This window comes from Rhynchophorus ferrugineus, unplaced genomic scaffold (genome assembly GCF_030347505.1).
Source record: "Rhynchophorus ferrugineus isolate W39M unplaced genomic scaffold, kcgeb_rfMv2 rfM7, whole genome shotgun sequence".
Lineage (NCBI taxonomy): Eukaryota > Metazoa > Arthropoda > Insecta > Coleoptera > Curculionidae > Rhynchophorus > Rhynchophorus ferrugineus.
The window spans coordinates 1,373,245-2,415,000 of record NW_027472586.1 but is presented as its reverse complement, the minus strand read 5'-3'; the positions used below and the strand labels follow the sequence as shown (position 1 = coordinate 2,415,000).

The 1,041,756-nt window shown below is 34.1% G+C and overlaps 50 protein-coding genes, 7 long non-coding RNA genes, 2 other non-coding genes and 1 pseudogene across 144 annotated transcripts; 31 read left to right on the top strand and 29 right to left on the bottom strand.

Moving 5' to 3' along the window:
- Window positions 1–509: 509 nt before the first annotated feature.
- LOC143200167 (protein croquemort) lies at window positions 510–26,464 on the top strand. Of its 4 annotated transcripts, none has more exons than XM_076410568.1 (9): window positions 510–879; window positions 15,698–15,954; window positions 19,751–19,937; window positions 20,319–20,439; window positions 20,498–20,592; window positions 21,698–21,995; window positions 23,506–23,708; window positions 23,803–23,876; window positions 25,942–26,464. In XM_076410568.1, exons 2-9 carry the CDS (start codon window positions 15,716–15,718, stop codon window positions 26,216–26,218), a joined length of 1,494 nt encoding a protein of 497 aa, XP_076266683.1. In that variant the 5' UTR covers window positions 510–879; window positions 15,698–15,715; the 3' UTR covers window positions 26,219–26,464. The 4 variants fall into 4 exon arrangements, with proteins under 4 accessions (XP_076266683.1, XP_076266681.1, XP_076266680.1 ...); XM_076410566.1 differs by lacking the exon at window positions 510–879 and adding an exon at window positions 4,756–4,875; XM_076410565.1 differs by lacking the exon at window positions 510–879 and adding an exon at window positions 12,594–12,835.
- A 3,317-nt stretch (window positions 26,465–29,781) lies between these two features.
- On the top strand, window positions 29,782–54,517 carry LOC143200169 (protein peste). 4 transcript variants are annotated; one of them, XM_076410572.1, is made up of 10 exons: window positions 29,782–29,811; window positions 29,864–29,936; window positions 42,640–42,797; window positions 45,840–45,969; window positions 46,727–46,877; window positions 48,697–48,894; window positions 49,259–49,550; window positions 51,229–51,431; window positions 52,995–53,068; window positions 54,185–54,517. In XM_076410572.1, exons 3-10 carry the CDS (start codon window positions 42,650–42,652, stop codon window positions 54,450–54,452), a joined length of 1,464 nt encoding a protein of 487 aa, XP_076266687.1. In that variant the 5' UTR covers window positions 29,782–29,811; window positions 29,864–29,936; window positions 42,640–42,649; the 3' UTR covers window positions 54,453–54,517. The 4 variants fall into 4 exon arrangements, with proteins under 4 accessions (XP_076266687.1, XP_076266686.1, XP_076266685.1 ...); XM_076410571.1 differs by lacking the exon at window positions 29,782–29,811 and having other exon boundaries at window positions 29,848–29,936; XM_076410570.1 differs by lacking the exons at window positions 29,782–29,811; window positions 29,864–29,936 and adding an exon at window positions 31,758–31,896.
- A 1,065-nt stretch (window positions 54,518–55,582) lies between these two features.
- LOC143200170 (uncharacterized) lies at window positions 55,583–73,796 on the bottom strand. 3 transcript variants are annotated; one of them, XR_013006648.1, is made up of 4 exons: window positions 73,633–73,796; window positions 73,453–73,577; window positions 56,274–56,409; window positions 55,583–55,940 (listed from the first exon to the last, which is right to left on the bottom strand). It is a non-coding gene; the product is annotated as an uncharacterized LOC143200170 (long non-coding RNA). The 3 variants fall into 3 exon arrangements; XR_013006649.1 differs by lacking the exon at window positions 55,583–55,940 and adding an exon at window positions 56,101–56,222; XR_013006650.1 differs by lacking the exons at window positions 73,453–73,577; window positions 73,633–73,796 and adding an exon at window positions 56,532–56,903.
- Window positions 73,797–75,763: 1,967 nt separating this feature from the next.
- On the bottom strand, window positions 75,764–78,705 carry LOC143200166 (lithostathine-1-beta). The gene is made up of 3 exons (XM_076410564.1): window positions 78,500–78,705; window positions 76,660–76,783; window positions 75,764–76,212 (listed from the first exon to the last, which is right to left on the bottom strand). The coding sequence occupies exons 1-3, from the start codon at window positions 78,605–78,607 to the stop codon at window positions 75,983–75,985; spliced, it is 462 nt and encodes a 153-aa protein (XP_076266679.1). The 5' UTR covers window positions 78,608–78,705; the 3' UTR covers window positions 75,764–75,982.
- A 1,529-nt stretch (window positions 78,706–80,234) lies between these two features.
- LOC143200060 (uncharacterized) lies at window positions 80,235–80,781 on the top strand. The gene is made up of 2 exons (XR_013006612.1): window positions 80,235–80,505; window positions 80,577–80,781. It is a non-coding gene; the product is annotated as an uncharacterized LOC143200060 (long non-coding RNA).
- A 328-nt stretch (window positions 80,782–81,109) lies between these two features.
- LOC143199496 (uncharacterized) lies at window positions 81,110–83,160 on the bottom strand. The gene is made up of 3 exons (XR_013006449.1): window positions 82,972–83,160; window positions 82,796–82,919; window positions 81,110–81,414 (listed from the first exon to the last, which is right to left on the bottom strand). It is a non-coding gene; the product is annotated as an uncharacterized LOC143199496 (long non-coding RNA).
- Window positions 83,161–96,921: 13,761 nt separating this feature from the next.
- Window positions 96,922–120,297, top strand: pippin (solute carrier family member pippin). The gene is made up of 7 exons (XM_076410563.1): window positions 96,922–97,137; window positions 98,868–98,976; window positions 99,134–99,269; window positions 114,060–114,268; window positions 116,225–116,354; window positions 116,631–116,770; window positions 119,089–120,297. The coding sequence occupies exons 1-7, from the start codon at window positions 97,115–97,117 to the stop codon at window positions 119,872–119,874; spliced, it is 1,533 nt and encodes a 510-aa protein (XP_076266678.1). The 5' UTR covers window positions 96,922–97,114; the 3' UTR covers window positions 119,875–120,297.
- Window positions 120,298–122,416: 2,119 nt separating this feature from the next.
- Window positions 122,417–129,359, bottom strand: LOC143200164 (enolase-like). Its single transcript, XM_076410562.1, has 7 exons — window positions 129,134–129,359; window positions 127,943–128,155; window positions 127,036–127,196; window positions 124,149–124,413; window positions 123,882–124,085; window positions 122,717–122,867; window positions 122,417–122,653 (listed from the first exon to the last, which is right to left on the bottom strand). The coding sequence occupies exons 1-7, from the start codon at window positions 129,357–129,359 to the stop codon at window positions 122,470–122,472; spliced, it is 1,404 nt and encodes a 467-aa protein (XP_076266677.1). The 3' UTR covers window positions 122,417–122,469.
- Window positions 129,360–131,065: 1,706 nt separating this feature from the next.
- LOC143200161 (enolase) lies at window positions 131,066–134,401 on the bottom strand. 2 transcript variants are annotated; one of them, XM_076410560.1, is made up of 8 exons: window positions 134,250–134,401; window positions 133,620–133,753; window positions 133,344–133,556; window positions 132,536–132,696; window positions 132,344–132,476; window positions 132,145–132,276; window positions 131,909–132,090; window positions 131,066–131,853 (listed from the first exon to the last, which is right to left on the bottom strand). In XM_076410560.1, exons 2-8 carry the CDS (start codon window positions 133,741–133,743, stop codon window positions 131,497–131,499), a joined length of 1,302 nt encoding a protein of 433 aa, XP_076266675.1. In that variant the 5' UTR covers window positions 133,744–133,753; window positions 134,250–134,401; the 3' UTR covers window positions 131,066–131,496. The 2 variants fall into 2 exon arrangements, with proteins under 2 accessions (XP_076266675.1, XP_076266676.1); XM_076410561.1 differs by having other exon boundaries at window positions 133,620–133,763; window positions 134,250–134,386.
- Window positions 134,402–137,978: 3,577 nt separating this feature from the next.
- Window positions 137,979–150,071, top strand: LOC143200163 (uncharacterized). The gene is made up of 3 exons (XM_083059058.1): window positions 137,979–138,313; window positions 143,700–143,821; window positions 149,218–150,071. Exons 1-3 carry the CDS (start codon window positions 138,236–138,238, stop codon window positions 149,309–149,311), a joined length of 294 nt encoding a protein of 97 aa, XP_082915184.1. The 5' UTR covers window positions 137,979–138,235; the 3' UTR covers window positions 149,312–150,071.
- Window positions 150,072–150,714: 643 nt separating this feature from the next.
- Window positions 150,715–159,930, bottom strand: CenB1A (Centaurin beta 1A). The gene is made up of 15 exons (XM_076410558.1): window positions 159,619–159,930; window positions 159,448–159,564; window positions 159,173–159,346; window positions 158,651–158,879; window positions 157,936–158,031; window positions 157,131–157,342; window positions 155,770–155,886; window positions 155,504–155,710; window positions 155,341–155,447; window positions 154,123–154,303; window positions 153,857–154,055; window positions 152,971–153,196; window positions 152,752–152,915; window positions 152,302–152,522; window positions 150,715–151,879 (listed from the first exon to the last, which is right to left on the bottom strand). The coding sequence occupies exons 1-15, from the start codon at window positions 159,669–159,671 to the stop codon at window positions 151,729–151,731; spliced, it is 2,454 nt and encodes an 817-aa protein (XP_076266673.1). The 5' UTR covers window positions 159,672–159,930; the 3' UTR covers window positions 150,715–151,728.
- On the top strand, window positions 159,852–162,409 carry Ufsp2 (UFM1 specific peptidase 2). The gene is made up of 7 exons (XM_076410559.1): window positions 159,852–160,226; window positions 160,277–160,718; window positions 160,779–161,042; window positions 161,100–161,363; window positions 161,418–161,567; window positions 161,625–161,752; window positions 161,815–162,409. Exons 1-7 carry the CDS (start codon window positions 160,188–160,190, stop codon window positions 162,271–162,273), a joined length of 1,746 nt encoding a protein of 581 aa, XP_076266674.1. The 5' UTR covers window positions 159,852–160,187; the 3' UTR covers window positions 162,274–162,409.
- A 273-nt stretch (window positions 162,410–162,682) lies between these two features.
- On the top strand, window positions 162,683–191,635 carry LOC143200158 (SPRY domain-containing SOCS box protein 1). 4 transcript variants are annotated; one of them, XM_076410554.1, is made up of 4 exons: window positions 162,683–162,817; window positions 187,975–188,194; window positions 189,912–190,323; window positions 191,269–191,635. In XM_076410554.1, exons 1-4 carry the CDS (start codon window positions 162,783–162,785, stop codon window positions 191,490–191,492), a joined length of 891 nt encoding a protein of 296 aa, XP_076266669.1. In that variant the 5' UTR covers window positions 162,683–162,782; the 3' UTR covers window positions 191,493–191,635. The 4 variants fall into 4 exon arrangements, with proteins under 4 accessions (XP_076266669.1, XP_076266670.1, XP_076266671.1 ...); XM_076410555.1 differs by lacking the exon at window positions 162,683–162,817 and adding an exon at window positions 163,108–163,249; XM_076410556.1 differs by lacking the exon at window positions 162,683–162,817 and adding an exon at window positions 167,053–167,136.
- On the bottom strand, window positions 162,967–182,742 carry LOC143200156 (ABC transporter G family member 23). The gene is made up of 13 exons (XM_076410553.1): window positions 182,397–182,742; window positions 179,250–179,409; window positions 179,057–179,193; window positions 176,062–176,187; window positions 175,694–175,787; window positions 172,820–173,050; window positions 170,905–171,029; window positions 170,100–170,331; window positions 169,939–170,043; window positions 166,803–167,059; window positions 164,920–165,185; window positions 164,769–164,855; window positions 162,967–163,237 (listed from the first exon to the last, which is right to left on the bottom strand). The coding sequence occupies exons 1-13, from the start codon at window positions 182,492–182,494 to the stop codon at window positions 163,026–163,028; spliced, it is 2,130 nt and encodes a 709-aa protein (XP_076266668.1). The 5' UTR covers window positions 182,495–182,742; the 3' UTR covers window positions 162,967–163,025.
- An 886-nt stretch (window positions 191,636–192,521) lies between the features above and the next one.
- On the bottom strand, window positions 192,522–196,619 carry wfs1 (wolframin ER transmembrane glycoprotein wfs1). 2 transcript variants are annotated; one of them, XM_076410315.1, is made up of 5 exons: window positions 196,550–196,619; window positions 195,953–196,033; window positions 195,796–195,897; window positions 195,516–195,732; window positions 192,522–195,462 (listed from the first exon to the last, which is right to left on the bottom strand). In XM_076410315.1, the coding sequence occupies exons 2-5, from the start codon at window positions 196,008–196,010 to the stop codon at window positions 193,299–193,301; spliced, it is 2,541 nt and encodes an 846-aa protein (XP_076266430.1). In that variant the 5' UTR covers window positions 196,011–196,033; window positions 196,550–196,619; the 3' UTR covers window positions 192,522–193,298. The 2 variants fall into 2 exon arrangements, with proteins under 2 accessions (XP_076266430.1, XP_076266429.1); XM_076410314.1 differs by lacking the exon at window positions 196,550–196,619 and having other exon boundaries at window positions 195,953–196,326.
- Window positions 196,620–196,907: 288 nt separating this feature from the next.
- LOC143199860 (uncharacterized) lies at window positions 196,908–197,725 on the top strand. Its single transcript, XM_076409976.1, has 2 exons — window positions 196,908–197,594; window positions 197,648–197,725. The coding sequence occupies exon 1, from the start codon at window positions 197,052–197,054 to the stop codon at window positions 197,535–197,537; it is 486 nt and encodes a 161-aa protein (XP_076266091.1). The 5' UTR covers window positions 196,908–197,051; the 3' UTR covers window positions 197,538–197,594; window positions 197,648–197,725.
- A 107-nt stretch (window positions 197,726–197,832) lies between these two features.
- Nop56 (Nop56 ribonucleoprotein) lies at window positions 197,833–201,104 on the top strand. Its single transcript, XM_076409974.1, has 9 exons — window positions 197,833–197,965; window positions 198,096–198,459; window positions 198,513–198,711; window positions 198,919–199,189; window positions 199,244–199,430; window positions 199,969–200,141; window positions 200,199–200,330; window positions 200,451–200,604; window positions 200,659–201,104. Exons 1-9 carry the CDS (start codon window positions 197,963–197,965, stop codon window positions 200,727–200,729), a joined length of 1,554 nt encoding a protein of 517 aa, XP_076266089.1. The 5' UTR covers window positions 197,833–197,962; the 3' UTR covers window positions 200,730–201,104.
- A 4,612-nt stretch (window positions 201,105–205,716) lies between these two features.
- lqfR (clathrin interactor lqfR) lies at window positions 205,717–214,625 on the bottom strand. Its single transcript, XM_076409973.1, has 8 exons — window positions 214,445–214,625; window positions 214,184–214,385; window positions 213,856–214,129; window positions 212,781–212,936; window positions 212,574–212,725; window positions 210,239–210,495; window positions 209,740–210,122; window positions 205,717–208,567 (listed from the first exon to the last, which is right to left on the bottom strand). Exons 1-8 carry the CDS (start codon window positions 214,492–214,494, stop codon window positions 205,860–205,862), a joined length of 4,182 nt encoding a protein of 1,393 aa, XP_076266088.1. The 5' UTR covers window positions 214,495–214,625; the 3' UTR covers window positions 205,717–205,859.
- Window positions 214,626–214,876: 251 nt separating this feature from the next.
- On the bottom strand, window positions 214,877–216,508 carry Hakai (E3 ubiquitin-protein ligase Hakai). Its single transcript, XM_076410552.1, has 5 exons — window positions 216,221–216,508; window positions 215,948–216,135; window positions 215,639–215,893; window positions 215,284–215,503; window positions 214,877–215,227 (listed from the first exon to the last, which is right to left on the bottom strand). Exons 1-5 carry the CDS (start codon window positions 216,426–216,428, stop codon window positions 214,968–214,970), a joined length of 1,131 nt encoding a protein of 376 aa, XP_076266667.1. The 5' UTR covers window positions 216,429–216,508; the 3' UTR covers window positions 214,877–214,967.
- Window positions 216,509–217,122: 614 nt separating this feature from the next.
- bora (aurora kinase A activator-like protein bora) lies at window positions 217,123–221,766 on the top strand. Of its 2 annotated transcripts, XR_013006643.1 has the most exons (7): window positions 217,123–217,526; window positions 217,588–217,889; window positions 217,947–218,177; window positions 219,121–219,357; window positions 219,416–219,574; window positions 219,656–219,727; window positions 220,808–220,946. XR_013006643.1 is itself a non-coding variant. In XM_076410551.1 (6 exons), exons 1-6 carry the CDS (start codon window positions 217,312–217,314, stop codon window positions 221,020–221,022), a joined length of 1,359 nt encoding a protein of 452 aa, XP_076266666.1. In that variant the 5' UTR covers window positions 217,123–217,311; the 3' UTR covers window positions 221,023–221,766. The 2 variants fall into 2 exon arrangements, 1 of the variants encoding a protein (XP_076266666.1); XM_076410551.1 differs by lacking the exon at window positions 219,656–219,727 and having other exon boundaries at window positions 220,808–221,766.
- A 191-nt stretch (window positions 221,767–221,957) lies between these two features.
- LOC143200151 (transmembrane protein 115) lies at window positions 221,958–223,625 on the bottom strand. The gene is made up of 3 exons (XM_076410548.1): window positions 222,874–223,625; window positions 222,650–222,823; window positions 221,958–222,529 (listed from the first exon to the last, which is right to left on the bottom strand). The coding sequence occupies exons 1-3, from the start codon at window positions 223,623–223,625 to the stop codon at window positions 222,307–222,309; spliced, it is 1,149 nt and encodes a 382-aa protein (XP_076266663.1). The 3' UTR covers window positions 221,958–222,306.
- A 27-nt stretch (window positions 223,626–223,652) lies between these two features.
- Window positions 223,653–226,157, top strand: Ctu2 (Cytosolic thiouridylase subunit 2). Of its 4 annotated transcripts, none has more exons than XM_076410546.1 (7): window positions 223,709–223,792; window positions 223,849–223,904; window positions 223,961–224,123; window positions 224,180–224,420; window positions 224,516–224,651; window positions 225,538–225,813; window positions 225,905–226,157. In XM_076410546.1, the coding sequence occupies exons 3-7, from the start codon at window positions 224,006–224,008 to the stop codon at window positions 226,121–226,123; spliced, it is 990 nt and encodes a 329-aa protein (XP_076266661.1). In that variant the 5' UTR covers window positions 223,709–223,792; window positions 223,849–223,904; window positions 223,961–224,005; the 3' UTR covers window positions 226,124–226,157. The 4 variants fall into 4 exon arrangements, with proteins under 4 accessions (XP_076266659.1, XP_076266660.1, XP_076266661.1 ...); XM_076410547.1 differs by having other exon boundaries at window positions 223,717–223,789; XM_076410544.1 differs by having other exon boundaries at window positions 223,653–223,792; window positions 223,849–224,123.
- On the bottom strand, window positions 226,148–234,795 carry Lkb1 (Lkb1/serine/threonine kinase 11). Of its 2 annotated transcripts, none has more exons than XM_076410542.1 (7): window positions 234,006–234,795; window positions 233,662–233,783; window positions 233,417–233,601; window positions 231,557–231,693; window positions 229,466–229,651; window positions 229,212–229,405; window positions 226,148–226,783 (listed from the first exon to the last, which is right to left on the bottom strand). In XM_076410542.1, exons 1-7 carry the CDS (start codon window positions 234,428–234,430, stop codon window positions 226,641–226,643), a joined length of 1,392 nt encoding a protein of 463 aa, XP_076266657.1. In that variant the 5' UTR covers window positions 234,431–234,795; the 3' UTR covers window positions 226,148–226,640. The 2 variants fall into 2 exon arrangements, with proteins under 2 accessions (XP_076266657.1, XP_076266658.1); XM_076410543.1 differs by having other exon boundaries at window positions 229,173–229,405; window positions 234,006–234,741.
- LOC143200139 (glycogen debranching enzyme) lies at window positions 232,315–254,267 on the top strand. 4 transcript variants are annotated; one of them, XM_076410513.1, is made up of 24 exons: window positions 232,315–232,607; window positions 233,911–233,956; window positions 235,408–237,629; window positions 237,685–238,024; window positions 238,304–238,466; window positions 238,521–238,851; window positions 240,757–240,933; window positions 240,992–241,161; window positions 241,213–241,465; window positions 241,524–241,723; window positions 241,777–242,030; window positions 247,763–247,971; window positions 248,028–248,231; window positions 248,288–248,454; window positions 248,515–248,667; window positions 249,316–249,493; window positions 249,556–249,734; window positions 249,792–249,972; window positions 250,477–250,784; window positions 250,842–251,003; window positions 251,472–251,722; window positions 252,715–252,900; window positions 252,962–253,189; window positions 253,249–254,267. In XM_076410513.1, exons 1-24 carry the CDS (start codon window positions 232,546–232,548, stop codon window positions 253,297–253,299), a joined length of 6,675 nt encoding a protein of 2,224 aa, XP_076266628.1. In that variant the 5' UTR covers window positions 232,315–232,545; the 3' UTR covers window positions 253,300–254,267. The 4 variants fall into 4 exon arrangements, with proteins under 4 accessions (XP_076266628.1, XP_076266629.1, XP_076266631.1 ...); XM_076410514.1 differs by lacking the exon at window positions 232,315–232,607 and adding an exon at window positions 232,784–232,888; XM_076410516.1 differs by lacking the exons at window positions 232,315–232,607; window positions 233,911–233,956 and adding an exon at window positions 235,110–235,226.
- A 605-nt stretch (window positions 254,268–254,872) lies between these two features.
- LOC143200142 (ATP-binding cassette sub-family G member 8) lies at window positions 254,873–301,094 on the top strand. 2 transcript variants are annotated; one of them, XM_076410521.1, is made up of 17 exons: window positions 254,873–255,003; window positions 291,619–291,792; window positions 291,855–291,986; window positions 292,046–292,192; window positions 293,108–293,258; window positions 293,902–294,285; window positions 294,341–294,529; window positions 295,215–295,391; window positions 295,450–295,631; window positions 295,691–295,917; window positions 295,972–296,155; window positions 296,216–296,361; window positions 296,420–296,562; window positions 298,908–299,028; window positions 299,086–299,230; window positions 299,286–299,421; window positions 300,595–301,094. In XM_076410521.1, exons 2-17 carry the CDS (start codon window positions 291,650–291,652, stop codon window positions 300,832–300,834), a joined length of 2,847 nt encoding a protein of 948 aa, XP_076266636.1. In that variant the 5' UTR covers window positions 254,873–255,003; window positions 291,619–291,649; the 3' UTR covers window positions 300,835–301,094. The 2 variants fall into 2 exon arrangements, with proteins under 2 accessions (XP_076266636.1, XP_076266635.1); XM_076410520.1 differs by lacking the exon at window positions 254,873–255,003 and adding an exon at window positions 265,024–265,607.
- LOC143200143 (ATP-binding cassette sub-family G member 5) lies at window positions 255,160–264,503 on the bottom strand. The gene is made up of 12 exons (XM_076410522.1): window positions 264,235–264,503; window positions 262,071–262,188; window positions 261,830–262,020; window positions 261,632–261,776; window positions 261,399–261,572; window positions 261,245–261,343; window positions 260,980–261,187; window positions 258,892–259,103; window positions 258,688–258,826; window positions 255,975–256,160; window positions 255,715–255,915; window positions 255,160–255,659 (listed from the first exon to the last, which is right to left on the bottom strand). The coding sequence occupies exons 1-12, from the start codon at window positions 264,286–264,288 to the stop codon at window positions 255,467–255,469; spliced, it is 1,920 nt and encodes a 639-aa protein (XP_076266637.1). The 5' UTR covers window positions 264,289–264,503; the 3' UTR covers window positions 255,160–255,466.
- On the bottom strand, window positions 275,719–275,791 carry TRNAR-UCU (transfer RNA arginine (anticodon UCU)). The gene has a single exon. It is a non-coding gene; the product is annotated as a tRNA-Arg (tRNA).
- A 797-nt stretch (window positions 301,095–301,891) lies between the features above and the next one.
- Window positions 301,892–302,538, bottom strand: LOC143200152 (uncharacterized). The gene is made up of 3 exons (XM_076410549.1): window positions 302,393–302,538; window positions 302,199–302,343; window positions 301,892–302,149 (listed from the first exon to the last, which is right to left on the bottom strand). Exons 1-3 carry the CDS (start codon window positions 302,490–302,492, stop codon window positions 302,020–302,022), a joined length of 375 nt encoding a protein of 124 aa, XP_076266664.1. The 5' UTR covers window positions 302,493–302,538; the 3' UTR covers window positions 301,892–302,019.
- A 389-nt stretch (window positions 302,539–302,927) lies between these two features.
- LOC143200144 (leucine-rich repeat flightless-interacting protein 2) lies at window positions 302,928–348,978 on the bottom strand. 19 transcript variants are annotated; one of them, XM_076410536.1, is made up of 9 exons: window positions 330,308–330,656; window positions 328,519–328,602; window positions 308,601–308,861; window positions 307,573–307,682; window positions 306,856–307,127; window positions 306,633–306,794; window positions 306,390–306,574; window positions 305,739–305,878; window positions 302,928–304,011 (listed from the first exon to the last, which is right to left on the bottom strand). In XM_076410536.1, the coding sequence occupies exons 2-8, from the start codon at window positions 328,597–328,599 to the stop codon at window positions 305,771–305,773; spliced, it is 1,179 nt and encodes a 392-aa protein (XP_076266651.1). In that variant the 5' UTR covers window positions 328,600–328,602; window positions 330,308–330,656; the 3' UTR covers window positions 302,928–304,011; window positions 305,739–305,770. The 19 variants fall into 19 exon arrangements, with proteins under 19 accessions (XP_076266651.1, XP_076266652.1, XP_076266653.1 ...); XM_076410537.1 differs by having other exon boundaries at window positions 305,762–305,878; XM_076410538.1 differs by having other exon boundaries at window positions 329,380–330,614.
- On the top strand, window positions 329,740–341,753 carry Vps15 (Vacuolar protein sorting 15). Of its 3 annotated transcripts, none has more exons than XM_076410518.1 (20): window positions 329,740–329,930; window positions 330,779–330,887; window positions 330,942–331,220; window positions 331,275–331,438; window positions 331,493–331,661; window positions 331,712–331,865; window positions 331,916–332,092; window positions 332,155–332,403; window positions 334,486–334,921; window positions 334,973–335,118; window positions 335,258–335,526; window positions 335,581–335,770; window positions 335,851–336,295; window positions 336,352–336,427; window positions 337,821–337,994; window positions 338,055–338,234; window positions 338,292–338,413; window positions 338,474–338,656; window positions 338,716–338,885; window positions 341,144–341,753. In XM_076410518.1, the coding sequence occupies exons 2-20, from the start codon at window positions 330,796–330,798 to the stop codon at window positions 341,540–341,542; spliced, it is 4,074 nt and encodes a 1,357-aa protein (XP_076266633.1). In that variant the 5' UTR covers window positions 329,740–329,930; window positions 330,779–330,795; the 3' UTR covers window positions 341,543–341,753. The 3 variants fall into 3 exon arrangements, with proteins under 3 accessions (XP_076266633.1, XP_076266634.1, XP_076266632.1); XM_076410519.1 differs by lacking the exon at window positions 329,740–329,930 and adding an exon at window positions 330,644–330,726; XM_076410517.1 differs by lacking the exon at window positions 329,740–329,930 and having other exon boundaries at window positions 330,684–330,887.
- On the top strand, window positions 348,948–350,914 carry LOC143200153 (uncharacterized). The gene is made up of 2 exons (XM_076410550.1): window positions 348,948–349,322; window positions 350,631–350,914. Exons 1-2 carry the CDS (start codon window positions 349,186–349,188, stop codon window positions 350,758–350,760), a joined length of 267 nt encoding a protein of 88 aa, XP_076266665.1. The 5' UTR covers window positions 348,948–349,185; the 3' UTR covers window positions 350,761–350,914.
- A 979-nt stretch (window positions 350,915–351,893) lies between these two features.
- On the bottom strand, window positions 351,894–353,156 carry Sec20 (vesicle transport protein Sec20). Its single transcript, XM_076410312.1, has 4 exons — window positions 352,974–353,156; window positions 352,695–352,867; window positions 352,435–352,639; window positions 351,894–352,371 (listed from the first exon to the last, which is right to left on the bottom strand). Exons 1-4 carry the CDS (start codon window positions 353,052–353,054, stop codon window positions 352,159–352,161), a joined length of 672 nt encoding a protein of 223 aa, XP_076266427.1. The 5' UTR covers window positions 353,055–353,156; the 3' UTR covers window positions 351,894–352,158.
- Window positions 353,157–353,368: 212 nt separating this feature from the next.
- On the bottom strand, window positions 353,369–355,852 carry LOC143200055 (hexosaminidase D). Its single transcript, XM_076410311.1, has 7 exons — window positions 354,813–355,852; window positions 354,386–354,700; window positions 354,223–354,336; window positions 354,070–354,159; window positions 353,907–354,020; window positions 353,574–353,854; window positions 353,369–353,519 (listed from the first exon to the last, which is right to left on the bottom strand). Exons 1-7 carry the CDS (start codon window positions 355,426–355,428, stop codon window positions 353,433–353,435), a joined length of 1,617 nt encoding a protein of 538 aa, XP_076266426.1. The 5' UTR covers window positions 355,429–355,852; the 3' UTR covers window positions 353,369–353,432.
- LOC143200388 (U5 spliceosomal RNA) lies at window positions 355,735–355,854 on the bottom strand. The gene has a single exon (XR_013006717.1). It is a non-coding gene; the product is annotated as a U5 spliceosomal RNA (small nuclear RNA).
- Window positions 355,855–356,144: 290 nt separating this feature from the next.
- LOC143200238 (mpv17-like protein 2) lies at window positions 356,145–357,177 on the bottom strand. The gene is made up of 3 exons (XM_076410633.1): window positions 356,798–357,177; window positions 356,505–356,743; window positions 356,145–356,443 (listed from the first exon to the last, which is right to left on the bottom strand). The coding sequence occupies exons 1-3, from the start codon at window positions 357,033–357,035 to the stop codon at window positions 356,282–356,284; spliced, it is 639 nt and encodes a 212-aa protein (XP_076266748.1). The 5' UTR covers window positions 357,036–357,177; the 3' UTR covers window positions 356,145–356,281.
- A 504-nt stretch (window positions 357,178–357,681) lies between these two features.
- Window positions 357,682–423,689, bottom strand: LOC143200137 (uncharacterized). Of its 5 annotated transcripts, none has more exons than XM_076410510.1 (5): window positions 423,530–423,689; window positions 375,456–375,540; window positions 363,219–363,450; window positions 358,224–358,392; window positions 357,682–358,161 (listed from the first exon to the last, which is right to left on the bottom strand). In XM_076410510.1, exons 1-5 carry the CDS (start codon window positions 423,584–423,586, stop codon window positions 358,084–358,086), a joined length of 621 nt encoding a protein of 206 aa, XP_076266625.1. In that variant the 5' UTR covers window positions 423,587–423,689; the 3' UTR covers window positions 357,682–358,083. The 5 variants fall into 5 exon arrangements, with proteins under 5 accessions (XP_076266625.1, XP_076266623.1, XP_076266627.1 ...); XM_076410508.1 differs by lacking the exon at window positions 423,530–423,689 and adding an exon at window positions 414,200–414,431; XM_076410512.1 differs by lacking the exon at window positions 423,530–423,689 and adding an exon at window positions 399,805–399,930.
- LOC143200138 (uncharacterized) lies at window positions 418,337–423,798 on the top strand. Its single transcript, XR_013006638.1, has 4 exons — window positions 418,337–418,753; window positions 419,094–420,130; window positions 420,176–420,696; window positions 422,067–423,798. It is a non-coding gene; the product is annotated as an uncharacterized LOC143200138 (long non-coding RNA).
- A 1,446-nt stretch (window positions 423,799–425,244) lies between these two features.
- Window positions 425,245–457,211, top strand: spg (dedicator of cytokinesis spg). 9 transcript variants are annotated; one of them, XR_013006636.1, is made up of 34 exons: window positions 425,245–425,402; window positions 428,017–428,177; window positions 428,240–428,359; window positions 428,419–428,567; window positions 443,074–443,194; window positions 444,584–444,811; window positions 445,013–445,424; window positions 445,478–445,626; window positions 446,449–446,611; window positions 446,675–446,851; window positions 447,156–447,248; window positions 447,307–447,598; window positions 447,659–447,905; window positions 447,962–448,148; window positions 448,248–448,501; window positions 448,561–448,686; window positions 448,747–448,908; window positions 448,973–449,132; window positions 449,227–449,461; window positions 449,975–450,137; window positions 450,197–450,439; window positions 450,491–450,685; window positions 450,747–450,888; window positions 450,945–451,111; window positions 451,164–451,403; window positions 451,460–451,573; window positions 451,629–451,765; window positions 451,819–451,963; window positions 452,197–452,387; window positions 453,203–453,325; window positions 453,497–453,693; window positions 453,841–453,984; window positions 454,042–454,229; window positions 455,875–457,211. XR_013006636.1 is itself a non-coding variant. In XM_076410499.1 (34 exons), the coding sequence occupies exons 1-34, from the start codon at window positions 425,366–425,368 to the stop codon at window positions 456,003–456,005; spliced, it is 6,084 nt and encodes a 2,027-aa protein (XP_076266614.1). In that variant the 5' UTR covers window positions 425,245–425,365; the 3' UTR covers window positions 456,006–457,211. The 9 variants fall into 9 exon arrangements, 7 of the variants coding, with proteins under 7 accessions (XP_076266614.1, XP_076266613.1, XP_076266616.1 ...); XR_013006635.1 differs by having other exon boundaries at window positions 451,819–452,068; XM_076410499.1 differs by having other exon boundaries at window positions 453,750–453,984.
- Inx3 (Innexin 3) lies at window positions 432,896–435,694 on the bottom strand. 3 transcript variants are annotated; one of them, XM_076410505.1, is made up of 6 exons: window positions 435,458–435,694; window positions 434,524–434,701; window positions 434,265–434,470; window positions 433,991–434,209; window positions 433,771–433,923; window positions 432,896–433,716 (listed from the first exon to the last, which is right to left on the bottom strand). In XM_076410505.1, the coding sequence occupies exons 2-6, from the start codon at window positions 434,684–434,686 to the stop codon at window positions 433,282–433,284; spliced, it is 1,176 nt and encodes a 391-aa protein (XP_076266620.1). In that variant the 5' UTR covers window positions 434,687–434,701; window positions 435,458–435,694; the 3' UTR covers window positions 432,896–433,281. The 3 variants fall into 3 exon arrangements, with proteins under 3 accessions (XP_076266620.1, XP_076266621.1, XP_076266622.1); XM_076410506.1 differs by lacking the exon at window positions 435,458–435,694 and adding an exon at window positions 434,935–435,324; XM_076410507.1 differs by lacking the exon at window positions 435,458–435,694 and adding an exon at window positions 435,041–435,324.
- On the top strand, window positions 454,261–454,349 carry LOC143200395 (uncharacterized; annotated as a pseudogene).
- Window positions 457,212–461,421: 4,210 nt separating the features above from the next.
- On the bottom strand, window positions 461,422–463,403 carry LOC143200133 (uncharacterized). Its single transcript, XM_076410497.1, has 6 exons — window positions 463,104–463,403; window positions 462,442–463,048; window positions 462,114–462,389; window positions 461,907–462,064; window positions 461,705–461,850; window positions 461,422–461,655 (listed from the first exon to the last, which is right to left on the bottom strand). The coding sequence occupies exons 1-6, from the start codon at window positions 463,266–463,268 to the stop codon at window positions 461,457–461,459; spliced, it is 1,551 nt and encodes a 516-aa protein (XP_076266612.1). The 5' UTR covers window positions 463,269–463,403; the 3' UTR covers window positions 461,422–461,456.
- Window positions 463,404–463,886: 483 nt separating this feature from the next.
- kl-2 (dynein heavy chain 2, axonemal kl-2) lies at window positions 463,887–496,956 on the top strand. Its single transcript, XM_076410496.1, has 66 exons — window positions 463,887–464,205; window positions 464,270–464,432; window positions 464,483–464,607; window positions 464,664–464,801; window positions 466,146–466,424; window positions 466,480–466,667; window positions 469,424–469,551; window positions 469,614–469,758; window positions 469,813–470,070; window positions 471,101–471,322; window positions 471,378–471,524; window positions 471,580–471,794; window positions 471,936–472,236; window positions 472,292–472,531; window positions 472,587–472,757; window positions 472,815–473,010; window positions 473,299–473,383; window positions 473,445–473,708; window positions 473,860–474,106; window positions 474,242–474,326; window positions 475,207–475,370; window positions 475,425–475,594; window positions 475,644–475,973; window positions 476,028–476,214; window positions 476,272–476,483; window positions 476,641–476,801; window positions 476,863–477,101; window positions 477,153–477,372; window positions 477,428–477,590; window positions 477,916–478,072; window positions 478,125–478,284; window positions 478,341–478,537; window positions 478,593–478,768; window positions 478,821–478,977; window positions 479,031–479,180; window positions 482,127–482,336; window positions 482,386–482,489; window positions 482,543–482,807; window positions 482,864–483,071; window positions 483,140–483,378; window positions 483,879–484,082; window positions 484,135–484,345; window positions 484,775–484,973; window positions 485,036–485,168; window positions 485,225–485,671; window positions 485,879–486,030; window positions 486,083–486,215; window positions 486,278–486,459; window positions 486,879–487,086; window positions 487,138–487,589; window positions 487,642–488,026; window positions 488,086–488,472; window positions 488,529–488,751; window positions 488,810–488,994; window positions 489,054–489,253; window positions 489,311–489,477; window positions 489,533–489,679; window positions 492,455–492,592; window positions 492,648–492,816; window positions 493,826–494,042; window positions 494,106–494,485; window positions 494,538–494,724; window positions 495,866–496,169; window positions 496,228–496,382; window positions 496,441–496,687; window positions 496,741–496,956. Exons 1-66 carry the CDS (start codon window positions 464,103–464,105, stop codon window positions 496,893–496,895), a joined length of 13,536 nt encoding a protein of 4,511 aa, XP_076266611.1. The 5' UTR covers window positions 463,887–464,102; the 3' UTR covers window positions 496,896–496,956.
- Window positions 496,957–497,287: 331 nt separating this feature from the next.
- LOC143200131 (casein kinase I) lies at window positions 497,288–518,028 on the top strand. Its single transcript, XM_076410495.1, has 6 exons — window positions 497,288–497,560; window positions 498,230–498,336; window positions 512,694–513,020; window positions 513,086–513,278; window positions 514,386–514,635; window positions 516,219–518,028. The coding sequence occupies exons 1-6, from the start codon at window positions 497,435–497,437 to the stop codon at window positions 516,227–516,229; spliced, it is 1,014 nt and encodes a 337-aa protein (XP_076266610.1). The 5' UTR covers window positions 497,288–497,434; the 3' UTR covers window positions 516,230–518,028.
- Window positions 518,029–518,924: 896 nt separating this feature from the next.
- Window positions 518,925–525,931, bottom strand: nst (phosphoglucomutase 3-like protein nst). Its single transcript, XM_076410486.1, has 12 exons — window positions 525,698–525,931; window positions 524,578–524,867; window positions 524,425–524,495; window positions 524,233–524,362; window positions 523,299–523,435; window positions 523,049–523,241; window positions 522,676–522,994; window positions 521,476–521,568; window positions 521,257–521,414; window positions 521,001–521,193; window positions 520,090–520,213; window positions 518,925–519,995 (listed from the first exon to the last, which is right to left on the bottom strand). The coding sequence occupies exons 2-12, from the start codon at window positions 524,688–524,690 to the stop codon at window positions 519,862–519,864; spliced, it is 1,665 nt and encodes a 554-aa protein (XP_076266601.1). The 5' UTR covers window positions 524,691–524,867; window positions 525,698–525,931; the 3' UTR covers window positions 518,925–519,861.
- Window positions 525,932–526,581: 650 nt separating this feature from the next.
- Tsf2 (Transferrin 2) lies at window positions 526,582–535,837 on the bottom strand. Its single transcript, XM_076410463.1, has 14 exons — window positions 535,493–535,837; window positions 535,208–535,396; window positions 535,033–535,152; window positions 534,831–534,973; window positions 534,559–534,776; window positions 531,355–531,431; window positions 530,910–531,297; window positions 530,584–530,842; window positions 530,363–530,527; window positions 529,346–529,433; window positions 529,120–529,287; window positions 527,801–528,211; window positions 527,574–527,745; window positions 526,582–527,076 (listed from the first exon to the last, which is right to left on the bottom strand). Exons 1-14 carry the CDS (start codon window positions 535,557–535,559, stop codon window positions 526,851–526,853), a joined length of 2,691 nt encoding a protein of 896 aa, XP_076266578.1. The 5' UTR covers window positions 535,560–535,837; the 3' UTR covers window positions 526,582–526,850.
- Window positions 529,328–529,889, top strand: LOC143200130 (uncharacterized). 2 transcript variants are annotated; one of them, XR_013006633.1, is made up of 2 exons: window positions 529,328–529,459; window positions 529,656–529,889. It is a non-coding gene; the product is annotated as an uncharacterized LOC143200130 (long non-coding RNA). The 2 variants fall into 2 exon arrangements; XR_013006634.1 differs by having other exon boundaries at window positions 529,375–529,514.
- On the top strand, window positions 535,836–537,370 carry LOC143200124 (E3 ubiquitin-protein ligase TM129). The gene is made up of 5 exons (XM_076410490.1): window positions 535,836–536,145; window positions 536,198–536,406; window positions 536,460–536,709; window positions 536,763–536,894; window positions 536,945–537,370. Exons 1-5 carry the CDS (start codon window positions 535,903–535,905, stop codon window positions 537,206–537,208), a joined length of 1,098 nt encoding a protein of 365 aa, XP_076266605.1. The 5' UTR covers window positions 535,836–535,902; the 3' UTR covers window positions 537,209–537,370.
- On the bottom strand, window positions 537,291–540,220 carry Cog6 (conserved oligomeric Golgi complex subunit 6). The gene is made up of 8 exons (XM_076410484.1): window positions 539,764–540,220; window positions 539,464–539,713; window positions 539,213–539,410; window positions 538,880–539,159; window positions 538,598–538,827; window positions 538,361–538,545; window positions 538,175–538,304; window positions 537,291–537,638 (listed from the first exon to the last, which is right to left on the bottom strand). The coding sequence occupies exons 1-8, from the start codon at window positions 540,109–540,111 to the stop codon at window positions 537,379–537,381; spliced, it is 1,881 nt and encodes a 626-aa protein (XP_076266599.1). The 5' UTR covers window positions 540,112–540,220; the 3' UTR covers window positions 537,291–537,378.
- A 31-nt stretch (window positions 540,221–540,251) lies between these two features.
- Window positions 540,252–542,114, top strand: LOC143200121 (protein CNPPD1). Its single transcript, XM_076410487.1, has 7 exons — window positions 540,252–540,393; window positions 540,498–540,594; window positions 540,649–540,854; window positions 540,920–541,048; window positions 541,107–541,242; window positions 541,298–541,480; window positions 541,544–542,114. The coding sequence occupies exons 1-7, from the start codon at window positions 540,358–540,360 to the stop codon at window positions 542,032–542,034; spliced, it is 1,278 nt and encodes a 425-aa protein (XP_076266602.1). The 5' UTR covers window positions 540,252–540,357; the 3' UTR covers window positions 542,035–542,114.
- Window positions 542,115–542,380: 266 nt separating this feature from the next.
- Unc-115a (actin binding LIM protein Uncoordinated 115a) lies at window positions 542,381–586,897 on the top strand. 20 transcript variants are annotated; one of them, XM_076410465.1, is made up of 17 exons: window positions 551,122–551,436; window positions 556,184–556,411; window positions 566,905–567,125; window positions 567,184–567,373; window positions 568,748–568,968; window positions 572,936–573,025; window positions 574,139–574,297; window positions 574,419–574,487; window positions 575,381–575,582; window positions 576,749–576,991; window positions 577,172–577,400; window positions 577,463–577,635; window positions 579,962–580,059; window positions 582,028–582,097; window positions 583,277–583,314; window positions 583,672–583,872; window positions 585,093–586,897. In XM_076410465.1, the coding sequence occupies exons 2-17, from the start codon at window positions 556,231–556,233 to the stop codon at window positions 585,204–585,206; spliced, it is 2,499 nt and encodes an 832-aa protein (XP_076266580.1). In that variant the 5' UTR covers window positions 551,122–551,436; window positions 556,184–556,230; the 3' UTR covers window positions 585,207–586,897. The 20 variants fall into 20 exon arrangements, with proteins under 20 accessions (XP_076266594.1, XP_076266590.1, XP_076266595.1 ...); XM_076410464.1 differs by having other exon boundaries at window positions 579,962–580,089; XM_076410467.1 differs by lacking the exon at window positions 579,962–580,059 and adding an exon at window positions 579,647–579,720.
- Window positions 584,181–590,499, bottom strand: LOC143200129 (uncharacterized). The gene is made up of 3 exons (XR_013006632.1): window positions 590,363–590,499; window positions 584,419–584,556; window positions 584,181–584,359 (listed from the first exon to the last, which is right to left on the bottom strand). It is a non-coding gene; the product is annotated as an uncharacterized LOC143200129 (long non-coding RNA).
- mfrn (mitochondrial iron transporter mitoferrin) lies at window positions 588,873–605,361 on the top strand. Its single transcript, XM_076410489.1, has 8 exons — window positions 588,873–589,187; window positions 589,669–589,888; window positions 601,974–602,030; window positions 603,003–603,178; window positions 603,234–603,448; window positions 603,504–603,724; window positions 604,122–604,252; window positions 604,693–605,361. The coding sequence occupies exons 1-7, from the start codon at window positions 589,071–589,073 to the stop codon at window positions 604,211–604,213; spliced, it is 1,098 nt and encodes a 365-aa protein (XP_076266604.1). The 5' UTR covers window positions 588,873–589,070; the 3' UTR covers window positions 604,214–604,252; window positions 604,693–605,361.
- Window positions 605,362–606,885: 1,524 nt separating this feature from the next.
- Window positions 606,886–608,461, top strand: LOC143200128 (uncharacterized). Its single transcript, XM_076410493.1, has 6 exons — window positions 606,886–607,043; window positions 607,096–607,207; window positions 607,268–607,335; window positions 607,392–607,573; window positions 607,632–607,733; window positions 608,379–608,461. The coding sequence occupies exons 1-6, from the start codon at window positions 606,926–606,928 to the stop codon at window positions 608,415–608,417; spliced, it is 621 nt and encodes a 206-aa protein (XP_076266608.1). The 5' UTR covers window positions 606,886–606,925; the 3' UTR covers window positions 608,418–608,461.
- Window positions 608,462–608,474: 13 nt separating this feature from the next.
- LOC143200113 (dynein axonemal heavy chain 7) lies at window positions 608,475–621,285 on the top strand. Of its 2 annotated transcripts, XM_076410451.1 has the most exons (13): window positions 608,475–608,773; window positions 608,831–609,209; window positions 609,268–609,531; window positions 609,591–609,907; window positions 609,960–610,195; window positions 610,250–610,384; window positions 610,438–610,661; window positions 610,714–611,009; window positions 611,062–611,258; window positions 611,306–613,884; window positions 613,939–619,585; window positions 621,087–621,144; window positions 621,196–621,285. In XM_076410451.1, the coding sequence occupies exons 1-12, from the start codon at window positions 608,475–608,477 to the stop codon at window positions 621,095–621,097; spliced, it is 10,584 nt and encodes a 3,527-aa protein (XP_076266566.1). In that variant the 3' UTR covers window positions 621,098–621,144; window positions 621,196–621,285. The 2 variants fall into 2 exon arrangements, with proteins under 2 accessions (XP_076266566.1, XP_076266565.1); XM_076410450.1 differs by lacking the exons at window positions 621,087–621,144; window positions 621,196–621,285 and having other exon boundaries at window positions 613,939–620,684.
- A 679-nt stretch (window positions 621,286–621,964) lies between these two features.
- On the top strand, window positions 621,965–623,793 carry LOC143200126 (uncharacterized). The gene is made up of 4 exons (XM_076410492.1): window positions 621,965–622,400; window positions 622,458–622,517; window positions 623,284–623,481; window positions 623,546–623,793. The coding sequence occupies exons 1-4, from the start codon at window positions 622,106–622,108 to the stop codon at window positions 623,677–623,679; spliced, it is 687 nt and encodes a 228-aa protein (XP_076266607.1). The 5' UTR covers window positions 621,965–622,105; the 3' UTR covers window positions 623,680–623,793.
- Window positions 623,794–624,101: 308 nt separating this feature from the next.
- On the bottom strand, window positions 624,102–627,469 carry LOC143200125 (sideroflexin-1). Its single transcript, XM_076410491.1, has 8 exons — window positions 627,330–627,469; window positions 626,804–627,004; window positions 626,481–626,753; window positions 626,345–626,420; window positions 626,125–626,210; window positions 625,230–625,357; window positions 624,985–625,169; window positions 624,102–624,737 (listed from the first exon to the last, which is right to left on the bottom strand). Exons 2-8 carry the CDS (start codon window positions 626,974–626,976, stop codon window positions 624,672–624,674), a joined length of 987 nt encoding a protein of 328 aa, XP_076266606.1. The 5' UTR covers window positions 626,977–627,004; window positions 627,330–627,469; the 3' UTR covers window positions 624,102–624,671.
- A 490-nt stretch (window positions 627,470–627,959) lies between these two features.
- LOC143200122 (solute carrier family 35 member E1 homolog) lies at window positions 627,960–630,105 on the top strand. Its single transcript, XM_076410488.1, has 5 exons — window positions 627,960–628,370; window positions 628,443–628,651; window positions 628,702–628,827; window positions 628,888–629,127; window positions 629,187–630,105. Exons 1-5 carry the CDS (start codon window positions 628,046–628,048, stop codon window positions 629,403–629,405), a joined length of 1,119 nt encoding a protein of 372 aa, XP_076266603.1. The 5' UTR covers window positions 627,960–628,045; the 3' UTR covers window positions 629,406–630,105.
- A 1,421-nt stretch (window positions 630,106–631,526) lies between these two features.
- Grip (Glutamate receptor interacting protein) lies at window positions 631,527–979,501 on the bottom strand. 9 transcript variants are annotated; one of them, XM_076410452.1, is made up of 22 exons: window positions 979,315–979,501; window positions 890,212–890,287; window positions 888,020–888,350; window positions 838,240–838,383; window positions 749,542–749,751; window positions 740,074–740,239; window positions 717,710–717,922; window positions 715,064–715,215; window positions 714,856–715,005; window positions 687,365–687,493; window positions 661,074–661,254; window positions 641,965–642,191; window positions 635,485–635,617; window positions 635,292–635,420; window positions 634,588–634,667; window positions 634,372–634,530; window positions 634,195–634,317; window positions 633,954–634,146; window positions 633,796–633,895; window positions 632,388–632,522; window positions 632,202–632,324; window positions 631,527–631,755 (listed from the first exon to the last, which is right to left on the bottom strand). In XM_076410452.1, the coding sequence occupies exons 3-22, from the start codon at window positions 888,126–888,128 to the stop codon at window positions 631,690–631,692; spliced, it is 2,922 nt and encodes a 973-aa protein (XP_076266567.1). In that variant the 5' UTR covers window positions 888,129–888,350; window positions 890,212–890,287; window positions 979,315–979,501; the 3' UTR covers window positions 631,527–631,689. The 9 variants fall into 9 exon arrangements, with proteins under 9 accessions (XP_076266567.1, XP_076266568.1, XP_076266574.1 ...); XM_076410453.1 differs by lacking the exon at window positions 979,315–979,501 and adding an exon at window positions 947,812–947,980; XM_076410459.1 differs by lacking the exons at window positions 888,020–888,350; window positions 890,212–890,287; window positions 979,315–979,501 and adding an exon at window positions 840,188–840,325.
- A 28,371-nt stretch (window positions 979,502–1,007,872) lies between these two features.
- Window positions 1,007,873–1,014,396, top strand: LOC143199900 (uncharacterized). The gene is made up of 3 exons (XR_013006578.1): window positions 1,007,873–1,007,972; window positions 1,014,116–1,014,306; window positions 1,014,378–1,014,396. It is a non-coding gene; the product is annotated as an uncharacterized LOC143199900 (long non-coding RNA).
- Window positions 1,014,397–1,016,733: 2,337 nt separating this feature from the next.
- On the top strand, window positions 1,016,734–1,033,359 carry LOC143200112 (acid-sensing ion channel 1). Its single transcript, XM_076410449.1, has 4 exons — window positions 1,016,734–1,016,907; window positions 1,029,227–1,029,430; window positions 1,032,602–1,032,755; window positions 1,033,062–1,033,359. Exons 1-4 carry the CDS (start codon window positions 1,016,744–1,016,746, stop codon window positions 1,033,221–1,033,223), a joined length of 684 nt encoding a protein of 227 aa, XP_076266564.1. The 5' UTR covers window positions 1,016,734–1,016,743; the 3' UTR covers window positions 1,033,224–1,033,359.
- The last annotated feature ends 8,397 nt before the right edge of the window (window positions 1,033,360–1,041,756 follow it).

Sequence of the window (1,041,756 nt, the reverse complement as noted above, 5' to 3'; positions counted from 1 at the left end):
CTTCTTTAAAATGATCCTATTGTGGCCACTGGATAAATAATCTTCACCCACTCTTAACACTGTTGATGTTCTTTTAGGTTTCTTCATTGATTTTCTCATTCAAATAACCACAGAAGTCTTTGAGGAATTCGTTCAACTTATATAGTCCAAAACCTGTTTTAATGTCATTCCTGTTGATTTACTTTTATTACTCAATCATCAGTTACGCCCTTCCAGTAGATGTTTATGTCTAAACTTAGTTTCTGCCTGACATCTCTCACATCTTATAAAATTGTTTCTCAGACAAGAAAGATTTCGCATAACGAAAACGCCAACCAACATGAATTAATTCAGCCAATTTACGTCGCAAAACCGAAATTACATTATCTAAAGTCTATTGAATAGTAAACAGTAATATAATTCAGTCGTGGACCATCTTCAAGCTAAAATTTCAATCAAAATGAAAATGATATTCAAACCGAGGTATCCCGAAGAAATAAAATAAATATCAGCCAGTTCGGCACACCATCGCCGCCATCTCGTGTCGTTAGATTTTGCATTTTCTACTTCGCCATGCAAATTATTTACCCACACAACTGCCAAAACCTGTTATTTCCCAATAGAGATGTTATTGAAATCGCTGGCTAACCTTATTCCACGCGAAAATAGAGCGGGTTACCCTAACAAGACTATAAAATTATGGAATATTCCCTTAGACAATCAGTTACGTAAGTTTACTATCGATACGAGGTAAAATCTTCGGTTAGTAAAAAGCATATTAGCAAAATTAAGTTAGTTCAACGGAGGATACAATAGAGAACAAGTTATTAATGATATTGTTTATATATTAGTGGAATATACAGTGATGTAAATACATATTGGACCATCCTTTAATATAAAGTAAGTTAACAACATTTATTTTAACATATAGCATAGTTTTTCGTATATTGAACATCATTATCATAAATATTTTTAATATAATATAAGAAATAACTAGTTATACCACTTTGCTTCTTTTTTGAAGTTAGTCAAAAAGCTTTTTGATTCGAAAACCTCACCTCAACCATTACATTTTACAAAATTGCTCAAAGAGATTTAACAACATCTGTGAGTATTATACAGTTAGCTGACTTCGATCAATTTCAGAAAAATGAAAATTGTCATCTCTCTGCAGCATTCATCAGTCTTTTGTTTTGACTCAACGCTATAATGATTCACTCAAAACTCCTGAAGATACTTCCAAATCCAACCCAAAAAATTTAATTCTTGGTCGATATCTACACAGAAAGTTATTTCAAAACTTAAAAATGGCCATCAGTCTTTTGTTTTAACTCAAGGCCACAGTGATTCGCTCAAAACTCTTCAGAATTCTTCGAGTATTTTTTAGAGTCGTACTACATCGTATATTTAACTAAAAAAAATCCCTTTTACATGCCAAAAAACTAACTTTAAGTCTTTGTGACCCCATTTTAAAACAAGAATCATTTCAACGCTTAAAATCTGCATTCAAAGCACTCGTTAACATTTTGTTTTGATTGAGTACCATGGTGATTCACCTGAAAATGCTTTAAATATTTTTTAAGCTGTACAAAACTGCGTTTGTCATCCAAATGTTGCTCTCATTATAGATACATTTTGCTTAATATTTTTAAAAATTTATTTTGATCACCAAACTACTGCGGCAAAAACGTTGATATAAATGTGTTAAAACTGATTTAAAAGGCAACTTAAAACAAACACTCCTATTATAACTACTATTTTTATATTCTGTACCCTGGAGTTCGTTATGTTAACGTGTGCTTCTGAATATAACTCTTCTGTGTTAATATATACACGCACATTTAAATCAGCAGTCTGTTAAGTTCATTAATCAACTTGACGTCATAAATAAACCGTAATTTAGTTCTTAGGGGCTTTTAGAAACCAAGAAATCGTTTAAACATTCTCGACAAACAAAAATAAATTACATTTTATTGAGTTCTGGCTCTGAGTCCTTTATTAGCGATGACCTAGCTATCTTACAAACGAGCTTATGTATTTTTTGGTGTAATACTATGCGGAAATGAAACTTCATATAAATCCCTAAAGCTCTAATCTCATTATAAACTTCATGCTGACGTGGTCCTCAGACTTACGTTGACACGACAGTATTTAATAGTAAATAATGATAGATCGTTGTTAGTGAGGTGTTGTGTGCTACCTTTAAATCAACAAAAAGATTGGTTGTTGCTTTTTTTGTAAAAACTGGTCAGTACAATTTAATACAATTAGAAGTATTTATTTACTTATTATTTATAGTAAATGGCCACCATTAGAATTAGACATTTAATAGTTCAGTTCTGTTGTCAAACTAAAAATAGTGAGAGTACAATAAAATATTTAAATTTAAAGTAATTTAATCATATAATTCTGGTTATTATTTTAAAAGATGTGATATTACTGATTGTAAACAAATAGGCAAGGTTCCGCGAACTTGTTAAAGAATCTAGTATGTGCCAGACAAAAAAGGATAAAGACATGTTTGGGTAGCTAATATATGTATTTTTTTGTTACATCTTATATTAGATATGCTTAGTACAATCTTAATTTACACACTAGTTTATTACTATTATTATGTTATACTTTTATCGATACACAAGCAATACGAATATGAGAAAAATACATGAAAGTTATCAAATTAAAGTTAAGTTAGACTACTAAGAAAAAGTTACGAATAATACTTATACACTATACAGGTTCATGTGGTTTTGTTCGCTTCAATCTTCTAATTTCCCGCTTGTTGTCCTATAGCTGTACTATATTGCTGTGATTTAGTAACGTTATTTCATGCTTTCGTCATCGTTTAGTTCTTCCATTGATATTTTAATGCACCCCATAAGTCTAGATAGGCTTTCAAATTTAGACTGTTCGGTGAGTTCTTTATTTTTGGATGATGCCATAGCGGCTTCTTGAGATTTTTGATTGTCAGGAGCGTATCACTACAGAATCTTGAGCTTTGTCAACCTTCTATCTGAAATTTTGTAATGCTGTTTTTTTTTGGTGAAATTTTTTGCATGTTTTTCTGGTATTCTGCGTATCCTTTATAATTGGCACCAAATCATTTCTCTTTGCATAATCGTTCACAACACTTGATACATCTTCTGCCTGCTACATATATTCTAGTATGTCCAAGCTGTTAGCAAGTTTTGTTGTTTTGTAACTTTTATTTTACACTTCACTAGGTTTTTAATGTCCAAAATGGTTTGTTATGATTCTCTTTCTTACCACATCCACATAAAACAGAGGAAAGTTTTTAATATATTTTACGCCATTTAAATTTGGTCGTCTCACAAGCTTTTGGCCGGGTATAACTTGGAATTCATCTACAAATTGAGCAAATTACAACTGCAGAATTACTGTCAACTGCTGAAATTATATATTTTCGAAAGAAAATTTAAAGTCTCACCTGAAGGGCCATTCTCAACACTGCATATCGATGGTAGGTAAAATTGCAAGCATGTTAGACTAAAAGCAGACCAGATTAGACTCAAATTCAAGCAACTGTACTGGTTAGTCGGAAGATATTCTCGGCTTGACCTAAAATTAAAAATATTAGTTTATCAGTCAATTTGGACCTATTATGTGCAAAGATGAGATTGCACTAAAACATCAAACCAATTAGTAATTCAACTTTTTCTACCTTTAAATCAACATAAAATATTGGTTGTTGCTTTTTTTGTAAAAACTGGTCAGTACAATTTAATACAATTAGAAGTATTTATTTACTTGTTATTTATAGTAAATGGCCACCATTAGAATTAGACATTTAATAGTTCAGTTCTGTTGCCAAACTAAAAATAGTGAGAGTACAATAAAATATTTAAATTTAAAGTAATTTAATCATATAATTCTGGTTATTATTTTAAAAGATGTGATATTACTGATTGTAAACAAATAGGCAAGGTTCCGCGAACTTGTTAAAGAATCTAATATGTGCCAGACAAAAAAGGATAAAGACATGTTTGTGTAGCTAATATATGTATTTTTTTTGTTACATCTTATATTAGATATGCTTAGTACAATCTTAATTTACACACTAATTTACGAATATGGGAAAAATACATGAAAGTTATCAAATTAAAATTAAGTTAAGACTATTAAGATAAAATCTTGATTTCCTGCTACATATATTTCTAGTACGCCCAAGCTGTTAGCAGTTTTTACTGTTTTGTAACTTTTATTATACACTTCACTAGGTTTTTGATGTCCTAAATAGTTTGTTATGTTTCTCTTTCTTACCATAAACGCATAAAACAGAGGAAAGGTCTTAATGAGCTTTAAGTCTTTGACCGGCATTATAATTTATTTTGAAAAGAAAATTTAAAGTATCGTCTAAAGGGCCATTATCAACACTACATATCGATAGTAGGTTTTTTTTAACTATAGGATTGACACACTATTAATAGTATCATCTTCAGTGAGTTGATGGTAATCCTCTATTAGACAGCTTACCAATTTTTCAATCATATACATATCATATATCACTCATATCCCAATGAGATGATATTATCCGCTGCGTTAACGTCATTATTTGACAGGACCAATAAGTAATAAACTAAGGCTCAAAGTATCTGATATAAATATTATGTTATACTAGCGAAAAACGCAATTATTCAACTGATATTTATTTTGTAGCGTTATCGAAATGTTCGAACACTGTTAAAGCGTATGAAAAATAATTTATATTCCTGGGTCAATCCTTCTAACCTTTTGCACAAAGCGGTTCGCAATTAATCAGTGTTTAATGTAATAATCGAGTTGATTATTAATCTTAATGACCACCTTCAGCTTTATTCACTTTTAAACCGTTTCGAATTTGGAACAAGTCGGTCGTGTTTTAAGAGATCTTCTAGAGCGGTAAGTTGAAACTATTTACGGCAATTCGTTATCATTTCCTTATCCGGTAGGTGATATAGTTTGTTATTTAATATGAGACTGTAAGCGTTTTGTGTAAAATATAAAAAGTCCGCTGCGTTCACCGTCTTCGCTGCTCATTTCGCCACTTCTAAACTTAGCATACTAATCCTTGTTGGTTGATTTTCCTGGAGCAGTGTCCGGAAACTCGGCATTAAGCTAAGTTTTTGCTTCAACTGTATCTTTTCCCTTCAAAAAGCAATATTTTATAAACACGCGAAATTCTTTGTTATCCATTATTCTCACAATAACAAAAGTTGCTTCACTCAAAATGCTATAATTCACAAACTAATGACAGCTCTCAAATTTATACAAACATTCTTTGACGCTCAGAGCTAACTAAAAACTATATGGATTTAATTCTAGTAGCGCCATCTATGTGTCAGGCGGGGACTTTTCAATTGACCTTTTACTGACGGTCTATAAACGCGACAAAACTATATCACAATTATGTAAAACCATAACAAATATACTGATCAATATTTCAAATATCTATTTCAGTAATTGGCAGGTTTACTATAGGTTTTCAATATAATCTTGATCTAACTTTTTCCATTTATCTTAGGTAATATTTTAGTAATATTGTTAAAGTGCTTCAGGGAAGGAATTTTCTTCCGAAAAATAGTTTCAACGTCGCTCAACTTAATATAACTTATACCATTGATTTTCCCGGAATTTCAAATTCAAAACATAGAGCAGCTCAACACAAAATATTTCCTCCACCCAACGCTGCTATACAAAATAATTGGGATACATAGTTGATATGATGTTCTCGCTGCAATATTCATTTCCTTGACTCATTTACAGTCGTGGCAGATATAGTTTACCGTTAAAAAGTATTATACAGGTGGGGATTTCACAATATACATTATTCCAAAAACTGATTATGATACTCGTACAGTAATCTTATCTTAGATCTCAGATTAGTATCACAACAGAGTGTTTTAAAGAATATAATTTGAAGAATATCTTCATTCTCGCTAATTTATCTGTATGAAACTATGCTTCATTTGATTTAATATAAGTATATTGAAAGTAACTAAGAATGATTCATCAATAGAGAAGAAAGAATAGATTACGAAAGATAATCAACCTATTGTTGACTGGTTGTAATGTTTCTCAAAAAGATAACTTGAAACAGGAGATGCAGGTTTGAATTATTGGTTTGAAATGACTGAAAAGGCAGAACACCTAAGGAGAATTTTTTTTATAAATATGGGAGCTACCAACTACAACCAACAAAAATCTACGTTATACAATGAATGAATGATGGGAAGATGTGTGTCACATCAATTGAATGACCCGCAAATACAAAATCGAAAAATCATCTACATCGTTCTGCATCGAATAGTAGCGGATGATGAATAGTGGATTTATTTTGAAATCCCAAGCATAAAATATCATGGTTATCACCTGGTGAAGCCGACCGATCGACTCCAAGGTCAAATCATTTTGGTCGCAAGACAATGCTCCGCGTTTGGTCGGACGAGAGTAGCGTGGTGTATTACGAACAATAGAAACCTGATTAAACAGTTAATAGTGATAGTTATTGACAATAAATGATTAATTTGGGCCACGCATTGATCAAAAAACGTCCAGAATGGGCCCGAAGCCACGGTAAAAAAGCAAAACTGGCAAAGGAAGCATTGAAAGCACTTGGATGGGAAATATTATCGCACGCGCTGTATTCTCCAAACCTTGACGCAGCTGACTATCAACTTTTCGTATGAATGGGACACCCCAAAGATGGACAAGATGTACAGAATCGAATGGCCAATACTTTGAACAAATACATTTTTGCATTTTCTTGATAAAAATTTCCAAAAAAAAACGGTAATAATTTTCCGGTACATCTGTTATACTCTATAACACTAAATAGAAAAGTGTTATCCAATGCAGGGAAAAGACAAAACCATCGAATTTAACCACCACTAGGTATCGTTGATCAAAATACAAACATGAACCTGTTAAAAACGCTCAAATTATACCTGTCCTTTTTAACAAACCATAATAATGGATTTAGCGATATCGAATGTCAACAAAGTGGAAAAAATCCTGTAATTCTATATTGTAAAGTTAAAATCTTCCGGCACCTAGTTTCTGTTAACAATTAAACTCGCAAAACAATGTCAATTTCGAAATCAATTTTACGATAAATTAGTAGCGAAACGTATTACTGGTTTTATCCAACATGCATGTAGTTTGTCGATGTTGATAACGTATCGGGCTTGTCATATAGACTAACTAAGGACGTCAATTTAGCGGCATTAGGGAGTGGTGAATTAAGTTCACAATTTGTCACTTAATTGTCCGCATATTTGTAGAGCGAATTAAAATTACAACGGCATCATTAACAATATAAATATAAGGTATTTTATTCAAATAACACTGTCCTGTGGATGTAGTAACAATAAAACTACCACAGTTTCTAAACGACTCTACATTTACTAACCTACAACAAATTGATGGTCGTACCTTTCAGCTGAAAGAAATCTCCAGTCGATACATCATTATATTTAAAAGACAATAATTTATTAACCTGTACTCTTATATAAAAATGTGTTCTCTTTCCCTTGGTTACTCTACCCTTCTACCTGTAGAGATTTAGCCATCAGATCATTAGACTGTCGTTGATTGTTTTATGTTTTGTTTATATGGTTCTGGACAACTTTTCCAGCAAAATTTAGTCCTTCGAAATATCACTCTCCACTATTCTTGCATCCTGGTAAAATCCACTCTGGTTCCTTCTTTTCTTATTATAAAAGATCAATTGAAAAGTCCCCGGCCTACCATAGTAAAACACATTTTTTTTATCCAACATAGTTCCCTTCAAGGGTGATACATTGACTATAGCGATCTTCCAACTTTTCGATACCATTTTTCGACGATCACCTCTTCGTTCGACGAAAATTTCTTCCCAGCAAGCATTTTTTTGAGACCTGAGAACATGAAATGGTCGCTGAGGGAGAGATCTGGAGAATACGGTAGATGGATAGATTGTTGCCATCGCTTTCACTGAGCTGTGACACGGTGCATTGTCTTGGTGAAGCAGCACTTCCTTTTCCTTCAAAGGCGGCCGTTTTTCGGCGATTTAGTCCTTCAACAGGTCCAATAACGCTATATAATAGTCGCTGTTAATGGTCCTTCCTTTTTCAAGGCAGTCAATGAAAATTATTCCATGCGCATCCCAAAATACAGACACCATAATCTTGCCAGCCGACTGCTGCATTTTCCCACGCTTTGGAGCGGGTTCATCGTGTGCAGTGTACAGTCCACTCGGATGACTGCTGATTGAACTTCGGAGTGAAATGATGAAGGCACGCTTTATCCATTGTCACATATTGACACAAAAATTCGAGTTTATTACGCTTGATCATTTTCAAACACTGCTCTGAATCATCAACCCGTTGTTGTTTTTGGCCAAAAGTAAGCTCGCGCGGCACTCACTTTGCACTCAGACTGAGATTTCTCACACCCAAATATTCGTGTATGATTTAATGTACACGTTCAGTTGATATCTTTAGAGCGTTTGCTATTTCATTCGATTCAAAATCATTGTGGATTTTTTTACTGTGTTCGTCGGTAACAACCTCTTTTGGGCGTCCACTGCGTTCACCGTCTTCGGTGCTCATTTCACAACGTCTAAACTTAGCATACCAACCCTTGATGGTTGAATTTCCTGGGGCAGTGTCCGGAAACTCGGCATCAAGCCAAGTGTTTGCTTCAACTGTATCTTTCTCTTCAAAAAGCAATATTTTATCAACACGCGAAATTCCTTTTTATCCATTTTTTCACAATAACAAAATTTGCTTCAGTCAAAATGTTATAATTCACAAACTAATGATCCGACAGCTGTTAAATTTATACGCAGCACCTTTTGATGGTTAAGGCTAACTAAAAAGCATATGGATTTATTTCTAGTAGCGCCATCTATGTGCCAGGCCAGAGACTTTTTAATTCACCTGTTAATTTCACTGCCTCTATCACTCTTAGAATATTCTAGCTACATCACACCTATAAAATATGAATTAGCTCATTACTTGAATACATCATGGTAGAAATAACCGTCCAATTATTACCAGTTACTACAGTTTTTACTATTTGTCACCGTTCTGAAATCTGCTGATATTTCGAGGTGGACTTTTAACATATGTTGATTCCTATTTAAGATCATTGAAAATTATTTTTTTATAAATTTTCAAACTACCAAAGTTTAACGAATACCGATTAGAAATCTTCAGAAAGAGTCACTAATATTGCCATGAGATAAAAGGAAGATATAGATAGCAGAAATGATCAATCTCAGAAAAGGGGTGTAACAAAAATGGACAGGATAGGAAGTAAGAAATAAGAAAAGAAAGGAACGCTAACAGTACATGGAGGGCCAAACAGAGGTAAAGAAAATATGGGAAGCAAAGATAGGAAGAGAAACATCGGAGGGCGACATGGAAATACTTCAAAAGAGTGGAAAAATCTCAGCCGAAGCAAAAAAATACACAAATACCACTAAGTGGTACAAAATTTTAATTAACTAATGTACTTAAACCATAAAAATAGCTACGTTCACCAAAACCGCTATATTCTATAATATATACTAACAAATACCACAAAATAATAAACGTCATAACTTATCATTTACCTCAGACTTATTTAACAATTAGAATAAACCGAGATCAATCATCTGACATATATATTTTTGTCACCATGTGGTTCCAGAACAATTAATTTCATACACATATTTCTTTTTTTTTTGTGTGTGTTCTCTTAATATCCCGAACAAAAAATCATCCATCTTAGACAACTAAGACGACATTAATTACTCGAACAAATGAATGTAAAAGGAGAGACAAACAAAAACATTATAATTATTTCCTTTATTACTAATGACTGTGCAGTCAATTTGATTGGGCGTTTCATCAATCAAAAACACAGAACACAATATATATATATATATATATATATATATATATATATATATATATATATATATATTTATCGAATAATATATAGTTTGATTAAATGCACATAAATAATAGTAGGTTTAATTCTTTTGGATCAAAAGATTGTTAATAATAAAAACGACAAATGAAGTCTAAAAATAGGCAGTACATTCATTAGAATCTTAATGTTTATTAACTTCTATTAATATAGCCTTGATACCTATATAAAATGTTATAAGTACGGATTTTAACTAATCTATCGATTGATGAAATGAACAGAATGTTCTCGCATAAGATAAAAGTTTTGATATTGTAATTATGTTTGAGGTTTTGTTCAATAAGTTCCAGGAGCACCTCAACAAACAAAATTCTTCTTTATTGGCGCGATCCGGAATTATAAACGGCCCGCCCTCCATATCGGACACCAACGCTAACATGTATTCAATGATATACGAGTAATTATAACCAGTGATGAACCATTTATTTTATTACTACGTGAACAACAATAAATGTCTCCAATATTGATGGGCAATAGTCAACTAATGAAGCTGTTAACCTTATTGAATTATTACCGATCATATTTCAAATTGTAAGAACGTAGTTTGGTTAACGAATAAACGTTTATTTTTGCTAATTATAAACGCTTATATTTTATAACGTAATTTTGTTAATGAGCATTTTAAAGTTTAATAACTCTAACTTTGTCAACCTACACTATAATTGTCCATATAATGTTCTTGTAGCTGTTAATTAATTATAACATATTGTTATTGTTGTTGTGATTGTTATAAGTGTAAAATGGCAAGATTTATTTAAAATACAATGATAAACCTTTTACGAGGTGTTAATAATAATAATAGTACCTAAAAAAAAACACATATTTTTATATATTGCAGTGATTCTCATTCAACCCCTTCAGCCTCCATACTCTAAAGTAGTAGTACGAACATAAACACTATAAAGTTGGTAACAGTTTGACCTTGAGGAACTCGCTGACGATAATCCCATGAACATCATTAAAAAATCGTTTCTCAAGTTTAATACTTTTTTCTAAAGCTTCTTGTAAATTTCCCAGTTTATTGATTTATCGTGTAAAATAGTTTGTAATAATTAAATCTATATCTATCTTGAAATTCTTATTCCATAATTCATCAATAAAATAAGAAGAATCTGAAGGGCAGAAAAATCAATATGTCATAATAATGAAAATAATAAAATCCAGTATTACCCACATATAGCTTTTATATCAAATTATAAATTACTCCCTCAAAATTTATTCACGGTCATTATGAATAGTAAAAATTAAAATTAAAGAAGCATTTTCTTTCTTGGTGTAAGCCCTGTTCATAAAACCATTACTAATTCTACTCAAATACAACGAAAACAAAACGATTAAAGGTTATTGGCTACAAAGCATTCGCTATTATTTAAATTAAATGTCCTAATATTAATCGCTGATTATCTGACAGTACGGTACGTCGTTGCAATAAAGATAATTACTTTACGCATGTCACCCATCTGTGAATGTTAATGGCAAAAATATTAATTAATCTTAACTGTTATCAAACATCACGTGCTGTCACCTATTCTGACGTATGATTATTCTTTAAGATAGTTGAATATTCAACAACATTGAATATTTTTTATATGAAACGACGTAAATGGTCTCGAGTCTTTTACATCATACTTTTTAGGAGGTAATATAGCTATCGGCAATATCTATTAATGAAAATTCGAGAAAACAACCGAACCCATAAAACAGTTCTAGGAATTTATGCTGATGCTGCTCCACAATGTCCCAATTGATTTCCAAGTGAATTAAAAGACTTGGTGGCAGCAGCAAGGTATTGTAGTGTATTACGAACTGCTAACACCGAATAAACGATGTACATTGAACAACAGATGCTGTTATTATCTTAAAGACAATGGTCAGTCAGAGATTGCAAGAGATGTAAAGATGGCACTGTTAGAACTCGAGGTTCCGAAGAACCCAGGTTATTCACCAGACATATTATCTTCTCATTACCACCTGTTTAGATCGATGCAGCATTTTCCAGCAGGTTTCGAAATGCCGACAATGTTCAATGATATATAGACTTATTCCAAATACCTTCGCTGAAACAAAAGTCCCTTTCAATGCACAAGAAACTAACCCTAACACTATTTTGGGCAGTTTCTGAACAAGAACTTAGTCACTAATTTTAATCAGAATAGGGTAAGTGTACTTCGCATTCATATAATTATTGGACAAGGTAATACTGTTTAATACATGATCTTCAAAATTATTTCACACTGCACAGCTACTTAAAAGTTATTTGATACTGCCAAAAAGAAACGAAGTTAGAAAAAAATTAAGTTTAATTATAAACGAATTTGATAAAAATATCACATCTAAAACAAATAATCAGATTAATTTATCCCATTCACAGTACTTCAGATAATAAGATATTAAAGCTAATTAACAAAGTTCAACGAAAATTTCCTATAATTAAAAACAATTGGTTACAATAGCCCTAACAAAAACAAAACATCATCAATGCAATGCAATGAAATTCATAAATTCATCTAACATTATTAGCCAGTAGTTTCACATACTAAGCAAAACGTTTATTGAATACCGAACAACAAGCAGCAATCTCCGAAAATATCGAAAAAAACCCTAACGATAATTGTGAATACAATTAAGATGGTAGACAAATTCGTTTTTCACTGTTCCGAGTCACTTAAATACGACAGTCAAGGCAGCAGGAAGATTTTTTTTAACGTTTATATATAGGATAGTACGCATTTTATACAGTCCAGTACCCACCTGGTTAACTTGATCATTCGATGATAATTACCATTTCAAAAACGAATTGTTTACGAAAATTATCGGGGTTTTGTAAAGTGTAACTAGTTGTGTCTTAAATATACAGTGAACAGTAATCAGTGATAAAACCATTTAGAAATAAATTAGAATGAAGGTACCGTTATTATTATTATATACTTCCTTCGTAAATACCAACAAAACATTATTATACTATAACTTATACTCTTCTGATTTTAACTATATTTTATTCTGACCAACAAAACAAAGAAATCCTTGAGAGAGTGAGACTATAATTGTATAACGTACGAAATCATATGGAAACATTAAAAATGTGTTTTATCTTGGACTTTTATTGGACTCAAAGCTTGATATCATAAAGAAAATACTTGTTTAATGTGTTTCTTCTGAACAATTCACCAGGCGAAGTCTTCCGTGCCCAAATTATCAATAATTATTGACGAAATCAACTAAAAATTTTATGGTTTTATCGATATTTTCATGGTTCTACTGCCTATTCTTGATTTTTTATTGTTAATCTTCTGCGGTATTTCTACAAATAATTTAACTTGAAACCCGACATTTTATTCAACTATTTTTAGTAATGCAAAATTCCCAAAACATTTAAAAGTATAATGACCAGAAAGAGCAGGTTTCGATCCATCGAGTGATTCTACTTACAACAAACTTGTATGAAAAAAGAACTCAATCTCTTGAAAATGTATCAAATCCTTCATTCCGAAAGAACTTTAGGATCAAAAAGCATAATCTCGAACCAAAAAAGATATAGTACCATAAACATAAAATAGTATTTCCCTTCCTCTCTATCACTCATTTTTCTTTTTGAACAATACTAGATATCTTGAACTGATATATAAATGATATCATTCAGTTTGTGAGTTTTAAATTTAGTAAGAAATCGAGCTAAATCCAGTGAATAAAAAGATATAAAATAGGCGGTACGATATAAATTTAATTATTGATGAAAATATATTCTTTATCATTAACTCATGTCAAATTATTAAAATAAACTGTACATTGTCATAATTAGTTAACTAACAGAAATAACTGCTCTATAACATTAGAAACAGCTCAAATCACTAACTGAGCAGATGGTAATACTAGTTTGAAATAGTCCCGAAATATAAAACGCATCTTCAATGGCAATAAAGACAGATGAAATAACATTCCCCATTTCTATAACTTTATAATAAATAATTTATGGTATAACTATATAGTAAATATCATTATTTAATTAATTAAGTTTATCAGGATGCTTTTATCTACATAATATTAATGTTTTCTTACATAGCGATATACTGTATTGTTATCTTAATAGTTAGAAGATTTTTATGCACTGTTATCCATTTAAGTATAAATAAGATTGGTTTTTCTTTGTTTTGATATACCATTGCAGTTTATGTAGTTTAAATTTATAGCAAAGTGTGAGGAATTGTGGTAAGAATTACACATACGACTTTATATTTTGCACCCATTTGTAAACTGCTTTCTGATCCAAGCTTTGAGCTAAAATATTGTTATTATAGATATTACAGTTCTACTAAAAAAACATAAAACACAAAACTTAAAAAAAAGATACTGTATAATTCATAAAAATTTAATATATTAGAAATTAAATGTTTTTTTATACTAATTGATTGCAAATGGGGCAAATTTTAACAACAAAAACTCTATTAATTCACAGGTCAGAAAAGGTATAATTAATTTTTCCTTGTAACTACATATTATTAATATTAAAGATATTCGTAGATAATATTTTATATAAAAGTGGTACTGATGCAATTTATTCAAAATAAATTCTTGAATTAACCGATGCGAATATATGTATATTAAATGTATTTAAATCTAAATAATAAATATATTCAAAACTAAAAAACAGAATGGAAATAAAAAACCGTCTTTGGTTACCATGTCTAATAAAATAGGTTTAAGAGTTCTAGCAACTAATTTCAATTAAATATTTTAGGAAAAAAGTGTTTTTTTATTTAAAAGCAAATGGTATATATTACAACAATTTATTAACCACAAATATCTGGGTTTCTTTTTAAATGGTTCTTCCAGTCCAGATCTAACATTTCAGAAACTGATTTATCATTTGATGGATGTATTCCCCCTGATGCACTACATAGTTTTAAAATATGACATAGTTTTCACCCACAATTTTACTCTATTAGCCAAAAGGTTTTTTCTTTCTTCAACCTATAGGTAAATCCAAAATTGTTTGTCAATTTGTGGCGAAATTTATAACAATAAGTTTATTACCAATTAATATATGATTAGATCATCTAAAGTAAATTACTAAAATAGTAATGAATAAACTTTATGGCATTATTAATTTGTTATAAAATGTTCATTGTTAATTAAGAGTTCTAGCAACTAATTTTAATGAAAAGTTGTGGGAAAATACGTCTTTTTTTATTTAAAAGCATGGTATATATTCCAACTATTTATTAGCCACAAATATCTAGTAATTTTTTCATATTGTTCTTACAGTACAGATCTAAAATTTCAGACCTAAACTGAATTAGCATTTGATGGATATTCCCTATAGTGCACTACACGTAGTTTTAAATGTAACATAGTTTTTACCCTCAAATTAACTATATTAGATCAAAGGCTTTTTTGTTTCTTCCATCTACGAGTAAATCCACTGTTGTCTATTAATTTCTGACGAAATTTTTTCTAATATACCATGGAGATTTGGTAAATTTGGATCATGTTAATATTAGATTTCTATTTCATAATTGCAAACTGTAAAATAATGGTTTATAGTGGCGTGTTAATTTAGATTGTCTTCCAAATAACCATGACATTTTTTAGCATAATACCGAGTTCTACCCACTTGTTTTTAAAATTCCATTTGAACTTAAAACATAAAAAATTGTCAGATATTAAAAGATCGTGAAATAGACTAATTGTAAGCGAATGAAACAAAATCAGCCGTTAGTTGTCATGTTCTTAAATGTTAAGAAATAATTGTAAGAATATCCTTTTTCAGTTACGAAGAGATTCAAAGATGTACCACAAAAAGATGATACGTAACCGATTATGGATTTGCGGATCCAGCGTATTATTTATCGTCATTGGCATAATCCTAATATGCCTCAGGAGCGTTATGTATAAATCAATCTTCAGCATGCTACTGACAATGGAGCCTGGCTCCTTCTCGTTTACCATGTGGAGAGAAAATCCGATCCCGTTAACGCTGCAAGTTTACCTATACAACTGGACAAATCCTGAACAGTTATTTAACAGGTAAAATAATCACTGTACGCCAATGTCGACTCGTTTAATTTTTATAGTTAAAAATAATACGATTTTTTAAAAATTATTTTCATCATCTATTAGATATGCTTAGTACTGTCCGGTTGTACTTGCATTAATAAGCAAGTAAGGCGAGTAAGGAATTATTATATTAGTATGTACTTCCCAAATTATTCGTCCAATAAGTTCACTGACTGGAAATGTTTTGTTTCTTTGTCAATGAGATCACATCACCATCTCCCTCGCCACTAAATGTCGTTGAACAAAATACATGTAAATGGATTCATAACAGCAAGAAAAATAAAAGAGCAAGATGAAAATGATGATATTCAGGGCAAGTTTAGCATGATTTGTTGAAAACATGAATAGATCATATACAGAAAGTAATATTACGTAAAATAAAATAAAAACTCTATAGAGCTTATACAGACTTGATGCGATATTGTTAAAATAATCATGACTTCTACAGAAGTTCTTGTATATATTAAATCAACCCAAACATAAACAAAAAAAAAATGCGTTTTCTTGAAATATAGCTCGATTTTTAACAAATACTTGATCATCCAGTAATATTGTCATTGATGTTACATCACCATCACCCTCACCAATAGATGTCGCTCAATAAAATACGAACAAGAACCTAACTCAATCAAACGATATATATATTTATAGTTAAAAATAATACGATTTTTTAAAAATTATTTTCATCATCTATTAGATATGCTTAGTACTGTCCGGTTGTACTTGCATTAATAAGCAAGTAAGGCGAGTAAGGAATTATTATATTAGTATATACTTCCCAAATTATTCATCCAATAAGTTCACTGACTGGAAATGTTTTGTTTCTTTGTCAATGAGATCACATCACCATCACCCTAGCGAATAGATGTCGTTGAACAAAATACATGCAAATGGATTCATAACAGCAAGAAAAATAAAAGAGCAAGATGAAAATGATGATATTCAGGGCAAGTTTAGCATGATTTGTTGAAAACATGAATAGATCATATACAGAAAGTAATATTACGTAAAATAAAATAAAAACTCTATAGAGCTTATACAGACTTGATGCGATATTGTTAAAATAATCATGACTTCTACAGAAGTTCTTGTATATATTAAATCAACCCAAACATAAACAAAAAAAAAATGTTTTCTTGAAATATAGCTCGATTTTTAACAAATACTTGATCATCCAGTAATATTGTCATTGAGGTCATATCACCATCACCCTCACCAATAGATGTCGCTCAATAAAATACGAACAAGAACCTAACTCAATCGAAGGATGCATAACAGCAACGAAAATAAAAAAGGAAAGACGAAAATAAAGATGGTCAGAGCAAATTAAGCATTATTTGTTGAAGATATGGGTGGAAAAAGAAAAAATAAAAGATGTATTCAATAATAAGTAATATTGCATAAGAAATAAAATAAAACCTGGATAGAGCTTCTTTAGACTTGATGCCATATCGTCAAAATAATCATGACTGACTGGTTCTTCCGTTTCGAATAAGTTATGCCAACGTAAAATAATTGGTGAAAATCAATATAGTGAAAATATTTTTCCACATTCCAACCTTATATTTATAAAATAAATCTAATCCCTGAAAATACGTTCGCAGTTCTTGTATATTTAAATAAGCTCAAGCGTAAACTAAGGCGAATGTATTTTCTTGAAATATAGCTCGATTTTTAACAAATACTTGATCCTCCGGTAATACCACCCGTATCCTTCGATACCATCTTACGCTGCCGGACGCAATTAAAATCAAGGATAACTCGAATGAATGCAGAGATCCTAAAGTCAAGGACGTCATAAAATAATCTACCAGTATTCGGAAATACTTGCAGGAAAACAACAAAATCAAAACGGCTTATTTTAGAAAGGCTGCTGTACCTTTAGCGTACAATTTCAAGCTAGTCTCGGAAGGCCTGGGGAAACACTTGGATTAGCGCTTCAGAAAAACCCATGAATAGTGTAAAAGAGTTCCACAAATCGATTTATATGCAGCTTTTTTTATTAATCAACTACGGAGATACCACAATACTTTTTACTCGAATCGATATTAATTTTATCTGAATTATGTATAACATATTGTAATTACTGTTATTAAATAGTTTTCCTTTGACTGGTAATGTACAACATCGCAGCATAGTACTAGTGAAAAACAGTCCAGTATTATATCTATTGATCATATATCTTCTTATTTTTTGCTTTCGAGGTTCTAAAATTACATATTCATCAGATATGGACCCATTTGACCGACACATGTTTGAATATCAATTCCATACTACTTATTTACGAATAAATACATATCTAAATGTTTCTAAACTAATCGAATAAACCTTAAAAGGGCTGTGTGAAAATAATTATAATACCATTCAATTCAGCGTAAAATTATTTACAGTCCTTGTGATTTTCATTAACCTGCTATTATTAGAACGAAAATGACAGCTAAAACCTCGAAAACCGACCAAAAATCGCAAATCTTCACGACTGGAAAAGGTGCCATATTTTTTGCCTCTTAGATCAAATTGTCATTAACAATTTCTAGGATATCAAACAAAATCAGTAATCGACTGATTTTTTTAAATACATATATTTTTAGGTGAACAGAAGGAAGATGTATGTTAAATTGTCTTTGGATTAACAATTTCTAGGATATCAAACAAAATCAGTAATCGACTGATTTTTTTAAATACATTTTTCATTTTATAATTTAAAATCCGAAGGCTATATAAAGATTATTAGAGTACCATCCAATTCAGCATAAAATTCTCTATAATTTCTGCAATCTTCATTGGCCCAAGATGATTTGAATAGAAATGACAGTAAAAACCCTGAAAATCGCCAAAAATCGCAAATTTTCACGACTATATGGAAAAAGTGGGAATTTTTTTTATCTCTCGGATAATGATAAAACTCTCAAAATATATATATTTTGGGGTGAAAGAAACGAAAATCCGTGTTAAATTGCTGTGGGATTAAGATTTTTTAAGATATCTCACAGAAACTGTAACCCATTCATTTTTCGAAAATACACTTTTCATTTCATAACTTAAAAAATAATGGTTATATAAAAATTGTTATAGTACCATTCGATTCAACGCAAAATTCTCTATAATTCCTGTAATTTTCATTAGCCCAAGATAATTTGAATAGAAATGGCAGTAAAAACCCTGAAAATCGCCAAAAATCGCAAATTTTCACGACTATATATATGGAAAAAGGGTCAATTTTTTTTACCTCTCGGATAATGATAAAACTCTCAAAATATATACATTTTGGGGTGAAAGAAACGAAAATCCATGTTAAATTGCTTTTAAATTAAGAACTTTTAAGATATTTAACAGAAAATGTAACCCACTCATTTTTCGAAAATACACTTTTCATTCCATAACTTAAAAACTAATTATTACATAAAAATGATTATAATACCATTCGATTCAGCGCAAAATTCACTACAATTCCTGTAATTTTCTTTGGCCCAAGATGATTTGAATAGAAATGGCAGTAAAAACCCCAAAAATCGCAAATTTTCACGACTGTATATAGGGAAAAAGTGCCAAATTTTTTTACTTCTTGGATCAGGATCAAATTATCAAAATACGTATAATTTTGTGCGACCCAAACGACAATCCATCTTAAATTGCTATAGAATTAGTATATTTAAAGATATGCGACATAAACAAAAATCCACAATATTTGTTTATCCATATTTGACTTTATATATAATTTAATATTCATGAATTCGTTTAGATAACGCTCGTTTCTCTTTTGCAGAACAGTAAAACCTCATTTCAAACAGCTTGGTCCCTATGTCTTCGACGAGACAAAGAAAAAAGTCAACATCACATGGCATAAAAACGATACCGTATCGTATTACTATCTGAAGAGATGGTGGTTCAATGAGGCCAAGAGTACCAACAACTTAACGGATCTCGTCACATCTATTGCACCCGTGAAAATGGTAAGAACTGAATATATAAGTTACGTTTGATCTATGAATATTTGTTGTATCGATTTCTGGATAGATCCCACAGAAAACTAGATCTTTAGCTAATAAGTCAGCCAGCAAACTCCTTTAAAACTCCTAACTACTATGGCATTATATCTCGCAAAAACTGTTTGAGTGTTATCTGTAACCCCAATTACCATATTGGTATGATTTAGGTCCCTGGGACATTTTCTTTGGCATTTCGACACTTGGAGGTCCGGGAACCCTGGAAAAATACATTGTATATAATAGGATTACATACGTTTGGGCAAAGAAATAATCCATTTGCATGTTATTTCAAATATTTTACCATTTTCTTGACTACAGTAATAAGATGCTCATATTTTCTGCTAGACAACGGCCACAGTAGCAAAGGACTGGAACATTTTCGCGAAAAAATCGATATCCTTCTACCTGACGTCACTTGGATCAAAAATTTACGATACCCATGCGGCAGGAGACATATTATTCAATGGTACTAGATCCGCATAATATGACGAAGCTTGTAGAATACAAAACATATTTTTTTTTAGGTTACGACGATCCCATTATCAATTTATCTCACAAGCTTCCGATGTTTGCGGCACCAGACCTACCAGGATTTGATAAATTCGGTTGGTTCTACACGGTAAGGTCTTTCTCCTTATAGGTTAATCGGATAATTATTTAATGATTTAACAGAAGATGGTGTTAAAAACCTTGGGTTCTTTTTGTTTGAATAATCCTTGATAGATAATTAAACAATATTTAATTATGTATATACAGGGAATGGACGAAGTAATATGAACCTGTAACATGTACACAGTAGTTATTTATTGAGACACCATTTTCTTGTAAAAAAGCGGAAAGTCTTCCTGAAACAGTGTTGCTAAAATGCAACAATATTATTTTGTCTATCCCTAGTAATACCGAGGAGAAGTTTTAGCAGGACACAGATCAATGAAGGCAATATTGTCCAAATAAACCCCAGATTGTATTAGCAGCTAAATGTATAGTTCGCAGCCATCTTAACTAACAAAATAATCTAATAATTTCGCTAGAAATCTACAAAAAAAATCACAAGACAATTTGTTCGGTCTATTAGTTATGTTAATGTTAAAGGATTCTGTATCTTATTCAAGGTATTGTCCATTTTTCAAGAAATTGATACATCAAGACTCATAAATTAATATTTGAATCTTTCTTTACTTTCCTTTAGGCGAACTCTTCTGGATATCATTAATTATGAACTGCACAAATATCATGAAAGTATAACAAGAGACCACTTGGTCGCTGTATAAACCGTTTGTACTTTACGTTTCTTGAACAAGAATTTGCAGGAAGTACTTTAACCTTAAAGAAATGAATTAAAACCTTGAATATTCGTGGAATTTACAATAGCAGATTGTTCATTGACATTACCATCAACATTATAAATTCCCTAAACTTAGAATGACAAAATTTTCTTGAATATAGGTAAATGTAACTACGCGGCAATAGCAGTTTACAAATTCGAAACATTTTTAACGCAATAAACTAATAATATTAAAACTTTTTGACATGATATAACTAAAGAACAAATAAGTTATCATCAAGTTATGTCGTTCCTGATTTGATATATATACTAAAATAAAACGACATCGGCTAAACCTTTTTTCTCGGGACATATTCCCCCCTCCAACACAGGAAAATTCGTTATCAAACGTCGCTTTCGTCTAAAAAACACGAACGTTTAGACGCTATTATATTTCCAGAGGAACGATTCGAGGACCTACGAGGGACTATTCAACATGGGCGTAGGAAGATCGACGAAACTGGGCGAGCTATACGCCTGGAAGGACATGAAACAAACGCCATTTTATCCCGGCCATTGCGGGAAGGTAGAGGGGTCGGGAGGCGATTTCTTCCAGACCAACCTAAAGAAGGACACCGTAATAAAGATGTTCTCGCCCGATATGTGTCGCTTCATCGAGTTCGAGTTCGAGAAGGAAGAAATAGTGGGCGGTATACTCGGATATAAATATTCGGTCGGCAAGAGGGTGCTGGACAATGGTAAATATTAAATTATTTTTACAAAGTTCTGTTACATCTTATTCTGTTATCTGCCCGAATACTTGCTTCAGAAACTTTTTTGGAGTATGGATATGCAGATACCAGTGAACTCACGTCATCTCAATTTATGACGTCAAAATGTGTGCAATGTTGTCGCACTTAATTTTACAACATTCTAATTTGAACAAAATAATGAAAGGAAAATGTAACAAAATAAAATTTAATTTAACATTATTATCGAAGGACTTAAACTAAAGTCTATTAGAGCCACCATTCTTTGTAGATTAGAGTTATTTTATTATACTTACATTGAACCACCTAAAGTCTAAACCACCTGAAGTGGGGCTTTCTAAACCACCTGAAGTATCCCCTGGAATTATACATAGTATTGGTTTTTTTATTAGAGAACATTTCTACCATTTTAGGATTAATTCTTGTATCCATCGTTCTTGTCAAATCATTCTGATAACATTGTATTTCTCCTTATTTTCTTCTATTACTACCTGTGTACATTTTTCTTCATAAAATTATACTTAATGACTGCATTCTTCCAGAAATTCATTGGCTACATATGAAAAACACTTTTGATTCTCTTCTCGTACATTTTAACCAAATGTATTCTGATCAATTACACACACATCTACGCCATACAAATTTATATTGTTTTTCTTTTTTTTGAGAGAATTGTCTATACTAATTTTCAGTACAGCTGCAACAGAATAAAAATATTTCTAACGCATCCTTCTCATTCGAAGGTATTGATTTGTTCAATTATTACAATTGAAATGTATCAAAACAAGCAACATAAAGATTGTCCGTTTATAACCTCTTATTATTACTAATTTTTTGACAAATATTTGACATTTGACAGCCGAACGATTTTTAGAGGCTAATTAGGCTAGATGTTCGAACATATCAGAGAGCATTGTATCTCTTTTTAATTAGAACCACAATAAAATGAGAAGGAATATATCGTCTAGAATTACAATGGATTTAGAAACTGTAATAGGCAATACATTACACATTTTAATGACGTAAGGTCACTGCTACTTTGGATATATAAACATATATGTTCTAATTGTGTAAAGATGAAAAAAAGTAAAATTTGTGAGATAAAGAAAAATTAACTCATTATTCGAATATGCACTTATAAAGATCAAAGATAAAACAAACCTCTCAAAATATATGTATTTTAGGACTAAAGAAATGAAAATCAATGTAAAATTACTGTACAACTTATAATTCTTAAGTTATGTATTATAAATAGAAGTCCACTCATTATTTGGAAACACACTTTTCATATCTTAAATACAAAAAGTTGTATAAAAGTTGTTATACCACCATTCATTTCAACGTCAAATTCCTTATCAACCCCGTAATATTCATTAACGTATCGTAACGTATTAGAAAGAAAATAACCGCAAAAAAAATTAAAAATTATCATATGCACCTGATGATCCAGACAATGTTCATGTGATTTTTATTCATAATTGTCTTTGTCCGATTTTAGGTACAAAAATAACAGACAGGAAGTGTTTCAACAAGGACCCCAATGTGAGATCCGGGATCGTAGACATATCTGCCTGCCGGTATGGCTCCCCCGCGTATGTGTCCCTGCCCCATTTCCACAAAGCCGATCCATTTTACACAACTGCCATCGAAGGGCTTCAACCGGACGACGATATTCACAATTTCTTCATGACATTCGAGCCGGTAAGACCACCAAATGTATTGTTTTAATATAGTTCCAGTTGTTTTCAATAACCTCAGTGTATAAGTAGCGAAAAAAATATTACTCTTGTTCCAGACCACCGGCATTCCATTGAAAGTTGCTGCGAGATTACAGCTTAACTTGAAATTACAACCTATACCCAGTATTAGGTACGTAGAGTTTATTAAAATAACCACTTTGTTCCCATCTCCCGGCAAGTACCTCCTTCGTTCTCTTTACAGCTTCCCAATTCAAACCATCAAGCATCCTATAGTCTTCAGTTTAAAAAAACCGGCATCAATCTATCTTGACTACAGATAACTATATTGATGAACGAACCTTCCCTTTCCAAATTCATAATCAAACCTGGATCCCTATCCCTCACTTCCCGGTCCTCATATGATTCTTAAAATTTTATTCAGTGTTTCCTTCTTCAGTGGCTAAAATTCTGAATCAACATGTAACTGTGGTTACTACAGACCTTAGGCTTCGTTAGTTCTTCCTGTCTAAGACTACAGTTTTCATGTTGATCTACCCTCTATTAGAATCTATCTTATTAGTTGGCTTTGAGAACATATTATCCTTGTAATTCTATCTTCGAAATGCTCGATAGAACAACGATGTAAAAACTGTGTACATGGTAACCCTTTTCCTTTCATTTGCATCTTTTTCATCGCGTTTGAACATCTGGAGACAGTTCTTCTATCAACTGTTAGCGAGCTGAAAGTTCTGTGAGAATTTGAGCTGGATTTATCTCCAATAAATCTTGCAATCTATTGAAGTATTTTTGGTCCTCTGGGTCGTTATTTATCATCGACATCAAAATCACCACTTTTAAATAATTGAAACCGGATCCTACAATCGTGATATGAAGCAGTAGTATCACTATATGATTCTTAAAGTGTTCCATGGAATTCGGTGGTAGATTTGATCAAGTCAAACAACAAAAATTATGAATAACCCTATATACTAAATGAGAAACTATTATTTTATGTGAAACTATTATTAAACTATAATTTAATATTTGCTTATATTAACATGAGGGTTACTATTTAAATTTCGGGAATTGGAAACACTGTTGACATGTGTCAAGTTTGACATTTTTGATGATATACGTATTCTCGGCAAAAATGGAACTGAATCGTAAACATTTTCGTGCGATGATTGTTTACGATTTTCGACGTGGATTATCACAACAAGAGTGCATCAATCAACTTAATTTGACTTTTGATGATGAAGCTCCATCAAAAACCACCGTATATCGGTGGTTTAGTGAATTCAGTTATGGTCGTAGTTCGCTGTCCGATGAGTTTCGTGAGGGTCGTTCAAAATCGGCTGTTGTACCGGAAAACATCGATGCTTTATGCGAAATGATTAAGCACGATCGACATGTGACCTATTGTGAGATTGAGGCATCCCTGAGGATCAGTTCCAACAGCAGATATGCGATTTTACATAAACACTTAGCTGTGTGAAAGTTATGTTCGTGTTGGATCCCACACAAGTTGACAATCGCTCAAAAAAAAGGCTCGTGTTGATTGGTGCAAAGAAATGCTTAATAAATTCAATCGCGGTGATTCGAAAGACGTTTATAAAATCGTGACAGGTGACGAATCATGGATATATTCATATGATGAAGTACCTGTTTCTTCGGGAAAACTGGCCATATTGCAATAGTTCATCTAGAGGATCGTAAAACAGTAAATTCTGATTGGTACACAGCCATTTGTTTGCCAGAAGTCTTCGGTGTAATAAGTAAAACAAACAAGAGACGCCGAATTGTTTCTCATCATGACAACGCGAGCTCTCACACATCTGCTCAAACAACTCAACAATGAATTGATGGGTCATCCACTATACAGCCCTTATTTGGTACCCAATGACCTCCTTTTGTTCCCATCCGTGAAGAATAAACTGCGCGGTTAACGATTTTTATTTCTCGAAGAATCTATTGAAGCCGTGGTTCAAAAGTCATGTTTAGAAACAATATACCTCATTCGGAATGGAATAAATGCTTTGAAAATTGGTGTAAGCGTATGCAGAAGTGTATCGATCATCGTGGCGAGTACTTTGAAAAACAATAAAAATATATTCGCAGCTTAACCATTCGTTTTTTTTCCGACTCCCGAAATATAAATAGTACTTCGCATTATTACCATTAGATGTCACTGATCTACATAAAAATAACTTACTAAATTTACGTTTAACAACTAATTATCGTATTTTGTTTTACAGGATGTACGAAAACGCCCCAACTACTTATATCCCTGTCCTGTGGTTCGAACAAGTAGCCATCGTTCCAGGCTACATGACCTTTCTACTGCAAGTGTTCCTCCGTCTGGAGAACCTGATCCTCGGTCTGGGCATATTCATAACAATGTCCGCCGTACTATTGCAAATATACACGTGTCGCAAACTGTACACGACCAAGGTTTTCGAGGATCCCGAAATCATAACGAGAGAACAAGTGCCATTGACCTTAAAAAACAAAGAGGTCGAAATAAGTAGATAGTGAAATGTAAATTAACCAGTTTAAATAATGAGTATTACGTGTTAAAATGACGTCGTATGTGCTATGTGTCAGTGAAAAATGATGTATGTATATAGCAAACCGAAAATGTACTGAAAATATTTTTTAGAACTTTTATACAGGTTATTCGAAAAAAATATTTCTATATAAATCTCCGTATGTTATTTATGATGATAATTAATTGTTTAAGTATAGTATTTAAAGTAAAAATAGCGTATTTCTTACTAACTGTCATTGTTTTATTATAAATATATATCCGCCATTTGCGTGACAAGCTATTGGCAACTCAAAAAACACTATTGGTCAGTTTTAGTTAAATTAAGTGTGCCACATCGTTTATAGTAATTAATATGGCCGCATATGCACAAATTCGACTTTTCCTTAAAGAACCTGCAGAAAAACACAGGTTTTAACTTTCAGTTTTCATACCTCTTATGTAATTTTTCTGAAATAACCAAACAAAAAGGACACTCAAATTGTTCAAAATCAAATAGAGATTCTAAAAGAAACAGCAAGAAACAGAAAATATATTTCTACAAATTTCATTTGCGAAATCAGTGTTTATAACTGGCAAACAATTAACACCAAAATGTTAGAAAGTGAGTACGGCAGAATCCAAAGAGTCTCTTAATTCAAATATTTGGGCAAAACTATATGAGAAACTGCACTGGAAATGATCGCTAATATGACTCACTGTCTAAAACAGTTTTTAGACTTACAAAAGGCATCTACAACAAAAAATTAATATTTAAATATCCAAAACTGAGACATTACGACATTGTAATCAAGCAGGGGTTTTGGGGGCGTTGCAGGGGCAAGTTGTCATTTTGAACAGAAAAAGGGACACTTTAGAAATCCGAAAGAAAAAAGAACAATTACTGGAAACATTTTAGGCCCAAAACGCAATGAAGAAAGAACATACTAAGAAAGTTCAGCACTATTTATTCGGATCTAAAAAAAGCAGGCTAAAGTTTTATGAAGATATCAAAAGAATCGAACCAAGCAGATTGCCAGACAGGTCAATAATAAAATTGGTCAAAGGAAGATCTGAAAATAGCCAAAACAAGAATTACAGCTTAGAAAAATATTTAGACTGAAAGTGTACGACTGGGAGGTACACTAGACAGAGAAACCAAGCAAACCTGGAACCCTCTTGGTCAGATAAACAAAAAAAGGGCCCATTCCGAAGGAACGAAAGCAATATAGACAGAAATAAGAAAAACAAAATACTGAAATAAATATATATTCGAGCATATATTTCAAGGCTTACAAATAAATGTTTTAAACCGTTTTTTACTCTAGTTTAGGCGATCACTTCTGGATACCATTGATTGTGAACAGCACAATTATTATGACACTACAACAAGACACCACTCGGTCGTTATATAAACATTTTCTACTTACGCTCTGAGCGTCCACCCAGAATTCTGTGCAGGAGCATCACTAACAAAATGCAGTGATTCTCGTAGATTTTCTCAAAGTAAATATTCAAATAATAGCTCACCATTTATGCCACTTTTATTACCCCATTTATTATAAAATAATTTAAAATAATTAGCAATAATAGATATTTGTGATTCTTCGATTTGAATTGCAGAGTATTAAGAGAAAATTGACCATTGTACGAGCACAATGTATATAGATAAAAATAAAACGTGCCGGCTTGGTGGCCCAGTGGCAAAGGCAACAGGATGGTCCTTCTACTGTTGCAATAGCTGCTGGGGTATAATCGTAAATTTTTGTTTAATATTTGTGATCGTCCCAGGCGAGAATGTAAAATCCGACATGGAAAATGATCCCAGTTACGCCAGTAACCAGGCTGGGTAAGACCGGATGTCTTCTGGAATGATTTCTAAGTTGGTCGGTAGTCGGTAGTATCATTCATTGATGGGCAATATCGTCAATCCGCTTTCTTATCACTTTTTCAATTAATTTTCATAGACGTAAATTCATGCAAAATATCGTTTAATAAATATACGATACATAAATGGGAACTATAGATGAATAAATACCATCGTTGGCAGACCCATATACTTTCCGGGTTGTGCCAAAATGTCACTCTAACTATTAATTTGCTAATTCACAATACAGTTGCACAGTTTTTATTTAACAAAGAACATACTTTTGAAGCAAGACATTAGATTGACGATGATCACTGGAGTAATTTAAACAACACAATAAATTCGAGTGTGTAATCACTACATAGTATAAAACAAAGTCGCCTTTTCTGTCCCTATATCCCTATGTGCGCTTAAATCTTTAAAACTACGCAACGGATTTTGATGCGGTTTTTTTCAATAGATAGAGTGATTCAAGAGAAAGGTTTATGTGTATAATACATGCATAATATACTAATGCAACATTGCTAATTTTAGAGGTTTCTAACGTGATGTCGTAAATTAACCTATTTTTTTAGGCTTATTTGGCAATTAGCAAAAACGCTGCCTAACCCTACGAGTTAGATCAAATTAATGTACTACAGTATTGAACACTATAAAAAGGTCTACAAAAAAGTCCGCGATGGTATATGTTTATCTTTTAGGGATAACCCACATTAACCATTTTTATTGTTTACTTTTTACGTGAGAAAATGGCTTATTTACGAAGCTATTTTAAGCAATACGGCATTAATCCTTATCGAATTAAATACCTTAAATACAGTGTGCAATTAATATAGATCAATATGGTTCCTTACAGCATGTAAATTAAACAAATATTTTCGGAGATATTACAAATTTAAAATTTGCATTTAAAAATGTGTAATGTAATAAAAATTGTATGAATTTAGATATTCCAAAGATAGCAGGAAATCTTCATAGTAAGTATAGGGGAAGAGGAATTGTTTTACTCCAAATTTAATGCGTGCAGGCCAAGGGCAGTAATGAATGAACCAAAAATACTGGATCGATTTTAATCATGTTTTCATTGAGTGACATAGGCATATATATTTTATGCCCGTGCAAAGTCGGAGCGGGCCGCTATGTTTTTATATACAACGTTCATATTTTTTCTGTAGTGTATTTAATTTAGTATCAGCATTGCACCCGTGCGAAGCCGGGGCGGGTCGCTAGTATTCGATAAAAATATAGAACCGCAACCATATACCTGAACCTCATCAGCTCATATTTCATCTCACAACATATCTAGGGAACCAAACATGGACAATATAACAACTTTTAAGATTAACATTACCCTGTTCATTCTACAAGAAATTGGTTCCACTTGGAGTCCACATGAAATAAGAGTGAAATATTAAATTGAGAGAATTTCATTTTTTTTTCTATTGAAGCAGATGTTAGAAGACCACACTTGATTAGTAGGAATGAATAGGTTTATCCATCAGCACAAAACTCTCTTAACAAACATCTGTGACGTATAAAACTAACGCCGTTTATATCAATATTTTCATATTAAAAAATTAAGCGGTATTTATGCACAACAACCCTATATTTATCGTTTCTAAAAAACAAACGATATAACTCAACTTCCTTGCATCAGTTACTGGTGAACAAAACTGGTTATAAAGTCTGGCGCAGTATCACAAGTAACAACTGTTGATAAGGATATCATTGTTTGTTAGTTAACTGTTAAAGCACGATTATTTATTTAACGCAAGTCATATTCCAGTAAAACGAGCGACCTATTGTACCAGAGAAGAGATTCATTCTTAACATCATGATTGCAATCTCGCTATCTTAAGGTAAGATGTACGAAATTAATATTTTCTTATATTTGCTTATGTTAAATTCTATTAGAGACATTATTTTTTATATATATTAGCAAATACAAAAAAATTGACATGAGTTAAATCTATTTATTATTTAACATTTTTTTTTCGTAAAAATTTATATTAAACCCTTCATTTTTTTGGAAAAAATATCACATGTTTAAGAACGTTGCGTAATTTGTATTAATTTTATTTTTATTCTTCAATACAATCTTCACTTATGTTTTTATCTGAACCAAAGAATTCATTGTATTAAAAAACAATAACAAATCAAATTTTATAACAACCAGAAATTTGTTGTTTTTATCATATATAAAATCCTTTTAAGAGCATTCATTAGTCTCTTATTTTGATTTAGAATCACAGTTGTAATATAATCAATTTATAGTGATAAAATATACCAATGTACAATATCCTTATGGTTATTTAAGTCACAAAAATAATTTATACACACAGACTCCTAAAATCTAAAGTGCCAGTCAAAATGTTGTTCACTCCCATCATAATATCTTGTCACAAGTCCTCTATTTATGCACAAAAACAATATTTTATAAAATATAATTTTAAATTATAATATTAACTCTTTACCTTATTCAAATTGCCACATATTTACACATAATAAACCGAATTAGCGATAGCTTTCATTTTTCCAATTAATTTTAATTTTAAATCAAGCCTCCTTAAGACTCAAAAGACAAAACGCAAGTGGCATAGAATACTGCAATACTGTCATTACTCATTCTCCAATACTCATTAATAATTTATAATGAACAATATTGCAGCTATTACCGATTTTTGGACACTAGGTGCTCAAATATGATTCTTAAACCTGCCAAATGAATATATTGTCGTATTTTTGGTTTAATTACTGTATAAAATTCCAATTAACACATCATGGATAAGAAAAAAAAGGTATCTTTATTGTTATTGAGAGCATGTACACCAAAAACCGAGACAAATATCAACGGAGAGACGTAATGGTTAATTTATAATAATTTTGATCGAGTCAAGAGTGAAAATAAAAGTATTTCAAAACAATGTTACTCTATCACAGTCAAAACGTTTCTTTTCATTAAGTGTTCTCAGCTAATACTAATTCAACAAAAAATTGGTCAAAAATAATATATTTATTGTAAATATAATATCGTTTTTTAAAGGGAATTTATTGTTCCATAATCCTTCGCTACACGTGCCTAGTAAAAACATGATTTCCTTGTAAAAGTGTCGGACAGGGTAAGGTCCTGAATATACGCTAAACGCATCCAAAATTGAAATGAACAATGTCGTCAATTCGAGTTTACAATTTACAATACTTGCTCTTTTTCCTGCAATATGGTAATACGTACGTCGTATTTTCCATCATCATGAATCATACATTCAATAAAATGCCTCGATTTCGTTTCGTAAGAGAACTAGGCTTTAATTTCTATCTTAATATTTGTTAATTTTCATGTCAATGACAATATTTGCATTTGCTAAAGTTAATTTAACACAATTAAAACTAAAACAAACAATGACAAATGAATGGCTGAGTTGATTTTCCGTTAATTTTACAAAATAATCTCCCAAATCTGACTCATAATATTTATATTCCGTAATGCATATGTAGATTTAGTCCATACGATGTTAGCATTATCTCAACATCGTCCTCCATGAAGACCTCTAACAAATTAACCGCAATAGAGATGAGAGACGTTTCCGCCTTCGTACCACTTAGGACTTAATAAACAATAATAAGTCAAAAGACGCTCTGTATCATCGGTACAGCTCGTGTTATATTACAACCCAGCAAGTGTTTGATATAAATCTCGATTTTCTCGACGGTACAATCCAAATTTACCATGGAAGTGATTTACTTGATATTTTTCTTCATTATATTCCTGCTTTACGTGTATCTGTGCATCAAGTATATAAATTAAAAGGACAATGAAAGGTAAGTATGTTTTAAGGCCTAATATTATTTTCAAAAATATTCAAAAATAAACAGCTCTTTATTTATATTATTAAAATTACCAATTATTACTTATAATAATTAGAGTTATATTTTATAGAGTACTTATCAGAATTATATATAATTCAGTCGTATTTTAGAAGAATATAATTTTAATACAATACATCATACCTATCACTCATTATTCCAGAAAAAAACAGGATCTAAGCCTGATTTTTAAATAAATGATTAAGTTTCACCAAACAAAATAACGAAAGGTTAATATTACTTATTGGTTATAGTAAAGTAAAGGTAGTTGAAGAGTTTGTAAATAAAATATTAAGTTTTAACCAAGAAAATAAGGACAAATTACTCAAAATATTAATTCAACGTTACTTATTCTCCATAAATATTCAAAGCATGTATATGAAGTAAGAAATCAACTATATCAACAATGTTTGTATCGTATTCTTGACATTATGGTGTTTATTATTTAATCGAGTACTGACGACTTTTATTTTAATTATTAATAATACGAATAACTGTTATAAACAGCATTAATATTTGTATATTATACGTTGTTTACTGAATATGCTACAAAAGTCCACTAAACATTCGAGTTATTGAATTTTTGGTTTTAACGACTTAAGACTGTTGATTTTGATGAAAATAATTCGAGAAAATGAATTGCAAGACTTATTGAACGAAAAACCAGCTCAAACTTTCAAAAAATCGTTCGGATGGCTTACCAGTTGATTGACTAACTGTTTGCAGACGTTTATATGCGATGGGAAAGGTCGAAGGCGAAGAATCGTCGCCATTACATTGCTCGCCAAACAAAACAAGAAGAATTTTCTGTGGAGTAATGTGAGTGATGATGAAATGTGAATCTACTATGAAAATTCTAAGTGTAAAATGTCATAGGTTGGTCCAAAAGTGTTATCCATTCATAACTATAAATTATCGATGTAAAAATGTAGAATCGGCATGATGTAGTATATTACTAGCTGCTAAAACCGAATGTTACAGTTACTGCGAGCATTTACAAAGATCAATTGACGAAATTGATAATCATATTATTGTTAAATTAGCAATAACGACTAACAGACCATAGTTTGACCAAAACACAGTTTAGAAATGCCGAAGCCAAACCAACATTGTTCTTTCAACACAGTATCGCCATGTTACCATAAATATTGAAAAAAGTTGTATAAAATGATGGAAAATACTTTGAATAATATATATTCCACCAATTTTTCTGTATAAACACTTTTAAAAATGAGAAAATTATCAAAGTTTTTTTTTTGTTTATACGTCATCGAGATGTTTAATGTATTGCCTACCGCAATTTGTAAATTCGTTTCAGAATCAGACGATATCTTCCTTCTCATTTTATTCTAATTAAAAAGAGACACAATGCTGTTTAATTAGTTCGAACACGTAAACGAATGAACCTGTCAAAGCCGTCCGGTTGTCAGACGTATGCAAACTTTTTGAAAGCAATAGCGATAAGAGGTTCTCTAACCTATAAACTATTGTGGCTGTATAATTAACTGTAGTTCTTAGATGTACTATAATGTCAAAATAAATTAAATTTGATAACATTTTTATTAAATTATTTTATTTAGGCTAGAATTTTGTTGTATATCAAAGCTAAACTGACCTAAAACTCTGAAATGATGCGGCATGCGGCAACAGTGCGACGTTTTGATATCATAAATTTATGTATGTACGAAATAAAAACGAACTATGAACCGACTATGCAATGCATCTAAACATTGTTAAATATATTACTCAAATGAATGTCAATTGAAGCTAGTAGAGTAAAAAACATTGCAATTAATTAAATAAAGTATTTATTAAAGTATTTATTAACGTTGGTTCTTACTTTGTTCCTTTATCACTATACCGCAATCACGAGAAAGAAAATAACCACATGGCAATTTATGCATAATAAGCAATAATAAAGTCTGTCTTATTTTAATCAGTATTTTTCGAGTATTTTTCATTGAAATTAGGGCGGTCTGATATTACACGGAATTTTTATTATGCAATAAAAACACTGTTAATTAAACACTATGTATATATAGAAGCATTTTAGTATTTTGATTTAGTCTAGATGATAAACAAATCTACATTGTTGTTGTTATTCTTATGTTTACAAGGTGTGTTCAGAAAGTAGATAAGTCTACCGGATATTGATCCGGACTGTACAACGTCAACAAAGTCTATGGGATTCTTACTACCATTGATATGAGAATGAGAATGAAAGCGCTTACGAATGTGTCACCAATTCCTTTTGGTAAAATATAATTTGAGAAAACCGTCAGTGGTAATTTGTTCATGATTCTAAGCAATTTTTTTAATCATCTGGTCCATTTCGGGTTGTTAATGGAGAAGTCTCTATTTCATAAGTACCACGAGACATTAGCAATGCTCTTCAATACTTCTTCACTCTTCTTACTCTTACTCTTCTTACTCTTACTCATCTTACTCCATAAGTACGTTCACAGGGCACAATTTCTTCTTCTTCTGGTTTTTACATCCAGTCCTTCTTTTTTACATGAGTTTTCCAGCGTAGCTTGACATCCAGTGTGACTGTCATCATATCATCCATCATAACTGTATCATCAATAAAAGCAGCTATACTTTTTTTATAAATAAAAAGATTACTGATAACTTTATTATGCTTTATTTGTGCATTGAACTAAACGAAAAGAAATTAATAATAATTTCAGTTCCATTAACATTAATTACCACATATCGGTATGTTATTTTTACCTTAAAACACACAAAAAAAACCACAAATTACCGACTTCAAACAGTAAAAGATCAAAAGAAACTTCATTAATTGATATTTGCGTCGTTTTTTTCAATAAATATTTCACAGGACAGTATCAGGTCGATTTTCAAGGTCTCTATAAAATGTTTATAAAATATAGTACAAGGGCAGAATATAATAATTCGGATTATTTCAATAAAAATTGATCGGTGTATTTCCAAACATTTTTAATCTCGACACGTTCTTGCTAAATCAGTACTATTACTCGGTTTTGTCTGCGTAATAATATCCTATTTACTATTTTTTGAAGACATAGGTTTATCAAAATTGTTTCTTGACATTGGCCTTTGCTCTTTTATTAAAAATATCAACAATCGGTTTGATATTAGTCCAAAATTAAATATTTCATCGAGTATTAACGAAATTAACTAATTTATTTTTAATCAATGCCATATACAATATTATAATATCATTTATACATTAAAATAATATTATCAATACCTTACTTAAACTACAAATTCACTTTTATTCTTACAACTATTCTTATTCTTAAGATACTTTATCAGTCACTTATAAATCTTTTTAGGATTTCTGTGGGATACAAATATGAAGTTGCACTAAAATATCAAACCCTTTGGTTATATAACGCTGAAAAAACAAAGGCCTTCGTTAAATTACCAATGTGTATAGCTACGTTACCAACAATGACCGCAAAATCAAATAAATTTACGAAATTTTCCAAGATTTCCTCTTAAATCATGAAAAAAGTTATGAAATCACAGCAACATGGAAGCTATAGAGCTATAAATAATATTGTTTTATTTTAATTTTGGGACATACATGCTAATGGACTTATCCCACACTCGTTTTGTTTGAGGAACAATAGTAATACCTTCATTTGTACCACACATCTATTAATCAAAACTGAACACCATCATCAAAAAGTCAATCAAAATTGTGTTGTGCCAAGAACAAGTGATTTTAGAAAAATTGCTGACCCGCATAATGAGTACGTTTGAAGCTAGACATATTCACCAAACCTGGCACCTTCAGATTATCGTTTCTATAAAAAAAAATCCATAAAATCCATAAATCAAGATATAGCACCAATAGATGAACAAATATATATTATTTAATCCAAAATAAGGGCGGAATCATATTTATACGACCAACCTAAATCAAACAAAACATTCCTCAGAAATATTAACATGGCTATAGACTTATTCACAGATTTAAAATATGTCTAAAAACATTTAAAAATTAAAAATTACATTAGGCCTTCTATGAAACACAAAACTTATATTACTATACATATATATCGATATTGACGTATATCATGGGGTCAAGGTTTGGGCAATAAATCTTCCTCTTGACATGTCAATCAGAGTTAAGCCGCATGAAAAATATAAAGAGTTTTTATTTTATTCGTAGCATTATGGAACTTTGTATATAGTATCGGTGATATTGAAAATATTAACATAGTTTTAAAGATTCGTGCTTTTAATTGTCCAAACCAATATGGTCAGTGATTTATATCAATTATATTAATGAAAAAAACATTAATTAAAGCATAATTTACGAGTGTGAGTTCTTTACTAGTACGTACGTTTTTCATTACATATCTAAAAAATTAAAAGCTAATATATGAAAACTATTGTGCTACCGTTCGATTGGACGTGAAGTTATTTATAATTGTTGCTATTTTTATAACCATAAAGTAATTTCAATCGATACAATAGCAATAAACCTTCTGATCTGCAAATATGCCTGCTAAAGACAATAAGAGATATTCTTTAGTCATTCTCAATCAATAAATGAAGAAATTGCTGCGAGTTATCCATGAATTGCCTTGACCTTGCATATTAATTCATGTAACTTATTTTCAATTTTATTTGTTCTTCCCAACTAATTTGGACAGTATAAGTTGTTGCCGAGCCCAAACAATACAAAAATCATAATATAATTTTGTGACATATGCACAAAATTAAATTACGAACCAAAAATATATAATGATTTCGAAGTGATTAGTTGGTAGTGGCTGAAATAATATTGTAAATAGATAAATAGGTTTACGTAGGTATTAAGCTAAATTGTGTGTATATAGTAGAATATAAAATACGTGTAGTAGGTAGGTTAAATAAGGTTTTATTTTTATTTAGTTATTACAACGATTATTATGTACATATTTTATTTTAAAACGTTTTTTTTTTGTATTAAAAACCTAAGTTTGATTATTTTTTAATTTTTAGTGAGTTCCTTATTTATATTTTGAAGTTGGTTCAATTTTTTTGTTAAAAATATGTTTAAGTTTAAATATATCCTAACTGGATTTGATACATTCTAAACATTATTTTTCCTGATGGATTATTTTCTATAGTATATTAATTTTAGCCTTGGGAACTATCGACTGAACAGTCGAAACAATCGATAGTAAAAAACTAGGGACTGAAAATAGTAATAACTATTTTCAGTCAAATGCACGGTTCGACTGTTTTGATCCATTCGTGATGTCAGACGAAGATGAATGAACCCTTTCGTGTATAAATTGTGAGAGAGGAAAGGACGGAGATAATTGCTTGGATCAGTTAATTTTATGTATGCTAAATTTTCCAACAGTATTATAAGCGAAACGAAGATGTACGTATTCCTTCACGTACTAACTTTAAAAAAGAAAAGCAAAAATTAATTACTGAATACTATTAACATTAAATTCATAATTTAATTTTAAACGAAGTAGAATTACTTTTATATTTGAATATTCTGTAGATCTGTAAAAAGGAATGGAATTTTTCTGTGGAATGGAATAATACCCTACAAATGTTTTATCGTATTTTAATTTGTTAATTGATATTTTCAAATAATATACTATAATAAATATAGACAATACAGTAGAACTTAAACAAAACCTAAAAACTAAAGATAACCATAAATACTATATAAAAATTGAACATACACGTAGTCATAGAAAAGAAACTAATTCATGGCATAATTATAAATGATCGCACAAAACTACTAGAACTTTTTTAAATAAAGTAAATACTTTATTTATTGTTGACCGGAAATATTTCTTAACAAAAATCGAGAGACTAATCGAAATATTACCCATTATTGCTATAAAAACAGTCAAAAGTAATTTACTATTCATCATTCTCAATTTTAATCTTTTTACCGTATTACATTAACAATCTTGAAAAATATGGTTCCAAAATGCTGCTATATTAATGTACATTATATTATTATTTACAAGCTAACTACCAGAAAAATCATAAAACTCTATATATTACATATACATCTATGTAAGCATAAATTGGGTACATTTTTGTCAAGGTGACGGCTAGGACGATAGAGCCAGAATGTTCAAAATCAGTCGAATGAAATTAGTAGAACCAAAACTAAAAATACACCACTGAAACAGTCGAAAATATATAGTAACAAAATCAGTCTAACCGAAAAAAAGCGAGTGAAAACAGTCACTGGTAAAATGTAGTAAGATCAGTGGAACCAAAAATAACGACTGAAACAGTCGATAGTAAAAAAGTAGTCAATTACTAAACAGTCGATAGTTCCCAACACTAATGTAACAATGTGTTATAATAAGAACCTTTTGCAAGAATAACCCCGCGAAATCCAAACGTTGAAGTATTCAAACAATGACTCCGCTTTCGAGAAATAACAAAAAGGTTATCTCCACATTTACCAGTTTAATTCGCAAAACCCCATTGCAGACAATCGGCTACATCAAGTAATTACGACTATTAATAACCAATTCCCAAATTACCGATTTTACCTCGCTATCAAAACGGATTCCGTCCGAAATCTAGAAAGCAACAACTAGACAACTGATAAGGAACCTATCTGCTAAATGTTATCAGCCTTAAGAGGTCACTAGTCAAGAGATAAGGGAATTTATTGAATCAGTATACTTTTCATACGACGACCGCTCGCATCGTTACCAGTGTATGTTGAGCGTGTATTAGTGATGTTTTATTTAAACGAAAATGAACGCATTTTTTGATGTAATAACCCCAATATTTTAGTGAAGCGATAACTATTAACGGCGTAAGTAAACACCTAAGACAATAACAACTAAATCATAACCAGACAATAAAAATTAAATAAACAATTCCTAAAAAATTATCTATAAGTACTTTGTTTTAAAATTATTTTTAACACGCAGATATATGACAGTTGCGAAATAAATCGGCCTAATTCTAGGAGTTCAGAAACTGACCTCATGTTAACGGTAGTTACCAAAATAAAAATGTTTTGGACATTACGATATATCCAGAAGAATCAACGACCTATCGTTCTAGTTAAATGATCCTAAACCCAGAAGGAACATAACAAAAAAAAAACCTTATATAGCTCAAATTTACTGTTGTATTACTAATATTATACAAACATAGGTAAAAATAGCTTCGACAACAATAAATGTAATTCACATGTTTTGAGTGTGATTAATTATAGCTACAGTCATTTTAACAATGATAAATGTCTAATGTTTTCTGACTTTTTAACACAATTATATCTTATGACCCTTGTAAACAATAATATAATCCAATTTTGGCTGAAACTACAAGGATCAGTCTATAATTATTGAGTACAATCTACATCTGATATACAAACAGTCTTACAAAAGTAATGATTGTTCTCTCTACATATGTTGACTACATTATTTGACATGTAGAACTCGGCTATACAATGTTTAATAAACGAAAATTCCTTACGAGATCTGTTGTATAATAACTCATTAAATTGGAGTTTGAAACGGCCTTTAAAGACAGAACTTGCATGATTTCTAGTCGCAAAACTGAACGAAGTCATTTTCAGAATACTGTTCTGAAACCTTCTTTACACCATTAAGAGATTTTTTCAGAGGCAAGATCCGAACTATAGGGCAGATCTCTTATCATTTTTGCTGAGTTAATAATTAATTTATTTATTTTAACATCATAGTACATCTAAAAACTACAGTTAATTATACAACCACAATAATGTATAGGTTAGAGTTATAACCTCTTATCACTACGTACTACTTACATACGTCTGACAACCAGACGACTTTGACAGGCTGGTTCGGTTACACATTCGAACATATTAGACAGCATTTTGTCTCTTTTTAACTAGAATGAAATGAGAAGGAAAATATTGATTGGTTCTAAAATGAATTTCCAAATTGCGGTAGGCATACATCCTGATAACATATGTACAAAAAATCTTTGAATAGACATATATAGCTGATAATCAGATATTCTCACCAAAAGAATTAACTCCCTTACCCTCTATTTCTGAAGCTTCTCTGGGCTTCAGGAAATCATTCATAATCATCTGTCTTAAAAATAGATAGATTTTTGACGCTAGACCAGTACCGAAAAATACGAGCTCTACTAAATTTTTCTCTTTTCATGAAATGTTCCTTATCAAGGCACAATAACTTTTAGCTGGACAAATGAATGAATGTTCTATGAAGTGTTATTTTAAATTATACTTTAAATATGTCTAATAAAAACAATATTTGTAAGAGATATCAATATTCTACAAAAAAAACAAGTATAGATACATGAAGATACAATAAAGGGAAGTATAGAAGAACATCTTCATTTTCATGACATTTAAATATTAATAACATTTTATGATGAAAAGGGTACCAGTTAGGAGAGAATATTGTTATAATAGTATTTAAAGTAGTTACCTGAATATTTTTAAATCATAGAAGAGGGCGTTATTACATTATCCGAAATGACAAAATACTTTGAATATGAATCTTGAAACTTGAATCGGTCTTTCTATTTCTCAACGATCGCAACTTGCTGCAACAATGCTTGTCCTCTTTTCACTGGAATTGTATAATGTTTACGACACGATGATCTAATTTTAGCTGGTGATGTTAAAATGACTCAGAAATTGATTTATTCAAATTCCGTATAACATATAAAGAATGGCTTAATCATAAACGAATTCCAGAGAAATTAGCTTATCAAAAACATACTTTTTGTGAAAACTATATTGCATAAACGATTAGTAATAGTTTCTGCTTGCTTATAACAACTAAAACTTTTTTTCGATAATACTAGAGAGTTTGAATGCAGTCTTAGGTAAAAAAACTCAAATTCTAAACAACCAAGGTCATCAAGAATGGTAGAAATGACTAGAGAACATAACAGACATTTAAACAAGCACATACCACTACAAAATTCAAGTATTTATTCATTACCAGATTATATTCTTTAAAGATCTAAATAAATTTGTCTAAAGCAGTCCATCAAATATATATCCTTCTTTTAAAATAACTTGGTGGAATGGGTATGAAGTCAAAAATATGTTGAAGAATGAAAATCAACTGAAAAAGATGACAGAAAGACATACATTACAATGATTAGCACCTTAATATTAAATTCAGATTTATTGATTTCTAATAATTTTGTTCATATTTACATATACGTTTCAGTTTTTTTTATAACATAATTAATCAGCTTTTAGCAAACTTGCAAAGAAATATATTAAAATTATATGCTAACAAAATAAGGTATTTAATTTAATGGAATACAGACTGTGAATAAAAACAATTCCTTTTGTAATAACACGACAATATTTTCATAATTAAAAGCATGATCTGTTCATCAAAGAAATTTTACTAATATTAATAAATGGTCCTTTAGGCTTTGGGGCTTTACTTGTTGTTGATATTTAATATTAGACAAGCAAAATACGTCTAAAAAGATTATTGCTTTTAATATATCTTAATAAAATACGTAAATAATGGCATTAAAAAAAAATTATGATCTATATAGAGCGTACAAATAAGGTTGCGGGGAACAATGGTGCTTCAATTGGAAAAACTGATACAATGTATTCTTATTTCTTTATTGATTTTTTACTTCTATCTAATAAATTGTTCAGACAGGTCACAAAAGTCAAGCTAAAATAATATAAACAATTTCTCACAATATACCCCAAAGCCCTCTTAAACAAAACACTCACCTCCATGGGGATTTTTAGGAGGATACCGTCATACACAGAAAGGAACTTTAGTAGTGAGTTTAAGTGGTAATAACTCTTATAACCACTGAAAATTACAAAATACAAAAAATACAAAAAACTGTCAGTTTCCATGTTTTATTGTTGACACATTGATAAAATAAAATCATTTATATTTCTGAGACTGTAGATAGATTATCAACCCCATAACTTCGACACTTTCATCAAAGCCTCATGTCCAGACTGTACGTCAGGAAGATCTCATAGGAGCCTCAAGTAACCTTTATCTGTCAATTGTCCAGCACCTACAGTTGTTACAGCAAAACAATAGGCTATTTAAACGTAAATCCCATGGTACATTGAACCAGGGACCGATTTAAGATCTCCAAGGAAGTAAAAATCTCTCAATCTCACTGATATTCGATGATCATCAATTATTCCCACTTCATATTTGGTTCCCATCAAAGATATTGTATAGAATATCTGAAGACTATTTACGGTCAACAACAATTATGAAACTCGTCAACAAACACTGAATATATATTCTTGTGTAATCATTAGAAATATTTTCAGTAATATTCTCCATGGCATTGTCACTCTCCATGCTGATGTAACTTGCTTAAAAACTTTAGATTATATCAATTTCATTATTGATTTTTTGGAGATGTTTAAGACAAAGAATGAGGGTCATATCATTTTAAATTAAAACTCTTCAATCATTATACTGATTTAAAATCTCCAAGCAAGAAAAACTCCATGGTATTCTAAACCAGGGACTTCTGGTATGCGTTTAAGACTAACAGTGAAGGTCATATCATTTTAAATAAACACTGCACAATAATTATCGTTATTCAAAATCTCCAACAAGTAAAAAATCTTGTTCGATAGATCTGTTCATTGATATCAGCCAGTTATCAATTATCGAGACGAAATCTATACAACGATAAGCTACATAAACAACACCTGATCGTTTATTTTGTTTGCAGGTACACCGACATGACCAGACGACGTAGACAATTGATGCAGCTGTGTTTGCTTTTCGGTGGCATATTCCTGATTACCACCGGACTTTTTATATTCGTTTATCTCGAATCTATCTATGAACATATCCTCAACGAGGCACTCAAATTCACACCAACTTCAGGTTAGTAGACAATCTTTCGACCGATATTATTGAGATCGGTTTATTTACCTCTACATACTAGACGCTGATTTAATTGCATCTATCTGATAATATTATATCTCTAATATCTGATAGTTTTGCTAAATTGTGTAACTCTAGAATAACATAATGTTTACAACAAAGAGACATTTCAGTATTCGTTCATCTGACCACTTCTAGTCCACTCCTAGTCGCAAACTTTCCCTCTAAAATCCTTTCTGTTTTGTTGTTCTTGTTAACAGGTCTATTAAAAGTCCCCCGTCTGACACATAGATGGCGCTACTAGAATTAAATTCATATGTTTCTTACTTAGATGCGTGCATAAATTTGACAGCTGTCGGATCATTATTTTGTGAATTATAGCACTTCGAGTGAAGCAACTTTTGTTATTCTTAAAACAATGGACAAAAAGAAATTTGGCGTCTTGACAAAATATTGCTTTTTGAAGGGAAAAAATACAGTTGAAACAAAAACTTGGTTTCATGCCGAGTTTTCGGACACTGCCACTGTAAAATCAACCATCAAGGATTGGTATGCTAAATTTAGATGTGGTGAAATGAGCATCGAAGACGATGAACGCAGTGGACGTCCAAAAGAGGCTGTTACCGACAAAAACATTGAAAAAATCAACAAAATCCTTTTGGATGACCGTAATGAAATAACAGACACTGTATAGATATCAACTAAGCGTGTGTATCACATCATTCACGAATATTTGGGTATGACAACGCTCTGTGCAAAGTGAGTACCGCGCGAGCTCACTTTTGACCAAAAACAATGACGAGTTGATGATTCGGTGTAGTATCTGAAGATGATCAAGCGTAATAAACCCGAGTTTAGCGTCGATATGTGACAATAGATGAACATTTGAGTACCTTGAAAAAGCAAGGACCATCAACAGTTACTATAACAAAGCGTTATTGAACCGTTTGAAGGATGAAATCGCCGAAAAACGGCCTCATTTGGAGAAAAGGAGAGTGCTGCTTCACTAAGACAATGCACCGTGTCACAAGTCAATGAAAACGATGGCAAGAATCCATGAATTAGGCTTCGAATTGCTTCCTCATCCACCGTATTCTCCAGATCTGGCCACCGCGATTATTTCCTGTTCTTATATCTAAAATGAATGCTCGCTGGGAAGAAATTTTCGTCGAATGAAGAGGCGATCGCCAAAACTGAGGCCTATTTTGAAGCAAAGGACAAATCGTACTACAAAAGTGGTATCGAAAAGTTGAAGGGTCGCTATAATCAATGTATCACTGTGAAGAAAATTATGTTAAATAAAAAAAAACAAATTTTTCCAAAAAATGTGCTTTACTATGGTAGGCCAGGGACTTTTCAATTATGTTATCTTTCCTCCTCCTCCTCTGTCCTCCTCAAATGCAGGGATCCATTTCATTGTTTCAACTTTGGTCTTACAGTGAGCTTCATAGAATGCCACCAGCTGTGTGATCAATCTGCTTGGTTCCATTCTTTTAAAATTCCCATAAAACGTTAGCCTGCATTTTCTTTTTTAATCCGAATATATACTGCTAAACTTTTCCACTTCCTTATTTGCTCCCAGGCTGTATGTTCCTTCTTCAGTGTAATTGTTCTTTTTATCTTCTGGATCCATCTTCGCTCCATCTATCTGTTCAAAATGAGAGATTCGGCTGCGTAAAGACATTAAGGCTTGACCACATTCTAATGTCTCAGTTTTGTGTATTTAGAGATACATTTTTTTTGTAGATGTCCTTTGTAAGTCTAAAAGATGTATCAATTCTTTTAGGACAAATCATATTAGCGATTCTTTCCAGCCAGTTTCTTGAATAAATCCGCCTAAATATTTAAAATAAAAAACTATTTGGATTTTGTCGTATTTAATTTCTAAAAATTTTGGTGTTAATTTTTGCCAATAATATACACTGTTTTCTGAAACTAAATTTGAAGAACGACTTTTTCTGCTGTTTCTTTTAGAATCTCTATATTTTCTTGACCTGTATGGGTATGTATACTGAGTTAGAATCGCCAGATCATCTGCAAAAACGAAACAGTCTATAAGAGTTTGATCGGGTGGTCAATGTTAAGACCTATCTAATCTATTATCCTATCTAATCTGATACTTGTAATGTTATCGTAAAAAATATTAAACGTTTTTCATGAGGCCAATAATATAATTTTATATGGGAATATATTCAAATATTGTATATGTGAAGATAAAAATATTAAATTATATCTCCTTCTTATTCTTCATTCCACGTTAATGAAACATTTTTCATTTCTACAACTGAAATTGTCTTTGGAAATTCTAACGACATTTCTCATTTGCTACAATCAACAAAAACTAATTGTTATTATTACATATACACTTAGTGCTGACTAGTTATTGACTAACTGAATTTGAAGACACAGATTCGTCTGTCTCAAAAAAGTCTGTAAAGGAATACGTTATAATTTTCAATTTTCAATTACCCCGATTTTGCTTCCAATCCTTTTTCAAGATTCCAATGTGGACTGAACAACTTCTGCTGATGCCAATATAGAACTTATATAGTCATATTTTCTGCTGCAGCTGCTATTAGTGTGATAGTATGTAGATATTAGATAGAAAATAATTTACTCATCAACTGCTTAACTGTTGGAAAGTTCTTTGAGAATTTGATCTTTTGTGTCGTCCAATAACTCTTACAATTTATTGTCTTCAATTTTTTTATCGTACCAATTGTTCTTTGACAATAACATCAATTTTTAAATAATTGAAACCAATATTGACAATTGAAAGATGCCGAAACAGCATCACCATACATCTCGAAAAGTGTTTAGTGAACTTTGACAGAAGATTTCTTGTAATAAAACAACAAAATTAATATCGAAAATGAATGAATTTGAGTCCTTCATGAGCATCACATTTCATTCATATTAATTATTCAATAATTTTAAATGCAAACCAGTCGAATTTAACAATTATGTCACATGGGTAATAGACATGTCCGATCAAAATACACGGGAGTATCTTATATAATATAGATCTTGTATTGTTTCCAGATACTTATAAGGCATGGAGGACAAACGACCCTCCTCTAGATTTAGATTTGTACCTGTTCAATTGGACGAACCCTGAAGATATTACAAACCCAAATATTAAACCACATTTCGAAGAAGTCGGCCCTTATAGGTAATAAAATAAATCACGTCCATGCCACTTTTTACAATAATTATCACATCAATATAAAAATTAAACTCGTATAAACTTCACGGCTGAAAAATATTCGTAATTCAGTTCTATCCGCCTGCCAACAACAATTATCTGTTCAATCAACATGATTTGAAGTATTTGTACATAAAATACCCTTTCGATACTTTCCGCAGATGTTCTCAATTGAAACGTCGATTATCTAATAATACAATGTCACGTGTAGTAAACACATAATATACTTTGTAAGCTAAATATTTAAGATTGAACTTAAATACATTTATTTTGACGCAGAGGTCATGAAGTTGATAATGTTTATTTTGCGAAAGAGTAATAATAGCATATATTTCTTTGAATTCGATCTATTGTATTAGTTGCGAATCATATACCATATACATTGACGTCATTAGCTACGAGCATATACTAATTTGTTATTAGATCGTGTTGTAGTGTCCTCTAGTATTTATAAAATTAAAATTTTTCAAAAAAAACACGACTTTTTGCTATTTTTGGCATTATGCAAATTTGGTTAAAAAATCCTAATTAATAACCTTTACCATTACCTCTAAGACAATGTTACACTGTATCATCAAAACCAGAAAGTCTATAAAAAAGATTTTCCCGCTCTTTATTTGCACGATTTCCTCACAGCAACTTTGTATACTCGCAAATCATACAGATATAAGCAAAAAGAACTAACAAAATAAAGATTAAAGTGGTTAATATTCAATGTTTCTAGGGTCAAAGAAGTGAAAGAGAAAACTAACATTACCTGGCATGACAATGGCACCATTAGTTATGGATTTAAAAAGCTGTATTTTTATGACCCAAAGAATAGTATTAGAATAATGGAGGACGACGTAGTAACTACCATTAACACAGTGCCTTTGGTAAGTACTTTATAATGACCTCCATATACCCTGAATGACACTGATCACATTTTCATTAACCACTCTTTGGTTAACCACATCACCACCCTGTTTGAAATTGAAAAAGCACATTAAAGTTTTTTCATGTGCTTGATCTTCCATTATTAATCGAATATTCAACTTTAACCACATTGATATACATTGTGACAATACACTTATAGTCTGTTCAAAGTTATTTTGTGACGTACGTGACATCGAAACGTCGCAATGTTTGTGCATCAACTCCGAGTTTTAGTTCAGTTTGACTTTGACAACCGTCTCCAAAGCGTGGTAAAACGCAACAGTCGGCTGGCAAGGTTATGGCGTCTGTATTTTGGGACGTGCATAGAATAATTTTCATTGACTATCTTGGAAAAGGAAGGACCATCAACAGCTACTATTACAAAGCGTCTTTGAACCGTTTGAAGGACGAAATCGCCGAAAAACGGCCGCATTTGGAGAAAAGGAAAGTGCTGTTTCACCAAGATAATGCACCGTGCCACAAGTCAGTGCAAACGATGACAAGAATCCATGAATTGGGCTTCGAATTGCTTCCTCATCCACCGTATTCTCCAGATCTGGCCTCCGCGATTATTTCCTGTTCTCAGATCTAAAATGAATGCTCGCTGGGAAGAAATTTTCGTCGAATGAAAAGGTGATCGCTGAAACTGAGGCCTATTTTGAAGCAAAGAACAAATCGTACTACAAAAATGGTATCGAAATGTTGACGGGTCACTATAATCAGTGTGTGATACATTGAAGAGAATTATGTTGAATAAAAATAACAAATTTTTCCAAAAAAATGTGCTTTACTATGGTAGGCCGGGGACTTTTCAATTTTGTTATCTTGGCTCCTTTGCTCCTCCTCTGTCCTCCTCAATTGCAGGGATCCATATCATTGTTTCAACATTGATCCTTTCCGTGTTAATTTTTGCAATAATAAACACTGTTTTCTGAAACTAAATTTGAAGAACTACTTTTTCTGCTGTTTCTATTAGAATTTCTATATTTTCTTGACCTGTATGAGTATATATACTGAGTTAGAATCGCCAGGTCATCTGCAAAATCGAAACAGTCTCTAACAGTTTGATCAGGTGATCAATTTTAAGACGCACACAAGAAACATCGCAATATTTGCGCATCAACTCCGAGTTTTAGTTCAGTTTGGCTTCAACATACAAGAACATTCTAATCTAAATAAAATAATCGAACAAGAATGTTATCAAATATAATTTATTATAGCATTATGTTACATCTAAAAACTACAGTTAATTATACAGCCACAATAGTTTATAAAGTAGAGTTATAACCTCTTATCAGTATTGCTTTCAAGAATATTGCACACGGCTGACAACTGGACGACTTTCACGAGCTCATTCCTTTACGTGTTCGAACTATTCAGCCAGCATTCTGTCTCTTTTTAACTAGAATAAAATGAAAAGGAAAAGATTGTCTGATTCTGAAAGGAATTTACAAATTGCGTCAGGCAATAGATTAAACATCTTTATGACGTATATACAAAAATACTTTGAATAAACTCTAGCTAAAATTATTCTTACACTATTCTATTTAGTTTCTATCAAGATATATTATAGGATACCTGAAGAGCATTTATAATTAACGTCAAGTATACAATTCATCAACATACATTGAATAGCTCTTCTTGTGTGATCTTTCAATACATTCACTAATAGTCTTTATAACTACCACATTACATACAGATGTCACTTGCATAAAATTTCAGATCATATCAGTTTGATTATTTAAACAATGATGAAATAAACTTCATCATCATTTTTAGACCGTAGCCTATCAAGCCCGTAACTTCAGCACATTCATCAAAGCCTTAATATCGATTTCGATGGGTAGCATATCGAGACTGTACGTGAGGAAGACCTCAAAGGAGATTCTTTTCGATGGATACGAAGACAGCATCCTAAATTTGCTCAGTAACATTCCGCTGCTAAAGGTGCAAAGAAAATTTGGAATTTTCTATGGCGTAAGTAACATTTTATTGGTATTTTATAAGATGGTATCACAATACTCATTAAAGTATACCAGTTTTTGCTTCAACTGTATTTTTTCCCATCAAAAAGCAATATTTTATCAACACGCGAAATTCCTTTTTATCCATTTTTTTCACAATAACAAAAGTTGCTTCACTCAAAATGCTGTAATTCACAAACCAATGATCCGACAGCTGTCAAATTTATACACGCATATTTTGAGGGTTAGGGCTAACTAAAAAAAAACATATGGATTTAATTCTAGTGGCGCCATCTATGTGTCAGGTCGGGAATCTTTCAATTGCCCTGTTACGTTTTACTTACATTATACTTAGAGCAAATATCTTTCCTTTTTAGAGAAACGATACCATCGATCCGAACTCCATACAAAGTATGCACATTAAAAACGATCAGAATTTCGGTAAACAGCTGACTTGGAACTACAAGAATAGGACGAACTTTTACCAGGGACATTGCAGCGACGTTAGAGGTTCGGCGGGTGAATTCTATCCCCTCAACATCAAGAAATCCAAAATCGTCCTGTACTCGAGTGAACTGTGTAAATACGCGGAGCTGGAGTTCGTTAGGGAAGAGATAATAAAAGGCGTGTTAGGATATAGGTTCACGGGGGATAATATATTTGACAATGGTGAGTGGAAAATGTTTAAAAATATAATTTTTTCAACAGCGTTCTTTCTTAAATACTAACCATAACACTTAGATACATTTCTGTTCATTTCTGTTCATTTCAGTATCATAATTAATAAGACTATATTATATATATATATATATATATATATATATATATATATATATGATATAGTATATATAAGCATATAGAAAACTCTCAAAATGGATGTATTTCGTAAAAAAAAACGAAAATCTATATTAAATGGGTCTATAAAATATATGTTTTGAGGTATGTGACATAAACTGCAATCCTCTCATTTTTTGAAAACCTACTGTTCATTATATACTAATGGGGACACAAAAGTTATTATACCACCATTAGATGCAGCCTAAAATTATCTATAACCTGTATAATTTTCATTGGCTAACTAATTATTTGAACATGAATGACATTTAAAGATATGAAAATGTATATATATGACTATATATGTGGAAAAAGTACCATTTATTTTCTACTCGGATAAAGATAAAACTCAAAATATAAATATTTTGGTCTGAAAGAAACGAAAATCTATATTAAATTGCACTATTGTTTATACTATTATTATATTGTTCCCATATCTGATATAAACAGAAATTGACTAATTTCTTGAAAACATACTTTTAACTTCCTGCAGGATGGAACAATACTTATTTATTGGGTGAATGTTATTTTCTTAGAAGATTCTTAAGTTCATATTTATAGCCCATATTTTTGGTTAGTGTACCATTTTCAGCATCTATTTTGCAATTTTGTTTAATGCTTCATTTTGATATTGCTTGTATAGTTTTTAATGCAGTTCGTCAAGAAAAATATAAAAATTTTACTACGTTATCTAAAAGTATATGACTGACGATTTACCTTAATAAAATGTTGATTTTTAACACATGGGCTTAAAAGTCCCGGGTGTAATAAAGAAAAGGCGGTTTTCTTGTTCAAAATTAGCTTTATTCAACAATGAAATCTCCATCAAGAGCCACACAATCATTCCAGCGCAGATCTAACATTTCAACGATTTATCAAAATGGGTCTGTCAACAGTTGCTGTCCACTCCATGTTTCATTCATCATCAAATATCAACGCAAAAAACTCAGTTTATTATGTTCAAACAAGGCCAGACACTGCCCAGAGTCATCAACACGTTGTTGTTTTTAGCCAACAGTGAGCTAACGCTGCACCCACTTTGAACAGAGCTTTCCCATGATCAAATGCTCATGTAATATAAAACCAAAAGGTTCCCTTGATATCTCTACGATATCAGCTAACTCAAGAAACTTCACTTTTCGATCATTCAAAACGATTTTATCCACATTTTTGATGTTTTCTGCTGTTATCACCTCATTTGGACATCCACTGCGTTCTGCATCATCGGTGTCTCTATGACCACGTTTGAAATCAGTAAAACAACATTCTAATATAATGAAATATTAATAGCTGTCTTCTGAAAGAGTACTAACTGAAAAAATAATAAATGCAATAAATCTAGCGCCATCTATTTGTTAGACCCTGGACTTTTCAGCCTGTGTGTTAAATAGTTTTTTACTTTTGTACCAAAAACAAAACGGTAACCCATATTTATTTACTTTCCTCTAATCCTAATGTAGACTGTCGATAGGAAACGCAACCCTTTTACTGAACCATTTATTTCAATTTTCAGGTACGACGCGTCCAGAGAACCGATGCTTCTGTGTCGACGGCTGTATCCCCTCGGGCGTGCTTGACGTGTCTGCTTGTCGGCAAAATTCCCCGACCTTCCTTTCTTTTCCACATTTTCACGCCGCCGATCCTTATTATACGGATATGATTAGCGGCATGAAACCCAACAGAAGCCGACACGAATTCTACATCGTCATCGAACCCGTAAGTAGATCTCGCCCCGCAAAACAATTTTACAAATTCCCCACGTGTTTTACATCGTGTGAGCGACGTAAAAGAACCTCGTGGGCGTCGTTTCAATTTAAGGGGGTATTTCGGGGTAGAAATTTGAAAAATCGGTCATGTTCTCAAAGGTTCGTCCTTCAAGAATATACTCTTAAGAGAATTTTTAAAAATTTTAAATATTTTGGGAAATATAGCTGTTTTAGTAAGACTTTAAACGAATTTTTATCCAAAACTACCTTTTTCTAGACGTTTAACATAATATCTCAAGTTCTACTTAATCTATTTACTTAAAATTTAGTACAAACCTTCACCGTACATCCTCCTACTGTATCAAAGTAAAACAACAACAACATTTGAATTATTACCATTTTTTAAAAATTCGCGTAATTAAAAGGCGTAATGTAGCGAAAAAGATTTTGTTTCACTTTTTCTTACATTTATGCAATATAAGAATTTATCCCGAAGGTTCACAGCAAATTTTAAATAAATAGGTTCACTAGAACTTAAGATGTCAACATGTCAACCGTATCAGAGTTGTATGTTGTTGTTGTTGTCTATTTTCAGGTACTTTTGTGCGTATTTTTCTTTATAATCCATTAATATAATCCATAAAAAAGACATATTTATATTTTTTAAGATATTTTTCTTTATAATCCATTAATATAATCCATAAAAAAGACATAAACAGAAATCCACTCCTTATTTCCAAACATATTTTTCATTATATAACTTCAAAACTAGAAGAAATATAAAAGCTATTGGACTTTTACTTCTCTGCGATTATTTGAACCTAAATGACAGCAACAACTTAAGAATGCCAAAAAAAACTCAAATTTTCACGATCATATATATATGGAAAAAGTGGCTAAAAAATGTTACCTCTGGGATAAAGCTGAAACTCTCAAAGTATATGTGATTTGGTGTGAAATAAAATAAAATCCATATTAGATTGTTCTATAGTTCATAATTTTTACGATATTTGATATAACCCGAAATCCCTGCAGTTTTTGAAAACATACTATCCATTATATAACTTCAAAACCAAATGTGATATAATAATAATTGAAAAACTAATAAATTCGGCGAAAATTCTTTATAATCCCTATAAATATCATTAATCTATTATTATTTGAACAAAAATGACAACAAAAAGCTTGAAAATTACAAAATAATACATATTTTCACTACTCATATCTTGAAAATCAAAAAATTACATAACTCGCTATACTACCTTACGATTCAGCGGAAAATTATTTATAATCTCTGTAGTTTTCATTAATATCTCATTATTTCAACCAATATTACAGTTAAAAATATGAAAATAGCAAAAAAGTAACACATTTTCACGACTTTCTGATAAATATGAAGGTCTGAAGATATATGTATTATGGGGGTGAAAGAAATAAAAATACGTGTTAAATTACCCCATAAATTATATTTTTCCAGATATTTGTTCACTACTGTTTCTTCCATATAATTTAATAAAATATAATTAGAAGTAAATTAATATAGGTGTATTTATTTATGTTTTCTTGTTTTCAGAAAAGTGGCATCATTATGGAAATAAGTGCAAATATGCAGATGAACATGTTACTTCAACCTGTACCAGGTCTACGGTAAGTAGCACAATTAATATTAACCCATTATTTACCTTATTTAAAATTTAAATGATTCTATTCAAACTATTCTTAAAACAGCAACTAATACTTTATAATTAAAGATTTATATATATAACAGAGAAACAGAGAGTATTTTACTGTTTATCAATCAAAATTGTATTCTTTTTAACCTATTACATTAATAAATAATCTTCAATAATAAAGTTCCTGAATTCTGCTCTATTAATGTACATTATTATTTACAATCATATTACAAACAAAACATAAAACCATATATTCACATATATATTTATAAAAAAAGTAAATTCTACACACTAATGCATCATTCGATAGTCCTCAAAGCCTTTAAGTAGTTTCAGTCCTATAAATGAATATTTCTAAGGATTTACAACATTAACAACATTCGTATCTAACTTCATGTTGAAGCTTAACTGCTTCAGTGTTCACTTTTCAGTATGTCAGAGTGGAAACAAAATATAATTTCAGTGCGTTGTATCTGAATTTATATCCCCCTTGAAGGAGAAGGCTGGACTGGAGGTCATGGAATAATGTGTGAAGCTTATGGCAACGATGCCACCATGATTTCAACATGTGAATACTGGCTTATAAGTTTTAAAAATGGTGATCTTTATGCCGAAGACAAAGGGCGTTCTGGACAGCCAAAACATTTTTAAGACGAGGATTTGAAGGTATTGCTCGATGAAACCATCAATGGGGCAGCAAAGACACATCAATGTTATTTTTCGGCATAACCACATAATGCAAAACCGGCGAAAACAAACTTGGAAACGTTTAAACGGGGCACTTACACCACCCGCAGTATCCTCCGGACCTTGCTCCATGTGATTACTATTTATCCTGGCATATGAGTCGTGACCTGTCTGAGCGTTTCGCTTCTTATATCATACTAAAAAAATCATCAATTTTCAAATAAAATAATTTAAAGCGATTTTTCATAATAAACCTTAAAAAAATCCTTTAAAACTAATTTATAGGTGAAATATTATTAAAAAATCCACTCAATACATTCATTTCATATACTAAAAAAGTTGCTTAATTTAAATTAAAACTACACTTTACCAGACACATTAAGAATTCTTCTCTATGTTACAGTTTATACCGAAATATGCCCAAGATATTCATTCCCGTGTTCTACTTAGCGCAGACTATCGAGCTGAAAGACGATCTGGCCTTCAATCTAAGGATAATCCAAGGGTTCCCGGATTACTTGCGATACTCCTCGTTCTTCTTCATAATGTCCGGCGTATCCCTGATTGTTTGGGTCGTGTGCTTGCTGTTTAACTTCTGTCAACCGACCAAGGTGATTAAGAAGAACTTCCACGAGGAGCTTCCATTAAACGAGAAAATTCCAATAACATGACAACTGACGCGTAGTTTATAGTGGATTGTACGTATTTTTGTAAATATATTGTTTATAAAAGAGTATTTCGTTGTTTTATTTCATTTGTTTAACATGAACCAGAGTTAACTCAATTAAAGTTGTCTTTAAAAAGATATAATACTGATAACTCAAAAATATTATAGATACACATATTTTTGACAGAATATTAAACTGTGGATGACAAAAATCATCAGTAATATGACCTGTACTCTTCCTTATATATTGATTTTACATCTAGCTTATTTATTTATCCAAATAAATTGGTATAATTTTGTTCTGATATATGAAGAAAGCAATAAAATAATAATTTTCCGTAATATTATACCATCAAAATTCAACCGTTATTTTACTCAAATGAAGATAAAAACACCAATTAAGAAAATCTAATTCCTATAAATCTATAGTTCTAAAATATTCCTAACAAAATTGGATCAACAAAATAGTAAAAATATTTATGACGAATTATAATTATTTAAAAAAAGAACATGTATTTGATGACGTATATAAAATCTAGCTCTCTTATATACAATGTGTCTGAATGCATATCATTATCATCGACTATTTGAAAGAGTTACCTGCTGCAATTTATTGCTACCATAAGACACCTTTGCTGCAGATATATTTAATAACTAATTCTTCTGAAAGATCATTGTGAGATCGAATCATTGATATACTTTTATACACCTTTCATCCAAAATAGATTTCTTTAGCAATTTTAATGATGGAATCATTGGTTAGCTCAATTAAAGTTGTCTTTAAAAAAATATTATACTGATAACTCAAAACTATTATAGATACACATATTTTTGACAGAATATTAAACTGTGGATGACAAAAATCATAAGTAATATGACCTGTATTCTTCCTTATATATTTATTTTACATCTAGCTTATTTATTTATCCAAATAAATTGGTATAATTTTGTTCTGATATATGAAGAAAGCAATAAAATAATAATTTTCCATAATATTATACCATCAAAATTCAACTGTTATTTTACTCAAATGAAGATAAAAACACCAATTAAAAAAATCAGATTCCTATAAATCTATAGTTCTAAAATGTTCCTAATAAAATTGGATCAACAAAATAGTAAAAATATTTATGACGAATTATATTTATTTAAAAAAAAGAACATGTATTTGATGACGTATATAAAATCTAACTTTTTTATATACAATGTGTCTCAATGCATATCATTATCATCGGCTATTTGAAAGAGTTACCTGCTGCTATTTGTTGCTATCACAAGATACCTTTGCTACAGAAATGTTTAATAACTAATTCTTCTGAAAGATCATTGTGAGATCGACTCATTCGTGTACTTTTATATACTTTTCATCCAAAATTAATGTTGCTTCAGCAATATTAATGGTATCGCCATATCTGATCCTACATCTTTGAATATCGTCAACTCCAACAACTTCTTTGCTATCAATAACCTCAAGTATTGATACACTCTAAAACTGTTATACATATTATTATTTATACATAAAATACATTAACCTGTAAAGCAATGTGTAAGATCTATTTTGTATTGATTCCAAAGTAGGTTCCAAAATATCGACTACATTTTGGTAACATATAATTTCTTTTTGTATTTTTTATATTCCATTTTGCTATAGGTTCGATTCTAACAAAAAAATTTGAGATGTACACACACTATAAACGTCAAACCATGAATGGTGCATTACAATTACACAGTTAAAGAAAGATTTTCTTCTTAAATCATTTACTGGCTTAACTAACTGAAGATATATTGTTGTAAATACTATTAATACCTTTTATTATAATTTTACCTTTTTTTATTTCCTTCTGCCACACACATTTTTCCATATATTTTCTCACTAAACAATGTCATGGTATAAATTATTGCAAAGAAACGAAAATACATTAATCAGGAACCGTATTGGCCAACATGGAAAACAACAAAACCTAAAATATTGATAAAAAATTAAATAAATACCTAACAAATGAAGAATTCATACATCAATATAATATAAAGATACTTTTAAGCAAATAAAATATTCTGTATTTCAAAAATACTAGAAACTCACCACTGAACTCAAGCAATTACATTATACTGACATAATTCCACATCTTCATTAAATATTTTGGACTCCATTTTCGAAATTATAGCTACATACAACTACGTATTACGAATGTATCAGCCTGGCCAACTTTAGTACACAAAAAGCACAACTATATGTTTGATAATATGTCAAATTGCGATATTTTTCGAATTTTGTTGTTATTAGTTTTAAAATTATACGAATTTTAAGTTATTATAATATTCTAGATAAGTTCAGTCGGCTTACAGCTTTACGCCAACTTATTTGGTACAATAAACTGAAAGTTTTCGGAATTGTTTTCTCGGAAAGGTGAAAAAAGGACAAAAACACGCTTTACAACCGCGCAAGACAAAACAAACATGTGCAAAATCTTTAAATGCGTTCTATAAATAATATTAGGTCATTAGTTATAATTAAAAACGGGCTGATGCCACCCCATTTGTGATTTCATCAGCCAAATTTATTATTAATCACTTATTTTTAATACACAGAGAACTAATGTGCAAAAAAATAGATGATAAGTCGTTAACTGGGGAGTCAAAGGTCTGCTTCTCGACAAAATAGGACGTCTCGTATTTTTCATGAGTTTTTATAAAGATGGTGTAACTTCTGGTTGAGTTGCGCGACGGTTTTCATCGAAGGTGAACGATTTTTGGTCAAAATCATTACCAAATGTTCATGCTAGAATTGTTTATTCTTATAATTTGAATTATAAGGTTTTGAGAAATTCTATATTCACAAAAAAAAAGTTATAGGGCAAAATATACAATTTTTTATAACATCTTTATTAGATACACTTAGTACAATCTTAATTATAAATTAATTTATTACTACATTTCATTGGTACTTGGATTAATTAACAAGCAAGACGAGTGCGAGAAAATACATCAATATGTATTCTACAATTATATAATTATAATAACTTATAACCATAGTTTACACTAAAGATATACACTTTATATAAGTTCGTATGGTCTGATTTGCTTCAATCTCCTGACACTCGCTGTCTAACAGTTGTATTGCTTCCACGCTAGTATGATTTAATAATCTTCTTTCGTGTTTCCAGGCCAAATCTTGGATAACTTTGCAATTCTCCATTTTATTTCCAGTTCTTCGTTGGTTACGTAGCGATAAGCATTGGTAATCAATCGAACAACCTTGTTTTGACAGAGTTGGATGACTAGTTGATTTAAATTTTAGTGCAACCCCATATTTGCACCCCATAGGTCCAAATTGGCTTTATAATTGTCTTATAAATCAACCTCTTTGATTTTAGATCAAGTTGAAAATATGTAATGAGCCGTAAAATAGAAATGTATATTTAAATAAATCAAATAGAATTAGAGATCAAGCATAAATACTAAAACAGCTACTGTAGTGCTAATTTCAAAACCAAGGCGTAAAATCTACATTATATTTAAGTAAATCAATATGAAACAAATTAACATCTCAAACAAATAAAAGCAGACATCAAGACAAGTGTTCTAAAAGCTACTTGCATAATAAAAGGCAAATTAAATGAAGCAAATTCTCGGGTAACAGTTCTGAAAACTCAACGAAAACGTATCTGAGCAAGCAATTTCCAATGACGAGTATACAATTAAAAATATACATGAAATATAACAAGTATCATTATCATCAAGTATTGATATATATCAAATATCAAGTAATAATGAAATATAATGATAGTAACAGTTAATATTACTGGCAGCTAATAGCGCAGCTTATTAATCACGCTGATGGATCATGGTACTGACAAATAATAGTATCGATAAATGAATGAATCGATCAATAATGGTACTGATAATGGCAACGAATTTCCAATGAATTGTCCGATCTTTCTGTCAAAATTGCGGTACTATGTTGAATAAATGACGTCGTCTTTCGAAGCGGTTCACTCATTTATCCAGTAACTTCTTACGCAAGTGCCAATCAAAAGGCGCTATGTCTGGTGAGTACGCTGGTTGTTGCAGGAGCTCCTGAAACGTTTTCCGAACGTTGCCATGGACGAGAAAATATATAAAGTTGTCAAATGATGGGAACGGTGAACAAGCGTTCGATGGATTAGAATTGGCCTGAACAGTGATTCTGTATCTGGATGAAAGTTTCCTGTTGTGCGCTTATAACCTAATGCTGACAATTACAAACACAGATATAAAATGAAACAACTAAAGATGAGTCTATAATATATATATACGATAATTGTAGAAAATCGTACTATAGAGTATGAATGGCTTTTGTGCATAGATATGTCTGTAATTTTTGCTACAGATTACAAATGTAGTGATATCAAAATGATTTAACAAGGAAACACAGGAACAAAGATAACAAGAATTCATTATGAAATATAGTACTTGTATATACAATTTCTAATTAGGTGAACTAGGTCTCTAGGGGATACCACTACATAAAAACGCGCCTAGAACTCTACCTCATAGATGATGTGGAAAGGAGTTCAATGTAAATATAATAATAAACAAAACAAATCTAACCTGCGAACTATCGTGGCTGTTTAATCTACTGCAGTTTAATTACTTCACTAATAAATGCATCAGATGTGCTGTAATGATAAATAATGCTTTATAACTTTATTTTTGTTCAAAAAAAAACAAAACTTAAATTTGATACGGCAACATTGCAACATTCTAACCTTATATATTTTGATAACGAGCACTGGTTGTTTTAATGCAAGGACTATATCTCCAAAATTACGAATATGGTAACAAATAAGAATAAGCCTTCCATCACATTAAGGCGAAATCATATTTGTACACACAATACATCCAATGATATCCTTCCATCCATTTAACAACACTAGGATTGGTCTCGAACCACAAGCGGCCGTCCTTAACGTAATGGAATGAAAGCAATTGTTTCAACTTCGGTTGACAAATTTCTAGTTTTATAGTAGACGAGATTCGCTCTTTGGGGCTCGGGAATAAGCCCCCGCTGAGTTCGTTTCCAGCCATTTGAAATGCAAATAGAGTAATCACATTCGATTGGCCTAGTAGAGCCCTGTTATTTTGTAATTTCGGTTCGATTTTCTCCCCAAAAAAAAATTAACACCATTGAAATAGAACGAAACGTAACATTTCTGGGTATACTAGGTACCTCATCAAATGAATATGTAAATAATCCAAATTATTTTTAATTGTATGCTACGTATATTAATATTTAGTGAAGTTTGGCTGCAAGAAAATTAAATATTTTTGAGAATACTGCGTTGTTCTTACTTCAAAAATTGTATTTGTGGGAAAAACCAGTAGAATATATACTAACGAAACTATTTTCATCAATTTTTCCCACCTTTAAGGCAACATGGCAACACCGTGCGGATAGAAATATGCTGGCTTGGTAGTGGAACAATTTTCGATCAACTTTCTCACCTCTTGAGACTTTCAGAACTTTGTACCAACCAAGATCCGAACAAGTGGTCCATCAGACATCTTCAAACTTCCCATAGTCTTTGATCGTTTGATTTTTTATGAAAAAAATGTATTTTAAAGATTGCTTGTTCGAATTTCATAACGATAAAAGTTCATGTAGCTTCATTATTGTTTTTGTAGCAAATTAACATTAGTGGTCGGTAAAAACTGTTAGTAAGTCAGTAAATAACACTGAGTATCAAATTTCCAGTGAATCTTAATCAATATCACTATTTTTAAGATATATACAAACCACTACTGACGAAACACAAGTTTAAAATAAGAATAATATCCCAATAAACGTCCTATCTATCTGACTATATCTATAACTGTCTATAATATAACGATTTATTTTTGAAAACGAAAGTACTGCTGGTAAAACTACTAGTGAAAACTGTTCAGTTAATTAATTAATAAAATTAATGCTAAATCAAACGCTATCTATAAAAAAAGATCCTTTGTCAACAAAAAAAAGACATTGTTCAATAACCATAATTTTTGCAGAGATAGAAACAAATAGTAGTCAGACAGAACTAGGTCCGGGTTATACAACAAATGCATTAAAGTTTATCAGCCAATCGTTTGCCAAAATACTTAAGATGTGTATTATCTAGTTTTTCCAATCCCCAGTTCTGGTTGTTAAGTTTCAAATTCAAGTTAGAGCAGCTCATGATTAACAACACCTTTCCAGTCCCACCAAATGCACCTTCCTTAACGCCAGTGTTCGCTTCAGCAATGATTCTCAATTGAATACTCAGTCATTATTCTGTGAATTCACACAGAGCCATCTGGACTTTTCTTGGTATCCATTATTTTTACCTAAATTAAATTTTCCTCAAACTTATTACATTATCTTGTCATAAATATTAAAATTTTTGTATACATATATACATATTCACAATCGTGTTCATTCATTTAACAATATTTTACAATCTAATCACGCAGATATAAAGCCTGAATCCCTAAAATCAGTTAAGCCTATGAACTATAAAGCTAAACGCTGTTCAAGTTTACTCAAAGAAATTGGCCCTTCGTGTCATATTGAATTTCCTTCTCCTAGCGGAAGACAAATATGTATTTAAGGATGGAGATTGTCTTTAAAATTGCCGACGATTCAGTCAGAAACGGTCTTATATCACGCGGTATATATTATGTAAAATTAACGACATTTGTGGGATAATAATTTCGAGTTATTAGAAGTAAGATGATTAAGTTCCAGTAACAATTAAGTATAATTTAGTTTTAATTAAGCGGACTCTATAGACTCGGAACTACAGTTGAGATATATATTTAAATTTAGTACTTCATCTTTCATAAAAGCATCGGAGTTAATTTAACTTCATATACAGCAAGTTTTGTTCACATTATTTGTCATTTACCTTCAAACAGCAAAATTTACCGTTAACAAAATAAAAAGGTATTTTTTCGTCAAGAACAGCTCGAAAAATCTAGAGTGAAATCGAATGAATCTTTAACTATCCGGCTAATTCGTCACATTTAGCCCTCTTTGATTTCTGTCTCTTTTTATGCTGAAAAAATGTGATCTCGGTAAAATATTTTTATCAAGCAAAAGGTAATGTAGAGGAAAATTGAAAATGCAGCAATATATAGTCAGAAACGAAGTCATTTTTACAAGTAAAACCAATAGTTATCTCCGTGTACTTATTGAGCACCTCGGTACAGGTTCAATTTTGAAAACATTTGGTGTTTACCTTTAATAATATTAGCGCAACTACGCCTCTAAATATTTTGAAATAGTCTGTGAGCCACTTCTTATTATTTATGAAAAACAATGTTCAGTTGAATGGTTTTTCGCGTCTGACTTGTGAGTCACAGTTATTTTAACCTAATTTTCCTAAACATTGTTAAATACTTGTGACTACTCTTTCGCAAAGAGTTCGAAATCTTTTATTCATTCCTAATATTTTATACATTGTGGAAGTAACACTGATACCTATAAACGATGATAAACAATAATAATTATGAGAAAATAACTTTAATAGCCCCCCAATCACTCATGGAATGATAATGTGAATCTGAAGCTGTGAAGCTGAATCTGTGAAACTGAAGCTGTGAAGATGAAGCTGTGAAGCTGAAGCTGAGAATCTTCTCCTGTACCGTGTTAATCCATATTTTTCAGTGTTAAATCATGTCGAACCCAAGTATTGACCTTATTTTGTTATCCACTATCATGTAAATACTTCAAAACCGATTTGTGGTCGATGTATGCCTTGTAGGTTAAATAATCTAGTCGATTTTTTAATAAAATTTCTACGCACACGGTCACACAGTTATTGACCATCTAGTAAGATAAACCTGAAATAAGTCTTGCCAATTTTTGTATGTTATTTCAAAAAATATATTATGAAAGCTATATAATCCATAAATTTTTATGCAGTCACTTTCATTTTTATGTCCAGAAAATAAAATATCCTGAAAACTGAGCGACCTTCATTTCCTCAGTGCTTATTCCATTTTAAAATGGGGACTTTGTTCCATGTGACACAAACTGCAAGCCTTGCAGAGAGTTTGAACCCATCAAATAAAACACATAAAATTTGACAATCTGATATTATATGACTAGCTTGTTACAATGCAGCTTTCAGTGCATTTTATTTCATTTTCTAAGCAGAGGGTTTAAGGAAATATGTAAAAATATAGATCGAGGAAAATCAATACGACTATTTTTCTTTTATATTCTAACAGTTACCAATGTGCACCAGAACAGATGGATGGCGATTGTTCACACAATTCTTTTACTATGGTTTTTAAAGCCCACATCAATATCATTAGATGAATATAACTGTGTTATTATGTCTCAGTAATAAAACCATATTACTAAAAGTAATTTTAAGAAAAACTGATTTAAAATTTAGGTACCAGGGTATTTTACACCATCCATTGTAACAAGTATACATTTTTTCAAAACACCCTTCAAGAACGGTTTCATTCTCTTGAAGCTCCTACTTATAAACCTCATTTTTCAAAGAATAAGCTTAAGGGAAGCCTCAGACTAAATAATCATTTTAGTCACTGGTTTTACTAACGATTCTTCGAACTGTGAACGCAAATGATTTACCTTGCCAAAACACAGTAATTTTCTTTTGTACACCCGGTATTTTTTATGATTTTTTGCGCAGATTGAGCAGAAAAATGTTATGATAATAAGCAGAGTTTGTTGTTTAGATAATCCACGAGCAAAATCCATTTTCATCAAAAAAAAAAAATACGTTAACACTTTTTACCTGATCTAAGAATACAAAATCGTTTGTAATCGTCACTTTTTAATAGCTTACTTAGATTTAGAATCATAATGGTTGAGCTAAGTCTCATCCAAAGTGATCAGGCGTTGTACAAAATCATTCAAAGACATTTTAATGAAAAATAAACTGTATTATCAATATTTTCTTTATTTACAGGTTTATTCCAAAGGTTTAAGTGACTTTTTACAATTCTAAACCAAAATAACTTTTCGGAAAACCTTTTCGGGGCTTGGAATTTCTATATGACGTTAATTTGGTGAAAATTTACCCCAAACTTGACATCTTATAAACAAATTATATATCTCAACGTCTATTTCGAATTATAATTTTTTGATAAGCATAATTACGTAGAAATAGGCGGTAACATGAATTAAATATGAAAATTCTACCGCTCAAACGAAGAAGAACCAGTCGCTTTATCATCATCAAGTATACGTGTTATCATAGTCAGGAAAGGTCGTTAAAAATTCAACGGTATTAAATAAATTTAACGCATGTTTAGTTCCAATTCATTCAAGAGTACCGTGTGCCTCAAGTGAAGAGATTGTATTAGTGTAATGTCGAACGATATGTTCTTCGTTAACGTCGTTACGTGTGCTGTGTTAGTGATAATGGTCGCCAGCAACATCTACTGCAAGCCTGTGACAGAACTAGATAAAACAATATACGAAATAATCACCAGAAATGGTAATATAACCGCTGATTCAAGTACAAGTGATCTATATGAAGTTGTCTTTACGGAAAACCATACCAATGGTGATGTATTAGTTCGTCAAACCCCTAAAAGTGAGTCAACCATGGATGCCACCACAACAAAGACCAGCGAAAACCCTGTGAAGTATAAAAAGACAAACTGTATTGGTCCTGTAACACTTATGGCAAGATGCTTTTGATTGGCAATTTTTTACACTTTAGTGTCCCATTATTTTTATAGTATTATTTGTACCGTATCTTATATAAGATTTTTTTGCCCAAAAATTTATTATAATTTTTATATAACTAATTGTTTATTTATTTCATTTATTTTCTTATATATTAAGCTATTTTTTCATAAAAAAGATTCTGTAATATATTTTTGCTATTAAAAACGAAATAATTTTGATGAAAGTTACCCCTAAACCACTAACCACTAACACCTATGCCTTAAAATCCATTTTTGTTATCTCAATCCAATCCCAAAAAAAGCATATCAAATCTACCTATTCAAGATAACGAAATTAGATTTTAGATAATCGTTAAAAAGAAATTTTGACATTTTTACATAACAAGTTTGGTAAAAGGAATTGACGTTAAAATATAATATTTCCTGTTTTTTTGAAAGAAGTTACAAGTCAAGATGTATAAATTATAAACATTTCTTGCACTCAAATAATAATGGAGGGATACCCAAAGCCTTTTAAATACTAAAATACTCATTTAGTTTCAAGCTTCATCTATATAAGACTTTCGTGTAATTCACATAGTACGCTAACAAAACTATTTTATTAAATTTAGTTCGCAAATTTAAACCATATTTTACAAATCATTCAAAATTAGTTCATAGTGTCTTTCTCAATATTTTCTTTTCTCAAACTCATGTAAGAAAATTTCCTCTGAAATAATCATGTTTTAATGAAAATATGAAGTACTTTACGTTGAATCAAATGGTGGTATAATCATTTTTATATAACCTTTAGTTCTCGAGTTATACACTGAAGAGTACGTTTTCGAAGAATAAGATTCAAATAACTTACAGATGACTTAATTAATTGTAGTGGTCTTGTATATATTTTGGTTATGTGTAAAAGAGGAATTACGGATATTTTAATTATAATTTATAAATATAATATATAATAACAAAACAATTTTTCGCCAATTTCAACAGATATATTTTCGAGTATTATTCATCGCAGTTATAACTCAATTTTTTATCACAAATACTTAATGATTAAATAGATACCTAATAATTAATCTAATATACCAAAAACACTTCGGTATATACTTTTTTGTTTTCTTTAGTCTAACTACGTTAAATATTCTATCTAACTCGCATAAAAAATAGAAATAAAAAGAAGTAAATAATATAAATCCGAAATGCGGAGGATGAAAATTAAATAGTTAATTAATTTTACTTTACCTTGTATTTTGGAGACAGAGCCTAAGCATAAATATTTTACCCTACTTTGTTTAATTATTCTTAATTTAGTTACAATGTCCTGATGTACAATGTACAGATAACAACATGCCTTGTGTCACATGGTTTGGTAGTAATGTTCTAGAATATTTTTACAAAAAATAATTTTAATAAGTTATGCAATAAAAAGTATATTTCGAAGAATGTGTGTATTTCTGTTTATGTCAGATAAGAAATATAGGTTCTAAAACAATATAATATGGATTTTCGTTTATTTCGCCTCAAAATATATAACATATATTCTGAGATCTTATCTTTAACAGACTGGAAAAGGTGTCATTTTTGCTATTCTCAGTTTTTTAGCCGTTAATTATGTAAAATAACCGAAGCTTAAAAAAAATTAGAGAAATTATAGATAATATTACCATGAATCGAATGATTATATAACACTCAGTTTTTAATTTATGCAATTAAAAGTATAATTTTAAAAAATTAGTGCATTTTGATTTATATCATATATCTTAAAAACTATAAATTCAAGAGTAATTTAACCCGGATTTTCGTTTCTTTCAACACAAAATAAGTATATTTTCAGAGTTTCAGCTCCATCCTAGAGCTAAAATTTTTTAGCACTTTTTCCATATCAGTCGTGAAAATTCGCGATTTTTGATCATTTTCAAGTTTTTTGTTTCCATTCTCGTTAGAATGATAGCAATTTAATGAAAATTTCAGAGATTGTAAAGAATTTTGCGCTGAATTAGATGGTTGTATAATTATTTTTATACAACCTTTAGTTTTCAAGTTATATATTGAAAAGTATAATCTTAATTAGTGGACTTTGATTTATATCATATATCTTAAAAACTATAAATTCAAGAGTAACTTAACCCGGATTTTCGTTTCTTTCAACACAAAATAAGTATATTTTCAGAGTTTCAGCTCTATCCCAGAGCTAAAATTTGTTGGCACTTTTTCCATATATATAGTCGTGAAAATTTACGATTTTTGATCATTTTCAAGTTTTCTGTTACCATTTTTGTTAGAATAATCGCAATTTAATGAAAATTTCAGAGATTGTAAAGAATTTTGCGCTGAATTAGATGGTTGTATAATTATTTTTATACAACCTTTAGTTTTCAAGTTATATATTGAAAAGTATAATCTTAGGAAATTAGTGGACTTTGATTTAAGTCACATATCTTAAAAATTATAAATTCAAGAGTAATTTAACCCGGATTTTCGTTTCTTTCAACACAAAATAAGTATATTTTCAGAGTTTCAGCTCCATCTCAGAGCTAAAATTTTTTGGCACTTTTTCCATATATATAGTCGTGAAAATTTGCGATTTTTGATCATTTTCAAGTTTTTTGTTACCATTTTTGTTAGAATGATCGCAATTTATTGAAAATTTCAGAGATTGTAAAGAATTTTGCGCTGAATTAGATGGTTGTATAATTATTTTTATACAACCTTTAGTTTTCAAGTTATATATTGAAAAGTATAATCTTAAGAAATTAGTGGACTTTGATTTATATCATATATCTTAAAAACTATAAATTCAAGAGTAATTTAACCCAGATTTTCGTTTCTTTCAACACAAAATAAGTATATTTTCAGAGTTTCAGCTGCATCCCAGAGCAAAAATTTTTTGGCAATTTTTCCATAAATATAGTCATGAAAATTTGCGATTTTTGATCATTTTCAAGTTTTTTGTTACCATTTTTGTTAGAATGATCGCAATTTATTGAAAATTTCAGGGATTGTAAAGAATTTTGCGCTGAATTAGATGGTTGTATAATTTTTTTTATACAACCTTTAGTTTTCAAGTTATATATTGAAAAGTATAATCTTAAGAAATTAGTGGACTTTGATTTATATCATATATCTTAAAAACTATAAATTCAAGAGTAATTTAACCCGGATTTTCGTTTCTTTCAACACAAAATAAGTATATTTTCAGAGTTTCAGCTCCATCCCAGAGCTAAAATTTTTTGGCACTTTTTCCATATATATAGTCGTGAAAATTCGCGATTTTTGATCATTTTCAAGTTTTTTGTTTCCATTCTCGTTAGAATGATCGCAATTTAATGAAAATTTCAGAGATTGTAAAGAATTTTGCGCTGAATTAGATGGTTGTATAATTATTTTTATACAACCTTTAGTTTTCAAGTTATATATTGAAAAGTGTAATCTTAAGAAATTAGTGGACTTTGATTTATATCATATATCTTAAAAACTATAAATTCAAGAGTAATTTAACCCGGATTTTCGTTTCTTTCAACACAAAATAAGTATATTTTCAGAGTTTCAGCTCCATCCCAGAGCTAAAATTTGTTGGCACTTTTTCCATATATATAGTCGTGAAAATTCGCGATTTTTGATCATTTTCAAGTTTTTTGTTTCCATTCTCGTTAGAATGGTCGAAATTTAATGAAAATGTCGCGGATTGTAAAGAATTTTACTAATTTTATCTAATTTAGCGCTAAATTAGATGGTTGTATAATTATGTTTATGTAACCTTTAGTTTTCAAGTTATATAATGAAAAGTGTAATTTTAAAAAATTAGTGGATTTCTATGATGTACGTGAAAATTTGCGTTTTTTGCTATTTTCATATTTCTTGCTACAATTTTCGTTCAAATAATGTCAACTCACTGAAAATATAGGGACATATAAAGAATTTTGTGTTGAATCTGATGTGTGCTAAAGCGATTTTAATATCATTCTTAGTTTCTTAGTAATACACTGAAAATTATGTTTTCAAGAAATGAGTTAATTTCTGTTTATGTCAAATATCTTTAAACTTGTACAAATTAAAGCAATTTAATATATGTTTTCGTTTCTTTCAGCCCAAGATACGTATATTTTAAACGTTTCATCTTTATCCGAGAGATAACAATGCTTGTCAAATTTTATGGATAAAATATCGTTAAGTATCGGAGTATTAATCCTTTTCTTTAAAAACAAATACGCAGTTTCACATTACGACATCTTCAATTATTATTCGTCACCGTAAATAAAAATACAAGGATGGCCAATGGAGATAAGATCCCCAACAAATTTTCAGTTGCCATAAACCATCCTTTCGGATTGCATAAGAAGTATCTCTAGATGGACAGACGACCCACTGAACCTTGTCGTAAACATTTGTATATTTTAACGATAACATCATTAATATTAATTGATATCGCGATACAACATTGGAAAAAAATTATTGTTAATAAACAAAAGCGGCTTTTGTTCCTTTTAAGAGGAAATAAAAACTTTTGGGCGTTTTGGTATACTGAAAACGAATATAATATGGGAAATAATATCCAGTAGATTTCATAAAAGCATTTAAGACTAATATTAATACAGCTCAGTGCATTTTGATAAATTCCTCAAAAAGAACCCTTAAAGCTTCACCAGATTTTTTTATATTTCTGGATAGTTTCTTTCTAGTAAGTGATTCCATATACCCTAAAGAAACATTAATTTGGAATTAATTATTCGCAAATTAATAGATGAAGATCATGGGTAGCAGGTGTGTGGATCAATTTTTAAAATCACTTCCAACTTTCTGGAAGGAATGTGTTTCCATAGGACCAGATATTAGACGCATTAAGCTAAATTGTGTGTATATAGTAGAATAGAAAATACATCGGCACCTTGGATTGGTTGACGCAGTGGTAAAGGCGACTGGACTGTCCAACTACTGTTGCGATAGTCGCGAGTTCGTATCTTGCTGGAGCATGCTCGTGAATTTATGTTTATGATTGTTTAATATTTGTGATTGTCCTAAGCAAAAGTGTAATATTCGACAAGGAAAACGATCCCAGTCACGCCAGTAACCAGGCTGGGTAAGACCGGATGTCTTCTGGGATGATTTTCCAAGTCGGCCACTAGCCAGTCGGTAGGCTTAATGCCGACGACCGTGGTTCAGACCCCATGTTACTGTAGGTCGAGCCCGGAAAAACCCCTAGTTGCTAAAAGGAGACTTTGAAATATATTTTTAAAACATATGTGTGATAAATAGGTTAAATAAGGTATTTGTTTATTTTTATTTAGTTATTACAACGATTATTATATACATATTTTATTTTAAAACGTTTTTTTATGTTAAAAACCTAAGTTTGATTATTTGTTAATTTTAGTGAGTTCCTTTTTTTGTTAAAATTATTTTATTCAAGTCCATTCTCTTTTATTTTAATTCATGAGGTCACTAAACAGAGCTACACAATTTTGCAAGAAACGTGTCGTATTTTAACAAGAAGGTAGACATTTTCGGACTTAACACACCAAAAGAACATGAAAATTTCATCACATAACCTAAAAAGCTCTTAAAATCATAGATTTTTTTGCAGGACTACATACAGAGAAGAATAGGTCTCTAAAATACATTTAAAACACGTTATAAAGAGGTATAATCAAATTAGATATATATTTGAATACAAATTTTGATAATATGTACAATATTAAACAACTAAAACATAATAAATAATAATACTTTTTGAGTTTTACATATCTGCACACCAAACGCCAGTCTCTTTAATAAACTACATGACTAGAAACACATCGCCATTAGAGTGACTGGACCCACACAACTGATTTTTCTATTCGGATTCTTGTCTTTTGTGGACTTGATCGTTTCTGTTCCAGAATCTTGAGGTTTCTTCTGAACTGGATCATCTTGGGACAATATAATCTCGTATTCGATGGCTTTCGGAGTTTCGACATGAAGGTTTTTCTCGCTTTTACCGATATTTGATATGACTTCGTAGAGGGTCTTGTCCACCTCTGCTGTTGGTCTGCTGCTGGAACTGTGAAGAGCACCCATAACGGCCAGGAAAACCAAGAATCTGTTCAACGTGAAATGCATCTTCGCGGTTGGAGTATAAACCGTAGTAAAACACACTAATCACCGTCGTCTGGTCGGTCGAACAGTTGAGAAACCGGTTTCTTGAATGAAGGCAAAGTAAACAAACGCAGCATTTAAACACTGCGATTTTTCATGACCTCCCGTGACTGATAAGCGGCAGTTTTGTGATGATAACGCGTCTCGCTAGTCTTGAAGTTTTATTGGGCACCGGATCTTGTACACAAATTTGTAGACGTTGTTTTTGTGTGAAATTTCCGACGACTACCAGTTCAGAGAAATGTACAATTAGGGAAGAGGTGAAATACGTCTTTCCCCAGATTGCACGAAAATATAAACAAACGGATTTGCAAAAGTTATTATTAAGAAAAAGTTTCGCAGCAGCAATTCATCTAATTTTCTTATCTATCGCCATTATGACATATAATGGGAAAATTTGAATCAATCGCAAAACAGACCACTAGCTGACAAATCTGGATTCCCAGATCAAGCATTAATTTCCTACTACCAATAACTATTACAATGTACACACTATAATCTATCCAGCGATAACCTATAGTCTCGTTCTCATACCTTACGCCCCTTCACTCACGTTGTATCACACAAATTCACAGGGGTTAGTCATCTTTAGTCTGCGAATAGAGTGTCATCCATACAGCAGCTGAAGTGCCTCTGGGTTTTTATGGAGGTGTAGCCTGGCTTCCTTGTGGAATCTTATGGATGCTATTTGATTATTTACACAGTGCTAATAGCGCTGTATCATCCGCAAATATTATTGTCGCATTGTAATTACCTCGTGTTATGATATATCACTAGTGTAAAATAGATAGAGGCACCCCTGCTCTTATTTCTTTCAGTTCAGAATATTATCATTCTGTTTAAATCTGATGCACCTATTGAAAATGTAACAGATCAATTTAAAAGTCCTCGGCCTGACACATAAAGGGCGCTATTAGAATTAAATCCATATGTTTTTCAGTTGCCTCAAACCCAAAAAATGCGTGTATAAATTTGACAGCTGTCGGATCATTAGTTTGTTCATAATAGCATTTTGAGTGAAGCAACTTTTGTTAGTGTGAAAAAAATAGATCAAAAGGAATTTCACTTGTTGATAAAATATTACTTTTTGAAGGGGAAAATTACAGTTGAAGAAAAAGCTTGGCTTGATGCCGAGTGTCCGGACACTGCCCCAGAAAAATCAACCATCAAGGATTGATCTAAACTTAGACATGATGAAATGAGCACCGAAGACGGTGAACGCAGTAGATGCCCAAAAGGGGTTGTTACCGACGAGAATATTTAAAATATCCGCAAAAAGATTTTGAATTACAGTAAATTGAAATTGAATGAAATAGATGATTTGGAGCAGTGTTTGAAGATGACCAACCTTAATAAACCCGAGTTTTTGCATCGATATGTGACAATGGATGAAACATGGCTCCATTATTTCACTCCGAAGTCCAATCAATAGTCATCCAAGTAGACTGCACCCGATGAACCTGCTCCAAAGCGTGAGAAGACGCAACAGTCGACTGGCAAGGTTATGGCGTCTGTATTTTGGGATGCGAACGGTATAATTTACATTGACTACCTTGAAAAAGGAAAGACCATCAACAGCGACTATTACATAGTGTTATTGGACAGTTTGAAGGCCGAAAACGCCGAAAAATGGCCGCATTTGAAGAAAAAATAAATGCTGTTTCACCAAAGCAATGCACCGTGTCACAAGTCAATGAAAATGATAGCAAAAATCTATCCCTCCACCGTATTCTCCAGATCTGACCGCCAACGATTATTTCCTGTTCTCAGATCACAAAAGAATGCTCGCTGGGAAGAAATTTTCGTCGAATGAAGGGGTGGTCCCCGAAACTGAGGCCTATTTTGAAGCGAAGGGCAAATCGTACTACAAAATGGTATCGAAAAGTTGGAGGGTCGCTATAATTAGTATATCACCCTTGAAGGGAATTATATTGAATGAAAAAAACCAATTTTGCTAAAAAAATGTGTTTTACTATGATAGGCCGGGGACTTTTCAATTGACTTGTTTCTTAGATGTGTTATGTCTTATGTTCACTTATGTAACAAATATGTTCGTGACAATATAGCATAAGGTACGCCATCTACTGGAAATTACTCTGTAATATCAGTCCAGGTTTTGCCCCGATTCCCAAGAATGAAAATTACCAAAATATATGGCACAGGTCAATTAATTGACGATAACGCACGTTCAAGATTTACCGAATTTCAGTGAAAGATATTATACAAATTACATCTGTCAAAACATTTCCTATAATTAACCAAAACTCAATAACAACTAACATCGTACTTGTTCAACACGTGATCAAAACTAAATTAAAACCCGATATTTATTAGAAATTTGGGCGAGCTAACATAACGCTCTCTTAGATAATTACAGGACAGATAATTCGGCCAATAATAACCAACATATATAATAAATCAGCGGTTTATTGACGATAAGGATTCACACAAAAGCATTTATCGCTAATATCGACGTATGTCAATGAACTTCAATAGACCCCGTGACCTTGTGGCCTGCTGGTCTTTTTTTAATCTAAAACCGATTTGGTTTCGAGCGAAAAATCAAGGCCTCAACCTTCATAATGAAAATTCTATTGATATTCAAGTGCGTAACAACGTAAGTCAGTACACGTCAACTATTACTCAACGTTTATTGTGACTATTGAATAACAAATATTCGTCAACGTTCATGGAAAACCTGTCATGTCAGTCTTTTATCTTCCTGATAAAGATCGAAACTTTCACCTACATTACCACCAACCAATTAAGTGTAGAAATAGTTATAATCAACATGTTTTAGGCTTGATATATGACTACCAAATTCTAGATAGAAAATGTATTTTAAAAATGGCTAATTAGTTTTCATTTATACGATATACTAGTACCCTTTACGAGAGAATCACATCATTACGTTTTAAAGAAACGTAAGAAGGTTTTTACCAAGTTTGAAAACCATTATCATATCAAAATATTGCATAAAAATAAACTATTATACATCAAAATTGTGTAATTTCGGCACACATCGTATAGCCCAGAACTGATACCGGATGTTGTAATACCTTTAAAAAGTGCTTAAGGCAAAGAACTTAAAACAAAGACAAATAGCTCTACGAAACAAAATATTAAACGCTCTGAACTTAGCAGAAATGCTGTACATTTCGTAAGATTCCCAGAAAATTATTTGCTCAAATTATACAAAAAAATATAATTACTGTCGCCATGATGTGAAGTTTCATTAAGAATCTTGTTCACAGCCACAGTTGCTTCACCACTGTCCTCAATTGCCATCGTCCAACCCATTCGTTTGCAGCTAAAAAAAAGCACTGGCAAAAGTATCCTAGGAAGTTAAAACGTTATCCTTGTTATTTATTTAATAATAAATAAAAGCTTACCGTAGATGTTGATACATGATAATTATCAGAATGCACAAAACTAGTATAATTCAATGAACCTACAACTGCATGTAGCACGACAAAAAGGAAAAATAAAAGCAGACGCATAATTGATGGGTATAAATTAGAGCCTGTAGAGTCAGAATTACTTGCTCTGTATAGCAACGATCACTGATCAAAAATCTATTGAAGTTGATATTGAAATACACTTTCTCTTATATTCACGGGTGCTGTACTTAATTAACTATAAAAAATATTTCTCAATAGCTTGTTATCTTTGTATCTACACGATTTACTACTTATTACTGATGACTTATGACTAATGAGCACCTGATCATCTATCTCACTAAACAATCAAAACTTACTTCAGCCACTCAATCGTAGTTAATATCACAGATGAACTAATTAGCATTAGACACTTATAACATACATCATATAACACTTATAATGTCGTTAATAATACGTTGGCAAATGTACCCTAAAAAATTGAAACTCCTAATTTTGCTTCAGAATAGATGACAAGCTTACCGTCGACGAAGATACGTGATATTTCTTGAAAGTCGCTAATTCGGTGTCATTTAATGAACCTACAACAGCATGCAGCACGAAAAGAAGAAGGAACAAAAGCCGAAACATTGCTGATATAACCAAATTACGGTGAAGCATTTCACTATTAATAGCTGGGTAATAGATAATCATATAATAACTCGTCTGCTTTTATAACAGTCATATCTCAATTGATTCTTATCTTAGCGTTTATAATAGCATTCCTTTCTTCTCTATTATACGAATGAGTATAATACTTAGACTTATAATAATTCAACAGGTCAATTGAAAAGTCCCCGGCCTGACACACGTTAGTATAATTAAATCCATATGTTTTTTAGTTAATCCTAACCCTCAAAAGATACGTGTATAAATTTCGGACAACCGTCAGATTATTAGTTTGTGAATTATAGCATTTTGAGTGAAACAACTTTTGTTATTGTGAATGAACTTTTTGAAGCCAAGAAATACAGTTGAAGCAAAAATTTGTCTTGATGCCGAGTTTCCGGACACTAGCCCAAGAAAATCAACCATCAAGGAATGGTATGCTAAGTTTAGACGTGGAGAAATGAACACGGAAAACGGCGAACGCAGTGGACGCCCACTGCACAAGAGGTTGTTACCGAAAACACTAAAGAAATCCTCAATATGATTTTGAATTACCGTAAATTGGAACTAAATGAAATAGCAGACAATCTAAAGACGTCAACTGAACGTGTACATCATATCATTCACGAATATTGGGTATGAGAAAACCCTGTGCAATGTGGGTGCCACGTGAGCTCACTTTTGACCAAAAACAACGACGAGTTAATGATTCGGAGCAGTATTTGAAGATGATCAAGTGTAATAAACCCGAGTTCTTGCATCGATATATGACAATGGATAAAACATGCCTCCATCATTTCACTCCGAAGTCCAATCGACAGTCATCCGAGTGGACGACACACTATGAACCCGCTCCAAAGCGTAGGAAAACCCAACAATCGGCTGGAAAGGTAACGGCGTCTGTATTTTGGGATGCGCATGGAATAACTTTCATTGGCTACATTGAGAAAGGAAGGACTATCAAGAGCAACTATTATATAGCGTTATTGGACCATTTGAAGGACGAAATCGCCGAAAAACGGCCTCATCTGAAGATAAAGAAAGTGCTGCTTCACCAAGACCATGCACCGTGTCACAAGTCAGTGACAACTATGGCAAAAATCCATGAATTAGATATATATAATATAAATAGATATATAATAGACATATAATATAGATTAGATATAACATATTTCTGATCTTATAATGGAAATTATTCCTTTACTCTGTTATGGGAGAAACTCCACAGGGCAATGACTAATATAAAGTAATATCTGTAACTATCGCAATCACTAGCATACCATTGCTTCCACTGGATTATCCATATTTTTGGTTTTTTATAATATATAATTTTTCTAGTTTAGACCTAAATTCACTGACTAAGAATATCCGGAAATTCTATTTAAAAAGTACATATATATTAAAAATACAATCATCGGTCAATCCAAGTGTAATAAATACCAGACCTTCAAAGAAATCATTAATAAAGGTAAAACTATTTTCATTAAGTTTTTTATTAAAAATATATAACATATAATAATTGTAAAAGGGTTTAATAATATAAATTTATATAGTTCTTTTATGCCGATTTATATATATATATATATATATATATATATATATACGGTTTAATTTTATACAGTTTTCTTCATATATGTTTCTTCATATCATATATGTTATATAGACAATACATATTTTCGCTATAACAGACATTATTCTACAAACTACCTTTGCAAACAAAATATAAAGTATTAGTACAGGAGTAGGCATACCATTGCCCAGGATAAGAAGATGATTGAGCGTTCTTCCTCACACAGGGATTGCTGCTGCTAGCACTCGGTTCTCCCGATTGCCAATTGGTGTATTCAATTATCGCACCCGAATCAATCCAGATCCACTGGCTAAAATATCCAGAAATTTCTTGGTAAACTCCTCCTATCCATACATCTATTAGAAATAAATAAATATTAAAACCAACATGTTTTAGGCTAGAACTTGATGTATTTCTACCAAATATGAGATAGAAAATGCCCTTTGAAAATGGCTAAATAGTTTGAAAATTGAAAACTAGTTTTATTACAAAATATTGCGTCAAAATAAACTATTATACATCAAAAGAGTGGGTGAAATTTTATCACACATCGTATATTACAGAACTGATACCCGGTGATCGAACCAAAAGATTGAAGCTTATTTTGAACAGAAGACAAAAGAAAAGAGCATTAAAGATTAGCCCCGTAGTGTATGACTCTTATTGAATGAAGCTGAATTATGTCTAAAAGATATATATATATATATATATATATGTTCTGAGCTTAGCAGAAATGCCGTAAGTTTCACGACATTCTCAGAAATAGTTGATTGCTCATATTATATAAAACAAAAAATAATTACTGTCGCCGTTATGGGAAGTGTCATTAAGAATCTTATTCACTGCTGCGGTCGCTTCGGCACTGTCCTCAATTGCCATCGTCCAACCCATTCGTTTACAATTAAATAAGGCGTTGGCAAATGTGTCCTAAAAATGAAAACGTTATCATATCAGTAGGTACTAGGTGCACCGAAAAGTCATTACCGACTTTTATAAAATGATAAAAGACACGAGACTGCCTGAGTTATTGGATGAAGACCTAAACCCAACTCAAAAACAATTAGCAAAAATGTTAACTGTGGTCCAAGAGACAATTAATGACCGACTACGAGCAACGGGGAAAATCCAGAACATGGAAAAATGGGTGCCACATCAAGACCGAAATAGGTGGCTTCTTCTGACTATGGGATTTCGGCGTTCTCGATTTTAAGACGCAAAGTGCTGGGTGCAAAAACGCTTCTTGTGGAAGAAGAAGAGTTTTGCACCGAATAGTGACGGATGATGAAGAGTGGATATATTTTGAGAACCCTAAACCGAAAAAATCATGGTTGTCACCTGGATTTGGTCCGAAGACAATGGCTTGGTGTTTGGTGGGACCAATGGCGTCGTGTATTACGAACTGTTGAAATTGATTGCATTGATCGATAAACGTCCAGAATAGGGCGGAAGATACGGCAAAGTGATGGCCCGATGAATGGTTTTGCACAAAATACAAACAATTTTTTAGGATAGCATCCATAAATTGTCTTCTTGCCCATCTTTAGGGCAATATGTATAGACTCAAATGGTCAATACTTACAAATACATTTTTCCATTCTCTTAAAAAGTATGTCGTTTTTTTTTTTTTCGATAAAAGCTGTAGTGACTTTCCGATACACCTGGTAAGTTATGAAAGGTGGAGAGTTTAAAATAACAAAAACTTTTAATTTATTTTAAGAAAAAAGTGACGACTATGGCTTAAACCTATTCTAATATAACATGAGGCAAGAGGCCCGCTACCACTTTGATTGTTTATATCTTTGCTCAAAGAAAAGATAAGTAAGTTTGGTTTTCACAAAAAGTTTATTGGGTCTTTAATTTTTTTTTTCGTTATGATTGAAAAATTATATCTGCTAAATGGTTACCGCGATTCGCTATACGACTTTCGGCTCTTTTTAAGGCATTTTTCATTTCATCCTGCGACATCTGAAACTGAATTTCTTCAATTTCGTGACGAATATAGTCTTTAAAATGTTGAATAGCTTGGAGCTTATTCACACAAATTTTTAATTTAAAAAAAACCGTAAGAAAATGTCTGGTGCTGTTAGTCTTCGTGGAAAAACGTCATTCAATAATTAAATTGTTGAACGAGCTGTGTATGCTGTGGCCCCATCTTGCTGAAACCACTTGTATTCTAGTCCTTGATCTTCCATTTCAGGCACAAGAAAATTTCGAATCATGTCTTGGTACCGTTCAACAGTAGAAGACCTTGGTCATTTTCAAAAAAATAGAGGCCAATGATGTTTCCAGCATGAATACCGCACCATATAGTTGTTTTAGTGGTTTAGTGGATGTAATGATGATTCATAAATTAACTGAGGATCTTGTCCAAAACCGATTGTTCTGTTTATTGACGTGGCTACTGAGAAGAATATGGGCTTCGCAACGCAATTGACGCAATTTCCGCTAAGTGGCAATAATGGAACGATTATTTTCAACAAAAATTGTCACTATTTCTGCCCGTTCTTCATATAAGCATTCACATAAGCAAGATAGCGTGCAATCAAGATGGTAGCGGGACTTTTGCCGTACCCTAAACCAAATCACACCGTTAAGTGAAAGATAAACACAGACACTAGATGTAGGGATATATAACATACTTACCGTTGACGTTGATACATGATAATTATCTGAATGCACAAAACTAGTATAATTTAAAGAGCCTACAACTGCATGTAGGCCCAAAAGAGTGAAGAACAAAAGCAGATGCATTGCTGAGATATAACAATTACGGCGAATTATCTCACTATTAATTAGTATGTATTACTAGGGATCACTGACTAATGATCTATGAGAAAACGTATTAAAAGATGTTCGCTTTTATAATCACGAGAGCTAGAATAACGCAATAATCTTAAAAATCATATATCAATTACTTGTTATCTTTCAAATGTATAAATATTATTCCCTCATTGTCTCTTTTACGATGCAATGTGATACTTAAACGTATGAGATCATCGGAACGATCTCAATATACACTACTCCATAAAATAATCATTACTTTTGTCAGAATTTTTGATGAAAGGTTTGCTCTTCTAAGAACCTCTAAACAGATTACACAGATTTGTCAGAAATATAGCTATTTGAGTATTTTCAAATAATTTCTATGTATTTGTGTTTGCTGGAAACTAAAATTATATCCAACAGCATACAGCACAGTGGCGGTTATTTTTAAATGTATTTATGAAATATATATATAAGACACATAAAAATACACAGCTACTACATAAGACATTCTCCAAGAAATATTGGTACCTCCACATAAAATTCTTTTACCACCACTGCACACATATATAGTCTATTCAAAGTTTATTTGTATATGCGTCATTAAGATATTTAATGTATTACCTAACGCAATTTCTAAATTCGTTTTAGAATCAGACAATATTTTTATTCTCATTTTATTCTAGTTAAAAAGAGACACAATGCTGTCGGATTAGTTCGAACACGTAAACCAACGAGCCTGTCAAAGTCGTCCAGTTGTCAGACGTATGCAAAATTCTTGAAAGCAATAGTGATAAGAGGTTAGAACCTTAACCTATAAACTATTGTGGTTGTACAATTAACTGTAGTTTTATATATTTGTAAATTATATTTGATAAAATTTTCTTCAATAATTTTATTTAGATTAGAATTTTGTTATATGTCACAGCCGAACTGAACTAAAACTCAGAGTTGATTGGGCAACATTGATGAGGCAACTTGTAAATACACTTCCCAAAGATGGATATTGCTTCAAATATATAGTTTCAAAGTTTCCAGGCATCTACGAAGCAAAGGCGAATGAAGGTGTTTTCGTCTGACCAAACACTAAATGACTTGTGACTATCCCACAATTCGTCACGACCATTCGTAGCAACCCTGTCTCCGGCCCGAAGAAATTCCTGGATGGTAAAAGATTTTAGGGGAATGGGGAACCTGTTAAAAAAGCTATTATCTGGACGAAATTTAAAAAACAAAAAACGCTAGATTATTTTTTTAACATCGTCTTTCAATGAAAAAGCAATTTCCTCACAATGGGAAAACAAGAATTAATAATCAGTTAATTTGGACAAAAAGAGACATGAAATATCGCATTGTAAAAATGTTTAAAAATAGATTAGTAATAAAGAAAATGCTTTTAGTTGCGTTTGAAATAAACTCTCATCCTTTTTGGGTTTAAATATCAACGAAAATACTGCAACAATTATTAATAAAAATATCTTCTTATCAGATTCTACAAAATATGCGTCTCTTGAACTGGATATCCCTTTTAAAACGCTTCGAGTGGCTTTCAATTGCATTTATCTAAAAAAATAATATAATATCAATGTCGCGCAAATTTATAATTACAAATTCATTATAATTAAAGCCTTCTTTTTAGCAACTAGACATCCGGTCTCACCCAGCCTGGTCACAGGCGTGAATGGGATTTCGTTTCAAAATAGCCGTAAGATCGATGACACAAAATGTATAAAACAAATATTGGCTCTGGCCGACGCGCTGTCCGGACCAACTTTTATGGTATACGGTATAAGAAGACGATCGTTTGAAGGACGAAATCGCCGAAAACGGTCGCACTTGAAGAAAAAGAAAGTGCTGCTTCTTCAAGACGATTCATTGTGTCACAAGTCAGTGAAAACGATGACAAAAATCCATGAATTGGCCTTCGAATTGCTTACTCATCCACCGTATTTTCCAGATCTAGCCCCCAACGACTATTTTTTGTCCCCAGATATCAAAAGAATGCTCGCTGGTAAGAAATGTTCGTCGAATGAAGAGGTGATCGACGAAACTGAGGCCTATTTTGAAGCAAAGGACAAATCGTACTATAAAAATGGTCGAAAAGTTGGAGGGTCGCTATAATCAGTGTATTGAAGGGAATTATGTTGAATAAAAAAACCAATTTTGCCAAAAAAATGTGTTTTAATATGGTAGGCCGGGGTCTTTCAATTGACCTATTATGATGTTCTGTTGTTAGTTGCGGTTCTGAAAACACTTACATTTTGTTATAATGTTCAGTAGAGTAGTAATTTATTAGTACCAGTATATTGTTGAATATTGAAATTTAATGCCATTTAATTATACTTAATTAAATGTCATTTAGAAACGGCTAATGAGTATTAATCCTTAAGACAGTTATTTTAATATATTTTAATAGAACTCTGTAATTTAATGTAATTTTCTCAATATATTTCTGATTCACAGATCGATCACCAGTTAAAATAAAAAACATTATTATTATATTACTGAAAGTATATTTATTTAGATCAGAAAATTATATTTGCAAAAAACAAATGCATTATGATCTTAATCCCCTTGGCATATAAAGTAATAGCTGTTACTCTCGCAATTATTAGCGTACCATTGTCCAGGATAAGAGGATGTTAAAGCATCTTTTCTTATACAAGGATAAGTACTACTCTGACTAGGTTCTCCAGATTGCCAGTTGGTATATTCAATTATTTTCCCATTTTCGATCCAAATCCATTGACTGTAAAATCCTGAAATTTCTTGTTATACCCCACCCAACCATATATCTATTGAAAAAAATACATATATTACATATAGAATAAATAGAAAATGCAACTAACTATAAGCATAATAAATAGCTGACCTTAGATTTGAAAACAAACGTGAGGCAAAAGAACCGCTACATTTTCGATTGCTTCTAACTTTGCTCAAAGAAAAGATAGGTAAATTTAGTTTTCATATTATGTTTTATGTTTTCTTTTCCTTATAATTGAAAAATTATATTAGCCAAATGGTTGAATTCGTTATGAAAATTTCGGCTCTTCTTACGACATTTTCCATGACATCCTGCAAAATCCGATGCTGAATTTCTTCAGATTCGTGACGAATATTGTCTAGAAGATGTTGAATCATTCGGGGCTTATTCACATAAACTTTTGATTTTAAAAACACCCATAGGAAAAGTCTGGTGCTGTTAAATCCTGAGTCTTCGTGGAAAAACATCATTCAATAATTTAATTGTTGAACGAGCTGTGTGTGCTGTGGCCCCATCTTGCTGAAGCCACTTGTCTTCTAGTCCTTGCTCTTCCATTTCAGGCATAAGATAATTTCGAATTATGTCTTGGTACCATTCATCAGTAACAGAACTGTAAGACCTCGGTTATTTTTAAAAAACAGGGAGCAATAATGTTTGCAGTATGAATATCACACCATAGAGTTGTTTTTAGTGGATGCAATGATACTTCATGAATTAATTGAGGATTATGTGTTCCTCAAAACCACCTGTTCTATTTATTGACGTGGCCACTGAGAAAAAAATGGGCTTCATCGCTCATTATCAATTTAAATGCAAGACTGTACTCAACTCGTTGGTCAGGATCTCTCGATGACAATTTTTGGACCGGTTGAATTTTGTATGGGAACATTTGCAAATTAGTTTTCAAAATTCGCGTTAAACTGCGTGTAAAAATGTGTAACAGGAACCCACGTCTCCGAATTGATGTTTCTGGGGACTCTGTAACACTATCGCGCACCAGAGCCGTATTTTCAGCGTTACGAGACGTCCGTTGTCTTCCAGAACTAGGCCTCTCTGCTGTCATACCGTCTGTCGAAAATTCTCATGTAAACGATTTTTGACGCAATTTTCGCTGAGTGACAATAATGAAACGCTTATTCTCAATAAATATTATCACTATTACTGCTCGTTTTGTGGCATATATTTATCCACAACAAAATTTGGACGTTTACACAACACTATGGTTAAAACGAAACTGAGGTAGCGGGAGTTTTGCCCCACCTGTTATATTCACCAGACTACCATTTATTCCGACTAATACAACACTCTGCAGTCTATTTGTCATTGGTCAGGTATTTATCATAAATTACTAGCATTTCCATTGTGTTTATAAGAAAACAAATCTGAAAAACATATAAAATTAATATTATTACTATCAGCTTGATGTCCGGTTTCAGTCAGAACTGTATTCAACGCCGAAGTTTCTTCCGCATCTTCTTCAATCGCCAACACCCAACCCAATCGTTTGCAATCGAAGAGTGCTTGAGGAAAGGTAGCCTATAACATCAGATATCACTTTACGAACGTTAAAAAACACAAAATAACATACCGTCACTGTTGAGACGTGATAATTGTCTGAATGCAAGAAGCTAGTCCGGTTTAGAGCCAAAGCCGAAGATAACACAAGACTTAGGGGTAGTAAAAAGCGCAACATTATTAAAATCTATCGTCCAAAACTGTCTGTACAATGTACTGACTGTAATACTGTTAACCAGAACTATAATAAATTATCTCAAAAGATAAACGCTACTCTTCTAAATTTTGAAAAAGGATCAAATGCAATCATGTTCATTTACACGTAGAAGGACTTTTGCACGTGACATTATACCACATTATCTTAATATTTGTATCTTATCAATCAATTATGGAAAGTTTTGGAGCGATATCAGAAATGTTTATATCAATATTTAGAAATGTTAAAATGCTGCTGCTGTTTATATATTATTATAATATAATTCGTTATATTTTTATATACTATCCTATGCAAATTTATATTTGCACTGTATTCAACAGATATTTCTTATCAACCCATATTCAGTTACCTTCAATAGTGAAATAAAGTGATTTAGTGATTTTCAATAGATTTTCACCCTTTGATAAAAATTGGTGATAGATAAAAAATAGCTAGAATTCCTGAACTGGCATATGGCTACTATAGTAGCAGAGCTATAGTCCTTTTGGATCTTTCTCAACACACGTAAACGTCTGGAAACACATTCTATCAAAAACCATTAAATAGTGTACAATTAAATGGATTTAAATTTACGTTTTTTTAAAGATATTTGACAAAAAATGTTGTGTTATCGAAGCGGCAATATCGTGAGATAAAATTTCAAAAAAAAGCTTAAAGAACTACTGACAGTATAATAAAACAATTTTCTGGGGCATGTGATAGCCTTGCCTCATTTGTTCATATAGGAACATCTGCAATTCAAGGAATATAGTGAAGTTGCAATTTCTGAAGTACTGGTAATACATCCCCTGTTAGTATGGAATTCATTCTGCTTACAATATCCTCAAGGCAAATCAGATGAAAAAAACATCTTCAGTTACCTTCAATAGTGAAATAAAGTGATTTAGTGATTTTCAATAGATTTTCACCCTTTGATAAAAATTGGTGATAGATGAAAAATAGCTAGAATTCCTGGACTGGCATATGACTGTTAGTACTCAGAACTGTAGTAGCAGAGCTATAGTCCTTTTGGATCTTTCTCAACGCACGTAAACGTCTGGAAACACATTCTATCAAAAACCATTAAATAGTGTACAATTAAATGGTTTTAAATTTACGTTTTTTAAAGATGTTTGACAAAAAATGTTGTGTTATCGAAGCGGCAATATCGTGAGATAAAATTTCAAAAAAAAGCTTAAAGAACTACTGACAGTATAATAAAACAATTTTCTGGGGCATGTGATAGCCTTGCCTCATTTGTTCATATAGGAACATCTGCAATTCAAGGAATATAGTGAAGTTGCAATTTCTGAAGTACTGGTAATACATTCCCTGTTAGTATGGAATTCATTCTGCTCACAATATCCTCAAGGCAAATCAGTTGAAAAAAACATCTTCAGTTACCTTCAATAGTGAAATAAAGTGATTTAGTGATTTTCAATAGATTTTCACCCTTTGATAAAAATTGGTGATAGATGAAAAATAGCTAGAATTCCTGGACTGGCATATGACTGTTAGTACTCAGAACTGTAGTAGAAAAGCTATAGTCCTTTTGGATCTTTCTCAACGCACGTAAAAGTCTGGAAAGAGTTTATTCACTAACTGTTAAGATATTTGGGAATTATTTAACAGTTTGAGCTGAATTTTCACAACAATAAGTCTTCCAATTCATTATCTTTCTTGATCAAATTTATATTTGCACTGGTCGTTCTTTGTCACTGACATTACAATCTTCACTCCCAATCGTTGAAACTAAAACCAACAACTAGGATATGACAAAGTAACATCACCATATTATCCTAAAATGAGTTGATGGAGTTCGGCAATAGATTTTTTCAAATCAAACAATAGAAATCATTAATATCGATAATGCAATTTTGACCGTTCTATGATTAGCACTTTATAACTCCATACTAATAAGAAAACAAGTTATATATCTAAATAAATGTCACAAACCCATGGAATTTGATATCCAATAGTTCAACAAAAGATATCACTGAACAGAATGTATGCAAGCACCTAATATATACACAGCTAGTTAAGAAATGCGAGCAATTAAGAAACAATCACAAGAGGTACCTGGTTTTATCACTTTAGTTAGTGAAAACTGATAATTCTTATTAAAATTGACTATTAAATTGACAAACTATAATATCAATAGATACCAGAAAGTATTAGTATCTTAAAAAATTGAATTAAGGAATTGTAATAAAATAATAAAATAAAAATATGATTTTGTTATATATGCGACATATTAGAGCTCATAAATTAACAACAAATCTATATTAATTGACATGTGCGAGTGTAAATATCAAGTTTAAAACCCGAAAAATGTCCGAAGAACATTTAATAAATCAATTTGGTGTATCTCTGAACCTCAAACCAAATAAAAGGTTACGACCTTCATTGAGATTATACTGTTTTGTTAAAAAATTAACTATTCGGTTCAATAATATATTGCTTTGACAGTATGCATCAGGTCCTTCGAACCAATGACCTCAGTAGTTGGTATCGATTTTTGATATTTAATCTATACTATAATAAAAACGATATAAATAATTTTGGCCAAATCGAAATAATATGGAATATTTGTTGTTATGTTTTTTGTTGATAGTGATATTGAGACATCTGTAAATATGTTTTTGAATATTTTCGTATAACTAACTGTCGTATAACGTAAAAGTCGGAAAATATGTTGCTTTCCTTGGACATTCTATTAGAGGGGAGTTCTAGATTAAAATTTTTAGAAAATTGGTGTTTTATCAATTTTAAGATACTGTCTTATTTCTGTGCTTCTAATTATGTCATTCTGTGTTATTCTCCTGATTCTTCTGAAGCCTGCGCGTAACTGGAACTTTGTTTCGGAAGGGTCTGAAGGTTACTAAGTCCAGAAGATATGTTATATTCCTTAAAAACCCCATTTAAGGAAGACTAGAAATTTTAGAAAATCGATTTTTTATCAAAATTGAGGTATTCTGATCTGTTATTATTAACTTCTAATACTTGTTACTCATTGGCTCTTTTGATGTATCTTATTTCTGTTGCTTTTATCTTACTTTTGTCTCTCTTTGACAATAACCACGACAATATATATATACATATATATATATATATATATATATATATATATATATATATATATATATATATATATATATATATATCACTTTTAAAATAGTAGCTCTTAACGTCAATCTTTATGGACCCTTCCTATTACAACATAATGAATAAATATTGCAGATCTTAATATAAAAATGTGGGCTATAAAATTATGATCGGATCGTTGACCTATATTTTTTTATTCGGACACTTCGCGCATGTTTATTTCATTTAGAAATACTTTGTCTTAATTTAGTTTTTATTTTTGCTCGGCTCTATGATAGAAAACCCGAAATTTCCACTGGTTTTATTCAGTTTACAAAATTGTTTGTAATAAATATATCCTAAATTCTTAATTGGAGTCGATCGATCGGCTTCTCCAGGTGATAGCCATGATTTTTTGAGCTTAGAGTTCTCAAAATAAATTCATTTTTCATCACCCGTCACTATTCGATGCAGACATGTCTTCCGATCGTATCGTTGAAGCATCATTCACAGTCGATTTTTCGAATTTTCTGTTTCTTCATCATTCCATCGTCGCTAATCGATATCGATCGCTCATTGTCACTTTTAACACTTCCACCAAATGCTTTTGAGCTTGGGTTGGGTTTTCATCCAATAACTCTTGCAGTTTCTCATCGTTTTCGGTTTACCAGAACATCCTTTATGTTGCACATCGATATCACCACTTTTGAATTTTCGACATCACGCCTCACATGTTTTTAGGGTTATAGCAGGCTCCCGGTAAGTTACTACCAGCAAACGATGTCTTCCAGCGGCTTTTCTTTTGATTAAATAACACAAGTATTGAGAATACATGTTTTCTGGCCCGAAACTTGACATATTCAGAGGGGTATAAATCCATGACGGTGTTACTTTTGCAAAACGTAGCCACAGAGTTATCAGAGATACAGGGACAACTGAATAGGTGACTTTGGAGAAAAGTTTTTCTTTGCCTAACATCAAAATTTAACCTCATTTTCAGCCATTCAGTTAATTTGATTGGTCATTTTAAATCTTCATTATAGCCATCTGTAAGGAAAACATTTTGCTGTGAAGACATTTGATTGGCTCTCATGTTTAACTGACCAATAAAATTCAAATAGAAACAATTTAATTTCTGACATGAATTTATTAAATAAAATTGTATGAATGGAAAATAATCTGTAAAACTACAAATTATGTATCAAATATAAATATAGTACAAAAGTAAATATATCTATAAAATAAAACTATTATCATAAACAATGAACTTTAGAACATATCAAAATTATCTCTTGTCTGTTTTTTCCCTTTTTCATATTTGTTAAGGCCACTAATTTAAAAGGATCTATTAGAGTTCTGACTTTTTGTACTCTTATACTGAGAACAAGCTTTGAGTTTTTCTCTGTTAAAATTCTGTTTACCTGTTTTATCCAAAAGTATATGGTATATATTATTTTTAACATTCTATCAAAATCCATTAAATAATGTACAATTAAAAGGTTTTAAATTTACATTTTTTAAAGATGTTTGACAAAAAATGTTGTGTTATCGACGCGGCAATATCATAAGATAAATTTTAAAAAAGCTTAAAGAACTACTGACAGTATAATAAAACAGTTTTCTGGGGCATGTAATAGCCTTGCCTCATTTGTTCATATAGGAACATCTGCAATTCAAGGAATATAGTGAAGTTGCAATTTCTGAAGTCCTGATAATACATCCCCTGTTAGTGTGGAATTCATTCTGCTCACAATATCCTGAAGGCAAATCAGATGAAAAAAACTATAATAAGAAAAATAATAAAATATAAAACTAATTATAAAAACTATATTTCTCTATGAACGTAGCATGTAACAGGTCAATTAAAAAGTCCCCGACCTGACACATAGATGGCGCTACTAGAATTAAAGCCATACGTTTTGCAAAAAGCGGTGAACGCAGTGGACGGCCAAAAGAGATTGTTACCGATGAAAACATTAAAAAATCCACAAAATGATTTTGAATGGCCGTAAATTGAAACTGAATGAAATAACAGACACACTAAAGATATTAACTGAACGTGGACATCATATCATTCACGAATATTTTGGTATGAAAAAGCTCTGTGTAAAGTCGGTGCCACGCAAGCTCACTTTTGACCAAAAACAACGGCGAGTTGATGACTCGGAGCAGTGATTGAAGATGATCAAGCGTAATAAACCCGAATTTTTGCATCGATATGTGACAATGGATGAAACATGGCTCCATCATTTCACTCCGAAGTCCAATCGACAATCATCCAAGTGGACTGCACACGATGAACCTGCTCCAAACCGTGGGAAAACGCAACATTTGGCTGGCAAAGTTTTGGCGTCTGTATTTTGGGATATGCGTGGAATAATTTTCATTGGCTACCTTGAAAAAGGAAGGATCATCAACAGCGATTATTACATAGCGTTATTGGATAGTCTGAAGGACAAAATCGCCGAAAAACGGCCGCATTTGAAGAAAAAGAAAGGTGCCGCTTCACCAAGACAATGCACCATGTCACAAGTCAGTGAAAACGATGGAAAAAATCCATGAATTGGGCTTCAAATTACTTCCTCAGCCACCGTATTCTCCAGATCTGGCCCCCAGCGACTATATCCTGTTCTCAGATCTCAAAAGAATGTTCGCTGGGAAGAAATTTTCGTCGAATGAAGAGGTCATCGCCGAAACTGAGGCCTATTTTGAACCAAAGGACAAATCGTGCTACAAAAATGGTATCGAAAAGTTGGAGGGTCGCTATAATCAGTGTATTGAAGGGAATTATGTTAAATAAAAAGAATCAATTTTGCCAAAAAAATGTGTTTTACTATGGTAGGCCGGGGATTTTTCAATTGACCTGTTACAGCTTTGAATCTTGATGTCAGTAGAATAAAATGTCATATGTGTGAAACATAATATTGCATATCTAAGCATTAAAACATATTTTAGAAAAACTGGTAATAACTTTCGAGTACACCTGGTAGTTTATGTGAATCTAAAATAATAATAATAATAAAATACCTTCTTAATAATACCAAAAAATATAGAATTATTTGGTGTAAGGTCATTAAAGTTACATCAAGTCAAAGGTCAAAGGTTTCCGTAGAAATCCCCGCGACTCAATGGTATTCCTAATGGCTCGTAAGCCTTCGCTCTTTGTGACACTGATTAAGATTCAGCTCGGTCGCACTATTTATCGTTAAATATCAATCGGAATCGAGTTAATTCATTCCGGTAAACACAAGCGGCTAGTAAATTGATGCCGAAGGTTCGTTGAATACTTAAGAATATGCATTAGAGGAAGGAAATGTTTCGGCTTCGTTCTGCGCCTCTCATAACCCTGACCCACAATATGTAACAGTTTGTAGAAAGAGCGACGGCAACTTTATTATTTAATTTGAATTTTGTTTATTCCGAAATCGATTCAAGGATGTCTATGATGTATGTGCGCGTCGTCATGGCTTCCCCTGACGATGTTCCCCCTGACGTGATTCCTATTTCACCTGTCAGTGGTATTGTAATAGACGATAGATGCTGTTAATTAATGATTATGAAAAATTGGAAAGGATATTTTTTTATTTGTAAACATAGCATTTAATTTACAGTGGGTGGCCAAATTATTAGGGACGATATTAAGATGTATTTTTTCATTTTAATTGGATTTCTGTAACAAATGGTTAGTTGGAGATCTGTTATATATATATATATATTTATTTCTATATATGTATATATATATATATATATATATGTGTAATCTCTTGTAAACTACAACAAAATACAAAACAGTTTAATAATATTTGTTTTTTAGTAATTTTAATATTAATTAAAAAATAATAACTAATTTTATTATATTAATTAATGCCACCCTTTGCTGCAATGAGAGTTTTTGTGCTCCATGCTTCTATATTTGAAGTTGTGATACCATTCTCTGATGAACTAACTGATCATTGAATCAATTAACTGTTTCTTGGTGGTAGTCAATTATTTTAGAAAGGCTCATTTGGTAAATTCCAGCATATTTTCTCTGGGATTCATATCGGGTGAATTTCCTGATTAGGGTAAAACAGTGATTTTTTTCGCTAAATATGCAGTAACACTTCTGGCTTTGTGACACGCTGTCGAATCATGGCCTGCGACCTGGCAGTAGCACATATTGAAGTAGTCTGTCATTACAAAAATACAATAACAAACAGTGTAGAAGACGGATAACACAGTTCTTATTGTTCTTGTACTAATTTATCTCAATATACACTTCTTTAAAATGAAAAAAAAAACGATCAGTATAGACACAAGCACTTAAAACAACGCGGGACAAAAGCCGCGCTACCATTTTGATTGCCTGTAACTTTGCTCAAAGAAAAGATATGTAAGTTTGGCTTTCGTAAGAAGTTTGCTCTTTACATTTTTTTTTTATTATTATTGAAAAATTATGTCGGCTAAATGGTAACCGCGATTCGCTATACAATTTTAGGTTCTTTTTAAGGCATTTTTCGTGACATCCTGCAACATCTGAGGATGAATTTCTTCAATTTCATGACGAATATTGTGTTTGAGATGTTGAATCCTTTAAGGCTTATTCACATAAAGTTTGGATTTTAAGAAATCCCATAAGAAAAAGTCTGGTGCTGTTAAATCCGGAGATGTGGCTGTCCATGCTAAATCGCCACTTCGCGTAAGTAGTCTTCCTGGAAAAACGTCATTCAATAATTGAATTGTTGAACGAGTTGTGTGTACTATGGCCCCATCTTGCTGAAACCATTGTTCTTGCTCTAGTCCTCGCCATTTTAGGCCAAGAAAATTTCGAATCATGTCTTGGTACCATTCAGCAGCTGTGTTCCCAAAAACGGACTGTTCTGTTTATTGACGTGACCACTGAATATAATAGCGGGACTTTTACCCCACCTGTATAATTGAAAAAACTAATTAAAAAGCTATAAATATCAGCAACTCTACCAGGCGACGATATATACATGCAAATGCATTTCGAAAAGAACAGGAGAAAGCCGAAAATGACGACGATAACCTTGAACTTGATGAACTCGATATAAAAAAAGGTCGACATCACGTTTAGTGTCAGTGTATTGACATCGGGAGGTAATCGCCCTGCAATTCCTGGTATTAAGCCATCCGAATAAAACAGGAAAAAGACGTTAATACATTTAAATCGGCTAAATTGGCGAAGAACACATTATTTAATTATTCAGTTGAATTTCTTTGGGAACGAGATAGTCCGGAATATTAAATCTGTTTTAGAATGCGACCAGATGCTTTGTAATGTCAATCATAATGTACATTTTCCTGTGGGATACCTTATTTGTTTTCGTACGGGATGTTTTGGAATGTTAGATTGGTAAAACGAGTTTTATTTATGATTTGTTATAGCACTCTAGTAAATGAAAGCTAATAAATTATTTATTTTATCCTAAATTTTTTAAAACTACAAAATTTTTATTCTACGATAGACACTTTGGGCTTATCATTTATGTCACGGTTTTTAATATGCACCGAGTTTCATTTATAACTTTACTGAACTAGATGATGGAGCCTGTGTTCATATCTTTGGGCATGGTCCTTGATAACGTTATCGACAGTTTCTACGCGCTTGTTCGCGAGCTGGTCGACATATTGAGAGCTTAGCACCGCGTCACCGCTAACCTCTCCTTTTCCAGGCTGAAACGACCTCATCCGTCATAACCTGCAGTAATAACTTTTGCCCCTATACACATCCAGTTGTGTGATATCTCAAGTTCGCGAATCTATAGTTAGTTTCACTATCCGTTTTTCCACCGGATCGTCGTGCCCAATAACGGCTGCCCCAAATTTAATGTAGTAGCAGTAGTTTTAGTAGTAATTTAATGTAATAGCAAAAGCTTTAATTCAGTTTAGTGTATTGGTAAGCTCAAAGGCAATCCCGCATAACCCGGGCCAACTTATCACTCTAGAGCAAGTCTCCGAGACCAGGTATGCGTCACGCATTCCAACGCCTGGTTTTAGGCCAGAACAAAAAAAATTATACAAGCAAATATTGATACCTATACGCACATAGACAGTTCGAGAGATGCTATAGGATTACTACGAAGTTACCAAAGAAAATCATCGATATAAATATGATTTTGTAAAAAAATACATTTACTCAACACAATACAATTTAATTTACGTGGTTTACTTTTTCACTCGTCTCAACAAATCAAATTTATTGAGAAGTACTCAAATTGAGAGTACTTTAAATTATCTTGACTCTTAAGTCAGATAATTTCAAGAAATACTGAAACTCAAGAGGGATGAATTCTAGTAAATTCTTATTTTTTAATAGCTAATCAACTGTCTATTGAATTATGATGAAAGTAAGTTTGATACGTGTAACGCGTGTCCTAACAAGCCTTTAACAGTGCTTAATATATTTACGACTTTATGGCAGCCCAATTCGTCCTAAAAGCTGATCCAGCCTTGTCCTAGATTCACAAATTCCTGTACGTATTTATCATTTTGATTGTTGATATATTCGGCGAATCCATTTCGTAATAAACCGTTTAAAAACGAATAGAAACGGGCATTTTCGCGACATCGGGCATTTAGATGAATAAAAAACTGACAATCAACCAATAAAATCCTCAGAAACGATGCTGGCGGGATTTATGCGAGATGCCATTCGAGAGCTGACCCAATTTCTCTGGCCACGACATAACTTTGTGCAAATCTAGAACGGAAATGCTAAATACAATTTGCAAAAATATAGTTTCATTATCAGACAATGTCGTCTAACATTGAACATAAAATATACGAAGATCAGGAGCATTTTCGCACAAGTAGGACGCAACGACACGGTAAAGCGAATGCGAAATCTTTCCGCAAAACAGTCAACATTGCTTGCGACGTATACCCGGTATACCGGAAATATATTAGGCTCTGTATTCACCGAGCTATTTTCTAACTTCTTCGAAATTGGCGAAAAGCTGCTCTGCAAGCGCGCGTCCCGTTGATACGAAATGTTGATAGTCGGACGGGGAAGAATCATGAGGATAAGGCGGGCGCGATAATATATCGTTTTCCGGTACGAGACTTGACATATTCGAAGAGATATAAATCTATGACGGTATTACTTTTGCAAAATTAAACAGGTAGAGCTTCGAAGTTTGATGTCAGTAAAATAAAATGACATATGTATCAAATCGTACACATGGCATTACATACTAGTTTGATGAAAATTGTCATTCAGGTACTAGGTTTTAAAGATGACATTTATAATGTCTTCTTGGAATGAAGCATGTTGAATGTGCTTCAAGCTTCGCGTTTGAAACACACCAGACTCCAAGAAATTTGTAACATCCCAACAAACATCAAGTCTGCTTTTAAAAACGTTTTATTTCAACCATTACCATCTTGGAAAGCAGAGACGACATTTTCTTCTAAATTTTATTTAACAATTCATTGGGTATTCGGACATAACTAATGGAATCATGGTAACATACATGAAGAAGTTTATTATTTAACAACTACCCAAGCTTATCTTCTTAGGTGTTCTAGGACATCGTTTTAGGCTAATAGAGAACAGTCCAGCAATATCGTTAGTCTTCTTACAAACGTTAAAGAACATCTGTTGAAGAAACGTAATAATTTTAAATAAATAAATAAAGTTTATTTTAAAATTCTCACTATTTTCTGATAAATAATAATAGAGATTGTAATAATAAAGTTACATTTAATCTAAACCATGTTGTAAAATTCCAAAAATAATCGAAATTTGATTTAAAAACCCATCATGTAAAGGTCTCTTCAAAAAGAGACAATTTCCGGCTTGGTTGGCGCAGCGGTAAAGGCAACAGGACGGTCAATCTACTGTTGCGGTAGACATGGGGTCAAATCCTGCTGGGGCATGCTCGTAAATTTATGTTTGTGGTTGTTTAATGTTTGTTATTGTCCTAGACAAGAGTACAAAATCCGACAAGGAAAATGACCCGAGTCACGCCAGTAACCAGGCTGGGTAAGACCGGATGTGTTCAGGAATGATATCTAAATTGGTCATTCGCCAGTCGGTAGGCTTGATGCCTAGGACCTCCAGTTCAGATAAAGCCCTAGTAGGTAAAAGGAGACTTTAAAATATAGAAAAAAAGAGAGAATAACCACTAGAAGTTGCAATAAGAGGGTAAAAAATGCCGTATATCAAAAAGACAAAGAAGAACAAATATATCCTACGTTAAAAAATAAAATTCTTAGAATCAAAAACGGTAAAAAACATTTTTCGGATAAAACAAGTGTATTTACACTTATAATCGATTGTCTATTGTTATCAGTTAAATCATTGCATATTCAGAAATAAAAAATCACACATGTTAATGATTTCATCTGAACACAACTTGAATATTATAAGATAATGAATCATTGGTTTAATTGTCACTGTCTAGTATCGATACAGCTACAACATTGTATATTTGTTTACTAAAAACTTCAAAATTCGAGTTCATTTATTTAAACTTTTATTTCTAACCAGATTCAAGCAATTTAAACGAAACCTAAGGTTCCATAGACATTCAAACAATAAAGCTCTAAGGTGTTATTTTGAACGTTTAATATATTTCATTTTATTTTCTTTATTCAGAGAATGCTGTTGAACATAACTAAAAGCATCTAGGTTTAACTAAAGCAATAATCTTCGTAGAAACCTTCAAACTCTGATATTTATTAATGTATAGCACTTGTACTAGATAAGTTAGGATAATTATAATAAGATTATTAGAAAAGTAATTATATTATGACTATGTGTTAATTATTAGAAAATAAATAAAGAAGTGGAATTGTATTGTCTTAATATGCCACTAAAAATGTATATATAGTCTATTCCTCATAACTAAGGAGTTATACTAATTTAAGGTAATTAAAAATTAATCTTTTTGGATTTATTCTCGAAACTGATAATTATATATATATATATATATATATATATATATATATATATATATATATATATATATATATATATATACGTATGACGTAAATTTTACACACGAAGTAGCCTTATGATATTAAGTGGCTTGAAAGTTATTATTTACCTTAAGAAATTGACAACAATTTCTTGTCACTTTTGAGGAACCACTTATTGCCCAATTATTGCTATATCTAATTACCTTTCTCATTACATAACATAGCGTTTCGTACTGTTTAATTGGTATACACAAAACAATAAAGATGTAATAGCGATTATTATTATAATATTGATTGTTATTTATTAAAAGATCATTGAAAATTGCCAATCAAAAATTAAAACATAAAATACAATCCAGGATAATGTAACAAAAACATTTTTAATCAAGTAATACGTTTATATCAATAAATGCTAAATATTTGGAATGTCGAAACCAGCAGTGGTACAGAAGAAGCTAAAAGTATATAAAGAATTTTATGCTAAATTCAAATAGTTTTTGTTCACTCTTTTGTTTTTACATTATAAGATAAAAAAATGTATTTTCAAAAAAGTGTGGATTTCTATTTATGTAGTATATCTCAAAGACTATAACATATATTCTAAAGCAACTTAACATGGATTTTCACTTCTTTTACCCCAGAATACATATATTTTAGGAGTTTCATCTTCATCTGAGAAATAAAAACTTTTGGCACTTTTCCCATATATATACTCATGAAAATGTTTGCCAATAAAGTTTTTTGCTGCCATGTCCGTTCAAATAATCGCTGGTTGATGAAAATTGCAGAGATTATTAAGAATTTTACGCTAAATCGAACGGTCTTGGAATAGATTTTGCAGAACCTTTGGTTATTAAGTTATACAATGAAAAGTGGTTTTTCTTAATTAGACGATTCCTGTTTATACCCCGTATCTTCAAAATTATAAATTCTAAAGCAATTTAACATGAATTTTCGTTTCTTTTACCCTAAAATACATATATTTTGGATATTTTATCTTAATACGAAAGACAAAAAAATTTCGTACTATTTCCATTTATTTAGTCGTGAAAATTTGTAATTCTTAACCATTTTCTGAATGTTTTCTTGACATTTCTGTTCAAATAATCACAGGTTAATGAAAATTACGAAGATTATAAAGAATTTTACGCTGAATCGAATAGTAGTATAATAATTTTTATATAACCTTTAGTTTTTAGGTTGTGTAATAAAAATCAATTTTCAAAAACTGAGTGTATTTCTATTTATGCCATATATCTTAACTATAAATCCAAAAGCATTTTAACATATATTTTCGTTTCTATCGCCCAACAATACATATAATTTTAATATTTTATAGTAGTAAAAATTTGGACAAATTTTCCTTATATGTAGTCGTGAATATTTTCGACTTTTTGCTATAATTTTCGTTTAAATAATCGTAAATTAATGAAGATTACCGAGATTATAAGTATTGTTACACTGAATCGATAGTTGTACAATGAATAATCGAATTTTCGATAAATTGAGGTATTTCTGATAAGTAAAAATTAACAGTTACTATTATAATCAACTTCAAAATCATAAAGTCAAGTAAAAAACATTAAATCTAACCTAATCATATACAGTATAACTGAAATTAACTGACATTATTACACGGAATATTTCAATTATTCTCGGAAACGTTGCTGTAACTGTTTTAAACATATTACAAAGTCCTTGTTATAACAGTACCCGTACGTAAGAAAGTAAGTTAAGGTAACACGTAATAACGTTTCGGTACGTGCGAAAACGCTCCACAAAAGACCTTCTTGTAAGCGTGGGGGTCATCCCAATTTTAGTGTCAGCAAGGCAAACAACATAAAACAAAAAGAAATGCTTCACCCGAAGACATTATCTTAGAACGAGTGTCGTGTCGCTGAAACGTTTATACCGTGATACCCTAGTGTTTCAATCACGATTTCTTCCATAACAGCGAGTTGGTGCATTGATAGTTGAACTGTAAACAAACAACAAAAAGATTAACGGAAAAATGTGCACTGAGAAGGAACCCAGGTGAGTTAAGATCTACGTCGGTCATATGGTTTCTTATTAATTGCATTTAACATTAGATATGCTTAGTACAATCTTAATCAATCAAATTAAAATAAATCTGAACCACTTAAGCTAAAGCAAATTCGTGTGGTTTGGTTAGCTTCAATGTTCTGATTTCCTGCGTGTTACCCAATAGCTGTAGTGCTTCCACCTTGCTATGATTTAGCAAACTTAAACCACAGCTTCAAACTTAACATGAAATCTTGGATCACTTCGTGTATCCATTTGATTTCGAGGTCAATGTGCAGCTATCGTTGATCGCTATTTGTAGTTTTTCTACAATCTTAGACCTCATCTGCCTCGATAACTGTGTCCTCGGCAAATATTCCATGTACTGTTTCTTTTGATGTTGGGATATCAGCAGTATAAAGCAGATACAGGAGTGGTCCCAAGACACGACCCTGTGGAACTCCAGCCAAAATAGGTTTAAGTGTTGCAGTCAACAGCAATTCTACGATAGCAGATTGCTCATTTTACGGATTAATCTCAAATTTCATACCCCGTCAAAAGCTTGTGAGACAACCAGGAATATTGCAGGGCAGTAGTTCATTCTTCGAATATCTTTTACCGCTGTTACTCCGTGAACTTGGTCGATAGGTGATTTCAAAATCCAAACTCGAAATCTGGTATTTCTATAAGTTGTCTAAAACGTTTTTTCAGCGTTCAAAACAGCAGTTTCTCAAGTGATCTCTTTAAATGAGTAAAAGTATTTACACATAATCACATCATATCTCTCCATACAAACAGCTTCACGTAAGTACTTATAAAATATTTCTTGCTAACTGTTTTACCCAGAGTCCCACTATGTTTCGACCACAGCGTCATGGTGGTAACCAACCTTTTGTAAAAAAAAATTTTAATTTGTAAGAAATTTGAAATATCTTTCTCTTAAACACTATATACATATATATATATATATATATATATATATATATATATATATATATATATATATATATATATATATATATATATATTAAGCTGCAACAACTCTCTGGGTGAAATCCAATTCTTCAATCAATCTTCATTACCCTACTTCTAATTCGAAAGAATCCAACTGCTTGGCTTTGAACTTGTTTATCGCTTAAGTAATAATTTATTTCATCATTTTTTCCTGTCACATCTACGAAATGCTATTAGTATCTAAAATAAGACGGATTTGTACTTGTACACCTATTATGTATCCTTCAGTAGAGTGTTACCTAATGACACTCAGATGTAAACATGTTATATACTGTAAACAAAAAAATTTCTGAGCTATAATGATTTACAAGATTAAAGACTGCAGTGTTGGCCAAAACATATATGGCCTTATACATGTATTTGCGATTAAACCAAACATATGAACAACTAATTTTATGAAATTTTACATGAAAATTCACCCAGGGATTGATTGCCAACTATGACAAGTTACAATAAAGAATAATGTAGAAAAATACTTTCTGTTTTTTCATAATAATCATTTGCTCAGACAAAAGTTTTCCATTGGCTGGGAAATTTCGATGGGTCCACTATATAGGCTGGATCTTGCTCCACCAAAAAATGATAAAAGACCAACAACAAAAATGGTAATCACTATACGATTTGTTAGTGTTTGAACACTATACCCGTACTAAAGTAACATTTAATTGACAATATTTTAATTTAATCTCAAATATCACACTTAAAAACCATTGTATCGTTTTTTTCAGTATGGATGATGATGGAGAAATGAAATGTGAAACCTACAGTATTTACAAGCCTCTAGAATTCAAGAAACCATTACACAAAAGTACTACGTATCGCAAAATATTAGCACAGGTAATTATTGTTATTTATTTATTAGTTTTACTATATTTTTCTTACTGTGCTTCCAACATTCAAAAATGCATCAGGATTATTCCCATTTTATATTATATCAGAGACTTATAAAGTACATTTAAGAAATACATAACTTGTTTTATTAAATTATTTTCAGATTTTCTTGACTAGTGCTGTAATGATGACGTCAGCCAGCTGTGGGATGCCAGTTGGTTATTCGGCTGTTCTACTACCTCAGTTAAAAACGGCAAATAATTCCATGCAAATTGATGACGAGATGGGATCTTGGATAGGTAACATATTTAAATTCAATTAAATATTAAAATTAAAGGCCAAAATCCGCAAAAATCGGGGTAAATTAAGTATATAACTTATAAATCAGTTGCTAAGAAATACAGTTGGTTTATAACTGACATATTTCTTATAAATGTTCCAATAATAACAGTATATCATTATAACAGGCACTAATTATGTCCCATATGTTAATAGTTATAGATTTTATGGAAATTTAACACAGATTTTCGTATTTCTCGCCCTTAAATACATGTATTTTCAGAGTTTTATCTTTATCCGAGAGATAAAAAAAAATTTGGCATTTCTCCATACAGTCACTTCCGTTGAAATAATCACAAATTGATAATTATTACAGGAATTATGAAGAATTTTACGCTGAATCGAGCAGTGGTGTAACAATTTTCATAGGGTCTTTAGTTTTTGAGTTATACAATGAAAAGTGTAATCTTAGAAGATGAGTTGATTTCTGTTTATGTCGTATATCTTAAAAACTGTAAGTCTTACAGTCATTTAACATGGATTTTCATTTCTTTCATCCCAAAACACATATATTCTGGGAGTATTATCTTGATCTGAAAGTTACAAAATTTTGGTACTTTTTCCATATATACAGTCGTGAAAATTTGCGATTTTTGGCCATTTTCAGGTATTTTAATGCCATTTTTGTTCTAATAATCACAGGTTAATTAAAATTACAGGGATTGTAAAGAATTTTACGGCGAATCGAATGGTTGTATAATCATTTTTATATGGCCCTTATTTTTTATGTTATTCTAATGAAAAGTGTAATCTTAGAAAATGAGTGGATTTCAGTTTACGTCGTATATCTTAATAATTGTAAGTTTTACAGTAATTTAATATGGATTTTCGTTTCTTTCAACCCAAAATACATATATTTTGAAAGTTTTATCTTGATCTGAGTCGTAAAAAAAATTGGAACTTTTTCCATATACATAGTCGTGAAAATTTGCGTTTTTTGGCCATTTTCAAATTTTTTTCCGTCACTTCCGTTGAAATAATCACAAATTGATGAAAATTACAGGAATTATAAAGAATTTTACGCTGAATCGAGTAGTGGTGCAATGATTTTCATAGGGCCTTTAGTTTTTGAGTTATACAATGAAAAGTGTAATCTTAGAAAATGAGTGGATTTCAGTTTACGTCGTATATCTTAATAATTGTAAGTTTTACAGTAATTTAATATGGATTTTCTTTGTTTCTTTTAACCCAAAATACATATATTTTAAAAGTTTTATCTTGATCTGAGTAGCAAAAAAAATTGGAACTTTTTCCATATACATAGTCGTGAAAATTTGCGTTTTTTGGCCATTTTCAAATTTTTTTCCGTCACTTCCGTTGAAATAATCACAAATTGATGAAAATTACAGGAATTATAAAGAATTTTACACTGAATCGAGTAATGGTGCAATGATTTTCATAGGGCCTTTAGTTTTTGAGTTATACAATGAAAAGTGTAATCTTAGAAGATGAGTTGATTTCTGTTTATGTCGTATATCTTAAAAACTGTTAGTCTTACAGTAATTTACTATGGATTTTCGTTTTTTTTTCATCCCAAATACATATATTGGGAGTATTATCTTGATCTGAGGGTTAAATATTTTTGGCACATTTTCCATACAGTCGTGAAAATTTGCGATTTTTGCCATGTTCGATATTTTTTCTGTCACGTCCAATCAAAAAATTGTAAGTTAATGAAAATTGCAGGAGTTATAGAGAATTTTACGCTGAATGGAATGGTGATATAATAATTCTTATACTACATTTAATTTTTAATGTACATAATGAAATAAGCATTTTTAGAAATTGAATGTATTTCTATTTACGTATGTATATATATATAAATATATATATATATATATATATATATATATATATATATATATATATATATATATATATATATATATATATATATATATATCGAGAGTTATTCAAAATATAAAAATGTTTCTTCTTTCAACAACAACTTTCAGTTTTTTAACTTAAACTTTAAAATATATAGTAGCAATGAAAATAATTTGTTAAATACTAAACAAAACTTTGTTCTAAAAAATAGATATGGTCATATAGATAGGGAATAATGCAGCATTAACTGCAATATACAGAACGATATATTTTATAGATTCGGCCACAAAGAAAACCATACACCAACAAAGATAACGCCTTAGACGGCGACATAAAAGAATAATGTGCGTAAAATAGTGTGAGCTTATCAAGCTCTAAAAAGCTCTACGGCAACTTAAAAAGACATTTTACGGGAATCGGTCGCGATCAAATCAGGACCAGATAAAATACGATAACGCAAAAAAAATGTCTCCGAATATAGTATAGAAACCATCGAAACTGCATACATGACGATTGGTTGACTTGTTTTTTGTTTATTGACGTTAGAAATTACACTAGTTTTGTGATTATTATTGTTTATTTATAATAAACATCACCGCATTACCCTCATCAGCTTTTTATAGATCATATTTAAAAGTATAGATAGCACTGCATGTAGTAACAGATTCTAAAAAAAATAATTTAAATATATATTTAGTTAAGGGATAACAAGCGAAACACAATAGTGGTAAAATAGATGCCTATTCTAATTTCCTTCATTCAATGAAATTCCATTCTAAATCAATTACATTCTAATGCATTCATTCAATGAAAATGTTGTTTCTACATTCGTAGATGACACTGTTATTCTAGTCATGAAGATAGAGAACAACACTGTCAGTCCCGTATAGATATACAGCCAAATATATTGGCCTTTTTTGATGTTAACCTCAGGTCAGGAAGTCATATATTTTTTAAAAAATTGAAAAACTGGGATATTCAACACTGTCAGTGTATAATAAGCTTTTGCTTTACCAACGAGTTTAGAAAGTCCAATGTGGTGTTATCGTTTTCAACTCTAGGGTTGTATCGAGCAAAGCAATAAAATTATCAGACAAAGATTCCAAAACATGATACTGCGAAGTATTCTTGATATTCCATATTCGTAACGACAATCTGCATAAGAATCTGAAGATAGAAACTTTCAATAACGTTATTAAGGACTATACCCAAAGACTAACAACATTAAAAACAGTGGCATAGAGGTAAAGTAGAATAAGCGTAATAAATTGTCTTTCAAAAAGTACATGGCACACATTTTACAGCAGCTATTCACTATAATTAGTATTTTTTCCTTAATATCCCCATATTTCAGACCCAAACTTAATTAACCTTCGATAGATGTACTTCCACTGGTGTACAACACACATAAGCTTAAAACACGATTAGTTGAAAGGGTTTTTGTCTCTTCAACCTTCGAGTAAGACTACTCAAGTTGTTGTAGTACATCGTTGTTTTTCGCAAACCATTTATTTTATTCGCTGATCAGTGATAGTTTAGACTTTTGTTGTATATATATCAGTAGGTCCAAAATGGCTTCAAAACGTGTTTATTATTAATATTAATATAATTTGTTTTTTTTTTATTACTCTTCGTGAGTCCACAATCTGCCCTATTGGCAATAAGTATTTCTTTTGTTTATATTATATATACATGGCATGTAGAAAATCACTTCATTAAGCAATCTTCTGTATAAAATATTATCTTAATTAATTAGTCTTATTCTAATGCTTATTCTAAACTCTACATATGTCCAGTAATCTGATCAGGTGGTGTTAAACGTTTTAGTCTACGCACTTCACTATCACGTCGCATATTTAGCTGATTAGCGAGTACATTGGGATGCACTGACACTCTTTCGAAGTACTTCACACAAACACGTTGGATTACACTCGTTATAGGTTCTAGAGGAATATCGCGTTGTATCACTTTATTTGAAATATAGTACGGAGCATCAACAATGGCACGCAACACCTTATTTTGGAACCGTTGAATGATGGATATATTAGATTTGCTAGCGGTACCCCATAGTTGAATTCCATATGTCCAAATGGGCTTGAGTATAGACTCATACAGCAATACCTTGTTATCTAATGATAACTTGGATTTGCGCCCAATTTGATATAATTTTAGTCCCAGTTGTTTCCGTTTAGAGAGTATGTGCTTCTTCCAGGTTAGGCGTCGATCTAAATGCATACCAAGATATTTAACATGCTCTGCTTGGGGGAGTTGGCGATGATTGATATGCACTGGTGGACATGTTCTTCTACGCAGGGTAAACGTTATATGCGTGGATTTTGATTCATTGGCTTTAATGCGCCATGTCTTCAACCATAATTGTATTTGCTCCAGGTGGGTAATTTGTTATAAAGTAACAATTTGTATCGTCACCCATGCAGTCGCCATCGTTTTGAGGTATATACGAAGCTCTGCTCATTTTTCATTCTCAAATATTGGTGAATATATACCAAGGAAAGTAGTTATTGAGTTTGAAAAGGAATTGGTCATCATGAATTATTCTACTGCCAATAGATACAGTGATTGAAGCAGACAATTTTTTAAAAAAAGTCCATAATTGATCAATTGGAAAGGACTTGTTTCCTATCAGGACAACTCAGCAAAATTTGAGATGGTTTACTTAGGATGTTTTGATGCATCCGCCGGACATATAGTCCAGACTTTGCTCCGTTTAACTATCTAAATCTAGTTTTTAGATAAGGCCCCTGAGAATCATTTACTTCGGTTTTTAGTCGAGACGTTCCGCAGTAACGCAATTATGACTTTGGCAGAAAAAAAACAAAAGCTCGCCGATCAAAACGACACGTATATTGAATGCTGTTTTTTCTTTACTTTTTCAATCAAAAACGCACTTGTTTACCTCAGGTTCAAAAAAAAAACGCATGAAGGAAACACTTGCTGATTAAATTAGAGCTATTCCATCTAACACACAATAATGAAAACGATGAAAAACAAAATCATCCAATTTTAACCGCCAGCTTATGACTATTTCCCTATATAAAAACGATAAATCGTAATAACAGTCTTCGAAGGCAGATCTTGACCTAGGAATTAGATACTAACAACAATAGCAAGCTGAAAATCTCAGACGATATGCGGGTGAATGACCTGTTAACGACTCTAATGCAAATTGATGCCGTGTTATGCCGAATATATAGTGTGCCAAGCTGGATGCTCAAAGAACAGTAATATAAACGCTGTTTCTGAAAGGATGAGGCAATCCAGATTACACGGAGGACTCATTCTAAAATAATTGGCCCTTCGAGCTGAACTGATTCTTATTTCATTTGCGAATAACACACAGAATACTATAATCTATATAATAAAACAGTAAACTCACGTCATCTAACTTTTAGTTCAATTTGGCATAAAAACATTCTAATCTAAATAAAATCATGAAACCGAATTGTTATAAAATATAATTTATTTTAATGTTATAGAACATCTAACGCATACATTATCAAAATACTTACACTAAAATTCATTAAACAGTTACAATAGTTTAGGTTAAAATTGTTTTATTATATTTACATTGAACGGTATTCTAAACCACCTATGGTATCCACCAGAGGTCTGATCTAACTAATTAACAATAGTACATCCTAGAAACATACTTTACTTTGATTTGAGGGCATATTAATCTTGTTAGGTTTAGTTCTTGTGTCCTACGTTGCTGTGTTTCCTTGTCAAGTCATTCTGAGATCACTGTATGTCTCCAGAGTTGCTTTTGTTACTACGTCTGTAATATTTTCTTGATAAAATTAGATTTCATCACTATATTCTACCTAATGCATTTGCCATATCTGCAAGACAGTTAGTATTCATTATATTATAGTATATTCAAAAATAATTACAAACATATCTATCCACATAAATCTTTCACAGTCTAAAATAAAATTTTCCACAATTATACTATATTAATGATATACTCACCATTAGTTTGTGTCCCCTCTCATCACCATGCCTTAATAATTGTCAGTTGAATCGTAATCCCACATCCAGAAAGTTTCATTCAGTCATTGTCCCTTTTTAAATCGCTTTTTAAGCCAATAACTAAGCTGTTAATTTCCAATCTAACACTAGTTCACAATACCACCATTTAGCAATTTCTTCTTCTGTATCTGATCCAAACCTAAGTTCATCCAAACCGAAGGATGTTATTTTAGACAATTCTTGTTTCCACATGTCCAAACAGTTCTTGCTTGTATATTTTTCTCGACCTGCATGTCTATTCTAGTAATCCTTTGCCACATTCCATAACAACTCAATTTGATTGAATATGTAGTGACAGGGAAGAAGACGTCGCACTCTATGGCCCTAATGTTCAGCCATCTGATCTACTGTGTATCTTTCTTCGGATCTATTTCTAAAAGAGTAATAAATAATTACATAAAACACAATTAAACAATTGGAAATAATTCCTCTCTTTGGCATGTTATCTCCAAAACTTATTTGTTGAAATCTATTCCACCAATATGTCCATAACAACAACTGAGAGAGTTCATTCTAGTCCTTTTTTCTGTTTGTTCTGTTGCTTTGGTTTTAAAACAACTGATTTTCAAACCAGAGCAAAAATGTATGGTTCATATCTCTATGGTGGTCCCTCTTGGGCTTGGAAAGCAATAACTCTGCTCAAGGAATAAAACCATTCTTGTTTCTAGTATAAAAAAACAGAACATATGTGCAATGAATTATTAAAAACCTTTATGATTAAAGAAACCTAACCAATTGTTATTCTAACTCTTATATTTTTCCATCAACTTTTGTTGTCTTTATACTATTTTATTAGCTTTTTGGCAAGGGTGGCCTAATGCTCTATTTTGAAATAACTTCTATATTTTATATATACATAAATTGAAATAATAAATCTTCTTTAATCCTTTCCCCCTCTAGCGCATTTAATTAGTAAGAAGTGTTAAGTTAATATCATTAAAATAACTGTAGATAAAAATTCGTTTTATCAAATAAGTTTGATACATTCTCACTTTTCTTCATATTCATCATCAAGAATATGTGATCATTGTATCGTGATTGTTTTCATATATTATCTATTTAAAATGATTTAATTTGGAATCAGATACGCTTCCTTGACACATTTTGATCCTCCTTGACATTTGGAGCTATATACAGTATTACAATACCTCTTCTCCTACTACCATTGAAATATTTAACCTTAACATATTTATTAGTACACGTCTATTTAATATAGTAGTACTCAAAGTCACGCTGATCAATAAACGGTTCTGGTTCTTCGAATTTCATGTTTACTTGAAGAGACTAGATCTCACAAATAGTTTTTTAATACAGATCTTTCATTTCAATCCTTTGAAATATTTTGTCGGGGTGAAAATTAGAACCATCCTATCGGCCTTATCTCAGTCTCTAATAAAATAATGTTTATACATGTCACTGCTGTGTAGTATATAATAACACTTTATTATGTACTGACAATTATAATATTCTTCCCAACTAGCCAATACATTTTCCTATATTTCAATTCCAGTTCTTTTCTTTTGTTTTTTATATGTTTTTTCCAGAGAAGTTTTGCATCAAGATTCATTCCGAAATATTTAGCGTTGTTGCTATATAGAATGATAGTATTATTTAATGTTTTTGGTGCTTGTACGATCTGATTGTAGGCGGACTGCACATGCACATATTTACTTTCGTTAATTTTTATTTTCCAAGCTTGTGTCCAATTATTTATATTGTCACTTGCCTGTGCATAATTGCCTGTTATAATTTCCTTGAGGCTTCTTCACTATTGTCTCCGACAGCTATAATCGCAGTATCAGCAGCAACTGTAGCCATCGTAATATTCTCCATATATCGTATATCACAAGTGTAGAGTAGATAAAGCATTGGCCTCAGTACACTTCCTTGTGGTGCACCTGCTTTCGCTTCTTTTATTATAGTGTAGCCTTCTTCTTGTTTGACTCGAAACATTCTGGTTGTAATGTACGATTTTAGTAGTTCGGTGTGTTGTTTTGGTAAACTTCAATAACATATTATATATATGATTATATCATGATTGTTGTCATATATTATCTATTTAAAATGATTTTATTTGGAGCCAGATTCGCTTCCTTGACACATTTTGATCCTCCTTAACGTTTGGAACTATATACAGTATTACAATACCTCCTCTCCTACTACCATTGAAATATTTAACCTTAATTTAATTAATTTTTTCTTCGAACTTCTTGTTTACTTGCAGAGACTAGAACTCACGAATAGTTCTTCATTACAAAATCCTTTGAAATATTTTTTCGGGGTGAAAATTAGAACCACGTCTTGAAATATCTGAAATAAAAATCATCAGAATTAACCGACAGTTGCTCCCAAGAAAAAAAAAGAGCAATTCATACTCTAAATTTAGGTAGAATTAAATTTTCCCAAGCACTTTCACTCAACAATTTGAAAACTTCAATAACATATTATATATATGATTATATCATGATTGTTGTCATATATTATCTATTTAAAATGATTTTATTTGGAATCAGATTCGCTTCCTTGACACATTTTGATCCTCCTTAACGTTTGGAACTATATACAGTATTACAATACCTCCTCTCCTACTACCATTGAAATATTTAACCTTAATTTAATTAATTTCTTCTTCGAACTTGTTGTTTACTTGCAGAGACTAGAACTCACGAATAGTTCTTCATTACAAAATCCTTTGAAATATTTTTTCGGGGTGAAAATTAGAAGCACGTCTTGAAATATGTGAAATAAAAATCATCAGAATTAACCGACAGTTGCGCCCAAGAAAAAAAAAGAGCAATTGATACTCTAAATTTAGGTAGAATTAATCTTCCAAGCACTTTCAATAACATATTATATTCAATATGATATTATATATATGATTATATCATGATTGTTGTCATATATTATCTATTTAAAATGATTTTATTTGGAATCAGATTCGCTTCCTTGACACATTTTGATCCTCCTTAACGTTTGGAACTATATACAGTATTACAATACCTCCTCTCCTACTACCATTGAAATATTTAACCTTAATTTAATTAATAACACCATCTGATCTGATTACTGGACATATGCAGACTTTAAAATAACCTTTAGAATAAGACTAATTAATTAAGATAATATTTTATACAGAAGATTGCTTAATGAAGTGATTTTCTACATGCCATGTATATATAATATAAACAGAAGAAATACTTATTGCCAATAGGGCAGATTGTGGACTCACGAAGAGTAATAAAAAAAATTTATTAATTTCTTCTTCGAACTTTTTGTTTACTTGCAGAGACTAGAACTCACGAACAGTTTTTCATTACAAAATCCTTTGAAATATTTTTTCGGGGTGAAAATTAGAACCACGTCTTGAAATATGCGAAATAAAAATCATCAGAATTAACCGACAGTTGCGCCCAAGAAAAAAAAACAGCAATTGATACTTTAAATTTAGGTAGAATTAAATTTTCCCAAGCACTTTCACTCAACAATTTGAAAACTTCAATAACATATTATATATATGATTATATCATGATTGTTGTCATATATTATCTATTTAAAATGATTTTATTTGGAATCAGATTCGCTTCCTTGACACATTTTGATCCTCCTTAACGTTTGGAACTATATACAGTATTACAATACCTCCTCTCCTACTACCATTGAAATATTTAACCTTAATTTAATTAATAACACCATCTGATCTGATTACTGGACATATGCAGACTTTAGAATAACCCTTAGAATAAGACTAATTAATTAAGATAATATTTTATACAGAAGATTGCTTAATGAAGTGATTTTCTACATGCCATGTATATATAATATAAACAGAAGAAATACTTATTGCCAATAGGGCAGATTGTGGACTCACAAAGAGTAATAAAAAAAAATTAATTAATTTCTTCTTCGAACTTCTTGTTTACTTGCAGAGACTAGAACTCACGAATAGTTCTTCATAACAAATTCCTTTGAAATATTTTTTCGGGGTGAAAATTAGAAGCACGTCTTGAAATATGTGAAATAAAAATCATCAGAATTAACCGACAGTTGCGCCCAAGAAAAAAAAACAGCAATTCTTACTCTAAATTTAGGTAGAATTAAATTTTCCCAAGCACTTTCACTCAACAATTTGAAAACTTCAATAACATATTATATATATGATTATATCATGATTGTTGTCATATATTATCTATTTAAAATGATTTTATTTGGAATCAGATTCGCTTCCTTGACACATTTTGATCCTCCTTAACGTTTGGAACTATATACAGTATTACAATACCTCCTCTCCTACTACCATTGAAATATTTAACCTTAATTTAATTAATAACACCATCTGATCTGATTACTGGACATATGCAGACTTTAGAATAACCTTTAGAATAAGACTAATTAATTAAGATAATATTTTATACAGAAGATTGCTTAATGAAGTGATTTTCTACATGCCATGTATATATAATATAGACAGAAGAAATACTTATTGCCAATAGGGCAGATTGTGGACTCACGAAGAGTAATAAAAAAAATTAATTAATTTCTTCTTCGTACTTCTTGTTTAGTTGCAGAGACTAGAACTCACAAATAGTTCTTCATTACAAAATCCTTTGAAATATTTTTTCGGGGTGAAAATTAGAAGCACGTCTTGAAATATGTGAAATAAAAATCATCAGAATTAGCCGACAGTTGCGCCCAAGAAAAAAAAAGAGCAATTCATACTCTAAATTTACCGTCTCGAACTGAATCAGACAATTGTTTTTCAAGCAATTCAACAGTGTCATGTGTAAGGTCGAGGTCGAACGGAATTGCATCTGGGTCATCATGGTTGCAGTCATGCTCCGCACAATTCAATCAAACAATATCGTTTTGTGACCGCGTTACTTAATTTTTAGGCTCCATTCAAAACGTAGCGTACCGAATACGAATCGATACCGATTTAATCGTTTAAGAAATTCAATAATTGTCTTGGTTCTCGCGTCAATTAGTTTTTTAAAGCAACAAGTATGTGATTTTATCATTTGATACATACGTCATTTTGTTCTAGTGACATTTACTTCACAAGTTAAGTCACTCCAAAATAACAATGTTATCGATTTATAATTTTTTTAAATATCAAGTTTTGTGCCTAAGAAAAACCGTTGAAAGTCATCGTTTGCTGATGAAGACTTACTGAAAGAAAGACAGAAAAACACTAAAAAATGATTTGTTATCAATTTTAACTCAATAGAACTTGTCAAAAATCAACAGGATCTTATGGATTTTACTCAGTGATTAAAAAGTAATCATCTCAGCTCGAGGAACCCATTATTTTAAAATATCTTTTGTTTCTCTGTATCTTCTGTACCTCTGCGATGATGATTTATTCGATAAGTTGGCAGAATTGTATTGGAAATATAATGCCAACATCTAGTAGTCACCAGTCGTTCAATATATGGAAGCACCATCACAGATTTCTGATGATTATTATGAAATGAAAACGTATCAAACTTGATTTTTTTATTTAGAGTCCTTTTAATGGTATTAACAAAACTTCTTACCAGTAGAATGCGTCAGAGCGGAAGATATTTTATTTCAATTTATGCATAAATAAAATATATAAGTTATTTGAGAATAGACCACTAGACAACCCTTGTCAAGACGCTTATAAAAAGAGTGCAAAGATACAAAAATGGAAAAAGGTAAATGCTTAGATATTTTTAATCGAAATATTTTTTAATAATTCATTGCAGATATGTTCTGTTCTTCATACTAGAAAGAATAATGTTTTTATTTCCTGAGCAGAGTTAGTGCTTTCCAAGCCCAAGAATGGAGAAACCACCATGGAGAAATGAACCATGAAAGTTTTTCTCTGCAAGGATGAGAATTTTTTTTAAATATCGATATTTGTGCCTAAAAATATGTATATGCGACACGCATTACTTTTCTTGTACCGTCACAAGAAAAAAGCCCATTGAAAGTCATCGTTTGCTGGTGAAGACTTACTGTAAGCATGCTCGGACCATAAGGACATGTCAAGAGTGGTTTCGACAATACAAATGTGGCGATTTCAACGTTTAAGACAAAGAACGGCCTGGTAAGCCGGAAACGTTTGAAGATGCGAGATTGCAGGAGTTATCAGATGAAGACCAAACACAAACTCAAGAACAATTGGTAGAAAAGTTGAATGTGAGCAATTTGTGAACAATAACAAGCGATGGGAAAGGTCTAAAAGATTGGAAGATGGAAGAAAATCTTCAGTAAATTCTTGCTACAAATGTACGATAAATAGGCATTTCTGCATCTCAATAGTGAAGATTTTTTTAAATTATTTAATTATTCCATTGTTACTAGTCGTTTCCGACAAACCTACAATTTGTCTTAATGTATATAATTAGGAGGGCCCATCGGCCATATCTCAGTCTCCAATGAAATAATGTTTACACATGTCACTAATGTGTACTATATAATAGCAATTTATTATGTCCTGATAATTGCGATTTTCTTCCAATCAGCCAGTACATTTTCCTATATATCAATTCCAGTTCTTTTCTTTTCTTCTTTATACGTTCCTTCCAGCAAAGTGTTGCATCAAGATTCATTCCGAGATATTTAGCGTTGTTGCTAAATGGAATGATGGTATTATTTAATGTTATTGGTACTTGCACGGTTTGATTGTAGGTGAGTGTACATGTGCACATGCACAGATTTACTTTCATTAATTTTTATTTTCCAAGCTTGTGTCCAATTATTTATATTGTCACTTGCCTGTTGTAATTTTCGTGAGGCTTCTTCACTACTGTCTCCGACAGCTATAATCGCAGGATCATCAGCAAATGTAGCCATCATATCATTAATATTTGTGGTATAACACAAGTGAAGAGTAGATAAAGCATTGGCTCCAGTATACTTCCTTGTGGTACACCTGCTTTAGCTTCTTTTATTTTAGAGTAAGCTTCTTCTTGTTTATCTCTAAATATTCTGGCTGTAATGTATGATATTAGTAGTTTGGTGTCTTGTTTTGGTAACATTTTCTGTAGTTTATGAACAAGGCCTTCATACCAAACCTTAGAAAGCTTGTGCTACATTTAAGAATATAGATGAGCATACTTTTTTACTATCGTAGGCTTTTTCAATAACATCTGTTATTCTGTGGACCTAGTCAATTGTTGAATGCTTGTTAATAAAACCAAACTGGTGTGTTGGTATTAGGTTTATCCTTTCTATGAAATAGTAAAGAGTGATGAAAGTAATTAGAATCCGAAAATATCAAAAGATGTAGGAAGATCCCATATCTTCAGAATATATACAATTATACTTTTTATTTCGTAGGACATGAAGATGGAGATCTCATGTTACTCAGGTAACTTAAAATAACACTTTAAACATACATGGATAGTTCCATCATCAAACTTATCCCCATGTGACCAGAATTTATTGCAAAAATCACAACACATCCATATAAACATATAATTGATCCAAAACACCGTAAATGCTTTGTTTTCTCTACACCCATTTATTGTCTCCTTCAATAAGTGGCCCAAGCTTATAAAAAAAAGAACAGTTTTTTGATATTTTCATATGAAATAAAATAACTGAAAAACAGTAAAACGTACTATATAGTCTGGAACTAAACAAAAAAAAACCTGCGAAAACTCACAGTTCCATTACAGTTTTGTTGAGGTAACATTATGTATTAAGAAAAATAGAACCGGATGACAATGCCGTATAACGGTTTATAACAAATCGCTTGCAACTGAAGTAAAAACGGTCACATCAATCTTTCTAAAGTGCTCACTGCTACACAATAAAACAAAAAGCTTTTTATTTCACACGTCAAGGAAAATGGCGATCCTAATGCCGGCGACAGAAATAGACCGGTTCGTTTTTTTCTTCCTCTTTTAACGAAATAAATAACACATATTGTCGAACAAGTTTAAATAAGAACAATGACACAAAAAATTGATTATGTTGTTACACAAGGGGTGGACAAAATAATATGAACACCTGACGTATACGCAACATTTACTGTGAAAATATTTGTAATTATTCGCGGAAAAATATCTGAATAGTTTCCACCTGAATGTTATGTTAATTGTTAAAATTGGTTGATTTAAATGCTATCCCATTCTTGTACCAAAACATCCATCAAAAGCCTCAATGGTATTGGAGATGGAATAACATTTCGGTTATATTAAGATCTGACTATAGAATAATATATAGAGTATTAGCTTAATACATATAATTTCTGAAATGTTTTGAGTGGTGTTGACAGAAAGGCGCTGAGAACGCCATTTCGCTAAATTTTATTGGTTAATTCAAATTACCAACACAAACAGCCATTAAGACAATATTTCATTAGCAAGGCATTTGGAATAAAATGTGTTACACTCAATGAAAGGGGTTCGCCCTTCAGAAAAAACTCACGGGTTACCCTAAAATAACCTATTTTTAGTCGGGTGAATATAGATGGACTTTTTCTTGGTATGTCCTCTATATATGATCATTCACAGTAATTTATTTTGATATTTTTTACAGTTCCGATGTATGAACATTTAGGAATTTATACCAAAATAAAAAAATCACCATTAGTCCTACCTGCAAGGTAATCAGCACGCTCAGAAGACATCCGGTCTTACCCAGCCTGGTTACTGGCGTGGCTGGGATGGATATTCCTTGTCGGATTTTCCACTGTTGCCTATAAAGATATTTCGAACAGAATTCGAACCCGCGACTATCGCAACAGCGGGAGGACCGTCCTATCGCCTTAACCACCGCGCCACGAAGCCGGATTTCCTTTAATTTAAATAAGCCTTTGCCCCTCTTCCCCGAAAAAAAGGGGAACGAATTTAATCATGTAAATTGAGTCGTAAAATACAAAATATCCTTTTTCATTGCAGCCAGCGTTCACTCGGCCGCCACTCCCTTCGGATCCCTGCTTAGCGGCGTCCTTATGGACAGGATAGGACGCAAACTGGTCCTGCAATTAGCCTCGGTGCCTCTCGTTCTTGGATGGGTTTTAATTTCGATCTCCGAAAACCACGCCATCCTGCTACTGGGCAGGGTAATAGCAGGATTATCGTCGGGATTAAGCGCTGCAGCCGGCCAAGTACGTAAAATGATTTATATCTTTACAGTCGACAAGGAAAAACGATAATTCGGTTGAAAAATTGGAAGAATTCTATTTAGAAATTGTATTATATGCTTGCATTTATTTTTATAAGCGATTTCTATTGGCGAAAATATGAAGTATAAGTGTAAACAAATGTCAGTAGCATCTTCTGAAAATGTTTTCTGAAAGATAGGGAAAAGTCGTAGGAAATAATACAGAATATTTGTATCGATGTATATATATTTATTATCATTCACAATTTTACAATTCAACCAATCAACAATCATATACATTAACAATCTTGAAAAATATCGTTCCAAAACGCTGCTATATTAATATACAATACAATATATTGTTATTTACAAGCAAACTACGAAAAAATCATAATATATATATACATATATATATATATATATATATATATATATGTATATGTATATGTATATATATATATATATATATATATATATATATATATATATATATATATATATATATATGTATATGTATATGTATATATATATATATATATATATATATATATATATATATATATATATATATATATGTATATGTATATGTATATATATATATGAAACAGTCGAGAATATATATATATATATATATATGTATATGTATATGTATATATATATATATATATATATATATATATATTTCATATAAATCTATGTAAGCAAAAATTGGATACATTTGTGTGAAGGTCGCGGCTAGGACGATAGAGCCAGAATGCTAAAAATCAGTCGAATGAAACTAGTAGAACCAAATAGTAATTAAAAGTATACGACTGAAACAGTCGATAGTAAATAGTAACAAAATCAGTCGGACCGAAAATATCGACTGAAAACAGTCGACTGAAACAGTCACTGGTAAAAGTAAAAGAGTAAAAGGTGGTAAAAAGTGGTAAAATCAGTCGAACCAAAAATAGCGACTGAAACAGTCGAGAATCGATTTCAGTCGATAGTTCCTAACACTATCATATACATTAACAATCTTGAAAAATATTGTTCCAAAACGCAGCTATATTAATATACAATACAATATATTGTTATTTACAAGCAAACTACGAAAAAAATCATAAAACAAAGCAAAATTAGGGTACATTTGTGTGAAGGCTAGGCCGATAGAGCCAGAATGTTAAAAATCAGTCGAATGAAACTAGTAGAACCAAATAGTAATTAAAAGTATAAGACTGAAACAGTCGATAGTACATAGTATCAAAATCAGTCGGACCGAAAATATCGACTGAAAACAGTCGACTGAAACAGTCACTGGTAAAAGTAAAAGAGTAAAAGGTGGTAAAAAGTGGTAAAATCAGTCGAACCAAAAATAGCGACTGAAACAGTCGAGAATCGATTTCAGTCGATAGTTCCTAACACTATCATATACATTAACAATCTTGAAAAATATTGTTCCAAAACGCAGCTATATTAATATACAATACAATATATTGTTATTTACAAGCAAACTACGAAAAAAATCATAAAACTAAAGCAAAAATTGGGTACATTTGTGTGAAGGTCGCGGCTAGGACGATAGAGCCAGAATGTTAAAAATCAGTCGAATGAAACTAGTAGAACCAAATAGTAATTAAAAGTATACGACTGAAACAGTCGATAGTAAATAGTAACAAAATCAGTCGGACCGAAAATATCGACTGAAAACAGTCGACTGAAACAGTCACTGGTAAAAGTAAAAGAGTAAAAGGTGGTAAAAAGTAGTAAAATTAGTCGAACCAAAAATAGCGACTAAAACAGTGGAGAGTCGATTTCAGTCGATAGTTCCCAACACTAATATATATATATATATATATATATATATATATATATATATATATATATAAAGCTTGTGTACGTTTGTGCCGACACATTTTAGCAGAAAATTGCATATATGTGCTATTTATTTGAAAATTCTGACAAAACAATATTTTCTTAGGTCCTAATAGGAGAGTCCACCGAACCTAGATTAAGAGGGATGCTCTCCAGTGGCCCATTCGCCAGTTATTCGTTTGGAATCCTTCTGGTTTATGCTTTGGGTTCTCTGTTACCATGGAGGATAGTTTCAGGTACTATATAGGTACTTCTATTTGATATCAACATCACAATAATATTAAAAATATAGTTTGGATATTTCTCAAAACTCTTCCTGTAAATATTTTAAGTTGCACAATTGAACATATAAAAATATTGTTAGCAAAATTCTACAATTATTAAACTAAACCCATAACTACCACTTGCCTCTTGATTCTTTTGGTATTTGGTACAGACAGAACATGTCATTTAACTAAACAATTTATGGATATCTTAAAATAGAAATGACTGTAGTTGTAACTTTTTTTCAGGCCTGAGCACAATACTGCCATTACTGGCGATTTTCGTGTTTTTATTTCTGCCAGAGAGTCCCGTATTTTTATCCAGACAAAACAAACAAGAAGAAGCTCTCAAGGCATTACTTTGGCTTAGGGGTGGCAACGTTGCCCAGGTAAGATAAACTCGCTTTTATTATCGTGTCGAATTTTATCTATTTTTATTACAAACTAGCGACCCGCCCCGGCTTCGCACGGGTGTAATGCTGATACTAAATTAAATACACTACAGAAAAAATATGAACGTTGTATATAAAAACATAGCGGCCCGCTCCGACTTTGCACGGGCATAAAATATATATGCCTACATGATTAAAATCGATCCAGTATTTTTGGTTCATTCATTACTGCCCTTGGCCTGCACGCATTAAATTTGGAGAAAAACAATTCCTCTTCCCCTATACTTACTATGAAGATTTCCTGCTATCTTTGGAATATCTAAATTCATACAATTTTTATTACATTACACATTTTTAAACGCAAATTTTAAATTTGTAATATCTCCGAAAATATTTGTTTAATTTACATGCTGTAAGGAACCATATTGATCTATATTAATTGCACACTGTATTTAAGGTACTTAATTCGATAAGGATTAATGCCGTATTGCTTAAAATAGCTTCGTAAATAAGCCATTTTCTCACGTAAAAAGTAAACAATAAAAATGGTTAATGTGGGTTATCCCTAAAAGATAAACATATACCATCGCGGACTTTTTTGTAGACCTTTTTATGGTGTACAATACTGTAGTACATTAATTTGATCTAACTCGTAGGGTTAGGCAGCGTTTTTGTTTGCTAAATAAGCCTAAAAAAATAGGTTAATTTACGACATCCCGTTAGAAACCTCTAAAATTAGCAATGTTGCCTTAGTATAATATGCATGTATTATACATGTAAGCCTTCCTCTTGAATCACTCTATCTATTGAAAAAAACCGCATCAAAATCCGTTGTGTAGTTTTAAGGATTTAAGCACACATAGGGATATAGGGACAGAAAAGGCGACTTTGTTTTATACTATGTAGTGATTCGATATGTTACGTGCTTGTATGTATTTTGACAGCAAGGTCTATTGGTGGAAATGTGGAAAAGTGTCAATCAGAGAGTTCACAACTGATCGCAACTTGATGATTTTAGTTTTATTATATAACTCTCCTGACATGTAGAAGATCACTTCAGTAAGTGATCTACCGTACAACTTATAATCTAAATCTTATTCTAGATACTATTCTAACTTATTTTAAAGTATATCCTAACTTATTCTAAAAACTATTCTAGAGATTATTAAATCTCACTCTATGTGTCTATTAATCAGTTCTTATGGCAGATTGCGTTTGAGCCTACGCACTTCACTGTCATCGCGCACATTTCAATGTTTGGCGAATGCATTAAGATGCACTAATAGTCTTTCAGAGTACTTCGTAACACTCGTAATCACACTCGTTTTGGGTTCTATGGGGATATCGCGCTGAATCAGTTTGTTGGTACGTAATATGGGGCATCCACGATGACTCGCAACACTTTATTCTGGAACCTCTGGAGGACATCTGTGTTAGATTTGCTAGTACTACCCCCAAGTTCAATAAGTAATGGTGTCACTGCTGTATTTTTTATTATATGCACCTCACTACACAACACTATACAAGACCAGATGATTTGATTCTGTTTAGTCTGTGTCCTGTTCTAGTGATATCCAAAAGCTGCAATACATTCAATACTATTGAGAATGGAGTCTTTCCTCATTCCCCCTTGCAATCAATTCTCTTGATTTCTTAACTGACTGTGGGTACCTGAAAGTCTCGATGTAAGTAATCAGTCCTATAATATTTGGGTGAGCCCACAATACTTCTCAGAACTTTGTTGTGAAAAATGTGTATTTTTTATGTTCTCTTTTCAGAACATCCCCATAATTGAACCCCGTATGTCCATATAAGTTTCAGTATTTGCTTATATAATAGCAATTTATTATGTACTGATTATTGTGATTTTCTTCCAATTAGCCAGTACATTTTCCTATATTTCAATTCCAGTTCTTTTCTTTTCTTCTTTATATGTTCCTTCCAGCGAAGTTTTGCATCAAGATTCATTCCGAGATATTTATAGCGTTGTTGCTATATGGAATGATACTAGTTAGTTTGATGTTTTAGTGCAACCACATACTTGCACCCCATAGATCCAAATTGGTTATGTGAATGCTGAGAGGTGAGAAAATGGATCGAAGATTTGATCACTGCCAAACCATCATCGTTCTCGACACGGTCTCGCCATATTTTCAGAAGAATGGGAAAAATTTGTTGGAAAATACATTGAATAATATCTATTGTACCATTCTTTCTAAATACATTATTTTTGAGCGTGAAATATCGTCAGAATATATCCAATCGCTTAATATCTCATGTGAGATTTCAGTTTACTAACGAATACGTATTTTCAGGCAAAAGAAGAAAGCGAACATCTGCAACAACGCATCAAAATCGAAACCAACTCTCACTCCGAGAGAATCACCAGGTCGTTTACCAGACCCCACGTTCTGAAACCGCTCTTGATCATAAACGTATTCAACATACTCCAGATTCTTTCCGGCACTTACCTGGTGGTATTTTACGCGGTCGATATACTGAGCAACGTCAACGGCAAAATCATCGATTATTTCTTAGCAGCGTCGTTAACGGCCTGCGTGCGATTCGTCTTCACCATCATAGCCAGTCTACTCCTGGCTTTCCTCGGACGAAGAACCATAGCGCTGATAAGCGGCATCGGATCGACGATATCCGCTCTGGCTCTGGGTATAGTGCTCCATCAGAACTGCGAGGAATCCCAGTACTTGGTGGCGTTGTTCATCTTATTGTACGTCGCCGCCAACACCGTGGGCTTCTTCGTCCTACCGGGCGTCATGCTGGGGGAGCTCTTTCCCGCCAAGGTGCGCGGGCACGCCGGGGGCATCACCTTCATGCTCTTCAACTTCGCCCTCTTCGGCGTAGCCAAGATATTCCCGTTCGTGAAGAACCTGATCGGAATCCACGGCGTCTTCTGGATATTTGGCGCGTCCTCGTTCCTAGCCAGCCTCTTCCTGTACTTAGTGTTGCCGGAAACGAAGGGGAAGTCCCTGAGCTACATCGAGGACTACTTCCAGCAGAGCAACTTCGTGTGGTCGAAACGGGACAGGAATTGGGAGAACAAGATCCACGGCAAGGAGAACGAAAGACTGAACCAAGCTTAAAACCCATTAATTTTAACCGTAAAGATACCGCGCTAGTTTTTAAAAACAGAGATGATACTTGTAGGACAGGCAACCAGTTAAGCGAGCGAGGTAATTGTTGGGTGTATAAGTCAAGGTCGAACACAATCGAAATAATATCATGTAAGCTTCGATAACACCGCAACCTTACATACGACAAAATAATGAATTATGAATAAATAGTAATTTCGTATTTTCAGGTAAATTAAAACCATTTTTCTGAGACAATAAGATATAGAAGATCTTTCAAGACAAGTACTACAATGCCATCATGTTACATTAGGTCTAAAAATTAGTTTTGATGATTTTTTTTTATAATTTGAACCCTTATCATGAAAAATCGGTACAATGTACTTTATTCAAAATATTGTCCATCCTACTCTTCCACATCTTTCGGGTAATTTATATTGTACTCCTAGACGCAGTTGCTTTGCCAGCGATACAGTAAGGTATTCTAAACTATTATACTCTTCTATAAATTTCGCAAATTTATTGTGTTTTTTCCTGGTCTCATTGGATGTCTAACAATAAATATGAGAAAGTCTAACCTACACCTAACAATACCAACGAAAAGGTTGTTTTAAACTTTAAGAGAAATATGTTGATAAGAAGAGTATCACTCTGTGAAATCTGTGATGAGATATATTAACGTTATTTTTCATTATTACCTATCAATTATTATTTTATAATACGCCATAAATCATATAGATACGATGCCATTGTTAGAACCATTATTTTTCATGTTTTGTATAGAGATCTAAATAATTAAAAACAATATTGTTATTTATTATATTTAAATGTTCTTACGTGGACATATATATCTAGTTTATATCGATATTAATAAATATTAAAAGGAACGTTAAAGTATATGTTTAAAATGTAATTAAATTGTGATAATTTTTTAATCAATAAATAAAATATATCATTATTGCCAATTTCTTTGTGTATTTTAAAGTCTCCTTTTTACTAACGAGGCTTTATCTCGACTGGATTTAGAGCTTAACATGGGCTTCGAACCACGGTCATCCGCATTAAGCCATCATCCCAGAAGACATCCGGTCTTGCCCGGCCTGGTTACTGACGTGACTAGGATCAATTTCCTTGTCGGATTTTACACTCTTGTCTGGGGACAATTACAAATGTGAAACAATCACAAATATAAACTTACGACCATGCCCCAGCTGGATTCGAACCCGCGACTATCGCAACAGCAGGATGACCGTCCTGTCGCCTTTACCACTGCACCAACCAAGCCGGCATTATTGCCAATTTTGAAGGATAATTTCACGGAGCTCTCTTCCGCGTACTGTTTTTTTGACAGCGTTGCCAACTTGCGCAAAATTTCCTAATTTGCGGGGAATCTCAGGTCGACTGGGTAGCACCCCCAATTATTTGGGAAAAATACGTGTATTCTGATATCTCATAATACATATAATATCAACGAGTGGTGAGCACATGAATTACATGAAGACTTAGATATGCTTTTATTGATGGTGAATGGTAATGGTGAACTGAACGGGAGCTACTTACTATTGATACCGCTGACGTTATGATTCATAACATTACACTTCATTCCATATTATGATAAAATAAAAAATAAATATCATTCAAACAGTTGAGACTTGTTACATTCCTTAATATAATTTTGTGGAGAATTTGATGGTCATCAGCAATTTTTTCCCTCCTATTTGGGGAATTTGACTGGAATTACCCTTACTTAACTTTAGATTACCCTTATTTAACCCTTCTGGCATGAAAAATGTTAGGTATTTTGAATCAACTAGGTTTCTAGCTGCTTATACCTAATAGGAAAATACAATAGAAGCAAAAAGGCTACCTCACAGTTTTTTATTACTTGTTAGGCAAAAGAAGATAAGTTATCTGTGACGTATAGTAACTGGACATGAAATGTTGATCTAGTGCGACGATCCCAAACAGAAAAAGTCACGGGTTCTGCCAGGAGAGCCATCCATATCGATCCCGAAACGGAATATTCATCACCAATGTGTCTTGGTCTACATATGGTGGGATCAGCAAAGTATAGTGCATAAAACTTTTACTTGCACTGATCTACCAATATCAGTTGAGAAAATTAAACGACATAGTGTTACAAGAAATACCAGTGTAGCGACCTTGAGGCATGTCGAATTTTACATCGTGGAATAACGGTCTACAAAATACCCATAAATCTAATCCCAGATGTTGTACACGGGCGGGGTGCCAGCAGTGCCAACTAGAATCCGATAACGAATAGCTGGCAACCCCGAGACGTTTATCTGGGATGTGATTGAAGGGTATTTCCATTGATTCAGTACTCGACCATCGTTTGGTTTAGACGTGCTACCTTCGACTGCCCAAGCCTCGTCTCCAGGTAACACCGCTGCCATCACTTTTATCTTTTTTGTATCTTTTTTCACATTTTTATATTACACTAAACCAGCAATGGTGAGTAACAGATGTAAAGCCGTCATCAGGATATATGGAAGCACCTAATATTTTATAGAAACATAAACTCATTCAAGTCTCATCGAAGACATTGTTTTATTTCATTGAACATAATGACACATGAATAATTTTTCAACACGGCTTCCTAAAGGACTTTCCAGCGAACCTCGCGTTGGGTCCGAGCTCCTCCTCGATCCTCATGATCTGGTTGTATTTCGCCAGACGTTCCGACCTACAGGGGGCACCCGTTTTGATCTGACCGGTGGACAATCCCACCACCAGGTCCGCTATTAGCGTGTCTTCAGTCTCCCCCGATCTGTCAAAGGTAACATTGAGAGAAAAGTGGTACCGAGAGCAAGAGAAAAGGGGAAGGTTTCACCTATGAGACACCATGGTTCCCCAACCGCTCTTCTTCGCCAGTAAATGGGCTTTGATTGCTTCGGTAATGGTACCGATTTGATTTACCTTCAACAACAGGCAGTTGCAAGCATCCTTCTCGATTGCAGTTTGGATTCTCTTGGGATTGGTCACTAAAAACGCAACAGATCACGATTTAGCTCACATTTTTTGGATGTATTATAATTTCCGAACTTTATGCGACAAAAATCTCTATTATAACATATCGAGCTGGGCCAAAGATAATCGACCAGGACGACTGGGACAACATGGCTCCATCATTTCACTCCGAAGTACAATCGACAGTCATCCGAGTGGAATGTACACGATGAACCCGCTCCAAAGCGTGGAAAAACGCAAAAATCGGCTGACAAGGTGATGGCGTCTGTATTTTGGGATGCGCAGGGAACAATATTCATTAACTACCTTGAAAAGGCAAGGACCATTAACGCGACTATTACATAGCGTTATTGGACCGTTTGAAGGACGAAATCGCATTTGAAGGAAAAGAAAGTGCTGTTTCACCAGACAAGGCACCATGTCACAAGTCAGTAAAAACGATGGGAAAAATCCATGAATTGGGCTTCTAACTGCTTCCTCATCCACCGTATTCTCCAGATCTGGCCGCCAGTGATTATTTCCTGTTCTCAGATCTCAAAAGAATGCTCGCTGGGAAGAAATTTTCGTCGAATGAAGAGGTGATCGCCGAAACTGAGACCTATTTTAAGAACAAATTGTACTACAAAAAGGGTATCTTTTACTAATTAACTATAACTAATTTTGGCAAAAAAATGTGTTTTACTATGGTTGGCCGGGGACTTTTCAATTGAACTGTTATATCAGAACTAAAAAAAACAAAGCACAATGAGGTATGGTACATAGTACATTTGTAATGACAATCTTCATAAAGACCTGATAAAAACTATCGATAACTTTATCAAGAACTTTGCCCGAAGACATAAACAGAGCCCATCAATTTTTAGGTTCTCCAGGTCCTAGATAGTGATGGCCTAATCAGAGGATTAAAGAGAGTAAAACCACTTGATCAAATTAAGTGAAGTTACCAGCAAAACTCAGTGAACATTAAAAATAGTGACATATGTGTTAAACCCAAAACGTCTTTCAATTAATTAATCGAAAGAACTTACCGGTCAAGTCATCGCCGACAATTTGTATTTCCGTGCACTTCTTCATCGCCGTCCAGGAATCCCAGTCGTCCTGGTCGAAGGGATCCTCGATCGACACGATGGGAAAGCTCTTGATAAAGTCCTGGTACATCGCCATCAGCTTGTCCCCCTTGATCCACTTCGACTTGTCGCTCTTCGGATTCTTAAAGTCCAAATCGTACACCCCTGGGCGAAAGTTTAAGATGCGACATCAAGTCATCTTTGAAATGTGTGACAAAAAACAACAACCGTTCTTGTAAAACTCGGACGCCGCCACGTCCATTCCGATCTCGATGCGTCCCGTGTAGCCGGCCTTGGCGATTGCGTCGTTGATGATGGAGAGGGCGTCCTTGTTGTTGGTGATGTTAGGCGCGAAGCCCCCCTCGTCCCCCACCGCGGTCGCGTCCAGACCGTACTTGTCCTTGATGATCTTCTTCAGGTTGTGGTAGGTCTCGCTTCCCATGCGCATCGCTTCTTTGAACGAGCAAGCGCCAGTGGGTAAAATCATGAATTCCTATGAAACTCGACAATATATCCCAAATTACAGATAGATACAACAATCTCGATCCAGATATATCCACTGGATATCGATAGTTCCAAGTAAAAGGAAAAATGTGCCCCCAATTTCAGTGCCAACAGAACATCTATTGTCACAAAAAGAAATAAAACATACAGGCAAACATAAAGAATATATGTGTTTAGGGAAAAAACGAAAGAATCCCTGTTCTAGAACGTTCTAGAAGGCAAACTGTTCTAGAATGTATGCATTTTAAGGAATGTTACAATATCACACTAGTTTTTTTTAATAATCTAGTATTCATTGTATAACTTAAAAACAAGGGTTTATAAAAAATTGTTATACAACCCATCGATTGGACATAAATATTTTTATAATCCCTGTAATTTTCATCAGCCTGCGATTATTGGAACAGAAATGACAGTTAAAAAATAGGAAAATGGCCAAAAATCGTAAATATTCACGACTATATGTTATGCATGGAAAAAGTACCAAATTTTTTTAACGACTCAGATCAAGACAACACTCTCAAAATACGTGTAATTTGGGATGAAAGAAACGAAAATCCATGTTGAATTACTGAAAAACCTACAGTTTTTAAGATATACGACATAAACCGAAATCCACTCATTTTCTAAGATTACACTTTTCATTGAATAACTAAAAAAATAAGGGCCATATAAAAATTATTATACAACCATTCGATTCGGCGTAAAATTCTTTACAGTCCCTGTAATTTTAATTAACCTGTAATTATTAGAACAAAAATGGCATTAAAATATCTGAAAATGGCCAAAAATCGCAAATTTTCACGACTATATACATGGAAAAAGTGCCAATTTTTTTTACGACTCAGATCAAGATAAAACTCTCAAAATATATGTATTTTGGGTTGAAAGAAACGAAAATATATATTAAATTACTGTAAAACTAACAATTATTAAGATATACGACGTAAACCGAAATCCACTCATTTTCTAAGATTACACTTTTCATTGAATAACATAAAAAAATAAGGGCCATATAAAAATTATTATACAACCATTCGATTCGCCGTAAAATTCTTTACAATCCCTGTAATTTTAATTAACCTGTGATTATTAGGGCAAAAATGGCATTAAAATATTTGAAAATGGCCAAAAATCGCAAATTTTCACGACTATATACCTGGAAAAAGTGCCAATTTTTTTTACGACTCAGATCAAGATGAAACTCTCAAAATATATGTATTTTGGGTTGAAAGAAACGAAAATATATATTAAATTACTGTAAAACTAACAATTATTAAGATATTGACGACGACGTAAACCCAAATCCACTCATTTTCTAAGATTACACTTTTCATTGAATAACTAAAAAAATAAGGGCCATATAAAAATTATTATACAACCATTCGATTCGGCGTAAAATTCTTTACAGTCCCTGTAATTTTAATTAACCTGTAATTATTAGAACAAAAATGGCATTAAAATATCTGAAAATGGCCAAAAATCGCAAATTTTCACGACTATATACATGGAAAAAGTGCCAATTTTTTTTACGACTCAGATCAAGATAAAACTCTCAAAATATATGTATTTTGGGTTGAAAGAAACGAAAATACATATTAAATTACTGTAAAACTTACAATTATTAAGATATACGACGTAAACCGAAATCCACTCATTTTCTAAGATTACACTTTTCATTGAATAACTAAAAAAATAAGGGCCATATAAAAATTATTATACAACCATTCGATTCGCCGTAAAATTCTTTACAATCCCTGTAATTTTAATTAACCTGTAATTATTAGGGCAAAATGGCATTAAAATATTTGAAAATGGCCAAAAATCGCAAATTTTCACGACTATATACATGGAAAAAGTGCCAATTTTTTTTACGACTCAGATCAAGATAAAACTCTCAAAATATATGTATTTTGGGTTGAAAGAAACGAAAATCCATATTAAATTACCGTAAGACTAACAATTATTAAGATATTGACGACGACGTAAACCGAAAACCACTCATTTTCTAAGATTACACTTTTCATTGAATAACTAAAAAAATAAGGGCCATATAAAAATTATTATACAACCATCCGATTCGGCGTAAAATTCTTTACAGTCCCTGTAATTTTAATTAACCTGTAATTATTAGAACAAAAATGGCATTAAAATATCTGAAAATAGCCAAAAATCGCAAATTTTCACGACTATATACATGGAAAAAGTGCCAATTTTTTTTACGACTCAGATCAAGATAAAACTCTCAAAATATATGTATTTTGGGTTGAAAGAAACGAAAATCCATATTAAATTACTGTAAAACTTACAATTATTAAGATATACGACGTAAACCCAAAACCACTCATTTTCTAAGATTACACTTTTCATTGAATAACTAAAAAAATAAGGGCCATATAAAAATTATTATACAACCATTCTATTCAGCGTAAAATTCTCTATAATTCCTGTGATTTTCATTAATCTGCGGTTATTACAACAAAGATGACGACAAAAAAGCTTGAAAATTGCCAAAAATCGCCAATTTTTAAGAGTATCTATATGAAAAAGTGTAACAGTATATGTGAAAAATGTTACTGATTTATCAGAAATAAAAACAGTTGGGTATTACCTGCATTGCCAGTTTATTTCCAGCGTGGGAACCCCCGTTAATTACATTGAAAGCCGGTACTGGCAGTATCAAAGTTTTGTTACCAGCCAAATCGGCTATGTGCCTGTAAAGCGGCAGACCCCTTTTTGCGGCACCTGCTTTGCATACCGCCAAAGAGATCCCTAACCAAAAGAAAATTTAGCTACTCCATGAATATCTATAATAAAATAAAAATAACTATACCCGATATACGGAGCTCATTCAATAAGTATTTGGACAAATATATAACTGGTAAATATATAAAAACCTTTCAGCATAATTTCCTTTTAGCTTTATATATTTTCGCAAGCCTTTTTATAACTTATTGCAATTCGAAAATGAACATATTTAATGGTCCTCAAAAGTGAGCTATAATTGAATGAATTATATAACTTTGACCATCAAAACTGCAGTGATATGCACCAATAGATAGTCTGGATGGGAGAAACCCTTTCTTCTTTCAAAAATAGCCTTTTCCAGACAAATAAAGACATGTAATATCCCCCACTTTCATCAGAATAAGAAATGTTAATATCATTCGACTACTCTGAAGCCCGTTTGCACTCAAATATAATTGTTATGAGTCTTACTTTATCTCTTGAATCTACATTTCTCAAAAAGTTATGTACCGGTACAAAAAAATCATAAGATTTGCCACGAGAATTAGCTAAAAGTCTCAACTTTCTTGCCCCAACTGACAAACGAAAGACTGACGGATGTCTAGTGAGCCATGATGGTTACCATGAAAATTCAGGTGCTACAAGCGCCATCTCTTAGATTTTCCAACGACTTATTGAACGGTCCTCGTATTTCGGGCCTCGTCCCCAGCGCACTCGACTAACGACAAAAAACAGGAATGTTAAACGATTATTCGGAAGGATAGAATTACCCAGAATCGCGTTGGCTCCGAAATTCGACTTATTTTCCGTGCCGTCCAGCTTAATCATGAAGTTATCGATGTCCTCCTGCTGAGTTACGTCAAAATCCTGTTTCAGCAACTCCGGGGCGATGCTGTTGTTGATATTGTCCACCGCCTTGTTCACCCCTTTGCCCATAAACTGCTCGGGGATGTTATCTCTCAACTCGAGAGCTTCGTGAACACCTACGGCAGATTTATTAGCTGTTTTACTGGTTGCCTAGATGTTCAAAACTATATTAAAACATATATAATTTGGTTCATAAATATAAAGTTAATATAAATTGTAAAGCTAAAATAATATCGCAATAATTCTTCAAAGGTATTAAGAGATAATGTACAATCGTATAATTAACAAAAAAAGTTGGTATATAATTGAAAAACCCAAACATAAATGATAGCAGAAATGCCATAAAACAAGAGTAAAACAATGGATTTGTTTCAACTGTTTTACTGGTTGTCTACAATACGCAAAACTATATCACAATGAAAATAATTTTAAATATAAAGGTAATAATTGGTTAATATAGTAAATTGTAAAGCTTAAATAATTTTACAATAATTATTCAATGGTGTTGGGACTTTCAGTCAGCTATACAAACGTATAATTCTGGTAAATGGTTGACAAGAATAAAATATAAATGACCGCACAAATGCCAGAAAACAAGAATGAAACGAAAGTTTCATCTTTATGACATATTTTAACATAGCTTACTATATTAAATTACAAGAGTCTCCAACTCTCGTATTCTCCGGCTCTTGAATTGGGTGTTCTAAATCTTCTCTCTCTGTTTCAGCACAGTTTTAACAGCAATTAGTTAAGAATTATAATAGATAAGTTCAAAATAAGCTATTTTTGTTAACATGAATTAATGGTTTCATCAGAGACAATATTGACGCATTAGATCAAAATTCCGACGGTTAACTTCTAAGAAGACATGAACAGGCATATTTTAACGAGATATGACTATTATGGATCTAAAATTTCAATTCCTATCACTAGAACCTGTAGCTGATTGTTAGCGATGATAATATTTGATGAATTTCTTGATGAATTGAAAAACATTATGTCATTCAGTGACAGATAAATATTATCCTATTAATGAGAAACATCTGGAACCAATTCGCAGTTCAATAAAATGGTAGTATTAAATTATTAATTACCTGTGCTGGCTCCTGAAGGCACAGCAGCCCTGAACAAACCCAAATCGGCGATAAGGTCAACTTCCACCGTGGGATTCCCCCTGGAATCGTAGATACTCCTGGCGAAAATCGACTTGATGGGCTTCTGGGATTTCTTCTGAGAGTTATCATCTCCAGCCTTAGAACATGACATTTTGAAACGTTTATAGACCAACCGAAAACGACAATTAAATTTAGCGAAAATCATGTCAATTTGACGGAACTGGTTAAGGTTACCTGGAAAAGGTGTTAGGTAAGTCAAAATAGTATATATGTTCGACCCACGATAAGCAATTTTAATAGCAGCAGCCTCATATTATCTACATCACCTCATCAACCTAAAAAATAACCCTTGTTGGATAAACAATTTCAATGAATAAACAGCATCATAAAAATTGATTTGCACAAAAGGAAATCTATTAAATTGTACAAAGTATATGTTAAATTATGCAGACCGTCAAATAGGAAGCAACATGGGTAAAATACTGCAACGCTGATGACAACATTAAATTAGAAAAGCAAAAGACTGTTAATAATCGTTTGAAATGGACGAGGAACCAAAATCATGGCTATATATCCTTCTTACTCGCCAGATTTGACAACCTGTCATTTAGGACTGGTTGCTAGCTCATAAAGCATTTACGAAGGAGAAGGCACAGCTTTAAAAAGGGTCATATCGCTGTTAAAACTTTATAATTCCTGTAATTTCCTCAGATCAAGATAAAACTCCCAAAATATATGTATTATGGGATGAAAGAAAAGGAATTCCAGATTAAATTACTGTAAAACCTTTTAAGATATATGACATAAACAGAACTCAACTCACTTTATTTTTCATTATATAACTCAAAAACTAAAAGCACCATGAAAATGATTACATCACTACTCGAAAAAAGCGTCAGCTTTCAGCGTAAATTTTTTTATAATTCTTGTAATTTTCATCAATTTGTGATTATTTCAACGAAAGTGATGGAAAAGAAACTAAAAAATGGAAAATATGGAAAATCTGGCAACATTTTTTACCCCTCAGATCAAGATAAAACTTCCAAAATATATATGCTTTGTGGTGATTATAAACAAAAATCAATGTTAAGTTACTGTAGAACTTAACAGTTTTTATGATATTCGCCATAAATAGTAAATAACTGACTTTTGAAAAGACGCTTTTCATTGTATAACTCTAAAAACTAAAAGCCCTATGAGAATTATTCATCATTACTCGATTCAGCGTAAAAGTCTTTATAAGTCCCATAATTTTAATCAATTTGTGATTTTTTCAACAGAAGTGATGGAAAAAAAAACTTGAAATTGGCCAAAAATCTTACGACTATATATATATATGGAAAAGTTTTGTATCCCTCAGATCAAGATAAAACTCCCATATTTTATGTACTTGTTAAAACCATGTTAAATTACTGTAGAACTTAGTATTTAAGATATACGACATAAACAGAAATCAACTCAACTTCTAAAATTACACTGTTCATTGTATAACTCAAAAACTAAAAGCCCTATGAAAATGATTTCATCACTATTCAATTCAGTGTAATTTGAGCCCCATACGTCATATACCCAGTACGCATACTCTACAATTATTCTCAGTTTTTAAGATCCATACATTTCAAGCTATCTTGATTATTCTGAGCCGTTTTTAAAAAAGTGTGGAAAAGGCTGTAGGGATACATTCTCTATGTATAGTTGGTTTAAAGTCTCTTTAATTACAGTTTCAGTAAAGAATTACACAAGTCAGCTGAGTTTAACTCCATCTCAGCTTGTGATTGTAATTATCAGCAGTACAAAATATGATAAGAAAATTCCATCGCAGATGTCAAATTGAAAAATACTAGATCCCAGTTGGCTTACGCAACTTAAAAATTATATAGGTCCGTACACAAGGTCAATAAAAAAACAGAATCACTTAGTACTCATACTTTTTATTGAATAAAACATATTTATTCCTGTTGACGATACACTTTCACACCTATTCGATAAATTAACAAAATAAATACATCTCCTTAAATTTGCAAAGAAAAAAAATAGTACGGTAACGTTATTTTAGAACGAGAAAAAAAAGTGGAAATAATTTTTTTCAGACAACTCCATACTCTAGATACAGCCAACGAATATTATTTAGTTTTAAACAGTTTTGTCTGCCTGCCTAAGGATATAGTTTTTACTGCACCCGGGATCAGACTTTAAAAAATATTGTTACGGTGAAACATGGAAAATGTGTTAAAAAAGGCTGGCAGTACATATTAACAGTAATCCATCGTTTTAACATTTTTTTCTTTAAAAAGACTACAGTAAGCTGTTTTTTTTTCTTCAGTTTTGTTTCAAGTCTCGATTTACTGAGGGCTTCTGAACGATTTTCCGGCATATTTGGCCGCGGATCCCAGTTCCTCCTCGATGCGGAGGATCTGGTTGTATTTGGCCAGACGTTCGGATCTGCATGGAGCACCAGTCTTGATTTGGCCGGTAGAGAGACCAACGACGAGATCGGCGATGAAGGTATCTTCGGTTTCGCCAGACCTGTGGGAAACCATGGTGCCCCAACCGTTCTGTTTGGCCAACAGATGGGCCTTGATGGATTCAGTCACTGTACCGATTTGGTTTACTTTCAACAACAGGCAGTTGCAAGCCTTCTTGTCGACAGCCGTTTGGATACGTTTGGGGTTGGTGACGGTCAAGTCATCACCGACAATCTGCGAAAAAGTGAACATCAATAAAATAAAACCCTATTAAAACCGAGAAACTCACTTGAATTTTGGTGGCGGCGGTGATAGAGGCCCACGCGCTCCAGTCGTCTTGGTCGAAGGGATCCTCAATGGATACGATGGGGAAGTCCTTGATGAACTCCTGGTAGAGGGCCTGGAGTTTGTCGGGGCTCAACCACTTGCTCTTGTCGGACTGTGGGTTTTTGAAGTCCAAATCGTAAGATCCTATGGGGAAATCGATTAAAAACTACGCCAACCTAGAAAAAAACCAGTACCCACCATCTCTGTAGAATTCCGAAGCGGCAACATCCATACCGATCTCAATCTTGCCAGTGTATCCGGCCTTGGCGATGGCCTCATTGATCAGATCCAGAGCATCTTTGTTGTTGAGGATGTTGGGAGCGAAACCACCTGCACAAAAAAAAACCGACCAATGAGAGAAACCGTGATGATGGTCGAACCATATATCAACACCAACCTTCGTCTCCTACAGCGGTGGCGTCTAGACCAAACTTAGCCTTGATGACGTTCTTCAAGTGATGGTAGACTTCCGTACCCATGCGCATGGCTTCGGTGAAACTGGAAGCTCCAGTTGGGAGGATCATGAACTCCTGAAAGGCAACAACAATGGTAAAACAAACTCTGAAAGTAACACGAAACAAAAACATACTTGCATGGCCAACTTGTTACCAGCGTGGGAACCTCCGTTGATGACATTGAAAGCCGGTACTGGCAAGATGATGTTGTCGTTTCCAGCCAGCTCGGCCAAGTGTTTGTACAATGGAATACCCTTTTTCGCAGCACCTGCCTTGGCAACGGCCAAAGAAATACCTGAACAAAAATATGGCCTTAATTATATGGTAACGTATAATACTCAGTCATAACAAAACGCACAAAGTATTCGTATCCAAAAATAAAACTAATAAACAGAACTGATTGTTTGCTATAATTCTTGGCACGTGAAAAACTTTATTTAATCCAGATCAATAACCTTGAAGGTAAATAACCTTGATAATGAAAAAAAAAAACAAAGAAAACTTATTTTTATTTACAAAAACCACACTGTTTTTTTTTTTGAAGGACTAGAAAGGTCAACAGGAAAAATCAATAAATTCGAAATCAAATCCTCCAATATTTTTTTCACGACTTCATCCTCAACACACATGACATTAAGTAGCAAGAACACATGACTCATTTAAAAGTAATTGAGAACAAAGTGCCGGATATAATCATTAGTAGAATAAATTACCCAAAAATGTTAGCTACCATGTCCTTTAGACCATTTCAGAGTCTTTTGAAGTACATTTAAATTAAATTAAAAAAATCACTCCTTGAAAATTATGATATTGGCTTTTTATCGAAAATGACCGTTTAATTATGATGGAAAAAGTGTTAATAATAATAATAAAGCAAAGTTAACGACCTCAGAACAATTAAGACTGATAAGAAGAAAACAAATAAACTACTTATTTACTTACCAAGGATAGCGTTGGCACCAAATTTGGATTTGTTCTCAGTACCATCGAGCTTGATCATGAAATCGTCAATTTCAGTTTGCTGGGTGACTTCCAAGCCGGCTTTCAGTAGTTCGGGGGCAAGGACCTTGTTAATGTTGTCGATGGCTTTCTGGACACTCTTTCCATGGTAGCGCGATTTGTCTCCGTCCCGGAGTTCCAAAGCTTCATGCACACCTTTTTAAAATACGATATGTTAGTATCAACGGTAACAGACACCGTAACGCAACTCTGAATTACCAGTACTAGCGCCAGATGGTACAGCAGCGCGGAATAGCCCCAAGTCAGTTACTAAATCAACTTCAACGGTGGGGTTACCTCTGGAGTCGAAGATGTTGCGGGCGAAGATGCTCTTGATAGGCATTTTTAAATATCTAGATAAAACTGACGAATTATTGACCGCACCAGCCTTTTTATTCAATAAAGTGATGAAACTTTAATGAAGACCACCACCAAATAAATATTTTAACTAGTGATGCAATTTAATTAATATTTAGAATAAATTGAATAACACAGTTCAGAGATAAATTGAATCATACATATTTGTTTTCAAATAAACCATATATAGCCCGGATTTTATCAATACAGTCAGAGAATCAACATTAAAGCAACAACATTTTTAAGAAAAAATAAGGATATTATAATAACCTAAACATTACACAACTATCAATATAAACTATAACAAAATATATATTAAATCATTAAGCAAAATATAACAGCACCTTAAAACAAATACAGTATTATTTTAAAAAAGCATTCTATGATCTAATATTACGTAAAAACTTCCGCTTAAAAATAGTAAATGAAAATCGTTACTAAATAATTTGTTAATCTATTAAAATAACTATAAAAAAAATTATAATGCCTTACTTTTTGGTAAAACTTGAAATTACTCTTCCAAAAACCTTCCAATATCTTACACCACCCGGCGTTGAATGAGAAACGTCAAAATCCGCCGACTCTTTTAACCTTTTGAAGGTGAAATTAAGGTCAAAACACCGATCAATAGGTGGGACCTTTAGCAAATTGACACCGCTATAGCTGTCCTTTTTTGTCTCGCCAAGAAGGCTAAAGACGACAAGCTATAAATTTCTTGGATAAGGTGTAGCTTGAACTATCACTAGATGACGCTATAATTAATTTAGATTTTTGTTTTAATATATCAACAAATTCAAAGTAATATCATCAATCCAATCACTTTATCAATATTTCAGTCAACATAAATAGAAGGTAATAAGGCAAATTAAATTGAATAATCAATAATTTGATGTACGAATGTATATTAATTATTAGACACATAGGCAACCCAAAATACACTAATGAAAATAATCTCAGGTTTCAATTAAAACAGAGATTTATAATGTACCCTTCAATACAAGAGATTGTACTTTTATCTGCCTATGCTCTTAGTTTATTAAATAAAAATTAATTAAACCAAAATTGTTTTAATTTAAGATTTTTGAATTTATAATTGACAATATAAGTATTTATAGAACTAGAATATTCTGTTTGGATTTCAATCTCTGACATAAGTCACGTTAGTTGATTGTTACTATTAATTTTGCAACGCTTCTAATCATATTCAAACAAGGTTGGAAATAATCAATACATAAAATAATATCCGCTATATATGACATAAAATTGAATGCATTACTGCATCAAAATAATAAAACATTACATAGGAATATCAAAACATTAAAATTAAATATTATGTGACTTTTATTTGACCTTTAAAGAAAACCACAGGTTTTCATTTACACAACTTTACAGAAACCTTTTGCATTAAGCCCATTAAGAGCAGTGGCCGTTAGATGGCAGATGTTCGTTTAAAAATTAAATTATTTTTAAATATAACTCTCTAGCAATAATAATTATAAACAAAATATAATATATTAATTATGCAAATTTTTATAAATTTATTTTATCTAAATTATATTTTAATATTTCTGAAAACAATGGCATTAAACCGTTGGTAAAATTTAATAATATCAGATATCTTTTAGTATATAAAATACCATACCAAACTACCATAGAAGAAACGTTTATTATATTATAAATATTATTTAGGACATGTAATTAATGAGTGAAATATCTGCTACTTCGTAAAACCTATTCGTTCCTGTCTCATATAACCCATTCGTCCATATCTAAAGTCGTCTGACTTCGAATAAGCCTGAAAGACAAATGGTCACGTTTTAACCATACATAAAATAGTAGTTATAAATGTTAAAAATATTTTTATATTTGAGTCTCGTAACTTTAGTCTTATGCGTGTTTTATTAATTAATAACTGTTATATTTAAATTTCATCTTAAATCTAACTAGACTTAATTCAAATAATTAATGAATAATTAAAATAAAATATTTCAGTCAGTTTACGCGGCCAACTTGTCTGTCAAACTATTACATTGTTGTTATCTAGCAAATAAAATTTCGTATACGATTTTGACAGATATCATCCGATTTTTTTTCAGTGGAGATGCCATCTATTGATTAAAGGGCGAATTATAACCGATATAATAGAGAATATAACAGATAGAATTATAACAGATAACATTTGTTACAGATATCTAATTAGAATAGAAAATTAATAAGAACAATTTTATTTCATTTTGACAGATATCATCCGATTTTTTTCAGTAGAGATACCATCTATTGGTTAAAGGGCGAATTATAAAGATATAAAGAATATAAGAGATAGAATTATGACTGATAACATTTGTTACAGATATCTAATTAAACTTGAAAATTAATAGGAATAACTTTATTTTTCATAATAATTTGGCCAGCAATATTGTCATGCTAGCAGAAATCCTGTTTATCAGCAGTAAGTCTGATTTCTCCAATAGAAGTTGCCACAGACATTGGTAATTTTTTTTAAAGCAACCTTAATCCTAAAGAGGCTACAGGAATTGGTGGTATTTACCTGGATTATTGAAAGAGCTGCCACGAAAAGCAATAATTATGTTGACATACATATTCAATGCCTGTTTGAGACTGAAGCATATTTCGGAATATCTTATGGTTGCTCGAATAACTATGCTTAAAAAACCTTACAAACCAGCAGAACAATTTGGATCTTACATGCCTACTTCGCTACTATCTGCGATATCAAAATTATTTGAGAAACCGGTGTTAAAACGTATTAAACCATTTATAGAAATACCAAATTTCCAGTTTAGATTTCAAAATCACCACTGGACAATCGACTAAGTGCATAGCGGTTGTTGAAATGGCATTCGAACTAAAGAAATACTGCCATGCAATATTCCTGGACATCTCACAAGGTTTTGAAAAAAATAGTCTCGCATGAAGGGACATTCTCAACACTTAAACCTATTTCGGCTGGAGTTGTAACCTTGAAATCAAATTGATACAGGAAGTGATCCAAGATTTAGTCTTCAAACGTGAAATAAGGTTGCTAAGTGCAAGCGATATAGCTACTGGACGACACGCAGGAAATCAGAAGATTGAAGCGAACCAAACCACACGAATTTGTTTAGTTTATAAATGCATTCTTAACTTTAGCTTAAGTAGTTTAGTTATATTTTAATTTAGTAAATATATATTAACCTATTAATCCCGTACTCGCCTTGCTTGCCTATTAATGCAAGTACAATAGAATAGTATAAATATTAAAGTAAGATGTTGGCAGAAAGATGTTAAATCATTAAAGTTGACTTGCTGAAATATTGACTAAAGGGATATTGAAAATACAGAGTGTGCCGTGTAATCGATTTTTTTTTAAGACGGGAAATTTGACAGTGACATATGCATTTCTATGAAGATGTTTTAACATCGTTTTTATTAAGAATACTATTGATAAAATGCATTTTAATATAATTTGTGCAATTCATTATTGATTCTTGTTAATATACAAATAAAAACAGATAAAACTGGCCTCCGAACATTTTCGTTTATTTAAAACCATTCTATTGTCAATCGTTTGTTTCACGGAAATTACACGATGTCAAAAACAAACCTAACCTAAATTAATCTTGAATGAAACTGACATTTATATCTGAAACATACATACGTCATTGCTATGCAACGAGTAAATAAACAAATTAAGATTTTAACATAAATTATTAGTAGTTAATATATATCGAATACATTAAATTCAATAAGTAATTCGTGATAAAAAACCGCGAAAGCATTTTTTTGGGTATGTAAATATTTTTAGAATGAAAATATATAAATTAAATAGTTTGTCAAAATAACCCAAATTATATTACGGGCTATTAATACATTAATAGGTTCTTAGGTGAATATTTGAAGAGTTTTTGCACATACCCTAAAAATGTTGGCAAAAAGGTAAAATACAATTGGTAAAATACATTTTAACATAATTTGTGGAATTTATTAATGATTCTTGATAATATACAAATAGTCACTAAATAAATAAGTAACAGGCCCACTCTGTTTTTCTTATGTTATTTAATGAATCGGCGCGATATACAAAACAACGAAAATAAATTGATAAAAGATTTCTCAGATCCAAAAAAGAAAAAAACAAAAACACCAGAGATCAAAAGGTTGACGCTTACGTATGGAGCATGTAGTTGACATATTGTACGTAATACTACTGTTACTAGCATCAATCGTTATCGGAAGAACGGGAGGTCCGCATCGTTTGGACGAAGAAAAGGAAGAAATTCGCGTTGATGCATCACTTTTACTAGCAGGCCAAGACACATATTCCAAAGCCGCCTGCGCATGTCGCCAAGACGCATCCCATATAAACGCATGTGGTTAGCTCAAAACGGTATCAAAAAGCAAAGTTGCCTACTCTTTTGCATACACACTGATTTTTTTGCGCCTCTTTTGCCGAACAAGTGACGATCGCTCTCCACACGATGAAATTTGTGCGGGTTTTCGGTATTGTTGTAGTTCTAGTGATTTTTGTTAACGTTGATGGCTTCCCATCGTCAGGAGTAAGTATTGGATCTGTTATCAAAACATCAGAATAATAATAATATTCCATATTCCGAGAACAAAAACATCAACATTTTTTAAAAAAAAAAGAATAAGTTTCTAATTTAGAGAAAAATGCTGTAGTTTAAAATACCGGTTAATATTATTTAACATATGATGGATTTTAATTTCATTTAAACATTATTTAATTGGTTCTATTTGAATTCGAGTATATGGATTATTAGATACGCAATTTTGATACTTAAAAATAGATGTCCACAAAACGATATTTAGCAATTTATTATTACTCTTAATATTCACATTGTTTCAATAGCATATAACTTCAATAATAATAACACAGAAAACAATATTAAGATTTTTTTAATTTTTTTTTATCCTGAGACCAAATATAACATAAAATAACATTAAGTTAAATAAATTATCAAGTTTAGAAGTATAAAAGTTTTGTATTTATACGAGATATTATTAGTAATCACCTTAAATTTTAATAAAAACTATAAGTTTATTACAACTTAAAAATATATATATCATAATATTTTTATAACAATAAATAAAACATACAAAAAGGAAACTGTAACAAACAATATTATAATGACAGTTGTGTTGACAGTGACAGTTCTCACAGAAATTGAATTTAATTCAACATATTAATATTCTCCAAATAAATGTCTAGAAAGCGATATTAGGTAATTTATACAACAATAAATAAAACATAAAAAAAGGAAACTGTAACAAACAATATTATAATGACAGTTGTGTTGACAGTGACAGTTCTCACAGACTAATTGAATTTAATTCAACATATTAATATTCTCCAAATAAATGTGTAGAAAGCGATATTAGGTAATTTATATTTACTTCTAATATTTACATTGTTTTAATAGTATATAACTTCAATGATAATAACATAGAAATCAATATTAAGATTTTATAGTCCTTTCAAACATATTTTCAACTCAATAAGATCAACTGTAACATAGGAAAATATTAGATTAAAGAGATTGTCAAGTTCAAAAGCTGGATAACATGACAAACGTCATGAAACTTTCTAAAAGTTTTATATTATCGAAATATACTGGTTTCTGTTAGTAAACTACAATTATCAATATTTAATTAAGTTTAAAATTTAAAATTGATACATTTTTTACAATAATAAACAAAAAGTACAGAAAAGGAAACTGTAAAAATCAATATTAAAATGACATTAAGATTGACATTTAACATTGACATTTAACATATTAATAATATCAACAAGAATATGAATATACATAAAAAAATGTAACCAAAACAATTGATTGTTACAATAATATGCTATATTTAGTATTAAGCGAGTAAGACATTACAGGAATATTTAAAATGGGGTTATGTTCAAAATAATATCACGAGAAAATGGGTCAAATAAGAATCTAAATTAAAAAAATGCATAAACATCATGGTAATAATCGAAATATGCTTCGATTTCCAGTTCATTTGTTTTGATTCTATTGTTATAATTAAATTGCTGACCTAGATGTCGCCCCGATTTACGTCATTTTAATTGTTTATCAATTTTCAATCAGCATTTTTGGTGGGAATGGGTACGTTAAAGTATAAACTTTTAATAAAATCGCATAGTTCGCCGTTTTGCAATGTTTTTATTACGGAGGGAATTAATAAAATTTCATTAATAAAACTATGTCGTCTGAAAAAGAAACACCATCGATAATAAGTTGTCAAAATTGCTGGATGTGTCATAACGTAAGATTATACATCTGTCAATAACATAACCTCTAACTCTTCCAATTTTGAACTGAGAGAGAAATTTTGTTTTATCATTTGATTTTATATGACGACTAACGTCATATATCATTTTCTGTCATTTGTTTACAAGTTTTTGTTGAGAAATTGAAGACAATAATCAATAATTCTTGAAGAAAAAGCTCTGCTAAAAAAAGGAGCGGCGACCTAAAACAAAATGTCCCATCAACTTATCTCTAATTACAACCAATTAAGAATTCCCTACTTAGATGCTGATAAAAAATGTCTATGTTTATTATTATAATACGTAATTTGAACAGACATTAAACAAAGATTGCTACCAAATGACCTGTTTGATGTGCGTGAAAAAATATTATCGGGCTTTACCATCAAGCAGGCCGCGAAAAATATTATGAATTATTCGTGTTGGGCAATTAACAAAATACGTAGTTTCTTGACCTATCTTACGTCAAATGAACTTATTTAGTTATTTACTATAGAAAATATACACCGAACTATGTATATGACTAATAATATTCGTTTGTCCAACCAGATAAAACTGGCGTCCGAACATTTTCACTGATTTAAAATCATTCAATTGTCAGTTGTTTGTTTCGCGGATAATACACGGTGTCAAAAACAAACCTAACCTAAATTAATCCTGAATGGAAATGACATTTATATCTGTCACATACATACGTCGTTGCTATGCGACGAGTAAATAAATAAATTAACATTTTAACATCAATTAATAGTTAATATGTATACAATTCATAAAATTCAATAAGTTGATATAAAAATTGATAAAAAAAAAACTCGAAAGATTTTTTGGGGTATATAAATATTTTTTTATGAATGAAAATACATGAATTAAATAGTTTGTAAAAATAATTTAAATGATATAGGGGCTATCATAAATTAATAAAAATTAATAAGTTAAAACGTTTTTACGGGAATATCTGAAGAGTTTTAGCAAACATCCTAAAAATGTTACGATAAGAAACAATTTTAACGTGTAAAAGAAGTCGTAATGAGCTTTGAGGTCTCGTCTTTTTTCCACAAATGTTATTATTCCCATAATAATCAAAATCGACTTGTTGACATATTGACTAAAGATAGATTAAAAACACAAAGTGTGCCGTGTAATCGGTTATTTTAAGACGGCGATATTTGACAGTGACAAATGCATTTTTTATGAAGATGTTATAACAATATTATTATTAAAAATATTACACAAATAAATAAGAAAATATCTGACCAATATACAAAATTCTTCCTTTTTTCTATTATCACATAGACATGACACGAAAAGACAAAATATTTTTTATCAATGTCAGTGCAAAAAGGTACCAATATAACTCTTCTTATCTCATTAAATTCAAATTTGCTGAACGTAAATGACTTGATACACCTATATAATAATATAAAATTATCCTCATACAATGTTGCAAAATTACAATGTAATATAATTTCGCTCAAGTCAAGAAATGGATAAATTACATATCTGGGGAAGCATAATGTATATTGTAGCATTTATTTACGTTCTGTAGCACACCGTATAGTTAATGGGTTTTGATTGCATACATTTAACGTGTGTTTTATTTTTTGACGGCTTTATCTCCATTTTAACTTGATACGTATATTTTCAATTTTTTATTTTAACTATAAAATAATAAAACAGAATTTTTTAATAAAGAATAAGTATTCATTTTCTTAATCGAAAAATTACCCTTTAGTACGAGAGTAATTCTGGCGATTCATGGCATGTGCACAAGGATTTAAATTTGCAACGATGTCAGTCGAGATTCGATATGTCATTGAGAGGCTCTCTGATAAACAGTGACACTTGCAGAACGCATAAATGAATAAAAACCAATTTACAAACAATTTACTAGCAAGATAAAAGTAATCGAACCTCTTTATCGGGTGTGTTCATTTAATTAGTTTCCGTTGCGCCATTTTTTCAACGTTTTTAACGTAAAATATCGCATACTGATTTAACTTCGTGTCGGATTTCAATTAAATATGTTTTTATCGGGCGAGTTCATTCACATCCCTTTTCAAACGAATATGCGTATACGTTGGCATGAACGATAACATAAAGAATGGTTTCTTCATTCAGTAAGAAGCTTAAGGACAATTAAAAGACTTTGGAAACATTGTTGTATTAACAGCGTGAATTAATTTTAAAGATTTTTTTTAAGAAAAATAATCTTTAGAGTTTCTTCTACCCAAAGTACTCAATGGAGTTCTGATATATTTTTTATATCTACTTGGGATACAAAATGGCGTCATAAACAACTAGATAAAATTGTATATCTTAATATCAGCTCAACAGGTGAATTGAAAAGTCTCCGGCCTGACACATAGATGGCGCTACTAGAACTAAATCCCTATGTTTTTTAGTTAGACCTAACCCTCAAAAAATACGTGTATAAATTTGACACCGACGGCTCATCATTAGTTTGTGAATTATAGCATTTTTGAGTGAAGCTACTTTTGTTATTGTGAAACAAATGGATAAAAAGGAATTTCGAGTATTGATAAAATATTGCTTTTTGAAGGGATAAAATACAGTTGAAGCAAAAACTTGGCTTGATGCTGAGTTTCCGGACACTGCCCCAGGAAAATCAACCATCAAGGATTGGTATGCTAAGTTTAGACGTGGTGAAATGAGAAAAACATTTAAAAAATCCACAAAATCATTTTGAACGACCGTAAATTGAAATTGAATGAAATAGCAGACACTCTAAAGATATCAACTGAACGTGTACATCATATCATTCCCGAATATTTGGGTATGAGAAAGCTCTGTGCAAAGTGATTGCCGCGCGAGCTCACTTTTGACCGAAAACAACGACGAGTTAATGATTTGGACCAGTGTTTGAAGATGATCAAACGTAATAAACCCGAGTTTTTGCGTCGATATGTGAAAATGGATGAAACAGGGTTCCATCATTTCATTCCGAAGTCCAATCGACAGTCATCCGAGTGGACTTCGTGGGAGCCCCAGAAATCCTTCTCAGTCTTTTCTCTTGTTTGTGATCGTTGGGTTTTGTTTTTTTTTCTTGTTATATTTTCACTCAGTGTCAGATCAATGGTGTGGTTATTATTTCAGATGTAGTTGGATGTTATTTCTCAGATATAACAAGATTATTCATAACAAGTACACGTCATTTATTGTCCCACTAACTTCCAATGTTCTTTGTTACAACATTTCCAGTCAGGCGAACGTTTTTGATGAAACTGAGGTCATCTGCGCCGCGAAAAATTCTCAAAATCGATGTTATTACATCTGGCCACGATAACTGATCAAAAATGTACCGGCTTGAATGGTAATCGTAAAAATAATTCGATTTTATACTCGTACCGATAGCCGTGGCAATAAATTAAACCCTTCCCATCAATTAAAGCAGTTAAACAAAGAGCGAGACCGTTGAAATAGAGCATTTTTATCGGCGATAAGCCGATGCGACCTTATTGGTGATCGCGGCGTGAAAAAATATGTCTGCGCGCTCATTGGTCCGCGCGATTATCGCCCAGCAGATGATCTATGGCGCAAAACGTAATTGGAAAACGCGGATTGATAAACGAGATCTCCAGTAATGCCATCGTGATCGTTTTGTCTCATTTTTTGTTTGTTTTCAGAACGGCACGGCGAATGGGAACCCGGCACACAACGAAGAACTAATATGTCGACCATCAACACCATGCGCTTGGGCGGTTTATAAGCGATTTACGAGGATCGTCGACTATTTTATGGGAAACAAGTTAGTAGCTAGTCGAATCTGGTGTAAATCCATAATTTTTCGTTAAAAATGTTATGAGCACAACACAATTCGTGAATCAAACCATTTCTTGCAATCCTCATAAAGCAACAATCATATATTCATCAAACTTTTATGTTTTTTGGACTTAATCGCTCATTTATTAAGTACTTGCATGTATTGTGGTCACTTATTTACTTTAAACATTTACTTACAACATCCATTAAAAGAGTGAATTCACGTCATCTAAATTAAAGACGTGAACACGTCATTTAACTCTGACTTTTAGCTTATTTTGGCTTTGACATATAAAATTATTCAAACGTAAACACATCTAATGCACATATTATCGAAGGAGTTAAACGATATTTAATTAAGCAGCCACAATAGTTTGTAGGTTAGAGTTGTTTTATTATATTTACATTGAAGTCTTGTCTAAATCATCTATGGTATCCCCTGGAGGCCTAATATACCTGATTAATAGCATTGGGAACTATCGAACAGTCGATAGTCAAAAAACTAACAAAACTAAAATTTATATATATATATATATATATAAATCTATGTAAACCTAAATTGGGTACATTTTTCTCAAGGTCGCGGCTAGGACGACAGAGCCAGAACATTAAAAATCAGTCGAATGAAACTAGTAGAACCAAAAATAGTAACTAAAAGTATACGACTGAAACAGTCGATAGTAAATAGTAATAAAATCAGTCGAACCAAAAATAGCGACTGAAACAGTCGATAGTAAAAAGTAGTCAATTACTAAACAATCGATAGTCGATAGTTCCCAACACTACTAATTAACTACTGTATATCCATGATCCATATCCAATAACTTACCTTCATTAGAGAGCATGTTTACCTTCGTATGTTCCTTGGTTGCTGTGTTTCCTTGTCAAATAATTCTAATATCAATCTATTTCTCATTAGTTTCTTCTGTTACTCTTTGTTAATAACATCTTCACTACATAGTATAAAACAAAGTCGCCTTTTCTGTCCCTATATCCCTATGTGCGCTTAAATCTTTAAAACTACGCATCGGATTTTGATGCGGTTTTTTTCAATAGATAGAGTGATTCAAGAGGAAGGTTTATATGTATAATACATGCATAATATACTAAGGCAACATTGCTAATTTTAGAGGTTTCTAACGTAATGTCGTAAATTAACCTATTTTTTTAGGCTTATTTAGCAATTAGCAAAAACGCTGCCTAAACCTACGAGTTAGATCAAATTAATGTACTACAGTATTGTACACCATAAAAAGGTCTACAAAAAAGTCCGCGATGGTATATGTTTATCTTTTAGGGATAACCCACATTAACCATTTGTATTGTTTACTTTTTACGTGAGAAAATGGCTTATTTACGAAGCTATTTTAAGCAATACGGCATTAATCCGTATCGAATTAAGTACCTTAAATACAGTGTGCAATTAATGTAGATCAATATGGTTCCTTACAGCATGTAAATTAAACAAATATTTTCGGAGATATTACAAATTTAAAATTTGCGTTTAAAAATGTGTAATGTAATAAAAATTGTATGAATTTAGATATTCCAAAGATAGCAGAAAATCTTCATAGTAAGTATAGGGGAAGAGGAATTGTTTTACTCCAAATTTAATGCGTGCAGGCCAAGGGCAGTAATGAATGAACCAAAAATACTGGATCGATTTTAATCATGTTTTCATTGAGTGACATAGGCATATATATTTTATGCCCGTGCAAAGTCGGAGCGGGCCGCTATGTTTTTATATACAACGTTCATATTTTTTCTGTAGTGTATTTAATTTAGTATCAGCATTGCACCCGTGCGAAGCCGGGGCGGGTCGCTAGTTGTTAATAAAATTAGATTTCTTCAGTGCACACTTTCTAATGTATTAATATTTAAGGCTATATTACGAATTAATTGCTTTCCTAGCATCTGGAAAGTAGCTGAAAGTGAAAACACCAGAAGAGGTCACCTCCTACCGGCCTATAAGTTTATCACCGATAATCTCAAACATTTTTGAGAAACTGTACATGAAGAGTCTTCTAAATTATATAATAGAAAAAAGAAAGATTATTGGAGAACACCAATTTAGGGTTCGCAATGAGCATGGAACAATAGAACAAGTGAACAGACCTGTAAACAAAATAAACAGATCGTCATTTTACTGTAAAACAATATAATGAACATACCAAATTACACGTAATATATTCAGGAGTTCAGCAAAATAGTGTACTGGGTTCACTACTATATCTTTTGTACACAGCCGATCTACCTACAACAAAAATAACTACTGTGGCGACATACGCAGACGAGACGGCAGTCTTAGCCTCCCATGAAGACCCAGCCATGGCATCAAAGAACCAACAAAGGTGTGTATTAAAGCCAACGAAACAAAATCCACTCATATAACGTTAAAAGTGCCAACTCCCGCCCGCAGAGGATGCTAAATATATTGGTATACATCTAGATCGACGATCTATATCGAAGGAAGTAGCACATATTCGCCAAACGGAAACAACTTGAACTTAAACTGTACCAAATTGTATTGGCTTATCGGGCATAAATCCAAGTTATCATTAGATAACAAGATATTATTGTATAAAGCTATACTCAAGCCTATTTAATAATAATAATAATAAGCCAATCAGCTAAATATACGAAGTAACAGTGAAGTGCATAGACTAAAACGTCTAACACCATCCGATCTGATTGTTGGACACATATAGACTTTAGAATATGCTTTAGAACACGACTAATTTTTTAATATACTACTTTATACAGGATATCACTTAATGAAGTGATTTTCTACATGCCATGTATATAAATTATAAACATAACAAATACTTATTGCCCTCGGAGCAAATTGTGGAACTACTAAGAGTAATAAAAAAAAGTTTTTATAACCAAATTTGGCAATAGGTTCGACAGTGTTGATGACGTACATTGGCTATTTTATTGGAAGGACTATAGATCTATTGGTGACATCTATAGTGAATCCAAAGTTGCATTCATTAATTCGTCTTAGAATCAGACAATATTTTACCTTCTCATTTTATTTCAGTTAAAAAGAGATACAATACTGTCTGGTATGTTCGAACACGTAACCTAACCAACTTGTCAAAGTCTGGTTGTGAAACGTATGCAAAATTCTTGAAAACGATGATAATAAGAGGTTATAACTCTAACCTATATTCTATTATGGCCGCATAATTAACTGTAATTTTTAGAGGTATTATAACGTTAAAATAAATTATATTTGATAACATTTTTGTTTCATAATTTTATTTAGATTAGAAATGTGTTAGGTAAGTAAAAAATAAAGTAAAACAAAAGTAACACTGAGTTGATGCGGCAACATTGCACCGTTTTAACGTCATAAATTGAGATGACGTATGTTCACCTCACACTTTAGATAGATAGTTAGAATAGGTGACAATTTTTCTATGACGAGTTTCTGTCACGTCATTTTTATCAATTGCAACTGCCTTCCAATTACATTTTATTATTTCAGGTAAGAATCGGTTCGGACCTGTACAGGGCGTTTTACGATCGTGTTTTACGAGGAAAAATATTAAATTCAGCTCGTAAAGATAAATTAATGTTCTAGGTAGGATGATTTAAGGATGTTTAATAATCGTAATAATTTTAATAAACGGCGTATAATAAACGTGTGTTGGTAATTTGATTTTTAATCGATTTTCGAAAAATAAATTAACGGATTTGCATACTAGATTATGTCAAATGAGTTCCTTTCTTTTTGTTTTATTATATTTTTAAATCAACTTCTTACGAATGTGAAAGCCAGTTTTATTTGTTGGCTGATTGGCGAGTATATTGCGATGCTCTTTCCAAGTATTTTACACAAACACGTTGTATTACACTAGTTATTGGTTCTAGAGGTATATCGCGTTCTATCACTTCATTTGAAGCATAGTTCGGAGCATCGACAATGATACGCAACACTTTATTTTGGAACCGTTGTATGATGGATCTATTAGACTTGCTAGCGTTTCCCCATAGTTGGATTCCATATGGCCAACTAGGTTTGAGTATAGATACAGTAATATCTTGTTATTTAATGATAACTTGGATTTTCGCCCGATAATCCAATACAATTTGGTAGAGTTTAAGTCCAAGTTGTTTCCGTTTGGCGAGTATATGCTTCTTCCAAGTTTAGCGTTAATCTAAGTGCATATTAAGATATTTCGCATCTTCTGCTTGCGGGAGTTGACAAGTATTGATATAGACTGGTGGATATGTTCTTCTATGGAGTAGAAGTTATATGAGTGGATTTTGTTTCGTTGGCTTAAATACAGCATGTCTTCAGCCACATTTGTAGTTGATCCAGGTGTGTTTGTAGGTTCATTGATGCTATGGCTGGATCTTCATGAGAGGAATTTCTATATTATAACCTGCAATCCCAAATGCCATACTTTATCAAAATCCTGAGATATGTCTAAAAATGCAGCTGAACCATATCTTTTGGCGTTTAAGTCCATATTTATTTTATTTACAAGTCTATACACTTGTTCTATTATCCCATGCTTATTGCGAAATCCAAATTCGTGTTCTGGAATAATATTTCTTTTTTCTATTACATAATTTAGCGTCTTTATGTACAGTTTCTCAAAAATATTCGAAATTGTCAGTAATAAACTTATAGGCCGGTAGGAGGTGACATCTTCTGGTGTTATCCCTGATTGAAGATGAATATAGCCTTGAATATTAATGTTAATAATTTTACATTCCTCTCTGATAGTCCTGTAATATTTTTCCGGTATCATATTCAGGAACCTTTTTACAATTAATCTCTGCTTATTATTTGTTGAACTTCTTTTACGGTGAATTTTATAAAAACTTAAAATCCTATTTGTGAACGCGGAACATACTAATTAGCATTAATCTAATTAAAAAGAGACAGAATGAAGATTAATGCGTCCGAAGCTATAATAAAACCGATTTATAAAATTCGCTTTGTTTGGTACTGGACAATGTTGTTATATTTAAATGCAAATATAATAAAACAACTCTAACCTACAAGCTATTGTGGCTATTTAATTAACTGTAGTTTAATATCCTTTAATAAATATGCATTAGATATACTATAAAGTTAAAATAAATTATATTTTATAACGTTATTTTTGTTTAATAATGTTTGTTTGTCAAAATAAATGAAAATTTAAATTTGGTGCGGCAACGTTGCATTATAAACTTTGGTAACGCCCATTGGTTATTTTATTGGAAGGGCTAAAGTAAACAATCATCTGTCAAAATATCCTGACGTTTCTATTATTAAAAGTTGAGTTATGAGAATTTAGTGTTGTTGTTTTTACTAAAAAAGAAAATTAAGTTTAATAAACTAGTTTTTGATGTCAATAATATGGTATTGCTTGTTTTTAGGTGCCAGTGTCCAGAAAATACAAAATGCCTTAGAGCGGAGGACGACATATCGATCAACGCCTTCGTCTACAGATGCACCAAACCCGGAGAATGAAACCAGAAACTTAATCAACCAATCTAATGCAATACGGTGACTATATGAAATAGTACAATATCCAGAACTGTATTATTTAGCTATAGACATCCCTAAAAGAACATCGGTGGCCGTTCAAAATCGATTTAAAAAAAAACCCGCGTAAAAATCCCGGTCTTCATCGCAAACATTTAATTTTAATTGAAATCATTCATTAATTACCGCAATATACGTTGTATTCAATATGTAAAAAGTGATAAAAATACGAGAAAGTGCTGCCGCAATCGGCTCTCTTGACCCGAACCTTCTTTCATACTCGCAAGAATAACAGGAAGTCGGTAAAAAATATTTTCTTCGGATGATCACTTATTGATATTGGGCCGCGCATTTTGCAACGCGACGTAAGGCGGGTCACCACCCAACTAACAGGAAAGTCCCGGAATCCTAATAGTTTTTTTTGACAGGTTCTTTCTTCTCTCGGTCGCTGTATAATTGCATTAGTCTTGTTCGTACTAAAACTATGTTTAAATTTGTTTAATAGACAGTAATTTGATTACATTTATGTTAGTCGTTTAGCGTTAATTTAGGTAGGGCAACAGCAAGAACTCCATGACCAAATTATCAGATATAGTTTCGACAGTTCGATGTTATTTATATTATTTATGTCAGTATTTGTCTATTTATTTTGTCAGCATAACATGATTCATTACTATTAGGAGAATACAATATTACATAAGGAACATACATACGCACGTATATAATAAAATATTTTTGTACTGGATTTTTTGTGTGTTATTTCATCCCCTTTTAAAATTTATAAATATTATGAAATATACTCTTTCATTCGTCCAAAATAAATTTGCGTTCTTTTGTTTTCTTTTTTTTTGTGACAGTGACAAACTAGTTGACGGCTATCAAATTTTCTGCAAAATTAGTCATCAAAATAAGTATTTATAAAAATTGAACCACAAATGATAAAGTTTTCTTTATTTTCCTTTTTATACATTGAAAATAATATTGGATATACCAAAATTTTACTTTAAATTATCTCATATTAAAATACAATATGAATTTTGTATCCTCAGAGTCTTAACTACAACATACATAACATCAAGCCTTATCATTTCTATTTAGTTAACATTCTCACATTTCCAGTTGTACCTTCTACTCTATCAGCTGTTAGGTTTATACCAAAATTCAAGTAGGCTACGCTAAGGACTGCTTACGCAGCTGCGAAAATACTAATAATCCAGTAATCCATGTATTGAAAAGGTTTTTGAAAGCTTCAATGTCATAAATTCATAGGTAGGGTTACTTTAAGCAATTTCTGCTTGCCAAATTCTAGTAGGCTTTTTCTCCAAACAAAAATATCATCCATTAAATGAAGGACAAAATAATAAGGTGTCAAAATGAAAACACTGCAGTTGGTAATATATTTATATTAACAAATAATTGATTCAATACATTTTAACAAACTTATATAAGCATTAAAATCTAATGCAAGGTAAATATATAATTATTCAAGATAAAGTGTGAAGTCAAAATAAACAATGTAGACAATCTGAATAACTGTACAAAACAAAAGACCAAATCAGAAAATAGATCGACACGTGGAAAAACGGATTTTCACGAACCAAACACGAAGAAAATCGAAGGAAAGGAAAATAAACAAAATAAAAAGGTTTTTTTAAAGTAGAACTTACATATAAAAAATATTTTGAGGTTTCGAAATCACAATTAGGCAACAGTTAGTTATTAAAAAGCTTACGTCTAATAAATGCACTTTATAAATTCGTTGACGCTGTAATTAAAACAATCATTTCGATGAATTTAAAAGCGTTAAGTATATTTAATGATGAGCGAGAATGTATCATGTATATGTAAGACAGAAACGTTTTAAAATAATATTAATACAAAATGGAATGCTTAAATGTCGACCCCTTTGATGGAATAATATCGAAAATCAACAGAAACATATAAAATAAAACTCAATATATGTATCCTTAAAAACTACTCAACCCTGGAATATTCTTAACAATAAAAAAAAGAGAATCGCTCATGCTTAAATATATAAGGTGGCTATGGTATTTTTTATTCGACTTGATTTTCATCATATGCTACTACATTCTAAATATCAGAGCTAACTTATATCACATATATTAGAATCAACGTGTTTTTATCCTGGAAGAAGTTTAACACGTACTCCGATCATCGTTGCTAATTATCATTGTCGTTGGAACCTTTGGCGTGAAAGAAAAAAACGAATACCAACTTATCGATATCGAATTGAGAACATTCGCGTTTGGGTAAACGCTTGGAATTTGGCGTCTTTAAGGCTTAAATCAAAGGTGTTTGACCTAACTGTAACTTAAGGTAAAACTACGATACGTACGAGGACCACTCGTAACATAATACTTAACCGAATGAATGTCGAAATATTACTCGGGCTCGTTCTTCGTCCTCTGGAGTTTTTCCGGATGGGAATAGGCCAACTGGGAAAAATCCCGAACCACGTAATTGAACATGTCGTCCCCTGAGACTCCCGGCTCCGAATCCTTCATTTCTTCGTTGAGTCGACCCAATCTTAATCTGCGAAAAATGTCTCAGATCACCTCGTGCCACACCAGTAAAAGTTTCTTGTATATATTCAGTAAATAAATGGAACTGTAGGAGGAATAGGGAACGAAAGGGGATGGTTTAGTCAAGGATTTAAAGATATCAGGGCATTTTTTTCGTTTTGTTGCAATACTTTCACGTATTTATCTTTATAACTTATTCACTTATTTTCTTGTTGGTGAATGTCTCTCAATTAATATTGATTAATTATCATCATATCATATTGATTAATGATTAATTAATACCGTCATCAATGCTACCAACAACAACAAAAAAATATTTATGGAAAAATCATCAAAATTGCTACTTTAATATACCGATTGGTTGCGGAACTAGGACGTAATTCTATAATCTACAAAGAAGGAGCTTCACCATATATAGTTTTGATAACTTACAATGTGACGATATCCGCGTGCTCTTTCTGTTCCGCGATGGCTAGCGGCAGTTTACCCTCGTCATCCTCGATGTGTTGGTCAGCCTTATACTTCAAAAACAAACACACCTGCGCGGTGTGACCTTCCTGGGTCGCCAACAGTAACGGCGTTTTCCCGTTCTGGTCCTGAGCATTGATTTTAGCACCATTTAAGAGCAGATAGGCACATGGCATTACGGATCCCTGCAAAACGATTTAGTAAACACAAACAACAACCTACAAATATTACATATAGTCTATCCAAAATAGCAGTGAACTCGCGTCATCAAAATGTATAATGTATTGCCTGTTGCAAATTTGACTTTTGATCGTCTGGTATTGAAATGAATTTACTATTTGATTTAGGCAATATATTAGACACCTTGATGACGTGCGTTCACTGCTATTTTGGATAGACTATAGCACAACTTACACTTAGAACAGCCGCGTGAATAGGTTGTCTCGACTTGTCGTCGGGATTTACCCAACTTTTCTCGGCCCCCAAAGCTAGCGCCTCACACATCACCGGGATATTGTGGGCCGCGGCGGCCTTATACAAGAGAAGATTCGGGTGAAGGTTCGATATATCCTCCTCGCCTAAATGAAACATTTTATAAATTCGCCGGGTATTCTTATAAAACAGACGTATTACCGACTGTCTCGCTTTCCTCGCCCTCTGTACTCTCCTGGTCACTACTTAGATCTATGTTGCTTATTGGTTGTTTGTCTAAATCGCTGCCAAACAACAGTAAACTGGTGTGGGCTTTATCCGCTGGCTCGTTACTCGTTGCGTCGTCTTTCATACTAACGTTTGACATGCTTGACGTTTCCGATCCTTCCGAGAGTTTGTCTCGTTCCTGCTGGGCCTTTTCCAAAATCTAAAACAATGTTAATAAAAGAGAAATAATATACGCCAAAGCCCACTCGATTATTAATGTAAGTATTATTTTGTGATATATTATATATATAACAGATCAATTGAAGTCTCTGGCCTACCATAGTAAAACACATTTTTTTGTCGAAATTAGTTTTTTTTATTCAACGTAAGTCCCCCCTTCAAGGGTGATACACTGATTATAGCGACCCTCCAGCTTTTCGATACCATTGTTGTTGTATGTACCAGTAGTTTAATGTTTTCGTCAGTAACAACCTTTTTTGGACGTCCACTGCATTCACCGTATTGGGTGTGGGGGGGGGGGTCAGTGTTCGGAAACTCGGCATCAAACAAGTTTTTACTGTACAAGCTCAACTGTATTTTTTCCCTCCAAAAAGAAATATTCTATCAACACGCGAAATTCCTTTTTATCCATTTTTTTCACAATAACAAAAGTTGCTTCACTCAAAATACTACAATTCACAAACTAATGATCCGACATCTGTCAAAATTATACACGCATTCTTTTGAGGGTTAGGGTTAACTAAAAAACATATGGATTTAATTCTAGTAGCGCCACCTATGTATCACGCCGGGGATTTTTCAAATGACCATTTTCAATTACCCCATATAAACTAAAAGAAAACAATAAAACGGGACAAACCTTCCTCTTCCTGTCCCTGGCATCCACGCTCCTGGGTCTCCGCCTCATCTTCCTCACGCTCCACTTGCGGACCTCCATCAGGCTGGCCCTGGAGGTCCTGGTCGAACTAGGCGACGCGTTCTCGCCCTTGAATTGCGGCAGTTTCTTGACGAACTTCTTCTCCGCGTACTTACACCGGATCCACGACTCCCTCACGGTGCTGGAATGGTTTTAAGACGCGTTATTCGGATATATCTGGACGAACCGTTCGTTATCGAAAAACCCACCCCGTGCAATCCTTGGTCGCCCTAGGGGTTCCCTCGGGTACGTTGGCCTCGTATATCTGGTTGACGATCGTGTTCCCCAGCTCGGCCATGACTTTGATTATCTCCGGTTCCCAGTCGTCGAGGGTCAGAGATCGTACCTTGCTGTAGTGGACTCCCAAGCTTCGGTGCACCCCCGAGCATTCTGTAAGTTTAGTTTTAGTATAGTTTTAGTTTCAGACGACTTTTTTCACTCGCTATTTTCAGTCCGACTGATTTTGTTACTATTTACTATCGACTGTTCCAGTCGTATACTTTTAGTTACTATTTTTAGTTCTACTAGTTTCATTCGAGTGATTTTTAATGTTCTCGCTCTGTCGTCCTAGCTGCGACCTTGGCAAAAATGTACCCAATTTATGCTTACATAGATTTATATGTAATATATATAGTTTTATGATTTTTTTTTGGTAGTTTGCTTGTAAATAACATTATATTGTATATTAATATAGCAGCATTTTGGAACGATATTTTTCAAGATTGTTAATGTAATAGAGTCAAGTCAAAAATGTGAAGGATAAATAGTAAAATACTTTTGACTATTCTGAAAAATGCCATTCCTTTTTACAGACCCACAAAACATTCAAATATAAAAGTAATTCTACTTCGTTTAAAATGAAATTATTAATAGCGCGTTAATAGTATTCAGTAATTATTTTTTTCCTTTTCCTTTTTAAAGTTAGTACGTGAGGAATATGTACATCTCCGTCTCGCTTATACTACCGTTGGAAAATATATAAAATTAACTGCTCCAAGCAATTATCTCCGTCCTTCCCTCTCTCACAATTTATACAGCAAAGGGTTCGTACACCTGGCGTCTGACATCACGAATTATACGATAGTAATTACTATTTTCAGTCGCTAGTTTTTTTCACTATCGACTGTTTCGACTGTTTTCAGTCGATAATTCCCAACGCTAATTTTTACTATTTTTAAAAAGTTCGGAAATGTTTTAAAAACTAGTAAAAAATTTATCATTTATTTGCAAAGCTGTAATTTGGCAGTTTTTTTACTTTGTGCGATAAAAATGTTCTTTTTTGGTGTCAGTTTACCAGGAAGATCTTTAGATTCTTACTTTTTTAAAACTTTTTCTAGGTATTCACTAGAAGAAATACCTAAAATTCGTACCTCTAGACCAGAATAAACCCCTAAATATGTTTGAGGATGACGTTGAGTCTCACTTACCTATGCACAAAGTTATTCCTAAGTTAATGCTGGCCCAGTTGGGATTGGGACTGCCGCAATCGCAACAGAAATTATTCCCGGGGATTTTCAACAGTTGCTCCCACATTCTGAAAGAAAGACGGACGTATTCACCCATTCATCACTGATCGTACCAAAGCCTCACCGTATTTTCTTTACTTTATTGTTATTGTTAAAGGTGGAGACGTCATGATCTCCTCTCGTGTAGAAACTACTGGAATGTTTCTCGATCTTCTTGTGATTCTCGATCTCGGTGCTTCGGATCCGCTGTATGGCCGCGCCGATGCCCCTTTGGAGCGCCTCGATCCACGCCTCGTACATTTCTTTGGAATCCGCCTGCAGTATATGGCTCCTGAAAATCGAGGATAGTCAGCGGAGATATGTACGTATCGATATTTAATTTGTAGTTACTTTGAGGGTGACACTATCTCGAAACAGAATCGTCGTTCGCCGTCCGTGATAGGTTTCACGGTACATATCCTCAAGTCGTCTTCCATTATCGTCTCTTGTTCCTCTCCCGACCTTTTCCTGATAAATAAACAAGAACGGAATCAATAATCAATTATCGAAAGTACTTTTCTTTATTCGGTCTCGGAAAAACAATGTCTATATGTACTACCAGCTAATTTCAAATTCGATTTAACATAAAATTCTTTAGAAATCCGGTAATATTAATTTTATTTCGATTATCAGGGTATAAAATGGTCAAAAATCGCAAATTTTCCAAAATCTATAATTATGGAAACTGTGCCAACATTTTTTACTTCTCAGGTAAATCTTTGTTAAAATGTATGTATTCCGACGCGAAAGAGATGAAAATTCATGTTAAACTGCTTTAGAATTTTTAATTTTTAAGATATGAAGACATAATTCTTTATAACCTCTGCAATTTTCATTAACCTACGATCAACGAAAATAACAGGAGAAAACTTAAAATGGACAAAAATCGCACTTTTTCACGACTATATATATGGAAAAAATGCCAAAAATGTTTATCTCTCAGATAATGATGAAACTGTTAAAATACATGTATCTTGAACGAAAATAGTTTTTAAAATATGTGACATAAATAGAAATCCACTCATTTTCTGAAAGAACACTTTTCACTATATAACTTAAAAACTAAATTTTATATGAAAATCATTATACTACCATTCGATTCGGTGTAAAATTCTTTATAACCTCTGTTATTTTCATTAACCTACGATCACTTGAACGAAAATGGCAAGAGAAAACTTAAAAATGGACAAAAATCGCACTTTTTCACGACTATATATATGGAAAAAGTGCCAAAAATGTTTACCTCTCAGATAATGATGAAACTGTTAAAATACATGTATTTTGAGATGAAAGAAACGAAAATCCATATTAAATTGCTCAAAAATGTATAGTTTTTAAAATATGTGACATAAATAGAAATCCACTCATTTTCTGAAAGAACACTTTTCACTATATAACTTAAAAACTAAATTTTATATGAAAATCATTATACTACCATTCGATTCGACGTAAAATTCTTTATAACCTCTAATTTTCATTGACTTACGATTATTCGTCAAATATGCGTAAGTCAATTTTGATGTCAATTTAGTTGCGTTTTATTCACAATCGAGCCGCTCTATAAACAATCAACACATGTCTTGATGCATCGAAATATATGTCAAAATAGTTGTTGAAACTCGAGAACTGTCACATTGATAAAATAAGTTGCGAGAAAGTAATATTACCACAACCCATAAAACAAAAAATATGAACAAGAACAGTTCACTCACCGGTACACCAATTTGTTGTCGAACAAATAGAACCATCTCCTGTTCCAGGTTTTGAAGGCGTTGGAGGTGCGCTTGAACAGATAGCCCTCCATGTTCGGAGACTTCTTGTCGCGGCTGGACGGTTGCGTTATCGTGTCCATGGTGGAGACGCCCTCGTGCCGATTCTCCAGCTCCTTCTCCACTCTGTACGTTTCGTCTCTCATCGTCGCCAACTGCAAACCGAAGAGCGTCAAACCACGGCTTGTTTTTTGACAGAAAATGTTTGCCCAACATTTAAATAAAACATCGACCTATATTTCGGCATAATTCGCGTCGGCCAAGCCATAAGAATAAACTCCCGTTACATCGCGGCGCGAAAACAGATAAAAACGGCAAATTCGACGACCGCCAATTAAAAAATGCACGACAAAACATCTCGCCATCGCCGCAGAAAGATAAATTGTTTTAATCAAATTACGCTAGAGATTTAAGTACAATATTGTATTGGCCGATAACGTTACACTTCCGTCGATGTTTTAATTATTATTTTTAGTTCTCCTGTTTTTCCCCTTTTTCTCCGTGATCTAATAGGCGTTTTTTCGTGAACTGATTACAGCAATTGACTAATTTCGAAAGGGTTAAAACAATCGAAAGTCCATGTCAAAAATAATTAAGCAAATCACTCGAAATTGGAACATATCATGATGACAGAAATAGGAAATGCACAGTGATTTTTGAATCGGGACAATATTTAATATCCTACATCGTCGAATAAACTAAATCAATAATTTGGCAATAATCTAAAAATAAACAAACGAACACTTACATCATCGGCCAGTGATTTGAAAAATGGCTGGAGATCATCGCACAAATCGGATCCTTGGTGGTAGTAGGTTGTGCACGCGTGCATATAGGACAAAAGCTGCAAAATAGACCAACTGGTTAACGTGCAATACGTAAAAACCAAAGGACCAGTACACTGATACGTTTATCAATTTTTTTTAAATTTTCGGTATTTTATCAACTAATACATAAGATAAATAACGAAAATTGCACTTGTTGCAACAGAACTGCAAATGTCATCAAAGGGAAACGACACACTTGCACTGAATGAATACCATTATCTAGTTGCCTTGACATCCAATAAATATCGAGTCTGATCAATTCAGAACAAACACTTATCGAACCGAAACCGCCAAGTTCCTTCCGCGAATTAAGTAATACTTCAAAATCTTCAAGGAAATTCCTTAAATAATTACATGAACCGTATATTTAGAATTATTCCTAAAATTTTTGCTGTCTAATGTAAAAATACTGTAAACTTTCAATAATAAATCTAACGTTAAATTTCACTTAAAAAAAAACAATGTGTCAGTGTACTGTTTTATGTTGCTTGATAAAAACAATGTTGAAAATTAGAATGTAAGTTGATTATAACTACATATAAAGTTATTTCTAAAATAAATTAATTAATAAATAATCAAAAGGCATATAAACTCTTCAACAATATTCACAAAAAGAGAAAAATCAACAAAACTTACGGTGCTCAAAATTTCATGCCTTTTTTTCGTCTGTAACACACAGATGCTGTTCACATAGTCCAAAGTTTGATGGCCAAAGCACGACCTCACCGCCAGCAGTATATTTTCTACCTCATCAACTTCCTGCTGTTTGCTGCGAGGGGTGTGAGAGTTACGTAATAATATATTGTCGTATTCGATTGAGATTTTATCAAAATGCTGCTTGAAATCTCGTACCCCCTTGATGTCTCTGAAATAGGCATTCGTCATCATTTTAATTACAATGTTATATGATCAAATATTTGTCAATTCCTTGACTAATGATGATTCATGCATATTATTAATATAAAATTGGGTACCTTGAAGCGTTGATAAAAGTTCATATTTACTATATTAAACATGAAATATATAGATAACATTTTGATAGTTGACACCAATTTTGTTAATTTAACTACTATATTTATGTAGAAGACAATTATATTTTACAATAGAAAAATTTCATGAATAATTTTATATTTATTTTATGTATAAATGTATACTTACTTTTTAATAAATGATGTCAGATTTTTTAGTATAGTTCGAGATGCTTGATCTAGTAAAATAGTATGGAATTTGTTCATTTCCTGTAAGCTATGGATAAGCTTATTTAGTGAACACACAACTTCTGGGTCATCTTTAAAATGTGAACTTAAATCCCACAAACTATTTGCAAAAAGGCTGGAAAAATCGTATTTACTAACAACTTACAGTGTCACAGCAGAATTATTAACTTATAGTAAGAAGTGGTTATTTATGTAACAAAACATTTCAAAACAAACCTCTGTTGTCCAACATATGTTTTACCAGTATCGATCATATTCCCACATACTTTCAGAATTTTATCTAGTTTCTGCTCCAGCTGATCTATACTTTGTTCTTCCTGTTCTAACAGTAACCTACAAATACCTCTTTAATTCCATATAAGAACTATATCTAATGATTATAATTACCGAAATTTAGGAGAATCCCTAAGGCACTCGTGTAATTCAATTTTCACTACCATTTTGGCAGTGTTTACATAGACAACTCAATAACTAAACGGAGCGAAACAAACATTTACTCAAAAATACTTGTTCAGTGAGTCACAAAGAATAACAAACGATCTCCACAATAAGAAATATCAAATAATTATTAAGACAACGTCACAAAGATCAACAAACGTCAAATATCAAAACATTAAGACATACTGCCATCTAACTATACAATTTGAATGCGCTGATACAAAAAGTGTGTGGTAAATTGAGCCTGATAGATACTTCATTATATTTAAAACACAGGAAATAGCGTACAAACATATGTTTTCGGCATATTCGTCACTTCAGAAAATAATATTAAACTAGAATTTCAAATATTTTTTTCATAGTTTTGTTGGTTTATTGCATACAATCGAGTTTCGAAAAATTCGATAGTATCTGTCATTACTTTAATAAGGTATAAAGTACTTTCACCGTGTACATTTTATATTAAAAAATGTTATACATATTTCTGTAAGTAGTTGTTAGCCAACACATAAATAAAAATGATAACCCGTATAAAAATCTTAGATATTATCATAAAGGTAAAATATGGTTTTATTTGTAATGTTTTATATTAAACATATGTTTCCAGAAACTTCAAGCTACTAAAGAATCTTATTGTGGACGTTTATATGGTACATTTATTGATAATACAATTGTACTACTAGGCTTACAGTTAGATAATAATAATGATAATCTATATTCTGTACCGGCCGAAATAGATTTTTATGGGATTTTCCAAGGGTACAGTGACAATGAAGATGTTGATGAAATTCTTACTAAATGTGCCAAAATTGATGTCACAGACACACCAGTTTATTTAGCTATTAATATTAGCGATAGTAATAATGTTGTTTGTAATATAATTAGTAATAATAAAATATCACCGATTGACTATGAACTAGTGAGTGCCAGTGATTTATATACAAACTTTTTTCATGTAAGATTAACAGGAAATTTGTTATTAAATTGTGAAATTAACGAAAAAGGAATAATTGAAAGTTTTCTAAATTTAAGAAAGGATCTAGTGTCTGGTAAATATATATATATGAAATGTTTATATAAGTTATCGTTTAATATTAATTCAATTTTAGGTGTAACTGCATTTAAACTTCCAAAACTAAATGTTATTTTGAGTGGGAAGAATAACGAAAATGACATCATCGGTTTACCAGGGGACCCAACAATTGCAGATGTATTTGAATCAAGTGACCTGAGTGAAGGAAATCAGAAAAAAAAGTACATAGAGAAACAGTTAAGTCTTGATGTCATTGATGTGAGCTTATTAAGGAAGGTTACTAAAGATGAGAGCAGTATTGAAGAAAAAAAACACGCTCCGGTAGTTGTTTTAGATAAAAGTAAGCTTTTCTATAGTTGTGCGTTCATATAAACTAACTGGTATACTTTATTTGCAGAAAGTTTTGAGATATTGAAACTGCCATTGAGTATAGACACATTGTCTTTGGTAAATAGGAATTCCAAGTTGTCATCTTTGTATAATATATTGCTGGAAAGTGTTGTTAAAAATCTGAGATTATATGAAGCAGAGTTGCATAGTTATCTGAAAAATAATAACCTTCAAGGGAAAGTAGGTAAACCAGAAGTCCTACATTTTTTCCCAGAGGAGAGCGGTCATTTTATAACACGGGTAATATTTGAACAATCAGAAGAACAATCCAGTAAGTTTTTTTTTGTATTAGAATTGAGTTTGAAAATTAATATTTTTTTTTAAGGGAGAGAAAGACAATCACTGCATGACCTATTATTATTAAGCAGACAATATCCTCTATTTAGAAGAGCCAATAGGTATCAGTTTTTGAAGGGTAACAGGAACAATATGCCATTGATCAATCCACATAAAGCGGTGAAAGCAACATCTAATGGTAGGAAAGAATTGTATGAGTAATCAGAACTAATAATAATATTAATGGGGGTTTTAGGTGGAAAAATATGCTTGGTTAAAGGTAAATATGAATATTATCATTATTGCCAAAACAAAATGGACGATAATGGTTGGGGTTGCGCATACAGGTCACTGCAGACATTGGCCTCGTGGTTTAAATTACAGGTGAGTTATTTTTCATGATTACTCGCGAAAAGTCGTACTTATTTCGCTCGTTGCTTACACAGGGTTACTCTGACAGAGAAGTACCCACTTTTAAGGAAATACAAAAATGTCTTGTGGATATCGGCGATAAGCCCGCAAGTTTTGTCGACTCCAGGCAGTGGATAGGATCCACGGAAGTTAATTTTGTGCTAAACACATTATTAGGGGTGACCTCGAAAATATTATATGTGAGCTCGGGGGACGAGCTGGCCTATAAAGGACCAGAACTGATTAACCATTTCGAACAACACGGATCGCCGATAATGATAGGCGGCGGCGTTTTGGCTCACACGATTTTAGGCGTGGATTATAATCAGGACAGCGGCGATCTGAAGTTCTTGATATTAGATCCTCATTATACTGGCGGGGAAGATCTAAACACCATAGTAAACAAGGGGTGGTGCGGTTGGAAGGGGGCGGATTTTTGGGACAAGACGTCGTACTATAACATGTGCCTTCCCCAGGTTCCGAGGGAGGTGTAAATGGTAATGTGCTCACCATACAGTTATAACATTTTTTTACATCAAATAATCGAAGTATCTTGTTATTTATATCATAATTCCACCGTGGTTGGTTTTCATTTAAAGTTTGTAATGAATATATTTTATTTTATTTAAATCCGTTCGATTTTTATTCAACCCAAAACGCCGATCACATTTAATTTTAAATAATTATGCGTGTTTTTCTTGAGTTCTTGTTAATCCATTTCATAAAGAATTATTTTTCTTTGATAGTTGATATAACTCGATTGAATTCAATTAAAGATAGATTTGACTTGAATAAATATTTATTTAGAGACAATAATCTAATCATACTACAAAATATTCGGGTTTGACTTTAAAATAACAAATTTACTGTCATATGTCACTGTCATGTGTCAGTGTGGTTAAACGTGTGTTTCTTAAAACAAGTTGAAAATAATAAAAGAGTTCAATTTTTTTTAGCAATTAATCTTCAAGATATTTATTTTAATTGTATTGCTTCTTTATTGATGTTACGTGTTATCCGTGAATTAAAAGTCTATCGGTAGTATGATATCTTCTAATGCAATACTATACAAATTATTAATTATATTCTAATCGAACTGCCACCGCATTTGCAACGCAATTTATCATTATGTCAAACGATTAAATAATGCAGAGATTACTGAAGTCGTTACGAAATAAAATTCCATCTCTAACAAAATAATTTTAATAAATTACATGTTGAATATACAGTTGCCTATGTTCGAAAGTTATTTATTTCTCTTTATAAACCATATGCTCATTATGGCGAAAACAAAAATCCACAGTAGATTAACTCCTATACCATCGAGAACATCTGTGTTCCATAGCGACCATCCTTTCTTCATGACGTTCCTAAACGATTGAATACTTTTGGTGCATGGAAGTATTACGGCTATTATTCTTAGAACCGGAGGCATACCCTCTATGGGCCAGATAACACCTGAAATACAAGGTACATAATAATTAAAACAACTATGAAAGTAGGCCGAGGAATATTAAATTATTTGTTTTTTTTTATTATATTAAAACAAAATATTATATTTAGGAACGAAGTTTATATTAATCTGTGATTTAATTCAATTTTGACTATTTCTTTTAAATCCCCATGCGGTGACAAACAGCTGCAATAGGATAACGTATATCGAAAATCTGCTCTGCATATGTTTGAGAGAGCGGGCCCGAGTACAGAACCCCCCATACAAGAGGGGCGATAAATCTGAGGAAGTTGATACATTAACTACCTTTTACATCATTGGCTAGGATTTACTAGAATATATTTACATTTTCCTTTAAATTCGTGAGTTTTAATAAAACAAATGAATTTTGACATAAAAAATGTATGTATACATATTATTTTTCTATGCATATATATTAAAACGTCAAAGTCGGTAGAGAGTTTGACAATTGATAGACGTTGACATTTGAATATTATCCGGATGTAGTAATTAATATAATAAACAACAAATTATTTTAAATTAACATTCGATTAAATGTTGCTTTTTGGTTTGCAATGATTCATTTTAGATATAATAATACTTTAAGAGATTAGTTACTAGAAATACTAGCACGGAATAATACATACACAAATATAAACAGGAATAAAAACTAGTGTTTGGTAATCTATAAGATTTTATCTTGGTTTTCGGTCAGTTGATAAATCTGAGGAAGTTGATAGATTAACTACCTTTTACAGCATTGCCTAAGATTTACCAGAACATATTTACATTTTCTTTTAAATTCGTCGGTTTAAAACAGCTGACATTGCTTGTTGAATTGATATCAACATTAAAACAAACGAATTTTGACATAAAAAATGTATGTATAACTAATTGCCTAAAATAAAAATGACCTTCAGAAACTTTCATTTACGTTATTCATCTGAAACTCGTCTGAACTGCAAGAAATACAGTTAATTAAATCGTTTTTGGGCATAATTGTGATGTATCAAATATGAGATTTAATTGTGTTTCGGTTTTAATAGAAATTGGGGTAGATAGTCGATACGTCACAAAGTGAAAGTTCAAAATATGATACAAATGTATTTTTAATAAGGGTTTATAATTCTTAGATATCGTCAAATAATGAAAAGTACCTTAAAGTTTACCCCTAGGTAATAACCCTCTGTAAATATTGATTTAGCTAAGTTATATAATATTTAAATTGTAATAAAACAAATTATGATTAGATGTAATTACTCAGTTCTTTGATAGATCTCCATAAAATTGCGAGTCTATATAATTTTATTATATTTAATTTTCTATTGAATTCATTGTTTAATTAATTAGTTTATCTTATGCCATATTGCAACGTTTTTTTTTATTCCATCTGTCAACATAATACTGATCAATTGTTTTGAACAGAGCAAAAGTTATTTTACTAAAAGCACTGTGACTTTAAGTTACTGATTTCCTAGCCTACTTTGTAAAAGTAGTTTATGTAGAATTCCCATTTTCTAATATGTTTCAACTTACCACAAATCATTGTCATTGGTAAATATCCTCCTGTGCAAAATATATTTGCTTCTGAATGAGTTCTGCAAATGGCAGATCCACAGAAACCTAATAAAATATACCGTGATATTGAGGTTTTTCAGATGTCAACTGTTGGACGTTAGTAACTTACCATATGCCATACCACATACCCCTGATATATAGCAAATCAGGTACATGGTACCGATGTTGCCTGCATAACTGATTTGCAGTATGAAAAATAGCATCAGTATGCTCTCGACGCATTGGATTATCATAACGGCCGCTTGAAACAACAAATGGGATAGGGTTATCTCCAACGATGAGACCCCAGCTATCACTGACCGATCCCAAATCCCGTCGAGGCGTTCTTTGACCAGGATCTGGGAGGTCATGGTGGATCCCAGCAAAAACGACAGTCTGAAATCGGAGTAACATTATGTTGGGGAAAAAGTATTTTCGGTTTTTTTCAATCGGATGGCTTTGAAGCCTCATATCACTAATAAAGATTATTCATTGAAGCAGTAAGAAGTCAATAGATGACATCAGTGATTCCAGAAAGTCTACATTATCATATTTTGATTAGTTAGTGTCAGAATTTCGGAAATTTCAATGTTAAAGATGGACACAGGTTATTCTTTTGTAATTTGAGAGTATAAACATTGAGTAACATTGAGAATATAAATATTTATGGTACTTTTAAGAAATTTCCCCGAAACATCAGGTTTGCGAATAATTGGAAATTATGGTTATGTTTATTTGATAACTTTCCTAGTAAAAGTTATAAAAACAAATATAGTATACACAATTAATTGACATCTCTCCATTTTACGATATCATAATTTATAAGTAATAGATTGCTGGGAATCAGTAGTAGATATAAAATGTACCTGAAAATAGGCCCGAAGTACCAAATTGTAACCTTGAGACGTATATAAATTATTGTTGTCATTCACATGCAAAAAAAACGTAACGCTGTTACCGTAATGATAATTTAAGAAATATGTTAATGGGAAAATAATGATGTCAAAGAAACTGTACATAACTGAAATAATAAAGTACTCCTAAAATAGTATTAATGTAATCAAATAAATACCATAATTTATTTATTGTAACCATTAAATTAATTTAAGCATAAAATGTCAACAAACATTCGTTTATTTAATGATAAATAAGATATATGTCAGGTATTTAAGGTTATGCAACTACTACATAAGATACACATTATTTTTCTATGCAATACAATATAATAAAACGTCAAAGTCAGTAGAGAGTTTGACAATAGATAGACGTTGACATTTGAATATTGTCCGGATGTAGTAATTAATATAATAAACGTCAAATTATTTTAAATTAACATTCGATTAGGTGTTGGTATTTGGTTTGCAATTATTAGTATTAGATAGAGTGACGATACTTTAAGGAAATAAGTTAATGTAGTATTAATAATATTAATATAGCCAAATAAATAACACAGTTCATTTATTAAATGTGACCATTAAATTAAATTAAGCTTAAAATGCCAATAGACATTCGTTTATTTAATCATAAATAATATATACTATATATCAGGTATTTAAGGTTATGCAACTGCTACATAAGATAGACATTATTTTTCTATCCATTACAATACATTAAAACGTCAAAGTCGGTAGAGAGTTTGACAATAGATAGACGTTGACATTTGAATATTGTCCGGGCGTAGTAATTAATATAATAAGCAATAAAGTATTTTAAATGAACAGTCGATTAGATATATTAATAATACTTTAAGAAATTAGTTAATTTAGAAATAATAGCACGGAATAATACATATACAAATATAAACAGGAATAAAAACTAGTGTTTGGTAATCTATAAGATTTTATCTTGGTTTTCTGTCAGTTAGAATTAACATAGCCGTATTTTGGTGTGCTGTGAAACAATTAATTTTTTTAAACAACCGGTTGTTTTACCGGAGTTAACTGGATTTTTGTTTATACAACAATTAACGTCTATAAATGCTGTTGCATCTGTCTTAAGATGAAAAATACTTACAATACCACTATACCGGGTGCCATAAACACTGTCATCGGTTCGTCATTGTGCCCATTGTAAAAATGAATCTTGAAAGGAAACTCGACCAGTTTCGTAGATATGTTGCAGTGGATTAAAACGTCTTCTTGGAATTGGACGAATCTTTCTATTAATTTCTGTTGTAGCATGATACCGATTTGCCTGTTGGACATATCGAGGTAGACTTTGATCTCTCCGAAGTTGTACGAGGATTTCTCGGCACCTTGACCTAACCGAATCTGGAAAAAGAAGTTACAAGAGTCGAATAAGGTTTTCTGTTCGGGTTTTCTTTCAGTTCCAGATTTTATCGGAGAAAGTAAGTACTGGAAAACATTTAATTTTTCTTTGAGATGTTTCTGTGTATAGAAGATTCGGTATTGTTAAACGACGGTAAAGTTTTTGTTAATAATCTTTCTTCTAATAATGTTTGGAGTTGATTTTAAAGTTATGTCTATTTTTAAGCCATTTCCAGGAGTCTGATTTTGTGAATAAACAAACAAAAAGTCGTCCGCTAGAGTGGGTTAGAATCCGACAAATTATTTATCTTTGGATCTCTTACCGAATTTCTTTAAGTGATATATACCTGGATAATTGCTACAAACTATTTTACTATAGAACTTTTAACAGCAATATTTTAAGAGATATCTCACAAAAATTTCGTTTGAAAAACGATATTTATCGGAAATTTTTACAGCTATAAAATTTCTTTTGACATTCAAAAATACAATTAAAAAGAAAATGAGTACTCAACTTAGGGATACTAATTTAGAGGGATAAATTATATCTTAAAGGTTATAAAAGTTATTGAAAGTCACAGGTATTACGAAAAATTTTACTCTGAGTGGAATGGTTGTATAATAATTCTAGTACAACCTTTACATTTTATGGTCCTCAATGACTCATTATGGTCCTTTATGTCATATATCTTAAGAACTATAAATTCTAGAGCAATTTAACATGGATTTTCGTTTCTTTCACCCCAAAATACATATATTTTTAGGGTTTTATCATTATCCGAGAGGTGAAAAATTTTGGCACTTTTTCCATATATATAGTCGTGAAAATTTGCGATTTTTGGCCATTTTCAATGTTTTTATTCTCATTTTCGTTCAAGTAATCGCAGGTTAATAAAAATTACAGGGATTATAGAGATTTTTACGCTGAATCGAATGGTAGTATAATAATTTATACGCAACCCTTGGTTTTTAAGTTTTACAATGAAAAATGGATTTTCAAAAAATTAGTAGATTTCTGTTTATGTTACATATCTTAAAATCTATCAATTCCAAAGCAATTTAACATGGATTTTCGCTTATTTCACCCCAAAATACATATATTTTTAGAGTTTTATCATTATCCGAGAGGTGAAAAATTTTGGCACTTTTTCCATATATATAGTCGTGAAAATTTGCGATTTTTGGCCATTTTCAATGTTTTTACTCTCATTTTCGTTCAAGTAATCGCAGGTTAATAAAAATTACAGGGATTATAGAGATTTTTACGCTGAATCGAATGGTAGTATAATAATTTATATGCAACCCTTGGTTTTTAAGTTTTACAATGAAAAATGGATTTTCGAAAAATTAGTAGATTTCTGTTTATGTTACATATCTTAAAATCTATCAATTCCAAAGCAATTTAACATGGATTTTCGCTTATTTCACCCCAAAATACATATATTTTTAGAGTTTTATCATTATCCGAGAGGTGAAAAATTTTGGCACTTTTTCCATATATATAGTCGTGAAAATTTGCGATTTTTTGCCATTTTCAATATTTTTACTCTCATTTTCGTTCAAGTAATCGCAGGTTAATAAATATTACAGGGATTATAGAGATTTTTACGCTGAATCGAATGGTAGTATAATAATTTATACGCAACCCTTGGTTTTTAAGTTTTACAATGAAAAATGGATTTTCGAAAAATTAGTAGATTTCTGTTTATGTTACATATCTTAAAATCTATCAATTCCAAAGCAATTTAACATGGATTTTCGCTTATTTCACCCCAAAATACATATATTTTTAGAGTTTTATCATTATCCGAGAGGTGAAAAATTTTGGCGCTTTTTCCATATATATAGTCGTGAAAATTTGCGATTTTTTGCCATTTTCAATGTTTTTACTCTCATTTTCGTTCAAGTAATCGCAGGTTAATAAAAATTACAGGGATTATAGAGATTTTTACACTCAATCGAATGGTAGTATAATAATTTATATGCAACCCTTGGTTTTTAAGTTTTACAATGAAAAATGGATTTTCGAAAAATTAGTAGATTTCTGTTTATGTTACATATCTTAAAATCTATCAATTCCAAAGCAATTTAACATGGATTTTCGCTTATTTCACCCCAAAATACATATATTTTTAGAGTTTTATCATTATCCGAGAGGTGAAAAATTTTGGCACTTTTTCCATATATATAGTCGTGAAAATTTGCGATTTTTGGCCATTTTCAATGTTTTTACTCTCATTTTCGTTCAAGTAATCGCAGGTTAATAAATATTACAGGGATTATAGAGATTTTTACGCTGAATCGAATGGTAGTATAATAATTTATATGCAACCCTTGGTTTTTAAGTTTTACAATGAAAAATGGATTTTTGAAAAATTAGTAGATTTCTGTTTATGTTACATATCTTAAAATCTATCAATTCCAAAGCAATTTAACATGGATTTTCGCTTATTTCACCCCAAAATACATATATTTTTAGAGTTTTATCATTATCCGAGAGGTGAAAAATTTTGGCACTTTTTCCATATATATAGTCGTGAAAATTTACGATTTTTTGCTATTTTCGAGTTTTCTGTTGCTATTTCTATTCAAATAATCTCAAGTTAATGAGAATTACGGAGTTAATAAAGAATTTTACGCTGAGTCGAATGGTAGTTTAATGAATTTCATACAATTTTTAGTTTTTAAGATAAACGATGAAAAGTGTATTTTCGAGAAACGAGTGGATTTTTGTTTATGTCTCATATCTTAAGAACTATAAATTATAGATTAATTTAACATTGATTTTCGTTTCGTTCACTCCAAATTACGTATATTTTGAGAGTTTTATCTTTATCTGAGAGATACACAAATATTAGATTATACAGAAAAAATCTTCTTACCCTTTCTTCATAAGCGCCAGAAAAATTGTGTGGAATATGAATAAACCCAACCAATTTACCATGTTTCACATCTTGCATTGCCTCAGCAACCGTATCGTAGGGAACCTGTAAATATGTTGTATGGAAACGTCAATTCCAATATATAGTTCGTATGACGGTACCTTATTTATCATGGGGTCATCCAGATATCCCATCCACTGACAAGATATGTGTTTAAAATGGCACTCATCAAACTTATCAACGAGGACAGTGGTATTCCAGTTCGAATCCCGACAGGAAGTCGAATTCTCCTTGTTGACTATACCAACGTTGAGATTAATGGGATTCGTCCCAACAGAATTAACGAAGAACCATAGTTGCAGAATTGGGAATGATATCAGAAATAATATGCCTCTGTAATAAAAAAGAAAATCAAAATAACGTTTCCTACATATTATTTTTTATTAATAATATAAAGTATTTTCATTTGAGTCAAAACTGCAGACTGCCAACAGACACTGGGGGCCAGATCTGGACTGTATGGTGTGTGGCAAAGCCATTCAAAGCACAATTCGTCCGATTTGGTCGTCGTTTTCACCGACCTGTGACAAGGTCATGACATATTTTTTGCTTTTAAGGACATCTATTCATTATTTTGTCACTCAGTTAGTCCAATAATCACCATTGACGTAGTGTAGGTTTCTGCTGTAACAACTGGTGAATTCGAAAGAGCATAACTCGAATAACATAGCCATCCCTTACCATCAAAGGGTGATATTTAATCGATACAGGAACTTGTTTTTCATGCATTATTTTGAAAATAATAACATTTGTTTTGCTAAAATGATGAAAGCAGTTCAACTAAATGCTAGAAAGGTCAGAATCGTATATGGCTGATGATGGGAATAAGTGCTTCTGGTCGACATACCCCATAAGGTGTTCGGAATCATCTCCGCGTCTTTCCTTTTCTACTGACAAAGTACTTACCCGATATTTCTGTAAAACTGCTTCCAGTTCTTGTTAAATAAGGCGTGCATTCGATGTATATTGAAATTGGACGAAGAACCGACATCCTTCTTCTTCTCCTTGCCTTTGCCTTTCGTCGTTGGAACCTAAAAACGATTTAATTTCAAGTCGAATCACCACTGAATGATCTCAAACCATAGAGGGAGCCCATGTAGAGGGCGAAACCGAGGAAATGTTTTGCGTGGTCCCACCGATGCAAGTGCTAAGACTAATTATTCGATTGGTTGGTTTGAATTGCCCTACAAGAAGTCATCGGTTTCTTTCAGTTTTTTTATGATGCCTTTTTGGTGACTTAATTATAATCACTATTATTTGGATATGATGTATCTTCAGTCTCAAAAGTGTTGTGTATCCAGTGTATGAGCGGAAATAAAAAAACGAGACGTCGTTTTGTTTGGAAGAAACACGTTAGCTAAATTAAGGATATGTAATGTATATAGTAACTTGTAATACGTAACAGGTTAATCGAAAAGCCCCCGGTCTGACACATAGATGGCGCTAATAGAATTAAATCCATATGTTTACATACAGTTGAAGCAAAAATTTGGCTTGATGCCGAGTTTTCGTACACTACCCTAGAAAAATCAACCATCAAGGATTGCTATGCTAAGTTTAGATATGGTGAAATGTGCACCGAAGACGGTGAACGCAGTGGGCGCCCAAAAGAGGTTGTTACCGACGAAAACTTTAAAAAAATCCACAAAATGATTTTGAATGAACGTAAATTGAAATTGAATGAAATAGTAGACACTCTAAAGATATCAATTGAACGTGTACATCATAGTATTCACGAATATTTGGGTATGAGGAAGCTCTGTGCAAAGTGAGTGCCGCGCGAGCTCACTTTTGACCAAAAACAACGACGAGTTGATGATTCGGAGCAGTGTTTGAAAATGATCAAGCGTAATAAACCCGAGTTTTTGCGTCGGTATGTGACAATGGATGAAACATGGCTCCATCATTTCACTCCGAAGTCCAATCGACAGTCATCCAAGTGGACTGCACACGACGAACTCGCTCCAAAGCGTGGGAAAACGCAGCAGCCGGCTGGCAAGGTTATGGCGTCTGTATTTTGGGATGCACATGTAGCAATTTTCATTGACTACCTTGGAAAAGGAAGAATCATTACATAACAGCGACTATTACATAACGTTATTGGACCGTTTGAAGGCAGAAATCGCCAAAAAACGACCGCATATGAAGAAAAAGAAACTGTTGCTTCAGCAAGACAATGCACCGTGTCCCAAGTCAGTGAAAACGATGGCAAGAATCCTTGAATTGGGCTTCGAATTGCTTCCTCATCCACCGTATTCTCCAGATCTGCCCCCCAGCGACTATTTCCTGTTCTCAGATTTCAAAAGAATGCTTGCTGGGAAGAAATTTTCGTCGAATGAAGAGGTGATTGCCGAAACTGATGCCTATTTTGAAGCAAGGGACAAATCGTACTACAAAGACGTTGTCGAAAAGTTGGAGAGTCGCTATAATCAGTGTCACCCTTGAAGGGAATTATGTTGAATAAAAAAAACTATTTTTGCCAAAAAATGTGTTTTACAGTGGTAGGCCGGGGACTTTTCTATTGACGTGTTATACTATTTATATACAGCATTTGTGTTCCTATATATATATATATATATATATATATATATATATATATATATTACAGAAATAAAAAAATTACAGTTTAAACCCAAAATGTGTCCAAATTGGACGGTGGCAAAATTACATTGAAGGTAAATGTGATTATACTACATGAAAATTTTGTGTTTGAATAATTAAAAACTTAATCGTTTTGAAAGAAAAGCCAAAAGCTTCTTGCTAAGACCACGCAAAGCAATTCTTAAGTTATATGTACTAAGTTAACACTCTATATACTAACTATAACATCTCGAGAACCATAGTCTTCCGCACACGTTTCGAAAGAAGGAGCGGCAGATATGGGCGGTGATTCGTATTTGGCTGCGTCAGTGTCGATGTGAGTTCGATTGTACTCCTCTTGGGCTTTGCTCAGTTCTAGAAAAACCTCCTCCAAAGTGTCTGTGTGATAGTGGGTCAACAACTTCGCGGGTGATTCTTCAGCTAGTAATTTTCCGTTTCTCATCAACCCAATCTGAAATAAATTAATAAATGCTTGTCTTGAAAATAATTCTAATTAATGATGAGGATATCTGAATGTAATGCGAAAGGCATCAGAAAAAAGGACACATGTGTTAAATTGAACCTTTTTCTCTTTCAAAAGGCATTTATATAGATACCATGTCGATAGAACGATGTCGGTTTGATAGTGATAGAGCTATCGATCAATTTTCACACTTTTTCAGCATTTCAACATGCTCCATCGATCTGAACAAGTGGTAATCAGAAGGCGATATGCCCGGTGAGTAAGCTGGATGCGAAAGAACTTCCTATTCGAACTGTCACAGTTTATCCTTCACAACTCATCCTACAAAAGTAATGAAAGTCGAAAATATTCCATGAATACACTGAATGAATCAATAATTCTAAATGAAAAACTGTTATTTTACGTACAGAAATGTCAAAACCCTAAAATTTAACGGTTAGGTTTGGTCCTTCAACAGTTGTTTACATCGATTCTTCGCATTTTCACCAATATATTTCGCTGATCAAAATACATACAAGCACCTAATTTATTATCAGCTCCGAGTACACGAGAATCATACTCCACAAGTGGAGAAAAAAAAAACGTGCATCACACACGAATACGGAGGAATTAAGTACCAGTAGTCTTCCTGTCTAACAGAGCCGAATCCTTCAGGAAGAAATACCAACTCCATATTTTTAACCGATTTCGAAAAAGAAGGAGGTTCTATGTTCGGCTGTATATACATTTTTTTTAATGTTTGTTCGCCGATTTCTCCGTCAATTGTGGGTCCGATTTTCAATTTATTTTCTGTTCGAAAGAGTGTACTTCCGAGGTGGTCCCATTAGAACCAAATCAGGATCTGGTGAGGGAATAGGGTGGAAATCGAGGGAAACGCTCAAATTGCAAAGACACGCACAAGGTTTTCACATATTTTTTATCTAAAATAACCAGATATTTGGGTATAATGTTATGGCTGAGCTGATGTGACGGAAAATCTGAAGTCGTTCACTGCAAAAGCCATTCAGTTTGCTTTTTAAGCACTAACTATAGCATATAAGACCTCCTAGAAATGTCGTCGCAATTACTTCTATGGTGTAATGGTTAAAGCGTTTACCTCCCAAGCTGAAGTCGCGGGTTCGATTCCCGGCGGCTATAATAACTTTTTTGTTTAGTTAGAACATTTGTCAAATCACCTAGGCTAGGTAGCAGACAGAAAAATATTTTTAACAAAAAATTGAACCAACTTCAAAATATAAATAAGGAACTGACTAAAAATTAAAACATGCACTTATCTACTACACGTATTTTATATTCTACTATATACACAATTTAGCTTTATACCCATCTAAAATTATTTATCTATTTACAATGTTATTTTAACTAAGTTGGTAGTAGTAATAATATCGTAAATGAATAAATAGGTTTAGGCAGGTATTAAGCTAAATTGTGTGTATATAGTAGAATATAAAATATGTTTCGTGAATAGGTTAAATAAAGTTTCTGTTTATTTTTATTTTGGTTACTACAACGATTATTATGTACATATTTTATTTTAAAATGTATTTTGTGGTAAAATTCTAAGTTAGATTATTATCTATTTCTTTGATGAGTATCATAAAATTAGAAAGACTTCTATTTTAATTTTTATGAATCCAAGAGAATTCTTCTTCATTAAACAAGTTCATACATAGTAAAACTAGACGTTAATTATTCATCGTTATGTATATACCAACGTGATTATAATATCAAAGATGCATCGTCGAGGTCGTGGCAAAGTTAAAATGCAAATATCGAAAAAAAACGCCGTAGTCGTTAAAAAATATTGACCTTTCCCATTAATGTAAGGTCATTGTTAACGTTAATGTAGTTCAAGTTGATATAAAATATCGTAATGAGCAAAAAAAGAACGTTTTATTATCATTGTAAAGTGATTGAGCAAAAACTCGCGTTTATAATAAATTAACATCAATTTTAACAGGTAACATGTAGCATTTTAATAAATGCATTCTATGATAGGGGTGTCGGCCTGTGAGAACAATATCGTTATTTCGATATAAAGTATCGATTCGTTCGTTATATATGGAGGAAAAAGATATATAGTCTATTCAAAGTTTTTTTGTACATACGTCATCAAAATGTTTAATGTATTGCCTGTCACAATTTGTAAATTCGTTTTAGAATCAGACAATATTTTCCTTCTCATTTTATTCTAGTTAAAAAGAGACACAATGCTGTCTGATTAGTTCGAACACGTAAACGACTGAGCCTGTCATTGTCGTCCGGTTGTCAGACGTATGCAAAACTCGTGATAGCAATAGGGATAAGAGGTTATAACCCTAACCTATAAACTATTGTAGCTGTATAATTAGCTGTAGTTTTTAGATGTTCTATAATGTTCAAATAAATTATATTTGATAACATTGTTGTTCAATTATTTTATTTAGATTAGAATTTTGTTGTATGTCAAAGCCAAACTGAGCTAAAACTCGGAGTTGAGATTTAAATGATGTATGTATAAAATAACTTTGAAGATTAAGTACCAAAATATACTGAACCTTTAAAATGAATGAATAAAATGAAATAAGTACTATTTTAATGATGTTTTTTATTACCAAAAATATCTCGATATTTTTCTTTTGAAGTTCTTACCTTATCTGCATCTTTACATTCTTCTATATAATGCGTGGTTATGATCACAGAAACTTTATCAATTTGAACAAGATCCCTCAAATAGTTCCATATCCTGCAAAACGATACATAAGCGGTTGATAAAGGCAGTAAATCAACAATTGACCAAACCATGGTTTAAAGGTGATAAAAGTGCGTGAGTTAAAGGCTGTAAGGCGTGAGATTATCGCTGGATAGACTGTAGTGTGTAAATTGTGATAATAATTGTTAACAGTAAATTAAAGATAGGTCTAGGTCACCAGTTTTAATAATAAATCAAATAAAAATATATATTCATATATATTTTACGTCTTTTTGACGACAACGGTACAGCAAAACATAACACCTACCTTTCTCTCAGTAGTGGATCCAGTCCAACTGTCGGTTCGTCTAGTATCAACAGTTCTGGCTTGTGAAGCAATGCGACAGCGAATGAGACTCTTCGTTGCTGTCCTCCACTACAGTGTTTTAGAAATCTAAATAGAGATATTCCTTAAATATAAACCACTAGTAACACAAACGAAGATCCGTTATGAGTAATCGAATTGTTCTTATTTAATTTAAACGAAGAAAATTTGTTTAAAGATCAGATGGAGCATATATTACATCCAGTTTTTCAGTACCTAGTAATTTTTCCTTAATATTGTCCAGACCTGAGACGTCAGACCAAGACCTAATTAAGTTTTGATTGACGTATTCTCGCTGGTTTTCACACAAAGCTTAACTATATTCTATTCAAAGTTATTTTGTACATACGTCATCTAAATCTGTGACGTGTGAAAACGTCGCAATGTTGCCGCATCAACTCTGAGTTTTAGTTCAGTTGGGCTTTGATATACAAAAAATTCTAATCTAAAAAAAATAATTGAACAAAAATGTTATCAAACATATTTTATTTTAACATTATAGTACATTTAAAAAGTACGGTTACTTATTCAGCCACCATAGTTTATAGGTTAGAGTTATAATCTCTTATCACTAGTGCTTTCACGAGTTTTGCATACGTCTGACAACCGGACGACTTTGACAGGCTCATTCCTTTACGTATTCGAACTAATCAGAATAAAATGAGAATGAAAATATTGTCTGATTCTGACACGAATTTACAAATGGCGGGAGGCAATACATTAAACATCTTGATGACGTATGTACAAAAAAACTTTGAATAGGCTATATGTTAGTTCCCATAGTTTTTGTCTCAAAGTTCTAGTGATTCAACGTTTTCATGTTCAGACAATTCGCCTGGTGTTGCTTCTGTTTGTGTGGATGTCCCTATTTCTGATATATCACGAAGAATCTCGTTTTGATAAGTGTGGAGCTTATTGATATTGGATTTCTCTGTCCAATCGTCTAGACTGTTTCCGAAATTTGTTTATACAATAACAATTTGTTCGAATGGTAACTTCTTCATCATCTTCGAAGGAAGTCATGTCCAAGTATTTTACTCTGTTCGCATACAAAATTATTTATAACTAATTATCATTGGCAAGTAAAGTATTCTTTTGTTTATGAGATCCACATGTGTATTCTTCGTAGCATTTATTTTTATTCATCATGTCTTTGTCCAATCAGTAATGTTTTTGACAACTATTTGTAATCTATTTACATTTGGACAACGAATATAACAGTATCATCAGCAGAAGTGACTATTGTTACTCCTTCACAATTAGGGATATCATTGATAAATACAATACTGGTCTAAAGACACTAACTTGTGGTACAGCTATATAGATTATAATATATATAATATTATAGATTATAATAATGCAGAATTAATTCAGGATTCGTTATCAAAACTTCTTTCCATTATATCCATACTACGATGCATTTGGTCAATTTTTGAGTCTTCTAAATCCAAATTGGTGAGCCAGAAAACTTATAGATGTTGGTTTTGAAGTTTTAGATTTGATGATGTATGTATACTTGACCAAGAAAGTCTTGGTCAACTGAATTCAAAAGTCACCAAACGAAATAAAAGCCTATAGACCTATATCACTGTTTTTTGAAAAACTCCTGTTGAAAAGAATAAAACCGACCATAGAGGGAAAAAAACTCAATACCATCACACCAGTTTGGGTTTATGAACAAGCATTCAACAATTGACCAGGTCCACAGAATAACAGATGTTATTGAAAAAGCCTACGAAAGTAAAAAAGTATGCTCAGCTATATTCTTAGATGTAGCACAAGCCTTCGATAAGGTTTGGCATGAAAGCCTTGTTCATAAACTACCGAAAAGGCAACCAAAACAACACATCGAACTATTAAAATCGTACATTACAACCAGAATGTTTAGAGTCAAACAAGAAGAAGCTTACTCGACAATAAAAGAAGCAAAAGCACAAGGAAGTGTACTGGGACCAATGCTTTATCTACTCTACACTTGTGATATACCACAAATGGAGAATATTATGATAGCTACATTTGCTGATGATACTGAGATTATAGCTGTCGGAGACAATAGTGAAGAAGCCTCACGAAAATTACAACAGGAAATTGACAATATGAATAATTGGACACCAATTCCAAGCTTGGAAATAAGAATTAATGAAAGTAAATGTGTACATGTACAGTTCACCTATAAACAGACCGTACAAGCACCAATAACATTAAATAATACTATCATTTCATATAGCGACAACGCTAAATATCTCGGAATGAATGTGGATGCAAAACTTCTCTGGAAGGAATATATAAAGAAGAAAAGAAAAGACCTGGTATTGAAATATAGGAAAATATACTGGCTAACTGGAAGAAAATCACAATTACCAGTACATAATAAATTGCTATTATATAAGCAAATACTGAAACCTATATGAACATACGGAGTTCATTATTCTGCAAAGAGTATCATAAATAAAATACAAAATTTTCACAACATAGTCTTGAGAGGTATTGTGGGTGCACCCAAATACTATAGGACTAATTAGAGACCTTCAGATACCCACAGTGAGTCAAGAAATCAAGAGAATTGCAAGGGGGCATGATGAAAGACCCCATTCTCATGAGATTCTCTCTCAAGTATTGCAGCTTTTGGATACTACCAGAACAGGACACAGACTCAAAAGAATCAAACCATCTCATCTTGTGTAGTGTTGTGTAGTGAGGTGCATATAATAAAAAATACAGCAGTGACATGTATAAACATTATTTCACCAGAGACTGAGATAGGACCGAAACGACTAGTAACAATGTAATAATTAAATAACAAAAAAAACTTAATTGAAATTGTGAGCTCATAAGATAAACTGAAAAAAAAGTAATAAAAATGCGACATAAACTATATTTTACCATGATCACGTCGATCAAAATCAATTCACAGTCCCTTAAAAACGTAAAGTAATACCTCTCTTTGGGTGGTAGTTCAAGCAATGCATGTAAAGCCTCGAATCGTTCTTTGATCTCCTTGTAGGTCATGTTGTATATCCGGCCGAAATAATAGATGGTGTCTCTGATGGTGAATTCCTGGATCAATGCTATTTCCTAAGAATGAATTAGGTTTTTTAACGATTCGATGGTATTAAGACCTTTGTTCCTACCTGTGGCATATAGCCGATCTTTGAACAGGGTATTCCCGACTGGTTTTTTCCCAATTTTCGTCCGAACAGCCATATCTCGCCGGCCTCTATGGTTTTCCTGCCGAGGATGCTGCTTAACAGGGTCGTTTTGCCACAGCCGCTAGCGCCCAGCAATCCATATCTATATATACAATATTTTTATGCAAAATGATTGATGATAACTGATTTTTAATGAAAAGAAATGTTGATATCAGTACGAGTCGCATAACTCCAGTAATATTTATTCAATGAAACCTTGATATAGCTCGTTTGAAAGGTAGCAATCGCTGGAATATTCTGAAAAGGTAGAATCATTTAATATATTCATTTATGCAGTCTAAAATTATTGCATTCGGAATGTCGAGTTTCCAGAAGATTATTTTCCTCATATTATTTGAAAATTTTGTGGTATTTATGGTGCTAAGTTATAACATTATTAGTAGTGTTGGGAACTATCGACTGAAAACAGTCGAAACAGTCGATAGTCAAATGCATGGTTCGACTGTTTTTTTTTCATTAGTGATGTCAGACAAAGATGTACGAATCCTTTACTGTATAAATTGTGAGATAGGAAAGGACGGAGATAAATGCTTGGGGCAGTTAATTTTATATGTACTTATATTTTCCAACGGTAGTAAAAAAAACTACATATATTACATATGAATCTATGTAAGCATAAATTGGGTACATTTTTGTCAAGGTCGCAGCTTTGTCGAATGAAACAAGTAGTACCAAAAATAGTAACTAAAAGTACACGACTGAAACAGTCACTGGTAAAAAGTAGTAAAATCAGTCGAACCAAAAATAGCAACTGAAACAATCGATAGTAAAAAGTAGTCAATTACTGAACAGTCGATAGTCAATTTCAGTCGATAGTCCCCAACACTAATTATTAGTAACATTACTGTCATTCTTCAAAATTCATTGAATCATACTCTTTCGCTTACTTAATTAATAGAAATATGTGTTCATAGCTTTCTTCTTTGCTCATTTTTTTTCACCATCGTTGTAAGACTTCCTTGATATATTCGTGTCCATATTTAACGTTATTAGTGAAAGGCGAACACCAAACATGACAGGTAAGTTTCATAACTAGTGACAATGTTTCTTCATTAATTTTAACACGTTCTGCTTGTTTAAATATGATGGATGAGTAAATATTTGTACAGTGTTGCAGCAATCTTAATAGCAAGAGGCCAAGATTTAGTTTGGACTTTATCATCATCCTCACTATCATCATATCCACTGACGCAGTGCCAACTAATGATTGTTCGGTAGCTTCAAAGGTCGACCTTCCTCTGGTTTATATACGGTTAATCTTTGTTTCACGTCAACAAGAAAGGTTTTAATTTACTTAATTAATGTAGGATAAACTGCTGTAGTATTCTTAAAAGATTAAGAACAATGAAATAAAGAAAATTTGTTATAATTGGATTTAAGTCGGTTTGTATTTAGAAAAATTATAATATTTTCCAAACAAACTGCCAGAAATCATTAGGAGAATGATCAAAAGTAAGTTAGAGATCTTGCAAACAAACAAAAATGACCAAGGGATTAGAAAGACTCATTGTTGTTGCAGGTAGAATAAAAAGCATCAGAAGAATGGTCAAAAATAAGTTAAAGATTTTCCAAAACGAAAAGATAACCAAGGAAGAAGAAAGACTCATTATCATTGCAAATAACAAGAAATAAAAAATCTTCAAATCCAAAGTAATGGATCAAATAATGTCAAATAGACGAGAAAGTACTACGTATGGTGTAATGTAATAACAACAGTTGATAGGTCAGAGTAGCTACAGAGAAGCAGATGGAATATAATATATAAGAGAATATGATGTGATAATTAACGAAAGCAAAACGAAAATTATGACCATAGGACAGTCATAAATAATAAATATTCAAACTAAGGGTGTAAAAATACAAGTGAATACATTTATATATCTGGGTATAGAAATCCAAAAATGATGGAAATTAGTACCAGAATTGGAAAAAAATTAATGTGCCTCAGAACAGTCAGGGGTGTTATAAAGATGGATAAAATGGAAAGTAAATAAATAACGAAAGACCTCAATATTTAATTAGTGATGGATTTCTATGTACAAATGACAACTCAGTTGGTAAAACTAATATGGGAAGCAATAATGGTGAGGAGAAAAATCAGACGCGGACTAAGAGAACCTGCGATGAACATATCAAAGAAAAATAGTTTAGAAGAGTGGAAATACTCCAGTGAAACAGACAGGCAGAAAGAACATAAGGAATTTATAGATGTAGCAAGAAAGAATAGACAATAGTCGACATAAAATCGCACATATATCATGTTATAAACCAAATATTATATATAACTTCCGTCATATAACTTTTACGCCGTAGAAGAACATGTCCACCGGTCTATATCAATAATTGTCAACTCCCGCAAGCAGAGGATGCTAAATATCTTGGTTTGCACTTAGATTAACGCTAAACTTGGAAACACCTACTCGTCAAACAAAAACAACTTGGACTTAAACTCTATATTCTCTTATAAATTTCTATTCAAGCCTATTTGGTCATATGGAATCCAACTATGGGGAATCGCTAGCAAGTCTAATATATCCATCATGATTGCTTGATGTATTGTTGATGCTCCGTACTATGTTTCAAATGAAGTGATAAAACGCGATATTTCCTCTAGAACCTATAACGAGTGTAATTCAACGTGTTTATATGAAGTACATCGAAATAGTGTCAGTGCATCCCAATGTACTCGCTAATCAGCTAAATATGCGAAGTGACAGTGAAGTGCGTGGACTAAAGCGTCTCACACCATCCGATCTGATTATTGGACATATATAGACTTTAGAGTAAGACTAGTTAATTAAAATTGTATTTTTTTTACAGGAGATCACTTAATGAGGTGATTTTCTACATGCCATATCTATATAATACAAATAATACATATAAAAGAACAAAGAAGATAAACAATATTCATTCCTTACCAATATCCGTCCATAGAAATGAATATTAAATGAAGCCCATATTTAAACACAAATTGTATTATAATCGTTAATTGTTCTTCATTTCAATCAATAACAGGAAATTCGTAATATATTTAGACTACAAAGTTTTTTTTTAAAGATCGATACTTACATAGTTCCTCTCTCTACGTTCATAGAAATCCCATTGAAAACTACATGATTCCCATAGTGCTTCACTACGTTTTTCACACTAACAGCATAGCTCGCCATTCTTACTGGGAAAACTGAGAGAAAATCACACGATACCGCGAGGACACAGTCGAACAACCAATCGGTTTTTTAATTGTTCGATGCTAATCGACTTTTTTCTCGAAACAATCAACGATCAAAGGTACCCAACAACATCTCAGCTGTGACTTAACTGATACAGTTCGTGTGTTGTCGTTTTGCTATTCCAAAAACGTCTTCGTATGTACGACGCATACCAATTGCTATGACCAACATATCAACACAGCCTAACCACAGTCCATTTCTGAGATATTGTTGGTATATGGTGTTAGTAATAAGGCTCGAAGGTCGAAATGTATATTATCGCAAGTAAAAACTAATTTTTACGCAGAAGAATTCTTCTATCTAATGGTACATATTTTAGAAAACGTTACGTGTGATTGAGTAATCCATATTGCTTAAGGTTGATGTTTTCTTTATCATTGAAAATAGAAATTTTTCTGTGACAACCTTTGTGTAGGCAAATCAATAAATACGAGGGCATTGAGACAAATATTCCGAACAGAAAAATAATTATTAACAGAACGCTACTAGAATTAAATCCATATGTTTTTTAGTTAGCCCTAACCCTCAAAAGATGCGTGTATAAATTGCACAGCTGTCGGATCATTAGTTTGTGAATTATAGCATTTTGAGTGAAACAACTTTTGTTATTGTGAAAAAAAATTGATAAAAGGGAATTTCGCGTGTTGATAAAATATTGTTTTGACAAAAAATACAGTTGAAGCAAAAACTTGGCTTGATGCCGAATTTCCGGACACTGCCCCAGGAAAATCAACCATCAAGGATTGGTATGGTAAGTTTAGACGTGGTGAAATGAGCACCGAAGACGGTGAACGCAGTGGACGCCAAAAAGACGTTATTACCGACGCAAAACATTTAAAAAATCCACAAAATGATTTTCAATGACTGTAAATTGAAATTGAATGAAATACTAGACACTCTAAAGATATCAACTGAAAGTGTACATCATATAATTCACGAATATTTGGTTATGAGAAAGCTCTGTGCAAAGTCGGTGCCGCGCGAACTCACTTTTGACCAAAAACAACGACGAGTTGATGATTCGGAGCAGTTTTTGAGGATGATCAAGCGTAACAAACTCTAGTTTTTGCATCGATATGTGACAATGGATGAAACATGGCTCCATCATTTCATTCCGAAGCCCAACCGACAGTCATTCGAGTGGACTACACACGACGAACCCACTCCAAAGCTTGGGAAAACGCAACAGTCGGCTGGCAAAGTTATGGCGTCTGTATTTTGGGATGCGCATGGAATTATTTTCATTGACTACCTTGAAAAAGGAAGGACAGGAAGAAGGAAAAGGAAGAAAAAGTGCTGCTTCACCAAGACAATGCACCGTGTCAAAAATCTATCAATTGGGATTCGAATTGCTTCCTCATGCACCGTATTCTCCAGATCTGCCCCCCAGCGACTGTTTCCTGTTTTCAGATCTCAAAAAAATGCTCGCTGGAAAGAAATTTTCGTCGAATGAAGAGGTGATCGCCAAAACTGAGGCCTATTTTGAAGCAAAGGACAAATCGTACTACAAAAATGGTATCGAAAAGTTGGAAACTAATTTTGCCAAAAAATTGTTGAAATAATGGAGAAGCGACACCAATGAGCGAAATCCAGAATAGAACAACAGTAACAGTATAGTATGGTTGAAACTTTAACTGCAAATATCCTTAGCCATTACCCTTGTAAATATTTTGTCGTATCTGCTCAGAACACTTCTTTCAAATCTGAGAACGAAGTGTAAACCAAAATGAGAGTCGAGACAATTTCCTTTATCAGTCTGAACATTCCATTTTAGAAAGAGAACGAGATTGACTGCTAATTAGGTTCATCCACAGTTTTAAGTGTTGTGTCTACTGGAACTATAATTTATTCTTAATACGTGGCCTTGAACAGAGCCTGTACATAGAGAATCCTTTGAGAATGCCGGAATTTGGACCTCTATTTTGATCTGGAAGGGCCTTACTCTCTAATTACGAAGATATTCCAACTTGGCGGCTCTTGCAAACTGCGCTTGGTGTCAGACTTTAGCCAAACATCATGTTTATAGAAAAAACCTTCTCTTTTCGTCTTTATTTAAAAAAGTTCTTATTAGAAATAATAAAAATTAGACGCTACCCCTTAATATTGCATCGTATTTCCTCTAATACTAACCAACGAATATCATCAACGGCATTTTGAGGCCGCAAAACTTTCCATCCACATGGAAACATGCATTCATAGCAGTTATCCCCAAAAAAGGAGCTAAGTCATCACCTTCTGCCTACAGACCTATCAGCCTACTAAGTTCCCTTTCCAAGCTTACTGAAAGAGCAATTCCTGCTTTCAACCGACGTGAAAGACTTGGAGCGGTCTTCTTGGATCTAACCAAAGCCTTTGACAAGGTTTGGCACGAAGGCTTAGTGACGGAACATATCCGATTAGGTCTACCCGATGACCTAACAGCTCTTATCAAATCATTTCTGTCAGGACGATCGTTCCTGGTGAAGATCAAAGATATTCTCTCTAGCCGGAAAACCATCTACGCAGTAGTTCCACAAGGCTCCCCCCTGGCAGCCGCTTTATTTAATATTTTTCTTTCAGATATCCCTAGGAGACCACAAGTTGAGGCAGTTTTTCACGCAGACGACACTGCTTACTTTGCTTCTTCAAGACTAGCACCGCACATCCAAAACAGACTCCAAAAACAACTGAATGAGACGGTCCAGTGGTTACATTTCTGGATGTTGCAGGTCACCCCACAGAAAACCCATGCCATCTTCTTTCAACAGAAGCGTTTCGCACCGAGCATTTCGCGACGTCTATCTAAAATACGTCTCATTCACAAAATACTCTCAATTTCAAAACCACATTCTCAGGAGAATAATTAATGCCCCCTGGTTCGTCAGGAATAATCGGATTCATAGAGAAACAGACGTCCCCCAAGTTCACGATTTTATATCCGAGCTCTACTCGAGATATTTCTCCAATCTTCGTCTTTCGGACAATATATGTATTACCGAGCTTGCCGATAACTCATTCGGCTCTTCGTGGCCTTATTCTATCACAGCGGACATTACCCCGTCGTGCTCTAACTGCAAATTGTCTCGACCTTCTCCGGCGAGCGATTAACTCATGTACCGTAAGCTTCGTGGTGTGATAACGACGCCATATCCTTGCCTGGCCCTTGTACCTCTTAACCGTGTTACCGATCGCGGGCACCCTCCTTACTAACAGTAAGAAGCATCAGTTAAGGGGGTAGCCCAGAGCTAGTCTCGACATAACCAGTCCAACTCGCTTATTCCTGCGAGTCTTCCCGAGCAGGTACCCGTAACAGGATTCCCCTTCCCGGTATCAGGCCAAAAAAAATTCGTGTTGCCTCTGTGCAAGATACAAACTAGGTTATCCTCCCAATATAGAGACCGAAACATGTTGATCCGAAGAAATTTTAATTTCACTTTCCAAAAATATTTTTAGAAATTTTTCACGTTTACATATCGCAGACATGTCTCGAATCGTAATTTGTTACAACCAAACTAAAATAAAGTTGATATTATGCAGTTATATTTTAATGATATTAAACCAAATACTTGAACTGAGACAGAGAGATGATGTAATTGTAAACCGCAAGAATGCCTTATTAAAGATCCGCACTGTCGGATAACATAATAATGACAATATCATAATAATAAACAACACAATATATAAAAAATGAAAAATAACTGTATATTTTTAATTTTCGATAATCGATTTAATTATTTCGATATATCGTTTTGGATATTGAAAAAAATATCGATATATCGTAGAAAAAGAAATATCGATAATTTTTTTTACAATATATATTGATATTTGTAACAAACCCTTACAACTAAGTACAAAAATACTTAATAAAAAATTATTAAAAGGGTTTAACAAATATATTTTGAAAAAATATCGAAAAATATTGGAATACAAAAATATCGATATTTTTTGAAAAATATATCGATATTTTTCGGCATCCCTATATCAGTTTACTTGACTACATTTTAATATACAAATCGTAGAAAGCCATGTTTATTTAATAGCAATTATCTAATTAACATAGTCCTAGAACATAAACCCTTAATCCAAGAAAATATTTCGATATCGATAGGGTTAACGCGGTTTGTTATCGAACTTGAGATAATATGCCAAATATCCTAAATGTTATTATATAAGTTAAGAAAGCATTGCTGTGTAAATATACAGACCACTGTTTACGTAAATTTAATTTTAATATTTAAGTTTAATAAATTCTCTGTATTTATTTTACAACCATTTTACAATATTTTAATTAGCCTATGAAATCATAATCAGCCATAAACATGTAACCATAATGAATATAATGAGGTAATTAGAAAAACTTCCATCGACTCTATGTACCAAATAACATCAAAAATACCTTACAAGTCTGTAATTGGTTAAATTTATTATTGGTGACATTGACAATTAAATCATGTAGAAAAATTATTGAAGGTTAACAACCATTTATTTTATATATTTTTAAATATTATTAAGTGACAATGTGTGTAAACTGGCATAAACAATATAATAGAATAATTGACAAAATAACAGACGCTGTCAATGGCTTTGGTAAAAAAAGTATATTCGAATATCATTTAATCTATTGACTTTGACAATAACATTATATCGACAGTATGTCACTAATTGATAATGATTTTATTTTTCCCATCTTTGGTAGTAAAACTTCACATATGGTCAAATTACGTCAAAGACATGTCACAAGTTGAAATTCGATAATTTTACTATGTATGACATTGACGTTTACTGACAACAGTTGTCAGAGTTTATTTTGATTAATTACAATGAAATTTGCAATGTCAATGGATGTAATTTAATCGATTGACACTGACAACGTCATTCCATCGACAGTTTCTCGCTAATTAATAGTGATCATATTTTTGTTATCTTTAGTAAAACTTCACATATAACTCATTTATGTCAAAATATATTGTTGAAAAGTTGAAATTTAACTGATTTTATTATTTTTGATATTGACAACCAAATTATGTTGAAATAAATGTTACGTTTATAGTTTGTTGAGGTTAGTTTTATTGTTAACAATATTGACATTGACATTTGGCAATCAAATTATATGAAAAATACCGTTTAAGTAAAATATCCTACCGTTTATGTGTAAATAAGTAAAATTTTTATTGAAATGTAAACAGACTGGACAAAGACCACCCATACGCTAGAGGGCGTTGCGATTATTCTGGATAATAAAATAGGGTGTCTATTTTCCCCCTCCCGGCTTGTACCTGTACATTAATAACCCTACGATATCATAGATCCCTTAAATTCACCTACGGCTTGTAATAGTCAGTTAGTTGGTGATCGTATTGTTAGGGTTTATGTTAGAGCTTTACGTTAGAGTTTGGAAATATGGCAGCTATGAATCCGTATGCTAATTTTCCCAATAGGGGATTACCGCAATTGGACGAGGAGACGCCGCTCTGTCCCAAGATAGATCTGCTGCTCGACATGCCATCGATTCCCAAGAGTTATGCAACGACACATGCCTGGAACCCTGATGACTGTGCGCCATCCGTGGACGTGGACCTCTTCGAGGACACAATTTGTCGTAGCATCTTTGATAGCGATGATACGCGATGTTGCAGGGGTCGCGTCGGATTTACCCAGGTGAGTTTTTGGGCGCGATAATTTGAATTTGCCACGTTGTCAGTTCTTGCAAATTATGCAAATTATACGTATATTTGAAAAAAATATCATATTTAATTCAAAATTTTCCTTTAATTTGCAACGTTATCGGTTGGTATAAGTTATACGCATATTTGAAAATTATATTAATGTCTAATTCACAAATTAACTTAAAATTTTCTTGAATTTGCGATGTTGTCGGGGCTTTTAAGTTATACGTATATTTGAAGAATATATTATATCTACTTCACAAATTAATTTAAATTTTCTTGATTTTGCGACGTTGTCGGTTCTTGTAAGTTATAAATATATTTGAAGAATATATTAAATCTATTTCACAAATAAATTTTAAAAAAATATTTAATTTGCGACGTTGCCAGTTCTTGAAAGTGAATTATCAATTTTAAAATCTTTATAGGAAAAAAAGAAAATTTTAAACAATCCATAGGAAACATATTTTTTTCAAAATATTAATATTAGAATAACAATTTATTGTATGTGGTATCGCCTTCTTTTAGGTACTCCACAAACGTCAATTTATCTTTACAATTACACAATAACATGTCCGGTCTCTCATCATTTTTTATCATATTGTTCGATAAACAAAATTCAACTGTGTCCTTGACAAAATTCTCATTTCTATTGTCTTTCATAGAAGACTTAAATGAAGATTTAAATGTAATATTTTTTATCAAAATACAATTTTTTTTGTATTATCTTTGCACACTTATACCTAAGATATAATGAATTATTTTGCAATATTAAACTTAAAATAGAACTTCTACAACAATCTTTTCTGACAATACTTACAAAACAATGATATATTCATTACTACCTACTGTTTATGATCAAAATAAACAGTACAAATAAAATATAATAAACGACGAAATTCTTAACCTTACTTATAAAATAATATTAGCTTAGATAGCCAATGCACGTCATAAAAATATATGACGTCGCAGTGTTGCCGCATCAAATTAAACTTTGCGTTTACGACGTTTGCCGGTTTACAAGTTTTAATTATTGTTAATAACCTTTTGAGGGCACCAACACATCAAATTGTATTGACTGCTTCGGTTACATGTTCCGACGCTGCCTTTGCAACGTTGCCGCACCAAATTTAAGTATACGTTTATTTTAACTCTGATAACAAAATATTAACATAATTAATATAATGAAACAACAATAACGTTAATATTAATTATTTTAAAATTATAGTACATCTAATGCATATTTATTGAAGGGCTTAAACTAAAGTTAACTAAACAGCCACAGAGTTAGTAGGTTAGAGCAATTTTATTATTTTTACATTGACATATGACAAGGGTGACGACCAGTACCAACACAAATCGAATTGTATGGACCGATTAACTGACATGTTCTTGCTACATGACGCATGACTTCATTATGTCTCTTTTCAACTAGAGTGGTACTTTTGGTACTTAACTTTAATGGTTATAAAAATTAAATAAGTTAAAAAGACCGGAAAACAAAAAGAATCATATATGGACACCAAAAAAATATGGATATTCTCAACATACCTTTAAAATTAATTCCGGAAACAGCGTTGGGCTTTGGAAAAATAATAAAACTTAATTTTAAGGGCTTATTTACATTATATCAACCAGATATATCGTTATTTTTCCGGTATACTTTGTAGTTAGTTCGTCACAGAGAATAAAATACCGATTCTGTTTAGGGCATACACTGTTGGGAGATCTATTGGCCAAAGGAGATTCGCGTGAAGAACTGCGTCGTTGGCGTGGCGACGAAAGAGGCGCCGCTGCACTGTTCCGGCAAGACTAACCTGGTGGGAAAGAACAAACACTCCTGGGGCTGGGACATATGCAACAGAGAAGCCTTACACGACACTGATACACAGGGCGTCAAGCCCTACCCCGTATTCCGGTACGCCGACGCCGAATTCACCATTCCCGATTGTTTCTGCATCGTGTTGGACATGAATGCCGGCACGATCGCCATCGTCATCAACGGCAAAAGCATGGGGATCATGTTTGATGGTCTAGAAGGCAAAACGCTCTATCCCATCGTGAATATGACCACGCAAGGAGATGACGTATCCATGAGATATTTGGGGAAGCTCGATACGTGTAAGTACATTTTGTTCTCAGGGGTATTCGTCGTATTCTCAAAGCTTTGCCCTTCTGTAATGTGTCCTTAAGAGGATTTTTCAACAATTAAACTATTTTTGGAGGTATACCACATTTAGTGACACTGCTTTTTTCGAGACGTTTGACATTATATGTTAAGTTTTACCGAAACTTCTTGCGACCTTTCCCTATACATTGTTCCATCATCTAAAAATGTAAAACTATAACTAAACTTGAATTTAGAATATTTTTAAAACCTTCCTCGGTATTTCAAACCGCCATAATTTGGCGCAGAAAATTCTGTTCAGACTTTTTCGACATTCGTACGATAGAAGAATGTATAGAGAAGGCTCACGCCAAATTTCAAAACAATCGGTTCGGTAGAACTGGAGATATCAAGTCAACCGGTCGAGAAAAACGCTGCATGTCACTAGATCAGTTATATATGCAACATACAGTCTATTCAAATTTATTTTGTACATACGTCATCTGAATTTATGACGTCAAAACGTCGCAATGTTGCTTCATCGACTCTACTGAGTTTTAGTTCAGTTTGGCTTTCACATACAACAAAATTCTAATATAAATAAAATAATTGAACAAAAATGTTATCAAATATAATTTATTTTAACATTACAGTACTAAAAACTACAGTTAATTAGAGAATTTTGCATACGTCTGACAACCGGACGACTTTGACAGGCACATTCGTTTACGCGTTCGAACTAATCAGACAGCCTTGTGTCTCTTTTTAACTAGAATAAAAAGAGAAGGAAAATATTGTCCGATTGTAAAACGAATTTATAAATTGCGGCGGGCAATACATTAAATATCTTGACGACGTATCACAAAAAAAATTTTGAATAGATTATAGTTTAAAATTTTCAAATCCCTAGACCCCTTAATAATATCATTGTACGAGGTTTCATCCGTTGTTATTTTCAGGGGGACCGCCTAGCTTATTGCACATGTGCCGCCTGAAGCTTCGAAGTCATTACGGTAAATTCTTTATCGCGAAAGAGATAAAAGACAAGGAAATTCCCGAAGATCTAAAAGAGTTCGTCGCTAACCCGCCACAATACTTCTACACCCTTCATCCGTCCAAATTAAGTCAAATAAGACAACGAAAAAATCTAACACTCCGTTGTCCCAATAACTGGCTGGTGTAAAGCCGACTTCGAATCGTGAAATATATGTGATAATTACCATTTGCAATTATTACATGCAATCCTCTCTAGTCTGCGCAGAAAAGATTTTAATTTTCTTATATTTTAATGTATCTTTTATATTGTATAGTATTCTAATTTAAATAAATCGACCTAGTTGAAATTGTACACAAATAATATATATGGAATATTTAGCTACTTTTTATTCATCGGTATTTAGCCAATATTTAACCGGATGTTAACATTAACTATAATTGAATTATAAATATATATAAGATTAAATATTTTTTTACTAATTAAAATTCCCTTGTTTTAATGATACTGACTACCGATCCTAATAAAAATATATACTTGACAACAGCTGACTGAGATTATTTTTATTAATTAAAATGTCAATCGATGTCATTTAACAGATTGACATTGACAACGACACTTCATCGACAGTATCTCACCATAGAGTAGACATCTACGCTACAGTTACGCTTGAACTCTTTTTTAGGAGTTCATAATTATAGAGTGTTATGCATTACTCCATGGTATCTCACTAATTGATAATTGTTTTATTTTTCCTAAATTTGATAAAATTTTAAATACAACCAAATTGCTTCAAAAATATCTCGCAAGTCGAAATCTAGTTAATTTTACTATTTATGACATTTACATATACTTTACGCTGGCGTGCTTTTGAGCTATAGGTATATAATTCTTTAAAAATATTGACATTGACATTTAACGTCAAAAATCTACCGTACATTTAAATCGTCGATATTTAGGGAATATTTCAGTGGATAGTTTAAAATAATTTAGCATTTAGCCAAGATAGTGTTATTAATTACGTCCTGTACCAAATTATAAGCAATTGGACACAATCATTATTGATAAAAATCAAAAATTATAGGAAATATTAATATTAAATCTTGTTAACAATTAAAACTCTGTTATTTCTTTTAATCACAAGGGTATGTTTTTTATTGTTTTGTTTCTTATGGAACCTATTCAAGTAACGTGTGATATATGGTAATAAAAAAGAAGTTAAAATAAAAATAGTTTTTATTTGAATATTTATATAAATATATTGTGAATGAAAAAATAAAAATAAACAAAACAATCGTCTGGTTAAGTTTATTCCAAATCAGACCTTGAATATACTCAGTTTCCATAACTCAATAACTAATATTATACACGTATGAACATTGAAAAAACAGCCTTCCTTCCTTAGGATAGTTATAACATCTCGAATATAGGAAAAAGGGGATAACGATATAACATTTTTTGCGATTAAAGTTAGGACTACAGCAAAATAATTACATAAATGAAGTATTAGAAATGACAAATAAACTTTCTTCAAAGCAAAGAGTAATTTTGACGTTCAAGCCTACTAGATGAATCGTACAAAAACACTTTTTTACAGATTTTTGACAAATTTTACAGACATATAAGTATTATCTTTTTTACTGACTTTTGATATAAGTAATTGTATTATTAAATAAAAATAGTATACGTTTGAATATTTATATAAAAATATTACAAGCGAAAAAAAAAAGAAATGAAAAAAATAGTTTGGTTAGATTTATTCTGATTAGGTGCTTCCATATATTCAGTTTCCATAATTTATTGCCTAATTCTATACATATATGAACATCGAGAGCACAACGGCTATTCTTTAGGTTAGTTTTGACACCATGAGTGTGGAAAAAAGAGAAGAAACGTCCACGACTAGTAAAACACTATATGTTTCTTCGAAACAAAGCTCCCACTGATACACAACAACTTAAATAATTTCATTTATCTCAAGTACAACCAATAAACCTACTTAAATATCAATACGGGATTAAATAAAACGTTCAATATGAACTTAAAGCCATCGTGTAACATATAGACGAAACTAAACATGTCTCTTTCTGAAGTCTTCACCGAAGTCAGCTGGTAGTCCGCGCAGGAGATGCAGCCGATCTCCTCACCGTGGACGAAGATGTGGACGGACCCCAATAGCCCTTCGGCGCCAGCTTCGTGATTATTATACAGCCGACCCTTGAACCAAACCTCGTCCTTGGACCTCAGACGCAAGGTGAAGTTGGTGAATTCGTGGGCGAGATGCAGGTGAACGATGGGAGTGGTGGTCCAGTAAAACGACGACATCTTCAAGGATACCTCGAAGGTGTAGGCGTTGTGATCCTTCAGGGTGCACTGGTTCGCGTAGGATTCCTGTAGGATCATACAGTCGCTGATCTGACCGGCGTCGTCCTGATCGCAGTTGGTTTTGACGGGTTTTCCGTAAAAGCAGCGGAGGTAGTCCGAGAGGAATTTGGGGAATTTGTCGATGACGCTCTTGTACTTGTTGGTGATGGAGGTCAGTTTCACCTCGGTGACGGTGGCCTCCCAGAAAACCTGACTGCCCTCCAATTCGGCGCATCTCAACTGGGCTTCCGCGCGATTCTCCTTCTCGTGGTACATTTTCTTGTAGCACAGGGACTCGAAACTGTCCCAGTCCAGGGTTTTCGTCTCGATGCCCATGGGATACTCGTTGGATAGGTTGCCGTTGTAGAGGGAGGATTTCAGGAGGGCGAAGAAGGCGATCAGCATCAGGACTACTTGCAAGGCGGCGGTGTAGGGGGCATATTTGGTTTTAGCGCAGGCGTAGCACACGGCGAGGCAGATCATTAGCAGGAACAGGAACAGACCGATGCTATAGATTAAATTCGACGATATCACCCACTTCGTTATGGCAGCCACCGGTAATATCACCGACATCAGGCCCACCAATGGCAAGAAGACCACTGACCCGACCAGGGCCAGAGTGGCCCGGTACAACCCGTACATGGTGGCGTTGTGAGAGCACACAGCGAAGTACTGTAACCAGCTCAACGTCACCAGATGGGGCAGCAACACCTTGTAGCTCCCCTTCCAGCGATCCCTCGCCGCCATCCGCGCTAACAGCGCCGGAATGATCGCGTACAAGACCAAGCGGAAACTGATACAGAACTCGATCCCGTTACCCACCACGTAGCTGGGGAACGAGGGGACGTTCAGTTCCAGGTAGCGCCAGCCCCTCGACACTATAGGATCCGTGTCGTACGGGTACCTCGCGAGGATATTGACCGCGAAACTCAACAGCACCAACGGATCGAGTACCGTCTTGTCGCGACGCCTCGCCATCAGCCCGAACAGCGTCACGAACATGAAACAGCACGACATCACCGTCAGTTCCGACTCCAGCTTGACCGGCGTCAGCGAGAAACAGAAATAGTGCACAAGCAGGCTGAAGAAATACCAAATGTATGGCCTGGTGTGGTTGATGATGAACTGGCTCTCGAAACTCTGCTCGTTCAAATCCCCGTTCGAGTAGCATATGAAAAGACCCCGCCAGAGGCGGAACTCGTGCAGTTCCCTCTGGACCTGAAGCATCTGGCAAGTAGCGACGATCATCATAACGAAAGAGGCATAAAACCCAACCGTGGGCAGAAAAAACTTCACGTTATCGAAGCTGACCAAGGAATAAATCAAAAGCAACGCTAAACCCTGAGTATTAGTGGAACCCAGGGGTATCGGCATAGATTTGCTACCCAGGAACTTTATTAATCTCAAATAAACTATCTTCAAAAACAAAATCGGGTGCAGAATGGAACGATATAGGAACGGAATGTGATCTAACGAATTCAAATTGGGCTCAGTTAGGGATAATATATTATTTACAACTGGCAAGTGACCATGGGAAAAGGTAATGGCAGCCGATACCACCTTGTCTTCAGTCAGTTTCTCATTATTCAAGTCCGATTTAATGGACCAATCTGTTTCCTCATCCGACTCACCAGATGAGTCATCATAATTATTACTTATCTCTCCATTACTTTCTTGACAGTGATTTTCCAGATCTCTGGTCTCTGTTGATTTTGAACAGCTTTCGCCCCTCTCTATAGATAAAATCTTTCTCTGTAGTTGATTTGATGTTATATATTCTCCACCATTCGCTAAACTAAAAAAATAAAATTTGAATCAAGATGGAAACAAATAGTTTAAATTAAATACTTTGCAAACATTTCTTTAGCAGCTCTCCTAACAATTTTTTCATCTTGTGTCATACTAATACAAGTTTTCACATCTATAAAGTTGTGCTCATTAATTCCTCTCCCCGTCTCTAAACATTTCTTTAACAGATCTGTTGCTTCCAAGTTACCCTGCTCTGAAGCTTTAATTAGCCAATAGACACCCTGTTTTGCATTTTCTTTCTGATCTGATTTAAATTCTAACAAAAACAAAGAAATAATAATAATAAAAAGCCACTCAGACATGTCCAATATGTACCAACCGCATTCCTCAAATAAAAGTTTAGCCAAAACAACCTGTGATTCAGGACATCCATCTGCTGCCAACTGGCTTCTTAAGCCTTTCAAAGATATTCTTTGTGCTCCTAAAACTCATTACATGTACAATTGCATGTTTTATATTATCACATATTGAAATACCATGTAAACTCCACTGCTTCCTGCCTGAAGATGACTTTTTTGGAATAACACCAGCCATAATTATCTATATTTGATTACCACCTGAAGAATTTGATCCAAATAAGAGTAAATTTAAACAAATTTTATAATCTCATGAAATCGTAATTATTTCTATATCCCATACTACATTATAATAATGTAGGAGGAAAGGTAATCCACCTGTAAATGTTCCATAGCATGCCTACACAATAAACTTCTGAAGTTTATTATTTATTAAAACCATTAACTATAGCAATTTTTTATCAATCAAATTTTGACATTGACAATATAATGTTTTCAAAATAAGGTTTTGTTTTCTTTTCCATCTTTTCCTAATTAGAATGTTATTTCATTATGAATTACATAATCGAAATCTATCGATTATGACCATCAAATAACTATAGCTTTAGAAATATTTTATTTTGAATCTATTATGAGTTAACGTGTAGAAAAGCAAATGATTCGGCTTTAAAGATATGTATTAGAAGGAAATAAATAGAAAATAATACAAGGTAAAGTGACAGTGATAGAATATAATAGAATAAAAAAAAATTATTATTTAAGCAAATTAAAACTTACTAAGAATAAAATGTAAATAAGGGGTTTCAATTGGCATCATGGCTATTTCGTAACATATGAAAAAATAGATTTATCTCTCTATATGTGTCATATTATTTCTAATCTATTTTAGATAATATTATAATTTATAATGTATCAGTACAATGATAGAATAAGCCAAAATATATAACATAATCAACTGCGTATTGTGCGTTGCATATATACCCTGCAAAATCGAATCAAAATTCTATTTTGAGTTTTTTTATTTAAATCGATTATGCTCAGGGCTATAACACTAAATCTTCTTTCTGTTTATGGGGCTTTTATCTTACTACATTCGTAATTGAAGAAGGATATACGAATTAACCAATCAATTTAAGTGATGTTATTAATTCATTTCCTTATTATATCTGCGATAAATATATAAAAATATGGACCAGAATATGTTTATTTGATACAAAAAATTATCATTTTATGTACAGTTATTTTATTTGGATGTGAACGTGCATTTTATTTCCCGAAAATGGATATGAACAGCAAAATACTGTACGCTTTTCGCGGTTGGATAGGTTTTGTCGCTTTCATGGATCTGGGAATAACGGCGAAGAGCTTCATAGAGAAAAGGTCGTTTTTAACGAAAAGTATAATAGATTATAACGATGAGGAATTTACCACGTCCCGAATTCTTGGAATGTTTGCATTATTAAAAGCGCTAGTTTTGATTTACACCACACTTTACATACATTACAGGCCAGTAGTAGATTTGGGCAAATGGTCATTAGCAATAACAATAATGCTTTATTTTACCGAGACTATTTATTTTCGAGCCACTACTTTAAACCCTGCTGTTATTTTTCCTTGTATCCTCAACATAGTCACATTGTTTGGATTGTTTTATTTACCACATAAACTTGATATATGGGGGTTAAACTACAACACTGATGATGAGAATGTGCAGTTATTAAAGCATGGTACTGGTGGGAGACGACGAAAGAACTTCAAACATTAATTAAAAGTATTGAATTTCATCATTAATCAATTTTATTTATGAGATAAAAAATGAATGGTAAGTAAAATCAAATATTGGTGAAACTCTAAAAGAGCTTTTATTTTTTTTAGATTTCCAGTCATGTTAGAATTTAATTAGTTCAAAAATACTGGAGTTAGATTGTTTCAGAATAAACGTTTTGAAGTACACATATTTCATTTTTTTCCCCGTTTTTTTATATATATATATATTGCCGGAATATTGGGAAATAACTCTTATTAGACGTTAAAATTAAAAGAAGAGGGAAGTGAAGTTAGTCTCTATTATATAATATTTTTGACAGTCGTTAAGTTAGCGACCAGTTAGTGTCTTTTCTGTTGTATCTGCACGTGGAGTTGTCGTTGTCAGTTTTAATCTATGAAAATATTGTGTAGATTATAGTGATCATGGTAAGACCTTTTTTTTTAAGAAACTAACATTTACTTTATAACTAATTTTATTTATTTGAAACTTGTGTGTGTGTATGTATGTATGTTTATAAATATAACCTCACAATTTACCGCGTGCCTTCTGTAACAGGTCGCGCTTTTTGCTCTATTCGAGCATGCGGCAGGGTATGGCGTGTTTAAAGTACAGGAGTTCGAAGAAATCGGAATGCTGTTACCCCAAGTTGAAGCCGCCATAACAGACCTGCCCCGATTTAATAGTATCGTAAAGCTCGTCAGTTTTTCGCCTTTCAAGACGGCCGTTACTGCGTTGGAGAATATAAATGCAATCTCTGAAGGTATCATGCCTGAGGACCTACACAACTTTTTAGATTTGACTGTTCCTAAGAGTAAGAAAGTGACATTAGGTGTCAGTGATCCTAAATTAGCAGCTGCTATCACTGAAGCTTTGGGTATTCAATGTAGTCATATAGGTGCTGTACCTGAAATTATCAGAGGTAAAACATAAATTTTTATGTCCGGTACAAGTTTTTTAGTGTTTGTTTTCCAGGAATTAGGCATCATTTTCACAATTTAGTTAAAGGCTTCACTCTGAAGAGCTCTGGTATTGCTCAGTTAGGTCTTGGACATTCTTATTCCAGAGCCAAGATCAAGTTTAATGTTCACAGAGCGGATAACATGATTATCCAATCAATTGCTTTATTGGATCAATTGGATAAAGATATCAATACATTTTCTATGAGGATAAGGTAAGTTATATCACCCTACTTCTTTATGATGGCACATATTAGAGCTTTAACAGATTTCTTTCATGTTTGTTAAGGTGTCGGAATTGTGCAATAGAATTACCAAATTAAAATTATCAGACGTAGTTTATTATTATGTCTAAATTTATTGTGGAACAAGTTAATTTATAATCATGTGATAAATCATAAACAATACATGTTCTCTCGTAGAGAATGGTACTCATATCATTTCCCAGAATTAGTCAAAATTGTCCCAGAGAATTACACCTTTGCAAGACTAGCGAAATTTATAAAGAACCGCAAGGAATTATCTGAAGAATCACTGGAAGGACTAGAAGAGATCACAATGGATTCTGGTAAAGCACAGGCGATCTTAAGTGCATCAAGGTCAAGTATGGGCATGGATATCAGTCCTGTTGATCTGTTGAATATTGAGATGTTTGCTACTAGAGTTATATCATTATCGGATTATAGAAAACAGGTAAGTTTTGTTCATTGATAGGAGTGTTGGTTTTAATTAGTGTAATTATTACAGTTAGCAGAATATTTAAAAACAAAAATGTCTGATGTCGCCCCCAACCTGGCCCAACTGATTGGCGAACAAGTGGGAGCAAGATTAATAGCCCATGCAGGATCACTAACAAATCTAGCGAAATATCCCGCATCAACCGTACAGATTTTGGGTGCTGAAAAAGCTCTGTTCAGGGCTTTGAAAACGAGAGGTGAGGAATGGTTTTTTGTGTTAAAATTTAACGGTTGAAGGTGATGATATTTGGAGAAGTTGTTTTAAGGCACATATTAGAGCTTTATCAAAACTTTTGGTGTTTGATTGAGTGTCGGAATTGTGCGAAATTATATCCAAACTTGGTTTTTTTGTAGTTTAATGTTTTATTAAGCTTGTATAAATTGGGTTTGGTATATTTTATTAAAATTTTAGGTGGGTATGAGAGTGGAAAATGAAAATATGGTCATCTGATTATGGTAGCTCTGATGGCTGATGTTGGATAAATCAAATCAGAGGAAATCAAGGAGTCGGTGGTTACATGACGTCATTTCTATGTAAATGTTACTATTCACTATTTTCCCATATGCCATTTGCATTAATTTTACATTGAAGTGATGCCATCCACTATTGTTCAGTTTGTCCATTACGATTTGTGCTCTTTTTTTTAGTCAGTAGGATTGAACTGTTTTTTTTTGTCTATGTTGGGGATTTGTGTTTCTTATGAACCTGAATGCATATTCCATTTTTGTTTCCAGGAAATACACCAAAATATGGTCTACTGTTCCACACCACGTTCATCGGACGAGCTGGGACGAAGAACAAGGGTCGAATATCCCGATATCTGGCCAACAAGTGTTCGATCGCTTCCAGGATCGATTGTTTCACCGAAATCCCCAATCAGATATTTGGCGAGAAATTAAGACAGCAAGTACGCGATAGAACAGACATTGATTAACATAAATCTGACAAAATATCTCATCCCTAGGTCGAGGACCGTCTTAAATTTTACGAAACCGGCGAGGCCCCCAAGAAAAACATTGAAGTCATGCAGGAAGCCATTCAGGAAGTGCAGCAATTCATTTCCGCGACAGAGAAAAAGAAGAAAAAGAAAAAGAAGGTAATGGGATACATAAAGAACATAAACAAAAGTACCGTGATAGTGTGTCTAAGCTAACTTGATCAGAAACCTTTTGTAGTCTTTTGTTTTGTTAGTTAATAATTTTTTTTATATTAACAGAGAACAGCCTCCGAAGCATTGAACGACAGCGAGCTGAACCAGAGTAATGGCATCCAGGAGAATGACGGAGCGGAGCAACCACCCAAAAAGAAGAAAAAGAAGAAAAGCGAATCTGAATCCGCAAATAACACCTTAAACGAGAGCCTTGGAAACGGTAAGTTTTTCCTTTTGTTTTCTGCTCGCCCAGCTGACAAATGCTTTCTCTCAGGTACGAGTGATGCTGGTGGGGAGACTCCTAAAAAGAAAAAGAAGAAGAAGAAGGCACAAGAGACGGATTAGGGACGACGCTTGAAGGAAATTGTTTTGTATCGATTGACGTTACGTATTTGTATTAATTTTTAGTCCGGAAGAGTTATTTTTTAGGGAAATAATGATGTCCCATTCGAATTTCCAACTTGTGCAAGGTATTTTCTTGTTTTTGTGTATGTACATTTATTTTTTAATGTACCCAGACAGATTATATGTGTAATAAAAGTTTTATATAAAAAGAATATTGAGGATCATTTTTAAAGATAATTTTTTTCTAAACAAATTCTTATGACCATTAAACTTGTATATATGTAGGTATACTTACGTTTTTATATATCAGTAAATAAATATTCCAGATCCGGGTGTGACGTTGATGCTTTTTTAAATATATATATTTCATTTATATTTTCTCCTCGTTTTATTACAGGACGTAATTTATTTTATCGTTAGCCCCATAAACACCGTTAATTTTCACCGTCATAAAGACATATATAGCGAAATATTCTTATCTAGTATTACCTCAGTTATCATACAGTTTCTTATTATAGTTCCTTTATTAATTCTCAGATCCCATAACACTTGTAAACACACGATTAACTGCAATCTTTCTCAGATGATCCAATATAATCTAGGAAAATTAAACTAGTCATTTTTTTTCAAATATTTTCGTTCTCTGAACGCAAAACCAAATTGTTATAAACAAAATTAAATACTATTTGGTTTTATAATAATTATGACACTGTCAAAACATCTAAAACAAGTATTTCAAAACAAATAAAACACTGTCAACATGTAAACAGGCAAATCGCAACTATCGTTGAGATAACTCCATTATTGAACTGAGAAAACTGTCGTCTTAAAAAGTTAGATAATTATGACATTGATTGTCAAACGCCTTCTGAAACAATACTGTCAATTCCTAACGTAGTAAATTCATATTATTTTTGATGTAACTTAATGTACGACAATTCAGATGACATAAAAAGTAGATAGCCATAAGCACGTTTATTTACTTATATTACTATTCGGCTTTTTGTAAAATGAAATAAAACTAGGGTTTGTACTTGTTTGTGTTATAATTAATGTCATTGATTGTCAGGAGGAAAAAAAAGCTAAGACAAACGTCTTCCGAAACAAACAATACGTATTAATATTAGGATGAGAGTTGTGGGAAATTGAACAAAAATTTAATTTAGAAATATAGTTTTATTCAATGTTGTAATAAAAACTTAACAAGAGTTACTTATAAATGTTGTTTAATATTGCTATGTCTATTTAATTACAGGAAGTTACCGGTAATTCCCACGTCTTATTTGTACAATTACCATCTCGAAAAAAAGCTAAAACAGATACAATAAAAACTCCAAAGGAATATCTATAAAAGAGTTACCCAGCACCGAATTGTAAATAATGAGCATTGAGAAAACTAACTTAATATTTACAGGAAAGTAATATGTGCACGTATTTAAAATATAATTTTAAAAGCCGGTTATCGTTAAAATGTAAAATACAGTAAAACGCTTGGAGGGGAGGAAACACCACGTAATACTTATCCAATAGCTGCTGTTTTAAACATTGTTCACATCAAATACAGGACATTTTTGAGTCTGATGATATGTTCCGAAACAAAAATACTTTTTTCTTGGGTCATATACAATGGAAACGTATCATTTTTTACATATCTATTTTTCGCTATCTAATAACAGAAAATGTTCCATAATTATTAGTCTCGACCTAAACTTTAATACATATTGATTTAATCGATCCGTATCGCGGATCATTTGAAACTGGCGAAGAACTGCGGTGGAGTTTGTTGTTGTTGCACGCGTCCTTGGAGGTTGTTGAACGCCAGGTTCGAGCCGAAGTTGGGCGTCGCGACGCCGACGGCTTTCGGATGGTTTACGGGCGACGTGGGGTTGCTAGCGAGCTGGTTCATGCTGGGCGAGGGCGTCGCCTTCGGTTTGGTGAGCATGAGGTTGTCCAGGTCGATGTTCACGTTGCCGGAGTTCGCCCAGGTCGAGCCCAGCGGCTGGCTCTTGTTGATCAATTGGGCGGCGGTGGTCGAAGCGATGCTGTTCGAGTCGGAAGACATTGGCTGTAGCAACTGGACGGGGGTCGGACTGAGCATGTTCCCTAAAAATATATACGACGATCATTGGGCGTCTACAGGTACAAGACGTTCGATAATATTTTAGTTATTGGGTTTTAAAAGTGTAAATTGACTTGTTTTTTGAAAATTACATCGTCAAAAGATCCTCCAGACAAGTGGTGGCTAGTTATGGAGAATCATAAACATATTCGGTAAACTTCGGTAGTTTCCGTCTGATTGTGCGATGTTGCCATTTACGAGCAATCGAGTTGTTGGATTTTAGATTTCACCCTGGCCTTGATCGAAGCTCTATTTTGTAAGGTTAAGAATTGTTTATAGTTTATTTGTTTTTGTAATGTTCGTATTTTGATTATAAATGATAGGCAGTACTGAATAAATCATCGATTTGTGAATATTGTCAAAAAAGCTATTACAAAACTATTAATTTGAACAGACTATGAGGATATTCTATGCAGATGTGTATTCACTCATTTTAATTTTGCAAATTGGATTCAATTGTATAGCGAATTCTTCATATTTTAGGCATAGTTGACCTTGCAACAGTAAAACTACAGATAAATATGACTCTATGTTCTTGTGACTCTATGTGGGTATATCTTATCAGAATCACAGCTCGTTGATCATATAGTCAATCTACAGCATTAAAATTGAACAAGAAACATTAAAGTTTGACTCAGTTGAGAATTTTTAAGGTTGGGGGTTCCTATTTTGGTAAAAATATTGCTATTTCCAAATTTGAGCGTTTTTAATACGAATATATTAATAAAATATGATTATGCCAAAAATTCACATAGATGATATATTGGAAACACGAACTAATTTAAGTAGTGGCAATTTGAAAATATTAGATTTGTTTACTCATAAAGATTTATGTATGATTCAGCAAGTAAAGTAGTGTTGAAGCATGGGTAAATGAGGTCAAAAATACAAGATGCGTGTTATATATGCCACGATCTTAGATTTTGAGTACCTACCCTACTTATATCACTACATAGTATAAAACAAAGTCGCCTTTTCTGTCCCTATATCCCTATGTGCGCTTAAATCTTTAAAACTACGCAACGGATTTTGATGCGGTTTTTTTCAATAGATAGAGTGATTCAAGAGGAAGGTTTATATGTATAATACATGCATAATATACTAAGGCAACATTGCTAATTTTAGAGGTTTCTAACGTGATGTCGTAAATTAACCTATTTTTTTTGGCTTATTTAGCAATTAGCAAAAACGCTGCCTAACCCTACGAGTTAGATCAAATTAATGTACTACAGTATTGTACACCATAAAAAGGTCTACAAAAAAGTCCGCGATGGTATATGTTTATCTTTTAGGGATAACCCACATTAACCATTTTTATTGTTTACTTTTTACGTGAGAAAATGGCTTATTTACGAAGCTATTTTAAGTAATACGGCATTAATCCTTATCGAATTAAGTACCTTAAATACAGTGTGCAATTAATATAGATCAATATGGTTCCTTACAGCATGTAAATTAAACAAATATTTTCGGAGATATTACAAATTTAAAATTTGCGTTTAAAAATGTGTAATGTAATAAAAATTGTATGAATTTAGATATTCCAAAGATAGCAGGAAATCTTCATAGTAAGTATAGGGGAAGAGGAATTGTTTTACTCCAAATTTAATGCGTGCAGGCCAAGGGCAGTAATGAATGAACCAAAAATACTGGATCGATTTTAATCATGTTTTCATTGAGTGACATAGGCATATATATTTTATGCCCGTGCAAAGTCGGAGCGGGCCGCTATGTTTTTATATACAACGTTCATATTTTTTCTGTAGTGTATTTAATTTAGTATCAGCATTGCACCCGTGCGAAGCCGGGGCGGGTCGCTAGTAAATAAATAAAGCAGATTTTATGATAATCACAATAAATGGAGGACAATATGAAATGTTAAAAGAATATAGGCATGAATTTATAAGTATATATCCTATACACAGTCTTAATACATATCAATTTGAATTGCATTAATTGCTTTTGTTGAATAAATTGAGAGAAATATGTTTATAAAACGTTAAATAACCTAAACATAATATATAAGCTTAAAATAAAAGACAGTAAAATTTTAATTATATACTTTGTTATTGTTGTGTTTATGTATTGATAAATGATTTTTTTCACCCACTTTATTAATTAGCACTACTCTAGTTAAAGAGAGACAGAATGAAGTCTGATGCGTCCGAATATGTCACCAAATCGGTCTATAAAATTCGATGTGTTGGTACTGGACGACACCGTTGTCATATATCAACGTAAATATAATAAAACAACTTTAACCAACGATCTATTGTGGCTGTTTAACTAACTGTAATTTAAGTCCTTCAACAAATATGCATTAGATGGACTATAATGTTGAAATTTACGTTAATATTTCATTTACGTTATATTTTGTTGTCAGTCAACATAAACGCAAACATAAATTTGGTGCGGCAACGCTGCATCATACATTTCGATGACGAGATTGGCCGTTTTATTGGTAGGACTATAGAGTTTATAAATGGATAGACACGTCCGATTCGGTGCGGCAACGTCATACATTCCGATGAAGAGCATCGGCTGTTTTACTGGATAGACTATATGTTTAAACCGAGGGAATGAAAACTGGCCAAATCAGGTATACTATGTCCAACTTGAAAACAATTATTTAAACAAAACACACACAGGCATTTAAAAAAGGCGGATTACTTTTTTACGGATCTAATATTAGTAATAAACTGTGGCTATTTCATTAAGGCCGAAATTAAAGATTCAAATTAATCTCTTGTATCTCTGGTTGTCTACCAAACCGAATTTTCGTTAGTAAGTTGAGTCCTTGAGGAAACTACTTTAAATAGTGCAAAAATCAATGAGGAAGGAAGGTATATAAAATGTAATACCATAGCATCTGATAAATATTTTTATTGTAAACTATTTTACTTCCTACAGAGAGAAAAAGGCTTATAATCGACGCTTATTATATCATTCTAATGAATAAAAACAAACCTGAACGGATACGTACAAACTACCACTATATCTAACTCAACAATTCATTCGTCCACGTCATTTTTTAAGACGTGTTCGATGGCTGCTATAGTACAAGCAGCCAGGTGCCTTACTTCGAGATTCGGGTCCCCTCTGTGGGCGTTGGGATTCAATAACTCCGTCAGCCAGAGCCTTATCTCGAACAGCTCGTTCATGAAATTATCGATCAGCATGAAATCGGGTACCACCGTCACCACCGACCCAATCAGATGCAGCACGGAGGCCTTGACCTTGGGGTCCTTGTGGTACCTCATGAACCAGGAGAAATGCAAACTCTCCTTCGCCATCCGGTGGACGACGTTGCAGTTCTCCGAACAGAACATGATTATGGCCAGGGTATCGATGAAGTGGATGAGCAACATGAAGTCGTCGCTGTCCTTCACGAGTTGCTGCGATAGTAGTTTGTTTTGGTTGTATCCGTAAAGCAGGGGGAAGAAGAAATAACCGGCAACGTCCGCGAATCGGTTCTTTTGTTCCAATTTCACGGCCTTGTGAGTGTGGAAGTACCTCGTCTTGCTCTCCAGTCGTTTCCTGATCACTTCCGACGCTTCTTTCGCGTTTGTTCGTAAAGTCGATTTCTGTTCGGGTTCTTTAGTTTTATTTACCGGTTTTATTTCCGACAAGCACTTGGCGGATTGACGCAATATGTCCAGCATCATCAATCTGTGCACCAGCGAGTACTTTCCGACATCAGCGTGTACCTCTTTGCACAAATACTCGGCATATATGGACGGATAGACGCAGGTAATAGCGACACAACCGCGAAACACCAATTCCTCGAAGTTATCCACGTAATATTTACAGTCCAGGTTGATGAGGATCTCCAGGATTTCTAGACCGATCTTGGCGTCGTCGTTGGGCAATTGTTCGCTGACGAGGGACTCGGCGTGTTGCAGTGTCAAGGCGAAGACGTCCGGATCCTCGGTTTCGACGAGGTTATCGCGAAGGTCCCTCAGGTAGGCAGGCGGTTCCTTGCCGGGAACCGGAACGTCGTTCGACAGGTCGTACGGTTCCAGGTCGTCGTCCGAATCGATTTGGAAGTCGTTATCTATGATGGTGATGCCGTAATCTTTGACTTTCACGGGATCTAGGATGACGAGCTCGTTCTCCCTCACTGGGGCTCGCTTGATTCTCAGTTTCCTTTGAGGGGGGTCGTATTGTTGTTCCGCGTCCGCCTTGTTGCTCAGTAGGGTTAAGATATCCTGGACGTTGTCGGGGATATCAGAACTTTTCATGTACAAAGATGGAAAATCCAGATCGATGAAGTACTGGAGGTCGTTGACGGCCTTGAGGCAATCAGGTTTCAGGTTATCGTACTCGAATTTCAACTCGTTTTCGTCATTCTTCTCATCATCCTCCTTCGAGAGACACCTGGCGATATATTCCCCGGTTTTCATCCCGGAATATCTCAACACCGGCACCGTGCACTCCAAATGCACCGATATACCCTTCCGGAAACTATCCCTGATCTGCTTACGCTCGGTCTCGGTGAATCCGAAGTGACACCCGCAATTCACAAGGGCAACTATGTACTTCGATATCAACAAGTGATGCTCCACGCTCGTCCGCTTGATAGCCGGCTTGTCGGCCCAAATCCGCAGCAAATTCAGTAGCAGAGCCTCCAGATACTTGTGGGTGCCACTGTCGAGATATACCACCAGATTCGGGACCAAATATTCGTGATTAGTTTCCGGGTACGTCAGTAAAGGGATCTTCGTGCATAAACAGTACCTCCAGTTGTCTGTGTTGATCAGGTCCTTGTCCAGGATGTTCTTGATGAAGTACTTCCGGGGATCCACCCTGGTTAAAAAGAGCTTGGCCAGAATCTCCGTACCGGCCTTATCGAGAAGCTCAAATATCTTATTAAATATCCGCCTGTATACCGGACACTTATCCGATTGCTTGTTAGTCAACTGTGCTACGATATCAACGAAGTGATTCAGAGCTTCACAGTTATTCCGGTCGTTAAAATGAATGGAGATTTTAGACAAGACATAAGCTAGATTCCCAAAGTTGAAATTACTCAAAAACTTGGGCTCTTTAAACACGACTAAAACGATAAATTCCACTGCCTTCAAGAAATTATACATAAGCAAATTTGAGTAGTTTTTATTCACGAATAAATCCGGTGTATCCCTCTCCAAGACATTCGAGATTCTGTTAGGCAGAGAGATCAGAAGCCTCACGATAATCTGCCACGAGCTTTCATCGGCGTCCTTATAACTATTCATGACCATATCGACAAATAAACCGTCGCCTAGCAACACAGTTTCCAGGCAACCCACGATACAACTAACATTAGCGCCCGCGTTGATCTTATCCCGCAGAGTCAGCAGCGTTATCTCGAAAAAATCGGGGTCTTCCACGGTGAAGACCTTGACCACGCCGTCGTACATTCGACCCTGCTGAAACGGAAAACTGTGATCGAACAAGTTGATCAGCTCGATCAGCAGGATTTTGAAATGATTCTCCGCGTAATCCCGATACTCTATTTCGTCAACCAGCATCAGTTTTTGGGCGTTATTAACGGGGAACTGCGTGACTACGTCGTCCAGGATATCGAGAATGTTATCGATGTCCGCTTGAGATGATATTTTACTGATGCGCCTCAGCCGTTCCACCGTTTTAACGGTAGTGTCTTCCAGTTGAGCCTGTACGGTTGTTTTCTTCCGGCTCCCGCTGCGATAACTATTCGTGTTCGATTTAGTTTCATCTGCAAGGGGAAATCTCAATGAGTTTCCCGAATATCGTCCGTCGATCAAGCATTGTTTCAGATTTTCAAGACAGTATAATGGTATTTTTTTGGTTCGGTTTAATGAATACAGGATAGAACACCCAGTAGGTTGTTCCATAAGACTTGTGTTCGAGTCGATTACGAGAAGTCTTGGGTAACAATAGAATATACACACAAAAATAATTAAAATGATTCGTCACTATACAGGAGACTTGGATCTACAGAAGTCCCTAGCAAAAAAACAGTAAATACTGTAAAGATCGATTCAATGTGGAATCTATACGTTAAAAAATCATACTTAAGTAGCCAATAATGTCCAGAAAGTATCTATACATCTATACTTCCACCAGCTATTAAAAGAATAACTCCAAAACGATTTTTCATTTTTTATTGAAAAAATGGATTAGACAATGTGCATTGAATTTTGTTAAAAAATAGTTATAAATTGCAAACAAAGCTTAGAAATATTTAATGTCGTTAAAACAAAAGAAGAAGGCATTGAAGATAGCCCGAGCATAGTCCAGCACATTAACAACCAACAAAAACGTAAGCCTCGACAGCCATGGCCTGCTATGATTATTTCTCTAGAAACGTTATTAAAATAGATTGGAGCAAAGGTGGATTGGGGACCAAGCAAATGAAATAAAAAAAATGAAAAATCCTGTTACTTTGTCTGAACACACCTCCTTTATTGAAATAATGAAACGGTAAAAGGATTTTTGTGATCGAACTAGAACAAATATTACAGAACAACCTACTATATGATAAAAACAGAGATTAGATAAATGGAAAAAAATGTCAATATCTATGGATAACATCATCAACTAAATGTTTGATACGCATCTATAGGAGACGATAAAATATATTTTCAATTAAAAGATGTCCTAATACCACAGAGAAATAGAGATTTAACTTTACAGAAAATTTTGTGGAAATGTTTCGCGACGTCCAACATCTAGATGACGCTCCATTCCTGGATGGTCGATTATAACCCCCATCTAGATACTGGACGTAGCGAAACTTTTCTCCAGTGATCCCTATCCAGTTTTCTCTCTATTACTCTATGCCTAATACTAATCAGATGTTAATATAAATACTCCTCTTATCCCATATCCATCAAGGTCACGTTAGACTAATCTGACTCGACTTACCATCGAAATTATCCAGTAGACCTTGGCCGCCCGTCAATCCGAAGTTAATGTTATTGTTATTGCCGTTACCCACGGCCGGTTTGGGCTGTATGCTCAAGCCGCCGAAGTCTTTCAAGTCGCCGAGTAAATCCTCGTTATTCTTTGAAGCGATCTGGATAGGATTTTGTGCGGTGGCAGTCTCGAGTCCCAGGCCGAGCAAGTTCCCGCCCATCAGCGCGTTGTTTTGTACGGGCGGCCCTCCCAGCAGGTTCGCGGGTTGAGTTTGAGCGACGTTGTTGGCGGACATCAGAAGGTTCTGGTTCGGCACGCCCATGGTAGGGGGGATGACGTTCGGCAGCACCGTGGGCGTGGTGGGAGACGTGAGCAAACTAGACGGGGTCGTGCTGAAACAGATTTTCGATGTTAACACATTGATCGGTCGGATTATCGCGGTTGCGAACCGAACTCCCTGTGCTCATGCGGGGATTCTCCAGAACTAGACTCTCGTTTTATCACGTACCTGCTCGAAGTAGAAAACGCGGAACTGAAATCGGCGAAATCGTCCTCCGTCTTGGTACTAGGAGCGACCGTTTTGGCGGTACCGCTGAAGACGGCCTCGAAGTCTCCGAAATCGTTCGTGACGATCGGCTCGGCCTTCTCGCCGGCCCTGGGATCAAAGTCGTCGAACAGATCGGCGTTGCCGCCGCCGCTGGGCGGCCTGGGAAGGGGACTTTGCGTCAGGTCTCGTCCGAAATTCGCGGCTGCCCCCAAATCAACCTGTAATGCCACAAAATCGACAAGTTAGTAAAATCCCGGCCCTGAAACAACGCCGAAAAGTAGACATCTTCACGCAATAATAGCTCCTTGCCACTTATTCATTAAAAATTCAAGTATACAACCGCGGTATTCACCTGATTTCACACTGTCAGACTTTTGAATATACTGTAAACCAGAGAAATCTGATCGAAGATAGATGCAAACATTGTAACCAACATTGTTATTTTTCAAGGAATTTTTTTTTGGTTTCTAGTTTGGGTAACATTCAAGATGTCAAAATTCCACTGCAATCTGATGTTTGGTCCAAAAGTTACGGTGGTTCTAGCGAAATAGCTTCTGTGTTTTCGGAACAATACATGAGTCGACGTAAGTCGATGAAAACAACGGTATCCGAATCCGGTACAAATGATTGCCATCCGTCGTATAGTCCCGATCTAGCCCCCAGCGATGGCAGACCTCAATAGAAAGCTTCATGAAAACAATGATAGAACTGATCGAATCGATTTGTCACACATCGTATAGTCCAGATTTGGAACGCAGCGATAGCAGGCCTCAAAAGAACGCTCGATGAAGGCGGCGATAGAATAGCTTTTGTTGTCCGTGGCATAGTCCAAGATCTGGCCCCCCGCGATTGCAGGCCTCGAAAGAATGCTCAAACGAAGAAGTTATTGAAGTTGAGACTTATTTTAAGAACAAAAACAAACGAATTCGCTGGAGTTAATGAATTACGGACCAATATTGCCGCATTACGAAACGAACATTATGTTCACCATCATGACAAGGACACTCGTTTAGTTAAACAATAACAATATTAAAGGATAACCATGTATAGTTTATAGGCTTGTTGACGATCATATTTGGAGCTAAGAAACTTACTGGGTGTCAATTATTTAAATCGTTTGTGTATGAATTGCTCGTTATTTATAATTAATTACTTCAGAATTCGTCAGTAATATTTTTGGAACACTGATTTTTACTGTACCAATGAACATTCTCGAACACCAGAGGTTTATTAAAAAGTGCGGTATATCCATGCAACATTATTACGACAAAATAGATTCAAAAAAAAAAATGGTGCTGTGTACATTAAAAATGCTTTATAATAATCTGCTGTACAGAAACGATCGAATTGGTTCCGGTAATTTTGGTATGAAAGACGAATCACCATGTCATCTACCAACTACCGAAGAGGTTTATAATATTCTGAAATAAAATAATCATATATGTGACATTCATATGATAAATTGACCACGAAAAATATATGATAACTGGAAATGACAAAGGTACAATTGACTGCTATGAATGAGCACATTTCCTTGGCCTGTCACCCTATAACCCAAACACCTTTCCACTCGCATTAGAATGTTAAAGAATCCTGCGATAATTACAGAATCATCATGACAGCTCCAACGAACTCACTGATATCGATAAACGGACTTACACTGCGGATTTATAGTAAAACAATTGGTAATAACAAAACAATGTTGGTCTAATTTGTCAATCAGTAACGTATGAAATGAAACGTGTAATAGTAATAACCTTGGTCTGTAATAGTTATGGTTCAATGCAACTACACAAAATCAAGTTACATGGTTTAGAGGACAATCGAAAAGCGAAATAATTTTTTTTTGTAACGAAACAAGTGAAGAACGGAATATACTATAAATTGAAAATATATGGGAAAATTAAAAAGGAAGAAATTCATTTATTTCATTTTATGGCTAAGCAATGTTATAACAATAATAATTACTGCGAGTTGTTGATTGTTTATATTTCATGGAACTTTTTAGGTCATTTCTCTGTCTTGAATGGTATTTTACCTGACATTCATTATGGTTTCTCTTTAATTGAAAGCCATTTAAGATTTAACTAAAAACGCCCAAAATAAGTTTGAAAGCAATGAATTGCAACATTGTTGACCATAAAAGCTGCTTAAACTTTGAACGATTTGTGAAGGAACCAAAATTAAAGAAAATGACACTATCATGAACTGATTGAGCGAAACCATGAGAAAAATAAAAATTACTATCTAATATGTTAAATTATGATCATAATTATTGTAAGGAAAATCGAATTACCTTTTTGAGCGGTTTTTGAACTCTTTTTGGTGATGCTGTTATGTTAGAGCTTAAGTTTAAGTTGACTCTCTTCTCCGTGTACTGCGAGGCAGACGTGGGACTGCCCGCTCTGCCCTCATCTTTGAATTTAATTGTGTTATTGTTTGATTTGCCTATGGAGAGCGCAAAATGTCAGTACACGCGGTCGGATGCACGTAACAATATTACCATTTCTAGGTGAACCTTCCCCATCGCTATCGACGTTGTCCCTATCCTCGTCTTCCTCATAAGATTTGTCACGGTACCGATTGGTTGAGGAATCGTCCCATTCTTGGTCTACGAATTCGCTTCGAGTGTATGGTTTCTCATCCCAACGTTCGGAACCTATAACAAAACACACCGAACTTAGATTTGTTTATTATTTATTAACCCCATAATTTTCATTAACTTCGAATTATTTGAATAGAAATGGAAAAAGTGGCAAAATAACAACAGTTAAAAAATAACTCTGGGGTTAAGATAAACATATAATTTTTATAACAATAAATATAATCTCTGGAAAAAAATTAATCAGGAAAAAACCTCATATAATTAAAATTAATTAACTCAATTAAATACTTAGTCTATCCATCAGATTTGGTATCAAGTGATTTTCAATATTTCCAAACTTAAAAAGGGTGACTCAGCAGACAAGGGTTTAGGTCAAACAATATGAGGTCGTCGCCCAAAAAAATGTTTTAAAAAAACAAAAATTTCAAAAATTCAAAAATTTAAAACAATTTGCTTTCCATATTTTTCAAAAGAACCCCGTAACACCCGTAAATATAGAAAGTTTTTGTAAATACTGATCATCTATATTATTAAAATAATTATAAAAAGTTGCGATATATGTTTTAATGAATATTTTGAACTTGCTAAACTCGTATTAAAAAATAATATATATTGCAAAATACCAGGGGTTTTGCAAACTTTAAAGAAAAAGTTGAACATCACATTAACTATATCACTGAACACATCATCAAATCAAGACTAAAGCTATATTACTGTATTCATATATTTACTACAGAAAAAAGCAATTTATTTTAGGTATAAAATATAAGGATATATGAGGTTTATTAATTTATTGCATATTTGTAGAAAACCAACTATATATAAAGTAAAAATGTTATGATATTAACTAAAAATTGGTAATCACAGTATATACATAAAGATTAAATTCTGAGATAAGAATATCACTTGCACAATTGTTTTATTATGAAGATAATGTGTGTAATGATATACATATAAATTAAGTCTTACTTACCCCCAAATCTCATTCCGACCATATCAGAACTCATGCCAATATATTTGTCTTTATTTTTCTTAGCTTTTTTCCTCTCTTCTCTCAATCTATCATCATCTTGTATAAAGTCAATCAACTCTTTCACCTTATGACGAATATTTACACCCTGGTCTTTTCCATTCTCGTCAATAAATGTGTAATTCTCTAGTGATCTTAAGTCGTAAATGTGTTCCCTAGATGATGTAACTACTCTTTCAGACCCGTTTCGTACTAAATAATTTAAAACAAGTAAACCCTAAAATAAACAATGTTTAAATACTTGAATCAGTACATCCCAAACTACCAGTACTTTGTATGTACGTCGCCAGTGCTGCTTGCTATCCTGTAACATTCTTTTCCACAACATTGACATTACTTCTGGAAAATGCTCGTACGTAAATGTAGCATGAGCTAATTCTTGCATTAGAGCTCCGGTCGGTCCCCAAGCCTCATCATTAGTTGCCTCGCGAACCTTAGCTTCTATTTCTGTATAATTCATAACTACATTGGTCCTGGAAATTGATAGAGATATTAAAACATCTGTTGAGTGCACTTAAAAACACAAACTAACACTTTATCGGCGATTTCCCGTACTTTCCACAGACTGAAAAGGTTCTCCATGTTAATCTATACTGAGATCTATTGTTTACTAGTAAAAGTTACGAATCGAAAGTAATTTACAAGTTAAATTGCCAGGTAGCTAATGTGGCTAAAAAGGAGTAATGTTTGACAATTCGCATGACGTCGATTGAGTAACGTCAACTGCCAAAGTTAAATATTTTCATTGTGATAGATGGCGCCAAGCAAATAAGAATGTAATTTTCACAGGTTTCGATAATGACGATGAAGTTAAATAAATAAACGGTTTATTTAAATTATATTTAAAGAGGAATTTTTAGCCACGAAACAATATGCGTTAACTGATAGGGATATGTTCTATGTCTATTTGTTGTCACAGTTTTACTTAAATAAACGGAATTTTATTTTAGAAATGACAATAAAATAAGATAAACAAACAGGGCTTTTATATTGTTTTATATGAATATACAGTTACAATTAAAAGAGGGTGTATTTATTAGGAAAGTAACTAATCTTTATCTATAGTATTGTTGATTATTTGTCCACTGGTTTGTTCCTGCAGCATAATCATATTGTGGTGCTACCCTGGAAGATGCTGCTGCTGCTGTAGCCACATATTGCGCCGGAGTAGCTGATGGAGCGCCCGTATACGCTGGATAACTTTGAGCAGCCGGGCTGTATGAAGGTGGTGTTGTATAATATTGTGGTTGAGGCTGCGGAGGTGGAATATGCATAGGGGGTAGAGCTTGTCCATAAGTTGAAGCTTGTATACTCCCTATAAAACCCAACATTTTAATATTCCTCGTTTATCACAAATACCATAATATTAACCTTGAGAATATTGACCATAATAATTTTGAGAAGTTGATATGGGATCATGGACTACCGGGGCAGTTTCCTGAATAGGGACTGTGATGAGGTTTGTTCTTACACCTGAAGACTGAATCTGGGACGACCGACGTACCACAGCTGACGCGGGATTCGAACGTGGATCATTGATTATGTTAGGCTTCGATCGAATTGATGTTCTTTCTGGTTCAGGTGCAATAACCTAATAAAATGGATAAAATATTTGGCGAAATAGAATTTTCAACAGTACATTTTTCTTTCTATTTAGGACAATCCTTAAAGAGTCCTCAAAACACTTTCTGAAACAACAGACAAATTATATAAAAAATTGTTGTACCTCCATAGGTTGTGCAGCTGGTAGTTGTACAGCCATATTAGATACATGTCTGTGATTTATATGAGCCTGAAGGTCTCTCTGAGATAAATATGTTCTCCTACAACCAGAGGTCCCGTACCTGGAACCACCATGAGTGCACATAAAGACTGTTCCAAGTCCAGTTTGTTCCACTCTAGAAACTTTCTCTAAGCACCTTGGACACTGTTTTTGCTCTTTTTTACCACAAGCCAAACAAAATACATGTTTACAAGGAATCTACAAAAACAGCACTGTCTTATATAAACTTATAGCACAAATGTAGTTACTTGCCATTCTTCCATAAATCAGTATTGGCTTCAAACATTTATCACAACAGTGTATCATGGGATTTAAAACCTTTTCACCAATTAAACTAACTTTGTGGTCCCAGTTTAACCTAAGCATAGGCTCTGGCGGGCCTCTGTTAATTGTAGTAAATGTTGGAGCTTCTAACTGAGATATATCTGCTTCTAAGTCAACTGAAACCGATGATTACATATAGCATCATTTAAATTAATAAATATTGTTACATCATGAATACATTATTACATATAGAAGACATACTAGGGGGAGGTCCAGTTTCTTCAGCAACCTCAGTTGAGGTCTGAAGTTCCTCTCCAGATTCCTGAGAAGACACCTTATTTTCAACTTCTTCATCGCTTTCAATTACTTTTATGGCTTTTTTTCCACGCCCACGGCCCCTTCCACGTCCACGGCCTCGACCTCGTGCACCTCTACCTCTACCTCGGCCCCTTTTAGGCATTTCATCCATTTCTAAGCCAGGCAAATATGAATTAGAGGTGTACACAACATTATACAAACAATTTGAGGTTAAGTGTTAATGACAGCCATACACAAAAAATGACAACAGATATGTCTTAATTAGTGTTGTACGATTAAAAGGTCTATATCTATTATAACATTGTCGATAATACAAATCCAGAAAAAGAAATTCGATTCGATTCAATTATTTTAAGCTTATGAGTACGTTGTGCCTCTCTGTGTGTAATAAAATGTTGATAACATTCTTATAATTAGGTTATTGTAATATATGTAGTGTAATGATATTAAGCAATATATACATAATATATGGAATAAGTAAAGGAGTATGGTATGTTTCGTTTACTCGAATAGTATTGCTGTTAACAATCGAATAACTATTCCATTACATTTATTTCCATATTATTTCAAACAATATTTTCGATAAAATCGATTACTCTCAACACTATAATATATATATATATATATATATATATATATATATATATATAGATCTTTATACCAACATTATAAAATTAATATTTATTTAACTTAATTTTATATCCATAATATAAATAAATACAAATTGACTGATAATGAAAATAGTACACAGCCAATTTTATATATTAAATACATTAGTGGTAGCAAATTATCAAAGTAATTTTTATGTTGGTAATTATGTCAATAGATTGAAGTGAAACGGTCATTTAACTTTAAATTTAAAAACATTGGGGCTTTAACGGTCAAGTTAAGTGTTTGTAGAAAGTTGCTGATAACTGTTAAGGGTATTGTGAATAAAATGTGCCTGTGATTATTTAACGTACTTCCTCTTTCATTATACTTAAAAAAAATACGGGGCTTACTTTCGGGAGAAAAAAAATACAAAAAATATTTAAATGGATTTTAAACATCTTACTGATAAATCTGACAAACATATGACTCCCAAATCTGAAGTTAGAATTTTTGGCAAGAAGATATCCAATGCAATTGTGCCGACGGATAGTCCTTTTCGAAATTTACCGAATTTCTCGACACCGCCTTCGCGTTTTGCAAAGATAATAAATCCATTCGACTCGCATCTCATCGAAAGATTACATCTCCCCACTTTTAGGTAATTCCAATCAGTTTATTAGTCTTATGTTATTAATGGCGTAAAAATATTTTGCTTTCAGTCCAAATGTATTCGCCCAAAATTCGACTCCAAAGACTGAACAAAAATTTAAATGGACTATCGAGGATATTTCCAGCCTGAAACCTGCAGACATCGATGAAACAACCATCAGTCAGCATGTTTTCAGTCATGACGATCCACACATTGAATCGGTTGTCCAGCAAAAAATTGAAAGTTTTTTTAGTGAAAGGGAAATTGTTCCTAGCCCGGTCATTGTAAAAACTAACAAAGTTCCTTTAATCGAAGACTGCAACACCACAGAGATAACACCTCAGAAAATTTCTCTGAGTCGTACATGTGAAGGTAATAATTTTTTTGGATCATATATTTCAAGCAGTTTATTATTTTGTATTTTTGTAGGTACAACCCAAACCATTTTATCATTACCTCCAGTATTACCTGTAGAACTAGAGGAAGCTTTAAAGCCATACCTCACACAAAGTGATAGTACTGAAGAAAACCACGATAACTCCTTGAAGAATAGTTCCCTGTACAGGAAATTATTCGAGTTTGAAGATGAACCTTCTGAGTTAATGCAGAGCATGCAGGATGATGTTCAATCAGTTATTTCTTCGCCGGCCTTATCTACAGGTATACACAAATCATAATAATCTAATTCTATAACATTCAAGTCATCAAAAATTTTGATATGTGTATATATGGACATTAGATATGGCTCAGAAATCTATTAAACCATGAATCTGTTTCATTTCATTGTTATATGCCTGTTTCTGATTTGTTACTAATTTGTTTATTTTTATGCTAACATAATGTTAAAATATCCAGTTGATGGTCCTGGATAACTCAGGCAAAGTAGAGCGAAATTTAAAACATATCCCACTCAGCATAAACATATTTTAGAATTTTCCTATCAAAGAAAGTAAATTTATTTGTTTTAGTGCTAATTCGATGTTATACATTTTTAATATTTCCTTTTGTGATCTCAAATCGAGAAGTTGGAGATTAGAATACTAAAAATTTGACTGAAACGTGACGCTTATTACAGGGCCTTCTCCGATTTCATTTTCAGGGATTGACATAAAAAAGATTCGCGTAAAAGGAAATTTGTTTGTTTCATTACCAACTTGATGTTTAAAAATCAGTCAAGGGAATATTGAGCCTGTTAACATACTTCGCGTATATGGTTATTAAAAATTTTATTTGCAATTTATATTTTGTTATTGATGATAATAACAGGCAAGAAGTAAAAGTTAACGATAATACATTCTGAAAGAATTTATTGTAGAACCAATTGACAAGAGTGACTTTGAATAGTAAAAGTTTATTTTTCGCATAACTAAACAGAATGGCTGACAAACTATTTGATTGATTGTTCTCGCATTTATATAATTTTCAATAAGTGTCATCAGTCAAAGTTAGCAATGAAGCGTTTTAAAACTGAAGGAAACATAATATTATAAGGACGAGTGACCAAGAATGACTAATATTTACTTAATAAAAACGTAAGGGATCTTGACAGAACATCGTCACTATTCAAACGCGGCCTGCTCCGTAAAAACATGACGTGTTACAGGGTTTTCTCCGCTTTCGTTTTCACCGGCTGACAAGGGATTCGGAAGTCCATTCGACATGCCCGAACTTCGAGACTGTAATATTTCACCGATCTCAAAAAATAGCCCGCAGAAAACCAGACTGTCCCGGTCAGCTTGTAGATTGAACTTTTCCACTGAGAACATGAGCGTTGACGCCAGTCTTTTAGTGCCGGATATCGTGAATCAATCTACGAACACCTGCTTGGAAAGGAGTACCGGTAAGTGAAGTGCTGGAGGAAGAGCGACCTTTGCTCCAACACCGATTGTTGATTGCAGTTTCCAAAGAGTCACAATCTATGAGCGCGGAATTTTGCCTAGAGTCCACTGTAAACTGGAGTATGGAGTACAAACAGGTGTCGTTGTGCTCTCCATCTACCACGGAGTCTAGGATGGACGTTTCCAACTCAAACACGCCACATTCCAAACTATTCACAGGTACCTAACCGTAGCATTTCAATATACTTATGCTATAGTCGCGTTGTGCACTTGATTTTAAATTTGAGAGACACTTTTTAGGCTAAATTTGAGAACAGCTTATGTAAGTTTGATTTAACATCGTTGTCGACATTCCACGCTGTTTATGTAATAGTAAGTCTACTTACTCCGGTTCTACGTATTGTTCGCTATTCTTTATAAATAAAAAGTGGTTTAATTAGGTAGTGTTGGGTATTCATTTTTGTCTCAGTAACGTGATCACATCACATAACAGCAATTAATAAAAATAACAATCTTCTTTATTTATATTCAATTCACTTACATATGTGGTGTGAACATTAAAAAAGTAGAACTGCTGTAGATTTGAAATGTTGGACAATATAGCGTACAAATTATGGTGGTTAGGCCATACGCAGAACATTAAAGATGGTGGACGTGCACTTGAGGCATTTCTAAAAATTTTGCGTTGTTGCCGGATTGTGTGATTTGTATGTGTGATATATATATAAAATATATAATCCTATTAAATCACTAAATTGATCAACTGTTAAATGGTAACGCTTGTTGCGTCTTTCATTCAAATCAAGTAAAATCTATCTGATCTATTTAATTTTAATTACATGTTAAGAAATTAACTAAACCAAACCAACTTGCTTTCAAAACAAAAAATTAAGTATCTTATACCTTGTACATGTATTTATAAAGCAAGTGATGGCAACATCACTTTAATGTTGGGCGTACGATCTTGTTTTTGAAAATTATTGTAGGAAAGGGACAAGAATTGTTTTCCCGTGTTTCTCCACGTATGGCGCTATTGTCGTTTTGTATGTCACCTGTCATTACTTTGTTCAAACATATTTGAAAGCTATGTGGAACGTCATTTATTTGTAACGTCAAAAATGACATGTTTACTTGATATACTCTGATTTGATTGATAGATTGGTTACATAAACATTGACCGATAGTATAGACAATTTGAACAGACCAATCAAATGTGGCGTAAACTTGAAATCAGCGCCACTAGTGGAGAGCGACGCGAAACATTTCTTTAAAATGTAGTAGAACCTTTATATTTGACGGCAAGAAACTATTTTCCTGGAATAAATTTATTGAGGGATAATTTGAAAAACTATCGCTTTAAGTAAGCAATAAAAAAATCCTCGGAAATAATTTCCTGTCAGCATAATCTAGAGTGGGTTTTCAGATATCATTGTTTATGTGATTGTTTTTTAGGCCAACGTAAAAGACTAAGCGAAAGTTTTAAATTCGAGGAGAACGAATCGCAATACGGCCAGTCCAGTGAAGTTCCAACTCAAAATAGGAATAAGATATTTCGTAACGACGCAACCGACGCGGGTTACTACACTCAGGAGTTCGGCGAATGTAGCAACTACTCCAACGTCTTCGCGTCCACGCCAAGCAAACGAAATCAACAAATAGATATTTAGACACGCCACGTCTATTATTTACGGTTTGCGATTTCACTGACAACGAAAAATACGGACACTAGATGAAAATTTTGCATTTGTTAACTAAATGACAATACAGTTGTAGGGCTGTTGTCATATATGACATATCTATTTGTTTTTGACGTTCGTAAATATCAAGTATGTCTGGTTTTTAGATATGTACACTGACGTTTTAGCGTGCTTAGACCTTCAAATTGTGTAAAGTATTATTTAAAATAGTGTCTAATTTATTACAATTATATGCTTATATTATATTGCTATAAAAATCACTAGATTAATTTTAGAACCGTATATTTATCGTTCATCAGAACTAGAAAATACTTTATATCGATTTATTCTATTCCAGTTTTAATCTATCCAACCCTGTGGTAATAAAAAATGTCTAACCGACGATTAGTTATCGTGTTACGTATCTAAAAACCATATGTTCTGTAAAAATTTATTATATATCGATATTTTCCATTCACCATACAATGGCTCTAGATTGTAACATTTATTTGTGATAATTTTAACATAGTAAAATTAAAAGTCGATCTCCACTCGTAATCGTAGCATAGTGGATACAAATATATTAACCTTTGTTTATAATAAATCTAGCCACTGCCTATATAGAAAAGTCTGTTTTATATATTTTTTTTAACGTAAACTTATATTTATCTTATGTATTTAACTTTTGTTTTAAAGCATGTGCAATTCTACTGCATTAAATTAATTTTTGAAGCATAGTTAGTTTTATTTATACAGCAATTCTTATGAATCTATTTATTAGTTTTAGTCAAATTTACGTTCTAAGGAAGACAATATATTATTTATAAAAAAGAGGGGAATATAATTTTCGTTGTTTTATTACCTTGCTTTCCTGTTTACCTTACTAAAAATGAATAAAAAAAAGGGTAATATAAAAAGACCCTAAATTATAAGTATTTTAATATATTAAAAATAATGTTAACAATTATATACTCTTATACACTCACTTTTATCTCTTATATTAACAAATGTATCTTACACAAAACCTACAACTTGAATGTTACGTTTGATAACAAAATACCTGGTACGGTCACTTGATTTCATCCAAAGTTGGAACACTAACTTTATTTGGTTGTAGATAATTGTATGTGGATTAAAAATTAATTAAACATATATCCCGATCCTATTTTCTCTTTACATTTAACGACTGAAATAAATATCGAGTAAATATAATTGACAAAAAAAAAATTGTGAGGGGAACTCTCAGATGATTCTTTTTCTAATTATTCATAGAAATTAGGTGTTGGATATCGATTTTGATATATCGGTTGATGTTGAGGGAATAGGAACCGATACACTTTCTGGTTGTTGGTTCAACGATGTGGCTGAGGCTGCTGTACTTTGAATGACAGTCAGTGGCAGGGATACTTTTGGTGTTGCTGCACTGAGTGGGAGCAAAGTCTGCTTCTCACTGTACGATTTTGATAGTCTTTCACTTAAAGCTTTCAACGCTATTTGTCTAAAATAAGGTTAAAGTAGTGACACTTAAATATAGCAGTAATTATAATTAAGCTGATAACAACAACAATGAGATTATGCAACAGATAAGTGTTTAATAAAATATTTATAGAGATCCTACCTTCTTCTTTCCATGTCATGTTGATCCATACTCGGAACTGTTACAGTCACTCCTGTAGGATTTGCCAAATCAAATTTCCGTATACTTTTCTTACATAAACCAATTTTAACAAATCCGTTATAGATACTGTTACTTATAACAGCGGTAGGTGGTTGAATAACATTTGGGAAAAAACTTAAAAATATATATTACACAAAACTCTTATGAAAAACCGCTGTCATTACCTTGCAAAGGTGAAATAGTCAGCCATATCTCCTCTCGATCCATTGCTATGTTTCTGGTAAAACCTCAAATATGTCCAACTAACAATTAAACCCCAAAAATACATTGTAGGATATGTGCCATCGACTAAACCTACAATCTTAAAAATCACAGATAAAAAGAACACGGATAGAGGTACATTTCGATTGCTTAATTTTCCCAATGGTGTTTTCACTATGACCAAGTCTGGCATAATCTGTTTCACAGCAACTGAAACTCCAGCTATGTATCCGGCTAGTCCGTGTATGTAAACATCGTAAAGATATCTTGTGTCATCAAAACAGTAATACAAAATGAAATAGAATGTGGTAGTTAAGATGCCAACGCCAAAGTTAACGATAGCGAAAAATGTCATCATTTCCATCGGGCCCCATAAGGGCTCGATTAGTTTACCGCACAAACCAACTGTCACGATATCAACTAACACTTCCCAAAAATGTATCTCCATAAAACAAAACGTAAACAATGACCATAGTCGCATTGGAGGCATAATATAACCTGGAGTAACCGAGATGGATTCGACAGCATCTTCCCAGTAAGAGAGGGCGTAGCTTATGAGAACCACGAAACAAATAAATTTGACCGACGTACTAGTATTCCCTAATAAAGCCTCGAACTGTTGCCTTAAATAGGGAATATTTCGCCCCAGCGCTCTAAAAACAGCCATCGTCCAACCATCTAGGTTATATTTTCGATGAATTGTCACAAATGACATCTGTTATTATTGTTTCCGTCTTCCATCAAAAAAATAATGGAAGTATCAGCATATAACCTCAGAAAATAGCACCGTAAATATTTAACAATGTGTTCTGTTGGTGATGATTTTGATAACAATGACGAGGAAAGCCAGAACCATATGCCACAATTAGTAAAATTGTCGTTGTAAGTGAAAATAACAAGATAAACAAAAAAAAATAACCAAAAAAATTTCAATACAGGTCGGATTTAAAATGTAACAAATGTAGAGAAACCACTCCTGTGGTACTGCTCAGAGGTAAAGATGCGTACTGCAAAAACTGTTTTTTAATAGGTTGTAATCATAAATTTAAGGCTTTGCTTGGTAAATCCAAATTAATCCGCCCCAATGATAAAGTAATGATATCATATGAAATTGGTCATCCAAGTAGTGCCTTGTTGCATCTAATTCGATCTGGATTGGATTTGAACACTCCAAAAAAACTAAGATTTACCCCAGTATTTGTTTATTTGGAAGGTATTTTGTTACCAATTATTCAATTGTTTCAAAGGTATTATTATTATTATTTTTAGACCAGTATCATCTAACTGTCAATGAAAGACAAACTGCAATAAATAAAATAATAAAGGAAACAAATAGTTATAATTTTGATATAAATATTGTATCATTCTGTGATTGGGTATTAACAAAAGAAATAAATTTATTCCAAAATACTACTTTCAATATTGGGGATAATGATGGAGACAGATTGATTTCTTACATCAAAGAAAAAACTCCCAAAACAAATAAAAATGAAATATTTAATATACTAAGGTAAGCTATTTTAAATTATAAATTAATTAGTTACACTATTTTTTGTTTTGTTGAAATATTTGTTTTATTTTTTTAATAACAACACAAAATTTTAGGAGAAATGCTTTATGTCACATTGCGAAAAAATTGGACTGCAAATTTATTTTTACACCAGAAATATCAATTGACATTGCCTCCAACTTATTAAAAAATATTGCTTTGGGGAAAGGCGCGCATGTTTCTGTTGATACTGTAAGTTAATTATTTTTTTAACAATTGTACATTTTAAAATTGTCAAATGAGTCTGGAAAGGTAATATAGACAACCAACATAAAAGATTATTTCAATTTTTTATTCAACTGTTTTGCGGAAATATTATTGACAGTTTGTGTGCGCGAAATTCAGAAAGTAGTTGATGGAATTACTTAAATTTTTACACAATATTTTTTAATATAGTTTTTGTTCCAAATTTCGAATAGAAACGATAAATCCTAACGTTTTAATTGGACATATAATTTGTTTTTATTCAATTGCTATGATAACCGTTATCATCGTATGGACACCGTATTTTTTAAATTGGACTTATAATACAATATATTTGAATTTAAACCCCGTTTTTTATTTTTTCGGTATAATCCAGGTCGGTTTTACATGTAGTTATGTGTTTTATGCGATTTTAAATAAAGGGAATAATTATTTTGGTTTCTGACCTTTTTCTTATACGTCAGAGTGACAAGTAGATTTTAACGACATAACGTATAAAAATTAAATGATTCTGATATTTATGTCAACTTTGTTCATAGGCTCTAAAACTTTTTCTTGAATATTTTTGCTATTGTATGACAATTTATGACGGATTATTAATAATTTAAGTACAAAAAGTAATAAGATGTATAAATGAAAATATAATAATGAATTAAAACAATAATATATAATAAACAATGTGTTTTTTTCGGTAAATTTATGTCGGCTAGTACTTTTATCATTTATTCTCCAAATAATTAATGTCATATTGGATTACAAGGATGTCTGACCGGGTTTAACTAATTTTTTATAACTATTTTTGCATTTATTTTTAAGTATGACAATTTTGATTATATTTATGGAATTCAAATAATAAAATAGGATTTTTTTAAAGGGATTTTGCGATGACCGGGACGACAGTATAAGTATTCTACGACCCTTGAGAATGTTTGATATGAAAGAATTGGCTTTTTACAATGTTCTGCATAGTTTAGATCCCGTCACCGTTAGACAACCCATAGTCAATAATTACTCGTCAGTGCAAGAATTAATGAAGAAATTCGTTACTGATTTACAAGAGGGTTATCCAGCTACGATAAACACCATCATCAAAATCGGTGATAAGTTGGTGATAGACAAGACGACTTTACGGAAATGTAAACTTTGTGAGGTAGGTTACATTTTGGAAATAAGGAGTTGGCGAAAAGTATTTAATATTTTTCAGAGTGAATTCATTTATATTTTTGACGATTACGTTTCAGGCTGTCATTCCAGAGCCAACTGGAGATCTGAACTCGGAGGAATCCACAAAGTTTTCGAAATTGGTGTCGAATCGGCTTCCAGATCACAATTTAACGGCTCAAACACGTTATGCAGAGGCGTACGAGGAATTCAGCGCAAAACAAGATGTCCCTTCAGATTATTGTTATTCTTGTTCCAAGATATCGGAGTATATATTGAGCGATGATGATGTAGAATGACTGGATGCAAAATAAAAAACCTCAATAAAAATAATATGATTTATTTGAATGAAGTATGTTCAGAATTATATTACATATGGCACTAGTTAATGCAATGTACATTATAAAAATTTACAAAACGGCCAATCTTACTGGGAAAAACACCTTAACTATTTACATTTAAATACAACAAAAATAAATCCTATATTATGACAACAGTGTAACTTTTATATAGAGATATCTAACAATTTTCGACATATAACAATATCCTAGATGGCGAAATTAGTTTGCTCCGGACATCCATGTTACGATACGTTTAACATTTACTTCTCGCTGTTGAAGCTAGCAATTAAATCGATAAACACAAAGGTATTTGCTCTATGTATATATTTTTAGCCAACATCTATCGTCTTTTCCAGCAGCAGGACAGTAAGTGCTCGAAAGAAAAGGCCCTACAAAATACCTTTAGGAGAGAAAATGCGCGGGTCTTAGGGAAAGGGGGTGTTACGTTGAGGGTATCATCACTATGCGTGGTTTGTCACGACTGTTTGCACATGGATAAGTTTCTCACGGTCATGCACGAGATGGGGCGCTTCTTCCGGTTCCTCTTGCTGCTGGAGCTCTGATTCGATTGCGAATTTCCGTTTACCTGTTCCAGTCGTTTTTGATTCTCTGCTGCAGCTGAAACAAACGGTGCGAATACAAATAGAGGCGAAATTACTTCGTATGTTAATGGTAATAGGGATGACTAATTTTGAAAAATTATTTTATGATACATGATTCTTAAAAATACATTATTTAAATTTAAAAAAAAAACGCTTTTTTCTATTTTAAAATAACATGAAATACAGTTAGAAAACAACGAATCTACCGGCCTTACGTGACCTACTGCGACTGAGTGATTCGTGCCGATTCAATAACATTCGTACGCTTAAAAAAAAACAAGATTATCGTACAAAAGCTTTTCTAAAACAGAAATGCTCGCTCTAAAAATGTGGGTTAGTGGTGTCAGGTTGTTCAATAAGTTTTGTCGCTCGACTTATCGAATAGGCTTTCATGGCTGCCAAGACAAGAAAAACTCGTTTTAATTCAAGATACTCTCTTTTAAGAGTGACACATCGAATCCAGCGCTACTGGGCCATTATTTTGAAGTTCTAATTGAAGTTGAAAAGTAATTAATCACTTCGAACTAGATCTGAACTATGAAAGACGGAAAAACAATACAAAAGTGCAATTTAACCGTCGTAATCATCAATGGTTTGTTCGATTTGGCGAAGTAGACTTTTATGGCCATTAATACATAGTCCCTAACTAGTAAAATAACAATTTTTGGTGAAAATTCGACTTTATTCAAAATACTTTTTTTCACGATACGTTGAATTATCAACGATATTCCGTTTTTTTTATTCCTTTTAGCTTTGTTTTCAAAATCGACTTTAACTTCGACAAGACCATCCCATCCAAAACCTGTTTTTCCGTTAATGTCTTCAATTTTTACACCTAGCTGGCCCAACAAGTGACAATGACCATCAGAGGCGATTGTTTTCATAGTTGGGTTTGATTCAAATTGAGTCCCTTCTGCACAACCACCCACTCGCTTCAAAACAAAAAATGTTACCGAGCCAAAGCAGATGACTGACGCGATTGGTGATAGATCTAAGCCTGTCTAGTAGTGAAAGTACGCATTAGATCCTTTCAAGGTGGCATTTGGATACGATTTTCTTCCAGGTAAGCTTCATTCGTTTCGACATTACAGTTTTCTTTACAATTTTTACATCGAAGTAGTGCAGCAGGTGACAATAACAATCACAGTTGGTTGTTTTCGCAGCTTGATTTGGCTTGAACGAAATTTCTTCTGCAAAACCGACCTGAACTAAAAAAAAAATTGTTGTAGAGTCGAAGCACATGATTCACGTCATTCCGTAGCCTCCTGTGCTGATTCGGGAAGATGAAAATAGACCTAAGACTTCCTAGTAGTGAATCACTCCAGTCATTCATCATACTATCATCGGATATGATTTTCTTTTTTGCATACTTCGTTCGTTTCGGTACTACAGTTTTCAAAATTAAAAATTTCACTATGGCATGATTTCTTTACAGCTATTAATATTGTTATTAATAACTGACCTAAATGCTCCATATAATAATCTTAATATCCATTAAAATATCGGCCTTGTTTTAGATGGTTTGGACGGACACAGGGGTAGCCGAGTGAGTGTTTGATGAGGCTCGCAGAGCACGATCATGTGGCCCAGATAAATAATAGCGTGAATCGGTAACCTACCGACGGTAGGTTATTCCACTAGTCCACGTTACTTCCATAGCTCGCACGTCCCTTGCAGTTTTTTTATCATTTATTATAACCAAAATTCGCGAACGTTAAGTGGGATTTGTTTTTTGGTAAGTAATAGAAAATATTTTAGTGAGATTACATATAGTCTATTCAAAGTTTTTTTGTACATACAAGAAGTCAAGAAAGTTTAATGTATTGAATATAGAACCACGCAAATTTTCCTTCTGATTTTATTCTAGTTAAAAAGAGGTACAATGCTGTCTGATAACGTAAACGAAAAATACGTAAGCCTGTTAAAGTCGTCCGGTTGTCAGACGTATGCAAAATTCTTGAAAGCAATAGTGATAACAGGTCATAACTTTAACCTATAAACTATTGTGGCTGTATAATTAACTGTAGTTCTTAGATGTACTATAATGTTAAAATAAATTGTATTTGATAACATTTTTGGTCAATTATCTTATTTAGATTAGAATGTTGTTGTATGTCAAAGCCAAACTGAACTAAAACTTAGAGTTGATGCGGCAACCTTGCGACGTTTTGACGTCACAAATTTAGATGACGTATGTGCAAAATAATTTTGAAGACTATATAATTGTTTTCTGGGAGCTTCTTTAGTTGCTTTTTCGGAGAGATCTGCAGCACTGCTGCGCTTATCGAAAGTCAAAACTCATTGAACAGCCCATTATTGTTTAAAAATATGGGGGCGGGGGGGCCAAATACAAGATTAATCGTGTAAATAAACCAAAATCACTACTCTCTACACTCTACACTTACATCTACTAACACTCGTGTTTAACTAATTATCTTCATTACCATTAAGCTGTCTCTCGGTGACGTACTCCGTCTCCGAATAGGTCATGTTGCCGTCTTCGTCGTAGCAGGGCTCGTCCGCGTGGTAATAGTGTTCGATCAGATACGGTAACACCGTCATGTTGTGAAACTGATCGTTCTTCAGCGGAGGGATGGAGACGACGTAGTCGCCGGGCGGAGGCTTCCTGGTGAGCCACCTGCAACAACGGATTCGCGGTAAAGCTCGTCGGGTAGTCCCGCGGGGGCGCCCCACTCACGGATGTTGACGGATCTGCCGCAGACTGAGCCGTTCCGTGGGGTCCTTCTTGAGCATGCCGGCCAGCAGGTTCCTGAGCGGGTCCTGGATCTCGTCCGGGATCTTGAAGTCCCCGTTCCCTATGTTCTCGAACAGCCTGTAGATATTGTCGCCCTCGAACGGATATTTGCCGGTCATTATGTTGTATCTAAAAACATGACTCGATATTTTAAGACCAATTAGAAGTATTGGGTGCCTGAACATGCAGCACACACCTTCAACGAGGTAACAAGCGTTGAAATATAAGCCCTAAAGCAAGTACGAGAGTGTAATTCAAAAATTGACATGAGCCTCCTTGATTCGGTTTCATCAACTATCGTGAATTATTCGAAGTTACGGCTCTAATGATATAGAGCCAAAAAGTTTGAAATCCAAGTCAAAACTAGCGTAATAATACGAAACAAAAGACTTTTTCCTCGAATTTTTCAATATATTCAGATATATCTAACAAAAAAAAAACAGAAATGTTGTGAGTCTTGAATGCTTCAACAATTAGAAGAAGATATGTATTAGAAAAATACTAAGACTGAAAAACGGAGAAAAAACAAAATATTGCTGAAAAGTAAACGCTAACAAAAGCAATAATAGCCGGCTTGGTTGGCGCAGTGGTAAAGGCGAAAGGATGGTCCTCCTACTGTTGCGATAGTCGCGGGTTCGAATCTTGCTGGGGCATAGTCGTAAATGTATGTTTGTGATTGCTTAAAATTTGTAAATGTTCTAGGCAAGAGGGTAAAATCCCACAAGGAAAATGATCTCAGTCACGCCAGTAACCAGACTGGGAAAGACCGGATGTCTTCTGGGATGATTTGGGTCGGTAGGCTTAATACCGAGGGCCGTGGTTCGGAGCCCACGTTAAACTGCAGGTCCTGTCCAGATAAACCCCTAGTTGGTAAAAGGAGACTTTGAATTATATAAGAAAACAATAATATATCGAGCAGAGAAAATCATAATTACAAAATAAACCGAAAAAACAAACAATAGAAGAAAGGAACCAACAAAAGTAGCAGAAACTGAATACAAAATAAAGATTAAATATATATTAGACAAAGAAATGGAAGCAGATATGGCCAGAAAAATAAAACAAATTAGATTAACGTGGTCAGGGCAAAAGCAAAATCTAAGTTAATGATGTTTGGAGAATGTTAAACATAATTTGAAAACGGTGAACAAAAAGGCGTAGAGTGTATCAACAAATAAAGTGAGTTAGAGACATTTTGCTATTAGTCTAAAAATGGTCAATAAACATTTTTATTCTTAGGAGCAAATATTTTTTTCTAAATTTTAATTTTTCAACAAAAAAGCTTTTTTCAAAAATAGCAACAATATCACATTTGCGAAATACCAACGATACTGCAACTATCTAGCTTCTAGTACAGTTTTTTCATCAATTTCGGTATAATAGACATATAATAAGAACATTAAATATTTTTTGCATGAGAACTCTGCCTGCTGTTTTTCTAGCTTTATTCTATCATTATTATTCATCTTATTTACACTCTTTCACTCTGTCTGAAATATGCACCTAGCAGACAGCCAATGAAGGTAAATATTAACCTATTAATAAATTGATAACAAAATTCAAAGACAGGTCTGCTCTGAAACAATATACATTACACAAATTTGTAGAGCAACAATAGAGATTGGACTTGATAATAACGAGGAGTCAGATTATCAGCAACTGTGGACGGTATGCTTGCAACTAGACCGCTGGATTTCAAAGACGTGTTTTTTTGGTAGTTTCTTTTTATGTCCTAGCTATTTTAATTAATTAATATAATAATTTGGAATAAAAAAGGCTTTGTACTGTAAGGATTGACAGTAGATTCAAAAAACGAGAATTACTTTTTCCCGCACCTACACAATCCCCATTAAATATATCTAACAGTGTTAACAACAGCTGTATACTCAAAACAAAAGCCTTTACATTATCTAGGAGGCTGGATTGGGTTAACTGATTTTTCATACAAGAAAACTAGCGGAAGTATCGGAAATATTTCCTCGCCTACTTGATCTGCTCAAAGCAAGCATAAAACACGAAATAGGCTAGACCTACAGGGTGACACCACTGCTCCAGATGTCAACTTTAAATCCCGGAAAGCTCTCGGCTCCGTTGGCGATTTCAGGGGGCTGGAAGGCCGGCGATCCCTGTCCTATGTAGCAGGTATCGTCTTTGGCGAACAGGTCTATCGTCTGAAACAAACAAATTGTGTTTGCGGCCGTTAGAAACCACTCGGTAAAGCGTGTTATCGAAACTTAAATATTTTCTTGGGCCTGCACGACCAAGATACTAATTTTAGTTAATTCGTTCATGATATTCTCCTACGATAAGTTCTATAATAAAATTATTGAACATAAACAAATGTTATCGCTCTGCGTTAAGTCGCAGTAGCAATATTTATATATTGTTTGTGATTTACTGTCTTTATTCACTGAACCTAGAGATATCATGTCGCGGACACGTCCCCGGGAGCTGACAAATTAAAATTAACGCAGAAGACAAACAAAATAACTCGTACTTCCGATAATAGTGGACACGCCGGAGGTAGATTGTAGAAATTCACGTTTACAGAAAACGAAGCAACCATGAAAACAAAAGAATGTTGGCACGGCACTGACTTAACGCTATCGGACTGTTCCTTTCCTGAAAACGTCACAAATGCAAATATTAAGCTTCGATATGCGGGTACGAATATTAAAAATGCATTATGTGAATTTAATTATAGGATAAATACCGTTTTTATCTCTCGAGACTGTCAACCTTTGGCCACCCTGTAATTTTAAATAATAGTAGAATCTACAAGATCGGTCCGAAAACAAAAACAGCCGTCCGCGATAAGAAAAGAGGCAGAATTCGTAGTCCCGCAAAAACCCACACGAAGAAAAGGTATCCCTCCATAGAGACGTGGTCGTGGCGGCGCCGCTCGCTGTGAGAAAATCGCGAAGGACTCATCTCGAAAATCACGTAGTGACCCCTGACCGATAAATGTCCGTACCAACACGCACAGAAGACCGTTTTGGAGTTAATCCGAATTAAATAGAGCTATGAACGAGTTCGCGGCCGTCTCGCTTCTGATCGGATTCGTTTTCTGCTTACTCTCGCTAAGGTAACGTGGCATCTCTTTCTACTACGATAATACTCTGTTTTTTTTTCTCCAAATACTATTTTTAAGGGAACTTGAAAAAAGGGTTCCGCTAAACAAAAAAAAAATCGACAAAATTCAAGTCAACATATCCGTCTTGCCGGTTCTGCATTCTCGAAAGTGTCTGTGACTTAATATCGTCCCTGCTCACGCAGGAATTTCAGCTCGAATGTAGTAAATTTATCTTTTTACTTTTTTTTACAAACCGGTTGTCAAACGATGTTTTTTATTTTTATATACGAGTTGTAAGTAGAAATTTTATGTGAGGTTAAATTCTTATACTGTTGTTTCATGACTTATCAATGAAAAAGTACAAAATCATTCGTTATTATCCTGATATTTATCTTTTATAATTTATAATAAACATTAATTTATCATAGACATAGTTTTAATATTTTAACTGATATATATTTTTAAACTCATTAAATATTTGTTAGTTTGTTATAATAAGCTCCTAATAATTAAATTGCTTCATACATCATTATTCCATCTATTTTATGAATAAATTATTATTAAATAATTTGTTATTTACATATTGTGATAAAAGCTGAATGTTATTAATTTTTTTTTCAATAAAAATCAATTAAATAGAAATAAAACAGTAAAAAAAGAAATTATATAGTGCTATTGCCCTTTAAATGTATGGGAAAAGACATAATATGTAAACAACATTTGTCACAAATAGATAAATTGCATCATTGTTAAAAACAAATAAGATCAGTGATAGCAGGAAAAGTGTTGACGGAATGGCGGATGCGAAACTGGAGACTTACCTCAGCAACACCAAAATCAGATATCTTAAGTACTTGTTCTAAAGTAAGCAGCAAATTTCCCGGTTTAATGTCTTTGTGCACCACCCGCGCACCGTGCAGGTACTCTAATCCATCAAGCAACTGTGTGAAATAGCCGTGGGCCTGACGGGCTGGTAACTTCTTACCGGGGGCCGAGTCTAACAAGCCTGTAACGTTTAACCTTTAAAATACGTTAAATTTATTTAATGGTGCCGTAATGTATTTACCTTGCAAGGATCCCACACAGAATTCCAAAATTAAATATAGTTTTTGCTTTTCGGGATTTCTGTGTTCATCAATTAGGCGTATAATATTTTTATGGCATAGTTTTTTCAACAAGCTTATCTCTCTGAAATAGAAAAAACCGTTTACGAATCGCCATCCACTATGAAAATGATTTTATGGTTATAAATTATGTTGTTTTAATGAATGTATTATGACTTTTTTGTGACATTTAAGAAATATTTTTTTTACAGATTTACTTTACAAATGGCTGCAATTATAGCATGGATAGTTGGAAGCGTAAGTAATAAAACAATATTTGTAAGATATATCTCGGTAATTGACTTACTTTCGAACATTTTGTTCGCCATTGGGTATTCTACGAAGCTTTCTCTCTTTAAATATTTTCACAGCCCTCCGGCATAAAGTTTCTGAGTCTAACATCTCCTTCACCTTACCATAAGCACCTTCCCCCAACAGATCGCCCATCACGTATCTGTTGTCGATTATTTTCAGTCGTTTTTTCTTGGGTTGATATATAACCTGATCGCTGTCCACTCGATGGAAGAAATCATTTATGTTGCCGGTACCTAGATCGTCGCCCAAAACATCCAAATCGTCGGTAGAATGACCGTCGTTCAGCCAAATTTCCGCATTTTCCGCGGCGTTGATGGGCTCATCGTCGTTTTCCACACTGAATATTCTGTTTGATAATTCCTGTTCCGAACATCTAGCCCCGAAATCTTCCCCACTATTGTTGGTATTTTCACTCATATTTAGATTTTTTTTTTGGTTTAATAAATTACTCTAACCTACTTATTTACATGAACGTTCACATCTTCACCCTTCAATTATTTTTGTTGCCGTGAACCTCAAACAGCTGTTTTTTTAATTGGTTAAGTTTTATTGGCAGCACTGTACGATATTATATAGTTGATTAAAAGTATTGAAAATATATCTCAAGGTTTAATAACGTGTTTTTCGGATAAATTGACATTTTATTTGCGATCTTATATCCTTAAAACTAATAAAATTTTAATTATTGTGCGAGACTCCGATAATACCCGATTGACATTTCTCTTATCAAACATAACCACGATAAATTTTAACCTTCATCAATCAATAAAAGTATACTAGGATGATTTTTGGCTGTTTATTTTTTAATTTATCGGTTATAAATTATTTTAAATACTGGCATATATTCAACCAACACAGAGACAAAAGCTATTAAGCCTACAATTTTAGTTTTAAAAAGGGATATCAGATCAAATGATCATTTACGCTGTTGCCGCTTATACTAAAATTTCCATAAATGTTACACTATTGTTAAAGCATCTGCTTAGAGGGCAACTACTTCTAATTAAAACATGTTTTCTTGAATAGATACACATGAAATATTTACAATATACAGCAAAAAATATTACAATAATACAATTATAATTGATAACATGCGATTTCTTACTATTTGTTATTATATTTGGCAATAATGTTGCATGTGTAATTGTCAAAGTCACCTTGAATATCGCAGTTTAAATTTTATATTTTCTTACAAACGCATAATTGTTTACCGGTATGTATTGTTATTCCGAAATATAAGTGTAGTGTAACATTTTTTTATTTGTAAGTAATCTATATCATTCTGTTAAAACAATATATTGTTCTAGTATTCATTTAAATATTAAATTAATCCTTTTTATTCATTTATTATAACATAAAACTGTTCGTTTCTAAAGAAAAATATATCATTTTAGATAACAGGAACGAAGAGGAAGGAAGAAGAACCTGCAGAAGGAAATAAGCAAAATGTCAAAGGGAGCGGAACAAAAGTTGGAGCTGCAAATAAACCAGCTTTAACTAAAGGTAAAGGGAAAAAAGCTGAGGAGCCCACTTTTCACACGAAATTATCAACGCCCATCGAAGAACTAATTGAAGAAACCATAAATGAGGAAATTAATTTGAATCAAAATTCTGCCACAAATAAATTAAAAAGGAAAAAGAAACCCCTCAAAAAAGAAACGGGCCCAAGCAAATCAGTAATTGAGGAACCTGGGAGTAGTTCATCAAAAGAAGCGGCTCCAGTTAAAAGTAAGAAGAAACTAAAACCACCAGTTGAACAAGATGTTAAAGAGGATGTTAAGGTGTCTTTCATAACCGTTAAGGAGAAGGCACGCAAAAAGAAGATCAAAGTTCCATTGGAGAAGCAAAATTCTGAAGAGGTTTTGCAAAGTGTTATTACCAAAGGAGTTGTCAAGAAAACACAATATTCAAGGCCCTCTATTAGTGAACATTACAAACAGAGAGACACAGTTAAAGACAACTCTAATCCTACCCAGTCTTCCATAGATAGTAGTACCGGTTTGACTTCAAAAAGAGCTGAATCCAAAAAAAGCAAGCAAGTTTCTACTACCATTACATATGCAAGTGTTCTTATCAACTCTATACCTGATAAGACTGATACATTGGAAAAGGACGACACTGAATTACTGAAACAACATAACGAACTGAATGAAGCTTCCAGTTCCATAGAGGTATTAAGTGAGTATTCTGAAGATTTGGAAACCAATACTGAAACTACAGAAAACCAAAAACAACTCTGTCAAAAATCAGAAATAACATCTCAAAGGGATAACATAGAAAATCCACCCTCATCTAATAAAGAAGGTGAGGAAATTCAAGATTTAACTTTTGATGTTACTCAGCACTGCAATATACCACAACAGATTGAAGAAAACATATTGAGAATAGTTGACCTCACAGAAGAAGAGACTCTTGACACCAGAGAAGAAGTTACAAGTAAATTGGTGCAAGACTCTAATTTTGACAGTCTCTCAACTCAATCAATATCTAGCACCCAAAGTAAGCCTATTTTAATTGATGATTGCCAAAAGGAATTTAATGACCAATCAAAGAATAATTCACCAGAAACACACATTCTAGATCTAGAGTATCGAATAATTGAAAATCACTTTGTTGCTGAACCAATAGAAAATATTCTTGTAGAAAAAACTAATGGTGCAGGACTCACTGATTTCTCAAAAGAAGATAGTTTAAATTTGGAAGCAGAAGATAAAAACACCTCTGAACAATTAACTGATGCTCAAGAGAATTTTGAAAATGGATTTGTATATGATTATTTGTCAGATAAGATAGATCCCAACTCAGTCTCTCTATTAGAGGATCAAAATAAAACCATTATTGCTGAGAACTATTCAGAATCTCAGGATAATATCATTAAAGGACAAAGTACTTTTGAAATTACATCTGTATCTGTAACTGAGCCAACTTCCAATCCTCAAATAAAGGAAAAAGTTGATGCAGATTCAGTTAGTGAGAGCGACAAATCAAAATTAGATTTTTCAAATTTTATATGTACTCAAGGCGCAGATTCTTTTGAGAAACCACAAGAAACATCTTGCGACGCTGATACACATTCTCCAATTGAGGAACAAGAGATTCCACTTTCAGAGGACCAAGCTGGTTTAGAGGAGGAAGTTGAAGGAAATACTTCCGAGGTAGATTCCAGTCCTGAAGAGTCCCAAACTTTTGAGGAGGTCGTAGTTCAAGCGTCTCTAGCCGAAGAAGCTGATAATACATCCGGTAACACAGTAACACCTTCAGTATCAAGTGATTCTAAAAAAATACAAGTCCAAGAAACTGTGAACACCCCCTTTGGAAATATGGCACAGATAAGAGTTTTAACACTGAACGATAAGGAACACCAAGAATCTACAATCTACCGTATTGAGAAGAACTTTATATTACAGTTTAGATTAGGGCCCTCGTTGCTTGGAAGAAAAATAAAGCTTTACTGTAACTATCCTCAAGGCTCCGCTGATTTTAACAGAGGCACATATCAACTATTGGAGTGGGTTCAAGATGAGGGTTGTAAGAATGCCGACGATACTGCGTTATATACCTCGATTGAAGCGAACATTTCGGGAAGTTTTCACTATTATTTCATTTACGAGAACGAGTAAGTACCTTTTGGTAACGAACACTTAATATTTTGCAACATACTAAATATTTAGGGACACGGAAGACAGGCAAGGATCCGGCTATTTTCTGGTCGATCCGGTGTTGAAATATGGAAATGGCGAGGAACTACCGTTGGACTGCATTCAGTGTCAGACGGTGTTGGCCAAACAACTGGGTCCTTTCTCTACGTGGACTAAGAAATTGCAGGTAGCCAAGGAATCGGGATATAACGTGATACATTTCACGCCGATACAAGAGTTGGGAGCTTCGAATTCGTCGTACAGTTTGAGCGAGCAACTGAAACTGAACCCGTTGTTTGACGAAGAAGACGGGACTAAAATAACTTTTGAGGACGTCGAGAAGTTCGCCGCGCACATCAGGAAGGAATGGAAGGTATTTAATGCGCTTTATACGAGGGTTAATCTATAATTATTGATAATAGAAAAATATAGCAGGTTTTTATTTGTTTTGGGTAGGGAGAATTATTACTAACTTCAAGGGTGGCAATGTATATGTGTTTCGGCGTGGAAGAAATGAGAATGCAGGTTATTTATTGAATAAAACTAGTATTTTGATAGTATTCCCAAATACAATTGTCTGATTTATGTTCTTCTATTCTCAATGATTACAGCTTCAACCTCAGATTAATTACTTTCGAAAACATTATTTTAGGTACTGTCGATTTGCGATATTGTCCTGAACCACACGGCAAATGAGAGCAAGTGGCTCAAAGATCACCCAGACGCCACTTACAACTGCGTGAACTGTCCTTACATGAGACCAGCGTATCTTTTAGATGCCGCCTTCCACACATTCTCCATGGACGTGAAAAAAGGTATTTTATCATCGGTTATAATCAAGTTAAGACTGTTTAACTCTAACTCCTCAGGAAATTACGAGCATCTCGGCATCCCCGCTGAAGTATGCACGGAAGAACACTTAAGTGCCATCCGGTACCATTTCAAAACGCAAGTTCTGGAACCGTTAAACATTCCCGAACTTTTTACGGTGGACGTGAACAAGTACTTGGAGGAGTTCCTGTGTCTCGCCAGAAAGACACCTCCCGTTAGTAAAGATGGCAGTGAAAATACCGCCGAAATAATCGTGATACAAGATCCGGAATATAGGCGGATTAAATCCACCATTGATTTGGAGTTGGCCTTGAAAATCTACAATGTTTACAGACAGGATTGTTTCGATGAAGAGTCTCGAGTGAAGAGGTAAGCAAACAGTTTTTGGTTATGACCTAGAATTAGCATATTACATTTATTGAGGTCATGTATTATGTAATGTTAGATTTCATCAATATTCCAATAACTTTTGATTGTATACTAACTGAATAATAACTAGATTGTGTAAATATTGTCATGGTTATTAAGATTCCATTCATTATATGGGACTTGATATGACTTAAAATTACTAATCGGTTTGTTTAGTATTAGAATTATTAATTTTTAGTTATTTAATGAGTTTTTTGAATGATTGGCTTAATACCTTCCGAAGGAGTGCGGTTCTTATGTATTCTTATTTTATTTTTTAACACTTTTATCCACACCTTATTGATACATTTTTTCTTGTTTCGTCGTATCATTTCAATTCCTATTTCCAATTAATTTATTACAATGTTACTAGTCGTTACCGACTAACCTACAATCTGTCTTTACAATAACTTAAATCTAGGTACATATCTAGGAGGACCCATCAGCACTATCTTATCTGTGTGCTGTTCTGGTGTTATCCAAGAGTTGTATTACTTTGATATTGACATGAGAATGAAATCTGTCCAATTCTTTTGTTTTCTTTAGGGACAGTCGGTATAATCTCGTTTTTTTTTCAATTACATCTGTTGTGCATAGAATGCACCTGGTCAATTGTTAAATATCACTACATAGTATAAAACAAAGACGCCTTTTCTGTCCCTATATCCCTATGTGCGCTTAAATCTTTAAAACTACGCAACGGATTTTGATGCGGTTTTTTTCAATAGATAGAGTGATTCAAGAGGAAGGTTTATATGTATAATACATGCATAATATTACTAAGGCAACATTGCTAATTTTAGAGGTTTCTAACGTGATGTCGTAAATTAACCTATTTTTTTAGGCTTATTTAGCAATTAGCAAAAACGCTGCCTAACCCTACGAGTTAGATCAAATTAATGTACTACAGTATTGTACACCATAAAAAGGTCTACAAAAAAGTCCGCGATGGTATATGTTTATCTTTTAGGGATAACCCACATTAACCATTTTTATTGTTTACTTTTTACGTGAGAAAATGGCTTATTTACGAAGCTATTTTAAGCAATACGGCATTAATCCTTATCGAATTAAGTACCTTAAATACAGTGTGCAATTAATATAGATCAATATGGTTCCTTACAGCATGTAAATTAAACAAATATTTTCGGAGATATTACAAATTTAAAATTTGCGTTTAAAAATGTGTAATGTAATAAAAATTGTATGAATTTAGATATTCCAAAGATAGCAGGAAATCTTCATAGTAAGTATAGGGGAAGAGGAATTGTTTTACTCCAAATTTAATGCGTGCAGGCCAAGGGCAGTAATGAATGAACCAAAAATACTGGATCGATTTTAATCATGTTTTCATTGAGTGACATAGGCATATATATTTTATGCCCGTGCAAAGTCGGAGCGGGCCGCTATGTTTTTATATACAACGTTCATATTTTTTTTGTAGTGTATTTAATTTAGTATCAGCATTGCACCCGTGCGAAGCCGGGGCGGGTCACTAGTTTATTAATAAACCCAAACTAGTGTGTAGGTATTAGATTTTTTCCCCTCAATAATCATATTTCCGACAAATTATGCTTTTTTCCATCACGTTCTTGGACTGCCTTTTTTCTCTTTCGTCTGATGTTTCGTATTATTGTGTGATTTTTTTTATGCCAATGCCTCGGTTATTTCATTATCTGGAATTCCCCTGTGGATGGAAATCTAGGGAAACAATATTTTGTTCTGATTAGAAGATGTAAAATTGTTCAAATCAAGGAGTGGTGGGAAAATGGGGAACGAAAATATGTAGCTAAAGAACTGATGTTTTAAGTATATAGCTTTGGGGAAAACCATAAGATTTACCAATCCCTATTTATTTTTTCGCAGATGTACAGAAGATTTGAAAACTAAACTTGATACGTTGAATCAAAAAATAATCGATGAAGTCAACGACGATCTGAACGCCGCGGTCGAGAACGTCATCTGCGGGATCCGATACTACAGGGTCCAGGCAGACGGTCCTCACTTTAAAGATATCACCGAGAGTCATCCTTTGGTTTATCGGTGAGTAAATCCACCAAACGAAAGCGACAAAACCCCTGTTAAAGGACTGGCCTTCTAGATATTTTACTGATTTTGGATCGCCGACGTCCTTGGAGGAGTGCGAAGCGATAATGTACAGCGATAACGGGAAGTACTTGATGGCGCACAACGGGTGGGTGATGAACTCGGATCCCTTGAAGAATTTCGCGTCTCCCGGAACAAAGATTTACATAAGGAGGGAGCTGATTGGTAAATATTATCGGATTATGTTTCCGTGAAGCTCTGACGACTTTCTTCCAGCGTGGGGTGACAGCGTAAAGCTCCGTTACGGCGACAAACCCGAGGATTCGCCATTCTTATGGGAACACATGAGGAAATACGTTGAGACGACGGCCAAGATATTCGACGGCGTACGTTTGGATAACTGCCACTCTACCCCTATCCCCGTAGCCGAGTACCTGTTGGACTGCGCCAGGAAAATACGACCCGATCTCTATGTCGTCGCAGAACTGTTCACCAATTCCGACTTAACCGATAATATATTCGTCAACAGGTGAGATAACCAACAATAACTCGTAGTTCTCAATTTCATACAACGTTGTTTCATTTAGACTGGGTATAACATCTTTGATTCGAGAGGCAATGTCAGCCTGGGATTCTCATGAGGAAGGACGCTTGGTGTATCGTTACGGGGGTATGCCAGTAGGCTCGTTCTACCAACCAAACGTGAGACCCTTGGTTCCGATGGTCGCTCATGCTCTCTTCCTGGATTTAACGCACGACAATCCAAGTCCTGTCGAGAAAAGATCCGGTAACTTGATGCTCCCTCATTATTCATTCGATACTCATAACTTTGTGTTGCAGTTTTTGATTTACTGCCGAGTTCTGCTTTGGTGAACATGGCATGTTGTGCGAGTGGTTCGAATCGCGGTTACGACGAGTTAGTTCCTCACCATATCCATGTGGTTGACGAAACCAGGCAATATACCGAATGGACCGATGATGATGTCCTACCAGAAGATAGTACCCGTTATGTTAACGCCAAAAGCGGTATTATTACTGCTAAAAGGGCCTTGAACGAGCTACACTACCGTTTGGGAAAGGAAGGTTATAATCAGGTAGGTATTCTCATTGATGGTTTTAACTGAAAACTCGTACGGTGTGATATATTGAAAAATCGATTTTTTTCACAAAATCACAGTTATAACATATGGTAGAAATAATTATGTATAATTATAAATATAGTAATTTACACTAACCTACAATAATATGAACGAAAATTACTAAACGTAAAAAGTTGGAAAATGGCAACATTTTTCACCTATTAAAAAAAAGCTAAAAGTTGCAAAGTATATTCATTGTGAGGTGAAATAAACGAAAATCCCATTTAAATTGCTCTAGGATTTATATTTTTTAAAATATGTGACATAAGCACAAGTCCATTAATTTTTCGAAAGTACTATTTTTATTGCATAACTTAGAAACTAATACAACTATATTAAATTTATTATACTACCATTTGATGCAGCGTAAAATTCTTTATAATCTCTGAAATTTCCATTAACTTACGATTCTTTTAACGTGAATGAGAACAAAACCTTTGAAAATGGCAAAAAATCTCAAATTTTTACGACTATATATATGGAAAAAGTGCCAATTTTTTTTGTCTCTCGGATCAAGTTAAAACTCTGAAAATAAATGTATTTTGAGGTGAAATAAACGAAAATCCCATTTAAATTGCTTTAGGATTTATATTTTTTGAGATATGTGACATAAACAGAAATCCATTATTTTTGTGAAAATACTATTTTCATTGTATAAGTTAAAAACTAAAAATTGTATGGAATTTATTATACTACCATTCGATGCAGCGTAAAATTCTTTATAATCTCTGAAATTTCCATTAACTTACGATACTTTTAACGAGAATGAGAACAAAACCTTTGAAAATGGCCAAAAATCGCAAATTTTCACGACTATATGTATGGAAAAAGTGCCAATTTTTTTCAACTCTCAGATCAAGTTAAAACTCTGAAAATAAATGTATTTTGAGGTGAAATAAACGAAAATCCCATTTAAATTGTATAAGTTTAAAACTAAAAATTGTACGGAATTTATTATACTACCATTCGATTTGGCGTAAACTTCTTTATAATCTCTGAAATTTCCATTAACTTACGATACTTTTAACGAGAATGAGAACAAAACCTTTGAAAATGGCCAAAAATCGCAAATTTTCACGACTATATATATTATATGGAATTTATTATACTACCATTCGATTTGGCGTAAACTTCTTTATAATCTCTGAAATTTCCATTAACTTACGATACTTTTAACGAGAATGAGAACAAAACCTTTGAAAATGGCCAAAAATCGCAAATTTTCACGACTATATGTATGGAAAAAGTGCCAATTTTTTTCAACTCTCAGATCAAGTTAAAACTCTGAAAATAAATGTATTTTGAGGTGAAATAAACGAAAATCCCATTTAAATTGCTCTAGGATTTATATTTTTTGAGATATGTGACATAAACAGAAATCCATTATTTTTGTGAAAATACTATTTTCATTGTATAAGTTAAAAACTAAAAATTGTATGGAATTTATTATACTACCATTCGATTTGGCGTAAACTTCTTTATAATCTCTGAAATTTCCATTAACTTACAATACTTTTAACGAGAATGAGAACAAAACCTTTGAAAATGGCCAAAAATCGCAAATTTTCACGACTATATGTATGGAAAAAGTGCCAATTTTTTTCAACTCTCAGATCAAGTTAAAACTCTGAAAATAAATGTATTTTGAGGTGAAATAAACGAAAATCCCATTTAAATTGCTCTAGGATTTATATTTTTTGAGATATGTGACATAAACAGAAATCCATTATTTTTGTGAAAATACTATTTTCATTGTATAAGTTAAAAACTAAAAATTGTATGGAATTTATTATACTACCATTCGATTTGGCGTAAACTTCTTTATAATCTCTGAAATTTCCATTAACTTACAATACTTTTAACGAGAATGAGAACAAAACCTTTGAAAATGGCCAAAAATCGCAAATTTTCACGACTATATGTATGGAAAAAGTGCCAATTTTTTTCAACTCTCAGATCAAGTTAAAACTCTGAAAATAAATGTATTTTGAGGTGAAATAAACGAAAATCCCATTTAAATTGCTCTAGGATTTATATTTTTTGAGATATGTGACATAAACAGAAATCCATTATTTTTGTGAAAATACTATTTTCATTGTATAAGTTAAAAACTAAAAATTGTATGGAATTTATTATACTACCATTCGATTTGGCGTAAACTTCTTTATAATCTCTGAAATTTCCATTAACTTACGATACTTTTAACGAGAATGAGAACAAAACCTTTGAAAATGGCCAAAAATCGCAAATTTTCACGACTATATGTATGGAAAAAGTGCCAATTTTTTTCAACTCTCAGATCAAGTTAAAACTCTGAAAATAAATGTATTTTGAGGTGAAATAAACGAAAATCCCATTTAAATTGCTCTAGGATTTATATTTTTTGAGATATGTGACATAAACAGAAATCCATTATTTTTGTGAAAATACTATTTTCATTGTATAAGTTAAAAACTAAAAATTGTATGGAATTTATTATACTACCATTCGATTTGGCGTAAACTTCTTTATAATCTCTGAAATTTCCATTAACTTACAATACTTTTAACGAGAATGAGAACAAAACCTTTGAAAATGGCCAAAAATCGCAAATTTTCACGACTATATGTATGGAAAAAGTGCCAATTTTTTTCAACTCTCAGATCAAGTTAAAACTCTGAAAATAAATGTATTTTGAGGTGAAATAAACGAAAATCCCATTTAAATTGCTCTAGGATTTATATTTTTTGAGATATGTGACATAAACAGAAATCCATTATTTTTGTGAAAATACTATTTTCATTGTATAAGTTAAAAACTAAAAATTGTATGGAATTTATTATACTACCATTCGATTTGGCGTAAACTTCTTTATAATCTCTGAAATTTCCATTAACTTACAATACTTTTAACGAGAATGAGAACAAAACCTTTGAAAATGGCCAAAAATCGCAAATTTTCACGACTATATGTATGGAAAAAGTGCCAATTTTTTTCAACTCTCAGATCAAGTTAAAACTCTGAAAATAAATGTATTTTGAGGTGAAATAAACGAAAATCCCATTTAAATTGCTCTAGGATTTATATTTTTTGAGATATGTGACATAAACAGAAATCCATTATTTTTGTGAAAATACTATTTTCATTGTATAAGTTTAAAACTAAAAATTGTACGGAATTTATTATACTACCATTCGATTTGGCGTAAACTTCTTTATAATCTCTGAAATTTCCATTAACTTACGATACTTTTAACGAGAATGAGAACAAAACCTTTGAAAATGGCCAAAAATCGCAAATTTTCACGACTATATGTATGGAAAAAGTGCCAATTTTTTTCAACTCTCAGATCAAGTTAAAACTCTGAAAATAAATGTATTTTGAGGTGAAATAAACGAAAATCCCATTTAAATTGCTCTAGGATTTATATTTTTTGAGATATGTGACATAAACAGAAATCCATTATTTTTGTGAAAATACTATTTTCATTGTATAAGTTAAAAACTAAAAATTGTATGGAATTTATTATACTACCATTCGATTTGGCGTAAACTTCTTTATAATCTCTGAAATTTCCATTAACTTACAATACTTTTAACGAGAATGAGAACAAAACCTTTGAAAATGGCCAAAAATCGCAAATTTTCACGACTATATGTATGGAAAAAGTGCCAATTTTTTTCAACTCTCAGATCAAGTTAAAACTCTGAAAATAAATGTATTTTGAGGTGAAATAAACGAAAATCCCATTTAAATTGCTCTAGGATTTATATTTTTTGAGATATGTGACATAAACAGAAATCCATTATTTTTGTGAAAATACTATTTTCATTGTATAAGTTAAAAACTAAAAATTGTATGGAATTTATTATACTACCATTCGATTTGGCGTAAACTTCTTTATAATCTCTGAAATTTCCATTAACTTAGAATACTTTTAACGAGAATGAGAACAAAACCTTTGAAAATGGCCAAAAATCGCAAATTTTCACGACTATATGTATGGAAAAAGTGCCAATTTTTTTCAACTCTCAGATCAAGTTAAAACTCTGAAAATAAATGTATTTTGAGGTGAAATAAACGAAAATCCCATTTAAATTGCTCTAGGATTTATATTTTTTGAGATATGTGACATAAACAGAAATCCATTATTTTTGTGAAAATACTATTTTCATTGTATAAGTTAAAAACTAAAAATTGTATGGAATTTATTATACTACCATTCGATTTGGCGTAAACTTCTTTATAATCTCTGAAATTTCCATTAACTTACAATACTTTTAACGAGAATGAGAACAAAACCTTTGAAAATGGCCAAAAATCGCAAATTTTCACGACTATATGTATGGAAAAAGTGCCAATTTTTTTCAACTCTCAGATCAAGTTAAAACTCTGAAAATAAATGTATTTTGAGGTGAAATAAACGAAAATCCCATTTAAATTGCTCTAGGATTTATATTTTTTGAGATATGTGACATAAACAGAAATCCATTATTTTTGTGAAAATACCATTTTCATTATATAAGTTTAAAACTAAAAATTGTACGGAATTTATTATACTACCATTCGATTTGGCGTAAACTTCTTTATAATCTCTGAAATTTCCATTAACTTACGATACTTTTAACGAGAATGAGAACAAAACCTTTGAAAATGGCCAAAAATCGCAAATTTTCACGACTATATGTATGGAAAAAGTGCCAATTTTTTTCAACTCTCAGATCAAGTTAAAACTCTGAAAATAAATGTATTTTGAGGTGAAATAAACGAAAATCCCATTTAAATTGCTCTAGGATTTATATTTTTTGAGATATGTGACATAAACAGAAATCCATTATTTTTGTGAAAATACTATTTTCATTGTATAAGTTAAAAACTAAAAATTGTATGGAATTTATTATACTACCATTCGATTTGGCGTAAACTTCTTTATAATCTCTGAAATTTCCATTAACTTACAATACTTTTAACGAGAATGAGAACAAAACCTTTGAAAATGGCCAAAAATCGCAAATTTTCACGACATATGTATGGAAAAAGTGCCATTTTTTTTTCAACTCTCAGATCAAGTTAAAACTCTGAAAATAAATGTATTTTGAGGTGAAATAAACGAAAATCCCATTTAAATTGCTCTAGGATTTATATTTTTTGAGATATGTGACATAAACAGAAATCCATTATTTTTGTGAAAATACTATTTTCATTGTATAAGTTAAAAACTAAAAATTGTATGGAATTTATTATACTACCATTCGATGCAGCGTAAACTTCTTTATAATCTCTGAAATTTCCATTAACTTACGATTATTTTAACGTGAATGAGAACAAAACCTTTGAAAATGGCCAAAAATCTCAAATTTTTACGACTATATATATGGAAAAAGTGCCAATTTTTTTTTATCTCTCAGATCAAGTTAAAACTCATTTTCATTGTATAAGTTAAAAACTAAAAATTGTACGGAATTTATTATACTATCATTCGATGCAACGTAAAATTCTTTATAATCTCTGAAATTTCCATTAACTTACGATTCTTTTAACGCGAATGACAACAAAACCTTTGAAAATGGCCAAAAATCGCAAATTTTCACGACTATATATATTATATGGAATTTATTAGACTAACATTCGATGCAGCGTAAATTTATTTATAATCATACCTCACCAAGTCATTAATATAACACCATTTTCGTCGGTCTATTCCACAGGTGTACGTTGACCAAATGAATAGCGACGTAGTAGCTGTCACCAGACATAACCCCGAGACGCATTCCAGTTTCGTCCTCGTGGCTTTCACCGCCTTCGGTCATCCCGATATCAACGCCGGCAATTACCAGATCGATCTGAAACCTCTCCGAATCGAGGGAGTTTTAGACGAAATCGTTCTGGAAGCCTCCATGAGCCACGTCAACGGAAGGTAACTCCACACCCGCTCTGTATGACATTTAGTGTAATTCTCCAACGCCTTCTTAGATCCGGCGGTTCAAAATTCGCCAGATTCGAGAATTTCGTTAAAGACCCAACATGGATCAACGGCGTGTCGGAATACGAGGTCTCCATCAAGCAACACATTCAAATCAACGAGTCGGACGTGTTCGAAGAGGTTTACTCCGGCACCAAGAACATGTTCCAGTTGAATTTCCGGAACTTCAAGCCCGGATCGGTGGTCGTCATTAAGTAATCATCAGAAACCTTGTTTTTTACTCCCCAAAAACACGATTCACTTGTTTTAGGGTCTCATTGCCCAAAGAAATGGGCGAATCGATCAAGAACGTGAGGGAATTGATAGGCAGTTTTTCGGCCAAGAAAGATTCGGAGTTGAATCAAATCATAGGCAGGATGAGCCTGGCTGATATAAACAGGGCTCTGTACAGATGCGATCAAGAGGAGCGAGATGAAGGTGATCTAACGACCGATGATGATTTGGTCATGTATTTATCGTTGACTATCTGCTTTTCAGGAAAAGGTTTAGATGCGTACAACATACCCAACTTTGGACCTCTTGTTTATTGTGGATTACAAGGGTTTATGTCGTTACTAGCCAATATCCGACCCAATAATGATTTGGGGCACCCGTTCTGTGGTAACTTACGTGATGGTAATTGGATGATTGGTATGTATAGTCGTAGTTAAGTGTTTTATGTAGTTTAAGAACTTTTTGAACAGACTTTGGTGATGTATCTTGATTATTACACACTATTTTATTGATTTATCAATAAAATCAAGTAGCTAATACATTTTATTATTTAAAAATCATTCGTACAACAATATTCAACCTCACTAGTAGAGCCCAATTGTTTTTTTTCTGTTGTTTCAACTTTTCCTACGAATTAAGCACCTTTTCTTGTGGGTTTAAAGTCGTTATAAAAATATTTCAAATTGAGTCCTTTCTCTTCTGGCATGTGAATGTTTCTTCAAAGTTGGACCCGTGTTATTTTGTGTTATGATGTTTGAAAATGATAAAATAAAAAGTTATTCTGTAGATTCGTCCTCAGTCCAGAAATAATCATGGACTGTGGATGGATGGATGTATGGATTATCTTAACATGAATTATTTAGCTTTTTCTTTCACGGTCTTCTAAAAATTCGACGTTGCTTTCGATAATTACATTCTCTTAAATTCAGCAGAAATTATGAGCATACAATAGAAAAATTGGAAAGAAGAAGAGTAACAATTATGTTTGAAGTTTAATATAGTGTACGATTGGTTCATGGTGTAGAACTGACGCACCCACCTTGTTTAATTTATATTTTTTTGTAGATTATATGTGGAAGAGATTAAAAGTGGACGAAGGAACCAAGGAATTGGGACAATGGATAGAAGAACATATCAAATATCTCTACAGTGTACCGCGATACTTAATCCCTTGTTACTTTGACGTTATTGTAACTGGAATTTACGTTAAATTATTGGATCAGAGCTACAATCTTATGTCAAAGTAAATAATTTATTCCGGCAAGACCTAATTTTTGTATTTATTCACGCTTTATGTTATTGCAGCTTCGTTAAATTTGGATCGACATTCGTCAAGGGTTTGTCGCTGGGGTCTCTCCAGTTTGGCGCGTACATCAAGTCGGCCGATTTGCCCGCTCTCTCACCTAACCTGGCACCACCGAAACCACCGACCAGGAAGAATAACAACAACGAAGACGTGCAGGCCTGTGTGTCTTTATCGGCTGGTATGAAATTAGGATTTTGTGTGGTGTGATGGTGAAATAAAATGTTAATCTTGGCAGGCTTGCCTCATTTCTCCGTCGGATACATGAGGAATTGGGGACGGGACACTTTCATCGCCCTCAGAGGATTGTTTATTTTAACGGGCCGATACGAGGAATCCAGACAGCACATTCTTGGATACGCCGCTTGCTTACGTCATGGCTTAATACCGAACTTATTGGATGGTGGACGAAATTCCAGGTGAGTAATTGATAAAAATATTGTGCTTATAAATTAGTTTTAAAGGATTTTATTTTAATTTGAAGCTTTATTGTGAAAAATCGGTACAATGTGTTTTATTCAAAGTATTGTCCACGGATAGCCCCTACGTTTTCTCATCTTTTGGGACGGATTATTTAGGAATTCTATTTTTTCCTTTTTAATCGACAAATTTTTTGATACTCTCATAAGAAGTGACATGCTGCACAGATAGGTTACGACTCATATAGAGACAGGTAGTCTGGAAAATACGGCGGCGATCAATTGTAGTCGGTAGCGACCCCTATTGAAGATTTCATTAGGTTTTAGCAGATCATAGTATACTACATTAAGCTTATCCCACAAAATATGGATGGGAGTTATGGACGTTCGGCTTTGCCGTCGATGTTGATGCGTAATTTTTCGTAATGAATCCACTTTTCATCACCAGTAACAACATGATAAGTTTTCGTTGGGACGACGTTTGATGTTTTTTTTTCTGTTTAGATTTAATTGTCGCGACGCCATATGGTGGTGGCTATACTGTATCAAATCCTACTGCGAGGAGGTCCCCAACGGCATTCAGATCCTCTCGGATAAAGTTTCCCGGATTTTCCCCACCGACGAGTCGACCGCACAGCCGCCTGGCGCCGTCGATCAACCTCTATACGACGTGATACAGGAGGGCCTCAAAGTCCACTTCCAAGGATTAAAGTTCCGCGAGAGGAACGCCGGCAGACAGATCGACGAGCACATGACCGACGCCGGTTTCAATAACCAGATCGGCATTCACCCCGAAACTGGTTTCGTGTTTGGTATGTTTTCTATATAACTTGTTGCAAAATAACATTTCGAATACCTGTAATCCGTAGGCGGTAACCAATGGAACTGCGGCACGTGGATGGATAAGATGGGATCATCGGATAAAGCCCACAATCGTGGCAAACCCGCCACTCCGAGAGACGGCTCTGCCGTTGAACTGGTCGGTTTGTCCAAGGCAGCTATTTCCTGGTTATGGAAACTGAATCAAGAAGGTATTGTATCTTTAATTTTTTAAAATATTTATTCTCTTAGCATTCCACAATCTGCCCAATAGAAAATAAGTATTGGATGGAAGTTATGGTAACAATGACTTGTTGAAGATCACTATATTACTCTAAATCTATTCCGTGTGTCTATTAATCAGGTTGGACAGTAGTAAATATTGCAATCTACTCACAATCTTACAGAGTACTTTATACTGGCATTTTGGAGCACACTCGTTATATTTTCCAGGGTTATATCGCGGTGAATTAAGTTATTACTCTTTATTTTGATATTTCTGAAGGATGTCTATGTTGTATTTGCCAGTTGTACCTCACAGTTTGATATCATATGTCTATATAGGCCTAAGAATTGACTTAGCAGCAATACCTCATTATCCAAAGATAATCTGGTATTGTATACTAAAGATAATATCAGTTTAAGCCTAATTTATCACTAAATAAATGTTATTTTCACAGGACACTATCCGTATGATGGCGTTGAGAGAATTCACAAGAACGGTTCGACTACAAAGTGGACGTTCAAGGCTTGGGCCGAGAAGATCCAGCAGAATTTCGAGAGCAAATTCTGGATAGGCCCGAAGCCGTCGTCCGACGAGACTAGGGCGGACCTGATAAACAAAAAGAACATCTACAAGGATTCGTTCGCAGCTTCGCAGCCCTGGACGGATTACCAACTTAGATGCAATTTCCCCATCGCCATGGTCGCGGTTAGTAATGTTGTTTTACATGTTGATTTTATACTGCCTAACATTAAAAATAATTTGGATTCCTATTTATAATTTTATTCCTATTCTCGTCTAATTTCATCAGTGATTCCAAAAATTATTCTATATTCTGAGAAATTCGTTTTTCTATATTGGTACACCTTTTAACTGTCAAAATATAAATAATCTATTTGGGGATTACAAACGAAGGTAGTCGAAAGATATATTGCATTTTTTAAAAAATACCGCTATTTTTGGAAAAAGCGGAAAAGAATACCGATAAATCATAAAAATCATCGAAGTTTTATTATTAACGGTAGCCTTATTGCTTTAATGCTAAATTCCATAGCACTCTTGTTGTAATTGGCGAAAATTAATTTGTTTTGGATTGTTTTAAAGAGTGATCTTATTCGAGATCTTCATTTGTCGCATATCGTCAAAGTTCCAGGGTCAAGGTAACAGCGATGAATCTTCTGTAGATTGGCAGCCCTGCAGTACTGCGCCTTTGCGACGGGCACCAGCTCGACTTGCAGTATTATATTAAAGCTGAACGAGCTTAATCATCTTTGAGTAATATGTTCATCCTCAAGTGATTAAAAATTCGACAAGAATTTTGAAATTCGCATTTAAAATTGATTGTTTTGACAAAGAGACAATACTGCATGAGACATCATGCCCTGGTCTCCATATCCGCCAGAAAAAAAACTCTTATCGTTGTTCTGCGAGTCCAGATTGGACAAAAAGTTAATCACTGACACAGCTCGAGGCTAGCCCAAAGAGGCTTAAACAAACTGTATTCTTTACGAGGTCTCTGCACTCTTAATCAGTAAGTATTTTCACCCACAATAAAATAACTCGGTAGTATTTGCAATCGTTATTATCAAATTTTTTCCAAGGCCTTCTTCAACTCTGTCAATAATTGTTAGGAGACTTATTGCCCGATAGTTTTTACACCTTTGATTTGATTTATTGCTAAGTAATGTTTGTTTTACCAGGCACCGGAGCTGTTTAATCCTCAACACGCCTGGGCCGCCCTGGAACAGGTCGAGAAGTACCTCCTGGGACCCCTGGGAATGAAGACGCTAGATCCCGAAGACTGGAACTATCGAGGCGATTACAACAACTCGAACGACTCCGACGATTTTCATATTTCCCACGGATTTAATTATCATCAAGGACCTGTAAGTCTTTTTTGTACCTTGATATGTTTTCTTGATTCTCTATATGTATTCTTCGTTACAGGAATGGGTATGGCCCGTTGGGTTCTTCCTCAGGGCAAAGCTGATATTCGCCGCGCAAAATAACATGCTGAAGGAAACAGTCGCCGCTACCAAAATCATACTATCCAAGCATTTCACCGAACTGCAGACGTCTCCCTGGCGTGGCCTACCCGAACTAACCAACAGCAACGGTTCTTATTGTAAGGATAGTTCCCGAACCCAAGCCTGGAGCATGTCCTGTATTTTAGAGGTACGTTGTTTGTTTCGTTGTTGATTTCGTGAATGTTATCGAAACCTATGCTATTTCAGGTTCTGTACGATCTACAGCAAGTTGAATCGAAACAACTCATAGCCAATTGACTTAGTAGTAATTTGCTTATCAATCAAAGTAAACTAGTGCATAATATTCTCGATGGAAGTTCGAAATTTCTTAGGAGACCGAAGATTTACACTGAGACCTGTTCGTCAGTGAGAACCGTTCCGAAAGACTGTACCGTAGTTAGAAACATATTTTTCAGCTATAGCGATAAATTCATCAAGGAAAACGAGATGCTCTATTGTCGTGAATATAATTTAAATTGTTTTCATTGGACTGATCGAGGCTTGCTGGTCGAGAACGACAAATCCCCGGGTTCGAGTCGTTCCGATCACGTCATACCGTTCTATATGAACTGTTCCGATAAGAACCCCTTCGGGTACGAGTGCAACGCTGAGACCGAGCGTTTTTCTAGGTTTAGCTCGAAGAAAACGTTTCCTATAACCGCCGTCGTTCACTCTCATGCCGCTTTCGCGCATCACCGCAAAATACTCACGTCTCCGTATAATAGGGATAGTCGTTTCGAATTCGCCAAACCTCCAGCTATCGTAGATTTGGACGAGATTATTCCCGTCGTAGAAGAGGCAGCTTCGTTTAATAATAATCCGCGAGGACGGTATCCCAGCGAGGGCGACCTCCTGGTCCTGGATCCGTTGCTCTTGGAGATAATGCCGAGGAAGAGGCCGAAAGCTCCCCTCACCGACTCGGAGCAGAACAAGATAGCAAGGATAACGATAACGTACGTCTTGGCTTTCTTCGCGCTTGTTTTAACCACATTTTTTATAATTTATTTAGCGTAATTGCTGTTTTTATATATATTTTTATATTCTCCGGTTGTGAGACGCTTCTTCTGGGAGCCCGGCGCTTCGCCAGATATTTCGTCTTAAATTGTTAACGGATTTGTTCTATTTGAATTTTTAAAATATAAACAATAAATTGTTTTTAGATATAGGATTGTTTTTGAGATTTATTATACTTACATAAGAATTAAAATATATATCTATTCAATGCAGTTTAGATTTTTATTTAATTTACCTTATATTTAGATTTTCTTCTGAAGAAGGCACAATTTTTCCTCGCATAAATAATTCAATATCGAAAATGTCACTTACCACGAACTGAACTGATACGTTTTAAAAATACCTTTAAATATCATTTTGTTTTTACAGACATCCAATAGTTTTTACTGTCTATCCGCAACTGTCACGCAAGAAATTATTTATTTTAACTGAATATGTTTTATTAAACACAACATTTATATATTTTCTTTATATCGACAGACGAAATTTAAATTTTACTCGCTTCTAAACCAGTGAAACTGTTTTGTTTTTGACGTAAACAAGTTAATTACTATGGTTACGAGGCTGAATTATTTTGTTACAATTGGTTTAGTTGAATAGTAAGCGTCACATACTGTCAAGTGGATTATCTTGACAATTGAACAACTTATTTTAAACTGAACTGAATGTTATGCGTCTCAAAATATCCTTTATATTCTTAATTTGTTTTTTTATATGCAACAGAAACAGTTCTACTACCGGTGACGGAGTATTTTTATTAAACTCAAAATTTAAATTTCTTAACGTTCACAAAACTTCAATTTAAAGTGTTATTCTGAAAAAAACCAATGAAGCTATTTTGTTTTTGTTTTCTTGTGTAAACAAACAAGTTCGTTGTCATGGTTACGAGGATGCAGTGCGTAATTACGAGTGGATGAGAGCCGAGAGTCCAGACGAAATATTCAAAAAGTGAGTAATGTTTTATTATTACAACGTTGCCAGTTTGTATGAATATTAAGATATATTAAGATTGATATAAATTGATCATGACAGTCAAGATTTCTAATTTGATATCTTATTATTTTCAACGAAATTAGGAAAATAAAATAAAATAAAACAGCAAGCAAAAATAGTAACATATTTTATATGTATAATATCGTATTATTTATATATTATAAATATGTCATTATAAATTATCGTTAAATGAAGAATACTTTCTATAATTGCATTTATAATACCTCTAAGTGATGTAATAATTCTAACCTAATTAAAACTTACATATATGGACGTAAATATTCTCAATTTATACTTAAAGACTATTTTAATGGACGGACGATGATAAGGCTCGTTCTTATAAACTAAAATAAATATAACTAGACCTAAATAATAGAGTTAAATCAACCGGGCTATGTACAGGGTTGTTAGACGGGGACTATTCTCGAAATTTGGCCTTGACGAAGGCGGGTAAGGGTATGAGATAGAGGAACATGTTGAAGATTATCATTCCCAGGGTGAAAGCGAACGTTATGCCGATGTTGAGATCGAAATCCAGTATGCCGTTGAAGATGTTATCGGAGGAATCTCTGGTATATCGTTCTGATAGGTAGTTTTGGCCGTTGGCATATCTGAAATCAATGTTATTCTCAAAAAGAGGCGGGTTTTGTGGAAATTTACAGGTACCTGCAATAAGTGTTCGTTATACCATTCAACAATGACGTCTCCACGAGATTCATGTTAGTGCAATTGTATTTTTCATCGAATGGTAGGGGATTGTGGAGGTCCGGTTGCAGGAACACCTGGCGATTGAGAAATGCGGCAGCGTAGCGGGCTTGAGTGGCGTATGTCAGATGGAACAACCAGTCTTGGAGACTTTTGATCGACCTGAATGATAATCGTGGATGTAAACGGTTTTTTTTTGAAAAAATTTGACTTGATCTTACCTCAACATTCCACTGCCCAGCGTGATACACACACAGGTGATATATATGCTGAATATGGCTGCTGACAGGTGGTCCTTCACTATCATCAGTATGGCCATGGTTTGTTGCTCGGTGAATAGGTAACAAGCCCAGAGGATCAGCGAAAAATAAAGGTATTCCAGGGGTTCTTGCATACTGCCAACTAACCTACGACGTAAAGCTTCAGTATTGAATCTTAATTATACACAGGGTGTTCAGAGGGACAGTTCACATTTAAAAATATTAATGTAATAAATAAAAAACAGAATTATGGTGGAAAAGTACTTATACATCGAGATCGTTCGCTATTTTAATATGGAAAATATCAAGATTTTGATTGTTTCAATATATATTTTTTATCATTTTTAAAGCTTCTGCTGTTATTTTTGTTCAAATAAACGCACGTTAATGAAAATTTCAAGGTTTATAAAGAATTTTGCGGTGAAACGAATGGCATTATAATAATTTTTTTATAATCTCAAGTTTTTATGTTACACAAGAAAAAGTGTATTTTTAATAAATTAACGAATTTCTGTATATGTCACATATCTTAAAAAACATACATTTTGACGCAGTTTTATATAGATTTTCGTTCTTTTTAGGTCAAAATACATGTATTTTGATAGTTTCACCATTATCTGAGAGTTAAACGTTTTTGGAACTTTTTCCATATACATAGTCGTGAAAATTTGCGATTTTTGGCTATTTTCATAATTTTTGCTGTCATTTCGTTTTAAATGATTGCAGGCTAATGAAAATTACAGAGATTATGAAGAATTTTTCGCTGAATCGAATGGTATTATAATAATTTTTATATAAACTCAAGTTTTTACGTTAGACAAGAAAAAGTGTATTTTTAATAAATGAACGAATTTCTGTATATGTCACATATCTTAAAAAACATACATTTTGACGCAGTTTTATATAGATTTTCGTTCTTTTTAGGTGAAAATACATATATTTTGATAGTTTCATCATTATCTGAGAGGTAAACGTTTTTGGAACTTTTTCCATATACATAGCCGTGAAAATTTGCGATTTTTGGCTATTTTCATAATTTTTGCTGTCATTTCGTTTTAAATAATTGCAGGCTAATGAAAATTACAGAGATTATGAAGAATTTTTCGCTGAATCGAATGGTATTATAATAATTTTTATATAAACTCAAGTTTTTACGTTAGACAAGAAAAAGTGTATTTTTAATAAATGAACGAATTTCTGTATATGTCACATATCCTAAAAACCATAATTTTTGACGCAGTTTTAGATTGATTTTCGTTCTTTTAAAGTCAAAATACATATATTTTGATAGTTTCATCATTATCTGAGAGGTAAACGTTTTTGGAACTTTTTCCATATACATAGTCGTGAAAATTTGCGATTTTTGGCTATTTTCATAATTTTTGCTGTCATTTCGTTTTAAATAATTGCAGGCTAATGAAAATTACAGAGATTATGAAGAATTTTTCGCTGAATCGAATGGTATTATAATAATTTTTATATAAACTCAAGTTTTTACGTTAGACAAGAAAAAGTGTATTTTTAATAAATGAACGAATTTCTGACAGAAAAAATATGAACGTTGTATATAAAAACATAGCGGCCCGCTCCGACTTTGCACGGGCATAAAATATATATGCCTATGTCACTCAATGAAAACATGATTAAAATCGATCCAGTATTTTTGGTTCATTCATTACTGCCCTTGGCCTGCACGCATTAAATTTGGAGTAAAACAATTCCTCTTCCCCTATACTTACTATGAAGATTTCCTGCTATCTTTGGAATATCTAAATTCATACAATTTTTATTACATTACACATTTTTAAACGCAAATTTTAAATTTGTAATATCTCCGAAAATATTTGTTTAATTTACATGCTGTAAGGAACCATATTGATCTATATTAATTGCACACTGTATTTAAGGTACTTAATTCGATAAGGATTAATGCCGTATTGCTTAAAATAGCTTCGTAAATAAGCCATTTTCTCACGTAAAAAGTAAACAATAAAAATGGTTAATGTGGGTTATCCCTAAAAGATAAACATATACCATCGCGGACTTTTTTGTAGACCTTTTTATGGTGTACAATACTGTAGTACATTAATTTGATCTAACTCGTAGGGTTAGGCAGCGTTTTTGCTAATTGCTAAATAAGCCTAAAAAAATAGGTTAATTTACGACATCACGTTAGAAACCTCTAAAATTAGCAATGTTGCCTTAATATATTATGCATGTATTATACATATAAACCTTCCTCTTGATCACGCTATCTATTGAAAAAAAACCGCATCAAAATCCGTTGCGTAGTTTTAAAGATTTAAGCGCACATAGGGATATAGGGACAGAAAAGGCGACTTTGTTTTATACTATGTAGTGATAAACAATTTAAAAAACACTGGTACTCCTTTGATTGGTATTTCCAAAAGTAATTCACTTGCTTCTTCTATAGTTTCTCGACCAGAAATATCTGAAATTTTACAGTGACGTGGCAGTTTCACCAGAAAAGCTGCAGAAGGCCACCCATCAAAAGCACGCACTTCATTTTTATCCCAACTTATTATATTTACGAAAATATCCGATGCGTTATAGTACAAGTAATGCCTCAAAATGTATTCACTATCATTTATAAGGACCCAAACTACCAATAAGGATGATATGGCCAAGACTAGGCTCAACAAGTAACACTTACGGATATATTATAGCCGATGACGCCATGACCGATATAAAAGAGAATGGTATAGACACCAAATTATACGTCAGCAAAAATATGGTACCTCCATAAAGTCCCTCCTGGGATTCCTGAAAATATCTGGTCCGATATATGGGATCTGTAACAAAAAAAAACACGTAAATCACTACTACTCTTAATCTTCCAAAGCTCAAAGACACCTACATAACAAGACGGTATTCAGAATCCCCAGGAAATACACCCCGCACAAACTGTTCAGTATCAAGCCGCTTCTGGTGACGAAGGTGTGCTGATAGTTCTCCATTTTGTTGTAGAAGATCCAGAGGAAGAAGAAGTAGAGAGGGACCAGGAACAATCGGAGAAATATTTGTCTCAGGCCAGCTTTTTTGAACGACAGTGTTGCCGATAATAGTCTCCTAAAACCAGCAAAAGAATCATTGTTGCCTTATCGCATTCTACTATGATAAAACAAAAAGACCTTATGGCCTCGGATATTCCGCTCTAATGTTGATGTGGATGACTCTCCTGAGCTAACCCATGACTTTTTGGGCTTGGGATTGTCGTTGTGGATCTAATTTTCATCGTCAGACACAGGAAACTTTTCTTTTATAATAGCATGTAATGAAACGGCGATTCAGAAAGGGTTTGAAGTGGAATGTTTAGCCAATTCGTATGATAACCGTTTTCTCTTCTTTTAAATCATTCCCATAACATATACGAGGGTCACTATTTATATGTCGGGAATAGGAAAAAAACAAATAGTTAAACTGCGACTATATTTGTATTGTTTTTCAAAGATCGATACACTTTTGCATACGCTTAAACCAATTTTCAAAGTATTTATTCCATTCCGAATGAGGTATCTTCAAAACATGATTTTTGAACGCTTCAATAGCTTCTTCGGGCGACGAAAATCGTTGACCACGCAGTTTATTCTTCATGGATGGAAACAAAAAGAAGTCGTTGGGTGCCAAATCAGGGCTATACGGCGGATGACCCATCAATTTGATGTTTTGAGTGCTCAAATAGTCTCTTGTTTGAGCCGATGTGTGAGAGCTCGCATTGTCATGATGAATAACAATCCGGCGTCGCTTGTTTGTTTTCCTTATTTCACCGAAGACTTCTGGCAAACAAATGGTTGTGTACCAACCGGAATTCACTGTTCTACGATCCTCTAGAGGTACTGTTGCAATATGACCAGTTTTCCCGAAGAAACAGGCCACCATTTTCTTTGGAGTGCTTCGTGCGCGAACAATTTTTGTTGGATTTGGTTGATTTTGGAACACCCATACAGTCGACTGCTACTTACTTTCGGGGTCATACGAATATATCCATGATTCGTCAGCTGTCACGATTTTATAAACGTTTTTCGTAGTACTGCGATTGAATTTCTTAAGCATTTCTTTGTACCAATCGACACGAGCCTTTTTTTGAGCGATTGACAAATTGTGTGGGATCCAACGCGAACATGACTTTCGCACAGCTAAGTGTTCATAAAATCGCATATATGCTGGTGGAACTAATGCATAGGGATGCCTCAATCTCACAATAGGTGACATGACGATCTTGCTTAATCATTTCGCACACAGCGTCGATGTTTTCTGGCATAACAGCCGATTTTGGACGACCTTCACGAAACTTATCGGACAGCGAAGTACGGCCACGATAGAATTCACTAAACCAGCGATACACGGTGCTTTTTGATGGAGCTTCATCGCCAAAAGTCAAATTCAGTTGATTGATGCACTCCTAAAACGTTCACGATTCAGTTCTATTTTTTGCCGAGACGAAACTTTCAACCAAATATAAAATAAACGAATAGCGTCCGTGCGACAAAATGTTCCGAGTACGTATATCATCAAAAACGTTAAACTTTACGATGGAACCGTCAGATGGACTCACATGACAACAGTGTTGCCAATTCCCGAAATATAAATAGTGACCTTCGTACGCCTGGAAACAGTTGATTCATCAAATCTAACTCTTGATAAATAACAGTGCAAAAGTGAGCTGACTTATTAGACACTTTTAACACTAGAAAATCAGTGTTAACAAACAATATCATTTGCCTCCAGTACATTTGCTTGTTTGATTGGCAGTTTCCTGTATGTGTATTATGAGTATCTTATCACATGTAATAATTTAATTTAATTAATTTTTTCATCATTTTGCGTTTAATACAACATCATTTTCTGATATCCTCCTATCCTCCTCCAGAGAAACTCGGCAGAAGAGAAGTTTCTCTCTTGAAGAATCAGATGCAATTAAAAGCCCAGTTAACTCAACACTTACATATAAACAGTCCAGGCTACATTCATCGATCCAATTTTCCCCAACAAAAGGGGCATTTTCGGGTGTTCGGACACGTGACTGGGACTGATGGAGGTTCCCTTCCTGTAGGCCCCACCTTCGATTTTGAATTTCTCGACCAACGCCGCTATCTGGTGGTTGCTCTCCAGGAATCTCTCTCTCGATCTGCGATCCACCGTCGATAAACACACTGAAACGTTCCATATTATTATTCCAGGGACACCATTAATTATTTACGACAACTCACGATAGTACATGAGTGGATTTTCCAACTGGGGACACGGAAAACCGATGGCGTCAAAGTATTCCAGCATTTGTCGGGTTCCTCCTGCATATACCGCATCTCCTGTCACACCAGAAACTGTTATGGCACCATTTCGAACATTAGAGAACATATTTACCTAAGCAAAGATACAAGACGCGATCCAGAAAAGGGAATACGTCAGATCTGGGCTTCTCCATGGTGAGGACTATGGCGGATCCGTACTTTTTAGCGGCATTAGACAAGATGGACACCACCAAATAGGTGTTAAGAGGATCCAAGTCCCACGTAGGTTCATCTAGGAGCAATATAACTGCAAGAGCAAGGTTATATGAGGTCACACTGATCACCAATCGAGGATCCAACGATTACCTGGGTCTTTAATCAACTGTATACCGATCATAAGTCGCCTGTATTCGCTCTTGGTCAGCTTCTCCACGCATCTGTTGGAGACCTGGGACAAAGCCAAGTCAGCCATGACCTGCTTCACCTTGGACTTCTTCAGATAACCTGTTAGCTTCAAAGAAACCACAATTAGCACAGTCAAAAACGCAGAATAAAATTTCTTACTCTTGTGGGTGTGTAATACAAAGTCTGCTCAACGGTTAGTCCGGGAATGAGGTCACATTTGTGGGTAACATAGCCGCATCTCTGCTGAAAAAGGCAGAGGCTCATCGGCTGATTGTTGAGCAATATCTGTCCCCTGATGGGGCCCTGGACCCGTCTGGATATCACGTCCAGCAAGGCTTTCTTACCGCTACCTGAAGAAGATGACGGTCAGATAAAATTCTGGGGATAACGACGGTCATACCTTTCGATCCAAGTACGGCCAGGACCTCTCCCGACTGGACGGTCATCGAGACATCCTTCAGGATTATCCCGGTTTTTATATTGCCGAACATTCGTTGTACACATGTTCCTGGTTCCACCTAGAAGAACCAGAACAATCAAATTATATCTTCATTGTCAAATAGACGAATTACACTATCTACATAGAGAAATAGAGATAGATAAAGAAGCCCCGAGAGATATTGTGGGCGCAGCCGAATGCTATAGGACTGATTACCTACATCGAGACCTTCAGATACCCACAGTCAGTCAAGAAATCAAGAGAATTACAAGGGGGCATGATGAAAAACCCCATTCTCATGGGAATATTGAACAGGACACAGACTCAAAAGAATCAAACCATCTGATCTTGTGTAGTGTTGTGTAGTGAGGCGCATATAATAAAAAATACAGCAGTGACATGTATAAACATTATTTCACAAGAGACGGAGATAGGGCCGATGGCCCAATAAAGAACAAATTTGTGAAATAGTGCGTTTGCGAGGTGGTCCCATTTGAACCAAATCAGGATGTGTTGGGGAGAAGGGGGCGCGGGGAGGGGGTAATCGAGGGAAACGCTCAAATTTCAAAGACACGCACAAAGTTTTCACAAATTTTTCATCTAAAATAATCAGATATTTGGATATAGTGTTATTACTGAGCTATTGTGACGGAAAATCGGAAGTCGTTCAGTGCAAAAGCCATTCAGTGTGTTTTTTAAGCACTAAATATAGCGCATAAGACCTCCTAAAAATATTGTAGACAACTGTTTCTATAGTGTCATGGTTAAAGCGTTTATTTCCCAAACGGAGGTCGTGGGTTCGATTCTCGACGGGGACAATAACTTTTTGTTGTTGTTTAGTTAACTTTTGTCAAATCACCTATGAGGTCAATCGAAAAGTACCCGGCCTGACACATAGATGGCGCTACTAGAATTAAATCCATATCTTTTTTTCATCCATCATTTCACTCCGAAGTCTAATCGACAGTCATCCGAGTGGACTGCACACGATGCACCCGCTGTAAAGCGTGGGACAACGCAAGAGTTTCATTGGCTACCTTGAAAAAGGAAGGACCATCAACAGCGACTATTATATAGCGTTATTGGACCGTTTGAAGGACGAAATCGCCGAGAAGCGGCCGCATTTGAAGAAAAAGAAAGTGCTGCTTCTCCAAGGCAATGCACCGCGTCAAAAATCCATGAAATGGGCTTCGAATTGCCTCCTCATCCTCCGTATTCTCCAGATCTGGCTCCCAGCGACTATTTCCTGTTCTCAGATCTCAAAAGAATGCTCGCTGGGAAGAAATTTTCGTCAAGTGAAGAGGTGATCGACGAAACTGAGGCCTATTTTGAAGCCAAGGACAAATAGTACTACAAAAATGGTATCGAAAAGTTGGATAACATGCGTGTAGTAGATAGGTTAAATAAGGTTTTGATTTTTATTTAGTTAAAACGGTTATTATATGCATGTATTATTTTAAAATGTTTTTTTTGTTAAAAATCTAAGCTTGATTATTTTTTAACTTAAGGAATGTGAATTAATTTTGAAGCACTTTGTTAAATCAATTTAGGGCTTTGAGTGTGTTATTTGTAAACATATCACCGTCTTTGTTTTTATCAGTTCCCGATTGTTTTGGCGAAAATTAAAGTTCTCTTCGGCCAGATTACGTGGCATCGATTAGAATAAATGATAATCGGAAGGGGTAATGTTTGGTCAATACGACAGGTGGTTTGGAAGTTTCTATATATTGGATTATACCATATACCATTTTTTTTTCAAAGCTTGATAAAAATCATCAATTGAGTCGACGATTCATGAAGGTTTCATTCGTCAGGTGTCTTCTTCAATAGGTTTTCGTCAAGTTTGTACCGATGAGCACTTGAATTACACAGGAAAAGTAAAAGAAATGATGTTTCGATGGCTCTGCGAATGCAATGCGAGGTTTACACTTAAACATGACACATTACAGAAAACAAAGACAATAAATGGAATTTTTGCACGAATGTAAATGAGATGTAACATACGTTCTACTATTTACCGCAATATCTCTCAACTTTGACGCGACGTAAGTGTTTCTGAACAGGAAATGGTCAAAATGACCTCAACTAATCACAACAAAAATGCCAATTTACGAGGTTTACTCACCTGTCCCGAATAGAACACGTTATTTAACTCCAGGGTATAGTCACTGCCAATCATTTCGGCGTCTCGGTTACGCTCCCTATCACCCAAAACAACCTGTTCACCGTTTACCGTAGACCTGTCTCGATACAGCGGCCCAAAAGGTCACATTTTTTCGTTTTTGTTCGACGACAGCGGTCCGGTAAGAGTGGGCTTGTGTCGGGTCGGACAAGAGAATGAGCGTCTGTTTCTACCTGCGCTTGTGACAGGTAAACTGTTCGGCCAGGTAATACGAGGTGGGGAATCAAAAAGTCAAGATGGGTTCTTTGGTAGAGGTGGTATTGTTGGAAATAAGTTTTGAGCATTGTTTTTTTTTAATTGTTTTAACTCGCACGTTCTGTATTCAGCAAGATCTTTGGTCTAAATAACGTCCATCGTTAACTTCGCGGCTTACGATTAATGTAACATACATCGGGAACCTCAAAAAATGGAATTAACAACGTTTTAGTTAATTTAATTGTATATAAATCACCAAGAGGGTGCCTTAGCAATATCAATTTTTTTTATTTTTAACTATTGTTAAAATTAAAATAAAACTAAGCTATTTGAGCTAAAGTCAAGAATGACACTTATACATTAAATAAGTTCCTGTCGTTTGGTTTACTTCAATCTTCTGATTTTCTGCGTGTGGCCCTGTAGAGGTATTGCTTCCACGTTGCTGAGATTTAGCAACATTATTTCATGTTTTAAGGCGAAATCTTGGATTACCTCGTATATCCATTTGATCTCGAGGTCATTGTGCAGATTTTTGTTGATTTTTTTTGTTTGACGTAGCGATAAGCATTGCTAATTAATCGTAGAACTTTGTTTTCGGTGCGTTGGATTACTAGTTGTTTTGATGTTTTAGTGCAACCCCATATTTACACCCCAGAGTCTCCTAGCCTGAAAACAAAACAAAATGGACTGGCGCAAAAGAACACAATCTGCAAAAATAGAATACATCGACCACCACAACCTATCAAACCTGATTTCCACCTCAAATCGTTCCCCCTCTCCCGTCGCCGACCGCGTACCGTCGCGCTAGTGACTTTCGACGTTCCTACGTTGGTACCGAATGCGTGATGGTACGCTGGCTAGTACTCGGAAACAGTTAGGCCTTGGTACCGCTCGGCTTTCGGCAACAGAGTGGCTTTTCACAGATATTAACAATAATACGCGGGTCGCGAAGACAGAGAGAGAGAAAAAAAGAGGATTCTTAACGGTAATCGGTGATTGATGGACGCAGTACGGCGTCGGCTATCGTCCAAGTGATCAGTGATCGGGCCCAGTGAGTTCAAAATTGAACAGGTTGGTGTAGAACCGACGAGGGATCTTCTATGTTCGGAGGAAGATGACCGGTGAGACTCTTATAAATCTTTTGTTGTATGTTGATTCTATTAAGTAAGTGTTGGACTAAATAGGGATGGTAGTACCAAAAGTTAAGTCAACCCACTGGATATATCATCGTAAAAATATATAGTATTATACGATGCGGTGAAGAATGTTAATTAAAATGTACAATACAATCGCGATAGCAAAAACTTATCACTGTGTCTTCCTTAAAACCAATGATGACCTGTAACAGTACTCTCTGTCTCTACCCAAAGCAACTTGTACATTAGGACGTAGAAAATAATACAGATTCGTGAAGTTCAAGCGTATGCAGATGAAACATGATGAAGAGTCATGTGACTCACTCATGACCTTGGCGGCGATGATAGTACCTGTTAATGGAATGAATCTTACCACAACAGTTTATGAATGAAAAAAAGCAGCAGACTTTTTTTACGTTTAATATACTGATCATCATCACCATCAATCCATAACTGGCGTTTAAACTTTGAACATTCTTGACGCAGAAGTCTGTGTTTATTTTTCGTTCGATAAACATGTCTAAACAATTGTAATCTGCATCATCTAATACGATATTGAAAAGAAATATGTAGAATTTGCCATGTAGGCACCGAACTTGAAAAACCTCAAGCTTACAGATGTCAGATTGTGACAGCGTCCAAGTCTTGAGTGTTGAGTAGCTTTAGTTTAAGTATTGCTAGAACTTCATGGCGTCTGACACGTATTTTTTACTTTAAAACTCCTTCTGAATCACTCGTTTTATCAACAGAGTTTTATTGATTTTCAATGACTTATGTTGATCCTTAAAAGGTTTATTCTTCTTGAAACATGTTTACTTTTGTGGTTTATCATGTTATAAAGTATAGAGATTAAGACAATCGCCCTGTGTGTGATATTTTAATTAAGTAGTTGCTGACTAACCTACAATTTGTCTTTACAATAGCTTACAATAATTAAATATACCTAGGAGAACCCATCAACCCTATCTTAGTTTCTGCTAAGATAATGTTTATGCGTTAACACCGCTGTTTTTCTGTTAATTACATCTCACTACACTACACTACACAAGATCAAATTGCTTGATTCTGTTGAGTCTGTATCCTGTTCTAGTGTGGTCTAAGAGTTGTTTTACTTCGATATTAATATAAGAATGGAGTCTTTCCTCACGTCACTTTGCCATTCCCTTGATTTCCTGGGTGACAGTCAATATTTGAAGGTGTGTATTCATATTACTTTTTATGTAACATCACCATAATAAAATTCCATATATCCCTATAGGTTCCAATACTTGCTTGTATAACAACAATTTATTATATACCGATAATTATTATTTTCTTTCAATTAACAAGAACATCTTCCTCCAGTTATTTTCTGTTCTTTTCTACATGTTCCTTTCAACAAAGTTTTGCATCAAAATTGTGTGATATAAACTTATGTTTTAGTGATTCAATATTTCTATATGAATTTCAAATTCGATGGCTGATAAGGCGAGAAACCCTCTTCCTTATATTATAATCAACGATGTTAATCAACAAATAACAAGACGCGAAAATAGCGATATTGTCTATGATGAATTTGCTCGATTGAACCAGTTCAGTATTAATCATCTTAAGAGGCCAGTAATACGAATAATTCTTGAGCTTTTCACGCCTTCGCGTACTGTTTTTTCGTCAGACATTCTGAAACCTCCCAGTTGGCCTGATTTAGCTCCCGCCCTAAATTCAAAACATCGTTTTTATCGCATGATTTGAATGGATTGAGGATATCGAAAGAAAGTTTCCAAGAATGAAGAATATAGTAATATATAATACATTCTTAGAGTGTCAAAGGTATAAATAACTGTTGATCATGTGAAGATCCATATTCTTCCAATATTTAAATATAAAACACATCAATTTCTTTCGAAATAAGTTTTAATCGACAACGCTTAAGCCATTTAAGCCATATAATAATAATAATATTGTGGGATAATGTAATAAATGTTGGCCCTTGAATGAGACAAGTAAGACTATAATAATAAGAATACGAATATATTCCAGTTTTGATTTGTGTGCAAATTCGACTGCACATTTACAAAACAGTTCGGTAAAATCACACGGAGATAGATCTGGACCGCATATTCCTCAATTTTTATTGTCCCATTTAGTTGTCAGAACCTATATACTAAACAGAAACTGAAATAAAACGATACAATCACCATAAATGTAACGATTCATTTTACCAAAATCAGCAAAGATATCAATGAGCGATTAGGTAGGAAACCCTACACCATTTTTTCTGTTATCTATATACTCCATCGAAGAAATACCTAAAATGTTGATTTGATATCGACTATTCTGTATAATTATCATCACACAATGGAAAAGAATGCTGTATTCTCGCGCTCACACCGCATCAGTTCGAATTAGGATAACAAGGGTACCAATCAAAATAATATAAATTCAAATTAAGTTACGCACACAATGCGGCATTGTTTTTGCGGAAACAATGGACATTTTAATGACTGTTTGGCTTCTTATGTGTGGCTTTTTTCGTTTAAATACCGCTGCCTGGTCATTGCTTAACGACAATAGTCTGGTGTGTACAAAAAACACATTTTTCTTGGAATGATTCGAGACATTTGGGAATCTATTGCATCATCGCTGAGTAAATTGAGTCATCTTAGATGATTCCGAAGAGGGCACCATCATGATTATTATACTGTTTGGTTAGGAAGTCTGAATCGAAAGAAGATTTTAAAAAATTATAAAAAACTGGAATATAACAGCTGCGATTCTTCACGATATAGTGTCTGACTAGTTTCCAACGTAATGTTGTCCCATTTTTTATACAAAAACATTCGCCAATTGCTTCAACGATGTTGGAGATAGCAGCTAGCGATTTTTCTGCCAGTGAGGATGTTTGATCATATTCTGATACTACTCAAACAAGTACTGATTTCGCAGTCCTGTCAATCGACGGCAGAATCTCGCGGATCCGATCTCTTCGATGACTCAGACCGGTGGTGGTTAAAAGGACAATACTTAGGGACTGTTACTGAACTGCTTTGTCGACTGATATGTTGATCAGATGATGATCAAGTCACTTTTATTACTCAAATTTGTTTGGTTTACAGTCAGTGGATATAAAAGTTCAATTGTAAAGTCCCCGGCCTGACACAAAGATGGCGCTACTAAAATTAAATACATATGTTTTTTAGTTAGTCCTAACCCTCAAAAGATGCGTGTATAAATTTGACAGCTGTCGGATGAATAGTTTGTGAATTATAGCATTTTGAGTGAAGCAACTTAAAGGTTATTGTGAAAAAATTGATAAAATGGAATTTCACGTGTTGATAAAAGATTGCTTTTTGAAAGGAAAAAATACGGTTGAAGCAAAAATTTGGCTTGATGCCGAGTTTCTAGACACTGCCTCAGGAAAACCAACTATCCAGGATTGCTATGCCAAGTTTAGACGTGGTAAAATGAGCATCGAAGACGGTGAACGCAGTGGATGCCCAAAAGAAGTTGTTACCGATGAAAAAATCCACAAAATGATTTTGAATAAAAGTAAATTGAAATTGAAGGAAATAGCAGACACTTTAAAGATATCAACTGAACGAATATTTAGGTATAAGAAAGTTCTGCGCAAAGTGGGTGCCGCACGAACTCATTTTTGACCAGAAATAACGACAAGTTGATGATTGATGAATCTATGAATTTGGCTTCGAATTGCTTCCTCATCAACCGTACTCTCCAGATCTGGCCCCCAGCGACTATTTCCTGTTCTCAGAGCTCAAAATAAAGCTCGCTGGGAAGACATTTTCGTCGAATGAAGAAGTGATCGCCGAATCTGAGGCCAATTTTGAAGCAAAGGACAAATCGTACTACAAAAATGGTATCGAAAAGTTGGGGGGTCGCTATAGTCAGTGTATCACACTTGAAGGGAATTATGTTGAATGAAAAAAACTAATTCTGCCAAAAAAATGTGTTTTACTATGGTAGGCCGGGGACTTTTAAATTGACCTGTTATTTATAGTCTATTCTTTATATCTTCTAAATATTCTAACTAGTTTAAAAATTAGTTAGATTTTACAAACCCCATATTGTTAAAGTTAATTTATATTACTCAACAAATATTCACATATTACCAAAGAAATTCTAACAGCTTAACTAACGGTATTAAAAAAAGTATCTTTGGCAGGGATATATTAAATAATCGCGTATTTTATATATATATATGCTAAACATCCAATGACATAATAATAAATCCAAACACAAAAAAGCAAACAATGAGGTCATCGAATAAAAAGGAATGTTAATGCGCGAAAATTATTCTTGTAATATCGCATCTACCTGATGTCTTTGGCTGCGTATTAATATTGATAATCGAGCAGTTTTATTCGAAAAAATGTTTATTAACACGCGAAGTTAACGGAGCTCGCTCATTAGTTGCAGTAAATACCAGGAAACTGATATAAAAAGTGTTGGTTATTAAACGGCCATAGCCGAGATAGAACCAGCATTATTACGAATACGTTACGTTATAATGGAAAAAGCTGTAGTTCGTTGAATAAACAAATACGGCGTTTTTTTTCTCATGAAGACAGCTGCACTATATTTTTATTTGTGAGAATGATATTATGTTTCTTGTAATAGCGTAATGCTGTCTCTTGTTTATCTAAAATATATTCAATTAATTTTTTTGACATTTACTAGTCGCCATTTCATTTTTCTAACTTCAGAACCTCATTGGTGATTAACGGTCTTCAGTCTCTTTTCCATATTCATTTCATATCTCGAATCATCAAGCTATTGGTATTTTTGAAACTGCCTGTCAATATTTCAGGGCTTCCAACCAAAGCAAAAAACTACTTAAGCTAAAGTTAAGACATTGAATAAATTCATGTGGTTTGGTTCTCTTCTGTCTTTTGATTTCTTGCAGTTCCTTGAACTGCGTCGTCTGCAAATGTTTCCAGTACTGTATTTTTGTTATTGGGATATTAGGAGTATGGAACAGATATAAGAGTGGTTCCAAGACACTACCAAAATCCAAAAAAAGCTTGTGAGACGTCCAGGAATATTGCAGGGCAGTAGGAAATACGGTTCTTCGAATGCCTTTTTAACAATCGCTACTGCTCCCAAAAGATGGCAATAGAAGTCGTATATCTCGATCAATACTTATTCACTGAAGTCAGAGTATGTTACAGAGAAAGGTATGAAGCGTTTACTCTAGAATGGATACCAAAGTAGGGTCCATTTTTGGGACCGTGATCATACCGCGATGAACTGTGTTTTCCTTTGCAATAACTGCCGAAAGGAAAGGAAATCGGGTCTATTTTGGAAACTGGTGGTTACGGATGATGAAAAGTGGATCATATACTATAATATTATGCGAAACTATTGGTCGAGACCTGAATAAACTTCACAAATTCGCATTTACCCCAAGAAAAGTGATATAAAGTTGCCGTCTACTAAAGACCTGAAATGGCAGAACTTCTACTATGAGAAAAATATAGAATTTGACACTGGAAATATGCTGTGACCATCGATCAAAATGCTCAAATGTCATTAGTTAGTGGTTAAACTTGATGCGAATAAATATAGAACGCATTATTAATAATTTTATTTATATTATATATTATTTAACATATAATTTTAGCGCCATTTTATATACGAAAGCTAGCCATCCAATTCATATCTATTGAAATACCAAATATATGTTTGTGTTTTAATTACAAGTAGCTGAAATATTGCCCAACCCTGACTATGTTATAATATTTCATTAAGTACTTCAAGGCCTTTCTTATTACCACTAAAGTTTTTTGTTGTTAAAAGATTTTCCAGTATTCAATTTTACTCTTGACGTATCAAACCACGTTAGTACATGTCTTCATAAAATACACAGAAAATTACTTTTTGAATTTTTCTCTCTAGTCTGATGTATTGCTTGGTGATATTTTGCGAAGCCTGATGGTAGTTCCTTCATGCCAAACCATATTAAAGTTTTGGGTTGCCTCTGATAATATATCTCAGTACATTTTCTCCTTTACCTCATCAAAATGATGGATTATAAAAAGGAAAGCTTGGAAACAGAGAACTTTCTGTGTTATAGTTATAGTGTTTCATACAATATGACGTAGATTACGACATCCCTTGCATATACCTCAAAATTAAATCACGCCAAGCCACAATAGATTCCATCATTGGAAATAGAAATGGTCGTACCTAACTATAATCCAAACAGAAGGAAGCCGCACGGCGAATAAGACAATATTCAAGGTTAACGAGGACGTGTGAGCCATTTAAGTCCGCGAAGATGACGCCATCTTGAAAAACAAAACCCAACACGCAGCCGGTGACTCATAGGCGGACTGCTCATTGCTAATGGTTCGTATTAAAACAGTCTCAAACCAGATATTTTCGCAACGAAGTTGAATAATAAGGGCGTTACGGTAAAAATTAGATGTATGTTTCGTAAGAGTCTGGTCCCGTGGGGAGTAATAAGTCTCCTCCCCTTTGTTCTCCCACGCAGACGGACACACACACACACGTATATACGATATATTGAAGGTTGTTATTAGACCGATTGTGTATTACATGAATTAGTACCTGGTGGGTTATATGAGTTTTTGTTTACTAAATAGCTAATGCTTATATCAAGGTTAGAAAATATTATATACTGGATGATACACTCTTGTTTCGCTGCTGGTTAAGATAAAGTTGAATGTGGACTGTAGTTGTAAAATATGAAAAACATTCTTAATTTCAAAACAATTTTACTGGTTCCTTTGTTTTTGGGATAACAGCAATATATAGCAGACATAGCGGTGGTTCCAATACTGTGGAACTCCAGCCGAAATTGGGTCAAGTATTGAGATGGTCCCTATGTGCGAGACTCTAAATTTTCTGTCAAAAAGATATGATTCGAGCACCCGACAGTAATTCTGCTGTAGCAATTTGCTCTTTTTTTAGATGAATGCCAAACACCATACCCGGTACCATACTCCGAATGCCTTTTCTGTGCACTTGGTCGATTGTCGAGTGGTGATGTAACATAGTACGAGGGTCACCATTTATATTTCGGGAATTGGCAACACTGTTGTCATGTGAGTCCATCTAACGGTTCCATCGTAAAGTTTGACATTTTTGACGATATACGTACTCAGAACATTTTGTCGCACGGACGCTATATGTTTATTTTATATTTAGTTGAAAGTTTCGTCTGGGCATCCCTAAACATTAGTTCCACCAGCACATATATCATTTTACATGAACACTTAGCTGTGCGAAAGTTCGCGTTGGATCCCACATAATTTGACAATCGCTTAAAAAAAGGCTCGTGTCGATTTGTGCAAAGAAATGCTTAAGAAATTCAATCGCAGTGCTTCGAAAGACATTTATAAATCCGCAGTCGACTATATGGGTGTTCCAAGATGAACCAAATCCAACAAAAGTTGTTCGTGCACGAAGCACTTCAAAGAAAATGGTGGTCTGTTTCTTCGGGAAAACTGGTCATATTGCAACAGCACCTCTAGAGGATCGTAGAACAGTAAATTCCGATTGGTACACAACCATTTGTTTGCCAGAAGTTTTCGGTGAAATAAGGAAAACAAACAAGCGACGCCGGATTGTTCTTCATCAAGACAATGCGAGCTCTCACATATCGGCTCAAACAAGAGACTATTTGAGCACTCAAAACATCGAATTGATGGGTCATCCGCCGTACAGCCCTGATTTGGCAGCCAATGACTTCTTTTTGTTCCCATCCGTGAAGAATAAGCTGCGTGGTCAACGATTTTCGTCGCCCGAAGAAGATATTGAAGCGTTCAACAATCATGTTTTGAAGATACCTCATTCGGAATGGAATAAATGCTTTGAAAATTGGTTTAAGCGTATGCAAAAGTGTATCGATCATAGTGACTAGTACTTTGAAAAACAATTAAAACCTATTCGCAGCTTAACTATTTGTTTTTTTCCTATTCCCGAAATATAAATAGTAAATTCTTCTTTCTAACACTTGTGAGATACGATTACTGGCAGTTTAACCACATTTTATAGTAAAAATATAAAACAAAAAATATTTCAAAAGCTACGTGGGATTTTATTAGTACATTTATTAGTAATAATGATTTGCAATAAAATATGTCCTTCTAGATTTGTACCAATCTTGTCTTGATAAGTTTATTTTTATTTATACAGATATGTATTAATGTTGATAGAAATTAATGATATTGTATATTATTTATAGCAATTTCTTGGTCCGCAGATCATCTGCCTCGTCACTGATTACATCTGATATACGATGAAAACCTGCTAATATAATAATTACTGCTCTAGTTCTGCGCCTTTTATTGCAATTAAAATCGAACGGCTCGATAGGGATATAAACGTACTAGATTTCGTTATGTTTTTGTTTTCTTCTCGGAAGACCTGACATACTGTAAGCGTCCGAGCAATTACTGGCATACTGCAAGGTTAGAAAGTACCTGCGAAGTGGAGTAGAGCCGTGCGGTAATATTGGCGAAAAATAAGGTGGAAATGATCTTGTACGTCATCAATCACTGAGTCAAGCTGATTACCCAAACATACTAACCTTATTTGTAGTAAGAAGTTTTAATATAAAGAGCTAGTTAAGATAGATGATGCTGGATATTGATCAGTATAATACCTTGGGACCGTTCCTGTATCTGCTGTACACTGTAAAAGAAACAGTACTTGGATCACTTACCGACGACATAGTTATTATGGCAAAAGGTATATCTCTGCGAAAAGCTGTAGAAAAAGTACAAGTAACAATCAACAAGATCTACAAATGGACTAAAGACTGGAAAATACAGCTTAATAGCTCCAAATCTGTCCATGTTAATTTTGCGTTGAGGCAAAATAACAAAATCCTAATTATATCACTTGACGGATGCCCAATGTGTTAGACAAAAAGCAGAACAGATTAGACTCAAAGAACTTGTACTGTTTTGTCGGAAGTTACTCTCAATTTGACTTATAATCAAAGACATTGGTTTATTAATCAATCATATAGTCAATTTAGACTTACGGATTAACAAGTCTTATTTCAGTTACTAAAGAATATTATTTTATCGACACTTGCTAATTCGAAATTGTTCAAAACTTATAAACCGCCAAAATCTCAATGAAATTAAATGGAAAACATTTGGAAACCGTGTTTTTTTTGTTTTGGTTTCCGGAAATAACATTCTAACGTTTCGATCGAAAAAAATACCTCCTGCATCGGAACACGCGTTGACTTTATGCAGGAATGTGGAGACGTAACCGCAATTCGAACTGCCGACACCGATTTTCGATGAGGCCTCACCTTCACCACATCTGACATTTCGACGTCCCGCGCTGACTGTATTACTCGATAGCCCGATGTGCGAAAATCCCACTGAGCCATATACGCGGACTAAATCGATAGTAGCAGTACCAAAGTTAAAGGTCGTCGATATTTTTTTTGATCTGATATACCACAATGTGGTATCGATACTTTTAATGTAATTATTGTATGTAATTTATATATATATCGATATTATATCTATCGATATTTATATAATGTCGATATCGATATATGGGATATTAGAACATTAATCTTCAACCCTTAGCAAGCTTATCGATATATCCTTTTTTTTAATCTCCTAAAACTTCAACAATCTGCCCATGGGAAATAAGTATTATTATATGATTTCAGTTATATATGTTAATATAACCATCCTGACATGCAGAATATCACTACAGTAATTGATCTGCTGTACAACTTATAATCTAAATCTTATTCTAGAGGTTATTCTAACTTATTTGAAAGTCTATTCTAAATTATTCTAAAAACTATTCTAACTTATTCTAGAGATTCACTCTATGTGTCTATTAATTAGTTCGTATGGTAGTTTGCGTTTGAGCCTATGCACTACAGTGTCGTTGCGCACAGACAAGAATTCCTACATCTTCGTTTTACATTACGAATGAAAAAAAAAACAGTCGAACCGTGCATTTGACTGAAAATTGTAATTACTATTTTTTTGACTATCGACTGTTTCGACTGTTTTCAGTCGATAGTTCCCAACGCTAATCTTGACCTTTATTTCCTATTTTAATTAATGAATAAAAAAATTCAACACGAAACCATCCCTGGTGGGGATCGAACCCACGACCTTTGGATTAGAAGTCCAACGCGCTATCCTCTGCGCTACAGGGACCTTGTCGGTTAAAGATCAGCTCTATAAAAAGCCTCTGTAAGCTGTAGCAAAATAGATATATTCAATTAAATTTAAAAAAAAACAGTAACGTGCTGATTAAACAATTGTTATAAAAACGTGAAAACTCTTAATACAAACGTTGAAACTTTTTAATAACCCCTCGTATTTGTTGAACCCTCCACAGTTAACTTGATATAACTGTTTTATTCGGTTCAAACGTCCATGACGGGACCCAACTGCAATTATATCCTGACTAATCCGTCGGATATTTATTTATTGCAACGATATTAACATCTATATTACTAGATTGATGTTAAATAAGAACAGGCGCATACAAATATCGATGTTAATTAAACTTAACCGTGTTTGTATCAAGATATTACGCAAAAAGGTAGGCTTTTGTTAGGTGTAAATAAAAATAAAACATCGTGCTACGTTGTCAAGGTTGCCTGTTTTTAAATGGAGTAAACGATTTTAAGTTTTTTTAAAAGTTTTCGCGATTTCTCTCGAACCAATCACTAAAAAAATCATTCCGAATTTGATGTTGCCGATGAACCGAATAAAAGACATCGGAGATTCGCAGATTAAGGAGGTTAATATACCGTTAGCGTTGGTATTTGGGTGTGATAATGATGACGTGGTGTTTGTAATGTGTGTTACAGTTTCAACAATATCTTCTTTGGAAGAGCAGGTGTATTATTAAAGCATCTGGGGATTATTTTTTTCATTGTTCGTTGTAATAACTGTTAGAAGCTAAGAATATTTGTTTTCCCATTTAATAGTGAAGTAATTCGGCGTTAATATGGTTTCCTTTTTACCTGAAGGTCCCTAAATGTCTCTTCGTGTTTCGTTTTGTCAGTTTATGAGGAATTATTTGGTTGTTCAATAAATTCATTATTTGTGAACATATAACTTAAAATGCATTATCTGTTAACAATCATAAAAATTACGAATTCTAAAACAATTTTACATGGATTTTGGTTTCTTTTACTCTTATAATACATATATTTTGAGAGTTTTGTATTGATGGGAGAGGTAAAAAATGTTGTTAATACTTTTTCGGTGTATATAATCGTGAAAATTTGCGATTTTTTCCATTTTCATATTTTTACTGCCATTTCCGTTCAAATAATCGCAGGTTAATGAAAATTGCAGGAGCTATAAATAATTCTACGCTGAATCGAATGGTGGTATAATAATGTTTATATAGGCTTTAGTTTTTAAGATATACGATGAAAAGTGGTTTTTATAATAATCGCAGGTTAATGAATATTGCAGAGATTATAAAGAATTTTACGCTGAATCGATGTAAGGGCCGCCTAAATAAATACCTAATTTTGAGTCACCATAGTGAAACATTTTTAGCTAGTTAGCAACGACTAGTAACAATGAAAAAATTCTTTGCTTTGAACTCTGTGTTTAAACATTTAAACTTGTCCAATTATTGGTTTTCCATATTTCTTTTGACATTGTTTACCTATTAGATTTATAAAAAAGATCAAATTACACCGTATGAGGTGAATAAAGCGTATCCGGAAGATATGTAGGTAACCATATCAATTTAAACTGGTTAAGTTCAGGTTCCAAACTGACAATGAATGTGAATCGAATTCAAGACGTGACCAGTTTAGGAATGGAGCGAGAGATACGCTGATTCTCAGGTAGCCTTGGTATTTATTTGTTTATTTTTATTTGGCGCATAGCATATAAATTGCTATGTCATCAAAGGGGCGACATTGACTGTATTTGTGTGGTGATTTCTGAGATATTCGTTTTTACTATTGAGTACTATTTAAAGTTCTATTGCTTACTTATTATTTCAAAATAAGCATTATTTTATTGAAATGAATGCTGCTGAATGATGAATGATGAAATATTGCTGTTATTATTACTTTTAGTGGTATATATAAATGACAATTATACATGGTATATAGCAAATTACTTCATTAAGTCATTTATGTCCTATAACCAAATCGGATGCTGTTATATGTTTCCTCCAGTCCATTTGATGGATGCTTGGTGACTGCTACTTGCTACTTTTTCTACAGTCTTAGGCAGAGATATATATTTTGCCATAATGACTGTGTCGTCGGCAAAAGTTCCAAGTACTGTTTCATTTTTTGTTGGGATGTCAGTAAAGTAGAGCAGATATAGGACTGGTCCCAAAAGACTACCCTGGGACACTCCAGATGAAATAGGTTGAAGTGTTGAGAATACCCCTTCACGCGAGACGCAATTGCTCATTTTGTATATTAATGCCAAATGTCAAAACAATCGAGTTTAACAGTAGGTTAGGTCGATATTTCGCATTTTCACCGATAGATATCACTGATCAATGAATAAATGAAGTTAGTCACCCTATTTTTTTTTGATAACATCTTTATTAGATTAGCTTAATACAATCTCATTAATTTATTACTACATTTCATTTGTACTTGGATTAGTTCACAAGCAAGATGATTGCGAGATAAATACATCAATATGTATTACTCATTTATAAAATTATAATAATTTAAGCTGTAGTTTACACTAAAGGTATACACTTTATATAAGTTCGTATGATTTGGTTCGCTTCAATCTCCTGATATCCTGGGCGTTGTCCAGTCGTTGTATTGGTTCCACGTTAATATGATTTAGTAATCTTCTTTCGTGTTTCAAGGCGAAATCTTGGATAACTTCGCAAATCCGTTTGATTTCCAGGTCATCGTGCAGTTCTTCGTTGGTTACAGAGCGATAGACATTGGTAATTCATCGAAGAATTTTGTTTTGACAGCGTTGGATGACTAGTTGATTTGAATTTTTAGTGCTGCCCCATAGGTCCAAATTGGCTTTATGATTGTGTTATAAATCAACCTCTTTGATTTTAGATCAAATTGAGAGTATCTTCCGACTAACCAGTATAGTTGTTTTATTTTGGTTCTAACGTGTGTTGTGTTATTTGGGTTGCTTTTGTCTAACATGATGTTGGCCGCCTTATATGAGTTAATTAAACACTAATTTCGATTGTTTTCTCCATTATTACTGAACGGATTTGACTGAAACCCGGCAAAAATATGGTAATTTAATAAAGGTTCCCACACGAACCGCTCTTATCTCATTCTTCGCCGAGTTCCCATAATGTCCGTCCGAACAACCGTTAGTGGCCGTACGGAATTAATACGTCTTATTTATGGCCGATATGAAAACGTCCAAGCCGGTAGATGCGAGAAAGTCCGTTCGGCGTCAGCGACAAGAAATGGTACCGACGAGGAAAACCACGATAAACAACCGGTCATAATAATAGTGAAACTGCGGCATAGTTTTGTGGATTTTAGCGTAAAACGGTATAATATATACGGTGCCAGCTTTTAACTGTCTACAGTTTTATGGGCCCATTGTAAATTATCACTGACAGATGACAGATGATATGTATTTTTCTAATCAGAGTCCACAGTGGATGGCCAAATCATTAGGGACAACATTGCGATGATTTAATTTCCTAGTTTAATTGGATATCTGTAACCAATTATTCGTTGGAAGGTATCTCATAACAGGTCTCTCATCAATTGAAAAGTCAGCGGCCTACCATAGTAAAACACATTTTTTTGTCAAAATTAGTTTTTTCGGCGATCACCTCTTCATTCGAAGAAAATTTCTTCCCAGCGAGCATTCTTTTGAGATCTGAGAACAGGAAACAGTCGCTGGGGGCCAGATCTGGAGAATACGGTGTATGAGGAAGCAATTCGAAGTTCAATTGCTTGTGATACGGTGCATTGTCTTGGTAAAACAGCAATTTCTTTTTCTTCAAATGCGGCCGTTTTTAGGCGATTTCGTCGTCCTTCAAACGGTCCAATAACACTATGTAATTGTCGCTGATGATGGTCCTTCCTTTTTCAAGGTAGTCAATGAAAATTATTCCATGCGCATCCCAAAATACAGACGCCATAACCTTGCCAGCCGACTGTCGCGTTTTCCCACGCTTTGGAGTAGATTCATCGTGTGCAGTCCGCTCGGATGACTGTCATGTTTCATCTATTGTCACATATCGACGCAAAAACTCGGGCTAATTACGCTTGATCATCCTCAAACACTGGCCCGAATCATCAACTCGTCAATCAAAAGTGAGCTCGCGCGGCACCCACTTTGCACAGAGCTTTCTCATACCCAAATATTCGTGAATGATATGATGTACACATTCAGTTGATATCTTTAGAGTGTCTGCTATTTCATTCAATTTCAATTTACGGCCATTCAAAATCATTTTGTGGTTGTTGAACTCTAAACATCCAAATCGCTTGTTTCTGATTTGATAGTACTAACAAAAAAAATCTGTAAATACATGGCATTGCATCTGAACGACATAATAGCTTCTTCTCCAACCCATTGTATTGCTCATACAGCAATAACTCAAGATTAAAAAAACAAGAGGGGGTCCAAGTTACGTCATCTATTATGAACTTCCGCAAGTTGATTCTCATTGCTAGTAATTTTAAGATTATTTCCTGTTTTTTTGCATCTAATTTATGATCCGTCGAGAATCAACTCATTGCTCATTATATATTATTCGTTTCTTTGATTGACTTTTTATGACACTTTTTACGACCTACTATAATCAACGGAAATGATATTCAAAAGCTAAATTACATCACAAATAACAATTTTTTTTTGTTATTGTCAACATTTTCGCAAAATAATTCCACGCTGGAATAAGGATGATTGCATAAATATGGTTAAGGATGATATTGGGAGGTTAGTTATCTTAAAATAGCACTGCTGTATTTCATGATAAACGCGACATATTGGCCTATAAATTAGTTTTAAAGTTAGTTTTATTGTGAAAAATCGGTACGATGTATTTTATTCAAAGTATTGTCCATCGCCAGTATTTTTTCACCATCTTTCATGCAATTTACTGATTCCATCTCTAAAAAACTTGAACGAAGACGTATCTTTTGAGGATATCCACGAATCGGTCGATGTTTTTGTTATCTTCATAAGAAGCGAACACTGCTCAGAAAGGTCACGACTCATATGTCGGAACAAATAGTAATCAGAGGGAGCAGGGTCGGGAGAATACGGCGGGTGGAATAATATTTCGAATATAAAGAATTTTACGCTGAATCGAATGGTTGTAAACTGAATTTTCTATAGCCTTTAGTTTTCGAGTTATATGAGGAAAAATGTATTTTCGAAAAATGAGTTGATTTCTGTTTATGTGATATATCTTGAAAACTATACATTCTAGAGCATTTTAACCTGGATTTTCGTTTATCTCGCACCAAAATACATATATTCTGAGAGTTTTGCCCATATTCGAAGGGTACAATTTTGTAGTACTTTTTCCATATATATAGTCGTGAAATATTGCGATTTTTTGCCATTTTCAATATTTATGCTGTCGTTTCCTGTCAAATTATCACAAGTTAATGAAAATTACAGGGAATATAAAGAATTTTACGCTGAATCGAATGGTTGTAAATTGAATTTTCTATAACCTTTAGTTTTTGAGTTATATGAGGAAAAATGTATTTTCGAAAAATGAGTTGATTTCTGTTTATGTGATATATCTTGAAAATTATACATTCTAGAGCATTTTAACCTGGATTTTTGTTTATCTTGCTCCAAAATACATATATTCTGAGAGTTTTGCCCATATCCGAAGGGTACAATTTTGTAGTACTTTTTCCATACATATAGTCGTGAAATTTTGCGATTTTTTGCCATTTTCAATATTTTTGCTGTCGTTTCCTGTCAAATTATGGCACAGCTTACAAAGAATTTTACGCTGAATCGAATGGTTGTAAATTGAATTTTCTATAACCTTTAGTTAATGAAAATGATTTGATTTCTGTTTATGTGATATATCTTGAAAACTATACATTCTAGAGCATTTTAACTTGGATTCTCGTTTATCTCGCACCAAAATACATATATTCTGAGAGTTTTGCCCATATCCGAAGGGTACAATTTTTTAGTACTTTTTCCATATATATAGTCGTGAAATTTTGCGATTTTTTGCCATTTTCAATATTTTTGCTGTCGTTTACTGTCAACTTATCATAAGTTAATGGAAATTACACAGCTTACAAAGAATTTTACGCTGAATCGAATGGTTGTAAATTGAATTTTCTATAACCTTTAGTTTTTGAGTTATATGAGGAAAAATATATTTTCGAAAAATGAGTTGATTTCTGTTTATGTGATATATCTTGAAAATTATACATTCTAGAGCATTTTAACCTGGATTTTCGTTTATCTTGCTCCAAAATACATATATTCTGAGAGTTTTGCCCATATCCGAAGGGTACAATTTTTTAGTACTTTTTCCATATATATAGTCGTGAAATTTTGCGATTTTTTGCCATTTTCAATATTTTTGCTGTCGTTTCATGTCAACTTATCACAAGTTAATGAAAATTACAGGGAATATAAAGAATTTTACGCTGAATCGAACGGTTGTAAATTGAATTTTCTATAACCTTTAGTTTTTGAGTTATATGAGGAAAAATATATTTTCGAAAAATGAGTTGATTTCTGTTTATGTGATATATCTTGAAAACTATACATTCTAGAGCATTTTAACCTGGATTTTCGTTTATCTCGCACCAAAATACATATATTCTGAGAGTTTTGCCCATATCCGAAGGGTACAATTTTGTAGTACTTTTTCCATACATATAGTCGTGAAATTTTGCGATTTTTTGCCATTTTCAATATTTTTGCTGTCGTTTCCTGTTAAATTATCACAAGTTAATGAAAATTACAGGGAATATAAAGAATTTTACGCTGAATCGAATGGTTGTAAATTGAATTTTCTATAACCTTTAGTTTTTGAGTTATATAATGAAAAATGTATTTTCGAAAAATGAGTTGAATTCTGTTTATGAGATATATCTTGAAAACATTCTAGAGCATTTTAAACTGGATTTTCGTTTATCTCGCACCAAAATACATATATTCTGAGAGTTTTGCCCATATCCGAAGGGTACAATTTTTTAGCACTTTTTCCATACTGCTCAGAAAGGTCACGACTCATATGTCGGAACAAATAGTATTCAGAGGGAGCAGGGTCTGGAGAATACGGCGGGTGGAGTAGTACTTCGATAGTTCCAAGTATGTTTTCGCCGGTTTGGTAACATGTGGTCGAGCCTTGCTGTGTCTTTGCTCATATTGCATCCATTTTTCATGCAGTTCTTAACCCATTCGAATCAATTGTAGTCGACAGCGATACCCATTGATGCTGATCCACCAAATACAGAATGTTAGCTTGAAGCCAAGGCTACTCAAGATGGCCCCCGTGATTTTTCTCGCTTTTTATCGCAATGCATCCACGTCTCATTACCAGAACAGTATACGACGCAAGAAACCTTACCACTGAAGTAGCATTTCACACATGACCAAACGCTTTTCAACGTTCTTGGCTTCAATTCGTCCAGTACAAAAGATCCAAGCTTTTGGAACATTCCCGTGGCCTTCAAGCAATTGGAAATAGTTTCTTGTATTACTCCCTACATAATTCTACATATTCTTCTTGTGTTTTACACGCGTCATTGTCGAGTAATGTCCCCAGAACGGTTTCTGTCTTCGGTGTCAAAGTCAGCGCGTTTAAATCGTTGAAACCAATATTCACTTATTGAGATCGATTGAGCGTAGTTGTCGTAAACTTCATACAGCATTCGATGATCTTCAGCCGCCTTTTCTTCAACGCAATCGAACACATTTTTCTTCACACTTCGACGAAATGACACATATTGTCATTTAAAATTAATTTATAGGCCAATAATAGCACGATTCGCGTTTAATGTAATATAATTCTTCACTAATTCAGTATCAAAACAATAAACAACCCACAGGGAACAAGTTACTACGAAGGAATGTTGTTCTTTCACTCCGTTAGACAGATTCGTGTTAAATCCGAATGATCTGGTTCGAATTATCGGGAGAATCGGTCGAATTCCACAGAAAAATCAACAAAACGACGAGAGAGAACGAGTAAGATCCCCGAAAACCGTAAAGATCGCCGCAACAACCGCGTATATTGGAGCACGAAGGCTCGGGATGAGGTCGTTTCAGCAATATCGCCATTTTCGTGGCCTTGAGAGAGGTTACTGACTGGCCGGCTGCCTTCTGGCGACTGCAGCGCCGGGCTATTTCGTTTACAAGACGCTGGTCTCGGGCGATATGATTACTTCGTCGGCAGCGGATGCCTGAAAAGCGTAACCAGAACCGAAAGCCTTTGGGTTAGGGACCAACCGACCCGCGCTTGATTGCGTGGAGCTCGGTACCAGTCAGGTACTCGGTACTTTTCGTTAGCCTTGGTCGCTGTCTCTTTGGTCGTTTTGCTCGTATCGACGATTTTATGTCATGATGCCAGCGAATTCCTTAGGTATTGAGTTGGTGATAGGATAAGTTCGGGTTTTCCTATCAGGTCTGTATATTAATTTTAAAGGATTTACCGGGTATACCGGAAAGTCATTACCGGTTTCTTCGGAAAAAATCTACGCGAAAATGGAAAAATGTATTTATTCAATGGTATTTGCCATTTGATTGTATACATGTTGCCTATATCAGAGGCAATTTGCGGATGCCATCCTAAAAAATTCTTTGTCTTATGAGTAAAACCATTCATCGAGCCATTTTCTAACTTAGAAATTGGCGTGGTGCGGCTTTGTAAGCGCGTGTCCCAATGCGCAAAGTTGATAGTCGGACAGGACAAGGTCTGGAGAGTAGGGTGGATGCGATAATACGTCCCATCTAAGAGCTTTCAATGCCTCCTTGACCGGCTTGTCTTGCTGTAAAATCACTTTACCGTTTTGGACGTTTTTCGATCAATGGATGGTTAAAATTAATTCCATATCAGATATCGTTGAGTTTTGTTACTATTTTCAATATTTTTCCTGTAATTTTCTTTTGTTGTCACAAGTTAATGAAAATTGAACACAGATTGCAAAGAATTTTGCGCTGAATCGAATGGTTGTAAAATTAATTTTCTATGGCCTTTAGCTTTTGAGTTATATAATGAAAATTTATTTTCGAAAAATGATTTGATATCTCTTTATGTGATATATCTTGAAAACTATACATTCTAGAGCATTTTAACCTGGATTTTCGTGTATCTCGTACCAAAATACATATATTCTGAGAGTTTTGCCCATATCCGAAGGGTACAATTTTTTAGTACTTTTTCCATATATATAGTCGTGAAATTTTGCGATTTTTTGTCATTTTCAATATTTTTGCTGTCGTTTCCTGCCAAATTATCACAAGTTAATGGAAATTATATAGATTATAAAGAATTTTGCGCTGAATCGAATGGTTGTAAATTGAATTTTCTATAACCTTTAGTTTTTGAGTTATATGAGGAAAAATGTATTTTCGGAAAATGAGTTGATTTATGTTTATGTGATATATCTTGAAAACTATACATTCTAGAACATTTTAACCTGGATTTTCGTTTATCTCGCACCAAAATACATATATTCTGAGAGTTTTGCCCATATCCGAAGGGTACAATTTTTTAGTACTTTTTCCATATATATAGTCGTGAAATTTTGCGATTTTTTGCCATTTTCAATATTTTTGCTGTCGTTTCCTGCCAAATTATCACAAGTTAATGGAAATTATATAGATTATAAAGAATTTTGCGCTGAATCGAATAGCTGTAAATTAAATTTTCTGTAACCTTTAGTTTTTGAGTTATATGAGGAAAAATGTATTTTCGGAAAATGATTTGATTTATGTTTATGTGATATATCTTGAAAACTATACATTCTAGAGCATTTTAACCTGGATTTTCGTTTATCTCACTCCAAAATACATATATTCTGAGAGTTTTGCCCATATCCGAAGGGTACAATTTTGTAGTACTTTTTCCATACCTATAGTCGTGAAATTTTGCGATTTTTTGCCATTTTCAATATTTTTTCTGTCGTTTCCTGTCAAATTATGGCAAGTTAATGAAAATTACAGGGAATATAAAGAATTTTACGCTGAATCGAATGGTTGTAAATTGAATTTTCTATAAGCTTTAGTTTTTGAGTTATATGAGGAAAAATATATTTTTGGAAAATGAGTTGATTTATGTTTATGTGATATATCTTGAAAACTATACATTCTAGAGCATTTTAACCTGGATTTTCGTTTATCTCGCACCAAAATACATATATTCTGAGAGATTTGTCCATAACCGAAGGGTACAATTTTTAGTACTTTTTCTATATATATAGTCGTCAAATGTTGCGATTTTTTGCCATTTTCAATATTTTTGCTGTCGTTTCCTGCCAAATTATCACAAGTTAATGGAAATTACACAGCTTACAAAGAATTTTACGCTGAATCGAATGGTTGTAAATTGAATTTTCTATAACCTTTAGTTTTTGAGTTATATAATGAAAAATGTATTTTCGGAAAATGATTTGATTTCTGTTTATGTGATATATCTTGAAAACTATACATTCTAGAGCATTTTAACCTGGATTTTCGTTTATCTCGCACCAAAATACATATATTCTGAGAGTTTTGCCCATATCCGAAGGGTACAATTTGGTAGTACTTTTTCCATACATATAGTCGTGAAATTTTGCGATTTTTTGCCATTTTCAATATTTTTGCTGTCGTTTCATGTTAACTTATCAGAAGTTAATGAAAATTACAGGAAATATAAAGAATTTTACGCTGAATCGAGTGGTTGTAAATTAAATTTTCTATAGCCTTTAGTTTTTGAGTTATATGAGGAAAAATGTATTTTCGAAAATGATATGATTTCTGTCATTTTAACCTGGATTTTCGTTTATCTCGCACCAAAATACATATATTCTGAGAGTTTTGTCCATGTCAAATTTTGCGATTTTTTGCCATTTTCAATATTTTTGCTGTCGTTTCCTGCCAAATTATCACAAGTTAATGGAAATGACACAGATTACAAAGAATTTTACGCTGAATCGAATGGTTGTAAATTGAATTTTCTATAACCTTTAGTTTTTGAGTTATATGAGGAAAAATGTATTTTCGAAAAATGATTTGATTTCTGTTTATGTGATATATCTTGAAAACTATACATTCTAGAGCATTTTAACCTGGATTTTCGTTTATCTCGCACCAAAATACATATATTCTGAGAGTTTTGCCCATATCCGAAGGGTACAATTTTTTAGTACTTTTTCCATACATATAGTCGTGAAATTTTGCGATTTTTTGCCATTTTCAATATTTTTGCTGTCGTTTCATGTTAACTTATCAGAAGTTAATGAAAATTACAGGGAATATAAAGAATTTTACGCTGAATCGAGTGGTTGTAAATTAAATTTTCTATAGCCTTTAGTTTTTGAGTTATATGAGGAAAAATGTATTTTCGGAAAATGAGTTGATTTATGTTTATGTGATATATCTTGAAAACTATACATTCTAGAGCATTTTAATCTGGATTTTCGTTTATCTCGCACCAAAATACATATATTCTGAGAGTTTTGCCCATATCCGAAGGGTACAATTTTTTAGTACTTTTTCCATATATATAGTCGTGAAATTTTGCGATTTTTTGTCATTTTCAATATTTTTGCTGTCGTTTCCTGCCAAATTATCACAAGTTAATGGAAATTATATAGATTATAAAGAATTTTGCGCTGAATCGAATGGTTGTAAATTAAATTTTCTGTAACCTTTAGTTTTTGAGTTATATTATGAAAAATGTATTTTCGAAAAATGATTTGATTTCGGTTTATGTGATATATCTTGAAAACTATACATTCTAGAGCATTTTAACCTGGATTTTCGTTTATCTCGCACCAAAATACATATATTCTGAGAGTTTTGCCCATATCCGAAGGGTACAATTTTGTAGTACTTTTTCCATACATATAGTCGTGAAATTTTGCGATTTTTTGCCATTTTCAATATTTTTGCTGTCGTTTCCTGTCAAATTATGGCAAGTTAATGAAAATTACAGGGAATATAAAGAATTTTACGCTGAATCGAATGGTTGTAAATTGAATTTTCTATAACCTTTAGTTTTTGAGTTATATGAGGAAAAATATATTTTCGAAAAATGAGTTGATTTCTGTTTATGTGATATATCTTGAAAACTATACATTCTAGAGCATTTTAACCTGGATTTTCGTTTATCTCGCTCCAAAATACATATATTCTGAGAGTTTTGCCCATATCCGAAGGGTACAATTTTGTAGTACTTTTTCCATACATATAGTCGTGAAATTTTGCGATTTTTTGCCATTTTCAATATTTTTGCTGTCGTTTCCTGTCAAATTATGGCAAGTTAATGAAAATTACAGGGAATATAAAGAATTTTACGCTGAATCGAATGGTTGTAAATTGAATTTTCTATAACCTTTAGTTTTTGAGTTATATGAGGAAAAATATATTTTCGAAAAATGAGTTGATTTCTGTTTATGTGATATATCTTGAAAACTATACATTCTAGAGCATTTTAACCTGGATTTTCGTTTATCTCGCTCCAAAATACATATATTCTGAGAGTTTTGCCCATATCCGAAGGGTACAATTTTGTAGTACTTTTTTCATACATATAGTCGTGAAATTTTGCGATTTTTTGCCATTTTCAATATTTATGCTGTCGTTTCCTGTCAAATTATCACAAGTTAATGAAAATTACAGGGAATATAAAGAATTTTACGCTGAATCGAATGGTTGTAAATTGAATTTTCTATAACCTTTAGTTTTTGAGTTATATGAGGAAAAATGTATTTTCGGAAAATGAGTTGATTTATGTTTATGTGATATATCTTGAAAACTATACATTCTAGAACATTTTAACCTGGATTTTCGTTTATCTCGCACCAAAATACCCATATTCTGAGAGTTTTGTCCATAACCGAAGGGTACAATATTTTAGTACTTTTTCCATACATATAGTCGTGAAATTTTGCGATTTTTTGCCATTTTCAATATTTTTGCTGTCGTTTCCTGTGAAATTATCACAAGTTAATGGAAATTATATAGATTATAAAGAATTTTACGCTGAATTGAATAGTTGTAAATTGAATTTTTTATAACCTTTAGTTCTTGAGTTATATAATGAAAAATGTATTTTCGAAAAATGAGTTGATTTCTGTTTATGTGATATATCTTGAAAACTATACATACTAGAGCATTTTAACCAGGATTTTCGTTTATCCCGCACCAAAATACGTATATTTTGAGAGTGCTTCTGAAATTTTATGATATTTTGTCATTTTCAAGGTTTTGTCTGTCATTTGCTCTCAAATAATCGCAAGCTGATGGATTATAATTATTATATAATATATAATAATAATATAATAATAATTATAATTATATAATAAAAAAATAAGTGGATTTTTATTAATAAACTTCTAAAGGTAGGTGGGACATCTTCGAAACTAATTTTTCAGATCGAATCCGAAACTAATTAATTCTGTTCAACATCAGCAAACAAATAACTACCAGCTCCATAACCTTCCCAATTTAATGCTTTAGAAAGTACATGGCGATTCATCCGCTGACCATTGCGCAAAATTCGACATTGTTCGCTACCATTCAATCTGAAATTAACGATCTAGCTGCCTTAATAATCGTTGTTTTATACTAGCTAATGAAATTTCAAAACTAACCTAAAAATTAAACGTTACTAAAATTGATTTCAATAATAAATAAATCTGAACAACAATTTTAACAAGAGAAAAATGAAAAGACCGAATAAAAAACCCTTCCAAATAGTCAAATACCTCATAAATAACCTTACTTGTCAATAACAATCATCAATAGCCAAAGTTCCCTACTTTACCGATCATTATTCGTGTTTTTATTCATGTGTCATAATATGTTAGGTTATGCATCACAAAACACAAGGATTTTTGTTTTTAATATAAAATAAATTATTATAACAACTGAACAAAAACCGTTTCTGACATTGACAGTTTTTATAATGTTGTATGTACATATATAACTAACCTAAAAACTTAATGTTACTAAAATTTATTTGAAGTTTGTTAATTAACGAGTAATATATAAAGCTGAAGAGCGTTAACAAGTTTAAAACAGCTTTTGTTAAAAGAAACGCCAAAACACGGAGAAACCGTATAAAGAAACCATTCCAAATAGCCAAGGACCTTGTCGCCGATGCCCAACTTCACGACTGTCACGATATATTAATATATTTGCCCACATTTTTCCATTGTAACGACAATTAAAATACCGACCGAGAAAGTAAAGAAACTTGCTAGTTATCCACCATTGTCGTTTCGTTAATAGCCCGGGCATTTAGCACTCAACTGTGATAAATCGTGATATTTGTGTAGTTTTTCATCGTCCACTTAATCATGGCTTACTAGATTTTCAATGTAAAACCATAAAAAATTGTTTTATTATTATTTTAACCTACTTAGACGAATAATATAGGAATGTTAGGTTCCGTACTGTATAAAAAAGGACCGATTATAGAGGTTTTCTTTATCTAATCATAGATATCTAGATTTTCGGCTTAATAAGGAGATTAGGCCTTGTTCTCTATAAAAAAAATTGAATAGATCTGTCAATTAAGTATGCCGGTTTAAAAATATCGATATTTTTTTGCCACAGTCCTAATTTTCCAGGTCAAAAATGTTTTGAAATTCGGAAAAGAGTTCGATATTTCTCTAGGGTTTTTGGTACTCAATTTTAAAGACACAAAAAATATCGATAATTTACCACAGCCCTAATTTTCGAGCCCAAAAATGTTTTGAAATTCGTGGAAGAGAATCTTGAAAAAAAGTTCGATACCTCTCTAGAGTTTTTGATTATTTAATTTTAAAAGTTCATGTAAAATATCGATAATTTACCACAGCCCTAATTTTCGAGGCTATAAATGTTTTGAAATTCGTGGAAGAGAATCTTCAAAAAAGTTCGATACTTCTCTAGCGTTTTTGGTTATTTAATTTTAAATATTCATGTAAAATATCGATATATTTACAACAGCACTAATTTTCGAGGCCAAAGCCAAAAATCTTTTGAAATTCAGAGTGTAGAATCTTGAAAAAAGTTTAATAGTTCTCTAGATTTTTTTTGGTACTTAATTTTAAATGTTAATGAAAAATATCGATAGTTTACCTCAGCCCTAATTTTCGAGGTCAAAAATGTTTTGACTTTCGGCTTTCGAATGAGGAGAATCTTGAAAGATGTCCGATAGTTTTCTAGAGTTTTTGGTAACTAATTTTTAATTTTCATTAAAAATATCGACATTTTAACAATAATATCCCGGAAAATATCGGCTAACAAAAATACCGATATATCGGCCGAAATATCGATATTTGTTCGGCATCCCTAACTTAATAGTACTAAACTTCAAACGACATATGTCAAAATTTCATCGCAATCTAACAATTAGTTTAGGAACTACGGTGGTCTTAGTAAGACAATTTTTGTTCATTTCCAAATACAAGTCGATGAAAAATATAATCAAGCTGCATGAGTTGTTTCCCTACCCGCCATACAGTCCATATCTAGCACTCAGTAACTACTGGCTGTTTGCAGGCATCAAGGGAATGCTTCAGGTTAACAGTCTTGGTTCGAATGTCGAAGTCAGAACTAATTTTGAAGAAAATACAATTATTTTAATGGAAAAGATACTTTATTTTTTAAATATCGATACATCGGCCAGAAAAATATCGCCCAAGAATATCGATACATTTCAAGAAAAATATAGATATATCGATACTTTGCGACATCCCTAGGCCGAATTGAGTGATGTATATGATTTTTCGCCATAAACCATTGAAATTATAAAGAACCCTCACTTCACTACTACACAAATTGATTATGAAAAAGAATTAGGTTAGATTTGATCAATCAACACATTGACATACGTTTTTTTGTTGCAGATAACAGATAGCAGCTCATTCCCATCGCAGGATGGTCCGCAGTCGTACGCCCTCCCAAGGAGGGGGGTCCCAAGGTTTCGAGATGGAGCGCAAGTATTCGGTGCCATCGAATCCAGATTCCCGAGCTTTCTCCGGCTCGGCGTCTGAGGATTTACACGCTTGGTCGATATATAGGTTCGTTATCGCGATCCAGTTGGTTCCTATCGAATTCCTACTGATCGTAGCATCGTTTACAGGCAAAACCTGAATTCCGACTTCACGGATAGCGCTCTAGGGTCCACCGATAAGAGTCCCCTCCCGTACGGGAACTTCCAGCTCAGGGACACCACCGTGCAATCCATCTTGACTCATCCACGATACGGTCCCAAGTAAATAAACTGAAATCGTGGCTGTAAAACGCGTTTTTATCGTTGATATTTTCGTCCAGGTCAGCGCTGGGTTCTAATATGTATACATACCTCAAGTTTGGATTGCCTCGTGTCTTTCCTCCCAACCATAATGGATCCAACAGGTCTGGAAGAGGTACACCCCAACAATTTATACGAAATGCTTCGACTATACGACCACAAAACAGGTAAAACAGCCTTAATTTATCAATAACAATCATTGATAGTCAAAGTTTTCTACTTTACCGATCATTATTTATGTTTTTATTCATACGTCAACAAAAAGTTAGGTTATGCATAACAAAATATATAGATTTTATTTTCTATAAAAAAAACAATGGACAACAGACAACTGACAGTTGATATATTTCACTATTTATACGAAATTATTCGTCTATACTGACGTCTCTGACGTTGACAGTTACTAAAACCCGGTGGCTATTTTCAAACGCCCTGTATCCGATAAGATCGATCGTATAAATTCGCTTTGGTTGTTCTATTAAACCTATACCAGTTTTATAGGCGTGTTATTTTGTGGTGTATTCGAAGAGCCAGAACAACTTTCAAAACACTTTCTTACGGATTATTAACGTATATTTTTTTATTCGTTCACATACTCGAACTACGCATTATATAATCGATGTTATGGTCGAAATTAATTGGTTTCCTTTTATTGGGGCGTTTGAAAAAGTTTTAACACGTTTTTTATTACAGTTTACAACATTAACGATAGGCAACCGCATGTTTTATTGAGAATTTATTATTTTATTCTATTGTTTTGACAGTTGGCGATTGAAATACTATAATTTCGGTTATGTTTGGCAATAAAACGTCAGACTTAATTAACTATGTGTTAAGAACTGTCAATAAATTCCGTAAATATTGTAATGTATATTATATAAGATATATATAAACCCATGCTTTATTTCATTTTATAATAATCACGTAGTTAGGAAACAATTATATTATATTAAGTAATTTTCGAGATGATTCATTGCACTAATATGTTACACGATTTTATAAAAAACGTTTAAACACGTTATAAAACACGATTTTATGTACCGAATAGTTTGATTACGTCTAATTGATGTGTGTTATTACAGAGGACAGAAAATGGGCAGCAGGGGACCCCGCGAGGGCTCTTCCGGTTATGATAGCAGCGACAACGAGACAACCAATCAATACAAGAATAACCGGAAATATCGATCGGACCCGGATTTCCGGATGCAGAACGCCCATCCTTACCATCAAGGGGTAGGACACACCCTCTATTATTTTCTCGGCGCTTTCTATTGTCGTAGTGCTCCGTTAGAATCGAATAACAAAAAAAAACGATAACAAGTAGTTAATTGGCCAAATAATGACGTTTAGTTCCGTTAAGATGTCAAAAGTGCCTCTACTATTATTAGCTTTTATTCTTATGTGAGAATACAACCTACAAAAGATACAATTTCAGCACAAAAAATGTTATATGACAATGCTTCATTTAAAATTATCGAAAAGTACTCCAAAATTATATAAATGTTGTTTGTGCTATATATCTGGTTGCCTATATAACCAACATGTATTTAAACTAATTTTATTAGAAAAACACTATAATAACGTATTTATTTTTGTTGTGAAGATAATATCAGCACTGAAATTGAGCAACATGGCGTGAACGCCTTTTGCGTTACTAATAATTAAACATTTTTTTCATCTTTTTGTTTTTACGTTGAACTTTTGTTCGTAATCATTCCTTGTCTGAGCTCACGTAATGCATCAGCACACGAGTAAATGGCCGACAATTAGTTTAATAAAGCAGAAAATAGGTCATCGAGCGAACAGATTTAATGTTGGTTATCGAGTGGATGGGAAACCGTAAACTACGCTGATAAAGAACGATTGGAATTTGTAGGAAGTTCAGTCTCCGCTGCCTTTGGCCGCGATGCAGCAGGGTGGCATCAGGCCTACCGGCACGGGTCAATGGAACAGAAACAAGAGCGTCTCGGAGGCCAACCTGCTAGCTAGCGAGTACAACAGGCCGTACCACCCGGCAGGAGTGTCCCCTCATCTTCGCGATCCTCGTAGGAACAGTATCGCCGATTTCGGACATCATGGACCTCACAATATGCATCACGACATCGATCACAGCGTCATCAGTCACATGAGTAGGCCCATGTCCAAGGCGGAGAGTCAGTTCTCCATGCCGGCGTCCAGGAAAGGACCGTCAGTGATCAGATCGGACTACATGGGACAGGAAGATGACATCACACCGGGTTTTATTTATCCACATCTTCAGGTAACCCTTAAAAAGGCACCACAAAGTTAGTGCTTAAAAAAAATAACATTTTTAGGTCAACCAAACCAGTTTATGGCCATCGGCCACGTCTTCGTGTTTCGCGTCCAGAAACCACCTGCTCCTGAGCGAAATATCGTTCGAGGCCAGAGGGGGCGAAGTGTTGGCCGTCATGGCCACGTCCGAGCTCGAGGGTACCGCCATCTTGGACATGATCGCGGGAAGAAGGAGACCAGCACAAGGAGAGGTATACATTTTTGCTTCATAGTAACACCCAGTATACATTTCGACAAGAGTCTAGTTCTGGAGAATCCTGGCATACGCAAAAGGATTTGAATTTGCAACGTTGCCAGTTCTTGCAAATTATACGTACATTTGAAGAATATAATATAAGTTGAGTTGATGATCTTGAATTCACAAGTTAAGCAATTTCTGGTTTTTTTTCAGTGATATGAATGACAGATCAATTGTCAAAGCGTCCAACGAAACAGTCGGCTCATGTCATAGATGGCGTCCAATATATTGCCAATTACAGTTTGTAAAAGTATAAAATTCATTTTAAACTTGGAGCCGATTTTTCACTTTCATTTTATCCTAGTTAAAAAGAGAGAGAATACTGTCTGTAACCGAATCAGCCCATGAAATTCAATCTGGGTTGATATTAGTGGGTCATGTTGCCAAATGTCTGCAAAATTCGTTAAAACCGCTTTTTTTAAATACTTTTTTCGATTGCATCTATTTGGCAACATTGCCACGTGCTGACGTCAAAAGTTTCGGTGACGAGAGTCGATTGTTGTATTGGATGGGTTATAATCTTAAGTAAATGTACTTATTGTAGTTATATTATTGTCCTTGACATTCGTAAAAATGACGTTAGATGGCGATGTATATTTTTATAAATTATATTTTTGAAAGAGTTTTTCCCCTGTTAGATCTTGATCAATGGACAGAGAGTTCAGAAGGACGTTTTGCGTAGTAGGGTTGCATACGCACAGAGCGATCCCAACCTGTGCAGGGAGATGACGGCCGTGCAGACCATGAGGTTCCACTACGACCTGAAGAAACCCTCTGAGAAGCTCGGATATCTCAAGATCAGTTCTTCCGACAGGGTAATCGATGGATGGCGTTCGAGATAATGGGAGTTTTCACGGATGTCCTCGATTTCAGATCAATTTGCTCATCGAAGAGTTGGGTTTGGAGCAAGTGCGAAACACCGCTGTGTCGGCAATGACCATCTCGGAGCGACGTAGACTGAACGTGGCCTGCCACCTGTTGCAGGACACCGACATCGTGGTCCTGGACCAACCGACCAGAGGAATGGACATTTTCGATACATTCTTCCTCGTAGAGTGAGTCCATGGCAGCTTATCGGGTCCAGAGTATAAAAAAATGTTATTAAAATATTTAGGTACCTGCGACAGTGGGCTAACGGAGGCGCGGGAGGTAACTCCTTGGGGAGGATCGTCATCTTGACCCTGCATCCACCCACCTACGAGATATTCACCATGCTCTCCAGGATATTGCTGGTGTCAGCTGGCAGAACGATGTTCAGCGGCAGACGACGTGACATGTTGCCATATTTCGCGTTGGTGGATTATCCCTGCCCGAATTACAAGAACCCCTCAGATTATTACCGTAAGTTCACCAAAAGCTCCCACGACAGGCGAGAGACCATAATTTTCATTATAGTCGACCTGGTGACACTCGATGACCTGTCCGCGGAAGCCATGCTGGAGTCATCCCAACGGATAGAGCAACTGGGCGAGATCTTCCGTCAGAAACAACCGCCGATGAGCGATCCGGGACCACCAGCACCCCTACCGTCCGGAGTGAAGAGCCCCAACGCTATTGTACAGTCCTTTGTCTTGTTCACGTGAGTCCTCGTCACCAATATTAGTATCCAAACTCGCCAAAAAGAAAGGGGTTGTTACAGAAAAGCCATGATATACACCCAGCCACACACATTCATCAGCTGGCTCACCCTCATCATCATCTCCGCCTCGTTATCTTTGATACTGGGAGCTATATTCTGGGACGTGCCCAACACAGATCCCCAGCTAGTCTTAAACGATAGATTAGGTGAAGCAACACGGTCAGATATTATAAAATAGATTCATAATATTGTTCTCTTTCACAGGATATCATTACAGCGTCATGTGCCTGACACCATGGCCCTTGCTGCTCTATCTCACTTTAAATGAGATCAGGAAGAATAGAAAGACTGTCGAACGGGACATCAAAGATGGCCTGTATGGAAGATTTACTTACATCTTCATAAAGGTATGGTAATATACAAGGTGTCTCATCAAGAAACTATACTTGTGTGACATTTTTCTAACGTAAATAAGATTACATGTTTTGAATTCCTTATTCTATTGTTAAAAACATTGTCTGCTGATATGGCTGCATAACACGTCACGTTCATTAGTAATAGTGTGATTACTATTTGCGCTTAAAAGCTCTATTACTCCACAATTGCCGCCGATATCCTTCCATACCAAACTTGCATATTCAGTGATTTTAAAAGAAACGTATGAAAACATGAAATTAATTTTAGACTTAATGAAATTCAAAGACAAAACTGGAAGGTTTGTGCTGATTTAACAGTTGTTGCTATATTGCTTGGACTACATGAAGGTTTCACGAAATATTGTTTTCCCTCTTTGTGTGGCATCATAGTCCAAAAACCACTATAAAGTTAAAGATTGGCCAAAAAAACTACAGGAAAAAACTGAAGTTTTTGCTGATTTAACAGTGGTTGCTATATTACTTGGACTACAGGGAAGTTTCACAAAATATTGTTGCTTTCTCTGTTTGTGAGACAGTAGAGACACTAAAAACCACTATGAAGTTAAAGATTGGCCAAAACGAACTGGAAGGTTCGTGTTGATTTAACAGTTGTTGTTATATTGCTTGGACTACATGAAGGTCTCACGAAATATTGTTTTCTCTCTTTGTGTGGCGTCATAGACCAAAAACCACTATAAAGTTAAAGATTGGCCAAAAAAAACTACAGGAAAAAACTGAAGTTTTTGCTGATTTAACAGTGGTTGTTATATTACTTGGACTACAGGGAAGTTTCACAAAATATTGTTGCTTTCTCTGTTTGTGAGACAGTAGAGACACGAAAAACCACTATGAAGTTAAAGATTGGCCAAAACGAACTGGAAGAGAAAACTGGAAGGTTTGTGTTGATTTGACAGTTGTTGCTATATTGCTTGGACTACATGAAGGTTTCACGAAATATTGTTTTCCCTCTTTGTGTGGCATCATAGACCAAAAACCACTATAAAGTTAAAGATTGGCCAAAAAAAACTACAGGAAAAAACTGAAGTTTTTGCTGATTTAACAGTGGTTGTTATATTACTTGGACTACAAGGAAGTTTCACAAAATATTGTTGCTTTCTCTGTTTGTGAGACAGTAGAGACACTAAAAACCACTATGAAGTTAAAGATTGGCCAAAACGAACTGGAAGGTTCGTGTTGATTTAACAGTTGTTGCTATATTGCTTGGACTACATGAAGGTTTCACGAAATATTGTTTTCCCTCTTTGTGTGGCATCATAGTCCAAAAACCACTATAAAGTTAAAGATTGGCAAAAAAAACTACAGGAAAAAACTGAAGTTTTTGCTGATTTAACAGTGGTTGTTATATTACTTGGACTACAGGGAAGTTTCACAAAATATTGTTGCTTTCTCTGTTTGTGAGACAGTAGAGACATTAAAAACCACTATGAAGTTAAAGATTGGCCAAAACGAACTGGAAGAAAAAACTGGACGGTTTATGCTGATTTTACAGTTGTTGCTATATTACTTGGACTACATGAAGGTTTCACGAAATATTGTTTTCCCTCTTTGTGGGGCATCATAGACCAAAAACCACTATAAAGTTAAAGATTGGCCAAAAAGAACTGCAGGAAAAAACTGAAAAGTTTTTGCTGATTTAACAGTGGTTGCTATATTACTTGGAATACAGGCAGGTTTCACAAAATATTGTTGCTTTCTCTGTTTGTGGGACAGTAGAGACATTAAAAACCACTATGAAGTTAAAGATTGGCCAAAAAGAACTGGAAGGTTTGTGCTGATTTAACAGTTATTGCTATATTGCTTGGACTACATGAAGGTTTCACGAAATATTGTTTTCCCTCTTTGTGGGGCATCATAGAAAAAAAACCACTATAAAGTTAAAGATTGGCCAAAAAAAACTGCAGGAAAAACTTAAAAGTTTTTGCTGATTTAACAGTGGTTGCTATATTACTTGGAATACAGGAAAGTTTCACAAAATATTGTTCAGTATACATGGCTCATTTTTTCTATTGAACGAACGGTTGGTAGGCCGGCACCGGGCATCGCAGCGATCGCTCCCAATAGTGGGGGGGGGGGCATCAATCAAGGCGGTGTTGCCAGATATCGCTTAGCATCTGGTACAGCGAGTGTACGGTGTTGGGAACCATAACTTTAAAATGGTACATGTTACAAAAAATCCGTTTAAGTTATTGTGAACACCAGGTACAATTTGACAAAAAAACAGTTTAATTTAATATTGCACAACAACAAAAAATTGTCACACAGTGTAATCGGATCTGATTCCATCATATTCATAAAAAAGCTCGCTTTTGTTCCAGACTCTCACAAATATATTTCCCTCTCTATTTATTTGGCTCATCTTTGTCATACCCAGCTACTCCATGTGTGGACTCTATATGCAGAGCTTGAACAACTATGACGGGTTCTACATCTACATAGGTAAACAAAATGTTGTTCTTCTAATGGAAATAGTGTTTATTGTTGCTTGTTAACCAGGTGTGATGCTCCTGTACCTCAGCTGTCTCCAGTGCGTTCACCTGGCGCTGATCTACTTGCTGCCTCTGTCTGATACCGCTACAGTATTGGGTTCTTTCATTTGTACGGCGTTTTTCCTTTCTGGAGGTTACGTACTGCACTTTAGGTAAGGGTTAATTTCTGTTAGCGGCGATGGTGATTATCTACACTGACTTTTCCAGGGATATGACTCCGTACGTGTTTTGGTTAAGACACGTGAGTCCCACCTCTTGGTTGTTGCCGTTTGTCTTGAACCGCGAACTCAGCCAGGAAGCCTTGGAGAGCAGTTCTGGAGCCCCGGTGTGTAGAAATAAACAAGTAAGTCGCCTTTATACCATTTTTTACTTTAATACTTCTAAAACAACTTGCAATAGTTTTCTATAGTCTATCCAAATTAGCAGTGAACTCACGTCATAACAATTTATGACGTCAAAACGGTGCAATGTTGTCGCAATTAACAGCCGATCATTTAGTTTATTTTAGCTTCGATATATAGCAACATGTTAATATAAATAAAATAATGAAACAAAAATGTTATAAGATATTATTTATTTTAACATTACAGTACATCTAATATTAACAAAGGATTTAAATAACAGTTAATCCACAGAGTCACAATAGTTTGTAGGTTAGTGTTATTTTATTCTATTTAGATTCTAAACCACCTATGGTATCCCCTGGAGGGGACCTTTAATTGTTTCCACTCTCATCACTCTGTCTTGATATTGTCAGCATTGAATCATAATCCCACATCCAGAAAGTTTCATTCACCCACTGTCACATCATGAGCCACTATTCAAGTCAATAACTAAGCTGTTAATATCCAATCTAACACTAGTTCACAATTCCACAATTTATCAATGTCATCGTCTGTGTGTCTGATGTTTATCCAAACCAAAAGGTGTTGCTTTCCACATATCCAAACGGTTCTTGCCTGTTTATTACAATTTTTTGTCACATTCAGTAACAATTGGATTTGATTGAACATGCAGGGATAGGGAGGAAGATGTTATACTTTGTGGCTATATTATTCAGCCACTTGATCTACTGTGTATTTTTTTTTGAAAACAAGCGTTTACCTGTTTATAACATTTTATCACTAATGAATAATTTTGCAGACATTTGACAACCGAACGATTTTTTCAGGCTGATTCGATTATACGTTCGAACTTATCACACAGCATTGCATCTCTTTTTAAGTCGAATAATATGAGAAGGAAAATATTGTCTGGTATTAAAACAAATTTACAAACTGCAATAGGCAACACATTATACATTTTGATAATGTAAGCACACTGCTACTTTGAATAGACTATATGAAGGTTTCCAAAACAATAAAACAAATAACAATCAAATTTCATTCACATAACCTCAATATCATAGCCTCGAACCGTCACAAAGCAAAGCCAATTACAATTGATATAAAGAAAAAACCGCTAGCTTGATTACTATCAACAATATTATTAACATAACCTTAATTCACGTCCTCAGGTCCAACACCAAGACATAATCGTCCAGCTACCGTGTCCTCCGCCAAACGGTACCCAGGTTCTCTTCAACTACGGGTACCTGCCGTCGCAGAACCTGCTGTTCGACTACGGAAACGTACCAATTGCCATGCTAGTTTTCTATTTGGTGTTCTTCGTGGTCGTCTGTGTAGCGTTCGTGATGAATTGCGGCAGAAACAACAAGAAGATCGCCGGCAAAAACGGCGAATCCAACAAACTCTGAACGAAATACTATATTTAGTTAAAAAACTGAAACGTGCAATCAAATAATTAATAGTTAACGGAATGGAGAAGTGAAAATGATCGAATGCGAGTGTCTGTAGCATAATTATAACTTATTAAACCGTGGATTAATTATTATTTTTTATCAAATCAGTTTTCTTTAAGTGCCTGTCAGTGTATGTGCTAGAAATAAGTAGTTAGATTTTTATGTAAGCTTATGGATATCTTTTTTACTGAAAAAAAGTATACATTTATTTGTTATTATTGTTTTATTTAAAACTAACTTTTTTGGATTACCAAAAACAATAATTTTATTATTTGGAACATTCTGTAAATTACGGACATCATTGATTCTTATTTCTTTTTTAAATCTTCTATTGGAATATTCTGTAAATTACAGAGATCATTGATTTTTATTTCTTTTTTGAATCTTCCCTTCACTTCCCGTCAAAACATCTTCTAACGGGCATAGTCTCTCCTAGAGACCTCAATAAAACGTCTATACTTGCAAAAAGCTCCAGGCCCAGATGGAATCACAGCAAACTATCTGAAAAACCTCACCAGCAAGCAACTTTCAGAACTTGCTAATATCATTAACTCCATCCTGAGGTTAAAGTAATTCCCAAAAAAAAAACGGAAACGCGCTTGTCGCTCTTATTCCCAAGAAAAGCCAAATCAAAACCTTCCGACTACAGGCCTACTTGCCCAAAAAAGCAATATTACACGCTCTAAACAGTTTCATTGACGCGCACCACAGAATTCCTGACGAACAATTCGGATTCCGTGCCAGACGCTCAAGCCTTCATCAAGCGGGACGCGTCGCAGTAACCATCCATCAGGCACTTATAAATGGTAGTCAAACTGGAGCCATCATTTTAGATGTATCCAAAAATTTTAATGAAGCAGGCACAACGGTCTAATCTTTAAAACTTCCCTGATACTCATATGTCAAATTTAAATATGACAATTGATAGTAATGTAATAGATACATAACCAAATATACAATATTGGAAAATTGTGTTAATTTTTAATCAAAAACGTCATATTTTAAGGACCACAACATATAAAAAATAATATTTAAAAAATAAATTGTTATTACAAGAGAGGCATATTGAATTAAATTCCTTACTTTTGATATTATTCTTCTGATTCAGCGTTAAGGCAACCGAACATATACGGCCCGTCGTTATTTCCTACGATCTTTGCTCTGTAACATTTTCAAACCGTGTTTGGTGATTTCGTTCTCTAGCCTGGGAAAATAGAATCTCGGGTCGGATTTGTCCACCTCTATCAACGGCGCGCTGAACCAACCGTAACTGTAACAAGAAATTTGCGGTTTTTGACGATAACGAGGCGTTTTTTTACCTTTGGTTTGTGGTCTCGGGCCACTGATGTTTTTTCTTCGGTCCGAAATCCTTTGCGGCTATTATGTTCTCTAGTAGTTCCGTGCTGACGTCGCCCATCTCGCCGGATTCATATTTCGAGTAAAATTTCGGTGTGATAGTCGTACCTTAAAACTTTTCGTGCCTATTTTTGACGAAATTCGCCAGATAACTTACTGTTGTAATCTCTGGTATAGGTATCGTATACTCTGATGTACTGGTTATCCTTTTCATATCTTTCTTTTAAAAATATATCGGTTAAACGTCCACGAACCATGGTAATTTTTAAAATTTTAACGAAAATGTAACAACCATACTTTAAGGATTATCTGTCAACTAACACAACTGTCGTGTTCGGATAAGTTCGGTAACATTCGAATATGCTCTATTCTATTCCTTAGCTTTTGATATATTTTGTTAACCATTATCTAGTATGTGATGTTGAATTAGCAAAGGGAAATAAATGGTGAAGGTGTATATCATCTTTTGATTGTTGTGACCAGTTCTGAAAGCAAATGTTCCTCACGAGAACCTCTTTCCTGCAGTTTTAGCTAATGAACATAACGGGCAGTCTTAATGTGTAATGTGAACCATTATCTAGTATTATATTAAATTGTCGAAGGAGAAAATGGTGAAGGTGTCACAGCATCTCTCGATTGAACTTGAGAAAGAAACCGACGACAGATGTAGGTTCGTAACAATAAAACACTTATAAAAATTAGTTAATATTTATTTTTCAAATACCTCTTACCAAAAAAAAACGATTATTGTAAAGTATACAGAAAAAATCACATATTTCATATATTTACATAACTACAGGTTTTTTTTTACTGACCGGCACTGGTCCAGTTCTGACTACAAAAAAAGCAATTTTTCCTCGCGAGAGCCCCTTTCGGTCATCATCCCGCCTCAACGTGAAGCCGCTACTGCTCTAGCCAAAGGACTTAACGGAAACGACGCAAATTTCTTCATTTATACGTTACGAGGACCCGAGGATATAAACGAACAAATTTGGTTTTCGAAGGCTTGACCTGCGTCAGGGACATGGTCGATTAAAAAAATATTCGTGTGGCACATCTATGTCTTTTCTTTTATACGGTTTAAGTCTCGATACAAGAAAAAATATACTCGAAACGATTTTTGAGCCGACAAGTCACAACATTAAATCACAACTGTTTCCTGGACATTTTCTTTTGAGCTGACTCCTCTACAGTCAATACGAAAAAAGCGTTTTAGTGGTTTTTTTTTGTTACTAATTTCAGCAAGCGAATTTGATTATTTTTTTTTAATGTCGAGTTTCGCATTTTTTCTTCTCGTGTTTTGTATCACTATTAAAATTACTCATTAATAGTTTACACAATATATACAAAATAGGGACACTTAAAACTCTAAGCAAATAAATAGTTTCATTTGTCTTCGGTGGGAATAAAGGAAATGTAATCTGATTATGGCTTATTCACAGATAGAAATAAATAATAATTTTGTTGGTTAGTAGATACATATTCATTCACTAATGGATAGAACGCGGGAAGGCTTCAATAGAAAACGGTTTCTATTACATCGACGCTACGGATCCACTGTGATCCGTAGAAGCCTCCCGCGATCGACTTTTTGAATAAAACGAGAAAATATTATAGACCGCGCAGTCTCACTGATGATGATAAACGTTCGGAGCGTTTTTATTATCAAAGTTCCTTCAGCAAGGCCGATTTGGCGTTTTTAAGTTTGTCCAGGCGCTTCAGGAGATGAGTGTTGGAGGTCTCTAGTTCCTCGGCTCGGCTTTGAGCTTCCCTGGCCTAAAAAAGACGAAATGCGTTAAGATTCTCGCTACGCCAAATATATGTAGATAAATATGGAAATAACGAGGTCATTTTCATAACGATTTCCACATTTTCATACATTGAAATGACAAACCCAACAAAAAAGCTTGAGATTATTGTTAAACTGTGTTCCATTTCATAGAATCATAAAACCAATGTAAACAAACAATGCAAAGTAATTATGTTTAGTTACAACATTCCCTTCATACATATATAATCAGAATAACTATAAAAATTTCCAGAATTTATAGAATTACATAGTCGGCACTCGGGGAAAATATTCAGTTTTTATACCGTTCGTGCGTCAGGATTTTTTTATCCAAAAAGTCGATTTCATCAAGGCAATCCGTGAGAAATTTTTTACTGCGTTTAAGAGGAACAAACCGAATTTGTCTTAAGCGCATAATGCTTGAAATGGTTCAAATAAAAGGTGCTTAAACAATAATATTTTCACAATCTCGGGTCCATACAGAATAATTTATACAACTGCCAAAGCTACCAAACGAAATAAAAGCCTACAGATATATATCACTGCTGCCAGTAATATCTAATTTGCTGATAATACTGCGATTATAGCTGTTGGAGACAATAGTGAAGAAGTCACACGAAAATTACAGCAGGCAAATGATAATATAAATAACTGGACACAAGCTTGGAAAATAAAAATTAACGAAAGTAAATCTGTGCATGTGCAGTTCACCTACAATCAGATCGTACAAGCACCAATAACATTAAATAATACTACCATTCCATATAGCAACAACGCTAAATATCTCGGAATGAATCTTAACGCAAAACTTCGCTAGAAGGAACATATACAGAAGAAAATTACTGGAATTGAAATATAGGAAAATATACTGGCTAATTGGAAGAAAATCACAATTATCGGTACATAATAAATTACTATTATATAAGTAAATACTGAAACCTATATGGACATAAGGAGTTCAATTATGGGGATGTTCTGCAAAGAGTAACATAAACTAAATACAAATTTTTCAGAACAAAGTCCTGAGAAGCGGGCAGACCAAATACTACAGGACTGACTACCTCCTACGTCGAGACCTTCAGATACCCACAGTCAGTCAAGAAATCAAGAGAATCGCAAGGGGGCATAAGGAAAGACTCCATTCTCATGAGAATATCGAAGTATTGCAGCTTTTGGACAACACCAGAGCGGGACGCAGACTCAAAAAAATCAAACCATCTGATCTTGTGTAGTGTCATGTAGTGAGGTGCATATAATAAAAAAATACAGCAGTAACTTGTATAAACATTATTTCACCAGAGACTGAGATAGGGCCGATGGGTCCTCCTAGTTATATATCTAGATTTAAGTTATCATAAAGACAAATTTAGGTTAGTTGGAAACGACTAGTAACAATGTAATAATTAGATAATAATTAAAAAAACTGCCAAAGCTGTTTGTTTTTTCATAAAATCTTTGAAACTACCGTGAAGCCTCCATTCCCCTCCAAATTATTGGCTTCCAATCGTTTTTAGCACGAAATGATAAATAAACAACTTAACAAATATGTTAAAAAATTCTGGAAACTTCTTCGTATCCTATACAAACATATGTATGTAATAAAAAATATAACTTTTAGGCCTTAATCGAACCATTCTCCAACAAAACAATATTATTCGCATTCAGGTATGTTATCAGAGTTAAGGAAAATAAAATCAGTAAATGGGTACATTACACTATCATCTACAAGGTTTTTACAAGACTAAACTACACAAGGGAGCCGGTGATCGTTCTTTGGTACAGTCGCTTCTGCTGTTGTCTCAAGGCGGACGTCGAAGCCTCCAACAACATTATTTTTTGAGACATGTTGTTCACCTACATACATATCATCAGACATATCATCCACAACGACACGAAATACTCGGAACCGGTCCATCAAATAGGGGTCTCGTAATGCACTCCTATTTTTTGGACTGGAATCGGTTGTAAGTAGTGTGATAATGTAAGATAGGTTTTAAAAATAGTAGTGTGCCATGTATAGGACGAAAACAATAAACGATGCACATTGTGGCGTGTTTTGTTAGTAATTACCATAGCAAGAGTTGATTAAAGTCAGCTTAAAACTAGTTATTGGACATTCTGAAAAAAAAAAGAAAATGCGCAAAATAAGATCTGTAAAAAAATAAACAGGCTTAGCGTCGAGGATATTTCCTTTGAAATGTGACGCGTAAAAATAAAAATCCGGTTACACTTAATCCAGTTAGAGGCGTCGCGTGAATCGGTATTCACGTGTTTTTTTGTTTCATTTTCATCGACTTTGATCTAATTAAAAACGAACGGGCACGTAAAAAATACTCATGCTAACTCCAGGCCAGATGATACTGACCTCTCTTTGCAGCTTCCTCTTCTCGGCTTTCAGGGCTTCCTCCGACTGTTCGGAGACCTCGGCCGCCGTTTTATACCTGATTACTTGACTCTCCAACCTGGCGACGGTTGCCTGAAGTGTTGCGACGTCTTGTTCCGCCTTCTGTGCCCTGAATTTGAAGTCTGCCAGTTGTTTGTTGGCTTCTCCTGGGAACGTTACGAATAAAATAACTGATAGGAGGATGGTGAACCCGAAATTACGTACTCTGTTGGTCGTCAAGGTCGTAATCTGTCGAAGGGCCGTTCATCAAGCCGCTGGAGCCCGATTTTCGTCGCCTGCTTCGTTCTTCTTCCAGTTCCAGCTTCAAACTGCTGATCTGGTCTTGCAGGTCAGTCTTTTCCTTTGCGAATTTAGCTAATCGTACGTCTGGAATGGTAGGGTTCGTTTTAGTGATCGATTTAACTCGGTTGGGATTCATTATGCTTACCTAGACTGCCATCGCCCGCTCCCTCCAACAACTTGGCGTTATCGGCCTGGACCAGAGCTTTCTTCGGGGGTTCGCCTTCCTCATCCGGCTCCCCCACCACTATAACCAACCCTTTTTCCGCGATCAGCCTGTCTCTTTCCTCCACCTCGAACTTTAGAGCGCACACGTCGTCCTTGAGCTGGGCGCACAGCCTTTTCAACTGGTCGTGCTCCCTACATTTGTCCCTATGCTCTCTCTTTAACTGCGAATGTTCCTCTTCTAATTCCTCTAATCTGGAAGGGAACGCGATACATTAGGCTCACGATGACGTTAGTGGAAATAATGTCGAATACAGAACGGTGAACAAGGCGTATAGCCCTTCAAGTCCTTCAATAAATATGCATTAGATGTACTATAATGTTAAAATAAATTGTATTTTATAACGTTACTTTTGTTTCATTAGTTTATTTACGTTAGTATTTTGTTGGCTGGGTCAAAATAAACGAAAACTTAAATTTGGCGCGGCAACGTTGCATTATAAATTTTGATGACGTGCATTGACTGTTTTATTGGAAGAACTATAGTATATTATTGGTTCATTCTGCGCATGTGCAACATCACACATAACCAAACTAAATTCAAGTATTATTCATTTTAAGTGCGCATGCGCTCGTGTAACCAATCATATACTCCACCCCGTCCACTTCCACCCTGTAGTCTAAGCAATATTGGTCTTACCGATCTTTCAGAAGTTCCAGCTGGTAAGTCTGTGAAGTTTTGTCATTGTCCAGTTGGGCGTTCGCTATCATGGCCTTCCGGAATTTCTCTTCGACCTCCTTGAGCTCGTGCTGGAAAATCGGACGGCTCAGTATCGTGTTAGTTCGCATGTTGGTGACGGTGGTGAATGAGTGTCGCGGTTACGCGTTTTTGAAACCCATCCAGAGAATCGCGGCGGTTTAAAAATAAATCGATTTCTAACGCGACAAAGGTAGATCCTGATGAGTAACTCGAACTAGCTCGTTCGCGAAAGTGGAGTAGGTCGCGAACAGAGGGAAAAACGCGGGCTTATTCATCCCATAGACTGATAAATGGGGTTATAATCGCTAAATCATAAAACGCGCTGAAAATGGCGCCCAAAAAAAAATTAACAAATATATATCGATATTTTTCTCCACGGTCGACATCCCTAAATTAATCAAATGCATTCGAGGCTCTGAGCATAGCGATTAAAATACGTAATAAGTTCAAAGTAGTAGTGGCTGTTTCCGAAGAATCCTAACCAGCATTTGGTAAACTTCGGTAGTTTCCGCCTGATTTTGCGACGTTGCCATTTACAAGCAATCGAGAAGTACAATCGAACGAACTACAAGAACCATTTTGGATTTCACTAGTACTGATAGTATTAGTAGGAGCTTTGTTTTGTAAGGTTAAAAATTTTGTCCGTAATAGTTTATTTGTTCTTGTACTGTTCATATTTTGATTATAAATGGTAGGTAGTAATGATACCATTTATAGGTATGATAGGTAGATTTTAGATGTTTATAAGTGGTTTTTCATCACATTTTTTATATTATAGGAGATGAATAATGTACCAAAAATATTTAACTTGAAATTTTACTGTAAAAATAATTTATTCTATTTATATTATAATCTTCAAATGTACTATAATTTTCAACAACTGGCAACGTTGCAAATATATCGGACGTCGCGAAACGTTACTCCGAAATTACGCATAGAGTTGAACCTCTATTTTCTCGGTGACTTACCCTTAATTCCCGCAAGTTTCCGCCTCCCCCACCGTCCTCCAGCGAGTCCTCGGAGCTCCGGCGACTCGCCGGCCTGTGCCTCACGGTGGTGGCGCGTACCCTGGTGGAACCCACGGGAGGTTCCGCGGCCGCCGCCGTCAGCATGTCGAACTGCCTGTCCGCGTTCTCCTCCTGCTCCTTCTGGATGCGTTCCAGCTCCCGCATCCTGATCTCGCGCGCTTCCGCACGCGCCTGCCTCTTCGCCCATAGTCTAGCTTCAGCCTGTAACGAAATAAACCCATGTTCAGTCTTGAATAAGCGTATTTTCTTTCGGGAAACCATCGCAAAGAACTTTTGGTCTACTGTCGATGGACCCCAAGAGCTTTATTTAACTGTAACGACTAGAAACGATCATTCCTAGAAAGATTGATCTCGGGAATCGGGTAAAACCTCATATCCAACGTTCCCAATGTCTTAACCGACCCTTTAGAGGTACACATGGCCGCACATTATCACGGAGTAACAAGGCTTTTACCACCAAATCATTCACCCCAACAAAATGAACATATAATTATAAAAACAACAAAACAATCATTTAAATACAATTACGTTAAAACAACTTAAATTATTTTTTCACTCATCAGGTGAACAGAGAATATTAGCATTATTTCTGATTATTTTTTTTCTTTTTCCCTGTTGCTGTACACAACTCCTGGTGTATTATTTAAGTGTAATGATATAAGTCCTTATCAGAGTTGATTCACCAGTTCGCCAAAATTCATTAAACAAAGACAAAAATAAATAATATTCGCATGGGTAACGGTCTCAATTCTATAAAAGATGCTGCATAACCGCATATCCAACTTTCCCAATGTTTTAACCAGCCATCTAAAGGTACATGTGGTCACACATTATCACAAAATAACAAAACTGTTATCGCCAAACCATTCGCCCCGACAAAATGAACATATAATTATCAAAACAACAAAATAATCTTTTAAACCCAATTTTAAAAAACGTAAATTACTTTTTCACTCGCCAGGTGAACCGAGAACGTTATCCTTATCATAAATTACTTTCTGATGAGACATAATTAAAAAAATGCTGATAATTATCAAGAAAAAACATCTAAATACATCAGTATAATAGATAAATAAAAGATTATTATGTATAAGACCGACGAACCTCCATTCTGATTCTAGAAAAGGAAAATTTTCGTCGAACATACTCCTTATTTAGTACCAACCAAGGAACAACACACAAATTAAACAGAAACTCAACTAACTTCATCGTGTGATGTCTGCATGAAACTATTGATTACGCTTGATTCATCCTCGTAACTCTCCGTGCTGTATTGCCTGTCTTCGTACTTCGGATGATAGGCGAAATCCGACGTCTCCCCTTCGGTCACCCCGTGTAACTTCATCACGTTATTGTTCAATTCTTCCGCTTCGTTCATGATCACCTCACTCACTCATAACACAAGCATCAAGCCGACACAGCGTAAAGTACGAAATCATCGGTATACTTAGACTGGATTTTATCTTTTTTTTCTCTCTCCACACTGTTCCCCTTGATAAGCGAATTCTCCTTAATGCCGTTGAAAATAATAAATAGCGATAAGATTCCGATTCTACGGTGAACCTCTGAATAGTACTTGAAATTATCGAGCTATAAGGACGAATAAACAAATTGATTTGCACGTTTGAACTTCAACCAATCGATCACTGTCGTTCGACACTACCGGATGAATATCGATCGCTGTAACCCTTGGAAGACGCGTTAACCTCTAAAAAAAATTTCAAACAGTACCGTTCACTCCGAGCACCAATAACAGAATAGGAAGCCAACGGTTAATCTCGATTTGTCACAGCAGAATTGCTTGTGTGGATGTTTTAATTGCTGTTTAAATATCCAGTCAGGTTTTTTTTCGCTTTTTTCATGACTCACCGAAAAATAATAACAGCTACTACATGTTTATTATTTTTTATAATATTTTAACGTGTCTAACACTGATTATGTGTAGTAACTGATGACTATTTTTTACACTGACGTTAAAATGAACTGAATGAAGTAAAAAGATGGCTTTTGACTACGAATGACCGCTGTTTTACCGACAATTATAAAATAGGCGGGTTGTGCAATGTCATTTTCTTTGTATTTGTTCCAGTGTGTAGTAGTGTATCTGTTATATGGGTGTAGAAATAAATCAGAATAGAGACAAAAAAAAAGTCTCTAATAATATTAAAATTACTATCTATGAAGAACAAAACCTCAACGAAAACAATTTTTTTTTTTTCGATGTTACTGGCGCCACCTCTTGAATTTCCCAAGGACTAATTGTTTTTAAGATCCAGTTTTTAATACTCATTACTTACATATTTTGAAACAATTACTTTGTTAATTTTCAAAATTTATATTAAAATTGAAATACATCTTCGTCGATATGTCGGTTACGATCGAATGATCGAACTGGTATTAAATATAAAAATTAATATATCCAAGTATTTGACGTTTGACAATTTAAAATAAATATTACCATTCCTTGCTCTAATTTAAACGTCAATTGCGAAGTGATAAGTTCTCAAATAAATGTTGCAAAACTTTGTAGGTTGTCAATAAAGTGAAGTGTTGTGATAACATTATATGCGTTTTATTAACATTGTGTACGTTTTACGTTTTTATAACGATATTTATAGTTGTAATTACTTACGATTATAATTATTACCATTTAAAAACATATTTAAAATGCTGGATGGCCGAGCTCCTTTTTACCGATATTTATGACATTGACGAATATTTTTTTACTATTTTAAAATGTCATAATTAAATCAATTTAGCACTTTTGGATGTTGAGATAGATGTAAAATAAGAGTCAGATTTCTAGTGAGTTATTTTAACCTCGGTGCAAAATCAAAGGTTTTATTAATTTTGCAAAATATAGAGAATATAGAATGCATATAAAACTGGCAACGTTCAGCAGATTCGCTTTAATTTTGTTAACTTGGCATCTGTTTATCGGATTTAGGTTACCTGGTATTTCGGTAGAGATTTAAGAACGTTTGGACTATATATTCATTTTCGGTGACTTTTTAAAAGTTTTTATTGCGACATATTTGGTTCCTAGAGCATTATTGGTATTAAACTATTCATCATTTCGTTTCTTTATATAACATCCACAATTTACTTTTAGATTAGTTTAGTTTAGTCAATTAGTATTTCATTTTCTACCATTATGAGCAAACGTTGGATAAATATTTTACAATTAACAAAAGTGTAACTAGCGAAAGTTCAAAGTTGAAAAAGGCCAATTTTTCTACGAACAATCAAGTCATCATTATACCGTTGAAAACGGAAATATGGAAGAAATTTTTTTAAAAACAAGCGCTGGGTGTCATTACGCAATTCTAGATGATGTCATCAGTATATACGGATAACAGGCTTGAACGCAAATATTTAATAGATATCGCACCAAACCAGCAGCACCACCGACCAACAGATGGACGCATCTTCGTCGATATGTCGGTTACGATCGAATGGTCGAACTGGTACCGTACCAAGGTAGATGGAAAAGTAATTATTTATTTTTTTGGCTGTTAAATAAGAATTTATAAATAATAATTTTGAAAAATCAAACTATAACATTCTATTGTACTTGTTATTTATTTAAAATATATTATTTTTACCAGAAATAAAGATTTTCAAAAAAACGATATCATATGACGTCAGTATACAGCTAATTAACAAAATAATGTATTTCGTTATTCATAATGAATTTTAAAGTGTATAGCGTGTATGGACGTTGATAATATGAACGATCGTAGTTGGCACAGTAAGAAAATATGAATATATCTATAAAATCCATAAAATACATCTATACTTTTGCCATTTATGGAAGAGATACCAAAAGCGCAATTTTTTTCAATAAACGTATATTTTTCTTTTGATCGTCAGGATATACTGATTGATATTATTTGTCCCTTCTCTGACATTCCTGTAAAATCCGTCACTGAGCAATGACGTAATTGGCTCTATTTAGTGTCTTGATAACTGAAAATGATAGTTAACTGTATTTCCTGACTATATTTTACGAAATAAATTATCAATATAGATTTAGATACGAAAATTAATGCATTTTTTATTAAACTATTAATAATATTTAATTATGAGGACAATATTTTTGTGATTGTCGACTAATGTCGCCATTCCAATCATTTAATGACTTTGTTGGGTTGTAGACTGCCAGAAATACTATTTTAAGTACAGTTGCCAAGTGACGTCAATGTTTCGCAACGTTATTACTTTAATCTTTCCACTAAAATCCCAGTAATCACAGTTATAATTTCAAAATAGATAATGTTTTAGGGCCTTTCTATCTTTTGTTATCGTTCTAAATAAATATCTTTGTGATTACTTGTTACTGTCATCATATCTATTGATGAAAGTTGCACAGTATGAAACCGTATTTCACCAACTATCTCTAAACCATAAAATTGTTTAAATCAACCTGGAGCAAAGACTGAGTCGGACTGAAGCCAAAGACGGTAGCAATAATCGCCGAACGGCCAGACCTCTATCAGCGCCGAGTCAATTAAGAGCCGATAAACGTCGGCGGGACACCGTGTTGGTGATTTACGGGAGCGATGACGTCACACAGGAACCGGAAGAAATTTTATTTCGGGAAGCGTGCCCTCCCTAGCGTACAGATGTTTCCTCATCGGCGGAACTCCGAGAATAACTCGTACGTCAGCTATTTTTAACAGGTGTACTCGGTACAACTTACATGCCCGATCTGTTGCTAGTCCATCGTCAATTGACGATGCTGTCTGTTACTTTTTTCAGTAACAACCACCGTTACAAATAAAATACTAAGAACGTAAATTAACCTTATAGTTATCGGGAAACTAAATGTCAGTTTATATCACATCATAGAGAGAAAACACCTAATACCAACACACCAGTTTGGATTTATTAACAAGCATTCAACAAATCGCCAGGTCCACAGAATAACAGATGTTATTGAAAAAGCCTACGAAAGTAAAAAAGTATGCTCAGCTATACTCTTAGATGTAGCATAAGCCATCGATAAGGTTTGGCATGAAGACCTTGTTCATAATCTACTCAGAAAATGTTACCAAAACAACACACCGAACTACTAAAATCGTACAATACAGCCAGAATATTTAGAGTTAAACAAGAAGAAGCTTACTCTACAATAAAAGAAGCTAAAGCAGGTGTACCACAAGGAAGTGTGCTGGAACCAATGCTTTATCTACTCCACAGTCGTGATATACCACAAATGGAGAATATTAAGATGGCTACATTTGCTCATGATACTGCGATTGTAGCTATCGGAGACAATAGTAAAGAAGCCTCGCGAAAATCACAACAGGCAAGTGACAACATAAATAATTGGACACAAGCTTGGAAAATAAAAATTAAAGAAAGTAAATCTGTGCATGTTCAGTTCACCTATAAACGGACAGTACAAGCACCAATAACATTAAATAATACTATAAGCAAAAACGTTAAATATCTCGGAATGAATCTTGATGCAAAACTTTGCTGGAAGGAACATATAAAGAAGAAAAGAACTGGAATTGAAATATAGGAAAATATATTGGCTAATGGGAAGACAATCATAATTATCAGTACATAATAAATAGCTATTATATAAGCAAATACTGAAACCTATATGGACATACGGAGTTCAATTATGGGAATGTTCTGCAAAGAGTAACATAAATAAAATACAAATTTTTCAGAACAAAGTCATGAGAGGTATTCCGAGTTGGGATTTTCGTTCGCATATATTTTTTTAAAAAATATTGACTTTATCAACTAATTTTAAAGAATATAAATATCATGATAAACCTCTTATCAGTTCTTAGAACATGTTACTTCCCTTCAAATATCCTTAACTTAACCATACTCTTTAAAGTTAACCAAGATATCGAACCTTACTTCTACAAATAGCGAGGATATCGAACCTTTCCTCTAAACTAACCACGACGGCAATATTTTTAATGTGTATCTATCTCTTCACTACATAGTATAAAACAAAGTCGCCTTTTCTGTCCCTATATCCCTATGTGCGCTTAAATCTTTAAAACTACGCAACGGATTTTGATGCGGTTTATCAATAGATAGAGTGATTCAAGAGGAAGGTTTATATGTATAATACATGCATAATATACTAAGGCAACATTGCTAATTTTAGAGGTTTCTAACGTGATGTCGTAAATTAAGCTATTTTTTAGGCTTATTTAGCAATTTACAAAAACGCTGCCTAACCCTACGAGTTAGATCAAATTAATGTACTACAGTATTGTACACCATAAAAAGGTCTACAAAAAAGTCCGCGATGGTATATGTTTATCTTTTAGGGATAACCCACATTAACCATTTTTATTGTTTACTTTTTACGTGAGAAAATGGCTTATTTACGAAGCTATTTTAAGCAATACGGCATTAATCCTTATCGAATTAAGTACCTTAAATACAGTGTGCAATTAATATAGATCAATATGGTTCCTTACAGCATGTAAATTAAACAAATATTTTCGGAGATATTACAAATTTAAAATTTGCGTTTAAAAATGTGTAATGTAATAAAAATTGTATGAATTTAGATATTCCAAAGATAGCAGGAAATCTTCATAGTAAGTATAGGGGAAGAGGAATTGTTTTACTCCAAATTTAATGCGTGCAGGCCAAGGGCAGTAATGAATGAACCAAAAATACTGGATCGATTTTAATCATGTTTTCATTGAGTGACATAGGCATATATATTTTATGCCCGTGCAAAGTCGGAGCGGGCCGCTATGTTTTTATATACAACGTTCATATTTTTTCTGTAGTGTATTTAATTTAGTATCAGCATTGCACCCGTGCGAAGCCGGGGCGGGTCGCTAGTAAAAAATATAATAATAATTAGTATTTTGTATCTGAAAACTCTGAAGAACTGAAAAATATTACAACCGAAAACGCAATATGCTCAAGCAGAAAATTGTCTGCCTGAAAATAATTTACACAACTCAGATATACTAAACAGGTTTAAATAAAGGCGCCAGAGATAAAACATACCATCTGATCATAGTTTAAACTAGAGTAAATATCATTATCTGCAGTCTATTTATCTACAGCAGTAAATATATTTAAATATCCCTTGCTTTACGAGAATGAAGGTGCAATTATTGTGAAAAGGACGGCAACTGATTAATTTTTTCTATTCCTAAAAATTCAGCTTATGAAATTTGAGTGAATAATGTTTGCAATAGCATCGGTTGTCACTTGAACATTTTCGCAGAATAATTATTAGTTAAATGATCATTAATTAAAGTTTACAGATTACAGTGAGATTATAAATAGACAATAAAGCGGAATATGTACACATGAAGATGTTGATGCCTCTAGGATGAATAAGATCCTTCTTACTCGCCAGATTTGAGCATGCGCGATTTGTTTGATTAGAAAATGAACTCTTTTAAATTATTGTGTAACTTTAAATGAATATTACTAAGTAGCATTTTTACAAGAGTCAGTTTATTTCTTCAATAATTCCTCTTTAGAAGTAACACAGATCAGATATCAATCAAATGAAATGTTTCACAGTATAAGCCTAAAAATTATTTAGATCAGTAGAGTTTTGTTATAAAAACAGGGGATTAGGATACGTCATGGGTTGCTTATATTCTGGCAAAACTTGTATTGCAACGTTGTCAGACTGACTGAAGAAGAAAAAAGTAGCTGTATATATGATATTTTATTAAAATAATTTATTAGAACCAAAATTGTATAGTAGAAGAGTCCAGAGCCTATAGGAGATAACGTCTTCATGACGTTGTTGATATATTTTTATTTTTTCACTATATATTCATATTCATATCTACCTAAAACTAGGACAATTTGTTATATCGAATGGAACAAACAACTAAAACTTGTTTTTTATTGTGTTGTGTTGTTAATGAAGCTGGTTAAATATATACGCTCGGCGAATGGAACCGAAAGTACCCAGATGAATCGACTTAAGATTACAATAACATGAAAAAAACATGGTAGAGTTACATTTCAGATAATTCGGATAATGCGACTGTCTATACGAGGACTGCTGTTTATATTTTGAGCCTTGACTGTATTGCTGCGTTGATTGGGCTGGTACTAGTGAACCATGTTGCCAAATGATTGCAAAATTCTTCAAAACACTATTGATAATAATCCAATAAAATCAAATTTGATGATGTAAGACTGCTATGTACATTGGTTGTTTTAATGGATATGTCTTTTTAACTAGGATACAATGGAAAGGAGATATCTGTTCCGAGTTTAAAACGAACGTGTTGACGTTCCTCATAAACCATGGGCAGTTGAGTACCGCGCGGACTTTTTTGAATTGGAACACTTGGAGTAGTTCAAGTTGTCTCTCAGAGACGTACCTGTACCACACCTGTGCTCCGAAGAGGCAGACTGCACGGACTAGCATTTTATACAAATGGCCATTTAAATATATATTTCTGGGTGATTGGGAGTTTACTTTTTCTACAGGGCAGTGGGAAGAGTAGACTGTACACGCCATTGCCTTTGCAGATAGCGTGCTGGATTTGGGCTGACCACTGGACCCTGCGGTCGAACTGGAGACCGAGGTATGATACCTTCAGGAGCCAGGGGATAGGATATCGATTTGGAGGCGATAAGCGCGGAACTCCTTCTTGCGGTCGAACATAATAGCCTCAGTTTTTCTCGGATTTACCTGCAGCCGTCAGAATTTGTACTACGCAATCGCCTAGTTCAGTTGATCTTGAAGTCTGTCGCGGATGGCGTCGGGACTGTAACCGGTGGTAAAGAAAGCTGTGTCATCTGTATGTAGAATGCTGTGTGGGAATGTTTGTTGGAATTATCATATATTTGATGTTATGGCTGTTTTATTGGACGTTACGTATATATGTATTTCATGATTTAGCAACCTGGACCGAATAAAGCTACTGAACAACACACGAGAAATCAGAAGATTGAAGCGAACCAAACCACAGGAACTTGTATTAGTTTATAAGTATATTCTTAACTTTAGCTTAAGTAGTTTGGTTTTATTTTAATTTAGGAAATACACACTGATGTATAAATCATGTACTCGCATTGCTACAACAACAGGACATTAGTAACAAATCAATTTGTAAATTAAGATTGTACCAGGTAGGGAGACCGAAAAATATCGAGACATATCGATATTTTTGTCAGCCGATAAAATAGGTAATTAATTACAATGTTTTTTACAATATTTAGAGAGTATTTTTACTTTTTCTTTAAAACATCGATATTTTTTCTGTAAAATAGCGATATTGTTTCCTAGTTAAGCATATTTAATGTAAGATGTAATTAATAAACAAAAATTTGGACCAGAACGAGTACCCACCTTCATTTATTTACATAACTAACTAAATGAACACATGGCTTACGTTTTTCTTCTTGAGCGATACGGTGGACACCAGGAGGACGTCGTCGCGAGCGTCCACGCAGTCACCCCCTTCCAGACAGTCGGTCAGCGACGGGCTCCGCTTCACCATCGCGCCCCAGATGGCGGGGACGTCGTGGGGCCGCGCGAACACTGCCACGCTCGACGTTTTGTCCGCCAATGCGACCGTCTTCACCGGACTCGCTCCGTGCACTCTGGTGCCGCAGAAAGACACGCCGAATATGATCATAGTTCCGTCTCTGTCGCCTCGACGAAAGCTAACAAGATAAAAACGAACGTAGCGGCATCGTGCTAACAACTGGTAATAAAACGGACCATGTGACAGATGACTATTTCTGACTAATTCCGATGGAATATGTGTTAGATACCGGCGCATCGCGGAAAGTAGTCTTAATTCATGATTGATGTCGAACTTGAACATAAAAGAATGATCCTGCCACCCCTTCCCATTCATCGTATTCACCAGGCATAGCCCCATCATATTATCATTTACTCTAAATAAAGTCACACATTTTGGTTAGCACTATATCCATTTGTGGTGAAAACGCTCGAACTGTGGAGCTTCAAATTTACTACAAAATCCCCCAAAATTAATTCACAATCTCTAAGGGCATATTAAAACGTGAGAAAGTAACAAATCGAACTTATAAAAGAGGGAATGGAATAAAGAAAGATGGCCTTGAAACAATCGTATCCAAAAGATATATGTTAGAAAATAATGCGAATAGATATTGGAAACCAACTATTCCTAACAATCAAAACTAGACGTGTTACATTACATGGTATTTAGCAGGATATATATCCATGAAGATATAACAAGAAATACATACATACTCTCAGAAAAGGACCCATAAAACCGTCTAAATGTATTCACAGTTTGTAGATGTGTTAATAAATGAGAAACTAATACAAAATATCATCAAAGTTCAAGTTTGGCCAAAAAATATGGATGCAAACGGTGAAAACGTCAATATACTAAAATAAAACAAATAGAACAGTGGCCAGAAGAGGAAGTGTGACAACAATGATCATGAAATGATCATATCCAAGTTACACCAAAAGAGATATTAAAAATATGTTTCGAATTCCAACAGTATAAAATTGAAACCAGGCCTAATAGTTTCCATAGCATTTAGCAGGATATAACAGGTCAATTGTAAAGTCCCCGGCGTGACACATAGATGGCACTACTAAAATTAAATCAATATGTTTTTTACTTAGCACTAACCCTCAAAAGATGCATGTATAAATTTGACAGCTGTCGGATCATTAGTTCGTAAATTGTAGCATTTTGAGTGAAACAACTCTTGTTATTGTGAAAAAAACTGGATATAAAATATTGCTCTTTGAAGGGAAAAAAATACAGTTGAAGCAAAAACTTGGCTTGATGGCGAGTTTCCGGACACTGTTCCAGGAAAATCAACCATCAAGGATTGGTATGCTAAGTTTAGACGTGGTGAAAGGAGCACCGAAGACGGTATCGAAAAGTTGGAGGGTCGCTATAACCAGCGTATCAAAGGGAATTATGTTGAATAAAAAAAACTGATTTTTCCCAAAAATGTATTTTACTAAGGTAGGCCGAGGACTTTTCAATTGACCTGTTATACTCTCAGAAAACACCCATAAAAACGCTAAAAATGTATTCACAGTTTGTAGACGTGTTAATAAATGAGAAACTACTACAAAATATCATTAAAGTTCAAGTTTGATCAAAACATATGGATACGTATGGTGAAAACGGCAACAGTCACTAGAAAAGGATATGTAATGATGGCTTTCATCCTATCCAAGTTAAGCACCAAAAGAGATGTTATTTAAAAACCAAAACAGCCAGATTTTCAGAGTAATACAAAACTCAAAACAGACGTAAGACTACAATAAACAGATATAAGAATATATCCAGATCAATAAATATAGAATACGTATATATACGCATCGAAAAAAAACAATACTAAAATACTGATATAGGACCTATAAAAATAACGAGAGATACACGTAACAAAGACGACTCACAAAACGAACGAACAGATCGAAATTTTTGCTCTATTCGCCCGATTTATCTCCGTCAGACTTGCCGGCCTAAAATCTCACCCAAATCGAAGACGTAGGATAGAAAATGGAGGAAAAACGATCCTGTAACAGATGACGGTCAGATTTCGGTTAAAATATCTCCCATTTCCCTATGATAGACAGACATAACATTGCGCAATACAACGTAAGCCCGAAAAAGTGGAAAACTGATAGAGAATCACATTCCCATCCCCCGGAACGGAAATAATCACATGGTCCACCAAAGGAAATCGACTGAAACTTACTGTGGCTTTTTGATATCTCGCTGCCGATTCGCCCACGTCGTTGCAGCACCACCGACCAACCCCGACGAACCTCACGTGCCGTACGAAACGTCAGACTGGAAAATCGCACCACCGCCACTGCTCCAGAACGCCACGGGATCGATCCTGCTGTCAGACGCGTCACCGAGTGCACTAACCCGCAGACGACCGGCCAGACTCGCAGGAAAGACCCGCGGTGGATGGCGCCGCAGAAAGCGCCCGAGAGTGGGGGTGGGCGACGCGTCTGGTCTGGGGACGAGGGGGGAGGTTTCGGCGATAGTCGAAAAGGGTTGAAGCGTGTATCGTTCTTATATATCGATTCTCTTAATCCGAAGGAAGGTGAACACGTTCTTCTGCCTGCGACTCGAACGTGGACGACGACGATAGACTATCCAAAATAGCCAACTGACATCAATAAATCGAACGTATTACCCATTGCAATTTGTAAATTCGTCAATTTGTAAAGGCCAGACAATATTTTCCTTTTAATTTTAACATGCCAATTGAAAAGTCCCCGGCCTACCGTGGTAAAACACCTTTTTTTTTGGCAAAATTAGTTTTTTTATTCACCATAATTCCCTTCAAGGGTGACACACTGATTATAGCGACCCTCCAACTTTTCGATGCCATTTCTTCCCAGCGAGCATTATTTTGAGATCTGAGAACAGGAAATAGTCGCTGGGGGCCAGTTCTGGAGAATACGGTGGATGAGGAAGGAATTCGAAGCCCAATTCATGGATTTTTGACACTGTGCATTGTCTTGCTGAAGCAGTACTTTTTTTCTTCAAATGCGGCCGTTTTCGGCGATTTCGTCCTTTAAACGGCCCAATAACGCTATGTAATAGTCGCTGTTGATCATGACAGACGCCATAACCTTGCAAGCCGACAGTTGTTCGACACCAGTCCACTCGGATGACTGTCGATTGGACTTCGGAATGAAATGATGGAGCCATGTTGTTATTACGCTTGATCATCTTCAAACTCTGCTCCGAATCATCAACTCGTCTTTGTTTTTGGTCAAAAGTGAGCTCGCGCAGCACCCACTTTGCACAGAGCTTTCTCACACCCAAATATTCGTGAATGATATGATGTACACGTTCAGTTGATATCTTTAGAGTGTCTGCTATTTCATTCAGTTTCGATTTACGGTCATTCCAAATCATTTTGTAGATTTTTTAAATGTCTTCGTCAGTAACAACCTCTTTTGGGCGTCCAGTGCGTTCACGATCTTCGATGCTCATTTCACCACGTCTAAACTTAGCATACCAATCCTTGATGGTTGATTGTCCTGGGGCAGTGTTCGGAAACTCGGCATCAAGCCAAGTTTTTGCTTCAACTGTATTTTCCCTTCAAAAAGCAATATTTTATCAACACGAAAAATTCCTTTTTATCCATTTTTTTTTCACAATAACAAAAGTTGCTTCACTCAAAATGCTATAATTCACAAACTAACTGCCAAATTTATACACGCATCATTTGAGGGTTAGGGCGAACTAAAAAAACATATGGATTTAATTCTAGTGGCGCCATCTATATGCTAGGCCGGGGACTTTTCAACTGACCTGTTATTCTGGTTAAAAAGAGACACAATGCTGTCTGATGCGTTCGAATATATAACCGAACAAACCTATAAATGTCGTCCATAGTCTATAAAAAATATCAGTGAACTCACGTCATCATGATGTAAAATATGTTGCCTATTGCAGTTTGTAAACTTATTTTAATAACAGATAACATTCTCCTTCTCATTTCATTCTAGTCAAAAAGAGACACAACGCTGTCTGAAGAAGTAATACAATTCGTCTAGTTGTCAAATGTCAATTTTTCAAAACATTAATGATATGAAATATAAGAGGTTATAACCGCTGCTTGATATTTGTGATTATTCCGATTGAAAATGGCAAAGCTAATAAACAGTCTATAAAATATATAAACAAAATTTAATATAATTATTTAAGAGATAACTGTTAGTCCGATAAGTATCCACAGAAACCTTAGGAATATGCAGCTCTTTGAGGGTGTTCATCGTTTCCTACTCCCTCTCAAATGAAAGAGATGATGTTAGAAAAGGAATGGAGTTACGAAGAATAAAAAATTCAACGGCTTTGAAGGAAAAGATGATCTTTTGAGCCAGCAACTGATTCGTCGTAAACCCATTAACCTCGTAGATGTTTTCCCGAGAATTTACGACGTAAGTGTCATTAAACAAATAATAAAAACACTTTAAAGGTTATCAGAACATATATTTCTTGTTCGAAAACGAACGATTTTCAAACTCAGTATGTTTTATGGTGTTTATATGGTATGAAAATAAAATGAAGATTGGATAAGTGCTATTGAATGAGGATGAATGGATGATGTTAGTTCTCGCAATATTCTATCAGATTGAACCAAATCAGTTTGAAATTCTAATAGTATCAATTCTAAGAACAGAAAAATGAGGATGATGCAAAGACCCAAACCTGCTAGCTGGTTTTGTCAGTTACAATTCGGATTTAAACCAATTCCACATGTCGCAAAATCCAGTTCATTCAGATTTTTAGGGAGTTGAAAAAATTTTCTATAAACTGAACCTTTATTTCGGCTTTTTGTATTCATTTGGTCCAAAAGTTTTGTAATAATAAGTTTATTGTTTTATTAGTATATATATAACCTATTAAAAAAATATACATACATAACCTATTCTAATAAAATTTAAAAAATGAGCCGACAGTCCCAAAAAACCTGTCTTTTTTCGAACGTCTAACAAAAATCATAAAAAATAATCTACAATAAAGCCTGAAAATATAAAAAAGAACTAAAACTAAACTAACACTTCTAATATCCAGTAACTTGTGACTTTTTCGGTCCGAATAACACTCCAGACTATTAAATTCCACGTCTATACGAAATAAAACAAAAAAACACGTCTCAGACGGTACATAAAACACGACCCGTAATAATCTAGTAGCCCAGGAATCCCGCGTCGGACGTAAAATAGCCGCCCGGCTCGAAATATATAGGCGCGTCCGCCGAGCTCGCGTCGCCGGAGCTCGCGAAATTGGCGACTGTCGCCGATTTCACGGGCACGCGTGTCGACCGCGCCCTCTAGCCCCGACGCTCGTCGGACTGCGGCCGATCAACGCGCGGATTTTCTGTGAGAAATAAAATAGAAATCGCCGACGACCCGAAAATTAAAGAATGATAGGATTGGTTTAAGGTGAGCATGACAATCGTTGACGTTTTAGGTTATGTGTTATGTTTATGATGGGTTTTATGCCGATCAAAAAGTAATATAATGCTGCGATATAAAATTCTGGAATATTTAAATTCGAAAACAAACATTTTTAAAAAGTTTCTGCTCTCGTAACATTATTTTCATGAGATATAAAATAGAAAAATTGTATAAAGGTGACTTGTTACATAGATTAGACGTACAGTAAACATCCTGTTGAGAATAAACTTAGTTTATATGGTATGAAAATGAGTTCGAAGCAAAAGCAATATGTACACATACAATTTAACGATATATAATACAGTATACTTGGTAATATGCTGTATGTAATTTGTGTTACTTTTCTTGTTACTCTGTAATATTTTTTAACGTTCAGGCTACAAATTATAGATTATACGATAAATCATGTTATATTTGTTTTAAATGAAATGTAGCTTTGTAATTGTTGTATTGTAATTTGTAGTTAACAGGTGGTATTTTATACATAACAAACTTACGTATGACAAGTTAGTAATTTTACCTTCATTATAATTTTGAAGCAGTTTGTATATCTCACTTATGAAATATTTAAACAATATTTGTAGATGTGTATAATATTTTAAGATTGTAAGTCATAGATGTTTGTTATTTCATTATTTAGTTTATTATGTCAGAATATATCACAATTCTGATTCCTAAAAGAACAATATGAAGGCTAACTGAAACTAGACTATCGATATAAACTTAGATTAAAGATTTATATAAATAAAAAAGTACAATTTTGAAAGTTGTGACCATTTTTTTAAGTATAAAAAGAGGATTATTAAAAACACTTATAATTATAAAGACAAATCATATTCTGTGATCATAAACAATGCCAAGTGACTGTTCTGATTATTTCTCCAAACGTCAATTTCAAAAGGATTCGAAACAAAACGTAATTCGCTCATTTTAAACCAATCATGACGCATTAAGATCGAGTCTTTGGGTGGCGTCTCTTAATACGTTTAGGAAACGAATAATTAAGACCGACGCATTCCATTTTTATATCTCGTCCTGTCGTCGCAGGAAGCGGGCATTGGCTCGGCATCAAGTATGTCGTGGCGAAATCGACCGCCGTCGTATTCGCCGGATTTCGCTCCGCTCGAGGTGACCGTCGCGGTCTTGTGGGGGAGAAAAAGGTGGATTCAACTAGGGTAGCCGATCTATTTACGGCCATCTGGAGGGAGCCCGTGCCACAGATAACAACCGTCTTTCGTCGGCGAGGATGATAGCGAGGTGGAAAAAAATCCGTAAAAGGTAACGACCGAGCCGAGTGGAAGCCAGGAGGAAGGAAGTATTAACTCAAATCTCGGCCCGTGGGTGAATGGCACACGTGCCAACCAGTGGCGTAACGTTGAAGAATAAATGTCGACAATTTTCAACAAGACTTAGGAGACTAAAAACACAATAATTTTTAGCCGAATTCTAACAAGATATTTTTAAATTTCCTTCAATAGTGACAGATTCAGTCCAGCCCCCTTCCATTTTTTTGTCTTTCTCATAGTTGGCCTATAAAAACACACTTCAGTTTTCCATTTTTTTATGTATCTTTCATAGTTGCGTCTATTAAGCATTTGAGGGAAAGAAATACTGCCCTGCAATATTCCTGGATGTCTCACAAGCTTTTGATCGGGTTTGACATTTGGGATTAATCTGTAAGATGAGCAAACTGTTGTAACTATGGTCAATTGCTGGAGTCATATCTTTTCGGAAGAAAATTTACAGTCTCACACGAAATGGCGTTCTCGACATTTAAAACTATTTCGGCTGGAGTTTCACAAGGTAGCGTCTTAAGACCTCTCTTGTATCTGCTCTACACTACTGATACCCCAACAACAAAAGAAGCACTACTTGGAACCTTTGCTGACGACACAATTATTATGGCAAACGACATATATCTGTCTAGGGCAATAGAAAAAGTATAGATGGCAGTCAACAAAATCTACAAATGGAGTGAATCTGATTATGTTAATTTTGCATTGCGGCGAAATAATAAAAACGTAATTATATCACTGAATGGATGCCCGATTCCTCAAGCAGAATCAGCTAAATACCTCGGTATTCATCTTGACGGTAGACTAAATTGTGAACAGCAGAACCAAAATGAAACAACTATACCGGTTAGCCGGAAGATACTCTCAACTTGATCTAAGGTCAAAGAGATTGATTTAATCAGACAATCATAAAGCCCATTTGGAGATATGGGGTGCAAATATGGGGCTGCACTAAAAATTCAAATCAACTAGTCATCCAACGCTGTCTATCGCTCTGTAACCAACGGAGAACTGCACGATGACCGGGAAATCAAACGGATTTGCGAAGTTATCCATGATTTCGCCTTGAAACACGAAAGAAGATTACTAAATCATACTAACGTGGAAGCAATACAACTACTGGACAACGCGCAAGATATCAGAAGATTGAAGCGAACCAAACCAACTTAAATAAATTGTATACATTTAGCGTAAACTATAGCTTAAGTTATTATTTTAATTTTAATTGAGATAATCAATTGTTCATACTAAACCATTACCCCCCTCGAAGACCCGGGGGAAGACAGATCGCGAATAATGACGAATAATTCTCGTCCGGGCACACACACAGCTACGGAAGCCACTGGATCACCGCGTCAGCTTGTCGGAAGCTTGTTTTTTTCCTCCCGACCGCGTTAAGGTAAAAATAGACCCCCTCTAGAGCGAGTAAGACTAAATAAAGCGGCCATCGTGCTCCGATGGGGGGGAAAAATCGAATCATCCAGCCGGAGATGGTTTACGTAGCTGGCCCGCTTGGACAAATGGGTAGCCAACAAAATTCTGGCTTAAAAATAGCTCTGTCTCTACGGTAATAGGAAAACCTAGGCTGTTCTCTTCAACAGATCGATCTGGAGAGATTTTCTTGTTGTTATTCTCGATACGGCCCATGAGAAACGTCATGGTCAAACTTGATCAACAAGGAGACTTGATCAAAACGTTACAAATAACCGAACATTGAAAGAAAAGTAGTTAAACAAAGAGTAGTGTGATCAAAACTGCAACAAAAGCATTACTTCTTCCAGTTATCACTTATTTTAATCGATGTCAAATGATTTAGCTGATACACGATTTTATTTCTATAATAAAATGCCTGAGAATTAGAAGACTTGTTAACTTGTGACAACACTTTAAGAAAATAATAAAATATAAAATTCTGATGAAAACGATAATCTTTAGGATGTTACCATAATGACAATCTGACGGTGTTAAATCCGGAATGTATGGTGAATGCTTCGGATTTTTCGGATAAATCAAACTATAATAGTTTTGCTGTGCCACAATATATATAGCTGCAATTATTTTAACGAAACATCAAGAAATTTGAAAATTATAATATGGAAAAAGTGCCAGAATTTTTCACCTATCGGATCAAGATAAAACTTTCAAAATATATGTATCTTGGTGCGAAAGAAACGAAAATCCATGTTAAATTTCTTTAAGATTTATAACGTTTAAGATATATGACATAAACAGAAATTCACTCATTTTTCTAAAATACAATTTTCATTATATAACTACCAAAACAAAGGTTGTGTAAATATTAATATACCACCATTCGATTCGGCGTAAAATCCTCTATAAACCCTGTAATTTTCATTATCCTGCAATTATTGGAACGGAAAGTACAGTAAAAAATATGAAAATTGCCAAAAATCGCAAATTTTCACGACTATATATATGAAAAACGTGCCAGAATTTTTCACCTATCGGATCAAGATAAAACTTTCAAAATATATGTATTTTGGTGCGAAAGAAACGAAAATCCATGTTAAATTTCTTTAAGTTTTCTAATGTTTAAGATATATGACATAAACAGAAATTCACTCATTTTTCGAAAATACAATTTTCATTATATAACTACTCAAAGGTTGTGTAAATATTAATATACCACCATTCGATTCGGCGTAAAATCGTCTATAAACCTTGTAATTTTGATTATCCTGCAATTATTGGAACGGAAAATACAGTAAAAAATATGAAAATTGCCAAGAATCGCAAATTTTCACCTATCGGATCAAGACAAAACTTTCAAAATATATGTATTTTGGGGCGAAAGAAACGAAAATCCATGTTAAATTTCTTTAAGTTTTCTAATGTTTAAGATATATGACATAAACAGAAATTCCCTTATTATCCGAAAACAAAATTGTCATTGTATAACCACCAAACCAAAGGTTGTGTAAAAATTAATATACAGGCGTAAAATCCTCTATAAAGCCTATAATTTTCATTAACTTGCGATTATTTCAATACAAATTACAGTAAAAAAATAAAAATTTTAAAAAATGAATTTCTTAATATAAAATTATAACATAAAAATTATCCGGCTATTATGATTAGTGTAACTAACAAAAAAACGTAATATATTTCCCCAATCTGACAATCTCCTAAACTCAATCGCCTAAATCGAACAAATGACTAATACCAACGATATCCCGAGATCTATCGCGATAGCCGTCTAATAACGCAAATCGCCAAAAAACAAACAAACGAAGAACGCGACGTGACGCACCCACGCACCCTGACTCGGCTTCGATGTGAAGACCGAATTCTTCGGCGGACGCTCCACGGCTGATGTTTTCAAATTCTCAGACGTCTATTTTCGAAGATGGAAATAGCCGCTGCACTAAATCACCTCCCGGCGTATATTTCTGGAGACACACGGATTGTAAAATACCCGCTCCGGAGACACGGATATGTCTGGTAATTGTTTTTCGGTATTTTTAACCGGGGACCCGGTCAAAGATCGCGCTCGATGCAATTATAGGTGCGGAATCCCGACGGGACCGTCGTATCATGCGTTATTCGTCCACCCGTCGGATCCAGATCAACCCCAACCCCCAACCAAAAGCGAATCCAAAGCACTCACCTCCTTGGCTATCTGATCCAGGGCCTGGTCTTCCGCTGACGATTTGGCAGCCACGCGCCGCCTCCCCCCACCACCGTCCATGGCCTGCAACAACGACAAACAATGCATTGGGGACGTCACAAAGGTAGCCGGATAAGCGATAGCGAAACAAAACATTTTTTTGACAACCAGTATTAAAAAACTTCAAAATAAATTACAAATTCGTTATTGACACAACACCTCCTTAATCATATACGACCGAACATACAAAAAGACCCAACCGCACACTCAAAACGATATTTCATTTAAATTATCCCTGCAAGGCTTACTACGAACACATCACAAAAACAACAGAAAAATTCTAATTTCTCATAATCAACTTTATATAAAGAACAAGGAGTTAAAAAAACTTTAAATTTTCATAAATAAACTATGAACTTCTTGATGACTCAAGCCTGAGTTAATCATATGCAACCAAACATACAGAAAGGGCCTAAGCGCACACTCCCATAAAACTACATTTCATTTAAATTCTACTTACCAACCTTTTCAAACACACTTACAACATACAAACAATTGATAAATTAGTTCTCATAATTAACTGTATAAAGAAGTAAATATTAACCTAACAAGGCATTAAAAAGGACGCTCTTTTTAACTAATATTATTCCGTATATACGAAATAGACACAGCCTACCGCTCATTTTTCACATCTAGATGAAATTGAAGCCGGAATAAGAAAAACTAACGGTTAAAATTTGAAATTCAGATGCGCGGACGACAAAAGAATTAAAAATTCAGGCCTGAATGCGTGTTAGGTCATTCTAAAATTTTAATTAGATCTAAAATTGTCCGTCGCAAATTAACAAATAATCTACTTACTAGCCAACAACACAGTGTGATATCGATTCTTGACCGAGCATAGGAAACTTATCTCGAGTCATGCGGTTTCCGCCTCATTTAAAACCGTAAAATAAATGTGCGATATGACCGCACAATTTCAGATTAGAGAAATCTAATATTTTCCTTTACCCTTAATATCACATAAGTAGGGTTAAGTTTATGTAAAAAAATCCGTATACTTGCATCTGTCACTTTGACGCGTTTTCTATTGAAATACAATTTTAACGACGGGAAATCCATAAGTTATTTAAAATATCCAACATACAATGACAACACAAAAATAACAATGCAATCAAACGTCAGATGTTTCCCTAACTAACGCGCTAAATACGCCAATATAAACGTTATCGCGCCATTCCCGTGTTTATTTTAAAGAAGGAAAAAATCCCAACGAGCGCAACGTAAAAATAAAAGCTCTGTGGGAGGTTTTAAGAGTAAACTTACAAAACCCAACCCTGATTCTGTGCGAGAATATAGGATTTTCGTGTCACGGTTCGTAAAATATAAACACACGCTCTATTCAAGATCAGGTAACTAAAAACAACCATAGACTTATTTCCATATTTTCCAAGGTAACTGCGATAAAAATAATCTTAATAGTAATTACCTATAAATTAGTAAATATATCGTGGTAGGCTTATGTAAATACTACTAATTAGGAACGCATATTCGATAAAAAAGCACCAATTGTAAAATAATCTACTGCATCCATGTTAATATTGTGAATATACGAAATTTCGTTTTACGAAATATGTTTAAATATCATCGACTATAAATAAACATCGTCTCACACAAAAACAAAGTTAATTTCTCTTATAAACAAATAATTTCGATGATATTTACAGGTGTCTACCAAAGACCTCTTTCAAAACTTGGCCATTTGCCAATAAACCACCTTAATACTTACTCAGATTTACAAAGGCTCATTTAAGGCTATTTTGCATACGGTGTAATATGTCTCAAACATTTTCGCAAAGAATGATTCAACAAAATCGATGGACACCTTTTTTCTTAGGAAGGGTGTTAACTATTTGATGGTGGTATTATAAGATTGTTAAGCGGGTTACGTGATTTAATGGCACTGCACTGGACACTTTGTCGACTAATAAATTATTTAAATAAGAACTTTACGTTGGTTTTTCTCAATAAAACCATTATTTATACGGATAAATGTACACATGTGTAGCTCAATGACGACATTTCTTTTTCGGATCGCGAACGAGCTACCAACCTAAAACCGAGCCGATGAGAAAGTCACTAGAATATGTCACCATCTTGAATACAATCTTGTAAGAAGAAGAGTGGCATGTGTCATGATCAGCTGTGGTTGATGTTTACAAAATAAAAACAATAGAATATACATAAGTATTTGTTTTAGTTATTTAAGAACACAAAATGGGAAATCAGCTGGTGGGTGTTGCACCATCGCAGATATTTTCCGTGGAATGGTATCTTAAGGACCATCCGGAAGTCAAATTCGAAGCTAGGTAAATGTAACTTATACATTTGTTTCCTAGTTTATGCTTAGTATTTTTCTCTAGTTTGGGCAGTACGAGGTTTTTAAAAGTAGCAAGGGCAGAGTCTCAAGAGGGCCCTGTTGTGATAAAGGTATTCGCTATCCATGATCCTTCTTTGCCCCTGCAGAGATACAAGGATCATTTGGAGGATATCAGAAAAAAATTATCAACTGCAGTAAACTGTACCCCTTATCAAAAGTTTATTTTGACAGAGAGAGCAGGTTTAATCATGCGAGAATACGTGAAATATAGTTTATATGACAGGATTAGCACTAGGCCTTTTTTAACTGATATTGAAAAAAAGTAAGTTTGTTTTTTCTTCCCAGCCAATTCTCCATAAATGCAAGTGATATTTAGGTGGATCACATTTCAAATTTTATATGCATTGCATCAATGCCACAAAGTTGGTGTATGCCATGGTGATATTAAGCTGGAAAACATCACAGTAACTTCATGGAACTGGGTAATGTTGGTTGATTTTGCTTCATTTAAACCCACCATCTTACCGATTGATAACCCAGGTAATAGCAAATTTTCATTACATTGTAAAGTTACTGATTGGTTGATTGCTTCAGGGGATTATTCATATTTTTTTGATACATCAAGAAGAAGGACCTGCTATATTGCCCCTGAAAGATTCTCATATCTAACCAATGTCACTGTAAATGAGAGTAGTGCCATTATATCAGAGAATACATGTGATTCTGGAACTTTAACAACGGCAATGGATATTTTCTCAGCAGGGTATTTAAGTAAAAATTGTCACAGTTGTTTTTTGATAAATAAAGTTACAGGTGTGCTTTACTGGAACTATGGAATGAGTTACATTTTCCCTTTGATTATTCTCAATTGCTAGCATATCGGGCTGGTAAATACTCTCCCCAAAAACATTTGGATAAATTAAATGATCCAGGACTAAGAGATTTGATATCAAGCATGATTCAGAAGGTATACATTAGTATCATTATTATCATGGCTTAACGTGATTCATATTGTAGAACCCACAGAAAAGACTATCAGCAGAAGACTATTTAGATCAGCACAGGGGAGGCTTATTTCCAGAATATTTCTATTCCTTCCTGCAGTCATACATGCTGATATTCTCAGCGAGCCCCATCATGTCACCGGATGAGAAGATCGCCAGACTTAAGGGAGATATTGGCAACATATTTAAAGTACTGTTGTTTTTTTTTTGGTAAGAAAGAGTGTGATAAAATCTATTGCTTTGCTCTGCTAGTTCCTGGGTCCAGTGAGGAGGTCCTCTGTGGAAGAGTCCAATGATCAAGAAGGAGATGAGAAAAAAGACTGTGAGAAGTACCAGCAGAGGGGAGAGTGTGAGGGTTTGGTACTGATAATTTCCCTGGTGAGCTCCTGTATCAGAGGGCTTCATGAGTGTTCCTCAAAATTGTACAGTCTGGAGATACTGCTGGAGCTGGCTCAACATGCTAGTGACGAAACTATTTTAGATCGTATTTTGCCGTATATCGTGAGTTGTTATATATCTTATATTAGATATGCTTAATACATTCTTAATTTACAAATTAATTTATTACTACTGTTCTGTTGTACTTGCATTAATACAGAACCAAGGCGAGTACAGAATTAATACATCAGTATCAAATTAAAATAAAACTAAACTACTTAAGCTAACGTTAAGAATACACTTATACGTTAAACAAGTTCATGTAGTTTGTTTCGCTTCAATCTTCTGATATCCTGCGCGTTGTCCAGTAGTTGTATTGCTTCCACGTTAGTATGATTTAGTAATCTTCTTTCGTGTTTGAAGGCGAAATTTTGGATAACTTCGCAGATCCATTTAATTTCCTGGTCATTGTGCAGTTCCTCGTTAGTTATGTAGCGATAAGCATTAATCGTAGAACTTTGTTTTGGGTGCGTTTGGAGCTATTAAGCTGTGTTTTCCAGTCTGTAGTTCATTTGTAGATCTTGTTGACCGCTACTTATACTTTTTCTACAGCCTTAGACAGAGATAGATCTTTTGTCGTAATAGCTGTGTCGTGGGCAAATCTTCCAACTACCGTATCTTTTGTTGTTGGGATATCAGCAGTATAGAACAGAAACAGGAGTGGTCCTAAGGCACTACCCTGTGACACTCCATCCGATTATCAGAAGTCAATTAAAAAGTCCCCCAGCCTGACAAATAGATGGCGCTACTAGAATTCAATCCATATGTTTTTTAGTTAGCCCTAACCCTCAAAAGATGCGTGTATAAATTTTGACATCTGTCGGATCATTAGTTTGTGAATTATAGCATTTTGAGTGAAGCAACTTTTGTTATTGTGAAAAAAAAAATGGATAAAAAGGAATTTCGCGTGTTGATAAATTATTGCTTTTTGAAGGGAAAAAATACAGTTGAAGCAAACACTTGGATTGATTCCGAGTTTCTGGACACTGCCCCAATAAAATCAACCATTAACGATTAGTATGCTAAGTTTAGACGTGGTGAAATGAGCTCCGAAGACGGTGAACGCAGTGAACGCCAATCAGCGTAATAAACCCGAGTTTTTGCGTCGATATGTGACAATGGATGAAACATGACTCCTTTATTTAATTCCGAAGTCCAATCGACAGTCATCCGAGTGGACTGCACACGATGAACCCGCTCCAAAGCATGGGAAAACGCAACAGTCGGCTGGCAAGGTTATGGTGTCTGTATTTTGGGATGCGCATGGAATAATTTTCATCGACTACCTTGTAAAAGGAAGGACCATCAACAGCGACTAATACATAACGTTATTGGACCGTTTGAAGGACGAAATCGCCGAAAAACGGCCGCATTTGAAGAAAAAGAAAATGCTGCTTCACCAAGACAATGCACAAATGATAGCACAAATCCATGAATTGGGCTTCGAATTGCTTCCTCATCCACCGTATTCTCCAGATCTGGCCCTCAGCGACTATTTCCTGTTCTCAGATCTCAAAAGAATTCCCGCTGATAAGAAATGTTCGTCGAATGAAGAGATGATCGCTGAAACTGAGGCCTATTTTGAAGCAAAGGACAAATCATACAACAAAAATGGTATCGAAACGTTGGAGGGTCGCTATAATCAGTATATCACCCTTGAAGGGAATTATGTTGAATAAAAAAACTAATTTTTTCAAAAAAATGTGTTTTACTATGGTAGGCCGGGGACTTTTCAATTGAACTGTTAGTTCCAACAGTTTTTGGCTTAACTGCTGATTAGTTGCTTTTAACTCATTGTATTCATTCATGTATACAATTGGGTCCATTTTTTGATATTCGTAATGTATTTTTACAAGAGTTCTTGTTTTCACTGTCCGATTATTACAACGGCGATACTTGGAACGTTCTTTGTTTCGCGGCACTTATTCACTTCATTTTAGGTTTATCGCCGTAACCCATACCTAGGAACTCTTTGAGACTAATAGTTGACCATAATAAAATACAGATGTATTTTTTGTAATATTTATAGAGAGGAAAAGGTTTGTGTTTCGAGAAGAAAAAAACAGGTCTTGACTCTATGAGGGTTGCGACCGAGCTACCAATATTTAAGTGATATAAATAAAAATCGAGATATTTTATTAACAGATGTATTTGTCGCACGATAACAACTCCAGAGTTAAAATATCCGCTGTGAACACCATCACCAAATGCTTAGACCTGGTTCAGAAACTGCCCAGGTCGGATGCCAATATCTTCCCGGAGTACATCCTCCCGGAACTACTACACCTGGTGTCGGATCCCAACGCCTGTGTTCGTGCTGCTTACGCCAAGAACATCAACCACCTTGCGTCCATAGCTTTACGATATTTGGATCAGACGCAGAACATATGGTATGGGGAGGACAACACGGAACAACCGGACGACGAGCACACCTTCAACTACGAGTTGGAGCTGCACGTCCTGCACCAGATGGTGCAGGAAGTAGTCAGTTCGCTTTTGGCCGACACGAACAACATCGTGAAGCAAGCTCTCATTAATAGCGGTATTCATAAACTGTGTGTATTTTTCGGCAAGGCAAAAGGTACCAACCCCGTAAATTCCTCCGCTGACTCATTGAAACTCTTTTTTTTAGCGAACGATATCATTTTATCGCACATGATCACCTTTCTCAACGACAAGGAGGTCCAGCTACGGAAATCCTTCTTCGACAATATCGTAGGCGTCGTGTCTTACATCGGATGGCACTGTTCCGGTATCATCACACCTCTGTTGCTACAGGTATTTTTTGTTACAAATCACTTATGGCCTAGGAACAAGAGACAAACTTTAGTTACCTCGCTGGTCTTTACTACGATACTAGGAATTGGCTTTTATATCGACCCTTCCCGATGTGCTCTCTCAACCCATCTCCTTTCAGGGACTGACGGACAGCTCCGAGTTCGTGACACGAAAGGCCATCATCGCCATGACCGACCTCACCGAATACGACCTGGTCAGCACGCCCTCCTTGTGCGAGCTGGTCGTAGAGTGCTCCTACTTCCTCGTGCACCCCAACCTGTGGATCCGGGAGGCGGTTTGCGGGTTCATATCGAAGGCGGCCGAGAAACTGACGATACTCGACGTCCAGTGCAAGGTGATGCCCCATATCCAGTGTTATCTGAAGTACAAGCTGCTTCAGATCGAGAAGTAATGTAGCGTCGACGTCTTCCCACGTTGGGTATTTACGGACTTGTTTTTTAGACCCGAACTGTTGTTAGAGGCGCTCGTTGTTCCCATCCCACGAAGCGTATACGATAACATCATCAATTACTCCGATATCAATCAGCTGTTGGAGGTGCTGAAGGAGAAGAAAACTATCAGGGACTGTTTGAATGTCGGCCGGATGCCCAACTATGACTTCTACCGGGATATGAGTTCGAATATGAAGAACGTAAGTGCGCTTATAGAGGAAGCCTTTCACCTATTTCCCCCCTTAACACCGTTTCATCGTCGTTTCAACGGTTTCCGCAGATGTTCAAGAGGCTCGAGGCCAACGATATGACCCAGGACACCGAGGAACATCTCCTGAAAATGGCCAACCACCTGAGGAAGATCAACAAGCATAAGGTCAATTCGGACAACACGCCGAGGCACAACGATGGCCGGACCGACCTCAGCACCGTGAATTCGCAGCTGCGCAGGCGCGAGTTCCAATTCATCGATCCACACAAGAACGAGTACCTGAGAGGTCTTCACCGGACCAACACCCTCACCTCCATCGACACCAACGTCAACTCGGATTGGAATTACAGCTCCGAGGTGCTGACTCGCCAGTCGGAATCGACCAACAGCGGAGCCCCGTCTTCCAGGTCGACGAACAGCAGACCGTCGTCTCCGCCTCCCGAGCCTCATGCGACACAGTTCATAAGTACTACCACGGACGCCTCCAGTTTACACGAGAAGAGCTACATACAGTGTTAGTTTTTTTCTATGTTTTTATGAAGATTATTTCTGTATCGTATGTTTTCACAGATCGCAGATCAAACTGCTACGTCGATCTCACTAAGCTGAAGAATATTCAACAAGATCACTATTTCGAGGCTCTAAGGTACATAGTGTTTTTTATATCAAAATAAATAACTACTTGATATACAGTTGGTGAAATATGGTCTATCCGCATTGCCGCATTTTCCTTTATTTTAGCTTCGCTTTATAACAACATTCCAATATAAGTAAAATAATGAAACAAAAGTGGTATAAAATATCATTTATTTTAACATTGCAGTATATCTAATGCATATATTTTCGAACAATTTGAACTAAAGTTAATTAGACAGTCACAATAGTTTGTAGTGAGAGTTATTTTATTATATTTACGTTGAACTCTTCTAAACCACCTATGATAACGCCTGGAGGCTTAATCCACCTAATTCATAATTGTACATCCAAGTAATGTATTTTATTGTTATTGCCTTTTTATGTTTAGTTCTTGTTTCCTTCATTGCTGTTTTTTTCTTTTTCTTTGATAAAACATTTTTCTTGATAAAATTCGATTCAATCATTGCATTCTCCTTAATGAATTTGTCATATCTGCAAAACAGTTAGTATTCATTCTCTCGTACATTTTAACCAAATGCTCATATATATTCTGAACAATTCCACACATACCTATGCACATAGATCTTTCACACACTATAATACGATTTTCTACAGTTATCCTGTATTAATTATGTACTCACCTTTAGTTGTTTCCACTCTCATCACCCTATCTTGGTATTGTCATCATTGAATCATAATCCCACATCCAGAAAATTTCATTCACTCACATTCTGAGTCAGTATTCAAGTCAATAACTAAGCTGTTAACTTCTAATCTAACACTAATTCACGATTCCACCGTTTGTCAATTTCTTCTTCTGTGTGTCTGATGGAATTCATCCAAATTAAAGGGTGTTATTGTAGAAAATCCTTTCCACATATTCAAACAGTTCTTGCCTGTATATCTTTCTCGACCTACCTGCATATCTACTGGAGTAATTTTTTGCTAGATCCCATGACAATTCGATTTGATTGAATATGCAATGATATTAAACCAAGTGACAATTTGAAATACTTTACTCTTTATTATAGTAACTTCAAAAATTAATGTTTTACAAGCCATTCATTAATTACAGCTTTTGTCGACTACTTGTTGAGATATTTTTGTTGGATTCCCGTTTCTACCATGAAGAACAATGTATCTGCAATGAATTATTAGATAATAGTATGATTTACAAAATCTAATGAAATTTTTTCGGACTTTTACTTTTTTCCATTAACCCTTGTCTTTTTACACTCTTTTTATTAGCATCTTGCCAAGGATGGTTCCATTTTTAAACATCAATGTTAATCTATGACCATATTTTTTGTTGGCAAACATAATTACGTTAATAGCGATCGCTGGTTGGATAAACGTTACTTGGGAGAAACGTCAAAGACCACATAATACCTGATTTGTTGTAGAAATAAAGAATGGGCCGAGCAGTTGGCGTGGAAACCTCAACTGCCGCCTCCCGGATGGCATCCGAGGGGAGTACTGGTGGCTCATTTGCACGAGCACAAGGAGGCCGTGAACAAACTGTGCAGGTTCCCGGATCTGCCGCTTTTTGCCAGTTGTTCCAGCGACGGTACAGTGAGGTTCGTGCTTTAACCATATCTTACTCTCAAACTCCCTATTACCCACGCGTGAAACTTCAGGTTATGGGACTCGTCCCGATTCGAAGGCAGAAACATCGCCCATCGTTCCAGGCAGATGTTCCGGTTACCGAATAGTCCGGGCATCACCAGCATCGCAGTGTGCGACGGTGGTCAGTCTCTGGCAGCGGCTTCGCAGAGTGGCTGGTTGGGTATACTGAGAGTGGATCCTGCTAGTAGCAAGTAACGCGTTAGAATTGTCTTTTGCGGTAAATGTACGTGTTTTATTGTTATTTTCAGGATGAGCATAATCCAATCGCGGCAATTGGATCCCAATGACGAAGGATTCGCTGTTGAGTTACAGTGTCTGGACCCGGGTACTCACAGCGTTATAATTTACGCCACTCTGTACGGAGATCTAGGTAAACCCGGTCATAAAACTCATAAAAGAACCAGTTTCTCATGGTCAATTTGTTTTTTAGTGGCTTGGGACTTGCGTCAACCGGGAGATGCGTGGCGGTTACAGAACGGTCTCCGGCAGGGAGTGATCACGACTTTCTGCATCGACGCTCATCAAAGTTGGTTGGCGGTGGGCACCAGCGATGGGGCTCACACGGCCTGGGACCTCAGGTTCAGACTGCCCATCACTAAAATCAACCACTCTAGTACGGGAATCGTGCAATTCCTCGATACAAAGAAAATACTCGTTGGTTATGTGTTGCAGGTGGTCAAGGGGTCAGAATCAGGAAGGTCATACCGCATCCCACCGAACACTCGTGGCTGATATCCAGCGTGCAAGGTAACAACGAAATTTCCATGTGGAACCTAGGCAGCGGTTTTAGACAGAAAGTCCTGTGGGGCAGCATTATACCACCACTTTCGAAGCATCACCACGTAAGCAGATATTTCTTCCACATACGAATTAGAATTAACAATTTAATAACGTAGAATTGTATGGTTTACGTTACTAATTCAGTACCGCCACCGTCATACGTGATCAGGTTCCTAAATTTGCTTCAGGCTCGACGAACTGTTATTTTTATCGTTCTTTGTTTTCACTGTTTACGCCTGAGTGTGAAGGTCAAGTCCAGTACCATTCGCATAACATTTAACTTCGTCGCTAAAACGTAAAGAGTAACAGGTCAATTGAAAAGTCCCCGACCTACCATAGTAAAACACATTTTTTTGGAAAAATTAGTTTTTTTATTCAACATAATTCCCTTCCGTGATACACTGATTATAGCGACCCTCCAACTTTTCGATACCTTTTTTGTAGTACGATTTGTCCTTTGCTTCAAAATAGGCCTCAGTTTCGGGGATCGCCTCTTCATTCGGCGAAGATTTCTTCCCAGCGAAGATTTCTTCCCAGCGAAGATTCTTTTGAGATATGAGAACAGGAAATAGTCGCTGGGGGCCAGATCTGAAGAATACGGAGGATGAGGAGGCAATTCGAAGCCCTTTTCGTGGATTTTTGACACGGTGCATTGTCTTGGTGAAGCAGTACTTTCTTTTTCTTCAAATGCGGCCGTTTTTCGGCGATTTAGTCCTTCAGGCGGTCCAATAACGCTACGTAATAGTCGCTGGTGATGGTACTTCCTTTTTCAAGGTAGTCAATGAAAATGATTCCATGTGCATCCCAAAATACAGAAGCCATAACCTTGCCAGCTGACTGTTGCGTTTTCTCACGCTTTGGAGCGGGTTCATCGTGTACAGTACATTCGGATGACTGTCGATTGGACTTTGCTCAAACACTGCTCCGAATTATCAACTCGTCGTTGTTTTTGGTCAAAAGTGAGCTCGCGCGGCACCCACTTTGCATAGAGTTTTCTTATACCCAAATATTCGTGAATGATATGATGTACACGTTCAGTTGATATCTTGAGAGTGTCTGCTATTTCATTCATTTTCAATTTATGGTCATTCAAAATCATTTTGTGGATTTTTTAAATGTTTTCGTCGGTAACAACCTCTTTTGGTCGTCCACTGCGTTCACCGTCTTCGGTGCTCATTTCACCACATCTAAACTTAGCATACCAATCCTTGATGGTTGATTTTCCTGGGGCAGTGTCCGGAAACTCGACATCAAGCCAAGTTTTTTCTTTAACTGTATTTTTTCCTTCAAAAAACAATATTTTATCAATCCATTTTTTTCACAGCAACAAAAGTTGCTTCCGAGGGCTGTAAAATGTATACACGCCTCTTTTGAGGGTTAGGGCTAACTAAAAAACATATGAATTTAATTCTAGTAGCGCCACCTATGTGTCAGGCCAGGGGCTTTTCAATTAACCTGTCAGCATGAAAAGCAGTGAAAAATGTTCCATTTTTGCTCTTTGCAATTATATTGATCTTCCTAATCCATTAAAACGAACTACAGTTAATTATTCCTCAATACACTATCTCGTTCAGGATACTAAATTTCAATTTATTGTATTAAAAAAGGCAAGTATTTGTTGATATAAAATATTACTAAGGTGTATTCTTTTGTTAATAATTTGGTATCAAATCACGAGGTTACTTCAATCACTAATAATTTAAAGTACTTGCCAAGCTTTCTCAGGTAATTTTAATAAATTCGGTATTATTTGTCCCTGGTGTTGAACTGCCTCCAGTCATTTGGAAGAATTTTGGAAACCCTTAATAGAAAACTATGTGTGTACTCACTTGTTCTTTTTACAGATTCCTATTTTACTAGCGTAGATAGATTGATTTCTGCTGATGTTAAACTTATATCAATTATAGAGAGTTGTCATAATGAAAGACGCTTTAAATTACAAGTAGGTGCTGAATATTTGTTAAACAATGATCTTCCACGTTTGACTTTACGATTTGGTTGCCTCTCTAAAATGCAAACTACACACCTCTTAGGCCTTATATTTAAATGCTTGAGCTTCTTCCGATGCGAGAGCAGGATGCGTTGGGAAATAATGCATCGAATCAAAATTCTAAGAAACGCTACTGCTACAGAAAATATTTAAACATTCTAGGAAACGCTATCGAATATATCTGATTAAATGATCAAAATCCCAGTATTTCTTCAATCGAATAAACAGAAATCTGTTAAAACTTTGTTTTACACGTACCTCCTTCTATATTATCTACATTTTCTGACTTATCGTCTCGATAACTAACCTGAAACTTTTCTTATCCCCAAGGACTCACAACAAGTCAGTCACAGCGTCTGCGCCATGCTGGCCGGTTGCATCGACCGCGCCCCCTTCCTCCTCTCGGGCGGCACGGACCAGAGGATCCGTTTCTGGAACCTGGAGAGCCCCTCGGAGAGTTACCTGGCTATTCCCGCGGCCAGCGACCCGCCGGGCGTCTGTTCCACGCTGACCTACACGGGTCGCGTCATCGACGGCACCTACGTCATCCACGAGGAGCTCACCAAGAAGGTGCGCGAGGGCGACAAGAAGGAGGAGCTCCCCCGCGCCGGACCGGAGCCTCCCGCGGCCGGGCATCGGGACTGCGTCTCGGACATCACGCTGTGCAAGGCCAGCCAGTGTTTCCTGGTGACGGCGTCGAGAGACGGCGTCATCAAGGTGTGGAAGTAGGGGTGGTAATTCGAATGTATCTTTTTTATTTATAATTTATACGTTTATATACGGTAGTTTTAGTAGATAATTGGCTTACTATATGTGATATTATACGTTAATTGATCAGTATAAGATTTTTTCATTTCAGTTACCGTATGGTAACACTAACTGTAGTAGATCGAAGTATTGAATCATTTAAATAAATTGAAGTCTGATAAATCACTGAAAATTACCTTTTATTGACCCTACCATTTTCCAAGAGAGTAAATTTTAGTTAATATTAATGGCCAGGAAATAAATAGTACATAATATAGGATAAATACCAATAATGCCTTGATAATACGCTAATAGCCACCTTGTTATTCCAATTTGCCTTATAAGATTAACATATATAAAGCATTTGTTTAGATGGTACTTATTAAGTAATCTGACTTATAACTATTAATATTTAAGAACTATTAGATGTAACTTCTGAGAGAGTTTAGAAATGGTACATTGCAGTTAAAGAAAAAATAACACAATATATTTTAACTGAACAAACTGAAAAATAAGTATGAATTGAAAGAAATAGGAAATAAATAATAGTGTGTATAATAATATAAATCACAGAAGTTAGGATAAATATCAAGAATGCGTTGGTAATATGCTAATGGCCCATTTGTTATTCCAACTTGCCTCATAAGATTAACATTCGTAAAACCTTTGTTTGGATGGTACTTATTAACCAATTCAGCTCGTATAAATAATGGATTAGAACATCACATCCATAGACAAACTCGTCTTGTTAAGATGAAGTTTCGAATTGTGCTGTTGTTGGTAATCTTGCTCCTAACTCTTACTAGTTCAACACCCATATTCTTCGACCTGTTCAAGAAGAAATGGAAGAATGAAGGTAATAGGAGATGGCAGGTCAGTCGGAGTGGTTCCAGAAGTGGCGGCAGCACTGATGATTCTGCCAGATATCTGAGAATTTGTAAGGCACATGCGAAAGCGTATCCATTTGGTAAATCGTTCGTTAAATTAAATTGTCCCGTCAAAAAGTGGACTTAGTCATTGTATGTTTCTTACTGAAATTGTATCATTCTTACCGAAAAGTGTGTGGGGTAGGAGGAACTGTACCTGGCTGAATCAGAACTACCAGCAGAACCACGACAAGGTCGGACAATGTTTCACTATTATAAATATTCTTGAAGGCATCATTAAGGTGTGAGAAAATATAACAGTAGTTCAAACGTTTTTGTGTATTGTACTAGTATTAAACGAAAATATTAAATTAGCTAACTAAAGATCTATGGATATAAATACTGTTTTCTTAAATTTGTTCATATCTTGTCCTACTAAACAATATTTATACAAGAATAAATACTACTGCGGTTAATTACTAAATTATTTAAGTGGATATCCTTCTTAAAAAGGTAACAAACTCTAACACAAGCCTAATAGTATCTCTAAAAAATCTAGAAATGATGTGAACACAATCTACAAATATGCTTTTGCAAAAATAGCCTGCTTTGGAGGTTTTAAAAAGTACCGGGGCTCTAGATAAATAGCCTAACTTAACAAATAAGTACCTCCTGGGTTTTCTATGATTGATTAACATGATTTTTTTGGTATTACTTTACTATAACTGATATTATACCAAATTCCTTGATTTCTTATGAATAATGAATGATCCCTAAGACATAAAATGAAAAAGGTAATAAATCTCAGCCGCCTCTGTTTAATTTTCAATAGTAATTGTCGTCGTTCATAATAATACCGTATATTTTAAAGCGTAATAAGGAATATAGGATAAAAATCTAGAAATGTTTACGATATGCTAATGATCCCTTAGTCATCTCAATTTACCTGACAAGATTAAAATTACTAGAGCTTTTGTTTAGGTGGTACGGCTTAACATATTCAGGTGCTATAAATACTGAGTTCCAACGGCCATATGAATAGATAAAGTCTATTCGTAGTGACTGTCTGGTGTTGGCGTTACTAGAACCTAGTTAAAATGAAGTTTTTCGTTGTCGTTTTGCTGGTGATGCTGCTGATAGTTATCGCAAGTTCGACTCCTATATTCTTCGACTTATTTAAGCAAAAATGGAAGTACGGAGGTGGCGGAAGCAGGCAGAGAAGTCGCGGTGGCGGACGAGCTAGTGGTGGCAGCGATGATTCTGGTAGATATAAGCAAATTTGTAAAACACACGCCAAGGGGTACAACCCGTATGGGAACCTGCATTGTCCTTTCTAGAAACAGACTTAGTGACTATATTTTATTAGTGTGTATGTGTTCTATATTGTTGTTTGTGGTTAAGACGACCTTGACATAATGTAACTCCGATTCGGAGAAATAAATATTGGTGTTATTTTGTTTGTATTCTGCGTTTTGCAATTATATATTTCTAATAATCGCACCATGGGATAATTCTCACCCAGTCGGCTGGTCGCGTTACTTTCATGGTGTGATTCATGAGATATTTTACCCAACATCAGACTGCGCTTTCTTGATAATGATGCACACTAACCAGTAACAGTGATGAAACGATGACTTCTCGGAGATCGGTCGTGAGAGACGTGGTCTCCGCCATATCTCGCGTCCTCGCCCCACTTTGTCATGTCAACAAGGAGCATTCGTTCTATTTCGTACTGATAAGTACGAACTCGGTCTCAGACGGCCGTGAAAACTATAAACGAATTATCGAGACTCCGAAAAAGAGGGCGTCAGACATCGTCCTTTGCTTAGGGCTATAGGGTGGGGCATCATTTGTAATAAACTAGTTTTAAAGGATTTATTTTCAATTTGAGATTTTTTAGTGAATAATCAATACAATGTATTTTGTTCAAAGTAATGTCCGGTGGTAGCCGATACTTTTTCTCATCTTTCAATCGATTTAGGGATTCCATCTCGTAAGAACGATGTATCTCTCGATCTCTGTCCACGGATCGACCCATTATTTGGTATGTACATGAGAAGTGAAGAGCTCCTCAGAGTACTCACATGTCGGAACAAGTAGTGATCAGAAGGAGCAAGGTCTGGAGAATACGTCGGGTGTAGTGGCACTTCACATTTTAATGTCGCCCGATGCGATTTAATACACAGTAACACCATCTGTTGTAAATATTTTAAAATTAATTTATCGGTTTTAATAACTCCCTTTGCATTCAAAAGTAATGATCCACCCTGTATTTGGACAGTTTTACTTTTGGATAATAGTAGGAAATGTTGAAAAATTAGCTAAAATGTAGCTTTGCATCTGAAGTTTCATGTGTTTATTGATTTTAAAAGGATATGTTGGGAAACAGTCATCGAACCAGAACCAGTGATGTACAAACAAGAATGACTTACTTAGGCAACATATACGACACAGTCATCTTAGAATCTCACGAATATCCAACAGCCTCAAAGAACCTCGAAATACATCTTGATAAAATATTAATGTCGCTGAAGACATGGCGCATTAGAGCAAGTGAAACAAAATCTAGCCATGCGTCGAAGAATACGACCGCCGGTGAACATCAATAATAATTGTTAACTTCCCTTAGCTGAAGATGTTAAATATCTTTGTACGCATCTAGGCTGACGCTTGATCTGGAAGAAGCACATACTTTTAAAACGAAAACAACGAAATAGTCGCTTGGAGTCAAATCTGGAGAATACGGTGGATGAGGAAGCAATTCGGAGCCCAATTAACCGATTTTTAACACGGTGGATGGTCTTGATGAAGCAGCAGTTCAAACGATCCAATAACGCTATGTAATAATCGCTGTTGATGGTCCTTCCATTTTCAAGGTAGTCAATGAAAATTATTCCATGCGCATCCCAAAATACAGACGCCATAACCTTGCCAGCCGACTGTTGGGTTTTCCCACGCTTTGGAGCGAGTTTATCGTGTGCAGTCCACTCGGAAGACTGTCGATTGGACTTCGGAGTGAAATGATGGAGCCATGTTTCATCCATTGTCACATATCGACGTAAAAACGCTTGATCATCTTCAAACACTGATCCGAATCATCAACTCGTCGTTGTTTTGGTCAAAAGTGAGTTCGCGCGGCACCCACTTTGCACAGAGCTTTCTCATACCCATTCGCGAATGATATGATGTACACGTTCAGTTAATATCTTCAAGGTGTCTGCTATTTCATTTTCGTTGGTAACAACCTCTCTCGGGCGTCCACTGCGTTCACCGTCTTCGGTGTTCATTCAATCCTTAATGGTTAATTTTCCCGGGGCAGTGTCCGGAAACTCGGCATCAAGCCAAGTTTTTGCTTCAACTGTATTTTTTCAACACGCGAAATTCCTTTTTTCAATTTTTTTCACAATAACAAAAGTTGCTTCACAAAATGCTATAATTCACAAACCAATGATCCGACAGCTGTCAAATTTATACACACATACATCTTTTGAGGGTTAAGTCTAATTAAAAACATATGGATTTAATTCTAGTAGCGCCATCTATGTGTCAGGCCGGGGACTTTTCAATTGACCTATTACAAAGGTTCCAAAACAAAATGTTATGTCTCCGTACTATGTCTCTAATGAAGTGATACAACACGACATTGTTTTAGAATGAGTATAATTGAAAATATTTATGTAAAGTACTTTAAAAGAATGTTAGTGCACATCAAGGTGCTCAGCAATCAGCTAAATGTGTGACATATAGTGAAGTGTGTAATAATAAACAATGATGCAGAAAAAATCAACAATACGCTGCAAAATTCGAGTTTCAACAACCAAGAGAATCTTGATGAAGCAAGTAAGAATATTTAAAAAAAAAATTGAGGTGTAGTTCAGATAACATTATCAAAAATCAACGAACAGATAGCCCACCTTATAAAATTCAGCTGATTCACCGAGTCTAATAAATATTCCCGTATATATCAACAAAATTATCCATTCAGCGACGGACAAGACGTAAGATACCAAAACAGCAGCTATATTTTAATCTAAACTCGTTGTTCATGTTAATGCGTGAGTGGTTTGGGTTTTTGGTCGACCCAGGGGAATACAAGATTAAGCAGTGAAAACCAAGATGTACCTACGGTCGAGAATATTGCTTGAAAACAAAGAACGATGATGCGTCACTATTCTAACTAGGAAGTCACCCATCACTCATCATCGTGACATTGGCATAGATGAATATTAACATGCCTTTCGATTAATTTGCGATCAAATCGCACGTAGACTTGTTTGATTAATTACTTTGGCCGAATCTTCGGGTTTTCTTTATTTTACGTCCTCCATAATTTCATATCATCATTGACTAAAATCATTATATTTGACCATCTTGAAGAGTACTCATTGATTGAAGAGTACTCATCTTCAAATTTTTGTAAATTGATGTATTTACTTATATTATAAAACAAATACTATAGGAATATCACGATAACATGCAATTAGTGATATTGTTCTTATAATCGAAAAATATTTAGTAGAAAAAATTCCGGAGCCTTACCGCAACGACCTCTACCGGATCCAGTTGTGAATCTAAACCATTCTCGAATCCACGTAAACACACACAAAACTTTAAGCAAACTCGATACAATGGTTTCAGGGGAGTTCAAACACAAGGATAGAAGAACGCAAGAAGAATTTGTATGATTGTTAGGAATAACACAAGAAGCTCTTTCTAATTGCTTGAAGAACATGAGAATAATCTAAAAACTTAAATATATTGTGCCATATGAATTGAAACAAAGTGACATTGAAAGGCGTCTAGTTATACTGCTTCAGCGGCAAAATTAGAAATGTTTTTTGCATCGTATTATTACTGGTGGTGAAAAGTGAATCTATTAACTATAATGGCATACTATAAGCTGCTAAAACCTAATGAAAACATTAAATCAATCGAAGCGTTAGAGTTTATCTTCAACATAACAAGGCTCCACGAAGAAACAAAACCGTGGAATGTATAGGCTAAAACTATTAGTTCAATAAGCAATGATTAGATGACACTTCAAACTCATAATATCGTCGTTATGGTAACCGTTGGAACTGTCAACAGTCCCAAAACAAAACCGTTAAACACCGAGAAAAAAAGCAACAATAAGAGCCGATTAGCATCGTTAAATCTTCAAAAATAAACGCTCAGTATACTGCGACACAGAAAGATTAAGATCCATAACGAGGAAGTGTGTTTTGTGTTCAAGGTCGCGTAAGTGATTCCGCGCGTTTCTTGTCAGTAAAAACAAAAACAAAACCGTCGCCAACTAACAAAACATTCAATACGCGTATGCAAATAGTTGAACTTTGTTTGCACATCGAAAAAGTGCATCGTTACTACCGTGAACCGCGAAACTTAACCTTCAAATTACATAACGGATATTTTAAGAGGCTTAAATTATGCATAAATTATTATAATACACTGAAAAATCAGATATCTTAAAAGAAAAATGCGTAATTCTGTCAAAAAGTGGAAGTTAAAAAAAAATTGACAATCCCTTTGTCACCTGTCATTATAGTTTGCATAGAGTGCTCGATTTTGTTTCACCAACGTGATTTTGCTCTGTTTGTAGTGGATGAAAACATTTAAACAAAAAGTTGTTTTAATTGATCCATTGCAAATTCAATTTTAGTGTGACAGAAGACTTACGGTGAATCTGCTTTATCAAAAATACGTACATAAGAGTAATACAGTGCATTGAAAAAAGTCTCAACGCTTTCAAAATTTCTTGGGTTTTGAATCATAACAGCGTACCGTATTATGAAGATACTATAATCGTAATTTCGAACCAAACACTTTAAATATATAAGACCTGGTGATCTAAAAACATTCCATAACTCAAGAGCAAACGTATTTCAGTCGACTTGGTGGCGCAGTGGTAAAGGCGATAGGACGGTTCCGCTACTGTTGCGATAGCCGCGGGTTCGAATCCTTGGTGCATGGTCGTAATTTATGTTTGTGAAAAGAGGAGACTTTAAAAAATATGTTTTAAAAAAACGTATTTTAACAATCCAGATCCTCAAAGACAATTACTAGGGCTAATATATATTAAAGGAAAAAATTAATGCACTATGTTATGTACTATTACTAAGCCTTTCGGTGGTAAAACATTTATCAATGATGATGATGAAGACAGCGTGCAGGAGTAACGTCAAACAACGTCAACTTTGTAACCAACGGAGCAAAACTAACAAAATCCGACAAAACCAACCAGTGTTCAGAAAAAAAAAGAGAGTTATCTTACCACGTCTCTATCGAAACCGCTGTGGTAAACTGAACAGTCGAATTCGTCGTTTTACCCAAAAAAATCCAAGTTGGCTGCGCGATTCCCGGCGTCCCCATACGATATTCATCCCATCGCCCTCATTTCGAATTCGGTCACCGAATCGGAATACGAAAATAGGCTGCGGCCGAGGGGTTTCACATCTCTTCGTTCATCATCCACGCGACCTTAACATTTCCCTAGCCCGAAACACCACGGAGATGATAGCCGAGCGCTGTTGATAAAGAGAGAAGGAACGAAAACAGCAACGGCGTGCAAGAGCTCGAAATAAATGAGGCGCCCGATGATTAATCTTGTGACGCGTGTTATTTGTCCGTTGCTCAAGAAAACATACAATTTGGCTATGGTATAAAAGAAGTTCCAGCTAGTGACCATCCGATCATTGTCCAAACAGACTTCCGACCGAGTACGGTGCCTCTAAAAATAAGTATCACTGCACACGCGGCGCCATGAAGCTCCTCTACGTTATCGTACTGATCCTGATGGCGGTTCTTCACATCGACGCCCATCCGGAACCCTTCCTGAGCAAATTGTTCGGTGGATATAGTTCTGGAGGATATGGGGGAGGATACTATAAGAGACCCAGGTATTTTTCTCATTCAGTTTATTATTGTACCAAGATCATTATTAATTTCAACATAAATCTGACTCTTAAACTCATCATCACAGATCACTTAAACGCCCTACACATACTGATCATTTCAAAAAACAAAACTGTAAATAAATAAAACATATTCCACAATATTTCCCTAAAAATAATTTATTTGATTTTTCTAAACAATATTTCTTTAAATAAAACAGCAACATTACGTGTATTTCAATATTATGATGTTAAAACCCCAACTATTATACGGAACTGTATTAACATCATAGATAAAGAAACCTACCGGCTAATTTTCCTTATTCTACTTAAAGAACATCGATATTATTCATCGCTATCCCATTGAAAACTCGAATAAAACCGTCGTTTTCCCTTCCGGCGCGTGTATAATATCCATCTAGTAAGCTTATAAATAAAAAACAAATTAAAACGTCAGTTTGGACAGCGGTCCGTAACCATCAAACTTTCTGATAGCCGTATCGGTATCGTTTCGTTTTACGAATAAGATCGAGTGCTCCTTGAGCCTTTCATCTATTTTTCAATTACATAAGGTCACAATCGGTCCTGACCTATTTGCCCGGATTATCTAATGCAACAATACCGCGATAATAATTGAAGTGATTGTACGAAATCGGTGGGCTTTCTCTTTAAAAAAATCCAGTTAATCGAAAAATATAATAATAATAATAATGGTAAATAATGCTTATAATATTATGTAGAAAGTATTTGCGCACACAACAACAAATTGGGCATTTCGTGTCGTGGTTCATGACTCTCGTGATGTAAGTCGAAATTGTTTCTCGGCTAACTAGATGTTGCTCTACGGTAGCGTGCCTTATTCTATCATGAATGTTTCGGACGGGTGTCAAAATTATTTGCGCCTACCCCTAGTTTGCCTTCAACCAAACATACCAGTATGTCTTATAATTTAACATATTTGGAAAAAAATTTGGATTTATTAACACGAATTATGTTCTTAATTTTTAGTAACAAGATTTGATCCTCATTCGACTATGGGTATTTAACTGTATTTATAATGTCGTATATGATGACAAGTAACATTATTGTTGTCATGACAACGGAGAACCAAAAACCTCAAAATGAAACGCTTAAAATATTTTGTTTCCGTTACAGATTTCAAATTAAAAACATATAGAATGACAATTCATCAACCATTTGCCGAGTTTTGTGGTCACAAACATACGAAAGCTAATTTTTCATATCCAAATGTATAGTTTTGAATGAAAATGAATGAAAAAATTAATTCATGTGACCTTTATTCATGTTCCTCAGATCCTATGGTCGCAGTTACGAATACGGGGACGGTGGCGGCGGCGGTGAAAGGTACAAGGCGATCTGCCGTGTTCACGCCGTCGATTCTCTAGCTTTTCCGGGAAGGATAGGAAGACCAGTATGCCCTTGATGGATGGATTACAGACACTTATTCTCAAGAATACTTCCCAACAGACTGTTATTATTTTTAGGCATTTAATTTTAAGCGAAATTGAGCTAATTTGATTTATCGGAATAAACTGAGGTACTATATATATTAATAAAAATAAAAAAACTAAAATATTGTTTCGATTTTTTGAATTTTCCTCACGCATCTATAAATATTTTATAATATATTATCGTCATTTTTTCATTACTATATTTTTTGGAGAAATACAAAGAGATAAGACATAAAAGAAATTAACAAAAAAAATGCCTTCACCATTTCTTCGTGAAAATATATCACTGTTGATATATAAAGAAAAACAACACATTTTAATTGTTAATCAAAATACGGTTTCTAATCCAAATGTTGTATCTAAATGCTAAATTGTTGTTTTGTTTTTTTTTAAGTTCCCTCATCTATAAATATAGTATAATATATTAATTGCGCATTCGCCATTTTGGAATTACAATATTTTTTGGAGAAATATAAAGAGACAGGACATAAAACATATTATATAATTAAAAGTTGCCAATTCAATTTCTATTTTTAAAAGGTTTAAAAGATATTTATACATAATGCGAGAAATTAACAAAAAAAGCAAATGGCCTTCACCATTTCTTCGTGAAAATATATCACTGTTGATATATAAAGAAAAATAACACATTTTATTTGTTAATCGAAATCAAGTTTCTAATCCAAATGTTGTATCTAAATGCTAAATTGTTGATTTATTTTTTTTAAGTTCCCGCATCTATAAATACTTTATAATACATTAATGTCGCATTCGCCATTTTCGCATTATAATATTTTTTGGTGAAATACAAAGAGACAGGACATAAAACATATATCATTTAATTAAAAGTTGCCAATTCAATTTCTAGTTTTTAGGATTTTTAAGATATTTATAAATATTGCGAGAAATTAACCAAAGAAACATTGCGCATTCACCATTTCATCGCGAAAATATTTGATATATAAAGAAAAACAACACATTTTAATTGTTAATCAAAATACGCAGATTGTAGGTATATATAGAAAAATAACGCATATTAATTGTTAAAAGGTTTAAAAGATATTTATACATAATGCGAGAAATTAACAAAAAAAGCAAATGGCCTTCAGTATATTAAAGTAGTATTGGAAATATAAATAGTGATCCCGGTAAACACGGAAAACCCAAAGTACAATATATAATAACTATAACTAGAGGATATAACATTAACTATATATTTCACACAGCCTGACTAAATACACAATGGCCGTTAACACCGCGACGTCACTGCTGCAGTGTCGGCAGCAACATGGTTGGTTTTTAGCGTGAGGGATTTCGGGTTGATCACGACAAGGGATGCGACAAAACTCCGGCACAATCCGAGGGAATGATTAAAACAATCTCTTTTGCACTATATAGACGACGCAAACGACGAAAAACAAGAAGGCAAAAAACATCAGCACCTTGTCTGTCAGTTCGCGCCGTCCATATTTATCCAAGAGCTTTCCCGATTGGCTGATGGCGCCTGACGTCACTTTCAGTTCCTCCCGAGTGCCTAATACCGTGTCCGACGATGTCACCAGGCTGTCAAGTGTTTGAGCGCTCTTCAATTAAAAAAACGTATTGTTGTAGCCATATCTGATGCATTTATTATCCATAATTATTACCTGTTTAGTAGTTTCGGCTAATTGTCTGCTAATATTGAGCAACTGATCGGTTACATTCGAGCTCATCTTCACCATAGCCTCCTTGTCGCGTTTGTTCCGTTGCCGAACCTCGTTCTCACCCTTGGGCTTAAACAGCTCCTCCTTGGTACCTTTCTCGATGGCCAACATGGATTTCAAATTCGCCTTCTTGAAAGCATCCATGGTGCTGCAAATATCGTCAATACAACCCAACGATAAATCCTCATCATCCGTCTCAATACCTCGCCAACTGTTCCCTCTCTAAGACCACCTCTTTCAGCAGTTCCCGATCCCTATGCTCCTTAGCGATATCCCCGAACTTGTCGATCAGTTTCCTCATGGTGGAAATCTTCGAACGTCCATCACTGTTCAGGCCGTGCAGCTCCGACAACGGCCCTGTACACGCGTTTATGTCCTGCAATCGGAAAACGAAGATTTGACGTTTGCCGAAAGAAGAAGAGCGTGACGCGTCAAACGAAAACAAAATCGCCCGTGTTAAAAAATATATCTCCGTTTTTTACCTGTATTATGGCCTTCAGCTGTAAATGCTTCTCGGTGAGGTCCTGTCGTAAAGTTTTTAACACGAACTGAACGGAATCCATGGCATTCGGGGTTTATTCGAGCGAGATCCCGACAAGATTGTTTTGAAAACGTCCCTGGAATGTATTGCTGGTCACTCTCGCATGGGTAATGGTGAGATGGCGCCACGCGGGTTATGTACATTTTATTGCAGTGACGTGGCGCCCAGTTCAATTATATAACATTTACCTTGTCTGGTTTCAAGGCATTTGAGCTCGAAAAAGTGTATTATTATTGGTCGTATCGGATATCTATGTTTTTTAGAAATGGGGAATGTTTGTGAAAAACTTGCCAACCACGAATTAATATAGTCTTTCAAGTGAATAAAACCAAAATATTTGTTTTTTTAACGTAATTTTAATGAACTACAAAAATTAACCTAACGAGGGATATAAAATTTTCTAAAGATCGGTGTTATAATCTAGTGGTCGTCTAGGCCACGACTCTAGCTTCAGTAAGTCTTGTTTTGCTTTCCAAAGAACTTTAACCTAAGCGGAGAGTTCATAATTTTTTTAATTAAAAACTATGCTGTTGTACACTACCTGCTCTTCAAAAGGTTTGATGTATGTTTCTATCCATTCACTGATAGTATATTTGTCGTAGACCTCCCGCATAGCTCTGGACATATTGTCTTTGATGAACTGGAGTTCGTTTCTAATTTTTCCTAGTGGCATCAGTACCGACTTGACGTATTGGGAATTGGAGAAAGAATGAGCTATGTTGTACCCATTGAGCCAGCCTTTGACTCGTGAATCTTCTATTATTTCGTCGTATTCCTGCTGGAGCTGATGCAAATGGATTGCATATTCCAATATCTCACCGCCTGAAGAAGCAATGTGTTAAAGGTCTTTTGACAGTTACTTATCGGGGGATACCTGGAAATCTGCACTTAGGGCTGCCGAAAGCCGAACCGATTAAACCATAGGGCTGAGAACAGTCTAGTATCCTTGCGACTTCTGTTGGTGGCCCGATGAGTGAATCTTTATGACCTAAAATGCTTTATGAGTAATGACTGGTCACTTATAGTTGAAGTGGTACCTATTAGAAGTCGTAGACTCATCGCCAACGATGGCATTCCGACAGGTAGTAGCTCGCACAAGACGGCGAAATGATCGTACCGTTGCCAACCTTCAAAAGGCATATTCTCCGTTTCAGACCACTCTCAATGCGCCCGAAAAAAGTTCTCCTCACCTGTTAAAATGATCCCCTGGAAATGCACCTTCTTTCCGTGTTCCTTCATCACCGATATCCAACTGCGGTGATTTTGGACGTAATGATTCACGTCTGATACGTATTTATTACTGCCTGAAAACCCTTGTTCAGATACATAGCACGTTTATCCACCTATAGTCACCTATGGCGCCCTTAAAAGCACTAGCCGCCCAAACATTTGGGAACGCCTTCACGTACATGTTCCATAGACTCGGTCCCAGTTCATCGTACACGTCCTTCCGGTATTGCCAGACGACCGGCTCGAAGTCGGATCCCAGTCGGCTCTGCATGATGTTAGTGTAGTTCAACAAGCGGAAATGGTCATCCCAGGCCAGAATTTTCATACTCGGATGTATGTTCTTGATCATTTTTATCACGGAACCGATGTGGCCCAGATAAAGCTCGCTTTTCGTCTTGTGATTGTCGATCATATACTTCCGGCATCTTTGGCAACTACCTGAAAATGCGTTAACCGTGAAATGGTGAATGCTATTTGTTATGATTATGAAATGGCGAAGGTGACTTATTATGTTTATGAAATGATTGAGGGACTGATACCATTAATTTACCTATGTGAAAGACTTCGTCCGATCCAATATGAATCATGTCACTATCTGGATGGGCGTCAATAACCTGTTCTATCATCGTCTGCATAAGAATCAGTGTTTTCTCATAGCTGGGGCATATGGCTGAGGGATAATTCCAAACTTCCCTGTAGTCTTTGAACTCATCCAGTTTCAGTAAGAATTCCAGATGCCCGAAGGTTTGTATCAGAGGGATGACTTTGAGATTGTTGTATTTTGCCAGGGTGTTGATGGTTTGGATGTCTTGAAGACTGTAAGCGTTATGTGCAGGGATGTTTTTTAACAACGTGCCGTGGTAGGGAAACATGTCTTCGTATTCAATTAAAATACCTGTGGCACCCAGCTTCCTCAATAGAGGAAATAGTTTCGGGTAATACGATATCTTGGGAGGTGCCCCCTTCAAGTCCAAGTGTACAATTCGTTCACTAATAACCATAGTTGGTGTTCGAGACACCAGCTTGCTGCGTCGACCATGCTTCGGACTGGATTTATACGTCGTAGTGGTGTACTGAAGGAGATACAAACAGCAAAAAACCACGGTCATTATCACGCACAGGGCCCCAATCAATCGGCATATACGGATGTCGTGTATGGGCTTCATTTCACTAAGTTATCTTGTTGAAGACTGTCGTAAATGTTTTATCATAAACATTATGCGTGCATTCATATTTACTTCTTGTTACTGACCGAAATATTTCACATCCTTGAACTCTACTTTGTAAAATCTTAACCTCACATTACGGACGGGCGTTTCTTCTTGTTTATACTCGTTTACGAGGGTTGAAATTAAAATTTTACGTCCGCTCTCATATAGCAGCACATTTCCCATACTATCAACATTTAATCACATTTGAGCATACTAACAACCAATAACAACCGAACACACTCTAATTTCAATTAATAAAACCGCCCCACCGAAGTAGGGCTAAAGAAAAATTCCTTACAGACTCATTTAAATTGACCCTCGCCACGGAAATCTTTAGTAAAAGGCGAAAGATTTATTCGCTCTGACGAGAGTCCAGAGTAACATTTGAGACATGAACTCGTGTATTTCAAATAAGAAAACAACAATGAACCAGTAAAATGTAACTTGCAGCACCCTCTGTCGTTCCACAGCGTACTAAACTTGAATTAAATTATAATATAATTATATATTCTTAATAAAAATTATTTCAATTATTTGAAACTAATTGGACGACAGAATATACGCTTGTTGTTATAAATAGAAAATTTGAGGGTTTAGTATTATTAAAGGTTGAGAGATGGAATTATTAGGGGACCTGATTAGAGGGTTGCCTATACATAAAAACTAAGAAAAACATTTCCAAAAATTTATTCGTCTCACATAAATACAGAATTAAATTTCTCTAGTGTCGCGAACGTTGGCATGGAAACAATAAGCCCCTCGATTACCCTGGTTTTTTGATTTTTCGATTAATTTTTCTTTTAATTTGCTAGGTGTCTCCCATTTTTAAGTATTTGACATCTTTGTGCTTGATGTAGGAAAGGAAAACGTTATAGAACATTGTGACGGCATTTATGTAAAACACCTGGTATTTGACTGGTACGAAATAGAAATTAATAAACTGCGTTGGCACCCAGACACACCAATCCATCTGTAGAAGAAATGGGATGAGTTGGAATGAAATTAAATGGGTAATGAAGAATTTAACTCACTACATATACGTCAAGGAATTTTGCGGTTAGTTCCTCATTCATCTTTTGAACAGATTTATCCTCCAACAGCCCCATCGAATAGAAGAAGGTCGCTATGCAGAGAGGTGACATTATAAACTGGTCCAGGGCTATTTTCTTGGTGACAGTTGTCAGATCTCGCTTTGGCATAACCCTGGCGATATATAAATAATAGTAATGGTGGATGGGACCTAAACCTAGCCCTACTACGAACATTCTCACTAAAATATACATAAACGTCATATAAAACCATGTTTATGTTGTTTTTCCCTTACACATTCTGCCATAGTCATATCTTTTTGTCAACTTTCCACGACGATACTCAATTTCCTGCTCACATATATCACCCAACCACATCAATACTCCAGAACTGATGATGTTTGTATGTAACAGGTACTTCCCAAAGACCAGGGAATTAATACTTTTCACGGAGCTTCCGCTGCCACTCGCGGTGGACATTTTCCTGGTGGCTAAACGCCCCAAACATCGTAAACATTGACCTAGCTTCGACATTTTTCTCACTATACTATCGAGCAGTAACTGGGGTTACGTCATGATGAATGTGATTTCGTTAGGGATAATCGATCCGAATATAGTTCGAAAAAAACCTTGAAAATTAATCGTTTGTACACCTTGTCTAATTGCACGTCGGATTTGAGTGATAATTTCAAAATCATATTGACAAATTCTAGGAAAAAATTATGATGTCCTATCACTCAGCTGATTGTGACAGGTTGAATGTTTGGTTATATAGCGCCACAATATACTTTTTAATTTATGTATACCCGCCATCAGTCAATATCTTTTGTCCATATATATTATAACCACAAAATATTGAGTCTGTCTGTGTTGTTATTATAACATATTTTAGAATTCTATAGATTAATAATATATTTTTTATTAGGAGAAAAATTTAGGCAACCAAAGATTTAACATTGTTAATTTTAAGTATATTACAAATTTTTACAAGGACAAGGATGCAAAATCTGACATCCATATATGTCAAGATGTTTTATAGGAGAAAAAATAAATTATTTTGGGACAAATTGTGTGCCAAAAAACCTTGAGAATATAGAATTAGAATTTTCTATATATTTTGTGTTAGAGACGTCAAGACTAGTAACACTGGTTGCCTATTTAGGGTCCATCTAATAAAACATTTATTTTGTACAAAATATATTCCGTTTTCTCAACTTACAACTAAACACAGTTCTTAGAACTAGGTACACAGTACACTACAGTAGATTCACCCTCGTAACTAAAACTAAACTGATTCCTCCACGTCTCGATATTTATCACATTACATATTGATTAATAATTTAAATTTTAAACGAACAGAACACACAAAAGACATTTCCGTCAAAGACATAGATTTTCCTGTTATCTCTCCATACACTTACTATGGCTTATATATATATATCTATATATACTTTTATAACAATAATAATATAGTAATTTGTTGAAGCTTAGTTTAACCTTATTTTCGTTCTTTGTAAAAATATATATGTTTTTGTGTAAATGTAAAATTCGATTGTTATTGGTTGATGTCAGGTATGTTTTCTTATTTCAGTTCGTTGGTAGCTTTCAGCTTCATCCTCGCTTGGAGGAACTCTTTGTTGATGACCTTGTCGTCTTCGTTCTGAAAATAAAAACAAACATCATCCAGTGTTCAGTGATAGGTTTTGTTTTGTCTAAGCCTACCTCGACCTGGACAGGTTTCTCGATCCTTTTCGCCCTGTCTGCTATGACCTTCTCCAGTTCGGGTACTTTGGCGGCCGTGTTTGTCTCCAACTGTTTCTTCGCGATGTTGTTCTTGTGCTTATCCAAAGCTCTTTGTAGTTCGGTTTTTTGGTTGAGGACGTTCTTCCCGCTGGAATTAAATAAATAAACGGGATAATTATAGCGTAGCGGTCTCGCGGTTTGTGGGTTGTTCGATAAGGAACGACCGGTTGGTTGGCGTCCCACACGTAAGAGGGCGTTCTTGGAATCTTACCTGGGCTGTCGATTGTGTAAAAACATCTAGAGTGCAGAGGAAGTCGGTTATAAATATTTGTTTTAGTTTATTGCGAATTGTTTTTGCTCTGCGTGTTTTTAATAACACATTAATCACATTTCAGCATCGACAGATAAACTGTGTACGTGGAAATACAACAGGTTTATCATCATTTTAATCAGGAATAGTGATGCATTGCACCAAACTGTGGTAAAACCTGTTTGTTTGTTGTTATTCTAAATATATTCAGGAATGTCTGGTAGTTTTTACTAACCTGTAATTATCTGAACGACAAAAAACTTGGAAATTGCAAATTTTCACGATTATATAAATAAAAACTCAAAATATATTTATTTTGAGATATCCAACAAAAACTGATTTTTTGAAAATACACTTGAATCCAAAACTAAAAATTGTATGAAAGCTATTCTACCACCATTCGATTTGCCGTAAAATTCATTATAATCCATGTAATTTTCATTATCTTGGGATTCCTTGAATGAAAATGGCAGCAAAATCCTTGAAAATGTCAAATATTGCAAATTTTGACGACTATATTATATGGAAAAAGTGGCACAATTTGTTGCCTCTAGGATGAAGATAAAACTCTCAAAATAACGAAAATCCATGTTGAATTGCTTTAGAATTGATAGTTTCCAAGTTATTCAGCAAAAACTGATATCCTGAACAGAAATGACAGCAAAAAAATTTAAACTGTAATTGAAAAATCTGAGACTTCGACATTATTGAAGCAAAATATTTTTGTTATCACCACGTATACGATCGGTAACAATAAAGGGCGTGTGATGCCTAATAAATATCACCATAAAAACACACCGAACAGCAAAACAACTGATTACATCATGGGATGCGAGTCTCTCGACCTTTAACTGTCAGTAATTAATGTTCGTCTCTATTGGATTTCGTTCTGCGAGATGGAATGGATGCCATGCGGATACGGCCTTTGTTCGTCATCATCCAAAACGGGGACTCGGCGGATGCAGCGGACCCTTTTTTTCTTCGCCAGCCGCGTTAATTAATCATTTTTTCCACCGCCGTCTGGATATAGGTTACGTATGTCGGTCGGTTGAAGTATTTTTTTCGGTTATTATGAATTCGCTAATATTACGCACCACATAACGTTTCATTTACTTGCATTTTTCGGGAACGGAATTTTAATACACAAAAATTCAACTGACGTTTTATCTGTCAGGGACATTACCATGGAAACCGTTGGAATAATGACCGTTGCTATGGCAACAGTTGCAATTGTCACTGTCAGTTTTACTTTCAATGTATTTTCTTGTTGTATGTTAACATTTTATTGTAATATTTCCTATATCAAATTTAAATATATTATTGACTAATGTAAATATTAAAATTTACTATATATTATTGACTAATGTACTTACAGTAAATAAAGGGTGAAATTATACTGATTCAATTTTGACTAATATAATATCAGTTTTAAGAAGAATAGGGAGGTTATGATTGAATAATTATCACTTTCTAATGTCAAATTCATTTTTGCGAAGATTGTTTTGATGTAGATGTTTATTTTATACCTTAAATTCTAAAATGGTATGTGACTTAGCAATTTAAAACCTTTTTTTGCTGTCAGATATTATCGATTGATAGATATTATAGATTGTGCTTTATCTTTTGAACATACTCTACAAAAAATTTGTATATAAGCATGTAGTATATAGTAAATAAAATCAATATTTATGTAATATAACCTCCAGTATTATTGCTTTGCGTATACATTGCGTACTTAAAAACCGGTAATGACTTTCCTGTACACCTGATAAAACAGAAACTATGATGCGCCATATACATAAGTTATGAACTCTAACGAGCGCCTTCGCCATCCATACCAATCTCTCGTCATCCCCAACAAAAAGACCCTCGTGGAAAACTGCGCTCTAATGAAAATTTCGTAAACTATTCAGCGGATGAACGTGCATCCGAATTTCCACCGTCAGCACCGAAGCTCACGTATGACGGCGTCATTAAAACGAAACAAAAGCGGATATTAAGAGCCGGCGAAGACAGGGAGAGTGGGGGACTCGAACCAGGCCAAGTGCCTCTTCGACCGGCACCTCTTTTGTTTCCAGATTCTTTGGGCTGACGCCTTCTTTTGATATCTCATCGCTATCACGACGTCAAACAATTTTCTCTCCTGTATTAAAAACTTTATGGACTAGAAGAGTATAATGGAACGTCACAAATTGACAAACAAAATAGGAAACATGATCGTTAGGATAGGCAACTTCTTATTCAAATACTCGGGGAGGGTATCTTATATATTTGTTTTTTTTTTGCGCAAAAATAAAAACAATTTACAAGCTGGATATATGGTACAATTAATTATATTTTAGGCTCACGTTGTATATTTTATATTATATCGGAAGTATTATAATGGCTTAACATTGACAAGTAGGTAGCGTCAATTCTTCGCTGTAAGCATAGAGTATCACTTTTGTATAAAAAATAGGTAGAATATAATCAGTTTACGAGTAAAAACGAGGTTATGATTCAGTGACAATCACTTTCCAATGTAGAAAAATTATAATATCAATATTTGATTTATTAATATTTATCATCAATTCTAAAATAAAGTTAGGGAGTGAATTGATTCATTTTTGATCGAAAATATCGAGTTAAACTAGGAAGAAGAATGAGGTTATGATTGAATAATAATCGGTTTCTAATGTAATATATTAAATTTATCGATATTTGATGAATGAAGATGAGAAAGCGAGAGTTGTTTACATTTACTTATAATAAATAAATGGTGAAATTAAAATTATTTAATTTTGATGAAAAATATAAATTTTAAGAAAATGATTTATTAATTATCATCGTTAATAATTAATGTTTGAATAATAATCAGTATATAATATAGTTAAAATGTTTCATATTTGATCAATAAAGATGAGAAAACAAGAGTTTCTTACATTTCTTTAAAGTAAATCTATTTTAAAAATTCAAAATATCAATTTTCAGTACTCGAAAAATGAGGTTATGACTAAATAATAATCTGTTTCTAATTCTAAGAGAAGGACAGTTTTTGTTAAATTTATTTACAGTAGATAACTACACTGTTGCAGTTTTTATAAAAAATATCAGTTTTAAGAAGAATTAACGAGGTTGTGATTGAATAATGATCAGTTTCCAGTGTAGAATACTAATTAATTGATATATGAGGATTAAATTTTGATTAAAAAATATAAGTTTTAAGAAGATGAAAAATGAGGTTATGACTAAATAATAATCTGTTTCTAATTCTAAGAGAAGGAAAGTTTTTATTAAATTTATTTACAGTAGATAACTATACTGCTGCAATTTTTATAAAAAATATCAGTTTTAAAAAGAATTAACGAGGTTGTGATTGAATAATGATCAGTTTCCAGTGTAGAATACTAATTAATTGATATATGAGGATTAAATTTTGATTAAAAAATATAAGTTTTAAGAAGATGAAAAATGAGGTTATGATTGGATAATAATGAATTTACACCGTAGAATACTAGAATTTTAAAATTTGATAAATGAAGATTAAGAGGTGACAGTTGCTTACGTTTATTTACGATATATAAAAGGTGAAATTAAACTGATTCGATTTTGATGAAAAGTATCAGAATTTCAAGAAGAGTAAAAGTGAGGTTATGATTGGATAATAATGAATTTACACCGTAGAATACTAGAATTTTAAAATTTGATAAATGAAGATTAAGAGGTGACAGTTGCTTACGTTTATTTACGATATATAAAAGGTGAAATTAAACTGATTCGATTTTGATGAAAAATGTAACAATTTCAAGAAAAGTAAAAGTGAGGTTGTGATTGGATAATAATGAATTTACACCGTAGAATACTAGAATTTTAATATTTGATAAATGAAGATTAAATATAAAGGGTGAAATTACACTGATTCGATTTTGATGAAAAATGTCACAATTTCAAGAAGGATAAAAGTGAGGTTATGATTGGATAATAATGAATTTACACCGTAGAATACTAGAATTTTAATATTTGATAAATGAAGATTAAGACGTGACAGTTGCTTACGTTTACTTACGATATATAAAGGGTGAAATTAAACTGATTCGATTTTGATGAAAAATATCACAATTTCAAGAAGAGTAAAAGTGAGGTTATGATTGGATAATAATGAATTTACACCGTGGAATACTAGAATTTTTAATATTTGATAAATGAAAAATATAAAGGGTGAAATTAAACTGATTCGATTTTGATGAAAAATATCAGAATTTCAAGAAGAGTAAAAGTGAGGTTATGATTGGGTAATAATGAATTTACACCGTGGAATACTAGAATTTTTAAATTTGATAAATGAAGATTAAGAGGTGACAGTTGCTTACGTTTATTTACGATATATAAAAGGTGAAATTAAACTGATTCGATTTTGATGAAAAGTATCAGAATTTCAAGAAGAGTAAAGGTGAGGTTATGATTGGATAATAATGAATTTACACCGTAGAATACTAGAATTTTTAATATTTGATAAATGAAAAATATAAAGGGTGAAATTAAACTGATTCGATTTTCACGAAAAATATCAGAATTTCAAGAAGAGTAAAAGTGAGGTTATGATTGAATAATAATCAGTCTTAGGTGTGGAGCATTAAAATGGTCGATATTCGACGGACCAAGATGAGAGGATGATGTTTTCTTACATTTTCTGATTGAACAACAGCTCCTTGTGGAGGTTCTGCCTCCCCGGGTCCTCCCGGACCGGATTGATCGGCTTCCTGGGGGCTATCAGTCCGTCGTCGGTCAGCAGGGGCGGCGTCCTCGTTTCCGGTATCATCTCGTCGGGATCCTCGTTTCCGAACGGGCTCTTCTTCGTGGGCGAAGTAGGACTGATGGGGCTCAGAGGTGAGGTAGGCGTATTCGGTCTCTGCTTGACTGGAAAAACAAAAAAAAAAACGGAAATTAGTCGTCGGCGAGAAACCAAAGGGCGGAGAGTCGCGAACTATATTTAACGACCTGTTGGAACGGGCAGTGCTATTTTTAGTTTGAAAGCATTTTGATCGGAGCCACGGCTGTCGTTAGCTGATGAATTACGATTCTTCCGTTCCAATGGACGTCATCGCTCCATGACGTCAAACCAGATTTACGTCATAAAGCCGTCTGATGACGCCAGGAACTTAATGGGATCGCTTTTACACCGTCTGGCGGCATCATCGATCGTTCAGATCGATAGATAGGTCCAAAATTAAAAGCTCGTTCATACAATGAGTCCATCGTTGATACAATGAGTGAGTTAATCCATGACATAATTAAAAATGATTGCACAATAAATAGTAGAGCTTTTTTAAATAAAATAAATCCTTTATTTATTATTAAACGTAAATATTTTTTAATAAAAATCGAAAGAATAATCGAAGTATTACATATTATTGCTATATAAACTGTCAAAAGTATTTTACTATTTATCATTCACAATTTTAATCTTTTTACCCCATTACATTAACAATTTTGAAAAATATCGTTCCAAAATGCTGCTATATTAATAACATATAGAATATATTGTTATTCACAAGCAAACTGCCAAAAAATCATAAAACTATATATATTACATATAAATCTATGTAAGCATACATTCGGTACATTTTTGTCAAGGTCTTGGCTAGGACGACAGAGCCAGAATGTTAAAAATCAGTCGAATGAAACTAGTAGAACCAAAAATAGTAACTAAAAATACACGACTGAAACAGTTGATAGTAAAGAGTAGTCAATTACCAAACAGTCGATAGTCGTTTTCAGTTGATAGTCCTCAGCGCTACTATATTACATCTTATTTAATTATTTCTCTATTGCTATTCTTTTCTGCCCTTGAATTAAACAGTTTGTAAAGTAAATTAATAGCGTTTGTGCTCTAAACCTGTTCTAAACATAAAGCTGTTCCCTTCAAAAATAAGTTTACAACTATAAGCTGTCCAGATGGGACAACGACCACGTACATCTCTTTGGTGCATCCACCCTAAAGCACGGATCTTGCCCTGTGCGACTATAATTTGTCCCGGTCTCTACGAAACTCTTAATTTCTTCTATTCCCCAATACATTATCTCAAAATAATACTGGCAAAAATACGAGCGTCGATTGCATAATATATTAGAACAACATCCATGGTTGGAAATAAATCCGCATTTCTCACGTTAGAAACATTTAAATAATGTCAGTGCTGTTGCTTAACGTTTCCCATCATAAAATCTGTTTAAAATGCGGCCGATCCACGTACAATACAGCGATTATGAATAATGAAAGATACATGAAATCTACGACATCGAGAACTAATAAATATATATACGTTAGTTCCATACAAACATCCTCTGAATATCTCGCGTTGGAACGATGATGAATATTCTGAAGTTTAATGAGTGTCTCGCTGATGATTACGTAAAGATCCGTAGGTTTATTTGCAAGCCTACTGGATTTACAGTCTAAACAGGATGGGATGTGTCGAAAGTGACGTAATTGATCACTTATCGGGTAATTATATAATAATTGGATATATGTAAACGTTTAGACAATCGGTTTAGTATGTGTACTGACGTTTTGATTACAATATCTTCGTTTGAAGTAAAATGGCGAAGCAATATTTGGAAACAGTGAGGCGTCGAATGATTTTTCATGAGCCCTGAATTTTAACCAAGGTAAAATATCTTTTAAACCCTATTCTGTAAAAAATCGTTAATATCTTATAATAAAGCATTGATTTTTATATACATATTGATATTTTGAGAGATATATCTTCAGTTAAAGCAACATAGGAAAGCAATATTTGGAAACAGTCAAGAATATAATTATTTCTCATGAACCCTGGTTTTTAACCAAGGTAAAATATCTTTTAAACGCTATTCTGTAAAAAATCATTAATATCTTATAATAAAGCATTGATTTTTATATACATATTGATATTTTGAGAGATATATCTTCAGTTAAAGCAACATAGGAAAGCAATATTTGGAAACAGCCAAGAATATAATTATTTCTCATGAACCCTGGATTTTAACCAAGGTAAAATATCTTTTAAACGCTATTCTGTAAAAAATCATTAATATCTTATAATAAAGCATTGATTTTTATATACATATTGATATTTTGAGAGATATATCTTCAGTTAAAGCAACATAGGAAAGCAATATTTGGAAACAGTCAAGAATATAATTATTTCTCATGAACCCTGGTTTTTAACCAAGGTAAAATATCTTTTAAACCCTATTCTGTAAAAAATCGTTAATATCTTATAATAAAGCATTGATTTTTATATACATATTGATATTTTGAGAGATATATCTTCAGTTAAAGCAACATAGGAAAGCAATATTTGGAAACAGTCAAGAATATAATTATTTCTCAAGAACCCTGGTTTTTAACCAAGGTAAAATATATTTTAAGCCCTATTCTGTAAAAATTCATTGATACCACATAATAAAATGTTGATCTTTATATTCATACTGATATTTTGAGAGATATATCTTCGATTGAAACAAAATAGAAAGAAATTACTTACAATATTTGGAAACAGTCATGGTTTCTAACTAAGGCAAAATATCTTTTAAACTTTATTTCGTAAAACAAACATTAATACCACATAATAAAACATTTATTTTTATATACAAACTGATATTTTGAGAGATATATCTTCAGTTAAAGCAACATAGGAAAGCAATATTTGGAAACAGTCAAGAATATAATTATTTCTCATGAACCCTGGTTTCTAACTAAGGCAATATATCTTTTAAACTTTATTTAGTAAAAGATCATTAATATCACATAATAGAACGTTGATTTTTATATACATACTAATATTTTGAGAGATATATCATCGTTTAAAGCAAAATAGTGAATAAATAGTTAAATATCCGAATAAAATTACGACAAAATCTCTTTTAACCAACCATGTCTCACAAAAAAATCAAAAACACTAATTTTCATGCAAGCTGTGATATTTTCGTTTAAAATATTATGGTGAAAGAAAGTTTGAGTCAATTATCAGACATATCGATTATATCGGTCCGTAATATGAAATTATAACGCACTATTAGCATTCAAATTTAACGCTCATAATTACACAATTCTTGTTATCAACGGTTAACGTTACTAGGCCTAACAGGAGGGAATTTATTCAAATATTTGCAGGTATTTAAATATAATTAAGCAGTGTTTGACGGAGAAAAAACGTCACGAGCACACTCACAGTGCGCCGTGTATTTTGGATTACGACAAACAACGTTGCCATTAATTAGAGTGCTTATTATTTAATTTCCACTAGATGAAAGAAAGAGCCCGTATGCGGACCGAAGGAGGTATACGCAAGAATTTCGTTATGTTATTATGATTAGGAACTTAATGGCCGGTTAGATAACGATTTGCAACTAATTTCGATTTCTCGTATGTACAGCGTGCAGCTCGGCTTTTGGTATGCACTTTTATGTTTCGCGAATTCGATATAGTTATATAAACCCATATATCTGCGGCGGCCAACTTTCCAAATTCGTAAATCGGACATTCTGGTGGTAGGACCGGAAAACGCAAACCAAAATTAAGTAAAATATCATCAACTATATATCATACGACCTCCAATATCCAGGTAAAGCTACATTAGCTTTTCCGATTCTATTTTTTTTATAATTCTGTTGGTTTGTGTGAAAGTAGTGGCTATTTCTGGAGAATCATAATCGGCATTCGGTAAAGTTCGGTAGTTTCCGCCTGATTTTGCGACGTGACCATTTATAAGCAGTCAAGAGGTAGAATCCAACAAACTGCAAAGGCCATTTTGTATTTGATCCTAAATAACTGCCAATGGATAAATAATCGATTTCTAATGTTATCAAAAAAACTACTATAACAATTTTAATCTAAACACACATAAGAGGACATTTTTATGAGATTTTGTTGCAAATTGGAATCAATTCCATACCAAATTCATTATATTTTAGACAAGGGCTAATTGATTATCTATCGCGCGTTTGTTGTTTTGTTTTTTTTGGGTGCCATTTTCATGGGCCATGATATAGGGAAGAGTACGTTTGGCATTTTTTTACATTATAATTAAAATTAATTCGTTATAATGAATGTTGATATAGGAAGTGTGTTGTATGAAAATAAGTGACAGTAAAAAAATTGCAAAAAAAATATTTTCATAACTAATTTTCATACATAATTTTCAGAACAGAAATGACACCAAAAAATATGAAAATGCAAAAAATTGCAAATTTTATAATTCAATTTTATAGATTTTATAAATATATAAATATATATATATATATATATATATATATATATATATATATATTTATATATATATATATATATATATATATATATATATATATATATATATATATATATATATATATATATATATATACTCATCTGTCAGATAAAGATAATAGTAAATAGATACTTTTTAAGATATATTACCTAGATAATACTATTCGATTCAGCGTAAAATTTGCTATCATCTCTATAGTTTTCATTAATTACCGATTATTTGAAAAGAAATGACAGTAAAAAAACAGTAAAAAAATTGAAAATGTCAAAAAATCGCAAATTTTCACGAAAGAAAAGTGAAACTGAAGCTTTCACGAAATAGAAAAATTGTCAAAATTTTTTTTCTTTTAGATAAAGATAAAACTCCAATATACCGGTATTTTTGGGGTAAAATAAACGAAAATCCACGTTAGATTGCTTTAAAATCTATAGTTCTTAAAATATATGGCATAACTAAAACTATACATTTCATTGTATATCTTAGAAAATACGAGTTATACAAACAATATTATACAACTATTCGTTTAAGCGATAAATTCTTTATAATCTCCGTAATATTACTAATAAAAATTCGTTAAAACAAATTCACAGTTTCGATATATTCACGGAAATCAACTGATATAACATCAAAACTGTCAGTGTCTCTGAATGCACTCGTAGATATAATTTCAAAAAGTGAACTTTTGTCTTGAACCTGAATACAATACCAGAAAAAAAAGATATACACCAAAAATCAACATGTTATATATTGACAATACAACGATAAACGATAAGGGCGTTGATAACCATGTTGTTGATTGAATGAATTGACAGCAGAATCGAAAAATAAATAAGCAATTCATGAGAAAACTCAAATCCGTTCTAAAATCCATTATATTATGAAATAAATTCGTCAGAGATAACACTATTATCGGCTAATTATATATGTGATAACCGGCCGGTCATCAGCTATGTATTCACAGTTAAATATTCCAAATCACCACAAGTACAGCCATGCTGATATAGGGTTAACAATTAAGTGTTACTTATAATAATTTCGTGCTATTGCAGAAAATTGCAACACGCACTACGAGAGTAAATAAGTACATACTAAATTCACGTACTGTTCTGCACTTGTGCAGCGAAGTGTACTATGTGGCAAAAAACAGTGAAATGTGCTACTAACTTTTACTTTAATGGACACTAGGTAAGGCCAATGAGTCTTCCTAGTTTAGTCACCATAGAGACAAATTGAGAGTTAGTCGGTAACAACTATTAATAATATATTGATTAATAAAAAAAAGCATTATTGACGATGGTATTTGGGATTAATCAGTAAGATGAGCAAATTGTCACCGCGTAACTATTGTCAATTGTTGGAGAAATATCTTCGCGAGAGTCTCGCACGAAATGACGTTCTCGACATTTAAAACTATTTCGGCTGGAGTTCCACAAGGTAGCGTCTTAGGACCTCTCTTGTATCTGCTCTATACTGCTGACATCCCAAGAACTAAAGAAACAGTACTTGGAACCTTGCTGACCTCACAATTAATATGGCAAACGACATATCTCTGCCTAGAGCAGTAGGAAAAGTACAAAAGGCACAAACAACTAAACTGGTTAGCCCGAAGATACTCTCAACTTGACCTAAAATCAAAGAGATTGATTTGTCAGACAATCATAGAGCCAATTTGGACCTGTGAGGTGCAAATATCTGGCTGCACTAAAAATTCAAATCAACTAGTCATCCAACGCTGTCAAAACAAAATCTTCGAGTAATTATGGCCTGGATATCAAATTGATTTGCGAAATTATCCGAGATTTTGCCTTAAAACACAAAAGAAGATAACTAAAACATACTAACGCGGAAGCAATACAACTACTGGACAACGCGCGGGATATCACAAGATTGAAGCGAACCAAACCATACGAACTTATATAAAGCCTATACCTTTAGTTATTAAGTTAAGCTTAAGTTATTATAATTTTATAATTGAGGAATACATATTGAAGTATTTATCTCGCACTCGTCTTGCTTGTGAAGTAATCCAAGTACAAATGAAATGTAGTAATAAATTAATTTATAAATAAGATTGTACTAAGCATATCTAAGAAAGATGTTATCAAAAAAAAATTCTTCATAGACATTCGAACAACACTTAAACTTCTATCTATGTCCTTTTCTAAAAGTTTAAGAAACGTTGAAAAAATTCTCATGTTTTAAGAAAATCGGCCGGTCAGAGGGGGCAATGTTTGGTGAATATAACAAGTAGCAACAGTAATGTAGTGTAGAACATACTGAACAAAATCTAAAAGCATCAACTTTAACCAGGCATAACATATTTTGTACTATTGTTAATTTCGAATCAGAATCAACCAAATACCTCGGAATACATCTCGATGGTAGGCTAAATTGGAAACAACATGTTAGACCAACTACAGAGCAGATTAGATTCAAAGTCAAGCAGTTGTACTGATTAAGAGCTGCACGATGACCTCTAAATCAAATGGATATACGAACTGATCGAAGATTTCGTCTTAAAACACGAAATAAGGTTGCTAAATCACAGCAACTTGGATGCAATACAGCTACTGGACAACACGCAGGACATCAGAAGATCAGATGTTTAGTGTATAAGTGTATTCTTAACTTTAGCTTAAGTAGTTTAGTTTTATTTTAATTTAGAAAATACATCCCGATGTATTAATCCCGTACTAGTCTTGCTTGACTATTAATAGAAATATAACAGATCAGTAGCAATAAATTAATTTGTAAATTAAGATTGTACTAAGCATATCTAATATAAGATGTAATTAACAACAAAAAAAAGATAATAAAATCTACTGGATTCAGTTATGAGGATGTTCTGCGAGAACCAATATCGACATAAGTATATCAGAATCTCCTGAAAAGTATTGTCGATGCACCCTTAGTGGAAATTAAGAAACTCACAGCAAGACATGAATAAAGACTTCTCAGCAAAATTACACATACTAGAACTGTGTCTAAATGTTCTGAAATCCCAATATAACAGCAAACCAAACGGCAATAAGAACACTGGTTGTCACATACCTGAAAAGTCTGGACACTGTCTTCGTCGCACGATTCTCGAAAAAAAACTTGCCACTGTACGCGAAATAGCAGGCAAATTCTAATATTATTGTCTGAATCCACCTGGGGGAGCTCCGCCGACAGGCCAACTCCTAGTGCGACGCGCGATACACGACTAGGAAACCGCGAACTGAACCGAATCGACGGCTCACGTGTCCGTCTCCTTCATCCACACTCTCGGAGGCGGTAAAGGTGCTTTCGACTAGGTCAGGAATGTGATCGAGCGTCGTTTTGGTTAGCAGGTGAGAATTATGCTGGTTACGCGGACGGTATATTAATTTTGAGGGAATCCTGCAAGGGGGCTCTTCAGGTCTTTGTCAAAATATTGTTTATCACATTATTTTTTACGCAAAGAAGTAACATAATCCACGTTTAAATACCAGGGTTTTGATACAACGAAAAATGGGCACCATGTATGGGTTCTATCTCGAAAGAATAATGTATCTCTTGGGGCTATCCACGAATCGACACGTTTTTTAGTATCTTCTAGTATAAGAAGTAGCAGTATACGTATTTTTTAGTATAAGAAGTGGCCACAAGTAGTGGAAACAAGTAGTAGTCAGACGGAGCAAGGTCTGGATAATACGGTGCGTGGTGTAGCACTTTCCATTTTAATGTTTCCAATTGAGTTTTCACGGGTTTTGCGTCATGCTGAAGAATAACATTGTTTTGTTTTTGCTCGTATTCGCGTTTCTCTCACAGTATTCAGTCCAAACGTATCAACTGTAGTCGATATCGATCCCCAATGATGGTTTCACTGGAGATGGCGTATAAACCAATCCTAGCTCTTGGTGTTGCTATTTAGACCACCAATGAAATATTGTGGTACGATATATGTTATAATTATTAACATGAATTCTTCTTCAAGATATCTAGTCTGCTTCAACTCTTCCTCTATTTCAACGGATGGAAGGCTCGACAAAAACAACATCAAACGTCATAATTTTAACTGTTTTAACACGGTTTGGTTCATATCTTTGGCCGAACCGGTAACCCAGATGGCGCAGTTGTATTTTCCCATAACACCTTATTAGAATTATTACGAAAAGCGTGCGGCTATAAGTGGCGGCCTTGTTTTTCAGGCTCGAGAAAAAATCAGAGTAGAAACGGCTATTTATAGTCAGAAGGCTATAATAGAACGTTAGATTTATTATCATACTGATTAAGGGCGGGTCTTTCATTTAAAAGGGATACGGATAATTTTAGCGTTTTTCTCTCACTGTCTATAATGTGGTAGGTGTGGTTATTGCTAATGAAGACCTTGTGTATTAAAACAAGTTCTTATTAGTATCAGATTCATCGTTTTATTATTTATTCCACGAAATTTTGTGTTTCAAAACGTTCTGTGTGTATAGTGGGTGTGACGCATGAAACCTTCCATGTTTTCGGATAAAAATAAGAAGCCAAGAGTGTTGTGAATCAAATATTTCGACTCTAGCGTTTTTTTTTTGTTCTGGCCTACAACCAGGCTTACTCTCGGCTTACCAATACACCAAACCGAAACCACACTAAATATACACACTAAATGTTCACACAAGTTCGTATGGTTTTGTTCGTTTCAATCTCCTGACATCCTGTGCGCTGTCCAGCAGTTGTATTGCTTCCACGTTAAAATGATTTAGTAATCTTCTTTCGTGTTTCAAGGCGAAATCCTGCACAACTTCGCAAATCCATTTGATTTCCAGGTCATCGTGCAGTTCTTCATTGGTTACATAGCGATAGGCATTGGTAATCAATCGAAGAATCTTGTTTTGACAGCGCTGTATGACTAACTGATTTGAATTTTTAGTGCAACCCCATATTTGCACCCCATAGGTCCAAATTGGCTTTATAATTGTATTATAGATCAACCTCTTTGATTTTAGATCAAGTTGAGAGTATCTTCCGACTGACCAGTATAGTTGTTTTATTTTGGTCCTAATGTGTTTTGCTTTTTGTCTAACGTGATGCTTCCAATTTAATCTACCGTCAAGATGGATTCCAAGGTATTTTGCTGATTCTGCTTGAGGAATCGGGCATCCATTGAGTGATATAATTAAGTTTTTATTATTTTGCCTTAATGCAAAATTAACGTGGACAGATTTGGAGCTACTAAGTTGAATTTTCCAATCTTTTGTCCATTTGTAGATTTTGTTGACTGCCACTTGCACTTTTTCTATTGCCCTAGGCAGATATATATCTTTTGCCATAATAACTGTGTCATCAGCAAAGGTTCCAAGAATTGTTTCTTTTGTTGTTGGAATGTCAGCAGTGTAGAACAGGTACAGGAGAGGTCCTAAGACGCTACCTTGTGGAACTCCAGCAAATTTGGAGATATGGCAGATGGCTCGAGGACCCGGCGAAAAAACAGATAGTGAAAGTAATTATAGATTCGTGAACTTGAGTTAACACACGACTAGATGCTGTCGCATGGGAGCAAACGTTTTGACTACAGCGACGGATGAGGTCGTTTCAGCCTGGAAAAGGGGAAGTTAGCGGTGACGAGCAAGCGCGTCTTCACAGGAACTTGAGCTGAGTCGTTGTTTGAGGAAGGATTGAGATATGAAGTGCATGATTTCTGGACTGTCAGTTTCCCCGTGAATTTGATTATTTCTGACAAACCATGGAGCATTTAAGATTCTCCTGAGGGGCTTATTTTGGAAAACTTGAAGCCGTTTCATCTGATTGGGTGTAACAAACTTGAAGTAGACATCCGTAGAGGAGTACGGACCGACTTAACATCTTGTAAAATAAGCATTTGATGGAGATGGGAAGTCTGCTAGAAGGGCAGATCAGAGAAGATAGCAGGTTTGCGAACCTTTCTGGATTTGTGAATGTTAACCGAATCATCGGTCGAAGTCGAAGTGGAGACTTAGACGCGTGACGTTATCCAGCCATGGTGCGGTGTCGATCTTAAGTTGCGGAACGCGCAGCGTGTAACGCTTGTTATGGAAAATGATGGCCTGGGTTTTCAGGGGGTTGCAACCTCCAGAATTTGAACCACTTGGCCTTATGATCGAGCTGTTTCTGTCCGTGAAGAAAGCAGTGCCGTCAGTGTAAAACGCGACGTTAATGTGCTCTATTCTCGGGAGATCTAAAATAAAAGACTCTAAAGCAAGTTGATCTTAAAAGATCAGCTCAAAAGTTGGGGGAAATGGAAATGTTGCTAGGACAATGTGCAGGTGATGTAATAATAACAACTGATAGGTCAGGACATCTTAAATAGATGGCATATGATAATAAGAGAATATCAATCAATACTTTTAAATATCTGAGTATAGAAAACGAAAGTAATGGATGCTAGGAGATCGACATGAATACTAACTAACAGTTGAGAGGCGTCAGTATTGCCAAAGAGAGATACAAGTAAGAAACAAGTAGCAGAAGTACGATCTTCAGAAGAGGATATAACAAAAATGGACAGGATGAAAAGAAAAGGCTTGAATAATGGTGGAAGTGGAAGAATATCTAAAAACTCAGTTGGTGGGGACACTTACAAGCCCATGGAGGACACAAGACTGGTAAAGACGATATAGGATGCAAGAACGGAACGGATACAAATCCGACGGCGATATCAGCGCACCAGGAATGAACATACCAGAAAAATAATTCAGAAAACATCCACTGTATTCATCAGATTTCCGTGAAAACAAAGACTTTTGACAATTTTCGAAAAGTATTGTGCGAGAAGGTAAAAAGTGAATTAGCATTTTTTAAATTATAATATTTAAATATATTGACGTCATTTGCTTGATAAATTAATTAATTTACTACAGTATTAAACTCTTGGAACCCAAAACAATAAAAATACTATTTAATTATGTTTGCTCTAGATTCATTGAACAATAAAAATTTCTTATCGGTTGTGGTGGATTTAACACTGCCACATTTTTGAGATAAGGCTTCACCGGATCAGGAACAATAAACGTAAATTTGAGTATATTTCGACTAGATTTCACGTTTTTATTAAATGTCCTTGTTGTTTTTAACTAGTAACCACACAGAAGACTAGATAAACCACGTCTTAGATGACCCTGAAGAACCTGAGGTATAAAAATGTAAGTCTATGGTTGTTGATAACAAAATACGGATAGAAATTAACGGTTTCATCGTTTTTCGCTTAAAAATTGTGTGCTTTATTTAGCGTTTTGTGTTGGGCGAAGCCCGTAAAGTAACAAATCATATTAGCGATGCTGTAAAAGTGTTGTTCTGGTCTAAAATTTAATTAAAATAGCTTCGACAGGTTATATAATACAATATCGGATAGGAAATTTTGTTAAAACATGTAATAAAAATTACTTTTTAGAAATTCGGTTCATTCATCATGGCGGGATCTCCATAAAGCTTATCAAGTCATTATTTGGCTTCGAAAACAACATATACGGTGGGAAAAAGAGCTCTCACACCCTCTACTGGACTCGTATGATAAGCACAAAGAGAAATTCTGACAGCAGCATTCCAAACAACTTTGTTAGAGATGAGACTTATTGAGTCTTGCGTTAGTATACGATATTCTTGAGGCTTTTTGATATTTATCGATTTTTGGGTTCGACCACGTACCTGGAAATTCCTTATTTTCTAATTTAAGCTTTAATTCTTCTATGGTACTGTTCTTGATGATAGGTTGCTCTAAACTGCTAACGTTCTGAAACAAAATAATATATTAACATTATTATTATTTATAAATCGTTTAAATATTAGTGAAAAACAAATAGCTTGCTATAACTCTTTTATTGATTTTGCAGGATAGGTTAATAGATTCAAGGTTTTACTGAAGAAAATTCAAAAGAAGATCCCTAGACACATTTTAATTCAATTTAACTAGTCCAAAGTTCCAAAAGAACGATAATAAAAAAGAACAATGCCTGGCCTTTTATAAAGTGGATTTTCCCATATTTGCGTAACGTATCAACCTTCAAACTGATGGCACTTCGTCATGCCATGATGATTTTCACTTAACTTAATTCTTCATATTCATTTTCAAGATTTCCAGCACCATGATTTCACAAAACTCTATAAGAACTCAGAAGGTGTTGATTTTTCAAGCGAAGAGAGAATGGATTCGTTGGTTGCCAAAATATCCATCCAGAACTCTTGTAATATCGTCGAAAAACAAACACGTCAACAACATGTCATTATCTAGTACGAATTCTGAATAAGAGACATCATTAGACTTTACTCTTACGAAAATGAGGTTGGTCAACAATTACTGTTACTGTTGGTCAATATCCCAAGATGAATACAGATTTCTTTCCACATAAATTGGATGGTATTATCATGAACCACATGTAATTTCAACAAGATCATAGCTGTTGAAATAATTTAACTACTGCCTGAAAAAAATCCTGAAATGTAGATAATTTGATTCCATACCACTTAGTTTCTTTTTATGGGGTTATTTGAAGTCAGTTTATGTGAAATTCAAGCTTAGCTTTTAAAAATTGCTGTATACTATTTAAAAAGATAAAAATAATTACTTTAATTACTTCTTAATATCTATTCCAATTAATTATCTCTATCTAATTAGTAATATTCGACGTGACAGATTATTTTGTTTTAATTGTTATTGATGAATATTCAATTTAAAAAAAAACAGTGTTTTAGTTTGATTCAAATGTTGTGAGAGCCTGTATTACAACAATTTTTATACACTATATCAAGAAATTCACAACGCCAACTATGGTTTATTAATTAAATGAAAAATAGATGATCAGATAAAATCTTATAGTATAAAATAGATAAAATATTGTAACTGTAAGTGCTTAATATTACATATTGTCTGCAGTCCATCTTGAATAAATAACTTTCAATATTAATAACAAAACTATCAGCCCTATATATTAATTTTAGAGTACATTTGTAACCAACTTTGTATTTAAGCCTCATTAACAGGCTTCACTTTCGTCGAAATGCGAACAAACATTTTTTCAGTGCGTTGAAAATGTCTGAATTTGTACCGAGTAAATCCGCATTTTCGGGAAGTTTTACTTTTTTACTTCATTTTGAAGAAAAAGCCGGATAAAGATCATCGAATGATGTGTAAAGCTTATGGCGGTCATGCTCAATCGACTTCAACATGTGAATACTGGTTTCGACGCTTTAAAAGTGATGATTTTGACACCGAAGACAAAGAGAGTCACTGGACGGCCAAAAAAAATGAATACGAGCAAAGACGCAACAGTGTTGTTCTTCAGCATTACAACACTCGACCATATGTTGCAAAATCATAGCTGGGAACATGAAAATAGGAAGTGTAATGCCACCCGCCGTATTCTCCAGATCTTGCTCCTTTTGATTACTACTTGTTCCGACATGCGTGTTCCAAAAAATGGATCTATTCGTGGATAGTTTCAAAAAATTCATCGTTCTTTCGAAATAGAATCCGTAAATTGTCTGAAATATGGGAAAAAGTAGTAGCTATCGATGAACAATCCTTTGAATAGAATACATTTTACCGAATGTTTACAACAAAGCTTAGAATGAAGAAAAGTTTATAAGCCTAATAACAATTAACAGGAAACAACATCAAAAACAAATAAAAAAACGAGTTACTTTTCTGTCGGATTCTTCGGGCAGGTCCTCCACTACCGCCTCCTGTTTCTCCACCACTTTATCCATAAGTACACTCTCCATGTTCGGTCGCCACACAAAAATCGACTTAATGCTCAGTTGTTTTAACCAAATCGGTCGGAAATTAATGGCGAAAATATAGCGCTCGCGCGAAATATCGATAAAAACCGTGGATGCGATAGCAGGCTTAAGCCTGGATTAAATACAACGCCAATAAATCAAATAATATTATATGTTTTACGCCGTGTCAGATAGTTGTTAACGTTCAGCACGAGCGAGCAGAGATAAAAGAGGAAAAACCCATTTATAGAGGGCTCCGGTTAAAAGATCTCTGAAGATATATACCATCACAGAATAAATAACGCGTCTGACATCATCTCCCGCTCGATTTAGACCAAAACTAGTAGCATAGAATATAATGTAACAGGTCAATTGAAAAGTCCCTGACCTGACACATAGATGGCGCCACTAGAAATAAATCCATATGTTTTTTAGTTAGCCCTAACCGTCAAAAGATGCGTGTATAAAATCGACAACTGTCGGATCGTTAGTTTGCGAATTATAGCATTTTGAGTGAAGCAACTTTTGTTATTGTGAAAAAAATGGATAAAAAGGAATTTCGCGTGTTGATAAAATATTGCTCTTTGAAGGGGAAAAAATAAAGTTGACGCAAAAACTTGGCTTGATGGTGATTTTCCGGACATTGCCCCAGGAAAATCGACCATCAAGGATTGGTATGCGAAGTTTAGACGTGGTGAAATGAGCACCGAAGACGGTGAACGCAGTGGACGCCCAAAAGAGGTTGTTACCGACGAAAACATTAAGAAAATCCACAAAATAATTGTAAATGACCGTAAATTGAAATTTAATGAAATAGCAGACACTCTAAAGATATCAACTGAACGTGTACATCATATCATTCACGAATATTTGGGTATGAGAAAGCTGTGTGGAAAGTATGTGCCCCGCGAGGTCACTTTTGTCCAAAAACAACGACGAGCTGATGATTCTAAGCAGTGTTTGAAGATGATTAAGCGTAATAAACCAGAAATTTTGCCTCGATATGTGACAATGGGTGAAACATGGCTCCATTATTTCACTCCGAAGTCCAATCGACCGTCAGTCCAGTAGTGGAGTGTACACGATGAAAACGCAATAGTCGGCTGGCAAGATTATGGCATCTATATTTTGGGATGCGCATGGAATAATTTTTATTGACGACCTTGAAAAAGGAATGATCATCAACAGCAACTATTACATAGCATTATTGGATTGTTTGAAGGACGAAATCGCCGAAACACGGCCGCATTTGAAGAAAAAGAAAGTGCTGATTCACCAAGACAATGCACCGTGTCAAAAATTCATGAATTGGGCTTCGAATTGCTTCCTCATCCACTGTATTCTCCAGATCTGGCCTCCAGCGACTATTTCCTGTTCTCAGATCTCAAAAGAATGCTCACCGGGAAGACATTTTCGTCGAATGAAGAGGTGATCGCTGAAACTGAAGCCTATCTTGAAGCAAAAGACAAATCGTACTACAAAAATGGTATCGAAAAGTTGGATGGCCGCTATGATCAGTGTATCGCCCTTGAAGGGAATTATGTTGAATAATAAAAAACTAATTTTGCCAAAAAAATTATTAGTGAAGGAATTTCTATTGAAAGTCGGTGAAAATGACGGTTATGTTGAACAATGATTGAAATTAGTAAGTATTATATATAGTACTGATCATCTGACGTGATTGGAAAGTGACTGAAGCACGAGACTGAGAAAAAATCACTCCGCCGTATCATCTCCGGAGAAAAATCGATTCCGACTCTGTCCATTTGCCGTGTACCAGTGAAAGCACTGGGTTTTTTTTCAACCGATCAATGAACAACGGCGTTTGCAAATAGAAATTTATACGTTTGGCAAACGGCCAAAACGCTATTAACTGCAGATATAAATGCAACAGGGGCAGCGGCAGCCGCGCAAAATGCCAATCCATCGATGGTAGAAAGGAATACCAGAGCGGGAGTCTGATCTAAATAAAAACAATCTAATTAAAATCGGTGTATATGTTTAATATTCTTGTTGGTGCGTAGTTAATTGTCTCGTACGACATAAATATTCATTCAATGTTGAACTATTTATCATTGAAACAGTTGATTTATATGAGTTTTTCATCAGCAAAATGGTTCACCATAAGCGGAAACAAGTGGTAATATAACTTCTAAATCTAGGTATATGTCTAGGAGGACTCATCGGCTCTATCTTAGTCTCTAGTGTAATAATGTCTATGTGTTAACGCTGCTTTTCTCTACTACATGCACCTCACTAGCTCTACACTACACAATATCAAATGGTTTGATTCATTTGAATCTGTGTTCTATTCTGGTGTTATCCAAGAGTTGTATTTTTCGTTAGTAACATAAGAATAGAGTCTGTCTGATTCTCCTTGCAATTCTGTTGCTCTCCAGAGTCGCAGTCCGTATATGAAGTAATCAGTCCTGTAGTATCTGAATGTACCTACAATATTTCTCAGGGCTTTGCTCAGAAAAACTTCCATAAATCAATGACACTTGCTTGTATCATAGCAATCTATTATGTACTGATAATTGTGATTTTCTTCCAATTAGTCAGTACATTTTCCTATATCTCAATTCCAGTTCTTTTTTTCTTCTTTATACGTTCCTTCCAGCGAAGTTTTGCATCAAGATTCATTCCGAGATACTTAGTGTTGTTGCCATATGAAGGAATGAAGGAATTATTTATTGAATTGTTGCTTGTGCAGTTTGATTATTACTTTCTTTTCTTAATTTTTATTTTCCAGGTTTGGCTCCAATTAGTTATATTGTCACTTCTATGTTACAATTTTGGTGCGGTTCTTCTTCACAGTATCACCAGCAAATATAGCCATCGTGATATTTACCATTTGTTATATATCACATGTGTAAAGTAGCTAAAAAAATTGGTCTCAATACACTTCCTTGTGGTACACCTGCTTTAGCTTCTTTTATTGTAGCGTAGGCTTCCTCTTTTGTAACTCTAACTCTAAACTCTAACTGTAATGTGAGATTGCAATAGCTCAATGTGTTACTTCGGTAACATTTTCTGTAGCTTATAAACAAGACCGTTATGCCATATCTTATCCAATGCTTGTGCTACGCCTAAGAATATAGCTGAACATACATTTCTACCTTCATTTCCAATTACATGAGTTATTCTACGCACCTTGTCAATCGTCGAATGCTTGCTAACAAACCCAATCTGACTAATACGGATGAATAAGAATCAAATGAGTCCCTGTAAATATATGTGGCCGAGTGTTATCATCTTTTCCAGTTAAAAGAATTTTAATAGGCGAAAATAAAAAAATTACTAACAATATACTAAATATAATATGGATAATGCTTAATTATATACTTAAATAAAATGTATAGTATATTCAAAGTAATTTTGTGCATACGTTATCTAAATTTGTGACGTCAAAAGTTCGCAATGTTGCCGCATCAACACTGAGTGTTAGTTCAGTATGGCTTTGATATACAGCAAAATTCTAATCTAAATAATAATTTTAACATGATAATACATCTAAAAAATACAATTAATTATACAGCTACAATAGTTTATAGGTTAGAGTTATAACCTCTTATCTCTATTGCTTTCGAGAATTTTGCATACGTCTGACAACCGGCCGACTTTGACAGGCTCATTCCTTTACGTGTTCGCACTAATCAGACAGCATTGTGTCTCTTTTTAACTGGAATAAAATGAGAAGGAAAAATATTGGCTCATTCTAAAAACGAATTTACAAATTGCGGTAGGCAATAGATATTTATAAATAATACAATATAGTTAAATGATTTAATTTGCACTAGGTTTTCCATCCAAATATGGGACGCTTGATTTCAACAATACTATTCTCATACCCATCAACTAGCGGTTGTGCTATCATTATTATAGTATTTCTCACTTGATTTTCTTTAATATTCTACCACATGGCTAGTGTGTCCACAATATTCACTGACTTTAGTTCTATAACATCTCTAGCATTCTTTTTAAAAATAACATTTTAGTCATAGTCACGCAGTACTATCGAAAATAGATTCTGGGGAAATTTAGGTTATTTACCTCGGTTAATTACGAAATATAAGAAAAATAGTCCAAATAAAACCGAAGAGCGCCAAAACGCTCAAACGTCAGAGTGCAGGAATGATGGTTAAGAAATGTTAAGTGACGTCAGTGTTTCGTGACGTTTCGTAAAATTTCCGCTCTTTACTTCCTACTCAAATCTTAGTAATCTTTAATATAAATCAATATTTTAATGGTTCTTTATTATAGTCATCAGGCCTATTGGTGCCTTAGCTAGTACAAGCAAGCGACAAAGAACGATAAGCACAAAAAAACAAAATAATTACGAATAATGTCAACAAGAATCTGGCCATATGTTCGTGTTTTTGCTATGTTATTGCAGATACGCATCGCTTGATTGCACGCTTAAACGATCATATTTAATTTTCATAATTGTATCGTGACGAAATCGTCGATAACGTTATCACCTGACCCACCGTACAGCTGTCAATCATCCGGACTTGTTCAACGGTCCTGAACTGAGATTAGTGATGGCATAAAGAGTCTTGGAAGGCATTTCCAGATCGCACTTATCCTTCCACATTTTAGTGATTTTAAATGCTTGACATAGACTATCATCCATACTTTCTTAACAGGTCAATTGAAAAGTCCCCAGCCTGACGCATAGATGGCGCTACTAGAATTAAATCCATATGTTTTTAGTTAGCCCTAACCTTCAAATGATGCGTGTATAAATTTAACAGCTGTCGGATCATTAGTTTGTGAATTATAGCATTTTAAGTGAAGCAACTGTTGTTATTGTGAAAAAAAATGGATAAAAAGGAATTTCGAATGTTGATAAAATATTGCTTTTTGAAGGGAAAAATACAGTTGAAGCAAAAACTTGGCTTGATGCCGAGTTTCCGGACACTGTCCCAGGAAAATCAACGATCAAGGATTGGTATGCTAAGTTTAGACGTGGTTAAATGAGCACCGAAGACGGTGAACGCAGTAGACGCCCAAAGGAGGTTGTTATCGACGAAAACATTTAAAAAATCCAAAAAATGATTTTGAATGACCGTAAATTGAAACTGAATGAAATAACAGACACTCTAAAGATATCAACTGAACGTGTACATCGTTTCATTCACGAATATTTCGGTATGTGAAAGGTCTGTGCGAAGTGGTGGGTTTCATGTATATAGTTCATGAAGAAATGCACTATGACGACGAAGTTGTCCAAGATTTTGTCTTAAAACATGAAACGTTCAAATTTCAAAGGCACGTACACATTTTTCGCATATTTTTTATCTAAAATAATCAGATATTTGTGTATAATGTTATTGCTGAGCTTGTGTGACGAAAAATGTCGTTCAGTGCAAAAGCCATTTAGTTTGCTTTTTAAGCACTACATATAGTATATAATACTTCCTAGAAACATTGTAGGCAATCGCTTCTATGGTGTTATTGTTGAAGCGTTTAGCTCACAACCGGAGGTCGCGGGTTCGATTCCCGGCGCGGGCGATAGTTTTTGATTTTCTAGTTTAGTTATAGGTTACCTTAGGTGACTAAAAGTGATCAGTTGATTGTAGTTAAAATGATATTGTAAATAGTTAAATAGGTTCAGGTAGGTATTAAGCTAAATTGTGTGTATATAGTAGAATATAAAATACGTGTGATAGATTGGTTAAATAAGGTTTTTGTTTATTTTTATTTAGTTATTATAACGATTATTATGCACATATTTTATTTTAAAACGTTTTTTTATGTTAAAAATCAAAGTTTGATTATTTTTTAATTTTTAGCGAGTTCTTTATTTATTTTTTGAAGTCGGCTAAATTTTTTGGATAAAATTATTTTTTTAAATATATTACACTCCGTATTACTGATATACGGAGAAAACTGAATTGGATTTAATCTCAATCACTTGAATCGTCTGATTCTGTATGATAATTTTCGATCACCAGTGGCTTTTATACCAGTTTTTTTTTAGTGAAAGCATCCACAGATGATTAAGAGCTAATCCCAATTCAAACATGAATGATAACACTGAAGTGCGCACTTAACAACAATTTTTTATATCGAGAGATTTTATGGAACTTTATCAGTTACATAACGGATGATAGATTTTTTGACAAACATCGTAAGAATGTTGTTAATATATTTTTAGTGTGAAAAAATGACGGTGGTTTGGCAATAATACAATCATCGACCTTTTTTTGTACAGATCCGAATAAATTGTAATCAGAAGGAGCTATGTCTGGTGACTACACTGGGTACGGCAGAACTTCCTATTCGAGCTAGAACAGTGTATCCCTCCCAAACTTTCCAGGTCTTTTTTTTAATCAAATTATTATTACATTAAATTGAAATCAATCAGCAAAAATAATGAATGTACTCACAGAATAACTCAATAAAACCAAAAGATAAAATGTTAAAACCGTCGCAATTAGATGTTTATTGATAATTCACGTTTTCATCAAGATATGTCACTGATTAAAATGCATGCAAATACCCAACATTATTTAATTGGTCTTGTCGTATGTAATCATCAAAATCTGACGCGTCCTATGGACTATATTTCTGGATTTTTTATAAGCACATATCAAAAAAAGTTCGACCGTTAGAATCACATATTTTTTGTTGTTGTGCTTCATAAGGGATTCCAGAAAATTTGGAGTCAAAGTCGAGCAACTGTATTGGTTAGCCGGAAAATACTCTCAACTTGACCAATAGTTAAAGAGATTGGTTTATCAGTCAATCACAAAACCAATTTCGACTTACGGTGTGTAAATATGGGGTTGCATTAAAAGATCAAACCAATTAGTAATCTAAAGCACTCAAAACAACGGATCATTAGTTTGTGAATTATAGTATTTTGAGTGAAGCACCTTCTGTTATTGTTAAAAAAATGTATAAAAAGGAATTTCGCGTGTTGATACATTATTGCTTTTTGAAGGGAAAAAATACAGTTGAAGCAAAAACTTGGCGTGATGCCCAGTTTCCGGACACTGTCCCAGGAAAATCAACCATCAATGATTGGTATGCTCAGTTTACACGTGGTAAAAGGAGCATCGAAGACGGTGAACGCAGTGAACGCCCAAAAGAGGTTGTTACCGACGAAAACATTTAAAAAATCCACAAAATGATTTTAAATGACCGTAAATTGAAACTGAATGAAATAGCAGACACTCTAAAGATATCAACTGAACGTGTACATCATATCATTCACGAATATTTGGGCATGAGAAAGCTCTGTGTAAAGTGGGTGCCACGCGAGCTCACTTTTGACCAAAAACAACGACGACTTGACGATTCGGAGCAGAGTTTGATGATGGTTAAGTGTAATAAACCCGAGTTTTTGCCTCGATATGTGACAATAGATGAAACATGGCTCCATCATTTCACTACGAAGTCCAATCGACAGTCATCCGAGTGGACTGCATACGATGAACCCGCTCCAAAGCGTGGGAAAAGTCGGCTGGCAAGGTTATGGCGTCTGTATTTATGGAATAATTTTCATTGACTACCTTGCTGGGAAGAAATTTTCGTCGAATGAAGAGGTGATCGCCGAAACTGAGGCCTATTTTGAAGCAAAGGACAAATCATACTACAAAAATGGTATCGAGTTGGACGGTCGCTATAATCAGTGTATGACCCTTGAAGGGAATTATGTTGAATAAAAAAAACTAATTTTGCCAAAAAAATGTGTTTTACTGTGATAGGTTGGGGACGCTCCAATGGGCCTGTTAAGCATATCTAAGGTAAGATGTAATTAATGAAAAAAAAAGCAAAGTTAGTTATTATATCAGAAAAATAAACTTACGACAACACTTTTCTCAGATTCGGACTGATTCCGCATCTATTTCTATCAGTTTAACAAATTAATTCGCGCGGTAAGTTGAGAAAATATATGACACCGCAAAACTGGACATACGAGACAAGCCGAACAGGTATTTTTCAACCCAGTTTCACCAGGCGCGCGACTTAAAATAATACTCGCTCATGGGGGACACATAATTTCTATTAATAATGCATGTAAGAAAACGCAGTTCTATAATTCGTAGTTTTGTAACGGAAAAAAAAAGCGGCGGCGAAATAATTGCGTTCTACCAGTTCTGTCTCTCTCCCTCTCTCTCCTTTGGGCCGTTCAATGTTTTTTTCGCCGTTTCCAATAAATTTCCCACAGATTTCGTAAGACGTCAATTAAATTGGCTTTTTTTGGTCTAAATAAATATACGTTTTAGACGTAAAAAAAGGAGGTTATAACGTACACCTGCTTCAGAAACTTTGAAGATAAATAAGAAGACGAGAACGACATACTGAATGAGTTGGAATAATCCATTTTCTTTGTCCTTGAATTTAACTTGATTGAACAGGTCAATTGAAAAGTTCCCGGCCTACCATAGTAAAACACGCTTTTTTGGCAAAATTAGTTTTTTTTATTCAACATAATTCCCGTCAAGGGTAATACACTGATTATAGCGACCCGCCAACTTTTCGATACCATTTTTGTAGTACGATTTATCCTCGGCTTCAAAACAGGCATCAGTTGCGGCGATCACCTCTTCATTCAACGAAAATTTCTTCCCGCGAGCTTACTTTTCAGATCTGGGAAGGGGAAATAGTCGCTGGGGACCAGATCTGGAGAATACGGTGGATGAGGAATCAATTCAAAGCCCAATTCATGGATTTTTCCGGCGTTTTCACTGACTTGTGACACGGTCCAATAACGCTATGTAATAGTCGCTGTTTATGATCCGTCCTTTTTCAAGGTAGTCAATGAAAATTATTCCATGGGCATCCATAAATACAGACGCCATAACCTTGCCAGTCGACTGTTGTGTTTTCTCACCCTTTCGAGCGGGTTCATCGTGCGCACTCCAGATGATTGTCGATTGGACTTCGGAGTGAAATGATGGGGCCATGTTTTATCCATTGTCACATATCGATACACATACGCAAAAACTTGGGTTTATTACGCTTGATCACCTTCAAACACTGCTTCGAATCATCAACTCGTCGTGTTCTTTGAGCAAAAAAGTGAGCAAAATACAGACGCCATAACCTTGCCAGCCGACTGTTGCGTTTTCTCACCCTTTCGAGCGGATTCATCGTGTGCACTCCAGATGATCGTCGATTGGACTTCGGAGTGAAATGATGGGGCCATGTTTTATCCATTGTCACATATCGATACACTTACACAAAAAACTCGGGTTTATTACGCTCGATCATCTTCAAACACTGCTCCGAATCATCAACTCGTCGTTGCCTTTGAGCAAAAAAGTGAGCAAAATACAGACGCCATAACCTTGCCAGTCGACTGTTGTAACTGTTGTCAATTTTCACTTGACCTGTTAAACGAATAATTTACAAGAACTATAACTTTGGTTTGTTATTATAATGTTTGCAGTTTAATATATAGTTTGCATTAAAGATATTTATTAAAGCTTCTTCATATTACAGTTTTTATATTATATGTTGAAATATTATTTATTATAGAAATATTATGTTGTGAGTTCAAGATAACTTACGCTATTTATATGACATTCTTCAGATGTACTTATAATTTGCAAGAACTGGCAACGTTAGACTTTTGACACAACGGTAATTAATCATTAATATAATTTGTACCAATTTTTGTTAATAAATGCTGTTTTAGAATAAAAAAATGATGGTAATAGATGTACACCTTCCCTATAGTAGTTCTTGCTTTACCGTTGCAGAAAGAGAAAGAGGGGAAGGCTTAGAGCCTGACTTAATAGCAAATGTGTATCAAGGTGTATAATAAAACTCATTTATTTTCTAAAAATAATATTAAACCGTATATTTTACATAAAAAGAAACTTAATAGGAGCCTTGCAATTTCGACTTTCACTCGCGACAATAAAAAGTCCAACACGTGCTTCACATTCATGTCGCCGCCGGTAATTACCGTTTTTTCTCCCCGGTCCGGGCCGCCCGCGATCGCCGGCCTACCCGCCCGACGGTTCCGAAACTTCTTCTGTTCTCGCCGTCAATAAAACGCCCGCATCTCGGATCTGCACTTTGATCCGTGGATATGTCAAACTGAGCGGGCTGGTAGTGATAATAAACGGTATAATTAGCTAGACCGGAGAATTATTCATGCGTATGAACGGGCTTATTTGTCCGCTCACATTGTAACTAGTCGTAAAACGTTTTAAGAGCATTTTTCTGTTAATTTAACGATATAGAAATGTTATGGAGCGTTGAACTTTGCCTGCAGTCATTTTACTTTCCAAGATTTAATGACAATTTAACGTGTTTTTCTTCGTTCTTTCTTTCGAAACGATATTTATCCATCGATCTGTCGAATTGTCACCGGTTTCACGATCGAATAAGAAAATATTGAATATTGATGAAATGGTGGAGGACCGTTAGTGATTAAAAATAACACGAACCGGTATAAATAATGTTGTCTTCTTTGTTGCTCGTTCGGTATTACAATGTAATTAAAGTCAACAGCAAAAGGGATTATCTTTTTGTTTGTTTTTCGACAGAACACTGATAAATATCTCAATGACTTTCATCTCGTTTCACCATTTTGAATTTTTCATACAATTCTGGTTCAAATATGTTAGTTTGTGACAAAAACTCGTTTGTCTTTAGCTATTTTCATTAGTTCTGTTCCTATAACTTTGGTTCACACATAGATAATCATCTGAAATTATCAGGATTTATGTAAAATTGCCCTATTTCTAAGGTAGTAAGGATATTTTTGTGTATATTTAATTGTTTTATTAGGTATTAATTTATTAATACTTTAGCAAATATTATTATAATATTAATTGTTCTCAGAAACCTCAGAAACAACCTGTAATATAGATAAAGATAACTCTGAACTTTGCCTGCAGTCATTTTACTTTACAAGATTTAAGACAATTTAACGTGTTTTTCTTCGTTATTTCTCTCGAATTGTCGTCGGTTTCACGATGGAATAAGAAAATATATCGATGAAATGGTGGAGGATATTTGGTGAATAAAAATAACACAAACCAAAAATGTTGTTCGATATTACGATGTAATTTATGTCAACAGCAAAGCCGATTATTTTTTTGTTTATTTTCGAGAGAATACTGATAAATATCTCAATGACTTTCATCTCGTTTCACCATTTTGAATGTTTCATACAATTCTGGTTCAAATATGTTAGTTTGTGACAAAAACTCGTTTGTTTTAGCTATTTTCATTAGTTCTGTTCCTATAACTTTGGTTCACACATAGATAATCATCTGAAATTATCAGGATTTATGTAAAATTGCCCTATTTCTAAGGTAGTAAGGATATTTTTGTGTATATTTAATTGTTTTATTAGGTATTAATTTATTAATACTTTAGCAAATATTATTATAATATTAATTGTTCTCAGAAACCTCAGAAACAACCTGTAATATAGATAAAGATAACTCTGAACTTTGCCTGCAGTCATTTTACTTTACAAGATTTAAGACAATTTAACGTGTTTTTCTTCGTTATTTCTCTCGAATTGTCGCCGGTTTCACAATGGAATAAGAAAATATATCGATGAAATGGTGGAGGATATTTGGTGAATAAAAATAACACAAACCAAAAATGTTGTTCGATATTACGATGTAATTTATGTCAACAGCAAAGCCGATTATTTTTTTGTTTATTTTCGAGAGAATACTGATAAATATCTCAATGACTTTCATCTCGTTTCACCATTTTGAATGTTTCATACAATTCTGGTTCAAATATGTTAGTTTGTGACAAAAACTCGTTTGTTTTAGTTATTTTCATTAGTTCTGTTTCTATAACTTTGGTTCAAACATAGATAACCATCTGAAATTGTCAGGATTTATGTAAAATTGCCCTATTTCTAAGGTAGTAAGGATGTTTTTGTGTATATTTAATTGTTTTATTAGGTATTAATTTATTAATATTTTAGCAAATATTATTATAATATTAATTGTTCTCAGAAACCTCAGAAACAACCTGTAATATAGATAAAGATAACTCTGAACTTTGCCTGCAGTCATTTTACTTTACAAGATTTAAGACAATTTAATGTGTTTTTCTTCGTTGTTTCTCTCGAATTGTCGCCGGTTTCACGATCGAATAAGAAAATATATCGATGAAATGGTGGAGGATCTTTGGTGAATAAAAATAACACAAACCAAAAATGTTGTTCGATATTACGATGTAATTTATGTCAACAGCAAAGCCGATTATTTTTTTGTTTATTTTCGAGAGAATACTGATAAATATCTCAATTACTTTCATCTCGTTTCACCATTTTGAATGTTTCATACAATTCTGGTTCAAATATGTTAGTTTGTGACAAAAATTCGTTTGTTTTAGCTATTTTCATTAGTTCTGTTCCTATAACTTTGGTTCAAACATAGATAACCATCTGAAATTGTCAGGATTTATGTAAAATTGCCCTATTTCTAAGGTAGTAAGGATATTTTTGTGTATATTTAATTGTTTTATTAGGTATTAATTTATTAATACTTTAGCAAATATTATTATAATATTAATTGTTCTCAGAAACCTCAGAAACAACCTGTAATATACATAAAGATAACTCTGAACTTTGCCTGCAGTCATTTTACTTTACAAGATTTAAGACAATTTAACGTGTTTTTCTTCGTTATTTCTCTCGAATTGTCGCCGGTTTCACGATCGAATAAGAAAATATATCGATGAAATGGTGGAGGATGTTTGGTGAATAAAAATAACACAAACCAAAAATGTTGTTCGATATTACGATGTAATTTATGTCAACAGCAAAACGGATTATTTTTTTGTTTATTTTCGAGAGAATACTGATAAATAACTCAATGACTTTCATCTCGTTTCACCATTTTGAATTTTTCACACAATTCTGGTTCAAATATGTTAGTTTGTGACAAAAATTCGTTTGTCCTTAGCTATTTTCATTAGTTTTGTTCCTATAACTTTGGTTCACACATAGATAATCATCTGAAGTTGTCAGGATTTATGTAAAATTGCACTATTTCTAAGGTAGTAAGGATGTTTTTCTGTATATTTAATTATTTTATTAGGTATTAATTTATTAATATTTTAGCAAATATTATTATAATATTAATTGTTCTCAGAAACCTCAGAAACAACCTGTAATATAGATAAAGATAACTCTGAACTTTGCCTGCAGTCATTTTACTTTACAAGATTTAAGACAATTTAATGTGTTTTTCTTCGTTCTTTCTCTCGAATTGCGCCGGTTTCACGATAGAATAAGAAAATATATCGAAGAAATGGTGGAGGATGTTTGGTGAATAAAAATAACACAAACCAAAAATGTTGTTCGATATTACGATGTAATTTATGTCAACAGCAAAACGGATTATCTTTTTGTTTGTTTTTCGACAGAACACTGATAAATATCTCAATGACTTTCATCTCGTTTCACCATTTTGAATTTTTCATACAATTTTGGTTCAAATATGTTAGTTTGTGACAAAAATTCGTTTGTCTTTAGCTATTTTCATTAGTTTTGTTCCTATAACTTTGGTTCAAACATAGAAAATCATCTGAAATTATAAGGATTTATGTAAAATTGCCCTATTTCTAAGGTAGTAAGGATGTTTTTCTGTATATTTAATTGTTTTATTAGGTATTAATTTATTAATATTTTAGCAAATAGTTTAATATTAATTGTTCTCAGAAACTTCAGAAACAACCTGTAATATAGACCAAGATAACTCTGAACTTTGTCTGCAGTCATTTTACTTTCCAAGATTTAAGACAATTTAATGTGTTTTTCTTCGTTCTTTCTCTCGAATTGTCGCCGGTTTCACGATAGAATAAGAAAATATATCGATGAAATGGTGGAGGATCTTTGGTGAATAAAAATAACACAAACCAAAAATGTTGTTCGATATTACGATGTAATTTATGTCAACAGCAAAACGGATTATTTTTTTGTTTATTTTCGAGAAAATACTGATAAATAACTCAATGACTTTCATCTCGTTTCACCATTTTGAATTTTTCACACAATTCTGGTTCAAATATGTTAGTTTGTGACAAAAATTCGTTTGTCCTTAGCTATTTTCATTAGTTTTGTTCCTATAACTTTGGTTCAAACACAGATAATCATCTGAAATCGTCAGGATGTATGTAAAATTGCCCTATTTCTAAGGTAGTAAGGATGTTTTTCTGTATATTTAATTATTTTATTAGGTACTAATTTATTAATATTTTAGCAAATAGTTTAATATTAATTGTTGTCAGAAACCTCAGAAAAAAACCTGTAATATAGATAAAGATTAAAATTTTCTTTATCTGTTGTGTGCGATAGTCGCGGGTTCGAACCTTGCTGGGACATGGTCGTAGATTTATGTTTGTGATTGTTTAATATTTGTGATTTTATATTTGAAAATTCGATAAGGAAAATGAAACCAGTCACATCATTACATGTTTTACATTTGCATATATTTATAGCCTAAAATGTTGCTGAAAATTATTCATATATAGATTCAATGTTGCTGAAAATTATTCATATATAGATTCAAAAAATGAAAAATTACAATTTTTAAGCGGGCTTGGATATTTACTTACAATATAAGTAATTTATAAGTGCATAAAATAATTTTTAAATACCTTTTATTTGTATTATTAAAGTCTTATTTATTACTCATATTTCTGTACAAATAATATCAAATGAACTAATATTTGGTTAGTTACTAACACGGCTTATCTTATACTGGGAGTTCATAGCATAACAACACCTCCTTAGGCTAAAAATATGACTTGTTGACATTATCGGTCTATCGAGAAATATATATGACAATGATTGTTAACAGAAAAATGTAATATTATTGACATTTCGCGAATATTTATTATGAACGCTTATAATATCGATATGCTATTTCACAAGCATAAATATTTACATTACCAAGTTTGCGCTATACACTCCTTAATATAAATAAACGATGACGAAAAAATATTAACCGCATCCCCTCGATTTAGCGCCACGCGATTTTCACCATGCTAGTTGGGAAATACCGAGTAAAAATATGTAAAATATCCACAGTTATATTTCCAAAACGACAAAATAAACTGATACCGTCGTAAATTATGGCTAACAAATATTTACATATAACACTAAAATAGAGTAACATCATTTTAAATAAAAAACAGAGCAGATCAGACTCAAAGTCAAGCAATTGGACTGGTTAGCCGGAAGATACTCTCAACTTGACCTAAAATCAAAGAGATTATCTGTCCCTTTATCTTTATTGGAAGCTCAAAATACATGTATTTTTAGGCTCAAATAATGATAATCCATATTAAATTGCTAAAGAATGTATAATTTTAAAGGTATGTGACATTAAAGACTTTACAAAAATTATTAAACTACCATTCGATTCAGCGCAAAATTCTTTATAATCACTGTAATTTTCATTAACCTGTCATTATTTAAACGGAAATCGCAGCAAAACCATTAAAAATAGCAAAAAATCGCAAATTTTCACGACTATATATATGGAAAAAGTGGCAAAAATGTTCACCTCTCCAATCAAGCTGAAACTCTCAAAATATGTGTTCTGAACTGACTAAACCGAAAACCTATTTTAAATTGCTTTAAATTGTATAGTTTTTAAGTTATAGGACATAAACTGCAATCCACTCATTTTTTGAAAATATACTTTTTGTTGAATAACTTAAAAACTAAAGACTATACAAACATTATTAAACTACCACTCGATTCAGCGCAAAATTCTTTATAATCCCTGTAACTTTCATTAACCTGTCATTATTTAAACGGAAATCGCAGCAAAAACATTAAAAATAGCAAAAAATCGCAAATTTTCACGACTATATATATGGAAAAAGTGGCAAAAATGTTCACCTCTCCAATCAAGCTGAAACTCTCAAAATATATGTGTTTTGGACTGACTAAACCGAAAACCTATTTTAAATTGCTTTAAATTGTATAGTTTTTAAGTTATAGGACATAAACTGCAATCCACTCATTTTTTGAAAATATACTTTTTGTTGAATAACTTAAAAACTAAAGACTATACAAAAATTATTAAACTACCATTCGATTCAGCGCAAAATTCTTTATAATCCCTGTAACTTTCATTAACCTGTCATTATTTAAACGGAAATGGCAGCAAAAACATTAAAAATAGCAAAAAATCGCAAATTTTCACGACTATATATATGGAAAAAGTGGCAAAAATGTTCACCTCTCCAATCAAGCTGAAACTCTCAAAATATATGTGTTTTGGACTGACTAAACCGAAAACCTATTTTAAATTGCTTTAAGTTGTATAGTTTTTAAGTTATAGGACATAAACTGCAATCCACTCATTTTTTGAAAATATACTTTTTGTTGAATAACTTAAAAACTAAAGACTATACAAACATTATTAAACTACCACTCGATTCAGCGCAAAATTCTTTATAATCCCTGTAACCTTCATTAACCTGTCATTACTTAAACGGAAATGGCTGCAAAAACATTAAAAATAGCAAAAAATCGCAAATTTTCACGACTATATATATGGAAAAAGTGGCAAAAATGTTCACCTCTCCAATCAAGCTGAAACTCTCAAAATATATGTGTTTTGGACTGACTAAAACGAAAACCTATTTTAAATTGCTTTAAAATGTATAGTTTTTAAGTTATAGGACAATAACTGCAATCCACTCATTTTTTGAAAATATACTTTTTGTTGAATAACTTAAAAACTAAAGACTATACAAACATTATTAAACTACCATTCGATTCAGCGCAAAATTCTTTATAATCCCTGTAACTTTCATTAACCTGTCATTATTTAAACGGAAATCGCAGCAAAAACATTAAAAATAGCAAAAAATCGCAAATTTTCACGACTATATATATGGAAAAAGTGGCAAAAATGTTCACATCTCCAATCAAGCTGAAACTCTCAAAATATATGTGTTTTGGACTGACTAAACCGAAAACCTATTTTAAATTGCTTTAAGTTGTATAGTTTTTAAGTTATAGGACATAAACTGCAATCCACTCATTTTTTGAAAATATACTTTTTGTTGAATAACTTAAAAACTAAAGACTATACAAAAATTATTAAACTACCATTCGATTCAGCGCAAAATTCTTTATAATCCCTGTAACTTTCATTAACCTGTCATTATTTAAACGGAAATGGCTGCAAAAACATTAAAAATAGCAAAAAATCGCAAATTTTCATGACTATATATATGGAAAAAGTGGCAAAAATGTTCACCTCTCCAATCAAGCTGAAACTCTCAAAATATATGTGTTCTGAACTGACTAAACCGAAAACCTATTTTAAATTGCTTTAAATTGTATAGTTTTTAAGTTATAGGACATAAACTGCAATCCACTCATTTTTTGAAAATATACTTTTTGTTGAATAACTTAAAAACTAAAGACTATACAAACATTATTAAACTACCACTCGATTCAGCGCAAAATTCTTTATAATCCCTGTAACTTTCATTAACCTGTCATTACTTAAACGGAAATGGCTGCAAAAACATTAAAAATAGCAAAAAATCGCAAATTTTCACGACTATATATATGGAAAAAGTGGCAAAAATGTTCACCTCTCCAATCAAGCTGAAACTCTCAAAATACATGTGTTCTGAACTGACTAAACCGAAAACCTATTTTAAATTGCTTTAAATTGTATAGTTTTTAAGTTATAGGACATAAACTGCAATCCACTCATTTTTTGAAAATATACTTTTTGTTGAATAACTTAAAAACTAAAGACTATACAAACATTATTAAACTACCACTCGATTCAGCGCAAAATTCTTTATAATCCCTGTAACTTTCATTAACCTGTCATTATTTAAACGGAAATCGCAGCAAAAACATTAAAAATAGCAAAAAATCGCAAATTTTCACGACTATATATATGGAAAAAGTGTCAAAATTTTTCACCTCTCCAATCAAGCTGAAACTCTCAAAATATATGTGTTATATTTTAAATTGCTTTAAATTGTATAGTTTTTAAGTTATAGGACATAAACTGCAATCCACTCATTTTTTGAAAATATACTTTTTGTTGAATAACTTAAAAACTAAAGACTATACAAACATTATTAAACTACCACTCGATTCAGCGCAAAATTCTTTATAATCCCTGTAACTTTCATTAACCTGTCATTATTTAAACGGAAATCGCAGCAAAAACATTAAAAATAGCAAAAAATCGCAAATTTTCACGACTATATATATGGAAAAAGTGTCAAAAATGTTCACCTCTCCAATCAAGCTGAAACTCTCAAAATATATGTGTTTTGAACTGACTAAACCGAAAACCTATTTTAAATTGCTTTAAATTGTATAGTTTTTAAGTTATAGGACATAAACTGCAATCCACTCATTTTTTGAAAATATACTTTTTGTTGAATAACTTAAAAACTAAAGACTATACAAAAATTATTAAACTACCATTCGATTCAGCGCAAAATTCTTTATAATCCCTATAACTTTCATTAACCTGTCATTATTTAAACGGAAATGGCTGCAAAAACATTAAAAATAGCAAAAAATCGCAAATTTTCAAGACTTTTATATGGAAAAAGTGGCAAAAATGTTCACATCTGACTAACTGACTAAACCGAAAACCTATTTTAAATTGCTTTAAAATGTATAGTTTTTAAGTTATAGGACATAAACTGCAATCCACTCATTTTATGAAAAAACATTTTTGTTTAACTCCGAAACCAAAGGTTGTGTAAAAATTATAATACTAACGTTCGATGCAACGTAAAATTATTTATAAATCCTGTAAGTTATGATGCGATTTGCGATTATTTAAACGGATATGGCAGCAAAATAAACCCTTACAGGTTCGCTCTTCGATCATTTACAACCGAAAATAAAGTTAAAATCACTTCTCCAACATACTGCGTCATATCACAATTACATATCGTATTATGGCTTGTTTCCTCTTGTTTATTTCCCATCGATATATATACAACGCGATTCCCTCTCAAGAGGCGAAAAATAAACACGCGCTAATAATAGAAACACCAACGGTTTCCAACAAATCGAAAAATCACAATATACACACCTCGTCCGTCGCTGTTACCACACCAGCAGATGTTAAGTGATCGGGCAGCTAAGCGCACGAAATCACACACCGTTAGAAACTAAACACAATACCGAGCGGCGTCAGGCGCCCAAGCCAAGACACGTGTGCGGCTAAATGGCTAATCGAAATCCAGTAAACCACGCTATAAAAGCGTTTAATGACAATTCTGATGAGGGACTTGGTGGGGACGTGGAACGGATGAGGTAATGAAGGCAGTGAATACGTTACGATTGTTATCAGGCCTATTAAATTACTTTTTAAAAGTTTTTTTAAACTTGAAACTTTATTGGGAAGAACAAGCGAAAAAAGTACAACGTATTTTATTATAGTTGTACCGGAAAATCATTATCGTTTTTTTTTTCGCAAAAAAAACTACATCATTTTCAAGAAAATGCAAAAATATGTTTAATTATATGCATCTTGCCCATCTTTCAGGGAACTTAAGGGGGCCATCCCAAAAAACTTGTTTAGTCATTTTCTAGTACGTGCTGTTCTGCAAGCGCGTGTCTGATTAATGCGAAATGTTGATAGTCGCACGGACCGAGTCCTGGAGAGTACGATAATGACAGGTCAATTGAAAGGTCCCCGGCCTACCATAGTAAAACACATCTTTTTGGCAAAATTAATTTTTTTATTCAACATAATTCCCTTCAAGGGTGATACACTGATTATAGCGACTACGATTTGTCTTTTGCTTCAAAATAGGCCTCAGTTTCGGCGATCACCTCTTCATCCGACGAAAATTTCTTCCCAGCGAGCATTCTTTTGAGATCTGAGAACAGGAAATAGTCGCCGGGGGCCAGATCTGGAGAATACGGTGGATGAGGAAGCAATTCGAATCCCAATTCCCAGCACTTTCTTTTTCTTCGAATGTGGCCGTTTTTCGGCGATTTCGTTCTTCAAACGGTCCAGTAACGCTATGTAATAGTCGCTGTTGATGGTCCTTCCTTTTTAAAGGTAGTCAATGAAAATTATTCCATGCGCATCTCAAAATACAGACCTCATAACCTTGCTAGCCGACTATTGTGTTTTCCCAAGCTTTGGAGGGGGTTCATCGTGTGCAGTCCACTCGGATGACTGTCGATTGGACTTCAGAGTGTAATGATGGAGCCATGTTTCATCTATTGCCACATGTCGACACAAAAACCCGTGTTTATTACGCTTGATCATTTTCAAACACTGCTCCGAATCATCAACTCGTCGTTGGTTTTGGTCAAAAGTGAGCTCGCGCGGCACCCACTTTGCACAGAGCTTTCTCATAGGGTTCACAAAATAAATCCACTTTTCATCACCCGTCACGAGAAATGACTTCCGGTCATGCGTTCGAAGCAGCCTTTTACAGACGATTTTTCGATTTTCCATTTGCCTGGCATTCAATTGATCTGCCACCCATCTTCCCATGTTTTGGATATTCCCATCGATCGGTAATCGTTTCTTGGTTTACATTTATATTATATTATAGATAAGTCTTCATCCAATAACTCTTGCAGTTTCGCATCTTTGTGACGCGAAGGTAAAGCTAATATGTGTAGTTTTCAGACGAATGTGAGTAGAATCAACAGACATATGAATTAAATCATAACACGTAACGAATCACAGCATGCTTATGGTCAGTGAATTCCCTTAGAAAAACCTGTCTCTATTACAAAAAGACATCATCAACAAAATTATGTTAGGTATATTAAAACACTTGAAGAAAATTATAACAATGGGGCAACATAACCATTAAAAAATTTGAGACACCCTGTATTGGGTCTGTTAATTAGTCTCGAAATATTTACAATAGAAATGACGAACCTATGTTACAGGAGGTATTTCCAAAAACTAATAAAATTTTTAATCTAAATAAAAGTCATATCATAAGAAAGATAATAATATTAATATATATATATATATATATATATATATATATATATATATATATATATATATATTATATATAGAAGTATATATTATATATATATACATTCAATTAGCTTCATTTTTAAAGCAATAAGGGTCAACGATGTCTCCAATAGTTTGTTTCACGAAAATACACAGGAATTCAGATGTTAGAACAGTGATTTCGAAACTAAATTCCCACTATTTGCAAAAGTTGATGAGATTTGATCTATACCCCTTTACTATACCTGTATTGAAAGTTATACCAGTTTTATTTAAAAACTATTTATCATAAAAAGTGTCCTCATAGTTTATTTTACAACATAAGAACATTACGATACATGAGCCAAGCACTGTAGTCCTTATAAGAACAGAAAATATACTATAACCAACCAATGTGGGCTGAATACAATTTGAACAAAACTCTGAATATATAAGAAAAAATCCCTAAAAACTATTTCCTTCAAAAATACAATCACGATATACTTTTATGCCCCATTATTCATAAGCGATTTCTAATCCAAGGTTCCTATGAATTCAGTAACTAATTATAAGAAATTATCAGACAATTAACATTGATATCACACTAAATTGTATGTCTATATAAGGCGATATTTCAATCCTAGATAACGACTTGAATTTGTTAACCATACAACAAAGATTATCTTATTAAATTTAATTAATATTAACAATGTTTATATAACTATACAATAATTTCTCTTATATACCCAGTATATGCTTACCAATTAAATTAAATTAATAAAAAAAACTTAATTTTATAACAGACTAGCTATGAAACAACGTCGGCGGTGAAAGAACCCGACAAAAAAATGACAATCGTCGCCGTATTATGATTTCGATGCAGTGACAATGGGCGCTTTTACACTTTCTACTCATATGACTGAAACATATTATCGCAAACAAGTTCCTCTAACGACTTAACAAGATCTGGTTTCCTATTAATCATCCTAAAACACTAAACTATAAATAAATATACACTGATAAAGTTCAATGAATAGATAGTTTTTAAAAAATCGTATTACCCGTGGGCGCATTCGCCAAAATACTTGCTCATTTTAATTAAACAAACTGATACGAAATCGGCATATGACGGACAGACGAATATCCGAACAGGAACACAAAGATAATGAATCCATTATTTACAGCTACCACTCATATAATAGTACATCGTTTAAAAAAATTATCTTACCTAAAGTATTAAAATCAACACAAATTAAGGTTACAAACTTCCTACTAATCATCCTACATGATTGAACTATAAATACACACTAACACCTAGGTAATTATAGAAACAATCGTATTACCTTTGGGCGCATTCGCCACAACATTTTATGCTCGTTTGTCTAATAAATCAAATAAACTGATACGAATCAGTATATGACGAGCATAATACTCGCGTGTGGATACAATCATAACTCAAGGAAAATAAAAATAAATGTTTTCAGTTCTGTCGGAAACCATTAAAACTATGTAAACAAAAATCAAAATTTCGCTTCGTGTGAATCATACCGTGACACTGAACTCTAAATACATACCAACAGGCTCAAATAAACGGTTTTTGAAAAAATCGTATTACCCGCGGGCGCCTTCGCCAAAACATTGCTATTTGGATTTAATTCATAACACAGAGAAAGTGAATGAAATATTTACGGTAGTGATAGATTGGATGATATTCTAGATGAACTTGTTCTCTGTCATAAAGATTATATCAACACAAATCAAGTTAGCCGTTAAAACTGGCCAGTAATTAACCGGACTAAGAGATCACCTGATGTTTACTGCATCAGAGGAGAAAGTTCTTCCGCAAATAACACACAATACAGAATATATGGTACAGATGAGTTAAATGGTAGATTAAGAACATCGGTTTTGATAAAAAAATCTGCAGTTTATCAGGAACTACCATGTTCTGACAAATAAGACTAACTAATTAAATACAGATACATCCACAGAGTTCGAAATATCCACCATCTCCATCATCATCAGTCACGCCCACCATATTAACCCGTTTTAGCACCAAGTGATAATTTCCCGAAAAAATCACTTTAACCATGAGGTAGCATAAGGTGGAAACTTGGTCCCTACCCAGTGCCTGAATATACAAAGAATTAACCGGTGACTAATTGACTGACCTTGGCATCATCCTACCCAAAATTCTACTGCTGTAAGCTCGGCCACGAAAGTCCATCTATGTGGTTCATGGCATCATCTCTTTCTCTCGCATATCAGCCACACTTTCTTAATCTTTTTAATTTGCATTATATTTGCGTTATGGTAAATAAAAACTCGGTCTATATTAGTCTGTAGGCTCACGTCAAACCACATCTGCAGCAAAAGCCTGTTATCATTTTAAATCTTTCAGCCATTTTCAAAACATCAATGAACAAGTGTTCCAACATATATATGAAATGCAGAAGAAAATAGGAGGTCTTCAACAAGTCATAGAATGTTACAAAAAACCTATCGAAAGAAACAGTTAAAAACGATTCCGAAGTGGATATGTTTCCTTGCTTCTAATGATCAACAAGTGTTATTATCATGAATTTGATTTAGAGTCGTTGTTTCATCTTATTAAAGACAATAAGAATAGTTGAGGCTCACTGCAGAATAAGAATGAATCATGAAATGAAGAAAGATATTGAAAGAAGTATATCTCAATATTGTCTCTAATAAGTTGGCTAACCACTATACAGCAACAGAGGTAGAATCTTCATAATAATAAGAAAGTAAAAGAAGGAGGAATATGTTGACAGGTAAAATAACAGCTAAACCTAAAAATAAAAACACATTTTTTTATATATTAAATTATTATTAAAAAAACTTAAAGACATTTGTTATGAAAATTAATTTTCCAAGTTTTCATAATCGGTGGTCTCCAATGTGACACAGAGTTCATAGACACCGAGATTAAGTAAATATTTTACATTTTTGTTGTTAGCAGATGCCTTTATGTTATACCTGCTTGCTTAACAAAATATTATTTCAACGGCATCATATCCCAGATGTTCGATAAAATCGTTATTTTAAACTTTTTTTCGTCATCTGCGCTAACAAAACAGTTAGACAGTCGTTAAGATATCATAATATTAGATATTGATAATTTATTATCTAAAACTACAGTTCGATTTCGATATGGTTCGAAGTGGAACCCCCCAATTTATTATATTAGCGACATGCAGTTGTTTGACGTATTTAAGTCATCTCTCCACAAAATGATTTTGAATGACCATAAATTAAAATTGAATGAAATAGCAGACACTCTAAAGATATCTACTGAACGTGTACATCATATCATTCACGAATATTTGGGCTGTCACGAAAGCTCTGTGCAAAGAGGGTGCCGCGCGAGCTCACTTTTGACCAAACACAACGACGAGTTGATGATTCGGAGCAGTGTTTGAAGGTGATCAAGCGTAATAAACCCGAGTTTTTGAGTCGATATGTGACAATGGATGAAACACGGCCCCATCATTTCACTCCGAAGTAAAATCGACACTCATCCGAGTGGACTGAACACGATAAACCCATTCCAAAGCGTGGGAAAACGCAACAGTTGGCTGGCAAGGTTATGGCGTCTGTATTTTGGGATGCGCATGGCATTAAATACCTTGAAAAAGGAAGTACCATCAACATGCGACTATTACATAGCGTTATTAGACCGTTTGAAGGACGAAATCGCCGAAAAACGGCGGCATTTGAAGAAAAAGAAAGTGTCGCTTCACCAAGACAATGCACCATGTCAAAAATCCATGAATTGGGCTTCGAATTGCTTTCTCATCCACCCTATTCTCCAGATCTGGCCCCCAGCGACTATTTACTTTTTCATATCTCAAAATAATGCTCGCAGGGAAGAAATGTTAGTCGAATGAAGAGGTGATCGCAGAAACTGAGGCCTATTTTGAAGCAAAGGACAAATCGTACTACAAATGGCATCGAAAAGTTGAAGGGTCGCTATAGTCACCTTTAAAGGGAATTATGTTGAATATAAAAAACTAATTTTGCCAAAAAATATGTTTTACCATGGTAGACTGAGGACTGTTCAATTGACCTGTTATCAAAGTAATGTCTGCTTTCGCTCCATTCCGGTGACCTAAATTTCTTCAAGCAAAAGTACGAGACATATCCACGAATATCGATGGTTTTTCTTCTAAACACGAAACCTTCCGCCGTGTTATATAACCGAAAAGTCCATTTAAAAAAATTCTCACACATTGGAAAGGTGGCCTAGCCTTGGTAACGTTACGTCACGCGCGTATTCTAGCCGCCGTCGTATTGTTTTTGTTTCACCTTGTGTTGGGTTCTTACACCTCGGTTTTTATCGGTATTACATCGTTTTTTGTTTCTCTCTTATCGTAATTAAATATGGTCAATACACGTGCAATTATTTATAATGATCCAGTCGATAAGTAGCTTGACCTTTGGGTGGTCATGTAACGAGAAACCAGGGAATAAAGTATGTTAACATAAAATGTTTTTTCTTATATTATATAAAAAGCGTAAACCATTTTTGTCACCGTTTTCTGTACCAAGTAAAACGGATGAAATGTATAGTACAGATATCCATCAGTGATAATGTTTTTTTGATATCAATTCACTATATATATATATATATATATATATATATATATATATATATATATATATATATATATATATATATATATATATATATATATATATATATATATATATATATATATATATATGATAAAGATAGATAGATAGATATTAACGATTATATTAAAATCTGTCTGTAAAGATAAAACTCTCAAAATATATGTATTTTGAATATGACGAAAATCCATGTCAAATTATTCTAAAACGTATAGTTTTTAAGATATGTCACATAAACTGAAAGGTACTCCATTTTTGAAAATATACTATTCGTTGTATAACTTAAAAACTAACGATTATATTAAAATCCGTCTACTACATTTCGATTCTGCGCAAAACTCTTTATAATACCTGTAATTTTTATCAGCCTGCAATTATCTTAAGGGAAATGGCAGTAAAAAACCTCAAAATGGCCAAAAATCGCAAATTTTCACGACTAATATATATGGGAAAAAGGCCGATTTCTTTTTACTTCTCAGATAAAGATAAAACTCTCAAAATATATGTATTTTGAGCTGAAAATAACGAAAATCCATGTCAAATTATTCTAAAACGTATAGTTTTTAAGATATGTCACATAAACTGAAAGGTACTCAATTTTTGAAAATATACTATTCGTTGTATAACTTAAAAACTAACGATTATATTAAAATCCGTCTACTACCTTTCGATTCAGCGCAAAATTCTTTATAATACCTGTAATTTTTATCAGCCTGCAATTATCTTAACGGAAATGGCAGTAAAAAACCTCAAAATGGCCAAAAATCGCAAATTTTCACGACTATATATATGGAAAAAAGGCCGATTTCTTTTTACTTCTCAGATAAAGATGAAACTCTCAAAATATATGTATTCGGAGCTGAATATGACGAAAATCCATGTCAAATTATTCTAAAACGTATAGTTTTTAAGATATGTCACATAAACTGAAATGTACTCAATTTTTGAAAATATACTATTCGTTGTATAACTTAAAAACTAACGATTATATTAAAATTCGTCTACTACCTTTCGATTCAGCACAAAATTCTTTATAATACCTGTAATTTTTATCAGCCTGCAATTATCTTAAGGGAAATGGCAGTAAAAAACTTCAAAATGGCCAAAAATCGCAAATTTTCACGACTATATATATGGAAAAAAGGCCGATTTCTTTTTACTTCTCAGATAAAGATAAAACCCTCAAAATATATGTATTCGGAGCTGAATATGATGAAAATCCATGTTAAATTATTCTAATATATATGGGAAAAAGGCCGATTTCTTTTTACTTCTCAGATAAAGATAAAACTCTCAAAATATATGTATTTGGAGCTGAAAATAACGAAAATCCATGTCAAATTATTCTAAAACGTATAGTTTTTAAGATATGTCACATAAACTGAAATGTACTCCATTTTTGAAAATATACTATTCGTTATATAACTTAAAAAGTAACGATTATATTAAAATCTGTCTACTACCATTAGATTATGCACAAAACTTTTTATAATACTTGTAATTTTGATCAACCCTAACATATTTGACAATTTTACTAATTTATATCTCTGACATCCTGACCACAAACACTCTTTCAAACTACTTAACACAAATATTTTGAATTACTGAACATATGATGGACTAACACCAGTTAAAGACAAGTTACTTCCTCACAAATTAAGCAGACATGAACGGATTTACTATTGAGTAAACATGTATTTACGTTCGTCGTCAGAATTATTTCATCATCGCGACGAAATGACAAAATTTCACCTATTCCCATGCGATATATATTACATCAAAATTCTTCTATGTGATAAAACGTGAAAATTTGTGAAGAAAACGAACGAAATCAAAACTGAGGTGCAGCTGCTCGACGGACGTAGAGAAAAAAAAAAAATTAAAACAGTGGCCACTGACCGATGAACCAAGGCAACAGGTGGCAAAAGTGAAACCAACCAGCGGTCGCAGCATTGGAATTGTAAATTTCTTGGCACTGATCCTAAATATCAAGTTAAAGGAACAAAAAAGGAAAATTGGTTGATGGTATTATAAAATATTTTTAGCAAAAAAATTGAAACGACATCAAAACATAAATAAGGAACTTACTAAGAAGTACAAAATAATAAAACAAAAACGTTTTAAAATAAAATATTTACATAATAATCGTTGTAATACCTAAATCAAAATAAACGAAAACCTTATTTAACCTATCTACTACACGTATTTTATATTCTACTATATGCACACAAATCTTTTGAAATATCTGCAAAATCAAAATGTTATAGGTATAAAGTCTACGAATATGACCATTTTGCATTCGTAGCTTTACAATAATTTTAAAACAATTCCTGTTTTCACGTTATTTAACTTAAATATCTCATTGCTAAGAACTATTGATTCCTATTATCAATAACAAATTATCATTTTAAGATAACAATATATACATAAATATACCCGGAATGAGCAAAACTTAATGGATTCTGAAAATACAGAATGATAATTTAAATCATTATAGTACACGTTTACTAGGTTTGTGATATCTTATCTATTTTAATTGATATTATTATAAAAGGACATTAAAACTCGTTATTTAAAAGTATATAGAATCAATTGGGATAATGGTTATCTAGAAATAGATTAGCACAGATAGATGGTCGTACGAGAATGGTCAAAGAGGTGAACGAACATAACTTTCAAGGTCAATTACTTGGACACTGTACAACCAACCAGTGGGTAATTTCCAATACTCTTTACCGTTGAAACATAGATCGTACAATGTACTGTCACTGGTATGTTCTATATATGTTCACCAGTTGTTTTATTAGGTACGGTTCTTAATTATAAAGGATTCCTGATGACTTTTTCTTTGAATGAAACGTGATAGGAAATTGGATCGTATGTCAGTGTAGTTTAGAGAAGGTGAGAAAAATGTTATTCCTATATTGCGGAACTGGCATGGGCCAACTAGATGGCACTGCAATCGCTTGTTAGTGTCGCGTGTTTCAATATATCTAAGAGAAGCTGAGATAAATACGGTTCCTAGCTCTACAAGTATTTATATGTCAAAAATCTATTGTTCTACTTAAAAATCCCTAATAATATGAATTAATCATAAAACACATTGGTGATCGTTGAGGTTGATCAACATTGGTTGGTCACATGCTAAATCATAGAAGAAAATGGTTTAGCAACCAATTAAAAGGCCCGAAAAACAAAATATATGCGTTATAGCTGTCTATAAGGGAAATGTAAACTAAGCAATCAAATTTCTCAAACGACAATCAAAGTACCATAGTTCCAGAAATTCCCATTGAGGTGCAGCTCTATTACTCTATAAATTTATAGGAAAGACAAAGTCTGAAACCATCGAGATCGGCTATCCTAAACGAACCGAATTAATATTTCTACTCCCATAACGAATTGTTTTATAGATCACTAAATAATCAAGACCTGCGTCCCAATGACGGCCGATTTTTAGCAGTACTTTAGAAAGTTTTAACGAAAAAATAAACTTGGCTGAAATGAAAGAACAGATACCAAAACTTAAAAATATCTTGAAATTAACGACCAACAAGTCGTTATTCGAAAAGGTATACAAAAATAAAGATCTATTGACGTAACTAGGACGCATAAAACCCGCAAAATTAATTCACAGTCTTATATTAATTGTATTACCATTAAAATGTTGATGTATCTGTTCATAAAATAATATTAAAACAGTTGACCACGTTACACCAAACACTCATAAGTCCTCACTAAACAATATTCAGTTACGTCACTGTGTTCAGAAGAAGGCGTCTATCTAAAAAAACGAACATGGACTTCCTTACAGTAAATTACATATAAATATAGATTACTTATGGTGACCGAATCAGGAATATCATGACGATATTCGTTCTTTTTATGGATCATTAAATGGCATTATTGTTTACCTTTTTAATTAAGCTCTGATTGGACGAAATCGAAACCGAAAATAGTGGAAATAATGAGAAAAATATTATGCAAAATATAGTATGAGGTAACCTGGTAAAACCCAGGGACTTATTTCTAAGCTGGTATATATGTTTCCAAAAATACTATGATATAGAACCTTAAACTTTTGTCAACGCTTAAACAGTACCTAATTAACAGATCAATTGAAAAGCCGCTGGCCTGACATAGATGGCGCTACTTGAATTAAATCCATATGTTTTTTAGTTAGCCCTAACCCCCAAAAGATGCGTGTATAAATTTGATAGCTGTCGGATCATTAGTTTGTGGTTTATAGGATTTTGAGTGAAGCAACTTTTGTTATTGTGAAAAAATGGATAAAAAGAAATTTTGCTTGTTGATATAATATTGCTTTTTGAAGGGAAAAAATACAGTTGAAGCAAAAACTTGGCGTGATGTAGAGTTTCTGGACATTGCCCCAGGAAAATCAACCATCAACGATTGGTATGGTAAGTTTAGACGTGGTGAAATAAGCGCCGAAGACGGTGAACGCAGTGGACGCCCAAAAGAAGTTGTTACCAACGAAAACATTTAAAAAATTCACAAAATGATTTTGAATAACCGTAAATTGAAACTGAATGAAATATAAGATACTCTAAAGATATCAACTGAACGTGTACATCATATCATTCACGAATATGTGTACGGGAAAGCTCTGTGCAAAGTGGGTGCCGCGCGAGCTCACTTTTGATCAAAAACAACCGCTAGTTGATGATTCGGAGCAGTGTTTGAAGATGATCAAGCGTAATAAACCCGAGTTTTTGCGTCGATATGTGACAATGGATGAAACATGGCTCCATCATTTCACTCCGAAGTCCAATCGACAGTCATCCGAGTGGACTGTACACGACGAACCCGCTCCAAAGCGTGAGAAAACGCAATAGTCGACTGGCAAGGTTATGACGTAATAATTTTCATTGACTACGTTGAAAAAGGAAGGACCATGAACAGCGACTATTACATAGTGTTATTGGACCGTTTGAACGACGAAATCACCGAAAAACGGCCGCATTTGAAGGAAAAGAAAGTGCTGCTTCACCAAGACAATGCACCGTGTCAAAAAACCATGAATTGGGCTTCGAATTGCTTCCGCACCCACCGTATTCTCTAGATCTGGCCCCCAGAGACTATTTCCTGTTCTCAGATCTCAAAATAATGCTCGCTGGGAAGAAATTTTCGTTAAATGAAGAGGTGATCGACCAAACTGAGGCCTATTTTGACCTTTGCTTCTATTTTGGTATCGAAACGTTGGAGAGTTGCTATAATATCAAGTGTATCGCCCTTGAAGGGAATTATGTTGAATAAAAAAAACTGATTTTGGCAAAAAAATGTGTTTTACTATGGTAGGCCGGGGACTTTTCAATTAACCTGTTAGTTACTAAGAATCTGCATGTTTTTATTTTCTTCTTTCCTCTATCACTCTTGATATCAAGCAATTTATCTTAATTTTGTATTCGTCCTCTGTTTATTCTTATTAGCCCTAGTATATTTTTTACAGATTATATGTAGCATTAATTTGTACTAGAAAACACTGTCCTCAAGTTTTTGTTTTCCTATTTTATTCATTCTCAATTTGGGCTACTAAAACTAATTCTTGTTAACTAATCCTGTTAGCAGTTAGTCCATTATATATTGTATACCTCTTTTGTTGTCCTTAGTATAGTTGATACTACCTGGTCAAATATTTATTCCAAATTCAAAACGAAGGTATTGTAACTAGGTTTATTTGTTTTTTTACTCGCAAAAAACAACACATTGCCCACCCTATATAATCATGCCAACTGTACAATTCGAATATTTCATCGGTTGAATAATACAAGATTATTTTTAACCAGTTCATTCGTGACCTTCGCTATAATTTCGATTAATTCCATTTCTATTTAAATTCGTTATTGTTCAATGACGTCACCGTACCCTCTTATCTCGCTCATTTTTCCTAATCGATCCAAATTGAAACGTAGAATGAACTTAACGATCACCTTATTGTTATAAAGTCCCATTAGTTATTGTGATGGAATGATATTGTCGTCGATAAAGGTATAAAAGCGTTCTTGGGAAGCACCACGAGATAGCAAACGAGTTTGCCGACGTGTATCTGCTGACGAATTGATTTGACGTGGTTCGTGAGGATTAAAACGTGATCTTTTTCGAAGAATGTAGTGCAGATCATCTTGCTGAAATGTATTCTAATCTCTAATTATTATCGCTAATGTTTTGAAGAATTTTGCGGACATTTGGCAACATAGCACAATGGTTTTTTTTCATCAGCGGGACCTTTTTTGTTGGGTTCTTGTATTTATTTTGATCAGAGTTATGTATTGGTGAAAATACGAAGTATCGATGGGAACAACCGAACGTAACTTAAATTCGATTGTTTTGACATTTCTCGATATAAAATAACAGTTTCCTATATAATATTATTGGGTTATTCAGTGTATATGGATGATAACAACGGAATGCTGAAAATTGCACTTTCGACATCCATTACTTTTGTTATTTAATTTGATATCCAAGCTCATGAAACCCTTTTAAAAGTTATGGTGATGTATGTAGCAAATCACGATTATCGATTGTGATGTGAACGATTCAAAAGTGGTAAACTACCTAAAGTTAGTCATGTCAGTGATAAAGAACGACCTGGGGGTAGTTCCTCTTCCTATTCCCATTCAATGTCCCTCGGCTTTACTTCATACAGCACAACATATCCAAGCTCTTGGATCATTCCCATATTCTTTAAGCGATTGGATTTTTTTATAACATCTTTATTAGATACGCTTAGTACAATCTTAATTTACAATTAATTTATTACTACTTTTCCTATGTACTTGGATTAATAAACAAGCAAGACGAGTGCGAGAAAATACATCAGTATGTATTCCTCAATTATAAAATAATAATTTTAATTAATTTAATTAATAAATTATTAACTTATAGCTATATTTTACACTAAATGTATACACTTTATATAAGTTCGTATGGTTTTGTTCGTTTCAATCTCCTGATATCCTGCGCGCTGTCCAGCAGTTGTATTGCTTAAAATCCTGCACAACTTCGCAAATCCATTTGATTTCCAGGTCATCGTGCAGTTCTTCATTGGTTACATAGCGATAGGCATTGGTAATCAATCGAAGAACCTTGTTTTGACAGCGCTGTATGACTAACTGATTTGAATTTTTAGTGCAACCCCATATTTGCACCCCATAGGTCCAAATTGGCTTTATAATTGTATTATAGATCAACCTCTTTGATTTTAGATCAAGTTGAGAGTATCTTCCGACTGACCAGTATAGTTGTTTTATTTTTGTTCTAATGTTTTTTGCTTTTTGTATAACGTGAGGCTTTCAATTTAATCTACTGTCAAGATCGATTCCAAGGTATTTGGCTGATTCTGCTTGAGGAATCGGGCATCCATTGAGTGATATAATTAAGTTTTATTATTTCGCCTCAATGAAAAATTAACGTGGACAGATTTGGTGCTATTAAGTTGAATTTTCCAATCTTTCGTCCATTTGTAGATTTTGTTGACCGCCACTTGCACTTTTTCTATTGCCCTAGGCAGAGATATATCGATGGTCTTACGGTTTCTTGGGTTTTTTTATTTTCAACGGTAGATGTTGTCTCAGAGTTTTTGGGTTTGTCAATTTGTCTTAAGCGTTGTTCTGCTGTAATTTTCTTTGGCTGGAGTTCTTTTATTTTTTTTTTATATACTGCATATCCTTTATAATTAGCAGGGTGCATTTGCGTTGTTTTCTGCACTGAGTTGTGTGATGTTTACCGGCACATTTCACACATCTTGGTTCCCTACTGCAAAAATTTTTAGTGTGTCCAAGATTTTGACAGTTTGTGCATTGTGGTATGTTATTATTTTTCTTCAGAGGTTCCCCTTTTATCCTACAGTCTAGTAAATAATTTATGTCATATATATGTTTATTATTTTCGTTTTGTATCACGTCTACGTAGAACAACGGAAAAGTTTTAATTTGTTTTTCGCCATTTACATTAGTTGTCAGGCAAGCCCGTAATTCCAATTTAATATCGTCCTGATTTGTGTGGACGGTAATCCTCTAATGACTACTCTATACCACTTATCACTTTTTAACTGATAAGTGTGGTATTCGAGTTTATTGATTGAATTGTTTTTCTTCATCTCAATGAGATGCTTTTTTACATTCCTGTAATCCGTTTCATTACTAAGGGTTACGTTAATATCATCGTTAGACAAAGCTTTAAACTGCACTCGGTCAGAGGCTACTCCCTTTATTTACGATCTAAATAAATTAAAATTGCCAACATTGCTTCCCTTGATCGGGGGGTGGGCAGAGGGATTTTGTCTTCTTGCTTCTTTTTTTTTTAATATTTATAGCACTTTTTGCGATTGGTGAAGGCGTCATCTCTGACTTCTTCCTCTTTTTATCCTTCTTGTTTGTTACTTCGGTCCAGTCAGACTATTCCCCTACCTCTAATGCTAGTTCGTCTTCATATATAGCAGTCATATCCTTAGATAATCGCAACAGTTGTTGGTTCAGACGCTCGTTATTCGTTCTTAATTCTTCGTTTTCTTTCAATAATATATTCAAATCCATGTTGTTGTCCATCATGTTGTACTGTTATAATTAAATGTTTTTTTCACAAACTTTCACTTTTTCCCCTTTTTGGAAAACGTGGAACGTCTTTTGTTTGAGAGCACGTATTTCCTTCACTTTGGGTTGGCCGTATCCCGTACCTGGGAGTTCTTTGAAACCGTTAACCGAAGTTGACCGTAAAAAATATATAGATGTATTTTTATTTGATATATAAGGAGACTCGTTTTCGCGAATGAAAAAACACGTCTTGACTCTATGAAGGTCGGGACCGATTGAAAATTGTTTGTTGTCTTAATCCCAACAATCCTACATATTTTTGTTGAGTTTCAAGTCCTTGTCTTCGAGTCTTTTTTGACTGTCCAGAACGCTTTTTGTCGTCGGTTTCAAAATCACCACTGTTAAACGTCAAAACCAGGATTAACATGTTGAAATCGATACAGCACGGTTGCCATAATATTCATAGCGCACTGGATGACCTTGAATCGCATTCTTCTTCGAACTGAAATTAAAAAGTAAAACTTCCCGCAAACGCGATTACTCGGCACAATTTCGGACATTTTCAACGCTCTGAAAGAAAAATCTTGTTGACACTTCGTGGAAATAACATGTACTGTATAGTGAAGTTTCAACCTGCAGTTGGCGAACAACAGCAAACGTATCCGAGCGGTTTCCCTTTAAAATCAATTTATAGAACGATAAAAGTGAAACCTGTAGAAACGAAGAGGTGGACGAAGCAGAAAACGGCCGACAAAGCATCATCACCTTTCCAAGATTGTTCGCCTCGTTCTTCCTGGGCCTCCCGCAACAACAGCACAAAAACCAACACATCTCTCTCGACCTCTCCTCCATTTTCGCTTTCGAAAACTATACACGCACACAGAGTCACACTCGCGCTCAAGCACGACGACTTATGGGAGGTTCTATATACACTACTGTATGTTATGCACACAAATCTTTTGAAATATCTACAAAATCAAAAAGTTACAGGGATAGAGTCTACGAATATGACCATTTTGCATTCGTAGCTTTACAATAATTTTAAAACAAATCCTGTTTTCACGTTATTTAACTTAAATATCTCATTGCTAAGAACTATTGATTCCTATTATCAATAACAAATTATTATTTTAAGACAACAATATATACATAAACTAGCGACCCGCCCCGGCTTCGCACGGGTGCAATGCTGATACTAAATTAAATACACTACAGAAAAAATATGAACGTTGTATATAAAAACATAGCGGCCCGCTCCGACTTTGCACGGGCATAAAATATATATGCCTATGTCACTCAATGAAAACATGATTAAAATCGATCCAGTATTTTTGGTTCATTCATTACTGCCCTTGGCCTGCACGCATTAAATTTGGAGTAAAACAATTCCTCTTCCCCTATACTTACTATGAAGATTTCCTGCTATCTTTGGAATATCTAAATTCATACAATTTTTATTACATTACACATTTTTAAACGCAAATTTTAAATTTGTAATATCTCCGAAAATATTTGTTTAATTTACATGCTGTAAGGAACCATATTGATCTATATTAATTGCACACTGTATTTAAGGTACTTAATTCGATAAGGATTAATGCCGTATTGCTTAAAATAGCTTCGTAAATAAGCCATTTTCTCACGTAAAAAGTAAACAATAAAAATGGTTAATGTGGGTTATCCCTAAAAGATAAACATATACCATCGTGGACTTTTTTGTAGACCTTTTTATGGTGTACAATACTGTAGTACATTAATTTGATCTAACTCGTAGGGTTAGGCAGCGTTTTTGCTAATTGCTAAATAAGCCTAAAAAAATAGGTTAATTTACGACATCACGTCAGAAACCTCTAAAATTAGCAATGTTGCCTTAGTATATTATGCATGTGTTATACATATAAACCTTCCTCTTGAATCACTCTATCTATTGAAAAAAACCGCATCAAAATCCGTTGCGTAGTTTTAAAGATTTAAGCGCACATAGGGATATAGGGACAGAAAAGGCGACTTTGTTTTATACTATGTAGTGATATACTCGGAATGGGCAAAACTTAATGGATTCTGGAAAAACAGAGAATGATAATTGAAATCATTATAGTACACATTTACTAGCCTTGTGATATCTGATATATTTTAATTGCTTTTATTATGACAGGACCTTAAAACTCGATATCTAAAAGTATATAGAGTCAATTCAAATGATGGTTATCTGGCAATAGATTGGCACAGATACATGGTCGTACGAGAATGGTCAAAGAGGTGAACGAACATAACTTTCAAGGCCAATTACTTGGACATTGTACAACAAACCAGCGAGTAATTTCAACTACTTTTTACCGTTAAAACATAGATCGTACAGTGTACTGTCACTAGTATGTTCTATATATGTTCACCAGTTGTTTTATTAGGTACGGTTCTTAATTATAAAGAATTCCGTGATAGGAAATTGGATCGTATGTCAGTGTAGTTTAGAGAAGGTGAGAAAAACGCTATTCCTGGACGGATCAGAAAACGGCCGACAAAGCATCATCACCTTTCTGAGATTGTTCCCGAAATCCGGCGACTCCCTGCCCTCCACATCGGCGTCGTTCTTCCTGCGCCTCCCGCAACAACAGCACAAAAACCAACACATCTCCCTCGACCTCCCAGTTTTCGCTTTCGAGAACTAGACACGCACACACAGTCACACTCGCGCTCAAGCACGACGACTTACGGGCGGTTCTATATATAGAACGCGCATCAGTAACGTCCACCTTTGCCAAAAAAATGCGAAACGAGAAGATGGCGATGATGGTCGCCGGTCACGCCGCGTCGTACCGTCTTCCGTAGCCCACGACCTCCAACTGAACAAAAGTGAATATATTTTTCTCCAATAATAAACTCGCAGGTCATTAGTGTTTATCGTACAGAAGTGAACGAAAATAATTCGCATCATGGCCGGCTCGTTCGTTCGAACGGCGAACAATCGATGACATTGATGCCTGGTAGCGTCGACTCGGTCGTCGGTCAAGCGGTTTTCGAAAAACCGATTGGTTCGAAGGGAGACGGACGAGCGAGAGAGAGAGAGAGAGAGTGAGAGAATCGGAACGACAGAGCGAGAAGGACGCAGGGGTCGTTAATGGTCAATAAATTTCATATCGATTATTGCCGTCATCGTCAGAGTCTCAGTATTATCTATTTGGTTAAAAACTTTTAGAATTTCCGTTCGTTAGTCTCGCTAAAACTGGAGAACGGTTAGACCGACTCGGCTAATTTTGATTTCGGAATATTCGAGAATCTATGATATAATTGTGGGGAAATTAATTAAAACGACAATTTTCCCATGCAAAATGTCACCGTCGGAAAATACTTATAAACAAAAGGCTGTATGAAAATTATTATTCGATTCAGCGTAAAATTCTCTGTAATCTATGCAACTTTCATTAACCTGCGACTACTTGAACAGAAATGACAACAAAAATATTGAAAATGATAACAATCGCAAATTTTCACGATTACCATAACCATTTAATTAGTAAATAATGAAACCTATCAGCTGAGCATTGTTGCTTAGTACAGTGTTTAGCAAATAATCAAGATGGCATCCATAAATTATGTTAAAATAATCTGATCCTAAACGTATTCCTATCCAATTCGAACGATTGCACATCTGTTAATAACGTAACCTTGAAAATTTAATGATTTTGCATCAGTATATCTCTTTTTCGATTTTTTTGAACCCGTTTTGAATTTTGGATCGAATAAGCGTCATTTGCGGGCTGGTTGGCCAGTAGCGTATCCCAGGGGGGGTCCTGAGGAACGCAAGCTGTCCAAAACCATCTTCTATCTTGACAATTAATTAAAAATTAAAGTTGACTTAAATTTTTAACTTCAGCAAAACCATGGTTCCACCAATGCCGCTAGTATAATCATATATTTCACTGTCATTTCCTTTCAAATAATCGTAGGTTAATAAAAATTACAAGAATTATAAAGAATTTTCGCTGACTGAATCAGATGGTAGTATAATAATTTTTATACAACCTTTAGTTATCAAGTTATATAATTAAAAAATGTATTTTCGAAATACTATTGGGTTTCAGTTTACGTCACGTATCTTAAAAAGTATGAGTTCTAAGGCGATTTAACATGGATTTTCGTTTATTTCACCCCAAAATACGTATATTTTGGGAATTTTATATTAATCCAAGAGGTAAAAAAATGTGTCACTTTTTCCATGTATATAGTCGTGAAAATTTGCGATTTTTTGCCATTTTCAAAATTTTCGATGCCATTTTCGTGTAAATGATCGCAAGATACTGAAAATACCAGGGGTTGTAAAGAATTTTACGCTGAATCAGATGGTAGTATAATAATTTTTATACAACCTTTAGTTTTCAAGTTATATAATGAAAAACGTATTTTCGAAATACTATTGGGTTTCAGTTTACGTCACATATCTTAAAAAGTATGAATTCTAAGGCGATTTAACATGGATTTTCGTTTATTTCACCCCAAAATACGTATATTTTGGGAATTTTATATTAATCCAAGAGGTAAAAAAATGTGTCACTTTTTCCATGTATATAGTCGTGAAAATTTGCGATTTTTTGCCATTTTCAAAATTTTCGATGCCATTTTCGTGTAAATGATCGCAAGATACTGAAAATACCAAGGATTGTAAAGAATTTTACGCTGAATCAGATGGTAGTATAATAATTTTTATACAACCTTTAGTTTTCAAGTTATATAATGAAAAAAGTATTTTCGAAATATTATTGGGTTTCAGTTTACGTCACGTATCTTAATAAGTATGAGTTCTAAGGCGATTTAACATGGATTTTCGTTTATTTCACCCCAAAATACGTATATTTTGGGAATTTTATATTAATCCAAGAGGTAAAAAAATGTGTCACTTTTTCCATGTATATAGTCGTGAAAATTTGCGATTTTTGGCCATTTTCAAAATTTTCGATGCCATTTTCGTGTAAATGATCGCAAGATACTGAAAATACCAAGGATTGTAAAGAATTTTACGCTGAATCAGATGGTAGTATGATAATTTTTATACAACCTTTAGTTTTCAAGTTATATAATGAATAACGTATTTTCGAAATACTATTGGGTTTCAGTTTACGTCACATATCTTAAAAAGTATGAATTCTAAGGCGATTTAACATGGATTTTCGTTTATTTCACCCCAAAATACGTATATTTTGGGAATTTTATATTAATCCAAGAGGTAAAAAAATGTGTCACTTTTTCCATGTATATAGTCGTGAAAATTTGCGATTTTTGGCCATTTTCAAAATTTTCGATGCCATTTTCGTGTAAATGATCGCAAGATACTGAAAATACCAAGGATTGTAAAGAATTTTACGCTGAATCAGATGGTAGTATAATAATTTTTATACAACCTTTAGTTTTCAAGTTATATAATGAAAAACGTATTTTCGAAATACTATTGGGTTTCAGTTTAGGTCACATATCTTAAAAAGTATGAATTCTAAGGCGATTTAACATGGATTTTCGTTTATTTCAACCCAAAATACGTATATTTTGGGAATTTTATATTAATCCAAGAGGTAAAAAAATGTGTCACTTTTTCCATGTATATAGTCGTGAAAATTTGCGATTTTTTGCCATTTTCAAAATTTTCGATGCCATTTTCGTGTAAATGATCGCAAGATACTGAAAATACCAAGGATTGTAAAGAATTTTACGCTGAATCAGATGGTAGTATAATAATTTTTATACAACCTTTAGTTTTCAAGTTATATAATGAAAAAAGTATTTTCGAAATACTATTGGGTTTCAGTTTACGTCACGTATCTTAAAAAGTATGATTTCTAAGGCGATTTAACATGGATTTTCGTTTATTTCACCCCAAAATACGTATATTTTGGGAATTTTATATTAATCCAAGAGGTAAAAAAATGTGTCACTTTTTCCATGTATATAGTCGTGAAAATTTGCGATTTTTGGCCATTTTCAAAATTTTCGATGCCATTTTCGTGTAAATGATCGCAAGATACTGAAAATACCAAGGATTGTAAAGAATTTTACGCTGAATCAGATGGTAGTATAATAATTCTTATACAACCTTTAGTTTTTAAGTTATATAATGAATAACGTATTTTCGAAATACTATTGGGTTTCAGTTTATGTCACATATCTTAAAAAGTATGAATTCTAAGGCGATTTAACATGGATTTTCGTTTATTTCACCCCAAAATACGTATATTTTGGGAATTTTATATTAATCCAAGAGGTAAAAAAATGTGTCACTTTTTCCATGTATATAGTCTTGAAAATTTGCGATTTTTTGCCATTTTCAAAATTTTCGATGCCATTTTCGTGTAAATGATCGCAAGATACTGAAAATACCAAGGATTGTAAAGAATTTTACGCTGAATCAGATGGTAGTATAATAATTTTTATACAACCTTTAGTTTTCAAGTTATATAATGAAAAAAGTATTTTCGAAATACTATTGGGTTTCAGTTTACGTCATATATCTTAAAAAGTATGAGTTCTAAGGCGATTTAACATGGATTTTCGTTTATTTCACCCCAAAATACGTATATTTTGGGAATTTTATATTAATCCAAGAGGTAAAAAAATGTGTCACTTTTTCCATGTATATAGTCGTGAAAATTTGCGATTTTTTGCCATTTTCAAAATTTTCGATGCCATTTTCGTGTAAATGATCGCAAGATACTGAAAATACCAAGGATTGTAAAGAATTTTACGCTGAATCAGATGGTAGTATAATAATTTTTATACAACCTTTAGTTTTCAAGTTATATAATGAAAAACGTATTTTCGAAATACTATTGGGTTTCAGTTTACGTCACATATCTTAAAAAGTATGAATTCTAAGGCGATTTAACATGGATTTTCGTTTATTTCACCCCAAAATACGTATATTTTGGGAATTTTATCTTAATCCAAGAGGTAAAAAAATGTGTCACTTTTTCCATGTATATAGTCGTGAAAATTTGCGATTTTTGGCCATTTTCAATTTTTTTGCTGCCATTTTCGTATAAATGATCGCAAGATGCTGAAAATACCAGGGATTGTAAAGAATTTTACGCTGAATCAGATGGTAGCATAATAATTTTTATACAACCTTTAGTTTTCAAGTTATATAATGAAAAACGTATTTTCGAAATACTATTTGGTTTCAGTTTACGTCACATATCTTAAAAAGTATGAATTCTAAGGCGATTTAACATGGATTTTCGTTTATTTCAAACCAAAATACGTATATTTTGGGAATTTTATCTTAATCCAAGAGGTAAAAAAATGTGTCACTTTTTCCATGTATATAGTCGTGAAAATTTGCGATTTTTGGGAATTTTCAATTTTTTTGCTGCCATTTTCGTATAAATGATCGCAAGATACTGAAAATACCAGGGATTGTAAAGAATTTTACGCTGAATCAGATGGTAATATAATAGTTTTTATACAACCTTTAGTTTTCAAGTTATATAATGAAAAGCATATTTTCGAAATACTATTGGGTTTCAGTTTACGTCACATATCTTAAAAATGCTAAAGTTTAAGGCGGTTTGACATCGGCTGTCATTTATTTCACTTCAAAATACAAATATTTTGAGAGTATTGTCTTTATTAAAAAGGCAAACAAATGTGGCACGTTTTCCATATATATGGTGCGAATGAATAATTGGGATTTTCTTTCATCAAATGTAGTCGATTGGACTAATCAAGGCCATTATTAAGCACAGTTTGATAATTTATCGAATACAATATTTATCAGCTCGACTAATCATTAAAAATGCTTAACTCTCGGCATCTCAACTAAGCAGCAGAACGTCATATATGTCTATGTTACACTTCGTGTGATATAAGTTATATTAACCCTAGATCTCAGGAGATTTTAATGACTAGAAGAAATTGAGTGATACACACCCCACTAGAACTAGTTACTAATTTATTCTTAATCATTAAATCGTATTTTTATGTTATTTGGTTAAGGTGTTTGCGAATAACAATCCAACACAAAAAATGGTTTAATTTTTATCGAAATCCTTCAGAATCACTCCACGTCGAAAGCAATCGAAACTGGCTCTGGCTTTTCCCTCGATAGCATCGCAAAAATCTGTGTACGTACCTGATCCCATTCAAGAAAACGACGAAAAATATCCTCACAAGAACGGGACGCGAAAACAAATGGTCGCGAGAAAAAAAAAGACGAACGACGACCACGCCAAGGCAACGATCCGCGCAAGGCCTACTGCGAACTAAACGGCCGGTACATTGTTGACAAACAGACGAGCGCCGAAGGAAGGAAAAGTGCGTGTTGGCGCGAACAGACGCTATCGACCGAGGAAGAGAGATGGCGGTGGAACGGTACGGGTTCTTGCGGATGATGGTCTTGACTCCTTTCGTCGCAGATCGGAGCTGAAGGGATGAAGAAGTTTACGACGTCTAGTCCGGTCATATTACGGTTGAAACAGTGGTGTTTACATTATGTGCTGCGAAAGGTTTCCCCTCGGAGTGAGAGATAATAATCATATATTTATCTGATTTTAATAACATTCACCTCCCACTCTTTGATACACTCAAATTTAGAAGTAGTAATATTTTTACCAAAATAGGGACGAAATCCAACCTTAAAAATCTTCAAGCGAGCCAGACTCCACTGTTTCTTGTTCAATTTTAATGCTGTAGATTGACTAACAGGTCAACTGAAAAATCCCCGGCTTACAACACATTAAAACACATTTTTTTTTGGCAAAATTAGTTTTTTTTATTCAACATAAGTCCCTTCAAGGGTGATACACTGATTGTAGCGACCCTCCAACTTTTCGATACCATTTTCGTAGTAAGATTTGTCCTTTTCTTCAAAATAGGCCTGAGTTTCGGCGATCACCTCTTCATTCTACGAAAATTTCTTCCCAGCGAGCATTCTATTGAGATCTGAGAACAGGAATTAGTCGCTGGGGACCAGATCTGGAGAATACGGTGGATGAGGAAGAAATTCGAAGTCCAATTCATGGATTTTTGACACGGTGAATCGTCTTGGTGAAGCAGCTCCTTCTTTTTCTTCAAATGTGGCCGTTTTTCGGCGATTTCGTCCTTCAAACGGTCCAATAATACTATGTACTAGTAACTGTTGATGGTCCTTCCATTTTCAAGGTAGTCAATGAAAGTTATTAAATGCGCATCCCAAAATACAGACGCCATAACATTGCCAGCGGACTGTTGCGTTTTCCCACGCTTTGGAGCGGGTTCATCGTGTGCAGTCCACTCGGATGACTGTAGATTGGACTTCGGAGTGAAATGATGAAGCCATGTTTCATCCATTGTCACATATCGACGCAAAAATTAGGGTTTATTACGCTTGATCATCTTCAAACACTGCTTCGAATCATCAACTCGTCGCTGTTTTTGATCAAAAGTGAGCTCGCGCGGCACCTACTTTGCATGGAGCTTTCTCATACCCAAATATTCGTGAATGAGATGAGGTACACGTTCAGTTGATATCTTTAGAGTGTCCACTATTTCATTCAGTTCCAATTTACGGTCATTCAAAATCATTTTGTGAATTTTTTAAATGTTTTCGTCGTTAACAACCTCTTTTGGGCGTCCACTGCGTTCACCGTCTTCGGTGCTCATTTCACCACATCTAAACTTAGCGTACCAATCCCTGATGGTTGATTTTCCAGGGGTAGTGTTCGGAAACTCGGCATCAAGCCAAGTTTTTGCTTCAACTGTATTTTTGTCCCTTCAAAAAGCAATATTTTATCAACACGCGAAATTTCTTTTTATCAATTTTTTCACAATAACAAAAGTTGCTTCACTTCAAATGCTATAATTCACAAACTAATCAGGCGGAAACTACCGAAATGTACCGAATACGGTTGGGATTCCCCCGAAGTAGCTGCTACTCAAAATAAAGGTTTATACGGACTTACAGCTTATTATCTCTCATTCTAACGTTGGCCCTCTCTTTTGGATTATATGACTGGACTAGTCAAACCTCGCGTAATATTCGTTTCCTGGTAAAAACCGGTCAATAAAGACTATATTCAGGAATACTTACGAACTGCGGTGGTCGTTTCTATTCTATGGTCTCTATATTGCACTGTTTCTTTTTCTTATCAACGTACATTCGTTACTTTTGTTATTTAGCACTATATATATACTCTTCCGTCATATCAAAATTGTCCATTTTAGTTTCAATGATTTAAAAGTGAAGATTTTGAAGGCAATAAATTGCAAGACGTATTGGGACAAAAGTCCAGCTCAAACTGTTAAATACGTTGTTAGGGACAGCGTTTAAAACTAATTCATAGGACTAATATATCACATATCAGTGTTCATCATCAAGGCATCATTCCATATCAACGTCTTCCTGAATAAAACCCAGTATGACCATTTTTCCTTGGTAGGAACCAGAAAAATCGGTTCCTAAACAGAGCAGAAATGGACCGCGGCGCCGCCACTGCCCGTCCACCACCGAAATTTCTTGCACGGTTCCTTTCGGCGTCCACTGCAACTCGCCCGCCACATCCGACACCTGCTGCTCGGGTCCCCGGCCTGATCAGGTACAAAATACCAGACCTTTCGTTTTTCATCTACGGTCCGGTATTCGGTTTCTTATTTTGCACGTCAACGATCGGATGCGATGACGTTGCCGAACGCCAATTCCACCCAAGCAACCGTCGTATTATCGCTCGCAGACCTGGACGTTCCGTTTTCACTCACAAAGAGTGTCCCGGAATCTACGCAACACATTTGCGTAGCGAAATATGGAGTCAAATTATATACATATAAAAAATTCACTCATAAATATTTTATACATTAAAAAGAATAGGTTTCATTAAAATTCAAAATTTAAATATTATATCCGGTAATTCTTATATTCAGTAAATTTAAATCCTGTATTTTCAAATATATTTTGGACAAACTACCGCATCTAAGAGAGATCGCATTCTATGTCTGTTTATTTTACGGTTTTACCAAAGTCAATACAACATACACTAAGATTATCCACCTTATATTCGAAATCTGAGATTTTAAAAGCACATATAACCGAACCGGAACAAAAAACACGACCCTGGATCCGAAAAAAATTAGTAGAATTTTATTGGTTCAAGGCTTAAGTCCTCTCGAGACCTGGACAGGTGTTCAACAGTTCCTCTGCTCTAATCTCCGCATCTACCTGAGTCTAAATACCACCGATTATCCTCGCGCGTTAACTTTTCCTCCTTTGTGAACTCCGTCTAGGTCGTAAAGTCGGTTTCGTTCGGATTTTAGAGTGATAAAAGATATGTTTAAACTAAAATATGCGCAAACAAACGGTAACCTAAGGTAAGACAGAGCACGGAGCTATACCAAAAAAGCAACGATGATAACAGTTACAAACTAACGCTACCTCCGTGATATGCCCCATGTTTGTTATCCAACGACATTTAAATAGTTGAATCATTAAATATTAATAGAATGAAGAAATGTCGGGTCCGTAACCTTAAAATACCGAACAAAATCATATTAACTAATATTTAAAACGTCTTTCCAATGAACGGCCGTTTCGTTGTAGTTTCTCCTCCAGCGAGCAATACGCTCGTAACTGAAAACATATGGATTTTTCTACGAGTACGAGTGAAAGTGAAAAATGAACGCCGCATTTTACCGCTTTCGACGTCTTACGGCTAGAATCCATTTTATAATGGGAAACTATTAAGTCGAACGATGATATAAATCGGTTTTTTACGACAAAAAAGCCTGGAGCGAGACAATTCACGGGTAAAACGAACCTAACGCGCCGCTGATGTCAACGACCTTCACCGTTATTGTGTCAATACTTGACACATATTCCTTGTTTACACGGAAATGCGTCTGATCTAGTTACCTGATCGGTGTCCGTCGATTCGGCGGGATCCACGAGGCTTTCCGTCGACACAGACATGGTCTTCGATGTTTATATGCTACCGAAAACGAATTGATGCCACGATAAATCTCATTACAGGCCCTTTCACTTTCCTCATACACTGTATCTACCGAAAACGGTCACTTTATACACTAACTACACTAAAATCCCCGTATATTTAACAACCACGAGTCGTCCGAATAAAGTACTGTCAAACAAACGTTAAATATTCACGCATTCCAAACTAGGGCGCGTAGTAAACAATGACAAAAAACCGCAAGGGTTTTGATAAAAGCGACGTTGCCGGTAAAGTATAAACCTAGATGATCTTTACTAATAACAAGGTTCAGCTTCTTTAGATATCTATCAGTAATGTGTTAGTTGTATAAATTATTATAATTATTACATTAAAATTAAGGGAGGCGTTATCAGAAACTTCGAATTTAACTTACAAGGAAAAAATAATTTTTCACGATATGACAACGTCATCGTAATCGGTTGCTACATACGAGGAGGGCGATAAGAATATGACAGTGACAGGGGTTGACTGGATTTCGAAGGTAGCGTGTGTATCGCAAATGTTTACATCGGAAATAGCGTAATTCATATACCAATACCTGTTAAATCGTCGTTTTTATTAGCAAATATAAAAAATTATCTTGTCCAATAAAAAATGGGTTTGTAACATCTAAATTATTACTGGCAGTAGTCAAAATTATATAATTATATAGCTTTACGTTGATATGTAATATTCCTATAAACATCCTGTTTCAGCTTACTACAGTATAATATTAAATATACATCAATAAATTTGTGTCGAATAACATATCCAATATCGTTGAAAAAATAAAGCATTTACAGAAGGATGGCTGTCCAGATAATATTAGATATATGTTGATTTAAAATGTAACAGGCAGTCGTTGCCTGTGGAAAAAAAAACAAAAAAGTATCAAATTTTTTCACACTAAATATTTTTGTTATTCCAAATATTTTAATTTTTTATTTAAGATTATAATTTCAAAAAGCGATGAAGGGAGGTTAATTGGGGTGAATGAGGTTAACAAATTATTATTTTTACATATGGATAGGGGGTTAAAATGTGGAATCAACCACAGAGTACTATACAATATACAGTATATAATACTCTATGGAACAAACTAACAAAAAATGAACAATCTCACACCAAATAGCCGCATTAAAATTACTGAAATGAAAATCAGATACTTCAAGACGTATGTCGTAGCGTGGATATCAGCAGCACGTGTCAAAACAATGTAATTATGTTTTTCTTCCCAGGGTTATTATTGTATTTCGTCGAGCGCCTTGGGGAACGTAGCGAAAGCTAAACATTAGAAATGTTGATGATTTACAGATACCGGTTACAATTTTATTATCACGATTTACCAAACCAGTAAAACGTTTTAAAATGTACACGGTCACCAATAATGTTTAGATTTGTATACTATATTTAAATAACAATTTTACAAGGACACAGTTGCGACATCTATCAACTATAAATTCATACAATAACTTTTGTTTAATTAAATTAATGATAACAGATGTTACTATTAGGCAGTTACGTTAGGCAACTGATAATACACGATGTGTTGTAATATAGTTTTTATCGGCGCCATCTATCCACAATTACAACTACAACGACTTACAGTCTACTACCGCTCCGAAGTCAGCCTTGAATTGCTGAAACAAAATTTTGACAAATCAAAACGCAAACAATGAGCTGTGAAGTGCTATCGATCTAGTGTGTACTATGTTTTGATCGTGTTTTAAAATGTGATTTCGTTTGTGAGGCAAGTTAAAATGTGGACCCCGACGAAAACCAAGAAGTACGGCGTCGGTAAGTCGGAGTTTTTTGTCAACCAGTTTCCAAGAACCCCTTCAAATACCCTCACGAAAGCGCCACTATTCCGCAGACCCTCCGTGAAAGGTCCGGTTTAATATGACTTTGCGTCGTTTGTTTTGATAACAAACCTAGTCCCAATTCGTTTTCGCTGACCACGTAAGTGGTTGAGACATTAACACCTTTTTTCGCGTGATATGTCGTTAATATATCGGCCGTTCTTTGTCAATAATTAACGTAGGACAAAGTTTAAAATGCATAAAGTAATATCGACGAGCGTACGTATTTATTTCTGTTCCCTTGAACGCAGCCTACTTCCTGTGTGCTTGTAAAGACATTCACATCTCAATATTTAAGTGTTGCTTCCTCTGCGGACCTGACGGGCATTTATAATTAGGAATATTTTAATTTAACGGGGGGATAAGCCTTTTTCGTCCTCTCGACCGTGCTGGCACCGTCTTAAAAAGGACGACACAATCTAGACTCCATGTCTGGATCCGTATATTTCTACTAAATATGATTACGTTTAATCCGACGTTATACGTTTCGTTAAAAATGTTGGGTAATTTTTATATGAGCTACGATGTTTTACCTTGAATGTTTCACGGTAGAAATTAGCAACTGGAAAAGTGATCTTTGATGGGATACGTGGGTCGCGTGTAAAGTTATTCGTTTTTTACGCAGGCAGATAGAGAGAAATTAACGATAACTATCCTCAGAGTTCGTTTATTGGTCCCGTCCGACCAAATATGTCTTTTTATCTGTCGATAAGTCGGGTAAATCACCGGAACTAATCATTAAGAGAGATAATTATTCGGAGATTTCTTTTATGTAAACGTTCTAATATTTACTCCGAATATGTTATGCGGTGGCATGGTTTCAAGCAGTTCGTGGCACCGTTCGATTGTCGAGGAAGACGTGAAGGCAATGGGCAAATATATTTTCGCGAAAATGAGAACAAGGCTGGTAAAAATCGTGAAAAAATATCGTTATGAAGATTTGGTCTATAAATATCGGTATTCGGATGGAAATTCACCACGGTTCCGACTCTAATGAATGGTGTTTTTGTCATTTTAATTTATTGGAGGACTTTTACTGTTTGTTTATGACCAGCAACAGCATTTCTGGGTTAATGTGTAGTCTTTTTTATATAAATTAATGTGATGGTATAAGGTTGAATGAGTAAAATGTTTAAAACTTCGGACGTCATGGCGTATTCGCCATATTTAACGAAAATTATCATTATGTCTCATAGAGAGAGTATATGTACGTACATTCCAACGGGAAATGTTTTCTTCTGCTACATAGTTACAAATAAGTGCAACACGGTCAAATAATTCAGTATTTTTTGGCTGCTTCGTCATCTTTTGGACTTTCCACGTATATGCTTTATCAATTTTATCAACAACTAAAGATCTATATCGATTACTTGAATTTTGAACTATTATTTAAATTAATATCGATACTTTTGCTGTCTTTCTATGATGTGCGGACACTAGGGTGCTCGAAAACATATTTCTATATGTATTTTGTCAGAAAACTGATATATTTTTACAAATAAATGACGGTTTTTACGTCGTGTGATAATATTTTTATGGAATATCGATATTTTTTGCCGGCCAATGGGCTTTTTTTCATTTTTTAGAATAATAGACCTAGAAAATGTCTATATTTTTTAGTTGCATCCTTAACTGACACCACCCTCCCTTGCTTGTTTCATGAAATGCCGCTGGAACAGTTTTTAATATTCTCCTGGCCATGATCAATAGGAATGTCGAAGGTGCAACAAAAAATATCCATATGTCAAAAACATATCGATATTTTCTGTCTATAATTTTGATGGTAAAAAAAGTTATTTACTTTTTATCGATTTGCTGAAAAAATATCCTATTAATATATCAATAAATCGAAGTAAAAAATATCGATATTTCTCAACAACCCTAAACAACAATGACCGAAAAAGGCCCATGCTTTAAAAAAGAGTCACATCAAGTTAAAGCCCTTTAGAAAATAACGTTGATGTTTTCCTATATTTAATTCGACATTAATTTCCATTACTATTCAGTTAATTTATTTCCATTTCTCCTTCCTGTCACATACATTCAAACCGATTCGATAGATAGCGCTGACGTACTGCGGCAGTCGAGAGATACAAATTTGGTTTTCGTAACCGCAGGCATCATCATCATCATCATCGTCAGTTTATGTTAATTAATTCGCCGTTGTCATTTTCGCATATCCTGCATTGATAAGACCAGAACGCAAGCTTCAGGATTTTAAGCGCCAATCATCCGCAGATGCACGCAAAAAAACAACGTTTTATCGCCTCCGACTTAACCTCAAAAAAAGGCGTTTTGCTTGCGGTTGTCATGGGAACGGATCGTGTCAATTTCGATCAAGGTCCCCGTTTGTTTACGATAAAATTACCAGAACTAATTGTTATTGCCGTATTATACAATTAGCGGGATTATTTTGGTTAATATCTCGTACCGTCCGGTTTAAAAATATGGATTTTGTTTTATTTACCATGTTTTTGTAATGATAAAATAGGTTTTCGATGAATATGACGAATGCGCCACGTACCGTACTGAATTTTGTTTTTTCCCCCCAGCCATCTATAACTGGAGAGTGCCCGATTGTCGTTTCGGTCTACCGTTGGAGATTGGTGACACTGTACAGATATTGGAAGAGTGTCAGGGATGGTATAGGGGCTTCGCCACGAAGAATCGGGCTCACAAAGGCATCTTTCCTCAGAGTTATATATTTTTAAAGGTATTCATTTACATTAACTCAAATGTCACGGATAAGAAACGTGTTTTCTTTTGTTTCTACAGCAATGCAAAGTGGACAACGAGGGTTTATATGAAAGCGTGGTACCCGTCGAGGATCCTGTCGTGCGGGAGGTGACCTTAGTTTTGAGGGAATGGGGTCGGATATGGAAGGGGATATTTGTGGTAAGACCGAGGGTGGAATAGTGATGATGGTGACGCCATTCCATGGTTGTGCATTTCAGGAAAGGAACCACTACAAATTCGACACGGTGGGCAAGGTTATGAGGGATCTGTTAGAATGGAGACGGCAACTAGTGTCAGGAACGTTGACCCACGACCAAACCAGAGAGCTGAAGATGAAAATCATCCAGAAGATCGATTGGGGAAACAGGTGAGTCTAGCCAGTCTTCTGTTCTTTGGTTAGGGCATATTGATAGGTAGTACCGGCTATCAATATGTCCTATATTGTTTCCTAAGGTCCTATAATATTTCTGTTAGATTTGTTACCCCCTTTTGGCATGAATGGCTATGCCAGCAAACAAAATTATTCAATATTATACCAACAATCTAGTTTGGATTGTATCTTAAAATTTTATCAACGTTTTAATCGCCTTATTACTTTGTTACCCTAATCTGCCTATCTGTAATAAATACCGATAAGAGAGGAGAGAAATATAACGATATAATATAAAAGAAAAAAGCATTCTCTTGCACGTACGAGTGTCTAAAACGAAGTTCCATGAAGTACAGATACCGCCGAGTTTGTAGTACCGAACCATGAATGGGAACATGTGACGGGCACATGCCATCTGTTTTTAACGACTCATGTAAATATTTTCCTTTTTAATGGCCGCCGCGGATGATGCACAGATGTCGCGGCGGCTTCATTTGTCACCGGTTGTTCCATTTAAAACGACCATCTCACTAGATGGGCTTTTGACCAACTTTACCAGCGTACTCTAGATAGAACAATATGTGTCGGTTTCTGTAGATGCTCGCTCTATATTGTTACCTTTTCCTACTTGCTGCATTTTGTTAATTTTTGTCTAATATTCATTCATAATCGCCATTTTCAACTTAACAACTGTACTAGGGCCACTCAAACATTTTTAAAACATGTACAATACAAGTTTGTGGACTAATTATTAACGAATTACCGTTAAAACAAAAGAAATACAAATAATAGTCATTAATTTTAGCATAACTTAGTAATGACAGGAATATATTGAAGTAGCAATATATTATTAAAAAGTAGTTTAACATTACTCAGTGACGAATACATTTTGCGACACTATAAATCTTCAACTCTTCTAATGTATTTCCATGGGCTACCAATAACTGTTAGAATAGAGGAAGGATGGGTATAGAGGAAATACCATACCCGGTGTTATATGAATAGTATATTAATTAGTTTAAGATAACTTAGTAACTATATTTCAAATGTACTAATATAATTCCAGACATGTCATATTGTGAAAGTATTGTAGGCGATAAAAAACTGATATAAAATACTATTTGAATACAAAATAATTCGTAGAAATTAAATCATACTCTAGAACAGATAGAGTCATCAGAAACACTGATAAAATACCTTAAATTGTGACATCCACATTGCATAAAAATAGATAATATACAGTGTATGTATCTTTCTAATGTGATTGTTCATTTAATGTCCTAATAAAAAAATGTCCTGCGCTGTTATAAATTTTATTCTGGTAAATTTAGCTAGCGAGACAATATCAGGACTTTATGGTGGATGTTTCAATTATTGTTCGTTCGCTTTGTTTCAATTGAATTAAACCGAGAATATAATCAAAATGTTTTGCTGTCGATGATTTAAACTATTTATATATGTAAATATCCTGTTCGGGCTACAGGAAATACATACAACATAAAAAGAATTAAAAAAGTTCTGGGATTATTGTAATTCATAAAAGGTTTGCTCAATAGTCATTTTGTTAATATATATAGTCAATTCAAAATAGCAGTGACACGGGAAACGTCGCAATGTTGCCGCAGCTACTCTGAGTTTTAGTACATTTAGGCCCTATTTAACATTATAGTACATCAAATGTAATTAATTTTACAGCCACAATAATTTATAGATTAGACTTGTTTTATTATATATACATTGAGCTTTTTTCCACACTAATATCGGTAGGGTTCTAGACGCGTTTTTGTATATAGTGGCATCACCCGAAGGCCTAATCCACTTAATTAACAATTGTATATCTGTGTAATGTATTTTACTTTCATTAGAGAGCATATTTATGTTGTACGCTTAATTCTTGTTTCTTTCGATGAAATGTATCCTTGTAAAGTCATTATGATATTACTACATTGCTTTTATCTTACTAACTTGCTCAAGATTCTACCATTTGTCAATTTGTTCTTCACTGTGTCTGATGGAGCTCATACAAACCGAAGGTGTTATTTTCGACAATGCCTCTTTCCATAAATCCAGACAGTTCTGGTTTGAATATCCTCCTCAACCTGAATATCTATTGTAATAATTCTTTGCAGTACCCCATATCAACTCAATTGGATTAAAAATGCAGTGATAGGGAGGGAGACATAATACACTGTGGCCATAACATTCGGTAATCTGATCTAGTATGTATCTTTTCTCAGGCTTAATTATAAAAAAGTAAATTACATAAAATGCAATTAAATATTTCATTTATATTTACCGAGTAATAATTTGAAATAGTTCATTCTTTAACATGATTTCTTCGAAACTTATTTTATGTACTTTAAGCCATTCCTTAATTGCAGCCTTTGTTGATGAACTTGTTGGGATTTTCACCACCAGTGTAAAATATTTTCAATAAAAACCGCGGCGATTTCAAATTTATTAAAACAAAGCTTTAAAACAACGTTTACCGGTTTATAACTCGTAATTATATTTTGAAGAATTTTCAGAAGTTTGGCAAACGGACAAATTTTGCAGGCTCATTCCGTTACATGTGCGAATAAAATGACAAGTATAATAATGTCTGACTGTAAAACGAATTTACAACTTTAGACAGACACATATTGACACTCGTGTCACTGCTATTTTGAATTGACTATATGTTCGTATGAATAGATAATCGCTATATACCCAATGTACATAATCATTTAAAAATTATCAACGGTGGCTTGGGAGCCTATAGGATGATATGAACAACCTTTTTTGATACTGGACATTAGCTTAAAAAGCAAGATATTAATATATTGCGTATACCTAATTCGGTTTTTAATAGTTTTCATGAATATATTGTTTTCTCTTTTTCTTTTAAATTTCATTTTGTAGGTTACTTGAGCTACAAGACAAATAGTCATGCACATTTTTCATCAATTGAAGCTTGTCCAAGTCAAACAGAAATTAAAGTTGGCTCTTTGTTTGATATTCGTTTTGTCACAGGTGTAAAAATTATACTGTTGGTAATAAAATCACTATTTAAGCATTAGCAAGAGAGCAAAATGAGAGTTATGAGATACTAATTATAGTTAAACTATAGAAAATACCACTTTCAGAATACACGTCACAATAATTATGATAGGAATACATTTTACAATATTTTAAGTAACCAAAACTACTAATGTATTTCCATAAGTGAGCAATAACGGATATAATAATGGAAATACTATATTCAGCGTTATATAAACAGTATACAAACTAGTTTGATGCAAATTAATTATGATAAGAATACATTTTACAATATTTTAAGTAACCAAAACTACTAATGTATTTCCATAAGTGAGCAATAACGGATATAATAATGGAAATACTATATTCAGCGTTATATAAACAGTATACAAACTAGTTTGATGCAAATTAATTATGATAAGAATACATTTTACAATATTTTAAGTAACCAAAACTACTAATGTATTTCCATAAGTGAGCAATAACGGGTATAATAATGGAAATACTATATTCATTGTTATTTAAGCAGTATATGCATTAGTTTAATACAACTTAATAATCATGCGGATGCATTTTGCAATATCATAAATATTCTAAAGTACTAATGTATTCCTGTAAGGAAGCTATAACGGTTGGAATAGTTAGTAGAAATACCATATTTATTGTTATTTAAGCAATATATGTATATATATATATATATAAATATATATATATATATATATATATATATATATATATATATATATATATATATATATATATATATATATATATATACCATGTTCATTGTTATATATATATTAGTTTATTACAATTTAAATGATATATAATATATATATATATATATATATATATATATATTGCAATATTATAAATATTCAAGAATACTAATTATGTCCTTATGGAAACAGTAATGGTTAGAATAGTGGAAATACCACATTCAGGGTCATTTAATCAATATGCAATTAATTTTAACACATAATAATGAGAATGAAAGTTTAGTCATGAAGTATTTGCATGAAAACGAGATTACTACGAAGTTATAATTAATATACGAAACTCTGTTCGACACAATTTGGTGGCTGTGGTCAACATTTCCGTATTTCACATGAGACACTATATTTTAACAAGAAAAATAATTAATCTACAGCTAAACAATAACCATTGAGTCACTGATATCCTTCTTTGTTTACGTACAACGTTCACACTGTTAACTTCCAGTTTTCGATACAGCGATTTTAAAATGAAACGTTCGCATTTACGTTGCAGCTCCCGCGTCATCAACCAACAAAAAAAAAACACGCAAATTATTACAATAGAAATTTATTTATAGCTAAACTCTTAAAAAACGTCAAATCAGATTATAGTTACATATTTTTCCTTAAAACTACCGTTTGTCCTTAAATGTCAGAAGCAGTCTTAACACTAAGAGTATAAAAAAATATTACTATCGTAAAATACTATCTATAGGAATGGATATGTGCTTATTCCGTATATTTCGTTAATAATTACAGAGAATAATCTAAATAGATCAATAGAATTACATTAAAATTACTCGCCTTCATTCGTATCTTGTTTTTTTTTTATCGTCGAAAATAATAAATCACAGAGAAAATCGCATACCAGAACAGTCCGTGCCTTTCGAGATCCCAATTGCATCGTCGTCGTCGTCGTCCGTAGGTCGTGGACCCGCCTACGTCTCGGTCTCCTTACCGAACTTCTCGATCGCCGGGTATATGGGACTCATCTCCAACGTGCTGGGCGCGGACGGCAGGTTACTGTTGCTGCCGAAGTTCATCCTGCGCACGAACTCGTCCAGGATCTCGCCGAACACCAGCAGATTCATGTTCTGGCCGAGCAAGTGCAGCAGCAGGAAGTCGCCGACCTGTGTCTTCCTGATTATGGTGTCCACGGCGTTGGGGGCGCCGAACCTGAAGCGCCGCTTCAGGATCGTCTCCCTGGTGCTGGGCAGCAGAATCACCGCGGCCGAGTACACGATGGCCAGGCCCGAGAGGATGGCGAGGATGATGAACCAGAACCAGAGGAAGATGTAGATTTTTTCGTTGAGGATGTTGAGGGCCAGGAGGCAGAGGGCGTCGTGGTGTTGGATAGAGCCCGATGGACCGAACTAAGAGAAAATATTTAGTTAGTGATGGTTATGTCTTTCGGTTGGATGACGTACCTTGTGGAAGGTGCACTTGGTGACTCTGGGGAACACCGCAATCATCGGGTCGGTCCTGTTCTCCTGGTCCATGTTAGAAAATCGGACCACGTCGGTTCCGTAACTCATGAACGCTCCTCCGAGGAATTTATCAGTCAGGACGATGTTGACGATCTGTGAAGGGAACGAGAAAAGATATCATCACCGATCTCGCGAGATAGTTCAACGATAAAACACTCACCACATTGATGAAGTTCAGAGCCTCACACAGGAAGTATCCGAAAGCGTAGGTGTTGTGTTGGTGCATAGTTTCAACCAGGTACTGCACCAGGCGGTTCTGACGGTGCTCCCTTTCCGCCTTCTCGCCAACCAGGGCGCCCCTAAGCCCCTCAGAGATCATCCGGATCTTGCCTTGTTCCCAGTTCTTCCACAGCCAGTGGGGGACGTAGAAGACCACTCCCTGAAACACGCGATATCACTATATTGCCCGTTATCCATCGATGCTGCGTACAAACCTGGAAGAACAACACGAAGGGCACCCACTGGTAGTAACTGTGATAGCGCTTCTCCTGGTTCTCGTTTCCCAAGCCCGGATGGGCCACCTCGGTACCGACCATCTTGCCATTCTCGTTCGGTAGGGTGAAGGTGTACGTGATCCAGCAGAAGGTGTTGATGACGTGTCCCGGGACGCCCCTGTCGTTGATACACTGGATGGGATCACCTGGAAACGAGTCCCTTCAAAACGGGAGACCTGGGGATGGTGAACGAACTCACCTATCAGGTTATTGGCGGTCACGATGATACAGGACAGGAACAGTATGGCGGAGGTGATCCTATAGTGGGCTCTGAAGATCATGTTGTCGATCATGGCCTTGTCGATCAGGTAGCGGACTTTGATGAAGCCCGCCACCGCGGATGCCATACCAAACACCGTCATTTTGGTTGGTTAAGACTAGAAAAAGTAAGAAAAAATCAACACACAAGAATTCAACACAATTATTATGTCCCCGTTTTTGTATCAACATGGACGCGTATATTGATTGATGCGAGATGATGAAAGCTCATAAAACAACGCGAGTGTAACCTCAAGGTTTCGGTACTATTACTCAGCCGAAAAATCAGGACAAATATGTTGCTCCAGCGACTAAATATTTATCTTTTTTTTTTGTGCATGTTTATAATCACCTGAGTCACAACTATGAAGCGAGAATGACGTTGATTAGGCGCAGTAACACTGATCCGAATCGTTCACAAGACAGTAACAGAACAGCTTTGTTATCAAAATACAAACCGCAGAAAGATACTGGAAGAATTACGCTTATTTCGAACGTAGTTTATTCATCGCCATTGTGGTTGTTCTCGGAAAGAATGACGTCTTGGCTTTACCCTATCCGATTTCTTGAAGAAATGCCTGAAATTCGTTCCAGACAGCGCTATGGCGTCTATATTCATATTTCAGCGTTAACTTTAAACGATTATCGTTTATCTGGTCGTTGTTAATAGACTATTAAGGTCGGGAGAACAACGGAGCGTCGATTTGAACTCTTGAGGTCAAGCCAACGCACGGCCAACTACGACCACTTGTTTGCTTCGACGCTGGGACGCGATATTTTCCATCGCTTTCGGTATCATTATCTCGCTTACGATCATTAACATACTCGCTGGCATTATTATCATAATTACATGTAAATATTCTTGAAAAAATTACCTTAATTTACAGAAAATATTCTTTTAACACAAAATCGTCGCTTATGCCTATACGTCGAACACGTGCCGCGGCATGCACTCACATACACAAACACAGAAAGACAATTAACACGTCTACAGAACCAGTCCCATGTCACAAAGACGGTTTTCTGGCTCGCCCAAGCTCCCGCGATCGACTTCGCAGTCGTACCGTACTTTTTGAAACCGGTGGTCGTTCTTGTCGGTCTCGCTCTATTCCGTTGCGACGTTGCCGCGCCATAACCGACGTCTGACACGACTTAAATAATCAATGTATTTTATTCATATAATGTATGAAACCGAACCCAAATTTATTTTCTCCTAATATGTCAGTGATAGGATTTGGATTTTAATTTAAGAGATTACGGACGTAAAACAGGACTGTCATTTATGATTCTTCCTGATAAACGGACAGAACTAGTTGGATCTTACAGGCCTATTTCGCTGCTACCTGCGATATCAAAATTATTTGAGAAACTGCTGCTAAAACGTGTTAAACCGTTTATAGAAATACGAGATTTCCATTTTGGATTTAGCAATCACCACTCGACAATCGACCAAATGCACAGAGTAGCAGCGGTTGTTGAAGAATCATTCGAAATACTGCCCTGCAATACTTGGGATTAATCTAGAAAATGAACAAATTGCTACCGCGGAATTACTGTCGGCTGCTGGGGAATCATATATTTTCGAAAAGTCTATACTGCTGATATCCCACGACACAGTAATGGCAAAATTATATGTGTCTAAGGCTGTAGAAAAAGTACAAGTAGCAGTCAACAAGATATACAAACGTACTAAAGACTTAAAAATACAGTTTAATAGCTCTAAATCGGTCCATATTAATTTTGCATTGCGGTGAAATGACACAAACCTAATTATATTACTTGACGGATGCCCGATTCTTCAAGCAGAATCAGTTAAAAACGATTAATGTTATGTTATTAGTTATTTTGAAAATATTTTTGTTGTTACTCCGTCAAGTTTCCCAGAAAAAAACGAACAACAAAAAATGGTACTGATTCAATAAAAATTTTCTCAATTAACAACACGAAATGTACAAATAACCATCGCATTAAAATGGATTTATTGGTGTAAAATAAAAATCTGTAAAAATCACGAAAAAACGTTAAGTTTGGTAACGGCGCACGATCTACTAGTAACGAAATTCTTGGTAGGGGATCGCCCGTCTCTCTCGCGTCGCCGCGTTCTCGTCCGCCATCTCTCTCTGCCGTTCACAGCCTCCTATTCACTGTGTGAGGAAGAATGCGGGTATTTTTACCATTTTCCCCAACGACAAAGGGCTTTTTCCTCGAAATATGCGTCCTTAAGTGATCGTAACTCAAAATTTTTGCGTGGGCCGCGGAAATTGACTTGTACAAGGGTCGTTGTTTACCCTCGCCGGGGTTGAGATAAGGCGATTTAGGGATGGCTCTTATCTAGGGAGGCCGTTGAACCATTCCATCAGGTAGACGTGAAAAAGCTGTACGGAGAATATCGACGGTACCCAGTTTTATAACGACGCTAGGAATATTGATGAGGGTAGAGCTTGACGTGACCGAAAATAACAGAGTTATCTTGCGATGGGTGCGTAAAACCCTTCTAATGAACAAATATGTGGTACCTGCAATAATAATAAATTAGTCAAGGACACGTGTAGTATAAACATTGATAACATAAACCAAATAAAACAGCAATACTGTTGAGGAACAGTTTTTGTTTATATTTACTTAGGATGGAATATTAGTTAAACCGAAAATAGAAACATCCCGAGATATCACTACATGTGTCGGTTTTTTTGTTATATTGTAGGCGTTGTAAAAAATATAAACACTGATCTAGAGCCCGCCCTAAAGGATAATGTAGTATCACATCGCATTGTCGATATATCATTTATGTTTTAAAATAAATAGATTGTTTTTCATAAATCCGAGTTAATTCACCTCCCCTCAAGTCCTCCCCCGTGTTCTTCTAACTATTCTTCTATCCTATTACATTTATAACGACTTATAAGGTTTTCATTTCATATACAAAGTGTATACTAATATGTACCAATAAAGTTATAGCGAATGTTGCCAATAATGAGTTTAATTATTTTGGTTATGTTTTTTTGTAACTATTTGAGGTAGGACTGTTTGAGGAAGTGCTAATCACTATTTACTTCTTGTTTCTTTTGGTGTAGTCTTTCTTTTTGTCTTGCTTTTAATAATTTTCCTCGGTTTGGCGGTTAGGTTGAAAGCTGATAAGTATAGTTTTATGATTAAGAACTTTCTTTAAGTTTGTAATGTGGCTAGAGCTCGACCGTATTAAGAATAATATTTATTACCACGACAAATTATTAAATATGACTTTAAACGTTTAAATATTTTAGTTCAATATAATTTCTATTTGATCGACGTCTTGCAGGCAATCAGGATTGGGTACCGAGAAAACTTTCACAAGATCCAGTCGGATTTTATCACTTCTTAAAAATATGTTAATTCGGATTATGTAATCGACGTCAGACTCATTCATTGGGATCGCCATCAGGCTCGCTACGACCTGTTGCCAGTAAAAGTGGTTCTCCTAGTACCCAAGGCAGATATTTGCGCGGCAAATTGCAATAGAAAAAGAGGGAACCATACAGGCCGTCTCTGCCTCTCTCTCTTTCTCGCAGCGGTCTCCCTCTACTGTCCCATGTTAAGGTCACTTTGAAAGTTACGGTAAAAAATACCGGCTGTAGAGCTCGACAGAGAGGAAAATATCGCCTAGTATTTTTTTCTTTGTACCTGTTGAGGGTTGTGAGACCTCGTTGATTCCGTGAAACCAGAATGGTTTTTTCGAGAATTAACTGATTCATAGATGATTAAACATAAAAATGATTGGGTATATATTGTTTCTTGTATCGCCTTTATTTGGAATTAATTATTTCGGATTATACTGGATTAAATAACAGGGAAAAAGTTATAAAAAAACATTTAGTCCTCTTTTATACTTATAGCGTTATATATAGGGTCACCTTTTTAAAGATTTATATTTCTTTTATCAAGTAGTCTTTAATTACCACTATATTTTCTGTTTGTTTAATTTTTGAACAGTATTATATTCTTATGTCGAACGTTTTTAAGAGTACTGCAATAATGTTGAACTTTTGAACAGCGTTTTTATTAATAGGCCTTTCAATAAAACAGCCAATACACGTCATCAAAATTTAGAAACGTAACGTTGCCGCACCAAACTTAAGTCTTCGTCTATATTAACTCTGACAACTAAATACCAATGTAAATAAGATAATCAAACAGTATGTATAACTGTAATATAATGTAATATGTAACTATAATATAAACTATATGTTAAATTTTTCAAGAAGTCTTTGACTATTACTTTTTTTGTTTAATGTTTGAGCATTATTATACTTTTATTTCAAATATTTTCTGAATGGTACTGCAATTTTGTTAATAGTAAAATTTTAAGTTATTTTTTGACCCATTTTTGATTGAGCATTATTGAACTGATATTGATAAGATTCAACACCGATCAGAAGGATGACTGAAGCTGGAGGGTGGAACAAACCGCTATAAAATCAGGACTGTGACTGTGACGATATATGTTATGATCTACAAAGCCGAAACAGAAACTCCATATTGACGAACGGTGGCTACCATATTTATCCTACTAATTATTATAATTTAGAACACACGATTTTTTACGTACCGGATACTCCGAATAATTTTCATTTGTGCGACAAAAGTATATTTTAATAAGCTTTCACGCTACCACCACGATAGATAAGACATATTTTTTTCCGCGTTGTTATTGTAGTGTTTTAGCTTTAGTGACGCTGTTGACGTGCTGGCGAAATTTTGCCCGGTTGTGTCATCCACTTATCAGTATCGATGAATTGTGCTATTGAGTTTCCCTTATTTTGTAACAACTATCGGTGATGACAAATCTTCTTTGTTTCGTGCCGTGAACTGACCGACATCGGCCATGAGGGTACCGAGGAAGAAGTTCCTAAAGACTCTGGTGCCCAAGAAGAAGACCTTATGCTGTCTCTTCGTTGGGTACAGGTAAATGTTTAATTCTCATCTGCTGTGATGCGTTACTACCGAGACTGTGAATTAATATTGGGAGATTGATGATGTTCAGTAAGTTAACGGAGATGATAGTAATTGTAGTGGTATCCGGAAGGCCTACAAAATGTCCCTTAGGAGGAGGTAAATCTGGCGAGTAAAGTAGAGATTGCAGCAATCTTTTAGTGGTTTTTTCGAGTTTGTAAGTAGGTGAATTATCTTGATGTGAATTATTTTTTTCGTCTGCAAATATGGTTTTTCTTCACGGGTTTTGGTCGTTTCGGAGTTTGGTCTAGAGCTTTCCTGATGAATTCACCGAATTATGAGTCAATTAATGGTTCTTTTCGCCTAAAAAACTGAAAAGGTTAGAATATAAAGAAAAGGAAGCTCGAAAATCGAACGGATCGATAACATGTTGCAGAACTCGTGAAAATCTAGTGGAGTAACCCGTCCACCTGCTCTATTCACCAGACATTGTTCTTATTGGCGTACTGAAAATTTTCAAATAGTCATTTTTAATGACAAACAAAATATTTTCATAATGAAACCTTCAAAATTTGGACCTTTAGTCTTTTTTCATATAATCGTGAAAATTTGCGAAGTTTTTTTGTTGCCATTTCCGATAAAAAAATCATAGTTAATGAAAATTACAGGAATTGTAAAGAATTTTACGTTACAATGAACGGTAGCATAATAAATTTTATACAACCTTCAGTTTTTAACTTATACAATTAAGTGTATTTTCAAAAAATAAGTGAATATCTGTTTATGTCACATAACTTTAAAGATACACATTCTAAAGCGATTTAACATGGATTTTCGTTTTCTTTTCACCCTAAAATACAGATATTTTGTGAAAATCTAATGGTAGAAAAGGGAGTCGTTTCCCATCTGCTCTATTCACCAGACATTGTCCTTATTGGCGTATCTCAAATGCCTCGAATTTTCACTTTTAGTGACGAAGCAAATATTTTATTACAAATTATTTTTTACCATTTTAAAGATTTTTTGTCGCCATTTCCGTTAAAATAATCGTAGCTTAATGAAAATTACAGCAATTATAAAGACTGTTACGTTGTGAAAATCTAATGGTGTAAAAGAGTGTCGTTTCCCACCTGCTTTATTCACTAGATAGTGCCCTTCTTGGAGTATTTTTTTACATTTTAACCGGGTGATAGAGAATTGAGTGTATAGTTCAAGTATTCTTCGATTTTTGGTGACTGAGAATGTTCCTGCTTCACAAAAAGAAAAAAACAACGTTATTTAATTAAATATATTCCAAAAAATGCCATCCGTTGCAAATTAAAGGTTGCGCCTTGCACAATTGTTCGCGGAACACCCGTTTCTGGCTAAATAGATAATGGTAACTCGCTGAACATGCGGTGCAGCGATGGTTTGTCTCAATGCTTCGGTATAATGTGAGTAACCTCTGAGAGCGTTTCAAGGTCGACGGGCCTCCGATGGCTTTTCTTCAAGAATATTGACAGGTTTTATCGATGCGGTATAGATATTCGATGAACCGACCAAACATTTAAATAAACCTTTAAAATTATATATTCTAAAGGAATTCACGACATTTCTTTATTATCTTTATCTGAGCGGCAAACTCTGTTGGTCATATTATCATTTTCATATATTTCGCTGTAATTTTTGTTCAGATAATTACAGGTTAATGAAAATTACAGGGGTTGTAAAGAATTTTACGCAGAATCAGGTGGTAGTATAATTCTTTTTATAAAACCTCTAATTTTTAACTTATGCAATGAAAAGTATATTTTTGAAAAGTAAGTGAATTTCTGTTTATGTCACATATCTTTAAAAATATACATTCTGAAGCAATTTAGCCAGGATTTTTGCTTTTTTCCTCCCAAAATACATTTATTTCGAGAGTTTCATCTTTATCCAAGAGGTGAAAAATTTTGGCACTTTTTCCATATATATAGTCGTGAAAATTTGCGATTTTTTGACATTTTCATATATTTTGCTGTTATTTTTGTTCAGATAATTACAAGTTAATGAAAATTACAAGGATTATAAAAAATTTTACGCAGAATCAGGTGGTAGTATAATTATTTTTATAAAACCTCTAATTTTTAACTTATGCAATGAAAAGTATATTCTTGAAAAGTAAGTGAATTTCTGTTTATGCCACATATCTTTAAAAATATACATTCTGAAGCAATTTAGCCAGGATTTTTGCTTTTTTCCTCCCAAAATACATTTATTTCGAGAGTTTCATCTTTATCTAAGAGGTAAAAAAAATTGGCATTTTTTCCATATATATAGTCGTGAAAATTTACGATTTTTTGACATTTTCATATATTTTGCTGTCATTTTTGTTCAGATAATCACAGGTTAATGAAAATTACAGGGGTTGTAAAGAATTTTACGCTGAATCGAATAGTATTGTAATAATTTTTGTACAACCTTCAGTTTTTAACTTATCCGATGAAAAGTGTATTTATAAAAAATGAGTGGATATCTGTATATGTCACATATCTTTAAAAATAAATATTGTGAGGCAATTTAACATCGATTTTCGTTTATATCGCCCTAAAATAACATTTATTTTGAGGCTTTTGTCTTTAACCAAGAATTAAAATTTTTGGAACTTTTTCCCTTTTTCCCAGTGGTGAAAATTTCAGATTTCGTACCATTTTCAAGTTTTTTCTTGCCATTTCTATCACAGGTTAACGAAAATTACTGGAATTATAAAGAATTCAACGTTCACTCGAATGCTAATATATCAATTTTTATACAATCCCTAGTTTTCATTCAGATTCATCACGTTTAGCACCCTGTGACTTTTGAGTATTGTACGTGTATTTCGACATTTTCTTATTGAATTACAAAAATGATCGAACAACTTTGTTTATATACGTAGAAATGAACCGGGAACGAACTAAGCGGACAAGGAGAGCTATGCTAATTTATTTTTCAATAAGTAACGTCGCAATTTCGTTTCCATTCGCTTGATATTCATTCCGTGCAAGTAGACATCGATGACGGGCTCATCTGTTTACGAACGCCCACCTTAGTACCTCTTCATAATAACCACGTCTCCATGCACTCGGCGCCTATTAAAAGTCCCATCGAGATAATTACCCAGCTTGTTAATTCCAATTAGTCGCATCTCGCGACTTAAGTGCCACGATTTTCACGACACCGCGTCTAGTGGTAGTTCGGCTTTATGCGATCGCACAAAAGGACGAAGAAAACTAAACAAAGGCTTTTCCGCCTCGATATATCGTTTAGCAATGCGAGCTGGCTGCGCCCAGGTGTACGATCACCAGGTAGACCGGTCAGTTTATTCGATTGGATTCGGCTCGCGCCATGGACACGACGGTGTCCGAGTTCTTCGCGAGGAAATACACGGAAACGAAATTCCTACTGTGGTACCTCATCGATCGGGGCCTGAATCGATATCTACGCTATCAGATCGGCAGGCACCAGCGAAGACGCTTATGTTTCAAGGACGAGACGTAGGAGCGAAGTTTTTCGAGTCGTCGAATCGGCTGATGTCTCATTTCGTTGTTTTTTTTTACAGGAAACTGGGCCTGGACCTGGTGCCCCGCCAGGGGGCGAACATGGTCGAGCCTGATTCGATGTCCGTGGTCGAGCTCTATCACGTCCACGTAGCCTCTGCGGAGAATACCACCAGCGTTTCGGTAAGTATAGTCTGGCCAAAATTACAGTGAACTCACGTCATCGATATTTATGGACTACAGGGAAGTGAACATGATGCAGTAAATTTATTTAACGCATAGGATTAAAAGTCCCAAACCTAACACATAGATGGCACTAGTTAGTACTAACCTTCAACAGAAACTGTGCTAAGACTGACACTACTTTTGTTGTTTTCGATACAATGGATCAAAAACAATTTCATTGTTTTAATTTTACACTGCCTCTTGATGGGAAAAAATACTGTTCAAGCGAAGCAATAGTTTGAAAAGTCTTATAAGGACTCGCTGCATCATAAACAACAATAAAACGTTGACTTCAAACGTGGTCGTAGAGACACCGATGATGCAGAACGCAGTGGACGTCCAAATGAGGTGGTAACACCAGAAAACATAAAAAAAATCCGCAAAATCGTTTTGAATGATCGAAAAGTAAAGTTGCGTGAGTTAACTAACATCGTGAATATATCAAAAGAACGTGTTGGTTTTATATTGCATGAGGATTTGACTATGAGGATGTTCTGTTCAAAGTAGGTGACTATTGACTAAAAACAAAAACGTGTTGATGATTCTGAGCAGAGTTTGGCCATGTTTAAACGTAACGTTTTGCGTCGATATGTGATCACTTCACTCCGGAATCAAAACGATCGTCATCTGAGTGAGACAGCAACTGATGAACCTCGTCCAAAACGCCAGCACAATTGGCAAAATGTTATGGCCTCGGTATTTTGGGATGTGCGTGGTGTAATATTCATCGACTATCTTGAGAAAGGAAATACCATCAACAGTGAATATCATATAGCGTTATTGGAGAGTTTGAAAACTGAAATTGAAAAGAAACGTCCACATATGGCGAAGAAAAAAGTTTTGTTTCATTAAGACAGCGTACCTTGTCACAAATCAATCTAACCAATGGCAAAACTCCGTGAATTGAACTTAATTGCTGTCACATCCACCCTATTCGCCAGATTTGGCTCGCAGGTAAGAAATTTCGCTCGAATAAAGATATTCTCGTTGAAACTGAGGCCTATTTTAAGACAAAAGATAAATCATTCTACAAAAGTGGTATTAAAATGTTAGAGCGGCGCTGAAATGATTGTGTGGCTCTTGATGGAGATTACGTTGATGAATAAAGCCAATTTTGAACAAGAAAAACGCTTGGAACATTTCTGTCATTGATGTTGGAAAATTCTACAAACATTTGGCAATAAAGCGAATTCTATATGTTCATTCGGTTACACGTTTCATTTTAAAACTAATTTACAAACTGCAATTGACCTGTTATTCGACGTCATTATGACGCGAGTTCACTATTATTTTAGATGGACTGTTTTTGTTTCGAACTTTAATTTTACTGAAGCAATCTTCCTCCAGGCCAGGGGCACGATCAGGAAAAAGGAGCACAAGAAGACACTGACCCACCATCTTTATTTCTGCATGAGGGACTTCGGTCACCACATCGGCGAGGACACGGAGATCTACTTCTCCCTGTATGACGCCGGCAAGCAGAAATACTTAACCGAACGGTTCCTAGTCAAGATATCCAAAGAGGGGTTCACCAATCACATTGAGAAACTGCACAGCAATTGTACTGTATTCACGGTATGTATATCAACAATCAGAACTGGACAAAATACGTGCTTTACATTAATTAAAATACAAAATATTATCTCTCCTGATATTTGACCCATTTTAGATTGAGTTCGAAATGAGCATAATACTTTTAAACAGTCTTAATTAAAATACTGCCTAACCCTGCCGACCATACTGTTCAGACTCATCACTCTTTCTTACGTTTCACAGGACCTGGGAAACTCAGACCTGAACAGGGACATATACATGGTAGCGCACGTCATGAGGATAGGCAAGATGCTGTACTCGGACAGCTCGAAAAAGACTGAAAAATCCGCCGTCCAACCGCAACTGTTCAAGCGGCCTCACGGGGTGGCGGTACAGAACATCGGCGAGTTTCTCACCAGCAAGGTGGAGGACAGCGAGGAGAAGGAAATCAGTATGAAAGTGTACCAGGTCGAGGACAAGGACTTCCACCAGCTTCACGAGTTCATCATCAAGCAGTCGGGGAAGTATTCGGCCCTCTCCGGACCGATAAACTACGGCATCATGATATCGCTGAAGATGCTGCACGGCGAGCTGAGGATGATCCGGGACGAGAGTCCGTTGCTCTTCAAGAATGTCAGCTTGACCAGCAAATTAGGTGGGTGGGTCGAGATTATTGGGCTCGCGCCTTCACTAAAGCCGTGTCTTTAGGTTTTCCCGATGTCATCATGCCCGGGGACGTCAGAAACGACCTGTACATTTTCCTAGACAAGGGAGAGTTCGAGCGAGGTGGGAAATCCACCGGGAAAAACATCGAAGTTACCATTGTCGTTCTGGACAGTGAGAAGAATGTGGTCAAGGTAAGGCACCAAAAACCATCAAAAACTTATGGACTGGGATTTAAAAATAGATAACACAAAAATAAGTAGGTACATTATCATTAAAGAATTAAATACATATGAGCTTCTGGAATCTTCATTTTAAAAGCGAAATATCCAAGGACTGTGTAAATAAAGAACGCTACATTTTTACCTAAAATGTTCTCTGGGTTATTATCTTTCAAACGCCCTATAGTATGGCTTTATTCAATAAGTATTACTAGAGATATGTGTACTTAAAGACATCCATTAGAAAACACCGAAATTATTTTTTCCCCAATCTTGTATTATCTTATGCACTATCAATATAACTATTAATTATTATTAATGAATAATCCCTTCATAAGCAGACGAATTTTAGTCAATAAATATGATTCTAATCTAGAAACCAGTTTATTTATTAAAGTTGATTCTTTTTTTTTTATTCAGAATATCTTCAATTTTTTCTTCCTTAACCGTTTTGATCTTGGAGGCCTTGCTACTGTCATGTTTTTACAGCTACAGTAATTTAAATATAGAAAAAAAAATGTGTCCAACTGGCATTCTTTGTCTCCCATAAATTGTTCAAGTATTTTGTCATCTCAAATAATAAGGCAATGATCGAAGGGGTACAAACATTCACTAGATGGCTAAAATGCTTCAGATTAAACACTGTTGTCACAACAGTCGCTAAGAGAGTCCCAAGATTTGCTTGAGCTTCAATCTAAATTCAGTCTAAGTTAATTTAAAGTCAACAAACGATCAATGTAGCAGACTGAAGTCGATGGAAATTCGATTTGTAAGTTAACGCTTGTTTTGCTGCAGAACTGTCTTTGGGGTGCATCCGGTGTCGAAGGAGCGTCTGAATACAACTCGATGATTATCTACCACCATAACTCGCCAGCATGGGCGGAGAACGTCAGACTGACCTTACCCATCGATAAATTCGCGGGTGCTCATGTTCGTCTAGAATACCGACATTGTTCAAGTGAGTACTGATGATTTCCCAATGACGATAACAACAGAAAAACTCACCGAGACCTTTTTTCAGCGCGAGAGAAGAACGACAAAAAACTGTTTGGTTTCTCCTTCCTCAGGCTGATGGACAAAGACGGGGCCGCAGTACAGGACTGTCAACACGAACTGTACATTTATAAGTGTGAGGATCAGACGAAGCTGGAAAATTGCGGCTATCTTACTTTGCCAGCTTTTGCTAAAGATTATGAAGGTAGGCAACGCCTGGGTTATTCTGTTATTCTGAATTTTGAAAAAATCAATGTTTTGTATGTGTTTTTCTTTATTAAAACTTTTAAGAATATGCCCTTAAAAAAATGTTTTGAAATTATAATTATTCTCGAATATAATAGCTATTTTAGTGATATCTCAAATTCTACTAAACTGAGTTACAGGAAATTTGAAGGAAACTTTTTTTGTACGTCCTTCTATCACCTCTACAAGATACAATATCACAAATTTACATTTCCAAATATCTCATGATAAAGTGTATGCCTGTATTACCATTCTTCTACTAGGTAATCATGAAGCAAGTGGCCAGTTTTCCAGGAGTCACAAGGAAATGGTCTCTATCAGAACCCTTCTGTGTTCTACCAAACTAACACAAAACAGTAAGTCTCCTTAGAAACCTCGAAACATCAACCGGGTTACGAAACCTGAAATTTTCAGTTGATCTCTTGGCGCTTCTGCGTTGGAAATCCCACCCAGAACGTATACAGGAGTCTCTCCAGAGGGTCTTGAAGCTGGGGGATGAAGAACTCATAAAATTCCTACAGGACGTCCTGGACGCTCTATTCGCGCTGTTCTCGACCGAAGACGGAAACTCGACGCCTTATAGCGGGCTGGTGTTCCACGTTCTGGTGTCCATCTTCAACTTACTCGACGGCTGCAAGTACCAGCACTTCAAGCCCGTTCTCGATGCCTATATAAAGAATCATTTTGCCGCAGCATTAGTATATAAGTGAGTCAAAGATATATAGTCGACGAGTGGTGAGTTTAACCGGCCCGTTTCATCTACTAGGGGTTTGTTAACGAGCGTCCAACATTGTGCCGAATGGGTGGCCACGTTCGAGAAACAGGAACCCATCCAGAAGTGCTTTAAAAGTTTGGAGTATATTTTTAAGTTGATAATCCAGAGTAGGCTGCTATTTTCCGAAGCTACGGGCGGACATTTCGAGGACAGCTTTAGGCGTGACTTGTACAGCGTGTTTTCCAGTTTGAACCAGATGCTGATGCGGAACAACATTCCCAACATCACCAACACTCAGGTAAAACGCGAGCCAGTCCCCTTGATTCGCAGCAGCATGAAAAATACTTCTTATAGATTGCATTGTTGTTAGCCATCAGTGCTGTGTACGAACAACTCAATGAGGTATTACCCACCATCGAATGTACGAAACTAGCTTCAACGATGCTGGACTCCATTCCAAGAGACATACCTCCTCTGTTTGTACAAGCCAAATTAGTTTGTATAAAAAATCTTGTGACCAGCAAACTGTTCCAGGATTATGGTAAGTCGTCAGCCCAAATACTCGCCAATCTTTTTCGCACCTTGGGTGATCAATCATACTAGGCACAAATAAAACATTGACGGGTTTCTCCCGATTTAGAATCGAGGAACATTCTCTTGGCCAATGCATGTAAACATCTGCGCTATCATTTGATCCGCAAGGAAGAGCTGAAGCTGTGCACCGATATACTGGGTGAGATCTTAAGCATCCTCTTCAAGCAGAAAAAACCCAGCGAGGAATTGGGCAAGATGAACAATTGCATGTACCACGACGTGGATACACTCAACTTGTCGATTCTGGAGGTTTTAATACAAACCGTACTCAATATCATCGACAAGGATTTGAAGATTTTGGTAAAACCGCCAGGAGTTCGTTTCCGAGCGTCTATCATCAAATTATTTTGTTGTTTCAGGGTTGTTTAGTGGCTTGTTTAATCGGAATCCTCCAGCTGTTGGACGAATCTCACTATAAACGATTATGGGAGGTTCTGATGGGTCAGAACAAAGACCGGAAACCGTTGAAAGACTTTTTGTTAAGGGTAAGTCGGGGTCTTTCGAAATTCCTCCAAGCAAATACAATTCTGTTCATTTCGTTTCAGGTATTTTTGGTGTTTAGAAACTTAATCAGGATGGAGGTGTTTCCTCCCGATTGGTTAGTGATAAAAATGCTCACCAACAACGTCATATTGATGGCGCTTCAGGAGTTTGCCCAACCGTTGGCCTTTACTTTCCTGGACGGCAAGGGCTACTTCGACAAAGAGGTATGGGGTGATTTGTGACGATCAAACTGTGGTGCATCATATCAAACTATCTCTTACGTTTCAGCTCTGGACGAATTATTTCAATTTGTCCGTGGATTATCTCACTCAACAGTCTCTCCAGTTGGAGCAGTTCTCGGATGTGAAACGGGAGAAAATCATCGAGAAGTACGGTGACATGAGGGTTCTGATGGGCTTCCAAATTCTATCCATGTGGTCTTCGTTAGGTTAGTAAATATTTATTATTAACCGTATTCTTTCCATAGGTTATTTTTTCCTTTCATTTTGGTGGAAGCGTAAAGCAACTGGTCTTGCCCACAGGTGAGTGCAAGTTGCACTTTATTCCATCCATGGTCGGTCCGTTCTTGGAGGTCACCTTGGTACCGGAGATCGAGCTGAGGAAGGCGACCTTGCACATCTTCTTCGACATGATGGAGTGCGAACAACGGGCAAGAGGAAATTTCAAACAAGTAGAGTGCGAGCTGATCGACAAGTTGGACATATTGATCAGCGAGAACAAGGGAGACGATGAATATAGACGATTGTTTAACACCATGTAAGTATCGTTCTGTACGTTTGAACTATTTCTGCTCCCATTCACGAGGGTGACACTCCAAGTAAATGATTTATGAGGGTATTGATACTCTTACCCTTTTGATAACTTCAAAATACGTGCAGTTTTAATAATATACGTTATAAATTAAAGATTATTATTTTTATCCTTGCTATGCGATAAAGGGAACATTTAAGTGCCGTGTAAGTACATGGGTTTTCCTTTCGTACCGTAGCGTATTAGCGTAGAGTGAAACACAAGATCAAACACACATATTTGATGATTGATGTGTTATTTGTACAACTCTGGTTTCGTTTTGTTCATATTAATATTTACTGATGGATAAGTGCATGACTCAAACTTTATTTTCAACACATACACGAATGTTTCCAATCAGTCACTTGTTAGCACGTTTTCAATTAGTTTTCTTGATTCTTGGTCACTGGATTTAGACGAGAAATGTAGGTTTGGTGAATGGATAACTTTCTCTTTGTCAATACGTCTTTGCTTCGTTAGGCTTTTGAATCGTGTTCAGTCGGAAGACCCGACGTGGAAGGAAAGCGGCGCCGCTTTCATCAGCTCCATAACCAGGCTCCTGGAAAGGCTGTTGGATTACAGGAACGTGATCCAGGGCGACGAGAACCGGGACAAACGGATGAGCTGCACGTTCAACCTCTTGGTAAGGATCGAGATCGGACCGATACGGATGCGTTGTATCAACGGTGATGATATTTCCAGAACTTTTACAAGAACGAATTCAATCGCAAGGAAATGTATCTCCGCTACATCTACAAGTTGCACGATCTTCATATTTCCGCCGAGAATTTTACCGAAGCTGCCTTCACCATGAAGTTGTACACCGACCAGCTGTCTTGGGATACGAATCAGATCGTTTCCGATCCCAACTACCCCAATCACACAGAGTGCCAAGTTAAGGAACTTCTCTACAGGCAAATTATTAACTATTTCGATAAAGGAAAGGTGAGATTGCTCGATATCCGTTCTTGGGGGGATTACCAAACGTTTTTCTAGTGCTGGGAGAAAGGGATACCTCTGTTGAAAGAACTGGCCGAACTGTACGAGACGACATTCTTCGATTACAAACAGCTGAGTGATATCCTTAAGTGCCAAGCGAAGTTTTACGACAATATCCTGACCCAACTTCGACCGGAACCGGAATATTTCCGAGTGGGTTTCTACGGGCTGAGTTTCCCACTGTTTGTTAGGGTAAGTTCCTTTCGATGTGTATCATTCCGGAACGTCATACACGACGGTATCCTCCCCACAGAACAAGCAGTTCGTGTATAGAGGACTGGCATACGAACGGATAGGTGCATTCACTCAGAGACTGCAGACGGAGTTTCCTTCCGCGCAAATTCTGATGAAGAACACCCCGCCCGACGACAGTATCATCAATTCCGATGGTCAATGTGAGTACCATCGCGTATTTTGCTTAATTATGGGTCCTAACTACCGTCCGTTTCAGTTATCCAAATCTGTAACGTAAAACCTATCCCAGAACCCACACCTATCACTTTAGCTACCGATATCCCTGAGAAGATTTCGCGTTTCTACCATTACAATGACGTGAAGAAGTTCCAGTCCGATAGGCCGGTGCACAAAGGAATCATAGATAAAGAAAACGAAATAAAAGTAACCTTGAACCGTAATATTCATACGCCAACATATAAAAAAAAAATTTTAGACGCTGTGGATAGAACGGACAGTCTTGGAGATAGCGGCTCCCCTTCCGGGAATACTACGCTGGTTCGAGGTGGTCTCTAGACAGACGGACGATATCCCGCCCGTACAGTACGCCTGCGAAACGATGCAGAACGTGGAGAACGAACTGAGGCAACTGATAGCCATCTACGCTCACGAACCAAAGAGGAACCTGAATCCCTTCACCATGAGGCTTCAGGGAATAATCGACGCTAACGTCCAGGTATTTATTCCCCTGATTTGCCAAAAGCGATGATGTTTCATAATTTTTACAACCAGGGAGGTTTGAGTAAGTACCAACAGGCGTTCTTCACCAAAGAGTTCGCGAAACTCTATCCGGAACATAAATGTTACGTCAACACCTTACAGGATCTGATTTCCAATGCCATTAGGGTAAGTTCGGATCAACTCGTTTGGCTTGATGTCCAAAAACAATAAAATTCTGTAGGTTATTGAGGAAGGACTTTGTCTTCACGGTAAGCTAGCACCGCCCAGTGTGCAACCCCTGCATCACAGACTCATCGAGAGATTCCACCAGTTGGGAGAAAGTCTGGGAGCTCTGAATCAGCCGAATAGCATCATAAAGTAATTATATTCAAACCTTCGCGGGATATTGTATTATAATCTTCCGGTTTCAGTACACCATTACCGCCACTGCCTACCGAGAAACGTCTAGTAGTGGAAAACGGCAGCAGCAACCGCTCGTCGAACTCCAGCGGTAATTACGGACACCTGGTCGATCACCAAGGCGCGGACTACGACTCCGTCTACACTAAACCGATGGTAGGCCTTAAAAACCTTATTTCTAACAAAAGAAGGACTGTGCATGTCGTACAACAAAATGGAGTTAAGTTTTACGTTAGCACAGAGGAATTGTGCATGAAGAAAGTTAGTTAACACATATTTGTTTATGTAGTGTAGATGCTAGTGTAGTAGATGATGTTATTGGTTGTGGTAAAAAGTAAGAAGAACGACATAACGACCTCGTAGTCATATTTTGTCTTGCGTCAATGTAGGATGCTGACCGTCCGCCGCTCAACAGGGAAAACCTCTCGTTGCCCATGGGTAACACGGCGCCGCCAATCCCGCAGAGAGAATCGCGGCCCAGGTCCCAGGGCTTCAGCAACACCAGTTTTTCGGATCTGAGGACGCCGACGAGAGGCCCGCTGGAATATAGCAGTTCCAGTTTACCATCAATGAAATCAAGGTAGGCTTGAAGGGTGACAGCTACATGTATTCATTTGTTGCATATCGGGGAAAGCCTACACACTGATAATACTTAATTTTACATCCATCTGAACAGTGGCGGCTGGCGTATAAGCCTTTCACACGTTTTTGAAACTATTTAGTTCCCAAAAGATGTAATAATAAAACAATCAGTGTAAACGTACATTGTACCTATACCTAAAGACTTTCTGTAAGTCCCACCTCCAAATCTATAATAGAATGTTTAGTGCCACCTCAGCGCGCGTGACCAATGGCGTCAATATCACTCAAATCTAAAACTCCGAAAACGGAATGGAAAAAATTAGATTAACACTATTCATCAACATAAGCCAAAATCTTACTAAATTTGCGAATAATATACCAGTACATAAGCGCTGCAATGCTGCAGAGCTTGAGAATATCAGAGAGATAAAAAAACTAAAGAAGCTCCCAAAAAATAATTACATAATCTCACTAATATACAAAAATATTTTCTATTACTTACCAAAAAACAAATCCCACTTAACTTTCCCGAATTCTTGTTGTAATAAATGTTTAAAAAAAACTACAATGGAAATGCGAGCCACGGAAGTAACGTGGACCAGTGAAATAACCTACCGCCGGTAAGCTACCGGCTCACGCTATCGCTATTAATTATTACGCGGCGCTCTATCAAAAATAAGTTTTTTTTGTAAAAATTGCAGAACACTAAAATTTTTATCAGGTGCCGCCACAGTATCTGAATATAGTTAAAAACAACCTCCACCATCCCAAAACAACAACAATACCAAATGCAAACATCGCTTTATTTTATAGTTCAGTGTTTAGAAGATTCATTGGCCACTATGAAGTCCCAAAACGTAGCAACGCTGATTATAGAGGGGCTCAAGCTTTCTGTACCCTACCACGCAAGCCGAATAAACGAGCGAAAAGTAAAAGGTAGTCAGGACTTTCAACACGTTTCGTCCCGGGATACTGTCTTGTGTTTTGCTTCGTCGTTTTTTTTTTGTTCTCGGTGCTTTTTGTTGGGTTGTCTGGTCATTGTAGGGGTGATTCAACTTGTTTCGCCCGTATTCACGTACTGATCCTTCCCATTCTGCTGGTTTATAGAGATTCGGACCCTTGCGATATGCCTCTCCCACCGAAACCCACCCACTCTAGAGAAAGGTCGCTGACGAAACCCCCGTCGCCCCGACTGCTCCGTCACGCCATGTCCATGACGCCCACCGACGGTACCTGTCCATTGCGGAACTCCTGGCCCGATTCGGGAACCGACGAGGCTCCCCCGCTGCCTCCCAGATCGCATAGTAAGTTGAGTCGGAGAGGGGTTTAGGGTGTATATGTAACGCTTCAGCTTTTGTAGCCCCGGATAAACGTGTGCAGTCTTTGCCTAACGAAGCGCCGCCTAATATACCCAAACGTGGTCAGAAAAAGTCAACCGCCTCGATTTGCAGCGCCGAGTACCTACCGTTGGACGAGCCGGCCACCGCGGTGCCGTCCGAGTCGGAGGGTGATCTAGCCGGCGCCACGAACCTGGGAATTTGCGCCAACGTGGGTAGGGACTTGCGGGATTCCGGGATAAGCATGAACGAGACCAAGTAAGTTAGATATATATTTAATTGGAGTTATTTATAAACTAATGCGTGATTCTCCAGTAATAGTTTGAACAATTTCAACGCCCAAAGCAGTTACGTCGACTTCATGGAGATCAGACCCCATTCGGCCGAGTTGAACATCAGCACCAGTCCCAAGGACGGCGCCAGTCTGAGTCCCAAGGAGGAACACCCGCCTCCAATTCCCCCCAAGATCGGAGGCAGCCTGAATTCCAGCTTAGATTTAGGAGGTATTTCTATTCATATCAATTCACATATATAGTAGTCGTTCCGGCGGTATATATACTAAAATTGGAACGATACAGTCAAGATTAGCGTAGCTCCTGTGCAAAGAAGTGTTTCACATTTTTCGCGTATATTAAAAAACAACCATTATATCCCTTGTACGAGGGTGGTTCAAATATGATGGGGACAAACGCTGTAGATACATGCTGTATTGCATGTATGTTTTGAAGGTCGTGGCTTGAGTATGTATGAGCTGGCTCCCTTATGAACAGTGTGGCATAGTTTTCCTCGGGAACGCATGTTTCACATACGTGCTACGACCATGAGTGAACGTCAAGTACCGATCGCCGTAGCGCAACGTATTGTTAATTCGTTTTTTAGTGGGTGAAGGCGTTAAAAAGACGGAAATTTTTCTGCGTTTGCGAAATTAGTTCGGTACTGAGTGCTTGAGTAGGGCTGCCGTGTTTAAATGGGCCAAAACATTCAAAGATAGCCGCAAAACCGTCGAGAATGAGCCGCGTGATCGTCGACCACGAACCCGCATCACACCAAACAACATTCGTCGCGTAGAACAACTCATTTTTGAGAACCGTAGGATGAATGTTCGAGACATTTCGGCTGAACTCGATATCAGTATTGGTAGAGTAGAGTTTATCATCCACGAACACCTTCAATATCGCAAAATAACGACGCGATAGGTTCCTAAATTGTTGAACTTCGAACAAAAATTTACGCGGTTGAAAGTTTGTCGCCGCTTGCTGACGCGATACGAGGCGGAGGGAGACAGTTTTTTAACGCAAGTCTTCACTACAGACGAGACATGGGTACACTATTACACTCCCGAAAGCAAGATGTCTAACGAGAGGAGGAAGAACGAGTAAGGGGCGTCAATCAAAGCGAAGAAAACCAGGTTCGCGGGTAAGGTTCTGTGTACGGTATTCTGAGACCGATTAGGCGTGTTGTACTACCATTAATGCTGCATATACTTTAACCTTCTGAAAACATACGTAAAATCCGTTTATCGCTCGAAACGGAGGAGCATTCCAGCAAGTGCGATTCTTTTCCAGGATAACGCGCGCCTCACGCTCGATAGAATATCGGAATTAGGGTGGGGCGTACTGAAACATACACCCCCCCCCCCGTACAGTCCGGATTTATTACCCTGCATCTACCACATGTTTGGACCACTGAAAGAAGTCATCGGAGATCAAAGATTCAACACTGACGACAATGTGGAGGAGTTCGTACGCACATGGTTGTCCGAGTTGCTCGAGGAATTCTTCGATACCGGCATCAAAAAACTTCCGGAAAGATGGACAAAATGCGTAACTAGTGAGGGAAAATAGCTAGAACAGTAAATTTTAATAGTAAATAAACGCGTCAGAGTCTTTGGCTCGATCTTATTTGAACCACCCTCGTATTATCGAAAAGTCATTCATATACCTGAACTTGATATCCCTCAGGAACTTCCTGAAAAAGAACTACCCCAAAAAACCTGCCCGAAAACTTTTGTTTCCTTGAATTAAGAGACAATATATAACTCCAATAATTACCTGTAATTAGTTACATATACATGTATCCAGGTTCGGTGTTATATAATTAATTATGTTATCTATACACGTTTATGTTTTTTACTTACTTTTTATCCAGGCAGTTTAGAACGTCCCCCCAGAAGGAAAGACCTAATCACGCCGAACCCCGACCTGATCAGCCCCCCGGAGAACTACTCTCACCCTAAGTTGCACAAGGAGAACGGAGAAGAACCGCCGGGCAGCACTTAAGGCGAAAGCTCCGAGACAAAAAAAATGGTAGACTATAGAAGAATTTTCATTAGAACCTAAGTATAAGTTAGAGAGACTTACGCTCGGTTGGTTACAATAGCTGAGATGACCAAAGATTAATTTTCGTTGACGATTATATCTGCCAGTTAAAAGAGAAACAAACAAAACGTGTCAAAGCTCCGCGGCGCGTAGCGAACGAACGAACCGCTCAATTTATTTTAGACAATCATCCAGGAACTGTTTCGCGTTTTCCGTCAGAGTTACCTCATCGATACTCACTCACATTCATTCCAAGCTCGCGCATCCTAAACACAAAGGGTACCACAACACTTCTCAGTACTAACTGTGTCATATACACTTGTATCGTAGTTGAAATGAAATTATTTTCTTATAACTGATGAGAAAACGTTATCGGCGTGCCAATTTTATACTCATTTGTGCATTAGTAGACTTCTACTTTTAGTATCTTAGTTTGAATAAGAAAGATAAACATAATCAAAAGTGACGGGGGCTCGAGAGACGAGATGCAATATCGGTTGCGCGTGTAGGACCGGAAAAGATTCGAACCCCCGCACGTTATATGGTTTAAGTTCGATAGGGAGAAAAATGAATGTACACTTTTCTATTTTTTATAGAAAAAAAAACAATGAGATGGTGGTAGTGGGTCGTTTTAATGGACCAACAGATCCATCCTTTTTGTTCCGATATATTTTTGTAAAGACCTCGTCTTTGGTGGAGAGGACTAGTCCTAGATTAATGAAACTTTGAAAACCCTAGCGCTGTCGATTTAAGGATAACAGTAGCGTCTAAGTATAAAGTATTCTCATTTTTACGTCATGAATATAATGACACTTTTTGTGCGTCCGAATCGATTTATTTGCTGCTGATCCCGACATTCCTTGTGACATCGAAAAACTGTACATAACGTGGTGCTATTTCTTCATTTTTTTACCTGTGTACAACCATAGAATACGTTATTTTTACACTAAAAATAACACTGTAAACCCCTCAACCTCGTCCCCCCCCCCTCGTATCGAGTCACGTTGTGAGATTAAATTTTTTTTTAATATATTAATATTTTAACTGGCTATATGTTGAAGGTGTACTAGTCATGTATCTGATATTTACATTGTCTTATTTATATTATGAAGCTATCATTATTATATTAAACAGTCTAGTTCAAAATTGGATTAGACACATAAGTGATGCCGTTCGTTTTATTTATTTATCCCCAACCACAAAAAGTAATAAAACCTGACGATGGGAGAAGTACCAACATTTTTTTTATTTCTCAAATAAAGATAAAAGTCTCGAAGTGATGTATTTTCGAGTGAGAAATACAATAATAATATAAATGTCAGCAAAACCCTTGAAAATGATAAAAAGTCGCAAATTTTCACGACTATATATATGGAAAAAATGCCAGAGTTTTTCATCTATTGGATCAAGATAAAACTCTCAAAATATATGTACTTTGAGATAGAAGAAACAAAAATCTATGTTAAATTGCATTGGAACGTATACTTTTAAAGATAAATGACGTTAACTGAAATCCAATAATTTTTTGCAAATACAATTTTCATTATATAATATGAAAACTAAAGCTTGTATGAAAACTATTATACAACCACCCGATTCAGCGTAAAATTCTATATAATCCCTCGTATCTTCATTACCTTGTTATCATTTTAACGAAAATGGCAGCAAAAAACTTGAAAATGATAAAAAGTCGCAAATTTTCACGACTATATATATGGAAAAAGTGCCAGAATTTTTCATCTATCGGATCAAGATAAAACTCTCAAAATATATGTATTTTGAAGTAGAAGAAGCAAAAATCCATGTTAAATTGCCTTAGAACGTATACTTTTAAAGATAAGTGACGTTAACTGAAATCCAATAATTTTTTGCAAATACAATTTTCATTATATAATATGAAAACTAAAGCTTGTATGAAAACTATTATACAACCACCCGATTCAGCGTAAAATTCTATATAATCCCTCGTATCTTCATTACCTTGTTATCATTTTAACGAAAATGGCAGCAAAAAACTTGAAAATGATAAAAAGTCGCAAATTTTTACGACTATATATATGGAAAAAGTGCCAGAATTTTTCATCCATCGGATCAAGATAAAACTCTCAAAACATATGTATTTTGAAGTAGAAGAAACAAAAATCCATGTTAAATTGCCTTAGAACGTATACTTTTAAAGATAAGTGACGTTAACTGAAATCCAATAATTTTTAATACAATTTTCATTATATAATATGAAAACTAAAGCTTGTATGAAAACTATTATACAACCACCCGATTCAGCGTAAAATTCTATATAATCCCTCGTATCTTCATTACCTTGTTATCATTTTAACGAAAATGGCAGCAAAAAACTTGAAAATGATAAAAAGTCGCAAATTTTTACGACTATATATATGGAAAAAGTGCCAGAATTTTTCATCCATCGGATCAAGATAAAACTCTCAAAATATATGTATTTTGAAGTAGAAGAAGCAAAAATCCATGTTAAATTGCCTTAGAACGTATACTTTTAAAGATAAGTGACGTTAACTGAAATCCAATAATTTTTTGCAAATACAATTTTCATTATATAATATGAAAACTAAAGCTTGTATGAAAACTATTATACAACCACCCGATTCAGCGTAAAATTCTATATAATCCCTCGTATCTTCATTACCTTGTTATCATTTTAACGAAAATGGCAGCAAAAAACTTGAAAATGATACAAAGTCGCAAATTTTTACGACTATATATATGGAAAAAATGCCAGAATTTTTCATCCATCGGATCAAGATAAAACTCTCAAAATATATGTATTTTGAAGTAGAAGAAGCAAAAATCCATGTTAAATTGCCTTAGAACGTATACTTTTAAAGATAAGTGACGTTAACTGAAATCCAATAATTTTTTGCAAATACAATTTTCATTATATAATATGAAAACTAAAGCTTGTAAGAAAACTATTATACAACCACCCGATTCAGCGTAAAATTCTATATAATCTCTCGTATCTTCATTACCTTGTTATCATTTTAACGAAAATGGCAGCAAAAAACTTGAAAATGATAAAAAGTCGCAAATTTTTACGACTATATATATGGAAAAAGTGCCAGAATTTTTCATCCATCGGATCAAGATAAAACTCTCAAAATATATGTATTTTGAAGTAGAAGAAGCAAAAATCCATGTTAAATTGCATTAGAACGTATACTTTTAAAGATAAGTGACGTTAACTGAAATCCAATAATTTTTTGCAAATACAATTTTCATTATATAATATGAAAACTAAAGCTTGTAAGAAAACTATTATACAACCACCCGATTCAGCGTAAAATTCTATATAATCTCTCGTATCTTCATTACCTTGTTATCATTTTAACGAAAATGGCAGCAAAAAACTTGAAAATGATAAAAAGTCGCAAATTTTTACGACTATATATATGGAAAAAGTGCCAGAATTTTTCATCTATCGGATCAAGATAAAACTCTCAAAATATATGTATTTTGAAGTAGAAGAAGCAAAAATCCATGTTAAATTGCATTAGAACGTATACTTTTAAAGATAAGTGACGTTAACTGAAATCCAATAATTTTTTGCAAATACAATTTTCATTATATAATATGAAAACTAAAGCTTGTAAGAAAACTATTATACAACCACCCGATTCAGCGTAAAATTCTATATAATCTCTCGTATCTTCATTACCTTGTTATCATTTTAACGAAAATGGCAGCAAAAAACTTGAAAATGATAAAAAGTCGCAAATTTTTACGACTGATATGGAAAAAGTGCCAGAATTTTTCATCTATCGGATCAAGATAAAACTCTCAAAATATATGTATTTTAAAGTAGAAGAAACAAAAATCCATGTTAAATTGCCTTAGAACGTATACTTTTAAAGATAAGTGACGTTAACTGAAATCCAATAATTTTTTGCAAATACAATTTTCATTATATAATATGAAAACTAAAGCTTGTAAGAAAACTATTATACAACCACCCGATTCAGCGTAAAATTCTATATAATCTCTCGTATCTTCATTACCTTGTTATCATTTTAACGAAAATGGCAGCAAAAAACTTGAAAATGATAAAAAGTCGCAAATTTTTACGACTATATATATGGAAAAAGTGCCAGAATTTTTCATCCATCGGATCAAGATAAAACTCTCAAAATATATGTATTTTGAAGTAGAAGAAGCAAAAATCCATGTTAAATTGCCTTAGAACGTATACTTTTAAAGATAAGTGACGTTAACTGAAATCCAATAATTTTTTGCAAATACAATTTTCATTATATAATATGAAAACTAAAGCTTGTAAGAAAACTATTATACAACCACCCGATTCAGCGTAAAATTCTATATAATCCCTCGTATCTTCATTACCTTGTTATCATTTTAACGAAAATGGCAGCAAAAAACTTGAAAATGATAAAAAGTCGCAAATTTTCACGACTATATATATGGAAAAAGTGCCAGAATTTTTCATCTATCGGATCAAGATAAAACTCTCAAAATATATGTATTTTAAAGTAGAAGAAACAAAAATCCATGTTAAATTGCCTTAGAACGTATACTTTTAAAGATAAGTGACGTTAACTGAAATCCAATAATTTTTTGCAAATACAATTTTCATTATATAATATGAAAACTAAAGCTTGTAAGAAAACTATTATACAACCACCCGATTCAGCGTAAAATTCTATATAATCTCTCGTATCTTCATTACCTTGTTATCATTTTAACGAAAATGGCAGCAAAAAACTTGAAAATGATAAAAAGTCGCAAATTTTTACGACTATATATATGGAAAAAGTGCCAGAATTTTTCATCCATCGGATCAAGATAAAACTCTCAAAACATATGTATTTTGAAGTAGAAGAAGCAAAAATCCATGTTAAATTGCCTTAGAACGTATACTTTTAAAGATAAGTGACGTTAACTGAAATCCAATAATTTTTTGCAAATACAATTTTCATTATATAATATGAAAACTAAAGCTTGTAAGAAAACTATTATACAACCACCCGATTCAGCGTAAAATTCTATATAATCCCTCGTATCTTCATTACCTTGTTATCATTTTAACGAAAATGGCAGCAAAAAACTTGAAAATGATAAAAAGTCGCAAATTTTTACGACTATATATATGGAAAAAGTGCCAGAATTTTTCATAACTTTTTTAACCTGTAATTTGTTTAACAGAAATGACAGTAAATCAATCGAAAATAGTAAAAAATCCAGCTAGCCGTGGGACTCCATCGAAGTGAGTATTAATAGATGCTATCCTTCACAACGGCATTAATTTGCAATAAAACGGCAATAAAAAACGAGAAATGTTTAATGGAAATCAAGGATATCCTTATTTAAGAAAATAAAACAACGGAAGTCTCAATAAAAATATTTTATGTATCACCTTAACATTTAATTGGGCAAATTGACACCGTCAATCTGTTCGATATCCAGTTCGACTTTCGCCCAACCATCGACCAGGCCGTTCTTCTCCATGTGGCCCTTTCGATGTTTCTTCATACTACTGGAATCGTAGAACCCCTTTCCGCATATATCACAAAGGTATGGCGTCTCGCCGGTGTGTATTCTCGTATGAACCACCAGATTACAACTGAAAACAGGAATATATTACGGGAAAACAAAAAAAGTATGCTAAGTACCTTTGCTTGAAGGTTTTATGGCAATATGTACACTCGAAAGGTCGGTCTGAAGAATGCTGGCCTTTTATGTGGGTGTTTAGGTGAGCGTGTTGTCGAAACTGTTTATTACAGATGTGGCAGCTCAGCGGTTTCTCACCTGTATGAACCTACCGAAACAACATCCCTAAATCGAATGCTCAGGGCTCATTTAGTGAACACTTACTAAGTTGTGTGTCTTCAACGACGGATAAAACCGGAATCTCTTCCCGCAAATATTACAGCTGTAGTTCTTCTCTCCGGTATGAACCATCTGGTGATGTTTCAATATAGCTTTGGTAGAGTACCTATTACCGCATATATTGCACAAATACGCCTTCGGAACTGAAGATGACCCTCATTATTAAGCGTCGCAATTTTTTCAGATAAATACCTTCATGTCTCAGTTTATGCACTTTCAAACTGGACCTGGACCTGTAGAAATTGCCACAAATGGTGCATTGATAAGCATTCTCATCTCCAGTTCCCTCGGTGTTGTCGTTTTTGATCCTGTTGGTCGTCTCTTCCTTGGCGGTGTGGATATTGGCGATGTGTCGGTTTAAAAAGAACTGATGCTTAAATGCGCGTCCGCAGACCGGGCACAGTACATTTTTATCGGTGCTGTGCGCTGCCATCTGATGGATGGCGAGACTAGATGGCCTGAGGAAGCCTAACATTCACTTAATTATGAAGTATATTTAGAAATAAAAATGCATTATTACCTTTACCACACACTTCACAAGTATGGGGCCTGATATCCCCATGTATCTTTAAATGACGGTTCAAATTACTCTTTTCCGAAAAACATATTCCACATTTTTCACAACTGAACGGTTTTTCTTTAGTGTGAGTCCTGAGATGACTGGACATTTTATAAGATAACACCAACTTCCCACACTGTTTACACTCATCCTTCCTCCTGACCACTTTTTTCTTTTCAGGTATATCCTCACCATCTTGTACGCTAATATTCATTTCATCTTTTTTTCTAACTTTTGGCTTAGAATCACCAACATCATCCTCTATAGCACTGATCTCACTGTTTTTGCCTTTAAGTCTATTCATTAAAGGCTTTTCATCTTCAGAATCACTACCATTTCTATTACTAAAATCATTATCATTGGACCATTCATCTTCTGATTTATATATTAGTTCAATTGTCTCCAAGGTATAAGATTCATTATACAATTTTTCTTTTGGTTTTATTGAAATACTTCCCAATAAGACTCTTTGTGATTCCAAAACTTTGTTTTTGAATTGAAAAAAATTAACCGTTTGGTTGTAGCAATATGTACAAAGTTTCCCAGATAAAATATCTCCTTTATTCAACTAAAAACAAATTTTTTGATTATCATTTATTGGATATTGTTAGAATGTAATTTACCTGTACAGAAGTTATGTTACAAAACATATCTGATAATTTCCATTCATTATAAAAACCTTCTAAACTAAAATAATTATTGTTTAGTTCAGATAAACAAGCCCTACAAGTTTTTTCCATGTCATATTGAGCAATTACATGGCATATAGGATCAACTTTCTCCTCCATCCTTTAATTTTTAATTTCGGATAAATTGTTGAATAACTTTTAGAATAAATTTAAAAAAATTGTCCCTCACATAAACCAAGAAAATGACAACACAAGTGGGACATTGCACTGATTGCTGCAAATTTATTTGTCATCTTTAATAACAAGTGAGTGGATATATCAATATATTGTTTATATATACCACTAATTCCAACAAATACTTTTATTTGTTTTAATAATATTTACGAAACTTTATTTTTATGTCATAAATATATATTCCTCATTTGATGTCACAAAATCCGAACAAGGAAAAAGAAGAAGAAATACCAGTTTTAAACTGAAACGTTTAAAGTTTAGAAGTATATAATATTTAATACATTAATGTGTACTTATATTATGTTTATTCTAAATATAAGGTTTTAAGAATAAACAAAAGATAACTTTTATTTTTTATCAGAATTCAAAAATAATGAGTGAAGTTAGCCGTATACTCTACAAAGAAAAGTAATATTGATGTTAAAACAAATGACAAACGCGTTGAGAATAATTTAAATGATATTACCATGTAGAATATTAGTAACTTTTTAAAAATTATCACATATAATAGACTGAATAGTTAATGTAATACAAAAGTCAAAATGTTGTTTTATACTATATTTTTACAGTAGAATATAATCAGAAAAGGGTAGAACTTGGTGGAAAGTATTATTGATGTTAATATCAAATGGAGAAGCGTCAAAAATAAAAATTAAAATTTTACTGTTGCTATGGGTTTGTTTATTCGATAATAATTAGTTATTTAGAAAACAAACAAATATAAATAGATTTGTTGTTTCAAGATAATTTTATAAAAATATGAATACAATTCCTGAGCAAAGCGTTGGAGTAATTCCAGCAAATGTAAAACGGAAAAAAAGCGCAGAGAGCGATTCGTTATTCTCATCAGAGAAATCTGAAGGTAAGGCCGGGATATTAAGTTAAACCTAGCCTTCATTAGCTTTATCCATCTTTTTTTTTTAAAGAGAAGATAGTAAAATTGGTTACACCTGAACCGGAGGAGTTGTCAATTCATAACGAGTACTCACCCGAGGAATTGGCGACCCTGACGTCATATATCAAAGATATCACGACGCTCTATGATTTGAGACCTGAAGATTGGACAATGCAATGCGATACGATCATACAGTCGGTATCCCGTTTAAATAATATTGTTTTTTGAGCGCGTTCTCTTTCAGACAGTGGTTGATCGATCCTTCTGAGCCGCTACTGATGATTTTTTTCGATCAAGACGTTTTAGTGTGCGAACTATCTGTACCCCAAGTGCCTTTTATCGACGCCACGTATTTTCTAAGGGATCCTGGTACGTGTCCTCGAGAAAATTCGGCCGTCTTAGTATCCGTACCGGTGTAATTTTAGGTTATGTGTTCGAGGCGAGTACATTTTATGACAAGATCATTTTTGGTACAGTTGACGGTTGCATAGAGGGCTCTATACTGAAAATTATACAGAACGCTTACGCTCCATCGCTACATAAAGCCAAGAATTGGCCTGATAGTATCCTTATTTAGTTTTAATGGGGGGTAGGAATAAATATTGCCGTTTTTAATGTAAATTTATCGAAAAAACTTTTCCAACCTGGCCTTCTTGATTATTTGATTATTTTATTGTTATTTAATTCTCTTCCATTCCTATTTACAACGAATTACGTTTAATTTCTTCTAGCTATCTCGAGTTTGGCGTTTTTTCTTTTTCCATGATGTTATTATATTTGTAATATGTTTATCAATTCTCCAAATACGTTCCTAGCTTCATTACAATCTGCTTTTTTCTTTTTTCTACTATATTCGCTTCTGTTTCTTTCTCCAATTCATGGTTTGGTGTTTTTCTTGGTTCAAAAATATTACGTAAGGGACATCTTTTCTTCTATTTTTATTCTTTCCTGTCATTGTTTCTCCACTATTCATTATTACTGGCCTTTTTGTAACATATTCTTATATTTTTATAGATCAATTTTCAACAATGTTTGGTTTGCATTGAATGCTTTGTATTTTCTATTTCTGTCTCTCACAGGCACACACGCCATTTCTCTCTTTCCTTCCCTTCTCTTTCTCTCTTCTCAGTATCTCTCTCTCTCTTCCTCCCTTCTCGCAATCTCTCTATTTCTCTCTTTGTTTTCTTTATCTTTATTTTTTCGCTCCTTTACACTTCTTTTTTCTGGTTCTCCTATTTTTTTTCTACCTTTATATCTCTATATCTCTCTTTTTTTCTTTCTCCCAAACACCGTCTCTCACTTTTTCTTTCTTTTATCTCTTTATTTTTCTACTTTTATATCTTTCTCATTATATCTTTCTCTCTCACGCACTCTCTTTCTATATCTGCCTGTTTTTTTCTTTTCCCCCCTTTATCTTTTTATCTCTCATTCTTTTCTCTCCCTGTGTCCTTGTATGTATATCTACTTCTCCGTATTTTTTTCTCTCACTGTCTCTCTCCTTCTCTCTCTCTCTCTCTCTCTCTCTCTCTCTCTCTCTCTCTCCATTTCCTCAAGTCGTAATTCGAAGATCTCTCTTGATTTCAATATTTTCGTTTTTTCTTGTTTGTGTTTATATCAACGACGTTTTGATTATAATTTTTGCGACCTCTTCGTTCATATTTAATTGTTTGTATGGTTTTTGTCCTTCTCTTATTAATTATTTTAGCATTTTTTCGGGTATATATCTTTTTTGCCTATCTATATGTGTTGAAATCCTTCTCTGTGGAAAAGGAGAAGGTTTTTTTCGAAAGACGGTGACTCTATTTTAGTTTTTTTTTTATTTTTAAATATTTAAACCCAAATAACTTGAAGGGAAACTGATTTTTCACAATTATCGACCATAAAACCTCCTTAACGAAATAATCTAGGCGTGAAAAACGACTTTAACAACTCGCTGCACATGTTCCTCGCCAAACTGACCGACATCCACTACAAGCTGCAAGGGCTGACGGTACTGTACATCCCCAGGACGATCTGCAATATACCGCTGGAGCAGGCCACCGAGGACAAGGAGCTCATCAAGAGGATGGAGGGTGTGGTGGTCTACTGGACCAAACAGGTGAGGGTGGGCCTCCAGGACCAAGACCAGAGCGTGTCCGAAGACATGCTCTGTCCCATCGACGAGTACAACTTCTGGAAGGATCGCTGTAAGTCCCTGGCGGAGCTCTCACGGTCGTTTGTCTTGAACTGACGTGGTTCCAGACGAGAACCTGCTGGGCCTGAACTTCCAGCTGGAGTATCCGGGGGTGAAGTACATCTGCGACCTGCTCAGCGCCGTGCAATCGTCGTATGTGAAGCAGTTCAGGCAATTGGGCGAGGAGATCATCCACAATATCGAAGAGTCGAAGTCCAACATCGAGTATTTAAATGTTTTGGTGGAACCATGCAAGGTAATGTTTATTATCCGTCCAGTGGTAGACCAAAGATGGCTCATTTGGCGCTCCCTTTGGCTTTTATTGAAGCATTTTGCATGGTTTAATTCCTTGGTTCTTCCCATATTCCCCTTGGTTTCTTGGACTTCCCGTACTCCTTGGTAAGCTTATCCTTTTCGGTTGTAGCGATTTCTTGGTGAAAGTGTTGTTCATACTATTTTTTACCTGAAGCCCTATTTTTCGGATAAAAGCTCAAAAATGAGATCGTCTTTGGATTTTTTTATATTTTTTATTTATCGTTACTATTGTACACTGTTACTAGTCGCTGTCGACCAACTGTCTTTACAATAACTTATATTTAGATGTACATCTAGGAGGACCCATCGGCCCTATTTTAGTCTCTGGTGAGTTTCAGTTTTTTTTAAATGCACCTAACTACACTACACTACATATTATCAAATAGTGTTATTCTTTTGAGTCCTTTTGAGTGTGTCCTGTTCTAGTGTTATACAAGTGTTGCTTGGCTTCGATATTGACATGAGAATAGAGTCTGTCCTCATGTCTCGTTGTAGTTCTCTTGATCCTGAGTGACAGTTGGTATCTGAAGGTATCGATCAAAGTAATCAGTCCTGTAGCATCTCGGCGCATCTACAAGAGTTCTCAGGATCTATAATTTAATTCCATATGACCATCTAGCTTTCAACACTTGCTTGTATTTATTATGCAATTTATTATGTACTGTCCCTATGTACTTTTCCTATATTTGAATTCCAATTCCTTCCTTTTCTTTTTTACATGCTCCTTCATGTTCCTATCTAGTGATTCATTCCGACAATCTTCTTAAGAATAATATGCAACCAGGAAGCTATGTTTTTGGTTCTAAAAGTTAACGAACCTGTGCTGTCATCTTGACGTTAAGAATTCCTTACTAGTATCGGTTAAATTCAAATATCTTTATTTGGTCTGTCTGTTACCATTCAACAACAAAATTGACAATTAGGAGCAGGAAAATTTTCGAAATACGGCTGAGGTTTCAATTATTTTCTTATGCCTAGCCATCAATATTTTTTTCTTTATAACATCTTTATTAGATACGCTTAGTACAATCTTAATTATTATTATTACAATTAATTTATTACTACTTTTCCTATGTGCTTGGATTAATTAACAAGCAAGACGAGTGCGAGAAAATACATCAGTATGTATTCCTCAATTATAAAATTATAATTATTTATTCATTATTAACTTATAGCTATAGTTTACACTAATAATACACACTAAATGTTCACACAAGTTCGTATGGTTTTGTTCGTTTCAATCTCCTGACATCCTGCGCGCTGTCCAGCAGTTGTATTGCTTCCACGTTAGAATGATTTAGTAATCTTCTTTCGTGTTTCAAGGCGAAATCCTGCACAACTTCGCAAATCCATTTGATTTCCAGGTCATCGTGCAGTTCTTCATTGGTTACATAGCGATAGGCATTGGTAATCAATCGAAGAATCTTGTTTTGACAGCGCTGTATGACTAACTGATTTGCATTTTTAGTGCAACCCCATATTTGCACCCCATAGGTCCAAATTGGCTTTATAATTGTATTATAGATCAACCTCTTTGATTTTAGATCAAGTTGAGAGTATCTTCCGACTAACCAGTATAGTTGTTTTATTTTGGTTCTAATGTGGTTTGCTTTTTGTCTAACGTGATGCTTCTATTTTAATCTACCGTCAAAGCCATCAATATAACAAAACAAATCCCAGATACTTTAGATGAAGTAAGGGACTCAAGTCCTCCGTCTCACAAGCATCTCAGTCAGAGGCTCACATTGTCTACCCCTCACGTGGTCAAGCAAACCAAGATCCCCTACTGTGAAGTAAAATGCTGATTTTTATTATTAACCAATCTCATTATCTGTAGAGTAGTGGCTTTTTACAAAATGTGCAAAATGTTTTACCTCTTTGACAAAGATTAAACTCTCAAAAAATATGTATATATTGGGACGGAATAAATGAAAATCCGAATTAAATTGCCTTAAAGTGTATGGTTTTCAAGATATGTGGCATACTTTTTACTGTAAATCTTTAAAATTAAAAGTCGCATAAAAATTATTCTACCACCATTCGATTCAGCGTAAAATTATTTATTAACCCTGAGATTTTCATTAACCTGCGGTTATTTGAGTGGAAATGGCGGCAAAAACTTTTAAAATGGCAAAAAATCGCCAATTTTCACGACTATATATATGGAACAAGTACCGACATTTTCTAACTCTTGTATAAAGATAAAATTCATAAAATAACCATATTTTGGAGTGAAAGAAACGAAAATCTATGTTACATTGCTTTAAAATTTATACTTTTTAAGATACGTGACATAAACAGTAATCCAGCTACTTTTCAATGTATATAAAAGTCAAAAACTGAAAGTCGTATACAAATTATTACACCATCATTCGATTCGGCGTAAAATTCTCTATAAATCGTTTAATTTTTACTAACTTGCAATTATGTTAACGAAAATGACAGCAAAAAACCTGAATATAGCACAAAATCGCAAACTTTCACGACTAGGACTCTTGAAATATCTGTATTTTGTGGTGAAATAAACGAAATTTGTAGGTAAATTACTTTAGAATGTATAGTTTTCAAGATATATGACCTAAACAGAAATCGACTTGTTTTTCAACATTTTTGTATATCTCAAAAAACAAGGCCTTATAAAACCTGCGATTATTTGAAGGGCAATATTTGGCACGAAATTAACAAAGAAATCTTTAGGAATTGGGAGATATCAAGCATCCCAAGGATATTCCGAAGATATTGCCGAAGATTCTTCACTTGATTCGATTTATTTGGTTAAACAGTCCCTATTACAACACCAATGAGAAAATAACGACCCTGTGCAGGTACCTAAATCGTCATCAGCCTTGACGGTAAGCTCGTTGACGCTTCGCCGTTGTTTTCCCAGGTCCCTGAGCAACCAGGTGATCCTGCAATGCACCAACTTCATCGACATGTCCGTGGTGTTCGAGAAGAAGGAGACCAGGAACTCCATTCGAATGTTCGAGATCTGTATCGACTGTCTGACCGACTACATAAAGGCTTACGTCTTGGTGAGCCCTCCCTAACCGTTATGACTCTCCCACCGTCATCGTTCTCGTCAACAGGTCTCCCAGGCCCACACCGAACACGGCGAGAAACCCTGGGACCTGGACAAGGCGCCCATATTCAACCACGTGGACTCGTACATTCAGAGGTGCAAGGATATGATCGAGGTTTGCGAGGCGATGGTGGTGTTCGGACGTTACGACGAGACCGACCAGATCCCGAAGCCGCTGTTCCCCACCTCGAAGGGCGTCCAGTTCGAGAACTGGGCCGAGAGGGTGGAGAAGATGTTCAACGATAGTCTGGCGGATATCGAGAAGGTAATCTATGCTCTTCGCGCTTTTGAATCAATTACATTTCTTGATACAACAGATCAATTGAAAAGTCCCCGGTCTACCATAGTAAAACAAATCTTTTCGACAAAATTGGTTTTGTTTTTATTCAACATAATTCCCTTCAAGGGTGATTATAGCGACCCTCCAACTTGTCGATACCATTTTTCGTAGTAGGATTTGTCCTTTGCTTCAAAATAAGCCTCAGTTTCGGCGATCACCTCTTCATTCGACGAAAATTTCTTCCCAGCGAGCATTCTTTCGAGATCGGAGAACAAGAAATAGTCGCTGGGGACCAGATCTGGAGAAAACGGTGGATGAGGAAGCAATTCGAAACCCATTTCATGGATTTTTGCATCGGTGCATTATCTTGGTGAAGCAACACTTCCTTTTTCTTCAAATGTAGCCGCTTTTAGCGATTTCGTCCTTCAAACGATCCAATAACGCTATGTAATAGTCATTGTTGATGGTCCTTCCTTTTTCAAGGTAGTCAATGAAAATTATTCCATGCGCATCCCAAAATACAGACGCCATAACCTTGCCAGCCGACTGTCGACAGCATATCGTGTGCAGTTCACTCGGATGACTGTCGATTGGACTTCGCAGTGAAATGATGGAGCCATGTTTCATCCATTGTCACATATATCGACGCAAAAACTCGGGTTTATTACGCTTGATCATCTTCAAACACTGCTCCGAATCATTAACTCGTCGTTGTTTTTGGTCAAAAGTGAGCTCACGTGGCACCCACTTTGCACAGAGCATTCTCATACCCAAATATTCAAAACAAAAGTTGCTTCAAAATATTATATTTCACAAACTAATGATCCAACAGCTGTCAAATTTATACACGCATCTTTTGAGGGTTAGGGCTAACTAAAAAACATATGTATTTATTTCTAGTAGCGCCATCTATGTGTCAGGCCAGGGACTTTTCAATTGACCTGTTACGAATACCTACATGACTTTCGTTTGTGCCTTTTGAATCACTTACAAAACATAACCAACACGTCTTCAGGTTAAACACATCATCCTGGACGTACAAGAAGCGGAATGGTACGATGACATCCTCAAATTCCGGACGAGGATGAAGGACGTTGAGGTGGTGATCGAGAACTTGACCAACGCGGTCTTCGACGAAATTGCCAACCTGGAGGAGGGCATCGAGACGCTGGCGGCCATGTACAACTACTCCAAGAGGAAAACGCTGAACTCGTTGTTCGACGGAAAGACGTTGCAGGTGATTGTCCTCCGTGGTTTTTGCTTTCAGCCATCGCTGAAAGACATGTTCGTAGGTTTACAAAATGTTCCGCGAAGAGATCTTGGACACCAAGCAGGACATACAGCTGGAGGCCGAGATGTACCCCACTTCTCTACCGTATTACTCTGGCAGAGCCCAGATGCTGAAAATGAAGAAGAACCGGCTGGCTATTTTGAAGAAGGTAGGCGCTAACCCAACCAACCGTCATCATCGTTGTGTTCAACTCTCTGATGTAGATGTTTGACGACGCTGGATGGATGATGCCTTGTAGCATCGCCAAGGAGGTCTTCGCTCAGTACGAGAAGCTCATCACGTCCATCGACGACAGCGTGCTGAACTTGTATAGGAAATGGATCGACAATATCGGCGAGGACGTCAACCTGAGGCTGCAGCGACCCCTCATGTGCAAGAGCATCACTAAACCAGGGCTTTTGGAGTGCAACATTGATAGGTGAGTAATACTTTGACATGACAAACTTCTCGACGATGATTATTAGCTCGAATCATCCACATTCACCTTGTGGCATCATCAGAAAAACGATTTCCTTCGATGCGGCGTTTCAGTCTCATCTGAAACCAAGTCCTTTTACAGATCGATCATGGATATATACAAGGAGGCCAAGTGCTGGGACTCGCTGGGCTACGAGATCCCAACTTACGTCAAGTCGATCTACAACAAGGCTGAAAACGTTCGTTTTATCTACGAGTGCGTGTTGAACGTGGTCCTGGACTACAACAAGATCATATCCTCTCTATCGGACGAAGAGAGATTGCTGTTTAAACCACTGATCTCCAACGTGGAGAAGAAGATCGCTCCCGGGCTATCCAAGCTGACCTGGGCCACTGATATCGGGGATGAGTACATCGCCGAGTGCAGTAACAACACGGCGGAGGTATATTTTTCGGCTTTTATTAAAACATTTCAACGGATTTGGTCTTTTATTTCAGTTGCAAGACTTTGTGGATGATTACAAGCGGTGCAACCTGCAAATAGTGGCCATTTGCGAGAAGGTCTGCGACACTCCCTTGATAAACCTCACCCAATACACTGCCATGGAGCTCATGGAGTTGGTAAGCGAGCTCTGCAAGTCCATCAACAACACAGTCGTTATACTCATAGAGTACTACCAGAAGATCATCGAGTTTCTGGTGATGGTGTTCGAGGGTTTTGAGCATGTCATGGGAACGGTACCATCCACTCTATTACCGAGCGATTTGATCTGGGAGACACGCCTTTTTCCAGATGGCCAACCAATGGGTGCGGTACATCAACAATTTCGACAAGCTCATGGAGGAAGCCCTGAAGATATGCTGCAAGAACTCGCTCACGTCCATGTTCGAGGCGCTGCACGGCGACGGTACCACCGAACCAGTGCCGCTGCTAAAGATCGAAGTGGACCTGGTGGGGAATAAGGTGAGGATGTTTCGGGTTCGTCATCGTTAAGGCGTGACATCATCGTCATCGTTGCAGATCACCTTTAATCCCACGCTGGTGAACGTGGCGAGGGTCATCTCCAACGTGCAGAACACCATGGTGGAGGCGGTGAAGTCTTTGCCGAGGCTGAACGATAAATTTCACGTATCAGATGCGGACAGTTATGTACCGTATTCTGCGCTGATAATGAATGATAACGACTGCAAGCACATGCAGCAGCAACTTAACAATGGTGAGCCTCAACGGAAATTTCGTATTATGGTAATCTGGTCGTCATGTCTTCAATAATTCTGTAGGCTGGATAATCTGGAACAAATAATTTAACTGCTCCTCAATTTCTGCAAAAAATTTTGCGCCAAAACAGACAATAGGACAGACATTTGTGGCGTGTGACGTCACGGTTTCGTAAATGGTGTGACGTCAGACGTGTCTGACCTAACATGGGGGATTGTTATATTTTATAATTATTGTTTATATTTCAAAACCACAACAAACTGACAACCTTTTTCACATATATTAGAGGTACGTATTGTCGTGGAGAAGATCAAGGAGTACATCAAAGTGTGGGAACCGTTCAGGGATCTGTGGGAGGTCGACAAGGACAAGTACAGTTTTCGGGATATTTCTTCGCTGATCTCCGTGTATCCCTGTCGTTTCTCGCTTCAGGTTCATCGTGCGTTACGAGCAGGAGAATCCGAGCGCCGCCCTCTTCGATGCCAACATAGGACGTTACACGGAACTGGCCAACAATGTCCAGATACAGGAGACGGTGTCCGACGTGCACTTCCTCCAGATCAACTGCGCTAACCTGAAGAAGGCCATCATCGAACACTGCATGGAGTGGCAGGAGAAGCTGTGCCTTTTGCTCTACAACATGACCGAAAGGAAACTGGACGCTATCTATGAGTACATGGAGACTTACAGTAAACAGTGAGTGCAATTTCACCTATTCTGCACTGTTATTGAGGTTAATGATCTTCTGGTCATAATTTTTCTAGCATCAGCTCCCATATATCACTTCTTGGAACTGTTATGACTCTGTCATCTGTATATGTTAATTAAATTGATATCTGTCATGCAGGATATCGCAGGAACCACAAAACCTGGAAAACATGCAACATTCCTTGGCGTTGTTCGCCCAACTCAAGGCCGATGTGCAACTGCAGGAGGAGGAATTCCCTCAAATCACCGAGCAGATTTGTACCCTGGACAAGTACACGGTGCCGATACCGCCAGCTATGCGAAACAGGCACAAGAATCTGCCCAAGGAATGGGCCGCCTATCTGGATATCCTCGAGCAGGCCGAACAGATGCTCGAGTACTCCAAGGTACTGATGTAGTACCACGCTTGGTGTACAGTAAAAAATACAAAAGAGATAAGATAAATGTTGTTTTGATTGATACAACTCCCGTCCACATATCACCGCCCGACCCTCCCTAATCCTCTCGATCCTCCTCTCCAGGAACACTTCAAGGCCGGGCTCCTGGAGCAAGCCGAGATATCCAGGATCACCGCGCGACAGTTGCTGGAGGATTTCATGGCGAAAGGTAACTGAATCGTTGTTTCTCCCGTAGAAATAGATCGTGAAATGTGGATGTGAATTAATTTTGAGGGATCGCTCGATCGCTTATTTCAATAGGTAAGTAGTTACCCACCATAGGAACCAGATGATCTCCCTTTAGAATATGTTCTGGTCTGAATTTACAAGATAATTGTATTGTTGAGCGGGCTTCTCATGTTTGATTATATGTTATAATCATTTTGGCTGAGATGTGAGTTTAATAACTCAGTGTGTTGCTTTGGTAACATTTTCTGAAGTTTTTAGGTTAATCCTCAAAAGCACGCAAATATTATTGAAGGCTTGGTAAAGGTCCAGGAATACAGATCAGACTTTTTCGCTTCGTAGCCTTTCTCGAAGATACTTGTGATGCTGTAAACTAGCTTTTCCCATCTATGGTTTTTCAATAGTGATTTTTTAAATACTTTATATGATACTGGTAGTAGTTCAATTGGTAGAGACTTAGCCCAGTGTTTTTTGAAGGTTGATGAGTTTTAACGATATCCTTTAGGATAGCTATGGTTTCATTTGGTTTAATGGTTCATGGCCAATGAGGCTGTTGCCCCGTTAAAGTACTTATTCAGCAGGTTAATTGTATTTCCAGTATAGTTTTGAAGGAATGAAAGATCCGTTGATTATTTCTTTATCGGGTTTCTTTGATTGTTATCTTGATCAGGAGTTTTATATCTGTCTGGACAACATCATTAGCTAAACTCAACTGGTTTCTCGTAGCAAGTTGACATCAATATCTTCAAGAAAAAATGGAACGTCATATGGACATTTTTAAGTTAAATGGAGCTAACCAGTGTTAATTTTAATATACTGTAACAGAAACCTTCCTGCTGTTATTATTATAACTGATTTCTCAGGACCATTTACTTCTGACTGGTCGGTGGAGGACGGTCTAGCTTACTTGAAAAGCCTGCGGGTCTGCCTGAAGGAAATTAAGGAAAAAGACGACAAGCTTCGCAGCGATTTGGCCATTTTCGGCCTCAGCTACGACGAGTCAATCGAAATGGCCAAACTGGAAACGGTAAGGGCCAGTAATTCACCGTAACCATTATTCTCTGATGACATCTCGGTCTAGGAACTCACGGCGTTGGAACAAGTATGGGACCTAGCCGCCCAGTGGAAGACCGCGTGGAACAGTTACAAATCGGGAGAGTTCTGGACCATAGAGACCGCAGAAATGGAGGAAACCGCCCTGATATTGTTCAGGAAACTCACCAGATTATCCAGGGAGCTGCAGGAGAAGAAGTATCCGGTCCACCGGGGATGGAACATCGATTACAGTAATATTTTTCAGTTGGAAGATAATAGAGGACGTGAGAAACCAGGTCGATGCCTTCAGACGCACCCTGCCGCTGCTGGGCGACCTGAAGAATCCCGCGATGAGACCGCGTCACTGGGACAAGGTCAAGAAAGTGGTGGGTATCGAGTTCGACGAGACCAGCTCGGAGTTCAATTTGGAGGCGATCTACGCCATGGAGCTGCACAAGTACGCGGAGGATATCAACGAGATCTCGAACGCCGCCACCATGGAGCTCCAGATCGAGAAGGGGCTGAGGGCTATCGTGGAGGTGTGGAGCGCTATGCAGATCGAGCTGGTTCCCTATAAAGATCGAGCAGTTTACAGGTACCAATCATCCGGTCGAACATCACCTTATTTTAGCGAGTTTCTTCTGGATAGGATTAAAAGCGTTGATGACTGTTTCGCCGCCTTGGAGGAGAATATCATGCAACTATCCACGATGAAGAGCACGAGGTTCGTCGAACCGTTCACCAAGGTGGTCGACTACTGGGAGAAGACCTTGTCCTATATAATGGAGACCCTCGAACTGGCACTGCAGGTTCAGAGGAACTGGCTGTATCTAGAGGTTGGGAATTTTTCATCCCCCAGGTGGGAAATACCTTGAAATCACCACGGGTTGCAGAATATATTCTTCGGCGAGGATATCAGGAAGCAACTGCCGCGGGAGTCTGAGGATTTCGACTATCTGACCGAGGAATGGAGAGACGTGTCCACCAGGTTGTTCTTTTCCAAGTCGGCCCTGAGGGCGACCCACTACAAACCCCCACCTTATCTATTCAATAAGCTGAACAGGATGAACGACAAGCTCGATATCATGCAGAGGGCCTTGGAAAGGTATGAGATTAGTTGAACTCTGACACACAATTTTTTGTATCTACACATTTGTGCTACTGAATTGGCAGCTATTGAATCAATTCCGGCCAATGTAGCGTCTGTTTCGGTACTTTTGGTACTACCCCCGTATAAAAGACCATTTTTCTCGGTATCACAGATATTTAGAAACAAAACGGCACATTTTTCCGCGATTTTACTTCGTCTCCAACGACGACATGCTGGAGATTCTGGGCAATTCGAAGAAACCCGAAGCCGTGCAGCCCCATCTCAAGAAACTGTTCGACAACCTGATCAAAATCAAGATTCAAAAGAACCCGGGTAACCAACCAATCGATCTCATCTGCGGTGTGGCTATATCAACCTTCATCTTTGATGTCAGGGATCAACAAGCAGGAATGCGTGGGCATGTTCTCCGACGACGGTGAGTACATGGAGTTTGGGAAGCCGTTCTTGCTGGAGGGACCAGCGGAGATGTGGTTGCTTCAATTGGAGGCCTCCATGCGTAGCGCTCTGAGGATGGCGTTCAAACCGTGTCGCGCGGAATTGAAGAAGAACCTCAACAAGAGGGACAAGTGGTTGTTGGCCAACTGTGGACAACTGTGCAACGCCTGCAGTCTAGTACTTAACATGAAGACCTTGTTTCGCACCATCATCATTATTTTTACTTAGATACAGTGGACCACTGACTGTACCAGGGCCTTGGTACACGCCAAGATAATGGAGAGCAAGAAACCGTTGAAGAGACTGAGGAGGAAGCAGACCCAAGTCCTAGGAAAGTTGTCGGAGCTCAGCAGGAAGGACCTGACGAAGCTTCAGCGTCTCAAGGCCAACGCCCTGATCACCATAGAGATCCATTCTAGAGACGTCATCGACCGACTCTACAAGGCCAGTAAGTGATGTTGTGTCATGTGCCCGCCATGATATAGCGAAAAGTTTTGTTGAAGATTGTCGAGACACCAATGCCTTTGAGTGGTTCTCCCAGCTGAGGTTTTACTGGGACCGAGAGATGGACGATTGTACCATCAAACAGACCAACACTTCTTTCAATTATGGATACGAGTACAATGGTAACTCGGGAAGATTGGTTATCACGCCACTCACTGACAGGTATTTGTCTGCCATTATTTGTAATATTCCGGCTTTCCTAATGTTTAAAATCATAAATATGTTGTAATCACGTGGAGGAAAGTCTGGAGTAGTGAATGCACTCTGGATATCTTGAGTATTTTTATGGAAAATTACTTACACTGTTAAGACACAACGTTAAATAAACAAGACAATGGAAACTGTAAAAAGTGATGTCTATCTCGTCCAAAATCACGGAGATCAATATTTTTGTGGTCACCAAGGTCTTGTGAATTGGTGATTTGACCATATTTACTTTAACGAAACGTAGTCTGGAGGAATCAAGTTAAGGAATCTCCTATTTTAGATGTTATATTACACTGACCACGGCTCTTCACTTGTATCGAGGTGGCAGTCCCAAGGGTCCCGCTGGTACTGGTAAGACCGAGACCGTCAAAGACCTGGGAAAGGCGATGGGTATGTGGGTGATCGTCAATAATTGTTCAGAGGGCTTGGATTACAAGGTAACGACCAGTTCTCTTTGATATCACTCGAGATCATCGCGTTCCTCCACAGAGTATGGGGAAATGCTTTTCCGGACTGGCTCAGACCGGAGCCTGGGGATGTTTCGACGAGTTCAACCGGATCAACATCGAGGTATTGTCGGTGGTGGCCCAGCAGATCCTGTGCATCTTGCAGGCGCTGTCCTTGAAGCAGAAGCGTTTTGTTTTCGAAGGTTTGATGATCATTTAACTTTCCGGAGGTCATGATACGGTCGTGGTAATTTGACAGGGTTGGAGATAGCACTCAAATGGACCGTGGGTATCTTCATAACTATGAATCCGGGATATGCCGGGCGTACAGAACTCCCGGACAACTTGAAATCGATGTTCCGTCCGATATCCATGATGGTACCCGATAGCGCCATCATCGCCGAGAACGTGTTGTTCAGCGACGGCTTCACCAACACCAAAGTATTGGCGAAAAAGGTACGACGTCGCTTTTTTTTCGAATTCCGACTGACGTTAAGTGTGGTCACTCTAGGTGTTCACTCTGTATCAACTGGCCATCCAGCAACTGAGTAAGCAGGATCACTACGACTTCGGTTTGAGGTCTATGGTGGCCTTGTTGAGGTACGCGGGCTTGAAACGACGTCAAATGCCGATGGTGCCGGAGGAACAGGTGGTGTACTTGGCCATGAGGGACATGAACATTGCCAGGTGACACAACATCACTAGCATCACTCAATTTTCCTTACCAACCCCCCTTCAGGTTCACAGCGAACGATTTGCCGCTGTTTAGCGGGATAATGTCGGACATTTTCCCCGGAGTCGTCATCCCCGTGGTGGACTACATGGACATCAACAACGCCATCATCGATTTCATGACGGAGAATAACCTGCAGCCCATCCCGATCGCCATGACCAAGGTGAGATCGCTCGTCCCGACCCGACCGGTGATTTTTCTAACGCCCTGTTCAAGGTTATCCAACTGTACGAGACCAAGAACTCGCGGCATTCGGTCATGATCCTCGGCAAAACCGGCACGGCGAAGAGTGTGACCTGGAAGGCGCTGCAGGGTTGCATGGGGAAGCTGAAGCAACTGAACAAGCCAGGATTTAATAATGTCCAGGTCAGTGGTTTGTTTTGGTCTCCATCTCCTCCACTCCTTCTCGCTGTTATCTTTCGAAATAAGGTTTTAGAGTGACCAGGAGCTCGGCTTCAACGAAGTAGATGTTGTCATCAACGTTTATCCAAAGCTGAATGGGTTGTGTGTTCGTATCTCAGACATCTTTGATGTTTTAGGTCTTTCTATATGCGCTTTCTACAGTTGCACAGAATTTTGTACACTGCCATCACTTTTAGAGAAGCCCTTTTGGCTTTGATGTTTTGGAGCAGTAGACCTATCGTCCTGTATAGTTTAAAAAGGAGTTTGATGTGTTTCCTTGGTACCAAAATGAAGAGACAGAAACTCATTTGGTCTCATATTTTGTTGATTCTCGCTCTGTAATACATGAGCAATGGATTTTGTTAGTGGGTCTTGTTATTTACGCCTCTTAAGATACAGGGGATGGACAGATGATATGAATACCTGACACATACACAATATTTTTTAATAAGGTTTTTTTTTAAACAGCTGCGAATCTTTACGGAATTGTTGCTTCAGCAACTTCACAGTTGCTTCAATGATGAGTCGTGGAATAACGGTCAACAAAGTACCCAGAAATATAATCCCAGATGTTGAACACGGGCGGGGTGCCAGCATTGACAAATAGAACCCGATAACGAATATCTGGCAACCCCGAGACGTTTATCTGGGATGTTATTGAAGGGTATTTCGATCATTCAGTATCTGACCACCGTTCGGTTTAGACGTGCCACCATCGACTGCCTAAGCCTCGTCACCAGGTAACACCGCTGACATCCGTTTTATCTATTTTGTATTTTCCACATTTTTATATTACTTCAATAAACAACGGTCACATAATGTACCTCCATTGTCTCACCTCCATGCACTGAGCCATATAAATTACCCTAAACTATTATGCAGCCAAGGAATATATTTGATGATGATAGCGCATTATTGCTAGTCATATTAAGAACTTCATCACTGAGGGTGTCAAGATATTTATTTTCAGTAATTCGGCCAGTGATGTGAATGAGAGGAGCAACTAGATACCATTATGTTGACTGTAGGAAGGAAGCTCTTTCGATGTAAACGATGATTCTTTGGACCAAACCACATTCTTCCAATCATCTACGGTCCAGCGTTTATAATCCTTGCCCCACCCTATATATCCATTCTTAGGAAAGACACACCCTTGTTTTTTTAGCGTTTTGGGTTTCCTTGTAACGAGATCTCTTTTCATGGTGATTATCAAAAGAAGCGAAGTTTGGTAAATACGGTGGATTGGATTTCATTTTCCATATTTCAGCGTTTCTATTCGTCACTGTGGTTCTTGGAAGATATAACTTTCTCTCAGGGTGCAGAACAAAGCTGAGATCAGGAATCTCTAATTTCAAGTTGTAATTCAACGACAAGGGCTTGAAATAGTTGTCTAATCGTGTGGATTTAAGTGTAGAAGACCTTGAGAATGCCTTAACAGTTTCCATTGTTATTGTTAGTCTTACTTCCCTAGTATCTGGAAAGTAGCTAAAATATTAATGATACTTAAACCAGGAAAAATACCAGAAGATGTGACCTCCTACCGACCTATAAGTTTATTACCAATAATCTCGAAAGTTTTCGAGAAGTTATACATAAAAAAACTAAACTATATAATAGAAAAAAGAAAAATTATTCCAGAACATCAGTTTGGCTTTCGCAATAAGCATGGGACTATAGAACAAGTGCATAGACTTGTAAACCAAATAAACGCTGACCTAAATGCCAAAAGATATTGTTCGGCTGCTTTCCTAGACATATCTCAGGCTTTTGACAAAGTATGGCATACGGGCTTGCAGGTTAAACTAAAGAAACTTCTCCCTCATCCGGACTATCAGCTACTAAAATCGTATCTCACTGACAGACATTTTATTGTAAATCAAGGCGATGAACATACCGAATTAAATCCCATATATTCAGGAGTTCCGCAAGGTAGTGTACTGGGTCCAGTACTGTATCTTCTGTATACGGCTGATCTGCCCACCACAAAAATAACTACTGTGGCAACATATGCAGACGATACAGCAATCTTAGCATCCCATGAAGATCCAGTCACAGCATCAATAAACCTACAAACCCACCTGGAGCAAATACAATTATGGTTGAAGACATGGCGCATTAAAGCCAATGAATCAAAATCCACGCATATAACGTTTACCCTGCGTAGAAGAACATGTCCACCAGTAAATATCAATCATCGCCAACTCCCCCAAGCAGACCATGTTAAATATCTTGGTATGCATTTAGATCGACGCCTAACCTGGAAGAAGCACATACTCTCTAAACGGAAACAACTAGGACTAAAATTATATCAAATGTATTGGCTCATTGGGCGCAAATCCAAGTTATCATTAGATAACAAGGTATTGCTGTATGAGTCTATACTCAAGCCCATTTGGACATATGGAATTCAACTATGGGGTACCGCTAGCAAATCCAATATATCCATCATTCAACGGTTCCAAAATAAGGTGTTGCGTGCCATTGTTGATGCTCCGTACTATATTTCAAATAAAGTGATACAACGCGATATTCCTCTAGAACCTATAACGAGTGTAATCCAACGTGTTTGTGTGAAGTACTTCGAAAGAGTGTCAGTGCATCCCAATGTACTCGCTAATCAGCTAAATATGCGAAGTGATAGTGAAGTGCGTAGACTAAAACGTTTAACACCATCTGATCTGATTACTGGACATATGTAGAGTTTAGAATAAGCATTAGAATAAGACTAATTAATTAAGATAATATTTTATACAGAAGATTGCTTAATGAAGTGATTTTCTACATGCCATGTATATATAATATAAACAGAAGAAATACTTATTGCCAATAGGGCAGATTGTGGACTCACGAAGAGTAATAATAAAAAAAAAAAAAAAAAAAAAAATTGTTAGTCTTTTGATATCTCTTAAGGTCTATCCACTGAATCCTAAGGCTTTGAATCTTGGCGAATTGTACGGCGAGTACAACTTGAGTACCAACGAATGGCTGGATGGCGTCATCAGTGCTATTATGAGGAAGACCTGTTCGGAGGAGACTCCTGATGAGAAATGGATATTATTCGACGGTCCCGTAGATGCCGTTTGGATCGAAAATATGAACAGCGTCATGGACGACAATAAGGTACTCCTCTTCATCCAGTTTCGGTGCATTACGTCGTGATGTGTTGCAGGTTCTGACGTTGATCAACAGTGACAGGATAACGATGCCCGAGCAGGTGTCCCTGCTCTTTGAAGTCGGTGATTTGTCGGTCGCATCTCCCGCGACTGTCAGCAGGTGGGATCTTTTCGTACTTTCCTAGCTTTTCAATGATTCTCGCCCGGTTTAAGATGCGGCATGGTTTACAACGACTACAAGGACTGGGGTTGGGAGCCGTACGTCAGATCCTGGATAGCCAGTCAGCGTCACAAGTCGCAGCGTTTCCAGGAGAAGATCTGGCACATGTTCAACACCTACCTGAACCTGCTGTTAGAGTTCAAGCGCCTCAACTGTCCGGAGATCGTTGAGTGTTGCGAGATCAACCTGGTATCGTCGTTCTGCAAGATGCTCGACATATTCGCCACGAAGGAGAACGGTGTTAACCCCAACGATACCGTACTGAATCAATGTTCGATCCTCCTGACCTGTTGACTCGTTTGGTTTCTGTCCAGGAACACTTCGAGGACTCGGTGAGGAACTGGTTCCTGTTCTGCATGATCTGGTCGATCTGCTGCACCACGAACGAGGAGGGGAGGACCAAGTTCGACTCGCTGATCCGAGAGAAGGAGGGGGTGTTTCCGATCAAGGACACCGTCTACGAGTACTACGTGGATGTGCAGAACTACGCCTTTGTCAGTTGGGAGGAACGGTTGAAGTACGGTACGATGTCTCGTATACTTGTTGCTCGAGAATATTAGATGACGCTCATCGGTTTATTCCCCATCTAGGGTGGAGATATGAAGCCGGATGTCCGTTTTATAAAATCATAGTGCCGACGGTGGATACGGTTCGATACGAGTTCATCATCAGTGCCTTGCTGCGGAAGGGATGTCCGGTTTTGATAACGGGACCTGTCGGTACCGGTAAGACTTCCACCGCCCAATCGGTACTGGGCCTGTTGAATCCGGAGGAGTACACGTTGTTGAACGTCAACATGAGTGCCCAAACGTCATCGATGAACTTGCAGGCAAGTCCCATCGAGAGGATCTATGAAATACCTTTCCAGTATTCTCTCGTTCTTTCTCTAAGTCTTGTTGATTCAATTTGGTGACGTAAACTTTTTCTTAATCTTCTAATATTATTACAGACCATCAATTTGGCTTCTGTAATAAACAGGGAACAACAGAATAAAAGTCAAAGTCTCTCTTATTTCTTTTAGACACTTTAATTTGGTAGATTCAGTTTTTTATTTTGAGTCTTTCTTGTAGGATATTTGATAATCTGTTTCGTCCACTGTTATATATGTCAATGTTTGTTAGATATTTGAAGTCTTTTTCTGCGCTAATTAGTTTCGCATTGCGTTTTCATAAGTTTTTACAAAGACTGATGATCAATAAGATACAGGCTTGTTCCATGAAATATCTTTTGCCTCTCTTATCAATACGATTAGATATTTGGAATTGTGGGTGGAATGTCGATCAACCTTTATCTTACCTATAATCTCTCGTTAAACATTACCACTATTAGAGTGCCATCGAGAGCAGAGTAGAGAAACGAACCAAAGGCCACTACGCCCCCACCGGTGGGAAGAACATGGTGACCTTCTTGGACGATCTCAACATGCCCGCCAAAGAGACTTACGGGTCGCAGCCACCCCTGGAACTCTTGCGACAGTGGATGGACTACGGGTTCTGGTACGACCGCCAGAAACAAACCAGGAAATATATCGAGGTACGTCGACCCGGTCCTGCCGGAGGTCGGTTAAAGGAGGCGCGGTTTCCAGAACATGCACGTCCTGGCGTCCATGGGTCCCCCTGGAGGCGGGAGACAGGTGATATCGGACCGGCTGCAGAGCAGATTTAACCTCATCAACATGACGTTCCCGAACGAGACCACCATCGAAAGGATATACGGGACGATGCTGCTGCAGCATCTGGCCAATTTCGATGAGGGTGTGAAGCTGGTGGGTAAGACGGTCACCGAAACTACCATAGGTATGTAACATGTTGAATCGGTGTATTTTGTGTACGGTTTCAAGTGTTAATTAAAAAAAATTAAGTTATTTTAAAGTGTTATCTAGTTTCACACACTCCAGGCTCCAGCTAGCGAACAATATACACTGTATGCTCATTTATCTTCAGTTTTTGAGCCCAAAGTTGTTGGAATGTGAAACGGGGAATTGTTTCGAATTAGCCTGCTATCCTTATTTACCGCCATAATGTTTTCTACAGGCCTTACTTTTCAAGATCAAAGTTCTCATGAGCGTGACGTTCTGTTAGTGCTAAGTGCTAAATTGCTATAACCTCCAAATGCGACAGCTAGTTTCAGTCAGAGGTACCAAGGACATTCTACCACCACAATTCTGCGATAGTTCAAGTACTAGTATAGCAAAAATCACGATATCACGCGCTGTTGATTCCCAGATCTCTACAATAACGTGATCGCCAAGATGTTGCCAACGCCGACCAAAATCCATTACCTGTTCAACTTGAGGGACATCTCCAAGGTCTTCCAGGGACTCCTGCGCAGTCACCAGGACTACCAAAACGACAAAAGCTCGCTGCTCCGGCTGTGGATCCACGAGTGTTTCAGGGTGTTCTTCGACAGACTCATCGATGAGGCGTGAGTTTCGTTCTGCTTTGATGGTTTTAGCGTAGCGCTCCGTTCGTGTTTTTATCGTTTAGTGACCAGGATTGGTTCTACGCCCAGATGAACGAACAACTGGGCCGTCACTTCGACCTGACGTTGCACAGTTTATGTCCCAGCAACGATATTCCCATTTACGCGGATTTTGTGAACCCTTGGGGAATATATGAGGTACCAGTCGGTCTCGCCCCCACCCTTTAGGTTTAATAAGGGTTTGGTTCTTGCAGGAACATGCTGATCAGACCGCCCTGAGGAAGTACATCGAGACCCAGATGGAGGAGTACAACGTACAACCGGGAGTGGTCCCTATGGACCTGGTACTCTTCAAGGAAGCTCTCGAGCACATCTGTCGGATAGTCCGGGTGATATCCCAGCCCAGGGGCAACATGCTCCTGGTGGGTATAGGCGGAAGTGGTCGGCAGTCCCTCTCGAAGATAGCGGCCTACATATGCGAGTACAACACTTTCCAGATATCGGTCACCAGGAGCTACAGGGTGCCGGAGTTTAGGGAGGACCTCAAGACTCTATACGCCATGACTGGGATCGCAGCCAAGCTGACGTCCTTTTTGTTCAACGATACCCAGATTACGGACGAGGGATTTCTGGAGATCATCAACAACATGCTGAGCAGTGGTGAGGTGGCCAATTTGTATAAACCAGACGAATTCGAAGAGGTTAGTGCCAGCTTGTTTTCCTTCGATTTTCTTCAAGGTTCACAACACTTAACATGTTTTATCATCACTTCATCATATGGAAGGGAATTTGGATTCCTTAAAGTTGATATTCTTAGGATTATTCGTTCCTTTGAACTCTTCGAAAGAATCGTATAATTAAAGCAAACGAAACTGATGAATATAGTTTTAATATCCTTTTTAACGTAGGTTAAGTCAAAACTGGAAAGTGCTGCCAGTAAAGCTGGTGTGATCAGTACCAACGAGGCCATCTACGAGTTCCTGGTATCCAGGGCTAGGGCCAACATGCACATAGTGCTATGCATGAGTCCTATCGGTGATGATTTTAGAAACCGATTGAGGTACTTGTTTTTTATTGATATTATTTCTTATACAAGTCACAACTCCCAACAGACAATATCCAGCTCTGGTGAACTGTACCACCATAGATTGGTTCCACGAGTGGCCTAAGCAGGCCTTGCTGGAGGTGGCCCTCAAGTTCATAGCCGGCGTGAACTTTAGCGAGACCATAACCGGACAGGCTGGGGTGAGATTTATCGAGATTTCTGCCCTAGTTTTGCGTCCTTTACCGCATAAAATCCTTCGCAGAAAACTAGGAGGGAGTCCCTTGTGCAGACCACTCAAGAGAAAATGATGCAGGCCACTTCGGAGGCTTTCTCCTTCATTCACAGCTCGGTGGTCGACTTCTCGAAGCTGATGAAGTTGGAGATTAAGAGGCACAACTACGTGACGCCGACCAACTATCTGGAATTGGTATCTGGATATAAGAGGTATTAAAACTATTAAAAATGTTCATAACCGGAAGGAACATTCTCCTACTACATCTTTATTCTGTCTCACCCTCCCATAATTACAACTTTTTTGACTTTCTTTGTTAAGACTGCGATATCCCACAACCGTACACTTATAGAAACTTACTTTCTTGTTTTGCTTCTCTCGATATTTTTTCTCTCTCTTTACTTTCCTGTTATCCCCAGAAGGTATCAAACCCATTGTCTCAAAGCTGCCTCTGCTGCTTGTTTTCATCACTTATTAATATGTTTTATGTTTATGGTAAATTTTCTAGTTCCTTCTTCGATCTCATTCGTATTTAGCTGTTTATTCTTTATCTTCTGTTTTCTTATCTTCTTATTGCCCTTCTTTATTTGACTTTATCGATATATCCCACTCACAAATGATGCTTTAACAGAATGCTGGCCTCCAAACGTTTAGAAATATCAACACAGGCCAACAAACTGAGGAACGGCCTGTGGAAAATCGACGACACCAAAAATAAGGTCACCAGCATGTCGATTGAGCTGGAGGAGGCCCAGGTGAAGGTGGCCGAGTTCCAGCAGCAGTGTGACGAGTACTTGGTCATTATAGTGGCGCAACGGAAAGAAGCCGACGAGCAACAAGTTGGTCATAGTTTAAAAGGATCAGCGCGTACTAATTGATGATGATTCCAGAAAGAAGTGTCTCAAAAGAGCGTCAAGATCGGCGAGGAGGAGATCCAGTGCAAGAGACTGGCGGACATAGCCCAGGCGGACCTGGACGAGGCCATGCCCGCCCTCGAGGAGGCCATCAGGGCACTGGACTCGCTCAGCAAGAAGGACATCAGTGAGATGAAGAGCTACGGCACCCCACCGCAGAAGGTCAAGATGGTGATGGAGGCCGTGAACATCCTGAAGGGCGTCGAGCCGAGCTGGGCCGAAGCCAAACGCCTGCTGGGCGAGATCAACTTCCTCAAGGACCTGAAGGAGTTCGACAAGAACCACATATCGGAGAAGACGCTGAGGAAGATCGCCAACTATACGATGAACGAGGAGTTCGTGCCCGACAAGGTGGGCATCGTGTCCCTGGCGGCGAAATCCCTGTGCCAGTGGGTGATAGCTATCGAGAAATACGCCAAAGTTTGGAAGTAGGTTTCGACGATCGGGTTTCGATGATCTTTAAGATTATTTCCCCCGCAGGATAGTCGGTCCCAAGAAGGCGAAACTAGACGAGGCATTGGATTCCCTGAAAGAGAAACAGGCGATGCTGGCTGAGGCTCAAGCGAAGCTGGCCGAGCTCAACATGTACCTGCAGAAACTGCAGAAGGAGTACGAGGAGAAGTTGGAGCAGAAGGAGGAGCTCAATAGAAAGGCGGAACTGTTGAAGTTAAAACTGGAGAGAGCCGCTACCCTTGTCGATTGTCTGGCTGGCGAGAGGCAGAGGTGGGAGGACACCGTCAAGGAGCTGGATTTGAAATACACGTTCTTGCCCGGAGACTGCCTGGTGGCGACGGCTTTTGTGTCCTACATGGGACCATTCGTCAGCTCATACAGAGAGAAAATGGTGGCCATGTGGGAGAAGGAAGTACGGAATCATAAAAAATGTCGACATTCATGGAAGATCTCGCTCTGTTTACCTTCTAGGTGGTCGCTTTGGAGATCCCCACCTCCCTGGACTTCAATCTCATCAACTTCCTGAGCGATCCGACGACTATCCGCGAGTGGAACATACAGGGCCTGCCCGCCGACAACTTTAGCACCGAGAACGGCATCATCGTGACACAGGGATCGCGGTGGGCTCTGGTCATCGACCCCCAGTGCCAGGCGATGAAGTGGATCAAGGCCATGGAGGGGAAGAACGACCTGCAGGTTATCGACTTTGGAATGCCCAATTTCATGCACGTGGTGGAGAAGGCTGTGCAGTTCGGGCAGCCGGTGCTACTCCAGAACATACTGGAGACGATGGACCCGTCAATGGAGCCCATCCTGGCCAAGGCGGTGGTCAGACAGGGCGGCCAGAACATGATAAAGGTCCTCGTTACCAATTCTGTGGACGGAAACGTTGAATTCGCGGTTTTTCTGTGCAGCTCGACGACAAATACGTCTCGTACGACGACCGATTCAAGTTTTTCATCACCACCAAGCTGACCAACCCCCATTACGCGCCGGAGATATCCACCAAGACCACCATGGTGAACTTCGCGGTCAAGGAGCAGGGCTTGGAGGCGCAGCTGTTGGGTATCGTGGTGAGGAAGGAGCGGCCTCAGCTAGAGGAGGAGAAGGACAACCTCGTCATGACCATAGCCACCGGTAGAGACCATCGGTTCCGACATGGTTGGCCTTCTTGTCATCCGTAACGCAATTTCAGGGAAAAGAACGCTGATGGACCTGGAGAACGAGCTTCTGCGCCTGCTGAACGAGTCCAGGGGCAGCCTGCTGGAGGACGCCGAGCTGTTCAACACGTTGCAGACGTCCAAGGCCACCTCGGAGTCGGTGAAGAAGAGTTTGGAGGTGTCGGAGAAGACGGAGGTGCAGATTGACTCTGCTAGAGAGGTGGGGGTGTACCTTTGAGCGGTGTCGGTGGAGTATTTATGATTTGTTGTGATTTGTAGGGGTACAGGCCGTGCGCCAAGCGGGCGTCCATTCTGTTCTTCGTCCTGAACGACATGGGCAACATCGACCCCATGTACCAGTTCGCTCTGGACGCCTACATCTTCCTCTTCCTGAAGTCGATCGCCAAGAGTCCCAAGGCCGTCATTTTGCAGGACAGGATCAACGCTCTCAACGAGTATCACACCTTCGCCGTTTACAAGTAAGGAACCGCAACGGGAAATACCTCCGGCTATATCAAAAATACTTTCCCTTCCAGGTACACCTGCCGCGCCCTGTTCGAGAAGCACAAGCTGCTGTTTTCGTTCCACATGTGTATCAAGATTTTGAGCGCCCAGGGCAAGATCGTCATACCGGAGTACATGTTCCTGCTAAAGGGGGGCGTCGTCCTAGATAGGGAGAACCAAATGGAGAACCCCTGTTCGGGTATCGGAGGTCGATAACCGGTACTGTCGTCAGTTGACGTCAATTCTTGTTGCAGCGTGGCTGAACGAACTGGCTTGGGACAACGTAACGGAGCTGGATAAGCTGCAGGGCTTCCACGGCGTGGTCGACTCGTTCGAGCAGTATTCCAGGGACTGGTACAACTGGTACACTCACACGGAACCCGAGACGCTACCCCTGATTGGTAAAAGCCCAATATTTCTTGCCTATCTTGTTTTATTTCTATTTTAAATGGATATTAGAGTGTAAAGTGTGTATCTTATTGAGAACGATTATGATCAAGATCGTTCTTTAATTTCCTGGTCAGTACTAGCAACTATTTTCTGAACAAACAGTAAATCGTAAATTTTCACTATATATATGGAAAAAGTGCTAAAATTTTTCACCTCTCGGATAAAGATGGAAGAACGAAACGGAAATCCATGCTAAATTGCTTCAGAATTGATTTTTTTTAAGATATGCGACATAAACAGAAATCCAGTCATTTTCTGAAAATACACTTTTCATTTTATAACCCAAAAAGTAAAGAATGTACGAACCTAATTATACCACCGTTCGATTTGGCGTAAAATTCTTTATAATCCCTGTAATTTTCATTAGTCTCCGATTATTTGAAAGGAAACTATAGCAAAAAGACTTGAAAATGGTAAAAAATCGCAAATTTTCCGACTATATATATGAAAAACGTACCAAATTTTTTTCGCCCTAGGATAAAGATGAAACTCTCAAAAATATGTATTTTGAAGCGAAAAAAACGAAAATCCAGGTTAAATTGCTATAGCATCTATAGTTTTCAAAATATCCGACATAAACTGACATTCACTCATTTTCTTAAATCCATTTCTTATTGTCTAACCGAAAAATTAAAGAATATACAAAAACAATTATATTACCATTCGATTCAGCGTGAAATTCTTTATCACCACTGCAATTTTTTTTAACCTTCAATTATTTGAATGGAAATATGAAAGCAACAAAAATAGAAGAATGGAAAAATCCAAAAATTTCAAGACTTATTTTGGAATTCCTTGCCCAATAGTAGCAACTAATTTTTAAACAAACGACATTAGAATGTATAATATCTGGAGAATTTGCCTGATGTTTCTGTAAAGATTCTTCCAAAGTTTACATGTTATTGTGTTGTCAATTGCAAAACATCTCTCGTAATGGTATTATATGATGATCATTTCAAGCCTTCTATGGAATGTTGCTAAATGGCAATGTTGGGAAAAGTAAAATCGTCAACAATGAATAAATATTACATGGTGTTGTTGAATCGACTGTGTGAAGAAATAATATAAAAATACGCCCTCAAAACGAAGGAAGTTGGCAAAACTGATGGCCAAACTGAAACAAATGCAGTTCGAATTACTTTATCACCCTCCCTACAGTTCAGATCTGACCTTCAGTGACCTACTAGGTGTTTGCAGATCTCGAAACAATGCTTTACGGAAGGGGGTTTGGCTCCAAAGAAAACGTGACTGTCGAAGCTGAAGAAGCAATACAGTTTGCAATTAAGCCGGCTTGGTGGCGCAGTGGTAAGGCGCTAATTAGAATTAAGCTGGATTATGGAAGTTAATGTTACATCACTGCAGCTCTCTCTGCATGTTAGGAGACTTGGCCCGGTTTAGAATGCTGCATTGAGGGTTATACTGGGAGCACACAACACCAGTCCTGTTGAGAGCCTTCAATGTGAGACAGGAATTCCATCACTTGGTTCAGGACGAGAGCTCCTTCTCATGAACTATGCAAGCTCCATCAGATTTCATCCAGAGCTATAATAGCTGCTACAGTCAACAAGACTGCGACAAGACCACCCTGGCAGTACTCCAATATATCTATAGACCTATCCATGAAGGTACTAAACAAATAATATATTAGCTCCTTCATAATAAAACAGCTCTTCACCCAGACACTTGAGGAGATTTACCCAAATCATTTCGCCGTTTATACTGATGGTTCTAAACAGGGAGATTTCGTTGGTGTCGCATACACTTCGGACTGTTGGAGGAGCACTTTTGACTTCCTACAATTACTAGCATTTTTTTCCGCGGAGCTTTTGCCCTTTATAAGACCCCATCTGCCCTGGATGGACTGTTGGTGGGCGCATCAATACTTGTGGTATCAGACTCAATGAGTTCTTCAGACAGTCTGATTTCAGTAAAGACAATCCACCCTCTAGTAATAGCTATCAGAGAGCTACATACTGGAGAGGATTGGAGTAAGAATAAATTATCTATGGGTTCCCTCTCATAGGGGAATTCCCGGTAACGAAAGAGCCGACTACCTGGCAAGCAGAAAGGAAGATTCAGTCAAACTGAGCGTTCTATTCAGTAAGGAAGAGGCTAAAACACATATAAAAACTATATACAAAAAATTGGATCAACTAAATTGGGATCTCGTTATGGAAAATAACAAGTTGTGGGAAATCAAGGGGGTTTTTCACCAATCTCCTAATATTAACAACATCAACAGGTTCCAATTGAGCATCCTTGCTCGTCTGCGAATAGGGCATAGCAGACTGACGCATGAGCATCTGTTAAAAGGAGGAAACCCCCCATAATGTGACGAATGCCAAACACAACAGGGTGTCAGGCACATCCTTCTGGAGTGTGAAAAGTGTGAGGTACTGAGACGGCAGCTCGGAATGCCAAGGTCATTAAAACAACTCGAGCATTTGGATATGCTTTTCAACTTTTTAACGGCCGCTGGATTGATACACCTTTTGTAATTCTTCTCTATTGTAATTTGTATAGTATATTATTTTTGAATGTCATTTATGTATACTTTATTTAAAAATACATTGTAACTCGACCCTAAATAGCCCAAGAGGCTGATAAAATAATAAATAAATAAACCTATTTACTTTGTCCTAATAAATAAATGAATATATAAATAAAAAAAGGTGATAAAATATATGTAAACCGATGCCGTTGTAATTTTTCGTAACCAAATTAAGGTGAATGGGACGGGATATGCAACGAGTTCCAGAAAATGTTGTTCGTCAGATCCCTGAGGGCGGACCGAGTGTCCTTCTGCATCTCCAACTTTATCATCAATCAGCTGGGACCACAGTTCGTCGAACCCCCGGTCTTAGGTGGATATATCGTCTGATTTTTGAAGTTCAACATCATCGTTGACCGTGTTTCCAGATGTCAAGGCTGTCCTCGAGGAATCCGTACCCCAGACCCCGCTGATATTTGTCCTATCGCCCGGGGTGGACCCCACCTCCGGTCTCCTGCAGCTGGCCGAGAGCTCTCAGATGAGCTCCAAGTTCCAGTCTCTGAGTTTGGGTCAGGGACAAGCGCCAATAGCTACAAAGTGAGTTATTCATTTGATATTCATTAAAAATTACATTTATTTGAATTTATATTATCACTACATAGTATAAAACAAAGTCGCCTTTTCTGTCCCTATATCCCTATGTGCGCTTAAATCTTTAAAACTACGCAACGGATTTTGATGCGGTTTTTTTCAATAGATAGAGTGATTCAAGAGGAAGGTTTATATGTATAATACATGCATAATATACTAAGGCAACATTGCTAATTTTAGAGGTTTCTAACGTGATGTCGTAAATTGACCTATTTTTTTAGGCTTATTTAGCAATTAGCAAAAACGCTGCCTAACGCTACGAGTTAGATCAAAATTAATGTACTACAGTATTGTACACCATAAAAAGGTCTACAAAAAAGTCCGCGATGGTATATGTTTATCTTTTAGGGATAACCCACATTAACCATTTTTATTGTTTACTTTTTACGTGAGAAAATGGCTTATTTACGAAGCTATTTTAAGCAATACGGCATTAATCCTTATCGAATTAAATACCTTAAATACAGTGTGCAATTAATATAGATCAATATGGTTCCTTACAGCATGTAAATTAAACAAATATTTTCGGAGATATTACAAATTTAAAATTTGCGTTTAAAAATGTGTAATGTAATAAAAATTGTATGAATTTAGATATTCCAAAGATAGCAGGAAATCTTCATAGTAAGTATAGGGGAAGAGGAATTGTTTTACTCCAAATTTAATGCGTGCAGGCCAAGGGCAGTTATGAATGAACCAAAAATACTGGATCGATTTTAATTATGTTTTCATTGAGTGACATAGGCATATATATTTTATGCCCGTGCAAAGTCGGAGCGGGCCGCTATGTTTTTATATACAACGTTCATATTTTTTCTGTAGTGTATTTAATTTAGTATCAGCATTGCACCCGTGCGAAGCCAGGGCGGGTCGCTAGTCTCTTTTAATTACAAGTAATTCAAATACCGTTCAACCCCGATTGTTACTGCCCCCTGATGCAGATGACCTGTTGTAGGTTGTTGCAGACTGGTGCAAGAGAGGGTCAGTGGATTTTCCTGGCGAACTGTCACCTCTCGCTCAGCTGGATGCCGAAGCTGGACAAGATAGTCGAGATCCTGCAGACGGGCAAGGTCAACCCCAAATTCAGGCTCTGGCTGAGCTCCAGCCCCCATCCGGATTTCCCCATCTCCATACTACAGGCAGGGATCAAGATGACCACCGAGCCCCCAAAGGTCACTCATCTGCTATCTGTCTATCCCCCTTTAAAGACGTAACGATTTTTACAACTCCTTCAGGGACTCAAGGCCAATCTGAAGCGACTGTATCAGTTACTGACCGAGGAGCAGTTCAGCGCGTGTCAACACCCGGAGAAATACAAGAAACTCCTGTTCGGACTGTGTTTCTTCCACGCCATCTTGTTGGAGAGGAAGAAGTTTCAGCAGTTGGGCTGGAACGTCGTCTACAGCTTCAACGATTCGGATTTCGAGGTGTCCGAGAACCTTTTGCAGATCTATCTGGACGAGTACACGGAGGAGACTCCCTGGGACGCCCTGAAGTACCTTATCGCTGGCGTGAGCTATGGGGGTCACGTCACCGACGACTGGGATCGGAGGTTGCTGATGACCTACATCAACCAGTATTTCTGCGAGGATACCCTGAATGTCGCTTACTTCAGGTCCGGCCCGCCTGTGGTGGGAGGGATACGGTTTTGATCGGTCTTGTTGCAGGTTATCCACGCTGAGCACCTACTACATACCCAGGGACGGGTCTCTGCAGTCTTATCAGGACTATATCACGTTGCTGCCCAACGTCGACAGGCCCGAAGCCTTTGGACAGCATCCCAATGCCGATATCACCTCCCTCATCTCGGAAACTAGGAACCTGTTCGAGACCCTTATGTCTTTGCAAATTCAAGTAAGTGTTTGATAAAAAAAATATTGTTTTACACTCGTATGAAGATAAAATTCTTAAAATATGCTCAATTGTTGCAGAATTTATGGTTTTTCGAGATGTGTAACATAAACATAAATATAAATACACTTTTCATTGTATATTTTAAAAACTAACGGTTCTATAGATTTCGCGTAAAATTCTTTATAATCCCTATTATTTTCATTAACATTCGATTATTTGAACGGAAATGACAGCAAAACCCATAAAAATGGCAAAAGTACCAAAACTCTCACAATATATGTATTTTGAGGTGAAAGAAACGAAAATCCACATTAAATTGCCTTAACGTACATCATTTTTAAGATATTTGACATAAACTGAAATCCACTCATTTTCTGAATATACACTTTTCATCGTGTAACTTAAAAACTAAGGGATATATAAAAATCATTATACCACCATTCAATTCAGCGCAAAAATCTTTATAACCCCTGCTATTTTTATTAATCTGCCATTATTTGAAAGGAAATTACAACAAAAAATATGTAAGTGGCAAAAAATTGCAAATTTTGATGACTATATATATGTAAAAATTACCAAAACTTTTTACCCCATGGATAAGGATAACACTCTCACAATATATGTATTTTGAGGTGAAAGAAACGAAAATCCACATTAAATTGCCTTAATATACATAATTTTTAAGATATTTAACATAAACTGAAATACACCCATTTTCTGAAAATACACTTTTCATCGTGTAACTTAAAAACTAAAGGATATATAAAAATCATTATACTACCATTCAATTCAGCGCAAAATTCTTTATAACCCCTGCTATTTTTATTAATCTGCCATTATTTGAAAGGAAATTACAACAAAAAATATGAAAATGGCAAAAATGGCAATGGAAAAATTACCAAAACTTTTTACCACATGGATAAGGATAACACTCTCACAATATATGTATTTTGAGGCGAATGAAACGAAAATCCACTTTAAATTGCTTTAACATACATAATTTTTAAGATATTTGACATAAAATAAAATCCACTCATTTTCTGAAAATACTCTTCAATTTATAACTTAAAAACTAAAGGATCTATAAAAACCAAGCAAAAAAAAACACGAAAACGATTAAACAAATTGATCATTCTTACAGTCTTCAGCCGGTGCAGCGGAGTCTAAGGAGTCCAAGGTATCGAAACTAGCGGCCGATGTGCAGTCCAAGGTACCGCCGCTGATGGATTACGAAAATACCGATAAACTGACCGGTGTACACAAGACCCCTCTAGACGTGGTCCTCCTGCAGGAGATACAGAGGTACAACAACCTGTTGCAATTGATCAACACGTCGCTGGAGAACCTGCAAAAGGGCATCCTGGGTTTGGTGGTGATGTCGTCGGAGCTGGAGGAGATATTCACGTGTATCTTCGAGGGGAGAGTCCCATCAGCTTGGCTTAGAGGTAACCAAGAGAAATACTACACTAGATCATTTTATTTGCAATTTGTTTCAATCAACAGCGTATCCTTCACTGAAACTGTTGGGGTCATGGACCAGAGACCTGATGGCTCGAGTCGAACACTTCACCGCCTGGTCCGTCACCACCCACCCGCCGATGTTATTCTGGTTAGCAGCCTACACCTTCCCCACAGGATTCCTAACAGCAGTGCTACAGGTATATCCGTCACGTAAACTCCACAACACAACGCAATTTCGAACATTTTGTAACAAAGACCACAGCCAGACAGAAGGAAGTACCCATAGACACGCTCAATTGGGATTTCACGGTGCTGACAGTCGACGAGAGCACTATTCAACAACCCCCGGAGTCCGGAGTCTACGTCAGAGGCACCTATCTGGAAGGAGCCGGCTGGGACCGGAAGAACGCGATCCTAGTCGAACCGCAACCCATGCAGCTCGTCTGCGCGATGCCCTTGATTCATTTCAAACCCGTCGAACAACAAAAAAAGAAAACGAAAGGTGAAATTAATATTGTTAGTTGCCTGTCCAATCTAAAAGTTATCTATCAACAGGTTTGTACTTTTGTCCCTGTTATTATTTCCCAATTCGGACGGGAGCTGCCAACAGGCCCGCGTATGTCGTAGCTGTCGATCTCAGATGTGGCACAGAAGGCTCCGACTATTGGATCAAACGGGGAACCGCTTTATTGCTTAGTTTAGCCAATTAATCGTTTTACTTGTCCAAGTTCGGTTCGTTTAAATGCGATAATAAATAATTTTTATACGTTTCTTTATTGATTTTTTATTGATTTTCGTAGTAGAATAATGGAACTTATAAACACAAATATTATTTATTGAAAAAAATTGACTGATGTCTGCATCTATGAGACAACATTGTAACTATGCCTGTATAATGTGTTGCAGCATATTGGATTTTGCTTCCTATATTAATAAAATATTTAAATATGCAATTTAAATATTACGTTAAATACCTATGCTCGAATTTTACCGTGCATTAATATGTTTCCATAAATTAACCAACAGCTATATAGGGATATTTCGTATTTATCGATTACGGTTGGCGTTAACGGCTTCAAAAAAACTCCGCAAGAGGGCTTTTATCGAATGACGTCACAAACAACGATAAGTCAGAGGCAAATATGTCGGCGTGCTAGAGAAACCTAAACCAGCGACTGTGAAAATATTGGGTTTCTCTATATTCCAAATTACGCAACAATTTTGTTTAAAAAGACATATTTAAATTGTTATGATGGCGACGCACATAATCGGTAAACCAGAGTACATAGTGGGCGGAAAATATCGGTTAATTCGTAAAATCGGTAGTGGTTCTTTTGGTGACATATATCTGGGGATTAATATAACGAACGGAGAGGTAAGTAAACCCATTTTTGGTTGTGGATATCGTATTCGTGGGGTAACTGTTCCCATCCAGACGGTGGAACGAAGTTTCTTTGTGTAGGGCCCTTTCGAGTTTTGACATAACAGAGTGAAATGGCAGCCATGTCGCCAGCCCGTTTGTATGGGCATAAAAAATCGTTCGAAAACGGGATATACACACTCGCTGGAAAACATATTGATGCTTTATAAATATAGCGAACTTTGCACGCCCGAAATCGAATTAGAATCCTCCTGACGCCACCTTCTCGCCCAACGGAAAAGTGGGTTAGACGAAAACAGAGCAGAGAAAGAGGCTCTTGCAACATATTTCGCGAGATTACCTTCGAAAATACGCTTTTGTTTATTAATAAGCAACGAGACAGCCACGTTTTTCATTTTGTAAAATCATAATGAACATTGTTTATCAAAAAAAGTACGTTGTATTTTCTTCAGTTTCATTTTTTCAAAAGTATAAATAACGTTCCAAGGCACACTACGGTAATTTAAGATCTATTCAAGGCCGGGGATTTAAGCTAAGATTTTTTAAATAAAAAACACACCTACCTATTTGTCTATCATAGATCAAAAGCTTCTCAGCAGTTGATTTATTGACATTTAATTTTTGTGTATTAATCGATTTTGATTGTGTATTGTTTTTTTTTAGGAAGTGGCCGTAAAACTAGAATCTATTAGAGCCAGGCATCCTCAACTATTATATGAGAGCAAACTATACAGAATCCTTCATGGGGGTATAGGAATACCACATATCAGGTTAGTACATATCCTTTTATGGGCTCTATGAAATTTATCGTTTTTATCAAGATAACACAGTGTGAAAAATATCTTTTTATATAGATTATGATTTATTAGTGATTCATTCACTCAAAGATTTCTTGGCAAAACAATTTATCTAGACCCAATGGATTTTACGGTTAATCAGTACATGTTTTTTTATCAACTTAGTCATAGACCTGCTTTCTATAATTTAAAAAGCCATTAATTACTTTTGGCGATATTTTTTTTAAGGAAGGGCAAGTTTTACTCGCTTATCATTATCATTAAGCTTAATGCAATAATAATTGAGTGGGTTCTGACACTGACCGAAAATAAAAGGATCTAGAGGTACCGTTAGCGGTAGCCTGGTTGTGGTCGTCGCAACAGCGATATTGTATAAGCCCAATGGTTTTATATAATGCACGGTGTTTGGTTCGCGGAAGTGGTACCGGACTGGTTTAGGGCGGCTTGGATTAGAAGCCCGAAGCTACTTTTGCAATTGAACCGAGGTCAGAGTGGTTCTTCCTCAAAATTATCTAAAAATTATGTCGTTATCCATCATCAAAATTTGTGTTATTATGGGAGCCATGAATTTCCAGTAGGTGAGTGAAGAACATTCACAACAGGGATTGTCGAAAAAGGTTTTTAAAATAGTCAGAAATTTATCGATGCCCAAAAAATTGATTTTCGAGGAAGGCTTAACAATTTTCAAACTCTCAAACGTTGGCTTTAGTCCAAATCGTCTTGTTTTACTGTAGCTTAATAGTTTTTAACACACTGTGCTTGTTAGATTACAGAACTCTTTCAGAGATTCTATTTGAACGCTCTAGATGTAGGAGAATTTTGCTGCAGTTTTTAGTTCGTTGAGAAATATATGGACTAACATTTGTATAAACCTTTTTAATTTCAGTACAGTACAGTATTGTCTCCATAAAATGATTTCCTGATTTATTTGGGATAGTAGGATATTTTTACCCTTGCTTCAGGCAACAGAACAGAGTCTGAAACAGTTGAACTGAAACTGAAACTGTTTATTTCCTTTGTTTGGTTTGGTATTTTACTTAACTTGATCAATGATCATGTTCTTGTTGGTTTGGTGATTTAATAATGTTTTCAAGTATGATTCAATGACTTCTCATCTTAGTGAACCTGGCTTTATTGATCTTTTGCATTTATCCTTTATAGGATGTCTCATAAGCAGTTTAAATTTAGTGGATTGTTTTTTTTTGTCGTCAAGAGATCAATCCTATACCGAGATTATCCTTTGGTTCGTAAGGATTTTGCCGAATCGTTCGACTTCCAGTCCAGACCTGGCGAACCTAAAAATACATCGTTCCCGATGCAGATTGATTGGGAGAGAACAGTGATGTGACGCGGACTAAAACGTATATTTTCGTGTACAGCCGTCATCGGTTCTTATCTGAAACGCAAGATAATGTTCCCGATACATTTTGTCGATTTTCGAATTTATTTTGTTTTGATATTCGACGTGCCATGCGGTTGGGAATCTCCAGTTATTTTGGTCGGTCTTTCGTCTTTTAAGGAACATGATGACGCATATTTTTACCAAAGAAAATGTAGACTGACCGTCATGACTCACTGAGTCCTCTTTCTTGGTTGATAATGTTAACCAACGGATGTTTCTGATAAAGCCACATGTACTAATGATGTTTGTAATTGTGTATTATCGTTGTCATCAGTATTATCTATTTTTATACTTGTCCGGATCGAACAGATATATTTAAATTATTGTACAGTGATGAATATATCACGTTTTAGACAAAGCTAGTCGTTTCATGGCGGTTCAGCGTTTTTTTGTCGGTTATTACAGAAAAAAGAGATATACAATTGTTTTTAAACCAATAATGTGAGCTCATTAGCTACTCATATTTCTGAGAAGTGTATCTTAGTAGATAACAATAAATCGATCAGATCTACAGTTATGTTTATTTACGTTCTATCGACTTTATGGGCATTTTATGGTTATATCGATTGTGCATTTACATTACTGCGATTAAACCTTAATTAGTAAGGTTTAATTATATATCATAAATATATAAGATAAAGTAAAATTTACGATAATAGACTGTGTATTTAGGAAGCATTATTATATTTTAGAGGTATTCTTTGAATGGTGGTACGTTGATAATTTTCAAAGAACCATTTTTAAATTTCGTTTTTACTCTGGCATTTTCATTGATTCCTTTGTTTTTTCTTTAATTTTGATAGTTTTTATAACCCAAATGTTGGAAAGTTCGTGAGAAGTTGTCGCATCGTCCAAGTAGATTGTCATTTTCGAAAACAACGACTCGATAAACATAAATATATCGGACTTTCACTGTTCTTCGATCGCATTAAGCTAACAGTGGCTAGTTGGCGACAGTTTCTATTTCCCATAGAGTACAATTTTTGACCAGTCGAGTATTTTCGCCGGTTAAACATTTCTTATTGCGTTAGGCGACTTTGTTTTGATTATTCTAATAATGTTTGATCAGAAAGATGCCTCGAAACTTCTCAGTTTTGGTTGAATCATTAGATATATTAAAATTATTGACGGATACAACATCGTTAAATATAATAATCGATTCTGACTCAGGGAGATACGCGTGAATTGACGTTGTTGATAAAGATTACACGAAAAAATAAAAACAGAGTGGAATTTATATACTTACGCACGGAGGGTTTTTATGGAATGTATTAAAACAAAGGAGACATATCGCATTTGATAATTTGGGTCAACGAACAGCAAGTCAAATGGTGAATACGATCGTTGTAGGGTCTTTTTCCGTTATTATTAGTATACATTGATCTTCTTTCGAACGTGTGGTCGTAACATCGACCGCCAACGGCTATTTTCTATTGCAGGAACAAGCCCGCGACCTTCCAGTTGACCTCAGATATGTTCCATCGCTTTGTCTATTAATGACCGGTCCGCTGGTACAGTGTTATGCAAAGATCCGAAGAACTTTTGTATTTCGGCTCACTCGTCGGCATCGAAGGTTTCCCTGCTCGGTTGTTTCTTCCTGCCTGTGTTAGATTTTGTTGCTAATTATCGTCATATTTTAGTTGCTTTTTGTTTTGTTCTCTAATTTTTGGCATTCTGTTTTGTTTTAACTTTTTTCTTGTGTATATTTTTTCGTTATAAAGGTTCTAAATTAATTTTTAGTTGGTATTATTATTATTTTTTCGAGGTGTCGTCTTATTTTCCATGACATTGGCTCATTTTTTAACTAATCTCATGTGGGGGTTGATTTTCAGATTCGTAGCTCCTATTATTCTTTTTTACTCAATCAAAATGTTCTCTCGATAATGAATACAATAAGCTTTATAATATAAATTTGTATGCGTAATAATATATTGGAAATTTCATTATACGTCACAATTATATTTTATGCATTCATTTATTCAAATATTTAGTCACATGCATATTTTATTTTTATTGACTAATTTAATTATTAGAGATATAAATAAATATAGACATTGTGAAGGATTGAGACTTGTTCTATTTATTGAAAATATTTTCCTAGCCTAGTCCCTACTTTTTCTATAATTTTATTAATCGAAGATTGATAAATATCTTGGTTATATGAAGGATCGTTGCCTGGTATATACGAAGGTTGGGATAAAGCTTTCTATCTAAGCGTTTCTCTATAGGTATTAGCAGATTCGCATTTTTATAATTTTGACAATTTCATGATGGTTTATTTTGGTTTATCTTTTCAATTACACGTCTTCTGTTCTTATTACATTTGAGTCGATATTACCATGTGCTTCTAAAAACAATTGACGTATCCGTCTATTTCTATATTTCTAGTTAATAGCGTTTATTTGTCTTGAAAGTCTAATAAGAAACGAAGAGATGTATTATTTTTGGTGTAATAAATTTTGTCTTGTCGTATGTTACACAAAACTTTCCAACATCAAAGACTTATTTATATACCAAATATCCACCAATTATTTTTTCGAAAAACAAGAATTCTTCACGTTCAGTTCCTTTTAAAGGCGTTTTCTATAGCTGCCACTGTTTGTGTTACATATGTTCAACTCTAATATCCTTTATATTATTTGATCATTGGCTTTTGTCATCGGTATCATGTATAGTGAACGTTAACGCGATAACATCTGGTATATACACGGTGGGTGTGCATCTTTCCATATCGGGCTCGACTGTCCGTTTTTCTATCGCGACAAAACCGACAACGTCGACTCCAAACGCGGCAACGACGCCCCAGACACACCTGTTCGTTCGTCCATAGCGCTCCATCTGCAGCGAACGGTTCCCATCGTACAGCGTCTTGGAGGGTTTACGCGAGAGCAGATGATCTTCATAAATCTACCCGTGTACCCCTCAGGAACGACGCGCTTGGGATTCTCAGAAGAAGGCGACGGAAAATAACGAAAGAGAGCGCATATGGGTCGCTGTTGGTTGGCTGTATCTATTTAAAGAACCGAGACAGCGGTCGCAAATCTCGAGTAGGCTTTGACAACACGAGCTCAGCTCAGCTCACGGACACGTGGTGCAAAACGGCCGAGGTCTCGGGACGATTCCGAGTTTACTGACCCCGCGGAGATGGCGGAGGGGCCTTACGGTGGTCGCGTCCCATGGACATCGGTCAATTGTCGGTTGTTCTTCGGCATTGTTCGAGTTTACGACTTCGTACCAGTCGCTGATTGATTATTTTACTAGAAAACGATTGTTCTATTATAACATTTTGATGAAATGTGGCATAGGCCATAGCTTCGTACGCGTCTTTGACTGAATTTGTCATGATCTTTCCGCGTTTACCAAGCATATAGCATCCATAAACGTAACAACAACACTTTGAAAACACGTTCCAAATGTTTAACGCAACGTTACCAGCTGAAGCAAGTCAAGTATTACTATCATGATTTAAGAGATCATATGAATTTAAGTTACAAACAGTTGGATGGAAGAACTGCTACATATTTTAGAAAATTGATAGAAATACAATCCATTTCTGTGAAAATCCATAGTATAATCAATAGTATTACTGATCTTTTTTCCATAAATTAACCAGTAATATTCAGGAAATATGGAGGTATCAAATCGTTCTCGCTTGACTAAAATGTTTCTTTCGTAGATACTCTCAGGAAAAAAACATTTTCAGTCAGAGTTTTCTTCTAGGTCTGATTTAAGTGTGTTAAAAAATTATTAATAATCTTCCGCCAGAATAAATATCCTTCTGTTGTTTAATCGAATTGTTTTTGTTTCTTAATCGTTGTGATGTTTACATGAATACCATGTTTAACTGTCTTTAATGGTACAATCTAAAAGCTACACCTTTAGTTTTATTAACAGTGTAATGTGCTAAAGTTTTGTCGAGGTCTGTAAAACATGAGTTGCCCTTTTCTCTTCCATGAATTCGTTGGTAACATTGACTAGATATGGAGCTTCCAAATTGTTTCTTTCTTATATATTATCAGGGAAAAACAAGATTTTCAGGATATCTTTCTAGGTGTGATTTAAATGGTGATACTTCGGTTATCATATTTAATTGGATTATTTTTGTTTCTTTGTAATTGTATAATGTGAATTTCTTTTATTATATATTATGCTATACGGGTGATTGTTTTTAACATGTTATACATATGTTATATACAACAATATAAACAAATAGTGTCAGAAAAAAACAATGGCATTGTTTGTTTGGTTTTTATTGCGCGTCTATATTCCTCCGAATAACAGCTAGTTTAACATAATAACAACAGTAGCAACGAAACTCGATCGTTGTGTAAACAACCACGAACGGATTAATGCGTTATCGTCGACGCAGTCTTAATCACGGATGGCATGGATTTTATTTCACGGAATCGGTGGTAAATCTTATCGATTCGCGTGGATCCACGTGACGTGATCAAGTTCACGTGGTCGTCACCACGTCGTTCCTCTTTCTTTTTCTTCCACCGGCACGACCGCCGGACGGCCAGCACGTTTTACCTGTCGAGAGAAACGTCGGCGTTTTGTACGGTTTCTGGATAATGGGCATCGATCGAATCGGAATAATATCATTTTAATTAAGTTAGCGATGTTTTTTTTTTTCTAAGTTTAGATGTTTTTGTATACACTGGTTGTAATATGGAGTCACGTTTTTATTTGTTGTTTATCGATAACAAATTTCCCGCATTTTTTATGAATAACAAACATTAGTCCTTTGTTTTGGTATATTTTTAATTCCTCTGCTTATATTTTCATTTAAGCTTATATGGCTTTGATGCCTAGTGCTTTGTTTTATTAGTTTTTTCTATGCTTGTTTTATTGTAAAAACTCTGAATTCTTCATGTGCTCAGGCAGCGTTTGAACACCACGTTGAAAAAATATTAGCCTATTTTTTAATTTTTTTTTGTTACTCTTACATTAGATATTGTCATACTACAATCTTAATTTACAAATTAATTTATTACTACTGTTCTGTTGTACTTGCATAACAAGTTCGTGTGGTACGATTCCCTTCAATCTCCTTGCTTCCACGTTGCTGTTATCTGTAGCCTTTTTTCATGTTTTAAGGCAAGATCTTGGTTAATTTCGTAGATCCATTTGATTTCGAGGTCACGGTGCAGTTCTTCGTTGGTTACGTAACGACAAGCATTTGTTTTTATTTTCTCACGAGTTTGTTTTGGGTGCTAGTTGGTTTTAATGAAACTCCATATTTGCACCCTGTAAATCCAAATAGGCTTTATAATTGATTGATAAACCAATGTTTTTGATTTTCGGTCAGGTTGCGAGTATTTTTCGACTAACCAGTACGTTTATTTGATTTTGAGTCTAATTTGCTCAGCTTTTTGTCTGACGTGGTATTTTCTAAGTACCCCTATAAAATATTGTGTGTAGTCGAACATTCCAAGATCGTATTCCTCATTTTTAGCTGTCCAGGAGGTTGTTAGTCAACTATATCGAGGATTTCTCTCTCTTAAAACATCAAAATCAATACGTAATTGTTTGTATCGAAGTTTGTAACAACACTCGATAATTCACAATTGCATTTTTCGTTGGTTTGATCATAATATGACACACAATAAGCTTATGATGTCTCGTTATCTGCGTAATAATCTATGGTAAACTCCATTGTGATTTACGAATAAACATTTTATTTAATTCGTTCGTTTATTCCTCTATTAATCATGTGTATGTCTTGTTTTTATTAAGTCTGTTTTTTATTATGTTCATCAAATTGTCCCAGCTGGTTATTACTTTTACCATCTTATTCCATTACTAGGAATATCTATGAATCAACTCAATCAAGAGTTATTGAGATAAGATTTTATCAATCAAAACAAGTAATTATCATAAAGATTAATGTCTGGTAAATTCGACAATATTTTTTTGCATTCAGCAAATGCATTAAAAAATCCATTATACATTTTGTTATCATAGTTTTTTAGGGTAAATTGTTATGGCTCGGTGAATGGAGGTAAAACGAAATGAAACAGAGGTGTTTACATTATGTGACCGTTATTTATTGGCTATATAAAAAATGTGAAAAATACAAAATAAATAAAACGGATGTCAGCGGTGTTACCTGGTGACGAGGCTTGGGCAGTCGATGGCGGCACTTCTAAACCAAATGATGGTTGAGCACTGAATGAATGGAAATACCGTTCAATAACATCCCAGATAAACGTCTCGGGGTTGCCAGTTATTCCTTATCGGGTTCTAGTCTATATTTCTGGGTATTATGTAGACCGTTATTCCACGATGTAAAATTCGACATGCCTCAAGGTCGCTACAGTTTCAAAAAACCCTATAAATTTAGTGTCAACGGTATTATAAAATTGCCCTTATTATTATTCATTTGCCTTTCGGCATTAATTGTGTGTATTGTAATTTAGACACAAGAACTGGATGAATTGTAAAATCGTAAATAAAATAGTGATTGTGATATATAGCGCCCGTTATTTATTGTGGAAATAAAAATAAATACAAAGGGATGTCTTACCTGAGAGATGCGGAACGCTGTACCTACCACCGCAATTCACTCGATAGAAGCACGTCCCGAGTGTACAGCAGATAAAGAACTGGTACCCTTTACACACCTACTGATATTTTCCTAAAATTAATATATGCATCTTCTTGCTAAGAATATTGGTCAGGGAGAAGCATTTTTGTCTTATGCATTAAACCTTCATACCGAATGATATCGGAAGCTTGAGCAACATCTGAAAATATTGCAGGACAAACTGTATTTTGTTCTAGTGATTTTTCTAAGGCATTGGTGATTCTGTGAAGCTGATCAATCGTGGAATGTAGTTTCCTGAAACCAAATTGATGATCGGGAATAAGATGTTTCCTCTCAATGATTGGTTTTATGCTGTGGCGCTTGGTGATTTCCTGGTATAGGAATCGTAATTACTTCAGTTATCTTTCACAGAGCATTTATTCGGTTGACAAAGAAAATGAAAGGGATTTATACATGGGACAAGAGAGAATACACTTCTCTGTGACACAAAAGGTTTTAAAAAATGCATTAAAAATAACTGATTTTAAGGCCTACCTCCCAACTATTTTTCCGTGTTACCTAATACCAATATGACTCTAAATTTTTTTGAGTATTGATAGTTGTAATAAAAAATTAGCTTCCTTTCAATGAAACAAAATAACGTTACGACGGAAATGTGTTTGATAGCGATTATATCTATTGTAAATAACTCTTGAAGTCAATTCACAGTACTACCATTCATCTAACGATTTTACAGTTGTCCTTCCGAATCTCTTTGTTCGGATTTTCCTCTTCCTGTTCGACGGTGACAGCGACAATTGTTTTTCGTTATTTTTTTTCTCTCCTATCAAGCCCGTTTCTTTTGTCCCACCGTGATGTTCGATCGATTTCCGTGAAGAGCTTTTTAATCAATTTCGTCACATCGCTGGCCCCCACGTACTTCGTCCACTAGCAACCAACCGCCTTTTCATGCTCGGGCAAAATAACCACGTAGTATTAGCTCGTTTTGTTCTCTGTTCGACGTCCGTTGGAAGGCTGCCGCTGTTTTTCGCGCTTAACAACGACAATAACACGCAGCTCGTCGATTCTGATTTATTATGGGATAAAGTTCCCGGTTTCAGTCATCGGTCGACGCCATTGTGTTTTTTTTATATCTGATGGTAGATAAGCAACAAGTCGGCATCGAACGTTGATCTATATATCACTAAATAAACGTGTTAAGTTTCGTTGTTTCGTATGCGAAGAGAGCTGAGCAAAATATATGCTTTACTTTGATTAAAATACAAATTAAATCGTACAAAAAGTCTCGTAAAATAAAAGTTATATTTAATAAAACAATATATAATAATGTAACATCTTAAACAACTACTTACACAATAAATGGCACAATACAAAAAGCAAATAAGCGTACGAGATCTTGATGTCGAGGTGGCCGGTTAATATTTATGAAGACGTACCTAAGCAATTTTAAAAATATACTTGAAATATAACATGGATCGGTATTTATGGCGATAAATACTTCTAATGCCAGGTAATATTGAAATATAATGGCACTGGCAGTACTGGTAGCTAAAAGTACGAGTTTTTAATTATGTTGGCGGATCATAATACTGATAAATAATAGTATCGAGAAGTAAACGTATCGACAAATACTGATAATGGATGGTATTCGTAATATTAACGATAACAATGATAGAATAACCAGCATGGTTAACAATAATCTTAGCCTATAGTAGTCAATAACATTGACGGACAATCATTATAAAACAGACAATAGTGGTAACTGATAGCATTGTTAAACTATGCTGGGATGAAGTATGATATGTGTACAAGGTACCTACGTAGCTTATGTCCTAACACTAACAATAATGGACGTGCAAAGAGATCAATGGAGCCAACGCGCGATATTCTGCCACTAAGGTTACTAAGATTAAGCTAAACAGTACAATGTGTACAAGGAAAAAAGCCAAAGGCCACACGCAGCAGAAACCACTTTCTGTAGCGTTAATTTTGCTTCATGTTATCCATAAATCATAAGTGCACATCAGTAACTCAGGCCTCTTTGGCGTTATTTTCTCTCTCGCTCCCTCGAACATTTTAAGATATCACATCTGGCAAATGCATAAATAATACCACCATTTATGATAATTATTTTTGTTGCTAAGTATTCGCAAAGGCGACAAATTCTACAATTAAAAAGAAGCGGCAATCCCGCTTAGTTCCTTCACATTAACGTTCAAATCATTTTTAAAAATCATAAACGGGTCAAAATTAAAAGGTCTAAAATATCGGACTACCAGTTGGTATTCTCAAGTACCAAATATTCGGAACGATTTATTATTTTCTTGAATAGTACATATTACCTTTTACACATTGCCTTTTATGAATAAAATATCGAAATAATATAAACAAATAAAACTGGCTTTTACATCGGCTCAGTTTTAAATTTAGTTTTTAGATGTCGCCTCGTTATGTCTCCTAAAATAGTTCAAATTTTGAAAAATTCTGTCAAGGCTGTATTCTTAACGGATTAAGCTTTGAAAATACGATACGAAAAGTAGATGTTTTCAAATTTCTGGATCGGAATACCCTCATAAAGCTAAAGAACGATCGAACTACACACGAACCAGATATCTAGTAGGCCGTTTGTCTATATTTGGCAACATGGCAAACGGGATTGTTCTTCAGTCGAGACCCATTACACGCTCGAATCCGTTCGCCAAAATCTAGACGGCGTTTTGACGCAAACACGGTTTGCATAAACAATGGACCATTTACGGCCAGCGTTTCGTAAGTTTCATTTCTTCGACCTCATTTCGGACACCCGCACGATCCCGCAGCGAACGAGGTCGCACGCAAACGCCGCCTGCGACCATCGCGGCCCATAGAACCGTAACGATGGCGCTCGTCCGTTTTTTCTTTCTGTCCTCTGACTTTTTTTGTAATTTTTTAGTGCGCTCGACGGGACCGGCGACCTCGTCACACAAATTGGGACGCCCTCCTCGTTTTTCTAAAAACGTTGCCGTCGCCGACGTCTATAAAAAAGTTCACACTAATTTAATAGAAAGGTATGAAGTATCATCATGCATGAAAGCCTCTAGATGGGCAATGGGTCGAGCCGGTTGAGTGAATGGTAAAACAAGAGTTTAGTTCTGGAGAATCCCGCTTGCGCACAAAGGCTTGACTTTGCAGCGTTGCCGGTTGTTGAAAATTATACGTATATTTCAAGAATATAGTAATTTCGGTTGAGGCCCAAGTTAGAATGTTTTTCTATATTTTTCGTCCCCGATAGGCCTGATGGACGATAACGACCTGAAGTTTATAAACATCTTTCGTTTTGAAATAGTTTTGAAAAGAAAAAAGAGAAAATAAAACAATATGTAATCATTTGTGAATATATAAACATTACAGTAACAAACCAAAGGTATAGTTGTATATTATTCGTATACTTGAAGAGTGTTTATCAATATACAAAAATACAAGTATGCTTTCATCTCTAAAATTACTCAATAATATATCTTGAACAGCACAAAAAATAGCTTCATTGTTTTCTTATCGAATCTTTTCGATATGCAAAAATAGCATGGAAACCTCTCTCTCAATTCATTCAGTAAAAACAAGGAATGCAATTGAAGAAATGCTTTCAGCCTGTATGTAGAACATACACATATACATTCATGTCTATATTATTTTCATATTGTCTTTCATTAATCAACACCATTTTTATGTTTTGTACTTGTGGAGTTCAATTGGTTTCCTTGTTGAATATTATATAATACCTTTAAATTGCCACTACTTAAATTAGCTTATGTGTCTTCCAATATAGCATCCATTTGAATTTTAGCTGCAATAATATTTTTATCTGATTTTAATAACATTCACCTCTCAGTCTTTGACACACTCTTATCATAACTCTTATTACTTTACCATTCCAACATAGGAACCCCCAACATTTAAAACCTTGTTATTTCTTGTTCAATTTTAATGCTGTAAATTGACTATATATCAACAACCTGTGATTCTGTTGATATATTCTCACATAAAGGGCATTGAGTCATATTTATCTGTACTTTGGACTATCGCAGGGTCTGACAATACATGACAATATATCTTTATGCCGAAATCATATTATGTATTTAAAATCAATTATACACAGTTGCCATAATGAAGGACTTAGTATTTAAATTACAATTATGTTATGAACTGCATGTTTGTTGACAATAGTCTTCCACATTTGTCTTTATAACCGACCTGTCTAAAATGCAAACTACGAACCTATTAGGTCTTATTTAAGTACATAAGCTTCTGCTGATATGGAACTAGATACATTGGAAAATAATGCATTTTATTCGAATAATTATAACTTAGATCACAACACATGTGTATAACCGAAAATCCAAGAAATGCTAATGCTACAAAAAATATTGAAACATTCCAGGAAACCCTGCAGAATATATCTAATGACCAAAATTTTGTAAAAACCCAGTATTTCTTCAATCGAATAAACGGAAATATGTTTACTTCAGCATTATTTCTTGAAATTAATTACGTTAAATTTGTCGTTCGTTTTGCTTTTATACATATTGTTATATATATTGTTCACACAAGCTACTATTGAGTTGCACTGTTGGGAATCGTCTAAATACGACCTTGACCTTGTCTGTTCACCTTTGGCAAGCTACTTTTGAGCTATTTACATCCTTCCCGTCTAGAAAAAATAGTTTTGAGATAACCGAGGGCGTGTTTCAACTCGAATTTTGATTCTCTCGTATGATGGGCTGCCTACCAACTGGGGATCGGTTCGCTTAATTGACGTTACAGTTCCCGAAACTAAATTATAACGTTCCGCTTAAGCTATCGTTAATTTTTCCTATTCGTAATTAATATGAATCACGTAACTACTGCGTCGGTGAAAAACTAGTCCGTAATTTTAGCGTTCGAATATAAAACCTTCCAAAATTATCACGATCAGTCAATTGCAGGGCGCTTTGTTTTGTTTTCTTCGTTTACTTCATGTGCTGTCCTTTTATTCTTTTCATAAAATGCATGTCAGTTAAAGGTTTGAACTATTTTTGCGTTATTAGTTTAACGGAATAATTTAAAACATAGTATTTCCAATAAAACGGTCAATGCAGGTCGCCTATATTTATAAAGCAACGTTGCCGCGCCTAAGTTTTCGTTTATTTTAACATTATCGTAAAAATAACATTGTGCAATATAATTTATTTTAACATTATAGTACATCTGATGCATATTTAATGAAAGACTTAAACTACACTTAATTAAGCAGCCACAGTAGCTTGTAGGTTAGAATTATTTTATTATATTTACATTGGCATATGGCAACGGAGTCGACTTCGGTCAACGACGACGATTAGTATTGAACACTAATCGAATTTTATAGACCGATTCAGTTACATGTTCATCAGACTTTATTCAGTCTCTTTTTAATTAGAGTAATGCAACAGTTATACAAATATATTCAGTGTGTATAATCAACTTTTAAGAGATTTTCTGAACTTTGTCAAAAGTGCTCAAACCTCTCTATGATTGAATGATTTGGGCACCACTGTGAGAGGTTTAAAAACCATAAAAAAGAACTAGAACAAATATTGAATAGTATTTCGGAAATTTCATTGAACAAAAAATTTGATTTCAAATTTCAACGCCTGTGTTGGGAAGCTCGACATTTTTTTCAAGGCAAAATTAATAAACTTTTTTCAATATAAAAGTGTTTATGCTTTTTGCTATTTTGTATTGATTTAATTAACCATAACTACAGCAAAATGTGTCTCAATTTTTTATTTTTTTTTTCCGATATAGTTGCCACAGTAACTTATGCAAAACGTGTTAATTTTTATGTTATGATGTTTCGTCATTCGACAATAGTAGGCCACGGCGAAAAAGTTGCCGGCGTCTTTGTTATCGTGTGCGATCGCACGAAGGGTGGTTCTTTGTTACGTCGCGATTATCTACGTAATTGCGCGGATGTCGACAAGGACGCTTTTCAACGTGAGATCTCTCATCTCCGATGACGTAGCGAACTTTCGAAAGTTTGTATGTTTTAGATTTTAGAAATGATCGACGCCCGTTCGGCGGGCGGTGAAAATCCGAAAGTAGGCAACCTTGGATGCAAAAAATAAAATTAAACTCGTAAACATCGAATTTTCGTTATGAAACGATATTTTTTTCCCGCAAAAATATCTCGAGGACTTTTTTTTTTCGAAATTATTTCTGTAGGTTAAGGTTGGAGTGTAAAATTAGGCGGTTGCATTTGAAACTCGCACTATAGTCGCAAAACAGTCGATAGTGAAAAAACTAGCGATTGAATATATATATATATATATATATATTGCAGTAGCTAGATGCAATAATTGACGTGGGTTCTTTTTGTTTCAGGTATTATGGCCAAGAAAAAGAACACAACGTTCTCGTCATGGACCTGTTGGGTCCCTCGCTCGAGGACCTCTTCAACTTCTGCTCGAGGCGCTTCACCATCAAGACCGTTCTCATGCTGGCCGATCAGATGATCGGCAGAATCGAATACGTCCACTGCAAGTCATTCATCCACAGAGATATTAAGCCGGATAACTTCCTGATGGGTATCGGACGGCACTGCAACAAATTGTTCCTCATCGATTTCGGCCTGGCCAAGAAGTTTAGGGACGCGCGAACACGCCAGCACATCTTGTACAGAGAAGACAAAAACCTCACCGGAACCGCTAGGTGAACGAGCCCGAGGAAGGGGGTTATATTATATCGTTGCTGATTTCCGTTCTCTTTGTCCGCAGATACGCTTCGATAAATGCTCATTTAGGTATTGAACAGTCGAGAAGAGACGACATGGAGTCGCTGGGTTATGTTCTTATGTACTTCAATAGGGGTAGTTTGCCGTGGCAAGGACTGAAAGCCGCCACCAAGAAGCAGAAATACGAGAAGATTAGCGAGAAGAAGATGTCGACACCGGTCGAAGTACTGTGCAAGGTGAGTGAGGAGAGCATACGTTAATCATAAGGAAATTTTTCGGTCTACCGCATGCGCATTTTCATTTATTTGAACTGATAAAAAAATGTGAGGAAACAAGCGCTCTTCTGTGTTGAACATTTTGGTCTAGTTTTCTCTGTATAGCGCTACATTGTAGAGGAATTTAACCCCATGAAATTAAGAAGCTATCATCAAACATTTTACGATAGTGTTATGCTGATACTTCCTTAATTGATGGGAACTTGTTTAAAGACTAGCAAAGATAGTAATATGAAAATGTATCATTAATTTTTTGTTAAATATTTTAATTTAAATACCACCATTCAAAAGCCAAACATATATAAATAAATTTAATATTTAACTGTGGAATTATATGCACATTTTAATAATTTCAAGTGTTGCAATTGTGTTGTTGTGTTAATAAATAAGAATTGGGAAACATTTGCAAAAAACAAGCCATATTCTATTAGAACATTTTATTGCAAAAGTCTTAGTGAAGAACGCTATATATATTCAAGAAATTCCATCTACATTTCACGTACGAAAAAAAATTAAATCATGATTTATTAGTTACTGCAATTTTTTATGAACAAATCTCATTAAGGAATTGGCTACTTAGTATTACTCTAGTATTTTTATATTATTTCTCTCATATCCTTTGCAGTGTTTTTATTTCAACAACAAGAATAATTTTCGTCTTTGCTTCTTGTTATCGTTTCGAAATCTGGAGCTATTTCAGGGTGGAATTTTGGCATAAGTTGAATTCTATTTGATGATGTCGAAACTGTTTTCTTGACAAATTTGGCAACTAATATTCCTACTATAAACAAAATCGATGCTGCTTGAATATTCCGCATTTACCTTTGTTCTTCCAGATTTTAAAACCATTGTATGTCACAACACTAAGAATAACACAACAATTTGATTATCATTGTTATGCAATTATTCTATATAAATATTCAAAAATTTTTGTTGTTTTCACTCGATCAAAATAGAGAGCACAATACAGCATGCGCTAAACCGAAAAATGTTCTTCTAATTGATATATGCTTGAGTGGAGGCTTCACTATCCACCAAGAGACGGCTATTTGACTCTATCTCTTTCAGGGCTTCCCTGCGGAGTTCTCGATGTACCTGAACTACTGCCGTGGTCTGCGCTTCGAAGAGGCTCCGGACTACATGTACCTCCGGCAATTGTTCCGTATATTGTTCCGCACGCTCAACCATCAGTACGACTACACCTTCGATTGGACGATGCTCAAACAGAAGGCTGGAACGGCTGGCACAAGCACCGCCCCCATGGGGCAAGGGCAGGCCCAAGCGCAATCGTCGCAAGTTGCTATACCAGCACAGCCAGGTGAGTATTAGTATGCGTCAGTCACCAACAGTTCCGTATGTTGTCTGTCGATGAACCTTTAGAAAATTTACTTCTCGTCTATGAAAACTGTCACCAATATACCATCTAGAGCCAGTGACGACAAACCAATAGTCATAACTTCTCTTAGCACCAACCTAATGTACCTTGCCGCTTGTATATTGCTTGGTTAATCATTCAACAGTTTCGTATGTCGATGAGTTTATACAAAATTCACTCCTGACTATGCAAACAATTACTTACAAAGTAGAGATGAGCATAAATCAAATGTGCTTGACATCTAATGACTAAATTGTAAACAGGGTAAAAATATGTTTGCCTATATAGTGAGTAAAATTTTAAAAACACAAATATTTACTTTATAATGCCTCAGTCAACTTAGGCGTTCTAAAATTATCTGTCCTGCTTTTGAAAATAATCGTTGGCGTTTGATCGAGATAGCTGGTGTACGAAATAGCTGGCTAGCGTCTTAAAGATTCTTGAAGCTAAATGGTTTAATTGCGTCTAAAACATAGAGTGCAGTGCCTTTAAGTAATGAAAATAGATATTTAATTTCGTTTTATGATTAATTGATAGGTATTCAGTTTCCGATCACCGAAATTATCAATAAACAAAATGTGTCTCCTTGGTAGTAACTGAGTACCATCATTCTAGATTCATTGTACTTACGATTCATAAATTTTTGGAGAAAAATAATATATGCAATTTTTAAAATAGAACAAAAAAGGGACAAAAACATTTTTCAAATGTATATTTTTAATCTCTTGTTTGGCAGGTTTCGGCGCATGTTTACACTAAAAGTTGAGATTCAATTAAAAAAATAATATATTTTTTATTGCCGTTCTGGAAAATATCTTCCTCTCTTTTTGCCACTTCAGATTTTTTGCCGAAAATACTCTTTCAGTAAATGCTGAGTATACGTAGGAATTGAAGATAAATAAGAAATTTATTTTTTTACACTTGATAAGATATCAGATTATTTTTATTTATATATTTCCATTTTTTTTTCAAATTTCTCTTTGGTGATAACATATCGTCTATCCTAATATGTAGTTTGTCTTGTAATTATAAATTCAAATGTTTCAATGATACTTAATAAAATTGTGAAGGCAGTTTTTTAAAATAAATTAAAAAAAAAAGTTCTAAACTCGTTTCAAATTTGGCTATATCGTAAATTCAAAAACATTTGATTGGTTCTTCGATAAAATTTACAATGCAGGTGCGACAGATGACATCTCTGACGTCACATTTCTAGAAAGTATATAATTGTATACATATTAGATAAAAACAGTGAGTCACAAACCACGCAGGCTAAATCCAGATATTTTGGAATTTTTTACATGGCAGATTTTTTAAATTTTCAATAGTAGTCGGAAAGCACTATAGAGGCGAAATAAACCAATCAAATGCCCTTGTGACTTTCAGTATAGTGATTGAAACAAGCAAAAAATATCTGTCCACTTGATTGATTCGTTAACGTAATAGTGGCGGGTGTTTGTCTTAAATACCGTCACAGCCTACTCCGATTGTTTGATCCTACTTGATTTTTTTTTCTCTTGTTTCAGGCAATCGCTAAAACGCCAACCGTCTAGATCCATCAGCAGCATCGACTAGGCGTCCGCCAACCAACCTACACTCTCGTTGGTCACTGGATCCCGCTTGTTTTTTCTCCTGTTTCGTTTCAACCGTTTAAAATGTGTTTTTGTTTGTTTTTTCGTACTAATTCGTTTCGTATTTACTTCGTTGATGATGATGATGACGCTCCATCCATCCAGCAGAGGCCGGACGAGACCCGCTAGCGACTAGTTTACGGAAAAAAAAATTGACTAAGTGATGTCGAGATCGGTCCTGTCTCTCGCTCTCTCTCTAAATGAAAACCAAAAAACGGAAGCGGATCCTACGACTTTTATAATAAACACTTATTGAAATCTAATAAAAAAATAACAATAAATAATCTTATTAAAAAAAAACCCAACAACAAGTTTTTATTGTAAGCTACGATCATTGTTCGGAGATGTATTTTCTTTCAGTTTTCTTTGTTTTTAGTCCGTACTGTATAGATACTTACCACTTAAGAAATTGAAAAAGGTAAAACACGTTTACCAAGAAAAAAAAACAAAAAAAAATTAATCGGGCGTGTCCTCCGGTACCCCTGCCGTGGGAGGGTACCTCGGTACGCGACCACGAAGAAATCGTTTCACAATGTGCGAATGAGAGGGAGAAGTGAGCGCGTGAATGCAAGTCTGGCTGTTTCAAAATATAACTTATAAAAAAAACATGGCGTAATTGATTTTATTCATAGTGCGTTTCCGGTTCCGCTCGGGCGTCGGCTCGCGGGGGGCATCGCGACCGAACTGGTCTACGAACGAACTCTCCGGGGTGACAGCGACGCCGAGCGATCGATCCTTGTTTCTGCATTTTGTACAGTATACCAGAATCACGGGACGAGAAGTGTTCGATGTGTGTATTATAGGTGTGAGAAACGAGTACAAAAATGTTAAAATGTGTAGCGTTTAAAAAGGGAAACGGTCATAGAGAGACGGAAACAAAACGAATTTATAATTATCATTGCATCAAATCGAGTTTCGGTAATGGTGAGGAAGATCGTAAGAGTTTTTTTTTTTTCGTTGTTCAATTTCTATATATATATATATATATATATATATATAGATAAGTAGATAACTATCGTCGCCCGTAACGGACAACAGCACTGAATATCCACGCAGAAGATCGATGGATTCATTTCAAGCCGTGACACCAAATAACTCTTTTGCCCGTACAGATATCCCATGTATTTGTGATATTTCCTAAATTGTTTTGGGGTATTTGTGGGGGGTAGAAAGGCGACTGCAATCGGTGAGATGAATGAGCTGTGATTGGTTTTTTTTATTCTCCACTTCGGTTCAGCGTTTAAAGGAACAGCAAAAGTGACAAAAGTGAGGCGTTTGAACGCATATGTCACGTTCGACAAATATGCTGTAGCAACTGCCACGAATTATCCGAAACGTTTCGTTGGTACATTTTTTTTTTACGGTAATCATTTGTGGCAGGGCCTCTACGATGGTCCTGCCGGTACACAACAAAATAAAATTATTGCAAAAAGTAAACTACGTGTAAATAATATTATTAATGATAATTGTGTGTAAAGATATAATACGCCAACTTGTAAACTATTATAGGTTTCTTATTATTGTTATGATTATTTTCATGTAATGATTTTCTCATTTATTCTTAGTAATATGTCAGTTTTTACTTTATTTTTGGGCGCATAAGGCCGATTATTTTTTAAGTTTGGTAATAATAACAACAGTCTTTTGACAATTTGCAATGGTACTGTTAATTGAGGTATTGAGAAAATAAAATGTTGAAAAACCACAGATATTTTTATCTTAACAAAAACATATCCTCCCCAAAAAATCCCATCTCATAAAAGTGCTTCGCCACAAAAAAGGTGTCAATTAATACTAGGTCTCAGTTGGTCCTATACTTCACTATTCATTTAATAGCACTAAAGGTCACTGGTCTTCGTGAAATTGGCTTTAATAGTCACTAAACTTACTTTACTTTCAAGAATTTTGCTAGCCATGGCTGTTTCTAATTGAAAAGACCGAGTAACCGGAAAATCTAAGAGGTAACTAAAGTCCATATACCTGCAAGTAAAGCAATTGATGGTGCTGACAAATTCACTTATATACAGATGTGTGGTACGATACAGTAATAGGGTAATAACGTTTTCCTGTAAAAAGGACCATATTACCATGTAAAAATTCTGTAACAATCATTTCTCCTTCACCTTTGTCCGCCAGTTTTTCAAAAACTCACGCCGACGATTGCATTTGGTGGCCTTACACAACTTCAACTATAACGCGTATGTTAACTATAGTAGGCTATGATAATGAGAGTCCCTGCAACTAAAGCGGGAGCAACTTCTCTGGTAAAAATCCTCTCAGAACTCCAGTAAATTATGTTAAGAAATCCGTTGAATATTGCTTACTTATCTTCATAAAAGAGAAAATCGTTATAAATAGCTACTGAATACGCTACTAGATCTTCACGAAATTAGTCACTAATCTACATTTTCTAAACTAACAGTAGTAAATTTTGCAGTAAGATATTAGCTAGCTACGAATCAAAAACTATATAATCCTCACAAAAAGGCATCAAATCATGTTAAGAGCCCTTTCTTGATTATAACCGACGTCCTCTGAGTCTTGTATGGTTCCTTCACCGGCTTAGAAAAAATCGAGAATAAGGAAAACAAAAACCACCACTATAAAAAACTGCATAATATATTTGTTAAAAAGCTGACTTGATCTATATATATAAAAAAAAAAGTTACATGTTTTGTTTTATACACGCTACCTCCTAGACCGTATCAAAAACATGGCAATTTATATATACGCATGTATAAATATTAAACCCTTTATAGGACCGATTCCTGCTGACACAGGCAGGCAGTGCATTAAATCCTCGACGTGTTATGTAGGCATTGTTACAATCATCGAAAAAGCAGTCTCAATTTGGTACAGGCATAACGAATAACGTAAAGATAATCAGATATTCAGGGTAATCGTCAACAGAACCTTAAGCACATAATAGGTACTCGTTTAAAAGTATATTGCACAATAAACTGATTGACTGCAGAATCATGTGGATATATCACAGAATCAACGAATCATCCAAAAAGATCGTCTCACACCCTGTGCAAGATAGGTTGGGGACCTTACCGCCTCTTTAAACCGGTTTGAATTAGACTAGTATAGATACAAACAGCTGGGCTGGCTGTATGAACCAACTAAACCAAAACCAAATACACAGCTAATATAACTACGATAAAACATGTCAAAAAAAAACAGTGAGGGATTTAAGTCCCATAATCTCTCAATAAACCTAAACAGTCGATAAAGATAAAAAAGAATTAAGAACCCATTAAAAATATGATAAACAAATGGTAACATTGATGCAGTTGAAGCTAGGGGAGGAGAGATTTCCTGTTTCCACCACGCATGGCACTCTGGTCGTTGTTGGGATGATGTGTTACCACATGAAGGATGAGTGGTGAGCGTGGACGCTCGCTGACGATATAAAAATGATACTTCGTCTTTTCCTAGTCCTAAAACTAATTGGGGGCGGTACCTAAGTCAATTCCGAACGTTATTGGGACAGTTAATGACGGGGACCGTGTATATTCGCCTATGGGGTTATTATCTATTGAGGTATCTCGGGAGGTGTGCCGGTACCTCCGGCCAGTTCGAACACCTTCCTCGCGACCTCCGCCGCCAGTCTGTCGCAGTCTTGTTTGGTGGAGGCTTCGGCGTAGACTCGCACCACGTCTTCTGTACCTGAAAACGTCAAGTCGAGGTCAGACTCAAAGGTCCCAACCGTGACAAAAAAACAACCGGTAGCAACTGAAGCGGCACGACAGCAGTAGCTTACCTGAGGGTCTCACGAATGACCTTCCTTTCGGATATTTCGACACGATGCTGTCGATTTCTCGTTGAAGGCCGTCGGGCGTCAGACACTTTCTTTCTGCATCGGTTGTGGTTATGACTGCGCGATTCTGCAAAACGAGACCAATAAAAACAAACTTCAGACCATGCTTAAAAGCTTTTGGCGGCTAATTTTGGACGATTATAGTCGGCATTCGGTGAGCTTCGGCGCTTTCTGCCTAATTTTGCGACGTTGCCATTTACTTTTACATTAAGTTAGTTTAAGTATTAGATTGTTCTATATCTATTCTGTATTATCTTATTCTTGTATTGTCATCACATTTTGACTATAAATAATAGACAGTAACGGATAAATATTGTCAAAAAGTCCTTTATACAGTTCTAAAGTGAAGAGACATATGAGAAAAATCCATCCAGATGTGTATCTACTCAATGTATATCTTAAATTTGCAGATTGGGTCCAATCCTCTACTAATTCATTATATTTTAGGAATAATTGACCCGGTGAAAGTAAAAGTTGATATAAATATGACTCGATGTTCTTTATGTGAGCATACCATCAATATCACAGTTCAAGCATACCATTCAATATCATGAACAAGAAACATTGAAGTTATTTAAGTAAATTAAGTTAATGAATCACATATTGTTATAGAAGTATAATTTTGTTTTATTTGATTTTTTCCTTCTAATATTATATATGTTTACACAACTTTGTACTAAAAAAATTTAACCTGAGTTTTAAGGGAAATTTTTGGTTAATCTAATTCAAGATAATTCCATCTATAATATATTCTTCAAATATACTTATGATGTGCAAGAACTGGCAACATCACAAATTTAGATTCTTGTGCACCTCCAAAATCAGACTCTCGTGTAAAAAACGCGGTTTCATACCTCGACGGTGACCTTGAGGAGTTTGTTGGGTAGATCCGCATAAGCAGACTCCCATTCCTTAATGCTCCAGCCTCGGGAGTGCAGGATAGTCTCCACCAGTAACATGTCAGAGATGGCGTCACCAACAGCTTCGTTAATAATGTCGATGATGTTCAGTAACTTATCCGTGGCTTCTTTTTGTTCATCCGATAAACTATTAAAAAAAAACAGAAGCGACATAACATAAAAACAACATCCTAAAGAAATAAGTGCCTACTTGTTGGTCTGGAGAGCATCCTTTAGCCGCTTCTTCGCACTATCCTTGAATACTACAGTACCGTGTCCGTTGGCTTCGAAGTACACGCCTATATCGTACTCCAAAGCTTTATGGTGTAGATGTTTGACTCCGGTGGAGACACAAGCTACCGGCACTTTCTGAAAGGCGTATCGAACAGATTTAGAATGTAACTCGAACTCCGGTCCAATTAATGTTTACCAGTTCATTAGTGATGTAGTCTGTCGATGCTCCGTTAGCATAAGCGGTCTGAACTAGTCCTAAATTTAGATCGATGCTGGTTTTCTCGAGCACCTAGGAAAATACACAATGGCGAATTGAATGAGCTGTGTTTGTTATCTGTAAAAACATCGTCTGTGGAAAACATTAAGAGTCGTCTTTTTTTCTGTTAACTCTATTCGAAAAAATGATACTTTTGGAAAATACGTAAATGCTGTTCGAATTTAGTACAAATAACTGGAATCTTACTTTATTTTAATCAAATAAAATGATTGGAATATCGTAATATTCCCAAAACTATTTAAATATCATGATGTACGTTATAGTACCACTGTTCAAAAACCATAATATAGCCTAGTTATGGTGAAATAGTTCAATTTGTCATAAAACTGTTCAAATCCCATAATTTAGTGTATGACTAGAATATTTCAATTTATCGTTAACTGTTTAAATATCATAATATTAGTTATCGTAAAATTGTTCAAAAACCATAATATAGCTTAGTTATCGCAAAATAGCTCAATTTGTCATAATATAGTGTGATTGTAGTATATTTCAATTTATCGTTAACTGTTTTAATATTATGTTAGTTATTATAAAAATGTTCAAAAATCATAATATAGCTTAGCTATCGCAAAATAGTTCAATTTGTTATAATATAGTATGACTATAGAATATTTCAATTTATCGTTAATTGTTTAAATGCCATAATGTTAGTTATCATACGATGTTCAAAAACCATAATATAGCATAGTTATCGTAAAATAGTTAAACTTGTCATAAAAATGTTAAATTGTCATAATATGGTTTATTATAATTTTTCAAAAGTTAATGTAATATTCGAATAGTGCAGTCTGATTCGACTATTGTAATATTCTAATTTATTGTAATTGCTCGTAGTTATTTATCGTAAAATAGTTAGATTTTTTATACAACTGCTCAAATATAAATATAAAAAACATAATCAAGTTATCGTAAAATAGTTTGATTTATCGTATTATTGGAAAAAAACTGTTTAAGTTTATAATAGTCTATATATGGTATATAGTCTTGTGGAATTTAGTTAAAAGTATCATAGTATAATCCAACATATCACAATACAGTTTAGTTATCGTAAAATCGTTTTATTAATTCGCAAATAATTTTAATTTCGTCAAAAGAATCGCGAACTCCATTTTGTACCTCTTTCAAATAACCAGCTATCAAAGTCGCTATCCTATCGCCGTCCAGCAGATGAAATTTCTTGTCTTCATCCAGATAATAATATACTATCCTGTCGGCGTCCCCATCCACCGAACAGCATCGGAGATTGGGGTCCTGGGGTAGACCCGTGGGGAACTTCTGCTGGGACTTGACGAAATCAGCGCCGCACAGATAGTTCAGCTTGCCGGAGCCGATAATCTCGTCGTTGTACATGTCGACCAGTAGACTGCCCTCCAAGCCTTCCCTTAAGTACTTGACTTTCTTGGCACCAACACCATTAGCACCATCATAAAGTACCCTTTAGGAACATTCAATGTTAAAAGTAGGATTTGTGTTTGTTAATTTGCTGTACCTGTTTGTATAGTTCCCATTATTGAAGTTTTGTCCTCTGACCTTCTTAAAGGCACCCGTCAACTTCTTGTAATAACCCTCCTCGGTTGGTTGGCCGTAGGCCCTGTGGGTGTTCTTGCAAACAACAAAATAGTGCAGCTGGGGTGTGGTGACGATGCCATAGTCAATGGGTTTGCCTCCCAAGGCCAAAACACCTGCAGTACAAAAAAAGAACGGATCGATACCGGCCTTCCTGCGATACAGACACTAACCATCCACGACAGCCTTGGCTAGACTCGGGCTGCTGGGCCTGGTGTCTTTGCCGATGAGCACCTCAGGCCTGTCGTTCATGTTCTCGATCTTGTACTCGTTGATGATATCATTCATGACATTCTCCAGCTTATCATCCCTGAAAAATTATGCGAAAACAAAAACATATAAAAAAAGCAACTCTGGACAGTGCGAGTGAAAGGATTTTTGCAAATTACTAAACGAGTAATTTCACTTTTTAAATCGTCGATACAAAAAATATCGGCAACGTCAAGCATTACTAATAGCGGCGAAGAATGCGGCATTGTTTACATAACACCAATATCTCGGTTTTATAACATTTTAATAAATACAAATTATCTGGGTTGGACGGGTTGGCGTGACACAACTTTGGCGGTTTCAAAATGATTTGAAGACACAAAATAACATCAACAAGTACACCGCAAGTGATAACGTATATCTAATTTTACATGAGAAACGCGCTAACAACCAACCAGGTCGAAATTATCGGGATTTTTTTCAAATGTTTAATCGGGTGACAGATGTCAGGGTATTTGATGAATATTTGTTTGAATATTTCGACTAGTAAGATAAAGAAATCCTGCATTTTATCGATGATTATGATGAACAAATCTGGCCCATAAATGTAGGAATAAATGTACTAGAACGAAGCGATAACAATGAAAAAATACAATGGGATTGGGGAGATTAAATCAAGTGTACCTTGAGACAAATGCAGGCGATAAGGAACGATTGTTTTCGCGAAAAAACGACTTTACTTGATAGATAAGGTGACCGGAGATTATATTATAGATTGGACGTGACGTCTGGCTTATTTTTTGATTAATTGGCAGGGCTAGTGCCCATATTTACACGAGCGTCAATGTAAACAGAACGGTGACTCGGTACGCGGGGTAAAACTGAAAGAAAACTTACGTGACGTTGGCCAGTTTCGTGGCCCATTTCTCCCAGCTCTGCTCCAGCATCTCGCCCATGGGATCGACCAATTTCACCCCGTTATCGGGTTCCGGATTGTGCGAGGCCGTTATCATCACCCCTATCGCGGCTGCAACGAAAGAAACATATCGATTTTATAAGTCTTCGAGCTTTGAATCTTTGGAGACTAACCGTTTTTGTAGCGGGCCCTCAACACGGCTAACAGTCCCATACGGTACATCACATACGACAGATCCGTCGCCCTACAACATCGAAGGTAATCCGGGATACGTCGGGGCCTTAGAGGCGCACCACATAACCTATAAAAAACGCATCGACACTCACCTAGTGCGGAAACCCGCTGTTCCGTAGGAGATATCGCTCTTTACCGTCTTGGGGTACATTTCTCTGGCGAAGGCGTAGACCGTTCTGTACCTGAGTTTGTTGTTATTAGCCATGGTACGGGTTTTTAGATAAAGGTACTAGAAAGTTGTTTTCGGCGGTGGCCGCGCGACGAAGGGCGAGGGGAACGGTATGCGGACTGCGGCGCGAGTGCGACAGAGACGTCGCTATGCGATAAGCGGAATTGGAATGCGTTGTTGCCGATGTAGCTCGCTCAAAGTCCCCACAACCATCTGCATTTAAATAATAACCATCTACACATAAAACAACGGACATATACGCCATTATAAACTAAAAACACTATTTTACTCGAATGTATTTGCGAATTTATCCAAAAAAATAAATCAATACACGAAATATTAATAGAAACAAGAGTCTAGTTCTGGTAGCGACTATTACATTACGGTATTGGACCGTTTGAAGGACGATATCGCCGAAAAACGGCCGGATTTGCAGAAAACTAGAGTGCTGCTTCACCAAGATCATGCACCGTGTCAAAAATCCATGAATTGGGCTTCAAATTGCTTCCTCATTCATCGTATTCTCCAGATCTGGCCCGCGGCAACTATTTCCTGTTCTCAGATCTCAAAATAATGCTCGCTGAGAAGAAATTTTCGTTGAATGAAGACCGAATACCCGAAACCGATGCCTATTTTGAAGCAATGTACAAATCGCACTACAAAAATGGTATCGAAAAGTTGGACGGTCGCTTTAATCAGTGTATCACCCTCGAAGGGAATTATGTTGAATAAAAAAAACTAATTTTGGCAAAAAATGTGTTTTACTGTGGTAGGCCGGGGACTTTTCAATTGACCTACAAAACCGAGCTCCTACTAACAGCAGTATCAAATCCAAAGATTTTAGCTCTCGATTGCTCGTTAATGACAAAGTCGCAAAATCAGATCGAAAATACCGAATACTGGCTAGGGATTCTCCAGAAATAGTCGCTATTTCAATCCAACACACCAATCATGTATTCACGGGAAATCGGCGACAATCGGGCAACGCCGCGTAGTATAAAGATGACTAAATATCTATTGGGTGTTCCATTTGAATTATTCACCTTTCACTATTCAACGAACTCGGAAGTCTCGAATGACACGACGGCGGGCACATTACAATAACAGATTCGATTTTAATTAGGCGAAGGAAACAGTCGCTGATGACGCAAACAGGAAAGATTCCTGTCCCCGTCCGCCTATTTAAAAATGTCGATCGGTGCGGGGACCTCTCGCTCTCTCGGGAATGACGGGCCGTCGTAAAAAGGTCGTTTTTGTGGGAATGCGCCGGAAAACTCGGTATTTTTAGTGCGCTATTTTTTATATGGGTTTATTGCCTTGTGACTCATCCAATTACTGTCGAATGCCATCCCGTATACGGCGTTTTATGGATTTCGCCTTTAAACGGTTTTCAACGGCAACCGTTCAATTTAAAATATTATGTTTGGCGACAGTCGAATATAAACACTCTATTAACCGAAATTATTTAATGTATTTTAATAGAACGGATCTGTCTCGATGGTCTCTTGCTTGTATTTTGTGTCGGCCTGACATTTACGTCAAACATAACTTTTGCTAGGGACTTAATAGTATTTTATGTTTGTATTAAGCCCGATTCCGTAAGGCTTCTTTACTGGGTTTAGTTTAATGAAGTATAAACACGGGTTAAACGAATTTAACCGGTCATTATAGCAAAAATAAACATATTCGGGCTAGTTTTTATACTGTCAGGATGACATTTATGCCGATCAATTCCAGTTAACTGGATCTGTTAGTAAATAATTGGCAGAATGAACGTTACCATAGCGACATAATAAATAATAAACATTCAATTAAGGGAAATTCTTCAGTGTTTTAACAATTTTAGCACTATTATGTTTCCATTGGTTTTTATTAGCCTGACATTTCATACTAGGTAATTTAGTAAATAAAAAGCAGACAATATTAATAAGTTCTATATAAAAAATTGTATTTAATTAAAACATTTTGTGTATATTACAAGGTATAAAAACTAAAAACTAGTGTTAAAAATATGGAATGTTCTTAACAATATCAATAGATTGGACGGATGTAAGACATATGAGTGCACTTTATAAAAAATCTAATCGCTAACTTGATGCCCATTAAACTAATATACATCATTCAGTCGCAATGGCTACAATCACATCATTAATTTGAACTTACGGGCGGGCTATTACACTAATGGGATGGACGGTGTCAACCAATCAACGTTGACAACGTCATTAACGTCAAAACGAGCGTCATGACGGCGACGACAGATGTCGCGCCCGCGTGGCAGTCCACTATTCGACGTGCTCTCATGAAATCCGAGCCCAGGTAACTCGAATATTCTCTTTTTGAGGGTTCGATTTCTTTTAGCTGCGTGGTGGCATCCTGGAATATCAGGTCGGCGTATGGTGGTTGGGACGTGAACATACTGAAACTGAACGGTACCATATAGTAGATTAAATGTCCTACAATACGAGGTGCACCCTATATTTATAGTTTACACGTGTTCCTGGGTATTTCGATCAAAATAAGACTGAATAGCGATATCAAGTCGCCGGCCTGACACATAGATGGCGGTACTAGAATTAAATCCATATGTTTTTTAGTTACCCCTAACCCCCAAAAGAAGCGTGTATAAATTTGACAGCTGTCGGATCTTAAGTTTATTAAAAATATCAGTATTTTTTAAGAAGTTTAGAAAATATCGGTATTTAATAACCAATTTAAGTTAATTTCTTTAATTAATTTAGAATTATCTTCTCTAGTTTCTGTAAATCTGCCTGATAATCATAAGCTTCATAAATGACTAGTTTATAGAAATTAATCTGACATAGAAAAACAAAAGACATCACCGTTTAATAAACAATCATTTGTTTTGCATGGCTAACTTTATTTTTAATTAATTTCAACAAATGGCTAAGTCATTCTCACCTAAACTCGTCCGTTGTTTTGCGACCATAGAATGTCTGCGCATACATGAAAAGGTTGACGTAAATATTGGTGTGAGTCTGGTTGTACCCGTATCCTCCTCGGGTCACTATCGCGTTGGCTCTGACCTTACCGAGATTGCATTTTGCGTATTCGTTAACCTCGGCCCTTGTGCCTGTAATAAAAACACGTTTTATATTAGTCTGCTTCAGAGCATCGACGTGTTTTACCGTCAGGACAGAGGAGTTCGAAGTCGTCCACCAGATTGTCCCTCACCCACCATTCACTCTTTTTACCGCCGGTGTTCTCGAATACCGTCGTGTGCTTTACGAAGGCTACGTGTCCCCCGCCCTCCACCAGGCACCGGAAGGCGCCCGTATGCCCGTAGTAGTCCTCCGAGGCATCTCTCCTACAGTACTTGTAACTGGTACCGTGGCACAAGTCGCACATGTTGTCGTAAGGCACTCCGGTGTTGTATTCTGGGCTGATAGCTCCGGGAATACAACTCTTGGTGAAGTACTCCGCGGCGGCCCTGATACTATCGCAACCGTAGGGCCTGATCCAACTGTTGCTAATCAAGTACGCCATGGGGTAGACCCAGCCGGCTGCCGTGTTGATGCCTCCGTGGCAGGTGTTCTTGGCTACACATTAGTTTAAAAAAAAACACGTTGACGTAATCGTTAACATAAAGGGCGCGAAAAAGTAATCCGCGTTTTTAACATGACATGTCATAGCAAGTTAAAATATTGCGTTTTCAATATTTTTTTCGGTGAAGAGCGTCAACACCGCAAACTATATTCAAAGTGTTGGGATTTGCTTGTCGAAGATTCACATAAGGGGGGGGGGATGTTATATAGGTGTAGAAGCTTAATTATTTTTTTTAAGAAGTATTGGTGGAGTAAATCAAAGTATCCTAACAAGCACTGAGGCAAATACAATTAAATTAATTTCAAATTAAAGTTAATAGAATATAAGATTCTGAATGAAAAAAACACTTTTTTAAAATAAATAAGTGAAAATATTATTGTTAATGTAACAAGGGATAAATATAATATAGTTATTTGTCAGATACACATAATTTCATTTTTGGAATTCTTTTTAATCCCTCAGACCCATTTAACAAAATCGCTTTTCACGGGTGTTGAGCATAAGGCACAATTTTTAATCCTTTTGTTTTTTTTTCAGACTGTTTTTTATCAAAACCTTGCCCCGTTCAAATTCTAATTCGAATTCCATCGCCTACTTTCCTAGTTTTGCGATATATATACACCCAAGCTAAATTTATATATAATAACATGGCAACGTAGCCGTAAGAAACTTAGAATGTGCCATTATCGTTAGAATTTCGGAGTAAAACAATAGATAAAAACATATTTGTGTTAAAATGCTATGTTGTGTACAAATTTCGAATCGATCCATCGACCATTTTCAAGTCTTGCGGACTTCGAGAATTCCGGATCAGAATTTCTTACTTTAAAAAGTGTAGATTACTTTTTCAACCGCCTAAAAACAACGAAAATCTCCAGGAGGACTTGATGGGGAGTCTTACTTCGTAAGTACGTCAATTCGGTGTCCGGGTCCGATTCTTTGGCCACTGCGACGACATAATAATCGGCATCCTCCAAGTTGTATACCTCGCTGATGAAGGGCACCAGACCAAAGTGCAGACCCGCCGTGTAGACGTCGCTGGCATCCAGTACGGTGACGTCAGCAGTACCTGTACGAAAACACGAGATGATTCGCGAAACCCTACACTAGGCAAACCGAAAAATTACCAGCTTTTATCGACTGCATACAGTGGATCTGGGACCGGCCTTTGTAGCACTCCAACTCCGGTTTCAGTAACTGGGCTTTCAATGCTATCTAGAAGAATATGAAAGTTTTTCTATGTTAGTTTCTGTGTTAGTTTCTACCGCAAGTAATATAAACAATAGGCATTATACAGTAAGAATCATGAAAATAATATATTTATATAAGGAAGATTTAATAGATTTATAAAAATGCATTTCTTTTCTTACTTAGGATGAGATTGATACATTTTTTTAATAAATAATATACGAAATAAATCTTTTCTGTGGTTTCCAGATATCAGTTCTTTAATTTTTGGAGTTCTCAAAAGAAAAGCTAGCCATGGAACAAGCATTTACCAAGGCAATGATGAAGAAGTCGCCGGAACTACCCCAAGTCATAACAAATGAATTTGTGTGAATATGCTTGAGATATTGGAAGAAAATGTGAAATGAAAAGGAAAGGCATTTCCTTAGTTTATTGTTTCTTTTTTTGGCTTGTTGGAATAAATTCTAACTTGTTAATTACTAATTATTTTTGTTTCTATTCACATTTTAGCTACCTTTTTTTAATAGATAGAGGATATAAAGTCGTATATCTCTAAGTAATACTCATTCGATGAAGTCATATTATAACACCATATAGTCCGGACTTTGTTTCATTCAATTATCATTTCTGCTAGTATCTACAGAACTCTCATAAAGGAGTAACAAAGGTTTTTCCAGCCTAGGAATCTAGGAAGTCGATTCTATGGACGGAATTATGGTTTTTCAAAAAAAAGTGGCAAAAGTTCACCGACCAAAACGATGAAAACCAAGTAATTAATATTCTAAATTTATATGAAAAAATTACTCTCGTCCGACAGTTAACCGCTGTCAAAGCCACCGCGATCGATTTTTCATAGTAATCAATTGTTTTCACTTGACAAATATCAGTGGTAATAAAAAATTTAAGTGTGGGGTTGGCCGAATGTCCGACTACACGTTTTAACTACAAACACTCACCTTCATTTTGATGCATTTGTCCTTCTCCTGATCCGACGTGACGCACAGCGTCATCCGCTCCACGGGACACCGTCTGACGCCCATTATGACTTCATGAGAATCGGCCAGGAATGTCTGGTAGGTCTGGAGATTCTCTGGAATCGGCATGATGCCAATGGATGAGTCCTGGATGAGAATAAAAATTATGCGGCACTGTGAGAAATGATAGCGTTTTTATTTACTGTCACTAGTAGGTTTCCTCGGACTCCATATCGAGGGGAAGACTCAAACAAACTGAAATATTCGTAGTAATTGTCTCTATCTTGATCGAACAACCCACTGCGATCTTGGTCCTGATAACTGCCCTGTCTGTGAGTATTCCTGTCGGCAGGATCATTATACGGGTCCTGCCCGTATCTGTCGTTGTACCTATCCTGACTGTATTGATTATTTCCATATCTATCATCGTACCTATTACGATTATATTGGTCCTGGTCGTATCTGCAACAAGGAATCATCATCATCATCAATCATCGACGATTTGACCAACAATTTGAACAGAACTCACCCATAATTCTGTCTCTTGTATCTGTTGTTCCCCCTGTCCTGATACTGGTTATAAGAATCAGACTCCCTGTTCGTGTAAGGATCGTTGTTCAAGTAATTGTCGGTGTGGTCGAAGTGGTTCTGATTATTCGGGTGGATCTGGTTGCCGAAGTTGTCGAATTCCTGCTGCCTCTGGGAGTCGTGGAACTGTCCGGTACCGTTCCTCCCGTACCTGTCGGCGAACTTCTGCAGGAACCTCTGGAATTTCTCGCGTCTGTCGAACGGGACCGCCGATGACACGACGAAAGTGTCCGAGGAGACTTTGCCCCAGTTACAGGATTCGTAGTCGGAGAGGGATCTTCGAGTACCGTCCTTGCAAAATAGCTCGAACTGGTTGGGTGCGATTCCGCCTAGTTATGATATCGGTAATTAAAAACTATTTGGATAATATTCTGGGTTATACTCACTGAATTCTCTGGTGGCTAGAAGATCGGATATCGTAGTGTGCTTCAGAAAAGCTATTTCTCCTTTTTCCAATAAGCATCTGAAAATAACAATAATGCAAGGACTTAAATACTAATGCGGGGTATATAATAAATACATTATACATGTGATATTTAATATCATGCCATCAAAGAAGTGTGAGGTTTAGCACAGATACAGTTTAAACGAAGAAGTATAGTAGGAAACTAAAATGTATACATAACATAATACGTGATGTAAATAGCCTTTTTCCTATACATATAGTCATGAAAATGTGCGATTCTTACCATTTTCAAGTTTTCTGTTGTCATTTCCGTACAAATAATCTCAGGTTAATGAAAATTACAGAAATTATAAAGAATTTTACGCTGAATTCAATGATAGTATAATATTTTTTGTACAAACTTTCGTTTGAACATATAAGCTATACAATGAGAACTGTATTTCCAAAAAATTAGTAGATTTCTCTTTATGTTACATATTTTTAAAAACATACATTCCAATCAAATTTAACGGATTTTCGTTTCTTTCATCCAAAAATACATATATTTTGAGAGTTTTATACGTGAAATTTAGGTTTTTTGCCATTTTCATGATTTTTTGCTGCCATTTTCGTCCGAATAGTTCACAACTTAATGAAAATTACAGGGATTATAAAGAATTTTGCGTTGCATCGGATGGTTATATAGTAATTTTTATACGAACTTTAGTTTTTTAGTTATTGAAAAGTATACATTTTAAGGCAATGGATTCTCGTTTTTGTCACACCAAAACCGTATTTTCAAGTTTCATCACAATCCTAGAGGTAAAAAAAATTGCCACTTTTTCCATATATATAGTCGTGAACGGCCATTTTCAATGTTTTTGTTGCCATTTCTGTTTGCTATATATCCTAAAAATATCCTAGTTTTTATGTTATACAACGAAAAGTGTATTTTCGAAAAATGCTAAATAAATTTAACACGGATTTTCGTTTTTGTCACCCCAAAACACATATATTTTGAGAGTTTCATCACAATCCGAGAGGTAAAAAAAATTGCCACATGTTCCATATATATAGTCGTGAAATTTTGCGATTTTTTGCCATTTTCAATGTTTTTGTTGCCATTTCTGTTCAAATAATCACAGGCTAATGAAAATCACAGGAATTATAGAGAATTTTACGCTGAATCGAGTGGTAGTATAATATTTTGTATACAACCTTTAGTTTTTATGTTATACAACGAAAAGTGTATTTTCGAAAAACGAGTATATTTCTTTTTATGTTACATATTTTGAAAAGTATATATTTTAAGGCAATTTAACACGGATTTTCGTTTTTGTCACCCCAAAACACATATATTTTCAGAGTTTCATCACAATCCGAGAGGTAAAAAAAATGGCCACATTTTCCATATATATAGTCGTGAAATTTAGCGATTTTTTGCCATTTTCAATGTTTTTGTTGCCATTTCTGTTCAAATAATCACAGGCTAATGAAAATCACAGGAATTATAGAGAATTTTACGCTGAATCGAGTGGTAGTATAATATTTTGTATACAACCTTTAGTTTTTATGTTATACAACGAAAAGTGTATTTTCGAAAAACGAGTATATTTCTTTTTATGTTACATATTTTGAAAAGTATACATTTTAAGGCAATTTAACACGGATTTTCGTTTTTGTCACCCCAAAACACATATATTTTCAGAGTTTCATCACAATCCGAGAGGTAAAAAAAATGGCCACTTTTTCCATATATATAGTCGTGAAATTTTGCAATTTTTTGCCATTTTCAATGTTTTTGTTGCCATTTCTGTTCAAATAATCACAGGCTAATGAAAATCACAGGAATTATAGAGAATTTTACGCTGAATCGAGTGGTAGTATAATATTTTGTATACAACCTTTAGTTTTTATGTTATACAACGAAAAGTGTATTTTCGAAAAACGAGTATATTTCTTTTTATGGTATATATCTTGAAAAGTATATATTTTAAGGCAATTTAACACGGATTTTCGTTTTTGTCACCCCAAAACACATATATTTTCAGAGTTTCATCACAATCCGAGAGGTAAAAAAAAATGGCCACATTTTCCATATATATAGTCGTGAAATTTTGCGATTTTTTGCCATTTTCAATGTTTTTGTTGCCATTTCTGTTCATATAATCACAGGCTAATGAAAATCACAGGAATTATAGAGAATTTTACGCTGAATCGAGTGGTAGTATAATATTTTGTATACAACCTTTAGTTTTTATGTTATACAACGAAAAGTGTATTTTCGAAAAACGAGTATATTTCTTTTTATGTTACATATTTTGAAAAGTATACATTTTAAGGCAATTTTACACGGATTTTCGTTTTTGTCACCCCAAAACACATATATTTTCAGAGTTTCATCACAATCCGAGAGGTAAAAAAAATGGCCACTTTTTCCATATATATAGTCGTGAAAATTTGCGATTTTTTGCCATTTTCAATGTTTTTGTTGCCATTTCTGTTCAAATAATCGCAGGTTAATGAAAATCACAGGAATTATAGAGAATTTGACGCTGAATCGAGTGGTAGTATAATATTTTGTATACAACCTTTAGTTTATGTTATATAACGAAAAGTGTTTTTTCGAAAAATGAGTATATTTCTGTTTATGTTACGTATCTTGAAAAGTATACATTTTAAGGCAATTTAACACGGACTTTCGTTTTTGTCACCCCAAAACATATTTTGAGAGTTTTATCTTAATCCAAGAGGTTAAAAAATGTGGCAATTTTTCTATATTTATGTATAGTCATGAAAATTTGCGATTTTTTGCCATTTTCAATGTTCTTGTTACCATTTCTGTTCAAATAAACATAAGATAATGAAAATGACAGAGATTATAAAGAATCTTACGCTGAATCGAATGATAATATAATCTTTTCCTGATTGTATTTATACATTTGATTCTAATGGAAATACAGAAATTAATTATTTAAATATTCTCAACACTAATTTTAATTCAAAATTATTTTTTTTAACTATGACAGCACTATACTGCCATTTGTGTAATGTCAAAATTGATCTGAATCAAAATATATCAGTTGTTATGATCTATATATTTCGATTATATTATTAATATACAAATATTAATTAATTAACTAAGAATATTTGTATGATTTCTATTTCAGAATAATAAAAACTGATGAACTCTAAAATTACTCACCTAAAAGCACCATTATAACCAGCATATGGATCAGCATCAGTACACCATTTTCCCGGGATCTGGCCAACACATAACTGACACAATTGGTCAGAATTGTCTCCAATTGGATTATACTTATCAGATAAACAGTTTACCGCACAAGAAGGTCCAAAAAACCTTGTGGCAGTTTTAACATGATTATTACAATCTTTGATTTCCATGACTCCTTCATGTATAAGCTAAACAAATCATCATATTACTTAATTTTAATTAATAAGTTTTAATTAACCTACTGTACTAATAGGTAACATCCATCCTGCATATGACTCAACTCCTGCGAAACAAGCATTCTTTCCCTGTAAACCTCTTAAACTTGTAACCTCAGCAAGGCCATACTTTTTTATTACAGCAACAGAATAGTAATAATTAGATCCACCTAAAAACATCAAACAAACAAATGACACTTGTTGCATCAGTTGTTTTTTCTATTTCTACCTGCTAATATCTCTTGTGCAATTGGCACTAAACTGTGAAAACGGCCACCTACAAAAACCTCACCAGCATCAAGCACAGTCAAGGTGGCTTTTTCATCATCCAACATTTCCATGCATTCATCTATAACAATTGAACAATAAACTATTTAGATACCCTTTTATGAACTTTATAATACCTTTATTAGATGCCTGTTTACACTCTACTTTGACTGTTTCATATCCTACTTTGATTTGATCTCTTTCATTGGCTTGTGACAATGCTTCACATTTTCTTGTTTCATTTATATTAATTGTACACCAAACTATTTTAAGTTCTTCCGGTGGAGCCTCGTCCTCGATTTGTTTTATTTTCCAATAATTCTGTGCTAAACATGGAAAAATTATTAATAAAACCGCCGTTTATAACCTTAAATCTATTGTTGACCCCACCTAAATAAACAATATATCGCAAAATTACTTACCGGATATAAAAGTAAACAAACTGATAACAAAAAGATAACAAAAAAAGTTTTTATCTATATAGTACATTTTTGTTGCTGGTGATACGACTTTAAATTATTTCTTACTATAAAAAGCATTAGTTTTAACGAAACGTAACACACCTTAATTACCTGTCCAATTTAAATGTTGGGAAAGAAAGAGATGGATGGAAACATTGGAAGTAAATAACTTAAACAATAATGCAATTGTTATAAAAATAATTCATTGATGTCTTTTTATCGGAGCTATTATATAAGGCTATTTAAATTTTTATCATATTTTTTGTTAATCAAATTAAACCACCACTTGTTGACCTATATCCGAGAACTGGGAATGAAGAAGATTGGTGACATTATTTGTCAAATTCATAACCCCAAATTTATTTTATAACATGTCCCCGTTAGTAATTTTTACATTATTCTATTTATTAATCAGCTGTGGCATTATTTATCCACCTACCGAATTTATCAGTGCTGGATTTACTGTACAAAATTGGTTCGGTAGTATACTGGGATCCGAATCTCAACAATTTATACGATATCACTTAAAAAAATCCATACTGAATTTAATTGTTTACTCATGTTTACCCTTGATTTACATTCTGCTACTTTTTATATTAGGATATGTCGATGAGGTGTGTTATTGGTAAATTTACTCGTACTATTTGTTTGATGATTGTGTTTTAGCTTTCTTCATTGTTTATTGGTAAAACTTTATACTGGAGGATATTTGCAGGTTCCAGCCTAACCTTGCCAGTTTTAGCATTGTATGAACTCAAAAGATGGACAGATGATAATTACAGGCAACATCCTCTAGTTAAGAATCTAACGAGGTTTTCTAATAACAACAATTCTTGGGAAGCTGTTGCTTCTGAGATTGAAAATGAATTTAGGAGGTAACATCAGAGCAGATTTAAAAGGATTTTTTTTGTCATGGGTTTTGTTTTAGAATTGAAAAAGTCTGCATATCTACAAATCCATTATCTAAAGTTGTGGTGACAGAAAATTGGATAATGAAGGTCACACCATTGACTATATTTTTAACTCACCAAAGTGATGCGGCATTGATTGTAAAATCGGCTACAAATTATGCCCTTTCACACATCAATTCTAAGGAAACACAATATTTGAATATTGAGGTTAAGAGTGACCGTATTGATGCCCCTTTTATTATAAGGATTAATGCTGCAGATTTTAAGGTGCTTTTATTCAGATGAAAATGTATGTGGTTGTTAATTTTAAGTGGTTTTAGGATTTGGAAGACCGACTAGCAAGGTCAATAAATATCTTGCCTAATGTGAAATTTCACAAAAGCATTCTTGAACAATTTTTGGATGTTTTCAAAGATACGATAGCTAAAAACCCTAAATATTCCACTACCATGGTGAGTACCGAATATGTTTATTTTATGCTTTGTTAATAATTAGTTCCCAGGACTTGGATCAGTGCATAGGATGTCTACAGGCTCGCCCTGCTGTGAAACTACAGAAGCAATGTGAGGATTCTGATAACCATCACGGTAACAACTGCACCAGTTGTTTTTGTAAACCCATGTGGTGTGTTGAGTGTATGGGGAAATGGTTTGTCTCCAGACAAGACGCTGAACAGAGAAATCAGTGGTTATCAAGCAAATGCACCTGTCCATTATGCAGAGCGACGTTTTGTCTGTTGGATGTCTGTTTACTGGAAGAAGACTAACATTTCTATACATCTAATGAATCTAACTATTTTGTTACACATATATTTCTGTAATGTACATACGAATTTAAAAAAAAAGTTATTTTCCTGTGGTTTTTAAAGCTTTAATATGATGAAGTTGTAATATATATAACTATTTTTAATAAAAATTATATGATCCAATAACGTTTTTAACTGAACATCTGTGTGAGATCCTCAGGTGTTTTATTGAGAATACTATTTGGATCTTCGTAGAGATTAACCGGATTATGCACGGCTTCGTATAGTTGTTTGTAGATCGCCAGCAGCACATCAAAAGACCTCTTCTGGACGGCTTTCTTGTGCATGGACGATAATAGCAGGTTAATCTGGGGCAATAATATCGAATCGGGTTGTGCGGCGAAATGATCCAGCTTGGACAGGAAGTTTCTTAGGTTGGAGGGTTCCATTCCTGAAATAATGTGCGTAGAAATGAAGGAGCCGGCATTCGAACTATACATTTTTTATAATGATGATGTTGCTAGTTTGCTCAGATTTTTTATCTTACTTAAGATCAATAAAATTTAACTGTTTTGATTGAATTTTGATCAACATATGATATAAATAAAATTACAGCCAAGTAAAGAAAAATATAGCGACCTGAAATGTAAATTTAAAAACATTTTGGTGACTGCGTCGCCGCCTTCGACTAAAAACGCCTTACGCCATGTTGCCAATTTGCTCAGCTGTTATCCGAAAATAATTTGTATTTACTTTTTTCTGTATATCAATTAATTAGTTCTAATAGCTGATGTTTATTAACCAACTATTAGAACTAATTTTTTAACTCATATTTTAATTTATTTAATGATTAAGTCTCAAATATATACTTTTTGTGAATTTAATACAAGTAGTAATCCCCATATAAACAGATAATTTATAGAATTTGGCAACAATGCGAACTAAAATTTACAGTAAAACTATTTTAAGGGTTGCTTATCATTATACCTGGTATTCCTGACAACGGTCCCTGTGTATGATCCTGTAAGATGGTATAAATGGGGCCTAAATTTAAGTTGGCCACCAAAGAGCTGGCCTGCTCTGACGTTAAAGTATCTATTTGAGCATCAGACTGTGCCTGAAAATTGATGGTTTTCATAGTTTTTTTCTTCTTGGCAAGTGGGACAGTCAAACCTGCAATCTCTCCAGTCTATCTTCCATGAACTCATACAAACTCAGACAAGTGTATATTGAATATGTACAGTTCAGTAAATACACCGCCATGTCAGTGGGTGGTAATCTTGAAGCTTGTTCATTCACCGCCCTCAACAGAGGTTCCAGTGCGGTGTTGGCTATTTTCACCATGTCTGTTTCACGTCCTATGATCACAAAAATATATCGTACCGGTCACTAAATATTGCACATCATTACCTTCACTCATGCTAGCTGTGGATAACATATCCCTCAAAATAGCCAGTAAATTTGATATTGCTGATGTTGGGGTTAAGTCTCTGGGAGGTGCTTCAACCCTAACCAAAAGACTGTTCACCTGTTCACTTAATGATCCCAGAAATTTCTGCTCACTCTTATCCTGTAGATCGTTTAAGGTCTCCTCCAGCTGACCACCCTTCACTATTTTTAATATACATTTCTTGTAGTACCTGAAGGAGCTATATCATGCCAAAGCTTCTTCTAAACTACACAAAGCCTTACCTTAACATATTCACTACAGCATACATAGTGGAAGCTTGATGGGGGGTGGTCAGTATTTTCTCTATCCTAATTTTTAGCGGTTGGCAAATATCTTCACATATACTTGCAAGAGCATTGGTCAATATCTCATTGAGACCCTCAAAATCGCAGAGCTTTACCAGAAGATGCAGGTTTTGTTTCTCAATGGGAATGGCCTTATTTATCCATACTAACATGTCTGTTACATAAATTTGGGTATCGTGAGCCCTCATTTCTATTGGAGCTGGATTCCCAGATGGCCCTTGATATACATAGGAATTAGTATCACGATCAATTTAATGATAAAAATCTTACCTCCCCTAGTTAGAGCATTAATAAATTCCCCAACCAAGAAGCTCCTACGACAAATACAGTATTCATCTATAACATACTTGAACAAAACTGGCCTGTCCTGCAACTTTGACATGGCTTTCATGATGATATTAGTTAAATCAGGATTGTCAACATTTCTACAATGACTCTGTGTCCATCTATATAAAACTTCAAGAGCACCTAAAATATCAATTATATATATTAAATGACCTTCTAAATAAATACAACAAAACCTTCTTGATGCAAAGTCATTTGTTCCATTGTATCCAGTGCCAAAGTTTGTAGCCCGGCCTGCATTAACAGTTTGCAATTGTTGTGAATTTCCTGTACCCTTTCAAGTGCTTTGAATGTATCAAAGTTCAGAGGTGATTCTCTTTTATTTTTGTCAGCATGCAGAGCAACAATCTCATCTTGTTTCAATTGGAATGTTTGTAGAAATGCTGAAGTCACTTTTTGCTTCATCAGAATCTTCTCCTTTTCCTCCTGAAAATATTAAAACTGTAATTTGTGATATTCTATAATTCTATATTAACCTGTAGTGTTTTTGTTTTTTGTAATAGCTGTTTAGTTTGGCTTTTAGCATTTTGCAACCTATGTGTCATGTCTTGAATGCACTTATTCATCTCAGACACATCATTATAAACACTATCAAAACTCTCCTTAACCTGTTTGAAAGCAGTTAGAAAGTTTTCATTTATATCCAGGCTCCGTTTTTCTATTTGACTACGTAAATTCCTTCTCGCCTGAAGGGTATTTTCGGTGTAAAACGTTGATAATTCGCGCAAAGCCTCAATAGTGTCTTGGTCATTTTCAACTCGAGACTCCAATATTTTATTGAGTCTCTTCGAGAGGACATGTTCTTTTTCCGGATCAACTACCATCTCTGGATCCACAGAATAACTAGTACACTAGTATTTCCGTATTTTGTCTGAATTATACAATTTTCAAAATTAAGGTTAAGTTTTTGTTTTGACATTTGACGTCTGCAATTTTAGTTCTCTTAGAGAGGTTAGTTATGTTATGGCGGTTGTGAGTCATAGTCGATTTCCTTTCGTATTCGTTTAAACAGTTTTAATATACCTGTCTGTGATATAAATTGTTAGAGTGTAGTGCCAAGTCTAAGCATAATGTCGAAAATATACAAGAAGCCGCCTAAATGCAAGGTATTTTGAAGTAAAATCGACGACCTATTCTAGGTCATCACATGTTTCAACTGCCACAAAAAAATCCGTACTTATTCGTGTTATGTACTTGTTTTTTCTTGCAGGGTATGGAGGATCATCAAAAATACCTGTCCAGGATTACGAAAACGTTGTATTATGGAAAGTTGCCAAAAAGTGACGTGTTAAGCCTCCCCGTAACAGGTTAGTGTTTACATTACTGTCAACTTTGGAAATAATTCGTTTGTGATATTTCAGAGTTGGCCGCGGAAATTTTTTCGGAGACCCACAAAGGAAAGACGCTAGAGCGTTTGCACTGTGATACCGCCGCGCAGATATCCAGAAATGCTTGCGTGTCGCCTTGTTCTCTGGTCCTGGCGATGATTTACCTTGAAAGACTTAAGAAATGCAATGTTGAGTATCTGGAAAGAACTACCCCTTCTGACCTGTTTCTTGTCTCTTTGGTAAGTGTTTTAATGACCTATTTTTTTATGTTCTGTGCGATTTATAATCAATGTTGTAATATCAGATGGTGTCCTCTAAATACTTGTTTGATGACGGCGAAGTTGATGAAGTTTATATGGATGAATGGGCTGCCTCCTCTGAAATGACTTGCAAAGAGTTGGTTTTACTTGAGAGGGATTTCTTAAAAGCTATAGTAAGTTGATGGAGTTAGAGTGGAGGTTTTTATAGTTACTGTGTTGTATATTTAACAGGATTGGCAGATATTTGTTAATGAGTTATCATTTTGGAAGAAATTTGGTGATATCGAAAGGCAATTGGCTAAAAAGGAGGGCATAAATAGGGGGAGCTTTACCTATACAGAGCTTCAGACATTATCATCCACAATAGGTAGTAGGAACCGGTGATGTATCTTCCCGTGATTCTTTATTTGTTATTGTTGCAGATATTAACAATATTGTGCAATGTTTAATGTGTATATCAGTGGTGTTGGCGGCGGCATATACAGCTGGTTTGCTCACTGTGGTTGGGTCTGTATACTTGACAAGTCATATTCCAGGAAATTATTTGTATCAAGCTCGAATTCAGGATACTACTCTGACAGCCTTTAAACATCACACATATGAAGGTAAATAGATTGAATACCTTGGGAATGTAACAAGTAATAACATCACCTTTTATTTTCTTTCAGTTAAAGAAATGTTTATTAACAAACCCTGTAACGAAACGGCACTGGAAGTGGCTTCGGCAAAACATGGTAACATTCTGAACTCTAATGCCTTGAAAGTGTTCAGAGCTGGCATACTTTTGGCATCAATCCAATCAGGTTCTGCTTATAATATATCCAAACCACAATACCCAACAGACAGCGTAGATTTGGAAACAGAATCATGCCAACAAGTTGGTTGGGATTGGTGGAACATACCTGCAATGATATGGCTGTCAAAAGCATCTGATTTCATATGCCACCTTAATTTTCCCCCGATTGAAAACTACATATATTTCCTAGAAAACAAAGCCACCAATAATAAGTTGATATATTTGGAGGACCATATACAGAAAGCTACGAAAACGAGGATTCAAGATCAGATCGAAAGCTCCTGGCATACTGAATGGATCGACAGCATAAGATACAGTTATTATAGCAACATTTTACCTTTTTTACAAAACGTTAAATCTTGACAACGGTAATTTTTCCTATTTGAACATATTTGTACTCAAATGTTTCGATTTATTACTAACAAATAAACTTGTTAATTACTTGTTCCTGTTTTTTTTAACATCGCTTTTTTGTGAGGTTAGGGTGTTTGTTGACGTACGGCTATTTTACGATGTTTTTCGAACGTGATTTAGATTTATTAGTGCTGATAATGCCGGTTTTTTATCTATCATTAATCCTCAATAATTTTGGTTGGGTTGTTTTTTCACAGATTTTGTAAAATTTCATTTTTTTTATATTAATGCCATATTCGGTGTTAAGCAGTGCAGACTGTGCTGCCGCCGCATTAACGCAGGGCTTTAGTTGAACTGTCAAATTTTGGGCTTGTCCCATTGTTAAGTTTGACGTTTCCTGTCATTTTCTTTCAATTTTGTGATAAAAATTATAAGTTTTACGCGATAATTATTAAAGCATGCAGCGATAGTGGTTCGAGGTTCGTGTCGTGTCCTCCGTTCAGTGCAGAAGATACGTTCCATTCATAAAAAATGGGTAAGTAGATATGTTTGAGTTGCCGGTAACTAGTTCGTTTTGATGCAAGCTCGTCGTTTCCGACGATATTTATTGCTATAATTCGACCCTGTTGTTTAACCAGCGCAATTAAGCCATTAAATCGTATTAAAAACAAACAGGTTAATGGAGATGTTTATTAATTTAACAACACCGACGTAAATGTACGTCTGATACGTGAATATTAAGGGAGCATTCCGGGATATTTTAGGGTGAAAATCCACCGAAATGCAACCAATTAATATTCGAGATCATTATTTAATCGTTTCGCACTTCAAACAGAACACTTCAAGGTGAAGTAGAGCCTGTATCTCCGGCATTTGTTAACATTAACTCGATTATGATCTAACAAAATCAATAAGTTATTTGCCTTTTTCCATTTGCCTGCCCGAGTTGGTGAGCTGGGATATTTGTGACCTCATTAAGGGGTCAAGCCAAGTCCGCTTTTAATATTTGGTCATTTGATAATGTCTGCGTTTATTTTGTCCGTATAAACAAATTATTATTTACGCGGTAGGACAAAAAATACGGCATTGAATAAAATTTATATGGGACGATCCTAGGGTGTCTAGAAAACTAAAATAATATCGTGGATAGTCATTTGTTAGTTGGTAATAGGCATATCGATTACAGATTTGTTTACATGTAGAAAAGAGAGTGATTAATAACGTTTAAATTGGAATGTATGTGTTTATGTTGAATTTACGAATTTTTCACTGTTATGTACGTGATCATTTTAATGTGGTCGTTACGCAGAAGGAAATTAATATTCGTAATTAGTGCAGCGGTTCTAAAAATAGTGCAAAACTACTCATTGGGTGTAATTTAAGATCGTATTTTCAAGGAATGCCTTGGTCGTATATCTGTGGCGTTAATTTAAATATTAATTATAAATATAAAGACAGAAAAACTCGTTTAGGAAAAACGGTTCAAGGTATACGATCGCCTCCCCTCCCTCCTTCGTGCTAATGGTGACGGCAAAAAATAAATATCCATAATTGTAATTCTATTTACGTGGTTCGATGCGGTTTTTTCGCTGCCGTGTCTGCACAAATAAACAGGTGGTTAAGATTAAATTATTATTCTAATTGGTTATTTGTATGTACAGGATGTCGTGGAGATGTTTACTTTGGCCGGTTTTATGAGTAGTGGGATTGCTTGTCTCCAGTTTTTTTTTTGGGGACTGGTTTCTTTTAGCCACCGAGGCGATTAAAAAGTTTATGTCGATGTATGTGGTCTGTATTTGTCTGTTTTTTTTAAATAGATGTGATCCAGTTGAAAACGGAAATAATAGAGGGTAGGTGAGGTTATTCTCTTTTTTCCTCATTGGTTCTCCTCCAAGTTTATGTTTTTCGATTATTTTCTTTCTGATATTGTACAAAGATAACAGCTTCTTCGTTCATCATGTTTAACCTGTACATAGGTCAGAGTGTCATCACGAAGAATATTAGTGGTTATTTATTTTATATGTATTTTAGAGTCTCCTTTTTACTAACGAGGGTTTAACTGGACTGAACCTACAGTTTAACGTAGAAATCATCCTATAAGACATCCGGTCTTACCCAGCCTGGTTACTGGCGTGACTGGAATCATTTTCTTTGACAGATTTTGAACTCTTGCCTAAGGACTATCACACATGTTAAACAATAACAAACATAAGCTTACGAGCATGCCCCGGCAGGATTCGAACCAGCGACTGTCCTTACAGTCGGAGGACCGTCCTGTCGTCTTTATCACAGTGCCAACCAAGCCAATTAATTGTAATACTATATTTCGTTACAAATGACAGAAATATTTATATTTTTTGTCAGTAAGCGGAATAGTGCTAAATTTGAGGCGTCTACTTTGATGAGCCTTTGTTTTTCGTACTTTTTTTGGTGGCACAAAACCGATTTTATAACTTTGAAATGTCAGACAAATGCAAGTGTGACGTCATAGTTACCGATTGCTGTTGTATCTGATATGTTTTGTATTTCTATTGTTACTATCATTAAGTAAATATAATGGCACGTATCTAAATAAAATCGATTCTTAATGATAATAAGATAGCTTTTAGGCGAAAATCATCAAGATAGATACCAGCCAAGAGAGCCAAGTTTCTTTTCCATCGGCGTTCTTTGGAGGTTTGCAATCGGCCAGTTGATACTCGGTACCAGATTTGGACGATACGGTGGGCGACAAGGCTTTTCGTTCAAGTTGACTATCGTTTTCGCAGACTCGTGACCGATTGCTTGTTGCTAAATGCTCGTTCTATATGGTCCATTACATATACAGCGGGAACATTTATCTTTTTTTTTCAAGGAATCTTTTCTTTTCAACCGGCTTCAAAGAAGGAGGAGGTTCTATGTTTGACTGTGTATTTTTTTTAATTTTTGACGAAAAACGACTTTGATTAAGACTTTGAATGACGAAGTTTGATTATTTTTTAATTTTTACTGAGTTCCTTATTTATTTTTTGAAGTCGGTTCAATTTTTTTGTTAAAAATATTTTATTCTCTCGTTTGGACGGTAGGTTGGTGGAAATATAAGCGTTTTTTTTTTCGAATTTACCACGACCCGGTCCGAGATATGACCCCAAAAAATGGCGTACTTTCCAACTTTCAACTACGAATTCCAAATTGCGATATAATAACGGCCGACTTCGAGAGTGCTTAATTTCGATCGTTTTCGATAAAATGTGTTCTGTTTTTTTATGCCGGTTTCTAAACGTTCGGCAGATTGGTATCTGGGATTGTGGTCGAATTCGAACCAGAACGCAGCGCATAGCTATGCGATACGGTGGCTTTTGTCGAAGGATACTTGATATCCACGACGGAATTTTGTTTATTGTGGCGGTTTTAGCTGGAAATATGCCCGGAATGTGTGTAGAGTTATTCATTTTCGGATTTCCTATATTTTTTTAGCATTGGGAACTATCGACTGTTTAGTAATGTTTCAGCCCTATTTTCGGTTCAACTGATTTTGTTACTATTTACTATCGACTGATTTTTAACATTCTGGCTCTGTCGTCCTAGCCGCGACCTTGACAAAAATGTATCCAATTTGAACTGAAAAGGTCCCCGGCCTACGATAGTAAAACAAGTTTTTTTGGCAAAATTAGTTTTTTTTTATTCAACATAATTCCCTTCAAGGGTGATACACTGATTATAGCGACCCTCCAACTTTTCGATACCATTTTTGTAGTACGATTTGTCCTTTAATTCAAAATACAGTTGAAGTATTTTTTACCTTCAAAAAGGAATATTTTATCAACACACGAAATTACTTTTTATTAATTTTTTTTTACAATAACAAAGGTTGCTTCACTCAAAATGCTATAAGGGCGAGGGTGAGGGCTAACTAAAAAACATATGGATTTAATTCTAGTAGCGTCATCTATGTGTCAGTCCGGGGACTTTTCAATTGACCTGTTATTTATTATTCCATCTCATAGAAAAATTCCATTCCTTTTTACAGACCCACAGAACATTCAAATATAAAGGTAATTCTGCTTCGCTTAAAATGAAATTTTAAATTGCCTTGCCGTTAATAGTATTCAGTAATTATTTTCCCTTTTCTTTTTTAAAGTTAGTACGTGAAGGAATGTGTACATCTCCGTCTCGTTTATACTGCCGTTGGAAAATATAAGCACATATAATGGTCCAAGCAGTTATTTCCGTCCTTTCCTCTCTCACAATTTGTACAGGATAGGGTTCGTACATCTTCGTCCGACATCACGAATTGAACAAAACAGTCGAACCGTGCATTTGACTGAAAATAGTAATTACTATTTTGTTTGTTTCGAGTGTTTTCAGTCGATAGTTTCCAACGCTAATTTTTCCCTTACGCTTGATGAGCTGTGCAGTCATTCCGATTTACATTTTCTTCGTTATCGTCGGATAAAACTGTACCACATGTTGGCGTAGTTATTTTGTTATTCAGTATATTAATATTCCGTTTCATGTCCGTATGGTGTTTGATGATTGTTTCGGGACACTGACTGATGAAAATCAATGCCGCACCAACCAGTAAACGGTGTTCGTTATGAATCACTCCGCTTGGTCCCGGTTTTATTATCGGACACTTATTTCCGACCGGCAATTGGTACGGAGATCTGGATAATTGACCTGTCGACGAGGTCGCTCGTAAAATACTCTCTCATCGACACCTGCGATCTGCTCTCGGACCCGGGAGAGCCGTTATGCAGGTGATTCACCGCGATGTCCCTCGGTTCCGCATTCTTTCCGTCCGAGCGATCGGTCTCGATCTGCTTTCGCTTTTTTGTGGTCGTACCGGTCGGTTGTTGGCCGGGTCCGTTAGGTCCGCTCCTCGTCCATCCTTCGACGGCAGTCGGAAATTCACTCCCCTGGTTTCCGGTTTCCTGTCCCGGGACGACGTACAAGACGTTCCGACCATATGGCGTTACGTGTTTCCCTCGTTTTTCTTTTCAGTTTTCTGTTGTTCTGGGACGGGGTGGCGTTCCGGGCCGCCGAGGACGTTTATTTTTACGTCTGTAGTAGGGTCGTGCGGTACGAGGAAACGACCCGGTATTCCTCTATTAAGTAAAATAACAGGTCAATTGAGAAGCCCCTGGCCTACCATAATAGTAAAACACATTTTTTTGGCAAAATTAGTTTTTTTTATTCAACATAATTCCCCTCAAGGGTGATACACTGATTATGGCGACCCTCCAACTTTTCGATACCATTTTTGTAGTACGATTTGTACATTGCTTCAAAATAGGCCTCAGTTTCGGCGATCGCCTCTTCATTCGAGCGAAAATTTCTCCCCAGCGAGCATTCTTTTGATCTGAGAACAGGAAATAGTCGCTGGGGACCAGATCTGGAGAAAACGGTGGATGAGGAAGCAATTCGAAACCCAATTCATGGATTTTTGCCATCGTCTTCACTGACTTGTCACACGATGCATTGTCTTGGTGAAGCAGCACTTTCTTTTCATTTCTGCGATTTCGTCCTTCAAGCAGTTCAATAACGATACGTAATAGTCGCTTTTGATAGTCCTTTCTTTGTCAAGGTAGTCAATGTAAATTATTCCGTACGCATCCCAAAATACAGAGGCCATAACCTTGCCAGTCGACTGTTTTCTGGGCGTTTTCCCACGCTTTGGAGCGGGTTCATCGTGTGCAGTCCACTCGGATGACTGTCGATTGGACTTCGGAGTGAAATAATGGAACCATGTTTCATCCATTGTCACATATCGATGCAAAAACCCGGGTTTATTACGCTTGATCATCTTCAAACACTGCTCCGAATCATCAACTCGTCCTTGTTTTCGGTCAAAAGTAAGTCCGCGCTGCACCCACTTTGCACAGATTTTTCTCATACCCAAATATTCGTGAATGAAATGATGTACATGTTCAGTTGATATCTTTAGAGTGTCTGCTATTTCATTCAGTTTCAATTTACGGTCATTCAAAATCATTTTGTGGATTTTTTAAATGTTTTCGTCGGTAACAACCTCTTTTGGGCGTCCACTGCGTTCGCCGTTTTCGGTGCTCATTTCACCACGTCTAAACTAGCATAACTAATGATCCGACAGCTGTCAAATTTATAAACGCATCTTTTGAGGCTTAGAGCTAACTAAAAAACATATGGATTAATTCTAGTAGCGCCATCTATATGTGTCATGTCGGGAACTTTTTAATTGAACTGTTAAGTAAAATATAATGGGTTCTTAAGAAATAAGAAAATTAAATTTCCATTAACTGTAATGTTATTGTACTAAATCGATTCTTAAACTTTTAATTACACTAATTACTTAGTGTATCATTATTAAATCATATCTACGAGGTGGGCTAAAAGAATGTTTATATATAGTGGTTCGATTTAAAAAAAGGCAAATAATCGTAAGACAATGAAAATGATATAGGGGTTATAGAGAATTTTACGCTCAATTTAATGGTGAAATAATATTTGATTCACAACCTTTACTTTGTCAGTTATATAACGAATATTGTATTTTCGAAAAATAACTGGATTTCTCTTTACATCACATATCTTGCTGTAATTTCTGTTCAATTAATCTCAGGCTAATGAAAATCACAGGAATTATAGAGAATTTTACGGTGAATTGAGTGGTAATGTAATATTTTATATACAACCTATAGTTTTTATGTTATACAACGAAAAGTGTATTTTCGAAAAACGAGTATATTTCTGTTTATGTTACATATCTTGAAAAGTATACATTTTAAGGCAATTTAACACGGATTTTCGTTTTTGTCACCCCAAAACACATATATTTTGAGAGTTTTATCATTATCCGAGAGGTAAAAGAAATTCCCACTTTTTCCATATATATAGTCGTGAAAATTTGCGATTTTGTGCCATTTTCAATGTTTTTGTTGCCATTTCTGTTCAAATAATCACAGGCTAATGAAAATCACAGGAATTATAGAGAATTTTACGCTGAATCGAGTGGTAATATAATATTTTATATACAACCTATAGTTTTTAGGTTATACAACGAAAAGTGTATTTTCGAAAAACGAGTATATTTCTGTTTATGTTACATATCTTGAAAAGTATACATTTTAAGGCAATTTAACACGGATTTTCGTTTTTGTCACCCCAAAACACATATATTTTGAGAGTTTTATCATTATCCGAGAGGTAAAAAAAATTGCCACTTTTTCCATATATATAGTCGTGAAAATTTGCGATTTTTTGCCATTTTCAATGTTTTTGTTGCCATTTCTGTTCAAATAATCACAGGCTAATGAAAATCACAGGAATTATAGAGAATTTTACGCTGAATCGAGCGGTAGGATATATTATAAACAACCTTTAGTTTTTATGTTATACAATCAAAAGTGTTTTCGAAAAATTATTGGACTTCTATGTACGTCACCTGCTTTAAAAGTATACATTCTAGAGAAATGTATCAACGCAATCAATATTAAGCTCTAAGGACCTGATCGACACTTGGTCAGGGCGTAGATGTATTTTAATTTATGTTTTGCGATTATCTTTATTGTTTTATAGGCAATATCGTAAATTTTCTCTACATGAGGTAAAATCAGAGGCAATGTATTCTAGATTATCTGATCTGAATGTCTGATTTGAATCAATTTAAACGAGTATTATACGACTAAAAAACCTCTGATATGTTTTTAAACAAATCTAAGCATTGAAATTGCCTGAATTTTATCGATAAAAGTTTGACAAAAAAGATTATTTCATGTATTCAACGTTGGGAAATATATGTAATGGCATGATGTGTGCAATAATAATATTTTACCAACCAAACAATTATGATATGCTATAAATAAACCGATTCTTCTTAAAGCTGCTTACGTTAGTTGTCATTGGCAGATGGTGGTTATTTATATAGCTTTACGTATCGAAAATAACCAAAATTGTAATATTCAACGATTAAAAATATTTTTAACAAAATAAGTTGAATCGGCTTCAAAAAATAAATAAGGAACTCACTCAGACCTCTATTTTATATTAATAATATAATAAATAAAGGACAATATGACATGTTAAAAGAATATAGCCATTATACATTATTATATTATAGTATGTCTTATCCATTGCTTTTATTGAATGAATTTGAGAGTTGTCTTTTCATGCTATCCTAATAAAATAATTGAACAAAAGTATTATCAAATATAATTTATATTAACATTATAGTATGTCTTAAAACTACAGTTAATTATACAGCCACAATAATTTATAGGTAAGAATTCAATCCTCTTAACACTATTGCATTAAATTTTTTTGCATACGTCTGATAAACGGACGGGGGTCGGTTGTCAGACGTACGCAAAATTATTCAATATATTAGTTATTATTACTACAGATTAAAAATCCACAAACGTCATTTTAGCCCGTTGATTATTTTGGTAGATTTTAAATCACTCCGTAATATATGATATCATTTCTTTTGAAAATGCCGAAAACATTAGATAGTCAGGGTCACAAATTGATTGCGGCTTCAATAAAATATTTCGAAAAGGAACAAGATGATGGAGGTGCCCTATAATGATTTGCTTATAATTTCCGTTAGAGGGTCCCTACAATTTTATTGAAAATATTTAATAAATAATAATAAATAATTACATATTGTTTTATATCTTTTTTTTTGTTTTCTTGTAAATATTATTTTAGAATGAAAGATGTCTATAAATGGTACTTCATATTACATTTTTTATATTATAGGGGACGAAAGACATATAAAAACATTCTAGCTAGGATAGAAGATAATTTATTCTATTTTTGTTATATTCTTCATATATACGTATAATTTTCAACCATTGGCAACGTTGCTAACTCAAATCCTTCGGTGGGGATTCTCTAATTATGTTTAAGTAAAACCTGCAACCGTACAAACCATCAAATACTTAGTTAGTCGATTAAGTCCAATTGTGTAGCAGAAATAGTATTTATTCCGATAGAAATAGTTAATTAACTAGAAATCTCCTTTTTCGCTGGCAGTCACACTGAACGAATACGGCCGTTCGCATTTTTCCAAACCACCGATCAAATTCGGCCCCATCGCCGTCATTATCAACATCGGATAATCGTTGCACCTGTCACAGTCCGCTTCGTTTCTTTTGAGCGAAGCCCCTCTTCCCGCGTCCCCGTCACCTTCGCCATTCCCAACGTCTCGCAGACAATAGACGTCGAATCCGCGAAAGCGGGCGCCGCTCGCCTCCTATTTTTTTTTCGGCCGCGCTGTTTCGTGGTACCGCTTCGCGTTTGTTTTCAGTTTACGTTCGGCCGATCGCGTTACCTGTTGTCGTCCGCTCGCAGTCGTCTTTTTCATTTTCCGTAGGTTTCGCCCAGATACGTCGTGTTTTTCGTCGGTTTTTCGAGCCGTTGGGAACAGAGCCGCAAACAGTGAAGTGAATGGTGAATATCTCTCGTCGTCGGGGACGACCTGCATTTGTTTTTTCGCCATTTGGGTACCGTCGTGCCGTACCAGTTCGTTCGGTACCGATGAGATCATTCGACTCGTATAATTGATATCTGTAATTCGGCGTTTTATCTGATCCGAAAAAATTGCTTCTAGTCACGGTGCCCGGATTCACGAGTATCGGGACCGGCCGACACGTCCCGTCACTTTCAGCTTCGAGGGGACCGTCTCAGTGTTTCCCGGCCATTGGTGGTCGTTTGAGGGCTGTTTTCCTCTCAGTTTCGTTTCGCGGGGCAGCGATGCCCAGCTCGGGGGGCAACAGGAGGAAGCTGCTCCATGTCCCGATACTTGCGATTTCGAGCGATCGCAAGCATTTGTTACTATTTCGTTTTTTATGATTTTTTTGTGGGCGTCGGTCCAAAATGATTGTCGATTTTGTCTTGAAACACAAATCTTGTTACTTTTGAAGCTCATAACTCGTGGAGGTTCTGATTATCCTCGAAATTTTACTATTCGACAAGTGAGAGTTACCTCAGTTGTTGTTCTCGTCGTTTTTTTAACCATATCCCATTATTTTCGATCTCGAGCGAGGTTGATTCTCGATATATGTTTTCCTTTAAATGTTTTTACTCTTTTTTTTTCTCAGTGTACAGGTCAAGCTGTGACACCATCGCATTTAGTAATAATAATAAGTGTAATGGGAAATACGTGTTTCTTGTTGATGCAAATTGTTGTTGTTTATTACAACTCCCATTACTTTCAAATTCGACCAACAATTATTTTTTGATTGCTGTTTTTTCTATGCTGTCGCGTTACATTTCGATTCGAGCGGTGCTACATATCTCTGGTCTCCACAAAATTGCATTGCACAAGGCAGATATCATCGCTTTAAAGCTCGTGTATTAATATGTGTACCGATTTATAACAACTTTATCATCTAGATTTGTTTTTTTTTATTCCCATTACTTTGAAATTACATGCCAATAATGTTTCAACGAGGTTCGGATCGAGAGAGATTACGTTTTAGTTAAGCTCGATGGTCTTTGGGTGTCGTGCATTGAAAAATGTTAAATGATGATCCCATTATTTTCGAATTCGAGAGAGCCTCGGAGGGCAAGAGGGCGAATCTGTCTGATGTCCCTATACTTGCAACTTCGAGCGATCGCCAGCATTTGTTACTATTTCGTTTTTTTTATGATTTTTTGTGGGCGTCAGTCCAAAATGGTTGTCGATTTGATTTTGAAACCTAAAAGCGCGCAATCCCATTATTTTTGAGGTTCTTTTAACTCCCGGAGGTACTGATAATTCGCGAATTGTTACGTTTAGACGAATGCGTTACCCCAATTGTTATTCTCGTCGTTTTTTTAACCTCATCTCGTCATTTTCGATCTTGAGCGAGACTGGTTCTCGATGTATGTTTTCCTTGAAATGTTTTTACTGTTTTTTTGCCTCAATATACGGGTCAAGTTTTGACGCCGTCACATTTAGTAATAACCATAAATGTAATACGCGTTTATTGTTTATGCTAATAGTTGTTTTTTCCCAAAGTCCCATTCCTCTCGGGATTGACCGACAATTATTCTCTGATTGCGGGTTTTTCGATGCTGTCGCGTTACTTTTCGATTAGTGCGATGTTACATATCTGTTGTGGTCTCCACAAAATTGCATTGCACATGTCAGATATCATCGGTTTAAAGCTCGTTTTACTGATATTTGTGCCGATTTATAGCAGCTTTATCATTTGGATTTGGTTTTTTTTAATTCCCATTACTTTACAATTACGTTTTCGGTTGTACTTGATGGTCTTTGAGCGTAGTGCATTGAAAATTGTTAAATAATGATCCCATTACTTTCGAACTCAATTGGCAACGTTTATGTAACCCTGTGTTCTAATGTGGAAGTCTTAATTTTTGCTATTTTTAATAACTTACGGTTATAATACAATTTGTAGATAACAGTATTTTAATTAGTTTTTTATGTTCGGAGATATTACATTACATTAACAAGAATTGCAATTTGGACCGGTTTTTTTTTCATGGGTTTTTTTAATTTTTAATACTAATTGGTCTAAATTAAAGGCCTCATATTTTAAAGTGTTACATCATTTATGTAAATTATTTTATTCATGTGATGTTCTGACGATAAATTCAACTACTTGCATTGTGTAAAGTAAATTTTTGATTTTTTATTTATCTGAACACTGATTTTGCTGCCATTTTCGTTCAAATAATCGCAGGTTAATTAAAATTGCAGGAATCAAGAGAATTTTATGCTAAATCGGACGGTAGTATAATAATTTTTGTACAACCTTTAATTTTTCGTGTTATACAATAAATATTTATTAAAAAAATGGGTAGATTTCTTTTTACGTCACATATCTTGAAATATGTTAATTTTAAGGCAATTTAACGTGGATTTTCGTTTCTTTCACCCCAAAATACGTGTATTTTGAGAGTTTATTTTATTTATCCGAGAGGAAACAAAAATTGATGCTTTTTCCATATCGTGAAAATTTGCGGTATTTGCCATTTTCAAGTTTTTTTACAGTAATTTTTTTTCAAATAGTCTCAACTTTCAATAGTTAATGAAAGTTACAGAGATTAAAGAATTTTACCGGCGATTCGACGTTTGTCGAGGTTATTAAACCATACAATTTACACATATTTTTACTCCTTATATCAGTGATATGTTGATAACAAGCAATAAACTAAAATTATAGTGAAAATATTACAATGAATCCCATTACTTTCAAATTCGAGCGTCACTATATATATATAACCGACCGTTCTAATATGGAAGTCTTCCTCTGTTGCCATTTTTTAATTAACGTACGGTTATAGTACAATATATAGATAACAGTATATTAATTGTTTTTTATGTTTGAGCTGTTACATTAACAGGAACTGTAATTAGTACCGTTGTTTTTCTATAATTGTGTACCTGTAAATTATTTGAAACGAATTATCTCGTAAATTCGGTGTTTTTTTAAAAATTCTTCTGTAACTAGATATCTGTGTTACAGTATACAGGTTCTTACGTCTCGTTACTTTCAGTTTCAACCGTTCCTGTCCATCGCAAACTAAACTCGGCTATTTTGTGGCAAAACAAATTGCATTTTATTGTTACGGGCGAACATTTACGTACGCTGCCGTCCTTATTCGCCATTTATAACAAATTCTGCCCTGGTACCCAGTCGAATGACTCAGCCGGCCAATTAAATTGTTATTTAACGTGGACTGCTTCGACCACATATGACCTAACCGATCAATTATTTGATGTTATACGGTGTGTCCGTCCGAATCGATCCGTTTTCTTTTATATTCCTCGACGTTTCGGATACAGTTACGAAACTTTACGTGTGTAAACACCGTGCGGTTTCTGGATAGCGTTGCCGTTTTATGGACGTGTCTTTCGTTGTTGTTCGTCATGTTTCATCCAGATACCCGTCGGATCCCAGATGTTTTATCGGAATAAAGGGGACCGCATCTATTTATAACTCCGCGAAGTGTTACTGTGTAACGGCATTCCGTGGAATTTGACAATATACCAAGATCTACATGTGTCTTTGCTTTTTTCTTCGTATTGGGTGCTTGCATGTGTTTTGATCAGCGATATTCGTTGGTGAAAATGCGATAAAACCTTTAAATAACCTAATGAGACACATTTAGAAACTTATCGGTTTTGGTTTCAAGGATTCAGGAGTGGCGATTTTGGTGTCAATGACAAGGAATAGCCTGGAGGAACAAAAAACTTCGAAGACAATGAATTGCTAGACCTATTGGACGAAAACCCAGTTCAAACTGTCAAGGAGCTTCCAGGCTGCTTGACACTTGATGAGGTAACAGTTTCTAGATGTTTACACGTAATGGGAAGGATTCAAGAGGAGACAAAATGATTAAAGTGCCATTATGCACTTACCAGACAAAAAAGAAGAGTTATGTGTAGCGTATTGTGACTGGCGATTAAAATTGCATATATTGCGACATTCCCAAGCCCAAAAGTCATGGGTTAGTCCAGGAAAGCCATCCACATTGACACCGAAGCCGAATATTCATGGTCATAAAGTCTTTCTGTGCATTTAGTAGGATTGGCGAGGTGTAGTATATTACGAGTTACTAAAACCACAACAAACTGTTGCTGCAGATATCTTCGGACGTCAATTGAATGAAATTAACGACGTGTTGTTACAATAGTGAGTAACGGATGTAAAGTCATGCTCTTGTATGACGGGAGTTGTGCCTCGTCCACCATACTCACCAAACTTAGTACCATCTGATTAATACTTGCTCAGATCGATACAGTATAGTTTGGCTGGTATTGGGTCAAACCAACATCGTGCTTTCGATACGGTATGGCCAACATTGCCGGAAAGATGGCAAGAAGTTGTAGGAAATAATGGAGCTACATTGATTATTATTATATATTGTATCAATTTTTATCAACAGATACGTTTTTAAAGTGACAAAATGATCATATCACTTGCAAGCATCTAATACTATGAAATGTATTATTATAGCAATTGTATCACCGTTCATGAACTTCAATCAATGTGAATATCGACAAATTAGGTCTATATCTTTAAAATAAGATGTAAACGGTACTTTTTTGAATTCATCCGATAAGAGTACATGAGCATAGGGCTATTTTCGACACTCGACCCAGAATATGGCAGAAAAAACCAATGCAGCGTCCGAATAGGCGTCTCCCCCCTCATTCTTAACCAACGATTTTCCCCATTCCCAGGTTTGCGTTAGTCAGTCTAACATCGCGCCGAGTCTATCACGACGATCATGAAGAGCAAAAGCAGAAATAATTCCGTCATCTTGGACGGTAAGAATACCTCAGACAAACTGATCATATCGGAGAAGGACGCGGTCAACGCGAACCCACCGATGGACAAGAAGAAACTGTTGAAGCTGGAGAAGGAACGTCTCAGGGCCGAGAAAAAGTTCCAAGAAAAGATCAAGAAAGGTAAATAGTGTTTTTGGAGTGTACTGGTTCACTGAACAAACGAATTAACTTAATAATTAATTATCCGCTTTTATGAGCTATTTTTAACAATGGAGTGAGGTTTTTGGGGGTTTTCCTTCTTCTGATCTTTATCTGTGGTGGATATCTTCATTCTTCCTACGCTACTGTGTCTTTTGTATGATTTCTGTTTTGGATATGTTCATGTAACTTCAGTTTTGGATACCATACATCTGTACAATATGCTGTAACTTCTGTGGGATGACGACCAGCTACCTAAATTTGTCTTCCACTGGGAATCCACGGACTACAGGTGTTTTTCAAAGTTTGAATGTTTCTTACTTGGAATAGTATATGGCTAGGGATATGATGATGCTTTTACTCAATCTGTACGTGAACTACACCAAGAAATGTTTCGTCCAATCCAACGTCAACCTGTCTTATGTTCGTGATAATTTCAATTTTAATATTACTGACAGAAGAATGATTTCAATGGGTATGAGGAAGAGATCGAGAAATTCCAGGAAGCAGAAGACTCCGAGTGTATTTTTGATTGCTATGACTGGAAAGTTATTTCATTGTTGTCATTCTGGCCATTTTGGTGTAAAAAAAATCACGTCACTAAAAAAGCTGATGAGGCTTTCGAAAACGCACAGCACGTGTGAAATTCGGCATCAGTCACTAAACTGTTTCGTACCATTTCCTCCACTAGACAATGTGGCTCGGTGAATGGAGGTAAAACGAAATGAAACAGTGGTGTTTACATTATGTGACCGTTATTTATTGAATTAATATAAAAATGTAAAAATACAAATGATAAAAAAAAGACTGTCAGCGGTGTTACCTGGAGACGAGGCTTGGGCAGTCCATGGTGGCACATATAAACCAAACGATGATATCCTAGATAAACGTCTCGGGGTTGCCAGCTATTCGTTATCGGGTTCTAGTTGGCGTTGCTTGCACCTCGCCCTTGTTCAACATCTGGGATTATATTTCTGGGTATTTTGGGGCCCGTTATTCCACTATGTAAAATTCGACATGCCTCAAGGTCGCTACAACAGTATCGTATTTAGTTAAATTTTCTCTTGAGGAATCATTGAATACACAATAATCTTGAAATAACTCGATAAACTGTATAAAATAAATATATGCGCTTGTTTCTGTATGACTCGTTTTTAGATAAGTGCTCAACGATTTTATTATACAAATATAATTTTTACAAACAGATGTGCTATCGCCGAAGCACTCGAAGAGTTTGACGTGTGATCTGCTATATTTAGTGGATTAATGACGTAATGTTTTTTAATTTTTCTATTGTTTTTGTTATAAGAGCAATCTATACATACATTAGTCATCAATTGGTAGACTTTGTTGTTTATTCGGCATTTGTGTAAGTCAGTTTCATCTTTATACGAGTCTCAAAAAATATTGAAATGAACGTTTGAAGGCGATGCTGATACTTCAGATTTTCGTTGAAGCCATGAAGCAATTTAGTGGCCAAGATCTAGTAAATTAGCGTTCTTCTCTAGCTTTTCCTTGTAGGTATCTATTTTATTTATCTCGGCCCATTTCTTAACACATGTCTCAACCACTGTAGAGCTCCACTATTTCATATCTAATTTCTTGGTGCTTGTTGAAACTTTTCTCCAATGATTTAGGCCTAGGCTTATTCCTGTTTCCCTAAATAACTCTTGTTTCTGTCTTTGATTAGGAATGGGTAGTTTAATCAGATGTTTGGCAAAGAGCTTCGTTTATTTACTGTCTCTGTCTTGTTTTAACTGGTTATCAGCTGGGCCTTTTGGTCATCTTGGTCGCTCTCCAGAATGGGCAGTCGGACTCTTCGTACGCCATTAGGTGTTCATTGATTTTTCCCGAAGCTTTTAAGTTTTATTTTTGAATATCGTCCATGTATGTGGATCAATCTTTTGGTTGATTTGTTATTCTGTCTTTTACTTTCCGCTCGACGTCTTCTCGATAATTTACACTTTTAGTGATCACATTAATGTTGATTTTCGAAGAAGTCTTCAGTATGTCAAACCAAATGTGTCTTCTTACACGGTATATAGCTGTAAATGTTCACAAGTTTTGCGTCATCAATTTCTGTTCAGTGTGGAAAACATGGATGAAATTAGCCATAAACAGATTTATGGTGGTGAATGGCGACGCTGGGTTTGCTCAAAGCTCTTAACTCACTAATTACATTAATATTAGGTGTGCACGTTGGTCTCGACCTTTGGCTTTCCAACATTAACGATCCATAGCGCCCGTTAATTGTACCGGAAAATTCCTAATCTCACGCGCGCATTTTCCTGCCTTCATTAACCTCAATTACTCCCGGTCCGAAGCCGACCTCTACGACCCGCTGATGATCTCTACGACTTGTGACCAGTTTAGGTTTTATACATTTTTAACGGTCTCATAGTTTTTTTAAATTCATTCTTTTTCGTTCTCTTTACTTTTAGGTAACACATTTTTTTTGGCAATTTTTTTTATTCAATATAATTCCTTTCAAGGGTGATTCTTTTCGAGACCATTTTTGTAGTACGATCTGTCCTTTTCTTCAAAATAGGCCTCAGTTTCGTCGATCACATCTTCATTCGACGAAGATTTCTTCCCAGCGGCATTCTTTTGAGATCTGAGAACAGGAAATAGTCGCTGGGGGCAGATCTGGAGAATACGGTGGATGAGGAAGCAATTCTAAGCCCAAATCATGGATTTTTGCCATCGTTTTCAATGACTTGCGACACGGTGCATTGTCTTGGTGAAGCAGCACTTTCTTTCTCTTCAAATGCGGCCGTTTTTCGGCGATTTCGTCCTTCAAACGGCCCAATAACGCTATGTAATAGTCGCTGTTGATGGTCCTTCCTTTTTCAAGGTAGTCAATGAAAATTATTCCATGCGCATCCCGAAATACAGACGCCATAACCTTGCCAGCCAACTGTTGCGTTTTCCCACGCTTTGGAGCGGGTTCATCGTGTACAGTCCGCTCGGATGACTGTCGATTGGACTTCGGAATGAAATGATGGAGCCATGTTTCTTCCATTCTCGCATATCGACGCAAAAACCGGGTTTATTACATTTGATTATCTTCAAACACTGCTCCGAATCATCAACTCGTGGTTGTTTTTGGTCAGAAGTGAGCTCGCGCGGCATCCACTTTGCACAGAGCTTACAAATACCAAAATATTCGTGAATGATATGATGTACACGTTCAGTTGATATCTTTAGAGTGTCTGCTATTTCCTTCAGTTTCAATTTACGGTCATTCAAAATCATTTTGTGGATTTTTTAAATGTTTTCGTCTGTAACAACCTTTTTGAGCGTCCACTGCGTTCACCGTCTTCGGTGCTCATTTCACCACGTCTAAACTTACCATACCAATCCTTGATGGTTGATTTTCCGGGGATAGTGTCCGGAAACTCGGCATTAAATCAAGTTTTTGCTTCAACTATATATTTTCCTTTCAAAAAGCAATATAATATTCCAATAGTTATATATATATATATATATATATATATATATATATATATATATATATATATATTGTATATAACACGCGAAATTCCTTTTTATCCATTTTTTCACAATAACAAAAGTTGCTTCACTCAAAATGCTATAATTTACAAACTAATGATCCGACAGCTGTCAAATTTATACACGCATCTTTTGACGGTTAGGGCTAACTAAAAATCATATAGATGTTATTCTACTAGCGCCATCTATGTGTCCGGCCGGGGACTTTTAAATTTATTTGTTACTTATTTGTGTATTATATTGATTATTTTTCTCTGCTCATTTCTTAGGACATATGTCAGCCATCATACTCTGTTTTCTTTTTTACTATATCCATTCTGCTATTTTTATTAGCATCATTACTGTTCTTGTGAATATGCTTCAATGTTGAGGACGATAGAGTAGAAATTGAGGGTTCTGTGATGTCAATTATAAAAAACGTTATTCTTTATATATATATAAGGTGATGTAGCATATCCACCAAATATTATCCAGATATTTTTCCAGTTAATTTTTATGTATTTTTTCATCGTTTAACTATGTGGTGAATAATATTCAATTGAGAGTCAAAAACGAGGGCAATATTTTAATTATCTCTGTCCAAATGCTAAAACTAAAAGCTGTTAATTAATATTAATGTTCTTGAATTTTAAACCATATCATTCAAACAAAAAATATTATTCTTCCAGAAATAAAAGCGAAAAAATATGGTGTTATATAACCTATTCGACTGGTAATAAAGCGACAACAGTATTAAAATTAAAATAAATTTTAATAAATTCATATGTATATATTGAAATAACAGTTTGGCTGACCCCAAAAAAATTGTTAATAAATTTGTAATGTAGATATACCGTATGATATATAAATAAGTATGAGTAATATCATATACGAATTTTCAAAAATACTTAGATGGTACTCATAAGGATATTTTGATGGCTACCATAAAAATAAATTACTATAAAATGGTGAATTCACTAATCAGTACTATAGGGTGTTCCAAACTTGTGTTGCAAGTGATGTTAAATCTAATAGTCTAGGGTGACAATTTTGTTCACCGAAATGAAGGAGTATATTACCAGGAAATGCTTCATACATGAGTTATATGGCATTTGATATCGTCTTGTTGATACCACATATCTTCCACATCAGTTTTATCCAAGAATGTGACTTATATACGACGCCAAACTGACTCCTGCATTTTCATCAACAATATATTCCAATTTCAATATTGGAATGAATTGTTATTGGACAGTACGTGGGCTAAATCAAGAATTTGACGAAGTTAAATCAATTCCTTTCGTTATTTTTGTAATATTGTTGCTCTCTCATCGTTCAATTATAGCAAATACTGGTAAATACAAATCCTGTGTACAATTTGGGACACTCTTTAACCGAAACTTATCTACAGCACATAATATTAGTCCATAAAAAATTTGATATAAATAAACCTTTAGTTTGTTTTAATTTTTATATTCTATTGTCTCCCCCCTCGTTTGAAAGAATAAGACATTGTTAACCCCCCATCCTCCAAATCATCTTACGTAATAAATTAATGGCCCCCAAGAAGATACTCGGGATTCCATCTAATTTAGGTCCTCATCCTTCGTCTAGTCAATTTTGGGACATCCTTAATAAATAAAAAACTAACAGAACGCTGAGAATACGAGATATTATCAAACTTCAATGTCGAACGAACAATAATACCACATAAAAATAAAGATAAGATAAAATATATCTGTGCATTCGCCAATTCGTTAGAATTCTACCATTTATCGGGATACATTCGAAAAAACAAAACGCGCCACTGGTGCCCGTTAAAAAAAATGACTCGGAATAAATCATAGGAGTGACAGCCGACACAAATCGGGTGCCTCCATCGGAATTGGGCCGAATCTATTTAGACGTTGTTCCGTTAGATGCGCCGCGGGGTGAGAGACGAGGTGGCTTGTTTATATTTCCGCATTTTTATTCGGTCGACCGTAAATATTCCAGCCAATTTTCTACAAAGGAAAGCTCGGGTCGTCTTTCCCGGCCCGGCTATAAGAAAATCGTTTGATTTTTTTCCCCGAGGTGTTTTATGACGGGTCTGCACCGTTTGTTTTGTTTTTTTTTTCTAAAAACTGACGGTTGTCGGTGACTTAACGTTACGAAAGCCGATGGTGTTTGTAGATACGTAGTTTTGTTGAATTTTGGCGTTTAACGAGGCTGTTTATCGTTAATTATTTGTTGAATCATTGTGAAATAGCATTCCGAGAGTTTTAGAGTTGATTTTAATTATGTACTTACTCACGTTTTGATGTCATTAAATATGTATAAGGTTGGCAATGGTCTAGTTCTGGGCAATCGCCGCAATCGCACGAGGGTTTGAGTTTGCAACGTTGCCCCTTGAATTCACAAGTTAACCTAATGTCTGATGTTTTTATATATTTTTCGTTGTTTCCTCAAAATCTTCGGTTTTTTACGTATTTTTACTAAAATACGAAGTCCCAACCTTAAAAATCTTCAAGCCAGCCAAACTTTAATGTTTCTTGTTCAATTTTAATGCTGTAGAATGACTATATGAAGCTGTGCTATGGATGAGATATACTCACATTAAGGACATTGAGTTATATTTAACTGTACTTTTACTTTTGCAAGGTCAACTATATCTTAATACAATTTGCTGTACAATTGAACCCAATTTGCCAAACTAAAACAAAAATTGGATGGATACGCACCAATACTTACAAATCGATTATTTATCCATTACTGTATACCATTTATAATCAAAATATGAACAATACAAGAACAAACAAACTATAAACAACAACATTCTTAACCTTACAAAGCAGGGCTCCTACCAGTGCCATGGTAAAATCCAAAACGGCAGTTGTAGTACAGTATGTTGGTACATTACTTTTCCACCGCATGTCGAAACAATGACAACGTCGTAAAATCAGGCGGACACTACCGAAGTTTACCGAATACTGGATGATATGAATCCATACTTCCATATCCATACTACATATCCAATATTTGGCAAATCTGACAATTACTGTAGGAAAGTGAGCATGTGTGATGTTTCTTTTTAAATATTTGTTTTTAATTGGTGGCAGATTTTCATATTTGAAGCTTTTATTTAATTAAAATAGATGTATCTCTGTCTAAAGCTGTAGAAAAAATACAAGTAGCGGGCAACAAGATCTATAAATGGACTAAAAACTGGAATATACAGCTTAATAGCTCCAAATCTGTCCATGTTAATTTTGCGTTGCGGAGAAATGACAAAAAGTGATGTAATTATCACTTGATGGATGCTCGATTCCTCAAGCGGAATAAGCTATATACTACGGAGTATATCCGATTGGTAGGTCAAATTGGAAACATCAAGTTAGACAAAAAGCAGAGCAGATTTCATCTGTACTGGTTAGTCGAAAGATACTCTCAACTTGACCTAAAATCAAAGAGATTGCTTTATCAGTCATTCATAAAGCCAATTTGGACTTATGGGATGCAAACATGGGGTTGCACTAAAAAATCAAATCAACTAGAACTAATCGAACGCGCCTAAAACAAAGTTCTACGATTAATTACCAATGCTTATCGCTACACAACCAACGAAGAGCTGCACGATGACCTCGAAATCAAATGGAGGCAGGAAATGATCCCAAGATTTTGCTCAATCACAAATACGTGGAATATCTACTTCAGGTTTGTTACACCCAACTAGGTGAAACGGCTTCAAGTTTTCCAAAATAAGCTCCTCAGGAGAATTTTAAACGCTCCATGGTTTGTCAAAAATAATCAAGTTCATAGGGAAACTGACACTCCAGAAATCAAGCACTTCCATATTCCAGTCATTCCACACACAACAACTCAACTCAAGTTCTTCTGAAAGCTCGCTTATTCGCGAGCTTGTCGACATGCTGGGAGCTTAACACCGCGTCACCGCTAACCCATACGACAGTATCCAGTCGTGTGTTAACTCAGATTCAGTTCGCGAATCAATAGAATCGCTGGGTCCTCGTGCCCAATAACGGCTGCCCGATCAGCGGGTGCCATATCCCCAAATTTAATGCTGTAGCAATAGTAATCTATAGGGATCAACTGTGAGGCGGTTTTGGTTTAGTGTATTGGTAAGCTCAGAGGCAGTCCCACATAACCCGATCCAACTTGTCACTCCAGGGCAAGAACCGCCTGGTTTTAGACTAGAACAAATAAAAACTAACGTGAACGCGATACGGCTACTGGACAAGACGCACGAAATCAGAAGATTGAAGCGAACCAAACTACACGAACATGTTTAGTGTATAAGTGTGTATTCTTAACTTTAGCTTAAGTAGATTAGTTTTATTTTAATTTCGGAACTACGTACTGATATACTAATCCCATACTCGCCTTCCTTGTGTTTTTAGTAACAATTAATTTGTTAATAATTTTAAAAAAATTAAAAAAACGAATAGATAGGCACTTTTGTCAAATCAAGACTTAGATGCGTAGCTGTCATCGCTGATTGAGAGCACGCGTCCTTTAATACAATTCCAGAAACTCTCTCTGACAAGTGAGCCCGCCCCATCGAATTGTTTGAACACTTATCGGCATCAACATTCCGCGAACAAACAACGTTACATAAAACAATTGAATCAGATAAACGAGAGTCGTTAATGCGCGATTCAATACACCCTTTGTTTGCCCATTCTATTATAGTGTGCCCGAAACGAACGACAATCAAATATTTACATAAGCCTACTCGATAGCGGAGTGGCGAAAACATTTTTTCGTATGTGGGAGGACCTTGAAATCGCTCATGTTCTTACATAAGACGTAAAAATACCATATTTCGGCTGTCGGCCGACGGTTTTATAAGAGTCGATCGAGAAAAAGTGCACGGCCAGGACGGAAAGGTCAGCATTAATTCGTCCTGTTACGTACGAACGCACATTTACTTTATAAGTCGTTTGTTTGATGTCTAAACCGACCGGCTTGGCGATTTTCATGCAAATTATGTAGTTCCTTCGGGCAAACGAGGTTTTATCAATGCATCTTTGATATTTGTCTGTTAAAAACAAGTTGTTCGTGTAAATAGCAATGTCATTGTTTATTAGGTAGTTCGGTAAGTTCGCGCAGCACCATCTATCGGCCAATAGTGGAACTAAACTTATTCTATTTGTAAATATAGGGTGAATATTTTTTAAATAGTTCTGGGAGTCTTGCTATTTTTATTTTGGGTCTAAGAATGAAAAGAAAAACATATAAAACATATGGTATCATTGCTATTTACTATAGTTGAAAGATAAAAATATGTAAGATCCCAAACATAAATGGAATTATTAAATATTTTTTACTAAACCCTATAAAATTTGTTGTTGTTTAACTATGTAGGGAATAAAGCTCAATTTTTACGAAGATAGAGTCAAGATTAAGGGCATTATCTTTGATATCAATTATAAAAGATTATATAGTCTATTCAAAGTTTATTTGCATATGCGTCATCGAAATTTGTGACGTTAAAACGTCGCAACGTTGCCGCATCTGAGTTTTAGTTCAGTTTGGCTTTGTTATACAACAAAATTCTAATCTACATAAAATAATTGAACAAAAATGTTGTCAAATATAATTAATTTTAACATCTAAAAATTACAGTTAATTATACAACCACAATAGTTTATAGGTTAGAGTTATGACCTCTTATCACGATTGCATTCAAGAATTTTGCATACGTCTGACAACCGGACGACTTTGACAGGCTCATTAGTTTACTCGTTCGAACTAGTCAGACGGCATTGTATCTCTTTTTAACTAGAATAAAATGAGAAGGAAAATATTGTCTGATTCTAAAACGAATTTACAAATTGCGGCAAGCTTTACATTAAACATCCTGATGAAGTACAAATAAATTTTGATCAAAATATATATAGCCCTTCCAATAAAACAGCCAATGCACGTCATCAAAATTTATAATGCAACGTTGCCGCGCCAAATTTAGGTTTTCGTTTATTTCGACTCTGACTACAAAATACTAATGTAAATAAAATAATTAAACAAAAATAACGTTATTTAAAATATAATATTATATAAAATAATGCATATTTATTGAATGAGTTATACTACAATTAATTAAACAGCCACAATAGTTTATAGGTTAGAGTTGTTTTATTATATTTAAATTGACATATGACAACGATCGGTTTGGCTACACTTTCGGACGCATCAGACTTCATTCTGTCTCTTTTTAACCAGAGTAATGCTAATTAGTAAAATGAGAAAGACAAATTCTCCAATTTTAAAAGGATTTTATGGTTTTATAAACTGAATTTGACAATACGTTCGACTGTATTGATCACGTGCATTGGCTGTTTTATTTGAAGAATTATAGAAGGATTTAACGCATCTACCAGATATTATCCAGTATCCAGTTAATTGTAATGTATTTTTATCTTTTTTTAACTATGGTATCATTGCTATTTACTATTATAGAAAAGTAAATAAATTTAAGATCGCAAACAAGATACGAAGGTATGACATTATCACATATTTTTTACTAAAAACTGTAAAATTTGTCATTGTTTGTTGTAAGTTATGAATAATTGAAGTACTGTTATTGATCAATGTTATATCTTTACCTAATAAATATGCTATTACTAAACATAAAAATAACATTGAATGTTTTCGTGTTACTAAATAATGTTTAGCGCAAAATAAATGCACGTATTAAGGTAACATTGGTGATGAACATGAAATATGGAAAGAGGGCACAGGCATTAAACTAATGCAATGATATTTTTGAAGGTTTGTTATTGCGTGGCATATCTTTATGTATAAAAATGCAGCTTCGATATGTTTGTGCCTACAAAACTCGTAAAGTAGTCCATAGATGGATTGAAAGTCTGATGTTTCAATGAAAACATTTAAGCGTCTTATGGTAACATGTACATCAGGACTTATTGAGTGTTGGCAACTTTTTCTATTCTAAGTGTTACAGTTCAAATGTTTTGTTTCAGGAAAAACCTACTGCCAGGCCTGCAAGAAGAAATGTTCCGGTGAAGTTCTACGGGTACAGGACAAGTATTTCCACACCAGCTGTTTCAAGTGCAAGGCGTGCGGTTCGTCGCTCGCCCAGGGAGGATTCTTCAGCAAGGAGGGCGCTTACTATTGCACCGCCGACTACCAGAGGAATTTCGGTACCAGATGCGCAGAATGCGGAGACTACGTCGAAGGAGAGGTCAGTGTTGTCGAGGACGCGACCGCGGATTGTCTCAGTGTTGGTGTTCGTGTTACAGGTGGTCACCGCCCTGGGCAAGACCTATCATCAGAAGTGCTTCACGTGCGCCAGGTGCAGACAGGCCTTCCCGTCCGGAGAGAAGGTCACCTATACCGGCAAGGAGGTGTTATGCCAGAAATGCGTCCAGATTCCGGTGAGAGACGCCACACCAAAGACCAGTCCCACTGCCACTAGTCCCAGCCCTAATGGTAAGCCTCGAATTGTTTTTGTATCCACGTATTTCTGCTACTAGGTAACGGATATTGTATCATTTCTATTCGATTGCGATTTCTAACAACGGAGCCCATGAAATTTCGAAAATCCCGTTACTTTTGGAACACGCCTCGTATGGTAACTATTTTCTCATAAACTTTGTTCTTAACTGGCTCATTATTCGACGCCTTCAAAACAGTGATAATACGTCAGCTGAGAGGATCAGCTTCACTTTTATTCATCATATTGAATGCTTTACAATTAATTCCATACCATCTTGAGACCATTACGAGATCGTTTTGTTTTCATTTCGATTTCTCGCAACACAGCCCGTGAAATTTCGAAAATCCCGTTACTTTTTGAACTTATCTCGTATGGTAAAGATTCCCGCAAGCCACGGTTATAATTGGTATTAGAATTATTATAATTGGCTCATAATTCGACGTCTTCGAAACAGCGAAAAGAAGGTACCAGCTGAGTGTAACAGCTTCACACTTATCAGCCAAATCGGATCCTTGAAAATTAATTCACGAAAATTCACGAGAATTGACGAAAATTGATATTAATCAGTTCGCCAAATAACAGGATATCGTCGTTACAACTTCGATATATCGTCAGAAACGTTCAGATAAATCATAACAATACCGATAATCTTATCGTTTTCTTGAAAACCATTGTTATCGCGAGAGATTAGTCGTTATTTTAACAATTACTTTTACAGCTGTGTGTAGATACAGTGTTCGAAATCCTTAATCCAAGATTATATTCGGTAGGTGGTTTTATTTAATAAATTCGGTCTCCATCACAGCCTAGCGGCATAATTAAATGTTAATAACGATTGCATAATGTGGCAATTGGTCTTGGGATATCTGGCCCCTGGCGCTAGTCGTAATTAACACGAAATTCGTTGTTATATAATCGAATCTGAAACACCTGGCATTTCACTTGCTTTTTTTCGACAAGATTTCGTTAGTTTTGGAGATATCGATAATGGTTTTCAAGGTTTTTTGAATAATTCATGATGTTTTGGTTAATGTTGGGATAGTTCAAAGGTTTTTTTTAAGTAGGTGGCACTGTTCAGATTTTATACTAAGATTTAATTTTTTCTAATATGAATTGTATGCAAAAAGTCTCGGGGTTTTTTGACGCTTTTTTTTCACTGACTGGGATGTGACATTTTCTGTTATGGCTTTGACCAATTCAAAATAACTTCGGAAAATGTCTGAGGATTTGAAATAAACCCATAACAAAAACCGCTAATTTTCTCAAATTGAATAATTCAATAATTCACTCAAATTCCTCATGGGTACTCAGGATAGTACCGTACCAACTTGCAAAACCCCCTAATGCTCTTTAATTTTCGGTTACAGAGTGCGCTGGATGTAGGGAAGACCTGAAGGAGGGTCAGGTGTTGGTGGCCTTGGACAAGAGCTGGCACATCTGGTGCTTCAAGTGCCGCTCTTGCGACGCCGTGCTCCACGGCGAGTACATGGGCAAAGACGGTGTGCCTTACTGCGAACGGGACTACCAGAAGCAATTCGGGGTGAAGTGCGCTTACTGTAATCGCTACATCAGCGGGAAGGTGCTACAGGTTGGTATTCTCCCTAGATTTCAGGAAAAATATCGGAAACGACAACGTCGCCCAATAAATAATATTTCCGTAATTGTTCACTTTATTATCGTTTTAATTAGAAATAGTTTATAACTAATTTCCCTAAATATCAGGATAAATATCAGAAACGGCAACGCCGCCCTTTAAAACCCATTTCCGTAAATTTCACTTTATTATTGTCTTTGTTAGAAATAACTTATAACGTATGATTACAGGCGATCGTGTCCTTGTAGTTCCCATGACTTTTTTATGGTTTCTATGGCATAATTAATCTAATAATCGGCAGGAAATAATATAATTCGACGCCTGGTTCTTAAAAACCGTACGCTGTTGTCGTTTCTTCCTTTAGAAACAGTCTTTGAAGGATTACAATTGATGTGCAACGTTGCCAGCTTCACCGGATTATCATCGTTTTCAAGGATTCTTGTAAATATTAAACATTATAGAGATATTGATACTAGAATCTTTATCGATATATTCTCCTTGTATGTTGCGACTTAGTCAACTAATCCTTTCTGGTTGGGTGCCTGACCTTAGTCTACACGATGGAATCGAAAAAAAATGACCAAAATCGGACAAGGACTGACTCACCTTACCTATTTTCTCGATGTTGTGCACATCGTCTACTGTTACGTAACACCGAGCGAAAAACGCTGACATCATCCGACCGGTTCTGCCTCGTTCGGACTAAAGCCATTCCTGTCCATCATTCAATTAAATTCGAGTTTATTTTTAAACGCCGTGTCATGTCATGGGAAGCGTGCTTATTGTTGTTGTTATTGCCTGGGATGTTTTGCATCGATTTTGGCATTGTACAGTTAGATATTTATTGGTTTTTAATCGCGGCATAACATTGCGGATCATCGATTCTATTTATAGTTGGGTTGCAGGCGCGAGTGATGAAGATTGGACTTTATGTTTCTGGTTTTACGCGATTAATATTAATTTGTAACTGTTTTGGTTAATATCCGATGGGATTTCTCGAAAATATCCTGTATTAGAAATGTCGAATTATTTGTTAAACCATAAACAAGTATCCGTGGCATTTTTAAACAGACGGTTTGACATTAATGAATCGTTTATACTGGTTCTTGATGATCAAAGTAGTCTTGTGATGCTATCCAGCTGTTCACGATATCAGTCACTAAATATGGGGTCGATAATCGTCTTCCAATTTATGTGAATGTGTCTGGATTATAGTCGAAGTTTTATTTATTCCAATAATTTCTTGGTACATTCCGTTGTTTCAGGATTGTTTTGGTATTACACATTCTAAATATTTTAAAAAATTAATAGCCGTCCAATACATGGATGAGTTGACAGTTTTACGAGAAATTTTATACACATTTAAATCTTTTTCATCATTTTTAAAATTTTTTTTTTTATTACTCTTCGTGAGTCCACAATCTGTCCTATTGGCAATAAGTATTTCTTCTGTTTATATTATATATACATGGCATGTAGAAAATCACTTCATTAAGCAATCTTCTGTATAAAATATTATCTTAATTAATTAGTCTTATTCTAATGCTTATTCTAAACTCTACATATGTCCAGTAATCAGATCAGGTGGTGTTAAACGTTTTAGTCTACGCACTTCACTATCACGTCGCATATTTAGCTGATTAGCGAGTACATTGGGATGCACTGACACTCTTTCGAAGTACTTCACACAAACACGTTGGATTACACTCGTTATAGGTTCTAGAGGAATATCGCGTTGTATCACTTTATTTGAAATATAGTACGGAGCATCAACAATGGCACGCAACACCTTATTTTGGAACCGTTGAATGATGGATATATTAGATTTGCTAGCGGTACCCCATAGTTGAATTCCATATGTCCAAATGGGCTTGAGTATAGACTCATACAACAATACCTTGTTATCTAATGATAACTTGGATTTGCGCCCAATGTGCCAATACATTTGATATAATTTTAGTCCTAGTTGTTTCCGTTTAGAGAGTATGTGCTTCTTCCAGGTTAGGCGTCGATCTAAATGCATACCAAGATATTTAACATGCTCTGCTTGGGGGAGTTGACGATGATTGATATTTACTGGTGGACATGTTCTTCTACGCAGGGTAAACGTTATATGCGTGGATTTTGATTCATTGGCTTTAATGCGCCATGTCTTCAACCATAATTGTATTTGCTCCAGGTGGGTTTGTAGGTTTATTGATGCTGTGACTGGATCTTCATATTTTTTAAAATGAGAAACAACATATTATATTTAGGAGATATTATATTTATTTAGTATGATATAACATTTCTTGATATAACCAAGTAAGCTTAGGAAACCATCAGATGTTTTAAACCAGTATTGATATATTAACACCTACTAACATATATATCTAAATAGGTATGAGAAAGTGAAAGTCATTTTTTTATTTGTTTATTGTTAATTGAAGTATATCAAAGAGGTAAGATAACATGAATAATAAAGAAAAAGAATTTTTTGAAGTTCGAACAACAGTGTGTTAATTAATAATCACTAATTCATGTAGTCTGCTTGATTTTTTCAAGTTCATCTCTAACAGCTTATGAATTTTAATTTAGATGACAGTTCTAACTATGGTCTGTATGAAAACCGCAATGAAACAACAGCTGAACAGCTGTTCACATCAACTTTGGTAACATCTTTGGGTGATACGAGTTGAATAAGATCTGTGAGTTATGTTCAAGTTCTCTTTCATTTGTTTTGAACGTTTAAAAGACTCGAAATGTAACTCTTCGGACACGCTATATAAATATATGACCAAAGGAGCCCGTACAATTGCTCATACTGACATGACTGACATCATTACCGTTAAATATATCCAGCGAGGCCCGTTTGGCATTCCATCCGCGTGATTATTAACGATCTCGGCGCGGAACGGTCTAAATTGGCGTCGAAGGCCCACCAGCGACTTCCTCGTGTAGGAAGTGCTGGCGGATCACGAATTCCGCCAGCGCGACTCGCGATCGGCCAGCTAATTATATGCAAATGAGGCCGTAGGGACTTTCACCCAAAAGGCCCGGTGGCAAACTAAGGAAATTACGGTCGATCGAGGATGATTCGAAAGCCTTTTTCGGCCTGAATTCTTGTACATAAAAGTTACCTCATTGATTATTGTGTCAGGTGCTCGTATCTAGTGATTCGCAATAGCCATGACACTTTTTTGGGTAAAAAATAAATCGTTTCTCATGAATTTTGAGATATGTGTTGTCTTTTGCCTTTTAAAATCCGTTGAATTGGTCCCGTTTGGTTGGTTCTTGGAACTTGGTTCCCGAAGAATGACGAGAAGGTTCCTTCACCTTCCCTGCATTCTTAAAATAATCTTTTTTGCTGTTGCTGTTTTTATTATTGAAGATAATCTAGTCTTAAGACATGGAAAGGAAAAAATTGTTTTAGTATAATTCATTTACAAGAATTGTGAACAAACATTCCATCGAAACATTTATCTTAAAAGTTACTTGTTATTTTGAAAACTGTACTAGATTTTGGTGCTATATTTAATACTCCAGCGTATGTCATCATCTTTATAGTTAATATTGACACAACACATTGATTTTCATCAAGAAATTGTTTAAATGGCCATTCGCCAATTGGTAGCGGAGGTCCATGGTTCGATGGCCATGTCACGCAGTAGGCACTGTTACTTAAATTTGAATAGTTGACGTGATTATAATTATTTTTTGATAACTATTGCTATTGTGAGGTTATTATATCCACCGCTGATAGTACTATGCTTAAAATGTATATCTAATCTGTGTGGTGTTTAACATTTAAAACACGAACGTAATTAAGATCTAATTAGTACCCGTAATCAGTTGTTGAATTAACACGAAATTCCATATAGGAGAACAATAATTACATTTACACACGTTCGGGCGTATGTGTATGTGTGATGTCATGTTGCGTACGGTACCGCTAAACGTTCTGACCTTGTACTTGTTTCAGGCTGGCGACAATCACCATTTCCATCCCACGTGCGCTCGATGCTCAAAGTGCGGTGATCCCTTCGGAGACGGCGAGGAGATGTACCTTCAGGTATTCCCCCAGCACCAAGAAGTTGTTTTTCTGTAAAGAATAGGGGGACAACATTGAATCAATTTAGAGACATGTATTGGCCATTATATTCCTATTTGTTCGACCGTTCATTCTTGTAACGCTATGGCTTTGAACCCCATAAATATAGCTGATTAAAATCGAGAGATAAGAGATATCAATTCATTATAGTAACAGTGGAGCATAGTTTACCACTCTGTTATGTCCATTATATCTTTGTTTCGACCATTCACGCCAACTTTGTTCAACTTCATCAAGTAAAATTAGAAAATTTGATAGAATCAGAGACATATATTAATCCCATTTGGTTCATAAATATACTGTTGGTACATCGTTCACAACTCCACTATATTCATCGTTGTTTCGACCATACATTCTCCCAATACAGCTTCTTTTAACTGTCTAAATATTGCTGAGTAAAATTGAGGAAATACTATATACATATTAGTTACATGTGATTCATCCATGTAACAACGGGTATAGCTTACCACTCTATTATATGAAGTCAGTAAACCATTGTTTTATTGTTATTTCTGTTGGATCAGAGTCCACACTTTGCAAGCCATTGCTTAGCTTGAACGGTTTTTTTTCCCATCAAGAAATAGTGTCAAATTAGCAACACGAAATTGTTTTTGATCCATTGTTTAAAAATAACAAAAGTAGTGTCACTCTTAAGCATAACTCACAAGCTAATGAGTAGAATATCATGAAATTTTAAGTTTTCTTTTGAAGGCTAATATTAACTGAAAAAACGGTGAATAGAATAAAACTAGCGTCATCTATGTATGGCCCGGGACTTCGCAGCCCATGTGTTATTTCCGTTATTAGCTCTTTCAATATCTAGTAGAGTAAAATGTGTAACATTGAGGGAATAATTCACACATCTTTCACAACTCCTGGATTCATTTTTATTCCCCTTATTCATTTTTGTAGTGCTATTTTTTGATGTCTCTTAATGTTATTGAATGAAGTTATATGAGTTAAAAGTGGGAGAATATTGAACATATGATACTTCCAATACTGAACCCTCTATTCTTGATTATTTCTGTCCAAACAGAAACCGAAAATATATTCTAACTTTAAATGTTGACGTAGGGAGGAGCAGTGTGGCACCCGCGCTGCGGTCCAGGTCCCCAGGCTGAGGACGGTCGCATCTTGAACGGTTCCGAGATCCAGAACGGTAACATTACTGACACGGACATGAGTATCAGGGACTACGACAGGAACAGTACCAGCGGGGCCAGTGAATTACAGGTATTTTTTCGTAGAATAGCGATAGCAACTCGATGTGCACGAGACTACTCATTTCAAAGAGAATCAACCATCTTTATTTATATTTGTTTTGTTTTTTGCACTCTCTTGTTTTCTTTTTCAGTCATCAATTAGATCACGTACACCTAGCTTAAACGGATCGTTGTATAGTCCCACGAGCATGCATAGAAAGGTTCGTTTTTTATTTTTATTTTACCAATTAATTGTATGATGAATTGAATGATGCTTTTTTTATTTTACTATATTTCAACGCATTTCGTTGTCCGTAGCTAGTCCATATTTTTTATAATTTAATTTATCAACATTTTAGTATATTATATATTAAAAATTATATTTCACAATATGAATACTATTATATATAATTTATCTAGTAATTACAGCTTTATTATATCTTAACGACTCTAATTCATATTTTCTCTGATTCTCACAGTTTCAGTGATCAGTTTTCAGCATTACTTTTTGAAAAACTGATGAAAATATGAAGATATAATCTCTTTTGTGACAATACTATAGTTTCTATTGAGATGGCTTGTTCACAAGCTGGGTTTTATTTTAAGTAAATTAATTTAAAGTAGGCCATGGAACAAAAACGCGCAGTATAATATTTTAAATATTTGAAATAAGAACGTGACACGCATGGGGAAATATCTACGAAACTTATTAAGAACTACGTTATATTTGCTGAGTGAGTTTTGGTTGTTAAAAATAAAGTTAAAGATATTTTTGTGACATTTATCCAATAGACTATACTGTACTACTTGTTTCTGGTATAAATAAATGAAACATCGTTGAAGACATCTCTTTTTTAATACAGGCAGTTTTGTTTCCTATAATGGAATTAGATTAGAAGCAGGCCTTGACTCAGGATTACGTATTAAGCGGAACTTAACGCCGTAGACCGGACGTTTTTTATTTTCTGATTCTGTTTATACTTTGTGATACTGTATCAAAGAGTTGGCAGATTTTTTTTTTTGCTAAATAATATCGATGTGAACCGAGAAAAGTATTTTTTAAGATCCGTTCGGCCATAATCGAAAGAAGAGTGATACACGTTTCGTCTTTTAGCACTACACCCACAGTACCTACCGAACGCCCTCGCCTGGACTGATACTCAGAGAATATAACAAGTCCGGTACTTTAGCCGATGATGTTTCGCGCATCTACACCTACAGTTACCTGACGGAGGAGCCCACCCACGGATATTTGAGGAAACCCATCGACCCGTACGATAAGCCCCCTACGTCGCCCCATTTCCATCGACCTACTTGTAAGTACCTAAGCGAAGACTACCAGACTAAGAAGCATAAAGTACAGTGGGGTATATCAGAGCTCACTAGATCTCGCAAGAATTCATGAGATACCATTTTGTCAATAAAATCAGTCTCAACTTATTTGTATACTAATTGTATTTTTTTTGAATATATTTGTTTCCGACTCCATATGTAGTTCCAAAAAAGCACCTATCTCGATTAAGTAGCTTTAAGCCAAAATATTAATTATAAATATCTTAATCAATATACTTTTGTTTAACTAAATGAACCCTTTCAAAATAATTTAGTTTTTTAATTGATGGTACTTTATGAACAAATTTTTAAAAGGCAACAAAGTTTGGCTTATATATTGAATGGCTTTGCACTAAAACTTTTCATGTAATATAATCACAATTAAATTCAATGTAATTTTGCCATCCTCCATTTGGACACATTTTGGGTTTAAACTGTAGGTAATATTTTCATGATTTCCTTTATTGTATTCCTGTAAAAAAATAATATACAAAAACGATATGTATAATGCTCTATATAAATAATTGTATATGTACTAGGTAAAAACAATGCTAAGTGACGCACACATTCTTAATCTGGCTACCTTGGATTGTTAACTTGGCTTTATATTGGATACACAACACTTTTCAGAGTGAAGATACATTATAATCAAATAATAGTGATTATAGTTAAGTCGCAAAAGTGCTAAACCTACTCTATGTCAGGAATATAAAAAATGGTGTCATAAACAAACTGAAACAGACATCGCGTTATAGAAATGAGCCAATTAAATATCTCTGTAGTGCGATTCAAACGAACCACTCAAAAAAGTGATCTCAGACTGCATTGGTAGGACCACACATTTGAAAACAATTCCTCGGTCTATTTGAATTAAACCTCTATATAAATACTCTATGGTCACTCTCAGATAGAACACTTAACACCGAGGGTCCGAAGTAAAACCAGAGGTGACCGAATGCCATGTATAGGTTTATTTAGAACTCATGCACTCAATAATTCTAGTTTTGCCCTCGCATAAATGTTCGAAAACGAGTAATAAGTAGAAATAAAGTGAAAAAGAAAGGGTTTTACTCGAAGTAATAGGCAACCCCAGGAAACTTTTTGCTTCTTAACGTAGTGTGATATGAGACACTAACACAGTCGCTTGCAGCTCAGAACTCCTTCCGTTCATCCACCGGCGCCGGTGGTAAGCGGTACGGATCCCGCTCCGCCATGAAGGTCCTGGTCGACTCGATCCGCACCGAGACCCCCAGGCCCAAGTCGCCTCACATGAACAACGAGGAACCCATAGAGTTGAGTCACTATCCGGGTGCCAAGCCGCCGCAGCCCGGAGAGCCGCCCAAGATCGAGAGGGACGACTTCCCGGCTCCTCCCTACCCCTACACGGATCCCGGTAAGTAATTTCGGTATAACATTTTCATTTATTTGAATTAATAGTCTGAGGGAACAAGCGTTCTTCTGGCAATCTGTGCTTAAACACATTGTTTTGTAACTGGTGATGCCCTAATCTGAACATTCCCTTGGGTACAACTTATTCTGCGGTGGTGACCAGGCGTTTGCTTGTCGTTTTCAGAGAGACGGAAGAGGTGGTCGGATTCGTACAAGGGCGTGGGCGAATCCGACGAGGACGAAGTCGACGGCCTGACCGAAAAGGAGATCGAGGACAAGAAGCTGAAGAAGGAGGAGGAGGAACTGACCAAGATCGCCAGCGGTATCGGTAAGGTGTTCCTGAAGAACGTGAAAGAGAGGGAGAAGATCAAGCAGTACAAGGCCGCCAACTTGGACCCCAGGAATGCATCGAGGTCGTACCCACCGCGCCCTCTGGTTTCCCCTAGCGTCCTAACGAGGGTCGTTCTTGTTTCAGGACTCCTTCAGCGAACAAGGAACCAACCTATAGATTGCGCTACGATAATCCCATGGGCGCCAGCCCTTCGCGTAACCTGGACCACCAGAAGCCCTACGACGAGGACGACTTCGATCGGTCGCTGAGCTGTCGCTCGTCGTCGATGAGCAGGCCCAGCGGGTGGAACTACAACGGTGAGTACCTTCTCAGTACCGCTATCGTTCAGTATATCGCGCCAAGTTGATAACTTGTTAATATTTGATGAGGGCTTAGATGATTCTCGCGCCTACGTATTGGACCAGTGTGGAAGATACAACTATCATTTTTTTGCCGGAAATATTTTTTATTTACTTGAAATTAGCGCAAGAAGTGAGGAAGTTCAAACTTCAAGGTGTTTTAAATAAAACAATTTTGATTGAAAATTTGTTTTTTGTATATGGCATATAAATTAGTTTTAAAGGATTTTTAAAAAAATTTAAGCTTTCTGTGAAAAAAACTCTGCAAACTGTTGTCCATCTCTGTCTTTGGTATGTTCAATAGAAGTAAAACGCTTCTTAGGCAGGTCACGACTCATATGTCGAAAAAAGGTAGTAGTCAGAAGGAGCAAGGTCTGGAGAATATGACGCTTCTCCCGTTTTAATGTATTCAGTGGTTTTGCAGCATGTGGTCAAGCGTTGACGTGCTGTAGAATAAAGCTGCTGTCTTTGCTCCTATTCCGGCTGTTCTTCGCGCTGAGCTTTTCTCAAACTCACCGGTTGTAGTCGATAGCGACGCTCTTCAATGGTTTTACCTGTTCTGATGGTCTTTAAATCCTCGTCTTCAACATTCTTGGCTGTCCAGAACGTTCTCTGTCTTGTGGTCTTGTTGGTGTCAAAATCGCCGACTTTAAAACGTCTAAACTAGTATTCACATGTTGAAATCCATGAAGCATGATCCATGACTTTGACAGGCTCATTCGTTTACATGTTCGAACTAATCAGACAGTTAGAACTAGTACAAATTGCGGCACGCTATACATTAAACATCCTGATGACGTATGTACACATAAACTTTGATCAGAATATATATAGCCCTTCCAATAAAACAACAAATGCATGTTATCAAAATTTATAATGCAACGTTGCCGCGCCAAATTTAGGTTTTCGTTTATTTAGACTCTGAGTAATGAGTAATTAAAATAATGGAACAAATATAACATTATAAAGTGTAATTTGTTTTAACATCATATATCATCTAGCGCATATTTATTGAATGACTTAAACTACAATTAATAAAACAGCCACAGCAGTTTCTAGGTTGGAGATGTTTTATTATATTTACATTGATATATGACAACGGTATCGACCAGACCGATTTGGTTATATGCTCGGACGCATCAGACTTTATTTTGTATCTTTTCAACTAGAAGAATGCTAACTAGTAAAATGGGAAAGAAAAATACTCCGAGTTTGAAAGGGTTCTTACGTTTTTATAAACTGAATTTGGCAATACGATCGACGTCGTTAATAACGTGCATTGGCTGTTTTATTCGTGGGGCTTGGTTACAAATATACCCGATGCGATTTAGACAAAGTAACAGCATCTGTTGTAAGTCCTTTAAAAATTCATTTATAGGTCGACATAAAATATCTAGCCGTTATTGTTGAAGTAACTTTGAGTGATTAAAAATGAGCCTCGGTATATTTCCTTGGTCCAATTCGTATGCCATTGAACTCGTACATAAATTATTTCTCATGGGATATTAGAGATATGAATTTAAATTTTTAGCTGTTGGTCACAGAGTAACTGTAAAGGTGAGCTGGTACCTAATAATAAGTGTAGGAATGACATATTAATTGAATGCATGGTATTTTTCTGTTGAAAAATTGAAGTCAACGAGGGGCATGGTTAAATAGAATCATTGTTCGATCAGTAACGTAGTAAAACCACACTTTTATTGATAATGATGATGAGGATGATGATGTTGAACCACAAAAAAAACACCTCACGGTTTATTTTTAGTTTATTTTTTCGTAACACTCACCCCTCTGTCTTTGTTCTCCCTTTTTAAGTCTAATTTGCATGTAGCAAAGCTGTTGAGAATCGCCCACGGCCACAGTTGATTTATTTTTAGTTTTTTTTGTTTTTGTAATATATATTGTTTACTGTATATACTTTTTGTTTATTTTTGCACTTTTTTTTTGTTTTTTGTCTGCGGTATAGTAGTTTCCTCGTTAAGATCGGTACCTAGACCAGGTTACGGATTAAGATCCAGTACTCTACCCAGTAGAAACGGATACGTAAGTATATATAGGTTAGGATAATGTTCGTCGTCGGTGTTGACGAAACACGGACGGATAGGTACACACATTTAAACAGGATTCCGTTAGGTTTTTGTTTTTTCGAAATAGATGTATGCCGCTTGACTGTACCGTTGACATTATCGCCTGTACGGGCGATCCTGTCTGATCGTTTCACGTATCATCATCTCGGTTAACGCTGGGACATTATTTCTCACATTTTTGTTGTTTTGGTACGCAGTGGTGAGCGCGCTGAGACACGTTCCCAAACCCGGATACGGCTTGGCACCTCGATCTCATACTTTCTCCTCCTCGGCGGGTAGCTATCCCCATATTCCTGTAAGTCTCCTGGGCGGGAATCCCCCAATGGTACGAATCCCGGCTTATCATTAATAGAGTGAACTGACACGAAATATTAGCCGCTTCAACATTTCAAAAGTATCATGCCATTCAGATTCTATTTATTTCGATGTTCTCGGTAATTTATTGAAACTTATATGGGAATAGTTCTAGCTTTACCTGATTTGATACTCTAATACCGGTAACAAAAAGTAGGATCTTAATATTTTAATGATGTTTCCTGAATGGAAATAATACATATGTATTTCATTTCAAAGAAAATCATGAATTGACATAACAAAAATATCATTCGCGTTCTATTTGCTTTGATGCTCTCTGTAATTTATTAAAACGTATATAGGAATCGTTCTAGTTCTACTTGATTTGATACTCTAATGCCGGTAATAAAAAGTAGGATTTTAATATTTTAATGATGTTTCCTGAATGGAAATAATACAAAAAGAACAAATAAAATTCCAGTATAAGATTCATTTCAAAGAAAATCATGAATTGACATAACAAAAATATCATTCGCGTTCTATTTGCTTTGATGCTCTCTGTAATTTATTAAAACGTATATAGGAATCGTTCTAGTTCTACTTGATTTGATACTCTAATGCCGGTAATAAAAAGTAGGATTTTAATATTTTAGTGATGTTTCCTGAATGGAAATAATATATATTTATTTTATGTTTTTATAAAAAACAAATAAAATTCCAATATAAGATTAATTTCGAAGAAAACGATAAATTAACATAACAAACATATAATTCGCGTTCTATTTGTTTCGATGCTCTGTATCGTTTATCAAAGTGCATCTTACCAAGCTATTATCATGACTTATTTTACATAATTAGAAGGTTCCACCGCTATCTGTTTTGATATTTCTATAACGCTAAGATAAACAAAGCAAGCCTGGCGCAGATATTTTCTGATATAGCCATATTTGATGGATGAGAAAACATATTCGTAATTTTGAAGCGGCAATATTTGTTTTGCCTTGATGTAGAGTGAATTGTGGAAAGCACCTTAAAACAAAACTTAATAGATCGAATTACGTACACTTTGGGTATTTAGGATTAGTTCTTGACTTGTTTATAATCGTACTTTTTAACTTGTTCCCCATCAGTAATCCGAATCCCTTTTTCGTAGTTAAGATTCATAAGTTGCCATGAATTTTGACAGTTCGCTGTCACTGTCATCTTATGTCAAACTTTTTCGTCGATTATGTGTTTTTTGTTTCTTTTCCTAATTGATTGTTTGTTTTTTTTTGTTCTTAACCATCACCAATTGACTAACACCCTCTTGCGCACTGTCTAGTATATTTGATGTGTAATTTGAACGAAACCATGGCATGATGTGTCCATAGAGTGTATTAACGGTGAATCGTTTTACGAGTTTTAGATTTTCTTTTGTTTTGTTTCTCTGTCGTTTACTAAAATAAAAAACAAGTCAGATAGCATGCTGTTTATATGTGTGTTTATACAGACAAATATAGAAAAGTTTACTGTTACGTTGTAATTTAGCTCAGGCAATCATATAAGGTACTGTTTGCTTAAGGTGTAGATGAATAAAGAGTAAATATCATTCGTAATTGCTAATATTTAGTTGTGTAGTTTTAATTCTGGATGTGCAATATTTACCTTGAGATTGCTGACGTTAGATGGTGTCGTAACCGGCGATAATTTTAATCTAAAAAATTAGGTTATGTATGTTATTGATTTATATTTATCTCTGTAGAGTTTACCGTTATTTGTTCTATTTCAACGACCTAAATTGAAAAAAATGTATATTTGGTTGCCTGGCTTAGGTTTTTATCTTGTCAAATTCGCGGCTAACGCGTCCGAACAGTAAACTTTCGAATTTCACAGGAATTAAGGGTAGTGGACCGGAACCGGGCAGCGATCCGTTCCGGTCCAGTACCCGGGGAGGATTCTCCATATTGAACGCTAATTATCATCTCCACAGGGCGACTATTCCTTTAGCGGAATGGGTGCCAAAACCCATAGTACAGACTTCAGTTGCGGAAAGTCAGACAGTGAGTATCACCAGCTTTTATTGACGCTTATTATTTTTGATTTACGATTACACGTTTCGTTTTTCTGGGATAGTAGAACGGTGTATTCGTTTGAGATTGCAGCGGGACGATCTAGGGGAGGGTGTGTTTGGATTTATGATAATATATTTTGGTTGAAGTATTATTCGGGGGGAGTAAGTTTAGGAATAAGGTAACAGGCTGTTTAATGAATTAGTTCATACATTTTCGACTGGTTAAGGCGAAGCTACATTTATCGAGAATAGAAGCGATTATATTATCTCCGTCCTTTCCTCTCCCACAATTTATACAGGAAAGTTTTCGTACATCTTCGCCTCACATCACGAATTGAAAAAAGAACAGTCGAACCGTGCATTTGACTGAACATTTCTACTGTTCTTAGTCGCCAGTTTTTTACTATTGACTAGTTTAACTGTTTTGCGACTATCGATTGTTTCGACTATTTTCAGTTGATAGTTCCCAACGCAACATCATCCAATAAATTAAACCAGATGAAATCCACTCAAAATAATAATGGATTAGTATCGTTTCATCTTTTCATAATATTATACAAAAATACTATTCACTGAACTCTTTTAAATGATGGAAGAAGTAATGGGTTAAGAGTGAGCATCAGGGTAGAATAAAAATGTTGAAAGCTTTATCAGTCTCTCTACTCCCGGTAAATGTAGCATGACCCTTGTATTGGAGATGCACTTCATATATTTCCAGATGATCCTGTACATCTGACTTAATACTTGGTTCTTTTGTTAATAAGATATAAGTAGTCTGGATTACAAATACATTTTTACATACCTATTATATACATTACAAAGGCTAATGAGGCAGAACTGAGGGTATTTCAAGTATTTTACTGAGCCAAAAATTTTCTGATATTGGGAAAGACTCTTACCAACAAATATAATTGTTTCGGTAATCTTTAATAAGTTATTCAAGGTGAAATCTTAAGATATATGGAGTCGCGCCGGCCACAATCACGCTTGTTGCTATTGCATGCCCGACGATCCTAAACGAAAATCGAGATAGAAGCATGCAAAGCCGATCAGTAGGATGTTACTGGGTACATAGTTTAATTTCGAACGATTCGGGTGTATTATTACCATTAAACTTTTACGACCGATCATGGTACTATTGACAATAAACTAATTGCTTTTTCTTCAGTTTCAACCGGATCCATCACGGATGTGGAGACACGTATGGTATGTACATACTACCGCTTTTTTCTTTCTTCTTGTGTGTGGTCTATGTGTGCGTATTTTGCCGTTACGTCGTTTCAAGCCTGCACTAATACACTACTAATTTACGTCTCGCACGATTCGAGTCACCACATAAAATCCATCAAGTCGGCTTGATCGCCCATCACGCGTGTGCATCGGATCTGCGGAATATGGCGGATGCGCCAGGCTTAAGTCATCGCGGCCATCCACGATCATATCGAGTGGTAGACGTTGAGAGAGTGGATGAATGCGTATCAAATACATCTCATCGTAGTTGTTTAGTTGGATGTTGAGGGTTATGGACGTAGACCTATACGAATATATGCCTTTTTCGATCAGCATTCCGAAATGGGACCGGTGTCGTACGCGGGACGCTACGCAACCAGGGGATCCGTAGGGTACGGCTCTCAGATGAGGCGCAGCCTCCCCAACATGGCCCACCAGATGCTGATCAGCGAACCGGCCAAGATCTACCCCCACCACCTGCTGATGATCACCAACTACCGTCTGCCCGCCGATGTTGACAGACTTAACTTAGAGGTGAGTAGCGTGGAGTGATAGAGGGGTAGACAACTAAGCAGGGGTCTCTGGAGAAAAGTCTCGCGGCGTCCGATAACTAGATGGTGCTATGATTGCCATCTGAGGAATTCGATTCGTTTGAAGTCAAGGAAATATTTCGTTGTGAAGGCATTTGAATATGGTCCGTTCAACAAAACAGTGAACTCGCGTCATCTGAGTTGATGACGTCAGAACGTCGCAATGTTGCGGCATCAACTCGGAGTTTTAGTACATTTTAGCTTGGATATACAACAAAATTCTAATCTAAATAAAGTAATGAAACAAAAATACTGTTATCAAATATAATATATTTTCACATTATTGTACATCTACTGCATATTATCGAAGGACTTAAAACTACAATTAATTATACAGTTATAACAGTTTGTAGGTTAGGGTTGTGTTTTATTATATTTCCATTGAACTCTTTTCTACACATACAGCGGTATCCCCTGGAGGCCTAGTCCACCTAAGTAACAATTGTATTTCCAAGTAATGTATTTTACTTTAATTTGAGAGCATATTTACCTTTTACGTTTAGTTATTGTTTCCTTGGGTACACTGCACCCAAAGTAGTAAGTTCCTTGTAAAGTCATTTTGATATCAGTGTATTTCTCCTTAATTTGTTCTGTTAATCACTGCATTCCCCTAATGCCTTTGGCATATCTGCAAAACAATTAGTATTCTTACTTCATCAGCTAAAATATTTTCAATAAAACCCTAGAAACTTAATATTTAACACCAATAATGATTGGATTGGCTTTGTAATAAATTTTACTCTTAAGAGGAGGCCTCCATCATCTCCTCCTGTTCGAAGTAACTGATTAGAGACCCAATCTGTTTTGTCTGACTTCGGCATTTTCAACCGGAATAATAATATGCAGCGATTTGAAAATTATTAAAACAAGTAAAGCGTTTGCCTGCCCATCACACAGCATTGCATCTTTTTTTAACTAGAATAAAATGAGAACGAAAATATTGTCTGATTCTAAAACGAATTTAAACCGAGTTCAGTGTTATTTTGAAAAGACTATAGCACTTCGTGGGTCGAGGATGCGTCATAATGGACCATGAATCGAACAAACCTATAAAACTACAAAATGCGATCGCGGCGCCATCTGGACAGTGGACGCCGCGAAACAATTCTCCGGAGCTGCCCACGCAGTTAAATCTCACGTCTCACGTGTCGGTTCTTCCCGCAGCGTCATCTGTCAGAACAGGAGTTCGAGAACATCTTCCAGCTGTCGAGGTCGGAGTTCTACCGCCTGCCGCAGTGGCGCAGGAACGAGCTGAAGCGCAGGGCTCGCTTGTTCTGAGCCGCCGTGTCCCCCCGCCTCGTCGAGCCGGAACCGGATCCCCGGTCCGCATCACCAGCAACTGCTTCAGTCTTATTCACACTATGCTACGTATACATGACCTGTCAACCACGAGGACCTCCGGACCGGTCCTCCTCCACCATTGGATTATAATGAAGGAACGATGGAAACACAGAGAGAGAGAGAAAGATATTTTTAGGGCCGCTTTTACAATACTAGACTAAATAATAATCGCATTTTTATGGAAAATTGATATATATTACAAGTTGGATGATATTTTTATTATTTCTTAGGTACGGGTGTGCTCTCGAGCACAGAGAACATTCCCCTAATGAAGATCAACCAATTTAATTAACGTACCTATTGTATATTGTATTAAGAGTACTTGCTGGACGTCTGCTTTCCACAAAACCGTATCGATCTCGTTCCTGGCACTCCACGTTTTGTTTCTTTCGTTTGTCGATGATACTAGCTGAAATGTTTGCCATAACTCTTAGATAAACGTACGGTTTTGTGGGAAGGTCCCATCCCTTGGCCGCTGGATTGCCGTAACTGCCGAACATGAACCACTTTCGTGAAATTTAGGCAAACGATGAACGGAAATGATTACTATAGATATTTTTTTAGACTGTAAGTGTATGCTAGAATATAAGATGGAGAAAACCTAATATATAGATTCTTTTTTGTTAATTTCGTTGTAGCATATAGAGGAAAAGCTTTCTAGAGTGCTTGGTATCGACTAGTCTTTTTCAACGTTGGCATTGTCGAAGCCAAACCGGTCACCGTCATCTTCGCTCTTGGGTAGCTCACTGATACGGGGTAGCTCTTCATTGGTAGCTCCTACAAGGTGACCTTTGGCTTCGTGGCAAATAATAAAATAAAGGCTTATATTTTTATATGATTTTTATATTCATATTCAGAGGGGTCTTTTTTCATCAAGTTGATGTTTTGAACCCAAACAATTCACACCCTGATTCTTGGATGATAACGAACCCACTCTAAGCTGTTCTGGAGAGCCTCTCATTGATCCGAATCCTCAAAGTGATGACGTTTTTGCATTTATTCAATAATTTCTATCGGATGAAGGCTTCTATTTTTATATTCAGAGTGGACATCTTTTTTTTCGAACTATACTTATTTATTTGTCGTGCTCGCTGCAAAGAAATGTTTCATTTTCTCTACACGGTGATGTATTTGCATTTATTCAACAGGTAAGGTTTGGCTTCGAATCAAATAATAAACGATCGGACAAAAGCTTCTATTTTTATATGTTTGTTCTTTTGTTACTCAGAGTGGACACCAATTTTTTCCCGTGGATTTTTTTTTGTCAATACTTCCCGAGGGTGTTGAGGAAGGCGTCATGCCGCCCAATCCCCATTGGGGAAGGCATTATTGTTATTATCGAGAATGGAAAAACAGTAAAACTATATTTATTTATTTTGTTGTACCTATTATTATACGTTGTAAAAATTGTTTTATTTTTCGTTTATGATTTATTATTTTCCCAGATTGTAGGTATTGTATCTATATTTCATTATTCGATTATATATTTTTTTGTTTTGGAGATATGTTGATATTTATTTGTAATAAACATTTTTAATCTGATAAGTTTCTAGGTACTATTTACGCTTTAGATTTTACATATTTGTTAAGCATGTTTGACCAGACAAATACAAATGTAAAACTAAAAACATTGTTTCATTTCTCTATAAAATTGGTAAAGTCACTAAAACATTTTCATTTCTCTATTACTCAACAGTTGTTGTGAGACAGAGTTACAATAAAGTGTAACTAGTATAAATTACGCACAGTTTCTCATAAAAGTGCCTTGCCCTTGAAAACAAAAGCGGGTTGTATTGAAAACAAATGAATGTTGTATCGAATCACATTGCGTGGCATTAAGTATTTGTGCTTCTGTTCTTTTGTGCTGTTTAAAGGCCTACTTGAAACATAATAAATTTTATGACTTATCCGTCACCACACTTTCCAAACTACCTGGTGTTTATTGACTTTAATAAGAAGACTTTACAGACTACTTAACCCACACGATTTTCTCCTCATTATTACAGGTAGATAGGATTACTCATCACACGTTGACATCTAGCCAAAGTACGACCTTGAACCCTTCATCGTTGATATTATTTAATCGACGGAATCACAGCCATCATAATTTTCGTTTCTACGGAAGCAACGCCCATTGAGAAAGACGTCCGACCTCCCGTCCTTTTCTACCATACGAACTTTTGATCTTTCTTGTTACTATTCCGTTATCAAGTTACAACAGACTTTATTACATTATTGATTTATCTATAAATAACGTTAAATGAACAGGAAAAAAATTAAACAAAAAAGAAGACTATTAAATAACACAAAATATTTATAATTTTTCATTTGTTTTTGTCGTTATATAACCTAACTTTTATCTTCTCGATTTTTTAGTTTTAAACGGGAATGGCAATAAGGTGGCTGTGATAATTGAAAAAGAAATGTTAACATCCTCTACGAACTGGCGGCCATTTTAAACCGTAGAATATCGATGACGCAACATCGCAAGGCGTCTTACAAATAACCGAAGTATAAAGCATCTGCAAATATTTGTTTTAGCAATGATTATTGCAATAAAAATCCGTATACAACAAAAAATAAATGAAAATTTAAGGGGGGTTATGCACGAGGATTACTGGTTGCATAACAATCGCACCCAGAATATTATTTTTGTTTTCTGCTGAAAAAGTATTGCGTTGTATAACAAGCTGGTACCGTACCAAAAATGACCCGAAAAATACTGAGTTTACCAAGGATGATCGACGTACGAAGAAATAAATTATTTAATTATCAGAAGAAACTTGGTTTTCGGTGTTACATTTGTCATATCGACGTAATTGTCAAAAGAAAAATACGATGACGTTGCAAAGTCATACTTGATACTTATTATGTCATCAATATCCTCTTATTTTTTGAATTACTGTATCTTCTGAATCTGTTCTATGGTATTATTTTTGAATTGGTATTCCTCAATTAGTCATCTAGCTTAATTTTACTAAAAATCTATTCATTGTCACACCGGAAATAATTGGAATTATTTGTACCTTAAGCGAAAAATGTCTTTTGTTTTTATTTATAAATCGCAATCCGTTCTCTAAAAATGATTTGATGTAATGTCACCAAAATTAACAAACATAGTGATCGTTATATAAAGAATAAAAATAATAAAAATCAGTTACAGAATTAATAGGATTTGGTATATATGCATTAACAAATATTTTAACTTTCGCCGAGGTTACGCAATTCTGCATAATATTTTTGGTCAACTCTATTTTTATATTGCTGGCGGACGTTATGTTTGAGACACTCTATAGCTGGCACCTCGTGTTTGCGCGCGTCATATGGGTAGAACTGAGAGGAATAAACGCTGTCACGTTGCCAAATTGCCGCGAATTTGCCGGTCTCTGGTATGTGGAACCTCGAAAAGTGACGGAAAGCCATTTTTTTCAGATAAATTCTCACTAAAGCCCTTCGCGAAATCGATTTTTAATTCGTGTTTTCGAAAACTGTCGCGAATGTGTCTTTTTTTGTGTTGTAATGTCGAATTTTCGTCTCGGGTCGTTGACGTTTCTGGCAACCGCGTAGTCACATTGACAAATAAATGAGGGAACTGGATGAATCCGCCAGTTTCTTTTTCGCGGATGTGGTGTGTGTTGGGCGAGGGTTAGCCATCGAGAGGACAAAATTTTTCGTGAAAGACTACAAATCGGAGAAACAGCCACTGACAGCGAGCGAAAGGGACAGATAGGGAGGGTTGGCAGCCGAACGAGTATCGCTCGACCAGCATATATAGCAATTAGTAACGATTAGATCCGAAAAATGAACGCCGACGATTATGAAACTCTCCCGACAGACAATGTTGGTACCCATATGATTGCGGGTGCCATCGCTGGTGTTATGGAGCACTGCGTGATGTACCCGTTGGACTCCGTTAAAGTAAGTGTTCGGTAAAAGGGATCCCGTCAAATGTCCGTGCAAAAGTCGTCTCCAATATGTTCGAATTTGAACATATGAAAATGTCATCCGTAGTTTGAGGTTAGGCGATGGACAAACGATATTTCGACTATTATTCGGATATTTTGGGATGATTTCGTCTAATTTAAGAACATTCTCGTTTTGGACGAGCCGACGTCTCTATCTTTCAGCCTCAGAATAACGCCTTTTTATTATATCTGCGAGAATACTATGTTCAAGGCTGTTTAGTTATATTCAGTCAAAATTCACTTACTTCTCGCATTTAAGAAATAAAACTAGTTAATATATCGAGTAATACGTTGAGAACTTACCGTATTTAGCTCGATATACATTCGGATAATGTTTTCTTAAAATAATTTTTGTTTATGTTTTAAGGTTAGGCCACAGGAATTTTGAACCATCTAAATAATACTATGTTTTATGAATGCGTCTTGTATTTTAGACTCGAATGCAGTCACTGATTACGCCAGGGTCCGATGGTATAGGACAGACGTTCTTCAAAATGGTCAGACAAGAAGGTATTCTGAGACCCATCAGGGGTATGGGCGCTATGATCATGGGGGCTGGACCTGCACATGCCGTATATTTCAGTTCATACGAATTCCTCAAGGAAACCTTCAAAGATCTCGTGCCCAGCTCTAGATACCACACTTTATGCTATGGTAAGTCAAATAGTGAACGTTCAATTGTGTTACATTGTCGTTATCAATTAAGGAGAATATTTACATCATTTGTGGAAAACTTTTGACACAACAAACAGTCAATATTTGATTTAGTTAAATAGATTTAGTACTATATTTAATATTGTGGCCGTGTTTATCATAAAGACCAACTGTTGTGCATAGTCTTGGAGGTATCTAAAATTAAAGTTTCAAGGCCGTTACGTGTTATTTTATTGTCATTATTAAGGCTTATTTAGTATGTGAACTATTTAAGTAGTAGTAAACATAATGGAAACATTTTATTACCTTATACGACTCATAAGAATTTTCTTTGACATTATGCATTAAAAAAATATAATATTCTATTTATAAATACCTATTTGCTTGACACTCCAGTAAATGGGAAACAATGTTGTTGTTAATTTGTACAAATAAAGGACAACGTAACACAATATATTTAACGGAAGCACGTACCTGATAAGAACTGTTGTTTTTTCGAATAATTGTAATAGTTAATTTAACATTAAAGTACGAGATATTCGCATCTCCTTGTTACATCATAACCTCACAATCTTGACACATATAAACAACCAGGCCTAACCTTCAATACCGATTTATTTTTAGCTTTTTTATTTTCGTTATGGGTACTATCTTTCCCCGCATTTAACGAAATACGGACTACAATAGCAAGGTGACATTATATTGTAACATATTTCAATAAAGTCCCGAACCCAAAAGGTGTATTTATCGTTTTATTTTCACTTGATTGTTGTCATAAATGAAGATGACATTTTTACGATGAAATGGATTGAGATCGCGGTGACATTGATTAGATTTATTGGGCTCATGGAAGATGCGATATTGTTTAATAATAGACTTTTTGTCTGTGAATTGATTTTATTGAGTTTTTTTTTTCGTTGTTATTCATAATGCGGCCTGATAAGGATTGTATGCGGCGCAATTACTCAACAGGAATTATAATGTGTTTTTTTTTCAATTATATTAAGTGTCTTTAAAACAAACAAGCCGATTCTGGGAAATGACAGCCGGTTATTTGTTTTATGCAAGTGGAAAACCGCTATTTCGTTTAATGAATATGAGCGTGGCTTTCGGGAATTTTTAATTGACTATCTGCGGAAATAGATCGCGAATGTTGTCCGTAGCCTAAACACACTGGAATGTTTTTTTCCTCGGATTTTGTTTTCGCTTTTGGGCAGTCGACTGCTATTCCTATTAAGACCAACGGACTTGATATTACTATTTCAAGGCCGCCGCGCTGTTTAATAACAAATAACAGCGGATGCCTCGAATAACATCAAATCGAAGATGTTCTGATTTGGTACGAATCGGAAATGAAGGAATTTTTAGAGGCAGAGTTAGCTCGCGGGTCGAGTATTTTGCTGTGTTTGACACTTGAACGATAACTAGATGCCTAGAGTGTTGATAATCAGTTCTAGGAAAATCCATCCGATATTGTATGCATTTTTTTTGTTATCGTAGTGATGGGAGCCCTTGACGTTTCTTTATATTCGGCAACTGTGCATGGTAAAACGGAAAATCCGGAAGGCCTGGGTGTTGTCGATTCGAACGCCGGTTGGCTTATCCGGTCGGCAGATGGCGGAGGTAGCGGCGCAACGTTGTCGAGCGTGCGCTGTGTTGCCGCTTTGTGGCTGATGGTATCGCGGCCATATTAGATGTTTTAATCGTCGTATGATACTGCCCAACAACAAAAAGTCAGATGTTTTCTGGACTTCATGAATCGGTCATTACTTATTTTGGAATAATATTAAAAAGAATGTGATAGAGAAAAAAAAATAGCTCTATTAAGTATGTAATATATACGATTTAATGAAAATGGTATATATTTAGTCCACGTGCTAATAATATTTTAAATTGCCATAGGCTTATTGAGTTCATCTCGCACTCTGTCTTAATTTCCAGTCTTTATAGGAGGGCTCGAGCAACATACATCATCTATATGGTTTTTTATTGATGGTTTTTCGTCTTTCAACCGTTCTTGTGATATAGCTGAACACGAATTGCAACATTTGTATGGAAACCATATCAAAATATCACTGATATCTTAAAAACTAGAGTTAATAGGCGCCTTTTCAGGTTTTTAAAGTCAACAGATTGTTGGGCAGTGTAATAACGACCCACGTTCACGTCATCTCATGTCATTTTAACATCATCCTCGTTCTTTGGAAACTGTTCACACATTATTAAATAAATATTTGCCGGTTTGCGTATTGTATCATGATATTAAGCGATCGCGTTATTTTTTGTATCATTAAAAGGCTTGATTTATTGATTTCTGTGGGATTTTTAACAGTTTCAACGCACAATTTTAAATCCTATGGTTCCACCAGATATGAGACAACGCCTACCAGGCCTTTTAATATTAATTGCATTTTTTAAATCAACTGATATAGGGATTTAGAATGACGGCTGTGGTTTTTTTATGAAAATCCTTATCAAGTTTGTCATTGTTATCTAGGCCGTTTTCCCCGAAGCGTTTTGACGTTTATCTCGCGTATTTACGACTTGCTGTTTGTTACTGTTGGAGATTCCCTGTTTTAATACCTCGATAATATTATCTTCTAACTCCTTTAAACCGTTTTTATTTGGTTTTGACTTTGTTATTCATCATTCATCGTGATATCGACATGAAGTCTTTCAAATATCCTAATAAACTCCTCAATGGAGTTTGGTTTGGTTTTTTAACGAGTAAAACCAGCACTGTTTGGAGTGTTTTCATTTCGTTTTCCATGTCATTGTGATCAATTGCATCGGTTTTATGTAATTGATCGATGTCTTGAGCTTCGTGGAGTAGACTTTACTGCAATAACAAAGGGAAATATCTAGAGGAGGTTGACAAGTTTTTTATATGGAATAAGTTTAGTGAAATTCTCAATTTGTTTGTCATAAAGGACTACTGAACGACCTTCGTATCATATATTGTGCTATTCTGGGCTCATCAGTTTGATTTTCCAAATATTTACTTTTATCTGAAAAAAGCCATACTCAGGCTTATCGAACTTAATGACGTCGCTGTACTCACTTTTTACATAATCGATCTTAAAGGCGATAAAAAATCAACGTTCGAGATGCTTGTGAGCCATAATCAGGCATGTAGCGTGATAAATCGGTTATCTGGGCTGACTGAATGGCGAACCTCTAGATTAGGATGACGTTGTTTTGTTTTGGGCGATGTTTTTCAATGCGGTTGATTGTTAACTTTGTTGTTTTTGCTCGCGTGACGGCCAATATCGATAACCACTGGTTGTTCGCGTTTGATACACGCTTGGAACTGTCCAAAATCTAAACAATGGCGGCTACAAAGTCTGCATGGTTCCAAGAAGGCTGATGATTGTTTTATGAAATGAAATTATTTTCAAAGTTTTGTTATTTTCACGGGACAACGTCTGAATGATCCAATGAATGTTTCTTGGTTTTTTTCAGTAATTCCCAATAAATTACGTATAAGAGTTGCTATTCATAGATTGAACCTTGTCTAAACTAACTTGTACCTTGTACTTTATAACCACGACCTTCTTCAGAACGTTTTATCATTTGAGCATAACTCGTGTTTACTATTTATTTTCTCTCTTCTTTGCGTAAATTAATGCAGAGTTTGTCTTTGTCATTTAAATGAATAATAAAAATATATACAATTAAAGATGTTAATTAAATCGATACCTAATGGTGGAAACAATTATGAATTGCATGGAAAGGATTTACGAAATCGTCTGTCTGGTTTTGGATGATACGAATTCCGTCATCGACTATAAGAATTCTACTGTTCTTGATTCTTGACTTCCATTCTTGACACTATTTCTTTCTTTTTAATTCTGATTAAATCTTGCCTCTCTAGACTGTTTCTTAATTAATGTTTTTTGAAAAAAATGTTACGAAGATTGGTTCAAGCGTATGTAAAAGTGTATTAAACATCATGGACGGTACTTCCAAAAACAATAGGGCCTTTTTCGTTCATAAATTGCCATATTTTCATTAGTGGCCTTAAAATATAAACAGTACCCTTCATATTGGCAGGTATTGATTTTGCTTTTCTCAATTTTCAACGTTGCAAGTCACTGGGACGGTCATTCGGTGGAGGTTTCACTCACAAATCTCATTCATGAGGCTTGAGGAGATCGATTGCCTATATCAACGGCTGGAGATTGAAGAAAATTTGAGATTATTTAAAAATATGTGGAAAAAGACAGTCTTAAATGCATTCGGTAAAAAAATTATAACGAGTTTTTGTTCGTTTCTTCACATCTCCATAGATACCAGTTCTGCATTTCATTTTCGTCTGTCCGCCGTTGATTTTTATGTTGAGGTTGACCTTTGTGGTCAAAATCGAGGGTGACAATGAATACGGCGAGATAAAATCGCTTTCTATTCTTTCAGCAACGCGGCAACGACTGCTGTATTATCGTTCTATTAAAATAAAATGCCACGAAAAGATAATTAACGAAAATAATTAACGGTATCTTTATTTAGTAAAAAATGCAGTTATTAATTTGTGTAGTTAAGGCATAACGACGCTCTTGTCAGTTTAGCTATCGTTTGTTTAATATAATAGAATAGCGACCCGCCCCGGCTTCGCACGGGTGCAATGCTGATACTAAATTAAATACACTACAGAAAAAATATGAACGTTGTATATAAAAACATAGCGGCCCGCTCCGACTTTGCACGGGCATAAAATATATATGCCTATGTCACTCAATGAAAACATGATTAAAATCGATCCAGTATTTTTGGTTCATTCATTACTGCCCTTGGCCTGCACGCGTTAAATTTGGAGTAAAACAATTCCTCTTCCCCTATACTTACTATGAAGATTTCCTGCTAACTTTGGAATATCTAAATTCATACAATTTTTATTACATTACACATTTTTAAACGCAAATTTTAAATTTGTAATATCTCCGAAAATATTTGTTTAATTTACATGCTGTAAGGAACCATATTGATCTATATTAATTGCACACTGTATTTAAGGTACTTAATTCGATAAGGATTAATGCCGTATTGCTTAAAATAGCTTCGTAAATAAGCCATTTTCTCACGTAAAAAGTAAACAATAAAAATGGTTAATGTGGGTTATCCCTAAAAGATAAACATATACCATCGCGGACTTTTTTGTAGACCTTTTTATGGTGTACAATACTGTAATACATTAATTTGATCTAACTCGTAGGGTTAGACAGCGTTTTTGCTAATTGCTAAATAAGCCTAAAAAAATAGGTTAATTTACGACATCACGTTAGAAACCTCTAAAATTAGCAATGTTGCCTTAGTATATTATGCATGTATTATACATATAAACCTTCCTCTTGAATCACTCTATCTATTGATAAAAACCGCATCAAAATCCGTTGCGTAGTTTTAAAGATTTAAGCGCACATAGGGATATAGGGACAGAAAAGGCGACTTTGTTTTATACTATGTAGTGATGTGCTATCTGTATATCTATAGTTTTTGCAGCGCGTGTTATTGTCATGTCATATCATGGCCAATATAGTATGCAGCTATAATTGGTCGTTTTTTTATATGATATGATAAGGACTAGTGTTACTCCAACGATGCACAAACAATAGCAATAAGCATATCCAGTCAATCCCTAATTTCCCAGAGGTTAACAAGAACCTAACTCCTTACGTTTCCAAAGTTCTTTTGTCGTTACGAAACACTTATCTATATGACAATAGCCTCCTTAGGTTTCCTATTTATGTACGAAACATTTATTTCCGTAGCGACTTTGAGGCATGTCGAATTTTACCTCTTAGAATAGCGGCCTACAAAATACCCAGAAAATATTATCCCCGATGTTGAACACGTGCGGGGTTCCAGCACCGACGTTCAGCAAACGATAACGAAGATCGGACAACCCCGAGACTTTGATCTGGGATATTATTGAAGGGTACTTTAGACCATTCGGTAACTGGCTTCGTTTAATTCAGACGTGCCACCATCGACTGCCCAAGAATCTCTTCAGGTAACACCGCGCTACCATTCCTTTTTATTTATTATATTTTCTGTATTTCCATAATGTCAATAAATATCGGTCACATAACTGTTTCATTTCCTTTTACGTCCATTCACCGAGCCCTAGATATTTACCCTTAAAGCTCTTTAATGAACTAAATAGTGAGTTAATTAATAGGTCGCTATTCTAATCGTCTGCAAGACTCCCAATTTCTTTTTCACTGTGACATTTCGATGAAAACGAAGCGTTTAAGATGAAACGCCAGAGGGTACCACAAGTGAGAATATTTATAGGAAAAAATTTAAAAAAATATTGTAATTAAATACCATTAACATTTGAGTACTAAATTGAAATGAAAATGGAAAATGTTCTATTTCTACAACAACATTTAATTGGAAAATTAACTATAATATTTCCTTTTGAAATTTAACAATAATAAACAACACACACACACAACTGTTATTACTAATGTTGCCGAGTCAACTGTGACTTTTTCATTAATGTTTTAAAGAATTTTTCACACATTTGACAACATGGTCGACCAGTACCAATACCAATCGAATTTTATGGACTGATTCTGTCACATGTTCCCACGCATCAGACAGTATTCTGTTTCTTTTTAACTGGGGCAAAACACAACAAACTGCATTTGGTAGTATACTCGTTTCATTGGAACGGCTATATACTTAGTTCTTGCTCTTTTTGATGTTGTACTGCCTGGTTCCTGCATGCTTGAAGTTGAAGGCGCAGATACGTCTGCTTCAAAAGATTCTGTGTAGGAACACATGTCATAAATTTCGGTCTTCAAACCTCTCAATTTACTTGTGTAACAAGTGTAACGAAAGACTTACTATTTAGATTCTAATTGAAGATAGCATCTTGATTAAGAAATCTAAACCTTCCTGTATTTATGTAGGAGCTCATAAGAGATCCCTTTGAGTTTATCACTGTTTACTTTCAAAACTAGCGTTGGGAACTATCGACTGAAAACAGTCGAAACAGTCGATAGTCAAAAAAATAGCGACTGAAAATAGTAATTACTATTTTCAGTCAAATGCACGGTTCGACTGTTTTTTTCCATTAGTGATGTCTGACGAAGATGTACGAATTTTTGTCTGTATAAAATGTGAGATAGAAAAGGACGGAGATAAATGCTTGGAGCAGTTAATTTTAAATGTCTTAATATGCTCTAATGGTAGTATAAGCGAGACAAAGATGTATATATATTCATTCACTTGATAACATTAAAAAAAAAGGAAAAAAAAAATACTAATTGCTGTTATCATGTAATAGATAATATGATTTTAAAGGAAGTAGGATTACTTTTATACTGAATGTTCTGTGGATGTGTAAAAAGGAATGGAATAATAACACCAAAAATGTTTTATCGTGTTTTAATATATTAATTGCTATTTTTAAATAACATAGCATAATAAATATAAATAGTACAATACAACTTATAAAACCTAAAAACTAAAGATTTTCAATAACCATAATTACTAAATAAAATGTAAACCTATACCTAATCATTGAAAAATCTAAACCATGACGAACGTAAAAATGATCGTACAATAACTACCAAGCCCTTTTTCAATAAAAGTTTTATTTATTTTTGAACGGAAATATTTTTAAATTACTGTGAATATTATCAGGTTCAACTTTTCCCCCGTGAGCCTATTTCTTCGATCGTTAATTATTTGCCCATATTTTGAAAAAACTCGGTGTTTTAATATATTAATTGTGCTATTTTTAAATAACATCACTACATAGTATAAAACAAAGTCGCCTTTTCTGTCCCTATATCCCTATGTGCGCTTAAATCTTTAAAACTACGCAACGGATTTTGATGCGGTTTTTTTCAATAGATAGAGTGATTCAAGAGGAAGGTTTATATGTATAATACATGCATAATATACTAAGGCAACATTGCTAATTTTAGAGGTTTCTAACGTGATGTCGTAAATTAACCTATTTTTTTAGGCTTATTTAGCAATTAGCAAAAACGCTGCCTAACCCTACGAGTTAGATCAAATTAATGTACTACAGTATTGTACACCATAAAAAGGTCTACAAAAAAGTCCGCGATGGTATATGTTTATCTTTTAGGGATAACCCACATTAACCATTTTTATTGTTTACTTTTTACGTGAGAAAATGGCTTATTTACGAAGCTATTTTAAGCAATACGGCATTAATCCTTATCGAATTAAGTACCTTAAATACAGTGTGCAATTAATATAGATCAATATGGTTCCTTACAGCATGTAAATTAAACAAATATTTTCGGAGATATTACAAATTTAAAATTTGCGTTTAAAAATGTGTAATGTAATAAAAATTGTATGAATTTAGATATTCCAAAGTTAGCAGGAAATCTTCATAGTAAGTATAGGGGAAGAGGAATTGTTTTACTCCAAATTTAACGCGTGCAGGCCAAGGGCAGTAATGAATGAACCAAAAATACTGGATCGATTTTAATCATGTTTTCATTGAGTGACATAGGCATATATATTTTATGCCCGTGCAAAGTCGGAGCGGGCCGCTATGTTTTTATATACAACGTTCATATTTTTTCTGTAGTGTATTTAATTTAGTATCAGCATTGCACCCGTGCGAAGCCGGGGCGGGTCGCTAGTAGCATAATAAATATAAATATACAATACAACTTAAATAAAACCTAAAGACTAAAGATTTTCAATAACCATAACTACTAAATAAAATGTAAACCTATACCTAATCATTGAAAAATCTAAACCATAAAGTTTTATTCATTTTTGAACGGAAATATTTTTAAATTACTGTGAATATTATCATGTTCAACTTTTCCCCCGTGAGCCTATTTCTTCGATCGTTAATTATTTGCCCATATTTTGAAAAAACTCGTTCCCTGGGGACAGATGTTGCGGATGCCGGATGAACATAACCTAATATATCTTATAAAATGTCAGACCAGACCATGAAACCCCGACTCTGGGGGCTCAAACATAGTTACAATTGCTCTTTCTATGTGGCCGTATTTATCAAACATGCTACTTAAGCATATTAAGGCGAATTTTAAGTAAATTATCAATCCTACAAGTTAACCAGTAAGAAAACCGCAGTATTTTTTTCCTGAATGCTGTATATATTACATGACCAGTACCCTGGCGATTTTTAATGAATTAAACAATGCGTTTGTAGTGGATAGGAGGTTAGTTCACTCCCGATAGTCCAGCGGAGATCGTCTCCATCGACAAACAGCTGATTATATAATTCCGTGAAAGAATACGTTCATGTGACCACCGTCGAAACCTTCATATTTTATTAAGAACGGTCGGAATGGTGGGCGTAGACTGTGTTGTTGTACGGAAAAATGCAGCTACGCGTCTGGCAAACGCCCAGATTTCGGTTTTATTTTCGCGAGGCGTACACAGGGCGACTGGCTGTATTGACACCCAACCCGTTGTCTGTTTCCTGCTCCAGTGCGGTTTAACGAATTCGCATTGGTCCTCACGAGGCTCCCGATTATTGTAAACGATAAGAAATGGTCGTGCCAGTAAGTGAAACAAGAATCTGAATGAATGAATCATCCTCCATGTTGGTTCCGATGAATTACGAGTGTCACGTGTATTGTCGGCGGGATTACCGGTGGTTTTTCCCCTTTTATAAGCTCAAGCGGTTTTCTGTGAATTCACGGAGAATACGAATGCGCTCCCATTATTATTCTTGACCTGTTTATGTTGGTCTGCTTGCTGCTGGTGCGCACGTATCTGTTTACACATATAGGTTTCAATAAATCGTGACCGAAGAAGAAATTACTGCTTATATTCACCGGTTCAATTTCGCATGTCCATCAATTAAAACACAGAAAGGGCTCCGTTAACTTGTTCACCATTATAAACATTGCTTAAACTTATTCAGTCGTAGAGAGCGAGAAGGTAACACTGAAAATTACACATAAAACATAAAACGTGCATTACTTTTTCCTAGACTTATAGGTTGCAAATTAAAAAAAGACAACAAAAATAATAACAGTTGGTGACACAAGAGTTAATGTAACATCTCTTTCTGACCAAGAAATAGAAATAAAAAGTCAAGCGTTCCACATAAACAAAGAATTCACTCATCCACTCCAAAGGATGTAAAAAATATTTTTCAGAATGTCTGTTATTGTTAATCGATTCATTTATATTTCAGCGTAACACATACCTTCAAAGTTTAGATACACAGTAACACTAAACATTTCAGAAACATAAAACCTGCAATACTTTTTCCTAGACTTTTGGCACTGTATATATTGCGTATACTGCATATATTGCATAGAATATCAATAATATCACATGAACTAGGCAGGATATCTAAAAGAAGTTATAGAAGAAAAACAAATAATGAGAGTTGATGCCACAAGAGCTAGTGCAATATTTGAAATGCAGACGGAAAAATAGAAATAAAAAGCCAAGCATTCTACGTAAACAAAGAATTCACTAATCCATTCCAAAGGATCTAAGGAGCTTTTTCAGAATCCTGATTATTGTTAATTTAATCATTCATAATGGACAATATCATAGAGAGGAAAAACCTAATACCGTCACACCAATTTGGGTTTATTAACAAGCATTCAACAATTGACCAGGTCCACAGAATAATAGATGTTATTGAAAAAGTCTACGAAATAAAAAAGTATGCTCAGCGATGTTCTCGCAGCAGATGTAGCACAAGCATTCGATAAGGTTTGGCAAGAAGGCCTTGCTAATAAGCCACAGAAAATGTTACCAAAACAACACGCCGAACTGCTAAAATCATACATTACATCCAGAATGTTTAGAGTTAAACAAGAAGAAGCTTACTCTACAATAAAAGAAGCTAAAGCAGGTGTACCACAAGGAAGTGTACTGAGGCCAATGCTTTATCTATTCTACACTTGTGATGTACCACAAATGGAGAATATTACGTTGGCCACATTTGCTGATAATACTGCGATTTTAGCTGTCGGAGACAATAGTGAAGAAGCCACGCGAAAATTACAACAAGCAAGTGACAAATATATAATTGGACACAAGCTTGGAAAATAAAAATTAACGGATGTAAATCTGTGCATGTGCAGTTCACCTACAATCAGACCGTACAAACACCAATAACATTAAATAATATATCATTCCATATAGCAACAACGCTAAATATCTCGGAATGAATCTTGATGCAAAACATCGCTGGAAAATGGAAATATAGGAAAATGTATTGGCTAATTGGAAGAAAATGACAATTATCAGTACATAATAAATTGCTATTATATAAGCAAATACCGAAACCGATATGGATATAGAGTTCAATTATGGGGATGTTCTGCAAAGAGTAACGTAAATAAAATACAAATTTTTCAGAACAAAATCCAGAGAGGTATTGTGGACGCACCTAAATACTACAGGACTGATTACTTATATCGAGACCTTCAGATAACCACAGTCAGTCAAGAAATCAAGAGAATTGCAAGGGGGCATGAAGAAAGACTCCATTCTCATGAGAATATTGAAGTATTGCAACTTTTGGATACAACCAGAGCAGGACACAAACTCAAAAGAATCAAACCATCTGAACTTGTGTAGTCAGGTGCATATAATAAAAAATACAGTAGTGACATGTATAAACATTATTTCGCCAGATACTGAGATAAGGCCGATGTGTCCTCCTAGTTATATACCTAGATTTAAGTTATCATAAAGATAAATTGTAGGTTAGTTGAAAACGACTAGTAACAATATAATAAATAAAAAAGTGGACTGTGATATAACCTTTCATTACTCGAGATAAAAGAAAACTATATTATATTATACAATGCACTAGAAGTCAATAACTTCGATATAACATAATTTTTTTCATGCCACTTATTTGTTCAGATTTAAAACCCATAATAATCGCATTTATGTATGAACCCGAATGTAAATGAGATGTAATGAATAATGCATTCAGCAATTTGTATTACTAATATGGCTACTACGGTTTTAAAAAGCCATATTGTCTATACGAGGGTTTTCGAGAAACTACACACGGTCCCTACTTAGGGTCGTGTGATTTAACTCCGCATCAAGTGACCGTTGTTTCATGTTTCAGGTGCAGCTGGCTGTCTATCCACGCTATTCCACGACGGAGTCCTGAATCCCGCCGAAGGTATGTATGTAGTATGTGTATATCTTTTTTTTTATTATGGGTACAGCACCGAAATGCAAACCGAAAGGTACCGACCACCGGTCACCTTGAAGGAAACCAGAATTGATTCTACCGGTGATTTTTTTCCGGGTCTATTCTTTCGATACAATGAGAACTCGCGGCAAACCTTGAACTATTTTTTTTCTATCCGAACCTACCTTTAAAAAGCTCCGTAATTAGGCGAAAGAAAGTCCTTGGTCTACTATCGCGATATCGATTTCTTTCTTCTTCTAATGAACGTTGCTTCGGTTAATTTATAAGGTTCCCATTATCATTCCCGATTCGTTGTACCACTGTTTGCGGTCGCTGTTTAGACGACGATAATTCGTTATTTACAACGTCCCAGCTTTTATCAAAGCTGACTTTTAAAACGTTTGTTTACTTTCTATTTTCAGTAGTATTCATTATCATCCCGTATACTACTCGCTCGGTTTACGCGATTTTGTTTATTGGAATCGCAGTAGCGATGAATATTAACTGGTTGTAACGCATACTTTATTTAACCACCTTTAATTATATTTTGCTTAATCAAGGCCTACTTAAAAAATGCCATATTATAGGGGTCAAGCTTCAATTATTGAAAACATAAACATCTAGTTAACCGTGCAAAACAAATGATGCATTTTGGTTTTTTTCCTTTCAGAAAAGTTATGAAAGCGCATGGGTATGGGGAAAGTTGGAATTCATCAAACATTTTGAATATGTTGAATTATAGAGTTACTTAAAATGAAATTAACTTTTTCCTAATAAAAAAGCCGGAAATGTAGGAAATTATATAAAGTAGCTAAAATAAATTTGCTAGGGAAAAGATTAATCGAGAAGAATGGTAAACTCCGAAAATCGTATCAATATTTCTGTTGTTAATATTTCTAGCTTGATCATATTTTTTATTGATTACTTTACATCACCACGGTTAATTTTTTGTTGTTTTAGTGGTGAAACAGAGAATGCAAATGGTCAATTCCCCGTACAAGTCTGTGATGAGCTGCATACTGGATATATACAGGACCGAAGGGCCCAAGGCTTTCTACAGATCGTATACCACGCAGTTAACCATGAACGTACCTTTCCAGAGCATCCACTTTATGGTGTACGAGTTTGCCCAAAAGGTACTACCATCTTTGGGTTTCCCAAGACCGGGATTGTAAAGTTTCTTGATTGTAGGTGACGAACGAAGAACGCAAGTACAATCCCGGCGCTCATATGATCAGCGGTGCGCTGGCTGGAGCTGTGGCTTCCGCCATTACAACTCCACTGGACGTTTGCAAGACTTTACTGAACACACAACAGAACCTCAAAGCTCAAGGTTTGGTGCAAGGCATGAAACTCATATATCGGTTGAGGGGACCATCCGGATACTTTAGAGGCATGCAAGCCAGGCAAGATTAGCTCAGAAACCATCAAGACGTCTTTTTTACGTCGCTATGTTTGCAGGATAATGTTCCAAATGCCTTCCACGGCAATCTGTTGGTCAACATACGAATTCTTCAAATACCTGTTGGGCACCACACAAGAAATTCGAATAATCGGACCTGCAACCACGGTTTTAGCTGACGAGAACGGTCATAAGCCCAGTGAGAAGCAGGAGAGCACCCACGAGAAGAGCTTCAAAACCAGGGAAACCAGTTTGCCAAGAGAGCTTACTTCTTTGTCAGGTTTGTTATTTTTGTTCAATGTTTTTGTTCATCTATGAAGAAAAAAAATCGCCTCCATTAAAACTTGTCGATGGTATTTCAGTAAATATGGTTTTTAAAATGTTTATGTAATGCTCATAATATTAGTTATCAGTAGTGGGTATATAAGTACATGTTTACACAGTCTCGTGTGTATGAACCACGATGCTTGATAGTGCACTTTGTTTAGTTTTTCGATATGGCGCCTGTTTATTCCTAAGATTAAAAAATGAATACATTAGAGGAGTTTTATATTAAAAAATTATATAGGTCAAAGATTGCCTTGGGCGCCTTCGCCATTTTATGAAAACATGACTGGTTCTTTAATGAGGGAATTAGTGTTATTATTTCATCGTGTTGAATGTTTTTTTATTTCCAGGTGCCGGACTATATGGTTCAATATCCTTCAACACAATGCATACCACAGACTATAGACAGAAGGAATCAATCTTGGACATTGTTCATACATAGTCATAAATACTGTTTTTGTTCTAATTAACAGAAAAAACAGTGAGTATTATTTCTTAACGATACAAAACCGATGTGATGTAGGATGAAATCAAAATGAAGTTGTTTTTTTTGATATTGACTTATATATATATATTTGTACATATACTTCGGAAGCAAAGATAAACCCAATGTTTTATTAATTTTTTGTGTTCTTGAAAATTGAGCTTGTTTTAATTTCCATTGCATTTTTTGAGCTTTCGATTATCGATGATGGACGTGTTGACAATACTATTTTTCTTAGAAAAGCTCTTCGGAGCATAGTAGGGAGTGTGTTTATCCTTCTCGGTCATCTACATCACTGTTTATTGTTATATATTGTATAAAATTGATCAAAAAGTCGCGATAGATATATATATGAGTATATTTAGAGTAAACCTTGTCAATTGTATGATGTTCTTCTGCTCGTCTACGGGGTGTCTGACGATTCGTTTTTGTTCTAGCCGTCATAATCAAGGGCTACGTTGGAGAGGACGAATGGGAAGCACTAAAAATGTTGCCGGTTCACCCTGTAGGCGTAGCGGAGGGTCTCTAGCATCCCGATGGGACGCGTTTGCAGTAGCGCGAATCGCTCTGGTCTCGCGGCTTCTCGGATTCCCCACGTCGTTTCACATAACGGCGCAACAGGCCGCGAGACTACCGGCGATTCCCGCTCAGTTATATTATGTATTGTCATCGATCGGTGACGCATTTCAGCTGTGATAAAGTCCTTATCAACTATTTTTTTTTGTATGATATTGACTTCGTTCAGATGGGGGTACTATCATATTCTCGTTTTTTACTGGAAGGGGGGTCACCAAAGTAGGCCGGCGCGGGACCAGCGGGGCGGTACCTCCCGCGCATACTCGTTACGTTATTCCTCGTTGTAAGTTTACGGTTAATCGACTCTCAAAGAGCACAGACTTGCGGGGTACCGGGCCTGCCGCGCCGGCGGGTTGGTCTTCGGATGGTGCACTACCTGATTCTTCATCGTGATAAGGGTTCTTGTCACTAGAAATACCCATTCATATATTACTTTTAGTGTCATATTGTATAGTTTTGTTTTTTTTTAAAGAAAAAAATGAAAAATTTTGTAATAAACGATATTAAATATAGATTATATGTTACACAAAGCGGTGTTTTATTTTTTTGGTGTGTAATTTAAATGTTCTTCATGGATAAAGGGGGTATTCTGGTCTAGAGGTCTAAATTATAGCTTTATTTTTAAATCACAATAAAAAATCAAAAAGCTACAGTCTGGGGACTTCCTACTTATGTATGGTGGAGTAAGATGGTTTTCTTTCAAAGTTCATGCTTCTTTATATAGAGAGATATACAAAGATTTTTCTCTTAATTTCCAAAAATCGTGTAATTATAACCTGATAAATCATGTGAATTAAAAAACTGGTTTCAGAAAATAAGCTTTAAAATTTGAAATACATTTCTATTCTTAATGTTCATGTTCTTTTACTTCAAAATGGACATTTTCTAAAGTTCTTGCAGCTATGTGAATAGTTTTAACCTCCTTAGAGGCACAAGAAGGTAGTCTGAAGCAAATATATAGGCTTCAGTACCGCACATAATTTTCAAGATTACTAAAAAGCCTTCATTAAAAATCCACTGTGTATATATTTTGGCAAAAAAAGGTGAAATAATGTGATGACAACATTTTATATACTGATTTAATTTTTCTAGGGGGTCACAAAAATTGCTGTAATAAATTTTAAAAATCCTCTTGATAACATGGTTCTAAAATTCTAAACTTTTAAAATATGGATAAGATCAAACTTCTAGACCGGAATACCTGGTTTAAGATAAAATATATTATTCATATTAATAAAGAAAAATTTCTTAAAAAAATGAACAGTGTTATATTCTTATTTTCATCGTTTGTATTTTCGTTATATGAAAGCGTTAACTTGACTTATGTTATGTGAAAAATGTTATGATCATTAGTCACCATCATTACTCGATTTAATTGTAAATATGTAAATTAGTTGTTAGACATTGCATTTATGTAATGAAACAGTTTTGTAATATAAAAATCATTAAATAAAGTTACATGATTATTAAAATGTTTATGGTATCGTGGTAGCTCAAGACCACAGTACTCCTATATTAAATGATAGTTTCCTAAAAAATGAACAGTGTTATTTTTATTATCATGATCAATTGATTTATATGAAAGTATTAACTGGACTTAAATAAAAATGTAACGATCATCATCTATCACCATCATTACCCTGGTAAATTAATTGTAAATATGTAAATTAGTTGTTAGACATTGCATTTATGTAATGAAACAGTTTTGTAATATAAAAATCATTAAATAAAGTTACATGATTATTAAAATGTTGATTTTATTGTTGTGCTGACACAAGACTATGGTATCTTACCATTTTATTAGACTCAAGTAAAAATATTTGGATTTTTTAAATCTAGAGGGTCATTACATTACAGATAAATAATATAGAATATCTAGAAGGTTCCTGATGAGAGAAATAGTAAAGGAGAAAAGGAATAACAAAATATCGACGAGAAAGTTAGGTTTTTCTTTCTTGTATCTAATAATATGACAAGGTATTGCATATAGCATTATCACCTCTTACCTGTTCGGTTGGTACGCCATAATTAATGTCAAATTTCGTGACGTTCAGTGATTTGCTTCCCCTTTAAATCCCTTGTGAATCAATCATCATGTCTAGAAGGCCAGTGATGAAGACCAGCACCACCAAATCGAGCAGGACGCTCACGGGTGGTACGAAAATCACCACCACCACCAACGCCACGGAGGTTCAGCCTTACGGTGGTGCTAGTACGACTCCCATATCACCATCATTATCGGCCTTTACAGATGGATGTTATAGGTTGCACGATGCGTGGCAGAAGCACGTCGGGGAGAGGTACTTGTCCCGGGGCTCAAGCTAGAGCGGGTACTTCGATCAGACCGAATGCCAGTCGAACTTCTCTACGATCTGGGTATAGGGTTTTGTTCGCGTTGTATATATGATGCATTAATTCAGTTAATCTAAAACGTAGGACAACCACAGCGAGACGGCCATCTGCAACGTCCCTGGCGAGACAACGTGCCCCAGCTCCTCTGAAAGGTACGACCTAGTATCACAGTTTTCCCGTAGTTTGGCTCGTGTTTCGTGTATAACAGCTCCAGCTCCTGGCCAGTATACTCTACCAGCTCCGTATGGACCACAGTCCAGGCAGGGCAGAGGTCAGGCGTATTCCAGCCCCGTAGGGTTAAGGGCTCAGATGGAATCAAAAACCCCCAAGGCTCTGAGGTATGAGACGGTGAAAGGTGGCGTCCGGGCGAAAGGAAGACCACAGTTGCAGGTAAAACGAACAGATGACGAGCAAAAGAACCGGGTTATGTATTCTTACTGTATGTTAGGGTACTCGAATGCAGGATACTTTCTCGGGAGGCTTCAATGTTTATGGAGCTCCGAAAACAACTAGGGAGATGGTACCAGAACAATCTCTTTTGAACGAAAAGGTATTAATAATACAGGGTGTCTCAAAAGAAGTTTATATTTATTCCCCACCGTTCTTGATCACCTTTTTAAGTGCTTTAAATGTGGATAATTTGATGATTGGTTTAAAAGTATGGTAAGAAACTAACACTTTGATAAAGACGACCAACACGAACATGAACAGGACACTCATAGGTGGTACCAAAAGTTACTACCACAACTAATGCCACAATTATTGATGTTTTTGATAATTTCAACCGTAGTTGACGATCAAAACATGAGGATTAACCAGTCTTTTTGTGGTGATCAGAATGTTTCACAAGTGCTTTAAATGTATATATATATATATATATATATATATATATATATATATATATATATATATATATATATATATATATTCATTATACTGGATTTTGCACAAGAACCTGAAGCTTCACGGTTCCAGAATTAATTTGGTGTAAAAATTAAATTCAGTCAAAGGCTTGAATAATAAAAAAATCCACAAAATATAAATATTATTTTGAGATAACTTTCATTTTTATACATTTTGTGCTTTGTATAGGGTAGGCAACCTATTGTTAAGTATATTTTTAATAATTTTTTCACGAAAACACGCCTGTACATAAACCTTACACATATATTATTCATGGATGTATCGTTATAAGCTCACCAGAGCAACAGGCATCGCGACTGTATCGATTTAACAAGACAGCACATCAACAAACACCGTCAGCAGGTTAAAATATATCATTCCGCGAAAAATGTCCAGCAAATCGGCATCTTACCATAAAAATAACAAAAGACTGAGATCTAATGGCAAAAAAATCGTTGATGTACCTATCGCCGTGGACCTATCTCGCGAAATAACCAGGATTTTCGATATGAGATCGAACAGGAACGAAAGGATATCGGAATATATGTGTAAAACCATCAGGAAGACGAAAATGAGGGCATTGAAACGAGACAGCGACAGTGACGCGATCGTCAATTGTCTCGGACCGATATCCAGCAAGGATTTCAGGATGTTTTCTGATAGTTGTCCGATGTCTGAGATGTCCAGGTAAGATTGGTTGATATCGAACATCACCGATAACAATTAAGAACATTTTTCAATTAGACATCATGAGAAAACTATTCGAAAGAAAATACAAGCTGGTGCTTTGGAGAAACTATACGCCTCCTTGATCGATGATATCATGAAGGAGGCCAGGACTGAGTTCCGGATGGTCACCCATTACGCTGGCGTGAATCTTAAGATCAAGGACAAGTATCCGGTGGGTGGTTTTAGTGTTAAAGGTTACAAGCACCTGGGGAGGACGGAGAACTATCAAAACTTTCTGTACACCAGACATCAAATGGAGATGAACTGGATTCTCCACTACAAAGTGTTGAAGGAGATATTGGTTGAATGCGTCATGACTTTACCATCACGTTTGTTCACTGTGCACATCGATAAAGTGACGACTCTGGATAAAATACAACATATGTTTAAGGAGGTAACTGAAAATCCATTCCCTCACTCCCCATTTATTTCCAGGTAATTTTTTTTTGCAGAAAATCCTGTACACGTCCATCCTCTTGGATGATTTTCACAAGAAAGTTTGTTCGACGTTGGATAAGCACTGTCACCCATTGAACAAAAGGTACTCCAAGATCCTCCAAGCTTGTACCGGTCTGTTTTCCGTTTACATCAGCAACAGCATTACCGAAACAATTCTCAGCATCGTTTCCTTCACCAGAAGCACTAAGAACCCCCCATACTTGAGACTCTTTGTCGATTTCGAGGAAGGTTTGATTCTCACTCCATCTCCTGAACAAGTAAATGAACAATCTTCCATTGAATAATCTACCAATCAGCTGGGGACGATTCTTTTCAGGTCGTGGACCTTTTCAGCAAACTGATCGATGACCTTGTGATGACTGGGCGGGAGCTCAACGCCTTGGAACGAAAGCGGATCAAAGGTTTCGAGTCCAGAACCATCCGCTTATGTTTAACCGAAGAATTTATCGAAAACTGTAAGAGAGACATTGCTGAGAACATAAATAATTTGTACGAGCCTGTGTCTGAGTATTTGAATCAAATGAGCGGGGAGTTCGTCAATATCTACTCAGACATAATCTCTGAGGACTTCCTCCATAATTTGTTCGATATCAAATTCGAGGAGGGTTGTTCTAGAATCCAATATTACAAAAAGTATGGCGAAGGCGAGCTCGCCACATATTCGTTAAATAGTTTTTCGTTGTAGGTATCTGGATAAAGTGACATTCGTGCCTGATAACGAGTACTTCTCTATAGGACAGCTCGTCCTGAAGAACTACAGGGATAAGTTACACGATAACCTTCAGGTGATCATCGATTCAATATTCCAGAACCTTTCTCATCAACATCTGTGGGAAATCCACGACATATGCGACTCCTTTACTTTGATCAAGATGAGAGCCAACCAGAAACCGCTGACTACAGAGGAACTGATAGAGATAGGTTAGTGCGGCTTTGCCCTATTCTGACCTAGCTATATGCCATGATTCTCCGCAGGAAAATTTATGTTCTGGGTGAGAAACGAGAAGCTGGACGAATTGGTTCATCGAGTACACTCATCCCTTGCATCACTGTGTAACATAATAACTCTGGGAATCTTGAGCGATGATCACATGGAGCTCAACGCTCGTGGTAAGTGAACGTGTTGACTATAAACCCTCTTTTTGACGTCCTATCTGGTTCAGCTATCAACTGGTTGGATGAGATATCACCAATCGTGGAACAGCACTCAATAAACTACGACCAACTCAAGTTTGAGGCGGAGGAAAAGCTACAAAAGGTGATTGAGGAGATCAACGTTCACATTAAGGACGTGTATCCTTTACTAGTGGTGCTCGACGAAATGGATGACATCAAGTCCGTCAGGAAATATCTAGCTGACATCGCGCTTCACATGACGAAAATAAAGGCACTATCACGCCATCCAATCTCTTAACCGTCGCTGATTCATCGATTTGCAGGAGATCCAACATAAGATAGAGTGGATCAACAAGGAGGAGGTGTGCTTAAGTTTCCCCAAGTCCAGTTACGCCGAGTTCGACAATCTGAGGGACTACGTCTATCCGTTTTATCACCTATTGAAACTGTGCCAGTACGTCCAGAAACACGAATCGGTCTGGTTGGATGGTCAATTCGAACTATTGGACTACAAGAGTACCAACGAGAGGGTGGAGAAGTTCTGCCAGGAGCTGAGCGACCTTCAGAAGCAGTATCGGAAGAAACTGAGACAAGCCCAAGACGAGAACCTCCCCATAAAGTAAAATTTCACTGCGAGTACATGACACGCCTTACCGTTTGTTCTTTCGTAGGTTTCGAGGAACCGTCGATGACCCGGACCTCCTCAATTGGCCGGCGCCGCTGAAGCTCAGTGCCACGGCTTTGAAAATCCTGGAGGACTTTAAGCCGTCGTTGAAAGTCATGGAGATAATGTGCAACAGGTCCCTGCGGTCCAGACACTGGAAAGCCATGTCGGAGATAGCTGGATTCAACATAGCCCCCAACGCAGGTGATTAATGTTCCATCACATTTCGCCACTTTACACGACTGTTTCAGGTACTACCTTGAGGAAGATGTTGCAGGTTGATCTGACCGATAAACTGCACGAGTACGAGATCATCAGCGTTGGGGCAACGAAAGAACAACAGCTCTTGGAGAAGCTCAACGAGTTAAAGCTCCAGTGGGAGCAAGTCCTGTTCGATATATCCGTGGAAAACGACGAAGTTACAATCTTGGTGAATCTCGACGACGTCCAGACCATCTTGGACGATCATATGATCAAAGTGCTTAACATGAGAAGTTCTGTGTTCGTCAAAGCCCACGAACAGGATGTCCTAACCTTCTACCATCTTTTACAAGACATCGACTGTGTCATAAACAACTGGATCGCCGTACAGGAGGACCTCCTGAAGCTCCTACCCATATTCTCCGTCCTGGATCCCGTCAATATCATTCCGAATGGGAAGAAGTTGTTCGACGACTGTCACAGCATCTTCCAGGCATACATAGCGAAGATCAAGGAGGATTCAGTGATCATCAACATCGTTACTAAAACAGACATCGTTGCTGACATGAAAAACTGCCTGATCATCATGGATAAGGTCAAGAACGAGATTCGAAATTACCTGAAAGTGATCCAGATATATTTCCCGAGGTTATTCCTGCTATCAGACGAAGAACTCGTGGACATAATCGCTAGGATCGATGAGTTTTATAAGATCAAATTCCTGACGAAGATATTTCCGGGAATTGAAGACTTGTTCGTCTCCAATGAGGAAGTACGGGCGGTAGTGAGCTCGACTGGCGAGAAGTTGGTGTTACGGAACGGGATTCGGCTTGATCCCGAGGAAGGTTTACACGTATTGTTGCGGAATCTGCAGGAGGAGGTCAGAAGGTCTCTCCTGCATCACACAGCTGAATGCTGCAAGGTATACAAGAAGACTTCCATCAGGGAGTTGGTGAAGAAGTATCCACAGCAAAGTATCCAGCTAGCTGCCCTGGTATTTTGGACCGACCAAGTTGAGAACGCCCTGAAACTACCTCACAACATCAAGTTGTTGTTGTACAAACGCAGACTGGAGATGTACATCGACGAAAAAGTCGGCATCATCAATTCCGGTAATATCAACAATCTGGAACGAGTTGTGTACAAGAACCTGCTCCTAACTGACTTAAACTGCAAGTACTTGCTGCAAAATTTCCTCAAGAATGGCTTGGTGATTGACGACAACCATTTCCGATGGAAGGTCCAGCTAAGGTACTATTTCCAGAATAACTTCTGCACCGTGAGTATCCTGGATAAGTCCATAGATTATGGTTATGAATATTACGGGAATTATGACCAAATAGTACTCACTCCTTCCGTGGAGAAGTATTACCGCACCATTTTGAATGCCTTCTTTTCGAACATCATGGGTCTGGTGACCGGAGAGTCTGGAACAGGAAAAACCAAGACCACCACGAGTCTGATGGAGGCCCTGGGTTTGTTTTACGTGAGATTCTGTTGCTCCAACATGCTGGGTATGGATATATTATCGAAACTCCTCAAGGGAGTGGTACTGTGCGGTGCCTGGTTTATCTTGGAAAGCTTCGACAATCTTCGAGAAGAAATATTCAGCGTGTTCAGCCAGGAATTGTTATCCATACTGGAAGCGAAGAAACAAAGCGACAAGGCGATTCTTCTGGACGGTACGACCCTCAGATTTGATCCCAGGTGTTTTGTTTGTGTCATAACCAATACCAGTCCCAGTAAAATCTTTCCGGAAAATTTGAAAGCACTTTTCAGAACATACACGTTATCCACTCCAGATTTTCGCGCACTAACGGAGACCCTGCTTCTGTCTAAAGGTACCCTGTTATCCAGGAGTCTTTCCAGGACGCTGGTTCGGTGCCTGGAGCTTCTTAAAGATGAAATATCGTTTCAGAATCAGTATTCATTTGGATTGCGAACTCTATCAACGATATTAAACTATTTCGAACAGGAAAGGCTACAAAATCCTCACCAGAGTGATGATAAAATCCTATACAGAAGCATCAGGAAGGTTTTTGATATGACCCTGAGTCCAGAAGATGCTAGTATCTTCAATGACACACTTAAAAATATATATAATCAGGAATCCGATGTATGTCAAAGTTTTGATGCCAATCTGGAGCAAGCCTGGAAGGATGCTTGTTCCAGTCAACAGATTGATGATGTTCTCATGACCAAAGGCTTGGAACTAGTTGAAGCTCTGACTAATAAGAGTAGCATCATCCTTATTGGTGGAATATCTGTGGGGAAATCCAGCTGCTTGGACGTATGCATCCAGACGTTGGAGACAATCCAGAACAAGGCCATGGTCAGGAACTGTATCAATCCCGACTGTCTTTCATACCCTGACCTATATGGCGAGGTCTCGCGAAGTCGTAACTTTGGATGGATTGATGGAGTATTACTTCGTATATTGAGGAAACAATCAGAATTACCCACGCTCATAGTATTCGATGGACAAATCGATCCAGGCTGGGCCGAGACTCTCAGTGGCATATTGGAAGGGAAGAAGATCTTTTTGGAGTCCGGAGAAGTGCTTCTGATCCGTAACAGCATCAACCTAGTGTTCGAGACAGATAATTTAAAGCATTGTAGCCCGTCGATGGTAAGTATCTCCAACTAAACAAGAATTATTTGTTTGATAATTTATATCTTCTAGATCTCTCATTGTGGAGTGGTGTACATACCTTCTAACATTGTCAATTATCAGTCCTTGATAAAATGTTGGTTAAAGTCTTGCACATCCGACTGGTATCAAGACCACCAAACCCAGATCGAGTCACTGATGAGCTGGTTTATACCTCCCTGTCTAGAAACCATAAGAGTACTCCTCCAGAGGACCAAATGGTGTATAGACGAAAATACGTTGATTCGAAATACGCTGACTTATTTCCAGCTCATTCTGGATGATGCCACGTCAAAGATGAACAAGAAAGAAGAGGATCCCAAGAACATGATAACATGGATTCACGCCACCTTTCTGTTGGCTGGGGCGTTGGGATTTTCTGGTTTCCTAGATGAGGAGCTTCAGCAGCATTTCGACGAGTTTTATAAAATGCTCTGGCGCGGACAGAACCCCGAGGTTCCGTACCCCAACGGGATGGAGCGGTTGGAGGTTGGAGTACCGCACGACGGAATCCTGCTGGATTACTGTTACTTGTACAAGCAGAGGGGTACATGGAAGATGTGGAGCGATCTATTGAAAAACGAGAAGATCGTGGAGAACCAATATTTGAGCGGGGTTCTGGTGCCTACCCCTGACACCCTGAGATGCGGTTTCCTGATGGATATACATGTCAAGTATAATAAACGGTTCATGATTGCTGGACCGACGTGCACGGGAAAATCCGCCATATTGCGAGAGTGTTCTATCGTGAGATTGGATGAGGAGACCTTTGAGAAGTCCATCATTACTTTTAACAGTCTTACGACATCGAATAACCTTCAGAATTTGATCATCAATAAGCTGAATAAACGTACCAATGGCCGCTATACTCCAAGTGGCAATAAACGTTTCGTCTTCCTATTGGAGGACCTTCACTGTGCTCATCGGTCATCCACTGAGTTACTGCGTCAGCATTTCGATTACAATTCCTGGATTCATGTAAAAACTCTGGATAAAATACTGATTTCTTCAGTAAATTTCATAGGTTCTTTCAACACATCTTACGGCGGCGATATCTGTCGAAGATTCTTACGCCATTTTAATTTGATCAGTATCAACCCTCTCCAGGGAGACACCATTCAGAAAATATACTCCCAGAGCTTGTTCAACACCTGGAAGAAAGGCGGGTTCCCCAGCGATATCTCCGTCGTGATCAGCCAGATGGTAAACGCAACTTGGACCGTCTTCGAGTCCATCAGGAACCGACTGAAGCCTTCCCCTAGCCAAGCTCACTACGTTTTCGACCTGTTCAGCTTCTCCAACGTCATGAACGGGTGTAGCTTCCTCAAGAAGGAGACCTACGACGCCAACAAAAAGGTTTACGTGAAGTTATGGATGCACGAGATGATGAGGGTGTTTGGGGACCGACTAGAAAAGGCTGATTTCCAGTGGCTGATGTCAGAGATGGAGGGAGCCGTGAGGGAGAACTTTCCGGACGATTTGGAGGAGGTTTTCTCCGGTTTTGGGTGTTCTCCCATGTTATTCTTCGGAACATTTCACGAGAGGGACGTAGAGCTTAGTTTGAGGCGGTACGAAGAAGTCAATTTCTCTCAACTGGCTGACGCGTGCCTCCAGGAATTGGCGGAGTTTAATACCAAGCATCGTTTTAAGCTGTATCTTATCTTTTTCCAGTATGCTTTGGAGAAACTCGTTCGTATTGGCAGGATACTTTCATTGTCGAAAGATAATGTTTTATTTCTCGGCCAGGCAGGTTATGGTAGACGATCACTGACCAAATTGGCGGCGTTTATGTTTAACCACGATATGCACCAACCGATCCTCAACAGGAACTACGACTTGCACCAGTGGCATCGAGATTTTAAAACGGTCTACAAGAACTGCGCTGGATCTGATCGAAAAGGCGTTCTCTACCTGACTGAGGAACTAATTATCGATGACACTTTCCTGGAGCTTGTGGATTATGTACTGAGAGACGGAGACATCATGGAGCTGTTCAATTTGGAAGAGCAACATGAAATATTGGAGCTAGCTAGGCTGTCCGCCCAAGGGGGTAACAAGAACATCGACATTAGCTCCTATCGAGTGTTCCTCTACTTTAAGAAGTGCTGCGCCGAGAATGTGAGACTATTTCTGAGCTTTAACGTCAATGGAGACGGTTTGAGAAGACGAATATCCAAGTACCGGTCGTTGGTGAGCAAAACCACCGTTATTATGTGGAAGGACTGGCCCGATGAAGCCCTGAGGACCGTGGCTAACACCTGGACTCAGAACGTAAACCTCCCTGACGATACCAAATCCCGTACCATCGAAGCGGCAATTTATTTCCATAGAACCTCCCAGGAAGTACCTCTGCTGTACGGTTTCACCACGCCCAAGGCCTTCGTTCACATGATCGGTTTATTTTCCGAGTTGATCATGACCAAGCAGAAGAAGTTGGTCGAGAAGAAAGACCGGTTTCTTCAGGGGTTATCGAAGTTGTCCTACGCCTCCGACCAGATACTTAGCATGCAAAAGGCTCTGGCGGAATTTCAACCGGAGCTGGAGAAGATGACGAAGAATGCCAGAGATATGACTGAAGAGATCGCTCTGGAAACCATCGGAGTAGAGAAGGCGTCAGCTCTGGTACGCAAGGACGAGAAAATCGCCTCAGAACAAGCCGCAATTGCTCAGGTGCTGAAATCCGAGTGCGAGTCTGAGCTGGCTCAAGCTATCCCCATCTTGGAAGACGCCATATCGGCACTAAACACCCTGAAACCGTCCGACATAACCTTGGTGAAATCCATGAAGAACCCTCCGGATGCGATCAAGCTGGTGATGGCGTCAGTTTGCGTCATCAAGGACGTGAAACCCGACAGAATTCCAGACCCCAGTACGGGCAGGAAAACTCTGGACTACTGGGGACCATCGAAGAGGATCCTTGGCGACATGAACTTCCTCCAGACCCTGAAGGATTTCGACAAGGACCACATCAAGCCCGAGATAATGGTGAAGATTCGCAAGGAGTATCTGCCTCATAAGGATTTCAAGCCTCACGTGGTGGCGAAAGCCTCCAGTGCTGCTGAGGGTTTGTGTAAATGGATCATTGCTATGGACATGTATGATAAGGTGGCCAAAGAGGTGGCCCCTAAAAAGGAAAAACTCCACAAAGCCGAGCGCGACTACGCGGAAACCATGAGGGTGTTGAACGAGAAGAAGGAGGAGGTGGTTCGAATTGAAGAGAAACTCGCTGCTTTGAATGTTCTGCTTAGCGAAGCTACCAAAAAACAAACGATGCTGCAGGTGGAAGTGGATCTGTGCAGCAAGAAGTTGGGAAGCGCCCAAAAGCTGATCGGTGGATTGGGCGAGGAAAGACTCAGATGGACGAAGGCATCAGAAGATCTCCAAAAGCACTACGAGCTTCTAGCTGGCGATATCATGCTCTCTAGTGCTATCGTAGCTTACCTCGCATCTCTCGACAACATTTCGCGGCAAACCATGATAAACACGTGGCGTCGCTACATAAAGGATCACGACATTCCCCACACAACATCGTTTGACCTGTCCATGGTGCTATCCAATGACGTTGAAGTAGAAAGCTGGAAGGAGTACGGGTTACCCCCGGATAACTTCTTCACCGAGAACGCCATCATATATAATCATTCCAAACGGTTCTGCATATTCTTAGATCCTCAGGCTCAATCTACCAATTGGATATTGCGAACAGAAGCTGGAAACAACATCATCGTCACGAAATTTACGTACAAAAACTGGATGGAGGAACTGACAAGATCGGTTCAGGAAGGTTCCCCCATTCTGATTAAAGACACCAAAGGACTCGTGCCGCCTTGTCTCAACTATCTCCTCTTCGGCCAGACGTTCATCCAACAGGATGACGTGTACACGGTGCTAGATAACCGGGAAATAAAAATTCATCAGAATTTTAGGCTATACGTGGTATGTACCACTCCGGATCCTCCGTATAGTCTAGAACTTCGAAGCAGGCTCAACATGATCAATTTTAGCTTGACCACAGAAGCTTTGGAGGAGAGCCTGTTGAGAATAGTGGTGGAAATTGAGAAGCCTGATATAAAGAAGCTGTCCAAAGAGCTGGTGTGGAAACGACGAGAGACTAAAGCCGAGCTGAAGGACCTGGAAGTGAAAATACTGAACACCCTGTGCGAGAGCAAGACGGATATATTAGAAGACGACGCCAGTATCTCGATTTTGGATAGTTTCAAGGATCTCGCGAGGCAGGCGAAGGAAAAGCAGAAAGAGACGATGAAAATCGACGACATCATCCGGGAATTTAAGAAGGGTTATGTGAACGTGGCCCGCTACGTTGCGGACCTCTTCTTCTGTATCAGCGACCTGAAGAAACTGAACTGCATCTATCAGTTCTCGCTTGGTTGGTTCAGGAACCTGTATTTCACGTCGATACTCAACGCGGAGAAGTCCAAAGTCTTGGAGATCAGGTGCCGCAAGCTCTGCGATAGTCTCACCTACGATCTGTTCAAAAGCATCACCAAGGGTCTGTTTGAAAAGGACAAGCTCTTGTTTACCTTCTGGTTGGCCACCAGAGTTTCCATCATCAGGGGTCAGGTCACCAGCGAGGAACTCGAAGTTTTCTTGAGGAACTCCGAGGCAAGAAATGGTAAAGACCTCAGCGACAAACCTCGATGGATTCCAGAAGGAGCATGGACGCGAATCAAAGGCTTGGAAAATATTGACACCTTTGCCGGACTGACACACTCCATACAACATAACGAAGACTGGAAACTATATCTGGATAATGTTATCAACGATATTCCTTCACCATGGAATACACTGAGTGAATTCAACAAGCTGATTATCTTGAGGATTTTGAAGCCACATAAAACCTACTTCGGCATTATCAGCTTTATCGATTCTGCTCTGGGATCTATCTTCCTCAAACCAGTCTTCTTCCAGATGCAGGAGGTCTATAATGAAAGCTATAATCTCTCTCCAGTGCTTTTTGTGCTCACCCCATCAGTTGACGTGCTGAAAATCCTCCACAACTTCGCTACTATCAAAAGGGTCTTACATAAGTTTAAATATCTCAGTCTGGGTCGAGAGAACCTCCATGCAGCCGAGACACTGATTCGCGACGGACAAGTTCAGGGATACTGGGTGTTGTTGCAAAATTGCCATTATGTCCAGGACTGGCTGAACGACCTGGAACAACGTCTGGAGCGGTTTGACTTCGAGAACACTCACGAGAACTTCAGGCTGTTCCTTACCTGCGATCCTGTCACCGATATTCCGTTAGATCTGATACAGAATGCCATAAAAGTTGTCGAGGAACCACCAAATACTTTAAAGAAGAACCTGCTGAAGACCTACACCCGAGATCCTATTATATTGGACGATTTTTATTATGGATGTCCTGGGAAACAAGATGCTTTCTCTAAACTCCTCTACAGTTTCTGCCACTTTCATTTTGTGTTACAGGAACGGTACAAAATACGAAACTGGTGCGTCCCGTATAGGTTCTCGGAGTCTGACCTCTTGATTTCTCTGGATCAGTTGAGGAATTTGGTTAACACCGGGGAGTGTCTTTTCGAGAAAGTGTACTATTTGATAGGGGAGTGTAGTTACAACGGGTATCTGGAGAACGCATGGGAAAAGATGTTTGTCCAGGCAGTGCTCATTGATTGTTTGAATGAACGCTCCTTGGTTAAAGGTAAATTTGCTTTCAACAATGTGGGAATGTATAGGATCCCCAGTAAAAATGACAGAAGCGATTATGTCAGTCAAATAACTGCTCTACCATGGCAGGATGATCCTGAGGTACTTTATATAACCCAGTACGAGTTTGTTAGACATAAAGGAAATGTTATGAACAGATTTCTTGAATCAGGACTTAGATTAATCCAGAACAAGAAAACTCTCCTGAATAAAGAGAATGATAACATAACTGCTCTCCTGGAGGATATTTTACAAAACATTCCCGAAAAGTTAAGCTTTATAGCACCCCAATATATCAACCGCGAGATATCTTTATATAACAAGATATTGGAAAAAATTACCGATTCCTTGACCTGTCTAACTTCTTCCTTAAAAGGCGATACGCAATTTACCGAAGACTTCCAAGCCCTCCTCAATGAACTGATCCGAAACAAAGTACCAACAGCCTGGTTGGGGTGGTACTATCCAACCTTATTGGGTCTGTCCGGGTTTTTGAAAAACTTAAACGAGAAAGTGTCGTACTTCCGAAACATGACGACTGGTGAGGATGTTAGGGTGTATTGGTTAGGAGCCTTCTTCTATCCGAGGTCGTTGTTGGCGTCCGTAATCTTAGACTTCTCCAAAGACCACGCCGAAGTTCCGATTGATGATATCAGTTTGAATTATGGGATTATCAACGATGACATTCAGAAAGATCACGACCCTTACTCTAAAATTATCGATCGACTATTTATCCTGGGTGCCAGCTACGACGTGGTGCAAAACACCATTTCTGAACTACGTCCTCATACGTACTACGACCGTCTAGGTCCAGTGTCGGTGGAGGCTGTTACCACGTCATCTAAAACCGCACAGAAAGGCATATTAAGATGCTGTATATTTCGAACTGAACCTACTCATAATATAAATCAATTTAGGCCAGGTTGTTACAACTACATCAGCGAAATTGCGCTACCATCCAAGGGAGAAATATCATCTTGGGTTAGGAGAGGTGTCTGTGTAACGTGTGAAGTGATACCGACTTGATTATACTTGTTTTTTTAAGCGAAAGTGTTGCGTGAGAATGTGGAAATGTGTGATACTTGATATAATTATACAAGTTTATTTTATAATCAATAAATGGCGAATTAAAAATATTATCACAATTTCGGTATTTATGATTGACCGTTCTTTATCAAATTTCAGATATAATTTTCTGAAATGTCCATAAATGTTTATAAAGATTCATTCAAGAAAGTATCTGACTCTGGATGGACAGAACCTTCTATTAATTCATATTTTTAATTATAGCTAGAGAAACGTGTGGTGCTTAATATAATTATAATTTTTTTTTTAAATCTAATAAATGACGAATTAAAAATATTATTACAATTTCGATATTTATGATTCACCGTTCTTTATCGAATTTCAGATGTATTTTTCTGAAACATAACGATTCATCCATGATTAATTAAATATTTTTAAACCAATTTTAACATTGATTATGTCTTTTATAGATCTCCAATGACACAGCTGAACATTTATTAGCAATTGGCAGTGAGGATGTCGAAGCAGGTAATATTAAACGATGTTAAATCCAACGACTTTCCTATATCATCATTTCAGTGGAAGACGAGGTGACCCAGGAATTGTTCTCGAAATCAATGTTGGATCAACACGAGAAAGTCTACTGCAGGGGTCATCATATTAGCGAAATCAAACAACAGATGATCACAACGCCTGCAGGTAAGTCTCCTTGTCATCGAAGCGCTGGATATTTATGATCAATATTTGATGTATAAGGTTTGGAACCCGTTATACAGCAAGCCTATACCGAGAGAAAGTTGGAACGGGATATGGGTGGTGAGAAGTTGGTCAAGAATCTCTCTGTCGTAGAGATGGACGAATGCTCAGGGAAAGGAATAAAAGTGATCATAAGCGAACAACAATTGTAGGTATTTCGAGTATGTTTTGTCATCAGTATCTTAACAGTTTTTGATTTCTAGGGACCCAGATTTCGGATTGTCCAGCGAGGTTTGACTGAAGTCCTTATATGGTGGTTTAAGTCGTGGTTTATGCATTTTTCAGGGTACTGATACGGTGACCGTCAGAGAGACCATCTCCGTTACTCCATCTTATACTTCTACAGCCAGGGACGTAACTCACGAAGTCACCAAGGTAAGTCTTCGATGGCATACCAAAATAAATTCGGTGAATCTTATGATTTATAGCCGAAACTCGAAATTGATCCCGCTGAAGTAGCCAGGTTGGTCCAAGAAGAGAACGAGGACGTGGAGAACACGCTCAAGATCGCTCCCCCGGATTTGGTCCTGACGGAGGAGAAATACGGCATAAAGAAACGTCTCCAACAGCTACGACTGAATTCCGAGTCCATGGCGTTGATCGAGGAGGTTATTCTTCGACGATCGATGATAACGGGGATCTAATATGTTTTTGATTCAAGGCCGTGATCAGTCCTACTGTCAATGCGGATGAAGCCCTGGGAGAGACGACTCCAGAGGCGATAGTCCAGATCATGCACACGGTGGAGAGTGGAGTGGCCCCCGAATGTGCCCCGGACCAGGTTTTTCATACCCTGTTCGAAGATAAACCCACCGAACAGAGCGTGGTACTCAGCTCAATCGGACCTGGACCTCTCCAGGATGTCGTGGTTCCCCAGCAACTAATCCTGGACCTGCAGAAGGAGCCCCTCTCCACCGACCTGAACAAGCTGACGGACATCTACAAGAACGTGACGGATGCGGAAGATTGGCCGCACGTCGATGTTTTCGCCTCGGTCATGGAGGAGGAACAGAAACATCCCAACAAAGGTCCGTACTGGGATTTCTCCTAGGAGGCTTTGAAAAGGTAGTGTGTTGTTGTTTTAGGCGTCCAGTCGCGGCCTTTCAAGCCAATCGCTGACGAAGAAGTACCATGGGGAGAAGAAGGTGAGTATGCAGTTGAAATATAACTATTACTGGCTACAGTTAATATTTTATGTTATTAGAAGTAAACATTGCCATTGACATAAGCCTCTATTTTTGAACATAACCCAAACAAATTCAATTTTCTAAGGTTATTTTTTATTTTTTCTAAAACTATACATTACTAAAGATTACATGTTATTGAAGATATATAGCTCGTTCAATAAAACGGCTTCACTAATGTTTTGAAGAACTTGAAGGACATTTGGCAACATTGCCCACCAACAGAAAACCAAATTGAATTTTAAAGACTGATTCCTCTACATGTTCCGATGCATCAGACAGCATTCTATCTCTTTTTAACTTGTCTTAAAATTAATTTTACATTTCTTATAAACTAATATTGGCTGTATATTCGGCGTCATTACTACATATATTGGCTGTTTTATTGGGGGATATAATTAATATTTCTCTTAAATGTCATACCTTGAAGTTAGTCAAAAACGTATAATCGATATTTGTCTTTAATTTAAAAGGAATTATGTATTAAGTATTTTTTTGTATAGAATTAGTGGTAATCTTAACAACTTCTATAGAAAATCTTCAATAGAAACTCTGAATAAAAATGATTGTAAGAGAAAAAATAAAAAATATTTCGACAACTATAGATAACCATACATACACAATTTTATTCTATCAACTAAATATCACCTGAAAGTTATATATCAAAAGGAATTTTAGCATTATGCAACCAGAAATATCCGGTTTTTCATATTTCGTGTGTCTTAAGACCTGGAGCCTTTGGTGAACATCGTCGGGGCCGAACCCGTCTCCGTGTTGGACCCGTTCAACGTCTCCGAGCTGCAGGAGTCCGGAAACTTCGAAAAGGAGCTGACCCACGGCATCGAGTACTTTATCGACGCCGATCCGGTCCAGTACATGTCCAGGGTACAGTTGAGAGGCTCTCATCCGCCGCCGTGGTTTCCTGGTGAATCCGATACCGATTCGAATCCGGGTCGACGATAACAAGACCGACGGTCTGATTGTTTTAGGTTATATCTACGCTCTTCCTGATTTTCCGGACATTGTTAAGGTGGCTCGGAATCCGGACGAGGTATTCTTAGGTAGCTGGAAGGCGTGCCAACCGAAAATACTGCCGGAAGAGTCGATTACGATTATGCCGTGATTTTCTGTTTTGATAACGTACCAGCGCCTTCGCCATTGCTTCGCATCATCATATTTTCTTATTTATTTAGTTATAAAAATAAAAAACTAATAAAACAACCCACAATCATTTAAATGTAGTGTTTTAATTCTTTTCATTAATCCTTCCTATCCCTTTAATCCCTTTTGCAAAATTATTATTAATTAAAAGTGGTTTCTAATTGTCCTTTATTGAATATGTAGAAAGTTAAGAATAATCGTTAACCATGATGCCTTTTCATAAGAAATTGATCGAAAGTTTTCACTTATTTTTTTATTATATATGTATTTGAGATAGTTACCTACCTCACTTATTACTTCACCTTCGCCATTTTATTGTCATAATAATTTCGTCGTTTATTTGGTTTTGTACATAAAATAACTAATATAAATAATATACAATCATTTGAATATACCTATTTATTATATATTGACATATAATTGCTCTAAGACTTATTATCGGTCCATGTTAACCTTGACCAAACGGAATGTACAACAAAAAAAATAGATTGGGACTGTCGAAGCTATATTAACTCTATATTTTTAACAGATCAAACTTCCTTCATTAACTTTGGCTTTTTTTAAAAATATGTATTGTCATTTAAAAGCGGTTCCTAAATAATTAACTGATAAGAATTTACGTAAATTAATTTGTCAATGGCTATCTTTTATAAATTTTGGCGTCCTTGATTTACGTATACGACTACGTAGAAAGTTAAAAATAATCGTTACTATCAAATTCAAATCAATTAATTAAAAAATATTAACCGTAATTTCCTTTTTTTTTGAAAAAAATGTCATGCTATTATTGTCGAATGTGCCCGCCCTCTTTTTAACAGGTGCTATTGCTGCTTAACATTAAGTCGCCACCGGGCTATTAAATATATAAATTACTTTATTGGTATCGATAACATATACACGCGCGCACAGACATTTAGCGACCCTGAGTTAACGACGAAATGGCGGCGGAGCCGTTTAGAGGCCCTTGTTGTAGTAGACCCTGTCGATGGAGCTGGCGTCGTACTTCTTCCCGACCTCCTCCTGCGAAACGACAACCAACAAGAAAACATACATAACGCCAGACTAGAAGACTTTATTGCGGGGATTATGGGAAGGGTTACAGGGACAATGTTCAAGACTTGAGCGGTATATGAAGTCGTCTGTTGAAGAACACATACTGTGGGGGGTGACAGTGGAATTTTTTGTTTAAAAAGTGCTAAAATACGTCGGTGACGGTATTTCATGGCAAAATATTAAGTCTCGACGCTAGGCAACCGGACATACATACCTGCAATTCCTCTTCGAGATGCGAGAAAGGTAGACTGGCTTTCTGTTTGAAGAAGGCGCACGCTAGGGGCGTGGCGAAGGTCAGACACAGGCCCAAGATCCCGACGGAGGCGGGCAAGGTCATCCAGGGGTACCGGCAGAGGGTGCCTCTCTTTTCCAAGTAGTCCATGACAATTGGCGTTAAGACTTTCATATGGGATAATTAAATGAGACTATAACGAAGGAAAAATGGTGTTTCTGACATACCCATTCCTGGCAATGCCATAGCGATTCGACTCAGAATCACTTGTCCTATTCCATACTGGGCAGCCACCTTGGAATATCCTAATTTATTACCATTGGCATCATAGACAGGGGTACCATGTTGAAGCTCCCTATGAAATATATCTTTGCAGTGTTTTAAACGTTTATCTGTTATAGCAGGAAAATGTAATTTGTAAATATTAAATTGTTAATTAAAACTCTCATTAAATAAATTTGACCTTCTCCTGTTTAATTTCAGACTTATTTTACGGACATTTTTATCTAAATAAACAGCTTGATCTCATTGTATTATCAACTACACTACCAAGAACGAAAATGAATGGGTATAGTTTTAGTGAACTTTATTTTATAATCTTTCATTGATGTTATTACAATTTGATCGTGTTTACGGAACAGTTAAAATGATTTAATAAAGTTAGAATCGTCGTTTTATTTGCTCTTTTCATTAGATAGATAATGACATAGACGTTCGTATATTTTGAACAAATATTTTGACCAACCACGAAGTATTAGCACTTTGTTAACATATTTATAAAATATAAATAAAATCGACGTTTTTTTTTGTGTAATACGTTTTTGTAATATGAGTATTTAAAAAACTAATTTTGCTTTTGGTTGAGTATATGCAGTTGCCTATGATTGGAAAACAATAGAGGCCTATTAAAAATGACCTGCTATGTTTATATAGCGTGAAATGTATATTACAAACGTTTTAGATAAATATTACGCCGTTATCTAAAAAGAATTTGAATAAATTTGACCTTTTTCTTGTTTGTTTAATTCGGATTTTTTCCGATACGATTGATAGTGACGTGAATTGTCGTGAATGGATGTTTGACAGAGATTAGGAAGTGTCCGTAGATAGGGTGATACTTACTGGGCCCTCATCATCGGTATGTTGATGCAGTTGGCTGCGGCGACCGCGGCGAAGGGGACCATCCTGCCGACGATGGGTGGCATCTTCTGCGGTACAAAAATCATTCAGTGCCGGGGCCATTCTCTGAGGAGATCGTTTGTTTTTTCAAAAACGTTACGTTTACTGTTGATGCCTCAACACTAGCACTGGGTGAAACATGTTCGCGGATTGTGGTACTTACTTTGACTAGGCTGTTCAGTCCCAGGGCGGTACCCACTGCTCCTGTGGTGGCCATCAGGTACGACGTCAGTATCTGTCTGAAGAAAATCGGAGGATGAGACTCCCGAGGGTATTACACGGTGCGGAGATAGCCTTACTTGTCGGTTTGGACGACATCGCCGCTCCTGTTGGTGTAGTTGACCAGGGCGTTGAAGGACTGGTTGAACCACTGCCAGAAAATGACGGCCGGTGCCGTTTTGTAGAAGGTGATCATGCCACCGGTGATGAGCATGTTCATTGGGACCTGTGCGGACATCCGGCCGATGAGCATCATCTTCTCGCCGGTGTCCGGGTGGAAAGCCGAGTCGTACAACGTCTTGGCCTTCCACAGTTGGTCCTCCGTGACATCGGCGGGCAGTTTCTCACCACACCTATAGCAAAACATCTTCAAGAATCGTTCAGTGACGAAACAAACACATACTTGTAGGACTGGACCAATAATCGGGCCTCATCCAGCTGCTTGCCGCTGACGAGGACGTTCAGTGGATTGGTGGTGAGGAAGAAATGCTTGGCACGGCCGACGTAAGTCTCCTGGTCATACCTGGGCTCGTCTAAATTGATCTTCGGCTGTTTGCAGGTGCACTGTTGAGACATCTTTATGAATACCGACCAGAAATACTGCCTAAAACGGAATCACAGATCATGACGAACGGTCGTTGCTCTGTCACAATCAGATCTGGTCAAAATTATAACGAAATCGATAGTTTCCTAATCCCCAGACACAAAAACCAACAAAAAGTGTTTTTAAATCGCCAAATATTACGATATCACCACTGAATTTGTTCGAGTAATACATTAAATAAAATACACACGTTTAATCTTAAGTTTTTATGAAATATTTCCAACTAAAACATTACATAAAAGATAAAAACACAATGGGTGATCCTAAACGCAACTGATATCCCCATAATCCGCATAGTAAATAATAAAAAGAAACGTCATGTTACCTCGCTTTTAAAAATTATTATCCCCTGACTGTTTCAACCACTATTGATGCACCAACTATCCCTATTCGAGACCGCTCGAAATCCGGCCGGAGTAAAACGTCGCTCAAATTTGACTGTGACTGTCCGACAGAAAAAAGCTAACGCTCGAGCTTGTCACAAATCCCGACCTCGCGAACTGTTTGTTAATAACATTAACATATCTTGCACCGGAATATTTTCGATAAACCCTGACAGTTATCGGGGACCTTTCGGCAACCTGACAGATTCGATTTTTCGGCGAGTTTTACGGCGTTCTGCGCCAAACCGTGACGGACATTATTTTCAAATTGCGCTTGCGGAAATATATTGATGTTTCCAGTATTTATACGTTGTTGGATTTAATTCCACTTACACCGATGGAAGAAATACCTAGTCAGTTTATATATTTTTACGTTAATAAATTGTTTGTAATATATTTTACCATGTACTTAAAGCAATTGTATTATGAGTTGCCTGTATACTACATGTATAAGTTTAATATTACGCTAGATTTGATAATTGGCGCTTTAATTTTGACAAATTAAATTTTAAAATGATAACCGCATTCTATAATTCCAGTAATAATTAACAGTGTGTCCATCGATTAAAAATGCTGATATCTGTTGAATAATTTAAACCGAATTCAAACGTCAGCATTAATCAGCTGACGCTGACAGTTGAGCTGTTGCCAGCACACCATGGCAGATCCAAAGCAGACGAGAGAAGTCTGCATAGTGTTATTACTTTGTGTATCATGGTATATAGTGAGCTCAACCAACAATGTGGTGGGAAAGACGGTCCTCACCGAATTCCCTTACCCTATGACCATGACAATGGTCCAGTTGCTCAGCATCACCGTACTGAGCGGCCCCTTGTTTAGCCTGTGGGGTATCAGGAAGTACAGCGATATACCGTGGAATTATTACTTAAAATTAATCGTGCCCCTGGCATTCGGTAAGTTTATCGCCAGCGTATTCAGCCACGTCAGTATTTGGAAGGTCCCAGTCTCGTATGCCCATACAGGTAATAATTCTTATAGGTTATGTTTAACATATGTTTACATCATTAAAATTCTAATTTTGTGATTCCTTATAGTTAAAGCGACAATGCCCCTCTTTACTGTGGTACTGTCAAGGCTAATAATGGGCGAGAAACAGACCTTTAAAGTGTATTTAAGTTTAGTGCCAATTATTATGGGTGTTGCCATTGCGACTCTGACAGAGATCAGTTTTGATATGGTGGGTTTAATCAGTGCCCTGGTCTCAACAATGGGTTTCTCATTGCAAAATATCTTTTCAAAAAAGGTATGTTTCATTTATAGTTCCAGTACCATTGTTACTATTGATTTTTTTAGGTGTTGAGGGATACAAAAGTTCATCATTTAAAACTCTTACATATATTAGGCCGACTGGCTTTATTTATGTTTTTGCCAGTTTGGTTATACACGGATTTCTTCAGTTTGTTGCATGACAAATCAGTGGTGAGTTTTTATTTGTTATTTAGAGAGCAGAGACATCAATTGTGAATATATTCCTTATAGAATTATAGTGACTACAGGATTGTATCCTTTTTGGTGATTGATGGAGTACTAAATTGGCTGCAGAACATAATTGCTTTCAGTGTTCTTTCCATGGTTACCCCACTGACGTACGCTGTAGCTAATTGCAGTAAAAGGATATTTGTTATAGGCATATCACTGTTTATTTTGGGTAATCCAGTTACCTCAACCAATGTGTTCGGGATGACAATGGCAATTTTAGGCGTGCTATATTACAATAAGGTATTTACAATGTTTGAATTACATCATGTTTGCATTGGGCTCAACATAAATATTTTCAGGCGAAATACGACCAAAAGAAATCTCAGGATAAAGCTACGGTGTTGCCGTACGTCCAAAAGACTACGTGGCAACAGGACAGACTGTACTCGCCGATAAAGAACGGCGGAGTGTTCAAACACACGAACGGTTACAGTAACGGTGACCTGACCGGTTTAAATAACAATTTTAGTTATAACTCGCGGACTATGAGGACGAAGGGCAATCTTCTATTTGCCTAATTTGAGTCGGTATGACCGTTCGTGGAACAGCTTCCAAAGGTCCTAGTCGTAATTATCGATGAAATGGTGCTATTATGTAACTAACCAAACAAGGCCCTCTTGATTCACTGATTCTTTGGTTATAATCATGTAATGAGGTTTAACAAAAGATCATGGGTGAATCAGTTGTGTACAGGATACCATGATGTCATATTTGGCATTCCTCTTCATTTGTTTAGTTTTCAAGTATTATTGCCTAATATACCTAATATTTCTATGAAAAATCATATACAACACATTTTTTGTGTTTTATGCTCAATCTATACAATATTCTACTTATGTTGTGTTACTTTGTCTTTATTTAATATTGCAAAAAAATGTTTTTCTGCTTATCGATATTCTGTATCTAATAAGAGGCAAACATTTGTTATTGTAAGATTTAAATTTGATGTAAATAATGTAAAAAAAACCTGAAATAGTTTAGTTCTATTTATTGTGTAGAAATTGCCGTAATTGCATGATACCATTCGAATATTAGTTTTATAATTCAGGTCTCATAACTAACCGGTCGAACTTCCTTTTTACGTACAGTTCGTACCAGTTTCGGTCCCGATTAAGACCTAAAGATTAAGAATGGAAAAAAAACCGTTTTACCTTTTTATCTGTACATATATTCTGTGAAATGTTAAATCAGAATTGAAAATAAATCTATTTTTATTAATTTCGTTTTTTTGTGATTAGTCTTGGATCGATAACAGTAGGCCATGACCACAAGTTGTTTCCCCATCTTGGTTGGCCTTCAGATAGAATTTTAGAGGCTAACGGGTTATTCAGATGTTTAAATGGATATCTTGTTTTTCAACATTTTTGCCTAATCAACAAGTTGCCTTCTAAAGTTTACTTACAAAACACCGAAAAAGGTATAGATGTTAGAAAAATAATTATGTTGTGAATAGAAAAATTTAAACACATTCCTAATCATTGATAAAAAAGTATTTTTCCATTTGTCATCAGATATAGTCTATATATAAAATTGAGTTATCCATAATATTTGTCTTTATTGTTTTATTGCAATTTGACAACCAATGTATATAAAATATTTAAAAGTAGGGCAATATATATTGATAAAAACGTATTTTATCGAGGCAGAGATGAGTAGACAATAACAACATTGTTAACTGTTAATGTCATTCAGATTTTACGGTTTTTTTGTTATTTGGTAATTTTATCATGAAATAACGAAACTTTGACAAGAGGATTATATATATTGCATATTTTAGTTAATCCTCTTTTACTTTCATGTGATTTAACCTTATAACTACCCTGTTTTGAAATAAACTATATTGACAGACCAAAATTTCCAATGTTCCAATCAGTGAAGCTGTTTTGTTTCGACAGTTTTTTGTTTGCCTAATGCACAGTTAACAATGGTTACAATCCTAAAATACGCAAAATAAAGATGTTGTAGGCAATGACGGCAATGTTTTTTCGCATTTCACTGACTTTTGTTGTAATTTAGCGATTTGTCTATTAAAATTACCCTATAACGACAAAAGAAAGTGACCGTGACGAACAAACAAAAAAATAGACAAAAATTATTTTGAAATGTTTTACCAGTTATTTTAATTTGCACCCTTTTCGAGTTATCCTTGCTTTGACGTATCCCATATCATTTGCTTGATCAACAGGTTGCATTCTAAATATTCAAAAAAGATATGTCTTAAAATTAATGTATACTATAAAAATGAATAGGTAAATTGTTTTTTTCACTTTAACTAATGGTCTGTACAAAATAGTCAAACAAGCCCAAAACAATGTAGTAGGCTATGCTTTCCATATTAATTGGAATATCCATCATTCAAATATAACTTTATTTGACGGTCTTTTATTATATATTAAATGGTGTTCTCAATAATATTTGTTGAATAGGTCAATATATTGAGAAAAAAGACAATAAAAAACACTGACAGATGTCATCTTAATAAGTTGATGTTGACAGATAACAATCGCAAATATCACTGTCAACTATTCAATTGTTATTCTAATCTATTTCACATTATATTATTTGGTATTTTTAATTTAATATATCAAAGGACGTTAAAATACTCTGACAAGGGGATTAGAAGAAAAAAACTCCACTGGTCAAATAGTAATAATCTCAAACTTTATTAACATCTTTTTATTCTCCTCATCAATAATATTAAATTGTAAATAGTGAATATAATGTCAACTAAAGATAGAAAATAAATATTTTTCATATAATATATATATACTTGGAATTCATTTCGGTTTACCTTTCTGATGTTTATAACGTTTTTGTGATGGTGTTTTGACTTGACGAGTAAGCCATTTTCGATATGCCCGCCACATCCTGAAAGAGGAAGAAGGGCCATTAATTAATGTGCGCCATCTCTAGGCCGGCCGTCAAGACGCTAAATCACGGTAAACAGGAAACGACTTTTGACATTCCCATTATATAAAAATTATATTCAACATTGGGGGTCGCCGGAAGGTTTTCGAATCTCTTGAATTATAAGTCCGTGAGATGAGTAAACAATGGATTTATTTACAACGAAAATAAACGGGTTTTACAAGGCGCCATCCAGCGAAGGCGAAACGAATCACTCTCGTAGTTTCCTGTTTATCTGTCAGATTAAATTTCTTTTCTAACATAACAAATCGTATAACAGATATAGTTTTTAAAATTCGACTGATATGAAACAAATTCGTTAATTATATAAATTTAAAACGTATCTTTTTAATGAACTATCGTCTAACTAAAAACTAGTTGCCGGTTTAGATTAAAAATCGACGTACTTTATCGGCTGTGTTCGACAAGTAAGGATTCCTAGCGACTACCAACTCTAATCTATCTCCGGCGGAAGCTATCAAGGGAACGGTTAGACAACAGTCGAAATCCACTGTTTTAGTGTCGTTAACCTGTAAAATATGGATTAGTTGTCATTTACAATACAATAATAACGGAAGAAACAACGTTAGTACCTGTATAATTCGGTCATAAGGTCTCAGTAGGCCAACGATGTCGGCAGGGCCACCTTTTCTTATTCGATTTATGTAGACGCCTTTGACGTACAGGCCGTCGCTGACGCTGAAGCCGTAATCATCGTAAATTGAATCCTGAGAAAGAGAACGGACCCCTCGTTAACAAAAAATCCGATCTTTTTTGGCGTCGATTAAATTATCGCCCAAAAAGATCCATTTTAATTTTTATTAACGCTTTTATTTGTCAATACAAGTAGCAAAAAATACATTCTTAAACTTGTCACATAAAAAAACATCTATTTATTGACAGTGCTAGTGTCAAATAAAAAAGATGTTTCTATTTATGATTTATGACATAACAACAAAGAAACAATAGAGGAGGTATGTGATTGGTTCGTTGTGCACAGGCTCATATGGCTATAGATATTTGGTTATGTTTTTTATTTGCTCATTTTATGGTTATGTTTTGAATTGTCACTATGTAACTGTAATAATAATTGCGCTATAATTAAAAAAATGAGGAAACGACTGAAGTATCAAAATTATACAGTTTATGAATACATACTACAATATTAAACATATAAAATATGTTCGAATTGTGAAAATTTTAATGATTGGCCATCCCATATGGTTTTAGGGAGAGTATTAATTTAAAATATAGAATATTAACTCAATTAAGAAGCAATTATATTATTTATTGAAACGGCTAGTTGATATTAAAATATCAAGTATTCTAGATGCTGAATGACATATATTGTTACATTGTAATGTTCATATATTTGAAAAGAATATTGCAAGTTCTAGAAGTCTGCAAGGTGTACAGAATCTTCTAGATCATAAATATGAAGTTACATAGGGTGCATTTTCAATCCTAGAGATGATTTATATTTTCTATTCATTTTTTTATATTTCTAGTTGAAAATATTTTACATGCTACTACTTCAATGTTATATATTGTAACGTCATTTTCATTAATGTTTTGACTATCTCACCACAAAAGTTATTATCATGGCTGTTGTCTAAAAATCAAGTTGCCTCTAGTACAAGTTTGATGTTGTTTGACTTATAGTTAATTTTGCTGAGAATGCAGTTCTAATAAACTTAAGTCTCATATGAAATTCACTGTTCGAAAAGAGACAGTTCAAATAAGGTAATAAAAATTGTCAGCTATTTTGTGTTTTCTATAAAATTAACGACAAATTTCCATATATAAACGTCTAATCCAAATCTCATCCATTTCATATTAATACGCATGTGCAGAATGAACCAATTACCCTGCTTTGTCCATTTGATTGTAATCTAAGGACACAATGATGTTTTTAGGTTACATAGTATAAGTTTGACGTTTCTGACGTTGACAAGTTAATTTTTGTTATTGATGTAAAAGAAAATAGTGAGTTATATTTACCTTATATAAAGTAACGTGATATATCTCCTTTTCTAGGATGTTTTCGGTACTGTTCGACCCTGGCAGTCTCTCGATGGTGTTCAAAGAATGATTATAGTGGCTAAAAAGGTTTATGATTTCAATTAAAGCTCTCGTATTCATAGATGATGACGATGTACCCCATTGTGTTTCCGAAATTGTAGTTTGGCAACGGCAGGGGACTGGGACAGAACATATCCTCGGTGTCCGAGTAGTACTGGAGCTCGGAGTTACGTTTCCTGTTCTTCGTGAGCGTCAGGTCTTTGTCCGGGTCCTGGAGATGGTCCTGATAGGATAGAGGTTCGCTGAGAACGCTTTCGATGTCTTTTAGTTCTGGAAAAAGTTGGTAAATACCGGGGTTAGTTGTTTTGAGGTTAATACCTGATGTGTTTTCGTTTTGAGTGTCGCCAGTGTTGCTACTGTCCCAGCTATGGATGGCGCTGTCCACGCTCATCAAACCGGGGCTGGAGTAGCTGCATCTGGGTTCTTCCAACAGCGCCGAGTCTGAAAATGATTCGTTAGTTGATTGATTGATATATTCTAGTAGTTTTTCTTCACCGTTCTTGAGATTCCTGGCTATTTTCAGCTGTACCCTGTCGCCGGACGTCTGCAGCAATCTGATAGCGTCCGAGAGCGGCCGATGGTCGAGATTCTCGCCGTTTATCGCCAGTATCCTGTCGCCCACGTGGAGAGCGCCGGTTTTCTCTGCCAGCCCGCCTGAAATTCGATTTATTTCGATCGGTTCGAACCGATGGATTTGATTGATTTACCGACCTTCCGTCAATCTCGACAGGACGATGGGATCCCCGCAGTCCTCGCTGCCCGATATGGTGATTCCCAACGGGCCGCCGTATCTGAAAATTATTTTATCAGAGGCTGCGGAGCGACGAGAGAATAGTAAAGAAAAAAGATTTATCGAGGGCCGATTGTCTGATACGTTATTGATGCGCTTAACCAGCTCGATTGATTTCATTCTAGGGAACATATTTATAAATATGTCCAGATTGTTTTTAGCGGTTAATATCGCCTAATAATAGTTATTTTTTTCAATTGAAAATAATGTTTCTTACATTGTATATAATCTATCTAAGGTAGCAGTGAACTTACGTCATCAAGACGTATAATGTATTATCTACAGCAGATTGTAAATTCGTTTTAACATCAATCTTAATCTTCCTTCTCATTTTATTCCAGTTAGACAGAGACATGACAGAGTTATGAGAGTTGAAAGAACAATAGGTGAGTATATAATTAATATAGGATAACTGTACAAAATCGTATTATAGAGTGTTATACATTTATGTGTATAAGTATGTATTGTTATATATCCAAACTCAAATAAAATAAAATTCTTAAATGTCAACGTTAAAAGCGGCAACATTACACCCTTTTGACGTCATAAATTGAGATGACGTGAGTTCACAGCTATTTTGGCTAGACTTAATGTTTATTTGAAATATTCCGTTACTTAATTTTACCTGTGTAATTCGACAGTATACACCACGCTGTCCAAGAACAGGTTGGCGTTTTCCGTTTCCGTCTTCTCCACCTTCAACGTGACGATATCGTTGGAGGAGGTCTGCAGGATATCGAACGCCGTCTCCAAGCTGAAACAGTCACCGAAAATCGAATACATCTTAACTTTTTGGTACCTTTCTCCGGTTATGGTACCTTAAGTGATCCAACGGGCGGTTATCTATAGCCAAAAGTCTGTCGCCAGCATGTAGGGTTCCGGTTCGATGAGCTATCGAGCCTCTTTTGATCTCCGAGATGATGAACGGTTCTTCCGGTTGATTTTTCGAAGCTGAAATAAGCATTAACCTACTATTAATCAGCGTTGCGTATAATTGGTTGCATAATGTTGAGATATTACGTTGGGATAATACATAAGAATATGATCCTGACTCTTAATCATATATATTTCATCTTATATTGTTAGAGAATTTGTCCTCTAAATACTTTTTACGATAAGATACAATATACAAAAATATGTATAACCTGTATAACCGGTTGCTTGGTTTAAGGAGAATATCATAAAAAAAATTGTTATAAGATAGATGACCTTATATACATTTTTGATTGTTTATTATTATTCCAATAGTGCAAATTTATCAAATAAAGAATAATACAGCACGACAGGTTACTCGGGCTATTTTTCTTGACACGAAAGCCATTATCATCCGAATTATGAAAATATATAATGTATCACTGGTCGTCTGACTTAAGGAGGAAACATTCTACTATACTATTATAAATTAGAAGACCTTATATGTTTTTCTTATTGTTGTCCATTATTCTAGTAGTGAAAATTTATCAATTAAAAGATAATCCACAATTACTGGTTATGCGAGTTACTTTCCTTTCGATAAAAAGCTCAATGCGTGACAAAAAATACGCAACAATGTCAATAACATTCAAATTATGAAAATTTACGATGTATAACTCGTTGTCTGACTTAAAGAGAATATATTTTATGATATTATTATAAATTAGAAGACTTAATATGCGTTGTTTATTGTTTTTTTTATTCTAGCAGTGAAAATTTATCAAAAAAAAGATAATTCACAACGACTGATTATCTTACGACTGAGTTACTTTCCTTTCGAGAAAAAAACCCAAAGCGCGACACAAGAGCCGTAATAAGGCCAAATGTCCGCTTAGAACCTCTTGAAGGAACGTTCCTCGTCGTTTGCCGTTGTGCTGACTCGTTTACAATTTATGCAAAACCGGAGGTGCTTGTTTTTCGTCGAGTCCACGAGAATTAACCGAGAAATATCGGATCGTTGACGTGCGAGAGGACGCGCTAAGTAGTATCCTTCGTCCTCTCTCGAAAACCTAAAGGGAAACTCAAAAGCCAATTAAACTTTCCGCGTACCGGAAGTATGCTGACGTCGAGAAAAGTCTGTTTTCTTTCATTAGTGGCCCGGAGTCCTAATCATTTTTCCAGAAATAACGTTAAAGTTTACCACTTTAAGTTTAGTTCGGGTATAATGGGTGGCCTAATTCCTAATGATTTTATGTGTCATCGGGAATTTTCGAAACATTTGGGTAAAAATAAAGGGTGTAAATAAAAGAAGTGTAAGTAATATGATATAATGTTATCTAATTAACGCTTGTAGTATTTAAAGCTTACCACTCTAAGTTTGTTTAGGTAGAGTGGGTTGTCTAATGCTTATGATTTAATATGAAGTTTATTGAGTGTATAATTAGTTGCCTAATAGCCCTTTTTTACTAAATATTGAGATTCTTATTAGCTCATAGCTTACTAGTTTATAGTTTTATATTAAAGTTCATTGAACTTTTTTAAGTCTTCCTTTTAATTTTTTTGTATTCATAATATACGTATAAACATATAAATATTGTCATTTTCAGCTCGTTGAAAGAAATAAATCAAATTGACCTATATCATCTCTTTTTTTAAATATGCTTACGTCGAACAATGCTATTCGACATGCCCTCGACGAAAACAATTGACTAATAGCCCTCAAGAATTTTTCGCGAGCTCAGCTGTAAAGGGAGCGTCTCCAATTTTGCATATGATGGCAAAAAATCGACACGTCGAGAAGAAAAGCGGCCGGCTGGCGGATATCCCTCGCGAACAAGAGGCTTCCGGAGCTTTTTATCAGTTTGATCTCAATGCTGTCTCTTTTTATTTGAAACTATAGAATATTGTAAGATATATTAATAAAATCATTCTTTTAATATTTAATTCCAGCCGTTCAGTCGTTCTGGAGTTTTAACGAGACTAACGAACAGCAATTTATATATGTATATATATATATATATATATATATATTGAAGAATTCATTTTAAATAACTATATTTCATGTTAAACGAATAAACTCTTTTTTATGTTATTTTTCACTTAGAATGCACAATTAAAAAACATATAATATTAGTATGAAATAGTGGAGTTAGTTTATAATACTTACTGTACCTTACATTTAATTCATAGTTGCTATCAATTAAATCACAGAAGCGTTGAAATAGCTTTTAAAACGACAGTGATACTGAGAGTTTTTGAAAATTAATTCCTAACATAATTAAGAACATGTTTTTAATCTTGATATCGTATATATATTAGAGGGTGTGCGGTCACCTTTCTGGCTGACCGATTCGTTTTCACGGACTTTAAACTTTAAATCTGCCTAATTTCCTACTGAGAAAGGGACGGCGGCCATTACAAAAACATTCCGCGCCATGGCAATGCGAGAGATTAGACGAAAATCCGGAAGCGGACGCGGGTGACTGGGAGAACCGGAAGCGGCGTATCCGGAAAACTATCACGATGTAAATTAGTGAGCTGTAACCTCGGGCTAGCAGGAGGTATCTATATTTAGGATACGGTGTTTTTTCCTAAATATATCAATATTTACTGAATTTTGTGAAACAGTGGTTCAAAATACAGAATTTTTAAATTTTGTTTTGAGTTTTAATCACGGTTTGCCAGGTTACTTTCTATTATAATATTGAACTAAAGGAAAATAAATGTGATTATTTAACAAAATTTTAATATACAGATAGGTAGCTTCACTTGTAGTTGAAATGTTAGAGCAATTTATCAAAGGGCATAATTTATCGTGCTATGATACTCAATTCTTTTTTCGTAGGCAATGCTAATGTAATTAGGCATATAATTCTCAAACTTATGTCAGAAAAATATATATAGAATTTTTTTTAATATGCAGGTGGGTGTATTCTCCTTTAATTGACACTAAAAAGTGTTTCCTTATAGGACATAATTTATTGTGTTATGAATCGAACTTCTTTTTTCATATGCAATACCAAAGTAATGGTTTATAGTTGTCGCATATATGAAGGTGAAATAAATTTCAAAGACTCTTTTAATAGATAGTGTAAAAATAGCTGTCATAAATTCCATTATGTTGAGTACAATTATTAGTTTATAGTTTATTTTATATGACATTTTGTTAGTGTCTTTCAAAATGGCCTTATGAAACATATTTTTTTACGGGTTTTTACGTTGTTTTTACTATAATATTGAACTAAAAGGAAACAAATGTGATTATTTAACAAAATTTTATTATGCAGATGGTGTTTCCTCCTCTAGCTGATATTACACACCAATTTCTAGTGAGAAATAATTTATAGCGCTATGATTGGCACTTTCTCTTTATAGGAAATACCAACGTTGTGGCTTACAGTTTAATATATATACCAGAAGAAATACAGGTAGAGATGCTTTTGTAATAGATGGCGTAAGAATAGATGTCATAAATTGCATTGTACTCAATATAATGATTAGTTGTTTTATTGGGGTCTTTCGAAACGTTATTATGAAAAATATATTTTTTCTCTTACAATTCATCAGGATAGTTCTTGTTATAATATTGAATTGAAAGAAAACAGATTTATTATTTGACAAAACTTTAATATGCAGATGGATGTTTCCCGTTTTAGCTGAAATTCTTGCAGACTGACTTCTTGTAGAATATAATTTAACTCGTTATGATTCGCACTTATTTTTTGTAGGCAATACCATTATAATGCCTTACAGTTTTAACAAATAATGTATATACCAGAAAAATATATGTAGAAGGTATTTTGTAATAGATGGTGTATGAATAGCTGTGATAAATTCCATTATATTACTACGTCTTTCGAAACATTTTGGCAAGCCTGGCATTTTTGTCGTAAGTTATCATGTTGCATTTCTTAATTCCTTGATATATTTTGTCCTTCTGACGATCCACCATAAACATTGCGGTCCATACTCCATACCGTTATGTATCTTTTATCCATATAATTAGTAGAAATCTCTTCTAGTGCCGGCTTTACCGTCGTGATCCGGGTCAGCGGCACAGGAGCATTAACAGCCGAATGGACATCTATTTCAGGTGAAGGATATCACGGAGGGGACCCTTTTTTCGCAGACTTAATCTTTCCGGCAACGATAAAGATAGAGATCAGGAATTATTCCGGATCGTTGAGCCGAGTCCGCGCTATTTGTTTAAGGTGCCCTCCTCCTGTTTATTTATTACGTTAGTCGGTCAATTTGGTCCTTCGCCTTTCGTAATTTCATCCCCCCCGACCTCCCGTCGTTCCTGCCACTGTTCCGCATTAACCGCTTTTGTTTCGTGTAGTTTCGGATCTAGAGGGCGTCGCCGATTGTCTACTATTATCGCTATAATCGTTTTATAACTGTTCCTTTTGTTGTTTTATGTTTTTCGATAGAGTGAGCAATCTACTAGCTTATTTATTTTTAGTTGTGTTCGACAATTACATCGATATGTAGTGACTGAGAAGAGAGATGTTTTGAAAAAGTATAACTAAAGACGTCGCCGTTTACAGGCGATCGATATAATTGATAAAGATAATATATTTATATAGAAAGTAATTTTGGTTTATTATTGTAATGTTTATATATAAACAGATAAATTATATTTGTTATCGTACATACGTTCTATTGTTTCTGTTCACTTATTTTACATATATAGTTAAGTATTATATGGTTATATGATCTTGTACCATTCAGATTTTAATTCTAAATATTAGGAAATAACGGATAATGCATTTAATTTTGAATATAGCAAAAACATCGAACACGCATTTGGGGAAATTTAATCCAGGTGCGATATTGTGGTTTAATATTGCAAAATGAACTTTATTCTATAGTTCTATATATCATTTATCAGATAAAATTGAGCCTGTGAAAATAAAACTTCACAAATGCACCACTCGATGTTCTTTGTGTGAACTAGAAAATTGAACTGGGAATATTGAAATTTGACTTCATTGAAACGTGGAAAGATATTATTTAGTAATTTATAAAGAAAATATATTTATATAGAAAGTAATTTTGGTTTATTATTGTAATGTTTATATATAAACAGATAAATTATATTTGTTATCGTACATACGTTCTATTGTTTCTGTTCACTTATTTTACATATATAGTTAAGTATTATATGGTTATTTGATCTTGTACCATTCAGATTTTAATTCTAAATATTAGGAAATAACGGAACATCGAACATAAACAGATAAATTATATTTGTTATCGTACATACTGTTTTATATTATTTTCTTATAATAAAAATTTTAATATATTATAGAAGGCTTCTTGTAGGACTTAATTTATCGTACTATGATTCGCACTTCTTCTTTCAGGTGCAATACCAATATAATGGCGTATAGTTCTCATATATATGTAAGTGTGTTTTAATAGATAGCGCAATAATAGTGGTTATAAATTCCATTGTGTTGAATATAATAATTAGGTTATATCTACTATTTGATGCTATTTTATTAGTGTCTTTCGAAATGGTACTATGAATTTTTTTTCCACGTTATTTACGTTTACCACCACGTTATTTCTTCTTATACTATATATTTTTTCTTATAATACATACATATATATATATATATATATATATATATATATATATATATATATATATTTATATAGAAAATAACTATGGTTTGCTAATGAAGATAGATAAATAAATTATGTTTGTTTCCTTTAATTCCTATAATAAAAGTTATTTTAATATTGAATATTGCTATAAAAAGTCTTTGGTATTTTCTAGTATATTACAGCAGATATTTGTACCAATAAACTTCATACACCATCAACATGAGAACTTAAATTCTATATATAGTCTATTCAAAATTTTTTTGTACATAAGTCATTAAGATGTTTAATGTATTGCCTGCCACAATTTGTAAATTCATTTCAGAATCAGACAATATTTTCCTTCTCAGTTTATTCTAGTTAAAAAGCGGCATAATGCTGTCTGATTATTTCGAACGCGTAATCGAATGAGCCTGTCAAAGTTATCCGGTTGTCAGACGCATGCAAAATTACTGAAAGCAATAGTAATAAGAGGTTATAATTCTAAACTAATAACTATTGTGGCTGTATAATTAAGTGTAGCTTTTAGTTGTAGTATAATGTTAAAATAAACTATATACTACTATATATACTATGTTTGATAACATTAAGATATATATATATATATATATATATATATATATATATATATATATTCATACATACATATATATATATATATATATATATATATATATATATATATATACATATATATATATATATATATATATATATATATATATATATATATATATATATATATACAAAGATCAACTATAATAAATCTAACTTACCTGTAATGGTGATTCCGAGGCCGGGTCCCCGTTTGGCCAATCTGACAGTGAAAACGCCGCTGGATGGCACGATCGTGTCGGCCACGTCAAACTCGGACATCAGCGTCACCGTCCTGCCGCCCGTGGCGTCGGCGCCCATCTCCAGGATTGAAGTAATCTCCTGCAGCGTCAGATTCGTTTGGTGATTGACCGATACGATACGGTCGCCCAGCTGAAGACACCCGCATCTGGAAGGAGAAAGGCCACTTGACAGTTGCGACAATATTTAACAGGATGGAGAAAATAGATAAATAAGGGCGCCGCGATTGAATCTACAGGAGATATTGTTCGCGATTGATGATACATCGCGATAAAAATATCAATGTATACAATATTAGATTGATATGTTAGGGTTGTCAATGGGCACGGCTTAAGAATATATAACCGAGACAAAAATTTGTTTTTAAATATTCTTTTAACTGTAATGTTGCTAATGATAGCAAACGTTAAAATAATGCCAAGTTAATGAAAATTACAAGAATTATAGAGAATTTTACGCTAAATCGAATGGTGGTATAATAATTCTTCTATAACATTGTGTTTTTAAGTTATAGAATGAAAAGTGTATTTAAAAAAAATGATGGATATTCGTTTATGTTACTTATTTCAAATACTATAAATCCTAAGGCATTTTAACATGGATTTTTGTTTTTCTCATCTTAAAATACATATATTTTGAGAGTTTTATCTTTATCTGAGAGATGAAAAAATTTGCCACTTTTTCCATATATATAGTCGTGAACATTTGCGATTTTTCGCCATTTTCATTTTTGTTGTTGTCATTTCCGTTAAAATAATGCTAAGTTAATGAAAATTACAAGAATTATAGAGAATTTTACGCTAAATCGAATGGTGGTATAATAATTCTTCTATAACATTGTGTTTTTAAGTTATAGAATGAAAAGTGTATTTAAAAAAAATGATGGATATTCGTTTATGTTACTTATTTCAAATACTATAAATCCTAAGGCATTTTAACATGGATTTTTGTTTTTCTCATCTTAAAATACATATATTTTGAGAGTTTTATCTTTATCTGAGAGATGAAAAAATTTGCCACTTTTTCCATATATATAGTCGTGAACATTTGCGATTTTTCGCCATTTTCATTTTTGTTGTTGTCATTTCCGTTAAAATAATGCTAAGTTAATGAAAATTACAAGAATTATAGAGAATTTTACGCTAAATCGAATGGTGGTATAATAATTCTTCTATAACGTTTTGTTTTTAAGTTATAGAATGAAAAGTGTATTTAAAAAAAATGATAGATATTTGTTTATGTTATTTATTTCAAATACTATAAATTTTAAGGCATTTTAACATGGATTTTCGTTTTTCTAATCTCAAAATACATATATTTTGAGAGTTTTATCTTTATCCGAGAGATGAAAAAATTTGCCACTTTTTCCATATATATAGTCGTGAAAATTTGCGAATTTTCGCCATTTTCATTTTTGTTGTTGTCATTTCCGTTAAAATAATGCTAAGTTAATGAAAATTACAAGAATTATAGAGAATTTTACGCTAAATCGAATGGTGGTATAATAATTCTTCTATAACATTTTGTTTTTAAGTTATAGAATGAAAAGTGTATTTAAAAAAAATGATGGATATTTGTTTATGTTACTTATTCCAAATACTATAAATCCTAAGGCATTTTAACATGGATTTTTGTTTTTCTCATCTTAAAATACATATATTTTGAGAGTTTTATCTTTATCTGAGAGATGAAAAAATTTGCCACTTTTTCCATATATATAGTCGTGAAAGTTTGCGATTTTTCGCCATTTTCATTTTTGTTGTTGTCATTTCCGTTAAAATAATGCCAAGTTAATGAAAATTACAAGAATTATAGAGAATTTTACGCTAAATCGAATGGTGGTATAATAATTCTTCTATAACATTTTGTTTTTAAGTTATAGAATGAAAAGTGTATTTAAAAAAAATGATGGATATTCGTTTATGTTACTTATTTCAAATACTATAAATCCTAAGGCATTTTAACATGGATTTTCGTTTTTCTCATCTTAAAATATATATATTTTGAGAGTTTTATCTTTATCCGAGAGATGAAAAAATTTGCCACTTTTTCCATATATACAGTCGCGAAAATTTGCGTTTTTTTGCCATTTTTAATTTTTTTGTTGTCATTTCCGTTCGAATAATGACAAGTTAATGAAAACTATAAGGATTATAGAGAATTTTGCGCTAAATCGAATGGTGGTATAATAATTCTTCTATAACATTTTGTTTTAAAGTTATAGAATGAAAAGTGTATTTAAAAAAAAATGATGGATATTTGTTTATGTTACTTATTTCAAATACTATAAATCCTAAGGCATTTTAACATGGATTTTTGTTTTTCTCATCTTAAAATACATATATTTTGAGAGTTTTATCTTTATCCGAGAGATGAAAAAATTTGCCACTTTTTCCATATATACAGTCGCGAAAATTTGCGTTTTTTTGCCATTTTTAATTTTTTTTTTGTCATTTCCGTTCGAATAATGACAAGTTAATGAAAACTATAAGGATTATAGAGAATTTTGCGCTAAATCGAATGGTGGTATAATAATTATTCTATAACATTTTGTTTTTAAGTTATAGAATGAAAAGTGTATTTAAAAAAAATGATGGATATTTGTTTATGTCCTATATCTCAGAAACTATAAATCCTAAAGTATTTTAACATGGATTTTCGTTTTTCTAATTTTAAAATACATATATTTTGGTAGTTTTATCTTTATTCGAGTTATGAAAATTTGGCACTTTTTTCATATATATAGTAGTGAAAAACAAGATCATGTTCTACGGATCTATTGAAACACTTTGTCAAAGATGCCAGAAAATAGGCCGTGGAAAACTGACGATAAAAAATGTTTGTATATATTATTCAATAAAGGGAAGATAAGAAGGATGTTAACTATTATTCGAGTTTTTCCCGTCCTGTCCATCTATCGGTTAATCTGGTGAAACCGTGTGCATGCAATCCCGCAGGAACTAACCCAGACTATGCGACGTCCCCGTTTTGAATCTCCCTGGAGCCAACTTGCAGACGTAACAACGTCGGACGTTTAACGTCGAGCGATTCCGGCTTAAAAATCCTGCAACCGGATGATGCAGCAGCAGCGGCAGTGCGGTGCGGAGAAATGGGAAACGTTTACGGACGGTTTAGGTCCTCCCGTGGGAGAACAGTGGCTACTCCTCGCGATATTGTCCTTTATGTCTCAGCATTGTTCGTAATAGGAGCTAATATTTTATTGTTAGTGCGCTTTTTTCGAAGAGTCTCTTCTTGAGGATTGTACGGATTGTGTTTTTTGTATGAGGAAGCTTTGTGTAAAGTGAGTGCCGCGCGAGCACTTTTGACCAAAAACAACGACGAGTTGATGATTCGGAGCAGGGTTTGAAGATGATCAAGCGTAATAAACCCGAGTTTTTGCATCGATATGTGACAATGGATGAAACATGGCTCCATTATTTCACTCCGAAGTCCAATCGACCGTCATCCGAGTGGACTGCACACGATGAACCCGTTCCAAAGCGTGGGAAAACGCAACAGTCGGCTGGCAAGATTATGACGTCTGTATTTTGGGATGCGCATGGAATAATTTTCATTGACTACCTTGAAAAAGGAAGGACCATCAACAGCGATATTGTCCTTTATGTCTCAGCATTGTTCGTAATAGGAGCTAATATTTTATTGTTAGTGCGCTTTTTTCGAAGAGTCTCTTCTTGAGGATTGTACGGATTGTGTTTTTTGGCAATTCTCACTCAACAGGAAGACAGGTCGCAAGGAATATAAGAAAATAAGTTCTTTAACTATGACGAGAAATAAAGCTGAAAACTACTTTTTGGTGATATGGTGTGTGATAAGTTCAGAATTCAAAGTTTTGTAAATATGCTAATTAATGCAGCGAAATGTTTATAATTTCCGTGGGTTTTGTTTTATTATTGTCCTTTAGGGTACAATATTTGCAGATTTGTTGGTTTACGACCTTTTAAATGTAAATGGGCTCTGTTCTTGAATATTATCTTATTTAGCTTGAACATCTTCCGGCATGTTTTAACACACGCCACATGATGGCACAAAAAATTACTCTTAAAAAACCTGACAAACTTGCAGGACAAATCGTGTCTTACAGGTTTATGTTGTTGTTACATCCAAAGTATATGAGAACCATCAACCAAGAATCACTAGAAACACTACGAAAAAAGAAAGAAACGTTTGAGAAAAAATATGTTTAACCACTTAGTAGATATATGCTAAAGCACTGACCAATCGAACAAGTGCGTACAGTAACTACAGTTGTCGGAAAGGCCTTTGAAGAAATGCTGCCCTACAAAGCTTTGCACGTATCACATGCACGGAGTATGGCTTCCAGAATTAACCATCAAGATGAGTCAAGAATTGATACAATGTAAAATCTAACATCTCTCATACAGAATCAGTGAAGTACCTTGGCAACTATCTCGATGGTAAGTGAAACTGAAAATGTTACATTCAAAACTAAATAACTGCATTGGTTAGTCAGAAGATACTCTCAACTTAAACAGAAGAAACTCTTAGAAATTGGCCTATGTATAACAGAATTTCCTACAATTATTGGACTAAATAACAATATAAGTATTACGTACCAGAAATAACTTGTTTAATGTTATAAAACCTACACAATCTACTCTATTGTCTGGTATATATTGAATTTCGTTTACAATAAACTGGTAATAATGGAGAGAAAATATAGTTTGGAAAATGGACAACGGGCTATGATTTAAATTCGATGCCGTACTATTATATTCCACGTAAAATGAGAATACTGGCCATACTGTTCATTCAACTTTTTCCAACCTACATAATGGAGCTTTCAGATGAGAAATACGGCTAATTTGATATGAATGAATGATGAGTGGAGGGACGAGGCGTTTTGTTTTCAGTTCTTGGTCAGTAATCCTTTTAGGTTAATACATAAAGTTCGGTTTCATTCACTAAAAGGTCAAATAGTATTATTTGTCTATGAAAAATCTATCTATACGTCATAAGGAATGATTAATTGATACAAAAAATAAAAAAAATAAAATTAACATACGAGCTGAAAAGTGTGCAACAAAATAATTAATATTAAACAAATAAAAACACGACAAAGCAAAAATAAAGAAAATAATAAAGAAAAAATGTATTGGTTATTTGGAGGGAAATGTAAATTATTCGTACATAATAAGTTACTGGTGCACTACCAAGTACTAAAACCTATATGGATCTATGAAACTAAAGTCCTGAGAAGTATTGTGGATACTTCTCGATAATATAAGAACAAATACTTACACAGAGATCATCAGATTCATACAGTCAGAGAGGAAATTAAGAGATTCGCAAAAAGACATGAGGAAATATTCGGTTGTTCGGTAACATTTAACTAGGACGCAGACTTAAGAGAACCAAACTGTGTGATCTTGTGTAGATGTCTAGTCAAGTGTTCCAAATAATAAAAACATTGAAAAGAGATAATAACTTTTATTTTAATAGACTAAGCAAGGATCAATGGTCTTCTTAGATAAGTACCTGATTTTGAGTCAGTGTAAAGATAAATTTTAAGTTTGTAAGAGTGACTATTGAAATATAGTCATAATAAAAATATATTACTAGAACTGTATGGATGAAAGTGTTATAAAAGTAATAATAACAGGTCAATTGAAAAGTCCTCGGTCTGACACTTAGATGGCGCTACTAGAATTAAATCCATATGTGTTTTAGTTTAGCCCTAATCATCAAAAGATGCGTGTATACAATCGACAGCTGTCGGATTATTAGTTTGTGAATTATAGCATTTTGAGTGAAGCAACTTTTGTTAATGTGAAAAAAATGGATAGAAAGGAATTTCGCGTGTTGATAAAATATTGCTTTTTGAAGGGAAAAAATTCAGTTGAAGCAAAAATTTGGCTTAATGCCGAGTTTCCAGACACTGCCCCAGGAAAGTCAACCATCAACGATTGGTATGCTAAGTTTAGACGTGATGAAATGAGCACCAAAAACGGTGAATGCAGTGGACGCCTAAAAGAGCTTGTTACCGACGAAAGAATTAAAAAAATCACAAAATGATTCTGAATGACCGTAAATTGAAACTGAATGAAATAGAAGACACTCTAAAGAGATCAACTGAACGTGTAAATCATATCATTCGCACATATTTGTTGTATGAGGAAGCTTTGTGTAAAGTGAGTGCCGCGCGAGCACTTTTGACCAAAAACAACGACGAGTTGATGATTCGGAGCAGGGTTTGAAGATGATCAAGCGTAATAAACCCGAGTTTTTGCATCGATATGTGACAATGGATGAAACATGGCTCCATTATTTCACTCCGAAGTCCAATCGACCGTCATCCGAGTGGACTGCACACGATGAACCCGTTCCAAAGCGTGGGAAAACGCAACAGTCGGCTGGCAAGATTATGACGTCTGTATTTTGGGATGCGCATGGAATAATTTTCATTGACTACCTTGAAAAAGGAAGGACCATCAACAGCGACTATTACATAGCGTTATTGGGCCGTTTGAAGAACGAAATCGCTGAAAAACGGCCGCATTTGAAGAAAAAGGAAGTGCTGCTTATCCAAGACAATGCACCATGTCAAAAATCCATGAATTGGGCTTCGAATTCCCTCCGCATCTACCGAATTCTCCAGATCTGGCCCCCAGTGACTGTTTCCTGTTCTCAGATCTCAAAAGAATGCTTGCTGGGAATAAATTTTCGTCGAATGAAGAGGCCTATTTTGAAGCAAAGGACAAATCGTACTAGAAAAATGGTATCAAAAAGTTGGAGGGTCGCTACAATCAGTGTGTCACCCTTGAAAGGAATTATGTTGATTAAAAAAACTAATTTTGCCAAAAAAATTGTGTTTACCTATAGTAGGCCGGGGACTTTTCAATTGACTTGTTAGAATGATATTAGGAACAGTACTAAGAAAAAAATAATGAAAAATTACATCCAATATTGTGTCAATAACCAATACCATAAAATTAGAGTTATCGGTGCAATCAGCTTCTTGTGGTCTCCGTTTAAAATCTCGTGACCAAAGACCAGAGAACAGTAAAAGAAAATTTTGATCTACGGTTTAATTTTTAAGAAAATACCCTCAACTTTTCGCGATACCCGAGAACACAAAAGGCCCAGTGAGTCTAATTAATTTCCCTTAAGACGAAAACAAAACTATTTGCACAACTCTATCGAACAAAAACTACACTACTTTACTTGATATTTGGCTGTTAGCGAGGCACTTAATTAAGTTCAGATTAAGTGAGAGACAAAAGCCTGTTTGCTTCGCCTTTTAATTAATACGGCCATCGAAATAAAGTCTACAGAGAACGGGGAAATTGTAAGCAAGGCCGATAATAATAAGGAATTGTGAGGAACACCACTAACCCCCCCCTCCCCCCTTTATCCCACGCTTCGGTTTCGTCATGCTGCCCGTTTAACGAAGAAAAGATCGAGATGGATAAGGAAAAACCACCCGAGTTATAAGTAAATAAATATATATTAATAATGATAATTAAAATGAATGGAAATCACGTTATATTTACGTGTATCGACGTAAACGACTGTTAAATTCATTGGTTCTGACTAGTGTTGGGAACTATAGACTGAAATCGACTATCCACTGTTTAGTAATTAAATACTTTTTACTATCGACTGTTTCAGTCGTACACTTGCAGTTACTATTTTTGATTCTACTTGTTTCATTCGACTAATCTTTAACGTTCTGGCTCTGTCGTCTTAGACGCGATCTTGACAAAAATGTACCCAATTTATGCTTACATAGATGTATATATAATATATATAGTTTTATGTTTTTTTTGGTAGTTTGCTTGTAAATAATAATATATTGTATATTATTATCGCAGCCTTTTGGTACGATATTTTTCGATGTACGATTGTTAATGCAATAGGGTAACTAGATTAAAATTGTGAATGATAAATAGTAAAATAATTTGACTGTTTTTATGGCAATAATAGGTAATATTTCGATTAATCTCTCGATATTTGTTAAAAAATATTTCCGTTCAATAATAAATAAAACATTTACATCATTTCATTCAGATCATTTTTAATTATGTCATATAACTGCCCCAAGCAATTATCTCCGTCCTTTCTTCTCTCACAATTTATACAGGAAATGATTTGTACATCTGTCACGTGCCAAATATTACTAATGAGCCAATCAATTGTCTTCACAGTTAAATATTTTTCTTACAGGTGTCTATAATGGAGATTTAAATTGACCAATCAAATTACTTGAACGGCCCATTATGGCGCCCTCTGGATGTTGCCCTCTATTGAGTTGCATCTCTATTACTCTAACCGAACGCTAATAAAGAGACGCTCAAATTGCCCCTATATTCTCATTAAATACTTTTATGAAGGTATGATGGTAGTAGCGCTCCGTTATATCCCAATAAACATGATGACTAAAGTTACGTCAATGTTTCGTAACGTCTTTTTGATTGATTTTTTAGAAATTCTATCAATATTATCCTATAGTCTATACTAAAAACGGCCAAAAGTTTCAACGATAATGGATTGTAAGACTTATTGGACGAAAAGCCACTCAGATTAAGATCTTAAATTACCTCCAGATAGCTTAAAATATTTGTTAATTTGACCAAGGATTGGTGGTTATCACCAATTGGTTATTGGGAACAAAATATCCCCTCAATTGTTAATCGGACTGATACACTATGAAGCCTAAGATGTTTAACGTGCCCCATATTTTATGCAAATTTTCATAATATACAACTAATCGTTACACTGATATTAGACGGATAAGGTTCCAGATCGATCATCCTTGACGTGACACTGCGCTGAATAATCCAAGACTCTTATCGGCAGCAATTCCGTTTAACACAGCTAAGGACCGAACATTAATAACGGAGGTCGCAGAAGCGTGGGGGAGGAGAGACGGGCACGGCACTAGCAACCAGAGCGCAATGTCGTATCACGATTAGATAGCTGCTGCTTCGCTCTCCTCGAATGATGAATTAGTGAATAATACTCCAATGTTATTTCTAATTTTTTTTGATACTCTGTAGTGGAACATGTACGAAGACTATACATACATTTTGTAGGATCTATTTTTCCACCTTTTAAAGAACCTATATAACTATAACCGATTCAAAATAACAATGAACCCACGTCATCAATATATCGAATTTATTGTCTGTCGCAATTTGCAAAATTCTTTTTAAAATCAAACAATATTTTCCTTCTCATTTTATTCTGATATGTTCGAATATGTAACCGAATCAGTCTTCAAAATATTATAATAAATACAGGTTATAAACAGGAAAACATTGTTTTAAAGCTTTGCTTGTTTTGATTCATTTCAAATAGCTGCTTATTATTACTGTGTTTGAAAATGTCGAATACAAACAGAACTGATTGTTGTCAGCTCCCTTCTTGCCAGTAAAATTCATTAGAAAGGTAATAAACTAACTGTTAGATATTAAGTTATTGTAGTTTTTATCGATGGCGTGTTAATATAAGCTTGAAGTTAGCTCTATCACATATCAAATATATGACATGTATAAGAACAGTGAGTGTATTTTTCAATATAAACATAATGTAACACAATTATTTCAGAGGAAACTGTTAGTCTGAAAAATATCCATAGAAAGCTTAGAGATATGCAGTTCTTTGAGGGATGTAGAACTTCTCTTATATAGAACTCTTCATATACTGTTGGGTAATACAGGATTTAAGAGGTTTAAAGATAACCCATGAAGAAGTCTAACAGAAGTTACCAAGAATATTGTATAAAGATATTATCAGAACAAACTAAGGACAAATACAGTGATATCAAAATAATTTTACAAGGAAACACTGTATCGAAGGAAACAAGAACTAATCCTAACATGTACATACAAACTAACAGATTCAAAAAGTAGTAGTCAGTAGTATATACATTTTATCTCAATCACAATAAAGCGTTGAAAAAAGCCTTAAAATTAATTAATTGTATTAAGTTCACCCATAAATTTAATTTTAACAAACTCACAAGGACGTGTTTATTGTAAAAGAAGTGTGTATCATACATTTCCGCATTATGTCGAGCACATAACCAGAACATCCGCAACTCAGAATTCGAATCAGTTCTAACCCATTCTCCGGTATATTTAACAGACAAATCATTACCGCGTTACACTGACATCAAATCGCCATACTCCGATTCGTGTTCTTGCTTAAATTCATCGGATTTAGACGCTGCACCACTAGAATCTCTATCCGTAATCGAACAATGCCAAGCGGTTGATTATCCTATCGTTCTCCTACAAATATCCGATTGATTCGAACGTATGGATGGAGAGATAGCGATTCTTTTTCCATTTAAATATTCGGACGGTTCCCTTTTTTCTATCTTTTATCCATCTTAAGTGGTGCGATCTTCTTGAATAACGTCAGAAAATGGTAAGGAATTTTCTTAGCTTATTATTTTTGTGAAAATGTGTAGCTAATACTATATATATACATAGTCCCCGGCGTAATACATAGACGGCGCTACTGGAATTAAATCCATATGTTTTTTAGTTAGCCCTAAGCTTCAAAAGGTGCGTGTATAAATTTGACAGCTATCAGATCATTAGTTTGTGAATTATAGCATTTTGAGTGAAGCAACTTTTGCTATTGTGAAAAAAATGGATAAAAATAAATTTCGCGTGTTAATAAAATATTTTGAAGGGAAAAATACAGTTGAAGCAAAAACTTGGCTTGATGCGAAGTTTCCGGACACTGCCCCAGGAAAATTAACCATCAGCGATATTGGTATGCTAAGTTTAGACGTGGTGAAATGAGCACCGAAGATGGTGAACGTAGTGAACGCCCCAAAGAGGTTTTTACCGATGTAAACATTAAAGAAATCCACAAAATGATTTTGAATGACTGTAAATTGAAAGTGAATGAAATAGCAGACACTCTAAAGATATTAACTGAATGTGTACATCATATCATTCACGAATATTTGGCTATGAGAAAGCTCTCTGCAAACTGGGTGCGGCGCGAGCTCAATTTTGACCAAAAACAACGACGAGTTGATGATTCAGAGCAGTGTTTGAAGATGATCAAGTGTAATAAACCCGAGTTTTTGGGTCGATATGTGACAATGGATGAAACATGGCCCCATTATTTCACTCCGAAGTCCAATTGACAGTCATCCGAGTGGATTGCACACGATGAACCTGCTCCAAACCGTTTGAAAACGCAACAGTTGGCTGGCAAGGTTAGAGCGTCTGTATTTTGGGATGCGCATGGACTAATTTTTATTGACTATCTTGAGAAAAGAAGGACCATCAACAGCGACTATCACATAGTGTTATTGGACCGTTTGAAGGATGAAATCGCCGAAAAACGGCTGTATTTGAAGAAAAACAAAGTGCTGCTTCACTAAGACAATGCACTGTCTCACAAGTCAGTGAAAACGATGGTAAAAATCCATGAATTGGGCTTCGAATTGCTTCCTCATTCACCGTATTCTCCAGATCTGACCATTTTCTGTTTTCAGATCTCAAAATAATGCTCGATGGGAAGAAATTTTCGTCGAATGAAGAGGTAATCACCAAAACTGAGGCTTATTTTGAAGCAAATGACAAATCGTACTACAAAAATGGTATCGAAAAGTTGGAGGGTCGCTATAATCAGTGTATCACAATGGAAGGGAATTATGTTGAATAAAAAAAAATAATTTTGCCAAAAAAATGTGTTTACTATGGTAGGCGGGGGACTTTTCAATTGACCTGTTATATTCCAAAATACCAAAACCTTTTTAATATCAATCAGTTGTATATAAAAAAAACTGCATGTCTTGTAAATCTTATTGTAATCAATTTTTATTAAATGAAGCGATACGAGCAACAAATTACATTTGTTTTGTTCGTAATTTAATTTTGTCTATATGTAGCAAAATTTTATTATTTTTGTATTGTTTGGGCACATCATAATTTTGTCTTAAATTCCTAAATATGTTCTCGAATCTATAAAGGTATTCTAAAACCCATCAATAAAATTATTAATATATTAGGAAAGTCATTGGAAAATGATTAGAAATACACGTAATAACAAAAATATTTTCTCAAATTCAGTTCAACCATTTTCTCGCGTCAGCCTGGCCTTATTAGCTCGTTGAACATTATTAAATTTTATAACGGGCGTTAATAACAAGTGTTATACACTACAGGTAACATCGTGTTGTGTACTCGATGCCAAAAACGCTAGTTTTCCACATTGGCAATTTATTCTCCAAGATGTTTCGCGTTAATTGGGATATAATTAAATTCCTGAAGCTTAGCAGCCGTGCTTGACATGATTCCGGAGTGTTCAAGACGAAACCCAAAGGCTTTATGAAATTTTGCGCTTAATTGCTATATTGGTTCAGGTTGCAATTTTAATGCTGCACTACAGATATTGGTAATTCTAATCCGACGCTTTCAAGAAGTATTCAGATAATGATATTACATTTTAGGCCGATCTGTAATATATAAAGCACCTCTAATTTGCTAACCAATTTAGAATCATATTAATCTTTTTATAATTTAAATTTATAAATAGATTCTGGATACAGATAGTTTAAAATTTGATATATCTTATAACATATATAAAATTCTCATGTTACAATGTACCGATACCGATTCTTACGAAATTTTTTATGCATATTCAGTAGGTCTGAGAAACGGCTACTATCTATGTTTCAAACCCTTAAGAGATAAAGGGTGTTAATTTAGTAATTTTTTTTAATTTTTTTATTATGTGGCATTAAAAATACATACAACCCTAAACGTTCACTTTTCTATCACCAACCCCTGCTTTTTAATAGTCATTTTAATAATTTTATGATTTTTTATCCCGGTCGATAACCAGGGGATCGATTGCCAGGGTACTTGGTATCATATAAATCTATTGATACAGTTTGCGATGCCCCTGAAGCTGTACATTTTCCAACAGAGTTTCTGAACTCACTGGATTTATTTTTCCTCTCCAATTATTTTTCTTCGTAATTTGAACCCGCCACGGCTATGCAACGGTACGCAATTATTCATCATTTCGTCATCTGTATCATTTCATCTTACCTCCATTGACCGAGCCATATAACATACCCTAAATATAAATAATTTGTACCTAAATAAGTGTGTTCTTAAGTATATTACTCCGCATATAAATTATTTAACGTTAATTAAGAACAATGTATGATAATCAAGGTATTAACTTCAAATGAATCCTGAACGTATCCGAAGCTTCTGTTAATTTTTACCGAATATAATTGTAGTTATAACTAAATCACGCAAGTGGTGGTGTTCAGTGGCTCCGAAAGGGTCTCTGGTAGATAAATAATAACAACGTTAACAACGGGAACGTTCCGAAGCGGTAGGTTTTGTTTGAAGGAGACCAAAAATATCCGCCTTTGCCGCTGCCGAAATCGTTTATTGAATTAAAAGCGTATTTCCAGCGAAAGTCGGAACAGAATCAACAACCGTCGGTGCGGAATTAAATGAAATCCCTCCTTGGCCGCCCCCGGCATATTCCACATGGAAAATATCCGAGAATATTTTGATGCAATTACCAGTCTTGCCGCTGCTAAATCCTTTCCGCCGCGAACACCGAGGTTATGTGTACGTTTCGACGAATTATTTTGGTTTTTGCCGTGATTTGCGCCCACAATTGGCAGGGGGGAGGGAATAGGTGGTCGTATTTTCTTTTATTGTCGAATTTCCATCCGGGCTCGCCCAAGTTTTCGGTTCAATGTTTCCTCGGATCAATACATTGCCCTCGTCTCTTATATAAGCAAGAGTTTACAGCAACAAAAACTCTAATTCTCTCTCTACTGTTGTTCTAGCCACGGGTTCGAATCCTGCTGGAGGCATGGATATATTCGATGTTTGTGATAGTAATTGTAAATGTCTTTAAGCAACATCGAAAAATCCGAGAAGGAATAACCATTTCAGCCACGCCCGTAACCAGGCTGGGTAAGACCGGATATCTTTTGGGACGGCCTTCAAGTTAGTCACCGGCCAGTTAGTAGGGTTAATACTGAGGACCGTGGTTCGAAGAACACGTTAAACAGTAGGTCCAGTCCAGATAAACCCTCCTTGGTAAAAAGGAGACTTGAAAATATATCAAAAAAACTTTACGGAAAGAAGTGGCGTGGTCTAAGCCACTTTATAAAGCTAATCATGTTTCTCCCGTGATATTCTAAGGGGAATAACTTAAAAAATATATGTAAATATTACTAAAGCTTTTTTTGACAATATTCTGAATATAAGATCAGAAATAAAGTTGACATATAACATTAATTACAGTAACAAATGTCTGAATATTAAATTATAAGATCTATATTTGTAAGTCTGACGAATAATAGATGAATTTAAGAATGTTTTTATAGGTTTAACAATGTTTTTTTGCCTCAATATCGATATACAGTAGATATGAGACTATAGAACATTTTTGAATAATGGGAAATCAATTTTAACTGATCAATATCAGAATAATATCTGGGATATTTGAATATATTTATTTTTTATTGTTTCTAATAGCGTGAATATTTTTATTGTTTATAATTTAACTAGCGACCCGCCCCGGCTTCGCACGGGTGCAATGCTGATACTAAATTAAATACACTACAGAAAAAATATGAACGTTGTATATAAAAACATAGCGGCCCGCTCCGACTTTGCACGGGCATAAAATATATATGCCTATGTCACTCAATGAAAACATGATTAAAATCGATCCAGTATTTTTGGTTCATTCATTACTGCCCTTGGCCTGCACGCATTAAATTTGGAGTAAAACAATTCCTCTTCCCCTATACTTACTATGAAGATTTCCTGCTATCTTTGGAATATCTAAATTCATACAATTTTTGTTACATTACACATTTTTAAACGCAAATTTTAAATTTGTAATATCTCCGAAAATATTTGTTTAATTTACATGCTGTAAGGAACCATATTGATCTATATTAATTGCACACTGTATTTAAGGTACTTAATTCGATAAGGATTAATGCCGTATTGCTTAAAATAGCTTCGTAAATAAGCCATTTTCTCACGTAAAAAGTAAACAATAAAAATGGTTAATGTGGGTTATCCCTAAAAGATAAAACATATACCATCGCGGACTTTTTTGTAGACCTTTTTATGGTGTACAATACTGTAGTACATTAATTTGATCTAACTCGTAGGGTTAGCCAACGTTTTTGCTAGCAATTAGCAATAAGCCTAAAAAAATAGGTTAATTTACGACATCACGTTAGAAACCTCTAAAATTAGCAATGTTGCCTTAGTATATTATGCATGTATTATACATATAAACCTTCCACTTGAATCACTCTATCTATTGAAAAAAACCGCATCAAAATCCGTTTCGTAGTTTTAAAGATTTAAGCGCACATAGGGATATAGGGACAGAAAAGGCGACTTTGTTTTATACTATGTAATGTAATGATATTACTAATTATTTAATTTTTATCGAATTTTACAATATCAACTGATTTTTTATCACAGAACTTTTTTTATCTAAATTCCGGAATACTGGTAATTTAAATAAATAATTTATGGGAGAGTTCATTAAATTCATCCTAATACATCCCGGAGCTATCCCCTGTTTGTTTCCTGATATCTAGGACTTGCTAGGAGCCAATGTAACGGAGGATTCGTATCGGAGCACCGACCCCATCATAAAGTCCCATAATCTGACCAAATGTACAGTTTTTGGGCTTCCGCTGGTGGTCCTAGTCCCGGTCGGAGTCCCGGCAGGGGATTAAGGTTCCGTTCCGTTCCACAACTATGTTGTTTCGAGTGAGGTCGGGCAACAGGGATATGGCAATAAATTGTTGATTTATACTGGAAAATTATAGACTGTCGTGCATTAAAAGACGAGTTTTGAGTTGAAAAAACGTCATTTGTTGGGATATTTTATTTAAGTCTTGGATATTGAAGGTATTTACAAATGAGAATTAGAACTTGACATATTACTGGACGAAACATTTTATGGCAGACTTGCATCGAACACTGAACTGAAGAAGCAGTGTAAAATTAAAACGTGAAATTGTTTTTGATCAACTGTTTTGAAGATAACAAAAGTAGTGTCACTTTTAGCACAATAACTCACAAACTTATGAGTAGAATATCATTATTTTTTTATTATTCCAGAATAACCTGAGAGTCTTCAGCCCATGTGTTAGTCTCTCTAGTAAAATACTATATAACAGGTCATTTGAAAAGTCCCTGACCTACCATAGTAAAACACATTTTTTTGACAATTTTTTTTTATTCAACATAATTCCCATCAAGAGTGACCCTCCAACTTTTCGATAACATTTTTGTAGTAGAACTTGTCCTTTGCTTCAAAATAGGCCTCAGTTTCGTCGATCACATCTTCATTCGACGAAAATTTCTTCCCAGCGAGTATTCCTTTGAGATCTGAGAACAAGAAATAGTCGCTGGGGTCCAGATCTGGATAATACGGTGGATGAAGAAGCAATTAGAAGCCCAAATCATAGATTTTTGACACGGTGCATTGTCTTGGTGAAGTAGCACTTTCTTTTTCTTCCAATGCGGCCGTTTTTCGGCAATTTCGTCCTTCAAACGGTCCTATAACGCTATGTAATAGTCGCTGTTGATGGTCCTTCCTATTTTAAGGTAGTAAATGACAATTATTCCATGCGCAAAATACATACGCCATAAGCTTGCCAGCCGACTGTTGCGTTTTCCCACGCTTTGGAGCGGGTTCATCGTATACAGTCCACTTGTATGACTGTCGATTGGACTTCGGAGTGAAATGATGGAGCCATGCTTCATCCATTGTCATATATCGACGCAAAAACTCGGGTATATTACGCTTGATCATTTTCAAACACTGTTCCGAATCATCAACTCGTCGTTGTTTTTGGTCAAAAATGAGCTCGCGCGGCATCCTCTTTGCATAGAGCTTTCTCATACTCAAATATTCGTGGATGATATGATGTACATGTAAGTTGATATCTTTAGAGTGTCTGCTATTGGATTCAGTTGCAATTTGTGGTCATTCAAAATCATTTTGTGGATTTTTTAAATGTTTTCATCGGTACCAACCTCTTTTGGGCCTACACTGCGTTTACCGTCTTCTGTGCTCATTTCACCACGTCTAAACTTAGCATACCAATCCTTGATGGTTGATATCTACTGGGACAGTGTCCGGAAACTCGGCATCAAGCCAAGTCTTTGCTTCAACTGTATTTTTCTCTTCAAAAAGCAATATTTTATCAACACGCGAAATTCTTTTTATCCATTTTTTTCACAATAACAAAAGTTGCTTCACTCAAAATGCCATAACTCACAAACTGATGATCGGACAGCCATCAAATTTATACACGCATCTTTTGAGCGTTAGGACTAACCAAGAAACATATGGATTTAATTCTAGTAGCGCCATCTATGTGTCAGGCCGGGGACTTTTCAATTGACCTGTTGTTTATTCACCATTTTCTGATGATTATACAACCGAACCAATAAAATTTACCTATTTTCCTAACCGGAAAACTGCATATGCACATTTTCGCTCCCTTTTTAAAAGCATGTACGCGGTACTTACGTGGGTGGCCTGATTCTCGCCTATTTACGGCGTCGTAAATGGAATAAAAACAACGGAAGTCGCCCGCTTCGCGGTGGAAGTGCACTTAAAAACCCGGCACGTCAGTTCACCGCATCAATAACCGTTTAGGGGTAGCGCGGAACCGTCGGAATTTCACCTGAGGGGGCCGTCCGTCCCGTTACCAGACCGTAGGTTGGGTAAATAAATAGCTAATGTACCGGTGGGGATCCCGGCCTCATATCGAAACATACCCACAACGATATCAGCAAATATTTGCGCAATATGTATTTAAATAAACAAGCTATAAATTGCCATTACCTCGGAAATGGGGCGAATGTGCTGGCGGAGGATTTTTTTGCTTTCTCCCGCCTTGCCTTGCGATTCTTTTGGGATTAAATATATTTTTGAGTAATGGAGAACATATTTTAGTCGATTTTAATCATTAAAATGGTCGAGGAAAAAGTAATAGTCTATTTAAAATAACAATAAACTCACGTCATCAAGGTGTATGATGTATATACCTAGCAGTTTTTAAATTCGTTTTAATATCAGACGATATTTTAGTTCTCATTTTATCCTAGTTAAAAAGGGGGATCCTCCAGGGGATACTATTGCATAAACAACGCACCTAGAACTCTACTTCAGTTCGATTTTTACCTCCTAATCTAGGAATGGTAAGTGAAGAACAAGGTGAACGCTTCACCATCCTGGTGAAGCGTTCACCAAACAGATAGAAGAGCGTTATCAAGGAAGACGGAATGCTGGAATGGAACGATTTCAAATTTTGATACTAGCCATATTTGCTTGTAGTACTTTAATTTGTCATAAGTTTAAGACGGTACTTGTTAGGTGTTTGTGTTCAGCAGGTATAATTTGACAAAAAACCGTCTCATTTCATGTTATAGAACAAAAATTGTCCCACAGTGTAATATGGTGTTCTTGAAAAGCTTAAGTGAACATTAGTATCATGATTGGTTTACTAATTTCCGTTCTCTGAGCATCGATACTCAAGATGAACCTCATCCTGGCCATCAATCGTTGAAAAAAACGATGTAATATTGAGTTAGATCGCAATATTTAACTAATCATTCACTATAAAATACTTTTGAATTATTTACATAACAGTGGATACCAAGAAAGCGCTATATCTGGGCTATCTATATGAGTTCGCAGTAAACAAACTAGTAGAAGGCTTGATATAGGTATTTGGTCAGTATAGAACGGAATTGTTTCTTATGATCATCATTCGACTAATACGTTTCATATAGAGTATAGAAAAATGGACCAGTTTTAATCAATAGGGAAGATGTTTTCCAACACAATAAACCTTCATAAGTTTTTTAATATGAACAGTAAAAGTACTGTGGTTTCTATATCTGTCTGTTGTATATAAACGCTTTTTATATAAATGATAGTGTCACTAAATATATTTTATGGTTAAAATGTAATATGCCGTGATGTTTACCTGTACGCTGGTGAATCCGGAGCGATCCTAGTGATAAGAATGTCTGCGGAGCGATTCTCGCTGTGGTCACCCACAGAAACCGTTAAACCATAGCCCAGACCTCTATCAGCGGTCAGAGTGACAGTCAGCGTTTCCGGATGTGACAGTCCCACCGAACCAGAGCATCCACAATAGCTGCTACCTGTTAAAACAGAAATTCGAATTAGATTCATCATTAAGCGGACTTGATTTTACTTTATTTTTTAATAATTGTGTTCTTTTCCAAGATTCAGTTGGTTTAGAGTAGTATTTTCGATAAAAATTAAGTTGAATTGAAGAACCAGGGAGTCATTATTAAAAATATAAGGTTAATAAGAATAATGGTTGTACATCAAATAACGTCAACACATACGAGGTGGTAAAGCATCTATAAAAAATTGTTGAGGGCAACAGAATGACTACATTCAATTTATCTTGGCCTAAAGTGATGTCATGGATGTTGAAGACATATACGCTTCCTCTGATACCACTGGATTTTTCTGCACAGAAACTGGATCACTCGAATCAGCGGCAATATGAAAAGCTGTAACGGATATTTGAGTGATATTAACGAGCGTTCTTAAAATAAAAAAATCCTCAATAATTCCCACAGACCTTGTCTTATTCCACTTCATGTTAATGAAAACCCCCATGTATACATAGGAAGGTTCCATCCCCTCAAAGGAAATTGGATTTTACTGAATACTTTTTAACATATATCACAAAGACACAGGGAAAAAGAAAGTTTGTCCTGCCTGGGAGAAGATATATTTGCAAAATTGGTTAATTAACTTAATGAGGTTACGAGGGTCAACGTTCCTAAACGGACTTTCTTTCCTCTTCGGACAGATGCTTTTACTTTCCAAACTCCGACAAAAAGTACTTAATTAACGGTGATAGAAACTCGGTAATATCGCGTAATGAGAAAAAATAATTAAATATATTATATGATAAACGAGGATCCGTATGGAAAAAGTTAATGAACCTGTGTCTAGAATATAGAGTTTCTAGGACTGTGTGTGTTTAAATAATGATGGTAAGACGTCAAGCTTGTTTTTTCACTAAAGTGAGAACATTTTGTTACTTGGAAATGATATAAACACAAAAAATACTACCGTAAAAAGAATATTTGTTAATTATTAATAATGAACAGAATGCCCTTATAAGGAACTGTATAATAATTACGTTAATAGTTACGTCATTCCACAGTTTCAAAGTAGGACACTTTTTTACAAATATTTCATAAATTACCAAGTACCGGAATGTCATTGCCGCTTTTTCTAATAGATGTCACTAAGCTAAAGTATGCTAGATTATGATCTGGCATATATGTTATTCTCAAAAGCTTCTAAGCTATAATAAATATTATATCAATCGAAAGTAACATCATTCGAATATATAACTGAACCAGCCTACAAAAGTCGTCCGGTTGTGAAACATCTGCAAAATTCTTCAAAATATTAATTATAAAAACTATAGGTTATAAATCGGTCTATCGACGGTATCAGACGGTCCCCCTACTGTTACGATAATCGCAGGTTCGAATCCTGCTGGGGCATGGTCGTAAATTTATGATATGTGTCTAATATTTGTGATTGTTCTGGGCAAGAGTATAAAATCCGACAAGGAAAATGATCCCAGTCACGCCAGTAACCAGGCCGGATAAGACCGGATGTCTTCTGGGATGATTTCTAAAGTTGGTCGCTTGCCAGTGGGTAGGTTTAATGAGGAGGACCGTGATTCGATTTTCCAACGTTAAGCTGTAGATCTAGTCATTAAAAAATTCAACAGGTTGACGTGACTAAAACAATATAGCATTCAACATTTACAGGTTATAAATCGCCAAATGTTGTTTTAATGCTTTGCTTGTTTTGATAAATTTGAAGTCACTGTCACTTATTATTACTTTTATTGAAAATGTCGAAGCCAGACAGAACGAATTGCGTTTCTAAACAGTTTCTTCGAACAGGAACGATATAATGGAGGCCCTGTCTTGACAGTAAACTTTTTTAGACAGTTAAGCAATCTTAATTTGCTACGAATTTTATTGAAAATATCTTTTAGCGTGTTGCAGCTGCGCTGAATACTAGTATTGACACGGTCACTGAAATATCTCAAAAAATGAAAAATGTATTCTGGGATTCAACATTTTTAAAAGCATATAATAAAATCAAGGACGACTTTATTGCAGATATATTGTTCTTCATGGAAACATGAATGGTAAATAACACCTTCTGTTTGTATAAACTCACTCATTCGTGACCAAATATTAAATAGATTGGAAATTAACAGCTTAGTTATTCACTTGAATGGAACTTTATGAATATGGGATTATAATTCAATGCTGACAAATTTCTAGAGAGGATGAATTAATATACGATAACTGCAGGAAATCGTATTCTAGAGTGTTAAAGATTTATGTGCATAGATATGTATGCAATTGTTCAGAATATACATGAGAATTTTGTTAAAATGTGTGAGAAGGGAAAGAATATTAACTGTCTTGCAGATATGGTAAATTCAGTAGGGAGTATGAAGTGATTAAATCTAGTTTTATTAAGAAAGATGTATACAGGTAATAACAGAACAAACTAAGAAGAAATACAGTGATACCAAAATGATTTTACACTATACTGAAAGAAACAAGACTTATGTAAAATATATTTATTGGATATACATTAAGTACTTCGACAATGTATACCTTAGATGAACTATAATGTTAAAATCAATATTTGATAACGATATTTTTATTTAGATTAGAATTCTGTTGTACGCAAAGCCAAAACAAAATAAAATTCAGAGTAGATACGGCAACATTGTGACGTTTTGACGTCATCAATTCAAATGACGTGAGTTCAATATTTTATCGAACAGACTATATGTCTTGAATTGTTGAATATCTTGAATATATGATGTTATATATAGATTTTGTTGATCTTGATATCTGATTATTTTTGCATAGTTCGAACAAATCGAAGGTAACCATTCACCGGCGATATTAAAACCGATTTATCGAATCGTCGATTTTGTCGTTCGGGTGGCGAGAGAAAAAATCCGAAACTCTGACCAGCATCCATTTCCAGTTCAATTTCCTTTGATACCTCACTGCCAATATTTCACGGTCGCACTTTAAACTCGCCACTGCAAGCAGTGTCGGTAATTTATCGTTCGCGGCACCAACAGCAGGACAAATCGATTGTAATATAGATGAGTCGCGTTTCGTTCTGCACATCAAGCCGCGTACGGACACAGTTACGGTCCGGATTGGTGTATTTATTCATGGACAGTCTCTCTGACAGGTGGCTGGAGAGTTATAAGGGTAGCAGAGGTCAATGAAAGATTGATGGGCAAAGCCTTCGAACAGTTGGAGACAAATAACAAATAGCAGCGGATGCAGGACATTTCTCACAATAGCTACAAACATATAGTAAAAATACATACTGTAAAAACATGGAGAGTTCTGTTTCCAAACTTATTAGAAATCTTCTTAAATTTTGATAAATTATCTATATAATATATCAATAAGTGGGAAAGAAGTGTAAAGATTCAAAAGAACAGAAGAGATACAGAGATCGAAATCCCATATTAATTTGCTTTAGGATATATATAATTTTTAGCATTTACGATATAAACAGCTTGCTCATTTTTTTTAAAATACACCTTTAATAGTATAACATAGAAACTAGCGTTTGTATAAAAACTATTGTACTACTAACTAGTGATTATTCATCAAAAAATGATAAGAAATTACAAATATTCATATGAAAAATTTTTTTTTTTTTTTTTTTTTTTATTACTCTTCGTGAGTCCACAATCTGCCCTATTGGCAATAAGTATTTCTTCTGTTTATATTATATATACATGGCATGTAGAAAATCACTTCAATAAGCAATCTTCTGTATAAAATATTATCTTAATTAATTAGACTTATTCTAATGCTTATTCTAAACTCTACATATGTCCAGTAATCAGATCAGGTGGTGTTAAACGTTTTAGTCTACGCACTTCACTATCACGTCGCATATTTAGCTGATTAGCGAGTACATTGGGATGCACTGACACTCTTTCGAAGTACTTCACACAAACACGTTGGATTACACTCGCTATAGGTTCTAGAGGAATATCGCGTTGTATCACTTTATTTGAAATATAGTACGGAGCATCAACAATGGCACGCAACACCTTATTTTGGAACCGTTGAATGATGGATATATTAGATTTGCTAGCGGTACCCCATAGTTGAATTCCATATGTCCAAATGGGCTTGAGTATAGACTCATACAGCAATACCTTGTTATCTAATGATAACTTGGATTTGCGCCCAATGAGCCAATACATTTGATATAATTTTAGTCCTAGTTGTTTCCGTTTAGAGAGTATGTGCTTTTTCCAGGTTAGGCGTCGATCTAAATGCATACCAAGATATTTAACATTCTCTGCTTGGGGGAGTTGACGATGATTGATATTCACTGGTGGACATGTTCTTCTACGCAGGGTAAACGTTATATGCGTGGATTTTGATTCATTGGCTTTAAAGCGCCCTGTCTTCAACCATAATTGTATTTGCTCCAGGTGGGTTTGTAGGTTTATTGATGCTGTGACTGGATCTTCATGGGATGCTAAGATTGCTGTATCGTCTGCATATGTTGCCACAGTAGTTATTTTTGTGGTGGGCAGATCAGCCGTATACAGAAGATACAGTACTGGACCCAGTACACTACCTTGCGGAACTCCTGAATATATGGGATTTAATTCGGTATGTTCATCGCCTTGATTTACAATAAAATGTCTGTCAGTGAGATACGATTTTAATAGCTGATAGTCCGGATGAGGGAGAAGTTTCTTTAGTTTAACCTGCAAGCCCGTATGCCATACTTTGTCAAAAGCCTGAGATATGTCTAGGAAAGCAGCCGAACAATATCTTTTGGCATTTAGGTCAGCGTTTATTTGGTTTACAAGTCTATGCACTTGTTCTATAGTCCCATGCTTATTGCGAAAGCCAAACTGATGTTCTGGAATAATTTTTCTTTTTTCTATTATACAGTTTAGTTTTTTTATGTATAATTTCTCGAAAACTTTCGAGATTATTGGTAATAAACTTATAGGTCGGTAGGAGGTCACATCTTCTGGAATTTTTCCTGGTTTAGGTATCATTAATATTTTAGCTACTTTCCAGATACTAGGGAAATAATTAATTCGTAGCATAGCATTAAATATATATGTTAATAGTTTTATAGCCTTTTCTAATAGTTCTTTTAAAATTTTGCCAGTAATTAAGTCATAACCAGGAGCTTTTTTAATATTAATCTCTCTCATTATTGTATGTTTAACTTTTTTGACCGTTAATTTCTCGTGCGGTAACTCCATTTGAAATGGCGAATCTAGAAAGCTAGTAATTTTATTTTCGTCATCTTTATGTAGCTGAGACTGGAAAGGTTTAAAAACATTCTTTAAGTGTTTTGAGAAAATGTCGGCCTTCTCTTTATTGCTTCTCGCCCAATTATTTTCGCTTGTTTTAATAGGTGGGTTATGCTGCTGGGATCTCCTAAGCTTTTTTGTTGCTTTCCACAACGAATAGTCTGTAGCCTCAGTTGATGTCAAGTTTTCTAGGTATTCTTGAATGCCTTGGTTTTGTTCAATTTGAATTAGATCTCTCAGCTCTTTTATGGCCCTATTAAATTTTCTTTTATTCTCTTCAGTCCTTTGCTGTTGCCAATTTCGTCGTAACTTTCTTTTTTCTGCTATCTTTTTCTGTATTGTACATGATATATGTGTATTTTTTCTTGGAAATGTTTCACTGTTAGGAGTCGCGGAATATGCTGCCTCCTGTATATTTTTTGTAAGATTTATTGCTGCTATTTCTATATCCATTTCAGTTTGTAACGGTAAGTTTAGAGAGATATTTTGGTCTAAGTTTTCTCTAAATGAGGGCCAGTTAGTTCTATTATTGCACAGAGAAGGGGGTTTATCTTTGATGGTAATTTTTGAAGAAATTGTTACTATTATTGGTGAATGATCAGAAGACAGGTCGAAACATGATTCTGCCTGACACTTTTTTGGATCAATATTTTTTGTAATACAGAAATCTATTGTATCTGGTTTTTTATTTCTGTCTGAAGGCCAATATGTTGGTTCACCAGTAGAGATATATTGTAAGTTATCTTTCCTTATGGCTTTGAGCAGTTCTCTACCTTTTGAGGTTATTATTCTTGAACCCCACATTAAATGTTTTGCATTATAATCTCCTCCTGCTATAACTCTATTACCTAGCGTACTGAAGAATTCTTGAAATTGTTCTGCCTTGTTGTTATGTTTGGGTGGGCAATAAATCGCAGAAATTGTTAATGGTCCAGTCTTTGCGGAATTTTTCTTTTTCGAAATGCTTTATATCATCTCGAATTATTATGGCTGTACCTCCATGTGCTTTATCATCAGGGTGATTTGTATGATAAATCTTATATTTAGGAACTTTCAGATAATTCTTGTCCGTAAAGTGTGTTTCGGAAACCATCATAATGTCAATATTTTGTTCATTTACGAACATTTTTAGTTCCCTGGCGTGTTGTTGGAGCCCATTGGCATTCCAGACGGCGATTTTGTAGCTATTGGTTTCAGGCATTAGGCAAGTTTGCTTACGACGGTTGTGAGTAGACCAAGCATCGTACTCATTTGATCCATTAGTTTAGCCATCATATTTTCTAATTTTGAGATGTTGCTAGTTTCAGTAGGTTGAGATATTGTCTCTAGTTTTTGTGCTGAACCATTTTCAACTATTTGGGCATAAGTTATGTCTGGTTGACTTGTTCTGGTGGGTAGTGGTAGATTGGTAGTAGTGGATTGTTTTTGTTGATGCCTTTTTTCCCTTAAGGCAGGATAGAGTTTCTGCTGTAGTTGCTTGTGAACTGCGCAACCCTTGTAGTTCGCTGGATGATTTCCGTTACAGTTGACACATTTCACTTTTTCATCGCGAACTTTACGAGTACAATCTCCTGTCTTATGTTCTCCTGCACATTTTACGCATCTATATGATTTGCGACAGTAAGTCTTTGTGTGCCCGTGCGCTTGACATCTTGTGCATTGTGGTATAATTCTTTTTATATGTGGTGGTTCGCATTTAATAATATTATTTTCCAATTTGGTGATTTCATACACCGCCTTATTATTTCCATTAGGTTTTATGTCTATATAAAACATAGGCAGAGGTTTTTTTGTCGTGTGATGTCGTATATTGTGAATATTTACGACCTCGTGGCCTTTTTCAGCTAGTGCTACCTTGATGGTGTTAAAGTCCGTCCCGTGATGTAATCCTTTTAATACGAATTTAAATGTTCTCTCGGATTTTGGCCTGAATGTATGGTATTGGGTGTTTCTTTCATCTAATTCTTTTATAAGAACTTTAAAGTGATCCGCTTCGAACAATTGGATTTTAATTGTTTCATAGCTCACTGTTTTAATTGTGTAGTTCGTAGTAATGGTTTTCAATAAGTCATGGATGTTTTTTATTATTCCTACCTTATAGACTGTTATTGGTGGTGGTTTGGGAACAACTTTTTCAGGGCTTGGTTGTATGTTCTCTTCAATTTCTTCCGACAGGTTGCTAAAACTGTTTTTTGTCTCTATCGGTTTCTGCAACCAATAGTCACTGATTCTTGTTTGTTTCCTCGCGATTTCTTCTTCTGGACTTCTCAATCGTTTTTTGTTAATGACTGTAGTCCATTCTGATGGTGGAGTTTGCGTTATTGCTGTTTGTTCTAATCTTATATCAAAGTGTGCAGGTGATTTGGTTGAATCGCTATGGTTTGCCATTTTTTAATATTTTAATATTTTATTTAATTTACTTCCAGATGATAAAAAAAATAAAATAAATACATTGTTTATTTCACGCACTTCATTTTTCACTTACGTTATTTTAGCACTAGTTTTTTACTATAAATACTATAAATGAATTTCAAAAGGACTGTTGTAAAATAAGATGAAATAATTTTAAACACTAATAAAATGAGATGCAGACCTTTTGTCTGGTCACGTAAACACGTATTCACTACACTTTAGGTCCACTGAGAGACGGATAGCCGCATCTGTTATGCGTTTTTAACACTCAATTAAATAACCGTAATAAAATACTGGGTTTTTTTTAAAGAACGGTATCTTTTTATAGCTTGGACCGTATTGAAAATACGTCTTCACCCTACGAAGGTTGGAACTGAACTGATATGAAAAATGTGGCAATTTTTTTACTCATTGGAAACTCCCAAAATATATGTATTTTGAGTTGAAAGAAACGAAAATTCAGATTAAATTGCTTTAGTATTTATATTATTTAAGATATGTGATAAGCAGAAATCCATACATTTCTGAAAATACTAATATATTTTCATTATATAATTTAAAAAGTAAAAATTGTGTAAAATTTATTGTACTACCATTCGATGTAGAATAAAATTCTATATAACCTCTGCAATTTTCATCAACTTACGATTCTTTGAAAATAAATGAGAACAAAATTTTTGAAAATGTCAAAAAATCGAAAATTTTCACGACTATATACATGGAAAAAGTACCAAATTCTTGTACCTTTCGGATAAATATAAAACTATCAAAATATATGTATTTTGGTGTGCAAAAAACGAAAATCCATGTTAAATTGCCTTAAAATATATACTTCTTGAGATATGTGACATAAACAGAAATCCACTCATTTTTTGAAAATATTATTTTCATTGTATAACCTAAAAACTAAAAATTGTGTAAAATTTATTGTACCACTATTCGATGCAGAATAAAATTCTATATAACCTCTGAAATTTTCATCAAATTACGATTCTTTGAAAATAAATGAGAACAAAATTTTTGAAAATGTCAAAAAATCGAAAATTTTCACGACTATATACATGGAAAAAGTACCAAATTCTTGTACCTTTCGGATAAATATAAAACTATCAAAATATATGTATTTTGGTGTGCAAAAAATGAAAATTCATGTTAAATTGCCTTAAAATATATACTTCTTGAGATATGTGACGTAAACAGAAATCCACTCATTTTTTGAAAATACTATTTTCATTGTATAACCTAAAAACTAAAAATTGTGTAAAATTTATAGTACTACCATTCGATGCAGAATAAAATTCTATATAATCTCTGCAATTTTCATCAACTTACGATTCTTTGAAAATAAATGAGAACGAAATTTTTGAAAATGTCAAAAAATTGAAAATTTTAACGACTATATACATGGAAAAAGTACCAAATTCTTGTACCTTTCGGATAAATATAAAACTATCAAAATATATGTATTTTGGTGTGAAAAAATACGAAAATCCATGTTAAATTGCCTTAAAATATATACTTCTTGAAATATGTGACGTAAACAGAAATCCATTCATTTTTTGAAAATACTATTTTCATTGTATAACCTAAAAACTAAAAATTGTGTAAAATTTATTGTACTACCATTCGATGCAGATTAAAATTCTATATAACCTCTGCAATTTTCATCAAATTACGATTCTTTGAAAATAAATGAGAACAAAATTTTTGAAAATGTCAAAAAATCGAAAATTTTCACGACTATATACATGGAAAAAGTACCAAATTCTTGTACCTTTCGGATAAATATAAAACTATCAAAATATATGTATTTTGGTGTGCAAAAAACGAAAATCCATGTTAAATTGCTTTAAAATATATACTTCTTGAGATATGTGACGTAAACAGAAATCCACTCATTTTTTGAAAATACTATTTTCATTGTATAACCTAAAAACTAAAAATTATGTAAAATTTATTATACTACCATTCGATGCAGAATAAAATTCTTTATAACCTCTGCAATTTTCATCAACTTACGATTCTTTGAAAATAAATGACAACAAAATTTTTGAAAATGTCAAAAAATCGAAAATTTTCAGGACTATATACATGGAAAAAGTACCAAATTCTTGTACCTTTCAGATAAATATAAAACTATCAAAATATATGTATTTTGGTGTGAAAAAAACCAAAATTCATGTTAAATTGCCTTAGAATATATACTTTTTGAGATATGTGACGTAAACAGAAATCCACTCATTTTTTGAAAATACTATTTTCATTGTATAACCTAAAAACTAAAAATTATGTAAAATTTATTATACTGCCATTCGATGCAGAATAAAATTCTTTATAACCTCTGCAATTTTCATCAACTTACGATTCTTTGAAAATAAATGAGAACAATATCTTTGAAAATATCAAAAAATCGATATACTATATACATGGAAAAAGTATCAAATTTTTGTACCTTTCGGATAAATATAAAACTACCAAAACATATGTATTTTGGTGTGCAAAAAACGAAAATCCATGCTGTGTACTTGTGATTGTCCTAGGCAAGAGTGCAAAATCCACCAAGGAAAATGATCCCAGTTACGCCAGTAACCAGGCTGGATAAGATGGGATGTCTTCTGGGATGATTTCTAAGTTGGCCACTCGCCAGCTGGTAGACTATAAGGCTGAGGACCGTGGTTCGGAGCCCCCGTTAAACTTTAGGCCCAGTCCAGATAAACCCATAGTTGGTAAAAGGAGATTTTAAAATATATATATAAAAAAAATTAATTAATTTTGTTATACATAGGTATATTTTTATTAAATGATAAAAAATCAAATAAAAATGTATATGCATTTAATTAACTCAACATACATATCTACAACTATATACGTAGCTTATCAGATGAACTCAATATATTCCAAAATCAAGTTAACTAATTGGATTTCCGAATATAAATAACGTGGCCGATCAGCAATATGAACACAAACAGAATTATGCGTTGATTTATATTATAACGCCCTTTATTTATTGTTTATAATTGTGTGGGGTAGCTGATTAAAAATGCAAATTTAATTGTTGGGGATTGGTCTATTTGAATCCTTTATTTAATATCGTATAATAATGTTGTTCCCCGTTTAAAATAAATTAAATATCAAATTAAGTCCAGATAAACCCTCGTTGGTTAAAATGAGACTTTAAAATATTTAAATAAATAGTAAGTCGTAGTTATTGTTATGTATAATAAATGGGACTCATAAAAATAGAAAAAAACCTTTATTTATAGAAAAAAAAATGTTATCTCCTTCAAACAGCTTAGAAAGCATTACTTTCTTCAACATCCATCTAGATAGGCAAGAGATATTATCTCTTTCACACAAATGTTTTTACGTTTTTATTTTATACGGTTCTTTAAGGAAAACATAAAAATATTTTGATTGAAAATATTGATATCAGATGGAAAAAGTGTTAATATTAAGTGAGATAAAAGTCTCAAAATATATGTATTTTGGATTGAAAAGAACGAAAAACTACGTTTTAGTTCTATAAAATTTAAATTCTTTAAGATACGTGACATAAACAGAGATCCATTTTTTTTGAAAATATACTTGTCATTTTATAACATAAAATCCAAAAGCTGTCTATAAATTGTTATTATACCACTCGATTTCACGAAATTCTTTACAGTTTACAGTCATTTTTATTAACCTGTTATTATTTTAGTTATTATGATAGGAAAAAGGCGTGAAAAAATGGAAAAGTATTAAAATTTCTAACCTATCAGATAATGACAAAATTCCCGAATTATATGTGTTTTGAGGTGAAAGAAACGAAAGTCTATGTTAAATTCCTCTACGGACGATACTTTTAAAGATATGATACATAAACAGATATTAATCCATTTTCTGAGAATATACTTTTCTTTGTATAAGTTAAAAACTAAAAGTTGCATACAAATTATTATACCACTGTTGTATTCAGCGTAAAATTATTTATAATCCATGTAAGTTTCATTAGTCTGCTGTAACTTGAACGGAAATGACAGTAAAAAAACTGAAAATGACAAAAAATCGCCAATTTTTCTGACTGTATATATGGAAAAATTGTCACAATATTTTTATCTCTCGGATAACGACAATATTCTCAAAATATATGTATTTTAGGGCGAAAGAAACAAAAATCGAGGTTAAAATGCTTTGGAATTTATAGTTTTTAAGATATATGTTCATGACTTTCATATACATTCCATAAGTTAAAAAGTAAAAGTCGTACACAAATTACTATACCACCATTTGATTTAACATATATTTTTTTACATTCCTCATAATTATAATCAATTTGTGGTTGTAACAAACCTAATCAAATTAGGTGACAAAGAATTAGTTAGAAGTTAGAATGATATCAATATTATTTATGGTATAACATTTATATTTTATGGCATCATAAATAACGATAGTTCTTCTGCATATATTTAGCTATTTCGTATAGAGCTTCAAGAAAAGAATTAATATATATTATATCTATATCAACAATACGATGCTTTCAGAATATCAATCAATATTACGTTCATACACCCTCGATTTTAAGGCTTCGTTTAATCCACCAAGCACGATAGCAATTATCTCCGTTAGTACATGAGATGAAATTTCGAACAAAGAGAGATGCAGTATCAATTTAAACCGAGGAAAATTATTAATTGGTAGTTTCATTTGATCGCAAACTTTCCTCGCAAATATTCCCTCTATCGAAGTTCATGAAACCGAACTGCAATCTGGACACTGCCATATTGGTATACTGAAATGTCCAGGCAGATTCCAGTATTCAGGAAGAAAATTTTGTTTCCGTTCTTAACATTTAGGTGAACTGGTTCCACAACTTTAAATTGCAAATTTTGTCTGAAGATAAATGTTTTATATTGTCTATAGGCAAATATATAAAGTATAAACGGAAAAAACATCAGCAATCAGTCACATCATGAAACTCATGTCTATATAAATCCTAGTAATTAGAAGACGTATTTTAAAATACTAAGCTAGCTCTTCTATGTAATGAAACGAAAATCCATGTTAAATTCCTCTAAGGATGATAGTTTTCAAGATATGAGACTAAAACTAACTAAATATGAGACTAAATAAATATATCAACCCATTTTCTGAAAATATACTTTTCATTGTATATTTTTTTTTAATCTTTGTGATTCCACAATCTGCCCTATTGGCAATAAGTATTTCTTATGTCTATATTATCTTCTGTATAAAATATTACCTTAATTAATTATCTCTAAACATTCTTATTCTTATTCTAAATTAGTCTTATTCTAAAGTCTACATATGTCCAGTAATCAGATCAGGTGGTGTTAAACGTTTTAGTCTACGCACTTCACTATCTCTTCGCATATTTAGTTGGTTAGCGAGTACATTGGGTTGCACTGACCCTCTTTCGAAGTACTTCACACAAACACGTTGGATTACACTCGTTATAGGTTCTAGAGGAATATCGCGTTGTATCACTTTATTTGAAATATAGTACGGAGCATCAACATGACACGCAACACTTTATTTTGGAACCGTTGAATGATGGATATATTAGTTGGATTTCATATAACCAAATAGGTATAGACTCATACAGCAATACCAAATGCAAAGTAGCCAAGTAGCAAATGTTATCTAATGATAACTTAATCAAGTCTATCTAAGTGCATACCAAGATATTTAACATGCTCTGCTTGGGGGAGTTGACGATGATTGATATTCACTGGTGGACATGTTCTTCTACGCAGGGTAAACGTTACATGGGTGGATTCTGTTTCATTGACTTTAATGCGCCATGTCTTCAATCATAGTTGTATTTGATCCAGGTGGGTTTGTAGGTTTATTGATGCTGTGACTGGATCTTCATGGGATGCCAATATTTCTGTATCGTCTGCGTATGTTGCCACAGTAGTTAATTTTTATGGTGGGCAGATCGGCCGCATACAGGAGATACAGTACTGGACCCAGTACACTACCTTGCGGAACTCCTGAGTATATGGGATTTGATTTGGTATGGTCAACGCCTTGATTTACAATAAAATGTCTATCAGTGAGATACGATTTTAGTAGCTGATAGTCTGGATGAGGGAGAAGTTTCTTTAGTTTAACCTGCAAGCCTGTCATACTTTGTCAAAAGTCTGAGATAACTGATGTTCTGGATTAATTGTGTAATTTAGAAACTAAAAGTTTAATACAAGTTATTATACTACTATTATATTCAGCATAAAATTCTTTATAATCCATGTAAGTTTGATTAATCTGCTGTCACTTTAATGGAAGTGATAATAAAAAATATGAAATTGGCAAAAAATCGCAAATTTTCGGAAAATGTGCTAAAATTCTAAAACCTATCAGATAATGACAAAACGCCAGAAATATATATGTTTTTAGGCAAAAGAAACGAAAATGAGCAGCAATGAGTAACAACATGAAATTCATGCCTATATAAGTGATACTAATTAAAAGAAGCACTTTAAACTATTAAGTTCTTCTATGCAGTTTGATTAGCGATACTTAGTGGCGATATCTACCTTTGTTGTTTTTTGATTTCAAGAAATTCACAGTTCCACATAACTTATAGCAAACCAAATCAAATCAACGCCGTTCTTTCGACATGGTATAGCAATAGTAGCAGTAGCAATAGTACAGCAGCAAAACTTAGACACATACTTCCGCCTTCAGTATGAAGGAACAGTATGAAAGAAAGAAATATGAAAAAGGGGAAGGGCCGCATTAGGTTGCAGCTTTCTTTATATTTAAATTTATTTATTTTTTTAGTAAAAAATTGGAGTTCTTTATCACTTTAAACTGTTTTCTCACCATATAAACCTTCTCTGGACTTCTACAAATATCTCTAAATAAGATTTAACTAAATCGGCCCAGTGATTTTCAAGTTTTAGCGAGATTAACGAACTACAATCCATATATATTAAAAGTTATCCCTTAAAATGATCGCTAACAATAAAACAACATCTCCCATACCACCTTCGTCCCTACTCCATCTTTCATTATCGGCCCGGTCATACATAATCCAGCCGTTTGACACGGTAAACGTTCCTGCATAAATAATTCCTCGCCGAGAGGAAGCAAAATTGGACGGGCTACCAGACAAACGGCGCAGATATCCGCTAGTTCAACGAAGAGACCGCCAATTTAAATTTTAATGGAAAAATATTCAACGAGCAAAGCCGAAACAGAGATTCCAGGATGCTCGTTAAGATTTAAAACGTTTTAATTTATCGGGGATGCCTTGGAAAAGGTGCCCGATGTTCTTTTGTGTAGAAAGGATGCATTATTTTTATAAAATCATCAAGAATTGTGTCTTGTATCGCTCTACATTTCCTTATATATATATATATATATATATATATATATATATATATATATATATATATATATATATATATATATATATATATATATATATATATATATATGGTGATAATCCCTTGTAGGAAATGGGTTGATATCTGTTTATGTCAGTCAGCAGAATAATGAATAGTATAATTTAAATACAACAAAAAGTATATTTTCAGAAAATGGGTTATCTTTCTATGTCTCATATCTTTAAAATTATCATCCCTAGAGGAATTTGTTTTATTTTAATATTTCCTTTTATAATAAAGTAAGTGGTGAATGAAAGTATCTAGAATAAATCTAATACCAGTACATCAATTTGGTTTTAAGGAAAAAAAAGTTTGCTCGGATATATTCTTATTTTAGAGTGAAACAAGAATAATTTTACTCCACAACGAATGAAACCAGAGCAGGTGTATCGCAAGGCAGTGATTAGGGAAATGTTATTTATCTACTCTATATATATGTGACATACCACAACGAGACACAACCACCACCACTACCACAATGAGAAAATGTGGCTATGGCTACATTTGCTGATGATGGACACTAAAGTTATAATATAAATAAGTAGACCTAGACAGAGAATAAAATTTAATTCACTTACAACTAAACTCTTCATTCACCAACAAATATGAATAATACCACTAATTCACAAGGCAATATATAAAAGGGAAAAGAAAATTGAAACTAAAATTTAAAAAAAATGTATAGGTTATTTGGTAGAAAATCTAACCATCTCTGTATAATAAGTTTCTAGTCTACAAGCAGATACTGAAACCTATATGAACCTATGAAATTCAGTTATGGGAATATTGTGTATTGTGGATGAACCCAGATATTACAAGAATAATTACATACATCGAGACCTTCGGATTCCAACTGTTATAGAGGAGATTAAGAATTCCGCAACAAGATATGAGGAAAGACTTCACTCCCATGTAAATATCGAAGTGCTGCTTGGACAGCACTGAACTAAGACACAAACTCAAGGGAACTAAACCGTGTGATCTTGTGTAATTATGCATTGAAGTGCACCAAATAGTAAAAACAGTGAAAATGCTATTAGCTTATTTTGTTACAGACTAAGGAACGGCCAATGGGTCTTTCTAGATAAGTATCAATGTTGGATTTTATTCTGAAAGACAGACATAATATCTTAAACACAAATACTCGTACCATTTTTACTGTTCCCAAAAAATCGTCACCGACTCCTCAAAAAAAAAGAAGCCAGAAATAACAACGTATCCTCATTATCCATTCGAAATGAAACGCTCTAAGGACCCTCTTATATATAACACCTAATTTCGAACCGGCGGAACACAAAAATAAAGGAAAAACAACCTCCCAGTAAAATATTTAGACCCCTCGTGCGTAACAAAGGGCGAGAAAAACTCGACAACCACCCCCTGCCTCTCACCCTACCCATCCTCAGCTCCCCAGCCTCTCGACGCCTCGCCCGCCCCTCCAGAAAAACCTCTAAATCACTTAGACCTAAGCCGAAGGTCAAGAAATGAGCGTTTTTAAATGGGAACGCTTATCTTCCACGAGAAGAGTTTGAATTATTCCCTTAACTTCTCTTCGGGATACGGGCGCCGCCGCCAGTAAGGGGGAAGGGCGAACGAAATACGTGTAATTAATTAGATTGTGTTTTGTTTATCGTCGCCTTTCTTCTTTTTTTCCTTATTCTTTCGTTCGGTTTTATTTATTGCTTAATTGTAATGTCCTTATTGCGTAATAAGATCGCCTTTTTATTTTCGAGTTTGCGGCGTAGAATGGAGTGTTGGGGGGGGGGGGTGTTTTAGGGGAGTGAGGAGGAGTGAGTTTAAGATAACGAAAACTGTGTCTTTCTTTGTTCCAAAACTGGAGTGAGGATGAAGCTATTTATCCAAGAAAAACACGGGTTCTAATGCTAAGGATGTTCTTCTCGTGTTGTGAAACTTTCGTCTATACAAAATAAAAATAAACTCAGGCCATCAAGATGTTTAATGTATTGCCTGTCGCAATTTGTGAATGTGTAACAATATTTAAATAGATAATGGAACAAACGAAGGAAAAATTCAGTGATATCAAAATGACTTGACAAAGAAACACAGCATCGAAGGAAACAAGAATAAAAGAAAAGAAAAGAGAAGAAAGTATTAAGCATAAAAGGTAAATATGTTCTTTAATGAAAGTAACATACGTTACTTTGATATACAATTGTTAATTAGGTGGATTGTGCCTTCAGGGAATACCACTACATAAAAAACGTGTCTAAAAGTCTACCGCATAGGTGGTGTGAAATATAATTGGTCCCATCTGTAGTACTTGTATAGTTGTAGTAAAATCTCTTGTTCGCCAGTTTGCTTTTGGCGATCTTATAAATAACTTATTACCAAAAATTTTTTCCTTACAATGCGTTGGCGCCTGTAAAATTTAATAAGCTACTTCAAATTAAGCAACTGAGCTATTATGATAAAATACAGTAACTCACACTTACACCCTTAACTGTCGTAAGTGTGTTAACAATCCATTCATTTGAAGTGCTCTCAAAGCATGAATATTGTCTAATTCTAATAGTTTATGGCCAGCGGATTTGAGCATCTTCAATCTACTTTTTGTGACCTTACAGCTTCAGCTATATTCAAATTGTGTTAATAAATGCTTCGAGTCATTATAGGGGGATTATCCAAGGTCAAATCCAAGGTCAGCCTTTATTCTCTTTTTGATTACCTGTTTCTATATTGGTAGGTAAATTGATTCTAGCTAATTGAATGAAATAAAAATAACAGTCTTATGATTCTCCCGGAAACTTACCGATTGTTATGAAACGTACAAGTTTACAACAAAACCTCCAATTTATTATAAAAATATTTTATATTAACGGATATAAGCTGCTTATTATACCTATATGAGAGATTGACCAGACGAAATAAATTCATAATGCACAATAGTATGATTGTCATTTCTTCTTCTTTTATAAAAATCATAATTATTTTTGGGAACTATCGAGTGAAATCGACTGTTTAGTGATGTAATAGGATAAAAAGTTTAAATTTAGTAAAAGTTTTTATGGCAATAATTAGTTTTTTCTACGATTAGGTATATGTTTAATTTTTATTTAGTATTTATGGTTATTGTACATCTTTAATTTTTAGGTTTTGTTCAAGTTCTATTGTGTTGTCTATATTTTTTATAGTATATTATTTCAAAATAGCAACATATTAAAATACGATAATACTTCCATTCCATAAAGAAAATTCATTCCTTTTTACAGATCCACAGAATATACGAATATAAAAGTAATTCTACTTCGTTTAAAATGAAATTATTAATTGCATGTTAATAGTATTCAGCAATTACTTTCGTTTTCTTTTCTAAAGTTAGTATGTGAAGGAATATGTACATCTCCGTTTCGTTTATACTACTGTTGGAAAATATAAACACGTATAAAATTAACTGCTTCAAGCAATTATCTCCATCATTTCCTCTGTCATAATTTATACAGGAAATGGTTTGTACATCTTCGTCTGACATCACGAATTGAAAAAAAAAAAAACGGTCGAACCGTGTAAAATAGTAATTACTATTTTCAGTCGCTAGTTTTTTGTCTATCGACTGTTTCGACTGTTTTCAGTCGATAGTTCCCAAAGCTAATCATAATATACAGTAACTTCAATTCGATTTGATGTTTATTTCTATTTTCCAACGAAAATACTTATTTTTGGCCTTTTCCGAGCAAACGTTACATTTTCGTCATTTCCAAAGTTCCCCACAGCAGCCTCATTATTTTATAATATACTATAGTTACCGTTCGATATATGTTTTATACATTCCTATTTGGTTTTCGAGAGAGAGAATAGACAAACAAAGGCCGAAATGTTCTGAAAATATTTTAAAAAGCTTCCAGATCGAAACAGGGCACGACAATGAATACAAAACAGTTTATTTCCTGCATATTTCTTAGTTTCCCCGCTAGGGCGAAGTTGGAAATACAATTGGATATATTTCCTTGCAAACATTATTCCATTGAGATCGCTATATTAAGGTTTCCATTCTCAAAACTTAAATCATATTAAGGCACTGTATCCCGGAACTTGCATACAGAATTCATTGCAATGCGAAATCATTCTTTCATATATACGATTGAGAATATATAGTCTGTCTATTTTAAAGTTATGAGGGGATTAATAATTCAAGGTTAGCCTTTATGCTCTTTTTGATTAACTGTTTCTATATTGGTAGGTAAATTGATTCTAGCTAATTGAATGAAATAAAAAAAACAGTCTTATTTTTCTCCCTTAACCTTACCGATTGTTATGAAACGTACAAGTTTATAACAAAACTTCCAATTTATTATAAAAATATTTTATATTAACGGATACAAGCTGCTTATTATACCTTGTGGAGAGTTTGACCAGACGAAATAAATTCATAATATACAGTAGTATGATTGCCATTTCTTCTTCTTTTTTAAAAATCATAATTATTTTTGGGAACTATTGAGTGAAATCGACTGTTTAGTGAAGTAATAGGATAAAAAGTTTAAATTTAGTAAAAGTTTTTATGGCAATAATTAGTTTTTTCTACGATTAGGTATATGTTTATTTTTTATTTAGTATTTATGGTTATTGTACATCATTAATTTTTAGGTTTTGTTCAAGTTCTATTGTGTTGCCTATATTTTTTATAGTATATTATTTCAAAATAGCAACATATTAAAATACGATAATACATTTTTGGGGTATTATTCCATTCCATAAAGAAAATTCATTCCTTTTTACAGATCCAGAGAATATACGAATATAAAAGTAATTATACTTCGTTTAAAATGAAATTATTAATTGCATGTTAATAGTATTCAGCAATTACTTTTTTCGTTTTCCTTTTTAAAGTTAGTACGTGAAGGAATATGTACATCTCCGTTTCGTTTATACTACTGTTGGAAAATATAAACACGTACAAAATTAACTGCTTCAAGCAATTATCTCCATCATTTCCTCTGTCATAATTTATACAGGAAATGGTTTGTACATCTTCGTCTGACATCACGAATTGAAAAAAAAAAAACGGTCGAACCATGCAAAATAGTAATTACTATTTTCAGTCGCTAGTTTTTTGACTATCGACTGTTTCGACTGTTTTCAGTCGATAGTTCCCAGCGCTAGTCATAATATACAGTAACTTCAATTCGATTTGATGTTTATTTCTATTTTCCAACGAAAATACTTATTTTTGGTGTTTTCGGAGCAAACGTTACATTTTCGTAATTTCAAAAGTTCCCCACAGCAGCCTCATTATTTTATAATATACTATAGTTACCGTTCGATATATGTTTTATACATTCCTATTTGGTTTTCGAGAGAGAGAATAGACAAACAAAGGGCGAAATGTTCTGAAAATATTTTAAAAAGCTCCCAGATCGGAACAGGGCACGACAATGAATACAAAACAGTTTATTTCCTGCATATTTCTTAGTTTCCCCGCTAGGGCGAAGTTGGAAATACAATTGGATATATTTCCTTGCAAACATTATTCCATTGGGATCGCTATATTAAGGTTTCCATTCTCAAAACTTAAATCATATTAAGGCACTATATCCCGGAACTTGCATACAGAATTCATTGCAATGCGAAATCATTCCTTCATATATACGATAGAAAATATATAGTCCGTCTGTTTTAAAGTTATTATCTACTCGTATTTCTCACATTATCCCTTATATTTGACAGTTGTACTGTTAAGGCACTTGCTTGTTAAATGTACTTTAAAGGTACCTTTAACAACATATAAGCGCAAAATGGGTATGGAGTTAATAACAAGAAATGCAAACAATATTATCAAAATATCATTTCACATACCTCTCAGTTTTCTCTATATGTATTTCGGAGTTATCTATCGATTCAGATAGGGATAAAACCAAATTTCTACGTTAAAATAAAGCCTGCTCTTTAGAGCTGAAACACTGCTGCAGTTGAATAGACTGATTTCCCGATATTTACTGGCGACATCTGGAGGTATTTCATAGAAGAGTAGATTCAGTTTATTATGTCATTTTGTAGAATGCGGATGGATAACATCAAAATAGGTAACAGTAACTAGTAAATATTATATATTTATATAACAAATACATAATTAAAAAGAAATAAAATTATTTATATAGGGTCACGCTTTTTTCAAATAATTGGATGTTAATGAAAATTGCAGAGATTATAACGAGTTCTTGCAGAATCAAATGGTGGTACAATTTTTTTTATATAGTTCTTAGATTTTATATTGAATAATGAAGAGCGTACTTTCAAAATATATCGAGTTTTTTGGTTATGTCAGGTATTTTAAGAGTTATAAATTTTACAGAAATTTAATATTAATTTTCGTTTTCGTCATTCCGAAATATATATAATTTGAGACTTTTATCTCTATCAGAGAGTTAGAAAATGTTGGCACTTTTCCATATAAATATATATATATATATATATATATATATATATATATATATATATATATATATATTAGTTTCCCTGCTAGGGCGAAGTTGGAAACACAATTGGATATATTTCCTTGCAAACATTATTCCATTGGGATCGCTATATTAAGGTTTCCATTCTCAAAACTTAAATCATATTAAGGCACTGTATCCCGGAACTTGCATACAGAATTCATTGCAATGCGAAATCATTCTTTCATATATACGATTGAGAATATATAGTCTGTCTATTTTAAAGTTATGGGGGGATTAATAATTCAAGGTTAGCCTTTATGCTTTTTTTGATTAACTGTTTCTATATTGGTAGGTAAATTGATTGTAGCTAATTGAATGAAATAAAAATAACAGTCTTATTTTTCTCCCTTAACCTTACCGATTGTTAAGAAACGTACAAGTTTATAACAAAACTTCCAATTTATTATAAAAATATTTTATTATACCTTGTGGAGAGTTTGACCAGACGAAATAAATTCATAATATACAGTAGTATGATTGTCATTTCTTCTTCTTTTTTAAAAATCATAATTATTGTTGGAACTATCGACTGAAATCGATAATTATAATCTACTCGAATTTCTCACATTAGCCCTTATATTTGGCCGTTGTACTGTTAAGACGCTTGCTTGTTAAATGTACTTTAGAGGTACCTTTAACAACATATAAGCGCAAAATGGGTATGGAGTTAATAACAAGAAATGCAAACAATATAATCAAAATATCATTTCACATACCTCTCAGTTTTCTCTATATGTGTTTCGGAGTTATCTATCGATTCAGATAGGGATAAAACCGTATTTCTACGTTAAAATAAAGCCTGCTCTTTAGAGTTGAAACACTGCTGCAGTTGAATAGACTGATTTCCCGATATTTACTGGCGACATCTGGAGGTATTTCATAGAAGAGTAGATTCAGTTTATTATGTTATTTAGTAGAATGCGGATGGATAACATCAAAATAGGTAACTAGTAAATATTATGTATTTATATAATAAATACATAATTAAAATGAAATAAAATTATTTATATAGGGTCACGCTTTTTTCAAATAATTGGATGTTATTGAAAATTGCAGAGATTATAACGAGTTCTTGCAGAATTAAATGGTGGTATAATTTTTTTATATAGTTTTTAGATTTTATATTATATAATGAACAGCGTACATTTAAAATATATCGAGTTTTTTGGTTATGTCAGGTATTTTAAAAATTATAAATTTTACAGAAATTTAATATGAATTTTCGTTTTTGTCATTCTGAAATATATATAATTTGAGACTTTTGTCTCTATCAGAGAGTTAGAAAATGTTGGCATTTTTCCATATATATATATATATATATATATATATATATATATATATATGGAAAAATGCCAATATAGTTATTAAAATTTGCGATTTTTTGCCATTTTGAAGTTCTTGTACTATCATTTCTATTCAAAAAATGACAGATTAATGAAAATTACAGGAGTTATAAAGAATTTTATATAGAATCGAACGGTGGTATAAATGTTTTTGTACAGCTATTGGTTTTCATGTTATACAATTAAAACTGCGTCTTCAAAAAATTACTTAGTTTCTGCTGATGTTAGATATATTAAATATAATACATTTTATAGTAATTTAAGAATTTTTTTTCTCAGTTCAAAATGCATACATTTTGAGACTTGTACCTTTATTGGGGAGCTAAAATATTTTTGCCTTTTTCCATATATATAGTCATGAAAATTTGCGATTTTTTGCCATTTAGAAGTTCTTTACTGTTATTTATATTCAAATAATAAAAAATTAACGAAAAATACTGTAGTTATCAAGAATTTTATGTTGAATCGAATGGTAGAATAACAATTTTTGTACAGCTTTTAGTTTTTATGTTATTCAATGAAAAATTATTTCTTAAGCAATTAAAGGCTTCCTGTTTATGACAGGTATCTTAAATTATAATTTTGACAGAAATTTAAATAGATATTCGTTCTTTTCATTTAAAAATACATATACCCAATAAAATACCCATTATATATATGTTTTATAATTATAAATGTTTGGGATATTCTTTACATCGTACAATATTTTTGATACTTGGGGAGAAAGGACCAACAGAGTGGATGCTGGACCATCCTGTACCAATTTCAGTAATACTGTGATTCACAGAGACGTCCACTGAACTGGTGAGTTGCTAGTTAATAATAAGATATTATATTCGCCTGCTTTAGATTCATATAACAAGTCTCCAAACCAAGACTAATAGATTAATTAAGATGCATCAGATTAGGCAGTTATCAGCTATATTAATAGATACAATCACTGTTTTAAATAATTAAATTTATACTTGTTATCGCATTGATATTAATAATTGTGCTCATACTTTAAAATATATACGAAATTTCATACATCTAATACATGCATTTGGTTCTTTGACAATTTGAAACTTATCATATTCGCACTCATGGGCCAACGTCGCCTTATTTATAACTTTGTAACGGTTCCGGTTCTGGCACGACAAACAAATTGAACCATTACAATAGCTACGTGCTCATATTGTAAGGAATTCGTGATTTATCCCGGCGACGTGGTCGCCCCGTGACATCCCCGAAGCGTCATGGAGATTTTTCCGGTCTACGTAAACGGTCATGTCATGTGTCCGGAATACGGCAGCGCGAAGTACGAAAATACGACGAAGAATCCGTTTTTTTTTCGTTCTTGTTTTCGATGTCTTCGTGTTCGATGGGGGTACCGGTAGGATGACTCGAAACCCGCGGGGTTGGCGAGGGGACGAACAAGAAAATGACAAACACCTGTTTTCTTTGTTTGACATCGAAAGGCGCGGATAATGAAAAAATAACATTACTTTTTGGGCTGTTATCCATATTTGATATATGATATCCACGTTTAAAAAATCGGATAAATATATTCGGGCAAACTCTTTGATATTTAACATTCTGAATATCATGTTTATCTCCATTCGCCAATTTGCGTATGAGTCATATATAAGGTATGTCAATGTAAATTTCACATTTAATTATTCTTGTATATGAAGGAAATAAATCCAAGTTTTAATAATCGTTAATACTTACACGATATATGTCATATATGTCATATATATCATATATATCATATATATCATATATATCATATATATCATATATATCATATATATCATATATATCATATATATCATATATATCATATATATCATATATATCATATATATCATATATATCATATATATCATATATATCATATATATCATATATATCATATATATCATATATATCATATATATCATATATATCATATATATCATATATATGATATATATCATATATATCATATGTCAGATATATCATATATATTATATCTCATTATTATAATAGTTATATAAGTTTAAAATTGTTAAAGAATCAAATGAATGTATCAGATACCTGCAATTTCAAATAAATATTTCAAATGAGAACAATGTTTAACCTCAAGGGGATAATACATATACATTTTTAATTACAATTTTTTTAAAGAAGTAATTGTATGTAATATAGATGATGCAGATAGTTATTCGGTTTGGAGTACTATTTTGAAGTTTGTAGGTATTTTATTTTATTATTAGTTAATAGTTTATCAGTTTAGGTCACGTCTTACGACTATATATATAGATGATGAGTTCTACAATGTTCCTACAATGTATTATATATTGTATGACCAAAGATAAAATATCTTGCGGCGAAAGGGACTAATATCCATATTAAATTTCTTTCTTTGAGTTCATTATTAGTAAGATATGCGGCATAAACAGAGATCCTGCAAATTTTTCAACATACTCAATGGATAATTTTAAAATTAACGGTTCTATAAAATCATTATATTAGTATTCAAGACAGAATTCTTTACAAGCCCTGCAATTATCACTAAGTTGCGATTATCTGTACACAAATTACAGTAAATGAAATTGAAAATGGCAAAAAATCTCTAATTTTTATCAATATATAATAAAAGTTTTTACTTCTCTGGTAAAGGTAAAAGTCTCAAAATATATGTATTTTGGACTGAAATTAACGAAAAGAGAAGGTAGAAAGTATAATTTATCACCACTAGGTTCTTCGTAAAATTATTTATAATTCTTATAATTTTCATTAACCTGTCATTATTTGAACAAAAGTGACAGTAAAAAATTGGAAAATAACCAAAAAATTATAAAATTGTATATATTGTATTGGTTCTTACTTTTTTTTGGAAATGAAGCTTATAAACATTGTTTTAACACAATTCGTATTTTAATAATTAGTTAATCCTTCCTTTCTCTCTTCACACCTTCAGCATAATGATGAAAAACCCAAGTCCCAACCAAACTGATGAAACAACGTTCATAATCCATTTAATAGCTTTTAAAATTGTTTTTCATTGTGTTCGCTAGTAACCTGAAGTGATTAAACACACAGTATTTTGATGTCCGAAGCGTGAAACGAAATATTGATGACCCTGCACAACAATTATTTCGAAACACCTTGTATTATTTTATACTAACACACAATTAATTATTCAATTAGTGTTTCCTGTCGGCAGTTTTCACCACCACTGAATCAGGGCCATTCCACAAAATCTATTTAAAGTGAGATATACTTACTGCAGTCGCTGTCGAAAGATTTGTTCAGAGTGCTTTGTCTATTCGGCCGATTAGTACGGCTGGGCCGAGATCTCCTGCTGTTTAATGTGCTGAAACCGCCCACGCTTGAGCTGCTCCCGGAGAATTGCCCTGGAACAAACAGTTAATTAGAAATCGCGTCATAGTTCTTCTGCCATTTCGGCTTTTTACTCGCATCAAACGGTCATTCGACTAAATTTATTACAAAAGGAACACTAACATCGATCTCCTAGATGTAAAAGCTTTAATTTAATAACTTTAGTTACGAAATCTCAGTTAAAAAATGTCTTTTTTTTCGGCTTATGCGTTATTTTAAATTTATTACAAAGTGTGTTTCAATGAATATGCCAAATAAATAAATAAAAGCCAAGAATGTATGTTTCAAAATTGGAACATTACATAGAAATATATCGAAAGAGAAATGGCCAATCATAATCTTATATATTATGAATTTCAAATGATATTATTCTGCATAGTTTTTTGTTTATATGAGGATTGCGTTTTTATTTTGAGGCGATTTTATTTATTTGGGTTACAAAGTAATGACATATTTTAGTAAACATGTTAAATAAGTATATAAAAGAAATAATATACCATTCTAGGTTAGATCACTCTGAAATATATCGAAAAAGAAGCGGCCAATTAAAGTTTTAGGTGTTGTGAATTTCAAAATATTTCAAACTATTTTCTTATATTTGTGCCAGCATTTGATTTCTATGTCGGAATAATGAGTTTACTATAATTAACTAATCTTCAGCAATTCACATGAAAAAGTTTCAATGTATTTTAGTATTTTTTGGAATCGGAATTGTGTCGGCTAACAGGACCCTTCTTCTCTTATTTACTTTAAATCTGTACGGCTTATACTTTTATTACAAAATAATGGCGTGTCTTGTTGAATATGCTAAATAAATATATAAAAGACAATAATTGAAATAGATTGAATATTCAGATAGAATATTGATTGAATGTATTGATTTGAATTATTGATTGATTGATTGATTAATTATTGATTGAATATATTGATTGATAGAATATAGATTGAATATTCAGACAATAGATTGAAATATTCCAAAATATTTCTAAAAGAGAATTGGACAATCATAATATTATGTATTATGCATTCTAAAATATCTGGTATTATTGCGAATTTTTCTTTGTCTATATGAAAATGGGGCAACATAATTCTTGCACTCTTTTAATCTTGTACTACTTATTCGATGAGTTATTCAATTTCTATTGCAAAGTAATGGTGTGTTTAAATAAACATATTAAATAAGTAAGCCATAATAAGTCAAAAATATAGGTTTCTAGATAAGAACATATCGGAATATTTTTAAAAGAGAAATGGCCAATCATAGTTTCATATATTATGAATTCCAAAATATTTGAGATTATTGCGTATAGCATATTGTGCATTATTTTTCCAGATATTATTTGAGTTCTTCGTAGAAACAATAAGGCTATACAACAGGTAGCAGTAGATCTTTCATTGTATGATGACCTGTATTTTTTCAGTTCGTCTCCATGGAGTTTTCCATGTAGTGAATGTATTGTACACAAACACACACACACACACACACACACACACACATATATATATATATATATATATATATATATATATAGAATATGTTCTATAAGATAAGTAAAGATACCTTTTTATTTAAAAGATTTATCAGGATGTCTAATCCATTCCATCGAGACCGTGAGGATATCGTGAAATCTTGGCCGAAGGGCAACGTGAACGATTGGTAGTCGCGTTGCGCCACAGCCGGATCTGCTGGGCGACGACGACAACGATGGATTAACGGGCGACTATCGAAAAGGGCCTGGACCGAGGCCCCGTCCATCGAACGGAACCAGAATACGAATTGGCGCCGATAAGCGTCGAAAAACCGGAAAAACCATCCACTGATATCGGCGCAGTTCGGAATCTCTATTTCGGTTTCGGTATTTTCATCTAGATAGCGGTCGGAACATTCCATCGCTCTCCATGACGAATACTAAAACAAGTTCCTGTTTGCGGATATAAGGAACGTATCGGTATCGGTGACGATATTTGGGAAACTGATGGATAGATGTAAATCTGTTTAGACGGCGTACTGATTGTCGTTTCTTAATCGAATAATTTAGTTTATAATAAGAATCACAAATAATTTGCTTTAATATTTAAGCTTACAGATGTCAGAATGAATCATTTTCTGCCTTCCACGTCCACCATCTTGGAGTAGCGATCATTTTCTTCTTCTATATTACTGATTCTAAGTATTTGCTGAACTCTTGTACTTGTTTTAACTAAATTACGATGATGTTAGTCAGTAATTTGATTCTTTATTCATTAAGTTTCTGACGATATGGCTCTGCAATGCAAACTATATGTTATCGAGAAGAATTCTCGAAACATCAACATTAAGCAGTTCTATCGTCTTTTTGGAATCTGATTTGTAGGACTTTTACAAAATCTTGTAGAAACACAATAATTGATTTTCGTTTGAGTTTCGTATTTTGGAAAAAAGCTCGTTATTTGTAGAAATATTAGGAGTTGATCTTAGTTCTTCTGATCAAGACTAGACTTTTGACGATACCTAAGTTGTGTTGTTGATTATTATTTATAGCCTATTTTTAAGAAGGTTAGTTTTTAAGATGTTAGAAGCATACTCAGGCTATATATTTTAAGAACTACAAATGTACTATATCAAGCATTTACATCAGTAGGAGATGTGAGGAAAATACATTATTGGTAGTTTGCAGTGAGCTTCGAGGGTCAGAGCATATAAGTCCAGTTTTATCACGGCCTGTAACCAAAATTATAAGATTTAAGGTCTCCTTTTTGCGTCCCATTCAGCCGCAAGGATGGTGGAATTTGAGAGCAGTCTGAAGAGTTTATTGTGATACCTATGATTACTTTGATAAGTGATTTCTCCAGGAGAGATAGTAGTCCAATCTGAGGCCCAATATTTTAGCGCATGGTTTTGTTATTAATGAAAATATTATACAGTGTGAGGGAGTGATATCTTGTGTAGTTTCTGACTACAAAAATGGACGACAAATGATTTTGAAGTTGAAATTTTAAAACCCGAGAAGATAGAACACTGATATGGTTATCTGGAAGTGCTTAGTGTTTTCTAATATATACCATTAGTTTAGTTTCTTATAATATATAACTTATAACAACTCTTTTAAATCATGATATAAAAATCGCCGAGTAACCATTTATAAAAATAAATAACCCGTTAATTATTTTATAGAATCACTGACTTTTAACCGTCCCCCATTGTTCGCTAGGTCATCGAACTGATTCGACACAGTCTGTTGGCATTAAACACCACACAAATACATGTACCCGGTTGGTTGTTTTTTTATTAATTAATGGACTTTTAATTTTAAACGTATATGTGTATATTTCGCATTCCTTTGAAGGCCTCGTCGGCCTTCCAATTATATTCGTAGGGTTTTTTGAACTCTTGGAATCGAGCCTGACGCCGTTGAATTCCGTTTGCGTTAGTAGTTAAATTCGGAGTGAGCAATTTGTTTTGTGAATCCATTTGGCCGTAATTGATTTGTGTTTGGTGTGCTACGTATGGCTGATGGACCAGACAGTCCCCCGTCGAAAGGGACTGGTATTGATCCGTGCTGGCTGGAAACCCGATAGAGATTTGTTGATAATAATTAGGACTAGTTTATAATTATTTATTATTTGGTTAATCAGCATTTTCTTCATTATTTTTTAAACTTCCCTTGTAAAATCTACTAAAATTTAAAAGCATACTACAATTAGTTATTACCCATATATTTGATAGTTTTTCTTTCATATTATTTTCAAAGTTTAGATTCAAACCTAATTAGAATTTGATTGATGTACTTCTACTGGGCTAGAGTGTTCACAAATACCCAATACCAATATCAATACCCCTTCACATGACGGAAATCATGCTATAATACATATTGCCCACGGGCAGATTGTTGAAGTTCCAAGAGATTAATAAAAAAAATTCTTCGTACAGTAAACATTTTATCGACGATATTGAAATCAGAAAGTCCCCCCTTTACTCTTATCTGATAACAGCAACCCAATGGAGCCGACCAAATTATTGTCGCCATTATCTAAAACCTCCGACTTGAGCGGGATCTTATCTGGGCTTATGAATGGCCATTACTAATTTTCCGGCCAACTTTCGCCATCAAACGAGAATAGTTATGAAGAAGAATTATCCCTGGACGGCTTAGACCTAAGCCCGCCCCCTTCCACCAAGCCGGTAGGGTCCTTTTACGGGTCCTTTTTGTCGTCTTTAAGACAAACAGGAATCATTTCTTTTCGGTCGCTGATCGTCCGGGGATTACCGTTTTCTCTTCCTTAGAATATTTCTGTTTGTGCGGTAAATCGAAAAGACGCGAGTATCGATTTGTCTGGTCTGTTGGAAAATAGTTCACTAAAGACGTGGTTTTGCGTTAACGCGGTTGGACGACAAATATTTCGTTCTTATCAATTAATTCTCATTGCTTTATTGATTGTCTATCCTTTGATCAAATTAGTCGTTGATAGTAAAGAGTGGAATGTAGACGATAGAGAACTTCATCATAAAATATTTCCTTCCTGTGCCACCAAATACTTACGCATTACCCTTGATTTTTAACAACGCGAACCTTGAAGCTCAGACGTTTGAAATGTTTCAATATGACATCATGTGAAACCCAAGTATCCAGCCTTTATTTTATGGTTTCCTACTGGTCATGACCTGAAATATACTATCACAGACATGTTAAATGTGCGTCAATGTACGGTAATCGACTATCCAAGAAAATAATGTCGTTAATGAAGCAGGTACGTCATAAGGTTATGTTGCGATATGAGCAATATCGACTAAATGATTCCTGCAAGGTATGCGTCACTCTTCAGACATTGTTCTTCTAGTTTTACAAAAAATAAGAGTATAAACAGTTTTTTTGAATAAAATATTAAAATACGTTACAATAAAACTGATGGTGCATTTCTAATATGCAGTAGAACAATACTGGTACTACTCTTTTATATAATATACTATACTATTTTGTTGTGTACTTCAGATAAAGAAGTAGGTAAACGTTATAAAATAGTGAATAAAACCATTCAATCAAATCTAAAATTAGTTGTTTAAACATAAAATAACACTATACTACTCTGTCATGTAGTACCATTTTTGAAGTATATTTAATGCGTTGTGATATGTAAAAGTTACGAAATATAAGAAATATAGAATGAAGCTAAGACCAGATTGTAAATTCAGTTAAGCGACAATAAAACAACACTAGTACTACCTTGTTATATAGTACCTATTTCTGAAATAATATTTAATTCGTTATGAAATGTAAGAAAGATATGATGAAACTAAGATTTCAGCTTGTAAATTAGGTCATGTTTAAATAAAACAACGTACTATAACTAGTACAACCTCATTATTTGCTATGAATATTTTTTATTATACTTAATACGTTGAGGTACACGTTATTAAATGAATCTAATATTTCAGTTTGTAAATTGAGTTATACAAGAACAAACCAATACCAGTACTACCTCGTTATTGGTAATTTTGATTATTTAATGTTCCAGTTCGTAAATTAAGTTACACAACATCTAAATATTGGTACGACCTCGTCATTTCCAATAATTTTTTTTATAACAATTGGTGTGTTGATACACTCAAATTATATTAATGGGAAGAAAGGTATTGTTAACTAAAATTTCTATTTGCAAATTAAGATAAACAATATCAAAATAGTACTAGTACCACCCCGTCATATAGTCTGTTTATTTTTGTAGCACATTTAATTCGCAAGTTACATAAACATTATCAAATAAAACTAATGTAAATAGAGTTATACAACGAGGAATACCAGTACTGCCTCGTTATTTATTTCAACTTTTTGCTGTGTTTATATTTAATATAGTACTAAATTTAAATATCATTATATATGTGTTAATATTTCAGTTGTTAGATGTTTCACAACATTTAAACAACATTGGTACTACCTCTATATTTCCTATATAACATTTTGTATTACATTTGATGTGTCGATATATACAAATGACCTCAAATAGAAGAAAGGTATAATTTAGCTAATATTTCTATTCGTAAACTAAGATATAAAATAGGAAAAGACTACTAGTACGACCTAGTTATATAGTTTGCATTTTTTAACACATTATTTTATACACTTGTATTACACACATGTATTCTCAAATGAAGCTCGTGATTTTGCTTGTAAATTAATTTATATAACAACAATTCCGGTACTACTTTCTTATTAACTTGTAACTTTTTTTTATGTTATATTTCAATACCACCATATTGAAGTAAATGTTTCAGTTAATAAATTAGATTACATAATATCTCAACAAAATTGGTACTGTTTTGTTTTGTAGTAGAACTATTCTATAGTGTATTTAATATGCTGATGTATTTAATTAATGTTATTTATCCAATAGGACAACTGTTTAATTAAGTTAAGTTTTGTTTTGTAAATTCCGTAACAAACCAACAAATCAACACTGTCCCTATCCCATTATATAAAGTGTGCTTTTAAGAATCATCGAAGTCTGAAATGGGCTTCAACATAAATAAATCAAATTGATTTAACTAATTAGTTAATCTTCTGTTATTTATAATTGAATATGATTTTCGGTATATCGTTTGCATTTGCTAATGACCTGGTGAATGTTTATTGTCGATCAAAACTATTTATTATGAATTATGGTCATAAATTATCAATGGTTTCACCAAAAACAGTATTGCAAATTTAAAGTTATATATTTCCAAGAAAAACAGTCCTTAAAATCTTGAATTTCTCATGAGTATCAATTTTTTTACTAGCATGTTATGAAATACGAAATGTATTTCCATAAAACCTTTTTTTAGACTTTTAAATTGAACTAAATGCGAAAACGCGTGTGTGGAAAATATGAAATGCCCGAGACATATGTCGAAAAACGTCTTAATGCCCTTAGCAGACACGATTTAATAAACCGCGGCGCGTAACTTCTGCCGCCAGAAACGTGACCCATTCGCAATATTCGTGAAAAATTCCTCGCTGATAACCGTTTACCGAAATGTCTCACTCGGATTCTGGCTGGCGATGCCCCGGTCTCGGCGGAAAGGGGCCAATAAAATCCGAGCCATCGTCCAATTAAGGGTGCGAAACCGCCATCAACCCCGTATATCATCCCTATTACTCATTGGCCGGGCTAAAATAACTGCCAAGGAGGTACTTGCGTCTCATTTAGGTCGGATTTATGTTCGGTTTTTTTCTCCGTGTTCGCCTTTTCTCTAAGGTTCTCAGTCGGGGGACGGTCGAAGATTGAAACGTTATCTTCGTTCGGTTTCTTCGTCGATCTGTATGGCATCATATGGGAGTGTGGACATTATTTTTGGGTACTTATCAGTATATACAGGGTGGATTTATAAATATTCATTTAAAGTCTCCAGTATCGATGATTTCTATTCTACTTTTTAAAGATAACGTGAATAAACAGTTCACTTTTGCTGTAATATTTTTATTTTTTATTGTAGTCATTTTCGTTCAATCGTAATCATAAGCAAATGAAAATTACATGAGTTTTACACTAAATCGAATGGTATAGTATAATAATTTTTGTGTAACTTGCACTTTTTAAGTTACACAATGAATATTGTGTTTTCAAAAAATGTGTGGATTCCTGTTTATATCAAATATCTTAGAAACTATGAATTTTACAGCTTTATAACATGGATTTTCATTTGTTTCATACCAAAATACATATGTTTTGAGAGTTCCATCTTAATCTGAAAGATAAAAAAATCTGACATATTTTCTATGTATATAGTCGTGGAAATTTGCGATTTTTTGCCATTTTCAGTATTTTCACTACCATTTTCTTAAGGATGCTACAATTTTAATGAAAATTACAGATATTATAAAGAATTTTACGGTGAATCGAATGGTAGTATAATTATTTCTAGGTAATATTTAGTTTTTAAGTTACACAGCGAAAATTAAATTTTCAAAAAATGTGTGGATTTTTGTTTATATCAAATATCTTAGAAACTAGGAATTTTACGGCAGTTTAACATGAATTTTTATTTCTTTCACACCAAAATACATATGTTTTGAGAGTTTCATATATATATATATATATATATATATATATATATATGTATATATATTGGAGATTTCGAATTTGTTTACAACAATAGTACAGTCTATTATAACCGAGGCAAGCAATTTTCAATCGAAACTGTCGATAGTTGGAAAATAGTTCGTCCACGATATTAAATCCCCGCCTCGGTCACCGAAATTCAAACTGGAAATCGGCAGGTGGAATGTCAAAAGTGCGGCGACAATGGCACAAAGACGAGCTCCGACCTGATCCGCCAGGCTGAGGGCCGCGGCGCGACGAGGCTTGGGCTGCGCCCCGCCGTCCCGTACAGCCAACTTTTCGAATGGAGACTTTGTAGTTAGAGAAGTAGGGCGTAAACTTGGACCGAAATACTGTTGCTTCTGACAGCGGTTTCTTCTTTCAAATCCCGCCAGGAACACATTTCAACTTACGCGCGTCTTACGTTCGGAGTTCCGAAGGAAAGCGGTCGAGTTCTTGTCGAAAAATGACATCTGTTTTGGATATTAATAAAATATCAACCAAAACTTGGTAATACATATATGATTTTATACATAGAATAATTCAGCCTATGCTAAGTTTAGAGTTACTGATCAATTAAACGTTACCACTTCAGTGTGCTGTCTAGACGGAGCCTCTACTTCGTTATGGTTGTGTTTGCAGTTCTATATTTTTGTTTATTTTAAAGTTGTATGTACACTATTTATTCTTTTAACCTCCCTGTTTGTATTATTAATTTTATTTGTTTTTTGATTTATTATTTTTTATTTATGTTATTTTTTATATATTATATATTATTTTATATTATTATTTATATATTATTTTATATTATTTTTATATATACACTTTATGTCTGTCCCAAAGCATATAATAAAATTAAAGGTAACTCGTTATTCCATTCAGGTATTTCAGAATGGAACATTAGGCCACCTTTGACAAGACGCTAAAAGTTAGTGGATAAGATAGACGTGTTTATTTATATATTTTTATTTATTTATTTAATGCATTTATTTATTTATTAATTTATATATTGTTACTTTTTAATATTCAGTTTCAATTACGTAACAAAATCAGCTAACAGCACGTGAAAATATACCAACGTTTTTGGATTTAATTTTCTATTAATTATATATTACTCTATTTATAGGGACTCAATATCGAAGGCATCCGTAGCCAATCAACTAATTCTCTTAATAAACATATATTTTATGTACTCCTCTACATGTTTGGGTTCATATAGTAATTACAATTATGCATATTTGTAATTTTTAATTTAGATTATTAGCAAAAAATAAAAAGACAAGCAATTGACAGGGAAAAAAGCCTATTTACCGAATGTTAAAAACATTAGTAATCTTTAATTTGTTGATTAATTTTAAATGACGAGATAGGGTCTATTAATTCTTGATTGAAATACAGGGAGATATATCGCTTATATATATATATATATATATATATATATATATATATATATATATATATATATATATATATATATATATATATATATATATATATATATATATATATATATATATATATATATATATATATATATATATATATATATATATATATATATATATATATATATATATTATATATATGTATATATATATATATATATATATATATATATATATATAATATATATATATATATATATAATATAATTCTAAATAGCAGTGACACGAGTGTCAATATGTATCTGTCTAAAGTTGTAAATTCGTATTACAGTCAGACAATATTATCCTTGTCACTTTATTCTATTTAAAAAGATATAGAAAGCTGTTAGGGAAGTTCGAACATGTAACGGAATGAGCCTGCAAAAGTTGTCCGTTTGCCAAACGTCTGAAAATTCTTCAAAATATTATGAACTTCAAAATATTATTACGGGTTATAAACCGGCAAACGTTGTTTTAAGTCTTTGTTTTAATAAATTTGAAACAGCCGCGGTTCTTATTGAAAATATTTTTTTGCGCCTTGCAGCTGCACTGTGTATTAGTACGGATACAGTCACTAACATATCTCAACAAATAAAAAACAATATAACCTTAAATTCGCCAAAAAGGAACCGGGTTTATGCGAAACAGGTGACGAATCAAGATCAGCTTGGTGTTCAAATATATGAAATGTATAAAACAGTAAGTAGTTTTTTCAATCGAAATTCAATTATTAATTACTTCACAGAAAATTGTTAGTCTGGAAAGAATCCATAAAAATCCAAAAGATATATAGCTATTTGAGAGATGTAGGATATCCGTTCATACATTGTTAGATAATATAGGATTTAAGTGGTGTAAAGATAACCCACGAAGTGGTTTCATGAACTTCCAGAGATTGCTTTTAAAGAATGCAATTTTTAAAAGCATATAACAAAATCAAGGAAGAAATATATCAATTTATATATTTAAATGAGATAAATATTTCAAAGACAACGAAAGCTGATGGAAAAAGGTAAATGTTGGAATAACTATCGATTAAGTTTTGTTAGTTATAACATTTATTCATCGCAGACATATAGCTATTCATGCTGGAAACATGAATAGTTTTATATCTTGTGCAGAATTAGTGTAACTCTGTCTAAGGGTGACTACCATGAAGAAATGAACGATAACTTGTCTTTGCAGTAGTTTGAAAATCAGCTTTTAAAGTACTTGGAAGAACCATGAGTTATTGTAATGTACATTACACCATATCTACCATATATATAGTACAGTGGTGAGGAAAATCCTACAAACCACCAACCGCAAACATCAACAAAGGCTGCAATTAAGGAATGGCTTAAAGTACATAAAATAAGTTTCGAGGAAATCATGTTAACTAATGAACAATTTTTTTCAATTTCAATTTTTCAATTCATTTAATGTGATTTACTTTTTTAGAAATCTTCCTCACTATCATTACATTTTAATCCAATTGAGTTGATACGTGGTATTGCAAAGAATTATTACAATAGATATTCAGGTCGAGGATGACATTCAAATCAGAACTGTCTGGATTTATGGAAAGAGGCATTGTTGAAAATAGTACCTTCGGTTTGTATGAGCTCGATCAGACATAATGAAGAAGAAATTGACAAATGGTAGAATCTTGAGCAAGTTTTTGATAAATTGGAAATAAACAGCTTAGTTATTCACTTGATTAGTGTTTCTGAACAGTGATTGAATAAAACCTTATGAATGTTGGTTTATGATTCAATGCTGACGATTCCAAGACAGGGTGATGAAAGAGGAAACCACTAAAGGTCAGTATACAATTAATATACTTTAGTTTTAGGGAATTTTATTATAGACTGTGAAAGCGTTATGAGCATGTGTTATTGTCCAGAATATACATAAACTTTTGATGAACATGTATAAGGAGAGAAATAACACTAACTATTTTGCAGATATGGCAAATGCATTAAGAAGAATGCAGTGATTAAATGTAGTTTTAATAAGAAAGATGTACACAGAGATTAAAAGGACAAACTATAGAGAAATATAGTAATATCATAATGACTTTACAAGGATACATTGCATCGAAAGAAACAAGAACTAAGCATAAAACATAAATATGCTCTCTAATGAAAGTATAATACGTTACTCAGATATACAATTGTTAATTATGTGGATTAGGCCTTCGGGGGATACCACTACATAAAAAAAACGCCCCTATAACTGATGTTAGTTGATGCGGCAACATTGTGGTGCTTTGACGTCACAAACTTAGATGACGTATGGACAAAATGGCTTTGAATAGATTATATTTATACTCATAGTCGAACAATACTAATTTCAGTTTATATTCGCTCGTGTTTTAAATACGGGAAACCCTCATACCAAGGGTAAACTTTCGCGAATCGCCAGATATCTTCGGTGCAACATTATCGGCATCAGCAGCGGCGCTTTCCCGTCCGCTGAAAACGGACGAGGAGGCGCCGAGAGTGAGAGGAGGAACGCCGGCATGTGTTTCGAATTAGGATAATTGCGAAAATTTCAAAAGCCGTGGCGGATGTTTTTAATTGGGTCCGCGCTTTTGATGCCCCTCCGACAAACCGTATCTCTTTTCTTCCTCCGTTATTAATTTTAATTAAAATTAATTCGACCGAGTCGTGGAATTGAAGACGGAAATGGATCGACCCATCGCAACCCATTACTTATTACCGGGAATGTTAGTTTAGCGTCGACGTTTCATGAATGAGTCTTGGTATCAAGTTTGGGGTTGAGTTTTGAGGTTTTTTTTCTGTCAGTTGGTAGTTCTGTAGTGAGTTACCGTGCGCATATTAATATGACAATGTCGTATGCCGAATCGTCCAGACCTATTTTCACTCGTGATTAGATAGTCATACACTATATTAAAAATAATTGCTGTAAATTTTTTGAATATGTGTTAAAGTGTTTTATTAATTAAATTATTTTCTAGTAGTGATTAGTTGCCAATCTCAAGCTTTTTTGCCGTCACTTCCGTTAAAATAATAAGATATTAATGAAAACTACAGGGAATATAAAGAATTCCACGCTGAATAGAACTGTGGTTTAATAATATTTCTATAAACATTTTCTATTAAGCTATACAAACAGAAGGTGTAGAAAAATGAGTTGTCTTTTATTTATGTCACATAAATTAAATACTATTCAATATAAGACATTTTAATATGCATTTTCAACCCCAGCAGTCCAAAATACATATATTTTCAGAATTTGGTTTATGTCACATAACTTAAATACTATTCATTCTAAGGCATTTTAACATGGATTTTCAGTTATAGCAGATCAAAATACATACATTTTGAGACTTTTACCTTTATCCAAGAGGCAACATATTTTGCCACATTTTCCATATATATAGTCATGAAAAATTGCGATTTTTAGCCATTTTCACAATTTTCATTGTAATTTCTGTTAAAATAATCGCAACTTAATGAAACTTTCAACAATTATAGAGAATTTTACGCCGAATCGAACGGTGGTACGGACCATTTTATATATCGTTTAGTTTCTAAGTCATACAGTGAAAAGTGTATTTCTGAAAAATGTGTTGATTTTGGTTTAAGTCACATAACTTAAATAATATTCATTCTAAGGCATTTTAACATGGATTTTCAGTTATAGCAGATCAAAAAACATACATTTTGAGACTTTTACCTTTATCCAAGAGGCAACATATTTTGCCACATTTTCCATATATATAGTCATGAAAAATTGCGATTTTTAGCCATTTTCACAATTTTCATTGTAATTTCTGTTAAAATAATCGCAGCTTAATGAAACTTTCAACAATTATAGAGAATTTTACGCCGAATCGAATGGTAGTACAGACCATTTTATATAGCGTTTAGTTTCTAAGTCATATAATGAAAAGTGTATTTCTGAAAAATGTGTTGATTTTGGTTTAAGTCACATAACTTAAATAATATTCATTCTAAGGCATTTTAACATGGATTTTCAGTTATAGCAGATCAAAAAACATACATTTTGAGACTTTTACCTTTATCCAAGAGGCAACATATTTTGCCACATTTTCCATATATATAGTCATGAAAAATTGCGATTTTTAGCCATTTTCACAATTTTCATTGTAATTTCTGTTAAAATAATCGCAGCTTAATGAAACTTTCAACAATTATAGAGAATTTTACGCCGAATCGAATGGTAGTACAGACCATTTTATATAGCGTTTAGTTTCTAAGTCATATAATGAAAAGTGTATTTTGAAAAATGGGTTGATTTTGGTTTATGTCACATAACTTAAATACTATTCATTCTAAAGCATTTTAACATGGATTTTCGGTTATAGCAGACCAAAATACATACATTCTGAGACTTTTACCTTTATCCAAGAGGCAAAATATTTTGCCACATTTTCCATATATATAGTCATGAAAAATTGCGATTTTTAGCCATTTTCACAATTTTCATTGTAATTTCTGTTAAAATAATCGCAACTTAATGAAACTTTCAACAATTATAGAGAATTTTACGCCGAATCGAACGGTGGTACGGACCATTTTATATATCGTTTAGTTTCTAAGTCATACAGTGAAAAGTGTATTTCTGAAAAATGTGTTGATTTTGGTTTAAGTCACATAACTTAAATAATATTCATTCTAAGGCATTTTAACATGGATTTTCAGTTATAGCAGATCAAAAAACATACATTTTGAGACTTTTACCTTTATCCAAGAGGCAACATATTTTGCCACATTTTCCATATATATAGTCATGAAAAATTGCGATTTTTAGCCATTTTCACAATTTTCATTGTAATTTCTGTTAAAATAATCGCAGCTTAATGAAACTTTCAACAATTATAGAGAATTTTACGCCGAATCGAATGGTAGTACAGACCATTTTATATAGCGTTTAGTTTCTAAGTCATATAATGAAAAGTGTATTTTGAAAAATGGGTTGATTTTGGTTTATGTCACATAACTTAAATACTATTCATTCTAAAGCATTTTAACATGGATTTTCGGTTATAGCAGACCAAAATACATACATTCTGAGACTTTTACCTTTATCCAAGAGGCAAAATATTTTGCCACATTTTCCATATATATAGTCGTGAAAAATTGCGATTTTTAGCCATTTTCACAATTTTCATTGTAATTTCTGTTAAAATAATCGCAACTTAATGAAATTTTCAACAGTTATAGAGAATTTTACGCCGAATCGAATGGTGGTACAGACCATTTTATATAGCGTTTAGTTTCTAAGTCATATAATGAAAAGTGTATTTTGAAAAATGGGTTGATTTTGGTTTGTGTCACATAACTTAAATACTATTCATTCTAAGGCATTTTAACATGGATTTTCAGTTATAGCAGACCAAAATACATACATTTTGAGACTTTTACCTTTATCCAAGAGGCAAAATATTTTGCCACATTTTCCATATATATAGTCATGAAAAATTGCGATTTTTAGCCATTTTCACAATTTTCATTGTAATTTCTGTTAAAATAATCGCAACTTAATGAAACTTTCAACAATTATAGAGAATTTTACGCCGAATCGAACGGTGGTACGGACCATTTTATATATCGTTTAGTTTCTAAGTCATACAGTGAAAAGTGTATTTCTGAAAAATGTGTTGATTTTGGTTTAAGTCACATAACTTAAATAATATTCATTCTAAGGCATTTTAACATGGATTTTCAGTTATAGCAGATCAAAATACATACATTTTGAGACTTTTACCTTTATCCAAGAGGCAACATATTTTGCCACATTTTCCATATATATAGTCATGAAAAATTGCGATTTTTAGCCATTTTCACAATTTTCATTGTAATTTCTGTTAAAATAATCGCAGCTTAATGAAACTTTCAACAATTATAGAGAATTTTACGCCGAATCGAATGGTAGTACAGACCATTTTATATAGCGTTTAGTTTCTAAGTCATATAATGAAAAGTGTATTTTGAAAAATGGGTTGATTTTGGTTTATGTCACATAACTTAAATACTATTCATTCTAAAGCATTTTAACATGGATTTTCGGTTATAGCAGACCAAAATACATACATTCTGAGACTTTTACCTTTATCCAAGAGGCAAAATATTTTGCCACATTTTCCATATATATAGTCGTGAAAAATTGCGATTTTTAGCCATTTTCACAATTTTCATTGTAATTTCTGTTAAAATAATCGCAACTTAATGAAATTTTCAACAGTTATAGAGAATTTTACGCCGAATCGAATGGTGGTACAGACCATTTTATATAGCGTTTAGTTTCTAAGTCATATAATGAAAAGTGTATTTTGAAAAATGGGTTGATTTTGGTTTGTGTCATATAACTTAAATACTATTCATTCTAAGGCATTTTAACATGGATTTTCAGTTATAGCAGACCAAAATACATACATTTTGAGACTTTTACCTTTATCCAAGAGGCAAAATATTTTGCCACATTTTCCATATATATAGTCATGAAAAATTGCGATTTTTAGCCATTTTCACAATTTTCATTGTCATTTCTGTTAAAATAATCGCAGCTTAATGATACTTTCAATAGTTATAGAGAATTTTACGCCGAATCGAATGGTGGTACAGATCATTTTATATAGCGTTTAGTTTCTAAGTCATATAATGAAAAGTGTATTTCTGAAAAATGGGTTGATTTTAGTTTATGTCACATAACTTAAATACTATTCATTCTAAGGCATTTCAACATGGATTTTCGGTTATAGCAGACCAAAATACATACATTTTGAGACTTTTACCTTTATCCAAGAGGCAAAATATTTTGCCACATTTTCCATATATATAGTCGTGATGAATTGCGATTTTTAGCCATTTTCACGATTTTCATTGTCATTTTTGTTAGAATAATCGCAGCTAATGAAACTTATCACCGCTATCACAGAAATTGACGCCATCGATATTATATTTACGACGAGACGTCGAAATTACCGTAATTTCGCTGCATAATGCTAAACACCGATCGAAATGGGGTTCCGCATACATTGGGAAATTTACCACAAGTTGGCAACGTTGATATATATATATATATATATATATATATATCCTGGAGAAAATAATGGCTGACTTTTACGGAATTACATTTAATAAATAAACGATCCCAACATTATCAAACTTTGTCGTTTCCCAGACACGTTCAAGTGAATTAATTCCCATCAGCTCGTTCTTTGATATCCGCCCATCGTCCGAATTAATCCTCGCGGCGTCGCGCCTCCATCTAAATTTGTAGTTTCATCGTTTCGACCGTTCCGCTTTATCCGCACGATCCTTTTAATAAAGTCCCCGCTTCGAGGACGTCTACGTCGACGGGCCTTCAGTCGCTCTCGCAGGACGAATTCCTGACCCGGTTACGCCTCGCTCTCTCCCGGTCCTGCGACGCATATAATATTAATTCGAGGGGGATTGTGACCCTCCCGGACGGCTTAATAGACACGATGGGGGCGTCGGGACGCCGAGCGATATATCGCTACACGTACGAGAACAGCGGGAAATGATCGTTAGAATTACGTCGAATGATAGCGATGCAGTCTGTGTCCTTATAATGGACTTTAAAAGTTCAGTTCTCGTACGTTTGTGCATGCAAAAGTCTGAAAATAGTTAAGGTATTGAATTGAAATTTATACTCAACATTACACGTTGGTAGAGGGTGTTTGTATGTAATCTCTATTACGATATCTCCTGCGATATTTACATGACACAATTAAATATAACAACAACTCACAAAAGGTAAATATTTAAAGACAATTTCAAGATTACCAGCAGCTACTAACTCGAAAAAGAAGAGATAATTTCAGATAAATTCAATTTAGAGATAATAAGAAATAAATTACTTAGACTAAGAAATAAGATAAGTTAAAATACTGAGCAGAGTGGAACATATTTCACAAATTGACAAATAGCATTTATTGTCCCGATACATACAAAAAAGGACATAAAATAGACTGTTTATAGTTTATAAAATATAGAGGGATAACTAAGTTGTGCGTAGCCATGAAGATTTTACTCATTTAGAAATAGTACTTGGTAGAGAAAAAGAGAAACACTATGGGTTATATTTGAACAAAGATATGCAGGTAATAAAATTCTAAGAATAAGTCAATAAATATGCAGGATAAATACAAGCAGGGCTAACAACAATGAAATAGTCAATAAATACCAAAACGAACTATATATAGAGTATAAAAAAATTTAAAAAGTTTGAAATGTTGGTAGAATGTATGTAAGAATGTATTGAAGTTATGACTTCTAGTCTACCAGAGCCTTTAAATAGTCTTTTTATCAGATAAATTCAATTTAGAGATAATAAGAAATAAATTACTTAGACTAAGAAATAAGATAAGTTAAAATACTGAGCAGAGTGGAACATATTTCACAAATTGACAAATAGCATTTATTGTCCCGATACATACAAAAAAGGACATAAAATAGACTGTTTATAGTTTATAAAATATAGAGGGATAACTAAGTTGTGCGTAGCCATGAAGATTTTACTCATTTGGAAATAGTACTTGGCAGAGAAAAAGAGAAACACTATGGGTTATATTTGAACAAAGATGTGCAGGTAATAAAATTGTAAGAATAAGTCAATAAATATGCAGGATAAATACAAGCAGGGCTAACAACAATGAAATAGTCAATAAATACCAAAACGAACTATATATAGAGTATAAAAAAATTTTAAAAGTTTGAAATGTTGGTAGAATGTATGTAAGAATGTATTGCAGTTATGACTTCTAGACTACCAGAGCCTTTAAATAGTCCTTTTATCAGATAAATTCAATTTAGAGATAATAAGAAATAAATTACTTAGACTAAGAAATAAGATAAGTTAAAATACTGAGCAGAGTGGAACATATTTCACAAATTGACAAATAGCATTTATTGTCCCGATACATACAAAAAAGGACATAAAATAGACTGTTTATAGTTTATAAAATATAGAGGGATAACTAAGTTGTGCGTAGCCATGAAGATTTTACTCATTTGGAAATAGTACTTGGCAGACAAAAAGAGAAACACTATGGGTTATATTTGAATAAAGATGTGCAGGTAATAAAATTGTAAGAATAAGTCAATAAATATGCAGGATAAATATAAGCAGGGCTAACAACAATGAAATAGTCAATAAATACCAAAACGAACTATATATAGAGTATAAAAAAATTTTAAAAGTTTGAAATGTTGGTAGAATGTATGTAAGAATGTATTGCAGTTATGACTTCTAGACTACCAGAGCCTTTAAATAGTCCTTTTATCAGATAAATTCAATTTAGAGATAATAAGAAATAAATTACTTAGACTAAGAAATAAGATAAGTTAAAATACTGAGCAGAGTGGAACATATTTCACAAATTGACAAATAGCATTTATTGTCCTGATACATACAAAAAAGGACATAAAATAGACTGTTTATAGTTTATAAAATATAGAGGGATAACTAAGTTGTGCGTAGCCATGAAGATTTTACTCATTTGGAAATAGTACTTGGCAGACAAAAAGAGAAACACTATGGGTTATATTTGAACAAAGATATGCAGGTAATAAAATTCTAAGAATAAGTCAATAAATATGCAGGATAAATACAAGCAGGGCTAACAACAATGAAATAGTCAATAAATACCAAAACGAACTATATATAGAGTATAAAAAAATTTAAAAAGTTTGAAATGTTGGTAGAATGTATGTAAGAATGTATTGCAGTTATGACTTCTAGACTACCAGAGCCTTTAAATAGTCCTTTTATCAGATAAATTCAATTTAGAGATAATAAGAAATAAATTACTTAGACTAAGAAATAAGATAAGTTAAAATACTGAGCAGAGTGGAACATATTTCACAAATTGACAAATAGCATTTATTGTCCCGATACATACAAAAAAGGACATAAAATAGACTGTTTATAGTTTATAAAATATAGAGGGATAACTAAGTTGTGCGTAGCCATGAAGATTTTACTCATTTGGAAATAGTACTTGGTAGAGAAAAAGAGAAACACTATGGGTTATATTTGAACAAAGATATGCAGGTAATAAAATTCTAAGAATAAGTCAATAAATATGCAGGATAAATACAAGCAGGGCTAACAACAATGAAATAGTCAATAAATACCAAAACGAACTATATATAGAGTATAAAAAAATTTAAAAAGTTTGAAATGTTGGTAGAATGTATGTAAGAATGTATTGCAGTTATGACTTCTAGACTACCAGAGCCTTTAAATAGTCCTTTTATCAGATAAATTCAATTTAGAGATAATAAGAAATAAATTACTTAGACTAAGAAATAAGATAAGTTAAAATACTGAGCAGAGTGGAACATATTTCACAAATTGACAAATAGCATTTATTGTCCCGATACATACAAAAAAGGACATAAAATAGACTGTTTATAGTTTATAAAATATAGAGGGATAACTAAGTTGTGCGTAGCCATGAAGATTTTACTCATTTGGAAATAGTACTTGGCAGACAAAAAGAGAAACACTATGGGTTATATTTGAATAAAGATGTGCAGGTAATAAAATTGTAAGAATAAGTCAATAAATATGCAGGATAAATACAAGCAGGGCTAACAACAATAAAATAATAAATAAATACCAAAACGAACTATATATAGAGTATAAAAAAATTTAGAAAGTTTGAAATATTGGTAGAATGTATGTAAGAATGTATTGCAGTTATGACTTCTAGTCTACCAGAGCCTTTAAATAGTCCTTTTATCAGATAAATTCAATTTAGAGATAATAAGAAATAAATTACTTAGGCTAAGAAATAAGATAAGTTAAAATACTGAGCAGAGTGGAACATATTTCACAAATTGACAAATAGCATTTATTGTCCCGATACATACAAAAAAGGACATAAAATAGACTGTTTATAGTTTATAAAATAGAGAGGGATAACTAAGTTGTGCGTAGCCATGAAGATTTTACTCATTTGGAAATAGTACTTGGCAGAGAAAAAGAGAAACACTATGGGTTATATTTGAACAAAGATGTGCAGGTAATAAAATTCTAAGAATAAGTCAATAAATATACAGGATAAATACAAGCAGGGCTAACAACAATTAAATAGTAAATAAATACCAAAACGAACTATATATAGAATATAAAAAAATGAAAAAGTTAGAAATGTTGGTAGAATGTATGTAAGAATGTATTGCAGTTAAGACTTCTAGTCTACCAGAGCCTTTAAACAGTCCTTTTATCCGTTAGAATCTAATTTCCTTCTAAAAGTACTGGATATTCTAAGAAGTTAGTCACAAAGCTCTTGCTCCCATTACAATAAAATTGGATCGACAATATCGTTGATACAGTTCATTCAACAAGTTCAAAATGAATTAAAAGTTAGTATTTTTATTCCTAGTTATTGCTCGTATAATTTCAAGTGATTATACACAAGCAAATATTTTCCGTTTGTTGAAAACTTTTTCTCCTTATGCCAACCAAAAATCTATTCCACGACGAAAAACTACACGGTTTACAGTCCGCTGTTTAGAATTTTTCAGACTTTTTATTCGTGTCGTCTTTCCGCTTGTTATACGTCTAGGCAAAAAGTAGCCTATACGAAAACCGAGACATTTTTCCGTCCAGATATTTGCCAGAGAGAGACAATTTACTCAACCAAAAGCTGAATATAGCTTTCCGTTTTGTTTCGTTTCGCGAAACAAATATCGAATAGGAAAAGTATCGTCGAGGTATAAAAAAGGACGGTGTCTTAAAGGAAAATATAGTTTTCTTTGGATAAAAAATGAAATATTGTATGGTGAATATAATACAGTTGATGCATAAAACGAGCGATGTTTAGAAAAACAAAAAGTCAAAGTTAATATTAAGGATATAAAAATGATTCCAGTTCATTTCATAATAAGTGAGAATCATGATAAGCTGAATTGTGATACCACTTTAGTGAAAATAAATTAACAAGGTCCACAGTACTACATAATTACTCATTTCAAGCACTTCAAGGAATGTATAAGTCATCGGAGGTTGGAGCAAAAAGATCAGAACACAAGAAACTTGAGAATGATTAACAATGAAACAGTATGACCATTGAAATTTAAAATTTAACTTCAACAAATATATCTTGACATGAGAAGTTAAAAAGGAAGTTATTTTATAGGAAAATATTATTTTCTTTAGATGAAAAATAAAATATTATTCGGGGAATAGAATACAGTTGATGTATAAGAACGAATGTTTATAACAACATGCATTTTTTGCGTTAAATGTTTTATTAAGGACATAATAATGATTAAAGTCATTCCATAAGAAATGAGTATCATGCTAAGCCGAATTATGAAAACATTTTCGTATTTTAGTGAAAACATAGTGACATAGTCCACATTACTACATAATTACAGATGTCAAATATTTCAAAGATTACCTATCATTGGAAACCGGCGTAAAATATCAGAATAGAAGCTCCTTCTGAATGATTAACAATTAAATAATTTGACCATACACAGATACATACGACAGATGTGTTTTGATTTAAAGAAGGTATAAAAAACGAAAAATTTCATTTTCTTTAGGTAAAAATAAAACATTGTTCGTTTAATAAAACACAGTTGAAGTATGAGAACGAATGTTTATAAAAGAAAACAGTTTTTGAGTTTAAGTGAATATTAAAGAAATAATATCTATTTAAGCTCTTTCGTTAAGAAATGAGTTTCATGGTAAGTCGAATTGTGAAAAACATTTTGAGAATGATTAGCAATGAAACAATTTGAGAATTTCCCAAGGACATTGATAGATGTTTTTTATTTAAACCTTCTGCTTGACTGACAAAAATGAAAGTGCTTTTCTAATGATCTATGTACCATTTGATTCAATTAATGACACAAGGCTTGTTGAGGTAATAGTTAAATTTTTATAAGGATTATAAAAAGTATCTCTAAGACAAGAAGACAACAATTTTGCAGTGAATGGTTGACACTACATTGAACATATTTATGTGAGTGTCAAGCTGCCGCTCTTTGTTACCAATGTCATATAGTGAACAAAATAAAAGAACAGCAAAATCCTTCATATTATATATTTATTATATATTACATTTCTCAGGGACTTGCGTGAACCGCTTTTTCCATCCACTATTGATTTCAGCGAACAATAAAATAGCCTTTATATTACATTATATTGTTATATATTCCCAACTAACAATAGAGATATTTTTATTATTAACGATGCTGTACATCATTTATGAAAAATCATACAATTTTAACGAGACTCGTTATTATAATTCAAATTCCGGCTAGAATTTACTTGTATTTACTCGAATAAAACGCGCATTTTCCTGCTCTACTCTCTCTAATAATGACGACAATAAAATAAAATAGTATTTTTAATGCACGAAAGGCCATTCATCAGCGAAATATTCAATTTATATTGTATAGCTTCGTTTTTAATAATTCGTTAAATGTATTTTGTGGCTTTCATAAAATTTAATTACATCATTAAATTAAAACCATTATATAAAATTCTGGTCATCTTACGTTCAGTTAATTAGTTAATATAGGACGCAGTGTGGGATAAATACATCAGCATGTATTTCCCAATATAAATACAAATTAGACTAGTTAAGGTAATGTTGAACACTTATACATTATACAAATTTCTGGTAGCTCTTTCAATAATTCAGTTGAAATATTATTGTGGCGATTTTCACTGGAAAAACTAGATTATTTTGACCTGACAAAATATCCAAAATAGTAAAGAAGACAAACTCGTATGCTGATTATTGTTTCTACGCAAATTATATACCGGTACACATTGTCAACGATACCGAAGTTCCATGGACTTAATAAACAAATTCAAACTAATCTCGTGCAAGTTACGAACGCGTAAGGAGATCAAACGTGCCGGTAATTACGTATTACTTTTATCGAAGATAATTAATATGCCGAAACTAAATTACCTGCGGTACATTCAATCGAAGACCGCCTTTGATGTATCATAATATCCGACAGTATAATAAACACGGCTAATGCCCGCCATTGATTAATAGTTAGGCCCAATCGGAGGAACGCAAGCTAGGACGAGTCGCAGCCTGCTCGACGGAGGGTATAAAACAATGGATGTCAGCAGTATGTTTGTTTGTCGGGTCCAAGAATCTCGGTTCGTAATTAGCTTTCGCGTTAAGCGGGTTCTTGAGATGGGATTGTCTCGGGACGTTTCGGTTTATCGGGCTACGAGTTTCTATTCTTTCAATGTGAACTATTACATATTGTCACAAAGACTGTGAATTAATTTTGCGGGATTTAAAAATTCTTGAATGAATGATGGTCTTAACATCTCATTGAGGACCATTGATGCTTTGGAAGAAACTGTCTAGGTATTTTAGAGTTGAGCAATCTCCGTCCTCAGATTTTCTTTCCATATTGATCTTTTATCCTTCGTATTGTGTATGCCGTAATTGTTCATAAATTTATTGTTCTCTTGTTTTGTATTTTAAGTGCATTCTTGTCATAGTTCTTGATTGTCCCTCAAAACATAATGCTCCTTTAGTCCTTTGTTCTATGCATTTCTTTTCAGGCTCTTTAACAATTTTTGCTCTCGTTGTTTTTTTACTTTCAACTTTTTTGTTTATTCCTCTATTCCTCATTTTTATCTTCTCCTTATTTTTATTTATTTTCCTTTCCAGTTCCTCGAAGTTTTTATCCTTCTACGGTTAATGGCCAAATTCTTAGCCCCAATTTCTCGCAGAAAAATAGTAAGAAGAGAGTGAGAGAAACAGAGAGAGAAAGAGAGAAAGGAAATTTAAAAAGAGAAATAAAAATAGGGAAATTAATAGTGGGATATGTATGTATATGTATTGTGATGAAGTAAATCTCCAAGACCATGTTAATTCCTTCAGTTAAGATGGGAAACGTGTTAAGGCGACGACATCGGGGCCCAATGAAAGGGAAAAACAAACCGAGATCGTTTAATAAAAGCGGCGTTCGATTCCCTGCGCCGCTTCATCAGCTTACGCGCCACCAAGAGTATTTACAACGTGTCGGAATCTTTATTCGATAAGGAGGTCCGCTCATTAATCTTCCACCTTTGACTTTATCGAACTCTCTCTCGCGCCGGCTTCCATTTCCCTTTTCTTCGCGGCGCGACCGGAACTTGTTAATTCCGTCGGCCCCCCGGGGCTCCCCGCCGCCGCCGCCCCAATGTACAAGGCTCATTTTACTAATGTACCCGCGGCTGCCATTCGGAGATGGTCGTCGTCGAGTAATTTTAATATTTACGAGTCGGCTACGCGCACATCTCGGCCGCATAGTTCCACGGTTTTTGCGATAAGTTTGAAATTTTTATAATATATATACACTCTCTCGCCGCCTCGGTCGTTTTGCCGAAGATTTACCTTTATTGCTTCGGAAACGGCGCTTCGGAAAGTTGGGAAGTAAATATATTGGCGCGGGCACTTCCTGACGTCCTCTGAAATGTTGCCAACACGGTTACCGAGGTGTTCGGTGAAACTTCTCACTCGTCATTCAGGTTCAAGGTCGCTATCAAATTTTTATCTTGATTGTTAATATATTTTCTTGTAAATTTGAAGCCCAATGTGATATACAAATACAGTTTTGTTAAAGGAGGGATATTTTAGTTTAGATATTTGAAGAAATAGATTTTTCTCTCTTACTTTTTAAAGCCTAACTTTTATTTTACTGTCTTTAACCATCCACGTACATTTATTGAATGAAAGCAGATGTTGAAATAAGTCATCGTTAGTCATGATCATCAGGGTTTAACAGTAATCGCTCATCATGTCTCAAAATCCTTGGTATCACCTTTGGATTTGTAGGCTCTCTCTTTGCTCGTCGTTCGTGCCGTTCAAGTTTTTTGGAAAGGAATCAAGATAGGAATGCCGAAAATATATTTTGAGATACGTCCAAGCCCCAATACATATTTCAATATATTTTAGAGTTTCCTTTTCACTAACGAAGGTTTATTTAGACTGGACCTCTGGACTTATAATTTAACGTGGACTCCGAACCACGATCCTCGGCATTAAGCCTACCGGCTGGCGAGTGATCAACTTAGAGACCTGATTACTGAAAAATAACAGTTCATAGAATTTCCATCGTTCACTTAATCTTTCAATGCTAAGATTTCCGATAAAGTTTTCCTTAGATCCAAATATCTTTTCCTGGGGTACACATCCTACAAAAAGGCTGATCTAGAGAGCAGAGTGACTGGAGAAATAATTCGAGTTTAGTTAATGCAAATTGTATTTTATTCATTGTTTTGACAATACCATAATTTTCAATAAAATAACTGTAACTTAATTTCAATAAGTCCCCGGTAATTGGACCGACATGAGAACATTTGTTTATGATTGCAAATATAACTTCTCATTAGTCAGAGGGAGCTTAATATGGCGAATAAACTGGTTTTCTTTCAACGAATGAAACAGTTCTCTTTATAGGGTTAGGATAACCCAAACATTGTTCTTACTTTCCTAACAGTGCTAATAAGAATACGGCAGAATTATATTATATCTTATCGTCGACTTTCGAAGTAAACAGTCGAGATGACGATTTTAATTTCCGAATTCAAAAATCAAATCCGATTTTAAAATTTCAAACGCATTAACGTTCGAGGCGCTGCTGCTTCTTATAATTCGCAATTTATTTAGTATTCAGCTGCTGTGAGCCTTTTGAAGCCGCTTGAAATTTTCCCTGGAGAGAATTAAAATATTTCTTGACGGTTTCTCATACTTGCGACTCGACGTTCTCTATTAATTAATTCGATATTGCTAGGAGCTTAAAACTACCATTAAAATTCTTTAATTATAAGCTCAGTTTCAAAAAAAAAAGGAAAACTATATGCTATTTAAAATAGATGGCTCGCCAGTGATACTATTTACGCTTAAAAGCTCCACAATGATAGCCGATATACTTCCATACCTAATGCATATTCAGAGATTTTAAAAGAAACGTATAAAAACATGAAACTAATTTTAGACTTAGTCAAATACAAAGAATACAACTGGAGAGTTTGTGCTGATTTACAAGTTGTTGTTATATTGCTTGGACTACAAGGAAGTTTCACGAAATATCGTTGTTTTCTCTGTTTGTAGGACAATAGAAACGTCAAAACTCACCATTAGGTCAGACCAAAAAGAACTGGGTTTGTTTCTGTTCAATCAAACGTTAAATGTGAAACTCCTAGTCCGCACTTGGTTTAATGAAAAATCTTGTCAAGGCCATGAATAAAAATACTAAAGGATTTTTGTATTTGAAAACTGTTTTGTCTAAGTTAAGTGGTATTTTTGTTATAATAAATGAAAAACTTGCATTCTCATTTCGATTTCTCCCCCTAAATTTGGAATGGCGAGTGACGAACAAGGTGAACGTTTTCACCAAGATATAAAACATATAGATGAGCCTTATCAAGGAAGATGGAAAGCTAAAATATTAGCAGATTACTGCTGATTTGTAATAAAAGAAGATTCTACTGTTCCCAGGAGACAAAGTTAATATTTCGTCATTTTCTTTCAGAATATATGGCTCATTTTTGCTATTGAATACTTAAACCCGAGCTATCTTGATTCATTGTCTATTTATAAATATATATTACTATTTTTTTTAATAAAGTTAATAATATACATAAATATAATTTAATATTTTCATACTGTCTTTATTTATTTATAGTATTATTATCCTAAATATAAATTGGTACGTACGTCCGCTGAAGATTTTGTATTCGGCAGGTAAAATTTATTGTCAATGTGTTATAAAAAAAATTGTTACAATTTAATGATATATTAATAAATTAAAAAAGAACTATATACCCACCGAAGCTAGGATAGCCCCAAAAGTCGTCTACCAGCATTAATTTGATTCATTTATCATTATTATCATTAAAATAATATGGGTACTTACCACCGAACTGACTTCTAGTCTGTGATTTCTGCATGGCACTGTACGGCAGTACCTGCAGTTTGGTAGCTCGCCGCAGCAGCTTCTCGGCGTCACTGGGACTTCCGCTCCAGGAATCCAGAGGAAGTTCATCGATGGCTAGAATTTGGTCGCCTGAGGTAGCAAAATACCCAAGTTATTTAGAGCGACTACGAAAGTAACAGCGGTTTACCAATAGATAAAGCTCCGCATCTATCCGCAGTACTAGCAGGAATTATACGGTCGACATAGAAGCCCACGGCGAGAATGTCATCCTGCGACGACTGAGCCTCTATCATTGAGCTGCAGTTGGTGAGAAGAAGTCCAAAATCTTCCTCGACTTGTCTGTGAAAGATTAATTGTAATTAATAGTTTGTTTTGACAGCATTGAGAAATAATTGGTTCTACAGATTATTTTTCGGCGCTTAATATTATACTATGTTTAAACCTATGTCAGTTACGTAATCTTTCAGAGATTGCCATAATAATTGATAAAAATAATATTGATTACTACTTAACGTGTAAGTTCCAATTAAGCGCAAAACATTGAAATCTATTTGTAGTATTTTTGACATCCTTTATTTATGGAGAAGAAGATTTCAGAACATTCAACGATCTGTAGTTGAAAGTATTGCCGGACGAAGACTCAACTTCAACACATCAAGAGTTTGAAGTTCCGCTACAAGTCAACAGCCATCCAAGCGTCTGCATGAAATGGGATAAATATTAAGGAGGATGGAGGATGTCTTCTATATTTGTTTTAAAAGAGGTTTAATAAGTGATCAGCGTCAACCTATATTGATAACTGCACAGATATGTGCATAATTATTCAAAATAAACATATGCGTAAGGAGACAAAAATGTTTAGCTAGCAGATATGGCAAATGTATTAGGGAGAATGCGGTGATGAAATCTAGTTGCCACCACAGATTGAAAACCGACAAACGTTGTTTTGGCACTTTGATTATTTTGATACATTTTAAATCGTTCTGTAATATATGATATCATTTCGTTTGAAAATGCCGAAAAAATAGATAGTCAGGGTCACAAATTGATTGCGGCTTTAATAAAATATTTCGAAAACGAACGAGATAATGGAGGCCCCCATTTGCCTATAATATCCGTTATAGAGGTAATTATTAATGATATTAAATAATATAAGTCCCTACAATTTTAGTGTAGGTACTATGAATCACATCGCTTACAAAATGAGGAATAATACGTTAGCTTTACCCAAGAAAACCCGTCTACATACAAAGTGGGTGACGAATCTTGACCATCTTGATATTGACTCTATTCGAGACCAAATATACGAAATGTATAAGAACAGTAAGTACACAAACTATTTTATCGATATAAACATAATTTAATAAAATTTTTTGAGAGAAAATTGTCTGTCTGGAAAGTATACATAAAAGAGTTGGGAGCATGTAGCTTTTTGAGGGATGTAAGACATCCTTTCATACACTCTTCCAGGGCATACGGTTTAAATGGTATAAAGATAAACCTCCAAGAGGTTTAGTGGAACTTCCAGACATTACCTTAAAAAAATTAAATTTTTAAAGGCATAAAATAAGACCAAGGAAAATAAACTATTTGAATTTGTATATCTCGATGAAACTTGAATATTTCAAGATGATTCATTGTGGCACTCTTGGCAAGACAGTAACATACAAAGTGCAAAGACAACAAAAATTGATGGAAAAAGGTAAAAGTTATAATATCATTCGATTAGGTTTTATTGGTCATTATATTTATTAATAATTAATTGCAGATATATTGCTGGTAGAGAAGGATATTCCATTAAAAACTGTTTGGATATGTGGAAGGAATGTCAACCATAACAACTTTGGGTTGGATGAACTCGATAAGATATACAGAGGACGTAATTGATACATGATGATATCGTGAACATGTTTTAGACATATTTGACATTAAGAGTTTACAGATTGAATTGGACAGTGAACCGGAAAGTGAAAGTGACTGAAGGAAACTTTCAGGATTTGTGATAATGCTGGAAATTCCTGGGGCAGAGTGATGAGAGTGGAAACAACTAAAGGTATGCATATAATTAATTGAATATAACTCTAGAAAATTGTATTGTAGGGCGTGAAAAATTGGTGTGTACAGATATGATTGTAATTGTTCAAAATTAAACATGAGCATTAGGTTAGAACGTATAAGGAGAGAATGAATACTAACAGTTTTGTAGTTAAGGTAAATGCATTAGATAGAATTCAGTGATTAATTTTGTGAAACAAAGGAAACAACAACTAAACAAAAAAAGTAAATATGCTCTCGAATGAAAGTAAAATACGTTTCTCAGATATACAATTGTTAATTAGGTGGATTGGGCCTCCAGGGGGATACCACTGCATAAAAAGGCGCCTAGAAACTCTGCCTCATGGGTGTCATGGAAAAGAGTTAATATAAACAAAACAAATCTAACCTACAAACTCTTATACCGATATTCTAAATTGTAGTTTTATGTCCTTCGATTATATGCGTATTATATGTACTATAACGTTAAAATAAATGATATTTGTTAACATTTTTATTAACTAAAACTCAGAGTTGGTGCAGCATTGCGATATTTTGACGCCGTCAATTCGGATGACGTGAGTTCACTGTTTTATTGAACGGACAATATATAGAGAACAACATTGACTGAAACGAGATCCTTTATTAATCTTGATTGAAGTTTAACGTCGACATTTTACCGAGTGGATGGGTTCGTTAGATCGCAAACAGGAATCGACGTATTGTCTGCAGTTTTCTTGAGGGGGATATCAAAAAGTCGAGGGAGTTCCTGCGGCACGCCGATCCCAATATAGCTCACCTGTCAATTTCGACGAGCAACGGCCCGCTGGCGTACTTGACAGACTCCATTACACTGACGTCGTATTCTATCGTGAGCGTGCTCAGGCCGATCCCGTGAGAGCTGCATCCCGCCGTCTCTCGCAGGATCTGCTGGGCTTCAAGGAGGGTCTTGTTAATGAGGGAGTGACGGTCCACCTTTAAGAGCCGGTCGCCGACGCGGATCAGTCCGCTTCTGAAACAGAAAATTTGTTGTACAAATATGATTCCGTCTTTTTTTGCCTCTATTACTGTTGTGGAAGTTACTGTGTTAAGGGTGCGTATAGTAACTAACCAAAATTACGTTTCAAACAATGGAAAAAGTGCTATAATTTTTTGCCTATTGGATATAGGTCAAACTTTCAAAATATATGTATTTTGAAATGGAAGGGAAATCCATATAAATCTATTCTGGAGTTTTTTGAAAAGACACATTTGATCACATAACAATAAAAGTAAAACACGTACAAAAAGAGCTATACTGCTATTCGATTCAGCGCAAAATTCTATACTAATACCTGTAATTTTCATTGCCCTGGCATAGTTATAATGGAAATAGCAGCAAAAACATTGAAAATGGCAGAAAATCGCAAATTTTCACGACTATATATATGGAAAAAGTGTTAAAATCTTTTCTCGCTCAGATAAAGATAAAATCTTCAAAATATATGTATTTTGGTGTGAAAGAAATGAAAATCTATGTTAAATTGATGTGGGTTTGATGTTTTTCAAGATATCTTACGCTAGGTGAAATAATTAATTTTTTTGAAAAGACACATTTGATCACATAACATTAAAAGTAAAACACGTACAAAAAGAGCTATACTGCTATTCGATTCAGCGTAAAATTCTTTATAACACCTGTAATTTTCATTGCCCTGGCATAATTATAATGGAAATAGCAGCAAAAACAATGAAACTGGCAGAAAATTGCAAATTTTCACGACTATATATATGGAAAAAGTGTTAAAATCTTTTCTCGCTCAGATAAAGATAAAATCTTCAAAATATATGTATTTTGGTGTGAAATAAATGAAAATCTATGTTAAATTGATGTGGGTTTGATGTTTTTCAAGATATCTTACGTTAGGTGAAATAAGTTATTTTTTTGAAAAGACACATTTGATCACATAACATTAAAAGTAAAACACGTACAAAAAGAGCTATACTGCTATTCGATTCAGCGTAAAATTCTTTATAACACCTGTAATTTTCATTGCCCTGGCATAATTATAATGGAAATAGCAGCAAAAACAATGAAACTGGCAGAAAATTGCAAATTTTCACGACTATATATATGGAAAAAGTGTTAAAATCTTTTCTCGCTCAGATAAAGATAAAATCTTCAAAATATATGTATTTTGGTGTGAAATAAATGAAAATCTATGTTAAATTGATGTGGGTTTGATGTTTTTCAAGATATCTTACGTTAGGTGAAATAAGTTATTTTTTTGAAAAGACACATTTGATCACATAACATTAAAAGTAAAACACGTACAAAAAGAGCTATACTGCTATTCGATTCAGAGTAAAATTCTTTATAACACCTGTAATTTTCATTGCCCTGGCATAGTTATAATTGAAATAGCAGTAAAAACATTGAAAATGGCAGAAAATTGCAAATTTTCAGGACTATATATATGGAAAAAGTGTTAAAATCTTTTCTCGCTCAGATAAAGATAAAATCTTCAAAATATATGTATTTTGGTGCGAAAGAAATGAAAATCTATGTTAAATTGATGTGGGTTTGATGTTTTTCAAGATATCTTACGTTAGGTGAAATAAGTTATTTTTTTGAAAAGACACATTTGATCACATAACATTAAAAGTAAAACACGTACAAAAAGAGCTATACTGCTATTCGATTCAGCGTAAAATTCTTTATAACACCTGTAATTTTCATTGCCCTGGCATAATTATAATGGAAATAGCAGCAAAAACAATGAAACTGGCAGAAAATTGCAAATTTTCACGACTATATATATGGAAAAAGTGTTAAAATCTTTTCTCGCTCAGATAAAGATAAAATCTTCAAAATATATGTATTTTGGTGTGAAATAAATGAAAATCTATGTTAAATTGATGTGGGTTTGATGTTTTTCAAGATATCTTACGTTAGGTGAAATAAGTTATTTTTTTGAAAAGACACATTTGATCACATAACATTAAAAGTAAAACACGTACAAAAAGAGCTATACTGCTATTCGATTTAGCGTAAAATTCTATACTAATACCTGTAATTTTCATTGCCCTGGCATAGTTATAATGGAAATAGCAGCAAAAACATTGAAAATGGCAGAAAATCGCAAAATTTCACGACTATATATATGGAAAAAGTGTTAAAATCTTTTCTCGCTCAGATAAAGATAAAATCTTCAAAATATATGTATTTTGGTGTGAAAGAAATGAAAATCTATGGTAAATTGATGTGGGTTTGATGTTTTTCAAGATATCTTACGTTAGGTGAAATAAGTTATTTTTTTGAAAAGACACATTTGATCACATAACATTAAAAGTAAAACACGTACAAAAAGAGCTATACTGCTATTCGATTCAGCGTAAAATTCTTTATAACACCTGTAATTTTCATTGCCCTGGCATAATTATAATGGAAATAGCAGCAAAAACAATGAAACTGGCAGAAAATTGCAAATTTTCACGACTATATATATGGAAAAAGTGTTAAAATCTTTTCTCGCTCAGATAAAGATAAAATCTTCAAAATATATGTATTTTGGTGTGAAATAAATGAAAATCTATGTTAAATTGATGTGGGTTTGATGTTTTTCAAGATATCTTACGTTAGGTGAAATAAGTTATTTTTTTGAAAAGACACATTTGATCACATAACATTAAAAGTAAAACACGTACAAAAAGAGCTATACTGCTATTCGATTCAGCGTAAAATTCTTTATAACACCTGTAATTTTCATTGCCCTGGCATAATTATAATGGAAATAGCAGCAAAAACAATGAAACTGGCAGAAAATTGCAAATTTTCACGACTATATATATGGAAAAAGTGTTAAAATCTTTTCTCGCTCAGATAAAGATAAAATCTTCAAAATATATGTATTTTGGTGTGAAATAAATGAAAATCTATGTTAAATTGATGTGGGTTTGATGTTTTTCAAGATATCTTACGTTAGGTGAAATAAGTTATTTTTTTGAAAAGACACATTTGATCACATAACATTAAAAGTAAAACACGTACAAAAAGAGCTATACTGCTATTCGATTCAGAGTAAAATTCTTTATAACACCTGTAATTTTCATTGCCCTGGCATAGTTATAATTGAAATAGCAGTAAAAACATTGAAAATGGCAGAAAATTGCAAATTTTCAGGACTATATATATGGAAAAAGTGTTAAAATCTTTTCTCGCTCAGATAAAGATAAAATCTTCAAAATATATGTATTTTGGTGTGAAATAAATGAAAATCTATGTTAAATTGATGTGGGTTTGATGTTTTTCAAGATATCTTACGTTAGGTGAAATAAGTTATTTTTTTGAAAAGACACATTTGATCACATAACATTAAAAGTAAAACACGTACAAAAAGAGCTATACTGCTATTCGATTCAGAGTAAAATTCTTTATAACACCTGTAATTTTCATTGCCCTGGCATAGTTATAATTGAAATAGCAGTAAAAACATTGAAAATGGCAGAAAATTGCAAATTTTCAGGACTATATATATGGAAAAAGTGTTAAAATCTTTTCTCGCTCAGATAAAGATAAAATCTTCAAAATATATGTATTTTGGTGTGAAAGAAATGAAAATCTATGGTAAATTGATGTGGGTTTGATGTTTTTCAAGATATCTTACGTTAGGTGAAATAAGTTATTTTTTTGAAAAGACACATTTGATCACATAACATTAAAAGTAAAACACGTACAAAAAGAGCTATACTGCTATTCGATTCAGCGTAAAATTCTTTATAACACCTGTAATTTTCATTGCCCTGGCATAATTATAATGGAAATAGCAGCAAAAACAATGAAACTGGCAGAAAATTGCAAATTTTCACGACTATATATATGGAAAAAGTGTTAAAATCTTTTCTCGCTCAGATAAAGATAAAATCTTCAAAATATATGTATTTTGGTGTGAAATAAATGAAAATCTATGTTAAATTGATGTGGGTTTGATGTTTTTCAAGATATCTTACGTTAGGTGAAATAAGTTATTTTTTTGAAAAGACACATTTGATCACATAACATTAAAAGTAAAACACGTACAAAAAGAGCTATACTGCTATTCGATTCAGCGTAAAATTCTTTATAACACCTGTAATTTTCATTGCCCTGGCATAATTATAATGGAAATAGCAGCAAAAACAATGAAACTGGCAGAAAATTGCAAATTTTCACGACTATATATATGGAAAAAGTGTTAAAATCTTTTCTCGCTCAGATAAAGATAAAATCTTCAAAATATATGTATTTTGGTGTGAAATAAATGAAAATCTATGTTAAATTGATGTGGGTTTGATGTTTTTCAAGATATCTTACGTTAGGTGAAATAAGTTATTTTTTTGAAAAGACACATTTGATCACATAACATTAAAAGTAAAACACGTACAAAAAGAGCTATACTGCTATTCGATTCAGAGTAAAATTCTTTATAACACCTGTAATTTTCATTGCCCTGGCATAGTTATAATTGAAATAGCAGTAAAAACATTGAAAATGGCAGAAAATTGCAAATTTTCAGGACTATATATATGGAAAAAGTGTTAAAATCTTTTCTCGCTCAGATAAAGATAAAATCTTCAAAATATATGTATTTTGGTGCGAAAGAAATGAAAATCTATGTTAAATTGATGTGGGTTTGATGTTTTTCAAGATATCTTACGTTAGGTGAAATAAGTTATTTTTTTGAAAAGACACATTTGATCACATAACATTAAAAGTAAAACACGTACAAAAAGAGCTATACTGCTATTCGATTCAGCGTAAAATTCTTTATAACACCTGTAATTTTCATTGCCCTGGCATAATTATAATGGAAATAGCAGCAAAAACAATGAAACTGGCAGAAAATTGCAAATTTTCACGACTATATATATGGAAAAAGTGTTAAAATCTTTTCTCGCTCAGATAAAGATAAAATCTTCAAAATATATGTATTTTGGTGCGAAAGAAATGAAAATCTATGTTAAATTGATGTGGGTTTGATGTTTTTCAAGATATCTTACGTTAGGTGAAATAAGTTATTTTTTTGAAAAGACACATTTGATCACATAACATTAAAAGTAAAACACGTACAAAAAGAGCTATACTGCTATTCGATTCAGCGTAAAATTCTTTATAACACCTGTAATTTTCATTGCCCTGGCATAATTATAATGGAAATAGCAGCAAAAACAATGAAACTGGCAGAAAATTGCAAATTTTCACGACTATATATATGGAAAAAGTGTTAAAATCTTTTCTCGCTCAGATAAAGATAAAATCTTCAAAATATATGTATTTTGGTGCGAAAGAAATGAAAATCTATGTTAAATTGATGTGGGTTTGATGTTTTTCAAGATATCTTACGTTAGGTGAAATAAGTTATTTTTTTGAAAAGACACATTTGATCACATAACATTAAAAGTAAAACACGTACAAAAAGAGCTATACTGCTATTCGATTCAGCGTAAAATTCTTTATAACACCTGTAATTTTCATTGCCCTGGCATAATTATAATGGAAATAGCAGCAAAAACAATGAAACTGGCAGAAAATTGCAAATTTTCACGACTATATATATGGAAAAAGTGTTAAAATCTTTTCTCGCTCAGATAAAGATAAAATCTTCAAAATATATGTATTTTGGTGCGAAAGAAATGAAAATCTATGTTAAATTGATGTGGGTTTGATGTTTTTCAAGATATCTTACGTTAGGTGAAATAAGTTATTTTTTTGAAAAGACACATTTGATCACATAACATTAAAAGTAAAACACGTACAAAAAGAGCTATACTGCTATTCGATTCAGCGTAAAATTCTTTATAACACCTGTAATTTTCATTGCCCTGGCATAATTATAATGGAAATAGCAGCAAAAACAATGAAACTGGCAGAAAATTGCAAATTTTCACGACTATATATATGGAAAAAGTGTTAAAATCTTTTCTCGCTCAGATAAAGATAAAATCTTCAAAATATATGTATTTTGGTGCGAAAGAAATGAAAATCTATGTTAAATTGATGTGGGTTTGATGTTTTTCAAGATATCTTACGTTAGGTGAAATAAGTTATTTTTTTGAAAAGACACATTTGATCACATAACATTAAAAGTAAAACACGTACAAAAAGAGCTATACTGCTATTCGATTCAGCGTAAAATTCTTTATAACACCTGTAATTTTCATTGCCCTGGCATAATTATAATGGAAATAGCAGCAAAAACAATGAAACTGGCAGAAAATTGCAAATTTTCACGACTATATATATGGAAAAAGTGTTAAAATCTTTTCTCGCTCAGATAAAGATAAAATCTTCAAAATATATGTATTTTGGTGCGAAAGAAATGAAAATCTATGTTAAATTGATGTGGGTTTGATGTTTTTCAAGATATCTTACGTTAGGTGAAATAAGTTATTTTTTTGAAAAGACACATTTGATCACATAACATTAAAAGTAAAACACGTACAAAAAGAGCTATACTGCTATTCGATTCAGCGTAAAATTCTTTATAACACCTGTAATTTTCATTGCCCTGGCATAATTATAATGGAAATAGCAGCAAAAACAATGAAACTGGCAGAAAATTGCAAATTTTCACGACTATATATATGGAAAAAGTGTTAAAATCTTTTCTCGCTCAGATAAAGATAAAATCTTCAAAATATATGTATTTTGGTGCGAAAGAAATGAAAATCTATGTTAAATTGATGTGGGTTTGATGTTTTTCAAGATATCTTACGTTAGGTGAAATAAGTTATTTTTTTGAAAAGACACATTTGATCACATAACATTAAAAGTAAAACACGTACAAAAAGAGCTATACTGCTATTCGATTCAGCGTAAAATTCTTTATAACACCTGTAATTTTCATTGCCCTGGCATAATTATAATGGAAATAGCAGCAAAAACAATGAAACTGGCAGAAAATTGCAAATTTTCACGACTATATATATGGAAAAAGTGTTAAAATCTTTTCTCGCTCAGATAAAGATAAAATCTTCAAAATATATGTATTTTGGTGCGAAAGAAATGAAAATCTATGTTAAATTGATGTGGGTTTGATGTTTTTCAAGATATCTTACGTTAGGTGAAATAAGTTATTTTTTTGAAAAGACACATTTGATCACATAACATTAAAAGTAAAACACGTACAAAAAGAGCTATACTGCTATTCGATTCAGCGTAAAATTCTTTATAACACCTGTAATTTTCATTGCCCTGGCATAATTATAATGGAAATAGCAGCAAAAACAATGAAACTGGCAGAAAATTGCAAATTTTCACGACTATATATATGGAAAAAGTGTTAAAATCTTTTCTCGCTCAGATAAAGATAAAATCTTCAAAATATATGTATTTTGGTGCGAAAGAAATGAAAATCTATGTTAAATTGATGTGGGTTTGATGTTTTTCAAGATATCTTACGTTAGGTGAAATAAGTTATTTTTTTGAAAAGACACATTTGATCACATAACATTAAAAGTAAAACACGTACAAAAAGAGCTATACTGCTATTCGATTCAGCGTAAAATTCTTTATAACACCTGTAATTTTCATTGCCCTGGCATAATTATAATGGAAATAGCAGCAAAAACAATGAAACTGGCAGAAAATTGCAAATTTTCACGACTATATATATGGAAAAAGTGTTAAAATCTTTTCTCGCTCAGATAAAGATAAAATCTTCAAAATATATGTATTTTGGTGCGAAAGAAATGAAAATCTATGTTAAATTGATGTGGGTTTGATGTTTTTCAAGATATCTTACGTTAGGTGAAATAAGTTATTTTTTTGAAAAGACACATTTGATCACATAACATTAAAAGTAAAACACGTACAAAAAGAGCTATACTGCTATTCGATTCAGCGTAAAATTCTTTATAACACCTGTAATTTTCATTGCCCTGGCATAATTATAATGGAAATAGCAGCAAAAACAATGAAACTGGCAGAAAATTGCAAATTTTCACGACTATATATATGGAAAAAGTGTTAAAATCTTTTCTCGCTCAGATAAAGATAAAATCTTCAAAATATATGTATTTTGGTGCGAAAGAAATGAAAATCTATGTTAAATTGATGTGGGTTTGATGTTTTTCAAGATATCTTACGTTAGGTGAAATAAGTTATTTTTTTGAAAAGACACATTTGATCACATAACATTAAAAGTAAAACACGTACAAAAAGAGCTATACTGCTATTCGATTCAGCGTAAAATTCTTTATAACACCTGTAATTTTCATTGCCCTGGCATAATTATAATGGAAATAGCAGCAAAAACAATGAAACTGGCAGAAAATTGCAAATTTTCACGACTATATATATGGAAAAAGTGTTAAAATCTTTTCTCGCTCAGATAAAGATAAAATCTTCAAAATATATGTATTTTGGTGCGAAAGAAATGAAAATCTATGTTAAATTGATGTGGGTTTGATGTTTTTCAAGATATCTTACGTTAGGTGAAATAAGTTATTTTTTTGAAAAGACACATTTGATCACATAACATTAAAAGTAAAACACGTACAAAAAGAGCTATACTGCTATTCGATTCAGCGTAAAATTCTTTATAACACCTGTAATTTTCATTGCCCTGGCATAATTATAATGGAAATAGCAGCAAAAACAATGAAACTGGCAGAAAATTGCAAATTTTCACGACTATATATATGGAAAAAGTGTTAAAATCTTTTCTCGCTCAGATAAAGATAAAATCTTCAAAATATATGTATTTTGGTGCGAAAGAAATGAAAATCTATGTTAAATTGATGTGGGTTTGATGTTTTTCAAGATATCTTACGTTAGGTGAAATAAGTTATTTTTTTGAAAAGACACATTTGATCACATAACATTAAAAGTAAAACACGTACAAAAAGAGCTATACTGCTATTCGATTCAGCGTAAAATTCTTTATAACACCTGTAATTTTCATTGCCCTGGCATAATTATAATGGAAATAGCAGCAAAAACAATGAAACTGGCAGAAAATTGCAAATTTTCACGACTATATATATGGAAAAAGTGTTAAAATCTTTTCTCGCTCAGATAAAGATAAAATCTTCAAAATATATGTATTTTGGTGTGAAATAAATGAAAATCTATGTTAAATTGATGTGGGTTTGATGTTTTTCAAGATATCTTACGTTAGGTGAAATAAGTTATTTTTTTGAAAAGACACATTTGATCACATAACATTAAAAGTAAAACACGTACAAAAAGAGCTATACTGCTATTCGATTCAGAGTAAAATTCTTTATAACACCTGTAATTTTCATTGCCCTGGCATAGTTATAATTGAAATAGCAGTAAAAACATTGAAAATGGCAGAAAATTGCAAATTTTCAGGACTATATATATGGAAAAAGTGTTAAAATCTTTTCTCGCTCAGATAAAGATAAAATCTTCAAAATATATGTATTTTGGTGCGAAAGAAATGAAAATCTATGTTAAATTGATGTGGGTTTGATGTTTTTCAAGATATCTTACGTTAGGTGAAATAAGTTATTTTTTTGAAAAGACACATTTGATCACATAACAATAAAAGTAAAACACGTACAAAAAGAGCTATACTGCTATTCGATTCAGCGTAAAATTCTTTATAACACCTGTAATTTTCATTGCCCTGGCATAATTATAATGGAAATAGCAGCAAAAACAATGAAACTGGCAGAAAATTGCAAATTTTCACGACTATATATATGGAAAAAGTGTTAAAATCTTTTCTCGCTCAGATAAAGATAAAATCTTCAAAATATATGTATTTTGGTGTGAAATAAATGAAAATCTATGTTAAATTGATGTGGGTTTGATGTTTTTCAAGATATCTTACGTTAGGTGAAATAAGTTATTTTTTTGAAAAGACACATTTGATCACATAACATTAAAAGTAAAACACGTACAAAAAGAGCTATACTGCTATTCGATTCAGAGTAAAATTCTTTATAACACCTGTAATTTTCATTGCCCTGGCATAGTTATAATTGAAATAGCAGTAAAAACATTGAAAATGGCAGAAAATTGCAAATTTTCAGGACTATATATATGGAAAAAGTGTTAAAATCTTTTCTCGCTCAGATAAAGATAAAATCTTCAAAATATATGTATTTTGGTGCGAAAGAAATGAAAATCTATGTTAAATTGATGTGGGTTTGATGTTTTTCAAGATATCTTACGTTAGGTGAAATAAGTTATTTTTTTGAAAAGACACATTTGATCACATAACAATAAAAGTAAAACACGTACAAAAAGAGCTATACTGCTATTCGATTCAGCGTAAAATTCTTTTTAACACCTGTAATTTTCATTGCCCTGGCATAGTTATAATTGAAATAGCAGTAAAAACATTGAAAATGGCAGAAAATTGCAAATTTTCAGGACTATATATATGGAAAAAGTGTTAAAATCTTTTCTCGCTCAGATAAAGATAAAATCTTCAAAATATATGTATTTTGGTGCGAAAGAAATGAAAATCTATGTTAAATTGATGTGGGTTTGATGTTTTTCAAGATATCTTACGTTAGGTGAAATAAGTTATTTTTTTGAAAAGACACATTTGATCACATAACATTAAAAGTAAAACACGTACAAAAAGAGCTATACTGCTATTCGATTCAGCGTAAAATTCTTTATAACACCTGTAATTTTCATTGCCCTGGCATAATTATAATGGAAATAGCAGCAAAAACAATGAAACTGGCAGAAAATTGCAAATTTTCACGACTATATATATGGAAAAAGTGTTAAAATCTTTTCTCGCTCAGATAAAGATAAAATCTTCAAAATATATGTATTTTGGTGTGAAATAAATGAAAATCTATGTTAAATTGATGTGGGTTTGATGTTTTTCAAGATATCTTACGTTAGGTGAAATAAGTTATTTTTTTGAAAAGACACATTTGATCACATAACATTAAAAGTAAAACACGTACAAAAAGAGCTATACTGCTATTCGATTCAGAGTAAAATTCTTTATAACACCTGTAATTTTCATTGCCCTGGTATACTTATAATGGAAATAGCAGCAAAAACATTGAAAATGGCAAAAAATCGCAAATTTTCACGACTATATATATGGAAAAAGTGTTAAAATCTTTTCTCGCTCAGATAAAGATAAAATCTTCAAAATATATGTATTTTGGTGTGAAATAAATGAAAATCTATGTTAAATTGATGTGGGTTTGATGTTTTTCAAGATATCTTACGTTAGGTGAAATAAGTTATTTTTTTGAAAAGACACATTTGATCACATAACATTAAAAGTAAAACACGTACAAAAAGAGCTATACTGCTATTCGATTCAGCGTAAAATTCTTTATAACACCTGTAATTTTCATTGCCCTGGCATAATTATAATGGAAATAGCAGCAAAAACAATGAAACTGGCAGAAAATTGCAAATTTTCACGACTATATATATGGAAAAAGTGTTAAAATCTTTTCTCGCTCAGATAAAGATAAAATCTTCAAAATATATGTATTTTGGTGTGAAATAAATGAAAATCTATGTTAAATTGATGTGGGTTTGATGTTTTTCAAGATATCTTACGTTAGGTGAAATAAGTTATTTTTTTGAAAAGACACATTTGATCACATAACATTAAAAGTAAAACACGTACAAAAAGAGCTATACTGCTATTCGATTCAGAGTAAAATTCTTTATAACACCTGTAATTTTCATTGCCCTGGTATACTTATAATGGAAATAGCAGCAAAAACATTGAAAATGGCAAAAAATCGCAAATTTTCACGACTATATATATGGAAAAAGTGTTAAAATCTTTTCTCGCTCAGATAAAGATAAAATCTTCAAAATATATGTATTTTGGTGTGAAAGAAATGAAAATCTATGTTAAATTGATGTGGGTTTGATATTTTTCAAGATATCTTACGTTAGATGAAATAAGTTATTTTTTGAAAAGACACATTTGATCACATAACAATAAAAGTAAAACACGTACAAAAAGAGCTATACTGCTATTCGATTCAGCATAAAATTCTTTATAATACCTGTAATTTTCATTGCCCGGGCATAGTTATAATGGAAATAGCAGCAAAAACATTGAAAATGGCAGAAAATCACAAATTTTCACGACTATATATATGGAAGAAGTGTTAAAATCTTTTCTCGCTCAGATAAAGATAAACTCTTCAAAATATATGTATTTTGGTGTGAAGGAAACGAAAATCAGTGTTACATTGATGTGGGTTTGATGTTTTTCAAGATATCTTACGTTAGGTGAAATAATTAATTTTTTTGAAAACACACATTTGATCACATAACATTAAAAGTAAAACACGTACAAAAAGAGCTATACTGCTATTCGATTCAGCGTAAAATTCTTTATAATACCTGTAATTTTCATTGCCCTGGCATAGTTATAATGGAAATAGCAGCAAAAACATTGAAAATGGCAGAAAATCGCAAATTTTCACGACTACATATATGGAAAAAGTGTTAAAATCTTTTCTCGCTCAGATAAAGATAAAATCTTCAAAATATATGTATTTTGGTGTGAAAGAAATGAAAATCTATGTTAAATTGATGTGGGTTTGATGTTTTTCAAGATATCTTACGTTAGGTGAAATAAGTTATTTTTTTGAAAAGACACATTTAATTACATAACATTAAAAGTAAAACACGTACAAAAGGAGCTATACCGCTATTCGATTCAGCGTAAAATTCTTTATAATACCTGTAATTTTTATTGCCATGGCATAGTTATAATGGAAATAGCAGCAAAAACATTGAAAATGGCAGAAAATCGCAATTTTTCACATATAAGGAAAAAGTGTTATAATTTTTTTGGCTCTTGGATATTGATGAAACTTTCAAAATATATATTTTGGTCTGAAAGAAACGAAAATCAATATAAAACTGCTCTGGAATTAATATTTTTAAAGATATCTTACATAAACTGAAATACACCTATTTTTTGAAAATACACTTTTTATCAGATAACTTGAAAGCAAACACCGTGTAAAATTTGCTATACTATCCGTTAAATTATTTACAATTATTATAATTATCATTATAGTGTGATAATTTTAACGGAAAAGACACATTTGATCACATAACATTAAAAGTAAAACACGTACAAAAAGAGCTATACTGCTATTCGATTCAGAGTAAAATTCTTTATAACACCTGTAATTTTCATTGCCCTGGTATACTTATAATGGAAATAGCAGCAAAAACATTGAAAATGGCAAAAAATCGCAAATTTTCACGACTATATATATGGAAAAAGTGTTAAAATCTTTTCTCGCTCAGATAAAGATAAAATCTTCAAAATATATGTATTTTGGTGTGAAATAAATGAAAATCTATGTTAAATTGATGTGGGTTTGATGTTTTTCAAGATATCTTACGTTAGGTGAAATAAGTTATTTTTTTGAAAAGACACATTTGATCACATAACATTAAAAGTAAAACACGTACAAAAAGAGCTATACTGCTATTCGATTCAGCGTAAAATTCTTTATAACACCTGTAATTTTCATTGCCCTGGCATAATTATAATGGAAATAGCAGCAAAAACAATGAAACTGGCAGAAAATTGCAAATTTTCACGACTATATATATGGAAAAAGTGTTAAAATCTTTTCTCGCTCAGATAAAGATAAAATCTTCAAAATATATGTATTTTGGTGTGAAATAAATGAAAATCTATGTTAAATTGATGTGGGTTTGATGTTTTTCAAGATATCTTACGTTAGGTGAAATAAGTTATTTTTTTGAAAAGACACATTTGATCACATAACATTAAAAGTAAAACACGTACAAAAAGAGCTATACTGCTATTCGATTCAGAGTAAAATTCTTTATAACACCTGTAATTTTCATTGCCCTGGTATACTTATAATGGAAATAGCAGCAAAAACATTGAAAATGGCAAAAAATCGCAAATTTTCACGACTATATATATGGAAAAAGTGTTAAAATCTTTTCTCGCTCAGATAAAGATAAAATCTTCAAAATATATGTATTTTGGTGTGAAAGAAATGAAAATCTATGTTAAATTGATGTGGGTTTGATATTTTTCAAGATATCTTACGTTAGATGAAATAAGTTATTTTTTGAAAAGACACATTTGATCACATAACAATAAAAGTAAAACACGTACAAAAAGAGCTATACTGCTATTCGATTCAGCATAAAATTCTTTATAATACCTGTAATTTTCATTGCCCGGGCATAGTTATAATGGAAATAGCAGCAAAAACATTGAAAATGGCAGAAAATCACAAATTTTCACGACTATATATATGGAAAAAGTGTTAAAATCTTTTCTCGCTCAGATAAAGATAAACTCTTCAAAATATATGTATTTTGGTGTGAAGGAAACGAAAATCAGTGTTAAATTGATGTGGGTTTGATGTTTTTCAAGATATCTTACGTTAGGTGAAATAATTAATTTTTTTGAAAACACACATTTGATCACATAACATTAAAAGTAAAACACGTACAAAAAGAGCTATACTGCTATTCGATTCAGCGTAAAATTCTTTATAATACCTGTAATTTTCATTGCCCTGGCATAGTTATAATGGAAATAGCAGCAAAAACATTGAAAATGGCAGAAAATCGCAAATTTTCACGACTACATATATGGAAAAAGTGTTAAAATCTTTTCTCGCTCAGATAAAGATAAAATCTTCAAAATATATGTATTTTGGTGTGAAAGAAATGAAAATCTATGTTAAATTGATGTGGGTTTGATGTTTTTCAAGATATCTTACGTTAGGTGAAATAAGTTATTTTTTTGAAAAGACACATTTAATTACATAACATTAAAAGTAAAACACGTACAAAAGGAGCTATACCGCTATTCGATTCAGCGTAAAATTCTTTATAATACCTGTAATTTTTATTGCCATGGCATAGTTATAATGGAAATAGCAGCAAAAACATTGAAAATGGCAGAAAATCGCAATTTTTCACATATAAGGAAAAAGTGTTATAATTTTTTTGGCTCTTGGATATTGATGAAACTTTCAAAATATATATTTTGGTCTGAAAGAAACGAAAATCAATATAAAACTGCTCTGGAATTAATATTTTTAAAGATATCTTACATAAACTGAAATACACCTATTTTTTGAAAATACACTTTTTATCAGATAACTTGAAAGCAAACACCGTGTAAAATTTGCTATACTATCCGTTAAATTATTTACAATTATTATAATTGTCATTATAGTGTGATAATTTTAACGGAAAAGGCAGTAAAAAAATTGGCAAACAGTGTTATAACTCTCAAAATATATGAGTTTTGTGGCGAAACAACCGAAAACCTTGTTAAATTGCTTTAAAAACAATAATAAAATTACTTTCAAGACGTGCGACAAACCATAATCCATTAATTTCTGATAAAAACCGGCACTGATTCTCCTATCTCCATTATGTCGGTAAGTATCCGATTCGTTCGAAACTTGGGATATTTCTTGAGTGCAATAATGACCTCCATATCGCTTAAACTATCCCTATTAGCCTCGATCCGCATAATTTACAGCGCTACGATTGTCATTTCATTGTGGAATGTATAATTTCATTTTGCGCCGATGTCGCTGCACTGTAGCAACCGCAGAGGGAGGATCTCGGGTAGTTGGAGGGGTGCCGGGGGACTGGGCGGACGGTCCTTGAACGTTAACAGCCCCTGGGAGACCCGTCGCAGTGACGAGAGTCCCCGTCTCCGTTTAAAACTGATGACCTCTAATTCTACTAATTATCGTGCCGTTCTCCCGTTCCCTTTTTACCATCTTCTTCGTCGGCGGGCCCAGATATCTAATTAGTTATGGTCCGGCTTCCGGTATTCCCTTTATGGCGATCCGGTTTTATGAAATAATTATAAACAAAATTGCGTTTTTTCCTTGTCCCTTTTGTGACTGTCACTGAGAAAGAAATCATAAAAGTTCTTGTAACTTTTTTTACATTCATACTATTGTTTAAATAAATTTTAATTTAAGTTTATTAATAAAAGTTTAGATAAATTGATGAAATTACCGGCAGTTGGGTAAAAATTAATGTAAAATATGATGGAAGAATAGCTGTGCAGTAATTTAAGAGATATGGAGGAGTAACTCATTGTATTTTTACATATGTTCCAAAAACAATTCGTCTAACGGGAAAAGAGCCATTTTTCTTTCGAACTATTAACTTCAAGGTTTACAAAATATGAATGCCTCATCCCATTTTATGAATTAATAATTTTTATACCATTTTTCCATATAATACTCTGAAAATATAGAAATTTTTTAAAAATTTTGTCAGGCCATCTCATATAAATTGTGTTTAAAAAATTATATATTGTTGAAAATGTTGAAAATGTATATACGTATACTATAACTATTAAAATATGTGGACAAAAAGCTTGTTTAATTATAATTTATTTAAACTTACTCGTTACTCGAAGACCAAAAACAATTATTCCGAAAAGGAAAGTGATATTTTTTTGTAAGATTTAACACAAGGTTTACAAAATATGGATCTATCATTTTATTTATAGAGGTAATTTAAAAAATTTCCAATATATTATATTATGAGATATATATATATATATATATATTCCAATATATTATGAGATATCACTAAAACTAAAAATAAACATATAATATGAACAAATAATATGTTAACATTGGATTTACGTATACTGTAACTTTCAAAGAGATATGAATGAAGCGATTGATTATATTTTATCAAGAGATACAGCTGGCAGAGTTATCATATATATATATATATATATATATATGTAAGACTGTATTGTTGATATATACTCAGTTGAAATATAAATAAAAGAATCGTATATATAAAGTTATTTTTATAATGTCGTCTAATAAAACGAAACGGAACATTAAGCGTAGTGTTATTTAAATATTTTCGGTTGAATTATGTGACATATTTCGGCCTTTCGGATGATTTTAATACGTGTTTTTGCCATTCTTACTTTGGGGCTGGTAAATGGGACGGAAAAACGGGGACAAACGGGCAAGAGCAAACAAGTTATCTGTATGATTTTAAGTAGGGTCTGGTTTTATTACTTATCTTTTTAATGCTCCGGATTTCGTTTAGTTATATTGTTGTTGTTTTGTTGAATACATCAAGCTCAATTAATAGGATTAGTGTTTATCTTATTATATTTATTGGAGTTAAAATATAGGAAAATGTATTGGTTCATTGGAAGAAAATCACAATGATCAATACATAATAAATTGGTAATATACAAGCAAATATTGAAGCCTATATTGACATACGCAGTTTAATTATGGGGATGTTCGGCGAAAATTTATATAAATACAATACGAGTTTTCCAAAAAAAAGTTCTGAGAAGTATTGCAAATGTACCGAGATACTAGAGGACTGATCATTTACACTAAGAGCTTCAGATATTGACTGACACTCATGCAATCAGAAGAATTGTAAGGAAACACTAGGCAAGAGTCCATTCTAAAGCCAATTTCGCAGTAATACAACTGTTGGATCACAGTGGCCACAGAATCCTCAATTAATTCATGAAACATCATTGCATCTACTAAAAATAACTGGTCCTAAGTGGTCCCTACTTTTTTTTTGAAAATGACAAATATGTTGCAGTTTCTGTTACTGCTAAACGGTACCAAGATATAATTCGAAATTTTCTTGTACCTGAAATGGAAGAGCAAAGCTAGAACACATGTGGTTTCAGCAAGATAGGGCCACAGCACACACAGCTCGTTCAACGATCCAATTATTGAATGACTTTGTTACACGAAGAATAATTTCAGGAAATGGCGATTTAGCATGGCCAGCCAGATGTCCTGATTTAAAAGTACCAGACTTTTTGTTATAGGGTTTTTTAAAATTAAAAGTTTAAGTGAATAAGCTCCAAAGGATTCAACATCTTAAAGACAATATTCATCTCGAAGTTGAAGTAATTCAGCCTTAGATGTTGCAGGATGTCATGAAAAAAGCCTTAAAAGAGCAGAAAGATTCATAGCGGTCACGATTGAGCCGATATCATTTTTCAAACACAACGAAAACAATGTACCTCAAATAAACTCTTTACGAAAACCAAACTTACTTATCTTTTCTTTGAGCAAAGTTATAGGAAATCAAAATAGTTGAGCATTTAACAATGTAATAAGTACATTTAAGAAATTGTTATCTCAAGAATACTTTATTTTAATATCAAGGTTTAATTTTGTAAAGGTTCGTTTCCAATTACATTTGAACATATTATTGAGCAGTTGGCATGTGAGGCATTTTGTGGCATATTTGATTGACTTCGACGATTTTGAAAAATTATTGTGTACTAAATTTGTGATTAAATAATAACAAAGATGAAGTACATTTACAAAGTATGATTCAGCATAAACAGTCACTACATATTTGAATTCTATTCTTGATAAATGTTTACGCGACCGCGATTAGAATATGATTCAAAATTAATGTTAAGATATTATTTAAAGTTTATTTGTATATGCGTCATCAATATGTTTAATGTATCACCTGCCGCAATTTGTAAATTTGTATTCATTTCAGAATCAGACATATATTTTCCTTCTCATTTTATTCTAGTTAAAAAGAGACACAATGCTGTCTGATTAGTAAGAACACGTAACCGAATGAGCCTGTCAAAGTCGTCCAGTTGTCAGACTTATGCAAAATTGTTGAAAACAATAGTGATAAGAGGTTATAACTCTATAGATGTGCTATAATGTTAAAATAAATTATATTTGAAAACATTTCAAAGCCAAACTGAACTAAAACTCACAGTTGATGTGGAGACATTGCGACATTTTGACGTCGCAAATTTCGATGACGCATATACAAATAAACTTTGAATATACTATATATGTCATTGGTTTTCACTTTATGTTCACGTTATCGAATCGATGAACCTATCAAAAAAAAACCTATTTGTATGAAATATAAATCGCGGTACGATATTAGTAGGCTCAGTTCCGAGAACATATCTTGAACAAATTGTCGTTTTTACTATTTTCCTCGCAACTATTTCATATTTTCGCACTATATAAACCTTCCCCGGACATCCAAAAATATTCCAATATCAAAATTAGCCAAATCGGTCCAGCCGTTCCCTAGTTTTAGCGAGACTAACGAACGGCCATTCATTTTTATACGTATAGGAGATTAAATATGGAACGATAACAGATCCCCTAATACCTATAGCCGGTTCCGGGTGTCGCTAATTCTCTAATTTCATTAAAGATTAACCGACGCAAAGTTTCGCACAAAACAAACGTCGCGTTTCACGGCATTCCCCGGTCGTCGGGAGCTGCGCGGCTTTATCGGCCCCGGAATTCGTAACGAAAATTTATTCAAATCTGTTTCAATCCGACTGAGTAAATCGGAAAGAACAACTAACCCAATAAAAGAACTCGACAACGGCGTAACTTCGCCGGGGCCCGTCATTATTAGCCCCAGTCCAACAAACAAAACAATCGTCGGCCAACTCTGAGAAAGGTAATAAAGATAACGGAATAAAAAGGAATCTCATTTATCGAGGCCTACTTAGAGGTCTTCATGTCCTTTTGTTTTTCGCGTGTTCTGTTTTCGTGTCCCCGCTCGGGCTCCCCTTCACCCCTTTAGCACCCCCCCCCCCCCTTACCAGCGCTCACCGTACCTTCGTGTGCCCGAATCGATCCGTATTTTCGTTTTTTTTTGGGATTCCGTGGAGATCAACGTTGACGTTGTTGTTTTTTTCTGGTTGGGAGTAATATTAGCATGATTTGATGTAGTGTGGTGAGTGACGCAGTGATTAAAATATAAAGTTTGAGTATAATTTGATGCCTAATAAGATGTGTCGAATACTTTACAATGACAAGACAAGATGCCTATTCATATATAAGGTAGGGCAAAAGTCCCGCCACCATTTTGATTGCGCTCCATCCTGATTATGTGACGTCTAGCTCAGCTTCGCTGTAACCATTGAGTTGTTTAGACGTCCAAATTTTATTACGGATACACGTCACAAGAACGAGCAGAAATAGTGACAATATTTATTGAAAACAATCGCTCCATTATTGCCATTCAGCGGAAATTGCGTCAATAGTAGCGGGACTTTTTCCCCACGTTGTATTACTACATATTTTCAATTAGAAGGTTTCAGAATATGAAATGGCCAATTTATGTGCGTTACATAACCTGTGAAAACAAGAGAGTCATTGGGGCTCACCAGACAGATGGTTAATATAAAACTAAACTTTTCTTTTCAACACCCATCAATTACTTCCAATACCACAAATAGAAAGATCAAATAATCAATGACTGTGTAAAAATCCTGTTCTACTCTACAGCTTTTCGCTTATTTACCTACAGCAGCTTGGTCTTCTACAACACAACCTCTGTAAGGTGATATACTCATCGAAAGTTCCATGTTCCAAAATTCTTGTCAAGTCTTGGATAGAATGAGATATTTAATGTGATATTTTTTATGTATATTCTATTATCTCATTTATTTCAAACAATTATAAAAACTTCTTTTGAAAAAGGTAAAACCAATAATTTAGAAAAAGCACCTTATTCCAGTTTGGTCTTATAGTTGGTATCGCCGAAAAACGGTCACATTTTAAGAAAAAGAATGTGTTGCTTCAGCAAGACAATGCACCATGTCACAACTCAGTGAAAACGATGGCAAAAATCCATGAATTGGGCCTCGAATTGCTTCCTCATCGACCGTATTCTCCAGATCTGGCCCCCAGTGACTATTTCCTGTTCTCAGATCTCAAAAGAATGTTTGTTGGGAAGAAATTTTTGTCGAGTGAAGAGGTGATTGCTGAAACTGAAGCCTATTTTGAAGCAAAGAATAAATCTTACTACAAAAATGGTATCGAAAAGTTGGAGAGCAAATATTTTGGCATTACTCTTAATGCTAAACTCATGTGCTACATATTAAGAAAAAATATGCTCCAGTATAAGAAAAAACTCCATATGACGTACAAACAGATGTACTTGTTATGGGGTATATAAATTAAACTATGTGAAAGGTTTTGGAAAATAAAAAGTACTAATTCACTACTAATTATAATAAAAGAAATAAATAGTGGAAATATGAAGAACATTTGACATAATAACAAATAATGGTAATTTCAAAAACGGTGAACTATTACTTTTCGAGGCCCCCCAAAGCTACCCGCCGATAAAGGAAAACCCCGAAATAACGGACGGAAAAATCCGAGCGCTCCACTAACAGTGAAAAGCTGTTCGGGATTCGAGCGTAGCTCCTCACCCCAAAACGACTGCTAATACGTCCCCCCATCCACCTCCGGCCCCCACCGCCCTCGAAACACACAGCACGACAGAGAGAGAGAAAATTAACAAGACATTCGTTACGTCCCATCCCTGTGTATCCACTTAACGCCCGAGACAGTTTCCCAAACTCCCCAAAAACACTCAAATTAACAAACTTTCTCGACCATAAATTATAAATTGGGCCGACGAAATTCGATAGAGCCTCTAGAAATCTCGACTGGAGCGTCGAACCGTCTTGCGAAGGTTAGTCGGTTTCGGATCGGCTACGAGGGAAAGGGGCGGTGGGGGGGGGAGAGGGGTCGGTGGTGGTCGAGTGTTTGATAGGGGTTCAGAGAATGAAATGAACAAGAAACGTATTTACCTGTAAGGCAGGCTTATTGGATCGTACGCGAGTTATAATCGAAGACAGTGAAGAGGATCGTCCCTCAGGGTAGCGGTCACGGCAATCAGCTCTTTTAGGTCAAGACCTAATAATTTTCAGCATTACATAAAAACAATTACGTACACCGTTACGGCGCTGAACGACATACAGCGCATTGTTAACTTAAACCATGGATTTTGGTTTGACTTGCAACTTTTAGGGAATAGAGTATCAGCTATGGAGTAGGAATCTACTTTAGGACAATTACTACTCTAATGGAGATGATTCGTATTAAAGTACTCATTCAAAACCCAGGCAAGCGTTGTAAACTATAAACATAAATATAAGGGAAAACTTAAAAGATAAACCCATAGTAAATATTTACATAGCAACTCAAGACAATAAGAAGTATAAGTAGTGAACCCAAGATCCTAAAAGAATAGACGGTTAATGTGAACATATTTCAGAATAATTTGTGTATATCGATTCTAAAAAAAATGTCAATTTTGATACTTATTAGTGATATTTTATTAATGAGATCTAAGAGAAATTGTATATTTACCTGTAGGCAGGGCCATTAGGTCTCACATGGGTTATAATTAAAGGACGACTTAGTTGAGGATGTTCGGGGACATAGCCGCCCCTGAGGGTGATTCCCAGGGATCCATCCACCCGTTCTATGGTGACATCCGTCACTTTCGATGTCACACACAACGAATTTTGTGAAGCTGCAATAGAAGAAAATAAACCATTATATTAAATATGCTTTATACAATACGTAGGACTGGGATTTTCAGTGAAAAAGTATTTATTCTTTACTATTCTACTATTATTTAATATCTTAATATAATTCGAACGAATAATTTATCTTGTTTTTACTAACTAGTTTTTTTTTCTGGGCTAGTTTGCTGGTTTTGTAATAGTTGGATATGATAGGATATAATATAACAGGTCAATTGGATGAATTGTAATGGATTTTTTAAATGTTTTCGTCGGTAACAACCACTTTTGGGCGTCCACTGCGTTCACCATCTTCGGTGCTCATTTCACCGCGTCTAAACTTAGCATACCAATTCTTGATGGTTGACTTTCCTGGGGCAGTGTCCGGAAACTCAGTATCAAGCCAAGTTTTTGTTTCAGCTGTATCTTTTCCCTTCAAAAAGCAATATATTATCAAAACGCGAAATTCGTTTTTATTAATTTTTTTCACAATAACAAAAGTTACTTCACACAAAATGCTATAATTCACAAACTAATGATCCGACAGCTGTCAAATTTATACACGCATCTATGTCTTAGACCGGGGACTTTTCAATTGACCTGTTATGTGTATCAAAACCATTCGAAGTTTTATTTAAACTACATAGAATTTTAATTATTATGACGGTCTTAGTAGTCCTTAGATATGAACATCAAGAAGCCTGGGCACTCCGGAACGTATTACGTCAATTAAGTCATTCGCGGACTGACCCTACCTCGTCATCGTCTTTCCATCTTCTCTACCCGTCCGTATACTTACATATTCCTTTTCCGTTTTTAGTTTTATCTCGTCGGATTCCCGTAATTATTTATCTTCTGTCTCAGAGGCAGGTACGATGATTTAGGCTCAAAGCTAAAGGTCAAAGGGCATGGAGAATGAAAATGGGCAGACGCAATTTCGTTATAATCTCGCAGGAATATCCACATCTCTTTGATGTATCGCGAGACGAGCGGTCGTTAGCACAACTGATCTTAGAATCAACATAGTTGGCTCTATCGACATATGTTCTCGCTCTATTCATATATGTAACGGTATTAGGTACTTTCGTTGATATAGGCGTGTCTCCTAGATTATTTGATATTAAAGTTGTACAATAACTGTACAATAACATTAACATCTATTAATTTTTTTCTCTTTTCAATTTTTTTATATACCTACCACAAAATTTGGACATATTTTTATATGTTTTATCTAATAATTATCGATATTCCTGCGTTATTTCTTACGAATTATCATCGTTATGAGTACAATAAAAAAATGCAATGTATGATGTGGTAGAACCTATTTTTTACGATTATTAAGAGGCCACAGGTGTTTGTGTCGAACAGGAATAAAAGAGTAATTGTGCAGGCTTGAAGGGGCTTTCAGACATGGCAGCAATCAAGACCGAGCAGGCCTAGATGTCTTTTATGGGTCATTTTATGTCGGCTATTTCCCGGTCTATGAGTCTTCAGAGATTTGCAGGAATTTACAGTTATGTAGATTAAATTTATTTGTATTATATATATATATATATATATATATATATATATATATATATATATATATATATATATATATATATATATATATATAATTAAAAAGTAAATTAAATAGACGAATGACCACACGATTCTCATCCAACCACCGCCGCAACCTACGCAAAATATTCCTAATCGCTCCGCACATTTCTATTTCCTGCCTGTCTTTTGTTCTTTATTTTTGGCGTTCGTTATTTTACGGCCTCATCATAGGATATCGCCCCTTTGTACACCGCTGTCATCGTAAACCTTTTATTTGTTTTACATTTTTGACGAGGCCATCGCCTGGTAATCATCCAACCAGGCGTACACGTGTTGATAAAATATCCAATAAGTTTTCCATATTAAAAATGTTCTAAATTTTTATGTTATATTTTGTTCAATATATTTTTTGTCATATTATAATTGGAATGTTTTCAGCCTTTGAAATATGAGAATAGTTTACATCAAATGTGGTTCCATAAGACTTCCTTCTTAAGATTGTGTCAACTAATAGGATGTGGTTGCTGCTGCAAGACTTTGTGTATTATTCATCAAGTCCTGCTTTCTCTGTTTATCGTCTCTAATACTGTTTATGATCTGTTGATGCGATTTGATATCGTTAGACTTTCTCTTGGTATTTTATAATGACACAGGTTTATGTAAATAAACCGCAATAGTCTTGTTTCCCTTAACAATCTAAAAGTCTAAAAAAACGTTTTCGTTCACTGTTCACTTCGTGTAATAAGAAAATGAGGACAAGAAAGCCAGACCTGAAGATGGCGGATGAAAACCAGTGTCCTTTTGTATTGCCGTTCGACAAGTCGTCCCTTCTTTCCCTAAATATAAAAAAATGATGATTGAGTTTTGGTTCCAGGAAACATTCGATGGAATTTCAGGAATGAGAACGTATTAACCATTCTTTGGAAGATTATGTTGCGATGTAGGATATAGCAAAGAGTTCAGCGGTCAATATTGACTTATAGCCTTTCAGATTTAATTAAGTATAAATAGGGTATCTAATTCGACAAATAAAAGAAAATCGAGCGCGATGCTGTTTTGTCCTGAATTATTGATACAATTCCGAGAAGCCTGGCCATCAGCTGACAGTAACGGCAATCATACTGTATATAATTCGTAAAGAGAACAATAGTAAAAACAAAGTGCCGGCCATCTTATTTGAAACATGTTCCTTCAGATTAAAGAAACTCCATTAAATACATAAACGCTTCAATTTACGATAACGACGATAAAAATACGAGACACGCGAAGATAATAACAATAATAATAAACGGAAGAGCGGACAACAAACGGTAGACAAGACGAAACCGGAAATATTCCAAATTATACAAAGGAAACGCTCGGCGTCCGCTTTTTTCTTGACGCCTACATCATCCCCTCCGCCCCTCATCCGCGCCCATAACGAATTCGATTGTTCCAGTTTAAACGCGCTCACCAGAACGAACCAAATTGAATTTGGCCAGACGGGTGGCATCCCTGCACCTCCTCCCGGCCGCGCGGCGGCGACAAATCGAAAAGGAAGGTAAACGAATCGTTGAATTTTAAGACTTTTAATTATGAAAACACGCGCACCTATTATATTCTCCCCCGTAACGCCGTACGACTCCTCCCCTCCCCCAGCCCGAAGGCAGGGAGAACTAAATAACGAGAAAAAGCAAACCGGAACGGTAAAACAAATAAATAAAAATGCTAACGACCGAAAATCACAAAGACCCGGTGTCCCTCCTACACTCACCCGCGCGTCCTTCAAACTGAAAAAAAAAACAAAAGACAACCTGGGAATTAAAAAGTGCGTAATTAAAATGGGTAAAAGGTTGAGGGTCGACGGTTTGCACTTTTGAGGTTTTGAGCGCCCGAAAGTTTTTTTTTCCCGATGTTGGACGTTCCCACGGCCAGTTGGGAACACCCGGGGTTGGCGATTTGTATAATTTTCCACTTTGGATGGCGCGATAATTTATTTTCAAATCTCTGTTTCGGTGAAAGTTGGACAAGGTCAAGGTCAGATAGGTAAAATCACATTTAGACAGCAGAGAGCATAATTTGGCGCAAATCTACGTAGGCTACAAGCAACGACCTCCACAATGTGACCGCCAACACTCCGAATTGCTTGACTCTGAGTTTGATTTAAATGTATTTTTCCAATTCTGTATATAACTAGAATTTATATAATTTACTCAAAATAACAGTAAAATCACGTCATCAGGGTGTTGAAGATATTGCCTGCTGCCGTTTATAATTTCGATTAAGAATCAGACAATATTTTCCTTCTTATTTTATTATAGATAAAGAGCGATCTATCATTAATGAATCTGTCCAAATATTCGTTATAACAAGCATAGTTTTTTAAACGGCAAACGTAGTTTTACCGCTTTGTTTGGTTTGATTAAATTTAAATCACTTACTTCGAACATGAATGAGATAATAGAGGTCCCCTCTTGCCAGTAAACTTTGTTAGAATGGTAAGCATTTTTACGCTTATATGCACTAACCTTTCGTATGGGTATCGTCATTAAAATATCCCAAAAAATGAAAAACATAACCTTGTATTCACCGAAAAGATACCGTCCTCATACGAAGCGGGACCAATCAAGACGAATCAAGATCAGCTTGGTGTTAGTTCAGTCGATTAAATATATTAAATGTATAAAAGTACTGAGAAGTTTTTTCAATATAAACATAATTTAATGCAATTATTTTAGGAAAGTGTTAATAGGATTAAATATATATGTTAATAGTACAAAATTATCCATAGAAAACTTAGGGACATGCAGTTCCTTGAGGGATGTTCTTTGTTTTGAGGGATGAATATTCCTTCATATACTGTTGGGTAATATAGAATTTAAATGGTACAAGTATAACTCACGTAGAGGTCTAACGTAACTTCCAGATAATGCATTTAAAATAATATAATTTTTAAAAGCATATAATAAAATCAAGGAAGATATGATTTCAATTTGTGTATTTAAATGAAGCAAGTATATTTCAGAATGGGGCACTGGGACACTCATTGCAAGGTGACAATAAAAATAGTGTTAAGATAACAAACGTTTATGAAAATAGTAAAGTTTGAGATAAGAATTGATTAGGTTTTATTAGTCATATCATTTATTAATAATGTGTTGCAGATATATTGTTCTTCATGCTCAAGAACAGGTGTGGTTAATAACACCTTCGGTTTTGATGAACCTGATTAGACACATTGAAAAAAAATTGTTCACAATCTCAGAACACTGAGTTAGATTTTTGTAACCCTGTATTTAGACTAAATTTAAAACAGCCGAAATATTATTTTACGTGTAACGCTGTGTATTTTAAGGAAACCCAAAGCCTCAATAAAACCAATCAGAGATCAAATATATTAAATGTATAAAAGTACTGAGAAGTTTTTTCAATATAAACATAATTTAATGCAATTATTTTAGGAAAGTGTTAATAGGATAAAATATATATGTTAATAGTAGAAAATTATCCGTAGAAAGCTTAGAGATATGCAGCTCCTTAAGGGATGTTCCTTGTTTTGAGGGATGAATATTCCTTCATATACTGTTGGGTAATATAGAATTTAAATGGTATAAGGATAACTCACGTAGAGGTCTAACCTAACTTCCAGATAATGCATTTAAAATAATATAATTTTTAAAAGCATATAATAAAATCAAGGAAGACATGATTTCAACTTGTGTATTTAAATGAGTCAAGAATATTTCAGAATGGGGCACTGGGACACTCATTGCAAGGTGACAACAAAAATAGTGTTAAGATAACAAAAGTTTATGAAAATAGTAAAGTTTGAGATAACAATTGATTAGGTTTTATTACTCATACCATTTATTAATAATTTGTTGCAGATATATTGTTCTTCATGCTCAAGAACAGGTGTGGTTAATAACACCTTCGGCTTTGATGAACCTGATTAGACACATTGAAGAAAAAATTGTTCACAATCCCAGAACACTGAGTTAGATTCTTGTAACCCTTTATTTAGACTAAATTTAAAACAGTCGAAATATTATTTTACGTGTACCCCTGTGTATTTTAAGGAAACCCAAAGCCTCAATAAAACCAATCAGAGATCAAATATATTAAATGTATAAAAGTACTGAGAAGATTTTTCAATATAAACATAATTTAATGCAATTATTTTAGGAAAGTGTTAATAGGATAAAATATATATGTTAATAGTAGAAAATTATCCGTAGAAAGCTTAGAGATATGCAGTTCCTTGAGGGATGTTCTTTGTCTTGAGGGATGAATATTCCTTCATATACTGTTGGGTAATATAGAATTTAAATGGTATAAGTATAACTTACGTAGAGGTCTAACGTAACTTCCAGATAATGCATTTAAAATAATATAATTTTTAAAAGCATATAATAAAATCAAGGAAGACTTATGATTTCAATTTGTGTATTTAAATAAGCCAAGTATATTTCAGAATGGGGCACTGGGTCACTAAGGGCAAGGTGACAATTAAAATAGTGTTAAGATAACAAAAGTTTATGAAAATAGTAAAGTTTGAGATAACAATTGATTAGGTTTTATTACTCATACCATTTATTAATAATTTGTTGCAGATATATTGTTCTTCATGCTCAAGAACAGGTGTGGTTAATAACACCTTCGGTTTTGATGAACCTGATTAGACACATTGAAGAAAAAATTGTTCACAATCCCAGAACACTGAGTTAGATTTTTGTAACCCTTTATTTAGACTAAATTTAAAACAGCCGAAATATTATTTTACGTGTAACGCTGTGTATTTTAAGGAAACCCAAAGCCTCAATAAAACCAATCAGAGATCAAATATATTAAATGCATAAAAGTACTGAGAAGTTTTTTCAATATAAACATAATTTAATGCAATTATTTTAGGGAAAGTGTTAATAGGATTAAATATATATGTTAATAGTAGAAAATTATCCGTAGAAAGCTTAGAGATATGCAGCTCCTTAAGGGATGTTCCTTGTTTTGAGGGATGAATATTCCTTCATATACTGTTGGGTAATATAGAATTTAAGTGGTATAAGTATAACTCACGTAGAGGTCTAACCTATCTTCCAGATAATGCATTTAAAATAATATAATTTTTAAAAGCATATAATAAAATCAAGGAAGACTTATGATTTCAATTTGTGTATTTAAATAAGCCAAGTATATTTCAGAATGGGGCACTGGGTCACTAAGGGCAAGGTGACAATTAAAATAGTGTTAAGATAACAAAAGTTTATGAAAATAGTAAAGTTTGAGATAACAATTGATTAGGTTTTATTAGTTATACCATTTATTAATAATATGTGGCAGATATATGTTCAGATAAAAAGGAGTGGTTAATAACACCTTCGGTTTTGATGATTAGACACATTGAAGAAAAAATTGTTCACAATCCCAGAAAACTGAGTTAGATTTTTGTAACCCTTTATTTAGACTAAATTTAAAACAGCCGAAATATTATTTTACGTGTACCCCTGTGTATTTTAAGGAAACCCAAAGCCTCAATAAAACCAAGACCGTTTTCACGAAAACGGTCTCCCAGTCCCCCTCCTAAAAAACGAGATAATTAATTCGAAATCTTGTTAGATTAATATCCAGCTTGTGGCGACTAATCTTTTATGGTTCCACAAAATAAAACGTGTCCTCTGCCCGGAGAGTGTCACCCAAAAAGGAACTCAACGACCCTTTTTAATTTAGATGTTCCGACACGGTTCCTTCCCACTCCTGCGCGGTCCCCCGCTCTTAAATCTCACACCCACAGGCCCATGTTTAATTTAATGCAATTTTTGCCGGTAGAATTTCCAGGCTCGGCCTAATCCTGCAACATTTTATCGGCTTAAGTACCGACAGAAGAGGAAATGAAATGTGGAATAAAATTTTCCCATTCTTGCCTCTGTTAATTTGGTCTGGATGTATAGGGGTTTCCTTTTCTGTCTCCTGGACAACAAAATTTTAATGAAATATTCTGTAGGTACCTTATATTCTACCGGATGGATGAATAGAGTCTAATATTTAATTCAGTCATTCAGTTTAGATGCTGTAGTTCTTTAATCTTGAAGTCATAGGTTTTTTTTATTTGGGCTTATTCTCTTCTCTATAAAGCTAATTTTTTTTCAACAATAAATAAAGCACCAATGTTGCTTTTAATTCCTGATTTTATACTATTATTGAATAAATTATGAGAATTTTTTTTGCATCAAAATAAAATGGAATTAGGAGCTTCGCCCATGCATCAAAGTTCGAAGAGATCTTCATAGCCAATATGCCAGCGATTTGTGAATCAAAAGATTGCAATGTTGTAATATAAAATTCAAATTTGGCCATAAAAAGATTATAACTGGCGATGAACAACTCCCGGCTTTTTAATATAGGCGTAAATTTTCTTTAATATCCCTCAAAACAAATTTGCAATCAGTATATTAATTAATAACATGTGTAAGTGGCTATAAATATGACTAACAAGCGATACTTTTTAATGAGGTAAAAAATGTAGATCATAATCTGATAAATTATGAAAAAATATTTTTTCCAACAATATATTTTTCTCATAGATGTGACTTTGAATATTCCTTCACACACATCAAAATTAATTTGCAATCCATATATTACTTAATATCATGCGTAAGTGTTCACAAGTAGGAGTATTAAACGATATTCATTTTTTGTGATAAAAAGTGGCCACCATAACTTGATAAATTATGACAAAATATTTTTTCATCAATATTTTTTTCTCTAAATTTTGGCCTTGAATTTACTTTAATATCAATCAGTATAAATTCACTAACGAGATTTTACTTAGCAGTATGTGTAAGTGTTTATAAGTAGCAGAGTCAAGCAACCCTCTTTCTTTGAAATAAAAAGTATCCATCAACCTGATAAATTATGACAAAATATTTTTTTCAACAATATATTTCTCTCATAAATGTGGCTTTGAATTTTCTTTCTAACGTATGTAAGTGTTAAAATATGAATATCAAGCAACAATCTATTTTGAGTTAAAAAATGGCCATCATACCCTGATAAATTACTACAAAATTATTTTTTCAACATTAACATTTTTCTCGTAAATTTGAGCTTGAATTTTCTTTAGTATCCCTCAAAATTAATTTACAATTCATATACTATTTAGTAACCTGTGTAAGTTTCAACAACTAAGACTACATATCCACATTCTTTTATTGGGATAAAAATACGCATCGTAATATGATTATTAAAAGATTTTTTCCAAACATTTTTTTCTCATAACTTAATAAACTAATAACGATATATTTTGAACATCAATAAATATAATGAATCTCGAACAGATACTATTAAAATATGCTGAAAATATTTTACTGTAAACAGTTTTTAATATCTGAGTTCATTTATTAAATTTTATCATGATTTATTAATTATTTCGGTATAATATCCGTTAAATATTTATGGATAAATATGGTAACAATGTTGATAATAAATAAACGTAATTAATGAGCCTACAATATCATTATTTCTACTCAACAAAAAAGGCTTTATTAAATTATGTTATGTGGTTGAAAAACTTCATTTGATATGTTAGCATAATTATTTTTTTTCAGTAAACAGGTTTCAATTTGTTAAACAATTAATTGGAAATATGACGTGTCATTTTAATGAATACGTATGTTTCAAATACATCTAAAAATACGATGTAACAACAATCCTACAATAGCAAATTCCTTTTACAGAAATATAAAGACAAGAACCGTGTTTTCTGCGAATATCATTAGTTTTATTAACTCACCATAGCTCGGGAGAGAGTATTCTACTTCCATAATGACGTTTCCATCAATACTGTCAAGTAAACCGGTAACGTCATCGGGTCTCATGCGAGCCGTGGCAATACCGTTAACACTCAGGACTCGATCGCAGGGTGCCAACTGATCGCAGCTGTTTCCCAAGCCACCTTGTCTCAAGCCAGCAATATTTGGACATGGATCAGCTTCTGATATTCCTGAAAATAATACAAAACATATATATCACAGATAAATCTCTAGCATAATCCAATTCCTTACTGTATTATAAATTACGATAGCTTGAAACAAAAGCCTTTTTCTTCAAAATAGACAGTAGACAACATTTGCTTGATTAACGAATAATACAGTAATTGAAAAGGTTCTTGAATAAAATTTAAGAGGCCAATAATTGTGGTTAATCTAAGTATTTTAGCGCAGCAACTAATTATATTTAAAAATTAGCTAAGAAGATATTAGCTTGGGATATAAACGTAATGTTTGTTCTACCCTCAAGTTAGTAATAATATATTTTCTCATTCAATTCCCTCTCATCGCAAATAGGCAGTAAACTTAGGTAAAACTTATTGCAATATCAACCCTATTTGTCCGATTTTGCTTCATGTGAATTTATTATTGGATATATTATATTGGAAAAAATAATAGAATTAGAAATGAGCTAATTTAATGTTCATTGTGTTTTAATCATACCGTATATAAATAGGGGTTTTAATTAGACTTCTTTCTTTTTTTATAAACATATTCTGTCTTTCCCTTTTTATAGCCTATCCTACGATTTATCCTGATAAATATTTTCAGTTCGAAGACTTAATTTTCCCGATTAACAAAAGGTTATAAATTTGTTAATTATTATATGGGAGCCGGAAAATACGAAAAAAAGCATTTTGAGATACACTTGTTCTAGATGTTTTTCAGTTTAAAAAATCGCACATAATTTGGCTATTTATGATAATCATTTTCTTATTAACTTGTTATGTCTTATTATAAGAAGCTATCGTCAAAGCTTTAAATGCGACAAATTACCGAGCACCTATGAAGTGTACGAATGTTAAGTTCTAATTAGTTTAGTTGAGAGAGTTTATTGATTGTTGTTCTAACGAGCGAAGTTGCCAGAACTTCAGCCAACCCGACTAAATGCCGACCTGCTTATGACCCATTGTGGTAAACAAGGGCTGCTATCCCTTACACAGTTGTAAAAAAATTAAAAGGGATACGTAATTAGTGTTTTATCCGCCCTGAATAAAAATATATTTATTTTTAAAATAATGTCTAACTAATATAGCAAGGTTTTGTGTAATATATTTTGAATTTGTTATATAACTCAATGTTAAGCATCAATATGTTGGAAAACTGAATTTTATATAAAAATCAATCACGACTGGCATTTTATTTTAAAATACAATCATTTTTAAAATGTATGAAAACTGGAGATGGATAGAGATATATTTCAAAATATACATGTGTAGTTGCATGCACTATAAACCGATATACATATTGTTGTTCGCTGCATCTCTCAAAGGTTGTTAGAGTGAAAAATATTAAGAGCTGACTGAATAGCTTAGTGGTCATGGGATGTTCTTCCTATGCTGTACATTTATATATAATTTACATTAAGCGTCTTTTAGTACATAAAAACTAAGCAGTGTTCGATACAAATTGAGTTTGAATTGCTAAATTATTTAATGAAATTGTGCTTAATGAAGGAATTTTATGTTGTATTGACAATGTGGAGGTAATGCTTCAGCAACGTGTGATCATAGTGGCCAAAACAGTCATTTATAATAGTCTTGTTAATGGTGAAAGTTAAAATTACATGGCGCCATCAATATTTTACTGTTTTACTCATCAGTACATAACTAGGCATAATTTTTATTTTAAGCTTTTCAATCTAGTTATTCATCTCCCTCCATCTCTCGTTCTATACCTCTTTGTTGTTATTTTTTTCTGGCAAAAGATGAATGCCAATCGTTTTTAAAACTTCGCCAAGAATCCATTCAGAACGGATAATCCGGACGAGGTCTTCATTATGAAAAACATTGACAGATACTCGCCGTATTCGATAAATTGGCCGAGCCTGCCTGACGATGATGGATAGGCCGGCCGGGCGGCTCAATTTCGCGGCGGAACCGGGAAATTCGCCCGTGGAAATATTAATTTCGGCCTTTTCATTTATCACGCCGTGTGGGAAACGCTTTCAATTATTGTATCCGGTTCCGGCAGGCTGACGGTGGGTTTTTCTCTGTTGTTTTTGCATGTTGCGATCCGACGGCGGAAGATGATCCGATGATCCCTGTGCCGCGAGTTACGCCTCGTCGCAAATGGAAATAAACGATTTTATGGGTTTTTACTGAAAATGGTGAATGCGCCAAATCATCAAATGGAACATTGTGCTATTTTGTAATTCGAAAAGTAACGAAAGCATGGATACATTTATCAATTTAGTTTACAGTCTTTATTATATTAAAAAATCACCATCTGCTTGACCAATTAACGTGCTTTTGGGTTTTATTTTAAATTTTAAAACAAATATTTTAGCCTTTAATGTAGAGTATGTGCAATATTTATTTTAATTTCATTGTGAACCTAGGTATTTCTATTTATGTTGTTACACCTCGCTGCAAATGGACATATTTTTTTTTAATAAAAATAGCGAAGGCACTAAAATAATTATCAAAGGAATCATTTTGTGCTGTTTTTATAACTCGAAAAGTAAGGAAACTACATATAACATATTGCTGGCTTGGTTGACGCAGTGGTCAGAGCATGGTTGCAGTAGTTATGTTTATGATAGATAAAGCAACACTCTTTCATTGAGATAAGAAATGCCCATCATACCCTGATCAATTGTAAAAAAATATTTTTTGCACCAATAATATTTTTCTCTTAAATGAAATTATTTAGTAGCATGTACTATTTATTAACATATATATCTGTGTGTCTTGCAATAGTTGCTGGTTTAAATCCTGCTGGGGCATGGCTGAATTGTTAAGTTTGTGATTTATTATTTTGATTGTACAAAAATCAAGAGAGAAAAGTCCAAGAAGGAAAATGGTTCCAGTCACGCTAGTAACCAGGCTGGGTAATACCGGATATCTTCTGGAATGATCTCTAAGTTGGTCACCCGTCAGTCGATAAGGTTAATACCGAGGACTGTTACTCGGAGCTCACGTTAAGGAGTGGGTCTAATCCAGATAAACCCAAGTCGGCAGAAATGATACTTTAAAATATAAGAAAAAAATTACATATATTAAGTAGTTTATTTTTCAGTGTTTGTTATATTTAAAAATCAATCATCTCGCGTGTTGCCGTGGGCTTTTGTTCTATTTCAGATTTTACAACAAACATATTATTCTCTAATGTCATCTTCACATTGCGTATAATTCCATATTACGTATTTTAATTCCACAGCCAACCTAGACATTCCTACTAATAAGCTCCTTGTTGTTCATTGATATTCTTGTGACTTATAAAAGAGGTTAATATTGAAAAATATGTAATTAATTTGAAATATCACAGTAATAAACAGGAATAAAAAAATTTGCCTGTATAGGGGCAATCCGAGATGCACAATAACAATTTCTAAATCAATATTTTAAGTTTGTAACCGAATTTAATACATTTTATGATTACTTTTAAGACTCTATTGTAAATACCTCAACATTGATTTACCATTCTGGTAGCCCTAGAAACATAATTGATATTAATGAATTATTTGTTCTCTAATAACGTTGTGTATAGAGGATTCTTCATGTCTGAGAAATATCTATCGATTTCCGAATTGTTCATATTTATATCCGTGCGATTAACTGTACATTTTCACTAAATTAACCCGAATATTTCCCAAGTAGGCATCGCGTTTTCACCAGGACCAAGCGGTGAGGGCGGTGAAGCCCCTCCGAGAAGAAAGTTGCCTCATTATTTATTTGTTTGACAGAATTATATCGGACTCCTTCTTTTCATTTCCGGCCCGCCATCGATACCATTAGTCCTCTTTTCAGCGGGCTCTCTCTCGCCTCCACTCCCCCTCCCCCGGCACCACCTCGCGCCCTCGGGCGACGTTTTAATAACTCGATTCGTTTTCGACGACGTTTAATTGCTGTTATCGGGGGGCGCTTCCATCGCTTTATCTTCCTCGGCACCGGTGTAACCATCAGGCCCAAATATAGGGCGTAAATAACGGCCGATAATGTAGGGACCTGGCTTTTTCGGCAGCTTCGATGGGCGGAGGGACGGGTGGGGTGTAGCGGGTCGTAGGAGACCTCGAGGATTGTAATACTCGACAATCGATGAAAGAACTCTGAGGCTGTTCAGGATAATGTCGGGTCTGTGTCTTGGAGAATGTCTTGAGGTTAATGTTTTAGCGAGCGGGATGAAAATCCGGTGTTTTAGGAAATAATACTTCTAACTTATTCATTTTACTATTTGTTATTATATTGGTAGATGTCCATATTCTTTGCTAAAAATTATATCGGAAAAAAATTTTGGTTTTCTTCTAGACATCATGCCTTCAAAACTAGACAAGTATAATTAGATATCACAGAAAGTTCTATAAACGCAGATTAAAATAACTCGAACATTATCAATATTTACTCACTCTTATTAGTGTTCTATTTATTATGGCGGATTACCATATCCCATAGTGATGTTTATCAAAAATCTTTAAAAGCTTTAGCGTCAAAATAAATACATTTTCTTCACTTTATAACTTCACTCTTTCATAAAATTTTATTAGAGAAATACATAAGTTTAGTAATTGACGGTTACTATAGTTTACATCATATATATCATATATATAAATATCATATATATCATATATATCATATATATCGCGCATTAATAGCTGTAGTATAAATTGACCAATATACCTTGTATGAAATTTTTTTATCTTTAAAATAAATGTCAGTTCTCCCTAATCGATGGTTATAAACTAGCAAAGCTCTAGTAATAATTATATACATATATTTTCATTTTAATAATGTAGAGACCATTAAAACAAATCAAGAAGAGAGTTGAGAAGACAGTCAGAGAACTAGTACCAACCCCTTTAAAGCAAGGATATCTCGACACCCTTAATAAAAATTTAGACCCAATTAAGAGCATCAAAAATTCAAACCAACTTTTCATTATTCTCGTCGAGATTACCGGTCGCTCGCTCCTGAAAATTGAATCGCAAATATCAAAAGAAAATTAAATAAAAAAATACGACCGGGTATCACGATAGAATTGGAGAATCCTTTCAGGATAAGGTGGTAATAAAAATTAAAGCAAATACTGGAGAAAAAGTTTTCTAGAAAAAAAATGGGCGAGGAAACGTAGGAAAGTCTTTTTTCGGCTTTCAGACAGTTTCGAATTTAAAAGTTTCTCTCCATAATCTCGAGTTCAAATCCGTTTATAATTATGTCGTTCGTTTGTCTTTATAATTAATTTTGTCTACATAGGGAATGGTGTATCGCATCAGCTAACATTTTCAGCAAATAAAGATTGGTAATTAAGTTTCGTGTACACGATTTCCTGTATGTTTTTCATTAAGCACATACTGTGTCTCTTGTAGCTCTTTCTAAGTGTAAACTAAACAAGACAAAATACTAAAAGCTGCAGGATATGTCGAAATAAAAGAATATGCGATTATAAATAGATTATTTAATCAATCCAGGTGAGGCGTGAAATCGGGGAACCAGCGACATGACAAGACCATACGTGCTGGCGTTACAATAGAAATTAATCTACTGTGGCTAATTACTAATGGATAAGAAAGGATCCCAATATAGGTTTGGTAAATAAATTTACTGTATTGATTTTTGTATTATGTAGTTGTTATATTTACTTAGGAACTGTTGGGAAATTGATATTTTGTATTAGTCAATGCTAATTAGGCACCACTAACTAGGAAAATTATACTAAAAACTATAGATAGAGAAATACTTTAAGAAATATAATCTTATATTGTTGTCAAAATGATAACTAATGGTATAAAGCTCAATTCTGGAGCCAGATTAATAATTTATTTGATGAAATAACGCAAGTACGAAGTACTTTGACAATACCTGAGGTCTTTTTATTTGAGGTTGATGTTTTTCTTATGGTTGCTTTTTCCTTAATATTTCATTTGCTCTATATACAGTAACATATCATGCAAGGTATAATAACTGTCAATTATTTTTAAAGCATTTATAATAGATGACGAAATTTATAACACAGTCATTAGATGCTTCTGTAGCTATATTTATGTATATAACAAGTTGCGCATGCAGAATTTTTCTGCATCTGAATTATACATAGTTCTTATATAGAAACGTTTTAATATCTATTATTCAGACGTGTCATTTTTGTAATTTATTGAACTGCAAAAGTTCCTTAAAGTCAATTTATAGTTGTTACATATTGCATTTGCAGAATGATTCTATTTTTTATTGTCTCAAACAAGTGTTGTCTTGCTTACTTACAGCGACTGGCAGTTATCACATGGTAGTCTAATTGTTTTTTATATATAAATTCAACCTTTATATTATATAAAAGCATCTTAATATATAATGCCAGTATGTTTAGGACGTTTAGGTTCTTAAATAACTTCAAGACGTACCATTTTCTTAATTTATAGGACCGTAGAAATCCTTAAAGTGTATTCATACTTTTTATATACTATTTATATATAAAATATGAAATTTAGTTCTTCAATTTTGAATATAAACAAATGAATCATGGCTTTGAAACAATTTCAAGAAATTTTTTTCAGGGTTTCAGTTTCGCTAATAAAATATCTCTGGATACCAAATTATGATCGACATGTTACAAACTTAACAAAGGTCGAGAGAAAAAGTAAGTAAAACATCACTGGCAAAGAAGAACAAGCGGAGATTTTGATGGATAATTCTATTAGTTTATTGATGTAAAAAAAACTCCGAAATATTTATCCGAGAGAAACAACGAGACAGCCGGGGGTCAGTTGATGTTAAAAAAAAACGGCCATAACTCCAAGGAAAACTATCGGGGCTGTAATAATTTTTCCTGTTCGGATATCGACAATGCCCGTTCCAGTTTTATAAACGACCGGCTGGGTTCACCTCTGACACGAGCCAACGCTTTGCGGGAGGTCGGAGCTGGGTCGGCCCACGCCCATCTCTAGCTCTATCCACCTCCCTCTCGCCTCAGCCCGCCGTATATCGTGCCTGGACCATTTCGGATATTTCAATACGGTGGTACAAGAGATGGGCAGGCTTTTTGCCGGATATAGAGAGGAATGAATGACGTTAGGGAGATGTTATCAACCATAGAATGATCATCATGTATAAAATAAATCTAATTAAGTTAAATGTTAGGTCTTTGCATTTGGCTAATGTTCTATGGCTCTTAACTGATTGTAATTTTAATAATGATGGTTTCAATATATTTTTTCATATTTGTCGTAACTATAAAGTTAAGAAATCTCCATGGCTGATACGAGAGACCTCTATAGACCGATTTGGAGGCCCGATATCATCAGGGAGATCTAATAAGAACACGGAGCGTACACGGTAGACCTTATCAGCGGGCCCCGAACAGGAACATTATAAATTATCCCGCGATGTTAAACAAAGACGGTATTTAAATAATCCTAACCAAACAGCGCCCCCTGGTCGGGCGAAATCGCGGCCGGCGGACATTAAAATTTCATTAGCGGTCGCAGGGGCCCGTGTCCTGCGGTGCCGAGGAATTAAAAACGTTCACGGTCAGCTGACGTGGCCGGGATCGCTTTTGTTTCGCGTTTCATTTCGCATCGGAACGCTATCGACCCTGATGATGGTCGCTTCTGGCGGTTACGGGCCAGAATCGGAGCGGGCGACCAGGGGGGGGGTTTAATTTTGCTTTTGGTAATTGTACTTTTAGTAATCGGTTGTAGATTATTAACGATTATTTATTTGAATCTATTCTAAAAATATACTTTTCTAAAAAATCTCTTTCTTCCCATTCCTCTGACTGATACTGTGCCGCTATAAAAAGTGATAATCGGACGGCACTGTGTTTGGTAAGTACGCCGCATGTGTCAGGACTTCCAGTTATATACAAGAAGACTTTATGGGCAATAAGATTCTACTTTGGTGTCAATATGGATGGTTCTCTTGAACTAATCCACTTGCAGTAGATCTGTAGATCTTCATCGCTAGACACAATAGGCCAGAGAAAGTAAGTTTAATAGAGAGTTTAGTGTTTGTGATTGTCCTAGGCAAGAGGGTAAAACCCGACAAGTATAATGATCCCAGTCACGCCAGTAACCAGGCTAGGTAAGACCGGATGTCTTCTGGGATGATTTATAAAGTTGGTCATTCGTCAGTTGGCAGGCTTAATGCTTAGGACCGTGGTTCGGAGCCCATATTGGGCTATAGACCCAGTCACTAAAAAATCCAAGAGGTTGACGTGGCTAAAAACAATATAAAATTTAACATTATTAATGGAAAACGGTTTACGTTGGTTGTTTAACAGTGGGTTGTATTGATAGTTCGCATTTTCATCAATAGATATAATGGTATAAGTATTTTATTGAACTAAGTGCTCTTGATAATTAATTTATTTTTGGATATTAGAAATCGAAAGTAACGTAATTGAATTTCTCGCAAAAAAATGTGGCAAAATATCATCAATCATAAACTATATCACTGATTAGTATTTGAAATGTATATCAATAAATTTGTTTCCCCAGTCCATTAATTTAATTCCTTGTTTATATTATATTTCATCGCCTTCCCCATTTTACATCATTGCATATTCGGCGATATACCTTTTACTTTACCTTATTTAATTTCTTTCTCAAGTTTACTCGAAGCAATTGGAAACGATACTTCGTAAAAAGCCGATGAATATTCAGCAGGAATGCTTATAAATAACTCTCGATCGTTGCGAGGCAAATCGAAGCCATCACAACTGATTTAACAACCGTTCCTCTAACGTTGTGCTATTCCAAAATAACAGCAACAACGACAGAAAAGAACAATATAGAGTCTTAATTGTTTGTCTATTTTTTCAGCGTTACGAAACCTTGTTGGTTTTACATAAGAGAGTCAGTCAGTCGAGCGTTTGACGTAGCAGGGAACGAGCCAAAGGCAAAGGATAAGTTTGTTTCGGTTTATTTTGTTGTCAGAGGAGAAGGACAATTCAATAAAAATATTCGGAGTATAATGTTCCTCCGTTTTATTAGGGCTAATGTGAACGGTGGGGGACAGTGGTCTGGCTTGAGTGTATAGGCGCGGGTGTTAGGTTCGTATACATTTTATTACATTTTAGCATTTTCATTATCCGTTTTATTACTGAAGTTATATGACCAACATACATTTGACATGACAATCTGTTGTAAATATACTCGTCTTTTCAGGTCCTATTCGATTCCTATGGTCTATTTTGCTGGATAATTTCATATTTATCTCGTTAAAAATATATTATTCCATTAATCTCTTGGTGCCGCAATGATTTACCAACATAACTTGATCCTATAAAACATTTTTATTGATTATTTTTACATCATTTTCGTTCGGAACATAATATTACCATGATAATTTACGAACATAGTTTTATCTTATGGAACATTTTGCTAGATGATTAATATTCATCTCGTTTAAAATATAACATTATTTATGGCATTTTGCTAGATAATTAATATTCATCTTCAGGATTTCATACTATGGAAGATATTGCTGTAAGATTTTCATATTCATTTTGTTCGTAGTATTAGTTCGGAACATGATTTCATTCTACGGAACATATTGTAAGATTTTCATATTCATTTTGTTCGTAGTATTAGTGGTAATTTACCTTTGGAAACTTATTAACAGTTTCATCCTATGGAACATTTTGCTGGATGATTTTTTCACGTTATACTATGATTGTACCATATTTAACATTTTCTTTCTATGCAGGAGCATTATGTTCGAACCATAGTCAGGAGTTATCTATTTCCAAATCGCATTCGATGTACTTTTGTTTTAGTCTACACGGCCCACAATAAATTACTTCGTACAAATACATTTAAGTATAGAAACAAAGAAACGTATTTTATTTGCGCAGGAAAAAGGGGGAATCATATTTGTACATCTAACAGACACACATACACGCACACACACGTGTGTGCACACAGGACAACATTAAATATTAGCACACAAAACCAGGATGATAAAACGGTTTTTAAAAAACACGAGACAAATGAACAACGGCAACACCATTTACATACGTCGTCGTCGGTCCTTGTTTTTCGGCGAGGGGTTCGGCGTGGGTGGGGGCTTGCCGATCGGGTGGGGGCCATCGGTTGCGGCCCGGGGTAGTAAGCCCGAAAAGCTCCTCGTCCTTCTTCTCGATTTGCAATTTTCGAACATTCCCTGTACGCCACCGTTGCTACTGTTACAGTTCATTGTCTCTGTTATTCCTCAACGTTTATGTTTCGTTCGATTTATTCACTTGATGTTATTTGATCAATTATTAACGGGATAGTCTATGGAAATAATTAGGAATTAGACTAATTTACACTAAGAATATGTCAAAGCATGTTAAATGAAGAATATAATATAGAAAACCGGTAAACTATAGAACCGAACGGTTCTAACCTAAATTTGGTAGTTTCATATATGCATTTTAACAAGAACCGAGGGCCAATTTTGCAGGGTTACAGCTTCTATGGAGGAGGAAACTTTAGACCTAAAATGTTTGTGCAATCCTCTACAAATAAAGAAATTCCAATAAAATGATGTACGTCCAAATTAAGTAACTAGGAGTAGTCTGATTGGTCAGGAATAGTCAAATTGGCTACAGATAATACATTAACAGATATTTTAGGCTCTGTTTTCATTGGACCTGGCATTGATCAGGTATTCAGGAACGTCACTTGTTATGGTATATGCGAACATAGTTTTATTCTATGGAACATTTTTCTGCACGACGATATCTATATCTATGTATATATATATATATATATATATATATATATATATATATATATATATATATATATATATATATATATATATATATATATATATATATATATGATGAACATGACTATTTCTACTTGTATGTCTTTCTCTGTCAATTATATAAAATAGGACCGTTCTCGCTAAAATTAGCGTCATTAAAAGAAACCGTCATGGCTGCAGACGATAATAACTCATTACACGATCTTTTCTGACGAATAACACCGATATCAAAGAAAGGCCGGCGGAAAGCGAATGCGCGATAAGAGGGAATGGCTTACGGCGTCGACTTTATCGGGCTTTATTTTCCTTTATTCCCTTCTGCCTCACTAACCGTTCGTACAAAGTGGCATCCGAATTTTTTTCCAAACCGTGAATAATGCGAGAGCGACAATTAATGATGAGGGGCGAATGGGAGCGTCATTTTCAGATGGTGTTGCACTTTTTTAGGGTTTAAAATGCCTAGGAAAAAAGTTAAACCTATTACTATTTTTATCATGTCTATACTTGAAAACTCTGACCTTATTCTTCACAAGATCTCGTTGTTATAATTTTAATTCTAGATATCGCTTTCTCCTATAACACATGAATACATTTCTTTAAGAGTAGGGTCATTTGACATTGAAAAAGAACTCTTTCTTCCTCACTGTTAGCATAAACATTTTATTTCTACCACATTTTCATATGGTGTCGCACTTTTTGGGATTTAAAAAGTTCTGGAAAAAGTTGAATGAATACGAAACACAAATATTAGTACATAAGTTTAAATGTATATATTAAAATTTAAATATCCCTATATATTTCAAAGTCTTGGTGTTGATAATAATATTTCAGATTCAACAGTAATCTATCAATACATGTGTAGCGACATTGAGGCATGTCGAATTTTGCATAGTGGAATAACGGTCTACAAAATACCCAGAAATATAAGCCCAGATGTTGAACACGGGCGGGGTGCCAGCAGCGCCAACTAGAACCCGATAACGAATAGCTGGCAACCCCGAGACGTTTATCTGGGATGTCATAGAAGGGTATTTCCATTCATCCAGTACTCGACTATCGTTTGGTTTAGACGTGCCACCATCGACTGCCCAAGCCTCGTCACCGGGTAACACCGCTGCCATCCGTTTTATCTATTTTGTATTTTCCACATTTTTATATCACTTCAATAAATAACGGTCACATAATGTAAACACCACTGTTTCATTTCGTTTTACTTTCATTCACCGAGCCATCTAATTTACACTAAACATGTTTTATTCATTCATTCTCCTACCTTTCTTATGTATTTCTTAATGAAATGGGTAATATTGAGAGAAGAAACTATGCCAGATATCTTAAACGAAAGTTTTTATCTGTCTAGCTTTGAAATGGGCTAAAAACTTTAAAGTGAATAAGACCTTTGAAGGACTGTGACATACTGATAATCTCAATCTTTCAGTTTGGAAGCCCACAAGATTTGAAAACGTGCATAGTTCATCACGACAACATATTTTTTACAAAGAGATTATATTTCGATCAAAAAGAATGTAATTAGTGTAATTATTAAAGACCCTGGGTGTTAGAAGCTTGGGTTCATAAACCAGGCAATTGAAAAGCTTTGAATCGTTTTTAACTCTATCACTTTGACTATTTTGTATTCAGATGGAGCTTATTTTCATTTAGATGAACATGTATATGCAGTGAAGTCGAAATTGAAGCATCAGACATTCTTAATAACAAAACTCTTTTCGACAGATTGCATACTTTGCCAGATATCTTAAACGAAAGTTTTTATCTGTATAGCTTTGAAATGGGCTAAAAACTTTAAAGTGTATAAGACCTTTGAAGGACTGTGACATACTGATAATCTCAATCTTTCAGTTTGGAAGCCCACAAGCTTTGAAATCGTGCATAGTTCATCACGACAACATATTTTTTACAAAGAGATTATATTTCGATCAAAAAGAATGTAATTAGTGTAATTATTAAAGACCCTGGGTGTTAGAAGCTTGGGTTCATAAACAAGGCAATTGAAAAGCTTTGAATCGTTTTTACCTCTATCACTTTGACTATTTTGTATTCAGATGGAGCTTATTTTCATTTAGATGAACATGTATATGCAGTGAAGTCGAAATTGAAGCATCAGACATTCTTAATAACAAAACTCTTTTCGACAGATTGCATACTTTGCCAGATATCTTAAACGAAAGTTTTTATCTGTATAGCTTTGAAATGGGCTAAAAACTTTAAAGTGAATAAGACCTTTGAAGGACTGTGACATACTGATAATCTCAATCTTTCAGTTTGGAAGCCCACAAGCTTTGAAAACGTGCATAGTTCATCACGACAACATATTTTTTACAAAGAGATTATATTTCGATCAAAAAGAATGTAATTAGTGTAATTATTAAAGACCCTGGGTGTTAGAAGCTTGGGTTCATAAACCAGGCAATTGAAAACCTTTGAATCGTTTTTAACTCTATCACTTTGACTATTTTGTATTCAGATGGAGCTTATTTTCATTTAGATGAACATGTATATGCAGTGAAGTCGAAATTGAAGCATCAGACATTCTTAATAACAAAACTCTTTTCGACAGATTGCATACTTTGCCAGATATCTTAAACGAAAGTTTTTATCTGTATAGCTTTGAAATGGGCTAAAAACTTTAAAGTGAATAAGACCTTTGAAGGACTGTGACATACTGATAATCTCAATCTTTCAGTTTGGAAGCCCACAAGCTTTGAAATCGTGCATAGTTCATCACGACAACATATTTTTTACAAAGAGATTATATTTCGATCAAAAAGAATGTAATTAGTGTAATTATTAAAGACCCTGGGTGTTAGAAGCTTGGGTTCATAAACCAGGCAATTGAAAACCTTTGAATCATTTTTGACTCTATCACTTTGACTATTTTGTATTCAGATGGAGCTTATTTTCATTTAGATGAACATGTATATGCAGTGAAGTCGAAGTTGAAGCATCAGACATTCTTAATAACAAAACTCTTTTCGACAGATTGCATACTTTGCCAGATATCTTAAACGAAAGTTTTTATCTGTCTAGCTTTGAAATGGGCTAAAAAGTTTAAAGTGAATAAGACCTTTGAAGGACTGTGACATACTGATAATCTCAATCTTTCAGTTTGGAAGCCCACAAGCTTTGAAATCGTGCATAGTTCATCACGACAACATATTTTTTACAAAGAGATTATATTTCGATCAAAAAGAATGTAATTAGTGTAATTATTAAAGACCCTGGGTGTTAGTTAGAAGCTTGGGTTTATAAACCAGGCAATTGAAAACCTTTGAATCACTTTAACTATTTTGTATTCAGATGGAGCTTATTTTCATTTAGATGAACATGTATATGCAGTGAAGTCGAAGTTGAAGCATCAGACATTCTTAATAACAAAACTCTTTTCGAGAGATTGCATAATTTTATTTTGATTCCTTGACTGCATTCATTCATTCACACTGCATTCACAATAATAGTTGAATTGCGAGTATATCTTAACAGATGACCTAGTTTTAGTAGTTTTTTTTAAAGAATAACATCGCACTAAAACGAAACAAATTCCCGTCTCAAAATCCCGTCCATTATTTCTAATAAAAGTGCCGAGAAAACATCAGTGAACCGGCAACTTTATGTCGCTTTTAGCTCCAGCTGGTTTAAAGTACATTACTAGCGAGCTGGGAGCATATCGGCACAACAAATGAAAATATCTAGTTCGAATAGAAAAACTCTCGACGCCACATAATGCGAAATGGCTGTCCGAGACAATACCGAACAGGAACCGGAATTAATCTAATGGGATAGTGGCATTTTCTACGTCTCTTAGATCAGAGGATAGAGCATAGTGGAGAAGTGAGAAAACTGATTGTTAAATGCAGTTTGGGATACAAACTATGGAGGCATGGATGGGATTTGAAGGAGAAATGGCTGATCGAGACTAAATCTCATTGCGTGACAGTGTGATTCTGTTGACGTTTCTTGAGTTAATGCTCAGTGATGGGCATATTTTCAAAATTATATATTTACTATAAATAGAAAAAAGAAGAATTATTCCAGAACATCAGTTTGGGTTTCGCGATAAGCATGGGACTATAGAACAAGTGCACAGACTTGTAAACCAAATAAACACTGACCTAAATGCCAAAAGATATTGTTCGGCTGCTTTTCTAGATATATCTCAGACTTTTGACAAAATATGGCATACGGGCTTGCAGGTTAAACTAAAGAAACTTTTCCCTCATCCGGATTATCAGTTACTAAAATCGTATCTCACTGAGACATTTTATTATAAATCAAGGCGATGAACATACCGAATTAAATCCCATATATTCAGGAGTTCCGCAAGGTAGTGTACTGGATCCAGTACTGTATTCTCTGTATACGGCCGATCTCACCACTACAAAAATAACTACTGTGGCAATATACGCAGACGACACAGCAATATTGGCATCCCATGAAGATCCGGTCACAGCATCAATATACCTACAAACCCACCTGGATCAAATACAATTATGGTTGAAGACATGGCGCATTAAAGTCAATGAAACAAAATCCACCCATGTAACGTTTACCCTGCGTAGAAGAACATGTCCACCAGTGAATATCAATCATCGTCAACTCCCCCAAGCAGACCAAGTTAAATATATTGGTTTGTACTTGGATCGACGCCTAACCTGGAAGAAGCACATACTCTATAAACAAAAACAACTTCGTCTGAAATTATATCAAATGTATTGGCTCATCGGGCGCAAATCCAAGTTATCATTAGATAACAAGGTATTGCTGTATGAGTCTATACTCAAGCCTATTTGGTCATATGGAATCCAACTATGGGGTACCGCTAGCAAATCTAATATATCCATCATTCAACGGTTCCAAAATAAAGTGTTGCGTGCCATTGTTGATGCTCCGTACTATATTTCAAATAAAGTGATACACCGCGATATTCCTCTAGAACCTATAACGAGTGTAATTCAACGTGTTTGTGTGAAGTACTTCGAAAGAGTATGCCAATGTACCCGCTAATCAGCTAAATATGCGACGTGATAGTGAAGTGCGTAGACTAAAACGTTTAATACCACCTGATCTGATTACTGGACATATATAAACTTTAGAATAAGCTTTAGAATAAGACTAATTAATTAAGATAATATTTTATACAGAAGATCGCTTAATGAAGTGATTTTCTGCATGCCATGTATATGTAATATAGACATAAGAAATACTTAATCCCTATAGGGCAGATTGTGGAATCTCAAAGAGTAAAAAAATAAAATAAATTTACTATGTACTTTAAATTGCAGTTTGAACTAATAATAATGGAATCGAAGTTCACGCCATACAGCATTAGAATAAAAGGTCAATTGAAAAGTCCCCGGACTACTATAATAAAACACCTTTTTTTGGCAAAATTAGTTCTTTTATTCAACATAATTCCCTTCAAGGCTGATGAACTGATTATAGCAACCCTCTAACATTTCGATACCATTTTTGGTATATAAATAGGCCTCAGTTTCGGCCATAACCTCTTCATTCGACGAATATTTCGTCACACTAAGCATTCTTTTGAGATTTAAGAACAGGAAATAGTCGCTGTGGCCCATATCTGGAGAATACGGTGGATGGGGAAGCAATTCGAAGCCCAATTCATGGATTTTTGCAATCGTTATCCCTAACTTGTGACACGGTGCATTGTTTTGGTGAAACAGCACATTCTTTTTCTTCAAATTCAGCCGTTTTTTGGCGATTTCATCCTTCAGATGGTCCCTATATAATAACGCTATTTAATAGTCGCTGTTGATGATCCGCTGGTTGAGATCCCAACATGCAGACGCCATAACCTTGCCAGCCGACTGTTGTGTTTTCCCACGCTTTGGAGCGGGTTCATTGTGATCGGTCTTGAAATGATGGAGCCATGTTTCATCCATTGTCATATATCGACGCAAAAACTCGGGTTGATTACGCTTGATCATCTTCAAACACTGCTCCGAATCATCAACTCGTCGTTGTTTGTGGTCAAAAGCTCGCGCGACACCCACTTTGCACAGAGCTTTCTCATACTCAAATATTCGTAAATGATATGATGTACACGTTTAGTTGATATCTTTAGAGTGTCTGCGATTTCAAAGTTATTTTGTGGATTTTTTAATATTTTCGTCAGTAACAACCTCTTTTTGGCGTCCACTGCGTTCACCGTCTTCGGTGCTCATTTCACCACGTCTAAACTTAGCATACCAATCCTTGATGGTTGATTTTCCTGGGGCAGTGTCCGGAAACTCGGCATCAAGCCAAGTTTTTGATTCAACTGTATTTTTTCTCTTCAAAAAGCAATATTTTATCAACAGGCGAAATTCCTTTTTATACATTTTTTCACAATAACAAAAGTTGCTTCACTCAAAGTACTATAATTCACAAACTAATAATCCGACAGATGTCAAATTTATACACGCATCTTTTGAAGGATAGGGCTAACTAAAAAACATATGGATTTAATTCTAGTAGCGCCATTTATGTGGCAGACCGGGACTTTTCAATTGACCTGTTATGATGTTTCATATTAAATAACATATTTGAAAATTCTGTAAATGAGTGAACAGCTAGAACAGTATCGACTATGAATTTGGTGAAATTGGGATAGAATCATATGCTATAAACTGCTCTACTATGACCAAATTCTTAATTTAAGCCTTTACTGTGAGCAATTGGATCGTTTGAAGAACGAAATTTCCTAAAAGATGTCAACTTTGATCACCATTTGACAGATATTGTGTTACATCAAGACAACGACCATCTATGTACAACATGGGGCAAAAGTCACGCTACCATTTTGATTACCTATAACGTTACTCAAAGAAAAGATAAGTAAGTTTGGTTTTAATAGAAAGTTTATTTGGTCTTTACATTTTTTTCTTCGTTATGACTAAAAAATTACATCGGCTAAATGGTGACCGCGATTTACTATGCAACTTTCGGCCCTTTTAAAGTAATTTTTCATGACATCCTGCAACATCTGAGGCTAAATTTATGTAATTGCGTGACGAATATTGTCTTTTTCGAAAATTTCGAATCATGCCTTGGTACCGTTCAGCAGTAACAGTAGCTGCAACACCTTGGTCATTTAAAAAAAATAGGGACCAATGATGTTTACAGCATGAATACCATACCATACAGTTGTTTTTAGTGGATACAAGTATGTTTCATGAATTAATTGAGGATTCTGTGTTCCCCAAAACCGAAAAAATGTAGTTTTGTGAAGCACTGGACGACTAGGATATTTTTGACGCTATTTCCGCTCAATAGCAATAATGGAACGATTATTTTCAATAAATATTGTCACTATTTCTGCTCATTCTTGTGGCGTATATTTATCTATAGTAAAATTTGGACGACTACACAACACAATGGTTAAAGCGAGCTAAACGTCACATAACCAAGATCATGCGCAATGAAAATAGTAGCGGTACTTTTGCCTCACACTAACGGATCCATTTCTTTTCACTAAACCTATTAGAGCACAAACCACACATATCTAAAGTATTAAAATTTAGTAATTTAATGTATTTAGCTGTCCTCCTAAAAAAATTAGCAGGAATAATATCTCGCGGGATTAAATATTTGCAAACGACAAGCAAGAAAAGTTCGGAGGAAGTCGGCAATCAGTTTAGTAGAAAGTTTTTATTCAGCTGGAAGCAGAAATAAAGAGGTTGTACAGCTACCGGGGCGACGGGGGCAGTGAGGCGGGGATGGAGAGGGTTGATCGGACAAGAAGAAAGAAAAGCAGTAAAGTTAGTGCGGCAATTTTTCGTTGTTCTTTTATTTAACTAAATGCCGGTGGATGGGAGGGAGTGTTCGGTTTGGGATTTAAAGTTTAATCAAATTAGCGTGTTCTACTTTAGTTCGGACGAGATTTGGAGTCATTGTTGGACTTTCTCTTGTGTCGGGAGAACAAATAAGTTTCAGGGGCTTACACAATAGATCATAGAAGATTTATTTTGTATTTTTATTCATGTTAAACTCTATCATTCCATATAGCAACAACGCAAAGTATCTCGGAATAAATAGAGGCAAAATTTCGCCGACAAGAGCATGTAAAAAAGGAAAAGAAAGAACTGGAGTTCAAATATAGTTGAATGTGTTGGTTAATAGGTAGAAAATTACAGTTATCTGTACATAATAAATATACATATATGGTCTACATACGGATTTCAATTATATAATATATCTTTTCCAGAAGAAAGTCCTGAAAATTATTGTAGATGCACCCAGATACTACAGGACTGTTTATTTACCCCGAGACCTTCAAATAACGACTGTCATTCAGGAAATCAAGAGAATCACAAGGAAACGTGAGAAGACACTCTATTATCATGTCAACATCGAAGTATTACAACTGTTAGATAACAGCAGAGTTAACACATAAACATCATTACCGCAGATACTAAAATAAGGCCGATGGGTCCTCCCAGATATATATATATATATATATATATATATATATATATATATATATATATATATATATATATATATATATATATATATATATATACATGTACATATATACCAAGATTTAAGCCATTGTGAAGACAAATTTTAGATTAGTCGACAACGTCTAGTAATAATGTAATAAATAAATAATTTTAAAAAATGTTAAACCTACTTTCTCTTTGCTTTAACCATGTCAATCTTTGTTAGTAACGAAATGCAATTGGCTATTGAGCGTGAAGTATATAGGGAACATGTAGGTAGCATCAACAAAAAGGAAGAAGTAGTGGTTCCGGTGATTTTTTTCCGATACGAAAAAGAACAAAATGATCTTCAGGGAATCTTACTAATTATACTTAAAGAAACTGAAACGAGTCAATGCTTAGTCACATATTGCAAATGCTTCGAAACTAATCTCCATTTATAATCGCTAGCAATTTTTTTTGATCGTTCAATATCCCTCAACATTAATTCACAGTCCTAGTAATAATAAAAAAATCAGTAAAGTTAAGTAATCTATCCACTGTATAGATTTAAAAGATTCAGTCACAGTGAAAACTGAGTATTATAGTATTCTAATTATAGTATTCTGATATAATAGAAGTTGAAATTAGTTCGAAGCATTTATAATGAAACATTAGTTTGTTGGTTGAAACTGATGCTGATGGTGTGGCAAGCTTAGTCACAGCTTACTAAGCTAAAAGCTTAAAGAGCTCACGAAGAAGCAATTCGAGAAGAGCTGGCAGGATTTAGTATTCTCTGTTTGGGCCTGACCAAGATCCTAGAAAATGATCATTAAAAATAAGAGACTAATATTGCCGGAGACCAGCATATCCGAAGAGTATCAAGTGATAAGATGCAACCGCTCTATTCACCTGATTTACCTCCGTTAGAATTTTTGTGTATTCCATAATTTCAAGTCCTTTAGAAGAAAGCTTTAAGCAACCGTTGTCAAGACTAGAAAAAGGGAATGTTGAAGAAGCCTTTCGGTTAAAAAACAACTCTGATATTTTTTTTGGGTGGGTTTAAAGTTTTTTTATACGTCTGATCCAATGAAATACCATATTATCGAAAATATCGAAGCGGTCTCGACCTGAAAATCGGAAAGGCTAATTAACTGTCAAGCAAAAAACCGTTTCTCTAAATATTCCCTTACATAATAAACTTTTTGCGATGTTAAAAGGGTGAAAAAAATCACCGGAAAAAAATTAAACAAAAACCGGGTTTCAATTTCGCCACACACACACACACACAACCATAAAAACATTATATTAATTACCATTAAATATTTGATATGTTCGTTGATTACTTTTTTCGTTATTGCTGCTTCGTTCGAAATAATTAATTATCAAGGTTTTAACTATAAACAGTTTCACATAGGGATATATTTTGATTTAACACAAATGCGCGATTTCGTTTGAATATAATTATCCAGCGGTGTTTATTTTTAATTAGTTTTGTTTGTTCTTTAATCCTATTTAGCAGAAAAAAACACTATATTGTTGTTCTTTTACTGTGTAAAGGGTTATATATTATTTATTTCTGATATCGGAGTCGCCCTATTTACCTGATTTAGCTCCATGAAACTTCTGGCTATTCTCTAAACTTAAAAAAATAGTTTCGAGGGATATCATTTTGAATTCACAGTGTCTATTCTATTACAACTGATGTATTAATTCTGAATCATTTACAACAGATGAATTTAAAACTTACTATATCGTACAGGACATTTCTGTAATTATGTTCTTATTTAGTGTTATTGTTGAATTATATACGAAATATGTATGTTCCCATACATGAAATAACATTGACTTATATGAACTGGACGCCATATTTGTGCCAATCAATTGGGGCAAGTCCTTAACTAATAGATGTGGGAACCATTGAATGACTATTACATTACTTGGGACTTGTAATAAACTAGGATCTATTAAGTATTATCCGTTATGTAGGTTATTTAATATTAAGCAATTTGTTCAAAGCTAGTCTATATAGTCGTGAACATTTGGGATTTTTGGCCATTTTTAAAGTTTTTGCTGTAATTTTCGTTCAAGTAATCGTAGGTTGATGAAAATCACAGAAATTGGAAATAATTTTACGCTGAGTCGAACGGTAGTACTAAAATTGATATGTGGCTTTTATATTTTAATTTATATAATAAAAAGTACTTTTTTAAGAAATTAATAGATATCTGTTTATGTCGGATTTCGCAAAAACTATATATATATATTTCCGTATATATATATATATATATATATATATATATATATATATAGTTGTGAAAATTTCCGATTTTCGGCCATTTTTAAAATTTTTGCTGTCATTTTCGCTCAAATAACCGTAAGTTAATGAAACTAACAGGAATTGAAAAGAATTCTACGTTAAATTGAATGGTAGTATTACAGTTTATATGCGGCTATTTGTTTATAATTTACACAATGAAAAGTGCCTTTTTGAAAAAGTTTTGATTTATGTTAATATCACATATGTTTAAAACTACAAAATCTGACTTAATTTGACTTAGATTTGTATACTTTTTAATCTAAGATACGAGCATATTCAGAGTTTTAACTTCACCCGACAGATAAAAAATGTTGCCACTTTCTATATAAATTGCCCAGAAAAAAATCAGATTTTTTGCCATTTTCAAGCATTTCTTTTAAGATTCATAGGAATTATTATTAGTTAAACAAGCTGTCCCCCCAAGCTTATTGAGAAATACTATTTTTAATCACTTGTAGGGAATGTTTTAAACAGTACCTTTGTCTTCATGTAAAAAAATATTAATAGAGTTGAACAAAATATGGAGACAACATTATAAAATAAAAAACTAACCGAATTAACCACGACAAACTAAATTAGTCAAGAACAATTAGCTCCCCCCACTCTGGTAACATTCGTTCTCTCCGTATACCTAGCCAATAACATTACTCTAACTATACAAATTCTCTAATCTTACTCTCGCTCCCATAGAGAAGAGGGGCCCTTTTATCTGAGAGCAAGTATAGTCAGTTTCACTATGATGCCATCGGTTACCGCACAAAGCCCTCCCCAACTAATATTCCTCATTGTCGTTCCCCCCATTTTGCGTTCCATACGTCTAAACACTTAGTCGTAGCTACAAACAATCTTACTGTTCCTGATTGTTGTGTTTTTAACGATGTAGAAAATGAGTGAAAGTACAGGGTGTGGATTGAGAGAAATTACTTATTTTAAGTTTTGTTTTAGTAAACACACTGAAGGTACGTTTTACAGTGTTTCTTCGATAAAGACGATAAGTAAGGAGTTCTTTTGTAGTACTCATTATTACTGCTAAACAAGCTAATTAGCATGATGCTAAACAGAAACACATCAAGATCATCTTTAAAACCACATTAAAATATATTCGCTAACAGTTTCCAGTGCCATAGCTTGTTTCTGGTAAGTCAGTATGGCTATTACAATAGATATAATATATTTTTAACAAAAAAATGGAACCGACCTCAATAAATAAATATAGAATTCACTAAAAATTAAAAAATAATCAAAATTGGATATTTAACATCAAAAAACATTTTAAAAAACAATATGTACATAATAATCCTTGTAATAACTAAATAGAAATAAACAAAAACCTTTTTTAACTTATCTACTACACGTATTTTATATTCTACTATATACACACAATTTAGCTTAATACCCTCTTAAACCTACTTATCTATTTACAGAGTTATTTTAACTACTATCAACTAACTATTTTGAAGTCGCTACCGAACACAAATAGTTATATTTGATTTAGATATGTTTTATTGGTAATTTAATTTTTTATATAAGTCACAAAATTATATTGTTATTTTAATATTTTTTGGGGGCGGTATCGACTTTAACGTGATTTTAAGTGTTTAGGCAGGTATTAAGCTAAATTGTGTGTATATAGTAGAATATAAATGATGATATAACTGGTGATTTGACAGTTATTCTAACTAAACAACAACAACAACATATTGTCATTGCCGGGAATCGAACCCGCGATCTCCAATTGTGTGTTAGACGTTTTAACCATTACACCATAAAAGTAGTTGTCCACAGTATTTCTACAAGGCCTTATATGCTATAGGTAGTGTTTAAATGCAAATTGAATGGCCTTTGCACAGAACGACTTTTAATTATCCATCACGTTAGTTCAGCAATAACATTAAAAATAAATATATGATTATTTTAGATAAAAAATATGTGAAAACTTTGTACTACGCCTTTGTTGACTTTGAAATTTGAGCCTTTCCCTCGATTTCCCCTCTTATAGATCCTGATTTGGTCAACGGGACCACCTCGGAAGTGTACTCTTTCGAATAAAAAAAAATTTAGAAAATCGGCCCACAATTGACGGAGAAAATGGCGAACATACATTAAAAAATATATATACAGCCGAATATAGAACCTCTTTTTTTGGGAAGTCGGTTAAAAATAGAGATTAATTTAGTTCCTTTTAACAGAACAACACTAAAATAATTTCGATTCTGATACATATTACAAATGTGAGTTAATTTTATTGGAAGTATATGTATATGTATGTTGTTGGTAATGAACATTTCTGCACGCCACTTCCAAAATGCCGAGGTATGACTAAGCTTACACAGTTTGTAAAGACTTTTTGCAGACACCATCATTTATAAAATCTAACAGAAATGCCAGGAATTGTATACTGTGTTATTTTGGCTTGAATTTGAAGAACATTAAGTTCTGATAACCTCAAAACTAAAAAATAGTACCAACATATCTCTATTTTAAAAATAAAATTATGTTGGACGAGACAACTAGTATAGATTAAGTTATAATTAGTATGTAAAGCTATAAATAAATTCATCATTGGTTGTGTCCAAAATAATGCCCACGACTTCAAAAATAATAAATTATTCACAATCTTTATCGAAGTTAGTCCGACAATCACTATACAATACAACGGTTCGACAAAGTAATTATCTCTATCTGGCTACACTCACTTCATTCCAGTTATTATTAGATCGTCGGCTACCGAACGCCCGAACTCAGTTAAGAGAATCTGTTTATTGTATGATTCGAAGTTAATTTCACTTTCGCTGTGATAAAACTAACATGGCTTTGGTTCGGGTTTTTTTTCCTAAGTCTATTGGACGGTGTGGGTGGAACATCGATTATGCGTTTCAACATTCTGATTTCAAAATTGGGTTATCAGAACACATGTTTTAGTCTTTAGTTTTTATACAGTTCGTCGTGTTCGAGTACTTGACCGTTTGGGAAATAGATCAAAATGAAATATTGGTTGATTGGTTTTAATTAGCATTATCTAATTTTTCGTCATATAACAAAACGTCATTTACTCTCGTATATTTACTAAAAAAGTGAATAAAGTAAAATGATATTTGTACTAAATGAACCAACTTTGCGACCTATTAAAAATATAATGGAGTTTTTCGTAGGCAACCATTTGCTATAAAAAGTTATGTGAAAAGAAGCGCTGCAGATATTGGGTCACAATTAACTCAAAGAAAGGCTTCAAAAATTGTTAGATTGTTGTTAAATTTTGAGATTCCTGGAATTAGGCGAATAAATATAAAAATAATGTAAAAATATAAAAAATGTTCCATTAGATAAACTTTCCTATTTGACAGTCTTCCATTATATATAACAGGTCAATTGTTAGTAAAACACATTTTTTTGGGAAGGGTCATAGCCGAAAATTCTGAGAACGAGAATTACTCGTTGGGGGACAGATATGGAGAATACGGTGGATTAGGAAGCAATTCGAAGCCCAATTCATGAATTTTTGTCATCGATTCCACTGACTTGTGACACGGTGCATTGTCTTGGTGAAGCAGCACATTCTTTTTCTTCAAATGCAGCCGTTTTTCGGCGATTTCGTCCTACAAACGGTTCAATAACGCTATGTAATAGTCGCTGTTGATAGCCCTTCCTTTTTCAAGGTAGTCAATGAAAATAATTTCATGCGCATCCCCAAATACAGACGCCATAATCTTGCCAGCCCACTGTTCCGTTTTCCCATGCTTTGAAGCGGATTCATCGTGTACAGTCCACTCAGATGACTCTCGATTGGACTTCGGAGTGAAATGATGGAGCAATGTTTCATCCATTGTCACATGTCGACGCAAAAATTCGGGTTTATTACGCTTGATCATCTTCAAACACTGCTCCGGATCATCAACTCGATGTTATTTTTGGTGAAAAGGGAGCTCGCACGGCACCCACTTTGCACAGAGCTTTCACATATCCAAGTATTCGTGAATGATATGATGTACACATTCAGTTGATATCTTTGGAGTATCTACTATTTCATTCAATATCAAGTTACGGTTATTCAAAATCATTTTGTGGATTTTTTAAATGTTTTCGTCCGTAATAAACTCTTTTGAGCGTCTACCGCGTTCACCGTTTTCGGTGCTTATTTCACCATGTCTAAACTTAGCATACCAATACTTGATGGTCGAGTTTCCTGAGGCAGTGTCCGAAAACTCGGCATCAAGCGAAGTTTTTGCATCAACTGAATTTTTTATCTTCAAAAAGCAATATTTTATCAACACGTGAAATTCTTTTTATCCATTTATGTCACAATAACAAAAGATGCTTCACTCAAAATGCTATAATTCACAAACTAATGATCCGATAGCTGTCAAATTTATACATGCATCTTTTGACGGTTAGTATTAACTAAAAAACATATGGATTTAATTCCAGTAGCGCCATCTATGTGTCAGGCCGGGTACTTTTCAATTAAGGTCGTGCAAATTTGTGATTTTCTGCCATCCTTAATGACTTCGCTGCTACTTTCGCTAATATAATCATAGGGTAATGAAAACTACAGGGATTATAAAGAATTTTACACTGAATGAAATGTTATTATATTCATCTCCACACAACTATTAGTTTTTTTTTATTATGAAATTATGAAGTACACATATATATTGTTTTTAATATATAATAATGAAAAGTGCATTTGCAAAAAATGGGTGGATTTCCGTTTATGTTTCAATAAAATACCGAAGTATATATTTTAGAGAAATCAATAGAGACGTTCCAAGAACTTCCTATAATCGATCAGATTCAAAACACTGCCGATGATACCGTGTTATTATTGGCAGAATGCCCCGGTGTACTTTCAATTTTTTTTTGGCTCCACACTCCAAGGCGGTCGAACAAAAGAAAAACAAACGTTTAAATGGCGACCTTGAAGCAATTATAAGAAATAACGCGATTTCATTAACGCGCCACCAGTTACCGCTAATTAAAAGTAAATTTAGTTCGGAATTAAAAATTATAATTGAGATGAAATCTCGTGCTGATATTTAATATATAAATACCGGGTTGTTATTTGATGGTTCAAATGCGAGTTACATGTATCATATTGTAATTTAAATGTTACGAAAAAACCGATGGAGGTTTGGCTATATTCTATATAACATATGCTATTGTTGCTACGTCTTTAAATTATTTTACCGGCGGAAAAATATTAATGGTTTGTTCAAGGCAAATGATGAAAATCCCTTATAAATAAATATATGAGAAAAAAATTACAAAATGTTCCCTCGAATGAACCTCGAACGAAAAAACAAACTAAAGAACAACAAAACCGTTTAATGATTAATATTTACAGCGAATGTGACTAAACTCTGCAACCCCATGATACTGCAAACTATAAATACTGTATATTCTATCAGTTTCCTTTAATATTTATAGTAGCAAATCGATATGTTCTGTGCTTTTCGATAGTAGGTAATTGATTATCACGTTTAATTGAAATAATAATTATGTTGTAATTGTGTTGTAGAAAAGTAATTCTATAGTCAAACACATGCTATTAGAATAGAGGTTTACTCTTTACAAATTTTGGATCAATTCAAAATGGACCTGTTTCTTTCACTTCAAAATACATATATTTATAGATTTTATCATTATCCCAGAGGTGAAAAATTTTAACACTTTTTCCATGCATATAGTCGTGAAAATTTGCGATTTTCGGCAATTTTCAATATTTTTGATGTCATTTCCGTTTAAATAATGGTGAGTTAATGAAAATTACAGGGAATATAAAGAATTTTACGGTGAATCGAGTGGTGGTAAAATAATATGTCTACGACTTTTAGATTTTAACTCATAGGTTGAAAAGTGTATTTACGAAAAATGAACGGATTTCGGTTTATGGCAAATATCTTAAAAACTATAATTCCTGAAGCAATCTAACAAGAATTTTCGCTTCTTTCACCTCAAAATACACATATTTAGAGATTTTTACCAATATCCGAGAGGTGAAAAATTTTAACACTTTTTCCATGTATATAGTCGTGAAAATTTGCGATTGTCGCCAATTTTCAATATTTTTGATGTCATTTCCGTTTAAATAATGGTGAGTTAATGAAAGTTACAGGGAATATAAAGAATTTTACGGTGAATCGAGTGGTGGTAAAATAATATGTCTACGACTTTTAGATTTTAACTCATAGGTTGAAAAGTGTATTTACGAAAAATGAACGGATTTCGTGTTATGGCAGATATCTTAAAAACTATAATTCCTGAAGCAATCTAACAAGGATTTTCGTTTCTTTCACCTCAAAATACATATATTTAGAGATTTTTACCAATATCCGAGAGGTGTAAAATTTTAACACTTTTTCCATGTATATAGTCGTGAAAATTTGCGATTTTCGCCAATTTTCAATATTTTTGATGTCATTTCCGTTTAAATAATGGTGAGTTAATGAAAATTACAGGGAATATAAAGAATTTTACGGTGAATCGAGTGGTGGTAAAATAATATGTCTACGACTTTTAGATTTTAACTCATAGGTTGAAAAGTGTATTTACGAAAAATGAACGGATTTCGGTTTATGGCAAATATCTTAAAAACTATAATTCCTGACGCAATCTAACAAGAATTTTCGTTTCTTTCACCTCAAAATACATATATTTAGAGATTTTTACCAATATCCGAGAGGTGAAAAATTTTAACACTTTTTCCATGTATATAGTCGTGAAAATTTGCGATTTTCGCCAATTTTCAATATTTTTGATGTCATTTCCGTTTAAATAATGGTGAGTTAATGAAAGTTACAGGAAATATAAAGAATTTTACGGTGAATCGAGTGGTGGTAAAATAATATGTCTACGACTTTTAGATTTTAACTCATAGGTTGAAAAGTGTATTTACGAAAAATGAACGGATTTCGTGTTATGGCAGATATCTTAAAAACTATAATTCCTGAAGCAATCTAACAAGGATTTTCGTTTCTTTCACCTCAAAATACATATATTTAGAGATTTTTACCAATATCCGAGAGGTGTAAAATTTTAACACTTTTTCCATGTATATAGTCGTGAAAATTTGCGATTTTCGCCAATTTTCAATATTTTTGATGTCATTTCCGTTTAAATAATGGTGAGTTAATGAAAATTACAGGGAATATAAAGAATTTTACGGTGAATCGAGTGGTGGTAAAATAATATGTCTACGACTTTTAGATTTTAACTCATAGGTTGAAAAGTGTATTTACGAAAAATGAACGGATTTCGTGTTATGGCAGATATCTTAAAAACTATAATTCCTGACGCAATCTAACAAGAATTTTCGTTTCTTTCACCTCAAAATACATATATTTAGAGATTTTTACCAATATCCGAGAGGTGAAAAATTTGAACACTTTTTCCATGTCCATGGTCGTTTTCTTTCTACACCTATTAGAGCCTTTTATCATTATCCGAGATTTAAAAATTTGTGGCATAATTTTGATATATATTTTTATTCTGCGTTGAATGAAGAGTTGAAATACTAATTGCCTCTCTGTGAAGTAGTTGTTTCTATTAACTTTTCGTTATGCTCGTATTTCTACCAATAACCAAACCGATAAAACTAAGTCCTCTCGTCACCATACAAAAAGTCAGTTCCATTCTTATAAAACGAGAACATTATATTAGAGGACTTGAAGATGTCGACACTGGAGAAACATACAGAACTGGAACAGGGGTACAATTATATACTTATATATATATATATATATATATATATATATATATATATATATATATATATATATATATATATATATATATATATATTGTTTATATAACGTGTTACTCAATCAATGTGTGCTCTCGTTGATAATTAACTGCGGTATATACGTTACATCTCTAAAATCGATGCATGTTGCAGCAGAAGCCCGATGCGTGCAGCTCAGCTAACGCCAGCAAACTGCGGACAATTTACCGTGTACACAACCTCAGCTTTGCCTGTGTTTCTAATGAACTACGATTTGATATACGCCATGATTTATTACACCGTGTGGGCTGGTTCTAATTAACATTAGCCATCTTGATCTTCGTGTTTTTCTTTCAATACATCAGTTTTAAACATCACATTTCAGCTACACTACAATTTATTCTTTTGAGCCTTTAATTCTACGTTATCATTAACCCTTATGTATTTGTTTATCTTGGTAAATATTTATTGTTGACTTTTATTTGGTTATATATGTTACTATGACTAAAACCAGGCCATTCTTTCTAATATTTACTAATAAAAAAATAAAGAAATATCAGATAAAAACACCTCACCAAGGAAATACGGAATAATATTGGATAACAGCAAAATAAAATGTATCAAGATGATAGGTCCAGAAGAAACGAAAATCCAATTTGAATTATTAAATATAGAACAAGTAAATTTATTTAGAAATCCCTGATAATAGAGATTTTGAAATTATTAACAAAAAGAGACAGCAATCAAAACAAAAATGGAAGTACGAGTATATCAAAGTTAGACAAAACCAAGCAGAATAAATCATATATTTTAAGAGAGTGAGAAGACTAACAAATATGGACAGGATGAGAAACACAGAAATAACAAAACCTTATTATAGAACCATTGAAAACGTATATAGACAAGAGGCAACTTAGTTCGTGGGACGATTTACATGATATGAAGGAGAAAAACAGGCTGAGTAAGTCTGGAGAGCGAGGAGGACATTATACTAGTGCTGCTATTATTACTACGATATATCACAGAGAAGAGAAAAAACTCTATACAGTTTCTAAAGGAAGAAAATACAGCTCAAGTTCATAGAAGTGTATATTATATTTATGGTAGTGAGTGCTTAAGAATATCAGTGTTAGATTTGGTTTACTAGTATTCGTTTCAGAAAATCGGCCCTGGAAACGGCTAAAAAGAGCTTTAGTTCATTGACTTTCCTGATAGTTTATTGAACTATATATAATCTAATAGATTTGTCACCATTATTGATGGTGTTTCAACGTCCAATTTTTATATACTAGTTCTTTATTTTAGTTTCCAGACATCACCAAGCGTCAAATAAGCGTTACAACAGCTAAAATATAATCTCAGCATCATATAATTTTTGGTCATATAATGAAGTCTTACTATTTACTATATCTTCTTACTATTTATGCGAAACAGAAACATTTTATTTACTATAGTGTATTTATTAAAAATAGTGAATAAAGTAAAATTATTTTGCCAGTTTATCATTTTTGGCTTCCAGTCATCATCAACCATCAAATAAGCATTGCAACAGATAAAATATTGTTTAAACTGTACGACGAGATACTTTCTTACTAAATCTAATGACAACCCGTTAACGAACAACTAATAGCGCCTATTCTGGTAGACAGAACTTAATGAACAACCTATTTTAAGTAAAAACAACAACAACGATTCACATACTCTTGACCTCGTTAAATTTTAACACACAATTTCATCGGTCAGACTAATGGCGACGTAACGAATGCGAAAGCCGCAAGAAAAATCCAAATTGCTTGCGTTTTTCTTGGTCTAAGAAAATCTGAGTCAGTCCACAATTTGCCTGCGACTGCAGCAAACCGTAAAGAACTAGAAATTGTAGTGCAGTCACTGGTGTGAAAGTAATGTAATTTTATGGTAGAAGAGTGCGTAGTCAAAACAACTGTTATTATATGTATTTTACGAGTGCAGTAGGATAAATACGTGATAAGCTCAGCATGATGTAGCTGTGATATTTACGAGAGAAAAACTTTCCGGGATTTTTTATTTCAATCTAACTTTTAAATAACAATTTTGAACTAACAACCAGCACTTTTAAATTCACGGCTTTGAATGTTCATATCAAATAAGAGTAAGTAAGTCTGGCAAAAGAAGAAGAAAGAGATGTAGAAGCTACATTTCTTTCTCACGGATAGTATCTTTCCACTAATGTACTAAAAATTGTACCATTGTATTAAGAGTTGCTTTTTATATTTCTTAGCTTATCCGCGGAAGAAACATTATCGGTTGCATCATTACCATCATAATTAGTGTTAGGAACTATAGATCCAAAATCGACTATCGACTGTTTAGTAATTGACTACTTTTTACTATCAACTGTTTCAGTCGCTATTTTCGGTCCGACTGATTTTCTTATTATTTACTATCGACTGTTTCAGTTGTGTACTTTCAGTTACTATTTGACTGATTTTTAACGTTCTAGCTCTGTCTTCTAGCCACGACCTTGACAAAAATGTACCCAATTTATGCTTACATATATTAATTGTAAATTGCTTGTAAATAACAATATACTGTATATTAATATAGCAACATTTTGGAATGATATTTTTCAAAATTGTTAATGTAATAGGGTAAAAAGATTAAAATTGTGAATGATAAATAGTAAAATACTTTTGACTGTTTTTATGGCAATAATAGGTAATATTTCGATTACTCTCTCGATTTTTGTTAACAAATATTTCTGTTCAATAATAATTAAAGCATTTACTTTATTAATATTTAAAAAAGCTCTAGTAGTTGTTGTGTGATCATTTTTAATTATGTCATAAATTAGTTTTTTATTCTATGATTAGGTATATGTTTAATTTTTATTTAGTATTTATGATTATTGTGCATCTTTAGTTCTTAGGTTTTATTTAAGTTCTATTGTATTATCTATATTTAATATAGTATATTATTTGAAAATATCAATTAGCATATTAGTATACGATAAAGTATTTGTGGAGAATTATTGCATTCCATAGAAAAGTTCCATTCCTTTTTACAGATACACAGAACATTCAAATATAAAAGTAATTGTGCTTCATTTAAAATGAAATTATTAATTGCATGTTAATAGTATTCAGTAATTAATTTTTTTCCTTTTCTTTTTTAAAGTTAGTACGTGAAGAGATATGTACATCTCCGTCTCGTTTATACTACCGTTGGAAAATATAAACATGTATAAAATTAACTGGTCCTAGTAATTATTTCCGTCCTTTCCTCTCTCACAATTTATACATTAAAGAGTTCGTACATCTTCGTCTGACATCACGAATTGAAAACCGACAACAGTCGAACCGTAAAAATAGTAATTAATATTTTCAGTCGCTAGTTTTTTTTTGACTATCAACTATTTCGACTGTTTTCAGTCGATATTTCCTAACGTTAATCATAATAATCAAGACATCATAGCAGAGCAGAGTATTTAATCATCAGCAGAGCGAAAATCAATAAATGGCAATCGCACAATTTCAACCAAGCGTTGGTAGAAACATAGGAAGAAAATAAAAAAAGAAGAAAGCCTATGAAGATGACTCTAAAATAGTCTGTTGTTTCGTAATCTTGTTTGTTTTGCAGGACATAATAGAGGATATACAACAAAACATATATGAGACTTGCTGTAAGTGTTCTTGCATGTTGGGCTGCATCTGACGTCTCCCATTGTTCAAGTTTCCAAGTTTGACCTTTATATCTAATAGTTTGTATAGTTTACAGCTAACTGAAAGTTTTTTCATCACAGTCTCAGAAAAAAGTGGAATTAATTAGTGAACATGTTGTGTATAGATAATGATATTTCTTGCACCTATTCGACTGATTGTCCTTCTTTGGATCCATAAAACAAAATACCGTTTAACCCAAACTCCTTTGCTTCAAACCCACCACCTCAGACATCTCGGGGGTAACCGCCCGAAAAGAAAAAACCTCCGGATCGCACCTCCCCCCCCCAACCCGGCTCCTCCTCCTTATCGTCGCCGTTTTTTCTTAAAATCGGTTTGGCTCGTTTAATATTTATAACTCCTAAATCAACAAGTTCGGATTTAATACCATTAATTCGCACCATTTTGCAAAAAGTGTCGTCTCCCCCCTTATCGCCCAATTTAAAAATCTTGCAAAATCCCTTTTCGGAAACCGGCGTGGCGGGGGGAGGGGGCGCCGAGGACGTAGGAGGGGGAGGGAAAAAATGAACGGGCCCGGACTTAATTACCGAGGCGAAGGATGACAGAAACAACGGACCGGGCGGTCGGCGGAGGGGGAAGGGGGCAAGAGTGCCCGGAGAACGGAATAATTGATTTAAAATTTTGATCGAGTCCTGAAGGAGAATTAGCCGGATAAATCGACGGTAAACGAAAAACGGATTCGCCGTGGGAGGGGGGAAACGGTTTGGGTATCGCCCCCGGGGGCTTACTTATCACTATGAACAGCGTTGGGCGGTATTTGTATTATTTGTAATTAAAATACGATAATGAAGTACAAATACATATTACAATTACTTTTTAAAAATTTAATTTTTAACTTGAATTTCAAATACCTTTAGCTTCAAAATACATTTGAACATATATACATTTGACCATCTTGATAATAACAGGCGTTGAATTATTTATAATTAAACTACGTAATTGAAATACGAATACATATTTGTATCTATATTTCAGTTGTACGAAAATGTAATTTGTAACTTGAATTTCAAATACCTGATGCTAATGTATCTTGGAATCAGCATTTCAGGTACTTTTGGTTACATAATGCATTTGTTGTTTGTTAAATGCTTTCTTTATTGCTTGTTTATTCACATGTCTGAATATGTACCTGTATTTTAACTTGATCGTACCTTTAAAAATGTATTGTGCATGAAATAAAGTTCGTTTCTTACTGTTAATTATATTGTAATAATTAATAATATTGTAATAGTAATGCTTGTAATAGGCTGATTCTATTTAGATAACTTAAAATTGTATTTTGTAGTTGGTATTTTAAATACACGCGAGATTAATTTAAGCAAATAATGTATTTTGCTCAACTCTAGCCTTGCAATGCAAAATAAAATAATTCTATACAATATGTGCCCTATATATTATCATTGGGACAACTTTTCAACATTTAAAATTTGAATTAGTTGGGAATGGCTAAAGTAGGCTAGAACGAAAACTATCCTGTTTAGTAGTCAAACAACATAATATTCCTCAGTGGTGATTTTCTATGAAAGTGATTAAAGAACATCTGTCAAAGAGGCATGTCTTTTTAATGATATATGATTCGTAATTCTTTCTATAAATACCACAGGTGAAAAAAAGGTTTTTCACGAAATATGATATGAACTAGACGTCAGAAGGAGCTCAATCTGGCGAATAAGTTGGGTGTCGATAGGCATTTTTGTTCGCTTGTTTAAGGATTTAACCTATCCCAGCTGTTTGATCAGGTACAATGGATATACTTTTAAAAAATCGTATCCATTTAGTGGGTTGCACGACCATACACATTTAGCTTACATATAACGTTCTGGCGATTATTTTATCGTTGCAAATCGATACAGCTGAAGAACAATAAAGTCGAACCAATTATTTAACAATGAACAAATCATTCTAATACTAAATAAATTTAAACAATATGAATGTTATAACACATTAATTGCTGAAAATATATATATCCTTGATAAATTAATCGATATTGCTAATTAACTTTTTTATGTGAGGGTTCTTTTGAGTTGCGGGTTGTTACGCGGCAACTGACGTTTCAATCACGAACTTTAACATTCTCATGGTTATACGTGGTGAGAATCCTTTGGCGTACGAACCTATTTATGTTTGTAGTAATAGGGAACAAAATGTTTCCTTTTAAACATTTTTAGAACAAGTTCATGATGAATTGGTTATCATCATGAGTACATTTACGAAGTTAGGTTTTTCAATACTGTAAGTGCTACTTTAGTGGTACAAGTAAGTCTACAAAATTTTTGTTTGTAAACGTTTGTAAAAGTTTGTTAAGGTAATATAATTATTTATTATTTAATAGTGAAAATTAATTAAAATAGCATTAATAATATAAATTGCTCTAGAACAAGGGGATATTTATGTTATATAATGCGAAAACAGGATTTGTTTGAAGGATATAAAAAAAATTGTCATATTTGTATACTTCATACCTATAAGTTTTTGGTTTTGCAAATATTTCAAAACCCAACCAAAAAGTAGATGTTTAAATGAAATGTTACTAATTTTAAGATAGTGTAAATATAAATAATCTGGTGGTGAGTGAAATGCTTACATAATAAGGGTTTTGTTTACATTAGAATAATTACATTATAATTATATCATAGTTCATAGCTCTTAGTAGAGTAAATGATGATTTTTTTGGAAGGTGTAACCTATTTAAGTTGCAGAAAAACTTAATTTTTAACATTGCAAACAATTAAATTTAAATAAAAGTGTTGTTTCCATACCAAAATTGATATTTGAAGGAAAATAAATCCCTTAACTGGTTCTATTCAGAATTTCTAATAATGTCGTTGATAAAAAAATGAAAGTTTTTATTCGAAAATCAATTAAAAGACGTTTAGGTGGAGAGAATAACGGAAATATATATATATATATATATATATATATATATATGACCGTTTGATTCTTTTAAAAAAACTCTCGAGATGGAGAGGATGATATATGTTACGACATTTTCTAGGTCATTAGTTTAGTAATTGGGATCGGCTTGTTTATTATAGCGGGACTGGCAGTTAATTTTGAAAGGTTTATTATAGATGGAACTAATGTTTATTGGGTGCTCGTAAGTATTCTAGTTAATTTTTCATTTTAAAAAAGATTTTATCGAGAATAATTGGTATAATAGGTATTAATTAAAATATTTTCGACAACTTTTTCTCATATTTCATATTCAAAGAACGATATTGGTTCGGCACCGTTCGTACGACCTATAATGTATCCTCCACAACTCTAGCGGTGTTTGGCCGAATATTGTCCTGCAAGAGCAGTAATCCTATACAGTTTCTTGTTGTCTTTTTTGCAACAACACATCATTCAATTTGTTCAATTGACGTGCGTGGCCATCCGCAGTAACAGCTTCACTCGGTTTCAGCATATCGTAACACACTATAGATTGCTGTTCGCACCATATGCACAGTTAGATTTTATTGCCGTGAATATTGCGATTTAGTGTCGATGTGGATGACTTTTGTCGAGCTGTCCCAGAAGATTCAGCTTTCACTGCTAGTCACAACACACCACTTACACACATTTCTTACTAAATAAGCATTATATTTTCTTTAGGAGATATTTAAGTTCATATTTATAGTCTATATTTGAGTAATTGTTCCATATTTAGCATCTACTTGGAATTTTGTTGGCATTCACGAATATTTGGGTATGAGAAAGCTCTGTGCAAAGTGGGTGCCGCGCGAGCTCACTTTTGACCAAAAACAACTACGAGTTGATTATTCGGAGCAGTGTTTGAAGATGATCAAGCGTAATAAACCTGAGTTTTTGCATCGATATGCGATAATGGATGAAATATGGTTCCATCATTTCACTCCGAAATCCAAACGACAGTCATCCGAGTGGACTACACCCGATGAACCTGCTCAAAAGCGTGGGAAAACGCAACCGTCGGCTGGCAAGGTTATGGTGTCGGTATTTTGGGATGCGCATAAAATAATCTTCATTGACTACCTTGAAAAAGGAAGGACCATCATAAGCGACTATACCATAGCGTTATTGGGCCGTTTGAAGGACGAAATCGCCGGAAACGGCCGCATTTGAAGAAAAAGAAAGTGCTGCTTCGCCAAGACAATGCACCATGTCACAAGTCAGTGAAAACGATGACAAAAATTAATAAATTGGGCTTTGAATTGCTTCTTCATCCACCGTATTCTTCAGATCTGGCCCCCAACGACTATTTCCTGTTTTCAGATCTCAAAAGTGCTCACTGGGTAGAAATTTTCGTCGAATGAAGAGGTGATCGTCGAAACTGAGGCCTATTTTGAAGCAAAGGACAAAACGTACTACAAAAACTGTATCGAAAAGTTGGAGGGTTGCTATAATCAGTGTATCACCCTTAAAGGGAATTATCTTGGATAAAAAAAAACTAATTTTGTCAAAAAATGTCAATTGATATGTTATTAAGATATATAAATATATAGTTATATAAAGATATAAAGATACATTGATATATAAAGATATATAAAGATATGTAATGATATATGAAGGTATATAGAGATATATAGAGATATATAAATATATCTAAAGATATAAAAAGACCCATAAAGATGTATCTTGTCGCATCAACAACAACAACAAAAGAACACGAGGACCCATCGGGAATTCTGAATATTTTCCCTGTTATCCCGACGCCATTCCCAACAAATCAAAATTGAATTGCTTGCCAGGTATGGGCCGCCGGCCCGTTATCGTATCCTTTTTGTCTGTTATCCCCCAAAGTGCACTAGAGTCCTCTCGATATATCATCCGGCAGTCCGGATAAGTTTCGGCCATAAAACATTTAAATTATTGTAGAAAATTTACGTATACAAATTGAGGTGTGACGTCAGGCCGACGAACAAAAGAAGCGGGACGAGAAAAATCGAGGGAAGGTCCGAAAGGGGGCCCCGGTCCTTTTTTTTTCTCGCGGCCGAACGACCGGAGATCTATGGGGCCATCATGGTTTTTATTTTCATATTTTTTCCTGGTGCTCTCTCCCGAGACCCCGAAAATTGTTTGAAATATCGCCGGGCGGACCGGGACGTTGGGTTCGCAAATTTAAGCCCGAATTCCGTTGATTACAATATGCATGAAGCCCCGGCCAAGTGGATTGTCTTTTTTTGCTCATGTGTGAGAAGTTTTATTTAATTTACATGAAAACTTATGGCAGTCCAACACATAACAATACTTTCGCTGTCCGCGACATGACGAATTATGTGATATTTTCTTAAATTATGATAATCTGGTCTTGAGAACTATCGGATGAAACCCATTGAACTAGTCGATTGTCAAGAAAGTAGTTCATTGAAAATAGTAATTACATTTTCAATTAAATATATGCTTCGACTATTTTCTCCATTCGTGATAACAGACACAGATGTACCAATTCCTTTCTGTGCTGGTTTTGAGAGAGGAAAGGACTATAGAGATCAGTCCACTTTAAATAATTATGGAATAATGTCGTATTTTACTATTTGGAAAGTAACAATGACATAATATATAATAATAAATATAATTGGTTTACTTCTGTTTCGTTGGAATGCATTTTTAACCATGTTATAAGTGAGACGTATTCCTTCTTGTCCTAATGTTGGAAAAGAAAAGAAACTTTTCATTTTTCAAGTTAATAATGATTACTACAATGGACACACAGGTCGGGAAGGAAATATAAACAAGAACTGATTTGATGTATGAAAGAAAAAGATTGTCTACTATAACATCTTTAGTTTGGATGGACTCCACCATACAGACAAAAGAAGAAGTTAATACATGGTGGAATCATGTACAATTGTGATTTGAATAGTAACACAGGAAGTAACAATGGCTAAAGTAATCTTTGTTTCTTATTTAACTACCAAGTCAGGGTTATGACAGTGAAAACAACTAAAGGTTACTATATAATTAATATAGGATAATTGTAGAAAATGATATTGTACAGTTTGAAAGATTTGTGGGCATATATATGTGTGTATTTGCTCAGAATAAATATCAGCATTTGGTTAGAATGTATGAGGAGAGAATGAATGCTAACTGTTTTGCAGATATGGCAAATGCATCAGAGAGAATGCAGTGATTATATCTAATTTTGTCAAGTAAAATTTACATACGTAGTAATAGAAGAAACTAGTGATATCAAAATGACTTGATAAGAAAATACGAAGCAACGAAGAAAACAAGAACTAACCGTAAAACCATGATTATTACATTACTTGGATATTTAATTGTTAACTGAATGGATTAGGCTTCTATAGATTACCACTACATAAAAAAACGTACCTAGAACTCTACCTCTGTACCTACTCTAACCTATAACAATTCTGGCTCTATAATTAACTGAGAATTGACAAATATAACTGAAGATTTTTCTTATTTGTACTAAATATGTTATATCTAACTTATTGGTGTAAGGTTTGATTGAGATTTTAGTTAAATAAATCATAACTTGGGAGTTTTATTATCGTCTTATAATAATTACTTTATGGTTCCGAGTTTTCGAATGGTGGTAGTATACTTGGCATGTAGAAGATCACTTCAGCTGAGCGATTTCCTACAGCAACTGTAAAATTAAGGTCTTAAAATAGTGATTTTCGGAAATTTTCTGGTTCTGGAACAATCACGCCTCTGTTTCAGCTTTCTATTAATAAATTCGACTCGACCGGCCGAGCTGGAGGCGATTGAAGTTGACGAACGACCCGTCGAACGTCGAATTCACGGAAAACCAAGACCAAATCTCATCGCCGGGGGGAGGAATTGTGATTAACACTAACCGCATCGACGAGATCCGATACACTGCTGACTCACTACACAGTCAGTCCGGCAGGAGCGACAGAAATAGATCCTTTTATTTGGTTCCGGCTATTTCCGAATCACCACCACATTCCAGCGGGGACGCACAACGAAAGATCATGTCGCACGGGCTCGGGAACGGACAATAACGCGACTTACGCACACACGGACGCACGGAACGATGTTTCGCGTCGATTTTCCACCGATTTTCACAGACACACTGAACGGTTAGCCACTGGCGGTGAGGCGAGTTGGGACGGGCTGTTTATTTTTGGACGCAGTCATCGTCGTGGATCCCGATCGGAGGCGAGAGCAGCACGTGCGTACCTTGTCTGTCTTTTTCATCATCGTCATCGTCACCGTGGCGAGAGTTCACGCGGAATGGGTGGGGGGAGGGGGTGTTTAAGCTACTGGGAGATTGTAGAAGACTCCCTCTTACGTCTGGTTGTAGAAAGTAACAGGGCAATTGAAAAGTCCCCGACCTGACACATAGATGTGGCTACTAGAATTAAATCCATATGTTTTTTAGTTAGCCCTAACCCTCCAAAGGTGCGTGTATAAATTTGACAGCTGTTGGATCATTAGTTTGTGAATTATAGCATTTCGAGTAAAGCAACTTTTGTTGCTGTGAAAAAAATGAATAAAAAGGAATTTCGCGTGTTGGTAAAATATTGTTTTTTGAAGCGAAAAACATGGTTGAAGACACTGCCTCAGGAAAATCAACCTTCAAGGATTGGCATGCTAAGTTTAGACGTGGGGAAATGGACACCGAAGAGGGTGAACGCAGTGGATGACGAAAAGGGGTGTTATCGACGAAAACATTTTTAAAAATCCACAGAATGGTTTTGAATGACCGTAAATTGAAACTGAATGAAATAGCAGACACTCTAAATATATCAACTGAACGTGTACATCACATCATTCACGAATAATTGGGTAAGAGTAAGCTCTGTGCAAAGTGGATGCTGCTCGAGCTCACTTTTGATCGAAAATAACGACGAGTTGATGGTTCGGAACAGTGTTTGAAGATGATCAAGCGTAATAAACCCGAGTTTTTGCATCGATATGTGACAGTGGATGAAACAGAGCTCTGTCATTTCATTCCGAAGTCCAAGAGACAGTCATATGAGTGGACTGCACACGATCAACCTGCTCCAAAGCGTAGAAAAATGCAACAGTCGGCTGGCAAGGTTACAGCGTCTGTATTTTGGGATGCGCATGGAACAATCTTCATTGACTACATTGAAAAAGGAAGGACCGTCAACAGCGACTATTATATAGCGCTATTGGACCGTTTGAAGGACGAAATCGCCGAAAAAACTGCCGTATTTGAAGAAAATGAAGGTGCTGCTTCACCAAGACAATGCACCGTGTCACAAGTCAGTGAAAACGATGACAAAAATCCATACATTGGGCTTCGAATTGCTTCCTCCTCCGCCGTATTCTTCAGATCAAATTTGACATAAATGATTATAAGAAATAATGTTAAAAAACAAATTTCAAGTGTTCAGGCGAGAAGAATAGTAGATGTAAGCCTGCTGGAACTTATTACTGGTGATGTTAGAAAGACGCCAATGATATTATGAGCGCCGAGTTTTGTATGACTTTAAGTGTCTTAAGATGTTAGAGGCAGCGTTGTATAGGAGACAGCCATAGCACATTTTGAAAAAAAGGATGATCGATAGATAAATTTTCTTTATAGTTTTTTGATTTAGAATCTATGCGACGATGTCTATCCATCGGAATGTATACTTCCACGTGAGCCAACGATAAAATATGACCCCCAGGAATCTAAATCGATCCACTGCGGGGATAAAAATACTGTTAATGATGTACACGAGAACATCTGTGTTTGCTCAGAGAGAAATTGACGACTGGGGGCTTTAGAGGGAAGATGTGGAACCCAATGGAAGAAGACCTTGATGACTTGAGTCGTATCTGCACAGTCTGGTGGCAAAACAAATCTAAGATGTTGCACGGATAATGTAGACACATTAATCCCATATGTCTTATTTGTTTATATTATTCTACTTATTGTAATAAAATTTGTTATATATTTATGGGGACGTAGTAAAAGTTTTACGATGTACTTCGGAGTGGCGTTTAGCGACTCGATAGCTCGATACGTTAATTTTAACGTGTAACGAACTGAACGAGAATGAATTTAAATGGTTCCTTCGGATATCTCTAACCGCTCTGCGCTATCGCTTGTTTGACTTTTCGGCTAGATTTATACGGTTTCTCACCTGCACTGCTGAGAGTTACCGTTAAGGGGTGGCGTGCGATCTAGCCGTTATTTAATTCATCTTATTTTCGTATCTTCAAAGCTACAAGAACATGTCCTTGCGAGGATTTTCCAAAATTTACATTATTTTCGGAGATATCAGTATTTTAGTCGAATGCTCGAAAGGTAAATATAAAACGCTCAAGATACACGCAATTTTAGTGCGAAACAAAATCGTGTTAAATTCCTTTAGAACGTATATGTTTCACGATATGTGACTTAAACAGAAATTCATTAATTGCTTGAAAATGCACCTTAGGTTGGACGCCTTTAAAACAGAAGGCTGTATAAAAATTATCATACTATCATTCGATTCAGCTTAAAATTACTTGTAACTGATGTAATTTGCAATAATATGTCATTATTTTAACAGAAATGGCAGCAAACAAATTGAAAATGACAGAAAATAGCAAATATTTACGACAATATATATGAAAAGAGAGTCAAAAATTTTCAATATGCGATTATTTCAAAGGATATGGCAGCAAAAATGATGAAAATGGCCAAAAATCGCAAATTTTCACGACTATGTATATGGAAAAAGGTCCAAAAATGTTTAGCTCTCAGATAATGATGAAACTATTAAAATGTATTTTAACCTGAAAAGAACGAAAGTCTATGTAAAATGCGTCAAAATTTATGGTTTTTAAGATATGTGACGTAAAGAAATTTGTTCATTTATTAAAAATACACTTTTGCTTGTCTAACATAAAAACTTGAGTTTATATAAAAACTATTAAAATACCATTCGATTCAGCTTAAAATTCTTTATAATCAAAATAATTGTCATTCATTTCTCATTATGTAAACAGAAATGGCAGCAGAAATATTGAAAATGGTAGAAAATCACAAATTTTTACGACTATATATAGAAAAATTGTTAAGAATTTTTAACCCCCCAAATAAAGATAAAACCTTCAAAATACACGTATTTTGGTGGCAAAGAAACGAAAATCCATGTAAAATTGCTTTATGACGTGTAGGTTTTAAGATATTTGACATAAAGAGAAATGCAATCATTTTTTGAAAATATATTTTTGTTGCATAACTTTAGAATTGACGGTAACATAACAATTATTATAACAGCATTCGATTCAGTTTAAAATTCTTTATAATCCCTGTAATTTTCATTAGTCTGCGATTATTTCAAAGGATATGGCAGCAAAAATGATGAAAATGGCCAAAAATCGCAAAATGTCACGACTATGTATATGGAAAAATTTCCAAAAATGTTTAGCTCTCAGATAATGATGAAACTATCAAAATGTATTTTAACCTAACAAGAACGAAAGTCTATGTAAAATGGGTCAAAATTTATGGTTTTTAAGATAGGTGACATATAAAGAAATTGGTTCATTTATTAACAGTACACTTTTGCTTGACTAACATAAAAACTTGAGTTTATATAAAAACTATTATAATACCATTCGATTCAGCTTAAAATTCTTTATAATCTAAATAATTGTCATTAATTTCTCATTATGTAAACAGAAATGGCAGCAGAAATATTGAAAATGGTAGAAAATCACACATTTTTACGACTATATATATGGAGAAATTGTCCAAAATTAAAATAAAAACCTTATTTAACCAAAACTAAGATAAAACCTTCAAAATACACGTATTTTGGTGGCAAAGAAATGAAAATCCATGTAAAATTGCTTTATGAGATGTAGGTTTTAAGATATTTGACTACCATTCGATTCGAGTGTTAGGGGGTTAAGCTTCTAGTCTGATCATATGCCATGACCTTCTAACCGATCTATTGCTTATACAATTAAGTTTCCTCCATTCAATAAAACAAGATGTCTGTAGTTTAGTAATATAACAATTGCCTAATTATTATTGTCTTAGCAATTGGCGATTTTTCATCAGAATATTATCCTATTTACTCCTAAAGAGCTAAACACCTAAAATACTCCGCTGCTGAGACAATAATTTTATAAAAACACTGCATATATTTGCGCGCGCAACAATAATTGACAAAATCGTTTGTTTCTCTCTTCTTTTTACCGAAAAATGAAGCCGTACTAACTTACCGACGACAATAAAAACGAAATAATCCCACTGGAAAGCGTATTAGGCTTCACAAAGGGATAATTTACGAGGTGTTGCCGGTGTACATGCGTGTGCGTGCGGACCTTTCGGATCGTCATCTCTCTGTTTCGCAGGTGTGGCTACTCTAATAATAGAAAAACGATTCCGACTAACCGGAGGCGAAGCGTGATGGAGAAGCCGGGTTCAGGTAAACAACTGCCGATCTATATTTAAAATTAAACGAGCAGGTATCGCGACTGGAACTTTAAAAGCGCGTTTATTCTTGTTCTGGTGCTTTGAAAGTTTGTTTGAAACCTTGTTGGATGGTTATTGTTGGCATTCTTTAAAACAATGACGAAATTGGTAAAAATATTGTTATATTTCATTTCGAGATCATTGAACCTCATATACTCATCATCGTTATAATACAAGGAAAGAAGGAAAGCTAGAATGGTTACAGTATTCGTTTATTCATTGTGAGGATATGTAGTAGTCATTCTACAGTTTTTTTCCAAATAACCTATATAAATCGTTAATTGAAAAGTCCCCGGTTTACCATAGTAAAACATATTTTTTGTTGGCAAAATTTTTGGCACCGATTATAGCGACCCTCCAAATATTCGCTACCAATTTTGTAGTACGATTTACCCTTTGCTTCAAAATTGGCCTCAGTTTCGGAAATCACCTCTTCATTTGACGAAAATATCTCCCAGCGAGCATTCTTTTGAGATCTGAGAACAGGAAGTAGTCGCTTGACACGGTGTGTTGTCTTGGTGAAGCAGCACCTTCTTTTTTTTCAAATGCGGTCGTATTTCGACGATTTCGTCCTTCAAACGGTCCAATAACGCTATGTAATAGTCGCTGTTGATGGTCCTTCCTCTTACAAGGTAGTCAATGAAAATTATTTCATGCGCATCCCAATATGCAGACGCAAGGACCTTGCCAGCCGACTGTTGCGTTTTCCCACGCTTTGGAGCGGGTTCATCATGAGCAGTCCACTCGGATGACTGTCGACTGCACTTCGGAGTAAAATGTTGGAGCCATGTTTCATCCATTGTTACATATCGACGCAAAAACTCGGGTTTATTACGTTTGATCATCTTCAAACAGTGCTCCGAATCATCAACTCGTCGTTGTTTTTGCTGAAAAGTGAGCTCGCGTGGCACCCGCTTTGCAAAGAGCTTTCTCATACCCAAATGTTCGTGAATGATATGATGTACACATTCAGTTGATGTATTTAGAGTATCTTCAGTTCCAATTTACGGTCATTCAAGATCATTATGTGCAGTTATTTAATGTTTTCGTCGGTAACAACCTGTTTTGGGCGTCCACTGTGTTCACCGTCTTCGGTGCTCATTTCACTACGTCTAAACTTAGTATACCAATCCTGGATGATTGATTTTCTTGGGGCAGTGTCCGAAAACTCGGCATCAAGCCAAGTTTTTGTTTCAACTGTATTTTTTCCCTTCAAAAGGAAATATTTTATCAATACACGAAATTCCTTTTTATCTATTTTTTTTCGCAATAACAAAAGTTGCATCATTCATCATTTGAGTCAATCAAAATGCTATAATTCACAAACCAATGATCCGACAGTTATCAAATTTGTACACGCATCTTTTGAGGTTTGGAGCTAACTAGAAAACATGTGGATTTAATTCTAGTAGCGCCATCTATGTGCCAGGCCAGGGACTTTTCAATTGACTTGTTATTTTCCTATATCTGTGTTTTTACGTGTTCCATTCAGCGAAGTTTTGCATCAAGGTTCATTCCGAGATACTTGAGGTTGTTTTTATATGTAATGACAGTATTATTTATATATATTGGTATTTGTGGGGTTTGATTATATGTGAAATGTGCATGCCCAGATTTACCTTCATTAATTTTTATTTTCTAGGTTCGGGCCTAATTATTAATATGGCCACTTGCCTTTTGTAATTTTTGTGTAGTTTCTTCCCTATTTTTTTGGACAGCAAGAACCGCAGCATTATCAGCAAATGTAGCTATCACGATATTTCTTATTTGCGATATATTCCATGTACACTCATTTAATGTAGAGTAGGCCTCTTGTTGTTTGACTTTAAATATTCTGACTGTGATTCTGCTGTTGGATCATGATAATTCTAGCATTTTCCAAACGTCTGGGACACGTTTTAGTTGAAATACTGCATTGATCAAGTTGGTGAGTTTTATAATACCCTTTCGTGGCAGTTTTTGTAGCAATTGTCCTAGCCATTGTTTAGATCTCCGCAAAATTATCTTAATGATGGAAAGCTGACTTGGAAGGAAGCTTTTTCTTAAAGAATCAATTGGTCAAATTTGTTACAGAAATGTCAGAAATGAACTTCATGGATCACTGATTATGTACTATACAGTAGGTTTATCAAATATACATTATAAATTAGGAAATGACCGAACCTCACAATCAAACTAGTAACAGGAGAAATCTGATGTAATGAGGACGATAGAACATAAATTGTAGTATAAGTTGCAATATTACTGTGAACTAGGATATCGAATTGCAGAGGTCCGTAAAATTTCAATAACCAAAGTATCTATTTATTAAAGTATATCAGCAGAAAAACTATATTCTAGACATATAATTCACCACGTTCGTCAATACATTAGCCGAAAATCCACGAGAATATTTATAGAAATTTTTATTCAACAAGATTACGATTTAATTTTAGATATTTCGATTACAAAAGAGCGAAGTATACTTTATTGACTTCTCTACCAGATATCTTATGTTATTGCGTCCGTTCCAAATGCTTTGATCGCCGATACCCGATTATTTCTCAATAAAAACATATATTTTTCGACCGGCATAGCACTCCTCTGATCTATTAACGAGGAATCAATGAAGCCATAATATTTTTTTTGTAAATATTTCAACGCTGAGCTCAGTTTCTAATGGACCGTTTATCTGACGGGGTATCGTTTAAAAGCGTATTAGTTTTAAATAAAAGTGAATATATATAATAATGTTTTGCTTAATGTTTTCAAGTTTATTTTTTGGAACATTCCGTAATTTGTTGGTAGCTATGTGTCGTGTGGAAATGGAAATTCAATATACGAATATTAGAGACCTGGCTAGAAGATTTATACGAGTTTTATCTTTGTCCGAGAGGTGAAATGTTTTGACACTTTTTCCATATATATAGTCGTGAAAAATTGCGATTTTCTCTTTTATCTCCACTTTTATCTCTCTTTTTTCGCCATTTCCGCTCACTTAATGGCAAGTTAATGAAAATTACAGGATTTGTGAAGAATTTTCCGCTGAATCGAGTGGTGGTACTATAATTTTTATGCATTCATTAGATTTTAAGTTATACAAAGAAAAGTGTCTTTTCGAAATATGAGTGGATGTCGGTTTATGATACATATCTTGAAAACTATACATTCTAAGCAAATTTAAAATGGATTTTCGTTTTTTTCACAATAAGTTACATGACACTTTTTCCATTATTTAGTTAATGAAAATTACAGGATTTGTAAAGAATTTTCAGCTGAATCGAATGGTAGTACTAAAATCTTTATGCAGGCATTAGATTTTAAGTTATACAAAGAAAAGTGTCTTTTCGAAAAATGAGTGGATGTCGGTTTATGATACATATCTTGAAAACAGTACATTCTAAGCAAATTTAATAAGGATTTTCGTTTTTTTCACAATAAGTTACATATATTTTGGGAGTTTTATCTTTATCCGAGAGGTGAAAAATTTTGACACTTTTTCCATGTATATAGTCGTAAAAAATTGTGATTTTCTGCCATTTTCAATATTTTTGACGCCATTTCCGCTCACTTAATGGCAAGTTAATGAAAATTACAGGATTTGTAAAGAATTTTCAGCTGAATCGAATGGTAGTACTATAATCTTTATGCAGGCATTAGATTTTAAGTTATACAAAGAAAAGTGTCTTTTCGAAAAATGAGTGGATGTCGGTTTATGATACATATCTTGAAAACAGTACATTCTAAGCAAATTTAATAAGGATTTTCGTTATTTTCACAATAAGTTACATATATTTTGGGAGTTTTATCTTTATCCGAGAGGTGAAAAATTTTGACACTTTTTCCATGTATATAGTCGTGAAAAATTGTGATTTTCTGCCATTTTCAATATTTTTGACGCCATTTCCGCTCACTTAATGGCAAGTTAATGAAAATTACAGGATTTGTAAAGAATTTTCAGCTGAATCGAATGGTAGTACTATAATCTTTATGCAGGCATTAGATTTTAAGTTATACAAAGAAAAGTGTCTTTTCGAAAAATGAGTGGATGTCGGTTTATGATACATATCTTGAAAACAGTACATTCTAAGCAAATTTAATAAGGATTTTCGTTATTTTCAAAATAAGTTACATATATTTTGGGAGTTTTATCTTTATCCGAGAGGTGAAAAATTTTGACACTTTTTCCATGTATATAGTCGTGAAAAATTGTGATTTTCTGCCATTTTCAATATTTTTGCCGCCATTTCCGCTCACATAAAGGCAAGTTAATGAAAATTACAGCATTTGTAAAGAATTTTCCGCTGAATCGAATAGTAGTACTATAATTTTGATGCAGGCATTAGATTTTAAGTTATACAAAGAAAAGTGTCTTTTCGAAAAATGAGTGGATGTCGGTTTATGATACATATCTTGAAAACTATACATTCTAAGCAAATTTAATATGGATTTTCGTTTTTATCACAATAAATTACATATATTTTGGGAGTTTTATCTTTATCCGAGAGGTGAAAAATTTTGACACTTTTTCCATAGTCGTGAAAAATTGTGATTTTCTGCCATTTTCAATATTTTTGCCGCCATTTCCGCTCACATAAAGGCAAGTTAATGAAAATTACAGCATTTGTAAAGAATTTTCCGCTAAATCGAATAGTAGTACTATAATTTTTATGCAGTCATTAGATTTTAAGTTATACAAAGAAAAGTGTCTTTTCGAAATATGAGTGGATGTCGGTTTATGATACATATCTTGAAAACTATACATTCTAAGCAAATTTAATATGGATTTTCGTTTTTTTCACAATAAGTTACATATATTTTGGGAGTTTTATCTTTATCCGAGGGGTGAAAAATTTTGACACTTTTTCCATGTATATAGTCGTGAAAAATTGTGATTTTCTGCCATTTTCAATATTTTTGACGCCATTTCCGCTCACTTAATGGCAAGTTAATGAAAATTACAGGATTTGTAAAGAATTTTCAGCTGAATCGAATGGTAGTACTATAATCTTTATGCAGGCATTAGATTTTAAGTTATACAAAGAAAAGTGTCTTTTCGAAAAATGAGTGGATGTCGGTTTATGATACATATCTTGAAAACAGTACATTCTAAGCAAATTTAATAAGGATTTTCGTTTTTTTCTTAATGAAAATTACAGGATTTGTAAAGAATTTTCAGCTGAATCGAATGGTAGTACTATAATCTTTATGCAGGCATTAGATTTTAAGTTATACAAAGAAAAGTGTCTTTTCGAAAAATGAGTGGATGTCGGTTTATGATACATATCTTGAAAACAGTACATTCTAAGCAAATTTAATAAGGATTTTCGTTATTTTCACAATAAGTTACATATATTTTGGGAGTTTTATCTTTATCCGAGAGGTGAAAAATTTTGACACTTTTTCCATGTATATAGTCGTGAAAAATTGTGATTTTCTGCCATTTTCAATATTTTTGCCGCCATTTCCGCTCACATAAAGGCAAGTTAATGAAAATTACAGAATTTGTAAAGAATTTTCCGCTGAATCGAGTGGTGGTACTATAATTTTTATGCATTCATTAGATTTTAAGTTATACAAAGAAAAGTGTCTTTTCGAAATATGAGTGGATGTCGGTTTATGATACATATCTTGAAAACTATACATTCTAAGCAAATTTAATATGGATTTTCGTTTTTTTCACAATAAGTTACATATATTTTGGGAGTTTTATCTTTATCCGAGAGGTGAAAAATTTTGACACTTTTTCCATATATATAGTCGTGAAAAATTGTGATTTTCTGCCATTTTCAATATTTTTGCCGCCATTTCCGCTCACATAAAGGCAAGTTAATGAAAATTACAGCATTTGTAAAGAATTTTCCGCTAAATCGAATAGTAGTACTATAATTTTTATGCAGTCATTAGATTTTAAGTTATACAAAGAAAAGTGTCTTTTCGAAAAATGAGTGGATGTCGGTTTATGATACATATCTTGAAAACTATACATTCTAAGCAAATTTAATATGGATTTTCGTTTTTATCACAATAAATTACATATATTTTGGGAGTTTTATCTTTATCCGAGAGGTGAAAAATTTTGACACTTTTTCCATATATATAGTCGTGAAAAATTGTGATTTTCTGCCATTTTCAATATTTTTGACGCCATTTCCGCTCACTTAATGGCAAGTTAATGAAAATTACAGGATTTGTAAAGAATTTTCAGCTGAATCGAATGGTAGTACTATAATCTTTATGCAGGCATTAGATTTTAAGTTATACAAAGAAAAGTGTCTTTTCGAAAAATGAGTGGATGTCGGTTTATGATACATATCTTGAAAACAGTACATTCTAAGCAAATTTAATAAGGATTTTCGTTATTTTCACAATAAGTTACATATATTTTGGGAGTTTTATCTTTATCCGAGAGGTGAAAAATTTTGACACTTTTTCCATGTATATAGTCGTGAAAAATTGTGATTTTCTGCCATTTTCAATATTTTTGACGCCATTTCCGCTCACTTAATGGCAAGTTAATGAAAATTACAGGATTTGTAAAGAATTTTCAGCTGAATCGAATGGTAGTACTATAATCTTTATGCAGGCATTAGATTTTAAGTTATACAAAGAAAAGTGTCTTTTCGAAAAATGAGTGGATGTCGGTTTATGATACATATCCTGAAAACAGTACATTCTAAGCAAATTTAATAAGGATTTTCGTTATTTTCACAATAAGTTACATATATTTTGGGAGTTTTATCTTTATCCGAGGGGTGAAAAATTTTGACACTTTTTCCATGTATATAGTCGTGAAAAATTGTGATTTTCTGCCATTTTCAATATTTTTGACGCCATTTCCGCTCACTTAATGGCAAGTTAATGAAAATTACAGGATTTGTAAAGAATTTTCAGCTGAATCGAATGGTAGTACTATAATCTTTATGCAGGCATTAGATTTTAAGTTATACAAAGAAAAGTGTCTTTTCGAAAAATGAGTGGATGTCGGTTTATGATACATATCTTGAAAACAGTACATTCTAAGCAAATTTAATAAGGATTTTCGTTATTTTCACAATAAGTTACATATATTTTGGGAGTTTTATCTTTATCCGAGAGGTGAAAAATTTTGACACTTTTTCCATGTATATAGTCGTGAAAAATTGTGATTTTCTGCCATTTTCAATATTTTTGACGCCATTTCCGCTCACTTAATGGCAAGTTAATGAAAATTACAGGATTTGTAAAGAATTTTCAGCTGAATCGAATGGTAGTACTATAATCTTTATGCAGGCATTAGATTTTAAGTTATACAAAGAAAAGTGTCTTTTCGAAAAATGAGTGGATGTCGGTTTATGATACATATCTTGAAAACAGTACATTCTAAGCAAATTTAATAAGGATTTTCGTTATTTTCACAATAAGTTACATATATTTTGGGAGTTTTATCTTTATCCGAGAGGTGAGAAATTTTGACACTTTTTCCATGTATATAGTCGTGAAAAATTGTGATTTTCTGCCATTTTCAATATTTTTGACGCCATTTCCGCTCACTTAATGGCAAGTTAATGAAAATTACAGGATTTGTAAAGAATTTTCAGCTGAATCGAATGGTAGTACTATAATCTTTATGCAGGCATTAGATTTTAAGTTATACAAAGAAAAGTGTCTTTTCGAAAAATGAGTGGATGTCGGTTTATGATACATATCTTGAAAACAGTACATTCTAAGCAAATTTAATAAGGATTTTCGTTATTTTCACAATAAGTTACATATATTTTGGGAGTTTTATCTTTATCCGAGAGGTGAAAAATTTTGACACTTTTTCCATGTATATAGTCGTGAAAAATTGTGATTTTCTGCCATTTTCAATATTTTTGACGCCATTTCCGCTCACTTAATGGCAAGTTAATGAAAATTACAGGATTTGTAAAGAATTTTCAGCTGAATCGAATGGTAGTACTATAATCTTTATGCAGGCATTAGATTTTAAGTTATACAAAGAAAAGTGTCTTTTCGAAAAATGAGTGGATGTCGGTTTATGATACATATCTAGAAAACAGTACATTCTAAGCAAATTTAATAAGGATTTTCGTTATTTTTCTTTATCCGAGAGGTGAAAAATTTTGACACTTTTTCCATTATTTAGTTAATGAAAATTACAGGATTTGTAAAGAATTTTCAGCTGAATCGAATGGTAGTACTATAATCTTTATGCAGGCATTAGATTTTAAGTTATACAAAGAAAAGTGTCTTTTCGAAAAATGAGTGGATGTCGGTTTATGATACATATCTTGAAAACAGTACATTCTAAGCAAATTTAATAAGGATTTTCGTTATTTTCACAATAAGTTACATATATTTTGGGAGTTTTATCTTTATCCGAGAGGTGAAAAATTTTGACACTTTTTCCATGTATATAGTCGTGAAAAATTGTGATTTTCTGCCATTTTCAATATTTTTGACGCCATTTCCGCTCACTTAATGGCAAGTTAATGAAAATTACAGGATTTGTAAAGAATTTTCAGCTGAATCGAATGGTAGTACTATAATCTTTATGCAGGCATTAGATTTTAAGTTATACAAAGAAAAGTGTCTTTTCGAAAAATGAGTGGATGTCGGTTTATGATACATATCTTGAAAACAGTACATTCTAAGCAAATTTAATAAGGATTTTCGTTATTTTCACAATAAGTTACATATATTTTGGGAGTTTTATCTTTATCCGAGAGGTGAGAAATTTTGACACTTTTTCCATGTATATAGTCGTGAAAAATTGTGATTTTCTGCCATTTTCAATATTTTTGACGCCATTTCCGCTCACTTAATGGCAAGTTAATGAAAATTACAGGATTTGTAAAGAATTTTCAGCTGAATCGAATGGTAGTACTATAATCTTTATGCAGGCATTAGATTTTAAGTTATACAAAGAAAAGTGTCTTTTCGAAAAATGAGTGGATGTCGGTTTATGATACATATCTAGAAAACAGTACATTCTAAGCAAATTTAATAAGGATTTTCGTTATTTTCACAATAAGTTACATATATTTTGGGAGTTTTATCTTTATCCGAGAGGTGAAAAATTTTGACACTTTTTCCATGTATATAGTCGTGAAAAATTGTGATTTTCTGCCATTTTCAATATTTTTGACGCCATTTCCGCTCACTTAATGGCAAGTTAATGAAAATTACAGGATTTGTAAAGAATTTTCAGCTGAATCGAATGGTAGTACTATAATCTTTATGCAGGCATTAGATTTTAAGTTATACAAAGAAAAGTGTCTTTTCGAAAAATGAGTGGATGTCGGTTTATGATACATATCTTGAAAACAGTACATTCTAAGCAAATTTAATAAGGATTTTCGTTATTTTCACAATAAGTTACATATATTTTGGGAGTTTTATCTTTATCCGAGAGGTGAAAAATTTTGACACTTTTTCCATGTATATAGTCGTGAAAAATTGTGATTTTCTGCCATTTTCAATATTTTTGACGCCATTTCCGCTCACTTAATGGCAAGTTAATGAAAATTACAGGATTTGTAAAGAATTTTCAGCTGAATCGAATGGTAGTACTATAATCTTTATGCAGGCATTAGATTTTAAGTTATACAAAGAAAAGTGTCTTTTCGAAAAATGAGTGGATGTCGGTTTATGATACATATCTTGAAAACAGTACATTCTAAGCAAATTTAATAAGGATTTTCGTTATTTTCACAATAAGTTACATATATTTTGGGAGTTTTATATTTATCCGAGAGGTGAAAAATTTTGACACTTTTTCCATGTATATAGTCGTGAAAAATTGTGATTTTCTGCCATTTTCAATATTTTTGCCGCCATTTCCGCTCACTTAATGGCAAGATAATGAAAATTACAGGATTTGTAAAGAATTTTCCGCTGAATCGAATGGCAGTACTATAATTTTTATGCAAGCATTATATTTTAAGTTATACAAAGAAAAGTGTCTTTTCGAAAAATGAGTGGATGTCGGTTTATGATACATATCTTGAAAATTTTACATTCTAAGCAAATTTAATATGGATTTTCGTTTTTTTCACAATAAGTTACATATATTTTGGGAGTTTTATCTTTATCCGAGATGGTGAAAAATTTTGACACTTTTTCCATAGTCGTGAAAAATTGCGATTTTCTGCCATTTTCAATATTTTTGCCGCCATTTGCGCTTACATAAAGGCAAGTTAATGAAAATTACAGAATTTGTAAAGAATTTTCCGCTGAATCGAGTGGTGGTACTATAATTTTTATGCATTCATTAGATTTTAAGTTATACAAAGAAAAGTGTCTTTTCGAAATATGAGTGGATGTCGGTTTATGATACATATCTTGAAAACTATACATTCTAAGCAAATTTAATATGGATTTTCGTTTTTTTCTTAATGAAAATTACAGGATTTATAAAGAATTTTTCGCTGAATCGAATGGTAGTAACATAATTTTTATGCAGTTATTATATTTTAAGTTATACAAAGAAAAGAGTCTTTTCGAAAAATTAGTGATTTTCGCTTTATGATACATATCTTGAAAATTTTACATTCTAAGCAAATTTAATATGGATTTTCGTTTTTTTCACAATAAGTTACATATATTTTGGGAGTTTTATCTTTATCCGAGGGGTGAAAAATTTTGACACTTTTTCCATAGTCGTGAAAAATTGTGATTTTATGCCATTTTCAATATTTTTGCCGCCATTTCCGCTCATATAAAGGCAAGTTAATGAAAATTACAGTATTTATAAAGAATTTTTCGCTGAATCGAATGGTAGTAATATAATTTTTATGCAGTCATTAGATTTTAAGTTATACAAAGAAAAGTATCTTTTCGAAAAATGAGTGGATGTCGGTTTATAATAGATATCTTGAGAACTATACATTCTAAGCAAATTTAATATGGATTTTCGTTTTTTTCACAATAAGTTACATATATTTTGGGAGTTTTATCTTTATCCGAGAGGTGAAAAATTTTGACACTTTTTCCATGTCCATAGTCGTGAAAAATTGTGATTTTCTGCCATTTTCAATATTTTTGCCGCCATTTCCGCTCACATAAAGGCAAGTTAATGAAAATTGCAAGATTTGTAAAGAATTTTTCGGTGAATTGAATGGTAGTACGATAATTTTTATAGAACCATTACTTTTTAAGTTTTAGAAATAATATAAGTGTTCATTAATGTATACATTTTGAAAATGTGAACTACAGTTGGTTTGAACTTGTTTACGTTAAGGAGGGTCAGCTGAATATTGATATTGCTTAATTTTTTAGACTACTTTGAATAAATTTAAAATGAAAATCAATATCACGAGAACCGGAGAGAGAGGGGGTTAAGTAAAACGTAAATATTTAGATGTCCCGGTTAACTGTACGAAACTAACCAGATTTTATTTCCTCGGCCCAAGTTTCGCGCCCCAGGATTATTGTTTATTCAGTCACAGTTCAACAGCAGCGAGTCGTAAAGGTCAACAGGCAGTTAGTCGTCATAAAATTTCAATTTTCATACTCTGTCGGACAAACTTGTTAGCGGCAATAAATGGAGACACCGGCCAGAAAGGGTCCTTCCGAGGTCAGCAACTCTGGAAAGGCGTTTTTTGTCCACGGGTTCGAGGAGAGGACGTCGGCGGCGAGGGAGAGAGCGGCCTCTTTTTGCCAGTCCTCCTCCACTTGGACGGATTTTAATATCAGAGTTTCTTATTTGGGGGCGGGTTTTTTGCGCGCGTTACCTTTTTCGAGTTAATCTCGAATTTCCGGAACCTTTTCAGGCTTCCACTGGCCACCCGCACTTTGTTATTAGTAAACCAAAAAGGAGGTATCGGTTTGTTAGATTAATAGGATGCTGCTTTAAGGCTGTTCACTTTTGCTTGGGCCGAAATCGCTCAGTGAATGATAAGATTTTAATTAATTTGCCGAAAATGTGACGCTTTTATCATATAAGAGTTTTAAAACTTTTTACATTGTTCAGCAAGTTTAGTTTGCAATGTTGTAAAACACAATTTTTATCATTTTTTTAATTTCAAAAATTATCTGACATCATTTTTTCTCTTTAAAAAGGCATTATATTCCTTTTACTTAGGAGACATTTAGACATTCGAAATTAGTTTTTTATATGATTTAATGTTTGGTGAACAGAGAAGCAGCTAAGAAAAATTGGTCTTACTTTAGGACCGATAGTAACTGATATGTTTCAGGTTTCATTTCAGGTTTAGCTAGTAAATGCCTTTCTTAACAAAGTACTAACCGAATGTTGCAGCTAATAAATACGTTAATTTGTGCATCAAGATTTAAAAGGTATGTTCTAAAGAATTCTAATAGTTGTAAAATAAAATTTTAATACATCGTTTGCTGGTGGGTTATAAGTTTCCACGTGGGACGTAAGACAAAGAAGAAAATAGTAGATTAAGACATATTAAATATGAACTATCTGCAAGGGCGAGATTGAAGAGTGGAATAAAATTAACAAAGAGCGATCCAATTTTAATTAAAAATTTAGGTAAAGAAATTATTATTTTAACCAGCCTGGTGTATTTATTGCTTTTGTAATATATATTTTAGGTGAGACATATGGATAAAAGATAAGAACTGTATGGTTACATAAATGAAGTAATTAAAATATACAGGACTTAAAATGACACTAACTACATAATTTGCATAGATAGAATACATAGGACATATAAACAATTGAAAGCATTTATAAACACGGAGGTGTTTAATGATTAAGGCAATAAGATATCTATTCTCTAAATGACATTTTATTCTTTGACCTTTGTTTCAATAATTTTAAAGCAATAGTTAATATAATGATTGTAAATATATTCCTTTAATACAAATTTCCAAATTGTAAAAACTATATTACCTAATTGTGTTCGTTATTGTTTTAATATACACGCCAAAGTCGAATATCAATTTCAAAATTGTCTTATTCATATAATATTCTTCTCTTATCGTCCTATAGGCCTGTCGCCTGTAATCTCTAAATTCTTGTAATCTAGGAGACCCAAAATCATCGTAGAGGAAAGAAATATTATTCCAGACCATCAATTTAGTTTCCGTAATAAACACGGAACAATTGAACAAATAAATAGATTAGTGAATTAAATTAACAGAAACTTAAACGATAAAAAATATTGGACTGCATGTTAAATTGAAAAAGCTTTTGCCCACTACGCACTTTCAACTAATGAAATCGTACCTCACAGACAGACGTTTTATTGTCAAACAGCGTGAAGAATACACTGACATACACCCAATATATTCGTGTGTTCGGCAGGGCAGTGTTCTTGGCCCACTGTTATATCTATTGTAAACAGCTGACCTACCAACCTCAAGAAACAACATATACTGACGATACAACGGCTTTATAATCACACGAGAATCAAATATCAGCAACAAGAAACCTCCAACTTCATCTTAACAAAGTCGAATTGTGGTTGAAAACGTGGCGTATCACAAGAAATGAGACAAAATCTGCTAATGTGACATTCACCCTTTGTAGAAGAACATGTCCCTCGGTAAAATTGAATAATCATGAAGTTCCATAAGCAGACAACGTTAAATATCTATGAATGCATTTCGATCGACGTTTGATATGGAAAAAACTTAATAATTACAAAACGCAAACAGCTTGGGGTTAACTAAACCAAATGTACTGGCTAATAGGACGTAAATCTAAATTATTATTAGACACGATTTTACTGTATACGTCAATACTTAGGCCCATTTGGACCTCTGGTATTGAACTGTGGGGTACTAGCAAATCTAACATAGATATCCTTCCAGGATCAGAGGTTCCAGAATAAAGTGTTGGGAGTCGTCGTCGATGCCCCATGTTACGTGTCCAATAAAATGATTCAGCGCGATATCTCCTTAGAACATATAACGACTATGATTCGGAGTGTTAGTGCGAAATACTCTGAAATACTATTAGTACATCCCAATGCACTCGCCAAACCGTTAAATGTGCACGATGACAGTGAAGTGCGTAGGCTCAAACGCAAACTACCACATGAACTGATTAATAGACACATAGAGTGAGATTTAATAATCTCTAGAATAGTTTTTAGAATAAGTTAGGATATAGTTTAAAATAAGTTACAATAGTATCTACAATAAGATTTAGATCATAAGTTGTACAGTGGATCACTTACTGAAGTGATCTTCTACATGTCAGGATGGTTATATTATGTAACTGAAATCATCTATTAATACTTATTACCGACGGGTAAATTGTTGACGTTTTAGGAGATTAATAAAAAAATTCATATATCTGTTTTAAAATACAAATATGTATTACTTAATTTATTATTACATATTTATGCTTATTTATATTAAACTAAAGAAATATCATGTATACTTATATTTGATGTTCTGAAGTTGTTACATTTTTGAAAATAATCTTACTTATGACACTTTATTATAATGTTCAGTGGTTTAGTAGTTTACAATTAATATTAGTTTGTCGATTTTTGAAACTTAATGAAAAGGTAAGGTTTGGATTTAATTAAATGCCATTAAAAGTTGAGTGGGTATTAGCTCTAGTACTTATTGTGTTCTATTTTGTATTCTAAATACATGCAAACATGCAAGATAGTATTCTGAAATTTGTATTTTAATCAAATGCATCAAAAGCATGTACATTGCCCAGCTCTGCCTACGCCTACAGGAAGTTTAACAGAACTATTTTAGGATGAATCTGTAGGATATCGTCAAGGTTTAGGCCCACACCGAAACCTGCCATGTCAAATACAACCAATTCAATATGCAATTAATGCTCGATTGAAAAATTCCGATATAATTATCTGGTTTCGCGTCAATCTAATAACGGCCGAGCTATTTCTACACCGGAAACAACTATGGTCGTATGGCGAAAGGTTGACGTCTTATTTTTTATACGATTTCTATTTTTATTAGCACGGGCGCGACACCCGTCCCGGCCTTTTGAAATATGGCGCACCTAATGATCTGTCCAGAAAAAGAATAAGCGGAGCCAGACGAGACGAAGGGACCGAGAGCACTTCGGATTTTTGTCTTCGTGTCTTGATTTTTGTTGTCGTCGGTAAGTTGGTTGATTGAATTTTTGTAGTACCTGAGAGAGAAAGGCATTGCTGGCGAATTATGTAGATTGCACTTCATGACTAATCCGCTAATGGATGTGAATAGTTTGCAACAGGTGGGGCAAAAGTCCCGCTACCATTTTGATTGCGTGCCATCTTGGTTATGTGACGTTTAGTTCAGTTTCGCTTTAACCGTTGTGTTGTGTAAACGTCCAAATTTTATTGTGAATAAATATACGTCACAAGAGCGAACAGAAATAGCGACAATATTTATTGAGCCTAAAGTTGAAGCGGCTTTCTTTTTAACTTAACTTTTTGCGAAAACCAAACTTACTTATCTTTTCTTTGAGCAAAGTTATAGGCAATCAAAATGGTAGCGGGACTTTTGCCCCAGATGGTAGAAACAAAAGACTGCGCCTTGACTTGAAACCACATAGTTTCTTAGAGTTTTTTGAAGGGTAATACCTTGTATATTATCAAGATAGTGACCATTATAACGTTTTGTTGAATATTTGTATTTTATTCACCAAGAAAAAAAAGTATTTTCATTGTGTAGTCTAGATTTGATCCCCAGTGACCACTGGCTGTTTTTGAATAATGGTTGGGCTCAAATGAATAATATATTTCGTTTTCGATAATCACATAATCGTTTTACGAAGAAGAATCAATCATTTGATCAATTAGATATATATATATATATATATATATATATATATATATATATATATATATATATATATAACATCGATTTGGAGACGTGGTTCCCCGTTATACATTTCTGCACGCAATTGTTACCGAGATCGAGATCCTGATCAACAAGTTGAGTACAGTATTCGTTACGAAATTGAAGAAATTCAGCCTCAGATGTTGCAGGATGTCATGAAAAATGCCTTAAAAAGAGCCGAAAGTTGCATAGCGGATCGCGGTCACCATTCAGCTGATATAATTTTTTAGTCATAGCGAAAAGAAAATTAAGACCATATAAACTTTTTACGAAAACCAAACTTACTTATCTTTTCTTTGAGCAAAGTTATAGGCAATCGAAATGGTAGCGGGACTTTTGCCCCAGGTGGTAGAAACAAAAGACTGCGCCTTGACTGGAAACCATATAGTTTCTTAGAGTTTTTTGAAGAGTAATACCTTGTATATTATCAAGATAGTGACCATTATAACGTTTTGTTGAATATTTGTATTTTATTCACCAAGAAAAAAAAAGTATTTTCATTGTATAGTCTAGATTTGATCCTCAGTGACTACTGGCTGTTTTTGAATAATGGTTGGGCTCAAATGAATAATATATTTCATTTTCGATAATCACATAATCGTTTTACGAAGAAGAATCAATCATTTGATCAATAAGATATATATTTGTATATATATATATATATATATATATATATATATGATAAACGATATATATATATATATATACGATACATAGATATATATATATATATAACGATATATAGATATATATATATATATATATATATATATATATATATATATATATATATATATATATATATATATATATATATATATTCCATCAGCATCAGCATTTCACAAGTCCAAGGAAATGGATCCACAAAAGAAAGGAATTTAGACATCAAGCAAGAGAGAATACAGCAATCCGTGGTACAAAAGGTGTTTTTGTAATTTTCTATTATCTTAAATAAAAATTCATTAAAAACAACTAATTTTAAGGCCTTCCTCTGACTATCCTTCCACGTTACTACTTAATACCAACCTCCCACGACCTAGTTTCTCGAATAAATCATCGATTCGACGCGCTAATTAGTGCACTTTGCGATTTTTCTCTCCACGGAACTGTGTGCAAGTGTATCCCAAGAGCGACGTTAGACGGCGCCGGCGGCGGTGTGCGGTTTCGTCCAGAGCCCCGATTTAATTTGAGATAAATAGAAGGTTTCCGGTATTAATTAATTTCTCTCGGCCGTCGAGGATAAACTGCAACGGATTATACCATTAATTTATGGATAATGGCCGATAGTTAATTGGTTCACTCCCCCCTTCCTCCCCGTCCGCTCGCTCTAACCGAAAACCTCATGGGAAATTGAATATCTTCATTTTCACTTAATCGAATCAAGCTTTTAAATATGTAGAGGCAACACAGATACGTATAGTTCGTATTAAGTGCGGTGGTTCCTGAATGAACTAAAAATTGCAAGCTGAAGAATGAAATATGATGAGAGTTGGGTGATATAAGCAGCGTTGCCAATATATTATTTAGAATAATTATATAGAATTTGTTATATAGGTATATACAGAATTTATGTCAAGAAACTAAAACAGCTTGACGTTGAATTGGCAATCATTGCGCAGTAACTAGATGCTTTTTTTGGATAGTTATGCGGAGTTCGGTCAAAAGTATCGCAGCTGAAGCTGTAAGGTCATAAAAGCTGAATTGGGCCATGCCCAGTGGCCCCTACCCATAAAATATTCTATCTAAAAAACATTCAAGCTTTGGAAAGCAGCCCTACTCCATGGATTCTCATAACGTGCATCACAGTTCAAGGTGTAAGCGAACTGAACGAACTGTTGTGAATTAACATAGCCTAATGGAATTTGGACAGAGGCTTATTATTCTAGGTGAATAGTCATCAAATGATAACAGTAGCTGAGTTTCTTAGCCGTAGAAAGTCGGAAGCTGGAGTCACCAAAATTTGGAAGACCATTTCATAGAGGGGTACCATGGAAATTTTGGTAGAAACAATGCTATTTTGAAGATCTTCAAAGGCAAACTGGTAGACGAAGATACAATCGATGCTAGAAATCAATTTTTAACAACTATAAGCTGCCCAGATGACGACCACGTAACAGGTCAACTGAAAGGTCCCCGGCCTACCATAGAAAAACACATTTTTTTGGTATTCAACATAATTCCCTTCAAGAATCACACACTGATTATAGCGACCCTCCAACTTTTTGATACAATTTTTGTAGTACCATTCGTCTTTTGCTTCAAAATAGGTCTCAGTTTCGGAAATCACCTCTTCATTTGACGAAAATTTCTTCCAGCGAGCATTATTTTGCAATCTGAGAACAGTAAATAGTCGCTAGAGACCAGACTTCGTTTTCACTGACTTGTGACACGGTGCATTGCTTTGGTGAAGCAGCACTTTCTTTTCTTCAAATGCGGCCGTTTTTCGGCGATTTCGTCCTTCAAACGGTCCAATATTGCTATGTAATAATCGCTGTTGATGGCCCTTCTATTTTTCAAGGTAGTCAATGCGTTGTTATTCCATGCGCATCCCGAAATACAGACGCCATAACCTGCCAGCCGACTGTTGCGTTTTCCCACGCTTTGGGGCGGGTTCATCGTGTGAAGTCCACTCGGATTGCCGTCGATTGGATTTCGGAGTGACATGATGTAGCCATCTTTTATCCATTGTCACATATTGATGCAAAAACTCGGGTTTATTGCGCTTGATCATCTTTAAAAACTGCTCCGAATCATCAACTCCTCGTTGTTTTTGGCCAAAAGTGAGCTTGAGTGGCACTCACTTTCTACAGAGCTTCCTCATGCCTAAATATTCTTGAATGATATGATGTACACGTTCAGTTGATGTATTTAGAGTGTCTGTTATTTCATTAAATTTCAAATTACGGTCATTCAAAATCATTTTGTGGATTTTTTAAATGTTTAGGCGTTGGCAACCTCTTTTGGGCGTCCATTGCGTTCACCGTCTTCGGTGCTCATTTCACCACGTCTAAACTTAGCATACCAATCCTTGATGGTTGATTATCCCGGGACAGTGTCTGGAAACTCGGCATCAAGCCAAGTTTTTACTTCAACTGTATTTTTTCCTTTCAAAAAACAATATTTTATCAACACGCGAAATTCCTTTTTATCCATTTTCTTCACAATAACAAAAGTTGTTTCACTCAAAATGCTATAATTCACAAACTAATGATCCGACAGCTGTCAAATTTATTCACGCATCTTTCGAGGGTTAGAGCTAACTAAAAAATATATGGATTTAATTCTAGTAGCGCCATCTATGCGTCGGGCCGGGGACTTTTTAATTGACCTGTTATTTTCGGAGTTCCAGAAGCTCACTCGTATGAAAACAAGTCCCTTCGAAATTTTCACTTATATATTTAACTTCATACAGCAATTTAACCTTATCTTACTTTACGGAAATTACCACATCACTCTTTCCTGTCCCAGAATACTATGAAGGTGGTCATCGAAGACAAAATACTGAGCAGGATGCAACTTTTTATTATTTCCTACACAGCTAGCTTGTAGCTCACCGAATTTTTTTATTTTTTCTATTTTTCTTTTCTATTACTTAAAAGTTAGTAGACATCTTGTAAAAAATGGTTACTAAACTAGTTGAAAAAATATTCAGAACTCAGTTCAAAGCATTTAAAGTCTCCGATTAACTTAATTTTGTCATACGAAGCGAAATTTTTCGCATTTAATGGAATAGGATGAAATCAAACAAAGCTAAATCAGGGAAATAAGTTGATTGAGGAACGGTACTGGTTAATTTTCGATAAAAAAAATTGGACGAGGAAGCTTCCAATTATAATCTCTGGCTTTTAACGGATACGTCAAATAATTCCGTAGATAAACACGTATTGGTACTTCATGAAAGTTGTTATTAAAACGCAAACGCGCTCTAATTGGTTTCGATGGGAAAACCGGTCGGGAATTCTCTTCTGATTAAGAATAAACCGCCACGAGACTTAATTAAACGGAAACCGGGCGGCGTGTACTCGACGAAAATTCGGGATACGGACCGCAATCAGGACGTACTCCATTCGGCGCGTACGTAGCGACGTTAAGAGCGCTCGTCGGGTGTCCAAATATACGGAGCTAGAAAACATCACCAAAAAATGTTAATTGCGCTACGTTCTTTGTACCGGAGGAGAAGCGGCGAAGGCGATCTGACTGATTGCCGTGGAGTAAATTGCATTTTCTGGTGCCCTCCAAGTCTAATCGATCACGAGTGGCAGCGAGATGCAGTCGCACGTATCACGGAGACAAGCAGTTGAAAGTTTTAAATAAGATTGGCGGTAGTTGTCTCTGCTATCTCATCGAAGATAAATCGGAGCGGTTATATACGAGGTTTGCTATTTATATTTCCGGTCTTGTACAATCTGACTTTGTCGTTGGAACATTTCGTAATTTGAGCTTTGTCATTTATTATTATTTTTTTAAAATCAATTCGCCGGCTTGGTTGACTCGGTGGTAAAGGAGACATTACCGTCCACCTACTGTTGCTATAGTCGCGGGTTCCAATCCTGCTGGGTCATGGTCGTGAATTTATGTTCGTGATTGTTTAGCATTTGTGATTGCCTTAGGTAAAAGTGCAAAATCCGACAAGGAGAATGATCCCAGCTACGCCAGTAATCAGACTAGGTAAGACCGGATGTCTCCTGGGATGATTTCTATGTTGGTCACTCGCCAGTCGTTAGGCTCAATGCTGAGAACCGTGTCCAGTCCAGTCCAGTCCGGATAAACTCTCGTTGGCAAAAAGGAGACATCAAATCAACTTAAAAAAACAATCATAAATATTTTCGTGAATAATTTTTTTATGATCTAACAGGTCAATTGAAAAGTCCCCGTTCTACCATAGTAAAACACATTTTTTTTGGTAAAATTAGTTTTTTTTATTCAACTTAATTCCCTTCAACGGTTATACACTGATTATAGCGACCCTCCAACTTTTCATACCATTTTTGTAGTACGATTTATCCTTTGCTTCAAAATAGACCTCAGTTTCGGCGATCACCTCTTTTCGCGATCGAGCATTCTTTTGAGATTTGAGAATAGGAAATAGTCGCTGGGGGCCAGATCTGAAAAATACGGTGAATGAGGAAGCAATTCGAAGCCCAATTCATGGATTTTTGCCATCGTTTTCACTGGCTTGTGACAGGGTGCATTGTCTTGGTGAAGCAGCAATTTCTTTTTCTTCAAATGCGGTCGTTTTCGGCGATTTCGTCTTTCAATCGGTCCTATAGTGCTATTTAGTAGTCGCTGTCGATGGTCTTTCCTTTTTCAAGGTAGTTAATAAAATTTTTTCCATGGGCATCCCAAAATACAGACGACATAATCTTGCCAGCCGACTGTTGCGTTTTTCCACGCTTTGGAGCGGTTTCATCGTATGCATTCCACTCGGATGACTGTCGATTGGACTTCGGAGTGAAATAATGGAGCCATGTTTCATCCGTTGTCACATATGAACGCAAAAACTCGGGTTTATTATGCTTGATTATCTTCAAACACTGTTCCTAATCATGAACTCGCCGTTGTTTCTGGTCAAAAGTGAGCTCGCGGGGCAGCCACTTTACACAGAGCTTTCTCATACCCAAATATTCGTGAATGATGTGATGTACACGTTCAGTTGATATATTTAGGGTGTCTGCTATTTCATTCAGATTCAATTTACGGTTATTCAAAATCATTTTGTGGATTTTTTAAATGTTTTCGTCGGTAACAACCTCTATTGGGCGTCCACTACCTTCACCGTCTTCGGTGCTCATTTCACCATGTCCAAACTTAGCATACCCACCCTTGATAGTTGGTGTTCTTGGGGCAATGTCCGGAAATTCAGCATCAAGCCAAGTTTTTGCTTCAACTGTATTTTTTCCCTTCAAAAAGCAATTTTTTATCAACACGCGAAATTCCTTTTTATCCATTTTTTTCACAATAACAAAAGTTGTTTCACTCAAAATGCTATTATGAATATACTAATGATCCGACAGATGTCAAATTTATATACGCATCTTTTGGTGGTTGGGGCTAACTAAAAAACATATGGATTTAATTTTAGTAGCGTCGTCTATGTGCCAGGCCGGGGATTGACCTGTTAATGACCTGTATAGAAGTTAAGGCTTTTAGCATTCTTTATGATATGAATCACATTGCACAGCCATATGGTTTGAGAATTACTGAAAAAAAAAATTGATAGCTCTCCGATCGCCTGCAATTGTGAATCTCAACAGGATCGAGTTAGAGATAAAGCTAGACAAAATACGTGCTAATATGGTATTCTAGTATAGATTTTAGAGAAAATCGATACTTTTCATATTTTTCAATTGAGAATATACCCTTAAGAGGATTCTTCAAATTTCAGCTTAATTTCGGAGATACAGCTGTTTTAATGAAGCGACCACTACGAACAAAACTTTAAATGCTTTTTTTAAACCACTTTTTTCGAAACGATTGATACGATATTACAAGTTATTCTATAACACAGTAACGGTTAAACATTTGAATTCTTACTATTATAAAAAATTCCGAAAATGGTTTTCACATTTCTAGACTGGAATATCACCTTAAAAGCAGATCAAAATCAATGAATAAAAGCACCAAATCTTGCAACATTCACTGTATTCGACTTTTAAGTATACTTTATAATTAATAATTTCTATTACATTAAAAAACAATGAAGATATATGCGGAATTATCAACAATAACACCTTTAGTCTAGATGGATACCATCAAACACACAGAAAAAGAAACTGACAAATGGTGGTGCAATGAACAAATACTAGATAAACAGAAAATTAATAGCTTAGTTATTAATTTAAATAGTGACTTTTGAATTCTTTTACAGATATGGCAAATACATTAGGGAGAATTCAGTGATTAAATCTAATTTTATGAAGAAAAATGTAGACAGATAGTAACAAAAGAGGCTAAGGAAAAATACAATAACAGAATGTATCGAAAAGAAAACACAGCAACAAAGGAAACAAGAACCAAACATAAAAAGGTAAATATTTTCTCTAATGAAAATGAAATACATTATTTAGATGTACTATAAGTGGATTAAGCCTCCGGGCGATACCACATGTGGTTTAGAAAATATTTCAATGAAAATATAATAAAATAACTCTAACCCACAACATATTGTGGCTGTTTATTTAAGTGTAGTTTAAGTCCTTCGATAATATATGCATTAGATGTACTATAATTATATTTTATAACATTTTGGTTCCATTATTTTATTTATATAGGACGGGGCAAAAGTCCCGCTACTATCGTCAGTATTTCTGCTCGTTCTTGTGGCGTATATTTACCCATAATAAAATTTGGACGTCTACACAACACAATGGTTAAAGCGAAACTAATCTAAAGCGTCACATAAGCAATATGGCGCGCAATCAAAATGGTAGCGGGATTTTTGCCCCCATTCCTATATTAGAATGTTGTTGTACATCAAAGCTAAAATAAACTAAAATGAGTAATATGGGTAAGATTGTACTGTTTTGTCATCATAAATAGAGATAATGTGAGTTCACTGCTACTATGGACGGGCTACATTACAATCTTTATTAAATTTAAAGTGACAAGCAAAAAAAAACAATGAAAATATAGATCCATTTGGAACTAGTTTTTTTCTGTGTATCAAGTCGTCTCGGCAGCATAAAAACATCGAATGAAAGACGTAAACATCGCAGATAAACAGGTATTCGAAAACTACAACTTGTATCTCGACGCGAAACGAATTTATTTTAACGCACTCCTCGTCTCCTAGATAATTATTCGTAACGTGGAGATATTTACATTCCTCCGACCGGCATACCTGGAGAAATTTTCGTATTAAACGGCGTCCCGCGTCTCACGAAACAATGAAGATAATTAAAGTTTCTTGGTGGTAACCGAGTCTCTATAGAATTATACGATGATTATCTGTTCTTTTTTGTTAAATAAATGTTTTAAATATTGTCTTTATCTGTATCAATTCTGTCTAAAATATCTAAAAAAAATTAAAACTTTTTCAATTATAAACTAATTATTATTAGGTTTATACCTTTACCTATACTTACAATTAAGTGGAATAACACCGTGTGACAATTTTTTCTCTTTTTTCGTTATGATTGAAAAGTTATATCGGCTAAATGGTAACCGCGATTCCGACCGAAAAGTCTCGTGCGGTTAAATCCGGAGATCCTGCTGGCCATGCTAAATTGCCAGTTCGCGAAATTAATCGTAATCCAGTCCAGTCCAGTCCAGCAGTTGCAGTAACTACAATAACAATACCGTCATTTAAAAAAAAATAGGGACCAGTGATGTTTCCAGCATGAATATCACACCGCTCAGTTGTTTTTAGTGGATGCAATGATGTTTGGTGAATTAATTGAAAATTCTGTGTTCCCCAATACCGATTGTTCTGTTTATTGACGTGGCCACTGGGAAGAAAATGGGCTTCATGGCGCATTATCAAAATAAAAATGGTAGCGAGACTATTGCCCCACCCTATACAAACTATATAGGTGCAACCCTTTGTATTCCTTCTCCTTTGAAGTCTAAAATTAGTTTCATGCTTTCAAACGTTTTTTTTTAAATTGCTGAATATGCATTAGGTATGGAAGGATATCGGCTGCCGTTGCGGAATTATATAGTCGCAAAAGAGTCGATAGTCAAAAAACTGCAGGGTTCGACTGTTTTGTCCAATTCGTGATGTCAGACGAAGATATACGAACCCTTTCCTGTATAATTTGTGAGAGAGGAAAGGACGGAGATAATTGCTTGGGGCAGTTAATTTTATATGTGCTTATATTTTCCAACGGTAGTATAAGAGAGACGGAGATGTATAAATTCTTTCACGAAGTAACTTTAACAATGAAAAGGAAAAAAATATTACTGAAAACTATTATAATAATAATAAATAACATTCAACTTATAATTTAATTTTAAACGAAGTAGAATTACTTTTATATCTGAATGTTCTGTGGATCTGTAAAAAGAATGGAATTTTTCTATGGAATGGAATAATACCCCACAAATGTCTTTTGTAAGTTGCTATTTTTAAATAATATACTATAATAAATATAGACAATACAATAGAACTTAAACAAAACCTAAAAATTAAAGATGTACAATAACCATAAATATTATATAAAAATAGAAAAAAACTAATCCATGACACAAAAAATAATTATCTGAATGAAATGATAAAAATGCTTTATTTGTTATTGAACGGAGATATTTTTAACAAAAATCGATAGAGTAATCGAAATATTACCTATTATTGCCATAAAACCAGTCAAGGTACTTTACTAATTATCATTCTCAATTTTAAACTTTTTTCCTTATGATATTAACAATATTGAAAAACATCGTACCAAAATGTTATAATATTAATATACAATGCATGGTTATTTACAAGCAAACTATCAAAAAAAAATCATAAAACTACATATATTACAGGTAAATCTATGTAAGCATAAATTGGGTACATTTTTGTCAAGGTCGCGGCTAGGACGACAGAACCAGAACATTAAAAATCAGTCGAATGGAAGAAGTAGAACCAAAAATAGTAATTAACATCTGGTACTTTCATTTACTTTTCGTTATTTCGAAGGAATTGGCAGCAAAAACTTTGAAAATGGCAAAATATCGCAAATATTCACTACTATATATATATATATGGAAGAAGTATCAAAACATTTTAGCATTCAGATAAATATAAAATTTGCAAAATATATGTGTTTTGAAGTGAAAGTAACGAAAATCCATGTTAAATTTCCTTAGGATTCCTAATTTTTAGGTTTCTCCTTTTTTTGAAAACGTACTTTTTCTTATATAAATTGAAAACTAAAGGTTATATCAAAATTATTTTACCACCATTCGATTAGGCATAAACTTCGTACATTTTTGTCAAGGTCGCGGCTAGGACGACAGAGCCAGAACATTAAAAATCAGTCGAATGAAACAAGTAGAACCAAAAATAGTAACTAAAAGTACGATTAAAACAGTCGATAGAAAATAGTAATAAAATTAGTTGGAACGAAAATAGCGACTGAAACAGTCGGTAGTAAAAAGTAGTCAATTACTAAACAGTCGATAGTCAATTTCAGTCGATAGTTCCCAACACTACTTTTAAGTATACATTGTATTCATACTATTATCAAGAAATGTGACGTATTAAACAACCATATCAATAGAAAAAGTTTTTAACAATGGAATATGAAGTTGAAAACAAGTCTTCTTATTTATAGCATCTTATTTATATTAGAAATGGTGTTGATATTATTTTACCTACTTCTTGTATTTTTTCATAATGTTTAAGTATATAATAAACAGTATGTTGAACATAAAAACATAGAAACTTACAAATATCATGAAAATATGTAAAAATGAAACTAATATGGAGAGAACACGCAAGTATCTTTTAAATGGTGTCATTAAAATCGTAAAAACCAGCTCGGTCTTAAGATGATCATCAAGCAAATCACGCAACCATATACATAAAGGCCTCCCTTTACCCATGACATCGAATCTTTTCATTAGCATATCCGACTAGCGAGCGTTTAGTTCGACATCCGCAGAGCGGCAATTAATCTTAAGCCGCCGCCTCTTAGGGCTCGCTCAGAGCTCGATTCACGCGTCCGCCGAGATCTTGCAGATTTTTCGTTACAAACATACACCCCGCCACCATCACTATTCATGAAGCTCGGCCGTCGAAAGACGATAATTCGGCCATCTGTCTGAATTAGTTCGGCATTTTTTCTTCGATATTTTCCTTTAGTTTTTCGGGGGGATTGTGTTGATGAAGTGTCGATTACTGGGGTATCTGTTGGTTTAATTCATATTTTTCTGGATATTCGTTATGTTCCTGTCAGTGTAAAGGGTGGGATGATGGGTTTAAGTACAAAAAGCATAGAGTGAAGACTTTAATTTATGAACCCTGTCGCAGGTGTTTGGAATTGGCCCAAAAAAGGCAATTATTGCTAATGAATTATTGTTAATTCCTGTAGTCGTATTTTTTTTCGAAAGATGTGTGTCGTGAAATAGAATCAACAGCGTGTGTGATCAACGAGTGTAACTCTATTGGTGCTCCACAGGGTAGTCTTTTTGGATGATATATGTTTTACGCGGCTGATATCTCAACAGCTTTGTACGAACAGTAATAATAATAATTTTATTTTAATAGAAAACCAAGATAAGTTACAAGAATAACAAAAAGATGTTTGCTTTGCTTCAAAAACATATAACCATCTACTCATTTCACCTTCAAATTGCTCTAGAGGTTCAGATCTAAGATATCAGACCTGGTGCACTTCACCATAGTTAATAAGGAATTCACAAAATATAAAAAAAAACAATCAAATTTAGATTTTTAACACAAAAAAAACATTTTAAAATAAAATATGTACATAAAGCTGTTTTTTTTTTACATATTTTAGTCTCCTTTTACCAACTATGGATTTATCTGGACTGGACCTACAGTTTAACGTGGGCTCCGAACCATGCAGACGACATCCGGCCTTACCCAGCCTGGTTACTGGCGTGACTTGGATCAGTTTTTGTCGGATTTTACACTCTTGCCTGGGACAATCATAAATTTTGAACAATCACAAACATAAATTCACGACCATGCCCCAGCAGGATTCGAACCCGCGGTTATCGCAAACAGTAGGAGGACCGGCCTATCTCCTTTACCACTGCGCCACCAAGCAGGCTTACATAAAGTTGTAATAATTAAATTAAAATAAACTAAAACCTTATTTAACTTATCTACTACACGTATATGATACTCTACTATATACACACAATTTAGCTTAATACCTACCAAAACCTATTTATCTATTTATAATATTATTATAATTAATTTATTTATATATATATATACATATATATATATATACATATATATATATATACATACATATATATATATATATATATATATATATATATATATATATATATATATATATATATATAGTGTAGATATAGCACATTATATGCAGAATTAAGAAAACACTAAATTAATATCTAATAGAAGCCCAATGACAAGAAGAAAAAATAATATCCGACTTTGTACGAACAGTAATAATAATAATTTTATTTTAATAGAAAACCAAGATAAGTTACAAAAATAACAAAAAGATGTTTGCTTTGGTTCAAAAACATACAACCATCTACTCATTTCTCCTTCATATTGCTCTTGAGGTTCAGATCTAAGATATCAGACCTGGTGCACCTCACCATAGTTAATAAGAAACTCACTAAATATTAAAAAAACAATCAAATTTAGATTTTTAACACAAAAAAAAACATTTTAAAATAAAATATGTACATAAAGTTGTTTTTTTTTATATGTTTTAAAGTCTCCTTTTACCAACTATGGATTTATCTGGACTGGACCTACAGTTTAACGTGGGCTCCGAACCATGCAGACGACATCCGGCCTTACCCAGCCTGGTTACTGGCGTGATTGGGATCATTTTTTTGTCGGATTTTACACTCTTGCCTGGGACAATCATAAATTTTGAACAATCACAAACATAAATTCACGACCATGCCCCAGCAGGATTCGAACCCGCGGTTATCGCAAACAGTAGGAGGACCGGCCTATCTCCTTTACCACTGCGCCACCAAGCAGGCTTAACATAAAGTTGTAATAATTAAATTAAAATAAACTAAAACCTTATTTAACTTATCTACTACACGTATATTATACTCTACTATATACACACAATTTGGCTTAATACCTACCAAAACCTATTTATCTATTTATAATATTATTTTAAGTACTACCAACTGATCATTTTGAACTCGGTGCCGTGGGGAGTCTTTGATGTGATGAGGAAACGATGATTGAAAATAAGGAGCGCTTTAGGCCTCGGGGTCCGCTACCTAGCCTAGGTGATTTGCCATCAGAACAACATGAAATTATTGTCCGCGCCGGGAATCGAACCCGCAACCTCCGATTGGAAACTAAACGTTTTAACAATTACGCCATAGAAGCAATTGTCTACAATATGTCTACGAGGTCTTTCATGCTATAGCTAGGGCTTAAAAAGCAAACCGAATGGCTTTTGACGACTTCTGATTTTCGGTAACGTCAGCTCAGACAATAACATTATACACAAATATCTGATTATTTTAGATAAAAAGTACGTGAAAACTTTGTACGTGCCTTTGGAATTTGAGTGTTTCACTCGACTTCCATCCCCTTTCCCCATCAGATCCTGACTTGGTTACAATGGGACAACCTCGGAAGTACACTCTTTCGAATAAAAAAAGAATTTTGAAAATCGGCCCACAATTGACGAAGAAATCGGGCATCATATATTTAACAAAAATACTGCCGAACATAGAACCTCTTTTCTTTTCGACGTCGATTAAAAAAAAACCTAGTTTCAAAGGGTTTTCTTTATAACTTCTGGGTATGATAATACAAGTATTTCAGAAGTTGTTGTTGAGAAGTTTTATATATCCGAATACTACAGGAACAGTTTGTTCAATCTGAGACCTTCGGATTCCAACTGTCATAGAGGAAACTAACAGATTCACAACAAGGCATGAGGAAAGACGCCATTCCCATGTAAACACCGAAGAACTGCAACTCTTGGATAACACTGAACTAGGATGCATACTCAAGGCAACCAAACCTCGTGACCTTCTGTAATAAAGTGGTGTTTTAAACTACCACAGGCAATATTTCTTGGTGTTTTTTTTTGCAAACAGTTTAATTTCTTCGTTTACCGCTGGCATCCTTAGTTCTTGTCGATATCCTTCTTCCTGCCATACCATGGAGTGTTAACATTAGTGCGAAGAATTTCGTTTTGATAAGTTTGGATCATGTTGATATATTTCTTTGTGCGACCCCGTAATTGCACTAACAACAGTTTAACTAACAGCTTATTGTCCAGTGTGGACCTAATATAAAATTCTGCTGTTTTTTTTTAACATGAACAAAAAAAATGATTTAACACTTCATTTATTATTTATTCTTCATCTCTCAAGCTTTATCAACAACTTTATTACCTTGTCACATGTATTTACGACGTTGTAACGTTGAGGTTTATCCACTTTAACAAAGTTCTATCGTTTATTCTTCGAAAAATCCGCCCAAACTCGGCCATTGTACACATGTTCGACCAGAATCACTCTCGACTTAAGACATTACGCCCTCAACAACGACTCCAGCGGCAGCACGCTTTCACCATAGTAATCTTAGACCTAATTCACATTAATATCAATGTCAGCGAGAGAAAATCGAGACGATCCATCAAAGCTCACCAAAGCTCCGGGCCGCTGATGATAATGGCCGTCGGACTAGTACGTGTAGGGTAAACATTAGAGTTGTAAAGCTTCGGAGAGGTCGGGAACGGCGAGCCAGAAAGGGACTGGATGCGAGCCGTTGGATATAATAAACAATGACGCGACGATTGTTATTGGAGACTTGATTTAAGACTATTTTTATTTATTATCTCGCCTGCACAGGCTTCACCGACGACGCGGGGATGATTTATATTAGGGGATTTTGGTGATCGTTCGAAGATAAAAGGTTTTTCTTATCAATTTATCGAAGTTCCATAAGTTCTGAAACGATATTCGAGGAGTTCTGACCGGTTTACTGCAAAAAATTCTGTATGACTTTCATTAATTGTGATTTTTTTTGATATTTTCAAGTATATTTTGCTTTAAAATAATCACGGGTCAATGAAAATATCAAGGATTATAAAGAATTTTACGCTAAATCGAATGATGGTATAATAATTTTTATACAACCTTTAGTTTTTGAATTATATAGTGAACAGTGTATGTTCAAAAAATAAATGGATACCTGTTTGAGCCATGTATCTTAAATATTACAGATTCTAAGGCCTTCTTATCTAGATATTCGTTTATTTCGCACAAATATATATATATATATATATATATATATATATATATATATATATATATATATATATATTTGGAGTTTTATCTTTATTATCAAAATTTATTACTTTTTCTATATATAGTCATGAAAATTTACCATATTTTAGTCATTTTCAATTCTTTTGCTGCCATTTATTTTGAAAAAATCACAAATTAATGAAAATACCAGGATTATAAAGAAGTTTATGCCCTAGTCGTGAAAATTTGCGATATTTTGCCATTTTCAAAGTTTTTGCTGCCAATTCCTTCCAAATAACGAAAAGTAAATGAAAGTACCAGATATTATAAACAATTTTACATTGAATCGAATGGTGGTAATTCGTAACGTTTAAATAGATCATATCACACTCATATTGAAATCCACGACTAAATTTCAGACATTATACGCGACTTCGGAATAATGTTCCGAAAAGTTTCCCGGCATCAAGTCCGCACGTAGCTTGGATATCAATCGATTACCCAGCATTCTCCATTAAAATTCACTAACTTATGCTGTGACTAATGCAATAGGAAGGTCCAACTAGGTGGTGTAATAAAGGAAATTGAAGTTTAATAGTCCGAAGACGCGAACTGTGCTGCATTTATAATAGATCCGGATATTGACATTAAAAATGGACTGGGTGATTGTTTTCTAAATAAGGATAAGATGTGTAACCTGATGTATAACAGATCAAAGACAGGTTATGATGGTTTTATTTCCAAACAAATGGGTTGTATCTATATATAAACACTAATTGATGATATATTTCAAGTTGTCTGGTGTGGCCATCTAACAGCTTATTTACAAATAGTATCTGATCTATAGCCACAAGAAGACGAAGCGGCTGACTGACAGAAGCTCTTTTTGCAGGGGATTTAGTTCCATCAACCTTGAAGTATATTAATATCCTGCTGTATTATTCTGAGCAGTTCTTTGATAGGTATAATGAATACACAAAAACTATTGAACTTGAGAATAAATGCGTGGGGTTTTTTCATCAAAATTAATTACAAATACTAATTAATTCATTACAAAATTGATGCGAGAGGTAAGTGGAAAATATAATCAATGTAGTAGCTGTAAAACATATTTTAAACTGATTGCATTTTACCAAAAATAAAAAAACTATTATTAATAGATATAAACTAGTTTGTAATTTCGTTTTGTTTTAATTGGATATCCATTAATATGCTCGCAATCAAAATTATCGATAATATGTCAAAATATTCCATGTAGAAACCTCTCACATTTTAACATGGCCGATATATCGGATCGCTATTATACAGAGAATGTAAACAAAGCATCCGCATGGCGTGCACGCCCGTCAATAAACAGCAGCCCAAAAAATGACATACGGGTATTTACCGAATGAAAATGATGCCCGTCTTTCATCCCGCCAGTGTAATCACAAATATAAACAACCACGATATCGTGGTGTCGCTATGTTGTCAATAAAAACAAATTGATTAAATAATTTAACAGGGTTATATGGAGATATTAACAATATGACGGTTTTTGGGGGAAGGATTTACAGCTCGGTTTTTTTTTAATTGAGAATTATTTTATTATAGTTGGAGTTAACCAAAAATAGCAGTCATACTAGCATGTTTTATTATATTTTTTATTTATTTATTACCATATTATTACTAGGCTTTGCCGATTAATTTACAGTGTGTCTCTATGGTGACTTAAAACTATGTAATAACTTTAGGTAGATCCATTTGTAGCGACCTCTACGACCCTTTAGGTCACCATGCTTTCGCCTACAGCCAGTTCAAAGGTTGGCAACGCTGGTGGATTGGTACCATGCGATTCCCGGCTATAAAAGACCACCACGACGATGTCTACCCCCTTGTAACCGTACCACTTCCATAGCGCTGCCGTACTTCCTCTACCTAACTTAATATCCTGTCAATTCTCCCGTCGACAACATGTTTCATTTAATATCGCAATAAACAAGTTTTTATTCAACCAGTATTTTCAGTTCCCGGGTGAATTCCTTCCACAATATAGTACTGAGCGTTCGGACAAACAATCGCATCGACAGCCGCACAATCCGACCGACCAGAGGAACATTCCTACACATTCAATTTCCTTTCTTTTCTTTTGCATATACTTTTCTCAACGAAATTTTGCATCTAGATTCATCTCAAGGTACTTCTATTTGTAGTGTACATCACGTGTATAGAATAGATGCACCCGATGATGATTCTGTGAATATAACAGCAACAATATTACCATTCACAGCCTTCAAACAACTAGTTGAGGGTAGTTAACATGATTGCCATGTCAAAAATTTAATTTTCCACAAAGTGGTGTTGTAAAATCTAGTTTTTCCTATCACGCACAATTCAAATAACGATGAATATCTACCTATACATTAATTTTAAAGGATCTACAGCAGAGGTTGTTACTCTACAATAAATCATGTTGAAGAAAGACTTTAGTTTTCGGTATGTGTCATTTAGACGAAAAAAATTGAAAGAAAAATAACATGGGATTGGCCCAAAAGCTTGAATATTTTGCCTGGTGAATTGCATCCGAGAGACGTTCGGCCTTATGCGTGAAATACTATTTAAATGGCAAAATCGGAAAGGTTTTTGGCATCGTGTTGTTGACTGGTGGTGAAGAGTGGATCTATTGCGTTAATCCAATCGCAAAAAAAATCATGGGGACCACCTGGTCATGTATCAACATGAACAGAAAAGCCAAATATCCAAGTCTTTAAGTTAACGATTTGTATTTGGTGGGATCGGCTTGATATGGTACAGTAGGAGCTTCTAAAACCTATAGTTCGTGCGTTTGATAAGAGCATTGTGTGAAAAACGGATGTAAAACGAGTAAAGACACAACAGTGTTACTTATCAGCATGACAACGTTCGACTACATGTTTTAAAACCGCTGAAAACATACTTGAAGACATTGAAATGGTCCTCGAACTCAAACACTAATTGAAACTCAAAAGATACATCGTCCTGTCGATATGGAATCTAGAAATTGTCTGAAAGAAGATAAAAACTAGCGACGATTGACGGACAATGCTTTGAATATAAGAAAAACCGTTTAAAACTAATCTATGTGCCTAATAATGTAGTTCTAGACCAATCGTTCTTCAAGATTTATTGCTGGTCCATAATTATGATCTACGGTGATAGTTTAAAGTTAAAAAGTCCGAAGAGGAACGAGCCAGATCTGCAGAACTTTCGAACTCGTCCATCGGCTCTATTTAAACGACTCCGCCGTCTGACTGAAATCGATCCTCCGCCGAAATGCAACTTCAAAACTGTCAATTCCGCTCTCGATTACGTGCTCGCTGGGCATGGAACGGCCTCAACGAGCCGCCTCCTGGACGGATCCCGCCGGTCACGCTCCCGCCGCCGACTTTTCCTCCGGCTCTGCGTAATTTTATTTCGACGCAGTTCACTCAACTTTCGACGGATGACTTGCGACGCGTTGCGCTTTCGCTGGTTCCTGATAATTCTTTATTTATTATATTTATTCTTTATAATTTGAAATTTGTATTTGAAGGACGTGACGTTCATGCATTCTGTAATTAGAATTTCAAAATATTTATGGCTTCAAAATCCATATAAAGTGGTGGATATCAAGCGGATATGTTCAGCTTTTCCGGATGCATGCATCATCACCTAACATATCAAATGAAAAGCCGCCGGCTTACCATAGTAAAACACATTTATTTGGCAAAATTCGTTTTTTCTATTCAACATAATTCCCTTCAAGATATATATATATATATATATATATATATATATATATATATATATATATATATATATATATTTTTTTTTTTTTTTTTTGTTTTTTCTGATTATAGCGACCCTTCAACTTTTCAATATCATTTTTGTAGTACGATTAGTCCTTTGTTTCAAAATAGGCCTCAGTTTAGGTGATCACCTCTTCATTTGACGAAAATTTCTTCCCAGCGAGCATTCTTCTGAGATCTGAGAATACTGTGAATCAGGAGGCAATTCGAAGCCCAATTCATGGATTTTTACCATCGTTTTCACTGACTTGTCACACGGTGCATTGTCTTAGTGAAGCAGCACTTTCCTTTTTTTCAAATGCGGCCATTTCTCTGCGGGTTCGTCCTTCAAACGGTTCAATAATGATTTGTAATACCCGCTGTTGTTGGTTCTTCCTTTTTGAAGTTAGTCAATGAAAATTATTCCATGTGCATCTCAAAATACAAACGCCATAACCTTGCCAGCCGACTGTCGGACATTTTCGACTGGGTTCACCGTGTGCGGTCCACTGGGATGACTGTCGATTGGACCTCGGAGTGAAATGATGGAGCTATGTTTTATCCATTGTCACATATCGATGCAAAAACTTGCGTTTATTAAGAAGATTATTAAGGTTATCATCTTCATCACACAAAGCATCAATAAATCTGCCAACCCACCTGGAGCAAATACAAATATGGTTGAAGACATAGCGCATTAAAGCCAATGAAACAAAATCCACCCATGTATCGTTTACCCTGTGTAGAAGAACATGTCCACCAGTGAATATCAATCATCGTCAACTCCCCCCAGCAGAGCATGTTAAATATCTTGGTATGCAGTTAGATCGACGCCTAACCTGGAAGAAGCAGATACTCTCTAAACGAAAACAACTTAGATATCATTAGATAACAAGGTATTGCTGTATGAATCTATACTCAAGAGTATATGGTCATATGGAATTCAGCTATGGCGTATCGCTAGCAAATCTAATATATCCATCATTCAACGGTTCCAAAATAAGGTGGTGCGTACCATTGTTGTAAATAATAATTCCAAATAAGGTGTTGCATGCTCCGTACTGCATTTTGAATAAAGTGATACAACGCCATATTCCTCTTGAACCTATAACGAATGTAATTCAACGTGTTTGTGTGAAGTACTTCGAGAAAGTGTCAGTGCATCCCAACATACTCGCTAACTAGCTAAATATGCGACGTGATAGTGAAGTGCGTAGACTAAAACATTTAACATCACATGATCTGATTACTGGACATATATAGGCTCTAGAATAAGACTAATTAATTAAGATAATATTTTATACAGGAGATTGCTTAATGAAGTGATTTTCTACATGCCACGTATACATAATATAGACATAAGAAATAATTTTTGCCTATAGGGTAGATTGTGGAATCACAAAGAGTAAAAAAAACAAAAGTAATTTTTATTTTAATTAAAGCACTTGACAGCATTGGGCTATGGAATATTGCCGCATCCAGTATATACTACCGGTTTAGTTTGTGTATATGTTAGAAGTAATGCCTGCGTGTTAAGATATTTGGGTCGATTGAGTCTAACCACTGAGGCAAACGTCAATTTATTTAGCAATTTTTTTATCGTTTAAATTTGTATTTATTTAGTTAACCAACGGAAATAGATACGTGGATAATTTTACTAACATTTTTTTGAATATAAATAGCAACATATAAATGTTATTCGGTAAAATATAGAACATATATGGAAACCCTGCATAACGCAACAGTTTGCAGCGAATTATCCGTAAAAAGAATGCCCCCGTCAAAAAAAAATCAGCGGTAAAACGTCAAAAATGCATGCACTCTAGCGCATTTCCCATGAAAATCAGATCTGGATGGCCAAAAAGCGTCGAGGACGCAACAAAAGTGGTCCGTATCGGCAATTAACTTTAATCGGTATATATGCTCCAGCGAGCGATTTTCCTGTCCGTAAAATTCGTCAAAATTCGCAAAACAAATTTTAAAAATATCCAAACCGTTAATATCGTCCTATCGCCATTTAGAGAGAGCTTTTATTCCATCACTACCGTCCAATTAACCAATTTTGTTGCACGAATACGAAGTCATTTCGATCGATACCTAGTAACGTTCAGAATATCACGAAATTTATGGGTTTAACTCATCTTTGGCGGCTTTCGGTTATTCAATCTAAGAGAAAAAAAAACAATAGCGTCGGTAGTCCGTCTCACTTGAGGAAAATACAATGAGGTATGCCACAGACTATGTGGGGATAGTGTATTGGGATTTTGGGTTTAGGGAGGTATTAAGCTAAATTGTGTGTATATAGTAGAATATAAAATGGGTGAAGTAGATAAGTTAAATAAGTTTTTGTTTATTTTTATTCAGTTATTACAACGATTATTATGTATATATCTTATTTTGAAACGTTTTTGTTGTGTTAAAAATCTAAGTGTGATTATTTTTTAGTTTTTAGTGAGTTCCTTATTTATTCTTTAAAATCGGTTTAAAATTTTTGCTAAAAATATTTTATTTTTCTCTTTTTAGTGTTAGACATTAACTCAATAAATTTCTTAGTTATTTCATAAAGCATTACAATGGGTAGGCCCAATAAAGGTGTAGTCCGTATAATGAAAAATAGGAATAAAGAAACTGTTTGAAAATAAGGAACGCTTCAAGCACCGGGGTTCGCCATCTATTCTAGATGATTTGACAAATAGTCTAACCAAACTAAAACAACAAAAAGTTGTTGACCCTGTCGGGAATCCAACCCGTGACTTCCTCGTAACAGTTGAACGTTCTAACCATTACATCATTGAAGCAGTTGCCTAGAGTATTTCCCATATGATATGGTTAGTGCCTAAAAAGCAAACTTAATGGGTTTTACACTGAACTATTTTCGATTTTCCGTCGCATCAGATTATTTTAGATTAAAAAATGTGTGAATACTTTGTACATGTCTTTGAAATTTGAGGTTTTCCCTCGATTTCCCGCCCTTTCCCCGCAACAGATCCTGACTTGGTTTCAATTGGACCACCTCGAAAGTGTACTCTCGCGAATAAAAAAAGGGTTTTGAAAAAAATTAGTTGCCTATGAAGTTAAATCGCTAATTAGTTTGTGGCTAAGATTTATTTTTATAATTCAAACTAACAACTACGTTTTATGCAATGAAATAAACATAATATCGTTGGTATAACTAGGAAACTCGATAATTTCCTTTTTTTCTTTTTCGGAAAAGTACAGAGTACATTCGTACATCATCCAGTAATAGTGTTAATTACAATTTAAATACTGCACGCCCCATTATATCCGCAACTACTGCTGGGAACTTCATCCAGAGCGCCGCTGGATGGAACGGAATAACGTTTCAACCCTTTTACGCGTCCGATATAACAGCAACAAAACGAAGAAAAAGCAACACTCGCCGCTTTCCGTAAGGAAACGTATCCCGAGCTTTCGCGAGCCCTGGAAGCTCTATAATAGCAAAAATATACTCCCAAGGAAAACATCCGTCGTACTCTCCTTTCACGTTATACTTAAAGGGGTGAATGGTGAGTTTTTGCCCGGTTTCATAACATCTATATATATATAGTTTATTTAAAATAAGAGTGAACTCATTTCATCAAAATGTTTAATGCATTGCCTGCGCAACTGGTAAATTCGATTTAGTATCATATATAATTTCCTTCACATGTTATTCTAGTTAAAAAAAAAATAGAATGCTGTTTGACAAGTTCGAACATATAACCGAATCAGCCTTTGCAAGTCGTCCGGTTGTCAAACGTCTGCAAAATTCTTCAAAATATCAGTTATAATAACTGCAAGTTACAAGCCGCTAGAGAGTTTTTAACGTGTTGCTGCTGTACTGAATGTTAGTATGGGCACAGTCACTAAAATAACAGGTCAATTGAAAAGTCCCCGGCCTACCATAGTAACACACATATTTTTGATAAAATTAGTTTTTTTATTGAACATAATTCCCTTCAAGGGTGATACATTGATTATAGTGACCCTCCAACTTTTCCATACCATTTTTGTAGTACGATTTGTCCTTTGCTTCAAAATAGGCCATAGTTTCGGCGATCACCTCTTGATTCGACGAAAATTTCTTTAGAGCGAGCATTCTTTTGAGATTTGAGAATAGGAAATAATCGCTGGGGGCCGGATCTGGAGAATACGATAGATGAAGAAGCAATTCGAAGCCCAATTCACGGATTTTTAACATGGTGCATTCTCTTCAAATGCTGTCGCTGTTGATAGTCGTTCCGTTTCCAAAGTAGTCAATAAGAGTTGTTCCATACACATCCCAAAATACAGACGCCATAACTTTGCCAGCCGGCTGTTGCGTTTTCCCACAATTTGGAGCGGGTTCATCGTGTGCAGTCCACTCGGATGACTGTCGATTGGACTTCGGAGTGAAACGATAGAGCTATGTTTCGTCCCTGGTTACATCGACACAAAAACTCTGGTTTATTACGTTTATTACGAATCATCAACTCATCGTTGTTTTTGGTCAAAAGTGAGCTCGCGCGGCACACACTTTGCACAGAGCTTTCTCATACCCAAACATTCGTGAATGATATGATGTACACATTCAGTTGATATCTTTAGAGTGTCTGCTATTTCGTACAATTTCAATTTACGGCCAGTCAAAATCATTTTGTCGATTTTTTAAATGTTTTCGTCGGTAACAACCTCCTTTGGGCGTCCACTGCGTTCACCGCCTTCGGTGCTCATTTCACCACGTCCAAAATTAGCACACCAATCCTGGGTGGTTGATTTTCCTGGGGCAGTGTCCGGAAACTCGGTATCAAGCCAAGTTTTTGCTTCAACTGTATTTTTACCCATCAAAAAGCAATATTTTATCAACACACGATATTCCTTTTTATCCATTTTTTCACAATAAAAGTTGCTTCACTCAAAATGTCATAATTCACAAACTGATGATCCGACAGCTGTCAAATTTATACACTTATCTTTTAAGGGTTAGCGCTAACTAAAAATATATGGATTTAATTCGAGTAGCGCCATCTATGTTTCAGACCGGGAAACTTTTTATTGACCTGTTATCTCAAGAAAACGAACAAAATAATCTTGGATTTACCGAAACCGACACTGTCCTCATATGAAGCGGGTCACGAATCAAGATCAGTTTGATATTAGCTCTATCACATATCTAATATATGAAATATATTGACACAGGGATTAGTTTCTTCATTATAAATATGATTTCACACAATTATTTCAGAGGAAACGGCTGGTATTGAAATTATCCATAGAAAGCTTAGGGGTGTGCAGCTTTTTGAGGGATACAGAACATTTCTTCATACACTGTTGGGTAATACACTATTTAAATGGAGTAAATATATACCCATGAAGAAGTCTAATGAAACTTCTACACATTGCTCTTGAGCGTTTGGTTAAAGTGTGTGAGATGGGAAATAATACTAACTGTTTTGCAGATAATGTTGTGCATTTGCTTTTGTGAGAATGCAGCGATTAAGTCTAGTTTCCTTAAGAAAGGTGTATACAGGCAGTAACAGAACAAAGTAAGGAGAAATACAGAGCTATCAAAGTGACTTGGCAAAGAAACACTGCACTGAAAGGAACAAGGACCAAACTTAAAAGGTAAATATGCTCTCTAATGAAAGTAAAATATATTGCTTGGATATGCAATTGTTAATTAGGTGGATTAGGCCACCAAGGGATACCGCTACATAAAAAAACGCGCCTAAAACTCCAATTCATAAGTGGTAATTCACAACTTTAACCTACAATCTATTATAACTGTATAGTTAATTGTAGTTTTAAGTCCTTCCATCCTATTGAACGGACTAAAACGCATTTATGCTTCTAATTCTAAAAATAAGAGACTGTCAAACGTTTTTGTATATTTTAAGACAAAACTACAACTCTATACAATAATTTTAAAGCGAATTATTCCCCAAACCTCCTCACCAACCCCCTTCTGTCGCCATCCACACATAACTCGTTAAAACCCACAGTTCCATTTATAATTTCCCCATTTTTTACATAGCGTAATTAGCTTAATTTAATTGGGACACTCGGAATAATAAAACCGGGCTTTTCTTTTATTTATCGGGAAAACAACAGGAAAAAAATACCGGCCGCCTCCCAGACGGGATCTCCCTTTCCTCGCCGTCTCTCCCCACGGCCCGAGAATAAAATGAAAAATACCTGCCGGGGTTGGTAAAAAATTACTTTTTATGTAAGGAATTACATCGGCTTTTAGCGTGACGTAATGCCCGTCAATATGGTGCCGCTTGAATTTGAAACGGGGGGCCTTTGTCACGGGATACATCCGTAATATTTCTGGCGGCGCCCGTTTTTTTTTCCTCGCGTTTGTCTAACCGTGAAGCGCTATATTCTGAATGGATTCGTCCGAATGGAATTTATTTAAAATATGTTATAATGCGGGAATGATACGAAACCTCCCACGTGCGATATAAAGACTGTTTTTTTCATATTTATCCATGTAAATTGATTATCAAACATTTCGAATACTAAGTAGTTTTTATCTTGATCGATGACCTTTTGCCACTTTGCTTTAAATGATTTTGTAATCCCTGTAATTTTCATTAACCTGTAGTCACTTGAACAGAACTCAGAGTAAAATAATTAAAAATGTACAAAAACCATATGAAAAAATGGTTAACATTTTTTATAACATATAATTCTTACAATATATGTAATTTAATCTGCGTTAAATCTGTCTAAAACATATATTTGTTAGAACGTGTGGTACAAACAGAAATGTAACCATTTTTAAAAATACACTTTTCATTGCATAATTAAAGAAAATAAAGGTTGTGTAGAAATTTCTATACAATCATTCAATCCGGGGTAATTTTTTTTATAACCTCTGTTATTTTCACTAATCTGCGGTAATTTGAGCAGAAATTATAAAAAATAAATTGAAAATACACTAATACATATCTCGAAAAAGGGGTTAAATTTTGTTACTTTTAGGACAAAGATAAAATTCTCTTTGCGGGTGTGCAACAAAACCAAACATCCATGTTAAATGTCTCTAAAATGTATAATTTTTAAGATATGTGACTCGAACAAAAACTTCCGGAAAGATGGACAAAATGCCTAACTATCGAGGGCAATACCTAGAAAAACTATATATATATATACATATATATATATATATATATATATATATATATATATATATATATATATATATATATATATATCTATATATATATATATCGACGAAAACCGAACGGACAGAACGCTAAACACCCATGACTGGATTTCCGGAAACAACGACGGTATGCGTCAAGGCAAACTGTGATTAACACCCACGAAACATCCGAACATCGAGCCGATCCGTACGGAACTAAATGGTTTACAGCCCAGTGGAAAAGCTTTTGGTTGTTCCGTCGGGCCGTATTAGGCTAAAAGTGAATCGCGGTGCAAAATCGCCCATTTTCTATCGCCCGGTGAAAGGGGGAATTACCTCGTCGGCTTCTTATGAGAAATCGCTGCGTTCGCTCTAGAACGAACGAGGAGGAAAAAAGCGACATTCGCCGTGTGGTACGTGAAAAATCACTTTCGCACGAGGATAATCTATATTAGCGTTTATGCTGACGTATTACACGGTCGTTTCATACATTATGAATTTCAATAATGCCTTTGTTAGGTTCTATTCACCTATTTTTTGTTCGTTGGTCACGATCCATTGTAATATCTGCTTTTCCATCAACATCTTTTGGTCACATATCGGGTGTGTCGGTAATTGATTTCATTGGCCATTAATCTAATATTAAAAACGCATTATTTTTTCTGTCTCATCAAAAGAAAAAAGCTGCAGAGGGTCATTATTTGCTAGTAGAAACGTATGATGCACATGTTCCATCGATATAAACATGTGAAACGTGGTTTTGAGAATTCATATTTGGTTCAAGAGGTTGGTGTTCGAGTCAAAGAACGTCTTGGTAGGTCGAAAGCTTTTCAGGCGATGGAAGAGATACAAAAAATGGAAAATTTTAAAAACCATCTGCGTCAAATGTTCGGGGGAAGGCAACTTCTGCATAGAATAATAACGGTTGATGATAAATGGAGTTATTACAAAAAATCCAAGATAAGAAATCATGATTATTACCTGACGAAACCGACCCATGCACTGCAAGACCAAATCGCTCTGATCACATGGCCAAGCCCTGTATCTGGTAAGACCAGGTTGATCGCTACCGACAACAAATAATCAATTTGAACGGTGAATAGGTCGAAAGACCTCCGCAGTCTGCTGAAACTAGTCGAAAAAGTATACCCGCCATACTCTCCAGACTTGGCCTCGTCCGACTAACTTATTTTCGCATCGCTGAAGCAGCTTACATCACTTGCAGAGCAACACTTCACCAATTTCAAGAAGCCATAAAATGGCTCGATGAATGGTTTAACGTAAGAGAATCTGTTATTTTAAATAGTCAACAATATGAATACTTATATTCGAACAATCCACTGTATATAACGCAATTCCTTTAGTGAAAAACAAACGGAAAGGGAATACCGACATACATAGTAAGAATAGTTAGTTTTTTTGGAATTTCATAAGGGATCCATAGTAAAAATATTCCCCTTCCTATAGAACACATTCTTTCATAAAATAGTATACATATTCAATGTCTTTTTGAGACTGAAGCATGTTCTGCAATGCTATAAGGTGGCTCAAATAATTGTGCTTAAAAATCCTGGTAAACTGGCAGAATAAGTCAGATCTTAGAGGCCCCCTTCGCTGCTACCTGCGATATCAAAATTATTTAAGAAGCTGCTGTTAAAACGTATTAAATCATTTATAGAAATATCAGATGTCCGGTTTGGATCTGAAAATCACCATTGAACAATCGACTAGGTTCAAAAGGCATCTTGCTTTTGGCCGGATATGGCACTTGGAACTAATCTAAAAGGTAATCAAATTGCTATCGCAGAACAATTGTCATGTTCTGTAGTAAAATCTTTTCGAGAGTCTCGCGTGAAGTTCGCTTATGTGTCTGCTGATATCCTAACAACAAAACATTTACCACCCACACAGTTATTATGGTAAAAGATGTATCGTTGTCTAAGATTGTAGAAAAGTACAAGTGGCTATCCACAAAATCTACAAATGGACTAAAGACTGGAAAATACAGCTTAATAGCTTCAAATCTGGCCATGCCAATTTGGTGGATGCACGATTCCTCAATCAAAATCAGTTAAATACCTCGACATCCATCCAAATGCCTATCGTTACGTAACCAACGAAGAGATGCACGATGGCCTCGAAATCAAATGAAATAAGGTTACTAAATCAGACCAACAAGGAAGCAATACAACTGCTGGACAACACGTAGAAAATCAGAAGACTGAAGCGGACCAAACCACACGAACTTGTATAGTGTATAATTGTTACTCTTAACTATAGCTTAAGTAGTTTAGTTTTATTTTGTAAAATACATATTGATACATACTGCCTCGATTGATGCACTAATTAAGTTGCTAATACATTAATTAAGCGTATCTAATGTAAGATATAATTAATGAAAAAAAATCTTCATGAAAGAACCATTTCTTAGAAAAATCCTAGATAGCGATTAATTTAATTATTATTTATAGTTAATTGTCATTTCATTTGCTTCCATATTATCGTATTTTCATGGATAAGGCAGATAATAGATTAAATATTATATTTTTAGTTTATACCAGAATAAAATTGGTTATACGAAAAGAGAAAAAAATTATAACAATTGATGAAAAACCTACCTGATGCCAAGATGATCCCCAACGATTCCCCAGCGCGCTTCCTTATTTGAACTGTCGTGGTAAACAGGCCGTGACGTACATCCTGGCATGTACTGCAGGGCTTGCCCGAATCTTCCGAGAATGTTGGTGACATTGATTTTAATTCTGCAAATAAAAAACAAACGGTTCTTATTTTATTCTCGATTATGATACGTTCTTATGATTTAAATTGAAATCGATATATAACTTGGAACATAGTTTGGAGAGTTTTAATAAAACAAAAATGTCGAATAAAAGAATATTGTTACTACACAGTCCAATTTTGTTTCGGTTTTTAGGAACATCTAGTAAATCTAAGTTTGTTAAAGGAAACGAATGAGGTTGTCATCAACATATTTTTCATTTAATTTTTTATTGATTTTGTTTTATTATATTCTTTGTATAAATATAGCTTACCTATCCTAACTAGAAATATTTTTCGTTTAAAAAATATTGTAATTGCTTGATATTCATTATAATTTTTTTGTTTTATACACTTATATTTCCTTATTTTGTTTGAGTAAGTTCTATGGTTCTACACAATTGTCATTTGTAGATCTTTTTGGGATAGAGATTTTCTGTGGATTTTATCTTATTTTTTATATCTTATCTTATTTTATTTTATCAGAAACTAAATTCATTCCAGAATAATTAAAATATTTTAAACTCGAAATATTCTTTTTATATATAAGTATTAGTTGATTAGCCCTTATTTAGAACAGTAAATTTCAATTTTGAATAATTTCGGCATTAATTTGTTGTATCAAGTTAAAAGAGAGTCTGAGGATAAGTCATGGGTTGCATATAACAAATCAATTGAAATGTCCCCGGCTTGACACATAGATGGCGCAACTAGAATTAAATATATATGTTTTTAGTTAGCCCTAGCCCTCAAAAGGATCATTAGTTTGTTTATTATAGCATTTTGAGTGAAGCAAAATTTGTTATTGTGAAAAAATGGATAAAAAAGAATTTCGCGTGTTGATAAAATATTGCTTTTTGAAGGAAAAAATACAATTGAAGCAAAAACTTGGCTTGATGCCGAATTTCCGGACACTGCCCCAGGAAAATCAACCATCAAGGATTAGTATACTAAGTATAGACGTGGTGAAATGAGCACCGAAGACGGTGAACGCAGTGGACCCCCAAAAAAGTTTGTTACCGACGAAAACATTTAAAACATCCGCAAAATGATTTTGAACAATCATAAATTGAAATTGAATGAAATAGCAAACATTCTAAAGATATCAACTGAACGTGTACATCAAGCGAGCTCACTTTTGACCAAAAACAACGACAAGGTGATGATTCAGAGCAGTGTTTGAAGATGACCAAGCATAATATTGCATCGATATGTGACAATGGATGAAACATGGCTCTACCATTTCATTCCGAAGTCCAATCGACAGTCATCCGAGTGGACTGCAAACGATCAATCTGCTCCAAAGCGTGGGAAAATGCATCAGTCGGCTAGCAAGGTTATGGCGTCTGTATATTGGGATGCGCATGTCACTAAGACAATGCACCCTGTCACAAGTCAGTGAAAAAGATGCCAAAATTCATGAACTGGGCTTAGAATTTGCTTCCTCATCCACCAGCAATTATTTCCTGTTTTCCGCCGTTTACCTTTTTTCAAAAAATCAGTATTAAAAATTTGCGTAAATGAAAAAACCAGCTAAACGATGTACAATATTACGAAATTTATCAAGTTTGCGATGGTGTTTCTGGAAGATCAACAATTTGGACACAAATCTCAGTAAATAAATGAAGTCACAGTTGCTACTATAAAAAGAATAAACATTTAACTTTCAACAGAGTGTTAGTGTAATGTTTCAAGAAGCCATACATTTGTTTCTAAACACTAACAAAGGAAATACGTGAAAATTAACTCTTTCTAAAAAAATATTTCAAGAACGATGTACGATCTTACTAAATTAAGCAACTTCACGGCTCAATATCTGAAAGATCAACAATTCGAAGCCACCAATCCAGAAATTATCATCAATCCACCCGGGCTACGATAACATTTTCCGCCTTATTTCCGTGGGATCTCTTGGCCGTGAATCCCTCCGCGGGAAACTCTTTGATTGTCGAGTCTCCGGAACGTTTTAATCCGTCTATTTCTGCGTCGACTGTTTACAGCCCCATTTCGCGAAAGATTAAAGTCGAGCGCGTCGCGAATAAACAGAACGTTACGTTCCCGGTCCGAGGCGGCGATGAACTAATAAAAATAAACGAAAATGGTAAATTGCACGCGATGGTAGTTGACGGGAGCGCGACCGGCCTGCTCTCCCCCCCTTCCCGGACCCGCCTGCGATTCGTTGAGATGGCGGCGTTTGAGTTAACGGCTCCATAAAAGATTATTCGAGGATCTCTTTTTCGGCGTCTTAATGTCGCTACGCCTTCGGCCATATTCACGTCACTCGTTAAAACCGATCCGCTGAGTAATGGCGATTTGACTGAATGCTCCAGGACGTCCAAGAATCCCGCGATAGTTATTTGATCTTAATTGATTAAGCTACAGGAAATAATAAGATAGTCCTTCCAAAATGACGGTGATGGCGATTTGACTCAGCGTTCTATGACGTCCGAGAATCTCGCGATACGTATTTGATCTCAATTGATCAAATTACGGAAAGACAATAAGATGTAACGAGCTTCCAAGACAACGGTGAACTCGTCATCACAGAAAAAATAGAAGATCGACTATATAGGCGATCTTGCGGAAATCAAAGGTAGCGCTGCGCTCGCAACGTGTGAAGAATAAATTAGAATGAAAGCATTTCATTGTTTCCCTTTGGAGTCATTTTCCCTTAGGTTTGGAGTCATTTTGGAAGGCATGAAAAAAGAAGGAAAACTTCATTTTGCATTGTTCATAGTTTCTGTGATATATTAATTGTTACTATGTTATTAATTGTTAATTATTATTGTTGATAATTGTCAACATTTATTACCCCTCGAATAACCCCTTTAATAATAAGATAAAACTATGCAAATATGTTTTTGAGACATGTGACATAACCACTCAAGCTCTATAAAAGGTAGTATACCACGGTCAGAATCGGGATAATTTTTTTTATAATCTTTTTAACATTCATTTCCCTGTGATTACTTAAACTAAAAAAGCAGCAAAATGCTTTCGAATAGAGATAAAACCCTATATATATATATATATATATATATATATATATATATATATATATAGATATAGGGTTTTATATAAGTTTATATATATATATATATATATATATATATATATATATATATATATATATATATATATATATATATATATATATATATATATATATATATATATTGGAACGAAAAAACTAAGCGCTGTAAAGCAATTAGTAATATTAATCTCTGTATATATCATTAATTTGCAATCATTACTATAGCAATGACAAAATAACAAATTCACAATGAATTAATATCCATGCAATGGTTTACTTTTAATTTATGCCCTTTATATTTATTTTTTTTAATTTTGATGCACTTTTTTCTTCTATTAATTTTTTTTCTTTTCCACACTATTTAGCAGCCAGTCTTAGCTACCTAAAATAAGTATAGTATTTCTTAATGTTGATGAGTCGAATATTATCACAAATAAATAAACCTTTCATTTAAACTTAAATCTTCTATTCTCTTCTGAGAAGTGCTAACTATTCTGAAAGAAAATTCGTACTAAAATCCCAATGCACTCGCCAAATACTTAAATGTGCGCCATGATAGTGATCTTTATGTAGAGTGGAGAGTAGATTTTTCACTTTATTTCTACTTTATTTTATCCTTTTCTTTTTTAATTCGTTGAATATCGTTTTAAAATAATGAGAACCCAAACAATTCTACCACCATTGAATATCATACTCCCGATAGCCGTCCCTGCTCCTCCTCCATCATCATCAACGTGAGGAGGTTTTCCGGCTGAACAAGAACAGATTAATTTCCGAGGGATTTTTAAAAAGAAAAACGCTCCGAACCTCGACAATGTTTACCTTCCAAATTCGCCGTATAATTCTCGGCGTCGGTCTGCCCCCTAAATCATTTTACCGGTGGCAGTTGTGCCCAATACAATGCCACTTTACGAAAACCGAAAGCACGGAACTTGGTCCATATTTCAGATTTTAATAATACAAGCTGGCTGAGGACGGCTTATTGTTTGCTAACGACCAAACGAGCGGCCCGCCACGAGTGGAAGTCTGGAGGGTGGCGGGATGGTGGGAGGGAAGGTTGAGGGTGTTCGGGTTCGACCGCGAAAGAACAGAGAAAGGACCAGGAAGAGACAAAAAAGTCGGTGATTTTTACCAGAAATGGGCTCGGACGTACCAACGAGAACGTTCGTAAAAAAGGGGATGAAAGATTTGTTTTTTTTTGCTTTGTTGAAACTAGCGTTGGGAACTATCGACTGAAAAGAGTCGAAACAGTCGATAGTCAAAAGACTAGCGACTGAAAATAGTAATTACTATGTTCACTCAAATGCACGGTTCGACTATTTTGTTCAATTCGTGATGTCAGACGAAGATACGAACCTTTTCCTGTATAAATTGCGAGAGAGAAAAGAACGGAAATAATTGCTTGAAGCTTTAATATTATATGTGCTTATATTTTCCAATGGTAGTATAAGCGAGACGGATATGTACATATTCCTTCACATAGTAACTTTAAAAAAGAAAAGAAAAAAAATATTACTGAGTACTATTATCATGCAATTAATAATTTAATTTTAAACGAAGTAGAATTACTTTTAATTGGAATGTTCTGTGGATCCGTAAAAAGGAATTGAATTTTTTTGTGGAATGGAATAATACCCCACAAATGTTATATCGTATTTTAATATGTTAATTGCTATTTTCAAATATTATAGTATAATAATCATAGACAATACAATAGTAATTAAACAAAACCTAAAAACTAAAGATGTACAATAACAATAAATACTAAATAAAAATGAAACATAACCTGATCATAGAAAAAAAACTAATTCATGGCATAATTAAAAATTATGGCACAATAACTACCAGAGTAAGGATGAAGGATGAAGTAAATGCTTTATTTATTATTGACCGGAAATATTTTTAACAAAAATCGAGAGAGTAACATTCAAAATTATTTTACTATATATTACTCACAATTTTAATCTATTACATTAACAATATTAAAAAATATAGTTTTAAAGTGCTGCTATATTAATATATAATATATTGTTATTTAAAAGCAAACTACGAAAAAACCCATAATATAACTATATGTATTACATATAAACCTATGTAAGCATAAATGGTGTATATTTTTGTCAAGGTCGCGGCTAGGACGACAGAGCCAGAACGTTAAAACTCAGTCGAAAGAAACTAGTAGGACCAAAAATAGTAACTAAGTACGCCAATGAAACAGTCGATAGTAAATAGTAACAAAATCAGACGAACCGAAAATACTGACTGAAAACAAATAGTCGTTGGTAAGAAGTAATAAAATCAGTCGAACCAAAAATAGCGACTGAAACAGTCGATAGTAAAAAGTAGTCAATTACTAAATAGTCGATAGTCGGTCGATAGTTCCCAACACTAATTTTTATTTGTTTTGTGGGTTTTAGTGAAAATGTGTATTAACTTATAGTCGTTCAATTATTTATATTCACTTCTCATTCATTTACTTAGCCATTTTTTCTCGTTATTTTTATTATCTTTTTTAATAGTTGATTCATACCCCTTATATAGATCACGTTCAATCAAAACAAATTCAAAATATGTTATCGAAGTTAAAATAAATTAAAATGGGTAAATATCAACGCTAAATATAGCAATACTGCACCGTTTTGACGTCATAAATTGAGGTGACGTAGGTTTACTGCTAGTTTGGATAGTCTATATGCTATATCTATGCCTACAAATCGGACGAAACGTGACTGCTATTATATCTTCACGGTTGAATATAAAATAACGGCGACAAAACCCCATTCTGATCTTCTTAATACCGTAATGCTTCAGGTCCGCCGCGTCCATACAACGCGAGATAAAACAATAGCGCGGATAATTCGCAGATAGGCGATCTCTTGGCTTCGTAAATCTCCGAACGGCTTACCCGATAGTTAGGACACGATAAATAATTAAAATGGCTGCGGATCGAAGCCCGGGCAATAAAAATATGTACGCGCAAAGAAGATTTATCGGGCCTGGTCGGGAAATTTCTCCGGAAAGAATCGCCCCGGACCGGCAGAGACCGTGATTTATTTGTTTTCGTTGCGGCCGACTGGCAACGGCATCTCTTCAGGAGTTTAGAGTTCAACCGGGTCCAATTGGGCTGCTCGATGTCCGAATTATTTAGTGAAAGATGACCGGGACCGTTTAATTGGGTCTCGGTAATGAAGCCGAGGGTGTGTCTGTGCTTGTTCCGCCACTATTGGCGTTTGGTTTAAGAATAACAGAAAAGAACAACATGGAGAATATTCATTGATTGCAAAAATTACCGTTAAAATGACTAAAAACCCTTATTTGTAACAGTATGTCTTTTTCTTGAACAATTTCTCTGTATGCGACAGTATGTTATTATATGTGTTCAAGACTTTGTAGATTGCTTTCGAAGGATTTCTCTTCATGCTACATATCTTAAAAATTATAAATTCTAAAGAAATTTAACATAGATTTTCGTTTCTTTCACTCTAAATTATATATACTGTGAAAGTTTTATCTTCATAGGAAAAGTAATTTTTTTCCATTTATGTATTTTCTTCTGCCGTTTATGTTTAAGCAATCGCAAGCTAATGAAAATAACAGGAATAACAAATAATTTTACTCTGGATCGGGTGGTGGTACAATTATTTTCATTTACACAATGAAAAGTGTATTTTCAGGAAATTATTGAATAATGGTTTTTGCCGTATATCACATGGATTTTTTGCACACATGGACGTTTAACATGGATCTTTGTTTATTTTACCCCAAAATACATATGTTGTGTCAGTTTTATCTTTATCGGACTGGTAAAAAAAAGTGGCACTTTTTCCATGTATATAGTCGTGAAAATTTGCGATTTTGTGCCATTTTTAAAATTTTCGCTGCCATTTTCGTGTAAATGATCGCAAGATACTGAAAATACCAAGGATTGTAAAGAATTTTACGCTGAATCAGATGGTAGTATAATAATTTTTATACAACCTTTAGTTTTCAAGTTATATAATGAAAAACGTATTTTCGAAATACTATTGGGTTTCAGTTTACGTCACATATCTTAAAAAGCATGAATTCTAAGGCGATTTAACATGGATTTTCGTTTATTTCACCCCAAAATCCGTATATTTTGGGAATTTTATCTTAATCCAAGAGGTAAAAAAATGTGTCACTTTTTCCATGTATATAGTCGTGAAAATTTGCGATTTTTTACCATTCTTAAATTTGTTACTGCCATTTCTGTTCAAGTAATGAAACGATAATGAAAATAACAGCGATTATAAAGAATATTAATGTGAATCGAATGGTAGTACAAATATTTTCATATATCCTTTAGTTTTTCAGTTACATAGTAAAAAGTGTATTTTCAAAAAATTATTGAATTTCTGTTTTTTTGCCATATATCTTCAAAATTATACATTTTAGAGATATTTAACATAGATTTTCGTTTATTTCGCCCCAAGATACATATGTTGTGTCAGTTTTATACGAGAGGTAAAAAAATTTGACACTTTTTCCATGTATATAGTCGTGAAAATTTGCGATTTTTTACCATTCTTAAATTTGTTACTACCATTTCTGTCCAAGTAATGAAACGATAATGAAAGTAACAGCGATTATAAAGAATATTAATGTGAATCGAGTGGTGGTATAAATATTTTCATATATCCTTTAGTTTTTCAGTTACATAGTAAAAAGTGTATTTTCAAAAATTTATTGAATTTCTGTTTTTGCCATATATCTTCAAAATTATACATTTTAGAGATATTTAACATAGATTTTCGTTTATTTCGCCCCAAGATACATATGTTGTGTCAGTTTTATACGAGAGGTAAAAAAATTTGACACTTTTTCCATGTATATAGTCGTGAAAATTTGCGATTTTTTACCATTCTTAAATTTGTTACTACCATTTCTGTCCAAGTAATGAAACGATAATGAAAATAACAGCGATTATAAAGAATATTAATGTGAATCGAGTGGTGGTACAAATATTTTCATATATCCTTTAGTTTTTCAGTTACATAGTAAAAAGCGTATTTTCAAAAAATTATTGAATTTCTGTTTTTTTGCCATATATCTTCAAAATTATACATTTTAGAGATATTTAACATAGATTTTCGTTTATTTCGCCCCAAGATACATACGTTGTGTCAGTTTTATACAAGAGGTAAAAAAATTTGACACTTTTTCCATGTATATAGTCGTGAAAATTTGCGATTTTTTACCATTCTTAAATTTGTTACTACCATTTCTGTCCAAGTAAGGAAACGATAATGAAAATAACAGCGATTATAAAGAATATTAATGTGAATCGAGTGGTGGTACAAATATTTTCATATATCCTTTAGTTTTTCAGTTACATAGTAAAAAGTGTATTTTCAAAAATTTATTGAATTTCTGTTTTTGCCATATATCTTCAAAATTATACATTTTAGAGATATTTAACATAGATTTTCGTTTATTTCGCCCTAAGATACATACGTTGTGTCAGTTTTATACGAGAGGTAAAAAAATGTGTCACTTTTTCCATACATATAGTCGTGAAAATTTGCGATTTTTTACCATTCTTAAATTTGTTACTGCCATTTCTGTTCAAGTAATGAAACGATAATGAAAATGACAGCGATTATAAAGAATTTTAATGTGAATCGAGTGGTAGTACAAATATTTTTATATATCCTTTAGTTTTTCAGTTACATAGTAAAAAGTGTATTTTCAAAAAATTATTGAATTTCTGTTTTTGCCATATATCTTCAAAATTATACATTTTAGAGATATTTAACATAGATTTTCGTTTATTTCGCCCCAAGATACATATGTTGTGTCAGTTTTATACGAGAGGTAAAAAAATTGACACTTTTTCCATACAAATAAAATAGTCGATTTTTTACCATTCTCACTTTTTTTTCTGCCATTTCTGTTCAAGTAATCAAACTATAATGAAAATAACAGTGACTATAAAGAATTTTTATCTGAATCGAACGGTAGTATAACTTTTTTCAGAAAGCTATTTCATTTACATAATGAAATGTGAGTTTTTTTCTACATTTTCTTAATTTTTTCTACATAAAAGTTCACATTTTCTAAAGATATAGTTGAGAAAATTTTCGGTTTTGTTATATTTTAACAATATTATTGATAAAGAGATGGACATTTCTTTACACGGCAAGATAGTTTAACGCTGAATTATTATTATTCTGGAATGTTTGACTGCTTTTCTATAACTGTGAACAATAATATTTCCCAATTCTTAAGCTAAAATATAACAGATCGAGAGACTTTTCCGTGAGCCAGCTATTTTTAACCCATCACGGGAATATTAAACTCCAACTCGGGTACATAAAAACATTAAAATTCGCATCATTCCCTCTTCCCGAGCTTCATCGAGCATTCCCCGTCTCTGCCCCGTGCTACGATACACGTCAACGTTTCGCAAACTAAATGAAATTTAACTTTTCAGATGGTCAATTAACTGAGAAATTATTAATTCTATGGAAATTTAAAGCTTTTCGTCCCCGACTGAAACGTACGGCAACCGCCTCCCTCTTTACCCCGCCGCCGATCCGACAAAGTTTTACGGTCGGTTTTATGTACCTGAGAGGTCTCTACCCCCTTTCGTGCGGCCCCCCTTGTGGCAGTTCCGCCGCGGCGCGGCACAACGGCGTCCGAGTCATCGTCGAAAGAGTTTAGGAATTCGAACGTTTACGTTTCCATAACCGAAGGTTAGGTTGTGGGGGGAGAGGGCTAAGTTTAATTGAAATAATGACAAGAACAATGGAATTTAGTCATTATTCCCTTAATATGCCTTATTTTGTTGAGATTTCGACAGCAAAAAGGTTAAACAAGCTCTAGTCAAAGGTAATAGAATAAAATAATCGCTCTTCAGGCATTTGTTGTATATAACACATTGGCTAAGACTGGGTGTAACAAAGAGAGGACGTTTTTTTTTCTTCAATATTGGTTTTATTTATCAACGTAATCTCCATCAAGAGCCACACAATCATTCCAACGCCGCTCTAACATTTCAATACCACTTTTGTAGAACGATTTACGAACTCAGATGACGGTCATTTTGATTCCGGAGTGAAGGGATGGATCCATGTTGCATCCACTGTCACACATCGACGCAAAAATTCCGTATTGCTACGTTTATACATAGCCTAACACTGTTCAGAATCATAAACACGTTCTTGTATTCAGTCAACAGTGAGCAAACGCGGCACTACTAATCAGAGCCTTCTCATAGTAAAAAAATCATGCAATATAATACCAACACGTTCTGTTGATATTTTTACGATGTTAGTTATCTCACCCAAATTATATATATATATATATATATATATATATATATATATATATATATATATATATATATATATATATATATATATATATATATATATATATGTATTAAAGAAGTTATTCAAGAGGAAAGGACCAAATTTTAGATGAGAAGATATTTTTCCTATTGATGGCCATCCGACTGACTATATCGGAAATCGTTCGCCTTTCTCGTGACATTTTTTCTCTTCTCTCGTTTTCGATATTTGAAATCTACTCCATCGTCAGGAGATATAGGAATGGGCCCAATATAACAAAACCCACATCCAATTTCCGTCCTTAAAATCGGAAATATTCCTCGTTGAAACGATCGATTTTAATGGTTAGTTGGAGGGGGGGGGGGCTATTACTGAGGAAAAAAAGGTCTGCCTTATTTTTATTATATAAAATTTGCCTCATCCTTAACAGTCCTTGCACTACCTATCGGAATAATAAGCATATTTTGTCGATATAATAAAAGAGTTACTCAATGGAAATCCAAATAAAATCAATATTTGTTTATATTCAGAACACCGTTGTGGTCTCGATTTAGATCGAGAATAACTGAACATTAAAAACCGTTTTAAAGCTCTTTTTCTTAGAACACCAATCATAATATCAAACTTTATTTGAAGTTAGCTTCAGTCGTTCAACTACTAAAGGAATGGTGGGTACGTTTAAGGAACAAGAAGATACTGGAACCTATATGTACCTGAGGAATTCAATTATGAGGATGCTCTGCGAGCAATAACTCCCCGGCCTGACACGTAGATGGCGCTACTAGAATTAAATCCATAAATTTTTTTAGTTAGTACTAACCCTCAAAAGATGCTTGTATAAATTTGACAGCGGATCATTAGTTTATAAATTATAACATTCTGAGTGAAGCAACTTTTGTTATTGGATTTGTAAATGGATAAAAATGAATTTGGCGTATTGATAAAATATTGATTTTTGAAGAAAAAAAACAATTGAAGCAAAAACTTGGCTTGATGCTGTGTTTCCCGACACTGCATCAGGAAAATCAACCGTCCGGTATTGGTATGCTGAGTTTAGAGAGAAATGAGCACCGAAGACGAGCAGGTGAACGCAGTGGATGCCCAAAAGTGGTTTTTACCGACGAAATCATTAAAAAAATCCACAAAATGATTTTGAATGACCGTAAATTAAAACTGAATCAAATTGTAGATACTCAAAAGATATTAATTGAACGTATACATCATATCATTCACGAATATTTGGGTATGAGAAAGTCCTGTGTAAAGTGGGTGAAACCACGACGAGTTGATGATTCGGAGCAGTGTTTGAAGATGATCCAGCGTAATAAACCCGAATTTTTGCATCGACAATGGATGAAATATGGCTCCATCAATTTTGCTAAAAAAAAAACTAATTTTTCCAAAAAATGTGTTTTACTATGGTAGACCGGGGACTTTTCAACTGACCTGTTACTATATATATATATATATATATATATATATATATATATATATATATATATATATATATATGTTTAATTGTTATATTCTATCAAAGTTAACCGTTATATCGTATAAAGTGTAGTAGAGACGAAAAAGAGACTTTTTGAGCAAATAAAACAAAGAGCAGTTAACGATGTTTGTTTCGTATTTTTCCGTGATAAATTGGTAAACAGGTTTCAGTTTCGAGGGAAACAATCAACTTTTTTCAACCGGTATCCGCTCCACGGCCCCCTCGATACAACAAAAGAACTACACTTTTCCAGTTTCGCGCCAATCAAAACCCACTTTTATTCTATTCCTTCCCTTCTGTCATTCTTTCGGCGTCCCTCCCGGGGGAGGCCAAATGAGCGCGCGACAAAACGATCTTTTTTCTATTGTTTTCCTTTGAGACGGTCTCCCGTTTTCTTCGGCGTCTCCCGCTACCTCCTTCTCCCCCCGGCGCTTCCCCATTTTTTCTTTGCCACCGCGTTCGTCATCAATAAGCAACGATAAATACCTAAGTATTCCCTCATTGGATGATTGGAAAATCGGCCTTTGTCCTCCCTTAGAATCTTTTTGTTTCGGGCGGGTTGAAAAAATCGGAACTGTCACGGTCCTGCGAGACGAACCCTGTGGGGGGAGGAGAGAGAGAGACAGTAGATGTTCGGAAAAATAAATTTATCTCTCCCTGACAAATTGTTATCCTCCAACGTAAAACAGAGCCTTTTTTGTTTTCGTTTCTGTTAGTGGATATCAATCCAAAGTATTTTAACAATGAAGCATTTATACTAGGCAATGAAAATGAGACAAATATGAAATATCATGTTGCAGCAATACCATAACTAATCAATTTCCTGGAACTATCACTGTATATTAAAAAAGAAATAATTGACAGATTTATCAACACATGACTGAACAATGTACCACAAAAAGGATGTAAATTCCATATAAAAATAGAAACAAATAGAAAATCAAAAAAGTTTGTCTTCCAACATCTTGCAAATATATCTTACTGATCATAATAATAGTGTCCAAACCAGAAAACTGAATTTTGGTCAGTTGCTTTGGTGAAAATGCGATCTATAAATTTAAATAAATGCTGAACAACCTAACGTAGCTCTTAGAGTCGATGGTATTGATATTTCTCTTCGTAAAGTAACAGTGTTCGCTGTAATATTATTGAGTTATTCATATACAGTAGCATTTTCCATATTCGTTAGTTCTGTCGTTTGATTGAAGAAATTTGCAGAATAATGTTGGCAGAAATTTGGAGAAAAATTATACAAAATGAAGATATTTTGATCAATATATTGATATTTTGAAAGAAAATTGTTCATCTGAATTTATATTATATATGTTTGATATTATTCACAGTCAGGACTCATGAGCAAACAAATTGTGTGATATGACAGATAGAGAATCATAGATTACTCAATATAAATCAAAATAATAAGTTTTAAAATATATTTTGTTCTATATGGATATCTTAATCATATTTTCTTCGATAGATGAACGAAGAGAAGTTGAAAGAATTCCTCATATCGCAATGACACTAAAAAAAGTTTTAAGGCTCTACTTGTTTATTGGGACACCATCATTATCCCCAGGTATATTTTAAATTGACTTCCGGTCTTCAACTACTTAAGGAATGGTGGAGATATTAAAGACAAGGTAAGGATAAGGACTGCTAAGGATTAGAAGAATGATAATATATAAATAATCATAGTAGATCAGAACTAAGAACAAAATGGAACTGGGATTATATTTATGTTTATAGACATGACAATAAAGGCTTGAAATTACTATTAAAAACATTATAAATTAAAGGACCACACATCAACAAAAATTAAACTTTTCCTGTACACGTTATTTTATACTGATATTAAAAACACTCATTGTCTAGAAAAAGGTATCGAATATCACGTTTCTATGAACTCTAATTATACACTAGAGCAACTGTTTTATGATAATTGACAAGAGGAAAGCTATTGTCTCAGTAATTTGACTCATATGCATCAATATGTATTAAGGAATTTTTTATATCACTTTGGTTTAAGATATATTATATCGAACCCATGCTGGGGATAACGAGAAAAAAGTTTTAAAGATGTTTAGTGCTATATATTTTTGGTATCTGTCTTCACATATTACACCATCTGGCATTTTAGCTGATAGTAATTATAAATATATTTGTGTTAGTATGGACTGGCTTTTAAGAACACAAAATAAACTGTTGAGTGATTTTCTGACTTCAACGGGACACATAGTTGTATCCTACTTCCTATTCAAGCCCTAATGTTATATTGTTATACTCAGTTTTCAAGAAGTTGGCATAATTTAAAAAATTTAAAAGAATATTCTAACTATATAATTTACTAACTTTCATTTCTAACTAAACTGATTTTTTTAAATAAATTTGAATAAATGACTAAATTTTCATTTGAAACGAGAGCAAAAAATTTTTAAATAAAATAAAAGTAAATTTTCACGACTATATATATGGAAAAAGTGGAAAAAATATTCACCTCTCCGATTAAGATAAAATTCTCAAAATATATGTATTTTAAGATGAGAAAAATGAAAATCGTTATTAAATTGCCCTACAGTTTATAGTTTTTAAGCTATGAGACATAAACAGCAATCAACCCATTTTTTTAAAATGTGTTTATCGTTGTATAACTTTCAATCTAAAAATTGCGTATATATTAATATACCAGCATTAGATTCAGCGTGAAATTCTTTACAATCCCTCTAAGTTTCATTAACATGCCGTCACTTGAACGGATACGAGAGCAAAAAAATCGAAAATGGCAAAAAATCGCAAATTTTCACGACTATATATATGGAAAAAGTGGAAAAAATATTCACCTCTCCGATTAAGATAAAATTCTCAAAATATATGTATTTTAAGATGAGAAAAATGAAAATCGTTATTAAATTGCCCTACAGTTTATAGTTTTTAAGCTATGAGACATAAACAGCAATCAACCCATTTTTTTAAAATGTGTTTATCGTTGTATAACTTTCAATCTAAAAATTGCGTATATATTAATATACCAGCATTAGATTCAGCGTGAAATTCTTTACAATCCCTCTAAGTTTCATTAACATGCCGTCACTTGAACGGATACGAGAGCAAAAAAATCGAAAATGGCAAAAAATCGCAAATTTTCACGACTATATATATGGAAAAAGTGGAAAAAATATTCACCTCTCCGATTAAGATAAAATTCTCAAAATATATGTATTTTAAGATGAGAAAAATGAAAATCGTTATTAAATTGCCCTACAGTTTATAGTTTTTAAGCTATGAGACATAAACAGCAATCAACCCATTTTTTTAAAATGTATTTATCGTTGTATAACTTTCAATCTAAAAATTGCGTATATATTAATATACCAGCATTAGATTCAGCGTGAAATTCTTTACAGTCCCTCTAAGTTTCATTAACATGCCGTCACTTGAACGGATACGAGAGCAAAAAAATCGAAAATGGCAAAAAATCGCAAATTTTCACGACTATATATATGGAAAAAGTGGAAAAAATATTCACCTCTCCGATTAAGATAAAATTCTCAAAATATATGTATTTTAAGATGAGAAAAATGAAAATCGTTGTTAAATTGCCCTACACTTTATACTTTTTAAGCTATGAGACATAAACCGCAATCAACCCATTTTTTGAAAATGTATTTATCGTTGTATAACTTTCAATCTAAAAATTGCGTATATATTAATATACCAGCATTAGATTCAGCGTGAAATTCTTTACAGTCCCTCTAAGTTTCATTAACATGCCGTCACTTGAACGGATACGAGAGCAAAAAAATCGAAAATGGCAAAAAATCGCAAATTTTCACGACTATATATATGGAAAAAGTGGAAAAAATATTCACCTCTCCGATTAAGATAAAATTCTCAAAATATATGTATTTTAAGATGAGAAAAATGAAAATCGTTGTTAAATTGCCCTACACTTTATACTTTTTAAGCTATGAGACATAAACCGCAATCAACCCATTTTTTGAAAATGTATTTATCGTTGTATAACTTTCAATCTAAAAATTGCGTATATATTAATATACCAGCATTAGATTCAGCGTGAAATTCTTTACAATCCCTCTAAGTTTCATTAACATGCCGTCACTTGAACGGATACGAGAGCAAAAAAATCGAAAATGGCAAAAAATCGCAAATTTTCACGACATATATATGGAAAAAGTGGAAAAAATATTCACCTCTCCGATTAAGATAAAATTCTCAAAATATATGTATTTTAAGATGAGAAAAATGAAAATCGTTATTAAATTGCCCTACAGTTTATAGTTTTTAAGCTATGAGACATAAACAGCAATCAACCCATTTTTTTAAAATGTATTTATCGTTGTATAACTTTCAATCTAAAAATTGCGTATATATTAATATACCAGCATTAGATTCAGCGTGAAATTCTTTACAATCCCTCTAAGTTTCATTAACATGCCGTCACTTGAACGGATACGAGAGCAAAAAAATCGAAAATGGCAAAAAATCGCAAATTTTCACGACTATATATATGGAAAAAGTGGAAAAAATATTCACCTCTCCGATTAAGATAAAATTCTCAAAATATATGTATTTTAAGATGAGAAAAATGAAAATCGTTATTAAATTGCCCTACAGTTTATAGTTTTTAAGCTATGAGACATAAACAGCAATCAACCCATTTTTTTAAAATGTATTTATCGTTGTATAACTTTCAATCTAAAAATTGCGTATATATTAATATACCAGCATTAGATTCAGCGTGAAATTCTTTACAGTCCCTCTAAGTTTCATTAACATGCCGTCACTTGAACGGATACGAGAGCAAAAAAATCGAAAATGGCAAAAAATCGCAAATTTTCACGACTATATATATGGAAAAAGTGGAAAAAATATTCACCTCTCCGATTAAGATAAAATTCTCAAAATATATGTATTTTAAGATGAGAAAAATGAAAATCGTTATTAAATTGCCCTACAGTTTATAGTTTTTAAGCTATGAGACATAAACAGCAATCAACCCATTTTTTTAAAATGTATTTATCGTTGTATAACTTTCAATCTAAAAATTGCGTATATATTAATATACCAGCATTAGATTCAGCGTGAAATTCTTTACAGTCCCTCTAAGTTTCATTAACATGCCGTCACTTGAACGGATACGAGAGCAAAAAAATCGAAAATGGCAAAAAATCGCAAATTTTCACGACTATATATATGGAAAAAGTGGAAAAAATATTCACCTCTCCGATTAAGATAAAATTCTCAAAATATATGTATTTTAAGATGAGAAAAATGAAAATCGTTATTAAATTGCCCTACAGTTTATAGTTTTTAAGCTATGAGACATAAACAGCAATCAACCCATTTTTTTAAAATGTATTTATCGTTGTATAACTTTCAATCTAAAAATTGCGTATATATTAATATACCAGCATTAGATTCAGCGTGAAATTCTTTACAGTCCCTCTAAGTTTCATTAACATGCCGTCACTTGAACGGATACGAGAGCAAAAAAATCGAAAATGGCAAAAAATCGCAAATTTTCACGACTATATATATGGAAAAAGTGGAAAAAATATTCACCTCTCCGATTAAGATAAAATTCTCAAAATATATGTATTTTAAGATGAGAAAAATGAAAATCGTTGTTAAATTGCCCTACACTTTATACTTTTTAAGCTATGAGACATAAACCGCAATCAACCCATTTTTTGAAAATGTATTTATCGTTGTATAACTTTCAATCTAAAAATTGCGTATATATTAATATACCAGCATTAGATTCAGCGTGAAATTCTTTACAGTCCCTCTAAGTTTCATTAACATGCCGTCACTTGAACGGATACGAGAGCAAAAAAATCGAAAATGGCAAAAAATCGCAAATTTTCACGACTATATATATGGAAAAAGTGGAAAAAATATTCACCTCTCCGTTTAAGATAAAATTCTCAAAATATATGTATTTTAAGATGAGAAAAATGAAAATCGTTGTTAAATTGCCCTACACTTTATACTTTTTAAGCTATGAGACACAAACCGCAATCAACCCATTTTTTGAAAATGTATTTATCTTTGTATAACTTTCAATCTAAAAATTGCGTATATATTAATATACCAGCATTAGATTCAGCGTGAAATTCTTTACAGTCCCTCTAAGTTTCATTAACATGCCGTCACTTGAACGGATACGAGAGCAAAAAAATCGAAAATGGCAAAAAATCGCAAATTTTCACGACTATATATATGGAAAAAGTGGAAAAAATATTCACCTCTCCGATTAAGATAAAATTCTCAAAATATATGTATTTTAAGATGAGAAAAATGAAAATCGTTGTTAAATTGCCCTACACTTTATACTTTTTAAGCTATGAGACATAAACCGCAATCAACCCATTTTTTGAAAATGTATTTATCGTTGTATAACTTTCAATCTAAAAATTGCGTATATATTAATATACCAGCATTAGATTCAGCGTGAAATTCTTTACAGTCCCTCTAAGTTTCATTAACATGCCGTCACTTGAACGGATACGAGAGCAAAAAAATCGAAAATGGCAAAAAATCGCAAATTTTCACGACTATATATATGGAAAAAGTGGAAAAAATATTCACCTCTCCGTTTAAGATAAAATTCTCAAAATATATGTATTTTAAGATGAGAAAAATGAAAATCGTTGTTAAATTGCCCTACACTTTATACTTTTTAAGCTATGAGACATAAACCGCAATCAACCCATTTTTTGAAAATGTATTTATCGTTGTATAACTTTCAATCTAAAAATTGCGTATATATTAATATACCAGCATTAGATTCAGCGTGAAATTCTTTACAGTCCCTCTAAGTTTCATTAACATGCCGTCACTTGAACGGATACGAGAGCAAAAAAATCGAAAATGGCAAAAAATCGCAAATTTTCACGACTATATATATGGAAAATGTGGAAAAAATATTCACCTCTCCGTTTAAGATAAAATTCTCAAAATATATGTATTTTAAGATAAGAAAAATGAAAATCGTTATTAAATTGCCCTACAGTTTATAGTTTTTAAGCTATGAGACATAAACAGCAATCAACCCATTTTTTTAAAATGTATTTATCGTTGTATAACTTTCAATCTAAAAATTACGTATATATTAATATACCAGCATTAGATTCAGCGTGAAATTCTTTACAGTCCCTCTAAGTTTCATTAACATGCCGTCACTTGAACGGATACGAGAGCAAAAAAATCGAAAATGGCAAAAAATCGCAAATTTTCACGACTATATATATGGAAAAAGTGGAAAAAATATTCACCTCTCCGATTAAGATAAAATTCTCAAAATATATGTATTTTAAGATGAGAAAAATGAAAATCGTTATTAAATTGCCCTACAGTTTATACTTTTTAAGCTATGAGACATAAACCGCAATCAACCCATTTTTTGAAAATGTATTTATCGTTGTATAACTTTCAATCTAAAAATTGCGTATATATTAATATACCAGCATTAGATTCAGCGTGAAATTCTTTACAGTCCCTCTAAGTTTCATTAACATGCCGTCACTTGAACGGATACGAGAGCAAAAAAATCGAAAATGGCAAAAAATCGCAAATTTTCACGACTATATATATGGAAAAAGTGGAAAAAATATTCACCTCTCCGTTTAAGATAAAATTCTCAAAATATATGTATTTTAAGATGAGAAAAATGAAAATCGTTGTTAAATTGCCCTACACTTTATACTTTTTAAGCTATGAGACATAAACCGCAATCAACCCATTTTTTGAAAATGTATTTATCGTTGTATAACTTTCAATCTAAAAATTGCGTATATATTAATATACCAGCATTAGATTCAGCGTGAAATTCTTTACAGTCCCTCTAAGTTTCATTAACATGCCGTCACTTGAACGGATACGAGAGCAAAAAAATCGAAAATGGCAAAAAATCGCAAATTTTCACGACTATATATATGGAAAAAGTGGAAAAAATATTCACCTCTCCGATTAAGATAAAATTCTCAAAATATATGTATTTTAAGATGAGAAAAATGAAAATCGTTATTAAATTGCCCTACAGTTTATACTTTTTAAGCTATGAGACATAAACCGCAATCAACCCATTTTTTGAAAATGTATTTATCGTTGTATAACTTTCAATCTAAAAATTGCGTATATATTAATATACCAGCATTAGATTCAGCGTGAAATTCTTTACAGTCCCTCTAAGTTTCATTAACATGCCGTCACTTGAACGGATACGAGAGCAAAAAAATCGAAAATGGCAAAAAATCGCAAATTTTCACGACTATATATATGGAAAATGTGGAAAAAATATTCACCTCTCCGTTTAAGATAAAATTCTCAAAATATATGTATTTTAAGATAAGAAAAATGAAAATCGTTATTAAATTGCCCTACAGTTTATAGTTTTTAAGCTATGAGACATAAACAGCAATCAACCCATTTTTTTAAAATGTATTTATCGTTGTATAACTTTCAATCTAAAAATTACGTATATATTAATATACCAGCATTAGATTCAGCGTGAAATTCTTTACAGTCCCTCTAAGTTTCATTAACATGCCGTCACTTGAACGGATACGAGAGCAAAAAAATCGAAAATGGCAAAAAATCGCAAATTTTCACGACTATATATATGGAAAAAGTGGAAAAAATATTCACCTCTCCGATTAAGATAAAATTCTCAAAATATATGTATTTTAAGATGAGAAAAATGAAAATCGTTATTAAATTGCCCTACAGTTTATACTTTTTAAGCTATGAGACATAAACCGCAATCAACCCATTTTTTGAAAATGTATTTATCGTTGTATAACTTTCAATCTAAAAATTGCGTATATATTAATATACCAGCATTAGATTCAGCGTGAAATTCTTTACAGTCCCTCTAAGTTTCATTAACATGCCGTCACTTGAACGGATACGAGAGCAAAAAAATCGAAAATGGCAAAAAATCGCAAATTTTCACGACTATATATATGGAAAAAGTGAAAAAAATATTCACCTCTCCGATTAAGATAAAATTCTCAAAATATATGTATTTTAAGATGAAAAAAATGAAAATCGTTATTAAATTGCCCTACAGTTTATACTTTTTAAGCTATGAGACATAAACCGCAATCAACCCATTTTTTGAAAATGTATTTATCGTTGTATAACTTTCAATCTAAAAATTGCGTATATATTAATATACCAGCATTAGATTCAGCGTGAAATTCTTTACAGTCCCTCTAAGTTTCATTAACATGCCGTCACTTGAACGGATACGAGAGCAAAAAAATCGAAAATGGCAAAAAATCGCAAATTTTCACGACTATATATATGGAAAAAGTGGAAAAAATATTCACCTCTCCGATTAAGATAAAATTCTCAAAATATATGTATTTTAAGATGAGAAAAATGAAAATCGTTATTAAATTGCCCTACAGTTTATAGTTTTTAAGCTATGAGACATAAACAGCAATCAACCCATTTTTTTTAAATGTATTTATCGTTGTATAATTTTAAAACTAAAAATTACGTATATATTAATATACCAGCATTAGATTCAGCGTGAAATTCTTTACAATCCCTCTAAGTTTCATTAACATGCCGTCACTTGAACGGATACGAGAGCAAAAAAATCGAAAATGGCAAAAAATTGCAAATTTTCACGACTATATATATGGAAAAAGTGGAAAAAATATTCACCTCTCCGATTAAGATAAAATTCTCAAAATATTTGTATTTTAAGATGAGAAAAATGAAAATCGTTATTAAATTGCCCTACAGCTTATAGGTTTTAAGCTATGAGACATAAACAGCAATCAATCCATTTTTTTTAAATGTATTTATCGTTGTATAACTTTCAATCTAAAAATTGCGTATATATTAATATACTAGCATTAGATTCAGCGCGAAATTCTTTACAATCCCTCTAAGTTTCATTAACATGCCATCACTTGAACGGAAACGAGAGCAAAAAAATCGAAAATGGCAAAAAATCGCAAATTTTCACGACTATATATATGGAAAAAGTGGAAAGAATATTCACCTCTCCGATTAAGATAAAATTCTCAAAATATATGTATTTTAAGATGAGAAAAACGAAAATCGTTATTAAATTGCCCTACAGTTTATAGTTTTTAAGCTATGAGACATAAACAGCAATCAACTCATTTTTTTTAATGTATTTATCGTTGTATAACTTTATAACTAAAAATTACGTATATATTAATATACCAGCATTAGATTCAGCGCGAAATTCTTTACAATCCCTCTAAGTTTCATTAACATGCCGTCACTTGAACGGAAACGACAGTAAAAAAAAACGAAAATGGCAAAAAATCCTAAATTTTCACAACTATATATATGGAAAAAGTCGATAAAACTCTAAAATTTTATTAAGGGCATCACTTTTAAATAAAAGTAATTCAAACAGAATCAAATCCTCCTCAGAGCCGGGACAATTTACCGCTTGTTTTTCTAGTGGAAAACGTCCGCCTACCTTCCCCCCTTCTTCCTCCATCGCCAACACAATAATTGAATTGAAAGCTGAGCCAGAACTTCCCAAGAGAGCTCTCATTAATTCATTATTTCATAAAACCATATAACTTTTTGGCGGTGGCTGTCGACGCTGGCGGAGGGGGTGTCGGTGGGGTGGCGTGCAGATCAAATTGAATTTTAAAATGTTTGATTAAGTCTGGTTCAGATTCGAGAGAGTCCCGTTCATCGTGGACACCCCCGCCCCGCCTGCCCCTAGCAACAGGAGAACGATTCCGGGACTATTGTGCCGAATATTGGCTAATTTTTATTTAATTTTCTTTTGTTTTGTCGAGGTTTTACTTTATTAATGTGTTTTTTTTGGGGGGGCACTTTTATTTTACTTTTATAATTTGAAGAAACCTGTAGGCAGAACACGATGATTGCTTTCAAAAGTACATGGTAGAGGTGACAAGCTAAATCAATAGTAGGGGGTTGTATTATAAGCTTTAGAACGGGAATTTAAATGATGCAAGTGCAAGTGAGTGCAGCGTTGCAATTCAAATTGAATTTAATATATTTAAAGTGATTACTAAATAAAAACTCTCGTTATAGAATCAGAAATACGGACATTCGGTTACATATTGAAAAATACATGAAAATTGGCCTAACACTTTATTTACTCCATTGAATATTACTAATTCTAACTTTATAATATATTCCTAAAATAATTTTCACATAAATTGCTACTGCAAAATAAAAATTACTCCTTGTGTAAGTAGTACTTCAACTAAGATAAAATTAAGTACATTTTTCTCTTCATCAGATTACTTATATATAACAAGAGTAACAAGAGTTCAGATTCGTTGTTCTGATCTCAGTGCCCTAGTCAATCAAACACTGAATGAATCTCATACCTAACATACCTATAACATGCGTTTACTCATATTTAGATTAAATTATTGTTTTGTTTATTAGAACTGGTATAAAGGTGTTTCCTTTTTCAACAAAATAAAGTTTACTTCCTTAAAAATTAAAAAAGATTTTTTTCGTTTTTAATTTCGTTTCGTTGATAATTATGATTTTGATGTCAAAAGTTCTAGGCGTTAATATTGATACAAAAAGTTCTTGGGAACCATTTTTATTATTAGCCGCTATTCTTAACTGCAAAATTTATAAAAATATGCAACGTGTTTTCCACTTTGGTAAACTGTTTTTAAAGTGTTACTGAATGTCTTTAAATATTACATTAAGAACTATTGAGTTAGCTTTGAAGTTATAACGTCTGATAAAAACGAAGATAAGCTATACTCTAAGGCTCTAAGAAGAAATTTGTTAATAACTTTCAACAGACCGCATAAAATAATACCCCCAGTTTTATTTCACGGCTAAAGGTACTAATTATACTAGAACTATTACTAACAATGAAAATAAACCCAGAACAACATGTCATCAAACGAGATTCCCAGGAGAGAAAATTATATTAAATTGTCCCTCACAGCAACTCATAAAGAGAGATCTAAACAGCTGAGAATACCTATATTCTCAATGTCTTTATATATATATATATATATATAGTCAGGTTGTTGTTAGTAATAACACGAGTTATATTTTAACAAAAACACTGTAAAATATATGTTCTTTTAAATAACGAGGACGACAAAAACAGATGACCAACATTATAAATATAGAAAAAAAATATTTTAAACTCTTTTTTCAAGTATGATCGTGCTATGTTTGGACTAACTATTCATCTCCCAAGAATAACTATACATATCACTACCAAAACAGTCTGATTTACGCGCTACTCTCGCAGTGTATTCAGACACGGCAGGTCGAGTGTTGTCGACTCTATTTATTACAGTGGTAACGACTGCTTTTTTTCTATTTCTATTGTTGAGTGTGTTCCGAACCAGCCAACTTATGTTTTATACTGCGTAACTAACGACATAACGCTTTTATTTTTGTTCTGCCGTTGAATGGAAGCGAAACGATAACGAACCTGGTGTTTTCTGTAATTTATAAGGTGAAAATAATAGTAAACAAATGTGTGGATGTAGTTTTCGTAATAAAAATAATGGAAACAAACGTAAAAACTAATTATAGACTAGGGAAACGATATTTTCGACGGTTGTACAAATAGTATTCAGATTTTTTTTACTAACTTTGCCGAGTAAAAGGCGATATGAGCGATATCTACCAGGGAAAATGCAAACTATGACTGTAAACAACTGTTGGATTACCTAGTTTTGATATTTCTCTACATAAAATAACACCTTATCATTTAGTGTTATTGAGTGGTCGTTTTAGTGATTATTGACATTCATTACTCGGTTATTTAACTTGAAGACACTTTTAGAAACGTATGATGATGCTCTTCCGTCATATACAAATTTTTGTTTTTGGTTTCAACGATTTGGATATGGTGTTTTTGATGTCAATGAGAAACAACGGCCAGAAAGGCCAAAATAGTTCGAGAACAATGAACCAAAAGGAATGACAAGACTTTCAACATATTTGGAAAAAAGGATCAGATTATAGGCTAGCACAACATTATATCTTTCTTAGTAGCTATTTACTAGGTATCTATACAGTTGTATACACTGTATTTTTTTATTTTATATTTTTGGTCCATACTTTGTTTTTTTCGGTTGACTTAGGTTCATGCAAAGGGAGAAACAATCTGTTAAAATCATTAAAAATGTAGATAATGTTTTAATTTTTTACTGTACGAATATTCCGGTTGTGAATATTTAAATCGTTTTAGCACAATTCTATCTTCTATTCTATCAGCTATTTCGCTAATCATTGGCTGGTTTTTATAAATATTGTTTTGAAAGGGAATAGAAATTCATTCATCAGCATCATATAATAGTATTTCGTTAAAAAATAATATAGAATTGAACTAATATGTAGCCGGTATCCATTTCAGAGCAGTATTAACAGTCAAGTCCAAAAATTAAAGAAATATTAGAAAGAATATATCCTTTATGTAGGAGGTCATTCTTAAATTATAAAGCGACGTCTTATTATCAATTACTTCGTTTCTTCGAAGAAATACCAGATGGCAATGTGGCGATAACACCAGTAAAGCGGTGTTTTTTGGTTAATTTAGTGTCTTATCCATCGAGCGAAAGCAGAAACCATGTGTTAAAATCATTAAAAATGTAGACAATATTTTATTTTCTGGTTTAATATTCTTGCAGTACGAATTTTCTGGTTTAGTTGTGAACATTTAGGTCGTTTTAGCACAATGTTACCTTCAGCTATTTCGCTACTCTTTAGGTGATTTTATATATATTGCTCTGAAAGCGAATATACTGAATAATTAATGTCAAAATCAATCATCACCATCATATAATGATAGTATACAGATTGTATATTGTTAAAGAAGTAATGTAAAATTGAATAAATACGTATTCGGTACACATTTCTGTCAAGTTCAAAAATTAAAATAGTATTAGAATGAATAAAGACATTCTTAAATTATAAAGCGACGTCTTATTATCAATTAGTTCGTCTCATCGACGAAATACCAGAAGGCAATATGGCGATAACACCAGTAAAGCGGTGTTTTTTGGTTAATTTAGTGTCTTATCCATCGAGCGAAAGCAGAAACCATGTGTTAAAATCATTAAAAATGTAGACAATATTTTATTTTCTGGTTTAATATTCTTGCAGTACGAATTTTCTGGTTTAGTTGTGAACATTTAGGTCGTTTTAGCACAATGTTACCTTCAGCTATTTCGCTACTCTTTAGGTGATTTTATATATATTGCTCTGAAAGCGAATATACTGAATAATTAATGTCAAAATCAATCATCACCATCATATAATGATAGTATACAGATTGTATATTGTTAAAGAAGTAATGTAAAATTGAATAAATACGTATTCGGTACACATTTCTGTCAAGTTCAAAAATTAAAATAGTATTAGAATGAATAAAGACATTCTTAAATTATAAAGCGACGTCTTATTATCAATTAGTTCGTCTCATCGACGAAATACCAGAAGGCAATATGGCGATAACACCAGTAAAGCGGTGTTTTTTGGTTAATTTAGTGTCTTATCCATCGAGCGAAAGCAGAAACCATGTGTTAAAATCATTAAAAATGTAGACAATATTTTATTTTCTGGTTTAATAGTCTTGCAGTACGAATTTTCTGGTTTAGTTGTGAACATTTAGGTCGTGTTAGCACAATTTTATCTTCAGCTATTTCGCTACTCTGTAGGTGATTTTATATATATATGTTGCTTTGAAAGCGAATATACTGAATAATTAATGTCAAAATCAATCATCACCATCATATAATGATAGTATACAGATTGTATATTGTTAAAGAAGTAATGTAAAATTGAATAAATACGTATTCGGTACCCATTTCTGTCAAGTTGAAAAATTAAAATAGTATTAGAATGAATAATGACATTCTTAAATTATAAAGCGATATCTTATTATCTTTTAATGTATATCGTCGAGGATATACCAGACGGAAAAGCGGCGATAATATCCGTAAAACTATGCGCGCCTTTCCTATCGGATCTACGACCCTCATTTGCGAGGGAATATTCAAAGCCGCCACCGCAACAAGACGGAATATTTATGACGGAAAAGCGCATGTTACATACAGCATCGTAACTATGGTTAATTTCAGTCGGTTTGCAGTTTCCTTGGGATTGCCATTCGCCGGCAAAATGGGTCAGTCTAACGTAAACAAGGCCGCTACGCCTCGTACAATTGAGATATACGACTCGGGATTATCCTGAATGGGTATGAAACTCAGTGTAGCGGCAGGAAAGGGAGAAACATTATAAGGAACAACATATGACTTATATCGCTCATCTGTATATAAGGAATATGCAATAATTTTGAGATATATACAACGGATGCTGGTTTGGAAATTCAAAGTAATTCGAACAATCATATGATTGACTAAATGCTGCACCTATTGTTCACTGACAATAACGCTGGTAGCATGAAGAAAGTGCATGGTTGAAGCTTGTAGCATTCTGCTTGATATAGACAGATCATCTGCTTTTTTCGAGTCTCAATGGGATTAAGTTAGAGCAAATACAGGAGAAGAAACTGAAGAAACTGATAACTACTGCTGAACTAATAAGCTGAATCGGCTAAGATGCAAGAATTTTTGCTACTCTAAGAAGGTCAGTATGGAAAAGAGGAACGGATGGTGGTTTGTAAATTCAAAGTAATTCAAACAATCATATGATTGACTAAATGCTGCACCTATTGTTCACTGACAATAACGCTGGTGTAGATGTTGAAGCTTGTAGCATTCTGCTTGATATAAACAGATCACATGTTTTTTTCGAGTCTCAATGGGATCAAGTTAACAAATACAGAAGAAGAAACTGAACAAACTGATATCTACTGCTGAACTAATAAGCTGAATCGGCTAAGATGCAAGAATTTTTGCTATTCTAAGACGGTCAGTATGGAAAAGAGGAACGGATGATGGTTTGTAAATTCAAAGTAAAAATAAAAAAAGACTAAAATAAGAACGGTTGTCTTGACAGTTCCTGTGTACGGCTTCGAAACTTGAACACTGTTACAGTCTGACTTAAGCTTCAAATCCATGTCTTTCAGCAACGTCCATGAAACACTTCTTTTGATACTCCAGGTGTAGACCTGAGAAAATCAAAAGGAGGAAATATCTGACAGGATTGCAATTATTACTAACAATTATTAAAATCTATATGGACAAACTAACATAAATACAATACAAGTTTTCCAGAAGTCCTGAGAGGTATTGTAGGTACACCCAACTACGACAGGGCTGATTTCTTACACAGAGATCTTCAGATACCAACTGTTACTCAGGATATCAAGAAAATCGCAAGAAGACAAGAGAAGAGGCTCCATTCTCATATAAATATCGAAGTAATGCAACTCTTGGATAATAACAAAACAAGAAATAGACTCAAGAATAATCGAACCATGTGATCTTATATGGTGCAGTGTAGAGAGGCGCATTTAATAGAAATACAGCTGTGTTGATTCATACACGTTCAAGATAGTTAAATACCAAGATTTAAGTCATCGTAAAGACAAATTGTAGATTGGTCAGCAACGACTAGTAACAATCTAATAAATACATTTAAAAATTACTGAAAAAAGTCACTGAATTAACTGAAGAATGGAGAAAAATGAATGATTATTTAGCATTTTAAACAATGAAAATTTTCCTGCCGTTCGAAAAAAAAACAGAAATCAATAAGAAACTGGAGGTATACATCGCACTGGTTGGCTCGTTCTCCCACCCAGTGTCGGCTACCATTTCCGTTCCTGCAACATCGGCCTGCGAAACAGGATGCGTCTGGAGCATCTCGACAACCCAAGCAAAGTCATCTTGCATGGGCAAATAGCTCGTAAAGGAAACCGGGCGGTTTTTCCTGCGGATTCTTGCGCGAAACCGGAACTATATATACTCGAGTAAAAATATATAATATATAAGTTTCGTAAAAGAAAATATCATCGTTTTTCTAATAAACAGCCTAGAGTGCGAATGGCGTGACTAGTGACGATTTAATCGCCCGAGAGCAGGAAAGCTTTGCGTCATTATATTCGTCTTTATTACTGGAATTGATAGCAGGGACAGAACGGCCTGTTTCCTACGCCTTACGATCATGGTCCTGCTGTTCCTGACGCTCTATTTGTCTTTTGAATTTTTTTCATACAGGCTTTTCTGCAAAGCTTATATATATATATATATATATATATATATATATATATATATATATATATATATATATATATATAAATAAATAATGTTTTGCAATAAATCGATGAATATATCAAAAAAATTTAAGAATATATACAAGAAGCAATATATAGAGCAGATTAAGAAAACTTGAGGTAGAATATAAGGCAAAAAGGAAAATAAAAGTTAACAAAAATTGATGAAGGAAGATTAGGAGAAGGAAGCGAGTAAGAAGTCTAATACAAGAATTTTCAATAGAAAATATGTTCAAACACAGATATAGAAATAAAAAGATAAAATTATAAATACAAAAAAAAACACTCCGAGAAAAGTAAAGAATATTGAAAATTAAAAATTTATCAACTATCTTGTATTATAAAGGGAAGATATAGAAATAGATATAGTAGGAGATATAAAATAAAGATCTCGTAAATATAACTTCACAATAAATACCAGCAGGAAAAAGAAAAAAGGAAAACTAAAGTCAAGAGAGTTAGAGAATATTAAAAATAAATTATGATTCAAAATCGTTCACAACTGGAGAGCATAAAAGACTCATTCTAACTGATCTAGAAGATCATTCAATTTTTAATTCAATTTAATTACCACCATGAGAGAAAAAAATCTGGAATCTGGAGTTAAGTTCATTTCGCTGATGCAGCAAATAACACCTGGATTGTGCTATTGCACCGGAGTCAATAAATGAGCGACAGAGAACTGAAATGGGTGGGAGGCAAGAGAAGTCTTCTGAAAAACAAGGAACGTGACGAATGCCTTAAAATTAGCGTCGCACAATGCACTCTCTCGCTTTCTCTCTCTCCTTCTCTTGCTCTTTCCTCCGGGATAAAAGTAATAATTTAATTTTCGGAAATTGACGCGTCTTTTTTAATTACCAGCTCGTTATCGATGGCGACACGATTGCTAAATCAAAATGTTATCGGCTGGTGGAACGGCCGAGCAAAAACTGCATTTTTAATTTAATTAGCAGGATATAAACCGGGCGACACGTGTCCCCGACGCTGGTGCTCATTGCGAATCGATCGCACTCCCTTCCCCCCGCGCGTTTTCCCGTATTTGATGATGTTATTTCAGCGTAAATGCCAATTTTATAAGGTGATAAAAAGCCACATCGAATAATAAAAGATATTAAGTTAAAAATGCGATCGTTTATCATTTAATTTTGATGAAAAATATATAATTTCAATAAATTGTTCGCTTTCAGTCACACGAGCTTATTCGTCAGATTTAGATCCTTTTGAATTTTGGTTAGTCTCACATCCCAACAAATAATTTCATAGAGAACAAAGTCCACCAGATCATCTTACAGTAATCTGAACGGTCCCCAGATAATCACCAATTGCTTTAAACCAAGCTCCCACTACCTAATTTTATTTTCCGATTTTGTAAAGTGCTGTTTTCGTTATTTCATCCCGTCTTCCCTTAATACGTCCCCGAGGATTCCTAACGGCAACTTAAACATGAATCAGCGGGGCATCAGTGGTGCTCGTTACGTTATGTCGCCGTGACCGAGAGAAAAATCGCCCGTCCCACAAACCTATTCGGCGTTTAATTAAAACTTTGCGGAAAAACCGAGGCCCGACGACTGTTCAGTTTCCCGGGAGGGGGCGCCGTCGGCCCGCGACCGATTAAATATGGTCTGCTAATTAGACTTTACGGCGGTTACTCGGTGAAAACGGCCCATTACACGGCTTTATTAGCGCCGAGAGAGAGAGAGAGAGAGAGAGAGAGAGAGAGAGAGAGAGAGAAATCGCCCTCCCGTCTCGCACAAGCTGTTACGAATGGATGCTCGATTGATACGGCATCCTGTCGTAATCTTTGTTTCTTTCCTGAGGTCATTTCATGTTCGTCGTGCTCTTTTTTGTAGTTTTAATGGGGTAGATACGTTTAAAACAGTGTTGCCAATGCCAATTTATCAAATTTTCCATTTACTTAACTAGTATTACTTAACTTAATTAGTAAATTAACACCAATAAGCTATTTGTTTTTATCTAATTTGCTATGGTTTTAAAATTACAACGTACTTGTTCTATGATAGACACTATTAATCTTCTGACTGAGCTATAACTGTCTAGGAGCTGAAGAACCTCGACACTAATGCGCTAACAGGGCCTTTGTCTATCTCTTTGGAAATCCTTTGAACCAGACCAAGTTTGACAATGCCAATTTATCAAATTCTACAATTTCTTGCTATTATATATCGGAAGAGTCTAGTTAATACTAATAAATTATTTGTTTTTAGTGCTTATTGTACGACAGATACTTTGGGTTTAAAATCATGTCACTGTTTTTAATGTGTACTGGGTTCTAGTTATAAACTTCACCGAACTAAATCATATAGGTTTACTCTATCTTCTGACTAAAACATAATTATCCAATAGCTGAAGAACCTTAACATTAATGTACTGCCAGAGTCTCTGTCTCTGTCTTTGGGCATAATCCTTTGTTCCAGACCAAGGGTGCCAATGCCAATTTATCATATTCTACAATTGTTACTATTATTTATTGCAACAATTTAGTAAATTAACATCAATAAACTATTTGGTTTTAGTACTTATTATACGATAGACAATTTGGGCTTAATATCTATGACACTGTTTTTAATGTGCACTGAGGTCTTCGTATAACTAACTTTAAAGCTTATTGGTAATGAAAATGCTAATTATATACTGACAAGACTGAATATATACCCATTAAATAGTTTTTTTTTGTTACAGCTTGAGTTCTTCATATTTTTTCTTATCATGTTGCTTCCAAATGAATTTAATATCATGGGTCATGTTACGACATTTAGCTGTATTTACAAAAAGGACTACTTGATGCTTTTCTTCGTGAAATCAATATGCACTGATTTATTTTGATTCATTCAGAAAAAAAGGCGCATCAACATTTTTCTGTCCCGTATTGTATTTCGGCAATAAATGTTTCTAAATTTTCGGTTAATTCAGTGTTAATATATCAAATTACTAGGATTGCAGTATCGTCTGCAAATATAACAACATTCATTCATTGAATGAAAGCAAGTCCCAAATGTCCACCACTAGATAACACGATTTTAACCGAAATGATAAGTTTATTGTTATTTGTTACCATGAAATTGTGACATTTTTATTACAATAATCTGTGGAAACCATGCTGAAAAAGACAGTGTTATAAGAAAGAAAAACAATGATTAGGTGTTGCTTGTTTCGGTGGATGAAAATCCTCAATAGAATGTCAAAGGGCAAACAGGAATAATTCGGCATTGTAAAAAATCGAAATATTTGTATGGCGTTCAACTACATACTTTGATTGAATATATAAGAAAGAAATAAGGATCACAAATGATGATTCAGACGCATAATATAATAAACAGTTAACTTTTGCTTTATGGCAATGTAAATATTTCATATTTGTTAAGTATAAACGTTGAGTAGTAGTTTGTATTTTTCAATATATTTTGTACAAGCACTTTAGTAAATAAAAATGATCATATTAAATTTACGGCAATAACAACTGAGGCTTCCCCTTTAATAGTTGAAAGATGCGAGTTAAAGGAGGCACATAATCATTAATTAATATCTGATATTAGCTCCAATTGAATTTGGTTGAAATTGAAAAATTGATGTGTTTGATTTCTGACATTAATTATGAAGAATTTCTCCTTGTAAAACACAAAGTACTTCTTCACGATTCTATTACATGAAGTTGTATGAACTCCAGGACTCTCTAGATGACTAAATATAGATTTATTTGTAATTAAATCAAGCCAAAACGAAGGGAACGCGCCTGGAGACGGGAAAAATGTAATTAAACGAAAATCTAATATACTCCTGTGTTGTTATTGTTACGGTTGCTCGACGAGACTTATTCATTTCCATGGAGGCACGTTTATGGCATCGAAAAAACCGGATATCTGGAACTTGTCAGTAATTTTAGAATTATTTGTAAATAAACTGATTCATTGTGGTGAGTAATGAGGCATCGATGTCTAGAGTGCATTTTGTCGCGGATGTATCTGGAGATCACGGTAAAAGGATATTATCGGTCGCGCTGGGCTTGCTCAGAACTATTCAGGTGCATTTATTCTAAACTAGCTTAACATATTCACAATTACGCGTTGTTGTTTACGCAGGTAGGTTAGGAAATATTTATTAGGTTAATTGTATGTCTACAATAGTTTGATGAGGTAATATATAGCCTATCCAAAGTTACATTGTACATACGTCATCTAAATTTGTGACGTCAAAAGTTAGTTATAGTTCGATTCGGTTTTGACATAAACAAAATTCTAATCTAAATAAAATAATTGAACAAAAAATACTGTTATCAAATATATAACGAAATGACTTAAAACTACAATTAATTACACAGTTACAATAGTTTATAGGTTAGGGTTGTGTTTGATTATATTTACATTGAACTCTTTTCCATACTACCTATAAGTTAGAGTTCTAGGTGCGTTTGTAGTTGATTCCCCTGGAGGCCTAACACATCTAATTATCAATTGTATGTCCCAATAATATATTTTACTTTCATTAGAGAACATATATCTTTATGCTAAGTTCTTGTGTCCTTCGGTACACTGTTTACTTGTAAACACATTTTGATATCACTGTATTTCTCCTTCGCTTGTTCTGTTAATACCTGTATGCAAATTTCCTGATAAAACTAGATGTAATCACTGCATTCTTCTTAATGCATTTGCCATATCTGTAAAACAGATACTATTCTCTCTCTCCTGATACAATTTAACCAAATGCTCATGTATATTCTGAACAATTACAAACATATTTGTGCACCTAAATATTTTACAATCTACAATAAGATGTCCTACAATTATCTTTTATTAATTATATACTCATCTAATAAAACTAATTAATACCTAATAATAACTAATAATCAATTGTGATTCGAACAATTACCTTTCTCTATAAACTTTTCTTGTCATAACACTATTTTTATTATCATCTTGCCATGACTGACCGTTGGATATATTGGTCCCATTTTGAAATATCCATGTCTCATTTAAATAAATGAATAGTTCAGTCTTCTTTCATTTTATTATATGCTTTTAAAAATTTTATTCTTTTAAAATTATTATCCGGAAGTTTCATTTGTCCTCTTCGATACTTTTCAGCCTAACAGTTTCCTTTGAAATAATTGTACTTAAATTATTACATTATATATACTACATTAAGCTCTGCGCAAAGTGGGTGCCGCGCAAGCTCACTTTTGACCAAAAACAAGTCAGTGAAAACTGAGGTGGGTGCCGAAACTCAGACCTATTTTGAAACAAGTAACAAATCGTACTACAAAAATGGTATTGAAAAGTTGGAGGATCGCTATGATCAGTGTATCACCCATGAAGAGAATTATGTTGAGTAAAAAAAAATGTATTTTACTGTGGTAGGCCGGGGACTTTTCAATTGACCTGTTAAGTGGTGATGCACACATCCGGCAACGCTGAACATATCCACCTACCGGCAACGCACAACCACCCTTCCCCTCCCACGTCCCCCTAGCTCCGCAATCGCCACTCTCCTGTGCCCGTAACTTTGTGACTAAAACCCGTCTCGACAGAATTATGGGCTTTTATCCGGCTTAAGGATCTAACTAAACCGAGATGAGGAACGGTGGGCGTTCTCGCCGAGCGACAACTTGCCAGGATATAGGCTGTTGTTTTGCGGAATTGGCCTAATCCCGCAAAGTCGACGGAAAACGAAATGTACCGCTAATATCCCGATTATACATCTTAATTTTTTTCCTTGTTGTTCCCTCTCTTACCGGAATTTCGAAAATGTCTCTATGACGAAGGCAAATATAGAAATTATAGGAAAACAAACCGTTCAATAAGTTGTCGGGGCAATTTGATGCCACTTGCATGTCTCATCTTTTCCGAAAATACGACAAAATTTATAATTTATAATTTAAAAACTGTTCTACGGGAAATTGTTGATAGTTTTTGTAATATTCATTAACCTGTGATAACCAAAAATTCATCTTAAATTGATCTAGAACTTATAATTTTTAAGATATGTGATATAATCCGAAAATAACTAATTTTTGAAAATGTATAATTACATATGTATAATTCCTATATATTTCATTAACCTGCTATTATTCGAATAGAAATGGCAGTAATAAATAAGAAAATGGCATAAAATCGACAAATTTCACGACTATATGTATGGAAAAAAGTGTACATTTTTTTAACCCCTCAGATAAAGAGAAAACATTTGAATTGTACGTACGTTGAGGTGAAAAGAACAAAAATCTATGTTAAGTTACTCTGGAAGTTATTGTTTTCAAGATAATTGACATTAACCGATGTTAGGAAGAATGGACATGGAAGATAAAACTCCAAAAGTATATGTATTTTGGGGCAAAACAAACTAAAATCCATATTAAATTGCTCTAGAACTTAGAACTGCTAGTACTATTACCACTTTCAATTCAACTAACTCAACATTCATAGCAAACCTTTCAATATATATTAATAATTTTATTGTTCTAAACCCTTTCATATGTTATAAGGATTACTTGAACAGAAATGACAAGAAAAATATTGAAAATGACAAAAAATCGCAAATTTTCACGACTATAATATGGAAAAAGTGGCAAAATTTTTTACCTCTCGGATCAAGATAAAACTCTCAAAACATATGTATTTTGGACCGAAACAAACGAATATCCGGGTTAAATTTCTGTAGAGTTTGTGGTTTTTAAGATATATGACAAATAGTGATATCTACTAATTTTCTAAAGATATAATTTTCATTGTACAACCTAAAAAGTAAATGTTGTATGAAAATTATTATACCACCATTCGATTCAGCGTAAAATTCTCTATAATATATGCAACTTTCATTAATCTGCGATTACATGAACAGAAATGACAAGAAAAATATTGAAAATGACAAAAAATCGCAAATTTTCATGACTATATATATGGAAAAAGTGGCAAAATTTTTTACCTCTCGGATCAAGATAAAACTATCAAAACATATGTATTTTGAACCAAGACAAACGAAAAACTAGGTTAAATTTCTCTAGAGTTTATGGTTTATAAGATATACGACAAATAGTGAAAACTACTAGTTTTTTGAAAATATAATTTTTATTGTACAACCTAAAAAGTAAATGTTGTATGAAAATTATTATACAACCATTCGATTCAGCGTAAAATTCTCTATAATATATGCAACTTTCATTAATCTACGATTACTTGAACAGAAATGACAAGAAAAATATTGAAAATGACAAAAAATTGTAAATTTTCACGACTATATATATGGAAAAAGTGGCAAAATTTTTTACCTCTCGGATCAAGATAAAACTCTCAAAACATATGTATTTTGGACCGAAACAAACGAATATCCGGGTTAAATTTCTCTAGAGTTTGTGGTTTTTAAGATATATGACAAATAGTGATATCTACTAATTTTCTAAAGATATAATTTTCATTGTACAACCTAAACAGTAAATGTTGTATGAAAATTATTATACCACCATTTGATTCAGCGTAAAATTCTCTATAATATATGCAACTTTCATTAATCTGCGATTACTTGACCAGAAATGATGACTAAAAGTATATGTATTTTGGGGCAAAACAAACTAAAATCCATATTAAATTGCTCTAGAACTTAGAACTGTTAGTGCTATTACCACTTTTAATTCAAGTAGTTCAACATTCATAGCTAACCTTTCAATATATATTAATAGTTTTGTTGTTCTAGACCCTTTCATATGTTATAACTTATGTAGATCAGGTCTAAAAATTGGTAAATTGTACTTTATTGAAGGTATTGTCCATTGGTAACCGCTATTTTTTCTCATCTCTCAGGTAAATTTCGGATTCCATCTAGAATGAACGAAGTACCTTTTAAGGCTGCCCACGAAACGGCCCATATTTTGGCATATTCATAAGAAGAGAAGCGCCGTTCAGACAGGTCACAAATCGTGTCTCGTAGCACTCCCTATTTTAATGTTTCCAAGTATGTTTTCATCGGTTCTACAGCATATGATCGAGCGTTATCATGCTGAAGAACAACACTGTTGTGTCTTTGCCCGTATTTCGGCCGTTTTCGCTTAAAACGCGTCAATTTTAGTCAGTAGCGATCTTCATTGAAGATTTAATGGAGTAACCTAATATATTAATGAGGATTTGGACATAGCCTTCCTATCTTTTTGGCAGTCTAGAACTTTGTCTTCGGTCTCACAATTGCCACTTTATCGCCACTTTTAAAACGTCAAAACCAGTATTCACACTTGAAGTCGATGGAGCATGATTAGCACGAGTTTCATATAGCATTCAATGGCCTTCAGCAGCATTTTTCTTCAAACTCTAGTAAAAAAGTAACTTCCCACAAATGCGATTTGCTCGGTACAAATTTAGACAATTTCAACATACCGAAAAATTATTTTGTTCGCACTTCGACGAATTGGTACACACTATAAAGTGAGGTTTAACATAAAGTTAATTACGACTAACACTATCTGTTGTAGATCCCCTAAAATAACATTATAGATCTGATAAAAAAAAATTGATTCAAATTCCGAATTTTTGTATGAATTAGGTAAAAATAAGAAGCGACGAAATTAAAGAAGCTTCTAACCTCATCTGGTGTGCCGTCGGCTATCAGCTACGAGAGTACATCTCGTAAATGGCCTTCAGCAGCATTTTTCTTCAAACTCTAGTAAAAAAGTAACTTCCCACAAATGCGATTTGCTCGGTACAAATTTAGACAATTTCAACATACCGAAAAATTATTTTGTTCACACTTCCACGAATTGGTACACACTATAAAGTGAGGTTTAACATGAAGTTAATTACGACTAACACTATCTGTTGTAAATCCCCTAAAATAACATTATAGATCTGATTAAAAAAAATTGATTCAGATCCCGAATGTTTGTACGAATTAGGTAAAAAAAAGAAGCGACGAAATTAAAGAAGCTTCTAACCCCATCTGGTGTGCCGTCGGCCATCAGCTACGAGAGTACATCTCGTAAATGCCAAGGACGAACTCAAATCGTTCGTGGGAGAAGAGAAGAAGCGAAGGGAGGCACGGGGATGAACCGAACGGGACGAGACGGGCGGGTGAAAAACGGAATAATATCGAAAATGAAACGTACTCATCAGATGAAATCATTCTGGTGCTGGCGCGAGAGATGCGAGGGGTGCCGCCGCCAGAAATAGGCGTCGTGCCGTCATCGGGAGCTATTCTCGGCGTCGGGGATACGTCCAAATTGTAAATACGAGGAGGGAAAAAAGCGGGATCCGTGTGATTTATTTTCGTGTGGTCGGTTTTCGGCCTTATGGCGTAGCACTTCGGCCATGCACGGGCGGAAAAATCGTGTTCTCTCGCCTTTTATTTTGCCGTCGTATGATTATACATACATTTTCGCGATGGCGGTGGGGTGAGGGGGCTGTAACGCGCCCCAGTATCGAGCAGATGCCTCCAGGGTTTCAACAAGATTACAATCCCAAATAAAATCGGAATTTCGGTAATGATATAAAACAGGTTTTTATCATTCCTGCTATAGAATCTGACTTTTAAGAATTAGTGAGAATGAAAATAGTAAAATCTCCTTACTTCTCAATGATTTAGCAAGCGGTTTCAAGAAAATAGCTCACTGGGCTGTCCTATCTTCTAAACTGTTTGTTTATTTTATTTTTAAATGAGAGAAATTCGATATGTGATCTATATCAGGTGTTCCTAACCTGTCCTAAACTACCATTCGATTCAATGTAAAATTCTCTATAATCGGTGCAACGTTCATTACCCTGTGATTACTTGAACTGAAATGACAAGAAAAATATTGAAAATGGCAAAAACACGCAAATTTGCACGATCAAGATAAAACTCTCAAAACATATATAATTTGGACCAAAACAAACGAAAATCTAGGTTAAATATCTGTAGAGTTTATGATTTTTAAGATATACGACAAAGAGTGAAATCTACTAATTTTTTGAAAATATAATTTTCATTATACAACCTAAAATGTAAATGTATGAAAATGATTATACCACCATTCGATTCAGCGGAAAATTGTCTATAATATATGAAAATTTCATTAATCTGCGATTACTTGAACAGAAATGACAAGAAAAATATTGAAAATGATAAAAAATCGCAAATTTTCACGACTATATATATGGAAATAGTGGTAGAAATTTTTACCTCTCGGATCAAGATAAAACTATGAAAACATATGTAATTTGGACCAAAACAAACGAAAATCTATGTTAAATTTCTCTAGAGTATTATGGTTTTTAAGATATACGACAAATAGTGAAAACTACTAGTTTTTTGAAAATATAATTTTTATTGTACAACCTAAAAAGTAAATATTGTATGAAAATTATTATACCACTATTCGATTCAGCGTAAAATTCTCTATAATATATGCAACTTTCATTAATCTGCGATTACTTGAACAGAAATGACAAGAAAAATATTGAAAATGACAAAAAATTGTAAATTTTCATGACTATATATATGGAAATAGTGATAAAATTTTTTACCTCTCGGATCAAGATAAAACTATCAAAATATATGTATTTTGATCCAAAACAAACGAAAATCTAGGTTAAATTTCTCTAGAATTTATGGTTTTTAAGATATACGACAAATAGTGAAAACCAATAATTTTTTGAAAATATAATTTTCATTGTACAACCTAAAAAGTAAATGTTGTATGAAAATTATTACACCACCATTCGATTCAGCGTAAAATTCTCTATAATATATGCAACTTTCATTAATCTGCGATTACTTGAACAGAAATGACAAGAAAAATATTGAAAATGACAAAAAATTGTAAATTTTCACGACTATATATATGGAAATAGTGGTAAAATTTTTTACCTCTCGGATCAAGATAAAACTATCAAAATATATGTATTTTGATCCAAAACAAACGAAAATCTAGGTTAAATTTCTCTAGAGTTTATGGTTTTTGAAGATATACGACAAATAGTGAAAACTACTAGTTTTTTGAAAATATAATTTTTATTGTACAACCTAAAAAGTAAATATTGTATGAAAATTATTATATCACCATTCGATTCAGCGTAAAATTCTCTATAATACATGCAACTTTCATTAATCTGCAATTACTTGAACAGAAATGACAAGAAAAATATTGAAAATGACAAAAAATTGTAAATTTTCACGACTATATATATGGAAATAATGGTAAAATTTTTTACCTCTCGGATCAAGGTAAAACTATGAAAACATATGTATTTTGATCCAAAATAAACGAAAATCTGGGTTAAATTTCTCTAGAGTTTATGGTTTTTAAGATATACGACAAAGAGTGAAATCTACTAATTTTTTGAAAATATAATTTTCATTATACAACCTAAAAAGTAAATGTTGTATGAAAAATATTATACCACCATTCGATTCAGTGTAAAATTCTCTATAATATATGAAAATTTCATTAATCTGCGATTACTTGAACAGAAATGACAAGAAAAATATTGAAAATGACAGAAAATTGTAAATTTTTACGACTATATATATGGAAATAGTGGTAAAATTTTTTACCTCTCGGATCAAGATAAAACTATCAAAATATATGTATTTTGATCCAAAATAAACGAAAATCTGGGTTAAATTTCTCTAGAGTTTATGGTTTTTGAAGATATACGACAAATAGTGAAAACTAATAATTTTTTGAAAATATAATTTTCATTGCACAACCTAAAAAGTAAATGTTGTATGAAAATTATTATACCACCAAACGACAGTGAAGAATATTAAAGTGACAAAAATCCCATATTTTGAACGAGTATATAGATATTATTCGCACATATAACATTACTTGAACATGTTCAATGTGGTTTCTTGTAGAATGATCTGATGTAGACGCCCTTAACTGAAAATTTAAACTCTTCGATTCCATGCCACTGTGAGAAAACCTGTAATGTTCATATGGAGTCGATTTACTTCCACTGCAATATCCTGATCCTTGTTTTTTAGTCGAGCTTTTGATGATTAACGAATACCATTCACCAAAAAAACCATGTAGTATATAAAAACAAACAAGAAAAGATAACAAAACATCCTGAAACAAACAAACTGTGTCGTAAACATTCAACTGACAGCGCTGCGTCCCCCATTTGAAATCGGGAATCGTTTATTTTTCCCTCACCGTCCTCCCTCGGTACCCCCCACCGAGGGGGTTATGATAGGGGCAACATGGGGGATGTGCGGCTTCAAATTTTCTGCCCGTTAACAGTTGGATCAGTTTACCAAATCCATTAGGGATAATCCGGGATTATTTGCACCCACGCGTTGGAAAGAAACGTACTCTCGAACGAATATGTTTTCGAAAAGAGCAATTAAATTTGGCCATATTTGGCCTGTCCATTATATCTGGATTAGCCGACGATTCGGCGAGTAATATTCGGTGGCCATTAACAGCAGACCTTTACTGGATCTTTTTTTATTCATCTTAATACAGAGGTTCTATTGATTTTTGTTGGGGAATCAATTTTATCCAGTAAAATATTTTAATTCTCTATATATAAGCCTCTATAAAATGATTAACAAAATTCTTTTTCTTGCTAACTTGACAAAACTGTTCTCCATAGTGACACAACGGTTTAACATCAAATTTCTTTTAATTTTTTTTACAGTGCTCGGTTTTGTCAGTTTGTTTCATGGATAAAAAATAACGAACACATAGTTGTTGCAAATATGATTACAAATTCGAATCAACTTTTGGACTAGAGCACTGGGCTCTTTTAACAGTTGTCAGCTGAAGACATTGCATTAAACATCATTTAGGCTATTGCGTATACAGTTAGTCTAATAACAGGTCAGTTGAAAAGTCCCCGGCGTACAATAGTAAAACACATTTATTTGGCAAAATTAGTTTTTTTTTTTATTCAACATAATTCCCTTCAAGGGTGATACACTGATTATAGGGATCCTCCAACTTTTCGATACCATTTTTGTAGTACGATTTGCCCTTTGCTTCTAAATAGGCCTCAGTTTCGGCGATCACCTCCGCATTCGACGAAAATTTCTTCCCACCGAGCATTCTTTTGAGACCTGAGAAGAAGAAATAGTCGCTGGTGGTTAGATCTGAAGAATACGGTGGATAGATGGATTTTTGCCATCGTTTTCAGTGACTTATGACAGAGTGCATTGTCTTGGCGAGGCAGCACTTTCTTTTTCTTCAAATGCGGCTGTTTTTCGGCAATTTCGCCCTTCAGACGGTCCAATAACGCTGTGTAATAGTCACTGTTGATGGTCCTTCCTTTTTCAAGGTAGTTAATGAAAATTATTCCATGCGCATCCCAAAATACCGATGCCATAACCTTGCCAGCCGACTGTTGCGTTTTTCCACGTTTTGGAGCGGGTTCATCGTGCGCAGTCCACTCGGATGGCTGTCCATCTTCAAACACTGCTCCGAATTATCAACTCGTCGTTGTTTTTGGCCAAAACTGAGCTCGTGCAGCACCCAGTTTGCACAGAGCTTTCTCATACCCAAATATTAGTGAATGATATGATGCAAGTATATGTTCAGTTGACATCATTAGAGTATCTGCTATTTCTTTCAATTTCAATTTACGGTCAATCAAATTCATTTTGTAATGTTTTGACGGTAACAATCTCTTTTGGGCGTCCACTGCATTCGATTCACCGTCTTCGGTGCTCATTTCACCACATCTAAACTTAATATAACAAACCTTGATGGTTGATTTTCCTGGAACAATGTCCGGAAGCACGGTATCAAACCAAGTTTTTGCTTCAACTGTATTTTTCCCTTCAAAAAGCCATATTTTATCAACACGCGAAATTCCTTTTTATCCATTATTTTTTCACAATATCAAAAGTTGCTTCACTCATGCTATAATTTACAAACTAATGATCCAACAGCTGCCAAAGTCATACACGCATCTTTTTGGGGTTAGAGCTAACTAAAATATATATGTATTTAATTCTAGTAGCGCCATCTATATGTCAGGCGGGGGACTCAATTGACCTGTTATATATAATCATTTCCAACACAGTCGATTTCTGTTTTATACTTTTTAATTCAATAAATATCTAAAAATGGAAAGATCGTGAATTTGTACTTCATTATAAGTAACAAATTCATTAACAAAAAGGAAATATCAAGGAAAAGTGAAATGGAAATGTAGAAAGTTATATACAAGAAGTCAACATGAGATTCCTCAGAAAAGTCTAGAGTGCAACAAAAATAGACATGATGAGAAGTAAAGAAGCAAGAAAATACTCAATAATTCAGTGAGAGCACTAACAGCGTATGAAGGATACTAGACATATACTAGAAAATGGGGAAAAATCAAAGGAAATCTAGGATTAATGTATCCGAGAAGTTCTTCAAAAGAAAGGAAGTGAATCTGTGCATGAAACAAAAGGGAACAGACACTAAATATAACGCATGGGAAATTAAAGTGTTTATATAAAGAAAATGTATTATATTTTAGAATAAATCGAAATCACTATCCGAAAAAATACATCCATTTTGTTAAAAAAAAACATGTTAAAACCATAAATATAATAATTTGGGTTTGATTAACAAAATAGAAATTTTAATTTAAATAATAATCGCAAATACAATGTAATATGATATGAATTTTTCAGGCGCGAAATTAATACAACAAACATTATGTCGAAATAAATGGAATTAAAATAACATAATCATTTAATATGGTTTAAAATTGTGTATAAACGTTCTGATATATTGAACAATATATTAGATGTAATTTCTCTTCTTCAGAAATATTATTTTTACTTTCTTTGGGGTGTTGAAACACAATGATGTTGGTACAGAAATATGTCGTAATAGCTTACGCTATCTTCTACAAATTGCCACGAATTTTAAACTTTGGTGTAAATTTTGAGTAAAAAATAGAAATTTTAATTTAAATAATAATCGCTTATACAATGTAATATGATATGATATGATAATATTACCAATAATGGATAAAATACGAAAGTTAAATGGATTATAAATGTATATTTCCTCTGAAAAATAATGTTCCCATATAAACCGATATCCATTTTGGCATATAGACTATTCAAAAATTTTTTGTACATAAGTCATCAAAATGTTTAATGTAAATTAGTTTAAGAATCAAACAATATTTTCCTTCTCATTTTATTCTAGCTAAAAAGAGACACTATGCTGTCTGATTAGTTCGAAAACGTAAACTAATGAGCCAGTCAATGTCGTCCGGTCGTCAAGCAAAATTCTTGAAAGCAATAGTGATAAAATGTTATAACTCCAACCTATAAACTATTGTAGCTATATAATTAACTATAGTTTTTAGATGTATTATAATGTTAAAATAAATTATATTTGACCACATTTTTGTTCAATTATTTTATTTAGATTAGAATTGTATGTGAAAGCCAAACAGAACTAAAATTCAGAGTTGATGCGGCAACATTGCGACGTTTAGACGTCACAAGTTTAAGTGACGTATGTACAAAATAACTTTGAACCGACCATATATATGTTTGTGTATCAAAAAAGGTGAAAATTGATCGGATTTATATTGTTTAAACGCGAAGGCAATTCTAGTAAACGTTATTTCGAAACATATGGGACCGAAATAACATCAACATTTAATGTGGTTAAAAATTTTGTATTAGTTCTGTTATTTTGACTAATATATTAGAAACATCATCTGCTGCAAATTGCTATGCATGTTCAACACTCAATATATTTAGTTAAACTAACTTGGTACCAATATCATCTATAGAAAATACTAAACTACACAATATAATAACAAAAACTAATATTTCCACCTAATCTGCTAAAAAATTCACCCAAAATGCCCAATGAAATAACCAATACCCATAACGCGATAATAGAAGTTGTTAAATAAACTGTAAATAAATATTTTCTCTGATAAAGTAATGTTCAATGGATACGACATGCAGAAGAATGAAGACGAGGAAACGTCGAGCGGTTAAAAAGGGTTATCGTCATCTTATCAAGGCCGTAAAATCGGGTGATTCCGAGGTAAAGTGGGTAAGACGTGGCAGGGAGCATAAAAAACGGGCAACTTAAGAATATTCCAGGAAAAGGAGTCTGTACTGTTGCGATATTCCGGCTTCGTTTCATTGATTTTTATGTTTACTGTCTCTGTTCCTCGAGTTATTACTGGAAACTGATAAGAGGAGAAGTGTTTCAGTGGTGGATAAGTATTCAGTGGGTGACCGTTTAAAACTTCCTATATAAATATTATAAATATGGTCCTAGTTGCTCAGAAAAAATAAAAAGCATGTTAATTTAGTTTAATTCTTTAGAATTATGAATTTAGTTTATGTTAAAATATCATTGGATGGGAAGCATCGAACCCAGAACGGCTATCGACTGTGGATAATAGTACCTATAAGATAGCATAATTTAACAACTCTATTTACAGAAAGAGATCAGAAAGAAGATTTATCATTATAGGCAATTTTGGGAAAGGTTTCACGGAGTCAATATCTATCTATATGTTCTATCTATATGTCCATGCTAAGAACTGTGAAAGCACTTGATCGGTTAGTTTCATTTCTATGGTGCTTTTGGTTTTATCTTGGGTGGTATTTTCTGAATACAAAATAAAGAACAGTGCTTTTAGCTTCTTTTTACTGTTTCACTCTCTCTCTCTCTCTCTCTCTCTCTCTCTCTCTCTATATATATATATATATATATATATATATATATATATATATATATATATATATATATATATATATATATATATATATACATATATATAGATATATATGCAGTTTTTTTAGGTACCCATTTTTTCACCTTTTTCGCCTTTTAACAGGTAAAGTTAAAATGTAAAATTATCGGCCAGAGTATAAACCTAAAATGCGTTCAAATAACACAATGTCAAAAACATGAAAGTACTGTAACTACAAGAACTGTCAAACTGCATTGCATTTTAAAAATATGCTTATTAATTTATATAAAGAAGTATATTTAGTACAATGCATAAGGTTACTTAACCAAGATAGTTTAGATTTTTTGGATATATTAGAATGATGAATGAATAAATGAGTCCCTCAACTGTTATGTTAAAAATTTAATTAAGTATTATATTTACAGTATCATCTGGATATTGAACGTTGGGAGATTTTTCCCCAAAAACACCTATTAAGTTTTATATCTATTACTGTATGACTCTATTTTTCTAAATAATTTTTAGCATATTCTATATTCCAAGTATCTCGCTGTTATTTCCAGCCAAATGAATATTAAGCTATGTTACATACATGTTTTCATTTCAATGACACTAACCACAAAACTACACAAGTTATGTTCGTCTTTGAATCGCAGTTTGTAGACGACTACAATCGATGGGAATGACCCGAAAGATGAAAAGATGGGTCCCACGTCAATTTAATGACAGGAAATTGGAAAATTCCGCTTCAAAAGTATGAAAGTACGAAATGTCTGCATATAATAGTAATAGGGTGACAAAAATAGATTAATTTAAAAAATTTAAAGTGGTAAAAATCATGGCTATCACCTCATCATGCTTTCTTTTTTCGTTTGGTGAGAAGACTTCTGTATCTAATGGGGCTAGATTGACACTATATGTTATAAACTATTGAAACCTGTAAAAACACTTAATAGTTAACGCTACCGAAAACGAATGATCAATTTGAATTGTGTATTGATCGAAAAACGTCCATAATACCATCAAAGACACGATCAGGTGATACTGCAGCATGATACAGTCTCATACAGAAACACCAGTCGCTCCGGTGGATAAAATGTGTCATTTAAACGCTTTGATGGGATGAGCCCACGTCATACTCTCCAGACCTGACTCTATCCGACTACCACCTTTTCATTATTCGCAAATTTCGAATCCGTGAATGGTTTAGCTCAAAAGAGAAACTGTCCTTTTGACCGGCAAAGTGTGAAGAACTGACCAATATTTTAAATAAACAAAAAAGCCAACTGATTTTCAATGTAGTGCATGACGCTTCACCACCATAAATCGTACATGATTTCCCGGGATGTTTGTTCGTTTTCTATCGGTCGCCGTCGGGGTAAATTTAGTTTAAAGAGCGGGCCAGGTCCACGGTACCGGTGGAAAATTTGATTTACCACGTCCGGTGGATGATGTTAACGCGTCTCTGATTTCGTAATCTAAGACGCTTCGGGCTCTTTAAAGGAAAGCATCTTGCCTCGTAAAATTTAGCGAGAAATGACTTTACGAGATCCAGCTGGCGGAACAGTCGCTATATGTTCGGGTTAGGTGTACTCGCCATCGCAATTTATCGGATATTGTTGGGTTTCGTTAATCTTTTATCCTAAAATGTTAGTAGAGTGAAAGTTAACAGTTTCATCCATAAACCATTTCCAACATCATTAACGCATTTAGTGGAAGAACTACACATACATACTTCTTGCTTACCCTGATATCTCTATGAACAAGTCGCAATCAGATCAAAAAATACATCATTCTATCTATCAATCTTCCGCAAATGAATGGAAAATGATTGGAATTATTGAATGGCTTGCAAAACACAGCTTCCTAAGATACCGTGTTAATGTGTGAACTATTTCAAGCTGTTATTCGATAAATAAGAATAAAATATTTAATTGCCTTTTTGTAATTTACTTTCTTAGGAATAGAGTACCTATTACTATGCTTCCCCTCACCCGTTACTCTACCCATCATTCCCTTAACTATTCCTTCCCAGCACTGCATAACACAAACTAAAAACACAATATTTAAATAAATTTACATATTTCAACAATTAACCAGAATTCCAAGAACCATATAAATAAACATTATCATAAAAAGACTGAAATCGTTTAAATCAAACACAGCCAATATAGTTAAAATGAAACGAAATAGCCACCACTATATATGAAAGCAGTACAATTTTCCTAAAAATCTCTAAATATTATCGCTGCTATTTTTGATCCACAAATCCCATTATCAAACTGACTACCTCGAGCTTTCGATTAACATATTGTGCATTTCCTAGCCTAAAACGAATGGATGATAGTGGTTTAAAACTGAAAGACATCTCAGTCAATACATCATTATATTCACAAAACAATTATTTATTTACCTATACTCTTATATAATAATGCATTGTATTTTCCTTGTCACTAGATCACTAGGGTGTCATTGATAGATTTATATTTTGGTTACTTGATCCAGGTCTACTTTTGTTAGTAAATTTAATTATTTTAAAGGTACACTGTACACTGTTCCATATCTTAGCAAAATGCTGTCTAATTTCTTCTTCTGATTCTCTGAATTTCACATTCTTCGACTTTTACTCTCAACAAATTCTAGCTAAATATTAGCTATAAAAAAATTTAAATTATTACTAAAATATATTATGTTTAAAATAAAGGTCTAATTATTACCAGTTATTACAGTTTTTTCTACTATTCTTGATATACAAACCTCATTAATGACTTGGCAATTTTGGCAGCTAATATTCCCACTATAAATCAAATTGATGTTGTATGGATTTTATAACTTCTAAAAATTGAACCTTACATTCTGCACTTACCTTTGTTCTTTCATATTTTAAAAGCAATGTATGTTAGACCACCAAGACTAACACAACAATTTAAATAACTAAATAAATAAAACAAATGTTAATGTAGCACAAAATATAGATATTATATATTTGTTTGTTGTTTTCATTTAATCGACAGTACCGATCACCTCGAAAAGAATGGACCGTTGGCCGTTAGAAAAGAAAGACAATATAGTTTCATATAGTTTATTCTTTTCTATGAATTATGATATGCTGGAGAGTGCGCATACGCCAAATCCGGATATGTTGGGGAATAATCTATCATGTTTGGATATGTGAAAAAGACTATTGTCTACAATAACACTTTCACACACACACACAGTCTGATTGGACTCATCAATCATGCAAAATAAGAAGTTGACAAATGGTGAAATTGGCAAAAAGTGATAGATAGATTGGAAATTGACAGTTCAATTATTGACGTGAATAGTGTCTCAATAAATCAAACAGTATCAAGAAAAATGTACACAGGTAGTAATAGAATAAAATAATGACAAATACCATGATATCAAAATGACATGACAAGGAAACACAGCACCGAAGGAAACAAAAACTAAACGTAAACAGGTAAATATGCTTTCTAATAAATGTAAGAGGTTGCCACTACATAAAAAACGCGTCTAGATCTCAACCTCATAGGTACTGTAGAGAAGAGTTGAATCTAAATACAGTAAAACATAACACTAACCTACAAATTATTATGACTGTATAATTAATTGTAGTTTTAAGTCGTTTGATAATATATGTATTAGATATTCCATAATGTTAAAATAAACCATATTTCTAAACAACATTTTTGTTCTATTATTTTATATTAGTTAGGTTGTTTAACATGTTATTTGCATTGATATTTTGAATTACCACACTTAATATTGTATTAAAAGCTGCCCAAGTATATTTATTTGGAATAGAAACATTTAATTAAACATGAAGTACATTATTTTATTTCTCCATATCAGTTTAGTGTGCAATATACAACATAATAACTACAAACTACAAAATAACTTACCGTGTAATTCGATGGTGGGTACTTTATGAGCCTTGACTATCGGAACCACTTGGCTTACTCCATTGGTGTAGACGTGACTGTTCCTAGCCAAGACCTTCCACAGTTTCATCGTAACCGCCAGCTTGACCCGATTATCTAGTCTCGATCGCCACCAAGAACGCCTGCCGTGTCGTCCCGGTGGATACGATATACAAAACACCTCGATTTTTGTCCGTTCGACATCATTCTGACCCACTGTGTAGTTCTCAGTACACTAACATTCAACTGTAGTTTCGATTGTTATAAGTGTTGACCGGTTGAGATAGTTTAGTCTACTGATTCAACCTGTTCTCTTTAAACAACAAGAAATATTATGTGCATTATTTCAGGAAATAGGAACAATACAAGAATATTCTTGAAGGTAACAATACGTCTAGTATAAAAAAAATATCGAGGAACGACAGGAGTAAAGTAAAAACCCCCAAGAACGAGGGCGGGAGAATAACAAGAACGAAAACAAATTTTTCAATATCGGAAATTTAATTATAAAAAATAATAAACGCCGCAAAGCTCCAAGCCACTTCACTTACTTTTCCGTTATTATCGAGTAGGAAAAAAGTAATTCTAATTCTGTGACATGAAAAACATTTTTTTATATACCACGAAATAACCTTTGAGATATATATTTCGTTCATGTTCTCACTTTTCTTGTAACTTTAGTAATTCTATTTAAAGGAAAAAGTAATTCTATTTTATTCTAATAAATTCTATATTCTGTCATAATGCATGGGAAAATACATACTTTCCCTTAGAAATTTATTGACTCAGTTAAAACCAGAAAAAGTCACACGGTACCAAATCTGATGATGTGACTATTTCAATACCACGGGGATTTTCAATTTTTCAATTCAATACCATCAAGAATTTTGTCGGAATAGCTAAATAAAATGATTCATATGAAGCAGGAATTACCCATTTTGACACAATGTATATGATACGATTACCAATACTGTGTAGTTACTGACCTGTACAACTCAATTTTTTTCATATAGTATCCTTATCGGTATGTTATGGCCTAAGGCTACTTAACCAAGATAGTTAGAATTTTTGGATCTATTAGAATGTATGAAGTCAACAATATATATTCAAAATAGTCCCACAATTGTTTATGATAAAGAAAATAACTTTTGTTATACTTAACCATTCTTATTATTTCACTTATTCTTATTATTTATTACAAAATGCTTCAAAATATACACGAAATATAGATCTATATTTTGTTTATTCAAGATGTATACTTAACAATAGTTCAAACTCTTAGTTTGACTTGATAACGGTAAATAAATAAGAAAATGCCTCAAGACCAAAGTTACAAGTAAAATGAAAGGAAAAGACAGTAAATACTTTTGTAAAAGGAGATGACTATACTAATAAGAAAAAATAGAATATCTAACGTAGAAAACTCAACCAATATATGGGAAATATATTAAAGCCATATTAATATAAATCATGTTTGGTATTAATACTATAAAAAACTTTCAAAGTAGTCACAGAATTATTTCATTTGTCACTGACCGGTATTTTATGTGCCTATTTGAAGCCAGAAAGATAGTATAATACTATGTAGGCTATGAAAAATGTCATGAAATATATGTTTCTGATGAAAATCGTTCATTATGAACACAAAATACATATAGTTGTTTTGTCTATTCAAAATGTATACTTAACAATACTTCGAACTCCTAAATTGACTTGATAATGGTAAATAAACAGCGAAACTCCTGCCTCTGACGACCAAAGTTAGCAGCGGAAAGAAAATAGAAGAGAGTAAACACGCCGGAAAAACGAAGGGACCACACTAATAAGAAAAAATAAAGTTTCCGCCGTAGGAAACTCAATAATAAAGAAATAATAACCGTCGAAAAAGTTCAATTAACTTCCTACCCGAAGGATAAACGGATAAGGTGACTTCCCCGCCGTATTCCTGTTTATCTTTTCCCGATATACTTCCAGCGAAACGACAGGGCGAAGGTGAATGCGAGAGACCGAAAAAAAAACGAACGGAATCAACTACAGGCTTTGCATTTAAACGATCTTTAAAAAATTAAAAAAGCGGTAGATAAAAAAGGACACTGAAGGGTTGCCGGTGATTCGGGGGACGGTTGGAGGGGGAAACGTTAAAAGAAAACAGGTGAATGAAAAACACTCTTTACTTGGCGATGGCGACCGAATTTCGGCTTTTTAGGCGTTGATGAGCTAGAGTCGACTTCGTCCTTTCGTGTCACTAGTCTGGAACAAAAAAGACGGAATTAAATTAGTTAGGAAGGTCTCGAAATTCGTAAATATATAATGTAGGTTATAGTGTAGAATAATTACTACAAAATACGCATTCGAAATTTTTTAAATATATTTAATAGTCTCCCTTTACCAACCAGAGTTTATCTTAAGTAATGGGAAGTCGTTTAAAAATTAGAAAACATAGTATAAAAACTTTTATGAACTATTTTAAATTAAATACTGTTGCTCAAAATCCAAATAAATAGGAATAAATTCAATATTTAACTGCGGAAGTATATGCACATTTTAGTAATTGCAAAAGTTGTAATTATGTTTTGCCAAATAAATAAAACCTGGGAAATATTTGGAAATAATAACTGCCATTCTATTAGAAAATTTTATTGCAAAAGTACGGGATGAAAAAATACCATATTTATATATAGATAACATAATATTTGAAATATATTTGCATCAAGTTCATGTATTTACATATGGTAATAATACTATAATAATAATACACATAATACTGACGTAATTCTATCTGAGTGCTGTATTTTCGAACTATTTAACGATATTATTAGATTAATACAATATTTTATGTACATCATTAAGGAAATGATCCCAAATGGCTTTCAAACAGTTTTTTTTAATTAGAAAAAACTAACTAAATGTTGGATTATGCTTTAATATAGGCTAACGATTCTCAACAATAAACAAAGAAGCATCAAACGGCTATCTTCTGTTAAATTCGATGGACCTAACATCCGACTTCTGTTTGTAGTGTTAGCTTATTCAATTTTTCAGAATGGCACCGACAAATTTAAAAGAACCAAGAAAAAAATAGGATGTAGAACAACTTGTTAAAAGCAAAAAAATGGTTCGCGGGAAGAAAATGAGTACCCTAAAAGTAGTATAAACTTTCAAAGTATCAAGAAGGATTTTGCAATGCTTAAGATTGAAAATTGAGCTTACACCTGAAGAAGCGGCTACCACAACATTAGACAGGATAGCAGTGCTAAATACACAGTTGAAACATGTTTTAGTAGAATATGTTTTGACGATGTAAAGTCAGTTTTATTGATTGACAAGGGCTGATGTTCGCAGAATGGCATATATGCTGGCAGAGCGTAACAACTTGCAAAATCCACTTAGCCTATCAACTGTCACTTACAAAACCTACATTTCTTTTCAACTTTTGGATGAGATCTACAAGAAAAAGAAAAGCAAAATACAGAAAAAAAGTTTAGAAATAAGAAACAAAAACTACAATAAAGTTATAGACAGTAAAGGTGAAAAAGGATTTGATTCAGACACTGAGCCAGACACCATAATAGGAAAAAGAGCCCCTGACTCTGTAGATGCAAAATATATGTTCTGCCAGCAACTTTTTCCCCAAATAAAAGCAAATAACTCTCGATTAAATGTTTGAGGTGTAGGCTTTGGGTTCATAATGAATGTGCCTCAGAATTTTACACCTGGATATGTGATCCCTGCAAGTAAAATAATTAATTTCTTACATCTACCAAAGTTATTTCATTTGTTACTAGATAAGCATTATATGATTATTATCTTCTTAAAAGATACTTCAATTCACATTTATAGCCCATATTTGACCAACTGTTCCAAATTTAACATCTGTTTTGCAATTTTGTTGTAATGCTCAATTTTGATAATATAGTTTATCAAAAAAAATACAAAAATTTTACAATAGTCTATTCAAAACAGCAGTGAACGCCGGCCATCAATGTCTGTCGAAAGTTGTAAATTCGCTTTACAGCCAGACAATGTTTTCCTTCTCATCTTATTCTATATAAAAAAAGGTAGAATGCTGTTTGAAAAGTTCGAACATTTAACCGAATGAGCCTAAAAAGTCGTCCATTTGTCAAACGTCTGCAAAATTCTTCAAAATACAATAATTACGGGATATAAACCGGCAAAGGTTGTTTTAACGCTTTGTTTTAATACATTTCCAATTCCCGCGGTTTTTATTCAAAGTATTTTAGGTAAGGTCACTAAAACATATCAAAAAAATAAAGAAAACAATATAAACTTAATTTAACCAAAAGAAACAGTTTTTACGCGAAACGGGCAATGAATAGATCAGCTTGATAGCTGTATCACTACATGAAAACAAAGTCGCCTTTTCTGTCCCTATATTCCTATGTGCGCTTAAATCTTTAAAACTACGCAACGGATTTTGATGCGGTTTTTTTCAATAGATAGAGTGATTCAAGAGGAAGGTTTATATGTATAATACATGCATAATATACTAAGGCAATATAGCTAATTTTAGAGGTTTCTAACGTGATGTCGTAAATTAACCTATTTTTTTAGGCTTATTTAGCAATTAGCAAAAACGCTGCCTAACCCTATGAGTTAGATCAAATTAATGTACTACAGTATTGTACACCATAAAAAGGTCTACAAAAAAGTCCGCGATGGTATATGTTTTTCTTTTAGAGATAACCCACATTAACCATTTTTATTGTTTACTTTTTACGTGAGAAAATGGCTTATTTACGAAGCTATTTTAAGCTATACGGCATTAATCCTTATCGAATTAAGTACCTTAAATACAATGTGCAATTAATATAGATCAATATGGTTCCTTACAGCATGTAAATTAAACAAATATTTTCGGAGATATTACAAATTTAAAATTTGCGTTTAAAAATGTGTAATGTAATAAAAATTGTATGAATTTAGACATTCCAAAGATAGCAGGAAATCTTCATAGTAAGTATAGGGGAAGAGGAATTGTTTTACTCCAAATTTAATGCGTGCAGGCCAAGGGCAGTAATGAATGAACCAAAAATACTGGATCGATTTTAATCATGTTTTCATTGAGTGACATAGGCATATATATTTTATGCCCGTGCAATGTCGGAGAGGCCGCTATGTTTTTATATACAACGTTCATATTTTTTCTGTAGTGTATTTAATTTAGTATCAGCATTGCACCCGTGCGAAGCCGAAGTTAGAGATAAAATATACGAAATGTATAAAAACAGTAAGTAGTTTTCTTAATCAAAACATAATTTAATATAGTTATTTCAGGGAATAAAAGAATTTATCTGAAAAGTATCCATAAAAAGTTGAAGGTTTTGTGAACTAGTAACGAAGTACGATGTGGTAACAACAATATTAAGTTGTCAAACTATGTGTTTCCGATAAATATCCTGTAATAAGAAGATGAAATATTTGAGGGATGTAGAACATGCCTCCATGTTGGATAATATAGGAATTAAGTAATGTAAAGATAACCCATAAAGGGCTTTAATGGAACTTCCAGACATTGCTTTTAAAAGAATACAATTTTTAAAAACATATAACAAAATCAAGGATGAATTATTATATCAGTTTGTATATTTAAATGAGACATGGATATTTCAGAATGGTACATAGGGAAACATGAAAAATATAGTAATATAGTGTAAAGACAACAAAAGTTGATCGAAAAGGTAAACTTTGAAATAACTATCGATTAGGCTTTGTTAGTATACTTCTTCATGCTGGAAATAGGAATGGCTTTATTACTGGTGCACAAGTAGTGTTTTCCTCTAAGTCCAAGGGTTAAAGTACATAAAATAAGTATTGATGAAACCATGTTAAAGAACGAACTATTTGAAATTGCTAATCAGTAAATACAAATGAAATATTTAATGGCATATTACGCTGTAAAAAGTAAATGCTTTTTATAAATAAGCCTGAGAGAATATTAAAACCAAAACTGTCTGGATTTATATAAAGAAGCATTGTCGACAATGGTTAATTAGGTGGATTAGACCTTCGGGGGATATCTCTATATAAAAAAAAAAACGGGCCTATTACTTAACATATACTAGTGTAGAAAAAAGTTCAATATAAATATAATAAAACAAATCTAATCTATAAATTTTTGTGGCTGTATAATTAATTGTAGTTTTTAGTTCTTCGATAATATATGCATTAGATGTACTATAAAGTTAAAATAAATTATAATACATAACGTTTTTGTTTTATTTAGAACATTCATCATTTCATTTAGATTAAAATTTTGTTGTATGTCAGAACCAAATGTACTAAAACTCAATGTTGCTGCTACAACATTGCCATGTTTTGATATCATGTCACTACTGTTTCGAATATACATAGTTAGTATCAAGAAAAATACTAAAAAGTTATTGTGTTATTTAAAAATATATGACTGATTAATATTACTTTAATAAAATGTTGATTTTTAAACAGTTATGTTTTACTATTGACCCAAAATAAAATTATAGCCCATATTGGGTTATTTTCCTCTATCAATCTTATGCGGACAATATCTCAATGAGTTTCGATATTGCATTTTCCTTTAATTATCCAGAAAATCGACTCAGTCTAATCGTTCCGGGCGAATACTCGGAGCAAGAATTATCACATCATTACGGGGGTAGGGACATTATTAAAGTTGATCTTCATCGGCGCCTTTACGCATTCCAATAAGTGGAGGAAAGTCGTACGAGAAATACGAATTATAACCGGCGTTTCCGCTCGTTAATTAGTATTCTGATCGCGACTACGCCCCGTTACTTTACGATGCTTCGGCTAATTTGCGAGACCATTATGGATGGGAGGACCTCGCCACCACGACCTCGTTCTTCCACCCCCCACCCTCCCCGACCGTACGGGGAACTTTGTAACAAACTGGAGGCCGACAAAGTACCCTTCACGTGCCCTATCGGACACATAGCACCCGGGTTTCTTGTAGTTTAGCTAACATTTCTTGTATTTTAATCATTTTTACTTCAAATATGCATGTATTGGTGAAATATATACTAAACAAGATATTTTCCGTCATTTTCTACAACTCTTCTCTCCCGTCTTTCTGGCGATGTTTCCCATATCATGTCTGAGGAACGATGTTGGTTAGGCAGCGATACCATCATCGATACAGTTTCGTCCATCCTCGGCTTATAAAAACTCGCTTGTCTTGCTGCAACGGTGAGTATGTCATAATCACAAGGCCTGGTATCTTTTATTTAATATAATTTAAAGTCTCCTTTCTACAAACGGGAGTTTATCTGGGCTCGATTTACAGTTTAACGTGGGCTCTGAACCACCGTCCTCGGCATTAAGCGTACCGACTGGCCAGTGACCAACTTAGAGACCATTCCAGATCATCCGGTCTTACCCAGCCTAGTTCCTGGATTGGTTATTCCTTATCAGATTTTCTACTGTTGTCCTTGTAAAGGCATTTAAAAAATTAGTAGAGTTCACTATTTGTCATTTATCTTAAAAACCACAAACTCTAGAGAAATTTAACCCGGATATTCGTTTGTTTTGGTTCAAAATACATATGTTTTGATGGTTTTATCTTGATCCGAGAGGTAACAAACCTTGCCACTTTTTCCATATATATAGTCGTGAAAGTTTGCGATTTCTTATCATTTTCAGTATTTTTCTTGTCATTTCTGTTCAAGTAATCGCAGATTAATGAAAGTTGCATATATTATAGAGAATTTTACGCTGAATCGAATGGTGGTATAATAAATTTTATACAGCATTTACTTTTTAGGTTGTACAATGAAAATTATATCTTTAGAAAATTAGTAGATATCACTATTTGTCATTTATCTTAAAAACCACAAACTCTAGAAAAATCTAACCCGGATATTTGTTTGTTTTGGTTCAAAATACATATGTTTTGATGGTTTTATCTTGATCCGAGAGGTAACAAACCTTGCCACTTTTTCCATATATATAGTCGTGAAAGTTTGCGATTTCTTATCATTTTCAGTATTTTTCTTGTCATTTCTGTTCAAGTAATCGCAGATTAATGAAAGTTGCATATATTATAGAGAATTTTACGCTGAATCGAATGGTGGTATAATAAATTTTATACAGCATTTACTTTTTAGGTTGTACAATGAAAATTATATCTTTAGAAAATTAGTAGATATCACTATTTGTCATTTATCTTAAAAACCACAAACTCTAGAGAAATTTAACCCGGATATTCGTTTGTTTTGGTTCAAAATACATATGTTTTGATGGTTTTATCTTGATCCGAGAGGTAACAAACCTTGCCACTTTTTCCATATATATAGTCGTGAAAGTTTGCGATTTCTTGTCATTTTCAGTATTTTTCTTGTCATTTCTGTTCAAGTAATCGCAGATTAATGAAAGTTGCATATATTATAGAGAATTTTACGCTGAATCGAATGGTGGTATAATAAATTTTATACAGCATTTACTTTTTAGGTTGTACAATGAAAATTATATCTTTAGAAAATTAGTAGATATCACTATTTGTCATATATCTTAAAAACCACAAACTCTAGAGAAATTTAACCCGGATATTTGTTTGTTTCGGTCCAAAATACATATGTTTTGAGAGTTTTATCTTGATCCGAGAGGTAACAAACCTTGCCACTTTTTCCATATATATAGTCGTGAAAGTTTGCGATTTCTTGTCATTTTCAGTATTTTTCTTGTCATTTCTGTTCAAGTAATCGCAGATTAATGAAAGTTGCATATATTATAGAGAATTTTACGCTGAATCGAATGGTGGTATAACAAATTTTATACAGCATTTACTTTTTAGGTTGTACAATGAAAATTATATCTTTAGAAAATTAGTAGATATCACTATTTGTCATTTATCTTAAAAACCACAAACTCTAGAAAAATCTAACCCGGATATTTGTTTGTTTTGGTTCAAAATACATATGTTTTGATGGTTTTATCTTGATCCGAGAGGTAACAAACCTTGCCACTTTTTCCATATATATAGTCGTGAAAGTTTGCGATTTCTTGTCATTTTCAGTATTTTTCTTGTCATTTCTGTTCAAGTAATCGCAGATTAATGAAAGTTGCATATATTATAGAGAATTTTACGCTGAATCGAATGGTGGTATAATAAATTTTATACAGCATTTACTTTTTAGGTTGTACAATGAAAATTATATCTTTAGAAAATTAGTAGATATCACTATTTGTCATATATCTTAAAAACCACAAACTCTAGAGAAATTTAACCCGGATATTTGTTTGTTTCGGTCCAAAATACATATGTTTTGAGAGTTTTATCTTGATCCGAGAGGTAACAAATTTTGCCACTTTTTCCATATATATAGTCGTGAAAATTTGCGATTTATTGTCATTTTCAGTATTTTTCTTGTCATTTCTGTTCAAGTAATCGCAGATTAATGAAAGTTGCATATATTATAGAGAATTTTACGCTGAATCGAATGGTGGTATAATAAATTTTATACCGCCTTTACTTTTTAGGTTGTACAATGAAAATTATATCTTTAGAAAATTAGTAGATATCACTATTTGTCATTTATCTTAAAAACCACAAACTCTAGAAAAATCTAACCTGGATATTCGTTTGTTTTGGTTCAAATTACATATTTTTTGATGGTTTTATCTTGATCCGAGAGGTAACAAATTTTGCCACTTTTTCCATATATATAGTCGTGAAAGTTTGCGATTTTTTGTCATTTTCAGTATTTTTCTTGTCATTTCTGTTCAAGTAATCGCAGATTAATGAAGGTTGCATATATTATAGAGAATTTTACGCTGAATCGAATGGTGGTATAATAAATTTTATACAGCATTTACTTTTTAGGTTGTACAATGAAAATTATATCTTTAGAAAATTAGTAGATATCACTATTTGTCATATATCTTAAAAACCACAAACTCTAGAGAAATTTAACCCGGATATTCGTTTGTTTCGGTCCAAAATACATATGTTTTGAGAGTTTTATCTTGATCCGAGAGGTAACAAATTTTGCCACTTTTTCCATATATATAGTCGTGAAAATTTGCAATTTTTTGTCATTTTCAGTATTTTTCTTGTCATTTCTGTTCAAGTAATCGCAGATTAATGAAAGTTGCATATATTATAGAGAATTTTACGCTGAATCGAATGGTGGTATAATAAATTTTATACAGCCTTTACTTTTTAGGTTGTACAATGAAAATTATATATGTAAAAATTTAGTATATATCACTATTTGTCATATATCTTAAAAACCACAAATTCTAGAGAAATTTAACCTGGATATTCGTTTGTTGCGGTCCAAAATACATATGTTTTGAGAGTTTTATCTTGATCCGAGAGGTAACAAATTTTGCCACTTTTTCCATATACATAGTCGTGAAAATTTGCGATTTTTTGTCATTTTCAGTATTTTTCTTGTCATTTCTGTTCAAGTAATCGCAGATTAATGAAAGTTGCATATATTATAGAGAATTTTACGCTGAATCGAATGGTGGTATAATATATTTTATACAGCCTTTACTTTTTAGGTTGTACAATGAAAATTATATCTTTAGAAAATTAGTAGATATCACTATTTGTCATATATCTTAAAAACCACAAATTCTAGAGAAATTTAACCTGGATATTCGTTTGTTGCGGTCCAAAATACATATGTTTTGAGAGTTTTATCTTGATCCGAGAGGTAACAAATTTTGCCACTTTTTCCATATACATAGTCGTGAAAATTTGCGATTTTTTGTCATTTTCAGTATTTTTCTTGTCATTTCTGTTCAAGTAATCGCAGATTAATGCAAGTTGCATATATTATAGAGAATTTTACGCTGAATCGAATGGTGGTATAATATATTTTATACAGCATTTACTTTTTAGGTTGTACAATGAAAATTATATCTGTAAAAATTTAGTATATATCACTATTTGTCATATATCCTAAAATCCACAAACTCTACAGAAATTTAACCTGGATATTCGTTTGTTGCGGTCCAAAATACATATGTTTTGAGAGTTTTATCTTGATCCGAGAGGTAACAAATTTTGACACTTTTTCCATATACATAGTCGTGAAAATTTGCGATTTTTTGTCATTTTCAATATTTTTCTTGTAATTTCTGTTCAAGTAATCGCAGATTAATGAAAGTTGCATATATTATAGAGAATTTTACGCCGAATCGAATGGTGGTATAATAGATTTTATACAGCCTTTACTTTTTAGGTTGTAGACAGAGAAGTGTATTTTAAAAAAATTAGTGATATTCACTTTGTATCGTATATGTATATGTATTCATTCAATACATATATCGTGAATGTTGTTTTCATATATATAGTCGTGAAAATTTGCGATTTTTTACCGTTTTCTTATTTTTGCTATCGTTTTCATTGAAATAGTAAAAAGCTAATCAAAATACAGAAGTTGTAAAGGAATCTGCGCTGAATTAAATGGTGGTATAATGATTTTTGAACAACTTTTCGTTTTCTTCAAGAGATCAGAGATGTTTGGCTCCTTTTCCAAAAGGCGTAATTTCGATCTCGGTATCATTTATCTATATATTTCATAAGACAAAGTCTGAAATAATCACGGTGGTCAGTAGCAGTCAGATTAAATGGCTCGCTCGCTCTATTTGACAATTTCCGAAAAAAAAGTAGATTTCTACCATTTTCTACTATCCTGGAAACCTCGAGAAACCATCATCCGATACAACGAAAACCTCCACTGACCGGAACGACGATCCAATATTTCCTGTTAACGGATTCCTACTCGGCGATACACAGAGAAATGCGAAAGAAGACGACGAAGAAAAAAAAACGAAATTAAGTAAACAGCTTTTGCCACAACCAAACAACTTCGACTGTTCGACATCCGACAGCGAGTCCCCCCCCCCATCACCCTTGCCGCCGGAGGGACCTGGAGGACCGCCGAGAGAGGGAAAACAAAAAAAATGTGGGAAAGAAAACACAGTTTTGAAAGCGTGTCCCGTCGGTTCAAAGGAAGGCAAATACCCGTGAAAACAATTTAAAATCGATATCCGCAAGCTGTATTCATTTTTCTTCGTCGATGGAAAAAGGGGTGTTAACGTCCACCGCTTTCTACTCGGTAAAATTTCACGGCTTTTTAACTGCGGTTTTGATTTTCCGTTTTTTTTCGGTTCTTAGGGGGGGACGGCTCCTTTTCCCTGGTTTGTCGTCCTCAATTTAGGGTGATTGGTGAGGTCGGTGGAGGCGATGAACCAAGAAGGATTTGTAATCTTGTTTTTGAAATATTTGTGGAAGTTCAGGCAAGGTTCATATGGTGAGAAAACATGAAATAACTACGATGAAAATAGTAAAGAAACATTGTTCTTCTATACAAAGTCACTGCCACCCTTATCAATAGCTTCACTGCCACAAAGGATTAACATTGTTGTTGATTGTCAAAAGATACATAGGAATTTGTATAAATGTTGAATAACTTGATTGGAATTATGGAGTTAATAATTTAAGATATTTTCTCTCAACACTGACCATTAAATACAACGTGGCTACCTTTTGATTGTCTATAATTTTACTTAAAGAAAAGATAAGTAACTTTGATCCTCAACAGCTTTGTAATTATTAAAAATATAGGTACCAATGATGTTTTCAGCATGAATACCACACCATACAGTTGTTTTTAGAGGATGCAATGCTGTTTCATGAATTAATTTAGGATTCTGAGTACCCCAAAAGCGACTTTTCTGTTTATTGACGAGCTCACTGAGAAGGAAATGGGCTGCATCAGCTGTCAAATTTATACACACATCTTTTGAGGGTTAGTGCTAACTAAAAAGTCATATGGATTTAATTCTACTTGCGCCATCTATGTGTCAGGCCGGGGACTTTTCATTTGAACTGTCAATTCAGTAATAAACCAATATATTTGGTTTCAGGTTATGTTCGGCCTATCCTTCGACTAACCTGTACAGAACTTTGGTTTTTTTACTGTTTGTCCAACGTAATGATGAAAAAAAACAAAGAACTAAAAGGGCCACGCAACATATCTAAAATACAAAATTAGAGTTATATTACGAACAGTTAATATTCAAAAAACGAATCACCTATCAACTAATTTATAATATATACGATTTAAATATAACCATGACTAATACGTAACCATTAATAATTGATTGTTATTCCCATTGTTCTATTTAGAATAACGTTCCCGGCACCGTGGCATTATATTTATCAAAATGTGCATTAAAATATATACATCGATATCAACGCACGGATCATTCTATCCTATTATATTTTCCCGATATTGTCGAACCAATATCGCCGATAAATCCAAATATTTGCCGCACTCGGTTATTTATTCTCTCCTTTATTTATATATCACTTTAAAATTATATAACTTGATTAAAAACCGTTCCCATTCGACCCGCGCGTGTGTGTGGCTGTGTGTGTGTGTGAGCGCGCGCGGAATAAAATGGCCAAAAGGTACTCGCTCCCCGTTTTTCTTTGTTTAGGTTTCGGTAATAAAATGGCAGCGCGAAATTTACGTGGTATGGAAAATGAAACATTTTATGTTTGCCCAAGACGCCGCATGAAGTATAAATCTCTTCAGTTCGTACGTACGTAACGTGCGCTTCCAGCTAGGGCTCGTTCCTTTTGGCAGCAATGTTAATTACCGAGCATGGGGAAATATTTTAGTTCCTAAATCACACAGAAATTCGAATAATCCTTTCAAATATTTGAAATAATCGCCGGCATTTCTATCCAGAGTACTAGATCCAATATTTGTGCCTGCGCTGAATTGTTTTACGCGATATTTTCTTTGGTTTTAATTATCATCATCATATTTGTCAATGTAATTTTAACTGTACGGTCATAAAAAGCATCTACCAGCAGGAAAGATACATAAAGAGTTCCTCATTATTACAGTCAAATATTATGACTGAGAATACACCTGCACAGACCTGTAGAAAAGGTAAGTGGCAGTCAAGTATAAAAAAGAGCTTAATAGCTCCAAATCTGTCCATATTAGCTTTACGTTAGGCGGAATTGACAAAAATGGATGTCCGATTCATCAAGTTAAATCACCTGAACACCTCAGCAGCCATCCCGATGATAGATTAAATTGCAAACCTCGTGTTAACAGATGAATTTAAAGGTTTCTGGCCTGACACATAGATACCGCTACTAGAATTAAATCCATATGTTTTTTTGTTAGCCTTAATCCTCAAAACATATTTGTATAAATTTGACAGCTGTCGGATCATTAGTTTGGGAAGCATTTTGAGTGAAGTAACCTTTGTTACAGTGAAAAAAATGGATAAAAAAAAATTTCGCGTGTTGATAAAATATTGCTCTTTTGAGTTGATGATTCGGAGAAGTGTCTGAAGATGATCAAACGTAATAATCGCTAGTTTTTGCGTCTATATGTGACAATGGATGAAACATAGCTCCATCATTTCACTCCAAAGTCCAATCGACAGTCATCCGAGTGGACTACACACGATGAACCCGCTCCAAAGCGTGGGAAAACGCAACAGTCGGCTGGCAAGTTTATGGCGTCTTTATTTTGGGATGCGCATGGAATAATTTTCATTAACTACCTTGAAAAGGGAAGGACTATCAACACAGACTATTACATAGCGTTATTGGACCGTTTGAAGGACGAAATCGCATTTGAAGAAAAAGAAAGTGCTGCTTCACCAAGACAGTACACCATAACACAAGTCAGTAAAAACGATTGCAAAAATCCATGAATTGGGCTTCGAATTGCTTCCTCATCCATCGTATTCTCCAGATCTGACCCCCAGTGACTATTTCCTGTTCTCAGATCTCAAAAGAATGCTCGCTGGGAGAAAATTCTCGTCGAATGAAGAGAAGGTCGCCGAAACTGAGGCCTATTTTGAAGAAAAGAGCAAATTACAGTACAAAATGGTATCGAAAAATGGAACGGTCACTATAATCAGTGTATCACCCTTGAAGGGAATTATGTTGAATATAAAAATACTAATTTTGCCAAGAATATGTGTTTTACTATGGTAGGCCGGGGGCTTTTCAATTGACATGTTATACAAAAATCAGATTTACCAACCAAGGGGAACTATTTTCGTTCATAAATCACACAGAAATTCGAATAATCGTTTCAAATGTTTGAAATAATCGCCGGCATTTCTATCCAGGGAACTAGATCCAATATTTGTATCGCCGCTGAGATGTTTTACGCGATATTTTCCTTGGATTTAGTTATATCTTATTTTTCAATGTAATTTTAACGGCACGGCCATAAAAAAATTTACCAGCAGAATAGAGTTCGTAATTATTACAGTCAGTTATTATGGCAAAACATACACCAGCACAAAACTGTAGCAAAGGTAGAGAAGTGGCAGAAGAGTTGTGGCAAGTGACAAAATCCTAATTATATCACTGGTCAGACGTCCCATTCCTCAAGTAAAATCACCTCGGCACTCATCTCGATGATAAATTAAATTACAAACATAATGTTAGATAAAAATCAGAGCTGATCAGACTCAAATTCAAGCAACTCTATTGGTTAATCGGAAGATGCTCTCAAATTGACCTAAAATCAAAAAGATCAGTCAATCATAGAGCCAATTTCCACCTATTGGGTTCAACTATGATAAACTTTTGGCCAACAGTGTATCAGAAACAAAGCTCTATGATTAGTTGTCAATACTTATCGCTACCTAACCGACGAAGAGTTGCACGATGACCTCGGAATCAAATTTTATTAGTAGTTTAACTTTATTTTAATTTGATTAATATATATTATTGTACGAGATAAATACCCACATTGATTGTATATTAATGCAAGCCATGTTTTTGCTTTAACTGTATTTTTTCCCTTCAAAAAGCAATATTTCATCAACACGCGAAATTCCTTTTTATCCATTTTTTTCACAATAACAAAAGTTGTTTCACTCAAAATGCTATAATTCACAAACTAATAATTCGACAGCTGTCAAATTTATGCACGCATCTTTTGAAGCTTAGGGCTAACTAAAAAATATATGGATTTAATTCTAATAGCGTCATCTATGTGTCAGGCGGAGAACTTTTCAATTGATCTGTTAAGACGTCTCTGGCCTTGAAACCTTAATGGTTCCTCTCAATGGAAATTCCTTTATCTAGACAATGAATAATGATTATCCCGAAAAGAATCAACATTTTTCTTCGCGAAGCAAGTCCTTAAACATAACCTATTTCCGACGATCCCTTTTCCCGAAGGGAAAAACGGTTCTTTCGACGCCTCAGCTCCCACCGCCACCGCCACCTTAGCATACAAATAATGAATAATTACGGGAAAAAATCGCCAAGAACTAATTAATCTTCTTTACCGGCGACATCTAAATCGCCCGACAACTAACCGAAAAAAAACCGACACCATACCGAAAAAAAAAACCCCGCCCGACTCCCTCCCCGCCACGCTTTGTCCTCACGCCGACGGGAGACAACGGCCACGACAAAATGTACCGGCCCCTCCTCCACCCCGCCGACTTCCCCCGGATCCCGATGTTTTGTATTCAAGATGGTTTTTTTCCTCTCTATTCGTCAGGAATCAATATGTCGGGCCCGGTGGCTGTTTGTTCGGCCGAGGTTTTCCACAAAAAACGGCCTTAATATTCCGAAGTCCTAGTTTCGTCTCCTCCTCCATCTCCCGCTCCTCCAGCGCTGACTTTAAAGAGCCCAGATCCACGGGACCCGGAAGGGACGATGACCGTTCGTATTCCGACGCGGACGTTCCGGTGATTGATGATGGTCTCGAGCGGAAGAAACGGGTATCGGCGTGGAACAACGATTCGAAATTGTCTGAATTTTCATGATGTCGGATCTGTCTACTTATCGATGTCTTATCCACGGTGTTTCCACTATTTGTAGTATATTACCTATTAAAACAATGAGTACTAAGTCTTTGAATACATTCTTGTTCATATATATAAGGTTAAATTCACCAAAAGAACTGTTTAAAAATATCATTTAAATTATTGTCTACCACCAACCACTATTTTTTTCTCTGCCTTCATCCTCTGCCATATCAGTCCCATGTCACCAGAACATAACTTTTGAAGCACGTACGTACGTACATATTTTCTCTACTACAATACACCTTTATTTTAATATACTACTGTCTTACTCTCCTCAATTTTACACCCAAGATTTGCATATAGCTCGTCCAATAAAATCGCCAATGCACGTCATCAAAATTGTTGCTTTAGAACGTTGGTCGGTTTATAAACTCTAATAATTATACTCTCTAGTCATTGTCAGTAATATGTTGAAGAATTTTGCAGACATTTGATAACATAGCCCACCAGTACCAATTGGACAAAAGGAAAAATCACAAAATGCAGTTGCCTACATATTGGTTGTGCTATCAGACAGGCTGTATACATACATATATATATATATATATCTATATATATATATATATGTATATATATATATATATATATATTTATTTATTTATTTATTTATTTATTTATATCCATATCAAAATATTTTAACGTGCATTCACCATGTCGTCGTGATATTTAATAACACAGAAATTCGCTTGCAAAAAAGTTACAATAACATTTATTCGGCAACAGTACTTTTTCTATAGCCTTAGGCATTAATATCTATTTGCCATAATGATTATATCATCGGCAAATACTCCAAATACTGTGTTGTTGTTTTGTTAGAATATTAGTAGTGTAGAGCAGATACATGAGTGGTTCCAAGACACTACACCAGGAACTTCAACCGAAATAGGTCTAAATGATAAGAATGTCCCTTCCTACGGAACTCTACATTTTCCATCGTTACTAAGTAAAGATAATAATAAACATACGACTCCAGCATGGGACAATGGTTTCGCTGAAACGATTTCTGGATAGTCTCAGATGTCTTGTGAGGGGTATAGCATGGTATGGATAAGAGCTTGTGAGACCTTCAAAAATACTGTAGGGTAGTATTTTTCCTTAAGCGCCATTTTAATAACTTTAAACACTTAGTCGATAAGCCTGCTATATCCGATTTGTTCAGAAGGTTTGTCATGTTTTCAAAATATATTTCATGCTAACTTTATCACATCCAGACTCAGCGAACTTTATTGAAAATATTTTCCAGTCTGTTGCAGCTGCACTAAGTATTAGATAATCTTATATTCACCGATTCACGAAACCGTCATCATATGAAGCGGTTTGGTGTGGTATAAACTCGATTAAAAACACTGAAGAAGAAATTGACAAATAGTGGAATCGTGAACAAGTGTTAGATTTGGTCCTTCAAACGGTCCAATAACGCTATGTAATAGTCTCTGTTGTCCTTCCTTTTCAAAGTAGTCAATAAAAATTATTCCATGCACAATAACAAAACTTGCTTCACTCAAAATGTTATAATTCACAAACTAATGATCCGACAGCTGTCAAATTTATACACGCATATTTTAAGGGTTAGGGCTAACTAAAACGTATATGGATTTAATTCTAGTAGCCCCATCTATGAGTCACGCCGGGGACTTTTAAATTAACCTGTTAGTAAAACAGAACACTAACCTACAAATTATTATGACTGTATAATTAATTGTAGTTTAAGTCCATCCATAATATAATCATTAGACGTACTATAATGTTATAATTAAATTATATTCCCCAGACCAGAAGACTTCGAAATATAAAAATAATATTAGCGTCGATTTGGTGCCTGTATTTTTCACGTTAAATGTTTTTAATGCAGATACGACAACAAAAATTAATCCTACAATACTCCGGGAGTATAATGGACGTCCATCACAACAAATGAAATATAAACGAACCAAAAAAGAGCGCAAAACGACGCAGTGCGATTGGATCGAACGGCATTACTCGTCCAGTTTTACTATATCACTCGACCGGGCGTTTTATCATCGTTAAATGCGACTCTATCCGCCCGTGGCGCGGATAAATTAATTGTCCATAAAGGGCGGAAGGGCGAGGGGAGGCGACGATTGTTCAGCATCAGCGGATTCGGATAAAAACCCGGACCGTAATCAACCATTCATCGGATTTAAGATGCAACCATGTCGTCGTAGTTGGCGACGGGCCGGGTTCGACGCCGTTGTTTTTGTCGGTCGGCTAAAACTTTGGCCGCGCTGTCATCCGGCAATTTATTTGCCAGTAGTAGTTCGTTCTCGCCGACCAAATCGCATTATCAATTTTTTTCGTCGCAGTCGGATATCCCGGCGCTAATTAAACGTGTCAGGAACGCGGCAAAGTTTTTCAATTAAAAATATCGGCGGAAGCAGGACGTGCCGCCATGTTTCTTCGCCGTAAGTTATATTGATGATCAAATAAAGCTTTAAATAATTCAGTAATGTTCGTTTTACCAAGTGACACATAATTTTGGCAATTTTACTGAGTAATATCTATGTGTGAGTTAAAGACATACAGGGAAACTTTGAACAATTATGTAAATATATAATCCATATACTTCCCGACGATGTATGGTAAGATCGCCGTTAAGTTGACCAAGTGACGACAGAACCATAATTTCACGCTGAAATAACAAAAAATAGAAATCGGACATGTTAATTCTCAGATAGCTTTAAAAGTCTCAAAATATATGCACTATGATGTTGAAGAAGCCAAAGAGTATGTAAAATTGCTTCTGCAATTATACGTTTTAATATATCTGACATTTACTGAAAACTACTTATTATTTCAAGATATATTCTTCGTTATATCACTGAAAAACTGAACGTTGTGTAAAAATCATCTTAATGCTACTCCAATGAGTGAAATTCTTTATAACTACTGCAATTTTCGTTAACCTGCCATTATTTTAACCGAAATTGCAATAAAAATATTGAAAATAATCGAAAAATATCGACAACTATATATACGGAAAAAGTGTTAAAATTTTTTAGCTCTCGGAAAAGATAAAAACCTTAAAATGCATGTATTTTAGATAAATATAATGAAAATTCATGCCGAACCACTTCAGCGTTTATGCTTTATGTATAACGAAAAAAGTGAAAGATTCTTGAAAATTATTTTACTGCTATTCAAATGAGCGTAAAATTATCGGTAATCTCTGTAATTTTTATTAACATCTGATTGCTTGATCGCAAATGGCAAGATAATAATTGAAAGTGACAAAAAATCCCAAATTTTCACGACTATATATATGGAACATGTGTCAAAATTTGTTACCTCTCGGTTCAAGATAAAATTGTCAAAATATATGTATTTTCGGCCAAAAGAAACAAAAATCCAGGTTAAATTTCTCTAGAATTTATGGTTTTTGAGATATACGACAAAAACAGAAATCCATTAATTTTTTCAAAATATAATGTTTACTGTACAACTTAAAAAGTAAAGGTTCTATAAATATTAGTATATTGCCATTCGATTAAGCGTAAAATTCCCCATAAGTTGTGTCACTTTCATTAACCAGTGATGACTTGAACAGAAATGACAAGAAAAACATTGAAAATATCAAAAAAACGCAAACTTTCACGACTATATATATGGAAAAAGTGCCAGAATTTTTCATCTATCGGATCAAGATAAAACTCACAAAATATATGCACTATGAGCCAAAATAAACAAAAATCCAGGTTAAATTTCTCTAGAATTTATGGTTTTTGAGATGTACGACAAAAAGGGAAATTCATTAATTTTTTGAAAATATAATGTTTACTGTACAACTTAAAAAATAAAGGTTCTATAAATATTACTATACCACCATTCGATCAAGCGTAGAATTCTTTATAAACTGTGTAACTTTCATTAACTTGTGATGATTTGAACAGAAATGACAAGAAAAACATTGAAAATTGCAAAAAATCGTAAATTCTCACGACTATAAAACTCTGAAAATATATGTATTTTGGGCCAAAATAAACGAAAATCCAGGTTAAATTTCTCTAGAATCTATTGTTTTTTAGATATACGACAAAAAGGGAAACCCATGGTTTTTTTGGAATATATAATTTTTATTGTACAACCTAAAAAGTAACGGTACTATAAAAACTAGTACATACCTTCGATTAAGCGTAAAATCCTCTATAATCTGTGTAACTTTCATTAACTTGTGATGACTTGAACAGAAATGACAAGAAAAACATTGAAAATCATAATTTTCATTCGTCTGTTATTACTTGTGCAGGAATGATAGCAAAACACTTAGACTATATATTATGAAAACGTGTAAAAATGTTTGTCAGAACGTAACTCATTAGATTATTCTCGATACAATACAGCAGAATTAAACTTGTATACCTCCCAAACGTTCGTAATTGTAATTTATGGTTTCTATAAACTTATTTGTTGAATCTAATGTATATATCATGACGTTGCGTGGTTCGCAACACGAAACATACGAACATGAACTAAAATAATTATAACTATTCCCACACAACGCTCGCCCATTCCTCGCCGAGCCTCCCCGCCCCCCTTAAACAAACGTTTACCGGAACGGATGGAGCGGAACGCGAAGAGAGGAAAAAAATGTTTCTTTTATTGGCAATTTTCACGCGAAAAGTTCTTTATCCGTCCTGTCCAGGAAACATATTTCCTTCGGAATGAACGTGAAGGAATTAGTGTTTTAATAGAAGCACGAACGAATGCTCTTTATCTCGAGAAACATCAAGAAGAAATCCACATTAATTTTCCGCGGCTATTTCCGCCGACCTGTTCCATCTCCCTCCCCCGTGGAAAATCCGTTATAGCGGGTATCGATTTAACGTCTTCCTTCTGACGATTCCTAACCCCCCCCCTGCCCCTTCACACCCTAATAAATCATTACAGAGTTGGACAAAATATACAAGTTACAAAACACTCAAGTATTTAAGTTACGAGACAAAATAATTTTAACTTTATTCAGACACTAATGTAGGCAGATATATTCCATAGCACCAATTGTACATATATTTTGAGAAATTTATATGGTATTTTTTGCATATTCAGGTAATTTTTTTCTTTTTTGTTCTCATTTTCTCTTAATTAATTGCAAGTAAATGGTAGAATCGAACGGTAGTACTACAATTTTCATACAGCATTCAGTTCTTAAGTTATATAATGAAAAACGTTTTTGGAAAAATTAGTAGGTTGCCGTAAATATCACATATGTAAGCAGTTTATGGAGAAATCTGGCTATTTGTTATATATAAAAACATGCACAACTTCTTTATTCTAACAAGAGTCTCACCAACAGTTGGTATCGTGAGGTCGGTATCAAAACTAACTTTCTCGATAAACTAAGTTTATTGACGGTAAACAGTTTTAAAGGCCAGTTTTTCTTTATCAATGGTCCATATAGTTCTACTCTACAAAATAAGCTAATTTTTTAAATCGCAGTAATATACTGGTTAGAAAATGAGCAATATTTATTGCTTAAAGTCAAAATAATCTAACAGAAATCATAAGAGAATCAGCCAGTAACTCTCTGTGGAACATTTTGTTGCCCATTGCTAAATCTACATCCTTCATCAAACATAATTCTTTTAGAATGCTTTGACTACTATACTACTATATACATACTGTAGAGTAATGTGTACCCAAGACAAAGATAAAGATTACTTTTGGTCGAGCCTTTGTAAAGATCAAGTTAGATTGTCATTAATGAATGTTTAATGATGAAAGTCGAAATATATCACAAGATTAACCAATCCTGATACTGTAAATTTTATAAATGACGGAAAACTAGAAAACCGTAACCCAGAGCAAGAAGTCGATATTCGAATGCACTGAAGGTTAAAAGAAAATAAATAAAACGTCTCGTAAAGAGATTTCTTTCCGGACTATCGATACTATGTCTCTCATCAGGAAACAGGAGATCAAAAGACGGGCGTTTCTAATTAAAATTGAGCACCGAAAGATTTATAGATGTCGCGAGCACACTGGCGCACTAATGCCGATCTCTAACGGCAGAAAGGTTTAAAATAAAACACCCACGCGACAGATGACTTTCCATGATTCGTCTGGCTATTAAAATCGACGTATAACAGGGAATAGTGAGGGGTATATTCGGATATCATCGATGATTACACATTTTAAAAATCTACCTCTGGATAATTTCGAATAATAGCCTTTTGAAAATGTACCAGGACTAAAAGACCATCTCCAACATCTACTTTCCTTAATTTTCTAACAAAAAATAACTTTTATATATTTTTAACTTTTATTTCTCAAAAGTTGTTTTATTTTAGTTTAAGAAGAATTAGAAATTTAACGCAATTTATTTTTATCTCTCAGGTAACGACAAAAGTCTCATAATAAATGTACTTATATATATATATATATATATATATATATATATATATATATATATATATATATATATATATATATATATATATATGGAAAATTGTCAAATTCTTTTATATTTCAAATAAAAGCGAAACAAAAGTAACGAAAATTCATGTTAAATTGCTTCAGCTTTTATGTTTCTTGAAATATGTGACGTTTGCTGAATTCTACTAATTTTTCTTATTTTCTTCCGCTTTAGGAGACGAAACTTTTGTAGGAATGCTTTATACACTGGTTCACTTATGACATACTCTGTTTGCAAGAAAAAAAATTATGCGTTGTTATATAAACCAATATTAAAACCTTCACCTATTGTGCCTTAAAAAAACGTGTCTCATACTCTGTTAAATTATGAAAAACCAGTAATTCCATCTTTCGAAAATTTAGTTATAGTACAACATTTTAAATTAAAATTATTTAAGTATGTTTTAAGTAAATTTAATACAGTAGTCACCACCTCTTCACTAATATGCAGTCACCGGCAAAAATACAGCTAACTGGAAACTCTGGGATATATCTTCTATCATTATGTAAAAGAAGTGAAAGAATGCTATCTAACTATTAATATATTAATACAATATTACAAGATATTAGGCAAATTTTATTACCTTGTGACAATTACTTAATATTCAACTTAACTATGTAACAACATTGAAAGTATTTTTATTTACTTAGTAATACTTAATTAATTTCGATAATTATGTTGATATTTAATATTTAAAATAAAAATTCTATTTCCGTATATAATACATTCAGATCAACACGCAAACACAGATGTAGAATATGATGAAAATATCGAATCACATCCTAAAAGAGAAATGGATAGGTCACGTAAAACGACAACAGATGGACTTGAGCAACAGTCATTAGACGGACGTCACAATAAAAAAATACCCACAAAAAAATCCTAAACCATCCAGTTTGATGCGACCTCATAAATTTCAAAGGATATCAGCTTTATCGGTATACGAAATAATATTTGACTCTATTTAATATTGCTTCGTGTTATGGAAACCGACAAAACTTTAGATATTTTCATTCAGAAGTGGTCATCTGGATTGGGAGAATGTTTTTTATGTCTAGTAACTTTATGCTGTTATCGAACTATATTTTCTTGTCCGTTTGCAAGTCGTCAATGGGTGTTGATGGATGTTCGATAAGAAAGTTTCGGAGACTTTTCGAATAAGTTCCACTTTTTACAGTCTATCTTTTATTTTATAGTTGCTGGAACAATAACGTTAGTTAGAGGTTTTCAGACCTACAATTTTTTTAAAAAATCCTTATCGTTATTTTTATTTCAAATCAAAGGACGAGCCTCATAATTTGTGATAACTGAATAAAAGGTTTAAAAATTGAAAAAATAACATTGATGGTAAATTGAAGGCATGAGCTGAATGTTCAATGTCCTTAGGAGTTCATAAATCATGTACGAACTATTTCATTGGGTTCGTTTATTAATACTACCTAAATCCAAGTTTAAAATATCCTGCAAGAAATATAAGAGTTTTGTAATAGTAGTTGGATTAAATTTTAACAAATATACTGTACGTTATATGGATTCAAGGTCAATTAAATTCACCGCCACCTATTCGACTAACTGGCCATATAGATTTGATACAATACGATATACTTAAACTTGAAGACTTGTAGAATTCAATATCTTAGCAACAAACATGTTATTATTGATGATATTATGTCCATTATCTATTATTTAATAATGATTGAAAAATATTAAAAGGTAAACCTAATCACTGTTGTTGATAATTGAGTAATTAAGAAACCATTTGATATTTCACATTCAAAGACAAAGGTTACCAGAAAATTAAGAGGATTTTTATTACTACTCCATTGATACCTAAGAATTTCACCTAAGAAGGTAGAAATCACGTCATGAAACTTTCAATTAATCATGTCAAATTTGGCATTAATATGCAATTAAATTTTTAGAGGGTGAGTCACAAATGTCCAAAAGTGGCTAGTAAGGAGGACATTTTAAAAATGAGATTTTGTTTGCTGGTAAACTACTCGAATACTATTTCTCATATCTATTTGGTTTTTTACCAAAGTAGGAATTTATTCTTCAGCAATTTTCGCATATAAAAACAGCTACTATAACATGAATATAAAAACCCAACGTTTCTTCTGTTAGGTTACTTTTTTCATATCGTAGAATAGCATGTGGCACCGCCACTGTGTTACCCCCGCTTACCCTCCAGGGGACGCTCTTGATGTCGATAGGTTTTCGCAAGCTCTCGATTTGCCATTCTCAACTTTATTATGTACAAGTGAGATGCTTTTTTCTTCTCCCGCTCTCCTTTACCAAATTGCTATTTGTCTGTTACGTGGGTATTCTGCTTCAAATTCGATTTAAGATCTCCATTGATATGGGCACACAATGCCCGTCTGTCTATGATACCCTTTTGTATCGTACACCTTACGTATTTGTTTTTTGTTGTTTCTGTTTTTAAAAGGATACGCGGTTGTGTGTAGTCTCTGTTTTAAGATAAATATAAGGATATACTCCATTTTTTCCATATGGATTCTCTTACAACTGCAAAAATGGTTTTACAAGAAAAGTTCTTACAAAACAATTATTATCAACTAAATTGTGATTAAATGAACACAGTAGAATAAAATATTTTCATAAATTTGATTTCTTCGCTTTGCTAATTAATTAAAAGATATATATTTAATTTGTTAGATTTAAATATTGGCGGTATATCATATTGTAACAAATTATGATGCACAAATTCTAAATAGAAAATAATATTGATATAACTCTGTCAAAATTTCCTTCAATTACTATTAAATTAAATTAATTTTGGAGAATTCCAAATATTGAATCAAATATTATGTGATGTTCTGTTGTCAAATTTCTATATGGCATCTTGATACATTGAAATAAGATGTATTCTTTTGTTTAACACGGTAATGTTGAAATATAAATCAAAAGTAACAGTCGTTACGTTAAAGCTGTTATGTTAGTTTAAGTTGCATACTAAAGTTGCTATGGTAGTGTAAATGTATGAGAATCTCCAATAATTTTACAGAAGTCGTTAGAGAAGTGTAAACACTATAGTTAGATAGTTATAGTAGTACTGTAAGTTGTACATTAAAGAAGTTATCATAGTGTAAATGTATGAAAAAATATAATTCTCTTGTAGGAAAGTCGTTATAACAGCGGGGTAAAATTCTCGCTACCCTTTTGATTACGCGCCATTTTGGTTATGTGATGTTTAGTTCAGTTTCAATTTAACCATTGTGTGGTGTAGACGTCAGAATTTTTTTATGGATAAATATACGCTACAGAAAAAGTGTACGATATTTTCTGAAAATAATCGTTCCATTATTGCCACTAAGTTGCAATTGTGTTAAAAATATCCTAATCGTCCAGTGCCTCACAAAACCACAATTTATCGTTTGCATGCGAATTTTCGACAGAACGGCACGACAGCGCACAGGTCTCGCTCTGGAAGACAATGGACATCTCGTAACGCTGAAAATGTGATTCTGGCGCGCGATAGTGTTGCAGAGTCTCCAGAAACATCAATTCAGAGATGTGGTTCTGCCCATTTACACATTTCTGCAAGCAATTTAAGGTGAATTTTGAAAACTGACTTGAAGAAGTTCCCATTCGAAATTCAATTAGTCCAAAAATTGCTACCGAGAGATTCTGATCAACGAGTTGAGTACAGCGATGAAATTGAAGATTTTTTCGTCTAAATTAATAATGAGCGATGAAGCCCATTTTCTTCTCAATGGTCACGTCAGTAAACAGAACAGTCGGTTTTGGGGAACACAGAATCCTCAATTAATTCATGAAACATCATTTCATCAACTAAAAACAACTATGTAGTGTGGTATTCATGCTGATAGTTCCCTATTTTTTTGAAAATGACCAAGGTGTTGTAGTTACTGCTAATACTGGACGGTACCAAGACATAATTCGAAATTTTCTTGTGTCTGAAGCCAGATCGCCGGATTTAACAGCACCTGACTTTTCTAGGGATTTTTTAAAAATCAAAAGTGTATGTGAACAAGCCCTAAACGATTCAATATCTTAACAACAATATTCGGCAAGAAATTGAAGGAATTCAAGCTCAGATGTTGCAGGATGTCATAAATTAAAAATGCCTTAAATAGAACCGAAAATTGCGTAGCGGATCGCGATGACCAAATAGCCGATATAATTATTCGATCCTAACGAGAAAAAAATGTAAAGACAAATTAAAGTCTTTGTGAAAACCAAACCTACTTTATCTTGCCTTTGAGCAAAGTTACAGGCAATCAAAATGGTAGCGGGAATTTTGCCGTACGTTGTGGTAGGCTAAATCGATAGTTAATTACTTATATTAATGTGAATTGTATAGTGAAATATAAATACATATATCCCATCACCATTTAATAGTAAAGTGGTCATACTGGTAGGAATTCTATAGTTCTGCGGTCATTGTAATGTAAAGTATAAAAATATACAATTATTTTGGATATATAAAGTCCTTCACACTCCGTAGAGTGAAAACGGCCATACCTCAGCAACCTACACCCTACAAAATTGATGTGTTAAGTTTTAATAACGACCCAGTAAACTAAATAAAAGCGAAATCGAACAGCCCAATAAAAGGACACCGTAAAAGGGCGGCGGAAATAATTCATAGCCGAATAATTTAACGGAATGTGATTAAAATGAACGTAAAATTCGCATTGGGCTGTTCGTCCGGAATAGGTTCCTCCAAATTAGGAATCGAAACGGCAGCCGGTCATTAATGTTATATTTCATGTTTAATTTGGCAAAGGGAAACGGCCGGACTCCATCGCCGCTTTTATTGCCGTTACAATTAAATTTTAGGATATCATTTTTCCATCGAGTCTTTGGATTTTATTGGGGCTATCGGTTTCGGAGGTCGTATGTTATACGTTTACTTTATGGCTTATAAAGTCGGCTCATGAATATTAAAAGATACTTTTTTTACTCCGGTATAATCTCCCTGATGTTGTCCTAATTTTATGGAACCAATTCCTAAAGTGAGGATCAGGAAGATGATGTTACCCACTGTAGATGTTAAATTCTCATATGATGAAAAATTCTGGTGATTTTCATGATGTTTATTTTCCATATAACCAGAACTCCTACACCCAGCAGAAAGCTTATGTTCTCTAACTCTACTTCAACCAATTTCAAACTTGAAATATCAACTTCACACCATTTCTTAAAGTCTGTTTTGACCCAAGTGCTATTCACAGTGATGCAACGGTGCCTATGATCTATTTGTAGCTTTTTTAATGTTATACTTCAATTCGAATTACTGGTGCTCCAATGAAGAACACGCTTCCTGTCCATATAGATTCTTGAAACTGAAAACTGTAACCTAGATATTACTCACAAATCCTCATAACATGCCTAGAATGATGAACTGGATGGTATAATCAAACAAACAGACAAAACTGTGATCTTAATAAAACTATATCTTATTGAATAGATATATTTATTGACATAGGACGACTTCTAACAATTTACCAAGGAAAGACGTAACTCCGAGCCAAGGTAAAGTATCCCTAACTATGAATTAATAGTAAAGCCGTGAATACTACGACTTAAATATAAATCCCAGAAGGTCTTACTAGTGGATGAAGATACAATGGACATTCATAGAGCATGTTGTTACAAACTAATGCTGCGTAAAGTGGTATATAAACACAAACAATTACAATATTTATTGTTAACCTGAAATATTTTAAATTTTCAATTCTTTGAAAGCACTGGACATTCAAAAAGCTTGAAAAACATCCAGAGAGAAAATATATTTTTTCCTTACTACATTATTAAAATATTTAAAAAAATAGCAAGTTGCTAAATACTACTATAGCCTTGAACATTATTACATATATATCTATATATATATACATTTATATATACATATATATATATATTCGAAAGTCGAAATATTTCGAAAAGATAAGTGCGATGATTTCAAAGTTTGAAATCTAAAACTAGTATGTGCAAAATTGGATATAAAACTAGTCTATGTAAAACTAGCCTGTATCAAACTAGCCTATATATATATAATTAGCCTGAATTAAACTAATAGAAATAAAAAAATATGTCCAAAAGTAGTCCGTATAAAACTAGAAACTTCTTCGAAATCGAATGTTTTTTTCGAATGAAGTAATAGCAATAAAATATAGTAATGAATGAGATTTTAATTAACTAGTATTCACTGTTTCGTTCGATAGTAAAAAATAGTCAATTACTCAATAGTTAAAGACGACTACTTCATTCGATAGTAATATATATAAAATATTTTTAGGATAACTTCATAAGCGTATCAGAAAAATTAATTTGTAAATAAAATAAATAATTTAGTGCTAATTTTCACGAATATGTAGATCGTGCTCGTATATCTCGACATATTATTCATTATAAGAACTTCAAATTAAAAAAAATAAATCTTCTTGAACATTTAAAATGAAAACAACCTTTTTCGAGCAACTGTTTGTCCTTTTATCAAGTTTCCGTTACGAATAAAACACGGAAAGGATCTTTACCAGCATAAAATTAACAAAGCCGAAGACCCAAGCCTGCGAAAAAAAACCACGACAAAGCAGACGGACTTCAGAGACCACTCACTTTATTGGTGCCGATGTTTTCCTGGCTTATTGGGAGCTCCGAGCCCTTTCACCGTATTTTCATAGGATCGCTATTTGATCTCGTCAAAGTTTACATTGCAAATGGACCACCGTCTTGCTAAAAATTCACCCCGGACCCCGACGAAAGCCGTCCGGAATCGGATTTTTTTCTGCCCCGTCCCCTACACCGGACACCGTCAGCGTCTGGTTCGGAAAACTCGTGGAAATTTTACGCCGCTATAGTGTCGTCCGCATTTGCATCGGTTATGCGGAGCTTTCGGACGTTCCGAAAGGTGATGCAATTTTCCGTAATGGACCATTTAATAAAAGAAACAAGATTGGGTCTCTTTTTCGATGCTTTTCTCGCTCGTTATATTAAACCCCGGCGTTTTATTTCTTTTAATATGTAACAGGTTGTATAATAACATTGACCTTAGGTGTTTTCGATTTAATATAACTATGTATGACTTATCTTTGATCAAAAACAGACCAGCTCCAGAGAGTAACAGACATAAAATCGGCCTTTTAGATGACAATATTCGACTACACGCTGCAGATCCAATGCAAAGTTCTGTCACCAACTTACCCTCTAGACATAGCACCACTTGTTCAGATAGGTCCAGCTTAACTTGGCTATTATATGGCTTCAATATGTTGAAGAAGTTTCCTTATATCCTTGTAGATATCATCATTTCTAATATTCTATTGGGCGATAAAAATTCTGCATATAAGTTTGTTTTGATAAGTTTGGATTCTTTTGATATTGGATTCTATAGTACGACCCCATAGCTGGTTCCTAGCCCCATATTGGCTTCAAAATTTGTTTATATATCAATTCACTATGGCGTGATTACTTGGATTGTCGTACAAGAAACTACTACATCTTCCTGAGCCCCATATAAACTTGTGCTCATTTAATTTAAATATCCTCTGTCCACTTTAGCTTTGCATCCAGTGTCATGTCTCAATATTTTGTTATTCCAGATGCAATTACCACTAGATTGTATTATTTTCTGCATGTGGGGAAATTATGTACAATTTCTCTCAATATTTTTTTTTAAATTTAAAACATATGGAAATATTCTCTAGAGACATTTTATTTTGACAATCTTACTAATTTCAGCTAAAAGATCGCTGATATAACTGCATAGGAGTTTAAAGAAATTATGTAACTCTAAACCTGAAAAATATAAACAAAATATTATTATATGCGGAAACACAGGTTTAATATGGTCATGGAGAAGCGAAAAACCCCACGAGTTATGTGTGCAAAAATTCTTTAACTATTCATAAAAGGAATGCCCAAGAATGTGTATGCAGCGTTTAACAGAATAGAGCAGCGAAATTCCTGCACAGTTTTAAACTATGTACTTGAAAATATGCAGTTAGATGCAGTACATGTCCGCAGTAGAAATTAAATAATGACATAATCAGGTGCATGAAGAAAATTTTCGTTTATATCCCGGATTTAATGTGGGCAAAAATGTTTATCAAAATGGTTCAGTTATTTTTAAAAATATATTCAATAATAATATGCCAACACAGTAAAAATACCAAAAAATAAACGCGATGAACTCAACAAAAAGTTTCATAAAATGTATTTGTTACTTTAATGAAACAAGCCATCAACTCACGAGTTTATATAAAATAAGTAAATATTAAGAGCAATGTGTAACTGGTTGATCACGAATGACACCAATAACCGATTTAGACGTTCCAAAATAAAATGCTGAAGCATATTGTTTTTGTGACCTCTATCGCGACTTAGAAATTCAGATGGTCATGGATACGGAATATTTGATAAAATTTCAACCAAAGAAGACTCCAGAAGCAAGTCAACAAGAAAGAGTCTATACTTCTAAATATACATAATATCACTAGATATTGTGAGCGTAAATGAGAGTCAAGAGGAATACTTGGAAGAGAACTGTGGTAAACTCTCCGAGGATAAACCCACCTCCTTATGTTCCTTTTATCCCACATTTGACAAGTTTCTTTTTGCAGAAGCCCCACTGTATTTTCTGTAGGGAAATGTCAAAACCAGGTTAGATTATTTAACAATTATTTACATGATATTTCCTGTTTTCTTCAACAGCTATCTCAGATTAAGCTACATTCAAGCAATTAACAAATAAAATTTTTTAAAAAAAATTCAAGTTTGTTGAGTTTTATTAAAAAATAGTTGATGTAATAACGTAGAATATAACATGTGAAATATGTAGTTTTAGTTTCGGAGAACACTGCCGACTACGTACGTACTGTAAATTTTGAAATTTCTCCTCTAACCAGTATATGTATGTGAGCTTTTGTGTTGTCGTTTTCCCGTTTTTTTTTTGTTTCTGCCGGAGTTTTAATAAAATACTCCAACCAGCTAGATAGTTCACCTTTTGCTTTGCGGGATATTAAAGTTGGTGTATTATATTCGTGTGAGGAACATAGCCGTTATTAGAATTTTCTGCACATTTGATATTCAACTATCCGAGATTACAGCACGTCATACTACTTTCGCGAAACCCGTTCATAACGTTGTTAAGTTTTATTAACAAACATATCAATATGATAAAATATTAATTAAAAAAAGTTGAGGCAAACTAGTAAACAGTATATTTGAGGGATATTGATTGACCTGCTTGCTCTAAGCAAGCTTTATCAAAGGAGTGCTTGGAGTTACGTGTCTCCGTTCAATTGCGAGTAATATTCAAGAAAAAATCGCCAATTTTTACGACTATATATATATGGAAATAGTGACAAAATTTTTCACCTCTTGGATTAAGATAGAACTCTCAAAATATATGTATTTTGGTGCAAAAATAATGAAAATCTATACTAAATTGCTTGAGAATTTATAGTTTTTGAGATATGTCAAATTAACAAAAATCCAATAATTTTCTGAAAATACGTTTTTCATTATATAATTTACAAAATACAAATTTTACAAAAAATATTTATATACCATCCGATTCAGCGTAAAAATCTCTACAAACCCTATATTTTTCATTATTCTGTCACTACTTGAACGAAAATGGCAACGAAAATATTGAAAATGGTAAAAAATGGTCAATTTTCACGACTATATATATGGAAAAAGTGCCAAAATTTGTCACCTCTCTGATAATGATAAATCGCTCAAAATATATATATTTTGGTGTCAAGAAAACGAAAATCTATGTTAAAATGCTTCAGGGTATATAATTTTCGAGATATGACACATTAACAAAAATCCACTAACTTTTTGAAAACACGTTTTTCATTACATAATTTACAAAATACAGATTTAACAAAAAATATTTATATACCATCCGATTCAGCGTAAAAATCTCTACAAACCCTATATTTTTCATTATTCTGTCACTACTTGAACGAAAATGGCAACGAAAATATTGAAAATGGCAAAAAATGGTCAATTTTCACGACTATATATATGGAAAAGGTGCCAAAATTTGTCACCTCTCTGATAATGATAAATCGCTCAAAATATATATATTTTGGTGTCAAGAAAACGAAAATCTATGTTAAAATGCTTCAGGGTATATAATTTTCGAGATATGACACATTAACAAAAATCCACTAACTTTTTGAAAACACGTTATTCATTATATAATTTACAAAATACAGATTTAACAAAAAATATTTATATACCATCCGATTCAGCGTAAAAATCTCTACAAACCCTATATTTTTCATTATTCTGTCACTACTTGAACGAAAATGGCAACGAAAATATTGAAAATGGCAAAAAATGGTCAATTTTCACGACTATATATATGGAAAAAGTGCCAAAATTTGTCACCTCTCTGATAATGATAAATCGCTCAAAATATATATATTTTGGTGTCAAGAAAACGAAAATCTATGTTAAAATGCTTCAGGGTATATAATTTTCGAGATATGACACATTAACAAAAATCCACTAACTTTTTGAAAACACGTTTTTCATTACATAATTTACAAAATACAGATTTAACAAAAAATATTTATATACCATCCGATTCAGCGTAAAAATCTCTACAAACCCTATATTTTTCATTATTCTGTCACTACTTGAACGAAAATGGCAACGAAAATATTGAAAATGGCAAAAAATGGTCAATTTTCACGACTATATATATGGAAAAGGTGCCAAAATTTGTCACCTCTCTGATAATGATAAATCGCTCAAAATATATATATTTTGGTGTCAAGAAAACGAAAATCTATGTTAAAATGCTTCAGGGTATATAATTTTCGAGATATGATACATTAACAAAAATCCACTAACTTTTTGAAAACACGTTATTCATTATATAATTTACAAAATACAGATTTAACAAAAAATATTTATATACCATCCGATTCAGCGTAAAAATCTCTACAAACCCTATATTTTTCATTATTCTGTCACTACTTGAACGAAAATGGCAACGAAAATATTGAAAATGGCAAAAAATGGTCAATTTTCACGACTATATATATGGAAAAAGTGCCAAAATTTGTCACCTCTCTGATAATGATAAATCGCTCAAAATATATATATTTTGGTGTCAAGAAAACGAAAATCTATGTTAAAATGCTTCAGGGTATATAATTTTCGAGATATGACACATTAACAAAAATCCACTAACTTTTTGAAAACACGTTTTTCATTACATAATTTACAAAATACAGATTTAACAAAAAATATTTATATACCATCCGATTCAGCGTAAAAATCTCTACAAACCCTATATTTTTCATTATTCTGTCACTACTTGAACGAAAATGGCAACGAAAATATTGAAAATGGCAAAAAATGGTCAATTTTCACGACTATATATATGGAAAAGGTGCCAAAATTTGTCACCTCTCTGATAATGATAAATCGCTCAAAATATATATATTTTGGTGTCAAGAAAACGAAAATCTATGTTAAAATGCTTCAGGGTATATAATTTTCGAGATATGACACATTAACAAAAATCCACTAACTTTTTGAAAACACGTTATTCATTATATAATTTACAAAATACAGATTTAACAAAAAATATTTATATACCATCCGATTCAGCGTAAAAATCTCTACAAACCCTATATTTTTCATTATTCTGTCACTACTTGAACGAAAATGGCAACGAAAATATTGAAAATGGCAAAAAATGGTCAATTTTCACGACTATATATATGGAAAAAGTGCCAAAATTTGTCACCTCTCTGATAATGATAAATCGCTCAAAATATATATATTTTGGTGTGAAGAAAACGAAAATCTATGTTAAAATGCTTCAGGGTATATAATTTTCGAGATATGACACATTAACAAAAATCCACTATCTTTTTGAAAATACGTTTTTCATTATATAATTTACAAAATACAGATTTAACAAAAAATATTTATATACCATCCGATTCAGCGTAAAAATCTCTACAAACCCTATATTTTTCATTATTCTGTCACTACTTGAACGAAAATGGCAACGAAAATATTGAAAATGGCAAAAAATGGTCAATTTTCACGACTATATATATGGAAAAGGTGCCAAAATTTGTCACCTCTCTGATAATGATAAATCGCTCAAAATATATATATTTTGGTGTCAAGAAAACGAAAATCTATGTTAAAATGCTTTAGAGTATATAGTTTTCGAGATATGACACATTAACAAAAATCCACTATCTTTTTGAAAATACGTTTTTCATTATATAATTTACAAAATACAAATTTAACAAAAAATATTTATATACCATCCGATTCAGCGTAAAAATCTCTACAAACCCTATATATTTCATTATTCTGTCACTACTTGAACGAAAATGGCAACGAAAATATTGAAAATGGCAAAAAATGGTCAATTTTCACGACTATATATATGGAAAAAGTGCCAAAATTTGTCACCTCTCTGATAATGATAAATCGCTCAAAATATATATATTTTGGTGTGAAGAAAACGAAAATCTATGTTAAAATGCTTCAGGGTATATAATTTTCGAGATATGACACATTAACAAAAATCCACTATCTTTTTGAAAATATGTTTTTCATTATATAATTTACAAAATACAGATTTAACAAAAAATATTTATATACCATCCGATTCAGCGTAAAAATCTCTACAAACCCTATATTTTTCATTATTCTGTCACTACTTGAACGAAAATGGCAACGAAAATATTGAAAATGGCAAAAAATGGTCAATTTTCACGACTATATATATGGAAAAGGTGCCAAAATTTGTCACCTCTCTGATAATGATAAATCGCTCAAAATATATATATTTTGGTGTGAAGAAAACGAAAATCTATGTTAAAATGCTTCAGGGTATATAATTTTCGAGATATGACACATTAACAAAAATCCACTAACTTTTTGAAAACACGTTATTCATTATATAATTTACAAAATACAGATTTAACAAAAAATATTTATATACTATCCGATTCAGAGTAAAAATCTCTACAAACCCTATATGTTTCAATATTCTGTCACTACTTGAACGAAAATGGCAGGAAAAGTATTGAAAATGGCAAAAAATGGTTAATTTTCACGACTATATATATGGAAAAAGTGCCAAAATTTGTCACCTCTCTGATAATGATAAATCGCTCAAAATATATATATTTTGGTGTGAAGAAAACGAAAATCTATGTTAAAATGCTTCAGGGTATATAATTTTCGAGATATGACACATTAACAAAAATCCACTATCTTTTTGAAAATACGTTTTTCATTATATAATTTACAAAATACAGATTTAACAAAAAATATTTATATACCATCCGATTCAGCGTAAAAATCTCTACAAACCCTATATTTTTCATTATTCTGTCACTACTTGAACGAAAATGGCAACGAAAATATTGAAAATGGCAAAAAATGGTCAATTTTCACGACTATATATATGGAAAAGGTGCCAAAATTTGTCACCTCTCTGATAATGATAAATCGCTCAAAATATATATATTTTGGTGTCAAGAAAACGAAAATCTATGTTAAAATGCTTTAGAGTATATAGTTTTCGAGATATGACACATTAACAAAAATCCACTATCTTTTTGAAAATACGTTTTTCATTATATAATTTACAAACTACAAATTTAACAAAAAATATTTATATACCATCCGATTCAGCGTAAAAATCTCTACAAACCCTATATATTTCATTATTCTGTCACTACTTGAACGAAAATGGCAACGAAAATATTGAAAATGGCAAAAAATGGTCAATTTTCACGACTATATATATGGAAAAAGTGCCAAAATTTGTCACCTCTCTGATAATGATAAATCGCTCAAAATATATATATTTTGGTGTGAAGAAAACGAAAATCTATGTTAAAATGCTTCAGGGTATATAATTTTCGAGATATGACACATTAACAAAAATCCACTATCTTTTTGAAAATATGTTTTTCATTATATAATTTACAAAATACAGATTTAACAAAAAATATTTATATACCATCCGATTCAGCGTAAAAATCTCTACAAACCCTATATTTTTCATTATTCTGTCACTACTTGAACGAAAATGGCAACGAAAATATTGAAAATGGCAAAAAATGGTCAATTTTCACGACTATATATATGGAAAAGGTGCCAAAATTTGTCACCTCTCTGATAATGATAAATCGCTCAAAATATATATATATTTTGGTGTGAAGAAAACGAAAATCTATGTTAAAATGCTTCAGGGTATATAATTTTCGAGATATGACACATTAACAAAAATCCACTAACTTTTTGAAAACACGTTATTCATTATATAATTTACAAAATACAGATTTAACAAAAAATATTTATATACTATCCGATTCAGAGTAAAAATCTCTACAAACCCTATATGTTTCATTATTCTGTCACTACTTGAACGAAAATGGCAGGAAAAATATTGAAAATGGCAAAAAATGGTTAATTTTCACGACTATATATATGGAAAAAGTGCCAAAATTTGTCACCTCTCTGATAATGATAAATCGCTCAAAATATATATATTTTGGTGTGAAGAAAACGAAAATCTATGTTAAAATGCTTCAGGGTATATAATTTTCGAGATATGACACATTAACAAAAATCCACTATCTTTTTGAAAATACGTTTTTCATTATATAATTTACAAAATACAGATTTAACAAAAAATATTTATATACTATCCGATTCAGAGTAAAAATCTCTACAAACCCTATATGTTTCATTATTCTGTCACTACTTGAACGAAAATGGCAGGAAAAGTATTGAAAATGGCAAAAAATGGTTAATTTTCACGACTATATATATGGAAAAAGTGCCAAAATTTGTCACCTCTCTGATAATGATAAATCGCTCAAAATATATATATTTTGGTGTAAAGAAAACGAAAATCTATGTTAAAATGCTTCAGGGTATATAGTTTTCGAGATATGACACATTAACAAAAATCCACTATCTTTTTGAAAATACGTTTTTCATTATATAATTTACAAACTACAAATTTAACAAAAAATATTTATATACCATCCGATTCAGCGTAAAAATCTCTACAAACCCTATATTTTTCATTATTCTGTCACTACTTGAACGAAAATGGCAACGAAAATATTGAAAATGGCAAAAAATGGTCAATTTTCACGATTATATATATGGAAAAAGTGCCAAAATTTGTCACCTCTCTGATAATGATAAATCGCTCAAAATATATATATTTTGGTGTGAAGAAAACGAAAATCTATGTTAAAATGCTTTAGAGTATATAGTTTTCGAGATATGACACATTAACAAAAATCCACTATCTTTTTGAAAATACGTTTTTTATTATATAATTTACAAAATACAAATTTAACAAAAAATATTTATATACCATCCGATTCAGCGTAAAAATCTCTACAAACCCTATATTTTTCATTATTCTGTCACTACTTGAACGAAAATGGCAACGAAAATATTGAAAATCGCAAAAAATGGTCAATTTTCACGACTATATATATGGAAAAAGTGCCAAAATTTGTCACCTCTCTGATAATGATAAATCGCTCAAAATATATATATTTTGGTGTGAAAAAAACGAACATCTATGTTAAAATGCTTTAGAGTATATAGTTTTCGAGATATGACACATTAACAAAAATCCACTATCTTTTTGAAAATACGTTTTTCATTATATAATTTACAAAATACAAATTTAACAAAAAATATTTATATACCATCCGATTCAGCTTAAAAATCTCTTCAAACCCTATATTTTTCATTATTCTGTCACTACTTGAACGAAAATGGCAACGAAAATATTGAAAATGGCAAAAAATGGTCAATTTTCACGACTATATATATGGAAAAAGTGCCAAAATTTGTCACCTCTCTGATAATGATAAATCGCTCAAAATATATATATTTTGGTGTGAAAAAAACGAACATCTATGTTAAAATGCTTTAGAGTATATAGTTTTCGAGATATGACACATTAACAAAAATCCACTATCTTTTTGAAAATATGTTTTTCATTATATAATTTACAAAATACAAATTTAACAAAAAATATTTATATACCATCCGATTCAGCTTAAAAATCTCTTCAAACCCTATATTTTTCATTATTCTGTCACTACTTGAACGAAAATGGCAGGAAAAATATTGAAAATAGCAAAAAATGGTTAATTTTCACGACTATATATATGGAAAAAGTGCCAAAATTTGTCACCTCTCTGATAATGATAAATCGCTCAAAATATATATATTTTGGTGTGAAGAAAACGAAAATCTATGTTAAAATGCTTCAGGGTATATAATTTTCGAGATATGACACATTAACAAAAATCCACTAACTTTTTGAAAATACGTTTTTCATTATATAATTTACAAAATACAGATTTTACAAAAAATGTTTATATACTATCCGATTTAGCGTAAAAATCTCTACAAACCCTATATCTTTCATTATTCTGTCACTTCTTGAACGAAAATGGAAAAAACTTACTATTTATTTAATAAAAGAAATAGATTGATCTTTAACAATCTTATAGTCTTTCTTTGTAAGCGAAAATTCTTATTCTGAATTATAGCTAATTTAAAACATTCAAGCTATACCCTAAATATCTTCAGATAACATTGCGTGAATAAAAGGTCACCTTTAATACAAATTACGTTTTAAATAAAACTGTAACGTTAAAAGTGAATAAAAACATAAAGAAAACAACTAATCCAACTAGATTAGTCAGTGACTGTACAAAAAAGTAATCAATTGAGAAAAATTAACCGATATTATGTCGGCACAACGACCCCGGACAATTAAAAGAACAAGATCTCTAATGCCCGGTTTTGTATGGTTAGTTGTTTTTGATGTTTTCGTCCTGTTTTATTGGGCGATTATTTTTAGATTCGACGTGGCTGATGAACTATACCACTGACAACGCCCAGTAATATTTTTCTTTAGAACTTATCGTTGTGATTCTATTATGACGCTAAACATAATTCATTTAAAGTATTTTTTCATTAGCTAAAAAGGGAATGAACAAAATAATATGAACACCTGATATATAAAGAATAACGATTTATAAGCAAAGTGTTGATCTAGAATTCTTTTTTAAGATGTTGATAATGTCTAAATGTTGAAGATGGAAATCTACTTTCTATTCTCTACGCTAGACCTCCCCATAAAGGTTCAATTATGTTGAGGCCTAGCTATTGTACTAGCTAAAGGAGATCAAGAAGGTTTCTCAAACCAAAATTGCCATAAAAACGACCAGAACTAGTGAAGACATACTTGGAGACCTTATAATTGGAAGATTATTACATCTTGTATTAAATATGCTTAGTACACTCTTAATTTGCAACTTAATTTATTACTACTCTTCTGTTGAGACGCCAAGAATATTACAGGGCAGTATTTCTTTCTTCGAATGTCTCTTCAATAACTTTATATAAATTCTTTAATATATTTCAACAGCAGTTGAAAGAAAGCAGAAATCATTCTCATATAGCAGGTAGCAGCAAAATACCTAGCCTGCATGATCCAACAAATCCTGCCGATTTGTCAGGTTTTTAAGCATAATTATTCGAGCAACCTTAAAACATTCCATAACATGCTTCAGTCTCGAGCAGGCCTTGAATATGTATGTCAACAAGATGATTGCTTTTCGTGGTACCTCTTTCAATAACCGAGGTGAAATTCTCATCAATTCCAGGAGCCTTTTTAGGACTGAAGTTGTTATCAATTTCTGTGACAACTTCCACTGAAGAAATCAGATTTACAGCTACATCGGGCTAACAGGATTTGTATCTATTGTAGATTCTACAATCTATATTGTAGATTCGGTTCGAATTTTTATATATGCGCCGAAGCCATTTATTTCGATCATATTTAATAGAGGAAACATTAATGATTGGTCTTTTAGATCTCGGACTTGCTTTCCATAATATTTACATATTATGAAGCAACTCCGTTAAAACTGGAAATTCTACACTATCCGCCGTATTCTCCAGAGCTTGTTACATTTGATTACTACTTGTTCCGATATATGAGTCCTGACCAGGCTGATCAGTGGTTCAGTCCTTACAAAAATACCAAATAGTGTATGGATTCGTGGACAGCTTCAAAAGATACATCGTTCTTTCGAGATGAAATCCGGAAATTGCCTGAAAGGTGGGAGATAGTGGCGACTATCGATGCAAAATACTGTCAAAAAAATACTCTGTACCGATTTCTCACAATAAAGCTTAGAATAGATAAAGAAATCCTTTAAAACGAATTCATAGGCCCACATTAAATAGTCTATTCGACATAACCTACCTCTATGACCCAAAACTAATCGATAGCGGCAACCCGCGCCGCAAAAACTACGACGTATACTTCGAAAGTTTCCTCTCGCAACAGCGGGACAACAAGAAAGAACAATAGAAAAAGACCGGCAGCGAAAAAACCGACGGGTACATTTTAAATTCCACAATGAAAGTTAAATAGATCCAGTCCGAGGGAAAACTTTAAAGACCGAAACTTCCGGCTGTCATCGGCGAAAAGACCCGAGCGGACGGGCTTTGGTCGGTAGACAGTCTGTTCAGGGAAACGTAATGATTTAAAAAAGATGCTCCGGGGAATTTCAATTTTCCTCGAAAGAATAGTCGTACGGTGGAATATGCTCGCGGTGGAATGAATAATAATAGTTAAACGTTGTATAATCATCGGTCGTCTTTCGGTTTTGTTTGTTTCTTATATACCTGTTGTGGGTAATATGCTATTAATTTGTAAATTAGGTTTAAAATAGATGTTTCAGGCAGTGAAAAATGAAATATTCACAGCAAAATTATAGAAAAAGTGTGGTGTTCAGGGATGGGAATTATAATATACAAAATAAAGATTTTACAAAAAATATGTATATACTACCCGCTTCAGCGTAAAAATCTTTATAACACCCATATTTTTCATTACTCTGTCACTACTTGAACGAAAATGGCAGGAAAAATATTGGAAACGGCAAAAAATCGCCAGTTTTCAGGACTATATATAGGAAAAAACTCTCATTTTTTCTCATCTCTCGGATAATGAGAAAACTGCCAATATATATGCAGTTTAGCGTGAATAAAACGAAAATCTATTTTAAACTGCTTTAGGAGTTGTATTGTTTTTGAGATGTGACATATACAATTACACAAAAATCTACTAATTTTTTGAAAATATGTTTTTCATTGTATAATTTACAAAACAAAAATTTTACAAAAAGTATTTATATACCATACGATTCAGCGTAGAGAGAATTTTACGCTATATTTTTCATTATTCTGTCACTACTTGAACGAAAATCGCTGGGAAAACATGGAAAATGGCTAAAAATGGCTATTATATATATGTATAATAAATAATAATAATTAAACGTTGTATAGTCATCGATTGCCTTTCGGTTTTGTTTGTTTCGCGTATACCTGTTGTGGATAATATGCTATTAATTTGTAAATTACGTTTAAAATGGATTTTTCAGGTAGTAAGTCTCATTGTAATTTGATTTTTTATTTTAGGAAAATGAAATATTCACAGCAAAATTGTAGAAGTGTGGTGTTCAGGTATGGGAATTACAATATACAAAATAAAGATTTTACAAAAAATATGTATATACTACCCGATTCAGCGTAAAAAATCTATAAAACCCATATTTTTCATCACTCTGTCACTACTTGAACGAAAATGTTAGGAAAAACATTGGAAATGGCTATAAATCGCCAATTTTCACGACTATATATGTGGAAAATATATATATATATATATATATATATATATATATATATATATACATATATATAAATATATATATATATTTCTTGGTGTGAACAAAAAGAAAATCTATTTAAAAAAAAAGTCCACTACCACGACATATTGACAAATGACGCACGTATACTATGCTGCTACTTCATATTAGCACTAATAATGGTACCAGTACCTATTTAAAATAAAGTAATCCTTTAAAAACAGTATATTTTATTCAAACAAATACAATAAACTATAAATTACGTAAATATGAATACTGTCCCTAATAATTTTGCTACTTTCTGTAAGTATATATTGCCCACTAGGCAAGTTGTTGCAAATTTTCACGGTTAAATATTGGAAAATATCCACTACCACGACAAATTGACAAATGACGCACGTATACTATGCTGCTACTTCATATAAACACTAATAATGGTACCAGTACCTATTTAAAATAAAATAATCCTTTAAAAACAATATATTTTATTCAGACAAATACGATAAACTATAAATTACGTAAATATGAATGCTGTCCCTAATAATTTTGCTACTTTCTGTAAGTATATATTGTCCACTAGGCAAGTTGTTGCAAATTTTCACGGTTAAATATTGGAAAATATCCACTACCACGACAAATTGACAAATGTATATAAAAATTTTACAAAAAATATTTACATACCATACGATTCAGCGTTGAGAGATTTTTACGCTATATTTTTCATTATTCTGTCACTAGTTGAACGAAAATCGCTGGGAAAACATGGAATATGGCTATTATACGTATATAATCAATAGTAATAGTTAAACGTTGTATTATCGGTTGTCTTTCCGTTTTGTTCGTTTCTCGTATACCTATTAAGTAATCGTATAAAAAGGGGGAGAGAAAAATTAATGGTAACTTACCTTCCTACACCTCTTATTAATACAAGAGGTGTACATAAAAGCACCTAGAGGTTAAAGGACCATAGAGCTAGTACGAAAAAAACTAAAAATTAGCCGGGATCCCGATTGAATGGGAACCAGCGATCGTACAATGGAGCTATTCCTCTTAAAAGGTGTAATTATCGCTATTGTTGACTGAATTAAGGAAGTTGCTGGGCGGATTACTCGACTGGTGACGCCAAGAATGGAGATGTTCCCGTTAAGTATACCCCCCACCCCCCGGGGCCGCTCCTCACGTCGCTTCCTCGACGCTTTATGATTCCGTTCTCGGCTCCTTCCGCACCCGTTCCCGAAATGTAAATATCCAGAAACCGCCGAGAGATTCACTCGACGCTCTTAATGAGATTATGGTCCTCTTGTCTTTATTATTTCATCTCGGTCCCGACTAAAGAATATCTGGGTTTTTGATTGTTTAAGGATAGACCAACAGTTTTTTAATTCCCAAAGAATTAAATCATTTTCTTATTGCTCATAGTTGTTTAACAACCTGCCCATTGGGCAATATACGCTTACAGTAAGTAGCCAAATTATTAGGGACAGTATTCGTATTTGCGTAATTTATAGTTTTCTGTGTTTGTTTGAATAAAATATATTGTTTTTAAAGGATTATTTTATTTTAAATAGGTACTGGTACCATTATTAGTGTTTATATGAAGTGGCAGCATAGTATATGTGCGTCATTTGTCAATTTGTCGTGGTAGTGGTCATTTTCCAAGCATTTAACCGTGAAAATTTGCAACAACCTGCGTAGTGGGCAATATATACTTACAGAAAGTAGTCAAATTATTAGGGACAGTATTCGTATTTGGTTAATTTATAGTTTACTGTATTTGGTTGAATAAAATATATTATTTTTAAAGGATTATTTTATTTTAAATAGGTACTGGTACCATTATTAGTGTTTATATGAAGTGGCAGCATAGTATATGTGCGTCATTTGTCAATTTGTCGTGGTAGTGGACATTTTCCAAGCATTTAACCGTGAAAATTTGCAACAACCTGCCTAATGGGCAATATATACTTACAGAAAGTAGCCAAATTATTAGGGACAGTATTCGTATTTGCGTAATTTATAGTTTATTGTATTTGGTTGAATAAAATATATTGTTTTTAAAGGATTATTTTATTTTAAATAGGTACTGGTACCATTATTAGTGTTTATATGAAGTGGCAGCATAGTATATGTGCGTCATTTGTCAATTTGTCGTGGTAGTGGACATTTTCCAAGCATTTAACCGTGAAAATTTGCAACAACCTGCGTAGTGGGCAATATATACTTACAGAAAGTAGCCAAATTATTAGGGACAGTATTCGTATTTGCGTAATTTATAGTTTACTGTATTTGGTTGAATAAAATATATTGTTTTTAAAGGATTATTTTATTTTAAATAGGTACTGGTACCATTATTAGTGTTTATATGAAGTGGCAGCATAGTATATGTGCGTCATTTGTCAATTTGTCGTGGTAGTGGACATTTTCCAAGCATTTAACCGTGAAAATTTGCAACAACCTGCGTAGTGGGCAATATATACTTACAGAAAGTAGCCAAATTATTAGGGACAGTATTCGTATTTGCGTAATTTATAGTTTACTGTATTTGGTTGAATAAAATATATTGTTTTTAAAGGATTATTTTATTTTAAATAGGTACTGGTACCATTATTAATGTTTATATGAAGTGGCAGCATAGTATATGTGCGTCATTTGTCAATTTGTCGTGGTAGTGGACATTTTCCAAGCATTTAACCGTGAAAATTTGCAACAACCTGCGTAGTGGGCAATATATACTTACAGAAAATAGCCAAATTATTAGGGACAGTATTCGTATTTGCGTAATTTATAGTTTACTGTATTTGGTTGAATAAAATATATTGTTTTTAAAGGATTATTTTATTTTAAATAGGTACTGGTACCATTATTAGTGTTTATATGAAGTGGCAGCATAGTATATGTGCGTCATTTGTCAATTTGTCGTGGTAGTGGACATTTTCCAAGCATTTAACCGTGAAAATTTGCAACAACCTGCGTAGTGGGCAATATATACTTACAGAAAGTAGCCAAATTATTAGGGACAGTATTCGTATTTGCGTAATTTATAGTTTACTGTATTTGGTTGAATAAAATATATTGTTTTTAAAGGATTATTTTATTTTAAATAGGTACCGGTATCATTATTAGTGTTTATATGAAGTGGCAGCATAGTATATGTGCGTCATTTGTCAATTTGTCGTGGTAGTGGACATTTTCCAAGCATTTAACCGTGAAAATTTGCAACAACTTGCCTAGTGGGCACTATATACTTACAGAAAGTAGCAAAATTATTAGGGACAGTATTCATATTTACGTAATTTATAGTTTATTGTATTTGTTTGTATAAAATATATTGTTTTTAAAGGATTATTTTATTTTAAATAGGTACTGGTACCATTATTAGTGTTTATATGAAATAGCAGCATAGTATACGTGCGTCATTTGTCAATTTGTCGTGGTAGTGGACCTTTTCCAAGCATTTAACCGTGAAAATTTGCAACAACCTGCCTAATGGGCAATATATACTTACAGAAAGTAGCCAAATTATTAGGGACAGTATTCGTATTTACGTAATTTATAGTTTCTTGTATTTATCTGAATAAAAGATATTGTTTTTAAAGGATTATTTTGTTTTATATAGGTACTGGTACTATTATTAATTCTTATGTGAAATGGCGGCACAGTATACGTATGTCGTCTGTTAATTTGCCATGGTAGTGAACTTTTTCCAGGCATATAATCGTGAAAATTTGCGATTTTTGCCATTTTCAGATTTTTTACTGTCATTTCCTCTCAAATAATGTCAAGTTAATGAAACAAACAGAAGGTATTCTAAATCCTATATATTATTGCTATAAATTATAGGGAAATTTAATATGAATTTTCATTTCTTCCACTCCAAAATTTGAATATTTTCAGCTATTTATCTTTTCATTCATTTTCAATATTTTTTCTCTTCAGGATTATAAAAAATTGTATTCTTAACCAAAAAGTGTATTGAAAAGTGTATTTTCAATAATTATTTTAACACAATCTATAGTTTTTGAATTATACAACGAAAGTGAGTCGGTAGCAAGTAACACCTTTTGCTTTTTCCAGGTTTTAGAATTGTAATGATTTCCTATCACTAGGGAAGTAGATTATAAATTGTGATTGGTTGTAGTGAATGAACAAAACTTACACATTTATTTTCTAACTATAATAGAAGATAAATATTAACAATCACTGGTTTAAAATAATAACAAACTAATACCGTACATATACACAATGGATATCATATCTATTTAATAAAATATATTTGACAGTACTCGTATAAGAAAAACAGCCCGTTATTATTTATTCATATTTCATTAAAACTGACTCACTTTTATGGCATCTTCCGAGGAACACTACTTATTTCCCACAGGATTTGAAGTTACATGCTCCCCTCCAGCTTAGGCCTCAAATTATCATGAAAAATCTGCTTTATATTGTAAAGTTTACCGTAGAGCTTCTTCCCTGTTAAGTATGCATAAATTCTTGAAAACTAGATCACGCTAGTTAATCTATCCAAAGCGATTTGTGTTGGACAATGGTTTGCTAATAGGTATATTGTTTTGTTTTTATACTGGTCATCTCAAAAGAAAGTTTGTATTTGTGTTGCATAGACTGAATGCTAGATACTAACATACATCAGAAGTAGATAAAATCCCACAGTTATAAACAAAATAATATGTATTGTATATCCATGAAAATAGCAATTTAAATAATTTGCATTATTGGCAGCACACTTGAAGTTATAACTTAAGATATAGTAATATATATTAGGTATATAATGAATAGTATAATATACTGTTTTTAATGTTTAGTTATACTCTAATACTGTCGATACTGAACATATCAAGCTCGACATATCTATATCAATCGACCATATCTATATCAATTTTGTTAGTTTTAGAATACACTTGTTATTTGCTATTAAACAGTGTATCTTATGGGAAAATATCAGTGTCAAAAACAAAACTAAAGTCATTGTAGAAAAGTTTTTATTATGGTCTCATTTTCTTTTAAATTATGCAATACCTGACCTTCTAAATCATGGAAATGCAAGTTTTTCTTCATAACTAGGTGACGTATTGACTTATTGAATGTGTCCTAATATGAATCTAATAATGAAATAAATATTTAACGTTATTTTCATAGCTAATTAACATCAGCAAAACTTTCAAAGTATAAAAACACGTTTAATTACAAACCCAGCACATTATACACGTCATAGTCCTAATTTAAAGTAATTTTCTCAATGGACACCCTGTATTATTCTTATGCATCAATAGGAATTGATGCCAGAGAACTTCAAAAATAGAGTTAAACAATAGCGAACATTGAAACAAGTCCAGTTACAACTGAAACTACCAATCACATCAATGTTTCCGTTCTTTTAACTGTTACTGATACGAGGCAAGCAAATAAAATCGCCGAAAACTAACGGAAAGAAAACAAACAATATCCGAACAGAATGGAACGATTGAGTAAATCAAACCACGGTCGCACGTTTGTTTATGTGTGTGTGTGTGTGTGTGTGTGTATCTTTCTTTTTCCAGTCTCTCTTCGGTCCTGATCTTTGGTTGGCTGCACGTCCGCCTCCGCCATACAAAAGGGGGCGACCTTTATTAAAAGTTCGAATAAGAAAAATGGCGTTTTAACTCAAAGGAATCGTCCGGAATAAATCATGAAGTGCGGGGAATTAAACTGCCACCAGGAAGATTGGCGAAACGATTATATTTACTCTCGCTCTGGCTTTCGATATTCGCTAGAAATCCCTTTTAATAACCATCAATATAGACGTTGCCTTCTAGATTCTTCTATAGACTTCTAGACATTGCTTTTATTATTATATCAATTTGTATATCTAGATGAGACATGGATGTTTCAGAATGGTACTTTGGCTTACTATGGCAAGATGATAATAAATAAATACAACAAAAGTTGATGCAAAAAGGTAAAATTTGGAATAACTATCGATTAGGTTTCCTTAGTAACAACAATTATTAATAATTAATTGCAGACATATAGTTTTTCATGTTGGGAACAGAAATGGTTTTATTCCTGATGCAGAATTAGGGTTTCCCGCTAAGTCCATGGGTTAAAACCATGTTAAAGAATGAACTGTTTGAAATTATTAGTCGGTAAATATAAATCAAATATTTAATTGCATTTTATGTTGCAAAAAAGTAAATGCTTTTGTAGAAATAAGCCTGAGAAAATATACATTATAGATCAGATTGCTGAACGTTATGGCCATAGAGTTTTACGTCTTCCTCCCTATCATTTCTTAATTAATCCAATTGAGTTGATATGGGATATTGTAAAGAATTATAACCAAAACTATCTGGATTTATGGAACGATGCATTGTCGACAATAACATCTTCAATTTGGATGAGTTCGATAAGAAATATTGAGAAATGGTGTAATTGTGAGCAAGTTTTTGGTAAATTGTAAATAAACAGCTTAGTTATTTACCTAAGTAGTGATTCTGAAACTGACAGTGAATTAAATTTAATAATTGTTGGTTTATTACTCAATGCTGACAATTACCAAGACAGGGTGATGAAAGAGAAAACAAGTAAAGATTAGTATATCATGATTATTCTTATTTACAAAAGCTTTATTTGCATATGTTTTATTATTTGCATATATTGTTCAGAATACACATGAACGTTTGGTTAAAATATATGAGAAGAGAAATAATACTGTTTTGCAGATATGGCAAATGCATTAAGGATAATGCAGTGTTTAATAGAGTTTTATCAAGAAAGATGTATACAGGTTGTAACAGAACAAAGTAAGGAGATATACAGTAATATCAAAATGACTTTAAAAGAAAACATAGCATCGTAGGAAACAAGAACTAAGCCTAAAACTTAAACATGCTCTCTAATGAAAGTAAAATACGTTATTCAGATATAATACAATCGTTAATTAGGTGGATTAGACCTTCGGGGGATACCACTACCTAAAAAACGGATCTAGAATGCTCCTATATTAGTGTGGAAAAAAGTTCAATGTAAATATAATAAAATAACATTAATCCGTAAATTATTGTGGGTGTATAATTAATTGTAGTTTTAAGTTCTTCGATAATATATGTATTAGTTGTACTATAATGTTAAAATAAATTATATTAGATAATATTTTTGTTTAACTATTTTACTTAGAGTAGAATTTTGTTATATGTCCAAATTAAAATGTACTAAAGTTCAGAGTTGATGCGGCAACATTGCGACGTCAATGCAGATGACGTGGCTTCACTGCTGTTCTGAATAGACCATATTAGTAAGTTAAAGAAAGTATTAGCTCACTCGGTAATGTTATTGGCAGCTGCAATAGCTACTCGTTTACATTTAGGGAACTTTTGTAATTTAACAACACTAAATAACCTCTTGTAGCCGTTCTCCACATAACCACCCCATTTCAACTCAAGCGACGGCTCGATGATGTTTTTTTTCTCATCGCCTTCCTGCATCCCATTGGAAAACTTGATCAAGTCCCCGGTATCGGCAAACAATCTACCTCGTCCCTCCCGCCGTCAAAGTCGCATGGTCGCCCGTATCACGCCCCTTCCACCGCCGCTGCCCTCCCGCCAACCCTCCTGTCGCCAACTTTCGCACTCATTTAAAAGTTCGATTGGATTCGCCTTTTATCCGATCGCTTTTATATTTTCGCTTTCGCGGGCCGCCCAAATTCAAGTATTTTAATTGCGTCCGTTTTTTTTCCGCGCCTCGTCGGTCCCGGTCGATCCCGGTCGCTGTTCGGTCGCCGGTCATTGACGAAGATGGCTTTTTTTGGGGCCGGAGAGAGCGTGATCATGTACCAATTTAGATCGAGATGTACGTCCGACTCCATTATCTCTAAAAATAAACGATGAAAATACCTTTATTGGACCTCTATAATACCTATCCTCCAAGTTCTTTAAAAATGTTTTTAAATTCTTTAAGTTATGGTTTGTTTCTCCATGGTGTACACACCCTTGGATTTAGATGAAAATACTAATTCTGCTCGAGGAGTAAAACCATTCCTTTTTCCAGCATGAGGAACTATATGTCCGCAATTAATTATTAATATATGTTATGACTAACAAAACCTAATCGATAGTTATTCAAACATTTTCCACATATATTTCCTACATATTCCATCAATTTTTGTTGTTTTTACACTATAATTATTATCATTTTGCCATGAGTGACCCAACGTACCATTCTGAAATATTCATGTCTCATCTAAATATACAAATTGATATAATAATTCTTCCTTGATTTTGTTATATGTTTTTAAAAATTGTTCTTTTTAAAACAATGTCTGGAAGTTCTATTAAACTCCTTCGTGTATTATCTTTACACGACTTAAATCCTATATTACCTAACAGTGTATGAAAGAATGTTCTACATCCCACAAATAGCTGCATATATTTCAGCTTTTAATGGATATTTTCCAGACTAACAATTTTCTCTGAAATAATTGTATTGTTATGTTTGATTGAAAAAACTACTTACTGTTTTTATACATTTCGTATGTTTGATCTCTGATAGAGCTAAGATCAAGCTGATCTTGAGTCGTCACCTGTATCGCATACAGACAGTTTCTTTTTGGCGAAATAAAACCAAAGTTGGCCGGTTTATTACCCGCAATTATACTATTTTGAAGAATTTTGCTGACGTTTGACAAACGGACTACTTTTACAGCCTCACTCGGTTACATGTTCAAACTTGTCAAGCAGCATTATATCTCTTTTTTATTAGAATAAAATGAGAAGGAAAGTATTGTCTGACTGTAAAACGAAATTACAACTTTCAACAGGTGGATATATTGATGACGTGCATCACTATTGTTTTGAATAAACTATGTATATTATATATATATATATATATATATATATATATATATATATATATATATATATAATTCTATTTCTTCGTTTCAACTTAATTTTTCACAAAAATTTTTTAACGACTGGAAGGGAGAAAAAAGTTCTGCTTCAAAAACCCTAGGTGTAAAATCGATGTTTTCTTCGAACAAAAATAGACTTCGGAGGGAATAAAGCTGATATTCTAATTTCGATACTCTATTTTAAAACTATCGATTCTTCGCCCCAAGTCTAGTGTTTTACGCAAAATTCATTTAGCCTCGGGGATAGGAAAAATTGTCAAAATAAAAGTTCGATAATCTACTTCACAGACATTTCGTTTTAAAATTGCTATTTTAAAATTACTACTTAGTTTTGATCAAAAATATCCACACTTTGAAATCGATTATCAACCCTTCAAGAACTATCGATATTTCTTCGGTCTATCCTTAATTTTTCTAAGGGGGTAGAGTTCTTTAAAAAATCGATACTCTACTTCAAAAACCCTAGGTTTCGATATTGATATTATCTTCAAAAAAATTGACAATTCGAAGTTTCAAACATATTCTTCAAACTGTAATTTAAAACCATCGATATTTTTGCAAAAATATCGATCAATATCAAGATCGATATGTGTATATATGGGCTAATTTTCCAATTCGATATATTTTACATACTTTATGGAATTTTCTATTCAAACCAAAATATCGATACATCGATATATAGACCAAACATATAGATCTCGATATTTTTTCGACATCCTTACCAGAAATTCAAAGCAATCCCGATCGTGCCGACGAAACCCGACCGCCAGAAGCCAAAAAGCTAATTGCACAGATCGAACCGAAAGAGGATACGAGCGTTGACCTGTGATCCTTCGCAGGCCGGCCCGGACGGTCTAGAAAATCGTCTCCGATTTCTCGATTTCACGCCGTCGGCGGCGATACGCCTCCCGATATCTTCCTCGTCTCCAACCCCCCTTCCTCCAGCCGTAAGTCCGTCGATCCATCCTTGGCGCGGCTCGCTCTCCTCGATAGATATAAATGATTGTTTAATTATGGGAAATTTTTAATCCAGTAGACGTGTTTTTACTCCGTGGGGAAGGGAAAAGCTCCGTGACGGGAGGGAGGGTGAGTCGACGTCGGCGACGACACTGGGGCTCTTAATTGAGATTAATCGTGCAAGTTTGCGTTTTGTTTTGGTTTGCGCGACATATAATTAAAGTAAATATTTTTTTTATCCGCATCAGCGGACGCAGACAAAAACAAACTGGAGACGGGAATAGGATAATTTTTCTATTAACACTTCAGTACACGCGAAACGTTTTATTTGTACTATTCGGAACGTTTGTACGACTTGGAAAAGGTTAAATTGACTGAATGGAAAGTAGTTTAGTCAAGGAGTTACTTTCGAACATCAAAATTGAACAAGCACCAGTTATTTATAACATTTGTCCTTAAAATATGTACTATTTTATTCCTTAAGATCACACCACTTCCAATTTCGATAATTTCCTACGACATCTGAACATTATCACCGAAATTTCCATGTATGTGAGCACTCTGGCAACAGCAGAACTTCATATTCGAGCTGCAACAGTGTATCCTTCAGAACTACTGTAAATAGTGACAGAGCATTGTCATGGAGCGTCCATACAACCTATCATACGAAGGAAATAATTATGCTGCACTGCAATGGTTAGTAATTGATGAATGCTAATTAACTTTATCGTTGCTATAATCTCAAATCGATATATATTGCTATATTATATGCCAGATCCTACTCTAAAGGATATCTAGTATCAAAGATTTAATTATTGAGATCTTATTGGCGTTCTTAAATATTCAAAAATTCGATATAATAAAATATAGAAAAAGGAAGAATGAAATTCGTAGTTGTATTATGTTTGACGTCTGTTATATGTTATCATACTCCATGAATAATTTCTCCTCCTTTTTGTCTTCTGGCCTTTTCCCTTTCCACTCTTGCTTCCCAGACACCCAGACCAGACTGTTAACATGTCGTGTCTCTTCCTAAGTAACTAAGCTATCTCTGTTTACTCTTCTAGTTGTTCTATATACTCATCTCACTCTTCTAAGATGTCATTTCCACTGTTTGTATTTTGCCCATTATAAATTCATAGCTTCTGTATTTCTATTTAGCTGGCTTCTGTAATATTCAATTTTTATGCATTATTTTCCGAATTTACGTGTTCCACCTTTACATTAAGTAACACTTCAGTAGACGCAAAACGCTTTATTTGTACTATTTGGAACGTTTGTACGACTTGGAAAAGGTTAAATTGACTGAATGGGCAGTAGTTTATTCAAGGAGTTATTTTCGAACATCAAAATTGAACAAGCACCAGTTATGTATAACATTTGTCCTTAAAATATGTACTATTTTATTCCTTAAGATCACACCACTTCCAATTTCGATAATTTCCTACGACATCTGAACATTATCACCGAAATTTCCATGTATGTGAGCACTCTGGCAACAGCAGAACTTCATATTCGAGCTGCAACAGTGTATCCTTCGGAACTACTGTAAATAGTGACAGAGCATTGTCATGGAAGGGCCTATTACACATCTTCGCTGATCATTTTTACAACAATGAGTCGTGCAGCTTCTTCAATTGACATCGGTAGATATCTGCAATAATATCTCCAGTCCATATGGGCAGCAAGACTTTAACATGTCTCTCCTGTACCTCTTAGTATATGCATTTTTCATTGCATATGCCACAATTGCCATCATACACCACAGAAAAATTTTCAAAAAAATTGTTTGGTAAGCAACAAAATCGATGTGCAATTCATGTAGTAGTCATTTCGCCTCCTTTGGACGAACATACTTTGAAGCAGAAGAACCGTGAAGAGAACACTTCTTATTATTATAATCAATAGTGCTTCAACAAGTTGAATAACTTAGTAGATGTTTGTGTGGACAGTAACAAGAATAAACCATCAAAATTAATATTAGATTTTACTACACTCTTCCAAGTTTGTACACCATTTATCAGATAATCAGCGAATAAGAGAGAGAAAGATAACTCACAACTGCTGCAATACGCCACAGAAAATAAAAAATAAACTTTTGGCTTGGTAAACAACACAATATCTATGTTCAATTCGTGTGGTGGTCATTTCGTCTCCTTTGGACTAACATATTTTGAAATAAAAGAAATGTATGAGAATTACGTGGTTATTCTTCTTATCAATATAATCAATAGTGTTGTTATTAGTGTTAGTAGTGCTTATTGAACAACTTTGTAGGAGATATTGTGGATAGTAACAAAGATGCGCCATCAAAATTAACATTATCAAAACGTAAGAATTTCTATAGATCCTTCCAAGTTTGTTCACCATTTATCAGTTTTCCAACGAAATAGAGAAAGGAAGACAAATAGGCAGAGAAAGACAAAGATAAAAAGAGAGCCAGAGGGAGAAACAGAGAGAGAGAGAGAGAGAGAGAGAGAGAGAAAGAGAGAAAGAAAGAGTACATGAGAGGGCGCGTGTATGAGGGAGAGAGTGAGTGACTGCATGAGAGAAAATGAGAGATAGAGAGAATGAAAGTGTGTGAATCACAGAGAGAGTGAGTGACTGCATGAGAGATAGAGAGAATGAAAGAGTAAATGAGAAGGCGCGTGTATGAGAGAGAGTGAGTGACTGCATGAGAGATAGAGAGAATGAAAGAGTGTGATTCACAGAGAGAGTGAGTGTGTGTAAGAGATAAAGAGAGAGAGAAAGTGTGTGTGTGCAAGAGAGAAAAAGAAAGAGAAAAAGAGAGTGAGAAAAAGAGAGAGAGGGGGGGAGAGAAAGAGAGAGCGAAAGAGGGAGGAGAGAAAGAGAAAGAGAAAGAAAAAGAGAAAGAGAAAAAGGGAGAGAGAGAGAGAGAAACAAAGAGAGAGTGAGAGGGGAAGAGGGAGGGAAGTAGTGAGAGAGATAGTATGTTTGTGTATACGAATGAGAGAAAGATGACCTTATTTTATGGAATAATTTGGTAAATTACAAAATATTTCTTGATAAATAAATGTGTAAATAACAGATATACAGATTGATAGTGTGGCGCTAGAGATAATACATTAAAAAGAAGAACAATAAACAAAATCACATATACATAAATAGAAAAAATAAAAGATATATCTAACAGCAGGTGGTAACTTTATTGTTTGTTAAATTTTATCAACTATACTCTTGTACGAAACCTTCAAAATTTTTAAAAATTATCTAGTATCAAACTAAACTCGTTGTATATGACCTTCGAAAATTCTAAGAAGTTTGTCAATATCTCTAAGACCGGTCAGATTTTACCCAATGTTTATCCGACAACTAATTTAACACACAATGAGCATTTCCTTACTACGAGCCTCCTTTTACATATCAAATTAAACAAAATCAACGGTGCTATGCAATAACAAACTAGAAAACAACAGTAATGCAGAAATAATTAGTTCACATAATACGATATATAAATGTATATATGGAAATATTTATCTTAAATGGAAAACCACTACACCACTAGCTGTATTGCGCTGACCATAACACGAATTTACAAAAATAAACCGTCAGAATTAATTGACGATCGCGGTATACCATTTCCCGATCAGAATAGGGCTCCTTAAGGCAGCACCCCCTCCAAATAGCTCTAATAGAGTTCGATCGTCGACCTTACGGCTAGAAAACAATCTCGAATCGTCTGGAAAACCTACGCCAAGTTGATCCTCGGAGATTTTCGGAGAATAGACGGTAAATTGGCGCTCCGTAAAGGCGAAAATAAATATTTGGCGAGTCGTTTAGGCCTTCTCCCGTATTGCTACAACAAGTTCAGGTATCGAACAAGTTTAATTTCGTTTTAATGGAAGAAAAACTCAACTTTAAACAGTACAAACAACGGTATTAAGACGTCTGAATCCAGAGTTCGTGGAAATGTTTTTGTGCTGTTTATATTGAGTGAGTTTAGATTCAAGTCGGCTTAATGTTATCTATTATATCGATTTTGATGTCGAGGTTTTTGGAGTGTCCATAGAATCTATCATACGAACGAAATAATTATGGTGCATTGCAATAATTAGTAATTGATGAATGCTAATTAACTTTATCGTTGCTATAATCTCAAATCGATATATATTGCTATATTATATGCCAGACCCTACTCTAAAGGATATCTAGTATCAAAGATTTAATCGTTGAGATCTTATTGGCGTTCTTAAATATTTAAAATTCGATATAATAAATTATAGAGAAAGGAAGAATGACATTACTAGGTGTATTATGTTTGATGTCTGTTATATGTTATCATACTCTTCTTGCCTTTTTCCTTTCTACTCTAGCTTCCCAGACTCCCAGACCAGACTGTCAACATGTCGTGTCTCTTCCTAAGTAACTAAGCTGTCTCTATTTACTCTTCTAGTAGTTCTATATACTCATCTCACTCTTCTAAGATGTTATTTCCACTGTTTGTATTTTGCCCATTATAAATTCATAGCTTCTCTATTTCTATTTAGTTGGCTTCTGTAACATTCAATTTTTATGCATTCTTTTCCGAATGTACGTGTTCTACCTTCACATTAATTTTTTCAACGTAGATATTTCTCTTCTGACTCTCTATTGGTCAGTACTCTTTTTCACATATCGTCTAGAAAGCAATTCCTGAAAGTATTATTTCTATCTTTTTCTTAATTTTTATCTTCTTCAAGATTTTAAAACTTTCCTCGCTGTTACCTTTTTCATATATCCACACTGTATATGAAAACTTATAAACTCAAAATGAATAGAGGACCAACGAAAGCGACTCTTCCTAGTTATAGTAGAAATCCGTTCTCTTTTGTTGTTAACAAGATGTTGATCATACGTTTATATGAACATAAGCGACATTTGTTTTAATACGTAAAATATGGTAATATATAAGTATATTTTATATGACGACCTGCCAAAGTTCCTTCGAAGAAGTATAGATAAGCTCAAGAGGTTTAAATTTGAAACACAGTATAATGTTGGACAGTACACAATTCTATTATGACCTAGTCACCATAGAATTCCAGAGCATGGACTTGCATTGAATATGTATATTATCAATTCAAACGCGTATAGACTATTGCAGCAGAATGTTAATATGTACAGGCAAAAGCAATAATAAGCACTATATAAATATGTCATCAAGCATTATTTATTAAGCATTAGTTATTATCTTAAGGTAACAAATCTTTTTTCAATCTCCAAAAACCCAAATTATCAAGCAAAATCATATAAACTCAACGGATAACAAAGATCTTCAGTCACAGTGGTGTAAATGACAAATAAAACTGAACCAATTCATCACAAAGTTATCCGACAATATTCGTTATCATTTTCAGTGGAAAAAAGTGAAGTAAATCAGTCCGATCCAAAAAATAATTAAATATAAAGCAGACATCTTTTCTCCAAAGTTGTTACATATAAAATGGTAGCGACACGTTATACAGGGTGAGAAGGAGAAGATGATAATTGAAGTAGATTGATATAGAATGTTAGTAAAGTGAAAGTCAAGTTAGTTTAGATACTCTTAGGCGATTAAGTTGTTTTAGTTCCGCCATTCTTATCTACACCATCAAAAAAAACTTTTACTGTTTCCAAAACAAAATCCATGTTTGTAGCTGTCACTACTTCATGAAAGTAACATTCAAATTGGACGAATTGGCATTCGAATTGTTCCACAATAACCCATACAGATCAGATTTGGCACCCAGTGACTACTACATTAAAAATAATTGTGCAGGGACAAAGTTTTGGCTCGACTGATGAAATGATTTGGAATGCTGAGGCCTATTTTGAAAACAAGTACAAGTTATTCTACGGAAAAGGTATAGGAAAAATTATAGTAAGACAGAAAGTTTATTAATACTTTTTACTGGTAAGTATTTTAATGAATAAAATTAAATTCTGCATATAAATTGTGATTTTATTAGATAGAATCCGACATCGCGATAGAAAAAGAAAAGTAAATCAGATAGAACATCAAAGAAATGTACAGGCCATTCGGAAGATACTCTCAATTTGACCAAAAATCAAAAAGATTGGTTTATCAGTCAATCGTATAGCTAGTTTGGACCTATGGGGTGCAAATATGGGGTTGCGCTAAAACATCAAACCAATCAGTAATCCATCGCACCCAAGACAAATTTCTACGATTAATTACCAATGCTTATCGCTACGTAAGCAACAAAAAAATTTACGATGACCTTGAAATCAAATGGAAATACAAAGTGATTCAAGATTTCTCCTTAAAACATAAAAAAAAGGTTGCTAAATCATAGCAACGTGAAACAACACAGTTAAAACACAGCATGAAGCAATACACAATTAGAAGATTGAAGCAAACCTAACCACAGGAATTTACATAGTGTTTACGTCTTAAGTTTAGCAATTTAATTAGCTTAATTTAATTTCAGTTTGGTAAATATATACTGATGTGTATATCCCACATTCGTTTTGCTTGTACAATGATGCAAGTACAATAGAACAATGGTAGTAAAATTAAGTTTGTAAATTGAAGTTATACTAAGCTGTTCTAGTTTAAAAAAAATGGTCTCTAGTCTTGATTTTTATTGGGAATCAGCTCTATATAATATAATTAGTGATACACAAAATTTAAAAAAATTTCATAAATTCTTTAAGTTTTCTTCTAGTTTTATAAATTAAGATTGAACTAAGCATATTTAGTCTAAAATATAATTTAAAAAAAGTCAGTATCTGGCATAGATTGTATTGAGAATTTAATAAATATAATCAAGTCAGCGATACCCAATTTTTTTTTTGTTATTTCTTCAAGTTTCCAGTTGATTTTTATCTTGTATATTTAATTGTGATTAAAAATCTTTAATATATATGCTTGTAAACTTACATAATAATTGTGCATCTATGCCGTAAAAATGATAAGCAAGTCCAGATAATAAAAAAATCCAAAAAAAACTACGTCACGGGAATACGTCAAGCGATTTAACGGGAGACGCGCTATCAGACAGGCCTTGCGTTGCCGCCGATACCGTCCGTCCAGACGCCGACCGAAGACTGGATGCGGATGAGGATGACGGCGTCGCGTACGGAGAGGACGGCCGCCGAGGCGGTCGCGCACCGGGTTCCCTATCTGGTGCGGGAGTGCGAATTAAAAGGGACCGGGTGGAGAGAGACAACGCCGTGTGTGGTAGGATAGGTCGTAGAGGATGCGGAAATTGTTGAAACAAATTGGGAAAATATTTCGAATATCCACGAGGAAAATGGCCCGATAAGGACGGCTACGACATCGACTTTACGGTTAACGGGTCGCTGTTATGGTAGTTAGCCCGTTCTTCTATATCGGTCGAGTTACGTTTTAACTTCCTATAGAAAGATTTTTTATTGCGATGATAGGTAGCATCAGGAAATATATTATCTCAGTTTTTTGTTCTTAAAATATGTATTTAGTTTTTATTTGTGATAATATCATAAGAAAAAGCTCAGCTATATTCTTGAGCGTAGCGCAAGCTTTCATAAATCTTAAGCATAAGGTACTCATATGAAGCACTCTAGGAAAAGGGATTCCATCCATCTCTTTCCATCCGTAAAGAGATGGAGGATAAAAGGCAGAGACGAGCACCACATATTCAAAATTGCATATCTGCTGCATCAGAGAGTAACTGTTGAATCCCAAAGAGGCACCACGCAGCCGGTACAATGCTTCAACTTCCAGCTATACGGATACTTCTGCAGGAACTGTCCAACCCCATCAAGGTACATGAAATTCCTTGGAAACCATGAGCACCGATTCTGTAAAAAGGACCAAGGTGCACCCAGTCAATTTTATAGGGTGCGAAAAACGACCAAAGCCACGAACCGGAAGATCAACGAATCCCTGCACCAACTCCCGCATGGACAAATCAATGAGGATAAAAACTAACCAGTCAGCTAGCTCCAGCAATAACGGTCAACATATTATCCTGCCACATCGGTTAGTTTAATCCCGTCCAAAACAGTAGTTAAAAAACCCAAGACCAATGTTTGGTACATCAAATTCCGGACTGTCATATAACAGTTTCCAACAGGGGCGGCGACAGTGAAGCAGATTACCGCTGACTACCCCAGATAGACTGCACCATAGGAAATCCCCCAGGTATGCTAGCTGTTCATTATAGCCATTCTTCTTTCTGACCAGAAAAGATATATGGCCTCCCTCAAATTAATTTTTATAGTCAATTTCCAATTCGAGATAATTATGTTATACAACGCCATCTCACGCTGAATAAAATTCAATCCAGCATCTCTGCAAACAGTCCCCTACTGGCTTTCACACCTGGATATCCACTACAATTATCATATCATCTTCCAAAAATACAAAACTTTAACCTGCTGTACACAAATATAAAAATATAATATAATTACGTCGCGACAGGTATAATGAATTTCAAACAAACATGTGTAACAAGTGTACAAATCATCCTATTTAACAGTCGGGTTGTTTTCATTAATATTTTAACTACCTTCACCTCGCCAAACGGAAACAACTGGGACTTAAACTCTATCAAAAGTATTGGCTTATCGGGCGCCAAATCCAAGTTATCATTAGATTAGATTGCAAGATATTCTTGTATAAATCAACATTCTATCCTATTTGGTTATATGGAATCCAACAATGGGGAACCGCTACCAAATCTAATATATCAATCATAAAATGGAACCGTTTTGTGTCCATATGTGACAATGGATGAAACATAGCTCCATCATTTCATTACGAAGTCCTATCCGCAGTCATCCGAGTGGACTGCACACGATGAACGCGCTCCAAAACGTGCGGAAAACGCAATAGTCGGCTGGCAGTGTTATGGCATCTGTATTTTGGGATGCGCATGGAATAATTTTCATTGACTATCTTGAAAAAGGAAGGACCATCAATAGCGACTGTTACATAGCGTTATTGGACCGCTTGAAGGACGAAATCGCCGAAAAACAGCCGCATTTGAAGAAAAAGAAAGTACCGCTTCACCAAGGCAATGCACCTTGTCACAAGTCAGTGAAAACGATGGCAAAAATCCATGAATTGCGCTTCAAGTTACTTCCTCATTCACTATATTCTCTAGATCTGGCCTCCAGTGACTATTCTCTGTTCTCAGAGCTCAAAAGAATACTAGCTGGGAGGAAATTTTCGTCGAATAAAGAGGTGATCGGCGAAACTGAGGCCTATTTTGAAGCAAATGACAAATCGTACTACAAACATGGTATCGAAAGTAAAAAAAGTTGGAGCGTCGCTATAATCAATGTATCACCCTGGAGGGGAATTCTGTTGAATAAAAAAAAACTAATTTTTGCTAAAAAAAAGTGTTTTACAGGGGTTAGGCCGAGGACTTTTCAATTGGCCTGTTATATATTTTAGGGTATATGATATGGCTCGGTGAATGGACGTAAGACAAAATGAAACTGTGGTGTTTACATTATGTGACCGTTATTTATTGAAGTAATATAAAAATATGAAAATACCAAATAGATAAAACGGATGGCAGTTGTGTTACATGGTGACGAGGCTTGGGCAGTCGATGGTGGCACGTCTGAACCAAACGATGGTCGGTTACTGAATGATGAAAGTACCCTTCAATAACGTCCTAGATAAATGTTCAAGATAAAGATTCAAGCTCCTAATACATGTTTATAAACAAACGGTGCTATTTTTAGCCGAATAAAACCGGGAACCTAGTGAGGGCGCACAAGAAAGGCACCAGCACATCCCTCTGGACACAGGGGCGAGTCTCGACCGCTTCCGCTTCGATAGACGGTCCCCTCCCGGACCCCCCACCGACGAAATTAGTCGGGAAACTACGTGGGAAGCGGCGGACCCTCCGACCGATAAGAAGAAGAGGCCCTCCAAGAAGTTCGGTCCCGGGCCGTAACAAATCAAAGACAGTTCGAGAGACAATTCCTACTGCGGGTTAATTAAGGTGGGTCAGGGTTATATTGGAGACAATTTGGGCGGAGGTTATTAGATTCGGACTGTAATTTGCTTAGAAAGACCTAGTCGGAATTGAATATTAATTGGGACGCGATGGAGGACGTGGTGGTGGTAGTCTGCGCACGGTCGTAATCAGACAACGATGAGGTGCAAGGGAGGAGGCGGTGGCGGAGAGGGTTACGGGGATCGGCCCGGAGAGAAACCAAGATAATTGGATTTCGGTGAGGATGTTTTCCGATGTGGCGGAGGCGGTTTAAGTCCTGCAGCCATATATAGAGATGGGACTAATAGTTTGTGCGAAATATGACTTATTACAGGCGGAGATATTGTGGCCGGTTTTTTATGTACTGTTTTTATGTACTGTTTTACTGTTTGTATACTGTTAAGGTTATATTAATTTAAAACGGTTTAGAATGTACTGGATCTGAAAAAATGATTGGAGAAATTCTAAGAAAATTCATATAAAAGCATATGATGCAGCGTAAAATTCTCTATAAAACCTGTACTTCTCATCTACCTGTCTCTATGCTAACCGAAAGGGCAACGAAAATATTGAAAATGGTAGAAAATCGCAAATTTTCACGGCTATATACATGAAAAAATGCCAACTTTTTTTTATCTCTCAGATAAAGATAAAACGCTCAAAATATATGTAATTTGAGACGATAAAAACGAAAGTCTATGTTAGATTGCTTTAGAATGTGTAGCTTTTAAGATATGTGACATACATAGAAATCCACTAATTTTTTGAAAAAACACTTTTCCTTATATAACTTAAAAACTAAATGTTATAGAGAAGTTAGTATAACAGCATTCGATTCAGCGTAAAATTCTCTATAAAACCTGATCTTTTCATCTACCTGTTATTATTCTAACGGAAAGGGCAACGAAAATATTGAAAATGGTAGAAAATCGCAAATTTTCACGACTATATACATGGAAAAAATGCCAACTTTTTTTATCTCTCAGATAAAGATAAAACTCTCAAAATATATGTACTTTGAGACGATAAAAACGAAAATCTATGTTAAATTGCTTTAGAATGTATAGCTTTTAAGATATGTGACATACACAGAAATCCACTCATTTTTTGAAAACACACTTTTCCTTATATAACTTAAAAACTAAATGTTATAGAGAAATTAGTATAACACCATTCGATTCAGCGTAAAATTCTCTATAAAACCTGTACTTCTCATCTACCTGTTCCTATTCTGACGGAAAGGGCAACGAAAATATTGAAAATGGTAGAAAATCGCATATTTTCACGACTATATACATGGAAAAAATGCCAATTTTGTTTAACTCTCAGATAAAGATAAAACTCTCAAAATATATGTACTTTGAGACGATAAAAACGAAAATCTATGTTAAATTGCTTTAGAATGTATAGTTTTTAAGATATGTGACATACACAGAAATCCACTCATTTTTTGAAAAAACACTTTTCCTTATATAACTTAAAAACTAAATGTTATAGAGAAATTAGTATAACACCATTCGATTCAGCGTAAAATTCTCTATAAAACCTGACTTCTCATCTACCTGTTTCTAATCTAACGGAAAGGGCAACGAAAATATTGAAAATGGTAGAAAATCGCAAATTTTCACGATTATATGTTGTTACATGGAAAAAATGCCAATTTACTTTTTTTCTTTTTAACTCATAAAGGGTATATCCATATATTAAGGTAAAGGGTGTTCCCATATATTAAAATTTCTCTTCCTACTTACTAAATATATATATTTCCTATATATATATGGTTTATCGGGAACAAACTAAAAAAATAACAAACTTTATAACTTCTTGGATAAAAATAAAGCGATTTAGCGTAAAATCTTGCGTAATGTTCCATTAACTTGCCATTATTCGAAAAGAAATAAGACAAAAATCGTATTTTTTCACGACAGAAAGGTTTCAGCATTAATATAGTTTTGTTTTGTAGCCAGGTTGGTGGCGGAGTGTTAAAGGTCATGGGACGGTCGTCCTACTGTTGCGATAGCCACGGGTTCGAATCCTACTGGGGCATGGTCGTAAATTTATGTTTGTGATTGTTCAAAATTTGTGAATGTTTTAGGCAAGAGTGTAAAATCCGACAAGGAAAATGATCCCAGTCACGCCAGTAACCAGGCCGGGTAAGACCGGATGTCCTATGGGATGATTGCTGAAGTTCGTCACTCGCCAGTCGGTATGCTTAATGCTGAGGACCGTGGTTCGGAGCCCACGTTTAACCTTAGGCCCAGTCCAGATAAACCCTTAGTTGGTCAAAAGAGACTTTAAAATATATATATAAAAAAATTAATAACACATAAGACATTGAACGGTTTTGAATCCCACGAACTGGGTTCACATCAAAACTTCAACAAATCGAATATAAACCAAACAGTTACATTGAACTGTCTGTTATTTATATTGTTTTAACAATATTTCAATCAAACTAACATAACAAATTTCCCCGCCAAAAAAATAAATAACAATCAAACCAAACTATACTATATTCAATTTTTCAGTTTTTTTAATGAAATTGTTGGACATTAAGTGACGAGAATGTGTAACAATAGGAACAAAAATACGGTAAAAAGCAAATCAAATATATATTGTGAAATTTCAGCAGAATCAGACCGTGTCGATATACTGCAGGTACAATTTGGCACTAAATCTGTGTAAACTAGAATTGTCAAATAAAAACTAAACAATTTTCGGGTTTAATTTTAACGGAATTGATACGTAAAGGTCATCCAGTGTAGTCTTGTTTATATTTTATATGTAAACAAATAAATATTTCTACAAAGCACACAATATAAAAAGTTAATAATTCTACACGGGACTTGGTCAGAAAATGGGGAATTATAAGGTGATATTTACTGAAAAATTACTGACATTTTCTTCTTAAATAAAGCTGAATTCTATACAAGATGATTCAGGAGGAAACACATTAAGCTATCTTAAGTATTGCATCGAATTTTGCTGTTTAGAGTTCATTTCCTCGGTTCATATTTGAATCATAAACGATAGTAAGCATAATAGATAAATTATCGGTTCTTAAATATTTTCAAAAAAGCTTCTGTAGTAAAGCTCTAATGCGAGTGAGCTCCATATGAGGAAATTTTGCATAAAATTCATTATAATTCAGATGTAATTGAGTCTATAGATTGAAAAATATTACTCAATGTGCTTTATGCGAGCATACATCATCAAAATCACAGCTCATTCATCATACAAAGTCATTCCATAACATTAACATTAAATTATGAACGTTCAAGTTTGACCGATTTAAATATGTTGATTTTGTGGAGAGATATTATTGAAAAAAACAAAATCCTCGGCTTCCAAGGTTACGGTTGGCTATTTTTGAAAATATTAGTACATCTAAATTACTATATATCTATTTATATCGAGACTGTATAAAAGGATGAGGGATATTCAGAGAAGTTTCAAATAAATTCTCCTCTATTTTGGTATAAAACTGACAGAAAAACGGAAAAAATGTAAAATAGAATACATTAAAGTATAGGTAGGAATAAAGATAACTTAGTGAAGTTCAATGTTAAAATAGTAAAAATTCCAATGTTATTGTTGGTATTAGACATTAGATGAGGGATGTAATTGTAATGTTTATATATTGATAGATTAATTATATATGTTATCTTACATATTTTATTTTCATCTATACAATAAAAATTATAATCAATAAAATTTATTAATAAAAAAAAGTTCTTCAGATTGCACACCCGCAATATCTCTTGGGTAATTTCGAGATAAATTCGAGATAAAACATTATATTCCTCAAATATACGTAAAATTTAAAAGAACTGGCAACGACACAACATCAAGTTTATGGGCATATGTCTGGTGTACCTGTGTGGGTAGACTAGGTAGAAAGTTCAGATTAACTTAAAGTTTATATTATTCTTAAATAAGTTTACATAGTAAAATTATTCTCGATTCAAGAACAATAAATTAGCAGCAGAGAATGTTACATTATGATAAACTTTTCTAACGCTAACTAGTATATTGTTATCGAACAAAATGAAAATAATTGTTAAGCAACAGCGTAGTTCTCCTGCTGAATACAACGAGCGTGATTTAATATTAAACTAGTTGAGTACAAATAAAAAAACTCCGTATTGCATTTGTTACAATCGCGTTCTGTTATCGGGTATACGTGGCAGTCCGTGTTGCAGGAGTTTCAGAGCGATCTATACATAATTCAGTCTCTGCAATGATACGAGTACGAATGTTCAGCAAATGATATGAGTGCGGATGAAAATGGAAAAGACGCTAGACGCTAGTATCGACAATGTAACTGTAGAAATGGAATATTTATCGATTGGTAGGCGACGTTTTGTTACGACTATCCATCTATTATAAACGACGACATCATACGTTCGAATGAACACACGAAAAATGCAAATAATTAAATACCAAGCCCGTAAATAACTACAGAGGATGGTAACTAAACATGGGATCCAATTTTGTTTGTATATTTTGCCATATAGTTTTATATAACACAGTAAGGTTTTTTATATTTTCTTGATAAACTATATTAAGGATTGAGCATTAAACAAAATGGTAAAATAGATGCTAACTATGGGATAGTTACTGAAATATGGGATATAAATAAATGGGAACTTAAGTATCTTCTAAGAAAATAATATTCATATATTGTTCATCTAGTAAGATGTCAAATAACTTTGGTAATTGTGAGAAATTAATTATTTTACTTGCAAGAATCGCATAACCAAATGTCAAATACTGGTCCTGCGCAGTTATTAGTGCTCAAAGTCTACAAAAATGTCTGGCAAAACGTACATTTTGCATTTACATAGTCGGGGCTATTCCCTATTATGGCATCTAGCCCAATGTCTGAATGAAATTCCTCTTCCTCTTCGCTCTCTCATTTCACTACAGTTTTTCGATTTCTTATTTCTAGACTTTCTTTTATTCCTTGCCTTTATTTTTTTCGTACATCTCGTCCGTTCTTTATTAAACCGTATTGCACTGGCAAATGACGCTTCGGTAGGCTTTCTAAGTGACAGTTTATATTTGTCTCATTTCAAAAATGGCCTTAACCAGCGTTAGGGAACTATCGACTGTTTAGTAATTGACTACTTTTTACTATCGAGTGTTTTAGTCGCTATTTTCGGTTCGACTGATTTTACTACTTTTTACTAGTGACTGTTTCAGTCGACTGTTTTCAGTCACTATTTTCGGTTCGACTGATTTTGTTACTATTTACTATGGACTGTTTCAAGCGTCTACTTTTAGTTACTATTTTTATTCTACTAGTTTCATTCGACTGATTTTTAACGTTCTGGCTCTGTCGTCCTAGCCGCGATTGACCAAAATGTACCCAATTTATGCTTACATAGATTTATGTATGATATATATAGTTTTATGATTTATTGGGTAATTTGTTGTAGATAACAATATATTGTATATTAATATAGCAACATTGTGGAAAGATACTTTCCAAGATTGTTAATGTAAGAGGGTAAAAAGATTAAAATTGTGAATGATAAATAGTAAAATACTTTTGACTGTTTTTATAGCAATAATAGGTAATATCTCGATTAATCTCTCGATTTTTGTTAAAAAATATTTCCGTTCAATAATAATTAAAGCATTTACTTTATTTAAAAACGCCCTAGTAGCTCTTGTGCGATCATTTTTAATTATGTCATGGATTAGTTTTTTTTTCTATGATTAGGTATACGTTTAATTTTTATTTAGTATTTATGGTTATTGTACATTTTTAGTTTTTAGATTTTGTTTAAGTTCTATTGTATTGTCTATTTTAGTTGTTATATATAGTTGTATGTTATTTTAGTATATTGTTTAAAAATAGCTATTAATAGTTTAAAATGAGATAAATAATTTGTTTGTTATTATTCCATTCCTTTTTACAGATCCACAGAACATTCAAATATTTGCACGTTAATAGTATTCAGTAATTATTTTTTCCTTGTCTTTTTTAAAATTAGTACGTGAAGCAATGTGTACATGTCCGTCTCGCTTAAACTACCGTTGGAAACTATAAACACATATAAAATTAACTGCTCCAAGCAATTATCTCCGTCCATTCCTCTCTCACAATTTATAGATGAAAGGTTTCGTACATCTTCACACGACGGAACATCACGAATTATATAAAACAGTCGAACCTTGCATTTGATTGAAAATATTCGATATTCAATGTTCCCAACGCTATTCTTAACCATTGAACTTATTGTTCACGGTGGAAATAGGGACAGCTTCATTCCTGGAGCTGAGTTAATATTCTATCACTCGTTAAATATAAATTAAATATTTGTGAATTAGGTAATTTACTTATTATTAGAAATAAGGCTTACAAAAGATACAATGAGGACATAAACATTATCTGAATTGGAAACTGACAGATGGTAGAATCGTTAACAAGTGTTTTTTTGATGAAAAACTTACAGTTTGGTAAATAAGCTGAATAGTGAGAGTTAAAGAGACTGAATGACACTTTTTCACTGTGGGCTTATGGCTCAATACTGATAATTACCAACATATAATGATAAGAACAAAAGATGAGTATATAATTATTATAGGATAACTGTAATCAAGCATGCTCTAGAGTGTGAAATATGTATATGTAAAGATATTTATGTAATTGTTTAGGATATACATGGCCATACGGTTAGAATATATGTGGAGAGAATAAATACTAACTCTTCTGAAGATATGACAAATATATTAGGGAAAATGTGATTAAACCAAATTGTATAAAGTAAAACATACACAGGTTGTGAAAGAAAAAAATCAGGAGAAATCCAGAGACATCAAAGAGGCTTAAAAAAACAGGAATCAAGGAAACAAGAACTAAATGTAAGAAGGTTAATATGTTCTCTAATTAAATGAAAATACATTACTTGGATATACTATTTTTAATTAGATAGAGTAGGCCTCCAGGAGAAATTACAACATAAAAAAGGCGCCTATAACTCTATATATACATTATAGGTGGTTTAGAAAAGAGTTCAATGTAAATACAATAAAATAACTCACTCAGCTTACAAACTCACTCAAGAAATATATGAATTAGAGGTACTACAATGCTAAAATACATTAAATTTAATGCAGCAACCTTGCATTATACATTTCTATGGCACTCATTGGCTGTTTTATAGGACTATTTATAAATTTTAGCATTGGACGCTTCTTCTCCATATAAACTTTAACTATACCAAGGCTCACTCTCCTTCGTACATTTAAAATTCTTAAAGAGGATTCAAAATGTTCGTTAGCATATTGATATATTTCAAAAAGCGTGAAATTATACACGTATACATAATAAAATTTAAAGTATAACAATACTTCGATGCGCTAACTACATTCCTACGTTCTTATTAGCAAATTGCTCCGGGTTTAACCCCTTGATAACATTCTACGTCGCCGTATACTCGCAGTTTTATCGAATTATTTTGCTCTGCCTACAAAGACACGTGCGTCGTGACCAAATGCCGCTCAGCTTTACTGTCGTGATAGTGTTCTTCAGCTTCCGCGAGGCGTCGGAACGACCTTAATATAGACAGAGAAACGGTCTAATACGGCGGAGCGCCATCTTTAAACCTTTAATTGGGTTCGCGGCGCTGAATTATCGAAGAGACGGGATGCTGGTTATGGACTGTACTGTGTGTGTTATTTACAGTACGGCGTGTAGCTAGTTGTATGGCATCCTAATGTCTGCAGTATGCTACTATAGATTGTAGAGCTATTCCAAGAAGACGGGCTATTCCCGTCATCAACATCGTCGAATGTATTTCCAAATTCAGATGACAAAAACGTAAAATCCCTTTTGAATTTGGAGCATTCTTTATCATTTTATGAATTAGCATTACTCTAGTTAAAAAAAGACGGAATAAAGTCTAATACAAAAGCATGTAGCCAAATCGATTTCTGTTGGAAATGATCGAGAACATTGTCATATAGGCGTTTAATTAACTGTAGTCCAAGTCCTTCAATTATTTTTATTAATCTCCTAGAACGTTAACAATCTACCTGTGTGTGTGCAATAAGTATTATTCAATGATTTCAGACATATAACACAACCATCCTGACATGTAGAAGATCACTTCAGTAAGTGATCTAGTGTAACTTATAATCTAAATCTTATTCCAGATATTATTCTAACTTATTTTAAAATCTATATTAACTTATTCTAAAAACTATTCCAGCATATTCTAGAGATTATTAAATCTCACTCTATGCGTCTATTATTTATCAGATCGTATGGTAGTTTGCGTTTGAGCTTACGCACTTCACTGTCATCGTGCACATTTAACTGTTTGGCGAGGGCATTGGGATGTACTAATAGTATTTCAGAGTACTTCGCACTAACACTCCGAATCACACTCGCTATAGGTTCTATGGGGATATAGTGGTGAATCAGTTTGTTAGACACGTAATATGGGGCATGGACGATGACTCGCAACACTTTATTCTGGAACCTCTGGAGGATATCTATGTTAGATTTGCTAGTAGTACTCCACAGTTCAATACTATAGGTTCAAATGGGCTTAAGTATTGTTAAATTATGCCTCAGTTGTCCGTTTGCGGTAGTTTATGATTATTGAAATTTACTAAGGGACATGTTCTTCTACAAAGGGTCAATGTCACAGGGGTAGATTTTTTCTCATTTGTTTTGATACGCCACGTTTTCAACCACAATTCGACTTTGCTAAGATGAAGTTGGAGGTTTCTCGTGGTTGCTATTGGATCCTCGTGTGATGATAAAACGGCTGTATCGTAACAGTAGTGTTTCTTGAGGTCGGTAGGTCAGCTGTATTTAATATATACAACAAAGGTTCAAGAACGCTTTCCTGCGGAACACCCGAATATATTGGGTGTAGGTCAGTGTATTCGTCACCCTGTTTGACAATAAAATGTCTATATGTGAGGTACGATTCCAGCACTTGAAAGTTCGTATGGGTCAAAAGCTTTTTCAATTTAACATACAGTCCAGTGTGCCACACCTTGTCAAAGGCTTAAGTCCTTCAATAAAAACGCATTAGATGTACCACAATGTTAAAATAAATTATATTTCATAACGTTATTTTTGTGTTATTGAAAAGACCATATGTGAAATGTATTCGATGGTTGGTTTATCATTGGATTATTGCGACAATCCTAAATATATTACAAACATTAGAACTTCATGTGGGGCCCAAAATTTCAGTGGTTGTGTATAATTAACACTCCACAATACAACAAATTATTATTATACAAAAATATTTTAAAGTCAGTGTGGACTAATTTAAACGTGCTATAATTTATCCGTTTCTCTACGGCAGGGCACCGGAAGGCTTACCATAATCCATTCGTCATAAAACACTCCCTGCCAATTAAATGACCGTGAGATCGTAGACACCCATGGCGGGCAACTCCCCCAGGTTCGTGTCGGCTTTCCAGCGCCGCCAACAATTTGATTTTTTCTCGACACATTGTCAGACGTGATTCATTGCAGGTAGTAAGTGTAAATTTTTCGCTTTTAGATTTAGATTTGATAAACAATGACCTGCATTATGAACTTTCGTTTGTTAACAAGAGTTTTTCTAGTGTTTTTAGAAGGCTAGATTTGATATTATGGTTTTTAAGTATGCCGTGTCACAAGAACGAGCAGAAATAGTAACAATATTTATTGAAAATAATCGTTCCATTATTGCCACTCAGCGGAAATTGTGTCAAAAATATCCTAATAGTCCAGTGCCCCACAAAACCACAATTTTTCTTTTACATGCGAATTTTCGACAGTACGATATGACAGCAGACAGGTCTCGTTCTGGAAGACAACGAACGTAACAACGACGTAACGCTGAACATGTGGCTTTGGCGCGCGATAGTGTTGCAGAGCTTCCACAAACATCAATTCGGAGACGTGGTTCTTCTCAGTTACACATGTCTGCACGCAATTTAAAATTTAAAATTAAAAAGGCCCAAAAATTGCTACCGAACGTACACAGTAATGCAATCCTAAGGTTGTCGACTGTCTGATTTTTCGTCTAAATTGATAATGAATGATGAAGTCCATTTTCTTCTCAGTGGCTACGTCAATAAACACAACAGTCGGTTTTTGAGGGAACACGGAATCCTCAATTCATTCATGAAACATCATTGTATCCACGAAAAACATCAATGGTCCCTATTTTTTGAAAATGACCAAAGTGTTGCAGTTACTGTTATTGCTAAATGGCACCAAGACATGATTCGAAATTTTCTTATGCCTGGAATGGAAGAGACTAAAGGACATGTGGTTTCAGCAATATACAACACACACAGCTCGTTCAACAATTCAATTATTGAATGACGTTCTTCCACGAAGACTGATTTCGCGAAGTTGCGACGCAGCATGGCCAGACAAATCTCCGGATTTAACTGCACCAGACTTTTCTTATGGGTATTTTTAAATCAAAAGGTTCTGTGAAAAAGTCCCAAACGCCTCAAAATCTTAGAGATAGTATTTGTCACGGAATTGAAGAAATTCAGCTGCAGATGTTGCAGGATGCCATAGAAAATGCTTTAAAAAGTGGCGAAAATTGTGTAGCGAATGACGGTCATAAATGCTGATATAATTTTTCAATCGTATCGGAAAAAAATCTATAGACTAAGTAAACTTTTTGTGAAAAGAAAACTTACTTATCTTTTCTTTGAGTAAAGTTATAGGCAATGGAAATGGTAGCGCGACTTTTACCCCACGTTGTATGTTGTGAAGTGTTCAAACATGTAGTACAATGAATCGGCTACCACTAATATTGAAGTTCATGCAATTCTCCATAAAAATGGACCAGGACTGATATTAATTTTTTTAAATGTAATACTAGAATGTACAAAGAAACAGAACAAAATTTCTTTGAGGGATAAGAGCATCCCCTGTCTATTTTCATTATCTGTGACTATAATACTGAATTCAGCAATGAAAAAAAAATTAGGCAAAATTCTCAGCTCCTGTATACGTCGGTATTTCTTAAAATATCGCAGAAAGAAACCTATAAATAACGGGAACGGATGGAACCTCCCAATGGTTTCGGCCGTGATGGTTTCTCATTTGCCAATGACAAAAATATTGTTCCACTCTCAAGCGGGGATCCTTTGTCGGGCTGGTTATATACGGCCGAAAACATTTTTGCGGTCCGGGAGTTTTATGAAAGCTTTCAAGAACTCAAAATTGCCATTTTTATGCGGGCTGACCTTTTGTCACGGAATGCATTATGTCCGTTTTTTATTAAAACAAGACGCAAACTGTCCCGGTCTCCTTGTCTCGGTCGTTTCGTCCATTATGTTCCGGGGAAAATATGAGCGAACAGCGGTAGAACGGGTAAAAGATGAATGAAACCGATGGGTTAACGAAGGAGACAAATCTAGAAAGATTTCAAAGTATACCGAGAAATTATGAATATAGATAATGGGTCAATTGAAAAGTCCCCGAGTTAACACATAGATGGCGTTACTAGAATTAAATCCATATGTTTTTCAGTTAGCCCTAACCCTCAAAAGATGCGTGTATACATTTGACAGCTGTCGGATCATTAGTTTGTGATTTATAGCATTTTGAGTTAAGCAACTTTTTTGTTATTAAATATTGCTTTTTGAAGGGAAAAAATACATTTGAAGCAAAAACTTGGCTTGATGTCGAGTTTCCGGATACTGCTCCAGAAAAATGAAACATCAAGGAGTGGTATGCTACGTTTAGACATGGTGAAATGAGCACCGAAGACGATGAATGCAGTGGACGCCCAAAATAGGTTGTTACCCACGAAAACATTAACAAAATCCACAAAATGATTTTGAATGACCGTAAATTGAAACTGAATGAAATAGCAGACACTCTAAAGACATCGACTGAATGTGTACATCATATCATTCACGAATATTTTGATATGGGGAAGTTCTGTGCAAAGTGGGTATCGGGCGAGCGGACTTTTAACCAAAAACAACGACGAGTTGATGATTCGGAGCAGTGTTTGAAGATAACCAAGCGTAATAAACCCAAGTTTTTGCATCGATATGTGACAATGGAAAAACATGGCTCTATCAATTCACTCCGAAGTCCAATCGACAATCATCCGAGTGGACTGCACACGATGAACCCGATCCAAAGCGTGCGAAAAATTCAACAGTTGGCTGACAAGTTTATAGCGTCTGTATTTTCATTTTTTTTTTGACTGGCTACCTTGAAAAAGGACGGCCATTAAGAGGTGATCGCCGAAACTGAGGCATATTTTGAAGCAAAGGACAAATCGTACTACAAGAATGGTATCGAAAAGTTGGAGGGTCACTATAATCAATGTATCACCCTTGAAGGGAATTGTGTTGAATAAAAAAAAAACTAATTTTGCCAAAAAAAGTGTTTTACTATCGTAGGCCGGGGACTTTTCAATTGACCTGTTATGAAGCTTAGGCATATTGGCTACGGAGCCAATATTTTCGATATTTTTTTAATACTAATCTAATAAAATATGTCAGATATGTCAATATATCAGCGAACAAACAATTTCGATACCAAAGCATACAAAATTAACTTTATTTTCGGGTAGAAGAACCCTTAAAACAGAAGTTCGATGTACTTATAGAACTTCTTCCGTTCCAGTCTCACTTTTCCACCCAATATTCACTTGACGATTGAAGGGGAGAAATCACAAAACAAAATTTCGATGCTTTCCTTCGAGATCACTACGATTTTCATATCGATATTTCACTTTTCGATACTCACATTTACAACTCCCGATACAGTTTTGGAAAAATATCAAAAAATCGATATAATGATATTTTTTCGACATCCCTACGTCAGCTAATCACCGATCAAATTAATTGAAGTGTTACACACATGACTCTCTTTCTAATAAAAGATGCTGTTATTTAGGCTGTTTGTTATAATGTACGTATATACAGAATACAACTCCACAACACGAATAAGAAGAATAAGGGTAAGTGCAGAATGAAAGGTTAAATTTTTAAAAATTATAATCAAATTTATGACACATCATTTTCAAGGACCTCGAATAGACATCAACAAATGCCAAAATTTAATGAAAACAAAAACAGAGAAGAAAATTATTCTTGCTGTGTTGGAAGTAGTCAAGTCATTGGGGTTTGTCCATCAAGAATAATACCAAAAACTGTATTAACTGGTAATAATCAGACATTTATTTCAAACATAATATCTTTTAGTAATGGTTTAAATTTTATTTTATAGCTAAGATATAGCTAGAATTTGTTGAGAGTAAAAGTCGAAGAATGTGAAATTCAGAGAATCAGATAAGAAGAAATTCGACAGCATTTTACTAAGATGTAAGAACAAAGTACAGTGATATTTTGAAATACATAAATCTGTTAACAAAAGTAGACCTGGATCAAATAAACAAAATATAAATCTATCAATGACACCCTAGAGATCTAATGACAAGGAAAATACAAGGCATTATTATATAAGAGTATAGGTAAATAAATAATTGTTTTGTGAATATAATGATGTATTGACTGAGATGTCATTCAGTTTTAAACTACTATATCATCCATTCGTTTTAGGCTAGGAAATGCACAATATATTAATCGAAAGTTCGAGGTAGTCAATTCATTATTGGGGTTTGTGGATCAATAAAAGTAGGGATAATATTTGGAGATTTTTATAAAAATTTTACTGCTTTCATATATAGTGGTGGCTTTTTCGTTTGGTTTTAACTATATTGGCTGTATTTGATCTAAACAATTTTGGTCTTTTTTATGGTAATGTTTATTTAAATATGGTGTTTTTATAAAAAAATAGAAAGGCATATAGAAATTCATTTTATTATTTCATTTTATTCAATAATTTTTTAAATAAAATTTGTTATTTCAAAAAATTTTCAATGTTTATTTCCCTCCTTATATATAGTTTCAACATTAAATCAATTATTTAGGATATTCGTGTATTTTTATTTATATAAAATAATGGTGATGTGTAATATGACGTTTTTATAAAAATATAAATATATTTTTCGTGCAATACCCGACACAGACGCATCAATTGCTCCCCGTTGATGGTGTCATTAGGTTTTAGCAGTTCGTAGTATACCACATCCATCAACATGATACCATCAAATTCTCAGCACTAGCTTGGTGCTATAGATATTCATCTTTGCCGTTGAAACAGCATTTCAGAGATGATCAAACGCCTTTCAATGTCTCTTGGCTTCAATTCATTAAAGCCAAAATATTTAAGCTCTTGGATCATTCCCAAGTTCTTCAAACGATTGAAAATAGTTTATTATGTTACTATCAACAATTTTGGATATTCTTCTTGCATTTTAGGTGGAATTATCATCGAATATTGCCTTCAAATCATCGTCTTCTTGGCTCTGCAGAAAGTTCTTGGCCTTAGCTGTCAAAATCACCAATTTTAAAGAGTCGAAACCAATATTCACATATAAAAATTGATGGAGCTGGCTTGCCGTAAGCTTTACACAATACTCGATGACCTTCAACTGCTTTTTCACGATGTTAACACTTCGACGAAATCATAGATAGTGAAAAGTGACGCTGGGATATGAAGTTGCTTAAAATCCTTTTAAATTAATTTATAGCCCTAATATATATACAGAAAGTTAGAATAAAATCAAAACAATCGTTCTTAATTTTCAAACCATTAGCGTACCGATTCAAAGGAAGATTAATCAGTACTCCTGCGCCTCTTTTCTCTGGATATTTTTATTGTTATTCGAAATTAATTTCCAACTCCACAAATTACCGAACCATTCGCCCGTAAATCATAATTACGTCCAATTATGCGTCGATTTTTTTTCCTGCGACGTCTTACCCTCGCCGCCGTTTCCTGTCGAACCTACCTGCAACGCTACGGAAGATTTCCTTTGATTTAGTCTCGTCCCTCGCGCTCTGTCTTCTCTCTCCAGGCCCTCCCGAGTCTCCGTCGCCACCCCCCTCTCCCCCATCCGCCGGCCATCGCTGGCTTTAAATTAAATTGGAATAGTATTTTTGGACGTATTTAGTAGATATGGCGTTATTTATTACGTCATAATTTATATAAGTTGCCGGCCGGTTACTTTCGTTGCGTTCGATAGCGCCGAGACGAAGTCGTGGCCGCGGCGGGTCGCATGGAGGGGGGAGAGGACGTGGTCCCCTGTAAGTAAGCTGCCTCGGCTCCTTCTGAGATCACGAACTTTAAATGGGCGCTCAGGAAACCATTATTTACGCATCAGAAATTTGTTATTATGTTGTCGCGGGTTCGAATCCTATTGGGTTATGGATATACTTTATGTTCGTGATTGTAACTGTAAATATCTTTATAGGTAACAGTGGAAAATCCGACGAGAATCCCACTCATACGACTAACCAGGCTGGATATGATCAGATATCTTCCGTCTTTAAGTTGGTCATTGACCAGTCCATAGGCTTAATGCCGTAAGTTCGGAGCCAACATTAAACAGCTCGTTAGTAAAAAAACTTTAAAATATATATATATATATATATATATATATATATATATATATATATATATATATATATGTTCGAGATGTTAAACGGCGTCGAGGAGAAGAATAAAGAAAAGCCGGCTCGTTGTGGCTAAATTTCCGTTCAGGGCACAGCACTGGAAAACCTGCACGGTAACATTTTTGCCTCTAATGGGTTCCGATACGATCTGAGAGAAAATATTGCTCGGTATATTCTGAACACTCCTTTGCGGGAGGGTAATTATACTCTAGAATAAATACGAAAATACACTTTTCCTTATATAATTTAAAAACTAAATGCTAGAGAGAAATTAATGGAAAAAATGCCAATTTCTTTTGTCTCTCGAAAAAATGTCTCTGTAAAAATGAAAATCTATGTTAAATTGCTCTAGAATGTATAGCTTTTAAGATATGTGACATATACAGAAATCCACTCATTTTTTGAAAATACACTTTTCCTTATATAACTTAAAAACTAAATGTTATAGAGAAATGAGTATAACACCATTCGATTCAGCATAAAATTCTCTATAAAACACGTACTTTTCATTAATAAGTTCCTATTCTAACGGAAATGGCAACAAAAATATTGAAAATGGCAGAAAATCGCAAATTTTCACGACTATATACATGGAAAAAATGTCAATTTCTTTTATCTCTCGGATAAAGATAAAACTCGCAAAATATATGTACTTTGAGACGATAAAAATGAAAATCTATGTTAAATTGCTTTAGAATGTATAGCTTTTAAGATATGTGACATATACAGAAATCCACTCATTTTTTGAAAATACACTTTTCCTTATATAACTTAAAAACTAAATGTTATAGAGAAATAAGTATAACACCATTCGATTCAGCATAAAATTCTCTATAAAACATGTACTTTTCATTAATCAGTTCCTATTCTAACGGAAATGGCAACGAAAATATTAAAAATGGCAGAAAATCGCAAATTTTCACGACTATATACATGGAAAAAATGTCAATTTCTTTTATCTCTCGGATAAAGATAAAACTCGCAAAATATATGTACTTTGAGACGATAAAAATGAAAATCTATGTTAAATTGCTTTAGAATGTATAGCTTTTAAGATATGTGACATATACAGAAATCCACTCATTTTTTGAAAATACACTTTTCCTTATATAACTTAAAAACTAAATGTTATAGAGAAATGAGTATAACACCATTCGATTCAGCATAAAATTCTCTATAAAACACGTACTTTTCATTAATAAGTTCCTATTCTAACGGAAATGGCAACAAAAATATTGAAAATGGCAGAAAATCGCAAATTTTCACGACTATATACATGGAAAAAATGTCAATTTCTTTTATCTTTCGGATAAAGATAAAACTGGCAAAATATATGTACTTTGAAACGATAAAAACGAAAACCTATGTTAAATTGCTTTAGAATGTATAGCTTTTAAGATATGTGACATATACAGAAATCCAGTCATTTTTTGAAAATACACTTTTCCTTATATAACTTAAAAACTAAATGTTATAGAAAAATGAGTATAACACCATTCGATTCAGCATAAAATTCTCTATAAACCTTGTACTTTTCATTAACCAGTTCCTATTCTAACGGAAATGGCAACGAAAATATTAAAAATGGCAGAAAATCGCAAATTTTCACGACTATATACATGGAAAAAATGTCAATTTCTTTTATCTCTCGGATAAAGATAAAACTCGCAAAATATATGTACTTTGAGACGATAAAAATGAAAATCTATGTTAAATTGCTTTAGAATGTATAGCTTTTAAGATATGTGACATATACAGAAATCCACTCATTTTTTGAAAATACACTTTTCCTTATATAACTTAAAAACTAAATGTTATAGAAAAATGAGTATAACACCATTCGATTCAGCATAAAATTCTCTATAAACCTTGTACTTTTCATTAACCAGTTCCTATTCTAACGGAAATGGCAACGAAAATATTAAAAATGGCAGAAAATCGCAAATTTTCACGACTATATACATGGAAAAAATGTCAATTTCTTTTATCTCTCGGATAAAGATAAAACTCGCAAAATATATGTACTTTGAGACGATAAAAATGAAAATCTATGTTAAATTGCTTTAGAATGTATAGCTTTTAAGATATGTGACATATACAGAAATCCACATATTTTTTGAAAATACACTTTTCCTTATATAACTTAAAAACTAAATGTTATAGAAAAATGAGTATAACACCATTCGATTCAGCATAAAATTCTCTATAAACCTTGTACTTTTCATTAACCAGTTCCTATTCTAACGGAAATGGCAACGAAAATATTAAAAATGGCAGAAAATCGCAAATTTTCACGACTATATACATGGAAAAAATGTCAATTTCTTTTATCTCTCGGATAAAGATAAAACTCGCAAAATATATGTACTTTGAGACGATAAAAATGAAAATCTATGTTAAATTGCTTTAGAATGTATAGCTTTTAAGATATGTGACATATACAGAAATCCACATATTTTTTGAAAATACACTTTTCCTTATATAACTTAAAAACTAAATGTTATAGAAAAATGAGTATAACACCATTCGATTCAGCATAAAATTCTCTATAAACCTTGTACTTTTCATTAACCAGTTCCTATTCTAACGGAAATGGCAACGAAAATATTAAAAATGGCAGAAAATCGCAAATTTTCACGACTATATACATGGAAAAAATGTCAATTTCTTTTATCTCTCGGATAAAGATAAAACTCGCAAAATATATGTACTTTGAGACGATAAAAATGAAAATCTATGTTAAATTGCTTTAGAATGTATAGCTTTTAAGATATGTGACATATACAGAAATCCACTCATTTTTTGAAAATACACTTTTCCTTATATAACTTAAAAACTAAATGTTATAGAAAAATGAGTATAACACCATTCGATTCAGCATAAAATTCTCTATAAACCTTGTACTTTTCATTAACCAGTTCCTATTCTAACGGAAATGGCAACAAAGATATTGAAAATGGCAGAAAATCGCAAATTTTCACGACTATATACATGGAAAAAATGTCAATTACTTTTATCTCTCGGATAAAGATAAAACTCGCAAAATATATGTACTTTGAGACGATAAAAACGAAAACCTATGTTAAATTGCTTTAGAATGTAAAGCTTTTAAGATATGTGACATATACAGAAATCCAGATATTTTATGAAAATACACTTTTCCTTATATAACTTAAAAACTAAATGTTATAGAAAAATGAGTATAACACCATTCGATTCAGCATAAAATTCTCTATAAACCTTGTACTTTTCATTAACCAGTTCCTATTCTAACGGAAATGGCAACGAAAATATTAAAAATGGCAGAAAATCGCAAATTTTCACGACTATATACATGGAAAAAATGTCAATTACTTTTATCTCTCGGATAAAGATAAATCTCGCAAAATATATGTACTTTGAGACGATAAAAATGAAAATCAATGTTAAATTGCTTTAGAATGTATAGCTTCTAAGATATGTGACATATACAGAAATCCACTCATTTTTTGAAAATACACTTTTCCTTATATAACTTAAAAACTAAATGTTATAGAAAAATGAGTATAACACCATTCGATTCAGCATAAAATTCTCTATAAACCTTGTACTTTTCATTAACCAGTTCCTATTCTAACGGAAATGGCAACGAAAATATTAAAAATGGCAGAAAATCGCAAATTTTCACGACTATATACATGGAAAAAATGTCAATTTCTTTTATCTCTCGGATAAAGATAAAACTCGCAAAATATATGTACTTTGAGACGATAAAAATGAAAATCTATGTTAAATTGCTTTAGAATGTATAGCTTCTAAGATATGTGACATATACAGAAATCCACTCATTTTTTGAAAATACACTTTTCCTTATATAACTTAAAAACTAAATGTTACAGAAAAATGAGTATAACACCATTCGATTCAGCATAAAAATCTCTATAAACCTTGTACTTTTCATTAACCAGTTCCTATTCTAACGGAAATGGCAACAAAAATATTGAAAATGGCAGAAAATCGCAAATTTTCACGACTATATACATGGAAAAAATGTCAATTTCTTTTATCTCTCGGATAAAGATAAAACTCGCAAAATATATGTACTTTGAGACGATAAAAATGAAAATCTATGTTAAATTGCTTTAGAATGTATAGCTTTTAAGATATGTGACATATACAGAAATCCACTCATTTTTTGAAAATACACTTTTCCTTATATAACTTAAAAACTAAATGTTATAGAAAAATGAGTATAACACCATTCGATTCAGCATAAAATTCTCTATAAACCTTGTACTTTTCATTAACCAGTTCCTATTCTAACGGAAATGGCAACGAAAATATTAAAAATGGCAGAAAATCGCAAATTTTCACGACTATATACATGGAAAAAATGTCAATTTCTTTTATCTCTCGGATAAAGATAAAACTCGCAAAATATATGTACTTTGAGACGATAAAAATGAAAATCTATGTTAAATTGCTTTAGAATGTATAGCTTCTAAGATATGTGACATATACAGAAATCCACTCATTTTTTGAAAATACACTTTTCCTTATATAACTTAAAAACTAAATGTTATAGAAAAATGAGTATAACACCATTCGATTCAGCATAAAATTCTCTATAAACCTTGTACTTTTCATTAACCAGTTCCTATTCTAACGGAAATGGCAACAAAGATATTGAAAATGGCAGAAAATCGCAAATTTTCACGACTATATACATGGAAAAAATGTCAATTACTTTTATCTCTCGGATAAAGATAAAACTCGCAAAATATATGTACTTTGAGACGATAAAAACGAAAACCTATGTTAAATTGCTTTAGAATGTAAAGCTTTTAAGATATGTGACATATACAGAAATCCAGATATTTTATGAAAATACACTTTTCCTTATATAACTTAAAAACTAAATGTTATAGAAAAATGAGTATAACACCATTCGATTCAGCATAAAATTCTCTATAAACCTTGTACTTTTCATTAACCAGTTCCTATTCTAACGGAAATGGCAACGAAAATATTAAAAATGGCAGAAAATCGCAAATTTTCACGACTATATACATGGAAAAAATGTCAATTACTTTTATCTCTCGGATAAAGATAAATCTCGCAAAATATATGTACTTTGAGACGATAAAAATGAAAATCAATGTTAAATTGCTTTAGAATGTATAGCTTCTAAGATATGTGACATATACAGAAATCCACATATTTTATGAAAATACACTTTTCCTTATATAACTTAAAAACTAAATGTTATAGAAAAATGAGTATAACACCATTCGATTCAGCATAAAATTCTCTATAAACCTTGTACTTTTCATTAACCAGTTCCTATTCTAACGGAAATGGCAACGAAAATATTAAAAATGGCAGAAAATCGCAAATTTTCACGACTATATACATGGAAAAAATGTCAATTTCTTTTATCTCTCGGATAAAGATAAAACTCGCAAAATATATGTACTTTGAGACGATAAAAATGAAAATCTATGTTAAATTGCTTTAGAATGTATAGCTTTTAAGATATGTGACATATACAGAAATCCAGATATTTTATGAAAATACACTTTTCCTTATATAACTTAAAAACTAAATGTTACAGAAAAATGAGTATAACACCATTCGATTCAGCATAAAAATCTCTATAAACCTTGTACTTTTCATTAACCAGTTCCTATTCTAACGGAAATGGCAACAAAGATATTGAAAATGGCAGAAAATCGCAAATTTTCACGACTATATACATGGAAAAAATGTCAATTTCTTTTATCTCTCGGATAAAGATAAAACTCGCAAAATATATGTACTTTGAGACGATAAAAATGAAAATCTATGTTAAATTGCTTTAGAATGTATAGCTTTTAAGATATGTGACATATACAGAAATCCAGATATTTTATGAAAATACACTTTTCCTTATATAACTTAAAAACTAAATGTTACAGAAAAATGAGTATAACACCATTCGATTCAGCATAAAATTCTCTATAAACCTTGTACTTTTCATTAACCAGTTCCTATTCTAACGGAAATGGCAACGAAAATATTAAAAATGGCAGAAAATCGCAAATTTTCACGACTATATACATGGAAAAAATGTCAATTACTTTTATCTCTCGGATAAAGATAAAACTCGCAAAATATATATACTTTGAGACGATAAAAATGAAAATCTATGTTAAATTGCTTTAGAATGTATAGCTTTTAAGATATGTGACATATACAGAAATCCAGATATTTTATGAAAATACACTTTTCCTTATATAACTTAAAAACTAAATGTTATAGAAAAATGAGTATAACACCATTCGATTCAGCGTAAAATTCTCTATAAATCTTGTACTTTTCATTAACCAGTTCCTATTCTAACGGAAATGGCAACAAAAATATTGAAAATGGCAGAAAATCGCAAATTTTCACGACTATATACATGGAAAAAATGTCAATTTCTTTTATCTCTCGGATAAAGATAAAACTCGCAAAATATATGTACTTTGAGACGATAAAAATGAAAATCTATGTTAAATTGCTTTAGAATGTATAGCTTTTAAGATATGTGACATATACAGAAATCCACTCATTTTTTGAAAATACACTTTTCCTTATATAACTTAAAAACTAAATGTTATAGAAAAATGAGTATAACACCATTCGATTCAGCATAAAATTCTCTATAAACCTTGTACTTTTCATTAATCAGTTCCTATTCTAACGGAAATGGCAACAAAAATATTGAAAATGGCAGAAAATCGCAAATTTTCACGACTATATACATGGAAAAAATGTCAATTTCTTTTATCTCTCGGATAAAGATAAAACTCGCAAAATATATGTACTTTGAGACGATAAAAATGAAAATCTATATTAAATTGCTGTAGAATGTACAGTTTTCAAGATACGTGAGATAAACCGAAAACCACTCATTTTGTAAAAATACACTCTTCCTTATATAATTTAAAACCTAAATGTCCTCGAACGAAAATGTATGTAAATTTGCTTTAGAAACTATAATTTTTAAGACATGTGACATAAACTGAACTTCACTTAATTTTTGAAAATATATGTTTCGTTGTGTAACTGTAATTAATATCTCCATTATCAAAGTATAAGATACTTCTACAGCAAGACATTGCGAAAAGTAATCTTTCGGCGGCTCCTCCGCCATTATATAAACATTGCCTTATGTCTCATTTCGTCTATTCGAAAGCCCGAATCCAGATTAAAATCCTAGAATACGTCCGCGACTCAGATGGCACTATTTCGCGATCGAACGCGGCCTCCGCCGCCACCTTCTCTTCTAATCGGGCCCGGCATCGACGTCGGTGCGAAATTCTCCTGGAGAAAATCCGGGAACGGAAGTTTCTCGTTCCGTAATGCGCCAGAAATTCGAGATCTAACTGGGATGATGTAAAATTGGTGGCGGTCCAGGCACAATGCCAAAGATGTAAATGGAATTTTCGGTAACGTTGTCGTTCTAATACGGCCCCGCCTGGGGATACACTTTTTGGTCTCTCCAACATTTTACGATTCTGCGGGGCATTTCCTTCTCCACTGTTCCTCGCCTTCCTATGAATAGGATATTGTAGTTTAAATGAAACTTACTTCGAAATTTATACGGGGATATTTTGCCGTTAATATTTATAGGCGAGATGTTTTCATGAATTGGCGAAGGATCGGCTCCTTCACCATTCTAACTGAATTTCTATTTTTGTTATATGCATACGATAAATTTGATGTATTATTTAGTACTATTTCGAATTAGTAAAAAATGTGCATACATTAGCAATATTATTTTTCATGTAGACAGATGCTTTCCTATGAATAGTACATTGTAATTTAAATGAAACTTACTTGGAATTTTTTACAGGGGTATTTTGTCGTTAATATTTATAGGGAAACTGTTTTCATAAATTGCCGAACGACCGACTCCTTCCCATTCTAACTGAATTTTTATTTTGTTATATGAGTTTGATAAATTTGATGTATTATTTCGAATTAGTAGAAAGTGTGCATACATTAGCAATAATATTTCCTATGAGTAGTATTCCTTCTCCACTGTTCCTCGCCTTCCTATGAATACGATATTGTAGTTTAAATGAAACTTACTTCGAAATTTATACGGGGATATTTTGCCGTTAATATTTAAAGGCGAGATGTTTTCATGAATTGGCGAAGGATCGGCTCCTTCACCATTCTAACTGAATTTCTATTTTTGTTATATGCATACGATAAATTTGATGTATCATTTAGTACTATTTCGAATTAGTAAAAAATGTGCATACATTAGCAATATTATTTTTCATGTAGATAGATACTTTCCTATGAATAGTACACTGTAATTTAAATGAAACTTACTTGGAATTTTTTACGGGGATATTTTGTCGTTAATATTTATAGGGAAAGTGTTTTCATAAATTGCTGAACGACCGAGTCCTTCCCATTCTAACTGAATTTTTATTTTGTTATATGAGTTTGATAAATTTGATGTATTATTTAGTAGTATTTCGAATTAGTAGAAAGTGTGCATACATTAGCAATATTATTTCCTATGAGTAGTATTCCTTCTCCACTGATCCTCGCCTTCCTATGAATACGATATTGTAGTTTAAATGAAACTTACTTCGAAATTTATACGGGGATATTTTGCCGTTAATATTTATAGGCGAGATGTTTTCATGAATTGGCGAAGGATCGGCTCCTTCACCATTCTAACTGAATTTCTATTTTTGTTATATGCATACGATAAATTTGATGTATCATTTAGTACTCTTTCGAATTAGTAGAAAATGTGCATACATTAGCAATATTATTTTTCATGTAGACAGATGCTTTCCTATGAATAGTACATTGTAATTTAAATGAAACTTACTTGGAATTTTTTACGGGGATATTTTGTCGTTAATATTTATAGGGAAAGTGTTTTCATAAATTGCTGAACGACCGACTCCTTCCCATTCTAACTGAATTTTTATTTTGTTATACGAGTTTGATAAATTTGATGTATTATTTAGTATTATTTCGAATTAGTAGAAAATGTGCATACATTAGCAATATTATTTCCTATGAGTAGTATTCCTTCTCCACTGTTCCTCGCCTTCCTATGAATACGATATTGTAGTTTAAATGAAACTTACTTCGAAATTTATACGGGGATATTTTGCCGTTAATATTTAAAGGCAAGATGTTTTCACGAATTGGTGAAGGATGGGCTCCTTCACCATTCTAACTGAATTTCTATTTTTGTTATATGCATACGATAAATTTGATGTATCATTTAGTATTATTTCGAATTAGTAAAAAATGTGCATACATTAGCAATATTATTTTTCATGTAGATAGATGCTTTCCTATGAATAGTACACTGTAATTTAAATGAAACTTACTTGGAATTTTTTACGGGGATATTTTGTCGTTAATATTTATAGGGAAAGTGTTTTCATAAATTGCTGAACGACCGACTCCTTCCCATTCTAACTGAATTTTTATTTTGTTATACGAGTTTGATAAATTTGATGTATTATTTAGTAGTATTTCGAATTAGTAAAAAATGTGCATACATTAGCAATATTATTTCCTATGAGTAGTATTCCTTCTCCACTGTTCCTCGCCTTCCTATGAATACGATATTGTAGTTTAAATGAAACTTACTTCGAAATTTATACGGGGATATTTTGCCGTTAATATTTAAAGGCGAGATGTTTTCACGAATTGGCGAAGGATGGGCTCCTTCACCATTCTAACTGAATTTCTATTTTTGTTATATGCATACGATAAATTTGATGTATCATTTAGTACTATTTCGAATTAGTAGAAAATGTGCATACATTAGCAATATTATTTTTCATGTAGATAGATGCTTTCCTATGAATAGTACATTCTAATTTAAATGAAACTTACTTGGAATTTTTTTACGGGGATATTTTGTCGTTAATATTTATAGGGAAAGTGTTTTCATAAATTGCCGAACGACCGACTCCTTCCCATTCTAACTGAATTTTTATTTTGTTATATGAGTTTGATAAATTTGATGTATTATTTAGTAGTATTTCGAATTAGTAGAAAGTGTGCATACATTAGCTATATTATTTCCTATGAATAGTATTCCTTCTCCACTGATCCTCGCCTTCCTATGAATACGATATTATAGTTTAAATGAAACTTACTTCGAAATTTATACGGGGATATTTTGCCGTTAATATTTATAGGCGAGATGTTTTCATGAATTGGCGAAGGATCGGCTCCTTCACCATTCTAACTGAATTTCTATTTTTGTTATATGCATATGATAAATTTGATGTATCATTCAGTACTCTTTCGAATTAGTAGAAAGTGTGCATACATTAGCTATATTATTTCCTATGAATAGTACATTGTAATTTAAATGAAACTTACTTGGAATTTTTTACAGGGGTATTTTGTCGTTAATAGGGAAAGTGTTTCATAAATTGCCGAACGACCGACTCCTTCCCATTCATTCGTTTTTATGAATTGGCGAAGGATCCGCTCATTCACCAATTTAACAGAATTTTTACTTTTTTTATATGTAAACAAAATAAAATTAGAAAACTTAAACGCCATACTATATGTATCTGGGGGGAGGGGGCGGTGTTAAAGACAGAAACAGAAAATAACTTTTCAATATACAAATTTATACCATATAGGATTTCGTTGCCAACTTCCTAACAACATTGACAGGTCCCGGTCTTTATATTTCGCATTATTACCGTCCCGAGTCCCTCAATAATCTCCATATCCGAATCCAGGTAACCGGGCTGTCATGTTCGACTCGATTCTTTTTTCTTTCTTTCCCCCGTTATTAAAACTTTCCGTAAACCGGCCGGTGCGTCCCGTGACGTGCGTGGTTTGAGATAGGATAGATGGGGGGTCGTGGGCGGCAAAGTCCCGTTTCCCCCCTTGTTTTTGATGATAAATCCAAAAACATAAATAAGGCTCTTTTGGGAAGTTACTTCTTTTTCGTTTTGTTGATATTGAAATGTCCCCTGTTTCTGAAGTTGTTGGTTTCTCTTTTTCTATACGTAATTAGATTGATATGTATTTATTAGATTGATGATATTATTAAATATATCAAGGTAATAGGACTAATCCTCAAAATTAAGACTGTTTCGAACCGATTTGCGTTAGTGTGGACATCGAAAGAACGGGGGTTAACTCCTAGGGGGTTAAACAGTGGAATAAAGAGAGAAAATCGCTGCTAAAATGAATCTAAACTGAAATTTACGAAAATCCATATTTTCTTTTCCTCCAACACATACATTCATTCTGCGCGACTTTGCTTCAAGAACTGAACCAAATATAATTCCCTAACAGCCGTGCTCATCATATTTAGATCCTTTGGATCTCTGATTATTTAATACACTCAGAAAAAGCTTCAAGGACACACCGTAACTGTAACAAAGGAGGCTCGACTCTGATAGCTGTACTAAATCAAACACTAAACAAAAATCAAATTCAACAATTTCCACCAAGATCTGAAGAAAAAACACACAGAGTACTTTCAATGGAACCAAATAAATTTAAATAAATTTAAAAAATCGTTAGTGCTTTACATGTATATACAAAACATTAAATTAAACAATAATTTCTGAAACTTTAGTCCTCAATCTGAGATAATGTAAAACGAAAGTCACTTAATAGCAAGAAACCATTAAAAAACCATTAGATATAACACTTCTTCAAGTAAATTATCATAAAAGGCATAGTAAAAATAAAAATAGGAACAAAATAACGAGTATAATGCCATCTCCATAAAATACATTCACTTTCTGTCTATTAAAATAAACAGAGAAACATTTAGTTCAGTTGGAATAATTAATTATTCATTTAATATAAGACACTGGACCATCCCAACAGTTCCTGCAGCAATAAGAACCTGCGAGGTGCCTCTAATAAACCATGTCCGTTCAGCTGGCTCCTCACAAAAACATGAAAAACGACACTGTGGATTCCTGCTCTGCCAATAACGGCGTTCCAACCGGCAACCTCTCGAAACCTGCAGACGGGCCAGCAGGAAAAAAGACAGATCCAAATCCAACGATGCAAGATTTCCTACTGGGAACGACGGGATTATTAAAAGGGGCGCGGGGGGCAAAAGGAGGAAGAAATAAAGTTTTGTCAGACGAACTGATAACGCTAGATCATCGAATTTCTTCCATCATTTCATCTTACGTGTTATTTTTAAATTTATTTTCCAATTATTTTTCATTAGTTTACTTTCATCTTATCTTTATTTTAATAAAGTAACTGTTTATATAGAATATTTGAGCATTTCACTTTTAAATAAACAAAAACTATAAGGATAACATAGAAAATAGAGATAAAATTAGAAATATATATAATAAAAATAATAAATATGAAATAAAACTTATTGGTTATTTCAATTAGGTTCAACAGGTACTGATTATAGTGCCCATTATGCAGTTTAATGAGTTTATAATGATTTTTTTTTCTAATTAATATTCAACCCAAATGTTTATTAATTTGATTAAAATATAATAATGTGCTTCTTTGTTTAAATTATATAAACTCTTTGTATATATTATATATTATATAGGGTTTATATTAAACAGAGTTTATATTACATAGCGTTATTTTTATAAAAAGTTGGATAAAATCTTATTATTTACACTATTTTTTATTACATAAGAATTAAGCGTTCCATAATTATGTCGCAACAGTTGGCGTTGGAAAACAATTTTCCTTAGTTCTACAAGCATCCGTAAGAGCGCCACTTGCTAAACTATTATTTTTTGGAAAGATCTTTCTTTTATCTTACTTTACTACCTACAGTATCATTTTATAGGTCCAAATTTTAACTTATATATTAACATATATTATTAATATATATTAACTACTAAATAAAGCAGATCATCGTTATTTCAGTTCGTATAAAATGTGTTAATGTCACTTACCCCTTAATTATTTCTATTTCCACAGCCGCGATCACCGACATAAAAATAATAAGTCCACTAATATAATTAAAAACTAACCGCCGAACTTTAGTATTTACCGTTATTATCCGAAAATTAATGTATCAAACTGAAATTTTTCACCAAACGTCCGAAGCAAAATCACCACCGCACGTATCGCGGGTAACTGAATTTATTTTATAATACCCCGAATGTTATTAAAAATCACCATCAAAGTTGGCCGTTCCTGCCAAAAAAACTATGTACAGCACGTCGGTGATGAAACCATACCGGTTTGTTATTGGGCGTCGATGCATTTTGCACTGAATCCTGGGTAGCGTCTAAAGTCATATGCGGTAGTGTCGGTTTTAAGTTTGTTTATTGCTTGTGTATATCGAATATTTTATTAGAAAGTATTGAGAATGTGTGTGTGCGCGCGTGGTCAAGTTTTTTTTATTTGGGAAACCATACAGTGGATAAAAAGTAAGATTATTAATATTAATGCATTTTTAATGTATCGATGACTTGTTGCTAGCTATATTTTGTTGACAGTTGTTGACGTCGTTTTTTATCGAGTAGAATTTGATTTTTTCAATAGGCAATTGTAAATGTGATGACATATACAGATGAAAATCAAATTTATAAAAACAGTTTTTTATATCGTACTGTTTTAACATCGAATATTTATTGAAAATATGTTTTTATTTGTAAAATGTTACTTTAGTCGTTACCGTTGTTTACTGTCGAGTTTGAAACTCAAACAAATTCCATTGCTTTTTAAGGTATTATGATTTTACAATCATACTGTTATGTTTTATCTGGTATATTTTACCAAAAACATTGTGAATTGTAGGTAGAGTAGTCCAAATAGAGGTTGCAAGTGCTTTTTGAGTTATTGTTATGGAATATTAGTTGTATTTTATTTGTTATTACGTTAAAAATAGCCAAAGAAATATGAAAATATCTGCTGAAATTAATTTATACTGCTTTTTCGATAAATTTATGAAGTTTATTGTTGTTTATAGCTAGAAACTACTTCAGTCCTATTAAACTTTTATTTGAGCTAATATTTTCGGTGTATATCGAAGCGGAAACAGTAATGAGACTAATTAATTCAGCTCTGTAATGTATAAATAAATAAGAATGATGGAAATATCGATCGATAGAAATATTTCCGTATTTTCAATTCATTTTTTATTCATAATAACTTAATACAATAATTTGTAGACATAAAAAATAACATTAATAATCCCGGCTTGGTGGCCGTGTGTTACTGAAACAATATTCCCTGCCTAATGTTATTTTTATTGTTTTCAAATGACACCGTGTGAACCCTGCCGATAAAAAATATTAGTTTCCACAAATTGGATGTCATTAACGGCTCCGAAGACGAGACGAGTAGAAAAAAAGGACCCCGGGGGTGTGGAGATAGTTTTAACAGATGTTCGTCAGGATGTACTCTTGTCGAGTGGTTGGACGCGGTCTTGATAAGGGTCATAATAAAAATAAGTCGCGCTACAAACAGGCCGCGGCGTCTGTATACAGGGCGTTGAGAGCGGTGATCGACGTTGTTTTGAGAGGAAACGTTAAAATGTTGCGGGTTGTGATGGAGGGGCGTAAAATAGTGGTGTCAGCCGGAAAGTTTTTACGGTCTCACATTCGGTATGCATTGTTCGGAAAGAAATGGGACAGAAAACAGTTTAAGCTTCGAAATATACAATGTTTTATAAAATATATAAAGACATATATATTTTTAAAACAATTTAAACTTTGAATTTGAAACCGTATTTATTATCATAAATACAACCGAGCTAAATACACAACAAGACAGACTTCAAAAAAGGAGGAGGTTCTATGTTCGACTGTATATATTTTTTTTGATGTATGTTCGCCGATTTCTCCGTCAATTATAGACCGATTTTCAAAATTATTTTTGTGTTCGACAGGGTGCACTTCCGAGATGGTCCCATTGGATCGAAGTTAGAATCTCTTGGTGGGAAGGGGGTGAAATCAAGGGCTATATAGTCGCGAAAATTTGCGATTTTTTACCATTTTCATATTTTTTTTGTCATTTATGTTCTAATAGTTGCAAGATAATGAAAATTGCAGGGTTTATAGAGAATTTTACGCCGAATCGACTGATTGACGCAATTTCCGCTGAGTGGCAATAATGGAACGATTATTTTCAACAAATATTGTCGCTATATCTGCTCGTTATTGTGGTGTATATTTATCCACAATAAAATTTGGACTCCTACAGAATACAACGGTTAAATCGAAACTGAACTAAACAAAATGGTAGCGGGATTTTTTTACACTATTATGAGAGAAACACGATGAATTTTATACATTGTGGTCGATTTTCGAGAAAAAAAACGGAAATGAAAATGAAATGAAAAAATCCTTCTGGAAGATCGTCTCCTTTGTCAATTTATCCGGTTTTCGTGTCAGAAGGCGAATAAAACGGCGAGCGTTTGCTCGAGATTTGTTCTAAACTTTTCTGGGGCAATAAAAATAAACTTAATGGGCCACTAAGTACCCCCCAAAGTCTGAACGTCGCGCTGCCCATAAACCCGGCGAGCCATAAGTCAAGCCGTCCTCCTTCCTTATATATTTATTTTTTGCCTTTACGATGTAGTAATTTTCAATTACGACCCGGCATGAAACTGGATGAGGTCCTAGTTTGGTACTTTGGAAGCGAGGCATTAAATAAATTTGCCCTGGCGATGGCGCGGACATAGTTACGTGTATCTACCGCTCTTCGCAAACCCGGATAAATGTTTAAGGTGCAGCGAGGACGTGAAGGAAACCGGTCAAGTCGTGTCAGGTTTTTTATACATCATTTTGTTCAAGATGTTGTCGTAGTATGTATGATAAAAACTTACTGTAGTCTGTTCAATGAATCTCAGTTGATGACGTCAAAACTTCGCAATGTTGCCGCATCAACTCTGAGTTTTATTTCAGTCGGGCTTTGATATACAACAAAATTCTAATCTAAATAAAATAATGTTGTAAAATATATTTTTTTAACATTATAGCACATCCAATGCATATATTATCGAAAACTATTACTATAATAGTTTGTACGTTAGGATTGTTTTATATTTACGTTGAATGATTAATTGAAATCTTTCCCATACCGCGTTTATGTAGTGGTGTCCCCTCCCCCCAGACGTCTAATCGACCAAATTAACAATTATATATTCAAGTAATACATTTTACTGCCACTTTCATATTTTTTACTGTCATTTCTGTTCCACTAATTGCGGAATAATGAAAATTGCAGGATATTTAGAGAATTTTACGCTAAATCGAACAGCAGTATAACAATTTTTATATAATCTTTAGTTTTAAAATTATTCAATGAAAAATGTATTTTCAAAAACTTAATGGATTTCAGTTTATGTTACATATCTTTAAAAAGCTTAAACCTAGAGAAATTTAACATGGATTTTCGTTTCTTTCAGCTTAAAACACCTACATTTCGGGGATTTTAGCTTTATCCGATAGATTAAAAAGGTCTCAATGTTTTCATACATATAGTCGTGAAAATTTGCGATTTTTGGCCATGTTCATATTTTTTACTCTCATTTCTGTTCCACTAATTGCAGAATAATAAAAATTGCAGGGTTTATAGTGAATTTTACGCTGAATCAAATGGTGGTATAACAATTTTTATATAGTCTTTAGTTTTTAAATTAATCAATGAAAAATGTATTTTCAAAAACTTAATGGATTTCAGTATATGTTACATATCTTTAAAAATATTAGTCCTAAATTAATTTAACATGGATTTTCGTTTCTTTCGCCTTAAAATACATATATTTCTGGGATTTTAGCTTTATCCGAGAGGTTAAAAATTTTATCACTTTTTCCATACATATAGGCGTGAAAATTTGCGATTTTTGCCCATTTTCATATTTTGTACTCTCATTTCTGTTCCACTAATTGCAGAATAATAAAAATTGCAGGGTTTATAGTGAATTTTACGCTGAATCAAATGATGGTATAACAATTTTTATATAGTCTTTAGTTTTTAAATTATTCAATGAAAAATGTATTTTCAAAAACTTAATAGATTTCAGTTTATGTTACATATCTTTAAAAATATTAGTCCTAGATTAATTTAACATTGATTTTCGTTTCTGTCGCCTTAAAATACCTATATTTCTGGGATTTTAGCTTTATCCGATATGTTGAATCTAAATTGACCTAATCTTGACCTTTCTTGACTAAGTCACCCAATTCTCCCTAATTCATTTATCATATCTGCAACAGTTCTACTCTTTCTCTGCTGTTCCATATTCTGAACGATTACACACAGACACATATAAGTATATATATATATATATATATATATATATATATATATATATATATATATATATATATATATATATATATATATATATATATATATATATATATATATACTGTGCACATACATCTTTCACGTACACTAAAATTTTCTACAGTTATTAAATACTCACCTTTAGATAGTTCCACTCTCCTTATATTGTCTTGAGAATTGTCATACTCTTAAAGTTTCATTCAAATGGATAACTGAGCTGTAAATTTTCAATCCATCTAACATTTATTCTCAATTATTCTTTGATGTGTCGGATCGAGTCTATCCAAACCAAAGGTATTATTGACCATTGCTGTTTCCAGCAGGACAAACAATAAATATTATGACCCATAAACCTAACCAATTGCTATTCCAATATTATACCTTTTTCAATGAACTTTTGTTGTTTTAACATTGTTTTTATTATTACGTTGCTATAGGGTCATTTATAGCACTTAGATATAAAAGTTTATTGGTCCCATTCTGATAAATCCATGTCTGATCTAAATACACACATTGAAATAATAAGTCTTATTTTATTTTATACTTTTAACAACTGTGGTATTTAGATCAGATTTTGGGATTGGACTTTGGAACAATATTAATAAAAATCAAATGATAGATAATAGATACGGCAAAATGCGTAGGAAACCCCCTGAGGCGAAAGACCAATCTTTTTAGAAGCAGCTTACCAGTAAAAATTGGAAAAAAACAGAGAGATAGACGGACGGAAACTGGGAAATTAAAGAAAATAATATACAAGATAAATAAAAGCAAGGTGAAGGCGAGAAAGAGAAAAAAAGTAAGAGTCAACGAAAGAGATATCATTAGCACACAGTTTAATTTAAAAAGAAATAAGAAAAATAATAGACCAGCTTACCGGGACGACAATTCTCATCTATTAGGTTTCATCCACTTCTGAACAGATATAGTCATATATTTATGATAATGAGCTGATGGCCCAATAAAAATCAATCACCTGAATCTAAATCTGGCTAGTAGCCACACATTAAAGATATTCGATTAACCGCATCAACCAGTCAGGATAAAAAAAGAAGATGGAGACCGACATCTTAAATTGGAAGTGGTGAATTAGGGAAAAGGAAAAACCTGAACACCATTACACGGATCCGATGTAACCTTATTATAGTTAAAAGCTTCGCTCCAATTTCTATTTCTAATTATTACTACATCTGTTTCCTCGCTTGACCTGTCGACTCCTTAAGTATTTTTACAGTCACTAGTTTGTCGAGGTCTTTTTTTTCTCCTATCCTACCAGTCTGTTTAAAGTTTCATTAAAATACGACGGTTTTTTTCTTCCTTCTCCAATGCAGAACGGAAATTCATTAATTATAGTAAAAAATCTCGTTATTTTTACTGATGTTTTCGCTTCGTTGTTTCTCGGAGATATTTTATAAAGTTAGTTTTTTAATTGAAAGAGAAAAATATGAATGGATTTCAGTTTATGTTACGTATCTTTAAAGGTATTAACCCTAGACTAATTTAACATGGATTTTCGTTTCTTTCACCTTAAAATATCTATATTTCGGAGATTTTAGCCTTATACGAGCAGTTAAAAATATTATTACTTTTTCCATACAGTGAAAATAGTCGTGAAAATTTGCGATTATTTGCGATTTCCATATTTTTTACTGTCATTGCTGTTCAACTAATTGCGGAATAATGAAACTTGCACGGTATATAGAGAATTTTCTGCTGAATCAAATGATGGTATAACAATTTTTATATATTCTTTAGTTTTTAAATTATTCAACGAAAAATGTATTTCCAAAAAATTAATGAATTTCAGTTTATATCACATATCTTTAAAAATATTAGCCCTAGACTAATTTAACATGGATTTTTGTTTCTTTCGCCTTAAAATACCTATATTTCTGGGATTTTAGCTTTATCCGAGAGGTTAAAAATTTTCTCACTTTTTCCATACATATAGTCGTGAAAATTTACGATTTTTGCTCATTTTCATATTTTTTACTCTCATTTCTGTTCCACTAATTGCAGAATAATAAAAATTGCAGGGCTTATAGTGAATTTTACGCTGAATCAAGTGGTGGTATAGCAATTTTTATATAGTCTTTACTTTTTAAATTATTCAATGAAAAATGTATTTCCAAAAAATTAATGAATTTCAGTTTATATCACATATCTTTAAAAATATTAGCCCTAGACTAATTTAACATGGATTTTTGTTTCTTTCGCCTTAAAATACCTATATTTCTGGGATTTTAGCTTTATCCGAGAGGTTAAAAATTTTCTCACTTTTTCCATACATATAGTCGTGAAAATTTACGATTTTTGCTCATTTTCATATTTTTTACTCTCATTTCTGTTCCACTAATTGCAGAATAATAAAAATTGCAGGGCTTATAGTGAATTTTACGCTGAATCAAGTGGTGGTATAGCAATTTTTATATAGTCTTTACTTTTTAAATTATTCAATGAAAAATGTATTTCCAAAAAATTAATGAATTTCAGTTTATATCACATATCTTTAAAAATATTAGCCCTAGACTAATTTAACATGGATTTTTGTTTCTTTCGCCTTAAAATACCTATATTTCTGGGATTTTAGCTTTATCCGAGAGGTTAAAAATTTTCTCTCTTTTTCCATACATATAGTCGTGAAAATTTACGATTTTTGCCCATTTTCATATTTTTTACTCTCATTTCTGTTCCACTAATTGCAGAATAATAAAGATTGTAGGGTATATAGAGAATTTTCTGCTGAATCAAATGATGGTATAACAATTTTTATATAGTCTTTAGTTTTTAAATTATTCAATGAAAAATATATTTCTAAAAAATTAATGAATTTCAGTTTATATTACATATCTTTAAAAATATTAGCCTTAGACTAATTTAATATGGATTTTCGTTTCTTTCGCCTTAAAATACCTATATTTCTGGGATTTTAGCTTTATCCGAGAGGTTAAAAATTTCGTTACTTTTTCCATACATATAGTCGTGAAAATTTACGATTTTTGCCCATTTTCATATTTTTTACTCTCATTTCTGTTCCATTAATTGCAGAATAATAAAGATTGCAGGTTTTATAGAGAATTTTACGCTGAATCGAATGGTGGTATAATAATTTTTATGCACTCTTTAGTTTTTAAATTATTCAATGAAAAATGAATTTTGAAAAAATTAATGAATTTCAGTTTATGTTACATATCTTTAAAAATATTAGCCCTAGACTAATTTAACATGGATTTTCGTTTCTTTCGCCTTAAAATTCCTATATTTCTGGGATTTTAGCTTTATCCGAGAGGTTAAAAATTTTCTCACATTTTCCATACATATAGTCGTGAAAATTTACGATTTTTGCCCATTTTCATATTTTTTACTCTCATTTCTCTTCCACTAATTGCAGAATAATAAAGATTGCAGGGTTTATAGAGAATTTTACGCTGAATCAAATGATGGTATAATAATTTTTATGCAGTCTTTAGTTTTCAAATTATTCAATGAAAAATTAATCTTGAAAAAATTAATGAATTTCAGTTTATGTTACATATCTTTAAAAATATTAGCCCTAGACTAATTTAACATGGATTTTCGTTCCTTTCACCTTAAAATACCTATATTTCTGGGATTTTAGCTTTATCCGAGAGGTTAAAAATTTTCTCACTTTTTCCATGCATATGATCGTGAAAATGTACGATTTTTGCCCATTTTCATATTTTTTACTCTCATTTCTCTTCCACTAATTGCAGAATAATAAAGATTGCAGGGTTTATAGAGAATTTTACGCTGAATCAAATGATGGTATAATAATTTTTATGCAGTCTTTAGTTTTCAAATTATTCAATGAAAAATTAATCTTGAAAAAATTAATGTATTTCAGTTTATGTTACATATCTTTAAAAATATTGGCCCTAGACTAATTTAACATTTATTTTCGTTCCTTTCACCTTAAAATACCTATATTTCTGGGATTTTAGCTTTATCCGAGAGGCTAAAAATTTTCTCACTTTTTCCATGCATATAGTCGTGAAAATGTACGGTTTTTGCCCATTTTCATATTTTTTACTCTCATTTCTCTTCCACTAATTGCAGAATAATAAAGATTGCAGGGTTTATAGAGAATTTTACGCTGAATCAAATGATGGTATAATAATTTTTATACAGTCTTTAGTTTTCAAATTATTCAATGAAAAATTAATCTTGAAAAATTTAATATATTTCAGTTTATGTTACATATCTTTAAAAATATTAGCCCTAGACTAATTTAACATGGATTTTCGTTCCTTTCACCTTAAAATACCTATATTTCTGGGATTTTAGCTTTATCCGAGAGGTTAAAAATTTTCTCACTTTTTCCATGCATATAGTCGTGAAAATTTACGATTTTTGCCCATTTTCATATTTTTTACTCTCATTTCTCTTCCACTAATTGCAGAATAATTAAGATTGCAGGGTTTATAGAGAATTTTACACTGAATCAAATGATGACAGTAATTAGCGGACAGTTCCATTTATATAGTTGCTGCTGAAATACAACCGAAAGTCCATTAGGTTGATCGGACGATTTCGATTGCCCATTTGCCGTTCCTCAATTCGGATTTTACGATAAAGAGATCCGCTTTCATCCGCGCACCCCCTTTTCACCACACACGCGTACATAGGATCATCCAGTCGTTGACCGTTAATAATGATGTAGATATAATAATGCAATTCGAACAAATGCAACCGCATTGGACGGAAAGAGCTTATATATTCGGAGGCATCTCGATTCATGATAGAGTATTGGTTTGGAACCTCTATTTGCCAGTTGGGCCTGAACGAGTCGGGACTATTGTACACTCTTATGATCGTTGTATCAGCGATTGTCCACTATGAATCGTTTTATTGTCCTTTGGGCAATAATTAAACCGTAATCACGGGTTCTGTAACGATAATGTTGGTAGTTAGACAAAAGGATTAAAGTATATTTTCGGTGGCGCATTGATACAATTCTTGGCAAAGATTTGATCATTATATTTCGACACCCTAGCGAATATATATAACAGGTCAATTGAAAAGTCCACAGCATACTGTAGTAAAACACATATTTTTGACAAAATTAGTTTTTCTTATTCAACATAATTCCCTTTAAGGGTGACACACTGATTATAGCTACCATCCAACTTTTCGATACTATTTTTGTAGTACGCTTTGTCCCTTGCTTCAAAATAGGCCTCAGTTTCATCGATCACCTCTTCATTCGACGAAAATTTCTTCCCAGTGAGCATTCTTTTGAGATCTGAGAACAGAAAATAGAATACGGTGGATGAGGAAGCAATATATATATATATATATATATATATATATATATATATATATATATATATATATATATATTACATCAGATTTTTCTTGTTATTAGTTTGAGTTTTGACTCAGGAATCGTTATGTCAGTTCCTAGATTATCTCCACAACACACTATTTAGTGAAAATTGAACAGGAAATAAATTTTGGATATATTTTCGAGCAAATACAAGCTCTATCATATACTATTTATACGTTTTTTTAATAATTGCATCTCACTTTAGATATGCTTAATACAATTTTAATTTATAAATACAAATTGAGTTACAAATTGACTTTATTATAGACTGATAAACCAATCTTTTTGATTTTATGTCAACTTGAGAGTCTTTTTCGACTAAACAGTACAGTTGCTTGACTTTGAATCTAATCTGCTTGCAATTTTGACTAATATGATGTGGCCAATTTATCCTACCATCGAGATATAATCCGAGGTATTTAGCTGATTCTACTTGAGGAATCGGGAATCTCTCAAATGATATAATTAGTTTTTTATCACTTCCCCACAACGCAAAATTAAGATAGACAAATTTACAGCTATTAAGTTGTATTTTCTAGTCTTTAGTTCATTTGTAGGTCTTGTTGACTGCTATTTTACTTGTACTTTTTCTACAGCCTTAGCCAGAGATAAATCTTTTGCCATGATAACTGTGTCGTTGGCAAATGTTCCTAGTAGTGTTTCTTTTGTTGTTGGGATATCAGCAATATAGAGCACTTACTGGAGTGCTCCCAAAACACTACCCAGTGGAAGAAGAAACTTGTTGAAAAAGTGAGAGAAATTGATACAATATATATTAATTTCCTGGCCATATGGCTAGAGAGGACACGGTCGAAATTGTGTGTTAACCAAGTTATGCTGCATCGATCTGAGTAAGTTATAATCAGGAAACGCTTTATTTACCGAGTATTCTATATATCCTTCACAACTCTTCTCAATCAATATCGGTAAATATTTTCAGTAACTGTTTCATTTCAGTTCAGTTCAGTTCTAGCACTCCGTAATACACTACACTTTGCTGATCCCAACATATGCATAGTTGGACTTTATTGTCATGAATATTTCACCTCAATATCGATATTAATGACTCTCCTGAGCTAACCCATAATATTTTGCGCTTGGTATTGCTGCGGTAAATCAACTTTTCACTGCCATTCACAAACTCTACAGAAAATTCCACATTTCTTGTCTGACAAACACTGAAACCGCTACGTCAACATGGAATTCTTGTAATAGAAATTTTCTGTCTTTTTAGATCATTTCCATGGCATTAAATCATCTGGAAATCGTTGATTTATTAAATTCAAAACTGTATAAAAGTGTCTTTTTTCTGAGTATGAGCTGAATTTTCGCCCAATATGTCTTCCAATTAATTGTCTTCGGACTGTTTTGGGCTTCGAAGCTGATCCTTGTTACTAATGCTAAAATCATAATTTTTATATTGTTGGAACAAAAACCGACAATTGGAGTATGACATAACAGTATCCCCATAAGTTTGTAAAAATTTCTGATGGGCTTCAAACAGCAAATATATTGATTGTAAAAAATACTGTTTGGAACATTACGTTATTATCATCTTTATACACCGAATAATCCAATAATACTAAATGGATAACTGCGTCCAACAGTTAGGTTAAATTGTGTATAGTAATACCTAGTATTTCCACTAATAGACATCACTGATCAAAGCATATTTATGCACCTAAAATAAATACCTCTATTATAAAGTTAAACATTATATTTGCTCGCTAATTCGTTAAACCATTCTATTTATGCTCCCGATTTTTTATTCGAAAATTTATAAGCGAATTACCAACGGTTTTCCACGATTTTTCGCCACAAAACACAGACCAAATCGAACAACCAAATTACCGTTCAATAAACTCGAAAATTAACAATAAACATAGAAATGTTCTTTTTGTTAATTGATTAATTTTGTACGCGCCTGGATTGTTATGGATGATTATTTAAAAATGAATCAAATGAAATCTGCAACGTACTTGATGCTACAAATAATTTTATTACAATGTTTTTATTGCTGATATATGCAATGATAACGATTATTTTTTGCTTTTTCCAGTTTTTTTTTTGGGTTATAATATCTCCTCAAATAATATCGAGTTAATGAAAAACGGGGATTATAAAGAAATTTACCCTGAAACGAATGGTGGAAATCGAGTCGAATAACATTTTTACGCAACTTTTAAATTTTAATTTATCCGTGAAAAATATCATTTTAAAAAATGAGTGGATTTCAGTTTATGTTACATATCTTTAAAAATATGAATCCTAAACTAACTTAACATGGATTTTCGTTTCTTTCACGTTAAAATACTTATATTTCGCGGATTTTAGCTTTATCCGAGAGGCGAAAAATTCTAGCAGTTTTTCCATACACAGTCGTGAAAATTTTCAAATTTTGGCCATTTTCATACTTTTTAACTCTTATTTATGTTCCACTAATTGCAGAATAATGAAAATTGCAGGGTTCATAGAGAATTTTCCGCTGAAGCGAATGATGGTATAACTGTTTTGATATAGCCCTTAGTTTTTAAATTATTCAGTGAAAAATGTATTTTGAAAAAATATATGGGTATCAATTTATGTTACATATCTTTAAAAGAATTAACCCTAGACTGATTTAACATGGATTTTCAATACTTTCACCTTAAATTACCTATATCTCGGAGATTTTAGCCTTATCCGAGCGGTTAAAAATTTTCTCACTTTTTCCATACATATAGTCGTGAAAATTTGCGATTTTCGGCCATTTTCGTATTTTTTACTGTCATTGCTGTTCAAGTAATTGCAGAATAATGAAAATTGTAGAGTTTATAGAGAATTTTCCGCTGAATCGAATGATGGTATAACTGTTTTGATATAGCCCTTAGTTTTTAAATTATTCAGTGAAAAATGTATTTTGAAAAAATATATGGGTATCAATTTATGTTACATATCTTTAAAAGAATTAACCCTAGACTGATTTAACATGGATTTTCAATACTTTCACCTTAAATTACCTATATCTCGGAGATTTTAGCCTTATCCGAGCGGTTAAAAATTTTCTCACTTTTTCCATACATATAGTCGTGAAAATTTGCGATTTTCGGCCATTTTCGTATTTTTTACTGTCATTGCTGTTCAAGTAATTGCAGAATAATGAAAATTGTAGAGTTTATAGAGAATTTTCCGCTGAATCGAATGATGGTATAACTGTCTTTATATAGCCCTTAGTTTTTAAATTATTCAGTGAAAAATGTATTTTGAAAAAATATATGGGTATCAATTTATGTTACATATCTTTAAAAGAATTAACCCTAGACTGATTTAACATGGATTTTCAATACTTTCACCTTAAATTACCTATATCTCGGTGATTTTAGCCTTATCCGAGCGGTTAAAAATTTTCTCACTTTTTCCATACATATAGTCGTGAAAATTTGCGATTTTCGGCCATTTTCGTATTTTTTACTCTTATTTCTGTTCCACTAATTGCAGAATAATGAAAATTGCAGAGTTTATAGAGAATTTTCCGCTGAATCGAATGATGGTATAACTGTTTTTATATAGCCCTTAGTTTTTAAATTATTCAGTGAAAAATGTATTTTGAAAAAATATGTGGATATCAATTTATGTTACATATCTTGAAAAGAATTAACCCTAGACTGATTTAACATGGATTTTCAATACTTTCGCCTTAAAATACCTATATTTCGGAGATTTTAGCCTTATCCGAGCGGTTAAAAATTTTCTCACTTTTTCCATACATATAGTCGTGAAAATTTGCGATTTTCGGCCATTTTCGTATTTTTTACTGTCATTGCTGTTCAAGTAATTGCAGAATAATGAAAATTGTAGAGTTTATAGAGAATTTTCCGCTGAATCGAATGATGGTATAACTGTCTTTATATAGCCCTTAGTTTTTAAATTATTCAGTGAAAAATGTATTTTGAAAAAATATATGGGTATCAATTTATGTTACATATCTTTAAAAGAATTAACCCTAGACTGATTTAACATGGATTTTCAATACTTTCACCTTAAATTACCTATATCTCGGAGATTTTAGCCTTATCCGAGCGGTTAAAAATTTTCTCACTTTTTCCATACATATAGTCGTGAAAATTTGCGATTTTCGGCCATTTTCGTATTTTTTACTGTCATTGCTGTTCAAGTAATTGCAGAATAATGAAAATTGTAGAGTTTATAGAGAATTTTCCGCTGAATCGAATGATGGTATAACTGTCTTTATATAGCCCTTAGTTTTTAAATTATTCAGTGAAAAATGTATTTTGAAAAAATATATGGGTATCAATTTATGTTACATATCTTTAAAAGAATTAACCCTAGACTGATTTAACGTGGATTTTCAATACTTTCACCTTAAATTACCTATATCTCGGTGATTTTAGCCTTATCCGAGCGGTTAAAAATTTTCTCACTTTTTCCATACATATAGTCGTGAAAATTTGCGATTTTCGGCCATTTTCGTATTTTTTACTCTTATTTCTGTTCCACTAATTGCAGAATAATGAAAATTGCAGAGTTTATAGAGAATTTTCCGCTGAATCGAATGATGGTATAACTGTCTTTATATAGCCCTTAGTTTTTAAATTATTCAGTGAAAAATGTATTTTGAAAAAATATATGGGTATCAATTTATGTTACATATCTTTAAAAGAATTAACCCTAGACTGATTTAACATGGATTTTCAATACTTTCACCTTAAATTACCTATATCTCGGAGATTTTAGCCTTATCCGAGCGGTTAAAAATTTTCTCACTTTTTCCATACATATAGTCGTGAAAATTTGCGATTTTCGGCCTTTTTCGTATTTTTTACTGTCATTGCTGTTCAAGTAATTGCAGAATAATGAAAATTGTAGAGTTTATAGAGAATTTTCCGCTGAATCGAATGATGGTATAACTGTTTTTATATAGCCCTTAGTTTTTAAATTATTCAGTGAAAAATGTATTTTGAAAAAATATGTGGATATCAATTTATGTTACATATCTTGAAAAGAATTAACCCTAGACTGATTTAACATGGATTTTCAATACTTTCGCCTTAAAATACCTATATTTCGGAGATTTTAGCCTTATCCGAGCGGTTAAAAATTTTCTCACTTTTTCCAGTCGTGAAAATTTGCGATTTTCGGCCATTTTCGTATTTTTTACTGTCATTGCTGTTCAAGTAATTGCAGAATAATGAAAATTGTAGAGTTTATAGAGAATTTTCCGCTGAATCGAATGATGGTATAACTGTCTTTATATAGCCCTTAGTTTTTAAATTATTCAGTGAAAAATGTATTTTGAAAAAATATATGGGTATCAATTTATGTTACATATCTTTAAAAGAATTAACCCTAGACTGATTTAACATGGATTTTCAATACTTTCACCTTAAATTGCCTATATCTCGGAGATTTTAGCCTTATCCGAGCGGTTAAAAATTTTCTCACTTTTTCCATACATATAGTCGTGAAAATTTGCGATTTTCGGCCATTTTCGTATTTTTTACTGTCATTGCTGTTCAAGTAATTGCAGAATAATGAAAATTGTAGAGTTTATAGAGAATTTTCCGCTGAATCGAATGATGGTATAACTGTCTTTATATAGCCCTTAGTTTTTAAATTATTCAGTGAAAAATGTATTTTGAAAAAATATATGGGTATCAATTTATGTTACATATCTTTAAAAGAATTAACCCTAGACTGATTTAACATGGATTTTCAATACTTTCACCTTAAATTACCTATATCTCGGAGATTTTAGCCTTATCCGAGCGGTTAAAAATTTTCTCACTTTTTCCATACATATAGTCGTGAAAATTTGCGATTTTCGGCCATTTTCGTATTTTTTACTGTCATTGCTGTTCAAGTAATTGCAGAATAATGAAAATTGTAGAGTTTATAGAGAATTTTCCGCTGAATCGAATGATGGTATAACAGTCTTTATATAGCCCTTAGTTTTTAAATTATTCAGTGAAAAATGTATTTTGAAAAAATATATGGGTATCAATTTATGTTACATATCTTTAAAAGAATTAACCCTAGACTGATTTAACATGGATTTTCAATACTTTCACCTTAAATTACCTATATCTCGGAGATTTTAGCCTTATCCGAGCGGTTAAAAATTTTCTCACTTTTTCCATACATATAGTCGTGAAAATTTGCGATTTTCGGCCATTTTCGTATTTTTTACTGTCATTTCTGTTCCACTAATTGCAGAATAATGAAAATTGCAGAGTTTATAGAGAATTTTCCGCTGAATCGAGTGACAAATACATATATTTCGGTTGTTCTACCTTTATCAGTTGAATGAATTTTGTCGGTACTTTTTCTACATATCTAATTCCACACTAAAACAGTTATATCTGCGAAAATGATTTAAATGTTTAGAAATCCTCATAAGGACATATTCATAATGAATACAATGTTAAGCTTATAAGTCACACTATGAATGTTTTCAGATTTCTAAATTAGAACAATGAAACGCCAATACTGACTACGCCATCTGCTGTCGAACACAGACATTAATTTGTAAATTCCGAGTTAATTCCCTACAAAAAAAAATCATTATCTCTATTTTTCCAAGCAAAATTTACGACAAAACCGAGAGATTATCGCCTTCACTTACGGGAACATTCTTCTCCTCCCAATCCCGCAGGAACTCCATCGTAAGAAGGCGATTTCTGTCCTTTTTTTAATTTAGTTATAACTCCGAGTCCTATAAATAGGTGCGTCAGTATTTTTCACGCTGTCAGGTAAAATTAGAGCCCCCTTAAGCTTTTTATATCTTGTTTTTGTCAAACGCAGCTACGATAAATCATCAAAATTAATGGTGGTGCGTGTCACTGGTTTGTCTAACTACTTATATATCGCGTACGGATACGTACGAGACAGCGGCATTTGTTTTCTTCGGACCTTTTTCATTGCTAATTGGTTTGCTCTCGTTTTTCCGCCTTTGTCTTATGCGGGAGTAGTTAAATTGATGTATTTTTTTAAACAAATTATTTATCGGTAGTGCGTTGGTATTTGGTACTCATAAAAACTCAGAAAAATATGGTTGCTATTTTATAAGCGCATAATTTACAGTAACATCATGTTAGACAAAAAGCAAAACAACATAGAACCAAAATAAAACATCTATACAGTTGGACCTATGGGGTGCAAATATGGGGTTGCACTAAAAATTCAAATCAACTAGTCATCCAACGCTGTAAAAACAAGGTTCTTCGATTGATTACCAAGACTTATCGTTAAGTAAACAACGAAGAACTGCACGATGACCTGGAAATCAAACGGATTTGCAAAGTTATCCGAGAATTCGCCTTGAAACACGAAAGACTATTACTAAATCATACTAACGTGGATGCAATACAACTGCTGACTGCAGGATGTCAGGAGATTGAAGCGAACAAAACCATACGAACTTATATAAAGTGTATACCTTTAATGTAAACTATAGCTATAAGTTGTTATAACTTTATAATTGAGGAATAAATATTGCTGTAACTGTCTCGCACTCATCTTGCTTGTGAATTAATCCAAGTACATAGGAAAAGTAGTAATAAATTAATTTAGAATTAAGATTGTACTAAGCGTATCTAATAAAGTTGTTATAAAAGAAATAATTTTCAGTTCCATCAGCATCAACGACTTTTAACTCTGCCTGGAATATCAGCTAAATTATAACAACTAAACTAATCAGAATGTAGTGACTTAAAAATTATAGGCACTTTATTTCACTTTTACTTATTTAACTAGTGTTAAGAAGACTGGAATTTTGGTGTTTGTTAAATTTAATAAAGTGGATAAAATGTCTGGTGATCCATATTGACTGTCTACAAGCCTAGACTTCCAATTGTTGTATTATTGAGTGATAATAGAGAGGTCCAAGTAGAAGATTATATACTTGTAATAATTGATGTATTTATTATAATCCTACTATGCATGTATTGTGCTTATGAATTGCTTAATTCACATGCCAAATGTATAGTCTCTCATAGTTTTTTTGTACCTACGTCATCAAGATGTTTAATCCATTGCCTATCGCAATTTATAAATTCGTTTTAGAATCAGACAATATTTTCCTTCTCGTTTTGTTCTAGTTAAAAAGAGACACAATGCTGTCTATTAGTTCGAACACGTAAACGAATGAGCCTGTCAAAGTCGTCCCGTTGTCAGACGTATGCAAAATTCTTGAAAGCGATAGTGATAAGAGTTTATAACTCTAACCTATAAACTATTGTGGCTGTATAAGTAAATATAGTTTTTTGATATACTATAATGTCAAAATAAATTATATTTGATAACATTTTTGTCCAATTATTTTATTTAGATTCGAATTTTGTTGTATATCAAAGCCCAACTGAAGTAAAACTCAGAGTTGATGCGGCAACATTGCGACCTTTTGAAGTCATAAATTTGGATGACGTATGTACAAAATAGTTTCAAATAGACTATAGGTTATATTTCAGTGTATTCCTTTTATTGTACTTCCTTCTGCGTAGCGTATAATACTTCAGATTTAGGTAAACTTCTCAATTACACTTTACTTACGCTGCTAGAAGAACAGATCAGAGAAGATAGCAGGTCTGTTATCTCTGAAACTTTCTGGATTCCTTTCTAGATTTGGGAATGCCAACCGAACCGTCGGTCGAAGGGGAGACCTAGGCAGGTGACGTTATCCAGCCATGCAGTTTCTAACGTTTCTTATGGAACATGATGGCCTGGGATTTGAAGGGGTTGAGTTGCAACCCCCAAAATTTTAACCACTTGAACTCATGATCGAACTGCTTCTGTAAACGTTCTTGAATGGTAACCTCCAACCTGAAGGCCGTAAAACAGTGTCGTCAGCGTAAAACACGACGTCTGTATGCTCTTTTCTCAGAAGATCTGAGATAAAGCGGTTAAATAAGGCTAGGGCTAGCCAGGATCCTTGACGTACGCCAGCTTCGATGTGTTTTCGGCTGGAAAGTATTTCAATGATCTTGACCTGGAAAGATCTGTCCGATAGATAGGACTAGATGAAAGCGGGTCTTCTGGGAGGCCTAACGGCACGCATTTTGGAATCAAACCGTCGTGCCAGACCTTTCCGAAAGCTTTGGTTAGGTCCAGGAGGACTCCTTCAAGCTTTTTACGTTGGTCAAGAGCGTGATGGATGTGTGCGGCCAGACGGACGGGTGGCCATGATAGTTTTCATTTATTAACAATATGTCAAAGCCAAAATAAACTAAAAATCACAATTGAGGCGACAGATCATATCGCGACGTTGACGTCATAAGTTTAAGCGACGTGAATTCACTGTTATTTTAGACGGATTTTATGCGCTTCTCGAATTTATTGAATAAACCAGTATAATAAAAAAGGGATGATAGTAACCTGCGACAGTCCTCTTAAGACAAAAAAAATGACGGTAATAAAGGAGGGACGTAAGCGGAAAGGGGGGGGGGGAAAGAATTCGTCCATTAAAAGTATCCGTCCGCCATGGATGCGAAATAAACGAGCAAACGCGTATATATTATTCACTGTCCGGGCGAGCTCGGCATCGACATCGAGGGTACCGCCAAGCCTCTCACACCGCCCCCTGCCTCCGTCTTTGTTTTATCAGAAAAACCTACCGATTTATATACATCGTTCTTCGACTGGGACGCGAACGATATATTATCCCGGACGGGGACCTCACGCGTAGAGGACGCGCGTCCCTATTCCCCATTCTACTGACCTTCGCGTATCCATTTTTCAACGGGAACGGGCCCATAAAGATCCCGGCTCGGATAGGCCGCAGATAATGAAAGCGTCATCTCAGCTCGTTTACCATTAAATATGTAATTGTTCCGTCGCTTTATTGAGTTATAAAACTCCCGTTTTGTTTCGGTTTTTTCGGGATGGACGGGACGGTCGGACCGTAAACGTCCACGGCGAAGATTTACTCCTGCTCGTCGCGCCTTTATTTTGGGGTATTTATTGGAGAGGAGACGGCTACATTAGAAGCTCTGGAGGATCTTCGAGCGAGGCTTCGACCGTTATGAACGCAGAATATTTAACACCATCCGTTGATGTTTTAGATAATACGACGTGAGGCAAAAGTCCCGCTATCGTTTTGATTGTCTATAACCTTGCTCAAAGAAAAGATAAGGAAGAAGTCTTTATATATACTTCTTTGTTATGATTGAAAAATTATATCGGCTAAATAGTGACCGCGATTCTTCAATATCTTCAATCTCGTGACGAATATTGTCTTTAAGATGTTGAATCGTTTGAGACTTATTCACATAAACTTTTGATTTAAAAAAAACCCATAAGAAAATGTCTGCTGCTGTTAAATCCGGAGATCTGGCTGGACATGCTAAATCGCCACTTCGCAAAATTACTCTTCGTGGCAGAACGTCATTCAATAATTGAATTGCTGAACGAGCTGTGTGTGCAGTAACTCCATCTTGCTGAAACCATATGTACTCTAGTCCTTGGTCTTTTATTTCAGGTACAAGAAAATTTCGAGTCATGTCTTGGTACCGTTCAGTAATAACAGTAACTGCAACATCTTGGTCATTTTCAAAAGTATAGGGACCAGAGATGTTTCCATCATTAATACTACATCATACAGACATTTTTAGTGGATGCAATGATGTTTCATGAATTAGTTGAAGATTTTGTGTTCCCCAAAACCGACTGTGTTTATTGACGTGACCACCGAGAAGAAAAATGTTTCATCGTTCATTATAAATTTAGATGAAAAATCTTCAATTTCAACAGACAGCCTTAGGATTGCATTACTGTACTCAACTAGTTGATTAGAATCTCTCGGTGGCAATTTTTGGAATCTGAATTTTGTACGGGAACATTTTCAAATCAGTTTTCAAAATTCGCCTTAAACCACGTCTCCAAATTGATTCTGGAGACCCTATAACACTATCGCTAACCAGAGTCACATTTTCAGCGTTACGAGACGTCCGCTGTCTTTCAGAACGAGGCCTGTCTGTTGTCGTTGTGGTGTTCGCATGTAAACGATAAATTGTGGTTCTGTAAAGCACTGGACGATTAGGATATTTTTGATGCAATTTCCGCTGAATGCCAATAACGGAACGATTATTTTCAATAAATATTGTCACTACTGTGGCGTATATTTATCCATAATAAAATTTGGATGTCTACGCAACATAATGGTTAAAGCGAAACTGAGCTATAGTAGAAAATAGTAGTGGGACTTTTGCTCCACCTGTTAGTAAAAACACTGAAATTGCTTAACTTTTATTTTATTATATATTAAGTAAGGACCAATGGATATTTGTAAAGCCAAATTTAAGTTATTCAGCAACGACTAGTAATAATATAATCCTCATTTACTCTCCACCCCCACTTGCCCCTCCATCTTTAAGACATGGTATTTAACGAGAGCGACAACAAAATACTTCAATATTTCGGCGCAACACATCGTCTCTCACTCGTTTCTTATTCATTAACTTTCTCCATGTTAGAGGACTAATTACTTCAGATTAAAAACCCGAAAGATTCGAGGGGAATCGCTTTGTTTGTCATTATTTGCGACTTAATTAGTTTTGGGTCGTTGGCTGTCGATAGGTCGAGTCGTATAAAGGACTACGAAGTCTTTGAAGTGGAAGGAAACAGATATGTATAATGTTTCGTCGCTATTCAAGGTTTTATCGTATGAAAAGTTGCTGTACGAAGCTGGATATTGTTATATATAAACCAATTTGTTACCAGTCCAACTGGAATAGACCTTCTAATTAAAAGGGAAAAATACATATTGTCTGGCAACATGTTTATCGCCAAACCTTTTGATATCTTCTTTGACAGTAAGGTTTTCTAGGAGTAATGTAACAGGTCAATTGAAAAGTCCCAGGCTTACCATAGTAAACCCACTTTTTGGAAAAATATCTTTCTTTATTCAACATAATTCCCTTCAAGAGTGATACACTGATTATAGCGACCCTCCAACTTTTCGATTTTTGTAGTCCGATTTGTCCTTTGCTTCAAAATAGGTCTCAGTTTCGGTGATCACCTCTTCATTCGACGAAAATTTCTTCCCAGCGAGCATTCTTTTGAGATCTGAGAACAGAAAATAGTCACTGGGGACCAGATCTGGAGAATATGGTGGATGAGAAAACAATTCGAAACCCAATTCATGGATTTTTTCCACCGCTTTCACTGATTTGTGACGCAGTGCATTGTCTTGGTAAAGTAGCACTTTCCTTTTCTTCAAATGCGGCCGTTTTTCAGCGATTTCCTCCTTTAAACAGTCCAATAATCCTACGTAATAGTCGCTGTTGATGGTCCTTCCGTTTTCAAGGTAGTCAATGAAAATTATTCCATGCGCATCCCAAAATAGAGACGCTATAACCTTGCCAGCCGACTGTTGCGTTTTCCCGCGCTTTGGAGCGGGTTCATCGTGTGCAGTCCACTAGGATGACTGTCGATTCGACTTCAGAGTGAATTTGTAGAGCAATGTTTTATCCATTGTCACATATCAATGCAAAAACTCGGGTTTATCACGCTTGATCATCTTCAAATACTGCTCCGAATGATCAACTCGTCGTTGTTTTTGATCAAAAGTGAATTCTTTGCACAGAGCTTTCTCATACCCAAATATTCGTCAACGATATGATGTACACGTTGTAACGTACAGCTGATATCTTTAGACTGTCTGCTATTTCATTCAATTTCAATTTATGGCCATTCAAAATCAATTTGTGGATTTTTTAAATGTTTTCGTCAGTAAGAACCTCTTCTAGGCCTTCACCGTCTTCGGTGCTTATTTCACCACATCTAAACTTAGCATACCAATACTTGATGGTTGATTTTCCTGGGAGAGTATCCGGAAACTTATCAAACCAAGTTTTTGCTTCAACTGTATTTTTTCCCTTCAAAAAGCAATATTTTAACAACACGCGAAATTCCTTTTTAGCCAATTTTTCAGAATAACAAAAGTTGCTTCACTCAAAATGCTATAATTCACAAACTAATGATCCGACAGCTGTCAAATTTATACAAGCATCTTTTGAGGGTTAATGCTAACTAAAAAACATATGGATATAATTCTAATAGAGCCATCTATGTGTCAGGCCGCGGACCTTTCAACTGACCTGTTACTTGTACACGCTTTTTGTACTCTAATCTGTTGAAAAATATGATTTTTTCTATTTGTCCATTTCCGAATTTTTTAAAATAGTAAAAATCAAAATGTGGATTTCCATCATTGCTCGTAATCAGTTGCTAATCGATACTTGGGCCACATTTAACGCTTCTGCAAATTGGTTTTTGCACCTTCAAACTTTTTCTTCTACTACTAACTTTTTCGGTCTATCAGAACATTCTTTGTCTTGCAAATCGAAATCCCCACTTTTGAGTTTTCGAAATCACGCCTCACATGTTTGTAAATATAGAGCATGGTGAGAATGGTGAGGTAAGTTTCCACTGCAAACAAAGACTTTCAGTTGCTTTTCTCTTTTGATTAACTGGGAAAAGTCATGCGTGCTACAAATGCACGTCCTGAGGCACGAAACTTGACATTTTCTAAGAGGTATATTGATGTTACTTTCGCAAAATATAACATATATAGCTTTGAAGTACCAAATCATATCATTTCATACTTTACCCTAGCGACATCTGTTCGAAAACCCGGTATTAACTTTCCGGTACACTTGGTAAAACAGAAACTATGATTTGATTCCTGTGCTTTCTTATAGAAAATGTCCATCAAGAACTGTGCTATTTTAAGAACTTAACTCAGGTAGAATTAGCCAATAAAAAAAAGGCAGGACACATTAGTCTTTAAAACAATTAACTTAGGTCCGCATTGCTGTTTGCCCCATTCCGAATGTAAAATGGCAGTAAAGCCGTATTGTATACAAAAACGATCGTAAAAAATGCATCGGATCCGTAGACGGCGCTTCGAGAGGATAAATAAAAGACGCCGAGCGTCACTCCGGTCCCTTTTTCGACGCGTCATCCCGACTTTACGACGTCATTCGCTCTATCGCCGACGACGTAGTTCGTCGCGCTGGGAGGACGTCAAATCGCGTCCAATATTTCCAAAATTTCGTGTGGCGCTACAGCGAGAAGGCGCGTTTTTGATTGAGTTATTCGCGAGGAGCGTAAAAGAAAACTTCAAGAAACAGGAAGGATGTTGTGGTGGAATCTGCTGTCCCGCTTTGGGTAATTTCTTTCGCTATTTGTAATTGGAATACAAAAACGTATTTTAATCATACATATAGTCCGTTCAATGAAACAGTGAAGCCTGACATTTAGAAGATCAGTTCAGTAAGTGATCTGCTGTACAACTTATAATCTAAATCTGTTCGAAAACCCGTTATTAACTTTCCGATACACTTGGTAAAACGGAAGCTATGATTTGATTCCTGTGCTTTCTTATAGAAAATTTCCATCAAGAACTGTGCTCTTTTAAGAACTTAACTCAGGTAGAATTAGTCAATAAAAAAAAGGCAGGACACATTAGTCTTTAAAAAAAAACGAGAACAAAAACGCACCAAGCCATTTTCTACTCTGTATATACGTCCCATATATCTCCATATCCATTTCTCCAACACGCAATATTATTATTGAATTCAAAACGCCATTCGTCTATTTGTTTTATTCCATTATCCCTCCACAAAATACCCATTGAAAAGAGAAATGGAGATCGAAAGATAGTAATGGTATTTGCGTGATAATACGCCTCCCCTCTCGCCTCGATCATCACCAACTTCCCGCCACCCCCTTCCTCCCCCTCGCCGTCACGATATAATAAAGCTGGAACCAATACCGACCCGTGCTTTGTCGTGTTGTAGTTGTTATGCGATTGTCTGTTTATTATTTGGGGAGTAAATGGTTCGTAAAAAATGGATAATTGAAGGAATACGTTTTGGAAGACGCCGAAGACGGTTCGGAGTTGATTTTGCAGTGGTAAAGTTAGATATACATTTTAAATACTTTAATTGATTTTATGTTATTTATATTTGATATTAATTATTTTTCTTGATTTATCTAACCAAGTACTGTCTTTGTTAAGACTGTTTTGTATGTCTTGAAATGTTTTATATTTTAAGGTAATAATATCAACACGCTAAATGTCATTTCAACGTTAAAACATACCAGGTCAATTGAAAAGTCCCCGGCCTACCATAGTAAAACACATTTTTTTTTGGCAAAGGTATTTTTTTTTACTCAATATAATTCCCTTCAAGGGTGATAGAAATAGTCGCTGGGGGCCAGATCTGGAGAATACGGTGGATGAGGAAACATTTCGAAGCCCAATTCATGGATTTTTGCAATCGTTTTCGCTGACTTTTGACAAGGTACATTGTCTTGGTTTAGCAGCACTTTCTTTTTCTTCAAATGCGGCGGTTTTTCGGCGATTTCGTTCTCCAAACGGTCTAATAACGCTATGTAATAGTCGCTGTTGATGGTCCTTCCTTTTTCAAGGTAGTCTTCTTCATATAATTCCAATTCTGTTAGCTGTAATAGTCGCTGTTGATGATCCTTCCTATTTCAAGGTAGTCCATGAAAAGTATACACGTTCACTTGATATCTTTAGAGTGTCTGTTATTTCATTCAATTGCAATTTATGGGAATTCAATATCCTTTTAAAACAACCGCTTTTGGGCATCCACCACTGCGTTCACCATCTTCCGTGCTCATTTTACCACGTCTAAACTTAGTATAACAATCCTTGATGGTTGATTTTCCTGGGGCAGTGTCCAGAAACGTCGGAATCAAGCCAAGTCTTGCTTCAACTGTATTTTTTCCTTCAAAAAATAATATTTTATCAACACGCGAAATTCCTTTTTATCCATTTTTTTCACAATAACACAAGTTGCCTCACTGAAAATGCAATAATTCACAAACTAATGATCCGACAGCTGTCAAATTTATACACGCATATTTGGAGGGTTAGGGCTAACTGAACAACATATGGATTTAATTCTAGTAACGCCATCTACGTGTCAGGCCTGGGACTTTTCAATTTCCCTTTTAGCACCTCTTCTTCACCTCATTCCTACAATTATTATATATTATTTATATACTCACCTTTATATGTTTCCACTCTCATCATTTTCTCCATACTAAACATTAAGTTGCTGCAGTTACTACACTGAATATTAGTATGGGTACGGTCTCTAAAATATAATTTAACACAATTATTTCGGAGGAAACTGTTAGTATGGAAAGTATGCGTAGAAAGCTTAGAGATATGTGTCTCTTTGAGTGATGCAGAACATCCCTTCATGCCCTTTTGAATAATATAGGATTTAGATGCTGTAAAGGTAAAGTACGAAGAGGTTTAATGGAACTTTACAGACATTACTTTTAAAAGAATTCAATTTTTAAAACATATAAAAAAATCAGCTTAACAATCAAAGCGCCAAAACAACGATTTCTGATGTAAAACCTCTAATTAGTATCACTAATGTTTTGAATACAACTAGACGAATTTTATATACTGATTTGAGTACATATTCAGACGCATCAGACAGTACTGTATCTCTTTTTAACTGGAATAAAATGAGAAGGAAAATATTATCTGATTTTAAAACGAATTTACAAACTGCAATAGGAATTACAATACATTCGACGTGGTGATGACGTGTTTCACTGTTATTTTAGAAGTAATACAAACTCGTCGACATACAATGTTACGTTTTCAATATACGGAGTGTCCAGTAGAAAGATACAAATTATTGTGTGTGCATTTTTATATTACAACAAAATTTGTCAAAAAAAGTTTTTAAAAAAATCATGAAAACTGTATAAAACAGAGATGGTGACGGTGTAAAACCTGAACGATATTTATTTGAGAAATATAAGCCTTTATTGTTATTAATAAATGAAAATAATAACTCACAGATAAATCTTGCTTCATCAGGCAATGTAATGGCTTCAAATGGATTTGGATTATATAGATCTATAATTTTAGCCTTTCTTCTTCATATAATTCCAATTCTCTTCTTGTTTCTATACATGTTTATACCCATATTGAATTAGTAAAATTAGAAAAAATCAGATGCTTTTTTACATCATCAGTTTCTTTATATAATGAAGACGTTTTTGGTTGATAAATACAAGACTTAGTTAACTTCATATCATCTACACATATCTTGCAAATTATCCCCGACAATAACAATTACCACTTCGTCAATTGTCGTCGAATTCAACCTCCTCGCGTGCTCACTGACAGTTGTTTTGTCAGTTGTGATGATGATGTTATGGCTGTCAGATGGTATACGATCCAACGCTCTTTGAACATTTCAAATAAATCGTTTTTCTAATTCAATCCTAAGAAAATTTTTAGTTCCGGTACCATCTATAAATGTCGTTCCTTTCTGCGAGGAGATTAATGTTGACAGTGACAATTTGGAAAAACAAAATTGCTGTTTTTACTCGTTTTTCTCGCATCTATTTCTTATTTTCTCACCATATTAAACTTCCACGGATCCCCACAAGTATTTCAGAATCAAAATTCGCCAAATCGATCCAGCCGTTTTCGAGTTTAACGAGACTAACGAACAGAAATTCATTTATATATATATATATATATATATATATATATATATATATATATATATATGGCATATATATATATATATATATATATATATATATATATATATATGGCATATATATATATATATATATATATATATATATATATATATATATATATATATATATATATATATATATTCTGGCACTGTTAAATATAACAATCTTTTTCCCACGGTAACACTTCATCATTACACCCTAACTAACTGAAACAATATTGCTTTTATTTCAATCTTCCGTCGCTTCTCCGGGTTTTATCGCTGTTCGGTGTCGAGTATCCTATCTCCCCCCGCCTCTCGCCGTCGGTCCGCATTGCTGTTTGCCCCATTCCGAATGTAAAATGGCAGTAAAGCCGTATTGTATACAAAAACGATCGTAAAAAATGCATCGGATCCGTAGACGGCGCTTCGAGAGGATAAATAAAAGACGCCGAGCGTCACTCCGGTCCCTTTTTCGACGCGTCATCCCGACTTTACGACGTCATTCGCTCTATCGCCGACGACGTAGTTCGTCGCGCTGGGAGGACGTCAAATCGCGTCCAATATTTCCAAAATTTCGTGTGGCGCTACAGCGAGAAGGCGCGTTTTTGATTGAGTTATTCGCGAGGAGCGTAAAAGAAAACTTCAAGAAACAGGAAGGATGTTGTGGTGGAATCTGCTGTCCCGCTTTGGGTAATTTCTTTCGCTATTTGTAATTGGAATACAAAAACGTATTTTAATCATACATATAGTCCGTTCAATGAAACAGTGAAGCCTGACATTTAGAAGATCACTTCAGTAAGTGATCTGCTGTACAACTTATAATCTAAATCTGTTCGAAAACCCGTTATTAACTTTCCGATACACTTGGTAAAACAGAAACTATGATTTGATTCCTGTGCTTTCTTATAGAAAATGTCCATCAAGAACTGTGCTATTTTAAGAACTTAACTCAGGTAGAATTAGCCAATAAAAAAAAGGCAGGACACATTAGTCTTTAAAAAAACGAGAACAAAAACGTACCATACCATTTTCTACTCTGTATATACGTCCCATATATCTCCATATCCATTTCTCCAACACGCAATATTATTATTGAATTCAAAACGCCATTCGTCTATTTGTTTTATTCCATTATCCCTCCACAAAATACCCATTGAAAAGATAAATGGAGATCGAAAGATAGTAATGGTATTTGCGTGATAATACGCCTCCCCTCTCGCCTCGATCATCACCAACTTCCCGCCACCCCCTTCCTCCCCCTCGCCGTCACGATATAATAAAGCTGGAACCAATACCGACCCGTGCTTTGTCGTGTTGTAGTTGTTATGCGATTGTCTGTTTATTATTTGGGGAGTAAATGTTTCGTAAAAAATGGATAATTGAAGGAATACGTTTTGGAAGACGCCGAAGACGGTTCGGAGTTGATTTTGCAGTGGTAAAGTTAGATATACATTTTAAATACTTTAATTGATTTTATGTTATTTATATTTGATATTAATTATTTTTCTTGATTTATCTAACCAAGTACTGTCTTTGTTAAGACTGTTTTGTATGTCTTGAAATGTTTTATATTTTAAGGTAATAATATCAACACGCTAAATGTCATTTCAACGTTAAAACATACCAGGTCAATTGAAAAGTCCCCGGCCTACCATAGTAAAACACATTTTTTTTTGGCAAAGGTATTTTTTTTTACTCAACATAATTCCCTTCAAGGGTGATAGAAATAGTCGCTGGGGGCCAGATCTGGAGAATACGGTGGATGAGGAAACATTTCGAAGCCCAATTCATGGATTTTTGCAATCGTTTTCGCTGACTTTTGACAAGGTACATTGTCTTGGTTTAGCAGCACTTTCTTTTTCTTCAAATGCGGCGGTTTTTCGGCGATTTCGTTCTCCAAACGGTCTAATAACGCTATGTAATAGTCGCTGTTGATGGTCCTTCCTTTTTCAAGGTAGTCTTCTTCATATAATTCCAATTCTGTTAGCTGTAATAGTCGCTGTTGATGGTCCTTCCTTTTTCAAGGTAGTCAATGAAAATTATACACGTTCAGTTGATATCTTTATAGTGTCTGTTATTTCATTCAATTGCAATTTATGGGAATTCAATATCCTTTTAAAACAACCGCTTTTGGGCATCCACCACTGCGTTCACCATCTTCCGTGCTCATTTCACCACGTCTAAACTTAGTATAACAATCCTTGATGGTTGATTTTCCTGGGGCAGTGTCCAGAAACGTCGGAATCAAGCCAAGTCTTGCTTCAACTGTATTTTTTCCTTCAAAAAATAATATTTTATCAACACGCGAAATTCCTTTTTATCCATTTTTTTCACAATAACACAAGTTGCTTCACTGAAAATGCAATAATTCACAAACTAATGATCCGACAGCTGTCAAATTTATACACGCATATTTGGAGGGTTAGGGCTAACTGAACAACATATGGATTTAATTCTAGTAACGCCATCTACGTGTCAGGCCTGGGACTTTTCAATTTCCCTTTTAGCACCTCTTCTTCACCTCATTCCTACAATTATTATATATTATTTATATACTCACCTTTATATGTTTCCACTCTCATCATTTTCTCCATACTAAACATTAAGTTGCTGCAGTTACTACACTGAATATTAGTATGGGTACGGTCTCTAAAATATAATTTAACACAATTATTTCGGAGGAAACTGTTAGTATGGAAAGTATGCGTAGAAAGCTTAGAGATATGTGTCTCTTTGAGTGATGCAGAACATCCCTTCATGCCCTTTTGAATAATATAGGATTTAGATGCTGTAAAGGTAAAGTACGAAGAGGTTTAATGGAACTTTACAGACAGTACTTTTAAAAGAATTCAATTTTTAAAACATATAAAAAAATCAGCTTAACAATCAAAGCGCCAAAACAACGATTTCTGATGTAAAACCTCTAATTAGTATCACTAATGTTTTGAAGACAACTAGACGAATTTTATATACTGATTTGAGTACATATTCAGACGCATCAGACAGTACTGTATCTCTTTTTAACTGGAATAAAATGAGAAGGAAAATATTATCTGATTTTAAAACGAATTTACAAACTGCAATAGGAATTACAATACATTCGACGTGGTGATGACGTGTTTCACTGTTATTTTAGAAGTAATACAAACTCGTCGACATACAATGTTACGTTTTCAATATACGGAGTGTCCAGTAGAAAGATACAAATTATTGTGTGTGCATTTTTATATTACAACAAAATTTGTCAAAAAAAGTTTTTAAAAAAATCATGAAAACTGTATAAAACAGAGATGGTGACGGTGTAAAACCTGAACGATATTTATTTGAGAAATATAAGCCTTTATTGTTATTAATAAATGAAAATAATAACTCACAGATAAATCTTGCTTCATCAGGCAATGTAATGGCTTCAAATGGATTTGGATTATATAGATCTATAATTTTAGCCTTTCTTCTTCATATAATTCCAATTCTCTTCTTGTTTCTATACATGTTTATACCCATATTGAATTAGTAAAATTAGAAAAAATCAGATGCTTTTTTACATCATCAGTTTCTTTATATAATGAAGACGTTTTTGGTTGATAACTACAAGACTTAGTTAACCTCATATCGTCTACACATATCTTACAAATTCTCTCCGATAATAACAGTAACGACTTCGTTGATTGTCGTTGAATTAAACCTCCTCGCGTGCTCACTGGCAGTTGTTTTGTCAGGTCTGATGATGATGTTATAGCTGTCAGATGGTAGACGATCCAACGCTCTTTGAACATTTCAAATAAATCGTTTTTCTAATTCAATCCTAAGAAAATTTTTAGTTCCGGTACCATCTATAAATGTCGTTCCTTTCTGCGAGGAGATTAATGTTGACAGTGACAATTTGGAAAAACAAAATTGCTGTTTTTACTCGTTTTTCTCGCATCTATTTCTTATTTTCTCACCATATTAAACTTCCACGGATCCCCACAAGTATTTCAGAATCAAAATTCGCCAAATCGATCCAGCCGTTTTCGAGTTTAACGAGACTAACGAACAGAAATTCATTTATATATTTATATTCATTTATATATATATATATATATATATATATATATATATATATATATATATATGGCATATATATATATATTCTGGCACTGTTAAATATAACAATCTTTTTCCCACGGTAACACTTCATCATTACACCCTAACTAACTGAAACAATATTGCTTTTATTTCAATCTTCCGTCGCTCGTCCGGGTTTTATCGCTGTTCGGTGTCGAGTATCCTTTCCTCCGCCTCTCCGCCACCGCGCCGTCGGTCCGCATTGCTGTTTGCCCCATTCCGAATCTAAAATGGCAGTAAAGCCGTGTTGTATACAAAAACGATCGTAAAAAATGCATCGGATCCGTAGACGGCGCTTCGAGAGGATAAATAAAAGACGCCGAGCGTCACTCCGGTCCCTTTTTCGACGCGTCATCCCGACTTTACGACGTCATTCGCTCTATCGCCGACGACGTAGTTCGTCGCGCTAGGAGGACGTCAAATCGCGTCCAATATTTCCAAAACTTCGTGTGGCGCTACAGCGAGAAGGCGCGTTTTTGATTGAGTTATTCGCGAGGAGCGTAAAAGGAAACTTCAAGAAACAGGAAGGATGTTGTGGTGGAATCTGCTGTCCTGCTTTGGGTAATTTCTTTCGCTATTTGTAATTGGAATACAAAAGCGTATTTTAATCATACATACAGTCCGTTCAATAAAACAGTAAAGCCCGAACCCAGGTCATCTAAATTTTTTTTATTAATCTACCGGTAGGCAATAAATATTATTATATGATATAACCATCCTGACATTTAGAAGATCACTTCAGTCAGTGATCTGCTGTATAACTTATAATCTAAATCTTATTCTAGATACTAAAGTTATTTCAAAGTCCATCCTAACTTGTTCTAAGAACTATTCTAACTTATTCTAGAGATTATTAAATCTCACTCTATGCATCTATTATTAATCAGTTCGTATGGTAGTTTGCGTTTGAATCTACTTCCTTCACTATCATCGCGCACATTTAACTGTTTTTCCAGAGCATTGAGATGCACTAATAGACTTTCAGAATACTACGAACTAACACTCCGAACCACACTGGTTATGGGTTCTATGGGGATATCGCGCTGAATCAGTTTATTGGGCACGTAATAAGGGGCATCGACGATGACTCGCAACACTTAATTCTGGAACCTCTGAAGGATATATATGTTAGATTTAGTAGTAGTACCCCACAGTTCAATACCATAGGTCCAAATGGGCCTAAGTTTTGACTTATACAGTAAAACCTTGTTATCTAATGATACATTTGGTGATGATACATCAGCCAATAGATTTGGTTTAGTTTAAGCCCATGATGTTTGCTTTTTGTCACTATGTTTTTTCCATGTCAAACGTCGATCAAAATGCATTTCCAGATATTTAACGTTGTCTGCTTGCGGAAGCTCATGATTATTCAAATTTACTGAGATACGTATTCTTCTACAAAGGGTGAATGTCATATGGGTAGATCTTGTCTCATTTGCTTTGACTCGCCACGTTTTCAACCACAATTCGGCTTTGTTAAAATGAAGCTGGATCTTTCTTGTGACTTATATTGGATACTCGTGTGTTGATCAAACCGCTGTATCGTCAGCATATGCTGCAACAGTAATGCTTCTTGAGGTCGAGAAGTCAGCTGTATACAATAGATATAATAATGGACCAAGAACACTGCCCTGCGGAACACCCGAATATATTGGGTGTAGGTCAGTGTATTCGTCACCCTTTTTGACAATAAAATTTCTGTCTGTGAGGTACGATTTCAGCAGCTGAAAGGGCGTATGGGGTAAAAGCTTTTTCAATTTAACATGCAGTCCAGTGCAAATGTTAAAAAACAACCCTAGGCAATACATTATTATGGCTGTATGATTAACTGTAGTCTAAGTTAATTGATAACATATGCATGAGATGTACCACGATATTAAAATAAATTATATTTAATAACTTATAGTCAAAGCCAAAATAAAAGATGATGCGGCAACAATACGGTCTCATAAATTCGGACGACATGAGTTCGCTGTTATTCCGAAACGACTATATAATAAGATTGAATCTTATCATTAAAATATCTCCCACCCAAAAACCAAAGAATAACTCACGCGAATTTTTTATTACAACGTACAGCGGGGCAATAAAACTTCTCATCCTGGGCGAAATAGCTTGGGTAGAATCATCCCACTGCGACTCTACTTCCAAAATTACATATAAACGACATTAATAGTAGATAAAAAGGTATATTTTAGCGGGAATTACCTCCGTGTCGCCTCTTTGTATGGCCCAAAGAGGACCGTTCCAAGACATAGCCGGGAAATTTACTACCGTTTTACTCAAATTCGAACTCGATCCTAAACGTTCTTAAATGTATGCATCCGAAGATAAATGGTCGGCCATTATTCACGATATTGGTTGCGTTTATATTCCTGCGCTATGTGAAAAGAAAGCGGCACCAACGGTGTTACTTAACCTAATTAACTAACCCTGATTTATTGGGGGGATGGTGATTTTTTCGTTGATAAACAAACTGCTGAACGTATGACGGTCATTATTTTTTATTGGTGTAATAATCGTTGATATGGTCATCGTTATCCTGGTGATTTGTAACGAAGAAACTAGTTTTGATAACATGATTATAACTATAATATCACTTTGTGACATATTTTTTCTTACGTAAATAAAATTAGGTGTTTTTAATTCCTTATTCCATTGATAAAAACATTGTCCAGATATGGTTTTCTAACACGTCACGTTCCTTAGTAAGAATGTGAATACTATTTACCTTTAAAATCTGTATTACTCCATAACGGAATCATATATCCTTCCTATACCTATTGCATATTCAGTGATTTCAAAAGAAACAAATAAAAACCTGAAACTAATTTTTGACTTAATCAAATACAAAGAATACAACTGTAAAGTTTGTACTGTTTTAAAATGAGATGCTATATTACTTGGACTACAGGTAGGTTTCACGAATTATTGTTGTTTTCTGTTTTTGTGAGACAGTAAACAGACCAAAAACTACTATGAAGTTAGCGATTGTCCAAAAAGAACTGAGCTTGTTTGTGGTAAATCAGTCAAGACAAATATGAACCTCTTGTTCCATACATATAAAACCTCATTTAACAAAACATTTTGTCAAGGTCATGTATAATTATAATAAAGGATTTTTGTATTTGAAAACTATTTTCTGAAAATTAATTAAGTGGTACTAAATTAAATGAAGGCATTTTTGTTGGCCCGCAAATAATAAAACTTATAAAAAACAATGAATTCTAAGAAAATCTTACCGCGACACAGTTAGCAGCTTGGCTATCTCTATCATCTTGAGCTTATATAACTCAAAATTGTTATGACACATACATATAACTAATTAAAGAATCATACAAGACAACAGTTAACAATAAATAAAGTTTAATATCCACCACTGCACCCTAAGCTTCATATAACTTGAATATCCCTCAATAATATATCTATTCTATACACATTTACAATAAGTGTTTAATTTTTTTACAGAATTTAATGGAACATATAACCACAACTATGAACAGAATCTGGGAAGAGTGTAAAGGTGCTTGGAAAAAAATTGATACATTTTACGACTACCTGAAGCTTAGTTGGAAGGTAGAGATTCATATGTTCCTCGAACTATCCACGCTTCATGGAGTCAAATATGTTGCCGATAATAGTAGACCATTCTTGGAAAGGTAAAATGATTTATAATTACTAGTTTGGCCATTCTTGATAAGACAGCATCATGAAATGTCTTAAATTGAAGGAATTTTATCATCATATAATCCTACAGTGATATTTAGTTAAATATATTTTTGTTGTTTCTAGTTTCTCTCGATATGTTAACTTTACAAATAAGTGTGTTGCATTTAACAGAAGAAAACAACCTGTCTCTGTTCAATATCTGCGTTTTTTGGTCAGAATCACTTTTTATCTTTTTATTTATTTTCTGCTTCTGACATTTCCAACTACATACAGTAAATAATAAGAAAAGAAAAAAGTAAATATTAAAAACAAGAATCATTATACTGGATCAAATATCAGGTGCACATACAGCAGCATATTCCTTGAAAACTAGACACTATTCTTTGTTCACGGACTCAATATTCACTTGCTTGAAAACACAAATAACTATCAATTATTAACCGAAATCTTGATGATGTACAACTATATATCAAGCGATATATGACGTGAGCTATCCGGCCTCATCGTATAATATAATTTACCTAACCCTAAACTTCATCTTTGTTTATGTGTATGACATCAATATATATATATATATATATATATATATATATATATATATATATATATATATATATATATATAACCACAACTATGAACAGAATCTGGGAAGAGTGTAAAGGTGCTTGGAAAAAAATTGATACATTTTACGACTACCTGAAGCTTAGTTGGAAGGTAGAGATTCATATGTTCCTCGAACTGTCCACGCTTCATGGAGTCAAATATGTTGCCGATAATAGTAGACCATTCTTGGAAAGGTAAAATGATTTATAATTACTAGTTTGGCCATTCTTGATAAGACAGCATCATGAAATGTCTTAAATTGAAGGCATTTTATCATCATTTAATCCTACAGTGGTTTTTAGTTAAATATATCTTTGTTGTTTCTAGTTTATCTTGATATGTTAACTTTACAAATAAGTGTGTTGAATTTAACAGAAGAAAACAACCTGTCTCTGTTCAATATCTGCGTTTTTTGGTCAGAATCACTTTTTATCTTTTTATTTATTTTCTGCTTCTGACATTTCCAACTACATACAGTAAATAATAAGAAAAGAAAAAAGTAAATATTAAAAACAAGAATCATTATACTGGATCAAATATCAGGTGCACATACAGCAGCATATTCCTTGAAAACTAGACACTATTCTTTGTTCACGGACTCAATATTCACTTGCTTGAAAACACAAATAACTATCAATTATTAACCGAAATCTTGATGATGTACAACTATATATCAAGCGATATATGACGTGAGCTATCCGGCCTCATCGTATAATATAATTTACCTAACCCTAAACTTCATCTTTGTTTATGTGTATGACATCAATATATATATATATATATATATATATATATATATATATATATATATATATATAACCACAACTATGAACAGAATCTGGGAAGAGTGTAAAGGTGCTTGGAAAAAAATTGATACATTTTACGACTACCTGAAGCTTAGTTGGAAGGTAGAGATTCATATGTTCCTCGAACTGTCCATGCTTCATGGGGTAAAATATGTTGCCGATAATAGTAGACCATTCTTGGAAAGGTAAAATGATTTATAATTACTAGTTTGGCCATTCTTGATAAGACAGCATCATGAAATGTCTTAAATTGAAGGAATTTTATCATCATATAATGCTACAGTGGTTTTTAGTTAAATATATCTTTGTTGTTTCTGGTTTCTCTCGATATGTTAACTTTACAAATAAGTGTGTTGCATTTAACAGAAGAAAACAACCTGTCTCTGTTCAATATCTGCGTTTTTTGGACAGAATCACTTTTTATCTTTTTATTTATATTCTGCTTCTGACATTTGTAACTACATACAGTAAATAATAAGAAAAAAAAGTAAAAATTAAGAACAAGAATCATTATACTGGATGAAATATCAGGTGCACATACAGCAGCATATTCCTTGAAAACTAGACACTATTCTTTGTTCACGGACTCAATATTCACTTGCTTGAAAACCCAAATAACTATCAATTATTAACCGAAATCTTGATGATGTACAACTATATATCAAGCGATATATAACGTGAGCTATCGTGCCTCATCGTATAATATAATTTACCTACTCTGTTCTTCAAATCTTAGTCTTTTCTCTCTTGTTTGCCTCGCTCCGAACCAAAAAAGCACCGACATATATTCTCCCATGTAATATTCATAATAAATAAAACAAATCCTTTGAAAGACTCCCTCTCCCTCCCTTTCCCCGGCCTCTCCGAAACAGGAATCCGTCGCCTTTTCCTTTGAATTTTATATTCAGTCTTGAAAGAAAACTTCATCTTTGTTTATGTGTATGACATCAATATATATATATATATATATATATATATATATATATATATATATATATATATATATATAACCACAACTATGAACAGAATCTGGGAAGAGTGTAAAGGTGCTTGGAAAAAAATTGATACATTTTACGACTACTTGAAGCTTAGTTGGAAGGTAGAGATTCATATGTTCCTCGAACTGTCCACGCTTCATGGAGTCAAATATGTTGCTGACAACAGTAGACCATTCTTGGAAAGGTAAAAATGATTTATTATTACTAGTTTGGCCATTCTTGATAAGACAGCATCATGAAATGTCTTAAATTGAAGGAATTTTATCATCATATAATCCTACAGTGATTTTTAGTTAAATATATCTTTGTTGTTTCTAGTTTCTCTCGATATGTTAACTTTACAAGTAAGTGTGTTGCATTTAACAGAAGAAAACAACCTGTCTCTGTTCAATATCTGCGTTTTTTGGACAGAATCACTTTTTATCTTTTTATTTATTTTCTGCTTCTGACATTTCTAACTACATACAGTAAATAATAAGAAAAGAGAAAAGTAAATATTAAGAACAAGAATCATTATACTGGATGAAATATCAGGTGCACATACAGCAGCATATTCCTTGAAAACTAGACACTATTCTTTGTTCACGGACTCAATATTCACTTGCTTGAAAACCCAAATAACTATCAATTATTAACCGAAATCTTGATGATGTACAACTATATATCAAGCGATATATAACGTGAGCTATCCGGCCTCATCGTATAATATAATTTACCTACTCTGTTCTTCAAATCTTAGTCTTTTCTCTCTTGCTTGCCTCGCTCCGAACCAAAAAAGCACCGACATATATTCTCCCATGTAATATTCATAATAAATAAAACAAATCCTTTGAAAGACTCCCTCTCCCTCCCTCTCCCCGGCCTCTCCGAAACAGGAATCCGTCGCCTTTTCCTTTGAATTTTATATTCAGTCTTGAAAGAAAACTTCATCTTTGTTTATGTGTATGACATATATATATATATATATATATATATATATATATATATATATATATATATATTTATATATATACATATATATATATATATATGTATATATATATATATATATATATATATATATATATATATATATATATATATATATATATATAACGAAAATTAAAATAAACCATCTAAAAGCTGGGGAGGATGACTTTTCATTTTGCCACTATATACATTATAACATAACAAATATTATTTTTTCTAAATAATACAAATTATTTTAATTATTACTTATTCAGTGAGTAACTCTTGCAACTAGCTCCCTAGGTTCAATATTCCCAAAGAAACCATTAACTTGTTACGCTAACATTAACGTCTACACTAGCGTACTGTTTTCGAGCTAATGCTACACAAACTATATATTAATTTACCCCGGAATGAATGTGTTACTTAAAATCAAGGAAAAGGTACTGAAGATTTAACTGAAGGTAGAAAAACTCGATTTAGAACAAATATTATAGTGAAATATCTATAAACAACTGGAGAGGATGAGTTTTCCTTTTACCACTATATATATTGTAACTTAACAAATACTATTTCTTACTAAATAATACAAATTATTTTAAACATTACTTATTCACTAAATAGCTCTTGCAACGAGCTCCCTAGGTTCAATATTCCCAAAGAAACCATTAACTTGTTACGCTAACATTAACGTCTACACTAGCGTACTGTTTTCGAGCTAATGCTACACAAAGTATATATTAATTTACCCCGGAATGAATGTGTTACTTAAAATCAAGGAAAAGGTACTAAAGATTTAACTGAAGGTAGAAAAACTCGATTTAGAACAAATATTATAGTGAAATATCTATAAACAACTGGAGAGGATGAGTTTTCCTTTTACCACTATATATATTGTAACTTAACAAATACTATTTCTTACTAAATAATACAAATTATTTTAAACATTACTTATTCACTAAATAGCTCTTGCAACGAGCTCCCTAGGTTCAATATTCCCAAAGAAACCATTAACTTGTTACGCTAACATTAATAACGTCTACACTAGTGTACTGTTTTCGAGCTAATACTACACAAAGAAACACCCTAATGCTGCACACACTAACTCATGATACATAAATAGTTCAGAAGTGTTAGTTCATGACACTCGGCCAATTTTTTATGACCTGGCTCATGGTGTTCATTTCTAAGTCTGTATAAAGATCACTATTTCTGAAGTGTCACCGCGAATTAACAAAACTCCACAATACTTTGTTTTTAAAGCGTTCAGGTTGCTCTTCTTGGCACAACTCCATATCTGCTTGCTATATGTGTCTATAGGTTTAAGAATTTGTTTACACAGCTGTATTTTTTCTTGGGCGACAAAGCAGCGTTTTTCCCATTATTCAATAATTTTTTCTAAATTTAATAACCAGTTCATCTTCTTCTCCACAAGAACCTTTTATCGCACCTTAGCAACAAGTGCCGTCTTAACGCTATTTAAAATTTAATACTAACTCAACACTATTTAAAAGCGCATTCACGTCTAGGACTTTGAAAAAGTTGCTTCGGTCGTATGATATTCGAATTACTTTTGGAGGTATGATACGAACCTCAATAGACCCTTACACATATAGTCAATTCGAAATTATTTTGTTCATACGTCACCTAAATGTGTGACGTCAAAACGTTGCAATGCTGCGGCATCAACTCTGAGTTTTAGTTCAGTTAAGCAACAGGTTATACAACAAAATTCTAATCTAAATAAAATAATTGAACAAAAATGTTATCAGATAAAAATTATTCTAACATTACAGTGCATCTAAAAACTACAGAGAATTATACAACCACATTAGTTTATAGGTTAGGGTTATAACCTATTATCACTATTGCTTTCAAGAATTTTGCACACGTCTGACAACCGGACAACTTTAACAGGCTCATTTGTTTACGTGTTCAAACTAATCAGACAACATTGTGTCTCTTTTTAACTAGAATAAAATGAGAAGGAATATATTGTTTGATTCTGAAACCAATTTACAAATTGCGACAGGCAACACATTAAATATCTTGATGACGAATGTACCAAAACACTGAATAGAGTATAGATGACATCACTTCATAAACTTCAAGCAGCGCGCGTCAAAATGCCATAGCAATGTGGCGTCTATTAGGGAAATAGCACCAAACCTTGTATCTCGAATTTTAACAAAAAATTAATAAAGTTCTTATCATCTGCTGATTAAGTATCAATTGTACAAAAAAAAACATCACCTAAAGAAATGCTTGATAAATACCATAAAGTATCTGCACTATCAATATCAATGCTCAAGAAGTAGTTTACTGAATGTCGTTGTTATTGTACAAGCACAAGTAACGCTGAACATACAAGTCGCCCACAATGGGAGAAAGAAAGTACGCGATGTGAATCTTCAAACAGCACGCGTTAAAACCTCATAACAATCTGGCAGTAACTTTTTCCCAGACTTTAGAACCCCATATACTAAGAAAAAACGAAAATACTTTTTTCATATGAAATTTGATATCTATTTAACTATATTAATTACAACAACTAATAATAACAGTTCCACATAAATGTCCACTAGTCTTCGGCAATATCAACTCAAAACCTCAATATAATTTTCCTGACCAATTCACTCACCGTATAGACATTTTCATCTTAGAACAGTTAGCACTCTTGGAACAACTTAGAAACCTTCCAGTATCCCGTGAACGTGTGACGTATCTTAAACATCTCCCTGTCTCTACGAAACTAACGTCCCAACCGATCCCGAAAGAGGAAGAAGAGGCCGGAGAAAAAAAGTTTTTTAATCGACACCGCGGGAAAAAGGGCTTTAATTAATTTGGATTCCTTTAAAGAGAGAAAAAAAACTTTTTCACTTTGGCACTTAACTAATGATTTTATTTACTTGCGGAGATGTCCCCTTTCTACGCCCCTCTCCCCCCCAAGTCGGCTTCCCGGCCCTCTCCCTTCGCACAGCGACCTAATGAAGTATTAATCAAAGATGTTTAAACCGAAAAATTTAATAAGTTTCAGAGTTAATTGAGTTATTTATGTTATGTCCTCGGAGCGGGATGATAAAATAATGTTTGTGAGGTTCCTTTTTAAATTTGACGGTATTTTGAAGATATTTAAAGGTTATTACAAGAAAAGTATCACGTAATTATAAATATGCTCAGTTGATCAACCCTGGAACTAAAAATATGAGGCTATTTTTGTTACCCTTAATGGGGTCAATAACCTTCACAGTGGACTGGAAGTATTTATTATGATTATTCGGTGGCGACTGATAATTAGGCGCTGCAGTGCTGCAGAGCTACCGAAAATTAATTATGTAATCTCACTGAAATACTAAAATATTTACTATTACTTACCAAAAAGCAAATCCCATTTAGCATTCGCGAATCCTTGTTGTAATAAATGATGAGGAGCTGCAATGGAAGTGCAAGCTACGGAAGTAACATGGACCATTGGAATCTGGGCCACACGATCGTGCTCTGCGAGCTCCTTCAAATAACCGCGCGGCACTCGGCTACTAGCGAGCCCGGCCATGCAGTTTAAAACAAGACCTATACTTGTGTGGACATTTCGCTGCATTTAGTCCAGCGCCGTATGGCCCGTATTTGATAGTAGTTATCTGTATCGGAATTTTAAGCGACTTTCGGCCAATTAATAATAGGAATATTAATAACCGTGGCTATCACCACTATAGCCAGTCTTTAATTTAAATAACCTAAGGAGATTTTTCAAATATTCTTACGAAAAAGTTTATTTAAAAAATGAATGTATTTGTGGATGACAAGAAATGTGTTGGACATGGTGAAGTGTGTGTTGAAGACAAGAAATGTGTTGGAAATGAACGGAAATAGGTGTCACCGATCAAGAGCACTTTAGTTTAGAATAAACATACAAATACATAATGAAAATGTGTCAAAGAATAGGTATTTTCGAGAGCGATACTTCCCAGAATCCGGGGATATTTCGTGGACTTATAAATTATTCGGCTGAACTAGATACAACTCTAAATGAGCACCTAAAGAATACTTCTATATTTAAAGGCTCGTTTGACGAAATACAGAACGATGTGTTACAGTGTATGTTCGAAGTTGGTCATGAATAAATAGTTGAGAATATAATGATTCAACTAATTGAAACAACGGACGTTGCTGCAGAATCTCAACTGTCAATTGAGCATTTTTCGGATTACTTAATTCTTGTGTATGGCGCGCAAAATGTGACGAAGGATCCCTCATGACGCTCCAATCTATTGGACCTTTAATATATGGACTATTAATGTTATGTACGAAAATAGAAATCATCTCATTGGGTATATGGAACAAATAGAACATCAATTATCCAGCAACATAGTCTTCAGTGAAGAAACCTATATTTGCTGTACATTAAATAACTCGATCTTCAATTTTTGGCTAACATTTTTTCATCATGTGATGCCCCAAGTAGATATCCTTTTTAACCAACTACAGCAAATAGAAATCGAAGCTACTGGAGTAATAGACGCTATCGATAATTTTGAACGCAGTATTATTCGAAAGTTCGTAATAATATTGATAACATCATTAGTGAAGCATCAGATATAATAAATCATTGACCACTAGAAAATAACCGCGTCCAGGCAACAGTAAATTTGTTTCCCGAATTTCTACTTCAGAGGTGTGTGATCAAAAATTGTGCAAAAGATCTATTTCATTATGAGGAACATCTAATAGTTGCATCACTTTTCTTTTCTTTCGATAAAGAATGATTACGAAGTGAACTGTCAGTTATTTAGTCAAGCGATGATTGAAGAACATCAAATGGGACTCTACCTCTTCTAAAATTTTTAATTAGCCAATAATCTAGGAGGCACGTTCAAGGAGACTAGACAATTATTAGAAGTCGTGGTAACAACTCCCATGACAACATCAGAGGCTGAAAGGTGTTTCTCAACACTAAAGCGCATCAAAATGTGTCTCAGAAATTCAGTGGCCGAAGATTGTTTCACAACTCTTTCGATGTTATCTATTTAGTTAGATGAAAAACGGTTTATCTACCAAAGAGACAATTTTAATAAGAAAGTGATTACCAAATTATCGAACAGAAAATAACGTAGGGTGTACTTAAATAATAAAAAATATGTGAGTTTTTTTTGCAAAAATTGTAGAACCGCTTAAGCATATTACCAGGAGTCGCCACTGTAATTATTACTCATGACAAAAATAAATGGAGCTGCTACTCCATCCAGAATATTTTCTCTGGGACAGTTTCCGGTTTGCAGACCAAACAAAACGGCTGTATGGTAAGAGATTTGGATAAAGTGAAGAGATCATCACTGAAACGAAGATGGCTTTGAATAGTTGAAAATAATCGTTGTTTTTCTTTTGAAGAAGAAAGTGATATTGTTAAAACTTTGAAAGACAACAGTTAATTAATTTATAACAGAATGAAAAAACGAGAGGAAACAACGCACTAAGCTTGACTGAATCGAATTTGAACGGAAATGTATTACTGCGGAATAAAGAATAACAAGATGGCTCCACGTGCTACCGACCATAAATAATAAACAGGCGATTCCGGGGGAAAGTTTGGCTTTAATTTTTCCATTATATCCACGGGGCCAAATCTCAGCCACTGCCGCATGAATAATTAATATCCGGAGAAATTAATTTTCGAGCTGAAGGTCGCCGAGATGCGGTCGGACCAAGATAATGAGGATTTCCAGACGATTTTTTCCCCATTTAGAAATCTATAATCGTTATCGTAGGCCATTTAGAAAGGTTTCGAGGTACAAATGGTATTTCAAAGCTAGGCAATACTTTTAATATTTCAAACATCTATTAATGAAAATATTAAAAGTATCAACGTAAAAAACTATTAGAAACTCAACTTAACTGTCAAATTCGATAGCTTTAAAATGTCTCTACATAAAATACCATTATTCCATTTAATTTCATCGAATTATTCAATGTATACAGGTTCGATTTGTAGAAATCTGCTATCGAAGCCAAGGAAGCGCATTTAGAAGCACGTGATGATGCTGCTTTGTCATACTTTCTCCTTTTTGCCCCAGTTAAAAGAAGACAGAATGCTGTCTGATGTATCGAAACACGTACCCAAATCAATATATAAAATTCGATTTGTGTTGATACTGATCGACACTGTTATCAAATGTTTACAAAATTCTTCTAAACGTTGGTAAATGTTGTAAACCAAAAGTCCAATTTGATGCGATTTACTGACATCAGAAAATTTGATGACGTGCATTGACTCTTCTATTGGATAGATATAGTCTATTCCAAGTTTTTTTAATAATGCGTCATGGATATTTGTGACGTCGAAACATTGCAATGTTGCCGCATCAACTCTGAGTTTTAGCTCAGTTTGGCTTTGACATACAAGAAAATTCTAATCTAAATAAAATAATTGAACAAATATGTTATCAAATATAATTTATTTTAACATTACTGTACATCTAATACATATATTATCGCACGACTTAAAATTACAATTATGAACACAGGTATAATAGTTTGTAGGTTAGATTGGTTTTGTTTATATTGAACTCTTTTCCAGTCCATCCATGAGCTAGAGTTATTTTATGTAGTGATACCACCCTGGAGGCCTAATCCACCTAATTAACAATTGTGTATCTGCGAAACGTATTTCACTTTCATTCCAGAGCATATTTACCTTTTTACGTTTAGTTCTTGTTTCCTTTGATGGTGTGTTTACTTGTCAAGTCATCTTGGTATAATTTTGCAAATATATTTGCTTTTAATTGTTTTTTTATTTATGACTTCAGCAGTTGCAAACAATAAACATGTTGGTTATTTTATCCAATGGCTCCCTTTGGAGTCTTTTAAGAATATCTCCCATAACAATATAAAACAAGGAACAGTTATTGGGATTGAGGGATGATAGAACGTTATCCCCTTGGTTTGGATAGAATCTTTCTTCCAGATGTTCTGCAAATATATTTCCTTTTTCAAAGTTATTTTGGACCTATTTTTTTAATGCGGCCACCTATTGCTTTTAATTGTTTTTTTATGTATGACTTCAGCAGTTGCAAACATTAAACATGTTGGTTATTTTATCCAATGGCTCCCTTTGGAGTCTTTTAAGAATATCTCCCATAACAATATAAAAACAAGGAACAGTTATTGGGATTGAGGGATGATAGAACGTTATCCCCTTGGTTTGGATAGAATCTTTCTTCCAGATGTTCTGCAAATATATTTCCTTTTTCAAAGTTATTTTGGACCTATTTTTTTAATGCGGCCACCTATTGCATTTAATTGTTTTTTTATGTATGACTTCAGCAGTTGCAAACATTAAACATGTTGGTTATTTTATCCAATGGCTCCCTTTGGAGTCTTTTAAGAATATCTCCCATAACAATATAAAAACAAGGAACAGTTATTGGGATTGAGGGATGATAGAACGTTATCCCCTTGGTTTGGATAGAATCTTTCTTCCAGATGTTCTGCAAATATATTTTCTTTTTCAAAATTATTTTGGACCTATTTTTCTAGTACGGCCACCTATTGCTTTTAATGGTTTTTTTGTTGTTAGAGAAACTGTCACTCTAAAAACTATTTTGGCGTGATTTCAAGACCACTAAAGTTGGCCCCCTCCCCAAAAAAAAAACAAATACGGGCGTAAATCTTTTCGGGGTCGTTGATTAGCGCGGTTTTTCTCCCGCTGGCTTGCTGGCTGGAACAAGATTGATGTCGCCAATATAGGCAAATATGTGTTTTCTTTTTTCCGAACGCCAGATGCATAATTCATTGGAAAATCTCAATAGGAAAGCCGACACAAAAATAAGAAAAAGCGTATCGTTAAAATGCTGTTTCCAGTCTCCGTTGGAAAGTAGTCGCGCGGGGCGGCGCAAAAAATACCGATAAATTTCCGTTGATTTACTGCCGAGGTCCCGAGTTTCGCCATGGAAATGGCGGTCCCCGGCTAGGGCCCGACGTAACGGCGAAAATAGTCCGCGCTCACGCTGTGACGGTGCATTACCATTAACTGGTAATTTATTAGGAATCTCGATCGATTCTTAATCAGCCACATCATCTATTATATTAGAAAAGATCGCCACCATTACCATTAAAAGTATTGGTTTCTTTTCGTCGCCTTCTTCCGTTTAATCCTCGTAATAATTGGGTGCAATTAACCGTCTTGAATCATATTATTCTCTTACCTACCTTGATGAACTACCGTTCAAGCCATTGGACCTTGAAAAAATATCTTCAACATACGATTCATTCATTCATTCATTCGGAAGTGTTGATGTTGGTATCAATAGCAAGGAACGACTTGAAAGACCAACGAAGTTCGAAGACAGTGAACTGCAAGGCCCATATGATAAATTCTTATGCAAATGGTTAAAAACTGGCTTTGATTAGGCCGATGGTCAGTTTGTTAGGGATTCAGATTTCATATTTTTTATTAAATTATTCTTCGGATAATAGCAGTACAATGAAAACTACAGGGACTATATAGAATTTTATATTAAATTTAATGGAAATATAACAATTTATATAAAGCTTTTAATTTTTTGTGTATATGATGGAAAGTGTGCTTTCGATATATAACTGCTTTTATGTTTATATCATATTTTCTGCTGCTATTCCCGTTAAAGTAATCGCAGGTTAGTGAAAGTTACAGAAGTTATAAAGAATTTTATGCTGAATCGAATAGTAGTATAATAAATTTAATACAACCTCCAGTTGCAAAGGTATACAAAGAAAAATATATTTTTGGAAAATTAGTGAATTTCAATATATGTAATATACCTTAAAAACAATTAATTATGAAGCAATTTAACATAGATTTTGTTTACAAGGTATACAAGGTTACAAGGTATACAAGGTTACAAGGTATACAAGGTTACAAGGTATACAAGGTTACAAGGTATACAAGGTTACAAGGTATACAAAGAAAAATATATTCTTGGAAAATTAGTGGATTTCAATATATGTAATATACCTTAAAAACAATTAATTATGAAGCATTTTAATATAGAATATTTCATGTCAAGATACATCTATTTCTAGATTTTTACCTTTATCTAATTTTTGCAATTTTCCATGTATATTATCGTGAAAATTTACGCTTTTTTGCATTTTTCAAGTGTTTTGCTGTCATTTCCATTCAAATGATTTCAAGTGACTGAAAACTAGAGGGATTCTGAATACTTTGAGACTCTATCGGATGGTAGTACAGTAATTTTTATACGTCCTTCATTTTCGAACATTTACAATGAAAAATCAAAAAAGCTCTCAGGTGTTTCCCTAATTAAACCTGATTTAGGGCCGTGGAACTTTTTTAGTCGCAGTTTAAACTGAACGAGATAAATTTAAACAGGAATGATAAAAATCTCCTCAAAAAGTTTAACCGGGTCCCCGTGTAAAAGTTAACGAGGCTAGATCGCGGAAAAAAATTTAAGAGAAATTGTTGTAAGCGATTTTACCTCGAAAGTTTCCCGACTGGAACAGCGAAAATGTTGTCTTTTCGTTAGGAGACGTAACAGGATAATATTCTGTATATTTGAGTTGGAAAGTTTATCGCCAACTTTTTATATTTTCGAATAACGTTGTAAAACACTCGAATCGGCAACTGTAACGGATCAAAGAAAATTGTGTTTGTTAATATTTGAGGAGCTATGGCTTTCATATTATGTATATATATATATATATATATATATATATATATATATATATATATAAACTTATATATATATATATATGTATATATATATATATATATATATATATATATATATATATATATCTATATGTATATATATATATATATAAACTTATATATATATATGTATATATATATATATATATATATGTTCAGCTATATTCCTTGATGTAGAACAAGGTCCTAAGAAGAAAGATAAGTTCACCCAGATAATGTACTGATTACTTACGCCAAGATCTTCAGATACGGACTGTCTCAGGAAATCAAAATAATCACAAAAAATGTGACAGACTCAGACCGAGAGGACAGGGCACAAGCTCAAAAGGATGAAACAATTTGATATTGTGTGGTGTACTTTAATGGGGTGCCTTTAATAGAAAAAAAGCACCGACATTAACAATAGCATTATAACTACAGTTTTAGGACGGATGGGTTCTCCTAGATAACAGGTCAATTGAAAAGTCCCCGGCCTACCATATTAAAACACATTTTTTTGGGAAAATTAGTTTTTTTATTCAACATAATTCCCATCAAGGGTGATACATTGATTATTGCGACTATGTAATAGTCGTTGTTGATGGTCCTTCTTCGTTTCTTAAGGTAGTCAATGAAAATTATTCCATGTGCATTCCAAAATAAAAACGCCATAACCTTACCAGTCGACTGTTGCGTTGTCCCACGCTTTGGAGCGGGTTCTTCGTGTGCAGTCCAGTCGGATAACTGTCGATTGGACTTTGGAGTGTAATGATGGAGCCATGTTTCATCCATTGTCACATATCGATGCAAAAACTCGGTTTTATTACGCTTGATCATCTTCAAACACTGCTCCGAATCATCAGCTCGTCGTTGTTTTTGGTCAAAAGTGAGCTCGCGCGGCACCCACTTTGCACAAAGCTCTCTCATACCCAAATTTTCGTGAATGATAAGAAGTACACGTTCAGTTGATATCTTTAGAGTGTCTGCTATTTCATTCAAAATCATACTGTCATTCAAAATCATTTTGTGGATTTTTTTATGTTTTCGTCGGTAACAACCTCTTTGGGGCTTCCACTGCGTTCGCCGTCTTCGGTGATTATTTCACCACGTCTAAACTTAGCATATCAATCCTTGATAGTTAATTTTCCTGGACAGTGTCCGGAAACTCGCCATCAAGCCAAGGTTTTGCTTCAACTGCATTTGTTCCCTTCAAAAAACAATATTTTATCAATAAGCGAAATTCCTTTTTATGAATTTTTTCACAATAACAAAAGTTGCTTCAATTAAAATGCTATAATTCACAAACTAATGATCCGACACGCATCTTTTAAGGGTTAGTGCTAACTGAAAAAGGTATGGATTTAATTCTAGTAGCGCCATCTACGTTTCAAGCCGGGGACTTTTCAATTGATCTGTTATATACCTAGATTGTAGTTATTGCAGAACCAAATATGTTATTCTAAACTGGCCAAAACATATTCTATAATTTTCTATTATTTTACATCATCAGACAACATGGCGATTCTATGTTGGAAGAACTATGCCATTTTGAAAATAGGTAATCAATAGGCGCTATATCTGGTGAGTATCTTGTGTGCGATAGCACAGTGTATTCTTCATAGCTCTTGAAACTTCATAACTGCAACTGGCAATCGAGCGATGTCATGCAAGAGCGCATCTGGGTCTGTTAGCGAGTTACATTTTCCATCGTATATAAACCTCTGAATATTGTTGATTCATCAACTATTAACCCACCGATAAAAGATCTTTGAGAGTTTGAGTTGATATTTAGTCCAGGAAGCCTTTGACTAGGAAATAGATATCACTAATCAAAATCAAGATACCCAATAGTAATTGTGTATGTTTATTGCAGATTCCTGTGGTTTCTGTGCGTGTTAACTGGTTCTGTAGCAACGGTCGTCGTTATATTCAGCCTATGGGTTAAGTTCCAAACTGACCCCACGATAACAGGCTTGGATTCGGAATTCAGTGAGTGGAATGTCCGATATCCTGCTATTTTTCTGTGCTCCGAAGAACCTTCAAGCTTGGAGAATGTTAAAGATGTACTAGGAATCACGTAAGATATTTCTAAGTAAAGGTAACAATAAATTAGCGTCATCAATATGTTTTTTTTTAATTTTATTATTAAGATATATGAAATTTTAATCCAAAAACACCCGTGGGGTATAGTTTATAGAAACGTTTTTTATGTAGTGGTATCCCCTGAAGGCCTAATCCACATAATAAACAATTGTATATCTGAGAAACGTATTATACTTTCATTCGAGAGCATATTTACCTTTTTACGTCTAGTTCTTGTTTCCTTCGATGGTATGTTTACTTATCATGTCATCTTGGTATGACGGTATATATTATTTCTTCTGCTACTATCCGTGTACACCATTCTTCAAAAAATTAATCACTGAATTATATCTAATGCATTTATCATATCTAAAAAACAGTTAGTATTCATCCTCTTCTCTACTAATATTCAGTACAGCTGCAAGACAAATATTAAGCAATGATTTGAAATTTATCAAAACAACCAAAGCGCCGAAATTAATGACGTTAACAATAAAATGAGAAGGAAAATATTGTCTAGTATTAAAATGAATATACAAACTACAATAGGCAACACATTAGACATATTGATGACGTTAGTTCACTGCTATTTTGAATAGAAGGAACTTTTATTTTCCGTGAAAGTGAAAAATGTATTAGTTGAAAGAGGAGTGGATTTATATTTATGCCACATATTTTGAAAAGTATAAATTTTAAAGGGTTTTAATGTGGATTTCCGTCTTTTAAATACAATATAAAGCATTTTTCGTTATATAAGTTCTAGCGCAATTTATTCAATGAAAAAATCCGTAGCCGGAAAGACGAAATCGATAAATCAACCTAACGTCTTATATAACGTCATCTTAGTCCATATGTTAGCGCCGGCATTACGGTAATTGCCAAGTAATAAAGTAAGTAGCGCCATTTATCTAACGGCGGGATGGGGTTAGATAAGTAAGTTGATTTTCCGAAAGTTCCGAACTTTACGAATTTGTCTTTCGAACCGTTTCTGAACTATCCGTCAAACTTGAAAAGTTATTCTTTTGAGGAATGACTCCCAAATTAGAGGAAGTTTTACGCGTGTATATATATTAACTTATTTCATGTCGAACGATTAACAAGACCGGGTCGACAGTCACGCGGGGGTGGGTGTGGAAGGTTTATAAACATCGACATTAAACAAATATTAAGGGAAAATCGAACTCATAGCAATCGGCGCATCATAAACTGTAACATTATGTATCGTTAGTTGTGTTTCATTATATTTACATTGAACTCTTTTCCATACCACCTATAGAGTAGAGTTTTAGCGAGACTAACCAACACCAATTAATTTTATATATATGAAGATAAGGGTCGATTGTAAAGTCCCCGGCCTACCATAGTAAAACAAAATGTTTTGCCAAAATTAGTTTTTTTTTATTCAACATAATTCCCTTCAAGGGTGATACACTTATTATAGCGATCCTCCAACTTTTCGATAGCATTTTTATAGTACGATTTCTGCTTTGCTTCAAAATAGGCTTCAGTTTCGGCGATCGCCTCTTCATTCGACTAAAATTTCTTCCCAGCGAGCATTCTTTTGAGATCTGAGAATAGGAAATAGTCGCTGGGGGCCAGATTGGGAGAATATGGTGGATGAGCAAGCAAATCGGAATCTCAACTCGGCATCAAGCCAAGTTTTTACTTCAACTGTATTTTTTCCCTTCAAAAAGCAATATTTTATCAACAGGCGAAATTCCTTTTTATCCATTTTTTCACAATAACAAAAATTGCTTCATTAAAAATTCTATAATTCACAAGCTAATGATCCGACAGCTGTCAAATTTATACACGCATCTTTTGAGGGTTCGGACTAGATAAGAAGCATATAAATTTAATTCTAGTAGCGCCATCTATATGTCAGGCCGGGGACTTTTCAATTGATCTGTTATGAAGCTAAGGGCAATACGCAAATAAATCCGTAAAACCTCAGTTACTACATAATTTGATGAGCCACTAACTGGCGTCAATAATATTTGGATATTCCCAGGGCATGGCTTTCCGAACTCTACGTTTTGATTAATTTGAAATCGCACAATGTAGCATATAAGCTTTTAATTAAATATTTCGACGTAGGCGAGAACGTTATACATGAAGCTGTATCCTGGACCGACAGCAAGAACAAAACATCATTTCTCTCGGAACTTGAAACGAAACCTTTGAAAACAATAGTGGCGGTTAGAAATCCGCAAACTTCCTGCACTTATACTCTTCAGTATTTTGTATACCGCGTTGGCTTTTACGGCACAAATACCAGTTCAGATTCCTCGGTAAAAGTTTAATGTCAGGTGTATAACTTAATTTTTACAGATTTTTCGGCAAATATTTTTCTTAAAAATTCTTACAAAAATAGACATAAGTTAAGGTTTATCCACTAAAGGGTCTCGCATTTAAAATCCTAAAAAGTCAGAAGAAAACTGTTAGTTAGTCAGCCATCATATGACATACATTGGAACTTAATTCATTATAAGAGAAGATAATATTTTATTAGTATGGTACTATTTACTTAAGTGTTTCTGTTTACGTCTTTACATATATTGTACTATGACAACTGAAATTGACAGTTTTCTGATACACCTTTTTAATTTTTTTAATATTAATTTGTTTTCTGTATACAATGACTAAAAAAAGTTTATATTTATTAAAGCAATATCCACTATAACCCCAGAATGTCAGGCAGTAGCTTGATTTCTTAAAACAAGCAAGGCAATTAAGCGCGTTTTAATGCAAAATATCAGTAGGCTCACGTCATCTAAATTTGTGACGTTAAATCATCGCCAATATTTACCTGTTCTTTAGTTCTTATGTCATTTTTGTTGTTGTGTTTTCCTGTTAAGTCATTGATATATCACTGTATTTCTCCTGTTGCTGATTAGTTATGTAGTCTGATTTAAAATAAATGAATGGTCTCTGATATTAAAATGAATTTGCAAAGTGCAATATACAATACATTATAATTCTTGATAACGTGAGTTCACTGCTATTTTGGATAGACTATAGATCAGCAAAACTCTCAATACTGACTGTGAAGTAAGCTTTTTAACATGAATCTTATGAATCGGCAGATAACTTACACTTTTTAGTTAATCAAATTACCGATGCCAAAATTGTCTATTTTGTCTATTTTGTATTTTTGATTTTCCAGAGAGAACAGTACGTATGACGATTTGGAAAAAGTAACATTTCTTCATGATTTAGCCCAATTGACCTTCAACTCGATACCGTCTTTCGCTGCAAAGTATCCGATCATGGAGCCTTTTATAGATGGCAGAGATAACATTAGGGATATCATGCACCAGGTATCTCATGACGTGTTACATCAAATATTGGGTCTTTGAAAAAGTTTGTAGCGTTTTTCCTGATTGATTTAATTAACGAAGTTAATGAAAAGGATTTGTCCACTATAAACTACTTGAAGTTACTTGAATAGGTTATATAACATCGATGAAAATGATATTCTGTTAAAATACATTCGCTATCACGAATAAGTGTTACTCAAATGTCAACTCAAATGAAAAAACGCAACAAAATGTTCGACAGAATCAATATAAATAGTCCCCCGAAAAAATTAATCGAAAATATAACATTTCCTCGCTCGTTTACAGTTCATGGACAGCTGCGACGACCTCTTCTACGGATGCACGTTCAAAGACGAGCCCTTCGACTGCTGCAGCGGCGAAGACAAACGATTCCTGCCAGTTTTCACCGAGAACGGCTTCTGCCACGCTTTTAATTCGCGCCATTCGCAGGAATTAAACGTTTCGTAAGCATTTTTCCACTTTGTCTTCATCGTCTCATAATTCACGCGCGCCGCCCGTAATTTGTCGTTCTCCCGTCGAGGGGGCGTTCTCGGCGTTCGAGCGGAACGAAAACGGTTTTAATTAAATTGTTGGGATATCGTCGAAATTATTCGTCTGGTCGAGTAGTGAAAAAAATCGCGAAAAAATGCAATTGGACTGTCCCCCGGTAATAAATTACTTTTTACTGGTATTTTTAATAGAAGTTTTGTCACGGTTATTAAGAAAAAATACATTTCCTGCATTTTTTAATGGAAAGAACACATTATAACTATGGTCTATCCAAGGTAGCAGTGAACTCACGTCATCACAATTTATGGCGTCATAACGGTGCAATTTTTATTTTAAGTTTATTTTAGGTTCAATTTATAACAACATTCTAACATGAATAAAATAATGAACCAAAAATGTAATAAAATATCATTTATATTAACGTTATAGTAAACTTAAACAATGCTTAATTAAACAACCACAATAGTTTTTTAAGTTATAGTTATTTTATAATAAAGTATAAAATCCACCAGGCTTAATCCACCTTTTTCCAATTTTTAATCCACATTTTTTTTGATAAAATTAGATCTATTCATGCATTCTTTCTCCATAATGAATTTGCCATATCTGCAAAACTGTTAGTATACATTCTCTCTTCGTACATTTTAACCAAATCTTGAAAGTTTCATTCACTCACTGTTATATTCTGAGCCAATAACTATCCTGTTAATTTTCAATCTAAGCCTAGTTCACAATTCCACTATTTGTCAATTTCTTCTTCTGTGTGTCTCATGGAGTTCATCCAAACCGAAGGATGTTATTGTAGACAATCCTTTCCACATATCCAAACAGTTATTATCTGTATATCTTTCTCGACCTGCATGTCTACTGTAGTTATTCGTTGCCACATCCCATAATAATTCAATTTGATTGAATATGCAGTGATAGGGAGGAAGGCATTACACTCTGCGGCCATATTATTCAGCCATCTGATGTACAGTGTATCTTTTTTGAGGCCTATTTCTAAAAAATTAAATTACCTAAAACACAAATAAGCATTTGATTTGTATTTACCAAGTGACAATGTGAAGTACTTTATTCTTCAATATGGTATCTACAAAACTTAATTCATGTTTTGCAAACCAATCCTGAAATATATTTACCGGCCACTTGTTGGAATCTTTTTGTTAGATTCCTAGTTCTAGCCTGAAGAATCTGCATATCTGCAGTTCATTTTAAAAAAAAATTTTTTAGAAATATTATTCTTGTTGTTAACTTTTGCCTTTTTCCATCAACCTTTAATCAACCACTTAATCTACCATAGTTAGCTGCTGCTCTTTAGCTAATAATAGCTAAAATAGCTAATTCTTCGTTCATCATTTAAGCTTTATAAATTGTGAAACGCCAAGTGAACTGTATTTAACACTCAGTAATAAATATCTTTAATAACCTTAATAAAATCCCAATTTATTGAAGACCAACAAAAAAACCGAAAATATATTAATTTAAAGTTAAAAATACTTTATATAAATTAGTGATAACGAGAATTTTCTAACTTTAATTTCGTCCTTAATAACTTACAGCAAATTGAAGTCCACCGTTTTTCTTCGTTCATATTAATGCCTTTAAAGACGGCAAAATCAATAGAGCAGAACTCTCTATTGCTACGAAGGATTTTCGTGTAAGTTGGAATCAATTGAAGGAAAAAGTTATAAGACGATTTATTTTTTCTTTGGTAAAATTTTAACAAATACTAATACGATATATATAGGGCCTTGAACTTTAAATTAATGGCGCTAGTTTAAGAAAAAACTTCGATAAAAAAACGTCTGATTTTCTGAAAATTTTTTAATGAATGAAAAGTTCTATGGCATCCACCTTATGGTTGTTTTTCCAGTTTATTATTATTTATTCTTGTTTTTGTCTGGCTTATTGTCCATTAACAATCATTATTTTGTCAACGGATAAATACCGTCATCGGCACTGTACTAACGGCAATGACCTTCGCTTCCATTTATAACTAGTGGTTTTAATATTGCTTTTATAGATTGAAAAAGCTACATCAGATGTGCCGGACTACAGTTAAACTAACTGTTAAACTAATGATGTACAGATTTCAACATTGTTTTAATGTTGCGCTTAGTTATCATTACTTTTTTCAGTTTTCTATTATTATTTTCTCATGTTCTTTCATATTATTATTCTGCTTTCACCCTTTCTTTGTTTTTTGTTATAATTATTTCTTCATTTTATTTTAATAATTTTTCTTTTCTTTTTCTAAGAAACTATTCACTATTGGTCTTCCTCTTTGCCCTTTACTATACTTATCTTATCTTTCTCGTTCTTCTTTTTTTTTAGTGATTGCTTGTTCTATATGGTTTTGTTTCTTTGTTTTTCACTATCATAAATTTATTTTCTTTTGTTTCTTTCCAATTTTCTACACCTTTTTACCACTTTTATTGATTGCTTATTTCTTTTCCTTCTCTATATTCTTCTTTATCTTCTTTTCGTTGTTCCTTATTTTTTCTGTCCTTTTATTCATTTTATTTCTCTCTACTCTATTAAAATGTTTTCCGTTTTATCTTTCTGCTTCTATTAGATGTAATTTTAATGTTTTCTAGATCTTTCACATTTCGTTGTTCGCGCACTCTTGAGCTATTATTTTAAATTATTTTAGTTTTGTCTTTTTTTTCTGTTATTTACTATTTCTGATTCTTAATCTAGGATACTCTTTATTTCCTTGATTTATATAATATTAATAATAAAATAAAGAATGAATGGTTTAAAAAGGGTTGCCAGAATGTAGTGTATACATAGTTATGCTTTATTTCATATGCTATAGTTTTTTTTGTATTGTTTATGTCTATTTATACTTACATGTTCCTCTATATTATTCTTTTTGTTCTTCCTTATCTTGTCTAGCTGAAAAAAGCTTGCCAAGTTTGTTCAATCGAGATTTCTTTGCTATTTTTTTATAAATTTGCATATAATGAAAATACCTCTACATGTATTTACTTCTCATCAACCTTACTTCTCATTTTATAAGAGGGAATCATTTTCGGATTTTTTAACTTCAATGTCAATGTAGAAACACAAGGATAACGAATTGAGATTTATTGAGGAAATATTGACGCTTAGAATAGAGCGTGGAAAGAACAAGGAAAAAAGCGAAAATAGGAACGAACAAGGTTCCTCCGTAATAAACCGGTTCCTTCCGCCCGAGGGCGCCATTCCTTCCAGTCCAGTTCGTCTGATATCGCGGACGATTTTTCCCTATTTCGGTATTCCGTCGTGCCATTCGTCATAATAAAAATCCACTCGTGTCCCCGCCAGCCTGCCGTGCAGATACGCTTCACGCGCCCGTTTTAATAAAAACGACGCCTCTCGCTCTCTCCCTTTTTTTTATTAAAAATGACAAATCGGCAACACGGGATGACGTCATGTTCCGCGGCACGAGATATCAGTCTTGAGGATCGGGCCTGAGTGCCGCCGATTACCTTCATGTTTTATGAGTTGTGTGGCTTCTTTTTTTCGTGCTGCTGCTGATGCTCTCTGTTTCTGTTTTTCCTGTAGCGGAGATGATTTGGTCGCGAGGACCGGAATATTAAATGAGTCTGGGGTAGGAATAATGCTAATTCTTCTGCGAGCTTATCGCTGAAAAGTCTACACCGATGTACCTGAAAGTCATTACCGGTTTTTGTAACTAATATTGCTAGGTTTAAGTGTACAACGTTATGGTTTCACAACTATGTCATTTTATTCTTAGATATGACACAAGCCTCCGATAAGATTTGGCATGAAGGTCTTGTTCATAAACTACTGAAAATGTTTCTAAAATAACACACCGAACTATTAAAATCATACATTACAACCAAAATATTTAGAGTTTAACAAGAAGAAGCTTACTCTACAGTAAAAGAAGCTAAAGCAAGTGTACCACAAGGAAGTCTACTGGGGCAAAAATCTACTCTGCACTTGTGATATACCACAAATAGAGAATATTACTATGGCTTCATTTGCTGAGACAATAGTCAAGAAGCCACACAAAAATTACAAGAGGCAAGTGACAATAAAAATAATTGGACACAAGCTTGGAAAATAAAAATTAACGAAAGTAAATCTGTGCACCTACAATCAGACTGTGCAAGCACCAATAATATTAAATAATACTACTATTCCATATAGCAACAACGTTAAATATCTCGGAATGAATCTTGATGCAAAACTTCGCTGGAAGGAACATATAAAGGAGAAAAGAAAATAACTGGAATTGAAATATAGGAAAACGTACTGACTAATTAGAAGAAAATCACAATTATCAGTACATAATAAATTGCTATTATATAAGCAAATACTGAAACCTATATAGACATACGGAGTCCAATTACGAGGATGTCCTGCAAAGAGTAATATAAATAAAATACAAATTTTTCAGAACAAAGTACATTGTATAAAAGTACATATTATGTAGTTTTTCCTTTCGAAAAAAAATCGGTAATGACTTTGCGGTACACCCGGTAGTTAGGATTGATGAAAGTCTCAACAGTTTTTTCATATTCCATCACTCCGTTATTTGCCGAGATTTTCATAAATAAACCACACAATTGAGTCAGGATCGACGTTAAAAGTGATCGATGGTATATCTTCGTCGGTTCTCCTCGAAAAAAAAACCTCCATCGTTTTAAGTCTCAGTCAGACGCCTCAATCTATCCGAAAAAAAGGAGCATCCTAGTTCCTTATGCCGTCCTTACAAAATAAAACCGCCTTAGACTCGATCCTCCGCGACTTCTTTGTCCCGGTCGTGCGCGTCACCTCCTGACAAACAATAAAAATAAAACCTACGGAAAAAATCCGCCCACTAAAAGCCAGAACGGAGCGAAAAATCCGTGGGATTACCGTGGGAAACGGGACGCGGAGTCGGCTTTCGGATATACGCGGGACCGTCTGGTGTGTGGAGACGTGGTGTAGGTGCCCGGAGACGACAGCGCCGTGCTTCAGCCCCGCGGCGAATGGAGAACGTCTGCGAATTATTCTGTTAAAAATATACCACCGTCTTCGAGTGACAGACGTGCGTTGACATTAAGAAAATTAATAATACACCACTATCAAGATGATTTATGAACATGTACATGTATGTAATTATATAGTCGTGAAAGTGTTTTGTTTTTGCCTTTTCAAATTTTTTTGCCAGTCATGTTGGTTCATATAATTACAGATTACTGTAAATTGTTATAAAATTGGCACCAAAACACATCTATATTAAAAAATTTACATTTTTTCCATATATATATATATTCTTGAAAATTTACAATTTTTTAAGTATTCTTGCTGCCATTTCTATTCATATAATTAAATAAAAATCACAGCAACTATAGAGAATTTTCACACGGTGGACAAAAACATAGAAACAGTTAGAAAATTGCTATTCACATTTTATTCATGAACATATCTTAAAACCATAGAACTTTTATAACAAAACATAACAACTTGGTACACTTTATATCATATATCTCAAAAACCATAAATACTAAAGAGATTTAACCTAGATTTTCTCTTCTTTCACCCCAAAATACATATATTTTGAAAGTTTTACTTTTATCTAAGACGCAAAAAAAATGTACACTTTTTCCATATGTATAGTCGTGAAATTTTATGATTTTTTGTCATTTTCAAGTTTATTAGTATTATTTCTATTCAAAGAATTCTAGGTTAATGCAAATTACAAGGTAGATAGAGAATTTTACGCTGAATTTAGTAGTGATATACCAATATTCATACAGCACCCTGCTCTTAAGCTATATAATGAAAAACAAATTTTCAAAAAATAGATAGATTACAGTTTATATCAAATATCTTAAAAGCTATACATTCTAGAGCAATTTAACCTAGATTTTCGTTTATCTCGCACTAAAATACATATATTCTGAGACTTTTGCTCATATCCGAAGGGTACAATTTTTTAGTACTTTTTCCATATATATAGTCGTGAAATTTTAGGATTTTTTGCCATTTTCAAGTTTATTGCTCTCATTTCTATTCAAAGAATTCTAGGTTAATGCAAATTACAAGGTAGATAGATAATTTTGCGCTGAATTTAGTAGTGATATACCAATGTTCATACAGCATCCTGCTCTTAAGCTATATAATGAAAAACAAATTTTCAAAAAATAGATAGATTACAGTTTATATCAAATATCTCAAAAGCTATACATTCTAGAGCAATTTAACCTAGATTTTCGTTTATCTCACACCAAAATACATATATTCTGAGACTTTTGCTCATATCCGAAGGGTACAATATTTTAGTACTTTTTCCATATATATAGTCGTGAAATTTTAGGATTTTTTGCCATTTTCAAGTTTATTACTCTCATTTCTATTCAAAGAATTCTAGGTTAATGCAAATTACAAGGTAGATAGATAATTTTGCGCTGAATTTAGTAGTGATATACCAATGTTCATACAGCATCCTGCTCTTAAGCTATATAATGAAAAACAAATTTTCAAAAAATAGATAGATTACAGTTTATATCAAATATCTCAAAAGCTATACATTCTAGAGCAATTTAACCTAGATTTTCGTTTATCTCACACCAAAATACATATATTCTGAGACTTTTGCTCATATCCGAAGGGTACAATATTTTAGTACTTTTTCCATATATATAGTCGTGAAATTTTAGGATTTTTTGCCATTTTCAAGTTTATTACTCTCATTTCTATTCAAAGAATTCTAGGTTAATGCAATTTACAAGGTAGATAGAGAATTTTGCGCTGAATTTAGTAGTGATATACCAATGTTCATACAGCATCCTGCTCTTAAGCTATATAATGAAAAACAAATTTTCAAAAAATAGATAGATTACAGTTTATATCAAATATCTCAAAAGCTATACATTCTAGAGCAATTTAACCTAGATTTTCGTTTATCTCACACCAAAATACATATATTCTGAGACTTTTGCTCATATCCGAAGGGTACAATATTTTAGTACTTTTTCCATATATATAGTCGTGAAATTTTAGGATTTTTTGCCATTTTCAAGTTTATTACTCTCATTTCTATTCAAAGAATTCTAGGTTAATGCAATTTACAAGGTAGATAGAGAATTTTACGCTGAATTTAGTAGTGATATACCAATGTTCATACAGCATCCTGCTCTTAAGCTATATAATGAAAAACAAATTTTCAAAAAATAGATAGATTACAGTTTATATCAAATATCTCAAAAGCTATACATTCTAGAGCAATTTAACCTAGATTTTCGTTTATCTCACACCAAAATACATATATTCTGAGACTTTTGCTCATATCCGAAGGGTACAATATTTTAGTACTTTTTCCATATATATAGTCGTGAAATTTTAGGATTTTTTGCCATTTTCAAGTTTATTACTCTCATTTCTATTCAAAGAATTCTAGGTTAATGCAATTTACAAGGTAGATAGATAATTTTGCGCTGAATTTAGTAGTGATATACCAATGTTCATACAGCATCCTGCTCTTAAGCTATATAATGAAAAACAAATTTTCAAAAAATAGATAGATTACAGTTTATATCAAATATCTCAAAAGCTATACATTCTAGAGCAATTTAACCTAGATTTTCGTTTATCTCGCACCAAAATACATAGATTCTGAGACTTTTGCTCATATCCGAAGGGTACAATTTTTTAGTACTTTTTCCATATATATAGTCGTGAAATTTTATGATTTTTTGCCATTTTTAAGTTTATTACTCTCATTTCTATTCAAAGAATTCTAGGTTAATGCAAATTACAAGGTAGATAGAGAATTTTACGCTGAATTTAGTAGTGATATACCAATGTTCATACAGCATCCTGCTCTTAAGCTATATAATGAAAAACAAATTTTCAAAAAATAGATAGATTACAGTTTATATCAAATATCTCAAAAGCTATATATTCTAGAGCAATTTAATCTAGATTTTCATTTATCTCGCACCAAAATACATATATTCTGAGACTTTTGCTCATATCCGAAGGGTACAATATTTTAGTACCTTTTCCATATATATAGTCGTGAAATTTAATGATTTTTTGCCATTTTCAAGTTTATTACTCTCATTTCTATTCAAAGAATTCTAGGTTAATGCAAATTACAAGGTAGATAGAGAATTTTACGCTGAATTTAGTAGTGATATACCTATGTTCATACAGCATCCTGCTCTTAAGCTATATGATGAAAAACAAATTTTTAAAAAATAGATGGATTGCAGTTTATATCAAATATCTCAAAAGCTATATATTCTAGAGCAATTTAACCTAGATTTTCGTTTATCTCGCACCAAAATACATAGATTCTGAGACTTTTGCTCATATCCGAAGGGTACAATTTTTTAGTACTTTTTCCATATATATAGTCGTGAAATTTTATGATTTTTTGCCATTTTTAAGTTTATTACTCTCATTTCTATTCAAAGAATTCTAGGTTAATGCAAATTACAAAGTAGATAGAGAATTTTACGCTGAATTTAGTAGTGATATACCA

Excerpts from the sequence above, each read along its gene's own strand:
- LOC143200167 (XM_076410565.1), top strand. Across the intron at positions 15,955-19,750 it reads CCTGAACAGTTATTTAACAG|AACAGTAAAACCTCATTTCA; the intron begins GTAAAATAATCA and ends TCTCTTTTGCAG. Across the intron at positions 23,709-23,802 it reads TCTTCATGACATTCGAGCCG|ACCACCGGCATTCCATTGAA; the intron begins GTAAGACCACCA and ends CTCTTGTTCCAG.
- LOC143200169 (XM_076410572.1), top strand. The coding sequence starts at position 42,650 with ATGACCAGACGACGTAGACAATTGATGCAGCTGTGTTTGCTTTTCGGT. Across the intron at positions 45,970-46,726 it reads GAAGAAGTCGGCCCTTATAG|GGTCAAAGAAGTGAAAGAGA; the intron begins GTAATAAAATAA and ends CAATGTTTCTAG. Across the intron at positions 49,551-51,228 it reads GGATAATATATTTGACAATG|GTACGACGCGTCCAGAGAAC; the intron begins GTGAGTGGAAAA and ends TTCAATTTTCAG.
- LOC143200166 (XM_076410564.1), bottom strand. The coding sequence starts at position 78,607 with ATGCATCTGCTTTTGTTCTTCACTCTTTTGGGCCTACATGCAGTTGTA. Across the intron at positions 76,784-78,499 it reads ATCATGTATCAACGTCAACG|GACACATTTGCCAACGCCTT; the intron begins GTAAGTATGTTA and ends TTTCATTTTTAG. Across the intron at positions 76,213-76,659 it reads CACTTCCCATAACGGCGACA|ATGTATGGATAGGAGGAGTT; the intron begins GTAATTATTTTT and ends TATTTCTAATAG.
- pippin (XM_076410563.1), top strand. The coding sequence starts at position 97,115 with ATGTGCACTGAGAAGGAACCCAG. Across the intron at positions 114,269-116,224 it reads TAAGCGCTGCAGCCGGCCAA|GTCCTAATAGGAGAGTCCAC; the intron begins GTACGTAAAATG and ends ATATTTTCTTAG. Across the intron at positions 116,355-116,630 it reads ACCATGGAGGATAGTTTCAG|GCCTGAGCACAATACTGCCA; the intron begins GTACTATATAGG and ends ACTTTTTTTCAG.
- LOC143200164 (XM_076410562.1), bottom strand. The coding sequence starts at position 129,359 with ATGATTTTCGCTAAATTTAATTGTCGTTTTCGGTTGGTCTATAAACGT. Across the intron at positions 128,156-129,133 it reads GCCTTCAGGAGCCAGCACAG|GTGTTCACGAAGCTCTCGAG; the intron begins GTAATTAATAAT and ends AATCTGCCGTAG. Across the intron at positions 124,086-124,148 it reads GTCCGAGTTTTACAAGAACG|GGGTGTACGATTTGGACTTT; the intron begins GTTGTTGTTTTT and ends ACTTTCGCCCAG.
- LOC143200161 (XM_076410560.1), bottom strand. The coding sequence starts at position 133,743 with ATGCCTATCAAGAGCATCTTCGCCCGCAACATCTTCGACTCCAGAGGT. Across the intron at positions 132,697-133,343 it reads TGGTGCCAACGCTATCCTTG|GTATTTCTTTGGCCGTTGCC; the intron begins GTAAGTAAATAA and ends ATTTTTGTTCAG. Across the intron at positions 132,477-132,535 it reads GTAACAAGTTGGCCATGCAA|GAGTTCATGATCCTCCCAAC; the intron begins GTATGTTTTTGT and ends GTTGCCTTTCAG.
- LOC143200163 (XM_083059058.1), top strand. The coding sequence starts at position 138,236 with ATGAAATTTGTGCGGGTTTTCGGTATTGTTGTAGTTCTAGTGATTTTT. Across the intron at positions 138,314-143,699 it reads ATGGCTTCCCATCGTCAGGA|AACGGCACGGCGAATGGGAA; the intron begins GTAAGTATTGGA and ends GTTTGTTTTCAG. Across the intron at positions 143,822-149,217 it reads GACTATTTTATGGGAAACAA|GTGCCAGTGTCCAGAAAATA; the intron begins GTTAGTAGCTAG and ends GCTTGTTTTTAG.
- CenB1A (XM_076410558.1), bottom strand. The coding sequence starts at position 159,671 with ATGGTAGTGAAAATTGAATTACACGAGTGCCTTAGGGATTCTCCTAAA. Across the intron at positions 159,565-159,618 it reads AGGGATTCTCCTAAATTTCG|GTTACTGTTAGAACAGGAAG; the intron begins GTAATTATAATC and ends AGGTATTTGTAG. Across the intron at positions 159,347-159,447 it reads ACATATGTTGGACAACAGAG|CCTTTTTGCAAATAGTTTGT; the intron begins GTTTGTTTTGAA and ends CGATTTTTCCAG.
- Ufsp2 (XM_076410559.1), top strand. The coding sequence starts at position 160,188 with ATGATAACCCGTATAAAAATCTTAGATATTATCATAAAG. Across the intron at positions 160,719-160,778 it reads AAGAAAGGATCTAGTGTCTG|GTGTAACTGCATTTAAACTT; the intron begins GTAAATATATAT and ends ATTCAATTTTAG. Across the intron at positions 161,753-161,814 it reads CCTCGTGGTTTAAATTACAG|GGTTACTCTGACAGAGAAGT; the intron begins GTGAGTTATTTT and ends TTGCTTACACAG.
- LOC143200158 (XM_076410554.1), top strand. The coding sequence starts at position 162,783 with ATGTTACGTGTTATCCGTGAATTAAAAGTCTATCG. Across the intron at positions 188,195-189,911 it reads GTCGCGTCGGATTTACCCAG|GGCATACACTGTTGGGAGAT; the intron begins GTGAGTTTTTGG and ends GATTCTGTTTAG. Across the intron at positions 190,324-191,268 it reads TTTGGGGAAGCTCGATACGT|GGGGACCGCCTAGCTTATTG; the intron begins GTAAGTACATTT and ends TGTTATTTTCAG.
- LOC143200156 (XM_076410553.1), bottom strand. The coding sequence starts at position 182,494 with ATGGCGAGCTATGCTGTTAGTGTGAAAAACGTAGTGAAGCACTATGGG. Across the intron at positions 175,788-176,061 it reads GATCCACTACTGAGAGAAAG|GATATGGAACTATTTGAGGG; the intron begins GTAGGTGTTATG and ends ATCGTTTTGCAG. Across the intron at positions 164,856-164,919 it reads GGTATGTGGTATGGCATATG|GTTTCTGTGGATCTGCCATT; the intron begins GTAAGTTACTAA and ends ATATTTTATTAG.
- wfs1 (XM_076410315.1), bottom strand. The coding sequence starts at position 196,010 with ATGGCTGGTGTTATTCCAAAAAAGTCATCTTCAGGCAGGAAGCAGTGG. Across the intron at positions 195,898-195,952 it reads GAAGCAGTGGAGTTTACATG|GAGCACAAAGAATATCTTTG; the intron begins GTATTTCAATAT and ends AATGAGTTTTAG. Across the intron at positions 195,733-195,795 it reads ACTTTTATTTGAGGAATGCG|AATTTAAATCAGATCAGAAA; the intron begins GTTGGTACATAT and ends TGTTTTTGTTAG.
- LOC143199860 (XM_076409976.1), top strand. The coding sequence starts at position 197,052 with ATGGATATGAACAGCAAAATACTGTACGCTTTTCGCGGTTGGATAGGT.
- Nop56 (XM_076409974.1), top strand. Across the intron at positions 198,460-198,512 it reads TGTACCTGAAATTATCAGAG|GAATTAGGCATCATTTTCAC; the intron begins GTAAAACATAAA and ends TTTGTTTTCCAG. Across the intron at positions 200,605-200,658 it reads AAACGAGAGCCTTGGAAACG|GTACGAGTGATGCTGGTGGG; the intron begins GTAAGTTTTTCC and ends GCTTTCTCTCAG.
- lqfR (XM_076409973.1), bottom strand. The coding sequence starts at position 214,494 with ATGGAGAACCTTTTCAGTCTGTGGAAAGTACGGGAAATCGCCGATAAA. Across the intron at positions 214,130-214,183 it reads ACTGGCGACGTACATACAAA|GGTTTACTTGTTTTAAATTA; the intron begins GTACTGGTAGTT and ends TGTTTATTTTAG. Across the intron at positions 210,496-212,573 it reads TTCAAAAACCGCTCAAAAAG|GTTGATTTGGGGGCAGCCGC; the intron begins GTAATTCGATTT and ends GTGGCATTACAG.
- Hakai (XM_076410552.1), bottom strand. The coding sequence starts at position 216,428 with ATGGATGAAATGCCTAAAAGGGGCCGAGGTAGAGGTAGAGGTGCACGA. Across the intron at positions 215,504-215,638 it reads CAGCTGCACAACCTATGGAG|GTTATTGCACCTGAACCAGA; the intron begins GTACAACAATTT and ends CCATTTTATTAG. Across the intron at positions 215,228-215,283 it reads TTATGGTCAATATTCTCAAG|GGAGTATACAAGCTTCAACT; the intron begins GTTAATATTATG and ends TGGGTTTTATAG.
- bora (XM_076410551.1), top strand. The coding sequence starts at position 217,312 with ATGGATTTTAAACATCTTACTGATAAATCTGACAAACATATGACTCCC. Across the intron at positions 217,890-217,946 it reads TCTGAGTCGTACATGTGAAG|GTACAACCCAAACCATTTTA; the intron begins GTAATAATTTTT and ends GTATTTTTGTAG. Across the intron at positions 218,178-219,120 it reads TTCGCCGGCCTTATCTACAG|GGTTTTCTCCGCTTTCGTTT; the intron begins GTATACACAAAT and ends GACGTGTTACAG.
- LOC143200151 (XM_076410548.1), bottom strand. The coding sequence starts at position 223,625 with ATGTCATTTGTGACAATTCATCGAAAATATAACCTAGATGGTTGGACG. Across the intron at positions 222,824-222,873 it reads GACTATTTCACCTTTGCAAG|TTTTTTCCCAAATGTTATTC; the intron begins GTAATGACAGCG and ends TATATTTTTAAG. Across the intron at positions 222,530-222,649 it reads CATGACATGGAAAGAAGAAG|ACAAATAGCGTTGAAAGCTT; the intron begins GTAGGATCTCTA and ends ACCTTATTTTAG.
- Ctu2 (XM_076410544.1), top strand. The coding sequence starts at position 223,713 with ATGTGTTCTGTTGGTGATGATTTTGATAACAATGACGAGGAAAGCCAG. Across the intron at positions 223,793-223,848 it reads CAATTAGTAAAATTGTCGTT|GTCGGATTTAAAATGTAACA; the intron begins GTAAGTGAAAAT and ends ATTTCAATACAG. Across the intron at positions 224,652-225,537 it reads CGCATGTTTCTGTTGATACT|GGATTTTGCGATGACCGGGA; the intron begins GTAAGTTAATTA and ends ATTTTTTTAAAG.
- LOC143200139 (XM_076410513.1), top strand. The coding sequence starts at position 232,546 with ATGAACGAGTTCGCGGCCGTCTCGCTTCTGATCGGATTCGTTTTCTGC. Across the intron at positions 238,852-240,756 it reads GAAGAGTCTCGAGTGAAGAG|ATGTACAGAAGATTTGAAAA; the intron begins GTAAGCAAACAG and ends ATTTTTTCGCAG. Across the intron at positions 249,494-249,555 it reads AGCTACAATCTTATGTCAAA|CTTCGTTAAATTTGGATCGA; the intron begins GTAAATAATTTA and ends ATGTTATTGCAG.
- Lkb1 (XM_076410542.1), bottom strand. The coding sequence starts at position 234,430 with ATGAGTGAAAATACCAACAATAGTGGGGAAGATTTCGGGGCTAGATGT. Across the intron at positions 233,602-233,661 it reads CTGTGTGGGATCCTTGCAAG|GCTTGTTAGACTCGGCCCCC; the intron begins GTAAATACATTA and ends TAAACGTTACAG. Across the intron at positions 226,784-229,211 it reads CACCGAGAGACAGCTTAATG|CTGCAGCAGAGAATCAAAAA; the intron begins GTAATGAAGATA and ends CGTTTGTTTCAG.
- LOC143200143 (XM_076410522.1), bottom strand. The coding sequence starts at position 264,288 with ATGATTGGCAGTGACTATACCCTGGAGTTAAATAACGTGTTCTATTCG. Across the intron at positions 262,021-262,070 it reads GGCCGTACTTGGATCGAAAG|GTAGCGGTAAGAAAGCCTTG; the intron begins GTATGACCGTCG and ends CATCTTCTTCAG. Across the intron at positions 258,827-258,891 it reads TCTGAATACCGTCTTGTTAT|ATCCCATATATCGGACCAGA; the intron begins GTAGGTGTCTTT and ends TTTTTGTTACAG.
- LOC143200142 (XM_076410521.1), top strand. The coding sequence starts at position 291,650 with ATGGTCCGCAGTCGTACGCCCTCCCAAGGAGGGGGGTCCCAAGGTTTC. Across the intron at positions 293,259-293,901 it reads CCCATCCTTACCATCAAGGG|GAAGTTCAGTCTCCGCTGCC; the intron begins GTAGGACACACC and ends TGGAATTTGTAG. Across the intron at positions 295,392-295,449 it reads AGATCAGTTCTTCCGACAGG|ATCAATTTGCTCATCGAAGA; the intron begins GTAATCGATGGA and ends CCTCGATTTCAG.
- LOC143200152 (XM_076410549.1), bottom strand. The coding sequence starts at position 302,492 with ATGGTTCGTGGACGTTTAACCGATATATTTTTAAAAGAAAGATATGAA. Across the intron at positions 302,344-302,392 it reads CTATACCAGAGATTACAACA|GTACGACTATCACACCGAAA; the intron begins GTAAGTTATCTG and ends AAAAGTTTTAAG. Across the intron at positions 302,150-302,198 it reads CCCGAGACCACAAACCAAAG|TTACGGTTGGTTCAGCGCGC; the intron begins GTAAAAAAACGC and ends TTCTTGTTACAG.
- LOC143200144 (XM_076410523.1), bottom strand. The coding sequence starts at position 318,529 with ATGATGGGGCTATGCCTGGTGAATACGATGAATGGGAAGGGGTGGCAG. Across the intron at positions 307,683-308,600 it reads GAAACTTGCGGGAATTAAGG|CACGAGCTCAAGGAGGTCGA; the intron begins GTAAGTCACCGA and ends CCGATTTTCCAG. Across the intron at positions 306,575-306,632 it reads CGACCTTGACGACCAACAGA|GAGAAGCCAACAAACAACTG; the intron begins GTACGTAATTTC and ends TAACGTTCCCAG.
- Vps15 (XM_076410518.1), top strand. The coding sequence starts at position 330,796 with ATGGGAAATCAGCTGGTGGGTGTTGCACCATCGCAGATATTTTCCGTG. Across the intron at positions 332,093-332,154 it reads ATATTGGCAACATATTTAAA|TTCCTGGGTCCAGTGAGGAG; the intron begins GTACTGTTGTTT and ends TTGCTCTGCTAG. Across the intron at positions 334,922-334,972 it reads ATTTTTCGGCAAGGCAAAAG|CGAACGATATCATTTTATCG; the intron begins GTACCAACCCCG and ends TCTTTTTTTTAG.
- LOC143200153 (XM_076410550.1), top strand. The coding sequence starts at position 349,186 with ATGAAGCTCCTCTACGTTATCGTACTGATCCTGATGGCGGTTCTTCAC. Across the intron at positions 349,323-350,630 it reads GGATACTATAAGAGACCCAG|ATCCTATGGTCGCAGTTACG; the intron begins GTATTTTTCTCA and ends CATGTTCCTCAG.
- Sec20 (XM_076410312.1), bottom strand. The coding sequence starts at position 353,054 with ATGGATTCCGTTCAGTTCGTGTTAAAAACTTTACGACAGGACCTCACC. Across the intron at positions 352,640-352,694 it reads GAGAGGGAACAGTTGGCGAG|CACCATGGATGCTTTCAAGA; the intron begins GTATTGAGACGG and ends CGATATTTGCAG. Across the intron at positions 352,372-352,434 it reads TAGCCGAAACTACTAAACAG|AGCGCTCAAACACTTGACAG; the intron begins GTAATAATTATG and ends TTTTAATTGAAG.
- LOC143200055 (XM_076410311.1), bottom strand. The coding sequence starts at position 355,428 with ATGAAGCCCATACACGACATCCGTATATGCCGATTGATTGGGGCCCTG. Across the intron at positions 354,337-354,385 it reads TGCTTTTAAGGGCGCCATAG|GCAGTAATAAATACGTATCA; the intron begins GTGACTATAGGT and ends AAGGGTTTTCAG. Across the intron at positions 354,160-354,222 it reads CCAGGGGATCATTTTAACAG|GTTGGCAACGGTACGATCAT; the intron begins GTGAGGAGAACT and ends TGCCTTTTGAAG.
- LOC143200238 (XM_076410633.1), bottom strand. The coding sequence starts at position 357,035 with ATGTCGAAGCTAGGTCAATGTTTACGATGTTTGGGGCGTTTAGCCACC. Across the intron at positions 356,744-356,797 it reads ATATGACTATGGCAGAATGT|TGAGAATGTTCGTAGTAGGG; the intron begins GTAAGGGAAAAA and ends TGTATATTTTAG. Across the intron at positions 356,444-356,504 it reads AATTCCTTGACGTATATGTA|ATGGATTGGTGTGTCTGGGT; the intron begins GTGAGTTAAATT and ends TTTCTTCTACAG.
- LOC143200137 (XM_076410508.1), bottom strand. The coding sequence starts at position 414,298 with ATGTGTTGGTTTTTGTGCTGTTGTTGCGGGAGGCGCAGGAAGAACGAC. Across the intron at positions 358,393-363,218 it reads CTGTTGTTCAATCAGAAAAT|CGGGAAGAACGTCCTCAACC; the intron begins GTAAGAAAACAT and ends ATTTAATTCCAG. Across the intron at positions 358,162-358,223 it reads AGAAACCTGTCCAGGTCGAG|AACGAAGACGACAAGGTCAT; the intron begins GTAGGCTTAGAC and ends TTTTATTTTCAG.
- spg (XM_076410498.1), top strand. The coding sequence starts at position 425,366 with ATGTGGACCCCGACGAAAACCAAGAAGTACGGCGTCG. Across the intron at positions 446,612-446,674 it reads AGAATACCGACATTGTTCAA|CGCGAGAGAAGAACGACAAA; the intron begins GTGAGTACTGAT and ends ACCTTTTTTCAG. Across the intron at positions 450,889-450,944 it reads CATCAATTCCGATGGTCAAT|TTATCCAAATCTGTAACGTA; the intron begins GTGAGTACCATC and ends CGTCCGTTTCAG.
- Inx3 (XM_076410505.1), bottom strand. The coding sequence starts at position 434,686 with ATGACGGTGTTTGGTATGGCATCCGCGGTGGCGGGCTTCATCAAAGTC. Across the intron at positions 434,471-434,523 it reads GACCGCCAATAACCTGATAG|GTGATCCCATCCAGTGTATC; the intron begins GTGAGTTCGTTC and ends ACTCGTTTCCAG. Across the intron at positions 434,210-434,264 it reads CCTTCGTGTTGTTCTTCCAG|GGAGTGGTCTTCTACGTCCC; the intron begins GTTTGTACGCAG and ends CGCGTGTTTCAG.
- LOC143200133 (XM_076410497.1), bottom strand. The coding sequence starts at position 463,268 with ATGGAGGAGAAAGTTGATCCTATATGCCATGTAATTGCTCAATATGAC. Across the intron at positions 463,049-463,103 it reads GTAACATAACTTCTGTACAG|TTGAATAAAGGAGATATTTT; the intron begins GTAAATTACATT and ends ATTTGTTTTTAG. Across the intron at positions 461,851-461,906 it reads CGTTGAAGACACACAACTTA|GTTCATACAGGTGAGAAACC; the intron begins GTAAGTGTTCAC and ends TTGTTTCGGTAG.
- kl-2 (XM_076410496.1), top strand. The coding sequence starts at position 464,103 with ATGAATACAATTCCTGAGCAAAGCGTTGGAGTAATTCCAGCAAATGTA. Across the intron at positions 488,473-488,528 it reads GCGGCCAGAACATGATAAAG|CTCGACGACAAATACGTCTC; the intron begins GTCCTCGTTACC and ends TTTTCTGTGCAG. Across the intron at positions 489,478-489,532 it reads AATGGAGAACCCCTGTTCGG|CGTGGCTGAACGAACTGGCT; the intron begins GTATCGGAGGTC and ends TTCTTGTTGCAG.
- LOC143200131 (XM_076410495.1), top strand. The coding sequence starts at position 497,435 with ATGATGGCGACGCACATAATCGGTAAACCAGAGTACATAGTGGGCGGA. Across the intron at positions 498,337-512,693 it reads ATAGGAATACCACATATCAG|GTATTATGGCCAAGAAAAAG; the intron begins GTTAGTACATAT and ends TTTTTGTTTCAG. Across the intron at positions 513,021-513,085 it reads AACCTCACCGGAACCGCTAG|ATACGCTTCGATAAATGCTC; the intron begins GTGAACGAGCCC and ends CTTTGTCCGCAG.
- nst (XM_076410486.1), bottom strand. The coding sequence starts at position 524,690 with ATGGCTAATAACAACAAACTCAGGTACAGAACGGTCTACGCCTTCGCC. Across the intron at positions 523,242-523,298 it reads AGCCAAGGCTGTCGTGGATG|GTGTTTTGGCCTTGGGAGGC; the intron begins GTTAGTGTCTGT and ends TTTGTACTGCAG. Across the intron at positions 521,415-521,475 it reads ACTACATCACTAATGAACTG|AAAGTGCCGGTAGCTTGTGT; the intron begins GTAAACATTAAT and ends TACGCCTTTCAG.
- Tsf2 (XM_076410463.1), bottom strand. The coding sequence starts at position 535,559 with ATGTACTATATAGATAAAAACTTTTTTTGTTATCTTTTTGTTATCAGT. Across the intron at positions 531,432-534,558 it reads GGTTATAATGGTGCTTTTAG|ATGCTTATTGGAAAAAGGAG; the intron begins GTGAGTAATTTT and ends TGTTATTTTCAG. Across the intron at positions 530,843-530,909 it reads TACAAGAGACAGAATTATGG|ATACGACCAGGACCAATATA; the intron begins GTGAGTTCTGTT and ends TCCTTGTTGCAG.
- LOC143200124 (XM_076410490.1), top strand. The coding sequence starts at position 535,903 with ATGTCCCCGTTAGTAATTTTTACATTATTCTATTTATTAATCAGCTGT. Across the intron at positions 536,407-536,459 it reads ATTGAAAATGAATTTAGGAG|AATTGAAAAAGTCTGCATAT; the intron begins GTAACATCAGAG and ends GTTTTGTTTTAG. Across the intron at positions 536,710-536,762 it reads TTAATGCTGCAGATTTTAAG|GATTTGGAAGACCGACTAGC; the intron begins GTGCTTTTATTC and ends AAGTGGTTTTAG.
- Cog6 (XM_076410484.1), bottom strand. The coding sequence starts at position 540,111 with ATGGTAGTTGATCCGGAAAAAGAACATGTCCTCTCGAAGAGACTCAAT. Across the intron at positions 539,160-539,212 it reads TAATGCTCTAACTAGGGGAG|GGCCATCTGGGAATCCAGCT; the intron begins GTAAGATTTTTA and ends ATGTATATCAAG. Across the intron at positions 537,639-538,174 it reads ACCGTTGTCAGGAATACCAG|GAATGGAACCCTCCAACCTA; the intron begins GTATAATGATAA and ends ACATTATTTCAG.
- LOC143200121 (XM_076410487.1), top strand. The coding sequence starts at position 540,358 with ATGTCGAAAATATACAAGAAGCCGCCTAAATGCAAG. Across the intron at positions 540,855-540,919 it reads ACCTGTTTCTTGTCTCTTTG|ATGGTGTCCTCTAAATACTT; the intron begins GTAAGTGTTTTA and ends TTGTAATATCAG. Across the intron at positions 541,049-541,106 it reads GGGATTTCTTAAAAGCTATA|GATTGGCAGATATTTGTTAA; the intron begins GTAAGTTGATGG and ends TATATTTAACAG.
- Unc-115a (XM_076410464.1), top strand. The coding sequence starts at position 556,231 with ATGAAGAGCAAAAGCAGAAATAATTCCGTCATCTTGGACGGTAAGAAT. Across the intron at positions 567,126-567,183 it reads GAGACTACGTCGAAGGAGAG|GTGGTCACCGCCCTGGGCAA; the intron begins GTCAGTGTTGTC and ends TTCGTGTTACAG. Across the intron at positions 573,026-574,138 it reads GCGAGGAGATGTACCTTCAG|GGAGGAGCAGTGTGGCACCC; the intron begins GTATTCCCCCAG and ends ATGTTGACGTAG.
- mfrn (XM_076410489.1), top strand. The coding sequence starts at position 589,071 with ATGAACGCCGACGATTATGAAACTCTCCCGACAGACAATGTTGGTACC. Across the intron at positions 589,188-589,668 it reads ACCCGTTGGACTCCGTTAAA|ACTCGAATGCAGTCACTGAT; the intron begins GTAAGTGTTCGG and ends CTTGTATTTTAG. Across the intron at positions 589,889-601,973 it reads ATACCACACTTTATGCTATG|GTGCAGCTGGCTGTCTATCC; the intron begins GTAAGTCAAATA and ends TTCATGTTTCAG.
- LOC143200128 (XM_076410493.1), top strand. The coding sequence starts at position 606,926 with ATGTCTAGAAGGCCAGTGATGAAGACCAGCACCACCAAATCGAGCAGG. Across the intron at positions 607,208-607,267 it reads CGAACTTCTCTACGATCTGG|GACAACCACAGCGAGACGGC; the intron begins GTATAGGGTTTT and ends TCTAAAACGTAG. Across the intron at positions 607,574-607,631 it reads AAGGAAGACCACAGTTGCAG|GGTACTCGAATGCAGGATAC; the intron begins GTAAAACGAACA and ends ACTGTATGTTAG.
- LOC143200113 (XM_076410450.1), top strand. The coding sequence starts at position 608,475 with ATGTCCAGCAAATCGGCATCTTACCATAAAAATAACAAAAGACTGAGA. Across the intron at positions 610,385-610,437 it reads CATGGAGCTCAACGCTCGTG|CTATCAACTGGTTGGATGAG; the intron begins GTAAGTGAACGT and ends TATCTGGTTCAG. Across the intron at positions 611,259-611,305 it reads CAACATAGCCCCCAACGCAG|GTACTACCTTGAGGAAGATG; the intron begins GTGATTAATGTT and ends CGACTGTTTCAG.
- LOC143200126 (XM_076410492.1), top strand. The coding sequence starts at position 622,106 with ATGCACACGGTGGAGAGTGGAGTGGCCCCCGAATGTGCCCCGGACCAG. Across the intron at positions 622,401-622,457 it reads ACAGAAACATCCCAACAAAG|GCGTCCAGTCGCGGCCTTTC; the intron begins GTCCGTACTGGG and ends TTGTTGTTTTAG. Across the intron at positions 623,482-623,545 it reads TCCGCCGCCGTGGTTTCCTG|GTTATATCTACGCTCTTCCT; the intron begins GTGAATCCGATA and ends TGATTGTTTTAG.
- LOC143200125 (XM_076410491.1), bottom strand. The coding sequence starts at position 626,976 with ATGTCTCAACAGTGCACCTGCAAACAGCCGAAGATCAATTTAGACGAG. Across the intron at positions 625,358-626,124 it reads ATACCGATGATGAGGGCCCA|GGAGCTTCAACATGGTACCC; the intron begins GTAAGTATCACC and ends TATATTTCATAG. Across the intron at positions 624,738-624,984 it reads ATCTCGAAGAGGAATTGCAG|GAGGAGGTCGGGAAGAAGTA; the intron begins GTATGTATGTCC and ends GTCGTTTCGCAG.
- LOC143200122 (XM_076410488.1), top strand. The coding sequence starts at position 628,046 with ATGGCAGATCCAAAGCAGACGAGAGAAGTCTGCATAGTGTTATTACTT. Across the intron at positions 628,652-628,701 it reads AAAATATCTTTTCAAAAAAG|GTGTTGAGGGATACAAAAGT; the intron begins GTATGTTTCATT and ends TGATTTTTTTAG. Across the intron at positions 628,828-628,887 it reads TGTTGCATGACAAATCAGTG|AATTATAGTGACTACAGGAT; the intron begins GTGAGTTTTTAT and ends TATTCCTTATAG.
- Grip (XM_076410452.1), bottom strand. The coding sequence starts at position 888,128 with ATGAAACTGTGGAAGGTCTTGGCTAGGAACAGTCACGTCTACACCAAT. Across the intron at positions 717,923-740,073 it reads CCTAATGGCCCTGCCTACAG|AAGCGGACTGATCCGCGTCG; the intron begins GTAAATATACAA and ends TTTCTGTTTCAG. Across the intron at positions 634,318-634,371 it reads AGCCAGGAATCTCAAGAACG|ACTCGGCGCTGTTGGAAGAA; the intron begins GTGAAGAAAAAC and ends AATCATTTTCAG.
- LOC143200112 (XM_076410449.1), top strand. The coding sequence starts at position 1,016,744 with ATGAACAGAATCTGGGAAGAGTGTAAAGGTGCTTGGAAAAAAATTGAT. Across the intron at positions 1,016,908-1,029,226 it reads AGTAGACCATTCTTGGAAAG|ATTCCTGTGGTTTCTGTGCG; the intron begins GTAAAAATGATT and ends TGTTTATTGCAG. Across the intron at positions 1,032,756-1,033,061 it reads TTAGGGATATCATGCACCAG|TTCATGGACAGCTGCGACGA; the intron begins GTATCTCATGAC and ends GCTCGTTTACAG.